Source organism: Urocitellus parryii, chromosome 6 (assembly GCF_045843805.1).
Source record: "Urocitellus parryii isolate mUroPar1 chromosome 6, mUroPar1.hap1, whole genome shotgun sequence".
NCBI lineage: Eukaryota > Metazoa > Chordata > Mammalia > Rodentia > Sciuridae > Urocitellus > Urocitellus parryii.
Window position 1 is genome coordinate 63,873,369 of NC_135536.1, and position 1,104,051 is coordinate 64,977,419.

At 40.2% G+C, this 1,104,051-nt stretch overlaps 12 protein-coding genes, 1 non-coding gene and 4 pseudogenes across 20 annotated transcripts; 6 read left to right on the forward strand and 11 right to left on the reverse strand.

Annotated features, from left to right (window-relative positions):
* Positions 1 to 92,125: 92,125 nt before the first annotated feature.
* On the reverse strand, positions 92,126 to 92,810 carry LOC144255332 (non-histone chromosomal protein HMG-17). The gene has a single exon (XM_077799783.1). It carries the CDS (start codon positions 92,709 to 92,711, stop codon positions 92,439 to 92,441), a length of 273 nt encoding a protein of 90 aa, XP_077655909.1. The 5' UTR covers positions 92,712 to 92,810; the 3' UTR covers positions 92,126 to 92,438.
* A 31,546-nt stretch (positions 92,811 to 124,356) lies between these two features.
* On the reverse strand, positions 124,357 to 689,018 carry Rad51b (RAD51 paralog B). Its single transcript, XM_026385194.2, has 11 exons — positions 688,842 to 689,018; positions 685,845 to 685,958; positions 684,236 to 684,349; positions 675,936 to 676,052; positions 654,814 to 654,950; positions 639,396 to 639,515; positions 637,945 to 638,128; positions 279,515 to 279,611; positions 170,852 to 170,955; positions 134,534 to 134,612; positions 124,357 to 124,862 (listed from the first exon to the last, which is right to left on the reverse strand). The coding sequence occupies exons 2-11, from the start codon at positions 685,926 to 685,928 to the stop codon at positions 124,858 to 124,860; spliced, it is 1,041 nt and encodes a 346-aa protein (XP_026240979.2). The 5' UTR covers positions 685,929 to 685,958; positions 688,842 to 689,018; the 3' UTR covers positions 124,357 to 124,857.
* LOC144255358 (telomeric repeat-binding factor 1 pseudogene) lies at positions 413,272 to 415,256 on the reverse strand (annotated as a pseudogene).
* Trnav-cac (transfer RNA valine (anticodon CAC)) lies at positions 554,288 to 554,358 on the forward strand. The gene has a single exon. It is a non-coding gene; the product is annotated as a tRNA-Val (tRNA).
* On the reverse strand, positions 677,496 to 678,359 carry LOC113180266 (rRNA-processing protein FCF1 homolog; annotated as a pseudogene).
* A 1,228-nt stretch (positions 689,019 to 690,246) lies between the features above and the next one.
* Zfyve26 (zinc finger FYVE-type containing 26) lies at positions 690,247 to 749,815 on the forward strand. Of its 2 annotated transcripts, XM_026385105.2 has the most exons (43): positions 690,247 to 690,311; positions 690,457 to 690,648; positions 690,778 to 691,054; positions 692,647 to 692,725; positions 695,090 to 695,179; positions 696,747 to 697,269; positions 697,692 to 697,822; positions 698,408 to 698,572; positions 698,716 to 698,804; positions 699,696 to 699,859; positions 701,449 to 701,652; positions 702,192 to 702,803; positions 703,045 to 703,131; positions 706,295 to 706,363; positions 706,782 to 706,933; positions 709,281 to 709,482; positions 710,683 to 710,946; positions 712,508 to 712,627; positions 712,731 to 712,895; positions 713,579 to 713,797; positions 714,698 to 714,800; positions 715,692 to 716,437; positions 717,825 to 718,021; positions 718,804 to 718,908; positions 720,634 to 720,756; positions 721,148 to 721,324; positions 722,648 to 722,894; positions 725,909 to 726,007; positions 728,050 to 728,213; positions 728,870 to 729,006; positions 730,054 to 730,085; positions 730,741 to 730,877; positions 731,840 to 732,060; positions 735,388 to 735,535; positions 735,791 to 736,000; positions 737,124 to 737,342; positions 740,275 to 740,472; positions 741,138 to 741,337; positions 742,281 to 742,422; positions 743,183 to 743,242; positions 744,403 to 744,585; positions 745,183 to 745,227; positions 747,511 to 749,815. In XM_026385105.2, the coding sequence occupies exons 3-43, from the start codon at positions 690,861 to 690,863 to the stop codon at positions 747,712 to 747,714; spliced, it is 7,626 nt and encodes a 2,541-aa protein (XP_026240890.2). In that variant the 5' UTR covers positions 690,247 to 690,311; positions 690,457 to 690,648; positions 690,778 to 690,860; the 3' UTR covers positions 747,715 to 749,815. The 2 variants fall into 2 exon arrangements, with proteins under 2 accessions (XP_026240890.2, XP_026240888.2); XM_026385103.2 differs by lacking the exon at positions 690,457 to 690,648.
* Positions 723,260 to 724,991, reverse strand: Fam220a (family with sequence similarity 220 member A). Its single transcript, XM_077799683.1, has one exon. It carries the CDS (start codon positions 724,989 to 724,991, stop codon positions 724,194 to 724,196), a length of 798 nt encoding a protein of 265 aa, XP_077655809.1. The 3' UTR covers positions 723,260 to 724,193.
* Positions 725,053 to 725,398, reverse strand: LOC144255309 (small integral membrane protein 10-like protein 3). The gene has a single exon (XM_077799684.1). The coding sequence runs from the start codon at positions 725,257 to 725,259 to the stop codon at positions 725,053 to 725,055; it is 207 nt and encodes a 68-aa protein (XP_077655810.1). The 5' UTR covers positions 725,260 to 725,398.
* A 10,684-nt stretch (positions 749,816 to 760,499) lies between the features above and the next one.
* Rdh12 (retinol dehydrogenase 12) lies at positions 760,500 to 770,410 on the reverse strand. Of its 2 annotated transcripts, none has more exons than XM_026385195.2 (7): positions 770,340 to 770,410; positions 768,612 to 768,730; positions 767,974 to 768,129; positions 766,401 to 766,505; positions 765,157 to 765,366; positions 763,143 to 763,332; positions 760,500 to 760,602 (listed from the first exon to the last, which is right to left on the reverse strand). In XM_026385195.2, exons 1-7 carry the CDS (start codon positions 770,405 to 770,407, stop codon positions 760,500 to 760,502), a joined length of 951 nt encoding a protein of 316 aa, XP_026240980.1. In that variant the 5' UTR covers positions 770,408 to 770,410. The 2 variants fall into 2 exon arrangements, with proteins under 2 accessions (XP_026240980.1, XP_026240981.1); XM_026385196.1 differs by having other exon boundaries at positions 766,401 to 766,469; positions 770,340 to 770,407.
* Positions 770,411 to 812,168: 41,758 nt separating this feature from the next.
* On the forward strand, positions 812,169 to 828,918 carry Rdh11 (retinol dehydrogenase 11). The gene is made up of 7 exons (XM_026385152.2): positions 812,169 to 812,270; positions 814,312 to 814,430; positions 814,936 to 815,091; positions 816,646 to 816,750; positions 817,299 to 817,508; positions 820,730 to 820,919; positions 827,432 to 828,918. Exons 1-7 carry the CDS (start codon positions 812,203 to 812,205, stop codon positions 827,532 to 827,534), a joined length of 951 nt encoding a protein of 316 aa, XP_026240937.1. The 5' UTR covers positions 812,169 to 812,202; the 3' UTR covers positions 827,535 to 828,918.
* Positions 828,919 to 830,111: 1,193 nt separating this feature from the next.
* On the forward strand, positions 830,112 to 849,141 carry Vti1b (vesicle transport through interaction with t-SNAREs 1B). Its single transcript, XM_026385123.2, has 6 exons — positions 830,112 to 830,627; positions 837,876 to 837,934; positions 840,425 to 840,616; positions 845,065 to 845,238; positions 847,248 to 847,309; positions 848,825 to 849,141. The coding sequence occupies exons 1-6, from the start codon at positions 830,513 to 830,515 to the stop codon at positions 848,919 to 848,921; spliced, it is 699 nt and encodes a 232-aa protein (XP_026240908.1). The 5' UTR covers positions 830,112 to 830,512; the 3' UTR covers positions 848,922 to 849,141.
* Positions 849,142 to 849,243: 102 nt separating this feature from the next.
* Arg2 (arginase 2) lies at positions 849,244 to 887,348 on the reverse strand. Its single transcript, XM_026385114.2, has 7 exons — positions 887,255 to 887,348; positions 858,190 to 858,367; positions 854,605 to 854,764; positions 853,649 to 853,743; positions 853,227 to 853,331; positions 852,056 to 852,192; positions 849,244 to 849,583 (listed from the first exon to the last, which is right to left on the reverse strand). The coding sequence occupies exons 1-7, from the start codon at positions 887,346 to 887,348 to the stop codon at positions 849,378 to 849,380; spliced, it is 975 nt and encodes a 324-aa protein (XP_026240899.1). The 3' UTR covers positions 849,244 to 849,377.
* Positions 887,349 to 916,677: 29,329 nt separating this feature from the next.
* On the forward strand, positions 916,678 to 924,657 carry Pigh (phosphatidylinositol glycan anchor biosynthesis class H). 4 transcript variants are annotated; one of them, XM_026385136.2, is made up of 4 exons: positions 916,678 to 916,932; positions 920,415 to 920,624; positions 922,161 to 922,244; positions 924,164 to 924,657. In XM_026385136.2, exons 1-4 carry the CDS (start codon positions 916,753 to 916,755, stop codon positions 924,254 to 924,256), a joined length of 567 nt encoding a protein of 188 aa, XP_026240921.1. In that variant the 5' UTR covers positions 916,678 to 916,752; the 3' UTR covers positions 924,257 to 924,657. The 4 variants fall into 4 exon arrangements, with proteins under 4 accessions (XP_026240921.1, XP_026240922.1, XP_077655670.1 ...); XM_026385137.2 differs by having other exon boundaries at positions 922,164 to 922,244; XM_077799544.1 differs by having other exon boundaries at positions 920,420 to 920,624.
* LOC113180265 (ATP synthase F(0) complex subunit g, mitochondrial pseudogene) lies at positions 919,303 to 919,612 on the reverse strand (annotated as a pseudogene).
* An 87-nt stretch (positions 924,658 to 924,744) lies between the features above and the next one.
* Plekhh1 (pleckstrin homology, MyTH4 and FERM domain containing H1) lies at positions 924,745 to 975,019 on the reverse strand. Its single transcript, XM_026385135.2, has 31 exons — positions 974,777 to 975,019; positions 972,751 to 972,907; positions 966,393 to 966,567; positions 956,889 to 956,951; positions 955,945 to 956,094; positions 952,175 to 952,258; positions 949,761 to 949,842; positions 949,154 to 949,656; positions 948,902 to 949,072; positions 945,360 to 945,438; positions 944,818 to 944,909; positions 943,214 to 943,364; positions 942,859 to 943,001; positions 941,427 to 941,537; positions 940,258 to 940,344; positions 939,783 to 939,944; positions 938,614 to 938,694; positions 938,075 to 938,257; positions 937,265 to 937,373; positions 936,355 to 936,467; positions 935,195 to 935,371; positions 934,756 to 934,853; positions 934,101 to 934,278; positions 933,448 to 933,603; positions 932,286 to 932,386; positions 931,624 to 931,765; positions 930,376 to 930,518; positions 930,147 to 930,276; positions 928,434 to 928,520; positions 928,022 to 928,168; positions 924,745 to 926,909 (listed from the first exon to the last, which is right to left on the reverse strand). The coding sequence occupies exons 2-31, from the start codon at positions 972,795 to 972,797 to the stop codon at positions 926,748 to 926,750; spliced, it is 4,107 nt and encodes a 1,368-aa protein (XP_026240920.2). The 5' UTR covers positions 972,798 to 972,907; positions 974,777 to 975,019; the 3' UTR covers positions 924,745 to 926,747.
* A 22,397-nt stretch (positions 975,020 to 997,416) lies between these two features.
* Positions 997,417 to 1,038,449, forward strand: Tmem229b (transmembrane protein 229B). Of its 3 annotated transcripts, none has more exons than XM_026385166.2 (2): positions 997,417 to 997,446; positions 1,034,960 to 1,038,449. In XM_026385166.2, exon 2 carries the CDS (start codon positions 1,034,978 to 1,034,980, stop codon positions 1,035,479 to 1,035,481), a length of 504 nt encoding a protein of 167 aa, XP_026240951.1. In that variant the 5' UTR covers positions 997,417 to 997,446; positions 1,034,960 to 1,034,977; the 3' UTR covers positions 1,035,482 to 1,038,449. The 3 variants fall into 3 exon arrangements, with proteins under 3 accessions (XP_026240951.1, XP_026240950.1, XP_077655901.1); XM_026385165.2 differs by lacking the exon at positions 997,417 to 997,446 and adding an exon at positions 997,703 to 997,798; XM_077799775.1 differs by lacking the exon at positions 997,417 to 997,446 and adding an exon at positions 1,024,528 to 1,024,614.
* Positions 1,038,450 to 1,058,088: 19,639 nt separating this feature from the next.
* LOC113180335 (aldo-keto reductase family 1 member B10-like) lies at positions 1,058,089 to 1,059,297 on the reverse strand (annotated as a pseudogene).
* Positions 1,059,298 to 1,104,051: the final 44,754 nt, after the last annotated feature.

Below are 1,104,051 nucleotides of genomic sequence, written 5' to 3' on the forward strand. Positions count from 1 at the left end.
CTCTTGCCTCTGGGAATGTAGTGGGAGAGTCTGGGACCTGCAGCCTGGGACTCCACCTTGTATTCCAGAAGCCCATCTCCCTGACTGAGGGAAGGGGCTGTGAGGTCAGGGGAAGGAGGAGAACAAGACAGATGTTTGTTTTGGGGGGTACCAAGAAGACTGAACTGTGTTGGGTATTTCCCCAGCATGTCCTTCCTGGAACCTCAGAACGTGACCTATTTGGAAACAGGGTCATTGCGGATGTAACTAAGTAGGGCAGGCCCTTCATCCAATATGGCTGCTGTCCTAATAAGAAGAGGAGGAGGAGTCGCACCAGAAGAACGCCATGTGAAGATGAAGGCAGAGCCCTGAGTGATGCGTCCACAGACCCAAGAACATGCCCAAGGATTGCTGGCAGCCACCAGCAGCTGTGGGAAGGACTGGACCCGCTTCTCCCTCCGCAGGCCTGGAAGGCACCAACCCTGCCAGCACCTTGATTTTTGACTTCTACCCTCCATTATTGTGACAGAATAAATTTCTGTCAGGTCAAACTTTACCAAGTTTGAGGTTCTTTGCTGTGGCAGCCCAGGGAAACTGGTACAGAGGCTGTTGTGAGTGAGTCCTGGCTGTGACACCGTCCCTCAGATGCTGACAGAGGGTTGCAGGGGATATGAGCCTGTGAGAATGAGGCCTGACAGTGAAGCACACTTTTCTGCAAGATGATGTGACCCAGGGACAAATGCTGGCCCTGCCTGGCTGGTGCAGCCTCTGACTGGACGCTGTAGGAGGTAAGATGGGCTTCATCAGCTGCTGCTAATTGTCCCATTCTGAAAATCTCCAGAATATTTTCAGCCCATTTGCACTTATCAAATATCAGGCTGGAAACCCAGCAGTTTGTGTAGGATCCTTTCCAGAATGAAGGGGATTTCACAAACTTGGCCTTGTGTGGGGTGAGTTTCTTGGAACTTCGGCCTCCGAACAGGCCTAGCCTCCTGGTTCTGGGATTGCCTGCTTCTCACCGGCTTCCAGCCTCTCTTGTGTGCATCTGGTCACCCCAAGAAAGACGACTTTCTGAACAGACTCTGCAGCCACAAGATGTCTGCGTGCCTCTGGCTCTCTGGTTTCCCCTTTGCATTCTTGGGAGTTACATGACACTCAGCAGCGAGTGATGCTGGCAGTCTAAGGAATACAAAGTTCAGGACCCCAGGCCGCTGCGGCCTCCACTGTGGTTTTTCTGAAGCTCCATTTCTTTTGGGCTGGAGGTGAACACTTCCCTCCCGAGACCCCAGCAGGCGGGGGCTGAAGCAAAGTTCAAGGAACAGTCGCTTCCACCATGGCCGGGTGTTTGTCTGGCACACATGCAGCCTGACAGCATGCTGACAGGAGGCCCAGGACCAGCAGGCAGGGCTGGACAGACTGGAGGAGTGGCCTTGGGGAGACTGGGTGCACCCGGCTCCCTGCTCCTTCCAGCAGCGGCCTGACAGGGCACTCATCATTAGCTCTCCAAATGCTTTCATTAAAAGTTCCATGTTACCTGACACTTGGACGTAATTAAAACAGAACAACCGTTTGCAGTTAATTTTACTTTTATGACCTCCACAGACTTTTACAAGGAAGTCTCAGGTCACCTCATTTTCAAAGGGAAGCCAAGGAGGACACCGAGGGTCCCAAGAAAGGACGGAGAACAGAGCCCGGTACCCGCTCAGATTCAGAAATAAAAGATGAAAGAAAAGACACGTAGTGGTTTATGATTCTAAAAGTAACACATGGTCACGGAGGACAATTTGGAAGACACAGAAAAGTATGAGAGATAAAATAGAAGCCACCCCCAATTCCATCCCTAGAGACCACTGTGGATGTTCTGGGGTATAAATACCCTTCCTGATTATGAAAATATCTCTTCACATCTGTGCCATAAAAATAAAAGTGGAAACACATTTTAGTATATAGTTCATGGTTTAAAAATTTTTTTTTAGTTATACATGGACACAATATCTTTATTTTTTTAAATTTTTTTTTATGTGGTGCTGAGGATCCAGTCTAGTGCCTCACATGTGCGAGGCAAGCACTCTGCCACTGAGCCATGACCCCAGCCCTACAGTTCATGATTTTTTTTAGAAGAGATGATTTTTTTTTAGAAGATCCTGTGATGTTTCAGATAAATTTGTCATAGGGATCAATAAAAAAAATAAGATCCATTAATTCACAAGTAATTGTTAATTACTTTGTGTCTTCTTTGTGTAAGATGCTCCACTAGGTACTGTGGGGCACTAGAGATGTCTAAAGGATGTCTAGAAACTGGATACTGGAGAAGAGGAACGCAGGAGCGTGGCTTTTGGTATCTGTATCCTCAAACCCTAGCCGAGCTCGCCATAGGGCCCTCAGGCTGGTTTGTTGGGTTGAGCAGAGTGGGCCCCTCTCAAAATTCCCCCTTATTCACTACCTCAGCAAGTGTTTGCCTTACGCCATGGTGTGTAGGTGTGAGGTGTTGGGTTTTGGCATAGGGAAGCCTTGTGGTGAGAGTGATGTTTTAGATTTGTGTGAGCACTGGTTTACCAGAGAGAGGGTGTGATGGCTGATGTTGTGTGTCACCTTGGTTGGGCCATAGTACCCAATATTTGGTCAAATATTAATCTAGATGTTGCTGTGAAGGTTTTTGGAGATAAGATTAACATTTAAATAAGTAGCTTGGAGTAAATCAGATTCCCCTCCATACTGTGGGTGGGCTTTGTCCCATCAGTGAGGGCCTTAAAAGAAAAGATGGAGGTACCTCTCTTCTGCCTCCAGACTGTCTCTGGGCTCCAGCTACAACACCAGCTCTCCCTGGATCTGCAGTCTGCTGGCCTGGCCTGGAGGTTTCATACTTGCAGCCTCCACAATCACATGAGCCAATTCCTTAAAATCTATTTCTGTGTCCATTCACCTGTGTATCCATCCCTCTGTCCGTCCATCCATCCATCCACATACATGTCCTATTCATTCTGTTTCTCTGGAGAATCCTTACTAACACAGACAGGTATGGAGAAAGACAAAAGTAGGGAGAGTTGGCTATTCACAGGGGTGAGGGAGGTCTGTTTGGTCATAAGAAGGGTGGGTGAGTAAATGCTTGTGCCTCTCTGTATGCCTGTGGATGTGTGAACACCATTGTGTGCCTGTGTGTGCCTTTGTGTGCCTGTTTATATGAACGTGTGTGTCGGTGCTTCTCTGTATGTCTGTGTATCTCTATGGTTTGTGAACTTGTGCATACATCTTTGTCTATACCTAGATGCAGGTCCATGTGCATGACCGTGTGTTTGTGTGTCTACATTTCTGTCTGAGGGTTTCTGAGTGGGTCTGTAAGATTCTGTCTTCATATCTTTGTGTGTATCTGTATGAGTCTGTCTTCGTGTGCATCTGGATTGTGAGCCTCTGTGCTTGTCTGTATGTCCTCATGAGTACGTATCCGGGCCTCTGTTGAGCATCTGTGTTGGCATACATCTACACGAGTGGGGGTATCTGTCTATGTGTCTACATAAGTGTCTCTTGGCATATGTTGGTGTGTGCCTAGCTGCATCAGTGTCCTTGTGTCTGTGCTTGTTGGGGGATGTAGGCAGAGGATGAGTCTGTCAGGGCACCCTGGAAAGGGGCATCTGTGGTTCAATTTTCTGTCCATTCAAACAGCTTGCTGGAAGTGCAAACTGGGTGTGAGAGCCAGGCAGAAAAGTAGGCCGCAGAAAAGCAGGCCACATATGAGCAGGACCAGCAAACGAACAGGAGACTGGGGCAAGTTTGGGAACAGGATGGCCTGAGGTCAAAGACGGCATAGAATTGACTTAGGCAGTTCAGGGATATATACATGCCACACCTCCCCAGGGACAGGTTTTTAAAGGGGCTGAGCAAGTTGGGTGCATAAGGGCCTGTGTTGAGGGTCTGGAAATGGAGAACAGGCCCCATGAGAATGGAGAAGAGACACTGGGCAGACAGGGTAGGGAACTGGTCTGGGGTCGGTGAAGATGCACTTCAGACCTGTTGGGGTTGAGGAAACCGCAGAACAAGACTTCCAAGGACGAGGAGAGAGTAGTGACCAGTGTCACATTACAGAAAGGACAAGGAAAGTAAGGAATGCAAAAAAGTTATCAGGCTTGAGGACAAGAGAGGGAGGCAGTAGGTATGCATGGCAGGAGGGCAGCGTTTGTGGGACCCCCACTATGATTATATGGAAATGGAAAAACAGCATAATAACCACATGAATGGGCAGTGGAGTTGAGCGAGGGGAGCCCTGAGCATATGTGAATAAAGAATGAAACTCAATCATCAAGATCTTCAGGCCTGATCCCATTAAGCACTTCCTCCGAGAGTCAGCAAACTGATATCCTTTAATCATGCCTTATATTTATAAAGGCCTTTTTCCAAAGAACTTCAAGTGCTCAATAAACATTAATTAATTCACTCTCCCAGCCTTCTTTAGGGAAAAGTTGGTGGCAGGTATCACCATCATGTTTAGAGGCACAGGAATTGGGGCCAAGATGAGAACCACTCTGTTCGCTAAGGACACAAAGCATCTGTGGTGGGAGGAGTCCTACCTCACTCTCCTTCCAGGGCTGAGCCATTCCCAAATCACCCACATCTCCCCAGGCCCCCCATCCCCACCCACACCCCCATTACTGGTGAGATGTGGCTATGAGACCAGATCTGGCGCTTCAGGGTAATCCCAGAGGCCTCCAGGGGCCAGGCGTGGGGCTTGGGGAGTGGATCTTTCATAGGCTTGGTCTTGAACTTCATGGGAACCTCAGCTTACTTTCTGCTTACTTATTTACTTATTGCTGGAAGTGCAAACTGGGTGTGAGAGCCAGGCAGAAAAGCAAATGCTGAGACCACGCACTCATCAAATTGTCACACTCAAGAAAGCACGCAGTTATTCAGTTCATGTTGGGTGCTTTACATCTTGGGCTGTGCAAGACCCAACCACGGACTCAGAAGCTAAACACTCCTTAAATGCAAAGAATATCAGGCACATCCCCATCAGGGGATGATTGGTCACCTCTGGTGGTGAGCTCCGGCTTGGCTTTGTCAGTCAAAGAAAGGAAAGAGTCGGAACAGTTTGGTCCCCGTGACTGAGGAGGCTGAGGCAAGAGTTTAAGCCCAGCCTGCACAATTTATGGAGACCCTATCTCAAAAATAAGTGGGACGCAGGGGATGTAACTCAGTGGTAGAGCACCCCTGGGTTCAACCCTCAGTTAAAAACAAAACAAAAAGAAAGAAAGAAAGGAAATCTTAATGGTTGCCCACTGTGGTCCCAGAGAGTGTTTTGCCTAAAGTTCATCCCAGGACTGGCCTGGTGACACTTGCCCAGCTCTGTGAGCTGCCTACACACACACACACACACACACACACTCTTAGCTAAAAAGGCCCAGTTCTTCCAGGATCAGTTAAACAGCACACGGTCCCAGTCTGGTGTTTATGCCACTTGTGTGGACCTGGGAAATCCGAGGGGCCACCAGCATGTTGGCTCAATGCCAGGGTTTAATTAGGCCCAAATCTCAGTGATTCCACAAAGAGCCCCATCCCCCTGAGGCCAGCCAAAGGGAGAGGCATCCCAAAGAGGATTGGATCAGCTTCTTTTGAGTCTTCCCCTCACACCATTGTTGGCCAACTTGTTAGTGCAAATAATCCCCTTGAAGTCACGGGGCAGCTGCACAGAAGATCAGAGGACCAGCCCTGCCCAGGACAGCTTGGTCACCCCAGCCATCCCCTCACGCGTCTTGCTTCCCACGCCCTGTCTGCTGCGTCCTGTGGAAGAGGGGTGGCCACGAAGAGACAGAGGGTAGAGTGGCACAGCAATGCTTTCATTTTGGAGCTTCTGTGAGGAATCTTTGGTGTTTGGTCAGAAGTCAGTAAAAACATCACATCTTCAGGAAACAAAGTAGTCAGGTCGACCATTTGAGTTGGGGGACCCAGAAAGCCCAGCCACTCTGCAGGGCAGGGACCAAGGCCTCATCTTAGGGGAACACCAGGAAGGAAGAGGGTGATGTGGATTGGTTGAAAGACCTGAGACTTTGGAGGAATTTCTGTCTTTTCCTTCCTGTCTCTGTCCCTCTTTCCTTTGCAGCTGAGAACTCCAGTTTCTCACAATAAAGTTGACTGCCTCTCCAAGGGGAGGTCACAGCCCAAGACCCGCCCCATCATCTGGGTGGTCATGGGTGAGAACAACCTTGCAGAGAGCTGTCACAGGTGCGGGTTTCATGTAGGGAGGGCTGAGCTGACGGCAGGTGGGGGAAAGAGGGCCTTTCTTGTCCTTCTCCAACTTTCTTTGTTCACTTGAAGAGAGTGGAATAACTCCTTGGGTCTTGGAGTCAGATGGCCTGAGTTTGTCATCTGGAAGATTCCACCTAGCTTACTAGCGCCATAGTTGGTTTCCAAGCAGAGCAGGGTCAGATTTCTCCCTTGTGGCTCCTTCCTGCTGGGGTACCGGTGACAGTCGCAGGGTAGCCTCCCCGGTGTTGAGTTGACATGGACCTTGTTGGAACACAGAAGTTCTATAGGGTTGGATCCCGCCTTCCCCCTCCCCCCGGGGTGGCTGGATGTGGAAACCTGTGGGCTCTGCCACAACTCCTGGCAGCCTCCCCATGCTCCAGGGGTGTGGGAACTGGGCACTGGGCACTGGCCAGCCCTGCAGTGGGCCATGAAGCCAGCGCAGATAGGGCGGCTGCAGATGAAAGGCCGCTGCGCTTTCCTTTCCAAAGTGCCGCTGTGTTCCTGAAGGCTGCAGCTTCCTCTGCCTGCTGGGTTTTTTTTTTTTTTTTTTCCTCCCCAGTTCCTCTCAGTGATATCTTAAGAGGCAAACTTCCAGCACTAACAGGAGGTCTTTTGTTCTCCTTTTCTCAAAGTGGACTTTAACCCAGTTCCTACAGACGGAGTCACTGTAAAAACAAACAAATAATAAGACTCCATTTTCTTCCAGGCTCTTCCAGGCCTGCTGACAGAAAAGCAGGAACCTGACACTGTGCAAGGCCTGTGGGGCTCTTCCCCGCCCCAACCTTCTGGAGGCGCAGCCCGGGAGAACCTTTTAGAACATGCTGGAGCCCAGCACTGTGGCTCGTTCAGAATTTCATCAGATTTGGGGTGGCCCGGGACCTTAAGGAATTTTAGTCTCCACACCACCCTGGTGGGATTTATCCCGGACTGAGGCCTGCTCTGTAATGCTCCCAGACCTGCCACCCACTGAATTCTGGGCTGGCCTCCCTTCTCTACTAGAGAGTACACTTCATGTGCAGGCGGACGCTCTGCTTTTATTAGGAAGGACGTTGCAATAGTGATATCATCCTGCTCTACTCCAAGGACTTCAGGACAAACTTACAGTGGGAGAGCAGCCTGGGTCCATTCAATAAAAGCTTCCTGGGCATTTAGTTAGGCCCTAGGTTTGCAGAGATGAGAAAGACCTACTTCCCATCCTCAGGCAGACAAAAAGGGAAGGAAGTAGATGGCCACAGGTAAGATGGACTTGTGCTAAGGGTGGGGTGGGGCAAGGTGGGGATGGCCGTGTGCCTGGTAGTGTTGGGAAAGTCTTCTCAGAGGAGAGGGCATTTGAGCTGAGGTGTGACTATGCATAGATGCTCATCAGCTGCTCAGGGGAGATGGAGGTGGGAGTGGGGTGGGGACAGGGTAGGGAAGGGAGCAAGAGGAATAAGCCATGGCAGGTTTGGGCCCATCCCTGTGCAAGCTGTCCCTAATTTTTTTTAATCTTTATTTTTATTTATTTCTATGTATGTGGTGCTGAGGATTGAACCCAGTGCCTCATGCATGCAAGGCAAGCGCTCCATCATTGAGCTACAACTCCAGCCCTCCGTCCCTAATTTTTATTCAGGCATTTTTGTCTACATGTTTAAGAAGAGCTGAGCCTTACTTTTTCTGAGAAGCAGTAGTCCCTGGAGGAATATGTCACTGGCTTTGGGACTCCTTTTTGAGGTGTTTGTCTGGCCACATGGAACATGAAGACATGCTTTGGGCCACTGGTACTCTGGACACGTCGCCAGAGAGCATGGCCATGGTTTCTAGTAGATGTTAAAGGTTTTACAAAAGGTTGTCACCCACCGAGTTCCCGACCCTCGGACCTCAAGAGCAGGGATCAACATTCATGTCTACAATGAACACCTCGTCCCATCGCCTGGTCAACCCCAACTTAGAAACTTCCCACAGGGGGAGCACCTCCCGAAGCTGAGTACAATCAGGTTCAGTCTTCTTTGTGCTCCTGTGGCTCACTCTTTTTTGTGGGGGGGTTGTACCAGGAATTGAACCCAGGGGTGCTTAACCTCTGAACCACATCCCCAGCCCTATTTTTATATTTTATTTAGAGATAGGGTCTCACTAAATTGCTTAGGGGCTTGCTTAGTTGCTGAGGCTGACTTCAAACTCATGATCCTCCCGCATCAGCCTCCTGAGCTGCTGGGATTACATGCATGTGCCACTGTGCCCCACGCGTGGTTTACTCCTTATTCCTTGATAAAGACTCTAACTTATAACCCTCTGTCCTCTCTTGGTTTCCTTTTGGGCTGTGGCTCTTGGAAAGGGGATGACAGCTGATGCACTTTGAGTGAATGCACTCGGTGTCTAGCATCGTATCTGGCTCACGACACACCAGGTGTTCTGTAGGACACATGGGAGTGCATGACAGGCGAGCGGGTGTTTTGCAGAGTCTGACAGTGACGTCAACGGGAGGCTCCACCTCATCATCACTAATCATAAAATGGTGAGGCCTCAGATTTTCTGCTGCTTCTACTGCTTTGTGTATAAGTAGATCTTTCTTTCCAAGAAGCTTACTTGCATTTGAAAATTTGGATTTAAAATCAGACTGAGACCTCCCGGGACTCCAGGGCAAAGGGAACCTTTGTTAAATATTTTCGAGTTGCCTTTCCTGCTTTATCGAGTCCCAGGAGCTGAAATGGCAAAGATCTTCCATTAACTTATTGGGTTCCTATCCCTGAAATACAGTTCTTTTCATTTCTGTGTCAATCAAAATGAACATTTCTTCTTACGTGACCTGGCAAGACAGGATAGACTTCCTCCCATCTGTGTCATCGTTATTATTGTTATTATTATAACTCGAGGAGTCTCAATCAAGGGCAGGGGTCGTGAGAGTCTTTTTCTGCAGGGGAAGGCGCCTTGGCTGGGCTTTCTGTTCCTACTCTCTGTTCTGCCTAACTCAGCTTCCCCAACAACCAGGAGTGGATGATACCGAAGATGCTACCCCTCCCCTGGGGATAGAGCCCCCATTCCATGCTCAGCCCCTGGTCTAGCCACAGCTGGTTTCTCGCCATGGGAGAACACGGGCCTCGGCCTCAGACTGTCTCCTGGATTATTATGAGAGGATGAGTAAAAAATTCCAGGAACAAGCTCGCTCTCAATGACAGTAGCTGGTTAATTTCTTCTGAGAAAATGGAAACCTTGGTCTCCTGATGTGTGCAATGACAGGCACAGGAGGAATTTTCCAATACAACAGGGGAATGAATTTTCCAAGGACGGGCTGACCGAGAAAAGCTACCATCTCACCATGCACCAGAATTAGTTAACGTGGCACCCCTGGAGCAGCAGAGGTGACCGGCTAGACCCTTGGACCAGGAGGACAGCTGCCCCCCCACCCCCCGGGGGTGTTGCCAAGATCTGCCCCTGATGGGATTAGTGACTTCAGGACAGCTGGAACATTGCAGTGCCATTTCCTACGGTGAGAAGAGACACGATCTTGACTCTGCTTTGGAAGGAGGTGACCATGAGGGGCAGCTGAAAGCTAGATGGTTCTTTAGACTCTGTGACAGAAACAGTCTGCACCAGGCCTATCTGCTCATGGCGACTCCACAGCGGCCCCACCGTTTCCTTCTTCCCGTTCACCGAGCTCCGCCCTATGGAGACACTGTCCTGTGAACTGGGCAAAGCCGAATGGTCTTGTTCTAATTCCCTTCATCATCTTCCCACAAAGGGAGGCAGGCCATTGTTCTCCTGGCCCCTTTCACACAGCGACAGCAGGTTTTCAAAGCTCTGAGGGATAGGATGCTGTGAAAGGCCCCGGAGAAGGGACCAATCAGCCTTGAGTTCAAAAACCCACTGAGGAGCTGTCAGGGTTCATAATGGTCCTCTGAGAACCCCTGGGAACTTACGAGCCCTTGGAGCTGCTCGTTCCTGACTAGAAAAACAAAATGATTTGGGTTTGATGAATTCCCAGTATCAGGTAGAAACGAAGCCCTCGAAAATCTGTGACAGGTGGTGAGAGAGTCACCTTGGTGATGTTGTTGAGGACATCAGGTTCTCTGTCTCTCATCCCATAAAATATCTGTGATGGGATGGCTGAGGGATTTGAATCTCTAAAACCAAATGGAGAGGGGCTGGGGATGTGGCTCAAGTGGTAGCGCGCTCAGCTGGGATGCACGGGGTGCTGGGTTCGATCCTCAACACCACATACAAATAAAATAAAGATATTGTGTCCATCTAAAACTAAAAAATAAATTAAAAAAAAAACAAATGGAGAAAAGACATGGGAGAAGAAACAGGAGACATAGATTTTCTCTTTTTTTTAATCTAATTTTTTTTCCTGATTTTGGAAAATATATGTTCTTGGGAGAAAATTGGAACAATAGAGATAATTTCCAATAAATAGATAAAAGTCAAACATAAGGTTATTATCCATAGACAGCACTGTGAATATTTTTATACACATTTTTCCGGATAAAAATGTACAGGATACTTTTCTTCACAACACTGCTATATTTTATGTATTCTGATTCATAATCTGCTTTTTCCCTTCAGTGATATGCTGTGAACATTTTCCTGTGAGATTAAGCTTCAAATCTCACACATAATTTAATGACTATCTAGTATTCCATCTCACAGATATTAATTTAACTAATTCCATGTGGCTGAACACTTAGCCTGTGTCCATTTTTTTCTTGCTAATAAATTACATGGTGCAGACATGGGGAGTCTGAGGCTGCTCTCTGTTCCTATCATCAGTCACTTAGTCCTTCTTCAAAAGCCATTGAACATTTTGGGGGCCAGAGAGATTTCACAGCCCTTGCTCAGAATACAAGGACAAATTTAACCTCATTCAAGCTAGCAGCAGCCCTGAATGTGCTCTTGATTCCCCAGAAACATGCACAGTGTAAAACAGCAGTTAAGCCGAATTTGGTGATGTGCTATTTTAGACAATATGGCATCTCCTGACTGGTCGGTCCCCTTTGACCCCAGCCACCTCTTCTGTGGGAAAGGCAAGCTCATGGTAATAGAGGGGGAAGCCAAATGCCTTTAGCCAGGTGTATCTGTAGATGCAATTGGAAGCTCACATCCCAGAGTGAATCATTTTCCAGGTTTAGGGCTTTTGGTGTCACTGTTTTGCTCTGTTAGATTAGATAATCAGAAAGGAAAGTGGGAGAGACCCAGAATTCCCAGTATGCCACAGGGTCTGCTGAGATGTTGCAGTTCTCCTGGGCAAAGAGGGAGAGGCCTCACCCCAGAGCTCTGAGCAACTCCCACCGGAGAACCTGGGGCAAAATCTAGGCCGTCGAGTCCCCAGTTCAGCTCACAAGAAACTCAAGCCTCCACTTGGGATGAGCCTTAGTTCACCTCTGACCTCTGCATCCCTGACCCTTCTGCCCAGCAGCAGGCCGGACAGGAAGTGTGCTCCATGGTGGAGGGGCAGGAGTTGTATGCCTGGGACATGGGGCCTGGGGGGGGGGGCAGCTAGGCCACCAGCCACCACTCCATCACATCCTTCTCGTTCCTGCAACCTGCACACATTTCAGCAGGCTGCTGCATGAGAATACAGGAGGCCCTGGGGCTTCCAGAACATGGGAGAGGAAGACTTAATGGAGAGAGGGAGTTCAAGGGGTCAGGCACGGAAATGAACATAATGGTAGAAATGTGTAAATAAGTGTAGGCCAGAAAGAAATGCTGGTGTGTGTATCCTCATGCGCGTGCACGCGCACACACACACACTCCCTCTCAACCTCCTTTCCTTCCCTTTCTCTCACACTCACAGTTTAATGGGATTTCTGGGAGAGGAAATTGTGGTCTCGATGCAGATGAAAAGTCCCGGAGTGAGCTCTCAAAAGTGAGCGGGAAGGGAAGGGAGCGGGAGGGGCGGATGCGAGAGTCCCCTCAGGCCAACATTTCTGTCCCACCTCCAAAAGGTCATCCTCTCTTCTCAGCTGCTCTAATCTGTCACCAGACAGCCCTGCTGCCTCTGACAGTCCCTGTACACAAACCCAGCGCCCCAGGAGCCACTCCTTTCCCTCGAAAGGAGTGGATCCAGCACCGGCTGATGAGCTCAGCCATCAGCTTCTCCCAGGAAAGATTGGCTGCCACAGAACCCGGCTGACTGCCCCAGCTCCCCCCACACACCCCCACTACCCCGTCCAAGCCGGTGGCTGAGGTTGGGGAAGTTGACAGGGGGGCTGCTGGGAAGAGATCGGCGTTCCTGCCCTGGGTGACGGAGGAACGTGGAAAGACCACGGAAGCCTGCCTTCATGCCCATAATTAGATGACAGTGGCACCGTGGTAAATGCCAGTCCAGAGAAACTCCCCATTTCCCACCAGCCCAGGTGCCGGGCAGCTCCAACACGGCCTCTGGTGGTTAGGAAGGGACAGCCCCAGGTCCTTTGCCAGCCCTTTCACCCAGGATGGGAATTCCCCCTGTCCCATCAGATTTTCTCTCTCCCTCCCCACCAAACCTACAGGGACAGGCTCTGACTGGTTTCTGCTACTGTTTTCTTCTCTCTACCTGGGTGACAGTTTGGCCCCCTACCTGCAGTCTTGGCCCCCTCAGCGTGAAGGGCCAGTATGATTGGAGGGATTTGGAGTTGACAGTCCACCTGGACAGCCAAGGGAAGTAAGGTAATCACAAACCATGGGTGGGCACTGTCATTACTTCTGTTTTACAGGTGAAGACAGTGAAATCCATAGAGGTCCATTAACTTGCCCAGTGTGGCACGCTAAAGAGTGGTGGAATGAGGATTTGAACCTGGCAACCAGGTTCTGGAATCCTGCTTTTAAGGCCACACTGCAACAGAAATAAAATGACCCTGGTGCTACCAGTCCTGCTGCTGGCCCAGTTCTGACTTCAGTTTGATGACAAGATTCGGCTCCACTCCTGTGTCTAGAGACCTCCTGGGGTCTCATCTCCCTCATTCTTCCTAGGATGTATTGTTTTTACCAGCTCCCCCAGCATCCAGTTCTGGAAGCCCACTCTGAGCCATGGGCCTTGCTGATAGATCCCAGACGCTAAGGATAATATAACTCACCTCTGTATCTCACGTGCAGACGACGTGTGAGGCCTGACACACAGGAGGAACTCCAGCAACAGGTGCTGACAGAAATCCACACCAAATGTCCTATGCCTCAGTTTCTCTTCTGTACAATGAGAGCAAATGCAGAATTTGGGGAACATGAGTTAAGTGAATACATATAAAGAGGTCAGAATTTTATCTGACACATGGCACGTAAATAGTAAGGCTCAGTAGATACTATTGTCAGCGTAGGTGTTATTGCATACAGGTGGAAGAGCACTGTGGTAAAGACTTTGGACTCTGAGATTCTAATCCTAGCCCCGGCCACTGCTCAGATCTATGACCTTTGGCAGTTGATCTAACTTTTCGGTACTTGTACCTCACAGGGGTTTTTGGGAATTTAATGAGGTAATGTATGTAAAGTACTATGGCCGGCACAAAGACAGATCTCAATCAATGATTGCAAAAACATTATTAGCATTAATGATGTTACCATTTCAAAACCGGGATGCATATGTTTAAAGCATTTGGAGCCACTTAGTACTCTTCCTGTGACTGATCTCTCTCTTGATAATACACACGTGTGCATGCACGCACATACACCCCACTGCACCTCCCCATTCACGGTGACAAGTGCATCAAAGGCATCTGGGGACTTGGCCATTTCCCCACCAGCCCATGAAAGCAGGGTCTCCTGATGCAAAGAGGGGATTTTGTGCTTGAAGCCCTGGCAAGCATCCATTCCCTCATTCCTGATACCAAGAGGACACAACCATCTGGAAGGAAGGGTGTGGCCAGATCCTCCAGGACTTGAGAGCTTCCCTTGGACCCTCTGAAAGTCACTTGCAACTAGACTCTGTGCCTGGCTCCTAGGTGGTGAGGTCATCTCCCAGGGCTTTCTTCCTCCCACCAGATCCAGCAGCAAAGCATGAGAAGGGAGTGACAAAGGACTGCGTTGGGCATCCAGGTGACTGGCCAATTGCTTCCACATCTGGAGGACTCAGGATTGCAAGTGCCATGGCCATTCGGATCCCTGAAGATCTGCCCAGCAGAACCAGAGCCCCACATGGTAGGAGAGACTCAGAACTCCTCGACAATGTGGTGTGAAATCCTTGTTGCAGCTGGTTGTGGGGAACCCTGGGGAGCAGAAAGATGAAACAAGCCTCCCTGCAACCTCTGCAAATACCCAGGGAAGAAGAGTGTCTGACCCTCAGGGCTCCTCATGTCGATTTGGTTTTTACCGCAGCGGGACCTGATTGTGGTATCACCGTCAGTGGTTCTGGATACCAGGCCATGTTGCGGGGGGTGGGGGTGGGGTGCGATTCTGAAGGGATTTACATACTGATGGAGCATCCAAAGGGACAGCCCCCTTCCTCTTTGCTAGGGAACCTGTGGGAAGGAAAGCCAGCAGAAAGGGCTGAAGCAGAAAGGGACACTAGGAGCAGGGCTCTTGTTCTGCATATCCAGCCTCCAGCTTGGAGGATGGCCCTTCTTCTAGTCCTCCTTTGAGTCTTTTTCCAGTTCCATTTCCCACTGTCCTTGCTTGTGACATTAGGCCGCTGGGAATCTCGTTCATTCTGCTGTTGCTTCTCTCTCTCGGCAGACTCCTCCACTGGGGATGCCACGGCTCGGCCTCCAAAACACCAACAAACAAGAGCCCGCACCTTCATTTGTTTAAACAGAAGCAGGGAGGAGAGGGCCAAGGTGAGACGTATGGGTGGCAGAGCGCTTCAGGTGGCTTAGCCCCGCCATCGGGAAAGGCCCCTCGGTGGTGAGGGCCTTGAAGATGGGACATTCTCAAGATGCCACCATGCTTCCTCTTCCTCATGGTCAGGATTGGGGTGGATCACGACAGTCTGGAGTAGTTAGCTCAGGTATAAAAATAGCTTCAGAGGTGAGTCTGCGTCATGATCCTCTTCAGTAGAGACCACGTGGAGACATGGTTTAGAATTTAGGATAGGATGGCCTCTTGCGGGCAAGCAGTCTAGGTGACCAGGTGATGTTAACATGAGGGACTCCAGATAGATCTGTTTATACCCCCGTGGGAGCCCAGAGGCAAAATTCAGGTCCACCAGCTCAGTCTTGGGAGGCAATAAAGAGGCCTAAGCCCCAGGCATTCACAGGCTGTAAGCTGAAGACCCAAGGTCGTGGGACAGGCCACCCCAAAGCCTGCAGGGGAGGTGCCTGGGAACACCTGTCATGCGAGAAGCTGGGGGGAATTACAGGTGTGATCCGAGGAGTGGCCTGACTGGTTCCAAGTCTGGGACCTGCCCACAGAAAACTGGTTCCATTTTTTAACAACTGTCAACATAACCCCATCTGCACCCAGGTAGGCAGGCTGGCCCGGCAGAGTTTGAGGGGACACAGTCTCAGCTTTCACTCTCTCTTGGTTGAAACCTCCCTGGACACATAGCATCTGACAGCGACGCTCTTCAGGTTTTGCTGGAAGGACAGGCTGGAGGTGGGGCAGCACTAGCTTTCAGAATCAGCCTTTGGGTGGACACCTTGATCCGCTGCCCCAGATGACCCATGTGGGGCTAGGCGGGGAGGAATGTGAGGTATGGGTGTAGGCACAGAGGGAGGCTTTGAAACAGGGCTAAGTTTGCAGGACAGTAAATGTCAGTGCCTTATTAAGGATACACACCGTGAGAACAGATCTGAGTGCATGTGCAGTGTGTGTGTGTGCCCACACGCGTGTAAGCATGTGTTTGTGACTCAAAGAAATAAGAAAAAAGGAAAATATTGGGGGAAAAAAAAGTCCTTTCAATCCCTGTAACCATTAGAAAGAAAATGAAGTCCAAGTTGCGTCCAGGGCAGCTGGGACAGAGGAAGAGAAGCAAGAATGGAAAAAACAGGCCGTAAAGATGCCAGGGCTCCTTAAGCAGAAACATCTGTTGAAGTCATAAGACTCTGGGCCTGGTCAGGCTTCTAACAAACCCAGGAAGAGGGAGTCTGCGCTGGATCAGGACTACCCCATCCTCTGCCGCGAAGGGCCCCTGGGACAGCATACGTGCCGAGCCGAGGAGATACCTTCTCCTGGGCTCGGCCCAGGCCTTGCTCCTAGCAGAAGAGGAAGGGAGAGGGAGGGCCTGCAGCAGCTGGGGGCAGGGATGTGACAGCAGTTTTGAGTGTTATTTATTTAAAGCTTTAACTCACTGAGGTAGCCTGGTGAGCTACACAGCTCAAGAAAGAAAAAGTGAATATGAGGGGGAGGGAGAGTTGCTGACCTACCCAGGAACCCCTGGGAGGCTGTACTTGCTGTTTTCAAATGCTCTTATTTGTGCTTTTCAGGCTGGGCCAACAACTGTCCCAGGCTCACACTTTCTAACAACTACCAAGATGGAAGCCACCATTTATTGATTATATACCAGTCCCTGTACCATGTGTTTTGTATAGCTCATTTAACTCTCCAGCAAATTGATTATTTCCAGAATGGGTAAAGATGTGCATGGCCTTCTTTGTGGAGTTTCTATTAGGATTATCATCCTAGGAGGAAATCTAGGTTTAGTGAAGTGAAATAATTTGCCAGTGTGTTCCTATACCCCGGAGATGCCCCTCCTTCCTCCCCTGACAAAACTAATTGGAAAAGCAGCTTTGCAAAATCAGCCCAGCTTTCATGAACACCTGAAGGCTCCTGCACATGCCCATGGATTGTCCAACCCTGGACTCCATTGACATTAGCCTGGGCACACAGACGAGAACTACAGCCACAGAACATGTCAGCATCACAGGGAAGCTGTTGAAACTCCGATCCCCAAGATAACCACAAAATCCTGCCATCTCTCAAGGAAACATAGATAGTGGAAGAAATGAAAACCCAGAACCTAGACTACTTGCTTGGAACAGTCAAGGTTCTATAAGTCTCATTACGAAAGCTAGATGCGTCTCCTTTTCTGCAACCCTCTTCTCAGACCTGGCCCTGTGTGGCCACCCAGCCTACACCAGACAGTTCAGCCCCTTCCTGGGCCCTGGGGACCTTATTCCACATGAGAGCTACTGGAGATGAAAAGCTACCCTGTTGGTGGCAGGGCTCATGATCAGGGGACCCAGAAGACAGAAAAGTGAAGTAGCCAAAGGGTGGATGGAAGCCACATGATTTGAGTAGCTGCCCTGGGGACACAAAGTATGTTGATGTTCCTAAAGCAAAGACTTTGTGCTATTGTGGTTCACTAGGGCAAGAGCAGACTAGTGCCAGCCCCTGATTCACAAATCAACTCTGTATTCTAGGTCACGTAACATCTATTTTAAAGGTGAGAAACTGAGTGGCAGAGAGGATACTTAAGTTACCTACAGCCACACAGTTACTGGGTGCTCAGCTGGAATTAGAATCCACGAGGCCGGAGGCAGAAGCACCCCATTGTACCTCAGACTGTCCCATGCCTCACATCACCTGGCCAGTTGGTTGAAAACCCGTTCTCAGACTCAGTAGGTGCCTGAGAGTCTGCTTATGTAGTGAGTTCCCAGGCAAAGCCCGCCATGCAGGCTCTGGGAACACACGGCTTCCTTTAGTGCTCATCTGAGCATCTGGGTTGGCATTTCCCGGCCTCTTTAAAACAGTTTCCCACCAGGATGTTAGAATTGCCCAAAAACCCACATTGTGCCGGCCAGTCAGCTCCGCCAGGCAGCTAATCATTGTACATTGTCTCACTTTTGCCTATTACCAGTGTTAAAAACCCTAACATTGGCTGTGGGTCACAGAGGCTCACGAGGGTCTGCTTCATTGAGGCCCAAAGCCCGGGGTGGAAGACAGCTGCTCCGCAGGGCTGGGATATGGCTTTGATATGATTCTGTATCTCAAGGGGATCCATGTGATGAAATCTCCCTCTTAGGGCCTCTCCCACAAGCTAAAGGGAATTTCCTGCTCAGACCAGCAGAGGAATTAGGAGTTTGCTCCTCCAGGGCCAATTTCAGTGGGAAAATAGGAATGAGAAACAAGAAGGCAAGGGGCTGCTTTGTGTGAGCCCGGCTGAGTTGGGCTCCTGGTTCTGCTCCATTTAAAGCTGGGGGAGGGATCTCTGGCTTTTTTAGTTCTAGTGTGAGAGTCTGCAGCTCCCTAGGGCCTGCTCCAGAGGGCTGGGAGAACAAATCTTTCAGGAGGGCTGGGGTGATCTGCATTCCGTAGAAAGGAGGAGCTGGGAGAGGCTGGGCTCAGGTTTTCTCCCAAGCACAAAGCCAGGCTAGTAAGATGACACAGAAAACCCAAATCCAGCCCCTGCAGCACCCTGATGCCTCTCTAACCTTCCTCTGCTTCTGCACACGGGCCCTTTCTTGCAACAGGCACAAATGGGGCTTTCCTCTGTGCAGGACTGTACTGGACGCTGACAGAGCAGGACTCCCTGGTACCTGGCCCTGCAGAGCTCAACAGCTAGAGGGAGCAGACTTTTCCACTGGGTTACTAGAGTCCCACCAGGTAAATGCCCAGAAAGGGAGTGTGGGCCAGGCAGGCATTCAAACCTGCCGTCCACTGCACTCCCTACCTGGACTGAGGGGCTCCCTCCAGCTGGCCGTCCTCTTTGGGGTCATCTTACCCACCCTAAACTTTGTAAACATGGACTTCCATCCCCCCACTGCCTCGCCTGCCCCCATCTCCCCAGCTGCACCCTTTTAGAAGCCACTGGACACCTTGGTTCAGACCAGAGCCATGCATGGGCTGGGTTTCCATGGGCATCTGGAACTGATCAACACAATGATCGGGGAGGCCGTTCCTTGGGAACTCTGCAAATGTTTGCCTTGGTCAAAAATAAAGGTGTGTGTGGAGGGGAAAGGTCGGGAGGAGGTGGGGAGCCAGGAGTCAGGGCTGAGTGGGCGCACACAGGAGCCACAGTATTGCTCCAGGTCTATCTGGGTGCTAGATGCTTCTGACTCCCCAGCTTTGAACAGTCCTCCAGGCAAATCGCAGTCCTTGCAACAGAACCATTGCTGCTCTACCTCTCCACGCCAGCCTCAAGTTGTCAGGCAGTCCCCCATCCCTTTAATTATCTTCTCTTGCACAGGCAAGGAGGTCCCCGGGGGCTGAGGGGAGGGGGGCTCCGAGCAAGACTGATGGCAGCAGATTCACTAAGAAGCGGAAAGCAGATTCACTGTGACCGTGCTGTGGATGCTTTGCAGGCTGTGATGAGATCTGCAGCAGATGAGCTGTTGCCTTGGCAATACTAATGAAAAGCAGGCCTCGGAGAGCCAAGAACCCCCGTGGGCTGAGTTATCTCCCCCCTCGACGCTCTCCTCGCTTCCCCACCAACAGCCTCAGATCAAACTCCCCAAATATTTATAAAATCTCTACCAGAAACAGAGAAAGTCAGCCGCCCGGCCAGGCGTCTGCCCACGTCTTTCCGGAGCTGCTCGGGTGACACTCTTCAACGTGGCTCATTATTCTGTTTTTCTTCCTTTGCCGAGAGCAGGACAACCAGGGAGAGAGGGAGGGGAAGATGTTGGCTCTGCCCGATCCTGGCTGACTTTGAACCAGGGAGTTGGCTAGAGCTAGGGGCCTTACTTTGGAGAGGCCATCCTGTCTCTGGCTGCTCCCTGCTCTTTGCCCCCTGGGTTGTCTTTTACTTCATCCCACTCCCTGTTAAAGCTGGGTTCTACTCATTCTCTGCCTTGGATTATGCCTTGGTTGCTTGTTTAGCCCCCTTCCTGCTGTCCCACACCAGCTTCCCTCCTGGGGCTTCTGAGCAGTCTCTGAGGGGAGACCACAGCTAAGAAGCTCTTGCTTCCAAAATGAAATGCGAGGGATGGTGGATATTGGCAACAAATGGAGCCAATTTCCCCGCCATGGCAAGCAGGAATTGGGCTCATTCCCTCTGAAGAAAAGGGACTTCCTGAAATTCCCCACGTGGAGACAGCAGGGAATCAAAGATGGTATGAGAAACTCTGGGTGACCTGTGTCAATCCTCCCCCCAACCCCGCCCCACGGTCATTAAAATGCAAAGAACTTGAAAAACAGGGCACCCAGAGGTGGGATGCAGCTGGAGGCTTTGTCTTGCCAGTAAATGGGAAGGTGCCATTTTGCCCAGTTGATGAGTAGGTCACGTGGTTGCCCGTCCTGCCACCCCCTCACATGGGTGACGCAGACTCTATGAAGGGAAGCAGCAGAGGGTTGTGGGTAAGTTCTGGACGGTGTGTAATTTGAGTGTGATGCCCATTTTTGCCAAGACCAACCTGGGCAAGTTACGAAATCTTCCTTTATCTCAGTTTCCTCATCTTCAGAGAATGAGGGTTAGACAAGGTGGTCTTTTAAGATTTCTTCTAAGATTTTTATGTAACAAGGAAGGAATAGAAATGCCATAGGGTATGATATCATCTGTGGGCCAAATGTGGGGTGCCAGGGAAACAAGATGGGTGACAAAGCAAGAGACAGGTTCATGGAAGTGCTGGGGACCTTCATGGAGGGGAGGCCTCCAGTGTACCTGGAAGGATGAAAGGCATTTGGACAGAAGTAAAGCGAACAGCTGAGTAGGGGCAGCTGAGCAGGTGTTGGGAGAAGGGGAGGAGCCCAGTGGGAGAGGTGAGCTGGCTGGAGTCAGGAGTTATACTGGGAACCACGGGAAGGGAAGGTTCAGTGGGGCCTTGCAGCAGGAGCAGAAGTGCAGGAAAGGAGAGGCTTTTGTCAAGCAGCGTTTTTTTTTTTTTTTTTTTTTTTTTTTTTTTTAAAGAGAGAGTGAGAGAGGAGAGAGAGAGAGAGAGAGAGAGAGAGAGAGAGAGAGAGAGAGAATTTTTAATATTTATTTTTTAGTTATTGGCGGACACAACATCTTTGTTTGTATGTGGTGCTGAGGATCGAACCCGGGCCGCACGCATGCCAGGCGAGCGCGCTACCGCTTGAGCCACATCCCCAGCCCTCAAGCAGCGTTTTGAGACACAGCTTTAAGATGGTACTTGAAGACGGCTCCTTCTTGTAAGATGGATGAGTTTGCTCTAAGTGACTCCCACCCACACCCCAGCCAGAAGAGGTGAAAAGAAACCAGGCCAGTAACTGGAGGGCAGGACACTCAGCCATGGATCACGTGGCCCCAAGGAGGCTTCGGGTTCCTGTGGTTGAAGGATCTGATCCTCCAGAGACATGTCCTTTTGTCACCTTTCTGCCAAGGAGGCCAGCCAAGTGGCACAAGCTGATGGGGATTAGAGTCAGAGAGTGTGAAAGGAGGCAAACAAGCTCTCCACTGTGTCAGGGGCGTGAGACAGTGACACCTGTGTGACCCAGAGACACAAGGTGGTGGGCAGACACCCAACCCTGGCAGTGGGAAGCCCCTGGGTATCACGAGAACCCTTCTAGGAAATGCCGAAGCTCCTCCTCCAACCTCTCATTGGCTGACCTCACTCGCCTTGACCGTGGCCCTGGTCTGGTAACAAGAGTGGCCCATGAGTTAGGGACCTCCTGTACCTTTTATCCAGCCCCAGCCTGGCCACAGCAAAGTGTCCATGGTTTAGAAGAACAGGTCTGCCAAGAATCCGTGATTGTCCCTGTTGGAACTTTCTTCAGGAACTTGGATACTGAATTCCCTGGCCAATTCCATGAACCCAATCCTAAGGCCACTTGGGCCACAAAACCTGCATCTGTTCTGCCAATGAGGTGGACAGTGACGCTGGTATGTGTACAGGCCTCAGTGGGTGACAAGGGCTGGCTTGCAGGGGTGGAATTTGGAACGGCGGGCTGAGTGTCCAGACATGTGCTCAGACCCTTCCTAATGCTGGATGGAGTCAGGGTCTGAAGCCAGACCAGGATGGGCTCCCTTAAGCCACGACATTCCAGTGTGGAACTCTGGCTCATTCAAATTCTAAATTCAAACTTGGCCCTCAGAATATCATGAAGGTGTGTTTGTCAAGGTAGGAGGAGAGAACATATTAAATTTAATAGTTTGTGAGTTTGATTTACAACTTCCAAATATTTGGACATATGGAAGCCAGACTGCACTGGACTCTTCTTGGACTCCCATGTATTAAATGGTGAGTCTGTTTCCTAACCCGTCTTCAACCCTCCCACTGACTTCAGTATCAAGGGTCATCTTGTCTCAGAAGAGCTTTGCCTTTCCTGGCAGACCTGCACGTGCCATGCACAAGCCTGATGGGCAAACCCAGTGGACGCAGGCCTTGGTGAGCCCTGGGGCCTGTTTGTGCCTCAAATTCACCTCCTTATGCTGGGCACATGCCTATAATCCCAACGACTCAGGAGGCTGAGGTAGGAGGATCTCAAGAAGTTTGAGGCCAGGCTTAGCAACTTAATGAGGCCCTATCTCAAAAAAAAAAAAAAAAAAATAAGCATCTCTGTGATCAATCTCTGATTAAAAAAATAAATAAATAATAATCTCCTTCCTCCCATCCAATCCCAGGAGAGAGCATGACACCCTCTCAAGTGTGTCCCTCTGGTCTCAATCACTTCATGAAATTTGGAATCCTCTGTGGGCTCCGCCTTATGGAAAGTCAAAGTGGGTCACTGAGTGATTTTGAGGGGCCCTGGAAGATCCCTGTGACCTGCCAAAATACCTGTTCCCCACCGCATTCTCTGCTCCACCCAGACCTGAACCACTTTTACAGGCAGAAAGCCTCCCGTTCACGGCAGGGCCTCCCCTCCCCATCTCTGCCTTTGCTCAGATTGTAGGTAACACTCCTCTTACCCCCCCATCTCAGAGGCAGGCTACTCATTAAGGAAGGCCCCAGATCCCAGCCAGAAATATTCCATGCCTGTCCTTAAAACAATTAGCATTATCATCGTAATTCCTGTCATAAATGTAATTAATTAATGCTCATGGAAAAAAAATACTAAGTCATCCAAAAGGGTAGAAAGTGAAAAGCAGAAGCTTCCTTGCCCTTCTGCGTCCCAGCTGCCCTTGGCCCGAGATGACCACAGAACACAGTGTCTCTGTCTCTGGTGGAAATGGTCTGCACGTCAAAGCTGGGCTCCCTTGGTCCTTCTGTCCGTTACTTGAGATCTCCAAAGGGAAAAGGATTCCAGAGAGATGAGAACTGAACCACGGGAAGACCTGGGGGAAAGGGCCTGGCTAGATGGGGCCGACCGAGAGAAAAACACTGTGGAAAAGGAGAGAAGGAATGAACATGAGCTGTGTCCTCGATGCCACGGAGGAGGCAGTGGGGGCCTGAGAATGGCATGTGTGCAGGGGGTGGCAAGGGGTCAGGAAGGTCTAGATAGAATAAGGTCAGAAAGAGAATTGAGGAACAGTTCCCAGGAGCAACAGAGGCAGAAAAAAAGCCACATACGTGACAGTATCTGCTCACACTGGCTCTGTTCTACTCACTTACCATCTATTTACTCACTTAATCCTGACAAGTCCCCATGTGCAGATGAGGAAATTGAGGTGCAGAGGCATTAAGTAGTTCAAGGTCACACAGCTAGTCAAGGGCAGGAATGGGACTTGAACTGTAGTTGACCAGCAGCGTGCTAATCACGACTTCCAAGCCAAACCATAGCCAGTCAGGGAGTGAGCAGGAGGTAAGGAGGTGGGGCCCCAACAGCACGGCTTCCCTGACAAGCCTTCAACTCTCAGAGTACCTTCCAGAATGCTGAGGAGACTGATGAAGGAGAGGAGATACATCAGAAGAGAAAACAAGGGGAGCAGGAAGCCCTTCCCTGTTTTGTCCAGGGATGGTGGAGCAAGCAGAGGTCTCGGGCTAGCAGGCCAAGTGGTCACTCTGGAGGAAATCATTCTCTCTCAGGTGGTGCCTTTCAAGAGACCCCTTCCAAGCTCCAGCCTGGCTCTGCAAACCCTGTCCTCCTGCCTATCCCTCTCATTCCTAGCCCCTGTCTTTCCCATGCCTCCTCTTCCTGGGCAGATGGCTATGACCTAGCCCTTCACAGATGCCTGTGCCCATGGCCGGGCCTGGAGGCTATCCTGAATCCAGCTATCCTGAATCTCTGTCTTGGCCTTGTGCCCCGGGAGCATTTCCCCCCTTCCATTTTCTTTCCTGGGCACTCTCCTGCGGGGCCCCCTAGAATCCTAGGAAGGGGTGTGGTGGAAAACAAGAATTGGAGTTGTAGGCTGTGCCCCTTGCCACAGGCCCAGCTCTCTGCAGACTGATTTTGGAGGTGCTGATATGTTTAGGAACCATGCAAATAGGGTTGCCAGATAAAATACAGAATACCCAATGTCCTTTGGATTTCAGATTAAGCAAGGAATCATTTTTCTGTATTTATAGATGTATCCCAAACATCATCTGGAACATATTTATACGAAAACATTATTCATTGTTTATCTCAAATTGGAAATGTTCTCTGTTTTTATTTGTGAAATCTAGTAACCCTACCTTCAAATGCAAACATCTTGGACTGGCTCCCAGGACATGGTTTAAGACAAGCCCCCAGCCAGTGCTACTCCCTTGATCAAGCAGAACCGTTAAGTCCTGCACTCCAGAATGAAAGACATCTCTGAGCTGCCTCCACTCACTGTCTGAGAAGTTGAGGTCCTCTCTCCGGCCCACCCACTCTGGTGGACTCAGTTGGAGGTAAGTTTGGCCATTTGGAAGCAGATAGACAGGGAATGTGAAACAAGACTCAGGGAGGCTCAGAAATGCCTTGTCTTCGGATCCTTGAATTTTCCAGGAGGCCGTGTTCTAACAGGAAATTGGTGGCGATCTCACCAACAAGGAGAGTCAGGAGGGCATAAGTCAGCACCAGTGATTGCTAAGAGCCACCTCTGGGTCTGTTATGTGTCTACTTCTCTACTCTGCACAGAACCATGGAAGGAGCCAGAGGGGAGGCTGGCTGGTAAGGGTGAGAGGACACGGCCAAGCAGTGCATCCAGGCTCACCTAGTGAGCTAGAGGAAAACCTGCAATCCAGGTCACCAGACACCGTGATATTTCTAAAGAGCTACATCAAACGACAAATCTATTAGCTGCCCCTCAATGAACATGCCTCTCCCCTGTCTCCTGTCACCAGCACATGGATCTGGGCCACCTGTCTATGTCCAGACCACCTTCCTTGAACTCCCTCCTGGATTTTGATCCTCTTGATCTTGTTTCCTTCTCATTCCAAAGTTTTCCTCCAAAGTTTCCTATCAAAGCCTTTTCCCTTTGACTCGATGTACCCTTCAAGGAGGGAGTTTATCTGAGACATTCAGGTCCTGGGCCACCGATGTGAATCATTTCTTTTTAATGATTGCCTAGCAGATCATGCGTGAGGTGGGCTGGCTGTCTGAACTCTCTGTGAAGGCTGCCATGTCACACTATTCAGGGAGGAAAAAGACTAAATTCATCTCTGCTTTTTTTTCTTTCACTTCCATTAGCAGCAAGTTCCAATAGCTGTTCTGCTGCATAGGCAGCAACATGTTTGACAATGTGCTGTTACAAACCACACCACAGAACTGGGAAGACCAGTGTGTTTTCCCAGATTTGCCTCATGGAAATGACCTAAGCTCTGGGCCAGCATGAAGTCTAAACAGTAGGCATACCCAACATTCCCTCTGATTCCAACCAACCCTTGAGGACACTCCAGATTTCATTCATTCATTTAATGAGTACTCACTGAGCACCTGAAAAATGGTTGCGGCTCTTGCAATAATCTAGGCAAAAGATGGTGGTAGCTTTGACCACAGAGGTAGTGATAGGAAGGAATTGCCAATAAGATTTGCTGACAACTAGGTTGTAGAATATGAAATTCCTAGAGGAAAGAAGACTGACTCCCTGACTTTTGGCCTGAACAAATGAAAGGATGGAGTTGACACAGAGAGGCTGAGGGATGAGTAGGTTGGGGGAACAGTAGAATCAGGAATTTGATTTGGATCTGGCCCATAGTTATTCCAGGCAGTTAGCTATAAAATTATAGAATTTAGCAGAGATTCAATTTGGGAGCCCGTGGCTGGATATCACATAAAGTTACATGACTGCTGGGAGCGAATGAAGACAGAGAAGAGGTCTGACCTTGGAGTCCAGAATTCTTTCTTGTCATTCGCCAACAATATGGAGAATCAGGTAACCCCGCAGCTGAAGTTGGCTTCTTTTGGGTGCAGACTTTCTAAATCAAGAATGGGCTCTGAGATAGATGGCACACCTGTTCCACCTCCCTGGGGGTGTAGTCATGGAGATGGGCAGATCCTGTTGCTGTTGTTGTTGTTGTTTTTAATATTTATATTTTTAGTTGTAGTTGTCAATACCTTTATTTTTCAATTTTTTTTAATGTGGTGCTGAGGATTGAACCCAGGGCCTTGCACATGCTAGGCGAGCACTCTACGGCTGCTGAGCCACAATCCTAGCCCCAGATCCTGATGTTCTTATGTGATATAATAAGAAATATATATTTGGTCTTTGTCCTAAAACCCTTGAAATCTCTGGAGAGATCAGAGCACCTTTTGTATGTTAATGAGATAACTGGTGGCTGAGGGTCCCCAAGGAGCTTCAGGAGGTGAGTTTGTGGCCTGAAGGACCAAGGCAGGATAAGAAGGTTAGAACTTTAGGCCCACTCTCTGACCTCCAGTTGGAGGAGGGTGGTCAAACATTGAGTGACTCACCAACAGCGCCATGCTTGTGCCATGAGGTCTCCATAACAGCCTGTAAATGATAGAGTTGGTGAGCTTCAGAGTTAGTGACTGCATGAAGGTGCCAGGAGGCTGGTGTGCCTAGATGTTGTGGCAGCTCTGGGTCCCTTTCCCCATACCTCCTAAGCATCTCTCCCATGATACTTTATGATAAACCAAAAATGGTAAGTAAAGTGTTTTCCTGAGTTCTGTGATATAACCTGGTGAATTTCCAAACCTGAGGGGTGGGGAGATTGTAGAAATCCCCCAATTTATAGTTGGCAGATCATAAATACAGGTGGCAACTTGGGACTTGGGACTGACATCTGAAGTGGGGCAAACTATGAGACTGAGCCCTTAAAGCTGTGGAATCTGCTGCTAACCCTGGGCAGTTAGTGTCAACATTGAATTGTAAGATATCCAGTTGTGTCTGGAGAGTTAGAGAATTGATTGGCATGAGGGTGAAGCCCACACATTTGGTGTCAGAAGTGTTGTCAGTGAAAACATTTCAGATCCTATATCCAAGGTTCCTCCCGGCAAGGTAGTAAGTAAGACTTAAGGAGAACACAGTGGGAGACCCTCTGAGTGAGTGAAAACCAGGCTGTCACAGGTGGGAGTCCTCAGGCAGAGCTGACAGAATGTGATCCTGTGCTGGTGACTGGCTCTGGTGCCTTGCAAGCCAGAGATGAGGGGTGGACCAAGAAACGTCTAAGGAAGTAGATCCCAAGAAGCTGAACATGCTTGGGTCAGGGGGTGTAGGGAAGGGTCTAGGCATCTGAAATGAGAGAAGAACCTTACAGTGTAGAAGTTAAGAAAGAGGGCTCTGGGCTGGGAGTGGTGGCACATACCTGTATTTCTAGCAATCTGTGAGGCTGAGGCAGGAGGATTGCAAGTTCAAAGCCAGCCTTAGCAACTTAGTGAGGCCCTAAGCAACTTAGCAAGACCCTATCTCAAACAAACAAACAAACAAACAAACAACAACAACAACAACAACGAGGGCTCTATAATCAGGGATACCAGCTCCTTAGGCAAATCACAAAATCACATTGAAAATTAAAGAGCTCAGCACTGTGCCGGATGAATGACAAATGATGGATAAGTGGTAGCACTGTAATTATCATTTATGATTTTAGGACAATCTACCTATATTTGAGCAAGTCTGGAGAATGGATTTCAGAAAATGCAGTGATAACACACTATCATGCTAAGATAGGGACATGGTTTCTAGAAATGTTTGCTTTTTCCTTTTTTTTTTTCTTTTTGGTACCAGGAATTGAATTCAGGGACACTCAACCACTCAGCCACATCCCCAGCCCTATTTTGTATTTTTTGAGAGACAAGGTCTCACTGAGTTACTTAGGGCCTCGCTAAATTGCTGAGGATGGCTTTGAACTCGCAATTCTCCTGTCTCAGCCTCCTGAGCTGCTGGGATTACAGGTGTGCGCCACCACGCCTGGCTAGAAATGTTTAATTTTAACATAAAACAAGGAAGAAATTTTATGTTCATGAAGTGGGGAGCAACTCGCTGAAAGAAACACACCGCAGAAGAACTTGAACCTCAGAAAGAACACACTCTTGTCTTCAAGTGCAACAAGAAAGGGGTGAAGGCAGCAAAGGACAGGCCCAAGGCAGCAAAGGACAGGCCCGAGGCAGCGTGGGGCTGGGATGGTGGGCAGCTGGCGTGAGCTGCATTAGTGGCTATGTTAGCAGAGAGGCCAAGTTCAGCTGCAGCTAGGGAGGTGCTGCCAGCGAGTTCTTTGTAAAGAATGCCACCTGGATCCAGATGGCCTCATCCTTTCATTTTGGTGGGAGAAAGCAGAGGGAACAAGACTCCTCAGTGTGCATGGCTGGTGGACAGAGGGCTAAGATCAGGCGCCAGGTAGGCGGAAGTTGCCAAGCGGGACTCAGACTGAGGTGTGAGGACAGTCTGTGGTGAGCAGTGGAAGGTAGGACCCCTCAACTGTGGCCTGAAATTAAGAACAGATTAAGACAGACCAGGGTTAGTTTTTATTTTTTGGTTTTCAGATTTTTTTTTTTGAAGTAAAAAAAAAAACCCAGATAAATATTAAGTAAAATCACAAGAATAATTATTTTGCATTTCATTGTAGAAACATTTACATTAAAGGAGAAAGAGAAGTTTTACCCTTGATCCTACTTGATTGAGGCTGAGTCTTCATCTTCAAAATGATAGAAATCAAGGACAAGGTCACAGGACAGGGAGGGTCCAGGGGCTTTGCTGTAGGTATCCAGTGGAGGGCAGCCAATTCCTTGGGGTTTTATGAGGTACAAACCCAACATTGTCTCCCACTCTCTCCCTGCCCCTTTGTGCTTTCTCCTGAGTTATAGTGGTCTTGAGATCAGCTTGGCTCTCTATTTCTAGGCTAAAGGTCAAGGCTGCAAAAGACTTGGACCCAAACTGGAAATTCTTTCCTTCCCTGTAGCTCCGTCAGCTTGCGAACGCTTCTCTTTCTACAGTCTTGCACAGGGCATTGGTCTCTCGTGTTCTGACATGGTCCCTGGCCTCCCAAGCTTGCTTTCCAAGGAATCTCAGCAGACCACAAAAAGAATCACCCTATTCACTCTCTGTAATCCAGCATTTTAATGAATTAAAAGACATTAAATAGTTCTCTTGCTCTTGAACTATGTGCATACTGGGGTCCACTATAGCAGACTCCCCAGCAGCAGAAAGCTCAGCAGAGTTGAGGGGCCCAGCTCGGGCCTGCCTCGCACCCGTTGCTGAACTTAGTCTTGCCCCTGCATCAAACCAAGGTCCAAACCATTCTGACCTCCGACCCCGTCAATAGAACAATAAAGTTCAGACCTAATGGTTAAGAGGCAAGGATGTCTCCTACCCTCAAAGCTCTGAAGTACAAAATCTGGGTCCTTCCTTAGGAGAGTGTCTCTGTGTCCCTGGCACCAGCCATGCCCACTGCCCAAGTGTCTCCATCTGAAAAGCAGAACTCATTCCTCATCATGGAGTGTCACGGAAAGAATGCCAACAAACTCCTTCCAACCAGGAGTTGAGTTTCCCACATCCTTATCCTCACTGTGAGGGGCTTGGCCCTTCACTCCCCACTGCCTGGAGCCCCACAGGGACGGCAGGGGACGGCAGCAGGATTAAGGGGCTCATCCTTGTCCGTTGGACCTCTCCTTTCAGACTGTGCCCCTCCTTCATTGCCTCTTGCTCTGTGCCCCTTGGTGCTGACTGCTGAGAATGGAATTACCAGCTTCCTTTGGCCACTGGCTTCCTTTCGGGCTTGGTCCATGGGGCCCTGGCAAGAGGTCAGAGGTGGAGAGGGCATCTCTGCCCTGCTGCCTCCTTGCTCCGCTGCCTTGGTTCTGGCAAGGGCTGTGTCCTTCAGGACTGCTGCTCCCATCTGGTGGTCCCCTCTGTGGGCCCAGCTTTCATCAGGCCCTGCCACACATTTCCTCCCCGGTCCCTGGAGCCCTAGGTGGTAACAAGTCCCCACTAGTGCTGGTCCCTGGGGCCTTGGCACTCCTTGCTGCCTCCCTGAGCTCTCCCGCCGCTCTGTAACTTGTCCTTTACTACATTCTTTTCTGTGGAGCCCTTCTGAGAAGATTATTTTCTGCTGAGACCCTAATGGATAGAACTTCCCATATGTGTTTCTCAGTAAATAATGCCCTAGACCATAAAGTAAGAGGGTTTCTGACTTTTGACTCTTTTGAAGCTTTGTTAGTGTCTGAAGGATTGAACTTGGCTGGCTACTGGGGAATCAGGCTGGGTATGAGGATTGCTGTGGCTGCCAAAGTTTCTAGAAGGAGCAGAGTGGAGGGCCCTGGCAGCTGTGGGGCCTTCCTGTTAGGGAGAGAAACAGCTCACCATGTGTGTGTGTTGGGATGTGACAGGGCAAGGGGATAGACTCTGTGTTGTGGAATCTACCAGGCAAGGATTTGGGATTCGATGGTCAATTTTAATTTACCAAATGGGGACAAGACCTAGAGATGCACCCACTGAGCTCATTTCCCTCCAAATAAGCTGGAATTCAAACGTTTATAGATGATCATTTTGAGGAAAAAGGAAATTTGGTGACATCCAGAGAGATCAAGGATGGGGTCAGCAAGGGGCATGGCGGTGCTATTTAAAAGCAATATGAGGGGCTGGGGCTGTAGCTCAGTGGTAAAGCGCTTGCCTCGCATGCATGAGGCACTGGGTTCGATTCTCAGCACCATGTAAGAATAAATAAAGATACTGTGTGTCCATCCACAACTAAAAAAAGTTAAAAAAAAAAAAAAGAGAAAAAAGCAATATGAACTTGGGAAAGTCAGAGACTCAATTCCCCTCATTTTTCATTTGTGAATTTTTAAAAAATATGTCTTTATAGAATTGCTGACAATATTGCCCCTGCCCAAGCAGCTGGCACAGAGGATGCATTTAAAAGGCTTGGTACAGTGCCTGGCACACAGAGATGCTCAGCACATGGTACCACTGATGATCTAAGGCCATCTCCCTGGCTTCCCATGACAGAAGTAGTCATTCTCCAGGAGATTCTTGGGAGCTAATGTTAGTTATGACCTTAAGATAGTCAGAAGACCAAAGACATTTGCCCTTTTCTTGAATCTCAGAATGGCTTTGGAGGAGACCCTGCTTACCCTGTGCCTCTCTTGCCTCTTGGCCTCGCTTTCCAATCCCCAGCATCCAACAACTGGAGACAAAAGCCCTGCGACCCTGGCATGCTTCTCCTTCTCCCAGGAGCTCTTGGAATTGACTAATGAGGTTAGCGAGGTGCCATATTGCTGCCAGCCATGAAAACATAAAAATAAACCATTCTCTTTGGAGAGCAGTGACGGGGGACACATGCCCAGAGCCTGTGACTGTGGTGCCCTCAGACCGCAGAGCCTTGTCAGCAGCACATTCCTGATTCACCGCTCCCAATCCCCCGACCAACCTCCCTGTCCCACTAGAGCAGGCCCAGTGGGTTCAAAACCTGAGTGTTCTGTGCGTCCTGGGGCAGCTCCCTGGGTGCTCCATACAGGCCCCTGGGTGAGAGGATGGGAGCTAGACTTTAGGAAAGATCTACAAAGACTTCCCAGTTTTATTATTTTAAATAGTGTCCAATGAGCTAAAATTAAGACCTGTGGTCAGCAGGGTTGTTAATGGAGAAGGAGCTGCTTCTCATCCTCAGCTTGCTGGAGTCAGGAAGAGGGTGGAGGAGAGATGCGCATGCGTGTGTACACACACACACACACACACACACACACACACACACAAACACAAACACACACACACACACAGAGCAGTCGGTAAGAATGGGACATTGAGCTCAGCTCAGAAACATGTCCTGTGTGTTCTTGTTCGCCAGGTTAGGTGGGAGGAACTGAACTCCAAAGTGAAGTCAAAATCTTAATGTGTGAGCTGAACAGTGGCCCAGGAACAGACATAGAACCTCCATAGAACCTCAGGGGTTGAGGGGAGGAAAGAATGGCTTCCTCCATTCATTTAACAAATGCTCTGTCAAGGAGCTGGTGCAGAGCAGAGAACAAAGGGCACTGTCCCGGAGCTTTGTTCCCAGGGGGGGACAAACAACTAGTCTGTATCTCAGGTTATCTCAGGTGTTATTTGGTGACTCATTGATGGAGAAAAATAAAGCCAGGTAAGGGGGATAGGGCGTCTTTGGGTGGGGTGTCAGCAAGGGTACACATTGGTTTTGTTCTGTTTGTCAGTAAAGATATCGCTAAGAGAGGAACGGGCCTGGCAGGGGTTGGGGGATGGGGAGGGAAGGGCAACCCAGACCAAAAAAAAAAAAAAAAAAAAGAACGAGGTCAGGGCTTCTGGAGGAGTAGTAAGGAGTCTGGTGTGGCTGAGGGGCAGGGCTTGGAGCAGGAGGCCCTGGGGGCCTGAGGCAGCCCCTCCAGAGCCAAGTGACGACTTCAGGCAGGCAGCAGAGCACCCCAGGAGTTGTCTGGAATAAGGAGCCTCAGGCAAAGAAACTGGAAAATGAGGAATTGGGCAAAGACACGGGGCCTTACCAAGACAGCAGACTGGACAGCCAGCTCCAGGGCAGCTTGGAGGGTGACACCTCCATCTTATTTCAAGAGCCTTGGGGGGGGGGGGCGCTTGAAGGGCAGCTTTAGCTTCAATAAGGTGGAGAGCCAGGCAGCTGCCAACAAGTTCAGGTTCAAGACCTGAAGTCCAGGAGGCAGAGGGTAGGGACTGGGCTGCACGGGAGAGAGGCTGACGAGTCTCTAGGGACCAAGAGACACTTAGCAGAACCCGCTAGTGTATTGGGATTAGAGACGGTGTCTCAGAAGGCTGGCCAGACATCTGAGAAGTGGGCCACAAACATCCCTGCTTCTATCCAGAGGGCACCGAGGACTTGAGGAAAGTTCTTGTACGGAAAACAAAATAGCAGAGTGTTGAGGTCTGTGGGAACGTGCAGGCCAAGAATTTTCCCCAGATTGGCCTGTGTTCTAATTTGGGGGATCGTGCTTTATGGATGAATTCTGAGAGACAGTGAAATACAGTCCGTGTTCCCTTTTTGTGTCCACTCCAGCAGCGCCTTCTCCCCGTGGAGGCTGCTCACTCTTTCTTCCCTTCTTTCAACAAACTTGATTATCTGGATCTTGGGCGAGGACCGAGGAGGGGAGTCTCTCAAAAAATAGCCAACTAGCAACCAGACCCCAAGAGCTGAACAACTAACAGCCGATCACCTAACCAGACACGCGGTAAGAACAGTCCCTCAGAGATGTCCTCGTCCTAATACCTGGAACCTCTGACTGTGTTACCTTGTAAGGAAAAGGATTTAAGGTCCTTAACTGTCTACCCTAAAATAGGCATCATGTCCTGGATTATCTGGGTGGGGCCAGTGTAATCACTAGTCCTTAAAAGTGGAAGAGGAATCAGTAAGAGGGAGACCATGGAATAACGGACGGTCGGAGCGCTGTAATGTTGGTGGCTTTGAAAGTGGAGGGAGAAGGTCATGAAACAAGGAATGCAGAAGCTTCTGGAAGCTGGAAACAGATTCTCCTCTGGAGCCTCCAGAAGGAAGCAGGGCCTTGACAACACTCTAGATTTTGAGATCCATGTTAGACTTCTGACTCCAGTTTGTAAAGTAATTAATTTGCATGGTGAAAGCTAATAAGTTTGTGTTAATTTGTTACAGAAGCAGTAGACGAGTCACACACCAAACCCATCTCTACTCTGCCTGGTGAAGCCCGGGCCTCAGCAGGCGGTTGTCCAGTTCAGGGGTTACCCACACTGCATTCCAGCCAATCCGAAAACACTGCTGCTCGACAGTCCCTGCCCTTGACCTCTGCCAAAGCTCGAGACCCTTTCTGGAAGGGTCTTTAGATATGACACTCGCACTAACTGTCTAACCTTTCAAAGCCCATTCATTGGTTGATGTAAATTTAAAGGCAAAGCCATCCATGTGAGTGATTTGTGAACTGGAAAAGTAAGAAAAATATGATTGTGATGTGTGTGTGTGTGTGTGTGTGTGGTGTGTGTTTGTGTGTGTGTCCAGCCTTTGAGCCCAAGGTCTCTGAATGCTCTCAGAATTTTTTTTTCTTTTAAGGCATTGACCACAGTCTTAAATTATAGTTTCATATATGCAAATGTTATTCTCCTACTAGATTTAAGGCTTCCGGGAGGGAAGGGTTGTGGACTGAAGTATTTATCTTGCTAACCCCTTAGGGAGTTAGCTATAGGTAAAAATGGGGATGGGGGTTGGAAACCAGAGAGCCAGGGGGTTGTCACAGGCTGCCAAGGACACTGGTTCTCCCTCCAGGCTCAGCGGCAGCCCCAGACTCTGACCCCCTGATGACAAAGCCTGGGCATAATTTGTCCCTTTAACTAGAGTGTGCAGTGAACACTTGTGGAGGACGTATTTCTCAGTCACCTCCTCTGGTATTTTTTAGATCCTACCATGACACCATCCCCCCAGGTCTGGCCTCTGCTTGGCTCCAGAAGGAGTGGCCCTCTGGGTACTACTTTGTTCCCACAGGTGGGGCAACCGACACAGGACAAAGGGCCCCAGGGCAGAAGGACTTGGGTGTTGAAACCCAGGGGCCATGTGGGCAGGCTCATGCTCCCCTCTGACTGGCACAGCCTGTCAAGTTACCCTGGGCCACATTAGGTAAACAGGGGAAAGAAAACAATGTCTGTCGGCTACAAAATGAACCCATCAGGAGAGGAATGTGATTGCCAAGTGTTCTCAGAGGGCAAGACAAACAAAGAAGGTGAAACCTGTCTTTAACAGCAGTCCCCAGTTCCTAACCATGGCTCCCAGCAGCCCTTCTGTGAGCAGAGGCCTGAAATCCTGTACAGAAGGACCCTTGATACCTGCCTCTCACTTTTCCAGGGTCCTCTTGGCCTGTTCCCTCAGCCCTGGAGTTGGAGCTTCCCGGGGAACAGCTAGTGGGGACAGAGGCTGCTGAGATGGGGCTGCTGGCAGGCCTGGCTCCATCCCCGCTGCTGGCTGTGCCCTTTTAGCGGGGGCATTCCCATCTCCAAGGAGGCGGTCACGTCAATAAGGGACGTTAGGCATCTTGCCCTCTCCGCGGGCAGAGGTGTCCCATAGCAACTGGAGCTGTGATCTGCATATGACAGCACATTGCAGCTATTCAGGACTTTTCTTTCCCCTGCTTTCTTTGAAACAAGCTTGCCCTATATCCAAGTTCCCTGTGAGCCTCATACAATGAAAACAGCAGTTGACAGGTTCCCTGTAACTTGTGAAATCTGAGTGCATCCAAGGGGAGAAAGAGTGCTCATTACCGAAACACAAAACGAGCCTCTTTCAAGGCCCAGCTAGTCGGCCCTTCAGTTTGCTGCCGCTGACCCCACTGCCCTTCTGAGCACAATGAGTGCAGGAGGAGAGGGAGAGCGAGGTCTTTACTCCGTAGGTTGCCAATTGATCACCCTCCTAACCCCTATGGGGGCTTCTGGGCCCAAACAATTCGGGTGACAGAGGTCAGGGCTCCAGCCCCTTCCTTGGGGGAGATCTTAGCTCTCCCTGCAGGAACTTTCCCAGGTAAAACAAAGACAAGCTGGAGGAGCCTTAAACAAACTCCTGCTAATGACGCACAGGGGAAATAGAGAGAGGGGAAATGAGAGGTGCCCAGAACCACAACACTGGGCCTCAGACCTTTTGTCTAATCAGACCCCCACACCCTTTGCACACTTGGGGACTGGGTCATGCCTTGCAGAGGTTCAGCCAGATCCAAGCTCCAACATGGCAGCCAATGACAGCCCGGCAAATGGGTTGGCAAGAGGGAGCCATGTAAGAGGAGGAAATGGCATTGGTTTTGCCCACACTGAGTTTTGTCTAATTAACTAGACTTCTGATATCCAAAATGTCAGACTAGGATGGAAAAGAAGAGGAAGAGGGAGCAGAGGAAAAAGAAGGAAGAAGAGAAAGAATAATTTCTAAGGTAGGCCCCAAATGGTGCAAGCTTGGAAGAAAAGCCTGCAGAGAGTACCTGTCCATTCCGAGGTTGTTCCAGGAGGGTACTGGATGGATTCAACTCCTGCTTGAATGACACACCCTATTGTGCATAGTGCAATGTGGGAAGCACATAGGAGAACAGTACCCTGGGGGTACAGGCCAGGGATCTTGACTGAGCTCTGCCCAGCTCTCAGAAGAGCAAGAATAAGCAAGAATATGCAATGGATGGGGCTCCATTCTTTATTTTCTGGTTCCAGAAGCAGTGATTGAAGGTGACCACACACTCTTGTGCCAGTGATCTGGTATAGATATACTTGGGGATCACAGGCAATCATTTAACTGTCGGGCTTCTGATTTTAACATTAGAAAATAAACTGTACACTTGCAACTCTCTCAATATGCCATGCACTTTTATTTTGCCAGTGCTGTACCTTCTTGTTGGAATACACCCCCCGCCAACTTCTCACCTACCTGGTAGAGTCCCTTTGATTCTTTAAGCCACATATCAAGTGCCATATTCTTTATAAATGTTCATATCTTAGCACTTTTCACTTTGCATTATGATGATCTACTTACTTTTCTATGTCACAATAGACTATAGTTTTTTTGTGGGTAAGATCAATCATTTTGTTTTGTTTTGGTGTCATTAGTAGTTGGCACATAGTAGCTGTTCACTAATGACATGAAGAATTGAACTGAATCATGACGGAACAATTTCTTTTTAAGGTCCTGGGTTGAGTTTTATTCAACCACCAAAGACTTAGGAACAAGTCTATGACATTGTCTAACTCCATTCACATCATGTGAAAGGGACCCCTGGAACAATGCAATAGGCAGCCCTGCTTATGGAACATCTTGCCATAGGGCAAGCACAATTGTGGAATCCAAGTACCACGAATTTACACTCTAATTACAGAGACAAAGCTAAAATGGAAGAAGCAATCATGGCCCAGCCCAATGGTGCCCTGCTTGTGAGTATAGCAGGAATCCTGGGGTGGGAGAGATCCATGTGGACCACCTCCACTGGGAAAGGCATCATTTAGCAAGTAGAACCTGCATATCCATGTAGAAAATAGAAATGATAAAGAGGTAAGAGGTATGCAGAGCATGGAGAACTAGGGCAGCAAACTACTGTGTACAATACTATAAAGGTAGAGACCCATCATCACACATTCATCCAAATCCACAGGATGTAGAATACCAAGGGTGAAAAGTGAATCCTAATGGAAACTATGGATTTGGGGTGACAGTGCTGTGACAATGCAGGGTCCTCAGTTGTAACAAGTGTAGCGCTCTGGTAGGAAATGTTGATAGCACGGCGGGTGAGGGGGGAAGCTGTGCATATGGCAACTCTTACTTTCTGCTCAATTTGCTAGGGGTCTAAAATTACCCCAAAAAACAAAGTCTATTTTTAAAAATGAAGTCAGTATGAGCTTATTTGGTATATTATCAAAAGAAGCATATTAAAAATGGAGCAAGTAAAGTGCATAGGGAAGTTAATGAACAATGTGGCCTGATCATAGATGTGGAAGAGATCCATCCGTCCAGCAGATGATGAAGAATCTCAAAAGCCAAGCAGAGAAGTTGGGACTTAATGTTGGAGGACACAGTGAGGTTTAGTAAGTTCTAGAGCTGAGAAGTAGTAGCTTTTAATTTTTTTTTATTTTTAGTTTTAGGTGGACACAATATCTTTATTTTACTTTTATGTGATGTTGAGGACCAAACCCAATGCCTTATGCATGCTAGGCGAGCACTCTACCACTGAACCCCAATCCCAGCCCTTTTTAAATATTTTTATTAGTTGTTCATGGATCTTTATTTTATTTACTTATTTATATGCAGTGCTGAGAATCGAACCTAGGGCCTCACACATGCTAGACAAGTGCTCTACCACTGAGCCCCAACCCCAGCCCAAGAAAGTAGCAGCTTTAGGAGCAGGATTTGGTAGCCACATGTGTTGAAATAATTGGAGCAACTTGGGAGGCTGAGGCAGGAGGATTGCAAATTTCAGGCCAGTCTGGGCAATTTAATGAGAACCTGTCTTAAAATAAAAAATGAAAGGGGCTGGAGGATGCAGCTCAGTGGTAAAGCACTTCATACGATATGTGATGCCCTAAGTTCAATTCCCATCCACCCCCAGCAAAAGAAGAGAAGCTAATGTAACAGGGTGTGAGACAAGGAGTGCTCAACCTTGTTTGCTGCTTACTTGCTTAGTCTGTCTCCTGGGGCTATAACAAAATACCTGAGACTGGGGCTTTATAAGGAAGAGACACTTATTTCTCACAGTTCTGTAGAAAAGAATTTCAAAAGCATGGTGCTAGCTAGCATTTGCTGAGGACCTCCGTGCTCCACCATAACATGCTGGAAGGCATCGCATGAAGATGAACAGCACGCAGGTGCGAGACAGAGGAGGATGGGGCCAAACTTACCCTTTTATCGGGAGCCAGTTCTCTTGATAACTTATCCACTCCTATGACAACCCTTAATCCATTCATGAGGGCAGTGTCCCCTCCTGAGAAGGGCATCCCCTTTTAAGGTTCTCATCTCTCAACATTGTTATGATGACAATTAAATTTCAGCATGAATTTGGGAGGAGATAAACTACAGCACATACTGTTTGAAATTTGACCTTGATGTTGTTTTCCTGACATCTAACGAAGATGAGTAGCCAGGTCTATTGAAAACAGAACAGGTTTGCTTTCTTGCTTTTTCTCTGGATTTCAAGCAGTGTGTAAGAGCCGAAGATAGGGTTTTATTCTTCAGCTATATCTGGAAAATCAGTCAGTCATTCAACAAATAGTTATAGACTCTAAGGACAGAGCAGCAAGGAAGGGTCAAACTCACGAAGCCAGTGTCCTAGTAAAAAGCACAAAAGGGGTTGGGACTGTGGCTCAGTGGTAGAGTGCTCGCCTCGCACGTGCAAGACCCTGGGTTCGAGCCTCAGCACCCACATAAAAATAAATAAATAAATAAAGTTTTATATATATAAAGAAAGCACAAGAAGTTAGGTTTTCATCAAATATAGAGGATCAAGAAGGACAGGTCCTAAAACTGCTGAATCTAGAGAAGTCAGGAGAGAGAAATGAAGGGTGGCCAAACCAAAGGAAATGTGAGAGAGAAGAGGGAACAAACTTACCTTATTCTACCAGAGTCATCCTTCAAGTTTCTACCCCAATGCACCCAATGACACACTGCCCTCAGCAAGATTGGCTCCGGGCATGGTGGTGCTAGAGAGGGACATGGGTGGCCAAACACCCCTAGAGAGAAGATTCTGATCGGCTCCGCAGCTGCACTGGGAGAACCTGATGGAGGGAGACCCTATTCCCTAAAAATAACAAGTGCTCAGTAGCATTTTAAAAGATAGCATTGGCATGAAGATGTCAAGCCACCATGGAAATAAATTAGGGTGAAAGCAAGAATCAGTCCATCCAAGATATGATCGAAATATTAATCATCAGGCATGAATTGTAGGTAGTGGCAGCTGGGCTGGGGGAAGGGCTGCTACACGGCTGCCCAGTGAGCATCCCCTTCTGGAAAGCCTCAAGCCCCCGGATGGCCACTTGAGGGGTGTTGAACTCCCTGGCAAATCAAAGCCCTGGGATGCGCTGCATTTCAGATTCTGGTAGAAGAAGGCAGGTCTGAAGGAGAGAAGGAACCTGAGGACCGCCCTTACCCAGAACCCGAGAACCGCCTCTCAGTTACAATCCCAGGAGCCCCCAAATCTGACTCTTTAAACCGAACGCCAGTCCCTATCCCACTGCACCACCAAGGGCCTTTCCTCTGTGCCATCTTGTGTTACTGGGGAAGCAGTTTAAAGATGGCTGAAACCAACACGTGAGAAAGGGAGAGGCCTGGATGAAGGGAGAGACTTCCTGGGGTTAGGACACAGTGAGCTTTGCTCTCGAGGCAGAAACTCTTCCACAGAGCCAGATCCCAACTGCCCTGGGTTATAATGGTCTCCCGAGCTTATGGAGTAAATGGCTCTAAAGTCACCTTTTGCTGGAGGAAGCTTGGTCCTTACAGGAGGGAACGTGATTGGGCCCAGATAAGGCCGGGCATCCTGTGGGCCTCCTGGTCCACACCCTCACAGCTGCCCCTGCTGTGGCTGCTGCTGACTTCAAAGAAATTGCTTCCCTTGGATCCACATCAAGGACGGGGATGAGAAAAGGGTCCTCTGACCTTCTTTATGGTGAAGGATGGGACCACCTTTGTGTTGTTTGTGTGTGTGGATTTTTCCTTTGGCTATTGTGTTTTCATGAACTAGATGAGGAATATCTGAAAACAATCATCGGAAACAGAGTCTTTCACCTATGGCCAGAGGCTGGAATCTGGCCCAAGGCAGGGAGAGGCTGTGGCCCACGTGAGGAAGGCTTACCAGGGTGCAGCCCCAGTCCTGAACACTGGGGCTCTGAGTCCCTTCCACCAACTAGGTCATGGCCCCGATTATGTGTTCCTTCCGCTCACCAGGGCTTTATCAATAGGCAAAGCTTACCTGGAAAACAAACCTTATCCTCAGACCCATAACCTGCCTTATTCTGAACTTTAACCTTAATGCAGTCTGGTAGTCAAGATCATTCCAGGCCCGAAAACCAGCCTTCTCCTGGGTTCTCGGAAGGGTGCTCTGGTGGTGGTGGTAAGCCAGGCGGGGAGACGGTAGAAATTCCACTCCTCCTGAGGCTAAGGCTGCCTTGGGAAGCTGAACTCTGCGGCTGTAAGTAAGGGCTGGGGAGGCTCCTCCAACCCACGTCCTCCTTGGGCTTCTGCCTGGCCCCTCTGGGAAGGCAGAACCCATCCCACTCTGTCCCAGGTCTGTCATTGACCAGGCCCAGCTGGAGCGGCCTCCCATTTGCACTGAGTGCCACAGCAATGCTAACAGGGGCCATCCAGGCCTCTGTGGTGTGACCTCTCCTGAAAAGAGCCCAGCCAAGCTGTGGGCCAGTACCCACAGGCTGAAAAGGAGACAGAGAACACCGACAAGGGAAAAAATGAGAAGCACGAAGATTTGTACCAGTGGGATTTTGGCTCCAGGAAGTCTCTACCAGTTTTCTCAGCCTTTGTCTGTAGGTTCCAAGGTTTAGAGCCCTGTGAGGAAAGAAGGGGCCCAAGCTGATTGGGACCCAATTTTTAAAAAAATGCAGGTCACCCCCTTTCTGCCTCAACACCAGCAGAGCAAATGCTATTAATAACCATGGCCTTTCCCCAGGCCACGCAGGGGATGCAGGGCTGGATGGAGCCTGCTCCTCCAACGCGGCCAGCTGTTCCGAAACAGGTTTGAGAAAGTGATCTTTGGCACATAATGAAAAGAGTGTGTTTGGGGGGGGAGCGCCCAAGACTTCTCTATCAGGGCCAATATTATTTTTAATTGCCGAGAATCGGCCCGTGGCTGTTACTCAAGGCTGCAGGGCGCAGGCTGCCAGGATCAGAAATCAACTTCAAGAGGAGGTAGAAAACCTGGTTCCAAGGACTGTTCATTACCAAGCTGTCGCTTCTCATGGAAAATCAGGTTACGCCTCAGCGTTTATATGATCCTCTCCCCCCTACCTCTCCCTCCTTCGTCCCCCTTTAGAAAGGGAGCAGTGAATTGGAGCAATCTGGGAATTTGGGTTTCTGCCCTTCCCCCAGAGCATGACCGATGGCCCATTTTTCAAGCCAAATCTCACCCCTTGCAGGCAGCTGTCAGGAAACCACAGAAGGTGCTTGAAGGAACACGAGGAATGGCTGGTTCTAATCTGGAGAAAAAAATGAATTAACAAGGCAGCTACTTATGGAAGAATGTTTTCTTTTCTTCAGCCCCAGCCTGCATATTTTCACAACATGTGTACTCTGTTACCTTGTCACTTCCCTGTTTTCTTTGGGTAAATAACTGGGCTCTGGACCTAGGGGAAGAAAGAAACACCCAGCTCGGGACTATCACGGGGCAGACCTGGCCGGCTGAGCTGCCGAGGGAGGAGCTTGTGCTGGTTGCCGGTTGCAACCACAGCTTGGCCCCGGCTGGATGGGGCTTTTCACTGAACTCTGCAGGTAATGGTGTGGGAGTCAGAGAAGGGAGGACAAAACCGCCCACCTCAGCCCCGGGGTTGGCAGGCCCCAAGGCTGGAGAAATAAAGAACGTTTCTCCTTCTCCAAGTCAAACGTGAAGGCCTCTCTGAACCTGGCAGAGTCAATAAGGCACATTCAGCCAGCCCTGCCCTTGCACTGACCAAAGAAGAGAGGTCACTCAAGTAGTGCCCAGTGGTGAACCCCAGCAAGAGTGGCAGGAGCCAGGGCCTTCCATGGAGCATGGGATGGGCTCTTCCTCTGTCATGTCCCAGGGTGGACATTTGAATAAGCAATGGGCTCTGTCCAGAAAATGCCCAAGGGTTTTGAGCCACTGTCTTTCAGAGGTGCTACATAGGATTTTGTCACTATTCTGGCCTTGGAATATTTGCCTTATAGTGTTTGCACCATGCCCCAGGCAAGTACAGAACAGCACCACCTCACTAGTAGGGTATCTTTCCGATCAGCACTAAAGTGAGGGCACTAGTTTGTGAGTTACTCTGATAAATCAGGGTCTTTTCTTCACAAAGTAACAACAACTCTTACTTGCTCGGGAACTCCTGGCTGATCATCAGAGCAAAGAACTGATAATCACATTGCCGCCATATTGCTCCTAATACTGCACAGCATGTGAAAGGTGTTTATTGACCTGGTGCCACTGTCTGCCTATGGAGCCAGTACTTCCCTGCAGGGGGAAACCAAGGCAGAGAGAACTCAGAGCCTGAGACTAGCACAAAGGCCCCCCACAGCTGGGTTGGCAAAGGTGGGATTAATTGGATGCTATTTGGGCCCCTGCATATGTGCATTTCCTTCCTCCATCTGCTCAGGAGTCTTTGATTCCAACTTTGAATTTACTATCTCACCTTGTAGATCACACAGCCATCCTCAGGCTGAGGTTTGGAATTCAAAATTGAAGTTTTCGGTTGCAAAGGTCTGGCCCCCATCTGTTGAGAGACTCTTTTGGTATCACTGGAAGGGTACAAATGTCCCACAACAGGGTCACTGGAAAAGGGAGGGTGACACTGCTGGAGGCCTTGCCGCTTCTGAACTGGCACCACTTGTAAGGTGACAAGAGTTTTCAGAGGGAGGAAAAAGGGAAAACCAAAAGCTTTCTGGGAGCAAGAGATGAGGACGTCAGTGGACTAGCCAAATTATTGCCATGGTTGAATTCTGCAAAGACAGCATCAGAAAGGGGCCATGAGGTAGCTAGGAGCAGCCATGAGAACAAAGGCTGCAGCTAATGGACACAGAGTCCCTCATGGAACCCCCTTCCTCCTGCTCCTGAGGTGTCTTTCCCTCACTCCGTCTCTACCGTCACACTCCTGGCCTTTGCTTCCTCCTAGTCACCTCCCCTAAGTGCTCCTGGAAATTTTTGCAGAGTCTAGGCCACATGTAAGCATGCCTGACTCAAAATGAAGTCATATTTTAAGAGTCGCCTCTAGACAACCTGCACCAGAATCCCGCATGCGTTTCAAGAATGCAGATCCTCAGCCTCTGCCAGAAGCCTCCGTGGGGCTTACAGCAATGGGACTAGAAATCGGCATTTTTCTAGCAGTTTCTCAGAGTGATTCTGATGTTCCCTGAATTTCGAGGCCAACAATTCAGGCTTTTCTGTGAAATATGTTGTACTAGGGGACAAGCTCATTGTGTGTTGGGGACAGGCAATGGGGAAGCTGGAATGAAAGTGACGAGTAGCAGAGGAAGAGGTAGGAGGCTGGGCAATGTTTCTGCCAGGCGGTGGGACTCCAGGATGGGCGATGGCCCTGGCAAAAGCACTCTCCAGCCAACGTTCCAAGCAGAAGGCCTCCAGAGCCCCGTTTCAAGAATCCAGGAATCTGGCTTCCTGCTGGGAAGCAGCATCCCTTCTGTTCCCCCACCGGAGACCCCAGCAAGCAGGGTGGAAAGAGAATCAGGCCCTAGGCCTTCTAAAAGGGAAGGGAAGTGGCCATCCAGGCAGAGAGAGCAGGGGGAGGTCCAAGAGGTGGCAGTGGGGCAGAAGAGTGGCGGGACTGAAAGCCTATTCAGCATTCCTGAAGGTCCCTCACAAAGAGGTTTTAGGGAACCCCTGAGAGACCCCCAGGGAAGTCCCACTTGGGAGACCCCCCAACCCATAGACTCATCAGTGAAAAATATCCCAGACAGGCGACTGTGTGCTGATAATGAAGTTAAACTTTAGGTCAATTCATTTGAAAAAAAAAAATGGAAAAACAATTATAAATCATAAAATTGAAAAATGAAGTTTTTTTTTTCCACCTCACCAACAACTCTCAAACAACTGAACACAAAGTACCTTAACCTTGGCATGTGGCAAGACCTCCATGCAAAGTCATTTCTCAGCTCATTTGAAGGGAAAATAGTGCTCTTTTTGTGACCACCTATAACATCTGGGCATGCTCAGCAGATGTAACTCAAATGAAAACTCTGATTATTAGCTGGAAAAGTGGAGCAAGGAGAAGCTAGAGGAGGGAAAGCCTGCGTGGACGTAGCTGGTGCTGGTGCATGGAGCGTGATTTCCACTTCTAGAACTGTTTGTGCCTGGTAGACCCGGACTAGCTGCTTTCATACTCTGGGTCTGGATTTTCTCATCCAAAACAAGGCAGGGAGGCTGCTATGGGGCCCCCAGAGTTGTTGCCCGGAGGAGCAGGAGATGCCCAGGCAGATACATACTCTGCCCATCCAGTGCTCCAGTCTTCTCCTGAGGTCCGGCACCACACTCCTGAGGTGCTTGTGTCTGTGGCAAAGACAGAACTTTCCCACCATATCTTTAGTAAGACAATCACAGAATAAGCTGCGAGGCCTTCTTGCTTTTGAATGATGAAATTAGGCATTACCCAGAATTGTTCCTATGATTTGTATTATTTAGTGTCATATGAGAGTATATATATTGTATATGTACAATATGTTACCTGTGACATATGCGATGTATGTTGTACTTATGACATGCAATGTCATATACATTTACATGTATTATGTGATATACTTATGTGGCACTATAAATATAAATCACAGGTATTTGTATATATATTATAAATATTATAGGTATATATAAGTAAATACCTATTGTATATATTTTAAATATTTATTTTTTAGGTGTAGTTGCACACAATGCCTTTATTTTATTTATTTGTATGTGGTGCTGAGGATTGAACCCAGGGCCTCACACATGCTAGGCGAGCGCTCTACCACTAAGCCAATACCTATTATATTAAGAGGCATTTGTATTCACACATATGTATGTATTGGTATTTGTGTGTGTATACACCTAGGTGGCACTATGTAAGTATAAATCACAAGTATATTTTATGCACACCGCACATATGAGTGGACATGTGCAGAATAACTGGTTTTAGTGATCTAAGGTCATGGACAATAATTATTAGATTCCCATGGTAGGCTGAATTTTGTCCCCCAAAAGATATATGGATGTCTTAACTCCTCTCTGTGGATAGGACTTCTTTTTTTAGTTGTAGTTGGACACAACACCTTTATTTTATTTATTTATTCTTATGTGGTACTGAGGATCGAACCCAGGGCCTCGCATGTACTAGGTAAGCACTCTACCACTGAGCCACAACTCCAGCCCAGGATGTTGTTTTTTGAAATAGGATCTTTGCAGAATAATTAAGATGGAAGTTATGGTCCTACAAGATCCAGGTGGGCCCTTCATCCAATATGACCAGTGTCCAGATAAGAAAAGAGAGAGACTCGGCAGAAGTAGACTCACACAGGGGACACCATGTGAAGACAGACACAGGGAAAGGCCCCTTGAAGGAGAAGGCAGGGCCTGGGGTGATGTACCTACTGACCCAGGAAAGCCCAGGACCCAGGGAGGACCCTTCCCTAGGGCCTTCAGGAGGAGCAGGCTCTGGATTCAGATTTCCAGTCTGCAGAACTATGGGACAACACATTTCTATTGTTTTAAGCCACCCAGTTAAGTGCCAGGTGGTGGCTCTTTGTTTGGGCAGCCCTAGGAAACACAACTCATGGCAGAGTGGGATGGAGCAGAACCTCCTGCCAGAATTGGGCTTATGCCTGGTGACCCCTTACTTCTTGGCCTCTCTCCCAAGCTCACCCTCTAGGGGGTAGGGGTCGGGTGCAGATATCCAACTGTTTCCAGCTGAAACCAACACTTGAAAGGTGATGGAATTCCCTACACCTTTGGCTCCTCTGTGGTGGCAGCTGATGGGTAAGGCCACACTGCCACCTCCTAAGCTCAAGTCACCTGAAAATGGGGAGCTGAGAGAGGGTGAGACTTCACAGCCTTCCTGACCCTGCCCACTCCCTCCCAGCAGCTCTGGAAGGGTGATGTCAATTTATGGTCAGTATCTTCTAGATCAGAGTCCTGCTGTTAGAGGCTTTACTTTTCTTTTTTACTTTAATGGTATAGAAGAATTCTCTCCCAGCCCCCTCAAAACACTCACACATCTTTTAAAAATTTGCACCTTTTTTTTTTTTTTTTTCAGCCTGGTTTCCTATGGTGAAGGGGAGGTAGGAAATGCCCAATAAATCATCTGTCTTTCCTCACTCAATTGAAAGGCAGGAAATGCAGAGAACAGGCGCAGGACCTTTTCCATTTTGCATATAACAAGAGCGGTCAGGCCCTGTTCCTTTGAAGGGCAGGCCCCTCCAAGAGCAGTATTAATTCTTTGAGCCACTGGAGTTTCTAGTTTCTAGGGACGAGATCCAAAGCGGGTTAGGCATGTAGATACTGGCTCTATCCTCTGCGGGCTCTTTCTGAGGGCAACCTCTCTGGGCCTGCCTGGGGAAGTCTATTCATTGAGTCAGTGGCAGTTAGGAGCTTCATGTGCACAAGGCCGTTGTGAATCTGTGCAGGATTAAAGGAATTTTGATCTCGAGACCTCATTTTTAAGGAGTTTACATCCAGTTGGTGCAACAACTAACTCACGTCCATCGAGGTTATTACCCGCACACAGGTTATGAAAAGGGCCCAAGAGAGGTGTGGGAGGACTAGAAGATGCTTCTGGGGGTCAACAAAGGCTTTTTGGAGGAGGTAAAGAAGGCTCTTGGCAGTGGCTTGAAGTCTGGGTACGATTTGGAAACACAAAAGAAAGGAGGAATGACATTGCTCTGCAGCAATGCTGGGGACTCCCGGGAATGTCACAGGCTCAGAGATGAGGAAGTCAGAAAACGCAGAGCTTATCTAGGGGACAGTGAGAAGCCCAGGAGAGGGCCATGGAGGGGGGGGTAAGGAATAAAGTTGGAACATGAAGGAGGAGCCCTTCTCTGGGTCTCCCAAGCCTGGCCCAGGATTGTGGATGACGCTGCGGGAGGGTGACCATCAAACCTGAGCTTGGCATCTGTATGAACGGGGCCAGCCCTCACTGGAAGATGGCTCCTTCAGATCCAAAGGAACAAGTGACAACACAAGTGTCTGTAAACAGTTTCAGGTCTGATGTGATCTCTGTGAAAAGCTTTTATGAAAGATCACGTAGAAGTTTCCTATAGTGCATTTTTTATAGATATCTTTATTTTGTTTATTTAGTTTTTTTAAATTTTTTTTTAATGTGGTGCTGAGGATGCAACCCAGGGCCTCACCATGCTCCACAAGCGCTCTACCACTGAGCCCCAGCCCCAGGCCCCCTATAGTGCATTTCACAGCAAACCTTCTCCAAAACCTCTTGGGACATTTGCTCCTCAGCTTTCACACACTAAAAGGACTCCCTCTCTCCCAGGCCCTTCCTTTCTCTTTTTTCTTTTCTCAGGTCACTGTCCCCCCTCCCCCCCCTTCCAGGCTGTCCCCTCACTCCTGCTCATCACCCCCCACACCTGCCCTTCAGCACTGCTGGGCCTCCGCTCATCCTGGCCTCCTGCCCTCTCCAGGAGGACCCCCCTGGCATCCTGGGGCTGGAATCCTCTGCGGCTGGCTTTTAAGAACAACCCGGAATGGATGGCAGAGTGTGAGGGCAGGCAGGGGAGGCCGTGTGTTCCAGGGAGGGGCCTGAGCGAGGTCCTGGGAAGGAAAAGACCCTAAAAGTAGGAGAGGAAAGTCTGATAGGCCCTGGGGTTACCCAAAGGCAGCTCTGGTCTGGATGGGCTTTCACCTTTGCCAGTCCCTTGACTGTGGACCCTGGATCATTAAGCCCCAAACACAGGGCGACATTCAATACCTATCTCCTTCACGAATAACTGAATGTGTGTGGGGGTGTACATGAGCAATGCCGTGGTATGAGGTGAAGGCCTGTTACAATCCATGGCCCGTCACCAGGCAGATAACAGGGCTCACCTACACTGCTGTCTCCAAGGGCAGGTACCCCAGCAGGTGGAGTGGGAAGGCTTCACCCCACCTGGATCCCCCATGTCTGAGTGTAGTTTCTACCCACGCTGATTCACAGCTGGGCAGAATCATAGACAGCACCAGGAATGACACTGGACTGTATGTTCCTTGCCCCTGCTCTTGGATGGACAGGGACACCATGGTATATGACTTGCTCGTTTTCTGAGAGCCAGAATGGGATTCTCTCCCTGCCCCATGAGCTGGATATTAAAGCTTCATGTATTATCTCTTCCCAAGATACCGCATTCTAAAGGTGGTTTTGCTGAGCAGATAACTGAACACAGAAGGGAAAACAGAAAAGGAACCAGCCTGTGCTGATTCCCTATTATGAACTGGGCAAGGTGACTGGGTTCTTAAGAATTACTTTATATATATATTTAGTTGTAGGGCGACACAATACCTTTATCTTATTTATTTATATGTGGTGCTGAGGATTGAACCCAGTGCCTCACATGTGCTAGGTGAGTGCTCTACCACCAATCCACAACCCCAGCCCCAAGAATAACTTTTAATCTACTCTAATACCTCCACTGTTATTCTCCAACCAATACTTTTTGAGTAGCCACTATGTCCTAGGCATATTGTAAGCATGGGGAAACAGCAGGGAACAAAAGACAAAAAGCCCATCACACATTCTTGTAGAGAAAAGAAGAAACAGGAAAATGGATAGGGAACGAGCCATGCTCATATCTAAGGGAGAAGATTCCAGATGTAGGAGCCATCCACAAAAGGAAAGGTCCTGCAGCAGGACCCAGGAGTGGAACAGCAAGGAGACCAGTTCGTAGGAAGAACACAGACCGCTCTTTAAACATGAGGAGAACTGGCTTTTCCTGTTAGCTCACTTGGCTAACTCATCTTGCAAAGGAGGTCAAGGTCACAGGGGGAGGATATATTTGTTTCCTAACAAAAGTCATTTTGCAAAGACAGAGGAGATAGTCACAAGAGAATGGAATAATTATCACAGACTGTCCTTGGAGCTATCTAGAACTCGATTCATCTGCTGACTGCCAGTCTGTACACAAACCACGTTTTCTGAGCCTGTTTTCTGTTCTGCAAAATGGAAGAAACCCATTTAATAATATCCACTCAAGGTGATCAGGCTAATGAATTATGTTAAGCATTTTGTGAACTGTAATGGGCTATGTCTAGCTCATGTTGGGTCTGAAAGCTATACTAGTAGGCAGAGAAAATTTCTTTGTAGGTTGCAAAGATGATTTTTACTTATGCCTTATAGTAATCTTATTATTTTGAGTGGGAAAATATTTCATGAGTCTTTCACCACCCCCTCTGATCTTTGGGTGTAACCATCAGGGCCATTTCTCAAGCCTGCGATAATCTTAACCTCCTCCCACTTACCCACCCAGCCCACCTCTTCTTGTGTCTCCCAGCCTTGCTGGAGAGAGCTACAGGCCCATGCCAGCATCTGACCTTGACTTGGCTCAATGCTGACAAACAATTCCCATCCTTTGGTGAAGCCCAAGTTTGCTTCCTGTGGTAGGAGTTCCAAACCTTCTCCACCATCCCCAGGTGCCCAACCCCACATCCCTCCTCTTCTCATAGCACATTTCCTGTCTCCAGCTGTACTTAGAAGAGCAGGCTCAATATCACGAGCTTCTTTCTTTCTGGTAATTCCTTACCCAGACCTCAGTCTATCATATACTCTGCTCATCTCTTCTAAACTCCCATTTCCCCAGTAGACGGGGAAGATGTCTTCCTGCATTGGTTGCCATGTCATACTTGCTAAAGAAATCATCAGAATGACCCAAAAGATTGATGAATAAGGAATTTGATTGCTGTGCTGCTTGTCAGAGCATAAACTGGGAAGCAACTGCATGTTGAATAGAAGGCGGTTGGTTAAACTGATCAACCACGAGATGGCTTGAGAGGTTTTATGAGTACACTTCCAATTTTGTTAGAAGCAAAGCAAAATTTGCAGCAACAAACATAAACATGTGTAAAGACTGGAAGAAAATGCACAAAAAGGTAAACAATGATTATCTTCAGATAATGGGCTTATGAGGGATTTTAACCTGTTCTTCGTACATTATTCAAAACTGCTAATGTAAGCATGAAGTATTTTTATAATTAAAACTGAAAAAACCAACAGCAACCTTTCTCCATAGAAAAGCTGTGTGATTCTGTGCCTCTTATTATCCCTTTAAATGCAGGGTGGTGCCTGGTGGACAGCTGCACAGTAACTCTTGTTACACATAAGGGCCAGAAGCAGAGAAAGCCATAACCAATTAACATTACAGGGGAACCGAGGCGTGCAGAATGGAAATGCTTCTACGGGAACATATTTTTTTTTCCCCTATTTTGGGACAGGTGTTTAGGGGAATGCCCTAAATTTGCTCCAGATAATTTATTTTTTAAAATACTCTGATTATTGCATTGTTCTGCCCCTATTTTCATGGGAACTTTTAACTTGCAGAACCATTTAGAAATGGATGTTGCATTCTAGGTCTTTGGCTTGAGAGCCTACTGTGTGCCATCACTGGGGAAACCATGGGTTTCCTGCCAGTGGTCCTCAACAGTGTAACATCTCACCAGGTATTTTGGAAATGTGTAGGGGGATTTTTAACTGTCAGGATGGAGGAAGAGAAGGTGGGTGGGACCAGGGTTGCTAAGCACCCTACAATAGCCAGGGCAGTCATGTACAACCAAGAATTGGCCTACCCAGAATGCCAACACTCTATGTGGGGGTGGACATTGAACTGGGACAAGCTGAGTACAGAAGATGCAAACTCAAATGATCAAATGCTCCCCTTCCACCCAGCCACGCAAGGAAGGGCCGTGTGAAGCTGCTTCTCGGCAGCAGCCCAGTATCATCATGCCGAAATTCAGGGTTACTGGATCTCCCAGGCTCCCCCACGAAGCCATAAATCTAAATGGTGATGTACAATTTCCTGATTTTTAAAAAACACTGCATAGGCCAAACAAAACATATCTGTGGGCCAGATTTGGCCCTCAGATTGCCAATTCACAGGTCTGTCTTAGGAAAAGACACATCCCTGTCTTCACGAGAGGGTATAACAGAGCCCTGGTGAGTTCAAGTTCTAGAGTGGATAAAACCGGTTCAAATTATTGCCCTGTCATTCATTACCTATGATCTCAGGCAAGTGAAAATCCTCTGCACCCCACTTTTTTACTCTATAAAATTAGAACTAATGGTAACACTCATTGACTTGCTATGAAGATTAATCTGGGGAGAAGTCCTCACGTCTAGCACATGGGAAATGCATTAGAAAGTAGAGCTATTATTATTATCAAGGATATCACAGTCTAAAACTAACCACCTACTGTATACAGCATGCTGTGCTGGGTGCTATGGAATTATAAATATGTATGAGAAAAGGCCCTTGACCTGGAGGGGTTTTTATTCTACAAGGACAGACAAATCCTGGATATAACTATCGTGAGCTGCTCAGATATAAGAATGTGACTGACATCCGACGTTCGCTGGGGACTGGCAGTGGGCACTACTTGTGAAGGAGGTTAGGAGCATGGAATCTGGCCAGGCCGAGTGGGATAGGGAGGGATGCATTGAGCAAAGGCAAGGAGACAGATTATAACATCCTAATAACAACTGAGTGCTTGCCACACCCGAGGCACACTCTGAGTACTCCATGGAGTGGTAAATACACTGTTTGGGCCTTTGTACACACAAAGGACAAGGCATAAGGCTAGAAAGGTCCCCAGAAAGCCAGGCACAGTGGACATACCTGTAATCCCAGCAGCTCAGGAGGCTGAGGCAGGAGAATGGAAAGTTCAAACACCAGCCTCAGCAATTTAGCAAGACCCTGTCTCCAAATAAAAATAAAATAAAATAAAAAGGGCTGGGGATGTGGCTCATTGATTAAGCACCTCTGGATTCAATCTCTGGTGCCAAAAAAAAGAGAAAAGAATGAAAGAAAGAAAAGAAAAAAGAAAGGTTGAGGGAGCCTAGTCATGGGCACTGACTGCAGGGGCCAGAGCATGAGTGTTTAACTTGTTGGTGGGAGAATGAAAACAAGGACCGTGATCTGGAAAGCTGAGCATAGAAGAGGTCGAGTATGGCATGGGCAGAAGTGAAGATGGGGGCAGCAGACTTGGGGGGAGATCAGCCTGGATTCTGGGAGTGGGTGAGGGGGTACTGGGACAGGTACTTTACTACACCAAATTAGGGAGGCAGTGGGGGATGGGTGCTGTCCAAACCAACTTCTAGGGTTTAGCATTCAAGAGCAATGCTAAGCTCTTGTCTTGTTTACCTCCTTGATATCCTGGCTCTCTTTGCCTACAGTCCATGTTCCTTCACTTTACCAAGTTTGTTTTCTCTACTGATTGCTCCTCATGGTATAATATGCCACTTGTTGGCTAAATTTTTTTTAAAGTTTGGGAAGCAACTTCTACTCTGGCTAATTTCCTGCCCCGCCTCTCCTCCTCTCTAGGACACAGATCCCTGCAAGGGTTATTGATGGATTGATTACAGTAATGCTTCTAGGCTTCTGACTTGTCCCGGCTGGCTGATATGGAATCCCACAGTGCACATGAAGGAAGGATGTGCTTAACAAATACGGCGAAACAATATTTTCAGGGGGAAATTGTTAATCCACTTAAAGAACAAACCGTCTCCGAGCTTCCCAACAATATCCACGGACATTCCAACACGCAAATGTTGTTTACACAGGGGGTTCATCTATTTTTAAAAGTAGACTGGGCACACCTCTCCTCGGGAAGATTTTGTTGGCTGAGATTCTGATGATTCTGTAGGGTGGAGAGGAATAAGACTATTTTGCAGGGAATGTCTAATGCCTGAGGTTCTTCAGGCCAAAACCTGAATTAGTCCAAGTCAGTGAAGTTTTGCTGTGATGTATCTTTATCATGAAAGAGCCTGTGAATAATCACCTAAGCTCCCTTTACAGATAAGTGCAATATTTAACTGTCAGAGAGGTCTGTTAACTCCCTAGAAAAGGACCCTTGGCTTTGAAAAGCAAGTGTCATGACCTCGAGTCCATATTTCCAGCAAGAAAATGAAGTAAAAGCAAGCATGTGGCTAGCAGCTTGCGGACCAGAAGGGAAAACTTGGTGGCTATGCACAGGATACTTGGATGAAGCAGGGCAGAGCCTGCCCAAGGGAGGTGAGAACGTCTCCCCACCCACATCTTTAGAAGAGTCCTGATAGTTCTTTTCCTGTAGTAGGACAACTTCCGCCCTCCATCTGAGTCCCCTTGATCCTTCCCCCAGGTCCAAGTCTGACACTGAAACAGAGGAGGTGGGTGGCCGGAAAACTTGCGGCAATAAAGAGTTATTGGACGATGGTCAGAGTCAGCCACAGTTTTACTAGGCTGCTTGGTAGGTGGCAAGTTTCCTATCACTAGAGGCAACCAAACAGGGCTCCACATCGCTGGGCAGGGAGGGCAGGGGGACTCCAACTGGGAGCTTCCTCTGGACTTAGCAGCAAAGAAATACCTATCAGAAAGGACTTTTCTCTCCTTCTGGATTCTTCTGTATAAGTGTGCACAGGGTTTGGGCTAAACACAGGCTAACAATCCTGTGTTTTCCTGGACCTGTGATTTGGCACAAGTCATTTCTCATTGGTCAAATGAGGGTTTGGGCTCAAAGAAATCTGAGTCGTCTCCACCGCCTCAACATTGGTGACGCGCAGACACTGGCTCGAAAACGAGGATGGTTCCAAGTGTGACTCAGTCAAGCGCCTTGGAATTAGGACTGAGGAGGTGGGAAAGGAGGCTGGAAGCATCTTTGGGGGCTTTTGACAGACCTGATACACCCCTGGAGCTCAAAACTCTCAGCTCCCGCAGGATTTACAGTGCCTGAAATGTCAGCCTGAGTCATTCCCTAGGGATTTGAATCTTTCCTCTGCCACTCAGGGGTCCTGTAATCAAATGCAAATTAGATCTTTAAGCACCAAAGAGGTGGGAGGAGGGATTAGCTGACAACCCTGGGAGCGCTGGGCAGTAGGCCCTGGGGAGTGACGGCCCCCCATGGGGGAAGGTCGGAGAGAAAGAACAGAAGAGGCAGCTCGCTCAGAAGGGGTCAGAGGCCTCAGGTGGCCCCCACTTCATCGCCAGTGTGCCCCCACATTCGGCCCAGGGTGGGGGGATTATCCAGGCCAACCACCCTGCCCTCGGCATTGTCTTGCTGGGTCAGGCCCCCACCCTGTGCGTCACTGACTGTGCTAGCCTGTGATTCTCCAGGCCAAGAGCCCAGAGACACCCGCTCTGACCCTCTTCCTTTGCCTAGGCCCAGAGAAGTCAGGGTGGAACACAAAAAGCGGGGCTCCGCGGGATCACATCCTGGAGAAGAGGGGCAACTAGGAGGGTGGCAGAGCCAGCTCCGAGGGCGAAGCCAGCTCCAAGCGAGGAAATCAAGCTGCTCTCCCCAGCTTGCCCTGAAATCCTTTCCAATCAGGGAGTCTAAAATTACCATATTTACAGCATCTGCAGCCAAGCCCAGCACTAAACAAGATGAATAGCCATGACGCACGAGGCTGAGCAGAAGTATGTGGCCAGGCTGGGCTGGGCTGGGCTGGGCACTGGGGCGCGGGACCCACAGGGGAGAGCAGGACCATCCCAGGAGGGGGGCTTATGGACAGGATTCACCCACCACTCAAGGAAGGAAGCCTTAGCCCAGTGCACTGCTGACTTTAGAAAGCTCTCCCTCCTGCTTCTGCTCCTCACTACCCCGCTTTAAATTCTCCAGGAGGAAACCACCGAGGCCTCTAAGACAGTATCCCTAAATGGACTTTCCTGAGTGTATAGGGAATTGGGGGGAGTATCACTCGTGGGGTTTTTCTTTGGACTCTTCTAGTGGGGACACCATGTCTCCTTCCCAAGTATCTTACCTACTCCAGGGTCAGCCCACGCAGTCTCAATGACTCCATTCATAAAACGGACCTGAAGGTCTGAGTAATGTAGCTTTGGAGGAGATGGAGACTAGGAAGGACAGGGAATGTTCTGTGTCAGGGTGTCCCAATACGCTTTGTCCCAGCCTGGCCTGTTCTTTCCTGGATAGGAAGAATGCCCAGGAAAAGAGGGTGGAGACTAGTGACCTGCTGACTCTCCCTTGGCCAGAGTCAGAGAGAGGAGGGACCTGTGTACCACTGAGAGATGGAGGCTGGAAGCCCAGTGCGGTTTCTGGAGCCCCAGCAGCTCACCAGAGATTCCTGCACCCCAGATTCTGCAGAGTGAACAGGCGCTGACCCCAACTCTCCTCTCCTTGGCCAGGGCATCTCCACATGACCTGCTTTGTGTACCGGCTTCGTTTTACATTTCCACGTCACGTCTATCTCCAGTGACATTAGTATCCAGAAATCACTGACCTGTACCAGTGGATGGCAAGTAGAAGACAGTGTGGGGATGGAGGGAAGGAAGGCAGAATGAACTGTCTGTAGAAAGGGGATCGGATGTGGCGAAGGATGCTGAGAAAGGAGATTTCTACAGGGGGTGGCCAAGACCAGCACTGATGTGTGAAAACATCTCCCCCGAGACAAATGGAACCAGAGCGACCTGCAATAATCCCCCTAAAGGCTGAACCCGGACTCCAAAGCATAGACCACTTGCCATACATCTATCTAGTCCATGAGTGTGGTTCCTGGTAGGAGATGAGGAGATGTAGGAGTTGGTGGTGTTTCTAAGCTGAGGACATACTCAAATATGCAGAATATTCAGCAACAAGTAGATCTGGCCCTGCCCTCAGAGAATGCTAGAAGAAGAAATTGATAAACTACACATATGTGTTCTATTCTTCTCAGTGACCCAGAAATGCCATGAGCTCCCCATCGACAATAAGGTGGTATGAACTGAATGGTGTGTGTTACCCAAGATGGCAGCCCCCATGGCCACTGACCTTTGTTCTGACCTTTTCTCTACAGTAGCAGAAGTTGTCTTCTCCTACCTCTTAGATCTCACCTTTGTCTTCTTCCCTGGCTTTTCTTTCCCACCCTCCTATCAAATGGTATTTGGCTCTAGGTTTGGGCTTCTGTTTTCTCTTCCAAGTCTGCTTTCCTTGAGTGACCTTACCCTCTGCTGACTCCATTTATCACCCAAAACCTGTGACCTTAGCCCCAGCCATCTTCCTGAATTGCCCACATCTATTTCCAACTGTCTGCTGGACATCTCCAGTTGGAAGATGGTTGTCTCAGATCGCACATGTCCAAAACCGATCACATTATCTATGCTCCCTTGCTTCCCACGTCAAGCCCTCCTCAGGTTCCTCCCCTTTCGTCTCTCTCTAGATACCGCCAGCCACTCAGACATCCCAATGGAAACCTTAAAGACACTCTGACCCCTCCAGCTCCCTCACCATCTGTCAATGTGAATCTGAGGAGCCCTTTAAATCTCTCTCCTTTTCTCCTATGCCACTGCTGTCCAGAATTCAGCCCTCCACACCCCTCTGCTACTGCTAATCCCTCCCATGAGATCTTCCCATCCTGGGATCTTCTTCCACACTACAAATGGGAGATAAGTATCTAACCACAGATATGATCATTCATTCATAACTAATTGCAGAGGGCCCACTTGGTTCCAGTCTTTGTGCTCAGAACTGGGAATAGGTTGGTGAGTAGGGACAACAGGGTTCCTGTGAGGACAGGAACTCACATCCCAGTTGGGGAACCAGACCAAAAAATAAGCCCAGAACAGATACATGAATGAAATATCTCTTAGTTAGTTGTAAGGTAGGAATAACGGGGCAGGGTGGGTATCTGAGCCACCACCTGCAGAAAGACCTAGTGGCTCCTCATTACCTACAGAACAAATTTCAGGGTTGGGACCTACGTGGTCCAATCTGTTTTCAGCCTTCACCCCCACTGCTGCCTCTGGCCTCCCAGTCCTCTCCCCTGTACTCTATGTCTTATTTCTTTTTGAATCCCTGGAAAGTAACAAGCAGATGTACTGGGGGAGTCAATGTGGGTGAATGGACAGTAGATCATGTCTACTCTTTGGTGAACTTTCCTTATTTTGGCCCCTTCCCCTTCTCCACCATCTCTCATACTGTTTCTGCTCTGGCTACTTCTAATGCTCTTTCCTAATAGACATCTGAGGCATTAAGGGCAGGGAAGATCTTGCACCATTCTGAAAAAAGTGTCTGGCACGCAGTAGGTGCCTGAAACATCTATGAAGAGCACAAAGCAAAGGGAAGTGACAGCTATTCTTTAAAAACTCTTTCCTGCTAACAACTCCAGTGGTCATGCTATTTGAAAAGAAGAGTCATGAGGATCGTCAGAGGTACACACCAGTTCTTGCTCAAGGAACAGCCTCAAAGAGCCCAACTTTGTCCCTGTGTCTTTGCCTTTAAAAATATCTTTGGATAACCAAAGAAGAGAACAAGGAACCAGATATGTGCCCGTGGAATTGATGCCCAAAGATCTGCCATTATTCATCTGAATGGAAAGTCATCTGGGTTAGCTGTTGATTCTAGGGTTCAGCTCATTCCTTCAAATGATCTGTGAAGAACCAACTTGGTTTCCATCCTAGCAACGGGGTATTTACTTCTTTCCAAGGATCTTAAGTGAAACCTAATTTCTCTGCTATTCCCACATCCCATTCCTGGAACTCCCTAATCACTATTCCCTGCCACCAGAATAATTGAACACAGGGTTCTGTTGGTCTTTGGCAAACCCACTGGGAGTCCCTGCCTCCTTCGGCAGGATGGCGGTAAGGTAGACAGGTAACCAACCGTAAGAAATTCGATAAAAAGTCTGATGAAAGGTAAGAATAAAAATAAGAGATAGATTTTCTGAGTTGTTTCAGGCCCGATGCCTGCTCTAAGAAAAGTCCTGGGCATAAGCCAATCTGCCTGGCCTCCCCAAATCATTGGCTCTTCTGAATTTCACACATGGTCACCTCGCCTTCCTTTCTTTTTTCAATCTCTCCAGAAAGCACCCTCCCCGTGGTCCTGAGCATCTCATTAGTCTGCCCTCCTTACAGGCCATTTCAGATTTCGCTTGACAGTCTTATTTTATTTGCTCGGGTACCACGTTGCCAGCCTCATTCTTCCCAGCCAAGCCTCCAAAGGAAACGTGATCCGTTTGCTGCGTCAGATCACTTGGAAATAGATACGACTGGCTGGGCGTCGCTCCATGCGGGGCTGTAAAATTACTCTCTCCTTCTAAGTGGGTTGGGTTGAGCCCAAACTGAGGCCAGAGGTTTCCAAGGGACACAGAGCAGAGGATTGTAGTAGGTGGTGGTGATGTCGTCAGAGGTCCTCTGGCTTGAGTCAGTGTTAACCTTGCACAGTGTGCGTGGGCAGCAAACCAAACAGCCAGGTCTTCAACACTGGGGTTCATGAAACATTTTACAAGAATGGCGGGGGTGCAGGCTTGGTGTGAATCTCTTCATTCAAGCCAAGTTCTAGTCTAAATTTTTGCATTTCCAAGATAAATTAAGACTCCTTAATTTGATTTTGAGACTTATGTATCTTGTGCAAAGCTAGCATGTTGTCTATACTTCCATGGGGCCACGTTTATGGAATACCATTGAAATCCTGATATACATTTGCCCAAGGTCTCATTGGATTTTTCAAATGGGATTAATTTATACTTTTGCTTAATTTTTCACAGTGGCATTTTGTTCTAATTACCTGAGAGGCTGTCTAGTCTAATGAAAAGAGTTCTAGGTGGGGGATCAGAAGTCCTAGCTGCATTGATCATGGAGCAAGTCACTTAATGTGCCTCAGTTGCCTTATCTACAAAATAAGAATTGTGTTGCTTGCCTTGAAAATCATAAAGCATTATATAAATCAACATATGGTGGGGCTAGCCTCAACAGTGGCTGTGTGATTGAAAATGAAGTGTGTTAGGGTCTGTAAACAAGTCAAGATGGTGCCTGGCATTTTGCCAGAGGGAGTGGTTTGTGAAGTAACGCCATCGAGCCATTAAGTGTGGAGATTCCTTATTGGTTGACTGCTGTATCTAGTTTATGTTAATTAAGATAAGCTGTGTGGAATGTATATATACCCCTCCTGTCCTACAATAAACGGCTCCCACTCCTGCTGTATCAATGTACACAAATTGCTCGTCACCCCCCGGTTATTTTGCTGCAGCCGGACTGCGGCAGAAGTGATTCTGTAGGTCTTATTGAAGCTGTGGACCAAAACAATGTGACAGGGAGGTGAACTGGTAGTCAGGTGAGTAGGACACCAGCTGTCCTGTTAGAGGGACTATTTTAAACTCAAGCTAAATCCTTTAATCTCACTCATCATGATTTTTATATAACCTTCCATTTTAGATCACAGAAGTAGGCCATTTGATCTTATACCCAATCGAAAGATTTTCCTCCATTTTTCTATGAGGAACATAATGATAATTCTTGATATTTGATAATCTGTCTTCATTTTTGAACAGCTTCTAAGTCCCAGGCATCTAGCTTCTGGGATATAGGAATAAAAATCCTTGACTTCAGGGAGCTCATTCCTTTGGAAAGATGTACTTGTAAACACAATTATGGAGAAAAAGCCAGAGAGAGGACAGTAGAAAAGTGACAAGCTTTTAGGACTGCCATTGGCAAACTATAACTGTAGGGCCAAATCCAGTTCACCACCTATTTTTGCAAAGAAAGTTTTGTTGAGTGGGTGTGGTGCCTGTAATTCCAGCAACTCAGGAGTCTGGGGCAGGAGGATCACAAGTTGGAGGTCAACCTGTGCAACTTAGCTAGTCCCTGATTAAAAAGAAAAATTCAGAAGCACTGGGGATGGAGCAGAGCAGTAGAGGGCCCCAGGTTCAATCCCCAGCACCACACATACACAAGAAAAGTTTCCTTAGAACACAGAGATGCTCATTCGTTTACATATTATCTGTGACTGTTTTTGCACTGGCAGAACCGAGTAGTTGGTTCAGAGACAGTATGGCCTGCAAAGTTTAAAAAAGTACTTTCTGGCTTTTCACAGAACAAGTTTGTTGACCTCTGGGTTAAGGGAGTAAACTCTTACAAAGATTTAACAGTGGGTTAAAGAAGGGAACAGGAGAAAGATTTTCCAGTTGACTAGAACAGTCAAGTACAGGGGAACACACTTGTTAGGGAAGCAATGTGCTCTCAAGCTGGGGAGGTAGCTCAGTTGGTTGAGTGCTTGCCTTGCATGCACACCACCCTGGGTTCAATCCCCATCACTGCCACCAAAAAAACAAAACAAAAAGAAGGCACTTTCTTCCCTTTCGTGGGCATCTGCCACCACTCTGAAGTGGCAGAGGGAATGACGAAAGTCAATCCCTTTGTGACTTCTGACCAAAGCAGGGGCTATAAAAGATATTTCAACACACCTTCCTGTGTTCACAAGATAAACTCTTCCCCTCTTTTCAAAGATCTGACAGAAGTATGGCCTTCAGTTCTGCTCACCTGAAAGGATGACGGAGTTCAGGAGGTGGGTAGGTTCTACCCTGAACAGGTGCAGTGGTAACAGGCTCAAGGCACAATGGCCCATGTGGACCTGCATCCCAGCAGGTGGTTGTCACCAGGCTAAACCACAAAATGGGCCAGGACCACAAAATGGTCAGAAAGCCAAATCTTGAGAAGTAGGAAAGGAAAGGGGCAAATATACAAAAGAAACATCTGAGAAGGCGCAGGAATAAAGTAATATATAACTTTCATTAAAAACTGCTAAAATGGTAGGTGTGGTCTTTTTTTCTTTTTTTTTTTATTGGTTGTTCAAAACATTACATAGTTCTTGATATTTCACACTTTGATTCAAGTGGGTTATGAACTCCCATTTTTACCCCGTATAGGTGTGGTCTTTATTCCTATAATTCCAGCAATTTGGGAGGATGAGGCAGAAGGATCACCAAGTTCAAAGCTAATCTCAGCAATTTAGCAAGGTCCTCTCTCAAAAAAGTGTTGAGCATATGGCTCAGTGGTTAAGCACCCCTGGGTTTAACCCCCCGATACAAAAAGGAAAATAAACAAACCTTGCAAAAATGCTAGAGGTAATGTCATGAGCCTGCAATCCCAGCAACCTGGGGGACTGAGGCAGAAAGAGTGTGAATTTGAGGCCAGCCTTAGCAAATTAGCAGGACCCTCAGCAATTTAGTGAGATGCCATCTCACAAAAGTAAAGCGAAAGGACTGGGGGTATGGCTCCATGGTAAAGCACCCCTAGGTTCAATTCCCAGCACTCAAAATAAACAAAGAAGACACAAAAACAAAACTGTTAAAATGAAAGACAGAAAGAAAGAGAGAAACAAAGAAAGAAAGAAGAGAAAACCAGCAGCTGCAGTAATGGGGGGTCTCATTGGTACAAGACAGGGACCAACGGATGAGTCTGGAAAAAAATGGGCTTGTTTGGGTGGAGAAGCACCCTTTAAGTCAAAGCTAACATGTTTGAAATCCATTCTGTAGTCCCTGGTCTCCAAATGGGACGCATTGTAGAGCTGAATCAAGCTGAACTATTAGGATCCAGGCAGAAATTACTGGAATTTTTACTTTTTTAAGAAATAAGAAATGTGGCTTCATAAAATTTAATATACACATTGAGAATGGGGTCCAGACTTTTTTAAGTTTCCGGAGAACTTGAAACAAATTATGTCAATACCAAGAACTGTTATTCCAGCTTCCACTCTGCCAATTTTTTCTTCTTTCCAGAATGTCGATATATCTTTGCAATGAGCCGTTAGTTGGGTGACATAAAATTTTAGGGATGGTAAATACACCTCAGGAACACCTCATGCCATCTAGACTCAACTTTCCCCTGTGACCTATATGAGTTTCTAAGGCAAAGGGGTCTCGATTAGCCACTGCCACCGCCACTGAGGCCAGTCCCCCTTCTGACAGGCCTGAGTAAGGGACTCTACGGGCAGACACAGTCTCTGAGGCCTGCACATAGGCTTCTGGGCAGGATGATGGCATTTCTCTTCAGAAAGGGGCCAGGTGGGCCCATTAATCGAGATAGCCAGCTCTGTTTAACCACCTAGTCCTTGTCACAAAGAACCCAGTTGCCAGATTGGAGGAGTTTGACCTATATCCTGTCACAGGCTTCATGCAGCCATTTTGAAAAGAAAGTCCCAGAGAAACAAAAGCTGTTTCAGGAGGATAACGGAATTCCAGTGCATCTAAAAGGTGGGGGCAGCTGACGCCCTGCTGAATAGAGCCGCCATGATGCTCACAGTTGGTGGGACGGCAGGTCCCTGTATCAGTTGGCTATTGCCTCACTTCCCAAGAAGCAGGACTGTCTGCAGTCATCTCAGCCATCATCTGGTTCGGTTTGATTCAGCTCTCTATAGACCAGTGAGTGATCTGATAAGTAACTGAACTCTTCTTGGGGATCAATATTCAATATTTACTGACTTGCACTAACTGCCACCAATAAAGCAGTCTTTACCATGAAAGAGAGAGAGAGAGAGAGAGAGAGAGAGAGAGAGAGAGCGAGAGAGAGCGAGAGAGCGCCTGAACTGAATTGAGCAGAGAAAGGATCCGTTGAGTCCCCTGGGGATAAAGTTTGAGCTGTCCCTGAGAAGACAACCTGGAAACATGAAAGAGCATTTCCTTCTCTGTGCTTCACCAAAGAGGGCACAGGCTCTTCCTTTCTGCCTATCTCTTTGAAGAACTTGGGAGGGGAAAAATGAAAACAAAAACAAATGACAGCCACCACAACCACTTTTTATGACCCCAGATGGAGTTGGGGGCAGGGGCAGAGACGAGCACACTCTGCCTGGCTGTCCCAATTCCACATCCTCTGGGCCTGCTTTGTGACTAAATCTTACTCCCCACACGGATTCTTCAATCCAGCAGCGTCTGTTTTCTTTCCTCAGAGAGATCACCCAATTCCATTCTTGGCTTTTGGTTGAAATTCCACTCAATGTTGGCCCTCATGAGCCTTCGTCACTTTACAAAGTGTCACCCATTGTGCTACACCCACCCTCTCTTCCGTCTCCTGGTTAGCCAGAGTCACACTGAAGCAGGGCCCCCTTGTATGTTTCTCTGATTCAGGTTCACGAGCTGACTTTCTTGGGAGGATGTGTCATTATGTATTTCCACAGAAATGAGGGAGCAAGTTGGAGAATAAATAATAACTCATTCCTATAGGAAGATCAAGATCTTGGAAAACGGAGTCAAACTGAATGAGGGGGAGATGACGCTCATGGTTCATGGGGGGTCAGAGCTTATCTCAATTGACCAAGAGTTCTGGCTTTAGAAGAATTCTGGCAACCCATACAGAGCTGGGGCAGGGTCTGGGCCTCCAATAACGTGCAAATAATTCAGAATTCTATATTTGCCCTGCAAAGACGAGTTGAACTCTCTAGATCTTGGAGTTTTAAAAAGCACAGGGTATGGTTCACTCATGACTGGAAGCATTGGGAAGGGGCAGAGCCAAGGCAGAACTGTCCAAGTGATGTTCTCTGTCCACGTGGCTTTGGTGGGACTTCTGGGGCCGGATGCCAGCACAGACATGCCCTTACACCAGCTCACAGCGCCTGAAGGAAGCACCAACGTGAAGACAGTGCTAACACTTTCAGAAAAAAATCTCCGGAGTCTTAGCTAACAGCAGGCTGGAAGATGTGGGACCCCGAAGGAGGCCACAGTTTAGCATCCTTTCATCCAGAGGAGGGAAAAAAATTCCTCCTTTCTCATTCCTTCCCCCAAATTAAAACAATGAAAATCAGTTCTCATTATCCCGATAATTAAGTCCCATTCAGCCAGCTGACAGCAGCCAAAGAATGATTTTTCTGTGCTGCTCTGTGTGGCTGCCCTCTGCAGCCCCATTCATGGACCACTGTGTGCATTTAATCACCCTTAGCTGGGCTGAGCTAATGAAATGCTGGGGCCTTGCCCTGCCCTGACCCTGCTGCTATTTCTATCTGAGCTCAGCACGTCCTTTGCTTGACAGTTGCAACCGAACAAGCAGATTTTTCTCTCCCATCTATGGAGTGTAAAGAGCCTATTTTGGCAGCCTGTGGGGCTGGGGACCCCGCTGGAAACCCAGTGAATGCCCCTGGAGGTTAATGTGCAAAGCTGTTTTCCAGACCAAGAGGCGGGAGGGAGAGGGGGAGGGCGCACTGTGGCCCTGTGGAGGAAGGGCTGGGGGCTCTTCTGGGGCAGAAAGGGAAGATGAGCCTAGAAGGAAGGGGCCAAGCCGTGGGGGCACGTTGATGTGTCCTGATGCAGACCTGAACAAAAGCCCTTTGTCATTATCAGAAATCTCCCTCCCTCACTGGGGTCAAAGTGAGAAAATCCATCCCGTTGGGTTTCCAGTTCACATGGCATGGTGAAAGGAGAGGATCCCGCAGAGAGACTGCTCTCTTGAAATTCTTGTTGTTTTAATGAGTCCCCAAGATTCAGAAGTTTGGGACTAAGTTGCCAAAATTATAGGCATTTATCCATATTGAAATTTAGGAACTTACATTTTGCTAACGGAGGAAAAAAATAAAATCCCAAATTTTCTCTGAGGGAAGTTGGCGAGAAGAGACCCAAACCATGGTTAAATGTGGTAGTAGATGGCTTTATAAAAACAGAAAGGACAGAGCTAAGAAGGACTTTAATAAGGTTGACAAACTCCAATGCCCCTAAGGGCCAGAGAGGTCAGAGGTCACCCAAATGAGTGAAGGGAGACAGGTGGGAACTGTGACCCATTGGAAGACACTCACCCAGTCTTAGTGAGAATGGCAGTTGCTGGGTAGCTCTGGTGGCTTCGTGCCATTCAGGTGGACAGGCCCCGAATTACACGATTCCCCCCCTCCCTGCCTCTCTTCCTTCTTTCCTTTCTGCCCAACGCTCCCTCCTTCCTTCCTTCCTTGAAACCAGGCATCTCTATTCTTACATGAAGTCTCTAATTGTCAAATGCTGGAAACTGATTCAAGATGTGAAACACACACACACACACACACACACACACACACACACACACACATACACACACACGATGTGCTAGCCAAACAGAATATGTTGGCCTACTGTAAGCCCACACCTAACATTTGGAGGGCCTGGGGTCAGAGTACAAATGGAGGCCCACATATCATATATCTAAATATTTAAAAGGTATAAATCAAGCTCATGAACTGTTAACAAAATATGTTCTCTCAACCTACAATGAAAATATATGCCTTCCTAGCAGCATAAAAACCTGGGGTGAAATCAGAGTTCTGGGATAACTTGGAGTTCACAGAAATGGAGCATGCGGGGAAAGCAGGCTCCTGGCCCCCCGCCCTTCTCTCCCTACCCCGCCTCCATCCTGCATTACCAGGGGTCTGGCATATCTTATCCTACAAGTCAAGCTCTGTCTGTCCCCCCGTACCTGCCTCTTGAATTAGCGCTGTACACATCAAGCGTGCAGATTCCCCAGGGAGAACACACTCAGATGGATTTGGCCATGTTTGAGAGGATGCTGAGGTCCCGGGACCCAGAGTGTGGTCTAAAGGAAGAAGCATGAGCTTGGGTGATCACTTCATTTTAGTCCATGGGACAAGAAAGGGCCACAGTGAGGGGCTTTAAGGGTGGGATCTCAAGGCAGGGACCTCTTTTAGCAAGATCTAAGTGTGTCACTGGCCCCAATTTGGGATCTCAGACTTAAATAAGCAAATGTCTGTGAGTGAAGAAGTTTTGACTCTTGGCCTGTTTTTATAAATAACTATGTGACTTTAGATAAATTAGTTTTTGATTAATCAGTTTCTACATTATAAAATGGGGACAGAATACCTCTTTTTTAAAATATCTTTCTGTTTCAACATGTTTTTTAATATCTTTATTTTATTTTTTATGTGGTGTTGAGGATCGAACCCAGTTCCTCACGCATGCCAGGCAAGCGCACTACCACTTGAGCCACATCCCCAGCCCCCAGAATACCTCTTTTAACAAATTTGCTTGAGAAAATTATGCATCTGGAAAGTAATAACTTGAAAAATAAAAAGGAGGACTCAGAAAACAACTTCCATAGACACAAACTTTATCAAAAGGAATGCATGTATAAAGGTCTCACTCAAAATACCTCATTAAAAGTCTATCTTTCCTTCCTTCCTTCCTTCCTTTCTTTTTTCTTTTGTGGAATTTGAACCCAGGCCTCATGTATGCCAAGCCAGTGTTCTACCACTGAGCCCCAGACCCAGTCCTAAAGTCTTTCTTTTAATTCCAGGTATAGGCTAAGCCTAGAGAAACTGAAATGACAATACTTTTCGGGGGATTTTCCCTCTCTTCCACCAGTCCATTAGGATGGTTGTCCCATCACATTGTTCTTAAAAAGCTATTACAAAGGAAATAAAACGAAAACAGAACCTGGGATTTCAGTGGTTCATGGCCTGACTGGAGGCACAAAAGGTCTCCTGTCCCCTTTACTATCACACAGCAGTTAGGCCTTGTGGCTGTTTCTTGAGTCAGAAGGCCGATGCCCCATTTCTCCTTCCTAATAACACTTTGATTTTCTTTTGAGGGATCATCTTTTCCCTGTAGGATACAGTCTGTGCACACTGCTGGTAAACAGGCTTGTGATCCATGTTGGGTCAATCAGATGCTCCCTCAATGGAAAGTGAATTTGAACAGAGGGACAAAGAGAGTGGACATGATGGAAATTTCATCCCATCCAGGTGAAGTATCCTGACCAGAGACTTTTGACCTTTGATGTGGTTCTTGCTTCTTAACTTCTAAAAGTTCACTTGCTTTCTACCCATTTCTAAGACTGATTTTCCAACCTTCCCTTAATCCTCCGGGCGCTCTCCATTCTTCTTTAAAACTCCCTTTGGCTTACAGTGGCCAGAGGTATCACTGTTGCACACACCCAGAGGACCTTGGTGGCTATGGTGGCACCAGGGAACCGTGGTGCTGACCTTCAGGCCAGCTTACTAAGCGCTGTTGAGACCTTCCACGTGCCCTGACCGCAGAGAGAGCACAACTCACTAAGGGAAATGACACAGAGACTCAACACTGAAGCAGTGGCACCAGCCCAGGCTTCCTCCACCCAGTTACACATATTCATTTTCTCTCTGGGTTTTCCTGGAATGTTGGAACATTCATTTAGTCTTTCACTTAATAGTATGAGCTGTTCATAAAATGGCCAGCAGAATCCCAGCACTTCAAAGGGCGCTCCCAGAATGAGATTGCAGTTGGAATCAATATAAAAATGAGTCAGCGGGGTGCTTCCAAGGCCTGCTGTTAGATCGATGTGTCAATATCACATGCTTAGAAATCAGGTTACAATGCACCTGACTGCCCTTGAGAGAAGTTAGTGGAAAAGGGCAGAAGGCTCGCCAGGTGTCTGGGTGAGGACATGTGGGAACTAGAAAATAACAAAGAAGGGAGATATGCAGGGGATAAAGATGTGGGGAATGGAAGTAAAAAGATCTGGGAGCTGATGGCAGAGAGTACCTGATCATCAGGACAGAGGTGCAAGAATGTAGGACACTGGAGCAGAGAATACCCCAGACTAACTTTTAGACTAACTTTTGAAGTCAATGTTAATAATTATTGTTTAAATGCTGGGGAGGGGGCGGCTAGGAAGGATTGACTCCAGGGATGCTTACCACTGAGCCACATCCCCAGCCCTTTTTAATATTTTATTTAGAGACAGGGTCTCATTGAGTTACTTTAGGGCTGAGTCACTGAGGCTGGCTTTGAACTCGTGATCCTCCTGCCTCAGCCTCCTGAACAGCTGGGTTATTGTTTAAATTTTTAACTTCAGTCATCTCCAGAGCCCTTACCTGAGCTATCACCTGAGCTCTTACCCTGAGATTGCTCTGCAGATCCTCCAACCCTAGGAAGAAGGGTAAGGATGCAGAGGCTGTACAGCGGAGCCAAAGCTAGAGAGTGAGGCCCCGGGGTTCTGGCCCCAGCTCTACAAACAAACAGAAAACAAAACATATAAAGCACTTAGTAATATCTCTGGCACATTAGTGCTCAATAAATATTAGTTACTATTATTCAATTTAAAAATATTTATTGAGCTTTCTCAGTGTTCCAGGCACTGTTCCAGTCCTTGAGATAGATCAGTGAGCAAAACAGACAGAGATCTCCACCCTTGGGGGGTTTACATTCTAGCGGGGGAGACTCTATAAACAATGTTGGTGGTATCACTGCTCTCTGACCCCTTATCCACCCACTCCACTGAGCTTTCTGGAAATCCTCTAAATCCTAAATCCTTTATCCTCTTCAAACATTCTGTTGGTCTTCAAGCCTTAACTCAAACCTGACTGGCCCTGAGGATTTGGTTTTCCCCACAGCACTCAAAACTGGAGCTGGGTTTTCTCTCGTTGTCTATCCCAGAGCCTGAAGTAGAGACTTGCTTCCTCCTGCTATTTCTAGACCCTTCCTCCTGCTACTTCCAGACCCTTTTATGTGTGTGTACAATATTATACATACATATATAAATGTGTATGTGTGTGTGTATATGTCTATATTTTTATTTTATTTATTTATTTATTTTCATTTTTAATTTTTGGTGGTACAGCTTAGATCAAACCCAGGACCCTGCATATGCTAGGCAAGCACTTTACCGCAGGGCTACATCCCTATCCCTTTTTATTTTTTATTTTATTTTTTTTTTTTAAAGAGAGAGTGAGAGAGGAGAGAGGGAGAGAGAGAGAGAGAGAGGAGAGAGAGAGAGAGAGAGAGAGAGAGAGAGAGAGAGAATTTTTAATATTTATTTTTTAGTTCTCGGCAGACACAACATCTTTGTTGGTATGTGGTGCTGAGGATCGAACCCGGGCCGCACGCATGCCAGGCGAGCGCGCTACCGCTGAGCCACATCCCCAGCCCCCCTTTTTATTTTGATTTTGAAATATAAATAACTGGGATTACAGGCGTGTGTCACCACACCAGGCTTCCTCCTTTATCCTTTACAAACCATGGCTATTCTCAGCAACTTAGGAGTTCAAAGCCAGCCTCAGCAACTTAGTGAGACCCTGTCTCAAAATAAAATATAAAAAAGGGCTGGGGATGAGGCTCAGTGGTTAAGCACCCTCAGGTTCAATTCCCAGTACCAAAATACCAAAACAAAGACAAAAACCATGGCTACTTTGGTTGCCCCTCCCTGCAGACCAGGTGACCCTCTCCCACCTCGGTTGCTGTCACATTGGTCTCTCTGTTCCTCGGTTGTTGAACACTTGGGCTCTAACTCACCTTGCTTTTTCACCCCTGTGTTGTCATTATTTGGGGGCCTTTAGCACCTTGCTCTCCTGGACCTCCTCATTTCCACCCATTTCTGCCACTCATTTCTCAGCTACATGAAAAGGCCACAGCCTCTGCCTGTCACGCCGTCTTTCAGGCGTAGATTTCAGGTGTCCCCCCAGCAATGATGTTTCACCCTTCCAGCGCCCCTTCTCCAGCAATTCCTGGGCCCTTATAATAAGACCTCTAATCAGTTAAGTTGGTTTACTTCTTCTTATGATTTTTCATTATTTTGTTTTATTTATCACCTTCTTGCATGCCTTTATTTTTCTCTATATCCATAATCAACTCTACAGTTCATTACTACTGAGCTCTTACACCTCTTTGTCCCTCTCTCTCATGCTAAACCTACTTAGATATCACCAATATCAGATTAAACCCACCGACTGGTTTAGGCTGCAATGGCCCTAAAGCAGTTTTAAGAATAACAGAGAAAATAATTCAACTCAATTGACTGATTACGTTTTACATCCACAACTTAGTCCTCAAATGCTCAAATAGGCTACGCTGCTTCCCTAGTAAGTTCATTTTAACTTTTCTAAGAGCACTGGTTACATCTCCTCCCCCTCAGACCTCCAGTGATGATCTGTTCTTAGCTGATGATGTCAACTCAAGTCTCTTTGAGAGAACAGAAATAACCAGACAGGAACTTCCTCAACTCCAGATGTGACATCTGTAAAACTATAACCTAGTATGTCTTCCCTTCCATTAAAGGCAACTCCCTCTACTTGTGCTGGATGCCATCCTCTCTTGATGTCCCCAGGATTTTGTTCCCAAGGTCATCCACCCCTCCAGCAGTTTCTTCTGCTCTATGGATAATTCTCATTAGTATACAAAGTGCTCAGGTAGATTCCTATCTTGAAAAATTCTCCTTCCATATGACCTCCCTTCCAGCTACCATTTCACTCTCTGATCCCTTCTAATTTGTTCTCTCTAGTGTATGCAGAATGCTGTTGACTTTGATATATTGATGATATTATATTCAGCAAACTTATTACTTATAATGACTTCCCTACACAATGATTTCTTTTTTGTATTAACAATCTCATTATCTTTAAAGAAAGGTAGCTTTGTCTGTTCCCTTTCCAGTTCTTATTCCTCATTTCTCATTGCACTGATAGGATTTCTGGAATGATATTGGATAACAGGTGATAGTAGGTATCTTTGTCTTTTTTCTGAATTTCATGGATATGTATCTCAGGTTTTATTTTAGATGTGATGTCCATAAATTTATTAGTAATAGATTCCTTATCAAGTTAAGGAAATTCCTTCCTATTCTTTGTTTGCTAAGAGTTTTTGTTTTATTTTATTTTGTTAATAATGGAGGAGACATAGATTCATCAAATGATTTTTCTGCGTCTATGTAAGATGATCATTAACATTTTGTATTTTAATATTTTTCTCTATTTTATTCTGTCAGTTATTTCTGATGTTAGATCATTCTTGCTTTTATTTTTTTAATTTTTGGGGGGCACAATACCTTTATTTCACTTATTTATTTACTTATTCATTCATTTTTAGGTGGTGCTGAGGATCGAACCCAGTGCCTCAGACATGTGAGGCAGGTATTCTACCACTGAGCCACAATTGCAGCACCCCCATTGTTGCTTTAAATAAATTCTACAAGAAAGTTTTTTAAAACACACACACACATCATATCTGATAATATTTTATTTAGGAATTTTCACCTGTCCTTGTAACAGCATTGTGTACAGTTATATTCTTATGTTTGGTATCAAGTTTATAACAGTCTCATAAATTGAACAACTTTCCCCCTTCTTTTACACTATAAAACAGTTTGTATAACATGGGGTTGGCTGTTCTATGGGGGTCAATAAAACATTCCTAGAAAGCCACCTATGCCCCGTGTTTTTAATGTGGAGATTTGGAGTAATGAGTCAGTTTCTTCATGTGTTATTGTTTGATCTCGATTTTCTAATAATTTATCTTCAATTAATTTCAAAAATCTACTTTTCAAAAAACAAGTATTATTGTCATTTACTGGCATTAAGTTGATTATAAAGTTGCTCACTCTATTTTTTAACAATTTTTTTCATCCTGATTGAATCTATACTTGGGTTATGTTTTCTTTTCAATTCTTAATATTTATTGAATTTTTTTCTCATTTTCCAGAGTAGTCTTGCTAGAGTTTTATCTATCTTAATAGTCATTTCAAATACTCAACTTCTGGATTTGTTTGTTCTATTTATTGTTTCTGTTTTCCATTAATTTTTGAACTTTTAATTTTGTTCTGATTTTCTCAAGCTTAATCTGTTGTTTTCCTTGCTTCTAGATTGAAACACTTAACTCCCCCTCCTCTCTCTCTCTATATATATATATGTATTTTTTTCAGGGTCTTAGGATGCTCTATCACTGAGCTACATCACTAGCCCTCTTTTGTTTAATTAATGAATTGTAGAGTTATAAATTTCCCATCAAAATATGGCTTTATTTATGTTGCTAAGCTTTGATATATAATTCCATTGTGATTTCTCTTTAACATGTAAGTTTCTTAGGAGAAAACTTTCTTTTTTTAAACTATTTTTCAAAAAATTGAATCCCACTGTGATTAGAAGACGTATCTATATGTTAATTAATTCTCACAAATTTGTTGACACCTCTTTTGTGTGACTTATTATATCCATTTATGTAAATTATTTAAGTGTTCAAAATATTTTTTTAAAAAAGAATACATGTCCTCTATTGTTGAATTTTGAGCAAAGGACACATCAGTTTGAGGTTATATCTTTTATGATTTTGGTAAGTTTTGTTTCTTTGCTGGTTGGTTTGTTTTATTGTAGTGAGGTCTAACTCTGTTGCCTAAGCAATAATAAGATTTGTAAGATATGAATTTAGATCTCCTACCATGATTGTACGTTTTGAAATCATCTCAGTTTTTGCTTTACCACGTTGAGGTTTCACGGTTATGTTCTCTGGAGCCTATAGGTTCATGATTGTTAAGTTTTTTTTGTTTTTTTTTTGACCAAGAGTTTCTTTTATCATTATATAGTTCTCTTAATCCCTTTTAATATGTATTGCCCTAAATTACACTTGTCTGCTATTGTAAATGTGAGACCGTCTTTCTTTTGGTTAATATTTTGAGGTATATCCCTTATCATTTATTTATTTCCAAGTTCTGTATGGTTTGGCTCCTGTGTGTCTTTTGAAAAAAGTGTGCAACTGGATACTTTAAAAATTCTAATCTGATAATCTCTGATTTTTAGTAGATATATTTAATACAATTATGTTTATTGTGGGTACTCTAATTTTTTATTGACTTCTTCCAGTTTATTTAGAATTTTCTTTTTATCTTCCTTTGCTCTTCCTCATTTTTTCTTCTTTCCTGCCTTCTCTTAGTTTGGTAAGGTTTTCTACATTCCATATTTTTTCCCCTTTGTGGATCTGGAAGCTATATATTGATGTTGTTTTCTATTCATGATTATGATAAAGTTTTATCATATACATTTAACAATAAATGTTTCAAAGTCTAAAAGATTTTTGGTGTCTTATCTCCCTCTTGAACAAGGCAAAACTCTAAGCACACTTTAACTGTTCAATAAATATCATATTATCTCATCATACTATCTCAATTGATTTTTTGATTTAACCATTATTTTAAACTCCAGATTTATTTTTCTAACCTGTTGAAGTAAATGCATTTTAACCCATTTATTTTTGGGTCCACTATAGCTTCTAGATTTCTATCCTGTTTCTAGAGACTAGTAGGTAGACATACTTAAATCTTTGTCAGGTGGTTTTGTTATTATCATGTCTTTTGTACACAATTCATCTAGAAGTCTAGAAGTGTTACTGTTTCTTTTTGTGTTGATTATCTTTGCTTGGATACTAATTTTGAGTGTGAGTTCCTTTTTCTTTCATTCTCCCCTATCCTAAAGGTTTTATACAAGTCTCTGCTTCCCAACTAAGTGGGAGTTGAGATCCTGCCCTGCCATGGTCTTGGTGATGTCCCCCTGAGCAGGGAAAGCATCCTAGCTCCAGTGAGCTATAACTGTTTCCTCCCCTCTCCACAGGCCTGCAATTTCATAGAAGCTATGATTGCAGGAAGGTTCAGCCTCAGGTTTTTTGGCCTTCTTTCTGACTTGGTTTTTCATCTCAAGAAGTGAGCCTAACTCTAGGAACTTCCTGCACCTGGAACAATTATAGCCCTATTACTCTACAGGAGCTTCTTGTCCTACTTCTGGATTTGGAATTCTGTTCACTCTTTCTGCATAATTCACCCAGAGAAAGAGAAACAGTATTTTTATTTTTTGGTCCCTGGAATTGAACCCAGGGATGCTTAACCACTCAGCCACATCCCCAGCCCTTTTAAAATATTTAGAGACAGGGTCTCACTGAGTTGCTTAGGGCCTTGCTAAGTTACTGAGGCTGGCTTTGAATTTGTGATCCTCCTGCCTCAGCCTCCTGAGCTTCTGGGATTACAGGCATATACCACTGAACCTAGAGAAAAGCAGTATTTTCTGAAGTAGAATAAGGTTGGGAATTATTTGGAGTTGGACATACCAAGGTTTCACCCATAGCCCCACCATTTACTAACATGCAGACTGGGGGCAAGTTATCTAACTTGGAGTCTCAGTTTTCTCATTCACTAACCAGGAATAAAACCTACCTTTTGAGATTGGTAGGATAAAGGTTAAAAAAGTGCCTGGCACCATGGATAGCTATTTATAGCACATATTGGAATGAGTATTAGATAATCATCTTAAAGGTAAATAATTCATTCCAAAAACATCCACCTTTTCCAGGATGTTTTTCACACAAAGTATGGGACCTCGACTTTCTCCTACATGACGTATTCCTACTGGAAATTACTGATCAGGTTGACCACAGGTTCTTACAGGAAATCAGGTAAAACTTCATTTATTTTGTTTATGAAATATGTCCAATTTCCAAAGCTTCCTTGAGATACTTTACCATAAAAGACACATGTACAGCAAGTTAGCCGAATGAGAAAGAACTTTAAACCACAGAGGAGGAAGGGACACTACTTATGCCCAAAACCTCAGTTAATTGTTACTGTAATTGAGCATTAAATTTGTTCAAGGCTCCCTGACAACTAAAGGCTGAAACAAGGAAGTCCAACGTGGGTGACATGAGAAATGTGATGTGTGGGACATGATTCTCAACAGCCTAAGCTTTTCCCTTAAACAGTTTAGCAATATAATGTTTAGTTATAATGGACTGGAAAACATTAGGATTACTCTGCATTCAGGCTACAGGTTGCAAAACAAGATGGAATTCTTCGCAGGGCACCGCGGTGTCTTTCCCCAGGGCTTTGGCAGCAGGTGGAAGGACGCTGGGTTTGAATGGCTTAGTGCAAATCTAATTAGAAGCAGGAAAATGAGATTTTTCTCAAACTGACTTTTTAGAAAACAATGTTTTCAATATTCCAGGTGTAAGAATATATATATATGTGTTGAAGAAGATTTGGGAACATGAAAGAGTGGAAAGCACAAAATGGAAATAACTGAATCCCATCGAAACAAACATAATTAATATCTAATAAATTTCCTTCCGACTTCTGTCTATGTGTCCTTATATTAGCTGCCTTCTTGGAGTTTTTTCCTAGCTAAGTGGTTCTACAAATTGGTGGTCTTTGGCTGCGGTGGTTTTTATGTTTGTAATTAAAGAGCCACTGCTCATATACTGCACACCTGGTGTGCTGCAGACAGTCATGGGTACGTTCCAGAACGCCAGTCCTTCCAAGACCAACAGGCACAAGGAAGTTTTCCCTGTTTGCAGAGAGGTTATGTAATTTGTCTAAATCACACAGAGGGAAAGGAGGAGCAAAAACACCGATTCAGGCGTGTCCGTGCAGCAGATTCTTTGACAGTGGGCCACTTCCCAGAGACACACATCTCCTGCATGGTGCTGCTGCTGGGACCCCCGGAAGAGGGAGTGTTTGTCTGATGGCAGCTCCACTGGCTCCTGGGCACAGAACACAGATGGAGCTGAGGTCCCCACTCTCTCTCTCCTTTCCCTCCCCTTCCCACGTGCTAGGTGGTCAAGAAACTAAGTGATCTGTTTCCAGGTTAGCTCACATGGCTGTTCCGATGGGTTTTGCTTTGATAAAATATTGGAATTCAAACCTTTTCCATGGGAATCAAGAGAAAGTTAGAACCCAGTTCTGTTGTTTTTGTCCCAGTGATTACCAAAGAGCATGGAGAATATTTTTTCCATTGTTGTTATGAGCTTTATAGTTGGAACTTTGAACAGACCGAACTTCTCTCCTGAGAGCCTTGATCTGCCCAGAAACTTCTCTCCTGAGCAAGGACTGAAGCATCCTGCAGCAGCTCCCGAAGCAGTCACTAAGTCACTTCCTCTGACAGACGCAGGCCACACAATTGTCAGGGCATGCTGGCTGCCACACCCAGAAGAGGCAGCGTATTGTGAGTGGCTTCTGTTCAACACAATCTGTGTCCTGGGCACCAGGGACACCTCCTGGCTGAAAATGAGCTAGACGTCTCCCCTCTCCTTCACCACTTTTGAGGAGCTATGAGCTATGTTCTGAGGAACCAAGTGGCCTGAGTGTCAGGAGCTCTTGATGGGCCATGCAGAGAGCCTCCATCCTCCGACAGTGGGCCATCAGAGCCCTTGGGCAGCCCAGATGAGTCAGGCTGGGTTGCCAGTGAGTCAGTAACCAAGAGGCCCTCTCCCCGCTGCCTTGCACAACTCTAAACACAGGCTTGTCATCCCCACGATCACTCATCTGGTTGTGGCACACCAGAGCCTACTTTCTGAAGGAGATGTTCGTGGGAAAGAAAGTTTGAAAAGAGGATGTACACACCTGAGCTTCCACGTTGTGGGTAATGGGAACTCTTTTCAGTTGCTTGAGGCATGATACACAGCAAACCACGAAGCAGCTGGCTTTCCTGATGTGCCAAATGACTTGCCCTGAGGTTTGGGACCCATTTAAGAATAAGAACAAGAACAACAATACCATGAAAACTTTCATAGCTCTGAACATTTACTAGATACTTCTCTAAGCACTTGACATATATGAACTCATAAGATAAGAAAACAGAGGCATGTGTTCAAATGATGTTCCAGTATCATCGAGCTTGTAAGAATCTAAGCTAGAACTCAAGTTTCTTGACCTAACTCAAAAGTTTGACCTGCATGTTCATGGGGAGGAAAGATGGAAGACTGGAGAAAGATCACAAATATTCTAGCAGATAGTTTCTCAAACCCAAGGATGTCTCAGGGTGGCTCGTGGGAAGGATAATTCCATATTCCAGAGCATAGAAAAACTTCCCTGAGCTGGCATTCCGGGTGAGCGTGAGAAACACCTCCACGTAAAAGTCTCAGGGTGTATGGGCCACACTGAGGAGAGGCCCTGGCTCGCTGTCCAGAAGTAAAAACCTTCTTAAGAAGAGACCCTGTCCGGGAAGCTCTGGTGGCTGGAGGGCCCACATGTAGATGCAACATGGCCAGGAAGATGATAGAAATGTCCAGACTCAAGTGGAGAATGCTGAGGTAGTTATCAGGGTTTTCAACCCCTGGCATCTGGCGGAGCTTATCCTCGGCCCTGGGCGGTCAAAAACCATGATGATCCTGAAATAGTTTCCCATGACTATTCTAGAAAATCACCACAAACAGTGGCAGAAGGCAATACAAATGTATGATTTTATACTTCTGGAGGTCAAAAGTGTGACACCTAAAATTAAGGCATCATCAGGGTGTCATTCCTGTCTAGAGACTTTAGAGAAGACTCCATTTTTTGTTTTTGCCAGCTTCTAAAGGCTGCCCACGTTCCTTGGCTCATGGTTCCCTTCCATCTCAAAGCTGGCAATGGCCCACCGTGACTTTCTCACTGTGTTTCACATTGACACTGACTCTTCTGCCTCCAGATTCCCCATTTAAGGAAACTCACGATGACCTGTGGCCCATCTGTATGATCCGTGATAATCTCCTTATTACAAAGTCAATTGACTGGCAATCTTGATTTCATCTGCTACCTTAATTGTCCGCTGTCATAAAGGACATAATCAAATGTTGCAAGGATTAGGATGTGACCCTCTTTAGGCCTCCAAATGGTAAAACCAAGACTCTCTATCACAGTTGAGGGAATGCTGAGCGGCTGGTGATCTCTGCCTCATGCAGAAGAATCACTGTGGATCTGCTTCAGAAAGCAGGCTGGGAAATCACATAATTGGTTTTTAAAGAGCTACAGATGCACCCTTGTTCTTTTTGTGGTGCTGGGACAAAACCCAAGGCCTCACACATGCTAGGCACACTCCACCACATTACCCCACACCTGTGTTCTTGAGAGATCTGAAGCAATTCTTGTCTAGAGCTCCAACGTGTTTGCTCCCTGTCAGAACCTGGGAAACAACTGTCCGTGGGGTCAAATCATTGATTCAGGCAGCATGGAATCTTCCAGAACAACTACCACCCAGGACAGCTTGTAGGAGAGCATGAACTTTCTCCCACTTAACCTGGCTCAAAACCTAAAAAGAATGTAACCAGAATATTCCCTCATCCTGTGTCTTAGATCTGTTTGGCACACTTTACTTAAAACCAGCCAGGGCCATGAGTGTAGAACTCTCGATGTGCTTTTATTTCTTGGTATTGAAATGGATCTATCAAGAGAGAAGAGGTCCTCTCTCATGCCAGTCAGGGTTTGCTCTCTCCATACACTTATCCTTCTACTCTGGTCATTTCTCAGCATGGGTCTGTCAGCTTCAGAAGTTTTAATTTTTTTTAATTTTAAGCATCTTTTTATTTTTATTTTATTTTTCTATATCTGTGCCACTTCAGAATCATGGCACTGGCTCTCTTGCTGGGTCCTTCACTTCATGGGCCTTTGGGTAGGTTGTTGGCTTTTCTCTGCCTCAACGGTGCTTCTGTGCAATGTGAGGATAGTGACAGCACCTACTTCGAAGGGCTGGAGTGAGGAAGTGGATGAAACCATGGAGAGGCCTCAGAATAGTGCCTGACACTTGGCGACGCTGGAATCCCTCTTAGCTGCTATTATTTGCAAAAGATCAGATAAGAAACACACCTCTTTTCTTGTAGCCACAAACCAGCTATTTTTGATGCCACTGGAACACCGATACACCCATCTTGACCTTACACACACATTTCTAAGCAATGTCCCTTTTTCTGTTCAATGGAAAAAGAATATGGACGCCTCCCTCAATAATATTCTGCTCTATGGGGTTAGTATTCCTGCAAAGGCTATTTCTTATAACAGAAAGCAGAAAACTAGTCTCCTGCCAGGTGGGTATTTGAGAGCTGGGCACTTATGTAAGGGCCCAGAGAAAGTTCCTCTACACAGCTGGGGTTAGGGACAAAAATAAAGCAAAGTGGGTTCTCTCAGGTCTCTATGGTGCCCACTGTTTGCTCTAATCCTAACCCCTACTCAAAAGGGAACTTCCTATGCAGCGCCATCTTGCCCTGACAGTCAGTATGATCCTATTAACTCAAAATGCCTCCCAGACAATCTGTCTCAAGAACACATCTTGGCCAGGACACTGTAACATGGCTTCAACCCCCATGTCCCAACTCACTTTCCACCCTCAACTTTGAGGCACAGTGTTCACTGTCATGGGACTGTCCTTGAGGTATTTGCCCTCAGGTCCCACCCTGCCCTAGGGCCACTAGCTGCCCTCCCTGTGGTGTTCCGCTTTCCATTTCCAGCAGAGTTACTCAACCTGTCTCTCAGTGGCCAGGTGCCACCACCAAGCCCAGAAGTGCTTCAGGGCCTGAGAACCTTGACTCCCAGTGGTACGCAGGCTGCATAAATTCCTCAAACATGCCCCCTGAAACAGGAGGTCCCAGAGATTCAGTTTCTCTCACCAAGTTGCAGCTGAGGAAAACCATTCTCAAGGCCGGCCGGGGAAAGCTGTCAGAGAACTATTTTGCGTTTTACTCAACATCAAACACATTCCAAGACTTATCTAATCAGAGAGCCTCTTCAACAGTGAGGCAGAGGCTGTTCCTACAAACTATGCCCAGCCAGGAAGAGGGCCTTGATTTTCAAATGCAAAAATAATGGCACTTTCCTCTTTTGGCACAGGCAAAGTTGGTTGGCAGCTGGAGGTTTGGGGTGACCTCTGACCCTCTCCCACAGTTCCTCCCAAGTCCCACTGCACAATACTAAGCCACCCTCAAATCCCAGGCTCTAATTGGCTCTGGTTTGTTTTGCTTTTCTCTTCTACCCAGAGCTTCAAAAGGCACTTCGATAATTGTTTGAGGCATGAAAAAGGCAGGTTTCAGCTTTCCTAACTGGAACTGGAGGTAATTACTGTCTTCCACACACGAGCTGGTACATGCTTCAAATCAGATGGCCCGGGTTGTTTTATAGAGGGTGGCTGGGCTTCTGAGCCAGGAGGAGGATTACGGAACCTTCCAAAGACTCTCTGTTTCCGAGACAGAAGAATCCAGATACCTCAGAAACAGTGGGGAAGCCTTCCGTATTCTTTCTGCTGTCCCTCATCTCCACCCAGGAGGTTTGTCCTGAAAAGACTATGCCCCCAATCCCATCCCGGAAATTCAGGAGGCATCTTGGGGTTTTCTCTCAAGAGACAGAAGTGTACACCCCAAATCACTCCCATCAGCAACCCTGGGCTTGACCTGAGCTGTCCTCCTGTCAATCCTTAGAACCAGGATCAACCCAGCCAGGTCACGTAAGAGCTGCCCCAGAGAACTAGGATAGAGACTCAGTTTGGGGCTCTTAGAACAGCAAACCCCTGAAGGGCAGTCCCAGGCTCACGTCTCCCCACCCCCACCCCCCTGAGCGTGGACTCTCACACTCAGGAAATAAGAGCGGGATCCTGTTTCAAACCCACGCCTACCTGCTTGTGTCCACAGGTCTCTGACTCACATCTCTAACCTCCATTGTGCTCATCTGTGGAATGAGAAGAGTAACTGACCCCACCTCATTGGGTGGTTGTGAAGCTGAAATGAGGTTAACCCACGTAAAGGGCTTGGCATCGGTGTGGGAGCTAGTAAGGGCTTAATAAATGTTAGCTACCATACTAGTCAGAGGTATGGTTACTGTGCCAAAGGAACCACTCTGAATATTTGGAGCTTTACAAGACTGGAGATTGAGAAATGGAGGAAGAAAAGGTGGTGCTATGAGAACAACGGAAGGAAGCAAAAGGGAACAGGGTGACAGCAACACCCCAAAACATGTTCCCAAGGGCATCACCTTAAACACACTAGGTTGCCTGAAGCTCCACAGATTAGGGATTAACCGTTGCCTCTTTGCCACAATATATCTCAAAGAGAACTCCCTGGTTAACCATCATGCATGACCTCAGTGTGAACAGGTTGCTTTCTTCCTGCTACCTGCACTCATAGAATCTACCACCGGCAGAGGGATTGGGTTAGGGAGAGGAAGGAAGAGAAAGTAATTTAGAGTTTGGTAGCACTGTCCAGGGCCAGAACAGCTGTTCAAGTTCAATTCCCTGGCTGGCCCACAGACAGCCCCCCAGGCTCTTGGGAGAAGGAGAGGTGAGTTGGACACATCCTGGGAAACCTGCATGGCTTCTCTGACTGCCTCCCACTCTGCCAAGCCCTGCCTGTGAGTGGCCCAGGGTGCAGGCCTCAACCTTTCCCTGTCTTATTTTCATCCCTAAACAATCTCAACCAGGGGGAGGGCTCGTATTGTGTCCCTGAGGCTGACTCCCAGAATTTCTCTCTTGATTTGGATATTCGATGGTGTGCTTGACATCTCTCTTTCAAATGTCCCAAATAGAACTCTCAACTCTCCTCACCCCAACCCCATGTCACTAAAATCAGTCCACATAAAAACCCCTCCCAGCAAGGCCTCCATGTAAATATTCTCCCTGCAAATGAGCTTGGAAGCCAGTTGACCTATTTCTTGTACCATATGCTCTTCCTTCATAGCCCTTAAGACAATATAATCACACATTTCTTTTTATATTAGATGTATAATATCTTTTTCCTAATAAAGTTCATGTGAGTGAGGTGTCATTTCTCTGTCTTTTGTCCTTCCCTACATCTAGTTCAGAACTTACTTGGGAAATTTCCTCATTATAACTTATATAATTATATAAATTTAAAAGAAACCACTGTCTTGAGCAATCTAATGTGGGCATAGTAGGTCCTCACTATATATTTGCTGAATGAATGACTTCAAAGAGGAGAAAGGTCCTGGGGTCAGGAAAAGAGTTTCTATGCACAAAGAAGGGCCTTGAAACCTGTCGAAAAATTCTTGAGATCACTCACATCTTGTTTTCCTGAAGTGGGCCATTTGGCCTCATTCCCCTGCTATTTGACAGAGCTTCACATTTAATAAAAGCCCTGAACAGTGAGAACAAACATATATGGTATGATCACGAACATGGTGAACTGCTGTGAGCTTAAATGTCTGTTATGGGGAGAGACTCAATTACATGCATAAACATGGTTGACTCTCCAGTGGATAATCTAATAGCCAATAATCTAATAGTTTATAATTTAATAGCCTATAACCCTGACAGTTTAACGTGTGGTTTCAGATTATGTTTCTGAATTTGCATCAGATATAGGGAGCTTTGGTCCTTAGGAATTCATAGTACTTTGAGTTCATATGTCCAATGTCACTGCCTCAGTTACCTATTAAGGGCTCTGGACTCCAACTACATACAGGAAAAATAGTAGATTGTGCTTGGGAGAAAAGTTTATTGGTTTTCGGTCATAAAAATTGGGGTCTAAAGTCCAGCTCTTCATTTGCTATCTCTGTTTTCACATCACCTGGCCCTGACTTTGTTTCCTCGTCAATACCTACCTCCCAGCACCGTTTCAAACACAGTCCACTTTCGGAAAAAAATTGATCTGAACCACCCTCAGGCAGGTGAAAAACAAATCTGAAGCAGACTTGGGGTCCCCACATACTTTCTGTTCCCCATCTGGGGAAAGAAAGACTTCTTTCTTTTCTTTTTTCTGCCTTAAAGTACCTTCTCTTCTATGCTCAGGGAGATAAAGTCAGAGGTCTCTGCTTTACGAAATCTGGTTGTGAAAGTTCCTGATTATGTCTCTGCACTTTTGAAAGAAACCTGCTCTCCTGATCAGTCTAACACAGAAAACTGACTGTGGGCTTTCCCTGGGCTCAGGTGGCTCCACCAATGGTACGAATTGATGGTGACTTTCTTCATGATGATGCATATATCTGGGCATGTGCTGGTGCTATCTTGGGTCTGTATCAAGGTTGCAAAGTGGAGAAGACCTGAGATGCAAGGCAGAACCAGTCATGTGGTCAGTGAGTGGCTGGAACCCCAGAGTTCCCACCTCCTTTTCCTGTCCTCAAGTTTATATCTCCAGGGAAAACAGCTGTCCATTCTCAGACCAACTGGGACTGACGCCAGCTGTTTATTCCAGATGCCAAGAGCCAAATGCACACCCACTCTCCTCTCCCACTCCTTACGCTCAAAGTCTCACATTTTGTTGAATTTATGAATAACCTTAGGGACTTGCTAAGGAGGCATTTCTCCAGGCACTACCTCCAGAGCAGCAGATTCAGTTAGTTCAGTTGGCCAGGAAGTCTGCATGGTAATAATAACATCTCTAGCTTATTTCATCTCTCCTCTAGAAAATTCCAATGTAATTGATCTGAGAATCACATTTGGAGTGGGAACCGTCACCGTGGCGGCACTGGTAAATGCCTAACAACCAGCTCAGATGCAGAGGGGATTCTGGTTTGCAGTTCACCAATTTTTGTGGTGTAAATATTTCTACCCTGGTCCATTCAAGCTACCAACATGACGTCATGATCGTGGCGGTGGGAAAAGGTATGTGCAATCCGTTCTTACAAGTCCAGAATAATTAGTTCCAGAGCACCATGTGGTGGAAAACTCTGGATGCTGCCAAATGCTGACTCCTGGACTCTAGATTAGAAAGGCCACTCACTGTTCAGTCCAGGATGTCACAGCCCTAGTTTTGTCCTAAATCCTGAGCTCTTTGAATGGTTTGTTTTGGTGATGGTTCCCAGAGACCTCTGGGGGTTCCAAACCAGAAAAAAAGAGGCAGAGGAAAGAGAAAGCGCCCAGGGAAATGCAGGTAGTGGAAGCTGCTGGCCACGCCCACGCTCTTCACCTGGTGCAGGCCAGCTTTCAGAGGGTAGGGGTTTTCAAACCCCTGCTTCGGCCTTCATTTGATAAGCTTTCTGGTCAACTCACATCCACCTGATTCTGCTGACCTGGAGAAGGATGAAGAGACTGAGTGTCAGGGACCCAAGGGGATGAAAGGGGATGGGGGAGGACCGTGGGGTGGTCATGCGACCCAGGGTCACCAGCAGCTTAAGACTTCCCCTTTGTCTCCTGGCTCCGGCCCCATGTTTGAAGGTTTTAGTGATTTCTCCCCACCCCCACCCCCCCATGAGGCAAACAGATGTGGAGAGGTCTGCAGTTCTCAGGGTTCAGGACACAGTCACTGGCTGTCCCTGCACTCACAGACAGGCCAGCTACTCGGTCACTTAGTAAAATGGCTAAGCCCGGTCAGGTGTGGGGTTCAAACCCCCCTGCACTTTTGCCGTGAAAGGATGTGTGGGCTGAACCGAACAAGAATGAAAAACAACCGCCTCCCTGCTCTGTCTCTGCCAAGTCCCCATTGCAGGAATTTCAAGGCACCTTAGGAGGCCATGCCTGTAGCTCTTCCACAGCAATAAAACGCTCAAGGACACGGTGGACATACTGTGGATATGAGCATGTGGTCCACTTAGAGCCCAGAACCAGAGGGGACCTCACCACTCTGAAAAGCAGATCCCTCAGCTTCCACTGCTCGGGTTGAAGGGGAAGAGCGCAGCGCCACAGGAAGGGCACAGCTGTTAGCTTCCTCAGCGCCTTGTTTATTCAACACTGACAGTCTGAGGAATTTCTCAGAGCCTTACCAGGGGGACAAACAAAAGCCTAAAGATTACCCTAATCTCCCTTAAATAAAGAACCTGCCTCAGATCTAGCCCATCCACAAGAATAAGCTGCTGCCTAATGATATGTTTGCTCGCTTATGCAATAAGTGGTGGCCATTACGATTTTGCACAAAGACCTGCTACCTGCCTGTCTTAGCATGTAGCAGTCACCTCTAAATGCTACAAGGAATGGTACCCATTTCCCTAAAGCAGTGGTTCTCACAGGAAGGTCTAGGGGGCACTGGGATCTCTGAGGTCCTATCAGGGTGTCCACAAGGCCAAAAACTATTTTCATAATCATACTAAGATGGCACTTGCCTTCTTTACCATGTTGACATTTGGGGAAATTGCTGACGCCAGACTATACTGGCAGCCATGGTATTCTTCACTGCTACAAACTCACAGGGAGAAAAAAAGCCAGCTTCACTTAAAAATGTTCTAGATGAAGCAAAGTTATAAATTTTATAAAAACCTTGTCCAAATTACACTTAAAAAAAAAAAAAAAAAAACTATTCTGTCATGAATTGGAAAGGAGGCATCAAGCCTTCCTGGTGCACCCTGCAGTGTGAGGCTGTCTCTGGGAAAGCCTGTGGGTGAATGTTGGGTTGTAGGTGCAGCCAGCCACTTCCAAGGACACCATGTTACCACAAAAGCACCAAATGACCGCAGTGATTTAGACTTGGTCAATCATTTAACAAATGTTTTCTCAAAAATGAAAAAAACCGAGATCATCATTTTAAGAGAGATCATTGATAGTATTTACTGTCCAAATAGAAGTTTTGAGTAAAAATTAGGTTTTGAAAACTTGTATCTGCCACAGTGAGCTTAACAGCATCCCAATGCTTACAGACATTTCTGATGAGATCAGTGGTGATATTAAAAAATATGAATTATTAGCTTTCATCATGGCATATATCAATAGGGAAGATTTGCATAATGTAATGAAGCAATAGTTCCCAAATGACCCATACACAGTATTATAAAATCACGCATCGGCAAAAGATCTACTCAAAGTATAAGTCAGACGCAATGGATTTTAATGTGACTGAGTACAAAAGTTCACTGATACAGTTTCAGACTCCACAATTGCAACAAACCTTTAATAAGCTACCATTAGTTGAGTTTGTGTAAAATGTCAAAGATAAATATCCATAATTATCTGAAAAGGCCATTAAAATATTCCTCCCTTTCCCAACAACATATCTATGGGAGGTTGGGTTTCCTTCACATACTTCAACCAAAACAACATTATCACAGCTGATTGAATGCAGAAGTTGATATGGGAACCCAGCTGTCTTCTATTAAGCCAGACATTAAAGAGATTTGCAAAAATGTAGAAAACTGTCAGTCTTCTCACTAAACTTTGTTTTGTTTTAGAAAACAGTTATTTTTACATGGAAACATATTGTTACTTGTAACTTTGAAATCAATGAATTTTAATAAACTATTTAATATTAACTTACACATAAAAAAACAAATATTAAATGAACTAACAAATATTAAGATTTTCTGTTTTAATTTTAATATGGTAGATTATTTAATTGTCTACTGCTCCATAGCAAAGTACCCCAAAGCCTATTGGTTTAAAACAACAATCATTTGTTCTCTCCTGTGTTGCAGGGCCCCATGAATTCAGGAGTGGCTGGGTGCTGCTCTAGCTCAGGGTCTGAAGGTTTGTCTGGTGGTCAGTGGATCTGCCTTCAAGATAACTCGCTCATAAGCCGGTCTGTTGTTACTGGCTGTTGACTGGAGGCCTTGGATTTCCTCCATGCAGGTCTTTCCCCAGTGTACTCAAAACAGCAATTGATCTTCTCCAGAGAGAATCCAAGAGACCCAGTAGAACCTGCAGTCCCTTTTATGACCCAGTCTCTGAAATCACACACCATCACTTCTGCTGTTTTTTGTTTGTCATATAGACCAGCCCTGATTCAAGGTGGGAGGAGAATACACATAGGCCAGAGTACTAAGGGGATGGAGATCTTTGGGTGCTTTCCTAGAAACTGGCCAGGACTTATCAATAGAATAACCCCCATAAACAAAGGCTGTTTGGGATCTTCAATAAAATGTGACAGTATTAAAGGAGTTATTTAGGCCAAACATTTGAGAGATGCCAGCCTAAAGAAATTGGTCTATATCTTGAAAAAATGTTCAACTATTAATTTATTTCCTTTATCTTTTTTTTTCATAGTTTTTACCATCATTCAGAAAACGACTTGTTCTCTTACCCTCCACGAGTCTGGACACAGCACTTGTATCCTGTTTCTTGCACACTTGGTTTACTGAGGATTCCCTTCTGTCTTTGGCTCTCCTCAGAGCCCTGACATGTTGGGCTTTTTCACTCCATGGTGCCTGGGCTCCCCTCAGCTCTAATCATTCAGACTCCCTGAAAAGTCTTTGTCTCAAAGAGTGTGTCACTAGAGGGCCGTTCAGAAGAGCCGCTGTGAGCCAAGAGCTTATGGACGTTGGAAAGACAGTAGTGACGTCAACAGACCAAGGTCCCTGCCCTCGTGGAGCTTATGATTCCAGAAGCGGGAAGACAGAAACAAGAAGCATAAGGAGGCAAATGTATTAGAAGGTGACAGGGGACAAGGGTGGAGGCGGCCAAGGGGGGAGTGGACATGAGGGGGTCAGGTGGTGGGGCCAAGGTACGGGAAACTTTGGAGATTAACGAGGATGGTCAGGGTCACTGAGGAGGAGAAATGTGCGTGAAGACTTGGAAAGGTGAGGGAACGAGCCCAGTCCCTGAGGTGGACACACATCTGGTGTGTGTGAAGGAAGCAAGGAGGCCGAGGTGACTGGAGAGGAATGGCAGGGGAGGGGGGGAGGGAAGGCTGGAGCGTTAACAGGAGCAGATGATTTAGGGCCTTGGCGGCCACAGTAAAAACTATGGCTTTTAGTCAGAATGAGATGGGAGCCATTTGGAGGCCATTTGGAAGGGTCTGAGAGGGAGGAGAATGTGATCTGATCTGGCTTTTGTGTTGAGAATATATTTTAGGTCAAGAAGAAGGAGACCAGCTAGTGGAAAGGAGAAAGAGGAAGACTTAAGAGATTATTGTAGGTGACACGAGAAGAGACAGTGGTGGCTTAGACCAGGATGTTGCCATTGCCGCTCCTGAGAGTGGTTGGATTCTGGACAGCCCCCCTTGGGGGCTCTGCAGTGGGGGCAACTATCAAGGATGACTCCAAGGTTTTTGGCCTAAAGGGCTGGAAGTGTGGAGCTGCCTCACTTGAGAAGAGCAAGTTATAGGTGGACCAGTTTGAAAGAATAGAATTAGAAAGTTCCATTAGACACAGGCAGTCGGAGCTGCTCCCAGAGTTTTCAGAAAGACCCCAGTTACACTTGCCCTCCCAGGTCCTCGTAGTGCCTGCCCAGGGGCAGGGTTCTTAAGGCTGGGACAGGCCCTCTACCACCTGCTTTTTAGGAAACAGTGGAGCAGATCACTCATTGTGTGAAATTATATTTAAGGGAGTGGAGGAATGTTGTTCTCCAGCCTCCCACTCTTTTTTCTTTGTCTTTCTTATCGGAAATGAAAGAAAACAGCCCGAGGAGATAGGATCTCAAGTCTAGAAATCCTAGCAGGTAATTTGGGAGTTGAAAACAAATCTCCCCTGAAATGCATTAAGCAGGTGAAGGGAATTTCAGCCCCAACTCTTAAACCACACCTCATCCTGGCCTGGCAAATAACTTCCTTCCAGCCCCAGGCAAATCCCAGCTCCCACCACCAAATGCCTGTAGTTAATAAACGTTCCACAACAACAAAACTCAAAAGTGAAAAAGGGAAGACTGATCAGGGACCAAGATACTGAAGGGCTGCTTGAGAGCCTCTCTCAGGGAGCTGCCTCTCCAGAAGGAATGTTTGGGAACGGACTAGAGGCACAGGACTGGGGTGCCAAGGCCCCACTTCTTGCCAAGCACCGGAGCAGGGTAAATATCTGACTGGAGTCAAAATGGTGATTTTTTGTGATCAGACTCGTCCAATTCTTTCAGTAGAATTTCATCATTTTATCACTAACCATGGTCAAAGTTTTCAAAATGGCTAAACCTAAACCCAGTCAGGCACAGAGACTCATGCCTATAATCTCAGCAATTGGGGAGGCTGAGGCAGGAGGATCTCAAGTTTGAGGCCAAGCTTGGCAACTTAGTAAGACCCTATCTCCAAGGCAGGGGGTGGGGGACAAGGAGAAAGACCCTGTCTCAAATTTAAAAAATAAAGAGCTAGGGATATAACTCAGGGATAGAGCCCTTGCCTATTTATCATGTGTGAGGCCCTGTGTTTAATCCCCCGGCAACACACACCAGCGTACACACTGAAAGGCTAAAATCTCTGGAATCCTTTACATAAGTCAGGCTTCCCACCAAGTAAGGAAGGACTGGAATTCCCAAATGCTGGTCTAGATAAATCACCTGAGGGTAGATAAGAAAGTTCTCATGGGTCCAGGGAAGACTGAGAAAAATAAGTATCATTTTTTGCTATGGGGAGTGCACTCAAAATTACCTATTATTCCCATTTTACGTATCAGAAAAATGAAGCTCAGAGAGGTTGAGTGACTCGCCACACAGTTAACTAGTAGCAGAGTAGCACATGAAGATTCATATGATATCATGGCAGCTACCATTTGCTGAGATAGGCAAAGTACCCTGTGCTTCATGCATGTTAACTTACTGGATTCTCTTGGATTACTTCCTTTTTAAAGACGTGAACTGTCCAACAGAACTTCCTGCCATGGTGGAAATGTCCTATATATGTGTTGGCCTCAGCCCCACGTGCTAAATGAGACTGAGGAACTAATTTGTGTGTGTGTGTGTGTGTGTGTGTGTGTGTGTGTGTGTGGTGCTGGGGATTGAACCCAAGGCCTTGTGCATGCGAGGCAGTCTACCACCTGAGCTATATCCCCAGCCTGGGGAATTGAATTTTAAATTTTATTTCATCTTAATGGATTTAAATTGGACAGCAGTGTTCTAAAAGCTAGTGAAATGACAAGATGAAGACAGTGTCCTGGGGGCACAGTGAACCCCAAATGCTCACCTTTCCCTTTCCACTCTGCCCACCCCTGTGAGGCGCCTGCATTTTGCAAAGTGAAATAGCCTAGAAAGGAAACTGACCAGGCAGTGTGCAATCAGCTGAAAATAAAGCCCGACCCCAGGAAAGGCTGGGTCTCTGTTGGAGCCCACTTCTTCCAGTGTGTCTGGAGGTTCCAAGAGAGGCTTCTTTAGGGCCAGACAAGCCAACTGGGGGCTTGAGACCCTACACCGGTGACTTCCCAGAGCCTGCCATGGCCCCGTTGGCTGAGGGTTCTGTGACTCACCAGTCCCAACCCTGCTATTTAAACAGCAGCATTTCCTTTTTCTGGGCTTAAGACTAATCAGTAGTGGGGTGGTGAGCCATCAGGCCCAGCCTCACCGTGTCAAAACATGTAGCTCTCCAAGGCTTCCACTTGAGGCACCGCCCATGAGGCACAGCTACCATGTGCCATATGTCTGAGTGCAAACATTTAACCAAAGCAGGGCCACTGTCCCCTCGGCCTCTCTACAGCCTTTGAGTGTTCATCTCTGCTGCATTACTCTCCTGCTCCGAAACCTCCAAGGACATCCCATGATGGTCAGAACAGCGTCCAGAGTTGCCACTTGTATGGCTCTTGCCTGCTGCTCTGACCTTACGTGCCTCCTGTCTCTGTTCATTTACTCTGCACCAGTTCCTAGCTTCCTTGCTGTTCCCCAAACATGCCAAACTTGTCCCTGTCCCAATCCTCTGCACTTGATATTCCTTCTGTCTGGAATGTTCTTCCTGGATTGAACAGAGCTCACTCTCTTCATTCAGTCTCTGCTCAAGTGTCACAGTGTGTGACACAGCGCACTCCTCACTGTCCTTTCTTACCCTGCTTTACTTTGGGCAAGGCACTTATTACTAGTCAGCTCTCTCCTGTGGGGTCAGCATTTGTGGGTTCAACCAGCCAAAAATATTCAGAAAGTTACATTTGTACTGCACATGTATAGACCCTTTCCTTGAGGTGGCATATGCCTGTAATCCCATGACTTGGGAGGCTTGGGCAGAAGGATCACAAACTCAAGGCCAGCCTCGGCAATTTAGCAAGACCCTGTAAAGGACTGAGGATGTAGCTCCGTGATAAAGCACCTCTGGGTTCAATCCCCAGTACCAAAACCAAAAAAAGAAACAAAACAAAAATATAGTATAACACTATGTACATAGCATTTACATTGTAATTGGTATTTAAGTCATCTAGAGATGATTTGAAATATGCTGGAGTATGTACATAGGTTATACACAAATACAGCATCCTTTTATATAAGGGATCTGTGCGTCATGGATTTGGTACCTGCAGGAGTCCTGGAAACGCTCGCCTGTGGATACCAGGCACTTCTCTATGCTTGGTTCACTTGCTCGCTGCCTGTTCCCTGCACAGGGATGTAAACAGGGAGGAGAGCCTTGTCTTTTTTTACCCTGTATCTCAAATAGAGTCAGCCACACAGGTGCTCAGTGAAACTTTGTTGAAGGAATAAGTGCATGCATGGATGAGTGCAGGGTAACTGATTACCCCGAGTGCAGGGGGCAGAGGGAGGCTCAGGCTTGGCTCACTCTACACAGATCAGCACTTTCATGATTTGGATGCTGAACCCTGAGAAACAAAGAGATTTGCTGGTTTAATTTCTTTTGCCCTGGGAAAGTTAAAGATCACAGATAATCCAAAACCCAGTGCCAAGTTCTCTGATTTATAATCGAGGAATTATTCCCACAGAGGTAAACAAGAGCAAAGGACTGACAAGTGAAATGGAGGAGGAGAATGATGGGAAACAGGCGGAGAGACCCGTGCAGTCTGCACAACTTCAAGGGTCTGACTTCCCACCGAGGCTCACTCAAACTTGGATCCAAAGAATTCCTGCTGATCTCCACTCCCAGAATCCTGTGGACAATGCTGCCCCGGGGGCTGTTAGGAGTAAGAGGGCTTCAGGTGGGGACAGTCGAGGAGAGGCTCATCCCTATACAGCAGTGACATCTGCACCCCTCTAAAAGTCACACCCAGAATGGCAGCCATTTCCCAAGGATGGCCTAAACTCACAAATGTCACGAGAGTTTCCTAAAACTTGGATTTTCAGGGTAAGGGATGAGTGTCATTTCCTTTCTGTGTTCCACAGAAGTGTATCTTCGCAGTCTACCTTTAAAAACTTTAAAGAAACAAAATTAGTAGCACCTAGAAAGTTTTTTTTTTTTTTTTTTTTTTTTTTTTTTTTTTTTTCCAAGCCAAACTGTATCCAGCTTTATTAAAGATACTTTTCATAAACAATCATGGTATTTCAGGCAGGACATGGGCAGACAATCGTTAACAGTATACAACAACTTTCAAACTCCCTTCTTGAATGGACTACCAAAATCAGAAAGCCACTATAAAACCCAATGAAGTCTTCATTTGATGCTCTGAATAGGGAAAGTTTAGAGTGAGGGTTGACATTTCACATTTAGCATGTTGTTTAACAACTTTTCACAAGCCGACCCTGACTTTCAGGAAATGAAAGGAAAATGGCAAAAATTATTAATCTGAAGATCCACAATCTAGAAAAGGAACTGCTGCTCTTCTGAGGGACACTATTCTCAATGACGTCACTGGAAAGTCCAGATTGCCCCACACACTGGTAAAACCAACTGTTGGGAATCAGGTCCCAACAGGTTTAGGGGAGTTAAGTCTATGCCAATGGCAGAGAGGGTCAGGAGGACATACAGATGAGTTTGAGTTTTTCCATACCTCAAGGCATTTGTGCCAAGGTGGCTATGTGTGCCAACATCAGGGAATCCCTTCCTCTTAGGAACAAAGAGGAAGTCTCTCAAAACTAGAAGGGAAAGGTGTCTTCCCCCACAGCAATCCAGCTTTGGAGACATTCTACTAGTGACATATGCTCCTTCCCCCCCAAAACAACAATGAAGTGTTCTGTGTGCTAACAACATAGCTTAAAAAAAAAAAAAAAGTAAAACAAAATTCTGCATTTTTATAAAACTTGATAAAAAATAGTATTTCAAACTGTACAGTCACCAGAAGTACACAGTTATCAAAAACGCACACACTTCACTTGGCATCTCCAGCACCTTCAGCTTTCTGTGCCTGGTCTGTTTTGGCATCTCCATTTTCTGCAGGGTTATTCCCATCCTTGCCAGTGTCAGCTTTTCCTTTTTTCCCTTTGGGTACCTTCTCTCCCTTCTTTGCAGGGGCCTTTTTAGGCTTGGGCTCTGGCTTTGGAGGAGCAGGTTTGGCAGACAACCTTGCAGATCTTCTCTGTGGTTCGTCTTTCACCTTGGCTTTATCTCCTTTAGCATCCCCTTCAGCCTTTCTCTTGGGCATGGTGGCGACGGCGGCGGGACGCAGGCGCTGGACGCGGGGATGCAGCGGCGCGCGGCTTTGGTCGGTCCGGGGGTCGTTCTCGCGTCTTCTTCTTCACACTGCTCACCTAGAAAGTTTTAACACATAGGAGGTAGTAAGTAAATACTGAATAAAAATGCCCAGCCCAAAGGGGAACAGTGGCCTCTGAAGAATGGTCTAGTGAGGCCTTCCATGGACAGAGAGTCAGGAGCCGCGGGCTGCACTCCCTGTTCCAGTTATATAGCTTTGGACATGCCCCAAGGCCTCAGTTTCCCCATATATAAAGCCTGGCTTCAGCGGGCTCCAGTCCCTCTAGCCCCAGCCCTGGCCCCCTCTGATGCTCACATGCCTTCATAGTTGTGTGGTGGACTAGTTCTTACAGGTGCCTACAGAGAGCAAGGCCTGCTCTCTGGAGTTCATCCATTGTTTTTAAGCACCAGAGGTTATTTAACAGCAGTTCTCTCAGAACATTTTTCATGTCATCCATGAAAGAAGGTTCTGGAAAGAAGCCATCATCAAAATAGGAAGTAAAGCCAGGCCGGTGTTGCATTTATCAGATAACGCAGGCTTAACCAAAGTTCCTGTCACCCCCTGTGGTGATTCTGGGAGCTTGACCCAGAGGTTTTCATATTCAGAGCGGTAAGAAATCATCTCTGTGGCTTGTGGGATTGGGTATCTGTTTCTCTCCTTTCCACAGCTCAGGGCTGTGGGTGCCAAGTGAGGGCTCCAATGACCCCTCTCCTCTCAGAGCCTGAGGCAGACACAGAATGCCAGCACTGGCCAGGGCCCTTCCTCAGCACACTTCAGCATTTGACTTGAAGCTGCCTCTGAACTTCATTTCCTTCTGCTCTTAACAGGGTCCCAAAGCACCAGTCCAGCAGAATCCAGGCTCCTTCTTTACCTTTCCCAATCCCATTCACAGGCTTGAGTCACCAGGAAGAGAAGAACACGGGACAAGGAGCCTGGAAGATCCCTCTGGGCCTCAGTTTCCTCAGACAGGACGGGGTGTTGGCTGGCGGCCCCGCCCTCCCTGCCTCCTGACTTCTCCAGCCCAGGGCCAGGGCCCGCCCCTTCCCATGACAGGCCAGGGCTCACAGGTTATGTAACTTCTATTAAAGGCAGGGGCTTTTCTCTTTATTCTTTTCTTCTTAATGATCCTAGGTACTCTAGGAAGAGAGAAACATTTTTATGATCCCAGTAACCAAACAACATAATGAAAATCATGGCAGCCATCAGCCTCGTAAAACCCATGGCGAAAGCGGCCACATTCTCAACAGAGACCCTGGGAATTCAGAGCTCTCTGAAGCCTTAAGTGGCCAGGGCCTCGCTGAAGGCCTGGGGACGCCCGGCTGATGGCTGATGAAAGGATTTTAACGCGCCACTGAAATTCTCTTTTCCAAAATAACCACTTTGAAACCTGTTAATTACAGACACACAACCAGCCCCAGCCCCAGCCCCCCAACAGGACCTGAGGCTTCTACTGGGAGAGTGGGGCTCTGGAGGCTGGTCACTGCCATGGCGCTACACATGCTTTGTGTTGGGCGAATTAGCTTTAGGAAGAGAATCCAAATTAATTAAAACCACATGGCCACTCCCCCACCCCCACCTCCTACTCCACCTCCCTCCCCTGGAGACAGAGGCCAGCGCAGTCTAATTTGGTCCAGTGTTTTTGTTTCCTAAAATCTGTCTTGGGCTCAGGCCATTAATAGGTTACAGCTGATTTTAATCTACATGAATCAGAGACCTCGCTGCTTTGGTTTTAAGGAGATTACAAATTGTGTGTCCCGCAAAGTTGGGATGGAGGGGAAAGGCCCTGGGTGGGGAGAGGAAGGGGAAGGTATTCTGGAAAGCACAAAAACTCTGCTCTCCATTAAGCAGCCGGTTTGAATGAGCCTGCGATTTCTCAAAGCTGGGGGAGGGAGTTAAGAGGAGGTGAGGGTCTTGCTGCTGGGACCCTGAGCAGAGACACAGAGCCTGGCCTGTGAAACAGCATTAAAATCAAGGATCTGGACAAGCAGAGGCCTCAACTCTCCTACCTTCAACCAATTAATTTCCCAAGTTTGGGTTGGGCATCTACCATAAGCTAAAGCAGGGACCAGAAAATCATGGTCAATGCAGCCTCCAGCCTGCTTTTGTAAATAAAGTTTTATTGGAATACAGCAGGGGCCATTTGTTTACATCTATGGCTGCTTTAGTAGTTGTGGCTGAGACCCCGTGGCCCACAAACCCAAACAGTTTACTCTCTGCCCCTCTGCAGTGAAAGTGTGCCAACCCCTGAACTAGACAACTGTGCTAAATCTCATAGGGCAGACAACCCACTTGAGCTCAACAAAGGACAGGTTTCCGACTTACTCAGTTTCCACATCACACCAATGTCTAGGTTCTTTTTAGACATCATCCTTCAGGAAAGTGTCTTTATTCTCATTCAACTAATGACAATAAAAAGCAATGACAACCACCATGCTCCTGAGTTAAGGGTGCAATGTACTTGCCCTGACAACACACATACCCATTTCACAGGCAAAAGAACAGTCACAGAGGCAAAGGAACACTCTCAGGCTAGTGTAGGAAACAGTACAGTTAGGAGGAGGCAGGCTTCTGAAGCACTGAATAATCCTCTGTTGGTCGGATGATACTAACAGAGGGTCTTGGGGTGCCTTAACACAGTACCACTCCCTGTGGGGCCCACAGGCCATTAAACAAAGTTCTTTTGTGAATGGGTCCACAGAAAATATGGTGCAAACCTTGGGGTAGTATATCTCCTTTTTTTAAAAAAATTTTATTAGCTATTGATGGACCTTTATTTATTCATTTATTTGTTTATATGTGGTGCTGAGAATCGAACCCAGTGCCTCACACATGCTAGGCAAGTGCTTTACCACTGAGCCTCAATCCTAGCCCGGGTATCTCCATTTTTAAGGTAAAGATCAGGGACTGGGGATGAATCAGGCCAGGTGTCACTCACTCTTGATAACCACCTTTACCTGAGGCCCAAAGGCTGGTGGGTGTTGGGTGTCCTCCACCCAAGCCTTCTGGGTCCTAGGCTGGTTTCCTCTCAACATGGACCCTAGGTGGCCACCTGCACTCCCCTAGAATGTCTCTAAGGCAGCTCCTGGCCTTCAGGAGCTTCTAAGCTAGCTGGAGCAGAGGCCAGGAGGGGGAGGACTGGGATTCTGTGATAGGTACAGTGGTGGCGGTGCCCATGGGGGGCTTAGGACAGTGTAGGTGAACCTTGCCTTTTGCTGAACGCAAAGTCCTGAGTGATGAACCTCTGGTGCAAACACTGCTCCTTGGAAGTGTCATCAGGCACCCTTCCCAGGCCTTTGGGAGCTGAATACTGTTGGGATCATTTGGGGGACAAGTAGGGAAGTCAAAGAAATTGGCATCCTCCCAGGAGCCAGTCTTGACAGGTAAACAGAAGACACCAGGAAAGCTGCTGCCTTGGAGCAGCGGGGGCGGGGCCACCTCTCCACTGGAACCTATTTCCTTCGGGCTGAGCCTGGGCTCCAGGTGGAGACCCTTCCAGCCAAGGCAGGACATCTTCCAGGGTGTAGTCACAGTGGTGAGCAGCATCTTGGAGCCTGACCTTGAATAGAATCTACAGAGAGCCTCACTAGCTTGCAAAGAATGCCGGCTCCATGCAAGGGCCCCAGGTGACAGGAGGTATACTGGTCTGTACCTCCCTATCTCCGTTTCCACTGCCTTGGCAGGCTTCTTGAACTTTAGGCAGCACCTCAAAGGAATTTCAGAATTCACTGAGGAGTCGTGGGGTCCCACCTTCAGAGTCCTGCCCTTTCTCAGTGGTCTCTGTTGACTAGAGATTGTGACTTGCCTAAGGATGGCTCCAACTGAGCAGGACTGAAGAATCCCCATCACCACAACAACCAGAGCCTTGCCAAGGAGCAGGGCAAAGGCTGGGAAACACCCCCATCAGCATCTAGGGGTTCCCCTCTCCCAGGGACTCTAGAGGCACACAGCACGACACCTTCGGACTCTGCCTCCTAGTGATCTCCCAGAACCTTCCCTGGTACCCTTCACCTCTTGAAGGTTCAGTCTTCAAAGCTCTGTTTTGTAGGGACTTGGCTTCCTGATAGGTTCCATTTCTCTGCTCCATAGAACACAACAGCAAGGGGATGGTTGCCACTGCTTCCTCCATTCTAGACTAGAGGAAGAACAGAGGCCCATGACTCTCACATGGCTCTCAGGAGCCTGGGTGGGTGTGCAGACACCTGCCCTAACAAGGTCCTGAGCTACAATGAGGAGTGATGCTGGCATTGTGTGCCTCTGGTAATGGCTTCGTGGCCCTTGGATGGAATGCAGTATGTCATGGTTAATTAGTGGTCACTGAGCATCTGTCACTAGCTGGGTACCACATGGATGAACATACTGGCAAGACAGACTCTGAGAAGGTCACATGCCAAGGAGTTTGTTTGTAGTGTGCAGCTTCTCCCCATATTGAGATGGTCAGAAATGCTGCTCACATCTATGCATCAGTGAGGTTTGGCCAAATTCCCCAACTTATTGTAGGACACCAGTCTGAGGATTCACCAATCCGGAGCTCTTGTAAAAGAACAGGGCATTTAAGTCAAGGTCTACTCTTCTGTGCTACCAAATAAAGCCAAGCCAGAAGAAAGCACAGTGAAAAAGCTCATAAACACTTCCTGGGGCTGGGCTGACAAACTGAAGCTCAAAGCAGAGCAAGCCAGACGGGTTGAAAACCACATAAACACGCGAGGAGGCAGAAGCTGCCACAGGCCACGCAGACTGGGCCCTAAAATGGCTCCAGAACCATGAAGGGGGACATGATTTAAAAATCAGAGCTCCACCTTCTTTCCCCTCTAAGCACACCCAGGAGGAAACTGTGGGTTAATATTGTAAAGGGATTTCATTTGTCCTTAAAACAAGCAGGGCAGGGACCTCCATCCAATTTCTTTCCCTATTCGCTCTCCTTCAGCTCACCCCTGAGACTTGGAGCTTTTACTACCAGTCACTTTTTGTGTCCTGTGTAAACACAGGACATGCATTTCACAAGCACTGAATGTGGACCAACCTGTGGGACGGGGAGACTGCCAGACTTTTTTCTACCTGAGAGTTTTCACAGACTCTCAAACTTTCTTTCAGCTTCCTTCCTCCACATGTGAACGTGGGCACCTGCCACATGCACACTCCCCTCAAACAACGTCTCCCCAGGTCCCCCCATCCTTGTAGAGATCTGCCCCTCCCAGGCATAGGCGGGCTCCCAGAACGCCCCTCTGTAGTACCCCCACATAAACTTGAGTGTGGAGGAGGGTGGGGACTGCCCTCCCCGTCTCAGACACATGGAACATGTTGCCCCTCAGCATGCCCCCAGCACACAGGAACTGGGGAGCCGGGGAATGTTTATATTCCCGGGTGTGGACACGCACACACGCACGCACACACACAGCCATGCTCCAGCTGGCGGCAGCACGCCCAGACAGGCCTGGGTCTGTTTGCCATTGTTTTTCACTCGCCTTTACCAGGCTTTCATGTAACAGAGGGGAGGTCACCAGAGGTTTGTCATCCCATTTTGTAGCACTTCCTCTGGGCCTGAGCATTGGGAATGGTGGCTTTTTAAAATTGTGTGTGGGTGGCAGGGTAAACCATGGGGGCAAAGACATCCTTCTGATCTCCCACCCGAGTTTCACTCACTAACGAGCACCATCCTGGGCTTTTTGCAGGACTTTGTTATGTGTGGCTCTGTCTGAAACTGGGCTGGGAGGTCAGGCTCACTCAGCTAAAGAATTTCTGGAAGTCCAATGTTGGGGTCTGTCACTCCTTGTTGCTGCAATTATTCTAGGCCCAGCTGCCTGAGGCAGACTGGATCCTCTGAGAGCCTGGAGGGAGGTACCCAACAAGCCAGGGCAGACTGGGGCAGAAACTGAAGGAGATAAAAATGGGCTCCAAGTGGCCACTACCACCCCAGGAACATGGACCCACCAGGAAAATGGGTGCACAGAGGATTCCCTACTCCTCCCCCAACAGCAGCAAATGTTGATGATTCTCTCAGTAGAGCACATACAAAGTGGACGCTGTCTTTGCATAGACAATAAGACTGGCCAATGGACAAATGCATCTTTTTTTTTTTTTTTTAATTTCCAAAAACCAGATGGACTTGATGTTACTGCGTAGCTCTGGACAAGAGGTAATGTCTTGTATTACATCCTTCACATAGTGTAGCTTATGCATCCTGTGCTCTGGGGCTGCTGACAGATTCCTCCCTGTGCCTCCCTGTGGCAAGGGGCTGGCTGGAAGTGCACACACTCTGTTCACACTCTTTGCTGGTAAATTTCACCAAACTGTCCTCCCCACCAGAGTTCTTTTTTTCAAATAAAATCTTGTAAGAAATTGCAGTGCACACAACTGATAAAAGCCGAGTTTCTTGGTTAGGGGATGAGTTTTTTTTTTTTTTTTTTTTTTTGTGTGTGTGTGTGTGTGTGGGTGGGTGGGTGTTCCCGTCTGTTCCTGCTTCCATCCTGATCCTTTCCCTGTCTATACTCAGGGGATTTTTAAAGGGGATTCCTTGGATGCCAGTTTGAAAACCACTCTGACAATTCAGGACTTTTCTCATAATAGTTGTTGAATGTTGGTACCCAAGAAAACACACAATGACAAAGAACTGTTTGAAATTTGGCAGCTCTTTCAAATTAACCTAAATTTGGCTTATTTGGGGTAGGTGAGGTATAGGTATGGACCCCTTGCTGAAACCCCCAGGTCCACAGCTCACAAATGGGGAGTAAGTGAACCGAAATCAAGAGAGAGCAAGAAATAAGACCGGGTGTGGTGGAACACGCACTATAATTCCAGTGGCTTGGGAGGCAGGAGGATCACAAGTTCAAGGATAGCCTCAGCAACTTAGCAAGGCCCTAAGCAAGTTAGTGAGACCCTGCTTCAAGATAAAATATGAAAAAACGGACTAGAATATGGCTCAGTGTTTAAGTGCCTCTGGGTTCAATCCCTGGTACAAAAAAGAAAGAAATGTGATTGGGGTCCAAAAAGGAGCCCAGCCACCAATAGGCTCTAGCTCCCACGGAAGGAAACTGTGTCTGATGCTGTTTGGCAAAGCCACTAAAAAGCTATATGTTTTTGTCTATTCAGCTATTTATTCATTCATTTATTTTGTACTGGGGATTGAACCCAGGGAGGTAACCATTAAACCACATCCCCAGCCTAAGTTGCTTAGAACCTTGCTAAATTGATGAGACTGGTCTTGAAGTTGTGATCCTCCTGCCTCAGCCTCCCTAGTCACTGGGATTACAGGTGTGGGCCACGACTCCTGGTTCTACCTACTTATTTTAAAGTCAGGAAATGATATGACTGGAACTGAACTAGCCAAAAAAGAACGATTCCTTTGCAGTTTCGGCTGCTCTCTCCTCTCTAGGAGTCTCAGCCTCCACATGCCAGTGCCATAGTCCAACAGGAGCAGCTCCCCTGCAGACCTTCATGGACAGACACTGACACAGAGGCACTTAGTATCTAGGGTGGCATTAGCTAAAGCGAGTGGCCCAGCCTGGGCCTCGGCAACCATGTGATGGTGAGCAAACCCACTGAGGAACACAGGCCCAAAGTCAAGAATGTTCATGTGGTTGAACAAAAGGGGCATTTATATTGTGTGGAGGCCTAAGTCCTCAGTTCTACCCACCTTCTTCTAGGCCTTCTGGTCCCCTCTGCCCTCCCAAACTTCTCATGGAAGACCTTGGTTTCCTCTGTGGAGTCAGTAAACGTGGCTGGAGGTAGCTTTGGATAAAGCCCATTTTGGGGAATGAAGTCGTGCTTCCAGGTCCAACTCTGTACTGTACTCAACTTGAGGAGAATTGCTAAAGACTTTGGTACCAGATTATGTTCATGCCTAAAACAAGGGGTACTGTGAAAGTGCATCTACTGAACTCAGAAGGGGCCGTGGGGATGAAGATGTAGTTAAAGCAGTGAATGCTTAGTGCTCCCTGGATAAAGGACAACACTGTGAAGTTTTATTATCTACCTACTCTGTTTTTGTTTTGTTCTGTTCTCTTCTGTCTTTCCTTTTGGGGGTCTGCATAAACTTTACTAGGTAATCATTTAAAAAAAAAAAAGTCCTTGCACTTTAGAGCAGGATTTTATTTGGTGCCTCAGAGAATTCCTTTCCATAACCAGGACCCTCAAAAGATTCCTCTTGGTCAGGGTGAAAGAGGCATGCGTGTGTTCGGTTGCTCAGTTCAGTTCCATTTAATAAATATTTATGGAACATCTACTAACATCTCTGTAGCCCCGAGAGGCAAGGCTGGACTGGAGTGAGTAGGAAAGGTTATGAACTTTGAAGCCAGTCTGCCAACTCAACAGTCCTGTATATATCCGGAGAGCCTTGATCGTCTCTCTGAATCTGTTTTGTCACCTGTAAAGTGGAGATAATCCTGTCTGTCTCATAGTCATCAAGTAACACAAAGATCTAAATCTAGTGGGTGGGTGGTGGATGCGAGCTCAGTCTCCCCAGTTCTTCAGAATCTGGCCTCTGGAGAGGGAGTCAGGAGATGCCTCTTCCTCCCTCCCTTCTGTGGCTCCTTCCTGAGGTCCTCTGTCTAGGCTTGGATCCATTTAAGAAAGAATGTCAGTCGGTTAAACCAGCGATTCTGGAACTTTCTCATCTAGGTTTCCCCAAGCACTCCTGGGCCACTCATTTCCTCTCTGTACTCCTCCCTCCTCCACCCAAACCTTCCAAGGCTTCCACATTATTATCCCCCTCCACCCTCCCACCAACCCGATTCCCAAGAAGGAGAAGAAAAGAGCGTTTCCATTCTTTTGAGAAGGAAACAGTGCAGTGCAAGTGGCTTTGCTTTGTTGCACCCACTTCAGAAAAGATCAAACTGCGACTCCACCAAGTATCAGTGCTCCAAGGGGGGCTTCAGGCAGGAGCCGGAGGGGCCGGTCAGGCCCGGTGGGTTGAGCTATCACAGAGCGGCTGGTGAGCAGGACCGGCAGGACCTATAGGGTGGAGTCTGCTCACAGGTACCCCCATCTCCCAGGACCAGAACGGTGTGCCCAGAATGTTCCCTGGCAGAAGTACCATCTGGTCTGAGAGAACCGGGCTAAAGGCATCCACAGAGGACTCTGTCCCTCCCTAAATGGGGATTCTTGTCTCTCAGGTTCCCAGGGCGGAAAGCGGATGCAAGGAAGCCCTTGAAAAGGCACCACTTTAAATTAAGCTTCCGATGCTTAGAAGGGGCCTCAGCTTCCCACAAATCCCCTGGTGCAGGGAGCTTTGAGGCCGAGTGTTCAGTCCGTTTGTTCTTTCAAAGGCGTGCCTTGGAAGCCAGGAGTTATTTGTTTCCAAAAGGTAGGCGCACATCAGGTGGGTGGTCTTTGCATTTTTTTGTGTGCTTTGATTCCCTCCTTTCTTTTCAGGACCACTGAGGGGTTTACTTTCTCTCCCTCCCAGCAGTGCTGGGGGTTTGGCTGCTCAGTGCATCTGTGTTGGGTTTTCCCACAGGCCCCTGCAAAGGCCGCCCCTTGCCTTCAGAAGACCCTGGGCGGCCCTGTGGGGGGAGCTGAGCTGCAGCTGTGTGCCCCCTCCCTTCTGCATCAGGCTTTGATCAGTTTTTGTGGGGGCTGAGTACAGCCTGACCTCCCATCTCCAGCGTCTCTCAGGTGGAAAGTTCTGTTCAGCCTGTCTGTGGCTTCAAAGGCTCTGCCTCCTTCTGGTTGGGACGAGTCTGATAATGGTCCCTGTTTTGTTGTTGTGTGATCTCCCAGCAGCCCCATCTTTCAATTGACAGGCTTTTGCTTGTTTGGTTGGGTTGCCCTGGCCAAACTGAAACCACCTTTCTGGTTGAGAAAGCACATTGACGTCCTCTCCCATTGAATGTCCTTTGATGGTTCATACGTGGCCTTCCAGCCAGACAAAGGTGACTGGGCTGTAACGGCCAGGCACCTGGCAAATCAGAGTCTGGGCGCTGGGCACGGCTGATGCCCCAAGAGGCGAAGGACTGGCTGAGCCTGGAGTTTGTCAAGAGGAACACTCAGTTCCACCCTTCCTACCCCTCAAGTATGCAACCTAAGGAGAGCCACGCTTTCTGCTCTGGTTCCCTGCAGGAATCCAGCCGTGGTGGCAGATGTGGCAGTCCATCCATCTCATGCTCTTGCTTGAACCTGGGTTGAGTGTAGGAAAGGCCAGAAGTTTTGAAGTTGACTACATTTCCCAAGAACTTGAACTGTTCACTATTTTGAAAAGTAGGCACTAGGCCAGCCAAACTCTGGAGGTTTTTCTTTTCTAGCCTATTATTTCCAACAGTGGTGGCCTTATGGCCTCAGTTCTCAGCCCTCGGGATAAACAACAGCTAACTTGGCCACTCCAGGATCTGCTTCGGCTCCTGCCCTAAACTGCCATTGACCCTGTGTTCTGGCCTTCCAGCCCCCACAGCCTAAATAAAAAGACAAGCACTGGACCACCAAGGTGCTGTCATCCATTTGGATAGAGGTGGCTGCCTCACCAGACGGTCCAGTGTGGCCTCAGCTGTAGCTGCTGTTCCTCATGATGAGGACAAGGTTAGGCTGCACAGTGCCCTTTGGTTTCCTCACATTTAAAATGAGGGTGGCCAAGGGCAACAGGAGCGGTCAGGAGAGCATCCTTCTTCCTCAGCCTGATAGCACAGCGCTCTTCCTTCCTTTTGATCATACTCAAAACAACTGCAATAGAACAATAAGCCCAGGAGGAGCCGGAGGGGGATTTATTATGCTGTTGTCCTGTGGCAGAGCCTTGCCTGACTTTATCTTGCACAGAGGTCTGCATGGGAGGAAATCTGGCAGGCCTGTGGGTTGTCTCCCCCAAACCGTATTCACTCCAACACAGAACACTGAGAGAACAGGGAGAAGCTGCCATATTGGCCACACCCCAGCCTCGGCCCCAGCAAGAAGGAGATCAGCCTGGATCTCCCCAAACTCTGAACACAGGGCTCTCTGAGAGGGACAGGGACTGCTGATAGTTAGAACCCACATGAGTCCAGCCAAACAGTGTCAGTTTGCCCAGGACAGGACCTGAGAACTTTTTCACCAACCAGTATCGTCCCTTCTCTTCTGGCTGGGGAAGTGAGGTATATCAGGCTACGTCTTTTGTTTTTGGAAAAGCAGGAGACAGACATAGCAGTGGGAGTTTCAGATTCTCACACCAGAGGAACCACTTGGTTAAGGGTTTCATCTCTTCCCAGTTACTGAGAGAGGAGAAATGACCTCAGAATCTTGGGGCAAAGGGGAATTTGACTGGTCCTAGTTCTGTGTTTCTCCCTGAATTCAGATGTTTGGCCTACATCTGCTATTAGCTACCTAGCTCATCTAGATCAACTCAGCATGCTTTTTTTTTTTGGTACCAGGGACTGAACTCAAGGATGCTTAACCACAGAGCCATATCTCTAGCCCTTTTTTGGATTTTAGAGACAGGGTTTTGTTGATTGCTGGGGCTCACTTTGAACTTGTGATCCTCCTGCCTCAGCCTCCCAAGCTGCTGGGATTACAGGCATGCGCCCCCATGCCTGGCTACCTCAGCATTCTTAATCTCCATCAATCCATCCCTCTGACCCTCACTGCCGAAGAAAGTTTCCTATGTCAGTGCTGCTAAGTGTTCAGAAAATAAATGCTTTCTCATCAGGCAGCTGGGAGCCATGGGCGGATGGACCAGCTGTCCTTGAGCCTTTGGTAGTGCTGTGGCTTGAGCACAGGCAGACTGGGTGCAAGGGCTGGCTCCATAGGCATTTACCAAGTGACGCTGAACAGGCTGCAGACCTCTCACAGCCACAGTTTCCTCATCCATAAGATGGGGACGAGAATACCAACCTCAGGGGATTGTTTTGAGGATTAAAAGAGATGGTGTCTGTGACATACATAGTGTATGCAAACATTCTCCAGAGCATCACCACACGTTCAAGTAGCTGCAAGGGCCTGATCGACTTCCCTGTCCAGAGCGGTGTCCTCAGGGGAATCATGAGCCCTGCTCTCTGCCCCGAGGAGCAAATGCACAGGAACACAAGAGGAAAACGATGCGACAGCACAAAGGCCAGGCAAGTCCCCCTCAGACACCAGCAGCCAGTCTAGGAAGGAACTCTGTTTTCTAGACTGGATGCGCTGTCCCTCGAGTCACATCATCTCCCAGCACAATCCCATGGGATTTGTCTCCTAGGGCCGCAGTGACAAATTGCCACACATTGGATGGTTTAAAACAATGGGAATTTATTCTTTCACAATTCTGGAGGCCAGAAGTCCAACATCAAGGCATCGGCAGGACCTCCTCCCTCTGGAAGCTCTGGGGAGAAGCCTTCCTATCTCTTCCAGCTTTGGGCTGCATTACTCCCATCTCTCCTCCATGGACACATTGCTTCCTCCTCTGTGTGTCTCATATGAGGACATTTATCCTTCTAAGAGACAAGTGGGCCCTATCTAGAACGATATCACCTCAAGATTCTAAAAAAGACCCTCCTACAAATAGGGTCACATTTACAAATTCCAGGGGCTGGGATGTGGACATATCTTTTAGGAGGTCACTATTCCGCCTATTCCATCACTGACCCTCACCTGCAGCTGGAGAGGAGGGTCACTCCTCTCCATGACGTCACTGGTTCTCCACTGGACCCCAAGAAGGGGCCTCACTTCCCAGCCTTCAGGGAAGACTCTGGCTTGTCATTCCTTATTGTTGGCAGGAAGAGAGGACAGGTCCTTCCCAGGCTGTGAAGAGCAGCATGCTGGTGTCTAATGGTGGGCTTCAAATCCTTGCAGACCCGGGTCTCTTGTTCTTAGCCAGATACACTGAGATTTCCAGCCCTGCTTTGCCCTGGGGCTGGGAGTGACCATGAAGACTCGCAGTGTGGCGAGGCTCCTTCTTGCCAAGCCCCACAGGAAGCTCTGATTCTCCCAGTAACACCTTCTCTATCCTTGCCATCCTCCCAAGGCCTCCCCCAACTCCTGACCCTTCAGCTACCAGACAGCGAGGGAGGGGAGATGGTGATAGACAGCACTCTCATCCTTCCATTCAAATCATATCTATGTTTAAATTTAACAAGGATCTCAGCTCCTTCCAGTTGGTTTCAAGAAAGAAGCCGGCTCTCTGCCCTTCCCCCCTGATGAGGCTCATTCAGTGGGCTCTAGTGGTGCTCTTGCTTTTCTCCTCAATAGCTCCTGTTAATAACTTTGTGTCTGGGCTCTTTTTAAAGGTGTTTCTCCTATTTCTGGCTCACAGATGTTGACAAGTCACATGTGTAGTGTGCCGTCCTCACACATTTGGCAGCTCTGGACACTAGGCTGTATGAGAACACAGTGCCCCATGTTTACTGGAACCTGGCTAAGGGTGGGAAGTCACTGTGACCCTGCAGTCCTGAGAATGGGGTGGTAGAGGGGACTAATTAGAAAAAGGTGAAAATAAGACACAACAGGACTTCTCAACCTGGTGAAGCCCATGATTCTCTCTTGAGGGAGGCTCTCCTTTCTCCCCTTTCTCTGTGCATGGATTGGAATGAAATTTATATCTTCACATGTAGACAGTGGGTTCTGTGTGTGTGGAGACCAGCCCTTTAGAAGGGTCTTGTGTCACTTTAGAAAGTGATTCCTGTGCTCAGACTTTGCTGGTGGGAATATAAAATGGCTGGAACATAGTCTGATGGCTCCTCAGAAAGTGAAAAAAAAATGTAGAAGCACCACATGACTTAGCAGATCCACTTCTAGCTATGAACTCAAAAGAAATGAAACCAGGTACTCAAATATACATGCACACATGTTCAGGAGCATTGTTCACAATGGCCAAGGTAAACATAGTTGCCAAATGTCCATTGATGGATGGATGGATAAACAAATACAGCACAGTTTACCCTTACAATGGAATATTACTCAGTCATAAAAAGGAATGAAATCCTGATACAATGTGGATGAAACTTGTTAGTGATAGAAGCCATACAAAATGTCACATAGCTTATGGTTCCACTTAGATGAAGTATCCAAAATAGGTAATCCATAGAGACAAAGAAAACTGGGGCTTTAAGGAGCTGAAAGGAGGAGAAGTGGGAGCAAAAACCTGATGGTTATGGGGTTTTCTTTTCGGGTGATAGAAAACATTTTGGATAAAAGAGGTGGCTGTACAATATTGTGAATATTTTAATCGCCAGTGAATTGTTCACTTTAAAAGGTTAAGTCATGGGCTGGGGCTGTAGTTCAGTGGCAGAGCACTTGCCTAGTATGTGTGAGGCCCGGGTTCAATTCTTAGCATCACATAAAAATAAACAAATAAAACAAAGGCACTCTGTCCATCTACAACTACAAAAAAAATTTTTTAAAGGTTAATTCATACCATGTGAATTTCAGATTAATAAAAATTAAAAATGTTTAATTTTTAATTAAAAATTAAAATTTTTAATTAAGAAAAAATAAAATAAAATAGAGAATAATAATAAATTAAAAATTCGCCCTGTGTTCCAGGTACACACCCAGCTCCTGCTCTTGTTCCCAGCTCACATTTCCTTCCTGGACAGACCTGTGTGCCCATTTTCAGTGCCATGTAACAAATCAGCTTATGGTGCAGATCACTGTCCTGCTTTTCCTTGATCCCTTTCTGAGACACGTCCCCTGAAATCCCATGACTAAAGCTGAGTCTACACAATAGCTAGTAACCGTCCTCCGGGAGAACAATGGGTGTGGGTAAGAACACCTGAAGAGCCAGACTTTTGTTTCCCAATATTTTGTTTTTGCAGCAGTAAAGCGGATTTTCTCGGGAAGAGGAACAGGTTTGCACATTTCTTGTCTTTAAGAATTCCTATGGGCCGCAAGAAGTAAAAACACAATGGCAAGATACCTAGAAAAAGGTGTTTCAGGCCCGCATACGAGCCTCCCAAGTCCTCTTGGAAACTATAGTGTAAGGAAATATAGGGGGAGGAAAGTTCATGCTACTATGCAATTTACTCCTACCTCACTTGAGAAGTTGAGAGGCCTTTTAGTTTGCGTTTCCGGAGCCGAGATTTAGGGTTTCAAAGAGAAAATACCTAGAAGGAGAAAGGAGGACCCGGAGATGCCCCATGTTACCTGGGGCTGAATGTGGTAGCCTGCCTGCCGGCTAAACTGTCCTGCTTTCACTGGATGTGGCTGACAGGTGCCTGTGGGTAGCAGGCAGTGGCTCAGCCTTGCCAGTTCCAGTCCCTGCCCTTGCTCCCTAGGAGGCTCAGGAGAGCTGGGCCTGCATGGCAGAAGAATCCTGGCCATAATGCAATGCCTGGGGCACCGGGAAAGGGCTAGAGTTGGAGCCATTTGAACCCAGGGTTGAAGGGAGATGGATGCAGGGAATGAGCAAGGCAGGGGGTGAGGCCAGCAAGCCCATTGGCCCAGAGGCATGGAAATAGTGCTGCCCAGAGGAGAACAGGCTTGTCCCTGAAAGTCAGGGCCATGATGGGAAGGGTCTCACGTTTGACTCAATTCTTTCTGCTGTCTTTTTCCTCTTTATGACAGCCAAATATTGACCATAAATCATTTCCCTTAATCTTTTTGATAGCCCGTGTGTGTGTGTGTGTGTGTGTGTGTGTGTGTATCTCGAGTTGTGTATATACACACACAATGCCTTTATTTATTTTTATGTGGTCCTGAGGATTGAACCTAGTGCCTCATAGATGCTGGGCAAGCGCTTTACCACTGAGCTACACCCCAGCCCATTGATAGGCCCTTTTATATAGATGAAGACAGTGAGGTTCAGAAAGGATAACCAGCTATCATAAAGGGGCACATCACTGGAACATGCATATCAGGACAAGCCTGGGAGCGACTGAGCAGCTAGCTCCCTGGGGGAAGCTTGGATGGAGGGGTGGGTGGCAGGAAGACACAGGAAACTTTAGCTGCAGGGAGAATATTTCATTTCTCAAGCCAGGATGGGTACAGGGCTGCTCTTCATGCCTCTCTGTGGAAATGTTCCTGGTGACCCTAAGCTGTTGCACTAGTGCACAGGGTGGCCTCTCTGTCGGATGGGAGGCAGTGAGTTGAGCCCTTTAACGCTCAAGAACTGCTGAGTTTACCATTGTGGTGGAACTAGGTTGCTATTCACTCCACTTCACAAGGCCTCAGAGGCAACTTCTGCTGCAAAAGCAGGACTAACAGGTTTGTCCCTCCTGGTCCCCTGGGCAGAGGGTTGCTGGAACTGACTGTTTCCCATCTTGGGATGTGCCAGGAGAGAGCAGAGTCTACGCCCCACTTGGGTCGGCAGGGATGGCCTATGTGCCCTTTGAGGGACGGTGCTTTTTCAAGTGAACTTCCCTTCAAGTTCCACTGTTTGCTTTTCTGCCACAGCATCCTGTCCCCTCCAGTGCAGCCTGGAGGAGGAGACCCAGCCCCCTGCCTTCCTGGCATGCAGACCTTAAAACAAGAGCCCTCTGCCATCGGACATCCTTACCATTTCCAGCTATTGAGTATAATCAGGTGGGCCAGGATCTGATTTCAAAGCCAAAAGCAGAGGGACTCAGAGGAATCCTCTCTCCCCATTGCTCCAGTGGAAGACAAAGGGGTCTGAACAAACAGGATGCACTGAGAACTGCAGCGAGCACTCCCAGCCAGAGGGGCAGGCAGGATGCAGGCCCGGAATAGAGGGCCTGAGAGCCCGGCAAACCAGCATGTGTGGCAATGATACCCAGAGAAACAAGCAGGGCAAGAAGAGAGGCTCAGGGATTAATTCAGCTGCCCCTTGGGTGGGTCATGATAGTCATGAGGAGTTACATAATCCCCCCCCCAGCCTCTGGTAATTAGCTTCACTTTTTAAGTTTTATTTATTTTTTTCGTGTCTTCATACCTGTACTTTAGATAATAATGATCATCACATTCCACCATCATTAATTACCCCATGCCCCCTCCCTTCCCCTCCAACCCCTCTGCCCTATATAGAGTTCGTCTGTTCCTCCCATGCTCCCTCTTCCTATCCCACTATGAATCAGCCTCCTTATATCAAAGAAAACATTCGGCATTTAGTTTTTGGGGATTGGCTAATTTCCTTTAGCATTATCTTCTCTAACTCCATCCATTTCCCTGCAAATGCCATGATTTCACTCAGCAATAAAAGAGAATAAAAATCATGGAGTTACATAATCTTAACTTGAAAAAAGAATTAATCATTCTAGAGAATAGGACCCTTCTCAGGAGAATATAGGCCCAGGGAAAACTTCAGTATTCCTTCCTCTCTTTTACTGACCCCATTTTCTGGCAACAAAGTTAGGAAGCAGCTCACTCTGGAAGGAGATGTGCCTCTGGGGGTCCCTTGCTGATGGTGGAACTGAGTGACACCTGCCTCCAGTTCACAATACTTTTCCTTAGTATTGACCAGGGGTACTGGAATATTGCATACAGGCTCTTCTGGCTATTACAGCAATCGGGACGCACCAGGCATTTTCTGGATGAGTCTATAAGGATGAATGTCTTCCTGTGCACAGGCCAGTTCCGTCCGATCAAAGAACCACCCCAGCCTTTTGCTAATAGAGAAATACTGATGGGATTGGCTGTTTCTGAAATTCAGTGGAACCCCAAGCTTCTTCAACCTGGAATCTTTGGACATGAAACCCCCGAAAGGAATCTCTGAGTTGGAGAATCTGATTGAAAAGGTAACTGTTAGTTTTAGATGAACAAAAAGCACCTAGAAAGGCCAGACAGCTCCAGTCCAACATTGCCTCTAAAGGCAACCCTGAGACAAGCACCAAAGTACCCAAGAGACCACCGAATCTGACATAAAACATCAGGAAACATATAAGGATGCTTTGGCCCAGGGCTGGAGTTCTGGGAACAAGAGCTGCACAGGCTGCCTCTCAGTTTCCATGAATCGGTCTGGGGCCTGAACTGAGTTCTTTTGTCCCCATAGAGATATATTGCTGGCCTGTTACACTTCAGCAATAACTAGAAAATAAAATCCCAGCTAACAGTGGGTATACGGAAAGCACAGTGAACATGCTTGTTATAAACTATTTCAGTCTATGCAGTATGGAAACCGGATTCGGACTTTTTCTTAGTATGGCCAGAGTACAACCTAAATGTGAGGTCCTTGGAGGGAATTCTAGCAATGTTAAATGGACTTGTGAGGACTGTGCTTTTTGGAGTGGGGAGGCCAAAGCCAGCAAATACCATCCAGATTTTTCTTAAAGGGAGGGACTTGATGAACTCATCGTTATATGTATAAACAAATGACCTTCACAAAGAATTTGAATTCTAGGGAGATTTTGAGCACAAAGCTGCAATGTCTTTTAGCACTTGATTTATGATTCAAGATGAACTGCTGCTAACACCAGGGTTATTCAACAGGGTGGGGGTAGGAAAGGAAGATCCATTCATCAAAAGGTATCCAGAGAACCCTCCAGGTGAGCCAACTGCACAAAGGGAGGAAGTGAGCCCAGGTGGAGGAAAAATACTCCTCCCCTCATGTCCTGGTGTGGCCAGGAGACAGGTTTGCTTGAGGGAAGCTCCAAGGATGGTCTAACTTATATTCTCACTCAGAACCACAGTGACTGGACTTGTCTGATTACTTAAATCCTTTTTCTGCCATCCCAGAGTTGTATGAGATTAAGCAAGCTACCTAACCCTGAACTTTGGGTCTTCTAACATCAGAATAATAGTAGCTGCCTCAGAGAGTTGTTGATGAAATATGTGAATGTTGATTAAGTGTCTAATATGTGCCTGGCTTCATTGTCTAATCCCTGTCACATCAGACAATGACAGTTTCGTGAGATCACTCATGTAGTATACTGGAAACACACACTACCTAGCATATATATAGTAGTTGCTCAACAAATATTTGTTTCCTTCCCCTTATTATCTGTGCCAGCTGGCACTTACTGTGTGCAACCCACTGTGCCAGACCCTTGGACCTGACATACACAGCACTTTAGAGATTCAAAGCTGGCTTTGCACGTGAGAACAAATGTCAGCAGTTTTCACACTTGCCCAATGAAGCCACTTCTTCCAGAATCAGCCTGCAGGGATGGTGGGAGAGATTTTGAGTTCATATCTTTCTTTAACGGAATAGTCCTTCTTCTGTCAGTTTTATATCCTGAACCTCTAAGACAGATCCAAATTATTTATTAAGCATGGTTAATGTGCCTAGAAGAATCAGCAAACAAATCAAAGATGCCCATTCTCCAGAACTCTCATGATAGCAGAGAAGACACATGTGACTGGTAAACAGTGCCCTTTATTACACTGTATGGTGATAGGTGCTTCAGGAACATCAATGTAGAGCAGGATAGGGTAGGGAAGTGGGCTGCAATTTTAAAGATGGTAGGTCTCATGGAGAAGGTGACACTTTAGCAGACACTTAGAGGTGAGAGAGTCATGCCAATATCTGGGGAAATGAGTTGGCCAGGAGACTCTAGGCTTAGGGAAGCCTGAAGTGAGCCTGGTGGTAAAGGAAGAGCAAAGACATGGCGAGGTTGCAGAAGGTGAGCAGGGGGTACAACGTTGGGGAATCAGGGACACTAGAACCCTGGGGGATGTGTAGACTTTGCTTTCAGTCTGAGTGAAAAGGCTGTCACTTCAGAGTTTGATGCAGAGGAATGGCAGGATCTGATTAATGTCTTAAAACTGAGGCATGGGTCACTGCTGGACCCAGGCTCAGACCTTTGGGGAAGGTTGGGAAACCACCGATTCCTCTACACTGGCATCCTCACGGGTCTTAGGCGTGAAGAGCAGGAGGATGATTTCTGTTCTCATTTTACATATTGGCAAATTGTTACCCAGAGAGGCTACAAGTACACTTTGAGGGTTCAAACCTGGAAGGTGCTGGGTTGGGAATTGAAGTCTTGAAGCCCTTGGACTTAGTCTTGGATGAGTTGCTGGACAATAGGACTGTCAGTTAAGCAGTATCCACGTCAGTTTCTTGTGTCCTTGAGGATTATTTGGTGCAGAGAAAAGACCATCTGGGAATACTCTGGTTTTTGAAAATTGTATTTTATTTATTAAAGGTACACATTGAGAAAATCCAGTTTTCCCTTAGGCTTTAAAGATCACCTTGTAAATCTTATTATATTCCAGTTTTAAATCATGGATGTCAATGGAAGTTTGTGGACGATGTCTTCACATTTCAAAAGATCCTTCCTTGCCTTAAGTCTCAACAATGAACCAAATATATCTCACCTAGTATATTCCACATCATGTACTCCACAGAGAGTCACCCCAGAAAGGAAGACAGAGCACCTTGTGGGGCCTTGGTGGAGGCACACCTTGGCCAGACACCAACTGGTAACCAGGGCTGGGGATCCGGGCTAACGGGTCTGTGGGATGGGCTTCCCAGCTGGCACTAGGCACTGGGCAGGGTGACATGGATCAAGAAGTTCATGGGGCATCTGAAGGAAGAAAGAGAATGTGGTCTCTCCCGATTCCACAGCTCATTAGTTATACTCGCTCTGGGGAAAACACAGAGTCCGGTTCTGCCTCCACCATGTTGATGCAGTTTTACAGCATTAGGCCCCTCTGAGCCCTCCCTGCAGCTCACCTCTGCCCCTTCCTTACTCCTCCCCACTCCCAGTTACCTTTCCATGCCACATTCTCCCTAGGCCTGCCCCTGCTGTCCTCCCCACCCCCTGCCTTATTTGGGTCTTGGGAGCTTGGCCCCCCCACTCCACCCTTTTCCCTCCATATCCCCCACTCTTTTTTGCTGAATTCAATGTTCTCGATACAATACAGCTTTGATGATTTGCTCCAATTGAGAAGGAATGTCAGTTTAAATTAATGAGGAGTTCTGAATAATAGAATTTTAGAGCCAAGTTGAGTTGCTTTCACCCTTGTAAGACATCCTTTCCAGAGAGAAGTGTTAGCATTTAAATCCAGTAATCGTTGATAATGAAAAATGAGGAAATAGGGTTAGAGGATCTTTTTAAAAAAGTTTACAAGCAGGGAACCCTTTGGAATCAGCATACACTTTCTTTGAATCAGACAATTTTTGCTCCTGAAACTTCATTTTCCTGTCTTTTTAATCAATGTGATTTCACCAGGCTTGTCACAGGTCCAGTACAGTTTCAAGTAGAGTTCTTCATAACAGACATTTCCACATCCAAAGTCTCTCTGGCAATTTTCAATTTTCATCACATGAGCAATACATGAATACATTCTCTTTAAAAAAATTAAAACCTTAAAATAGCACTAAATTAAAAATTTAAAATAATAAAATCATTTATGCCATTTTCTTTAAGGTGGTAACAATGTATTATCTATAACAAACTCCTGTAATAAAACCTTTCTCCTCAGGGCTATCCCACAAACTAAAACAAAATAACCCATCCACACCTGACTGGCTATCTCCTCTAAAAAATAAGCAGTATTTAAAGCTGAGATATTTAAAGCTCCCAGGTTTCCCTTCGACATCATTATGGCCCACTCACCCCACTTCCTTACCACATCTCTGCCACTTGCCACCCCACATATCGGCCAGAAAAATTCACCAGATGAAGTATATACAGCAAATATGTAATTATTAAATCCAGATAAGGGTATTTTAATGTTTATTATAGTATTTTTCTCTACTTTTCTGAATGTTTAAATTTTTCATTAAAAAACAAAAGCTGAGAGTGGTGGCACATGCCTATGATCCCAGAGACTCAGGAGGCTGAGACAGGAAGATTGCAAGTTCAAACCCACCTCAGCAACTCATTGAGGCCCTAGCAACTCAGCAAGACCCTGTGTCTAAATAAAATACAAAAAAAAGGGCTGAGGATGTGGCTCAGTGGTTAAGCGCCCCTGGCTTCAATCCCTGGTACCAAACGAAACAAACAAAAATAAACAAAAAAATCCTCCCCAAATTCTAAGAATAGCAAATTTTGCACATGACCCTAGGAAGAAAACAGGACCAATCCTACTCCCTACTGTCTTCCTCTTCCCAGGGATGATGTTCATTCATTCATTTTCTCTCTCTCTCTCCTTCCCTCCCTCCTTAGTCATTATTTATTGATTTTTTATTTGTTCTTTTGAGATATACATGACAGCAGAGTATGTTTAGACATACTATATATACATGGAGCACAACTTATTCTAATTAGGGATTCTCATTCCTGCATTGGAGAAGGCTATTTCTCACTTACAGGAAGAGAAACCAAAGTAATGACTAGTATATTTCTTAGCAATGTGCACACTTTTTCCAAGCTCATTCACACATATTCTTCTTTTGCCTTTCCAACAATTCCTTGGGGGACAGGAAAGGTAAGCACTGACCCCATGTTACAGATGAGGAAGCCTAGAGGTTAGTGATACTAGCTAAAACCTCTAGTTCACAGTTACTGCTTTCTCACCAGGCAGCAGGCATTGTTCTGTGCACCGACATGTGTTAACTAATTTCATTTTTAACTCTGAGTTACATGCCCATAGTTACAACAGTAGTCAGTGCTGGACTGGAATATGAACCAGGCAGCCTACTCATGAGCCTGAACTCAAATACCTACATCCTCATGTGATGACATGACACATTTTGCTAGTATCCCCCAAAAGGAAACACAGAAGCCTCCAGGGTGCATTCAGACTATAAGTGTGATTTTTGGCTGGCATGTTATTTTATAACTTTTGAATTTCAAGATTTATTTAAAGAAAGATTCCATCTAAAATCCAGATTTCTGGCTTCCCTTGAAAATTCAGAAATTCTGAAAACTTTGGACCAGCATTCACTCAACTGGTGGGGAGCTGAGTGCTGTTAAAGAAATATTTTTCATGACACCTATTAAGATGTTAAGTAAGACTTTATTTAGGAAGGGATACTGTGATGGGGTTTTGCTATGTAGAAGAGACTGGGCTCAACTCTGAATACAAAAGGAAGAGTAGGAATTTATAGCCAAGGAGCGGGTGGAGGTTAGTAGATGAAAAATTACTGAGAGGAAAAATCAAGGCTAGGAGGAGATATTGCCCCCATGGGCTTGGAAGGATTCTTACTGAAGGCAGGTGAGTGTGGTAAGAGGTTGAGGGTGGGGTATAAGGAATCTGACCAGACACTGAGGGTAATCAAATACCAAGGATGAGGAATTTCAGTAAATGGATTCAGCAAGATTCTTGCTAAAACTGGATTAAGTTGGCCAAGGACAGAGCCCAAGGTTGAGACCTAGCTGGAAAAAGACTCAGAGGAGCCTGACTCAGGTTGGTCAAACAGGGAGTCTTTATCAGCAACATGTTTTCTCCAATGTGTCAGTCTACACTACTCCTTATTACCACACCTGGCCTAGGAGGGCCAAACCTAACAGGACTGGTTATCTTTATCAGGAGAGGCAGAGACACCAGGATTTCATGTACAGAGGAAAAGCTAGGTGAAGACATGGAGAGGAGGCATCTATCTGAGGAAAGAGTCCTTAAACACTAAACCTGCTGGCACCTGGATCTTGGACTTCCAGTTGCCAAGGCTATGAGAAAATAAATTTCTGTTGCTTAAGACACACAGTCTGTGGTATTCTGTTATGGCATCTCAAGGAGACTATATAGTAAGGAAGTGACTTTCATATGACCTCTGTCCACCTATTTTACCTCTCTCAACAGCCCTTCACCCCACACTTTACCCTGCACAGGCAACCACATATAACACCAAATGCCATTTGGTTTAGCTACCAAGGAAAGTTTTCAGTAACATCAGTTAAAAAGGTCTGATTTCTCCAGCAGTGTGTATACCACCATCAGAATGGGCTGTGAAGGTGGGGGAAGAGCTAAGAAGATGCCACTAAAGAATTCTACCAGCAAGATTGACTCAGACCATTTTACTCAACAGGGTGAGGAGATGCTGCTTACATTCACAGCATAAGGAGATTTTGGAGCTGAGATGTGGGCATGGAAAATATTAACATAATAGGTCTATTCGGCTAGTCAGTTGGGTTTAGCAAGCTGTTTTTATCGGGAGAGTCTGACTTCAGTTTAACAGAGTGATGGTCAAAGTAACTGCTGCAAAATTTGCTTCATCTTAAGCCTTCCTGTGGATCTCCACCAGGTGCTCTAGTTTAGAGAAGCTTATGCTATTGACACAAAGATAGGTGGTTGCTGATTAACCCCAGAGGGGCTTAGAGAACTGGGAGAAAGCCAAACTGGCTTCTGCTTCATCTCTGCATCAACTTCCAAGCTGTTAGATTGGAAATGACTGTGGAGTTTGGAAGATGGTGTTGGCATGAGAGGCTAGACAAACCCCAGATGGGTTCTTGGGTCCCAGAGGACAGCCAATGGCAATAGACATCAACCTCAGACTCTAAATAGAATGAGCAGGGATCTGGAAGTGATCCAGAAGAGCTGGCTCTAGAATCCCACAGCAGCAGGTTTAGAAACACCGCCCAACTTACCTTCTCTGCCATCACAGTCTCCAAGGGGAATACTGCAATTTTAGTCAGTAGATAAAAGTGTCAGTCACAGAAGAAGTTTGACCAGTGATTTAATCAACACTGACATACTCAGAACTCAGGAAAGGGCAGAGGAACAGACTTTTTTAGATTTGTCTGTATTTTACTCAGAGCCTCATGACCACTAAATGAAATATGAAAATGCTGAAACTTGAAAGCAGGTGGTTTGGGTTGGGTTTTTACCTATCTGGTGAGGTACAAAGGTAATGGTATTTACTGAGTAAAGCTTGGTATCACAGTTCAGTTTTTCCCCAAGGTTTCTGATCGAAGTCTGGATTCACGTGGGGCAAATTTCCCTAACTCAGTTGGAATAGGGCAATATCACATGTGATTGGTCTTCCAAAAATAAGAAGATCTGAGAAAAACTTCAAATGAAGAGCTTTGGGCATGTTGGGAGAGCACAGTTTGCAAAACTTTATCCAAACTTACTCCTTCTCTTGTGTTCTGAACCTTAATTTGAAAGTAAATTGTTTAGGACTCGTTAAGAATCTGGGGCAAGAGGAGGCTGGAAGATGAGTGAAGACAGAACATCTTCTGTAGTGCTCAGTCAGGGTTCTTCAATGGAAGTTTGTCTTCTGCTGATGTATAGTTTCAGGGAAAACACAATTGTTCCAAGGATCAGGAGGAGGAGGAGAAGGAGGAGGAAAAGTTCAGGGTCTCCTGGTGGGAACTGGATTTTCCTTAGCTGAAAGGGGTGTGTTTCCAGTTCTCCTTCCATTCAATACCTTCCCCGACCTTCCTCATATGCCTAAATAGATCTCAGGAGGTCTTCCTGCCCACTCAGCAGTCCTATACTTGTGAGACTGGGCACTTCCACAGGGAAGGAGTAGAATACTGGCATCAGGGCTTGGGGGAGGGAGAAGTGATGGGAGATGCCCAGGCTGTGACAGGATGTGGGAAGGCCAGGTCTACAATGATAGATGGGATGGGGAGGAGGAAGCAGGCAAGAGAATAAGGATCCTTGCAGCAATCTGGTCAGAGGACACAGAGTGCATTAGGTCCCATCATCATCCCGCCTTCTCCTAGCCCCTCATGGAAGCAGCCTTCCCTACACACGCTGCTTAGGCAGCTATGTTTTCAATGATGTCCCTAGTCAACTGAATGACTGAACAACTGAATGACTGGCTAGTGACCAATGATGCTGTGTGTGTCAAAACAATAGGACAAACCTGAACCAATCAGGTCTCTCTTAGAAATTTTAATCAAGATAAAAAGACAATGGAGGCTGAGCTAAAAGGCTGAGGTGTAGTCTAAGGAGCTAGGGACACCAGTATAAGCCATATATTACTTTTTTTTTTCCATACATGACATTTTCAGTAACCAGAACTACATCATGCAGGACAAGTTTGCCGGAAGGGAAGGTGGCCTCAGGTAGACATGCAGAGAAAAGAAGAAAAACCAGGATAATAAATCCCCTAGGGCTGGCTCTTCATTTATATCCTTAAAAACACATGTCCCCTTTTACCTGAGGTAATTGAGACTCCTTTTTTCCTAATGAAAAGGAAACATCGTACAAGCCTCATGTAGGCAGGTTGCTTTGGAGAGAATGAGTAGGCTCTCTTGGCAAACATGGCAGACCACCAAAGCTAACCTGGAAACTGCGTGTGTACTTAAGATTAGAGTTTAGGCAGGAAATGGTGTGACCTAATTTCTCTCTTTGTTCTTAGGATGTCATAGTAGGCCAAGACTATGCTTAGGTCCTGAAGAAAGGAACTCCTGGCATTTACAAAAAAATGGGTTTGATCTTAGAAAGTCCCATTCAGGTTACTAAAATCTAGATTCACAAATCTCTCTAAAGAAAGGCTTTAAAACAATTTATTTTTAAACTAAAGGGAGAAAAGAGGTATGAGAGGCACACTGATTGACCAACATGACCTCATGAATCATTTCTCATCTCTGATTTCAGGGCTCAGGAGGGCTAAACTGGAAGGAAAACCAAGAGCAGTTCTTGTCAATACAAGACCTCATCTATTAAGTCCACAACCTCTTGGAAATGTCCCCCAGCAAAGCTGCCATCAGCACTTGACTGAAAACACATGGAGGCAGTGTACTTGGAGCAGGAATTCATTATTGGAAGAATAATAAGGGAAAGTTTTTACTTTTTTCCCCCTCTCTCTCTCTCTGCTGTAGGGAGAACTGCTTTCTGGAAAAGTCACAAAGCTTAGAGGGAATTTGAATCATGTTTGGTAAGAGGAGGAGGAATGGGAGTGGAAGCCAGAGGCCTTTCACACAAAGCACGCTGGTCCTGGGCAACTCAAAGCGAGTCGTTTCATCTTAAGTATATTACTGAAACCAGGCCATGGCTCCCTTTAACACACTATCTTTTCCCAGAGCTATTAGTGCCTAATATAGTATTAAGGAAAAAGAACACAGAGTTAACTGGTCCTTTTTGGAGATTCCTCATTTCCAAAAAGGTCCTGTAAACAAAAATGGGCTGTAGAATATGTCACCTTCCTTCCTTAACACTACCCTTTAGATCTTTGATATATGCCAGGTAATCCAAAGGAAAAGTACATAGAAGGAGTGAGCTGGGAAGAAGGAAACAATTGCCAGCAGGCTGGGAATAGCAGCATGTGGCAGACATTACAGGCATTTGCTAGTATCCAGTTCTTCTCTTTTGAATACAGGGCAAGTCTTAACCTTCATATCGCCTTCAAGTTAGGCAGGGCTGCATGACTGCAGAGAGTAGAAGTGATGTGTGTCATTTCTTAATTGCTAGTACTCCATCTGGATCTGTCCTTCTAATCTCTCTCCTGCTCCTCTCCTCCACCCCTCTCTTTCTCTAAAGTGGCAACTGTGGAAGTGCATTTGACATTGAAGTGCAACTCATGAGTCCCCACATGGAGGAGAAGTGCCTGGAATCTCTGACTTGCACAGATTTTAAGTCACTGAGATTTGGGGCAGGGTAGGGGAGCAGGGGGTGGTTGTTAGGCAGAAAAACCAAATGTCTCTTGATTTATACCCAATGATTTTTTTTTTCTCTCCTCCCAGACCTATTAGAGTTCTGGAAAATTTGTGCATTATCCCAGCCCTATTCTCACCAAAATTCAGAGAAGTGGGTAATGCATTTTTTTCTCATACTTAGGATATTCAGCTGAGAAGTATGATGGAGTCCTTCCATCTGAGCAAAGGAGGGCTCTGTATTCTGTAGTGGAATAAAATATCCTTCCACAGCATAGGATGAAAGCATGGTAATAATGAAGCGAAAGCTCAGAAAAAAATGACACTTCAAAATAGTTCTAAGATGGGTTTTTAGGCCAGAATAGAATATTTTGTAATCTGTACCTTCCCTTTCATTTTTTGGCAACTCTGGTTTTGTTGGACAAGCTTTTTAAATCCTGTCTCTGAGCAGAAACTTTGCTTTATTCATAACACATGACGTAAAGACAGTATGCAAAAAGCTTGACATCTCTAGGTCAATCCAGAAATATTTCTGAATCTGCAATACCTCAAGAAAATGGTTAGGAGCCCAGTGCAATCAGAGTGACAGAGTTGGACTTTCATACACACTACACACACACACACACACACACACACACACACACACACACATCTATGGAGAGAAGGATCTCAAAAAACTTCTGAATTACATCATTATCTTCTTTCAATATAAATATTTGACGATACAAGATGCCTTACTAACAAGTCCTGGGTGGTGCTAGCCTAGCAAGTTTTCAGCTCCTGGGGAAGAGGACCACTTGAGTCTTTTATCCTGTGCACCTTCCCTGGGGCAATCTTCCTGTTAGTGTTTCCTACTTTAACAATGGTGAAAAGTGAAGATGGCTATGGTGAGCCTCTGCTGTCTTCTCAGCTCCAGTGTTGGGGCAGGTGCTTCTCAAAGCGGATAATCCAAACAATAGCATTGCTCTTTATTTGAAAAATATTCACTGAGTTACTGAAGAATTGTATTATGGCATTTTGCTGAGAACTTTGGTGAATTGAACATGAATAAGACAGTTTGCAAAGCTGTGAGCAGAAATACTACATGGGAGAGGGGTGGGAAGGAGGAAGGACAGCCTGGGTACAAACTCCCATTCCATCCTTCCCAGCAGGAGACCAAACCATCCTGTCTTGGTTCCTTACTAGGAAAGAAGGGATACAATGAGGATGCTTCACGAGACTGCTAGAAGGATCAGGTGGGAGTGTCTTTATGTAGCAGCTCAGCATTAGGAGAGTTTGGTGTGCAGAAGCCATGTTTAGGCCTGTCCTGCACTGTCTTACAAGTTTCTTGGAGTCAAAAAAAAAAAAAAAAAGTCTCAAGGAAGAAATCACTAAATCTTTGACATTTAGGATGCAGCTAATTCTTCCTCTTACCTTGTCCAATACTTTTGAATAACACATTTTAGTGTATAATGGTAGTTTTTCTTTCTTGGTGGACAATGAAATGGGAGAGAGATCACATGAACAGTTATAGAGAATAAATGGTAGCTTTCCCAATGTAGGGGGGACAAAGTAATATTTTCCTCATTGATGGCAAGGTTCATGCTTGATGTCTATAAAGGTTTAGATATGAGGTGTTCCCCAAAAGGCCATGTATGAGAATATTCAGAGGAGAAATGATTAGATTATGAGAGCTTTAACCTCAACAGAATATTAATCCACTGATATGGGTTAACTGGGCTAACTGTAGGCAGGTAGAGTGTAGCTAGAGGAAGTCAATCTCTGGGGTTATGTCTTTGAGGCTTATATTTTGTCCCTGGTGAGCAAAGTTCTCTTTCTCTGCTCCCTCATTGCCATGTCCTCTTGCTGCTTTGCTCCTCTACACCATTCTGCTATGATGATCACCTCAAGGCCTTACCTCAAGGCCCAGAGCTACAGAGACAGCTGACCAGGGACTGAACCTCTGAAGCTGTGAGCCAAAGTAAACTTTTCTTCTTAAGTTGTTCTTGTCAGGTCTTTTGGTCACAGTGACAAAAAGCTAACATGGTACCCCTATAACAAGACACAGGCTTACAAGAGAAAAGCAGGTAAATTTATTAACCTTTTTCTTCTTTTGAACTAAAGGTATCTATTCAGTGACTCAGAACTCAAGGCAGTAAGTTGTTTATAACTTAAACAACTTGGATGAAACAGATGTCCTCAAAAGAAAGACAAAAAGATGCAGTCCTTCCAAGATCCAGATCCACTCCCAAGGATGGCCACAAGACAGACACATATGCCCCTCAAGAACTGACAGCACCAAGCACATTCACCACAAATGGAGTACAATCTAATTTCTCTCTGGTCATATTCTTGGGACTCCCCCAGCCTGAAGTTGTCTGCCTGGACATGCAAGACTGATAAGCTGTATGCCCTGCTTGGTAGAAGGTTAAGGCAAGTTCTCAGCATACAAAACAAGACTAGGAAAAAGATGGCTGTTCACAGAGGGAAAAAAATCAATAATGAATAGGTACCCTAAAACTAAATTCAGCCAGAGTCTAGTCCAAGAAGTACTTTTCTCTGCTAATCTGAACTTGGAAAGGAGCAGACAAGAACTTTTTACCTTCTTCTCTCTACCTAGAACTACAGAGATCCTAGAAAGCTCTTCTTAGTGAGAATTCTTATTTCACCAACTTTTTGTCAATTGTCCCAGGACCTCATCTGTAGGTTGCAGAGCAAGAGGGGTGGCTCAGCCACCCACATTGGGCACCAAGAAATGTAGGGAAGAAAAAGTGTTATTTTGTCTTCGTTCTTTGCAAGGATCATGGCTGAGGCCCCTACAACAAGAGATCAAAGAGAAAAGCTGACAAACTTATTTACTGTACATTTTTAATGACATGGGACCCTTCAGAAATGAAAATCTCAAGAAATAGGGAAGCCTGTGCATTTTTATGCTTTGATGAAGAGTGAACAGGCCTGCATAAGTATAACTTGAGGGGAAAGGTATATGATCTAATGGTAATAAACCGGGGGCAGGGGGTAGTACTTAGTGAGGCCCATTTGTTCATATTCTTCTCTGCCTCCCTGTGTCTTCAGAGATAAGGACATTCCTTTCCTCAGGGTATAGGGAGGGCACATCTGGAAAGAAGGTTTTATGACCTGCTTCTGGGGAAAGACAGCTAGGTTTTATGACCTGCTTCAGGGGAGTGAGGAGAAGGGAGGGGGAAGGAGACAGTCACTGTCCTGTTCTGCTGTTTTCTCATGTTTTAGGGGTAGCGTACCCTGAACCCTACCACCAACTTCTCAAATACTTCTTTATATTTGAAATTGGCCAGGTCAGCTTATAAGAATTCATGGAAAATGTGCATTTAATCAGTTGCAAAATTCAGCTTGGTTTTCACAAACATTCTGCGGAAGATCACAAGTTCTCCAAATGTACTTTGCACAGAGGGAGATGCATGGCCTTGGCCTGGAACATTTCCTTCCTCATTTCTTGCAGGTTTACCCAAATCTCCTTCTGATGCCCAGCACACCTGCTTGTTGCCCAGGAATACCTTCCCTGGTCCACTCCAGGCAGGTGAGATGCTCCTTCTTTGGCCCTTGCAATGGAGCTTGGACGTGCATCTGTCATATCACTTTATTTTATTCTGCTTTATGTTATAGTTATTGTTTGGGGGTCTTTTGTAATACAGTTCTTGAGGACAAGGCATATATCCTATTGCTTTCAAACTTTGCCTGAGCACTTGGTCTGTTTAACAAATATGAAGTTGTTAAGAGACTTGGTCTTTGATCCGTTCTTCATCACTCACTGCTGACTTGGTACACAGCACTCTGTTGGGTGTTGACAGGAGACAGGAAATAGGGTATGACTTGATTTTTAGCCCCTAAGGCACTTAAATTTCCCAAGGGGAGCAGGTAAAAATGATTGTACAGAGGACAGGTTGGGTCACTAACGTCTAGGGTAAGAGCTTGCCAAAGGCTGGGAGTACTTAATGCCTGACTTTGAAGGGGCTGAAGCTCCCAGACCTTTACACTGATCCCAGCCTGATGTTTTGGTCAGAAGCCTGAGGGCAATAGGAATGGGTAGGCCCCTTATTCTCCTGGAAATGCCTAAATAATCCCATGGGTCACCAACTTATTTATTTGCTAATTGAGTGGCCCAGCTTTGGGCTTTAAATCTAAAGAAATCATTTCATCCTTTATTAAATACTGCATGAATCTCACTCTTTGTTCTGCAAGGCTATACACAATATACCAGTGAAACTTGAATTTACACTACAATAGTCATGCCACTAATGACCTTCCAAATGCCACTAATACCACACATGTTCTGCTTCTCGGTTGGATCTGAACCTGTCAAAGAATTCTGAGGCCATTGACCTCCCTCTAACATAAGAACAGACCCCCATGCCCATGCCCACCCCCAGCCTCCCCCATCATTCCATGATTTCATTTCTGAATCAGTTACTCTTTGGAGACCTCGATTCCTTTACACCTACTCTTTTTATTTGGTGGACAATACTTTATTCGGAAATGTTCCCTCCTGTAATTACAAATCTTGTTAGTCATCCTCTTTCTCTCCCCAGGGGGATTGTGGGCTTTAATTAATTAATGTGGTTAAACCGCTTTGAGGTGCCTGGTTGAAAGGTGCTATATAAGTGCAAATTATTATTATTATGTCTGTTGACATCCCATGGTGGCAAAGCCCTCAGCCCTACACATCTAGAGACCTGAACAAAGGCTTCTTCATCTTCACCTTCCCTGCTAGGTCTGAAATCGCTGGTTCAATGGTCTAGGAGCAAATCTGTTACCATCTCAACAGCAATCAACTAATTAATCCCCATTATGTTGGCTTCCGTTTCCTTCTTCCAAGCAGCATGGTCCTGTTTCATTTCACAAATCACACCCCCATCGGCTCTAGACAAAGGTCACAGTATCCCTATGGCCTGTTAGCCTGAAAGGAAAAAGAAAGAGAGAGAGCTTGAAAAAAAAGAATGTTGTCATGAAATGCACTAACTTCCCACCCTTCATGGAAATAAAACCTTCCTTATAGCAGCAGTCCCCTTCCCCTTCCCCACGGAACCACACCTGGCACACCAGATACCCAGAAACACAGTACCGGTGGGATTAAGGTCCGGTGGCTCTGGCTTGACCTACAAAGGGGGACTCTATCTGCACTGGTGGGAAAAGGTCATCCAAAGATGTCGGGGCCCCTCTTCAGCTTTCTCTACTACCCCCAAGTTTCCCCTGAGAAAGCCAGCTGCCATCTGTAGCCAGGAAGCCCTCACAAAGGCTGGGGACCATGATTTAGATGTTTTGTGCTACACCTAGCACACCACAGCCCTTAACAAATGCCTAGTGCTTCCACTATGATGGTAGCCATTGAAAACAGCCCTGTGGGGGAGACTTGGCCTCTTATAGGGACCAAAACACTCCTTACAAGGTCGTGCCTCAGACCCTTTGTTACAGTGGATGTGGGCAAGCCTCAGGGGGTCATGTCTTCATCTGCCTTCATTTATCCTCCCTATTGAAGGGCTCCTTCAGGACATCGGTCAGTCTCTGTGGGAAATGATTTGGAGAGCAACAAAAGAACTTGGGCCCTTTGGGGGGCCTTCAGAATTCAGTAAACATCTGGACGGGGAAGGCCAGATTCTCAAGCAGTCTAGCTGGGGAGATGTCAAAAGAAAAAGAGCTGTGTGTGCAACGTAAGCTCTTAGTTCTGTGGCGACATTTGTTGTCCAGAAAGACACAGACACCCCAGTAGGTAGAAAGGAAGATTTTTCAAAAGCTTCTCTATTTGACGGTTTTTGTGACTGTGGCTCCTGTTTGTCAGTTCTCATGGCCTGTGTGAGGAAATGGAAGTTTCGCATGGTTAGCAAGCAGCATGTGATGTCTGTTCTGATTCTGTATGTGTATGAATAACCTAAGGTTGCATAAGCCTGTCCTGCTAGTTGTTGTTAAACATTTCTGTTATCTTTGAGGTTTTTAAAGTCAAGGTGACTTACTGGATTCTCAGGATGAGCACATTTTAATTGACCAAAAAAAAAAAAAGCACTAAGAAGCTAAGTGATTTATACTTCACACAGTGAGATGTAGGACCTGAACTCTTGACTCTTAATGTTCCCTTTATTGTTGAGTCAATCCATTTAGAACACATTAGTCAGCATGATTCAACATTCGTCACTAATCAGTACTAGAGATGGAACTAATCAGCATTCCCCAGTGTCCCTAAAGCTATCCTCAAATAGCAAAAGAAATTGGCCTCTGTCAAGAGACAATGGAATGTGGTTTTTGTTGGTATTCAGAAGCTGAAGTCCGGTTCAAGCCTCACATACTCTTAGGAGCTTTCCTCAGCCATCCTAGTTGGGACAACCCTATTTCCTTCCATCCTTCCATATCCTTGAAACTTGAAATAGCTGTCACAGTTTGCTGATGATTAGATCTACATAATTACATCTTCCCGAACTAGACTGTGAGCTACATAAGGGAAGGGAACTTTTTTTCCCTCTCTCAATCTTGTATCCCCTGAGTCCTGAGCAGCATGTTCTGCAAACAATAGATGCTCAACAAATACTTGCGGAACTGAATGAAGCTTAAATGATATTCCATAAAGAATACAAGTCCTTTTGGAAGAGATTTTCAGAGAAAATAAAAAACCTGAATTGATTTAACATCTTTTGGTATTATTACTTGGGCATTTTCACAGATGCAAATTGTTAGTTCTGCCTATGGCTTCTAGGTTCTAAAAGTGGAGTGTGGACCCAGGGTAAACTATGGTCCAAGTCTTGGAATGAAATTTTTCTCTATAACCTTATTTCAACTGCATTTTGTTTCATGTTAAAAAAAAAAAGTAGAGGCAGAAAAAACATTCTGGAAAAAAAAATGTTTATAACTTTGGATTTCCTACCCTATTCTGTGCTACAAGAACTAGTAGCTCCCATTCAAGTTTCTTTCTCAAATGCTGAATAACAGAAAACACATACTAAAATTACTGCCTGAAGGAGATTCTGTTTTCGTAGGGTAGGGCGGGTTGCCAAGATTTTGGGGCACTGGTCCTTGGTAGAAGAACAGAATGATAATGCTACTCCTCTTTTCTCTAGGCTCTGGAAACAAATAGGGCCCCAACAGCATTTTTAACACATACTATATATTTTAAAAATTTTTTTTTAGTTTCTGATAGATCTTTATTATTATTTATTTATTTATATGTGGTGCTAACAATTAAACCCAGTACCTACAAAGGAAACTACCAATTACAATACCAACACATGCTAGGCAAGCATTCTACCATGGAGCTACAATCCCAGCCCCTATGCACACTATTTATGTGGCATTTCAAGAGTATAACTCTATTATGCAGCAAGCCTGACCAAGGATCTGTACTATTGCAATGTGGGAATTAATCTCTGAAAGGTTTATGTCACTAAATATTCATCTTCCTCTTTCTCTTGTGCTAAAAGAGCTCCCACAATTCACAATTTTTGTGGGTACATGGCCACTCAGATTAATAACTACATTTTCACCATTTCTTGCCATATACCCACAGATGGCCAATATGATATAAGTAGAAATAAAGTGTGTAACTTCTGGTTAACATCCTCAAAGAAAGGGGGATGCTTTCTCTCCCACCACCATCTCTGTCCCACACAAATCCTGCTACCTGAATGGAGCAATGATGCTGCGACATATTGGGTCACGACAACAACAATAATATCCTAGGTGTGATGGAGCTACAAGCCAACAGATTGTGTCCCTGGATGAACCTGGGGAGCCAAGCTGCCACACCAGCTCAGGACCACATTCCTCTGCAGTGCTCTATGAGAAGGGGAGTAAGCCTCTCTTTTACACTACTGTTAGTTTAGGTAGTGGCTATGCCCAGCCAAACTTATAACCCAACTGCCCTCAGGGAATTTCTTGGAGGATCATTATATCAGTGTGACTGATACATTTTAGCTTAGATTTTCAAGATTCAACATTTAAGATGGGGCTAAACTACATCAACAGAGGCCTATGAGGCCTGAGAGATAAGCAGCTACAGGGGCTGCCATGATGGAAGAGGAATGACCCAAAATCTTTTTGATTTTCTAAAATCTTAGGCCCAGGCTGAATACTTGAAAAGGAGTAAAAAAACCAACTTTGAGGCAGTGAACTTAGCTTTACTTTCTTGAAACTGTTTCCTCAAGAAAATCAAGGAAATGGGTGAACTAAAAGCCCTTGTTTGAGGAAGTGTATATACAGTTAGCTTTCGGAGAATGAGTTTATCAGTGATCATCTAAGTACAGGTATAAAGCACACACACACTGTGTAGAAAATCTCTCTGGAGCATATGGCAAGCTTACATTCGTAAGAAAAGAGATAAAAGAGGCATCCATAAAGAACACATAAGAAGATCAGCCATGGAAATATGATAACACATCAACAATTATACATGGCTGCACAGAGATTGGTCCACTACCTCCACAGAGAGTCTAAATTGGTTAACTTATTTTGAGAAAAATTTGGGAATATATATAAAAGATGCCTGATCTATACCTAGAGAAACCCTCAAGTCATGTTATAAATAATCAAAATATCTATAAATAAGGGAGTAGATAATGGTGTATTCATACAATGGATGTGAATACCTGAAATAAATCAAAGAAATCTATGTGCATGAATGTGGACATACATAAAAACATTATGTTAAGTGACAAAACAAAGTTATAAAGTAATGTGTATGATAAATCATTTATAGAAATTTTAAAATGCATTAAAAAACAAATCATTATATTATACATAGATTCACAGGTAGGTAGAAAAGTTTTAAGAATGAAAGAGATTGAGTCAAATGTATGAAAGATGATATATCATGAGCTCTGTAATGTTTTGAACAATCAATAAAAAAAAAAAGAATGAAAGAGAAAGAAATATGCCAAATGGTGGAGAACTTTTCTTCTGTGGAGGAGAGTCAGGTGGGGAGGGCCTGGAGTAGGGATAGGTACAAAGGAGTTTTGAATTCTGTCAAATTTTTGTCCTAGAATTGAAAAAAAAAATCTGAAACTACTAGAATAAAAATTTTAGCAGTTGTTAATTCTGGGTGTTATATTCATATAAAATTCATGTTTTTTGATTTTCTGTACTATTCTGTATTAAAAATATTTTTCAGGCTGGGGTGTAGTTCAGTGGTAGAGGGCTTACATAGAATGAGCTAGGTCCTGAATTTTAACCCCAGCACCCCAAAATCTACATTGATAACAGTCTCTCTCTGAGGCTGACAGCCAGAAGAAAAGACGTGAATAAGGCAGAAGGCCAGTGTGGGGGGTCCTGGAAGAAGGAGATGGGAAATAAATGCAGAGAGGAGAAGACCCTGGGTAGATGGTGGTCCTTCCTCTTTCCCCTAGGAAGTCCCACAACAAAGAGGCCTGAATAAACTTTCTGAGGCTGCAGTGGCACCTGTCAGGACAAGGACAATGTGACAGGCTGGCTCTGCCTTCCTCTTCATGACTTCCAGGAGGAGTTTGAGCTCTCTGAGCCACTGAATCTCAGGGTGTGCCAGGTGTGTGAGTGGTACTAGCCAGACTAAGAATCTTCTGGGTCATTTTGAGTCTACCAGGCAGACAATATTTAGATGAGCTACTGATTCAAATCGAAATCTGATAAGCTCAAGTGGTAGTATTTGGGGGAAAAGAATTTTTCAATAAATCATCCAGTTGGCTCGGTAACTATGAAAAAGGAGTGGAAGAATTTAAACCAACTTTGTGACAAGGGAACAAATAGAGGAGATTAATGCCTTTCCTGATATGCTTCAAAAGGTGATCAAACAAACCATTCTTGATTGTAAAAGCAGAAAGATGAAGCACTTAGCTTTCCATAAAAAAGACCATTGTTTCTTTTTTCTTTCTTTCTTGGTTTCTTCTGAAAAAGTGACTAAGTGACTGAAGGTAGCTTGGTGTTCAGTACCTTCTCTGGACCTGTGTCAGGGTGCCCTGGTCTCCTCTGATGTTCTCCAGCTATCCTAAAATTTATGCTATTCATTCAAACCCAAACTAGTATAGACAGTGTTGGAATCCAAATTCAACCAGTTGTATCTGATCCTGATTTTGTAAAAACTGTTTAAAAACATGTTTCTATCTCACTGAGAAATAGTTGCTACCTTCAGTCCTGCTCAAAACAACTTTGGCTTTCTGTATTTCCAACCCTCCCTAAATTCCCAAGGAAGAGAGAACAGGAAAAAGAGTGAACAATGTACCCTGCCAGCCTAGCTTCTCCATTCTTAGGGCTAGCCCTGCTTGAGAAGCTGCTTCACCTCATCCATGGGCCTCCCAAAACTGGGGGATGGTTCCAGAAGGGTCTGACCCTGGCTTCTTACATGCGCCCTGCAGCATCAGCAACATAGCCTGGCTGCTTTCAATTAGAGTCTCTGCTGTGTTCTGGGTGGTACATTTGATGCTTACTAAAGAAACAAAGGATATCACCAGAGCTGATGTGGGTAGTGGTGGAGTTCACTGAGAATTCTTCTTCCCTTCTGCACCTAAGTGCTTTGAGGCCCACCCCATTAAAGCTGGTGCCCCAAATCAACCTCTGCTTTTCTCTTGCCACCAGATCCCAGCATCCTGCAGTCTCATTCCAGCCTAGGCCAGCTCCTCTAAACTTTTCCACTTGATGGGCACTGGACCTTCCATAGGGGACAAAAGAAAAACTGGATTCAGGGCTCCTCCTCTACCCCCACCTTTCCCACTCCAGTTGCACAAAGGGCTGAACTCTTCCTTTGCTCCAAGCTGAACCATCAAGAAGCTGCTGGCTGCAGTCAGCTTTGGGCTCCTTTGGGGCCCAAATATTTCCAGGGTCCAGGGCCAGGCCAGGAGAGGCCAGGATACCAGAAGAACGTGGGCAGACAAAGAAGATGCAGACGGGATAGTATTACCATGTTAATGGCCTGAGTCTGAGGCCTCCTGAAGATGCAGGGAGGGTGGGTTTTCTTTCTCTTACTTTTTCTTTTTCTTTTTTTTTTTTTGCCAAAGGAGAATAGTTCCGCTTTCTATTTTACTTCAACAATAGCACAGACCGGCTCCTTCAAGTGTTTCAAAAAGCGCCTGAGAAATCTCTAACCAGCCCCTGGGTCTCTCTGGCCTGCCGCTTCATTGTCCCTCCCACCCCAGTGAACAAAGGGGTGGGAAGGGTGTCAGGCCCCCAGTTGCTGCCTGTTCTCACATCCTAATCCTTGGGAATGGGAGGGGAATGGCCTGCAGAGTTGCTGGATCCTATTCTGCTCTCACTTTTTACTCCCTTCCACTGCTTGTGCAGAGCTTCAGGTATTAGCAAACCTCCTGGGCAGGGGCTGGAAGGAATCTTGGCCTTGCTAAGAGATAAAAGGCACTGAGGGACCATTCCCAAGTTCACTAGCAGCATGGATTTTTCTTCTCACTGCTCCTGCTCACTCTATTATGGAGGCTGGTGTCAAGGCACAGACCTGTCTCACCCTCCCAGCCCTTCCCCTCTGTCTCTGTGTCCCTCTGAAATGGACTGCAGACCCCACTCAGAGCTCCAGGTGCTACCACGCCAGAGCAACCTTGCACACCAGGAAAGCTTTCAGCCTTGACTTGTGGGTACCTTTCCAAGTTTACCACCCAGGGAGAAAAGGGTTTCTTTGCTTTAAGCCTGGGGAATTGTGCAGGTGTCTTTTTTAGCTCAGTCATCTGGTAAGAAAGGGAAAAATAAGCCTTTATGTTCCAGTGTATGAAGATCTCAAGAGAACAACTAAAGGTATCAGGCTAAATGAATGATAAGTATATCACCCCCCAGGAGGATCAGATAAAGCTGAAGTGAAAAGTGAAAAGAAAGCAAGGAACAGGGAGACAGGAGAGTGAGAAATGAAAAAACGGAGACCAGGCAAAGATACACATGAGAGTTTTATTTGTCAGAGCTGACAAATAAAGGCACATCTCTCCATTGATGGAGAGAGGCAAAACAGGCTTGGGGTTTGGGACTTTTATGGGGCAGGCTCAGAGATTAGAGCCCCATGGGTCTTAATGGGGGTGGGGTTGGTAGGAGGGAGTGGTGAGCCTTTCTCAGAAATGCCCTTGGGCGGAAAGTGAAATTTTTCTTAAAATGGCTGTCACTTAAGATGGCCATTCAGATGCTAAGCAAGGACCTTACAAGAAGGCCTTTAGAGATTACCAGGGCTAGTTACTGCATTCAAAGCTTAAAAAAAAAAAAAAAAAAAAGGAAAAGAAAAAAAAAGTGTCACCCTGCAATTCCTACATATGAATTCATGACATGCACAAGTGCACACACAAGCACACATGTAATAGATATTTAATTAAACAATACAATATATGTGATATAATCTGATATTTTCTGTTCTCCCTTCTTTTTTCCTAAATGCTGATCTTGATTTATCAATTTCATATCATGACCCACTAATTGGTTACAGCAAAGTTTGCAAAGCCTTGAATCAACATTTTCATTTTCAAGAGGACAAAATTAGGGCTCAGAGACTTTCTCAAGATCATATCAGAGCTGAAATGAACCCCAAGAGTTCTTTACAATCAAAGAGGGACCCTCATTTTTCTGAGAGCACCCTTTTCCCCCTTAAAGTCTTTGGAGCACAGAGCCAAGAGGGCAGGGAGTGCAAGAAGTGTATTCAGTGGCACTGCCGCCAGAAGCAGAAGGGCTCTACTGCCTCCAAGATCTCTGGGAGGGAAGCACAGCTGAGAGTTGGGCTGGAGAAAACCCTTAGCAAGCAGCCAGGTGAAGTTCTGAGGCCGCCCCGGCATTTTGTATGTTGGTTGGGGATTTACATTATAAGCCATCTCTCTGAATTTCTTCTTTCCTGGACGCACTGCTCTAGGTCAGTTTCCTTTAGTAATCCATTTTCTCCCATTTTCCAGTTTTTTCTAACAGTCATTCCTTGTGGTTCTTTGACCTTTACCAGTTCATTATATCTCTAGTTTCTCTTTTCTCTAACCAGTTTTCTTTTCCCTGTCAAAATCATGGTCTTAACAATGAGGATCAGGGAAGCAATCCAGTAGATCTTAGTTCCACACATGTCCCTGATGTTATCCACATTAGACCAAGCTTAGGAATGTCATTTATCAAGGTATAAACATCACAGCAAGATTTTACTACAAGTCCTTAGGGCAGAACTGATTCTTTTCATCCTGGATTTGTCTTATAATCTTCCATAGGATTTCTTGAAATGTTCCTCTATATTTGCTATTTACTAGACTTCTTATCTTTTAAAACAGCCTCTAAAAATGAAGAGCTCAAAGCCACACTGTGCACTGGGTAAATAAAAACCGAGCTTTCTGATTGCTTATTAGTTATACACCCTTAGAGAGTATGTAACAAAGGGGCCTGCTGTTTGCTTTGCTTAATCTGGTCTTAAAATCTCTGCTTCTTTGTCAGAAAACAATATTTGCAATTGTAAAAAAAAAAAATATTTACCAAGGAACTTGGATAGCATAAGTCAAAGGCTAAGAGCTAAAGGTCAGTAGTTCTTATCCCAAATTTTTGTGAACCTGAGGGTCCCTGCTGTGAAGCTCAATTGCATCAAACAAACTTGCAGCTTTTGAGTCCATTAAGAAGCAGGCATTTTAAAAGGGGAAGGAAAGGGAGGGCTGTAGTCTATTCCTCAGTCAGAAGGGTGAACTCCCCAGCCAGCCCCACAGAATTCCTGCTAGATATTGTAAAGCAATGTGTCTCCATGGGAATATTACTGGGACTACCCTCTTTCCAAAATTGTGGAAAAACCTCAACTTACAAAATCTTACCAGGCAGACATTCCTTCCATGAATGGCCTTGGCAATAAGCTTCTCAGGCCTGAGGTTCACCTATGTATCTCTGTGGGTGGACCTGCTGCTTAATAGTGGGGGACAGAGGAATATCGTGGGCATTTCTTTACCCACAAAGGAGTTTTAGACATCTGACCCTTCTAAGAGACTGATTCTTCTAAGTTTAATGGTGTTTGAATTTATGCCTTTATGTTAATTATTCTCTGGAAAGATTTGCCATTGGGTGCCTTTCCTAACCTCCAGAGTATCTGGCATCTGCAGAACAGTTCTGGCATCTGAATTACAGCTTGTGGCTCGGGAGTGTTCCACTTTGAGCAAGAATTTGAGTCCTTTCAAGTCCCAAGCCTATGTTACAAGGTGCAGGTAGGCAAGGCCTGGTCTCTAGCAGAAGGGCCTGCTGAGACTCAAACACCAGAAAGGGAAACATAGTAACCATAAGGAGGCAGGAAATGGAGCTCATGGAGTGGGGACACAGTGCCCCACAGGCTGCCAGTCCAGATGCTGCCACAGCCTGTGAAGTGAGAGGGCTCCTCCACACCATCCAGTTCACACCATAGGATCTCTGTAGAAGACTGATGGTGGCAATTCCTAGATTTCTTCCTTTCACTTTTTGCTTCTTCCAGTCTGTTATTAACAATATAGTCCTCCCTCATCCACACCTCAACCTTTTGTCAAATTCTTGCCACAACTGCCAATCTCTTGATCTTGTCAGGGAAATATCACTGGCCAATTCACGTTGGCCTTTGATTCTGTCCTAAAATAGATTCTTTTGGACCACAGCAATGTTACCTCTAGCAGTGAGCAGCATTGAGCATAGTCAGCTTGAAGAAATGGCTTAACCTAAGGATCTTACCTTGAAGAACCAGGCCTTCCTCCTTGATGGTGTAGATAAATGAGGTGAAGGGAGCCAGAGGGGATTTGGCAATGAGAATCTGCAAATAAATCACATTTTTCCAGAGTCAGACAAAGAATCAGGTATGAGTCTCTATTTACTACTCTTCTAACTTTGACATAGAGTGGTATCACATGACTGTAAGTCATAGGTTTATTATTTTCAAAAAATCTTTTAGAACCAAATGTTCAAATGAATGATATCCTTTCAAAATGATCACTTTAGAAGGATATGGTGTTTATCCAAATATTCTGCCACCAAGTGCCATATTCTTGAACCAATTCTTCCAGAAATAAGACACATTATTTTTTATATCACAGCTACTTTTCTGCTCAAAGATAAACCTAGCTCCATTCTTTAATTTTATGAATAAATAGTTAGTTAAAAAAATTCAAAGTGACCCTTAAAATATTTACCATTACTGCAACTATTCAAATTAACTTGCCAAAGACAAAGCAATGGTAAATTGCTTTCTTGGACCCAATCCCTCACCTTGTCTGTATTTACACCCTTTATCTTGTGACTATATTTTCTCTTCAGGTGTAGCGCATTTTCCATGCCCTTGACGGTAGGGTTGTCCACATGACTTGTTTTGGCTAGTTGTTTTGTGCCAGTTCCCAGATTATGCCTCAAGAAGTCTCAAGTATTTCCATTTGTTCTCTTATGCTTCTGCCAATGCCAGAAAAAAAATGTCCAAGCTAGGCTGCTATCTCAGAAGGGTAAGAGACACCTGAAAAGAGCTGGCCAGCCAGGACCATCTAAACAGCTGAACTCGGGGGGCCTATACACATATAAGTTAAATATTGCTATATACCTCTCAACTTCTGGTGGTGGTGTCATGAAACATTATTGTAGCAAGAGGTGACTGATAACACCAGCCAGAACAAAATACCAAAAGCACTTTTGGCAATGGCATTCTTCTACAACAAATACCTATTTAAAAGGAGATGATCATTTGGTTATTTAAAAAATCAGTATCTTTGTTGGACGTGGTGGCACACGCCTGTAATCCCAGTGGCTCCAGAGGCTGAGACAGGGAGGATCACGAATTCAAAGCCAGCCTCAGCAATTTAGTGAGCCCCTAAGCAACTCAGTGTGACCCCATCTCTAAATAAAATACAAATAGGGCTGGGGATGTGGCTCAGTGTTTGAAAGCCCCTGAGTTCAATCCCTGGTACCCACCCCCCCCCAAAAAAAAAAATCAGTATTATTAACTCATTGTCACACTTCATGAAGATCTACAGAAACTCTAAGGATTGGTAGATTTTTATGATATTTTATTGAAGAAATATGAATATCAGTTTCCTGTTTTTCAAATCAAAATAATATCATCAAAAACAGTGACAAGGGACTGGGGCTATAGCTCAGTGCTTGCCTAGCATAGTTGAGGCACTGGGTTTGATCTCAGAAGCACACAAAAAATAAATAAATAAAATAGTTATAAAAAATATATATTAAAAAAATAGTGATAAGCCAGGTGCAATGTTGCATGTCTGCATATGTGCATAGGCCCTTGGTCAATGCCTAGTGCTAAGGAAAAAAAAAAGTGACATTGGGTCACGGAACCACTTAGGTAATCAGGAAAGCAAGGAAGAAGGAAGAAATAATAGCAAACAACCAAAAGGCTTACGCATATTTCAATTCAACAAACATTTATTGTCTGTCAATTATGAGAAGTGGTAGAATAACGGGGTAAGGAGATCACAGGTTTTAGTCATGGGGTTTGAATCTTGCTCTTCTACTAGTTGGCTAATCCTCAGCAGAGCCTGCATATATTCCCTACTAGTCACTCCCCTTCTTCCTTTTAGTAAATAACTGCCCAAGTTCCCACATTTCTCTGCCTCTTTTGCAACAAGGTGTGTAGCCATGTGATTAAAAGACTATGAGTACAAATGCCAGGTAGAACTTCCAGATTCTGTTTTCATAAGAAAATTGCATGCCCTTCATTTTCTCTTTTCCCCTTCCCAAGGGCAGGAACCAGTTCCAACCACATAGACAGGACAACTTCCTGGTCATTATGAAGCAATATGGGAGGAGAAAGCTTGGTGACTTCAGATAGCATCAATACCTTCTAGCTGGGTCACTTGTCCCCTCAGGACGGAGCTACTTGTTTCAATCACTGTATTTCAGCTGTCTTTGTGATATAGTATAGACTGAACTCTAACCAATACTGTGATGCTGGACAATTTAAACTTTTTGAATCTCAGTTTCCACATTTGTCAAATGGGGATAAAATCTCATTAAATGAGATTATCATGAAGATTAAATTCAGTATATAAAATACTTGTCAAACACTAGTAAATGCCTAATAAATAACAGGAGCATTTCTAAGCTCACCAAAACCCCAAATACTTTGCTTTTCAATAAGGAAGTCTCTAGTTGAATCTCAATAATTTTTAGTAGCTGCTCTAAAATTATTCACAAACTTGCAAACCATTTTCATAAGCAATGAGTATAGGTGGGCAATTATACTTTCATGTTAAAAACATGACATCTAAAAATTAAGATGGATCATTTTCTGACTGAGGTTGAGGTTCACATGAAGTTTAAGGATGCCCTTTCACAGGGGAACGGCATGGCAGAAGAAAGGATAATGCTTTTCAAACTTCAATATGGGTGTGGATCACCAGCAGGTCCTGTTGACCTGCAGATTCTGATTCAGCAGATTTTGAACAGGACCTGAGAGTCTGCACTTCCAACAAGATCCCAAGAGATGCTGATGCTGTGATCCCAAGAACACATTATAAGTAGCCTGATTGAAGAATAAGAAAAACAAGAGATGGGAGGTATAGAGCCAATTAGAAAGATACTACAGTAATTCAGTGATGAGAATAAATTATGAGATGTGGCCTAAACCACAATTGTGTCAGAAAGAATGGGGAAAAGGAACAAGATCAAATAGGAATGAAAGAAACTAAACATACCCCAAATCTCAGATTGCTATTGTCTAAATGTAGCAACCAAACATGAAACCAAAAGGGTATAAATAAATAGCAATCAATAATGTGACATTCCAATGCTTGATGAAATAATAGCCCCTGCACCTAAGCCTTCCAACTCTGTGGTGCCACCTCTGTAGTCTAATGCCCATCCTAAGAACAAGTCCTAAGTCCCAGCCAAGGGAATCTCACACCTGTGAGGACCCTTCTGCAGGCAATCAAAGGGTTTGAACAGGTCACTGATTAATGCTCCATTTTTTGGGGGGAGCAGTATTTAAAATGAGTCATCAAAAGGATGATTTGTGTGCAGTCAGAAAGAGGAAGTGATAAATAATGTCAGATGAATCCCACTTCCTTTTTTTTTGGGACAGAACTTCTAGATCAGAGGGCTGTCATCAACATGAAATATCTGATTTTGGGGGAAAAAAAAGTGACAAACTCTTTTGACAGCCTGGTAGATAAAGTAAAGACAAGTTGCACTGAATACTAAGACATTTAGAGTGAATTTGTAAGTGGCCCAAAGCTCAGTAGCAACCTGTGAAGGGATCAACCTTTGATGTGATGCACTGGTTTCTAGCCTTGGTCCTGTTCCATTCAACATTTTTAACTGATGAGGATGCTGACATATTCAACTACATCCATACAACAAATGTGGAATCCAGCAGGGACTAGAACTGACAAAAAAAAATGTTGCACTAATAGAGCTTAAAAGCTAAAGGAGGAAAAAGGCAATAAACTAAATATGGTATCTTAAGGTGATTATATGTGCTATGGGGAACAAGGGCAGTAAAAGAGTATAGTAAAGAGTATATGTAGTACATCAGAGGAGGGTGTCATTTTTAAATAGAGTAGTTTGAAAAGACTTCTTTGACTTTTGGATCATGTAACTAACCTTATTGATGGGAAGTTTTAATAACAGGAAGGTAATAGAAGACAAGAAAGTCAGAGGAGGAATTCATATATTAGATCATACAATCATGATATCCTAATGAATCTCAATTTGGTAAAAATGTTAGGACAAATCCTACATGTGTTTTATTTTTTATTTTATTTTTTTTTAATTAGTGCTTGGGAAAGGGAGGGTTCTCCTCCCCCTCTCTCCTCCTGAAGCTTTCTTTTTTTTTTTTTTTTAAAGAGAGAGTGAGAGAGAGAGGGGGACAGAGAATTTTGATATTTCTTTATTTTTTCTTAGTTCTCGGCGGACACAACATCTTTGTTTGTATGTGGTGCTGAGGATCAAACCCGGGCCGCACGCATGCCAGACGAGCGCGCTACCGCTTGAGCCACATCCCCAGCCCCCTACATGTGTTTTAGAATGCTGAAATCCTTGAGAACAGAGCACAAACTTTGGCTATAGAATGGAGGAGATAAAATAAAGCATTCGGAAAATGGCTTAGAAATGTTGGTTAATAATAATTCAACATGAATCAGGAGTAAGATGTGATTCTCAAAGATATAGTATGGTCTCGGGTCATTGTAATGGAAGTATAGTGTCTGGAACAAGGGCTGTGATAGTTCTGCTGTCCTCTTGACTCAGCAAACCACACATTACACAGTGTGTATAGATTGGAGCCCAGAGTCCAAAAGCGAAGCTGAAAAATGGGAGAGCCAACAAGGTGAAGATGGGGCTGGAGTTGTAGCTCAGTGGTAGAGCACTTGCCTCGCAAGTGAGAGGCACTGGGTTCGATCCTAGCACCACATAAAAACAAATAAAGGCATTGACTCCATAAACAACCAAAAAAAAAATTATAAAACAAAAACAAAAAAACAGGTGAAGATGCCAAAGCAATCCATAATTAACACACTGCAATGCAAACATGATTGTCAGAGGACTGGGTGAAGGTGTTTAATATGAGTTTTCTGATCTAGAGTTTGATAGTGTTACCTACTTGAGAGGAGATGGATCAATAAGCTTTCAGTTCAGTTGGTTTTGGAGGGGAAATATAAGTTAGCTTTTAGCTTAGTAGATTTCAGGGTGGGGGAGGCAGTGATGCTTGCCATGTATCTTTGTGAATACACAGATTCTTCTTTTTAAAGATCTGAATCAATGTCCAGTGCCCATGTGCTTTTCTGTCATTCAAACTATAAACTATCTTCTCTAAAGTAAACAACTACCCCAGCAGAAAATTTAGGCTATTCTGTTTTATGTGTTCAGCCATTCCATAAATTTGGGTTGTTCTAATATCTGACCTGGGCTGCTATCATGTGTCAATCTATCTTCTTCAATATATAATGTCCTGCAGGGAGGCCTAGAGGCCTAAAAAAACCCTCCAAGTCCCTAGTAAAAATTCTGATCCCACTCAATCCTGTGTGTATTGTGTGGAGCTGACTCTGGAATTCTCCAAGTTTTCAAAGAAATATGTACTTGAATAAGTATAGACATATGTGGTTCAGAAAGCCTGGAGCTCCACATGATAGATATTTGGTATGGTGAGCCATTAATTCTACTCCCACAGATAGGTTATTTTTTTCTTGACTATTTCCTTCATATAAGGCCAGTTCTCTTTTCTACCGCCTATTCTTTCAAGGAAAGTGGTTACCAATATTTTTAAATTATTTTGAGAAATATTTAAGATATGCCTAAATCCCAAATCAGGGGATAAATAATTCCCATTATTTATACCATCCACTCATCTATACACTTGTGCAATCCACACATATTTATGGTATTTTTCCTTTTTGCTGGAAAAATACAAGATAGAGAGGTTCTTGCTTTCATGAAGTTGACATTCAATGACAGAAAACAGCAGAGGGAAACCTTGGGGCTGTTGGTCTTTTCCCACTTTGACATTCTACTATGTTTCCTTTGATCTTGAGCATTCAATCTGTCCATCAACTAACACTGTACTCTGGGCCAGGAATACTCAATTTACCCTGTGTGAATTTGAACTTATTAAAAGACTATCATCTGCTTCTACCTCGGCTTCTGCCTCTATTTATTATCAGATGCATATTCTGAACCCTTAGAGGGATAGAGTTTGGAGGCATTTGCTTTGACCTCACCTCTTTCACCTCCATAGGGTCCAGTCAGTTTGTTGCAGCTCTGAACACCTAAAATGACGCATGGACGTTTTTCTTATTTTATGCGTGGAGGTTTCTCCCATCTTACAATTGAGAATACAGAGGCCTAAGTACTTTAATTAAAGGGTGGAAGTAGCAGTTTGCCTTTGGGGCTCTTGGGCCTCTCCCTGCACATCCTCTCCTCCTTCTTTTATGTTCCTCTCCTAGGGTATCTATTTCATTCTCAGCAAACAAGTTCTTAGTTAATTCTATCTAGCCCTAAAGTGACAGCTGGTTGAAACCTTCCAATATTCCCTTTCACAGGTGTGTTTGCACTTTAATATAAGGCTCTCAAAGGAGAGGAATGTATCTACAATGGCAGAAAGTACAATAGGATTGGGGTAGGTGGGGAGCCTTCCAGGGTTCTACAGTAATAACAATGACAAGAACAACCATAGCCAAACAACATTAATCTTTGCAACAATGCTTTGAGGCAGGTAGCTTATGACTGATAAAGCTGGATTCCAACTCAGGCTACCTGGTTCTACAGGCCCTTAGAACCACTGTGATGGCAGCCCCCAATCTGCCACATATAGATTACTCTCCTTCTGTGGAGAAAAACATCAAATAAGGCCAAATACACAGCAACAAAGAAAGATGTTTTTCTCCCCCTTGCAGCATGGATATTGCATGTTTCAAGACAAAGAAGTAATTAGGTGCTGTAGCTGCTCATGAATTCCATACTGGCAGTTTTCCTTCCACCTTTCATCTCTTAATGTCCACATCCTACTATTCTTCATACTCCTGTAAATGTCACCTCTTCCAGAAGCTTATATTGGTTTCTCCAGCCTAGAGTGATCTCTCTTTAATCCCATTATGCTTTATCTGTACCTCTAATAATAACACTGCTTTCATCACTATTTTACAGTTAATGTTACCTGGATTCCTCTTCATCTATTTGAAGACATGACCACATCATTGCTGCTGCTTCTTATAGCAACCTCCAGCATGGTACTATTTATAGAATGGAAGCTTATCTTTGAAATGCAAGAATGAATGCATAAATGCACAAATTGGTAACCCACAGAAACTCTACTGAGTCATACCCACTCTCAGGACTTATCTGGCATCCCCTTCCCAAAGTTAGGGGACTTAGAAGATGCCATAGAAAATAGCAGGCTGCCCAGTCAATCCCTGCCCAGATTCTCAGCTTGGGCAGGGCCCAAAGTCAAGTCTTTGGTTCCAGCTTGCTATAGCATCACATGTTTTTCCTGGCTTGATCCCACTTCCAAAAGGCTCAGAAAGTGGAAAAGGAGTCACGGAATAGAAAGTGCTGGGCATAGGCACTCCAGGTCTTCTCCAGGACAGTGATACCTTCTAGGGATAGTGCCTATGTCCTCCTTTTAAAGTATAGGTGTGCCCCCATCTGAGGCAACCCAGCCCAGTCCTTCTCTATGGGTGGCTAGAAAGGCTAGTGCAGAGTGGGTGGCCAGAGAGGCCAGTGTGGAGCAGGCAGCACCGATGTCAGAAACTTTGGGTTCAGGCTACTCAGGAGTCTGCTTTTGTGGAGCTCTGGTCCTGGCTGGTTCTCTGAGAGTTCCTGCAGTGGAGTTCCACCTTAGGAAACAGTGAGTGTTGCCTTGTGACCAGGAAAGCAGACATAAAGGGACAGCCATGCACTGAAGGCAAGTTGGCACCAGCTCTTCCACTTTCTCTTCCTTAATTCCTATGCCAGGAAAGCTTCCTTTAACACTGGTGATGAATCCTTCCTCTCTCCTATTTCCTTCCCTTTTTTACCACTACCCCAAAGCTCAGATTGGTTGGGGGTGAAGGGCAGAGGGAAATGAGCTGGCAGAGAATTTCTTCCTGTAGGGGCGGGTGGTCTGACTGTTTTTTTTTTTTCTGTCCTGCTCTCAGCTATAATGTGACGACAAAATACGTTCTGTCCAGAAAAACAGGGTGAGAAGCAACTGAGTGAGATGGCTCAGAAATATGACCTTGTACACATCCATATCCACAACTTCCTGTCCTGTTAATTTTTTCAATCCTGTTTCAGTCTTCCCCATGTTCAGCAAGATTATATGTTTTATTTTGTTTGTGGTAGAGGCCCAGCTCCCAACCCAGAGGTACTCTACCACTGAGCCACATCCCCAGCCCTTTTTATTTTCAGACAGGGTCTTGCTAAATTGCCTAAAGTTGGACTTGAAATTGTGATCCCCCTTCTTCAGGCTCCTGTATACCTGGGATTACAGGTGTGTGCTACTGCACTTGGCTTATCTGGTTGTTGATGAACATAGAGGTGATGTGTTTGTTGAATATGTTTGGTACTTTTATCTGCAAGCAAGGGTACTGTTGAGAAGCAAGGGAGAAACCCACTGGCTCTGAAATGTCCTTTGACAGGGATGCTATTATCTTTCCTCAAGTGGAGTCCTAGGGTAATAAAACCCATTGCTAAATTAAACAAACCTTTCCTCTAGCTATGCCAAGTGTCTGCGACAAAAATCCTTCATGCCAGGGTTTTTCCTCCTTGTCTAAGACTTAGAAAAAAGTTGTTTTCTCAGCTGCTTAGAAGCCCAGGAAGAGAGCCAGGGAGGAAAACAAACCAGTTAGTCTTGCATCAGATAATTCCACAGTTTGTGATAACCTCAGTCTTCTGTCCCTTCCCCAGGTTGCTCTGAACTCTCCATGCCAAGGGGCAGAGGGCCGGAAATGCTCCAGACAGGAAGATCTGCAACTGGAAGGAGGCTGTAAGAGCAGGGGGCTTGAAGTGCACTCAGTGATCCTCATAGGAACTCCCTCGTCATCATGTGCAGAGAGCTGGGGAGAAAGGTGGCAGAGGTCCAGCTCCCAACCCATATCTGGATCTTATACTGATTAGAATCTGCATCATCACTTGGAAAATCACTCTCCACAGAACTCTGAAGCCTCAACACCAACAGCTTCACAGGCTTGAGGGGAAAGCAGGGAATGAGATCAATGGCATCTAAACTGCCTTCTCAAAATAGGGGAGTAAAATCTGTAGAAGTTATATAGGGCTGGCAAATGTGGAAAATGAAACGTATTTGAGCCAGCATGGATTTATTAATTTATTTTTATATGTACAACTTTTTTTTCCTAAAGCACTTAAGGGGACAGACAGTAAGCTGGTCTGAATCCCTAATGAAATATAATTCTAGACCCTGGGTAGAATCTCCTAGAAAGTGTGTGACTGAGGCTACAAGTTCAGGGTTTTTCATAGAATATCGTTATTCTCTTTTGTGTATATGTGTGTGTATGCCTGGTGCTGAGGATTGAATCCAAGGCTTTGTACATGCTAGACAAGTGCTCTACTCCTGAGTTATGTCCCTAGCCCCATTATGGCACTGGGGATTAAACCAGGGTGCTCTACCACTGAGCGACATCCCCAGTCCTTTTTATTTTGAGAAAGGATCTCACTAAGTTGCTTAGAGCCTTGCCAGATTGCTGTGGCTGGCTTTGAACTTGAGCACCTCCTGCCTCAGCCTCCCAAGTTGCTAGAATTACAGGCGTGCCCCCCTGCAAACAGCTGTTTTTTTTTTTTTTTAAAAAACAATAGCTAATATAAGTATTGCCAATTTCAACTTAACTAGTAAGCATGACCTGGTTTCACTGTCATCTGAATTTGGAAACTTTAGCTCCAATTAAAGCAACCAAATACTGTTACAGACTTTTTCAAGTGACAGAGACCCATTCCCCCCCCCACCTTTTTTTTGCCCTTTCTTTCTCTACCTTTTAATTGACCATAAAAACAAAATGCATAGGAGCTCTGGCCAGCTGTAAATGCTGAGCTCTTTGGACATCCAGTTAAGCATGCCCAACTTCCCAGCACCATCCATAACCCACAGGAAGCAGTGCTGGATCTTTTTGTCCAGGCTTGCTAGAAAACACAGCCAAGGCAACACAGCTCTGGCCTTCAAGGGTCATAGAAGGAAGGCTGTGGATGTGTGATTATTATGGTAAAAAAGATGCCAGGAACTCAGAGGGTGTGTCTTGAATTCTGAGACACACATCCCTATTACATCATGTTTGGGCCACACGGGATTTTCTTTAGTCTCACAGGAACTGATTTAAGGAAGGCAACATGTTTCTATGTAAAGAGGATGAAATCTGGGCTTGACACATCCAAAAACAGCTGGTCAAGTGGGACTGGTTTGTGTAATGCACCATGTCCCTGGCTCTGCTGTGAAGGGTGGAGGAACCAATGTGAGAAATCAACATGCTCTTTCTTCAGAGGATGGTCAAATTAGTTTACCCTGTTACCACAGCATTCTTCTTATTTCCCCAAAGTCCTTTTTCAGTGAAGAAACAGACAAAGGACAAGACAGAAACACCAGACAGAATTTCAGGTGGTTGAAAGTGTTAGAGACATTAGAGTACCCTCCCATCTCTTCCTTTAGTGGTGAAACTCAATCTAGTTTAAATTAGTTTTTGTAACCAGCTCAATAAGATGGAGGAGGGCTGGAGCTTCATAAAATAATTCCAGTGTTGTCAGGCCACAATCAGGAACCTGTCAGCTTAGTCTTTTGTATTTTTAATATTTTTAATGTGACTATGTCCAAATCTTATACTCTATATAAACATCGTGTGAGTCATTTATGAAATATTATTGGGAGACCAAGGTATCTTTATCCCACAGAAATAGGCTCATAGGCTGAAATAATTCAAGAAATGGGGAGCTGCCTGGAAAGGACTTTAGAGAGAACTTGGTTAGAAGAGTTTGACAGCAACCAGATTGGATATATAAGGAGTTTTAAAACTATGCAGTCTCTTTGGGAACCCACCAGATTTGGGGGCCTACTTCAAACATTACAAACTATAGAACAGACTTTGGATAATAATAATCCCATTGACTTGTCAGGCTCTGAAATCCTCACTAGAATCATGTTTGGACTAAATTTGTGTCTTCAGGCAGTCTACTTGGTTAATATATGCATGTACCACCAGGCAGAGCACATTGTCTAGAAATGAGTCAGGAGGCTATCTCACCTAGAACACAGAGCCTTGAAGCTGAAAATTCAATGGATATTGACCATCAGAGAGTCATAAACTGTCCAATATAGGACGGTTTCTGGGCTGGAAAAGGTCCTCTAGGGGGTCCAGCATAGCCTGATACTCAGCTGCCAAAGAAATGGAGGGAGGTAGGAAAGTCTTCCTATTTTGTCATCATGCTAGGAACAGCCTTACTCAAATTTCCAGCGTCCTTTTACATTATCTTAATCTCACAAGTCTTTTTATTGTTGACTTGACTATACTGTGGAACTATGTGCCGGTTCCACCAAGCAACACTTTTTCTCTTCCTTCTGTATATTATGAATGTGGCTTTATGCTTTTCTGCTTATATAAATAACACATGTTCGCTATAGACAGTTATGAGAAAAAAGCAAACCAGTCCCTTCTCAGTGATTCTAAGTGAGGAAAACGTTTTATGTCAGAATCTATAGAACAGAGTATGAGCATAGGCTCTCTCCTGAGGGAGGCAAGTACAGAAGATCTGGTCATAGAAAGGTCTAAGTTTTTTGCAAACCTTTTTGACGTCCCCTTCATTCTGTCACTCCTCTGCTCCTATCTTCCTCCCAGACAGTCAACTACCTTCTGGAATGGCACACAGCAACCGTGCGCATGGCCTAATTAGGAGGCGCAACAATGGGGAAAATCTCCCCTTTGTTCCCGTAGGGCACTCATCTTAAATACAACTCTCAATTTCCACTCCTTCCCAAGGAGTTAATCATGGTTTAGGAATAAACTAGAGCTCTGCCTCATGACTATGGGACAAAAGCTTTCATCTACCAGACAAGAGCCCACCTGAGTTTTCTTCAAAGCTTGGAGATAACTACCCTAGTGACACTGGGGATTCCTATAGGCAGGCAGGCAGCGTCATCCCCAGGGGAGACACTCAAGACTCTTGGAGGAACAGGACGCCAATGAGGAAAAAAGGTAAGAGAAAAAAGAATGAAAAGAAAACCCAAAAACTAAAACCAGGTTCAGCAACACAACATCCTGGAGTGCTTAGCTCTCCTCGGCACCCTGCAGAATCACAGACTCTCACCGGTCACATGGTAAAGGATGTGAGTTTGGGGACAGCTGAAGGGATGGGACTTAAGGTATTTCATTTTTCTGAGCTTGGATTCATTTGGTGACTTGGAGCAGTTTTCTGAGCCATTTCCCCTTTGATTTAAATTTTATTATTATTTTTTTGTAGTGCTGGGGATGGAACCCAAGGCCTTGTGCATGCTATGCAAGTGCTTTACCACTGAGCTATATCCCCAAGCCTCATTAAAATCTAATCATAAGAAGCCCAATTGGGCTGGGGATGTGGCTCAAGCGGTAGCGAGCTCACCTGGCATGCGTGCGGCCCGGGTTCGATCCTCAGCACCACATACAAAGATGCTGTGTCTGCCAAAAAATAAAAATAAATATTAAAAAAATTTTAAAAAAAAGAAGCCCAATTAAGATAGTTCCAATTAAAATACATTTAAAAAATAATAATTATAGGGCTGGGATTGTAGCTCAGTGGCAGAGCACTTGCCTTGCACATGTGAGGCATGGGGTTTGATCCTCAGCACCACATAAAAATAAGTAAATAAAATAAAGATACTATGTCATGTATAACTAAAAATTTTTTAAAAAAATAATTATATTTAAAAACCCATTCAGCTCAGATCAATTCAGAACACCTTTTATGGAGTCTTTGTAAAATCTGTACTATGCTCTTTGGAGTTCCAAGTAGCAGGGTTAGACCAGGTTAATGGTGAAGCAAAGCATGGCTATAATATTCATGAGCTGAGTTAGCTATTTCTCAAGTGAGGTTGTATTGTGAGTTGTCTTGTTTGGATCAAAAATATATTCTTCTTCTTGTTTTACTTTTATTAGGAGGGGTTATTTTGATATCTGTTGTTTTAATAATTAAAAATAAAATATTTTAAATTTTCCTGATATGAGTTTAATGAAGGTAAAATGTCATTTATTTTATTTTATTTTATTTTTTTTAAAGAGAGAGTGAGAGAGGAGAGAGAGAGAGAGAGAGAGAGAGAGAGAGAGAATTTTTTAAAATATTTATTTATTTAGTTAGTTCTCGGCGGACACAACATCTTTGTTGGTATGTGGTGATGAGGATCGAACCCGGGCCACACGCATGCCAGGCGAGCTCGCTACCGCTTGAGCCACATCCCCAGCCCCAATGTCATTTATTTTAATGTTACCATCCTCTTGACTACATTTCTGTAAATCCACACCATGGAATACTATGCTGTTGTGAAAAAGGGATTAGTCAATGTATGTACAGGAACAGATGATCTGCAATGATAGGTTACTTCTAAAGCAGACAATAAAACACATGTGGTGAGTGTGTGTATATATTTATACATGCAGAGAAAATGTGTAGACGTTTATGTACCTCTATAGGATATTATTTCCTACTCTGTGCTATTCTATATTGCTTAATCACCCCCAACCAAACTAGCATGCATTACTTTTTTCCTCCATTTCAGAATACATAAACAAAAATCTGACTTATACAGGTAGGAGAAGTCAAGTTAAAGGGAGAGTGAGCTCTCTGCCATATTTGGTCAGAAGTCAAGACCGGATATGCAATTTGTTCTTGCCAGGGATTTTCTGTTGAACAGAAAGAGCCTCCAGCTGAGTATCACTGAAACTTCTCCTGCCAGAATAAAAATACAAGACCTAAAAAGGACAGATACACTTTGCAATTATATAAAACTGTATTTACAGTAAGTATAAGCAATGATTACTTAGAACTGAATGACTTATTTAATGTTATATTCATTCAACAAATATTTACGGAGTACCTCCTATGTCCCAGGTACTGAGCTAGACATTAAGGAAAACAAAGATGAATACAATGAGGTCTCTGCCCGTAAGAAGCTGAAAGAGCCAGCTTTGAGGTAACCCAGAAGGCTTTGGGAATCCAGAAGATGACAAATGCCTTAAAAAAAATGCTTGCTTCCCAGCTCCTTGCTTAGGGTGAGCAGCAAGCCAGGACTTTAGTGGTTTAAATGTCTGTCAGGTTTTCTCAGATTAATCTGAAAAAATTTATAACAGAGATGTCCTAGTAGAGTACATGGATCATATGTCTAAATAATCTTAAAGTGAGTTTTCTCTCTTTGCCAGACAAGCAAGACCCCCGCATATAAGCCCAATGTCGTCACTAGTAGATTGCCAGAGTTCTAATTTCTTGAAAGCCACTGTTGGCTCCCTCATATCTACTTTTCACATCTCTCATCAGGTCCTTCTCCATATGGATAAACTTGCTGCTCTAATCTCACCTCTAACCTCTTTTCCAGATAACTTCCAAATCTGACCCTGCTGGGGAAATGTCTCAGGGAAGCCTTTATTTGAATTGTTCTCTCTACCCTGAATGAATTCCATTAGACCCCCGTTCAAAACTCACCTCATCTGAAGCTACGCTTCACCTCCAGCAGGACCAGCTGTTCCCATGTACACTTTACAGAGATCTCAAGTACAGAGCAATTTCCAGGCTGTTAGCCTAACTGCACCAGGCAAGCCATTCCAATTTTTCAAATACTGAATTATTTCCATGTTTACATTGGGCAAACAGTTACTGCCCTTAAGCCCTCCAAATGCCCATGGTTGCACCAGCCCCAGGTCTGTCCAACAGGCTCCACCAACTAAGGGCTATATTGTCTGTCATAGTATATGTGGGATGGTACCAGAAGCAACACCCCTTCCCCCAAGGTCTGGCATCTGTTCTGTCTGGTCCCTTTTTATGTGGTCAGTTAATGCTTTTTAATTAATTTCCTCCTGAGCATCACACTGCATTATGGTCAGTGGTTCTGAGATTTACTCATCTGGGCAGATTTTGAAAATTATTCATTTTTGCTTTTTTTCCAGAATCTAGTCCAGTACATGGTAGATGTTTAATTAAGAATCAGCTTGCAATATAACCACATTTCTAAAATGATTGCTTAATTTCATTTTAGTACTAATGATGCTACTTTTGAACTAGAAAGAATGTTTTATAGCCCACATTAATGATTGAGACTAACCCAGAAAATGTGCATTTTAATAGTGGAAGCAATGACATCAAGGACTTTCATCAGGTTTAATATGTCGCAAAGAAACCATGGTCAGAAAGGCTATCTAAAACCCCCAAATGGTTTTTAATTGCTTTTAAGTCAATATTTTTACTCTTTATCTGAACCTTTTCAAAGAGCCCTAAAAGGCAGTGAAGCTTTTTAATGCAAATTTCATGCCTTTTCCTCACCACACTGGTGGAAGTGATCCAGAAAAAGACCAAAAGGAAATCTGGAAGAGGAAGACCAAAGGAATGGAATAACTGGACAAAGGTCAATCCAGATAATCAGAACTTGTCTCTACTTAATGAGAAGATATGGTTATCAATTTAATGATAAAGATTCTCATTATTAGAACTTTCTGGCCTCACATTTATGTGTCACTGTGAGCATCTAATGTGTATATTATTATTTGTTTGTTTGTTTGTTTTTCCTGTTTGAAATAACAGATATACAATTGAGACTAAACAGAATAGGGAACCTATTTGTTCACATAACTGGAATGTTTATAAGTGACTGACCTCAGGCTCAGTTGGATCCAGAACCCTATATTATGACCTTAGAACCTCCTCTCCTCCCCCCAGAACATTATATCTCTTTGTTTTATACTGGGTTGACTTCATTGTCAACCTCAAGTGGGTTCCCTCTGTATGGTGGCAAAATGGCCACTAGGAGCTCCGTGCTTACATTCGATTTAGTGATTTAGTGATCCCGATTGCTCAGTCTTGGGTTTACTTTAATCAGCTTAGCTTGGGTCAACCAATTACTGCAAAACAATCTCTGCAGAAAGGAAATATGATCCTTCCTTTGGTCAGGCATGGAGCCAGTAGGTATAGTCAGCCCTACCTAGACAACACGGGCTAAACATTGAAGAAAGGTGTTTTCTTACAGAAAGATCATAATGCAGGTACTAAAAGAAAGGGTAGGAGATCAAGGCAAAGCAAAAATACCAGAGGACTACCACACTGTTTATTATGTTATGAGCAACCTAATGGCTAAAAGTCACTTTGGAGTTGTGATTTGACTCCCTTTCCTACCATTTACTAATTGTTTTAGTTTTAGGACATGTCTTAATCTGTCTGAACCTATTTCTCCCATCAGTAAACTCAGGGTAATAACAGTCACTTCATAATGTTATTGCAAAAACCCATCTCATAGCATAACATAAATATGATGTTTGGGGTTGGGGATGTAGCTCAATGGAACAGTGTTTGCTGAGCCTGTCCTTGGCTATGGGTTCAGTTTCCATGACCACTAAACAAACAAATAAACAAATAAATAAATAAGCAAGCAGCTCATACAGTTTTTCTTGTGCTTGGCACAAAAATGGCAGCTGTTAATGTTGTTATTGGCATTCCTTGGGGACAGCTATGGAAAGCACAAGGGTTATAGTAGAAACGAGTCAGAAAGAAGTTGCATTGCCCCTACTTAGATAGCAAATTATGGTGTACATCTCACTCTTCAGCCCCTCTGGAGTCTATTGGCTTGATCTTGCCTTTAATTCCACAAACCTTCTCAGTCCAACGTCACATTTGTTTCCACTCTACTGTGTAAGTTTGGTAGGATGGACAATCTCACTTGTTCATCAAGCCAATCATTTTCTTTTTTTAAAAAAAATTGTTCTTTTTAGACATACATGATAGTAGAGTGTATTTTGACATATTATACATACATGGAGTATAACTTCCCATTCTTCTTGTTGTATATGATGTGGAGTTACACTGGTTGTGCATATGAACATAAGAAAGTTATGTCCAATTCACTTTCTATACACCTATTCATGATTTTGGATAGGTTCTAATTTGAGGTTTCCCAAAATAAGAAGATACAACTTGAAAACATCCAGACCCAGTTATAATTTAAGGTAGGCTAGCAATTAACAATGCTAATTTTAATTGTTTAATTACCTGTGGCCTAATGTTGTAGACTGAAAGAGGGAAGGATTCAGGAAAGTCAGTCAATTTAAATATATATTTGCAGAATTGAACTTAAAGTTGGAGAATAATAAGAACAATAACAACTAACAACTCTTTTTGACTCCATGTATAAAATGGGAATAACAGCACTTACCTTACAAAGATGTGATGATTAAATGAGTTTATTGCATTTATATCACTAATATGTTGCAGATGGCTAAGTACCTCGTAAAGATTACCTATTGTTGTTAAAAAATACTGCATCAGAAACCAGTAACTTAGTAATATATAGATACTTTCCGAGTAAAGGTCTTTCCTTCTGAAGGAAGGGAAATTAAAAGGATCTGGTCAGTCTTACAGATTGAGAGCCATGTGGAGGTGGGAAAAGAATTCAGCATTCTCTTCCACTCACTTACATCTTTGTTGTAAGCCTCATGGGCCAGCTCTTAAGGCTATAAGCAAAGCAGAATGTGGTAAGACATCCTGTAGTTCTAGTTACTTTTGGCTTTGGATTCCATAATGAGGGTCTCTGCCTACCTCTGAACTTCATAAACATAGCCATAAGAGGAAAAATTAGCAAAGTTCAATTATGTATCAAAGAAAGCCACAGAGTCGGAGAGCTCCCTGAGGACCCACACAGCCACTTTGCTTACTGCCAAGCTATGGTCCTAATGCATGGGTATGTCTGTTAGCCAAGAGCCAAAGCCACAAAGCCCAATGAATTCATTTAGCTTTGGCATTTCAATGTACTAAGGAGTCTGTTATTTGGGTTGTTGTCTCATTGTTAAGGGTAAAAACAGAAATACCCTTCACCCCTGTCATCAGAAAACTGGTTTACTAAAATCACCACAACTCCTTCCACCCTACCCCAGCCCTACTATGAGAACAATCCTATTGCCTTGTGTGACAAAGTGGAACAAATGCCAGTTTTCCCCACTGGTGATTCCTGATTTCTTTGTGGTCATTCTTTCCCATGAGGCTGACTTGGATGGGCCAGTTTTTCCATATCCCAGGGTAGGAGCAGCCTTCTGACCATATCACCAATCTAAATCTATCTCAACCTGTCTCCCTAGAATGAAACATTCTTCATGGTTCAATTTCTATTCCAATAGCTTGTCAAATATGCCCTAATACCATTTGTCTCAAAATCAAACAAAAATGTTTACAATTCTTTCCACCTTTGGAATTTGGTTGTTTCTTTAAATGGTGCCCTCCAAATCCAGTGAATGCAACTTTCTTCCCTGGAAGTCATGATACTCTGAGATCTAAAATGTATCCAATTGAAAAACTAGGTACAGAACTTCCCATTAGAGAATCCTGAAGTTACAAATAGTTTGTCATCTTTAGAGAAGTTTATTTCACTTAAGTCAACAAATGCATGTTAGGTATCTGCTCTGTGCCAGGCACTGTGGGGGACTTTTAGCCAAGCAGCCAGTGTGACAGGAAAGCAGGCAACAGGTAACTGCACTTAAAACCATATGCAATGGAAGCCCAGAGATCCACATTTTCATGGTAGTTGACAAGAATGTAGGGGAATAGAATCATTAAGCCCAGGCCATGGGGAATAAGGCTGCAAAGCTCTGGGCACTACCACACACTGCGAAGTCTTACTGGAAACATAAATTATGACTAAAAACCAAATTTGGAGCAAAGAAATGGTATCTAGCACTAGTAATATTTCTTATCTGTGAATTCTGTTTGAAAATTCAAAAATTTATCTTTCACTACAAGAACTTTTATTCTTGGAAGCACAAAGCTTTTTAAAAATTGTTTAACTTTTGTTTTAAATAAATTTATGTTTTTTGTTTTAAATAAATTTATGTTTTTTTGTTTTTCTGATGTTAAGAAGTGAGTTATCCAAGGCTGAGCAAAGGTCAGTGTATTGAACTCTGAAAGTGGCCAACCTGGAGGCAGAACCAGAATTCCCATCTTGTGTGTGTCCACCAGACCACCCTGCCATCTTATATAACCAACATCATGTCTTAGTTTTGAGCATTTGAAAATGGAAAGAAATGTGACAGGTTAGAATCTCAGATTCCCTGGCTTTCTGATTAGTTGCAAATCCACATAAGGCTCACATATCACTCTCTTCCATGTTGTCAGTATCTGACTTTGATTGGTTGTTGTGTGAGTGATGAAAACTTAAAAAGCTATGTTCATGTGTCTAGCATGTGGGAAATCACTCCCAGGTTCGCTCTGCCCCGAAAGGGCCTGAGGGTTATGTACACAATCTATACCCAAATAGACCTATTTGTCCACTCGTGTACACATTCAACATTACTAGACACTCATTTAAAAAACAGTGTGTTGTGTGCTGTCTTGATGGGAAGCCACAGGCTAAGCTCTCAGACACTGGCCAAGAAGACATGGAATCCAACCCATCCCTAGACCACAGGAAAAATACTTTCAACCACAGAGTTGGCTGCAAAATCTTCTTTCTGTAGGAAACAAAATGTTTCCAGCCCTAGGATTTTTTTTTTTTTTTGAGGCCTTTCACTGTTATTGAGTAGGAAAGGCAAATGCTTAAGCAAGAGGCCAAGTAAACATCTAAGGAAACCAAAACCAGTTTCCTTTGCTGGAGAGTGGAACACAGGGTAAATAAGTGGCACACTGGATGAGCCCCAGGCCTTCAGAGGCTTTGGGGGAACAGTAACCCAGGCAATTTTTTATGTGTTTATAGCCTCAGTTAAGTTCTACTTCACTGCAGCTCCACTTAATGACTACGTAGACTTGGACAAGTCACCCTACTTTTCTGAGCCTCAGTTCTGTAACAAATGGGAATAAAAGTGATCTCATAAGTTAGAAAAGTTCTAGAGGGATGAAAGGGTCTGACCAAACCATGCAGGTAGCAGTAGGCCACGACTATGCAGACTGGCCTCAAAAAGTAGAGAGATTCAAAGACACCCCCCTCATAGAATATTACATGTACTATCAGGTGGCAGTAGATCTCAGACTTTGTGTCTCCCTAAGAATGGCCCAGAAATGTAGAAATGCAGACTTTTAAAAATTTTTTTTAATATTTTATTTACATTTTAGTTTTCAGCAGACACAACATCTTTGTTTGTATGTGGTGCTGAGGATCGAACCTGGGCCGCACCCATGCCAGGGGAGCTCTCTACCGCTTGAGCCACATCCCCAGCCCCGAAATGCAGACTTATTGACCTGCCCCAAGAACTGCTGATTCAGTCTAGGAGGGCTCAGAATCTGAATTTTTAAGCCATGCAGGTAGATTTCAAAAGGTATTCCTAAGACCATCTGTCAAGAAACAACACAAGAGAGGTCTTCAGCCAAATAAATAAGCAGAGTGCAAGGACTACATTCTGTAGGTTAGCACAACAAATAATATGGCAAGCTCCCAAAGACAATGAAAGATATTCCTGTTATATAAGATAGTAGAGGAGGTGGAGCATGATGACATGGCTTATTTTTCATAGAACCAGAAAATGCAATCATCTTCTAGATCATTTCTCTCTCTTACAGAAGAACCCATGACTCAGAATCATTTATCCAAGATTATATATCTCATTAGATACAGAGCTGGAAATTGATTATAAAATATCCTTATTTTTTTGCAATGGAAAATATTTTTCTTGGTATCTAGAGATGAAGATGGTGGCTATATGTGTATACTACATTCTAGAGTCCATGAATTCATCTGAATCTCTCAAAGAATTTAAAAAGCATCTTAAATTTCTGATACATTCAAATGCAAAAGTCCTTCCATGGTAATTCTGGAACTGTGATTCATCTCGGAGACTCCTTTGCAGGCTAATAAAGGAAAATTGGTCAGAAGAAAGAACTATCAAGAGAATAGTGCTGGACATTTCAGAGATACCAGAAATTGTAGATAAATGTGTGTACAGCACCCACTTCTATCTGCTTCCTTAAATTCTACTCAATCTTGCTTCATTAAAATCATTCTCCTTTAATATAAAATATATACCTGACCTTAAGGTCTAGAAAGTTCCATGTGTCATCAAATAACCATAAAATATCCTGGTTAGTGATTATTATGTTAAAAAATTTGTGAGCCTCCTATACAATACCCAAATAAATCAATATGGCATTGGATTCAAGTCATTTTCAAAAGGATAGAATTTCGGATTTTCTCTGTAATGACGGAACATGTAAAAAACTCATTTCTGGGGCTTTGTCTCCATGGACTAGAAATCATGATCACTTTCTTCCTCTTGGCCCAACATTGAAGGATATGAGCAGGCATATGAGTATGGATCCTCTGTTTCTACTTTACTTTGATGAATATTTTAAGGGAGCAATAATCATCCCCCAACAGAATCCCTTTTGGACTTTATTTATTTATTTATTTGGCGGTGGGTGGGGGTGCGGTACCCAGGATTGGTACTGAGCCACATCCCTAGCCCTATTTTGTATTTTATTTAAAGACAGGGTCTCACTGAGTTGCTTAGTGCCTCGCTGTTGCTGAAGCTGGCTTTGAACTTGCAATCCTCCTGCATCAGCTCCTGAGGCACTGGGATTACAGGCATGCACCACTGCACCCTGCCCAGAATCCCTTCTGAAAGTGTGCTTTGAAGTGAGACATGGCAATGAAAGCCATGACCTGCTTGAAGAAAACCAATAATGTATTCTGCAGCCGGATGTTGTCTGTCCTCATAACAATCTCAGAAAACTACAATTCATTAAGTCACTAATAGTGGCCCCACAAGATTAAGGTTTAATCTTGCAACCATTATTATTAGCCAAATAGGGCCCAAAGAAGGGAGTTTATAGAAGTCTCCTTATAGAAACTGAGGTGGCATCTAAATTAGAATCCAACTGCATCACTAATTACTTAACAATCCTTTCCTTCCTAGAGAGAATTCTTTAGAGCTGTTCTTCTGTGCTATGTCATCATGCCTCTACTATGACACAAACTCATTAAAGGATGGGAGCCTGCTATTCTTTCCACTAGGGAAGAGCAGTTTGGATATGTACATACAGATCCTGGAACATTTCAATGCACCTCTTTTAGAGGAGGTCCTTTTGGTCTCAACTCCTAGTCCCCACGAGACATTATTTCCAGCCATTAAAATGCTTCCTGAACTTAGATACATCTGGAAAGTTTTGGAAAATCCTACAGGAAGGAGACTGAGCCAAAAGAGCTCCTTTTCTCATGCCATACAGGAAGCACTGTGCAAAATGTTTGCCCTCCAAGATAGCCCAGCCCAGAATCCCAACTCACAGGGCTGGAGAACTATGGTACATAGATGAGTCCTCTGGGGAACAGGGCTAAGGAAGAACAGATTTGGGTTCCTATATTAGCCACGTGCCAGAGAGCTTATGTAAGACCCATACTTGTCAAGGCCTATCAGAAAAAACAGGATTCATCCCAGGCAGTACAAGAGAGAATTAATTTGGGGAACTAGTCACAAATATGTTGGAACAGCTGAAAGGAAAATAGAAGACACCAAGACAACCCAGAGTTCAGCAACAAGAAGCTACTATCATCCACAATCAAGAAAGACGTGCTACTGCTGGAGCTCAGAGGCTGATGCTGCCCAATTAGACCTGGGACAACCAAGGGATCATGGAGGAGGAACTAGAATCACTGCCTAAGAACCCACTGAAAGGCAGGCGTGGAGAAGGGACAGAAATACATGGCTTCTCTCATATTTCTTCCCTTCATCCTTCCCCCAGGGATCAAAATGAACCAGAATCAATGGAAAGGTAGCTTGGGAAATATAGGGGTCAGTTCCCTGTGGTACCAAGCAGACCAGGGAAGGACAAGGGCGTGGATCTAAGAACAAATAAGCCATTGACTTGGCATGACCCACAAAGCAGGAATTACTGATTGATTCTCAATTTGCAGATGGGTATCTTTCAGAAAATATTTAAGTCTAAACTATTGGTTCTCCAAATTAGCTACTGATGCCACAGCCTTGGATTTTAAATTTGCCAAAATTCAGTGGGAGGGAGATATGGCTATCAACAGGGCTCTCTCCTCCCTTAGTTAAAGGGTTTTACCACAAATAGTTTGTACTCTTCCCTTTCCATAGCAGGCATCTCCAAACTTTTCATTTTTCACATGTTCTGATAACACTGTCTCTGTACAGAAACCAGGGTTCGGAAAGAAAGAAACAGCATTGAGGGTGAAAAAGGAAGAAAGGAAAAATGGGCTGGAAGCAGTGGTAGGAGTCAGGGGGAAGACAATTTTCACTCATGATTCTGTGTAAATTATGAGAAATCATTTTGGATCTCCAAACTAATTCCTGATGGCAGTCATTTAATTCAGAGTGGAAGAATGAAAGTAACCATACTGTGCTATATAATCAGGGAAACACGTGTGTCAAGCAGAGTCAGCTATTGCCTCCCCTCCTGGGTCTGCTCTTTCTCTTGTACCAGCCCATTTCAGTGGGCAATGACCTCATCTACTCACCTACTGCATCAGAACCATCCCCTTCCTCCTTCTCTCTCTTAAGGGCTATTAATCCTGCTTCCTTGCCATCTCATATCTCTTCCTTTCTCTCTACCTCCATGGCCACTGTCTCCTTAGACCCTCATTCCCATGGATCCTATTTCTAATCCCTCTAAATCCATATGGCAAACTTGTACAGGAGAGCCTTGAAAGTGCAAATCTGATGTTATTGCCATGACTGGGGCTTCTGAAAACCTCTGCAATCAAATCTGGTATACCCTTCCTTTCCTTGCTTAAATGACAGGCCCCACTCTCTCCCCAACCAGATGCTGCATAGACACTACCTTCAATGTAGCTACCCTTGGCAGTTCCCATCTCAGGGCCTCTACTCATGGTTTCCCCAGGCCCAATCTACCTGGCAATACCAAATTGCCTTTTAAGTTTTGTCTAGCTCTCACCCCTTCCTCTGAATCCTTCTCTAACTATCCCTTCACTACTAGGAATTTAACCAGCCCAATGTTGATGCCCACATTGTATTCTCCACAGTTCCTTCAGTACTTTCTTGTATTTATTTATATGTCTGCTTCTGTCTCCTAGGTATTCTCCTGTAATAGTATGGTAATTTAGGACAGGAGGTTGGGCTTCATTTGACTTCATATTCCCCAATATTTAGCACATATTATCTACCTGAAAAAGATTTAAAAGGTGGGGGGGGCGGAGAAAGGAGGGATGGGAGAAGAGTGGTGTCCAACACAAAAAACACTTAATGGTTTTGTCTGAATGAAGACCAAAGAATTAGAAGAGGACTCATGTCTTGGTTTCAGCATAGACAAAGGCACTATTATAATTACCATTTGTACAAGACTTGTTCCTAAAGATTTCAAGCTGCAATGTGTACTGCCTTAGTCTGTTTTGTGCTTCTGTAACAGAGTGCCACACACTGGGTAATTTATAATGAATATAAGTTTATTTCTCATAGCTCTGCAGGCTGGCAAGGCCAAGGTTGAGGGGCCTCCATTTGGCAAAGGCCTTCCTCATGTCATCATGTGGTGGAAGGACAAAGAGAGGGAGGGAGAGAAACTCATCTTTACAAGGAACCCACTCCCACCCTAACAGCACTAATTCATTTATGAGGGCAGAGCCCCCTCTCTAACTACCTCCTGAAGGTCCCATCTGTTAACCCTGTCACAATGGCCACTAAGTTTTGAACACATGCTTTGGGGGGACACATTCAAACTATAACATAAACTTTTCCTTAACTGAGGGAACATATTAGATTTTTAGGAGATGAAAAAGTGACCAAGGCTTCAAAGATGCCATGGCAGTCCCTCATTCAACTTATCTCTCTGAGTTTTCTTGGAAAATAATTGCCTTTGAACCATCACAACATGTAGAAAGATCCCTTAAGCACTGGGGTCATAGGGACTGCATTTTAATTCAAACTAAGATTACAGGCAGCTCCTGAGAAGGACTGACCTTCTCAAATCAGTGGGATCAAATGCTGACAGATCCTTAGCGGAGCCAGTCACTGGGGATGGGGGGTGGGGTGCAGGGATGGGGGGGTGGTATAAAAAGGCAAGACCAGTGCCAGAATGGGGCCACAAGTAGAAAATAGAGATCAAAGGAAGAACCTAACATTCCAAAGCAGGTCAATATAGGACAGTATGTCTGGAAAAAACACTGTATAAATAGCTACAAATATGAGAGAACAGTTTGGCATAAGCACAGCTGTTGAAGGGTTAGGGGCCATGTTGACCCTGATAAACCTTTCTGTTTTAAGGAAGAACCAGTAAAAGAACATGGAACTATCAGAAGTTTTCCCATTTCACTAGACATTGACTGAGTCTTCACTAGGGCACTGGAGTAGTACTTTCAGAGAACAGAGAATTCAGAAAAGATTTAGAGGAAAACTCCAATATTTGTTGCTATATGGGAAAGTGAATTTGCAAGGAAAAAGTAAAGGCATAGATATTATTAATATGTCATTCTCTATCATTCACAAAGGAAGGGATATATCTCTGGGGTACACCATGATACTTCCTAGGCCCTGCTGCTTTTCACTGGAGGAGACCTGGACAGACAAGCACAGGTCTGCCACACTGTGGGCAAGACTCCATAGAGATTCTCTCTTCTTTGACAGTAAATGGGAGAACACTGAAACCAAACCCATTACATGAAAAGACATTGACTAGAAAGGCCAGAGCTTCGAAGCTGAGGGAGGAAGGGCCAGGATGTGTAGCTGAATGGCAAGAGTCAGGGGACCAAGTTCTGTGGAGCCCATTCTTTCTTGAGAGGGTTCTGTTGCCATACAGAGCTACACAGTTATAGTTATAACTAATGATTATTTAACAGAGATTGAAACAGTTCTCAGGACAACAGGGCATTCCACTCGTTGAAGGAAGCATTCTACCTAATATTAGGAGCCTACCACCCCATAGTTTAAAAGGAGAAATTATCTCCAAGTCACATGCATAAATAACCTTATATTAAGATGGGACTTGTGTCAGATAAAAGAAACCAGGGATGTTGAATAGGGAGTGTATGTATGTGACTGGGGTGGGGATGGGGGCAAAGGAGAAGGAAATTCTGCCTTTGCTACCTTAAAAGTCATGTGATTTAGAGCAAAAATTTAAAGCTCTATAAACTTCAATGTAGTCATCTATAAAGCATACCTATTAATACCTACCTCATAGAGTTGTTGTGAGGCTTGAACAAGAAAGTGCCCATAAAGTACTTGGCAGAGTAATTGGCACAAAGAAAACTCTCAATAAATGCTTGGTAGACAAAGAAAAGCAACCAGAGGGCCAGGGCTGTGGGAGCTTTGGGTAGATTGTTCCCAATTCTTCTCAGATATAGCAGGCGCCTTGATTATAAGTTTCTAGTTTGTAAAGATGTGTTTCTTCCTGGAAGTTTGACACTCTGAGAAGAATTTGGTGAGTGTGTGTGGATCATAATCCCAGCTCAATCTCTCACTGCCAACTTTGAAAGGAGGGTTGAGAAAATAAGCAGTGGAGTACAACCACTGCAGCTTGGCTCTCCAAAGGTGTTCTCAAAATCATAGTCCCTTAGGTAACAATAAAACAGGAGTCCAAGACTCAAAAGCACACATGGTCTTTGTCCAAGATGCCAGAACTCTAACATTCTGCCAAGCCAAGAAGGGAAACTTCCAGAAAAAGACCCTAAGTGGAAAAACCTCTGTTTCAAGCATTTTAACTTGAAGGCAGTTGCCAGGAACCACTGGGGACAGGGAGCTGGGCAAAAGGGTAGGAGGAAGGTTAATGGGGAGAAGGAGTAAGTCAACTCTATGCGACGTGAAAACTTCAGATTATTTAGACCAGGAGAAATTCTATTGCATTTGATAATCAATCATGCATTGGACAATATAAAACATATCATAAAATGTCATGGTACATAATAGATCTTACACAAATTCAAATTGAACACTTTTATTTGATTCATTTTCTTTCACACTTCCATTCTTTGTCTGCATCCCCGTCCCCTGCCCCTAACTTCATAAGCTATTAAGATGCTAGAAGGGCCTGAAGCCCCACAACTCTACCCATTGCCCATCAATGACCTTGAGAAAGGACTAGAAATGCAAACCAGTATTGTACTGTGCTGTGCACCCCCCAGCCTCAGGAGAGAAGCAGAGACCACAGTCTTAGGCTGTGCACTGCCTTACCATCAGGATTCTTTCCCAGGAACAATAGCCAGAACATAGTGCTCTAAGCCAGACCTACCTTGGCCCCATGTGTGACAAGCTGTGCTTTTCAAATCACATACACAGACAGAGCAAAGAGCATTTCTGGATCACAGTCACATGATAGGAGTATTTCCAAGTCAAACAAAGCCAAGAACCAAAGAAAAAACAAGCAGCAGCTCATTGTCTCCTTCCTTTCATGTCCCTGTCCTGCAGTAGGGGATGCCATTTTCATATGTAACTTAGTAAGCTTTGCAGGTAAGCTAAATGACATTCTAGATCTAGTCATCTTTGGGGAGAAGGCAGAGAGAAAGATAGTAAGGACCGTCCATCAAGCCAAAAGAATTGTTAAGACTTCATTTCCTAGCACCTCATTTTATTTTTAAAAAGATTAAAAGAACAACAACAAAATCCCATTACATCTTAGAGAACATGGTATATGGCAAAAAGAACTTGGGCTCTGAAGCTATACTAACTTAGATGCAAACCTTGATACTACTATTTACAACAAGATTTTTTTTCTTTCTTTCTTTCTTTTTTTTTTTTTTTAAATCTTTCAGCCTGGTTTCTCTATCTGTAAAAATAAAGATAAGGTGTCTGGGAAGGGTGTTGTAGGGATTAACAGAAACAATACCTGTGAAAGTCTCACCTGCCACCCTGTAAGCACTCAATAAAGGCTAATTCCATTCCATCCCCAGAAAATAAAGAGGGCTCTAAATTTGTATTGCCTGGAGTACTGGTATCAGGAAATATTCTTCACTACTAACCAATGGACACTGAGATAGTAGGAAATGGGTCGCACACAAGTGGCCTCCTGCCTCCTTTCCTCTGTCTTGCTCTGCCTTTTCAAATAAAGATTCAGAGACTCAAAGATGTGATTACCACAAAGTTTCTCCAAAAGGTCAGAAAACTCTAGTTCTCCTGAATCATGGCATATCTTGAGCTTATTAAAATGGGCAACTGGAATCTCAGGGTTTAAGGGTGCTACTCCATGAATTCAAATGACATTTGTAGGAGACCAGCAGCCATGTTGTCTATAAGAAAAGTCACTTGATTGGGAAGTTTATGCTCATTGTGAATTCAACCTGGAAAAAGTTACTTAGTCACATGAATGGACTCAAGAATTTTAAGTTGACTTTTATCTTGAAATACATAGCAATTGGGGTGAGATAGGACTTTTTTAAAAAAAAAAATTTTCTGCAGATTTCTGCAAAATCTTTTTTTATGAGTCTTAAGGGATATAAAAATTACATCACCTGCAAACCCAGTAATTTGGTTGGGTTTGGGGACTTTTTTTGCCCAGAGTCTTCCTACTATTGCTCCTACTATCATCAGATAAAGTGAAAATAGCAACAGGTTAGGAACTGGGAGAACTGAATTCCAATTCCATTTTTTCTACTTACTGTCTGATCCTAAGTAAATCATTTAACCCCAACTGTTTACCCCCATCTGTAAAATAAAGGGGTTAGAATAGATTACAGGACTAAGGACCAACCATCCACATGAGAATCACCCTAAGTGCTAAAAACTGCAGATTCTGGGCTTGTCCCCACTCTTACTGAATTCATCATTGGAGGCAGGACAGGGGATCTCTTTAGATAAGAGTCCCTGGGTTAGGAGATCATTAGGAGGTATCTCAAATGGGATACTGTTATTCTAAAATTTCTTATAGTAGTGAAAGTGCTGATTTGTTTGAAAGTCGGTTCATAGTTTATGCAGTTATTGAACCCTTCTTCACTTTTTACTTTCCCAATCAACAACTTGCTCCATTTTCTTTCCATTCATAGCTAAAGAATCAAGGCTAAAATACAGCATCCTGTCCAACTGTCATTCCCAAATGAGCCAAATACTTTTCACTGTCCTTGACTCTCAGGTCACTGCCTTGTTCAAGAGATCTTGTAGTGTTTCCCACTGCAAACATTTTTATTTCTTAGCCAGAAAAATAGGGTCCTCCATTTTGTTCCAAAGCCCTGTGTCTCTTCTACTTCTTTCAACAGCTCAGATTTCTCTAAAAATCTCTCATGCAGGTATTTGGCCTAGTTTACTTAGCAGGTTAGAGCTGGGAGGATCATAGCATAAGGAGATTTGGAACTAACAGTATGTAAAAATAAAAATAATCAGAGCTGGAAGAGAATGACTAAGATGGTGAAATGAGTTGCTCATTTCAGGGGAAATCACTTTTCAAACACTGTGAGTAGACCTGTCATTTGATCCCTGATGGTCAGAGATCATGATCCTTAAGGACAGAAATAAAGACATGTAATAAGTCTGCCATAAAAATAAACATATTCACTTTAAATACATTAATCCATGTTCTTTATTCACAGATCCATCTGTCCTGCTTTTTGATGTTAAAGTGTCTATTTTTTCCCCTTTTTGAAATGGAGGCAACCTTTTTTTTTTTTTTTTTTTTTTTGTGGTGCTGGGGATTGAACCCAGGGCCTTGTGCATGCAAGGCAAGCACTCTACCAACTGCGCTATACCCCCAGCCTGGTAACCTTTAATTTTATAACCTTTCAATAAAAAATGTTTTGCTTTTATTTTTATTTAAACTTTTCTTGGTCCCCAAGGGATCAAACTCTCCTAATAAAGACTGACTCCTCTCTGGTGAAGGAACATATTCTATCACAGCTGAAACATCAGAAGAGAGACCCCCAGCTGAGGCAACGGAGGAATTGTACCTATGTATTTTCAAATACATCTTTCTTAAGAAATAGCTCTCTTGGGCTAGGGATGTAGCTCAGTGGTAGGGCATTTGCCTTGTATTCACGAGGCCTTGAGTTCAATTCCCAGTACTGCAAAAAAGTTTTTTAAAAAATAATCTGTTTGTTTACTGAATTTTACTGAAGCCCATTCAGAGATGATGATTTCATGGGCACATGGACTTTTTTAAAAGGGAGCCCCATTGAATTCATTTGTAGGTGGTAGGAAAGATATAGATATTCTTGTCTCAAATGTAGAGATAGAAACAGGAGTGTTGTCCCTTCTCTGATGCAGCCCATCTTATGCTCTGCTGAGTTACCAACTCACTGCATTCATTTGTGGTTGCTACATGCTTGTCTGGTGGGATTTCCTCAGATTTCAATACATTTGCCTGGTGACCTGAGAAAAGAATCCTTTTAAAGTCACCTTTTTCCCCAATCAGTTCAACACCTGTTAGAACACTTCTGATGGAAGAGAGTGGCAGAGGCTTTGATTCTGCACTTAAGCAGATCTGGAAAAAGAAGAAATATTTATACCCAAGGCAATTTACTTGGCTGGGATTCTATGTTCCCTTTGCTATTTCTGCAGATATTTCTTCTTAAAAAGGTTTTTCTTCTATCTCTGCAACACAGCCAAACTCACCTTTGGCTGAATCCAGGTGTTCTCTCTCTCTCTCTCTCTCTCTCTCTCTCTCTCTCTCTCTCTCTCTCTCACACACACACACACACACACACACACATGAGTGTGCACATACACCCACACAGAAGTCTCCCTGACTAAAACAGCAGATGAGCTGGAGGAGAAAACAAGAGCACATGTTGATTTGGAATCATTCTGCTCAGGGAAAGGGATTCATATCTGAGTTAGGGCAACTAAGCCTGATCCCTCTTTAGAGAAACCTGGGAGTAAGGAGACATACAGGGTGGCTTATATCAGGTAAAACATCATCTGTGGTGTCTCTCTTTGGGTGAACATGGGTATAAGCCTGGTATTCCACTCCAAATCTACGTTTCAGCTTACCTGGGAGAAAATTTTAATCATTTTTTTCTTTGATTATTCTGTCATTCATTAAGCCTTCCCAACCACAGAAAGGGGAAGTTAAGACTTCTAGAAGATGGCAACAAAGATTTCTGCCCTTTCTGCCAAAGTCCACATGCCATCTATTTTTGAAAGTGGCTGCAAAACCCTCCCTCCTAGGCTTCAGTCTATGTTTAGGACCCTGGCTCATTTACACAAAGGAATTCCTGTGAAAAGGATTCTTGTGAAAAAACCTGGTTCCCATTCACTCGTAGCCCCCAGTAGACTGGTTCTGCATAAATGTATTCTTATGTTCAGTATTCTTGTGCTATTTCTATACAGATATCTGCTTGTAATTGTCAAGATTTTATGCTAAACTCTTTTAACGATTAGACTATAAAACTCAATTCCTATGGGTAAGAGTGATTCTAAATCAGCAATGTGTCCTTCCTCAAGGGTGGGTTAACAGTCAGGCATGTAAAAGACTATACACCTGTAATCCTTGTAACTCTGGAAGCTGAAGGATCACAAATTTAAGATCAGCCTGAGCAAGTTAGCAAGCCCCTATCTCAAAATAAAAAAATAAAAGAGAGGCTGGGGCTGTAGCCCCGTGGCAGAGCGCTTGCCTAGCATGTGTGAGGCACTGGGTTCAATCCTTAGCACTGCATAAAGAACTAAACAAATAAAGGTATGCTGTCCATCTACAACTATAAAATAAAAAACATAAGAGGAGCTGGGAATATAGCTCAGTGGTAGAGTGCCCCAGAGTTCAATCCTCAATACCACCCCTCCAACACATAAAAAAAGAAGACTGGGTTTACATATAGATACAAGGAGTTTCTTTCTTTTTCTCTGTCAAATAAGCATATCAAATATATAAGTGTTAAGCATTATCCTTACTTCTGAGGGTACATGAATAAAAATTCAGTCATAGACCTGAAGGGGCTCATAATTCAGGGTTTAAATGTTTAAGAATAAAGACAAGTACCAGGTGCAACTTGAGGAAGAGGGGCTGATTAACATTGGGTGTCAGGAAAGTATCCATAGTGATGGTGTTTGAGTCTTTGAAAATACCAAATGGACACCAAGAGGATCAAAGCACCAGAAAATAAAAACTGAATATTTCCAAGATGCAAAATAACCTGAGAGTTTAACAAAAGCCCATGGATACAAGTAAGGATAAGGAGATGGAGGAAGAATGTTGGTCCTATCAGTAATTTACTGGTGTATCTACTTCTTTCAACAGCTCAGATTTTCCCCAAGCGTTCTTTAGCTTCAGGGTGCCTTCTAAATAGAAGATGAAAATATTATTATAAAACCCACTTAAATAAACCTCCTATATGAAAAAGTCAACTCTTTCCAATTTGTTGAAATAGGAGAGTTATAATATTTATTTCATCAAGAGGGTGTGAGGCTTAGTCAGGATTAATTTATTTCATTATTCCTTCTAGGGTACTTCAAAATTTATATAATCCCTTATATGGTTTGTAGGAACAGACTTTATGAAATTTTGATGAGAAATATTATGAATATTTCATCAGGGTTTTGCATCATTCTTTCAAGTATAAGCTTTTCCCAGTCCCTCCCTCATCACAAGGTACCTAGCTCAATGAGAGCTTCCCAAATGCAAGCCTTGGCTAATCCACTTTCCATGCTGCTGCCTCTTTCAACACTCCAGAACCTTCTTTAATAGTAGGGCCCTATACCTCCTCTATGCTTAATTCTTGATACTCTTAGAGCATATACTGTTCACATGCTTATGTTTCCCCAAGTAGATTGTGAACAGCCAGAGGTTATCAATTACCTTTCTTTGTCCTTTGATTCTCTAGCATCTTATACAAGAACTAGCAGACAAGAAAGGATTAAATAAAGTTTTATCAAGTGAATGAGTGCTCGAACCCTTTGCTCTGATTACAAGGTAAAATCCAGCCTGTGCCACCTGAGGATGTGTTACTTTCCTAATTTTCTTTTGGCTATTCATCTGCCCAGCATGTCCCCTTTCTGATGAACTACGGGCATCTATTATTTAAGGCAGGGGTTCTCAACCTTGGCTGCACATTGCAATCACTTAGGCTAGCCTTATAAATAAAATGAACATTGATGCATGGGCTCCTACCCCATCCCTGGCAGAAATTTAAATTTCATTGGTCAGGGTGGGGCCCAGGTATTAGTATTTTATAAATGCTTCTGTGATGAGTCTGAAATGCAGTGGGGTTTGAGATTCCCTTGGTTTAAGGTGATACTCAGGTCCCACCTTCTAGAAAGACTCAAGGTGTCTTTGATAGTTTCACCTTCCTTAGGATTCAAAGTATGTACTTTTTTTAACCATTCATTAGATAAAAAAATAAAATGCTGCCTTGTGACTCTATTTCAGTATTCCTTAAGTTCTTTAACTCCTGTACTGTATTTGGTTGTTCATGAGTCTGTATATATGTATCATCTTCGTCCCTACGCTGGAAGCAACTTGAGGGCCAGAACTGTGTCTTCTCCTTCCTGGCATCCCCATGCCATGCACATCATAGATCCAGATATATTTTTGATGATTTAAAACAATTGCAACAACAACAACAAAACTAGTAGAGGCCACTTTAATGCTACTCTAAGGACATGTCTTTGATAAGAATAAAAATGTTGCAAAAAGGGTGAGGCAGGATTGAAGCAGAGTAGGAAAATGGTAAATGAAAGTCCAATGGGAAAAAAGGCTAAATTAATCCAAAAGAAAATGCTTCCCAGTTTCTCAAGGGGGTTTTTCCAAATACTGAAGCAGATAAACAAGAGAATTAACTTGGCTTGTGACCTGATAAGGAGACTTCTTTCTTAGTTATATAATTTTACACAGTTTCCAGGGTATAAAGAAAAAAATCAGCCAGGGAGGACTCCTTCCCTTGGACTATTCAATTCAGCTCTTGGGTTAATCAGATTGAAGATTGTTCAGCTTGACCTGACCTCCTTCCAGGCCCTGTGATCCCAGACTAAGCCTCACATTGAAGAGCCCTGGTGTAGAGCTCAATGTCATAGAAACGGGATGAAACATAATCCTTATTCCATAACCTTGATCTCTTGGTGTAGCAACTTCTGCTTGTGGACTAAAAAAACTCCAAGAAACAGAAAAGTATATTTGATATCTTCTCCAAGTTGCTGGTGTCCCACAGGTATGACTGTTCTACAATGACCAGGCACACTTTTCAAGGAAGTAGAATCATAAGAAAATATTATTTGGTGTTATTACCTGAAAGCCTGGCTTTAAAGTATTATTTGTGCACATATCACTGAAAAGGCTTATCTTCACATGGCTTCAGTACTTGGTCATGAAGTAAGACCACAGGAAAGCCTCACGGAATCACTAAGCCTGCCCTCTGCTGAGGCAAGATAAGGTCATCAGGCAGAGACATGTTTTTTACATCAAATTTTATTCTAGTTATTGGGTCACAAATTGAACAACTCATTCCCCAAAGCATGCTTATTTCTATAGTGTAGTTAAATGTATGTTCTTTTGCTTGGTTTGTCATTTTTACACTGGTGATATTTAACATTAATTGTTAATTATTGTTTGAAAATATGATTCAAAGGCATTTAAGTCTGCCCCTGATTGATTAGTAATGATAGTAAAAGTTGTCCTTCATAGATTAAGATAACATCACTGACCCGTCTAATAGGATATGAGTTGATGACTGTCACTGATCCAGCCACACTTTGCCCCTAGTTCTTCTTGTGACCAGTGGCCTGCATTTGATCTTATCAACCAAGAGCAAAGAGCCACCAAAATCCTCCAGTTACCAAAGAAATGCAAAATAATAGCATTTGTCCTCCCAGCCACTTCCTGTTGACACTGACAAAATGTAAAGGACTGGATTTTTTAGTTATACAAGGAAACAAATGTGGCTCTAACTTCTTTATCTACTTGAAAATTCTAACTGGAATTAGTAAAACTAGGATCTAGGAGCCTCAAATTCATGATACTGTATATAAGAGACCAAATCATAAATTCAGGGTGTATTACAGAAAGAATGCCCAACAAAATCTAAAACAGATTTGGAGGAAAAAATAAACAAACAAACCCACAGGCATAAACTATAGGCTTTTAAGAAGTGGGTAAAAGATTCATGAAAATGAATGAATCAACACTGATTCACAAGGAATTTTGCTTCCTCTAATGCAATTTAGATAGAAATACTTGACAGTCCTTAGTGATATCTCTGATAGCTGCAAACAAAGTTTACGTATCATGATTTACTACCTAGGGTACAAACCAAAGGTCATTAGGTTCTCCAGGAATATTTTTGGGTATGTTCCACCAGGAAGAGAAGTGATGGAGCCCAGGATACCAGAATCACTGGGGGAAAGGTATCATTGAGGTAATGAGCATGCCAGGGCCTGAGAACATAAGAATGCTTCCTGAACAGAAAGAAGTCCATCTATCTTCTCAGAACAAGGCTGACCTAGTCACCAAGCTGGAATGTTATTTACACAATCCCAAGAAGACCTAGAATCCTCTGTTCTGTAACCAGGGCATTCATAAAGTTATGTCTGGAACAGGCAAAGACTCATGTCTGTTTTTCATAATTCCTGTCTCCTTGAAAAAGAGCCAATTTACCTAATGCAGGTAAAGGCAACAACACCCTACCTCCCATGTCCAGAAAGGACCACCAGTGTGATAGTTCATACTCTTTAATTAATAACCTGAATTTGCCATATACTTAGGAAGTTGGGCAAATCTGGCTTCTGAATTCTGCCCTATTCAAAACAACCTTTTTCTTTCTGCATACAGAAGAGATTGTGATTAAATCTGGTGACATAGCAGGATAAAGTCAAGGTAAAACATTAGAAAAAGAATTTCCTGATTATGAAAAACATCAGGCTATGGTATTCCTTTCTCTGGAGTACGAGAGACGATAGAAAAAGTGGTAGACAGTATAGCTTTCTGGATGGAAGTGGGGGATTCTCACTTGGGGCCAGGATAGAAACTGTAAATAGGGAGCTCTGAGGAAGTCATTATCCTTTTCAAGGTCTCTCTGGCACCATTCAGTACTTTACACTACAGGCTTATGTAGTAATGTAAAAGTACCAGGATCTGGGGAAAAATTCATTCACTTAGCAGGATCTATTTGGGCTAAAGTTCTCTCTCTCTCTCTCTCTCTCTCTCTCTCTCTCTCTCTATATATATATATATATATATATATATATATATATACACACACACACACACACACACACACACACACATACACACACACACACATCTCACATATATGATAATCTCACTAAAAGCACAGTCAATATTTAATTTACAGACAAATTATCTAGAGGTGTGGTTCTTGGTTATTGCAAATATCTGGGGACATTCTAACTTCCTGTGATTTATTCTTACATTGTTTTCCAGTATGTGACTATTGCCCTCACTTCACTATAACTACCAATGAGTAAGCAAGGTTTCTCAATGCACTCTTGCCAGTGTTGACCCAGGATGGACAAAGTAGCCATCACTTTCAGAAGATGCTCTGATTTCTCAGTACATCTTGTTTTCTAACCTTGACAATGAAGAGAACACTGACAAAGAACTCACCTGTCTTCTCTCTGAATCAAGAGACCGGAGAATCAGCCTGGTGTTCACACTGTGACTCCAAGTGTTTCCTAGGGCGGCAATTACACAGCTGGATTCAGAAAGGCCTGAAATGAGATGGCAAAACCATGCTTATGAATCCCCTTTCTTCAAATAGTATTTTACATAAAAAATGTCCAATTAGTACTTGTTGCTTAGACAGTACTCAGAGGCTTGGTTCATCACCACAGAAGTCAATAAATTAGAACAGGAGGACAGGGTTAAGAAGCTTCAGACTGAAAATAAAAAACAGCATGTGTTTCCTTCAGCCTCTGTGAAAGTGACCACCACTGGGCCAAACAATAGCAGTTATATGCCAATGAGGTTGCACTGCAAAGAAGCTTGGAGCCATTGCTAATAATCAATCAAGCTCCCCAACATTCATGGCAGAAAAGCATTAAGAGCCAGTATGAAATAGTTTAATTTAATAAAGTTAGAGTTTTTTTAGCTTGATAAAAATCTTGACTTAATTTTTCTTATCAAATAGAAAAAAAATGGCAGCATATACACATAGAATTCCTTTGCCCTCCTACCCACTGTACACATATACACACCCAGAAGGGGAATCTGGAAGATCTTGACATTTCACTTCTAGTCTATTTTAGACAGCCCTATTCCAAGAGAAACATGTTTTTAACTTCTAAGACTTTCCTTTTAGGGAGAGGATCTGAAGTAAACTTCATCTGAGTTCCACGACTACTCCAACTTGCACTAAATGACTCTCTTCCATCTCTAGTTTCACTGATTACTCTTGACATGACAAGAAGAAAACCATTTCCACTCCTTTCCCATCTTCTTCCACAAGGGAAATTCTCCAAGTCCCACCACGAGAAGCCACCTCCACTATCATGTCTGGTGCATCCTGAGGTCTCCTCTGAACTCTCTTGCCCTCTTGGCCCTTGGGCCGTGGCAGGAATCCTGGCCTGGGGCCATGGATGTTACACATTCTCCTGCCTCATATCTTCCAGATAGCATTTCTTTTCAGCAAGGAGACTAAGGCAGAGAGACTGAAGTCCACTGAAATATCTAAAATAAAATTAGGCCTTAGTGTCTCATTTTTATCCCCTGCTTGCATCATCTGATATGTACCCTCAGTATGGAATAGGAATTGGTCCTTTTTCCAAGCAAGATATCCTTCAGGGTAGTCTGTCAATTGCACATGGCCTTAATTGTCTGGGTCCAAATGCTACAGTGGATAAATACCACTCAGTGGCTATTAGCTGGAGGCAACTTTGTTGGAAATGTCTAATTGAGAGTGCTAGGGGCATCTAGAAAGTAGAGACTGTTGAAGCCATTAAACATCCTGGGCAGTCCCATGACAAAGAATTATCCAGCCCCAAATACAACAATACTAGGTTGAGAACCCCTGGGTTAGATAATACCAGTCACATATATCTTTCCTAGTTCAAGCAGGTCCAGGTATAATTAAGATGGAAATCAATAACATTTCTCAACAAATGGAGATTTTACCTTGAAGGAGAATTTACTATAGGAAAGAATAAGGGGTAGCTTTGAATCACCATGGACACTATTCAAAACATGCACAAATTAATGTGAACACAAATAATGTTCACATTTGATCTGCCCCATTTCCCTATTTAAAATCCTCAGTAATGCTCTATGCCTGAGGATAAAATGTCTACTCCTGAACAATGCATTCTGGGCACTTCATCATTTGCCTCCCTCTCTAAGGTCTATCACTGAATGGTTCGCCGTGACCTCCTGACTTCTTTGTCCCATCCTCCTTGACCTCTTGTCAGCAGCTGATAGAGCATCCACTCTACCAGCCTTCTCTGCTTCTCCTTTTACATGTTGATTACTTCTTTTCCTGCCCTGTCTTTTTCTCCCTCTCTTCTTAGCTGTGGTGGACCTCAGGAAGCTCGGGAGACCAGATTTTTTCCCCTAATACCAAATGCCTTCAGTGGCTAAGAAGGTAAAGGTAATATATGTACATTAGTAAGGAGCCCAGGTGTTGATCAATTAATATGTAAAGGTCTGTATTACCATGAAGAGAGGTACTCCCTTCTATTCTTTTTGAAATATACAGTCTACCTTTCATTTTCTACTTCTTGATAAAGACAATTTTTTTCTGCTATAGGAAAATCAACACTTCACGGGCAATAGCAACTATATTTGCATTTTAAAAAGTAGCTTTATATGTGTGAGATAATTCACACATCATAAAATTCACCCATGTGAAATGTACAGTTCATTGGCTTTTACTGTACTCAAAGTATCATTCGACAATCACCACAATCAACTTCAGAACATTTCATCAGCTCCAAAAGAAATCCCACACACTTTAACCACTGTCCTGGGCACCCCATCCTTTGTCCCCAGCTCCAGGCAACCATTAATCTACTTTTTATCTCTATAGACATCAAGGGACTTTTAATCTTGGAATATCAGGGAGGTGAATGGGAATGGGGACTGTGGTGAGAATGCATCCAGGATCTCCAGGGGCAGCCTCTGTTGTCATGTAGCAATGCAGTTCATAATTAACCACACCTTTTGATGTTTTTAAAAGAGAAGCCAGAAAACAATATTTTATGTAAAATTTCCTGATTTTTAAAATGTTAGCTTAATCTTAAAATTTTTGAGTTTTTAAGAACACACAAAAATACTTGTGAGCCAGATAGTCTTGTTCTCATCAAGCTAGCAATGTCTGCTCCATACAGCATAATCTCACTGTTGACAAGTCCTGTGTAGGTGATTTCTAAGAATCTGTTTCGACCTCTGACTTGTCCCAGCACCTGTTCTCCATTTTCAACCACAAGAACTGCAAGTTGGACATATGAATTTTAGACTATCATTTCAATATCTTCAAAGCAAGCTCATATCTTCCAATATAAATGTACTCTTCCTTTTCTGTTCTTTTCTTCAGTCTTCCAATTACCTGTTTGAAACTTCAGTTTAAGTTTTATGTTTCTTTTTCTCCTATGCTTTTTACTTCAATAATGCTCACATTTGATCTGTCCCATTCCCCTATTTAAAATCCTCAGTAATGCTCTATGCCTGAGGATAAAATGTCTACTCCCGTAAAATGTATTCTGGGCACTTCATCATTTGCCTCCCTCTCTCTGGCCTCATCTCTCTAAGGTCTATCACTGAATGGTTCACTGTGACCTCCTGTGAAGTCCTATTGATTTATCTGATTTATTTCACTTACATCCACCTCCTACCTTCCATCCCTCCTACTCCAATCTTGGACCCACATTAGTTTCTACCTAAGAATGACCAGGTCAGATTTCTACCTGGTGTTCTTGCTGCTGTTAGCTTCTCCATACTGAAGACCATCCTCTATTTTCCTCCCTGATGACCATGGATAATTCCCCCAATTGAAGATGTTTTCAAGCATGCATAAGCACATTACTGTGCTACTTAAAACCAATATGCTCAAAAACTTTCAATGGCTCCCAAATGACTTCAAAGAATTTTAAGTTCCTAAGATGGACATTCAAGGGCCTTCACCCTGTGCTCAACCTGCCTTTTGTACTTCTTTTCACTCCACTTCACATAGCCTTTGCTCCAATTTAATCACCCCTATTCCCCTCTTTGTCTGGAATGCTCCTACATCCACATGTCCAAGACCTACCCTGCCTGCAATGCCACAGTCCACGTGCTGAATGTGAACTTACTGTTAGAGAAATAATGTCTTCCTCCTCTAAACTTCCATAATACTTTACTTCACTCTTTGAATTGGGCACATTCTATCATGATATAATATTTGTGTGCTTTTCTTATCACCCTTAGTATATATTTTAAAAGGGTTAGATGTATTTCTAATTTATACCAGCATGCCTGACTGAATGCAAAACGTGAGACCCAGAGGATGCTTAAAGAGTGATTAAATCACTAATAGGTCATTTCACTAAACTTTGAGCCATCTTATATACTTGTTATAGCAGTGCATTAAATTATCAATCCTATCTTGCTTAAGTTATCAGATTTACCTTTTACAAGCAAACTCGAGAAGCAAGTTGCTTACAATGTCTGCTAAGGGATAGGATAATGAGAGGCTAAGCTTTAAAGTTTGCCAAGAAAAAGCTACATGTGAATAATTAGGAATTGCTAATTGGTTAGGCACTCTTTTTTTAGATAAACTGGAGGAGATTCCCGGGTCTAAAGGAAGACACAGGATGTTTTCAGTGGTCAGAGCTGCATTTGGGCGAGTAGCAAGTATTTAAAGAACTCCATGACACTAAACCAATTAAAGCAGCATAAAAAGTACAATATACTTGCCTCCTCAACAGGTTAACTCAGGTCCCAACTACGGGCCATGAGTGCAAATGACCATAGAAGCATTTCCAATGAAAACTGAGTAAGATTGAGATGTATCTCCAGGAGTCCTTACAAATATCATGCCACTGTAAGAGTAACAGCAGCAAGGCCTTGAAAGTTAATGATGCCAAAGACAATGTTTTTAAAAGTACTATACACTAGGCACTGTGAAAGCCTTTTTATCAGGGGCTTACATACTGTTTGAGTTTCATATCTTACATCTTTTTTGATCTTCATAGCAACCCTGTGAGATAGATAATGTCATTCCTATTGACAGGCTGAGGCTTTAAGAGTTAAGTCACTCCTTCAAGGTCACATGGCTGGTTAAATCTTAACCACTACTCCTAATTGCCTTATCCAGGCTCATTATGTCTCTTAAGTCAAATATCCTGTTATTGTGCTAAGTCAATGGGGGCCTTAGGGAGGGCTTGGAGAGCTCAAAGGCCCATCTCTTTGGATGACACTGGCAGAGGTATGTTGTGAGCATCTTATCACTCATCTAAACTCTGAATGTCACTAGGGCTTCACACTCAGCTTCCTCTGTTCTGATGTACTTTGATAACCTAGGGCAAGAGGTTTCCAGAAAGATAGCACATGTCCTGGCTCTGCAAGTTATTTAACCTTGCTCAATTGGCCCTGTGGCTGGATTCACGCAAATCAGGTGGCCTGGAACTGACCCTCCCTCGTCAGAGGCTTAAAATCTGATCAGCACTGGGAAGATACTTCACTTACAAGGGCCTTTAATGTAGGAAAACAATTGGAAGTGATTATGGAGGTGGGGTCACTTGAGATAGGGAGATGGAGAAGCTGTCAGTTATTATAAATGTGTACCCTTATTTTCAACCAGAAAGCTTAGTGGTCTCTTATGTCTGTTGACTTTCTAGCATTCCTATGAGAAGGCTGGTATAAATGACTGTTAATGTTATTTATGAGAAATTTAAGATAAGAGGAATCTGCTTACTGGCTTTTCAGAAAAGGTGATTTCCTGCCCAGTTGACCTAATTGGTCAGGAAACAGATAAGATGAGCATAGAGAAGATTCACTTAAGAGGAAATTCTAAAAACTGGGGTATTTTCTCTCTCCTTTTTGATGATTGTGATATTTAGACCTACCAAGGCAGTATGACTTAATTGTCTGGAATTTGGTTGATTTTAATACAAATTTTAAAAAATAAAGTAAATGAACTAGGCATTGAAAACATCGTATTGGGGGAATTATTCATGGTCACAGAATTGAACCTGCAGAAGCATTTGGGTAAGCTGCATAGAGCAAACCTAATTTATTTACTCTGAAGTCAAGGCTGTCTAAAAAAGATTGTGGGAACATTCATCCCCACTCTCTCAGAGACTCCTTTAGGTAAGTAAAAGCATGTTCTCTTTCTATGATGCTTATCCATCTGTAAAATGTGAATAATAATTGTTGCCTCCAGGCAACCAAAGGTTCTTGGTGACCCTGAGATGGAGATATTTGATATGGTTAAATGACAGGAGCAATGATGACCAAACATGGAAGATGAAAGTCAAGAAGAAAAGAAGTTTAATCACCCTATTCTCTATTTTTTATCCTGCTAATCATTAGGAAAGATAGTAAAGCTTAGTAGTAAAGCAGTTAAAACATGGATTCGCTTTCTAGAATCTTTCATGACTACTATCTTTTGGATTCCATTTCCTACTCTTTTGGAGTAGGAGTTGGTTATGAAGACAAATTTCTCACAAGGCAAGGAGCTGTCTCTTTGCTCTCTACATACAGAGTATAGCCCTGGTGCAATGAGACTGGAGGAGGATAATTAGGTTGTTATGTAGCTTTAACTTTCAAAAAGGGAATGGGCCTCTGGTACCAACCCGTGTCAGTATTCAGAAGGGGCCTGTTGGAGAGCCTGTAATGAGAAAACTCCTTTTCTGAAAACATTTCAATTTATGACTCCTCTCCTAAGCATTTCTGGGAGGTCAGACTGAATCTCTAGTGCATAACAGAAAAGTGTTTGCCCTGTAGCAGAAGGGTCAACTTTAAAAGGATAGACTTTTCCAAGTTTTTTAAAAAAAAAAAAAAAAACAGTGAAGAAAAACAAAGTAGTGACTCCCAGAATAGGAACAGAGGGGAAGGAAAAGTTCACGGCCTTAGAGGAATGAATATTCTGGATATTTGGTCCCTCCTTTCCCTTTAGATGAAAGGCAACTTATTGAAACTAGAAGAGAAATTTTTTATAAAAAGGGGGGTAGGGGATGATCACACTTAAAAATGTTTTCAGGACTAAATAAATCCAGGGAAGGGGTGGTATGTTACCACTGGAACTGACATTCTCTTTCTTATCTCTGTCCTCACATTCTGAAGCATGTTCTATGTAATGCATGAGAGCTGCTGGCTAGCAGGCAGGGCCCTGAAGTTCTATTTTTGACTCAGCTGTGGACTTTTAATGAGGCCAGGTGGGAGAAGGAGAGTGGGATATGAAGAACATCAGAGCAGGCCTCAGTAAAGACCAGTTATGTTACCTCTCTCAGCCTCAGTTTCCTCATCCATGACAAGAAAGAGTTGTTCAAAATGACCTCGAAAGTTCCTGCCTGGATTACAAATTTTGTCTATGGTACTCTAATGACAAAAAATTAGTTCCTCATTCAGAACCTCCCTTTCCCCGGGAAGTCTGAGAATGCAGTACTCCACATGTTGTCTTTGAATTGCTATGCCCTACCCAGCCAGTACCCATTTATGGATATATACGGTGCCCCTTTTTCTGACAGCAGATTTCTCTCCAGACTAGGGATTTTCTTTGTCTATTCTACCTACTAAAACCTTATGAAGGATAAATATGAACTGGCTAGTGGCCAAGTCCCACCGACACAACTTCACAATAACAAAGCTTAAGGATGGGAGTCTGAGTGCTAGAGTCCGGATCAGGAGGGGATTATCATCCATTAAATTCAGTTTCTCCTGTTTAAAACCTGGCCCAGGGCAGTTGCTGAGCTTCAGCCTCAGTTTTTCATTGGGGCATTCATTTGAACTGGGGAAGTGACAAAGAATCTTGGTTACTCCTAATAGAAAGATGACCTAGGGGAAACATTTAGATCTGTTTTTCCCAAAATTTCCAAGTAGTCTAAGCTACCCCTGTGGGTCTTGTTCTATTCAATGCAAAAAGACAGAATTTCAGCAACTACAATGGAAGAGGACAAATGGATTATAAAAGAAGGAAGGAGACTGCCTAGGCTAGGCTATTTCTAGAATAAGAATTCAAGGTGACCTACAAGCTCAGTGAGGCCACAGGGCAAAGGTATCAAATAAAAGAGATTGGGATAGGCTCAGACATATATTCTCCAGCAAAATTAATTTCCTTGGGGGTTTGTAGTTCACTAACTGAACCTGTGAACCAGCTGTACTTAATGTGCACTCTACTTCCTTGGGTCTCTAAAACTGACAATGGTCTGTAGGTCAAGTTCCAACGGAAGTGATATTTTTGACCTAGCTCTATAAATAGAGCACTGGAAAAAACCCATCAGCTGCAATGGCCCAGGGACCACACGCTATCTATCAAATAAGTAACCACAGTATCTGTGCTACCATTTTAGTTGAGAAAGAAATATCTTTTGTTATTTATAATCCTTTGAGCTTTGAGATTCTCAAAATACTTTAAAGCTATTAAGTCTTCTTTCAGATTTACAAATAAGGGATCTGAGGCATAAAACCATGTAACAACTGCCTCATCAAAAACCATATGCCCATGAGGGAGGCATTTAGCTGGCTAATAAAGAAGGTTGCTTCACTTTGGTAAAGCAAAAAAATTCATTTCCAATGTCTTGGCTGGAAGTCTCAATAAAACTCATTGCTAGGGAAAGAAAGAAAGTGAAACAAAAACAGAAAGGCAGGGCAGTCAGCACCTCTGGAATGCAAGACTTAGGTATGGATTAATCCTCTTCAGCAGAAGGTACAGCAGGAGCAGGGGTAAACTAATCTCTAGGATAAAGGCTGGTACACGCCAGCACAAGTTACTCAAATGATGACACTGGCTTTTGCGTGGGGAGAAAGTATTTTGTTTCCATAGTCTCGAGTGTCATCTAATTAGGACACTTTTGAAAATGAAATGGAGACATTTTAATGATTATATTGGGATAGCAGGTAAATTGGGACTGTTCTGGGCAAACCAAGATATATGGTAACATTCCAGGGACACCATGTACAAAACAGCCCAGAATCTGGGTGAGGATGTTCACTCTATTAGAAAAAACTCAGTGTGGAAACCATCCCATATGCCAACCAAACAGTTCTGAAGGGGATACTACATAGGGCTGATCTGTTGTGTTTGTAGTGAAAATCATCAAGGTCCTCAAAGATAGCTGGGGAACACTAGCAAACTAGAGAAGAACAGAACTAGTGTCCAAATAGAAAGACACCATCTCCTCTCACCTGCTCAGCTCCCGATATCCTCCAGGAGGTCATGTCCCTGAACCTCTTCTCCAATAGTTCAATTATCCGCTTGCTATCATCTATTTAAGGGGGGAAATCCTGAATGATAATCTGGACCCTAGGCTCCCAACCCTTTGAAATAAAGTTTTTAATTAAAAGTGAATTCCTTATTCAAGAAAACACATGCCACCCTTAGGTAAATACTAGCAAAATAATGCAAAGAAAACAGAAACTGAACAATTTTTTAAAATATGAGGAATTTTCTTTTTGAATTCTTGTTTCATTGAAGATAAAGTCACAGCCAAATATGGGGTTCATGCCTGTAGACACAGCTACTTGGGAGGCTTAGGCAAAAGTATTACAAGTTTGAGGTTAGCAACATCAACTAAGTGAGACCCTATCTCCAAATAAAACAAAATAAAAAGGGCTGGGGATGTAGCTCACTAATAGAGTGCCTGTCTGGTATTATGTAAGGCCCTGGGTTTGATCCCCATCACTGGGGGTGGGGTGTGTGTGCAGGGAGAGGCTGTGTGGGATAAGACAGAAGGATGAGAAAGATGCTACTTGAAAAAAATTTTTTCCATAATGTGTTCTATCTGCTGGCTCTGAATTCTTCAAATTGCACATATCAGCTGTCTTGGTATGACCTTGGCTTTTCTGCTCCCATAGTGGAATCTCAGGCAGTAGGAGGACACCAGAGCTGAATTCTAATAAGTCTTGCATATTATACATGGTTATCATCTCATTTTTGACCATCTGATATTTATTTCAGGTGACATTGGCTGACATAGAAGGAACACAGATGTTTGTTCTCATCTTATATTGGTTATAGCTCTAATGGCTGGGGACCGGGGGCTGGGGGAATCACACCCAGATGTGTGCCTTTAGCCAGCTACCTTTGGAGAGAGAGGGGAAGGGTAAAAAAAATGGCATATCCTTTATCAGTTACTCTTCTTGATAACTATATCACTTAACTGAAATGATATCACATAACTGACTTAAAACTATAATGAAGTAATATTTGAAAGCTTTATATATCCAGGGACCTGGATTAGACAATGAGAAAGTCAGGTGACAATGCACTTGACTGAAAAGCCAGAGGACACATGTGATTTGCCTTTGGGATTTCAGTTCAGAAGGAAAATTCAGGACTGAGAGCTGGTTCTTTGCTGGTGCCTTAGCTGATATGACTTGGTCCTGGATGAAGACTGCTCTGCTTCAGGCTCACACTAGATCACTGGCTCTATGTAAGCAGTAAGGACACAAGAGAATATTGTTATTTATCAGGACATATATTTTAAAAAAGAAAAATGTTTTCATGAATATTTCCATGAAAACATCAGTTGTCACAAGCCATTCATGGGATGTGTGTGGACTATTGTGCGCAGTAGCCTCGTGAGGGGATAAGTCTGGCACTGGTAACTTACCTGGGGCACCCCCCACAGGGATTGACCGCCTGATACAGGTGAACTTCCCCCTCAAGCTCTGCTAAAGATCCCCCACAGCACCTGAGATGGGTGACCTGCCAAGATGTCAGTCAACCTGCTGACTGCAAGACATCAAGAATTAAGACTTTGCCCTTGAAACCTTATCCCTGCCTTTGATATACCCCCTTAAGTAAACCACCAGAGCCATCTTTTCTTTGTCTAGTTCCAGACAAACTAGATAGATCTAGTTCCATATGGACTAGATCTATCAGGGGCTTCGCCTATTGTAAATATATTTCTGAGTATTTGTGTTTTGTTATTTACTAATTATTTGAGATTTTTAAGTTTTAGGGTGGCTTAGATTCCCCTGGGCAGGAAGAAGAACCCCCAAATGAGATGTTGGCTATCAATCCCTGATAATCAGTGGCTTAAAAAATTAATGCAAAACAACATTTCAACTTAATGCAATATCTAATCTTGGACCAAAAAAAAATGTCATAAGAGGGGTGAAGTGGCGACTTGGAAGGCTAAAGTAGGAGGATTACAAGTTCAAGGCTAGCTGGCTTTAGTAACTTAGTGAGACAATGTCTCAAAATTAAAAAATAAAAAGGGCTAGGAGTGTAGCACAGTGATAAAGTGCCCCTGGGTTGGGTCTCCCATACAAAACAAAAACAAAAACAAACAAACAAAAAAAACACCCAAAGAAACAAACAAACAAAAGCCATAAGGACATTATTGGGACACTTGGCAAAGTTTGAACAATGCTGGTATATTAGATAATAGTAGTGTATCAATGCTAATTTCCCTGGTGAGGTAATTACATTGTGGTTATGTAAAATAAATTGTTTTTCTTGGGAGATAAATGCTGAAATATTTGGAGATGAAGGATCATGATATCTATAGCACTCTCAAAATGGGCATGCAGATATTATAAAAATAAATTGATAACAAAATGCAAGAGAGATAAAACAAATATGACAAAGTATTAACAACCTACGTAAAGGGTATATGGGGAGTTCACTGTACTTTTCTTTGAACTTTTCTGTATGTTTGAACTCTTTTCTCTGGATCTTACCCCTCAAAAAATTATTGTGAAAATATAGATTAGCTTACCCTAAGAGACGATCACTGATATAAAATCAGTACATTGGATTGGATTTCTGGAGAAATTATTAGAGCATTGTTTCAGATGTGCATTCTGTGCATCAGAATCACGTTGTTCACTTTACAACAATGCTGAATTCTGGGCCCCAGCTCAAACTTAATGAATCAGCATCTCCCAAGGTGCTGCTCAGGAGTCTGCATTTTTGAAAAGCTCTCAGAGATGATGTTCATCATGTGTGAGGCATATGCTGTTTCGCTTGCAATTGTAGCCTCCTGGGTCCCCATGGAGAGTGCACATACCCTTGAGGATACATTTGCATTAGAAATCTGCCACCTTGTATCTTGTGAAATGGCTCTGTCCTTTTTATTTTGAAGGCATCATTCTGGAGAATGTCCTTTGGCGCAGTTTTTAAGACTCCTGTTTGCTGATACAGAGGGGAGAGGTAAATGTTCTTTAGAATGGCCGTAATTAATCTGACTGGAGCTGTTGTCAGAGATGTCACCCAAAACATTAATTCAGAAAGTCTTGGTGAGGAGGGGTAACCGACAGTCTGTGGCTTAAAACAGGCCAGGGCTAGTGCCTGGTCACTCAGAGACCCTCATTAAAGTCCCTTCTCCGTCATGCTCCCTGACCTGCAGTTCTTCAAGACATCATCTTTCAGAGTTCCAGCTCCTCTGTCTCCTCTGTGAGACAGGAACAGAGTGCCTTTCAGGGAGTCAGGAGAATCAAGGGGACAGGAGACAGCCGCCCTGAGGTGCTTTGAAAACTCAGAGGACATTAGTGCAGCTGATGAAGTCAACTAGAGTGTTTCTTTCCTTTGATCTCAAGATGTGGGCACAACCATTACCTCCACTTCATACAGAAGTGACTTGATCACTGAAACCTACTTCACTGAAGGCAGAGCTGGGGCCTGAGCCCAGGCCTTCCAGGACTTTCCATGGTCCCTGTGCTTCCTTTCTGACATAAGAGAGCACTGTCTTTGTGGAGAATGCTTTTAATTATCACCTTGCCCAGAGCGTGATGATTTATTGTTATGCCTTTCTCCCACCCAGCTCCACTGCCCCTTGCCCCCTGGGGAAGCAGAGGATCCTGATAGGAATCAGGACATGTTCTGAGCAGGAGGGAATGGAATGCTGGAGTCACACTTGCTTACTGACCCCGAAGGCTCTCAGAAGGGGGTGAGGGAAAGAAGTTTGGTGCAGGGGATCCCAGTTTCTCAAACTCCTGAGTTTTAGATGAGAACCCAAAGGAATTTCATTTTCCCACATTGGTGAATTCGCCTTGTCTGCTTGAATTCCCTCAGTGCTGCTTATATTTCCTCCACATCTGAACTGGGCCTCCTGAGTCAAGGCTAGGAGAAGCTGGGACACTTCTCCTTTTGGGAGGTATGTGCCCCCACATGTACGCATAATGTGAGAGGCAGGGATGTCCCTATGGCCACCCAGCCAACACAAGGCTCACAACAAATGGGGGTCATTGGAGGGGGAAAAATTCCATTTTTGATAGACAATCACACTGGCCTCTAGAACAGAAGTTGCAAGATTCCAGCAACATGCAGACTGTTAGTGTGTGTGTTGTGGGCGGGTGGAGGGGGTCTTGGGCAACAGAGATGACCATCCTCTAAATTCCTAAATTGGGTGTCCCAATCCTGAGGGGCCCAGTCAAGTGTTTTCAAGCTGCCTCATAGAGGGAAAGGAAAACAATGAGAAATATGCTGATACCAGTGGGATTATTTTAACTGGGGGAACTGGTTTTAATGAGCAGCAGGCAGTCAGGACACATCTGCAAAATATGAATTCTTAAGCAAAGCAATTTCCTTCTTCCTTGACAGCTACTATTTATCCAGAAACAGGAAAGAAATATCCAGAAATGGGTTTGCTGAAAATGGCCAGTATCAGCAGAGTAATCAAGACCTCCGATCTCCTGTTATGAATCCCACACCTCAGATGTCAGTTGATGTAACAAGTAATGGTCAAGACTTATGCGGTAACACTTTGAGATAATTAGTGTGTTTCAGGTGCTAGGCTAAATGGCTCACTTTTAGGAGGTACCATTATCAGACCAATTTTGCTTGGGAAATGGCAGAACCAGGATTAGAACACCACAGTCTGGTTCATTATTTTTCCTTTCAATGATTCTTTCAGTCATTTAGAAAGTATTACAAGAGTGATCATTTGTCATCCCCTGTGGGAGGGAACCTCAACTCATCATTTCTTAGACACTCCACTTGTCTTCTTTTCCTTATTAAATTTTAGTATGCAATTTATTTTTCAGAGTCATCTGTGCCATTCTAGAAAATCATATTTTAATAATGTTCTCTTCCTAATGTTAGGAAACTCTTAGTCATATGACAGGCTTCTAGCAATTGATACAGAAGAAAAATAAATCTCCAGGTTTTCTCCAACTGAAAATATGTAAAATAACCCCAGTTGGCAAAGCCATGACTGGCTTTCTTTCTGTGATTTTAATTTACACATCTAGCTCACCTTTTGCCAGAAATGTATGATTACATATCTTTATGTCTTAGGATATTTCTATATTTTATGACATTTTAATTTTTATTTTTATCACCACAATTCTGATATTTATATGATTTCTTTTATAAGTGTTTACAGTGAAAAAAATAAAACAGAGGAAGTTAAACATAAGAGAGTTAAGAAGAGCCCTAACAAAAGCCAGTTAGCCCATGTTTTCATGTTCTGTGCTTCTGGGGTGGGAAGAAGGACAAATCATAGCTACTATCTATGAACACCTATTGTGTGTCAGAAACTGTTCTAAGTATTTAACATAATGATAAACTCTTAATCATCACAATAACAAAACAAAGAAGATACTATTATTGCACTCATTTTATAGATAACAAAACTTTACCTCCATTGTACAATTAGCAAGTGGAAGAGCCAGGATTCAAAACCTTGCAGTCCAGGACCCATATGCCAGCCTTACCCAGGATTCTGACAAGCAGCAGTGGCTGGGATCCTTGTTCTGGACACTTCCCATGCCAGCAACTGAGTTAGACTACTAACCAAGGATTCTTTAAAAATCCTTAAACCAAGAAGGCCCATAAAGTTTTTATGACATTATCATAAGCCCACATGTTTATGAAACAAAGTAATGGTACAAACAGAAGAATCATGTGTTTATTATTTTTTGAAATGAAAGATTCTATCATTGGTTCTTAGAAAAGTGGTGTGCCCACAGCCATGCACTTAAGCCACTGGTCAGTACTAGGATAAACACTCCATTCACATCCACCCCTTGAGTCTGTATTACTGGTTCACTTGGAGGGTCCCATGGACTCCCTTGCCTGGATCCGGGTACCTCTGCAGTTGTCTATGGCTGTGTTTAAGATGAAAGGCTCCATGGCAGCCCAAGTTCTAAATTAAAAACAGCACAACAATGATGATGTAGCAGCAACAATAAAATAATAATAAAGTAGGTGGTGGAAGTAACTCAAGGGTGTAAAACTTTCCTTAAACTGATCATCAAGAGAAGGCAAGGGAGGTTTCCTATTTAAACAGGCAAGTGCCTAACAGCAGGAACCTAAACTCATTATTATTCTGTATTTTCTTTTTTCATAACTGGAAAATTTTTCTATTCTTCCCCCTTCTATCCCTCTCAAAAGAATCACAAACTTTAAAAGTAGCAAGCCCTACTTTAAAAAAATTTCTAAATAAAAACTCATAAAACCATAGTGATTGCAAAACTGTTTTGTCTGGGGGAAGGGCAGGGTTGTTTTTTTTTTTTCTTAGAAGAGCTAATTTCATAGGATTGGAAAAGGAGAGAGATGAGAGGAGAAAGGGTGGGAGCACAGAAGAAGAGAGGCGGGAGAGGAGGGGATAAAGAGGAAGAATCGCTGGCTTCAAAAAGCAACATTGTCCAGAGAGGTGAAAGGGAACAGATGGCCGTGGAGAATGTGGCCCTCAAAGCCCCGAAGAAAAGGGCGATGCTGACAGATCTTGCTGTTTCCCATTGAAGCTTGGGTGTTCTGGGGTGGGGAGCGCAGGGGACAGACCTCTGTTCCCAGCGGCTCACTGGGACACTGGTACTGAGGCTCTCTGAGAAGAAAGAGCAGGCATGGGGGTGTGGGAGCAGCAGCTGTGGCCACAGAGGGAAACCACAACAGTGGGCAGCAACAGGGACAGCCTTCTCCTTCTCCTCTGGCTTGACCCAGGAAGGTTAGCCCAGTGCTGGACTTTGTCCTGGCAGAGGTGAAGGAAAGGACAGGAGCTGGAGAACCCACTGGGGGAGGCTGTCTGGGGTAAACAGATACCCGGGGAGAGGGAAATGAAGAGAGGATTCCAAGTGTCTTTAGAAGATTGAAGACATTCAAACTACAATAAACAAGAAATCTGGGTCTTTGAAAAAGGTCAGAGAATCCTGCCAAGTTAATCTGATATTATTTCACAGCATCTCAGGGCACAGAAGCAATTTGCTGAGGAAAACTCAAACATGAGTTGCTGGCAGACTCAGGAAGGGACCCAGGAGTTGGTCTCAGGGGTTTGTCAGCCCCTGAAGAGGTGCAGGCTTCAACAGGGGTTGCCTGACAGCAGGACCAAGGAGCAGAGGTGGGCACAGGAATGGGATGCCTGTAGGCTCCTTACATGTAACTACACCACACTGGAGGATTGTCACTGGAGACTCACACATCATTTCAGAGCAGAAAGAGTACTTGAACCCCTGGCCTGGCTAGTGAACTTGTCCTTGAGCCTCTGCAGATGGAGGCCTGGAGAACGGGTGAAGAGGGGAACTGGTTTGCGGAAGCAGTTATTACAGAGAGGCTCATAAACTTCAGGGACAAAGATGTAATCAGTACAATTTCCTTAATATAACTTTGATCAGGAAAATTATCATTTCAAATGACGTCTTGACCTCTCTCTATACCCTGAGGAGGCTCCTGCCTCTTAAGAGGGAACCACATTGTTCCTGTCTCATGGTCCAGTCAGCCCAGAGAGCTATAGTAGCTCAAAACATTTCTCTAGTTCTGATTTTCCACTCCTCCTGCTTGGCCCTGAAAAGGACAGCAACCTGTACTGAGGGCTGAGGGTCTGGAGACAGTGGAGTATGGGTTTGGGGGAACAGATCCCTCATCTGATCATTTGGAAATATCCCTATACGTCAGGCCCCATGAACATCTCTCATCTAACCTTCTGTGGGAGGAAGGGGATTTAAAAGAAAGCTCTAAATATACTGAGTGACCTGCAAGTTCACCTTTATCTGGGGCTAGGCCTCCCTTTTCACCTGAATAAGGGTGTCACATGGCCATCAAGTCCCACATTTTGCACTGTACATACATCTGAGTTACTGAGAAAATTCCCATGGAGCGGCATAATAAAGAAGATCAACCATGATAAAGACCTTGGCTTTTATTTCCCTGCTTCATCCAAATTGCTCCCCAGGCGCTTTAGACTTAGAAACTCCACTAATCAACCTTATAAACAGCAGCCCAGCCTCTGCATAGAAATTACTTTGTATAGCTCCTAAGTGAAATACCCCGGGGGATAGAAGATGCCCAAGGCTTTAACAATCACAACATAACACAGCCTCAGTATGAGAATAGAAGACAAGCACACTTTGACATCCCAATTGAAACTCCAGACTGAATCCGACATAGAAGAATGTAATTACCTTTCCTAGTTTGATGGTACACTAAAGAAATTGGAGAAGTGGAATACCTATTAGGTCCCCCACTAATCCTCCTCCTACATTCAAAGCAGGGCTAGTTCCTGGAATTCATTTCTGAGTATTCTTACTCTCCACTATTGTTAAACAGCTCAATTGATAAGTGCTTCCAGCTAATAATGCGTTCTGCTGAGCTAACCCCCTCCTCTTTCCCAGCAGCTCAAAGCACTTTACAAATATCACCTCATTATTCTTTATGGCACTCAAGTGAGCCTGATAGGTGGAAAGGTTCATTATCTTCTCCTTGCCAATAGGGAAATAGACAAAGGGAGAAGTGACTCGCTGAAGCCAACAAAGCAGAGGCAGAACTGGAACTAAAACTCAGCCATTCTCCTGACTCCAAATGTGCACATGTCCTATGTCAGCTTGTAAAGCGGATCTGCTGACAGGGCAGGATTTCCTTGCTGTGGGCTGTGTTGTAATCAACAGGTCCACAGCATCAGGACAGTGGGCTAGAGGGGAAAGGGCATGAGTAGAGATGGAGAGGCCCCATGAAAATGGCCTTAACTAGTTCAGAAAGGTTCTTCATCTCTGAGTTTCACTTCCCTCCTCAGAGAAGGAGGTATTTAGGTTAGAGGGTCCTTCAGCTCTGTGACAAGGGGTGAAGTGAGAGTTTGAAAAAAAAGGTTTTATTTTTCACCATCCCCTTGTGATCATCCCTTTTGTAAGCTTGAAATAGCAACCCTGTCTTTTGATAGAGTGCTTCATGTCATCCACTGTCCACCCAAATAATAGTGGGGATCAAATCAGTCAGTTTGATATGGAAAGTGGGAGAGGTGGTGCTGGGGTACCAAGGCCAAGTACTAAAGAAAGACAAGACAGGCAGAGAGCAGGGAGACAGAAGATTGCAAGGGCCATAAAGGGAAACATTGGCAAGCAATACCTTGAGCCACGCCTCAGCCCCAACCAGGGGCACTCCCTACATTCCATGGAACCCAGGACAAGTTCTCCAAAGTATAAGAAGGTCCCAGTGACACAGGGTTTGCTTTGGTTTTTCTAAATAGAGGATTCATTTGCTAACCCCCAAACTCATGTGAACAATGTCCTGATGTACCATGCAGTGGTGGTTTTCCATTTAAACAGAATTTCATTTTAATGAAACATTAATATGCCTTCTTCAAGTTAATTAAAACTGGATTACACAGCAGATTTTGTAGGTTTTAATTTGTGTGGTTTGAGTCCCATAGGCCAGAGCTTTAAAAACAAAACAAAACAAAACAAAAAAAAAACTGCAATATCTTATCACTCTGATATTCTACACTTTCTTTTCCTAAATGATGCTTTGGTACTCTTCTTGTGCCACAAAGAGAGTTAGAGAGTAGGGACATTTAGTAAAATCAATATTTGTTTGTAGAAGCAGCCCCCACAACCAGCCTAATAACCTTGGAATGAGTTTTGGGTGATGGGCCGATTACAGTGACTGGATATAAAAGACTGACTGTGCAGCCGCCAGAAGAAACACATTTTTGTAATAATTGAGTTGTTTCTATTGGCCCAGCCTTCTTTGCATTCACCATGGGAACTAAGTCAAGTTTGTTTGCTTTTTGTTCAGAGATTACAGAGCATTCTTATTCCTTCTTCATACAGAGTAAAATGAAAATAATAGATATCTCCTGAAAGTTTTTTTTTTTTTTTAAGATAAAATTATAGTCATCTTCAAGTACAGCTGTAAAGGCAACTGGTTGCAAACTCTATTCCATCTGCTCTCTCTGAGGGCCTCAGCTTGACCTTGTGGAACCTTCTTTCTGGGAAGTTAAAGAATTTCCAGGATTAGCTCAAGTCTGAGGCTGCCAACTGTGACAATCTACAAAGCTCTCTTAGGTAATGATTCAGACCCCATTTCTGCTCAAGGCCAAGACGGTCCCCAGTGAGTTAAAGATATTCTCATTTCCTGGACCTAGACTATAATGTGAGTTGACCCCGGAAGAATTTTGGAAGGCAAGCCTCAGCATCTTTGCATACTAAAGATTCAACAACTGATATATCTGTGACAACTGAAATGTAATTAAACTTGGAAAGTAAGGGTGAAGAGGTCATCAGAAACAAGTTTCAGAAAGAACACCACAAGAACAGAGAGAGCGTGCAAAAGAAAAAGACTCACAAATTTAATAACGATGGATCTTCACTATCTAATTGTGAGGGAAGCGTCTTATGAAAATCTCCTGGACTGGATATTTTAATTTTCCAGCAGAATGCCAAATTTCCAATGCTGATTAGATAAAATGCCAAATTCCTCTCACCATCCCAACCCTAAGTTGGGTAAAAATGAGTCAGTACTCTCACTGACATCAGCTGGCCCAGGAAAGAGAAGGCTGCAAATCCTACCAGAGACAGCCCAAGTATAACAGGGTTGGAGATTGCCCTGATCACTCCTCAGACACTGTCTTTCCTTGAATCTTCCAAATAGTGCAGACATCTAGGTGGCTGATGAAACAGCAAAGGAGCTTCTAACCTCTCTGTAACTAACTCTCTGTAACTAACTCATTCTGTGACTTCCATAGACCTCCCTTTCTCCATTTAAACAACAACAACAACAAAAAAAAGTAGGATTGGAGTGATTCTAATGTTCCTTTGACCTCCGAGATGCCCTGTGACTACTGTATCTCTGCACAGACTGGCATTTTTCCCAGATAGGGTATATTCTCTACCTTTTAAGTTTCAGCCAATGCGGGCCTCCAAGAGTGCCTGACAGTCAGTGTCTGAGGAGTCTCAGGTCATGTATTCAAGTTTTACTTGCTAACAGGAGCATTTACTTCTTCCACCCCTGCAGGATGGGAGTTACCTCAGAATTATAGTGTTCCAGGTGACATTAATCAGGGAAAACCACGAGTAAAGATGAAGATCTCAAATGTGAAGATTTAACAAGTCCAAACTGTAACAGGTTAAGCTCATAGTGTGAACATTTAGTCAGTAAAGAGTAGCTTTTTAAATAAATGACTAGAATTTTAAAACTTAGATTTTTCCATTATCCAAGATTTGCAATCTAGTTAATAACCCAGCTCAGCAACTATATCCATAACAATGTATTTCCACAATGTTGGTTGAGGAAATTTTAAGAATAGTCAGCAACTCCAAGAAACTTTTCATTCAGGGACTCCAAAATGTTATGTAAGTATTATTTCTTATGATCCCAAACAGATGTGGCGATGAGGCTCTTCATCTGAGAAATAAGGAACATTTTACAGAGTTGTCTTAGGGTAGAAAGTAAGCCAGGACTTGACCGAGATTCCAACAAACCACTCTCAGAATTATCTGGCTTCTAATCTGTTACACATTAACAGAAGAAGCAACGGGCTCAATTTGGTCTTCAGTATCAAATTTCCCTAGCAACTCAATGGTCCATTTGCTTACTACCTTTATTTGGAAATCTGGAAGTCTGACCAGGATGGACCAAATATAGAACTGCCAGAATGATTAATACATAAAAACTCGTGTGTATTCTTAATTTTTTTTAAAAATGAATTTTCACTCTTCTACATTACTTTTCAAGTCAGTTTAGAGTGCAGCTTCCTTAAGATAGACTGACATTTAGAACACATTGGTAAATCTGGATAAAATAAGTACAAAAGCTAATTGCAAAGAAGTTGTTAAGCATTATGTTCTAATTTTAAAAACTGACATAAGTTTTATACATAGAAAAGTGGCTAGAATTATAAATACTTATATTTTTCATCATCTTACTGTAATGGGTTATAATCTTTATTTTCTTTTTTGGCTACCCATATTTCCTATTGAAAAGAACAAGATAAACTTCATAACATAATATTGAACAGAAGAACTAATACCAATGAGGTTCAGAACCTACTGTTTGACTCCATTTATATAAACAGGCAAACTAATCTATGGTTGTAGAAGTCCAAAGAGTGGTTTAGGTACCACTAGGAAGAGCGGGGAGGGGTGGGACAAGGGGAATGAAAGGAAGGGGGAATTTGTGGGTCAGGTATTAGATGTTCTGCTTCTTAATCTGGATATTGGTTATACATGTGTGTCCACTGAGAAAATTTGTGGAGCTGTACACTTATGATGCATACACTTTTTTGTTTGAAGAATATACTTGATTTTAAAAGTTAAAAAAAAATACTAAATGCTTCTCCACACATACTGCCAGGAAATCTAGAGGAAAGGCTCTTTGTGAGGAGGCAGAGAGAGAGATTTCAAACTGCACTTTCAACTGTACAGTGGTCTTCTTTGGGTGATGACAATGACAAGGAAGAGACAAGTATAACTCCACAGAGAGGGGCCCTGGCATATAGCTCCTTAAAAGCAGGAAAAAAACCCACAGATGTATGTCACTGAAAGGTCCCAATTTGTGAAGATCAGTATCCTTGCACATCCCTTGATAATACAAGATTAATGGTAACTCTCAAAATCTGAGCAAAAAATTTTCACTCAACTCAAGCTCACTAGAGGCCTTGCATGAACCAGATGTAGCTACCTTTGGAGGTGCAGTTCCTGTACAGGGCCGACATTTGTGAAAACAAGTAGCTGATTCAGTTACAAGGGAAACTCTGTGAAGGCAGAAACTTTGTATTTCCAATGCTTAGGGCAAGATCTTCAGAGGATAGGGACTTGATAAATATTTTTGAGGTAAGTGAATATAGAAAACTACTTTTAAAAAGAAGAAACTATTTCAACTCAAGTAGCAGTTACCATGAATGGTAAAGGGAAAGGAAAAGGATGGACTTAGGATGATACATATTGGATTGGTGATATATGTCTCTGTCCCCTCCAGTGTTCCTTCATTAAGCTAAGATGGGCTAAGGCATGGGGAGATTTGTGCTGCTGTCCATGTCTGGTAAAGCAATCCAGAAGAAGAGCACTGTCCAAGAGAAATATAATGCAAGCCACAAATATAATTTAAAATTTTCTAGTAGCCATATGAAAAGATGAAATAGACGTCAACAATACATTTTAGTTAGCACAATATGTCCAAAACATTATTACCCCAACATGTACTCAATATAAAAAATTAAGATATTTTACATTATTTTTCCCACTTTACATCTTTGAAATCCAGTGTGTATTATACTTTTAACACATTTCAAGTGCTCAATGACCACATGTGATTACTGCTATTGTATAGACAATGCAGATCTAGGAGGGTGTCCATCTGGTGGTGTTAGTAATATGTGTGTGAGAGAGAGATGGTATGAGAGATAGAGAAGATTTTGATAGGATTTAATCCTGGCCCTAGATGCTCTTGAGGTAAGCTGTGTCCCAGTCCTTTGTTTCTATAGATATTCCAGTATCCTTGTGATAATTTTACTTTCTGTCACATGCAATAAAAAGAGACAGATACAGAGAAAACACACCCACAGGTATGCTTTTCAGGCACATTGCCTGTCAAACCATAGATACTAAATCAGCATAGTTTAATTTATAAATTAAAAAATAAAGGCATTAACAAAAATGAGCCACCATTTTTTCTAAAGGTTTTTATGCCACTTGCTGTAGGTTACACAATCAATTTGTCTATCCTTTTTGTGAACAAATGAACCAAAGTCTAGTTCCAACTTGAAGAATTCCAGGTGCAATTTAGCTGTAAATTCTGAATCAAACAGGAGTTTAATAAGGTGCAGGCACTACAAGTTACCTGGATACTATCCATCTGAGACTGCTTCAATGTAAAAGAAATTAAAATAACAGCCTTTCTATCAGCCAGCACACCTCCTGCTTCATCTCAGGACTTGTCTTCCTGCCAACATGCATTTATTTCTGTGTGTCTTCAGTTAAACATGGAACTGGAGTTTGAGGAGAATGAGTCAGTGGTTTGGGTCTGCTGAGGGAAAAACAGCAGCCATCTGTGATACCAAAACCCAAATCATTTGGTATCATAAGTTTGGCATTTCAGTATTGTTGTTCATTTCCTCCAAATAGGTCCAGATACACAGGCAGAGGTAGTATCCATGAACTTACCGTTTCCTCTGGATTATAATTTTTCTGTGTCATGAACCAGTCTTTGGGCTTTCAAAACTGTAAATGCTACCCTAGTTTTGGGGATATCTTTGCAGGTGGCATAGTGTAAGTAAGTTGGAAAGTCAGGATGAAATGAGAGGCAGAAACAATCACCTTCCCACTGGCTGGCAGGAAACCCCCCCTGGGACCAGGAAAAGAGAAACACTGAATGCCATTAAGAGGAGTTCTTTTTTGGGATTGGCTTACTTCGCTTAGCATGATTTTCTCCAACTCCATCCATTTACCTGCAAATGTCATGATTTTATTCTCTTTTAATGCTGAGTTACCATTGTGTTTATATATAACAAAGTTTCTTTATCCATTCATCTATTGAAGGGCATCTAGGTTGGTTCCACAGTTTAGCTATTGTGAATTGTGCTACTATAAACATATATGTGGCTGCATTACTATAGTCTGCTGATTTTAAGTCCTTTGGGTAGAGACCCAGGAGTGGGATAGCTTGGTTAAATGGTGGTTCCATTCCAAGTTTTCCAAGGAATCTCCATACTGCTTTCCAGACTGATTGCACCAATTTGCAGTCCCACCAGCAATGTATGAGTGTGCCTTTCCCCATACCCTCGCCAACATTTATTGTTGTCTGTATTCTTGAATATTCTCTCTGATAAGTGGCTGCTGATCCATAATGGGAGATGGGGCATGGGAAAAATGGAGGAACTTTGATTGGGCAAAGGGGAGGGAGCAGTGGAAAAGGGTTATGGGGGCAGGAAAGATGGTGGAATGAGATGGACATCATTACTCTAGGTACATGTATGAATGCACATATGGTACGATGCTACATCATGTACAACCAAAGAAATGAAATTGTGTACAATGAATCAAAATGCATTCTGATGTCATATATACCTAATTAAAATAAATTAATTAATTTTAAAAAATTTTTAAAAGCTTTGGAAAAGTTAAAAAAAAAAGTTTAAAAAGAGTTCTTGTTTGGCTTGGAAAACCTCTGATGCTAAAAGGAATGTGCAATCCAGTGTTCTGGAGAAGATTGGAAGGGCCACTGGGGTTCCAGGCAGTGTCATGGCAGACACAGAAAGGACTAGGCAAAAGCAAGCTCTCCATTATCTCCTACTGCTAAGATTCCTGAATGAGTCCTGTTTGTGCTGAATGTGGGAGGAATTTGCTGTGATTCCTGCCATCCAGATGGTGTAAGATAGTCAGTGGGTGCCTTACAACAAAGAGTGGACAGGAATGGTATGTGGTTGCTGCTTGTGTATGAGTCATAGGCTTGTAAATGCCTTTATATCTTGCACAGATCATTCAACATTTAATTGCAGAACTTAACTCTCTATGAAGTTAGACCATAGACATTTCCTGATTTGCCCCAGTTAACAGGGTTAAGCAGGTCAAAGAATATCTAATATTTAAATTTTCTGCTCATCCTAATTGTTTGGGAGAGACACTTAGCAGATGGATACCCCTGCAGAAAAGGACTCCTGAGTTCTTCCAATAGCTTCTGTGTATTAAGTCCCTACTTTTATCTCAAAGTGCCACTTATTAAAAGGAGGCAAAATAAACCTCCAAAGAATACTGCCCTCACTGTGGATGAGATCATTCCTGAGAACCCACAAACGTTGGGAGGGACCCTGGGGAAGCAGCAATGAAGTGATTAAGGGACCACCTTAGGTGACCACAATAACAGGCTAAGGCTATAGATTCTGGAGCCAACCTCTCTGAGTTTTATTAATTAATTAATTGTTGGTACCAGGGATTGAACCCAGGGGTGCTTAACCACTGTGCAACACTCCCATCCCCCCTTTTTTAAATTAAATTTTATTTTGAGACAGTATCTGTCTAAATTGCATAGGACCTTGCTAAGTTTCTGAGGCTAGCCTCAAACTTGCAACCTTCTTGCCTCAGTCTCTCAAGTTTCTGGAATTACAGATGTGTGCCATGATACATGACCTGAGTTTGAATTCTGGCTCTGCCACTTATCAGCTATTTGTCTTTAAACTAATGGCTCAACCTTTCTGCAAATCACTTTTTTTCATCTATAAATCCAAGATAGAATGGTATCTAGGTACCATTAGATGGGATCATGAATGTCAAATGCCTAGTACAGTACCTGGAACACATATAAATATTAGCAAATCCCATTATCATTAAGTACAGTATACTTTTACTTTTAAAGTTGGAAGAGTCTTCAAAAAATATTTAGTCCTTCTCACTAAACACCCTTTTACAGATGAGAAAAGTGAGGGCCAGAGGGGTCAAAATAGGTCATGGAAATGATACACATATTCCAGGAAGGTCATCAGAAGAGACAATGTACATATCTAACCAATTATTCACAGAATAATTGGAAGCTCTTAATGCTAGCTAGGACCAGAAGTAATACTGCCCTTTTGAGTATAGTTCTGGGGAACAAATTAGGATTCATTTGTTGGTTCTTAGCTGTGTGATGGGCTCTTCCGAGAGAGAGAGATTCAGAAAGCATGTGAGAGCATTTGCCTAGTGTTATCAAACTTTGAAGATGGTCACCATGAAATTGCCAGTTGCCTGGAGGGGTGCTGGGGAGGAAGACAGTGCTAAGAGGTGAAAAGCCAGAAAAGAAAAAACAATTACATTGCCTAAAAGAGTCTTTGGAAGAATGAACTAAGTTGTTCAGAGGTTTCCATGCCTGTTGTAGGGGAGGCGAAGGAGGCTTCACCTCAATGTGATGCAGCAGTGAAGGGTGTCAGGCCTGGCATGCTGCCCGATGCAGAGAAGCTGTGGCCCAGCTGACGGGAGAGTCAGGCTGAGCAGTCCCACTGTTCCCTGGAGACTTGGATCAAGCTCATAGCCAGGGGAAGTGGGGATTAACACAATGTGGTGTCCGAGCTAATGAGTTAGCAAAACAGAGACAGATGGCAATTGAGTAACTTAACTCACCCATCTCTGTTTGCAATGTACTCCCACAGCTTCTCCTCTGTCCTCCTGCTATCTAACTCTGCTCAGCCTTTTCCCCAAAGGTCATGGCCACAAAGTAATCATCCTACATGAAAAGTAGCTACAACCCCACTTTCTAAACACAAATGTCACCCACAATTGGGGTGTAGTGGTGGGGAGGATGTCTTTCAGATGGCTTTGGAGAGATACTGACTTCTTTTTTAAAAAATCACTTTCCTTTCCCTCTTTTTTATAGAGGGAAAGGAAAGTGATTTTTACTGAATTATTATTTTATATTAAAGATATAATTCCTTGAAAAAAATATGTAAAAGATAATGTATACAAGACTGCTAAAAATGTACATAACTTGCAACTTGGGGTTGAAAACAAGAAAAGGAACTTTTATTTTGATCTATATTCAGATTTGTAGACCATGCAAGTTTCCTTCACAGGCCCTAGGCAGAGGTGCAAAGGCCAACAATGTGACAAATGTGCATGCTTAGACCAAACATGTCAACACTGACACTTCGAGACGAAAAATGACTGTTTTACAAGTTGCCTACCACTCTGTGCCTCTTTTAAGGTGTTTTTAGGGGAGAGGCCCCGAAATAACCAATTTTTCGAGTGGTCATTGTTACCCAGTCAGCAGCCAACAATGAAACTCATCTGGCTCTGAAGCCAGCCAGGACATAGCCATTTTGGAAAATCCTATCTTGTACCTTTGGGTATTTGTTCATTTTTATAATGACCTCTTTAATAATAAAATTCCAACCACATAAACAAAAGGAAAAAAAATGAGGTTTTTACAAATCCTTGATTTATGAATTATGATAAAAGGTTTAATTTTCCCCCTTGTTCTACCCAGTTATTTCATTCAATGAAGTAATAAGAAACTTTAAAAATTTAAGTCAATAAACTCCATTGATAAAAATGGATTTTGCTTTTGCAAAGTGATAACTGACTCATGACAAAAAACTTACATGATCACTGAATTATTCAGCAGAATTTGAACCTAAATAGGGACATTGACAAGGAAGTTTAAGCAGAAAATGTATTCCCCATTCCATCCACACCCCGAAACTTTCCTTACCAGGAACCCTCTCAGAAGCTACCTGCTTAGTTTTGTCTTTTTAGAGTGGGGCCTTAGGATTGATATAGGGTAAAAAGCAAACAGCTCAAAGAATCTACTGCTTACTACCTGGCAGAGTCAACTTTAAACCAAATGATATCTGGGGAAATATTTATATTCTACTCAGATCCTCTGTCTGATAACAAGGGACAGTAAAATATGCTGGTGAAGACCTTGAGTACTGGATATCACGAGACTCTTGAGAAAATAAAGTAAAATATAACAGACTTATAGGTAGGACTTCATTATGAATTTTGTTACTTGTTGCTGATGGAATGGAGTGAATTAAGAATTATTTGAGATTATGTTGAGATTTCTTATCTAGAAAAAAGAATCAGAATAAACTAAAGCAATACAATGAATATAAGGTCATGTGATATCAAGAAGTACAGTGGGGGAATCTGCAGGCTGGTCCCAGTCAGGTCAGAAAAAGCCAAGTGATATGTTCTAGTGATTTAAGAAGAGCTTTTACTTATTTATTTTTTTTCCACTCATCCCTAAGAGTCCTTTCAGCTTTAACCATGCCCAGGAAGCTATCAACATATCACCAGTAGGCTGTGTCTTTAAAGTGTTTTTTAGAGTAGTTTAGAATACATTTGTGCTCATCCAGTTGTGAAATGGCTGGTCCAAGTTAAAGTCAGACAGGGAATATATAACTTCAAAATCTTACCATCATTAGTCTTGGTGAGTAAGTCATGTACACTGAGTAGAATTTAAAGAGTATTAAGTTCAAAGTTCTTATAGGGAGGGTCTTTTCATCTAGATTTATCAGAGTACCTGACATAATATCATCTGCAACATTTGTTCTTTGAATGAATGAATAAACATACAAATTATTAATATTTGCATCATATAAAGAATGTTTAGGAATAGGCATGGTGGCACATGCCTATAATCCTAGTGGCTCAGGAGGCTGAGGCAGAAGAATTTCGAGTTCAAAGCCAACCTCAGTAAAAGTGAGGCACTAAGCAACTCAGTGAGACCCTGTCTCTAAATGAAATACAAAATAGGGCTGGGGATGTGGCTCAGGGGCTGAGGGCCCCCTGAGTTCAATCCCTGTTACCCACCCAGCACCCAGAAAAAAAAGGGAAGAAATAATGTTTAGAGTAAGTTTGTAACTATAGAGATTAAAATTAGTAAAACTAATCTATCCTCTCAAAATATCTGGTGTTGGTGAGATTATTGATTCTTAATCTGGGACAATTCTCCTCCAACCCCCACTCATGGTATTTGATAATGTCTGGAGACATTTTTGTTTGTCACAAGTTGAGGAATACTACTGGCACCTACAAGAGGGAGGAGTGCTGCTAAATGTACTACAATGCATGTGATAGCCACCCACAATCAAGAATTATCTAGCCCAAAATGTCAATGATGTTCTGGTTGAGAAATTTTAGGCTAGACCAAGCACCAGGTAGAGCTAAATAAATGCACCTGACATCCAAATGTGTTTTCTACCAGTCTCTGTTCTTGTTCTTCCTAGATGTTTTCTATGTTCATTCCCCTTGAGCCTCCTAATCCCAAACCTTATGTGTATTTTGCATTCATTGGCCATTACATCCAATAGTTTCAAAGATAATCTGAGAATATGCACAGAATGGAGTGACAGAAATAATGGTCAGAGTCCCATAAAGGAGAGATTTTAAGTGGACAGAAATAGAACAGAAGTTATTTCCTCCTGAAAAAGAGCAACTGGAAAGGGTTCCAGATAGAGACTCAATTGGTGGTTTCCATTCTAATCCAGTCTTCTTACTACTATGGGGAAAAAGCAGTGTTAGAACCGAATTATAAACAAACTCTATAGTTTTAGAGCAGAAATTCACCATGACCAATTTGGGGAAATTAGAAAATAAATCAGTATTGCTTTAAGTGGGGCTTACATTAGTCAATTCATTTAAGAGGGAAGTAAAAATATATTTTCCAGAGAAGAGTATCTGGTCAACTGAAATGACTGGAATTCCAGTGAGCCAGTGTCTAACTAGCTAATAGTGGTGTGGCTCCAAAAAATCACTCCCTGTCATTGGGACTTGATATCCTCATCCAAAATAAATGATCACTGCCATCAGCTCAATTTAATGATTGACAGGACAAAGAAAACAGAACATATAGAGAAATGGAAAGAATGAAAGATTTGAAATAAACAAGAAAACTCTCTCTTGGCTTAAATTGATGGCTCCATATCCTTCTCATTTAATTTAGGTCTATCAATAGATACCAATAAACCAGTCACCCTATTGATCAGATCTCACATAAAATGACTGACATACACACCTCTCATTTTTTTTTTTTTTTACAGGACTGGAATCATCACTCTTTCAAACTGAAAAACTGGTGCCTTATGTAGATGCACACAAATCACAGCTTTGATAAACGTGGATTTAGAATACAGTTTTCTTTCTGCCATCCAAATGTTTGACCCTAATGCTAAATAGTGAGGGGCTGGGGGTAGCTCAAGGGTAAAGAGCTTCCCTGGCATGCATGAGACCTTGAGTTTGATCTCCAGCACTGTAAAAAATAAATAATAAAATAAAATGGTTCTAATTCTGATATTTCAACAAAAAACTTGGGTTTATATTTTCATTGAAATGACACTGGGGTGGTAGTGCCAGACAGACTTCTGAGTGAGTTATGGCACAGATGGAACCCAGAGACTTGGCTTTTTGTCTGTATGTTTTGTTTTGTTGTTTTTTTTTTTTCCCCAAGTGATGGCTCTCACTAAGACTGTAAAAGCCTGTGATCCCTGCTTGACGCCCCCCCTTCCACTCCATCTCTCTGTGGGAATCATAATATGATTAAATACTCCTAATTATACAGACACACTGACATCCTGAGGAAAACGATGAAAACTACCTGGCAGAAAACATAGGTGTATATTAACTCCAACCATCTGGGGCCTGCTGGGGGACTAACCACAGCCCTTGGCTTTTACTTCCCAAGTGCGGTATCATTCTGAGCCCATGTGTGTGGTCAGTTAATAATGTGTGTTTTAGTTTGGCTGGGTACATATGCTCTGCAGTTTCACTTTGGTCCCTTTGAAACATTCTGAGTTTTTTAAGATGACCAACAACCCTGTCAGAGAGGAATAATTGGGAGAGAAAGTTGTCTTTCCATTGGCCAAGCAAAGCCAGACCATCTTACATAGTTCCCAGAAGCTACTTAGAGGCACACTTGCAGCACAGGAACATCTCTGGAACCCAGAGGCTTTCACAAAGGCAACTTAAGAGAATGACAACAAAATAAAAGCCTGGAACTTTGGGAAGTGGTTCCAGGAACAATGAGTATATAAAAATGAAGTGGAATTACTTTTTCCAAGCAATCCACTTCCATAGACAATGCAATCATATGACAATAACCAGCATTTATGAGTATGTGAGTATACACTCTATGTTTATAGATACCACAGCAGCTGCCAACAGCGGAAGAGGGTGAGTGGATCCCTCTGTGACCAGCAAACTCCCTCTTCACCCTGCTATAACTTCACTACACCCATGGGAGCCTAGTTTCCCAGCCCTGCAAAAACTGCCTTGATTAAAATGTGATGTCCTTGGTCACTAACAGTTCTCTTGGGAAGTTGAGGGAAAAGAGCCAAACCACACTATGGGAGGAGCAGAGAAAACATCTCTCTCCTTTCCATGCAGGCATATCCTGACCACAGAAATCATCTTCCCACAGCTTCTCTACTCTCCATTCCAACTTTCCATCTTGTTATATTATCTTTCCATTTCTTCACACACCTCTGTCATTCCTCTCTTCTCCCTATGGTGGAAATGAATATTTTGTTCAACTCCAGGCAGACAAAGGGATACCATTTCCTGTGTCCACTCAGAGGCCTAAGAAATCAGTCCTAGACAGGTGGGTAGATAAAGCCAGAAAGGGGATTTCCTCTGCTGGTCTACCAGTGCACCTCTCTCTCTCAGCAGTTCCCTTTTCTTTTGTCCTTAAAGCACTTGGCAGTCTCTAAGCAAATCCTACTGACTTAGTACCTGAAAAAATGTTGGCAAAAAATCTGTACAGCAAAAGTTGATTTTCAAGGTAAAAATTTAATCAGAGGTGTTTTTAAGAGTCTTTTATTCATTCATTCATTCATTCATCACCAATAAATATTTATCAAGTACCTTTATGTACTAGGAACTAGACTGGGTGAGACCAGATAGGTCTTTTAGTAAATGATAGCATGTGACATGTCAGGCTGAGTAAGGCCTAGCAATGTCAGTCTATCTTTGAATAAGAAGCTCCACTTAGGATTTCCTGGAACAAGCAACAGGGGAATAGCACAATATGCTAAACAACAGGTATCCAATCTATTTTGTTGCTGTTATTAGTGGAAGAAACATTGTTGGGAAGAACAAGTCTAGTGAGTCAGAAGATTTATAAGGTACTCTTTCTAGGCCTGAGCATCCTCATTTGTAAAATGGGGATCATGCTACCAGCTTCACATACTAGAAGAGATTACAGTGAAAATCAAAAGAGATACTGTACATGGAATACACTTTGTCAACCATATAAGTTGAAAATGTACATAAACTACTATTTCGATGCTCCATCTCAGGTTGACTGATGTGAGTAGTGCATTCTTCACTTCAACCAATACAAAAACCTTTTATAGAGGAAGGTAGTCTCAATTAACCAGGTTAGTCACCAAGAAATTAAATGATCTGAATCTTAAAGGGAAAAAAAGGAGCTATTGAGCAAAACATGCTCTTTATAATTTAATATATAGTGATTGCAAACAGAAAATATTTCAGTTATAAAAAGAAAAGAATCCCATATGCTAAAAGACTTAAACATTATTGGGGTGGTCCAAAAGTAATATGAGAATAAGAAAGTTAAAACTAATATTTTGTCCTACTTCTATATCCAGTTTATGAGTAAATGGAATCAACCCAGCGTTCCTCAAACTGGACTGATATATTTTTTTTGAAAGGAAAAAATTATTTGAGACCTCTAAAACACATTTAAAATCCTTTAGGAGATGTCAGAGGAGATTTTACAAATATTAAGATATTTAAGACTTATTTTTTGAAAATAACTTTCAATTGCAAAGTATCATTTTTATAATAATGACATATAACAAATTTGTGATAAAAATATAACAAATTTAAAATCTCATAGAACTTGCAAGCCTCAATTTGAGAAATACTGATTTTGTCTTGCCTTTGCTATTTATGGTCCTGTGAAGACTAAGTGACTCCTCTAAGCCACACAGATGGTTATTAGCAATAATGAACCATAAGCCCAGGTTGCCTGATTTCTAGAACAGAGCTTTTTCCTTCCTTACACAAGGCCTCCTCTGTTTGTGGCAGAGCTCACTATCTGCTCCAGACAGATACCAGCATTGTGTTAGTGCAGAGCCAGGGAAGCAGATGGAGGCGAGAAGGTTTGAGGGGAAGTGACGTGGGTGTGGCTGATGCAGAACATCACTACAGCTGGGTCACAATTTGAAAGGAAGGTATTCCAAGGCTTCATTCTTTTGCTCATCATTGAAACAAAGAAACCTTGGATGGAAAACTCCAGTAGTTTTAATAATGGGAGCTTTTCTGCTTAACAAGTCTAGGCAGAAAAGTAGGAAGAACATAGTCCTGAGCTAAAAACCGAAGAGGAACTACAGAAGGTATGAGGTTATAATTCAGGGTGGCCAATTTAATCAGCTCATATTCATTAAACACCCACATACACATGGTGCTTTACAACAAACCCCTTCCCTCACTCTGAAGCATCCACAGGCCTGTTTTAAACAGGCCACCCTGTACATGTTGGGAATCTGGCCAGGGTGTTAAGGCAACTGCTTCCCTTCCTAAGAAAAATAGGGTAGATTTTTAGACAACCACAAGTAAAGGTTAAAACTTCTAGTTTTACATCTCATCTGAAAGCTGGGAAAGATTTAGGGAATCTGTTTTCCAAGATTTGTTTGCAAAACTCAGTAATATATTAAATCCTTCCATTTCAGAGGAGTAACATCCTATACCATCTAAATTCCCAGACTTTAACCCTGCAATTTCCTTGGGTGAATTTCTCTTCATTACTAGAGCTGAATTCAAGTACTTTATGAATATTCCCACATAATGACCGAAGCACTATGACCCCTGAGTTACATATAATTAGCCAATCAATGATTTTGGTCACTTCCGGCCCTTGGATAATGAACTCATTGTAACTAGAGAAAGCATGTTCTTACCACTGCCTGTTTAAACTGCCAAGAATATTTTCAGCCTGACTGATTTATCAAGCAACTTTTGATTGCAATCTGATGAGAGGGTTGATGAGGCCTGTTCCCTTGAACAGGAAGGGGTTGGGTCTAGCAAACTTCTGGTATTAGGTGGTCTTTAAATACCAGGGAGTAATGTAGCACAAGTCACCCAATTTGGGTCCCTGAAAAATGTTTGGCAAGTGCTGTGATTTCTCTTAAAAAAAAATCTCTGGTAGTTTCAAAAACTCACACAGGGGGCATCAGATCATGAGGAAAGACTGAAAAGCTGTTCTGATTTCAGACCCTTCTCAGATAATTTCTCATTTTTACATTATAATATCTGCCAGAAGACCCCATGAAGCTCAGGAAAGGACTCCAGTCATTCTAATTGCAGCTTATGATCCAAAGCACACAGTAGGTACTCAACCTACCACTGATGGGTGGTGGGTTGTTGTTTTGTTTTTTACTTGGGTTACTTTCAATGTGAGGTTTAGGGAAGTGAGAAGGATTCAAAAGGTGGTGGATACAAAAGGAGAGACGGAGGGGTTACTTCTGCCTCAGTCTTCCTCCATGGTGCTCTTAGGGACATGTCTCCAAAGATGTGAGAAGGAAAAAAAAAAAAAAAAACAACCCAAACAGGTATTTTTCAAGCCAGTAAAGGTGAACAATCATAAGAGATATAAAGTCTATAAAGTAATAAAGTTACTTTAAAAACACCCTCACATTTTTATAAAATCCTGCTGTTGGGTGTACATGAAGTAAATAGCAGGCGACCCCCTAATTTGGAAGTAAATCTGGAATGCTTGGGTCCCCAGGAGTCCTACAGATTAGGAAATAGAATATTATCAATGTTCTGGAAGCCTCTTGTGTAATCCCACCCCAACAGTATCTTCTCTTCTATGCGAAGGGAACCTTTATTTTAAAGTTGGTGATTTTTATTTCAGCTATTGTCAACATTTCAAAAATTATTCGTAATTTATACAGAATAAGGCTCTCCAAGCCAATATAAGGAAGAGCTTTCTTTTATTTTTTATTGGAATTAAATCAGCTAATTCCTTAATCCATTTAACAAATATTTATCAAGTGCCAACTATGTATCAAGCAAAGACTTAGGCACTGGAGAAACGGCCATGAACAAGGCAGACCTGTCCTTGCAAGCAAACAATTACACAAGTAATGCTAGTTGTAACTGAAGAGAGCTGTGTGGGATGGTGTCCCTAGGAGAGCACCACGGAGGAAGACTGAAGCAGAAGGTACAGCACAATGACTCCAGACGTCACTAAGAAAGAAAATCATTACTTCCTAGATCCAAAGCTTCAAAATATTGAGGTCTACAAAGAGAAATATAATATACAGTGAAAGGTTTGGAAAGCTCTGCTCCAGAGTGGCCCCTCCCCACTGAAGTCAGGAAGAGGGTGAAGAAGACGGTAAGAAAATTCAACTTTACCATCACACATACAGAGATTAAAGATTCTTGCACTCTGGCTCTTGAAGTGCTATTTCCCAAGACCAAGCAGCAGACCCATCCCAAGTTTAAACAGGGTAGAGCTATGTCTCGGTTGCTGAAGCAGTTCCATCTCCACTAACCTTTATAAACCATGACCATGTCAGTTTTTCCAAGCAGGAGAAGTGGATGGAAAGCCAGGCCACGTCTTAATAAGGCCCTGGTGAGCTAATGGGTGTGATTATTTCATTGTCTCGGATTCATGCCAGCCCAAGCTCATCAGATACAGCACAATCCAGGAGAAACATGACCTCACTTTCAACATGGGACTGCGTGTGCAGATGCCAGTAGGAATTTAGCGATCCCTCAGCGCAGGTAAAACTGAACTCTTTACGGTTCCAGCTAATGAGAAGCATACCAAAGTTACCTAAAACAGTAAAGCTAATATTGACATTAACATACTAGATACTGTTAGGGGAAAAGAAGCCAGGAAAAACTTCTGAGACCATCTGTGCTAAGTGTGTCACATCCATAATGAGGCGTGTATTTAAGATAAATTGCCATCTCTTTAAATGATTAAGTACCAGATTTATGGAAAGCTATAACCCCACCAGGACCACAGGGTTGTTAAGTGGTTAAGGCTATAAAGGTGAGAATCTCAAGATTTCAAAGTGTTTGCCAAGGTAACTTCTGTGCCTCAGTTTTCCCAACATTAGAAAAGCACTTCCATTACATAGACTGCATAGCTGTGAGAAGAGCAAAGGTTTTGCAATCAGAAACATGCATGCTCTTACTGATTAATTCTCAGAACCTTCTCATTGCATCATGTTGGCATCCACTGGAGGACCAGAAAGCACAGCACAAGGCTTGATGTGTCCTAATTGCATCTCAAATCATGTTCATTCATTATTCATTCAACATTTTTTTTTCCTGAGCATCTACTATGTGCCAGAATCAGACTATGTTCTAGGCACTAGAAATGTGATAGTATTAAAAACCGACTCACTCCCTGCTCCAATGGAGCTTAGAGTTTACTGAGGGATAGCATCAGGCTTGACTTTTAACTTCTCTGTGAGCCATGTGACATTGGGCAACTTATTTTCTCTGTTATGTTTCACTTCCTCATGTGTAAAATAAGGATGATAAATATAAACTATCTGGTATGTGAAGGTGGCTAAAATTACATCCGACACATATAAGCTATCCTATAAATATTGGATCTTTCTTTGTTCTCTCCAAATCATGAAAGGAGACAATACTTACAGACGTTAGCTTTTCAAATGGAAGATTCTTCACACATGCAAATGATCAAGACATTATTATCATTGACTGGGTAATAGGTAGTATGGTACAGTGGAAAGCTTTGAAAACACAGACCAAAGTTAGAATCTTTTTTTTTTTTAAAGAGAGAGAGAGAGAGAGCGAGAGAGAGAGAGAGATAATTTTTTTTATTATTTATTTTTTAGTTATTGGCGGACACAACATCTTTGTTGGTATGTGGTTCTGAGGATCGAACCCGGGCTGCACTCATGCCAGGCGAGTGCGCTACCGCCTGAGCCACATCCCCAGCCCCTAGAATCTTGTTTTAAAAAATATTTATTTATTAGTTGTGGTTGGACACAATACATTTATTTTATTTATTTATTTTTATGTGGTAGACACAATACCTTTATTGTGTGGACACAATACCTTTATTCATTTATTTTTATGTGGTGCTGAGGATTGAACCCAGTGCCTCACTCATGGTAGGCAAGTGCTCTACCACTAAGCCACAAACCCACCCCAATGTTCTAACTTTCTAGTTTCAGAACACCAGGCAAGGACCTTAGACTGTCAGGATTCTAATTAACCCCAGCAAACTGACAACATTTTAAATAGAATCCAAATATATGCCAGGGAACACAGTGTGCTCTAGTCAACATTCTTCTTCACTAGCACTCACTGTTGGGTCTGTAGTACGTGCAGATGTGAGAGTCAAGAGCTCTTTCAGAAACATGAAAGAGGCATAGTGTGGATTAGGATGATGATTAGTTGGAGAAGTGCCTCTAAGCAACACAGTAGGGAGGAGGATGAGTTGGTTCAGTTTTGCCCCAAGAAATGTGGCAGACATGCCCCAGGCTCCATCATATTAGCCAAGTGGGCATCTTGGAAGAAGAGGCTCTGACTGTCTCCTTACTCGACACACCCTACGGGGGATAGACAGGGGCTCAGGGAAGTCCTCAAAGGAGGTTCATTTGACACAGCCACCAACATTGCATCCTTCCTTTATATACCCCCACTTAATCCAGCATTCAGAGCTGGGAGCCAAGGAAGGAACCCTATTTGTCTTTTCTGGGTTCTCTATATGTTAAATAAATTACCAAGTCTAGACCTAGATCTGTTTTCTCATGAAGTCATTAAGGACTTAAAGTCAGTGGTGGTATAATATAAAGATTATCTAGCCATTTCATATATTTTCCAATCTGAAAATTTGACCCTTCCAATCTGACCCTTCTTTGCTTTCTGCTGACTATCTCATGTCTTATTTCACCGAGAAAAGAGAAACCATAAGAAAACTACTTCAATCTCACACCACCAAATCTACTAACCTGCTGGCATTTATGCTAATGTAGTTGCCTTCTGTTCTGGTCCAGTGAGTCCTTCTTCAGCCTAAGGCTACCTGCACACTTGAACCTGCACGCCAATCCTTTCCTGTATCCTCCAGGTCTTTCATCAGTGATTACTCTTTTTTTCTCCAGCATTGTCACATTTTCTCTCTCTACTGAATCATGTATATTAACATAAAAAAACTTAAAAAATAAAACCTTTGACTTCTCCAGCTACCACTTCAAATCTGTTTCTGTTCATAGCAAAATATCTTAAATGATGGACCCATGCTCTGTTTCTCTCTTTAACCTACTCCAGTAGGGCTTATGTCTCCAATACTCCCCTGAAACCACTCTTTTTTTAAAATTGATTTTTTTAAAAAATAAATGACAGTGGAATGCATTACAATTCTTGTTACACTTACACAGCATAATTTTTCATCTCTCTGGTTGTAGATAAAGTATGTTGACACCAATTCATGTCTTCATACATGTACTTTGGACAATGATGTCCTGAAACCACTCTTGTTAAGGCCTCCATTGACTGTATCCTGCCAAATCCAAGGGTCAATTCTCAGTCCACATCTTATTTGTCCTCTTAGCAACACTGGATTTAGCTCCTTCCTTCTTGAAATATTGCTTCATCTGGCTTACAGAAAACCACACTCTCATGGATTTCTTCCCACTTTATAGCAGGTTTCCCCCCTCTTTTTCACTTCTAAACGTTGGTGTACCCCCAGGAATCTTAGTCCTTAGTTGTCTTCCCATCTCCAGCTCAACCTGTCCCCTGACTTCCAGACTCACATTCAGCTGCTTTGACTTTCTCTCTACTTGCATGACATTTCAGACTCAACTTTTCTACTCTGCTACTGCCCCCCCCCCACCATTTACTCTTTTCCTTAAAATTCATGGATTTTTTTTGACCTAAAATTAGAAAAATAACACCATTTCCAGAGTTATCCAGACTCCCAATTCTAGAGGATAAGTCTTTTTTTTTATACTCATATTTCATATCCAACCTATGTGCAGGTCTTATAAACAATTTCTTAAAAGTTTATCCTGAATCCAACTGCTTCTCACCTGTTCCACCACTATTTCCAAGTCCCAGCCACCATAATCTCTTTCCTGGATTAGTGTTATATTTCTTGCTAGGTTTGCAGCTTCCATCTAGCCCCATATATAGTCTGGGCTCCACATAGCAGGCTGGAGAAACTTTTCTAAACATGTAAATTAAGTCATGTCCATTCCTAATTTAAAATTTTGCATCATGATGAGAATAAAATAAAAACTCTTCACCTGCCTTTACATACCCTAGGGCCAGACTATATGTGCCCAAGATCATATATGTGCCCTAGCTGTCTCCAAGCAACTCACTAGTCTTACTGTGTTGTTGTGAATATAAAACTAGACATACAAAGGGATTTTAAGTTTATTAGGTGCCATAAGTAGATGCTATTGTGGTTGTTCTCATTGGATCAGTTGCCCTTTCATAAAGAGTTTTAAACATGTCTTCTAAACATAAACTGTAATTCCTGCCAGTGGTTCGTTACATGTCATTACAGACAGATTGCATAACAGGCAAATCTTTTCATTTTTGTTAATAGGTTCAGGCATTATTTTCCTGCTATATATTTAACTTTGTCTTTTTCTCTTCTGGATATAGGATGTCCCTTGCAGGAAACAGCAGCTGTGCCACTAACCCTGGACATGGTCCAAGGCCATTTCCATATCCTGTGAGAGAATCATTCTTTCGAAGTTTGTTTTTGCAGTACAAAATAGAATAAAGATCATTTTTTAAAAATATACATTGTATATAGCACTTTTTGTCCAGAAACAACTTCTATGTGACCAAAGAGAAAACCAGGTCTTGATCTCCAATTCTGCAACTTGAACTAGGCTAGTCATTAAGAAGATTCCACCCATCACTTAAATATAAGAGGCACTACATAGAACCTGGTTGTCATAAATAATGTATAATATCTAAGGAGGGGAAATGAAAGATGTGGCACCCATTTTAAAGAACAGGAGGAGCTTATGAAAGAGGAATTTCATTGACTGAGTTGCACCAAAATTGCAAAGATAAGCAGCTAATATTAGTTTCACATTTTACTCAAGCAAAAAAAAAAAAAGAAAAGATATGACCAAGAAAGAACATTAGATGACACAGAAATGCCTTGTGGATCATAAACAATACTTACTGAGTGCCCTATTTTCTTAGGAAGGGTTTCTAAACTCAACTCAGTGGGCCCAATCTGTGCGAGAGCTGGAGTGCTTAAGTGCAACATGCCCAAGCTTATGCAACACCAAGAACATCCTGATGGCGGTTTCCTAAATAGCTTTCCAAATTTTACAAATAGCCAAACCCATTGGCACTAGGCTATTTGACTTAAGTGACTTTTATTTTTAGATGAAAAGTCAACAAACATATGAACAATCTGAGGATTCAAGCAATGAGCCCGATGGGTGATATCAACATGGAACCATGTCTCATCTCCCAAGAGGGATGAGTCATCCAGCCTCTTCAGGACAAGCAAGTACTAGCAGCAGGGAGGAGAGCTGGGTACTGGCTAAACTCTCCAGCCAAGCCTGTTGCCTTCTTTCTTTTTTTGTTTCTTTTTTTTTCTTTTTCTTTTTTTTTTTTTTTTGTTGCCATCTCATTACACATAAAGGAGGAAAAAAAATACAATGGTCTTTAAAAAAACAAAACAAAAAAAAAAAGCAACACCTACAAGTCAATTTTAACAGCTTCCCTAAAAATGAGCCACAAAATCCAAACTTGAGTTTATACCCAAATTTCAGATGCTTGTAGTCTACTTCACTTAGCCTTTTCTACTTTCCTTATTCTTCCCTTTCAAGTCTTAGCAAATCTCTTTTGTAAATTCTCTGGTCTCTTTCATTTTTGTAGGAGCACAATATTTCCTACTTTGGGAAGTAGGCATGGCTTTCCTTTATAAGAACTTTAAATTATTTCTCTCATTTACCCCTTTTAGGATGAAATAAAGATGTTAAAGCAACCTCCCTGATGAAAGATATATAGCATGCCTACTACCACTACCCCACCATACAACCCATAGGAGCAGCTGCTCAACAATACCAATACAGTAGTCTTAGCAACCACCATCAAGCATTTGGAGTTGAATGAAAGATCTATTTGCTATTTCTCACTAAAAGCACCTAGGTATTACAGGGGTGGGGGAGAATAAAACACATCAATTTTGAGCATGGTGCACACCTGTAATCCCAGCAGCTTGGGAGGCTGAGATAGGAAGATTGCAAGTTCAAAGCCAACCTCAGCAAAGGCCCTGTCTCTAAATGAAATACAAAATAGGGTTGGGGATGTGGCTCAGTGGCCTAGTGCCCCTGAGTTCAATCCCTGGTACAAAACAACAACAACAACAACAACAACCACATCAACTTTATAGGAAAAGAAACCATGGTCAATGGCAAAATCAAAACAAATATAAGAGAATTCAAATATTCTACCTTTACCTGAAGATTTATGCTCTGATATTGGGAGAATAGATAATGGAAAGGACATGGGCTTTACCATGTACTGGTTGTTAGGTTCTGATGAATGTATCTACCTTTTCTGAGGCTGTTTGCTTGTTTTTAAAAATGTGGCAAAACATTTGCTTCACAGAGTTTCCATAAAAGTTACAGGAGAAAAATGAAAATATATAGTTCACCTCATGATTAAAGTTAGCTCTTTTCCTGACTAGCTTTCTAGAATTCTAGTTCTTAGAAACAACTCTACCCAGCTTTAGTAATATTTCCTCAGTAATAAAATACCTCCTTTAAAGTGAACAAGCAAAAAGGAATAGAAGGATTCTGCTAACTCTTTGGCATCCAGACAGATCTATATCCATTTAGATAAGCATTGATTCTAGAATGTTCCCTAAGAGTTCTTTTCTACATGGTTGCCACAGGTCTCAGAATGTCCATACCCATAAAGATACATTTCAAAATAATATATTTTAAATAAATTTTATCTTGTATCCCCTTTGCTACCCAGCTGTGACACTGGAAGTTTACCTCTATTACTAATAATCCCATTTCCTCAAGACCCAATGATGGCCTGTTGATCCTTCCCTTCTGTGAGAAGAATGGCGATTTTAGCCTGCTTGTCTTCTCTGGTCAGCTTAATTACCAATTCTGCCTTAAGGCCCCCTTCTCATGTTCCTTCAATCTTTATGAACCTGTGTTTCCAAATATCTAGTAATGAGTCTTGCTCTACTTTATACATTTTTATATTCTTAAGCCTGATATATAATAGCATTCAATAAATACTGACTGAGCAAATTAAGGAATTAATAAAAAAGTTCGCTACTTTTCAGATGGACCCTTCAACTCACACATAAACATGTGGGTTTGTGTAAGTCTTGGGGGTCCTCAAGCTCAACTGTAAGAAAAAGGAAAATGGCCAACTTTCCATTTTACAGGCCCATCTAATTTAGTCTAGATCATAAAGTCATAACTAGGGAAGTAATTAACAAGTACAATTTGAAAAAAAATTATTGTCATCATCTTTCAATCCCAATAACACAGTTTTAGGGGCCATTTTGCAGAGGCTTTCAGGTTGCCCGCCCCTCAGACTGGACCTACGCAATTACAAGAATTCCACAGTAGTCTGCAGACCCTCCCTGAGTTTTATAAAGAGCACTTCAAAATGCTCTGAAATGTCCTAAATGCTCTGTTATGTCCAAAAGCTCCTGAGAGTGAAATGTTACAGTGGGAAGCTGCCTGAAGCTCATTTATACACTGAAGTTATTAATCTCCTTCTTATATGTTTGATATAAGCCCTAGGGCACTTGGGAGGGTGATCCAATTACCCAATTCAGAGAATTGCCCTTTTCTTTCAATCAAGTTCAGAGCTCTGAATTTTTGTTCTACCAATGACTTTTTGTTTCAGTCAAACAAGGTCATGGAAGAGGCCAATATCTGCCAAGGCCAACAGGGGTTTCATTTACATGCCCACTAATGTGAGCAACATAAGAACCTCTTGAGAGCATTAAACTAGGGTGTGGGACAACACGCCTGTTATTTATTTACCAGCTCCCAAAGCCACCACCACCAGTTTCTTGCCACTCAACATTTTTGGTTACCATTTTGGATTTAATGAAACTCTTTTCCGTGCATCTGGAAGATGTGTTGGGATATATTAGTAGGAAAGAAACTCTAAGGGAATTTTCCAATGGGCCCCAGAGGAAAGGGCTTGAGCCTGGGTCATGAGGCAGATTACACAAAGCCTATACTTCCTTAAAGTCAAACATTTCCAAAGTTAGGTTATTAATGATTGTAGATCAGGGGTTTTCTTTTACCATGTAGCTTCTGTCACAGATCTTAATTATATTGATGATTTTATTTATCATTTATTTTTGTTGCTATTTCCTTTACAATGAATATTAAACATAAGTCAGTCTAGCTTTAGCTAAGACTGGAACACTTCCACCCTGGCCAGAGAGGATGGTCTGGCCAGTGTCCTATCACTGTCAGAGAGACACAGGCTATCTGTTTGAATTGACTATGGGGTGTTTGTTACTTGAAGCTGATGAACGGTACTTCAGTTGAAGTTGAGAATAAACATTTAACAGATGGTCCAGAGAAATAAAGCAATATGTCAATCCATTTATCAAAAGTTCCAGGACGCCCACTTTAGAATTTGTGAACAATTAAAATGACACTGAAGTTGTTAAGAGAAGAATTGATCTTAGGAATGTTTGTTAAATTCAATGATAATGTTAAAGGAAAAGAAAATTGGGGGGTAGGAGGGGGTTTCTTTAATTACCAAAATGTGATACCAGCTTGCAGTTGATCTGTGTTTGTAATAAAATAATCAATAGAAGCATCTGGAAAACTCTTCTTCCTGCTAATTTCACAAACATGTTCAAATTGTCTGTGAAAAAAAAAGTCAGAAAATGAAGAGTTGAAGAAGTAAGTGAAGAAATAAATACTATATTCTTCTAGTGGCCCAATGAGAAATCCAAAAGCATTGAATCTCCTAGGTCAAAGAGGTGACAAAATTTTGTGAACAGCTGGAGATATGATTTATAAAAAGCAAAAGAAGAAAAAAAAAACAGTTTAAAAATATAATTTAAATAGCCATACAGCTTATACAGATGAGTTTTTTTTTTTGACATGTTCTGTTCAGATGGCTTGGATGAGAAAATGTCTTGATTGCCTTTTTTGTTTTTTTTCTCTTTGGAACAAAGAGAAAGAATTCATAGATCTTGCTGATTAGTTAATGATCTGGAAACTAAAAGGCCTGAGTTTTAATCTCAAATCTTAAAATTAATTCACCATGTGGTTTGGGAAAGGCTTTAATCTGTCTAACCTCAGTTTCTCCAGGTAATATATCTAGATTATATGATTCATCATGATTCACAAAATAAAAAGCATTTACATATAATAATGGTTGCTCACTCAAGCTCTAAGGTTAAACTATGTTCCACAGTCTGAAGATCCAAAACACTTGCCAAAGAGTCATAAGAAAAATAGGACAGTTGTTTCCTAGTGGCTCAGTGAGGGTATGAGAAGTAGTACGCTTACATCTTTCTCATTACACAGCTAAATCAGGCACAGGACCTGACTGCTTTTAATTCCACATGCATGTCTTCTTCCAGCTTATTCCCTGAACCTCTGCTGTTAAAGCTGATGGTCTGTCCTGAGGTGGCCCATGAAGTCCTTCTTCCTCCCATCTAGGCCTCCACCTTCCCTTTGCTTTGAATCCTAGCCCTATATACCCTATTTCAAGCACTTTCTCCAGACTCAGAATGAAAGAGAAATGTGTAGGAGCATATTTCTAAATTCCTGCTGAGCTCCCTCCCCAAAGTAGAGGGCAATCAGAGGCCAGCACAGAGACATGGGCATCACTCTGCCCCAACACCTGCCAATTCCTGCCTAAAACTATCCAAAGAATGCTGGGGTCCAGGGAGCATGAGCGGGAAAAGGGTAACTGCTAGAAGGAAAAACACAATCCTGGTCTCAAAGCAGCAATAAAAATAAAATTAAACCCTCACACACACACATAAGATTCTTTATGTCCTCAATTGAAGTTGCCTGAGTACTTCACACTGGAGCTATGGGCAAGAGGATTTTCTGAAAAAACAAACCACACACACAACAGACCTTACTGCTCCCTTGAAGGGGCTTATTTAAGGCAAAACAAGGCCTCCCATCATTCCTGTGAGAGATCATTGTCCCCCTTGTTGCCACAGCGCCCTGTGAGGCTGTGGGAAACAAATGACCTCAGAGGCACTGCAGTGTGTGTCACTGCAAAAGAAAAGAGAATGGAAGGGGCTGGGGGGAAGGGGGAGGCTGCTGGCGAGCAGAGTCCTCCACAGCCCGACAGTCCTCCAATGATATCCCTCCAGGCACAGCAGGAAAGAGGCTTGTAGGCCCCAGGAGTCTCCAGCCCGCCTATAACGGGATTAGGCTCCCCTTCCCCAGAAGCAAATCTTTCTGGATGTCCCGCTGCTCATTCTGGTCTCTAATTGGCTCTCCCAACAAAGTGCCCATGATTTCAACCGTCTTACTCTGTTTCATGGGTGTCTTGAGTCAAGAGAGGGCTCTTGTGAGACTAGGAAGAGTGGGAGCAGAGGAGGAGGATGGCTGGGCTGGGTGGTAGAAGGAGGAAGAACAAGGCTGAGCATGATGGGAGGGGAGATGATGAAGCAAACCAAGGTAAATAAACACTCAGCACTGGAGAAGGCAGCCCACTGTGGCCTAGGTCTTGCTCAGGGCTTGCACTGGGAAAGCAAGCATGCAGCCCAGCCACAAGTGCCTTCCCATGCACAACCGCCTCTTGTGAATCTCAGTGAAGTAGAGCAGTGGATGTGACACAGAGACACAATAGTTGACAGTAGGCTGAATCTCACAAGTTGGCATCTCTCTCTCCCTCTCTATGTGTTAGGTTCAGTTTCTTGTTCTCCCAGATAGGAACGTTAAAAGTTAAATTTAAATGTTAGAGAGTCACATTTTACTTGTGGAGTTGACACCAGCCCCTAGCCCTGCTGCTTGAACCACAGAGCTATATTCACTACAGAATGACAAACAAAAATGGGAAAAGAAGACCTGGTGTGTGCAGGTGAGGAGAACTTGGCACCCTGGAGTGAAATGACTGGCCTGATCTAGAGTCTGCTCACTTGAGGATGCTCCTGTGTTTGTACTAGGGAAAATTTAAAACAAACAAAAAATGAAAATAAAATATGTAATACAAGATGTAGTTTATGTGTAAAATTCCTTTTATATATGCATGTATTTTCTACAGAAATATGTGCTGTGTAGATATATACATTTTTAACCAACTGTGAATCATCTGTTAATTTGCCATTTACTCTTTGTATAGTACTAATTTCTGAAAATAATAGACTTACAAGAATTCTGTATGTCCATAGAATTTGTTTTGGCCTCTACAAAATATTCTGCCAAGTTTCAAGAGTAACAAAAATTGTAAGTTTGTTGACCATAAAAAAAACTATTTTGTACTAAAATCTTTCCTCGCAGAACAGCCATAATATGGTAATGCAGATTTGCTCACCAAGTTGGCAACTTAGAAATTCTGCTTTGAGAGAAGCTGAGTTTGGTGCAAAAAGGTTCTGCCCATTTTGAGTTGTTTACCAGGAACATAAATGTCTCTGGGCTGCCCTCCTTTCTCCAGGTGCTGCCTGGGACGACTCTGCAAAACCACCAAAGGCCTTTGCCTTTCACAGATACACTCATTTCCCTGAAAATATAAATCAGAGATAAGGATGAGGGAACTAATATACCATCTTTCTGCTATGCTTTTTACAGAGTAGCATGATTAGGAAATAGCATAGTCTCTGGAACCAGAGACTTGGACTCAATCTCCATAACGCAACCTCTTTGTGTGTCAACTTCCTTAAGCTGTAAAATGAGGCCAATAATATTTACATCATCAGTTGCTACAAAAATCAATTAATATAAATGAGTTAACATATGAAAAAATCCTTAAAATAGTGCTTGGCATATAATACTAGATGTTAGTTTCTGCAATACTTATTAATATTAATTAATATACTGCTCTTGGCTCATTCCCATTTAGGAATTTCAGTACTATACTCAAAGATTAAAAAAAAATCACAAGAACTAACATTTACATTTTTTCAGTGCTCACTATGTGCCAGGCACTAGAGGTTCTTTATACGTATTCCACAAGAGAAGTCTGTAGGCATCTTCTTATGGGCTCTGACAGGGGCGATGTATCAGTTTGAACAATATGATGTGGCTGGTATTCATCCATTTTAAATTTTTAAAAGCAGTCACTACATTTGGTTTAGCCTAATTTCTTTGGGGTGTCTAAAAAGACTTCAGAGAATAAAGAACAGGTCAAGAAAAGATGACATGCAAGAAAAGAACCAAGACAAGGCAGGGGAAGCTACCCTTCTTCTCCACTCCATCTCCCACCAAGAGGAGAGAATGTAACTGGCGCGGAGGGGGGCAGGGGTGGAGCAGCAGGATGGAATGATACAGGTAGCTGAAGAAGGGGGACTGAAGCTCTAGGGAACACAGCCAATGGGCCAAGTGTAAAGCTGTAGATCTTGAGATTCCTGGCAAGGTTTCCCCAGGCTCAGAAAATTATTTCAGGGCAGTTCGTTCACTGAGCAGGTCTTTATTAAGCAGCTGATAAGAGGCTCTGAAATAGTGAAAATGAGTAAGATCTGAATTCTAACTTTGGTTTAGCCATTGGTAGCTATGTAACCTGAATTTTTAACTTGTAAACCTCATTTTCATCTATTAAATGGAGAAAATACTACTATGATATTGGGTTGTTGGGAGGAGTGGAAACAGTGCATATGAAAAATGCCAAGTGCAATGTTTAGTATTTGGCACACACTTAATAAAGTGTCATTACTACTGTTATTGCAGCTGCTAATCCTGATAGTACCATGGTCACTACTCCCACAGGCATTACACTGAACACTAAGATTGGGTCCTGCTTTTAAGGATAACAGTCAGTGAATGGGAGAAACATAGAAATGCAATGATAAGGTGTGCTCTGAGGAAGCTCAGTGCAGTTATGGCAGTCTTATATGATGGCAAGAAGATTTCCCCCAGTGAAGGGCACAGGAGGAGAAGCCAGTAAGGTGAGGTGGGCACTGAGCCTGGAGGCTCTGCAGTCTAGGAGTGTGTGTGTGTGTGGAGGGTGGCGTCTAGCAGTATGGGGAGGATGGAGTCTAGGAGTAGGGGGCATATGAAGTCTAGAAGTGCGTGGAGGGCAGATGGAAACCAGGAGCACTGGGGTGGGGAGATGGAGCACAGGAGTGAGTGCTTGGGTGGGGGGAAGATGGAGTCTTTGTGTGGAGGATGGAGTCTTGGAGTCTGTGGGGGAAGATGGAGTCTAGGAGTGGAAGGTGGGCATATGGAGCCTATGGGGGCGGGGCTGATGGAGTCTGGAGTGTTGCAGGAAAGCCATCTAGGAGCTCATGGGGATGCTGGACTCTAGGAGTAAAGGCAGAGCCACTGGAGGGAGGAGAACAAGTAAGCACATGTTCTCTGCTTCACCAGGAGTTCAAAACCAAGTAAGACTAGATATATATTTAGGAGACCCTTCTTTTAACTGCCAAATAAATTGTTTTGATTATTTAAGTTTGTTGTCCAAGATCCAGGAGCCCTTCCCAGGCTGACTAGGCTGGTTTCCCTGCAAACACCGTGAAATGTCAAACGCCGACAAGAAAAAGGACCCAGACTGAATGTAAACTGCAGGAATTTTTTTCCTTTCTCCCTTTTTCATTACCTATCACTCTTCCAGCTCCTAAAAACTGGCAGACAAGAAGGACTACCCTTTTTTGAGAGAGAAAACTTATCACCCACTACCGACAACTCTCAGGAACATTTTTGACAGGAGCATTCAAAATGATTCCTTTGAGTTAGCCAAGAGGAGCCTGAAGAGGTGAAAATCTCACAGCTACACATGCTTCTAAGAAAGGCAGTTGCCCTTGGAGCTACTGGGCCTGGTGGAGGTGGTTGACTGGCCTGGCTGTCCGGCACCCTCCTCCCAGTGTTTTCAGGCAGCAGCTGTTTGTATTTACAGCTCACTACCTTGAAGCAGGGAGAGGAGACTTCATTTTCTTTTTTCCCATCCCCTTGACTGCCATTCTCCTTCTCCCTAGCTCTCTGGAGCCCTCTCCTAAAACAGCAAAATGTCCTGCTTGCCCCTGAGTGAAGGGAGTCCAATCACCCAGCAAGGGGGACTTTATGAGCTTTCTGGGGGCTCTGGGCGGATGGAAGGGATTAAGGTGAGGTGTGCTTTATGTCTTTTGTACTTTACTCTCCTGCTGCCTTATGGAGTAGCCAATTCCCTACCTAGGACAGGTTTGCTTGTTCTTCTTGGTGGGTTCTGTTTTTCTTTCCTCCCCTGTGGTTTTTTTCGTGAGGTGGAGGGAGGATGCAATAAAACCTCATTTCAGATGCATCATAAAACTCAAAGAGGCTGGCCTGTGGCAGCTTCAAGCAGGTGGGGTGTGCTCCACTTTGTCTGTAACTCCTCTGAGAGAGGTGTGAAATCAGAGAAGTTTCTAGAAATTTTGTTACTACTTCCTGGGACTGCAGCACAGGGGTACAGCCCAGTCCCACCTTGTCTAGTAGCTCCTAGCATTAGCTGGTCTCCAATTAGCATCATGAATTCCTTCTTCGAATTCCATGGCATAATCATAAAACAGGATATTCTTAAAATAGCTTTCTAAAATTTTCTTTACCAAAGGCTTTCATATCAGATGATCTAACTGAAGGATAACTTATAGCCGTGATCCTGCATTCCATAGACAAAGCAGACCATAACCCTCCCAGAATTTTCTGACAGGACTAAACAAGCAAGTCATAATAGGAGAAATATAAGTGGGCAATAAACACCCAAAAAGATGCACATTCTCTTCAGCAATTAAAGTAAAGCAAACATGAACAACAATAAGATGTTATCATCACTTAAAAGATTTGTAAAGAATAAACAAAACAGAAAAACCCTACCAGTTAGGTTAATAGTGGGGGCGACCAAGAATTCACAGCTACTACTAATTGCCATGAAAATGGATACGTTCCTGACAGGTGGTTTGGCAATACATATAAAAACTGAAATATGCACAGGATCCATCAAAAGCAAATCAAGAATATATCCAAAGGAGATGATTAGACAAATTTGGAAATTTGAATGTAAAAATTTTTTAATGATAGTAAAAAATACAAAAAACCAGAAATGATCAACAATTGGGAATGCATAAATGGTTATGGAGCAGCTATTTAAATGAATATTATATATCTAGACACCATAATTAACAGTGTTATTTTTATTATAATTATTAGTGCATATCAATGTACAAAACAATAGGATTCTTTTATTATAACCACCCTACTTTTCTCCCCAGTGTCATTCTTTATCTATGAACATAGAGTTGTCCACAATAGCTTAGTGAGTCACAGTTAAAAAAAAATAACAACCAATAGGACAGTATGAGCTTGTTTTCTAAAAATGACATATGTGAGTATAATAGGACACTCTACTAGATACCTGGAGAGATGCTCATCATAATATTATTTCTGTTAGTAGTATGACTTTAATTGACTTTTCCCTTTAAACTTTCAGCATTTTTTAAAAATTAGAATACAATAATAACAATATGTGTATTTTCATTGGGGTAAAAAATTTCATACAATTGGACTAATTGCAAATTATGACCAGCAAGTTCCACAAATTTTATTCAGTCTAGTTTTAAGGATAAATAGAAAGACAACTATAGCCCAGTTAATATTAGAAAGAGTGTTAATATTGGGTATAGGGGATGGTGGATTAAAACTGGATAATCTAGTAGACCCACAAGCCCAAGTTTTACTTTACTTTCTCTTGTTTCCAGAATCACAATGAAGCTTATAACAAAATGAGGAGCTAAACATTTTAGGCAAATTATTTCAGTTCTAAATAACATTAAGGTAAATTTTTAAATGCTCAACTTACTTTGAGCTAACTATCCACTCAATATAATTTGTAATCATGTTTTCTTTATGCAACACAAAGGGTTAAAATTTGCGTCTTCAAAATTGGCAATATAAGAAATGTGATGTAACAGGATGTAGAACAACACATTTGTACTAGTTCCACTAAAGCCAGAGTGCTATCTCTACCATTCCTGAGCAGGGTACATTGAGCAGCTGCTCACATAGTTCTAACAAGATAGAACCCCCTTAACTGTGCATATTATGGCTCCTCCACAGTGAGAGAGTTTGCTTCATCAAAAGACTCGCCAAAAGATACTAAGATACTAATAATCAGTCAACATTGTATTGTTTTGACCAAAATACCTGACATGAACAACTTAGAGAAGGAAAAGTTTATTTTGGGCTTATGATTTAGAGGTTTAATCCACAGATGACCAACCCCATTGCTCTGGGCCTGAGGTGAGGCAGAATATCATGGCAGAAAGGTGTTGTAGAGGAAAGCTGCTCACTTCACGGAAGCTTGGAGGGGGGGAGGGAGGCGCCAGGGACAAGATATAATCCCCAAGGACACACCCTCAGTGACCTACTTCCTCCTACCATGCCCTATCCACCTAAAATTACCACCCAGTAGTCCATTTAAATTATAAATCCATCAAAAGAATGAATCCACTAATGAGGTTATACTTTTCATTGTTTAATCATTTTGCCTCTGAACATTCCTGCACTGGAGATAATGTTTCAAAATGAAGATTTTTTTGGGGGGGGACACTTCATATCCAGACTATAATACTATTCTAATATTGAAATTTTTTTTTCTCCAACGGAAAAGGAAACTAAGTCACACTGCAGCAAAGGCACTTCAGACCTCAGAGCCTGAAATAGGGCTCTCAATTAAAAATTCATTTCCAAGTCCATTCTTTACCTTTTCTTATTTGAAAAGTAAGTGAAGCTAGAGGCTAGCACATAGCTTCCCGAGGGCCAACTAATTCATCTTCCCTACCTAATGGCATAAGATCTTTGGATTTTTAAGCTTATGAGTAGTACCCAAGGGGAAAAAACTTTATTTTCTAGTTTAAAACATTATTGGAAGATGCAAAATTCTTATAATAGGCAAATTTCCTATATGGTATCACAAATAGTGATCATGGCTCCTTTTTCTAATGTTCTTTATTACTTTACAAGTAATCTTTTTGTCATAAAAATATTACCACTATAGTCAACACTTCTAAACATTTTTTTAAAAAAATTTCATGGAAGGGGTGATGAGAGAGGACCACATATTTGTTTGCTTAACATCACAGGCATTTCTTATAGTGTATATATATATATATATAAGCTCATCCCTTAGAGACCCATGGGCTTGAGGGTACCACACGTGGTTATATCAGTGGTTATATCAGCCTGAGCTTCTCAGAAATCATAACTATGTGGATGCTGGGAAGGTTCCTCAGCCATTCTCCCAAAGTGGCAACTTTTCAGACAATATTTAAGTGACACATTGATACTTCATGGCTTTCTTTCCTCTGCTGCAACAACCAGGCAATGATGGCCTGGACTCCCTTCCATATCCACTCTCTATGCTCTCATAGCCTGGCTCCACCTCTGCTTCCAAACCCTGATGTCTGGAAACCCACCTTCCTCAACCCTGGTCCTTTATCTCATCTTGTCCCAGTGCCAGTCTGAATCTTCAGTGGCAGATCTGGTTATAGAGACAAGAAGGGACAGGAGAAAACAGAGGTATACCAGCTGTGGCAACATCCTAGCTCAAATTCCAGCTCTTCACAAGAGTCCTCCCCTCTGCTACCTAACCCTTACACCTACATATAGCTTAGATTCTGAGACAAAGTACCATGGAAGCAACTGCACGGGGTCATATCCTCTCTCTTGAAGGAAGATGAAAATTATCAGTCCTTTGTGAACTGATTAGTACCAATGCATTACTTAATTTTCCTTTATGGGGTTAAGTAAGGTGACCACAATTTAGCTTCTAAACTTTTTTTAAAGGGAAAAGGGGTCCTGGCATCCCAAGGGCCTATTAAACACAATGCTTCACAGAAAGGCCTTCAGTCAGTTAGGGTACAGGGTCGCATCAGCCTAGGAACCCAGGAGCTTCTTTGGCACAACTGGTTTACAATTCAGACAACTACTTCTACATGAACTCACCCATCAGTAAAGTAGGAGGTTAGAAGAGGTGACCTGCTCACTTCCCAGGTTTTCATTAACTTTCAGAGTATCCTTAGGAAGCATGAGATTGAGCTACAGGGAAAACCACTCATGGCTCAATTTTTACCTATTAGCAGAAGACTCTTATGGAAGGGGGTCCAGGCCATCATTGCCTGGTTGTTGCAGCAGAGGAAAGAAAGCCACGAAGTATCAATGTTTCACTTAAATACTGTCTGAAAAGTTGCCACTTTGGGAGAATGGCTTGCCACAATACAATTTTCAAATGAAATTTCTAAATGTTTATTGCCAACCTAGACTTCTTCACTGAGCTCCAGAATCCTACCTTCTGGGATATCTTCTCAGTGTTACAAAGGTATCTCAGAGAAATTGTGCTCCTTCCTGTCTGTGCCTCCCCCCACCCCCTTCTCCCTCTCCCCCACAATCTCTCTTTTTTCTTGGTGGTGCTGGGGATCAAACCCAGGACCTTGTGCATCTCAGGCAAGCACTCTACCACAGGGCTCCTCCCCGGTCCATTATTCCTTCTCTTCATCCTCACCACCATTATGACCAGCACAAAAAACCGGCACATCTCACCAGGACAATTGCATTTGCCTCCCAGCAAGACTCCCTCACTACACTTTTTTTAAAAAATTATTTATTTTTTTTAGTTGTAGTTGGACACAATACCTTTAATCCATTCATTTATTTTTATTTGGTGCTGAGGATCGAACCCAGGGCCCTGCGCATGCTAGGCGAGTGCTCTACCACTGAGCCACAATCCCAGCCCCTACACTTTTAATTCATTCTACACCACAGCCAGAGTCATCTTTCCAATGAGTAAATTTTATCACCTTTTACCCCACTCCTTGCTTGAAGCTGGCCAGTGACTTTCCCTCAACATGTTCTATACTTTTCTGTTTTGGGAACTTTCGATCATTGTTTTTCCTTTCATATAGCATATTATTATACCTCTTGCCAGTTAAAACCCTGTTTCTCACCCAAAATGCCAATCTCCAATAGATGTTAGACATTGTCTCATGCCCTTCATTTCTAACATTCTTCGAGTCTGGTTTGGATTGGGGTGATCTACGTACACAATCATTTTGGGGGGCAGGATCCAATATCTTGTTTGTCCTATATACTACCACCACCTCTGTCACCAGCCTCAGAGTTTATTGAGCAGAACTAAATTCAGTGGAGTCTCTGTGATCACTTTTCTAGAGTTAGGGGATGCCATGTTGTAGAGTCACACTACTATCTGGCATCACCCTGTTTAGGACTTTATTGAAGCTCTACTGGCAATTCTACTAGATTCTTTCATGAAAAAAGTCAAACAGATGCAATTCCTACCTTCTAATATCCCTATCTAAAAAATGAGAGCAATAATAAACCAAACACTTAAATTAAGCCTAATAGTAAGAGTGTTCAGTGGGTTTGATGAATGAAGGTGTATGGAGTTAGATACACAGGGGCAACCGTCACCTCCCCTTCACTAAATCAGGGAAACTGTCTATCTTCACTTAGTTCTGTTTACTTAATACTAACCTAAAGAAACTTGTTTTAGTTTATCCATTTGTCTCATGGTTGCCACAATATAATTTTCAAATGAAATTTCTAAATGCAGACCACACACAATATTTTAGTGGACCTAACATTGATTTATGCTAAGACTGGGGGAAGGGAGAAGCTCTGAAGAAAGATGCTTTGCCAGCAATTTTCTGCTGCCAGCCTTTGCTTGTTCTGCTATAGAAGCACACAGCTGTAGTTTAGTGTCTCAATTACTGCTGGATTTGGCCCATTCAAGAGTTATATCATCTCTGCAATACCAAATAGCGTGAAAGTCAAAACCGGGATTCCTAAGACAACCATGGTGATAAAATATAAATTAAAAGGCTCTAGCTTGCTTAGCTATTATTCTGAAAACATCAGAATGCAATTTGTTGGGCAGATTCTATAATCTGCAGATGAAGGCAGTTATAGGGCTCAAGTTTATCCAGCGTTAACAAGCCCTAATAGTCTAGTTCAGTTCAGACATAACAAACGGAAATGGCTTTAAATTATCCTTCCCTAGAGACATGATTTCATAAGAGAACAAACTCTATATGCGCACAGAGAGATTTCCAATGTAAACATGTGGTGGAAGCTAAAAGCTGCAGCCGGGTTTCAAGGCTGGATATGCCAATGGCAGAGTATTTGATTTCAAAGACGCCGATTTCCTCCCAGTGCAATAGCATGTATGCTTTTTATGCTGACTATACTTTGAACTGCAGAATATACACAAGCTTGCATATATGTGTAATTTTATAGTTTTCTTTCTAGCTGGGATATTAATAGATTTTACTTAGCTTTTCCATGCAAAAGTATGACTGGGATACAGATGCTTAAGGGATAGGGTTCCTCATGGAAAACACAAGGCTCACTCATCACCTGGCTGCATGAAATGTAGTCTTTAAAGCTTTGAAAAACTCAAGGTGAGCAATTTGGCTCTTCCATGTTCAACAGGATATAAACCTAACTCCCTCTGAATATGAAAGAGTAGGAAAAGGAGAATTCTTTTATCCTCTGCAGAGGACAGAACACCCTCATTTGTTCCTTTGGGCTGATCAGCTCTAAAAAGCCTAAGACCAAGATTTTGCAATGATGATCAGCCAATGTCCATTTGGCCTATGTGCCCCTTGTTCTGTTTTTTAAATTTTCACATTTTTAAAATCAATTAAAATAAGGGAAAGGAAAAAGAATATTTTGTGACATGTAAAAATTATATGGAATTCAAATTTAATTGCTCATAAATGAAGTTTTATTGGAACACAGCTATCCTCATTTATTTGTGTACTGTCTATGACTGCTTTCAAACCATGATGGCAGAGTCATCAGCTCTAACTAAGACCATATGACTTGCAAAACCTAAAATATTTGTTATTTGGTCCTTTTACAGAAAAGGTTTACTGATTTGAGATCTAAATTATGAGACAAAAGCAATGATGACCTTCAGTTGCCACTTTTGTTTTTCAACAAACCTATGCCTTCTGCACAGGAATTCACAAATGAGTGACTCCTTGCAGCCAGGTATGATAATACATCTCTGTAGTCTCAGGGACTCAGGAGGCTGAGGCAGGGGGATTAGAAGTGGGTACAGCCAATATGGAAAGCAGTATAGAGATTTCTTAGAAAATTGGGAATGGAACCATCATTTGACCCAGCAATCCCTCTCCTTGGTCTATACCCAAAGGACTTAAAAACAGCATACTATAGGGACACAGCCACATCAATGTTTATAACAGCACAATTCACAATAGCTAAAATGTGGAACTAACCTAGATGCCCTTCGATAGATGAATGTATATAAAAAAATGTGGCATATATACACAATGGAATATTACTCAGCAATAAAAGACAATAAAATCATGGCATTTGCAGGTAAATGGATGGAGTTGGCGAAGATAATGCTAAGTGAAGTTAGCCAATCCCAAAAAACCAAATGCCGAATGTTTTCTTTGATATAAGGAAGCTGATTCATAGTGGGATAGGGAGCGGGAGCATGAGAGGAATAGACGAACTCTAGATAGGGAAGAGGGATTGGAGGGGAAGGGAGGGGGCATGGGGTAATTAATGATGGTGGAATGTGATGATCATTATTATTCAAAGTACATGTATGAGGACACGAATTGGTGTGAATATACCATGTATACAACCAGAGATATGAAAAATTGAGCTCTATATATGTAATAAGAGTTGTAATGCATTCTGTTATATATAAATAATTTTTTAAAAAGAAGTATAATAGCTTAGTGAGAACCTCGGCAACTTAGCGAGATTCCATCTCAAAATAAAAAAAAAATTAAAAGGACTGGGGATGTGGCTCAGTGGTAAAGTGTCCCTGGATTCAATGCCCAGTACAAAAAAAAAAAAAAAAAATCCCTTACATTTATATCAGAATTCACTTATCAATAGCCAAATGCCTGTCTTTCTATGTTTTTTCCCTCAAACCATCAAGTCATGCATGAACTACTTAGACTTGAGATCATAAAGAAACTACAAATAAGGAAGAAATCTTTGTTTTTATTAAAAATTTCCTAAATTTGGAAATATATTCTACTGTCATGTATTACTAAAAAGAACAAATAAAAATAAAAACTCATGCTAGTAAAGAAAAAGGTTTAAAAATTAAAAATAAAGATGAAATATAAATAAATAATATAGAGAATAATAATATATTTAATTTTTAATCTATTCTCTGCACATATATAAAGACAAAGGGGGGATCTTTTTGAAAATCTTTTATGGAGTTTGAGGGATCATTAAATTCTACACCTTTTCAACAATCACATTCTGAGTTTGTCAAAAGAGACAGGGATAAATATACAATGTTGGTCTGGGCAATGATTTTTTAGATTTGACCCTAAATGTGAAGGCAATTGAAAAAAAAATAGATGAATGGAATTACAGTAAAATATAAAGCTTTTACACAACCAAGGTAACAAGAGAGTGAAGAAATATCTATGAACTGAGAGGAAATATTTGCAAACCATATATCTGATATGAGATTAATATCCAAAATACATATTGAATTCAAACAATTTTACAGAAAGGCAATAAATAATCCAATTAAAAATGAAAAAGGGACCTGAACAGACATTTTCCCAAAGAAGACATACAAATGGCAACAGATATATGAAAAGTCCTCAACATCAAGCTAACCACTAGAGAAATGCAAATTAAAACTACAATGAGATAACACCTCACAATTGTTAGCATGGCTATTACCAAAACAAACAAACATAAAAGAAAGATAACAAGTGTTGTGAGGATGTAGAGAAAGGTGAATCCTGTGTACTATGGATAAGAATGTAAATTAGTTCAGCCATTATGAAAACAGTATAAAATTTTCTCAAAAAAATCAAAAAATTGACCTAGAAATCTCATTTTCAAATTCCAAAAGATTTTAAATCAGTATGTGAAAGAGATGTCTGTATTCCCACATCATTGCATCACTATTCACAATAGCCAAGTTATGAAATCAACCTAAGTGTTCATCAGATGAATGGATAATGTACTACATGTCACACACACACTCACACACACACACACACACACACACACACACACACACACACCCTTTAAAAAAGAAAAAAAATTTGTCTCTGCAACAAATGAATGAAATTGGAGAACATTATGCTAAGTAAGCCAGGTATACAAAGAAAAATACTTCATATTCTCATTAATATGTGGAATCTAAAACAATTGAACTTGAAGAAGCAAAGTAGAATGGTGGTTACCAGAAGTTGAGGCAGGGAGAAGAAAAGAAATAAGAAGATGATTGTCAAAAGCTATGGAGTCTTGGGCTGGGGATGTGGCTCAAGTGGTAGCGTGCTCACCTGGCATGTGTGAGGCACTGGATTCAATCCTCAGCACCACATAAAAATAAAAATAAAGATATTGTGTCCACCTTAAAAAAAACTAAAAAATATATATGTGTGTGTATATATTTTTTAAAAAGCTATGGAGTCTAAGAAGATATAACTTTTTTTAAAACTCTGAGATATACTTGCACAGCAGTCAATCTAATAAATAACAATGTATTGTATATACCAAAATTGCTAAGAATAAATTTCAAATGTTTTCACCACAAAAAAATAGGTATATGAGGTGATGTATATCTTAACTAGCTTGATTTAATTATTTTGCACTTGTATTCTTAGGTAATAACACTTAGTATCTCATAAATATATACAACTATAATTTGTCATTTTGTAATTTAAAATAATAAATCAATAAAATGGCAGCAGAAATGGGAGCAAGGGCTAGACATATTTTAAAGATAAGAAGCAGGGGAAATCTCTAGGATTTTTGCCTGAATGGATTTGGAATAAGCATCTCAAAGACAACAAAGACAGGAAACCCTGAATACCTGCTCACATTCACCTAAAACTGAACATCTAAAAAAATTCTATAAACATCATTAGACCAAACATAGACACGCATGAGTTTACTAGATTTAGACAGCACAGTGCTGACCATTATTGCTAAACCTTCTGATCTCTCAAATGTTCTTCTATATGGTGACAAGCAAAACATTCTCTGTGTTTCCACTTTTCAATCCCTTTTGATGGATTGTATTTTATGGTAAAGGTTTATTTTGCTCATTAAATCCAAGGCACTCTTTATTTCAGAGACTGAGAGAGAGAAAGACAGAAAGACAGAGACAGAGACAGGGAAGAAATGTGGGAGGTAAGGCATGGGCACATGGCAACAGTGGGCCTCCCCCAAACTGGATTAGGCAGTGGTCCTCATACCTCTGGCTGATGGAGGGTAACAGCTGGATATGAGAAATTCTTCCTTATCCCAGATTCACCAGTTAGACAAGCTATTCCATTTATTTGCTCTAAGAAGTAATGGTAAAGAAGCAGAGAAAAGCCAAGAGTGGCTTACGGAAACCCTTTCTCATAGAGAATAAATGCTTTCCCTTATTGCTCATTTATCTAAAAATAAAATTAAAAAAAATATATTATATTATATTATATTATATCTTCAGCAATAGATTTGATAGAATTCAGTTCCACTCAGTAAGTATCAAGTGGATTTTGTGTTCTGGGCACTGGACAAGTAATCAGAAATAAATAAAAGACAAAATTCTATTTTCAAATATTCACACTCAATTTCAGAAAACATGGTCCTATAGAAGGAAAACAATCATGTGTTATAGTAGAGGGGTAAGCAAAACATTTGAGGAGCAAAGAACAAGTAATAATTAGTTGCAACCTGGGCGATTGGAAAGAATATAAGAAGGCACCTTGAAATTTTTTTCTTCTACTACCTACAGTATTTCAAGTCATCATTTCTTTTTCATTACTAAAGCTTTTTTTTTTTTTTTTAATCACAGGATGTGAAAGTGCACCATGTACCACTACGTGCAACATTGGTGTATTCTTTCTGTCTAACATCCCCTCCACCTTTCCCCTTTTCTCTTTTCTTTCTTAAATTTATTTTGTGGTACCAGGGATTGAACCCAGGGGTGCTCCACGACTGAGTTAGAGTCCCAGCCCTTTTAAATTTTTTATTTTGATATAAGTCCTTAATAAGTTGTCCAGGCTGGACTTGTTGCAATCCTCCTGCCTCAGTCTCCTGAATAGCTGAGTCTACAGGTGTGAAACTGCATAGGCTTCGTCCCCTTTTTCTGATATCAGAAGTCTTCTTTCCTGTGAAGAACTGCACCAGCCCCACCTTGTCTTTTTTGCCACAGGGGTAGATAAGTGACCCAAAGGCCAACAGAGGACTCCTTTGGTAATGATTATATTAAAATTGGAAAGAAAAAGGACCTCTTATCTTCTGATATTCTAAGTGATAGAGACTGAAGAAACTGGTTTGCTACCATGTGGCAAAACTTACAAAGAATAAATCAACAGGAGGAAAGCAGAGCAGAGAGATGGAAAAAGCAAAAAACAATGATGATATTGTTAGAAACCCAGTTAGATCTATGCTTGAGACTTCCCAAGTATATTGGGCAATAAATTCCACTGGATCTGTCACTTGTGTTTATCATAATCTTCTTACTTTAAAACATTATTTATAGATTGCTTCCACTGTACTTTTCACTTTGGTTATTAAGGCTCAGACTTCCACAAAACTTTATGCAGACCTTTACCAATTTAATCCTTTAAGATATGTTCTAGAGATTGCCAGTTATTCCATGAATGACACAATGTCATTTAATGATAGAGCTACTTTTTCTCTTATTTTATTATTTATTATTATATTATTTTAATTTATTCTTTTTAGATATACATGACAGTAGAATGTATTTTGACATATTATATGTACATGGAGTATAACTTCCCATTATTGTGGTTGTACATGATGTGGTATTACTTATATTCTCCCCATCCCCTTTATTGTGTTAGCATCCTCATATCAGAGAGAACATTAGGCCTTTGGTTTTTGGGATTGGCTTGTTCCACACCATGATAGTCTCCAGTTCCATCTATTTACCAGTAAATGCCATAATTTCATTTTCTTTATGGCTGAATAATATTCCATTATATATGTATACCACATTTTCTTTATCCATTCATCTATTGAAGGGCACTTAGGTTGGTTCCATAGCTTAGCTATTGTAAATTGAGCTGCTATAAACATTGATGTGATCACATTACTATAGTCTGCTGATTTTAAGTCCTTTGGGTATATGCCAAGGAATGGGATAACTGGGTCAAATGGTGGTTCCATTCTAAGTTTTCTGATAAATCTTCATTCTGCTTTCTAGGGTGGTTACACCAATTTGCAGTTCCACTAGCAATGTATGCATGTATCTTCTTCTCCACATCCTTGCCAACATTTATTGTTACTTGTATTCTTGATAATTGCCATTCTGACTGGAGTGAGATGAAATCTCAGTATAGTTTTAATCTGCATTTCTCTAATTGCTAGATATTGAACACTTTTTCATATAGTTCTTGACTGATCATATTTCTTCTTCTGTGAATTGTCTGTTCAATTCCTTAGCCCATTTATTGATTGGGTTATTTGTCTTTTTGGTACTAAGTTTTTTGAATTCTTCACATATCCTGGAAATTAATGCTCTATCTGAGGTGCAGGTGGCAAAGATTTTCTCCCATTCTATAGGTTCTCCATTCGTGTTCTTGATTGTTTCCTTTGCTATGAAGAAGCTTTTTAGTTTGATTCCATCCCATTTATTGACTCTTGATTTTTACTTATGCTTTAGGAGTCTTGTTGAGGAATTCAGTTCCTAAGCTGACATGATGGAGATTTGGGCCTATATTTTTTTCTAGTAGGCGCAGGGTTTATGGTCTAATGCCTAGGTTCTTGATCCACTTTGAGTTGAGTTTTAGATCAGGGTGAAAGATACCAGCACCATTCATTTGTTGAAGAGACTATCTTTTCTCCAATATATGTTTATGGGACCTTTGTCTAGTATGAGATAACTGTATTTATGTAGATTTGTGATAGAGCTACTTTGATACAATGTCATTTATCAACTCTCAATCTTACCTTTACTTTTCCTATTATATCATACCTATTTATAGCTCAAGGTTCCCTATGTTTCTATGTTTTATTTTATCCATCATGCAATTTTTTTGTATTATAATTTACTGAAATGCAATTACTTTGGTTGCTGCTGTGCTTTAAAGAGATCAAATTTATATTTAATTTTAATTTAGACATTAACATTTTGCTTTACCTTAATATTCTCTCTGTGCAGCACATCTTAGTGGCATCTGCAAAGTTAAATCACCTTTGACATGTAGAAATCCTTGCTTTTTACCTTCTTTGAAGTTAAAATTGTCATCAAAATCAGAATTTTAAGTTGTAGTATTTCTCCCTCCTTAATCTACAGTGATAAAATGGGACCAATGAACACATGTGGAGATCTCTGAGCACTGAAGGCAGAGCACTGCCTAGGGCTTTTGTATTTTATTTCTCCTACTAGATTTGATCTCTTAGGGAGCCAAGTATCCTGGATGCTTTGGCTATCCCACATGTGCACAATGGTAAAAAGAGAAAACAGGAAAAGTTTTTCTCTTTCCTTGATAACTCATTCCATTGGTCTAAAACCAAATGGGAGTTAATTTTGATAAACATTATTAGTGAAATAGTATTGAATACTAGCCACATGCCAGGCTCTATTTTACATTCCTCCTGAAAGCATTTGCTCTTCTTTTAACCCTTGTATAAACAAAGAAAAAGCAGCAGCCTTCTCTGTAAAGACTATTATAAGGTCACATCTCAGCATTATCTGTGATAAACTACCTCAATTCCCTTAAACATTTGTTATTGTGGTGATTAAAGGTGTATACATTGGAGACAATGGTTGTGCCATTAGATTTACTACTTATAGAAGCAGATTTCCCAAGGCTCTGGCTTTCTCAACATTTTATCTGATTCGTATTTATAAGAGGGAGAAGTAGACATGGAAAGAGAAAGATATTTCCAACACTCATCTTAGTGACATCTGCAAGGAAATCACCTCTAATATGTGAAAACTGTTGCTTTTCATCTATCTTAAAGGTGAAAATATCATCAATAAAACTGAAATCAGAAACAGAGTTATTTGGTATAGTTATTAGATAAAACGGAAACATGTAAAGCATAAAGACATACTTTGAGACATCTAAACAACCCCCAATCTGAATCCACATATGGGTGGGACCTTGGCAGCCATGTTTAAACTGTGATTTGATTGGATTAAAGGCACACACATTATCTTTGCCAAGCCAATCAGATTCTCTCTCAGGAATTTAGATTGATTGACATTAGTCTGCCTGGGTGGCAAGCTGAAATCAAGAACACATAAACTTAAGTCCTGAGGATGCACCACATTTGGTCCTATGCTCACCAAGCAATGAAAATGGATAGCTGAAAGAGAGAGAGAGAGAGTGAAAAATGCTGAGAAAGGGAGGTCTGAGTCCATAAGTCTCTGAGGGGAGCTAGGCAGACAGGCAGATTCACTAGGAAAGCAGGCAGTTGCAGCTTTCATTACAGGCTCTGGTTGCTTATGAAACCAAGGACGAGTTTCTATCTGTGGGTTCTGGGAGAGTCTCCTGGTTCCTTATGGTAAATTAATCTGTTTTGCTAAGATAGTTCGAATAGGTTTCAATTATTTACAAACAAATGATTTCTAACCCAGGCAATAAGAGAGTGGTTTTTGATTTGGGTTGAAAATCACAATAGCCTTATAGATTTTAAAAAACATCTGCCCTGCCCCAAGGGATTCTGACTCAGAGGATCTAGGGTAGAGCCCAGATAAAATAAAATTTTAGAAATTTCAGCCTTAGAACTATGGTACATTGAATGGCAACTGGTAGATAACCAAAAGCTAGGCATCAAAGGAAAAAGAACATTTCTTATGAAACTACTAACAGCAAATGGAATAGAAGGAAACATAGGATTCAAGATGTGTACCATTTTTACAAAGCTGCATGCTATGATGACTAATCCTGCCGAATAAATTGTGATCCACTTCAATTATCTGTCTTAAAAAGAATTTTAAGGATCCAAGGAATTGAAATATTCACATATCAATGAACTACCCCCTGCACCTTTAAATCATCTTGGTATGCGGAAGCCTAAAGTCTTAAAAAACATTATTTAGTTGGACAATTACAGGTTGTGATGGGTTAGGATAGGCACGAATGAAACTAATAGATATGTGCAAAAGAGGCCGTTATGTAAGAATTTGGTATAGAAATTCTCCCCTGTACTGGAAGAAATTGAGTCCAATAAAGGATTGCATTCATCTGACAGCAAGTTTAACACCCAAATTATGGAATAAGTTATAAGTGACTACAAATGAAATCACCCTCATTAGTTTGACCAAGGAATTTATTTATTTATTTATTTAAAATACTTTTTTAGTTGTAGATGGACACAATACTTTTATTTTATTTATTATTTATGTGGTGCAAACCCAGTGCCTCATGCATGCTAGGCAAGCGCTCTACCACTGAGCCACAACCCCAGCCCTATGACCAAGGAATTTATCTCACGTTTAAAGCATGGATCTTTTTGAGGTAGATGAGAAAAATTACTACAATATTTGTTAAAACAAAAACTTTAAAACAAAAAATTTGTTAAAACAAAAATTTCATCATAAGAATGAAATTTATAGTATTCTATAAATTTTTTTAAGGACTACATGTTATGTTTTAGAAGCAGTGGGAACAAGTAAAAATATGGTTAGATCTCTTTTAAACCCTGGAATGAATTCTCCACCAATGAATGGGTTAGGGTCTGAAAGGCACATCAGGATTAATATAAAATAGCATTAGTATCAAGGAATTGATACAGAGAAAAAGAATCTGACTTGAAACTTAGAAATTTCCTCCATATAACAGATATAAATTTGTCCATGAGCAGAAATTTGTCATGATTTTTATATTAAGGTCCAAGAACTTTCTGTCAAAATGACTGCAGGAATCAGTGTGGGGAGAGTATTTCCTTTCTTAGAAAATTCAAGAACTTTCTGGAAATAGTGCCTTATGACAGCAATCTGGGTGGTGTATAGTCAGACCCCTTAGGACTAAGTTCTCTATTTCTGAGGTCAACTTAATAGCTTCAGATCCCCTGCCTGTAGCCAGCCCTACATGTTCCAAAAAGGATGAATAAGTGTTGAATGAAATATAATGAAAGGGCAGTATAATCACTACCACACATTTATGACATTGTTGTGGACAAATAAATGATCTTACCTTTTTGAAATCTGCTTCTTAACTAAAACTGAGATTCATCCAAGTCAAATATGAAGGAAGATACTAATGACAGTTTTGAGATACAAGTATGTGGTTTACGGCAATAGATGGCAGAACCACAATACTCTGTTTCTTCATTGTTCTACGAATGATGTAATAAGTTAACATTTCTTGAACACTTTACATATCAGACACAATTCTTACATATTACATTATTAATTCTTTTTTTTTTTTTCGAGAGAGAGAGAGAGAGAGAGAGAGAGAGAGAGAGAGAGAGAGAATATCTCTTCTTTTTTGTAGATGGACACAACACAATGCCTTTATTTTTATGTGGTGCTGAGAATCGAACCCGGGTCCCGCCCATGCTAGGCGAGTGCTCTACCACCGAGCCACAATCCCAGCCCCCATTATTAATTCTTTTAAACCTCAGAATAATCTCTGAAATAGGTACTATTATTCATCTCATTTAGACAGTTAAAAGAAACAGTGGCACAGAAAGATTAAGCAATTTATGCAAGGTAAAGCAGCCAGAAGTGGCAGAGCCAGGATACATACCCATGCAATTCTGGCTTCTGATAAACCTTTTAACCTCTATCTATATTGCTTCTTGAATGTAATGCCCACGCGTTTCACCTCTCTCCTGTGAGTCTCTTTGAGTATTGCTGGACTAAAGGCCATTTTCATAATGGGCTAAATGCATAATGGGTGCTTGCTCATCCCCAGTGAAGTCTCTGTGGAGCTTTCCTTAATTCCCATATATTAAAGCTGCTTGTTACTGGAAAATCCAAAGTCATATATTCTGGTCCCTTCTACCTTTAGTCAGCCAGATGCACCTTAAAATGTCTGTTAAGGCCTCAGTTTCCTTATTTTGTCAAAGGAAATTATATTTGATGACCTCTCAAACCATTTTCCAAATCTATGAAAAACTTTGAAGAAAAGAAAGATCCCAGACCTGTTCTATAATTCCCCGCTTTGTCAGATCTCATCAGCACCTCCTTCACAGAGCTTATAATGCTTATAATCGGCTTCAGACAGGTGAATTAGCCCTGGCGAAACTGTTAGCATCATGAAGGAAAGCCCACTGTTTCCTTCAGGGCTGGAAAGATGCAAATCAGAAAATTACCCTAGGCCTAAAGTGTGCAAGAAACTGCGTGGATGACTATTTTCTTTTTTAGTTTAGAAAGAAACTGAAGTGCAGGAAAGTACAGACACTGTTACTATATTTTCTTCTTTCTTTTGTATATATAAAAATATACATCCAATCGTCAGGCATGGTGTGTTGCTGGGGACTGAACCTAGGGCCCTTGTACATTCAAAGCAAGCACTCTACCAACTGAGCTATATCTCCAGCCCTGGTGAGTTCCTTTAATACCAACTACTTGGGAGGCTGAGGTGGGAGAATTGTGAGTTTGAGGCCAGCACTTAGCAAGACTCCAACTTAAAAAAAAAAAAAAATCAAGTTGAATAACCCAATTGCAATTCTTTCTCCAGTGACAACTACTATCAAGAAACAGACATCCATTCTTCTAGACTTTTTTTAAAAAAATGAATATAGTTTTGTTGCACATAAACTTAAACATGAAGCATAGCCTCTCAAGCATACACCTAGAATTGCAGTTATTGGGCTGCAGTCTTGTGCCTTTTCATAACTAACTAGTTGCTGTCAGATTGTTCTTCAAACGACTGTACCAATCTACTCTCCCATTAGCAGTATGAGTTCCTACTTCTTCACACGTTCACAACTTTTCTTTTGTTTTGCAAAGTGATAGGTAAGAGTGGCATCACATTTCTTTATAAAATTTTATTTCTTTGATCATTAATAAAGTTGAACACTCAGATCTCTACCTCTAAAAATTACCAGTTTATATCCTTTGTCCATTTTTTTCTATTATTTTTTTCTTGTTGATTTGTGGGACTTCTTTACTCATTATGATATAAATATGCCTAACTTCCTAAGGTTAGAAGGTTATAGGTCATAACAGACCATAGTTGGCCAGGCCAGTGCAAAGGGGACACCCAATCTTCTGGCTGGTTTCATGGCAGAGTCTACATTGCAGCCACAGAAAGAGTGAAGGTAACCATTCTATGCAAAGAACAGCTAACTGGTTACTCATCTGGGTGGGGAAATTATGGACAGAATCCTCAGGTTTTCTATCATTTGCCTAGCCACTGTCACTGGGCTATAAACCAGCCATTTTTTTTTAAAATTTTTTATTACACTAATAGAGTCAGAGAGTGAGGGAAAAGAAGTCTAGATGCTCTTGAGCTTTCAAAGAAAGGTCTAGACAAAGATGAAATGATTTAAAAATATTTCTTCTCAGCTTACAAAATGTTAAAGGAAAGAATATAAAACTAAGCTGAACTGGAATAAGAAGAAGATATTCAGCTTTAGTTCTCTGCACCTCCACTGTTTTCTTCTGAGAACAAAGGGGAAATATCTTTGCTGTCTTTGGCATAGGGCTAACCAGAGATAACCTAGAATTAGAGGCACAACAGATACAAAATCTTGTCTTCTGTACAGCAAGTGAATCCAAGGCTCCTTCCCCAAGAGAACTTGAATCTTTTAATATGTAGACCATGAGGCTGCTCCATGGTGCAAAAATTTCTCAGTGGAGAAGAGCCATGCACCCTACAGAGGTTTAGAAAGAAAACAATACTATGAAAGGCAGCTTAGTCTCCTTGGATTTTCTTGAAATAATGATCTCATGCCAAGTCTCAACCCTTAAAGTGAATTGTATTTTGATTAATGACTTTATTCTGTTAAAAAAATAAATGACTAAAGTGTGTGTTTATATATGCAGAGATGTACATTACACACATGCATGTGTGTGTGTGTGTGTGTGTGTGTGTGTGTGATCTGTGTATGTGTGTATATATCAAGAGTAGAGGAGTATATATCAAGAGTAGAGGAGCCAGCTGGTTTAGCCATTTATATTTGGAGGATGAGCCCATATAATACAGTAAATTCTGCTGAAAGGAAATTATGGAAAAGAATTTGATATCCTGGATTTTTTAACACAAAAAGATTCAGAGTGAAAGTATGGAAATAAATTTAGAAAACAGTTTCTTGCTTCTAGATCAGTTTTAAAAAGTAAATATATAATGGGCACTATTTAGGTCAGGCCACTGTTATTGTTGTTTGGTTTGCTTGCTTGCTTGATTTTAAGCTGATTTTTTTTTTTTTTTTGTACAATTCAGTTGGAAAAAGAGAATGCATATGGTATTGTATGGTCCCTTCCCATCAAAATCACCATCTTCAGCAAACTTTCCCCCGATACTTTCAACAAGAACAGTTTGGAAAACTGACATTCTTTTCTCTTCCCAGTTATTCCCTGTAAATTGAAAACTACAAACCTAGAAATTATCACTTGAATCTATTCAAAATAACTGATTGTAAAGTCAGCCAACCTCTGTTATTAGTAGATTCATTTTAAGGTTGGGAAGCCTCCTGGAAAAACTACTGTTAAGTGTCCACGTGGGTTCCATAAGGGGAAATGACTGCTAGTGCTGAACACACGGAAACTGTCTAAGCGATGTGGCCCAGGAAATTGCAGAACCCAATTGTGGAGCTAATTAGTAGATATGTGGATGCATGAACACTATAGTCAGGAGAGCTTATACTTACACAAAGCATTCTGAGTCACCACATAGAACTTAATGAAATAGTCCAACTGCTATAGAAAAATGTGGAGCAACATATAACCTTTAATTTTTTTAATTTGACTTTTAAATAAATCTAGATCCATCTAAGCAGTAACAATGCCAAAACTGTTGTTCTTTAGAAGAACTTTTTCATATATACAACTAGAATTATTTCTCTAAATAAAATCTATTTTTCTGAGTCTTGATTTGAAGTCTTTGGATTCCAAATTAGACTAGCCAAATTACAGTAGGAGAAAGGTACCTACTAGTGCTGGCATTAAGTGCTCCTAACTCAATATGGAACCCATACACCTAATTCTATCCCTTCAAAAACACTGCCACCAGGCTAAGCAACCCCATGGTTTGCCCCATTTGTAGATTTAATAAAGAAACTAATCGTGAATGAATTGTTGCCTCACAGCTGAACAGAAAGAGCAGAAAATAGCAATCCTAGATTTCGTCGCTCCTTTACCACTAGTGTTTTTTTGGTTTTGTTTTGAGTTTGTGAATTGTGATGTTCACATACAATACTTGCCTCTTCCCAGGCATGTTATGAGTGTGGGAAGTGATTCCTGGGCAGAAACTACATCTAAACCAAATCAGTCAGTGTTTCTCCATCTTCCCTTTTAAGATGTGCAGCAAGGAGTTTCACAACAGTTTTGAAAAGGAAATCCACGATCTGGTGATCACAGAAACTTAGGTAAGAAGAATCATAAAAGTCATCTCCTCCAACCTCTCACCTAGTACAAGGATCCTATCTGCTTAGGGGTTAAAAAAATACACTTCTTTTGTATACATGAGATGTCTTAGGTAATTTTCTCTTAACATACTCAGTGGAGGAGGAAAACATCTGGCCATCCTTTTCCTTATAAGAATTCTTTCTATACTTAAATACCATTTATTTTCTCCCTTCAATCTTCTTTTCTTTCAGTTAAATAGCCTACTTTCATCATTCTTCAGAGATCTGATTTTCCATGCTTTTAATCATTTCAATTGCCTTCCACATCCTCTGAAAAAGCAGAAGTCCAAGCTGGGCATGGTAGCTGAATGAAATCTTTGCTACTATGTGTCTTATTAATGCAAATATAAAGAATCAGTTTTTAACACCAGCATTCTGTTAATGTAGCCTAACATAATATTAAATTTAAAAGTATATTTTAAAATAAATTAATTCTTTGCTTGGAATTTTTATGTTTTACATTTTCAGTATTAACTTGTTCAAAGTGAATAATCTTAAAATCATTTAGAGTGCTCTAAGGTAAAAACTAGATCCTTCTCCCCAGGGTTTTAATATACTGTATCTACTGGTTCTACATCCACAGCTTCAAATAACCATACAGTGAAAATATTTAGGGAAAATTGTCTCGGTACTGAACACATACAGACTCTTCTTCTTGTCATTGTTCCCTTAAGAAAAATACAGTATAGGGGGCTGGGGATGTGGCTCAAGCGGTAGCGCGCTCGCCTGGCATGCGTGCGGCCGGGGTTCGATCCCCAGCACCACATTAAAACAAAGATGTTGTGTCTGCCGAAAACTAAAAAAAAATAAATAAATATTAAAAAAAAAGAAAGAAAAATACAGTATAGGGGCTGAGATTGTGGCTCAGCAGTAGAGTGCTTACCTAGCATGTGTGAGGTGCTGGGTTCGATCCTCAGCACCACATAAAAATAAAAATAAATAAAAATAAAGGTGTTGTGTCCAACTACAACTAAAAAAAAACTTTAAAAATACATTAATAACAACTATTTATAGAGCACTTATTTTGCATTAGAAATGATTTAAAGTATATGGGAAATGTACCTAGATTACATGCAAATACTATATACCATTTTATATAAAGGACTTAAGCATCCATGGGTTTTGGACCTAACCCCCCTTGGATACCAAGGAATGACTATATTTAATTGCAGATGCCACACACAGCTGGTAATGCACTTGTTACCAGTCTCAAGTTTTCTTCTATAATACCTGAATTCCACATGTGTGTTTGTGTTTTCTGGAGCCCAGCGAAAGGGAAAATACTCAGTAGGTCTCTGCAATTCTCAAGTTGACCTTAGTATTTTTTTTCCACTTATTTATTTATTTAGTAGTAGTTTGTGGCCTCTATGGGATTGTAGGTCCCAGAGAATGTTGACTTCTCAGATGGATACATGTTTCACTCACAGATCTGGGTTATTAGTGGCAGAGTGCACAGTCCAATTAGCATAATAGGCAAAGCAATAGGTAGGGCTGAAGTGGTAGACTGAATGGGTCATATTACCAGGGGGCTAAACCTGACTGCCTATGATGATGTGAATCTTTCTCCATTTTTCAGTGTGCTGGCATTCTTAGGCAGGCACCTCCAAAGCATGGTTTACAGGTTTATTTTCTACCAGGATAGTGACCCTGGCAGACAGAGGTCCCTCTTTTCCAGTAGTTCTGGCCAAACTCTTGTGCTGCCATCTTACATGTTCAGCTTGGGTCACATGTCCTAAACCAACCCCACAATTCTGTTTGGTCTGATCTAGTTGATCAGGTCCTAATTCCAAAAGATGGGAAGTTGAACGGGAGAGAACATGAAAAGAAAGGGTGACAAGTTGTAAGGACAGGCTAGGACTGTTTACAGTCCTCAGGAGTGTCTTCATGGTTTTCAAGGAGCCCACACATGGCACAATCTCTGATATGCGGTATGAAATCAGTAAAGGCTTGAAGGATGGATCCAATGGCTAGCTTTGTGACCACTGACTCATTGCCAGCAAAAGATCTCAAACACTTAAGGATAACAGTAGCATTGCCTAGCAAGGTACAGGAGAAAATGTTTATTGGGTCAGGCTGCGGGGAAGGAACAAAGGGGAAAGGGTTGAGGAGATATAGTCCTTTCTATGTAATTTCAGGGAGAGAAACCTAAGAATTAGAGAAATTGCTCCCACAGATCTAAGTAGAAGCATATACTTAAAGCCTATAATGAGCATTTCTTTGTTCCCTGGTTCTGTAAAGTTCTGATCAAAATTTTGCAGTGACTGTAAGGGCAGCTTGGTAAAATAGGCAGGGTGGCCACATAACAGACTGGATAAAGGTGTATGAGGCATATGGGAAGAAGACAAATGGAGGGCTCTACAGAGAAGTGGGTGCCTAGGGGCTCCAGGCAGAGGTAGGATAGCTGTCTAGAAGTTGCCTACATTTTGAAAGTGATTTAAAGGGTTTCTTACTGAATCTGATATTAAAATAAATGCATTCAAGTGAATAATTAGAAGACAAATCCTATTCTAGAACTTACAAATACTGTGCTTGCAATGTGGCCTAATCATGTTTACTAAGGCACGGTGATAAACTTTTAAATTCTATTTCACTTTGCCTTTTACAGTCATAGATATTCCTTTGCAATTTTAAGTTATATTTAATTTATGACTACTGTATCCTGTGTTTTAATAATAACTTCTTAAAGATTAATATCCACTCATAGTGGTTAGAACTTGAAATAATTACACTATGTTTACCTTTGGTTCCTTGCTGAATCTTAAGTTAATTGTAAAAATATTTGTAAGTAATAAAAATAACCTCATTGGGCAATATGGGCATTGGTATTAAAAGCAATAGAGAACCAGGAAATTTAGTTGGATTCCCAAAGGAGTCTTTGGCTGAGAAAGGTTTGGGAAGAACCATGCTAGATGTCTCCAAAGGTAATACATTCTTGGCCTAGGCACAGAAAAAGAAAGCAGTGGAGAGAAACAGAGAGGGGAGATGAAACAACTCACTTTGAACAGAGTAAAGTCTCTGAGAATAATATTTTTATTTTCTGTGTGCTCTGGAGGAAAGCAGACTAATTTATACACAACTTTTCAATTTTCCCTTAAAGGTCTTGATGGGGGGAGGACAAACTAATAAGACAGTGAGGAAAATAACTGAGATCATCAAATTGATTATGTAATAACTATGGCAGAAGTATTTTATAACCTATTAAAATTTTAGCTTTCCCAAACTGATAAAATTGAAACACACATGCTTACCTGTACAATTGAGAGTAAAACAAGTTTGTAGGACAACTGCTACTGTGTCCATCCAGACCTACTCTCATCCTACTCCACCATGCCTCTACCTTGGAATCTGGACTGTGTGGATCATCAACAGAACTTTCCTGGACTAGGCCACTGGGGAGCACCAGCAGAGGACTGGAAAGAGGAGAGTGGCACCCATGGGCTGTAGCAGCTCTGGATGGAAGGTCTCAGATCTTGCTGGGCTATCCTTCCTACACAGTCAGTCCTTTCTGTCTTATCTGTCTCCTCACCCTCAGTCTTGGGGTACTGATAGAACCTCACTGTAATTGGCCCCACAGCACTGCACAGCTTTTGAGAATTGCTTGTACCCTGTCCATTCCTGATAATCCAGTCTCCTGAATTATCAAAATTAAAGTATGCCATCTCATTCCTAATAGGATCCTGGCTGATAGAATACACAATGTATTAGGCTGAATAAAAAGAGGTCAGGTTATAGAAAACATTCTGAAGGCAACCAATACCTCATTTTACGTCTAGTCCTAACAATTATTGAGATTAGAGTTGAAGGCAGGCCAAGCCCAGGGATAAGGAGATCTATGACCAAAGGAGTCTTCAGTTCTCTCCTCACAACCTGGCCATGGATGCAGAGAGGACTGGAACAAGAGCTGCTTGGCTTTCATCACACTGGCACAGGTCAGCAGCTTCCTCTCCTCTTTCCTCCAGTCCTAGCCTATCCTTACAACTTATCACCCTTTCTTCTCATTGGATAGGGATGGGGCAAATAGCAGTGGGGCTAAAAGTGTCCAGGCAGCACTAAACACATAGCTAGTTCAGTTGGGGAAACTAGTTTTGCTTATTAATGAATAATAAAATTATTCAATTAGGATTTTTTAAAAATGTTATAGCTCAATGAGCACCACAAATGGCAAGAATTGGATCCTATCTATTCACTCTTGCAGTCCCCAGACCCAGCCTAGTGCCTGGCACTTAGTAGGGCCCCATTAAAACACTTCTGACATGAATTATGGAGCAAAATTCTAAGGTCCAGTAGGACAGTCAATGCTAAGGGGAGCCCCAGTTGTGTACCTGAGGGTGCACTTCTACCGTGCGAGTGGGCTCTCTTATTCTTCCAAATAGATCGTCATCAATGTCTCTCTCAGTGGTTTTTGACTGATTTAGGGTCATGGACTTCCTCTTTAAAAATATGATAAAAACAATGTATCTACTCCACACCGAAAGATCAGGGACTAGAGGCAAAAAAACAAACTTTTAATCAAGATGTTTTGCATCACAGTGGAGCAGATATAATCCCTATGTAGAAAAGGACAGTGCACAAGAGATTCATTCCAGTTCAGAACATAACCTAGAGAAATGTACTTTCTTTACCTAAACTCTCAACATCTGATAATGAATACCTACAGTTGTTGATGAAGATGAAGATGGTTCTTACCCTGGGTCAGATGCTGTGTTAAGTGTTTCATATAATCTAACTCATCAAACCCTCACAACATCCCTATTAGGTAGAATACTACAGGGCGAGTAGCAAAAATGCTTGGGATCAGATGTGTTTTAGATTTAAGAATTTTTTGGGTTTCAGACTATATACATATACATAATGAGATATCTTGGGAGAAAACTGGACCCAAGATAAACATGGGATTCCTTTGTTTCATGTATACCTTATATACATTGCCTGAAGATAATTTTTTTTGTACTAGGACTCAAACCCAGGACCTCAAACATGCTAGGCAAGCCCTGAGTTACATTCCCAGCCCTTTTGATTTTATTTTCACACAAGGTCTTGCTAGGTTGCCTAGGCTGGCCTCAAACTTGTGATCCTCCTGCCTCAGCTACCTGAGTAGCTAGGGTTACAGATGTGTACCACTGTGCCTATCTCTGAAGATATTTTTATACAATACTTTAAGTGTGACTACATTTTTACTTTGATCTGTCACATGAGATGTGTGTAGAATTTTACACTTGAGGCATCATATCAGCACTCAAAAAGCTGTGTTTTTGTTTATTTGTTTTTATTTTTAATTTTGGAGCATTTCAGGTTTTTTATTATCTTCATCTTAAAGATGAAAAAGTTGAGGCACTGGGAGGCTTAGCAGATTGCTCAAGGTCACAAAGAGTGAATGAGCCAAGTTAACAAACCAGGTACTCCCACCCAAATGCTTTAGCTCTTAAATTGGTCATCTATTATTCCTAACTCTTCAATTCTCTAAGGAACCTTTAGTAAAAACATACTTGATGAGCATTTAGTGGCATGTAAGGCATTGTGCTACTTGCTCTGGGAGACCCACAGACAATAGAACAGTCTTCCCTGGAGAAGGCATCAACTCCAGGGGAGGGGATAGACAGGTAAGGCCTTTTATGTACTAATAGTAATGTTGGGCAAGGGGGAGCGACAACTGGGGCAAAGCATAAGCACTGCTGAAGTCAAGCATGAGTAGACAGGCCAAAGCCAACCTGAGAAGACACATAAACTTCAAAGTAAAGGGAAGCTACAGGAGCAGGGCACACATCTGTAATCCCAGCAGCTCTGGAGGCTGGGGCAGGAGGATCACAAGTTCAAAGCCAGCTTCAGCAACTCAGTGAGACCCTGTCTCTAAGTGTGTGTGTGTGTGTGTGTGTGTATGTGTGTGTGTGTGTGTGTGTGTGTGTGTGTGTATATATATATATATATATATATATATATAAAATTTATATGTATATATAATTTGCTGTGGATGTGGTAAAGTGGTTAAGCACCCCTGGGCTCAATCCCCAGTACCAAAAAAAATTACAAAGAAAAAGAAATAAATAATTCACAAAAATCCATAATGGGTAGGAATGAAATGTGAAAATGTGAAGCAACTACTAACAAAGTCATGGTCTTAAGGGAAACAATATGTTCAATGTTAATCTACAAAATGAAACAAAAGTTTATGTCTTCAATATCTTATTTACATGATATAAAAGGGAAAAAGTTATAAATATATCTTTTACACCATTAGAAGATGCCACTTGTAAGCCAGAGCATTTGCAAACTGAGCCCAATGTCAGCTTAGGGTTGTATGAGGCCAGCATATCCAAATTGGAAAAGTCCCTGTTCTGAATCTGACTGTGTCTTGGGCTCTATTCCAAAGGTGAGAAGATGCATTTATTGGAAAAGACAAACTACTAGCAATATATTATAAAACTTTGTGGTGCCCATGATAATAGGAGATGAACAAAGAGTCTGTGAGACGGGCCTAGAAGGCTCAAGTATCATCCTGGAGACATGCAGACTGGGAGCAGATAGTCTGTTAAATCTACTTAGCATGGGCAGTCCATTCTAACAATACCTGAGTGGTCTTTAGAACAGAAAGCCAGAGATTATTTGAGAATGATCAAAATAGCACTGTCAGGGCTGGGGTTGTAGCTCAGTGATAGAGTGCTTATCGAGCATGTGTGAGACACTGGGTTTATTCCCCAGCACCATATAAACTAAATAAATAAACACACAAAATAAAGGTATTATGCCCATATACAACTAAAAATATTTTTGAAAAAGAGCACTGCCAACAAACTATGTGTAATTTACTGATATGTTGAACACTTATAAAATTATAACATGTACCATTGTAGATGTTGTTTTACAGTCCTCTAGGAGGTTAGTGAACTCTTTTAGCCACTGGTGACTGGAGGTACCTGTCCTAGCTCTTTTTTTTTTTTTTAAAGCTTTTTCCTGCTGTTCCTAGCTGTAGCTTTTCAGAGTCTAGAATGGCCTGCCCCAGTGAACAGGGTCTCTGAACTCTTTCTAAATATTCTCTTAGCATCTAAATATCACTGCTGAACATCAAGCTTGAACTCATCTCTGTTCCTGTTTTCACTGTCTGGGTGTTGTGCATCTGTGCATCATTTTTCCTGATACAGGGCTAGGTTTCCCTAGTGCTTTCTTGTTTGTACCATGCCTCCTGTCTGGCAGGTCTTCCAGTTCTCTAAGGACACCACCTTTAGCTGCCGATGTCTCAGACTCAATTCCCACTGAGATCAAAGACAGGGCTCAGTCCAGCATCTGGTACATAACAAGCACTCAATAAAGGTTTGCTGAATGATGAAGGAACATATGCTCACATCTTCAGATCTGCACAGGGCCCTGCCCTCAGTTGCACTGGCAATGCCCAGCTACACTGAATGACTGACTCTCCAGCCTATAGCCAGTATCAGTTTCACCCTGCATCCTTCCAATCTATTGCTCCTCCCAGATCCCATGGTCTCTTTGGGAGTCCTTGTCTTTGAGTCACCAAGGTTTATTTATCTTGTCTCTCTGCTCTTTGTGGAGGAAAACAGTGTCTATGTTGAGTGCTGCTGAGATGGCTGCCCCCTAGAAACAAGATGTGTTTTCTTCTCAGAGTTCTAGAATCTCCTTCTGAAGTCAGAAGTGTAGGCTTTGCCTCTCAATAAAAGCTTATAACTTAGAAGAGGAGAAAGTCTTTGTACTTATACAGATACCCAATAAACAGGGCCACAAATACAGCCAGTATGAGGTAAAGGAAAGAGCAACTAATCCAGGTGGAGAAAATGGGGAAGAAAATTTGAATGGGGAGTTGGAATAGGAAACAGTCAATCAATGTGGCCAAAATACAAGTGAGAAATAACCCAAGGCTAGATTGACTGTCAAATCTCTGAATGAAATGACGGAATGTGTAATCTTATAGACCTTGCAAATTGCCACTTGATTTATTATGGACCTTCAAGATATTATGCAGAAGTTGGATGTAGTTCTTTAAGCATGAATTAAAAGGAGAACATTATTATAATTTCTTGCTTCATTTTATGTGTTTATTTAATGTAGTACTTACTATGTGCTAAACACTGTTCTAAGTGATCTATAAATATTAACTCACTGAATCTTCACAGTGACACTAAGTCAGAATGATCATTTTGCTCTTTTTACTGAACATAAAGGAACATAAAGTACACAGGGTAAATAATTTTTCAAGATCTATATCCGTTCTGCCTTTTCTGCTACCAAGAAAGAGCAGATTACAGATCAAATACTGCTACTTGCTGAGATTGTTATAGACAACAAAATACCAAGAGCAAAGACTAATTGATGATGTCTTCCCAGAGATTCTTTTGAAATATTCTAAGTCCATCACTTAACTAAATTGTTCCTGAAAGACCCTGCAGCACCAGCATCCCAGCACCCAAAAGGAGAAAAACAAATGTCTGCAAGTATACCAAGTATGTAAAAGCCTACACTTCTGACGTTATATACCATTCTCTGTGCTTTGTACAAAAGTGATACTGTATCTCTGTGTTTTGAATAATTGATCATAAATGTGCTCTGTGAAAGGTCAGTCTTCCTGCTTCGTCTGGGACAATTCAGAATCTCCAGCGTAGGTCTGAGTAGAGAGAGCCACCTTGAAGTTAGGGGTGTGTGTGGAAGTGTGCTGGCACCGAATGTGGTATGAGAGGAGGGTTGCCTTCAAGCAGGGAGACAGAGGGATGTGGGGAATGGTGACAAAGGGAGAGGAGGCCAGTAGGGCTGCCTAAGTCTTGGAGAATAGAATGAGATCACTTTTTTCAATAATCAATCTCCTTCCTTCCTTCCTTCCTTCCTTCCTTCCTTCCTTCCTTCCTTCCTTCCTTCCTTCCTTCCTTCCTTCCTCCCTCCCTCCCTCCCTCCCTTCTTCCCTTCCCTTTCCTTCCCTTCTGCCCTCCCAGGGGCACTTTACCAGTAAGCTACATCCCCAGCCTTTTTAATTTTGTACTTAGAGAAAGGGTCTCATTAAGTTGCTTAGGGCCTCACTAAATTGCTGAGGCTGACCTTGAACCTGCCTCAGCCTCCTGAGTTGCTGGGATTAAGGCGTGCAGCACTATGCCTCGTTTAGTAATCAGTTTTCTGAGAAGACTGTAACATTATGCCTCTCACCACTGCTTCCTTTCCCCCTAGTTTCTCTCTTTCTTTTAATTCATTTTAGAATTAGATGACCTTGATTATAAACTGTGAGGACTCTTGGTTAAAGGAAACAGAAAGTAGGAGAAAGGTAGCACAATGGGAAGCAGGAGACAAATGAAGAGAGCACAGAGAAAAAGGAAGAGAGGATTCACTGAACTACCACAGGGGGCCAGGCAGATGAGAGAGGTGCTGAGTGACACAAGGAGGCTGGGGAGGCTTTCACCCAGAAAGAAGCCCTGTTATTCTGAGACCCTGTAAGAGAAATTCTTCCAGACCTTGGGTCCATGATCCAGAGTTTAAGAAATGCGGTTGGGGGCTGGGGTTGTGACTCAGTGGTAGAGCGCTTGCCTAGCACACGTGAGGTCCTGGTTTTGATCCCCAGCACCACATAAAAATAAATAAATAAATAAATAAACAAACAAACAAAGGTATTGTGTCCATCTACAACAAAAAATATTAAAAAAAAAAAAAAGAAAAAAGAAATGCTGTTGGGATACTTGGTAGAACCACACCCATAGAGATATTTAACAGTGACACCTGTAGCCACAGCAGACGATAGGATGAAATGGCTAACTTCATGAATGTTCCCAGCTGCAGCAAGCAAACCTTTTTACATAATTAGATCAAAATGCTGACAAATCATTTTATATAGGGAGTGAACCAGGAGGAGGATGTGTTAGTTCAAAATGAAAATGGTATTGGGCAGTGTATTCTGCTACTTCTAAACAGGAGGAGAGTTGAGAGGAGGGAGTGGGTGGGCAGGAGGGGCAAGCCCTTTCTGTTGGCGGGACAGCTCGATGAATTCTGCAGCAGCCTTACAGTTAGACCAACAGCCATTTTGGAACAATCATGTGGTTCCTATGTAGCTCATCTTGGAGCTGTTAGCCATTTACAGTTTAATGCTTGCAAGTGTCTTCAGGCTCTTTAAGGATACTAAAATGACAATACATTTTAAAATGTTGTAATAATGTTCCTAGGCTTTTTGTTTCTCATGGTTAAATCATTTTCATAAAACAGGAGGCATTTGAAGTTAACATCTTCTAGTGCAAAGATTTCTTTATTGTGTTGCTGTGACACATGTGAACAAAGATTGTTTAGGGACAAGTTTAGAAAGTTCTCTGTCAGTTGAGTCCAGTAAAAAACAAGGAGAAAAAGGAATGATTCCAATATGAAGTCAAACTGGGAGTTTGGAAGGGAGTGGAAAAGTGGAGGATTTGAGGATAACACTGAGGGTACCCAGTGGTTAGGTGCAGGGGTTTTGGAGTCAGAATGATGTAAATGCTTATCCCAGCTCTGCCTTTCAATGGCTCTGTAACCTGCACCAAGTTACTTTACTTCTCTAAGACTTCCTCATTTGAAAAAAAAGGGGGGGAAATAACAATATCTGTCTGTCTCCTACAATTATTAGAAGGCAATATGAACTCAAGAAGGTAGATGCAGGTAATGAAGGTAACGCACTGGCACACAGTAAATGACACCTGTTCTTGTTCTCAGAAACATATCTAGTGAGACTTCACTTTACTAGGCCAGGTAAGAATTTCATAGAAGCACAAATTCAAGCGGTCCAAAACTATCCTAAGAAGATGAAATACTCTGGGTTCAGGCTGTTGCGGCTCAGGGGTAGAGCACTTGCCTAGCATGTGTGGGGCACAGGGTTTGATCTTCAGCACCACATATAAATAAATAAAAATAAAGGTATTGTGTCCATCTACAACCAAAAAAAATTTTAAAAATTTAAAAAATAAAATGGAGAAACTATTGCATATATATATATTTATATACATACATACACACACACACACACACACACACACACACACACCACAGTTTATTTATCCATTCATCTATTGAAGGGTATCAAGGTTGCTTCCACAGTTTAGCTATTGTGAATTGAGCTGCTATAAACATTGATGTGGCTGAGTCACTATGTTATGCTGATTTTTAAGTCCTTTGGGTACAGACCGAGGAGTGGGATAACTGGGTTAAATGGTAGTTCCATCCCAAGTTTTCTAAGAAATCACCATACTGCTTTTTCCAGAGTGGTTGTACCAATGTAAAGTCCCACCAGCAATATAAGTGTGCCTTTTCTCCCACATTTTTTACCAACACTTAATTGTTTGTATTCTTGATAACTGCCATTCTAATTGGCATGAAATGAATCTTAGAGTAATTTTGATTTGCATTTCACTAATTACTAGAGATGTTGAACATTTTTTCATATATTTGTTGATTGATTATATATCTTCTTCTGAGAAGTATCTGTTCAGCTCCTTATTAATCAATTTATTGATTGGGTTATTTGTTTTTATGGTGTTATTTTTTTTTTGAGTTCTTTATCTATCCTGGAGATTAGTACTCTATCTGATGTGCATGTGGCAAAAATTTGCTCCCAAAATGTAGGCTCTCTCTTTACCTCACTGATTGTTACTTTTGCTGAGAAGAAGCTTTTTAGTTTGAATCCATCCCATTTATTAATTCTTCATTTTATTTCTTGCGCTTTAGGAGTCTTGTTAAGGAAATTGGGGCCTAATCTGATATGATGAAGATTTGGGCCTATTTTTTCCTCTATTAGCCACAGGGTCTCTGGTCTAATTCTTAGGTCCCTGATCTACTTTGAGTTGAGTTTTGTGCATGGTGAGAGTTAGGGGTTTAGTTTCATTTTGTGCATATGGATTTTCAGTTTTCCTAGCACCATTTGTTGAAGAGGCTATCTTTTTTCCAATGTATGTTTTTGGCTTCTTTGTCTAGCATGAGATAACTGTATTTATGTGGGTTTGTCTCTGTATATTCTATTCTGTACCATTGGTCTACATGTCTACTTTGGAGCCAATACCATGCCACTTTTGTTATTATAGCTTTGTAGAATAGTTTAAGGTCTGGTATCATGATGCCTCCTATTTTACTCTTCTTGTTAAGGATTGCTTTGGTTATTCTGGATCTCTTTTTTTCCAAATAAATTTCATGATTGCTTTTTCTATTTCTATAAGGAATGACATTGGAATTTTAATTGATGGAATATTACTCAGCATTAAAATAAAATTATGGCATTTTTCAGGTAAATAGATGGAGTTGGAGAATATCATGCTAAGTGAAGTATGCCAATCTCAAAAAACCAAAGGCCAAATGTTCTCTCTGATAAGTGGATGCTGATCCATAATGGGGGGGGGGCATGGGAAAAATGGAGAAAATCTGATTGAGTAGAAGGGAGGGAGTGGAGGGGAGGTGGTATGGGAACAGGAAAGATGGTTAATGAGATGGACATCATTTCCTAGGTACATGTATGACTTCAAATATGGTATGATGCTACATCATATACAGAGAAATGAAAAGTTGTGCTGTAATTGTGTACAATGAATCAAAATGCATTATGCTATCATATATACCTAATTAAAATAAATAAATAAATGAATAATACTCTGGATTCCAAAGAGATCACTTTGGAATCTGATCAAAGTCTAATTTGATCATCTGAGACACAGGGCCATCCAGATCATCTACAAAGTTTGATTATAGGTGGAGTAGACCTAGGTGGGTACTGCAATGGAAATGGAGCCTCAGAACTAGAAGATAAAGGAATGAGAAAAGACTCACTTCACTGTGGTATTACTGAACTGATTCTGTTTTCAAAGTTTTATCACATATATTGTTTTGTTTTAATTTAAAATTGATCAAGACTTTCAGTAAACATAAAAGCTCCTGGGCTCTTTGGATGGCCCTTTTATTATAACATAGAGTGGTCATATTTAGCAAAACTAAATATGGGAGGTTCAGTTAAATTTAAATTTAAATTTCAGATGACAAATATTTCAGTATAAGTACATCCCAATACAATATTTGGGTTCTATTTACACTAAAGAGTTAGGTCTTGTTTATTCAAAATTCTAATTTCACTGAGCATCCTAGATTTTATTTGTCAAACTTAAACAGTGGCCTAAAACTTGCCCTTTTTAACATGCAGAGTGGCAAAACAAAGTCACCCCCTGTCTACAATTAGTACTGCACTGGAAAATAAAGTACAAAAAAAAAAAAACCCCAAACAACCCCACAGTTTCCAGGGCTGTTACTTCTCAGTACATACAATTCTAATTCACAGACTTGGTTTCATAAAAATTACTTCCCCACACAGGATTTTTTAAAAAGCATCTCAGTCTAGAGCAAAAATAACAATGGGAGGGGACTTCCCCTCTGATGGCATCTAAATAATTATCAGTGGGTTGATGTTTCAGATATAATACTTTTTAGCATTTTGACCCCTTACTTTTTTTAGCTTGTCTAGCAAGGCCATTAGGCTAAGCTATGTTCTTTCAAAAATCTGTCTTTATTCTTCATGAAAAAAATAAACATACAGAAATTATATTCCTCTAAATGAAGCAGCATTTCCTTTGGCAGGTTCAATGCCACTAAAAACTATGAAATTAACCTTCAGTGCTTAAGGACAATGCCCGACAGTGCTAGCCATTGTCTCCAGCTCCAGCTGCAGCCTGGTTATTCACACTGACCTCAGAGAGAGAGGCTGGCCATGTCGTGAACAAGGCCACACAGTAGGTGGACCATCCATGCAAACAAACAAATGCAAAACTCCCTCTTCCTTGGTAACATCAAAACCAACTGAGATTTTTCCTTCCTGATTGAAAGTTAACAATATTCTCTGCTTTCCAAAATATCTCCAAACACCCTCAAGTTCGAGATCTCTAATAACTTAAAATTGGAAATAGGTTTACTCTGTAGGGCACTGGAAATTTAAGCAAATGGCACTATTATCCTTTAATTTTTTTTTCCTTCTCAGACCTTCTGTCTACTTTCTAAGACTACTCAGGTACAGTGATTCTCCTTCCAAAGATTAGCATTGTTATTGTTATAATCTTCTTTAAAGGACTGCATTAAACTTTTGGGCCAGGGCACAATAAGTCTATGGCCAAGTTGAACCAGACAGAAAAATGGAACTGGTTCCTGCTTACCAAAATGGCATGGATTATGTACAGGTCAGATAAATGATTTTTAAATCATGGGAGTCACTAGTAAAAATTCACTGGTGCTCTGATGACAGCACAGAGGCTGCTGACCACATGAAGAAAACTTAAACTGAGAAAGAAAATTCATCATCATATCATCATGACACAAAACATAACATGAAGGACAGAGTGAAAGGAACTGCTTTTCTAGGACACATTCCTTGATCCTGGCAAGGGAAGGCAGAGCTTGCTGTCCCACTGACTTCCTTGTATAGAAACAGCTTATATCATGTGATGTGTATCAGTCCACCTGGACCACTCACTACTGGACCACTCACTACTCGCTTATCCCAAGCTCTCCTGCCCTGAGTCTTTGTTCATACCTTTCCTCTGGACTGCTTCCCATCTCATACCAAAATTCTGCTCAACTACTTCTTCTAGGAAGGCTTCTCTGAAATGGTCATTTTTCTCTTCCAACTCCCAACATGCTTTGCTTTTTTCCATTTTATGAAATTACTTCATCTATTTGGAAGTAGACTTTCTCTTATTGATCACAGACCCCCTGAAGGCAGGGACCAGACCTCACAGAGCCTCTTCCAGATGGAGCACAGGGCAAGTGTTCAGGGGCAGTAGGACTGATGTACTTATTTGCCATGTCTCTGGTTTCTTTGTAACGTCTCCCCTAGGAATTCTTTACTGAAGACCTTTCTGATTCCACACAGTATTATGTCCACAACAGAGTTCGTGACATCATATTGAAATTATCATATAAGCCATCAGACTACTAGTTTCTGAAGGTAGAAACCTCATTTCCCTAAGTGTCTGCAGCACCTAAAATAGTACCTGGCAATGTGGACCTGTTTGACAATGAGATAGCACATAAATAGATATTGATTAGATGTTCCAAGCGGACTGCAGGCTCATTGAGGGGAGCTTGTAGTCTCATATTCTGAACCCTTACTTTATAATCAAGAAACATTAATTGATGTGGACAATGTAAGGCAAGCTCAACAGCAGTTTCTCAGTTCTTGCAAATAGGTCATATTATTTGGTGAGCAAAAATATGGAAAAATCCTCCTAAATATAAATGCTAATCTCAAGGCTCCATATACTAGATGTCTCAAGTGACTTCTGGGTGGCCCTTTTTTCCTAGCTAAAAACAACCTCAAAAATTTACTTTATACTTTAACATAAGCTGCATTCCAATTTTGATCATTATTGGTATTTTAAGAATAAGTCCAACTAAAGTTCTAAAACTGAATTGTAGTGATGGTGACATAGCTCTGTAAATTTACTAAAATTCATTGAATTGTATACTTACAATGGGTGAATTTTATGGTATGTGAATTACACCATGATGAAGCTATAAAAAAATTAACTTAGATTGCTCAACAACAGGGCATCCAAACACTTGTTTTTCATTTTGACCTCCAACGTCCACCACAGTAACAGCATGGCTGTTCCTCGTTAGCCAGGAGGTGTGTCCATTTTGGCAGGAGTGCTCAGGCAGGTCACCAAAAGTAAACAGGTCTGTAAAGGTCATCACAAAGGCGCTGTTGTTCTGTCTCATAGCCAAGGAGCAAAGGAGAGTTGCACAGAATATCTACTCTTTTTTGCATCCCTAATTAGAAACATGTGGAAAAAAGGCCCACCCACAGGCCAAATCAGCCAGAAAGGCCCTGTTTCTTCTGCCTAATGTTGCATGTTGGCTAAAGAAAGATCTCTCCCTGGGCCTTCCGTGGGAATGATTTCAAGTTACAAAAGTATCTCCAAAGGCCACTTGCAAAGCACCAGTGGATTTTCACTAGTGGCTCCCCATAATTCGACCAGCACATAATTTATGCCAGCTTGGTAAACTGGAACCTGTTCTATGTGTTTATCCAGTTCAACCTCACTGTGGACCTGTTTGTACCCTGGAGCAAATTACATACTGCTCAGATTCCCTTGGGAAGGTGAAATGCACAACTTAGAAAATTCAAAAGCTCTGGGCAGCACCTTGGCTACACAGATCATGCAAATGTCTGCATTCTTTCTTGTAATCCATCTAAGGTGAACTTGATACTTTGGTTATTTCCATTTTACAATAGAAAATATAGCTGTCTCAATGAGACATCAAGTAAATGAACGTTAGATTATATAAACTCTATTTGTTATTCCTCAAAGAAAATACAGGTTAAGATATAAGACCCAAAGAGTGTTACTGCTGTTCACATTCATTAAAACTGTCGTTAATATTCACCTTTCTTTAAATTCTGAGAAACGGTGACTCTTTTTATTAGTATAAAATTGATAATAAAGTCAGTGCAAGTAGAACTAAGGTTTTACTTTGGTTCTAAAGAGCTGCAAATGCTGGGAGACCTAATTATTCACACAAACAAAAATAGTCTCTTTTATTAACATAGGGAGCAATACATGCAAAGTCTGCTGTGCTGGCCCAACATGGGGCCTTTTGCAAAGATCAGATAGTTCAAGAGACCTGCTTTGATCTGACCAAAGGCAGGCATTTAATCTCCTATGTGGAAGAAAGCTATAGTTCTTAGATTAATTACCCGGCCACAGATCTGCTGCCAAGCTGCTCCAAGTCTCTCTTCCTAATGGGAAATAAATATCTATTTACTTCAAACCATGTGGTAGAGTCAGCTTGTGCCAGAGATAGCATTTCTTCTTTTACTCACAGATAAATAAAGAATCTGTGCATCATTCAGTGCTTCAGGAGCAATAATCCTGTACTCTGAACTCCACTGTTTCTTACAGGTTTGCCAGACAGAGTATCAGGGACTGACAATGTCTGATTTTTGGAAAAAAATGGTGCCAGCTAGAAGGGGTAAATTTTATATGTGGAGAGTTGATCTTCTTGGGTCAGATAGGGAACTAAAATGAGATAAAGACTAAACTCACCAAGTATCATTAGCTACCTTTCTACAGAAAATTGACTGGGTTCTGGCAACTGAAAGGTGATGGCAATGGGTGGAGAAAGGAAGTCATAATTTAGAACTCATGGTTCCAGTTATATTGGTCACATACTTTATAGGAAAGTGGCCATCACTGCCTGTCACAAGGACCAGAGGATCAAAACTTGGACTCAATGGATGATCCTGAGTGAATATTTGACCTTCCCTGTGCTACCTCATTAGTAGTAAAAATAAAAAAAAGACCTTCCACTTTGGTGTGAAATTAGATGGCATCACCTTTTGGCTCTATAACCAAGATATGTCTTGTTAATAATATACTGCTCTGAAGAACTGAGTGGGTGGAAGCTCTGGACTTCCACTACAGGAATGAATGCCAGGGACCAAGTGATCAACATCCAAATGTGAAATCAGAGTCTCTAAAAAAGAGGCAAGCATTTTAAATCTGCCTTTCAAGAAGCTGCAGCCCCACCTGACTGCGGAGGATTATGTAAAAATGGTTCAACATTGGCAGTTTTTCTTTGGCTAGTAGATGCCTTGTTGACCACCTCTGAGGGAGGTCTGGTCTGAGTGAAGGATCAGAATGGGTGCACAAGGGTCAGAGGGCTGGTGGTGAGGACAGCAGAGGACTCCGTGGAGTGGAAGTAAATTGTCCTTGGATCAAATGCCTGTTTTTCTCTAGGCAAGACTATTAGAGTGAACTTGCTGTCAACACTCTTTCCAGATGCTTCTTTGAAGAATGAGTGACTCTGATCAAACCCTATACAAATTGGTAGTTGATGAAGTAGAAAGGGACATGTAAAAAAAATGTGATGTACATAGAATTCTTTTCTTTTTTTTTCCCCTCAATAGGAAGTTAGATTCACTTCTCTGTCATACAGAGTTGGTAGTCCCTAAGCTTAAGTTTTCAGACCTCTAGAATCAATCAGAGGTCGCAGGGGTCTTTATTCTCCTACCTCCTTGATTTCAAAACAGCCAAAAAAAAGGGAGGAAGCTAGGCACTAAGAATCCTGGTACTGAACAATCCAAGCTATTGTCACCCCATTTGTATGCCTTCTATCAGCAAAACCATTTATATCTCTCCAGACCTATGCACAGCCCCCACAGTCTTTCTGTCACTCAACTTATGATCGTTCCAGGGGAACTGCAAGCCAGAGGTGAAGGATTCCTTTGTTTCCATCTCTATAGTAGGATGACATGCGGTCCTGAGTGCCAAGGTACTAAGATAAGAAGGGTGCTCAAAATGCCCAGATGGCTAGAGAATGAAAACCCGGAGAACAGAGCCAAGTTTGCACAGCAGACAAGGGCCACTGTGGCCAGGCTGGAAGTAGAGTCCTTGTAGTCCACAGGCAGCGGAACTAAAGGGAAGACATCCCCCAACTCAGCTGGTGGGAGCTGGGCAGCTTCCCAGCTGGAAGGGGCTCTCAAACACATCCCTGTAAGCTACCCATGAAAGACAGAGATGCCGTTAAAAACAACAAACAAAAGGAGCCGCTAATCAAGAGGAACTTTAGACTTAAGAATGGGGTTCAGTCATCGTTCCAGAAAGATGCATGCCTGGGCCAAGGCCCAGGAGAATGGCATTCAGCTGCTGTACCCCTCTTTGGGGCCCAAGTTTGGAGGCACTGAAAGGAGAAGAGATTCACAAAGGAGGCAGATGGACATGTAGTGCGGTTCCCATACAGAATATTAGAATTAACCTGGTAGAAGCAATCACAACTGTGATCAGCTGCTTGGAACTGAAATAATGTTTTAAATAAGAAATCAGCAAAGACATCAAAACTCACATCATACTCTTTCCTTGTAAACCTTGAAAGTTATAATTATTTGATGGTTGATGTACAGTTTTGGAAATTAGCAACCACTGGTCTTGGCCACCGCAGGTTCTGACTCTCAAGACACTCCAATCTAGAACAGTGTGTGTGTGTGTGTGTGTGTGGTGTTTAATAAAACAAAGGTATTTTGCATAGAAAGCCCAATGGTCTTAATTCTCCCTCCAAGTTTAATACTTATTTTTTAAAATAATGGTTGTTCCATTCCTTTCTTATACGTTTGGTACTATCCAAATTGCTTCTAACAACATTTTATCTTCCACTAATTTTTGTTGTTGTTGTTCAAGGGTGTTTAACTACTAAAAAGTAATATCCCAGCTTTTTAAAAAATTTATTTTTAAATTTTTTTAAAAAAATTTTTGAGACAGGGTCTCACTTAGTTGCTTAATGCCTCCTTAAGTTGCTGGCTTTAAACTTGAAGTCTTCCTGCCTCAGCATCCTGAGTTGATGATATTACAGGCATGTATCACTATATCCATCTACCTTCCACTAATTCTTCAAGCAGAAAGGTTATGACATTACCAGGTGAACCAGACAACAAGAAGTAGAAAAGATAAATGTTAAAAGCTTAATAATTATGCTGGAAAAATCCATAACTACAGTAAAGAACTACTGATGAGATTTTTTTTTTTTTTGAGAAATGTCTGAGTAATTACCACACACACCCCTTGAAAGCTCAGCTAGCTTGTTTCATTGCAGGTAAGGAATATATTTGACCCTGCCACCCTCAGACAATAACAGGTTTAAGACTGGGGAGATCTGCATGGTCCTTGAAGACTGATCCTTCCTACCAACCTTGTCTTGATGGCTGGATGAAACAAAGGTAAAGCCACAGAGTCTTCTCTCTCTGGACTTTAGTTTGCAACATATTTGCAACTGGAAGACAGTGGGAAACAGAAATCAGTTCTATATTTTGCCTTTTACTCCCAGGCACCTCATGCATGGTAGGCAAATGCTCTACCACTTAGCTACACCCCCAGGCCTTTTAAAAATATTTAAATTTTGATAAAGGGTCTTGCTAAGTTACTGAGACTGACCTTGAACTTGTGATCCTCCTATCTAGCCTTTTGAGTAGCTGAGCGGCCGCTGTACCTGTCCTGTATATTCTGCTTTGAACATGCAGGGATAAAAGGCAACTGAGAGGCTCCAGGAAACCACATTTTGCTTTTCCCACTTATTTAGGTATTGCCAGTGGAGACTCAATTAGGCTTCATAATCAGTGTTTAATTTATAACTTACTCTTAGGCACAACACCTTTCACCAGCACTTTAAAGTACAAAACTACATTTATCCTCCATTGTGCTGCTCTTCCCATATGAACTTGGGCCTTTGTGGCCCACTTATCTTTTAAATGAACAAAATAATATTTATTTGATTTGTACAACACGAAATAGCAGTGCTGAGTTTCATGGGTCCATTTACTGAATTATTGAATATTTGGAGACGAATCCAGTTTTCTTTTCTTTAAATCCTGCCTTCCCTCTAATAACAACATCTATGGAGAGAGTCTTCTGAATAACACTGGTGCTATTTTAGGTATGAGGACAGAGGGAAAAACCATGATCTTGAGCTGAGATAGCATAAGAATTGCAATAGGAACAGGATACCCTTTGAAAACACAATTTAAGTTCATCACGAGAGCGAGAATTTAGGATGTCCTAGGTCACTACTGGTGGCATTGGTCATTTATCACTGCACAGCAGCCAGATTTCCTGGGGGGAAAAAAGTGTTTTTTTTTCTGAATGTTCCCCTGACATAAGTCATTATCTATTTGCCAAAGATGAGGGCAAAAAGGCATGCACACAGGTTAAAACACCAAGCCTTTAAAATAGCCACTGTCTGCTTCCCAAATGGCCTCCTTATTAAGTCTCATTTTCTTACAATGATTTCCTCTTCAGACAAAGGTGTCTAGGGGTGGTCTATTAAAATGATTTTATTTCTTTTCTTTTTAAACTATGTTACATGTTGCGCTGTCATTAGTAAAGCTGACATGGCACCAGCAGTCTGTTCTTCAGCCCCACACTCGAAAAGACTTTTTTGGACAGATCAAATTTTGTTCATGTAAAAGATGAGGTATACATAGTCAGAAAGACAGGAGATGAGGAAGTAAGGGGCAGTGGATGGAAGGCCACTATCTAAACAGGTTCATTTCCAATAAGCTGTCTGAAAACTGATAGGAGCTCTGGGCTAGAACATCACTCAAACTTTCTGTACAAGGGAGACTGCATCTCACTGCAATGTCTTCAGAAGGTCTGTGAGAGGAAGTGAAATGGTGGGCAAGGAGGCTAGAAGAACAAAAGAAAAGTCTAGAACTGGTTCACATAAGTAAGGCTGTTGACCACCCTGTGGAGTTTCATTTCTTTTTGGACATACCAGCTTTCCTTAAAAAAGAGGTAGTTGACTCTTTTTAAAGACTGCCTGTTCCCCTCATATCCGCTCAAGCACTCACACCTATCACAGTGGTCCTGATAACAGTGTACAGTGCTCCCCTAAGACTATTGGGATCATATCTGTCATGCAGTTCATAGGCTTCGTGGCTTTCTGAAAAACAAAAGCACAGAGGATGAAAATGTAGGACAGTTGAAAATTCACCAGGTGATAAGAAGAAATTGGGTTTGAATGCCTGAGGGGACAAAGTTTTGATGTTATCCCGTCTATCCTAGAATGTACAGGATCTCTGATCTTACTTGTCCCCTACATGACCTGAGACTGAAGATGCCAGAGAAAGAGGAATTTTACACAAGAGAGATGTGGGCACCCTCACAAGGCTTTACAAATCTCCCCAGGAGCCATGTCTCAGGCAACTGGCTGATGGCTGATTAAGAACTAATTTATTTCTAAGGTCTTGAATTATAGAAAACAGGAATGTACATGAATGAATTTCCTTTCCTGAAGATGGCTCCAAACCAACATAAAATGCAGAATCAAAAATAACACCTTAAAAACAGTCATATATTCATCAAGTTATGTTTCACCATAAGAGCCTAGCAGGTGAATTTACATATGGTATCTTATATATCTAAGAATCTTCCTATTATAATGTCATCATATTTCATTGAAATTTTCTAAGCATCACAGCTAGAAGAATGAATTCCCCATAATTGTTCATTTTTTTGGTTAGAGGAACTAACTCTGTCAGTGACCAATACCAGCAACTCTATGTCAGTTCACTCCCATATCTTTGGCAGATTTTCCAATTTCACCATTAGCTGAAATGTTTTATAGCAAACAGCACTGCATTTAATGATGCTTCTTTAGGGAGACTTAATAAAAGTGATGTCTATTGTTAAAATATCATAGAAGGTTTTAAGGTAGACTGAGAACCCTATCCCCCTGTCCTTTTCCCTTCATCCACCCTCTGATTTTCATCTCCCCAAATGATTAAAGCTAAATCTATTTGGCTTCATGGTCTTGGAAGAAGCAGTATTGCTTGATCATCATTTGGATTTTGGCCTATAACCTTTGTCTTTGTCTACATCTCTGAGGTTGTCCTTTCTTCCTTAACTTGACAATAAATATTCTTTTTCTGATCCAGTACCCCAAATCACAAATGTGATGAGTAATGATCTCTCTGTGGCTCATTTTATTGCCAATTCCAGTGCCATCGAATTGGCTTTTACTTTAATAATTGGAAAGTGGGCAGAAGATTCCCACACTTGATGAGGCTGCTTTGCATCAAATGCTTCCATCAGACTCATAGAAACAGAGCCACTTTTCTTGGTGGAGAACATGAGCTATTATTATGCCTCCTTAGTTGAGGAGATCTTCTGTAAGAATAGCTTTCCCATTTATAGCAAGATAACTCATGGAAGGATCTAGTAACATTTCTAAGAACTAAATATGAAATGCCAATCTTCAAGCAACATAGGAATATCATAAATTAGAGGAGTGTTGCATCAATGATACATTCATAGGTTGAGTAGTGAAATAAGTGCTATTATGATATTACAGCCAGGATTTCCCTGTTTTAAAAGAGCCTTCCCTCTCAGGATGGTCTATGAGCTGACATAAATGGCAGCTCAACAGAAAGTGCATTTGGTTTCAATTCACTTTTATAACAACAGAGACTAACCCTTAGCAAGATGGGGAACATTAAGCTCCATTGTTCAGGCTGAGGATGACTGATTTGGGTGGCAGGAAGTTGAACAGTCTCTTCTCTGGAGAAGAAATGCCTGTGGGTAGCAAGCCTTATTCCCAAAGGGCCCCTTTCTCTTCCCCCCAGATAAAATGTCAGCAAAAGAAAACCAAAGAATCATTTCATAGTACTGAGAAGAGACCTCAAGAAATCATCAGTTGATTCAATACTGGCTAGAAGCTTTTGTTTCTTAAATAATTACAGGAACTCTGAAGCATTGTTATTTAATAAGGTCTAAGGGCACAGCAAAATATTTTATAAAGCTTCTTGTATTATCTTATATAATGAGAAAATGAATGAGATTCTTTGAGATTTGGCAGCTTAAAGATATGAGAGGTTGTTAAGTGGAAAAGGTAGGGAAAAAAATCCAAGTTGTACCCAGGCCACTGGTTCATGTCTCAAACAACCAGAAACTCATTCTCCATCACTGTAATTTTTCAGAAATACCATGCCAGTTACATTTCCTTTTCTCTCACTGACAGAAAGGAAGGCATATTGGATAAGCTAATACAATGAAAGAATTCTGACGCACAAAATGTCCTAACAAAGTGTCCTTCAGGGGAGAAAAAAAAAACAAAAAACAAAAACAAACAAACCCAAGTAGGGAGTTATGTAATTCTATCTTTGATATTATTTAGAAAACAACAGGGGGAAAATACCATCCACCCTACGTTCCTCGAGAACCTCCAATCAAGAGCTTGGGCATGTTTCCTGGCTTCAGGCTGGCTATAAATAAATTTAATAAGGATGAAAAAAAATCACTGCATCATTTACAGTTCGCTCTTGACTCCAGCTGACAAAAATCCAGTCCAGATGTTTGTTTTGCAAGACCAATAGTAAGAGAGTAAACCTCTATCCTAAGAATACTCTAGAAGATTGGGATGAACTTGAAGAGAAAAGGAGAGAAGCCTGGCAAGGAGGATGTGGACAAACCTGGTTTGCTGTCAATTTAAGAGACATGGTAATTAATTTATTTTGTGCATAAGAAATCCAGTTTATTAGCCTTTCCTCCACCTCATCCCCCCTTCAAAGCCACAGGCGCTTGGCTGGTGAAGCCTGAAATGGTTGTTCCATAACCTTTGCTTTTAAATTAAACAAATGACCTCAGATTTTGGAGCGGTTATTGACTCAGGGGAAAGTATGCCATTAAAAGTGTGCCAGAAACAGATTTAATTGGTACAAGTTCCAAAATGTGCTCAAAAGAGCGCAGGCTTCCCGCATATAGATTTCAGGGAAATTACTCAAAGGCCGCACAGCTTTGTCAGAATTTGAGATGTGAAACAAGGCAGCTGAAAGACTCCGTATCAAAAGGGTAAATTCAATTCAGGAGATATTAATCTGATTACCTAAGTAAGGCCGTGAATCGGATATGCTCCATTGTGTGCTCTCGTTCAACCTGGACAGCTGGAGGAGCCAATGGCTTCCTATTCCTTGACATATAATTAAGTTTTAAGAGCCGATCAAGTTACGGATACAAAGTTTTAAGAAATATTTCATTCAGGAGTGGCATTTACAGTGCTTGCCTGTTGCAAGAGTCATTGTTCACTTTATTTCCTTGAGCCATGCTGGAGAGTGTGTGGATCAGGCCTAAGGGCCTGGTGTTTGTGTTTCAGGCTACAATAAACGCCCTCTGTGCACCTGCCTAGAGGAAAAACCAGTCCAGCCGCCTCCTAAGACAAAGGGCCCTGTATTAAATGCTGAAAACCCAGACATGAACTGACCCTGTCAAATTCCAGCTAGGAAAAAAATAATTAGTATTTTCATCCAATCCAAGAGAAGCTGTCATGTAGATTTCTGAGTTTCTTTTCTCATCTGCACTGAATCTGAACAAGGGTGACTGGTCAACAGAAATCACCTCCTTTCTCATGAGTCTCCTTACCTTTCTAGAATTCTTTCCTAATGGCACAATCCATTGCTTGGCACACCATAATCTGTCCTCTGAGGATTAATATGTACCTTCCCAACCTTTCTCCACAAGGTCCTTTCCATTGCAGTTTTACTTGGGTCATGCAAATGCATCTCCCCAACTATGTGTTTTCAAAGATATCTCCAAAATGCACTTGTCACAAATTCCAGGTACACTTAGGATCGCAAGTATGTTTATCAGTAGGCCAAAGGATCAATATTATATTTCTTCCTTGTCCATTGTAATTCCCAAAGCCAGTTGGTGAAAGGCCAGACTGGATCACACATACAGATTTTAGATTACTTTCCCTGGGAGAACTGTTCAGCTTGGGCTCATTCTAATTCGTATCTAGAATAAATCATGCTAGCCTCAGCTGATCTGAACATTGTCATGAAGAAAAAATGATTTTTCAAAAAATTTCAAGTCCAACAAGATAAGGTTTCATTTGTGAATCTCACTAGAGGCATGGGTAACTTTGGCCTTGGTATTAGATGAATAAACTGAGAAGGGCAACTTGACTGCACTGACTTCAGAATGAGTTGGTTTACAACACTGGAAAGGACCTGTGAATTGTCATCTCCTACTTCTTTAAGGAGTGGGATAAATTAATTAAATTATGATTTTGAAATTTATTTTATATTGCCATTGACAGTAAGCCTTTGGCTGCAAATAATTTTTAAATATATTTGGTGATGAATAGCTAAATTTTTGAGGGTTAACTGCTTTCTCAAGGTTGCTTTAGTAGCTCCTCCAAACTCTAGACCCAAGGGACAGAAAACCTAAATGATGTGCTTAATCGTGTCTGGAAAGAGTCTAGGAACCAAGCAGCATTTTATCTGATCTAGTGCTCATTAAATGGCCAAGAAAAACAGTCACCCACCACAGGTGCTAAGCTATGCTGAACTACATTGGCTAGAATAATAAAGTTTTCAAAGAAATATGGTGCTGATTCATAGCCTGCCACTTGATGAGTGGCTCTAACTCAGCAATGGAAATTGTCTACCAGCTGATACCCAGAGCATCGTATATGCTCCTCAAGAAAGACCAATTAGGGAGTCCATTTTAGTTCTGTCCTGACATCCTAAGATGGTCAAAAAGCCACCATAACAAAGATCACAATGCCCTCTTCTTTCTGTGATTGCCTTTAACATAAAAAATCTGTCTCCCCCATCCTGGCAATTCACTAGGTGCTCTGCCACAGTGTGACTTTAAGTGTTGCATGTGTGTAAGGCTCGTTTTCTGGACCTTCCTTATTTTCTTATCTTTTCCTATCTTATCCACTGTGGCACAACACAGAGCCAATTTAGATGTAAGGTTTAACTTCATTACAGTATGCAGAAATTCTAGGCTTCCAACCAAACAAAGCTGACAAAAAGAATTAGCCTTTATGTTCTAGAAAACCAGGGACCAAGTCTAACTTTGATCTTGTTGCTCCTGAACACCCCACAAGCATTTCACAGTAAGTGCTCCATTTTGTATGAATAAGTGAGTGTGTGTGAAGGAGTGAACAATTGATGTGCCAAAATGCTCACAGAAGAGTTGGTCAAGCCTGGGGTTTGCTCTGTTAATCTTTGAACAGAGAGGACTGACTAAGGCTCTAAAGAAAATATATAAATTTTCTCTGTGAAGACAGAATGCAACAGAAGAAGCAAACTGAAAAGGCCCACAGACGTCACATAATACAATCCCGTGTTGTGGCTGAGGGAACTGAAGTCCGGAGAAATTAAAAGTAACATTGCTCAAAACATTGCTCAAAATAGCACAAATGGTTTGTGGCAGAAATAGTCCTTGAACGTGAGTCTCCTCATTTGAAATGCAATGCTTTATCTACGTTGAGCAGATATCTACTTTATCTACACTGTTTCTCTAATGGCTCTCTATAAAGATATTTCAGGGTACAGGCAATAAAACACCAACAATTATATGGAAGCATGGAATTCAACTCTGCTACAACAGAAATACATGGCCATAAGTTCTAAGGTAGTGGCACTATCCCCCTGAAGACCTGAGTATATATGCTGGTCAAAAACAGACTCTGGAGGCAGACCCTCTAAGTTTGAATCCCTACCAATTACTAATTATATCAAATTAGGTAAACACTCTGTGCTTCCATTTCTTAGTTTCTAAAATGAGGGTAATAATTGAACCCCATAAGCAAGCACAGGGCTCTAGGTTCCAACCCCAGCACGCACCACACAAAAAGAAATTGAACCCTACAAACTTGCTGAGCTTTTCTGTACTTAGTACAGTGCCTTGACACATTGTAGGCACTCAATATTATTATTGTAATTGTTAGCAAAAGGAACATAAAACATATTTATTTCAACTCATTTGCTATTTTTCTCTCACCTCCTAAAAAAGAATTACAAATAGTCTGAAGTTGCTTTTAACTATAAGGCACTTTGATAACTGAAGGGCTCACCTAATGCTATTAGAAACCTAGTCTCTCCCAAGTTGATGAGGTGGGGAATTAAAACTATACAGGATCTCAGAAATGATAAAACTTACTATAAAGTTCTCATTGCTTTAAGAAATTTAGGACTAACCCTACCCCAAAGGGATTCCTCTCTAAGAGATCAAAATCAGAGTTCTCTAGATTCATTCCCATCCCTTCTAAACTGTAAATTGTTGCCCAAGAAATGTCTTTTTTTATTATTAGTTGTTCAAAACATTACAAAGCTCTTGACATATCATATTTCATATATTTGATTCAAGCAGATTATGAACTCCCATTTTTACCCCGTATACATATTGCAGATTCACATCGGTTACACATCCACTTTTTTACATACTGCCATACTAGTGTCTGTTGTATTCTGCTGCCCTTCCTATCCTCTACTATCCCCCCTCCCCTCCCCTCCCCTCTCCTCCCATCTTCTCTCTCTACCCCATCTACTGTAATTCATTACTCTCTCTTGTTCTTTTCCCCTTTCCCCTCACTTCCTCTTATATGTAATTTTATATAACAATGAGGGTCTCCTTCCTTTACCATGCAATTTCCCTTCTCTCTCTCTTTCCCTCCCCCTCTCGTCCCTGTTTAATGGTGATCTTCTTCTTATGCTCCTCCTCCCTATTCTGTTCTTAGTTGCTCTCCTTATATCAAAGATGACATTTGGCATTTGTTTTTTAGGGATTGGCTAGCTTCACTTAGCATAATCTGCTCTAGTGCCATCCATTTCCCTACAAATGCCATGATTTTGTCATTTTTTAGTGCAGAGTAATACTCCATTGTGTATAAGTGCCACATTTTTTTTTTATCCATTCATCTATTGAAGGGCATCTAGGTTGGTTCCACAGTCTAGCTATTGTGAATTGTGCTGCTATGAACATCGATGTAGCAGCATCCCTATAGTACGCTCTTTTAAGGTCTTCAGGGAATAGTCCGAGAAGGGCAATAGCTGGGTCAAATGGTGGTTCCATTCCCAGCTTTCCCAGGAATCTCCATACTGCTTTCCAAATTGGCCACACCAATTTGCAGTCACACCAGCAATGTACAAGTGTACCCTTTTCCCCACATCCTCGCCAGCACTTGTTGTTGTTTGACTTCATAATGGCTGCCAATCTTACTGGAATGAGATGGTATCTTAGGGTGGTTTTGATTTGCATTGCTCTGACTGCTAGAGATGGTGAGCATTTTTTCATGTAATTGTTGATTGATTGTATGTCCTCCTCTGAGGAACTTACCTCAACATTATAAAAGCTATCTATGCTAAGCCTCAGGCTAGCATCATTCTGAATGGAGAAAAATTGAAGGCATTCCCTCTAAAATCTGGAACAAGACAGGGATGCCCTCTATCACCACTTCTATTCAATATAGTTCCCGAAACACTGAAGAAAATTGAAGGCATAAAAATAGGAAAAGAAGAACTTAAATTATCACTATTTGCGGATGACATGATTCTATACCTAAAAGACCCAAAAGGGTCTACAAAGAAACTACTAGAACTAATAAATGAATTCAGCAAAGTGGCAGGATATAAAATCAACACGCATAAATCAAAGGCATTTCTGTATATCAGGGACAAAACTTCTGAAATGGAAATGAGGAAAAACACCCCATTCACAATATTCTCAAAAAAAAATAAAATACTTGGGAATCAACCTAACCAAAGAGGTGAAAGATTTATACAATGAAAACTACAGAACTCTAAAGAGAGAAATAGAAGAAGATCTTAGAAGATGGGAAAATATACCCTGTTCATGGATAGGCAGAACTAACATCATCAAAATGGCGATATTACCAAAAGTTCTCTATAGGTTTAATGCAATGCCAATCAAAATCCCAATGGCATTTCTTGTAGAAATAGATAAAGCAATCATGAAATTCATATGGAAAGATAAAAGACCCAGAATAGCAAAAGCAACTCTAAGCAGGAAGTGTGAATCAGGCGGCATAGCGATACCAGATTTCAAACTATACTACAGAGCAATAGTAACAAAAACAGCATGGTACTGGTACCAAAACAGGTGGGTGGACCAATGGTACAGAATAGAGGACACAGAGATTAATCCACAAAGTTACAACTATCTTATATTTGATAAAGGGGCTAAAAGCATGCAATGGAGGAAGGATAGCATCTTCAACAAATGGTGCTGGGAAAACTGGAAATCCATATGCAACAAAATGAAACTGAATCCCCTTCTCTCGCCATGCACAAAAATTAACTCAAAATGGATCAAAGAGCTTGGTATCAAATCAGAGACTCTGCGTCTGATAGAAGAAAAAGTTGGCTCTGATCTACATATTGTGGGGTCGGGCTCCAAATTCCTTAATAGGACGCCCATAGCACAAGAGTTAATAACAAGAATAAACAAATTGGACTTACTTAAACTAAAAAGTTTTTTCTCAGCAAGAGAAACAATAGAGGTAAATAGGGAGCCTACATCCTGGGAACAAATTTTTACTCCTCACACTTCAGATAGAGCCCTAATATCCAGAGTATACAAAGAACTCAAAAAATTAAACAGTAAGATAACAAATAACCCAATCAACAAATGGGCCAAGGACCTGAACAGACAAGAAATCTCTTTGAACTACAAAATGATCTTGCCACCTTCCAGTTTCAATGGCTCCCATCACCCTCAGTAAAAAATTCCAACCAATTAGCATGATGGATAAAAACCTTTCACAATCTGGCTTCTATCTATGTCTGCATCCTGCCTTTGTTCCATCAGCAAGGTTTTTCTCTCTGCCAGATACACCTTCCCACTCTTTTTTCCCTCTTAGGAACTGCTATTGATTCTTGGAGGTCTGGCCAAAGCTACTCCTTGCTGCAAAGTCTTATTAGAGAGTCCCATCCCTAAACCAGAGATTCTGTGTGCTTGACCTGCAATCTTCCTGGCCTGTGCCATCATGGTGCCAAGTGCAATTTATGTGTTCATTAATTATTCCCCTCACCACAGGGTTCTGAACTTCTCAAAAAGCAGCACTGCTAGTTTTGCCTCTGTGTCCCTGGCACCTGGCACAGGAAATAGTAGACAGTAAGTGCATGATAGATGTCCTCATTTTGTATCAGACTAAACTACTTCAATCACCTCCCTTGTGCAAATATAAGATTCCTCCTTGAAAAGCTGAGTTACTAGGCTTCTGTTCTTTCATTGCTAACACTTTCCCCACACTGCCTATTGTCACTCATCACATATGGATAGATAGTAAAAAAAAAAAACTGCCCACATTTTGAAGGAATTTTGGGGCATAGAGATGTATGGGTGACAAAAACTATGGTGGTGATTTCATGCCCTTTAGGTGAATACAGTTCTAAAGCTTAGATAATCCTCTCATAGCTACTGGTGCCTCATTCATGCATCATTAATTTATTGAGTAATTATTATTGCCAGGTACAATTCTAGGCTCTGGAGAGCCAACAGTGAACAAAAAACAAAAGTCCTACCCTCAAGGAACCAACATTACAATGACTCGGAGACAGGATTTTCTTGCTGGTTTGCCCTAATTTGGTGTCATCCAGTCACACAGCAAGCCACTTTCCTCAGGTCCAGTTTGATCCCTGAAGGCGTCAGGCATTTCCTCCCGGCTGGTGGACCTAGTCCCTGGACTCCGGCAGTTGCTTGTTCACTGACACTGTTTCTTGGGCTCCAACTTTGAAGGTTCTGATGGCTTCTTCTCTTTCTGGTCTAGAGCTCTCTTGGGGACAAGATTTTCTTAATTTGTTTTGATACTTTTCCTTCCTCATTTATCTATATATCATATTTTAAAACAAAACAGTTTTTGTCATCTTAATCCCCTGCCCACTTGGGTAGCCTCTATTGTCTGTAGCTGGAGGCGACACTGCCAGGATACATAGATTCTCTTAGCTGCTCTTCTAGGCCTATTATATGGGGGAGAAATGGTTAAAAAATCAACAGCATGACCTAAAAAGACCTATTGTCTTCTATTAAACACAGGAACTGCCCCAATGCACACAACTACTGTGCATTGCTAACACATGTGCATACACATACACTCAGACCCTCAGCTGAAGGAACAGAGTAATTTTGCTCCAGCTTATTGTAAATTCAGAAAGGATGTAAATTATAGGTATGGAGTTCTCTGCTGCAGGAATTTTAGTTGTTCAAATGCCACCCTGGCTTCTCTGGCTTACCTGTCTTAAGTAGTTGATAGATAATGGCTAACTATGGGATGTAGTTTGTGCTAAAGTACCCTGTCATAGTTCCTGAATATGAGGTAATTTATACATAGTTAAGCTTAACTAGGCCTCCTGTCTCATAAAATAATAATAGTTGAGTGTAGACAGTAGATTCTGGATAAACATATGAAACATCTTTCCTCATGTAGACAAACTCTGTAGCTATAATGGAAATGAGAATAAAGAGGAGCCAGGTGATTATCTGGGATCAGAAAGAAAGTGTTTTTGAATTTTTTTCCCACAGTAAATCGGGTTGAAGGCATGGACCAATGATACATAACTAATACCAAATATTTGATCTCAAAAACCAAGAGGATACTGAGAATGGACATCATGGACGAGATTAACTGAGGTACAAAGTCTCATTTGGTAAATTTATACTAATGTCTGCTTGGCTGGAGAAAGCCATTCTATTGGATGTTATGTTGGGGTGCTTACCTCATGGGTTCTCTATTCTAAAGGAATCTGTTCTTCATACAGAAACTCTTATAGAGGGGAAATGCTCCTGTTTATGGGCCATGCTAAAAGAAGAGGGTATTCTGGCCACTTTCTTAGTTATGGCTGATTAGGTGAAAGGATGAACCAACAGACAGAATAACCAGATAAACAGGGTGAATCAGATCATAAGGCCAAGTGTCAAGGTATATAGAGAGAGGAAGAGAGAGGGAGGGGGAGATGGAGGGGGGTGGAGAGTGAGAGAGAATGTGTATGTAAATATATGCGCGCACACACACACATACACACACACACACACACACACACACATACACATGAACACAGAACAGAATGACCAAGGTTTCAATCTTTCCAACTCCCATTTTATCTGGCTGTACAAATAGCTAAAAGAATCCCAGTTGTATCCTTAGAGAAGAGCCTAGTGATTAAATGTGTAAGTTCTGGAGCCACTCTCCGTAGGCTAGAATCCTGGCTCTGCTACTATGTTATCTTCTAACCTCAAGGTCCTTCATATATTAAATGGCATGATGAATATAGCCCTCAGAGGGTTGTTGTGATAATGTATAATGCCAGGCACACTATACATGGTCCATAAATGTTCGCTACTCTTATTAGGTCTACTTTTTTTTTATAAGGCCAATTATTTTTTAAAAAAATATTTTTAGTTGTTGATGGAGCTTTTTCTCTATTTATTTATATGCAATGTTAAGAATTGAACCCAGTGCCTCACACATGCCAGGTAAGCACTCTACCACTGAGCTATAACCTCAGCCCCCCATAGGTCTAACTTTTAAAAAGTAATCTTGAGAGAATTTCTATTTCTTGCCACCAGAAGAGACCTAAATCCTTCTAGTAACTCCTGTATCTCAGACCTGAGACAAAGCCTATAGATAAGACCACTGGTGACCCAAGGAGGCATATGACTGTGGTGAGTGCTAAAGGAACTCTATACATCTACTCCCCTTTTAGAATGTCATCTCCTTGAGATTAAAGGTAGAGACACATTTGTCTTGGTATCTGTGATGCCTAACATAGTTAGGGATTCAATGAATAAAGCAGTGTTTCAAAGTGTGGTCCCTAGACCAACAGTATCATCAACCCCTGAGAGTTTGTTAGAAATATAAATTCTCTGGTTTTTACCCAGACAAACTAAAAATCTGGGAGTAGGAGCCCAGAAATGTGTATATTAATAAGACCTCTGGTGATTCTGATGCATGCTAAAGTTTGAGAACAACTAGAATAATGATTCTGGTGGAAAAACACAACCACTCCATATCTTCGACCGAGGAACAGCCCTACTTTATCTGGGAAAGTCAGCTTTGGAAGGGATAGATATTAGAACCAAGGTCACAGCTCAGCTGGACCACCCTTGGGCCAGACTACCTGGCCAGATCTTGTTATGATCATCCGGCAAATCCTAATAAACATCACATATGATCATGCCAATTCTTGGCATCCCATTCTCTGGGCTTTAGCCCTATCACTTCTGTAGCTGAGGCAACTGACAAAGCTGACTTTGACATTCTGGTTCCTTTGGTCTTCTTCTGAGACCTTAACAAGAACATGTATAGACCTGGGAAATTAGTAAATCCTAGGTGGTAAAGAGGCTTGAGTCTAAGGGGGATGTATTTCCAAAACATGTGCTCAGCCTTCACATGAACCACTTCAAAGACTGTTCCCCAAAGAAACCTGTCTGGCTCTCATCTAACTTGATTGTCGTGTATCTTGTTCTTCAAATGTGTCTTCCTTCAGCAAACTAGCACCAGCAAAACAGAGCTCATGACCAAGAAGTGCTTCCTGGTGGTTGACTTTAATGTTCCCTTTCTCCTTTTGATCCCTCAGTCATGGTTATATTACCCCCTGGCCTCCCTGCTTCAAATCCTCAAGAAGTTTCACTCTTGAGATTTATAGCTTTTCAGATATTTGTAGACTGTGCCCATCTCCTCTCAACTCTAGCCTCTCCTACCCTACATAATATTTAGACTTTCTTTAGCCAAACACCACACATTTTTTGGTGCCTTTAATCTTTTTCTATAAATTAGATTTTTCACAGCATCTGATCAGTTGTTGGAAGTAATATAAGGCTAGTCAAGTGTTGTGGATTCCCTGGAATGCCAGGAAGAGTGAAGCATGGATAAACATGTGTGCCCTTGTGAATAGAAGCATGTGAAGCCTTATGTGCTGACATATGTCTATGGCTTTGGAATCAAAAACTGAAAGAACAACAGGACACTTAAATACTTTTTTCCAAAACTTGCTCCTAAGAGGCAACACTGTTCAAATCTAAGATTTCATGGGAAGCACTTTGACTTCTGTTCCTGCCATGGCCACCTTGCACTGCAATTGAGCAATTCTCTTCTCTCCTTCATGCTTCATTTGCTTGAGATGGATTAAGAAATTCATCATTTTAAAACATTTTAAAGTACTAGGGAAATGCTAATGCTAATAATATTGATTGCAGTCACACTGTGACACCTTATAATTTCAAAGCACTAATATAGCCAACCTGCACTATACTCCTGGGGGGTGGCTACTGAAAGCTGCTCCACCCATATCTATTTATGCATGGTCTACACAAACCAATTAACATTCAATGTGAGATTGGGCCATGAAGGGCCTTGGAGCTAACTGTGGAGAGAGTTCATCTAACTTGACCAACCCACCCTTAGTTTGTGGTTAATGGATTACAAATTTGGGTAATGCAGAACAATAAATCACAACTAAAATAATAAAGCTGAAAGTACACACAATTTAAGCAGAAACACCAGTGTTTTTTATCGGAAATGAAAGAAACCATTGATCATAGCAACTGTCTGAGATTAGCAGGGAGCCACATTTTCAAACATCCTGCAGTAAATCCAGAGCAGATCCAGCTGGAAAGCAAGAGTGGAAATAAAACTTGGAAATTCATACCATGCTTTGAAGTCTGCTTCTTTCACAACCATAGGTCCCCCATTCACCCCAACCATTCTGAGCTGTTCTTGCTTGCTGAATTTATTTTAAAAGAGACACAAGCCACACACTTGCATATAATCTTTCAAATGGACTCCAGCTTTTTGCAGGGATGGTTTGTTAGGGAATTTGAATCCCAAAATACTTTCTCTTGCACATGAAATCAGTCCATCAACTCCTGACTCTAACCAGAATAGAAAGGCTCCCAGCACTAAAACTAGAAACTACTTTTGGTTCTAGTAAGCACTGCTTTTTTCTTGTGTTCTTTCCCTGACCCTTCCACGTACTTTTAGTTTTCATGTACTATAATCTGTCAAAAGCTATTAATGCAGATAGGAAGATACCAATGTGCCAGGTGCTGAGAATACCAGGATGGCAGCCTAATAGCGTCTTCCTTCCTATGAAGCCACCTGGAACTCCTGAAGTGGGCCATGTCACCACACTGAAGTAACTGTTACTCTGCTAAAGCATCAGAAGAAAATTAAATGTCTAGATTGAGTAGAGCTTCAATCTGTGCAAGATTGTAACTTGCTACAATCTTACTAACTGTGCCTGGTAAATGGAGACTCAGCTAGTTCTCAAATCCCAGGCAAATTCAGGATAGGATATGCCCTCTTAGGCCAGTTGGACTTTTAGATATTTTCTTTACTGACCACTATAGGGAACAGAGAGAGAGATTCCTTATGACTAAGATTTGACTGTCCTTAGTATTTTCTATGATCACAAGAAAGAGCTGGCAAGGGCTAAAAAACAAAACAGTTACAGTCACTGAGCTCCATGATAACCCAATAACTCCATGATAACCATAATAACTCCATGCTGGAGTTTCTGCCAACAAAACAAAAACTGAAGAAGAAAATAGTTTGAATAACAGTGTCTGGTCTAGAACAATATAAAATATGAAACCCCAAATCCTTATTTTGGCCCCATCTCGCCTGTTACATGATAAGTTGGATGAACAGAACATTCCTAGTTTTTGCCAGCTTTGACATTATAAGTTCATAAGGTGGGTCTGAAAATCAGGAGCATCCACCCATGAATGAAATTTTAACTCTGATTTATAGAGTGGGGAAAAATAACCTTGTGGCTGATATTGTCCTAGTTTAAACAAATAAAATTACCAGGATCTTCAGAAGTTCTAGCATTGATATTTTTGGCATATCTATAACTCCATGTACTACTGTCTATTTCTTACTCTATACATTTCTGGTCTTGTCAGTCTATCTCTTGTTCTCTCTGCCTCTCTCCAACATAAACAACCAGAAGTGTATGCAAACTAGTGTGAGAAACACACTTGGGATGGGGGGACTTTGGTCAGTTTGCATTAGTCCTAGAAGTTCCATTCTTCTAAATAAATGAGAAAGTTTGTAAATAAAAGGCTACAAACTGATAAGCATACAGCATAAATGAAGAATTATTTTAACTAAATAGGGAAAATTCAATTTGCCCCTTTAATTCTTCTCAAGTCACAAGCTCTGGGGCAGGAAAAACATGGAGGAAGTCCTTTGCCTTTGAGGTCTTCTCCCTTCTGTAGCTCTCCCACCTGGGAGCTGGATAACTCAACAGTGGAATTGAACCTAAATGAAGGATATCATACCATAGACTTAAGCAGTGAATACTGGGTCTACTTAATCCAAGCAACAACCCAGTCGCAATTTTAATAAGGGTGTGGGGTGGGGGAGCAAAACAAAAACAAAGAACTTTCAACTTTACAAACACTGGGAGGGCAACAGCTGGTCAGCTGAGATTAAAGGAGCGTGAGAGAGCACCTCCCCATCTCCTGATTTCTCCTCCCCTATAGACGGCCCTGTAGCCAGCCAGGGTTCACTTTTACAGCCCTGTGCAGATGACCTTGTTCCAGCTAAGATAGGGGCTCCTTTGATCTCAGCAGGGGGATGCTCTGGTCCTGCAGCTGGCAGATATTAATAGCACAGGATCTGCTGGGGTAGAAGGATCTCTCAGTTGGACCAGGTCACTTGTATTCCCTCCTCTTCGTCAGAGCAGAAGGAACTTCATTCCCTGAATCAGCCCCTGCTGGGTACTCTCCTTAGGTCAACTCAGATCCTTTTACTGCTCTTGCTGCTTGTTCTCACCCTACAACTGTTTTCAAGGGTATACTGCTTAAGCAGATCCTCTGCTCTGCAGCTGAAATCTATTATAGTACTCTCTAAATTAGAACTAAACCCCATCCATGGGTAGATACTCTTGATCTGCAGACTCACCTCACTATCTGATAATGTTACAGGAGGAAAAGACTTGAGCAATCATTTATTCATCCAACCTGTGGCCCAAAGTGATTTAAAAACATGCCTGAGATCAGGTCACTTAACACAAATGCTAAGCGGATACAATAAATGCTTGAAAAAAACAAAGCAATTTATATTTTATATGATAGATATATGTCACATAAATACACATCTCTCTCTATATATATTTGTACATATATATACATACATATATATATGAACTTAACTAGTGCAATAGTTGAGTAGATATAAATGTTGTAAGAAATTTGTTCATTTTAATTCACTAGTAAGTAGCTTCATTATAGATCCTAGAAAAAATATTTCTATATCCTCTTTTCTGTTCAGCTATATAAGAATAAGAGCTAAAAACAACAACAACAAAACCCAATTGTTTCCTTTCTCCCTTGGATTTCATAAGGGCATATTGCCTAAGGATGTGCTGGTAATTCTCCCTCTGCTAGGAACACTTCATCATCTTCTTATAGCAGTCACACTCAAGTACAAAGCCATTTCTTTTGTCTGTTTTGCTCCTCTTCTTTTCATAAGATAAACCAGGAAGCCAAGATAAAGAAAAGTGCTATAACTGATTTTCAAATGAGGAAGCAAGACATTCTATTCAGGTCTCCTCAGAGTGGAACAAGTGTGCACGTGTGTGTGTGTGTGTGTGTGTGTGTGTGTGTGTGTGTGTAATCATAATAAATTTTAATGCTATTCTCAGGTGTTTTATGTGATTCTCATGGTTCTTTCAAAGTATTTACTATGATATTCACTGAGCATCTATTTACTGCTTTCAATATGCCTAGAACTTTGCTAGGAATTGGGACATCACACGCATACAAAACGAACATGACATAGTCTTTTTCCTTAAAAATCTGCCAGTTTGGTCAGAAAAGCATGAAAAGTTAAAGTCATTTTTCTAGGCCTTATCCTCACACAGCTGAACAAGTAGAGAGAGAAGCAGAGAAGAAGAAAGTAGTGAGACCAGCTACACAGGCAAGAAGACTCTGCAAGAGACAGTCTTGAAGCCTTGAAGGAATGAACTTGGGAAGAGAAGAAACGAGAGAAGTGAACAAGGGAAATGCTACTCTAGATAAGGAGAGTGATCTCTGCAAAGGTGTGGAACCAGGAGTGGGAAAGGTCAGCCAAAAATCAGCACCAGAAGCACAGGAGTGCCCCATAAGGAATTGGTGGGAACTGAGGCTGAACAAGAAGGAAAGGACAGACACTAAAGGCTAAGAAGCATTAATTTCATCTAGTGGTGCTCTGGAAACTGGTCCACTCAGAAGAGAAAACATAGGAGTTTTTTGTATTTACTGACTCTTGTGGTATAAATACTTCTACCCTGATGATTACAACCCCAAATCCCTGAATAATTTTAAATTGACTTACTTATTTTGTCCATTCTCAGAAAAGACAATTCCCAGCTTTCTAAGTGGGAGAAAGACATGGTAGAAAGAAATCAGATTGGGGAAGTTTAATTTGGTAGCAGCAGAATGAAAATGGTAGAGACTAGAATTGGCAAACTCTTTTGGATTAAAAACTAATCCAATCATGAGTTTAATAAGCCAGTTGTTCACAACATAAATTATTTTTAAAAGGGAGGAAAGATATATTTGGATAGAAAAGCTAAAGAGGATGATGAAAAGTATTTGAGGGAGGAAGAAATCTGGATGATTCAGATTTTCAGCCCAGATGGCAAGAGAATGATAATGTATTACTAAAAGTAGAAAGCATTTTATAGCTTTTATAAATTTATATTTTATAAATATGCTATTAGTTTTCACCATGAAAGATATCAGCAAGAAGCAGGAATGATGTTCTTGCAGTTTCTGAGATCATAAACCAAGGCCCATCCACAGAAGACCACCTGGGCAGTCAGGAACCTTGCTAGGCCTAAAAATTCCCTATAGTCCATTATGAAAAATTCTCAGAAAGTGGAAAGGGAAGAAGGACCCATAAGAGCTCTGCATATCTACCCAGGCCTACAACATTGTACCTGAAATTCAACTTTGCCTAGAAGTCAGAAATGTCAAGTAAGAACATTCAATAAAACTAGAAACTACTATCTGGCTTGCTGATATAATTCCTCTAGCTACTTAAAGCTCATTCCCATCAAATATATAGCCAGCCTGACCTTTGCTAGCAGAAAATTTTTCAGGTTTACCACTGTGGAGATTTTTTCTAAAACTTCCTGTAAAGTTTATCAGGAATCCTACATCTATGGCATAAGAAATTGCTCTACACTTTTAGCCAGGCCAAAAGTACTCAAGACAAACAAAAGGCTAAATTGCTATGGGGCTGTTAGTAAAGCGGACCTTTGAGTGTGTGTCTCAGAATCAAAATCATTTATCAGTTTGCCAGACCTCCTAAGGATCTGAGACAACCCACAGAAGAACCATCAGCCTCCAGATGGAGATGATGGATGCCTGTGAAGATGATTCACTCAAGTGAAAAAAGGAGCTCACTACAGAGGTGGGGGCAGAGACTCCAAATACAAACAATCAGATACCTAGAAATGTGGCTAAACCTAAATCGCCAGGCTTCAGCTGGCTTCACTGGCCAGCACCCATTAGCCATGTCTCCAAACTCTCAACAGGAGGCAGGGAGGCTGTGGGATGTATGTCAGTGTCAAGTTTCAGCCTCTCCAGGACAGATACCTTACCTTCAGACAGGGACAAATCATCAGCTGGAGACACCAGGTCTGCCTGAGAAGCAAGGGCTCTGCTCAGATGGGTTGTAATTTGATTCGTCAGGATAACCTGTGAACAGACAGGGAGAAGGGAGGGGGGAAGGGAGAAGAAACAGAGAAGACCAAATTAATTATTAGAGCTATCCAAAAGCAGACTGTAGTTTAGGAGAAGACTGATAAGTACCTATGTAGGAAACCCCCAGCTCTAACTTTCACCAACTTTATCTTCAGGCAGGGCCTACAGGTCATTCAAAACCCAGAAATCTGAGAAAAAGAGGGTTACTTTTTTTCAGAGCTTAAATGGCTAATTAATTATTTCTAAATGATGAGAAAATTGGAACCAAGAAGTGTTATGTTAGCTAAAAAAAAAAAAAAAAAGAATAACCAGAATTAAGATGTACATGCACACATTTTATCAACATTTAATTAAAAAAAATTATGTCCACAACCTAATATAAAAATAATTAAAAATCTCGATGCCTGTGGTTTCTTCCTTGTTATCTCAAAAGTCAACGTTTTAGTTCCAAATTTGTGAAACAGGAATAAGACTCAATTCTAGAGGAATAATTGTCCTCTTTTAAATTAGTTGAATTGTAATGAAAGAAGTCCAAAGTCTCACTATGCAATTTAAAAAAAGTTAACATGATCCTACAAAATAAAGTCATAACATTTACAATTCTTGGAAAGGATTCTGAAACTACCTAACTACATGGTCCACTGCCACACAGTATTTTTATATTCAGTACAGTCAAGAAACTTTCTTTCCAAAACAAACAAACAAACAATCAAAATCCAACTTTCTTTCCTTAAAAATCCCCCCTTATAAAATCTACATCATTGTTTAGAAATTTAAAGGAAGAATAAAATGCACATTCTTTCCTAGAAAATAGTAACCTGCTGAATGCCACAATCATTTGAAAAGGATTGGGGATTCCCATCATCAGTAGAACTGTGAACATCTTGGTCATTTGGAGGAAATGTCTTCCCTGACAAGGTCATTTGGCATCTAGTGCACAATTCTGGAGTATGTATCCAGTCAGATTGTCTTGGTCTATCCCGGGGATCAGCTATGGTTTTGTGGCCACCCTGATGAGAACAGAAATGGAAATCATCTCCAGTCTTTATTATCCAGCTTTTCTGCCACACCTCTGTCACTGTGAGTTTACCCGTGACACATTATACATTCTATACCAATGGCAGTTTAACTGAGGGTTGAGAAAAGAACAAGATGGCAAGGTAAGGTTAAGAAATGTCTATTAGCAGAGACAAACTCTGAGATCTTCATGTGTCAAGGAGACTCATGAGTCTCCAGTTACTCTGCAGAGCTGATCAGGTACTATGGGATTCCACTTAGTGTTTGCTCATTTCACCTCTTGTATTCTTTTGGACAGCTATCTTTCATCTAAACTGGTAAGAATCACAGAAGAAATATGTCTTCAGTTAAGATGCCTGGAAATGTTCAAACAGCCTGATCTTTTAAAAACAACTATTCATATTCAAGAGGATGAATAAGGAATTGTGTTCATCTCTCTTTATAACTAGGGTATGGGCTTTGGAATTCAACAAAACTGGGTTCAAATTCTGACTCCGATACTGAGGACCTTGGGAAAGTTATAAAACCTGTGAGTTCCTCCATTTGAGCAGATAAAATAATATAAATCTTATAGAACTGTTATGAGAAGAGAGATAATCAACATAAGGTGCTTGACACAGTGTCTGGTACTTAGTAAATTTCAAATAAATAGAAACTCTTGTTATTTACTGCAAAATGATGACATCTGGTCTCATAAATTAGTACATGCCACATGCTTCAGATAACTGGATCTAGCAATAGAACACTAAATCACAATTTCCTACATCAGGAAATAATTTGGTACCTGATCATTTTTACCATTTTTTTTTTCAGTGCTGGAGATTGAACACAGCACCTCACACATGTTAGGCAATCACTCCACCACTGAGCTACATCCCAGCCCTCATTTCTACCAGTTTTGGTCCTTCTAAGCATTTATTTATTTATTTACTCATTTAGTACCAGGGATAAAACCCATGTTGCTTAACCACTGAGCAACATCTCCAGTCCTTTTTTTATGTTTTATTTTGAGACAGGGTCTTGCTAAGTCCTTAGGGCCTCCCTAAGTTGCTGAGGTTGGTTTTGAACTTGTAATCCTCCTGTCTCAGCCTCCTAGAATTATAGGTGTACACCGCCACAGATGGCTCTAAGTTTTATTTAATTGCAAAGAATCTGTGTAAAAACCACAGCAGGAGGACTAGGGTTGTATCTCAGTGGTAGAGCACTTGCCTAGCATATGTGAGGCATTGCATATAAACAAACAAACAAACAAATAAATAAATAATATAAAGGTCCAAGGACAACTAAAAAATATTTTTAAAAAAGTAATTAGTTAAAGCAAGACCAGTAAGATTCTGGCACTGCTCTGAAAATACTATGTGCTTTATTTACCAAGAAACAAAATAATGTATCTGTCTGTTCTAATTTAAAAAAAAAAGAAAGAGAGAGAGAGAGAGAGAGAGAGAAACTTCTGAGAGGTTCTAAATATGTAAGCTTTAATTTTATGGGATTCTTCTCAATGATGGCTTGATAAGAATGACTAGGAACTCCAGTGATATGGTAAGAAAAGCAATTACTGGGTATGGTACTTACTGTGCAAAGTAAAGCATGTTATCATACACATGGAGGACATTAAGAGGTAAAAGTACTACATGTCTTCCATAGAAATTTATAAATTAAGTGATAAGGCATTGATCAGAATATTTAGATCACTTTTTCACAATTTTGGTCCTATAATGGAAACTTATACTAAGATGATGGTTTTATGGTATAGAACTAATGACATGATGCCCTGTGGAACCTAAAACAAACTATAGCTGATTTCAAAAATACCCACTGGGCTGGGGGATGGGGGAAAGCTCAGTGACAGAGCACTTGCCTAGCATGAATCAAGGCCCTGGGTTTATCCCTAGCACCTTTGAAAATGAAAGAAAGAAAGCTTCTCTCATTTCCACTTGCAATGGAAGAGTAGAAGAAAACATTTTTACTCTCACGTGGCAAAAAAAAAAAAAAAAAATCTGCTTAAGAGCTAATAAGTGGTTCTGTTAATCATCTTCTCCCTTTTTATTATGAGTCTTAAAGCCAAATCACTGAAGGAATATATGGCATCAGACCTCAGGGGTTTGCTAATCACATCATCTTACTGAATTGTGGTTTTCTGAATCTGTGTTCAGCAAAATGATAGAAAGGAAACATTTCCAAAAGCATTGATTACAAATAATCACGACTTGGGCAGAAGCCTACAGATGTGTTTTCCTCTGAGGCATTCTAGAGACATGAAAACTATGCTCTTAAAATAACTTATAAAATAAGATTACAAGTTATAAACAGAGTCTCAGCACTATCTGGTTTCTGAAAATGAGTTCTGACACCTCAGAGGGGCTTTCCTATGCTTGTTCCATTGGAAAGATCAGGGCTTCTGTTGCTAAACTTGTGCAAAAGCAGTTTGCAGTGGCTGGGACAAGGGCTTTGAAATCAGACAGACCTGTGTGGAGATGCTGGACTCTACCGCTTCCTAACTGAGTGACACCGGGTAAGTTTCATGACCTCTGAGGGTGTGATAACACTTAACTCACAGAGTTTTGAGGATTAAACTGGATAATGTGTTTACAGTCCTTGGCATAGTGGGTGGCTTGTTGTCATCCCCATTGTTGTCATCAGTTATCCTTTGCTGATTTGTGTCTTGGTTGTTCAGAAGCCTGATTCTCAACATTATATGGTACCTCATTAAAATGTAATACTTTTATGTTTTTATCATCAGTAAAAAAAAAAGCTTAAGAATAAAAATCTTTGTACAACATATAGCTCACAGTTGACAAAGAACAAATATTTGCTGCTTATATCCTCAAAAGCAACAAAACTTTGAGAGTGCATCTGCTATTCCCTGAAAAGAATGGCTAATTAAAAACATAACATAACCTCATTACCATCAACTGTAAACCCAAAGACAGAGTAGAATAGATGGACAAAGGGAACGATATGCTGTATAATCTGAAACTAAGATTATACAGTATATCTGTATAATAGGAGACAGAATCTAGCTTAAAGTTTACTCACCAGGAAGAATACCAGCCACTTTACTGGGGAGAATAAGAAGGCTTATAAATTGTATAGATTAACTACTGTTTCAACTCAGCTTTTAATGGAGAGACAACTTATTCCCAAGTCTTCCTCACACTGCCTTCTCAGGTGTCAGATGCTTAATGAGATACATTTGTATATGAAATGGCCTTTCATATAAGGACATATAGACCTCGAGTCCCTCCCAAGGCAAAATGGGAGAAGATTTCTGCCTTCAAAGAGCACGTCCCTGGGTTCCACATTTCCCTTGGCATTTCCTACCTTCTCTAAATGCATCTTATTCAGTCCTTCTGTGTGCTGTTGTACAATGCTTATTCCTCAATTTAAGGAAACAGTTAAAATCTCTTTTTAAAAAATGCAATTCAGGGCACAGATTCATAAACAACCCAATAGGTCTTGGAAGAACTTGTAAGGTAGAGAAAACAGATGGAAAGACAAGAACCAGTTAAAGCTGAAGTAAACTGATAAGGCAGGTTGCTGGGAAATCAAGGTGGTTTTGGTCAGAAGGCAGAGGGTCCTAAGCATGAAAAACCAACTAACACACAAACAAACAAAAAATGAAAGTCATTTTTTACCAGGTATTAAAAAGGCAGCTTTAAGACAACAAAACTTTGAGTAGAATGAGCTGGTCATCAGCCCTAAGAGTCAGGACTGGACAATTCAGGCTGACTCTCCACTAGTACATGTGTCTGGTACAGACTGTCTGCCTTCAGCTGACCCATCTTTCTTCAGTTATGCTGTAAAAAGACTATATCTAGGTGATACCCACATAGTGCTTGAGCTTACTGCTTACTGCCCAGAATTTGGCCTTAATAGGCCACTGTATGCATCTAGTCTGATCCACCCTACATTGAAGGGGTGATGGGGATTCCATGAGTAGCCATTTAGTATGTTGGACAGAAGAGAAAATTAGACTGCCTTGGAAAGAACAGAGTGAAGAATTGCCAAGCCTAAAGCATAGCCTTTGATGGAAGAAGTTCCTTTTACTTGACTTTAAGGTTACAGAGAAGAGGGAGTTTATGGTTGGTCAGGCATAGAACAGATTGGAATGTGATATCTGGTCCTGTTTGGTCAGCAGAAATATTCATGGTCATTGGAACAATAACTAAATATTTACAAGTCAGATTCTTTTAAAGAACCGTGAATATGACAAACACCATCGTTTAGCTTTCTGGGGGACAGATCACCTTCACTGATTCGAACTAGTCACCTGCCTGAAATCAATAGCTCAGATAAGAAAAGGGGCTGCAGGCCTCCTGCTTACTCTCCTTCCTAAGGGTGGGGAGAGAAGAGTTCTCAGTATAGACCCACTAATAGGTACCTTCTCTAGACGTTGAGGTCTTGGCCTAGAGAATTCAATCTATAAAATTATGAACCTATGTCCAAAATACACTACAAGATTGTCAAAAATGTTAAGTCATAATAAGCCCAACTTTGGGATGCTAAGAAACAACCATAAGCCAAGTAGGTAAATAGCTTCTACTCCTATGAAGTTCAGGTATGGAATGAGTCTACAGAAATTCTCTCAAACTTTCTGATGGTCTTCAATGGCCTCAGTACATGTAGTTTGTCATTTCTGAGGTCACAGGAAGCTTAGAAACAAAAGCTCTTTGTGAAACTCATGTCTTTGCAACCGAATTCAAGGGGCTGGCTGGTGAGTAGAACCATGGGGCAACCCGAGACAGCTCAGGGGCATTTCTGTGCCCATAAGAACATCTACTTCCTCCTCCTTCCTACTCCCTGCCCTCTCCCCCCCCCCTAAAAAAAGGCCACAATCTAACATAATAGAGAACTTTAAAAAATCACTTTAACTGGGCCAGCAGGGCTATGTGCAATGATTACCTTGATACTTCCACTCCCTGGTAAACTGGCAGCCCACTGGATAAGCAGGTCAGCTTATCCAGAAAGAGCAACAAGAAGAGAATGTGGGTGCTGACTCTACTCACCATCCGACTGGGGCTCAGCCTAGTGCTTTCAAAATGATGAGGTACTGCCTTTTATCAATTCCAAAGGCACATTTAATCTTTCTTTCTTTTAATACTAAAAATGCTCTATGGGTTTCAGGAACTGTTCTAAAAATATTACTTTTGGTTTCTAAAATGATGCTAATTGCCAGATACGACAGTGACCTAGCTTCTCTATCTAAACAGCAGGCTTGGATAAGTCAGAAATTCTGAGTTTTAATCCTGGCTCAGTTATGGGTTGCTGAATGCTTTGCTTTTAAGGAGACAGAGGCCGGAACTTTCCTGTGAGAAACTGTTCGGGTTCATTGAATCCTTTCATCGCCGAGGCTTGAGAGAAAGACTCTGGAGTGGTTTTCACTGTGCTCTCCTCTTGCTTTCCAACCATGACGGTGTCCACCCCAACCTGTCTGCTACTGGAGAGCCACAGTGAGGGGGATTGGAGGGAGTGAAGAAGGAAAGCAGGTTGGGTGAGAGGCCAAGGGGAAGAGAAGAAAAGGCCCCCCAAGAAGGCCTGAGGGCTACACTCCCAGACTCAGCCCCTCCCAGGCCCACTCCCTTCCTGCCCACTTGAGCTCTGGAAAGAGACATTCAGTATTTGTTGTGAGGAAAAGTCAGACCAAATACTCTGGAATTCGAGCAAGATAAAAACAAATCTGGTTTTACTATTCTCTGGCTTAGTTTTGCTGAGCTCTGGAAAATTATGAGTTATTTCATGATGAAAATAATTTTTTTTTTCTCTTTCTGATTACAGAATATCGTTGTCAGTTTTAGAATAAAGAACTGATAAGGTTTAAGTATTCCAGCCTGCTATTTCCATTTTGAGTGACTGCACAATTGTTTTCTGGGAAAATCTAAAAGGCTGTGGAGATTTTCCTTTTGAAATATTTGTAATAAAAAGAACAAACTTCAATTTGGCTTTAGGAAAACACAGGTATGGGTGTTGGGCAGCCTATCTTTTATTTCTGGTTCTGACAGTAACCTGCTGTGCAGTTCTGTTCAGTCTGAAGGAGATGAAAAGCAAATTAATGTATTAATTCTTAATATAACAGGCTACAAAAAAACTTTCCTATGTTTCACTCACATTAGTACTAGTGTTGTACTCAAAATTCCACCATTGTTATTGACTCTCACCATCTCCAGCCTTAAGAAAACCATCCTACCCAGAACGGACTGGCAGTGGCTGAGGCAAAGAGGAGGGGAAAAGGGTAAGGAAGACACCCTAACATATATGTTTATGGTGAGAATTTTTTCAATCTGAATAAAATTCATGCCTCTCCTTGTTAATGGAGAAACCTCTTCTGAGTTATCACTCTGACAGACACAGGTAAAGCTAGAGAGGTGCACTGCCTAGGAGAGTCCCTGAAGAATAGGCTGGCTTGGTTTGAGGCAATGTAGCTGGAGGAAGGGAAAAGGATCAGAGTTCTACACACACACTCACCCAGTCACAAAGGGACTAGTAACAGTACTCCTTCCACTCCATGGCAGCCACCTCTCCTGACTACTGATTTCCCAGGGAATGCACTGAAGTAGGGCTGTTTCTGCCATATGGTCAACATGAACACATTGCTAGGGCAAGTAACTGTGCAGCACAATAGGGAGGCTTTCTCTTTGGCCTACTTCTCCTGGGTGCGCATTCAAGGGGGAAACCCGGGCCAACGGCTGTGGTATAGTAGCCACGGGCATGGAGGGTTCTGGTTCCACTGTTGGTGTGCTGTTTCCCTGGCCACAGTGGGCTGAGGCTAGCATGTGTTGGTTCTGAGACTCAGAGGGGCCGACAGTTGGGAGGAGGCCACAAGCAGTGAGCTATTTCCGCTGTCAGCCCAACCCTGTGGCCGCATCGCTTCAGTGGTCTTGGGCCCGCTGCAGGAAATAACACACACAGTTGGTGAACTGCAACGGGGCAGCTACAGTGGCTTCCAATGGAGCATTTGCCAACTGTGTGCAATTTTGCAGTTAGCATGGGGCCAAGACAGCCTTTGGCCAGCCAGGGCATGAAAAAGAACAAGACACTGTCTGATGACTCTGAGGTTCACACGGACATGGAAGAAACTTTCCTACCAGCTGCACTGTGCATTTTTTGTGGCCAGCTTGCTTTTGCCCAAAGTTTGTTTGGTTGTCTTAACCCACTCCCTCACCCCTGCCCACTGAGCCCTACAGAAAGGTAGGGGAGGTGAATTTCCAACAGTCCCCTGAGTTTCTGCTGATCTTTTTAGGTGTTTTTTTTTTTTTTTTAAACTTGGTGGTGCTTTCTATTCACGTGTACGCCGCCGGGGCTCTGGGGATTCCCCTCCCTTTGATTTGTAAGAAGGATTAGAAAGACACTGCTTTGTGATCAGGTCATCACAGAGGACTGGTATTAACCAATTTCCCCTTCTTAGACTCATTTGAGACCCAGAAAATAGTTCTGTTGAGTCACTTGCTCACTGTGGGTCTGGAAATACAGCTTTTGGGGGAGTCCACATTGATAAACACCAGCTCTGATCTCCACCAGTCCCAGCTACACTTACAGTGGCTTATAACAGACAGGAGCCAGAGCTCAGAGGAGCCTCTGGTCTCACATAGCCTCTAAGAAAACTCCTGTGGGGGGTGAGCCCATATTAGTCTGCCTCTTTGTATCTCTATGCCACCAGCATGAATGGCATCCTGGCCATCAAGGGCTCTCCAAACTTACTGACTGGACAGGTACAATCAGTTCTATCTCTAGAGTGACTCTGGGGCATAAAGTAGGAACAAAGGTCATTCAGTACCTGTTCAAAAGGAGGCCAAAAGGTCTGCCTAGGAACAAATTCCCAAGTCAGCAGCCTCAACAGATATACTCTTGGGCAAAAATTATTTATTTGATGTCCTCAAGAAAGGAATGTTGTATAAGTGTTATGGGGGGGGGTTGAAATAATGCTGTGTCCATATTTAAATAAATGACATCAATACAAACAATAATAACTTACAACGAAACAGAGTCAACATAGAAGAGACACAATAAGCATAGGTCCAGAACAAATACATTAAATGGCCAAATATTTACCTGGTGAGTACGGGCAGACTTCCTTTCACAGTGAGGTCCTTGCAATGGATGGAGATCTTCCATCATGGTCAACAACAGGCCAACTACAAATCACATGCTACAGGCCCATTAAAATGGATGTCCCGACCATGGGTACAACTCACTTGAGCCTCAATGCCAGGTGACAAATACAATTTTAGTCTCTGATACCCATTCCAGTGGCTTGGACATGGCCACTTGGAGCACTGCCCAAGAGGAAATGTGAGGCTGTGTGAGGTCTCAGAGTTGCTAGAGGGAATGGTGAGGCACATATAGTACATACATATTCACTAGGTGCTATCCTGAACTTTTCTCTCCCTCCTTTTCAGGTGACTATTTGTTACTCTCATCTGATATCATTAACAGGAATAATGACATCATGGTACTTTATATTTAAAGAGTTTGTTCACAGAAGGGTCTTAGCTGTCCTCATTAGCAGGTAAGGGAAACTGGGAGCTAACTGAAGCAGCAGTTGTGTTACGAGTTCTAGGTTCCCATCTCAGATCCATCACCTAATAGCTACAGAACACCTATTCTACACCTGCTCAGGTAGAGTACTTAATCTCTCCATGCCTCAGTTTCAACTGTCCATTTAAGATAGCAAACATGCCCATTGTGAGGGGGAATGAGTTGGCACATAAAGTAATTAAGACAGTGTCTGATGCCTAGTAGGTACCTAACAAGTATTACCTTTCTTCTGACATTCTTATTCTAACTGCTGTATTTTTCATGGTTCACTTCCTCTGATTCTCATCCCCATCCCAAATGTTCCAGCCTGGACTATCCCCCTTCCCTCTTAAGTTTCCATCTTTCAGGAGTCAGTTCAAATTCCACCCCATCATGGAATTTTCCTAGCCCCAACAAATCTTTCATTTCCTAATATCAAGTAATCTACTTCAAGTATTTTTCTCTGATTATGTGATGTGCATTATTCTTCGCTCTCTACCTACAGTGTAAACATCATGAGATTTTATGTATTTCTGAAACCCTGACCCCATTCTAGAGGAGAAAAAGGAAGAGAAACCAGCATTGATTGAGCACTTCCTATGAATCAGACTCTGTACCAAGTGCTTCACACATGTCATCCGCATAACTCAGTGAGATAAACATTACTACCCTAGTTTTAAAGATGAAGAGACAGGTTCAAAGAAGTTGAGCAGTTTTCTGAGATCAAACAGTAAGCATGTGAGACAGCTAGATTCAGACCAGGTCTGTCTTTCTAGTCTATACTGATTCTACCTCATAAAAGGTTCTCAACATCAAAATTCATGGCCTTGACTTGGGAGGATGAGATAGGAGGATCGCGAGTTCAAAGCCACCCTCAGCAAAAGTAAGGTGCTAACCAACTCAGTGAGACCCTGTCTCTAAAGAAAATGCAAAATAGGGCTAGGGATGTGGCTAGTGATCGAGTACCCCAGAGTTCAATCCCTGATACCCCCGCCCCCCAAATTCATGGCCTCATGTATATTTGTTGATTAATATCCTCAGAGTAAAGCATTTGCTCATATTAAATTTACCAAGACCCATGTTGTTTAATGCAAAATGACATTTAATGGGAAAATGTAAAAAATGTTTAAGAATAAAAGAAATTTTCAGTACCAAGAAGAAACCAGTCAACTGCTTTGTGGAATGTACTGTAAATTCTGGTTGGTAGAGATGGAAACATTGAGTTCGCAGGCTGGGGAGGAACCATGCTCTGGTAGATATGGCAAAGGAAAGGACACAGATTCCTGGATTCTATTCCTGGCTTGGCCACTAACCACTCTGCTAATTTTTTCACTTCTGCTAAAATGTGATGATGAGAGTTTCCAAAGAAAAGTTGCCATATAAGAATAGGCAGTTAGCTGGTTAAATGTGGTAGAGCCACAAATAACGCTGGGATCTGTAATAGGAGTTCACAGTTGGGACAAATTACATTTGGGCATTTGTCTTTCTAGCTTTGCTTCAACCTATAGAGAGCAGCACTGAATATGGAACAAACTTTAAGTATAAATAGTAATAGTATGTATGTTTTTAAGGAACTTTCGTTAATTTAGGATCCACTTGAACCATTTCTACTTGAAATGACATTTGTATTTTTCAGACTGGTTACTATGCACAATGGCAGTGCTAAATAAGAAAAAAAATTGATTGATTCTTAGCATGTTTGAATCAACACATGAAGTATGCCTCTTTCTGATCCTGTGGAGTGTCTCATCCTTAAGATAAAGTCATAGCTGGGACTGAGCAGGTAGGAAGAGACGTTTGTCATTGGTCTTTGAAGTCATCTAGCCAAGAGTCCAGGCCTGAAAGAACTGGTGATAGTGGAAGGTTATGACTGCTTCTGTAATCCTTTAAGGTACACATGATCCTCTTGAAAAAAAAGGGACCAGAACCTGTAGGTAGTGACTGTCCATTTGTACGCAGCTAAAGTCCTATGGAACCCAGAATCCTGGAACTGTGAGCAAGTCTTGTGGACTTCCTGTTTCCATCAAGGTCTAGAAAGGGATCACTGCTGAGAACAGATGCCCTGCTGCTTTGAAACAGGGAAGATAGGCAAACTCTTTTCTGTCTGGTTATTGACAACACAGTTTTCCTGCTCATGGACTCCTCCTGCCCTCCCTAGGACCACACTGAAATGACTAAATCTGGCTGTTGCTCCAATGAATCCAGTCAAATAAATAAGTCAATTCTCTTTTAAGTTTGTGGTCTTAACTTCTTGTTGGTTTATTGCAAAATTAGAGGGCACATAGAGTAGAACCATCAATCAGTAACCAGCAGAGGAATAAGCTCTTTGTGGAATGTACTGAGAGGCAGGAAAGAAGAAGAAAAAATGAAAAGAAACCTCATGAAATGGTCATTTGTTAGAAGAACACAGAGGGGGGAAAAATCGCCATTTTGCATGCAGCATTATTTCGGAAAAGTCTTATTAAAGGTTTCCTATCTCCCCAGGAGAGCAAGCACAGGAATGCAAACAAAAATCCCTCAAATGATTTGCCATTTATTAGTGCTGGTTTCTTGTGGGTTTTGCTGTATTCCATAGACACAGGCAAAGATCAGGGGCTTCGGGCTGGAACAGTGACTCAGCAGGCCAGAGCCCAGGGTTAGAAAAGGAGAAGCCATTATTGATTACTACAAAACAAACAAACAATACTGGCTTCTGTAGCACTCTACCCCAACCTGACATTCCCTTAGCACCCCTTCATTCAGAGTTAAAGCATCCACTGCCATGCCTTACTTAGAATTTCTGATAAATGTTACTTGATGAGGATGAATGAAGAGGCTATGGGAAGAAAACTAACATTCATTGAGCACCTTCAGGTACAGCGGGGGAGTGGGGGAGGGGGGGAGCATGTAAGTAGCTCAGTGGCATAGTGCTTGCCTGGCTTGTGTGAGACCCTAGGTTCAAGCCTCAAAACTGCAAAGAGTAAATAAATAAACTGGGCATGGTGGTACACATCTGTAATCCCAGTGACTTGGGAGGCTGAGGCAGGAGGATCTCAAGTTTGAGACCAGCCTCAGCAACTTAGATCCTGTTTCAAAATAATAAATTAAAAGGGATGGGAATGTAGCTCAGTGGTAAAGTGCCCCTTGGTTCAAAAAAAGAACAAACAAAAACCTCATCACAACCCTGCGAGGTAGGTAATATTATTCCCCACTTTAGGGATAAAAATCATGTTGCAAGCAGCAACATCATGTGACAACCAAATCATTTCTTTCAACTACATATCCCATGTTCAAGCATGGCACCAAAAATAAAATATTGTGACAATATAAATTCCTCTGAAAGAAATGAAACAGAGAGGGCATGGGGGTAGAAATGATGGTGGAATGTGATGATCATTATTATCCAAAGTACAGGTATGAAGACACAAATTGGTGTGAATATACTTTGTATACAACCAGAGATATAAAAAACCGTGCCCTATATGTGTAATAAGAATTATAATGCATTCCGCTGTCATATATAAATAAAAATAAAAACAAGAAAAGAAATAGGTAGTTTTGGAAATTGCATAATAGTAGTCACTCACCCTATGTCTACTGTGCATATTTTTTTTTTCTCCAGATAAGTTTCTTCTCCAGAACAACTACTATTCTTGCCTATTTCATAGGAGGAAAAATCAAGGTGCTGAGTAGGGAAATGTTCACATGGGAAGCAGAAGAACCATTAGAACACATGTGGTTCTGACTCTTACCTGTAAGTTGTAGAATAATTTGGTCATAGGGAAAATTCTTTGTTGCTTTAGAATACTAAAGGTGCTATATTTAAATATATAATACACGTGAGTGAATATTAAATCTCATCTGAATCTCCTTATTGACAATGATATGGTAAATATTACATCTTTTCCCACATCGGAGAGAAAAAGTGATTTTCCTGAAGTTTATAGCATATAAATGAATCAAGACCCATATCCAATGCCATATCCTATGATATTTATACTCCTTGATCTGGAAGAAAAACATACTTTCCAGAAACAAATGACTGATGGTAAAGGAAAAACTGCTGTGAGAACACTGGTCTCATGTCTTTCTGAAATGAGGGTGAGCTATGTGATATCCAGTGAAACCACATCTTGGCTTCCCTCTTCTCTCTACACAGGTTTTAACTATCAATGCCATTAGAACATACACTCTCACTGAGGGTGGTCCTCTGTTGATAATTCGAGGGTCATTGGTTAAGGTTTATTAGAAGTGGTCTCCTTCATTAACTCAGCCAAGGAGTTCCTGAGGGAGAAGGGTAGAAGCAAGAAGCGAGGGAAAGCCATATTTGGTACTAGGCAAGTTCAGAACAAGACTATAAGGAGGTTAACAAGTAAAGTTTATATTTAGGGTTTCCCTTCCTAATGCCCATTATAGTCTTTCTGTCCAGAGTACCCCATGGGCTTTATGTACCCATCCTTTCCATTGCAGGTGAAGTGGAACCCCTGCTAGACTTCCCTTCCCAGCCAGCACTACCTGGAAGAGCTCTAAGAGCCCAAGACTTCTTCTATGTACCATCCACCACTATTCAGATTCTACATAGTCTTTTCTTCCCTTCCTTGTTCCTGATGAACTAAGTCCTAAATAAGTTTTGCAGGAGTCTTTTTTTTTTTTTTTTTTTCACCAGAGAGGCCCCTACTGACATGCAATATCACTAAAGCAGTGACTCTGAAGAGGGGAATGTTGGTGAATCCAGTTCTTCTTTCTCTGGGCTCATATTAATTCTCCTACCTATTCTTTTCTTCCCTCTCCTGAAATAGGTTTGGATTTACATCTGACTGACAGATTGGCCTATAGATATTCAAAGAATAGTCGAAATATAAGCTGAATATAAGATAAAAACAAAATTACAAGTAATTTATTTAAGTATTAAATTTAAAAATATTAGTAAAACATTTACTAAATACTAATTATTGTTGAAACAAAGCAAAGTAATATTTTTCTGTTAAAAAGGAAAAGTAACATTACTATGTAAATGAACTATAATGAAAGGGAGCAAATTATCCTTGCAATAGGAGAGGTGAAAAGAGCTACAGGAACCTGTGTATTCAAAGAAAGTATCATTCAATCTAGGCCTTCATTAAGAGAGGAAAATTTATACATGTGGAGTTATATTTCAAGTGGCAGAAAAAGCTCAATATTATACAAATTTGGATCTGTGGAGTATTTCAGAGGCGGTCCCTGAACTCTGGGAATACTGGAAGTATAGTGGCCAATCACAGGCATTTATAGGAATTCATCTGACTCTAAAAGGAGCTCTTTGAAAAGCAGGCTATCAGCTGAGAGACTTCCCCTCTTCACCAGACTCTCATGTCCCTGAGTACCAACCTTACTGAAAAGACAAGATGCCTTCAGAGTCTCCTCCTGCCACTGATCTAATTCTTATGGGACAGGTTCTTGCAGTTAAAAGAGAGAGAAAGAGAGAGGGAGGGAGGGATAGAAAAACAAGAAACTTCAGCTGAGAGATTTAAGGGTGTTGTGTGTGCACACATGTGCACACACAGACACAGAAAGCTAGGTTTCAAACTGTATTTAGAAGCTAAATTCTGCTAAAACACATCAAAGGGTATCAAGTCCCATCACAGAAGAAAGGAAAAGCCCTAATTCAGATGCAATACAGTTTAGGAAAAATCATTATGAAAGACTTCTTAGAAAACTAGGGGAGTTAAAAACTAAAACAAAAAAACAACCAAAATGTCCTCAAATGACCATGTATGTCATCAGGGACCATTCTGGTACCTCCCTCCAATTTCCTCACAGGCAGAAGCAACCCTATCAGGCCAGAATTTCCCTGCCCTTGAGAAAGTAGACACCATAAGCAAAGCAGAGGCAGGAACTGTTGTCTATCAGTTTAAGAATTATATTGTCATTAGATTTGTGAAACAATATAAATGATTTATTTTGATGAAAAATAAAATTTACATTAAAATTTTAAAATAATACATATATCAGAATGATGTGGGGAAGATGTTTGTTATCCAAAAAAAAAAAAAAAGAAAAGAAAAAATTAAATACAAAGGACAGAGACGCAAAGATGGCATTGCTTTCATACCTGGGAAGTCCAGTTAGAGGGGCTGGTTTTCAGCAATGCTGAAGGGTCTTGCTGAGACTCACACAACAAATAAGGACCAGAAATAAGGAGAATCATTGCTCATCTTTTTCAAGTTTACAAAAGGAGTGAAAGCCAATGAACTCTGGAGACATTATAATCTCTTCAAATCATAGCTGCTGTAGTCAATCCCATTAGCTTCAAACCGGCTGACTAAATATCCAGATTATATAAATCCAACTCATGTTCACCTGGTAGAGAGGAGCCTCTGCAGCAATGGAATCCAAAAATTCAAAAACAATCTATAAAAGCATAACAGAAGATAAAGAAAAAACCATGGCATATAGAAACTTTCCACTGTCCCATTTTCAAGCTGAAATAAATGTCTCACAAAGATAATCTCAGACATTTGTCTTTTTCCCATAGGAGAAGGGAAAATGAAAAGAAAGTGACAAATTTAGGAGATTCTAAGAGTTCTGTTGTTTTTCAAATTTATTGAGTAATTACTGTTCCCGAAATTGAAACTAAACACCTTGCAACATCATATAGTCATCCTTAATCCTTTACTGTGAGTTGGACAGTCTGCTAAGAACTGAACCAAGATTACTTCCTTTAGTCCTGACCACTGTCCTGTGAGGCAGGACATAGTATTACATTCATTTTACAAGTGAAAAGGGTGAGCTCAGAGAATTTATAAAAGTTATACAAGTAATGAAGAGAGCCAGAACTTGAAGTTAATGTCCAGAACCCAGACCTATTGAAATACAAAGCTTTGCCTCTTTATCACCATATGGTTTTGACTCTATATCTTTTCTGATCTTCACAACATACCCTCAAAGTCAGTACCATAATTCTCATTCTATAGATAAGAAAATTGAGTCTCAGAGAAGTCAAATTGCTTTCTGTAGACACACTGATCAGTGGCAAAGCTGGGATTCAAATCCAGAATCATTTTACTCCAAAGCGCAAGCTCTTCACCACAACATTATATGACCTCTCTTTTTGCTAAGCCATCAGTTCGTTCATTCAGTAAACATTTACCAAAGGCTACTATGCACCAGGTATCAATCTAGGCACCTAGGGTACAAGATGAATAAAATAGAAAAAAAAATCCCTATGGGAAGTATATATTCAAGCAGTGGGAGGTGACAATAAACACAATAATGAGAAATGACACAGTATGCTGAAAAGGAATAAATGCTATGGGAAACTAATGAGAGTAAGCAGTGTTTAGCATGAGGCACGGGAACATGTTGAAATCTTAAGCAAGTGGGCACAAGAAGCTTGGTGAAAAGAAGAAATATGAATATAGGCTTGACAGAGCTGAAGGTGGCAGGCATGTACATATCCAGTCAGTTTGTATCTCCTCACCAGAAATCTTTAAAAAGAAATCCTCTAATCCTTTATGTGGAAACACCATACAAGCAAAAACAGTTAAAAAGCTAAGGTCATTGGCTTTGGCTTCTAATTTGCTAAAAATAGACACTGCAGGGAGACAAGAAAATATGCATACAATTCATCTGCCATTACAAATGGGAATGGCAAGGCTGATGGCTGTGCCTAGGAAGGGCAAATGGAGAGCTAAATATTTTACCTATTAAGAATTTTCTTCCAAAGTCTGCAGCCTTCTCCAGGCAATCTGGGTGATGTCTTCATCAAGCTCTCAGCCTACACATGTTAACATTACAAAACTATTCCCATAAAAGTGCACTCTATAACAGCCAAAGACTGGCTGAACCCCTGTGACCCAAATGTGATATCTCCAGAAAAACCAACAGGGCAAGCTATATTACACTTCCCACGAGTACACAAAGCCCTGACCAGCATGCAGTAAGAGCTCATTACACTGCAAGGGTCGTTGAGGAGTTCAACCTAAGACTGTGGGAAGTTACAGATATAGTCTCTTCATCCAAATAGAAAAAGATCTCCTCCATTAAGAAAGATCCTGAGAGCTCATCCTTCAATTTCAGACTTTTTAATGAGGAAGAATTAAGGCTAGACACTGGATTTTGGTGCCTGACCTCCTCTACAAATGGCCTTTGGTTGAACCATCTTCCCCTTCCAGCTCACAAGCACATTTCTGGATCTGACAATGCATATTCCAGGGGCCTCTTCTGTACTGGGCTGGATTATGGGGCACATCTCAAAGAAAGGGTACTGAAGAAGTGGAACTCTCCAATTAGTGACAGAAATGAACAGGGGAAAGTTACCAGTGAAACAGATGCTAGTAAAGTGTTACACAATTATCTGAAATATGTTTGTACTTTTGACTTACTGTTGATCCCTGGGAAAAGAAAGTGGTTCTACAATAGCTGTTTTCAGTTGGCAGCTGTGTGGATCAGAAGTTTCAGATTAAGGGAAGGCCTGTGCTTCAGCACTAGAAGACATTGCTTTTCATGACGCAGGTTCTATAAAGTGAGGGAAAAAGGAAGAGAGAGAGAGTGCGAGAGCGTGCAAGCACGTAGAAAGGAAAAACCAAAAAATCAATCCCTTAATCAGGTCCACATGGGTTACTGAGCACCCGCTGGGTGACATGCATAATTCCAGGTTCTGAAGCAACATCAAGAACAGGATGAATAAAGCCTCTGTCTGCTCTTGTGGAATGAGACTCCTGGTCAGAGTTCAACAAAAAACAAGGAAACCAGAGATAAGATAATTTCAAATAGGATGAGTGATATGAAGAAACAAAATATTAGGTATGGACACTGATAGGTTAGGGTAGGCTTGTCTGAAAGAGGACATTTAGGCTGAGATCTGAGTGACAATCCCGATTATCTGAATTCAGGGCAGAAGAATGAATATAATGGTCCTAAGGAATAACGACCACAGGATGAATGCCTTATGAAGCCAAAGAAGATAAGGGTGGCCAGAGGTGAGTGAGTAAGAAGCAGGGTCAGGGGATTGGGCAGGGCTGAGTCAAGCCAGGACAGAGGCTGGAGTTTGCTTAAAGGGGTGGTGGGAAGCAGTAGACTGACACAATCTGGTTTATGTTTTCCAATGTGCTGATTCTGAGAAGCTAAAGCTCCAACATTGAGCCCCACCCCACCCCCAATGAAGATATAGCTTTTGTAACCTGCTTAATGTATTCATGAGTATGTAATTGCTTTGAGTTGGAAAGAAAGAAAGAAAGAAAGAAAGAAAGAAAGAAAGAAAGAAAGAAAGAAAGAAAGAAAGAAAGAAAGAAAGAAAGAAAGAAAGAAAACATCTACCAGAGTTCAGTGACTCTGGCTTCCAAGACATAGCAGGACAACAGAACCATATCTAGGGGAAGTGTCCTCACAGCACTTTCTACTCAGGTGACATCTGGTGGGAGAAGGTGTCTGATAATATTGTATCTGCTAGAAATGAATCTTAATAGTGGCCACAGTATGAAGCAGAATATTTCTAGCTGGACATACTTTCAAAAAGAATTCCAGTCTGTCTAAGGCAGGAAGTGGTCTCATTCTATCAATGAGCACGTATTTTTTACATTTCTACCAAACAAAGATGAAAAAGTGAATATTGTGTAAATTAAAGATACAGTGTGTTTTTGGGGATTTGAAAGTTCCACAGAAAAGAGAAGCCATAAGAGGGAAAATATCTACAATGGTACATATATGTAGATATTTAGAGACAGCTAAATCCAGGTTTTTTGATTCCTGTTATCAATGTCTCAGGTAGACAAACCCACAAAACCATGGTTTATATTCCAGTTGTGATGGGGTGTTTTTAGATGTTCTACCAGAAAACCAACTCCTGCTATTACCCCCAAGAAGAGAAAGGTCATCTACAGACAGCCACTTGGCAGAATCCACTTCAGCAAATTCAATCTCTTTGAACCACCACCAGTTTCACTTCCCTATGGGGAAGCTACAAAATGTACATGGGAGGAAGTGAGAATGGCATGCTGATGACCAGTTATCTTTTTTTGAAAATGCACACTCTATACAATGATATATGTGCATACACAGAGGCAAATGGCAATATGGTGTGTGTACATGTGGCACTGGGGACTGAACCCAGGACTTTGCACATGACTCTTCTGCTGAACTACAACCCAGCCCTAGATACCATTCTTTTGATTAACATTAATATTTCCTCAATAATCAAACCCTCTACAACTAATTCTATTAGTTCTTTGGATTCTTTTTTGGTACCGTGAATTGAACCCAGAGGTGATTTACCAAGACTGAGCAACATTCCCAGTCCTTTTTGTTTTTTATTTTGAGATAGGATCTCACTAAGTCACCCAGGCTGACCTTGAACTTGTAATCCTAGGGCTTCAGCCTCCCAAGTTGCTGGTGTTATAGGTGTGTGCTGTTGCACCTGGCATTCTTTGGATTCTTTATAACAAACTTAGGAAATAAATAGAAAAGTTATCATTCTCACTGACAATGAGAAAACTAAGGCTCTGAAGTTCCTGAAATTGCTCTTTCTAAAGGAGATAGGATCATAATTCCAATTTTTTAAAAATTTATTTATTCTAATTTGTTATATAAAACAGCAGAATGCATTTCAATTCATATTATACATATAAAGCATAATTTTTCATGCCTCTGGTTGTATACAAAGCAGAGTCACACCATTTGGGTCTTTATAGATGTACTTAGGGTGTTAATGTTCATCTCATTCTACTGTCTTTCCTACCCCCATGTCCCCTTCCTTCCCCTCCCTCCCCTTTGCCCTATCTAAAGTTCCTCCATCCCTCCCATGCTCCCCCTACCATCCCCATTATGGCTCAGCATCCTCATATCAGATAAAATATTCAGCATTTGGTTTTTTGGGACCTAATCCCAATTTTGATGATGTACAACATCATCATTTTGAATAACCAGCAAAATAAAAATGAAAATTTAACTTTAGCAAAACCATAACATCAAAAAGCATATCAGTGTTTTCTCAGGACCAGGGGGGGAGGAGAGGCAATTGACTGCACAAGAGCTCGAGGGAACTTTTCGGGGTGGTAAAAATATGATTAGTAGGTGTACAATTTGCCAAAACTCATCAAACTATATACTTTACTGAATGAAAGCTAAATTTTAGAACATTTGATGTCAATGTAAACTCCCAATTTTGCTTTCCATTAGCAAGAAAATTACGGATCTTCATTTTTCTCCTACTGTATTTGTCTACAAGACTAATTCTTTCATTTAAATTTTCTAATGTTAAACATGTTCTCTTTGTTATCATCCCTTTTATGTTAAATGCAATGACATTAAATCACATTTCTAGTTTTGCTTAAGGGATTTTTTTCCCATATAATACCGTAGGTATTTGACTTACCCTGGTTGCTTATATCAAGGTATGTTTTTAATATCTGTGGTTGTCACAGTGTTACTATTATTTGGGGGCACTCTAGGGATCTGAATCAGCTGGACTGTTCACCTTCATAGCTCATAACCGAAAGTGCAAAATCTTCCAATGAGCAAAAAAAAAAAAAAAAAAAAAAAAAAAGGAATATCTTTGCTGAGAACACAATACTCTTCCCCTTTTCAAACTGTTTTTTATCAAGTTGAAAAAGACAAGGTCACCAGGGACAATGCAATGAGGGAGACTTAGACTTAGAAGTTAGCTTTTCAGAGTAAAGAGCATCTAGTGAGGGCTCAAGGTTTTGTCCTCCCACTTGGGAGCTGGTGAATAATGACTGTGTTTCCCTAGAAGAGGGGTCCTATGTCTCTCTAGCTCTTTGCATCATACATAGAACTACATATTTAAATGGTGTGCTGATGTTTTTAATAAAATAATGACATTCACATATTTTCAAAGCACTTTACAAAGTATTTTCACATTTATTACTGCACTTGAGCTATAACTTTGTGGGGCTGGTAATATTATCAGTCCTATTTGATATAGATACCAGATTCACCAGGAATATATGTAACTTGTCAAAAGACACTCAGCTCTTAAGTGGTGGTCAACTTGGTCATATAATCTGTCCTCTATTCATTTATGCCACATTGTCTGATAACTGTGCTCAGATCAAAAAAGCTATTCCCCCTCCAAAGAAATGTAGGGACTCAGAACATGATACTCCAAATACAGTACCTTGGCATACTGAGTATTTTAAGCTAAAGGAAATTGATAAAAAAAAAAAAAAACCCACAGATGTTTCTGACCTTTTTCATCATTCTCCCCTGAAGGAGGTCATAAAAGAATTCTCTGATCTGCCTCCCCTGAAAGAAGGTCATAAAGATCCTCATTCCAGAGAGGTCCTGCCCAATACCTGGAAGCCAAAAAGAATCCTAACAAATAGACCCTGCTAGGTTCCCCTGAGTTTACTGCCATTAGATCATCCCCTTTGGTCCTCCAGCCATATTTCTGCATGCCAGTCTACAGTTTCCCTAGGTCTTTAGGTCTTCATTTCTGAAGGCTTCTGTGTCACATAAAACTGTGGTTAAATAAATTTGTATTTGATTTGGTAGCATTATATCTCAATAACTGCATTTCCAACACTGCAATACTTATAATTCACTTTTTGCTGAGCATAATCATATTCATCCCTCCAAATTCTAGCCATCTACTCTGAGTTCTTTCCTGATATTCCAAAGTGAATTATTTTCTTCATCTCTGCTGCTTGATTTGTACCAATACAATATCATATTATCTTACATTGAATAGTTGGTTATTTTCATATCAATCTGTTCCACTGAGGGGGTGGGGGTCGCACAGATCTTAAAAACAAAGCCAATGTCTCATTCAATTTGGGAGCTTGGCCTAACACCTGATTGTTGAATATTCACTATGGAACCTAACAATTATTTGTGATAAGCTTAGTCATAAATGAGTGCTAAATCATAAGACTACACTTAAGTAAAGACAAATCATTTTCCCAAACATATACTAACTCTGTCATTTATAACCCTATTTCTGACCTAGTTTAAGAACTCGATTTTAACCATTGATAACTGCTATTATGGTTCAAACAGTTTAGTTCAGACATCAGGATAATAGGAAGCCCTAATGGGAAAGTGAACAAGACATAGGACAGGAAGCTGAAATCCAAAACTATCCTACTTAGTCTAAGATGTCTGGTCACTTGGCCAATATTTTACCTAATCTACTTGCCCTAGATGATCCTGTTTATTTCTTACTAAACCCTATAGGTGTTGTATGCTATTTTAGAGGTAAAGTTACAAGAGATAAAGGTCTTCAGATTCCGTTAGTCATGTTTTCCTACTACCCTAAGCAGCTTCCATACATATCCCTTCAGTTTGGCATAGGCAATATCCAGGCAAGGCAGATGAGAAATAATAAAGAAGGAGGTTGAAACACAATGCTAACCTCTCTCTTGTGCTCTCTGTCATCCACTTTCCTTGGATCCTGAAAGCTTCTGGCGTCTCCTATAGCACTCTCCAATCCCCTTTAACTAGTTTCTACTGATCTCTTCTCTGAAACAATTGCACTTTCAACCTTCTTACCCTGATAATTGTTTAAATTCCTGGTAAACAGCTTATATCTACTTTTACCTTTTCTAGGCTCTAAAATGTAAAAACCCTAGGAGATGCCTGTACTTCTGGCAGTCCCGACAAATTGGTAAGGCCCAGGATACTCCAAAGTACCTTGCACTGGCTTATCCAAAATCTCCTCACAAATCCCTGGTCATCCCAAACACAATCCTTCTCTTTTTTCCACTTTGTAAATTCTGTCACCAAGCCTATAAACCTCTGATATTCTGTCAGGAGTCTAGGTCCATCACTGCCTTTACATCCCAGAACTCCTGGAAGACTAGGAAATTAAGGTATTCAGATTTCCTTCAGGGCTAGCTCTGTTGGCCAGTATGACAACTGTACCCACTTATTACCAGCTAGTCAGATTTTTCTTACAACTCATGAGCCCTGGTCCTGAATAAACACCCTTACATTAAGCAATAGAGAACCTCACTCACCCTTGTGTTGGCTATTCCCAAAGAGAGAAGTATGTGGCAGTTGGAAGACAAGCATTAAAAAGGTGAAATTATACATAAAACAAATTTGCTGCTGACTTTTCCTTGCACACTGCTTTTCTGGCATCTCTTTTACCTAGTATACACTATTTGTGATTTTTGCTTTCTGGTTTCTGATGATCAAGGCTGCCATTAGTGCTTATTCAAACCAGATGTTTTCCACAAGAAAATGTCAGATGAGGGGAAAGGGTTAGGCCCATTATGAAAGAACAGAACATAGGCCTTACAACTTTCCTCCTTCCAGAGACTGTGGATTTGACTCAGGTTTCTGAATTGAAGGCCTGACATACTCTTTTTTTTTTTCTTACAGTAAAGTGTAGCTTTGTTTAAATAAGAACTGGGGCGGGTGGGGGCACTGTGAAATATGCAAATCTTTACATAGCCAATGTTGATTATATAATGCTAAAAATATAAAATTAGAATTAAGTACTCATAACAACTGTAATCCCAGCAACTAGGGAGACTAAGTCAGGAAGATCATAAGTTCAAGGTCAGCCTGGGCAATATAGTAAAGATCCCCATCTCAAATTAAAAGGGCTGGGAATGTAGCTTAGTGGTAGAGCATCCCTGGGTTCAATCTCCAGTACTACACACTAATAAAAGTACCCATAATTAATATTATTATGAAATCACAATTAAGTTCAAAGGCTTTAAATTTTTGTTCAAAATAAGTTAATATCACTAGAATCCTGGCCATCCCAAAAACAACCCACTTAGTAAACTATCTCTTCTTTCCACTTGAAAATGATATCACAAGGCTTATAAACCTGTGACAGTCTGTCAGGGGTCTGGCTCCATCCCTGCCTGTAAGTCTTCCCCAATCACAGTCACAGAACTCCTGGAAGACTAGGAAACTTAGGCATTTAGGAATCACTGTATCCCCATTCACCCTATTCTTTGTGCATGGTGACCTGCATCCTTGCTCCAATCTTTTTAACACTTTTGGCTCCTAAAAAGCAAGAAATTTTGCTTTTTTCATATAAATTGGTTAGATTTGGGTTTATGTCACTTGTAGCAAAGTCTTGACCAACATGTTGTTTGACGCATTAGAACCTTTTAGATTTAAACTTTCTTGCTAGGGCAGTTTCTTTCTAGGCAATGTACAAAAATTACAGGGAAGTACTCTCAGACATCCTGTTCTCTTCAGCCCTGACAATATACCAGGGAGAGAGGTGCCATCTTTTTGATGGAGATGAGGAAACTAAGGCTCAGAGACTTGCTATAAAAACTAAAAGCTACCATAGGCAACGAAAAATTTTATTTTTCCCTCACTTATTGCTAAGTTATGGCTGAGTCCTTCTAACAAACAACAGATAACAAGAAGAAAACCATAACAAATTTATTTAATATAAGTTTTACATGACTTGGGAGCCACAACCCCAGCCTTAGCTTATATATTTTATACTTAGGTTTAATCAAGAGGTGGATGGTTGTGAAGAAGCATGATTGAACAAAGGGAGTGTGATCTAATAGTAATAAATGCATATGTGTGTCAGGGGTGAGGGTACTTAGTAAAGCCTAATTGTTTACAGTCTTCTCTGTGTCCCAGGTCTTCAGAGATAAACATGTTCCTTTCCTTTGGGTCTAGGGAGAGCACTTCTCCAATAAGGGTTTTATGACCACTTCAAGGAAGAAGGGTAAAGGGAAAGAAAGAGTTACTTACTTTCCTTGCTTCTGAGGTATTTTGCAAATGTCAAGGTGACTACCAGGAGTCAGGGAAGGATTCTAACTCAGTCAGATATGATTCAGAATTCTATTAACCTCCTAAAGGAGATGAGGTTGGGGAGGGTGAAAAACCCGCAGCAGGGATCCATGATATAAATTTCAATTGCACTTGGTAAAAAGCTTAGAGGGGTACAGGATGAATTATTTCCTCACTACCAATATCAGAATGTTTCCTGCATCTGATTTAAAAGACTGCATTAGGGTGGTAGAATGGTTCTCCAGGCCAGCTTGTGACAGGGGCTACAGGTTTGACCTTCACTCTCCCATCCCCCCAGTATCTCAAGTCCCCACATCTAATTCTGCCCATATACCAACTAAAGGCAGAACTTGCTCCTGAAATCTTGGACCTAAATGCTCATGCCTTGTTCCTTCTTTCCAGTACTGCTGCTGTCTGTTCTTATCTGTCTGCAATATTACCAACACATGCATACACACACATACACACACACAGAGAGAGAGAGAGAGAGAGAGAGAAACATTCACATGGAACAATGTACAAGTAAACCCTCTTAGAAAGTGGATAAGTCTAGGAGAAAGGACTAATACCCACCCAGTGTGTGTGTATATGTGTGTATGGGGGCGGGGGGGCACTCCCATTTACAAACACAGTACCAAGCCTACAGCATCACTTTAAACCCCAGATTCAAGAGTTAACAGCTCACCCAAGAACCATCTCCTTCCCTACCTGATTTTAGAGTTTACTGATTGCTTGTGTCCAGCATCAGAATCCTTGTTCCTCACTGAAATCTTACAAATTCCTTCTGTCTTGACACTTCTCACAAAATCCAATCTCAACTCAAACCTGTTACTGTTTTGGGATGAGGAGTGAATATGAGTCTCAGTTCTGCTTAGTCCTGTACTTGGGAATAAGCAAGAATTTAAAATATCTAATATTTTTATTTTACATGCAGATTGCATTCTCAAGTTGGTGTTTAAGGCCAAATTTATTTACATTATCAAAATTACCCTGGAAAATCCCTTAAACCTCTCAGTTCTAAATACATGGTTTTGTAGTTACCAATGCTGCACAGTAATATGTGTATACAGTAATATGCATAGCATATAATTAAAATTACAAGTGCAAAATACGGTTTCACAGTATTCTTAATTACATACAAGAAAGAGAGAGCACACAGTTGAACTTGAATAAATTAAATGGGCCACTGATGCTACTGCGCAATATCTTTCACCTCAACTCCCACAGGCTTTTCCGCACACTTCTAAATAGGCTTAAGGGCTCCATTTACATGAAAAGACAGACAGCTCCGGGAACCTTTGAGGCCTTCTCTTAAGATGCACAATCACCACAAAAGGAAAAGAGAGAGCATTCTTTCACACAGGTTTCTTTTCCTGTTTTTGCCTTGTGGCAGGAACAAAAGAAGATTTCTGAAAGAGAAAGCCAGTAAAAACTGCTGGCCATAACTTCTACACTAGGCTGTGAAAGATGCCCAGCTTGAGAATGCTTCCCTACGCTGTGACACCCACAGCACAGAGCCTTAAGGAGACTAAGTGTCTAGTGACCAACTGGCCTAGAGTCTTTGAAGGATGTAAGGCCTTACTTAAGGGAAAATTGATTCTCAGAAACATGCAGAATGAATTAAAAGGAGCATTCAAACTTATGTATGGGGTAAAACAAAGGTTAGATTAGGCACTTAAGAATTAATGCAAGATTAATGATTCTTGTGGATGTGCTTGTTGTTTTTTAAGAACTTTTCTTCTAAGTACATCTTTAAATACAGCATCAGGTAATTGATTATATTAGCTGTCAAACATTCCCTAAATGTGAGAAAATTAGGTAGAGCATAATGAGGTGTAAGAAATGCTAGCCCCAAATATGGCATGACAGATAGTATTTTAAGCTGAAAGAAACTGAGAAAACTGCAGAAACAGGAAGGTTTCTCTCTCTCTTGAAGCCCATTCCTGACCTTGCTAAGCGCACACACCTCCAATTTATTACCATTGAGTGACACCCACTTTTTATCCAACTACATGCTGCCTATTCTTAATTAAAGCTAACCATATAGTCTTCTGGGGCTGGGGTTGTGGCTGAGCGGTAGAGCGAGTGCTCTACCTAGTATGTGTGAGGCCCTGGGTTCGATCCTCAGCACCACATAAAAATAAATAAATAAAATAAAGGTATTGCATCCAACTACAACTAAAAATAAAAATAATAATTTAAAAAAAAGAATACAGTCTTCTGGGTCTGAGTGTGCATTTCTGAAGGTTCCTATGTCACTCAAAACTCTGATTAAATACATTTGCCATGCTTTTCTCTCATTAATTTGTCTTTAGTTGCAGAAGTGTCAGACACTAACCTTTCTATGGGTGAGGAAAAAACACTACTTATTCTCTCCTAGGATCACTCTCCTCCTCCTTTCCCCACATCCATATGCACATACAATGTCTTAGCCATGCTGGCCTTTTAGTTCCAGAATACTCTAACCTTGCTCTTATCCCAGGGCCTGTGCATCACCATTTCTTTCTGTAGGAATATTTTTCCCTCAGGTCTCCCCATGACTGGGGGATTCTTCCATGATTTAAGTCTAAGCTCAAATCTCTTTAAAGAGGCCTTCTTTGATTATCCATTTCACAGCAGACAATGCCTCATAGCCACCTCCCATTATTACTTGCACTAGTTTCACTTTCCTTGTTGCATTTATCATTTTCTGAAAATACCTTATATACTTGTTATTTTGCTTGTCATCTGAATCCTTCCACAGAAGTGCAAGCTCCTTGAAGTCAGGACCTCTGGTTCACCACTTTCTCCTGGATGCCTATCACATGCTTGAACCAAAGTATGTGGTCAATAATATCCCATGAGAGAATAAATGATTCTGAGGCAAAATAGCCATGGCTATATACCCACAGCCCTCATGCTTGGGCCATGCAATCCTGATCAAGGCACTATGACTGGTACCTGCTTCCCTAAGCACAAAAAAAGGGACTAAGAAGGAAAATAAAGTTTTACGAGCTCAACTTGCAAGGCTAAATTTATTATTAAATTGATTGGTTTGAGGTTTCTCTGTACACTATCTCCCTTTCTGTCTACTGAAAAGTGGAGAGGAAAGTTAGAGATGCAGAACTGCATTCTGACAAGAATATTAGGTGTATCCCTATTTGATATCGCCAACAGATCCAAGCCCCAGCCCCTAAACTAAACTCCATGCTCCTTCCGCCTGGCCCAGTCACATTTACTAATACCACAGAGTTCTAGCCTCTGAATATTATAAGAGAAGCAAGCATGGTTATGGCATAAACATTAGACTTATGATGTGTTCTTCCTTGACCAAAAGAATATACCATATACTTTCATTGTATCTGTTGAAATTCAATTCAAAACATCTTTACTGAGCCCATATCATGGACCAGATACTGCATGAGTGTTACAGAGAACACTGAGACTTGGTGAACACAGCTGCTGCTTAATACAAACATACAAGCCATCTAAAAGGGCCAGCTTAGGCACAAAAAGTATTTGTTTCAAGATTCACTTATTACTATAACTAATAATCCACTCAGATGATAAAATAGAGTCATGGGAACAAATCATAATGAGTTTATGTTTCCCTATTATCTGAGCTGTGGAAGACAAAGGAATAGCCAACTAGAGAATAAGGACAGAATAAAATAGGGGCAGAAAGGGGTGATATATTTCCTTACCCCATCAGAAAGGTCACAACCAACACTCCTATAACAAAAGAAAGTTTAACAGCTAAGCACAACATATTTACTTCATAAATAAAAACTTCATAAAAGTTGAAAGTGACATGAGATCCTTCTGAAAAAAAGTCCCAAAGGGACATGGAAAGGCAAGAAGGCAAAGAGAGAATTTGCTTCTGAGGTCTACCTCCAAGGCCCTTCAATCCTCATTAGTTCAAAACACTCAGAATGCCAAAGCTATCATTTTCTGAGCCCCCAAATTAGTAACAAACCATGAGGGATAGATGAACAAACAAATATTTTCCAGAGTATCTTCTAATGTGCCAAGCATCATTTTAATTTTGCCATTTATTTCTATAAGGGCCATTTAATTCTTGTAATAATGTAAAGTAGAAGTTCCATTTTTATCCTTGCTTTGACACATGAGGAAACTGGAGCTCAGGGTAATGTAATAAAGGCCATAAAGTATATATGTCAAGATTGGAACCTAAATCTTGAGACTCAGCATCCAGTTCTCGTTTTATTTCTCTACAATCATTTCATTGATCAAAATTCACATAACTCCGGCTGGGGTTGTGGCTCAGTGGTAGAGTGCTTGTCTCATACACATGAGGCACTGGGTTCAATCCTCAGCACCACATAAATAAATAAAATAAAGGTATTGTGCCCATCTACAACTAAAAAAAAAAGTCTTAAAAAAAGGATTCACATAACTCAAATATGTAAGACAGAAAACCACCTGTCAAATGTATTTTCCAATCTAGCTTTATTGGTGAAGAGTATATAAACTTTCAAATCAAAAACAAGCAGACAAAAGAAAAGCTATAGGATTCCAGAAGGCGATATCTTCTCCAGAATGCACAGAAGTGGTGATACCTATTTGGGGCTGTATCATTTTTTTTTTAATGTTTGATATAAATATCCACTGGAAAATATCTAACTGGATATTTTAACAGGAAATAGAAAAGACTAAAATAGATATAATCACTGGCCATCTACCAAAAATTTTCTAGGATGACTAAGAGAGTTTAGTTTATATGTTACCAGCTTCTTTGAATAGACCTGAGCTATAAAAAGTACATTATTTGGGGGGCGGCGACTGGGGTTGTGGCTCAGTTGTAGAGTGCTTACTTAGCATGCATGAGGCACTGGGTTTGATCCCCAGCACCACATTAAATTAAAATAAATAAATAAATATACAAAATAAAGGTATTATATCCATCTACAAATAAAATATATATTTTTAAAAAGTATATTATGGTTTTCTCTGCAGGTATCCATCACAGACTTGTGTTTAGTCTCTAAAAAAGGCAAATAAATACTTTCTTGTTAAATCACACTTGATGATTTAACAAGCAAAAAGTCTTTTAAGCAATCTATTTGTACCCTGAAAACTTTTAGATTTTTGGTGTTGGGGATTAAATCCAGGGCCTTGCACATGATAGGCAAGCACTCCACCACTGAGCTGTCCCTGCAGCCCTCTGAGAGTTTTTAAGTCATCTTCTCTGCATTGCATTTGGTCAATTTTTTCAAAATTTCAAAAGACCAGATAAACCCAATGGGGGTAAATACTGAGTGAGAAAAGACTAGCATGCTGAAACGTTCACCTACACATTTCCTGAAATTCTGATGTTTCCTTTAAACATGATTTCAAACATTTTAAAATTCACTCACAAGCACCTAAAAGCCATGTTTAGACTTCCTTGAGAAAAATAAAGTACTTTAGTAGGACACTACAATCATATAGTTGCTAGGAACAGTGAATATGAAAGAGAAGTAAAGGAAAGATCTCATTATTGGAAAGAATCACTTATATTGATGACAGTCCAAGAGGATGTTCATTTGGCATCCCTTCCCCCATTTTTATGTATTTATTTTTTGAAATGAGTCTCTGGAGTAATTCAGTTCACTTTATTCAATAAATATTCACATAGTACCTTTTATGTGACAGGCTCTGTTTAAGGTGTTGTGAATATAGGATCCCAAGACACAGTCCCTGCTCTTATGGAGCTTACTCTGCAGTAGCATAGATAGTGTTGGTGTTAAACTGTCTACAAGTTCCATAATACAACTCCTAGAAAAGATGGTGTTTCTGTGCCCATCCCTTGAAGTTGAATGGGTCTTTAGGATGCCTCAACACAAAACTGTAGTGAAAGGAACACACATGACTCCTGAGGCTAGACTTTAAAAGGCTATGCCAACTCTGCTGGTTCTTTTGAGACACACACTCTAGGAGCCTTTGTTGCCAGGTAAGAAGTCTAAGTATCCTAAGGCTGGTGTGGAAGACCTTGAAGAGAGACATATGAGAGCTTCCTGAGAAGCTCCAGCTATTCTCAACCTCAGTAGTTTGATTATTCTAAGCTCAGTTACCAGACATGGTAGGTGAAAAGCCTTCAAGATGACCTCAACTCCACTACTGGCTGGGCATCCCCACTACAGCATGAGAGGCCCTGTGTACAAACCCACTAGCCAATCTTATTCAACTCCCACACAGTTTTGGGAAAGGAGATGAATTGAGGACTTAATAATAATTAAAAGTGGCATAAGCCTTGGTTTAGGGGATCCTGATGTCATCAAAGTATTGTTGGAGTGGAGATAATAAAATAAATGTGCTATAAATACTGGATATAAATGAGCTATAAATATTGGAGGTGATAATCAGAGAAGAGGATATTTGAAACCATGACTTTACAGCAGGGCTGGTGTCATTGGTAACATCAGGAATAAGGTAAGATCATGTGAATTTTTGAAGCAGAATAGAGGAAAAGATTCATGGGGGAGGGGAGGGACTCATCCTGAGAAGTTAGGATGTAGGATGGATGATCTACCAAGTGAAATGAGGTCATCAAGAATGACCTCATTTATAGGCATAATGTAGAGAGAAAGGGAGTCAGAAACCTAGTAGAGAGTTGATCAATGCCTGTTACTAAGAAATTGACATTTCATATGTCTCTCTCTTTTTTTTGTTAAAGTATTGGGGATTGAACACATTCTAGGCAAGCATTCTACCACCGAGCATTCTCCCCAGATCTTTATTTATGAGATGGGGTCTTGCTAAGTAGCCCATGCTGGCCTCAAACTTCAGCTCCCTGAGTATCAAGGATTACAGGTGTGCACCACCACACCCAGTGAGGCCTTATCCTGGCCTCACCCCACCCCTGTCTCTAATTGGAACCTAATTCTTACCTCTGAGTGAACAAAGAATCATAATTTGGTTCTAGGTATCAGTATCTTATGAAAAACAAATCCCAAGTATGATAATTTGCTCATATCTTTGTAGCAGATGCTTTGATTTTTTTAAACTTTTTTAAATATTTATTTTTTAGTTGTAGTTGGACATACACCTTTATTTCACTTGTTTATTTTTTTATGTGGTGCTGAGAATCGAACCCAGGGTCTTGCACATGCAAGGCAAGTGCTCTACTGCTGAGCCACAACCCCAGCCCAGATGCTTTGATTTTGACCTGCACAATTTGTCTCCTTGTAAGGGAAACTATCTATCACCATTCCTTCTGACAGTGTTGGTACAAGGCACATCCCTTACTCACCCCTAGAATTCATTGATATAAGCCAATTATATTTGGGGTGCTTTTTAAAAAATGCCACACTAAATAGCATCCTTTCTCTCCTCCCTGCAAATAGGTTGCTGCTCCTAAGCTTCTGTAAAACTTCTGGAGCCTCCACTGCCAGTGGCCTAGGTAGCCATTTTTCAAACCAAAGTGATTCATCCCTAGTCAAAGTTGATTAAACTAGAGTCAAGTGACTAAGTTTAGGGCAGAAAGTAAGGGCAGGGCTTGCCAGAGGGAGGTGAATCCAAGAGAAGTTTATCAGACTGTATCTGAGACATGTCACTGAAGCTGCCTTACCATGGCTCTTGTTCTTAAATTTCCAGGAGATTCTTATTCTTTTGCAGTAAGTCTTCTTGTTATTTGAGCTAACTGGAGTGGGCCTTTATTCCGACAACCACAAAAGTCTAATTTAGACAGTGCCAATATATGAAGGAGGGAGAATAGTGCTTTCCAATAAACTGTCTCATTGGGATGGTCATGATCTGCCCCCACACAACAGGCAATCTGCAGGAAAGCCTTGAGGAGGAGAGTGAAGGGAAAGGCCCTGGCCCCTCATCATCTTACAATCTGGTATGCTGGTATGCATTGTGGATGCTTAAGATGACATGTTATTTTTTATAAAATACATTATACTTTTAAGGAACTAGAGAAATTATTAGTAAAACACACACACACACACACACACACACACACACACACATACACACACACACACCATTTTTATTAGTCTGTGAGCCCAGAGCCTTTAAGTCCTATTAAAACACAAAGGCGACAGAAACTTTCCAGAGTTACAATACATATTACAGGTTAAAGAGATATGTTTTTGGAATAAAAAAATAATAATTACTATAATGAAAGTCTTTCAATTGAAAAGGTCCAAATCCTACCACCTTAACAAATTAACTGTTTTCACATATCTGTGTCCCATTCTCATCTTACTTCACATATACACATTTTTTAAAATTTTATATTCTGCTTTTATTGCTTAGCATTATAAAAATTTACTGGTGCATAATCTTCAAAATTATCATTTAAATTAACAACACACACATAAAATGTGTGCTAAGTGTGTATATCATAGTTTAAATCTTCTGTTGTTAGACATTGGAGGAGTTTTCCTATTAAAAATAATGCTTCAATTAATGTGATTAGCGCATTTGTCATTTTGTAAATATTATTTGTTTTAGTTTCAGGTTTAATTCCTTTTTCTTGGAACTTATGCATCAGCAAAAAAGATTAATTAATTAAAAATAAAATAAAACTTAAAATATAAACTTTGTTCTTAGAAAGTACTGATTATGTGGGGCTGGAGGCACCGTTCAGTGTTGGAGCAGTACTTGGCATGTGTGATGCCCTGGGTTTAATTCTCACACCCAAAAGGAAAAAAAAAAAAAAGCTGATTACTTAGAATCTCTTTAATATGAATAAAATTAGATTTATGTAGATAATTTTACTATTTATCTGATTCTATTTGATTGCTTCCTGAGCCAAAAGTTTTTCTTTTTGTACTAGCTGTCAGATCTATAGAAATGAAGAGGCAAGAGTAGGACTGGTAAAGTGATTAAGATAATAGGAAAGACTCATGAGGAGGTGGGATTTGACCTGGATTTGAGAAGCATGGTACGATAGTGAACAGGGCTCAGATAAGGAAACCAGCTTGAGAGAAAATACAGGGGGTGCAAAGACCAAGCAGGGTGACTTCCAAGCTCATACCCCCAGCCTTGAGCTACCCATTAAAGTAGCAAGTTTTACTGAAGAGGCTATCGAGAGAGACAGAACACGCCAGGGAGTGGACTTTTATTGGGAACAAAAAATTCTTGGGAAAATCCCATCCAATGAAGATAAGGGGGGCAGTGTCCCAAGGTCAGGTGAGATGATTGGGTCTTCAGGGGCTGTGGTCAGGCACACCTCCACACAGACAAGCCCTCGGACCCAAGAAAGGTGAGGAAAGAGCTGTAACACAAAGATGTGTCTGAGCACCTCTCGCCCAGCCGGGAGGTAACTGGATCACATGCAAGGATGGCCTCCCACAAGTGAACAGGGCTCAGAAAAGAAACCAGCTTGAGAGAAAATACAGAGGGTGCAATGACCAAGCAGGTGACTTCCAAGCCTATTCTCCCAGGTGCAGTAGAACTGTTGCTGGGGAACAGCTGGAGTAAGCTTCCATGAGATAAGAAGGAGCACAAGGTAGAAGGACTTGAACGCCAGTCTGAAGAACTGAATCTTCCCCAAGCAAAACTAATTCAGAGTCACAGTCATCAAATTAGATAAAACTTTTAATGAACTTTCAGTAAGTCTTTTTTGGGGGGATCACAGACACCAAAATCCACCTGGCACGATGAAGAGAGGCCTCTTACTCCTTTCCATATAGACTACTTAGACATCATATGGCAAGGGGCATGACAGAAATGGTCAGTGAAGCGGCCACCACCACTGACCTTGGACAGGTGACAAGAATTTCTAAGGGCTGTAACTCTGGAGATTAGTCATCAAAGTCAGCAACCAAATAGGGTAAATCTGTATCCAGTTGTCAAACTCATAGCAACACCTGACCAAATCTAGTCAGAGGTAAGTTATAGCACATATTTCTTTGGTTGACCACAGACTAATATCCTGGATCCAGTAGAACTTTTTTTTTTAACAGTATTTATTATTCTAATAAACCAAATGGAATGTTTAGAGATGGCTGGGCCAATCTGATTGGCACACTTACAGGGCATTAATTCTTCCAAGGTGACTGGTGTATAAAAAGTGAAACTATAGCACTCATGTAAACAATCCATCTGCTTCGTTTCCCTCCCCCAGGCACCTCTAATTTTCAGCTTACATTAGCTGTAAGAGGAGCTAATGTTTTTAGTGTAGAAAAATGGCATTATCCCAGATGCAGAAATTAGGAAAAATAATTTTACAGACATACAGATTGTATAAATCGGCAACTGCAACCCCGGGGCTATTAACTGTAGTAGATGACTGAGACCATAGAGCAAACATCTCAGTAACTAAATACTAACTTATTACAGGCATCAAAATTTTACTTTAGGTGAATGAATTATGTGACAACTTTTGTCCATAAAAGGTGTATACTTTTGAACTAATCCCAAAGAAATTACTGCAACTCAACAATACATTCTAATAGTCATTCTCTCAAAACAGGTCCCTCCTATGGGTACTTTGAAAATTAGAATGAATGACTATCTTATGAGGGAAATGATTTATAAAAGTAGTTGGATAAGCCTATTACAAAAGCAGGACTAAGAGTTATGGGGCCAGAAGCAAGGTCCACAGTTTTCCTGGGGCCAGACAAGCAAACCAGGTAGATAGATGCTTCCTGAGGTCAATTCCTAATTATCTCCAGGTAATTACTTTATGTTCATTGTTGGCAAATCTTGCTTTCAACTTCTTGTTCACTTTTTAAACTCTACCACTTTTTGTTTATCCCTGTTGTTTAATCCATTCTTAGACCAGAAAAAGAAAAGTTTTCTGAAAATAGGTGAAATAACAACTCCTTAAAACATTAGTTTTTTTTTGCAGTGGTGGGGGGAGGAAGAGAAATAAAGGACAAATTGAAGTAAGGAGCGAATGAGAAAGAAATGAAAAGGAGGGGGATACTCCCTAAATGAAAAAGGCAGAGAAAGGAGGGTGACAAAAGAAGAAGAGGGAAGAAAATAAATAGTTCTATTTAGGATGATGAAGAGAATTATTCCAGAAGTGAAAGAATCAAAGCATTATAGTGGGATATGCAGGGATGTTTTCCAGATCCTCCCAGGTTACCCCTTGATTGCTCAGCACCCAATGAGTATAAGGTCCAATGTCATCCCTGTGTCCGGATAAACTGTCCACAAGGCTCATGTCACCAATCTCTTTGGTAACTGGAGAAGCCCATGGACCCCTTCTCAGAAAAGTTTATTGGAACATACAATGAAATATGTAGGATTATAAAGGAAATCAGTTTTATGGAAATACAATTTTCAAAAAATTTCTGAATAATTAAAATATCAATAAGTGTGCTTCTTAAGCACTAAATAGCAAAACTTAGTGGTAGGACTAAATATAACTACTATAATATCAAAACAGTGGATGAGTATGAAAAACATCTAAAGAATGGAACAAATAAAATGTAATACTTAGTATCGGTAATATTAAGTATATGTACCTTAAAGTCCTAGGCATTGCTAATAGTACTGTGGTTTATTGCCTACATGCAAAAAACTGGAGAAAATTCTAAATTTCAGTCAAACATTGGTGAAAACACAGATGCAGGTTTCTTCTTATCCAAATTCACAGACCTCCTGAATTTGGGGGGAGGAAGGTATCAAGTGGCACTAATTATTAAGGATTCTTGGAGAAGGCAAGTCCTTTCAAGTTCCTAAAGAAGTGCTAATATTGGGGATGTTGATTAACTGAAAAAATTAAATAGGAGCTCCATCTTACATGAAAGGCAAACTAGAATTAGATATAAAACTATTTTTAAAAATTGGAAGAAAATATGAGTGTTTTCTACTTTGTTTTCAGTGACTGTTGAGATAGACTAGGACTTAGCATAATACTTGAAGTCAAATACACCAGAAAGACACACAGCAACATAATGTAGTGGATATGAATGTAGGCTCACAGGACAGTGCCTGAGTTTGAATCTTGTTTATGCCACTTTTACCTATGTGATTTTTTATACCTTAATTTCCTCATTAGTGAAACAGAGACAATACTACATTCCTCACAGGGCTATTGCTAACAGTAAATACGTAAGCTTTTATATATCAGACACTTAAAATGATAACTCATAAGTGCTTAAAAATGTCTCGTATTATTATAGCTTTTCTTAAGTTCCTTTTAAGCCTAACAAAAAAATGTAAGGAAAATGTTGAAGTATTTGATTACCTAAGATGTTTGCATACCAAGGATTTCAAAAACAAAATTAAAAGGCAAATTAAAAACTAGGGAAAATAATTAAAACAAACATGAGACAAAAAGTTAACAACAACCTTACAGTAAAAAGAGTTCTTATAAATCAGTATGACACATAAACATTTCAACAGAAAAATAAACAAAAGACAAAAATTTTTCAAAAGAAAAGATTAAAGAATATGAGAAGATATTCAAACTATAAGATTAAATAGGGGAAAACTGCTATAGATAACATGATATTAATTTTGTTAGTACACAAATACAATTTTAAATAGCCTGGAAGGAAATATATCAGAATGTTAAAGAAGATTATGGGTAGAAGATTTTGACCAGGTGATTTTTAATTTCTTCTTTATAATTTTTGTCTTTTTGAATAGAACTTTTGATCAAATTTATAAATAACATTATTTTCTAATAGAGGAAATGACATTGTAGCATTGTTTGAAATAGTGGAAAGTTAGAAACCATCTAAATATTCATCAATAACAAACAGGTTAGAAACATATATACTCTGTACATATTTGATAAAACTTAATAGGTAACTGTTAAAAGATGAAATATATTATTTCTGTAATACTAGTACATAAATAAAAGTTGCAAAACAGTTTTTTAAGTATGATCTTACAAAAAAATGCTGTGAATATTCCTCCATTGGTAAAAAGTATGCATGTTTATATATGTATGTATATATACATATATATGTGTGTGTGTGTTTATCAGAGAGAAAGAATAAGAGAGAGAGAGAGAGAGAGAGAGAGAGAGAGAGAGAGAGAGAGAGAGAGTCAGAGTCAGACAGACACAAGCAGCAGTGGTAAAAGAGAAGTAGGAAAATGGATTAAGGCCAGGGGAGTATATTGAATTTCCAGAATATAAGCTAGGATCATATTTAAATATAAATTTAAAAAATACATACCCAAGCTAGATTTACATTATTTTAGTTGGTTCCTAGTTCTCCCCTTTTCACATAATTGAGAAATTTCTCAAGCAGTTGGGATAAATAATAAAGAAGACCTAGATTTGAGTCCTTATACAGATTATTTCCAAGAAAACCAAGATCAAGTCATTCTCAAAAGCTCAAGATTTCCATAACTAAACCGCAATTTTAGAAAGTCATCACCTTGCAGTTTAGGGGTTTAGCCTCCTGGCTGCAAGTACACTCTCTTCTTATAGGCTGTTAAAGACTAGAGGAAGTATTTGAGCTTCTCTTGTAAAAGCTTCAAGAAACCCTTTAGAAATAAGGGACTCAGGGCTGGGATTGTGGCTCAGCAGTAGAGCGCTCACCTAGCACATGCAAGGCCCTGGGTTCTATCTTCAGCACCATGTAAATAAATATTTAATTGTATTGTGTCCAACTATAACTAAAAAATAAAGATTTTTAATTAATTTTTAAATTTATGTATGACAGTGGAATGCATTACAATTCATATTGCACATATAGAGCACAATTTTTCATCTCTGGTTGTACACAAAGTATATTCACATAATTCGTGTCTTCATACATGTACTTTGAATAATAATGACCATCACAGTCCACCATCATTTCTAACACCATGCTCCTCTTCTCCTCCAACCTCTCTGCCCTATCTACAGTTCCTCTATTCTTCCCACACTCCCCCTCCCTATCCCACTATGAATCAGCCTCCTTATATCAGAGAAAACATTTGGCATTTGGTTTTTTGGGATTGGCTAACTTCACTTAGCATTATCTTCTCTAAATCGACCCTCAGCACCACATAAAAATAAATAAATATTTAGTTGAGTCCAACGACAACTAAAAAAATAAAGATCTTTTAAAAATAAAAGAAATAAGGAACTCAAAAAGAATGGCTGATAGACATTCCTTTTAAATCTCAATAAATCAAGTCCCTTCATGCACTTTACAGGTTATGAAGGTTTCCCCAAAGGGCAAAAAAGTTTATCTTATGTGCATGATAAAGTGTCAGAATGAGAACTGCATTCAGTCATAACAAACCCTGATATTTTCCCCATAACATTAAAATTGGAGAATTTTTATATAAATGTATTAGCATGTCAGCCCTAAACAACACTATTCTTTCTCAAAAACAGTATTTCACACTTTTTCAGGGCTGGGCTGGAAAAGTACAGAAAAAGTATAGCACTAAAGTCTGAAAATCTTCAGCTGGGCAATGGGCAAAGTTGTTGGGACCCCATGGACACAGAGACAAGTGAGTTAGCTTGTGTACCTGGCGGGACAGATATAACATTTGCAGGATACCTCACAGAATAGCGCCCAACATGGGAAATCTCTTTTCTTAAAATGAGCTCCTTTGTTTTGTTTTCTTGAACATTAAAGTCAAAGGATAACTCCTCTACATTTCTTCAAGAACTTTCACAGGTTTCAACTTATTTACCAGCATTTAAAATAGAAAAAAGGAGTGGGACTTCTTCCCTTTTAAAGCTGCACTCCCCTCTGAAAAAACAACACGTTTGGCTCCTTCACCTTATGCTTTTAAGAAGGAATTTTAATGGGATGGGGTTCCTCGAGGTGCACCAACTTAGGAGGGAGGAGCACAATGTAAATTATACCTTACAACGAGTCTGAGCCCACTGGCCACTGCAAGGGATTTTAAGTCCATAAAAAAAAATCATTTTTGTTTTTGTTTTAAACTCATCCCTGAAAGGTGCAAGAGAAGATGAATTGCTTCTTTTGTTTTTCTGAGTCTGTCATAGAAAAATCAAGAACCAAACAGCAGTGTTTGACAACTAGTCAAAGACAAAGTTGTTTTGACCAGCATCTTTCTTTACTCTGGAAGCACTTTCCCTCCCAATTAATATAACTTATGAGGCTGTTTTGGAGAGTTTGATAAACTGACACTCAGGAATATTAGTTGACTTTTTTATGCTGGAAACCATGGTAAGCTGATATATACAGCTTGCCTCTGTGAGGTAGAAGTGCCAGAACTTCTGGTAACCCCTGGCTGCAACCCAGCCACTTACTGCACTGGGGCAGCCATTGTGTTTAGCCCATATTCTTTCCCAGCTATGAATGTTCCCTACCCCTCAGTTCTACTCTCTGATTCTTACTGTTAGACCCCAGCCACTTGGTTTCTGGTCTGAGCTGTCATTTTGATATAGGTCTGAGGCCCTCACTGAGTGTCCTAAGGTGGTGAGCAGGCCTGGGCAACACCAGAAAGGCCCACTCCCAGAGGAGTGGGAGAGGAGTTTGCTTATTTGGGCCACGCTTTTACTCTCTATGGAGAAGAGTTGTTTCTAAAGTATTGCATCTAATTAAAAGAACTGGCTAAATTTTGGTTGTTTACTCTTAAAAGTAAACCATACAACTATATACCTCAGGCATTGTAGTGAGCAAATTGAGCTTCTTCATTCAGAAACAAATATAGAAACAAGCTGTGACTCACTTTTACCATCATTCTATTCCAAAAATTTAAAAACACAAGCTGCATAGTGAAGATCTACATAAAAATGTACAGACACATTTGCTATAGCCCTAAGAGCAAAGAGATCAATTAATTGGAGGAGTATGAAAATAAAGACAGGACAAATAAGAGAGAGAGGACAGTAGAGAGAGAGGAAGGTATAATAAATAACAGTAAAAATATCACAAATTAATAATAATTCAGAATGGATGCTAAAAACAAAAAGCAGGAGCAAAGTGAGGCTATAGTTTGGAGCCTGCATCAAGGGGTATTTTGTACAACAGGTTTATTCACAAAGCACCAAAGTAGCTATTAGAGGAAACAATAAAGAGACCCCTGCCCTCTGGAAATTTGAGCCCTGCTTTGGAATTTTTATGACATTTCTTTCTTAACAAACAAGAAGGTTCCACCACCCTTTCCTAGCTTCAAAGCATCCCTATAGTGGTGGCCTGTGATTAATAACCTTAGTTTGATTTATACATGTTATTTGTGGTATTCTCAAAAGTCATATAATTTATTCTTTATAAAAGTATTGCAACTCTGGCAGGCAAATAAATAAACAAAACCCCCTTATCCCTAATCTACAGGAATATTCTGATTACTGTGACTCACTCTGGTCACTTGGACAAGGCCCTTTTATGTCATCAGTTCTATGTGTGCAAAATTAGGATGTTACCAGCACCCCCAGCTAAAAACTAAAATATACCATGAAATTCCCAGTTGGGAAGTAGTGTAGGATGTGATGTAAACATGTCACTTATTTTTTTGTTTTATACAACAAGTGGATTCCTGAAAAGTAGAGATTTACACTTTCCCCCCATTTTTATAGATGGATTCATTTGCAATTCACATCAGGAACTCACTACTCACTATTTAATAGGAAATCTGATTGTGGTTCTAACTGTAAAGAATGCTTTTGTAATTAAAATCTTTTTTGTTTAATCAATGTTATATATTCAGACTCAGTTTAACTGGAGTTCTCAGTGCAGGGTACACTAAGAGTTTTATTACCATTTGGTATGTTATTGTTTTATTTTAACACTATTCCTTCTTTTTTCAGAAAAAAAAAAAAACCCAAGAAGTATTTCTGTACCTAAGTTCATGCTTTTCATGACACAATAAGACAAAACTTGCACTGCAGCTTTATTTAGCTTATTGTGCCCTGTGGCATGTGAGGCATCCACTGGAAGAAGACACCAACAAAGTACTGGGAAAAACTGGAGGCCATATCCCACCAACTGTGTCACTGTACTTCCAAGCCATCTACCTAGTTGAATGGAGATTAGGCTGCTCTTTTAAAACAAAATCCTGCTTTGCATATCTGAGTTATCAAGGACAACATCTTCAAGTTGATCTAATTCAGTCAGCTAGAGCCACTCAGGGCAAGGGCTCAGAAACCTTACTTCCAGACCCTCTATGACCCACTGACATACAAAGTCAAGAGTGCCAGCACCATTGGGTGTATCCATCTCAATCTGCCATTTCAAAGCAGCTGCCTGCAGGCTGTCTGCCCTCAGCTACCAGAATGCAATGGGGCAGAAAAATTTAAACACAGGGGAGCTGGGGAGGGGGAGAAAGAACGAAGGGAACTTAAAGACAGTATCTTGGAAGCATATGTTTTAGAATCACTGCAGCCAGTTCCCTGTCAAGAAAATATTGTCCAGGTTGGTTGGTCCAATCTCATACAATCACAGATGGTTTATGCCTCCCTATTCAGGGTCCCAGTTCCCCCAGCTAGCAAGAAACAAAGGAAATGGTGCTTTGTGGTGTAGTTACTCTGCCATCTAGTGTTACATGTGAAAACAAACAAATAACAGCTGAAAATCGGGCTGTTACAAATTAAAGAGAATTACAAATTTTGCTAACTTGCATATTTTTCTTTCTGAAAATGAAGATCCTTCATTTCCACTGGCAGCCTGGTGAAGCCCTGCCAACCATTACAACAGTCCTTCTCATTTGAAAGGAAAGCCAGAGGGTATTAGCTCTGAAGTTCAGGATGTGGAGAAAAAGAATATAACCTCAAAAACCCACTTTAGTGATTTTTAAAAGGCCTTATCCCTCCATATAAGGCAAACACCATTAATATAGCAACACAAACTAGGCAGTGAAATTGTCAGGACTGGGCAAGGACAGTATGGCCACTTCAGTCTTTACCTTGGAGAAGACAGCAATAAGTAAACAGAGAAAATATGGATCATTTTTTAAAGTATTATCACTTCAACAACTAATGTATCATGAAGTAATGAGGTGAGCTGTGGGCTTGGAGTGCAAGTCTGCTTTGAGTCCCAATTCAGTAGCCTTCTTGTTGCAGGTAAGTCATGCAGTATCTCTGAGCTTTAGTTTTGTCTTTGGAAAAACAGATGTACTTACATACATTCTTTCTGCTTTCATAAAACTGTCCCAAGGATCAGTTAGAAACACATCTGAATGCTTTTTGTCAACTCTAAAGCCCACTGCAGCACCATAAAGATATTTTCCCCTCTTTATTATTCCCTTCTTTGGTTTGTGGCAGTCACTTATTTGTATGTGACCCTCTGTGTGAAGGACTTATGTATTCAACTTGTTCTAGAAGTGCCAGTGTTCATTCTTGAATAAGCGCTCTTGGGGTTAAAAGAAGAATTAAATGAGAAAATGTTTATGTGTCTCATGCAACATATGAAAAAAAACTCCCCACTGGACTATGAAGAATTAGCATTGTAGTTCAAAATGAAGTTATTCTAAATGTTTCTCCTTAAAATTATGTTCCACTGAGAATAAGAAGGCTTTCCTGATTAGTGGTTTCTATTGAAATGCGATTTTTTTTTAAAGTTCCAGAGACTCTAGCCTGAATTTTCTTCTTGGGGACAGAGCTTACATTGCGAAAACAAATCAGGCATCAGGAAATTTAGAATTTTTCATAGCTGTTCCTATGAATACTAACTGTGTAACTTCAGGCAACTCGATTAACCACTATCAATTTCAGTTTCCAAATGTGAAAAATAAGTGGTAAATTAAACAAGCAACTCCTTCCAGTTCTAGGATGAAAAGTTGTCCTACATCTAAAAGTGAAATTTAAAGAAAATTTAAAGCTCATCACAGACCAGCTGTAATGTAATTCTTCAGAAAAGAAAAGTTGCATGATAGAAAAGATAACCTTAGGAGAGAGGGCTACTGTAGTATGGGTGTGTTTGTGTCCTCTATCAGAAATTTCTTAGATACTCAGAAACCAGTGTAGGCTAAAATAGGCTGTAAGAAAATGCTTACCCAGCCATCTACCTGGGCTTTCAAAATTACAAAGAATGGCTTTCCTTCCATTTAGCTCTGAAAACAGCCTTTGCTCTTTTTAGTAATATTTTTAACAATGCCAAGAAAAGAATTCTATTTATCCAGATTTCCTCTCTCTCTACAAATGTCAACACTACTTGGAAGAGCAGTAAAAACAACCTGGTGTTTTCATGATGTGAACATCAGACCAAAGTCACACTGTGGAGGGATCGAACTTGAAACGCGACTGCCAGAAAAGGATATAGTTCATGCCTCGGAAAAAAAAAAAAACCCAGCTGTTGACCCCTGTTACAGAAATCACAACCACATCTGGTTCACTAGCACTTCCTCCCATATGGAGGCTGCCTTATTTTAAATATCCCCAATTCCCTCTGCTTTAAGATGCCAGTGTCTTATCAAATGGTCAGCTTTACTGAGTCTCCCTGGCTATTATGGCACACTGGGGCCCTAGAGACTTAGCCCTTTCTTTTCCCTCATCTACTGGGGCTTACACCCACTAAGTCAAATAATTTTTTCAGGTCTTTCCAATAATCTTCTGGAAGCCATGGAGACAGATCTAATCAGAGTTCTCATCAATCTTTCTCTACTTTCTCCAAACAGAACCAGGAGACTAAATGGAATGGTGCTGGATTTTTTTTTTTTTTAATCCCTCAAGTCACTTCTGTCCAGGGAGTTAGGGCCCACTGTATGCTTCTTTCAGGGATTTTACATTTGCCCTAAACCAAATACACATGAAACTTTTAAGTCTAAATTCCACGGAGCTTTTTAAAAGGGGCTTTGCCTCTCCTTGGCTTACAATAACCCTGAAGGTTTGTTGTATCTCGTTCATTTTGGCTGTTTTCCAGAGCAGCTGACAGACTGAAAATAAACACACTGCTGTCCCTACCACCCCATTTCTCTCCTCCAACCTTCTGACAACCAGCCCTCCTCACACAAAGACCCAGGAGCATTTATGTGTAGGTACACACCACCATAGCCTCGCAGCTCAGAGTTCAATATTGACCTTGTTTGGATTTCTAGTTTGGATTTCAAATGTAAGTATCCTCAGCCTAATGACAATAGAATTAGAGCCTTATTCAATATGTGAGTGGGAATTCACCTGGTCTAAGGTCAGTAGTCTCTGTCCTTTTTGAAAAGCAACCCTACATTTGGGAAAGTACTGTTGCACAATTTGAACCAAATATTTAAGGCAAGCTTGGGAACTTCTGCTGGAAAACTGATTTGGGAAGAGGACATGTGAGGCATCATACACTTGTAGATCACACCAATACAAGAAAATCCGAATGATGGACTCCAAGCAGGAACCCAGGATCTCTATGTAAAGCAACACTGCCAATGTATTATTAACAAATCAAGAATCTGATCAACCATAGCTGAGAGTCTATTTGACTCAGAATTTAGCAGCAGCTTCATCTCCCAAATTGGTAAGGGGAGACAGTAAATAACAAGAACTGTTATCTTTATTTTGCCTTTTTTTCTTTCCGGAATGGAATCCAGAACCTCATGCATCACTCAGCTATCACTGAGCTATGTATCCAATCCCAAGAACTACTATATTTGAAGTATTAAATTTATAGCCAGCCCAGTTTGCTGGACCCCACCCTAGCTGGGTCTCCTCTAGATCACAATACAAGTGAGAACAGGACTCCTAGGACCAGAACTGGGCCTGATTGGCTTAGTAGGAATGGAGAAGGCAATGAGGACACAGGTCATGGTTTTACCTAGGTGTTTTACTTATCAATCAACACATCCAGCTATTTTGTGTTAGGATAGTCTCTAACTCCTCCATCTAAGAAAAAGATCATGATCTCTTCATACCATAACCATTCATCTACCCAAATATCGGGAGATTGTTTTCTTTGTGAAGTATGCCGATTAATTGCCAAGGCAACACCTGTGCATCCCCTTTTTTGCTATGGGAAGCATTCTAGGAAATTCATGTACAAGACCATGCAGAGATCACCCACCCAGTGGCTTGGAATGCAGTGTGTCCAAAGGCATTTCCAGAGAGCTCACAGGGCACAATGGTCATGCATGGGTGGATTTACTGGATGGATTAGACAAACCAACCGCAACCTTTCCATCTTTTGTTTCGATTCCTTCCAGTAGATTGGCCTTGTTACCAATACTGATGCCAAGACTAGCAATTGCTAGCAACAAAGAATTGTTGTTAACCCCTACCGCCTGTTTCATTCACCCTAATTATTCTCTAACAATACAATGGCTTCAAAAAGCCTCCAACTGTCCAACAGACACTATGGGCCAGAGGAATCACTGAACACAAGCAGCCTATCAATAAAAGACAATCCTGAAGCCGCTTCTGTCAGAGTATTTGCTTCATCTTCTCTAAGACAATGGGAAAGAAAACTCAGGGGAATAAAAAGGAAGTCCTGCCCTACAGATCTTTTGTTTGTCTGCCAATGCTGTATCTGCTCCAAGTTCTTGGGCGTATTCTTTACCACTCCCAAATACAGGAAAAGACCTCAATTTCCTAGGAAATGAAGCTTCGAGATTTTTAATGAATTCTCATTTTACCCAAGTCAAACTTCAGTGAAGATTCTGGTTTCTATTTTTTTTTTTTCTCTCCTAAGGACAAGTATCTTATTATATGGCAGAGATATGTGAGTCACTGGACCAATTCACAATAAAACAATAACATAAATAGGTTTCCCATATTTTAGATGACCAGCATAGAGCCCAACATGTCAGTATTTTTTTCTTTAATAGATAACATGGGTTGACGGCGTAAGTGAGTAAAAAAGCAATAGACTAGAAACAGGCCATCAAGAAAGGAGACCTGTTTAATAAAAGAGTCTGATAGAATAATCCTGAAGGTTTCCAAATAGGGGCATATAAAATCAACAGAAAATTAAAAGAGAGGAAGTCTATGATGAATACAAATCAACATATAATTAGACTGAGATGTACCCATGGTGATGAAATGGCATGAGAAATAAAAGTTTGGTTGTTTCCAACAGGGAATCTTGTCAGTCCTCCTGTGCTTAAGGAGAACAGACCAACAAACTGACCTAGAATCTCAATGATATCTTAAAATAAAGGGGATCTTTTATGGTCTATTTGAAACATCAATTAGAATATGTCCATATATAAAGGGAACATGGGACCTGGAATGTGTATAGTATGTCAATTACTATAGAGTATTTGAAGCAATAAAAACCATGGCTGCAAACCATACCCTCAGCAGAGCTATAAATAAATGAACAAAGGTAAACTGAATTCCCCAAGGAAGAAAAAGCCTATATTGAAAAAAAATCAGCAAGCTCTAGACTTCAGAAGATACAAAATAGCACCAGCTATGATAATTTAATAGTGTTGTTACTCAGTAATTTTTACAAGATGAATTAGTCAAATAGATAAAACATTAGAAAAACAAAATAAACAGCAGAAAGTTGCTTTTCTTTGCCTAAAAGTTTGGATAATAAAAGGAAGTTCATGACATGAAAAATGAGAAGAATGCTTTATTTTAAAAAAAATTTACTTTACCAGACTTACAAAGGCTAAAAAATTGAACCATCTTGAAGATATATTTCTATCTATAAAATAGCAAAATTTTCAATAAAAACTTTAATACCAAAAATTATAATATTAAAACTTATTTAAAGTGATTACAAAGAAATGTCATTGATTATTGTGTGAATCAAGGGAATGAGTGATCTGAAGGTACCAAGTACTGATGTGTTTTAACATTTCTGATATAAACAGTCCTGGCTTTTAGATGTAAATTAATCCTGAAGAGCACATCTTAAAAAACAGCAGTAATAATACCTAAGCACACACTACTGATGTTTTCATTAGTGTACAAGATACTAGATTTACTAGTGTGCAAAACAAACTGCCAAAGCCCCTTTCAAGGAAGGACTCACTGCTTAGCTATGAAGAGTACGGCCAGCAGACAGCTTCTAGCATAAGCTCCTTCAGGCTCAGGATCAGGTTTATAGGCCCTCCTTGTCCAAGGTCATGTCCTTCCAGGAGTAGACCATATTCTAAAACCAAGAGGCTCCATCACTGACAACCTGAGTGACCTTGAACCAGTTACTAACTTTTCTGACCTATAGCTTACATTATAGTACACCAATAATAATATCTTCTACATGTGGTTGTCATGAGAATTATATGAGATAACATGTGAAAAGTGCTTTTTTAGCATGGTACATAGCACCTGGGAAGGGCTCTGTGAATTGCAGCTATAAAATTATTGTTTTTAGGGGCTGGGGCTGTAGCTCAGCGATAAAGCGCTTGCCTCCTATGTGTGAGGGCCTGGGTTCAATCCTCAGCACCACATAAAAATAAATAAAGATACTGTATGTTCGTCTAAAAAAAAATTATTGTTTTTAACCTCAACAAGAATAACACTTGGCAGGTACTCAAAACTCTACATTAATGAAATAAGGCTAAATATTGATGGTTATATACACTACCTTCCTTTGTTTGAACATTAGAGTAAACTATTGAATTTAAACTGAGGAAGCAAAAAGATAATAAAGGGGGATTTATTATTTATTTTATTCATTCAAGAAATTTTTATTTAGGCAATGCCATGCAAGAGAAACTAGACTTCCTACCTTCAAGGGGCTTACAACCCTTCTAGATAGGAAAATAAGATGCATTAATATCTTCTATTTCCAGGCAATACATGACAAGCTCCATCCAGGAATTCAGAGGTTTGCAATCACCTCCAATGGTTTGGGGTCAGGATGGCTCCGGAGGGCACCTTGAAAGGTGACAGATGTAAGTAAAGTAAAGCAAAGCAAAGCAAAGTAAAGTAAAGATGAGAAAAGGGATCATTCTGGGCAATCAGGATGAACTGAGCCAGATGAGAAGTGAAGCAAGCAAATGGATCTTTAGGGAATGCTGACTAGTCTAGGCTAGCTGGATTTTATGCTAGGGAATAGTGAGAGACAGGTCTGGAAAGGGCAATGTGGACTTGTCCAGAAGGGCTTCAGATGCCAAAGCACAGGTGGTAGAAACCAGAGATGCTTCAGGGCTGAGGGATGGCCAAGCTGAGACCAACTGATCTGACAGCTGTGGACAGGGTGGACCTGAACAGGGGGAACCTAGAGTTAGGGCAGACACTCTTTAACAACCCAACTAGTATTCTCAGATGGGAAAACTGAGAGGGCATATGCCCAAGGTCTTCCAGTTCAGAAATGATGAGAGTGGGGTATAAATTCCAGAGTTCATGAGAAGAGACATGAATTGGGCAGGGGAATCACCTGATGTCTTGGAAACAGCAACAGGTTACAGGCAGAGAACACATGTGCTGGACTGTCTAGGGTAGGCAATGGGGGGAAGGCAGGCAAAACTGGATTTTTTTAAGAAACAAAATCTGAGACCTAAAAGAAATTAAATTTAAGTGGTATCCATATGTATTGTATTTAGCCAAAATCATGAAACCAAATATTTTATCATGACACCATGATTGACAATTTAAAAAGAGTACAATATGTTTTTCTCACAACCAAGGAAGAAGGAAAATAAAAAGGAAAGAGAAAAAAAGGTTGTTTGAAGGTTGTATAGCAGCTTCCAAGTGAGAACATGCAATTTGGGTTTCTCAGTATACCAGAGCCACATTTTTAAGGGAAAGACAAGAATAGAACATGCCCTGGTGGGCTTCTGGGGTTAAAGCCATGATAACATATAAACAAATTATAAACATACAAAGATGCAAGTTCACTGGAATTGCTTTTCTCTGCAGACATGTCATATGAATTTGGTTTTAATTTAGTTGAATAAGATAGTATATGTAAAGTGTCCAATACAGGATCCGAGGCAAAGCAAGTGCTGGTTCTTTTTCTTTTCCTCATCAGCATCTTCCCAACCTACCCAACAAAATGTAAGATAGACTTAATTTCTCTTATAGTTTAGCTTGGAAAAATATAAAACAGTCATGATTCTTCAAGTTTCCACAGGTTAAAGTCCTTGAGTTCTGGCATTACCTACAAGTGAGTGGGGACAAGTATGAGAACAGAAGCTCTTTCCTTGAAAAGTAAATGAGGGCAGGGACATGAACAAACAGTGGGCCACTGAAAACAAGAGGCTTTTTGTACTCTGGACTCTTTATCTTATTCTACCAGTGACTCACCATAAAGAGCAAGTTCCTGTGTCAGTGAGAGCTCAATCTGTCCTTCTTTGCTCAGAGAAATAATTGTCCTTTATCCCCACTTTACCTCCTAGCAACTGATGAGTTAAAGCTCTGGTAATGATACATTAGGAGAGTAAAAAATATTCATTATTACATATGCTATAGAAAAGGCACTCTGGTCACTCACAAGAATTCTAAGTCATACTAGACTGAAGAAAAAGGGCTCATGTTGCTAGTAGGTACCATCTTCTTCTCTCCACTCTCCCCAACCAATCCCCCAAAGTTTCTGTATATTGTCTGCCTTTCCTAAGTGGTTATATGTGGAAGTGGTGTTAAGGCTGTTCAGCAGATCCTGGGGTGAAAGGTATTGTTCTATGTCACCCCACTCAACAGATTTAATAGGCGGCGGCTGTGGCTCCAAATATATACAACAAGGCCTCTTTTGCAATGAAGAAAACTAAAGACCCAACGTCATTTTTATTATTGTCCATATAATACCCAGGGTAAAAAGAGTGTCCTATAAAACCACTGCTGCTGACAGAGAGGATGGGGACTCCTGGACAACATCGGTGTCATATTTGGTGAGAAGGTCTCTCATCTTCCAGATGTCTTTGTGTATATTCTTGTGGCCAGACTGTGACCCTCAAGGTAGAGGGACTAGGTTAAAATAAGGAACATTTGTAGGTCCAAATAATGTAACCAATGTAGCTTATCCCATCCAACCTAAGACATTTCATTTTTTTTTTAACTCGGATATTAAATTATACTTAGATTGGCTAAATTTTCTCAGATAAAAATCAGGTCCTTTATCAGTAAAGAATATTTAAGGAGACAATGGAATAGACATTTAAAATGAGATTACTGAAACATCAATAGTTATATCAGATTCTGCTGCAAAAAAAAAAAAAAAAAGGAAAGGGCTCTTGTGCTTCTTTTGGCTGGGTGACTATAAAGGAGGCTTTAGGATCTGGCAAATAATGGTGGTACCACTGGGCTGGGCTGATGGGATGGGCAGGTCAAAGTCAGAGAGAAGGAAGAGAGAGAGAGCAGTGAACAAAAAAGCAAACAGCAAGCTGAAAAACACATGCCAAGTACTGGAGTAGAATCTTAGAGCTCAGTTAAAAAAAAAAAAAAAAAAGGCTATGGTGAGGTACAGCTTCCTAGGACAGAAGGCAGTGTGACTTCTCAGAGTCAGGCAGAAAAAAGGTCTCACACTGAGGATTCCTCACTGATGGAGAAACTCAGTACCCAGAGAGTAGCTGTGATGCCATTTGTGATACCTTGAGAAAAAGAATCCAGTGGGCCTGGAGTTGTGGCTCAGTGGTAAGAGCACTTGCCTAGCATGTGTGAGGCTCTGGGTTTGATTCTCTGCACCACATATAAATAAATGAATCCAATAAAGGTCCATCAACATCTAAAAAAAAAAAAAAGAATCCAAGAAAAGGAATCAGAGAAGAAGAGAATAGGATGGGAAAGGCCATAGGAAAGCAACAAATCCATACATACCCCCCAGGTGCTCCCCAGGAAAGTGACAGAAGAGTGAGGCATTTTCCTTGGATTACAGTTGTATCTTATCTGGAAAGAGTGTCCCTCAAGGAGACTGCCTTGTCACAGAAGAAGGGATACAGCTTAGTCATCCATGTGGCCTGAGCAGTCAGCATGGTGCCTTGCATGTGGTGACTGTTCAGAAAATGCTTGTTGTTTGTTGTTGTTAAGATGCCAAGATTCCTCCAGAGCTAGTGCCTTCTAATCGTGGTTCACAGAATGCCCAGAACAGCTGAAAAGCACCATAGATCATGTCTAATTTCCTGATAAAACTGGCTAAGTGGAACAACACAACTGGCTCAGGATCACACTCTACCCACAGATATTCTGATCTCTGGAGGGAACCGGAATCTGAATTTTTATCAAGCATCACATCAACCCCAAACTGATGGAATTCATTGCAGGTGCTCCACAGACCACAACCCAGGGGCATATAACATTACATTTTGTGGTCTGGCTTTAAGAACTGAGATCAAGCTGAGAGTCCCAAGGATGAGTAACAGTCAGCAACATTTCCTTGTAACAATTAAGGAATTCTACTTTGTAAAAAATGTTTTTAATCAAAACCACAATGAAATATCACTTCACAATGACTGTGATGGTTGTAAGGCTGACAATAAAAAGTGTTAGCAAGGATGTGGAGAAACTAGAACCCTCACATATTGCTGGTAGGAATGTAAAATGGTTTGGTCATTTGGGAAAGCAATTTGGCAGTTCCTCAACATGTTAAAACAGAAAGTTAACATATGACCAACAATTACACTTCTAGGTATATTCCCAAGAGAAATGAAAACAAATATCCATGCAGAAACCTGTATGTGAATCTTCATAGTAGTGATATTTACAAGCTGAAAGTAGAAAAGAAATAACCCAAATCCTTAGGGGCAGTAAGCAATTGGTGATTGCCAAAAGCTACAGAAAAGCATTGGGAATGGGGTAAGGAATGGAGAGTGACTGCTAAGAAATGTAAGATTTCTTTTGGGTGTAAAAATGTTCTAAAATTCAGTGGTACAACAATAGTTATACGCTTCAGTGAGTAAACAAAAATACTTAACAGTATACCTTAAGTGATTTTATGATACATGAATTATGTCTCAATAAGTCTGTTTAAAATATTTTTAAAATATCATGCTAATTTGTAAGCATCTAAATAATTTTACCACTAGAGCCTACAAATAAAGATTACAGAAGCAAGTCATGTAATATAAACCAACCAGTTAACAAATATCTGAATGAAGTGGGTCAGGTGTAAGGAAAGGGAGCAGTGTGAACTTTGGCAAACTGTGAGAGGCATGCCCATCTAAAGGGAGCAGAAGCTATTGAGATCTAATGAATTGTCACCTGCAAGAATGTGATACAACATTTTGAGAGCTTCTAATTTGAAGTAAAGAGCCTGGATTTTATATGACATCTCTCAAGTTTTAAATGCTGACACTGAATTAATATTTTTTTCCTAAAGACATCATTGAGAGAGTCAATAAAATATATCTACAGGCTGGAGGATCCCATGGCTGCCAGCTTGTGACCTTGAATCAACACAAGCACCTTTCCTAAGCAATTAGTAAAGTAGATTGCATTCAAGTTGCTCAGAAGACTTTTTATAGGTTAAGCTACCTTCACAACATAGAAAACCCAACCAGTTAACAAATATCTATTACAAACCTCTTAGGTGTGAGGCGCTAGAAGGTAGGGGCACCATAAAATTAGAGCACAAGTCAGAGAAGTCAATTTTCATCACAAAGGAAAAAGCTACATCCCTGAGGGAGCGGCTCCAGAAGCCTGCAAGATGGTTATGCTTATGGCAATAAAACTAAGGCTCTCTAGTCCCAGAACACTGCTGGGTCCCATTTTGTGATACTTCAAACTGGCTGTGGACTATCTGAATTCATTCACTTTTCATTGCTTCAGTGAACAACAGGAAGAAACAGAGTTTCTCCATGTGCTTATGAGCTTCAATTTCAAATGCAGCTCATTCCTGTAGAGTCAGAAGGGAATAGACACTTGAATCCAGGTACTCTGCAGGCTGGAAGAGTTTTAAATCTCTGAGTTGGCTCCATAGCAAAAAATAAATAAAAATAAAAAAAAAATAAAAATCCCAATAACTCTCTTATGAAGCAATTTCTCCCAGGACAGGGACTTTAAAGGCAGATACATTACTGCCTACATAATTGAGATAGCAAGTGAATGAAAACGTGAAGGGGCAGCTGATTTGATAGAGGGTCACACAGGTGTCCTTGAAAATGGACAAGTGCTGGGAAATCAATTTCTGTCCTTTCTCAGAGACTTGAGGAACAGATTGCTACAATTAGTTAAGGGGCTGCTTACAAGTGACACTCTTTGTGTGGATGTCTGCAAATCTATATAACATCAGCAGTCACTAGGAATCAAGGCCAACAGGGAAAGCTGAGCAGGAGCATGTGTTTAGTATTCAAGAGAACAACTCCCCAAAGAGACACAAACTAACAGCTTAGAAGGGGTCAGTATCCTACTAGCTTTTGATTGAGACTTCAAACCTCATTAAAAACATTTGTCATGTGTAGGAAAAGAACAGAATCCAAAGTGTATATGATTAATGATTCTTAAATTTTTCTCTATACAGCAAGGTGTACATGCCTTGATAGGCAAACTGAAAAGAATACACTCTTTGCTGTCGTGGTCCTTTCTCTTTTGCTTGGTTGATCTAATCAGCTGGCCTGGTTTCAAGTACTATAGGTACTTCTCTTTTCTTGACTATTCTATGGTTACCTACTGAACTTCTCTACCTGAATGTCTTCTCTTACTAGAACCTTTATTTAAAAGTAACCTTGATATTCTCCAAGGTTGCTTTTCATTAGAATTTCTTGTTGATGGCATCATGATCTACCCAGATACTCAAGTCCCCAACCTGGGTCTCATCTGAACACCAATCCCTTCACCCAAACTTTCATTGCAGTCTCCCTATTTGGCTTCTAAAATGCTTTGTAAATCTATCCCTTCTCTTCTCCTGCTGCGGCCACCACTTCCAGATTAGACAGCAGCTTTCCTACTGGTCCTTTTATTACCCTTTTCTCTCACATCATACTATCAGAATTCTCTTTCTAAAACATAACAAAATAAAGTTCCTTTCTTTCTTTAAAACCCCCATAAACCCTTCTAGTACTCACAGTATGCTACACAAGGTTCATCACAGTCTTAACCTATTTGGGCAATTTTTTTCTATAATCCTATTAAAATGTCTTCTTTTACCTGAATATGCAATGTTCTTTCACACCCTTATCATTTACACATGCTGTTTTCTGCATTGATGATGCTCCTTTCAACCTTGTCAATCTAGAAAATTTATTCATGATGTTCCAACTCAAATATTTCCTCCTCTTCTTCACAGAAATATCTACTTCTTCTTCTCTGCTTCCCTAAGTATTTTGCTCAGACCAACCACAAAGCACTAATTCAATGAACCTTCAGGTCCCTACCAGGACTGTCTTATTTACAGCTACATCTCCAATGACTAGTATACTCGGGTATTTAATAAATGTCTCTGAACTCAGAGAATAAGCCAGGAGATTCACACATCACAAAATCAAGAAAAATGAACTTTCCAGTATAACTTAGAAGTATAATTGCAAACCTAAAAGTGAACAATTTCTTAAATAACAAACTTCATAATGGGGAATACTAGCCAGGCAAAATAATGCAATCGGTATCTACTCTTTGGTTCAGACAAACAGAATTGACCTTTTAGTCCTGTAAATATATAATCTTTTAAGAAAAACGGTAGTTTAGTGTCTGACAAACAATAATAAGCACTACATGTGTTTGTTGTTGTTTTTATTGTTAGAGAGTTATGACATAGTCTACTGTCCATCTAAATAGCTAAAAAGATAATATGTCGTGATGGAATTCTGCTAAGTAACCAACCTCCAATTCCTAATTTTACATTGAGAAACTAAAATACTCACATATAACCAAGTTTCCTAACACACATGAAAATATTCTGTTTCAAATACTTGTCTGAGCCAGTGGCCTCTGGCCATAGCCCACATACTACCATCTGAGAACAGCATGCTTAAAGGCTTTTGGCAATGTCTTCTAGGTTTTTCTATAGACTAACATCAAACTAATGTATCTGACCTTTTTGATCTACATAGCCCATCCACTACCTCCAACTATTTTCTAGAGGCCTGAATGAGTCAGAACAAGAAAATGATTAATCAACTTGGAGAGATTTGAAAGCTGGAAAAGAGCCATCCTGTGAGTAAAGCCTTGAAGCTGTGGGACTGCAGCAGTTGGAAAGTTAGGGGATTTCCATGGTTGAAAACATTTGGCCAGCTTGCTATTATCCTCTGACCTTGCAATAAGACAGAACAGACCAAGCTGGGTGATTTACCTCTGACAATATCCTATGTCTGCTGCCTTTGGCTGTTCACTCTGACTTGACAAAATCAAAGTAATTCCCCCTGAGTCTTATGACTTTGGAAATAACTCAGAAAATTCCCTCTACTTTTTCCTCCCAATGGATAACATTCTCAGTCCTTGGCTACACTTTTATGTATAGTGAGGTTTACACTAGAAGTAAATGCAAAGCACCTATAATAATACTTGGCAAACAGTCAGGTGGGTCTGCTCTTTTGTTAGCTGGGGCTGGTTTCTCAACACCCAGGGTGTATAGCACCATCTTTTTTTTTCCTTTTTACCAGTTGTTACCCTGCCAGTACAATATAAAATTACTTCTCAGGCTTAAGATTTGTATTACTTGCCAGTGTTCCTTATTACATCTATTTAAATTCTCCAATTCTCTTTACTGAGGACTTGATTTCCAAAGTGACTTTTTTAGAAAATACTACTCTAGTATTATTGAACTTTTATATCCCCAAAGTACCAAAGATACTTTATTTGTATAATTTATTTGCATTTCCCTCATTTGTTGTTTAACATGTAATATTATACTGATGAGAGGAGGGCTTCTTGCTTTTCTGATCTACTTGTCTCCACTGCTTATGCCTTTACTTTCATTTTCTTGCCCTTTCACACTATGTACACTGTCCCCTTTCTTCTTTCATTTAAATATATGAATGGCTTGGATTTTATTACCATCTCTTCCTTTCCTGGTTCTGCGTTCTGTTCTATGACTGCATCTGTAATACATTCCTGTGCCTGCTCTCTCAATGTGTCAGCAGAATATATAGATGCCTGGTTGTTTATTGGTGTCCTGTCCCTGTTTCTCTCCTTAGTATATTATCTATTTTTCTCATAAACTTCTTAGACTCTCAATCTCATCCACTTACTTGACTAAAAAATAGGTTTAGACAAAGCTATCTGCAAAATTCTACCAGAAAAGATCCAGGTACTGCTCCATTCAGCAGATATTATCATACAGCTCATATATACATGCAAACATATGCACGTAAACATTCATTGTCAGGGTTCTTATCCATTGATTCATGGGTCACAAGGAACTTGCTGAGCATTGGCAGCTGCTGCTTTTCACTGCACTGGCATGGATAAGGTTTTGCCTTTTGGCACATAGGTCAGTAAACACAGTGGGGATTAACAGCAGAGAGATAAGAAGAGAGAAAACAGAAGTGTAGGAAGAAAAGCAGAGTGATTGAGGAAAACAAAAATCAGAACAGGCAAAGGGAGAAGAAAAAGGCAGCATGCAGCTTTTTCACTTGAAGAAGAAAGCATGAGGGAAAACATTTAGGAATTAGTAAATACAGATGAGAAGACATTCCAAATCAATGTGTCATCCTCATTTTAAAATCATTTTTTCATTATTATGATCTACTGTCCACAATATGGCTTCTTAGGATTCCAACATGGCGGCGGGCGTGGAGAGATCAAGTCTCTGACCTCTTCAGCTGTGCAGGCATAGGGAGTCGTAAACAGCCTAAATCTGTTTGCTCAGGATCACTAAGCAATGCTGAGCTGACGTGGATCTGGGGTGATCAATCTGGACCTCTCAGAACACACACTGAGCCCGGATCGGCTGAATTCAAGCTCCCATTCGCCTGATTCCCGCAGACAAACAGCTGTGACTCAGCACTAATCCATCCGGCTGAAACAACTGGTCGGCCCTTCTGATCCTACGGAGGTAATGGCAACCGAGCCTTCATAGGTAGTGGCCACAGGTTTCAAACGGGGCTTGGGAGAGACAGTAAGGACCCACCCATTGCATTGGTCACCCGGCAAAGGGAAACGAACTGTCGCCATTTGCAAGAGATACCACAATATGGCTTCTTATTACAAATCCCTCAGTCTACAGAAGCAGAAATATCCATCTGGCAATTTGTTTGAGGTCAGTCAGTTAGTCAAAGCCCTCAAGGACTCTAATTCTAACACTCTACACAACTCAAAAGTGAGCAAATAAGTGAGATGTTCTTCTGACAGTTTACTGCTAATGAATAACCCTACTTTTGGCCTTCCCACAGTCAAAGAATTTTTAAAATTCATTCTATTCCAAATTACAGTAACCAAAGATGCTTCTTGCTAATTATTGATCTAAATTCTAAAAGTACATTGTAGGCAAAAGAACACTAACATCAGAGGCAAGAACTCCTGAGCTGGATCAGGGTCACTTTGGCAAGTGAAGAAGCAGAAATCCCTTATAAAGCTCATTTCTTGATTGAAAGACTAAACTTATTCCCTCACTATAGAACAGGTTTTGCAGTGGATATCTGTTGTCTTCCAGCCTCCCCTTCTTTTGGTAGAAATACTCTGGTTTGGATTTGGGTATAACTACTGCCTAACTTCCTCAGGACCAGTGCTGGTAAAACTATCTTCCAAGATACAGGTCCTTTCCCTGGACAAGAGGTAGGCTTATAATCCAAGCCAGTTAGTCAGGCTCTCTTCTGGGAATTTGAACAATTAAGATCAGAAAATATCTGAAGTGGATTCACCGCATCAGTAGTAACCTGACATAACTGTCCAATAGGTTTTTGGTCCCAGTACTCCTAGAGCTGTTCTGATCTGGAAACTGTTCTTCTTTAGGATATGACCTATTCCATTTCCATTCAAAGATTATACTTTATTTAAGTTAGCCAAGGTTAGTTGCTATTACTTGCAATCCAAAACCCTGAACAAATACAATGCAAATTACAATGAATGAGAAAACTCACCTGTGTAAACTGTCATAAAATTTGGTGCTTTTTGTAACCACTTAACTAGTTACAGGCCACGTCTCCTCTGTGCCTTCTCAGTTCTGGACACCCTGTTGAAAAGTTTAACTGAGACTCAAAAGCAGAGGAAGAATACAGTTACATGCTAGAAATGAAGCATTGCTTGAAGTATTGCTTCAAGCTAGTCAAAGTTGAAATTTTAGGATGACCAGACAGTGATAGCCTTACCTACAATGGCATCAAAAGCTGGTCAGGACCATTCTGTCCGATCCTAAGTCATTTGTATAGATGAGATAGTTTTGACAGTTGACAGGGTACAAAGATATAATAGATCTATGACACAGCTCTGAGCCTGTCCCCAATTTGAAGGTTTGCCTAACCAAAAGGGCAAGCCCCAAACTACAGCTGGGATCTTGTTCTGTCAGTTTTCAGGGCTATTCTCTTTATCCGGAAACAAGATGAATGAATGACCAACTGAGATGCGAGTGTTCTTCAGTGTATGCCAAAGGCCTTGTTGAGCCTAGACTGAAGACCAGGGCCTAGTTACTCCCAACACCCTGGAGACCACCTTACTCTGAAACTGGCTGTGAATAGATATCCCATCCTGCAATATATGAGACCTTGAAAATGGCAAATTCTTGTTATGATTAAGAGGAATAATACAGAGGCATCTGCTGAAATGACTTTCACTTGCACTGAGAAATGTCAAGAAGTATCAAAAATTATTTCATCATCTTGGTTCTTATCATATACTACAACACTGAATAGTGGCTTTTGGGGTTTAGAGTGCATGAAGTTTTAGAACCTACCTGTTGGTAAGTTCAGGACTTCTTATAGTATTTTTAGAGAACCTTAGGTTTTCTTACTAAATCTGCTGGTTTCTAGGGTTCCAGATGAAAGTGAGAAAAAATCATGTTTTATTCCCATGCTCATAATCACTTATTATAAAAATTAGTTATAAAAGTTGAGACACAGAAGGGGTCTTAGTGAATATTTAGATTAAATTCTATCATCTTACAAAGGATAAACTGCATGTGAGGGCCAGTCAAGAAGTAGTGGCAATATAAGTCATATCACTGACAGTGGTCAGGCTAAATGTAGAATACAAATTATATGACTTGTGACCAGAGCTCATTTTTTTGTATCAAGTGCTTTAAAATAAAACTGTTTTAGGGCTGGAGTTGTAGGTCAGTGGTAAAGTGCTTGCCTGGCATGGGTGAGGCCCTCAGTTTGATTCTCAGCACCACATAAAAACAAATAAACAAAATAAAGGTTAAATAAATAAATAAACTGTTTTAAACCCATACTAAATTCTCACTCATTTATTTCCCTCAACTCAAATTTATCAAGCATGTCTGATATACCAGGAGCTGTTTTTATGAACACAAAATGATAGAACTAAGTTCCTTTAAAAAAAAAAATTCAAAGAGAGTGATTTCAAAAAGTGACAGTTCTGGGGCTGGGGATGTGGCTCAAGTGGTAGCGTGCTCGCCTGGCACGCGTGCGGCCCGGGTTCGATCCTCAGCACCACATACAAACAAAGATGTTGTGTCCGCCGAAAACTAAAAAATAAATATTAAAAAAAATTATCTCTCTTAAAAAAAAAACTGACAGTTCTGTTTCAGTAAATTTTCACACTGTGGTAAAGGAAAGAAAGAGAATGAAATAACTTTAGTTTTCATAACAGTAATGATTCAAATAATTCAAGCAATATGTGCATTGTTTTGCCAGCAAAAGGGAACATTTTCACCAAACTAATCATACTTCCTATGAATGCTAAGAAACCACTCTGACCTATAGTCTCTAGACAAGTGAGATGTTGAGTCTTGCCTAGGATGGGGAGGAGGGAGCTATGCTGAAGGAAAGCATGTTTTGGAGCTAAGACACCTTAATTTAAATTCTGGCCCTCCCATCTACTACTTGTGACCTTAGACAAGTTATTTACCTTCCCTTAGTCTCAAATTTTTCACCTATAAAACAGGATGAAATCACTTACTATAAAAATTAGACATAATGTATGCAAAGCAGCTAGCTCATTGCTGACACAGAGTCCTTAATACATAATAATAATCATTATTATCACCATAATAATAATTGATAATTAATATGATCAATAGAAAAATTGTATAAAAACAAAACTATATCACACTGTCTCCTCACTTGATAGGTGGACTTGCTCTTCTCTGCTATCCATGAAGAAAAATTTTAAAATAATAACACAGGCTTGGGAGCATAGGTCAGTAGTAAAGAGCTTGCCTAGAAAGTGGAAAGCTCTGGATTTCATCCCCAGCACTTCAGAAAACTTCATTTTTTTCAAAAACAATAATGTTACATAATGGATAGAATTAAAGGATTCCAGGATGTCATCAAGTCTATACCATAGTCCTTAAGCAAGACTCATCTTAAAACAAACCCAAAGAGAATAGAATATGAATCTGTGTGTGTATGTGTGTGTGTGTGTGTGTGTGTGTGCATATGCACACCCTTGTGTATTTAATCCTCAAAAATGAGAATTCTACCATATTTTTTCAGTACTCCACTCCAATTTTGCTTGTTAGAAGATACTTCCTTATGTTCATACAAAATTGTACATACTGTAGTTTAAGTTTCTTGTGTTGTCCTGAGGTGAGATGGAAAACACCGGTCACTAAGCTCTACTTAGCTTCATTGTATACATAAAGATTGCTATTAAATTGCCCTTTATCCTCCTTTCTTTCCATGCTGACTAATCCCAGTTTCTCTAAATTCCCTCATAGTTCTTTCCCAATCCTTTAATCACCTTTGTGGCTGAACTCTCAGCCACCTCTAGATTCAACCTCTCCCTAATAATTACAAATTGCTGAACTGGGCACAATTTCCAACTACCGTTCTGAATGTCAACCAGCAAGCTGAATGTGTTCCTGCAAAATAGCTGTCTAAATTACCATCCCATATTATGCTTTTGCTCTGCAGGCTATAGCTTATGCTGCACCTTATGTTCCACAGGATATAGTTTGTAGAACCTCAATCTAGAAAGGAAGTTATTTTTGCAGGTTCTTCATAGCAAATTTAAACTTGAACTGCCTGCCTCCCAGCTCTTATCATGTTTCTATATCCTCCAAACACTTAGGGAGAACTAACTTCAATGAGAATCCAGGTAAAACATGAGTATAAGAGTAAATAAGCTGGACAAGAATCCTAAAATTTGTATCAAAACATAAAGATAAGTTGGTTTGGGTTTAAGTAGTATTGTTCTTCTACAAGTACAGATAATTCAGTAATAGCTATGAAGCAAGACACTGGAACAAGTTGCTAAAGTACAATCTACTATGATTTATTGTTCCTAGAATTTTTAAGGTTTCTTTTCACAATTTTTCTAAATCTACAATGTTTATAAAAATAAAAACATTTTACCATTTCACAATAGTATGTCTAAATCTTTTTGTAAAAAACAAATATTTTCTCTTGTGTTTTCTGTATGTACTGTAAAGGCTTAAAATATTTCTTAAAGATTATTTTTGTTGTTTATATAAAAATATATCCTGGTAGCATAAGAAAAGCAATTTCCTGAGTCTGGATACATCTCTATCCCTATTTCTATGTTTAACTCTATCTCTATCATATATATAGAGAGAGACTATTTGGTGGTGCTGGGGATTGAACCCATGGCTTCAACAAATGCCAGGCAAGTGCTCCACCACTGAGCTACATCCCCAGTCCCAAACCTAATATTAACATCCACTTAATAAATACTTAACACCTACTATGCATACACTGGATCTTAAAGAGTTGGATAAAATATGAAACACAATGTGAACCTGAAAGCCTTTTAAGAGGAATGATATTAGACACTGAGGAAGGAGTAGAATTTTGACAGATGTTCCAGGTAAAGGAATATTTGCCAAACAGAGGAATGCCGAGCTGTGTTTTCTATTTCTTAGATACTGAGCAGCATCACTTATGCAGCTAGTGAGACACTGGCAAAGGATGTAGGAAAGAACAAAATTGGATCCTAAACAGATGCTATTTTTACAATAATTTTTCCAACCAAAAGTTGTTCTTGAGAGGTGTCCAAGTATTGTAACAGAGTCATACCATTTCAGTGCAATCTCAGGATGAGAAAGCAACTAATTAACCCAACAGGTTTTGTGCAGGATGACACTGCATAAAAGGAGGTGGATTAAAAGATCTAGCAATAGGGAAATCAAGTCATTTTCTTTTTATAGCTTAAATAACTTCATCCTCCACAGGTTCACATTTTTTCCTTTTATTCATACCATAATTGTTTTGCCCCACTTGGCAAACATGAAACTTCTTTGTGAATGTGTGTTTCTCAGCAAGAACAACAAAAAATGTGGCTAAGGTTGATTTGTAATTTTTCACTGTGGTTTTGAATCATGGATGATATCAGCAGAGCTACAGAAATTAGGTTTGTCAGTTAAGCCTCCCTCCCTGCCGGTTAAGCAGCAGAGCATGAAACATAAACCATAAAGAAACAATGGCAAGGCTCAAGGGTTATTTGTTGTTATTCTCCAAATACATCTTAGTGACAGAATGGAAAATGGTCAACTGGAAATCCAAACTCTATCTTCATCAAAGCTGGGATAATTTCATAGGTTAGGATTTTCTTTTTCTTTTCTTTTCTTTCTTTCTTTTTTTTTTAATTTTTAAACATTTGTTAACAAAGGAGAAAGAATAGTTGAGAAATGTCTGAGAATGGTTTGGCAGAATGGGATCTGTGGCTTAACTAGCCTGAAGGAATTATGAGTTATTGTGCCAGACTTTTCAATCCATATCCTCTTAACAATTGCACATGCCTCTAGGCTTGTGCCATACAACAATCTCCACAATAAATTAAGGGAGTCGAAGAACTGGTCAGGAGTTGGTAAATTTGAAGGGCTGTGAGAACACTATATGCATGTGTTCGCAGGCACAAATAAGTATTTATAAGTGTGTGTCCTTGCAATAGAAAATGAAAAGCTATAGAAAACAAAGTAGTATTCATTAGACATTTATTAAAACCATATGTATCCCAAATCAGGCCTTGGGATAGGCAGAGATAATAAAGAACAAGACAGAATTCTGTCTAGAGGGAGTTCTGAACCAGAAGAAAAAGGAATATAAAATTCAATTGGACGGGAGTGGGTGGTAGAGTGCTTGCCTCGCACATGTAAGGCCCTGGGTTTAATCCTCAGTACCACATATAAATAAACAAATAAAACAAAGGTATTGTGTCCATCTACAACTAAAAATATTTTTTAAAAATTCAGTTGGTTATGGGAAAGTTTCTATGCTCCAAAATTGTGACTAAAAAGATAATGAATTGCTGTTAAGCAAGATAGGGAGAATGTGAAAGTGTCCTTTTGGAAAAACAGACTAACAGTGCAGATCTGGGCATTCTGAGTAGGAGGGAGTCACACTACATCTAAGAGAACATTCCCAACAGACACTTAGAAACATGGGCCTAGAGCTCAGAAGTGTGGGCTAGATGTAGAGATCTGGGACTCATCAGGGTATGGGTGAATACTATAGGCATAAATTAGAGGTGGAGAGTAAGAAGAGAATGAAAGGCAGCATCTAGAATGCTATAAAATGACAATTCAATAAGTACTTCTAACTACTCTGTGTAGTCATTTTGTGAGGTACTTCCAGACATAGAAAGATGAAGAAAATGTAGTTCCAGCCCTCAAGGGGATTTCTACAATGATGAGTATTTGAGTAAGAAAAACATTTCTCTCTTGATATCAACAGTGACTTCCTTATAGTCACCTCACCCCCAGAATTCACTGAAGTGACATGAGAAAATATTATTCTATGCTTTCTCAGTCTTAAGTTTTAAATTTTGTTCTTAAATTTAAATTTACCAATTGTCAACTTTGTTTCTGCCATCAGAATAGTAAATATTTTAGCCAGGTGTGGTGACACCTATGATTCCAAACTACTTGGGAGGCTGAGATGTATTTTGCAAGTTTGAGGCCATCCTCAGCAACTTAAGGAGACCCTGTCTTAAAATAAAAAGGACTGAAGATGTGGCTCAGTGCTTGCCTAGCATGTTCAAGGCCCTGGGTTCAATCCCCAGTGCTACAAACAAAAAAACCTAACCAAACAAAAATACTAAGCTCCTTGATGTCAGGGGCCACTATAGCCTTTATTTCTTTTTCACATTTTTAAGATCTTACATGAGAGTAATAAATACCCCTTGTTGAGTACATCTCCTATGCCAGACATTACTTTTAAGTGATTTTTAGAAGTTATTTTACTTAAACATCACAACAACCCTACAAGGTGGTATTGCTATTCCACTTCATAGATGCTACGTAGATGGGTATACAAACATTGGCAAACAGCAAAGCCAAGACACAAGTCCAAATCTGTCTCATGTTCATGGGAGTAAACCCATGCTCATAAAAGGTTCTTCTAGCTGTTTATTGCTCAAGCAAAGGGAACAGATAATTACCATCAGTGACAGGAGGGAAGTTTTATAATAACTGGGCATCTTCCATCAATCATCTCCATTCAATCCCATCTACTCCCTGGATCACCTTAGGAAATTAGTTATCATGTTTTGAGAAGTACCCTGCTCTAAGACAATTTAATGAATGTCTAAGCTTTTGAGGAACGAAAACCTATTACATCCTAATAGGACTTGTTATATCCATAATATCATGAACGTATCTAAAGACAAAATAAGTAATGTTCTGGGCAGATATGCAGATTGGCTTTGGTCTTTTCCTCAGTTTATAAATAATATTATGAAGGTAGTAAAATTAGGGATTAAAAGGAATTTTATTAAATTGAAGGTAGAGAATTAAAGGGCTGAGCAAAGAATGTAATTTCATGGTAGAGTGCTTTCCTAGTATGTGTGAAGTTCTATATCCAATTCCCAGCACCACAAAAAGAAAAGGAAAAAAAAAAAGAAATAAAATACTAACCCAGTTATCCCACTCCTTAGTACATATCCAAAGGAGTTAAAATCAGCATACTACAGTGACACAGCCACAACAATATTTATAGCAGCACAATTCACAATTGCTAAGCTATGAAACCAACCTAGATACCCATCAACAGACAAATGAATATAGAAATTGTTACACACACACACACACACACACACACACACACACACACACACACTGGAATATTACTCAGCCATAAAGAAGAATGACTTGGGCTGGGTTTGTGGGTCAGTGGTAGAGCACTTGCCTAGAAAGTGTGAGGCCCTAGGTTTGACCCTTAGTACCACATAAAAATATAAATAAGTAAAATAAGGCATTGTGTCCATCTACAACTACACACACACATAATTTTTTTTAAAAAAGAATGACTTTATGACATTTGCCGGTACATGCATGAATATGGGGACCATCATGCTAAGTGAAATAAGCCAGTCCCCGAAAACAAAAGTTCAAATGTTCTAAAGCATAGATGCTAACACACAACAAGGGGTGGGGGTCGGGAGAATAGAAATTCAATGGACAAGACAAAGGGGAATGAAGGGAAGTGGGGGTTTAGAAATAGGAAAGACAGTGGAATGAATCTGACATAACTTTCCTATGTAGATATATGAAGACATCACAGTGAATCTCAACATCATGTACATTCATAAGACTAGAATCCTAATTAGAAGATATATTCTTTGCATGTATAAATATATCAGAATAAATTCTACTGGCATGTATAACTAAAAAGAACAAATAATTTAAAAAATTAAAAAGAAAATTTAATTTATTCCCTTAATAGAATATACTAGTTATGTAACCTCCGAGTAATGCCTCTTCTGGGGGCCTTTCCTGATACCCTCTCATGTGAAATAATTTTTCCTCTTTTATGTCACTTACCATATTCCATTTTATGTTCTCTTTTCTGCATTCAAATCCTGTTTTATATCAGTCCATGCACACAATATCAAAGATATTGTAAATCCTTGTCTAGTAAAAAAAATAAATGACACAATGCCAATTTTGTTCAAAAAATAAAAGATTAAACAAGATCCAAAACCTCAAAATGACAGAGTGTTCCTGGGGTAAAAATGGAGTGGATTATTTGACATTAATGTAGTTCTGAATTTAATAATTAGGCAAGAATAAATAAAATGTGAGGTTTCCATACAACAGAATATTATTCATCTATAAATAAGAATGAATGAAATCTCTTTTTAAATTTCTTTCATAGATGACAATAGTGGAATGCATTACATTCATTATTACATTCATTATTATTCATTCACAGCACAATTTATAACTCTGTATATAAAGTATGTTCACACCAAATTATGTCATTATACATGAGCTCTCTTATTGATTTTTTTGCATTACAATTCTTAATACACCTTTATACCACAATTTATCATATCTGTTTGTATAAATCTTGATTTATGCTATAATATGAATCAACATAATTATTATGCTAAAAGAAAAGAGCCAATACAAAAGACAATATTTTGTTTATGGCTTCATTTATAGGAAATGTCCAGAATAAGTAAATCCATAATATAGAAAATAGAGGAAATCAGATGTGACTGATAATGGGCACTGAATATTTCCTTTGAGGTGATGAAAATGATCTGGAATTCCATAGTGATGATAGCTGTACAACCTCGTAAATATACAAAAACAGGAACAAAAAAACGTTGAATTATGCACTTCAAAATAAGTCTATTTTATGGTATATAAACGATATCTCAAAAACTGCAATTAAAAATACAATTCAAAATTCAAGCAAGGAAATGAGATTCATAAGAAAAAGTACTTATGAATCACAAAAGAATGTTGTTGTTTGTTTTTTGTTTTTGGCAGTACTAGGGATTTAACCCAGGGTGTTCTATCACTGAACTACATACCCATCCCTTTTTATTTATTTATTTTTTAAATTTTGAGACAGGGTCTTACTAAGTTGCCAAAGTTGACCTTGAGCTTGTAGGTCTCCTCTTGAGTGGCTGAGATTACAGGTGTGCATCCTTGCTCCTAGCACAAAACCATCTCTTTATTAGTGAATTGGTCAGGCTTTATGGACAACAGCACTAACTTCTGGGCTCCAGATGGTTTAAAAGAGAGCCACAAGACTGATTAGACTTGGAAAATAAGATTTATATGGAATACTAACATGATGGGAATGATTCTATCTGAAAATCCAAGTCAAAGGTGGTGATTTAATAACAGTTTCTTGAGTACATAAGGATTCTAAAGCAGAGAACAGTAACCAGCTGTTTTCCATCTTCTCTGAAGACAGAGTAGAAAGAAATGGGTTCAAAAGATAATATATGGGATTTATACATAAAAGAAATTATCCTTACAGTTGAGAGTTTAACAAAAGGCAATGTTATTGGCGGTATCCAAAACAGGGGCAGAGGACTGTCCCTGAGGACTTTTGTAGAGTATTTTCAAAGCTGTATTTGTGAGTTTGTCATTGTGCCATTCTAAAGAATACATTTTCTATTTTAGGATTTAGGTGAGCAAGAGAAATGAAAGGACTAGATAAAGTCCCACCAGGTTAATGTTAGAGTAAGTTTCTATATAGTGATTGTAATTTCCTACTGGTTCGCTTCATAAAGCTTCCTCATGAAAGGAAAAAAAATTGTTCTCCTGCTCCAAATGAACTGAGAGCCTTTCACATATAAGATCCAGATTCTGTGCCAAAAACATTCCCATGCTGGGAGTTTTAGCTACTTAGAAGCTCCCTGTCTCTTTATTAAATGTTGTAGTATTTTATAGTTTTTCCCTAATTTGGAAAATATTTCTGGTGTCAGCCTTCTATCCACCTACCCTACCCATGAGCCTGTAGAAACACTCCCACTGCCCTATCACCAGACTTGCTACTCCACTGAACCACTCCTGCATCACTGTCCATGACAACTTCTATTTCTGATGCATAATCTATCAATAGTGCCAAGTTGCAATAATGTGCCTTGGTATTATACATACACCCACTGTCTAACACTTCCTACATCCACACCGAAAATTCCAACTTCAGGTTATATTGCGAACTATTAATCACCTGTTTATACAACATTGTTGTATAAGTATTCTGGTACAATCAAGGTGATTTTTCACAGTTCTTAACTACATGTTTTTCATCTCCAAAGACAAACCAATACAGTGATGTCATAAATATACATTTGAAGTTATGATTTCTGTCACTTGATTAAGTAGATATGAAAATTAATGTGACTGCCACATCAACAGCACTCACATTCAGGTAACATAAACTAAGCCATCACTTAGTTTAGCATTACAAGAAGTATATATTTCTCTGATGCCCATCCTCAGAGAATCACAAAGATCACTGACAGCCACATAAACTGTTAGGAAATGTACTGCCAGTGATACTTAACGAAGAGCATGTAGCTCATTTTGCTGAAGCCAAAATCAAAGTTAGATCAGAAATGAACTAGGTGATATTATAAATCCTTTTCCTAAACCCTGGTACTCACTTGGCAGTGGATGGAGGTGGGGGGTGGGGGCAATATCAAATAATCTTTATGAGTCAGAACAGAACAGATCTTAAAATTGTTCTTGGCTCTATTGCCTCTGGGTCAGCTGCTGAAACAGAAGTCAGGCTGTGACTTATAGGCTTACATTCATTTTCCTTATGCTGCTTAATTTTAGTGGCATAGTTTCCACATACTCTAATTTCTTGTTTTCGGTGTTGTATGACATGTCTTATAAATAGTGTGAAGTTGGTTTAACTCTACAACATTAAAGTTATATTCCCATTAGGTCTATAACCTAAAGACCTGTTACAGATAAGGAACTGTTCTGATCTCTGGTAACTACTGAGAATTATGGAGAAATCCAACAAGGCTCTTTTGCTTGAGACTAACTTTAAACAAGAAGGTCTTGCTAAATTATACAAAGTTTTCCTTTCAAAATTAAGTAGACCAACACTTTATATTTCAGACCTTGAGTCCTCCATGACTTCCTGTTTCAGGAAAATATTTTTTGTACATGAATGCTCAACTCCCTACTACATATTCTTCTTTTCTCACTTCTCCACAAAGACTAGGAAAGTGAGACATACCAAACTTAATTTGGCCCAGAACCACACAGTCCCACCATGAAACAAATCTTATGAATACCACTCTGGACAGGGACTGTGTTTCCAACCACAGCACTCCTTGACTCTGAAGAAGTTAAGGTGCCCATTCTTAGATTGATGAAAGTAGAACCTACTTCCCCGACCCCACACTCCATTATACAGTACTGGCTAACTAAAAGGCACTTATGTTCTTGATCAAAAGACCACTATCCACTTTCCTTATAAAAGAGCTACAAATGTCATATTAATTAACCACAAACATATGTGAAGCTCTATGAGCCTTCACATATTAAGCTCTATGAGGTCTATTCATAACTGATAACATGAGATTTGAAGCTGGGAGTTTTTAGGGAGAGGGGATGAAGAGTGGTCTAAAAGCAGCAGTGAGGAAAAAGGAGGTCACCTAGTCCACCCCCAGACCTAATGGTAGGAGAAAGTGGAGACAGCATTGCCATCACTTAAGAGGGTAGCAGGAAAAGCAGCATGCTTAGGACAGCCAGATTTCTAATAGAGTTAGAAGGTAAAAGGAATGCTCTGAGAAGGGGTTGGGAGCACAGGAGTCTTTGCTGAAGATGGGTTCTGAATGCCAGGGGACACAGGACTTGAGGAGGAAAAGAAGAGAGGAATTAGAGTTTGGGAGGTAAAAGTTCCCCGGGCAAGTCAGGCTTCTTGCACTGACTAATCTAAACAGTGACCAAAGGCATCATGAGATTAGATTGCTTGAGGCAAATAGCTGTGATTAGGCTGAGAGTGTGCAGTCAAAGAGGAATTACTGTCCAGGTTCCCTGTGACCCCTGTTAATGGAAGTGCAGAAATCCCAGAAAGGGGAGTCTTATCCAGGTATTTATGTCCCTCTTGATCCCGGATGATAAAGGAGGTGATACATAAATCCATAAAACAGAGGAATATACATACTTTTTGAAATATTCCATTGTAATTCCAGATTTAGTTTTATAGCAACAAATAAAAAGATGAAGGAAACACTGAAATGATAGAACTTAGATGGGATTCTTTAGGAAGACTTTGATAGCCTTATTCAGGAAAACTTTGGGGAAGGCTTAAAGATACTTAACAGCATTTGGGAAATGCATTTGAGACTCTAAGGTTCACTTTGGGAAAGTTATTAAATATCCTTGAGATTGTTTCCTGTCTTTGTCAAGTGGTGATAATAATACCTATGTACTAGGGCTGTCATGAAGATTATGTTAGGCAAATGCAAGCATGGCACCTACCATATAAGTTCATGCCCCCAAAGTATTTAAAAAGCATTTAACTACCTTTTCAACTTGTGCTTTCTACTTTCTAACAAATTCATGAGACAACTGTTGGCTCCACTTTAAAATGCAGTGATGGAGAAAATATATATGTTCATAATACCTTTATTTCATTTATTTAGTTTTTTGATGTGGTGCTAGGGAACAAACCCAGTGTCCCTCGTGTTCTAGGAAAGTGCTCTACCACTGAGCCATAACTCTAGCCCCCAGTGATGGGTTTTTAATGAGATACAGTCAACTCATGTATGGTCTGTCTATTATGAAGAAGCTGAGCTGGGATTTTTAACTCTGCTTGGCTGATGCCAAAGGTTAGTCTGAGAAGCCTCACTGACTCTCTTATTTGTTTTTCTGCTACAGTTAATATGAAAACTAATTTCCCCCAAATTGGTTGGGAAACATACTGGCTCTATCAATTTCAAACAGAGCAAAATAGCTGAATCCAGAACAAGCTCTTGTGTGAATCACTATCAGACAAGGACTGCCTGCATTAACTGATGATGACAGTGCTGCTAGTAAAGAATAAACACTATGAAGAGAACATTAGGTACTTAAAAATCCCGTAAGAGCCTGAGATTCAACTTGGTACTGAACTGGTTCCTCTATGTTATAAAGGGAAATTTTGACTCAGTTTTCATTTGTTTCTTTTCTACATATTGGGGAAAAAGACTAATGAAGACCAGTGAAGTAGCTTCAAGATGTAGAAGATGTGCTGAGCAGTCTAAAGGCATAGGTTTGGGCCCTTGAGCAGGTTCATTACCTTCCTGGTGACAATAATCTGGTTATTAAGAAAAATGAATTTCAGAATCAGAAAGCTGTGTCTGATTCTCGTTTTTTACTTACTACTGCGTGACCTTGGGACATAGCTTCCCCACTTCAAACTGGGGAAAATAGTACCTAATTCATGTATAACAAGTATAGGGATTAAATGTATACTGCAGATAGTTAGCACAGAGGTGGTGTTCAGAAACTTTTTGTTATAATTGTTACCACCAGTACTCTCTGATGTTCATGTTCCCTGTTTCTGAAATGGGGACAGTTGAACCTATCTTCCTTCCTCCGCTCTACTTTCTAAACAGGATTATTTGTGATTATTATTGTGTGTAAACTAGTACTTTATGAAATGAAAAAGATCATACAAATATTAGGGTTATCATGATGATAGGAGAGAATTGAATTATACTATCTTAAACATTAGAAGTAACAGGGATGATTAGTCTTCCTGAAATGTTTTGAACATGATAACCAAATTGTAAGCCCTAAACATCTAACTGGGGAAAACAAACTGTTCCTCAGGTTCTCAGAACTCCAAAGTCTTTTTTCCCATAACATAATTGAAACCCCTAAGGATTCATTTAATTCATAGTATAAAGGCAAAACAACAACAAAGTTGAAATAAAGGGAAGGCTGGTTTCACAGATTACCCATAAAACTAGGAAACTGTTACTACAGCACAATACAATAAGGAGGCTTACATATTGGGTCCTGGGGGAAGAACACAGCCTTATTTGTTGAATTTGGGTATCAGAGCCCAGAAGCTGGCCTTTTCTATTCTGAGTGCCATGTGCATAAATTTGTAGACTGTCATTCTCTTTAATTCAAAACACTGGTGACCAGTTGGAGCAAAGCCACCTCCAGAACGTGACAAGCCAGCGCACTTAGAACACTGAACATCTCTCATTGCTCAAACTAAATCATAAAACTACTGACTTGCTTAACTTGAAGTTTTTGTTGTTTACCAGTGTGTGTCTTAACTGATCTCAAGAGAAACTTACGGGAAGGACTTTAGAAATCATTTAGACAACATCATTCCGTACCCTTCTCCACTTCCCAAAGATGAAAGTCTTTTTCACAGCATTGTGCACAGGGCCAAACATATCAAGGATAAGAGTGCCTCCAGTGGCTTGTTTGCCACTAGAGTTATGGTTGACAATTACCAGCAGTAACACAATTCCTTTGCCCCAAGGTTTCAATAGGGGCCTCCTACTAGAATAACATTTTGATCTCTTTTGATGTTTCAAAAGGGATTTTTGTGGGGATAAGAATTTGGGTCCCTTCTCTCTAATTTAAATTGGAGAAGTCTGCCCTGGCTTCAGAATGCCCACATTCTACTCCTCTCTACAGGATGGGTCTGTGCCTCCAACGCAAGACCTGTAGGCTTCCAGATGCCCTGCCTGATTTCATAAGTGTTTGATTAGGGAAGGGAAGGAGAAGGGAATTAAAAGTCTGGTTGTAACCTAAGATCAAGCCATGATCTCCAGTATGGTTTTCCTGATCTCAATCAATCAGATACCTAGGTCTATTTCTCAATAGCAAATGAGAAATAGTCTCTTAAATACCAATACAAGCTATTTCTCTCATTGTACGTCTCTGTTAATACTCAAGGCAGGCTTCATATTCCTCTGTTTTTGGCAACATCTTCAGTTTGCCATTTCTCCTGTTAAGATATAAATCCAAAACCTCTTATCATGAGTTAAAACAGTCAAGGATTCTCTTAATGACAACCAGACTTAGTACTCTGGGCATGCATGCACTGTTAGAGTAGAACTATTACCACTCCTGATTCATAATATCATATTCTAGTAATTCAAGCTCAGATTTATGTTAGTTGTACTTTTCTCTTTTTCTTCAGCAGGCACATGACAGTATTGATTCATACTAAGTTTCCTATTACATAACATCCCTAAAATTTTTTCCCATTACTTGTTATCAATTCCCTCCTTCCTTTTAGGATTTGATGTCTTACTGACCTACATCTAGGACTCTACATTGACCTTTGCAAAAAAAAAAATTATTTTTTTGGTAGTACAGATTGAATCCAGTGGTGCTTAACCACATTCCCAGCCCTTTTTAATATTTTATTTAGAGATAGTCTCGCTGAGTTGCTTTAGGACCTCGCTAAATTGCTGAGGCTGGCTTTGAACTCACAAATATCCTGCCTCAGCCTCCCAAAACCCTTGTAAAACTTTGACTCACTGGCTCTGGTAGCACAATACAGTGATTAAGAACATGAGCTTCAGTGTTAGACAACTGGTTCCTATCTCAGCTGTACTCATTATTGGCTGTGCATCTTGAAAAATGATTTAGCATTTCTGTGTCTCCTTATCTACCTACAGAATGGAATATTAACAGTAATCATATCAGGATTAAATGAAGGAATCAACATAGGACATTCAGCATTCTGCCCAGCACATTCAAAGTGCTTAATAAATATGGCCTATGGTTATTATTAGCAAATTTATATCAACAACCTACACAGATCTTTTAAAAAATCCTGTTTCACTTATTGCATGTATTAGCCTTTGAGTCAGCCATATTTACAAAAGCACATCTTTTGTGCATCCATCAAAAGTTTTAAATGAGAAAATTGGTCAGAACAGCATTAGCAAACAGATTCTTGAGGCTTCCCACGATGACCTCCTTCCAAGATGGACATCAATCTATCATCCACCTTAAAACTAGCAGGATACATTTATTCAACCAGCTATGAGTCCACTTAATTAACCTCAACAAGACAATATCATTAAAATCTCTGCCAAACTTCTTCCAGAAATAAAATTCATGTTTTAATTTCTATAACCAATCAGATAAACTGTAAAAGAATGAAATGGTGTTAGAAATAGAAATTTTTTGCTTTTAGTGAGTTTGTATTGTCTCCAAATAATATTTTTCTCATGAGCAATCATTCAATGATCTACTCAAAAATTTTGCTGAAGATCAATGTTCTGCAGGTTCAGGAATATGTCTTCTTCTTCCCTACTTCATTTTTCAAAATTAGAATATGTCTGACTTTTCTTTTTTTTTTTTCAATACTCTGCACCATACCTTATTACTATAGTTTTCTCAGAAGTGATATGTTCACAATGGCAATTCTACCCAGTGCTGCAGTTCCAATGGAAACACTCTACTCCTAAGTTAGGGTAGTTCTAGGCCAGTCTAATTTGCTGACCACCCAAGGTGGGCATTTCACCTTTCTGCTGCTGCTTTTGCTTCTGCTAATGATGATGAGGATGATGGTCATAGCAGCTCTATGTAAGGCTCTGGGCCAAAAATTTTACATGGATTAACTAATTTAATCCTCAGAGCATTTATTGAGGTTGGTGCTTTGCTAATCTCTTTTTTTTACAGATAGGAAATCAGGCTTAAGTCATATAGCTTATAAATGGCTCATCTAGGATTCAAACACAGGTCAGCTAGTTTCTAGGCCCAAACTTCTAGCCAAGGGTGATATTATCTCCCTTTTTTACTAAGTGGTACCATATGGCTATATAAACAATATAATTGGGGTCTAGCTCCTGAAGGCATAGAAACTCCAAACCATCAGTATCCCAGGATAGCTGGAGTTAGACATGGTTGCTAGAACAAAGTTTACAGAAAACCAGAAGTCCAATTTATTATTTATAACTGTAAGAATCTACCCCACAGACCAGGTACTTGCATTTTCCCTTTTAGATGGTTATACCTACAGAGGCAAACTATACACAAAAGCTGCCAGAATAAGAGGAATTTGTTATAGGACTTGAATGTTACATTGAATTTCTAACATAGAAGGCCTCTTGCCAGTGGCACTGAAACTCTGAAGACTGCCTATATTCCCAACACTTTGGATAGTTATTGGTCAAATTTTATCTCTAGGTGCTTCTGATGGTACTTAGCCTCTTTTCTGATAGATTTATGCTTTGTTTATGTTTACGCCAGTATGTGGCCGAAAGGCAATCATTTTCTTTAGGTGGTTTTCCACAACTCTGCTCTGATAACATTCTCTAGTACTTCTACATTTTATTTCCCAACCAAATTCTTGAACAACCAGCAGATCTCATCTATGCTCCACAATATAATCAACTCTGACCTATAGCCTTTGACTCATATATGACAGCAAGGAGTTTTCCTTCTATCTGTTTCAACTTTTTATTTTACCTCTTTAAGATATGTATACCATATTCAGTTGATAGTACAAAATAGGTATCAAAACAGTAAAGGCAGTGCAAAAGCAGTATTTGTTTTTTCATTGTTCTATCTTCTCCACATATTGGTTTTAATGGCAAGAAAAAGTGGGGGAGGGCAATGTGACTAGAGTGGTCCCTGTGCAGAGGGGGGCTGGGTTCTTAACTACAAGCAAAAGTAGCCCTGTCCTCAAACAAAGCTGAGTCACTAGGCACTGGGTGGGGGGGCAGAGGGGAAGAGGTCACAGTGTCCTGAACTCAGACACTTAATGATTTTAGATTTTCCTACCTAGGAAATATACCATTAGCAATGTTCTTGCTATGACCACAGTGCATTAGTCAGAAAAGACTTGTCAGAGAGAAAATCAAGGGAGATAATGCAAATGTGTAAGTGTGGGAACAGCACTGACTCTAAATCAAGCCTGAGAACTAGAAAGTGAAAGGGACTAAAAATGAAGGGAAACTTTTTGTTGATAAAAAATAGAAAATGAAAATGAAATGAACATTTTAAACAGAGCACACTTTTCACTGCCCTTCATTTTACTTAGTGACTCAAAAGGGAGTTTCTATAATACAGAATTCTGTTTGGTACAGTAACCTACCTGCTCTTTTTGGATGATCTTATCATGATCATGTAGAGAGTAACTCACTCTGAGTCACTGCAATAATGATCATAAGTACATGTCCTTGCTTTTGGAGGGGCTATGGAGAGTTGAAAGCACTTTCCAAGTTTTTTCTCTTCTCATCCTCAACTGTGAGCTAGAGATTTATTGCCCACTTTGTTCCAGGTGAGGGAACTGCTTTATGATCTGTGTTTTTTCCATGATACCACAGTAGTGATGTCTGCCACAACAGCCCATCCAGCCTTCACTGGAGGCAACTGAGACACATAATCCCACACTGTATGATTGCCCTTAACTAGCCCGAGGCCTGGCTATATATCAACACAGAATCCCAGTTATCATTACTAACATCTTCAAAAACCAAAAAAAAAAAAAAAAAAAAAAATCCACATGCACGGGAACCATGGTTTAAGGTATCTTACCTATTTGATCCTGGTGTATTTGAATACTGCAACACAAGTACCAATCACCTTTATTTGCTTCAGGCATGGTATACAAAATCTGTGGTTCCACTGAACAGGTCCCTTGTTACCTGGTCTCAACTTTTCTAACTACAGAACTCTTCTAAAGATATTCCTAGAATGTGTTTCACTCAGATTAACTCTGATGAAATTTCAATGCCAAATAAGATCATGTGTTTTATTCCCTGGAGGTATATTACAGCCTGGCAAGGAGCTTCCTTCAACCCATTTAAAAAGATTATCAGGAGCAAGAAAAACAGGGTAACTATAAAAGAATTATCCCTAAAAGTTCTCAGTATAGGCTGGGGTTGTGGCTCAGTGGTAGAGCACCAGCCTCGCAGGGTGAGGCACTGGGTTCGATCCTCAGCTCCACATAAAAATAAATTAATAAATATATGAAAATATTGTGTCCATCTACAACTAAAAATATTTTTTAAAAAGTTCTTAGTATGATTCATTTCTCTGATGCCTAACCACAGCGTCTTCTAACATGATAGTAGTTATAACTAGGCATGTGTATCCAAAGGGTAGCAGATCCCTGAGGTTACAGAATATTTTAAAATCATCTTCCTAAAAGTAGATTTGAAGAGAACCTTTATATTTTTCCTTGTACTCACTTCAGCTCTTTCAAATGTTGAAAAAAATTAAGTGAACAAGACAATTACAAATAAAAAATTAAAATTCTGTTAGAAAATTTTATCTTTTTCAAGGAAGACAAATCTCCCCAAGAATTATCAGGAAGCTGAGAAAATATGAGGCCCTGGGAGCAAGAGATGTAACCCAACATATGCTATAGCAGGAAACAATGGCAATGGTTGCTGTATCCTGTCACTACCCTGCACTTAGAAAGAACAAACATGCTTGTTAGCCTCACAGTATCTAACATGGTGACTGTTTCACAGAGAATTCTGTAAGTAATTACTTGCTGGGTAAAATGGAAATAGGTTCTCACATCTCCCAAAGTATTAGTTATAAAGTACTAAAGGAGAATTATTCTCTATAGGAAGGAAAAATATACTGTTTTGAATTTGCTGTGTTCAAGTCTTAAAATGTGAAAGATACCATGAAATATCTTCCTGGTTTACCAAGGTTCCCAAACTAATTCATCCATAATGAAAGAGGAAAGGGCTTCTACAAAGTTCTACAATCTGGAGAATATCTTAATGCTTTCAACAAAACTTCACATCAAGATAAGCTATCAATGTTCTCCATAGATTCCATTCAGTTCAGTAAAGATTTTATTTTTAGATTGTCCAAACAGTTTGCTTGTGGATATTGGATACTAAATTTCTGCCGAGTATAGTATTCCTCATGTAGAACAATTTATTGTCCTTCAGATTGATAACCAACATCTGTAGTATAATGTAGAACCCAAAAAGGTTTTGCTATTTTAAAAGAGATGCTATAAAATGTGGTATAGCTGCATTTGATGGGGGGGAGGGGGTCAGCTGGCCTGAGATTAAGCTCTATCATTTTCCAGCTGTGAGTCTATAGGCACTTGATTTTACCTATCTAAGCCTTTGGTGTGTTCCTCTGATAAGTAGTAGGATTAAAGCAGATAACCCCAAAGATCCTTTTTAGCTTCTAACTCTTGCAATACTTCATGACCCTGAGGAGAAAAACAACTAAAATTAAACCCTTTATTGCCTATGCACTGTACAGAAAACAGGTTGAAGCATCAACAGGTCACACAGACATGGATCCTATTAGTAAAAGCTCAGCCCTTTCTGTGGCTGAAAGGAATGAGAAGAATATTTTGGCTTTCAAAGTGGGCAAAGACTTGGTTTGGATTTCTCTCCAAAAAGACAGCATGTCTCAGCAGTAGAAATGATGCCAGCAGCCACAGGCTGGATCACTGCTTTTAGAGAGGCCCAGCAGGCACAACACAAATTTCTTAATTACCATTACTATAACCTTTACCACCTTGCTTTTCTTGGGGGCGCTCCTGGTCAGGTAATCTGGGTTACATCCAACCCAATTTATAAAATTTGAGGCCTTTCCCACTGTAGGTAAGATTACATGCTATTTTAAGAAAACTCTTGGGGGATGAGGAAATATGTTGTTTTCCTTTTAAATATTATATTGTATATCAATTCCAAATGCTAACCAAGCCTTTAAATGAAAACATGAATTCCCTAAAAATAGCCTGTCTACAATGCCTCTTAGAGTTGGGCACTTTATACACACAGCATAGCTTGCTTAGCCTGCAATTAAAAATAAAATAATATTTTGTCAACATATATAAAAGGTTAAGAAAAAACTAAATGTAAATGTCCCCTAAACATTAAACAAATATTACTTAATTTAAGCTGGGTGATTCTAAAGGTATATTCTCAAAAAAGCTCAAATGAATTTCTAAACTCAGATTTAAAAACCTTCAGTAACCAGATATCAAATCCAAACTCCCAATCTTGGTCTCCAATTTTCTCTGACCACTCTGCTATCTTTGACGTCTTCTGAGATTCTTTCCAGTCTTGACTACCATGACTCTATACAGTACTGGCTCTCTTCCTACTTTCTAAACTTCATTCTCTACAACTCTTTCCCAGGCTATTCTTATTTTTATCTTCTTCTTCTCCTAACAGATCTTCTTAATGTACCTCAAAATTCAGGGGGCATGCTCTTTCTCTTACAGTCTTGGATTTGGCATATGCCAGTTGTATTTACCCCTAACTAAAACTGACCATCTCATGTAAGTTTCAATGTTCTATTTCCTTCCACTGCATGCTGAACATCTTTATTATTCTGCCTTATTATTTTAAACTTGGAAGCCATACCTAAGTGAATTGTGCAGGTGGAAATCTGGGGAAATGGATGGCAATTGGAGGAATCAGTGTGAATTCATGGTCTCTAAAACATGTGTATGTATGTGTTTGTGTGTGTGTTTCCTAGTTCTGTTCATTGAATTATCCAAGAAGCAAAGACACTTCAATAGCACTGAATACAACCGTGCCTAGAATGTGTTCTCTATTACCATTTCTACTAAAAAAAAAGAGCTAGTGTTTCTTAGAAAAATAGGAGATTTGAGAGCTAAGAGAAGATAGTTGTAAAATGTACCTAGCATGACTTATTATGCCAAAAAGTAAGGAAATGCTAAAACACACACCACACACACACACAAACACACACAAACACACACACACACACACACACACACACCATGATGGAGATATGACACAAGAACACACTAGATAAATCTGGGACAAATTGAGCACCAAAATAATTCAATATAGTAGAAACCACAGAAAAGCTATATGGATGAAGAGAAAAGAGGGCACTATTACTTTTAAGAAAATATCTAATACTGACTGGCAAATGTGGAAGGAATGTTAGAGTTACAAAAACATGATTTTATGGACATTGTACAAAGCCTGATAATGTAATAATTATCAATAGATACTAAATCTAGGGGTGAAGATGAGAAGCAAAATATTTGCTTCCCACTGACTACTTTGTGCTTGCAAGGGAAAACAGGTAGTTATACAGAGGAAAAATTAGACAATGACTTCACCTGGTGATTAAAATTTATATCACTGAAGAGTGGCAGAAGGTCATTATACGCCTCCAGAGGTGATAACTTGAAGATAAAACATCATCTGGTCAACAGGACAGAACCTGAATCTGATCTTAAGGAAATATCAAATACATTTTTGAAAAGTGTGTGTATAGGGATAATCCTGAATTCTTCAAAAAAGCCAAAGTCATGAAAGATAAAGGGTATGTAAGTGGTGGTGCTCAAATCCAAGCTACTTGGGAGGCTGAGGCAGGAAGATCACAAGTTCAAGGTCAGCCTGGACACCTTGGTGAGACCCCATCTCAAAATAATATAAAAAGCTCAGCAGTAGAGAGCTCACCTAGCATGCTCAGGGCCCTAGGTTCAATCCTGCATAAAAATAAATGAATGAAATAAAGGTATTGGGTCCAACTACAACTAAAAAATAAATAAATACTTAAAAAATAATATAAAAAAGGCTGGGGATGTAGTTTAGTGGGAAAGTACTTGCTAGCATGCATGAGGCCCTGGGTTCAATCCCCAGAGCTGTTATAACAAAAACACACCAAAAATTTTGGAAAAGCTCCAGATGAGAGACAAAAGGGACATGACAACTATATATCTCAACTATTTGTGATATCTAGTCCTAGACTGGATCCTATGCTGAAAGAAGGAAATGCTGTAAAGGGCACTCTTATATTACTGGATCAATTGATAAAACTATAACTAGAATACAAATGACAGATTAAACTGTAGTCAAATTTATTGAAGTTGATCACTCTATTATGGTTATATAAGAGAATATCCCCTTTCTTGAAAACATACATTTCAGTGTTTGGGGGTAAAAAATTTAAGATGAATATAATTTACCCTCAAATGGCTCAAAAATATTATGCATATAATGCATGTACAAATAGATGATAATAGAATAAATTAAAATGCAAACGTGGTAAAATACTAGCAATAAATGAATATATGTAAAGACATATGAGTGCAATATTTTCACTTTTGCAGCTTTTCTATCTTTCTAAATAAAAAGTAAAAACAAAAGCCTGCAAAAAACACACTGAACACAAAAACTTGGAATGAATAATTTTTTCCCAGTCCCCAAGCAAGCTGTCTCTATCTTTTACTGGTTTTATTTTTCCAAAAAGGTTGAAATAGCATACTTGTCAAGATTCCTCTGTCTTGTTGTCTCTCTACCTCTTTATATAGCAACTTGTATATCCTTCCTAATTTTTTCTTGCCACAAATACATTTTATAAAATGGGAATCACACTATATATTGTTTAATAACCTTTTTTTCACTCCTCTCTATACCATGAGTATTTCCTCATTTGAGTAAATATTTTATACAATATGATTATTAATAGCTATTGAGTATTTCTTCGTTTACTTAGTCAATGCTCTGGCTTTTTTAATCTTTCATACTTATAAGTAGCATAAATAAAAATATGTGTGTATATGTATGTGTGTGTGTGTGTGTGTGTGTGTGTGTCTGAGTATTTGAGCTCATCTACTAATGATTTCCTTAGAACTAATGGTTGTGTACATTTAATTGAATTGAATCACATCTGTTTTAGTTAGCAGTTTCACCCTCTGTGACTAAAGGACCCAACCAGCACAACTGTAGAGGAGGAAAAGTTTATTTGACGGTTCATGGTTGCAGAGGTCTCAATCCATAGACAGCAGGCTCCAATCCTCAGGGATCATCATGGCGTAAGAATGTGGCAGAGAGAAGTAGCTCATATGGTGATCAGAAAGCAGAGAGAGTCTCTACTTGCCAGATACAAATATATACCCAAAGCCACGCCCCCAATTCCCATTCCTCCAGACACACCCTACCTCTTCAGTTATCACTCAATTAATCCCAATCAGGGGATTAATTTGCCGTTTTGGTTAAGATTGTTATAACCCAATAATTTCCCTCTGAATCTTCTTGCATTGTCTCACATGTGAGCTTCTGGGAGACACTTCACATTAAAATCGTAACAACATCTTTCACTAGTTGGTATACACAAAGCAACTATGTGGTCACTTCCATGCTTCCAGACCCTTTCTCATGGTGCCTTTGAGCCTACTCTCTGTGGATCCAAATCATAAGAAAACAATGTATCTTAAATATCCTTGTATCAGAGGTTCTTAAAATTGCTCTTTGAATGTCTAACACCCTATGTATCCTCCCAAGCCTCACTCAAGTCTCCCCTATTCTCTAAACCCTAATTATAACCCCTACAGGCCATAGACATCACTCCTTGTTTATCACCAATAGAAAGAAGATTGGTATCTTTTCTCTAATGGACAAGCAGGTGACAAGTACCTGTGTATCCACTTGGGAGGCAGGTGACTTATTCATCTGACTCAGAGTCTCTGAGTAAGTTCTAAAGTCTACGTCCTAAAATGAGCCATGGGAAAAGTAGTCCCTGGGAAATGTTTTGTAGTACTAGATCCGTCTCTGTGAGGCCCTATGGTATGATAGAAGTTGACTGGATCAACCTAATGTTAAAACCAAACTAATTATGTGATGACTCCTTTAGACTAATGAATTCTCTGTCCAGAAATATGACTGACATAAGAACTGACCTTTTCATTGCTTTTAGGTAGATAAATTCACCTAAAACTATGCAAAAAGTGTAACTGAAAATGGGTTTTACAGAACTTGCTTTAAAAAATAGCTGTAAATAATTTATATTGATGAGGCCAATAAATTATATGTGAATACAAACTTTTAAGGTACATAAAAATATTAGAGAAAAAAATTTTCTCCTAAATAGTTTCAATATGAAACTTTAATAAGATTGAGTTTAAAAAAAAAGATTCATGAGGAATTAGAAGAACAATGAAAGTCCACTACTTAAGCAAAGCAGAGAATTACCCTGGGAATGAAATCTTAACACGACCAATAGTGTCTGGGAGACCTAGCTGCTGCCTTTACACATTTATAGAGAAAATTATTGTTTTATTTTACCCAGTTCCTTCTAGTAAAATTTTATGCATAAAATAACTAAGTCACAGACATGCCATCAGTGAGGCTACCTTTGAGGCTAATGAAAGGAAGGGTCTCTGAGGATACTAAGTTAGAAGAGAACACACTTGAAAATTTTATTCTCCAGCATTTCTTAGTCTATTTGAGAATGTTTCATAGTAAAATTGTGTGCATATTTTCTACATTTCAAAGCAAGTTTTAATGAATAACACTTTAAATAAAAGCAATGACATAGCACTGGTCACTGACTTCTCCAAGATGGACAATTTAATTTTATCCAAGAAGGTTAGAAGGATATGGTTAATATTGCTGTAGTAATCCCCAAATCAAAGCCACCATTTGACAATTTGTGTTCTCAGGCTCCCCCATGCCGGACACTGAGATTGGTTTCATAGACAAGGAAGGTCCCACAAAAGAAATGATTAAAAACAACTAGAAGATGATTACTCCTTTGTGACTCTTGCCTGAGAGCCTGAAATCTGAGCAGAATTCATCTCAGTTTCTCTAATGAATTCCTCTGCTGCTGTCATGCGGTTAATTCTCCACTTTTCTACTACTCTGATTATTAAAAAAAAAAAAGGAAAAGGAAAAGGATCCAGCCAATATAAACATCAAAGGGTACTCCCACTTCTGTGGCCTTCAGATATTTTCCAGGGCTGGATTGTGAGGACAAAAGAGATGGGGGAGATGGGGGGGGAGTGGGGGAGGCAGAGGAGGCTGCTGTTTCCTCTGGGAGACAATGGGACAAACCTGCCAGAACTACAGTGCAAGTAAGTGGTGTGGGGCTGTGCGGCAGAGGTTTCCTCAAGGAGGCTAGAAGATGTTCCCTAGTCTTAGCCAAGACAGACCCCAGCTGTTACTGAAAGGTGGTATATGGAGGAGGAGGAGGGCAAGGCCCTCTAAAGGGAGTCTCACTGCAGACATCCTTTATCAGGGCTCAGATGGAGGCAATGGAGAGGGAGAGGGAAGGGGTGAGAGGAGGAAAGCAATTTGAGAAACTGAAAACCAGCACAACTTTTCATTTCCTGAACTTAAAGCAAATAACTGTTTGTGGTATTCACTGGAGTTTGAGTTTTTTCTTCTGCCACAAAAGACTGACTAGAGGATTGGTCTGGAGTTAATAACATGAGACTGAATGGGAATAAATGTAAAAAAAATCTATTACAAGGATACAAGAAAGAAAATTATTACATACTAGATTAGGTGAATGACCAGGCTGAAGAAGTTCCTGTGAAAAGGATGTAGGGATTTTAGTTGACTATAAACATTGTATCAGCCAACATGGTCACCGGGCTGCTGAAAACTCCACTGCAATTTAAGGCCAGATTAGCAAAAGTAAGGAAAAATAAGTCTCCCTTTGCTCGGCACTGGTCTGGACTTAGCTGGAGTGCTGTCTTCATGCTAGGTGCCAAATTTTAAAGAATATACAGAAAAACTGAAGCAAATCAAAATAGCCACAGGAAAAGAAAGGGTGTGGAAATTATGTTTCGACTGGTTTAAAAAAAAAAATTATGGCGCAGGTTAGCACTCTACGAACAGTTGGAGGGTTCCATTGGGGAGAGAACAGAAACTCCAAAGGCAGACAAAGGGGCGGGAGAAGAGCACAATGTAACAAAGAATTCCTAATAATTCAAATTGTCCCAAAATGGAATAGGCTGTTTTATGTAATGGTTACTTCTCCAGCATGGGAAGTGTTCAAAGTCTAATGAACATCTGTGAGGGATGCTATAATCGAGTATTTTAGCATCAAGTGGAAGACTGGTCTCAATACCTGTTTGATTCTTTCAAATATTAAGATTCTGAGCCTGAGAATTACATAATAATAGGAATAACATTAAAAAATAAAAGGTATTTATCATTGTCTTGAATCTCCCTACACATCACGGTGAAATTTACTCAGTCATTTAACTGTACTATTGCAGTTCCTTCAGTTTGAGTTAATAAGGAAAACCTCCCTCTAGTTAAAGTCCTAAAGAAATCACTGTTTATAAGAATTCTAGCGTGCTAATTTCCTAATGTTTATTAACTTATTCTTTTAGATACCTTGTCTTCAGATATACCACATGCCAGAAAAACAAAACTCTCTCAGAATAGTACCAATGTCTTATTCCCCTTTGTATCCCTGAGGCAAACACAACATTTGATACAAAGTAGGTGCCAAAAGTATTTGCTGCCTGTGTTGGGACTATGCCAGATGCTGGGGGTATAGAAACAAACAAAATGGTCTTACTTATCATGGAATCTACAATCTTATAAAAGCCACAACATTCAATTTAAAAAAAATCAGACTGAGAAACACATAATCAAGCTGGGGTTGTGGCTCAGCAGTAGAGTGCTCGCCTAGCATGTATGAGGCCCTAGGTTCAATCCTCAGCACCACATAAAAATAAATAAAAGAAACACATAATCATAAATTTATTTTTAAAAATTGAATAAAAAGAAGAGAAACAGGAATTATAAGAGGAAATCTAACTTTCTTAAGGGAGTGATCTTTACACAGAGACCTGAAGGGAAATAGGAGTAGGCCAAATAAGATTAGGAAGAGGAAGACTCTTCTATGGAGAGGGAGGAACCTGTAAGAAGGTGTTGAGAAGTGGGAGTGAAGGTGAGGCAGAGGTAGGAGCATGCCGGACCTCATAGGCCATGCTATCATTTCCAGGTTGAATCTCAAGATTATAATTGGAAGCCAATGAAAGATTTTAAGCAGGAAACTGATGTAAAAGTATCAGGTGGGTGACAGCATTGAAAAGGATTGAAACAGTATGTTTCAAAACATTAGTGGGTCATGAAATAAATTTAGTTGATCAGAATTTTTAAAAATTTCAAAATCCACCATATAAAGTAAAGGTATGTATTATTCTGTGAATCTTTTGTTTCAAAGTTATTGACAGACACACAATAGCACATGTATGTATGTGCACTGGGGATATCATGAATGTATTTTTTATTGTGGATCATAGTAAAAAATGTTTGAAAGATATTTAACTAGATGGAAGCAAGAGTAGAAACTGAAAGACTAGTTAGGAAGTGACTAGAGTAGTCAAGATGGTAAACATGTTGAGAAGTAGATTTCAACACTTATCCTGGAGACAGACATTTGAGAGGATTTGGCGGCTGCTTGAATTTGGAAGCAAATGAAAGGGAGATGTCAAGGATGACTCAGGTTTCTAGCACTCATTAACTTGAAAAATGAATGAATGGGTGAGTGAACAAATGAGAACAACATGGTAAATTTAGCTAAAATTGTAATTTGCTTCAAATTTAACTATAGAAACACACAGGGTGGGAGGAGTTTAACTATTTAAAATACTAGAACTTAATTTTTTCCCCTTTGTTTCTCCTCAAAGCATTTTAGGTGTAGGACTTCAACTTTATATTCCCAGGTCCTCTCATAGGGCCTGCCAGTAGTCATATGCTGAATGAATTAATAAGCAGAGTAACATAAAAATGAAAAAAGTAGTCAGTCCTATGGGAAAATGAAGTATTCTATATTTCTTAAAGTTAAGGAAGAGAAAATCAACTTGGGATAGATTTTTCTTTTAGGTTGCTACTTAATGATCAAAAGTGACATTTTATAAAACTAAAGAAAGAATATTTTTAACATTATAATTATAATACAAAAGCACATTTATTCCTTTTTTCTGTGGAATATTAATAAATATTCAAAAGTTCTCTTCTACCACGCTGCCATATCTCATTCTCACTCCATTTACAGATCTGCAGGAGAATCAAAGTTCTAAATTCACAATTATAAACATTATTGGGATTATTCTTGTGTACTTGGAAGACGGAAAGTATAATCCTCAGTTTAAAATAAAATAAATGGATTATTAAGAATATCTAAGAAATCTAAAGTCACCTAGCAACAGAGTCCACGATAATCCATCCTTGTCTTCTGATTTGTTGTTAGCCCCATGGTTCTTTGATTATTCTCTAACGGCATTCTTTTGCTGATCCTAATACATAGGAATTATCTACTCAATTTTTACTCCCTCAAGGTCAGCCACCATGTCTTCTTCTATTACTATACTGTCCCTAATGCTTAGCAGTCCTCAATACAGAATAGTCAGTATTTCCTGACTGAATTAGCTGTAAGATTAAAACAGTGTTTGCCTGTGTTACAGGTTGTTTAACTACACTTTGCTCCCTTCATCAAACTGTGTCAGTCTTGAATGCAAGTTTTATCTCCAGCATCCTTGTCTTTCATTACAAAATAGCAACTGCCTCTTTTCCAAAGAGAAAAATACTTTCCATTGTAAATTATACTTGCAGCTGGGATGTTGAAATGTTCCTCAAGCAAAGATTTTTATCTGAGCTGCAAAGGGGGAAAGTGTAACTCATAAGCTTAATTTTTTAAACAAACCCAATAACTCTGTTCCCTTGGGCTCAGACAGTCCTCTTAGTTTATTTATTTTAATGTCCCATACTACTTCCCCCTGAGTGCCCGCGGGTGAGCCATCCAATATGTGAGAACACTGGGACAGATTATTGCTGATGTTAGTGTGATCCCTATAATTTCTAATGGCTAACATTCCATCTATCACAAAAAGAGCATTGAAAATGTGATACTATGGAGAGGAAGTCCTTTAAAGGAGGCCTAAACAAATATGTTGTCCTCAACACTCTTGCTTCATCCTGGCTTGGCCAAACAGACTGGAGGCAGAGGGTAGCTGTATCACCTTTTATTTTGGCTGACTATCCATATTACTTTTTAGATATCTCAGAAAATAAAAATTATTATGTGGTATATGTATCTCTGAAAACTTGAGGAAATCCTTTTGAAAGCAATAATGATTACTTTCAAGAGAATTCTGAATTTGACCCAGTGTTTTACTCTTAAAATCTTGGCCCTTTCTCATAGCAGTTCCATCTCAATACCAATGTTTCCATCTACCTATGAGAAAACAAAAAAGTATGTAACTTTGTGCTAAACCTGGACGCTACTTGAAGATAAGGTCCTAGTCCACAATACCATTGCCCATGTCGATGGGGAGACTGGGTTGGGGGGAGACCAATTAAAACACAAGGTACAAGGAACTAAGTGCTTCAGTAACAAGTCAAAAAGACTGGTGCAAGGAGCAGCATTTAAGTCCACAGGGAGGTTTAATGATAGACATAACCACTTGAATGTGGTGTTGAAGAACGTCATACACTGTAGGAGATGAGAGTAGAACCTCATTTGAAGTAACAAATAGCATTATCCAAGCCATAAAGGTGGGTACATGCATGTTCAAGGAACCACATGAAACCTGTGTGGCTAGGGTACACAATTCACATGGGAATCACTGAGTGAAGAGTAAAAGTTCACAGGAATGAAATACACAAAGATGTTATCACTAAAATGTAAATATGAATTGAAAGTCTGGAAAAATTTTGAGTGCCTCAAAGAAAAGGAGTTGCACCTGTTTGGTGTTACAAATCCAATTTAGGATGAAGCCAACAAATCAATGAATCTAAAAACATAACCAACCACTAAATCATTTGACTTAAATGATCTATTCATTAAATAATCTATTCCAATATTCATTTATAAAATGGTCCTATCCAAACTCCTGAATATACCCCTCTTTCAACAAAGGTGAATTCTCATCAAACAAAGTAAATATAAAGCCCCTCCCCCCGCCCCCACCAAAAAAAATGATGAGGGGGCTGGGGTTGTGGCTCAGTGGTAGAGTGCTCGCTCGCCTAGCACAGGTGAGGTACTGGGTTCAATCCTCAGCACCACATAAAAATAAATAAATGAAAATAAAGGCATTGGTGTCCACCTACAACTGAATAAATATATATATTTAAAAAACAAACAAACAATGTGATAAGAAAAGGGGAGAGAAAGAGAGAGAACCAGTCAAAGAGCTGCTGAAACGGTTCCAGTCTGTTTACCTTAACCTCAATGGAAACATATCCTTACAAATAGAAAATTTGTATTCTGAATAGAAAAGTCTGTTTTCAGAGCAAATAAATAACTTTCATGGGGGGTACTGGGGATTGAACTCAGAGGCAATGAACCACTGAGCCACATCCCCAGCCCTATTTTAGAGACAGGGTCTCACTGAGTTGCTTAGCACCTCTCTTTTGCTGAGGCTGGCTTTGAACTCTCGATCCTCCTGTCTCAGCCTCCCACGCTGCTGGGATTACAGGCATACACCACCACACCCAGCAATATATAACTTTTAATAGCTAACATTTAAGATTTAATCACGTTTGGAGACCATTAAAAAGAATTGTCTGGAGAGAACTGGTTTAGTATTTCTATCATCATTAGCTAAAACATAAAGATTACAATTTGTAAAATTAAAATTTGGAATATAAAAATCTTTTCTCAGAGAAGTCAGTATATACTAGATAATAATTTTTTTCAAGTCGACATGAAGTACTCTTCTCTTCACAATGAAAGAGAAAGGAGCGTCCAAAAACAAAACCTCATGAAAGGCCCCTTTCAGATAGTGGCTTTTGCTATGTCCTCCTGATTAAGAGCTCATAAATAAGAGGTCACAACAGCTGCAACTTGTGATTAACTATGGTATAGTATTTCAAACAGTGAATAACATTATAGTTACTGGAACCAACAAAACTCCTTATTTTGGTTCAACACATGACCTTGGCTTTGTCTGGCCTGTAGGTGACCTGAATTGAAGAGAAATGTCTGGGTTGAAATTTAACTGGGTGTCTGAAAAACTATGTCACATGGCTGGAAGTCAGTAATGTTGCAATTGCAGGAACCTCCACTCCTCTCAATGTGATTGGATGGTGCAAGGTGAATCTGGAAGGAACAGTGAAACGTAAAGCTAATTGGTTCATCTCAGACAGCCCTTGAATAATGCCCAAACATCTGTGACCAGTCTAAGTAAACCACTCAGGTTATTCTTACACAACCAAGGTAATTTTACTGCCTGCCATGGGCAAGGGCCCTTTAGATTACAGGGTAAACAATTCTCGAGTGATTAATGATATATACTCTTTCTCTGCCCTCTATTAAGGGCAGAACTCTTCTTAAGGACAACATAAAAAGGCATCATCCCTGATTTACAGGCTAAGATCCAAGCAATCTGAGTTTTCTCTAAGTATGACAATCTATTTTCGAGTAAGACCTGAGCCTCAAAAGAAAGACTACAGAAGATAGGAGGAAAGGGTCCTCCATTATCCCTTTCCTTAGAGAGTATGCTCTGAGAAGCTGCCAGTATTCCCCAAGTCTGAGATGGGTTCAGGATCTAATTCTAAGAACTATTTCCCCATGTCCACAAGAGATGAAAACTAAAAGAAGCGCCTGACTTTCCTCATTTTAATTTGTAAGTAATCACATCATTTAGTACTTAGTGTCTTCTCACAGGCCCTCAAGTTACAGTTTATTAGGTTGTCCTATTAAAATGAACTGACCATGTATTGGCTTCAAATGCTGTTATTATACAGAAGCTCAAGTTGTAATAAAGCAGACCTATAGCCTCTTTAAAACATAATCCAAGCACATATGCTTATTTTTTGTCTGTCTGTCCCTAGTTCACATGTTGACATTACAATAGAGGGTGGGTTTCCAAGGTTGAATACACCATTTAAGACACAATTACATTTTACTCACAAATCTGCCAACAAAACACACAATTCTTCTTAGAATGAACAGTGACATTCATTTATCTAACACAAATACTTTCTTTCGTATTTACAATATCCTTTTAAACAAGGGTATTGTTTTAAAAGGCTCACAGTAATATGGCATTAACTAACAGTATTTAGACAATTAATATTGAGAATTAATGAGATACGTATTTCCCAGGAAAGATGAGCCTGCTTGAATCTTCCATTTCATAATTTCTAATGAAATGTAGAACACAAACCACATGAAGAATTTAAACTTCACTTGCTATTATTAAAATCAAAGGAATAAAGTGCCAGTTCCTTACAGAGATTATGAATTAAGATCTTGAACAGAACTAAGTAAAGAGTAGATACTAAATGGACACTTGTTAAAAGTGAGTCAATTAACCACAAAGAGTAAAAAGTAATTTTTTAAAAAAAAGTCAAGACAAAATTTTTATCTGATCTTTTCATCTTAAAATCCCCAGAATGTCTTGTATATAAAAGCCATTGATAATGACATATTATTTGAATAAATGAACTGACGGGTTAATTAATTAATAAAAGAAGGTAAGTTTTAAAATAAGATCAGGACAAGCTATGAAGGGATAAGGCTATCTTGGTCACCTAATATAATAGAAAAAAAATTTCAGTTTAGTGCCATATTTCCCTGTTTCCATATATCCTTCTCAAAGAAGCATTTAAAATCTGAATTAGTGAAAAGTAAAAATAGCTCAGCCTGGATTTTCTAACACAGAAAAGAAGGTAAATATGCCAGGCTTTTAAGTAGGGAAATGTGCTTTTTTCTTCTGAGGGCCTTATGTAAGTTAAAGGAATTGAGTTCAGGATCATCTTTCAAGGAAGACTACTAAACCCTTTGTTGAATCAAATTACTGAGTATTTTTCTGTTTTTCAGCTTTAAAAAATAAATAAATACTATTTAGATTAATATATCAGCAACTCTTAGTGGGAGAAGTAATTTTGAAATGAAACATCATTCCATTTCTTAAGCAATCTAAATCTAGATTTAAGAATTTAGGGCTGGGGTTGTGGCTCAGGACTGGGGTTATGGCTCAGTGGTAGAGAGCTTTCCTAAAATGTGTGAGGCACTGGGTTTGATTCTCAGCACCACGTATAAATATATAAAACAAAGCCCATTGAGAACTAAAAAAAATATTTAAAAAAAAAGAATTTAAGAGAGCAGGTAGTTACTCACTTCTCTAAGGAATAAGCATGAAGGAAAGGCAGTTTGATCCTAACCAAATTTCTTTGCTGCTTAATATTTTAAATCTGGAAATTTATAGTTTCATATAGGTTAAAAAAAACTTTGTCAAGTAGGTAGAAATATGGATTACATTTGTTTTTATTCACTTACCCAGAATTGCGACTGAAGAAATCAACCGTATTTTAGGTTATGTCTCTTAATTTTCAGGTTGATGACAGGAAAATAAACAAATATTACTTTGTTTCACAGTGTATAAAAGAAAATAATAACCTTATTATTCCCTTTCATAACAAAATCTACACTGGAGGGACTGAGGAAATTATCCTGTATCCATTTAAAAACTTATCAGTATCTCTGGGGACATAAGAATGAACAAAATATGGTTCCTATCCTCTAAAGGCTCATCTAGCGAATTCTGACATGACAATTAATCAACTGTATACTTAAGATTTGTGTACTTTATTGCATGTATCTTACATCACGATAATAATAAATCGAGGCTAGGATTAGCTCTATGGTAGTGCTGTCTAGTATGCTTGATACTCAGGGTTCAATTTGCAGCACCACTAAAAAAAAATGAATAAATAAGCAAATCAATGAAATGAAAGATTAAGACAGGTAAAGTAAATTATACCATAACACCAGAACCATTATAATAGAAGCAGAGAACAAGGAAAAAGAGTAGTGCCTGAGGAATCTAAAGAACCATACAGCAGAGAAGCAGTGCAAAGCATCCTAGCAAAGGGAAACCCAAAGTGAAGCACAAAGCTGAGGAACCGTAGGACATCCCTGAGTCTGAAGCAGATGTACCTGGAGCTGAGGCTGGAGAGATGAACTACGGCAATCTTACAAACCCAAGTAACACATTTAGATTCTATCCTTTAGAAAAGGACAAGTCGAAAGAGATTTTTTAAACAGGAGAGTAGATGAGATTTAGGCGGATTACATTCTGTCTTTTTAGAATAGAGTAACATAATCTCTAAATTCAATTAGTTTTCACAAGAGGATTGCTGTCAGAGTAGGAAAAATTTTGCTTTCCAGAAGTCAATTAATTCATGATTCACACTATCAATATAACAAGTACAAGAATTGGGCTGGCCAATGGGAAAGTAGAGCTGTGGCCAAACCTAATACCTTTGCCTTTAAAACAGCTTCTAAAGAATCATTCTAAAAAACTTTTCTAAGGAAGAAAGAAGAGAAGGAGGGAAGGAGGAAGGGATGTGGCTCAAGTGGTAGTGCACTCGCCTGGCATGCGTGCGGCCTGGATTTGATCCTCAGCACCACATACAAATAAAGATGTTGTGTCCACCGAAAACTAAAAAAAATAAATATTAAAATTCTCTCTCTCTTAAAAAAAAAGCAATCATGAAATTCATCTGGAAAAATAAAAGACCCAGAATAGCAAAATTCTAAGCAGGAAGAGTGAAACAGGCAGTATATCGATACCAGATTTTAAACTATACTACAGAGCAATAGTAACAAAAACAGCATGGTACTGGCACCAAAACAGGTGGGTAGACCAATGGTACAGAATAGAGGACACAGAGACCAATCCACAAAATTACAACTACCTTATATTAGACAAAGGTGCTAAAAGCATGCAAAGGAGAAAGGATAGCATCTTCAAAAAATGGTGCTGAGAGAACTGGAAATCCATATGCAACAAAATGAAATTGAATCCCTTTCTCTCACCATGCATAAAAGTTAATTCAAAATGGATCAAGCAGCTAGGAATCAAACCAGAAACTCTATGTCTAATAGAAGAAAAAGTTGGCCCTAATCTCCATCTCTTGGGGTCAGGCTCCAAATTCCTTAATAGAACACCTATAGCACAAGAGTTAAAATCAAGAATCAACAAATGGGACTTACTCAAACTAAAAAGTTTTTTCTCAGCAAGAGAAACAATAAGAGAGGTAAATAGGGAGCCTACATCCTGGGAACAAATTTTTACCCCTCACACTTAAGATAGAGCTCTAATCTCCAGAGTATACAAAGAACTCAAACAATTAAACAACAAGAAAACAAATAACCCAATCAACAAATGGGCCAAGGATCTGAACATAAACTTCTCAGAGGAGGATATACAATCAATCAACAAATACATGAAAAAATGCTCACCATCTCTAGCAGTCAGAGAAATGCAAATTAAAACCACTCTAAGATACCATCTCACTTCAGTAAGAATGGCAGCCATTATGAAGTCAGACAATAACAAGCACTGGCGAGGGTGTGGGGAAAAGGGTACACTTGTACATTGCTGGTGGAACTGCAAATTGGTGCAGCCAATTTGGAAAGCAGTATGGAGATTCCTTGGAAAGCTGGGAATGGAACCACCATTTGACCCAGCTATTCCCCTTCTCAGACTATACCCAAAAGACCTAAAAAGAGCATACTACAGGGACACAGCTACATCGATGCTCATAGAAGCACAATTTACAATAGCTAGACTGTGGAACCAACCTAGATGCCCTTCAATAGATAAATGGATAAAAAAAATGTGGCATTTATACATAATGGAGTATTACTCAGCACTAAAAAATGACAAAATCATGGCATTTGCTGGGAAATGGATGGCATTAGAGCAGGTTATGCTAAGTGAACTTAGCCAATCCCTAAAAAACAAATGCCAAATGTTTTCTTTGATATAAGGGGGGCGACTCAAAACAGAGCAGGGAGGAAGAGCATGAGAAGAAGATTACCATTAACAGGGACGAGAGCTGGGAGGGAATGGGAGAGAGAAGGGGAATTGCACGGAAGATGGAAGGAGACCCTCATTGTTATACAAAATTACATATAGGATGGTGTGAGGGGAAAGAAAAAAAAAAGAGAGAAATGTGTTACAGAATACAACAGACACTAGTATGACTGTATGTATAAACGTGGCTGTATAACCAATGTGATCCTGTAATCTGTACAGGTAGAAAAATAAGAATTCATACCTCATTTGAATCAAACATATGATATGTTAATTTTTTTTAACTAATAAAAAAAATTACTGTCAAACTCAATTATCTCTGAGTTTCTCTTTAATTCTGAAGCAATTCTAATGGAATTTACCAGAGGTCAAAAACTGAATCAATAGGATATTAGATGAGGGCAAGTTAACTAAATCAAAATCCTCAAAATAAGGATTTAATAAAACTAAAATAAAAATCATAATCCAACATTACAAATTGGAAGAAGAGTCAATCAAGAGAAGAAAAGGAATTCAGACCCAGAAAAGGGAGGCTGAATCAACAAACCCATTTGTCAGAGATTGCTGGCTGCTCACAAAATTTGTTTCCTCTTCTTCCTAGACACACAGCCAGATTACACTTTTTAATTTCCCTTGTAGTTTAGTATGGCTATATAAATCCTGTCCAGTGCAGTGAAAATGGAAGCAATGTGACATACTTTCCCTATAAACTTCCCATTTTCTCTTGCTTCATGTTCTTTCTTCTTCCAGGGTAACCTTAGATGTCATTCTTTAAAAAATGGAAGAGTCAAAAGATGGAAGGAGCCCAGTCTATGAATTACTGTTTGGAGAAGAGTCCTACACTAATCAAGAACATTAACATCTAATTAAACTTCATCTGAGCAAGGAATTAGTTTGTATGTATTAAGTCATTGATATCTGAGGCTTTATGTATTACAACAGGGAGTGTTATACACTCCCTGATGGGTAATGATTGGCCAGGACATCTGGGAAAGGCCAAATTCTGTGCGGTCTTATATCAGCCTGTTATGTGTTCAGTGCCATAACTGCAAGTCAGGCTTTGCTAGAAAATGCCAATAGATACCAAATTATTTTTGACAGTGAAGTCTTACTCAGTTGAATTTCACCAGGTTAAGAATATCAAATGACAGCAGGCACAGTAGCACACACCTATGATCCCAGCGGCTCAGGAGGCTGAGGCAGGAGGACCACAAGTTCAAAGCCAGCCTCAGCAAAAGCAAGTTGCTAAGCAACTCAGTGAAACCCTGTCTCTAAATAAAATACAAAATAGGGCTGGGGATGTGGCTCAGTGGCTGAGTACCCCTGAGTTCAATCTTCAGTACCCCCAACCCCAAAAAAGAATATCAAATGACAGAGGGAATCATATATGTTTCATAAACAAATTTGGCAAATTTCAAATGCTCTCTTGAGTTTTGGAAAGATTTTCATAGTGTTTTGCTGGAGACATAATTAAAACAAATTACAGTATGTAGATTCTGCAAATCAAATATACAGAGGGATGAAGGGAAGGGAGAAAAAGGGAAAGCAAAACTAACTTATATTGTAGAGACGTTATACTTTCCTGGTTAGATTAGTTTCCAAGTATGTATGTATGTATGTATGTATGTATGTATTTATTTATTGAGATTATTGTGAATGGGATGGTTTTCCTGATTTCTTCTTCAGCTGAATCACTCTTTTTTTTCCAAATACCTTTATTTTAGTTTTATGTGGTGCTGAGGATCAAACCCAGTGCCTCATATGTGCTAGGGGAGAGCTATCACTGAGCCAAAACCCCAGCCCAGCTGAAACACTCTTGCAGTATAGAAATGCTATCAATTTATGGGTGTTGATCTTGTATGTGCTACTTTGCTAAAACTCCTTTATAAGCTCAAGAAGTCTCTGGTGGGGTTTTTTGGGTCTTCTAGATATAGGATCATATTATCAGCAAACAGAGATAGTTTGACTTCTTCTCCTATTTGCATCCCTCTGGCTAATGTTTCAATGTCTACATTGACTACAAGTGGTAAACAGCCTTGTCATGTTCCTGATTTTAGAGGAAATGCTTTTATTTTTTTCTCTATTTATTATGATTTTGTCTTTGAGTTTGTAATAAAAGGCCTTTACAATGTTGAGGAAAAGTTCCTCTGGTCCCTACCTTCTCCAGCATTTTAAACATGAATGGGTGTTGGATTTTATCAAAGGTCTTTTCTACATCTGTTAGATAAAAATTATAGAACACTGAAGAAAGAAACTAAAGAAAACCTTAGAATATGGAAAGATATCCCGTGTTTTTGTTTAGGCAGAATCAATAATAATCAAAATGGCCATACTATGAATAGAAATATAAAGATTCAATGTAATTCCCATCATAATATCAATGAAATTTTTAACAGAATTAGAACAAATAATTCTTAAATTCATTTGAAAGAATAAGAGGCCCAGAAGAGCTAAAGCAATACCAAGCAAGAAAAGTGAAGCAGGAGACATCACAATACCTGATCTGAAATTATTATACTACAGAACTGTAATAACAAAAACAGCATGGTACTGGCATCAAAATAGACATGAAGAACAATGGAATAAAATAGAAGACACAGAGACAAATCCATATATCTAAAGTTGTCTGATATTTGACAAAGGTGCCAATAGTATAGTATATCTTGGAAAACAGAGAGTCTTTTTAATAAATGATGCTGGGAAAACTGGATAACTATATGTAGAAAAATGATATTAGACCCCTATCTCTCACTCTGCACAAAATTCAAACTGAAATGGATCAAAGACTCAGGAATTAGAAACTTTACAACTGATAGAAGAAAACATAGGGTAAACACTCCATCATATAAGTACTGACACCAACTTCCTTAACAAGACCCCCAAAATGTAAGAAATAAAACCAAGAATCAGTAAGTAGGATGCCATCAAACTAAAAAGCTTCTGCACAGCAAAAGGAAATGATTAAGGGTATGAAAAGAGAGCCTACAGAATGGGAGAGAATCTTGGCCAGTTACTCTTCTGATAAGGGATTAATACCCAGAACATACAAAAAACTCAAAAGCTTAACACCAAAAAACCAAATAAATAGATAAATGGGGAAAAAAACTCAACAGAAACTTCTTGAAAGAAGAAACACAAAGTACATGAAAAGATTTTCAACATCTCTAGCAGTCAGGGAAATGCAAATCAAAACTACACCAAAGTTTCATCTCATTGCAGTTAGAATGGCAATGATCAAGAATATAAACAATAATAAATGCTGGCAAGGTTGTGGGGGGCAAGGTACACTTGTACATTGTTGGTGGGACTTCAGACTAGTACAACCACTCTGGAAAGCAGTATGGGGATTCCTCAAAAACCTAGGGATGGAACCACCATATGACCCAGGTATTCCACTCCTAGGTATTTCCCAAAAGATCTAAAATTGGCATATTATAGCAATACAGCCACCTCAATGTTTATAGCAGCACAATTCTCAACTAGCTTAATTATGGAATCAACCCAGATTCCCATCAATAGATTAATGGATTAAGAGATTGTGATATATATATATATATATATTATATATATATATCATGTGTGTATGATAAGTAAATAAGTAAATAAATAAATAAAATTATTTAAAAGCCAATTGCACTTATTAGCCTTGTATGTAAGATTAGAGAACAGGATGCCCGACTTCTACCCAGAGCTATTCCAGTGACTCACTATGTAATTCTGAGGACACAGCCCTTTGATCTTCAGTTCCTTAGCCTATAACCAAAGTTTTAAATCGGGCTTTCCCTCTCCTTTTGGAGTCACCCTCTCTAGCTTCTCTTGCCCTCAGATGAAAGGATCTATAGATGTGGAAAATTGTTGTTTGGTGATTTCCTATAACCCCCTTTCTAGAATTTCAGCCATTCTCCTTTTACTTTGAAGGGACACTGTAGAGAAATCACTGCTGTGCACAATCGAACCCACAGGCTTAAGATTTCACTGTTGGAGAGGCAGACTGAGAAGGAACAAGTTTGGCTTTAACACCACAAATATCTCCAATTACCAAATGCAAGCAGAAAGAATACAAAAAAACAAGGAGAGACAGAAAGGCCCTTGGTATTCTTTAAAGCTTCCCTTTGGGGATGAAAGTTCTTCTTTGAGACTTCCAAGCAGCCTGCACACCTGGAGTGCATTAGTGGGCTCTGGACTTGAGGTGAAACAGGCTAAATTTCATCTAGATGATTCCCACAATCCAGTCTCATAAAAGCCCACAGTAATTTACCACCTTAGGAACATGGCATGGTATTCATGGAGTGTTGAACCCAAGGATTACCTTCTTGAGTCCTAGATAAATCCCACTGCTCATCTATGTAAACACACTTTCATCTTGATTACCTTAGCTCAGGAAGACTTTCATTTTGTTTGCTGTGGCATAGGGTCAAGACTAAGACCTACTCTCAAATCATTCTCACTCCTCTTCTGAGAAGCTATAAGTTTTTTGTACCAGACTGTGTCATCCAAACACAAAACACCCGTATCTCTGCCATTTGCTTCCCTTTCCCTACTTGCCTTGCTGGGGTGATGCTGATTTATTTTATCTCGCCAGTTCCCCATTTCAGTGTCTCCCAACTTCTATGGGGAGAAAGCCTAGCTGTAACCACCAGGTAGGCTCCAGCTTTGCCATGGTGGCCAATATGGCTGTTCCTGCCCAGAAAAACTCTTCATCTTTCCACATTTCTTATTTCTGCTCTGTAGTTCGTAAAGTCTAACTCAGCCTATGGCTCACCCAGACACCGTGATTGCTGTGTTCTAGGTATATGCTCCGCCACCAGCTACCTAGAGAAGTAACACACAAGGCCACAAGCTGTAGAGTTAGATATTCTGGTTTGCAATTCACTATCTCTGTGACCCTAGAAAAGTTATTGATCCTCTCTTTGCCACTTTTTTTTTTTATTTATAAGATGAGAATATTAGTGCTAGTAGCTACTTCAAAAGGTTCTTGTAAGGTTTAAATTCATGACCTCATAGGTTGCCTAGAATCTTGTAAGGCACTCAATAGCATGATGATGATCATGGTGACATCTTCATTACCAAAATCAAGTACATTCCTTAAAAAGGACACTCCTCTGCCCTGGCCTTTTCTCACATTTATAGCTCCCTCATATAACAGTGGCCAGGATGACCTCTACTCCCAAATCACAACCACCTAGGGTAAACTGAGTCATTAGTGAGCAAGCTGTAGGATAAACAGGTTTAGGTGAAATACTGCCCAAGAATAAAGTAAAGACAGGGCTGGGGCTGTAGCTCAGTGGTAGAGCATTTGCCTAGCATGTGTGAGGCACTGGGTTCAATCCTTAGCACCACATAAAAATAAACAAATAAAATAAAGGTATTCTGTCCATCTACAACTACAAAAAAAAAAAAAAGATTTAAAGAAAAGAATAAAATGAAGATAAATGATATGGAGCTCCCCAAACTGTCCACAGTCCATCAAAATAAATGTTCCAAATTAGGCTTTGGCTCAGAATCTACTCAAAGCTGGGGTATTCTAAGATGACAGGTGACAAAACTTACCATAACCATTAGGACATAATGGAGCATAATGTTAGGCAATGCTCTGGCCTATACATGTTCTTTAGAATTGAAAAATTATTGGTGCCATAGAACAAGCTCTAGTCATAGAAATGCCAGGTGGAAATCAAGGGCAGAATGTGGAGTAACCACAACCCAAGACATACATTTACCTACTTATATATCTTCTACCATGTTCACAAGAACCAACTATCTTGAAGTGAGAACTGAACTAGCTGAAGTCCTAGTATTTGGAGCCCCTTATGAGCCATCAGTACCTCCATATGATGCAAGGCATAAATCCCATGGTGTGATGCTCTTAAGAATGTGTCATCTGTTTATACATATCACAAACAAGCACTCTGATATATGCTCTCTATGGCAGTCTTATTCCAAGCTGGCACAGTAAGAACGGCATTCTTCAACTTGCACACCTCTCTAAATTATGCTACTACTAGAGACGTTCTTTGGAAAAAAAAATCCATGTGACATATAAATATTATCGATTTCACTATGTACCACATTGGGAGCCACTGCTCTAGATCAAAATCAAATGAAACCTGCAATAAGTTCTGGACATTTACTGAGCACCTACTTAGTACAACTTAGGCAATGGTATGACTTTAATATTACATATTCTCATACCTAACTGTAGGTTAGAGATGAGATAAATCCCTCACAGGAATGACCTCAGCTGCAAATGCTTTGAAATTATTAGGTAAAAATTAAAAAGTGCATTTAAATATTTATTTTTAATTTTCTACATAAAATATATCTCATCCCCAGATTCTTGCCAAGAAAGAATAACAGAGCCTCATCCTAAAAACAAAGCCTAAAATCTAGGGCTGTATGAATAATATCTACCACATACTAGGTGAAGCAAAGAAATTACATATCAACAAATAGTCATTTAACTAGAAAAGGAATGCTTAACACATACTGGAAGCAGCTCCTTTGTCTTCAAGGTGAAATAGGAATGAAGGAAGAAGGGGTATCTGAGTACTCTGCAGGAAGGTGGCATTGATCTCACTTCTTCTTATGTTAAACGCCACTACAGAAACACACTCTCACAATATTTATACAACCAAACACTGGGCATTTGCTGTGATTCAGACCAGAGATGTGTGATTTTATCTACATATCTCCTTCAAATTTCCTATTTCCTCTTCAACATCACCAAATAGTTAACTCTAGTTCTGGTCTCAAACTCTGGTCTTAAGTCTGCCTGAAAGAGTAGGGTAAGATGACTTCTTTTATGACCCAAAGAATATTAGTCACCAGTCATGTAAAACAGGCAATGGAATGGATGTGGTTCAAGTGCAGTAAGATTTTCATGGGGCTTTTCTGACAACTCCCTTCTCTCTTGACCCTAAATGCTGCCAATCTGCTGCCAATCATGCTAGCTGTTGGCCAGCACCAGAAACAAGTCTCAACTCTCCAGACTCAGCTTAAAAATTCCTTTGTTAACAAAATAAGGTAAAATTATAAGGACCTGGCCACCAAACTTGCAACAAAGGATTTAAAATGGAAGGTGATTCAAAGGTTATGCACAGCCCACTCTCTTGAACAATGAAAATCTTAATTCAATGGCAGCTCCTCATGTGGTTACTTACGCATACCTAACCTCATTTCTTCATTCATGAGACTGGACAGTAGAAAAGGGAGCCAAAGGCATAATTACAGAAAAAAAAAAAAAAGTATGCCCAGCACACTGCAAAACTGGAAGAGGTACATAGCTAAACTACATATAAATCACCCAAAGCCACTTCTGCTTATCAATGCATTCATGCATGTTCGCTCTGCAAAGAGATATGGGTTTAGTTTACACTTGGTACTGTCAAACAGCCTCATAAAAGAGGATGTGAACAGAAGAAGACCCTGCTTACTGCAAAATTAAGAAGGTGACATGGTCATTGGTTTAAATGTTACAGAAAGGGCATTACAATAGCAGTGCCAAGATGACTTGGATCTGCCTACTAGGATGAATTGCTTCCTTTCAAGCAATGCCACGATCATGTGAATTCATGTGCATACCTGAGTAGGAAAATATTTTCAAGAAAGGTAACTTTCTCTAGAGTGGTCTCAGCACCTGGCCATCTGGGTGTTTCAATAGTGGTTCACTGATTAATAACAGGATGTGATAAATGAGAAAGTGAAGGTCCAGAAAGTCTGAACATCTTGGAGAGTTAAGTTCTTTTAACCCTTAGAAGGATTTTAAATTTTTATTTATATGTGTTTCTATGAGTTTAAGTTTAATTGCCTTTTATTTCCATTTCTTTTCTTCTCTTTTCCCACTCCCCTCACTACCTTTACCTCATCAATTTAAAGTTGCTTGAAGAAGCTTCTCAATGATACCCAAATTAAAGCAATTTTACATATGTTCTCCTTATGAGTGAGCTTGAGGTCTATCCTTGTGAGAGAAAAGATAATCACATGGCATGTTAAGAAAAAGTCCACTGAGGAAACCTACTTATACTGGAATCAGTGAAGTATACGTAATTAGATTACTCTTGGACTGGTCAATAACAAGAACTGTTCTAAAAAACAAGAACAGGTGCCTACATATGCACAAACACTTATGCACACACACAGGAACACACATATAAAAACAAATACACATGTGCATACATGCACAGGCAGAGGCAGGTGCTGACAGGTTGAGTTCCTTTCTGGCACCCAGAAAAAAAGGTGGTGATTCTAAAAGTTTTAAGGGTAAACATCACTAAGTGTGTTTGTGAACAGAATTATGTGCTATTTGCCCTTGGAAGTCAACGGGGGCATTATATATTCAGTGGCATTCTAAGGGTTTAGAAGGAAAACCTCTTACAGAAACAAGGCTTAAACTCCAGTGTTATCTTTCCTGGCTCATTCTGGTAGTTATGCTCTGGGGGATGAGGGCCTCATTTGCTCATTTTGTGATGTGCCTCAGTTGTGGATAGCAAACTTGATGACAATATTATGAATCAAGTGATTTAGAACAGATCTTTAATAAAACACAGAACTCAGTCTTGGCATGGTGCAGTTGATTAATATGCCCTGGGCCCATGAAATACATATTCCTGTTGCTAATTGAAACAATCCAGAAGCCTTCTCTGGTAGTTACCTGGCTGATCTTGTTCCATTATCCTACCCTCTTTTGGTAGTACTATAACTATTTGTTTCAAGATTATTTACCATTTAATTCCCAGAATTTGGACATGAATGGTCCAAAGTTTACCTTTTTGTATTTAAAATAGACCTACTCAGAAGTCTTCAACATGAAATATTAATACTATAAATTCATACAATCTTTATCCTCTAGAGATCAGAGAACTTTACAGTTGCTATTTTGTTCTAGTTTTTAATGTTTATCTACCCATGAATGACAGACATCACAATCCTCATCTCCTAAGGGAGAATCATCTAATGGTGCTTGAGTTGCCAGAGGTGAAGTTACTGGTAAAATTGACAGGTAAAATATGAATTTCCTGATTCACTATTTCAGCAGTAGATTTCATTATCCCATTTTTAAGAAATGACTAAGAATTTGAAAGCCAACTCTTTCAGAACAGCTTATTGACTAAGAGTGCAAGTTTTGGCATTAGCTAGACTTGGGTTTGAATCCCAGTTCTATTTGCTGTCATAGACCTTAGATAAGTTATTTAATCTCTCTGTACCTCATTTTCCAACCATCCATACAAAGCCCCAGAAAAGTAGATGGGTGTTGCTTGGTATGCTTAAATGCCTAAGATAAAATCGGCCTTCTCGTTTCCTAGGGATGTTTTCAGAATTAGGATAGGAAAGTCAGCACATACTTGCTTGAGCAAACAGAAAACAGCATCCAAATAGAGTCTGAGCTAAGTGGGAAAACTCAGCCTATTACAGCACATGAATGGCCATTTACTAATGAGCACAGTAAACTGGTTCTATTTACCTTATCGTGATAGAAGAGCAAGGGAAGGAGGAATAGGCAACATCTTGTCCTGAATGTAGGTGTGACAGCCATTGATAAATGCACCTAAACAAGTCTTCTTATGCCATGTCAACAATAAATAAAATGGAAATAATCAGTCTAACATTCAGTACTTAAATTACTCTGTCTGACTGATGAAACAAATACTATATCTCCTTATTATTATGCTTTATTTATATTATAAACATACCAATTATCATAAGGTTAGCAAATGCACCTTGAATTCTTTCCCTCTTCATAATAGCAAAATGATGGAAGAGGAAGATTGAAGTTATAAGCCTCATATGGAAAAACAAAACTATAAAATCCATGGGAAAGAATGTGGTATATTGGAATATAAAATCTGTATTTCAACTGAATCAAGTTATTGTTTTATTTCATTTAAAATTTAATTTTTCTTAGAAATACTGATTCCCAGAATTCAAATTATAGCTGAAGAAAGGTAGAAAACATTCTGTTCCTTTCTAACAGACAAATATTAATATTTACACTAACTTACTACTATTATTTGCAAGGAGAATAAAGCTAAAAACTTAGATGTGGACTGTGCTGATTATCTCACCATCTATGGTATAGAGCATTCTTGTGTAATGCAACTCAGTCCCTGAAAAGAGGATTAATTAACATGAGGTTTCGACTGGTTCATTCAATTCTTTCCAAGTTTAAATAGGTGGATCAGATTAGGTTTGTAGGATTCATTGAGAAGGTAAAATTTAAAGTGAGCAAAAACTTAAAGTGGGTGAGGGAGTTAGCTATGTATATATGAGGGGAAGGGCATTTCAGTCACCAAACTTGATTCAACCTAGGGCCCCTTGGTCTTGGTTCCATTACATAGTCTAACCCATGTGCTGTTGGCTTCACTCCAGCATTTCAGTATATCCTATCCTTTAGTCATTCACTTTTAAAATAACATTCATTAAAGGGTTCAAGGTTACTATATCCAAGTTGCTCCTATCTTATCTGAGAGACACTGAAGTCTGTCAAGATTATATCCTTGTATTAGTCAAAAAGATGTTCTCTTTCCTACTCTTCTTAGAACCACCTATATTCCTAATCCTTGATTATAATGGCCTCTAAATTCTACCAGAAAGTGCAACTTATCACCAGTACCTCCACTGGAGTCTGAACCTAACAGGGTAAAAACAAGTACATACCAAGTAAGAACAAATAGTGAAAGGAAGGTCCTTCGGCAAATAAGGGGGAGGCAGGAATTAGTAGGAAGCTGTTCATCACATACATAGTTGATGCTAAACTGAAAACAGTAGGATGAAATAATCCAAGACTTGGGATAGTCAGAGCCATAATTACAAAGATGCCCTGCAGACTCAATTTCTAATGGTTGAGGTTTCAGTGGCTATAAGTTTTCCCTTCACTGACCAATCTGTGGCCACGGATGTCAATATAATGACTTATGTAGGAGTAGTTTGTATATTTTAACCATCTTCATACTTCACTCTTTCAAAGCAATGCATTCTTCTTCCTTGAGTAAATATTTATCTGTGCAGTCCAGTGGTTATAGTTAAAGGAAAGAAGCCAGCAAACATGAACACTACCCCGTATTCTGCTACTGCTCTTACATAACAACAAGGAAGTCACCTCTCTTAAGTTTCCTTTACTGAGGAACTAATACAGTTTATGCCCCTTGGATTAAGTCCTAAAAATCTTTATATAAAATTACTCATATTCCATATGACCTTGTCCCACCAAAAGTACCTAGACCCAGGTATCTAAATCAAAAATTAATTAACCACCCCATTCCTGTTACCCCTGGGATCCTGATTAGGATTTCCTGTCCAAAATTTTTAGTCCAAGTGTTAATTCCTGAATTTGGTCTCATCACACTTGCTGACTGCTATCTTTGAAAATAAAATGTTAGGTTTTGAGGTCAGTGTATTCCCACAGACAGCATGGCAAGGCAGCAATCAGCTCTTTGCAAAGAATAAAAAGGAGAATATAATTTTATCTTGAAGTTTGAACTAGATTTCAATGGCAACAGATCAAGCATAAAAATGTATTAATTACAAAATGGCCCCAGTTAGCCCTAGTTGGCTATATAGGTAAAAAAACCCCAAACTATGCCTCCATGAGTTAAACACTAAGCTAAATATATGAGAGTGTACACTCACTTTAAACCTGCCTCTGACTTGTTCTGGAAATTTTGACAAGTAAAACTTCTCTGTGTTCAACTTCTTCATCTGTAAAACTTTAAAAAATGATATTTTACTAGCTGGGGTTTCACAGCAATAAATTTAAAAATGCTTTTGAAAAATGTAAATGCCTGGAGCTGCATAATCAGTCGCATCACCTTCAGAAGAAAACAAAGGACCAACTCCCTGTGATCCAGGTGTCCCTACACTCAATAACAAGAGACCTTGGAGATTTGGCTCAGCAATGAGTAAACAGGCTACAATAAAGGAAGGGCAAGCTCCTGGGGAGGGAGGCCAAGGAAGGTTAATCATTCACAGGATTAAGTGTCTTATTTCTCTTTCATAACACAAGCTTGACTAGCTGGAAGCTACCCAGCCAAGCACCAAGGGCCATCGGTGGTGAAAAGGAAATATTAAATGGGAAAGGAACTGAGGTTGAGGTCATCTCATTTTAATTCTCTTAAAATGGGTCTTTCTTCACATGAAATTTGGGAGATAACAGTTCAATGTGGATATGTAGAGATTCAATTATTTTTCTTGCATATAAAAGCTCTCATATATCATATGAACAAGCCCCCACAAGCTTATGGATTTTTGTAGAAGAGTTTGGCAAGAGATCTCAATCCTGTTCTTAGCTTCTTGCAAATAGTTATGTGACTTAGGAAAGTCTCTTAACCTAGTTAAGCTTCTTATTCCCTGAAGTTAGAAAATAGAAATTGTGAACTGGCCTTGGCTAATAAAGGGACAAATCCATTAGTGCCTGGCTCTTCTTTCCTTACATAGTATGTTTATACTTTGCAATGTGATTAGGGGTCAAGTCAGTAAGAATAGGACAAATATACATGTAATAGGTTAAGAATGTAATGACAGAAAAACATACAGGATCCACATCCTCCTCTTAACAACTGACAAAGCATTTCCTTACTTCTTCTAAATGAGAACTGGATGATTTAAGGGAGAAAGGGAGGTATGAAGTGAAATTCAGGAAGTGTTCAATGAAGACCTAGCAGAATGTAATGGAAAGAAGTATATTAAAATTGGCTAGTGGGGCTGGGGGTGTAGCTCAGTGGTATAATGTATGCTTAGCAATAAAATAATAATAATAATAGAACAAATGAAAGAATGAATGGCTAGTGGATATACAGATTTAAATGTGGCTGAGCTGCACAAGTATTGAGTTTTTAAATATTTTCATCAACCTAAATAAAAATGTGAAATAGTCTTAAAAGGTAATCCATGTCTACAACACTGAATTTAATATTTTCCTCAGAAAATAAAAATTTCTAGTGATGATCTCTTTTCTCCAAAGAAGTTTCTACTCAGAAATGCTCATTTCCTTTCCATTCTATCCTATTCCAGAGTTATAAACAAAAGAAAATAAAGGATCAAAAACTTAGAACCTTTTGAAGAAAAAAAAAGAGAGTCTCTTTTATAAATCCAAGAGGTCGGTCAGGCTGAGAATCTGTGCCCTTTTAACACAGAAAGGCAAGAGACTCCTGGGCTTGTGGGGTGTGGAGAAGGAGCTGGGCACTGGGACTTACCCTTTTAAGATACTTAATGAAAATTCATTTTTTTCTACCCAAAGACCAAAATCAAGACATGAAGCTTTTACTTCTAGAAACCCTAAAACTCAGTGAATGAACAAAATGTACTTCCTGTATATTTTTTCCTTTATATCAATGTATTATACTCAGAAATGAGAACAACTTACTATTTACAGTTACAATGAAATAGCAGATCCAATCTAAATGTCCAACATCTAGAAGAATTGTTATAGAAATTATGTTACAATCATGAGGTAAACCATTCTTCTATCATTACAAATCTGTTTACAAAACAGTTTTTAAAAGGATGAGAAAATATTTGTGATGAAAGGTAAGTGAAAGAAATACTATTTAAAAACTATATGTGAAATGTAAGTTGAATTATGTAAAAACCTTAAGTTTGTATAAAACAAGACTAGAAGGGGATATGACAAATGTAATTAACAATAGTGATTTCAAGGTGGGATTTTAGAAAATTTTTCATAATAGCTTTACTGAACTATAATTCACATATAATTCACACATAATTCACATTTGAGTAAAAATTTCAACAGTTTTTAATATATTCACAGAGTTGTACAACCATTACCACCAGCCAGTTTAGAATATGTATATCACTTCAGAAAGAAATCAGGGCCAGGAATGTAGGTCAAGTGGTAGAGTATTCATGTAGCATGTATGAAGTCATGGTTTGGAACCCCAACACCAAAAAGAAGAAGAAAAAAAACTACATCCTTTAGCTATTATGCATAAATCCCTCTTATCCACTAAGCAACTACTAATCTAATCTAATGTCTGTCTCTATAGATTTTCTTGATATTTCATATGAATATAATGTGGTCTTTTGTGGATAGCTTCTTCACTGAACACAATGTTTTCCAAGTTCACTCACGTTGTACCATGTATCTGTACTTCATTTCTTTCTATTGCTAAATAATATTCCATTGTATGGATACACCACATTTTTGTTTATCCATTCATTCACTGATGGACATTTAGGTTGTTTCAACTTTTTTGATATACTGCTATGAACATCTCAGAACAACTAGTTTTCAGTCATACTATATGCACCTAGGAGTGGCTAGGTGTTTTTTTGTTGTTGTTGTTTGTTTGTTTGTTTAAGCCTCTGTGTGCCCAAAATTTCCATAAGGAATATATAATCTTGTGCATCTGTGTGTGTATGTGTGTTACATGCACACACATGCACATGTGCACACTTCAGATTAAAACTAGGGTCTCGTACATGCTAGGCAACCTCTCTACTGTGAGCTACATCCCTGGCCCTTCTCATTTTATTTTGAGACTGGGTCTCCCTGCATCTCCTAGGCTGGCTGGTCTCAAACTTGCAATCTTCCTGCCTCAGCATGTCAAGTAGCCAGGATTACAGGCATATGTCACCATACCTGGCTGGTACTATTATTATTAGGAAAATAATAATAATAAATGTATCTTCTTGATTTTAATCCTCCCATGTGTCAGTTCTTCTTCTGCCCAATCTTTCATTCTCTCCTAAACCCAACAGACATTTTGTAGTTAATTAACAAAAATGTTTTTAATGAATGTTTGCTCTGAATTGGACTCTGTAATAGGCAAATTAAAGGATATAAAAGGAATGGGAAGAGGTCTTTGCTTTCAAGGAAGGGATGCTACCAAAATCAAGAGAGACTGCTAGAGAAGGGGAAACCAGCATGAACCTAGGAAATAAGCAAATTTGAGTGGGCTCCCTCCTACACTGGAACATGAACTACTCCATCACTCAACATAAAACCAGAGTTCTCTCATCTGCCTATGCTCTAACTTAGAAATCATTACAACTCTCTGTTAGAAAGGCATCTTCCTAATGAGGGACCTAAGATGGAGATTTAAAAAAAATTGTTTTAGATGTTGATGAACCTTTATTTTATTAATTTATTTATATGCAGTGCTGAGAATTGAACCCAGTGCCTCATACATGCTAGGCAAGAGCTCTACCACTGAGCCACAACCCCAGTCCTAAGATGGAGATTTTAAATGATTCTTTCCACCACAGCTAAGATTCCACAGAACAGTATTATTTGCTATTTTCTCTCAATACACACTCATACAAACAAGACTTGTTTCATTTAGAAAAGACTGTGTTAGCATAGCAGCAAAAGCAAGTGGAGAAATGGCACCACTGTAAGGTGAACTAGGAGCCCATCTAGACCCCTAGTTCAAAATTCACCCACAGTCCAAAATACGTCCACCATTCAAAATTACCCACCACTACTACCTCTCAAGAGTGACCTGCCCTTATAGGAATGTGTGTCACTAACTGCCCCTAAGGGCCACCTGGGCCACAGGAAAATTTAAGCCATCATGACTCAGCAACATACAATTAGAGAGTTGTATGTGATGTAAGATATCAGATTGAGGAGGAAGTTAACTTTTCTAAACATAATATGCTGTTTAAAATACATAAAGTTCTGAAGAATAACATAATAAATATTCTGTACTCAAGATATAAAGCAATAAGGGCCAGGCACAGTGGTACAATTCTGTAATCCAAGCAGCTCAGGAGGCTGAGGCAGGAGGATTGAAAGTTCAAAGCCAGCTTCAGCAACTTGGTGAGGTCCCAAAGAACTTAGTGAGATCCCATCTCAAAATAAAAAATATAAAAGGGCTGGGGATATAGTTCCTTAGCTAAGCACTCATGGGTTCAATCTCTGGTACCAAAAATAAATAAATAAATAAATAAATAAATAAATAAATAAATAAATAAATAAATAAATAAATAAAAATAAAGGGTTATATTTTAAGAAACTGGTAAACAGATCAACTTATAGTTGATGACTGATAATAGAATAAAAAAGTCATAACTATCAACAACAGTTTAAGGGTAGAATAAGATGTGTTGGGAACAGAAAGTATGAATCAGGCACTAAACAAATAAATAAAACCAGGTTACTTTAGAAGACAGTACCTGTCCCAAATATGACTGTGATCTGGGCACCACCTTGTCTTTCTACATTGTATCCTTCTCTGAAACTCTGCTGCTTTCAGGGTGGCAGATGAACCACCTGTTAAAAGAATAAAAAAAATGGCCTCATATTTAAAAAGAGAGAGAGAGAGAGAGAGAGAGAGAGAGAGAGAAAGAGACCAAAATCCATTGAGCTTGCTATGCCTGCTGGAGGCTTCAGGGAACAGGCACTGTATAGACTTCTGTTATAGTGATTAGGAAAACAACAACAGCTAGAATAATCCCTCCTAAAAACTGAAATAGGAGCGTGCCACGGACAAATGCTTTCGTGGAGGCTTGCCCATGTCCTAGGCCTGGAATAAAGGAGCATTTTAAAGGGCAAGTCTGAAATGTGCTCACTGAGCATGACCTGCCTTGCTAAGCCTGGTTCTTCTCATAGTTATTATGCCCTCAATTTCATGAACATCATGTTCACTTAGAAAGAGGAAAAAAAAATCTGTTTTAGTAGTAAATGCACATCAATACCAGAGTCCTATTATTTCTATTAAGTTAATTAACCTATTTTTGAAAAGTATACAAAATAGGTCACTTAAGTAGGTGTGACCTTATCCAGTGAACTATGCTTTTAAACTGTCTCCAACTATTAAGATTTATAGACCCCTTTATCAACATCTTGGTTTGAAAAGGCTGGCTGAGTGAAAGGCATGCAGCACCAGGCTAAAACAGCTTTGGTCCCTACCAATCAGCCTCCTATTATAACTTAATGATATTTAGATGATGATTAGATTTTAAAACTGAATGCTGTTTAATCTAAATTCCTGAGTGCTTGTGTAATCATGCCACTTATACATATAAATTTAGTATAGTTGGACACAAAACCTTTATTTTATTACGTGGTGCTAAGGATCGAACCCAGTGCCTCACATGTGCTAGGCAAGCTCTCTACCACTGAGCCACAACCCCAGCCCCAATCATGCTGTATTTTTAAAGGCTCAGGCAAACAATCTGAAAGAGATAATTTGTGACTGAAGTCTATAAAAATAATGTTTCTGCAAGACTGATAAAGGAAAAAAGTGCTTTCTCATGGTATACATATATTGGCAAAATCTCATCACCATTATCATCATTAAAAGCAGAAAAGGCCCTTGCAGAACTGAGCACCATGCTGAGCAATGTACAAAATACAATGCACAAAATGTTTTATGGTTTGGTCCTAATTCAAGGGAGGAAAGGCCTAATAGAGAGGCATTTTTATTAAATTAAATAAAATTTCATATATAAAGTGATAATGAACTTTAGTTGTAGTTGACACAATACCTTTATTTTATTAATTTCTCATCTGAAGGTCTCTGGTTCCATGATTATGTGGCCTACCCCAGGGAGATAGTCAAATTCCTAAAAACATCTAGTGGTGAAATAATGGGAGACACTTCAAAGTTTCACATTGTTTTAGAAGTTTCTCTAACTTTTTTATGTGCAAATTACAAAAAGGAATATGGAGCCTCATGGTATGATAACCTTAGAATCTGTGAGCTCCACCATTACACATATGAAGTCTCCTCTCTTTTAAGGTTTCAACCAAAAGATGGTGAATTATGTCAAAGTCACAGAGCAACAGCCCAGACTTTGTCATTTTTTAAGCCCTTACTAGTGCCCAGAAACTAGTTCAGAAACTATCTAATCAATGAATGAAGGAGTGTGCACATATTTTAACACCTCCAGGGGAAAACAAAACAAAAAACTCTAGGCTTTTAGTTTTATCTTTGAAATTGTGGCTCAAGTGGTAGCGCACTCGCCTAGCGTGCGTGCGGCCTGGGTTCGATCCTCAGCACCACATACAAACAAAGATGTTGTGTCCGCGGAGAACTAAGAAAAAATAAATAAATATTTTTAAAAAAAGAAATTAAAAAAAAAAAAAAAGAAATTGCAGGCTCTGTTCCTAGTTTTGTTTTTCCTTTAATGCTGTTCTTCTTGTATGCTCCATGCTAAACAAAGTGAATTATTGAATACTTCAAACTCATTTTGTTTTGTTTTTTCCTACAACTTCCTGTCTTTTGCAGAAAGATTCCTTACCTTCTTGCGTTCAAATCCTACCTATACTTCACAATTTTAGATGTTATATCGTACACCTACATGAGAAGTTTATCCTCTAGAGAAATGGATCTAAAGGGATTTTGAACTCAAAGATACCAGAGGTAGCACAGGCTGGGGGCTTGTGGAAGTACTGAACTACCTGTACTAACCTGCAATGAAAGGAGATTAAGTAAAAATCTACATTGGGGATAGAAAATGTACTCAGGCCTAGCACCTTTCCTTCCTTCAGTGCTCCAAACTCTGGCAACCAGTTTCTTAGTTTCAAAAAGAAAATTAGGAAGCTCCTCTCTGGATAAAGAGAATGCACAACATTCAGATGCAAATACCTGGAGGTTCATCCACAAAACAGAGGGATCCCTCCCAAAAATGCTGAATGAAAACATCAATCAAGAAAACTATCCCTGTACTTAGAGCTTCTGGTGTGTGTGTACACACAAGGCACCCCTGCTCTTTTTTTTTTAAATCTTTTTTTGTTTTGTTTTGTTTTAGGTGGACACAATATCTTTATTTTACATTTATGTGGTGCTGAGGATCAAACCCAGTGCCTTGTGCATGCTAGGTGAGCACTCTACCACTGAGATACAACCTCAGCCCCTACCCCTTCTCTTCAATGTGAATGGACTTCAAAGACTGCAGACTTTTGAAGAAAACCTCCAACATGAAAGTCAAAGAGCAAATCCTAACCCCTCCTGTATTAACTATATCATAAAAACAGCTTATGTTCCTAAGGAAAAAATAATACTGAAGATTTTGAAAGAACACTTCTGGGGATATTAAGGACATTATTGTTAAAATTCAGTATTTTGTACTTTCAATTTATCTGGATTGATTACCAATATAGTAATGATAGAAATTTTTATTATGATTAAATTAAAATGTAGTTTTGTAATATAGTGATAAATGAAGAAATATAAAATTTTATACACTTAACATTATCATAGTGACCATGCTAGGCCCAGTGTGATATTAAAAAAATATATATATGTCTAATTCTCCGGGTTTGTCCCAGGCTCCAAAATGATCTTCCATCTGTTCTCTGCTATATTGGGAAGGAAAAAAAATAACATAATAAAAATTCTCATTTCTTCAAAATTCTGTTCTTGTCAAACTGGCATGAAGAAAGTTATTTGCTTAGTTAATGCATACCACTTTGGTGTTAACCTGTTAATAGATTTGTGTCTTCTAAAGTGAGAGGCTAAGAAGAAAAGACAACCCAGGCCAATAGACCTGTGCTTAAGCTACAGGTCCACTGTGACAATGCAATGACCTTTGGCAGATCCTTGAGTTGCTTTAAAGTTACATTTCTTTATCTCACTGGGTCCCTGGTGGTACATGCCTGTAATCTAGTGGCTCCGAGGCTGAGGCAGGAGGATTGCAAATTCAAAGCCAGCCTCAGCAATTTAGTGAGACACTAAGGAACTCTGAGACCCTGTCTCTAAATAAAATACAAAAAAGGGCTAGGAATGTGTTTCAGTGGTTAAGTGCCCCTAAATTCAATCCTGGATACCAATAAAAAATATTTCTTTATCTCTAAAGTGTCCTTTCTATACTATATTCTAAAGTATATATCTCTAAAGTTGTATTTCTTTGTTTCTAAAGTATATACAATAAAAGTCTATCTCATAAGGTTGTTTCTAAATTAAATAAGACAATGCTTATGAAAGGACTTTGTAACTATAAAGTTCTAAAGAATGCATGGAGTAAGTAGAAGATCTTAATAAATGAGTCTCCATGTTAAGTTTCCGTTGCTCTATGAAATCTTTGGGTAGGTACAAGAGTTTATGGGGCATTCCATTCCCTTTGGTCTTTCAGTCATACCAACTAAGTAAAGACCTAATCTACCTGTCAGATCTTAATCTGAGCACTTTTTAAAGTTATTTCCTTGAAACATTGAAAAGGAAGTAGAATCTGAGAAGGAAAATATGGTTTTAGGATTTTTTAATCCACCCATCCATCCAATAAATCAATTAACCAAGTCCTACTCTGTGCCAACCACTATTCTTCATATTGAGATGCAAAAATTAACAAGACACAATCCCTCAAACAATAAAGTAGGAAGGGAATAATATATGCAAATGCTGTAGGTTTCAGAGGAACCATGAAATAAGTATATACAGAGTATAAGGGGATATAAGAAGAAAATAATCAATTCTATTTAAATTAGTACAACCTCAGGCTGAGATTGGGCTTTAAAATAGACACTTTCTTATCAAAGAAGTGGATGAAGAGAATGGGGAGTACTGAACAACATGGCATGTATAGGAACTCAGGAACTTTCAACGTGACTAGAATAAGAAGTTCCAAGAGATGCAAGGTAAAGATCATTAAGACCTCAGGCATGGAGGCACACATGTGTAACCTCAGAAACTTGAGAGGCTGAAGCAGGATGATGGCAAATTTGAAGTCAGCCTCAGTAACTAAGAAAGGCCCTGAGCAACTTAGGAAGCCCTTTGTTCAAAATAAAAAATAAAAAGAACTGAGGATGTGGCTCAGTGGTTAAATGCCTCTGCATTCAATTCTCAGTATAAAAAACAAAATAAGAAGTTTAAATCCTGTCTTGTAAAAAAGGAGCCACTGAAGAAAGTGAGATAGTAACACTTTCTGATTTGCCTTTTGGAAAGGTTAATCTGGAAATAATATAGAAACTAGACAGCCATGGGACAATACTGATAGCTAGAACACAGAAAAGCAAGAGCCTAATTAAAGTAGTAACAGAGATGAAGAGAAAAGACATAAAATATTAAGATATGTCAATCTATGAACATTGAGGGAATGGGTGAGGGTTTTCTGGCTTCAGAGATAGGGTAGATAGATGGTGATTCCGTCCAGAGAGAGAAAGAAAATTCAGGAATAGTATATGAACTTAGGTTTATATGTTACACCAGAAATTATTATAGGACATCCAAGCAGAGAAGTTGACTCATCAGTTGTATTTATGGGTCTGGAGCTCAGAAAAAAAGATCTGGCATAGAAATACAGATTCAGGACTCAGTAGCAGATTGTTGCTAATTAAAATTATGAATTCAACACTTACCTAACACTTTCTTCTTCACTACTTTATTTAGCCTATGCCACCAGATAAATATTCTCAGATAATTTAAAATTGAGTATATCTGAAGATGCAACTTAATTCATACCTAAAAAATATTTTATTTAATTGAAGTTGGTAAAAATAACAGAACATCTCCTCCTGCCATGGATTTTACTATAATCCAGCTCTAATTTAAAGAGAGTCCTAGCTACTTAGGAGCTAAGTTAAGAGCACCATCAAAACTCAGGAGTTCAGTGCCAGACTGGGCAACACAGCAAGACATCATGAAAGAAGAGAAGAGAGAATATGGTGCTGGGCATGGTGGCACACACCTGTAATCCTAACAGAATAAAAATAAAATACATTTAGTAAGTATAATGAAAAAATAGAAAATATAAATATTAGTAAATGTAATAGACAAATAAAAATACAATATTAGAAATACAATAGAAAAAATTTACTCCCAAATCTTACTCTTCTGAACTGGATAAATAACAATATTTTATACCTACAAGTTATAGCATCTTTCATTCTTCAGACTGTAGAAACTTTATATTTTCTCTCAGTTTTAACAACATGCCTGTCAGGCAAGTAAAGGAACAGGACTTTTGTCTTCTTAGTGTACCTGCAGAAACTAAAACACAAACAGTAGAAGTAATGTGCCTGGCCTCCCACCTTATCATTAAAGTGAAACTGGGAATGGAGCACAGATCTCCAAACTCCTGCTTTTCACATCTCCCCTACACAATTATCACTATCAGTCACCTTCAAGATGTTACTGCTGGGTACCTGGCACTATATTCATGGCACTGTGCCAGGCTACTCTCTTATGGAATAGATATTAATGTAGACCTTATTGTAAGGGGAAGGTATATGAATTTTCTCCAAAGCCTTTCAGTTACTTTTTAATGTACCATGTTTACCAAATTAGGTGGATTATATAGCATGCAAAACTAAAAAGAATTCTATAAAGTACTTGCAATCTCAAGTATAAAGCCAATGCAAAAAATTAATATATTTTGTTAGAGCAAGTTAGTTTTGATCATTGTTAAAAATAAAGTTTAATGATGGAGACAAGATAATACAGAGATCTGGCATAAAATTTAGATGCCAGCACAACCAAGTACCCAGTATAAATCTCATCCAGGCTTGGACTGACTGAAAGTTACTTTGATATAATAGTCGTTTGTTGGCTAGTGTGAATTAACTGGTCAGGTTCATGCCAGTTCTCACAATACAAACATCTATGTCACAAAATAAGTAGCATTTCTGACCCTAATAGAACTCTTTACCCAAAGAGGGAAAATCTGGATGAATAAAGACTAAATATCTGTCAACCAACCCCTCTTTCCACATAAAAACTATTTCTTTTCTCACTGCTCCATCTAAATCAAGAACCTTTAGATGGCCATTATCTCTGAATGGCAAATCTTGCAAGCCACTTGGCCTTTGGAGGTGAACCACAGAGGTTTCCCGGTTCATACACAATGTTAACTGGTGCAAAGTTCCCAAAGAGTTACTAATGGACAAAGAATAAATTTCATTTTAAAGTGATTTTTAAATCTACCTATAGAAAGACAGCTGAAAGTACTTAAGACATAAACTTATATCCCTGGTGGTTTAAAGAAAAAAATTAAAAAGCCTCTGTCTCACTCCATAAAGGTTACTGAAAATGCCATGCAATTAAAGTTATTTATATGGCATTGAGTTAAACTCCAAAGGTAACACTTAACCATTCTCTGTTTACTAAGTTAATCTAACAGATTTGTTTACTTTGTCTGATTTACCAAGACAAATACGTTGAGGTCTGAAATGTTTTATCTGGCCCTGGGAAAGGAAAACGAAAGGAGTGTTGTGCATTTATTAATAGATAAGTGCAAACAGGCTCTATCCTATCAAATGAACAGCTAGGAGCTTTAGCCACTGTTTACTGAAAATAAAATTAGCCTTGGCTGGCAGGTACTTATCAGATCTGAGAATAATTAACTACCTACATCTGGTACTTGTTACTGAAAATGCTAGTGGGAGCCACTACCTTTGGTAAGGATTTTTTCCCTGAACAGCTAACCTCTCTGTAAGAGACTATTGGAATGCACCCTTTATTTCCAAATGCACTTCTGGCAGCATCAAAAGCAGTTCCACAAGCTATTTCCCCATTTCAACCAAACAGAAAAACACTTTTAGAAATCCAAAAGAAACCAACAAGACAAAGTTGGTGCCCACATATTCTATGATGCTCACCTACAGGATTATTGCCCTATCAAGCCCTGGGAGCTTTGCAAACACACAAGGGTCAGTTTAAGTTAATCAATAATAACATTTTGCATTTTAAAAATTATTATTCAGAGGACTTCAAGAAATTTCACCAATGTTGAAGAAAATAAGTACAGTGTTCATAATTCAAAAAAAAAAAAAGAGCCTAGAAACCAACAGCCCCCATTATTAGTTAAAAAGGAAATAATAAATTTGGGTACATTGTGCCTAGCTTATTTCTTTTCAACCATAACAAATTCTTTACCAGGTAACAGGTTTTACAATTTTAGTAAAGGAAAGGAAATGCTCTAAGGCATATACATAAATAAGCAATTCAAAATAAGTTGTTTTATATTTATGTCACGGGAATTAAGAGACAGGAAACTCAAGCACTCTGCAATTAACTTGTTATGAAATTCTAAACAAGTCACTTGTTTAGTAAAGTGACCTCTCATTTCTTGGCTCTATAAAACCCATATCACAAGCTATCAGGAGGAATAAACTTCTAGCAGTGCCAGGAAAATACTTGTAAATAGATAAGAAATTTCAAATCTTCAAGAATATCTCTTCTCAAGCAAAACAGTAAGACTATATTAATAATAAATTATGACCCCCCCACCATTTATTAAGATATTTTTCTGACATTTTTGGAAGATAAATATTATTGTTCCTTGTAATGTAACAAAGAAACTTGAATTAAAACTGTGGGTAATTTGGGCTGGGGTTGTAGCTCAGAGGCAGAGCACTCGCCTGGCATGTGTGAGGCATTGGGTTCAAGCCTTAGCACCACATAAAAATAAATAAATAAATGGCATCTGTCCATCTACCACTACAAAAAAAATTTTTTTTTAAACTCTGGGTAATTTTAAGATCAGTTGCTGTCATATTTATATGGAAATGAAAAGATGGACTATCTGAACCTACATGCCTTACTAAATATGCTAGGGCAGATATCAGATACCTTAGTAGATGAGGACATGAACTAAAAACCAAGGAATTCTAAGGATGGAACCAGTAAATAGGGCTTAAGAAACAGAAAGAGGTAGGAGTAACAGCCAGGGAAGAAATTTAATGCAGGGGAGGGAAAAGAGGCCAAAGAAAAATAGAAGAAACAGAAAAAGCAATGAGTATTTCTGGGGTTAGGTAGTATGCTCAGGCAAAGAAGTGAGGATGAACCAACAGGGACGACAGGCCTGACCCCTGACCCCATGAACTGGTTAGGAATGGTGGGGAGAGAATCATCCCTGTAAGATATCAAGGCAAACAAGAATTATTTGCTTGAAATCAGAGAAAATGTTACTTGATCTGAGTAAAGTCCAACAGGGTTGAAAAGAACCCAAGAGATGAATAAATTTATAGTCCGCCCATGCACAGAGTCGTAAATATTTAGAACATAACACTAAGAACCTGCATAAAACTGCCAAAATTAGAAAATGCTAAGTCTCCAATCTAACTCCAACAATAAATTTCACTTGCTGGATTCTGAAAGATTTCTTATGTGAATGACATCTGCAATATCACTCTAATTATTCAACTGTTCTCTGGAATACTATCTGTGATATGACTATAGATGCACATCTTTCCTAGTATTCATTCAGATAGATCAGCACAGAAACCATTTGTAGTCTCAAGGAAGGAGACAAGTCAAACTATTTTCATGTCATTAAATGAGAAGATTATCTTAAGTGTCAAACCCAATAACTAACAGCTATAATGCATTAAATGCATTTTTCTGTCTTCATTATCTTCTCACAAAGCACTTGCTTTTAGAGTCAGCTTTAGCTCAAGCAGTTATTTGGTCATGTGGACTTTACAAAACGCTTACTAAAGGAAGAAAATTTCTATACATTGTTTAGTATCTTCACTCTCCTATTATCATCTGAATTTTTAAAAATGCTTTAGCTAAGAGATTAAAGACAATTTCTTCCATTTGAAATGTTAAAAGACTTTCAAGATAAGTTTACATATTTATTATAAAAGCATTCAGTATTCAATTTTAAATATCCCTAGATTTATATTTTCAGGAAAAATTATATGACTTATTTTAGAGTGAAAATTAGGCCTGGGAAGTTAGGTAAAATTGCATAAAATAATTGTTTAACAATTTTACATTCTATTTCGATTTACATATTAACAAGAATTTAATATGCTAAAGTTGGCTTCTATGAAAGTTAAACTTTCTCTAAATTGTCAGACTATTTAATTGCATATAGATATTTAAAATTATTTCAATCTTATCTATATAATTTCTTTCTTTCAAATCTTATTTTAATAGTAATAGTCTAGAATGGAACTTAAAATCAGGCTTTCTTAACCTTAGCACTATTGATGTGTTAGCCTGTGTAATGATTGTGAGGCACTGTCCTGTGCATTGTAGGGTGTTTAAGGTCATCCCTGGCCTCTATCCAATAGCATGCCTCCACCTCCCTGCACAGCTGTGCCAAACCAAAGTGTCTCCAGACATTGCCAAATTTCCTCTGGTTGCAGAATCACCTACTTTTTTGAAAATCACTGCCATGGGAAATGGCAATCATCACAGTTTCACATTTAGGAGAAGGAGCATGGTATTCCAGGGACATAACAAGGTGTGGAGAAAACAAAAGAATGGCTTTAGATATAGAAAGATTTGGGTCAAAATTAAAACTTTATCACTCATTAGCTGCATAGCCTTGTGAAAATAATAACATTCTAGTGGATATTTCTCTTTGCCGGTCCAGAATCCCTTTTTGGGAAAAGGTTCTGTTAGAGGAAACATCTCTCTTCCACTCTCAGTACAGACCTTGCACCAGGGTTGAGTACATGAACCAGATTTAGCTAATGAAATAAATGCATGTCCCAGGCTTGAAGGTTGTTCAGGAATAGTCATGCGATTGACTGATGCTGGGCCAATTAGACTAAATTCTGAGACTTGCTGGAGCAATCAGGAAAAATTTGTACCCTTTCTGCTTAGGTTATTCATCAGTTAGAGAATAAGCCTGGAGCTTCTAGATGGAAAAAGATGGAATAATAACAAAGCCAACCCAGTGGAAAGCAGAGCCAAGTGAGACAAAGCCCTGATGAAATAATGCTGAATACCTGAAGTCATATCTACCCCTTACGCATGTCAGTGATGCAACAAATAAATTTCCTTTCATTTTAACTTAAATCAGCATGAGTTGGGTTTTAACATTTGGAGCAAAAAAAGAAAAAGAAAAAGAAAAAGAAAAATCCTACCTAATAAAATACCTATCTTAAACAGTTGTTGAGAAGACCAAGCAAAATAAAGAATAGGCCTATAAAGAACTTCCTCACCCTGATTCCCAATTTATAGAAATCCAAACACAGTTATATAAGAACTGAAAACACAATACAGAGAAAGATTAAACAACAGAACCCCTCTTTTGTTTTGACCTCTTCCCATAAACTGCCAGACATTCTAAGAATTTTAATTCATGGAGCCAAAAATTCGTATACTTTGAGTTATCTACCAAAATACAAAAACAAAAATAAAAACACCCCCAAATCCAACAAATAAATAGATAAAGCCAATGAATAGCACTTAATGAACTCTAGTTTGTTTTCTCTTTGGTCATCATATCATTTTTAGGTGGCCAACAGTAAGGGTTTGCTTATAAACTTTCATAGGTTGATTTTATTTTATTGTCAGAGGACTGATAGAAGTTAATTATAGAGTTGGTAGATTAAAACAAACATATAACAGATCTGGGAATAGAGTGAATCAAGAGAGGCACCTGCCTTAGAAGCAAAATTCTGGAGGTTGATTAAAAAAAAATTGCAGTGATCAAGATAAAGAATAATTTAATCTAACTTTTAAAAAATGCCAAAAAACCATGATGAAGAAAATCTTGGAATTTTATATAAATACAGAATTAGTATCAATGGTCTTTCATTTTGCCTCAGGCTCCAATATGGGTTGGCAAGGTTTTGCAAAATAGAGTAAAATTTCTAAGTTCTAAGAAGCAGAGACATTATCTAGTGTTCAAAAACAACATCAAGGAGTCAAATGAACTTGAGAGGCAACCTAGTTAAAAACTCTAAAATGAAAGTTAAGGAACTTGGGTTCAAGTTTCAGCTCTACCAATACTAAGGAATTTATCTTTGAACAAAGTGCCTGGCTTTTCTAATCTAAAGTTTTTTTCCTAAATAAACAGAAAGATCTATACAGATGATCATTAAGATTTTTCCTAGTTATAAAGTTCTATGATTCCACTATAAAATTTATTTATTCTGATGCCTAAAAACAAATCACATTGAGTATGCTATAATTCCAGTTCAGCATTTGTGTATCTGGGAGCTTATAAAACGACAAGCTTACCTACCCATCCAAGTCTACAATGAAAATAACCCAAGTTGAGTGTGATTTTTTAAAACTAGGAATGCTCTTACATGTTTCAAATGTCATTACATTATAATAAGATCCTACAATGGGAAAGTCACCGGCTTTCTGTTATGGGTACAAGGTGGCATGGTTGATCTGTGTCTCTAAAAGCTGAAATAATTCACATGGCCACCCACTGACAAGTCCATTGAAGCATAAAGTAATTGGGTTAATAAGTGACTGTTTATAATTCTCAACAATTTCCAGAAACAGAAAAACAAAAATCTAAAATCAACAACTACAATGAGAAAGTGACAAGCAGGTGGAAGGAGGGTAAAGGGGAAAAAAGTGTAATCTACTAAAGAAATAGCACAGTAAGTTAAAAATATAACAAGTCACAAGTGGTTTAGAATCATTGGAAATAGAATATAAAAATTGAATATGAAAAACTAAACTTTCTGTTTTTAGGGATCCAGGCATATACATTTTATGTCAATTTTTTACTGTACCCTAAGAAGTAAAGAATTATCATACCTAAGAGATAAATGGACTAAGTAGCTTTTTAAAAGAAATTTTTAATAAAAACAGAAGTTATTCTTTTTTTAAAAAAAATAAACATTTTAAAACTTTTTACATGGAAATTTCAAACAGGTAGTTAAGATCATATAAATGACTCATTTATCAGCTTCAATATTTGTCATCTCATAGTCAATGTTATCATGTCTATATTCCCACCAATTTCCCCTTATTCTCCAAGAGTTTTTAATTATAAGCCCAAAACCAAGTCTTTTGGGGGCTTTAGCTGCCTGGCTTGTAAAATGCAGATAATTATACTAACCGCTTTACCAATGCATGAAATTGTAAAAAATAACAAAAACCTTTGAGATTCTTCTGACACTGTGATATCTGAAGAAAAAACTAGATAGAAATGGAGTCAGCTTTGCTTTAAATGAGTCTTTCATCTAAGAAGCACAAAACTCTTTGGGAGAATTTATCTTTCATTCTCCCAGCACCTCTGTGTGGCCAATGGAAGTATTATTATTCACCTTTAGAATATAAGTGATATAAAAAATAAAGAAGAAGAAATTATTCAAGCCAGATTAAATGAAAAAATCAACACTAAAGGCAAAAATAAATCCATATTTTTCTAACTCCCTGGTTCTATCATTACAATGTACCTCTTTCATTGTTATTATAATATTTGTGGGTGAAAACAATTGTTTTCTCTTCATGAAATGGACTTAAACTCTTATTAAGGAGTTTTACATGTTTAAAAGAGACTTGTTCAAATAGATTAACTGAGTTTAAAACTCACTTTGTAGATTCATACAATGACACTCTAGTTATTTCAGCTTAAGACAGCAAGAAGTAAAGGAAGAAAATTAAATACACCTGGAATTCACAGAATTGAACAATTACAGCTTGGCATTTCATAGGTTTGAAATCCAAAACATTTACTTGGCAGATCCAAACATTGCTTCAATATTATGCTGAAGAATTATACCAGTTGGGCCCAGGCCATAGAGCCACAGGCCCAGATGATGCAACTTCCAACTGGACTGTAGGGTATTTTTTTTAAGCACTTAACAAGTCATTATAACTTCATACACTTATGACATTTTCCTTCCAATTCATACAATGGTTCTTGTTCACCAAGTTTAGTCCAGGCAGGTTGGGATAGGGTGGAAGAAGGAAAAATTTCTGTGTGGAGGGTGTGGTGAGAGTAGTCTGCCATGAGCTAGTTTTCTTAAATGTTGCCTATTATGCATTTCATGGGATATATCAGGGCAAATGTTCTTTGTCTTGCTATGGTCACAAAAATAGTCAGCTGTGGCTTGAGCACTGTCTTCCAAGACCATCACAGAGAAATCACAACTCAAAATACACAAATGAATGGTTCTTAAAAGTTTATATAAGAAGGATATTCTTCATCAGTGATTTCTCTCTGACTTCAAAAATAATGAAGATCCTACAATGGGATCTTCTGTTAGTACTTGGCTCCTGTGGCTTTCTGACAAACCAAACATAAACAAGCCAACCAATAAAACAAACAAGTAAATAAATAAAGCAAACAAGTTTAAATCATATTTTCAAAAACTAATAGTTGGATATTGTCACTATTCCTATTTTTATTCAGGATGCAAAGCTCATGTGGATTGTGACTTCTACAATAAAAGAGAAAGCACAATTAGAAAACAGGTTGAGTACCCCTAATATAAAAATCCAAAACTTTCTGAGTAACAACATGATGCCACAATTGGGAAATTCCACATCTATCCTCATGTGACAGGTCACAATCAAAACACAGACACACTAAAAGTATTGTATGAAATTACCCACAGAGGAAAAATAAGAGACCCAGAATAGCTAAATCAATCCTTAGCAGGAAGAGTGAAGCAGGTGGCATCAGTATACCGGAACCTAAACTACACTATAGAGCAATAGTAACAAAACCAGCATGGTATTGGCACCAAAACAGACTGGTAGACCAATGGTACAGAATAGAGGACACAGAGACTAACCCACAAAAATTACAATTATCTTATATTAGACAAAGATGCCAAAAACATGCATAGCAGAAAAGATAGCCTCTTCAACAAATTGTGCTGGGAAAACTGGAAATCCATATGCAACAAAATGAAATTAAACCCCTATCTCTCACCACTCACAAAACTTAACTCAAAATGGATCAAGGACCTAGGAATTAAACCAGAGACTCTGCATCAAGTAGAATAAAAAGTAGGCCCTAATCTCCATCATGTGGGATTAGGCCCCACCTTCCTTAATAAGACTCCTTTGGCACAGAATTAAAATCAACAATCAATAAATGGGATGGACTCAAACTAAAAAGTTTCTTCACAGCAAAAGAAACAATCTGTGAGGCAAATAGAGAGCCTACATCTTGGGAGCAAATCTTTACCCCTCACACATCAGATAGAGCACTAATCTCTAGGGTATATAAAGAACTCAAAAAGCTAAGCACCAAATAAATAAATAAATAACCCAATCAATAAATGGGCCAAGGACCTGAATAGACACCTTCTCAGAAGATGATATGCAATCAATCAACAATATATGAAAAAATGTTCATCATTGCTAGCAATTAAGAAATGCAAATCAAAACTACTCTAAGATTTCCTCTCACCCAGTCAGAATGGCCGCTATTATGAAGACAAACAATAATAAGTGTTGGCGAGGATGTGGGGGGAAAGGTACACTTATACACTGCTGGTGGGATTACAAATTGGTGCAGCCAATAAGGAAAGCAGTATGGAGATTTCCTGGAAAATTGGGAATGGAACCACCATTTGATCAGCTATCCCACTCCTTGATCTATACCCAAAGGACTTAAAAACAGCATACTACAAGGACACAGCCACATCAATGTTTATAGCAGCACAATTCACAATAGCTAAACTGTGGAACAACCTAGATGCCCTTCAGTAGATGAATGGATAAAGAAAAAATGTGGCATATAACACAATGAAATATTACTCAGCAATAAAAGAGAATAAAATCATGGCATTTGAAGGTAAATGGATGGAGTTAGAGAAGATAATGCTAAGTGAAGTTAGCCAATCCCCCAAAAACAGATGCCGAATGTTTTCTCTGATATAAGGAGGCTGATTCATAGTGGGACAGGGAGAGGGAGCATGGGAAGAATAGATGAACTCCAGATAGGGCAGAGGGGTGGGAGGGGAAGGGAAGGGGCATGGAGTTAGAAACAATGGTGGAATGTGATGGTCATTATTATCCAAAGTACATGTAAGAAGACACAAATTAGTGTGAATATACTTTGTATACAACCAGAGATGTGAAAAATTGTGCTCTATATGTGTAATAAGAATCGTAATGCATTCCGCTGTCATATATAAATTAAAAAAATTTTTTTCAATTGTTTATGTACAGGCAGGAACAAAAACTATCACTATACATCTATATGTATAATATCTATCTATTATAAAACGCACATAAATTCTCTGTGCTATTAAATTTGAAACAAATAAAAAAAGAAATTACCTGCAGAGACTACATATAAGGTGTATATAAAACACAAATCAATTTCCTGTTTAGATTTAGGTCCCATCCCCCAAGTTACCTCATTATGTATATGCAAATATCTGAAAATCCAAAAAAGTCTGAAATCCAAAACACTTCTGGATTGTGCTGGGAAATTTCAGTTATGGAATACTCAACCTGTTGTAGAAGAGACAGGGAACTGGCAATTAAGTTATCTAGGTGTCCATCTTTTATCTCTACTAACTAGCTGTGTTGGGCAAGGCTGATATGCTTCAGGACAGCAGTTTTCTTATCTATTAAATAAAATACATGAGCTGGGCATGGTGACCAGGGAGGCTGAGGCAGGAGGATCACAAGTCCAAGACTAGCCTCAACAACTGAGCAAGAGCTTCAGAAACTTAGTAAGATCCTGTCTCAGAAAAGAAAAAAAAAAAAAAAAGGACTAGGGATTAGGGATGTAGCTCAGTGGTAAAGCACCCCTGGGTTCAATCCCCATTACCAAAATAAATAAATCTTTAAAAGTCTAAATGAGGTCTAAGACTATTTTTAGCTCTAAAATTCTTAAGACCACCTAATTCCATAACCTTCATGTCACTATTTCTATATAGTATCTCTGTTTTTCACAATGTAACTTATGTAACTGGCTTTAAAATTTGTATCACCTGTCTGTGGATTAGCTTGTAAAAAAAAAAAGTGTTAAAACCTAAAGCAAAAAGTATAGGTTAGGAAAAAAAATAATGAGAATAAGATATTCTAGTCCTTCTCCAAATCCCACCTAATGAATCAGGCCATTTTCGGAGATTCAGAAATAGAAGCCTGGCTCATAATGCATACTAATAAATATCTGAGTATCTAATCCCTCCCCTTTGCTCTCCAATCTTCCCAACTATAAAAGAAGTAAGTATTTTATAAACTACAACACTTTCTTTGAATCAAAGAGATGCTATGGAACCAGTTTCATTTCCAAAATAAGACACAAGCAGGGTAAGGTAAATGGCATTTGCAGGTAAATGGATGGAGTTAGAGAAGATAATGCTAAGTGAAGTTATCCAGATGTGAGTTTCATAAAGTTGTTAGTTTATCTCAAGTGCTTTCTTAAAAGAGAGAGTCCTAAGAAACAATAACTAAAGAGGAGATCAATCTTCCCCATGAAGGAGCACAGAAAAATAAGAGCACTGTAATAGCAAAGTATTCTAGAATGTTAACACTTGAAATAGAAAAGTCTTTCTCTGTGGAGATGAATTCCTTCCATTCTACAAGGATTCTGTCAACATCACCTACCTCAAATGTTTGGTTCACAAAAAAGGGGGAAAAAAAAGTAGTGATGAAGGAAATTGTATGTAAACAAACAAACAAAAAGTTCATTTTCTCTCCCAGGAACCAGTGCTGCCACAACACAGCAGGGTAAACAAACAGCATGTGGAACTGAATTACTTACTTAAACCCCTCCTATGAGAAAAGGGATTGGGGGATCTTCCAAGGCTTCTAGTTCTTACTTTGCTAACTTCTACATTGTTGTGGGTAGGGTAGTGGTAAACTAAGGGCTAACTAGCCAAACAGACTGGGCGGATGAGTTGAACTTAAAAACTTAGAAGGTCTCTTTCTGCTTCAAGGACCTAATGAATCAGAAGCTCCCATTTGCAAATGGTGGCGGAGGGATGCCGGGGAGATCTTGGTATATTGCATCCTGGATTCACATTTGCATTCTAGACCCTACTATTTATCTATGAACTTTTCTGCTTTTCAGAACGACTATTTATAAAAATAAATAAATAAATAAAGTTTGCAAGAACTACCTTATCAGAAGCTAGTTGGATTTTGCAAACATTTATTGGCTTGGCTGACATTAAAAGGAGCTGTAAGAACAGGAAGGAGATAACCTGCATAGCTTTCCTATATGTTTCCTGCTTCTTTTCAGGCCCCAAACCATTTTATTCCTCAGTGAAGTCCAAATAACAAAGCAAAACAAACAAAATCAAAATCTCACAACTATTTACCATTATAAAGACATTAATATGATGCCAACCCAGTTCCCTTTGCATCATTTTCTTTTTATATAATACATTAAACAAAACTTATCATTTACTACCTTATGCATGTTTCCCCAAAAACTCAATAAACTACCCATTAATGTGTACAAAGAAATTTGTTATGCAAATGCTAGTAAAGGATGTGAGTGGAAGGAAGGATTAATATGAAATTCTCTTTCCTAACTCTCCATTTATAATGAAACACGATGCTTCTGCCAGAGACTCCTCCTTTTGCTATTTGTCATCTCTATAACCACCACTGAAAATTTAAAAAAGGAGATCTCTAGAGAATTTTTGCTTCTGACCAAGATGGAATAACACAGAAAAGATTGACCTACCACCTAAAATAACAATTTTTTAAGGAAATGAAACTTGGGCTGGGGTTGTAGCTCAGTGAAAAAGTATTTGCCTGGCATGTGTGAGGCACTGGATTCAATCCTCAGCACCACATCGAAACAGATGAGAGAAATAAAGGTATTGTGTCAGTTTATACCTTAAAAAAAAAAATAGCCTCCCAATTACTATTCTGAGAGAATTTCCAGGGTGTGATTCAGGGAGAGAAAACCCAAATGGAGTCCAGCAGACTCTCCAAGTTGTAGAAATAATATTGAGGGTCAGCAGAGATCAGTAGGGCACAGATTAATCAGTAGGGCACAGATTAATGTATACTGTGAGGAAAATACCTGAGGCTAGCTAGGGAAAGAATGATCATAGAGTGGTAGAAAAAAAGAGTACCTGGCACTGACATGAGACCAGGAATAGTGTTTATTCTCACCAACCAGACTAGAAAATATCATAATTCATCAAGTACTAGGTTTGATACCTAGAAGGCCTTGATAGTGGGGAATAATTAGCTTTAAAGTAAATGATTCTGGTCCTACCTAAACAAATTTTTTTCTAATACTGAGGAATGAATCTAGGGGTGCTCTACCATTGAGTTACATCCCAACCCTTTTTTTATGTCAAGACAGGGTCTCACTAAGTTTGTCAAGGCTGGTCTTGAACTTGTGGTCCTCCGCCTTAGCCTCTTAAGTCACTGGCATTACAGTGTGCACCACAAAGCCTGGCTCTGCCTAAACAAATCTTAAAAGCAAGATCCAAAGAATCTGTTATCAAGTAATTTAATTGTACCTATCAAAAAACCTTAGAGTTATATTATAGAAATATAAATATCCAGCACCCAATAAGATAAAACTCACAATATCTGGAATCCAGTCAGATAACCAGGTATGCAATAAGGCAGAAAAATATGACCCATAATGAGGAGAAAAAGTCAACAGACTTAGTATCAGTTCTAACAGATACACACAAAATGGTCAAAAGGGGGAGGAAAACAAGAACAAATTTCCCAGAGAATACACTCAAGTACATTAATCAAAAAGTGGGTAAATACGAATTTCATTTACATTTCAATTGTTAAAGCTTAGTTGTTCAATTATTATGGGAGAAAGCATCTGTGGATGTAAAGTTTAAAGTTTTAGGTGTATCTTTCTATGACAAGTTCTAGGGAGAGATAGTTTGACCAACACAGTAGAGATCCACAATGACACACAAGGTCTCCAGCCATTAGTGAGCAGTGCCAGTGTTGGCAGTCAACACATCAGAGAAGAGTTCGAAGACTGACAGAGTGCTGTGCTGCAGCCCAAGTTCAATGTGTCTGTCAAAAATCTTGGGTTTAGGGGCTGGGTTTATAGCTCAGTGGCAGAGAGCTTGCCTAACATGTGTGAGGCACTGGGTTCGATTCTTAGCACCACATAAAAATGAGACAAAATATAGGCATACAACTACAAAAAATAAAAATAAAAAATCTTGGGTTAAAAAAAATCTTTGGGTTTATGTTGGTGGGATTGTAAATTATTACAACCACCACAAAAATCAGTATGGAGGTTCCCCAAAAGACAAGGCATGGAACTACCATAAGACCCACTATACAACTCCTCAGTATTTATTTTAAGAATTAAAGTCGTTGCATTACAGTGTTAAATGCATGCCCATGTTTATAGAAGCACAATTCACATTAGCCAAACTATGGAATCAGGCTCCAGTGTCCATCAATGGATGAAAGGATAAAGAAAATGTGATATACATACACAATGGAGTTTTATTCAGGCACAAACAAAATTAAATTATGTCATTTTCAGGAAAATGGATGGAACTAGGACCATCAAGTTAAGCAAAATAAGTCAAACTCAGAAAGTCAAGGGCTGTATGTTTTCTCTTATATGCAGAAGCTATAGAAGTAAATGGGAAAAGAAAGTTGTTAGGAGGGGGATCTTATGAAAATCAAAGGGAGATCAGTAGAAGAAAGGGACCAGGGAAGAGAAAGGAAAGTGAAAGTGCTAGGGAGTGATATTGGCCACATTGCTATATTGTGTGTATGTATGAACATGTAACAAATTCCATCATTATGTACAACTATAATAAACTTGTGGGAAAGGGCTGGGTTGTAGCTCAGTGGTAGAGCACTTGCCTAGTACGTGTGAGGCAGTAGGTTCAATTCTCAGCACTGCATAAAAATAAATAAAGTGAATAAAGGTATTGTGTGCATCTATAGCTAAAAAATATATTTTTTAAAAGTTGTGGGAAAAAATCTTGGGTTTATAGGTGTTTTGGAGTCAAGCAGTTAAGGCTGATAATTCACATATGTATATGATAATATTCGAAGCAACATTCTTGCAGGGAGGGGGATTATACTCTATGTTCTTATTGAGTAAAACATGTCACTCACATAGAAAATTATGTATTTGGAATCAGTTGAAGGTCTAACACAAGAACATTCAAATAGTGTTTAAAAGTTAATTAGAAATCCTAAAAGATTCAAAGTCAAACTTCTTAAGGAAAAAAACCAATAAGGTCTGAGGTGACAAATACCCTGGCTAGGATTAATGATACATTAGACATTGTAGAAGAAATGGCTGGTGAATTTTAATACATAACAACAGAAACTATGCAAAAATGGAATATATAGGGAAAAAAACAATCACAAAAATGAAAGTGCACCAGTGAGCTCCAGGACAACTTCAGCTGCCTTTGCATAGTGCACTAAGAGTCCACCAAGAATTGGAAAAGAAAAATATTTGAAAAAATAATGGCTAAGATTGTTTTCAAAATTTGCTAAAAATCCTAAACCCATGTATCAAAAAAGCTCAACAAAGTCCCAAGCATAAAAATAAGGAAAATTACACAAAGATCTATCATAATCAAATTGCTCAAAACCAATGAAAAAATCTTAAAAGTAATAAGAAGAAAAGAAACATTATATACAAAGAAACAACAATAAGGATGAATGTACCTTCTAACTGGAAACAATAAAAGTGAAAACACTGTAGAGCAATAGCTTAAAAAAAAACTTAAAGGGAAAAATAAACCCTACTATCCTAGAATTCTATATTCAGATAAAATACGTTTCAAAAACAAAAACGAAATAAAGACCTCCCAGATATACAAAAGCTAAAGTAATTTCATTTATTTACTATAAAAATGATAAAGCAAATCTTTCATGTAAATCCATCTGCTTTGTATAAGGGTATATACAAAGGAATGAAGATCACTGGAAATGGACACTACTGAATAAATATAATTTTTCTTATTATATAACTATAGCATAAGATAATTGATTGCTTAAACAAAACTGTAGTATAAGAATTAAAACACATATACTTATATATAAAGTATATAGTAGCTACTATAAGGCTACTGTAAGGTTTTTATACTATTTGTGATGTATAATTTCACTTAAAGATAGACCATGATAAGTTAAAAATGTATATGATAAACTCTAAAGCAATCACAAAAATAACTAAATAGATTTATAGCAGTAAGACAACAAAAGAGGTCAAATGGAATCATAAAAAAATATACTTAAGCCAAAAGAAGGCAGGATACAAGGTTAATGTGCCCAATCAATTGATTCTCTATATGCTAGTAATGAACATTTGGAAATTGAATTTAAAAACACAACACCATCTGCACTAAGAGCAAAAAGAGCAAAATGGGTGTACACTCAAGAAAATATCCATAAGACCTATATGAGGAAGCTGCAAAACTCTGATGAAAGAAACAAAAGACAGTCTAAATAAATGGAGAATAGGAAAACTCAATATTGTTAAGATGTCAGTTTTTCCCAATTGATGTATAAATTCAGTGCAATCACAACCAAAATCACGAAAAGTTATTTTGGACCTATTGATTCTAAAGTTTATATAAAAAGAGAAAAGATGCTAAATAGCCAACACCAAATTGAGGAAGAAAGACAAAGTTGGAGGAATGAAACCATCTGACTTGAAGATTTACTACAAATCAAGACCATGTGTTGGTTTTGATGAAAGACTAGGTAACTCAGTCAAGAGAACAAAACAGAGCCCAGAAATGAACTCACATAAGTACAGTTGATTGAACTGTGACAAAGGAGCAAAAGACAATTAATGGAAGGACAGTCTTTCCAATAAATGGTGCTGGACAACCAGCCATCAACATGGAGAAAAGAATAAATCTAGACACTGATCTTATGCCTTTCACAAAAATAACTCAAAATGGACCATAGAACTAAATACAGAATGTAAAACTATAAAATTCGAGAAGATAACAAAGAAAAAATCTAAGTGACCTTAGGCTTAGCAATGAGTTTTTTTTTTTTTTTTTTTTTTTTTTTTTTTAGTATAAAAAACTTTAATAAGAAATGGACAAGATCATAAAATATTACATATGATTTTAACGCAACTACCTCAATATTTCAATACTTGTTTGCTAAACAAATCACATAACACAAAATGCTAAATAATTCTATTAATATTTGACTAGGACATCTAAATAAATTAATGAAAATTCAAATTGTCTAGTAAGGTATGTTTAACCTTATTTATTAATACTATGTAAAGATGATCATGGTGAATACAACTTAAGCATTTACAGAATACTATTTATGTCCAATATTGACATATTAAATCAAAGCATCCCAGAGAACTCAGTATCAGGTTATAAAGAAGCTTTATTTAGCTCGGTGTGGTGGCACATGCCTGTAATTTCAGCGACTCAGAAGGCTGAGGCATGAGGATTGCAAGTTCAAAGCCAGCCTCAGAGATTTAGCAAGGCTCTGATCAACTTATCAAGACCTTATATCAAAAGTTAAAAAAAAAAAAAAAGGTGGAAGGGAGCTGGGGATGTGTCTTGACAGTTAACTGCCCCTGGATTCAATCCTTAGTATCAAAAAAGAAAACAAAAACAGCTTTATTTATCACTCTATTAACAAATGCTTTAGTAATTAAGTAGAATATTAAGGCCATAGATCAAGTTTCATATAAAAGGACTATTACTGTTCACTTAGTGAGAAAATTCATTTTCATGCTGTGTCTTAGGAGGCTGAAGGTACCTTATAGACACAAAATAGGTAAATAAAAAAACTGCTTTTTTCCTCGTCAGGTTTCATTTTTTTACTGGAACGAGATTTGGGGATGGAGTACTGAATTTGGTTGGAGTTAACATATTTACACTAAAATTAAAAAATTTTGAAGAACAAAATGAGGCATATAATTTTACTCTATAGCACAAATCTTTGCTAAACTAAAAATAATGCTTTAAACAAAAATTTTGAAATACATCAACGACCAATAAGTTTCAAACAAAATGTAGTTATCAAAATATTTAACTGTCCTTTATCAAGCTTCAACAAATACATTCAGTTTTCACTGTCTGAGCAAATCAATTTTAGTTTCTTCATAGTCCTCCATCTGTCTTTTAACATGACACTTGTTCGGTTGTTGAATTTATAATGTGATAGTATTTTAGACCAGTTTCCCTCTCCATACTTCCTCACACCAGATCTCAAATTCTTGTCTTCTTCCCAAAGCCATGCCTGTTTTTTCCAAGGTCGCTGTTTTTTAGGAGTTTGGGGTTGTTTGTTTGAAACATATACTCTCTTGCTTTCAGTGACTCTTCTGTTTTCTTCTTTTTCCTTTCCACTTTGAAGAGTTCCTACTCTCTCCTCTTTCTCATTAAAGTTTTGCTGCCAGCTTCCTTGTTTCAATTTGGATATGAAGAGATTCTTGTGAGACCTTTTTACTTTATCCAAATTGACTTCAGTTTGCATTTCAATATCATTACCATTAAGTTTATCTTGAGAAGTTATTTTTCTCGATTTTTCACTTTCCACTACTTTTGCTGCTGCCTTCATTAGAAAAGTTGATGATTTTTCATTAAGCACATAATTCACATAACTCTTAATTTTCTTCATCATGTGGTTGTAGCTGAACGTGTGAGAATTTGCGTCAAATATTCTTTCAAAGACTTCTTTTGCTTCCTTAAAACTGCCATTTTCCATACAAACAGCTATAGCCTGAATTTTAATTAAATTCTCTATTTCTTCATGAAGTTTGTCATGTTCTTTTTCAATTGAAGCCCAAATCATCAGGGCTGATTCCAAGGGTGTAATTCGCTCATCATTTTCAAACTGTGCGTCAAGGGATTTTCCTGCTGCAATTCTTGTCAAAAACTGACATATGTATACAGTTTTCAATTGATAAGTTGTAAGACTGGATAATCCATGAATTATGGCTTCGGCGCTGTCGCGGGTCCGGTGGAAGTCCTCCGAGCGGCCGTCGCGGAAGGCCCGGCAAAGAGAAAGGCAGAGGAAATCGAGCATCCAGCCAGCAGCCACTGCCTCGGCCTCCGCCACCAGGTCCGCGTCTTCCCCCTCTTCTTCCTCCTCCTCCTCCGCCTCCCCCCCCTCTTCCTCAGGGGCCCCCAACTGCATCTGACAGTCGGTCAGTTCCTGGTACTCAAACTGTTCTAGTTCCTCTCTGGCCCTCTCCATCCCTTCTCGATGGGAGGACTCTTCATCCTCCCCGTCCGCACGGCCCCGTGGGCTCGGAGCCGCTTAGCAATGAGTTTTAAGATAAAACACCAAAAGCATAATCCATGAAAAAAATCAATAAATTGAATGTTAAAATTGAAAACTTCTGCTTTGCCAAAGACACTGTTGAGAGAATGAATAGAAAAGCCAAAAACTGAGAGAAAATCTTTGAAAGACACATTACTGATAAAGGATTTGTATCCAAAATATACGGATTCTTAAAACTCAATAATAAGAAAAAACAGTTTAAAAAATGCTCATCAAGGGATAAAGGGATGGCAAATGAGTACATAAAAAGGTGATCAACATCTTATGCCACTAGGAAAGTGCACCTATTAGAATGGCTAAAATTTAAAGCAATGAGTATACAATATAATGCTGATGAGTATAAGAAAGTAGACCATAAAGAGCTCCCATTCATTACTGTTGGGAATGCAAAATGTACACACAGGTGGGCAGTTTCTTACACAAGCAGGACATAGAATATTCCTGGATCTAGCATTCCACTCCTAGGTATTTTATCCAAGAGAAAAGAAAGTATAACCCTATTCAACAATTTGTAGTTAAATGTTTATAATGGTTTTATTTGTAATAACCATAAACTAGAAAGGACCCAAAACACCCATCAATACATGAATAGCATGTAGAGGAAGTACATACTATTGAAATATTAGCCAAAAAAATTTTAAAGAAATTAAAATATTACACTGAAATATTAGCCAAAAAAAATTTTAAAGAAATTAATTACTAATACATGCAATGATGTGAATGTATCGCAAAATAATTAAGCTGGATTTAAAAGCCAGATCAAAGAATTTATACTGCATGACTGAATTTATACAAAACTAGAAAATGCAATATAATCTGTCGTGACAAAGATCAGTAGTTTTCTTGAGGAGGTAGGGAAGGGTGGGGGAGAGAAAATGGAAAGGTAATGTAGAAACTTTTAGGGATGATGGATATGTTCATTATATTCCTTGTGGTTATGATCTAATGAGTACATATATATACTCAAACATACCAACTTGTACTAAATATGTGGTTTTATTGGAATGCTAATCATGTGAAAATTCCCTTGTATTATCTTTTTTTGGTAAATGTTTGACTCTTTAATAATACATATATATTCCTACTGTGTTGGAAGACTCTCTCTATATTAGTTGTTTAAAATATAAAGAACCACTTCTTCATTCATCATTAAGGTTAAAAATATTTGTTGAGGGCTGGGGATGTGGCTCAAGCGGTAGCTAGCTCGCCTGGCATGCATGCAGCGCTGGGTTTGATCCTCAGCACCACATACAAATAAAATAAAGATGTTGTGTCCGCTGAAAACTAAAATAAATATATATATATTAAAAAATTCTCTCTCTCTCTCAGAATATATTTGCTGAATATTTATTTATTATGTAAGTCAATGTACTAGGCTATTGAAGGGGATACTATCGGGTACTACAGGGATGAATGGATTACAAGGAATAAGCAATACTGATAATGATAACATGTAATGGCAGGTGTCATTTACTTTGCTGGAGCGTAAAAAGGCTTATGGAAAATTAAACAAGAAGGCAAATTTTTAGGTTCATGAAGATCTTTTGCCAGAAAGCTTTACGAAATGGCACAGTAAATCAGAATTTCAGGCAGAATACAGAATAAAATAAACATACGTTGTTAAAGTTTAACTCTTTTGTAACCTTATTTATTATACTATACTATATTAAATTTCAATAGGGAGAAATGAGATTAGGGGAAATTTTCTTTTTAGAAGTGGAATCCAGGCCACATTTACTCATGTAAGTCTCTATAGGAAAAGCAGAGAAATAAATGCACAGTCCCATTATCATCCAATTCAGCTGTTTCTCTTGGGCTTATAGATCTCAGCTGATCTTTCTAAAATTCATCAACTTTGGCATTTTTCCCTCAAGGGCCAGAAATCTCTGGCTGTTATGCCTCAAGTGGAATAAGACTCCTGGAGAAATTCTTTTGCTACCACAACTATTTCAGTGTGCTTCTAAGTGGTGAATCTCAATGCTTGCCAAATTCCTCTGGTCTGACCCCATCTGGATGAACCGAAAATATAGCCAAATAGGTCCTCTATTTCCTAGCCATATTTGATTATCCAATATGCCTTCAAAATCACGCCTACTTTTATCTTTAAGAAGCCACAGGCCTAAGGCTCTTAATCCAATATATGGCATTAGGTACAAATGGACACAAGGAACATCCATTCCGCTCTTCATCACAGATACATTTTCACTTTCATCTAAAAAACTGAACAAAACCCCTTTAGGAGTGTTTTCAGCTTTTACTCTTCTAATCATGTTTGGATAAGCACATAATGACTCTTTCTAACTGGACTTCCTTCCTTCCTTTCTTCCTTCCCTCCCTCTCTCCTTCCTTTTTTTCTTTCTTTCTTCAAGAGACAAACTGTTCCCAATCTCCTGGGCTCAAGCAATCTTCCTGCCTCAGCCTCCCAAGTAACTGGGTCTACGGGTGGGCACCACTATGCCCAGCAAGTTACACTTAAGTTCTTTCTGAAATCTAAGCCACAGCTCTTTCTCCTCAGCTTCTCTTTATTAAAGAAGCAAAATTCTTTCTGTCTAGTTTCTCAAGGTCCTTCCCTCTACTTCTAGCTTAAGTACATTCCAGGGAGCAACAACATCCAAGCAATCTGAGAGGCTCTCAACTGAAATTCCCCTGAATCGCCTCCTCTGAAGCCTCCAAACTTTCTTGATTCTGGCTTTTGTTAGTTCCATTTTAGTTTTATTTCCTAAATTATTCTTTCTCCCCATGCTGTAAGGTTCAATTATTTAGTTCTGCTTCCTTTAAATGGAACAGTCTTGGACCCCTTTTTGCTGAACATAACTTCAATTTATACTCCAAACAGGTATGTTTAATTTTACACTGAAGCTATTTCTCACAAAGTACAATAAGTGTCAGAATAATACCTCAAACTTCTCAAAAATGTGAATAAAACATTCTAGGAGAGTATATTTTAAGATTTATAACCTAATGTTTAGCTAAATGAAAATTAGAGGCCAAATTCAAGGACTCTCCAGATGTCTTCTTTGGGTGAGTTTAAACTTGCACAAAAGTTTTTGGACAAGATGCACTGCAGCTAAGTACAGATGAAAGTTATAAAGAAAAGGGAAATGCATGAATCATAGTCATGGTATAGATAATTTCAGGAATTCATTTCCAGACAACTACTCCATTCATATGTTATACTGATTTTAGAAAACTTTTATTGAATAAGAGAAGCTCAGACTACTCAATAATAAGATAACTATTTAAAATTATTATTTAAATTATTGGCAGATTTTTATAATAATAATTTGTAAGTATAACATGGATAAAGGCACTTTGTGTAGGTTATATAATTAGTATTCACAATAACACCAAGTAATATTGTTATTAGTTCCATATTACACAGGAAGAAACAAAATCCCCAAAAGCATCACTTACGTGTACAATTTACCCTGCCAGTAGGTGGCAGAACAAGATATTCAAACCCAAATTTGTCTGGCTCCAAAGCTTCTGCCCTTTTCCAATAGGATTCACTTCCTATTAGTTGAAGGAGCTATCGCTAGTGTTTTGGAAAATTCCTGACACATGCAGCCTGGATGGTATAGTGGAAACTTGTGAGCCCATGCTCTGGCAGGTGTGTGCTCTTGGCCTAATCTGTTCCTTCTGTTGGCTTTCTTTTTGTTGTATATAAAATGAGGAATTTAGGTAGTTAACATTCTAAGGACCATAATTGTAGACAATGTGAAAGAACAGGGGACAGGATAGTAACAGAAAGATTAACTGGATATTAGAAACAATACAGCCAAACAAACTAGATAGGCAGAAATGAAAGAAAAATGGCTTTCTTGTATTGTATTCCCAACTATGAATAAAAACTTTATATAATACATATATCAGCAGGGCGCAGTGGCGCATGCCTGTAATCCTAGTGGCTTGGGAGGCTGAGACAGGAAAATCAAAGCCAGCCTCGGCAACTTAGTGAGACCCTGTCTCTAAATAAAATAGGGCTGGGGATATGGCTCAGTGGTCGAGTACCCCTGAATTCAATCCAAATTCATACAGACATAAGAAAAACATTAGACAAACCCCATATAGATATAATTTGAGTTTGCTTTTTATTTTATAAGATTCTGATGACTATATTGAGTTCCTCTTACACAAGAAGTATAGACTGGGTGCTCTCAGACATGGGGCAGGACAGCTATGGAGGTTCCAGAAAGAATGGCAGAGAAGAACAATCTATTGTATCTGAGAAAGCTCTACTCATCTGCAAAAGACAGTACCCTACTACAAAAGACAAAGGCTGTGCAGGGCTTCTGTTTTATTTTGCTTTTAATATCCAAGCCAGCAAAGTCAGCCTGTGCAAGTGGAACAATTAAAAACCTTCATAACACTTGGCTTCTCCTTACATTAAACCTTCCTTTCTTGGCTTTTTAAAATGAAGAGAACTAAGTGCCTTTTTGCTGAGTTGCCATCATGAAGAGCCAATAGATGTCTGCAGACAAGATCTGTGGGAAAACATCACAGGCCAGAGGTGAAAGGACACCACAACGGCTGGGACTGGACAGAAAACAAATGGCCAAGAGCTCTCTGGGGCTTGGGAGACCTCGTGGTTTGGAATGGACTGTAAGAGCTAAAGAGGGTCAAATTTCTAAACTTGTGAGGGAGTACAGAGGCTCCTGTTATCCATCGTAAGCTCTCTCAATAGATAAATGTGTTTTATGTGGAAGAAAAAAAAAGAAGAAAAAGATGATGATGATGATGATGAGCAGTCTGGCAAAAGAACCTAAAGACAAAGCAAATCTTCTACAGGATGTTCACAGACAAAAACGCTGAGGAATGTAGAGTGGGGAGAAGCTCCCCAAAGAGAAAGGGAGGGGGAAAAATTAAAGCCATAAGTCCTGACATTTGCCAAGGAATGAGAGGGAGAAGGACCGAGCACTGTTTAAACTGCCTTAAACCAGGTAAAGTGACTATTGGTCCCAGTGGAGTTCACACACTCTTACCATGCCTAGTCACCAATTCCAGCACCTTGTGCCTCCCCTGAAGATTGCAGCTGCTTTCCAAAGCCCCCAGAAAGCAACAGCCAGAATACAGTGACAGCTGGAAGGAAGGGGAATTAAGCAAGGACATGGCATAAATAGAAATGTGGCCAAAAGACACAAATATGAAGGGAGAGAGACAATTTTCCTGTGTGGTTTGTGTGTGCGGTATGAAGGGGGAGCTCAAAAAAAGAACTAGCCAAAGTTCTGGGCCTTGATGGCCTGAAGGATTTGGCAGGAGCAGGCTTTCTCATGGCAGGCAAGCCAGGAAATGAAGCTTTCAGCTGTCTGTTTCAATGTTTTGCTCACTGTCACCATGTTCATGTTCGGCCCCGGGCCCATTTGTATTTTCTTCTTCTTTGGGGATTAGCACATCAGTGTGGTCAAAATCCATTCTGGTTATTCAAGACTGTACTGTACATCATTTCCTCACACACCATATTTGTCAACTAGGGACTTTAAGAACATGAAATTCTGACAGTACACAATGAACTAAAGAGTTAGATGATCTGTAACTCAGAGAATATTAATCCAGCCTCATTTTAAAGATGGAGAAACTAATACTAGCTAAAAGAAGTAAGGTAACTTGCTGAAATAACCTTAATATTCAGAAAGCAGCAAAGTTGGTTCAAGTACCCAACTCTCCCATTTCTACTCAGCTGCCTCTCCACAAAAAACACAGTGGTCCCTAATATCTCAGAAAAAATAATAATCCACTTCCAACCTCTTTTTTTATGGGGATTTAATAAGAATTGTGAGTGTCCTCTATGCTTTCTGTTAAGAATTTGTCTGTAAATTTGGTAAGTAATTATCCAAAATGTTTGTTCTCCAAAAGAAACAAACCTGGAGATATATACAACTAACAACTTTCAGAAAAGAAAAACAAAGCTAAACTAAAGCCAAGTACAATGCATGTCTTAAAAATTAGCTTCATAAAACTTAAATTTTGACTTTCACTACAATTGTAGTTGGTATTAAATCATGAAGCATTATTGCTGCTACTCAAGTTATGGACTCAGTTTATCCTGTCATGTTGATTTAAGAAGTCACAGGTTAGTTTCAGGCCCTGGAGGCATTTTTTAAATTAAATTCAGCAGGTATTAAAATATAGTATTTCTAACTCAAGAAACAAATTTAGAAATCAGAGGAGAATATTTTAATTTGAAAGTAAGTTTTTAAAAATTAAAACAAAGGCCGGGTATGGTGGAGCATACCTGTAATCCCAGTGGCTAAGGAGGCTGAGACAGGAGGATTGCAAGTTCAAAGCCAGCCTCAGCAACTTATCAAGGCCCTAAGCAACTCAGCAAGACCCTGTCTCTAAATAAAATACAAAACAGGGCTGGAGATGTGGTCCTTGTTTGAGTGCCCCTGAGTTCAATCCGTAGTACCACTCCCTCATCCCCCTCCAATGCAATTCATACAAGACTTCTTTGAAAAATTATTAAATCTCCCAGGCCTAACTCCCAACACTACCACCGCCCCCACCCCCACCCCCCACCCCGCAAAAAAAAAAAAAAAAAGAGAGAGAGAGAGAACTGCAAATGGTAGCATTGTTTTACATTCTTACAAACCTCCTTAATGACTGGCCTAAATGACAGCTGGATTATGATATTTGGTTTTATATGCAAGGTGTTACAATGGTATTCAGAAGTGAGAGTATGAAAATAGAAATGACAACCAATGTCTTATGATTATGATGAAGGTAAATTGACCTCACAGACCCTTTGAAAGAACCTCAGGGACTGCCAAGGACCCCAATCTACATTTCAAGAGCCACTGGACTACAGCAATGTAAGTAATGTTCAAAACTAAGTAAATTAGAGTATGAATTTAAGCTTACTCTATCTGCAGTGCTAATTCAGGAAAATCCTACAGTAGAGAGTTCATAACCTAATCCTATCATTCTAAGAGTAGACTTGTTTTCTCGTAACCTAGGTAGTGTGACTGTGTCCACTCTCTCTGGCACTTCTAAGACTATTTCCTCAATCACTAGTAGCACAAATGAGGGTGACCATATTCCCCACTTGCTTAGGATAGTCCCAGTTTGTTCTTTTTAAGAGAGAGTGATTGATTACTAATAGAGTCCCTTCACTCTCGAAGGTACCCAGCCTTGGGGACAAATTATACAGTCACAATGACAATGTCATTTAATGGCAGAGCTAGCATTATGTTTCTTCCCATCTCGTGGACAGGTCTAAATGAAGCCATTCTGGATTTGGTTTACATAGTAGTACTCTGTCAAAATCTTTTGCTAAAAATCAGCCAGCCCTGGGAGAAAATGCCTCCTGAACTCTTGGTTTCTGTTTCTTCTTTTGCCTTTTTACATTCACATCAACCAACCATTCTTAACAGTTCTACATGGCAACACAAATGCTGTTTTCTTGAGATGCACCTGGTTTAGAGTTTGGACTATAGGATGTCATTTTGCCAAATTGTTTTAAACTAGTTGTAATATAACCTATAGATTAAAGGCTACCAATCAACCAGACAGGGTTAACCACTAGACTCATAAAACAGTACATGAAACACAGTACATCAATCCACCTCATCCTCCAAAATTGAAGCAATTCATACAAGACTTCTTTGAAAAATTATTAAATCTCCCAGGCCTAACCCCATGAGCATGGCAGAGGGTATGAAGAGGACTGGAAAAGAGGTGCTGTAAATTCTGATTTGTGAACCTTGAAACTGGTGTGAATTTGGCTTTGCATCTCCAAGTGGCAAAGAAACCTCAGTAGTTATCCAGTGCTTTTAGAAAGTAGGGTAAAATTATAAGAACATTTTTATGAGTTGTGGCTGGCAAGCTCTAGCCTGTTAAAACTTTAAAAACCAATGCCTTGGTGGAGGTAACATTTACTATTTACTGTAGCTCTGGTTGTTAGGGGTGATTGCTAAGGTCCTGGTTTTCCATGACATCAACAGCATTCCTAGGGAAGTGTGTGTCAGTGACTTTCAGTAATGACTCCCTTTTCCAAATGTTCAAAGCTTCTGCCAAGCTGCACTACACCTGCATACCAGCTGAACTGGAGGAAAAGGAAAAGCAAGATGGATTAAGTGGGATTTTTGTCTGGATTCCTAAATGAGACTAAAGGCTTTTCTTCCTTCTGTGTTTGGTTTTATGTAATAAACTGATGCCAAACCTTTTAGGAGTGACTAGACTCACCCTTAATTCTTCATAAATTGATCTGATTATTTCTTATGACTTCCCACTGTCATATTCCAGAAGAGCTTTTTGAAAATTTTCTTCTGTAGGAAAAGTTGAGTACTTAATAAGATGATCAGCATAGTATGCCAACTGTCTGGAAGAGTTTCTGAGGAATGCATCTGCTGCTCCCCAAATTAGCAGGTCACATTACTGTATGAAGAGATATTACTGTATCATTCCTTTAGGAATCACCTGGCTTTCAACATTTCAAACCAAATGTGTTTTCTCAAGGCAGCAGTAGATCTTACTCCAGTGCCTGACCTCACCAAAACCAGGGTCCACTTAACCTGAAGGCACCTAGTAACCACTCAAAAAGTTTGTGACTGGTATTAGGGCTAGTACTTTTATACTGGCCTTTCTATGCACTTCTATAAGGCTTTCTTCCAAAAGGCCTGAAGCATGTTATCAACATTAACTCATCAGTAGTAATGACAATCCTCGAATAGAGTTGCAAATATTAGTTCAGGTGGGAGAAACTGGGGAATGGGAGTAAAAGGGGAATGAGAGTGAGGAGAATGAAAGTACTCTGCCAAGAGCAAGAGCCCCATGTCCCAGCACCACTACCCCTTAGATAACCCCACCCCCAGTGCTTTCTCCAGTTCTGCCTAGATTTGACATTTTTTTGTCCTGATCAAGTGGTTTTGAAAAACAAGCACTGCTGTTCATGGAAGCTGTCGAAACAAAAACCACTTTATGAGAAAACATGAAGGACTGTCCTCTAAAGACTTCTGATAAAAGAATGATTTATATATTTAATATCTGCTTTATGAATGACACAAGGTAGAAGTTTCAATTTTTCTATACCTCAGTTTCCTCATCTTTATAGCTAAAAAGAAAAAAATCATTTAAAGTATCTCCAAGAGATGTTTTCAAATTTTAATAATTAATGTTGGAATTACATAGAAATCTTTGAGGGAAAATCTCTAAAGTGCTAAAAGTGCTCTTTTACAGTATATTACATAGTTCTAGAGGAAATTCTTTAATTACTAGTAATTATGTTCTTAGGAAATAAGGATGAATTCATGTGCTTTCAAGTAATATTTTAAATAAAGAATTCCTATAATTATAAAAAATAATATCTATCTTCAACTTCCAAAAACAAGGGTTTTCAAAAATTTTTTAAAAAATTTTATTTATTTTATACATGGTGCTGAGAATCAAACCCAGTGCCTCAACACATGCCAGACAATGCACTACCACTGAGCCATAGTCCCAGCCTGTTTTTTTTTTTTTTTTTAAACACGGTAGAGGCAAGATCCTCCATGATACATAGCAGCCATAAATAACATACTAATAAAGATGGCTGTTTCCCCAATTTCTCTTTGACTTCATCAAAAAGGTTCAAATATGAAAAAAAATGTGAGACTAAAAGAATCACTCTCATTCAGACTGCCTATGAAGATTGGAAAACATGGCACTTGGCTTCAATTATTAAATTATTCTACAAAAGTATGTCCAGTGTAAGCTCACACAGAGTTCTGAGCCTCGGTTACCTTAAACAATTTTTAAAGGGGGGAATTTAACAATTATAGCTTATTAACAGGAGATTAAGCCAATTCAAAAACAAATCTCTCAATAGACATTTTGGTACAAAGAATTAACAAAGTTACCCCTAAGACTAAGTTCCACAAATCATTTTCATAAATAAGTATGTACATAAATTAGTTAGCAGAGAAACAAAAAGAAAGAGACAGAGAGGTTTTTATACAAAATGTTTAAATCCCAAGAAAAGCAAATTGGGGAAAAGGTTCTTTTCTTCTTCAAGATAAAAGATTTAATGAGGTACTAATCCTCTCAGTACAGTTCCTTTGGTAATTGCCTTATTTTAAGCCACACTAATTTTGCTAGGACCCTTTGCTGTTAAAAGATGTTGTTTTATTATGTTAAACTACACACAAAAGAAATGTAACAAAACAGCAAAATACACTTCTGATTTTAGTTATGCTACCAAGCTATACTTATCCAGAATTTTTAACTGCCAAGTGTCTTTTATCTAATACAGACTTCATCTTTCACCACTCAACCTCGCCACATGAAGTAACAACGTCATTAGGAATGGAAAACTCTAGGAATAAAAACCCAAGCCCTGGAAAAAAATACTAAATGGGAATCTGCCTCCAGCTCTACTGATTTTGAAGTTTGCCCTGGCCTCTTGGGTCTGGAAGCTAGACTTGTGTGCCCAGAATATGGCTAGATGAGGAAGACAGTCTCAAATCACACCCTGAGGGCTAGGAACAGAACACACAGTCTACAGTCCTCTAAAGAGGATTGAGGGCTTGCACTACAGAGGCTCCCTTCTCATTGGCCCTTGGTGATGTCATGCTCCTGTCTCCAGGGCCCAGGAAATTCACCATGACTAATGGAGAGCCTCAGTTGTGAATACACATTCCATCTCAGAGGAGCAGCAGTGGGCAAGAGTGTCAGGGCAACGCAGAAGGTGCTGCTAGGGAATGCCAGTCAGTCATGCACAGGACCTTCAGGAGTTCTGAAATAGACTGCTCTCAGTCACCTTCTCGGAAAACCTTCAGCCACTGCCTGGATATCTGTGGCCTGTTACTACTCATGGCAATAACTCTTAAACTTTTGGCTTGTTTATTTTGAATAATTACTTTCTTTAAGCAAAGAAAAGTGGTCATTGTAATAGGAGACATATCCTTCTGAGATTTCTAATGTATTAAGGCAGTAGTCAGCAAACTTTGTAAAGGGTCAGATAATAAAAATTTTTAGGCTTTGTATGCTATATTATCTCTGTTGAAAATACTCATTTTTGCCCTTGTACTACAAGAGCAGTCATAAACAATGCATAAGTGAAAAAGCACAACTGTGTTGCAATAAAGTATGATGTACAAAAAACAGTGGCAGGCTGGCTTTGGCCCAAGAGCCATAGTTTGCTGACCTCTGTGTTTGTTAAAGGATAGCTCACCCTTTCCCCTGCCATATGCCTGGGCCAAAGTATTCTCAAACAAGGATTAATTTACAGGAAAGGATGTGAAGGGATTTCCAAATATACCTGTGATGACTAGGCACCTAGAATATAAAGGTGGTTTACAGAGAGCTAATCTCTGGAGTCAAATGACTAGGTATCAGTTCTGACTCTGACATCTTCGAATTTCAGGGCTTGAACAAATTACTTTATTCCTCTCACCCTTGGTTCCTTCATCTGTAAAATAAAGTTCCAAATTGTTTCTACTTAGTTGGGTTAGTATGAAAGTTCAACAAGAAAATATATGAACAAAATTTAGCATATTGCCTGATACTATAGTACTCAATAATAAAATGCTAGATTTTTTAAAACGTGATCATAATTACTACCTTTGATTATAGTAGACCAAAGTGAAGAGGCACATATCAACACAAATACTAGCACACTGTGAGTTTTTTTCTAGTTCTACTAACATCTATTAATACCATCATTTCCTGTAAGTGCTTCATAGAATTCCACATGGAATGTACCATAATTGAATCAATTATTGAACAATTAAATTATTTACTGATGCCATTATAAATAATGGCATGATGAATATCATTAAATATGTACATCTGTATGCAACTTTATTTTTTGTGGTGCTGTAGATCAAATACAGGGTCTGTGTGTGCTATGCTCTGCCACTGAGTTACACCCTCAGCCCATATATAAACCTTTGAGCACTTGTTCAATTTTATTCCTGGGCGCAAAGATATATGCACATTTTAAATAACCTGTACTTATTCTGCCAACTGGCTCTCCAGGAAGGTAATACCAAATTATATTTCTCATCACTGAAAGAGAGAATCTTTTTTTCTCACATTCTTTTTTTTAGCTGTAGATGGACCTTTATTTTACATAATTATATGGGGTGCTAAGGAGGAAACCTAGGGCCTCATACATGCTAGGCCTGCGCTCCACCTCTCAGCCACAACCCCAGCCCTTTTCTCACATTCTTGATAACCCTACAACTACTTTATTTTAACACTGGAAAAACTAATACCCAGAGAGGTTAAATGACTTGGTGTGTGTATGTGTGTGTGTCACATATGCGTGCACAGGCGCATGCATTACCACACACTAGGGATCAAACTCAGGGTCTCCTGCACCTAAGGTAAGTGCTCTACCACTGAGCTATACTCCCAGCCCATGACTTACCTAATTTTAACTAAAAAATGTTAAAATGTTTCTGTTGGCCTACAACTTTATAAAACATTTGATAATTATTTTGATTACTGGCAGAACTTTATGGAATCCATAATCCAAATTATGATGATAATAATCCTATTTTATGATTGAAAAAACTGGAGGCCAAAAATCTACTTTAGATAGCCAAAGTTCTCAGATAAGGCAAAAGATATAGAGGGATACAATCAAACTAGAAATTACTTTCCCTTTATTGTTGGACTATACAAGATTCACCATAACACTTGGGCAAAATTTAATTTTTAAATAGCAGAGAAATATGCTGCCTTCTCATGAACTCACTTAACTTTCTTTATTTTGGCAAATGACAAATAGCAAATCCAAACAGAACTTTTTTTATGTATTTATTTATTTATTTTTTTATTGCTATGAAACTAAATAAGCCCATAAACTGAATGTCTTTTTTCCAGAGGAAAAAATTAAATAAATCATCTGAGCTTTTGACAAGCAAGTCATGGATCTGGGCATTTAATTCATTCTTACCTTTATTTTCTTCTTAATAATTACAATTTGAAATCATATTATTTATTTGTTTATAAGAATTCTAAGTTCTATAAGAACATGGACTTTGTCTCAATTACTATCTTTTCAGTACCTAGAATAGTACTTTGTAAATATTTCTGGGATAAATAAATGCTCCCATTTGCTATCTATGTATTTCCCTCGCTGTACAAACTACAAGGCAGGCTGACTTTGAAGTTGTTATTCCATATGTATCATACTGCAAAATAAACAATTTCCTAAAAGAAGAGCAGATTCTCTTGCCAGCAGGGTCCCTATCCAATTGAATGAATCCCAACCAAACTTCCACTGTTCAACCATGCCACAAGCTTGCACACACTGGCACATTATGGTCTCTCATCTTATCCTTCACCTAGGAGATACTGTCACTGTTAGCCCTTACATTGATTTTGCTTATTTGGTTTGTTTGTTTTTCTTTCAAAGAGGCTACCACTAAAAGAGTTTCCCAACTACAACTGAAACAGAAAGACAAATGCTCACCTATTCACTATTTTATTTAATTTTTTAATGAATTTGGTAGTTACCTATTCAACATCCATTCTGCCCTGGATGATTGACCTAGTCCTACAAATTCCAATATGGTATCCACCAGCCATACATAGTCATATAAATTGAAATTAATTCTTAAAATTAAATTCCTCAATTGTAGTAGTCATTTTCCATGTGCTCAATAATTGCCACATGTAATAACTATTAGATACTATATTGGACAGCACATATATAAACATTTCCATCACTTACCAACAGTTCTATTGGACAGCATGGGGTCTAGTCAAATATGGTAATTCCATTCTCCTTGCCTGAAATTGATTATAATATGGGTGTGTAACATAATTCTGGTCATTAATACATGGGGGAAATTATTAAGTAGCTTCTGAGCAAGGTGTCCTTACTTCTAAAAACATCATACAAGAGATATCTCTCTTCTGTATTTGGGTAATGTCAGTTTAGGATGGAAATGTTGCAGCCCACTTCTGAAAATAAGGAAAGCCAGCCCAACAAGCAAACCCTATTCAATAAAGATGGCAAAGCAGAGCAATGGAAAAAACATGCTTAATGAAACCACTGAGGTGTTGAAATGCTACCAACCCTGTATCCTTATTATATGAGATGAAAATGATGAATTTCCTTTTTGTTTAAACAATTTGGAAATGGGGATTTTGTAACTTATAGCCAATTACAACTAATAACAGAGGTTCATTTACACTTTTGTATTATTCTCTAATAAAAAAATTCTACATCAGTCACTGTGCTATTAAAAATTCTCTGCTTGATATTGTCTCCAAAGTTTGACTATGCCTCCTCCACTCAAACCTTAACTAAATTACACTGTTTCTCATAGATTTGAGCATTTTAGTTTTTTTCTCCATTATTAATTTTTATTTAATTGATTACTTTCCCATCTGAAAATTTAAGCTTAAAATGCAATATAAAAAATATTTTATGGTCTGGGGTTGTGGCTCAGCAGGAGAGCACTTGCCTAGCACGTGTGGGGTGCTGGGTTCGATCCTCAGCACCACTTAAAAATAAAGGCATTGTGTTGTGTCCATCTACACCTAAAAAATAAATATTAAAAAAGGTATTATATCCAACTACAACTAAAACAAAATAAATATTTTTTAAAAAATATATTTTACAAATAAGCTTTCAACCATGAAATTTTTCCTTTTGATGAAGTCAACAAGAATTCAGGAGTAGGACTGTTAATTTCAGTGTTACCAGAATCGGAAAAATCCTCAAAGATTACCTGGTTCAGTCCTTTCATTTTACAAATGAAGAAAGTAAGGTTCACAGAGACAAAGGGACTGTGACAGACAGAACAACAGCCCTCCGAAGATGCTCACATCTCACTCTCCAAACATGTAACCTTACATGAATACAGGGATTTTGCCGATATGGTTAAAATTTTGAGGGGAAGAGATTATCCTGGACTTTCTAGTTAGACATAAGAGATCTCATAAGAATGAGGAAAGAGGGTCAAAAAACAGAAAAGTGAACAAGAAGAAAGATGTAATAAAAGAACCAGAGACTCGAGTAATGCACTTTGAAGATGGTTAGAAGGGAACATGAGCCAAAGAATGCAGAAAAAATAAGGAAATGGGAAAAAGGTAATGAATTCTCCCCTGAAGCTTCCAGAAGGAACCCAGCCCCATCAGAGCTTTGCTTCTAAGATTTTCACCTCCAGAATTTTAAGAGAATAAATTTGGGAGTTTTATATCATTAAATCTATGATAATTTGTTATGGGTACCAAAAGGAAACTAACAGAGTGTTCTCTCTCAGTTATACCATTTGGACTGGTAATGTCAGAACACAAATCTTCTAAGTCCAGTTTTGCTTCTACCAAAAACTTCTAAGTATTCTTTTTCCATACTCCTTTCTCAAAGATAGGAAAGTCTCAATTGTATGCCTTAATTGTGTTACGTGGAAAAGCACCTGACTAGCCACAGTTTGGGACCATTGTCTAGTAAAAGCATAGACTCTGGAGCTGGATGGACTGGTTTTGAATCCTGGCTCTACAACATATTACCTATATGAGCTCGGGCATGCTACCTAGCCTCTTTGTGTCTCAGTTTAATCATTTCTAAAGCGAGGCTAATAGTATCTACCATATAGGTTTATCATGGGAATTTAACCAGTTAATCTTTCCAAAGAACATAAAACATGCCACCAAAGAATAACATATGTTTGCTACAATAAACTTTAAAAAATACATTTACTCTGTCTATAACTTGTCACTTGTTAACCTATTCACAACAAAATAGTAAAGGCTATTAGAAAACAAATAATGAAATTTGAAACTAAATTTCAACTAGAACATTGACTCTTATCTAATTTTGACTCTTAATATAGTTTAAATCCTACTTTAGATTTTTTTCTACATCTGGGCAAATTCCATTTTTAAGTCAGACTACAAATAGGTCAGCTAGTTAATAGAAAAAGTCCCAAATTTATAACATAAAACTAATACAGAATCACAGGTTTTTAAAGAAATGGCAGAAGACCAGGATTTTTTAAAACATGGATTGTATGGACTGGGGTTGTGGCTCAGTGGTAGAACACTCGCCTAGCATGTTTGAGGCCCTGAGTTCAATCCTCAGCACCACATAAAAATAAATAAATAAAATTAAGGTATTAAAATTGAAATCTTATTTAAAAATGTGAATTATGCAAAAGGCATTTGCCCAACTGGCTTGTTCAAATGAATGAACTTCTTTTTATAGCCTAAAGTGAATGGTGAACTTTGGTGAACTCTCATACTTTAGACTACTCAACCACCCTTAGGTAACTGCCCCCCCCCAAAAAAAATTGTTCCCCTGTTGGTAAGAAAATAATTAAAGATGAGGATTTTCTTTCTCAACATATTCTCATAATAAGCTTGTTAAGTGTTACTTGCTTGGCTTGGTTTTCATCTTAATGAAATGTAGCCACTTCCACAGCATTAAAATCATTCACTAAAATTTGGACATTTGCATTTTGGAAGAAAAAGGAAGATTCTATGACAGAAAGTGGGAAATAAGAATATTCAATTGCATCAATGAAATGTGGACAGGCAACACAAGCCTATGTGTAATATTAAGAAATGAGAACTAAACTGTATGTTCCATGAAGGCAGTACCAACATCTATCCTTTCCCCATTAGAATCCAGAACCTAGCATAATTCTGACACACTGATTGATGTGCAGTATATCTGGAGCAAACAGAAAGGACTATCTAAAGGCTAAATGTGTATAAACAAAGCAACATGGAATGTTGCTGCACTGTCTGGTATGTTTGGAATTGTGTGGAAAAGAAAATATTAGTAATGTAAGGTGCCTATTTACTTAAGTCAGTGGTAAAAGTAGAATCACATGTCCTCTTTCAGTCTGTAATGAAATCTTGCTGAAACTTAAAATGAAACCACCTCCTTAATAGAGCTTGATTTTTCTTTTTTCCCTTAATTAGATCAACAGACTAGAATAGTCATACACACAGGCATGCTATTGCACTTGAATATTATATACTGAATAATTTTGTTCATCTTAAACTATACTTGCATTGGTAACTTGTATGAGCTACAAAAGAAGGTGGAACAAGTAATTTGGCAATTTAAAATTTTTTAGATTCATCACAAACATGCAAAATATCTTCTTCATTACTTAAAATTATTTTCATCAAAACTTAAAACTTTTGCTCTGCCAAGGACTATGTTAAGAGGATGGAAAAGCCAGTTTACAAACGGAGAGAAAATATTTGCAAATCACATATCCAACAAAGGACTTGTATCTAGAATATAAACAGAACTCTCAAAATTGAACACTAATAGAATGCAATCAGAAAATGAGCATATGGTGGCACACGCCTATAATCGCAGTGGCTCAGGAGGCTAAGGCAGGAGGATTGCGAGTTCAAAGCCAGCCTCAGAAAAAGCAAGGTGCCAAGCAACTCAGTGAAACCCTGTCTCTAAATAAAATTCAAAATTGGGTTGGGGATGTGGTTCAGTGATTGAATGCCTCTAAAGTTCAATTCCCCATACCAAAAAAAAGAAAAAGAAAATGAGCACAAATATGTACATTTTACCCAACAGTATATACAGAGGAGAACATAAAAAGATGTTCAACATCATGAGCCAATAGAAAAACTTAAGTTAAAATCACAATGAAATATCCCAACATATGTATCAAAACAATTAAGATAAAAATTATTGATAACACCAAATGCTGAAGAGGATGAAAAGAACACATATATACATAACTTATAAACTGATGATGGAAATGTAACAGCCATTCCAGAAGATAGTCTGACATTTCCTTTTAACACTAAAAATTTAGTAATTACCATACAACCCAGGGTTGTACTCTTAAGCATATATCCAGACAGATGAAAACTTATTTCCCCATAGAAACTTGTACATTAATGTACATAGCAGCTTTCTTTACACTTGCCCCAAACTGGAAACTGTCTAAACATTCTTAAAAGCATGAATGGTTAAACAAACTATGGTATATCCATACCCCAAAATACTAGTTACCAACAAAAGGAACTAATTATATATACGACACATACATACATACATACATACATACATACATACATATACACATATACAACAACTTGAATGAATCTTAAGGAAAGTGAAAAATGTCAACTTGAAAAGGATACATATTATAGGATTCCATTTATACAATATCTGTGAAATAACCTAGCTATAATGATAGGAAAGAGATTAGTGGTTGCCAAAGGTTAGAGAATGGAAGGGCCATGGCTACAAAGAGACTTTCTTGGTGATGGTACAGCTAAGGATTTTGATGATAATAGTAGTAACACAAAGCTACATGTGTTTTTAAACTGCAAAGTCCACACACCCAAAAAATGAGTGTATGTAATTGCTGAAAATTAAATAAATTCTATGGATTATGCCAATGTCAGTTTCCTGGTTTTGATATTATAGGAGAGTCACACAAGACTTAACATTGGGGATGCTGTACATTTCTTTGCACCTTGCTACGAAAAATTAAAAGGTTTTAAAAATCATCTTAAAACAAGTCATTCTGCCTTGAATATGTTCCTATCCCTTTGATGATGATCTATGTGACCTTAAATCCCCAGGTCCCAGTTTTTTTTTAAAGTATACATGACTTCTCCCACTGGACCTTCATTTTTATATAATATAATATTTCCATCCATCCTTTAATTCAAAAACAGCTAAACTAATTCTTTAAATAATCTCTTGAAGTGAAATACACAGAAAAAGAAAATTCCAGACATAATCCCAAACCAGTATGTGCCTGCTTTCCCTGAAAAGCTGTCAGAACAATAGCATTGCTGAGCTGGAAAGAAATTAAGAGATCTTCCAGTTCAAATTCCCACCAACATTAAAATCCTTTCTATAATATCTCTGACTGATTCAACATTTGAACACATGCAGTAACAGATTAGTGGACTGTTTCACTTGCCCACCAAATTCCCTTTCGGTCAACTTTTCCACAGACCCCAAATTAGTTCAGAGGAGACAATGAAACCAAACTGAGTGTCACGCCCCTTGGTGCTGGTTGATTTGTCCAGAGTTGGCCATCAGGCTCAAGCTGGACCACTCTTTTCTTCAGATTTCTCACTAAATGTGATAAAGAAAGAGAGTTTCTCTGCAGTTCTGAAAGACATGCAACTCAGAAACTCTTGCAACTGTGTTTCACATGATGTGTGAAAGTGAGACTACGGTAAGAGAAAATAAGGCCAATACCTAGAGAGTAGCAGAGATGAGAGAAAGAGAAATAGGGCCAGCTGCATTGGATGATCATTAGGGTAAATAAGGGAGGAGGGGAGAGTTGGGGGAATCAAATTGTTTTCTCCAGTGGAACATCTGCCCTTCCCAGTTTGGCTATTAATCCTTTCTTTGCTTACATGAGATATTCCTAGAATCTTTCTAATATTTTTTTTTTAATTTTTTTACCAAACTAAAGTCAAGTTTGTGCTACATGCAACCAAGAGAATATTCTTTTATAAAGGGAAAGCCCCTAACTTTTAAAGTCCTGAAAGCAGCTCTAGTTGTTAAAATGTTCTTCTTCATTAGAAACATGGTAAACCGGGGCTGGGGATGTGGCTCAAGCGGTATTGCGCTCGCCTGGCATGTGTGTAGCCCAGGTTCGATCCTCAGCACCACATACAAAGATGTTATGTCCGCCAATAACTAAAAAATAAACATTAAAAAAAATTCTCTCTCTCTCTCTCTCTCTCTCTCTCTCTCTCTCTCTCCCCTCTCTGTTTAAAAGAAAGAAAGAAAGAAGAAAGAAAGAAAGAAAGAAAGAAAGAAAGAAAGAAAGAAAGAAAGAAAGAAAGAAAGAAAGATGGTAAACCTCCTAAGACAGCCCAACAATTGTCCCATACCGTTACCTAGTCTCATCCTATTCCAAATATTTGAAGATCCTAATCCTATAAACTGTTGTGGATATTTGTCCCTTTTTCTCTATATATCATGCATTTCCTTATTATTTTGATAATAGCCCCCAATTTCTCTTTTTACTAGTGCATCTCAATTATACAGAATGGTGGGTTCAGTGTGGCATATTCACACATACATGAAAGCATAATTTGATCAATTTGACTCCCCCAACTCTCCCCTCCTCCCTTATTTACCCGAATGATCATTCTTCTGCTTTTCTGGCATCCTCATTTCTTCATCTTTTCTCTAGCTTCCATAGATGAGAAAAAAACATCATACTTAAAATTCTGAGTCTGGTTTACTTCACTTGAAATTATGATACCCCATTTCTTTGGGGGAAATTATCTTTACACTACTAGATGTAGTCTTCTGTGACTATGGGGTCAAGGTGCTCTACCTTTCTTTAGTCAAAGGGTGAAAATATGACCCAAGCCAAATCCTCTAGCTTTGAATTGACAAAAATGTTGAAAATTGCTGGATTGTGATCACTCTGGCAGTGAAGCCCTAAAGAACATAACCCCTAGGCTTACTGTGACCTCTTAAAAATGCTCTAGTCCCTGACCTGAGCTTGATTCTTTCACTTCTCTTGCACTCTGTAAGCAATTCAAAATCCTTCCAATCAGGTATGTTATTAAGCTAGCTAGTTAGTTTATGCACGCAGAGAATCTCAAACATATACCAAAAATTTTCTTTTTTAGTAAGTAATCTTAGCATGTTGAACTTCATGGGTCTTGACCTCTGACCTGTAATCCGATTGGTTTCCTCTTAAACTCATGTATTAAAATCCTTCTGAATGCATGTCAATCAAACAAAAGGTGTTCTAGCCAGAAGAGAGACAAGAAGAATAAATCCATCTTGACTTGTGCTTCTTTTAGTCCAACTCCAAAGTTCTTGTCACAAGCATATGACTGACTGATAGCAGACTTTGCATTTATGGTCAACTAAAAACTGAAGTCTTTTTCGTATTAATGTCTTCAAAATTAACTCTTTCCTGCCCTATGTTATATAGTCGAATTTTTAAAACACAAGTAACACTTCAGTCAGTTTGACTTTGTATAATCTTAAATCTACAAAGGTTTAACAATGTTACGATATGGTTGTCACTGACTCAAATATACATTGAGTTTTTATTCTCTGACAATATGAGACCATTCTGATCTGACAAAGGAATGAACTAAGAATAATCTTATTTATCCATTTCCCCAAAGGAATTTAAGAATTCTCACATTGGATGTCTGTGTTGTATATTGAAATCAACTAAGTAAATGTATACAAAAGTACCTCTAAGCTAGTAATATTCAACAATTAAGCTAGATTTTTTTCCCTAATGGATAAATAAAATTAGACAAATATAACTTTCTCTTTCTCCCTCTCTCTTACACACACGCGCACACACACACAATGTAAGACATATAGACAAGGTGTTAAAAACCAGATCATGGAACCTTAATTCATTACTAGTAACCCTTTGCAACTGCCATGAAATCCTCTCTGGTGTTTGCAGAAATTCCAATGGGATAGGTTTTGCCCCAGTTTACCTTTAAAAATTTTATTTTCAGGATCCTACTTCAATTCAAAAATTATATGTTATTCAGAAATCTCCAGGCTATAATAAAAGAATCAATTCTTACACAAAAAAGGTTTAGAGAGACTAGCTTTAAAACCACTGGACATTTTGTTTGAATTTGAGAGATTTTCCATTTTAACTTTAATCATGGCTTTAATATTCTATACAAGATATTCTATACATTAAGAAGTTTGAATAACAAGTCTGGTTGTAAAGCAATTGAGAGATGAGGCCTAGGAAGGTAGACTGGTTGCTCAGTCTAGTCTCCAACATTGGTTTTCATCTTAGTGAGTTTCTTTATCCAGGATCTGAATCTTAAACATTTAGTCTTAAAACCTAATCTTGTCAACCCAACAAGAGAGGACCCACATTAAATACATCCACACAGAAGCCAATGAATATAATCATAATGCCAATATATTAATCTCCTGAGAAAAATTTAATTGCCATATAAACCAGGGACACTTGAGACAGCCAGACTAGCATATCTTCTCCTCTGAAGACAACCTCTATAGACCTAAGAGCAACCTCCAGAAGTTGACAGCAGTTACCAGCTGATAACAGAAAAATGGGACTTCATTTTTAAAGCTGCCTGGGAATGAATTCTTCCAATAACAACAATGTACTTGAAAGAGGACCCTGAGCTCCAGAAGAGAATACTGTTATCTTTAATTTCAGTTTGAACAGAGAACTTAGCCAGGCTGTTCCAGATTTCTGATCTATAGCACTATCAGCTAAAAAATGGGTAGTTTCAAAATGTTAAGGTTGTGGTTACATAGTAATAGAAAACTGACACACCTATAGATCAATGATTCTTTTTTTTAAAATAATATATTGTAGTTGGGCACAATACCTTTATTTATTTATTTTTATGTGGTGCTGAGGATCAAACCCAGTGCCTCACATGCGCTAGGCAAGCGCTCTACCACTGAGCCACAGCCCCAGCCCAGATCAATGATTCTTGAATTGCAGTTTCCCAACTTGCACTGGTATTGGCAAATTCTTAAACCGTAAGAATCTGGGGTCAGGGCCTAGTGATCTGTATTCTAACAAGCCCTCCAGCTAATTCTGATGGGCACTGAAGTTTGAGAACTACTGAAGTACACAATGCTTAAGTACTCAGGCACAGGAAAACTTGACCAATGATTCCATTTTACACTTCTAATCTGACTCACATTTATTCTGACTGATACATTCTTTCTTTGGGTATCTTAATAGTTGCTATTTACTTTTCAGTCAAATCCTTTTTCTTTTAGACTCATATTCTTTAAGACAATCGTGTAAATATCTACTGTTATGGATTTATGGCTTACCTCTTTAAGGAAATACCTCATTTTCCTCATGAAGTGAGAGGCATCCCACTGCTCCCCTGTGGTGTATACCTTCTATTTATCGTCTGGCTCTTTACTTAAAGAATATATGTGGTATATTTAAGTCTTTAAGTTTTAGCTGTGTGTTGTTCACCCCAAGCTCTTAACTCATACAATTCTGATCATTTCCGCAGTCAGTTTTTGCCTGGAAGTGAGCATCCTTCCCCACTAAATAAAGAAATAACATGGCATAGTAGAAGGTGTCAAAGGACCTAAGTTCCAATTTAGGCTCTACAATGAACAAGCTGTGTAATCTTAATATCTCAGAGCCTGTTTACTCATCTGTAAAAGGAAAAGCTCAAAATAGATAATTCTCTAGATCTCCTGCAGCTAGATTTTTCTATGGCTTTCATTTTAGAGTTTTTGATAACAAAGGAGAGAAAAGTACAAAGTAATACTTCAAATGACTTAGCTTATACCTCACAAGAGAGGAAAGGACCTTTTCATCTCTAGGAAGTTTTTTTTTGTGGGAATAAAGAAAATTAATTCAATGACAAGCTACATATTAACTTTTAAAATAGTTACCAAAACTACCTTGAAAGTTTAAGTTAAAATTGTTCAGTGTCACCTTAAGAATAAGGGCTTGCTTATTTGATAATTTCATGTGAGAACAGAGATAAAGAGCAGGGTCTATAAGTCCCTTAATAACAAAAGTTGCGTGACTATCTGATTGGATTTGAAAATTACAGAAAATTTGATTGCTGAGAAACTTTACTCTTGTGATCTAATTGATTTCTCTTCATATTATATATTCTGAAGGTTTGTTTCTTTGGGTGAGAATCCAAGAGATAGAGACACAAAAAGAATTAAATTTCTAAAAGAATGAAGCTTCATCTCCTGAAAAAAGAACCTGGGAACAATCAAACTAGACACATATTCTAGCTTCCAAATACCATCTTCAAAAGGTTTAACATGTCTTAAAAGCCATTTGGAACTTTGGGCAAAGGGGAGGGAGGGTAGGGTGCATGGGGACAGGAAAGATGGTGGAATGAGGTGGACATCATTAGGCTAAGTACATGTTTGACTGCACATGTGCTGTGATGCTACATTGTGTACAACAATAGAAATGTAAAGTTGTGCTGCAATTGTGTACAATGAATCAAAATGCATTTTGCTTTCATATATACCTAATTAAAATAAATTATTTTTTTTAAAAAGCCATTTGGTCCCAAGCAGTGATTCTTCCCAAACAATAAAAAGAACAGAGTGTGCTACATTCAACAGTTTGGTCACAGTAGTTGCAGGAATACAAAAATGAGTTAAGACAAGACTTCTAAGTTAACATAAAGAATTTTTATAAAGTTTTCAAATTTCATTATATATCCATGTCTTTGTTTGATGCAATAAGTATTTGTTGATCATTTCCCATGCTCTCTAGGCACTATGATAGGAACCTGGGCATAAGAGGCATGATCCCTGCATGTAGGGCACTTGTATTGCCAGGGATAGGGTTGGGGGCAGGGGACAGACTCAAGGGAAATTCCATTACTAGATACAATGAAAACTCAAAAAAATTCAAGTCTATCCCATAACAGAGCAGAGAAAAGAGACATAATGATCAATTCTATTTAACCTTCTAAGAGATGACAGATTACCAATTTTGGGTTTTAAAATAAGAGTTAATAAGCAAACATATCCTTCTTGTCATGAAGATATGAACGTAGTGAAGCAAGATATTTATTGGCATTTGTGGTTCTCCAGGGATAAAAAGCACTATAATATGATGTGTGTGTGTGTGTGTGTGTGTGTGTGTGTGTGTGTGTGTATAATGTATTATAAGGAGCAACTGTTATTTATTCCTTGTTATTATTATGCAATACAGTTAATTTTGAAAAATGAGAGGTCTTTCTCTGATTTGTATATTCAAGATCACTGCCCAAATGGATAAATCCAACACTAATTCAACAGAAATTTAATGACTACCCTCTGCATTTCAGCACTATGCTGGGCCCTGGGGAAATACAGATGGAGGACATAGTCCTATTCCCTTGGAATTTACAGTCTAATAGAAGAGACAGCTATATAAACAAATCACTGGAGTAGTGTGTGAATAGTACTTTTTAGAGCATATAATCTTAGCAGAGAGGAGGGAGTGAGCAGACCCGCTCAGTGAATGAAACCAGGTAAGCTGGAGAGTGTGCTACATTCAATGGTTTGATCACAGTAGTTGTGGGAATACAAAAATGAGTAAGACAAAAATCCCACCTTGATTTCAATAGCTGATGGGAAGAGAAGTGAAAAAATAAATATATAATTCAGGGCAGACTGACATACAAGATAAGTACTTTTACAAAAGGTCAAAATGCTTTGGAAAAGCAAAACAGAGGATGATTGCTTTGTTTAACAGGGTATTGAGGAAAGCTTCATAAAGAAGGTGGTAGTTGAGGTGATGCATTGGCTCTGGAAGGTTCTTTTTATACAGGGGACATAAATTATTTCAGTTCTGCAGAAATGCTTTGAGACTTTTTCTGAGTTACTTTAAAGTCTTCACAGAGAAACTGTAATAAGCAAAAATATTTTCTGTAGAAAGAATCCACCCAAACACCTTGACATTCTCATTCCACATATTTCACACATGGTATCTTTTATGTCTGGGAAAGTAGACTAGGAAATGATTCAAATACCCAAGGGTCTCTAAGCATATATGTTGGAAAGTGTACCTAATTTCCAAAAAAGGTCAAGTTGCAGAAGACTACATTTTGATTGGAAAACAAGCTGCTCACTTCTGGGTATGGACCAGATGCTGCAGTTTAGGCATTAAGGGAGTAAAACACACCTTGCTGTCAAAAGAGTCTACACAGCCTTGTCTTCAGCCCAGCAATTTCACAATGAGTAAGATGTCACAATGTAAACCCCACTTTCATTTGTAACATTTTATACAGTCATTCAAAGGAATGGAATGAGGTTTCTAATCTTCACTGACAATAATTTAAGACTAGAGGATTTGAATATAGAATAGTTCCTAAAGATACTAAGTAAATTGCAATTGCCGAGTATAAGATTTTAACGTAGGGCAGACACACAGTGCTACCTGGTTCCCCAGAAAAACAGCATGCAAAGCAGTAGGACAAAAGTATTGAAAATGGTCAGGAAATAAGGAAACTAAGAACAGTGCCAATTATGAATGTGAATGTCTTAAAATTGATTAATTTTAAAAAGATTTATTATTGTTGGATAAAAATTATCATAAGAAAGAACTATATGGCTATAAAACACAGATGTATATAATTCAATCACCATTTCATTGCAATTATTGCATCCAAGTCAGATCTAGCACCAGAGAAACCAAAGGAAAACACCTGCATGATTAGGAAGATCAGATGTGGGATATCTTGCCTTCACTACCTATGTGTTATTATGATTACTTCTTTCTAGACTGCTTCCATCTGATTCTATGAAACCTTGGTGTCTTCTTATTATGTTTATTATGCTTCTATGACACTGAGACTTCAATAGAAGTGGAGTACTAAGAACAGAGCCTACCATCAAATTATATGACACTTAAGATGAACTGGTTTGGGGCTGGGGATGTGGCTCAAGCGGTAGCGCGCTCGCCTGGCATGCGTGCGGCCCGGGTTCGATCCTCAGCACCACATACCAACAAAGATGTTGTGTCCGCAGAGAACTAAAAAAAATAAATATTAAAAATTCTCTCTCTCCTCTCTCACTCTCTCTTTTTTTTAAAAAAAAAAAAAAAGATGAACTGGTTCATCACCCCAAGAGAAATCTGCCTTAAAAAATGTGTGTGTGTGTGTGTGTGCATGTACACACACGCACGTGTGCACACATACACAAACACATACCTTAAATAGATCACTAGAAATGAAGAACTTGTTATCTTTTTTCTCAGGAATATTCAATCCTTCTGACAACAAAACTGACCAAAGTCCAACTGCATAGATTATTCCTACAAATTTAGATGTATATACATTAACCAAATTGCTCTGCCACTGCTCAAGTATTAAGGTTTGGCTTGCGGGCATAGTAATTTGTATTCATGAAGCCCAGTACTAAGAGTTAGTTATCAGACTAGGTTCACTTTCAGAAGAACACAGCGCACTGAGAATTACACAGCAAGCTACATGTAAACTACTGCGTGTGCTTTTTCCATTGAATCTTTTCTTCCAACTCTCATGGAAACAAGCTCTGCCACAGACTCTTGGTGACCCAGCAGAACCCAGTCATTTGGCAATAATGACTGGTTTCTGACATCTGAGAAGAACATCAACTAAAGAAAATGAGAGGGTTAAAAAAAAAAAAAAAAAAAAAAAAGCAAACATAAGACAATTGATTTCTCACCCCTGAAACGTCTGCAATTCCATTTGCTTGACTCAGAATTAATTATGTTTTGAATGCTGTGCAAATAAATGCTATAGCCCTGTCCAATTTTCACACTACTTTGTCATGTGCCTAGTATAGGGCTCAATAATGTCACTGCTAATGTGAGTGCTCCATAAAGCTGATGAATTGGTGATGTAATATTTTAAATAAGGATACATTTCTCATTCAATATGACATTATGTGGGAAAATTTCACTTTGTCACTTATTTGTCATGAGAGTTTGGGAAAGTCACATAATCTCTTTCAACTGTACCTTTATCTCATCCTTAAAAACGAGAGAAAGAAAACCTGTCTTTTTTTTCTTATTATTAACACCTGAGGCCTACTCATTGTTCAGAATGAACAAAAACAATATGCAAACTCTGACACCACAGAGCAGTTCACTCTTTTACCTTAGGAAAAACATGTATATGGCCTCAAAGAATAGAGCCATCACATGAAACATGTAGCTTTGTCTAGCTAGAAACTAGAAGGCACCCAAAGTCTCATTGATATGTCACTCTCTGAATAAGAAAGGTACCAACACTATTGCTGTTCCATTAGGAATAAAAAGACTTGAGGTAAAACTGGATGAAACTGCATACTCAGAGCAGTTCCATGGTAGGGACAGAAAAATAAGGCTGAACCCACACTACCCGATGGCATTGAGTTAACATTTCCTCCCTCTATGTAAGTAAGACATTTCCAAAATGAAGGCTCCAGTCTTCACATATGCTTTATTACACAATGTACCACCACTATAAAATATAATTTCAAGTTTTTTAAAGATAAAGGAAAGAGTTCTAGCCACTAATATCTACTGACCAGATGATTTAAATGGTGCATCACAGGTCTTTGACCTGTGGACCACTAATTAGAGCCTGGGAAGCTAATGCATCATTCTGGAATACTTAGAACCTGCAGAAAACCGGAGTCTAATCATAATACAGACAACCAGAATTTCTGTCCAAGATAGTAAATGAAATTCCATGAATTTTCCTGTGTACTAAGGTCTTTTCAATAAGACTTTTGAAATGCAATCATGAATTAATATCATCTACATTTTAAAAGGTCTAAGATCCTTATATTTATATAGTATTTTAATAGAACAGGCAAAACCCGAACATGAAATAAAATATAAAAGAATATGGAGTGAAAAATGAGTCTCTTCCCTTTCCCTGTTTCCCAGGTACCAATTCTCCATCCTAGAAACCTTCTTTTTTGGGGGGAGTGGGGCGTTTATGGGGGATTGAATTCAGGAGAACTTGGCCATTGAGTCATATCCCCAGCCATTTATAAGTCCTTGATTTGTTTGTTCCTCTGGCTTTTTAAAGAAAATTTGGGCTACTGAAAAGTTCATATAGAAGAGAGAAAACCTGATTGGCCCAACTTTGAAGCTGGTAAGAGGGCACTAATCAACCTATGAACTGTGAATCTTTGGAGCAAGTTACTGTTTATCATCCATTTGCTTGAGACATGGGGGTGGATTCATATGGTACTAACCATGGCTATTACCCCTCAACAACATGAAGTAATATCCCTTCATAGCATGAAGGTAAGCAATGCCATAAAGCCTGTATTATTACTCTTTACTGCCTGGACTCACTGAAAGTTTCAAAAAACACTCTGCTTTTCAGTTTCTTTACTTTTACAATAAAGCTAATAAACTACTGTTAAAAAGTTGTTTACATTGATTAAAGATAATATATGTAAAATGTCTGATGCATAGTAGGCACTCCAGTGTCAGTTGGTATCATTAATCTATGAGATAATATAAAAGGTGTTCTAGCGCTGGGATTGTGGCTTAGTGGTAGAGCGCTTGACCAGCATATATGAGGCACTGGGTTTGATCCTCAGCACTGCATATAAATAAATAAATAAATAAAATAAAGATCCATCAACAACTAATAAAAACAATTTAATTTTCTTTTTAAAAAGGTGTTCTATTTGGAACATAGAAAAGAAAAAAAATCCATAACTTCTATGGGCAACAAAAGCACATCATGAACTCAAAGACATTACTTTCTTATAACCCACTCCTCCTCATTAATTTCTACATTATACCTCACCTAAAGAAATGGTATGAGGTGAAGAAAGAGCCTACAGAATAGGAGCAAAGTTTTACTACATGCCCATTAGATATAGCACTAATATCTATGATACATAAAAAATTCAAAAAACTTAACACCAAAAAAAAATAACCCAATCAATAAATGGGCTAAGGAACTGAACAGACATTTCTCAGAAGAAGATATACGACTGATCAACAAATATATGAAAAAATGTTCAACATCTCTAGTAATTAGAGAAATGGAAATCAAAACTACTCTAAGATTTCATCTCACTCCAGTCAGGATGGCAGTTATCAAGAATACAAGCAATAATAAGTGTTGGCAAGGACGCAGGGGAAAAGGCACACTCATACATTGCTAGTGGAACTTCAAATTGGTGCAACCAATCTGGAAAGCAATATGGAGATTCTTTAGAAAATTTGGAATGGAACCACCATTTGACCCAGCTATCCCTCTCCTCAGTCCATATCCAAAGGACTTAAAAACAGCATACTACAGTGGTATAGCTACATCAATGTTTATAGTAGCACAATTCACAATAGCTGAACTGTGGAACCAACTAGATGCCCTTCAATAAATGAATGGATAAAGAAACTGTGATATATACACACACACACACACACACACACACACACACACACACACACACAATGGAATATTACTCAGCATTAAAAAAGAATAAAATCATAGCATTTGCAGGTAAATGGATGGAGTTGGAGAAGATAATGCTAAGTGAAGTTAGCCAATCCCAAAAAATCAAATGCCGAATGTTTTCTCTGATAAGTGGATGATGATCCATAAAGAGGGGTGGGGATGGGAGGGCAAAGGATAGGGAAGGGAGGGGGCATGCTGGTAGAAAAGATGGTGGAATGAAATGGACATCATTACCCTAGGTACATGTATGATGACATGAATGGTGTGACTCTACTTTGTGTACAAAAAGAAATGAAAAATTGTGCTCCATTTGTATACTATGAATCGAAATGCATTCTGCTGTCACGTATAACAAATTTTTTTTAAAGACACACAGAGAGAGAGAGAGAGAGAGAGAGAGAGAGAGAGAGAGAATGAATTTTTTAATATTTATTTTTTAGTATTTGGCGGACACAACATCTTTGTTTGTATGTGGTGCTGAGGATCGAACCTGGGCCGCACGCATGCCAGGCGAGTGTGCTACCGCTTGAGCCACATCCCCAGCCCCATGTATAACTAATTAAAACAAATAAATAAATTAATTTAAAAACAAAGAAATGGTAAACAAGGCACAATGTTACATGACCATAATCCCAGTGACTTGGAAGGCTAAAGGAAAAGGATGGCAAATTCAAAGCCAGTCTTGGCAACTTAGTGAGACTCTGTCTCAAAATAAAAAGTATGTAGCTCAGTGGTAGTGTTCCTCTAGGTTCAATCCCCAATATCTCTCTCTCTCTCTCTCTCTCTCTCTCTCTCTCTCTCTCTCTCACACACACACACACACACACACACACACACACACACACACACAATGATCATATAGAATTATACTTGTAGCAATATGATAAAAGATTTTACACCTAAAATTTCTGGTTACAATATAAAATATGTCTTTATAAAGCCTGGTTCAACTGAAGATAAAATAAGAGAAATAAGCATAGGCCAGAAACAACTGGAAAAAAAATATTTCTCAAAAGAAAAAAAAATTTGAGCAGATTCTCCCCTGAAAGATAACCAATCCTTACAGAATCAGAGCCCTCATTCTTGTGAGCACATGCTACCATCAGAGTTGGCTGGAATGAGAGGTGAAATGAAATTCACTACTTAAAGCTAAGATTTCCACTCAGTCAGAAGAAAAAAGTCCACCAAGAAACAGAAGACCTGCCCTTAGTCATGGCTATGTGCAGACCATGCATTCAACAAATACTCAAAGTGCATACTTTGTATCAGGCACTATTCTACACACTGGGTTACAAAGATCTCTGCCCTCATAAGAATGTCTAACTACCAGCAAACTAATATGGGTTAGGGTTAGAAATTTAAATCACTCAGGAATCCTGAAAAACTGCAGATTAACATTTAACATCCATAAGTATTATTTTGGCAGTGTCCCTTGATCTTCAGTGTCCACAAGCCTCTGAGAGGAGGAAATGAGAATCTCCCCTTGAAGAACACTAGCCTCAAAGGCTTCTCAAAGTTCAAGAAATGTACACCGAAGAACCACCATAAATGAGGATAAAATAAAAGAAGAAATCATAATGGACATTAGAAAATATTTTGAATCAAATATTAATAATAATGCAATGTACTTGAGGGATGTTGCTATAGCAGTACTTGGCAGAAAATTTATAGTCTTGAGTGCTTACATTACAAATGAAAAACAAAACTATGGAGCTAAGAGTCTAAACAAAAAAGTTAGACAAAAAATGATGGACTAACACACACAGTAGGAAGAAGGTGAAAATAAGAGAACCAAAAAGTAACCAAAATTAAAGAAGTTGAGGGGATACAATAGAAAGGATCAACAAGCCAGAAGTTGTCAGGTCCCATGGCACATGCCTGTAATCCCAGAGGCTCAACAGACTGAAACAGGAGGATTGCAAGTTCAAAGCCAACCTCAGCAATTTAGCAAGGCCCCAAGCAACTCAGTGAAACTCTGTCTCTAAATAAAATACAAAAAAAAAAAAAGGGGGGGCTGGGGATGTGGCTCAATGGTTGAGCTTCCTGGGTTCAATACCCAGTACCCCCTCAAAAAGGGAGGGGGCCAGAAGTTGATTCTTAAAGACTAATATAACTGACAAATATCTAGTGAGATTGAGAATGAAAGTATAGATTTTTAAATTTAGAGGTTTTAAATATATATTTATTTTATATTTTCATTTTTGACATAATATACATACTTATGTATGTGGTATAGTATTATAATTCTATATTTATATTCTACAACATGTAATAATCAAATCAGGGCAACTAGAATTGCCATTTCCTCAAATATAAGTTACAACAATTAATTATACATTTCAAAAGAAATAGTTGGGGAAGAGTTTAAAGGTTCCCAACAAATAGAAAATTAAGTTTGAGAGTTTTATTATTTTGTTTTTTTAATGGTGCTGGGGATCAGATCCAAGGCCTCAAACATGCTAAGCAAGCACTCTTAAAATTGAGCTCTCTATTCCCTAAATTTAGGGTTTTAAAAGAGAAAACTGGGGCCGGGTTATGGCTCAGCGGTACAGCACTTGCCTCACAAGTGCAAGGCCCTGGGTTCGATCCTCAGCACCACATAAAAATAAATAAATAAAATAAAGAGTTATTTTAAAAAAGGGAAAACTAGAAATGTAATTAAGATTAAAAAGTTAAGGACACATTATAAATAATTTTGTTACACATTTGAAAATTTAATAAAATGGAGAAATTTAAAAAAAATTATAAACCAGCAAAACTGACTCAGAAAGAAAGAGAAAGCAAGAATGTCCCCCCAAAACATTACAGAAACTGAAATATATTTAAATATCTTCATACACACCTACACACACACACACAAAAAAAAAAAAACCCTGACCTAAGTGGTTTTATAGACAAGTTCTATAAAAAAATATTTCAAAAGTATAAAAAAAAAGTATTCCAAAAAAGTTTAAAAGCAGTAATCCACATTCATTTAATGAGTCTTGTACAATTTTATTCCATGGACAGTTGAAAAGAGTAAATACAGGCCAATCTCACTAAAGAATATAGATACAAAATTATTAATAAAATATTAGCAAATAAAGTCATAGCTGAGTTGGGTTTATTATAGTGAAAGGGTAAAGTTTCTAAGCTGGAAAGCTTGAATGTAAAAGATTAGGTATTATTAAGTTCCTCTGTTACACCCAGATTCCTGAGATAGTTAAGACAACACCCTACTGGCCATTTAGCCTAGGGCCCTGTGCAGTTCCTCACAGGGCCCGAACCAATCAGTTTGAATGTGTAACCCGCTTACGAATGACCAATCACCCTCGCCCGCCAATGAATGTGCCAATCATGTCTCAGAGTTGTTGTTCAATTTCCCCGCGCCTCATGGTGATTTGTTCTGATGTATGCAAAGACTCCCGCCCTCCCCAAAAAGTGTACTTAAGCTCTGCTTGACCTTTGCTCTGGGCTCTGGGCTGCTCTCCCTTCTTGAGCCCCAGCGCACTGGAATGGATCCCCAATAAATCCCCTTTTGCCAATTGCATGGAGTAAGTCTCTTGTGTGGTCTCTCCCTCCGACACTCCGCTGGACCCCCCCTTACAATAGAGGTACAAAGTTATTTAAACAATAGGAAATTAGGTTAACAGATTAAAGGAGAAGAAGCATACAACCACATTTTTAAAAACTACATGGAAAAAAGCATTCCATTAGAAAAATATCAATAAACACTCCTAGAAAAGTAGGAATAAAGGAAAATTTCTTTAATCCAAGAAAGGAATCTAGAAAGTAGAATGTGGGCAAAAGGTACTTCTGGGCTTGGTCATAAAACATCCCTACTAATCCTACATGCTCTCCTCTAGGGTCAGCTGACTGAATGGGAAGATTAGGCATGTGTAGACCAAAAGATAAAAAGATACTAAATCCCTAGTTACACTTGGAGAAGAACTGCTGGGTGCCATCAACCAGCATCATCCTCATTTGACTTCATGGAAACAAAAAGTAAATGCTGATTGTGTCAAGACACTAAAATTTGTCAAGACACTAAAATTAGGATTTGAGTATTTCACGCTCCAGTAAATCCTTACCTTCTAGGTTGCAATTGTTCCACTCTACATATGAGAACTGTTGAGATCAAAAAATGGTTTCAGGGATTGTGGCTCAGTAGTAGAGCACTCACCTGGCATGTGTGAGGCACTGGGTTTGATCCTCAGTACAATCAATCAATCAATCAATCAAGTATTGTGTTGAAAAAAAAATGGTAGAATGTCCTAGGTAGCAAAACTAATACATGTAAAGGCCCTGATGTGGGACAGAATGGGGCATATTTGAGGAGTTAAAAGAATCTTAGTGGCTGGAGAGTTAAAAAGAGAGAGATGGAACTGGAGAGGAAGATAATTGTCAGATCACACAAGGACTTTAGTCTTGCTAAAGATTTTGGAAGATAACCCAAGGACACTGGAATGCCCCCCTTCCCCAAAGGATTTAAGCAGAAATGCAAAGTGACCATATTTGAATTTGAAAAGATCACTCTGCCTACAAGATAAGGATACAAGAGCAATAAGAGGCTGCTCATTTTAGGAGGCTACCAGAGAAATTTACAGAAATACTATGCTGCCAAGATTAACATAATTAGATCAGGAAATTAGAGAATTATTTAAAAAACAGAAGTTAGCAAGAACTTCAGAGACTTATTAAAAGAAGAGATGGTACATATAAAGGAGTATTTTAGGTCTTAGAAAGGGGCAGGTAATTATAGATAAAGAGATCACTTTTGAAACTACTGAAAATGGGTAAGGTTTAAAATTAAAATGGTAAGTCTGAACCAAGGTGATGGCAGAAGAAATGGAAAGGAAGCACAGAGATACAAGAGACCAAGAGCATTATGAAAAAAAATCCAGAGCTCCATACACATCTGCACCATGGTGCTGGAGAGACCTGCTGCTTTTGTATACCATAAGCTCATTTGTGCTTTAGGCATCAGTTACTCCCCTTTTAATTGCATCAACTCACACAATTCTGGCACAAAAGATCAAATAAATAAAATATTTGACAAGACAGTAATAGAAACAGAGATATTTTTAGAACTATATTCAGAGTCTATGGCTCTCTCTTCATTTTGGGGGGACTGGGATAGGGTACACTGAGGGGGGTACTTTGTTTTAACTATGATGGGAGCCATCATAGTTAGAAGAGACAAAGGAGTTCTTAATTTTGATGGTTATACTATGCTTATGTTAGATGGTAACATTACAGAAAGCTGGGGTGAAGAATACATGGAAAATTCCTTCCATTTTTGTAGCTTTTGTTGTTAAGTACAAATTATTTCAAAATAAAAACAAATTGAAAATAAATAAATATCCTCACATATAGCAAATTGATATTTTCATAGTACCACACTTTTGAAAAAGCAAAGAAAAATTCATGTAGAACAAAAGCTAGAGAAAATGTCAGTAACTATCTGGGCAATAAATTTCTTTGCAGGGGAGGAGTTGATTAAAAAAAATATGGTATGACTTTAAGTCAATGTTGAGACTGTTTTCTTTTACAGTTCATAAATGGCTTCTAAAGGCATTTCAAAAGGACGAGTTCTAAAAATATTTTTTTGCAATGACAGCATCGTTGGATTAGTGTAAAGAGTGGCTGTGTTGGAAGAATAGCACTCATTTTAACAGTGTACCTTATGGCATATTTATTTTTAAAAATCACTCTTCATTACCTTATGGTCACACCTCAGGGTGTTAAAGCAGTTTTTGGGTACTCAGTAAATCAAAGAGAAGTTAATTGAAGGCAATAATTTATCATGTCTCCCTCTGTTTTCTAACTCAAGGGTTTGAGTTATTTTTAATTTCTTGTGTGATAGAAGATCTTCTCATTTTACCTTAGTGAGGTTTTAAGCAAATTTATTACTCTTTAACAGAAATTCGCTTTTGTATGGATAGAAAAACAAAGTATCAAAAGAAACACAATGACAGCAAAAAAGCAGCCTACAGGCAGTCCATGGTCATCAAGGTCAGCTCTCCCCTGTCATGTGTTGATCTCACCTTACAGTCTATCTAGACCAATACTGAGCATACACCAGATAGTCACCAGTCAGTTGGTCATGATGTCTGCATCATTTTATGGAGAATCTATAATGTGGCCTCTTATTCATCAGTTAATATGGTCACATATTCACTCATCATATTTTGTGCTGGAAGGGCTTTGAACCACATGACCAAAAAAAAAAAAAAAAAACCCCACATAAACATATATAAACAGCTATCCAAATAGGTACCATGTCCAAGTTCTAACAAAACAGAAGCATTTTATTTCTTTATTTTCCTAATAAAGCAGCGTGGTTTAGGCTACAGGTTCAAGCCTTAGAATCAATGTCTTAATTTCTTTTTTGCCACTTAACTTATTTTGCCTGTTTTGCTTATAAATCAGATGCAATAACATTGTTGCCTTCTAGGGGACTTATGTAAATTAATAATATAGCTATAAAACATCTTGCAAACATGAAATGTTACATACTTACTAATTCTTTAAATATGCTCATTATATTGCCCACTTTGAACCTTAATATTCACTTATAACTATATACTTGAGATTTCCCCAAGGGAAAAAAAAGTCAACTTTTTTTTTTTTTTAACCTATGGCTTTATCAACTTTTCTTTATGTAAGCAAAGATACAATAACAAGGGGAAAAAATAACACACAACTAACCCCAAACCAAGCAGTATTCATAAATGCTCTAAGCCTATGAACATATAAAATATGCCTTGGTGACAATTAACCACATTCATGCATTATTTCTAGTTGGGAATTGCAACAGAAATGTAGTTATTTACTGAAAGTTAGATAATAAAAATTAAATGTTCTCTCAATATAATGCCATGACTAATGCACTAAAATTTGCATTTACTTAAGTATTAGTGAGTTCATTATTGGCTACTGTAGTTCTTCATCTATGAAGTGTTTGTTCAAAACTCATATATTTTTCTTATGAGTTGTCTTTTAATTAACTCACAGAATTCTTAATATGTTATGAATATTAGCCACTCTGTTATGCATGGCAAAATTTTATTCCAGCTTTCATTATGGTATCCTTTACAAGTGGGACGAAGTTAATTCATCTAAGGTATAAGTAATACCTTTCCTCCAAGAAAGCTAAAACTAATAGATGCAAGTTCTAGTAAGAATTAATAAACTCAATAAACAAACTGAAAATATCTTAAACATAAATATGCTGTTATACTTGATAGCATATAAAATATTTTAAGGTCAAACTCAGACATTGTAGGTCAAAATCTTATGACAGGGGCTGGGGTTTTGGCACAGTGGAACAGCACATGTCTAGCACATGTGAGGCACTGGGTTTGATTCTTACACCACATAAAAATAAATAAAATAAAGGTATTGTATGAATCTACAACTAAAAATATTTTTTAAAAATCTTGGAACTTAAATATCGTCAGTCTTAAATACTGTCCAATTATGTAAGTTAACTATTCTTTCTATGTGGTGAGTTTATTTAATTCATAAGGAAGAAAACATGATGACATGCCCTCTAAATATATACTACATTCTTTTTTTTATTATTAAAGAGAGAGTGAGAGAGGAGAGAGAGAATTTTTAATATTTATTTTTTAGTTCTCGGCGGACACAACATCTTTGTTGGTATGTGGTGCTGAGGATCGAACCCGGGCCGCACGCATGCCAGGCGAGCGCGCTACCGCTTGAGCCACATCCCCAGCCCCTATACTACATTCTTAATACCTTATTAACACTTCCTGAGTGTCTTCAAAAGCATCTGGTAAGTACTCCCTGGTATAACCAAAGACTATCTCCTGGAGCTAGGGAAGCCGGGGGAGCCTGGGGAGCCTGCTGCCACTTTTCCTTCTGAATTCTGTTCAGATAAAACCAGCCGGGACACAGCTGCAGCCCAGCTGTCGGCTTTGATTTCCTATGACAGCACTGAAAACAATCACTCCAGCTTGATCACATAATAATTAAATCCAAATTACTACAGCTAAGGCTCACTACATTAAAAATTAAAGCTGCCAAGAATTCCAAAAGACTATCAGCATAAGGAACTACACTTGTGGCTGTATCATCATGTATGCACGTTTTGTCATTTCATCTTAGGCCAGGCAGACAAAAGGGCTGATCATAGTGTGAAGGGGATAAACAATTACATTGGTTAGATGAAGGACAGAAACAAATCAATATGGACTCTTATTGACATAAATGCCATCAATAGGTAATCATCACATCAACATTCAGAAAAACGCTTTCCTCACAACCCAACAGACCATAAGCTCAAGAAAAGGGGATGCAGCTCACCAATTTCTCTGACATCAGTCCAACACAGTGCCGAGAGAAAACATAATAAGTGCTCAATAAATGCTTTTTTGAATGAATGAGAGAGGAGGCTGGCTCAGAATAGATAAGGTAAGTGACACAGATATTTAAATACCTAGGTGACAGTGGAACAGGGGTGATGACTTAACTCCTCATGTGATGCAAGGGAAATAAGAAAGAGAATACTCCACATTTCCATAGATTCTTTCACTTACAGCCATGAGATGGGAATAAGTACCTTGAAATGACCTGACTATAAAGAAGAATATCTTTGGTATCTGTCTACTGTGGAGCTCAAACAAGAACAGGAAAAGAAGTATTCAGAGATGTTACCAGAGGCAGTTTCAGAATTAAGAAGCAATATTTGCACCAATACAATCAATCAGTGGTAAATCCACAGCTTATTTTTCAGTAATGGCATCTACTTCACTAAAAGTCTTTTTTAAGTGGGGAAAATGTTGGTACCTCAGACCTGCCTGCACACTCGCTCTGTGGAAGTGGTACTGAGTGCAGGAGTGTACTGCAACCACTAGGATTACAGATAATCACCATACAGATTATATGTAAATCATATCAGTAAAGTGGGGGAAACAGTATGTACTTATTTTGCTAGCACTATTCTGGGTAAATAAAGAGCTGGGTCTAAATTAGGAACTGCTGACATTTCAATCTTTTGTTCTTATTTTCAAATATAGCATTATAAATGGGAAACTACAAGATCCCCAGGAGTTTCCTTTGCCTCAGTTTGAAAATGTGCCCATGTATTTGGCTTGAAAGACTATATCCAGTGCATTTGCCAATGCAGTGGAGACCTGGGTTCAGACCCTTCAAGAATGATGACAGGGTTCACATTGAGGCAATATAGGTACACAGGAGAATAGGAGCTAAAGATGGGCATCATATGACTTCTAATGTCAGTTAAAGAAGGGACTATGGATTTGTATTCTAAACCATAGAAAAATAAAAAGGTACTGAGGAGATACCAACCAAGATCTCAAAGGCAAGCAGTTAAAATTAGACAAGTTAATTGTTCAGTGGGCTTGTAAATACAATTCAATATAAGGAGAAGCTCCAGAGACTAATTCTATATGACAGTAAAATTGTACTAAGATTCCTAACTCTGAGTGCTAACTGAATTTCCTGGATAAGGTTGTACTTCAATAATAAACCCCCAAAAGACTTTTTAAAAATTCTTTCAAAAGTAGTTCTACGTATCATACCATACCTACTGCTGGAAGACCTGGCAGAGATCCTCCTATGAGCTACCAGCTAGCAGCAGGGTTAGAAGACAGCAGAGTGAAGCTTTTGAGCAGCAGAAGGGCCTACAGTAAACCACAGGAATAAGGCCCAAACAATGGGCAACAAGGTGGGGAGGGAGGTCAGCTGGAGCAACACAAGGTAAAGTAACTTGAGTGTTGGGAAACACAAAGTACAATCACAAATCCAAGGCTTCATAATGTAACACATATCACCATAGATGACCATCTGCTTTGAGTTTGTTACGGGATGTAATTGCTCCCTTCTTGCTGGCAGCCATTTCAGAAGACCTGGGTGGCACCTCTGGAAACCTGCCCAAGGTGGTCCTTCCCTGGGTATATTTTGGCAGGAACAGAGGTTCTGGGTAAAGGTGAACATTTCTAGATTTTCAGTTTAACCCAAACCAAAGTACTTAGGATGGCATTGTAGTGAGGTTGTGCTATATTTACATCTCAGAAAAGAAAGAATTGCCACAGATTTGATATGTGAAAAGTCTTGAAAGCAGACACCTACTCACTAAGAGCAAATAATAATTTAAGATGGATGAATTGAAAAGACATGCAACAGCACAACCACATGAGAGCGTTTGTGTATGTAAATTTGCTTGCTTTTTCAACCACTGATATCCTGTTTCTGAAAATGTATTCCTAGCTTCTATTCTCCTCTAACAAAACCCAATCAGTTTCTGACAGCTCTTTCCCAAACAGCTGCCTTTCATTTAATTTCATTTAATGTGCAAGCCGTTTCAAGTTGCATGCACAAGCACACTGTGAAGAATTCATTTTCTCTAGTTTCCTGGTGACAATAAAAGAATTTAATAATAAAAAAAGTTGAACTTTGGTCTCAAATGTTTCTGTCCTGCCGAAATGGTGAGTTATACAAGTGGAAGTGATCCAAAGGTTATTTGGTCCACCCCCCACCATGCAAAAAGAGCCTAAATAGACCCTTTCATGTAATTATCTTACTTGTCTTTTTAAAATCTTATAAGAAAAATTCCATATTCTCACTAAATAAATTTGGTCCAGACCTTGATAATTTGAAAAATGAACTTCCCTAGGGATAAGTGCAGGAGGTAAAAACAGATTTAGGATTCACAAACAGGGACAAGTCAGATGATAGAATTTTAAGACTAGTTTGATCCTAGAATACATATATAGGAGAATAACAGGGAAGATGCTTGCTAAAGGAAACTGAGTTCTTGAAGGAGAGAGATGTAATTTTGCATAATAGTTTAGATTATGAGCTTCATGGTTTAATAACCATGCATGCAAATTCTACTAATGCCACTCTAAGGTACAGTTCAATTCAAAATAAGTATTAGCAATAACATTTCTTGGGTGCTTATTATATCTCAGGTAATACTCTAAGCGCCTTACATATATTAATTAACTTATAAATACTTAAATAATAGAGTTGTATAGATTATATAATGTTCTTAAAGGGTTGTCACAGTTCTTATGTTCAATAAATACTAAAAATTATTAATAATTGTCACTTCTGTTCACAAAACCAAAAGTTTCACTAATAAGACTTTGGATCCAAAAACTTTAAAGAAACAAATAAACCCAAAGCAAGCAATGCTACTTTGCTCCCTCCCTGCTTCTCTTCTGTAAAACGCAGGAAACAAGCGTGAGCAAGTCCTGAGAAAGGGAGAATGTTCCATTGTGTTCCCTTACTTAAGTAATAATGGTAAGAGGAAATCGTGAAATAGTCTCTTCATCCCAGTATCACTCATCCTCTACTCTTGCCCACTTCTTTACTGTTCTCCACACCCTCCCCCAGTTTCTAGCCCACCACGATCTTGAATGCCACAAGGTTTCTGTCACTTGAATGACTAAGAGGCAAAGAGGAAAGGTTGCTTGAGAGTAGAACCAATGTGATCAAGATTCAAATCAACTATTAACTATGAGAACCTTTAATGAAGCTGGAAACTGAAGCTCTGTTAAAGACTTCACTCCAAGTATTCCAAGAACTTGGCAGGTATTGGCTGTAGGGACACTCAGCACTCACTTTGTCAAGAGGCTAAAACCATCTATTTTGAAAGGGAGACTGGAAATGGAGTTGGTGTTACACTTGCCTTGTGTTATCAAGTCCTGCTGCCCACTCAATGCTCTTCAGCCCCACATTTCCATCACTAATAAGAATCCGGGAGCTAAATATCATATCCAGAAACATAGCTCTTTGTTGTCTATGGTCCAGGCAGAGGAGCTCCAGTCACACCCCTGAGGAAGCATAGTGAGGAGGCCAATTGAAAAGACCCAAAGGTTTTATCTCCTCTTTCTACTGAGCTCCTTAGTTCCCTCAGAAAACTTTGCTTCCTGTTATATAATATTTTAGGTAGGACACTCATACTTCTCACTAGCAACACACCAGAACACTCAAGAAGTAAAACTTACTTGAATCTTATGTTTATAAAAGAAAAAGGCATGTACAAATTCAAACTGTAAGTTGGGCTCACGGCCACATTATAAAGGTCATATTCAACCTGCCTGCATTTTATCAAACCATGAATCATTTCTGCACTGACACCCCCTCCCCCCAAGAATTCTGTGCTCTGGCCAGGAAGCATTTCAAATGTGTGGTCATCAAGTGCCATGAATAACAGAAAATACAGGAAAATCAGTTTCTAAATCAAATCTGTACACTTGAAAATAAACACATTTCCAAATGATGTAATTACAACAATATGCCACTCTTGGTTTGAAAATTAATATAACATTACAATTTTTAAAAAAGAGATCAAGAAGGAAATACGACATCATATTTTTCTGAACCAGTTTTTTCCTGTATGTAATAAGGCTAGCTGGTGTAAAGTAAGGCAATAGAAAAAAAGATAAAAATAAAGAAAATCAGGAGCTGGGGTTGTAGCTCAGCGGTAGAGAGCTCACCTAGCACATGTGAGGCACTGGGTTTGATCCTCAGCAATTCTCAGCACCACATAAAATAAATAAATAAATAAAATAAAAGTACTGTGTCCAACTACAACTAAAATTTAAAAATTTAAATAAAGAAAATTATAGATCCTCATAGACAATAAAGGTTTAGATTATATTGTACTTGAAGTGAAATAATCCGTACACAGGTAATTGAAGTGGTAGACTGAATCTAAACCCCCAAAATAAAAGTAATAGGTATTTTTAAATACATGCAAGTTTTATTAAGATATAACAACATAATATAAAATTCACTATTTTAAAGTATAATGATTTAATGTTTTAAAATATACACATAGACATTTGTAACTATAACCAATATCTAATTCTAATTCATTTCCCTAAAAAGAAACTTCAAGCCCATTTGTAAGTCACTCCTCATCCCTCCCTCTCTCCATGCCCTGACAATCACTAACCTATTTTCGATTTCCATACATTGGTTTATTCTGGATATTTCATATAAATGGAATTATGCAATATGTGGCTTTTGTGATCAGCCTTTTCATCTAACATTCATTCATGTTAAAACAGGAACCAGTACTATGTTCCTTTCACCATTATATAATATTCTATATTGTACAGATCTACCACACTTTGTAGATTCATTCATCAGATGAGAGACATTTGAATGGTTTCTATTTTTTGACTATGATAAATAACACTGCTATGAATATGTGCAAGTTTTTGTGTGGACATGTTTTCAATTCTCGTGGGCATATACATGAGTATGAAATTGCTGGGTTGTACAGTAAACTCACTGTTGCTTTTGGAAGAATACCAAGCTTTTCCAAAGTGCCTTTTACCTTCCCACCAGCCCACCAGCATCTTATGAGGGTTCCAGTTGCTGTACATCCCCATCAATGTGTGTTATTGACTGTGTTTTTTATTATAACCATCCTTGTGGTGAAAAATGGTATCTTATTGTGGTTTTAATTTGTATTCTGCCAGTGGTTAATGCTGTTGAGCATCTTTTTGTGTGTTTACAGGCCATTTCTATATTTTTTTTGAAAAAAATGTCCATTCAAATTCTTTACCTGTTTCCATAGGCTATTTGTCTTTTCATGTTTGTGTTATAAGAATTATTTATATTTTCTGGATACTAGACCCTTATCAGATATTAAATTTCCAATTTTTTTTTCCATTCTATGAATAGTCTTTTGGTGTCTTAATGGGGCACAATGAAACATAAAAATTAATTGATAAAGTCTAACTTATTTATTTTTACTTTGGTTGCTTTTGGTGTCATACCTAAGAAACCATTACCTACTTCCAGTTATGAATAGTTATACCTCTACTTTCTTCTAACAGTTTTACAGTTTTAGACCTCATGTTCATGTGTTGATCCATGTGGAATTTAGTATGAAATAGGAATTTAACTTTGCTCTTTTGCACGTGGCTGTCCAATTCTCCCACTATTATTTGTTAAAGAGACTGCTCTTTGCCCCACTGAATGATCTTGAAACCCTCATCAAAAATCAATTGATCAGGGGCTATAGTTCAGTGGCAGAGCACTTGCGGAGCAGTGTGAGGCACTGGGTTTGATTCCTAATACCACATAAAAACAAACAAATTTTAAAAAAAGGGATTCTGTCCATCTACAACTACAAAATTTTTTTTAAATCAATTGATCATAAATGTAAGATTTTACTTCTCACCCATAATTCTAATCTTATTTTCATTCTATGCTTGTAACACATTGTCTGGATTATTGCAGCTCTATGGTGTTTTTGAAATTGGAAAATGTGAGTTCTCCAACTTTATTCTCTTTCTCCTACCAAAAGCACTATACAGATTTAATGCAATTCCTATTAAGGTTCCAATGACAGTCTTCATAGAAATAGAAAAAGCAGTCATGAAATTCATTTGGAAAAATAAGAAACCCAGAATAGCCAAAGCAATACTTAGCAAGAAGAGTGAAACAGGAGGCGTCAAAATACCAGACCTTAAATTATACTACAGAGCTATAGTAACAAAAACAGCATGGTACTGGCACAAAAACATATATGAAGACCAATGGTACAGAATAGAGGACACAGAGACAAATCCACATAAACACAGTTACCTCATAATAAACAAAGGTGCCATAAATACACATTGGAGGAAAAATAGCCTCTTCAACAATGGCACTGGGAAAACTGGAAATCCATATGCAATAAAATAAAATTAGACCACTATCTCTCACCCTGCACAAAATTCAACTCTAAGTGGATCAAGGACCTAGGCACTACACCAGAGACCAAGTGCCTACTAGAAGAAAAAGTAGTCCCAAATCTCCATCATGTCAGCTTAGGAATTGAATTCCTCAACAAAACCCCTAAAGTGCAAGAAGTAAAATAAAGAATCAATAAATCATGTTGTACCAAACTAAAAAGCTTCTTTACAGCAAAGAAAACAATCAAAAACAGGAAGAGGAGCCTACAGAATGGAAGAAAATCTTTGCCATCTGCAACTCAGATAGAGCATTAATCTTCAGGATGTATAAAGAACTAAAAAAAAAAAAAAAACTTAGCACCAAAAAAACCCAATCAATAAATGGGGCAAAGGAACTAAACAGACACTTAACAGAAGAAGAAATACAAACGGTCAATAGACATATGAAAAAATGTTCAATATCACTAGCAATTTGAGAAATGCAAATTAAAACTACACTGAGATTTCAACTCACTCCAGTCAGTATGGCAAATGTCAAGATACAAGTCTCAATAAATGTCAGCAAAGATGTGGGGGGGAAAGTACACTCCTACATTGCAAATTGGTACAACTACTCTGGAAAGCAGTATGGAGATTCCTCAGAAAAACTGGCCCAAAGTTCTCATTCTGGCCCAAGAACCAACATTGGACCGAGTTATCCCACTTAAAAATCAGCATACTAACTATAGTATTAGTATCACTAATGCAGCCCCATAAATCTTTGTAACAGTTCAATTCACAACAGCTAAGCTGTGGAACCAACCTAGGTACTCTTCAACAGATGAATAGATTAAAAAATGTGGTACATATACACAATGGAATATTACTCAGTCATAAAGAAGAATGAAATTATGGCATCTGCAAGTAAATGAATGGAACTAGAAGCTATCATGCTAAGTGAAATAAACCAATTCCCATAAACCAAAGGCTGAATGTTCTCTATGATATGTGGATGCTGACTCTCAATGGGGTGTGGGGATGCACGGGGTGGAGGTTCGCTGAACTGGAAGAGGGGAATGGGGAGGGATGAGAATGTGAAAGACAGTAGAATAAACAGAATATAACTTTCCTATGTTCATATATAAATACACGACCAGTATAACTCCACATCATGTAGAACCACAGAACAGGAAGTTATACCCTGTGTGTGTGTGTGTGTGTGTATGTGTGTATGTCAAAATTCATTCTACTGTCATGTATAACTAATAAGAACAAAAAAAAAGATTTTTTTTTTTTGGCATTTCTGGAGCCCATTAAATTTCAGTAGCAGTTGGGGTTTTGATAGGCATTGTGTTAAATTTGTAGGTCAATTTAGAGTTCATTTCTATATTAACAATAATGTGAAACGTCTTTCACTTATTTAGGCTTTTTTTTTTTTTCAAACCAGGGATTTAAACCAGGGCTGCTCAACCATTGAGCCACACCCCCAGCCCTTTTTTTTTCATTTTGAGACAGGGCCTTGCTAAGTTGCTTAGGGCTTTGCTAAGCTGATGAGGCTGGCCTCCAACTTATGATCCTCCTACCTCAGTCTCCTGAGCTGCTGGGATTAAAGGCATGGGCCACCACACCTAGCTATTTAAGCTTCTTTAATTTCTTTCAACAATGTTTCATAATTTTCAGTGTACAAATCTTACAAAATTTTTGGTTCGATGTATTCCTAAATAAAGTGGATTTTTTACATTCAAAGTTTTAGGTTTTAGTGTCCCTTCTAGCTCTTTTGAAGCATCAAAGTTAAAAAGGAATATTCTTTTTTTAAAGAGAGAGTGAGAGAGGAGAGAGAGAGAGAGAGAGAGAGAGAGAGAGAGAGAGAGAGAGAGAGAATTTTTAATATTTATTTCTTAGTTATTGGCGGACACAACATCTTTTGTTGGTATGTGGTGCTGAGGATCGAACCCGGGCCGCACACACGCCAGGCGAGCGCACTACCGCCTGAGCCACATCCCCAGCCCAAAAAGGAATAATTGTTTATTGACTTCATATTGTGCGCTGTATCCCTGTCAGTTTAATTATATCCATAGTTGCATATGTTCAGATCAATCCTAGATGTTAATAAATATCTTAATGAAGAAGAAAGTAATACTGATCTGTGAAACAGTAGAACACAACAGGGTACAAACTGGAATTAAATATAACAAGTTCAAACTAAAATTTGTTCATTCACAGGCTCTGCAATACTAGAAAATTTGTTCTGATTCTTCAGCCTCAGCTTTCTGGTTGACAAAATTAAAACAATCTCTACCTTGAGGATATTATATAGATTAGAAACAATATATAAACCCTCTTAAGGACCAACACTTTGTCTTACTCACTATTATATCCGTATCCCCTAGGATCAATGCTTTGTGCCTAAAGGGTACAAAATGAATATTTACTAAGTGAATTAGCAAAATGTCTGAAGTAGTACATCTAGCAAAAGTAAGAGTTCATTAAATGGCAAAGATAATTATCATCATCAACATCATCATGAGATTACTGACATTGGCATAAATAACATCATATTTCAATGAAGCATTAAATAAACTGAGCCAGGTATGGTGATGCATGCCTGCATTCCCAGCTACTTGGGAGACAGAGGAAGGAGGATGGTAAGTTTGAAGCCAGCCTGGGCAATTTAGTGAGACCCCGTCTCAAACCAAAAATCAAAAGAACTGGGGATATGGCTTAGTTGTAAAGTATTTGTGCACATTCACACACACAAACACACACACACACACACACACAGAGAGAGAGAGAGAGAGAGAGAAAGAAGAGTGGTACCATACTCTGAAAGAAATAGAAATATAAATAAATTTAGTCAGAGACACTGTAAATCCGAAAAGAACAAAGGAGAACTTTAATAATTCCAATATGACATAAATATTGCAGTTCATCTTTAAATTGACTTTCATTTTCTTAAATTGCTCAATACAGGAAAGGCTAGAAAACATTGTGCCAGACAGGGGGTAATATTCAAGGACAGAATAAGAAAAAAAACTACCATGTCTATTCTAGTGGTTATAATAATATAATTAATAATGCTAGGAAGGTACTCTAATTGTAAAAAAATAGAATGAGAGTTGGGCACAGTGGTGCATGTCTGTAATCCCAGAAGCTCAGGAGGCTGAGACAAGAGGATCACAAGTTCAAAGCCAGCCTCAGCAAGGACAAGGCACTAAGCAACTCAGTAAGACCCTGTCTCTAAATAAAATACAAAATAGGGCTGGGGATATGGCTTAGTGGTTGAGTAACCCTGAGTTCAACCTCTGGTACCAAATAATAATAATAATAATAGAAATGGTTTTTAGGTTCTTTTGTAAATTTCCTTAAGTTTATTTTTTTAAATAAGAAAAAAAGGCCAGGCTCAGTGGCAGACACCTGTAATCCTAGATTCTCAGAAGGCTGAGGCAGGAGGATTCCAAATCCAAGCCAGCAACTTAGTGAGATCCTGTCTCAAAATAATATAAAAGAGCAGGAGACGAAGCTGAGTGGTAAAGAACACCTGGATTCAATCCCTGATACCAAGGGAAAAAGAAAAAAAAAAAAAAACAGGAAGAAAAGGAGGGGAGAAAAGAGAAGCCCACAAATATGCCTGGCAAGAAGCATCTACTTTCTGGGATCCTATAATTTCTCAAACCTTCATGGAACAAAAACTAATGCTCAAACCAAAATTCAAGTGCAGTTAGCAAATGCAGACTCTGAAAATGCCTTCTGATGGTTCAACCGATTGCTTTTTCATTTTCTATAGTTTTATCCTCTAAAAAGATTTAGAAGGAGCATTTAAGACACAGGAGTAAGACTTTCAACTTGGCACTAGTCATTACTAATTGGTCTAAAAATCAATTTTTTCCACCTCTATTTTATTCCAACAATCACAAATAAAAAGATGATTCTAGATACTGTTGCAGATAGGATAAAGAATAAGACCTTTCAGAAGATTCAAAAATTAGAAGCTACATAATCCTGCCCCCCACCCCCACCACCCAAAAAACAGCAGCAGCTATATAATCCTGTCACATGGCTAAAGCTTGCCTCTATGCTTTCAAAGACAGCTTATTCCACCAAACAAAAGTGGCTGCTTTAATTGATGGACAGGATTTAAAAGAACTTTCCATGATACAAACAAAAGTAAATAATACTTTAAGGTTAAATGTAATATGTAGAGTCTGAAATGAAATTCCAAATATTCCTCATCCAGGCATGCATTCTGTACTGATTTGAAAGCCTTATTTTTGTCCTTAAAAAAATAATAAAAGCAATTTATTTTAAAAATTTTTAAACAATGCATGATTTAAAAAAAAAAAAATAAGCAATCAATTGCCTGGCATGCATTAGGCCCTGAGTCCAATCCTTAGCCCTGCAAAAAATTTTTTAAAAAAGCAATCAAAAGTATAAAATGAATGTGAAATTTTCCCTTCCCTGATTTATAGACTCACAGTCCTCTTCTCCCAACAAAACCACTGTTTCTTTTTAACAACCTGAAGTTTTCCATGCACAGGCAAGTGTAATCAGTCACACATATACAGAAGAAACTGAAATTCTACTATTGACAAGTGTGAACCACCTCCTTTAGCACAAAATTATGCAAATACCTAAAATTTTATTTTATTGTCAGTGTTATAGTATAACAGAATAATTACAGAATCAAAGAGCTACCAGTAATGTTGGGGAATTTTACCAGACCCTTGTTCTATAGGTCAGGAAAATGAAGCTCAGTTAATTAGGTAAGTTGCACAAAGTTGTTTATTATAAGAAATATAACTAACTCTTATCACTTGAAGCTCTGGCTATTTTTTTCTTCTGTGATTTTAAAAATATTGCTATCTTCTAATAGACTTTAAAACACCTTTCTCAATAGAAAAAAATCTTAAAGTTTAAAGAAAAGAAGTTATAAACTATTAAAAGTATCTTCCTTTGTTTTTACCTGTTGTCTCATCAAGGGGGAAAAGGGCTTATTTAGTTTCATCTAGAACAACAGTTCTGCCTCCTGGACAGACTCAACAGATGTATTCACATCTGTATTCTTAAGAAACAAGTAAAAATGAAATATAAACCTTATGAATTTAGCTAATTCCTGTAAAATCATGAATTTTATTTTCTCAGTTGAGCACTTACAAATTCTGAGTTCACAAGCCCCAGCCTGTACCCTGTATAATAAATGGATATCTCATTAAGAAGCTCGAGAGGGAAAGTTCTCGGTTTCATCAGAAATGAATGAAATCTAAGGCGATTTCTTGCAATCTAATTAAAAGAATCATGTGGGCCAACACTGGTATGTGAGCAGAGACATGATGTCAACAGTGTCTAGAGATAACCCTGTTCCAAAGCGGCTGTTTGGTGAAGCTGCACAGTGATGAAAAGTGCTACCCGGAGTGACTACTAGAAGAACATGCAGTGGAGTGGGCAGATTAGACAACAGGACTTTAAGACCCAAAATGCAGTTTGGGTCACACATGTCACCCTAGGCCTATCTGCTAAGTACTTTGTTTTTCAGCGACCTGCTTTTTTAACTGGTCCCAACAATATTTATTGGTGTGGGTATTCAGAAACGTTAGACAACAAAGGCACTGCTCAAAGAAACTACTATGCTTAAAAAAAAAAAAAATAGTTCTTTAAAAAAAAAAAAATCAAAGCACCTAGAAGCAGTTGTTTGCCTTCCATCCTATCTTTGCAAGCATCTGTAGAAGCCAGGATCTTCATTCTCCATTATCTATTATATAATCTTTTCTGATTCTTTAGACCTTTCAAAAATCACACAGAAATAAAAACTGCCCCTTAAGCCTGCCTGGTACTAAATACTAAATACAAATACTTCTGTAAATTGTTAGCAATAAAAATGCCAAATAAAAATCTCCCGGATACACTCTTTCACTCTGTATATGTTGCTACCTTGAGTTTCTGGGATTTGTCTCCAACAAAACAGTACTAGTGTCACACTAAAGAAGGTTACCTCAGCCCTCTGAAAACTGACTTAGTGAGCTCTATTTCTAAAACAAACACAGCAGGAGGTGGCTCCCTGTAAGCCACAGCCCCAATACTGACAAATGCCAACCAGAGCTTCTAAAGAAAACAGAATATCTTAATCTGCAAAATTCCCTACACCTTCACAGGAGAGCAATTGAGTATATTTTTTGTCTATAAAGCACTTCTGTTTTGGGGATTTATTTGATCCTGATGCCTTTTTCGAAATTAATTTTCTTGAAAAACTTGTTTGCTCCCTATCTAATGTGATCTGCCCAAAGCAATCAATACTTTTTCCTCTCTTTTATCCTCAGGGATAGGACCTGTTCTTATTCAGTTTCTCTAATGAAACCTACAAAATATTCCTTCCCCTTCCACATCAATGTGTATTACCATGTTAAATTCTCTTGGTACACTGAAGACAAAGATAAATGATGGTATGTTGTGGAAACAGACATAAAACATTATAACAACAGTCACAACAACCCACACTATATTCAAAGAAGGAAAAGTTTAAACTCTCAGTTATTACCATATAATCTAATATCTTTGGGTTTTTACCTTCTAGTTGCCCACCTTTGGACCACTTCATTTTGTGACCCTTCTTTCCATGGTAGGAAGAAAAACACAACAAATTGAAACTTAATATGATAATTTATTTCCTAGTTCCTCATAAAAGATTTGTTAGAAACATAGATTAAAACTATTTTGGTGACTCATAAGGTTTTGAATTATACAGGGAATCCCACTTAATTATTTTATTAGGTATTCTTTATAAGTCAACTGCTATACCTTATAAGTCAACTGGTATATCTTTCTTCACTGTATATAATACTGAGCTCTAAGCAGATCAAAAGACATGTATTAGTATAGGAAAAAAGCAAAGGGGTCAAGATCTGGGGAGTTCTTGCATTCCTGTTTGGTAGCTGAATGCTTCTAAGCAAGTCATTTACCCACTCTGGGCCTCATTTTGCTCTCTGCAAAATGATGGAGGGTGGGTCAATGATATCTAAGGCTTTATGAAGCTATGAAAATATTTTTAGGCAATTAAATATTCATAGCACCTTTGAGGAAAGTTAATCAAGTAAAAATTATTCATAATGGTATTTTTGTTTATTTGTTTGTTTTTGTAGTACTGGGGATTGAACCTAGGGCTTACTAAGTGTTTGGTAAGTGCTTTACCACTGAGCTACAACCCCAGCCCCATGAATATTTTAAAAAGTAAGGCATGAAGGCTGGGGATATAGCTCAGTTGGTAGAGTGCCTGTCTCATATGCACAAGGACCTGGGTTCAATCCCCAGCGCCAGAAAAAAAAAAAATGTAAGGCATTAAGAGTTTTAAAAAGTAAGGGATGAAAGACCAGAGTCCATACCTAGTAAATAAGAGGAGCCAAGGAACCCCTGTCCTCAAGGTAGTAAACTGAACTTATGAAGGGACCATACTAAAACTCAAAAAATCTTCACAGACTTTCAAAATTAAACCTCTATGTAACATGCAAAGCTTTTATATGCTCAACAGGCAAGTAATATCAGATAAAATTTACAAAGATAGTTTTTAAAGCCATTTTTTTCTAATAAGGAATTCTTTATTTGATCACATTTCTTTCTATAGTTGAGGTCTTTGGAAACAAGCTTCCGTCTTCTTTTCCCATCAAACTCACTCATGTTTACATGGGCAACTATTCCAAGCATGAACGAAGTCATAAGACAACAGCCTGGTCAGGAAGAAAGTCAAAGGGAACTTCCCTCCTCCTTTGAAATTTTAACTCCTATCCAGGTCCTCCCTCTCACCCCATACTCCTCTCATAAAATGCAGTATTTATTTATCTTTGATTCTCCTCAGAGGTGCCTGGAGAAGCCTGTCTAGTGAGCTGCCACCTTCCAGATTTAATCGGTTTTCCTCAGTTGTTTGGCAGCTCTAAATGCAGAAACCAAAACTCTTCTGCTCGATTTGACTTTTTCAATACAAGAGCTGGCATAGCCTCACACGTACTTCATCTGAGCGGAACAATAACAATATTAAGTTCCCTCCCATCACAATGGCCCTAGTGTTATTTGGCTGAGTTGTCATTCCACCTGTCAGCTGCCACCAGAGGGCAACGAATTTGCAAATTTACACAGATTTCTAAGGAATGTTCTTTTCTTACCCCCACCCCCGCCACCCCCGCCACAGGGACTTTCTTACTTGAGACTCTACATTCCTATGGTTCCTATTCTTCAGGGACACAGGAGCTTATGTAAACATAAATTTTTACAATTTAGGAAGGACACCCTGCTTACAAATCAGAAACTGCCACAGAGCACACTTAACTATGGTAAACTGGTGATAGAACAAAGAATAGCATCCAAAATTAAGATTTATTCTGGTTACTGAAGTTAAAGGGTCTAAGATGATTTCACTTGGAGTCACAGGCTGGGTTGGAAGGCTGAGAAAAGAAAATTGATAATATCTACATCTAGTTACAATGAGGGAATTTTATATACATCCACAACCTGGGCCAACCTCAAAGACATGAAAAGCTATGACAATTTTACGCACCCTGAGCATCGTGACTAAATATGAGTAGGTTGGGGATTTGTTCCCTGTGTTAGGAGCCTCTAAGCAATAAGAATCTCTGGTCCTTCTCCACAGCAAAGAGTAAAAAGTGACAAGAAGATATAGAGAAGAAAGGGTCAAACAACAAGGTCACCTGGTCAAACAACAAGGTAAATAGAGAAGAATGGTGGGGGGTAAGACCATAAAGACTTAGGGGACACAAGAAGACCCTGGATGCTAAACTAAATAAATTCTTGAAGCACTGATAGTTTTAAGCAGAAGGGTAACAAGATCTGATTGGCATTTTAGGAATACCATTTGATAACACTGTAGAACATGGATTAGAAAAGGCCAGAGTAGCCTGTGTGAGGCCATGAGTTCAACCCCCAGCTCACGTATGCACAAAAGAATAGAGGAAGATAAGTTTTTGCTTTAGTCCAGACAGAAGCCACGAAACTAAGACAATTCCTCATGAAATTTATTCTTTTCTTCATTTTTCCAAGCAAGAATTCTTAGTGCCTGCTTACTCAAGGCTATGTGCAATGCCCTTAGAATAGATGACAGCAATGGGAATGGAAGAGTCAGCTTTAAAGCTGAACGTAGATAAAATAAAAAGAATTGGCTGACCAATTAGAGGAGTTTAATATGACTGCCACATTCATGATCCAGGTGGGTAGGTACAGAGTACTGCCATTTACCAAAATGGGAAATGGAATGGGGGAAGGAAAGGGAACAAAGGTAAGGGTAACTTTACTTGGTAAAAAACAATATGTGAAGTTTCAGATGGTCTAAAGTACCTGCTGAAAAATTAGAGATGTCCATTGAGCAATAGACAGGGAATTCATTATCCTCATGAAAACAAGCTGAATAACTATTTCATTCTATATAAATTTCCTAAAACTTCTATAATTGTCACACTTCTGAGACTTTAAATTTCCTATTCATATCTCAGACAAAAACATTCAAATTAAATTTCTTTAAGGGGGCTGGGATTGTGGCTCAGTGGTAGAGCACTTGCCTAGCATGGGCAGGACCCGGGTTCAATTCTCAGCACCACATAAAAATAAAGGCATTGTGTTGTGTGTCCATCTACAAAAAATGATTAATTCTCTCTTTCTGTCTCTCTCTCTCTGTCTCTCTCTCTCAAAAAAAATTCTTTAAGGGAAGGAAATGTTTTCATAAAAAGAAAATGTGTACCTTTACTAAAAAATATGAACTTGGCAAAATACAAATTAGAACAGGCCATGGTAGCCTGTGCCTGTATTCCCTGCCACTCAGGAGGCTGAGATAGGAGGATTGGAATTTGAGGACAACCTAGGCAACAGTGGAACTCCATCTCAAAAGAAAAACACATATTAAAAGACAACTAATTTTTCAGAAAAATAACTCCTTAAATATTGATATTCAACAATTCTGGAATTTTGCTAATTCTAGTCAAGAGAGAATTCCATAATAAACAATGAAAAATAGTAAGGTAGAAGAAATGAGGAAGATGAAAAAGTACATGTGAACTTTCTAGGAGAAATGTGACTTAACTCTCAAGTCAGGAAAGCTTTATGAATACATACAGTTTATTCCTCCACAGTTATTAAAAATAATCTGAAAATCTGACTCCAAGCATTCTAGTAACCAAAGAAGAAAATACAATTAAGTCTAAAATTAATAAAAACAACATGATTTTTTTGCAAAATGAATCATTAATTCCTGATCCTCCAATCTGAGAGGAACTTTGTCTCCAGGTCCTTTCTAAGATGGTATGGTATGATATGTGGTGTGGATGGCTTCCTCAATAAAAACCAAATCACGGGCTGGGGTTGTGGCTCAGTGGTAGAGTGTTCACCTAGGATGCATGAGGCACTGAGTGAGTTCAATCCTCAGCACCACCTAAAAATAAAATAAAGATATTGTGTCCACCTAAAACTAAAAATTAAATATTAAAAAACAAATTATAGGGCTGGGGATGTGGCTCAAGCGGTAGTGCGCTCGCCTGGCATGCGTGCGGCCCAGGTTCGATCCTCAGCACCACATACCAACAAAGATGTTGTGTCCGCTGAGAACTAAAAAATAATAAATATTAAAAAAAATTCTCTCTCTCTCTCTCCTCTCTCACTCTCTCTTTTAAAAAAAACAAATTATAATAACAAACTCATAGGGAAAAAAAATCACAGAGAAAACAGTGAATTTTACTCAGCTGTTTCCTACAGCATCCATCATTGAAGGTCAGTGATTTAACATGAAGAAGAAAGAAGAAGGAGGAGGAGAAGGAGGAGGAGGAAAGAAAGGAAGGAAAGAATGAAGACATCATATTCCATATGAATAAATATTGTGTAGCATATAGTCTATGAAAAAATATAGTGTGGGCAGGTAGAAAAAAGGTAGGCTTTGGAGTTAGGCTTGGCTCCAGCTTCTGCTTCTGCTATTTATTGCTATATGACTCTAGAAAAGTTGCTTAATGTTTCTGAATCTGTCCCTTTATAATGCAGGTTATAATGAGAAATAAATAAGTATAAAGTACTAGTATTAATGTTGAGCATTTGGACATTGAAATAAATGGGGATGGGATCAGGGCAGAAACCAACAGAACTAATTCACACCCTCCCCCATCCCCCTACCCCCGCAAAAAAAAAGGTAGTATACATGAATATGAAGGTAGAGATACAAGGACTTCATATCTGGTAAAAAAAAAGGACTTCTTTATAACGTAATGTGATTGTGATCCCAAGGGAATATGCCTTCCATTAGTAAGTATTCTATTCCTCAAGAGTGTTAGTGGGCTGAAAAGGACTCAAAAAACACAATTCTCAACTTATGTTCAAGACCAAGACCCGGACCTCTGTTCACCTTCCTTCAGTTGCATACAATTAGTCAGTGTTCAGTGTTTGTTATAAACAGGAAGAACCTACACATCAAATAATAAATGCCAATAAAATAATTCATTCATCTCACTTATAAGAAACCACCCACACATTGCTCCTGTACATCATCAAATTTAAGACATAGCCAAAAGAACACTTATGATAAATGACTTAATTATAAACCTATACTTGCCAGAAAAAAATTTTAATTTAACAAGCAACATAAAAAATAACCAGAGTCTGCTCTCAATAGAAACTAAGCATTTTGTCTTATGACAGGTGTCCACATGTACTTACAAAGAAACATCTGCTTTCCTTCTTATAGATATCTTCATCTAAGGAAAAAAAGGAGAAATTCCTGTTTCTCGCACAAAACACTTTAAAAGCCAAAAGAGTACAGCCAGATGTAATACTTTAGGAGCACTGTTCGTTCTTATATGTGTCTCACTTATGAATCATAAAACTTAAAATATTTTATTTCTACTTTTCTTCAGTTAACTTTTTGGCTTATCACTAACTACTTTCTGGTCATCTCTTCATAAAGTATATTTACTCCATTCTTAGACCAGTGGGTTAATCACACTCCACAGTTCAGGATATGCTATTATAATGACTCTCTATAAGACCCTTTCTGGTTTATTTTATTTTATTGTTTTTTCCTCTTTTATCTCCACTTTTCATTCTTTCCTACTCCTATTTAAGCAAACAATTTCTGGCATCTGTCTTTGAATACAGATTATAAAGAATGTGTTTTAAATTTCATAAATGGCAATGTTTGGTGCATACCATTCTTATGTTTTTCACTAAAAACTCACTTCAAAATGTACCATGATGCAGTATGACCCTCTGATTCATACTAACCTGTGGCACTGCATTCCAAAATACTAATCTCCTACCTCAAACAATGACACTATATCCAAAGGTGAATTCCATATGAATTAAAGCCTAAATTAAAAAGCAAATAACCCTGTGGCCTTGGACCCCTAAAAGCATAAACTATAAGAAACAAAAAGTGATATTTTGACCAATTTAAAACCAAGGATGATTTAAACTGGGCATGATGGCGCACACCTGTAATCCCAGAGGCTTGGGAGGTTGAGGCAGGAGGATGGAGAGTTCAAAGTCAGCCTCAGCAAACTAGCAAGGCCCTAAGCAACTCAGAGAGACCCTGTCTCTCAATAAAATACAAAATAGGGCTGGGGATGTGGCTCAATGGTTAAGCACCCCTAGGTTCAATCCCCCATACCAAAAAAAAAAAAAAAAAAAAAATCAAGGGTGATTTAAAGACTCACATTAAAAGTGAATCTTTAAGTCACAATACTAAGAAGCTAAATAGCTAATAAGTATATAAAAAAGAGCTCAACTTCATTAATAAACAGAGAAATGCAATTTAAAATTAAGTATGACTTTATATCCATGAGTTTGGAAAACTGAAACAGTCTAAACATAATAAACTATTGGCAAGGAAGTGGAGTAGCAAGAAAGTGTTCGTATATTATTGGTGGGATACAGACTAGTGCAGCCATTCCCGGAAGCAATCTGGCAATACTTAGTGACCTTCAGAATGTGTATTCTTGGTGACCTTGCAATCCTATGCCAGAGTACATGTTCCAGTGACTTCCAGGATGTTCCTACCATCATAGTTTACATTAGTAGATAGAAAGAGATGATCTACTTTTTTTAAAAATGCAGTATAAAATCATATAGACGCAGACTATAAAAAATACGCATCTCTTATTTCTACAATTTTTTTCTACAGAAAAGTAGGGCTCATTTGAAAGCCTGAATACAATTAAAAAATAGCATCACACATTTGCACATGTGTATTATTTTTCTATAGAATCAAAAGGAATTTTCTTAAATAACTGAATAATTTCTATAAACTAAGGCCCTGAATATGTTATATAATCATAGAAGTATTATTTAAATGCAAAAGCAATGTGTTTTGAAACTTTACTTAAGGAATTTATTATAATGAACAGTTGATTCTATCCTACTATTATAACTAAGTTAGATAATAATCAAAGGATAAAAGAGTTGAATTTTCTAAGGTTGGGCTGGTCATTCAACAACAAATGTTCCCTATTTTTACTTTGCCCTGTTGCCTTAAAATAGGCATAGTCATCTGTTCTCAAGAGCTATAGCATAAAAAGGCTAGAAGTTTAACAAAATGCTCTGAGTACTCAGAACACTTCATAGAAAGGTTTGATGGACAGTGTGTTCATGTCAGTGCCACACTTGATTATGGAGCTGATTATGGAGTCCATACATACATGTGGCTCCAGAGTCAGGGTGCCTAGGTTTAAATAAGACAATAATTTGATCACTCTGGAAAAGAAAACTTGAATTATAAGTAATTCAATTTATTTTTAGCATCTCTAGCTTCTACTTACTTTCCCAAACTTTAGGTATAAATCCAAAATGAATATCACATGGAGCATAAAAGTCCACAAGTATCTGGTGCCTAGTGTTCTCCCAAGAAACTGCTATCCTGATGTCTACTTGAAATACAAAAGGTCTTTGCAAAGCTGACATTTTCAGATACACATAAACATTTACCTGACACAGAGGCTACTAAAAGAACCACATTTAGAGCAGCGGGGAAAGTGGGGGTTGAAAGGGAGTATGCAAAGGAGGTGCTTGGCAAGGGTGCAATTTGAGAAGCCCAGACAGATTGGGACGTATGGCTTTGTTCCATCAAAAGGTCGTTTGAAGCACAGTATTTTATTTTTATAGTAGGGTATTGAGTTCTGAGGTCTCTGATACACCCCAGGGAACCAGCAAAAGCTAGTCTCAGCACTGTGCCAGCCCCCTGCTGGGTCACTAATGAAGATGGAGAACTGCGAGTGCACCCAAATAAAACACAGGAAAAGGCGAAAAAGGACTCCAAGCAGGTCTATTCCTTTTATTCCAGAGGAGCAACCTTTTCTGTACTTAGGGACTAATGAGTCGTGAACAGGAGGTGGGAACAAATCACACAGTGCTTTACCAGAGGGACAACACTGGCTGGGCTTTGTGTTTTGCAGCCGGTTCAGTTTTCAGAGCATTTCCCAGCAAGGACCAAAAGCAACTTGAACAAAGGAAACATACCAGTTAGATACTTGAACTGTCTCCACTAATACCACAGAGAATTGGGTGCTTCAAGGGTAGAGTGACTAGTGAGGGTGGAGAGAAAGACATAGGTAAGAGGGCCCAGCAATCAAAGCAACATGGCTTGTAATGAAAGTTCATAAGAAGCAGAAAACAATGAGAAGTTCTTGAAACTTTTTTTTCAGAGTTGTTATTTGAAAGTTCTGTCATTTCTAAAAGACATAAACTCGGATCCCTCAGCAGACATTTAAAAGAACAGAAATAAAGCCTAAGAAGGTATTTTATTTTTCATCCTCATCTCTTAATTAGGAAGGGCATTTACGAGGTTCAAGGTTTTAATTGCCTTCAACTCCCTCCCCAACCTTCTTCTTCAGTTAGGCCCTTAGAGCAACTGAGCCTGAGCCAAACAGACATCTGAAACTTCTCTCAAGGAGAAGAAAAACACCAGCACAATTACCCTACATGCGCTCCAGTCCCTCCTGCTCCATCCCCCACTTCCCCTCCCCGTCTCTCTCTCTCCCTCTCTCTCTCTCCCTCTCTCTCTCCCTCTCTCTCTCTCTCTCTCTCTCTCTCTCACACACACACACACACACACACACACGTGCACACACACACACAATATGGCTAACATAGCAGAAGCTTAACTAATGTAACTGATAGCAGCAAATGCTACAACATGAGAAAGTTTCCCATAATCAGAAGAAAAGGAAGAAGAGGGAAAAAAAAATGAGTTCTTAGACAAAGAAAACAGGGGTTGAAGAGGCTAAACAAACAAACAAAACACCTTCTAACTGCACAGTGATCCAATAAATTTGATTAACTCCATATTCCTTAAAAATCTGGAATTTTACCACTTTTCTCTTTATTTTCTATGATGACATCAAGGCCAATAAAACATGTTCTTAGTTGTCCCAAAACAAAACCTCTGTCCCTTCCAAAATTTAGACCAAAGTATCACCATCAGTTTATTTTAGATCCATGGAAAATAGAGACAATCAATTCAGATTATGCTCACTAAGGGTTCTGTAATAGTAACTTATAGTTTAATTATTTTCAAAGATCAGAAGTATTATAGCTCCTGTTTATTGAATATCAACAATGTATACATATATGATCTCTAATCTTAACCAGGATGCATGTTAGGCATTACCAGGTATTACCATGAGAATATGACCAAAAGTAAATGACTTGCTCAAGACACATTCATTAGTTATGATGGAGTCAGGAATTTTTATTTTCAGTGCTGGGGATCAAATCCAGGACCCTCCTGCATGCTAGGCAAGTCCTCTACCACTAAGTTACATACATCCCCAGCCTGGGAGCCAGAATTTGAGTTCAGTTTTCTTGTTTGTTTGTTTGGCTGGTTGGTTGGTTGTTTTGTTTTTTGTTTGTTTTGTTTTTTGGCTTCAAAACCTATTCTCTTACTTTTAAACAATGGGAGAAAGTAAGTACAGTTGCCCCTATAATATTTGAACAGTAGTGGTTTTTAAGCTTAATAGTGTGATAATCCAGAGTTTTCTACAATCAAATCAAAGTGATAATTCATCACTTTGGCTATAAAGAATCATAATGGGAAGGCCATCTTTGTTAATGCAAGGTAGACTGACTGCAGGTAATCTCCAGGTTGTACACTGCATCTAGGAAATCTCCAAAATCTCACAACACCTGCTATTCTGATTATTTTGCCTAGAATTAGGTTCCTGATCCTAACCAAATCCACAGGCTCAGAGTTCAATTCTAGTATGTGCCTGTTTCTCAAACTATAGTCATCAAATAAATGAAATCTGTGGGAATCAATGTATGCTAGAGAATTTGAAATAATATGGACTGTACTAGGAACCTGGCACTCTGAACCTTCAGAAAACCACAGAAGTAATTGTAACAATAAATTCCCTCAAAAATAAATTCCTTCAAAAGGTTCCCAAGATTAGAAGCTAATCCCAGCAGAAAATGGTCTTCATCACTACACCCTGCAATTTGGAGAGTATCCATCTTATAATGCTCTCCCTGTGTTCCAGACTTATCCCATCCTAAGTTGCTCCCATCCCCTCTCCTCTATCAACCTTTGTCTCCTTGACTCCTTCCTATCAGCATTAAAATATGCTCAAGCCCACATGCTCTCCACCAGCCAGTGCCTCCTTCATAAACTATATCCCTTTCCTTCTCTTCTTCACAGCCAAAATACATGAAAGCATAATCAGTACTTACTGACTCCATTCACTCACCTCCCATTTACTCTTTAAACAAATTTACTGAATTTCTGCAACCACTGGACTACCATAAAGGTCCTCAAAAGTTTGCCAATGCTTTTTAGTTGCAAATTCCAGTGTCATCTTCTTAGTCTTCAACTTACTTGATGTTTTAGCTGAATTAAAAGCCACTAAACACTCCTTTTTTCCTTCAAACTCTCTTCCCTTTGTTTCTATTAAACTATATACACCTGATTTTCTTCACACTTCTCTAACCCTTCCTCATCAGTTTCTTGAATATGTCTCCCCAAATGTTGCCATCCCAGCCCCTCTTCCCTTTATGCACTCTCCTTGCACAATTTCATCTGCTTACTTGATTTCAATAGATAATCTATATCCTAAAGAATACTAAATTGATACATCCAGCCTAAACTTCTCTCCAGCCCTAGAAATTCAAGACACCATCCAAAGAACAAAGTAGCATCTTTCACTTTCATTGTCTAACTCATCCTTGTGAAAGTCTCAAAGTCATCTCCAACTAAAAATGTCAAAAGCTGAAACAAATTTTCTGCCCTGTTCCCCCAAATATCTGCTCTTCCTACTTAAGTCATCATCTTAAAGAATGCCACCACTATTTACCCTTTTTACTAAGCCAGAAATATTTTTACTAAGCCAAAAATTATTCTTGACTCCCCTTTTTTCTCCGTCAACCCCTAAATCCTGTATGAAATCCTGATGAAATCATCATCCCACTATCACTACACAATCCAGACAACCTTCACATCTCAGCGATATTGTAGCTCACAACTTCTTAACTGGTCTGCCTGTAGACTTACTATCCACCTACTCCAACAATTCTTTATATCCAATCATAGGAACCATATGGCAACAAACATGTCACCATCACCAAGACTGGCACATAGCAGAAGCTTAATGCAATTTAGCTGAATGAATCAATCAATTAATCAACAAATCAACCAACTAACCAATCCTGAACTCAAGGGTTAGCGTTGCTGTTTCTTGAAAAATTTCCCCAGAAATTAAGCACTGTCTTAGGAAATAAAATTCTGCACCAACACAATGCCTTTGTGTTACTCTGTTTCTCCAGACATAAACACTGGGAAAGTACATCAGATCACTTCATATTACACAGAATCTATATCTACACCGCAGCTATGTAGGACCACAGTTTATGTCTATAGTTATTCTCCAGTAAAGATGACTGTCCCCCAGGGAATTCTGCCACTGGGATCTGAGTAGAAAAGCCAGGGAGGCTACTAATAACCTACCTTGTACAGAACGGCCTCTCATAACAAAAAATTATTGAGTCTAAAATGTCAAAGGTGCTCAAACGTTACAAAATTAAGACACAAAATTAGGTTGTCACAACAAGATGATAAACCTATTTATTTCCTCTGCAAACTGAGATAGGACATGTTCTCTTTTGAAAGCAAAAAAAAATTGGAGTTTCTCCAATTTAAAAGAATGAAGATAAGAAAATTTAAATAGTGACTCAGCATTCCAACTCTAAGAATGAAAACAATGTTCAGAACAAATTCTAATAAGATTCATTAGTTTCTTTGATGGCTTCTTTCTTCCCCTACTCACTTCCACCAGAAATAAGCATGATAACAAAATGCCCTAACAGGCCCACATGTACACACATGGTGCTATATCATTGCTTCTCACAGCTTTGGGAAACAAGATTATTTCTTCTTTATGCTTTTCCTCTTTTCTTCCTCCTCTTTACTTAATCAACCACAGTAAGGAGTAAGTTTACTATTGTGATTTTATGTGATCCTTTTTTCCAAGGTAAAAAATAAATGGAATTCCTTATTTCTCTCAGAAAATAAAGACAACAAAAATCCTAAATCAAGATGATCTGCTGGCATAAATATAACTGATTTTTCCCTGATATTCAAGAAATAAATATTTTTTCAACATTAGAATGAGTCAGAAATTACTTTCCTATGTTCATATGTGAATATACAACCAATGCAATTCCACATCGTATAAAACCACAAGAATAGGAAGTTATACTCCATGTATGTATAATATGCCAAAATAATTCTATTGTCATATATATATAAAGAATAAATAAAAAATTTTTTAAAGAAATATTTCTATCTTAAAAAGTAACTTTCAACCCAGTGCTGACATACAACAATTCTAATGGCTTTTTCTATTAACTTTCTTGCTTAAATACCACATTTTTAAAGAATGCAAAATTTTTGTACAAAATCAGAGAAGGCTAAGAAACTAGCAATTATAATACAATGAGTAGAAATTTAGGGGAAAAGAAAACTCGTGACTGAACATCAAGAGCACCATTGCTTCCTATGACAATATTCCCTTTTGGTGCTTCCTATAGTCAAGTCAAGATTCAGAGTGCTCTACCCTAGGTCAACAAATCAGTTCAATGACTGTGTTGTCTGATTATTATATGCAAATACTACTGTAAAAATTTGGGGGCATTTGGTGCTTTATAAGTATACATAACCGTGGGATTAGTTACTACATATTTTTACATACACACAACGTAACAATATAATTTGGCCAATTCCATTCCCCAGTATCCATCTTAAGAATATTTGATCATAAAACACCCAACTGTGAACTGAATGCAATTACCTAACATAAGCTAAAATAATAAATAAATGCAGGCCTTGAAAGCAAAGAGTAAAACTGCTTTGATTATTTATATTCAGCTCATTCTAAAACCTTAGATGCCTCCCATTCTGTCAGCCCTCCTTTATCAATGGTACAGTTTTCATTTATATTACTTGAGTCTCACCAAATAAAGGCTGTATCTTATAACTGAAATACAAGATATGTCACAATAATCAAAATCACAGATTAGTAGTTGGAACTCTGTAGTTTGCCAATAGAAGCCATGACACAATACTTGTACAGCATAAGGATTCTTTTTTTTTTTTTTTAAAGAGAGAGGTGAGAGAGAGAGAGAGAGAATTTTTGAAATTTATTTTTTAGTTTTCGGCAGACACAACATCTTTGTTTGTATGTGGTGCTGAGGATCTAACCCGGGCCGCACGCATGCCAGGTGAGCGCGCTACCGCTTGAGCCACATCCCCAGCCCCGCATAAGGATTCTTTAACCTTAGGTGATTACTCTGAGGAAAGAGACCAGAAAGAGAAAAGGCAGCAGTGTGCACATATATACAGATGTCTACAAACAAATATCTCAGATGTGTCAGAACAGAACAAATATATCATTTCTTGGTTCTAATATGCAGGTCCTGATAAAAGCTAGGAAATGAAAAAGTGAAATTAAATAGAAAGCAATATTAATCACTGCAATGAAAATAAAACATTGGCAACAATGTAGGTTGTTGAGGCCTAATTTTAAAAACTACAATTCATCCAAAATAGATGCCACAAGACCACAAGAACGAACACGGCAGCATTTTATGTATCAATGTGATTGTTTTTCAAGATATATTGTCAAGTAAAATAACAACATATAAAACTGGGTATGGTGATACATATCTATAAACCCAACTACGTGGAAGGCTGAGGCAGGAGCATCCCACTTGGGACAAGTATGGGCAACTTAGTGAAATCCCATCTCAAAATAATATTTTAAAATGGATGAGGAATGGGCTGGGGATGTGGCTCAAGCGGTAGCGCGCTCATCTGGCATGCGTGCGGCCCGGGTTCGATCCTCAGCACCACATACCAACAAAGATGTTGTGTCCGCCGAGAACTGAAAAATAAATATTAAAAATTCTCTCTCTCCCTCTCTCTCTCTCTCCTCTCTCACTCTCTCTTTAAAAAAAAAAATTTAAAAAATTAAAAAAAATTAAAATGGATGAGGAATGCAGCTCAGAAACAGGGTGCTACTGGGTTTAATACTTAGTACAGGAAAAAAAAAACCAAGGACATATGTAAAACTTAGCAAAGTGCTATGCAGTAGGTATATTAAGCAAGGGGTATCGTGAGAGGGGGAAATTATTTATTTATTTATTTATACAAATATACACATATATAGCTTCTACATGCATAAAATATTTATGAGAGGAAACAAAAGAAAGTAGTAGTTTGAGCTCCCTTCAAGGAAGCTAAAGGATGGCTTACAAAAAAAAGTGAACAAAAAATTCTTCCTATATACTATTTCATATTTCTGAATTTTTTTGTGTTTGTTAGTTTGTTGTTTAGTGTGGGAAGTGTGTGTGTGTGTTGCTGAACCACATTCCCAGCCCATACTTCTGAAATTCTGAACCAGCTGAATGTATTTCTTAATGAAAAAATAAATAAAACTGAGCCAGGTGTGATGGTATGCACCTATAATCCCAAAGGATTACAGCCGAGGCAGGAGAATCACAAATTCCAGGCCAACCTTAGTAACTTAGAAAGACTCTGTCTCAAGACAAAAATAAAAGTTTCTAGAGGTGGTAGCTAAGTGGTAGAGTGCCCCTAGGTTCAATTCCTAACATAATAAATAAGTAAAATGGTTCGCACAGTGTTGTGCTTCTGTAATCCCAGCTATTTGGGAGGCTGAAGCACAAGGTTCACAAACTAGAGGCCAGCCTGGGCAACTTAGCAAGAACCTGCTTTAAAATAAAAAAATAAAAAGGACTGGAGGTGTAGCTCAGTGAAAAAGTGCCCCTAGGTTCAATCCTCAATATGATTTAAAAAAATGAGTAAACAATTAAAACTGAATTTTTAAAAAAACATTTCCAAATAATTGATCATAAGAAGAGAAAAAAGAATTATTCACACTCTATAAATCAGTAAATTCTATCAATATGTAGGTCAAAGTGTGCCTCAACACTGCATTAACATGGCATTGGGGAGAGCTCCTAACAAGACAGAAATTAACTTTTAAAAACTTCTATAGCAGCTTTCTCAATAACTCTCTTCAATTCTTGCAGCACTTTTTAAAAGGAGACAGCTTTCAGGTTTAATTACTGATTACTGATAGAAGTTATTTCCCTAGTTGTGGAAGAGGAAGACAATTAAAATTTTATTTTGCCTAATTTATTCATCCTTCATTAGCTTGTGAGTCTCTCAAAAAGAACTAAGATTTTCTTCAGAGTTGTCATTCAAATATTACCGCAAGTTTAGAATAACCTGAAACAGACTTCTGAAATAACATTTCTCCTTTATAATTCAGTTGTGTTTATTATAAATGTATTAGGAAACATATATACAGAAAAAAAGTTTTTGACAAACTAAAATGCCACAAAATAGGGCTCTGTGTTTGCTCGTCTCCTTTTAAGCAGTATCGATATTATTTAATGCTGTGATTATGTGACCTGGCCATAGCTTAAGTATGTCCCTCTGAGCCAAGATCACAGTTATGCTTATACATTCTAAGAGGAGGCTCAAGAAGCATTTGAATCCTTGGCTACCTTGTGACAAAAACAACCAAGCAACTAACCACAACTATCAGTTATGCCAACTCCAAACCTATGGAAGACACTCTGTAGTACTCAAATAGTACTACAATTATATCTTTCAGGTATCTCATTATAGGACAACATTTTAAAAAATCTGTCAGAGGGCGTGGTGGTTCAGAGATAGAGCGCGCACCTAGCATGCGTGAGGCACTGGGTTCGATCATCAGTATCACCTATAACTAAAAAATAAATATTTTTAAAAAAATCTGTCAGAGTCATATGTGAAACAGATTTATAATTACAACTCCTGGCTTCAAAATTATCTAGGACAAGATCATTTCTTCCAAGCCATGCTATAGAACTTTGTATCTTCAAGTAAGTACTTGTTCTCATTAGACTCCAGAAATCAGGTCAGGGCTAGGGTTTTGCACTGACTTACAAATGGTTGAGCATTACTTTGGTAAATTCAATCAATGAATAGTTTGTTTCTAAGTTTCAATGCCCCCTTTTTTTCTTACATTGAAATTTAACTGTTAACGATTCATCTAAAATTGATGGTGACACCAGATATTGACTACTACACTATTTTTCTTTTTTTCAATCAGTATCAGATTAGGCACATACATGTGGAGTATTATGATAAACATCTGTTTTTCAGATGAGAAATTAGACTTCTCAGTTAATGCTCTTAAAGGGAGCCATGTCAGACTCAACCATCAATCATGACATTATTTCACAGCTAATCATCTAGGTTGAAAGAAAAGAAAGCATCTGAGTAGACCAGAGAGCCTTTCAGAAAAGGTTGAAAGACTTACCTTGAAACTGATTTGCATTTCAGACTGGGGACACCTCTCTTGTTATACCCTTTGATAGTCTGGGCCTCGCTTTTGAAAGACCCTCAAAAGCAAATGCAGCTATTCAAACATTTGCCCATATCTGAAGAGTATCTTGGGTACTCAAGTGCATTATGAAATGTAATTAACATGCTTCGGTTTTGAAAAATTCCAGAGAAGGAAAAGAATGTAAATAAAAGAATGGAGAATACATATACAGTTGGACATTATGGAATCAGAAGTGTAGACAGAAAATAAACAAATAAGATTAAGTTGATCCATCTGGGGAAGAAAACACTAGCCCATTCATCCTAAGTTTCCCTAAGAAGTAAATGGGAAAGCAACTGTTTCTATACTCATTTTGCAAATGGGAAAAATCAAGGTATAAAGCAAAAAAGGAAAACATGGAAAGTTTACCAATGAAAGAATTGAGTGAGAACCCTGGGATAAGTATCCTGTCACACTCTACTATTCTCATCTTTCTTCACCACAGCATAACTCCATTAGTTGTTCCTGCCTATTCTTCAGGAGATTGTGATGTACCTAATAACCACCAGATAATAAATAATTGTCATTTTCATGAACACAGAATATAATTTTAAGTAGGTATAAAACAGGTAAAAGAACAGACATCTCTTCGATTTCCAGGAGTTTGTGTATTAAGAAAAGTACATGAGAATGAGTAGAAGAGAGTACAAGAAACAGATGGGGATGATTAAAACTGGTTTCAAAATAGATAGTTTTAGTCTAAAATCACATAGTGAGAGAATACACACTAAAATATTTTCTTTTTGCCTTTTATGTTTTCAATGTACTTAATTCAAATAACACTGGGTACAGCAGCAAAAAAGTCAATAAAAAGAGTTAGATCTCACTGAGATATATAGTGTAATTCTAAATTTTTATTTACACTGCTAGTAATATTATGTGCTACAATTAATAAAGAAGAGGAAAATATTACCATGGTATCCTCTGCTTTCTCAAACATGTTTAGAAAGAAGTAAAATGCTAACTATTACTGTCAAGGAGAGCTTAAGTTCTCTCTGAAGTTCATGTACATTTGCTTGAAGGGCTAAATATATTATGCAAATCAAGAGAAGAATAAGATTTAAGCAGAGTTTGACCACAATTTAAGCATATTTTGCCAAGAATACAGGATGTGTTCTTGTATGTAAAGTGGGTCAAGTATGAATATACCATAGTGAATTTCATCTTTATAAATATCTACAATGCCTTAATTAGAAAAAAACTATATAAATAGAAGAAAAATCGGTACAGTAGAGAAAAGGCAACTGGGGAAGCAGAAAGGAGGAGAAAGGGGAAATATTGGGAACTGAATTGAAGCAAAGTCCATTCCAAGATTGTATAATTATATCAAAATGAAGCCAAATAGTATGTATATCTGTAATGAACTAATAAAAAAAAGGAAAGTAGGGCATAATTTACCTGCAGAAGTACTAAATGAATGCATTTTTTTCTTGGGATCATATTAGAATAATGAAAAGTTAACAATATGTGAACAAGGGGAAATAACTAAAATGCACATTAGCTCTAAAATGAAAATGATTATTTTGGAAAAATAGACTCTGAGATGTAACATTAGCCAAAGTGATTAGGTTCTAAGACAAAAGAAATTCCCCAAAGAGAAAGAAAATTAACTACTTTGTACCATCAAAATTCAGATACATAACCATCTAAAACAAATCTAAGATTTTAAATAGAACAAGTTATAGTTAAATATAGAATCTTGATAAAGTCAGTGGCCTATTCAAGGGAAAATCAAATATATCTTGCACCATAGCTAAAGCTTGATCTCTTAGGAAATATATGCAATTAGCTAAATCAGCTAAGTATCTTTATAGCGTTTTAACGACATTGCACCTAGACAATGTTTTTCACCCCTCATTTGTGGACACAAAAAAAGGTGAAGGGCTTAGAGCCTCATATGTGTGTGTGTGTGTGTGTGTGTGTGTATGTATGTGTGTGTTTGTGTTTGTATATATATTTATAATATTGATTTGATTTTATAACCTTTTGTGTATAAACTATTCCACTGGTAGAAAGAACAAAAGGTGAATGAAAATCAAAAATGACACCATTGAAATATTGCAGCTTCAATATAGAAATAGGAGAAATAAACCATAGTCATTCAGTTGATATGAATATATACCATTAAAATAATGAAAATAATTGATTTCATAATCAATACTGCATATAGTATCTGTACATCACATGTGTTTTACATGTGACAAACCTAGGATATTAGGTAGAGCTCATAGACACTTAAATGATACATTCCATATCATATACAAATAAGAATAAGCACACAGTTTAATGGGATATATTTCTAGGAATATAAGAAACACAAGAATATTGGATTTTTTTTGTTTTTTGTTTCTTAGAGTCTTAGCTTATGATAGTCTTTCAGAATTATTTTACACAAATATTACATGTGTGGATAGTTTTTCAAAGCAAATGTCTTTAATAGTCAACTTGAAATTTTTTCAAAAGTATATATAAAGTCTTTCTATATAACCAGTAAGCTACCCATCCCAAAGATAATACTTAGCAGGATGACTTATTAAAAAATGAACAGTCTAGATCAGGCCCAGAGGCCTGGTGAGGGGCAGAGCCGCCCCCTCCCCCCGTGCCTGCAAGGTAGGCGGAACTGTGACCACCAACAGAACAGGCTCAGTGGCCCACGGAGGGGCAGAGCTGCAAACCACGCCTGCAAGGTAGGCAGACCTGCGACCCACCAGCAGAGTAGGCTCAGCAACCCGCGGAGGGGCAGAACCGCCCCACGCGCCTGCAAGGCAGGCGGACCTGCGACCCACCGGCAGAACAGGCCCAGAAGCCTGCTGAGGGGCACAGCCGCCCCCTCCCACCGTGCCTGCAAGGTAGGCGGAACTGTGACCACAGACAGAACAGGCCCAGCGGCCAGCAGAGGGGCAGAGCCGCCAACCGAGCCTGCAAGGTAGGCGGACCTGCGGCCCACCAGCAGAACAGGCCCAATGGCCTGCGGAAGAGCAGAGCCGCCCCCGTGCCTGCAAGGTAGGCAAACCTGCGACCCACCGGCAGGTCAGGCCCAGCAACCCGCAGAGGGGCAGAACCGCCCCACGCGCCTCCAAGGTAGGCGGACCTGCGACCCACCGGCAGATCAGGCCCAGAGGCCTGCTGAGGGGCAGAGCTGTCCCCTCCCCCCCCCCGGGCCTGCAAGGTAGGCGGAACTGTGACCACAAACAGAACAGGCCCAGTGGCCCACGGAGGGGCAGAGCTGCCAACCACGCCTGCAAGGTAGGCGGACCTGTGACCCACCAGCAAAACAGGCCCAGCGGCCTGCAGAGGGGCAGAGCTACCCCCCCCACGCCTGCAAGGTAGGCAGGACTGTGACCACCAACAGAACAGGCCAGACCTGCAACCGACAGATAGAACATGCCCAGAGACCCGCAGAGGGACAGAGCCGCTGCCTGCGCCTACAAGGTAGGCGGACCTGCAACCCACCGGCAGAACAGGCCCAGCGGCCTTCAGAGGGGCACAGCCGCTGCCCGCACCTGCAAAGTAGGCGGAACTGCGACCACCGACAGAACAGGCCCAGCGGCCCGCAGAGGGGCAGAGCCATGCCCGCGCCTGCAAGGTAGGCGCACCTGCTACCAACCGGCAGAACAGGCCCAGCGGCCTGCGGTGTAGTAGGCACGTTGCCCCAATTGGAGGAGGAGCAGAGCCGCTGCCCGTGCCTGCCCGGGAGACTTTGCAACTATACAAGAGTAATACAAATATATAGGGGGAAAATTCAATAACACAACAGTTTCACCAAGCAGAAAGAAACTCGAACAGTATGAAGAGACAAGGAAAGAAAGGACCACAAGCAATGCAGGTCAACTCAATGTTAGAAGAGGAAATATCTGCAGCAGATGGAATGTCAGATAAAGAATTCAAGATATACATGCTTCAGATGATCTGGAGTCTCAAGAAAGACATTAGACAGCAAAATTAGACAATGAAAGATCACTTCAACAACGAATTACATAAACAAATCCAGGAAGCAAAAGATCAACTATACAGGGAGATAAAGGTTATAAAAAACAAACAAACAGAAATCCTAGAAATGCAGGAAGCAATAAACCAACTTAAAAACTCAATTGAGAATACTACCAACAGAGTAGAACACTTAGAAGGTAGAACATAAGAAAATGAAGACAAAGTATTTCAACTTGAAAAGAACATACACAGCTCAGCAAGACTTAAGAAACCATGAGTAGAACATCCAAGAAATATGGGATAACATAAAGAGACCAAACTTAAGAGTCATTGGGATACAGGAAGGTAAAGAGGTCCAAACCAAAGGAATGAGCAATCTAATCAATGAAACAATACAAGAAAACTTCCCAGACTTGAAGAATGAGACAGAATCCCAAATCCTAGAAGCCTACAGGATGCCGAATGTGCAAAATCATAAGAGATCCACACCTAGACACATTATAATGAAGATGCCCAACATACAGAATAAGGAGAGAATTTTAAAAGCTACAAGAGAAAGGAAGCAGATTACATTTAGGGGTAAACCAATCAGGATAACAGCTGATCTCTCAACACAGACTCTGAAAGCTAGAAGATCCTGGAATAACACCTTTCAAACACAGAAAGAAAATGGGTTCCAACCAAGAATTGTGTATCCAGCAAAATTAAGCTTCAGGATGGAGGATGAAATTAAAACCTTCCACGATAAATAAAACTTAAAAGAATTTGCAGCTAGAAAACCATCTCTCCAAAAAATCCTCGGCAAAACATTACAGGAAGAGGAAATGGAAAATAACAATGAAAACCAACAGTGGGAGGTAGGACAGTAAAGGGGGGAAAATAATCAAAGAGGAAAACAAACCATGTTTAGTAACATAAATAAACAAATATGGCTGGAAGAACGACCCATATCTCAATAATAACCCTAAATGTTAATGGCTTAAACTTACCAATTAAGAGACACAGGCTAGTAGAATGGATCACAAAAGATGACCCAACAATATGCTGCCTTCAGGAGATGCATTTGATAGGAAAAGACATACATAGACTGAAGGTGAAAGGTTGGGAAAAATCATATCACTCATATGCACTTCGGAAACAAGCAGGAGTGTCCATACTCATGTCAAATAAAATAGATTTCAAGCCAAAGTTAATCAAAAGGGATAAAGAGGGACACTACATACTGCTCAAGGGAACCATACACCAACAAGACATAACAATCATAAATATATATGCCCCAAACAATGGTGTAGCTATGTTTATCAATCAAACTCTTCTCAAGTTCAAGAGTCTAATAGACCACCATACAATAATCATGGGAGACTTCAACACAACTCTCTCACCACTGGACAGATCTTCCAAACAAAAGTTGAATAAGGAAACTATAGAACTCAATAACACAATTAATAACCTAGACTTAATTGACATATATAGAATATACCACCCAACATCAAGCAGTTACACTTTTTTCTCAGCAGCACATGGATCCTTCTCAAAAATAGATCATATATTAGGTCACAGGGCAACTCTTAGACAATATAAAGGAGTAGAGATAATACCATGCATCTTATCTGATCATAATGGGATGAAACTGAAAATCAATGATAAAAGAAGGAAGGAAAAATCATGCATCACTTGGAGAATGAACAATAGGTTACTGAATGATCAATGGGTTATAGAAGACATCAAGGAGGAAATTAAAAAATTCTTAGAGATAAATGAAAACACAGACACAACATATCGGAATCTATGGGACACATTGAAAGCAGTTCTAAGAGGAAAATTCATTGCTTGGAGTTCATTCCTTAAAAAAAAAAAAACCAACAAATAAATGATCTCATACTTCATCTCAAAATCCTAGAAAAAGAAGAGCAAAACAACAACAAAAGAAGTAAAAGGCAAGAAATAATTAAAATCAGAGCTGAAATTAATGAAATTGAAACAAAAGAAACAATTGAAAAAATTGATAAAACTAAAAGTTGGCTCTTTGAAAAAATAAATAAGATCGACAGACCCTTAGCCATGCTAACGAAGAGAAGAAGAGAGAGAACTCAAATTACTAGCATACAGGATGAAAAAGGAAATATCACAACAGACATTTCAGAAATACAGAAGATAATCAGAAATTATTTTTAATCCTTATACTCCAATAAAATAGAAGATAGCGAAGGCATCGATAAATTTCTTAAGTCATATGATCTGCCCAGATTGAGTCAGGAGGATATAGACAACCTAAACAGACCAATATCAATTGAGGAAATAGAAGAAACCATCAAAAGACTACCAACTAAGAAAAGCCCAGGACCGGATGAGTATACAGCAGAGTTTTACAAAACCTTTAAAGAAAAATTAATACCAATACTTTCCAAGCTATTTCAGGAAGTAGAAAAAGAGGGAGAACTTCCAAATTCATTCTACGAGGCCAACATCACCCTGATTCCTAAACCAGACAAAGACACTTCAAAGAAAGAAAACTACAGACCAATATCTCTAATGAACCTAGATGTAAAAATCCTCAATAAAATTCTGGCAAATCGGATACAAAAACATATCAAAAAAATTGTGCACCACGATCAAGTAGGATTCATCCCTGGGATGCAAGGCTGGTTCAATATACGGAAATCAATAAATGTTATTCACCACATGAATAGACTTAAAAATAAGAACCATATGATCATCTCGATAGATGCAGAAAAAGCATTTGACAAAGTACAGCATCCCTTTATGTTCAAAACTCTAGAAAAACTAGGGATAACAGGAACATACCTCAATATTGTAAAAGCAATCTATGCTAAGCCTCAGGCTAGCATCATTCTGAATGGAGAAAAATTGAAGGCATTCCCTCTAAAATCTGGAACAAGACAGGGATGCCCTCTGTCATCACTTCTGTTCAACAAAGTTCTCGAAACACTGACCAGAGCAATTAGACAGATGAAAGCAATTAAAGGCATAAAAATAGGAAAAGAAGAACTCAAATTATCACTATTTGCTGATGACATGATTCTATACCTAGCAGACCCAAAAGGGTCTACAAAGAAACTATTAGAGCTAATAAATGAATTCAGCAAAGTGGCAGGATATAAAATCAACACACATAAATCAAAGGCATTTCTGTATATCAGCGACAAATCCTCTGAAATGGAAATGAGGACAACCACTCCATTCACAATATACTCAAAAAAATAAAATAAAATACTTGGGAATCAACCTAACAAAAGAGGTGAAAGACTTATACAATGAAAACTACTTCTATTTCTAAAGAGAGAAATAGAAGAAGATCTTAGAAGATGGAAAAATATACCCTGTTCATGGATAGGCAGAACTAATATCATCAAAATGGCGATACTACCAAAAGTTCTCTATAGGTTTAATGCAATGCCAATCAAAATCCCAGCAGCATTTCTTGTAGAAATAGAGAAAGCAATCATGAAATTCATATGGAAAAATAAAAGACCCAGAATAGCAAAAACAATGCTAAGCAGGAAGTGTGAATCAGGTGGTATAGCGATACCAGACTTCAAACTATACTACAGAACAATAGTAACAAAAACAGCATGGCACTGGTACCAAAACAGGCGGATGGACCAATGGTACAAAATAGAGGACACAGAAACCGACCCACAAAACTACAACTTTCTTATATTTGATAAAGGGGCTAAAAGCATGCAATGGAGGAAGGATAGCATCTTCAACAAATGGTCCTGGGAAAACTGGAAATCCATATGCAACAAAATGAAACTGAATCCCTTTCTCTCGCCATGCACAAAAGTTAACTCAAAATGGATCAAGGAGCTTGATATCAAATCAGAGACACGGCATCTGATAGCAGAAAAAGTTGGCTACGACCTACATACTGTGGGGTCGGGCTCCAAATTCCTCAATAGGACACCCATAGCACAAAAGTTAATATCTAGAATCAACAAATGGGACTTACTCAAACTAAAAAGTTTTTTCTCAGCAAAAGAAACAATAAGAGAGGTAAACAGGGAGCCTATATCCTGGGAACAAATCTTTACTCCTCACACTTCAGATAGAGCCCTAATATGCAGAGTATACAAAGAACGCAAAAAATTAGACAATAAGATAACAAATAACCCAATCAACAAATGGGCCAAGGACCTGAACAGACACTTCTCAGAGGAGGATATACAATCAATCAACAAGTCCATGAAAAAATGCTCACCATCTCTAGCAGTCAGAGAAATGCAAATCAAAACCACCCTAAGATACCATCTCACTCCAGTAAGATTGGCAGCCATTAGGAAGTCAAACAACAAGTGCTGGCGAGGTTGTGGGGAAAAGGGTACACTTGTACATTGTTGGTGGGACTGCAAATTGGTGCAGCCAATTTGGAAAGCAGTATGGAGATTTCTTGGAAAGCTGGGAATGGAACCACCATTTGACCCAGCTATTCCCCTTCTCGGTCTATTCCCTAAAGACCTAAAAAGAGCATGCTACAGGGACACTGCTACATCGATGTTCATAGCAGCACAATTCACAATAGCAAGACTGTGGAACCAACCTAGATGCCCTTCAATAGATGAATGGATAAAAAAAAATGTGGCATTTATACACAATGGAGTATTACTCTGCATTAAAAAATGACAAAATCATAGAATTTGGAGGGAAATGGATGGCATTAGAGCAGATTATGCTAAGTGAAGCTAGCCAAGCCCTAAAAAACAAATGCCAAATGTCTTGTTTGATATAAGGAGAGTAACTAAGAACAGAGTAGGGAAGAAGAGCATGAAAAGAAGACTAACATTAAACAGGGATGAGAGGTGGGAGGGAAAGGGAGAGAGAAGGGAAATTGCATTGAAATGGAAGGAGACCCTCAGGGTTATACAAAATTACATACAAGTGGAAGTGAGGGGAAAGGGAAAAATAATACAAGGGGGAGAAATGAATTACAGTAGAGGGGGTAGAGAGAGAAGAGGGGAGGGGAGGGGAGTGGAGGGGGGATAGTAGAGGATAGGAAAGGCAGCAGAATACAACAGACATGAGTATGGCAATATGTAAATCAATGGAAGTGTAACTGATGTGATTCTGCAATCTGTATAGGGGGTAAAAATGGGAGTTCATAATCCACTTGAGTCAAAGTGTGAAATATGATATATCAAGAACTATGTAATGTTTTGAACAACCAACAATTAAAAAAATGAACAGTCTACTGGATGGAAGGATTGTAAATACCATCTTATACCCATCATCTAGCATTGTGCCTTAAATATAATAGTTATATAATACATATTGGTGTTTGAAACAGACACAAACAGCCTAAATCTCAGCCCTACTTCTACCACTGCCATTTCTGGAAATGTAACAAATATAATTTGGGGTATATGATTTATTCTGCCTCTCCTCTTAGAGCTACTGATCACCATTCACAGGAGAGAGCCCATCCCTAACCCCGTTTTAACCATAATGCTCTCATATAACACCCTTTAGCCATGGCCAATTAAAACAATGGTAAACTCATGGTTCAAACTAAGTAAATTAGAGTATCTGGTATGAGCACTTGAACTTAGAGGCACACAGACATGCATATATATATATATATATATATATATATATATATTTATATATTTATATATATATTTATATATATATATTTATATATATAAGTATATATATGTAAATATTTTATTAATGCTTTATCTCATTTCCACAATTGCTTTTAGGCTTAGGAAGTTGTTCTCTATTAAGAATAATACCTGGGGCTGGGGTTGTGGCTCAGTGTTAGAGTGCTTGCCTAGCATGTGTGAGGCACTTGGGTTTGATTCACAGCACCACATAGAAGTAAGGTCCACTGACAACTAAGAAAAAAATATTTAAAAAAATTGTATCAGTATGTACGAATTTTTTCCTATCTTTTTAGTGCTATAGGTGCTACTTAGGAAACTTTCAATAGAAATATAATACCTATTTTTAAAAATGTTTGTGCCCAAAACTGACAATGAGTCAAGGATGAAATGAAGTTTGAGAGAATCTCAGAGGCTTCTCCTGCAAAAATATCAAATAAGCAAAGCCAAGTGTCATTTTGCTTGTAATAACATTATAGACAAAAGAAAATGTCACTGGAGAAGTCACATATAAACTCTAAAGAGAAATGCAGAGATAGGAAAAGAGAAAAGAAAGTAGAAGAAGGGAACAGATCTTTCATAATGTTAAATTTTTAAAAAATTATTGGAATGACCTTCATTTTCAATAAACTTTGAAATACAGACTTCCCATTTCATCAAGCAAATGATGGAATAAAGTAATTTTTAAGGAGCACTTGAGGTCTAGAATGTAAGGAATAAAATATTCTGGTTGTCGAGAGGATATTAGACAGTGGCATCTGTTGGCAAAGGATACTCTATCCCAATAATATTAGACATTATAAATATCCAGAAAGTATGTGTGTAGGATGACACATTCTAGGAAATCTGAGTTGTGGAACTAGAATCTGAACATAGAAGACCAATACCAGGAATCATAATGAACAGGAGAGAACCCAATGAAAGGGGTGTGGAGTGCTATTACACTGTCAATAAGCACTACTCTAATTCCAGACCTGCTCAGGAAAGTCTTGTCAAAGCACTTTGTTTTCAATCTGTTGGAGTCCTATGAAGTGCAAAAAAGATTTTCTAATTTAATAATGAAAGCTAAAGAAAATTTGCTCCAAAATGTGGTATCTATTCTATACCAAGTCCTATGAGAAGATCAATGAGAAGAGAAGTAGAACACATATTCTCTAGCTACAAGAAAAGTTCCAAACTGAATGGTGGACAATGGAACAAAGAACATTATCAGAAACTGTTTTGTAACCTCTAATCTACTTTTCCCAAAATACACAAATCAATGTTACTTTCAATTCATCACTTTTATGGATCAAAAGATAAACTTTATGGTATTAAAAAAACAATTGATTTTAGAACAAAACATAGGAAAAAATCTGTATAACACCTGAGAAAGTAAAGACTTAGGACATAAAAAGCACGCAACTATAAAAACACTGGTAATTTAGGCCTTATCAAAATTAAAACTCACTGGTCTTCAAAATGTATCATCATGAGGGCTAGAGTTATGGCTGAGAGGTAGAGCACTTGCCTAGCATATGTGGGGTGCTGAGTTCGATCCTCAGCACCACATAAAATAAAATAAAGATATTCTGTCCACCTACAACTAAAAAATAAATGTTTAAAAATATTTCATCATGAAAATAAAAATACAGTAACAAATAGAAGAAAACATTAGAATTTATATCTAGAATATATTTTTCAAATCTTTAATATAATAAAATTGGCATACGATTTGGAATCCACAAAAGAAAACATATAGGTCAGACAGAGCACTAACCTCTAGGGTATATAAAGAACTCAAAAAGTTAAACACCAAAAAAACAAGTAAACCAATCAATAAACAGCCACTTCTCAGATGATATACAATCAATCAACAAATACATGAAAAAATGTTCATCATTGCTAGCAATTAGAGAAATGCAAATCAAAACCACTTAAGATTTCATCTCACTCCAATCATAATGGCAGCTACTATGAATACAAACAACAATAAGTGTTGGTGAGGATGTGGGGGGAAGGTACACTCATACATTGCTGGTGGGACTGCAAATTGGTGTAGCCAATATGGAAAGCTGTATGGAGATTCCTTGGAAAATTGGGGATGGAACCACCATTTGACCTAGCTATCCCTTTCCTCGGTCCATACCCAAAGGACTTACAAACAGCATACTACAGGGACACAGCACAATTCACAACAGCTAAACTGTGGAACCAACCTAGATGCCCTTCAGTAGATGTATGGATTTAAAAAATGTGGCACATATACACATTGAATATTACTCAGCAATAAAAGAGAATAAAATCATGGCATTTTCAGGTAAATGGATGGATTTTAGAGAAGATAATGCTAAGTAAAGTTAGCCAATCCCAAAAATCAAATGCTGAATGTTTTCCCTAATATAAGGAGGCTGATTCATAGTGGGATAGGGAGAGGGAGCATGGGAAGAATAGACAAACTCTACATAGGGCAGGGAGGTTGGAGGGGAAGGAAGGGGCATGGGGTTAGAAATGATGGTGGGATGTGATGGTCATTACTATCCAAAGTATATGTATGAAGACACGAATTGGTGTGAATATACTTTGTATACAGCCAGGGATATGAAAAATTTGCTCTGTAAGTGTAATAAGAATTGTAATGCATTCTGCTGTAATATATAAATTTTAAAAAATATAGGTCAATAAGCATATAAAAAGATGTTCAACATTACTAGTCATCAGGGAAAAGCAAATTAAAACTCAATGAGATACTATATCATGAACAGTAGAATAAGTATAGTGAAAAAGACTGGTAACACCAAGTATTGGTAAGAATGTAGAGCAACTAGAATTCTCATTAACTACAGGTCAAACTACAGAATGGTGTAACCATTGGAAAACAGTTTGGAAGTTTCTTACAGAATTAACTGCATACTTATCATGTGAATCAGCACTTTTACTCCCAGATATTTCCCCAAGAGAAATAAAATTATATGTCCATATAATACTTCTGTACACATTAAAATACCTTTATTAGTAACTATAGAATGGAAACAACTAAAATATATATTAGATAAAGAGATAAATCACTGTATACTTGTAGAAAGGTATACTACTAAGTAGTAAAGAATGAATAAACTGATGGTACATTCAATAATAATGGATGAATTTCAAAATCATTATTTTAGACAAAATATGCTATATACAAAAAGAGTATGCATAGTATGATTCCATCCATATGAAAATCTGGAACTGACAAACCTAATCTACTGTGATATAAATACATACAATTTTTGTGGGGGACAGGATGGGGATTACCAACACAGGGGCATAAGGAAATTTTCTAGGAAGATGGAAAAGTTTTATATCTGATCATGGTGATGGTATAGGATGTACACATTTGCCAAAAGTTACTGACCTGTACCCTGAAGCACCTGAAGCATGAATACAAAGTACATCTAATAATTTTATTTATTTATTTATTTATTTTGCTTTTCCTTCTTTCTATTTTTTTGTTTTCCAATTGTGCTCAGTCAGGATCAACCCAGGGTCCTATACATTCTAGGCAAGCACTCTACCACTGAGCTACTTCCCTAACCCTTAAAGTTGAAATTTTTAAGAATGAGAAGGCATAAAGAGGGTGACTAAAGAAATTGTCTCATGCCCATCTGACACTTACATATTTCAAACTGTCAGCCCTGGGAACAAGGAAAGCCAAAGAAAGGAATTATTATAATAGCCAGTAAAGAATACCAAAAATGTGAAAGATACATGCAATTTCTGGGCCATTGAGACCATTTATCCTCCCCTTTGTCTTCAATAAATTATGTTCCCAAATTAGCTTGATAAAATTCCAATGGATAATCCTGATTTTTATGTAAACAAAATAGGCTACTTTCCCTCCAAAACAGAATTATACTTGGAAAATGGCCCATCATTTTTTTTTAATCCTAGAAATGAGAGGTCCTTATTATTGCTTTCCTAGGAGAGCCAGCAATTCAATGTAAAAGATATCTGGCTGCCTGGAGCATCTTCCTTTTCTTCTAAGACTCATTACCACAGCAAGACCAGTAATCAGATGATGGGTGCATTGGATGCTCATCTCCCCTCAAAATGATCCATTGTGGGAGACCAACCTCTAACATAACTGAGTCACTCCCATCTGGGTGATTGAGGCAGGTAACAGAAATGACACTAGACTGCCCCACCCTTCTTGGGTCCAAGGGTGTCTTCATGTAGAGGCATGTCCCCTACAACCCCAGGACCCAATCACTTCACCTGACCTTGAAACACTGCGCCCCCTTGGACGGGATTTTCCCCAGAATTTAGAGTTCCCCAATAAAAGCCCACTCCAAAGCATGCTCACTCTCTCTCACTAGCCTCTCCCCTGCTCGGAGCTTGAGGCAGAGAGCAAAGAGGAGCCCTCCTGAAGCTTGGTTAAAAGTAAATTGTGTGTCTGTGTTTTATTTCTAACTCCCTGAGAATTTCCCTGAATGACCGAACAGTTAATCGTCTGCACTGGCCGCAGCCGATAATCCATCTTCTTTTTTATTAAAATTCATTGAACTGTCAACTCTTTATTGAAAAAAAAAATACTACACAACTTCAATTCTCTTGCTCACAAATTCTTTCTTAATCTTGCCACTAATTGATGGTTTGTGACTAAATCTGATGAATTATAACAAATCAAGTGAAAAGAATTCTCACATAAAAACAAATTATTTTTTACTTTGGATATTTTAGCCCTTGATTAGAAATACTCATTAGATATTAAGTTACTTTAACTGAAAGCGCCTTTTTATCCTATTCTTATGTTACCAAAAGCTCAGGTCACAAAGAACTGAAAACTTTCAATCTCATTCCCAACTATACTTTGGGAAAAAGAATCAATAATTAGAGTTGCAAGAGAATTTCAAGATCCTCTTGTCAACAGTTCACAATGATGTGATAAAATCAAGTGTCAAAATCAATTATAACATGTTATTTCTTTCTACAAATAAAATATTATGAATGCTTTGACTGACGTTGTGTGACTTAGATTACGTTCAAAGTTAACCCTGTAATAACCTGACCCTGATCAATTTACATTATGAGAAAGAAGGTACAGCTTACAGGAAAGCAAGAAAGAGGCTCATATATAACTTATAGCCTCTCTTGGCTGCATTCTGATATGTGCAAGGAAGAGTTGTGACAGCTAAGAAATCCAATTAAAATCAAAGCACTCTAATTATTTTGTCTTCTACCAAAATTTAAGTATGCTGATAAAAACATGTTATACTTAGGACCCACTGTGCTATTGTTTGGGTATGGTTTGAGTGTGTCCTTCCAGGGTTTAAGTTAGAAGCTTGGTCCTCAATGTAGTTGTGATAGAGCCCAGTGGCAAGTCCTTAGATCAATGAGGACATCATCCTCATAAGAAATTGCCTAGTTCTCATGGGATCCTGATTAGCTCTTATGAAAGGATTGTTAGGAAAAAGAAAGATTGGATCCTGCCCACTCTCTGGCTTCCTGTTTTACCCTGTAATCATCATGTGATCTCTCCCTGTCACACATGGTCCCACCATGATGCCATCTGTCAACATGTAATTCAGTAAAGGGGTCTTCATCAGAGACCAAATTGATGGAATCACATGACCTTGGACTTTCAGTCTCTCAAACCATGAGTTAAGTAAACCTCTATTCTTTTCGAAGACCTGTATTAGGGTACTTTGTTATACCAATAGAAAATGAACTAATACCATCTGTCATGTGTATTGTGACAAAAATAGGTTAATAAAAACTGGTCTAATCCAATCATCTCGTTTTAAAAATAAAAGAACAAGTTCAGTGTTTATATAATCATAGCTAAAAAGTGATCAAACTGGGCCAATTGTCTCCATCTGCATGATTTCCAAAATCTTGTTCTTCTTCCTATGTCATATTGCCTTTCTGTCACTAATTCTGAAAGATATTTCTTGTTTAATTCACCTATTCTTCTCTGAATATGCAAAACTTTTAAGACTTTTAAATCATTCTACAATTCCAAAGGAGGAAGAAAACTCTAAATTCACTATTCAATAAAAAGAATTTAACTCAGCATCTATAATTCAGTTTCCTAGAAACATATTTTGTATGGAACAGAGAAGTATAAAAGTGGTAGCACATATTTCCAAGATCTCTTAACTTGGTCACTCTGTGGAGAACCAGCACTAACAACTAGCAGCAACCTGCCACCACAGAAGCTCTTCCATTCACAGGCAAGCCCCAGGATGACTACAGCAGTGGCCAACATCCCACTACAACCACAGGAGAAATCCAAACCCAGAAACAACTTCTGAGATCCAAAACCAGAAATACCTCCTGAGATCCAAAACCAGAAATACTTAGCCAGAAACTCAGAGAGCCAATGAATATTACTGTCCTTTTTACACATTAAGTTTTGAGGTAATTTCTTATACAACAAGATACTAAAATAAGGATCAAAGTTGAGATAACATTTTTAAAAATACAAAAAGATGTCTATATTTAGCGTTGATTTATTTTTTCTGTTGCTGCTATCACATGTTGCTCTCAATTAATAAATGACTCAGGGGATGAAAAGTCATTGGTTCACTTATGTATTTATACACAAGTAAATGTTCAAGAACTCTGATCATAGTGCTGACCTGTAGATAAGAAGCATTAGTTTACATAACTTACTACCTTGCACTAAGGGAAAACTCTTTTATCACTAAAGGCAAAATTTCTCCCTAGAAATGATTCTGAAGAAATTAAAGATATGCTCCAAAAGTTACAGATTTTTAAAAATCTTAAAGATGGAAAAAATATTTAGATCACTTAAGGCCCTCATGCTTATAAATGTGGAAACTAAGCCTCCAAATGAGTACAAGATCTTTAGATTTTAGTTTTTTTTCACTTGTCAGGAATAGTTTATTCATAAATTGTTGATGTTGGGGGGGTTGTTATACTGTTTCCACCAAGACCCAACTAGCTCTCCAAATTTCTTAAGGGGGAAAAAGGAGGTTCAATATAAAGATCGCTTCAAAAGCATAATCTTATACTATACTGCCACAATGCAGTACTCTGAGGTTATAAAAAAGAACAGGAAAAAATCTCTGAACTGATATGGAATAACTAATGGATGCATTATTAAGCAACTAAAGTGCAAAAGAATATAGTATGCCATTTTGTGTAAAGAAGAAGAGAAAATAAGAAATAAATATCTTCCCAAATAAGAAATATGTACATATCTGCAAAAAATAAAAGAGAAAAAAGATAAACAGGAAATAAGAAATGGGAATGGCACAGAAGGAATGGGAGGTAATGTTTCTCTGAGCATACATTTTGTACAGTTCTGATTTTAAATGGAAAACTAACACAAGCAACTTTTGAACCTAATATTTGTACCACATGCCCTAAAACTGAAAACCAAAAACAAACCCAAAACAAATAATGACTACTAGTTATAGTGTTCCTTTTTGAAAATACACAGGTTACTGATTCTGAAATTGTTTTCTTTGTATCCTAGGACTGAGTAAATAAGTAAATATGCTGAGGATAATGAAATCAGGCTCTCACTGTTGAAGAGCTAAAAACAGGAAAGAAGAAGTGACAGAATGAAGAGGTAGTACTGAATGAGCACTGGGATTATTAGTATAAATTCATGGTTTTTCATGTAAATAAATCAAAACAAAATAATAATTGGCCTAAAAGTAATCATAAGGAATCATTAGACAAACCCAAAATGAAAATCTTTCCTAAAAATAACAGACCTGAAATCCAAAGAAGACTGAGGGAAGTAAAGAGAGGAGAGGGGGCATGGGGATATGAATGATAGTATAATGAATTGGACATTATTACCCTATGTGCATATATGATTACATGATCTGTGTAACTCTACATCATGTAACCAGAGAAATGAGAATTTATACTCCATTTATGAATGATATGTCAAAATGCATTCTACTGTCATTTATAACTAATTAGAACAAATTTTTAAAAAAATAACAGGCCTGGGGCTGTGGTTGTGAACTTGCCTAGATCAAGTAAGGCACTGGGTTCAAGCCTTAGCACCACATAAAAAAAATAAACTAATAAAACAAAGGTTCTGTGTCCACCTATAATTAAAAATATATTTTAAAAAACAGGCCTGTGCTCAACAAAAATGTTAATGTTATAGAAGACCAAGAATGATTAACAAACGGAGAAGATTATATTAAAGAAGATTAAGAAGTATGTTAAAAAAAGAAGTATGTTAATTGAATGAAACATGTGATCAGGAATTTTATCTTATTATAAAGACTATTTACTGAAAAAAAAACTGTAAAATCCAAATACAGTCTATAGACAAGATGACAATGGTGTTACAGATAATGTTCCTTGACTCATAGTAATGTTATATGCTGATAAACCATACTAAACTGAAAATATCTTAAACTGGAATACATTTTAATACACATAATCTACCAAACACCATAACACAGCACACTGCAGAGTATCATTTACCTTTGCTATCACGAGCTGATTGGGAGCTTCAATGTCTTTCTGCTGCCCACATAAAGGGAGAGGATCATACTACATTTTATAAGCCAAGTAAAAGATCAGAATTGAAAATTCAAAGTAGTTTCTATGGAATGAGTATCACTTTAGCACCATTATAAAGTCAAAAATAAGTTGAATCATTGTAAGTCATGAACTATCTGTATATCCGTGTTAATTTCCTGATTTTATATAATTGCATCATGATTATATAAAAGACTATCTTGTTTTCAGGAAACATACACTGAAGTGTTTAAGGATAGAAGAACATCATGTTTTCTATTCAAAAATGGTTCAAGGTAAAATAGTTTGTGTGTATATATATGTTTGTGTGTATTATGCCCAGCCTAAGTACTAGCTATCCACCATACACATGCATGAGCCTAATCTCAGAGTAGAATGAGATTAATGTTTACCAACAGATCACATTATGGTATTTCTTAGATACAGTGAAATCTTTGAGGAAATTAAGGATTTAATATAGTCAGAGATCTCAGAACCTTAATTAAAGTTATTCAAAATTAAACATTTGGGTATTCCCAGGAAAATTAGGAATAAAAAATGCTTTATCAAAAATCCAAGATTCTTTCTTCTTGACCAGAAAAGTCAGACTTTGGTATGCAAGGACTACTGTGATGGAGTCCAGAGTAAAAGGCTTAGCTAGAGGGGCACCAATCACTTCAGAACCACTATCTTTTCACTCTCAGTCTCTATCACTAATTCACTGATTCATTTACCCAGGAATTTATATATTTTGTGTGTCTCCTGTAAGTCAAGTCCTATGCTAGCATTCTGGTGACCAAAGAACCCAGAAATCAGTGACTAGATATAAGAAATATCCCAAACAGACGAGTTTTGCTTGATCTACACGCTTTCATTGTAAAGAATAAACTAAGACACATAGACCACTTAATCATGCCAAAGATTTCTTTGGGCATTCCTAACAAATCAATCCATACTTCTAAACTTCCAAAATAAATTTCCTTTTTAAAAAAATATTTTTTAGTGTCATTGGACCTTTATTTTATTTATTTATATGTGGTGCTAGAATTGAACCCAATGCCTCACACATGCTAGGCCAGTGCTCTACCACTGAGCCACAACCCCAGCCCCAAAATAAATTATTAGAGCCCATTCTTTTATATATAACTTAACCTTTCAGACCCATTCAAGGGGAAAAGAGACTTTATTTCAAAACTACATTCTAAAGGTTAAAATAAAACTGTTCACCAGCTTCCCAATTCTGAGAGGACTGTTTTATTAGAGAGGGGAATATCAATATTTAAAAGGCAGAACCCATCATTCAATTAAAAACATCAAGGGAGACAACCTAGAGAATGTGGGAAAATATTTACAAGAGGTTAATATACAGGATATATAAGAAACTCAAGCAATAATCACTCTTTCCAACTGAGTAGGCAATAGATCTGATTCCAGTTTTCTGCAGATGAAGATGGAGTTCATGTAGATTAAGTATAAACATAGCTATCTATAAAATTAATGATGAATAAGACACAGAACAAAAATAGAGACAGAATTAGGCAATTTAGAATCTATAAAATAGTAAGTCATGGAAGTGAGACAAATAAGACATCAAGAGAGAAAAATAGTTAAAAGATCTAAAAATGATAAGAGATGACACAGCAAGTTAGAAGTAAGCAAAGACTGACTGGAAGGAGTAATTAAGATCAGTGGTAAAATGAGGTCAACTCCAGGGTTCTATATTTTCACTTGATGGTCTGACAAGTTGCTTAAATTCTCTTAAAGGTAAGTTTCCTCATCAATAAAAAAGAGAAAAATATTTAAATATCCCATCTCAGGAATACTGCACAGTGCCTGACACATAGTAGATGTTGGATATATTAAATGCTAGTTATTATTTCTATTATTGTTGATTAGTAACAGAAGCTGAAAATTACACTTCAATGATGTTACTCAAGCTAGGCTTAAGAAGCAATTTTATTCTAAGAGATTTTGGGTATAGAATGCTCTAGATATCAAAGTGCTACTTGTGACTTATTTCCTTAGGATGTGATAGTTAATGTTCTAATTACCCTAGAGGCTGAGGCAAAGAGAGATGAAGGGAAACCAGAGCCATCTGTCACATTCAACAAAACTATAATCTATAATTTGGTTATTATGTGTAACTTGCCTACCTATTTCTGTACAATTAGTACCTCAAAATGCCTTCAACCAAGGAATTTTCTTCTTAGTTTTGAAAGCTAGTAAGTTGACCCCTTTATATTGTTCCTAAAAACAATGTTACCAAAGAAGAAAATATGCAATTGTCACATAAACATGAAAAACATATTTAGTCTCTCTAGAAAACAAAGATTTCATTAGGAATTAGATTAGCAAAGTTTATTAGCAAAGTACAATAAAGAATACTCTTATGGCAAAGTTCTTAAAAGAATAAAAATTCATCTATCAATTTCACTTCTAGGTTTTTATTATAGAAATGATCAGGGTTGTGCATGAAAATTTATACATAGTATATTCCCTACAGCATATCTAAAATTGTGGGTGTGTGTGTGTGTGAGAGAGAGAGAGAGAGATTGAAAGAGAGAGAGAGAAACAGCCTAAATTTCAAAAATAGACTAGTGAAATAGATGACAGTATATTCATAGGTTTAAACACTATGGAGGCATTAAAAGTCATGTTGAAAAAGAATTCAGTGGCAAAGACCGCTCTCTCTCACCAGTTACAAAAATCAACTCAAAATGCACTTACAGCCTAAATTTAAGACATGAAGTAATGAAACTACTAGAAGAAATCAAGGGAAAATTTTCAGGATAATAAATATATAAGGATTTTTTGGATATGACTCCGAAAACACAGGAAACAAACAATTTTGGACAAAAGGGATAATGAATTTTCTGCATAGAAAAGGAAACAATATGTAGAATGAAGAGACAACCTAGAGAATGTGGGTAAATATTTACAATGGGTTAATATACAGGATATATAAGGAACTCAAACAACTCAATAGCAATATTTTTAAAATAAGCCCATTTAAAAATAGGCAATAGGTCTTAATAGATATTTTTCAAAGGAAGACATATCAATAGCCAATGGTATGTAAAAAAAATGCAGATCAACACAATTATCAGGAAAATGCAAATCAAAACCACAACAAGATATCATTCTAGTTAGAATAGCTATTAGCAATAAGATACAAGGTAATAAGTATTGGAAAGGATGTGGAGAAAAGGAAGCCCTTGTAAGTTGTTAACGGGAATAGAAATTACTTACTGCTATTAGGGAAGAAAGTATAGAAGTTTCTCAAAAATTAAAAATAGAGCTACCATGTGATCCAGCATTCCCACTAATAGTAACTGTCCAAAGCAAATAAAATCAGAATGCCTGTGGTTCAGGAGACTGAGGCAGGAGGACTTCGAGTTCAAAGCCAGCCTCAGCAAAAGCAAGGTGGTAAGCAACTCAGTGAGACCCTGTCTCTCAATAAAATAGGGCTGGGGATGTGGCTCAGTGGTCAAGTGAGTTCAATTCCTGGTACCCACCCCCCCAAAATTAGCATGTCAAAGAGACATCTGCACTCACATGTGCATTGCAGCACTATTCACAACAGCCTAAGTGTCCATCAACTGATAAGTGGATAAAGAAAATGTAGTAGTACATGCATACCATGGAATCCGATTCAGTCATGAAAGGATGAAATTCTATCATTTCATGATACAGATGGAATTGGACATTGTTATATTAAGTGAAATAAGACAGACACAGAAAGAAGAGTATTGCATGATTTTACTCATTTGCAGAGTCTAAAAAGGTGTCTCTCGTAGAAATTGAGAGTAAAATGGTAATTACCAGAGGACAGGAAGGGGAAGGGGAGAAACTGATGGAAAAACTTGAACAAGTTCTGGTATGGATTGCACAGTAAGTAGGTTGACTAGATGTACTATATATGTCAAGCAGTAAAAGAAAGAATTTTGAAAATTTCATCATATAGAAATAAGTGTTTGAGGAGATAATTAAGTTTAAGCTGATTTAAATATCAACTGACACATGATAACCCATTAATACATATAATCTTTGTTTTCATGAATCAGACATAAGCATAAAAAAATTTCAAAACAAGAAAAAATGAGGAACATAAAAAAAGAAAATTCAGTAGCAAAAGGAAAATGTTAAATATACATTGCTTAAATTTTAAAACTAGATCACCTTTTTCATAAATTTATTAGTTTCTTTCAAGCAGTTTTTAAATATTCACATAAAATTATACATATTTATGGGGTATCATGATGTTTTGATGAATATTACATATTATGTAATGTTTAAATTGGGGTAAGCATATCTCTCTCCTCATTTATTATTTCTTTGTGGTACAAACATTCAAATCCTCTCTTCAGTTTTTTTGAAATGTACACTACATTATCATTATCTATAGTCATCCCACTGGGCAATACAACTCAAATATTAATTTTCCATATAAACTTTAACATTATTTCATCCAGTTTTTAAGGAAGTCAGAATTCTATAAATCTGATAATTTTCCTTCTAGTATCTGATAATTTAATAAATTTTCCTTTATTAATTTAGTCCCCTGTCTAATATTTCTTCTAGAGTTGGACATAAAGCTTTTTTTTTTTTTTGGAAGGATTTTCTTAAGATACAGCTAAGTGGAAAAAGCAAGATGCCAGTACAATCCCATTTTGGCGAAACACACTCCTCCTCTTTTATATCTGCATATGATTACATGGACTTGGTGACGGATATTTGAAGAGAGATGGGGAGAAGAGAAAAGGTAAATGTTCTCCAAAAGATTCTGTATTTAAAAAAAAAAAGTCATTCATGGAAAAAGCAGTATGGCACTTATATCAGTGCATGTGTGTGTGAGACAAGAGAGAAGCCTGAAGAGATAGTAACCTCAATGTTCACTTTTATTTCCCAATGTAGGATTCTTTCTTTGAGGGGTAAATCAAACCCAGGGCCTCATGTTGTATCACTGAACTATACCCCCAGCCCCTAAATAGGTTTCTTTTGTAAAAATTTTTTTGTGTAGGATTGAAAAATGTTCTACTTGAAGAATATATTATGTGATATTATGGAGGAAAAAAAAAACTTTTTGCCGTAGACTAAAAATGATGCACACTAGGGTATGCTGGTATACTGATAAGTCAGAAGGAAAAGAAAAGAAAGATAATAAAAGGATATATGTAGAATGATGTGAATTACCAAGGAGGGGTGATGGGGGGAAGAGGACAGAACTAGAGAAGAAATGAAAAGGAGTCATTTGTGAAGGGTAGTTGCTTGCCTTACCATCATCATTTCTGTGATGAAGTATATAATCTGGTGGGGGAAAACAACTTCCATAAAAACATGACCTTCCTCAGGAGGCTGAGGCAGGAGGATCTTGAGTTCAAAGCCAGCCTCAGCAAAGGTGGGCGCTAAGCAACTCAGTGAAACCCTGTTTCTAAATAAAATACAAAACAGGGCTGGGAATGTGGCTCAGTGGTTGAGTGGCCCTGAGTTCAATCCCCTGTACCCATCCTACGCACCCCCCCCCCAACAAAAACCATGACTTCCTCTGTCAGATACTGTCTATAAGGGATATACAGAGCAAGGAAAGATCTATGTGAAATGAATTAGGAAATATTTCATAGAAGAAATAGGACTGGAGAATTAGAAGAATTTTAATAAATTAAAGTGAGAATTTTCTAGATCTATGAAAAAAAAAAAACTACCAATAAAGTGTACAAGCTATGGGCTGCAGATGTAGCCCAGCAACAGAGTGGTTGCCTAACATGCATGAGGTTCTGGGTTCAATTCCCAGCACTACAAAAAAAGGGAAGAGGAGAAGATGGAGGAGGGGGAGGAGAGGAAGGAGGAAGAGGAGGAAGAGGAGGGAGAGGAGGGGGAAGAGGGGGGAGGAGGAGAAAGAATGCAAGTTTAAATGCACACCACTGGACTGGAAAAGAGCTTCATGTGGAGTGGGAAATAAAAGTGACAGCACAGAGCCAGATTACAGAGGACCTCAAAGAACAAGCTGAGAAATTTAGGCTTAATGTTCAAGGAATTCATAAGCAGAAAAATGATATGAGAGAAATGTTTTAGAAAGTTAAATCTGGAAATGTATCAGGACTAGGCATTGGGTCCTGTGGGCCGGCAGAGAAGCTGTGTGCTGGGCCAGGAGTGAAATAAGCCAGTCCCAAAAAATCAAAGGCCAAATGTTCTCTCCAATATGTAGATTCTACACTATAAGGAGTGTGGGGTGCAGAGAATAGAAGTTCACTGGATTAGACTAGGGGGAATGAAGGAAAGGAGGAGGGAATGGGAATTGGAAGGACAGTAGAACGAATCACACATAACTTTCCTTTGCTCATAAATGAATACACCACCAGTGTAACTCCACATTACGTACAACCACAAGAATGGGATCCTAATTGGAATGGGTTGACTTCATGTATGTATAATATGTCAAAAAACACTCTACTGCCATGTCTATCTAAAAACAACAACAACAACAAAAAAAAACTGTGAAGCATCACAGATTCTTTAAGAAAGAAAGAAAGCTAGCTAGCTAGATCTGGAAATGGTTGATAAGAGCATGAGTACTGAAAGAAGAAACAAAAAGAATGTAGGAAGCTCTTAGAGCCATAGGGCCTGGAGTGCCATCCTGGCCATGAAAATGCATTCACAGGAGCAAACCAAAGAGATATTTTGGAACAAAAAAAGTTTGGAAACTTTTGCTACAAAACCTTGGTCTTGCATGTCCAAGAATACTTGGGGCTCACTGTAGGAGCCACAGATCACCTGCACCTGCCGAATATGAAGTTGTTTGTAATCTGGAGAGTGAAGGACAGGACCAGGAGTGACTCTGGGCACAAAGGTTGGCAGAGGAACTGGAGTTGTTATTTGGACCACTGCAACCTCTACTCACTCTGATGTGTCTTTACACCCTTATAGGGAAAGTGCTTGCATGATCCAAGGCTTTGAACAGCTAACAGTGTCCAAGTTACTGATTCCTATACTCAGTTCTATCATATAAACTCTAGGTAGGCCAACCTTAACCTCTTATTAATACCTAAGGAATGTTTTGATTACTCACTATGTAGCTATCTAAGTACTGTAAAATTCAGTTACACCCTTGTATGTTTCATCTAGGGTTGGAGGAGTGAACACCAAACAAATATTTCCATATCATTTTCAAAAAAGCCTTCACTTTTGATAAGACTTCTTTCCAATTTAGAACTTGTTAACACACTGAAGATAAGGTTTCAATTGAAAATATTTCATTCTTTATAGAGGACAGATTCTTCTTCCCTCCAAAATAAAACCTCAAAGCAAAATTTAAAAAGAAAGTGCATGCACACATGCGCGCGCGCGCGCGCGCGCACACACACACACACACACACACACACACACACACACACACAAAGTCTAACCTTCAGGATGAATCCAACTACGATGTATAACTATAAAGCTCTAATTTCAAAAAACATTTTTAAAATCTAACTTTCTACATTGTTGTCTGTATTTTCTTTATACAGTGATGCCAACTTATAGAAGAGGTGGATTACAGATATTGCCTAAACACAAGCTCAAGATTTTATAAAACCCACCCTTATAGTGCTTTGAGAGGAGATAAAATTTGTAAATAGTTTAAGATAATGTCTGGTACATTATAATTACTGAAAAGAACTAAAACCCAAATAGTAGTCAAAGAAAACAATAGCAGGCCAAGAAAGTGTTTATTAATCATGATTTTAACTACATTAAATTACGTGGGAAAAGATTAGAAAGAAATACACTAAAAAGTTGAGTCAATTTGTCTGGGTGTTGGTGTTGGAGGTGGCTGATCTTTCTTCTTTATTATTTTTCTTCATTATTTTCAAATTTTCCCCAACCAGCACACCTTTCTTTTATAGTCTTAATTTGAAAATATGTAATTTTAATAGGATTTTGCATAGAAAAGGAGTATGTGGAAAGATTTATTGCCCCTGGAAGTAGAAACTGATAGAATTTTCTCTTCTCTGTTAATGTCTTGATCCCTTAATAACAAGACCACATCTCTTTCCATAAAATTTATTTCCTTCACCTATTCTTTTGCCTCTTTGAAAGCTATCTACCTGCCATTCTTTCTAGTCTTAAAGAATAAAAATTTTAAATGTACAAAAAATTAAATAGATTCTTAAGCTTACATCTAAGTAGAAACATTATTTTTATACACATAATCTGTTTATATATGTAAACAATACAATAAAGTCTCCTATAGTAAGTATAAAATTAAAAAGCACAGAATCCTATTATTCTTTTTTTATTCTAATTTGTTATATATGACAGCAGAATGCAATTCAATTCATATTACTCATATAGAGCACAATTTTTCATGTCTCTGGTTGTACACAAAGTAGATTAATACCATTTAATGTCTTTATACATATATTTAGGGTAATGATGTCCATCTCTCCTATTATTCTTTTTCAAAAAACTATCTCAAAAAGTTATAATACACTTAGTATAAGCACCATACCCAAACAGGAGGTCATTCATCTAATGAATTCAAACTGGACCTTAACATACTTTTATCTGATTTATAGAAAACCCTACGTAGTTGGTCCCATTTTGTACTAAAATCCACAAACTACGTAGATAGGTTTGGAAGTGTTTTTTTTGTTTTTGTTTATTGTTTTTAAGCAATGCTCTAAAAGTCCAGAAGATGTGCTAGTATTTCCATAAAGCTTTTTTCTTTATAATGAGATGTGATATTCTGCAATTGCTACAGGAATGCCAGGACTGCAGGTGATGTTGCTCCTGCTACAGTTGAGAAGAGAAGGCCTGAGGAAAGCCTCTGCTTTTGGACTTGAAGAAAAAAATCAAAATAGTTAATTTTTTTAAATTAAATAATTTTAAACCCTAAAGAATTTGTAAGGTTTTTTCTTTTTTAATTGCCATTAAGCAATTAAATAATTATCCCTAAAGATTTGCATATCTTGCTCTTTTCTCCTATCTCATAGGACAAAATGGCCTGTCCTCCAGACACTGATATTGTAGAACATTAATAAATATAGAGCTAAGATATTCTCAAATTATTGTTTCACATACTTACTCATGAGAATGTTTTGCTTCTTGATTTTAATTTTGAATGCAGATTTGTTGAACATTTTATGCTTCTATCTAAAAAAATGACTTGTAAAAACTATATTGCTTTTTATTTACATGATCCTCATTTTTTTTAAGTTGTAGATAGACATGATACCTATATTTTATTTATTTTTATGTGGTGCTGAGGATGGAACTCAGTGCCTCATACATGCATGCTAAGCAAGTAGTCCACCACTGAGCCACAATCCCAGCCCCCTCTCTAGTTTTTGTTTCCTATACTGTTAATGGACTTTTGGCAGAAAAAAAAAAAATCATTCGCCATTCCTGGCTTACATATTCAGATTCAGAACTGAATTAAAATCAGTAAAAATTTTATATAGAACTGAATTAAAACCAGTAAGAATTTTATTCAGTTACTTCTATGTAAAAGGTGAGAGATAAGAAATATATATAAAACATGAGCTAACCTTTAAAATATTCACCTATCCAAACCTAAGATATGCTTTCAATAAAGTAATATTACCTCAAATTTCTAAAAAATTGACTCTCAATCTCACAAAAATCCTGTTTGCTGATTCAGACTGCAGTTGGGCAAAAAGTAAGATGTGACAATGTTTCTAATGATGATTAATAAACATATACTAAACAGATTATAATCAGTAAGAAAGAGAGGAAGGGAGGGAGAGAAGGATGAGAAAAGGCTACAAGGAAGAAAAAAAAGTTCTATACTAAATTGTCTGTATTAAGATATAACTAGGACCAATTTTAAGTGAAGAAACGCAAGTTTTTATTCTATTTAAATGAACACTTATAGTTAAACAAATACATGAAAAATTGACCTAAATAAAAAAGGTTTTAACCAGTGTGGATCTCTATAGCCCACCCAATATCTCTGACCAGCTAAGTCAATGTGAGGTCAGTGCCAAAATAAGATCAAGGATTCAAAACAGATCTTGCCTTTTCAACACTGTAAACAGTTTGAAAAACATACAGATTATGAAAGAGAAGAAAACCATCAAGACTGAGCCAATGATATGCTTATAACATCCTTCTTCTCACTATTTGATGCACATAAAAACATGTCTATCACCCTGTCTTCCTTTTATACAGTTTGCAGAATTCAGAAATAGAAATTCCCAACACTTTCTACCAATTGGTTTCTAAATAATTTGAATGTGAAGATTTCACATCAATTGTTTAAAATATTGCTTCCTTCTCCTGAAGTATATTTATTTGCACTGTTGTCTTCTCAAGAAGACAATAAGTAGTCATTCAAGTTGCTGGTACTTTCTCTGGGCCAGCTATAACAGATAGGACACTGACAGACAAGAAGAAACCTGTTTTGATCATCATGCTTCTGACAACCTGATGGGCAATAAGAAGTTGGGCGCCATATTTGACTATGTCCTTTTCCAGTTCTTTTAAAATGTTACGGCTTAATACTCATTGGTAAAGTTACAGCATGTTTCCTTCTTTTACAACCTTTTTTACAAACTGTAATGGAAAAGCGACCTCATGACATTTTTAATAACTTTAGTCTTCTCAGGGGTTTTGTCATCTCTTGCAGTTTGGCATCAATTCCAAAGACCTACCTTATATTTAGCCTCTTTGGGCTTTTTTCCCTCTTTTAATCCTAATTTATTTCTCCAGAAGTGAATTATTCTCACTATTTGCTCATTGAAAATCATTTTTTAACTTTAAGTTTCAAATTAATGAACTGGCCAAAGTTGTAGATCAGCTCTGCAACTCTTCTAAAGATTTTCAGACCTATGGTTTGCTTTTGTGGAAAGAGCAATACAGACAAATTTGGAAATTACTAGTAAAAGATTTCAAATTCCAGATCTCTTGCTGAAAACATTTGAGACTTCAATTTAATTTTTCTCCCCAACTAAGAAAAAACTGATACTAAAAAACTATTTGTAAAGATCCTAATATCTCTCATTCATCACATATCTTTCCCAAACTACATTCTAATCAGTATAATGCACATGATTCACCAATTAATTCTGCCCAAGATATTCCTGTACTAAAATTCAAAGGAAAGTGCTTGGCAAAATGCATGTTAGGATCTGCCAAACCCCAAACACTGGAAAATAAGTAATAATTCTAAGATGTTTTGCCAAATCTCAAAAAGCTAATGGCCACCTCTGTCTGGAAGGGCTGAATGTGTCTGAGCCCTTCTACTTGAGCTTCATAGGCTATTGGTGTCAAAGGTCAAGAGCCACCAACCAGAGAATTAATAAAACCAAAGCTCTAGATAAATAAACTTCAAATTCCATTTTAAATTCTGTCAGAAAGATTCATACATAGTTCATCTGTTAAGAGAAGTTTTTTCCCCCCATTCCAAGAGCATTTTAGCCTCAAGAGTACCTTTCATTCAACAAGAATCACCTACATTCTGATTCTTGTGGTTATTAGAGCAAATCATGGGGTGTTGAGAACTTGGCTTCCTCCATCTTAACAATAATAGTTGAAGTCCTAAAAGCAGTTAATCCCTGGAAGGCTTTGTGATCCCATCCCTTGACATGTTTGATAAATATGGAAATTGTAAAATGTTCTGACTTGTTAAATTTTTTTCAGCCTGCTTAACATGCTCTTTGGCCTCAACATGCAAAAAGTGCTGATTTGGCATGCCTAGGAGCCTCCATCACCTCCTCTATTGTGTACACATTGACAACCCCTGAAGCGTAAATAAGTCAAACTTCACAAAGAAATATTTATTTTACACTCTAAGAGGTACTCTCCTTTTCTCAAGGAAACAAAAGTATGATGAAGGGGAGGGGGAAAGGGTGTATACAAAAAAAGAAAAAAAAATGGCAGAAAGGGGAAAAGAAATCCCACAATTCTAAATGATTGCAAAACTAAAGACTATAAAAAAAAAATCTGGGCTAAGAAAGGTGTGTCTATAGTCAGTTAATAAACACATCATCTTTCAGTCTGAAATTACTATTGTAAGAATCAACTATTCTTTGTTTCTTGCTTTACATAATATAATGAACAATAGTTTCCTACCCCTGCCCCCTAATCTGAGAAAGAATGATTTTCTTTCAGTACCTCCTGAAATTCAAATGAATCAAACCCCCTTTAACAATGTTCAAATTTAAGAAAATTCAATACCATTATGACCTAAATCTGGCCACCAGTGAACAAGAAAGCAAGCTCTGACCTCATGAATTAGTCCAACTTCTATTAATCTCAAATAACGATTTGAGACCAAACAAATATATAAACACCAAGAAAGAGAGCTGTAACTGTACAAACCATGCAGAGTCTAGAAACCAGACACATAGGATTCAAAGGAAAATTCTACAGAGAAACCACAAAGACAAACATTGATGAAATTCTCCTGACACACTGGAATACTTTGGAATCCATAGCCTACTACATTCACCATAGACATTACCAATGTTTCCAGATCCAACCATCAAATTCCCAACACTCTCTCCATTTCCAAGATTGCCTGTATAAGTTCTCCTGAGGCTGCTGATTATATTAAATTTACAATTTTGAGAGCAACATCAATTGAGAAGCAGGAGGAGGCTTGGTAGAAAGAAAACAGGCCTCATGGATACAGAGGTAGGCACATCGTAGTAAGAAGAAAAGTAAACAGTCAAAGAGCTGAGTGCCAGAGAACTGGAGGGAGATGGAAAGATGCCAAGAGTCAGCATGGCACACATACTACTAAAACCTTCCAGGAATCGTTGAGAATTAGCTCTAGGTCTATAGACATTTCTCAGAACCTAGATTTGGGTAGGCAGGAAAAGAATGACCAGGTCATTCCAAAGGGATAAAAGAGTGAAAATGTTGACTTCTCAACCTAGTTTTCATATCCCAATTAAGGAAAGAAGAGAAATAGACAAAAATAACTTTAAGAGAGAAAAATAATCAAAATTATTAAAAATACTCTCTTACCATCCCATCAATACCAAATTTCTTTTTATATATATATATATTTTTTTATTGTTGGTCGTTCAAAACATTACATAGTTCTTAATACATCATATTTCACTGTTTGATTCAAGTGGGTTATGAACTCCCAATTTTACCCCGTATACAGTTGCTGTATCACATCAGTTACCCTTCCATTGATTGACATATTGCCTTTCTAGTGTCTGATGTATTCTGCTGTCTGTCCTATTCTCTACTATCCCCCCTCCCCTCCCCTCCCCTCCCCTTTTCTCTCTCTACCCCTTCTACTGTAAATCATTTCTTCGATTTGTATTATCTTGTCTTACCCCTCCTTTCCTCTTATATGTCATTTTGTATAACCCTGAGGATCGGCTTCCATTTCCATGTGATTTCCCTTCTCACTTCCTTTCCCTCCCACCTCTCATCCCTGTTAATGTAAATCTTCTTCTCTAGCTCTTCGTCCCTACCCTGTCCTTGTTTACTCCCCTTATATCAAAGGAGTCATTTGGTATTTGTTTTTTAAAGATTGACTAGCTTCACTTAGCATAATCTGCTCTAATGCCATCCATTTCCCTCCAAATTCTATGATTTTGTCATTTTTTAATGCAGAGTAATACTCCATTGTATATAAATGCCACATTTTTTTTTTATCCATTCATCTATTGAAGGGCATCTAGGCTGATTCCACAATCTTGCTATCGTGAATTGTGCTACTATGAACATGGATGTAGCAGTGTCCCTGTAGCATGCTCTTATTAGGTCTTTAGGGAATAGACCGAGAAGGGGAATAGCTGGGTCAAATGGTGGTTCCATTCCCAGCTTTCCGAGAAATCTCCATACTGCTTTCCAAATTGGCTGCACCAATTTGCAGTCCCACCAGCAATGAACAAGAGTGTCCTTTTCCCCGCATCCTCTCCAGCACTTATTGTTGTTTGACTTCCTAATGGCTGCCAATCTTACTGGAGTGAGATGAATACCAAATTTCTTAAAAACAGTTGTAACCCAGAAAAGAATGGCATGAAGAAAATTGCACCACATAGAGAAAAGGAGACCAGTCAAATCAATGACCAAGTCATCCATTTTCTCTTAAGTGCTCCTCAATCAAACCTTCCTGTACATGAGAATCACCTGGGGGATTTTGTTAAAATACAGGCTCCAGCTTAGGACAAGAAATGGATCTCCAGATTTTGCAGTTCCTACAACCTCCCAAGTGATGTTAATGCTGCTGTGAGTAGCGAGGATTAGTATGGATCTTGATCTGATAAAATCTTGCTCATGACCTTGAACAAATTACTTAATTTCTCTGATTTTTTATTTTCCTCATTTATTAAATGGAGATGCCAATGCTTAACTCATAACACTGTTGTGAAGAATAAACAAAACTATTTAGCCTAATACCTACTTATTATCATCACAAGCACATTATTTTCCATAATATGATATACATACCATTGGTTGGTTGAGGAAAAACTTGTACAAATTGTAATGGTTAGGCAATATTTTAATAGGCATTAGGAAAAACATCACCTTAAACCCAAACTTTCATGGGTATTATCACTTATTTTAAAAAAAGAAGTAAAAAAAATTACTACCTAATAAAAGTACAAAAACTGCATAGATATAACAAAAATTATCATATCTAACTTATTAATGTATTGGAAAAATCAATTCATACTATCAAGTTCCTTGAAGGCAGGGACTTGACCAGGTTCTCCTATTACAAAGAGCAGGTGTGTGAGAGTTCTAAGTGTATTTCAATACCTTCTGCTCATTTAAGTCTTACAAATCACCCTTGAATCAAATGATATTCTTACCCATACTTACTCATATATTGCCTAACTGTGCTAATCATGATCACCAGGTAATCCATAAGATTAATAAAAACAAGTTCTGTTGAAGACCCATTTTCCCCTTTGATACTTAAATTAAGCAATCTAAGCTACCTTCCAACGATGAGCTAAATAATAGAATTATTCTTGGGGGGAATTATTCCCTCAGTAAAGTAGTGGTCTAATATATCCACTACTAAGATGTTTCTTTTTCCACAAAAGTTTAGTAACACCATTCTAAGGCAACCTGTGATCAAAAGGATGGATGTGGATGACTAGAACACTTCACAAATAAATTTGTTTTATCCTGTAACAGCAACCTTTGAAGAAGTGAGAAAATCTGGGGTCATACATGCTCTGAAAAAGAGCAGTGTGTTCTGAATAGGATAGTTTAAAAAGAAAACTATAAATTGAGTTATGTCTTTAGTATCTGATGTCTGATATACATGCAGCAATACATCATTCTTACAATTCTACTGTTACAGATGACGGTTTTGGTGTCGTTAGTGAATAAAAAGAAAGTGAACACAGACATGTGCTACAACTTAACTCATTCACTTGTCCAAGAAGTGAACTTCATGATAAGTTTTCAGATGCTGAAAGAATATTTTCTCAATTTTTTGGTGATGGTCATAATATAATGACCATAATAAAGACATGACACACTTTATTTTAATACGTACTATTAACATCTTCTCTAGCACTTTTTAAGTCTAGACAATAAAAATTATAAGTCCTGATTTGTTGTTTTTGTAGATTTCCATGGTACTAACACTTCTACTAAGGTTGATTTTAACACCAATCTGATATGAGTGAACACAAAGTTGTGAAAAGACACACAGTAGTATATATCATTACACAGTTTTTTCAATATATACACAATAGACACAACTGTAGGAGCAAAGATGAAACTAAAATGTAGTAATTATAAAATAATGAGTTTTGAGTAAAAATAATTAGGAAATATTAGCTTTGAGTACTGATTATTTTTGTTTTAAAAATAATTTCTTATTGGAAGTTCATGAAGTTTTAATATTTAATAACTAGTTTACAAACTAAAACTTAATCATAGCTTTTACACACCACTGGCCAATAACCTATCTCACACATTGTTAATATGAAAAATCAGATTTACACACCTCTTGAATAAATGTAGTAAATTTTGTGTGCTAAAGAAATGACAATAAGGGGCTGGGGATGTGGCTCAAGTGGTAGCATGCTTGCCTGGCATGCATGCGGCCTGGGTTCGATCCTCAGCACCACATACAAACAAAGATGTTTGTCCTCCGAAAACTAAAAAATAAATATTAAAATTCTCTCTCTCTCTCTCTCTCTCTCTCTCTCTCTCTCTAAAAAATAAAAAAACAATAAAGCTATTTTAAAAATGACAATAATAACAATAAAAATAACCCTACAAATATTGCAATTTGTATTTTTTATGTAACCAAGCTTAGAGTTAACAATGAAAAATTTATGAGGAATGTCTGCTGTTAAGTTCTGGGAAGTCAAAAAATGAAAGCACCTTATATCTTGCAGGAAATATGTAGGCAATAGATATCCGCTTTGGAAAAAAAAATAGGACATCAAGCTAAGATATTTGCACTGATTTTCACAAATAAAACTTGTCAGAAAAACTTGATTTACTAAGGGAACCAAAAAATTTTAAAAATGGTTACTTAGAAAACAAATCATTAAGATTCCTTCCATGGAACAAAGTGCTGTCACAAAACAAGTACTTTAGATGTCATCATTACATGATAATTCCAACTTTTTAACTTATGAAAGATAAAAGAGGAAATTACAAGCAAATCCAAAGTGATTTCATTAATCTACTCAAAGAATTAGGGAATATATATTCCATGAAATGGTCATTTATGATATGAACTAGAAGTTCTCAAGATTTTCAAACACAGGTCTGTGCTGCTCTGGTAAATCTTTGAAAATAAAAAACCAGTTAAGTTACTCTTAGCACCTTGAAAAGTTCAATTAACCAGTAAACATTAAAAGGATGGAAAGTCAACTACCTTCCCTTTCATGGAGAATATGCTTGCGTGACAACTTTTCAAAACCTACTGTAAAGTCCTATGGAATTGTTTATTTCAAAAGTAAATCTTCAAAGCTGAGGAAAATGTACAGCACATACATTGTTTATCTCTACAAGATGGAGCATATGGAAAAATTTACAGCTGTCAAGTATTATTACACTACAAAACAAACATGTGGAAGAATACAAGAGGAATAAATATAGTGAGACTGGTTCACAAATTGGAGATGCTGGAGGCACATGGAATAGTTTACCAAAATTACAATGTTTAAGACATCAGCAGGACAATGATGCGGACCTGGGTTTTATAAAAAGATTGTATTCAATAGATTCAGTTGTTCCTTTTGAATTATAACACAGGTTTAGGCATGTGGGTTAATTTGAGAAGCAGCTCTTAAAAAGGAAAGAAGAAAAAAAATTCCTGTGTTGTGTTAAAAATTCCAAATAACCATTATGGATACGAGAAGTTTTCTTTTTCTTTTTTAAAGAAGAATAAAACAACTAAAATCACGAGAGAGCTGTTGAGTGATAAATATTCAAATGAAAACACAGCTGAAAAAATATTTTTAAAAAATATTTATTTTTCAGTTATAGGTGGACAATGTCTTTATTTTACTTTATGTGGTGCTGCATATCAAACCCACTGCCTCACACATGCTAGGTGAGAGCACTACCTCTGAGCCACAACCCCTAGCCCTGAAAAAATATTTTAAAAAATTTTTATTATAAGGCAAATTAGTTTTTTTATGTTTTGTTTTTTGTTGTTGCTCTTTTGTGGATTTGAGTAAAACTGGAAACTGAACCTAGGACCTTGCACATGGTAGGCAAGCACACTACCACTGAGCTACATCTTCATGCCTTTGTATTTTATTTTTCAGAAAGGGTCTCACTAAGTTGTCAGGGCTGGCCTCGAACTGGAAATCCTTCTACCTTAGTCTCCTGAGTAGCTGGGATTACAAGCATGCACCACCATGCCTTGCACAAATTAGCTTTATTTCTTAAAAAAAAAAAAAAATCTTTATAGCAATATAGATTGATGAATTAAGTAAATTTTAAAATTCAATTTCTGCAATGGCTTTTCAGACTAAAAAGTGGGGGAAAGGTACTCTGCTTACATTTTAAAATGTAGAGTCTTGCAGTTTTCTCTTTCAATATGATCTAGCTTTGAAATATACTTTATTTCCAAAGTCTGATTTTTCACACATAAAGCTTGAATGAAAAAATAATTTTCCCCAAATTCTCATCAGCAGTGCCCTGAAAAAAATTTTTAAGATGAGTATAATGATAGAAAAATAATTCCCAGGAAATAAAAGCATTCTGTCCAAAGTCCACATGTGCTAACTGCAGAGGCTCCAATGAGGCCTGAGTGTTCTATTTTCTTCAGTCTTCTAATCACTACTTTAACAGACAATAATTAAACAGCAAAATTTGGACAGGAGCACATACTTTCTACACACCCTAAGTGTTGAAGGCCTGTTTAGAGAAAGGCCAGTCCACTACATCTCACATCTAAGAGCCAGAATGAGAAAATGTTTCTGACTAAAGAGTATTTCTATCTCTACCACTGCTTCGTGTTGTAACCTAAGTGAAGAGATTTGTCTGTTCCTCACTTGGCTTTAAAAATTAAAATGGAAGCTGGGCATGGTGGTACATGTCTATAATCCCAGCAACTCATAAGGCTGAGATAGGAGGATCGCAAGTTCAAAGCCAGCCTCAGCAGCTTAGCAAGTCCCTAAGTAACTTAGCAAGACCCTGTCTCAAAATAAAAATGACTGAGGATTTTGCTCAGTGATTAAGAAGCCCTGGATTCAATCTCCATTACCAAAAATAAATAAAAATAAAATGGAGCCACATAACCTAGCTCACTAAAATATTGGGAGGCTATAAATCTTTGATCTCTTGGGCATGGGTAGCATACATTCTGATATAAGAAGAGGTTTTAGAAACTTCTGAGAGACCAACTTCAGTGGTGGTCAAGGTGAAACATAAAAAACAGATGACCATTGATCACAGGAAAGTGCCTATTAATCCCTCTTAATTATTTTCTAGATAAACATGGTCTTTGAAACTAACTAAACCTATAAACTGCCATCTAGATCATTATGTAGTTTCCAGTTCTATAACATCCATGGGTGCCATCACTACAAATTAAAACTTCTGAAAAGATAAGAGACAACTAAAATAATCAGATTCATAATTAGAAAACCAGAGAAAAAATCAGGATGTTTGATTTCTAGGCCTGGCTCCTGATATTAAAAAAATAATTAGGAAGTTGGTATTTTTCTTTAAAAAATCTGTTTCAGGCCTCTTTATAGTCCCATCTGCCTCTTTTATGAGAGGCCATCAATATAGCTGCCAAGATTTCTTGGTAGAAACATTGTTTTGTAAGATGAAACAATTGGACTTAATTGGACCTTAGTTTCTGGATACATGCCAGTATTTGCATGTTTGCATTTAAGTTATTAAGAACTGGTGCACAATGTTTTCAATTGAATCTTCTCTATAAAACTTTGACTCTGGTCTGTAATTCATATAATTCCTAGCTTTTACTGAAGATATAATGATGGCAAAGGCTTAGTTCTTATTTTCTCTAGAAGTTCATAATAGCCTCACATTTTAAATGCCAGATACTTACTAACATTCTATATGACAACAGGACAGCATTTAAAGGAGAAATTAAAGAATGGCAAGACAGGGCAACAGCTCTGACTACTTGTCCCTCTTTTAACTATGGATATATTTTCCCATTAGAAACAGAGTTATAAAAGGCAGAGAGAACCAACTTTCTGGAGTGTTAAAATAATAAAATAATAACGAGGAAAACCTTTCCGAGCATATTAAAACTCAACAATTAGAAGATTAATGTCAAATTCTCTTATTTTCATATTTTACCCAAGAATGGAACTCAGGATATGTTAATTTGTGAGAAATAAGCCTTCACTTTTTAAAGACATGAATCAGTTTTCCTTGTAATAGTTGATATTTTCAGTGTATATGAATATGTAGATAAAACAAAAGCTGCTTATTTTTGAATACTGTAAAACTGACATCATGCCAAACTTCTAAACACCTTGTTATTTTTTAAAAAAGAGAAAGAGAAAAAAGATAAGACTTTGAAAATGAGATAGAACAATGAAATCCATGAGTACAGACTCTCTATAGTTTAATTTATGTAAGGAAAAGAACTGGGTAAATTAAATTAATCAGAGTCCAAAAGAACCATAGATCATACGTACATACTGCAACAAGGAAGATATATGAGTTTAGAATATGTTTAACTTTGGAAATCCAAAATTAATTCCCTTAAGTCACATCTTCCTTTCCTTTCTGTTTGAAATTCAAGAAAAATAGTGGGAAAATTTGCATATTTTGCAACGTTAGGAATCCAAATTCTTCAGACCAGTCCTCTGGTTTCTGCGGGAGTAGACAGTTGCCAGAGAAGAATTTGGGGGGGGGGGGGGGGAAATGAGTGGCTTGCTCTTTTGCCTCAAAGGACTCTTGCTTTGGGAATTTCACTACCTTAACTGTCCACATAACTTCCTCTGAGAACTTTAAAACATGAGATTCACTTTGTTATTGTTGTTGTTGTTGTTGGTTGCTTCATCTTCTAAAATTTGCATAGGAGACGTCCATCATTTCCACTAGTTAATTAACACTGATGTCAACTTAGAATCAAATGGAGGTTTGTTCAGATTTTGCTTTTTATTTTTATTTATTTATTTTGTTATTTTGTTATTATTGTTTTGTTTTGTTGTATCAGGGATAGAACCCAGGATTCTTTACCACTGAGCTACATCCTCAGTCCTTTATGTTCTTTTTATTTTGAGACAGATTCTGGCTAAGTTCCTCAGGGTCTTACTAAGTTGATGAGGTAACCTTGAACTTTCAATCTTTCTGCCTCAGCCTCCCAAGTGGCTGTGATTACAAGTATATATCACCACCGTACCCATCTCAAGTGGAGTTTTATAAACTATTCTCCTCAACATTCCTTTTTGGGGGGGGCAGGGGACTTAACTCAGGGGGCACTCAACCACTGAGTCACATCCCCAGCCCTATTTTGTATTTTATTTACAGACAGGATCTTGCTTAATGCTTTGCCATTGCTGAGGCTGGCTTTGAACTTGCAATCCTCCTGTCTCAGCCTTCCAAGCCACTGGGATTACAGGGGTGCACCACCACTCCCAGCTCTCTTCAACATTCTTGTTGTAGGCTTAAGAAGGCAAACAATCCTTACTGATTTAAAAATGGGGAGAAAAAAAAAAGTCTCATACGTTCTGGGCCAATAAGAGTTATAACAAATCCTATATTCAAGTGGTATGAAAGACCAGTAATTTCAAAAATTAGGAATATTTCTAATTTTTTTTCTAGATCCAAAGTACATGGGGAAAAAAATCTTCCCCAAAGGACATTATCAATAGTCAATGGAATATGAAATAGTGTGGTAAAGGGGTGAATGGTAGAGGACATGGTCACATAAGAAGGGCAAAGAAAACTAATGTATAGTGATCCACTGGTATCTCAGTTAAGCGGGGGAATAAGATTTCTTTCTCAGGAACAGGACAATGAAACTCAACCAGCAGAACTTCCATAAACTTTTCATAAATAAACTTGAAGAAAAGGTTTTTTACCTAGCCGGCTATAGCAGTTCCCCTCTAACCACAGAGGATATGTTCCAAGATGTCCCTCAGGTGCCTGAAATCAAAGACCATACCAAACCCACTATATACTGTTTTTTTTTTCTATACACCCACAATTATGATAAAGTTTAATTTATATGTCAGGCACAGTGACAGAATAACAATTGTAATTAACAATAAAATACAACAATTATAACCATTTACTATATAATAAACATTATTTAAAACTTATGAATTGTTTATTTCTGGAATTTTCCATTTGATATTTTCAGACTGCAGTTGACCACACATTACTGAAACCACAGATAAGGAAGGACTACTGTATAGTCACACAGATCTTTCCAGAGCATTCATGTTTCCCTGTCAAGGATAAGTCAGCCTTATAGTCTACTTCAGTTCAGTGAAGCCTGGGAAGGAGAGGATCATTAATCCATCAACAAGTTCTCCTGAGCAGCCTCCCTGCAGGGAGAGACCTGTGGTAGGGGCTGTCAAGTGGTCAAAACAGTGTATACCACAGTGTAAACCTCTACCCACCTACTGCTTTCTGTCTAGCTTGCTGCAGAACCATACAGCTCATTGGATTTCCTTATCTTTAAGATGTACTGAACTGAAGATTGTATGATATAAATTCAATTCTTAGTTGAAAAGCTTCACAAAATGATTCACGTAAATGCCATCCAAATATAGCTGGAAGGCTAAATGAAAGTTGATAGAATTGCCCATGTTAAGTGGCATTTTACACTCCAAAGCATCCGAATAGAAAAAAAATAGTGTTTGTAGTACAGAATGAAAACAAACATTAAAATATTTAAAAATAAGGAAATGTGTGAGGATAGAAAAATAAGGGCATGTGTTGAAAAGCAGCATTATTTCCCACACTTATGTTTAAATAAATATTCAGAGGTAAATATAGGAACACCATATGTAGCTCTAAAACTCAGCATATGCTATTATACAGGATAATTTTTCTCCTAGCTCGAACTGATTATTTATTAACATTTAACAAAATTTTATGAGTCTCTACTATGAACCAGACACTATGCTAAAGAATATACAGAGTAAATAAAAAATAAAAAGGACATGGCTCCTATACTCAAGGATCTTAGGAGAAGGCAAAGAACTATAACATGTAACAAATACTATGATGATAGGTAATATGGGATAGACCATGGGGATCCCTAGCCTACAGGGAAGACCACTACTTTCAGAAGGGAAATTTAGATAGAAACCAGACAAAAATGGATGATGAAAAAAGCAGAGGAACAGTATGTGAAAAAGCTTACAGGTAAGAGAAATCTATTCAATGAAAGAGAAGAAATCCAATTCAATAGGGCAAGGACATAAACAGGGAAACAGTGGTACAAGATGAAGCTAATAGGTAAATAGAGCCTGATCAAGGGGCTTTGCCCTAAAGGTAGTAAGAAGTTGCTGGAATGTTTAGAAAAGGGAATAACATTATCACCTTTACATTTTTTATATCACTCTGGAGAGTGGAATATGAAATCGTGTGGTAAAAGGGTGAATGGCAGAGGAAATGGCCATGATTCTTTGACAGATTGGACTGGAATGATGACTTCCAAAGAAAAAGAGATGTAGAAAAATGTAAAAACTATTTGAAGAGAGAATTATCAGAACTCTGCTTAGTGATGGAATGTAGGGAAATTAAAGGAAGAAGACAAGGTTATCTCCCACATTTCTGACTTGAACCACTAGGAGATAAAGTCCCTGGAGGGTACAACAGGCTTGGAGAGGGAGGGATGTAAAAGTAATGAAATTAGGAATAAAATTCAGAAACCAGAGTGAAGAGGGCTCCAAAATGAATAGGAGGTAAAAAGTGGAGAATAACTGGAAATAGAATGTTAAATGTGTAAATGAAGTAGAACAATTTTTTACAGGTGAGAAACACTTAATGAGGATAGGAATCAATAGAAAGGGAGCTGATCACAACACAAGGATCCTTCTTTTGAGTGCTTACTGTGTACCAGTCAGTGTTCAGCACTTTAAAAATATCTTTATATAATATTTTTCTATATATCTTTATATAATAATAACCCAATCAATATGAAAAAATTGTGATACATGTGTGTAATATGAATTAAAATGCATTCTGCTATATAATAAATTAAAATAAATTTTAAAAAGAACAAAAATAAATTAAAATACAACAGCAGAGAAATAAGGGTACTGGAAGAAGAGTAATAGTAAAGAAGGAGATACAAGTACAAGAAGACAGAGTAAAAGAAGGTGATTTGTAGGAAAATTGTTAATAATAGCCCAGAGAAGAAATAACTATTAATTTAGCTAGGCCACAAAAACATTCTAAAAAAGGCAGAGCATTGTATAGCAGGTGAAAAAATAATGATCTAAGAGTGGCAGGGAGGACTTGTGAGAAAATGACAAGTATCCTCTCAGAGTGTCTATAGGGGAAATTGCATCTCAGGGAACTACTAGGCCTTGGGTCAGGGAAGAAAATCTTCCTGACAGAAGTTTACCAAGTCCAAAATTTCAGATATGACTTCCATCATTGGCATCTGATCCTTGTGTTAAGGACCCATTTCTCAGAATGTAACATTCCACCTTTAAGCTTCTCCTTTGCCCTGGTCCTCTAGTGAAACACTAGTCTGGAATAAGTTGACATCAGAACAGCAAAGCAGTTTATTTAGAGAGTCATTTGAACAAGCTGACACATTTAAGGAACCAGGAGGGCTTCAATTTCCACAATCTGGTTATTTCCCCAGGTCCTCACCATGCATCACAAAGATCTCTGTGAATCCACTTTAAAAGGAAAGGGCAACATTCTTTTCACTTGCTTCCATACTACCCTCAAAAGAAGGTGGTACATCCAAGGATAAAATAAATAATTGGCCACAAAAAATCATGCTGCAAAAATATGTTTATTTCCATACAAAGATATTCTCTTTTTCATTGTTGAGCATAAAAAGCAGATTACAAAATAGTATGTTGAGTTTGATATAATTTTTACAGAGGATCAATGTTTTGTTTAAATTGTAGTAAAATATACATGGAATTTATAATTTAAATCATTTTCACATGTAAATATAGGTCAACTGCATTAAATACATTCGTAGTATTGTGAAGCCATCACCACTCTAGAACTTTTTCATTACTCAAAAAACTAGACTAATCACATGCAATTAAATTTTTAAACATTAACAAAAAACATTAACAAACTGTTAACGGTGAACAGTTCAACTTAAGCAGTTTTTCTTTTCTACTTTTTAGTCCACTGAATTCCTGACATTTTTTTCTAAAAGGAAGTGTACTTTAATTTTTTTAAAAAAATAATTTATTTAAAAGACACTAAGAGGGACTGGGGATGTGGCTCAAGCGGTAGTGCTCTCGCCTGGCATGCGCAGGTCGCTGGGTTCGATCCTCAGCACCACATAAAAATAAAATAAAAAAAGATGTTGTGTCCACCAAAAACTGAAAAATAAATATTAAAAAATTCTCTCTCTCTCTCTCTCTCTCTCTCTCTCTCTCAAAAAAAAAAAAAAAAGACACTAAGAGTTTAAACATTAAAAAAGAAAAATGGCATTAGGGACCATGCTTATCACCTCAATTAGATTTGGACTGATAACTAAAATATATACCATGAGTGATCTTAAGTTATTCAAATCTTTTATGTAATTTTTAGAATGGAAAACAAAACTTATTATCAATAATAAATAGTGCAACACTTTAAAATGATAACTGCAACATAGAGAACTAATTGTCCCTCATTGCCTACTTTCACTTTCCTCTTCTTCCTAGGAATAAGAACCCCCAAAGACTGTATTATCTGGTCATGATTTTGTGGTTAGTTGTGGCCACATGTCTAATTTTAGCCCAAGAGGGAATACCATGTATAATTTACCAGAAGTGCCTTGAAGAGAAGGGGCACACTTTTGCTGATCTCTCCTTTCTGCTAACTGCAACAGGAACAATAGCTAAAGCTGTAGTTGCCATCTTCAACCAAGAGGCAACAATCTAAAGCTGAGATATCAATAATACATTTGTCTCTTCTTTTGTTTTATGCAGTTATCCTAATCTTGTCTGACACACGTACCTTCTAAATTATTTTCTTTCCCAGCATGTCACATACAAAATGCGTTATACCTTTGTCAACAGGGGTCATAAATAATACCAATATAAATTGGGAAATAAGGGCTAGGATTGTAGCTCAGTGGTACAGCACTTGCCTAACATGTGGGAGGCACTAGATTCGATCCTTAGCACCACATAAAAACAAAACAAATATAATAAAAGTATGCTGTCCATCTACAACTACAAAAACAATTTTTTAAGAAATTGGCAAATAATAAAGATGACCAAATCCAAAAATGACCATTCTCAAGCTTCTTCCTATTTGAATTCTCTACAGAATCTGCCACTATCAGCCAATTCCTGAAACTCTTTTCTCCCCTGAAGCAGTACTCTGCAGGTTTTGTTCCCATCTCTTTATTCTCTCCTTTTCAGTTTCCTTGCAAGCTCCTTTGCAATCTGGCAATTTCTCTAAAATACTTTGACCAGAATTTAGGTTCTTTTTCCTTTCTTCTTTTTCTGTATGTGTTAAATGGCCTATTTCAGTAGTCAAAATTTCCCTGAAATAGTTATTTTACTTAATCATTACGAAATGCCTAAACTTTACTCATGTTTACTATATGCCATGAAAAATATATATTTTATCTCTATGCGTCTCTGCAACTCTAACTTATGTATTACTATATTCATTTCAGAGCTGGGTCTAAAGCCCAATAATTACCCTGGGTCTCAGAGCTAATAACTGGATACATCAAAGTTTGAACCCAGGCTTGTTACTATTCCAAAGTCCCTTAACCATTATACCCCCAGCATACACACAAGTCTCTGACTCAAGGAGTTTAGTGTCTCAGAGAGAAAATCCAGACAAATAAGAAGCAGAATAATTCCAAAAATGAATAACAACATATGACAAAAATGCAAAAGAAGAAGAAGAAGAAGAAGAAGAAGAAGAAGAAGAAGAAGAAGAAGAAGAAGAAGAAGAAGAAGAAGAAGAAGTAGTAGTAGTAGTAGTAGAAGTAGTAGAAGTAGTAGTAGTAGTAGTAGTAGGAATTCTCAAGAGTGAGAGATCACTGAATTAAAGAGATCATAGAGTAATTCAATTTCTCCCCCATAAAAACCTAGAAAATTACTTTAAACCAAATCCTTGTTGAAACCTGCCAACAACAAGTAGATAAAGAGGTAAGAGATATTACAACTTTGGGATAAAGGTAAATCCTTAATAGAACTTGCTCTGACATTTAAATTAGTACCTTTAAAAAGTCATCAAATAAGCATTTTCCTTCCACAAGGTATGCTACAGGTGATTTGTTTCATCACATCTTAATCTTTAGGGGAAAAAAACTACACAGAAGCTTAGCTTCTCTAAATTGTCTACTAATGTTAACCAGTTATTGACTAAAAAGGAATAGGAAAAAGAATTAAAGCTATTTTCTGGAAGTTTATAGAATTTGATTTTTTGCTTGTATTTGAAGATAATTTGAAAGGTCTGAGAAACTCCTTTACAAAGCAGGATGAGCTATAAATAGTTAATAAAATTTTAACAATACATAGATTAGACAGGAATGTGGGACATGGAGGGGTCAAGACCAAGAACAATGTATCTTCAATTTTCTTTAAGTGGCAATAACTATTTAGCTACTAAGCAGAGTTTATTGTTCTTTGTTTGTTTTTTGTGGTACTAGGGATTGAATCCAGTAGTGCTCCACCACTGAGCCAAAACCTCAGTCCATCTTTTATTTTTTATTTTGTGACACAATCTCACTAAGTTGCGGAGGCTGGCCTCAAACTTGTGATCCTCCTATCTCAGTCTCCCTAGTCAGTAGACTACAGGTGTGCATCATGGAAGTTGGCCTAAGCAGTTTTTAAAACAGGTGCATCTGGAGTTAAAACTTTTTCTTTAATGCATGATATTTTTATGAAAATTCAAAATCTTCCATGGAAATCCATGACAGTTTTCACAAAAAATCTAGGGATAAAAAGGAATCCAATATTGATGTGTAAAAGAACAAATTTAATTTGTATGTGCTCTATTGGCTGCTAAATGAAAATATTTAATTTCTAAAATAAAAAATTACATTTCACTATCAACTGATAATGAGGAAAGAAAGAAAAGACATGGGAAAAATAAAAGCAGTCTTTGTGATGATAAAATACTTTAATGAAAATGAAGATTAAATAATAACCTGAATTATTAACCTTAACAATAAACAGTTTGATTTCAATATCAATGAGGGAAAGTCATTGGGTATTTATTTTTTTATAAAGGACATAGGATTAATTCATTAATCAAATTTGGCAAATCAGTCCAAGATTATTGTCAAATAAAATGTTATTCATACTTTATTCATTCATTCCTGCTCTGCTTCATGAAAAACTTTTGACTAACCACACCCAAGCTCTAAGACTGCTGTATTGAGGATAGAGTCATGGAGGACTCACTATTGATTACATTAATTTAAGAAATTACTTAATTGAAACTATGCCTTTTTTAAACCCATTTTAACATGATTTGTGCAAAAAATACAAATATGTATTTAAACTATCTTTATTTTTATTTGGGGGGAATCTGGATCAAACAGGATCTTATGCAAGCTAAGCAGGTGCTCTTAGTAAATCATAGCAAATTATTTGATATTCATCAGGGTCAGAGAAAGTTGTATTCCAGTTAATTCAATATTCTGTTTCAGTTTTCTCATTTAGAAAATAAGACCACTATAGATTAAATGAATTAATATTTATAAAGTATTTAAATTAGTACTAGCATGTAAAAGTTATAGAAGTGATAACTTAATAAATACAGTCATATAATTATGGTTGACTTTCCAATATTAGCTTCAGTCATGTGTCTGGTCCCATGTGCTCTTCAATAACTTTGCAGTCCTCTTCAAAAAGTGAAGTCAATTTTTTCCCCTTAAATCTGGTTGTATTCATGACTGTTTAGACAAACAGGAAGACAGAAATGTTCCAAAACTTCAAAAGCTATGTAAAGGAAGAATACAACTTCTGCCTTTCTCTTTCTGAAATGCTTGCTCTGGGGAATCCAGAGACCCCACTTAAGGAAGCTAAAACTTATCCGTTAGGAGAGAGGAGGAACTGAGACCAACAGACCACAACCACTGCCAGAGATATGTATGGATGAGCCTTCCATGAGTCCATCTCCTAGTCTTTGGTTTTCCAATCCCAGACACTGTGGAACAAAGAAAGCCATCCCTTCTGTGCTCCATTTAATTTCTGACCTGCAGAATCTATGGACATGATTAGCTGATTATTTTACAACATTAAGTTTTGGGGTAATTTGTTACACAGCTGTAGGAACTGGAACAGTAACAACTGCCACACAACATTTGCATTTCAACTAAAATCAAAAAGATTTTAAAGTGGCTTATAAAATTCAATATAATGTCGATAGTACAGATAAAACAGATGAGAGCAGAATGCAAAGCAGATAAAACTATCAGGCATTCAACATCATCATAACAACAGCAATAGCTAATAGCTATTGTTCTCCATGTGTAAGGCACTGCAAAAGCAATGACTTAATGCTTCTAATAACCCTATAAGATACTGGCATTCTCTCTATTTTATATATCACATATAAATAAAAAATAAAATGTCCTAGCACTAAATAAGAAATAATACCCTGAACACTAAAACTACGGAAACATATTTCCATCTTGCTTTATTGATGGCACATTTGGGATTCTTGTATTAAATCATCTTCAGGACAATTAATATAGATCAAGAGTTCAAACTTTTTCTTAAGGGCCAGATATTAAATATTTTATACTTTGAAGACTTTCTCTATATTAGCCTTATGTAAAACTACTCTTAACTTGTGGGTGCCACAAAAATACACCCCCAGCTGGCTCCTGAGCCATACTTTGCCTGAACAGACTATGATAAGGAAATGTTGAATATTTTAAATTTAAATTAATAAACTAATTTTTATAATTCTAGTATAATACTTATACTAGAATCTATAGTTATATAAAATTAAGAAAACATATTTTCTGGCTCCAATCTATTCGCTAAAAGCATAAGCTTCCCTGAATATGTGGGTAAATGAAAATGTAGACCCAAGCATCCATAATTTCCATTATAATAAATGTCTCTTCACAACAGATATTTACCTGCTCTGAAAGATCTGAAATTCTGTTACTTCAGTAGGGTCTAACTGCTTCTCCAGGCATCTACACAGATAACTCTATGTTTGTTTATTGAGGTTCATGACAACTCACTGCAATTGATAGACCACTGAACACTTCTAACCTGTAGATGTTTTGCAAGAAAAATTTATTATTCTTGGCAGAAAATTATGGAAACTAGGAAGAAAGAGCCAGACCACCATCATTTGTAAGTGAATTTGAATTTTAGGAAAACAGTTCCCCCTAATAAATTTGTCTACACACAGCTTAATCAACCAAATTCACAGCTGTTATCAGGTTGTGCCTCTGTATGCCCAAGCATATAAATAAATTTCTTAATCAGAACAAAAACAGGTTCAGAGTCTAGTTATTTAAGTGGTATAGTCAGCACTTAACTATATGTCAAGGAGAATCATAATCCTAGTAGGAAAGTTGTTTTTCTGTTTCCTCAGAGCTACAAAAATGCTGGTTAGTGACTACTTCTGTGATCATCCAAAGCTGAAGCTACATGGTCTCATTTAGTTAGATGAGCAGTCTAATGCCAAATTAAACACATGTGTTTTCAAACTGAGATTCCAAATTAGGAAGAAGCCAGTTACTTAAATTTAAATTGGAAGGGAAAAAATTTTGAGAGTCTATAAATCAGAAGGCCCTGAGAAACTAGAATGGGTACAAGAGTGAGGAAATGGAACTCTTTTGCTCAAGAATGTAAAAGTAAGTAAAGTTCAGGTTAAAAAAAAAAAAGCATAAGTTTAGGTTCATACAAGCACTCTTTACAGACTGAGAATAGGAATTGACTACAGGAAGGTAAGGTGAACATGCTATGTTAATAAAAATAAGTTGCCCTGTAGATTAATAAGTCAAAATAGTCCTCAGAAAAATAATCAATCCAATCATTAAAAATTTACAGCTAGTCAGTTTACTTCATCCATTTTTAGAAATTCCTGAAAAACTAGAAGCATAATTTCAATGCATCTTATAGATTTTAGGGATCCCTATATTTTTCTTTCATCTAAAAGATCATCTAAAGTATTAAGTACAGACAAAATAGAGTAACTAAACAAATAGAAATGCTATCATTCATAAAAATAGCACATTTAAATCTATATTACTAAATTATTAAAAAACTATTGTTAAGTTGGACTTAATCAGGCCATGCCATGTATGGAATCTAAATTTTAGGAGAGATCCAACATGGCGGCGGGCGCTGAGAGATCAATTCTGTGACCTCTTCAGCTGCGCTGGCAAAGGGAGTCTTAAACCGACTGAATACTGTTTGCTCAGGATCACTTGGCAATGCTGGGCTGAAGTGGACCTAAGGTGAGCAGTTTGCGCCCCTCAGAGCCCACACCAAGCCTGGAGCTGGTGAATTCAGGCTCCCTGCACACAGTTTCTGGCTGACTGTCTGCGTCTCAGCGCCAAACCGCCGTGACTCAGCGCTACAGATGCTTCCGTGAACCTTTTGAGGTGATACCAACTGAGCCTTCATAAGCAGCGGGCCCAGGATTGAGACGGGACCTGGGAGAGCCAGACTGGACCCACACTGTTAGGGTCTGTAAACAAGTCAAGATGGCACCTGGCATTTTGTCAGAGGGAGTGGTTTGTGAAATAACGCCAGCGAGCCATAAAGTGTGGAGATTCCTTATTGGTTGACTGCTGTATCCAGTTGATGTTAATTAAGATAAGCTGTGTGGAATGTATATATACCACTCCTGTCCTACAATAAACGGCTCCCACTCCTGCTGTATCAATGTACACAAGTTGCTCGTCACCCCCCTGGTTATTTTGCTGCAGCCGGACTGCAGCACCACACTTCGCATGAGACACCCAGCAAAGGGAACAAACGTCACCCCTTCGTATTGGACACCACCATGGCAGAGAACTGACGTCACCAGAATTTGGTCATTGAAACCGGCGACTGCAGGTGTGTGAACCCCGGGCCCCTCCTCTCCACACACCAGGGAACTCTCAAGGGGAAAAACACTACATGAAGAAGAAATGAAAAACAACAACCAAAACCAACAGTGGAAAGTACCTCAGTAAAGCAAGAGTGGTGGTGGGGGGGGAGCTAATCATGGAGAAACAAACCAAATTAAAAAAAAAAAAGATAAATAATCAAACATGACTGGAAGTAAAAACCATATATTAATAGTAACCCTAAACATTAATGGCTTAAACTCACCAATAAAGTGACATTCGCTGGTAACCTGGATTAAAAAAAACAGATCAAACAATATGCTGCCTTCAGGAGACACATCTGATTGGAAAAGACATACACAGGCTGAAGGTGAAAGGTTGGGAAAAATCATACCACACACATGGTCTTCGGAAGCAAGCAGGGGTGGCCATCCTCATATCGAATAAAATCGACTTCAAAACTAAGTTAACCAAAAGGGAGAAGGAAGGACATTATATACTATTAAAAGGAACGATTCACCAACAAGACATAACAATTATCAATATTTATGCACCAAATAATGGTGCTGCAACGTTCATAAAACAAACTCTCCTCAAGTTCAACAATCAAATAGACCACAACACAATAATTATGGGTGACTTCAACACACCTCTCTCACCATTGGACAGATCCTCCAAACAAAAGTTGAATAAAGAAACTATAGAACTCAATACCACAATCAATAACCTAGACTTAACTGACATATATAGAATATATCAACCATCATCAAGTGGATATACTTTTTTCTCAGCAGCACATGGATCCTTCTCAAAAATAGACCATATATTATGCCATAGGGCAACCCTTAGTAAATAAAAAGGTGTGGAGATAATACCATGCATCTTATCTGATCCTAATGGAATGAAACTGGAAATCAATGATAAAAGAAGGAAGGAAAAATCCTACATCACTTGGAAAATGAACAATATGTTACTTACTGATCAATGGGTTACACAAGACATAAAGGAAGAAATCAAAAAATTCTTAGAGATAAGTGAAAATACAGACACAACATATTGGAATCTATGGGACACAATGAAAGCAGTTTTAAGAGGGAAATTCATTGTCTGGAGTTCATTCCTCAAAACAAGAAAAAACCAACAAATAAATGAGCTCACACTTCATCTCAAAACCCTAGAAAAGGAAGAGCAAAACAACAGCAAATGTAGCAGAAGGCAAGAAATAATTAAAATCAGTGCGGAAATGGACGAAATGGAAACAAAAGAAACTATTGAAAAAAATCGACAAAACTAAAAGTGGGTTCTTCGAAAAAATAAATAAGATCGACAGACCCTTAGCCATGCTAACGAAGAGAAGAAGAGAGAGAACTCAAGTTACTAGCATACGGGATGAAAAAGGCAATATCACAACAGACACTACAGAAATACAGAAGGTAATTCGAAATTATTTTGAAACCCTATATTCCAATAAAATAGAAGATAGTGAAGACATCGATAAATTTCTTAAGTCATATGATTTGTCCAGATTAAGTCAGGAGGATACACACAATTTAAACAGACCAATATCAATGGAGGAAATAGAAGAAGCCATCAAAAGCCTACCAACCAAGAAGAGCCCAGGACCAGATGGGTATACAGCAGAGTTTTACAAAACCTTTAAAGAAAAATTAATACCAATACTTTTCAAGTTATTTCAGGAAATAGAAAAAGAGGGAGAATTTCCAAATTCATTCTATGAGGCCAACATCACCCTGATTCCGAAACCAGACAAAGACACTTCAAAGAGAGAAAACTACAGACCAATATATCTAATGAACCTAGATGCAAAAATCCTCAATAAAATTCTGGCAAATCAGATACAAAAGCATATCAAAAAAATTGTGCACCATGATCAAGTAGGATTCATCCCTGGGATGCAAGGCTGGTTCAATATACAGAAATCAATAAATGTTATTCACCACATGAATAGACTTAAAGATAAGAACCATATCATCATCTCGATAGACGCAGAAAAAGCATTCGACAAAGTACAGCATCCCTTTATGTTCAAAACATTAGAAAAACTAGGGATAACAGGAACTTACCTCAACATTGTAAAAGCTATCTATGTTAAGCCTCAGGCTAACATCATTCTAAATGGAGAAAAATTGAAGGCATTCCCTCTAAAATCTGGAACAAGACAGGGATGCCCTCTCTCAACACTTCTATTCAATAAGAGCAATTAGACAGACGAAAGAAATTAAAGGCATAAAGATAGGAAAAGAAGAACTTAAATTATCTCTATTTGCAAATGACATGATCCTATACCTAGCAGACCCAAAAGGTTCTAAAAAGAAACTACTAGAGCTAATAAATGAATTCAGCAAAGTGGCAGGATATAAAATCAACACGCATAAATCAAAGGCATTCCTATATATCAGCGACAAAGAAATAGATAAAGCAATCATGAAATTCATATGGAAAAATAAAAGACCCAGAATAGCAAAAACAACTCTAAGCAGGAAGAATGAAACAGGCGGTATAGCGATACCAGACTTCAAAGGATACTACAGAGCAATAGTAACAAAAACAGCATGGTATTGGTACCAAAACAGGCGGGTGGACCAGTGGTACAGAATAGACGACACAGAGACCAATCCACAAAATTACAGCTATCTTATATTTGACAAAGGTGCTAAAAGCATGCAATGGAGAAAGGATAGCATCTTCAACAAATGGTCCTGGGAAAACTGGAAATTCATATGCAACAAAATGAATCTGAATCCCTTTCTCTCGCCATGCACAAAAGTTAACTCAAAATGGATCAAGGAGCTTGATATCAAATCAAAGACACGGCGTCTGATAGAAGAAAAAGTTGGCTATGATCTACATACTGTGGGGTCGGGCTCCAAATTCCTCAATAGGACACCCATAACACAAGAGTTAATAACTAGAATCAACAAATGGGACTTACTCAAACTAAAAAGTTTTTTCTCAGCAAAAGAAACAATAAGAGAGGTAAATAGGGAGCCTATATCCTGGGAACAAATCTTTACTCCTCACACTTCAGATAGAGCCCTAATATGCGGAGTATACAAAGAACTCAAAAAATTAGACAATAAGATAACAAATAACCCAATCAACAAATGGGCAAAGGACCTGAACAGACACTTCTCAGAGGAGGATATACAATCAATCAACAAGTACATGAAAAAATGCTCACCATCGCTAGCAGTCAGAGAAATGCAAATCAAAAACCACCCTAAGATACCATCTCACTCCAGTAAGATTGGCATCCATTAGGAAGTCAAACAACAACAAGTGCTGGCGAGGATGTGGGGAAAAGGGTACACTTGTACATTGTTGGTGGGACTGCAAATTGGTGCAGCCAATTTGGAAAGCAGTATGGAGATTTCTTGGAAAGCTGGGAATGGAACCACGAGAACTAAATTTGAGTCTCACTTTTCTCATCTATAAATTAGTAATAAAATATTACTCTTGCAAATTTCTTGTAAGAATTAGAAATTTGAGTAACATATCATGTGGCTAACATTTATTTGTCTACTTAGTCACTGTGGAAATGAAATACTTGAATTTTTCATTTCATTTTCATAGCAACTCTATAAAGTAAAATTCCTTGACTTATTCTTCTATATATGCAACACTTTTATTCATTTATTCATTCAATAAGACCAAATATGGGCTGGGGTTGGAGCTCAGTGCCAGAGCGCCTGCCTCACACATGTGAGACACTGGGTTCAATCCTCAGCACCACATAAAAATAAATAAACAAAATAAAGATATTGTGTCCATGTATAACTAAAAAAATCTTTTTTTAAAAAAAGGACCAAATATGCCTGATAGGGGATAAAAGAGTAAACAAAACAAAATTTTTGCAATCACAGATCTTACCTTATAGTGGAAAAGACAAACAATAAGTGAGAAAACACACACACATATACACACACATATAGTATCAGTAGTGTTATGAAGAAAAATAGGCAAGAAGAATGCTATTTTCTAGAAAAGGTGGTCTATCAAGACCACTCTACTGAGTCAATGCTTGAACAGGGAACTAAATAATGCATAAAGGAGAGTTATATGGACATATGTAGGAAGAGTGTTCCCAGGAGAGGAATAGGATAACTGGGAGCTAATACATAGCAGAACCTACACTAGATGCTAGAAATTCATGAATGAACCAGAAAAATACTAGTCCTCCAGGATTTTATATTATTACGAAAAAAATGAACAAATGCCTTAGAAATGAAAAATTCAAGAAGGAAAAGATAAATAGATATAGAAATAGAATGATAGGTAGGCTGGGGTTGTGGCTCAGAGGTAGAGCAATTGCCTGGCTTGGGCGAGGCCCTGGGTTCAATCCTCAGCACCACATAAAAATAAATAAATTAATTAAAGATATTGTGTCCAACTACAACAAAAAATAAATATTAAAAAATAGAATAATAGGAGAAAGTGTTGTTATTTCTATTTTACAGGTAAAGATATTAAGTTAAACAACAAACTGGTAAATTATAGACTAAGCATTTAAACCCATTAAGTCTCACCCCTAAGCTTATTGTCTTAATTAACATGCCATGCTCTATGCTTACATTATAAAATCTCCATTGGGAACAACAGGATGACAAGGATCAGAGTCAATTCTAATGTCAGTTCAATGGCACATGAGAGAAAGAAAATAACATTGAAGTAACTCAGATTTCCAGTATAGATAAAATGTGAAAACACCATTCATCATTATAACACTCATACTTTGTTGGTGGGACTACAAATTATTACAACCATTTCAAAAAGCAGTATGGAGATTCCTCAAAAGACTAGGAATGGAATCACCATATGACCCAGCTATCCTACTCATTGATATTTATCCAAAAGAACTAAAATCAACATACTATAGTGATACCAGCACATCAATGTTTACAGCTGCACAATTCACATCAGCTAAGTTATGGAACCAGTTCGGGTGTCTGTCAACAGATGAATGGATAAAGAAAATGTGGCATATATACACAATGGAGTTTTACTCAGCCATCAGGTATGACAATGTGAGGGGGGAAAAAAAGGAAGAAGAAGTGGGTCACATTAGATTGGGTAGAGAGAAGTGATGGGAGGGGAGGGGAGAGAGAGGAGGAAAGGAAGAACAGCAGAATAAAATAGACATTATTATTGCTGTGGGTATATATATGACTGTATGACCAATGTAATTCTGCAACCTGTACACTCAGAAAAATGAGAAATTATATCCCATGTAATGTATGATATGTCAAGATCATTGTACTGTCACGTGTAACTAATTAAAACAAATAAATAAAAAAAGTAAAAAGAAAAATGAAATTATGGCATTTGCTGATAAATGATAGAAACGGAGAACATCATGCTAAGTGAAATAAGCCAAACTCAGAAAATCAAGGGTCTGGGCTGGGGCTATATCTCAGTGGTAAATCGCTTGCCTCACATGGGTGAGGCACTGGGTTCGATCCTCAGCACCACATAAAAATAAATAAAGAAAATCAAGGGTCAAATGTTTTCTCTCATATGCAGAAGCTAGAGCAAAATAAGGGAGGAAAGTGTGGGGGGGGGTGCATGGGGGGATCCCATGAAAGTAGAAAGGAGATCAATGGAGTAGAGAGAGGACATTGAGGGGGAAGAAAGAGAGACAGGAAAAGGGAAGAACTGCAGAAGGAAACTGACCAAATCATGCTATATATAATAATATACCACAGTAAATTTCATCTTTATGTATATCTATAAGCATTAATTTATAAAACAACTAATAAAAAGAAGGAAGACCAATATAGTAGAGAAAGGTAGACAGGGGGAGGGAAAAGGGGAGAGAAAGAAGAAGTACTCGGGACTAAAATAGAGCAGATGTTCCATGAATGTATTATTGTGTTGAAATGAACCCCTCTATTATGTATAATTATAATACACTTAAAAAACATTTTTTAAAAAAAGAAACCATGATCCTAAAACCTTGGATAGCTCTCCTTATTTAGGGAAAATTCACTTTAAAACTTCACAAAAATAAGGGGCTGGGGATGTGGCTCAAGAGGTAGAGCGCTCGCCTGGCATGCATGGGGTGCTGGGTTCAATCCTCAGCACCACATAAAAATAAAATGAAGATGTTGTGTCCACCGAAAACTAAAAAATAAATATTAAAAATTCTCTCTCTCTCTCTTTAAAAAAATTCACAAAATAAATAAAATGTACCATTTAATGATAAAGGAATAGGTTTTCAAAGGGGCTAGAACTACTCAAAAGAGCTTATCCCCAGAAAAGTGAGCTATATACACAAGCTTCGCAAATGGTAGAATGGGTGGGGGAAGAAAAAGTATTCACACAGACATTAACAAAACTAGTCATAAGTTAGCAGTACATATCAGGACTTATCAATATCTTCCTAAGTATTTAGAACTTAAAATGCTTCATTTCAAAGCTGCTTCCTATCACTTAGCCAACTAGTACAAAACTGTCAACACTTTAACTCATAAACTAAAGGAAGAAAATGCCAGAACCATATGGGAAACATTCTCACCATGCCATAATAATATGTTTAATCTATATGAAACATCTTATTCATAATTATTTTACTTTCTTCCTAATTGGAAAGCAATACACATTTATTCTGGAAAATTTAGAACTATATAAAGGAGAAACTCAATTAACAACCTTAATCCCACCACCAAAAGTTAATCACTGTCACTATGATATCAATTTCTTTATAAGTACATGTACATGTGTGTTTGAAGGTTTAGCCTGGGTGATTGTTGCTTTCTATAAACCATTATCAGACTTTGTATTCAGCTTGATATCCTCCTATTTTTTCACTTAATATGTGAAAAGGAATCTATATTTTAAAACACAAAATTTTAGTAATGGTAAGATATTCCACTATATGTAACTGGGATTCTCTATTTTTTAATTCATATTTATAAAAGAAATTATACTTAATCTATATACAAAATAATAACTTTCTCAGGATGAATTCCAAAAGGTAAAACTACTGGTTCAAATTATATAAATATGTCAAAGTATAAAACTCTTGCCAAAGTCCTCCACTAAAACAAATACAATTTACATTTCCACTATTAATTTCTCTTTTAACCCCATACTCCTTCACAAAACCATCAAATTATTAAATATAATAGGCAAAAATAACATCACATTAATCATTAATGTACTTTGCTTTTTCTTTTTATTATTAGTCACTCATATTTCTTCTTTGGTAAATTTTTAATATTATTTGGGCATTTTTCCAGAGTTGGCATTTTACTTTCTCATTAACTTAAAAGAACACTTCATATGGAAAGAGATTTGTCCTTCATTAATATACACATTACAAGTATATTTATAAAGAACACTTAAACTCAACACTAAAAAAGCAAATTACCCAGTTAAAAACTAGGCAATCATGGTAGTATATTACCTGTAGTACCAGCTACATGGAAGGCTGAGGGCAGGAAGATCACATAAGAACCAGGAGTTGAGTAACACAGCAAACATTAACTCAAAAAGGATAGGAAGGGGATCTTAATCAACATTTCTCCAGTGATACACAAATACCCAATAAGTACCTGAGATTTTACTCAAATTGGACATTAGGAAAATACAAATTAAAACCATGAGATACCACTTCATATTCATTAGGATAGCAACTATATTTTAAAAAATTTTTTAGCATCCATGATTTTAAAAAGAAACTTTTGAGGAAAATAACAAAGGTTGACAAAAATAAGGAGAAAATGGAAGGGTCTGAGAAAAATAATTTAGCAATTCCTCAAACAGTTAAACATACAGTTATAATGTAACCTAGCCATTCTACCCATAGGTATAGACTCAAAAAGTGTCCACACAAAAACTCAAAATAAATATTCACGGTAGCATTATTCCTAATAGCCAAATATCTATAAAATAAAATAAGGCATACCCATACAATGAAATATTATTTGACCATAACATGGAAAAACCATGAAAACATTATTTTAATAAGTCTAAGAAGACAGACACATAAGACCACGTTTTGTAGGATTCCATTTATATGAAATATCCAGAATAGGCAAATACATAGAAACAGATAGTAGATTTGTGGTTGCCAAGGTCTGGAGGAAGGCAGGAATGCACTCCAACTGCTAATGGGATTCTCGTACGGATGCTAAAAATATTCTGAAGTTAATAGTAATGACTGTACAACTCTATGAATAAAACAAAAATCATAGAATTATATATTTTATAATTATAAATTTTATTGCATGTGAATTAGACCTCAACTTTTTAAAGATCAAAAAAAAATAAAAACAGAATGATAAGCATAAAAGTTAATATATAGCAACCCTGGAGTTTATGAGACCAGAAATTCTACTTTGTGAATTTATTATCATTGCAGTTTTGCTTATATTACAGTAAAAACTAGAAATAACTCAATGCCCATCAATATGGGATTAGGTAAATTATTGTGTAATAAACTATGAAAACTAGTTGGGGGGTTCTATTGTTGCTGTTGTTTTTGCAATACTAGGATTAAACTCAGGGGTGCCTTACCACTGAGCTACATCCTACCTTCTTACTTTTTATTTTGAGACAGACAGGGTCTGTCTCAAAAGGCGCTCAGTCTGACCTCAAATTTGTGATCCTCCTGCCTCAGGCTCCCAAGTCGCTGGGATTACAGGCATGCACCACCATGTCTGGTTAAAACTAGCTTTTAAAATGAAAGCTCCATAATATTGAAATGCAAGATTTCCAAGAAATATTAAGTTATGAAAACAAGGTATAAAACAGTATGTAAGCCGGGTGCAGTGGCGCACACTTGTAATCCCAGTAGCTCGGGAGACTGAAACAGGAGGATTGTGAGTTCAAAGCCAGCTTCAGCAAGGGTGAGGCACTAAGCAACTCAGTGAGACCCCATCTCTAATTAAAATACAAAATAGGGCTGGGGATGAAGCTCAGTGGCCAAGTGCCCCTGAGTTCAATCCAGGTACCACCCACCCCCTCAAAAAAACAATATGTAATGCATTCTACCAGTTATATTAAAAATATACACATAGTCACATATACTTATACATGCAATATTTAAAGGAATAGTAACTACTAATTCTCTAAACTAGTTGAAAGGATACTAAAAATAAGAGATTGATTGAATAAATAACTATATATCAATAGATTTAAAGTGTTTAAATAAACAACTTTCTAGAAAAAAATTATCAAAGTGATCTCAAAAGTAAATAAAAAACTTCAGTAATTCTTTTATATTTACGGCTTCTTTCATGCAACATGAAACATGTGGTAAGACTACAAATTAGTTCAACAATTTAACTAGCAACATAATTAAAGTTGAACATATGCATAGTCTATGACCTAATAATTCAACTCCTAGGTAAAAGACAATGTGTAAATATGTCCAACAAAATGTCTGCAGCTGTCCTATTTGTATTAGCCAAAAGGTAGAAAGTACCCAAAAGTCCATTAATACGAGAATGGATACATAAAATGTAGTGTGGTCTATTGTATGATTATCTACACAATAAAATACTATACAGCAAAAGAATGAATGAACCACAACCACACAAAACAATATGATGAAGCTCACAAATACACTGTTGCATGAAATAAGCCATAAATATAAAAGAAACTGAGATAGTGGTCAACTGGAGAAGGCAGTGGCTAAAGGGTCAAGAACAGGGGCTTCTGAGATACTGGTAATTTTTAATTTCTTACTGTGGATTCCAGGTTATATGAAATTTTTCAATTTGTGAAAAATCACTGAGCACTGAGCTTTATATTTATGACTTGTGTATGTGTGTAGGTATGTGTAATACTTCAGTTAAAATTTTCTTAAAACAAATATTTCCACATAAATTTTTCATCAGGTACACAGTATAGAGATAATTTTTACTGTACATATATGTAGAAAAATTCTATTATTATATAAATTTTCCCACAGAATAGAAAATAATAAAATAGAGCATTCCTCAGCAAAATATTACAAAAGAAATCCACCAATATATTCTTTAAAATAACCAAATACATCTTATCTGGGAATTTAAAAGTGGCTTAACACACTAGAAAATCCATTAATATAATTGGCCATATTAACAGAATAAAATAAAAAACTCATATGACTTAGCTCAAGAGAGAAAAAAAAATTTGTAAAATTCTATTTAGACATACTACTTAAGAAAAGAACTTCTAGGCTGGGTTGTAGCTCAGCAGTAGAACTCTTGCCTAGCTTGTGCAAGGCCCTGGCTTCGATCCCCAACAAATTAACAGCACACTATGACACCCAACATACCAACTAGAGTGGCTAGAAATGAACACATAGAAATGAATAAATAAAATAAAGGTATTGTGTCCAAATACAACTAAAAATAAATAAATATTTTAAAAAAAGAACAGAACTTTGACCAAACTAGGAACATGAAAAACTATATATCAGGAGTCTCTTTAAATTAGAAACAAGACAAAGTCCGACTATCACTGCTTCTACTCAAAAATTTTAAAAGTATGAGATTTGGAAAAGAAGAGAAAATATTGTCACTATATGATTCCCTCCATGGAAAATATGAAAAAAAAAAAGTTTGCAAAGCACATTAATAAGAAATCAAGTTTTCTCAACTTAGAAATCAGAAAATCATCTGATACAACAACCAAATAACTCCCACTTAAAAATGTTATCAAAAACCCATGAATAATTTTAACAAACAAAAAATGAAGTGAAAAATCTTTGGGGATAAGATTCTTTGCAAGCACTTACTACAAAGAGCAAGAAACAGACTTCTAAATTACTGGTGTTAGAGGCAGAAGAGAAGGACTGTTTATAACTGAAATCCACATTTCAAGGAAGATATTTGACTTTTGTTTTTCCCATTTCTGGTCTCATCATTTTCAGGGATAACTGCTCTTCTCCATAATCATTTTTTTTTTCAAAACATTCCAGAGCTTCTGAAAACATACCAAAACAAAATTAAATCTAAAGGTCAGATAAGTTACCCACTAGAGAAATGAGGCAAACTCAGTCCAGGAAGTAATCTGATTCCTTTGTTATCACTATTATTTTTAGCTGTGGTTGGACACAATATCTTTATTTATTTTATTTTTATGTGGTACTGAGGATGGAACCTAGGGCCTCATACATGCAAGCGCTCCACCACTGAGCTACAACCAACCTGTTATCTGATTCTTGATAGTGCAAAAAACTAATACTTTAAAAATCAAAAAATAGACAAATCTTAACCTCAATGAAATAAAATATGTAAGTTTAGAATTCCTACCAAGAGCAATGTGCATTAGTTACATGCTTTATGAAGTCCTTGAGATTATTCATAATAAAAGTGAACATACTAGAGTCTCAGAAAGTCTCTGTAGTACTCACACATTATCAATCACTTAGAAAATCTAAGAAATAAGAGGAGGAAAAAAAAAAACAACAAAGTAACCCAAGGAGACAGATAACAAAGAAAAATAGTTTGACAAACTCTTGGAAACTTGGGACCGTGGTCTGGAACTTAATATTAATGAAATGATCAGCTTAGAATACCAATTTAAAGCAGTCTCGAATAGTGGTTAAGAAAATACCAGCCCACAGGAATTTTCCACAAGCCTTCCCAAATTTATTAGTCATGGCAGTAAATAGTAATGGCCTAAGGAAGTATACTTTTACTATGGGTTAGATTTCCTGTTTGTTCTTTTCTACCTTCATTTTTACTTTCCTCCTAGTAGATTGTTTTTAAAGATATAAACTGCTTTTCTTAAAGTTATGGACTATGCTAATTTTCCTAAGTTTATTTGCAAGCTTCCCCACCTTTTATACCTGTGAGCTCTTGCTCCTTTCAGTTTCTTAAAAGTAGAATGTCCTTGCTACTCAACCTTCCAAGCATAATTTAAATGTCATTGCCTCTCTGAAGAATTCTACAGTAACAAAATTAACTGTTCCTCCTATGTTAACTATAAGGCAAACAAAAAAAAAAAAAAAGAAAAGAAACAGCACTTAATGAACTTTTGCTGCAAACCAAGTGCTCTATAAAAAAACTTCATTTTAATCTTATAGACAGTACTACAAAGTTTAGTTATCTCCATAACAGAATGGAAACACAACAATGTCATGGAGTTCAGATTTAAACTAAGCCTATGTGATTTCAAATTCCATTGTCTTTATATAATTTCATGCTGTTTCTATTTTGTGCCTTATTACAGGCTTAGAATGAGTTTATTACCAGTCTATTCATAGATGATGAGATCTTTGAAGGGATAGCTCCTATCTTCTATTAGGTTTGAATCCTCCTGTCCTAACAATGACAGTATTTATGTATCACATAGTACTTTTGTAGTGTCAAAAATTAGCACCTGGAATTCTAGCCACAACACTAACTAGGATCAGTCCCGTTCTCCTGCCATAAACAATGAGAAAATTGGGGAAATATACAAAGAAATTATTGTCACATATTGGACAAAAGTCAGCATAAGAAAATGTACAATGTCAGCCCCCAGATCACCCTAATGTCTATCTGGAAGCAAATTTGGGGATGCAACACAGAGAGTGATAATCCACCCAGAGTGCAGAGGTCTTGTTGTACTAGTGTAACAGAGTTCAGAATTTAAAGGATAGGAATCTTCAGGACAGAGTACTAAAGAAGAACGAATTGTGCAGAGGAGAACTTAGCAAACTACACAGAAATTACTCTGAAACTAATGGGTGAAAGCTAAACTGCACATTCACAGAGTAAATTATACAAGGCCAGATAAAAGCAATTCAGCAAAGCAGGATAAACATGAAGAAAAAAAGTATCATAAATACTAATCTGAATAATTGCCAGAACTTGTATAACCTGTAAGACATTTTGGCCAACTATAGTAGAGAGACTTCATTTAATATCTAGAGCATTGTACACAGACTCCAGAAGGGCCATACCCCAGCAGTAAAGCTGAATTAGCTTTAGAGTAGAGGTTCTTAAAAGTTAAGAGTACATCAGAATAACTTGGAGGGTTTATTAAAATACTAACTGCTAAGTATTACCCCCAGAGCTTTTGATTCAGTAGTTCTGGAACAAAGCTCTAGAATTTACATTTTAACAAGTTCCTAGGTAACAATGATATTGGTGATTGTTCCAGACATATACTTGAAGAATTACTGCCCTACAGTGAAGACAACTCTAGACACACTCTAACAAGTATCAGATGGATTAAATTGATCCACATTTAACTCAAACTACTTCCTAGAAAGAAACTTAACCTTCTTTATAGAAAAGCAATAAAATTCTGCAATCCACAATATAAGAGTCAGAATATCCACATTAATATTCATAATGGGATTAGTAGGAAATTAGGCACAAGAAAGATCAATGAACTATAATTACACAAGAACAGAAATTACCCAAACTGAGGCACAAGAAGAAAAAAGACAATATTAATAAATACTCACTGATCTGTGGAACAAGGGCAGGATATATTTGAAAAACTAATGACCAATGAAAATATGAATAATGATGAAATTATAATTTTTCATCATTTAAAAAAACAGGGCCTGGTGGTGCATGCCATTATCCAAGGAAATCAAGAGACAAAGGCAGAGGAATTGTAAGTTCAAGACCAGCCTCAGCAACTTAGTGAGACCCTAAGCAACTTAGTAAAACCCTACCTCAAAATAAAAAATAAAAAGGGCTGGGGATGTGATGCTCAGTGGTTAAGTGCCCCTGGATTCAATCTCTGGTAGCAAAAAAAAAAAAAAAAAAAAAAAATTTTTAAAAAAGATAAAAGCTATCCAACACAGCAGGATAAACATAAAGAAAATGACATAAACCATATCAAAATCAAAATGGTAAAAATCAGTTATAAAGAAAAAAGTTTTATAAGAAATTTTTAAAAGACATTTATATAGAAGCACAAAGCTAATACTACTGACTTCTCATCAAAAACAATGGAAGCAAGAATACAATGGAATGACAATTTTAAAGTACTAAAACACAAAGTATTGTCAACCTAGAATTCTATATCTAGAAAATATATCCTTTAAAATATAAGGTTAAAATAAAGTCGTTTTTTAGAAAACTAAAAGCTGAGCGAATTCAGTGCAAGCACATCTACAGCATAAGAAATATTAAGAGCTATCTGTAGGATGAAGTTAAAGCAGAAGAAAGCCTCAATGTCACCAAAGGAATGAAGAATGTCAGGATGGTAAACATGTAGCATTTAACAATAATGGTTTTACTATTGCAAATTATTTTATTTATATTTAATATTAAGTAAATTAAATTTTAATTTTAATATGAAATTAAACAAGACTTTTTCCCTCATTTAATTCCTTTAAATATGACTAATGATTTTATGCAAAAAAACAGAAAAGAACAACAACAAAAAAATTGTATTTGGCACCGCGCGGTGTGTCACACATTATGCTGAAGTTTGGGGATAGAGATGAATTAGGAATACAATTTGCCCTCAAAAAGCTTACAGATAGATAAATAATAGTAAAATATATTGTATTCCAGAAAAGAAGCATGAGATAGTATGAGTCAGTAAATGATTCAGCAAAGCAGAAGTTGAAAATTGGAATGTAATAGATGAGAGAAATAGAGATGATAGATCATGAAAATCTGCATCATGAAAAGAAGTATATACCAGTATACCAGTCAAATTTTTAATCATAGAATAATATTTTTGTGTTTTTATAACTTTATTTGCTTATTTGTTTTAAAGAGCACTTTGATAACAGAGTATAAGATTGATAGGCTGTAGAGAAAGGGCTAGGGACAGAACTGCCATAACTTAGGAAATGACATAGAAGACCTAGAGATGAATCACTTTCTCCTCCCTGGTATGCTTACTTCACTTGCCTTCCAGGACACTACACTTTTTGATTTCCCCTTTATTTCACTGGTTCTTCTCAGTCTCCTTGGTTGATTCCCCTTTTTCTCTCCCCAACCTTGCCTCAATCCATATTTCTTGTATTGAAGTAGCCTGGGCTAGGTTCTTATTCATTTTCTTTATCTACTCCTTTTCTTGGAAATTTCATGTAGTCTTTGGTTTTAAACACCATATATTTTCATATGACTCCAAAATTCATTTTCACTGTAATTCTGAACTCATAAATCTGCCTACTCAATTTCTCTACTTAGTTATCTAATAGACATCTCAGTAGTAAATTCAAAATTTCAGACCCTGTGCTTCCTCTATGAATACATTCTCACCACCTCACCTTCAGGGAAGTCCACTTAGAACAAAAAAACTTAGATTTATCTCAACTTTCTCTTACACCTTACATCTAATCTATTAGAAACTCATGCTGGCTGTATCTTCAAAATATCCCAAATTTGGTGGCTCAAGTGGTAGCGCGCTCGCCTGGCATGCGTGCGGCCCTGGTTTGATCCTCAGCACCACATACAAACAAAGATGTTGTGTCCGCCGAAAAACTAAAAAAAATAAATAAATATTTAAAAAAAAAATATCCCAAATTTGGGCTGGGGATGTGGCTCAAGTGGTAGCGCGCTCCAGCGTGTATGCGGCCCCGGGTTCGATCCTCAGCACCACATACAAACCAAGATGTTGTGTCTGCCGAAAACTAAAAAATAAAATTCTCTCTCTCTCTAAAATATATATATCCCAAATCTTCTCACTACCTGCACTTTTATCTCTTGATTGAAATATTCCTAACTGACCTTTCTGTTTCATCCCTTGCTCGTACAATCTGTTCTCAAACCAGAAGCCATAGTGATTGTTTGAAAATATAATCAGGCATCTTCCCTCTGTTTATTGCATCCATCCATCTACTGCCCCATACAGGCCTGCCATGAACTGACCACTGTCACCTCTACGGCCTCCTTTCCCATGGCTTTTCCTCTTGCTTTCTCCACTTCATACACACTGGCTCCCATGATGCTCCTTGAACCAACCCCTCTGACAATTTCTCTTCTAACAACCATTGCTCTGACAGTTCTGTCTGGAAAGCCTTTTCCTCAGATATTTTCATTGCTCATTTCCTTCAAGTTTTTGCTCAGATTTCATTTTTAGATGAAACCACCAGTTTCTAAACTGAAACTCTCTCCTAATCCTACACTCCCAAGCCTCCATTCTACTGTTTTCTTTTTTTATGACATTAATACTTTCTCTACTATGAATATTATTAACACTTTCTTTGTATAATTAATGCTTAGATCTAGTATTTATTGTCTGTCTTCCCCACAAGCTTCATCAGAACAGTGGTCTTTGTTTTGTTCAGTGAAACATTTCAATCAACCAGAACAGAGTCTGGCACATTGTAGCTGCTATGTACTTCCTGAATGACTAAGTTGCACCAGTGATGTAGAGAAGGTAGATCAAAGAAAGGTGAAGAGCCAGGCCTGGTGGCACACAACTACAATCCCAGCAACTTGGAAGGCTGAGGCAGGAGGCTCAAAGGCTTGAGGACAGCCTCAGCAATTTAGTGAGATCCTATATCAAAATAAAAAAATAAGAATGGCTGGGGTTGTAGTTCAGTGATAAAAGTACCCATGGGTTTATTTCCCTAATTTAAAAAAAAGAGGCAGAGAATATATAATTAGCAAGACTTGGTCACCAATAGTATTTGGAGGGTAAAGAAAAAATAAGGGCTGGGGATGTGGTTCAAGCGGTAGTGCGCTCGCCTGGCATGCGTGCAGCCCGAGTTCAATTCTCAGAATCACATACAAAGATGTTGTGTCCACCGAAAACTAAAAAATAAATATTAAAAAATCCTCTCTCTCTCTCTTAAAAAAAAAAAAAGAAAGATAGAAAAGAAAAAAATAAGTGTAGGCTGGCATCCATATTTCTAACTTGAGATAAAGAAAGCAAAGACTAATTTGAGAGGAAGAGATCCCAAGCTCAATTTTGAACATGTGGAATAAACAAATCAGTTATCTTGTCTTATATTCTAATTAAATTCTAAAAACCAAAGTCTATCTAGTAAACAGTAGCAGTATGTTTTAGTGGAGGACTACTTTTTTTTTTCATTTTTGTGCAATCTTTTTTTAAATGTAAAGTGAATGCATTTATTTAATAAATCTTTTGAAATATTTTTGAAAGTTTTGTTATTGTTGTTGTTGTTGCAGTACTAGGGATTGAAACCAGGATATTTTACCAGTGAGCTGCTTCTACAGCCCTTTATTTATTTTTTATTTTAAGTTCATCTCACTAAGTTGGCAAGGCTGGCCATGAAATTGATATTCTCCTGCCTGAGCCTCCCAAGTTGCTGGCATTATACTAGGCATGCAACACAGCATCTAGATTCTTTTTTTAATTATAGTAAAATGCATATAACAGTACTATTAAACTGTATACTTAAAATGGTTAAGATAGTATAGTTTATAAGTATATTCATGTTGTGCAACCAAACTTTAAAACTTTGTCATCTTGCAAAACTGAAACTATTTATCCATTAAAAAATTTCTATATCCCTCTACCCATACCTTGGAAAACACCATTCTACTTTCAATGAGTTTCACTATTCTAGATACCTTATATAAGTGGAATCATATACCATTTGGTTTTTTTGACTGGCCTATATCACTTAGCATAATGTCCTCAAGATTCATTCGTGCTGTGGTATGTGTCAGAATTTCCTTTTTAATGATGAATAATTTTCCATTATATTTATATGCCACATTTTATTTATTCCTTTCTCTTTTGATGAACATTTGGGTTGATTCTGCCTTTCAACTATTTAAAAAAATGCTGCTATAAACATGGATGTACAAATGGTTTTTCCACTTCTCTGCAATCTGAGATAACTATGGGAAAAGTCAGAGAAGACCATGAATTAGGAATGGGATAACTGATGGGTAGGGGCTAACATTTTGTCAAAGAATCCTGGAAAACCAAAGAAAGACCTTATGATAGTAGCAGTTGTCTTAGATGTGTTTAGATAAGACTTGGAAGATAAAGAACAGAACCCCACCCCACCGCTGCCTTAAGCCATTTTTTACTACTGTTACACAAAGAAGCACTGATTTCTCATTTTATATTTCTAATTATAAAACTAGGGTCTACTAACTTACCCTACCTAGTTTGATAATGATTTATAAGCTACTGTTAATAGGGTATACTTTTAAGATGAAAGACAACACCATAACCATCCTATTTTAGAATAAATCAAAGATAAAACTTGGCCATATAACCAGTGAATATGAAACTAATTAACTTATCCTGCAGGCAATGCCTTTGTTGGCTTAATATTTCAAAAGCTTTCTTTTTTCAAGATCATTCTTGTCTACCTAGAAATGATGAACATTAAAATTAAAGCTAGCTGAAAAACCTATTTAGCCAAGAGAGCAAAAATAGTTTTTTGGTGATTTTTTTTTTCTGAAAAAGAAAAAGAGGTTAGTGTGTACTTTTAAACCACTAGCATGGCATTTTATTTTTCCTTTCAAAAAGTAACATGGGAATTAATGATAGTTCAAAGAAGAAATATAGAATATTCTGACAATAACTGAAACAACTCTGAAAAAACAAGTTCTGCCTCAGAATTTAGTTTCAACTTAATATTAATACTGAAAATGTACATAAAGGTGTGGTTTTTGTATGAATTCATAAAGTAGCTGACATAATTAATATCAGGGTATTTCAGGGTTTCTTTTATTTCTTTATCAGTAAAACTTACTCTTTTAATGAAAATGTTTCTTGGAAGATTATAAGTACGAGAATCTAGTAACAGATTTTTTAAATAAATGATAAGAGAAACTGTAGTATATTTCAACTTCCTTAGCACCCACCAGAGTGACTAGCATTTAAGAGGTAGCCAAAAAAAATTATAAATTAATGAGTGAATAAAAGAACAAATGTAAGAACGAGCCAATGACCTTGGCTATTCCGTCATATATATTCACCCTGTATTATTATCTTCTTACAGTTAAAGTATGATCACTTTGGTTGTAGTATTAATTAAAATGTGTCAAATATAAATAATGTTTCCTGGAAAGAACATTATTTTCCCTTCTAAACTCACAGGTTAAGTCCTTTTAACTTCAGAAAGATATTTTAAGAGTAGACAAGAATAAAGCACCTTGCAAAAGCAAACAGACATGTTAATAATAACATATACATATTCCAATTTATCCATTTATGATCAAAGAGATTCTCTGTTTCTTAGCCAAATGACAAGGAGTAAGACTGGTTGTAGGGAACACACCATCAAAAAGAGTTAGACTGAATTTTATAAATCAACTAATTTTACTCCCTATCTAATGAAAACATTTCTTCTATTATCACATGCCCAGAGGTAGGTAGTTCAACAACTCCCTGGAAAAATCACTACTTAATTCCCAACACAGTGCAGTCCATTCCATTTTGGGGGGGGAGGGTGCTGGGGGGGGTGGGGATCAGTTAAGAAACAGAGAATTCTCCTTTTATATCTCTATATACCATCAAATAACTGGTCATCATTTTGCTTTCTGGGACATTACAATCTCATTTTAACCTCCCTTTTGTAGAAATGCTCTTTAAATAAATATAAGGAGATGGCACTTATGACCCCTTAAAGGTTAAACATCTTTCTTCAGTTTGGTTATTTGGAAAAAAAGCCTTATTGTTTTAGCCATTTTCTTCTGAATGTGCTTAAAGAACAGAATAATCTTTCCTGCCCACATGCTTCCATTTATGTACAATTAATTGAAATGCATTCTGCTGTCATGTATAACTAATTAGAAAATTTTTTTAAAAAAACTACAATGTACATAAAAAAAAGAACAGAATAATCTGACTTGGAAGAAAGAAGACTGTCATCAATCCTGTTCCAGACATTCTTATTAATATAGCCTAAGATCATAATGCAATTTTGGAAAGGAACATGACAACATTATTGCTCATATTAAGTTTGAAGTTGACTTAAGATATTGTCTTTTTTCTACCCCTAAATCTAAGCCATTTCTCCCTAATTCCAAAATACATAGCATCATACATTGCATTATGAACTTGTTCTCAGTAAATTTTATCATACCGGTTAAGCCAATCAACCCAGCATGTTTGGCCTTGTCTGATTCCTGTCTCCATCACCTAATAATTGAACCATCCTTCCCAACTGCATATGAATTACAAATTTGATCAGTATATCAGCTATATATATGTGTGTGTGTGTAACAGAAAGCTAAAGATAGATTTCTTATTATCTCAAGACCCTCCCTCCAGGTTAACATAAATTCATTACTTAACACTTTTTTAGATGGTTGTTCAACCAGTTTCATACCAACATAACTGTAATAGCATTCTCATCCATCATGCCTACAGTGAAATCATAAGATAAACCATGTCAAAAAGATTTATAAAATTCAAGCACTTATATGGTATGGTCAACAGTCTAACAAATTTCTAAAGAAGAAAGAAATTATCTTAATCTACCATAACTTTTTAAAAAAATATAAAATTAAGGCTGGCTCCCAGAGATCATCATTTTTCCTTCTGAGTACTCAACAACCATCTGCTAAATGACCTAATCTGGAATTTTACTGAGGTTCACTTCATACTCACTAGCTATAGTAAATAAGAAAGAGAACCTCAGGTGCTACTGCCTTAAGCTCTGTAATCTGCTCTTTCCCCTATCATCTTCCTGCCTAGGACTCCATCTCAGGGATCTTGCCTAGGCTGCAGAGCTGTGGCAGGGGATATACCAAAAATGGGTTTTCCAGATTTAAACACCCAACTCTGATTCATAACTGCTCTTCCCCCATGTTCTTTGAACCAAACAAGAGGAGCAATAGTTATCTAATGTTTGGGATTATCTGGATTACTTTTCTTCTCCATTAGTACATGGTCCACAGTTAACTACCATGAAATGATTTCTAGTAAGGCTTCACTTTTACACACTCTCCAGAAAGAAATAAAAGCTAATAAAATTTTAACACAACTATAATCTGTGAACAGAAAAGAATAATTTTATATACAACTGTAATATCATACCTTTCTGGGGTTTTCTGTGTCATTTACTTGGCACAAACTCTATATAGTTGTATGCTTTTAGTTCAAAAAAATCTCAAAGTACTCATTACAGGCAAAACCTACTATGACCAGTCAGTAAGTAAATCTAAACCAAAGCACCACTGTTTAGTTCTTAGGCAGTAAATAATCATACCTAATACTTCTATGAGACAGACTTTTTACAATATAAGATTTTTACCTCTTAGAAAGAAAAGAACTGGGGTATGGCAAAAATGAGCAAACTCAGGATAGAGACACATGGAATATTATGCCCCTAGTAATGCTTTGGAAATAGTCACTGGGCTTGGAGGATTTGTTAGTTTTGGCTTTGTTTTTTGCCATAAGAAACATTGGCAAATTTGATTCAATGGTTTTAAAGGTCAAATTATTATATCTATCTACTATTTGAAAAATAAGAATAACTTTGTCATTTCACTTAGAGAATTAGAATTAGACTCAAACTTTTAAAGACCTTTCAGAAGTGGGACATGTAATTGCCTAAATTGGGGTAAATCCAGGGCTGGACATGTAAATGCAAGCAAAGCAGACAATTTCAAAGAAAAGTATAAGATCCCAAAGATTAACATACTGGCATAATATAGGAAATTCCAACTGAAAGTGCTGTCTATACCTGCTGCCTACAGCAGGGTAACCCACTACCCTACTGCCCCTCCCTGGAAGTTGTAAAAGTCATTGTTCTTTTCCTTTTTTCAGTACCTCATTTCCACATCAAAACACAAAACCAAAAATCATTAACTGACACAATAATTTTTAAAAAATATTCTTCTTTTAAAAAACATGTCTCAAGGGGCTGAGGTTGTAGCTCAGCAGTGGAACATTTGCCTCACAAGCATTTAGAACTGGGTTCAATCCTCACTCAGCACCAAATAAATAAAGGTATTGTGTCCATCTACAACAAAAATATTTTTTTAAGTGTCTGAAGGGGCTGAGGATATAGCTCAGTTGGTAGAGTGCCTGCCTCACATGCAGAAGGCCCTGGGTTCAATTCCCAGCACCACCACCCAAAAAAAAGTGTCTGGAAATTCTATTGTATGTCATGCACACTATGCCCATTATAGACATCCTAGAATAGGAGAAGCATACTTTCACTACTGAAACCTTGGATATCATTTAGTCTAAGGCTTTCATTTTTCAAAAGTTCAGGGAACTTAAGTGATTTACCTGAAGTAAAGCAGCAAGTTAGTGGAAAGATCAGGAAACCGCCACAGATAATTCTGTTACCTCTGTAAAATAAGACACCAGGTGTCACAGGAACACTCCTAATCCTTACTTTACAGGAACTAGACTTTGCCTGACTGCTAAATATCTTACTTTTTAAATGTCTGCTAATTCAAAAGTCCAACAGTTTTCATTTAAACAAAACTAAAACATCACTCTGCATACTCATAAGTACAAAAAAAAAACGGGTGTTGAAGTTATTACATACTATAAACTACATTTTACAAACCACATTATAATAGTCTAAGTGTATAGTAATCAAATGTCATCACATATAATTAAAGATAAACTCAGCATGTCAAAACAGAAGATCAAAGCACTTTTAATACTGCAGGCCCATCATTTTCAATGGCCTATTCCTTGATCATGCCCTTAATTCACACAATTTGGTGAATCAGTACCTCCTCCTACTGCAGTTGAAATAAGCCCCAAAAACCCTACTTTCAAAAAAATTGACAAACATAAAATATATTCTCAAATTATGTGTGTGAAAAAATTAGTAAACCACCCGTTTTCCACTAAACTTGATCCTAGAAAGAACAGATAATATGTTGTTTTTCATTCTCTAAATCAGATTCTGATCTAAGCACACATTTTTTAGTTAAAGGAAGAGTTTTTAGCCTCATATGTGAAAAGCAGATAATCTGAATTACCTGGTATTCCCATTTGCTGGTGGTTGTTTGTTTTGTTATTAATACCAACTATGGCAATAAAACACTGCCCACTACCTAAGCAATTCAATAAAAAAGAACCAAGAATAGTATCACTCAGCATTATACCAAAAAAAAAAAAAAAAAAAAGAAAGAAAGAAAGAAAGAAAACCCTTCTGTTGCAGTTATTTTATTCCTTTAAACTTTGGCTGAACCACACTGGCTGGTATTTTGCTGAGGGAGTGATTGCCAAGTTATCCACAGGCACATACACAACAGACAAACCACAATATGGAGAATGTCAGCCATTACTCCTAAGAATCTCTTCACAAAAGTATGTGCTGAGTAATGAGGAGTTCTTCAGTAAGTTCAGATAAATGTAGAGTTAGAATAGGCCTTCAGAAATAAAAAATCAACTGAGATAACCGCCCCAGATGACAGTTATGAAAGTCAATACTAAGAAAACCTGTGTACTAAAGATTCTTCATCAAAACAGAAGAAAACAATGTTTTGGGCTGGGCTGTAGCTCAGTTGTAGAGCGCTTGCCTAGCATGTATGAGGCACTGGGTTCGATGCTCAGCACCACATAAAAATAAACAAATAAAATAAAGGCATTCTGTTCATCTACAACTACCAAAAAAAAAAAAAATTTAAACACAATGTTTTAAGAGTTCCTGAATGCTTACAGATTAAAAATCCTAAATAATCCTGAATAATAAATTCAAGTTTATTATGGACCTTAACAAATAAAAGATGAGCTGCAGGGAAACCAGAGCCTCTAAAAGGCTACAATGTACCTTCTCAGATGCTGACTTTAATAATGTCCTATCTGTACTCATCCTAAAAACTTCGATTGAGTCATTTTCTTAGAACCACATTTATTTGATAATAAAAGACCTCTTCTTGGGCTGGGGTTATAGCTCAGTGGTAGAGCGCTTGCCTTGCATGCAGGAGGCCCTGGGTTCCATCCTCAGCACCACATAAAAATAAATAAACAAAAATAAAGATATTGTGTCCATCTACAACAACAACAAAAAAATATTTTTAAAAAGACCTCTTCTTGACAACCTGAGAGTTCTAGTCTTGAGAAAGATATTTTAAAAAGTCTAAGATGTTTCATTCCAATTTCACTGTCTGCTAAAATACCACGTCAGATGGGAAAGCTATTTTGGAACATGTATATGGAAAGGAAGTCAACAATTGCAAAGGGTTTTCTCAAAGGAATGATGAAAAGAAATAACATGTGAATTAGTACAGAATTCAGTGTTTTGTGTGTATATGATATCACACTTTGGACTATTCAAGTTTCTTCAAGACTCAATAAAACAAAACATAATGCCTGTTTGTTACACTGGTGCTCTTTGACATCTTTAATTACTCTTGAGTTCATTAATCTGATATGTCCTCCTCTCCCCTTAAACTACAAAATATGTAAGAACTTTTGACTTACTAAATATATTTAATTTTATTACAAATTAGGTATTACATGTGCCTGGAAGTATGGAGACTAAAATTATAGGATTAATTATCTATCTATAAAAATTTATAATCTAGTTTAGAAACTCAACATAAACCTAAATAAAGTATAGCATGCAGGTATATACCAGTATACACGTGTGCATACCCACAGCACTAAAATACAACAAGAAAAAGAACCAAGGTACAGTGGAAATAATTATGCAATTCCATATGAGGCATTATACAAAATTCTGGGCCTTTAATAAGTGTCAGTGTTTTTTAAAAAGACCATATACTAAGGCAACACAAGTGATATGACAATGAAATTTCTATTTACCAATCTTTATATAGAAGACACAAAAAAGCTGCTAAAAAAGTTGTATTGGGAAGATAGGCAAATTTAACAATATATAATACTGAATTTGATCAATATACCATGCTTATGTAAAAGAATGTCTTTGTTGTTAAAAGACATATACTGGGGCTGGGGATGTGGCTCAAGCGGTAGCGCGCTCGCCTGGCATGCATGCGGCCCGGGTAGGATCCTCAGAACCACATACAAACAAAGATGTTGTGCCCGCCGAAAACTAAAAAAAGTAAATATTAAAATTCTCTCTCTTTCTCTCTTTAAAAAAAAAACAGACATATACTAAAGTATTTAGGATAAAGAGTGCCAATCTCTGCCATTTACTAGCAAGTGGTTCAGAACAAGAGTACAGTAAAAAGTAGACACACACACACACACACACACACTTAAGAGACAAAAAAAATAGCAAATGTTACCATGTGAATGGATTATAGGAACTGACTATACAATACTAGCAATTTTTAATTTCTCCAACATGTATTTTTTAGCTTAATGAACATTTAAGCTAAAATTAAAAAAAAAAAAAAAGAACAACAAAAAAAAGCCTAGGTGATGCTGGTCTCAGTGGTGCATGCCTGTCATCCCAGCTACGAGAGGCTGCTGCAGAAGGATTGCTTGAGCCCAGGAGTTCAAGACCAGCTTGGGCAACACAGAAAGAAGACATCTCAAAACAAAAAATATCTTAGAAATTATCTAATGCAACACTAGACCTAATTTTACAAATGAAAAGGCAGGCCTGACAATTTGAGATATATAGTGATAGCATAGATTAGTGGTCTTTTTGGCGTGTATACCATTAGTAAAACATTTTGATCACATGGCCCCTGAATATACGTATCTTAATTGTTTTATTTCTTCTATTTGGATACTAATTTATCATACACATTATTAAAATTTATAGAAAATGAGATAAAGATATTTGTAAAGTTCTAATACTTTCTCGTCCACCATAGTGAAACATCCTGGGCATCCTTTCCCCCTTACCTTCAGGATCACTAGTACAGACAACTCCAAACAGAAAAGAAACACAAGTATGAACAAAAATGTCAGGAAAGCTTTGATGCTTATGTGACTTCCATGCCACCTGAAGCATTATACAGCTTAGAATGGTAGACAGAGTAGAAGGAAAGGCAGAGGAGGTCCAGAATGAATAAAGAGATAAAAGGCAAAAAAGTAGAAAAATCATAGAAATTTTGACAATTCATACTGAGGGGTAGTGACACAAAAGATTAGAAGATAGCTTGGTGATGCCAGGGGTGGTGGCACATGCCTATAATCCTACCCACTAGGGAGAATCACAAGTTCTATGCCACCAGCCTAGAACTTATCTCAAAATTAAAAAAAAAAAAATACATATGGGCCAGGGATGAAGCTCAGTGGTAAAGAACCCCTGAGTCCAATCCCCAGTTTAAAGGAAGGAAGGAAGGAAGGAAGGAAGGAAGGAAGGAAGGAAGGAAGGAAGGAAGGGAGGGAGGGAGGGAGGGAGGGAGGGAGGGAGGGAGGGAGGGAAGAGAAGAGAAGAGAAGAGAGAGAAAAGAGTGGGAATAGATTTGGAAAAAAAAAAAAAAACACAAAACCGAGGATAAAAAAAAAAACCATAAAACCATGGGTAATGAGAAAACTTTAAAGAATTCAAGGTGTCTAAAAACCAATAATGTTTATAATAATCAATACATAGCAGTGTTCTGCATAATAAATTTAGAAAGATAGATCAGTGATTATTAAATTACTCATCAGAGATTGCCATAATTTCTAAGAATCAAACAATATTTAATAAAAACCTAGCTCTGTTTAATTTACTTACCTAAATTTTATAACTATAGATCTAAGCAGTTTTGTATCTATCAACATGGCTTTCCATCAAGAGATATACCTAACAATTTCAAGCACAGGCCACATATTTTTCCATTGTTATCTGAAACCCAAATTGCCAGCTGGTCACACTTTTTCCCCTAAAATATTAGCGGTAGAGCACTTGCCTACCATGTGTGAGACACTGGGTTCAATTCTTAGTATCACATAAAAATAAATAAAATAAAGGTATTGTGTCCACCTACAACTAAAAATATTTTTTAAAAAATTAAATAGCTGGGGCTGGGGATGTGGCTCAAGCGGTAGCGCGCTCGCCTGGCATGCGTGCGGCCCGGGTTCGATCCTCAGCACCACATACCAACAAAGATGTTGTGTCCGCCGAGAACTAAAAAATAAATATTAAAAATTCTCTCTCTCTCTCTCTCTCCCCCCCCCTCACTCTCTCTTTAAAAAAAATTAAATAGCTGATCTGTTGTACTTATTACTATAATTAAGATTACAATTAAGGACTACTAGTTCTACAGGCTCATCTTAGACAAATCATTGCATACTTTTTAAATCAAGTGTAAGTTTTGTTTGTTTTTGTGGTGCTGGGGATCAAATCCAGTGCCTTGTGCACACTAGGCAAATACTCTACCACTGAGTTACACTCCCAGATACTAAAAGTGTCTCTGAATTACAGTTTAACACAGAAAGTAAAATCTATTCCTAGTATCAGCTACCTTAAAATCTGGTGACACTTTCAAATGAGAAAATGCTAACAACTCTGCATATTTATACATTGTTATATGTTATATTTTACTTAACAGCTAAATGATATCTGGGCTTATAAAGACTTAACTCATAAAAAAGCATAATTTGATAGGCTTTGAATTATGCATATGAAAAACTATCATCATGGGGCTGGGGGCGTGGCTCAGGGTAGAGTACTTGCGTAACACGTGTGAGGCACTGGGTTAAAGCCTCAGCACCACATAAAAATAAATAAATAAAATAAAGGTACCGCATTAAAAAGAAAAAGAAAAACTATCATCACAATCAAGAGAGTGAAAATAACCTTAGCCCCCCCAAAATTTCCTTATGCCTTTCAGTAATCCCTTCCTCCTCCCCAGCCTCCATTCTTAGTCAACCACTGATCTGTTTGTTGTCAGTATAGATTATTTTTCATTCCTAGAGTTTTGTACATGTGAAATCATACACTGTTTATTTTTTGACTGGCTTCTTTCACACAGCCTAATTATTCTGAGAGCCATCTATGTTAAACATATCAACAATTAATTCCTTTTAATTACTGAGTAGTCTTCCATTGTATGTCTATACTACAGTTTATTACTCATTGTACTTGATGATGGACCTGGTGGTAACTTGCAGTTTGGGGCTATTACAAATAAGACTGCTAAGACAGTTGTATGTAAGTTTTTGTTTCTATACCTTCAATTATCTTGGGTAAAAAGCTAAGTGGAATAGCTGGATCATATAGTAGATATATGTTCAACATTTTAATAAACTACCACTCATACCATTTGACATTTACAAAACGTAATACTGTCATTGTCATTATTTTTTACTTTCCCACCTGTAAGATGGGAGGGTTTTAGTTCCTCCACATACATACTTATCAACAGTTTTATAAGATTTTTTTTCACTTTAACTTTAATAGGTATTGTATAAATAAAAACATTGTGGTTTTTATTTACATTTCCATGATAATTAATGATGTTGGGTTCCTTTTCATGTGTTTACCATCCATGTTTCTTCTTTGGTGGTATGTTTGCTAAAATCTTTTTTCTGTTTTTGTTGGCTTGTTTTTTTATTGAGTTTTGAAAATTCCTTATATATTCTGGCTGAAAGTCCTCTATCACATTATTATGTTTTGCAAATATCATCTCACAGTCTGTGACAAATCTTTTCATTCTCTTTTGAAGAGCTGAAATTTTTTATTTTGATGAAGTTCAATTTATCAATTTGTCTTTTTATCAGCTGAGCCTTTGGAGGCATATATAGCAAAACTTTGCAACAAAAAAAAATTTCCCATTTGCTCTTCCCCCTTCCACTGGTACTATGATCAAACTCAGGGCCTCATATATACTAAGCAAGTGTTCTACCACTGAGCTACATTTCCGGCCCATCTTCCTATTTATTCTTTTAGAAGTTTTATAGTTTTAGGGTTTACCTTTTAGTCTATTTCTCCATTTTTGGGTTAATTTTTATATGGTGTAAAATATTATACAATTTATTTTTCACATGGATATCTAATTGGTCCAGTACCATCTGTTACAATTTAAAAGACTGGCTTTTCTCCAGTGAACTGCCTTTATACTTTTGTCAAAACTAAGTTACCCATGTATATGTTGGTGTTTGTGGAGTCTCCATTCTGTTCCACAGAAATATTTCCCTATCTCTACATTAAACATTAATACTACTCTACCAGGAGGATGGCAAGTTCAAAGCAGCCTCAGCAATTTAGTGAGGTCCTAAGCAATTTAGCAAGACCCTGCCTCAAAGTACAAAATAAAATGGGCTGGGGGTACAGCTTAACAGTTAAGTGCCCCTGGGTTCAATCCCTGGTACCAAAAAAAATTTATTTTTAAATACTACTACTCTACCTTGAGTTATGATTTATAAATCTTGAAATCAGGTAGTATTAGTCTTCTAACTATACATTCTTTTTAAAAGTTGTTGTTTATTTATTTGGTCTAAGATGCTACAGTGATAAAAATAAAGAATTTCTTTCTTGTAGCTCAGCGGTAGAGTGATTGCCTAGCATGTTCGAGGCCTTGGGTTCGATCCCCAACACCACATAAAAATAAATAAATTAAATAAAGGTATTGTGTCCAACTATACCTAAAAAATAATTTTTTTAAAAAAAGAATTTCTTTCTTTCTCCCTGTGCCCCCATTACTGGAGATTAAACCCATGAGTACTTTACCACTGAACCACTGAACTACAACCCCAGAGCTCCTTATTTTTTTATTTTGAGACAGGGTCTCACAAAGTTACTTAGAAAATCACCAAATTGCTGAGGCTAGCCTCAAACTTGTAATCCTCCTGCCTCAACCTCCCGAGTCACTGGGATTATAGGCATGTGCCAGTAAGAAATTCCTATTTTTTAACAATATAAATCTCATTTATTTTTTCTTTTGCAAGAGTTAATTAGAAAGATAGAGAATATAGACATTCAGGAAAGACTGAAGAGGCCACCATTAGCAAGTCGATCTGCCAGACCTATTTCTCAGTTTAAGAGAGAAAACCACCAATTCTAAAAATTAAGCAATAAACCTTCAAAAAAGGCAAAGTATGTACTTCACAGAACTTATTTTACAATCTATACTCTAATTATCAAGCATTGTGCAGGTATCTTCACTAAGGATTTCTGTTCAAAAATTTATGTAATTTAAATAGCCACAATTTTAAACTTGATAACATGCAGTAACAGAGTATATATTTAACATCTATTATGTCCTCAGAAGTGTTCTAGATTCCATTCAGAAAAACTACAAGATCTTCTACCACACTGATTTCCATTTAGGAAGAAAAGAAAAGAATAGACAAAAACAAAAGTGACAAGAAATAAACAAATCAAAATAAAAATAATAGAGAAAGAGCTTAGTTCAAAAGTACTATGGAAAATAGGGTCCAATAAGATTATTATGAAGACTCCTTAAAGGAAATTATAAGTCAGGGTTTGAAAGAATATTGGTAAGATTAAAATAAATGACATCAGTTGATAGGAGAAAGCATGAAGTTATTTTAGAAATATTATCCTATCAGGCAAGAGGCTGAGGCAGGAAGTTTACAAATTTGAAGTTAGCCTACACAATTTAGTGAGACCCTGTCTCAAAAGAAAAACTAAAAAAAAAAAAAAAAAAAAAAAAGGTGGGGGCTGGGAATGTAACTCAGTGGTAAAGGGCCCTGAGTTAAATCCCCAGTACTAAAATATCCTAGTAGAGCCAGGTAACAGAAGTTTTTAAGAGTAACAGAGCCAGGAGTGTGGCTCCGGGCACAGCACCTGCCTAAATGTGGGAGCTCCTGGGTTTAATCCCCAGCACCAAACACAAAAAAAGTTAAAAAAGAGAACTACTAAGGCTAGGGAGATAAGGGATAAGACTATTCTATACGTCAGGCATAAGGAGTTGGGGAAACAGACCAGAGAGGTAACTATTGAAATGTCTTAAAATACACAAATAACCTGAAAGTTTTAAGTTTTTATTTACTTCAAATGTTTAAACCTATTCAAAATTAGAATTTAAAACTCTGTTTTAACTAAACACACTTAATTAAATATTTTAAAGTTATATACAAATCATAATTGTACTTTTAAAAATCACTCTTGTGAGGTAAAAACAACTCTCCACATCATCTTCAATGGTAGTGAGACCTCAGGGCTACAGAGTTGTTTACAGTGAACTCTGAGGCACTTCCATTGCCAAATCTGCCCACATTGGAGTTTCATGTTTATTTGATGGTTAGCCAGTAAAGTCCATTTTTCTTTCTTCTCCTGCTTTAGTAAAATAGCTTTTAGCATATGGAAGCATTTTCATATTGTCAGTCCTGCTGTAGGGAAAGGAGAACAATCTGCAAATGCCATCCAATAAAATGTGAACTTTCAAGTGAGGCTGATCAGACAAAGTTTCATGTGGCAAAAGTTGTATTCAATAAATCTTTTCCTTTTTTCCAGAAGGGAATGTTCAAATTTATAAAAAAATTCAGCAGAGTGACCAAGGAAGATGGAAACCAAGTAAAAACTGTGAGATTTGATCTTAAGGATATAACTAGAGATTTTCAGAAAATTGAGTGCTGAGGACTGAAATGCAAATGACTTTAATCTTTATTTAAAACTCTTCATAGAAATACTGATGTGGTGGTGGTGATAAGCACAACACAGAACAGCAGTTGGGGATGGAAGTAGAATCCTCTGAGGGCAACACTCTCATACATCTTCCACATGCTTTTTCAAGTCTGTCTCTGCCCCTCCTTCACCCTCTCTCCTCCCACTTCTACTTTTCCCTTTACATATACCAGGTAGTGTCCACTGAGTAGAGAAGTGGGACACATGTGCGGTGTATAGAACGAGTTAGAAGAAAATGAAGAGATGTCATAGTCAGAGAGAGTATTGCCTAGTGGCCTCATGAGGAGTCCCTCACAGGTTCAGGGGATTTTAAATTTTCTCAGTCAATAATAAGAAGATGTTGACACAAATTTCAGTAATTTGTCCTTTCTCTGTGAATCAAATCCATGAAACTTTCAAGAGAGAGAAGATAAAAATAAATTCCTTTTTTCTACTTATCTAAGCCAAAGGGCTTGACCAGGCCCATAACTGAAGCAGAATAGGGATCAGAGACCCTGCATTGCTTGCTACTTAGTACCTGTTCTGCTCCAGGCAACTCTGAAACTTTTGCTTTGATAGTTCAAGGCTAAAAGCCAATTTTGATAGTTGGCCAGAGGAAACTTTTTAAAAAATTAATCTCCTCATATAGCAATGCTTCTTGAGGAAAATGATGAAATGTGGTTCCCAACTATTCTGAAATCAGTTCGTCCTTATGAATGGCTCTGAGAGATATCACTCATTCAGCAGCACCACAAAAAAAAAAAAAAGAAAGAAAAAAAGAAAGAAAGGAAGAAAGAAAGAAAAGAAATTTGTAGCTGAATCAAGATTTCTAATTTTTAATCAACCAGCCAACATGTACTCTGCACTTGACAATAGGTACACATGAAGGAATAAGATTTTGCTCCCACAAAATTGGAATTCTAATTGGAAAGGAAAATTAACCCAGTTAAACTAATTAAAAATAAAGGGATAAACTGTTCAGTATTTAGCATTAGTACAGCAGGAATTCTAAAATTAAAGGCTAAATAGCCCAGAAAAGTGCAAAGTGGCTTTATAAAAGAGGTAGAAGGAACACAATAAGACTGGAACAGACAGAATCAGCAAGATTTGGAGCTGGGGTTGCAGCTCAGTGGTAGGTAGAGAGCCTGCTTCACATGAGTGAGGCACTGGGTTTGATCCTTAGCACCACATAAAAATAAATAAACAAAATAAAGATATTGTGTCCATCTACAAGAAAAAAAAATCAGCAAGATTTGGAAAGACAAAGAAGGTAATCATTACCATGAAGGAAAAAGCAAAGTAAACCTGAACACAACATTAGGGATGGAGATGGTGTTTGGTCCAAGGTGTAAGTGACCAATTTAAGTAAAGTAGGTGTTTGCTAAACACAGTTGAACTAAGATCAGGGGACTGGCTTAAGGAAGATGTTGAACATCAAGGATATAAACTTGAAGATTAGGCCAAGGAGAGTCACAATTATTATTTGTGAGGGATGTTAGAGATTTTCAGAAAATTGAGTGCTGAGGACTGAAATGCTTTAGAAAGGGTTGTTTTAAAAAGATCATGGAACTGGGCTCAGTGGCGCAAGCCTGTAATCCCAGCGGCTCTGGAGGCTGAGACAGGAGGATTGCAAGTTCAAAGCAACAGTGTTGCACTAAGCAACTTAGTTAGACCCTATCTCTAAATAAAATACAAAATAGGGCTAGGGATGTGGCTCAGTGGTGAAGTGCCTCTCTGAGTTCAATCTCTAGTACAAAAAAAGCAGGATATTGTAAGCCATGTAGTTGTGAACTAATACCAGTTGTGACTTGAATAATAGCATCTATTTATGCAGCATTCAACAATATTTATAAATGTCACTGTTTATCATGCACATGCGAATACAACAGGATATTACTGACCCATAGAAACTAAGATAACAAATGTTCATTGTTTTAAGCTGCTGAATTTTAGGATAATTTATTAGCAATAGATAACTAATAAAGACATAAAGTCAGCAGAGGGGACCCCAAATAAGGTAAGAAAGGCAGGAGAACTGAGGATGTGCACTGCCACTAAAGACGAAAAACATAAAGTTTCAACAAATAGTAGATAGGAAGCAACATATATAAATAAGTAATACAGCATGATAAAATGGTTTTTTAAATGTTATTTAATTTGGTTTAGGTCATGAATAATAAAAATTAGATTGTGTACAAGAAAGTGATTACTGTTAATGGTCAAATTGCTGTTTTCCTCCTTAAAAAGTGAATAGGAGAAAAGCACAGGCAGCCTGATAAACACCACAAGTCTAACTGTGTGGGTTAACTAGTAACTGATAAATGGCTAGTGAAAGGTATAAGTCTCACATATGGCAGTGAGGGTTTTTATAAAATTTTACTTCTGTTTTGATCTAGTACCTAACTTCAGTCCTACACTCTCCCCACAACAAAATAAGAAGTATAAATTTATTCAAATTTTTAATCACATCACCTGCCAAAAGGTGCTAAATATTATTAGCTACCTGTTTGCTATCCCAGCTACATTGAAAAGTTCCTGTAGCTTATTCATCTTTGATGTCACAATACCTCTAATAATACTTAGTCCACAGCAGATGTTTAATAGCTAATTGAAGATTAAATATATTCATACATCATAGATCATTTTTAAAGTATCAAGATTCTTCTTCCATTTATGTCTCTATCAGATAGTACCTCTTCATTGTAATTCCCTAAAATTTAGCATTATCCCACCTGTCCATCTTAGAAAATGAGTCAAATTCCTTCTATTACATACATTCCCTTATGCAATCTGCAGATTTCACTTCTTATATTAAGACACTTGAGTGTCATTTTCCTATCCAAGGTAGTAATAGTGAATTAAATAAGTGTTTTGTTGAAAAGATCAATCTTCAAAAAACAATATTAATTTAAAATAGAGTGAATGACACATTAGTATCAATTGTTAGCCATCATTCAAATAAGTGATTCCTGTGTTACCTTTTTTACAACTCAACTGGGTGTTGTGGTCATCATTTCTATAAATTCCACTACATTTCATACTCAATCCTGGTCAAAACTCCATCTCAATTATACTGACCTGAACAATCTGGAATTTATATTATTTCATGGATTTCTTTCAAAATCATCCTAGGTTTTGGTTTAGAATGTCAAAATCTAAAAACTTGCATTCCCTTGTCCTCAAATTGATAATTGACTGCATAAAGTAACTGAGGCTATTTTAAGAGAATTGAGCATAAAAAATAATAAAATGAAGTTATTAAAAATCAACATTTAAGATAAGCATTGAATGCTCAATTTTCTAAAAGTCTATTCAAAGAACAACTAAATTTTCAGTTTTTAAAAGAATCCTAATACACCAAATTAAACTCTAACTTTGCCACTCAAAGTATAAATAGGATACTACCAATCTTAAGGAGTTGTAATCTGGACAAATTCTTACATTGAAAATGTTTGTGGTCTTTTACGCAGAACAGCTGCCACCCAGGATGACTAAAATAACACAAATTAGATTTAATTGAGGTAAAGGACCACACCAGGTTTGTAATTCAATTTGTCCTATGTGGTGTGGGTTTGGGGTTTTCCTCCTCCAGCAAACCAGTTTGAAAACTTCATCAAATGAGAAGTACAAAAGAATAAAACTATATAATGTGAATGTTTAGCATGAATAAATCCATTTTAACAGTTTAGGCAATTTTTTTTAAAAGCCTGATGACAGCAAGCATTGTTTTGTTTTATTCACTCAAACTTCTTTCTTTTTAATATTTATTTTTTAGTTGAACACAATATCTTTATTTAATTATTTTTCATGTGGTGCTGAGGATCAAACTCAGGGCCTCGAACTTGCTAGGCAAGCGTTCTACAGCTGAGCCACAACCCAGCCTCTTATTCACTCAAACTTCTTACTGCCAATTTCTCATTCTTTTACAATCTATCCTATCTGTGAGTTTTATTTTGATATACTTTCCTATCTTAGCATACTATTTACCCAAAAGTGCAAAGTAGATTCCAGGTTAATTTTAAGCCCTTTTTTTTTTAACTTCAGTCCAAAACCCTGAGGATCATTAATGACAGTTAAGGCAGAGCCAGCAGTGGACCAACCTTTCAAGTGGCCTCAGGTATGACTGATTAGATGTTGTTGATAGATATAGCTAATTACACTGTCATCACTGTGTTGATAATTTTGATCCTTATGGATCTAGCCAGCATAGACCTGTCCCTAGAAGAATGTTTAGATAAAATGTCCTGAAACTAGACAATCTCTGACCCTTGTTGGGATATATTCATACAAGGCAATTTGATCACTAAGGAAGTTTTAGGGGGAAAGTTAGGCTTACAAATTTAGTGTTGCTTTCACCATTCCCTTCCCATTAGAGGTCACAGATTTTAAGCAAAATTTGAGGGAAGAATTTTCCAAATGAGTTGGTTGCCCAGGTAACTCTCAATAAGGTTCCAAACCAAAGAGTCTAATGTAATTAGCAGGCTTCATTTCAGATTTCTCTGATAAATACAGTGTAAGCAGAACATGGCAAAAGGAATGTGTAACAGGTTAATAACCAATCAGAAGACAAGGTCACCTTCTTTTGATATTGATTACATATAAAGTATTTGGATTCTTGCATGTATTAGAAGTCATTTGGGAGATGTGGTAACACACACCTATAATCCTAGCTACTTGGGAGGCTGAGGCTGGAGGACTGAAGTTCAAGATCAGTCTGGGCAACTTGGTTAGACCCTGTCTCAAAAAATAAAGGAGCTGGAGATAGAATTCAGTGTTTGCCTAACATGTGCAAGGCCCTGGGTTCTATCTCCATGGCTGCGGAGGAGAGGGGGAGTCAATTTGTCTTGGAAAATATAAGCACTTTTACTGAGGCAAACCCTTGTCTCTATAATTTTTTCTCTGGCAAATACAGACATGAAAGGCACCTGGCCTAATAATTCTCTCTTGCATAACACTCCAGAACACATCACAAAGCTGTCCCTTCTAAAGGCTCAGTTCTTCCCAGGTGTCCTAAAACACACCCAAGAAACTTGAATATCTTAGGTTGTTCAGACAGTATAGCTGTCAATCATGTTAAATGCAGAAAGAAAATTATTTTTACATCATTTTTCAACAATATTGGTATCAATGAGACATATTTTTTTCTAGTTAAAAGAGCTAGTTATTCAGTCTTCTCCCTACTATCAGACACCACCTGAGGTAAACTATAAATCCTCCTAAAAGACAAGACCAAGAAGCACTACCGGTTAATTACAGGGGTCTCACGGATAAACCAGATGCTGAGTACCAGATGGTTAAGATTATAACCAGCTAGAACATGCATAAGACACTCAAACTGTCTTAGACACCTAATCATTGTTTTTATTATATATATAGGTAGTGCCCTTCTTAAAGGCAGAAGAATGCACTACTATGCAAAGCTATCTTTAATCTTAAATTTGTTCATATTAAAAGCCAGTTCTATACAATTTTAAAAGGGTGAATTCCAATAAATTAAATAAATCTCAAATTGTATAGCCATTGTCATGGAGAAATTAAGGCAAAGCAGAGTGATACAGACATCCAAGGCAATGTGTTAAGATTACAATGTAGTTAGAGAATAACTAGCCAACTCTTTTCACCAAGGCAGAATGATCTAAGAAGTCTTATAACAACAATAACACAAAATAAAAATGTCCAAAGGGCAATACGGACTATATCAAGAACTATATATTCTTCAATACCCAGCTCATTCCCCTCTCTCCATTTCACAAATTTCCTACAGTGCTATTAAACTATTTCATTTATTTTTAAGTTCAAAGCTACAAATCTGTTTACATTTACGGACAAAAAAAAGAGATGCAAAGCAAGTCAACATTCTCCTCTCTAAATTGCCTTTGTTGGTTACTTAACTGATCTGACTTCTCAAGTTCAAGAGAAATTTAAAAAGTAACTATGAAACTTACACATCCATATTCCAAGACCAACTCTACTAAATCTATAGATAGAAAGAAAACATTGGCATGAAAACTGGAACAAACTTAAACTTGTAACTAATCAAACATGAGTCATCTTTTTAAGTTCAAATGAGACTGCTGAAAAAGGAAACAGATCCTTCCTTAAACTATCAGTTCAAAATGTCTTGCCTGCACTGAGCCTGGTCTGAAGCATTCCTGAGTAGTTTCCCTACTGGGTTATAAACATGACATTTCATTTGAGTACAGGTTATACTTAGAACAGTTTCATATGTGTTTATAAATAATTTGATTGTGAAATATATAGTTTAGATATTGTAATATTTAATATTTTTACATCATAACAGAATAGTCCCCAGATGTGCAAAACACAGGAAACGCTGCTGGACTTCATGCAATTGAGTGTCAGTTTTTTTCACCAGCTGGACACCAAATTTTGAAAAGAATTCTCATACCAAGGGTGATATCCATTTGGAAAGAACGACAGTGAGAAAAGAATGAGTTCTTTAAATGGTTTCCTCAAATAAATATCTCTTTTTGTTCATAACTGTCTTCCCTTTATAGAGAAAAGGTTTGGTGTCTCATATAGAGAAGAAGTCCAACAGGTGTTCTTCAAGAAGCATGTCTTTTACATATTTTTGTAAAAAAGAAGCAACCAATCACAAGAAGGTGAGAAGAGGAATTTAAAAAGAGAATCTTATAGGATATCTATACTGAAAGTGTTGGAATTCAAGTAAAGGTGAAATTTTACATGATTTTCTAATCCAGGGTTATCTAAATGACAGACCTCATGAATAATCTGAACAAACATAAACATCCAAATATACCTTTAAAAAAAACATCAAAAAGCTGGGCATGTAATCCCAGCAACTCATGAGGCGGAGGGAGGTGGATTGTAAATTCAAGGCCAGTCTCGGTCATTTAGTGAGATTCTGTCTCAAAATAAAAATAAACAAGGGCTGGGGATGTAGCTCAGTGGTAGAGCACCCCTGGGTTCAATCCCCATGGGTGGACTAGAATACAAAAACAAAACAAAACCTGGGCCATTGACTTTCGTAAAAGGCAGCAAATAACGTAGAACATTAAGTTGAAAAGAACTAAATAGATCATGGATTGGCTCCTAGAACATCACAAACCTTTGTTTTTGTATGTTTTCAGTATTGTTCTACCTAATATAGCACACTCTTTGCTGGCTTAAAAGAAAGAAAAAGTTTAAGTGACCTATTCTGGGTATTTTTTGCACTTTCAAGAACTATCTTAATAATATACTAATCACCCTACCACTGCCAGTCACTTGTACAGAATCTTTACTGAGGAACACAAATTAAATGGTTATGGTTATCTTCATTATTTCACAAAATATCATTAGGTAAGCTAAAAGTCAGAAATAGGTTCCTGTGTATTACAGATGGGATAATTTAAGAGCAATCACAGAGTGAGACAGTGATAGGCTGAGACTAATTCTCCAATTCCTGACTCCCACACTTTTGTTCCTGGTATATGATGGCACCTTTTTGAATATTCAAAAGCATATTAATAAAGTAAATGTCTTATATATACTTTCTCAGAAGATCCTGTTCACTTTGACTCAGTCCTTAGCTTTATATAGGTTAAAAATATCAGATACTAGTGGTCTAATAATACTAGTGGTAGTAATAATAATACTTGACAATTATCAACTCCTTTGACAATATTCTTTGAACATTAAATGATCATTATAAATATTCTTCAAGGAAGAGTGACAAATAAGTAGCAAAAGTTTCATCTATTTTAATATTATTAAGTTATTTATAACTAGCAATAACCAAAATCAAACACAGAAAAAAGTTTATCAGAATGTATTCTCTGATAATAACAGTAAAATACTAGAGCTATAAAAGCACTAAAAGACTACCTAAACCCCTCATTTTATAGATTTCAAATTTTCTTCTTGAATTAATTTGGGAATTTAAGTGCTAAACAGAAGCAATTGAAGAGGGAGGACATAGGCATATGGAAAAGGGAAAAACAGATGCATATATACAAGGAGTCCTGGTTACATTTAATTTCCAGCAATGCCAGTAATTGGGGGTGGTGTATAAGGAGAAAGGAGAGCAGAGAGTGTTAATGCCAGCAAAGTTCTTTGAACTGGATCCAAGAGTGTTTTTAACAGTCTAATTTTTAAGGAGAACATTTTCCAAGTCAACAATTACAACCTTTTATATTTAACTGGCATCAGAACCAACAAACACTTGCTTACAAAAATTTTTTCCTGTTTTCACCTTCTAATTGTCCACACAAATTACTATGAGAAGAAAGGGTCAAGATAGCTCTAAAGATTATATTATGTGTCAGAAGTTGGAAAAATATGATAAGTCATCTATATGTAACAGAAAAAGACTTCCTAGATCTATTATACAGTCAAATAAGCAAGTCTGTAGGATAAGAAGCAGAGTAAATGTCTGTGAGGAAAGTGCACACACTAAATAACACTATATGCTTTTTATAAGCCTATTTGCCCATATATCTTTCTGTAAGTCAGTGCATAACTGAACAGGCCCTTTTCAGAAGAAATACAAATGGTTAACAAATATATAAAAAAAATGTTCAGCATTTCTAGTCATTAGAGAAATGCAAATTAAAACTATACTGAAATTTTATCTCCTTTCCAGTCAGAATGGCAATTATCAAAAATACAAGTAACAATAAACACTGACAAGGATGTGAGGGAAAAAATACACTCATACATTGCTGGTGGGACTGCAAACCGGTGCAACCACTCTGGAAAGCGGTATGAAGATTCCTCCAAAAAAAATAGGAATGAAACCATCATTTGACCCAACTATCCTATTCCTTGGTTTAGATCCAAAAGATTTAAAATCAGCATTCTACAGTGATACAGCCACATCAATGTCTGTAACAGCTCAATACACAATAACTAAGCTATAGAACCAACCTAGATGCCTTTCAACAGATAAATGGATAAAGAAATTGTGGTATATATACACAATGGAGTATTACTCAGTCAGAAAGAAGAATGACTTTATGACATTTGCAAGTAAATGGATGGACCTGGAGATGATCTTGCTAAGTGAAATAAGCCAGTCCCAAAAAACCAAAGGTCAAATGTTTTCATTGATATGTAGAAGATAACCACAATAAGGGGCAAGAGAGGAAGATTCAGTAGATCAGACAAAGGAGAATGAAGGGAAGGGATAGGGGGCAGGAAAAGGAAAGACAGTGGAATGAATCTAAAATAATTTTCCTATGTACTTACATAAATACACCTTAGTGAATCCCACCATCATGAACATCCTTAAGAATTGGGTCTTAGGGCTGAGGTTGTGGCTTGGCAATGGAGCGCTTGCCTGGCACACGTGAGACACTGGGTTTGCTCCTCAGCACCACATAAAAATAAATAAAATAAAGGTATTGTGTCCATCTACAACTAAAAAAAAAAATATTTTAAAAAATGGGGTTTTAACTAGAATAAGATATATTCCATACTTATACAATTATATCAAAATGAATTCTACTGTCATGTATAACTAAAAAGAACCAATAAAAAGAAGGATCTGAAGGGCACAAAGTCAAACCGAAAATAGTTGTCATTTTCTAGTGTTGGTGGAGTGGTGAGGGGATTGGGATGTTAATAGGAATGTCTAAATGGCTTTTACAGATATTCTGAATGTTTTGAAGATAATATATTAGTATATTGCTTATATAATAAAAACTGATTTTTAAAAAGAATCAGTCCTGAATAAAAAAGACAAATGTTGAGCATAAGCATTCAAAGGTCAGAGAGAAGAATGACTAGGCACAAACATGAGAAAGGCTTCTGCTTCCTCATTAAAATAAAGATCAAATAGTTTCCTGGACTCAGTTTACTCCAAACCCACCATCTCTGACTAGAGATTTTTTTCCTTCCTGGTGCTAGAGAAAGAACTCAGGATTTTGTACATGCTAAGCAATGTTTACCACTGAGTTACACCCCCAGCCCCAATCCTGTAGTCCTATGAGTTCCTAATCATTCTTTAGTCCTTTGGAAAGTGAGATAAGGAATAGCAGGTAGATAAGGGTAGTGATTTTTCTCTCAATTCTTGACCCTAACTACCCTACCAAGAATCTTTTGTGGTTCTTTTCCTTATCCTTCATTTATAAAAATAGGAGCTAGACGTGACTATCCGTACTGATAGGAAGGAAGCATTCATTCAATATTGTTATAAACTAGTTTTATCACTGCTGGCTCCACTGCTTTCTCAAATCAAGTCCTTTCTCTAGTTTTGCTTGAGGAAATAACCTACAGCTAATCTGAACTCTATTCCAATGGTTGTCCTTGTTGCTTGGAACTATGCACATGTCTTCTTGTGTCTTATTTTCAAGAGTGTTCACTGGAAAATCTTGGCTTCCTCAGTTCTCCATACTAGCAGGAGTTCATGAGAGCATTCTGTGTGCATGGGGCAAGGAACAAAATGACCAAAAGAAAAAGCGTAAATAACAAGCTCAGATAACTAAGAGGAAGCTAGTGGGACTAGTGTAAATGTGTTATGTGTTTGTCAAAAGAAGTGGCTGCAGGGTAGGGGGAGATTATGGCAGAAAATGAGGTGAAAATAAGCAGACTGGGGCCAAACCATGAAACATGGCACAACAAGCTAAGTTTAGACTTTATCCCTTGCACATTAATGGAGACTCATCAAAGGTTTTTAACCCAACGAATGATATGATTACATCTGTCTTTAAAGAAAGAGATTTGACAGCAGAATGGAGGATGAATTAGAAAATTAAAGGAAGACAAGCAGCTCTCCAAAGAATTGAAATGAAAGATGAAAAAGACCTAAACAGGGCAGTGGCCATGAGAACAGAAAAGAGGGAATGAACATATTCAAAAGTAATTTGTGAGATAGAAAATATAGGACTTGTTAATAGATTGGTGTGGAGACTAGGGAAACAGAAGGACTCAAGATGAATGTGAGGTTTCCAGCTGAGAGAACAGAGAGACCATTAATGAAGACAGAGAATACAAGGGGTGGGAGACCGGTTTGGACTGTTCACAGAAAATGAGTTTGGGATTTATTAAACTACTTGCTGGGATAACACCTCTTCCTAAGATCCAAAATGATAAGGACTTTGCTTAATAATTTTCTCTGTGCTGCATCCAGTATAATGCCATGTGTATTTAATTCAAGTTCATGAAAACAAGTGATAATGCTAACCTAATGAATGCCAGAATAATTGAGACTTGACAATATTTAAGATATCTCTTCAAAGTGCCTGTGTGGAAAGAAAATATGAGATAAGATGATTTGTTTTACTTTTCTTTCAAAATTTCCTCTTCAGTAATTTTCAAAATAAATGTCCAATAATAATAGAACTTTTAACGAGAAGGTCTATTACTAAGAACAGCGTGTGGTAGACCATGGTGCCTCTCCCAACTTCACATTCTACACATTCCAATAATCAAGTCACATCACCTCTAATTCTCTTTCTTGTTCAAAAACCTGTACTACCACTTAAGATTTTAAAGCTTGCCCCACCCAACAGTCAAACATAATCAGAGCCTTTTAAACAATTTGAGGGAAAGGGGGTAGGGGGGAACCCACTGCTGTTTTATTTTAAAAACCTTGGGGGAGGTATAGGAAAAAAAGCACCATTTGTTCTGGTTAATGTTGTTGTGCAATGTTTTCTGGGGTTTGCCTTGTAGGCATGTTGAAATCATAACTAAATAAATCAGCTCCGGCAACACAAAGAAACAATATTCCCCTCCCCCTTGGATGCCTGAAGGAATAATGGCATCTTCTCCATGATGTGCACAAACTCTGGAGCCGCTTTGTTTTTAATCCTGTGCCAAGTTAAGTTTTAGTTTTATTTTAATCTCAGTAACCACAGTAAATTCCAAATTTTTGACAAGCAAATGCTTTCTTCCTTGCCAGAATCCCACTCACTTTACTTTCTAACTCCTGGAGCTTACGGGTTCAATAATGGCTGAACTGTTGATCTCCTTTCATAATGAAAAACATAAATACCAATAAGTTAAGAATATTTCCTGACATTTACATGTTAGTTTACATGTTAAATGAGTTAAGATAAAATTGTCATTGTCACTGTCCCTCATTTTTTAAAAACATATTGCTGTGTAATGTGGGGAAAGAACAGCATAGAAAGTCAGAAGATCTGGGCTCAGGTCTCATTCATTCATTTGGTTGTATGATGTTGGTTAATCAATTTAAAGTTAAAGAAACAGACTGGATGGTTTTCAAAGTCCCCTTTCACTTTAAAATTCTGATTCTAAAGATTATGGCTATTACCTATTTTGTTGTTGTTGATGTTTTCTTTTTGCTTCACAGCCACTCAAAACAAAGTTTCTAAGGAAAAAGTTAGAAATTTTCTAATCTGAGTCTGCAAACCCAGCTACTTGTGAGGCTGAGGAAAGAAGGATCACAAGTTCAAGGCTAGCCCAGGCAATTTAAAACCCAAGGCTAGCCCAGACCCTGTCTCAAAATAAAATAAAATAGGCGGGCAATATAGTTCATGGTAGACTACCTGCCTAGCATGTATAAGTCTCCATGCTCAATTCCCAGTACCATAAAAAAAGAGAGGAAAGGAAAAAGAAATGTTCTAATCTGTATGTAGAGTTTTAAACTATATTCTATAGTTGCCCAAACAGAAAGATAAAATATTTTATTTATTAGAAGGATTCCTCAGCTGAGACATAAAGATTGCAACCAATTAATTTGGTCCAGTTTTGTTATTACAGATGAAGAAACTGAGATTAAGAAGAAATGTAGCACATCCATAATATACCATCAGCTATTAAAGATAATAGGAAGAGGAAAAGAATCATAGTAAATTTGGGAGGGAGAGTTACCAGGGATTGAACCCAGGAGCACTTAACCACAAGCCTCATCCCCAGCCCTTTTTATTTTTTATTTTGAGACAGGGTCTTGCTAAATTGCTTAGGGCCTCACTAAGATACTGAGGCTGGTTTGACTTTACAATTCTGCCTCAGCCTCCTGAGCCACTGGGATTATAGGCATATGCCACCACACCCAGCTGAATCATTGTAGATTTTAACATAAATGAGGTTATGGAACTGCATAAGAATGATCATTGTCAGAGGAATAAGTTCACTGTATCATTTTCATTAAAGCAGTTACATTATATAATAGAAAATAATATAAAAATACCCAAAAAATGAAACAAACCATCCAAAATCTTCCCATTGAAATATATTCAGCAATAACAACTAGTGAACATGATTCCTGACAACTCTTTTCATATGCAGATCAACAGATGGATGGCAGAAATAAACATTCTTTCTGGGAAGAAACCACAGTCAGTTTTAAAACTAAAAAAGTATCAACTGTAATTTTACTTGAAATTAGCAGAAGCTGAAATGAAAATGAAAATGAAGAAATTTTAAATCTTAAATAAAAACTTCATGGGCTGGGGTTGTGGTACAGTGGTAGAGCACTAGCCTAGCATGTGTGAGGCCCTGGGTTTGATTCTCAGAACCGCAAATAAAAAAATAAAATAAAGGTCCATTGATAACTAAAAATATATATATATATTTTAAAAAACCTATTCATTCAAGAAACATTGTGAAAAATCCTTCTAGTTTAAGAAAAATAATTTTAAAAATCAAAAAGAATAGACATTACTGACTGAATTGCTGCTGTGAAAGATAAGGAAATTAATAATCCCTGTATTTTCTGTATTCAACATGTCTTTTGCATCTGCATATTCATTTCATTCCACTGAGGTTTTGCTGTTTCACATCTCTAAAAACTTCTTAAGCTCCATTTGTTGAGTCCTCTTCCTTATGGATATCAGTAATCATTTTGTTGAGTGGCCTTTGTATCATATCTATCACTGTTAACAAACTGCCTCTTTGTCTCTCACACCTGGATCTACTGTGATTATGTCAAACTTTTGCCCCAAACCATTACATTTTCTGTTCCTTACTGGTGTCACATCATTTATCAGTCCACAATGTTTGGTATCCTAGTCCTCAATTTGTTTTCTAAACTCATTTTTCATTATTATGAACTCATTTTTACATTTTATTTTTGAATGTATGCATCTGTGTGAGTCTATGTGTATTTAAAAAGCCCAAATGCTATAATATTTTCTGTTGTGGTCAGTGATTTCTTTTCCTTTTTACTTATCTGAATTTCCTATTTTTCCCCATAATGAACATAATTATTACTTATACAGTGATGTTTCATAGTCACACAATATTTGTAAATATTGGCTGTGTATTTCTAGAAGGAAAGTAGATTTCCAGTAAAAAAATAAAATGCTGACAATAAAAGAAGTGAAATAATCTGTCTAAGCAAAGCAGTTGGTAGAACTGCTTCCTTCAACTATCCATACTATACTATTTCCAAAATGTATCTTCTAACAGGATAGCTGTAAGCTTTAAGAGAACTGGAATCTAGCCAACAACTAAACATCTTTATGTTTCTCATCCAAAATACATAATTTCCAAGAGTAATGTTCTTTCTTAAACTATATGCACACTTCAGTCTTTGAGAAATAGGAAAGCAATACCAATTCTGATCACCAGCATACAATCAAGGTCTGAGACAGAGATACACAGCAATGTAAAACCTCTCCTGTTTTCTTTTTCTTTTTTTTTTTGAACAGAGGATGGAATCCAAGGGGCACTTAACCACTGAGCCACATCCCCAGCTCTTTTTTTTTATATATATATTTTATTTAGAGACAGGCTTTGAATTTTTGATGCTCCAGCCTCCAAAGCCACTGGGATTGCAGGCATGTGCCGCCACACCCAGCTCTCCTATTTTCTTCATGGATTTAAAAAAATTTTTTTTTGTAGTCGTAGATGGACAGAATGCCTTTATTTTATTTGTTTATGTGGTGCTAAGGATGGAACCCAGTGCCTCACACATGTTAGGCAAGCGCTCTGCCACTGAGCCATAGCCCTCTTTATGGCTTTTGTTGTTATTGTTCTTATATCTCAGAGGTTAAGCAAGCATAGATCTCAGAAAATGTCTCCATCAAAACTGTACCTAGGGCTAGGGCTGTAGCTCAGTGGCAGAGTGCTTGCCTAGCATGTGTGAGACACTGGTTTGATCCTTAGCACCACATAAACAAATAAAGGCATTCTGTCCATCTACAACTACCAAAAATAATTTTTTTTTTTTTTAGAACTCTACCAAAGGATGAAATTCCTCTCAGAGTCTAGTAAATTGTTGATTCATGTGTCTAGGCATCATTAAGTATTCTTCTAAAAAGATGTGTCTTAAATTTATAAATTTAAATACATCTCTCAGATGTATTTGAGTATACTGATATACTCACTCTGATGCTACCAATTCCTAAACTCTTGGGGCAAGGTTCAGGAACAAAAAATCTTTCTAAAGCGAAATATAAATGTTGCTCTCTTGAAATGTCAAACTGAAAAATCAAGAGTCTTCATTGATGGACAAGAAATAAAAGGCAACTTATAGAAGACATTCATTAAAGTTTTTTTTTTTTAAGGAAGAGATGAAAGTTATAGAAAGATCAAGTGAGGTGGAATCAAACCATTTCTGAATTTGAGTCTCAACTCCTACTAAGCTGTGTGATTTAAACAATTTAATTTCTCTGAACTTCATTTGCCCAGGAGGAAAGATATTTCTGTCATCCATATATTTATACACTTAGCACAGAATATTAACTTTATATTTATATATTTCTATAAAATTAATAAAGTACTTTTACAAAGAATGCCTTGTTCTTAGCAAAAAAAGGCAAATACACGATTAATAAAGTTTTAGTTGTCAAAATATACACATGCTAGAAAAAAGACATACAATAGTAACTTTTGACTGTTTTATAAAACTTTAATCACTTCTCATCTAATAACATGTAGAGATATATAAGCATATTTATCCCTGGGCTATATTTATTTTTCAGTGCAAAATATAAGTTTCAAAAGCAAGTAACAACCAAAAGAACCCTATATAATCAAACAGAAACATTCTGAAAATCCAAAAATCTTAACATAAATTTCAGGATCAACAGTACTAACAGCTGATTCCAATTTTACATCTATAAACTTAAACAATTTATAGACTAAAAAAAAAAAAAGAAGATTCTACATATCAAATAATGCTAGAAGTATCACTTGCAAAGGTTAATACAAAAAAAAAAAAAGTGACATGAAAAACTGACTACAATAGAAGACATGGCAAATAGCCCCTAAAATTCCTTGCCATATAACAGAAAAATTAATGCTGGATCTAGACAGAGGGCAGAACAGACAAAGTGAGAAAGGAAAGAAAGGTTTTCAAGAAAACATCAAAAGCTACCTTATCAGTCTAGGAAGTTTCTTTTTAGTATCCAGAACATTCTAATAAAGAAAACTAAGCTTAACAGTTGTGTCCACATGAATGACTTTGGGTGCCCAGTTCTATAATCTTGTTATGCAAGTTTAAAAAGATGGACACTTATTTAGCTGACCTAAGTAACTTATAAGACTAAAGACGAGCTGAACATAAATACCACATGTCCATAGGCTGAGGGAACAACTTGCCAAGCTGGGTGCTCATCATTAACCATCGAGGTAACCTGGCACCCAGTCATCATTCACATCTGCTCCTAGCACCAATGTGGTTCTAACTTTCATCAAAATTCAGGGAATGCTGTATTTGTAAGATATTTCATTAGGGATACAGGATAGACTTTTAACCTTTTGGATTTTTGTTTATAAACAAATGCTGCTGTACTCAGGGCAATTCCACATTGTCTCCCAATGTATTCCCATCAGTCACAGATTTTTGCTTCTTTATCTGTACTTTTCTTTTGAGATGGGGCTTCGCTATGTGGCTCAGCATGGCCTTGAACTTGACTCAAGCAATCCTTCCGTCTTATCCCTTGAGTACTGGGACTACAGGTGCATGCCATGGTGCCTGGCTTTTCTGCATTTTTCATGTGATTATTATAATGAAGTATTTTAAAATAACTTTTTTCTAACTTTGACCAAAGACAAAAACAAAACGAAAAATATGGACACTTTGAGGAGAAGATTCACTTGCAAAATTTGTTTAGAACCAGAATATCTTCAAAAAGTACTCAAAACCTGGGGCTGGGGCTAGGGCTAGGACTAGTAGCACACTTGCCTGGCATGTAGTGAGGCACTGGGTACAATTCTCAGTACCACGCATAAATGAATAAAATAAAGATTTATCAACAACTAAAAAAAGAAAGAAAAAAATACTCTAACCTTATCCTCTTGGCTATAGCATTATCCCATCAAATTTATATTAAACCCTCCAACAGAAGCCTATTCCAAATAAGAATAGGGATGAAAATAAAGAGGAATATTTTTTTCACTGTAGGTTTTTTCTTAATTTTCTATTTACTGTGTTGAGTCCTGACTTGATACCAAGTTTATTTGACAAGCTCTTGGTGGTAAACCTAGACACCAAACTTTTCCTTCATGAAAACCAATGTGTGTGTCATCTCGATATTCTTCATTTTCTCACAAGAGGGTGACTATTTGTGGTGGCATAAGACTCTCGTTACTGTGTGAGAAAGCCTCCTGCCATCCTGGCTAAACAATGCACAGTTAACTCTACGTCTGCATTTTAATGAAGTAATAGTGATCATTACATTCAGTCAAACTGAAGATGAGAAAGAAAAAAAAAATCATAATGAAAATCATCATGATCAAATAAAAATAAAGCCTCACATACAGAGCTATATGTTAACCATTATGCAAAATAAATAGACATGATCCTTGCTTTCCAGAAGCCTCCATCGTAGAGCAGATGATGTTGACACAGACATATAAACAGACATTCACAATATAGAACAGAGACATGATGGCTGCCAGTAGGGCAGAAATAAATCAACAGCAGCTAAATATTTACAAAACATGAAAGATTTATTATGTGCAATGTATTTTGTATAATACATATAATAGTCTCTGGAACCAGTGATGAATGAGAGAAGATACAATTCTTTTGTTTCCTGATTCTACTCTAACTCCTAAAACTTCATGTTTTAATGGGAGAGTGACTATTATTTTGTGCTATAAAAGTTCAATAATAGCATTTCATTTCCTCCAAGTTGTGTATACTATAAGGGTATACACTCATGAAAATGCAGTACAGCAAATTCCATTACAATTTCTCATGAAGTTAGCCAGGGCAGAAATTTAATTTTTAAATCCCTTCTCAAAAATTATTCTGACAAGATATACTTCACAATATCAACTCAACAATTTGGAAATATTAATATTTGAAATAGTCAATGTGAAATTTTGATTAGAGACAGGAAATCTGAGTCATTCCCCATCCAATGTTACTTGTTTTATTTCTCCAAAACTTCCTCTGGCCATCTTCATCTTTGGTCCTTCTTTTCTTACCTTATTCTTTTCACCTTTTTTTGTCCTCCTTGACTCTGGAATCAACAAAGATGATATAAATATAAGAAGCTCCCCAAAGAGTGGGGAGCAGCAGGGTCCTTTTTCCCTCAAATTTTATTTGGCTTTTAATAAGAGATGAGGCCTCACTATGTTGTCCAGGCTGGGCCCTAACTCCTAGACTCATGAGATTCTCCTGCCTCACCCTCCCAAGTACATGGGACTTCAGCTTACCACTGCACCCAGGCTTCCCTCCTGTTTTGAAAAGGAAGAGTCCATTTTTAAATAGTTTAAATATATCATAATAAAGAAATCCTTTGAATTAATCTATCTTACAGATTATGTGATACAGTCAACATCTTTTGGCCGCATGTTACTACATATCCAGCAGTATGGATCATGCTTTCTCCTACTCACTCTCCCAAACTTAACCAAGCCAATACTCCAGAGGCAAACCTTGAGTGTTTCTTTTGTACTTTCACACCCTCCTGGATCTCTCCTCTATCTTGGTACTTACTGCACCCTTTTTTATTCACCTGTTCACACATCTTGATCACCTACAGAACTGAAAGGAACTAGAATTTTATCATCTGGCTCTAGCACAACATTTGGCACATGAAGGTTTGTTGATGAGATAAACAACAAGCCAATCATCTGACCAAAACAATTAAAATACATCCTATATCTCTAGGGAAGTAATACCCAACAAAGATTTCTGCAATAATGAAATTATTCAATATCTGTGTTAGTCAATATGATGACCATTAGCCACATATGACTACTGAGCACTTGAAATGTAGTTCTTGCAACTGAACTTTTAATTTTATTTAATTTTCATTCATATTAATAGCCACATGTGGCTAGTGGTTAACATAATCTCTAGAGACGCAATGGGAATATAAAATACCACACATGGCTTGGTTTGCTTACGTTGTTTAATATATTGAGCTTTATAATTTACTGAAATAATTCAAACTTCCTAAGTGAAATTTCTCTTAAATGATTATGTATTCTGAGGGCAGGAATTTTACCTTGCTCATCATCATCTTACATATAGTAAGACTTAAAATATCTGAAAATACTTAACATAAGGTAAAATGAGTAGTTACTTACTGCTCAAATGTAAAGAATATCATGTCTCTTTATTTTCTTCCCAGTTTAAAAGTAACAGGTGAAAACCAAAAACTAGACAACCCAACATCAAAGTAAAACAAAACAAAAAATATGTTATGCTATCTGAATTAGGTATCCTCCAGAGCATTAAGCAACAGAAGGCGGCTATCAAATATGCCCCACATCTCCACCTTTCCTCTATCTTTGTTCATGCTATTTTCTTTGCCAAAAGCCTAACTCATCCCAATCCCACCTAAATGTGCCCAAATTCTACGTATACTACAATGTGCAGTTCACGTTCCCTTCCTCCATGGAAGCATTCATGTTTATACAAGGATTGGATCTGCCTCGTCTACACAGTCCTCTTAGATGGTTAATTCTGCTCTGTTCTATAAATGTTAGAATATTTATGTTCTCTCTCTTGCCAGATAATAAGTCCTCCAAGGACAGACGTATTATCTTATTCATCTTGCTCTTTCTGCAATGCTTAGCTCAGTGTTCTTTACTAAACAGGATCGAATATGTATAGCATTAATGAAGTCTCACAGAACAACTCATGTAATTATAGGCACTTAGTGTAAGATGCCAAAGAACATCTAATTCAGAAATTGTTAAGTGTAGAAAAAAACTTTATTTTGCTTCTAGAATCCTCAGAGAGCATCAATCTGTCAATAATCTCTTATGTGTAGTCCCTAACAATATTAGATACCCCAATATTTTCAACTATTTTTATTTCTTAAAGAGCTTCTCATCCTCTTCCTGTCTCTCCTTCTTGCTATTTCCTCCCCAGTGGACACTATTCCTTCACCTCATTAATTTTAATATAAGTTTGTGATGTCACTCTTTTTTTTTTCTTTGAAGACAGCAACTATACCATCCCTTCCTAAAAAGATGTTTTTGGACAGTGCCAAACTTCGAGATATCATTTAGGAGCAAATGTAGATCACAGAATATACAGTTAATTGCACTGATGTGTTACTAATCTTTATAAGCACTCCAACTGTGTTTTTGTATGTCTTCAGAATGGATAACAAAGTTTAATACTACTTCTCCTATATACATCTGTCCATTCATTAATGCAACAGACACACTTCATTCACTCTTCCATGTGCATACGTAATTACTATTTAAAATCTTACACTGATATGTACTTTGTTATTGACAATAATACTTTAAAATATATCATTCCATTTCAGAAGTTTGGGCAACAATTCTTAACAACCAGTTATTAATTTTGCTATAAAGTAAGCCAGAGAATTTTCTACATATAGTTTGTGCAACATTTTGTTGCCTGAGGAGATGAGAAAATGATTCTTGAATCTTTTGTTATAATACTAGTGTAATATAAAGAACAAAAATCAAAGAAATTCTGGAATTAGAGTGAAAAGACTGACTTGTTTTCCTTGGAAACAGTGACTAGACTTCATTGTGGTCTTCATTTATTCCAATGAAAAACTTTTCCAAAACCTAAAGAACATATTAGCTTAACCATTATAATAGCATTTGGAAATATCTATTGCTTTTTCAACATTTGTAAGGCACATTGGGTTATCTGCTCAAAAGAATATGGGGTGCAGAAATGTTTCCATGTACTAGAAAATGGTCCTACTGGTTTAATAAGAGAAAAATGTGGTTTATTTTGTAAATAAATAATGAACTATAGAAGGTGTTCTTTGAAGAAGGAGGCACTTTCTTCTAAGAACTACTACAAACAACTTTGCAGTCACATGAAATCACTTCACAAAACAAGATGATATCATAAAGTCAATTATCATTTACATAAGTTACCAAAACATGCTAGGATGGTTAAAATTTTTAATATCAGATAAACTTTTAACTATTGCCTATCGTTAAAATAATAGTCTTTCTGCCTTATTCTTTTAGGAGTATTGGGATCACAAGATCAAGAGGAAACAGACTCCACTTTCCAACTTCAAAACTTTTAACCATGTTGTTATTCCTCTCTAGATATTAAGCTTTAAGAAAAAAATGAATTAAAAGTTAGTTGTTGTATTTTGGTTAATAAACCATTTAATATTCAACTTCAGTTCTTAAAAAGTTTACAAAAATCCCACTAGACATTAGCAAACTATCATAGAAGAAAGAAAAAGTCCAAATTTGTTATTACAGTCCCTACCCAACTCTTCATCAAATGGGTAATAATACATTTCAGTACATACCAAACCACAGGCTGCCAACTGCATATCCTGCAAGCAAATTTGTTATCAAAACAAAAACAGTAAAATGACACTACTCTACAACATATATCTCCAGATCCCAATTTCATTTGCAAGTAATCTCTACTATTTTATTCTGTCCCAGAATGTATCTAGAGTTCATTTGTACATTTGTAGAAAACAGGGAGACCTCATTTCTATGAACAGAGAATTTCAAAATGTCCCTAATCTGAACTTAATCTCAAGTGATCTCAGAACCAACCAAACCTCATCAGGATCCATTTTAAAACAGGACCATATTTAGACATATTCCTATAAACTATAACAAATTACTCTGAGCCTAGATATAGTCAGACTCGAGCATACAATTCTCTGTCTCTCTCTCACTCTCCCCCCTACCCGCCCTGCTCCACCCATGGGGGAGTTTGTTTTTGTTTTTCTTTTGAGATAGGGTCTTACTATGTATTGCCTAGGTCAGCCATCCTGGGCTCAAGGAATCCTCCTGCCCAGCTTCCCTAATAGCTAAGACTATATAGGTGTATGCCAATGAGCCTGGCTTAATAAAATATTTAAGAAACATTCCTCGATAAGTTCAGAGGCACATACCTATACTTGCAGCTAAAGAGGCTCAGATAGAAGGATCCTTAACCCTAGAGGTTCAAGGTCAGCCTGGGCAATATAGCAAGACCCACTCTCAAGGGGGAAAAAAAATCACTCTTATTGAGAATATAAATATAGCCTTGTAGGCAGCAGATTTTTCTTTATCATACACATATATATATCATACACATCTCATAAAATGATATATTTTATGTCAAATATATATAATATGTCACATTATATATACACACATATACATATATCTGTACACACAGTAACTTCAAGGGTAAATATTAGGGATTGCCTGACAATTAATTTAGATAAAGTTATTGTTTATAAAAACCAAATATTTGCCTTTCTTTAAGAAAAAAAACACCTCTATTGTAGTTTGAAATATGATTTTCCCCCACCCAAATTCAGGCTGAGATTTGGTACCCAATGCCACATTGCTGGAAGGAATTTGAGTCATGGAGGCAGGGCCCTCATAAATGAATTAATGCCTTTCCCATGGGAATGGGCTAATTATTATGAGAGTTTAGCCTCTTTTCTCCCTTCACACATACCCATTTGCCCTCTGATTTCTGCAGCACAAGGGCCAAGAAAATGTCACACCATGCTCTTGGGCTTCCCAGCCTCCAGAACTCTGAGCCAAAATAAACTTGTTTACCTCATAAATTCCTTGCTCTTGGGTATTCTGTTATAGCAACAATTCAACAGACTAAGGTAAGAAACTTATACATAAAAAATCTTAAGTTAAATTAAACCTTGTCAGCTAAGCAAGCTGCAAAAGCCAAGGAGATGATGCTACGTTGGCCCCACATAGGTTCTTTCATGTCTCTCAAATACTCTAGGCCCAGGCCCATGGAGTCCACAAGAAACTATCTACTGTTTGAGAGCACCTTCTCTAACATCTCCCCACCCACTGCCATCTCCCAGGGCCACTAATGTAAGTGACCTCAACCCGTCCAAGACAACTGAGTTTTCTGCCATTCGATGACTGACCTAATTGTGGAACTTCTAGAGTTGAAGGCCCACTTGTGGGACAAAGTGGCTGCACACCCTGATAACAGGAAATCTGGAAATCTGTCACCTCCACCATGGAACCTAGGTGACTTTGAACAACTAGTGACCAGTCTGACCCTTCATGATCTTAACATCTTTGGTCCCCAGTAAAGATGCTGAAGCACTGAATGATGCTGCTGAGGATTTGGGCCCTTGGTTCTGGGAGGGGAAAAAGGGTTTGAATACCTGGGTTTACCCTTACTTCTTTCCTGTGCACAAACACAAAACTCTACGCAGAAATAAACTTGCTTTATAACAAAAAAATAAGTTAATTAAACCTGTATCACAAGTCGAGACAAAATAGCTTCCTTCTAAGAAAAATCTATATTTTAACCAAATAAATCTAGGAGTCAAATTACAGATGTGACATTCTAGTAAGAAATTCTGAACACAAAAATAGCAACTATTTTTGGAAACTGAAGGGAAGACAAAGAATAAAACACAGATAAGGACAAACATTTAATGGAACACTTTCCATGGCTGGACACTGAAATAGTAACTAAATATACAAGGTACCCAAAGAAGATACAGTCCCTGCTGTCATGAAGCTCTGAATTGATATGAACCCATTACTATTTTTTTTTCTCACAACAAAATAGCTATTTGTATTTCCATCAATCTACAAATAAAAGCTAAACATATCTTGCAGAAAACTCTCCAAATTCCTAGAACTAACTGCTCTTCTATAAGACACTCACCAACATCATGATCTTTTTACTTCTCTGTGTCTTTGAGTAATCTTACTATGTATGTTTGACACTATACATTCAGTCGTGAGGATATATAATATAGATGTTATGAATCATGATGATGATGACAGTGATATCAGCAAGAGCTAATCATTATTAGCACTTAAGTTCCAGACACTGCACTGAACACTTCACATTTATTGTTTATTCTAATACTCACCTTAACCATGTGTGACAGGGCTAGTATTAAAAGATCACTGTGTGATCCAAAAATATTTTATCAAAATAAGATTAACACATCAAATTATGAAGTCAAATTTTACTCCTTGGTTCTTTTTACCTAGAACCATAGTTAGCAGCTTAATCAGAAATATATAGCTACAAATATAAGTTAAAATTATCCCTTTCTTCAGCGTATATGCAAAGGTTAGGAAACCATAGATTATAGGAAAGACAGAAATATGCCATCCTCTCTCCACCTAAACCTGTGAGGAAACAAAAAATCACAGTATCAATTTGTATTATCAAACTTATAACAAAGATTTGTCTTATGTACTTGAATTCAGCCTCAGCAAAAGTGAGACACTAAGCAACTCAGTGAGACCTTGTCTCTAAATAAAATATAAAATAGGGCTAAGGATGTGGCTCAGTGGTCAAGTGCCCCTAAACCCAATCCCCGCCAAAATTGTTTAATCTAAAGGAACTCTTAAGCAGTGATAAAATTTAAAATTTAAAAATTAATTTCTTCAGTTGTTTTTTATACTGAGAAAATATAAATCTTTTACCTTATTCCTTTCCTAGTTCTACTTCATTTTCTAAATATAACTATTTGTCTGACTAAAAGTCTGAATTAGAAAGAAGTATTTTCAAATTAAGGTATTCCTCAATTCAAATAGGATATCCTCCTGAGACTTGAGAGTTCCAAAATCTTGCTAAACACATACTTTCATATCCCAAATTCATTCAGAATCTCAAAACTGGAGTCCTTAAAAGGAACAGCCCCTCCTTCTCCAGGATGTCCATCTCTTTCCATGATCCTGAACTGCAGTGACTCTTAAAGACCTCTTTGGATGAAGTTCTATTACAACTATTTTTAACCTTTTAGGCCACTGAGAATCTGGTGAAGTCTATGGACTTTCTTTTCAGAGTGATGCTCCTAAATGCATACAGTTTTGCATAATTTCAGGTCTTCCATAGACTTAATGAAATCCTGTCAGGTGCCTCAATTCAAACTTTTGGTCTACATTTCCTCATCAGTCACATACCTTTCAACATCACAGGAGCTTGATATCATGTAAAAATAATGAAACAAAACTTTTTGAGGAAAAAAAATGTTAAAAGTTTCAAAATGAAAGAAGTCCATGGCAATTTGCAGATACCAACCTAATGACTCTAGAGAAGCTATCTAGAAGTTATTGCAATCTTTGTGCATAAACTATATTAATCTTCCACTGCTAACATCTTGCTTTAGATATTTTAATACCATTTAATCAATGAAAACTTTTGACATTTTAGTAGAGCCAGGCAGCCCTCACTCTTTTTTTAATAAATATTTTTTAGTTGTAGTTGACACAATACCTTTATTTTATTTATTTATTTTTATGTGGTGCTGAGGATCAAACCCAGGGCTTTGCACTTGCTAGGCAAGTACTCTACTGCTGAGCCACAACCTCAGCCCCCCTCACTCTTTCTGGTTCTTATCTAGAAAACAGTATAGCTTATTTTGTTTTTTTATTGTTGATTTTTTTGTGTGTGTAACTGTTAGAAGAGGAAAGAGAAGGGAGGTCTTACTTTTCCCTTGGCTACAATGAGAACTCCTAAACAAATATTTTAATACAGTGATACATTCAATCTATGTATGACTCCATCTTTCTCTTTAGCAAGAAGGCTCCCAGGCTCATTCACCAATCAATGACTCTGAAACTAATCTTTGCATTTTCTTGACCACTTTTAAGAAGACTACCAGATTTCAATGACACCCTCCTGAGTAACTAATAATTGTTAAGGTCCACAAAAGAAGTGTGCAAGTCACACGGTAGTATGCCCAATGTTTAGCATGCTTGGCACACTGTAGGTGCTCAAAAAATACAACATTAGTGCACTGAGAAAACTCTTGTAGCAGCTATTAGTTGAACACTAGATATGAAAGCTTGGCAATTTACTAAACATCTCTGACACCATTTATTTGTCAAGAAAAGGGAATGATAATTCTCATAGAGCTATTATTAAGATTAAACAAGATCAAGTACATAAAGCAAGTGTTAAAAATGTTAAAAATACCACAAAATCCCTTAATTTAAGCCTATATTTGAGGCCCATTTGACTGAATACTTTGATATGGACAGATGAATTTTAAAACATCTACACTATAAATTGATGTAATTCACTTTATACCATACTTTTATAAAATTACCAAAAAGGTCCAAAAGAGCTAGGAAAGAGCAGAAATATTAAAATAGGGAGACAAAGAGGGGAAACCCTCATAAATAAGCAATGTTTTGAAAGGAAATAACTTCCTTATATATTTGTGGCTCAAAACACAACTAACACTTTTCAAGTGACACACCTGGCACAAACATACCAAACTGGGAGATTTATTTTTGCTTAAATTATTCTCCAGTCCTGGGGAGAGGGGAAAAAAAAGCCACAAAAATGCATTTTAGGGCTTTAGTTCACCCCCACCCCCACAGGGCCACATACTGGTTTTCTTAAAAACTAAGTCTAAAGCGCCATCTACTGTGTCTGATCTGATCACATCAATTTTGTTGGTTTTACTCCAGAGTACTACAAAAATAAGTAAAGCAGGAAACTGAGAATCTGTCAGTTTAAAGTCTTACTCAAAGAAATGAAAGAGGATGTGCATTTTTCCCATTATACTTTTTTCCACATTTTTATTGATGCATTATAATTGTACATAATTCCATTATATACTTTTACACAATATTTTTAGGCCTTCTTTTCACTTTCTTAAGTAGGCCTGATCTCATTATAATATAAGCATCACAGTAGGATCAAAATGTTTCCCTCTATATGTTAGAGGAACAATAATAATAACAACACACTTTTGTTGTTTATTCATTTTTATAGTGTTGGGGATCAAACCCAGGGCCTTGAGCATGCTTTGCAATCACTCAACCACTTAGCTACATCCCTAATCCTATTAACCCATTTTTATTTAAGGCTTACTGTTTGTCAAATAGTGTTCTAAGAGCCTTTCATTTGCTGCCTCATTTAATTTTCACAAAAATCCTTCAAGGCAGATGCTATTAGTATCATCTCCATTTTACTGATAAGAAAATTGAGGTACAGAGGGATTATTAAATACTTTGTCCAAGTTACACAGTTAGTAGGAAACCAGACATTCTGGATCTAGAACTTATTTCTTAACCATGATGTCAAGCTTTCTATTACTATCAGTGGACTCAAAATAATTATTAATCACACTTTAGTCATTAGAACTGCATGGAACATCATGCTTTATTTCAATACATTCTATCCTTTAGGTTTCTTTGGAGTTGGAGGGAGATTGGTATATATAATTTAGAAAGTAATGTTTTAAGCAGAGAAGAACTTTTTAAAATTTTTTTATTTGTTCTTTTTAGTTATATATGACAGTATAATATATTTTGACATATCTATACAAACATGGAGTATATCTTATTCTACCTCGGATCCCAGTAAGAAGAACTTTTTAAAATACCTGGGCCTCATTCTGGAGATTCTGATTCCATATAGCTAAACAAGAATTTGAAATCTTTTGTTTATTTTGAGGTGCTGAGGATGGAACAAAGGGCCTTATCATGTTAGGCAAGTGCTCCATTACTGAGCTACAACTCCCAACCTTGGAATTTGAAATCTTTGTTTTTAACAAGTGCCCCCAATGATTCTGATGCAATCAGTCTGAGGCCCTGCATATAGAACCATGGAGTTATATATTATCTGGGGGCTATCAAGGACCATATTACTTAAAAATGGAGGTTCTCTGCTTTCATTCTCCTTTTATTTCATCTTAAGTATTTAAAAGAACTGTGAAGGCAAAATTCTATCATAAACTTAAATATGCAGGGGACTTGTGTATTTATAACAACTTTCAAAGTAAGAAATTATATAATTGGTAATTGAAATTTTTTACTTTTGTTTTAATGGTTGTAGAAAAATAAGGAAGAAATAAAGTAAGTCTCCCTAGCTGCTTCTGAATACAAATTCTTTCCTGGACCTCCAGATAACTTACTCTCCGTGCCATGGTTTCCAAAAGTTACTCCAGGGATTCTCCTAGAGGGGGACAAGAGAAGGCAAGGATTCACGCACCATACCCATCCCACCACACTTAATTAAAACAAAGTTTCCATAGATTAAGTTTGAAAACCATTGACTTACTCCTCTTACATCAGTGCAGTTAACTTCTGATTATCTGTTTCACAAGAGTATACCACCATGAAATAAAACCAAGTATCCTTCAGATAAGTGTCTAAGAATCACTGTTATTTCGAAATAAATGAATGGATGGATGGATGGATGGATGGATCTAGATGGCCAGCCCAAAGCTCCTGTCATAATGTCATCTTTCTTTTTTTTTTTTTAAGGATCTTTTTCACTTCAAAGATGTAGGCTTTAGCCAGAAAATACAAATGTTATTGCACAACCTCCTGCTTTTTCCCTAAGAGTTCTTGGAGAACAAGAATTTCAAAGATAAATTTTTAAAAAGAGAAGTTCACATATATATGATGTTTGGGGTGTGGAGGTACAATTCAGTGGTAGAGTATATGTTCAGTATATGTGAAGCCCTTGGTTCAATTCCCAGAATGAATGAATAAATAAAAATATGGTGTCTATAATAAAATGAAATGGGTTTGTTAATAAGCCTCTATAATTTACAAGTCTAAATAATTCATGTTTATAAAATATGTCAACCCAAGAACTTATTCCACTACTACTGGTACACAAACATTTTTGTATTTTCCTTCAGAATTATTTTGGAAGTAAAGTAATAGAAGAAAATTCACTTTTCCACTTTATATTTCATTTATATATTAAATCCATTATTTAATTTGACACCCCAACATATTTGTCACACTTGGGCTCTACATCATGGTTGGCTATTAAAAAATCAATATCAGCCTACAAAATGAAGATATGCAACCACAGAAAATAGTCAAAGACTATACAAAGAACGAGTTTCCAGAAAAGAGCATGCATAAAATGAGTATATAATCTTACATGATCATTTTGAGGGAAAAAGTACCTATTTGGATATAGTACTGTTGGCATCAAAAAGAAAAAGAAAATCAAACACTATATTTTTAAATCACTGCACTTTATAACCGTAACTATTGCCATAATAGTTTTCATTTTCTATATGTCAAAAACTCTTCCTCTCATGAAAGAAATCAAAGCCAAGTTCATTTATAGAGACTCCACAGTCTTTCTCTGGGAGGATTTGACAGGCTTTATGACTTCTATGTACTGACAGTCTCCTGCCACTTCACATAAACCTTAACTTCAAGTTCAGTTATCTGCCACCACATTGCATAATTTTTCCCCTATTCCAAATACTCAGAAGGAGCTTCCCAGAAATCCATGTTTGGATCAGCACAACAATTTGGTATCATCAGCAACTTTTAGCATTTACTTTTGGAGTTATTAAAACACCAAACAAACCTGATCTTGGTAGCAACCCTTAGGGTTCCCCACGAACCTCTGACTGAAGTCAAGCTATTCTCAGCTATGTTGTGATTCCCATCATAGGACTCAGATGTGTTTATTTACTAAGAGTTTAAATTCTGATGGCTATTTTTTTCAACTAAAAGTTGCAAAATGTATTTCGAAAGCTAAGGGGAGAAAATCCCAAAAGAAAAAAAAAAGCCAAAGAAATAAGCAAAGAGAAATAGCTCCCAGATGAGTTATCTTATCCAAGTACTCAAACCACCTCATATTCACCTGATTCTTAAACCTCAACAGGATTTTGACCTTTCCTTTGCAATTATTTATTTCTAATTGTATAAGAGACTTATTAAACACATTTGAAAATTCTATATGAATTATAACCAGCAATCCAACTATTTTATTAGCTTTTTATTCTCTTTATTACATTTAAAGAGAGAAAAGCAAACAGTCCTTACACAGAAAGTAAAAGAGCAAACAACTTTCTACCCAAACTAGTCTGTATTATGAACAAGAGAAATTGCTCTTTCTTTTATTCAAGTGCAAATCTGTTTGAAGCTTTCATTCTGTTTCCCCAGTCTGCTCTCTGCAGCTGCATTAAAGATGAAATGTGGGAATAAAAGAAAACTAGACTGAGGCCAAAAAGCAATACCGTCCATATGCAAACTCACTCAAAGGGCAGCAAAGTTCTGTACATCCCTTCTCATTTTTCCATTCTAGGAGATTGCTAGCCAAAAGGAGTCAGTATTGGACTACACCATGTCCAATCCTGTTTTAAACAACATCTCGTCTCGTGTGAAATCAGGGAAAGGATAAAGTGACTTAGACCCCTTGCCCTTCACAGAGTTTGAGATGTTCTTTAGGGCAAACATCTTTTTGATCTAAGGTGGCCAAAATGAGATATAATCAAGAAAGAAAATGAGAGACCAGACCCTCATGGATCTCTTAAGAGGCTTGTGGAACAAGAGGGTGGCAGAGGCAGAGCAGCAGTGAGTAGAATTCACTTCACCTATCCTGCTCCATGCAAAATCCTCCCCTTAAAAAGCCAATTCTGCTGTAGACTGTCAGAATGTCTGGCAGCCCATGAGCCCACATGCAAGGGTGTCAGGTAACCTTATAATCCCAGCAGTCTACTTAGGCCACCAGTGAACCAAACAATTGAAAAAGTTCACCACCTCAAAATCAAACTCTGCTGGGATCAGAGGGATGTTCTCAAGGGGTTTTACTCAAATGTCATTATAACTCCATGTTATTTTTAATACTGTTCCTTGGATTTTGCCTCACACAGAATTCCCTAGTCACAGAAGGACCATGAACAATGTCCAGATGTATAAAATGCAAAAATACTTCCCTCCTACTTGTGGATTCCAAGACAAACACCACAAGAAGCACGTGTTACTAAACCCAGACCTCATTCCAAATTAAATACTGCATCATGTGCACAGTGTAAAGCTTAAAAAACAAACCTAACAAATATTCTACACGGTTCATAAGCCAGGCTTGGGCAAGCACATGACCACGTTGTAAGAAGAAAACATGAATTGGAGAATAGGGGTAAAGGGTGAGAACAGACTTGGGGCCTTTCTTAGAAAATTGGTGCTATTTTCAGTAAACATTTATATAATATAGGACATAGATGAAAGAGGAAATAGTACTTTTCTCTGCTTTTTTTTTTCCTACTGATGACCCTTAATTCTAAAACTGTTCTTAAATAGGGAAACCCTATAAAGATTTCAAAATCCCCAGCTAACTCAAACACAAACATCATTAAACACACACACACACACACACTGGGTTAATACTTAAATGTCTGGCTAGACAGCCCAGACAGAATCCTTTTGACCTGGGTCTGGACAGAGTACATGGAAACTTGGGGACAGAAAAGAGGAACATCAGGCCATGTGAAACAGTCTGTACATTATTGTTATTGGTTTCAAAAATTAAAGTAAAAAAATGGAGGGAGGTTTAAAGTAGAAAGATAGCAGACAGAGAATGAGTTTGGCTAACTGGGTAAGTTCAGTTTTTTCCTCCCACAACTTAACCTAAGCAAAAGCTTTGAAGAAAGACTAGGAAATGTTTGCTGAAATATCATGACTTTTTAAAATTTGATAGATGCAAAAGAATATACACACACACGCGCGCGTGCGCGCGCAGGTAAGTTATAAAGCATAGCTATGAAATCTACATCCAGGAACTCAACACCCAATTTGTGAAATTAGGACACTTCTAATCTCCTAAGGACTGAATGTGTGCATCCTCTCCCACATTCCTATGTTGAAATCCTAATCCTCAGTGTGATGATATTTGCACATGGGGCCTTTGGGAGGTAATCAGGGTTAGATTAGGTCTTGAAGGTGGAGTCCCCATGATGGTAATAGCCATGTGAAGACATAACCAAGAAGACAGCCTGACCATGAACCTGACCATGCTGATAACCCTGATCTCAGATTTCCAGCCGCAAAAACTATGGGAAATAAATGTTTGTTATTTAAGCTACCCAAGCTATTTTGTTACAGTAACCCAAGGTGACTAAGAAAATCCCATGAAGTTACACAAAGGCCCATCCTGAATCCCATCTTCTTGCCTCCCTCTCAATGGTCATGACTATGTTGTGCATTTATTTCCTTCTAGCTTTTCTGCTGGGATCAAATCCAGGGCCTTTCACATGCTAGGCAAGCACCCCACCACTGAGCTACCCTGAGCCCTCCTTCTTGCTTTTTAAAAAAAGCTATTGGAATAACAGCTATTGGAATATTCTTCTTTTAAAAGGGAATTTAGTATCATTCTTACTTTGTCAATTTTACATTCACTATCTAATTTATACAAGTATTACACAAATACACAGAATTTTGTTTCTACTTTTTAAAAATTTGTATCTTAAAGCAAGGTAACACATATAACCATTAGATACATACATGTAGCTGACCTAGATGACCTAACATTTGGTGTCCCTCTTTTGTCCTCCCCTTTGTATTTCTATATTTTGGGGGGAAGGGGAGTAAAGCCTTTATCTCAATGTATCAAAAGAAAATACTTGTCTGAACACCATCTCCCCCCAAATTTAAGTACCTCAAGGAATATGTCTTACTTGTTCTAATTTTCATCTAATCTTTCAAATTATAGACCAAATGCTTTAAATGTTTCACAATCAGAGCTAGTCAACAATAACAAAAGATATTGCTCTTTCAATCACTGTTTTTCTTACATAATAGTCCAATCCCAGGCCCAAGTTGACCAATGATCTCCTGAGAGTGTAACTTAATTTAACAGTCACCACACACCGCCTTACATACAGATGACACTGAAATTGTCAAATGAGAATATTTCTTTACGAGTCATACAGAGCTGATTCATAAGGAATCTGGGCAAGTACATTATTTACATGAATGTTTAATTTAATAGTATTCGAGTTTTGGGGGTTGGGGGCTATGCTAGGGATCAAACCCAGGCCCTTACACATGCTGAGCAAGGACTCTACCACTGATCCATATCCCTAGTCCCTATTTGAGTTTTCCTTAACCACAAATGCCAATATGACACTGAGGAAAAAAAAAAAAAAAAACTTCTTACTGAAGGACAGCATCACCTACAAAGCAGCCCACACATGAATTGACTGAGAAGTCCCTGACACTTGACAGCACGAAGTTTCACAACCACCTTAACATACCTTTACATTATGTACTGAACACAAGTCTCTTGGGGGCTGTGTTCTAAAGGATAAGCCTGCACCCTCAGTTATGTCAGTATTATGCAATATGCTCATCATTACAAATCTGTCCATCAGCTTAAAAGAGCAAACTGACAGTTAATGCCATTTCACATTCAAAATAAAGTTTTTCAACCTCCCCCTAAAGCATTAGTGTTAGAAAATTTTTCTGACTCACCTCTTCATTCTGCTCGAAGTACAAGATTAAGATCAAGAAGATCTAAAATATCTTTCTGGGTGTGGACAGGAGTCAGGAGAGAAAGTGCCTGAAGAATTTAACTCAGTCATAAGACATCAACCTGAAGGATCTTTCTTAAGGGACAACTGCATTGTTATTCCAAAAGGTTTAATGGTTACACTGTAGGAAGTAAATTTGAGCGACCTAGTCACATAAATACAATCTACAATCTAGAGTCAGTTCTGATATTATTTAAAGAGATGAAATTTTTAAAAAATTGAAAAAACTGCAACATACTTCAGGGTACTTTCCAAAACCCACATCTTTTCACAAAATACATTTGAAAAGCCTCGGTCAAGAAAGAGTACATGCTGATTTTGATAAGCCATTCCAGGGGAAAATCTCAAGAAGGGCATCTTTCTCAGAAGGACATTAGTGCTCTATTTCAAACCCCTGGCACAAAAAAAGAAAACAACAATAACAAAATTCATCTGTGCCTATAATTTACCAGGTGTGATCATTTTTTTAATCTACCTCAGTCAACTCTAAACATATCCTCACCACTACCACTGCATTTCAACCAAGCTGAAGGTGTAGTAAAGAGACAAAGAATGATTTCAAATGGAATACTGGAGAGATTGACCAAGAAAACGGGCAGGTGATCATGACCATCTCACTGTGTCACTCCATGTGCATCATCAGCTGCTCAATTATTAATGGGAAAATATCTCCATTCATACTATGTCAAAGACACACTCCACTTTCTCTACCTACCTCCGGCCTATCTTTGTTGCTAGACAGTTCTCTTACTATACCTAAAGGAAAACAGAGTGCTTGCAATACTATGGCATTAATCAGTCATGAGCACATTTCTCTGATAGTAACTTGACAGTTACTATCAAGTAAGAATGTTAAGAATGTTATCACTGCTACAACCAGTTTGTTCTTCATTGCTTTTTTGTTTTGTTTTATTTTTTGGCTATATCTGTAATAGCATATCATGCCTGAACCAAGAAACAAGGAAATAGCTATTCATTTCTCACTCTCCCAACCCTTTGCATTTCTCTACCAGCTTATAACAAGAATAATACAAATACAGTACGAAGAAGGTGCATTATGTGTTAGAGATCATTATGTTTCACTCTTAATAATTTCTGACCTTTCTTGGCTGTCTCTAATTGTATTAACTACTGATTTAGGGCATAGCTTAGAGTTTCAATTAAAAAAAAAAAAGTTTCCCCTTTAAGCCAACCTACGCAATTCAGACAGTGCAATCCTTCTAAATCACCTTATTTCATCATGTGGTATATACTACTATTTATGTGTATAAAACATATTTCTACTCCAAAGAATACCACCAAGAAAATAAAATGACAAAATGGGAGAAAATATGTGAAAATCAAGTATCAGATAAGGGATTTGTATCCAATATATAATGAAAACTCTTACAACTCAATAATTAAGACAATAATCCAATATAAACATGGGGAAAAATTTAAATAAATATTTTTCCAAATAAATATAATCAGTCAATAATCACATGAAAATATTCTCAACATAATTAGCCTCTAGGGAAGTACAAATAAAAACCACAAAGAGAGAACTGCTTCATACCCACTAATAGGATGTTTACAATTTAAAACAAAACAAAATGATAACGCCTAATAGTAAAGATGTGGAAAAACTAGAACCCTAAGTTTGACGGTTCCTCAAAATGTTAAACACAGAGTTACCATATGATCCAGCAAATCCACTCCTGGGTATATAATCAAGAAAATGAAAACATATGTCCATGCAAAAACATGCACATGGATGCTCATAACTGCACTATTCATAATAGCCAAAAGGTGAAATTAAATGCCCATCAACCAACAGATAAATAAAATGAAGCATATGTATATATAATGGCATATTACTTGGCAAGGAAAGGAAATGAAGCACTGGTATCATGCTACAACGTGGATAACCTTTAAAACATATGTCAAGTGAAAGAAGCTAGTCCCAAAAGACAACAAATTGTATGATTCCATTTTTATGGAATTTCCAAATAGGAAAATCTATAGAGACAGAAAATAGTGGTTGTCAAAGGCTGGGGGGAGTTGGAAACTGAAAATGACTACTATTGGGTATAGAATTTCTTTTGGGTGGTGAATATTTGGAATTCATGAAGATAGTGAACAATCCATGAATATACTTCTTTTAAAAATCCTGACTTATATACTCTAAAAGGGTAAATTATATGGCATATGAACCTGTTCTTTGAAGGTATTTTGTAATGTGTTCTTTACAAAATAAAAAGCATTTTAAAGTCTGAAATGATGCATTTTTAATATGTATTTTTAATATGAAAGTCCTGGCAGTCAATAAATAAATGTTGGTCAACTGACCCTCACCTCTGTCTGACAGAGTAGAATTCAACTGCAATGAAATCCCTCTCTGCCCATCTTTTATTCCTCTACCTGACCTTGATTTAGTTCCAAAGTTCAATTTTGCAGGCCCTAGACCCTGAAACAGTAAATAATCAGGTAATCAGCCCCTATTATTTAGAAATAAGAAGACTATAGCTGGGCTATTTATCCAATATGGCACAACAGAATCTGTGTTAAAATTTAGAAAATTTGTAGCCAGATATTGTGGTTCATGCCTGCAATCCCAGCAATGCATGAGGCTGAGGCAGGAGTCCCTGTTGTGAAATAAAAAGTACACAAGTCTGGGGTTATAACTTAGTGGTAGAATACTCCTGGATTCAATCCCCAATACCAGGAGGAAATTGTTTTTCCCAAGAATATTTACAAATCCATCTCTATCTTATGACTGATATACCTTCTGGTTTTCTTTGTGCAATATATCTTACACTTTAAAGTAATTGCCTATCCATCCTCATACATGTGGAAAGTGTTAAAGGAAGGTTATTGTGGCATATCCAAAAATTAACCCTTTCAGAAAGAATTCCTACACAAAGCTATCATGTAACAAGGACATTGTAACTAGTTAGATTCATTCATTCAACCAAAATTTATTGAGCACTAACCATCTGACAAACACTGAGATAGTGCAAATAATTTAAATTAGAAACAGACTATCATGAAAGAATTCACCATTATGGAGAAACACAGAATGCCTTGTAAACAGACAGTGATAGTGGTATGCTACAGAGTATAGTATATAGTATATAGTATAGTGCTATCAGGAAAGTCTTCAAAGTCAGAAGCCTGAATTCTACAAAGACCAGGAAGGCTGAATACTATAACTATGAGATGCCTTACAGGTTCCCCATCTGACTCTACCATTCATTCAACAAATGTATGGGTACACACACATACAAACACACACACACACATTAACAAGAGTCATATACCAAGCCACATGCTCCAGAATCCCTTCAGAAGCTAGTTTTCAAAGTATGTCAATAAGAACAGATTTGTTTTATTTTGTTTTTATTCTAGAAAATCTTTTTCCTGATAGAGGAATGAAATATAGGCTATGAAACAAATAGAACTAAAATAAAAAATGTATTCTTTGTCATATTATTTAACATACCCTATAAAAAAGGGTGTCAAGATTTTAAATTCGGATATTTCAACTCTTTTTACCTGTAAACTCTCTGAGAGCAAGAACAGCATCTTGGTCACTGTGGTATACTCAATCAGAACTCCATTCATTACATTAAGTGTCAGATAAATGAATAAGCAAAGAAATGACCCAATGGTAAGGCAACAAGTGCAAGGTACCACTTTCCTGAGATAATTATTGAAGGCATTTTATTCCTGCCTTCACAATATGCCTGTTAACTTTCTCCTTTTCAACTCTCTTGCCCTCTTACTTCTTTTCTCTCCTTTTACCTTTTTCTCTTCCTTCATTTCTTATTTAAAACCTGTCTTAGGTTTTAGGAACTGCAGCAATCTATTGTCACTGGCGATTGCTTTACTAAGCAGGCCACCTTCATTATAGTAGTAGCAGTGGAGAGCTTGCAGTTCTGTAATCAAAAAGCGCCACCTAGTGGTTAAATCTCCCTTTATCCCAAGGGTACCAAGAAACCTATTAACACTAAAGAATTCTAGTTCTGTTGTGCCAGTTTGGTTTTACAGCAGCATCAGATACACTGACTTATTTCCTTTATATCTACAATCAAGTTGTCAGAAGTAACTGATATTGATAATCTACTAATATTCATAGTAAAACATATTTTGACTTTGTTTCTTATCCTTAAGTAGACAAATTGTGTTACTTCCATTCTGGTAGAATTAAAGGTACAATTCCATCAAGACCTTTTACTTTACCTATACTTTAAACACTATAAAATAAAATCTGATTATATTTTCCTGTACCTACTACTAAATTTACCTGACCATAATCTATGAAGATGTTTAATTGCATTTGTCTTACTTTCCCATTATCAGCAATCAGGGCCCATTGTTGAGGGCAAGAGGCAGCAAAGCCAAGGATGTAATAAATTCAGTGGCATATTCAACCAACTCTTCCAAGAAGAGAACTATGGAAAAACAAGGGAGAGCTTGGGAGTCTGGCCTCATAGGATTGACATCATTAACTAAACAGGCACTTTAAGAAAACTGGACATACAAATTGAGAGAACAAGATAGATGTTGGCAAGAAGTTATCCCCAAGTTAGCTACTGGCCCAACCAAACTTGAATGCACCTGAACACACAGGTATAGGTAGATAATCCTCTAGGGAGTTCTGAAAGCAAATGACTTGCTAGAGCACCCCAAGGTCCTAAGCCCAAAAAAGGGCTTATAGAATATAGTTTGCCTGGTAAGAAAATGACTAGGGCTGTTGGAGGACATAGAGATGGATCAGCTTCAGTGCTCCCAAGTGGAAAAAAATTAATTAAAAGAAGGATAGGAGGATTCTAATATCCCCATGCCTTAGGAATGTAATGAATTTTATGTATTCCTTTTCCTATTAAAAAAAATGGTGAAGAAAAAGGATGGAAACCAGGAATGCCCAGGAGATATACCCCACCCTGAGAGAGATGAACATTACCAGGGACCACTAAGGGAAGTCAAGGTAAAGGTTCTCACTGATGAAGAGATTTAGGATGAAGTTGGACACTATCTTAAAGAAATAATCATGTGCTAAGATTACTACCAGAGGCTACCAGTATTTGACAGGTTTGGAATGCTCCCCTCTACCAACCACTCTAAAGACCCTAGGTCCCCTACTACTTCACTCTGTGGCCAACACAGAGGACCTGGAATCTTGAAAGGCAAAAAGGAACACAGAATCCTGACATTAGACTACCATCAGGCATCATGAGTCATAGTTCTGGCCTGTACCAGGATATAATTCCCAGTTTTATGCTGGACAAGACTGCTTTAATAATAACAAAATATACATGCACATGCATGTACACACACACACACACACACACACACACACACACACACTGTATAAAATGTCCTTGATTTCATTAAAAGATGTAAGAGAACTAAAGAAATAAGACATTTCTAAAAAAAAGAAACTCAAACATCCAATAAATATATGAAAAAAATGTTCAACATCTCTAGCAATCAGGGAAGTGCATATCAAAATCACACTAAGGGGGCTGGGTTGTGGCTCAATGGTAGAGTGCTGGCCTAGCACGTGCACGGCCCTGGGTTCGATCCTCAGCACCACATAAAAATAAACAAATAAATAAATAAAGGTATTGTGTCCAACTACAACTAAAAAATATTTTTTAAAAAGTCACACTAAGATTTCGTCTTACTCAAGTCAGAATAGCAATTATGAAAGATACAAATAATAAATGCTGGCGAGGATAAGGAAAAGGTACACTCACACATTGTTGGTGGGACTACAAATTAGTACAAGTACTTGGGAAAGCAGTATGGCGATTCCTCAAAAAACAAGGAATGGAAACATCATTTTATCCAGCTATCTCACTCCTTAGCATTTAGCCAAATTATGGAACCAGCCCAGATGCCTGTCAGTAGATGAATGGATTAAGAAAACATGGTATTAACACACAATGAAGCTTTATTCAGCCATAAAGAAGAATGAAACTATGGCGTTTACTAGTAAATGGTACTGAAGAACATCATGTGAAATAAGCCAAACTCAGAAAATCGAGTTGAATGTTTTGTCTCATGTGGGGAAGCTAAAGCAAAATAAGGGAAAGAAGTGGGGAGGGATGTTGGGTATCATAAAATACAGGGAAGATCAATAGAATAGAAGGAGATTTGAGAGGGAGGAAGGGAGAAGGGACAAGAACAGTGAGGAAATGAGGAATTAATTTTTAAAAAATCATGCTATATGCATATATAAATATGCCACAGGGAATTTCACCTTTATGCATATGTAGAAAGCACCTATCAAATAAAAAATAAATAAATAAGCAAAAGGAAGATCAGTAGAGTAGAGATGGGAAAATGGGGAGTGGGAAAGGAAGGAGGAATGGGGGTTAAAATGGAATAAATCAAATTTCATGCATGTGTGATTTTGTCAAAATGCACCTAACTACTATGTATAACTATAATGAACAGAGAAAAAAAGATGCCAAAGGAAAGTCCCATTTAGATTAAAAAACTGGGGGAAAGAATACTTTCTTACATTCTAATCAGCTGGACTTGTTTAGTAAGTTGGTTACAATAAGAATTATCAAGGTGCTTGTTAAAAACTCAGATTTCTACTCCTCTCTAAGGATTCTGATTTTCCCAGTCTATTGGGGGATTTTGTAAATTTTTTGTTTGTGTTTGTTTACAAACTTTCTAGGTCATTCTTATCATGATGCAATTTTGGGAAACACTGTTTCAGAAGAAACTGCCTAACTCCCAAGGGCAGCATGCTACCTCTTGAGAAGGCGTTTCCATTGTATTAGTCGTGTTCCACTACTGTAAAAAGCACCCATAAGCAAACTAGAACAGATTTAGTTTGGTTTGCAATTCTGGAGATTTCAGTCAATGGTCAGTTGGCCCCATTGCTTTGAGCCTATGGTGAGGCAGCAAATGATGGTGGGGAAAACACAACAAAGCAAAGTCACTCACCTCATGGCCAAGATGCAAAAGAAAGAGGAAGATACTAGGAATTTCACAATCCTCTTCAAGGTCACACCCCCAATAACATGAAACCTCCAAACAGGCTCCACCTCTTAAACCTTGTATACCACCTTCCAATAATGCCACACTGGAAACCAGGTGTTTCACACATGGGCCTCTGGGAGACATTTGAAAGCCAAATTGTATTCAGGTTTCCCCAGCCCTCTCTCTTACTCTTACTACAAATAGAAATGTTTGTCATTTCCCAAAATGTAAAGCATTTCCGTTTTTTCTTCTTATTACATACTTTTCATGTGATAACTCTAATTCATTTGGAAAATACTGTCTATAACACATTTAACGTCTATTATATTTACCTGTTTTGTGTCAAATTTCTTCCTGTAGGACTAAGAATGATAGAGGGAAGTCCTAACTGTCATCTCTGGACCTAGCACAGGGATAGCTGTCACACCCTATCCATGTTTGCTGGCTGGATTAACTAATGTTCCTAGACCCTGGATGATCATGTATTGTAGGAACTTAACTGCCACAAAATCTAATACAATGCTCAAACTTTAAATTAATAAATTTTATTTAGATTATCTTTTTCTACTCCTGTAGTTTTTCTTTATGGATCATTTATCTGAGTATTAGATAAATAAAAAACAAGACTAGATGTAAATACAAGCTAAATCTACATCTGAGAAATACTAATGTGACACAAAACTGATACATTTCACATTGTAGTCAAACTAAACAAAGGAAGAAATATAAAGTTTAAATCAAATAGGTTTATGATTTCTTAGGCACAATTATTTAGACAATAAAAATTTTTATTTGCTTTTAATCAGTCTCTAACTACAAAATAACTTTATGGTTATAGAAGAAGATCCATTATGATATTGCTAGAGTGGTACTTTATTGGCATAAGTCAATTGGATATGTAAAACATATCTGAGGAGGGTAAAACAAATTACTATATAAGAAATACAGTTGCAATAGCACAGTGGCCCATGCATGTATTCCCAGTGGCTTGGGAGGCTGAGGCAGGAGGATCACAAGCTCAAAGACAACCTCAGCAAAAGCAAGGCACTAAGCAACTCAGTGAGACCGGGTCTCTAAATAAAATACAAAATAGGGCTGGAGATGTGGCTCAGTGGTTGAGTGTCCCTGAGTTCAATCCCCACACACCACCCCCCCCAAAAAAATCCAGTCGCTTTTAGTATTCAAAGCAAACAACTACATATTTTCCCCTTGCACAGTCATTTTACAAATAAGATATTCTTATAAACATGACAGTAGCATATATTCAAAAACAAAAACTGTCAAATGCATGTATTTATATATTCACATTTGTGATATATTTATCTGTTCAGTTTTCAACTAAAATGAATGGTTTCTCCCTACTCATCTGCGCGGGGGTGGGGGGGTGGGGGGTGGGGGAGGGTGGCAGGGCCTATTCTTCAGCTAACCCAACATTCAGGCCCAAAGCCTTTCAAGTGACTAATCCATCTGATGGATTAATACACCCATAAAATCAGAAGCCTTATAATCCAGTATTTTCATCTCTGAACATTGCTGCATTGCCTAACACATTAGCTTCTGGAGGACACTGAAGATATAAACACAATAATATCCAACCCATCAAAAAATTCTGTTGGCTGAATCTTCAAAATATATATATATATATAATTTAATCATTTCTTGTCATTTTCACTATTACTACTTTCATTAAGTCACCATCATCTATTGTCTACATTACTACAAAAGCCTCCTAATGATTCTACCTCCTTTAACTCCCTACAGGATACTCTAAACTTAGGAGTGCCAGGATTAGCCTTTTAAAACCTTATCAAACTCTTGGCTCCAATGTCACCAAAATCCAATTTGACCTGACATCAAAGCCTACAAAATAAAGTTAGACTGCTCTTCATCCATGTCTCTGATTAAAATAATGGTAAATCCTCCACAGACTTTAAAGTTTGGGGGTTTTTTTCCCTTTTATTTCTAATAATAAAAAAGTACATTCCCTTGTATAAATCCAGAGAGAAAGTGTTTGTGCAAATCTATGAAGAAGTAAAACAGGATGGTATTTAACTCAACACGAAAACCAGCAACTACCCAGATAGAAGCAAGGTTGCCAGAGAAATTTCTATGAAGAATTTCTGACCCCTTGGTAAGATATATACCACTTTCTCCTATTTTGACTTAGCAGGGTATGTCTTTAAGGAACATGATATATGTCTTTATCCAGGATATTCTGATCTTTCCTCTTTCAAAATTTCCCTTTTAAAACATTCTGTTAAATAAACATGAAAAAGTAGCCAGGAAAAACACACACACACACACACACACACACACAAAATAAGTCAGTAGAAGGAACTTTTAACACCAGACACAGTATAAAATATCTATAATTAGAATGTGGTATTATCACATGAAAAGACAAACCATAGGATAATATATAGTCTAAATTCAATCCCAAGTAAATATATAAAGTAAATAATGATAAAGATGGCATCTCAAATTATTGGAACAAAGATGTTTTAAAAAATGAAAAAAATAAATGGTGCTACGACAACTATTCAGTCATTTGGAAAAAGATAAAAACTAAATCCATATCTCAAATCATGCATACAAATAAATGCCAAATGGATCAAAGATCAAGATGTAAAAAATGAAATTACAGTCTATTTTTGTTATTCACAGTAGTTATGATCTATAAAGTCTCCACAAAAACTGAACTAGTAAATACTGAATCATTATTTACTTCCAAAGGAAATACAGGATAGGGTTCCCACAAGCCTCTGGTAACATAGTCATCAAATGACCAAAATATACCTGTCCTATTTGAATTTCTGTTTAAAGACTCTTTAGTATTCAGTTGATTCATTATAATTCTATAACCAGTGCCTACAGGAAGCTTGTCTAACACATATACTTTCTCCATAATCACACCTTTCTTGTGCTTAGGAACACTAGACAGGACTTCAGCATTATGCTTGGGAGCCATTTAAATTGCAAAATAACCAACAAAAAGCTCAAAAATATGAAAAGGACACTTGTTCACAACAGGAAAGCTGAAACAAGAAAGCATAACTTAATTCAGCCATAGCAAAAACCAAACACATTGGGTGACTCAAATTTTTCACTGCTCTGCCACATCTACAAATGACCATGAAAGCACCAAGGATACTAATTTAGGAGTAACAAATAAATTTTGATGAGGAGGAAAATTCACAAACACTGAATCCATGAATAATAAGGATCAACTGTATATCACAGAAAACATGAGTGTCTTCCTCTCTAACCTCTGTGTAATGAAAGGCTTTTTCACTACTACTCAAAATCCAATACAATAAAATATGACTATTTCTGACTACATAAAAAAATTTTTAACAAACTTATGCTTGGCCAAAACACAAAAGTCAAAGGAAAACTAAGAGAGAAAAATATTTGCAAAATATCAAAACATTGATAAAGGGCCAGCATCCCTAATTATTGCTATAAACCCTTAAAAATTAAGGGAAAGAAAATAGAAAATTCAAAAGAAAAATGTGCAAAATAATTAACAATTTACATAAAAAAGAAGTAAACATAAGATGTTCAACCTCACTAATAATAAGAGAAGTATACTAAAATGACATTCCTCAGTTAGACAGGCAAAATCAACGAGTACAATAACACACTGTGTTGGCAGGAATGAAAACTGGTACAACTCTAATGTAAAATTTGGCAATTAATAAGAAACTTTACCTTTTAACCAGGCAATCCCACTTCTAGAAATATACCATGAAGATAGACTTCCAAAAAAACCAAACATACATATATGCACAAAGTTGTTCATTGCAGCATTGTTTGTAATTGCCAAATACTAGAAAACAAATTAAATGTCCATACAGAAGAGTAGTTAAATAAACTAATCAGCTATTGTGTACCCACATAACAGAATTCTATGCAGCTATAAGAAAAATGAGAAACATGTCTATGAACCGACATAGAGTTATTTTCAGGTTATGAAGTTGAACAAAAAAAGCAAAGTACAAAAAAAAAAAAACTATATGATCCATGTATCAAATACCCAGAAAAGGCAAATCCATAGCCAACAAATCAGTGATTTACAAGGGCTGAGAGGAAGGGGCAATGAAGAATGATTATTAACAGGCAAGAAAGTGTTCTTTTCTGGAGTAATAAAAACATTCTAGCATTAGTGATGATGGTTATAAAATAGTAAATTTTATGATATATGAAGTATATCTTAATAAAAATGTAAGAGTACCTATAAAATGCTGTTATATGAAATAAGGGGAAATAAAATCTGTATGTATCTGCTTTTGAGCAAAAAGAAACACAAACAGGATAAATGAGAGAGTTATGCAAGAAGGCAGGAGAACAGGATGGAATGACAAGCATGTAAAAATAGGATGGAAGGAACTGGGGGGAGGAGGTCTGTGATATTTCTTTGAATACAGCTTTTGCATCATCCTGACTTTTAGAAATATATTAAAAATAAAATTAATCAGGGTAGGAGGAAAATCCAAATATGATATACAAACAGAACTAATTTTTTAACCTTTATTTTACTTATTTATTTATTTTTATGTGATGCTAAGGATCAAACCCAGTGGCTCATACATGCCAGGCAGGCGCTCCACCACAATCCCAGTCCTCAGCACCACATAAAAATAAATAAAGGTATTGTATTCAACTAAAAATTTTTTTAAAACATAATAACATTATTTTTTGAAGGCGATTATAAAGATTATCTCATTTAAATTAAAAAAAAATCCTAAAATTTTTTCTTTCTTTCTCTGGTGCTAGGGTTCAAACCCAGGTCTTTGCACATGCTAGGCAAGTACTTGGCCATTGGGCTACACTCTCAGTCTTTGAAATTTTCTAACTCCATTATAGACCTCTTTACACTCTTAAAACTTATTGAGGTTTCCAAAGAGTTTTTATATATGTGGTACTTACCATAGTTTGTTATATGGTGTTTTATAGTTTTATATATACGGTGTTTACCATAGTTAATCATTTTGAATTAGAATTCAAACTTATTAAGTGGATAGTAATTTATTTTAAGATAATAAAAACTTCATTGCACATTAACACATTTAATAAAAATAACTGGTTTTAAAAGATAATGAAGAAGGTGGCACTGTTTTATATACCTACAAACACAATAGAAAGCAGCTATATTCTCATGTACTTCTGGAATCTGTTGCAATGTCACGCTCTGGCTGAAGTATCTAAAGATAATCTGGCCTTACAGAGATACACAATTAGGTGGGGAGGGGGGTGTTTTAAGGGCTTTTTAAAAAATTTATTTATTTATTCTAATTTGTTATACATGACAGCAGAATGCATTCAATACATAGTACACATACAGAGCACAATTTTTCATGTCTCTGGTTGTACACAAAGTAGAGTCACACCATTCGTGTCTTCATACATGTACTTAGGGTAATGATGTCCATCTCATTCCACATCTTTCCAACCTCCATGCCCCCTCCCTTCCTCCTCCTCCCTTTTGCCCTATCTAGAGTTCCTCCATTTCTCCCATGCTCCCCGCCCCACACCCCCTTTATGGATCAGCATCTACTTATCAGAGAAAATATTCAGCCTTTAGTTTTTGGGGTCTTGTTTCCTTCACTTAGCATAATATTCTCTAACTCTATCCATTTACCTATAAATGCCATATTTTATTCTCTTTTAATGCTGAGTAATATTCCATTGTGTATATATAGCACAGTTTTTTTATGCATTCATTTATTGAAGGGAATCTAGATTGGTTCTACAATTTAGCTATTGTGAATTGTGCTGCTATAAACATTGATGTAGCTGCATCAATTAAGTCCTTTGGGTATAGACCAAGGAGTGGGATAGCTGAGTCAAATGGTGGTTCCATTCCAAGTTTTCTAAGGAATCTTCATACTGCTTTCCAGATTGGTTGCACCAATTTGCAGTCCCACCAGCTACATATGCTTTTTTCCCCAACATTCTCGACAACACTTATTGTGTCTGTATTCTTAATAGCTGCCATTCTGACTGGAGTGAGATGAAATCTTAAAGTAGTTTTGATTTGCATTTCTCTAATTGCTAGAGATGTTGGTTTTAATAGTTTTTTCAAGTAACTACAGATATTCTTCCTTGAAAGTACATCAAACTCAACAAGCAATAATTTGGAAAATGTGTTGCCGTATGAACTCTAAACCACATCAACAAACTTTTCATGCTGTTAAAAATTCATTGCTCTACCTTGCACTTTGAAGAAATCCTGACCCAGGTATGTTTTTATAATACAATGCATTAGTTATGTGGAAAAGGTTATGCAGATCTTCCTAACATCATCAATCTCATCAGAAAAGCTTTTAAGGGATGAGGTTGTAGCTCAGTGGTAGACCACTTGCCTAGTACATGTGAGGCCCTGGGTTTATCCTCAGCACCACAAAAGATAAATAAATAAAATAAAAGTATTGTATCCATCTACAATTACAAAAAATTTAAAAGAAAAGATGTTAAGTTTTGAGAAGTTTTCCAAGTTTCTCTTTTTGCTTCAAAGCTTAAATTTTATAATTATCAATGACAAAATCTTACTTATTTTCTGGAAAATTTTTATCAAATATCAAAGTCTGAATAACCATAGTTGTCTACTGGACATTTTTTCAAATGAGTATATATACCAGTTTCATGAGGTGGGGTTTCATGAAATAAGCAGCTAGTTTAACTCACAACTCAAAACAACTGCAAAAATGCTGCTCCTTGAGGCACTCATAGTTCAGAATATAATCTGCATTCCTGTATTTTCCACATTGTCAAATAGCCTATTAATAAATATGCACTTAAGGTTTAAGATTTAATGAAATTACTAATTTTAACTGGTTCACTAAGGAAAACAGGATTTTTTTTTAATTTTCAAATTTGTGCTAAGACACTACAAATTTTACCTTTCACTGTTTTCTCACCATCAACACAAATGTCCACACAATGAAAAAGGCAACTGACATCTTGGCGTAACTATGAAAATAGTTTTGACTTTGCAGATCCCTGATAAGAGTCCTGGAGATTCCCCAGAGGTCCCAGATCATGTTCAGAAGTGCTGCCTTAGTGAGTGTTGCTCAGCTTTGATGTGCATTAGAATCACTGGTGACCTTAAACTATGAATCAAAATCTCTTGATTCTTTAATAAAGCACCATTATATGATTCTTAGGTCACCTGAAGTTTACTAATCACAGACTTATATGGTAGAGTGATCAATAAAATGAGGATGTTAATAGTGGAAATGGACAGGAAGGGATGGTTAGCAAGAAACCCTATTAATAAATCAAATGTTTTACAGATTGATAAAATGTGAGAATATGAAGAAAATTAAAACATCAAAATTTTAAGTTTTGGGGCTGTGGCTATAGCTCAGTAATAGAACGCCTGCCTCCCACGTGTGAGGCACTGAGTTCGGTCCTCAGAACCACATAAAAATAAATAAAATAAAGATATTGTGTCCATCTACAACAAAAAAAAACATTTTTCAAAAAAAATGTTAAGCGTTGATTACAATGGTGATGGCACAAAGTGAATGAGAGAGGTCAGAAGAGGCTTGAGTAACTAGAGAAGTAGGAGGGAAAATTAATGGTTGTTTTTTTTATTTCCTGATTCTCCTTCTTCCTCCTCTATGTTCTCAATAAATTTTATCTCTTTTTAAATCTTACTTCAACTTAAGATTTTTATTCATTTTCCACTTTATTTTAGTGAACTATTTATATGTCACTTTCTTGCCTGGTAGAATTTAAATCCTTGTGGACCTTAATGAGTTTGGGGAGCATTAGTCCTGGGTTACTAACTATATGATTTTCTGCATGTTACTTAATCTCTCTAGTCTCAATTTTATCATTTCTAAAATGGGAACTAGAAGTCACTTTTCATGGTGCTAGCTAGCACAATGCCTAGGCCATAGTAAAAATTTTAAATAAAATCAATCAGCATAACTGTATTTTCTTTAAAATACTGTTTTTAGATCTGAGACCTTTCTGAAAGAATAGAGATCACAGGCAATTCTCACTGTAAAGCACACCACAGTGGCAGTTCATTATCAATTAATTACAGAATGATAGTCTAATTTATGAAGTGAAGCATCTAGTTTATCCTGTTTTATACTCATTAAGGACTCTAGAAGGATAAGCAAACAAGAAGTACAATTCTAAAGTATGTTTGGCTTTGCTGGGACATGACACCTAACTCTGTGTAAAGAGAAGACGAAGAAAATTTCTCAAAATTCCTAGATTGTTAGTAGATTTAATTTATTGGTTATCTTTGGCCTTCATAAACACAGATATAACAAGGGGATGAAATTCTTTACTCTGTTCAGGTTACTGAAATGCACATCTGGACTACACTTTGTAAGAATAGATCCCCAGAGCTTAATAGTTCTATATAGTACAGTATAAAACTCTATTTAGCTGAAATGGGAATGGAGCCGAGTAGAAAGTGGAAAGGGGTAATCCTAAGGGAGGTAAAATGCAATTTTCAACACTGACATTCAACCAGCACACTAAGCTCATATCTCCTGACTTGCCATTAGAGTCTTTTTAACTATAAGTAGCAAGGGCTATAATTGTAGGTTTCATCTAAAAAATAACTATTTAAAAAAATTTTAAATGACATATCAAAGTGTGGTGAAAACTTTTTTAAAGCCTATATTATGACCCAATAACTGTCATTTCTATTAAAATAAGAAATGGTTCCCCCCCACCGCCGCCATTTCTATATGATATGCATGGAGAAGGCTTTTCCTTCTTTGGGGAGGAGCAGAAAGAATGTTATATCAGGATGTTTCCAGTTGCAAGTAAATAAAAATTCACCTCAAATTAGCTTAAAATAACACTTCTGAACCTTTTGTGTGTATAGAACTTACCTGGGGATTTTGTTAAAAGGTGATCCTGATTCTGTAGGACTAAAGTAGGACCTGAAATTCCAACAAGCTCACAGGTCATGCTGATGCTGCTAGTTCAATTCCACAAATTTAAACCATAAGAAAATACACAGATTAACATATCTGCAAAGCCAGCAATAAACTGGTGGTTATTTTCAGAATCTTTCCTTGTGGAAACTGTGTGTGTGTGTGTGTGTATGTGTGTGTGTGTGTGTGTTGCTGGGGACTGAACACAGGGCCTTATGCATGTGAGACGAGCACTCTACCAATGAGATGGACTTCATTACCCTAAGTCCATGTATGAAGACACACATGGTGTAACTCTACTTTGTGTACAACCAGAGTCATGAAAAATTGTGCTCTATATGTATACAATGAATTGAAATGCATTCTGTTACCATATATAACAAATTAGAATAAATACATTTTTAAAAAACTGTTGATTAATGTCATCAAGGACTAGTTAGGGCTACAGGCTTTCTTGGTCATATCCTGCAAAAGAGTAGCTTCCCACAGATTTTTCTCAAAGAACAAGGAAGAGCATCCCAAGAAGCTTAGAAGACTTCCCTTTTTCCCATTTGCCAGAATTAGGAAATGTGATCATCCCTGAACTGCTGATTGGCAAGGGAGATTGGTTAACTCTTGGACCAATCAGGCCACCCCTGGACTGAGGGTGGGATCTTGATGCATGTTGATTACAGGGAACTGGAGGGTGGTGCATGTCAACATTGAGAACTAGAGCACCTATCACAGGTCCATAGGAAGGAAAAGAACAGATGCTTCGTAGGCCATAAACAACAGCCAATGCATATTTTTTTTCCACCCCTCATCCCAGAAAGGTCATCATCTAGTTCTGAGCTCAATGTATGTAGGAGAGGGAAATTTTACTTGGGGCTCACAGTTTCAGAGGTTTCAGTCCATAGACAGCTGACTCCATTGCTCTGGGTCCAAAGTGAAGCAGGGCATCATGACTGAAGGGTATAGCTGAGGAAAGCAGCTCACCTCATAGTGACCAGCAAACAGAGAAAAACAGGAAGGAGGAAGAGGCCACAGGGAAGACAAACCCTTCCAGGTCACAGCACCTGTGTTACCCACCTCCTCCAGCCACACTCCATCTGCCTGCAGTTACTACACAGTCAATCAATTCAAACTAGGATGGATTGATTAGACTACAAATCTCACAATACAATTATTCCTCCTCTGAACATTCCTGTGTTAACAGAGGAGTTGTTGGAATTGCTTCCTGAATCCTAATGGTTCAAAGCTTACCTGTCTATCCCAAGTTCCATCTCTCCCTTTAGATCACCCCTAATCACCCTCTATTCTCTGAATTTCCAAATCCCATAACTGGGTCCTAAACCCAGCAACACCAGAAACCTGTCACAAACACAAACTCTTGGGATCCATTGACATATTGACACAGAAACTCTTTTTCAAAATCCATGTTTTTACAAGCATTCCAGGTGATTTCTATGCATATTCAAGGTTGACAACCCTGAGTTGGAGGATTATAACTAGCTATAAAAAAAAACCAAAAGTCTTGATAAAGTAATTTAAACAAATAGGTTATTTATTTCCTCTCAGGAAAAAAAAAAAAAGTCTAGAAATACTCCAGGGCTGAAATGCAAAAATGTCAATATCCTTAGCAGGTTGGTTTATCACCTCATGGGTACAGTTGGATGCTATTACTTTAAGACAGGAAGAAGGGATACACAACAAAGGATCATGCCAGAAACAACATCTCCCTTTTACTTGGAATATAAAAACTTCCTAAATATCCCCCATCAATAAACCTTTCTTTAAATGCTGTGGTAAACTGTTGTTTTCCAAAGATGGCCACCCCAATATATTTATCCCATCTCTCGTGTTCTTTTTGTAATGTGGCAGAACCTCTTCCAACTGTTACAAGTTCTCCTCTTGGAACTAGAGGAGAACTTGTAACAGTCCCAACTAACACAATGAAGCACAACAACTCAATATAACTGCTGACAAAAGATCATAAAAAAAATCTAGCTTCCATTTAGCTGGGGCCTGTGCTTGCACATTATCTCTCTATATATACGTGTGTGTGTGTGTGTGTGTGTTACACAGCAAGCATGTCAAGATCAGATACTAATGTTCTAGTCAGCTCCCAACAAATACAAACACAAGTTTTAACCACCAGACAGCATGAATGAACTTTCATATAACCCTAGTCCTGGCTTTAAATCTTCTAGCTAAGACCTCAGACATCATGGAACAGATGCAAGTTATCCCCACCAGACTTATCTGAATTTCTGATCCATAGAAACCATGAGAATTCATAGTAATTTTTATTCTGTTAGTACATTTAGGAACAATACTATCAAGCAGTAATAGAGAATTAAAACAGATAACCACTGGCCATAGCAGGGTCACACAGCTACCCTAAGTTGCAGAAGATGGGAAATCAAGAAACACGATTATCATGAACCAATGTGGGACACAGTGCCACGAAAACACAATCAAGATTACATTAGCAAGGGGAAATAAGTTCTGGGTAGGCAACTAATAGTACATGCCACAACCACCTGCTATTATTTACTATCTACTGCCTTATATTATGTTGATCTTTTCTTAATATATGTTTTATATCAATAAAAAATAGAGGTTTTGAAGGCAGAATATTTCTTTTAAAATGTCCTAAGTAGTAGTTAGTCTAAAAGTATCAGCTACTTAACCTCTGAAAGGAACTATTTAAGTTGTACTTTAGAAAGAACTTCTATAAGCTATTAGGTTCTAAATGCACATAAAAGGTATTATGGTTTGAATATGTCTTCAAAGGTTTGTGTGCGGAAAACTTGGTCCCCAATGCAGTATGTTATCATGCATTGAGAAGGCCCTCAGCAGCTGCTGGAGCCCTGCTCTTGGACTTCCCAGCCTCCTGATTCTTTATCAATTACCCAATTGATAGTAGTCAGTTATAGGCAAAAAAGGTAAACTAAAACAAAAGGTTTTATCATTGGGAAGGTAGTTTTTTCAGAATAATTCCTCTAGAAAAAATATTGATGCAAATAAGCTTTGAAAAATCCTTAATCATACACACAATTATTAACCAAATCCAGAGTCAGAAGTGTTCTCAAAAGGATAACTAGAAATCCTGCCCAAAGCTGGCCAACAGAGGCATTTGCCAGCCCTTTAACTACAGATAAACACTAGTACAGGCCAATTAAAAACCATAAGATAGGGCCCGGGATGTGGCTCAAGCAGTAGCGCGCTCGCCTGGCATGCATGTGGCCCAGGTTTGATCCTCAGCACCACATACAAACAAAGATGTTGTGTCCGCCGATAACTAAAAAATAAATATTAAAATTCTCTCTCTCTCTCTCTCTCTCTCTCTCTCTCTCTCTGTGTGTGTGTGGGTGTCTCTCTTTAAAAAAATCATAAGATAAACATAAACTCATAAATATTTATATTTAAATAACCACACTAAATGATATCTTATTTTGGCTTACTAGAGAGAGAACCTAATAGTGGTTTCCAAAAATGACATCAGCCCCCAACTATTTCTGACCATTTGTGATTTTTTCCTGGGTCACTATCTCTAATAATGCAGAGGCAAGATGGTATTGTAATTTAATTTCCTTTTTTTCATCTTATTTTCATCATATTGCAATTTAAATTCAAAACAAATCTTAACACTTTGAAAACACTCAAAATTTTTATTTTAGCAAAATAAATTAAGTGTATTCTCTGAGTTTAGAAAAATTTGATGTGTCATTCAAATTTTTAAAGCTAAAACAGCCTATATTTGCCTATTTTCTGTTACTACAATAAAATATCTGAGGCACTATAACTTGTTAAGAAAAATAGTTTATTTAGTTCACAGTTTCAGAGGTTCAAGGGTGTAGCGCCAACATTAGCTCCTGGTGAGAAACTTATGGCAGATGGAGGGAACATGTGCCAGAGAGAGTAATCACTTTGCCAGACATGCAGTCAAAGAGCAGTTCAGGAGTTAGGCTCACTCTTATAACTCACTCGCAAGAGAAGTAACTCAGGGTCCCACAGAACTACCCTAATCACTTCCAAGGACATGCCTCCAATGACCTATGGACTTCCCACTAGCACCTACCTCTTAAAGATCCCACCATCTTCTTAACATTTCCACACTGAGTAATATTAAGTTTCTAACACACGAATCCTTAGAGGACAAATCATATCCGAACTACTAACAGCACAGCCACTAATTTAGGTAATTTTGAAACTACCAATTAATAATCACACTGTACTTCATAATTTGAAAAGTCCTTTTATAGACTGTTACACATAAATATATCTTCCTCAAATCTGTATAAAAGTACTTTGCAAACCTCTTAGTAATCTAGCAATATATTATTATTCATCTATTAAAATTATTAGTGCTAACATTAAGTCCTATGATGTAGGAATGTTTATCTTCTTTCTCCATGTAAAGATAATAAGGTTAAGAAAGGAGAATTCACTGCTCCAGAACCACATAGCTACTTTCAATGCATTTAGTACTTAAATTCTTATCTTCTGACTTGAAATTCTGGGTACCTTCTACCACATCTTGCTGTCACTATGAACATTTAATCTTCAAAGTGTGATTCCCAAAGACTGAAAAAAAAAAAGTGAAAAGAAATCTCTATTGTTAGACTGTTAATTACAGTGCTATAGATCAGGCTAATCCCATGTTATAGGGCAATCCAGTAAACTAAATATCATACGACCTAACAAAAGGCAAATTTATTACAATATAGTCTAAGAAATAATACTAACTTTAGTGACTTTAAGCTAGAAGCATTTAAAAACTTCATATTATAGCAATTTCAGTATTTTGTTAAAATATCACCTTTGGTCCTAATAACTATGGGCATTGCTTTATTCTAGTTCAGGTCAGAACTGTCCCTTCTTCAAACATACAGTATATAAATACACAAAGAATCCTTTGAGTCATGATGCCTATAAAAACTACCTTAAGTTTTAAGTTCCTAGGAACTCTTAATTAAATTCCTGAATAACCAAGTTTACTGGATACATCTCACAATACAATGAAACTTGTCTCTTATCCAGTCACAGCATGTATTCAGTCTTCATGAAACCTCAAAGCAAAATCTTAGGAGGCTGTCTCTATTTCAGGTGTTTCCCAAGAGAGGACCAAAGTATAAGTATTTAGATATTACTTTACTAAGACAACATACTTATCACAGGACTTAAGCTGCAAATTTGCCCAAAAAAGCTCAAAAAATCTTTAACATATTCATTGACAGATAAAAGACCTTAATTAAGACCCTTAACAAAAAAATTTAAAAAGACCTTTAACATACATTTATGATTTCATGTATGTGAAAAAGCAATCAAAGTTTTTTCAACTATTTCTTCAAATATTCCTCTTACTTGAATGTATTCAAATATTTTGTTACCTGAAATAGTGATATTACTAATACAGAAACACATCTATAGTTATATTTCCAAATGGCTATCAATGCACAAAGGAAATTGTGAGACTTTCCATGGAAAAGAGCTTAGAAGAAAGTTTTGAAAGAGTTTTAGTACTACACTAAAAGTCAAGCGAGCAGAATAATTCTGACTGCTATTATTAGGAAGTCTCGTTCTACTATGATAATACATGTATTAGATAGATCTAGGTTCAAACTCTCACCTTTCCACTTACTAGCCATATGATTCTAAGAAGGCTATTTACCCTTATAAGTTTCAAGTCTTCAACTATAAAAAGGGAATAATATAGCACACTTCACAAGTTATTTAGAGTATTAAATGAAAAATATTTAAATGTGTTCATATTTGAAATGGAACAAAAGTACTTATAAGATGTAAGCATTTATTGCTAACAGCATTTTCAACTTACAGAATATCCAAATAAACTAAAACTGCCAATAACCACTTGTTTTGCCAGTAAAACACCATAAATGCTGAGATACTAAATAAGGTCCCTGACCTTATTTAGAAGGAACTCCAAAACCCAAACAGCTATGATCACAATTTAATTTTAAAAGGAGCTATGGTTCAAACAAATAATGGTAAGAGCAACAAGAACCCTTGCTCTCATTTTTCTGTTATAACCATCAAAACAGCCTTAGTATTAAAAAAAAACTATCATTTAATTTAAATATTTTACTTCCAGTAGGACATTTCCCAGAGAGACTAAATCACCAGTAGAAAAATAAAAATGAAAATAAGGAGAAGTAAAATTAATAAGATTATTTCTCTTTCAATATCAAAGATAAACAGAAGGCAAAAAAAGGAGGAAATACACAGTTCAAATGAGAAATATATAACTCTTAATATCCTCTATTTAAAGTACCTTAGTTGTACTGGAAGACACATAAAACCTTTACAACACAGCTATTATATATTTCCATGAAATTATCACCACAATCAATACCAAGAATATATTCCTCACTTCTTAAAGTATACCCCCACCATCTTTTTTTAATTAAAAAAATTAGTTATAGAGGGACACAATACCTTTATTTTATTTGTTTATTTTTTTTATGTGATGCTGAAGATTGAACCCAGTGCCTCATCCATACTAGGCAAGCAATCTACCACTGTGTGACAACCCCAGCCAACCCCCACTCCCATCTTTTTAAATTTTATGTGGGTATGTAGAAAGAACATAAAATAATACTTACTCCCTAACAAAATTTAAAGCATACAACGCAATATTGCTAACTATAGGCACTATATTCTACCTCTAGGACTTACTCATCTTGCCTATCTGAAACTTTGTACCCTCTGATGAATACCTTCCCATTTCCTCCCCATATCCTGGCAATCACCATTCTACTTTACATTCCACATACAAGTGGAATCATGTAGAAATATTTCATTTAGCATAATGTCCTCCATATTTATCCATGTTGTCACAAATTAGTAGAATTTCATTTTTAATATTAATTTTTAGGTATAGTTGGACACAATACCTCTATTTTATTTATCATTTATTATTATGTGGCACTGAGGATTGAACCCAGGGCCTCACACTTGCTAGGCAAGTACTCTACTGCTGAGCCACAACCCCAGTCCCAGGATTTCCTTTTTAGGCTGAATAATATTCCATTATTTGTATGCCACTCTTTTTTTAATCCATTCATTTGTTGATGAATATTTAGGTTGCTTCTATGTCCTTACCACTGGGGATATTGCTACAATGAACATGGGAGTACAAATCTTTTCAAGATCCTGATTTTAATTCCTTTGGATATGTGCCCACAAGAGGGAGAAGTGGGGTTGTTTTAACAAATGGCAGTTCTATTTTTATTTTCTAAGGACTGCCATACAGTTTTCCATAGGAGTTGCACCAATTTATATTCTCACCAACAGTTTATACAAGGTTCCCTTTTCTCCACAACACTTTTTTTTTTCCAAATAGCCATTTTAACAGATGTGAAGTGATAACTCATTGTGGTTTTGAGTTGCATTTCCTTGATAACTAAAAATATTGAAAAGCTTTTCAAATAACCATGTTAACCATGTGTAGGTCTTCTTTTGAGGAATATCTATTCAATTTCTTTCCCCTTTCATACCCACATTTTTTTCATCTTTCTCCTCCTTTTATTTATTTCTCATTTTGCTATTGAGTTGAAGGATTTCCTTACACATTTTAGATATTAACCCTTTATCAGATATATGATTTCCAAATATTTCCCCCCATAAGGTGTTTTTTATTTTATTGTTATTTCCTTTGCTGTGCAGAAGCTTTTTAGCTTGATATAGTCCCATGTGTCTATTTTTGCTTTTCTTGCCTGTGTTTCGGAGTCTTATTCAAAAAGCAACTGCCAAAGCCACTGTCAAGAAGCTTTTCCCCCAGTACATTTATTGATTGGGTTGTTTGTTTGTTTGTTTGTTTGGCATTAAGTTTTTTGAGTTCTTCATATATCCTAGAGATTGGTGCTCTATCTGATGTGCATGTGGTCAAAATTTGTTCCCATTCTGTAGGCTCTCGCTTTACCTCAACGATTGTTTCTTTTGCTGAGAAGTTTTTTAGTTTGAATCCATTCCATTTATTGATTCTTGGTTTTATTTCTTGTGCTTTAGGAGTCTTGTTAAGAAAGTCAGGCCTAATCCAACATGATGAAGATTTGGGCCTTCATTTTTTTCTGTGGCGTAGGGTCTCTGGTCTAATTCCTAGGTCCTTGAGTTAAGTTTTGTGCATGGTGAGAGATAGAGGTTTAATTACATTTTGCTACATATGGATTTCCAGTTTTCCCAACACCATTTTTTGAAGAGGCTATCCTTTCTCCAATGGATGTTTTGGCACCTTTGTATACTATAACTGTATTTATATGGGTTGGTCTCTGTGTCTTCTATACTGTACATTGGTCTACATGTCTATTTTGGTACCAATACCATGCTTTTTTTTATTACTATACTCTAGTATAGTTTAAGGTCTGGTACTGTGATGACTCCTGTTTCACTTTTCTTGCTCAGAATTGCTCTCAGAAGAAGATATACAACTGATCAACAAATATATGAAAAAATGTTCAACATCTTTAGTAATTAGAGAAAGGCAAATCAAAACTACTGTAAGATTTCCTCTCACCCCAGTCAGAATGGCAGTTATCAAGAATACAAACAACAATAAGTGTTGAAGAGAATGCGGTGGGGAAAGGTACACTCATACACTGCTGGTGGGACTGCAAATTGGTACAACCACTTTGGAAAGCAGTGTGAAGATTCCTCAGAAACTTGGAAGGGAACCACCATATGACACAGCTATCCGACTCCTCAGTCTATACCCAAAAGACTTATAATCAGTATACTATAGTGACATAGTCACACAAATGTTTATAGCAGCTGAATTCACAATAGCTAAGCTGTGGAACTAACCTAGATGCCCATCAATAGATGAATAGATAAAGAAAATGTGGTATAAATACACAATGGAATATTACTCAGCATTAAAAGATAATAAAATTATGGCATTTGCAGGTAAATGGATGGAATTGGAGAATATTATGATTAGTGAAGTAAGCTAATCCCAAAAAACTAAAGGCCAAATGTTTTCTCTGATTAGTGATGGGGCGGGGGGTGGGGGATGGGAACAATGTTGGATTGGGAAAAGGGGAGGATGGAGAGGGGTTATGGGGCAGGAAAGATGGTGGAATGAGATGGACACCATTACCCTAGGTACATGTATGATTGCACAAATGATGCATCTCTACACCTTGTACAACCAGAGAACTGAAATGCTGCACTCCATTTGTGTATGATGAATCAAAATGCATTATGCTGTCATGTACAACTAAGTAGAACAAATAAAAATAATAATAATAATAAAAGAAGCTTTCCCCTGTTTTCTTCTAGAAGACTTCATGTTTTATGCTTTTAAGTCTTTAGCCCATTTTTTATTGATTTTTGTATAGGTGTAAGATAACAGTCCAATTTCATTATTTTGCATGTGGATATAAGTTTATATACACATTTATTTATTAAAGGCTTTCCTTTTCCCATTGTTGTGTGGAGCAGCCTTGTCAAAGATCAGTTGACTCCTGTATAAGTCAGTTTTCTGTTATTATTTAAAAAATACCTGAAACTGAGTGCTTATGAGAAAAGAGTCTTTTAGCTCATATATTTGGAGGCTGAAAGTCCAAGATCAGGCAGGCTTGGTCCATGTCTGGTCTCTGGTGAAGAATGGCAGATGTCATCATTGCAGGTACACATGGGGAAAGAACAATCATGCAATCCCAGAGCAACTGGGAGTGGCCAGGCATGTTCTTTTTATAACAACCCTCTCACAAGAAACCATAGTCTAAGAACTACCTTAATCTCCTCTGAGAGCAGCACTCTGAACAGTACTTCAAGACTACCTGGTATGCTCCACCTCTTAAAGGTCCCATCACCTCTTTTTTTTTTTTTTTAAAGAGAGAGAGAGAGAGGAGAGAGAGAGAGAATTTCAATATTTATTTTTTAGTTTTCAGTGGACACAACATCTTTGTTTGTATGTGGTGCTGAGGATCAAACCCCGGCTGCACGCATGCCAGGCGAGCACGCTACCACTTGAGCCACATCCCCAGCCCCCCAACATCTCTTAATACCACTAAACTGAGAACCAAGTTTCCAACACATAAATCCTTGGGGGACACCCTCAAACCATATCCAGACCACAGAAACCACATATGCATGAGTTTATCTTTAGGTTCTCTATTCTATCCAATTAGTCTATTTTTATGCCACTAACATATTGTTTAGGTGTTTTGGGGAACAGGGTTGTTTCGTTTAGTTTTTTGAGACAAAGTCTCATTCTGCAGTGTAAGCTGGTCTCAAACTCCTAGGCTAAAGTGATCTTCCCTCCTCTACCTCCTGAGGACTGGGATTCAGTATCATGTTTTGATTAGTGTAGCTTTGTATCAGAAATCAGGAAATATAATGCCTCCAACTTTGTTCTTCTTGCTCAAAATTGTTTGGGCTATTTTGGAATCTCTTATGCTATAAGACTAAAACTCTGTCCAGGTCTTAAAACTCTATTAAAACTTTGAGAAATACATTTGTTGACCTAATAAACACATGAAAATAGAAACAATAATACTAGAAGTTTTCAAAAAGAAGGATTGCCAAAAATTAACCTCCTCTCAAAGGGGAGAACTAAAGAATATTTTTTAAAAAAAGATAAATCTTTTAATAAAGTGAAATTAAACACAACATATACTTGGAAAGTAACTGTATTAACTCAGTACACATCCAAGAAAGACAATAGACTACACAATCATATCAAGCAAAGTAACAACCTGTTTTTGAAAAACATAATATCTGATGGCTAACCTCCTACACAGCCAAGTTTGTATTTCAAACTGTTTATCTGACTCTAATGAAACAGTGAACTATTAGTGATACTATTCAAGATAAGATTCAATTTAGTATTTTCTTTTGATAAACAAAAATCATAAAATAGAATATCATCTGACATTATTACACTTTTAAACAAGTCAGTATAGTAATACTGTGTATAGAGCACTGATATTAAATTCTCACCTTGATCACAGCTTGATATCAGTGACCACAATTTTGTTCAATGATGTCTCACAAAAAATGTTGCATCTTACTAAATTACAAGTACAGAGCTTTCAAATTGGCTATGAATCCTCTACACACAATTTTTTTTTATAAAATGGGTAGGAAGAGAGACACCAGAGTTTTAGTTTCCAAATATCTTTTCACTTTTTAGAATGAATATTAGAATGTGTTCCAATTAAGTCGTATAAGAATAAAATAGGGAGCCTGGTCCAGTGGCACACACCTGAAATCCCAGTGGCTTGGGAGGCTGAGGCAGGAAGATCATGAGTTCAAAGTCAGCAGCAACTTAGCAAGGCCCTAAGCAATTCAGTGAGACTCTGTCTCTAAATAAAAATATTAAAAAAGTTAGGATATGGCTCAGTGGTTGAGTGCCCCTGAGTTCAAACCCTGGTACCAAAAACAAAAAAATAAGAATTAAATAGGCAATTAGTTAAATATGCATTTAAGAAATACAACTTGAAAAAATATGATATAATCATTCTATAAATATTATTGGAGACCACTTCAATAAAGAATATTATTAAACATAGGCAGTTATGGAGGGTATATGAGGACATAGTTCTATTTTCAAGGAAGTTTATAATATAATAGAGCTCATAGATGTATAAATATTTGAAGGCACTGCAAGGCAAATAAATGATTACAATTCCCATTAGAAGTTAAGACCATTTGAACTATAAAAGAAGATAGAATCAATTAGATTAAAATAGTGGTACCAAAAAAATATATCTCAAGAAAGATATAAAACTTCAGAACTCTGGAATGAAAGATGAAATTTAGAAAGGAAGAGATGAAAGAGGAAGATATCCACACCAAGTAAAACATAGAGAGGTAGGGGTAGACCACCATCCTGCACAGACAAGAAAAGATAAGGTAAGAAGAGTAGGTTTGAGCCAAGAAAAAGAAAATTCCTGTGTATCATATCAAGAATTTATATTTAATCATTCAACAAATATTAATTAAAGTGCCTACTATGTGCCATACACTGTCCTAGATGCAAATGACACAACTGAGTCAATTCAGTTTTCTGTCCTAATGGTGCTTATAGTTTAGTAGTTTTATTTATATGTAATATGATACCCTACAATGCTTCTGAGCAGAATAGGTATGTGACCAGAAATACACTTTGGAAAAATTATATAGCAATGGTAATTACCAGTCCATTACCTATAAAGAAAAGAGAGAAGCAGATCAATTAAAATATTGCAATAAGAGTCCAGGATAGAAGTGGCAAGTGATATTATTCAATAATCCAAATGATTTGTTGATCAGCCTTAGATAAATTACCTTATTTCTCTGCATCCCTGTTCTCACTAGAAAATAGGAGATTGCCAATGAGTCACACTATTAAGATCTTCAATCAGAAAATTCCACAGCACATCAAGGCACTGTGTGTTATATGTAGAGTAATGTTAAAGACTAAGTGCTGCAACTCACTTTCATTTCTAAGCTTGCAACACTACTTTAGAATTATGCGTGTCCTTTATCAGTTTAACAACTACTTGTCTCCAACAGAGCACTCTTTCTGAGCAAGACTGGGAAGTAAGGGTCAAAGTTAGACACGATATAGGGTTAACTATAGACTATGAAGGTTTGTGCTACTGTCCTTTATTTCTCTCCGTGTAATCTGTAGTCCCAAGTAAAGGACAGAGAGGGAGATACCTGGCTACTTAGGTATCTGTTAGAAATAGAAAAAGAGCAGTAGACAAGACACTTATTTTATTCTTCATTATACCACAGTGAGCTATTTGTCTTGACAATTAATTTATTTAAGAAGACTCAAAGGCAAAGTCTATGTTTTATTCATCTTTATGATTTCATCGTGCCTAGCACAGAGCTTTAGACACAACTGCTGAAGGCAGAACTGAGAAGATGAAGAGAGGCTAAGACCAAAAAAAATATGAGTTAAATGGGTATAAGAGGGTTCAGGCAATAATAACAACCAGCAACAAAACAGCCAGAAAGGGATACAAAGTGAATAAGACATGATTTTTTTCCTCTGCAGGCACTTTCAGCCTAGAAAAACTATTAGAAGGAAAAAGATAAATATACTAGGCATCTGGAATGAGGTAACTACTAAAATTAATAATTAATGGCTACCTTTTACAGAATACACCAAACACTGTGTAAAGAACATTACAGACATTATCTCATTTAATCCCCACACCCCCATGAGTCAGATATTATTATCCCTATTTTTCAAATAGGGAAACTTAGAGCTGGGATAAATAACTTACTCAAAGTCATAAAATTAGCAACAGTAGAGCTCTGACTAAATCCAAAGCTACCAGGAACCATAGAGATGGGACTGAAGCTAGTTTTAAGCACCAGGTACTGTGTGTATTTCTAAAGTGCAACCAAAAAGATTTGCAAAGATGAAGAGCAGTATTTAAATTGAAGAGATATTAGACCATATGATGACCAGAGAAGAGTCAATCCATCAAAACCAGGTCCCCTCTCCCCATACAACCAGTGGACTGTCTTGTGAACTTCTAGAGCCAACTAAGGCATGAAAAAGTACTCCATCTTGCTCTCCATCTTTTTAACTTTCTATTCTGAAATAACTTGAGATCTATCACAAAATTGTAAAGAGTACAGAGTTCTCATATGCCCTCAAGCAACTTCCCCTAAATTACCATCTTACATACCATAGTATTATTATCAAAACCAATGAATTAAGATTGATATAATACTATTAACTGAATCTTGCCAGTTTTTAACAATTCTAAATTTAAAAATCATAATATCACTTGTACCCACAAATATAATTATAAATTGCCAATATATAATAAGACATAATAATTTTAAACATAAATAATTCAAGCTGCCATAGATACTCTTTTATGTATCTATTGGTGGCCCTGTGTGTCAGGGGTCCCCAAGATTACCCTCTGTTTTAGAAGGTTTACTGGAAGGGACAGAAAAGCTATTAACTCAGTTATGGCTTATTATACCCAAAAGATAAAGATGAAAACCAGCAAAGAACCTAGGAATTAGACTAGAGACCCTGTGCCTAACAGAAAAAAAAAAAAAAAAGTAGGCCCAAATCTTCTTTATATCAGATTAGGCCCAACTTCCTTAACAAGATTCCTTAAGTACAAGACATAAAATCAAAAATCAATAAATGGGATGGATTCAAACTAAAAAGCTTCTCTTAGTAAAAGAAATAATCAATGAGGTAAAGAGAGAGCCTACAGAATGGGAGCAAAGTTTTACCACATACACATCAGATAGAGCAATAATCTCCAGGATATATAAAGAACTCAAAAAAACAAATACCAAAAATACAATAACCCAATCAATAAATGGGCTAAGGAACTGAGCATACATTTCTTAGAAGATACACAACCGATCAACAAATATATGAAAAAATGCTCAACGTCTTTAGTAATTAGAGAAAGGCAAATCAAAACTACTCTAAGATTTCATCTCACCCCAGTCAGAATGGCAGTTATCAAGAATATAAGCAACAATAAGTGTTGGAGAGGATGCAGGGAAACTCTTACATTGCTGGTAGGACTGCAAATTGCTGCAACCAATCTGAAAAGCAGTATGAAGATTCCTTAGAAAACTTGGAATGGAACCATCATTTGACCCAACTATCCCACTGCTCAGTCTATGCCAAAGGACTTAAAATCAGCAGAGTACAGTGACACAGCCACATCAATGTTTATAGCAGCACAATTCACAATAGCTAAACTGTGGAATCAACCTAGATGCCCATCAATAGATGAATGGAAAAAGAAACTGAGGTATATATATACACATTGGAATATCACTCAGCATTAAGAGATAATAAAATTATGGCATTTGCAGGTAAATGGAGGGAGTTGGAGATTATCATGATAAGCGAAGTAAGCCAATCCCCCAAAACCAAAAGCCGAATGTTTTCTCTGATAAGTGGATGCTGATCCATTTGGGGGGGTGGAGGGAGGAGCGCAAGGGTCCCTGGGAAGAATGGAGGAACTTTGGATTGGGTAAAGAGGAGGGAAAGAGAGGAGGGGAGAGGGCATGGGGTAGGAAAGATGGTAGAATGAGACAAACATCATTATCCTAGGTACATGTATAATCATACATATGAATGATGTTACTCTGTGTACAAACAGAGAAGTAAAAAACTGTGCTCTATTTGTATACTATGAATAGAAGTGCATTCTGCTGTCATGTTTAACTAATTAGAACACATAAATAAATAAAAATAAATTTTTAAAAATCAGCAAAGGGAAAAAGAGCATGACTAAAGTCCTGGAGAAACCAGATCCATACAAGTTTTTACACGTCTTCTCCCAGTGCTATTGCATGGATGTGCTTAATTGTGTCAATAATGACATGCAGCAACACACACAAAGTGACGGCAACCAAGAAAGCTGTCCCAAACCTTGGTGTCCAGTATTTTTATTGGGGGTCAGTCACAAGGCACATGATGCCTGGATAACTGACCTCTCCTAGTTAGACTCCAGGCCCCAAAACAAAATGAATGTTCACCATAAATCATATTGTTTGCATAAACTATCTGATCAAACTGGTACCTTTGGCTCTAAGCCTTCAGGCATTCAAAAATACTCTTATGAGGCAGAATATTCGAAGGGCTTGAGTTCATCTCCCTAGAGCCAGCCAAGGATCAGTCCTAAAGAGTCCTTTCTTGGAAACTTGCTAGATTTGTGCAACCCAGCCTCCAGAGTTAACCTTTCCTGCACAATCTGTGAATGTATTTCTGGGCTATGCCATTCATTTTAAAAATAGCACAATATAAGATTATTTTGGGTGTACCAACACTAACTTACCTAATTATTTACTCATTAACCTTTAATGTGTTTCTAGCTAATAATCAAAATTAAAAGCAAAGTTTCAGAGTCATAAACAGATACACAAAAGAAAGATATAGTTTTTCTAGAATTCATTATCATTAGCTGATGAAATAAAGGTTAGTCTAGATGTAAGTTTCAGGCCCCTAAAGAAATAAGGTTACCTTTAAACATTCCAATTTTAAATAAGAATGAGCGAACAAGAAAGCATTTATGGAGATGAAAAACAATACAGAGAACCTTTCTTATTGCAGAACTCCTATCGTGTTTGCTTTCAGTAATTAATATGAAAATAAACAGAGTAAAAGAAAAATTACATGATTCTGGAAAAGTCATAGAATACTGTTACCACTCAAGAGTTTTTTTTTTTTTTTAAGGGCTTATTTATTTATTTATCTAGGTCTAGAATTTCTATTTTACAGAGTAACTTCATTAGATTTTCACAAAAATGTAAGTTCTAAATACTCATGTTTATGGTAGGACTAAATGTAAACAATGAATCCACTACTATATATAATTATAATGCACCAATAATTTTTTAATACAGATATCCTCAAACTATTAGTATAGATATTTTATAATGGAAAATTTCCACAAAATATTAACAAATATGTCTGTTTCCAATCACATGATTTTATTAGTACCTCTTTTATTGTCAGAGACTAATATAGAAAAGAGCAATACTAGACTTAATTTTTTAAATATTTAATTGATTTGAGTTTTTAAATACATGACAGTGGAATACATTACAATTCTTATTACACATACACAGCACAATTTTTCATATCTCTGGTTGTATATAAAATATGTTCACACCAATTCATGTCTTCCTACATGTACTTTGGATAATGATTTTCTATCACATTTCATCATCATTACTAACCCTCTGCCTCCTCCCTTCCTCTCCCACCCCTCTGCCCTATCTAGAGTTCGTCTATTCCTCCCATGGTCTCCCTCCCTACCCCATTATGAGTAAGTCACCTTCTATCAGAAAAAACATTGGGCATTTGTTTTTTTGGGATTGGCTAACTTCACTTAGCATTATTTTCTCCAACGCCATCCATTTACCTGCAAACGCCATGATTTTATTCTCTTTTATTTCATTGTGTATATACAAAACATTTTTAAATCCATTCATCTACTGAGGGGCATCTAGGCTGGTTCCACAGTTTAGCTATTGTAAATTGTGCTGCTATAAACATTGATATGGCTGTGTTCCTGCAGTATGCTGTTTTTAAGTCTTTTGGGTATAGACCGAGGAGTGGGATAGCTGGGTCAAATGGTGGTTCCATTCACAGTTTTCCAAGAGCCTACATCTTGGGAGCAAATTTTTATCCCTCACACATCAGATAGAGCACTAATCTCTAGGATATATAAAGAACTCAAAAAGCTAAGCACCAAGAAAACAAATAAACTAATCAATAAATGGGCCAAAGACATGAATAGACACTTCTCAGAAGAAGATATACAATCAATTAACAAATAAATAAAAAAGTGTCATCATCTCTCGCAATTAGAGAAATGCAAATCAAAACTACCCTAAGATTTCATCTCACTCCAGTCAGAATGACAGCTATTATGAAGACAAACAACAATAAGTGTTGGCGAGGATGTGGGGGAAAAGGCACACTCATACATTGCTGGTGGAACTGCAAATTGGTACAGCCAATATGGAAAGAAGTATAGACTTAAAATTTAAATGTATCCTTGCCCATGTGAGGATCAAATAATGTCACCTTTCCAAAACAGAAGGAAGTTTTATAGTAGCTCAAATAGAGAAAAAAGGTTGGAAAATTAAGTCATCACATGAACTACAGTAGGGAGATTATATTATATATATATATATATATATATATATATATATATATATATATCATTCAAAAGAAGCTGTTAGATTGGTTAATAATGTAAATTATAAGCAATAATTTAAGTTAACAAATTATCATCTGTTACATTAAATTAATATAATTAATTTGAACATTTCTGTGTTGCTCATAAACACTAAACACCTAATGGTTTCATAAGTATGGTTTATTACAGAGGATTATTAACTAATCTTACAATTCTATATATTTCTATGACAATAACCCTGAAGTCAGCAATGGAGGTTCAGGAGAATATTATCTACATTTAAAAGGGGTCAATGCCTCAAATTAGTATGATAAAACATTGCTCTGCCCTATCTAGAGTTCGTCTTTTCCTCCCATGGTCTAGAGTAGACGGTTCTCTTATGCTCCCTACTAACTACTTAAGATACTGGGGAACCACCAGCCCAAGGTCCTAAATCTAGGGAGAAAGGTCAAAATCAGAGGTTGGCGAATTAAGATCCATGGATCAAATCTAGCCCTTCATTTGGTTTTGTAAACCAAGTTTTATTGAGCCACACTATATCCATTTGTTTATAACCTGTCTACAGCAGAGCTAAGTAGTTGCCACAGAGACTAAATGACCCACAAAGACTAAAATATTACTATCTGGCCCTTTACAAAAAACTCTGCTGAACTTTGCCCAGCAGATCTAATAGGGTAAAATGAGAATAGCTTCATGGGTATCTGAAAATCCTAGAATAAATAAATAGGAAATAAAATATTACTGTCTCTGGAAAGGACACAAGACAACAAAGTTCTCTGTCCTATAAAATGCAAGTTATTAAATATTAGATAAAAGTGTCCCTTATAAGTTTGTTTTTTAGGTACTGGGGATAGAACCCAGGGGTACTTTACCACCAAACTACATCCCCAACACTTTTTATTTATTTTGAGACAGGATCTTGCTAAGTTGCCCAGGCTGGCCTTGAACTTGAAATCCTCCTGCCTCACTCTCCCAAATTGCTGGAATTACAGGCATGTGCCATCGTACCTGAACACAGCTTTTTTGACCTAATCATTTGTTAAACTGTGTTTAAGGATAAGTACATTTAATTCAAGACAACAAGCAGTGGTTGTTTTTTTTTAAACCAAAAAAGCATCGCCCTTTAACTTCTCTAAGGATCTGTTGAGAAACAGGTAGGTATTATACCACTGTTCAAAGGTGAAAATTATTATTTCCATTTTATACATTAGGAAACCAAAAAAAAAGGAAAGTAATTAAGCACAATTATACAGACAGTAAGTAGATGAGTCTTGAGTTTTGATCCAGATCTATCTGACTGTAGGAGAAAATTCTAACCTCAAATCCTCCAGAAAGTAATAATTACCTTTGATATAACATCAACATAACATGATTTTTCAAAGACAATCTTTGCTGACATAAAAAAAAACTGTACTTACTTACCTGAAATCCTGTGACCTAGGATACTAGATATCATTACTAATTGCATACCAAAACAAAATTACACCCAATGTAAATATGTTTACTATTAAAGAACACACACACAAGTTCTAATATATACATTTTTTAAAATAGAAGTTTTAAAGTATAAGAAGGAGAAGGGAACAAATACATAAAATTTTCTCACATTCATAAGTTTAGAGTTAGGACAGACCTCTATAACTAAACATTTACAAGAGAAGTACAATCAAGTTTATTAATACATGTAATATACATCATGGAGGAGAAAAGCAACCCTCAAGCAGTGGCTTGGAACATTGCCTTAAATAGTATTTTAGCAGCTCTCTCTGCTTTCCAGCTGCCACAAGGTGAACAGTTTTCCTCTGCCACACCCTTCTACCATGATGTCTGCCTCACTTCAGGCCCAAAGCAATGGAGTCAGCCAACCATGGACTGAAACCTCTGAAACAGTAAGCCAAAATAAATTTTTCCTCCTTTAAGTGTTTTCTCACGTATTTTGGTCACTTACACAAAAAGCTGACTAACATAGTACTGAATTCTGTATCTATGTTTTTTCCTACAAGTACCTACCTATGATAACATCTAATTTATAAACTAGGCCCAAGTAAATAATTAACAATAATAACTAATAATAAAGTAGAACAATTGTAACAATATAGCATGTACAAGGCCTTGGGTTCAATCCTCAGCATCACGGCGGGGGGACAAGGAAAGAAAAAACTTTAAAATGCTGTCTAGCTGGCTGGGGTTAGCACATTCTGTCTTTCAACTTTTTTCTTTCTTCTTTTTCTTTGTGGGTGGTGCTGGGGGTAGAGTCAAGTAGGTACTCTACACTAAGTTATAACCCCAGTCTTCCAATTTTGACTCCTGTTTCTGAAATCCCTCCCTATAGATGCTGAATCTGCAAGTCAAAGCCTTGGGTTTTGCAGTTAAGGGGATCCACATACCAGTGCCAAGGGAGATGTCAAGTGCAGATGTCACTCTTCTCCCTCTTCCCCAGAAGAGCTGCTTCTGGGGGAGAGAAGGATAGAGTTGGCCTTAATCTAGTGACCTTTCCATTTATGTTTCTTTTCTGTAACTGAGAGCCCCAGAGTGTGATGAGAACTGAAGAGAAGGCCAGACCTTCTTAAAAACAAACAACAAAAAACAACAACAAACTGCTATCCACTGACAAGAAAAAAAAAAACCAGCATTATCATCGATATTTTTTTCATCAATAAACATGATAATTTCACTTGCCTCCATGCTAGAAGAGTATTTAGTAATAGCCATGTAAAAGAATAGAATTCTCAGGGCTGGGAGTAGCTCAATAGCAGAGCACATGCTTACCATGCATTCAGCCCTAGATTAGATCTCCAGCACAGCAAAAGTAATAATAATTGTAATTACCTAATTAATTGATTATTTTTTTCATGGGATGAAATGTTTTAATGTTTTAACAAAGAACAATAAACTTCAGAAAAGTGACAACATAATGTGAGAACAATTTTAGGCATTAGCCCAAATTGGGGAAAACTAGGAAGAAATGAAGAGTGAGGTCTGCTCACAGACTCCTCTGGTGCCTTCCCAGCACCATCTCTGAACTGACAAACACTGCCTATTGTGGTTTATTCTTTGACACACAAATGCATATGATTTGCTGATTTGAAAAAAAAATGTAAAGTTAGAGTTAAAAGCAAATATTAAAATTTAAGTTAAATTCTAATAGGTAGTCAAGTTTAAGAAGAGAAGCAGTGCCTATGATTTATACATTAAAAAATATTTACTAAATGTATACTATGTGTTATGTGCTATTCCTGGTGCTAAGAAAATTTGTATTTAATTTCAAAATATTTGGAGATTTTCCTGGTACTTCTGTTGTTTATTTCTACTTTAACTCTCAAGGGGTTAAAACTTGTACAATTTGAAGATTTTAAGTTTGTTGAGATCTGTTTTACAATGCAGAAAATAGTGTATCTTGGTGAATATCCATGTGTACTTAGAAAGAATGCATATTCTGCTGGCACTGAGTGATATATATGTTCTGTAAATGTCAGTAAGATCAAGTTGATCAATTATAAAATTCAGTTCTTCTATATCTTTACTGTTCTTCTATATCTTTACTGACTTTCTAACTACTAACTCTTATAAGTACTAAGAAGACTGAAGTCTCCACACAGTACTACAGGCATGCTTGCATACATAAGGAGTACATAAGCAAATATACAATGTCATAAGCAAAATTAAATACAAATTATATTTTAGGTTTATTTCCCATATTATAAAAATATAGCATATCCATTGTAGAGCAATGTAAAAATTCAATAAAATGCTTATCTGAGCACCCATGTTGGCTTTACTCTTTATTCTGACTTGAATGAAAAGAGGTATGGAGTGTGTCAAAATGGTATGGCAATGATACAGTCCTAACCCAACCCACCATCTCAGATCCACAGCCAGAATCATGCTGGAATACACTAGCATCCCACCCAATCTTTCTCAGAAGTCATCAGACATTTACCTATGATAGTTCTACTAGACTTGAATTTTTTCTCCTACTGCCTGGCTCTCTAATACTGTCTAGATGTCTAAAATCTTTTCAAAATCTAAGAATCTTAAGAATTCTTTTTCCATCCTACAAGATGCCACTGTAATCTGATTATAGTAAGATATTTTGCCACCTAAAACTACATTTTATCACTATTAAAATCAATATTAGGTGAAGGGGAATGAAGGCAGGGGAGGGGACATGGGGATAGGAAGGACAGTAGAATAAACAGATATTATTACCTTATGCACATGTATGACACATTACCAATGTGATTCTACATGTACAATCAGAAAAATGAGAAATTAGACCCCATTTATGTATGATATATTGAAGTATATAAATGCATTCTACTGTCATGTATAACTAATTGAAACATATAAAAAAATTATTAAAAAACAATATTAAAGCTGGGCACAGTGGCGCAGGCCTATAATCCCAGGAGGCTGAGGCAGGAGGATCATGAGTTCAAAGCCAGGATCAGCAATGGCGAGGTGCTAAGCAACTCAGTGAGACCTTATCTCTAAATAAAATACAAAATAGGGCTGGGGATGTGGCTCAGTGGTCAAGTGCCCCTGAGTTCAATCCCTGGTACCCAAAAAAAAAAAAAAAATTTTAAAAAGAGTTAAAAGCAAATATTAAAATTTAAGTTAAACTCTAATAGGTAGTCAAGTTCAAGAAGAGAAGCAGTGCCTATGATTTATACATTAGAAAGTATTTATTAAATGCATACTGTGTGTTATGTGCTATTCCTGGTGCTAAGAATAAAAGTTAAAGTAGACTCTATGTAGTCTACTAAGGAACACATAATAAACCAATAAACATACTATATAACATGCTAGAGTAAAAACTGTCATCAAAAAACAAAAAGCATAGTAAGAATAATAGGTGTGATTAACATCTACCTGGTTAGTTCTCAAGTCCTCAGGAAAGATTAAGCTATGCTACTATTTAGAGGAGGAATACTTCAGGTAAAGGAAGAGTGTTGGTAGGTTTGAGGAAATGCAAAGATGCATATGATTTGCTGATGTGAAAAACATAATGAACTAAAAAATAATATGTCATATTAAGAAATTTAGTTCCATATGAAGCCCCTTATTCAAAGTATAAACAAAAGCTTAAAACTTCATGATTTTTCACTTAAAAGAGGTAGTCTAGAAAAATTCTTACATGTTCTATAGGAAGTATTTTTCAAAAGCCTTTTAAAACCAGCAGTTACCTGTCACAAAAGCTAACACTGCATTGTATTATATAATAGTATACATAATATATATACACACCCACATACACACACACACACATATACACACTATGTAGTTACATAGTTATGCATTGTATATTTTGCCTTTATTTATAACAGAAAAAACAAGTCAAAGACAGAAATATTGGGATACTAAGTACCTATTTTTTCAGAGGCCTCTATTAAAAACAAAGAAAAGCAGAGTGCCTTTGTCACTAAAGAAGATAAATCAGCTCAGTTAAAAAAACTGAAAAGCATTAGCCTACGATTACTATTTAAAAGGAAACAAACTTTTAAAAAGTGAATTTTCATATTTTAAACAAGCTTAGGTAAAGCAACAATATGAATTAATAAAAATAAGCATATAAACTTATATTCAATCAAATATCTTCTATGAAATATTTTTAAATTACCTTCTCCTTAATCAGTGAAAACTAGAATTCAAATTTATCATTTTAACCAATGATAAGAAAAATTTAAACATGAGCACCACCCACGATAAACTTTATAGTACTTGACTTTAATCCAAATTATGGTTTAAAAAGCCATTCAATTATGTAGAACTTTTTGTACCTCTACTTTTTTTTTTTTTTTTTTTGTATTTTGTCCCTTGCCTTTATAAATCTCAAAAGCTGTGTGGTGGCTCATACTATTTAATACATCCTTTTTTTTTTTTTTTGGTGGTGGTGCTGGGGATTGAACCTAGGGCCTTGTGCATGTGAGGCAAGCACTCTACCAACTAAGCTATATCCCCAGCCCCTATTTACACATTCTTTATGCTGCAAAGATCCAAGATTTTAATTTTCCAAAAACAAATCTAAAATTAATAAAATCATAACCCAGTTTTATCTCAGGGTAAGGAATTTTCTGTCTAGATGAGATATGACTAAAACTGAAAGCCTAGCAATTCCAAATGTTGCTGAGGCTGTGAACAAGTAAAAGTCTCCCATACACTGCAGGTAGGAATGTAATTTAGTATACACTTATAGGATACAGTTTTTTTGTTTGTTTGTTTTCTTTTTTAAAGAGACAGTGAGAGAGGGAGAGAGAGAGAGAGAGAGAGAGAGAGAGAGAGAGAGAGAGAGAGAGAGAGAGAATTTTTAATATTTATTTTCTAGTTCTCGGCGGACACAACATCTTTGTTGGTATGTGGTGCTGAGGATCGAACCCGGGCTGCACGCATGCCAGGCAAGCGCGCTACCGCTTGAGCCACATCCCCAGCCCCAGGATACAGTTTATACATCACAAACCCTTGCAATATCCCCCTCATCTTTAGATTTCCTGATCACAATGCCCACAACTGAAAAGTCATACCAAAAGTAATCTTTGGAGGTTTTCTTACTGGCATTATCATTACTACCACTCTAACCATCCCCAAATGGCTGAACTCTGGTCATTTGAAGTAAACCAAATCCTACTCTGTCAAAACAGCACTGAACACAGTAACACTGTATCTGAACGTAAAATATTTACAAAAGTGACAACTACTATAGTAAAACAAACTTTGTAGAAATAGGCACAGGCAATTGCATTCAGTTTTACTTCCTAAGTTATCTCAGTGTAACAAATGTGATATAAAACATATACAACGAGGGGCTGGGGTTATAGCTCACTGGGTTTGAGCCTCAGCACCACATTAAAAAAAAATAAAAATGTTGTGTCCATCTACAACTAAAAAAAATATTTTAAAAAACACACAATGAGTAAAAGAAGTGGGGGAAAGTGTGACTACAGGAACTTTTAAAAACATTTAAATCTGCCTCAATCTCAAATTATGAAAAAGAGTAAAATAATCTCAGCAGATGAACTAATTTAAGAAAATATTGACATTTGCTAGAGTAATTAAACTGTGCTACCTTAAAAAAGTCATCTGTTTTATGTTTTCTTCTATTTTTATTACTTGGTATTATATATCAGTAAACTTAAAAGAAAGAAAAAGGAGAGATAAAGAAAAACTTACTGGGATTGAAAATTCCTTGGCCAAATACTTCAGTAGGGATGCTTCTTTGGCCAAGAATTTGTTTCTTTCCCTCATATTGCCTTGAAGTTGTGTATCAAACTCCTTTCTGACTACAGAAGCAACAGAGTCGATAATCACAAGTTTAATTCCTTTTGAAATAATTTCTTCTTCCAAAGATTCAATCCTATAAAAGCAGAATTTGTAAAATAATGAAAAATTTAAGATATAACATAAAAATAGATTGTTATGAGGGTTAATCAAAAATTTAAAATTGTTACAAAAATTGCAAATTATTCTTCCTAAAGTTACATTGATGACTGCAAAAATCTCTTAACATCATTTATTTTCAGCTCTTCTACACATATTACACTTTTCTGGATATAGAGCAAAATGTTTTCATTTAGTTTCAGAATTCCTTGATTGTCCCATGAAACTGCCAAAGTTCCAATTTTAGAGAAACACTACTTATTGTAGCCATTCTCCAAAATGGCTCCCACTCATTCCCACCTCCTGCTATTTCACACCCTTGGGTAGCTCCTTCCCTCCCACACTGTAGCAGAGTTGGTCTATGTGGCTAATAGAATAGGACAAAATAACGGTACATCATGTCTAACAGTAGACTATAAACATCTACAGTTTCCATCTTGAGTACTCTTTCACTTGCCCACACTCACATCACTCTGCAGGAAGCAGGTTGCTGTGTTGTGAGTCTACGGATATATCCACTTGGTGAGGAATAGAGGCCTTCCAACAACCACATGAGTGGGCCTGATGTAAGATTTCCCAGCCTAATTGAACCTTGAGATGACTATAGCCCTGGCCAACAGCTTGACTATAACCTTTTGAGCAACTTTGAGCCAGAAACTATCAGCTAAGCTACTCCCAGATATTTACCCTCAGAAACTATGTAAGATAATATATCTTCTGGGTGGTTTTATTATTGTTGTTTTGGGAGGTTTTTTTTGTTTGTTTGTTTGTTTTTGGTACCAGGGATTGAACTCAGGGGCACTTAACCACTGAGTCACATCCCAAGCCCTTTTTTGTATTTTATTTTGAGAAAGGGTCTCACTGAGTTGCTTAGGGCCTCGCCAAATTGCTGAGGCTGGCTTTGAACTCACAATCCTCCTGCCTCAGCCCCCCAAGCCACTGGGATTACAGGCATGCACCACCATGCCCAGCTTATGTTTGCTGTTTTAAGCTGATAAACTTCAAGGTAATTTGTTAATGAAACAGCAGACATTATACCACTTATGTGATATCTAAAACATTTTATTCATTGATTTTTTTCATTTTTAAAGAAGTCCTTCAAAGGCTACAGAAAATTAAAAAATGAAATAATTATTGCCCATAATTTGCACATGTAAAAATTTTTTGTTCTTACTCAGAAGTTGAAAACATGAAAAAAACATCTTCAAAGCATTACAAAACTGTCAAAATATTAGATAACACACCTTTGTAGAACTTCATCACAGGTGAGTTCCCGGTAAAGATGAACTTTACTACTTGTCCAAAGTAATTTTTCTTCAGTGTTAAAATATCTGGGAAAACGGGATTCTGCTATTTCAACCAGTCTATAGGGAAAAAAACAGTCAATATATTTAAACCACACTACTGAGACTCTAATACGAACTGGAAAGCTTATAAACCTTAATGATAGAGCAGACATAAGCAAAATAGCTTAAAATATAAGTTTTGAATGTAAGCTCTCCTTTTGAGCACTTATCAGAGGTTACATTAGAGGTTACATGAGACCAGTGAGGGCTTTTAGGTCTTCTCTAATTTTCAGCAAACAACAATGTCTCCAAGATCTATTTTTCTAGGAATATTTTTATAAACAATATTTTATCAAGCAACTACAATATATTACTAAATAAGAAAAATGCTTTCATTTTCTTGAATTGAAAAAAGTACATTTGAACACAGATGGCATATTATCATCCTAATAATCAGACATCAGTAAGTCTCCATATCTTATTCCAGAAAAATGTTTTCTCCATTAAAATCTAATTCAAATAAATACTATCCAATAGTTTCTTGGTAAACAGAAAATTATTATCTAAACAAATGAATACTATTCAGTTGTTTCTAAGTAAACAATAAGTGATTTCTAAACACTGAATTCTGACCACAAAGCTACATCTAACATATGGGGAGCAGGCCAACTAAGAAGAGTGACAAGTGGAAATAGGCAATTATTATTGATAGAGTAAGATATGGAGAGCATCACGAGAAATTACAAATGCTTCTGATTTCAAATGTTAAAAATATAACTCTTTAAGTGTAACTGTCTCCCATTTAAAATGACACTTTATCAGTCATACTACTTAGCATGCAAAGGGACAGAGTGGAGAGACAATAAACACTAAAACCATCCTATATTTTATGTTCCATTTAGAAACAAAAAAGTGCAAAAGAGCAGTGTTTTCACCCAAAACAGCTAGAGTTGCAAGAAAAGGCTGATAATTTTAAAGAGATAAACAAAATAATAATAATAATAATTAATAATCAGAAACAAAAGAGAAAACCCTGAAACAGGAAAAGAGAGAAATAAAACTAGTCAACAACTTTTTTAAAAAAGTGTTGACGAAATTGAAAAGAAAAAAACATAATTTGGTTGAACAGAAAGCACAAAAAATACTTTAGGAGTAAGAATTATGCAGAAGAGGTTTAAAGAGAACAAAATGAATCACACAACCATTCAAAAGTGCTTGAGAGAAGCATAGGGTTTAAAATAGAAGAAGGAAATGAGGTAAGTGAGGGAAGAAAAGAAATGGCACTAGCAAAGGCAGAACAGGCAAATGCTGAGGGCTTGGTAGAAATGTTTTGTTTTGTTTGTTTCTAAGCTAGGGCAACTATTTGCTGAGTTTCGTGCTAGTCAGAGATAACATCTAAAAAGCTCTCATGCTCAGAACTCACCAATTTTTATTAGGATAGTATGGCAACAACTACCAGAACCATGGAAGTTTCTCAAAGTAGTTGATCAGACACAAGATGGAGAGTACCTAACTCATTGGTTATAATAACTCAATGGCTGACAGGCATGAATAATTTTCTGCTCTTTAGCAGCATGATAGATTTCAACTAGTGGCTTGAGTGGTGAAGATTTCTGAAAATTATTGCTGCTAATCATTCTGTTAAGTCTTTTTGGAAGGAATAATGGTCAATGGACATGAAGTATCTTTATTCACAGTTACCATTCTAAATAACTATATCAAATGGTTATCTACCTACCAATATGCTGCAATTCTCTGTAAGTTTCACTAAATTATTTTTATTCAACAAAAAAATTTAAATTTCAAAAAAACAAATACAAATGTAGTATTCTATATGCCTCATATTAATCACATTAATTTCTTATAGTCTTCACCACAAAGAATTTTTTCTTTAGGACAAACAAAAAAGAGCTTATCTTTTACTCCCAGGCATTAATTACATGAAATTTGAAAATACTGCCATCTAGTGGCTACCTTTTATAAAAAAAATCCTTTGAAATGAAAGGTAAAGATTCATCCATTCCACAAATATTTACTGAGGAGGAACTACAGGCATAGTTCTAGGTGCTGAGGATATGGCAATACAAAGGAATGAAAGGAAGGAAGGAGAAAAAGTAAAGAAAAAGAAAGATCCTTCCCTCATGGAGCTTATATTCTAAGAAAGAAGCAAACAAATATATATTACATGCCATGTAATAAGTGCTCTAAAGAAAAGAGAAGCAGAATGAGGGAACAGAAATGTAACCAATGGAAGCAAATATGATTATATGTAGGGGGATTGGTAAAGCTTCATTTATAAAGTAACATTTGCAGTTTAGGCTTAAAGATATGAGGAAATGAACCATGCAAATATCCAGTGGGACAGCACATCAGACTAGAGAACTATAGCAAGTACAAAAGTCCAGATGTAGGAGATACCCGATGTGTTTGAGGAAAAGCAAAGAAAATAAGTAGATGGAACACCAGAAGCAAGAGGGAGAATAATAGGAAATTGTCTCAAGGACAAACCCTGTATAACTGAATTGTGAACAAAAAAAGTTACTTTTTCCATGAAGGCCATTTTTCCTTGAATGAATAAATGCCAAATTATGATTTTACACTTCCAGTGAAACCATGATAGTAATTGTTGTCAATGATAAAACTCAAAGTTTTTTTAATGAAAAATCAGAATTTTTTCTATCTTCTACCATGAGTTTGATGCTTCCCACTATTTAATTCTTACTGAAATCAGTGGAAATACTGATGAGAGACTTTTTGAGAGTGAATAATAAAATATATCACATTTAGAAGACTTCTATAACTCAGTGAACCAATATTTTCCAAATGAGTAATGCTTAATATTATAAAATCATGTACAGGTAAATGTCCACTAAAAGTACAAAACAGATCAAATAGATTTTAATTTAAAATAGGAAAAATTCACTAATACAGTTTCAAAGTTTATCACTCATCAAGTCTTAGCTTAGTTGGGCTGGAGCTGTAGCTCAGTGGCAGAATGCTTGCCTAACATGTGAGGCACTGAGTTCAGTCCTTAGCACTGCATAAAAATAAATACATAAAATAATAATTTTAAAAAGAATGGTAGGGAAAAAAGTCTTAGCTTAGTATCAAAGAGGGAAATCTATAATTGTCTGAAAAGACTATAAAATATTCTTCACTTTCCCAAATACGTATCTGTGTGAGGTCAGATCGTCTTCATATTTTTCCAACAAAAAAACATATTACCAAAGACTGAATGCAAAGCACATTAGAATCCAATAGTCTTCTATTATCAGACTTTAAAACAGATTTGCAATCTTTTCTCTCATTTTTAAGCTTTGAAAATCTATTTTCTATAAAAATATGTGTGATAAATACTTTATGAATCAACTTATTAGGGTATGGTAACCTGTTATTCAGTTGACCATTATGTATTGCTGTAAAGAGATTTCATGGATATCAATGTTGGTAACAACTAACTTTAAAAGAGATTGTCCTATATAATTGGGGTGGGCCTTTTTCAATAACTTGAAAGGCCTTAAGAGCAAAAGTGAGGCTTCTTTAAAAAAAAAAAAAAAAAAGAAATTCTACCCATGGACTACAACTTCAAACCTGGCTTTCAGCACTTACTGAGAGCCTGCCTTGTATATTCCAGACAGCCTCTGCAATTGCAAAAGTCAATTATTCCCTGCAATAAATCTCTTTATGTATGTACTCTACTGGTTCTACTTCTCTGATGGAGTCCTGCCTGATGCAGTGTATTAACATATTACACATTTATTATTGTATTTCTACTGAATTAATAATTAAATATTTTTTAAAATCCCTCAGTTTCTAACATGATAAACATCAATCAATATAATCTAAAGAGTTTAAGATGCTGAAAAAAAGTAAGAATTACAGCCATAAAGGAAAAGCTATAAGACTGAATAAAACAAAAAAACATAGATAACAAAAGATAACATAACCAAAGTTAAAACATAAATGACAGAGTAAAATAAAATCTTATATTCTTTAATATCTACAAAATACAACGTGTTTCTGTAAGTACATAAGGAAAAAGAAAAAGAAAAAAGGGTAAAGTGTATTTCTACATAATTTGCCTAAGAAAGATAAACAGACAATGAACATATGAAAAGTTATTAGTCCATAATACTTTAAAAAATGAAATGTCAACTTTCCCCATGACAAAAATTTAAAAAACTAGAAAACAAAGTGTTGATGAAGACTTTCAAAATACTGTGTATTAGAACATATGAGTACCCCTGGGTTCAATCCCCAGTACCAAAAAATAAAATATTGTGTACAATATTTCTGGAGATAAGTGTGGCAGTTTAAATCACAATTTAAAATAAAACCATCCTGAATAGGTTTCCAATGGATTAAAACCACTAATATGAAAGATAAAACTAAATATATGCTTTAAAAATGAAGGATAATACTTTGTTGCCTAATAGTGAGAGAAAACTTTTTTAAAAAATATTTGTTTTTAGTTGTAGTTGGATATAATACCTTTATTTTATCTCTTTATTTTTATGTGGTGCTGAGGATTGAACCCAGGGCCTCAACATGCTAGGCGAGCACTCTATCTCTGAGCCACAACCCCAGCCCCAAGAGAGAAAACTTCTTAAGATCCAAAAACCAAAACCATAAGACAAGTTCAAAATTACAAATTTCTGTTCAATAAGATTCCATTAAATAAAGATAACAGAACAGAAAAAGATATAATGTTTGATAGGTGTTGTTGAATGAAGGAATGAAAACACTATCCGATCCTTCCTCAAAGTCAATTATTTTTGCCAATCATAGTTTAGTGGAAAGAGAACATGAATTCACCTCTGAGCTCACTTACTAGCTATATGATCTTAGGTTAATCACATGACTTCTGAGTACCATTTTCCTTATTTCTAAGATGAACATCAACTCCAGGCATGGTAGCACATACCTTCCCAGAGGCTTGGGAGACTGAGGCAGGAGGATCACGAATTCAAAGCCAGCCTCAGTAACTTAGTGAGGCTCTAAGCAACTTAATGAGACTCTATCTCTAAATAAAATATAAAAAGAGGTGGGGATGTGATTCAGTGGTTGAGTGTTTCTGGGTTGAATCTCCAGTACCAAAAGATAAAATAAAATAAAATGGATATCATAATACCCACCCTCCCTACTTCAAAATGCTATTATATGGATCAAGTAAAATGAATGCCACTTACAGCGTCTGAATTATGTTCTAATTTATAAAATGTTATTTAGAGCAGGTGCCTCTCAATTCTCTCATCTCAACAACTCTCCTATTACAGAATTTACAGCACCCTGTGCCCCACCCATTTATTATCATAAAAATCATTTATTCTTGCACTCCCTCTACAAATTCCCAAAGACTTGCTAGCTAGGGGGAAAGTTGCCTATCTTTGTCCCCAAATGAGAACCACTAATTTAGACAATGGAGGTAGTGTCATTCTAAACAGCTATGTTGTAAACAAAGCTCCTTTCTACTTATGCCCCATCAAACTCCCAAAACAATATCCCTGAAAAACTACTAAAACCTTTATTTCTAAAATCTCCTCCATGGATAAGTCATTTGCAAACCAATTGCTAGCAGAAACTTCTTGAGAGAAAACTCTTCAACCTCCCAAATTCTCCTTCCCTGTCATTCAACTTAACCTCTTATATTAAATAACATTCAATAGTCCTACATCTATTCTCACTGTCGCATTGTCCAGAGCCATCATTCCTAACAAATAATGTTAGCAATCAATCCTACAATTGAAGGATTTACTCAGAAATGGTTAGAAGCACTACTCTTTTTAATAATTTTTTTATTTGTTCTAATTATCTATATGTGACAGTAGAATGCATTTTGATACATCATACATAAATGGAGTATAACTTCTCATTCTTCTGGTTGGACATGATATTGAGTTACACCAGTCATGTAATCATGTATGCACATAGGGTAATAATATTTGATTCATTCTACTATCCTTTTCACCCCTTCCCTCCCTTCACTCCCCTCTGCCTAATCCAAAGTATCTATTCTTCCTTAGTCTCTTCCCATTATTGTTAATTATCATCCACATTATCAGAGAAAACACTTTGTTTCCTTAGGATTGGTTTTTTTTTGATTAGCATAATATTCTCCAGCTCCATCCATTTACTGACAAATGCCATAATTTCATTCTTCTTTAAGACTGTGTAATATTCCATTATTGATATACACCACATTTTCTTTATCCATTCATCTGTTGAAGGGCACCTCAGTTGCTTCCATAGTTTAGTTATTGTGAATTGTGCTGCTATAAACATTGATGGGGCTGCATCACTGAGTATGCTGGTTTTAAGTTCTTTGGTTATCAACCTAGGAGTGGAATAACTAGGTCAAATGGTGGTTTCATTCCAAGTTTTCTAAGAAATCTCCATACTGTTTTCCATAGTGGCTACACCAATTTGCAGCCCCACCAGCAATATATGAGTGTACTTTTTCCCTCACATCCTCACCAACATTTATTGTTGTTTATATTCTTGATAATTGCCATTCCGACTGGAGTGACATGAAATCTCAGTGTAGTTTCGATTTGCATTCCTCTAATTGCTAGAGATTATGAACATTTTTTCATGTTTGTTGATCAATTATTTTTCTTCTTCTCTGAAGTGTCTGTTTAGATCCTTACCCCATTTATTGCTTGGGTATTTGTGGTTTTGGTTGTTAGGAGCCACAGCAAAAATATTGATACAGGCACCTTTGGATTTTATTGACTGCCAGCCAGCAATTCACATTCATATGGTAATTGGACTCATGCTGTCTAGCTGGGCCCATTTTCAGGACTCAGGTTACTCATGTCACTCTTGTAATGGGAGAGTTCCCATTGGTTGGGAAAGGATGGTAGGAGGGTGTTCCGGGGGAAGGGGAAACCGCCCGGCTCAGGTAGAACACACACGTGGCGGACCCACCTGTTAGGGGACGCACACGGCCTCTCTCTAAATAAAACTTTGTCTCAGTTTGACTGGCTTGTGTTTTTGTGCCCAACCGGGTTGCAAGATTGCAAGCCCGCGTGCACTGATAGCTCAGCAGGGAATCGCTCAGCAGGGGTGCCGCAGGCAGTGTTCGGCAGCAGGAGCGGGACTCAGCCGGCCCGGGGCCGGGCAGTTTGCGGCATTTTGGTGGCCCTGTACCGGGAACGCCCAAAATTTAAAGGTGAGTAATATCGCTCGCCCCTAAGGAAAGGCGACAGAATGGGTATTTCTGTTTTGATTTATTCTGCTCTTATTTCAGGCTCTCTAGCCTTACAATTTTTTCAGACGAGTTGGGATAAATGGTTAACTCAAGGTTTGAAGTTATTCGGCCCTGAGAGAGAGAAAATTGACATAATCATTTTCCTCCTCTCCGTTTCTGTTTCATTCTGTTTTGGCTTTCTTCTATCCTATCTTATTGGGTTACGTTACCTTTATAGTAGATTAGAATCTAGTAAAAAACAAACCGAAAAACTGTTAAGTAAATTGTTAGAGGTCCAGGCCATGGCAGAAAACATATTAGGTCAAGCAAAACAAAAGGTCTCTCAAGCTAGTCAGATAGAAGAAAATTTGAACAAGGCAAGCTCAGGGAAAAAACGGTCGTCAGATAGGGAGGCTGCTACTAACTCCGTTCCACCACCAGAGGGCATAGTTCAACCAACAGCTTTACCTGCCTCCATAGATGATGAACGGAATCCTGAGGCGGGACCCCAAAAACTAGCATGCCCTGTAGTTGAGCAGGGAGAAGAAAAAGAACGAGTTTACGGTGCCTTAGATTTCAAAATAATAAAGCAATTAAAGGAAGCTGTAGCAGCCTACGGCCCGGCCGCTCCCTTCACAGTCAGTATGGTCGAATCTATTACCGGCTGGAACTTAACACCAGCAGATTGGGCTAACGTGTGTAATTCTGTGCTAAATAGAGGACAGTATTTATTATGGAAAATTGCCAATGAGGAATTTTGCAAGGAGACAGCTAGGCGAAATGCAGAAGCAGGTTACCCTGAACGAGACCTCAAAATGTTACTGGGAAAAGAGGAATTTCAAGAGCAGATGCAACAGCTCAGATATGATCCTGGCGTATACGCTCAGATCGCTATAAATGCAATTAAGGCATGGAAAACTTTAAAGGGACAAGGGGATTTTCAAGGTCAACTATCTAAGATAATACAAGGAGTTAATGAGCCCTACGCTGACTTTGTAGCTAGACTTATTGAAGCAGCCTCTGAGACATTTGAAAATACAGAACAGGCAATGCCATTTATAAAACAGCTGGCTTACGATCAAGCAAATCCTTGCTGCAAAGAGGTCATTAGACCATGGAAACAGGAAGATTTAAACACATATATTAAATTATGTAGAGACATTAATGAACAAGGACAAGTCATGGCAGCTGAAGTAAAACAGGCTTTAAGTACCAAGCCAAAAACATGCTATAATTGCAATCAAGAAGGGCATTTTAAAAGAAATTGCCCCATAGGAGGAGGGTTTAACAAAGCTAGGTATCAAAAGAGTAGAATCCCGGGTATTTGCCCACGATGCCATAGAGGGAGACATTGGGCTAATGAATGCCATTCTCAAACCACCATAGAGGGTATTCCGTTATCAAAAAATGGACAAAGACCAAATGTCTACCCACGATATCGTGGAGAAAGGCATCAGGCCCCGTTGTCAAAAAACGAATTGGAGGGCCCAATGCCCCGGGGCCCAAAACCACAAATATACGGGGCAATGGAGGAACCCAGCAGCACCATCAAGGTGGTGCCCAGGACGCATTATCCATCAGATCCCTCATCAGACAGACTAGAGGGAGCGCAGGGTTGGACATCTGTGCCTCTGCCAGAGCAGGTTTTGGTGTTAAGTTTTCTGGGTTCTTTATATATCCTGGAGATTAATGCCCTATCTGAGGTGCTTATAATAAAGATTTTCTCCCATTCTGTAAGTTCTCTCTTCACAGTACTGATTTCCTTTGCTGAGAAGCTTTTTAGTTTTAATCCATCCCATTTATCGCTGTTTGACCTTACTTCTTGTGTTTTAGGGGTCTTGTTAAAGAAGTCAGTTCCTAAGCCAACATGTTGAAGATTTGGGCCTACTTTTTCTTCTATTAGGGGCAGGATGTCAGTTCTGGATCCACTCTGAGTTGTTTTGCGCAGGGTGAGAGATGAGGATTTAATTTCAGTTTTCCCAGCACCATTTGTTGAAGAGGCTATCTTTTCTCCAATGTATGTTTTTGACGTCTTTGTCTAGTACGATATAACTGTATTTGTGTATGTTTTGTCTCTGTGTAAAATACTACTCTTTTTAAAAGAAGTTTGAAGCCACATTTCAGTTTTTCTTACCCACTAAACTTCACAATGAAGATGACTGTGCCTTAATTTGAACCTGACAACTAAAATGCATTTTAAAGATTCCAGTTCTGGAACGTGTTAACTAGTTTTGAATAGATGAACTTCTTTCCTGATCAGTTCCAGAATCAAAAGGCGTGTCATGGGGCTGGGGATGTGGCTCAAGCGGAAGCGCACTCGCGTGGCATGCGTGCGGCCCGGGTTCGATTCTCAGCACCACATACAAACAAAGATGTTGTGTCCGCCAAGAACTAAAAAATAAATATTAAAATTCTCTCTCTCTCTTTCTCTCTCTCCCTCTCTCACTCTCTCTTTAAAAAAAAAAAAAGGGCGTGTCATTTAAGGAGCAAAAACCCTTTTTAATATTATTAGTTCCCCATGTAACTTCACAACTCTTATATGTAAGAAAATATAAGAGTTGTTCATTTGTGAACACACACTAACTCGAAATAAAATGTTTAATGTAAAAAAAAATTCCAAAATCATAGTTGAAATATAGCATCATAAATAAGCTGAAATATGAGTTTATGGCTTCTCCAAAGCTTCTTATACATATGTACTATTTTCCTGTTCATTCATTCAATACGTATTACTAAATATAATGTCAATCTACAAGTTCCTTGAATTGTAGAAAATTCCAAAGTTTTGTTAACAGTAAAAGTACTCATGACTAATTTCTACTTTCTACCATAGAATTTTTTTTCACGTCTCTTTCCCCATAATTTATCCAGATTCACAAATGATAAGGTAGATGAAATAGGGCTGAGGAAAATCTACCCAGACTTCATGAAACCACAACAAACAGTAAGAAGGGCCTAATCTTCCTATTGGCTGCCCTCTGGGTCAAAGATCCTAGATTAATACCAACTAACCAATAGGTCAGGGGTCCTAAGACCACACTGGAACTAACTTCAGAATCAGCCAAAGTCATGGCTGGCCACTATTACTGCTGACCATGCTTTCATCTATACACCCTGATTCAGAAAGAATGACAATCTAAAGTCTTGTAGAAATTAGATAGCAAGATCTGAAAGCCACTTGGTACCGAGAGGTGACATGCACACAAAATTAATTCAGCTGCTCAGCTAGTGCTTCCCCCACAATATAAAAACAACAGGTATTTCTCCTTTGCATCCTTAGTTATAATACATTCAATTTTATATTTTAGTAATTATTTGAATAATGTCTTCCTCCCCTGCTGAACTCTTTCTTCCCCATTCTCAAAGCTTTTCTGATTTCACTGTAACTCAGGAATGTCCATTTCTACCTCCTAATTCCAGTCCTATATCCCACCTTCCAGGGTTCTTGGTCCCACCTCTTGCTTCCCCAGATCCTTCAGTTTTTTCTCACACTATCTACCCTACTATTCTCATTTGCAGTTCCAAACTTTATTTTCCTTTATCCATGTTATTTTATTTTTCCTCAAAGCTTTTTCCCCCCAAGAAATTCTATTACTATTTACTATCCATATTACCTTCCTGTGTGTGTGTGTGTGTGTGTGTGTGTGTGTGTGGTACTGGTGGTTGAATCAGGGGTGCTCTACTACTGAGCTATATCCCCAATCTTTTTTCTTTTCTTTCTTTGAGACAGGATCTCACTAAGCTGACCAGACTAGCCTTGAACTTGCAATTCTGCCTCTTGAGTAGCTGAGATTACAGGCATGCACCACGATGCCAAGCTATTCCTTATTTTTATTCTTAACCTCCAGTTCCATTTTTTCCAATTATCTCTATTAAGGATAATATATTATTTATTCAATTCATGTACAATGGAATTCTTATGGTTGCCAAAATTTCCATAGGCTAAAATAGGGATGGGTCACTGAATTAATCTATTTATCCAGATTCTCAAGATATATGAAAGCATATGGTAACTAAGACAACATCAAATTTTAAGCAAAAAATCCAATACGTAAACAAAGAAAAACAGACCTTTTCAGAAGGACATTCAGAACTCTGCCTTCTTAGCATTTCCTTTTTCCCAAAGCAGACCCCAAGTCCCCCAGGGGTCAACTATACACTACACTATTATCTAACTGTTAAACCCTCCGGAGATACAAATGCAGCCTGTGATGAATGAGCATAATTAACATAATATTTTAGATTATTTTCTAAAGGACATGTAAAATAATCTACTTAGTATACTGCTTTAAAAAAATATAACTAATCTTTCCAAAGTGCTTTTAAGTATATCACCTTCACCCACAAGGTTTTCTTGGGTTTTTTTTTCCTCTTTTAATGCATTTTAAACTCAAATAGTTTTTATTTATTCTTCCTGTTTTCTTTTTTTAATTTTTATTTTATTTTGCTACTAGGAATAGAAACTATTTCCTCCTTGATAAAAAAAAAAATTTCAAATAATTTCCCACTTTTATCACTTAACCCAAAATTCTATATATGTGAATCTTTTAATCCTTCCTCATATTAATCCTTCAAACACTTTTTCATTCATGTTAAAAGGCTTACTTTGTAAGCACAAAATGATGACAATACTAAACCAGACTGACTAAAACATATTTCTCTTTGAGTCTCCTATTTCTCTGTTCTATCTCTTCTCTAAATCCACATTGCAACTGATCAATACATCTTTTAAACCTGTTTTAATTCAAAGGTTCCTCCTCCATTTTTATTTTAATCTTACAATTTATTTGTTAAAGAAACCAGGTTGTGGGCAGAGGGTTAGCAAGGATGGTGGAATGTGATGGACATTATTATCCAAAGTACATGTATGAAGACACAAATATATGTGAACACACTTTATATACAACCAGATATATGAAAAATTGTGTGTATATGTGTAATAAGAATTGAAATGCATTCCGCTGTCATTTATTTTTTAAAAATCCATTAAAATTTTTTTTAAAAGAAAAAAATAAAAAAGAAACCAGGTTGTTTATTCTATAATTTCCGGTAGTTCAGATTTTGTTAACTGCATCCCTCTAGAATAATTTAACTGCAACCCTCTAAAATAGTTTAACACATTCCTTTCTATATATATGTTGTAAACTGGTAGTTGGTAGACAGCTTAATCACATTCATGTTTGGTTGTTCTTACATCGGGATACTCCAATGATGTTGTTTTTGTTTGATTCTAGCAGTCTTTGATGTTTAATATTGAGATTCATTAGATAAGAGTTTGTAATTTGGAGATAATCCAACATTCCTTCTTCATTTATTACTCAGTGGCATACACCTGTAATTCCACACACCTGTAACCCCACCAGCTTGGGACACTGAGGCAAGAGGATCACAAGTAAAAAGCCAGCCTCAGCAAAAACAAGACACTAAGTGAGATGAGACCCTGTCTCTAAATAAAATACAAAATAGGGCTGGGGACATAGCTCGGTGGTCAAGCACCCCTGAGTTCAATCCCTGGTACCCCCACACCCCCCCAAAACTTTTTCCATACAGTTTTAAAATAAAGTTGCTTCTCCAACATTCTCCAATGGTAATCAATTAGTTCCTTTTCATCTCTTTTTATTATAATTATTAACACATGTTAGTTATAAAAATAATGGATTTCATTATGAAAATTTCATACATGTGTATAACCATGGAACATACTATGATTGTATGTACCCTCCCTGTTGCCTTCTCTTACCCTCTCTACCTCCTCCCCAGGTCTCCTTCCCCTTCCCTAATAGTTCCACTTCTACTTTCATATCATCTTTTTTTTTTTATTATTCTAGATTCCACATGAGAGAAAACATACAATGCTTGTCTTTCTGAGTCTGGTTTATTTCACTTAAAATGATGACCTCCAGTTCCATTCATTTTCCTACAAATGAAATAATTTTGTTCTTCTTCAAGAACAAATACTCCATTGTGTAAATAAATATGCCACAACTTCCTTTATCCATTCATCTGTTGATGAGCACCTAGGCTGATTTCATAGCTTGGTTATGATAAACAGTGCTGTAATAAACATAGGTATTCAGGTATCTGTCTTATGGTTGGTTTTGTTTCCTTCAGGTATATACCCAGTAGTGGTAAAACTAGATCATATGATAGTTCTCATTTTAGTTTTTTAAGAAACTTACATGCTCTTATCGATAGTGGTTTTATTAATTTAGATTCCTACCAACAGTGTGTAAGGGTTCCTTTTGCCCACATTCCCCACTAGCATTTGTAATTGTTTTCTTGATAACAGATATTCTGACTGGGTGAGACAGACTCTCAATGTAGTTTTTATTTGCATTTCCTTTATGGCTAGAGATGTTAAGCATTTTTCATATATTTATAGGCCATTTGTACTCTTGAGAAATGAATTACTGTTCTTTTGGTATGAATATTTTGAATTCTTTATATATTCTGGATATAAATCCTCCTTCTGATGAATAGCTGGCAGATTTTCCTCCCATTGTGCAATCTTTCCCTTCACTGTGCTCATTGCTTCTTTTGCTATGTAGAAGCTTTTTAATTTTATCTCTTAATATAATTATAGATGCATGGATTTAAATATTTCATGTTTTGATTCACTGACATTATTATTCTTATTGATGCTCAATTTGTTTCATCTTTGGCCAGTACAGGCTCTTCATGTTGATTCCTAAATCTTTTAGAGATCAAATAGTCCGTTATAGATTCCTTGCTATCTGACAATGTTTCAAACTCAAAAATAAATGCAGAATGTTTTCTCTGATATATGAAGGCTGATTCATAGAGGGGTAGGGAGTGGGAGCATAGGAGAAATAGACGAACTCTAGATAGGGCAGAGGGGTGGGAGAGAAATGGAGGGGACAGGGGGTTAGCAAAGATGGTGAAATGTGATAGACATCACTATCCAAAGTACATGTATGAAGACACGAATTGGTGTCAACATATTTTATATACAACCAGAGATATGAAAAATTGTGCTGTATATATGTGTAATAATAATTGTAATGCATTCCACTGTTATTTATTTTTTTAAAAATCAATTAAAAATTTTTAAAAAAGAAAAAAAACCTCAACTTAAAAATTTCCTGCTCCTTGGAGATGTAGTTCAGAGGATGAGCATGTGTGAGGCCCTAGAGTTGACCCCTAGGGACCACCCCTACCCCCAAAAAAAGAAAAACACCTGCTCCAGAACCAGATTCAGCCATTTCTCAAGGAATCTTCATTCCTTTTATTAATAAATAGCCTTTGGATTTCACAACCTGGGAGTAACACCTGTCAGTTCACTCATTTATCAAACATTTTCTGGAAAGTTAGTATGTACCAGTCACTGGATTTGGCTTTGAAAATAGAAAGATATAACACAAACCCAAAGAGCTGACAGATCAGTGGCATATATTCACACAGAACAGATAACCAGGAAATATATTGCAAGTATTAAGCTCTAGGCAAAATAATTCATTTGGAATTTATCTGGCCATGTCCACTTTGATCTGAATAGTACTCTTTATAAAGAAATAAAAGAGAGATCTGATTCAGAGTGACATGGTTAGAAAGAGTCAGAACTCTATAGTATACCTTGACTAAGAGAACAGAATTGGGGTGGGGATATAGCTCAGTGTTAAGATTGTTTGCTTAGGCAAGTGCAAGGCCGTGGGTTCAATTCCCAGCACTACACACACATACACACATGCACGCACACACATACATACATGCACACTCATGCACAGAAGAAAGCATGCAAGAGAACAGAACTACATCAATCTCCAAATGCATAAGCATCCCAGCTCAGACATATCCATTCACCAACACTTTACTTCCAACTAGAAATTACTTATAAGGCAAATTATCTATTTTCTTTTTCCTTTTTAGTTTTGCATCTTCCTCATTTTTTACTTAAATTCTTCCCTGTTTCTTTACCTTCTTTCTTACCAACTTTCAAAACACAAGACAGCTTACCCAGGAACCCCACTTACCCCAGTAAGAAAGAGATAAAAACAAAAAACTGTCCTGTGTCAATTTTAAAAGGAAAACTCTTACCAAAAAGTAATCTAACATTCTCTGTTCCAAAAAAAAAAAAAAACAGGTAAATATTAACCTATTTATTAATGTTCCACATTGTATATGTTATTAAAATAAAGCATTATAATGGAAAATAATTAAACATCTTACCTTTCAGCACTAAATGCTGATTCTGTGTCTATGTACACAACAGCTCCTTCTAATCCTCCCATACTGGTGGGTAATGTAGCCAAAATACTCATCATTATGCAAAACTGAGTTTTTCCACAGCCTGGTGGCCCTGTAATCTAAAAAACAAATATTATTTGTATAAAGCCTATAAGTCAAAGAAAATCATTTTAGGAATTTGCTACAAAAATAATCCAACAACCTGGGAATAGTTAACCAGGACAGAATTAACCCCTAATACCCTAGAACATCCATTATATAAAATGAATTAACTTCTCCCCTATGCATCCAGATTGGTACTCTATGTAACATCCTTGGAAGAACTGTGAAAATGGTCACTCAAATCATCCTCTGTGTTTTGTAGTTCAGATAAAAAATTTTAATGAGAAAGGTATTTAGGTCATTGGGGCACTGCCTTAGAAGGGATTAATGTTGTTTTTGTGGAGAAGTAAGTTCTTATAAGAGGAGGTTCTTATTAATCAAGCCTTCCCCATAAACTTTACTCCTGCCGCACAAAGCCATTTCCCTTCCTGCTTCTCCACCCTATTGTGATGCAGCCTGTGGGGTGAGTTTCATCACTGTTAGGGTTTGAATATAAGGTATTGCCCAAAAGCTTATGTAGACAATGCAGGAATGTTCAAAATGTTCAGAAGTGAAATTAGATTATGATCTGAGAGCTGTAACTTAATCAGTGGATGAATCAATTTGATTGAGCAATCCTTTGAAAGAACTTTCACTGGATGGTAACTACAGGCAAAAGGGTATAGGTGGAGAAGTAGGTCACTGGGGGTTTATATTTTGTCCCTTGCTCCTAGCTCACTTTCTCTTTGCTTCCCAGCTACCATGAGCTGAAAACTTTCCTCCACCATGCCCTTCTACCATGATGTTCTTATCTCACCTCAGGTCCAGAGCAATGGAGTTGGCCAACCATGGACTGAGACCTCTGAAACCATGAGGCAGAATAAATGTTTCCTTCTCTAAATTGTTCTTGTCAGGTATTTTAGTCAGAGGGAGTAAAAGCTAACTGACAAAGCCACAATGAGAGCACATGCTGTTGGATCTTCTAGCAACCAGAATTCTGAGCCAAATACACCTCTACATAAAGAACCCAGCCCTCAGGTATTTTGCTATAACAACACTAAATAGCCTGACAGGTTTTTATTAAAAAATACAAGCAAAACTGATACTTCCTGAAGTACTCTTTGCACATCTGATATCAACTTCTGGGATGCTACAGATTGCATAAGTATAAAGCAACAGAAAACTTGGAAGACATTTTATAAGAAACATCCACATACCTACCACCTAGACTCTAAAAATACCATTTTTACTATACATGTAATATTCCTCTATCCATTATCAATTCATCTTAGGTTGTTTTGTTTTTTATGCACTTCAAAGTAAATCAAAAACAATATACTATTCCCCCACAATTCAGCATGCACATCATTAAGTAGAATTTAATGTTTAAGATTCTTTTTTTCCTTTTCAGATAAATTTTACAAAGAGTAGAATATAGAAACCTTAATTCTAACATTTGATGAACTTCAATAGATGCACATACACATATGCAATCTATGATTTGTGTTTGTTTTGTGATGCTGGGGATCAAATTAAGGTCCCTGCATATGCTAAGCAAGCACTCTACCACTGAGCTATACCCTCAGCTCCAGATGTGCAATCTAAATTCTTATCAAGTGAAAATATTACCACCCTAGGAAATTACCTCATATACATTATTTTATATTCAAGAAGTCTTTTATTTTTTGAGACTATATCTTTCCTGATAACATCTATACCTCAATAGCACACACAGAGACATGGGGGAAAAAAGTGGTTGTTTGTGTATTTTGTTATTGAAAAAGAATCTAACTAATATAATGATCTGGGCCATGTTAGAAACATCTGTACTTTAAATATATAGCATTCTCCCACATTGAGTAATTTAATTCCTGAAACTTCAAATCATCTACAATGACTACTCTATACATTCTGAAGTTATTTGCTTACCAAATAATCCATTTAAGTTGTTGCCATGTTGTTTTCTATATTAATCCTAAACTACTGAAATCAATGTGCCTCTGTCAACCCTTTATAACCCTGCCTTATAGACAAAACTGATAAATGATAGTCTGACACACAGATGATCAACCCATAGATTGTTAGTTAAAGCAAATTTCACTTGCTAGATTGAAATGCCAACAAAAGTTCTAATATTTTCTTCCCACAACCTAAGAGATCATCTTACATATCCTGCTTTGGAAACTAAAGATATCCAAGAACTTATCATGGACTCTTATTACTAGGAACAACATGGATCAAATTACTTATCAGATATCAGAGCAAGGGAATCTTCTGTCAGTAAAAGTTTAAACTGGATCTTCAAAATAAAGAAATACTTATACTTCAGAGTGAGAACTAATGGAGGAACTGAAAACTGGTCTTTCTACACATACTATCTATGTACTGGGTTTTAGATATGTTCTCAGATTAATGAGCCTGCAAAACCCTTTGTGATTTATTTTTTTAGTGGAAAGTTTAAATAAACCATCATTTTTAGTAGGATGATATATATATAAATGTTCAATGAAGCATCAAGTACCATGAAAATATAAGGTATTAATGTACTATTCCATCTTTAAAGAAAATGTTTTTAATCTGAAAAGTTAAGAACAAGTGGCATTTTCCCTACTTCATTATTTTTATGCACTAATTCAGTATAGTCTTAGAGAAAGTAAAATATCATGTGAATAACATTAAAAGCTCTCTGGGTGTGTTTGGGCTTTATTTTGAGCTTGGATTAGAGCTTGGATAACAATACTTTATAACTAATTTCTAATGCTTTATATTCTCTTCACATATTTTTCCTCTCTTCTAGACTCAAAAAAAAAAGTTTTATGCTATATGCAATCTTATGAGGTGCTGGAGCAAAATTTCATTATTTTTTCAGGTTTACTTAATGAGTCAAAATATCTCAACATTAATATTTTTTATTTTCAGACAATTTAGCCCTGAATTCTAGCACCCACACCACATCAAGTTGTGTTCACTTCTCAGCTTCAGCCCCAATGGTGGTTAGAAAGAGAAGTCACACCAAACCAGAAGAGTCTAAATTCTGTGCTTCTTGGAAACTCAGTGAACACAACATTTACATACAGGAAATACCAGTAAAATACAATTAGCTTCATATAGTTAGAGACAAAGTTTCATCACCCCTACATGAGAAATATAAAAGAACTAAAAGAATATCAGTAGTGTAGACATCTCAAGCATCAGCAAGGAAGAGAAAAATAATCATCTACAGAAAAGTCAAGTCTAATTGTACTAAGGAATAAATGAAGCCTTCTCATTCTAATCTTAGATTAAATGTGAGATGAACATGAAACCTGGACCCTTAAGGACATAGAAATCTCACCAAGCTAACTTTCTGCACACTCAAGATGGGGGCAACTGCCAAGCCTATAGTTGGAGAAGAAAATGTAAGTACTGTCCGGCTGGGATCTGAGACAAGACAGCTTGTGGGAACTATCATGTTTTTAATGACTTCCCTTCCCAGCACCTACTTTTATATTCACTTTATAATTACGTAGAAATATGATTAGATCTTAAGACCTACAGAATTTGTTTTAAAAATAACTTGACTCTAAATCCTCAAACTAAAAGCAAAAGCAAAGAATCTCAGACAGGCCAGGTTGTACTTAGCCTTGTGAAAGAAACCTTGAACTTAAATCTCTTTACACCAGCATGTTGAAGAATTTATACCTTATATTCTCTCCATCAATTCCATCTTATTTAATATTGATAACTGCTATTTTTTTAAGTAAAGGAGAAAGAGAAGGAGAGAACAGGGCAGGAAAAAAGCAGGAGACATGGAAATGACAAGCCCAAGCTACAGTTAAGAAAAATTAAATAGTTATTAAAAATCTTGGTATTCAAGTAAATGAAAAAATTGTTCACAAAACAGCATTTACTGAGTATTCGCCATATGAAAGATCCTAGAGAACATTATAGAGAAGGATGTTTATTTATAAGTTAGGGAGTAAAGAATTCAAAATAATACAACCATAAATACTAATAAATTCCTGTATTAGGACAGAAACCTAGGTATCTTGTTTTTCAAACCTCTGGGCAGGATAAATAAATCATGTCAGATTATATTGAAGGAATGCCCATCTGAAATCTTTCCCTCACTTTCCCATTGCCGTTGCTGCAAGTGAGGCAGACCTAGACCTGACTGCAGCTTAAACAAGACCCACCTTCAAAGATCTACAGATCCATTGGTGAGAAAAATAGGTGTTTGCCACAGTTTTCAGCAGATAAAATAGACTAAAGAAGCATTTAAGACTTATAAATTCACTATTTCATGCACATCTGTCACATGCCTGGCCCTTGTAGGCAGTGGAGTTTATAACCCCTGCCTTATTATCTCCTGTGATTTATGTGGGCCTCAGATAATCCTGCCAATGTGGAAAAAAAATTAAACTATAATATGAATTGTTCCCAGAAAAAAAATTTCAGTACTGGGCTGAGGTTGTGGCTCAGTGGTAGAGTGTTTGCCTAGCACATTGAGGCCCTGGGTTCCAGTCTCAGCACCACATGTAAATAAATAAAGGTCTATTGACAACTAAATATAATATTATATATATATGTATGTGTGTGTGTGTGTGTATATATATATATATATATATATATATATAATTTTTTAATTAGGGTACTACACAGAACTCTGGCATCCTACCTCTACCTTTTTTAAGAGAGTAGGAGAATCAATCCCAAAGCAAATCTGTACCATTGAAGGAATGGTGCTGAAACTTAATATGCAGACATACGAAGATTCAGTGAAATTTACACAGATCAAAATTGATAATAAATAGAGAATTTAAGTTAAAATCAGAGAAAAGTAACAACAAAAGTAACAGCAGAATGTTTTCAGATATGTTCTTATTCCCTCAATCATTTCCAGACCTAGGTCTTGACCTTTCAACTAGAAACAAAGACCATACAACACAAAAGGACACCTCCATTGATGCTTCTATTAGTACTCTATTGCTCTGTAACAGATTACCACAAATTTATCAGCTTGAAACAACACCCATTTATTATCTCAAAGTTCTGTCAGCCAGAATCCAGAAGGGCTTGACACAGTTTCTATGCTCAACTGCCGCAGTCTGGCTGGGCACAATCAGGAGCCACTTGTCAAAAGAAACTAACTTTATTTTTAGAACCACACACGCCAAACAAAACAGCTCCTCAGGAAAAACCCTCAGAGCCCAACTGCCACCACCGGCTTCCCACAAGCCTCTCCCCACCACAAGCCTCACCACCTCCCACAATCCTCCTGCTCTTGAGGCCGATTGACTGGGTCGTGTGGGCGGAGCCAAAAGTCCCCCAATGAGCAGCTCCGTGGTCTGAAAGGGCAGGGAAACAGCCCAATGAGCATCACCGCAGAGGAGCCAATCAGCTAGATGTTGCTAGGGCCGCTGTGAGCCAATCATCAACTGGCAGTCTGAAAGGGCGGGGAAACAGCCCAATGAGCATCACCACAGAGGAGCCAATCAGCTAGATGTTGCTGGGGCCGCTGTGAGCCAGTCATCAGCTGGCAGTCTGAAAGTTTGCTGGGGCCCCTTCGGCTGTGGCTCTCAACATCTCCCCCTCTCTGTTTAAACAACAAGCATGTGGCTTAGGGACCGTGCCTGCCTTAGGTTGTCCAATAGTACATATGGTCCTTACCCATTATTGGATGGTCAACGCGTCAGCCTCCTGTCTTAGGTTGGTACCATTGCAATTGGATCTTACCCATCACTGACTACCAGTCCATTATACAGCCACACCTGTGGAGAGGTCTTTGTACCAGCGGGGTGGGGGGGGGTGAGGTTCTTTGCCTCACCTCTGTTGGCCCCCAAATTTTAGCTGAACTATCATGACAAGCAGAAGGGAGGAAGATACACCAAGCCAATTGATGGCTCCTTTTGGAAAAATTGTACCACCGATGACATCATCAGCAAGAATACCCCAACACTACCACAAGTCGCTGCACCAACAGATAGTTCACAAGTCATACAGGTGAATTCACAATGCATACAAGTGATACATAGTCCAGGCAAGTTCTGCAAGCAGTTCAGTGATGGCTATTGCAGAAGCTGTAGATTGGTTTTATCTTTGTCTTCACCAGCACTAGGATGAAGATAGGAATTCTGGCAATAATGGCTAAAGAAAAAATTATGTAACATTCCAGAAGGCACTAAAAGAAAACAATTTTCTTAACAATTTACATTATCTTGAAGAGAATTATTAAATATAATGAAAAGGAAAGGTGAAAGTAAACAAACAGATCTGTTAACCTCCTTTTTTGTTCACATATTAAAACAATTCTCAACAGTTATTTACCCAATTTAAATTAAACCATTTAAATCACGTGAATAAAAAAAATATTTGGATCCATTTTTTCATGAACGCTCATCATATATGATATATGGACATACGTACATTCAAACATATAACACAAAATATAAGTGTGCACACATAATATAATACATACAACACATAATAGTAAAGACCTTATAACTTTTTATAGGTGAAAACTCCATTGCAATGTTTAAAAACTCTATAGTCAAAAAATAGAACTGATCAGCAAAACATTAACCTAGGTTTGTATGAGCTCAAAAAACAAAATAGAACTTCATGATGTGGGAAAGGGCAATAATAAAATAGATATTGAACAAAGCATCCTGATTCTGTCGCAGATGTAAGGATAGCCAAACCGGAGTTTTGGATATCAGCTATTATGGATTTGAGCCAAATCATCCTCTTTTTGGTCTGTAGAAATCGCTTTAGTTAATCTCTCTGGAATCCAAATCGGCTGCTGTTCTCCCTGTAGAAACACACAAACAGGCCCCCGACTCCAGACAATCACTGGGTCAGGCATTTGGTGTTGATAATGCCTAGGTCACGGGTTTGTTCCCCGTACGGGCCACCAAATGCTGCAGTCTGGCTGGGCACAATCAGGAGCCACTTGTCGGCTGTGGCTCTCAACGCTCAACATCTCATAAAGCTAAAATCAGCTGAGTTGGTCTCTTATCTGGAGGATGGGATAAATATCAACTTCCAAACTCAGTAAGTGTGTTAAGTTTTTATCACTATAACTAAAATACCTGACAAGAACAACTTAGAGAAAGAAAGTTTATTTGAGTTCATGGTTTCAGAGGTTTCAGTCCAGTCAGACAACTCCATTGCTCTAGGCTTAAAGTAAGACAGAACATAATGACAGAAGGGGTTGGCAAAGTAAAGCAGAGAGAGCATGAGGAGCCAAGGACAAGACACGCCTCCAAAGGTATGCTCTTCAGTAGTCTACTTCCTGCAGCTGCAGTCCACCTGTCTATGGTAACCACCCAGGAAATGATTCAAATTATTAATCCATTCAATGAACTGATTCACTGATTAGGTCATGGCTTCCATTTTATCCCTGAACATTCCTGCAGTGTCTAATATGAGCTTTTTGGGGAGATGACTTGCACCCAAACCATAACATTCTGCCCCGGGGCCCCCCAAAACTCATTTCCACTTCACAGTGCAAAACGCATTCAGTCAACCTCCAAGAGTCCCTATAGTCTTAATAAACAGTTCCAGCACTGTTCAAAAGTTGTTCTAAGCAAATTCTTGGTTGTGAGCCCCTATTAAAAAGTTAAAAAAAAAAAAGATTTAAAAAGTGAATTACACACTTCCAATATATAATGGCACAGAGTTAACATTCCCATTCCAAAGGGAAGAAATAGGGGCATATAAAGAAGGACGGCACCAATGCAAGACTGAAACACATCTGGGCAAAGAAGCCCAACATCTGGGATACATGGTGGAGAGATGCAATCTCTAAAGGGCCTGGGCAGCCCCACCTCGTCAGCCTTGCAGGATATAACCCATATGGCCTCTCTCTGTCAGCAGCCAGCACCTTTCTTCAACAGAAGTTCCACATTACTGGCATCTTTTAATTCTAGGTGTCTCCACTGTTGCTTCAGCTTTCTTCCCAAAGCTTCACAGTTATCTCCTTCTCAGGAGCTGCCCATAGGGATTCCAACCCTCAATTCTCCTCACCTCTCAGGTATTCCTTCGAAAAATCAGAGGAAGCCTTAACAATCCCTTCGTTCCAGCATCCCATCCTGAATTCCTGCAGAACCAGCATTCCTGCCACCAGTTCAAGCAGTAGCCAGGTCCCCTTTGACCATGGCTCCTCTGAGTGCCTATGGAGCAGAGCATGGTGAAATGAATCTTGGGGAAATAACTTTCTAGACAACCCTGTGCAAGACCCTGTCCCAAGGTCTCTTCTCAAAGGAAGTTTCATTTTTATACCCTTGAGTCTATTATAGCTAGGGTCTTCCTGATTCCTGAGATATCCTCAAGGCATCTTTCCTATTGTCTCTGTGTAAAGTACTTAGCTTCTCTTTAGTAGTGGTGATCTTTTCAGCCACCACATTCTCCTTGACCCATCTTACATGTTCTTTTCTAGTCAAACTGCAAGTTTTTAAAATCTTTTATCCTCTGCTTTCTGCTCCCAATTCTCACAGGTCACAAGGCTAAAAGGCACCAGCAATACCCATGTCACTGCCTGAATGCAGTGCTTCCTTGAAATTTCCTCCTTCAGATTAATTAGTCCATCACCTTTAAATTAAGCCTCACAGAAATTCTCAGGACATGGGCAAAATGTGCACAAGTCCTCTACCAGAATATAAAACAATTAGCCTCTAATTCCCCATGAAAACCTTGATCCTCTCTGAAACCTCATCAGCACAATTTTTATTGTCCACATTCTTATCAGCATTCTGATCTTCTGAGCTCCCATCAAAACTCCCATTAGCTCTGCTTACAACATTCTATGGCTTCTCTAGCCTGCATATTCAAACTTTTCAAAAGTCCTCCCAGAAATCAGTTCCAAAAGTTTCTGAACCATATGGTCAGGTTAGTCACAGCAATATCCCCACTCCTGCTACCACTTTTTGTATTAGTGGGTTTTGTGTCATATTGCTCAAAATACCTGACAAAAAACAACTTAAAGGGGCATATTTGGGCTCACAGTTTCAGAGGTTCAGTCCATGGTGGGCCGACTCCATTGCTCTGGGCCTAAGATGAAGCAGAACATCGTGGTAGAAGTACATGGCGGAGGAAGGCTGCTCAGGCCATGGTAGCAATGAAGCAAAGAGAAAGTACAAGGATCTAGAGACAAGATATATAACCTCCAAGGTTACTCCCCCATTGAATTACAAACTACAGTCTCTCCCCACCTGCCTACAGTTACCACCCAATAATCCATTCAAATCAAATAGATTAATCCACTGATTAGATTACAGCTCTCGTAATGTAGTCATTTTACTCTAAAAATTCCTGCATTATCTAACAGAAGCTCTTTGGGGAGACACCTCACATCCAAACCATAATAGTTAAACTGTTGGCAAAATCTACTTCTCTACAGTTATAGGTGTGCAGTCTCTTTCTAGCTGGCGTCTAAGGGCCCCTGGCAGGTCCTGAAGGCCACCTAATTCCTTCTCACATAGTCCAGCAAATGGCATCTCAAGTTCTCCCCATGTTTTGAATCTTTTTGTCTTCTTCTTCTCAACCAGAGAAAGCACTGCTTCTGACAGTTCTTGTAGTTAGATTTGAATACTCTCCCTATCAAAAAATCACTGTACCACATAACATAATCACAGAAGTGACATCTCATCATATTCACAGGTTCCTGGGATTAGAGCACAACATCACTCAAAGGCCATTTTAGACACTCTGCCTACTATGATGTCTCTGAGAATTAACATTCAGAGGCGATAAATTAAGGTTTTTAAAAAAATCATATATATATGCATTTTTAGTCTTGGTCTCATGGGATTATACATATATGATAGCCATTCTCTAAGACTGACCCAGTGACAGTCACCTTTTTGTATTCATGACCTTTTATAGTCCCCTCCCACACTGCATCAGGTTTATCCTCAAGTCTAATGGAACACAATAGAAATGATGGTATGTGACTTCCATGGCTAGGTCATAAGATACACTATCATTTCTATCTTACTCCCTTGGATCATGTTCTATGGGGAAAGTCAGCTGTCACATCATTAAGACACTCAAGCAGTCCCGTGGAGACATTCACATGACAAAGAAGTGCCAAAAACCAGAACCAGCTTTCCAGCTATATAAGTGAGCCATCTTGAAAATAGTTTCCCCAGCTCCAGTCAAGTTTTCAGATGACTTCAGCCTCAATGAATATCTTCACTGCAATCCCATGAGAGACCAAGACCACAAACACCTCATTAAGCTATTCCCAAATTCCTGACTCACAGAAACTGTCTGAGATACTACTTATTATTGTTTTAGTCACTAAGCTTTGGGATGACTTGTTAAACAATATATAACAAAAATATATAGATATAAATATATAAATATTAGAGGAATACGATTTTAAAAAAAGAAAAAAATTCTAAAATGAAAGAATTGCAAATACTCATTAATATAAAAATCAAATAAGGGCTGGGGATGTGGCTAAAGCGGTAGCACGCTCGCCTGGCATGCGGGCCTGGCATGCGTGCGGCCCGGGTTCGATCCTCAGCACCACATACCAACAAAGATGTTGTGTCCGCCAATAACTAAAATAAATAAATAAATATTAAAAAAAAAAGAAAGACAATAGTCTTTTAAAAAAAATCAAATAAGTAGAAAAATCAAATTTCTTAAATGTACTATTTTAATAATTAAAAAAAATAAATGGAATACAAATGAAAATACTCAAAAATAAATACTGTTCCCTGGAATTGCAATAACATTAAAAGTTCCTTATAGGGGCTGGGGATGTGGCTCAAGTGGTAGCACGCTCACCTGGCATGCACGGGGTGCTGGATTCAATCCCCAGCACCACATAAAAATAAAATAAAGATGTTGTGTCCACCGAAAACTAAAATAAATAAATAAATAAAATTTTTTTTTTAAATTCCTTATAAAGCTAGGCTACTCCAGGGTCATGTGGATAAATGTAGAAGAGGCAACAGGAACCAAACACTATTTTTCACAAGCACTGTGTAAGTGCTAAAAATAAATAAAGAAAAGCAAATGCATTCATTCAACTAACATTTATTAAGTACCTTCCACATGTGCTAATACCATGGATGTAATAAGAAGGAAAAAAGAACATACTCTCTGCGCATTTAGAATTTATTCTCTAATGAAGAAGATGTACGTTAAATAATCAAACAATAGTAAAATTGTAACAGTGATCAGTGCTACACAGAAGAGGGACAAGATTAAGCTCTCTGGGAGTGCATGACAATTCTAAATGTCTTTATTTTGACATATTAAAATATCTAAAAATATATAAAACAAAAAGTAATATAACTATGATAAAATTCATCAGTTCCAAAATAGAATATGCTATCTTAACAACCCTATTAGGTCAGGTTGAGAAAAAATAAATAAAGATAAAACAAACTTAAACAGTCCAAATAAAAAGCTTAATTTAATTGTCATATAAAGACTACCAATTATCAGAGAATAACCATCTTTTTCAAGCACACATGGAACATTTACAAAAGTTGATAACATATTTAACCTTTTAAAAGAGTCTCAGGGAACTCTGGTGAATCAATATCATACCAAGTTCTCTGACCAAACATCAACTAGGTTAATAATCTAACTAAAATTAAGAGATAAATTTAATTAATTAATTTAGAGATTTTAAAATTCCAAATAAGTCAAATAAGCAGTCATAATAGAAATTTTAAATATCCTTAGAGCTGAAGGGAAATTAAAATACTACATATCAAAAGAATGCTCATGCTGGGGGGAAAGTTCAGTAGTACAATGCATACCCATAATGCCTGAAGCCCTAGGTTTAATCCCCAGCACCAAGAAGCCCTGGGTTTAATACCCAGCACCAAGAAAATAAACAATATATATGGAAACTCAAAGAAGAAAATTAGTGGATTAAATGTCTAATTTAAGAAGTTATAGGCAAAAATAAGAATAACCTGAGGGAAAAAATAGATGGAAGAAAATAATAAGCAAATAACCACAATAAATGAAGTAAAAGGCAAAGGAATTAGAGAGCCAACATACCTCTAACAAGATTGTTTTTTAAAGAAAGGGAGAAATAAGACAAAGTAAGTAATGATATAAATGGAAAGGGGGGAAAAAAGAGGATGAAACCAGACTTAAAAGCTAGGAGCATATAACAAATAACTTTATAATAATAAATTTGAAAACATTTAAAAATATGGGGGGATGCTAATTATATCACTCAGAAAAAACACTCAAGAAGAAAGAAAAAACAGAAAACATATACAGTTCTATGATCATTAGAGGAATTGAATTCATCTTCTTTCTTTTCTTTCCCTGCCCCCCCCCAATTTTCCCACAAAGAAAATAATAAGACCAGACAAATTTTCAGGCAAGTTCTACCAAATTTCAGGAAACATATAATCTTAATCATGGGAAAACTACTACACAATATAAAAAAGAGAAGCTTCTCTACAGTTCATTCTGCCAAACTAACATATCCTAGATTTTAATTCATAGAAAGACACCACTAGAAAGGAAAATTATAGCTCAAAATCTGTTATAAATACTGATATGAAAAATCTTAAATATTAGCAAACTGAACCCAGTAGTTCATAAAAAAAGATGATTTAGGGGCTGTGGCTCTAGCTCAGTGGTAAAATGCTTGCCTTGCATGAGTGAGGCACTGGGTTCGAACCTAAGTACCACATAAAAATAAAGATACTGTGTGTTCATCTACAAATAAATATTTTTAAAAAGATGATTGATTCCCAAATGATCTATTCCTAAATGCATAAGTGATTTAATATTAGAAAATCTGCAAACGTTACTTGCCACATTGTTAGGTCAAAATAGAAAAATAGTAATTTCAATTAATACAGAAAAAAACATTTGTTACATGAAACTAAATTAGCATTTTAACTAGGAAAAGAAGAAAACTTCCTTGTTTCTGATCAAAGATATCTACCTATAAAAATCTCTGCAGTAAACATCATGGTTTGATTTTTTAAACTTTTTACTTGGAACTAATCTTAAACTTTCAGGAAAACTGTAGTAAGAATAAGACAGGGTACCCATATCAATTCATTTCTCACATCCATTTATTGTTAAGATTCTGCCCACCTCCATGTGTACATGTGTATGTGTATGTGAGAGTGTGTGTGTGTGTTTGCATGTAACACATGAATATTTTTCTGAACCATTTGAATTAGTTGCACACATCAAAGTAATTTACTAAACACTTTAGTATATATACTAATAAGGATATTCTCTTGTATAACCATAATATAGTTAACAATTTTAATAAATTTAATATTTATAAAACTTTAATCTGCTGATTTTTATCAGTTGACACTTGAGTCCCCTTTCATTCTTTTTTTTAAATATTTATTTTTTTAGTTGTAGTTGGACACAATACCTTTATTTTACTTATTTATATGTGGTACTGAGGATAGAACCCAGGGCCTCACACGTGCTAGGTGAGCACTTTACAAGTGAGCCACAACCCCAGCCCCCCGCTTTCATTCTTATGATAAAATATGACATGAGCATTTCTTTTAAATCAGGAACAAGGTTGCCCATATTTTAAGTTATATTTGCTAACCTATTATATGAACAATCCAGTTAAAATTAAAAGGGGATTTCTTAAAAAATAAAGATTCAGGACCAGGTATGGTAACACACGCCTGTAATCCCAGTGATTCAGGAAACTGAGGTAGACGGATCACCAGTTTAAGGTGAGCCTCAACAATTTAGTGAGACCCTGCCTCAAAATAAAAAATAGAAAAGGGATTGGATATAGTTCAATGGTAGTACACCCCTAGGCTCAATCCCTACTATCATTAAATATATATTTTTCTGAACTCATCTGAATTAGTTGCATACATCAAAGTAATTTACTAAACACTTCAGTACATATCCTACTAAAGATACTCTTATTAGGATATGTGTGGGTGGGTGTGTGGGTGTGTGTGTGTGTAGGATTAGTGTGTATGTGTGTGTGTGTGTGTGTGTATGTATGTATGTGTATCTATCTATCTATCTCCATGACAAATGCACCAAGAAAACCATAAGTACACCCACACTTAGGTTGAAACTTGATGTATAAAAGGGATTCCATTATGAATCACTGGAGAATGAAGATTATTCAAAATGGGGTGCTAAAACATCAAAGATTTTAGGGAAAAAAAACAGATGAATATCTTTATGATCTATCAGGAAGGATAAAACCCCTTAAATAGGACACTGAAAAAATTAATCACGAAGAGAAGATTGATTTATTCAACTACATTAATAATATCTATCTACTTAAAAATAATCAGAAGGGGCTGGGATTGTGGCTCAGCAGCAGAGCACTTGCTTAGCACATATGAGGCACTGGGTTCAATCCTCAGCACCACATATAAATGAATAAATAAATAAATAAAGGTATTGTGGGGGCTGGGGATGTGGCTCAAGCGATAGCGCGCTCGCCTGGCATGCATGCAGCCCGGGTTCGATCCTCAGCACCACATACAAACAAAGATGTTGTGCCTGCCGAAAACTAAGTAAACTAACTAACTAAATAAATAAATATTTTAAATAAATAAATAAATAAAGGTATTGTGTCCAAAAAAAAAACATAATCAGAGGGGCTGGGTTGTGGCTCAGTAGTAGAGCGCTGGGTTCAATCCTCAGCACCACATAAAAATAAAATAAAGATGTTGTGTCCACCGAAAACTAAAATAAATAAATAAATAATATTTTTTTTTTAAGTTCGTTATAAAGCTAGGCTACTCCAGGGTCATGTGGATAAATGTAGAAGAGGCAACAGGAACCAAACACTATTTTTCACAAGCACTGTGTAAGTGCTAAAAATAAATAAAGAAAAGCAAATGCATTCATTCAACTAACATTAACGCTTACTTAGCATATGTAAGACACTGGATTCAGTTCTCAGCACCACATATAAATAAATAAATAAAATAAAGGTTCATCAACAACTACAAAAAAATTTAATTAATTAATTAATTAAAATAAACCAAAAAAAATTTTGTTATGACTCCTATGTAAGAATAAGAAGTTAAAAGAAAACTCTAGGGAATGGTAAAAATTCACAATAGAGTTTTCCTCCAAAAGAAGGCCAAAGACAGGAACAGGAAGGAGTCCATGATTCATTTTAATAGTTTTGGTATTTTTCTGATTTTTATATTGGGACTTAACCTAGTAAAAGTTCAAAACTTATCCATGTAAGACATATTTAATTTTGTATATACACAAATACACACACACACACACCTGAACTTTATTTCTTTTTCCCCTTTTCCTTTGGTGTGAGGACAGATTTATTACTACAATACATTACATACTGCATAACAGCAGGCACAGTCCTGATGGTCTTTGGCAAGAAAACACTCTAACATAACGTATATTTTGGTATGAGTAAAGGACAATGATCAAAATAAAGGTTATAACAATAAAAGAATGTAAAGTTAAAATTTACATGAGAACAACTCTAAAGTTAGAAGCACATGATAATGACTCAACATGAAATTAAAACCTTGGCAAACCTATAAACTTGATCTGAACTACGATTACAATGGGATATTTGCAGACACCGTCTTAGTAAATGAAAAGTTAACATTTGTTAATCTAAGTTGTTTGAGAAGTAAACAAACTCTTAAAAAAATGGACAAAAATTTTATAGGAAGAAAGTATGCACTAAAAAGTAAAATGTATAAAATCCATTTTAAATATTGTTATTTGTTCCATAAAAATAGAAAGAAAGGGTACACATATAAATGTTAGGAATCTGCCACGTGTGACCAGTAGGAAAACAACGTTAACAAAAGTTCATTTTCAATGGCACATTGACCACAATTATTTTAAAACTACAGTTAAAAAAAAAAAAAAAAACAACCCTACTGAAATGTAGGCAATACATTTCAGTTCACCCTTAGATCCAACACAGTTCATGATGAAAAGAGAAAAAAATTATTACCTGACTTGATTTCAAAAGACAACACCTACTAAACTCACACATTATTGCATTAACAAAACCACATCATTTTAAAGAATTCAGTTTCTTTTTGTTTCGTTTTGTTTTTGCCATTTCATTGGGTTTGGTTTGATAGTAGAGACTGAACTCATTGGTGCTTTACCCCCGAGCTACATCCCCAGTACTTTTTATCTATTTTTATTTTGAGACAAGATCTTGTTAAGTTGATGGAAGTCTCATTAAATTGCTGAGGCACACAGGCCCAGTTTAAAACTTTTTTCCAAGAATAAAAGTTAGAAATACATAATCAGAGATCTACTTTTAATATAAGCCACTGATAAACACTATGTATTTATAACTATGTATTTATAACTTGTATTTATAACTTTCAGTACATTTCTTTCAAGTTGCATATTTTCTGGACCACTCTATGCAAACTTCTTTGCATCAATTTTCATATTACCTATTTTTATGGGATTACACTCCATGAGGAATTTTCCACAGAACTTTGACACTATTTATTAACACTGACACCTTTCATGGGTCTCACAATCACAGGATTTTGATCCAGTGTGCATTCACACATTTGGGCTAAATGAAGACTTCTGCACATTTCTTCAAATCACAGATTCTCTCCATACTGTGCTCTTTTACATATCTGAATTGAACCAAGATCATCAGAGCTGTTCCCACATGCTTTATACTCATATTAGTTACCTCCACTGTAGATCTCATGAATACTAGAAAGGTCTTATGATAATGAAGTTTTCCCATATTCTGTCTTTTGGATTAATTGCCAAGTGTAAGTACTTTCATGTTGGTAAAAGGAAATGAATTGACTGAAAGCTTTCCCATATTGCTTAAACAGTGTTTCCAGGTGAACTCTTTCACGTCTCTGATGGAAACTGTGTCAATTGAAACATTCTCCACATTGCTTACCAACCTGGGGTTTCTCTCCAGAATGAGTTCTTGTATGTAAAGGGAACTAGATGACCTAAAGGCTTTGCCAGGGGCTGGGATTGTGGCTCAGCGGTAGAACGCTCCCCTAGCACGGGTGGGACCCAGGTTCGATCCTCAGCACCACATAAAAATAAAATGTATTGTGTTGTGTCCATCTACACCAAAAAATAAATATTAAAAAAAATAAATAAAATAAAGGCTTTGCCACAATGGTTATATGTGTAGGTCTTCTTTCCAGTGTTGAGTTTTTTCATGCTTTCTCAAGGAACCAGGATCACAAAAGGTTTTCCCACATTATTTATATACATAAAGATTCTTCACAGTGTGAATTCTTTCTTGAGTTTGATTGTATCCAGAACTATTAAAAGCTTTCCCACATTGTGTACATACACAATGTTTCTCTTAAATGTGAGTTCTTTCATGTATTTTAAGGGAATTGGAAGAGCACACATCTTTTTCATATTGTTCATATACACAGGGTACCTACACCATGATTCCTTTCATGACATTGAAAGGAACAAAAATGAGTGAAAGCTTTCCCACATTGTTTACATCTATAGTTTCTCTCCACTGTGAGCCTGCTCAGGTGCTTGCAAGTGACTCCAAAAATAACAGGCTTTCCCACATTTCTTACGTATGTAGGATTTCTCTCCACTGTGAGTTCTTTCATGTATTTGATGAGAACAAAAAGGACTAAAGATTTTCCCACATTGCTTATATTCATAGGGCTTCTCTCCATTTTGAATTATGTTCATGCCCTCAAAAATGATTTGAAGCTGAGGCTTTCCCACAATGCTTACATACACAGGGTTTCTCTCCATTATGAATTCATCCATGTGTTTGAAAGTGACTTAAAGTGGTTTCTCTCCATTGTGAATTCATTCACGTGTTTGAAAGTGACTTAAAGTAGTTTCTCTCCATTATGAATTCATTCATGTTTGAAAGTGACTTAAAGTAGAGAAGGCTTTCCCACATTGCTTATATCCATAGGGTTTCTCTCTAGTATGACAGTTTTTCATATATTTAAAGGGGAACAGGAAGAACGGCTTTCTCACATTGCCAATACATAGCGCTTCTCTACACTGAGTTCATTCATAACTTCAAAAGTGATTTGAAGTAGAGAAAGACTTCCCACATTGTTTATTTGCATAGATTTCTCTCCAGTGTGCACAAGATTTCTCTCCAGTGTTGAATCTCTTCACATATTTGAATGTAAGAACTAAAGGCTCTTCCACATTTCTTTCATGCATGGTATTTCTTCCTAGTGAGTTATTTCATATCTTTGAATATGACTGGAAGAACTAAAGGTTTTACCACATTGCTTGCATATAAGTTCTTTCATGTATTTAAAAGTCACTGCAAGAATTGAAAAGTACCTCACATTCCCTATAAATAAATATTTCTACTATGTGTCCCTTTCAGTCTTCAAAAGACACCAAAACAAACAACATGCTACATTTTAAGGCTTCTATACATAATCCTGATACTAATATGGCTTGTGTCCAGTGTAAGTTCTGAGGGACACAGTTACGAATGAATGGCCAATGAGTACTTTGACACCCCCACTGTTTTCACATGGTTTTATTCCTAGAGGATGTTTCTTGTTCACAATATGCTGTGGAATCTGGTTGAAGGTTTTTCCACAATGATTAGCTTCTTTATCTTCACAGTCTACCACTTGGCTTCTTAGATTTCCTCTAGGATTTCTGTACTCATTGTCAATGTGTTGGCCTTCCCATTTTTTTTCCTACAGAGGCCAGGTTTCTGAATGTTTCTCTCATCACATCTCTGTACAGTTTCTTTTGGGAAAGGATCCAGCAAAGCCTTGTCTTCCAGGGTGAAGTTCACAGCCACATCCTCAAAGGTGATTAACTAGATTTCCTGGCTTCTGGTGTATCCTGGCAGGCTCCCTATGGCTCCTTCAGTCAGTGAAGATCACAGGGTCACTGAGAGTGAGCCACCTTGAGCCTCTTTCAACAGCAGATATGGTTCCCAAACATGGCAGCACCAGAAAGGAAGCCAAAAACTTCATTTCTTAATAGAAAGCAAACCAAGATATTCCCTATATTCATCTGAAAGCCCCAAAAAGATTGAAGAGAAGGACAAAAAGTAGAGAATTTGTCACCAATAAACAGAGCTTATTATTATTATTCCAAACCAGTTAAGCAGTTACAACAAAACACCTAAAAAAAAAAAGTATAACTCCACTTGGATTCAAAAACAATTGCTAAAAGCTAAGTGGAAAAGTATTGAAAATTATAACTATTGTTATACTCATTAATTGAGCAGGTTTGACCTGATCCCAAAAAGTTTATTTAAGATATTATGATTCTGGCACCATCTGGTGGTGATGCAATGAAACAGCATGCTGTTTTTTAAAACTAATTACTTATTAATTCATTTACCAACTATCATTAATAGCATCTACTAGACATAGCTCACATACCTCCTTTATCTTTCTTGGAATATAGGAAATAAAATAATGTATGTTATCTAAAACAATTCTTCTTCAAGGAAAAAAAATCTATGGTTTAATTATGACTATCAAAATATAAGAAGAGTCTGCTCTTATTCTGAAGTTTGCTGAAACTATCTATGCTTCTAGAACCTTTGAATAAGAAGTCCTCAAGTGTATATTGGTAAAGGATCTATCAAGTCACCACATACATGAACACCCCAATGCAGCTTTCAAGAAAAGAACTGGTGGGCTGGGGATGTGGCTCAAGCGGTAGCGCGCTCGCCTGGCATGCGTGCGGCCCGGGTTTGATCCTCAGTACCACATACAAACGAAGATGTTGTGTCCACCGAAAACTAGAAAATAAATATTGAAAAATTCTCTCTCTCTCTCTCTCTAACTCTCTCTTTAAAAAAGAAAAGAAAAGAACTGATGCTATTAAAATGTCCTCAACTTCATAACATTTCTCTTAAAGAATAGGGCCTAATTTTACTTTCCCTGAATATGGGCTGGACTTAAAGATTCACTTCTTTTTTTTTTTATAAATTTTTTTTAATATTTATCTTTTAGTTATCGGCGGACACAACATCTTTGTTCGTATGTGGTGCTGAGGATCGAACCTGGGCCGCACGCATGCCAGGCAAGCACGCTACCGCTTGAGCCACATCCCCAGCCCATTAAAGATTCACTTCTAATGAAAGAATAAAACAGAAGTAGTGGTGTGTAACTTCCAAAGTTATATCACTAAAGGTACCAACATTTATATCTTGCATTCTTTGGACTACTCTCCCTGGGGGAATTCAGTCATCATGTCATAAGGAGACTGTGGAGAGGCTACAAGGGGAAGAACTAGAGTCTTCTACCAAAAACCAACACCAGCCAGCCAAGCATGTAAGTGAGGCCCCTAAGAAACAAATCCTCCTGCCCAAAACAAGCCTCATATGACTACATCCCTTGGCAAGATACCAAAGAGCTAAGCCATTCCCAAAGAAACTGAAAAGTAAATAAGTGTTTACTGTTTTAAGCTACTTGGTTTTAGGATAATTTGTCATGCATATCAATTAATATAATAACCTACCACTTCCTAGAACTAAGTTTTATTTGCAGCAGGAAGTAAAAATAACTCATTTGAGCTTAGTGTTATTTGCTAAAATGTTAATAAAATTTCAGGTTTTCCTTTCTAATTTGCTAAGTAGTGATTCTTTTTTAATTCCCTCAAATTGTTGCATAATACTATTTCATAGTATTCTTCACTTTCTAAGTTGATTCACAGAAACAGAAACCTAAACAGATTTTAGTCAGCAATGATATTTTTTAAAACCTTTGTTTATTGAGCAACTACACCAGGTACTAAATGGAGAACTATACCCTTAATTCAGATTAATGTTCATAAAATTACTTATTTTCGTACTGGAGGTTAAACACAGGGCTGCTTTACTACTGAGCTATATCTATCCCTCCTTTTTTTTTTTTTTTTTTTTTTTCAGTTTTGAGAAATGGTCTCTCTAAACTTAGAAGGCTGGCCTTGAATTTGTGATGCTCTTTCCTTAGCCTCCCAAGTAGCTGGGATTAGAAGCATTCAACTATGCCCAGCTGAAATTATTTATATATTTTAACTAAACTTGTTCCTCATGGTTCTGAAGATTATAAATCAATAGAAGGTATATAAAGCTTTTACTTTACCTCTGTGAGGGATCCACAAGGCACACCACCATGTAGGGCTTCATCCAAAGCAGAAAGGGTAGTAGATAAGAATGCTGGTGAGAGATCAGTAGACCTTTGTGTCTTTATCCCATAAGCCTGAACAACAATCAAAAAAATGATTAAATTCTTTTCAGCCTCCATATCTACTCAAAAATATAAGTCAACTCCTAACTTCTTAACTTTAGAAACTAAAACCCAATCCATCTTTTTCCCCTCTATTATTTATTTGTTCAACAAGTAATTACTCCATGCCAGAGACTGTGCTAGATTATGGGGATGCGATTTTACAGAGGGATTATGAATTTGGAACTAGAAATGGGCAATTGCAATACAATTATTAAGAGACAGTGTATTAAGGAAAAGGGAGACATAGAAACAGTAAAACTAATCTGGACCTTTTAATCTACAAAGGTTTCACTGAAGTGCTGTATGACTGAGCTGAAATCTGATATATTTTGTTTTATTTCTCTATTAGATGAGCAAAAGAAATGTGAATGTTTCTGGCAAACAGGATGTACAAAATTCAAGCAATAAAGATTGGAAATGGAAATAAAATAAAACTTAAAAAAAATGTTAAAAGTTCATTTAGCTGAAAGAGTGAGGCTGAGAGCAGCAAGTAATGAGGCTGGAGAAGGAACTGGGCTTAACCACGAAGAGCTCTGTAGAAGTTTGGAGTTCATGCTGAGAGCAACCAGGAACAACATGACCAAGTTATCATTTCAAACTCAAGTTGTTTTGTGAAGAACAGCTAAAGGGAGGTTCCTAGGCTAAGAAATATCCATATCAAATCCCTGGAACCGGTCTGTGAATGTTACTTTATTGGAAAAAAGGCCTCTGTAAATGTGATTTACTTAAAGACTTCATGATGAGAAGATAATACTGAATTATCTGGGTAGACCCTAAATGCCATCACAAGAATCCTTATGAGAGAGGAAGAGAGAAATTCGATATATAGAGGAAAAAGCAATGTAAACATGGACCAGACAAGGAGTAGCCACAAGCCAATAATGCCAACACTCCTTGGAGGCTGGAAGAGGCAAGGAATGGATCTTCCTAGAGCATCAGGAGACAGCAGCTCTGTCTGTACCTTTGGCCTCCAGAACTATGAGAGAATAACTTCCTCTTATTTGACATCAACAGCCTAAGATAATTTTTGTTAGAGCCACCACTAAGAAAATAATACATCAAATTATCACTTTGAAAAGATACACAGGTTGGTTTAAAAGAATAGCTTGAAGGTGACTAATACTGGAAGTTGGGAGATCTGTCAGAAAGATAGTTTGCAACCATTGGAAAGAAAAATAATGGTGGCTCAAGGAGGGTATTAGCAATGGGGATAAAAAATTGCAGGTACTAGTAAATCTATCTAAAATAAACTATACAGTATGTCTGAAGGGTTTTTTCCTTTTATATAATAAAATTCTGAAATTCTTCTTTTTTCATTTTCAAAACATCAAAAATGAGTATATTTTAAAAAGTGAGTCTATTTAACCATACTAAGTTCACAATAGAATAAATGGGTGAATAGAATAATTCATGTTATGACACTTTTAATGAACTGCAACAGAGAAAGTTGGACAAAGGGAGGCAGAGAAACTTTATCTTGTAAAAATTACAATCAGAGGCTCCATAATCATCTGGCATCTGCTCAATGTTCTATCTATAGTTAGAAATGTACATGATAGAAACTCTAGTGATTCAGATTCATCCTTTAAGGTCATGGTCAACTGTGGCCACAATGTAATACTTGTGCTGAGTTGTTCTCTGTAATAAGTAGTCATCTGCATAGTCTTCTTTGTATGTGCATGGCAATGCTTCAAATTATGGATCATTAGTGAGCTTTAAAGCCATTTAATGCTTCTGCCCCCATTTCTCAATTTCAATCATTACACAATTGGTTGTGGGGCTGGGGATGTGGCTCAAGCGGTAGCGCGCTCGCCTGGCATTCGTGCGGCCCGGGTTCGATCCTCAGCACCACATACCAACAAAGATGTTGTGTCTGCCGAGAACTAAAAAATAAAATATTAAAAATTCTCTCTCTCTCTCTCTCTCTCTCTCTCTCTTTCTCTCCTCTCTCACTCTCTCTTTAAAAAAAAAAAAAAAAACAAAAAAAAAAACAATTGGTTGTACATAGGATCCACTTGACATACAGACAGTCCACCACTGACTGCAGTAAGTCCAGTCTTGCTGTGACGGAAAAGGTGATAAGCCCCATATCAACCTGGATATGGTATGGTGGGCCCTGCTATGTGTTTTATTGGAAGAATATGCTCTTTCCTTCAGTTCACTAGGATCTTTCTTTTCTTTCTTTTTAGGTTTTAATCTCCCCTTTTCTTTAAGACTCTCATCTGAGACTAAACATTCACATTCAGCAAAGTTCCTTGCTTTCTTTTCCATCCCCATATCCACACTGCACACTGTTTCCTCTGAGATCCTTTCTTATCTCAGGAATACATCCACAAGAAACTATACAAAGAACTTTGGTGATTTCATTTGTTGGTTTGGATAATTTGGATGTACTCAGAATAATAAATTTTAACACTCTGCAAGGACAATTGTTTTTTAAATTATTTTTTTTGATTCAGGGTCTTGCTTTGTTGCCCAGACCTAGCCTCAAACTCATGATCCTCCTGCCTCAGCCTCCTAGCTGAGATTATAGGCACACACTATAATGCCCAGCTTTAAACAACTTCTATTAATTTTCTGGGGCATTAAAATTTTACCTGATGTTTATTTTTCTAACATTTCATCAAAAAGAACTTTTGATGGGGCTGGGGCTGAAGCTTAGTGGTAGAGCTCTTGCCTTGCAGGTGTGAGGCCCTGGGTTCAATCATCAGCACCTCATAAAAATAAATAAACAAATAAAGATATTGTATCCATCTACAACTAAAAAAAATTTAAAAAGAGATTCTGAGAAAATCTTTTTTTATAACAGTCTCTTTTTTAAAATTTATTTTTAGTTGTAGTTGGACACAATACCTTTATTTTATTTATTTTTATGTGGTGCTGAAGATCGAACCTAGCGTCTCACACGTGCTAGGCAAGCACTCTACCACTAAGCCACAACCCCAGTCCCTGTAACAGTATTTTTTATATTTCAGTTTAGTTTTGCCTTCTCCTGGGTAAAGTTATACAAATAGTCACTACCCTAGAATATGGAGCAAATGATGTCAGACCCTCTCAGATAATACTGATTCAGGAATTAAAGAAAAGAAAGGAAAAAAATGAGGATGGAACAAGGTAATAAACATTTATTGAACATCTAGCATTGCTGTATTAAGTACTTTACATATATTATTTCTTTTAATCCTCACAACCCTACACGTAGATAGCCTATATATATACACTACACATAAGTATAATTATCTCCAGAATAAGAAATGGAGGGGCTGGGTTGTGGCTTGGTATTACAGCGCTTACCTGGTATGTGTAAGGCACTGGGTTTGATTCTCAGCACCACATATAAATAAATAAAGGTCCATTAACAACTAAAAGAAAAAAATTTTTTAAAAAATGGAAACTGAGAGGTTTGCCAACAATTACTTTAAGAGGGTGTGATAATCAGCTTTTCATCTTTGTAACCAAAATACCTGATAAGAAAAACTTAATGAAGGAAAGTTTATTTTGACTCCCAGTTTCAGAGATTCAGTCCATGGTTGAATATTCCTAACAGCTCAGACCATGGTCTGACTTCATTGCTTTGGGCCCAAGGTGAAGCAAACCATCTGGCAGAAGGGCATGGGGGGGAAAGCTACTTACCTCATGGTGGCTGAGAAGCAGAGAGAGCAAGGGGAGGGGTCCCAGAGAAAAGGGATCCTTCTGGGGCACACCACAGTGACCCACCTCCTCCAGCCATACCATACCTGCCTACAATTACCAAGTTAGTCCATTCAATCTGCCTAGGATAAACTGATTAGGTTATAGTTCTCACAATCCAATAATTTCACCTCTGAATATTCCTGCATTAGCACAGAAGCTTTTGGAGAACACCTTATATCCAAACCATTACTGTGCACACAAGAATTGTTACTGGTCTTTTTTTTTTTTTCCTTTTCCTAATTAGAGACCATAACATATCTTAGCAATTTAGAATTAAAAAAAAAAAAAAAAGTTAAAGAGCCAATAACAAAATTCTGCAATAACTACTATTAACATTATAGTATATATATATATAACTATGCATATATGCTTTTAAACTTTCATTTTTACAAAACTGGTATGTACACTATAAACAATTTCAGAGCCTCCTTTTTCACAAAGCATTTATATCCTAAGCATTTCTCCTGTTATTAAAAATTCTTCAAAAATTTTAATTCTTACATATTATCTCATCACATAAATATAGGAAAATTTATCTTCTTCCTTTTTACTGATGATTTGTTTCTCAAAGGCATAGACAGAGGTTTACTTAGGAAAGTAGACATACATTCAGTTAGAACAGGATAGGGGGCAACCTCAAGGTTTCCATTTTTTGATGTAAGAAACATTTCAGTGGTCGCATGCTTCCATAGACTTTTTGTTTATAATCTATATAATCTGGCAACATAGGTGCACATGGGGACACTTCAACATGAGAAGGCAGTCCAATCTGTCAACATTAAAGTACTTCACTTATAATCATAAGTGTAAGTCCCAGAATAAAGTTTGTGATTATCGAAAAACAAAAACAAGCTGAACTAATAGAACAAGGCTTCATAAATAGTATATAAACAAATGAGACAAAAAATAATTTTGTGACATGAAATTACACTACTTTTTCTTTTTGGATTTGTTTGGCTATTTTTTTTTTCTGTTTGGTTTTTGGGTTTCACCATACCAGGGATTGAACTCAGGGGTGCTCTACCACTGAGCTACACCTTTAGCCCCTTTCATTTTTTATTTTGAGACATGATCTCACTAAGTTGCTGAGACTGGAACTCAAGATCCTCCTGCCTCAGCCTCGCAAGTAGCTAGGATTATAGGGTGCTTCACCACACTTAATACACTACTCTTTCTTCTATTTTGGTAACTGCTTCTTCTCTAATCTGACTTATAAATATTGGCATCACTCAGGAATCAGTCTTAGGTACACTAATCTTCTTATTATATGTACTTTTCAGGCAATATTCACCCACATCCAGGGCTTTAACTGTGATGTTTATACCTATGATTCCCAAATGCACATTCTAATGCTCATCTCTCTTCAAAGTCCAAATCCATATACTTTTCTGCCTACTTCATATCTCCCCTAAATGTTTCACAATTGCCTTAAATTAGATAAGAACTAAACTGAATTCATGATCTCTGTCCCTCAAATCTGCTCCTGTTCCATTATTCCATATTTCAGGAAATGGTACTACCCAGTTCCTTAAAGCAAAAATCAGGGAATCATCTCAGACATTTTCCCATAATTTCCCACCGCCCACAATTGCCAAATCTTATAAATTCCATCTCCTAAATATCTCTCATATTAATCAACCTTATACCCTCTACTTTAATACCACACTAACAATCCTAGTCACAATCACTTTCTGTCTAGAATATAATAACAAATACCTAGCTAGTCTTCCTGAATATTTTCTTGCTCCTTTTTAATCACTTACCTGAATTAAAAACTGATTATTTAAAAACACACTTTAGATTATAGCCTTTTATGACTTCCCTTTACTCTTGGAATAATGTCCAAAATCTTTAACATGGTCTTCAAGGCACTAACAATCTGATTCCTGCTTACTTGCTTTTAGCTTAAGTGTTGCTTCCTTAGTAAGTCCTCCTGTTATGGTTTGAATAAGTGTCCCCAAAAAACTCATATGTGAGACAGTACAAAAGTTTTAGATGTAAAACAATTAGATTATGAGAGCTAAAACCTGATCACTGATTAATCCGCTGATATGGATTATCTGAGTGGTAAATGCAGGCAGACAGGGTATGGCTAGAGAAAGTAGGTAACTGGGAATATGCATTGGAGGTTTATATTTTGTCCTTGGTGAGCAGGGGTTTCTCTCTGCTTCATGGCCATCATATCCTGAGCTGCTTCCCTCTACCACACCCTTTTGCCACGATGTTCTGCCTAATCTTAGGCCCAGAGCTATGGAGTCAGCCAAACATGGGCTGAAGCTCTGAAATCATGAGCCAAAATAAACTTTTCCTCCTCTATACTGTTCTTGTCAGGTCTTTTGACCACAGCAATACACCTCCTGACTTCAAACTAAGTAATGTCCCTTGTTATTTTCAAAGCTCTTCATACTTTTCCTTGCACTACTATAATTATTTCCATAATTGTTTAAGGTCTGACTTCCCCATCCAGACTGTAAGCTATATGAGAGTAGGAACTTTATCAATCTTGTTCACTAGGACATTGCCAGTACCTAGCAAAGTACCTGGCACATGGTTGGCACTCAGTAAATACTTGTTTTAAAAATAAATGAACAAACAAATGAACAACAAAAAAAAACTTTCTTGAATGAATGAACTAAAGCTAAGTTAATACGTAAGGCAGTACTCAAACATAAAGAATACTACAAGAGTAGGTACAAACCAAAGGAAAAATATTACTTCTAGCATTGTATTTGGTGAGATTGCACCTGCAAGTGTTGATGCAAGTTGAAACTAAAGTTGAATTTCCTCCCCATGTTTATTTAACTCCCTAGTTAGAAATTAGCCATGGATGCATACACATGTGTGTGTGTGTACTTTTTTTTTTTTTTTTTTTTTTTTTTTTGGTACACAGGGGTGCTTGACCACTGAGCCACATCACCAGTCCTTTTTATTTTTTATCTTGAGATAGGGCCTCACTAAGTTACTGAGGCTGGGCTTGAACTTGAGATCCTTCTGCCTCAGCTTTCCAAGCCATTGGGATTACAGTGTGCGAAGCCTTAGATATTTACCATTTAAAATGACAGAAGTCAAATTAAAAGGTTTCCCTGGTTCTTTAAACCTTGAATATAGTAACAATTTAATTTGAATTTAGTCACAAAATCAACATGTACTTTTTAAAACTTTCTACCTTCTCATATAAAACAAAGACAGCTTGTGGTATGGAACATAAATGTTCCCCAAGGGCCCATCTGCTAAAGGCTGGGTCACCAGACTGTGGAGCTATTCAGAAATAGTGAAACCTCTGGGAAGTAAGCCCTACTAAAAGGAAGCTGGGTCACTGCAGGCTTGCCATTCACTGAAGGGGATGTTAGGACATTTTGTCTCTTTGCTTTCCAGCCACCATGAAGTGAGCAGCTTTGCTCTACCACACACTCCCCACCATAATGTTCTGCCTGGAAAAAGGCCTAAAAACAAAAGAACCAACTAATCTTGGACTGAAACCCCTGAAACCATGAGCCTAAATGAACCTTTCCTCCTTATATGTTTATGTCAGGTACTTTGTCACAGTCATAGAAAGCTAACAGAGCTGTTCAAAGCAATGAAATCAATGATAAACCAAGACTAGTACCTAATTCTGATTTCTAATTCTGATTCTAATTCTCCTTCTGACTATCCCATCTGTAAGGTCCTTAGGTCACAAGCTAAATGTGAACTAAGGAAAATATCTGTAGTTCAGATAACTCATTGTTTTTAGAAGTTTCAAATGAAACTAACATTCCTGCTTTCTTTCCTTTTTTAGGAAACTGTACCCTACTTTATTGAATGGTTACCAAATTTCAAAATAAGATAATAGATAATGTAAATAAATTGCAATCCACACAAATAAATACATCTGCAAACAGAACTGACTTTTAGGCAACTCTTGTTCTGAGAAAACAAGATCTTTCCACTGTGCTCAAAATCTACATTCTGAAAAGCTACAGTTACAAAACAAAAAAGTACATTTTGATGAGGGCTTATTATAAAGAGCTTTTCCCAAGAGTAAGGATAACATTTTGGACATTATTTGTTCAGTTAATAAGCAAGTATATGTATTTTATGATATGGAGTAAGTAATGATGGTAAAAGTTAAGTATGACAGAGAAAAAAAGGACATTCAAAAATTGAGTATGTTATAATTTAACCACAAAGTCCTCCAATCTTACCCAAATAAATGACAAATAAAGATGACCTTTTGAAATACCACTATTAGCTGCAGAAAAAAGAAAACTTCCTGTTGCTCCCTAATTCCTACATTTAGGAAATGTCAAGTATGATTTTATAAACCTCATACATTTTTCACACGTATTCTCATTAGAAGACTAACATTATGGTAAGATACTTGATACTTCTGAAGTACTCATCTCTACTTTTGCTTCATAATAAAAATTTTAAATGAGACAAAGAATCATTGCATAATCAAATCAAAAAATAGATGATACCGTTTGCATTTGTGGGGCACAGGCCCTGCTGACCATACGCAGAAGTTCATGGACACCTAGGTAACTCAGGCCAGTTACCTTCATAAGTTCCAGTGGGGAAAGACATAAAAAGTCCTAAAGAGACAAAGAGAATATTTTAAACACAAATGTGAAACAAGGATATTGGAATAAAAGGAAATTTTCAATTGACATTGCCCATATGTAGATAAAAATGTAATTATTTGCAGATCAAAGATTTATACATTCTTTCTTCTTTGCTGTGCTAGGGATTGAACCTAGGGCCTCACACATGCTAGGCAAATGCTCTACCACTGAACCACACCCCAGCCCTATGCATTTTTTTATTGTATTTTTCCCCTAAACATGCCTTAACTAAAAATATGATGATATAATCTTATATTCTAATTATTAGTTCAATCAGCATATATCAGAAGACATACCAGGCAACATTACATAGCAGTAGCATCCAATTCAGGTTTATATGAACACTGTACTTGTACCAAAAAGAATCTGAGCCTATACCAGAAAGAATCTGGTGCATATTTGTATGCACCCAGAAAGTGTCAGGTTGCAATGTATTTTTTGGGGTACACTTCAGTGGCAGAGCACTTGCCTAGCATGCATGTGGCCCCGAATTTGATCCTGAGCACTGAAAAAATAAAAGGTGTTTATTTCTAATTTAAAGTTTACTCAGATAAAGTATTTGATAATTGAGAGAAAATAGGGCTGAATGTGGAATAAAATGTTAAATTTCATACTTTTTAGAGCATTCTGAAATATGAACAAGAGGATTATTAAATGTATAATGGAGGAACCACAGATGCACTTAACATACCAACTGATTCAAAAAGAATCAAGTATGCTCTGAAATCTATCTTGTTAAGGATAAAATCCTAAAATAAATCCTTAAACTTTTTCCCCCCTCCTGAAAGGAAATTATTTCATTACAGTGCTTATTAAAAATGCAATATTTGCTCTATGTATTTCTCAGCCTTCATTAATAAGAAAATAGTACTAAAAATTAGTTGTAACTATTAATTTTTCTTCCAAGAGAAATTTCCCATGTTGAATACCATCTCCTAATTTGAGTAAAATTTCTTATGTAACTAACTACAAAAAGTAGATAAAAATTTCTGTACAGCCCCAAATAAATGGTATGAGTATATTTCACCTTACATCCCCTAAAATGCAAAAATATTAAATTTCAGTAAATGAAATTACATTTGGAAATGCAAACTAAGTGGCTTATGGAAAAGCACCATCACTCAACTTTTTTGGGGGGGGGATGGGGGGGAGAAGATGGGGGGCAAACCTAAGTTTTTATGTTCCAGATTTAAGAATTATCAAAGTGGACTGGGGTTTTGACTCAGAGGTGGAGTGCTTGCCTAGCACAAGTGAGGCACTGGGTTCAATCCTCAGCACCACATAAAAATAAATAAATTAAATAGAGGTATTGTGTCCATCTACAACTTAAAAAATTAAAAATAAAAAAAAGGAACATGGCTAAGGTGATTAGCCATTAAAGAAAAAAGAATTATTAAAGTATATTTACTTAAAGTTAATTGGGCATAAAAATCTCTTAACAAAAAAATTAACTATTAAGTTTTACCTGACAGGTAACAATCTGATGTCTGCTCAGACGGTCACACAGCTCTTGAGTTAAACCCACTCGTCTTAGTTTCTTGCTACCCATGCTTCCAGATCCAGCAAAGAAAAGAAGAACCTTGAAAAGAACATCAGAAAATAATATACATGATAGTGGATAGGCTTTCCAAAACACTTTATAAAATAAAAATTTTTCAAGTTTCTCCATGTGCAAAATGAAACGTGATATGTAAATGATTAAGAAAGAAAAAATGATGGCCTTAAAGAGGAGGAAACACCTATTTATTCAACACACAAAACAAGACAACCTCAGAATGTGCATTTCACACAATTCTTTGATATTTATTCCACAAATATTGTTATATATTTCATAATTATATAGCATCTTAAGATTGTCAGGATATTTATAGTTTATTTGGATATGTAATTAATTCAAGGCATATATCCAAACAGCACCCCTAGAAGTCTTTATTTTTATTGCACTATAATAACAGCTAAATTTATTGAGTACCTCCTTTTTGCCAGGCACTGTTCCAAAAGCTTTACCTTAATTATCACATATAATATTTTCAAAAGGCCTAAAAGGAAAATAGATTATTGGACCCTCTTTTACATATGAGAAAACTAAACTGGAAATGTCTGCTAACAGAAAAAGTAAATGATAGGGCTGGAGTTGTGGCTCAGTGGTAGAGCGCTTGCCTAGCATATGTGATGCACTAGGTTTGATTCTCAGCACCACATATAAGCAAATAAATAAATAAAGGTCCATCAATAACTAATAAAAATATATTTTTTAAAAAAAGTAAATGGTGGATTCAGAACCCAGCAATCTGACTCTGAGGCCTATCTTCTTTTTTTGCGGGGCGGGGGTTGGGGGTGGGGACTGAACTCAGGGGCACTCGACCACTGAGCCACATCCCCAGCCCTATTTTGTATTTTATTTAGAGACAGGGTCTCACTGAATTGCTAAGTGTCTCACTTTTGTTGAGGCTGGCTTTGAACTTGTGATCCTCCTGCCTCAGCCTTCTGAGCCGCTGGGATTACAGGCATGCGCCACTGTACCGGACTTAGACCTATCTTCTTAACCATTACACCCTACTGCAAGTCCAGAATCATATTAAACCTTCCTTTTTTCTAGGAGCCAGAACAAACCAGAATCAAATGAGATTTATTATGGTTATTATCTATAAATCAAAATTGTTCTTTATTATAATAGCTGCTTAAAATATCAATGCAATTAAATTTCATTCTTGTTGTACCCTTGCTGAGAGCAAATGAGGCTCATGAAATGTTTGTTTTTGGAGAGCTAGAACAGAATCATTATGACTTCCCTAACAATAATAATGCATACAAAGGAAAGGCTGTGTACCTCACCTAAGGTGGCAAAGCATTCTCTGAAAAGAGTAGAAATAGGAACTCATCATTGCTCCAGGGAAAAAAGCAATATAATTATCAGTAATATTTTGGAACACATTCCACAAACATAAAATATATGACCCTCATTTTCTAATGGGAATTTCTTAGTATTGATTTGTTTTCCCCAATAGAAAGTTTACAAAGTGACATCTACCTGCTAGATTATTGTTTAGTATCTTTTCAGATCAGGTAGTTCCAGGCAATAATACCATTTAGACTGATAAATTCAGTGGGTCAAAAATAGAACAACAACCAAAAAAGTAACCCCCAAACTACAGAGATTTTTAACAATAACCAATCTGCTAACTTTGTTTTAACAAGGCCTGGACTACAGCACACTGTTTTTGGTCACTCCCCATTTTACCAAAAACAAAAACAAAGGAATAAAAAACATTCCATTCAATTCGTAGGAACAAATTGTACAAACTCTGCTGAACTCTGGGACAGAAGAATCATTCAGATAGATTTCCTCCCCTTTGTGTACACACAAGTGGAGAAATGCAAAGAGATGTAGTATACACAAATAACTACAGTCATGCAGTAAGTGTTGCTATTTAAGTGCTATGGGAGCTGATAGGAAGAAATCGCCAACTGGCCTGAGAAAGTTAGGTCAGTGTCACAGTCTTGCCAGTTTTCTAAAAACTTACTTTTATCCATTAAAACATCCCACAGGCACCCAAGCCACAGAATAAATTCCATACTTCTTAGGGTCATATTTTTAAAACTTTAAAGGTGGGTCCTGTATGTTCATTCACACATCAAATTGCAAGGCTCATATCCTGTCCTTCCTGGCAAGTTACTTACCTGCCAGTATATTGGTTACCTCATCTGTTAAACGGAGGTAACTTTAATATCAACTTCATAGGATAGCAGCGAGGGGTTAAAAGACTTAGGTTGTGGCTGGCACACAGCGCTTGGTTCATTCAGCAAACATCATCTAACCTGCTCTCCAGCCAAAAGGTATCTTGGTAGGTTACTCAAGCACCCTATAGCCTCCCTGACCTCCCTCCACAAGGGCTTCCCCAGAGTAGGACTCTTCCTCTCCAACGTTTCCATCACACTTTGTACATATTTGTTTCATAATCTTATTAAGGCATCTTTGTTTCTTCCTGCTGCGTACGTGTGTGCCCATCTATGTGTTTTGGAGGCGAGGAGAGAAACTTAAACCCCGAAAATTGAGCTCTTTCCACTCCGCCACCAAGAAAAATTCTGTTAGACGTTTAATGAAAACTGTGAAGTAACAATACTATCTGAAATTTGGATGTTTTACCTCATTTTACAGATAAGGCTACTGAGACGCGAAGTTGAGAAACGCGCAAGCGAAACACCTAAACCATTGGTGGAGCCCGCCTTCGAATCCAGGAACGAGTCTAGATTATTCCAAGCTCTTCAACACCACCTGAAGTGAGACCGTCCCTGAACTTCCCCTAAAGACAGGATTCCCTAGACCCCGATCTGTCTTAAGTGGTGATGGTACGTGTGCGCCTGGGAGAGGGGAGATGAAAACGTTACGGGAGGAAAAAGCTTTCTCCCACAAAGGGCACCTTCCAAGCATCCCCCCACATCCCCGCAAAGGCCACCAGACCTGAAGCGGGATTCCCGTCAAGAGCCCTACCCAGCATCCAAAGAGGCTCTCCGCCACCCCGACAGCAATATCCACGGGCTCAGGAAGGGAACCGGAAATAATGAGAATACCCACTTCCCTACAACTGTTCCCCACAAGAAACTTTCCAGTACCAAGCGTGCAGCTTCCAACTTTCAAAGTTTCCCCCACTCTTCACACAGTTCCCCGCGGAAAGCGCCGCAGAGCAACAACCGGAGCGCTGGTTGGTCGTCATCATGGCTATTTATCCAATCAGAGGCAAGCACAAGCCCAGGTGGCTCCGATGCTTACTGGGAATTGTAGTTCTGACTACCTAAATCTACGCATGAGCTAGGAATCAGAGTCAATTTCTCATTATAGTGATCCTCAAAATCCGGTGTAGGAACATCACCAAGAGAGTGTGAAGCAAAGGAAACCTTGCTTGGAGTTTTCTATTTTCTTTCATGTACTATAACATTTAAAAATTGTTTAATGTACGAGAGAGGCATGTTTTCTGGGAGATAGATATCAATCTGCTCATCACAGAGAGTTTTTAGAAGACGATCTTGTGTTTAATTTGCCTTTTCAAAAATAGTTTGGGAACTGCTTATTGAAATTGCTCAAACTGAAAAACACACATTGGGGAAACCCATGGGTCTCTAGCTGAAAACAAACACAAAAGAAAGCAAACAGAAGGTTTGTGTAAATGCAGTCGCAGTGAGGAAATCTAATATACCATTAAGACTTGATTTCAGAGTATTATTATATTCGCAAAAAGCCTTTGTTCGTTCTTTGCTCTCCCCTGTGCAACTCCTCCGTGCATACCTCGATTTTATAATTTAGACCACTGTAACCTAATTATTGCCCTGCACCCCTCCTTTGAGAAGAGGTATCTTGCCTCATTCGAGGGAAATGGACCTGGCACATTGTTCAATTAACGGTTGCTGAGAAAATGAGGAAATAAATAAATGGAGTGAAGCAGAAGAATATGAAAATTCAGACCACAGAGCTCTGGGATTATAAGAGAGCCCAAGTTGAATAATAATGGAGAATAGCCCTGGTATCCCTAGAGTCTAGCAAAGCATTGTTACTGGTTGGCACTAAACAAGTGTTGACTTCCAATGCTATGAAAAGCAGGGGTTAAAAAATAGAGGAATAGCAAGTGACCCTGCCACCTGCTCCACCGAAGGCAAAATTGAAAGTGTTGAGAGGAGGAGCTGTCCTAATTGAGAGGGGCTGGTCCCTAGCCAAACTAGCTGAATTAACTCTTTCCGAGCTTTCGCTACTGGTGAGATGGCATCACGTGACTCAAACATGGCACTAAATTTACGTCCTCCCTCCACTGAGCCAATAGGAATGCACTGTCAGCCGTCGTCACCGCCCCCACCACCTCTGTTCACAGAGGATCTGTCACCTGACTCGTCCCAAACATGGCTGCGCTGGAAGCTCTTTTGCTTTGGGCGCGGGGAGCAGGTGAGTAGAAGGCGCCAGGGAGAAAGCAGGGCGCTCTCCAAGACCCGGGTAGTAAGTGTCCCTGCCTCCCTCACGCCCCTTACCCCGCTAGCCCTCCACTTCAGGCTTTCGTCTCCTAGTCTTCAATCCTCTGGCTTAATTGAAGGCTCAAACGAGGGGAATTCCTGCTGAATTTTTCATCCTTGCGGCGGCGACCATCTGGGGATTTGGAGCCGGACTGGCACAGTGTTTAAGAGGGAATATGGAAGTCAAGTTATGGGTCGGACTCCGGGCTAATACGATGGTTAATATTATCAAATATAGGATCTTCAATGGTATCCACACTTTGGAGAAAGTGGTAGGTCTTAAAAAGAGATGGTAACATCAAATTAAACTTAATAAGGAGAGTAATTTCCGCCTTTCCTAGTCGGGCCAGTAATTGCTGGTTTAAATAGAGTTTCTTCTCACTGTGGTACCTTGTTCCTAGGAGGTGCTCCACGAATGAGAAAAATGAGGATGTGTTCCGTGTAACTCATCTCTGTCTATTTCCCTGCACTCTGTGCTGGGAAAATGAATCATCCATTTGGAGAAGAAGAAACTGCTACCTTGAAACAGCTTTTGGGGTTTTTCTGTGAGTGCCTGCGGAGGGGAGAATGGGAGCTGGCACAGGCATGTGTACATCAGCTACACGAAGGGCACGGGGATATCCCAAAGAGGGTGGAAGACATACTTCGGGCACTGGTGCTGTGTCCAGATCTGCTGAGGTAAGGATCTCCCTTTTTGACGAGGAATTTCAGGATAGAAGACACATGGTTTAATATGTGGGCTTTGGTTAATGTGGTCCATTCAACTATCTTCTAAGAATTAGCAGAGCACAGTGTATTTCACATACTCTGAAATTTTCCTAATATATGCCCATTACTTTTACCAATATAGTCCATTGGTTTGGGGTTATGATCTAGAACTGGATTTAAGCCTGGCCACCAAATTGTGCCTTAAACCACCATTTCTTGGCATATATGCATTAAAAAGTATTTTCTTTACCTCCAAAAAGTAAATCCTGCTCTAGTCTAGATTTTGGTGTAGTTTTTCCCAGTTTCCACTAATTGTGCCATCTCATATAACTGTAGTACAATATCAAAACCTGGAAATTGACACTGGTATATTACTGTTCACTAAAACCTGATTTGGTTTTCACCATTTTTTAAGTCTGCATTCATTTGTTATTGGTAATTCTATGCAATATTATCCATATTATCCCATAGTAATAAAGATACAGAACTATTGCATCACTGCAAAAGAATTTCCTCACCTCTTTTTATTTGCACTACAACACTTCCCTGTCTTCTGGTAACCACATTTCTCCATCATAGATTTTTAATGAAGTTCTGCCTGATGGTGCTATTACTAGTGGTATAGGAATGAAATGTATTGTTTTTGTCTTTCCTTGGCTTGTCCTTACTTTAACCATTATTTACAGTATTGAAGTATTGTATTAGCACATAAAGAGTAGAGAAACAAATAATCCTTTTCTTCCTTTATTTGTTTAGGTTCTAGCTGGTTATTGTCTGCATTACTAATTTCAAAGAAAGGCTTATGAATTCCTATAACTCTTTTGCATATAATTAAAAATAAATTTTTATGAACTTCCTTTTTTCTTTTATATTTGATTGTTTATGTTTAAGAATATACTTTAGATAGAAACAGCTGTTGCAATTTTCTCTGTAATATTATATTTAAAAGTAAGACTAACTGGGAACAGTGTCACACATCTATAATCCCAGCAACTCAGGAGGCTGAAATAGGCAGATCACAAATTGGAGGCCAGCCTCAGTAATTTAGCAATTTCCTAAACAACCTAGCGAGGCCCTAAGCAACCTAGCAAGACCCTGTCTCAAAATTAAAAATAAAAAGGGATGGGGTTGTAGCTCAGTGGTAAAGCACCCCTGGGTTCAATCCCCAGTACCAAATAAATAAATAAATAAGATTCAGTTGGCCATAGTGAAGAATGCCTATCATCCCAGACACTCGGGAGACTCTCCTGGGCCCAGCCCAGGAATTGGACACTAGCCTGAGTAATGTAGCAAGACCCTGTCTCAAAAAATAAAAAAATAAAAATAAAAAAGATTGGGTAAAGAGGTAGAGGTTGGTTAGTGACTTTCAAGGAAGCTGCCAGGTCTATTCTAGGGTTTATGTTTTATTGAGCTACTATATATAACTGAAAAATTTTATTAGGACTTGCCTGTTCAGGCTTAAATGGACTTTCTGATTTACTAAAAACTAAATCTTGGATTACAAAAGAGAAAGGGTCAGTAGAAACTCTGTTTTACAAAATTTTTCTTTTCACTTTGTTCAGATGTGAGCAGGACATCAGCCCTCAAAGATTAGCCTGGCTCTGGCTACTAGTACTAGAAAAATGGTTGGCCCAGGAAAAGGTAAGAAAATTTACATTTAAATTTATATTCTCCAAGTGAATAAAAGCAGTTTAGAAAAAAGTATGTGTGCTATACATGCTTAAATACATGCATAGAAAATGACCTGAGTGCTCTTAGACCACAACATTAATAGTAGTTCTCCTCCATTAGGAAGATTAGATGTTTTTTATATATTTATAAAATATATAGTTTTTTAGTTTTCATATTTGTATACTCTAATTTTCACCAACATTGAGCATACCTTGCTTTTATAGTAAGGAAATCTGTGCTTAGAAACAGTGAGCAAGGGCTGGGGATGTGGCTCAAGCGGTAGCGCGCTCGCCTGGCGTGCGTGCGGCCCGGGTTCGATCCTCAGCACCACATACAAACAAAGATGTTGTGTCCGCCGAGAACTAAGAAAAAAATAAATAAATATTAAAAAAAAAAAAAAAGAAAAAGAAACAGTGAGCAACTTCTTGGCTGTTTTAGAAATATTAGTCATTTATGGTCCTGAATATGCTTAAAGTAAATTCACCAATAAAATAAATATAAGCTAATCATTCTTTAGAATTCTAAAAAAAGACTTAAAAAGTTAACCAGAGTATTAAGGACTTGTTGTCTTAGATATCTTATCTGTTTTTTCCACTTCTCAAAAGAAGCACTATTCAGCTTCTCAGCATCATCTTCCAATGTTGAGCATTATACAAGCATTTATATGGAATTGGTTCATGTTAGGAAAGAGTATGGTAAGAAGTAATAAGATTTGGACTACAAACACATTAGATCATGCTAGCCTTTGATGTGATAAATGGCACATGAAAGAAGGAAGTGTGCTCTTGTGTTCTAAACACTTCTCATACACACACACACACACACACACACACATACACATACACACACACACACTCCTACAGGTGCTTCCTGCCTTCCAGTAAAACTCATCTTTGGGAAGCTTTAATCGGAGTCCTGATTTATGAATGTCTCTAATTCATTGTTTGCAGAATTAGTCCCAGGCTCTTATTTTTGTTTCTAGAAAAACAAAAGACTCTATTTTGAGTTTTCAGGAGCAGGTGTTGGGAAATTATTGTGAAACAAGCAAATATAGAAAGGGTCATAGGTTTCCTCTCTATTCATACATTGGACATTGCTGATGGCATGGTCTCATTAACAAACATTGGGATCAGCCAGCATGATTGCACATACCTGTAGTCCCAGGCTCTTGGGAGGTTGAGGCAGGAGGATCACTTGAACTCAGGAATTCAAGGCCACATAGTGAGACCCTGTCTCAAAGAAACAAAAACAAAAGTTATCTTTTGGGCTGGGGAATGTGGCTCAGTGGTAGAGTACTAACCCAACATTCAGGAAGCTGTGGGTTCAATCCATGGCACCACAAAAGAAAAAATGTGTGTGTGTGTGTGTGTATGTGTGTGTGTGTGTGTATTATATATATATAGAGAGAGAGATGATATAAACATATAAATTTATAAATATATAACAAACATGTATATGTATACATATAATGCATGTATATTTATTTATTTATGATTCACTTTTTCCTTTTCATGTTTGGAATAATTTGAAAATACTCCCAACTATTTCATCTCTATAAAGATTATCTGTAAAAATACATAACTATTTGCAACAAGTTTGTTTGGTTTGAAAATTAAATGAAATTTTTAAAAATATGATGTACAAAACACCATAATAATAATTATGAGTAAACATTAGATCCCTTCCCCCTTACTTTTCTTCTCCACCTAATATTGAGTATAATAAATACCAGAAACAGGGATTTGGACTAAAAGAAGATTATGTGGGCCATACCCACCCAAACTTACCCATGACCGGGTGTTTTGGACATAGCAAGGAAGATTATTGGGAAAAGAGCTCAAGTGATTTAAAAAAAGAAAAAAGAAAAGAAAGTCATACGAAAGGAACAAACCTTGGAATTTAAAGCCAATCAGTATAGGCTTTATTATTAGTTTTTAAGAGAGGAATTTGTCCAAGTTTAACTGTCTTGGTTTATAAGAAAGTTATCTGAAAACATATTCAATTTAGTGGTTAAAAATACTTTATCTTTGAGAAGTAGCAGGAATGAAACTAACTGAAGAGAAATAATTTTAATATTTCTTATTTTAATATTTGAGTTTTGGGGTTTTTTTTTTTTAGTTGTAGATGGACACAGTATCTTTATTTATTTTTATGTGGTGCTGAGGATTGAACCCAGTGCCTCATGCATACAAGGCAAGCACTTTACCACTGAGCTACAACTCCAGCCCTTAATATTTGTTTAATATTAAAATATTATTAAAAATTTGTTTCAGAATTTCTTATTTTAATATTTGTTTAAAAAATCATATGCCTAATCTCTATATTTCCTTCTAGAAGTTACTCCCTGCCATCATCAGGAGAAAGCTTGAGTTTCTTTTTTTGACTGAAGACCTCCAAGGTGACATTCCAGAGGACATCCTCAAGGTGAGAAAGAACCTAAGGCCATCTGTGCTTTCTCTAAACAAGCCCAACTTTCAGAGACCCATCAGAGAAAATATCTCCAAGATGTTAGCTGCACCTTATTCTCAGGGAAGACAAGGTAGAAGCCCCTGTGAGGGGAGGTTAAGAAGGCAAACTTTTCTAATATTAGAATCCTTTGAGGTAGATTCTCCAGAGGTACTAACTATAGTTTGGGATTGATTTTTTTTTTTTTTCATTTCACATAGAAGGAATAAATAACATGGATTTAAGCTAAGATATTTGAAATTTTGACCAATAGATGATAACAAATATGAAGAGAGAGGAACTAATATTTGGTAAATATCTTCTATAGCAGGTACACTGAATGTGTTACAATCATTCCTCACAACAACCTTCTGGGAATTCAATATTCTAAGTATTAACTATGTAGTATGTATGAATTACCACATACATGTTTGATATATGTTCTGAAGTTCTTTACTTATTTTTTTTCTTTCTTTTCTTTTTCTGGTATTGGGGATCAACCCCAGAGCTTTGCACATGTTAAGCAAGTACTCTTAAAGTGGGGACTTTCACTTGTACTGGGTCAAAGACTCATCGTCTCACTTAATGAAGAGACATTGCAAAAACACCATTTATAGGCACGTGCCTGAAGTGGGAGAAATAACCTACTTCATATCCTCCTTTTCTCCCTCCACCTTACTCTACAAACAGGCTAACCAGAGTCTTGCTTTTAGGGCTAATGGTCTGGTTGGGGAGGAAAGACTAATTCCTATGAGACAATTTAGTCTCCATATGTTACTAATTTCTAATTACATTGAAATTGTGTGGATTGAAAATATTTTAAAAGTGTCTTAGTCTCTTTTCTACTTCTGTAACTGAATACACAGACTGGATAATTTATAAAAAATAGAGGTTTGTTTAGTTTGTGGTTCTGTGTGCTGGGAAGAAGAGCATGGCACTAGCATCTGCTCAGCATATCTTGAAATCTTTCCTGCTGCATCACAAAATGGTAGAAGGCATCACAAGGCGAGACAGAATTATTGTGCTAGCTCAGTCTCTCTCCCTCTTCTTATAAAACCACTAATATTATCTAAGCCTAATGGGGTAAAGTTTCCAATACATGAGCTTTCAAAGAATACCTTCAAACTATAGAAGAAAGGAATTGTAAAAGGAAGACTGGACTATACAAAGTAAATTCAAATGCCTTTAGATGGGCATAATATCTTACCTACCTGTTCTATGAATTTGCAGTCCCCAATTTAAGTTACCAGTACGCACTTTGGAAGCAGTGGGGTGGGGCTAGCTTGAGCATGGAAGCCTTGGGGAATTGAGTTAATCTCTCTTAGCCTCAATCTCTTTATTTATAAAATGGGGGTAATAGTAGTGTTTTCCTCTTTAGATTATTGTAAGGATTAATTTTGTTCTTGTGTGTAAAGGGCCTAGAACAGAGTCTGGCACAAAGTAATTCCTACACAAGCATTTGCTACTGCTACTAAACCATTAAGACATATAAATGATAATATTTTAGACATGACCCCTCCCATCCCTCTCTTCATCCTCTATTTAGGAGCTGTATGACACCTTAGCACAAGATGCAATAGGCCCTGTGTCTGACAGAAGTCTGAGAGGCGAGAACTCGAGTCCTCAACTCAGCTCTAAAGCTGTCTCTGTGCTCTGGGATCTTCTGAGACGGGCTCCCCAGCCAGCACAGGCCCTGTTGGAGCTCCTGCTGGGCAATGATGATAGCACCAGCCTCTATCATCCACTTCTGCAGAAGGACCTGGTGGACCTCATTCGAAAAGCACTGCAGTCACTTCAGGGCCATGACTCTGGGTCCCCTGAAGTAGTTGATGCCATCTATATGGCCCTGCAGACATTGCGTTGCCCTATAGAGCCACCAGGGCTTGAGTTGCGTGTCCTGTGTGAGGAACTGCTAGAGGCCTACTGGACTGAGGGGAGTCCCCTGCGAGAGGAGCGGCTGCTGGGCTGCCTGCTACACAAATCTCGACAGGGCCTGCTGTCCCTCTACAGCCAGACCTATGCAGAGAAGGTCATAGAAAAGTCATCAAGAGCTACAACCTCTGGAAAAGGTGTGTTCCTTTGTTGCTTTTCATTGTGTTTTGGTAATGTTGATATGTCCAGCCTCTCTGAAGTTTCCCTAGACTAGTGCCTTGCTTATTGTTCAAAACATCTAACAGGAGAGGCAAAGAAAGAATAGATAAGGTGTTCATGTGTGTGTGTGTGTGTGTGTGTGTGTGTGTGTGTGTGTGAAAGCACAGATTTTCTAGTGTTGGTACAGAGGTGATGTGGGGAGGGAGTATTAGCAATAGCAGGAAAGTTTTGCATAAGCTACTAAAATAAGTAAAGCTTATCTTTAAGATAAAGTGTAAAAAACTTGGTTTACATTTTTAAAAGAACTAGCTCTCACATCAGTTGGTTTTTCAAATGGACTCTGTCTTAGGAAAAAAAAGAGCTCTTGGTTCCCAGTAACCTTGTCTGGTTTGATGTTCAGTCTCACCAGATCATCCAGATCCCGAGCGGGCAATGCTGGCCGTGTTCTCCATGCCCGATCCCACCCAGGCTTGGAAAGTGGCCTTTTTCTACTGCCTAAGCAATAGCAAGCATTTCCTGGAGCAGATCCTGGTAAGTCAGTCTAGATTATTCTTCATAACAGAAGGATCTAAAACTCTTCTGGACTTTTCCATTCCTTATTTCTCTCCCACTCATTTGTGCAACACAAGCAATCTAATTAGTAGCAAGTCATTTGGTTCTGTTCATCCCAAATGACTTGCCATAGTCCCAGGGGAGAGGAGGCTCTGAGAATCAGTAGCATTCATAATTATAGTTTTCGTTACTTTATTTTGGTCCTTTGCCAGCAAAGGACCATGTCAGCTTTCTGGAGAGTGTGAGATAGAAATGGTCCTGGCAGTAGTACATGGCATAGCTGATAGGGAAATAATTACTCTAACCTCCCTCCAGATTGTAACTGAACTTCATTTAATTCAATAGATATTTATGAATCTCAATCTGTGTACCAAGCTCCTGTCCTAGGAGCTGGGTCTACAACAGAAATCAGGGACATATTTTAGTGAATATTTATTTCACCCAATTGGCCACTTCTGTCATTATCAGAAATCTCTCCACTGTACAACAAGCTGCTTTCCCCAGTGAGCAACTCATTCTTTCCAGTCCACATAGTGGCCTATAGCAGCCATGTTTGACTTACAGGTAACAGCACTAACTCTGCTGAAAGAGGAAGATTTCCCAAGCCTCGGTTGCCTGCTCGATAGGGAATTCAGGCCTCTTGGTCACCTGCTCGTGCTCCTGGGCTGGACACACTGCCAGAGCCTTGAGTCAGCTAAGAGGCTGCTGCAGACACTCTACAGGACTCAGGTAACTCTCATTCCACATCCCAGGTTGCCCTGGAAGTGAGTGCCATAGGACTTTGGGCCTAGGCAAAATGTAGGGTTCTAGTATCAATCACAATCTATGAATGCCAGGTACCTGAGCCAGCATCTCTTCTTCCCTATCAATAGGACCAAGACTGTGATGAGCTCCTCAGGGATGCCTGTGATGGATTGTGGGCTCACCTGGAGGTCCTGGAGTGGTGTGTACAACAGAGCAGGTATAGCACTGTGCACCCAGTCCCCTTCCCACCATTGGATACACTTGATCCTGTGATCTATGAGTGTGGCCATTTCAACATTTTCAACATCTTCTACATAAATGTTTTTTGAGTTGAGGATTTGACCAGCTACAGATATTTACTCTAGCTGTTACACCAGGAAATAAACATGAGTATTTATTATCTTCTCCATGATTGTCAAGTCATAACTAGAGCATAATTTCAGGATGATAATGGTTCACATTTCCTAAGCACTTACTGCATGCCCAGCATTGCTTTCAGCCCTTTACCTGGATGATTAATCCTTACCATAATTCTGTGAGATAGATAATTCTTTTTAAAGGTGGGACAACTGAGGCCGAGGTGTTAAATAACTTGCCCAGAGTTATACAGAAAGTAAATGTCATTTGTGTCCTTATTCATATGTTATCCCAAGTCACACTTCTATTCAACAAATACTCATTGAACTATGTGTGAAGCCATGCATTTCCCTATAACTAAACATAGGTCTGGGTTCCTGTCTCGTTCTTCACCCATCTCACCAACACTTCCTGAAATAGTGCAGGCAGAAAGGGAAGTAGCAAGTGACCGTTCTTCAAAGTAAAGCCACAGAAGCTTATGTCAGTGTGAAGCTGAGGAGAGGGTAGAGATTAGGAAATTTAATCTGCACAGGCTTTTTTTTTTTGGCCCCTCTGACCAGAAAGGCCCTTTATGGACAAATAAAGCTGACTTTATGGATGTGCTTTCCTGAAGGCAAATAAACCTGTGTTCCAACCCAGACCTTGAGGAGGTAAAACCTCTGGTCTTAATAGGCCAGAGAGGAAAAACAAGAGGGACTAGAGAATATTCTTTCTGCAGGGCAATAACTTCCTCCCAACTTTTTTCTTTCAGTAACACCATACCAAAGAGAGATCTTCTATGTCATTTACATGGTGGAGACAGCCATTCAGTGCTCTACACTCTCCATCACCTTACAAATCTCCCAGCCCTCAGAGAGGAAGAGGTTCTCAAGCTCTTACAGAAGGTGCCAGCCAAGGACTCCCAGCAAGAACGAGGTCAGTTGGTGATGGAATAGTTTGGCCAGCATTCCCTCTTAGGATGGTCATAAAAGTGTTTCCTCAAGTATGAGATTTATTGTGATGGCCAGGTATCTGTCAAGAAGGCTGTCCAGGGCTAGGACTATAGCTCAGTGGTAGAGTGCTTGCCTCACATGTGTGAGGCACTGGGTTCGATTCTCAGTACCACATTTAGAAAATAAATAAATATGTTTTAAAAATAACTAAATAGAGCGTTAAAAAAAAAAAAAAAAGAGGGCAATCCAGCCAATGTCCTCTAAATTAGGACTATGTATGGGACATAAAGCCTTCCTCTTCTTTTTTTAGTAAGGTGTAGGGAATCCCATGAGCACGGTTCCACATCCTTTGTCCTATAGAATCATCCAGAAAACACTAGCATACTCTCCTTCCAATGAAGTAGATTTAGGACCTGCCATCTGCATTCATGGATTGTCATTGTCAGTATTAATGGACATTATTGGTGAGTGGTTTCATGCTTCACAGGCTGTCTCACAGCACATTTTGTGCCCTTATTCCCTCCATATTCTTTCTATACTCTATTTACAGATCAAGAGGTTTGGACAAAAGACTTTCCTAAAGCAGTAACGAAGGCCCTTTTCAATCTTTGATCTTTGCTTAAAATTCAAGACCCTGATTTCTTATTAACAACCTTTTTCTTCTTGCTGTCAAAAATTGTACCAGATATAGTTAAAACCTACCACAAAGGCCAGGGACACTTGGCTTTGAAACCATCTATCATATGGCAGCCTGGATGTTGTTTTGATTTAATTTTCAAAAGGACCTATCATTGTTTATAAAACCAGTGTTAACCACATTCCAATTTTTTCCTGGAAAAATAGGCAACTTTTTTTTAAAATATTATTTATTTTTAGTTTTTTCGGCAGACACAACATCTTTCTTTGTATGTAGTGCTGAGGATCGAACCTGGGCCGCACGCATGCCAGGCGATGCTCTACCGCTTGAGCCACATCCCCAGCCCCAACTTTTTTTTTTTTTTTACCAGATTTCTTAAAGGAATTAGAAGTATGGCTTTTATATGCAACTACAAAAACCTTTCTAAGAATATTTTAAGTCTGAATCCTGGTGACCCACTTGGATATGTTTGGAACTTGAACTTGAAAGACAAAAGAGGGGCAATAAAATTACTGAGACTAGGGGCTGGGGTTGTGGCTCAGTGGTACAGCAGTTGTCTAGCACACGTGAGGCACTGGGTTCATACCTCTGCACCACATAAAAATAAATACATAAAAAATAAAGGCATTGTGACCATCTACAACTGAAAAAAAAAAAAAGTCATAAAAAAATTTTTTTTAAATCCTTTGGGAGGTACAGGCTCTCAGGTATAAGTCCTGACCCTGGACAGCAGTGCCATGTAGAGGTTGTGAGAAATGTAGAAGGAAGATTGATGGAGAAAAGAAAGGAGAGGGAACTGAAAGTTAGTGTTGACCAGAGGAAAGGCCTGGAAAGGATCCAGAGCAAACTCACAAAATGAGACAGGGTTAGAACCTGTAAGTATGGCCTTCATGGAATAAACTTTAAACTTCTGCCTGTTTCTCTCTCTAATTCAGACTCTGCTGATACCCCAGTCCCTGAGCATCAGAGCCAGGCTCAGAACGTGACCCTTTATCAGGGTTTCTGTGCCATGAAGTATGCTATCTATGCCCTCTGTGTGAACTCACACCAGCACTCCCAGTGCCAGGACTGCAAAAACAGCTCCTCCGAGGACATGGCCCTGGCTACAGAGACAGCAAATGACTCTCTCTCCTCCCCAGGTATGGCACTTCCTCCCATCTCTGACAGATGTTGGTAAGGCTTGGCCCATTAAGTGCTTTGTTTGGTTACATTTTCCACCAGGATTGAGATTACTTTGATTTTTATGGTGTTTAGGAATAATTTTATCCATTTATTAGCCTCTTAATCAAAGGGACATGGAGAAAGCAAGTCACTTGCTTATATTTTAATGGTATCTAATCACATCACCTCATACAGTGTTTTCCAAATGCTGTAAAAAAAAAAAAAAAAAAAAAGAATATAATCCATGTTAAAAATGGCATTTCATGTCACACTCCAGTGTTACCTAGGCATATCATTTATGTGTTACATATGTATGTGGTATGTATATATCTGATACATAAAGCTGAAACTTCAGTTTTCAGAAACAATACAGTCAAATGGAGCACACTTGTGATTTTTTTGTTCTATATCGTTTTTTTAATGCAGCCCTTAAGTCAGTTTCCTGGGTCACAATCTGCAGTGTGAGAAATACCATCCTAATGTCCTTTCCTATCTTATTTTTCTTAATAACTTTTAGGTGCTTCACATCTCTTCACAAAATACCTATCCAGGTGTCAACAGTATCTGTGCAGTATCCCTGATTCTTTATGTCTGGAACTTCTGGAAAACATCTTCTCACTGCTCCTTATCACCTCTGCTGACCTTCGCCCAGAGCCTCACCTGCCTGAAGACTATGCTGAGGATGATGACATTGAAGGAAAAGGTCCCGTGAGCTTGAGGTCTCCATCAGAGAGCCCTCAGCATATAGCACAGCCTGAGAGGAAATCAGAACAGGGTCCAATGGCAGCCCCCAGGATTCTTGCTCCTGTAATGCCAAGTTGTCTGAAGGCAGAGTCAAAAGACCATTCCCCAGGGCCTCATGGGGACAGCTTTTTGGATCTAAAGCACTTTACTAGTGGTGTCAGTGGATTCCTGGCTGATGAGTTTGCAATAGGGGCCTTCCTCAGGCTTCTGCAGGAGCAGCTAGATGAGATCAGCAGCCACAGCCCCCCTGAAAAGGCCCAGCTGCTAGAAGACCAGAGCCACTCAGGAAGCAGAGATGGACTGCAGAGCCGCCTGCACCGGTTTTCCAAGGTCCTCTCTGAAGCCCAGTGGAGATATAAAGTGGTAACAAGCAACCAGGTCTCAGGTAAGAGGAGACAGCAGAACTGGTAGGTCCAGGAAGTGGGAAGGGAGAAAAATCCTAGAAAGGTAGGAGTGTGTGGGAATCACTCTGTGATTACTCAGGGCATTATCATCTTAGCAGCCAGTGCCAGAACTCTGGGATAGTGCTCCATGTCTCAGAGGTCAGTACAGATCATGCCCTACTCATTCCCCCAAGAGACAGGCCAGATTAAAGTTGATCCCTGTCCTTATGTTGTCTGTTTCAGAGGAACAACCATCCCGAAGATATCGGCCTGTTGCCCCTCGGTGCTCTAGCCTTCGCCGGGGTCGTCGGACAAGACGGAGCCGTGCAGGTAATCTAAAGAGCTCTCTTTCCATGCCTCACTCCCATATACCAGGCAAATGGTATATCACCACTTGTATAATATTCTTTAAGATAAAGCACATGGTCAAAACAACAAGTATTATGAACATTATGAGCTCATCCTGGTCTCACTTGCCCAAGTTAAGTCTTTCTATCTTTTTTTTTTTTTTTTTTTTTTGGTAATATGAATTGAACCCAGAAGTGCTTTGGCACTGAGCTATATCCCCAGCCCTTTTTTATTTTTTATTTTGAGACATAGTCTTGCCAAGTTGCTTTTAGGGCCTTACTAAGTAGCTGACTGGCCTTGAACTTGTAATCCTCTTTCCTTGGCCTCCTGAGTTACTAGGATTACATGCATATGCCATGGCAAACTTTCATTAAATAGTTTCTTACATATCCTTCCAAAACTTTATAGTACAAGCACACATCTTTTCACATATACAGATGCATAATACTGTGTGTGTGTGTGTGTGTGTGTGTGTGTGTGTTAAGAATTGCAACATGGTTTTTTCACATATCCTTTTATATACATGAATGTATCATATTATATATTGAGAATATTTTTGTGTGTGTGTGATACTGAGCATTAAACCCAGAGGGCTCTACCACTGAGCTATATCCTCAGCCCTTTTTATTTTTTATTTTGAGACAGAGTCTCACTGAGTTGCCCAAATAGGCCTAGAACTTGCAATTCTGCTGCCTCAGGCTCCCAAATTGCTGGGATTACAGGCATGCCCTACCTTACATGGCTAAGAACTTCCTTTCACTTAACATTTTTAAGGCTGCGTAGTATTACATTGTCCTATTTACTCCATTAGTGGACATTTAAATTGATTCTGAGTTTTTACTATTAAAAACAATGCTATAGTAACCAACCTTATACATTCTCTGTGCATACTTACATAATATAGTAATGTATACTTATGTTGTATAAGTTCCTAGCAGAACTGCTAGATCAGAGGTATTTGGATATAAAATATAGACATTATCAAATTTCCTGAAAATGAGTAGACTCATTTATATTTCTTCAAACTAGATGTGGTTGCCCATTTATACATGCATTCATCAACAGTGAGTATATCAGATTTTTTAATATTTTGCCAGTACAATCAATACAAGAACAATGTTCCACTGTTTAATATTTTTTTTCAGTTTGAATGAGATTGTGGTTTTTTTCATACACTTATTAGCCACTTATATATACATACATATATATTTTCTTTTTTCATCTAAACTTGCCATTTATTTAGTCATTTTATTTGGAGCAAAAGGCAAAGAATTCACAAATTAATGGACCTAACCCACTGTTTGAAATTAAACATCAGCCTTCAGTTTGCAAAATAGTTTCTTGGTAATTAAGCAAATTGCTGCAGAAGACCCACGTAAGTTGCTGTTTTCTTCCTGGAGTATTCAGCAGGATAAATGGCATCCCTAGGGCTTCTTTCTGTGTTGAATCTGCCATGTCCTGACTTTAGAACTTTGTTTGGAGATAAATATAAAAGGCCTAAATGTTAGTAAAATGTTCTTCCTGTGTGATAAGGATCCTTGCATGGTCAGGAGACATAGTCCGCCTCCCAGGGGCTGGCCCTCCCCAGGCCCAAAGGCCAGACAGGCAGATGGCTGAACAACCAAGGCACACCTCTTGCCAGACGTTTTGAACTACCTAATCATATATAAGTTTCATTTTTCTATTGGGCTTACCAGTTTTGTTGAATTATAGAAAATATAATTTCATATATATATATATATATATATATATATATATATAAATGAAAATAGTTTGTGCTATAATGAAAATTATGTGCTATAATTTTTTCTCTATTTTTGTCTTTTGAATTAACTTTTCTTAAAGGTCTTTAATACAGTAGAATTATTCAGGAGTACAATATTAAATTTTTAGATAATTAAATTTTCATGATGGTTTTTGGTACTGATCTTTTTGACCATTAACAAAAAATAAATGTTTCCCATGTGCCAAACAATAATACTAGGTTTCTTGTCAGAAGTGAATAAAGGCATAGATCAAGCCATTGCCTTCAAAGAATGTGTAGTGTACCAGCATAGCCAGTATACATGAAAAACTAAATTGATAGACTCCCTGAAAACCAAAGAAATCTGTTAGAAGGGAACATAAGCATGGCCTGTGAGAGTCAAGGAAACAGATTTCATGACAGAGATGACTGGAACCAAGCTCCAGGGAATGAATAGACTCTAGCTAAGTGGCAATAAAAAAGGTGAACATACTGGATAGATTGGAGGATACTGTGAGAGAAACCTGGAACAACTTCATGTCTGAGTTTCTCAGGCCCTCAAACCACTCAGTTAATTGGTTTGGTCAGAAGGCAGACTTTACATCCAGTTGACTCACCCAACCCAAGAATGTGCAGCCCATCATTTCTTTCCTACAGCTTTCTGCTTCTCTTCCTACAGGGGAACCCAAACACTGAGCTAAGGATATTCCTTGCATGGGGTGATATGATCCCCCATGACCATGCTAAAAGACAGAAGGCTTCATTGGCAAGCCCCAGCACTTCTGGAAAACTACTGTCAAGAAGCTTTTCTTCCAGGGCTTTGAACAGGGTGGTCTTTGGTAGGCCACATGTCACACTGTGGTTCCCTACCTTTTCAAATATAAAGATACCCTTTTCTGGGCCTGAGGTTGTAGCTCAGTGGTTGAGCGCTTGCCTCGCATGCATGAAGCACTGGGTTCGATCCTTAACACCAAATAGAAAAAATAAATAAATAAAATAAAGATATTGTGTCCATCTACAACTAAAAAACATACAAAATTTTTAAAAAGGATACATTTTCTATGTCAGAACATTTGTAACCCTTCTTTGCACTCTAATGCTTTCTGGTTATAATTGTTGTGATTTTATTTTTTATTGTAGTCACTGACCCCTAGAAATAACTTGAAAACTCCTAGAGCTCCAAGACCTACAAGTTGGAAACTAATGGTATAGGCTACTACCAGATGAGACTGGGGCCATATTAAACCTACACTTTGCCCTTGCCATTGTAGGAGCAGCATGGGTAGTAGTTAGCCATTATCCTCTCACTCTACCAAGATCTTGGCTTTCATGTCGGCTTCACACTTTCTGCACTATAAACAATTGATGCCTTATTTTCTCTCTTCTTCCTGACACCACAAGATGGCCGGGACAGAAGTTCCAATCCATCCCTGGAAAGTACAAGTAGTGAGCTGAGCACAAGTACTTCAGGTATGTGGGTTCCAACCAGCTGCCAGCTTCAAGCAGCTGTGCTCTGATACAGAGTTGCCATATACTATGGTGTAAAAATCAGGACTGAGCAATTGATGTGTGTGTTCAAGAAGGTTGTTCTGCAGATGACTAAACAGATTTCAGCTGAAAAAGGAGAAAGGGCTGTTTCACACTCAATTGAGTTACCCATGAACAGAGAGAAACAGGTGAATGCCAAGGAAGATACTTGGTACTTGACTTATATTCTAAGATGATAGCATAGGTTTGCTTTATTCAAGGAAAAAATCAAGACCCACTTGTGTACCTTTTTAGAGAAGGACTTTGAGGTAAGAAGACACAGCAATATGGTTTTTTCCACAATTTCTCTTGTTTCTCTGAACGCCCCCCACCCCCACCCCATGTTCTTGTGTTCCAACAGAGGGGAGTCTGAGCACTGTCTCTGGGCGGAATGAGTTAGATGGCCGGTTGCAGCCTCAACCTCAAAGTTCACTCATCCCCATGATGTTCTCTCCACCTGAATCACTACTGGCATCCTGTATCCTTCGAGGAAACTTTGCAGAAGCCCATCAGGTAAAGGAGCTTCAGCTGCACCTTGTCAGAGTATAGAATGCCTAGTCAGTCTCTGGCAATAACCCACTGGGATTCAGGTAAAGCTGGATAATCGTAACACCAGAACCACTCAGGATCACTTGGGGAGCCACATCAAACAGAATTAGAAAGGAGTTTCCAGGCCCAGTCTGCAACATTGTGGATTTAGAGATATTGAATTATGTTCTTAACATAAGATGATAAAAATATTCAGCCATGATCCTACTCCTTCAAAGTAGTGAAATATTTTGGTTTCTTTCCTTATACTCTTTCTCTGACCACATCCATGTTTTCATATAGTTAAAAATCATGATGTAGACAGTTTTTAATAATAAATAGAATGATGGGGTGCAGTGCATTATGCCTATAAATCCCAACAATTCAGGAGACTGATGCAGGAGAATCACAAGTTCTAAGGCTAGCCTGGGTAACTTAGGGAGAACCTGTCTCAAAATAAAAAGTAAAATGGACTGGGAATGTAACTCAGTTGTAAAGCACTCCTGAGTTCAATCCCCAGCACCAAAAAATTTAAAAATAATAAATAGAATGCAGTTCAATACACAAGAAATATAAGGGGCTGCCAACCTAGCACGCCCATGGTGTATCAGGGAAGCAGCAATGGAGTAACGATCAGAAAGACTCCTGACCTCTCTGAGCTTCGAAATTCTCATTTGAAAGTTGAAGTTAAATATAATACCTGCTTTTCCCACCTCAAAGAACTGCTAAGAGGATTACACACAAGCTGTGAGAAATGCAAAAATCTTCTGCTGTTGCTTAAACTCAATAGTACTATTAATTTTCAAAACTCCTGGTTTATTTTTTTTTAAATATTTATTTTTTAGTTTTAGGTGGACATAATATCTTTATTTTACATTTACATGGTGCTGAGGATCAAACCCAGTGCCTCATGCATTCTAGGCAAGTACTCTACCACTGAGCCACAACCTCAGCCCCCTCCTATCTATTTTTGATACTTGTGCCGGTCACTAAACATGGAGGTCAGAATTTTTCTTTTTCTGTGAGTTCAGTTGTTAAAGAATCAATCTAGGAGATAGGATTACATTTCATATTATATTATGATTATATCTCATACTTTAATAATAATGATAATTATGATCCTCTGGATAAGAAAGAACCCTCCCCAGTCTTTCTTTCTGTTGTTTTGCTTTTTTGGTACTGGGGATCAAACCCAGGACCTCACACATGCTATGCAAGTGCCCTACCACCAAGCTGCACTCCCAGCCCTAAAATTTGGTTTCTTTGGTTTTGTTGTTGTTGCTCCCCAGCCTCTCTTAAAATTCAAATCCAAAGGAGGTCAGCTGGGAGTCTCATGATGCCTTGATCCCTAAATGACCTCCACACTCTTCCTCTCCTTTATCCTTGGTTTCTTTTTGTTGTTGTTGTTCTTTTTCTTTTTCTATTTTTTTTCTTTAATAAAAACTTTATTTTTTTAACATGGTTATAGAACAAGTTGTGCTTATTATAAGAAAATTCCAGAAAGTATTACTAACAAAATAAAATTACTTTTAACCCTGTTGAATGGAACAACCAATGTTAAAGACAGTATTTTTTTAGCAAATATTTTTTGTTGAAAAAATATGCCCTTTTATGTAACTGAAATTATTTTATGTCTAGAATTTTAAGTTGTGTCTTTTTTTTTTTTTTACGAGCATCGACCTTATAATTTCAATTTTAGTGACCTTGTATTATGATCAAGTAGCACTCAGCCATTTTCCTTTTGTCCTATATTCAGGTTATTTTCAACCTTATGATAGTTGTAATATGCCAAGATGATCACCTTTAGGTGTTAAGCCTTTTGGATTATTTTCTTAACAAACTTTCTTATAAAAATTACTGGGTCAAAAGACTAAAAATGTCTTTATAGACATTTATGTAGATTTATTTTTGTATGGCTTTATAGATTGCCAAACTACTATTTAAAAACAATTGTGACAGTTTAACTCTACACCACCTCCCCACCCTGAGGATTTATTTTTACCCTTTGTTGTTGTGATAGATGCCAAATAATATTGTTATTTAATTCATGGATTACTAGTAAGTGAAAATATTTTCTCATTTCTCTACTAGTCCAAGTATTTCCTCTGAAACTGTCTACATCTTTTGCTTATTTTATACTGGGCTTTTGGTTTTCTGTCTTTTATGGGTTATTTTTATATTTGATCTATTCTTTTAACATTCAGTGTTCTTCTGACCCTCCAAAGAAGACATCTGAGGGCCATAGTCCAATGATTGTCAAGACCTACTGTCTCTGGACATTGTCTGACTCTCTGGACCCACCACAGCCACGTTCCTCCCTCTCCTATGACAGGTGGTGTTCACATTCAACCTGAAGTCCTCACCCAGTGCAGGGGAACTGATGTTCATGGAGCGTTACCAGGAAGTGATCCAGGAGCTGGCCCGAGTAGAGCACAAGATTGAAAACCAGAACTCAGATGGGGGTAGCAGCACCATTCGGAGGACTGGAAGTGGCCGCTCAACTCTACAGGCTATTGGCAGCGCTGCCGCAGCAGGTCAGACTTCTTCCCTGCAACCACTATAATTGAGAAGGTAGCTAGAGGCAGTGGATGTGAAGGGAGAAATCACTCAAATCATAAGCTCTTCAAGAGGATGGGCATACTGTCTTGAAAAATAGCAACTCTGGCACATTCAGAGTAGTTTTCAAGCCATACCCAACCTTCTTGATCAGGTGTTCACATTACTTGCCACTCCAATGAGCTTGTCTTCTGTGACTTAAATAAGAACATGAATGTGATTCCCACCATGTGTTTTGCAGCCACTATCTTAGGCTTTGGGAAATAGTTAAGAGTTTATTTTCTGCCTGCACAGTGGTGCATACCTATAATCCTAGCAGCTCAGAAGTCTGAGGCAGGAGCATCACAAGTTCAAAGCCAGCCTTAGCAACCTGGCGAGGCCCTAAGCAATTTAGTGAGATCCTGTCTCAAAATAAAAAAGTGCTGGGGATGTGGCTTAGTGGTTAAGTGCCCCTGGGTTCAATCCCCGGTACACACACACACACACACACAAAAAAAAAAAAAAAAAGCGTTTTTCTCCTTCACATGTAATTATTGAGAGATAAAGCATACAATTTTATTATCTCCTAAGTAAAGAGGCTGTGTATCGATAGTTATAGCCCATAGGTCCACATGTCTCAATTTCCCAGCTATGGCTACACTGCCAAAAAGCTCATCTTCCATTATTTCTTGAGAATCTGGTAGAATCTGGCCCCACATTTTCACATTTCTTATGAGTCTTATTGGCCTATACATCAAATTACCATCACATGTTGCTTCTTACATGTCCTCCCAGAAATTGTCTCTATTTTTAAAAATATAGGTACATCCTTTTTCTATTTGGTATATAAATATGCTTTTACAATGAATACTGCTTTCTACCTTGCTTTTTTGATAATGAATGTATATTAGATATCTCTTCCAGTTAGCGAACAGAGTCCTGCTTCTTTCTTTCTCAGCCTACCTTTAGACCCTGTTTGGAAGACACCCTCCCTCATTTTAGCTTTTCTGAGTTTCTCTTGGTCTTCCTGTTCATGCCTCTGTTTTGATGCTATAGGAGTGAATTGTATTGACAGTCCTGATATTCGTAGATCCTGTGCAGAACAGCCTGAACATTGTCTAAATAACTACTTTTTATAATGAAAGTAGTCATTAGAATCATTTTAACCCCTTGCTCTTTCTCCAATACTGGGTTTCCAGGGATGGTATTTTACTCTATTTCGGATGTGACTGACAAGCTTCTTAGCACCTCTGGAGACCCTATTCCTACGCTCCAGGAAGACTTTTGGATAAGCACTATTGTAATGGAGCCCACCGCTCCCTTGAGAGGGGTTCTGGAAGACCTCAGTCCCCCTGCCATGGCTGCATTTGACCTAGCTTGCTCTCAGTGCCAGCTCTGGAAGACCTGTAAGCAGCTTTTGGAAACAGCCGAACGGCGTCTGCACAGTAGCCTTGAAAGCCGGGGTGAGTGGGCTGCTAGCCTTACCCTTCATTCTCAGTTGAGGAGATAAGCTCCTGAGAGACTTGATAACTTCTGAAAGATGAAAGTGATTATAAGGAGACAGAGAACAAGGAGAAAGTAAATGTTAAATGTCCTCATGTCCAATCTGATGGCATAAATATAGTCTGTTGAGAGTCTCCTCTTAATGGATATAGCAGCCTACAATCATCTGGGGATATTCTTTCTTGGCTTAGCTTTAAGTTCAGGGAAGACAAAAGATCTAAAGTTGGTATACCACAGTGATATAGTCACATCAATGTTTATAACAGCGCAATTCACAATAGCTAAATTATGGAATCAACCCAGACACCCATTAATAAATGAATGGATAAAGAAATTTTGGTGTGTGTGTATATATATATATATATATATATATATGTATATGTATATATATATATATGTGTATATATATATATATAATGTGTGTGTATATACACACACACACACACACACACACACACAATGGAGTTCTACTTGGTCACATAAACAATGAAATTATGGCATTTGCTGGTAAATGAGTGGAAATGGAGAATATCATGCTAAGTGAAATAAGCCAAACTTAGAAATTCAAAGGTCAAATGTTCTCTCTCTTGTGCAGAAACTAGAGTAAAATAAAGGAAAGGAGGAAGGAAAGATAACATAAAGAACCAATCAAAAAAAAGAACCAATCAAATATTAAATTAATAGACAAGCAAAAGGAAGTCTATAATAGAGTAAAGGAAGGAGAATGGGAGAGGAAGGGGAGGACAAAAGGGAAAAGGTGGGGTTCATGAACTGAAATCAATTTCCATGCATGTATGAGTTTGTCAGAATGAATCCAACTACCATGTATAACTATAAAACTCTAATAAAAAAATTTAGGGAAGAAATATACATTCAACTATGGCCCAAATAAGGACTGAGATTGTAACTCAGAGCATGTAGTTGTCATGCCTGAGGCCCTGGGTCAAATCTGCAGCACCACAGAAACAAAAAGTACAAATGGATTTTTGCCTTTAGACCGCAGTCCCCTCCTGGGTGAATCTACCTACCTTAAAACCTGGGACCGTCATGAATTTATAAGCCATGTATAAAAGAAAATTCAGTGGATCACAATTGCAGGGAGAATCATGCCTTGAGGTTAATATTGTCTTAGAATGTGCAGATGGAATTCTTAGAGGAATCAGGTATATGAAGACAGAATTAGGCAATCAGAGAAGACAGGATACCAGCTCAAATCCACAGCCAAAGGTAATAACCAAGGCAAATCTACGAAAAGTGCCCATTTGGCTTAGGACAGCAAATTCCACAAGAGTGCCAGAGATTCTGAATCTGGGGCTGTTGACTGCTGAGGCATCGCACCCGAGCCCTACAACCTCAGGCATGGAATAAATCAGACTTGAGGATCTTCATCCAAAATGGTCCAACATTTATTTCATCCTTAATATTAGGGAAGATAAAATTACACAAGTAAATACAATACTGAGTATCAGTCTCTGGAAGTATCTAATTTTCTGCATTCCCTTTTCCTTCATCTATTTCCAGGTCGACGACTAGACCAGGTACTCCTCAATACTGAAGGTATTCAAGGTTTTCCAGTTGTTCTTCAGCAAATCACTAAGATTCTCAATTATCCACTTACATTAGCTGGACAAACTAAATCAGGTGAGTTCCTTCCCTCCTATGCCCCACACTTTTTTTTTTTTCCCCCTGGGACTTGGGACATTAGGTCAACAGCCTATTTCACTTTTTCATTTGCTTTCCATAGAGACTGTGGAAGAAAAGGGAGGAGGCCCTCCCCGGTGCAGCATCACTGAGCTGCTTCAGATGTGCTGGCCCAGCCTAACCGAGGACTGTATTGCCAGCCACATCACCCTCTCCCAGCAGTTGGATCAGGTTCTTCAGTCGCTGAGAGAAGCACTAGCACTGCCAGGTAAGGGGCTGTCTTCTCAGGAACAGATAAGCAGATATGAGCTGAACTTGGGAGAAGCAACAGCTGAGAGGGAAGGAGCACTTTGGAGCTGAGGCCCAGGAGCCCAGAACTGGGCTCGACCAGCCCTTAGTTGGCTGGGTTACATCTCAAAATTGAACTTCACCCATTTCCCCACCTCTTGTTTGAAAGAATGATTAACACTCTGTTAGAAGGAACATTTTTCAGGCTGGGGCTGTAGCTTAGTGGTAGAGCACCTGCCTTGCACATGTGAGACACTGGGTTTGAGCCTCAACACCACATAAAAATAAATATATTGTGTCCAACTACAACTAAAAAAAAAGAAGAAACATTTTTCTTATTCTTATGGGAAGTATACTCAGGAGGTACTTAGTATATATTGATCAACCCTTCTCAAAAGCTTGCTGTGCTTTTTAGAAAGATATTTCACTCCAGAGACAACAGGGCACCAACAGAATTATGTTGCCTGATCTTCCTGACGGAGAATCACTTTGTGCAGATTATCAAATTAGGATTTTATTTCCCCCATCCTCATGTACTGCCCAAGCTATAGAATGCCCCAGTTAGTGTATAGAAGGCTCAGTTTATGTATTGTTCAGAAATTGACCAAAACTGGATGTACAGACTAAAGCCTATGTCCCTTCCCCTGCCATAACTCCTCTCAGAGTCTAGGAGTACTCCACTGTCTTCCCTGGTGGAACAGGCAGCCCAGAAAGCTCCTGAGGCAGATGCCCACCCTGTGCGTATCCAGGCTCAGCTCCTCCAAAAGAACCTGAGCAAACAGACCGTGGCAGACAGCAGACAGACTGACTATGTGGGCACCTTCTTCAGTTACTGCCACACACTGGCTGCAGTGCTCCTTCAGAGTTTGAACTCTGAACCTGGTGAGTAGCAAAAAAGAGGAAATGTAGTCATGACTGACCTATAGGTATTTAGGGCAAAGTAGAGAAAAGGTGGTTAACTAAGAGGTTCTGAGTACAGCAATAGCTAAGGACACCAGATTTATAAGATTCTTCTTTTATTCATCTCCATTTAATACATCTTGTTCTAAGTTCAGTTGTGTAGCACATGGGAATAGTCAATAAAAATCTCATAGAATTAGAAATATCTCTGTCAGAGCTTGGGTCCATTGTGGCTTTAAGGATCCAGTAGAGGAATCAAATTTTTGGTATGAGTACCAGATTCTTTCTTGAGTCCACAGAGCAAGTACAGGTAAGTGACCCTAATCTCAAATCCTAACCACTCCAAACTCCAAAACTTTAAGAGCACCAATCTGATGTCCTAAGTGGGGGATTTCACATTTGACAGGTCACAGTCAAAACATAGGCACATTAAAAATATTGTATAAGTTATCTTAAGGCTCTGTGTTTATCTAAAGTATAATGAAACAGAAATGAATTTTGTATTTAGACTTGGGTCTCATCTCTGTGACAACTCATTTTATGTGTGCAATTATTCCAAAATGTAAAACACTTGTGATCCCAAGCATTTTGTATAGGGATTAGTCAACTTGTACTGCATGCACTTCATTCAGGTTGAAGTGAGCAAGAGTGGCTAGACCTGCAATTTTTCTGAGTTAAAGATCTTTAAAGTAGTGGTTTGGTTTAGATAAACTTATGATCAGGATCATGTTTAGATACCCTTTGCTTAGCACGAATCAACAGAAGGGCTTTCGGTGTTGTTTTCTATTTGACATTGTACTTTTGTATGGATTCAAAGAAACAGGACTCTGAACTCCTGGAGTCCAGTGGTACAAACAAAGATCATTGTCTTTGTCTTTATAGATCATGTGGAGGTCAAGATAGGAAATCCCTTTGTTCTTCTACAACAGAGCTCTTCCCAACTGGTGTCACATCTCCTGCTTGAGAAACAAGTTCCCCCTGACAGGTAGGAGCCACCCCCATGGGAGTCAGCCCTGACCCTACCTGATTGTTTCATCAAGGAAAGCAAGGGCTCAGTGGGGTTGTGCTTTGGGTCACTACAGGGAGTGGAAATCTCTTCCAGACTTGACTCTTACAGTATTTCAAAAATCAATGTACTTTTTTTTTTTTTTTTGTCTCTTGCCACTGCTAACATGTATATTGCAAGTATAGATAAATCTTCACTATGGATAGGCAAAATTCAAAAGCTTGAAAGCTATAGTTAAGTAGGTTGTAGGAAAATAAGCATTCTCAGAGATTGTTAATGGGTTACAGATTGGTATAACTCCAGTGGAAAAACAATTTGTCAGTATCTATAAAATTTACAAATTTATATACCCTTTGACAGACCAATTCATTTGGGGGAATTCATCCTGAAGCTTTATTATACATATGAAAAGTGATGTATATGCAACAGATCAGAAGACTCCATTGTTCACTAATAGGAAACTAGTTCTGTTCCTCTCATAATGGAATATTTTGTAACTGAAAAATCATAAAGGTCCTCTATACAGAGGGGTAAGGACAGATTTCTCAAATATGTTATTAAATGAAAAAGTAAAGGACAGATCAATGCATCCAATAGACTACCTTCTGTATGTGTACATGTGTATATTTAAGAGGAAAGAGCAAGGGCTGTGGCTCAGTGGTAGAGCACTTGCCTGCACAAGACTGGGTTCAGTCCCCAGTGATGCAAAAAAAAAAAAATAAAATAAAAGTAGGGGGCAGGGGGAGGGATACTTAAAAAAAAAAAAAAGTACTTTCATTTGCATTTGCTGTGTAAGCATTAAGAAATTAAGACTGGATGATAGTGCCTATGTATTCAGATCTTACATGCCCTCTGCTTCTCTCCCTCTAGGTTGGCAGCCCTTCTGGCCCGAGAGGGTCTCAGCCTAAGTGTGCCACAGGTCATTGTCAGCTGCTGTTGTGAGCCACTTACTCTTTGTTCTTCTCTACAAAGCCAGCAGACATCATCCCTTCTGACCCACCTGGGAGTCCTGGCCCAGCAGCACACCTCCCACTGCCTGGACGACCTCCCCCTTTCTATGCCAAGTTCCCCTCAGCCAACTGAGAATTTCACATTGGAGAGAAAGTCCCATTCTTCCCCAAAGGACTCATCGCTTCCAGCTCTTACCTCCTCTGCCTTGTCCTTCCTTAAGTCCTGCTCAAAACTTCTGGCCACAGTGGCCTGCCTGGGGGCTTCCCCAGGAACGAAGGTCAGCAAGCCCAGCTTGTTGTGGAAGGAGCTGCGTGGTCGCAAGGAGATGCCTATGACTGCAGAGCAGGTAGCCCAGGAGTGTGACCACCTCCTGGAACAGTTCCCTATGCTCAAGGCCTCCCTCTTGGCAGCCTGGGAGCCCCTACGCAGGCCCTCTGAGGAAGGGAAAAGTCTGGCATCCAGTCTTTGTGGTCAGGCCAGTCTCTCTACTGTGCTCCTGGGCCTGCATTCTCCCACTGCCCTGGATGTACTGACCAAGGCCTTTGAGGAAGCCCTGGTGACCAGAGATTGGCTACGGGCCCTACAGTTAACTGAAGTGTACGGGCGAGATGCAGACGATCTGAGTGGCGTAAGGGATGCAGTCCTGAGCTGTGCTGTGGCATGTGGTGAGCAAAACTTACACCTATCTCTTTCACTAGTGGCAAGTATTTACCAAGCATAACATCACATTGAATGACTCTAGAGAAAGGTATCACCATAACTTCATTTTATTGAGAGAAGATCAAGGTTCTGAGAGGTTAGAAAACTTGCCAGGATGGCAAGAGGTAGATTTGAAGTTAGAATCTAAGTTTATCCTACTCTAGAATGGGCACACAACCAGTAACTGGTAGTCTCAATTCTGCTTATCAGAATTATTTTGAAATTCTGTAAAGGAAACATAACCTAGGTTTCATTCTCAAAGGCCCAGGATGGTGTTCACTCAAGTCATGATTTTAAAACAGATCAGCAATTTTTTTTCTGTAAAGGACTTTGTAGGCTATATGATCTTTATTGTAACTATTCAACTCTGATACTGTAGCATGAAAGCAGCCATAGCCTATACATAAAAGAATGAGCATGGCTGTATTCTAATTTTATTTATAAAAAACAAACCATGAGGGCTGGGGTTGTGTCTCTGTGGTAGAGCAATTGCCTAGCACATGTGAGGAACTGGGTTTGACCCTGAGCACCACATAAGAGTAAATAAGTAAAGATATTGTGTCCATCTACATTTAAAAAAAAAAAAAAAGTTTAAACAAAAAAAAAATGTACTTTAAAAGTGCCCCAAGAGTTTTTTATGTGTAACCAGAATGGAAAGACAATAAGCTACAATCCTCCACTAGACAAAACAAGAGTCAGGTGTGCTGTAGAGAATGGCTTTTGGGTAGGAGGCTTGGCTGCCCTTTGGGAAGGAGAAAACACTTCCTTGAGAAGGTGGACAAAGCCACTGAGAGGCTTTATGATGTTAAGTCCTTGGAGTCTGTTTTTTGTATTCTAAGATCAGAGCTATGAAATGGGTGTGGAAGAGAGACAGCTACTAAGTAGTAAGATAGCAAATATCCACGGAGTGAAACTAGTTTACCTGAAGTAACTTTCAAGTGATTATATAAGATGCAGAGTAGAAATTGCAGGGAAAACCACAGTTCCGCTGATGAAATGAATCTGAAAGAATGTTCTATATGCATCTTGCCAAACATGGAAAGCTTCTTCAGACCCCCTTCCTGCCTTGTTTTTTTCCTCCTCTCCTTGTCCTTACCCACTTCTCTGCCTTCTGAAAGTCCCATGACTATGGTCAGGTTTGCATAAAGGAACACATAGGGGTGTAGGATTTCTCCTTGTCATCTAATGGTTCAAATGTAAAAACTAGTTAAGGTCATGTGAATCTTCAAGGTCTTCCAAGCTCCTGTTTTAAGAGATCAAACAAAGCCCTCCCTTAAGAAGTAAACTGGCCTCTTGAGTATTTCTGTTGCTAAACTTGCTGTCTCTTGTTGTGTCATCATATGTGTCTTTTAGACAAGGAAGGTTGGCAATACCTGTTTCCTATAAAGGATGCATCTCTGAGAAGTCAGCTGGCCCTACGGTTTGTGGACAGGTGGCCCCTGGAGTCGTGCCTGGAAATCCTGGCCTACTGCATTTCAGACACAACTGTCCAAGAAGGACTAAAGTCTGAGTTGCAGAGGAAGTTGGCAGAGCTTCAGGTGTATCAGAAGGTATGGACGCTGACATCAAGAGAAGGAAACAGGCTTCTCACCCTGTTAACAACCTCTGCCTATGTTCATATGATGGGGGATTTTAAGAAACACAGAATATTGGCTGACTTTACCCTGCATCTGGTTTCAGTTCTTAGGTGAATGGAGAAGAGGCCTCCTGTATGGTTCCTGTGTTATTTACTCCTGTTATTTTAAATATATCTGCATCAAGCAAGGTTAATAATGTTGAAATGGTGCTCTACAGTCCACAAGGTTTTTTTAAGCTTGTGTATGTTTTAAGTATGTTTTTTCTTAAAGATTTTTAAATTTCAAGAGCCCTTTTGAAAGGATGCATGAGAGTAACAATTTCAAAAGTAAAAGATACTTGTGGGACAAGTGTTATATCCACCTAAAGAGGCTCTTCAACAGTTTTCATGCAAAGCTAAAATACTGCAGCCAGAAGAAAATGTCTTGGGTGGGGTTTTGAGATGCAGCTTGGAACAAGTGACCCCAGAAGGCTGGATAAGCTTTGAGCCTCTCAGAATTGTCTTCACCAGTAAAAGGCCCTGATCTTGGCCTCCCATTTAGCCTTTTCTGCTTGATTTTACTTCCCAGAGAAGTTCACTCTCCTCTCTAAACAATCTTTGCCCTGTTTGCTCTTTTCCTCCTCTTTCCTAAAAGTTCTAACACTGGGCTTTGGGCCTGACATCTAGGGATGACTCTTCCCTGAACTCATCAGTGACTCATTCATGGAGGGAGGGAGAAGCTATTGTTGATTGATGGATTCTCCTGTCTTTCCTTAGATTCTAGGCTTGCAGGATCCCCCAGTGTGGCATGACTGGCAGACCCTCAAGAGCCGCTGTGTTGAGGACCCATCATCTGTCATGAACATGATTCTAGAAGCACAGGTATCATTTTCCAGAGTGGTACCCCCTTCATTCTCCTTGCTGAGCTGCAACTCCTTAGCTGGTTGTATAGACCCCTTTCTATGTATCAGTAGCCAGTTTTATAATTATATGACATTCCTTTTTTTTTTTTTAATTGTGAAATTTGCCAGCATACTGATAAGTGTAGAGAATAATACAATCAATGCTTTTGTCCTTGTATTCATTGTGAGTTTTTCTATACTATGTACACTAGGTTCAGAATGTATATGTAGAAGCAAAATTATTGTGTCATCAGCATGAGCATCCTCACCTTCGCTAGGATGATATCAAATTCTACTGGTTATATTCTCACACACAGTTCCTATTGCTCCATATACTCACCAACTTTTTATGTTGTCCAACTTCAATTTTTTCCCATTGGATGGTATCTCATTGTTTTAATTTATATTTCCATGATTAGTAATACATGTGAATATCTTTCCTATGTTTATTGGCCATTCGAATATTAACTAGAATTTTATCTGACTTTTAAGAATCTGATATACCATAGCTCAAAATGTAGATGTTCACTGAGCGTGGTAGTGCACACCTGTAACTAGCTACTCAGGAGGCTGAGACAGGACGGTCACAAGTTTAAGGCCAATCTAGGCAACTTAGTGAGATCCTAGGGATGTAGCTAAGTGATAGAGCTTACCTAGCATGTGTGAGGCCCTAGGTTCAAATCCCTAATATCCAAAAAAAAAAAAATGGATGCTCACTCAGGTGTTCTTTTGTTTGTTTTTTTTGGGGGGGTGGTACACCCGGGATTGAACTCGGGGGCACTTGACCACTGAGCCATCAGATGTTCTTTTGTTCAGGAAATATTTACTGGATATAGGGGTCTCTATGCTAGATAGCAGTGAAAACAAAAATAATTAGGTTTAGTCTCTGCCCTGGAGTGGCACATTTTAGGGAGATGGGTGATATAAGATGTTTCCTGAGGGGGATATAATATAGTATATCAACTAAGAAGTAAGCCAAGTTCATAGGAACTCAGGTAGGGCTCCTGACATAACCTGAGACACAAGGAAGCATCCTAAAGAAGGCACCCCAGGAAGAAGTGTGGGGAGGGCATCCCAGACACCACCATACTGGAATATTTGGACAAAGCCCTGAGAATTCCATCCCCTGAAATTAATAGAGTTATAAATTGAGGGTGGGAAAGTAAAAGGAGGGCATGGATAGAATTTAACCTCAGTATGTTTGCTTGGCCCATATAGTACTGGTCCACAGAATTCTTATTTTTCCATATTCACTTCATTGACAACATTTTTAAAATGGGCATTTGTTAATTTAAAAAAATTGTTTTAATTTTTAGAAGCCTGACAATACTGGGTCTTCATATGGCTATAATCAGAGTTGAGCAAGTGCTACCTCCTTGGAAGCATCTTCTCAGTTTTCTCCTATTCTCACCCAGGGCTGACACCAAGTGTCATTATGTCATCTGCTTCTCTTTTTTATGATAGAGCTAGAAGGAAAATTATATTAACAGTCAGCCTGCTTCAGTCATTTTCTTACTTTACCTTGTTACTCTAGTTTCTAAATTTCTGATCTCACTTAAGTCCCATAGTAAAGATCCCATCAGCATGTACCAAACATTCCTGAGGCTTAGAAGACTCAAGACTGCTGAGAAAAATCAGGCAAAAGTTAGATAAGTTAACAAGGCCAGTAACTTAAAGGGATTAAACCTGTTGTGTTTCCTTCCAGGAATATGAGCTGTGTGAGGAGTGGGGCTGCCTCTACCCCATTCCAAGGGAACACTTAATCAGCCTACATCAAAAGCATCTTCTCCACCTTCTAGAAAGAAGAGATCAGGAAAAGGCTCTGCAAGTAAGCCTCTGATTTTTCCCATTTTTCATTTGGGAAGGGACAAGAAGATTGGTCAGCTCAGAAGGCTTTTTCATGCAGAATCCCATACAAAGTATTTGCTATCTTAGATGTGCCCCTTCATGGCCTTCAAGAGCCAGTTATAGTCGGCTTGAGAAGAAGGTGCCTAGCCCTACTTTATGTGCCACATGGAGCAGATGGTCCAGGATTCTGCTGGACTCTGGTCCTATCAAGGCCATAGCTCCTTCATGAAGCTGGGGAGGTAGTGAAAAATGAGTGTGGAGAAAGGATTAGCCCAAAATGGAAAACCTGAATATTCCTTTCTCAAACCAAATAAGACTGGCCTGAGAGTTCTTCAACAGGCCTCACCATTCTCCTACCCTCACTGCAACAGCTCCTGCAGAGAATCCCTGATACCACCATGTGCCTTGAGGTCACAGAGCAGTCCCTTGACCAGCATCCTAGCTTGGCCACTTCACACTTCTTGGCCAACTACCTCACCACCCACTTCTATGGAGAACTGACTGACGTCCGACACTGTGAAATCCAGGCACTGTACATGGGATCCAAGGTAAGGATAAAGGGGATTCAGGAGAGCATGACTAAGGGGCTGACTGGTGGCCCCACTCCCACTTTAGAACCTGCCCTCTCCACTGAGGAGAGCACCTGCCCAAAATGGAAAACTTGAATATTCCTTCAGGTTTACTCTGAATAGTCTTAGCCTGTGCTATATAAAATTCTAACCTAGCATCCCACCATATCCTAGTTAAGTCTCCTAGGACTTATACTGCCCTGCCTCCAAAGAGAATTTTACTTGATTCTCTCATGTTTTCTATAGAACCAGCTGTATCAGTGTGTCTCAGTTCTGACATTTATTAGAATCATTTGGACTTTTAAAAATACCAGTAGTTGCCTTCCATTCCAAACCAATTAAAACCGGTCTTGAGATGACTAGTCTTGAGGGTTGTCTGTCTTGCTAAACAGATGAAATAATAGGTCCTTAGCTTTTCTGTATAACTTTGTAGACACTAATCAAAGAAATTATAAGATAGAAAAAGTAATCCGATAAAGGAGAGTTTGGAGAAAAAGGGGACCCTCTGGCACTCTTCTAATTTTTCTGATTAGCCATTGCATATACACTCTCACATAGAACAGGTACCAGTAGAGCTGTGAATGTGATGACTTTCCCCCAAGAAAATAAACCTTTTTTACCTTTTTGATGCACTGTACCTAAGTTGGGGAAGATCTTTATAAATTGGCATGGACAGAACAGAACCAGTGAACCCATTTCAAGCTAGTGATGGTGACCTTTAAAGGGAGTTTAGATTCATCATTTACTGTAGAACATAGGAAGTACCAACTTTAGGTAGCCCACTGACATCACCTTGTATTGTTCCTTCTAACTAAAGCCTCACATAGATGGAATGCATTAAGGGCCAGGAAGAGCTCAGCCATACCTGGAGGGTCTAGGCCAGGGATCAGCAGATCACCACCTGTCTGCCAAATCCAGTCCTCAGTCTGGTTTTGTAATCAAGTTTTATTGGAACACAAGCATGTCACTCATTTATATATTTGCCTGTGGTTGCTTTTGTGCTGTGTTGGCAAAGTTAAATAGTTATGAATCCTGAGGACTAAATGATTTACTGTCTTACTCTTTATAGACAAGGATTACCAACCCTTTGTCTAAGTAAAGATCTTTGGGGTACTTCTCAGTTGCCACCTAGAGGATTTAGATGGGAGTTCTGCCTTGCTTCCTGAAAGACTCCTGGCCCTTTGCAGTAATGCTATGGGCCTTTTAGTCTCTGACACCTTTCCCTTTCCCAGTAAGAATTTCAAGTTTCTTCTGAAACTTGTGTACTGTCTTCTTTACTCTGAAAATCTACCTCACAAACAGGTTCTGCTGACCCTGCCTGAGCAGCACCGGGCCAGCTATTCCCATTTGTCCTCCAGTCCTCTGCTTATGTTGGAGCAGCTGTTGATGAACATGAAAGTGGATTGGGCCACTGTGGCTGTACAGACCCTGCACCAGCTGCTGACCAGGCAGGAGATTGGCTTCACCATGGATGACGTTGACTTGCTGCTTTCCAGATATGCAGGCAAAGCCCTGGACTTCCCATACCCTCTGAGAGAGAAACGATCAGGTAACTGCCAACATCCTAGATGGCAATTCAACATGGAGGAAGAGACACCATGCTACATTCTCAGTTTTGGTTTTTTCCTCTTTCGTTATTTTGGGTTTGATTGAGAGTGAAAGGAATATACTTTGAGAGACAACTCTCTATTATATAGGAGATATCTTAGCCTTAGAAGAAAGTAGGAGGCAAGCCAGAATTAAAGGATGGTAAACAACCACTGCATGCATAATAACATAAAGATTTGGGGAACCAAATATACTGGAAATAGCATTTGTCTGGCCTTGATATAGTGGGCTCTTAAATGCCATTATTTCTTATGGAGAGGACGCTTTATTCCCAGGGTCACTTTATTTTTTTTTTTTTTACACACGTAAAATAAGACATTTATTATGCTAAAGAACAGATTTTATTCTGCATTTTCCCCAAACACTAAAATAGCACATGGCATAGTAATTTAGCACACAATATAAATTGATATATGCAATCAGTTATCCCCCAAATAGCTGTTTTAAGTCTCACTTTGGGAGTCCTTAAAAACTTACACTTTTAAATGACCTTTATTAATAAAATTATCAATGAACAACAAAAGGAGTCACTTCAGAAAAATCTTAAAAGACATCAACTCTTAGGACTTTTGTAAAGGAGGTTCTTGATTTGCCTCTCTACATCTGAGCCAGAGCAAAGAGTCTCAAGTTCCTTTTTACGTAGGGTAACACTGCTAGGGTTCCTAGTTTGAGATGATTAAATTTAATATTGCAACTTTCACCATAGGGCCTCCATTTAAACAGCATTTCAAGTGGAAGGAGTTTGAGAAAAGTCAGATTTTGCTGCAGACCAAAATTATTCTGAGATGCAGAAATGGCAACAGCTCGCCATGAGCTTAGCAAGGTTTAATAAAAATACAGTAGGTAGACTTTACAAATATTCACTTCCAGGAGGTGATCAGAGACGAGTTGAGGAGACAAGATGATGTCTGGGACAATAGCCCTTTAAAATGGATAGAGATCTCGAGATACATAAAGAATTTCATGTTAAATCACCATGTGCTTATCTGATATTAAACTGGATATATCAATAATCACCTGAAAGGGTTTTACCAATTCTGAGTGTCTTTTAAGCACAATTTAAAACATGCTAAAAATTCCTTCTGCATCGATCAGTTTTTGGTGAGTGAACTTGACTTCCTCTGTCTGGTCAAAGCAGGATCTGAGCAGCTAAGCTGTCTGCATCCAGACTTAATGGGAAAGAAATCATTCTAGGACAACTTCTAAAATTAATCTACTATTTTATTGTTCTGCTTGTACCTTAACTATGGCATAAGGGATTTACTAATTGAAAAGGCTGTAGAGCCAGTAACCCCAGTGTTATCTCCAGACCATTTGAGGTACTTTTTACACATGAAAGCATTTTCTTATACTCTGTTGTTTGCTCTGAAAACATGGGCTTTAAATGGTCAAGGAAAACACATCTTGTCTTGTCCTCTAGAAGTACTTCAGGACAGGAGTGCAGTGTTGCAAGCAGCACAGAACGCAGGCGAGACAGTTCTGACTCAGAGCATAGTCCCTCGTGAAGAGCACTTGGTGGTTCACCCTTAAAAACTACCATTTCCCACAGTTTCGGATGGACTGGCTGTCCTGACACCCAGGGCTCTCCTTTGGGGCACTGTCCTCTCTGGCTGTCCATGGCTCTGGGCCTGCTTCTTAGCCAGTCCCTCCCCAGAGCGTCCCCAACACCGAGGAACACCCCAGCAAGATGCTCTTCTGCAGGAGCAAAGGACAGACCCATGGCCTTGGTTGGAGCAGCTACGGGAGCTAAATTTCTTCCCATTGATTTCTTCAAATATGGAAGCTCTTTGTTGCCATTGTGAAGCAAGAGATCAGTGTCACTCAGATCGTTTTTCATTTCCAATGATAACACCTCATTCTGTGAATTTCCATTTACATCAACTGCAGACTTATCCATCCAGAAAGGTATATCTGCTGGGCAAGGGCTCTCCTTCTGTGTTCTTTTCTTAAGGCTACATAATTGTTTGTACCAGTCATCTCCTCCCTCCCCCTTTGCTTCTATCAGGCAGGTGCCGAGGGTCCCTCCTCCGTCCCTCATGTTTTGTATTCTTTGATGCAGTGAGCCTGGGGTAACACCTTTGTCAATCAGGGGAGGGCCTTCAGTGGATCTCAATATGAACCTGCAGGCGCACGTTAAGCATCATGGAAGCCACGATGTAGAGGTAGGGGAAGTTGATACGCAGCCGCCAGGCCAGGTCGAAGAAGATAAGCAGTGTGCGGGTCAGCCCCTTGCAGAAGACCCCATAGGAGCGGGCGGCGGCCGAGCGCGAGAGGCGGACAGCCAGGCCCGACAGAGCCGCCGCCATATAGAGACCGGCGCTCCCACTGCCCGCCCGCCCGCCGTCCCTCTCCGCGCCGCGTCGTCCCGGGCCTTCGCCCCGGCCGCTGTCCTGCGCACGGCGCGCTCAGGGAGCGAGGGAGGCGGCGGTGAGGCCGGCGGGCGGGCGGGCCACTGAGCAGCCGAGTCCGCGCGTCACGCTAGGGAAGCGCCTCCGCGAGCCGCCGCCTGGTCCCGGCCCGGCCGCGCGGCCTCCCAGGGTCACTTTAGATATTACTTGTATTTGAGTTGACTCAGCCTCTTCTAGAATGAAGAAAAATAAGTATGAATTAATGTCCCCAGCCAGCTCTTTTTTCTATGATATCTTCTTAGATATTATAAATCAAGTGCATCATTGAAGTATCTTCCACATCCTGCTGGGCATTTTTAGATTTATGTTGTAAAATCCTAGTGTTTGCTCCATTATCTCTTGTGCCTGAATATGGCTTGATTTTTGAGAAGTTTAAGAAACATGTAGTTCCCGGCTCAGAAGTGCCACTGTCATTCTATATACATAACTAGTGAAATTACAGATAACAGTCAGGAAAACCAACTAAGCTTTGAACTGAATACCTAGCACAAGGAATAAAGATGCTTATAGTAGACCGATATTTTGTTGGCATTTTCCCTCTCGACAGAATCTGTGATTCAACTCCAGGAAATTGTCCATCAGGCTTCAGATCCTGAGACCCTGTCTAGATCATCATCAGCAGAGTTCTCTGCAGCTGCTGCTCCTGGTAAGAACTGATTCTGAGAATTACCCATTTTTTCAATTCAATTCTGCCTTATTTGGACCTTCTGGTTCTTTTGTCTCTTTCTTCATTTACATTATATTTTTCATAGTTCACTTCAGCTTTGTATATCCCAGGAGATTGAATACCCACTTGACTCTCTTTATTTGCTATAATATGTCCAAACACTGAATTTGTGAATTCTGAATTGCTCCAAAGAGAAATATATATATATATATATATATATATATATATATATACACACACACACACAACATACTTCTCACATAGCTTATATTCTTAAATTCTAAAAATAATGCATCATCGTAGATTCTATTGTCCTTATTTTGCAAAAGGGAAAGAGAAGTGACTTCTCTGAGGCACCCCACTAACAAGTGCCAGAGCTGGAATTCAAACTCTATCCATCTGGTCCCAGAGCCAGAGCTTCTTACTCTGTGCTGCCCTGTATTTTTTCTATCCTCTGATCACCACATGAGAGCTGAGACAATAGAGAAGAGCATCATTTTATTCAGCCTCAACTGAGAACTTGAGTGTGGAGAGATTTAAAATTTTCACCACTCTAGATATGTCCATGAATGACTGAAAGCCCTGTAGGGATTGATTTTGAGTTCACATAGAGATTTTAGCAAATAGGCAAATTCACAAATATAGAATCTGCTAATAATGAGGATCAACTGTATTTAATCCCCAGTTAAATTCTATTACCCACACAGGGAACAAAGTCCTTGAAGTCCTCAGCCATGTTTTGGTCACCCTTTCCACCACCCGCTCTCCCCAGTCTCCAGCACATGCCCAGTGGCCTACATGCAGAAGCAGCTCAGCCATTGTTTTGCTAAATGAAAGGAAAGAATGCTTGCACTGTCTTCTGGATACTGCTAGGAGTCAATGTTTTTCAGTTCTCGATTTCTGTGTCCAGCCAAAATTGTTCTGCTAGGTGACAAGAAATTCCCTTTGGTATCATAAATCAAAGACTATGGCATTCCCTGTCCATACTTGGAGAATTTGCCATGTTATTTACAATAACCAGCAAGGGCAAGATTTAGACTTGCAGGTATATGAGTAGCTTCATGTACCAGTGTATAAATTTCTAAAAGACAAAGACTTTTATTAAACAAAGTCATAACACCATTATCATACCTAAACAAAAATGAAACAGTGACTCATTATTACCAAATATCCTATCAGTATTCAAATTTTCCCAGTAAAGATTTTTTTACAGCTGGTTTTTCTATAATCAAGATCTAAATAATGTCCACACATGGCCTTTGGCTAAAATATCTTTTCAAATATTTTCTAACAGAAGATCACTCCACCTCTTTGCTTTTTTATTCCCCCCAGCACCACCACCTTTATTTTATTTGGGGAGAAAACTGGGTCATTTGTCCCATAGAACCACATACGTGCTGGATTTTGCTAGTTGCCTTCCTGTCTGGGTCTCTGTTTCCTGAATATCTATTACACTGGCCATTTGAGCTAGAAGCTGTCTTGAGTCAGGCATGACATTTAATTTTTTTTTAAGCTACTACAGTTTTTTTTTATTTTTCAGTTGTAGTTGGACACAATACCTTTATTTTGTTTGTTTATTTTTATGTGGTGCTGAGGATCGAACCCAGTGCCTCACCTCACACATACGAGGCAAGCATTCTACCACTGAGCCACAGCCCAGCCCTGATGATATTAATTTTTAATTTATTTTAATCATAGAACACTATACCATTATTTTATTTATGGACTGCTAAGGACCGAACCCAGTGCTCCATGCATGTAAGGCAAGCACGCTACCACTGAGCCACAATCCCAGCCCCAGACTGATATTTTTTGGTAATAATTGATAAGTTTTATTGTGCATTTACAAGAGGAGGTACACAGTGTTCCATTATCTCTCTTTTGTAATGCAACCAGCCAACTGATGCTCATTAACTGCATCTTTTATTTCAGCAGGGCTTTGTAAAATGGAAATTCTATTCTTCCTTCTAAATTATGAACTGGAACATTGATCACCTTTTACTCTGACCTCTGGCTCCCAGGTGTTCCCCTTGTAAATCCCCCCAGTCCAAGGGAGAGGAGTTTCCCTCAGAGTCAGCCACTGCTAGAATTTGTGCCACCAGCAACACCCCCTGCCAGGCACCAGTGGATACCGGATGAGAGCGAGAGCCTCTGCATGGTCTGCTGCAGGGAACATTTCACTATGGTGAGTGGAACAGGGCCTCAGCATCACTGCAGGAATTGAAAGGAAAGCTCCTTTCAGTATCCACTTATAAACTAGAGGTGATATGTTAATTGACTCATGGAACTCTTGAGACTGTATACAACAATAAATGGTACCACACTTAGCACAATATCTGCCTGTAAGATTAATTCAATGTGAATGAAAATGATGATGATCTGATTTCTCTACTGTCTGTTTCCTGCTCCTCTGTTAAAGAGGTATAAGATGTCTATCAACCTCTCATAATGAAATGAGGTTGTACTTGTAAAAACATTTGGAAAAAGGATGCTTTTTCGTCATCATCAATACTGTGCAGAAATGTGATCCTCTCTGCCTGAGAAAGTCACTCTTTCCCCACAACTTTTTGGCTGTGTGTGTCCACGTGTTGCCTTATACACAAGTAAAACTTGGCAGAAGCTATTAATTGCAAAACTCTGCATGACTTGGATCCTTTGCCTATGAGTTGATGTCTTAAAATGGCAGCTTTCTAGGGGCAAGGCCTGCTGTATTCATTTTCAGTAGAGGCCCAAGTACCTGGTGCTCTTAACAAGCCACATCTGACTACAACCAAGTATAAATGGACTGATTGTGGTCTCACTTTTGCTTCTTCCCTCTTTTATCCCAATGACATTCCTCAGTTTAACAGGCGTCATCATTGTCGCCGCTGTGGCCGGCTAGTGTGTGGTTCCTGCTCCACCAAGAAAATGGTGGTGGAAGGCTGCAGAGAGAACCCTACCCGCGTGTGTGACCAGTGCTACAGTTACTTCAACCAAGAGTGAGTGTCCTGCAGTGAGACTGATACTGATACTGACCACTGCACCCTTCCCCAGGTCCTTTTATTTCTAAGAGTCTCATTCTAGAGAACATTTCAAATCTGGACCACTTCCAGAAATGTTTAATTTAACATTCATACTACAATGCCATTAATTCTACAGGAAAACGTTTGTAGACTGATCTTGGTCAGAGAAACTAGTATGAGAGGAGGTCGGGATGAGAGAAAGCAGTGTTTAAGGGGCGTGCATGCTGATCTCTGAAATCAGGACATTTGGTTTATCAATCCTCTCCAGATTGAGGCCACTGATCTTACTTCAACACTTCACCTATTTTCTGCTCAGACTGGCTTCAGCTGGACTCAGAAGGAATGTTACACCTGCAGAATATTTGGGTATCTTCTATATCAGCTCTAGTCCTAGCTTGTTACCCAGTTAGAAGAGCCCTTATACTTTCCCACACATAGTTCACCTCCAGAAAATTTTCAAACACTGTTCACACCTTTGTCAAGACAGATCAAAACCAGGTTTGCTGGCTAAGTGTCACTCAGTCTTTCCACTACTGATAACAAAGCTTATCAAGTAGTGAAACCAAGACTCTGGGAATAAGGGCCAAAGCAACTACCCAGAAGCAAAATTGCTTTGAATTCTCCATGCTTTTATTTTATTTAATAGACTTAATTAGATTCCACATTCTACTCAATAGCATTTTTATGTTGGTTTTAATATGAACAGAAATTGCTATACCTTCAAAGTAGAGAACAAGTATACAGAATCAAGGAGACCAATGGAAAAGCTATTACAGACTCTAGTAGTAAATGATGAAGTCCGTTACTGAGACAAAGAGAGACAGGGACATTTAAAAGGATGTTTAGGAGGTGGAATGGATAGGACATGGTGAAAGATTGGCTATGACAGGTGAGGGAGAGAAGAGTTATGGATGATTCCCTGATATCTCACTTGAGTAACAGAGTAAATGCCAGTGTTATACACTAAGCTCTAAACAAAGAGGAGGAATGATTCAGACACTTAATTTTTCTTTCTGTTTCTAGTACACCAGAGGAGAATCCAGGTCAATTAGAAGGTAAGGCCTCATCACATTCTCCATGACTCTTCATATGCTCAACTTGGCCCTGTCTTCAGTCTGCCTGCTACAGTTGTTACACTCAATGGCAACTCAATCCAGCTTGTTTGCCAAAGAAAATTCTTGGTTTTCTATCAGTTCTTGGTCTGTTTCCCTTGATGCTTATCATATTAACCTATCACACAGGCCCATTAGCTTTCAGTATTAAGAAGGTCAGCAACTAACAAATTTAGTCCTTATTTTTTCATAGGTTATTTCTCTCCCTAACCCCAAGTTCCACTTCACTACCATCCTAATATCCAAGGCTTCCTCCTTCCCCCTAGGTAGTCACTGTTAACAGTTTGGTCAATAACCTTCCACAGTAGGTTGTTTTTAGAGTATCTATTTGAGAACCATGTGCCTTTCAGGGTTTTTCATGTGAGGCAACAGAGTTGTATGACAACACTGTATGACATTCATCTCAGGTCTGTGCCTGGGGAAGAAGGTGGACATGCCTAATGGGGTCTCCTATAGGAAACAAAAGAGTCCAAGGAGAGAGAAAAGGGCCCTCAGATAGCAGGCGTGTATTTTGCCTTCAATCACTCCAGCTTACTGGACTGGGCTAGACTGAGCTGCAAACCAGTGACTGACACATGAATGACAATTCTCTTCTCAGTGCCAGACAGCTCTAAGAGCGAAAGCCCCCCATATTCATCTGTGGTGAGAGTCCCCAAAGTGGCTGAAGTGGAATGGATTTTGAGTCTGAATGAGGAGGAAAATGAGCTGGTGCGGAGTGAATTTTACTATGAGCAGGTAATGGTAATAAATTGTAATGGCTATTTAAGTTTCTTTATTGTGTTTAATAGTATGGCAGGAACTACAGAGGTAGGTGAATACAGCCTGGCCTGCACTTGCTTACTGTGAAATAATATGGGAGCTAAGACCAGTAATCCGGTTAAAGCAGAGGATGAAGAACATTTCAGGAAATGTATAAGAGGAGACCAGGAAAGGCTTCATGGAATTTAAGATGAGTCTCAGGAGCTGAGAATGTGGCTCAGTGGTAAAAACACCCCTGGGTTCAATCCCAGGGGCCAAAAATAATAATGATAATAAGATGAGTCTTGGAAAAGGGTTAAGAGTGTGATATGCAGAAATTTGGGCACTACAAGGGGAATGAAGATAGAGGAAGGAAAAAGTACAAAATTAAAATGTCTGAGTAAAGGCACAGTGTCAGAAACTACAGGGCATGATTGGGGAATTGGAAGTAAATGTGAAAGGAACATAGAATGTGGATAGGGAGTGAAAGGTAGATTTGAGAAGGACTATGAATTCTGCAGTCAGAAGCAGGGTAGGTGTCAGGGACCTAGCAAAGGTTTCCAGTTAAGCTTTAGGAATACTAATTAGACCAGCAGCATGTTCATGGTTTAAAACAGACTCCTCAAGGTGTTCAGACAAGCAAGCAATGCAGAGCAATGCATTAGTGAGACCGTAGACCAGAAAAAGGAGAGAGACCTGTGGACATTCTCAAAAGATAGGTAATATGTGGATATAACTGCCTTCTTCCCTGTAAAGTGACAAAACTTAACAGCCAGAACTTAGGCAGTGCCACTGAAATTAGATCTGCTTCTGCTTTGCAGTAGAACTTTTGACTCCTTCTTTCAGGGTCTTTCAACCTTTCAAAAAGGGAAGGATAAGTTCTGCCCTTTGATTGTATTTGAAGAATGGTTTGGTCCCTGAACTCACTGAGTGTGTCTCCCTTCTTTCTCCATCTCCAGGCCCCCAGTGCCTCCTTGTGCATTGCCATCCTGAATCTCCACCGGGACAGCATTGCCTGTGGCCACCAGCTAATTGAGCACTGCTGCAGGCTATCCAAGGGCCTCACCAACCCAGAGGTAGATGCAGGGCTGCTCACAGACATCATGAAGCAGCTACTCTTCAGTGCCAAGATGATGTTCGTCAAGGCTGGCCAAAGCCAAGACTTGGCTCTTTGTGACAGGTACATAAGAATGAGTTTCCATTCTGTTACATGGAGGTGGTTTTTATGCACCTCTTTTTCTGACACATCACTATGGTTTTTCACCTCCCCATCCTCTGACAAGACACACTGCAATGTTTGCATCTCACTTTGAGGTTAATGAAGTACTTACCTGACCACAAGTGGTCTTGCCACCCCGTCTTGTCTACCTACGTCCTTTTCTTTTCCAGAGTTATCCTTAAAGCAGAGTTCCTGTACCTGTATCCTATCTAAAAGAAAGTAAAGACTTCCCCTGATTAATTTGTAATTTAAATCATTTACGGAAGTACCTTTAGTGTCTGTGGAATTTTCTGGCTTTTAAAGGAAATATATCCTCCCCAAATGTGCAGTGGTTGACTTTCTACAGACCTCCACCCCAACACTGACCTCAGGGAGTTCTGCTTAATAGATCCATAAAAGCATCTTGGGAAGTGACTGATCCCTGCCACTGTGCCAATCTGAGTCATAAACTGGAAGTATCCATGGAAAAGGTGTGACCAGGCCTCCCTCAGGTTCCTGCACAACCTGCTTTGACTCCATTTATTAACTTGACAATGAAAACTCCTAATTCCATGCTCATCCACCCAGATGCGTGACTCACATCTCGTGTTCCCAACATCCGTCCTAACGAGATTTGGGAGCAGGGAGTGTAATTTTCTTTGAACTATAAATGCCTCCCTCAGACACTTGCTCAGAGTATTTGTCTACTCCACCAACTCCTAACTCCCTTTCCTCAGACAAGTCTGCTACCCCTCTGGGCCTCAGTTTCCTCCTTTATAAAACGAGAATGGTAATAATACTTAAATATCAAAGGGTTGTTAGGATAAAATGAAATCATCTACATCAAGGGCTAATAAATTAGCTGGTATGCTCCATGTACTACAAAAAATTTAATTATTCTTATTACTCCCATGAACATAAACCAGAGGTTGAGAAAAGCACATGGAGGTGGAACAAAAATGGGGGAAATGCAAAGGTGCTAGTTTTACTCTTTATATTGAGACAATGAATTATATGTCATTTGTCAATTCAATTAATGAAGAAATAGGTATATTTAAATAAAGTTTTAAAATAACCATAAAAAGCACACACTTATAATCTCAGCTGTAGTAGGAGGCTGAGGTAGGAGGATCACTTGAGCCCAGGAGTTTGAAGCTAGCCTGGGCAACACGCAAGACACCCCAGCTCAGTAAATAAGTAAATAAATAAACAAGAAGGGCTGGGGATATAGCTCAGTGGAAGAGCCCTTGCCTAACATGCACAAGGCTTTGGGTTCAATACACATGTGCACATTGTAATTATGAAAATAACCAAAAAGCTCCAAATTGCTGGAAAGGGATGAGAGTATGGGGGAATAAAACCAGAATTCTCTCCATGTAATAAAAGATAGAAAATAAAAGAAATATGGAAAAAGATCTAACACAAAAGTGAAAATATAGCCAAATATATCTCAAATAACAGTAATTAAATGAGATAAAATTTACTTATTAAAAGAAAAATAGTAGCCAGTGCGCTTGCCTAACATGTGTGAGGCACTGGGTTCGATCCTTAGCACCACATAAAAATAAATAAATAAAATAAAGGCATTTTTTCCATCTGCAACTACAAAAAAGAAAAAAGAAAAGAAAAAGAGGGGTGGGTATGGCTCAGTGGTAGAGGAGCACTTGCCTAGCACTTATGAGACCCAGTTTCATTCCCTGGCAACATTTTTTTAAAAGGGGGAAGAAAGAAAAGGGGAAAAAAAAAAACTTTGGGAGAGGAAACAAAGGTAACTTAAGTCCTGCATGTTCTTTAAAATCTGATGTATTTGGAGGAAATATTCACTTTAGACTGAGGGCAGCAGAAATGAAGGAAGGATTCAGCAGGATTCTCACCCACCCCAAGGTGCCTTGGGCTTTCTTGGTTTCAAATGACACTCTTTCTTCCCATCCCTGTATTCAGATATACTCATTGTAAGAACCTTTGTTGACCCTTTACAGCAGGAGGGGATTCATCTGTATGCTGCCATGCAAACCAGTTAAGAGGTCTTGGTTTGCAGGGTTTTCTACTGTTTTTAACTCATGCCTCCTTCTGATAGACAAACAAAAAAATAGATAAATGTTTAAAAACAAAATCTATATCATCTATATTAAATGTTTTCATTTTTAAAATGTACTTACATATCATGGTTCTAAATCTGCTTTCTTATACTATACTTTTTCCCTTATCCCTACAAGGTGAAGAATTACTCATTGATGTCCAGAATCCCTTTTGGTGAACAAGTCAGGATCCACACAGGGTTTTTTGCTAGAACTAAGGGACAAGATTCAGGAACTGTAGGTGTGGGCTTGTTTCAGGCAACACCAGACAGAATGGTGCAACACTTTAGGTTCTCTGAGTACATAACACTTTTTTAAATATTTTTTTAGTTGTCAATGGACCTTTATTTTATTTATTTATATATGGTGCTGAGAATCAAACCCAGGGCCTCACACATGCTAGGCAGTGCTCTACCACTGAGCCACAACCCCAGCTCCCTCCATAACATTTTTCCAGTCCTCAGATGTCAGGAGTAAGGTCACAGGAGCAGTCCTGGTGGGCTATGAGGAGTGTCCTCTCTTAGCCCAAGGAGAGGATGTCAAGTCCCAGAGCCTAGACTAAAAGGGCCAGAACGCCTCCACACAGGAATACCTGCAAGAAATGGTAGTAACGTGACCTCTGTATTAACCAAGAATACAGGTCATCGATACTACAGCCTCCCAAGTAAGCAGGATTCCAAAAGACTAAAAAGCAAATGGGTAACTTGTGAGCACCCAATAGTCAATATAAAGGCCTTGTCTCAAATAGAAACCCTGAGCATCTCCATTCTAAACAATAATGAACATTTAACAAGTGCTGAAAAGTTTCAGACACTGTCTTTTTTAAAAATATTTATTTTTTAGTTATAGGTGAACACAATATCTTTATTTTATTTTTATGTGATGCTGAGGATTGAACCTGGTGCCTCATACATGGTAGGCGAGTGCTCTATCTCTGAGCCACAACCCCAGCCCCAGACACTGTCTTTTACTAAGATATTTCATTAAAACTCCCAATTGTTATACCCATTATACAGATGAGTGAGTTGAGGCAGAAAAAGTTTAAGTCAGTTGCCCCAGATCACAGAGCTGGGGTTCAAAAAGTCTGACTCTAGAAACTTCACTCACAGTGTCTATATATCTCTCAATTCTCATCATATTTCACATTGAAAATGAAATAGAAAACCTTTAAGCAACAACAATTCTTAGTAAGACTCTGCAACCTCATTACTGGGTTTTTTCCTCCCTGTAGTTACATCAGCAAGGTAGATGTACTGAATATTTTAGTTGCTGCTGCCTATCGCCATGTGCCATCTCTAGATCAGATCTTGCAGCCAGCTGCAGTAACCAGGCTAAGGAACCAGCTTCTTGAAGCAGAGTACTACCAATTGGGTGTTGAGGTAAGCCAAAAACAAAGCTTACTTCTCCCCCACTGTAATGAGTTGTCTTTGCTCAGCCTTGAAAATGGTCTTGCCATTTCTCAGTTGTCTTGACCAAGGGGAAGTATCCAGGGCATGAGCAGCATGGGAACATGCTGGCATGGGTGCAGAGTGGCGGGGAGGTGGTTAGCCACAGGGATAAAAGAGGTCATTGGCACATCCTCAGGTCTGCATGTATGCAACATCTCTCACCAAAAGGAGCAATTTTTCTTCCAGGTCTCTACAAAGACTGGGCTTGATTCCACTGGGGCGTGGCATGCTTGGGGCATGGCCTGCCTCAAAGCTGGGAATCTCACTGCTGCACGGGAGAAGTTCAGTCGCTGTCTGAAGCCCCCTCTTGACCTCAATCAGCTGAGTCATGGCTCACGACTGGTACAGGATGTGGTTGAGTACCTGGAGTCCACAGTGAGGCCCCTCATTTCCTTGGTAAGAGCAAAGCCAGCTCTAGGAGGGAAGACAGGAACAGTAGGGACCCAGGAAAAGGGTCAGCTTAGATGCAGCTGACAGTGTTAGCCCTGGCTAGAAACTGCCAACTTGATATTTCATTTCCTCCCATTACATATAGTTAGATAAGACACTAGTTATTGTTGAATAAATAACACAGAGTCAATTTTTTTTAGAAAAGGAAACTACAGAACTTTTTTTAAAAAATAAAAAAAATTGCTGGGGCTAGGGTTGTGGTTCAGTAGCACAGTGCTTGCCTCTCACATGTGAGGCACTGGATTCAATCCTTAGCACCACATAAAAATAAATAAACAAAATACAGATATTGTATCTACGTATAACTAAAAAATATTTTAAAAATAAAAAATATTTTAAAAATAAAAAGTTGCTAGGCATGATGACACATACCTATAATCCCAGCAACTCAGGAGGCTGAGGCAGGAGGATCACAAGTTCAAGACCAGCCTCAGCAACTAAGCCAATCTCTAAACAACTTAGTAAAAGCCTGACTCAAAATAAAAAATTAAAAGGGCTAGGGATATGGTTCAATGGTTAAGCACCTCTGGGTTCAATTTCCCAGTACCAATTAATTAATTAATTAAAATAAAAACTCATGTATAATCCCATGCCCAGACTAATTAGTATTTAAGATTTTGGCATGTATGTGTAGCCCGGGCTACTCAGAAGGCTAAGGCAGGAGAATTGCTAGTGTCCAGGAGTTCAGAGCCAATATAAGCAAGATCTCAAAAAAAAATTTTTTCTGAGTTATTTATTTATTTATTCATTCATTGTAGGTGGACACAATGCCTTTATTTTATTTTATTTTTTAATGTGGTGCTGAGGATCAAACCCAGTGCCTTCCACATGCAGGGCGAGTGCTCTGCCACTGAGCTACAACCTTAGCCCCCTGAGTTATGTTTTTGAGTGCAATTCAAGTTATACCATATTATAATATATAGAATTTTGTATTCTGTTACTTTTCTATTCTCAAAACTAGAGAATGAGCATTTTTCCATGTGAAAAAGCCTTTGAAAGCACTCTTTCCATGCCTGATGAGAACTTACTGAATTCCATTTTTCTCTCCCACTCTCTCCTTTCCTGTCAGCAAGATGATGATTACTTTGCCACCCTGAGGGAACTGGAAGCTACCCTTCGGACCCAGAGCCTCTCCCTGGAGGTGATTCCTGAAGGGAAGATTATGAACAATACCTACTACCAAGAATGCCTCTTCTACCTGCATAACTACAGCACCAACCTGGCCATCATCAGTTTCTACATGAGGCACAGCTGCTTGCGGGAAGCCCTGCTTCACCTCCTCAACAAGGTGGGACCCAAGACACAGCCCACAAAGGGCAGTTCCCGCCTCACCCCGCTCACTTGGGCCTCCACATCCCCCACCATAGGCTCAACCCATTGTTGAGCTGTGAAATCAAATCCGGCAGAGTCAGGTCAAAATGGAAGACTCAGTCTACACAAACATTGTCCACTGATTGTGTGACAAGTCTTAACTCAATCCTAAAATACTCTCCTGATTGGCAATAGTAAATTTCATCCCTTCTCCCAAAATGTTCAGCAGAATCACAGTATGATGCCTGGGATGAGACACTTAGTGTGAACCTTGTGACATGGGGCACCCACCTCCCACAGGGCCTAGGACTGTGTCCACTCAGAGTTGTTGCCACAAGGGCCATGAACATGCATAGCACAGGTCCTGTGTACATGGTGGAAGGACAGTGTACTCCACTCACTTTGTTCTCACATCCTCTACCCTCCTCCTCTTGGAGGCAAAGGCACCACTGAGGTGCATTATTTCTTTGGAGCCAGGACTTCATTTCACCATGATCCTTCATCATTCCTTTTTTATCTGAATATTGCTTGATCACTTTCTGAGAAGCTAGCTGATACTGACCAAATTTTATAGAAAATTAAAAGAGCTCAAGGTAAACTGCCTTGAATCAATGAAGACAATGAAAGTTTCAAATACACACATCTTCTAAGGTTGCTCCAAATGACATCAGCAGTGCACAGAACTGTGGTAACCAGACACCTACAAGATAGTGAAAGAGAAATGTTTTCACCACTGCTTGGTTTACTGTTGTGTCTTAGCTACTAACCAGGTCTCAAGAATCAAGAATCACATAAAAGTCATGTTATTTGGAATTTAGTTTCTAACTTTTTCCCTTTTTCTCTGCTTCCAAAAGAGTTTAGAGGTAAAGATGCTTCTCCCAACCACAGATTGAGAGTGGAAATCATTTAGTCCTATTTCCTTAGATAACTGTGGTTCACAGAGCTAAGCTGCTTACCTAAATACCCAGATATAAGCTGACAACAGCATTGCCCCTACTTTACATCTATCAGCTTAGGAAGGAAGCCTTCTTTTTATCTCCTGTAATCACAGTTACCCTTGAACTGAAATGTCTTATTTGTATTCTCAAGCAGGGAGGGACACTATAAAACTGACACCAGAATGCCTGGGGTATGGAAGGTGTTCTGTTTCTAGCCTGTCCATTTCATCCCTTTGCGTATACTGCCTGTAGAGTGAGCCTCCTAAAACTTGAAAACACCCATGTTCTTGATCTCCCTAACAGGCCTTTAGTGGATCCCCACTGCCACAAGATGAAGTCCAAATCCCTTAGCATTCTAGAGCACCCACCAGGATCCATCTGCCATATTTCTCTAATTAACTTTCATCACAAATCCTATCTGTACCTGTATTTCAGACTCATCAAATTATTTAAGTTTCCTGATTGTACCATGCACTATCTTTGTGATTTTTTTCTTTTTTTTTTTTTTTTTTGGTACTGGGATTAAAAAGGAAAACCACTACTTAAAAGAATTACTCGGGTTGATTTGTTAACATTAGAAAAGAGGCAGAAATGGGAGATGGTAGACCAGGGAGGAGGCTATTGCAGCAATCCACCTGGTGGTGAACAGCTTAGATAAGCCCGGGCAATGAGGTAGCCAGAAGGGCCAGCTTCTCTATATAATTTTATGGTAGAGCCAATAGGACTGGCTGACTAATTTGATGTTGGAGTTTGGGGGAAAAGATGATTCTAAAGTTATTGACCTGAACAGTTAACAAATGGTATTACCATCTGAAAAAAGGAAGACTAGAAGGAGCGGGTTTCAAGGAACACTCCGGAATACTGTTTTGAATGTATTATGTGTATTGAATACCCAGGACATGTTTAGGAAGTGATTTGGATATCATGGGGTAAACAGTTCTGGAGTTTAGGAGGTGATGACCAGGCTGGGTATGGGCATCATCAGCACTGGGATAGTACTTAAGTCATGAGACTGGACAAAATCACCAAGAGAGAAAAGGTTCAGATGGAAAAGAGAACAAGTTCCTGCTAAACCTCAGGGAGACTGGGAAAAATCAACAAAATGAAATTGAGAAGACACAGCCAGAAAGATAGAAAGAAAACCTACAGAGGTTGGTGTTCTTTAGGTCAAATGAAGTTTTTTACAATTAAAACTAAAAATTTAAATTAAAAAGTTTTTTGAGGTAGAGGAAGCTGTTATCAAAAGTTGCTGATAGGAACAGGGCACGGTGGCACACACCTATAATCCCAGTAGCTTGGGAAGCTGAGGCAGGAGGATCTCAAGTTCAAAACCAGCCTCAGCAGCTTAGTGAGACCCTAAGAACTCAGTGAGACCCTATCTGTAAATAAAATATTTTAAAAGGCTGGGGATGTGGCTCCGTGGTAAAGTGCTCTTGGGTTCAATCTCTGGTACCTACCCACTGCCAAAAAAAAAAAAAAAAAAAAAAAACTGCTGATAGGCCGGGGATGTAACTCAGTGGCAGAGCACTTACCTAGTATGTACAAGGCCCTGGGTGCCATCCCCAGCACTACAGGGAAAAGCTGCTGGTAGATCAGGTAGAAAAGGAGACTAAGAGTTGACTCTTGGGATTAAATTAATAGTTTAGAGGTCCCTAGTGACCTAAGACACAGTTTGGGTTGTATTTGGGTCCAAAAGTGAGGTCAGAGCAGATTCAAGATGATATCCTGGGAGAGAAAGTAGTGACAGCATAGATAACTCGGTCAAGGAGCTCTTCTACAAAATGAAGGAGATACATGAAGCAGTCACTAGAGTGGGATTCTCAGAGGTATCTGTGACACACAAAAGATTAAGCATTGTGCTAGGAGGATGCTAAAGTATATGAATGAAAGAAAATTCAGAATAGATCCCAGACTGAGCCAGAATTCAGCTCCAGGCTCCAGACTTCTGATTCTCACTTTGCCCTGCTGCAGGAGAGTCCTCCAGAAGTATTTATAGAAGGCATTTTCCAGCCAAGCTATAAAAGTGGGAAGTTACACACTTTGGAAAACTTGCTGGAATCCATCGATCCAACCTTGGAGAGCTGGGGCACATACCTGATTGCCGCCTGCCAACATTTGCAAAAGAAGAACTACTACCACATTCTGTATGAGCTGCAGCAGTTTATGAAGGTAATAGCAGCCCCCTCCTCCCTGGTGCCCCACCATACAGGGAAAGCTGTAAGATGAGGAATACGACTGCCATTTTGATCCCTTGCCTTGCTATTTGACCTTAGGACAAATCCATCTTGCTGTCTAGCATTGTTAAAAAGATATTCGAACTTTTATGCTAAATTTAGGGATAAACTTTAGACTTGTCCATAATACCATTCTTCACAATTCAAGGAATATAAAGGTAAGAAAGATACAGAATTCATAAGGAATGATGGAAAAGTATTTTCAAAGAAAATACATGAAAAGAGAAGCAACACATTTCTCCTAATCTGTGTGAGACTTGCCACTAAATCACAGAGAAATTATTTAATACTACGTTAAGAGTGAAACCATTGTGAATGAAGAAGCAGAAGTATCCTTTTTTTTATTATTTTGGGGATATGAAATAATGTCTAACCCAAAAGTTTAGCTGGTCAGTTCACTTTAGGGTCTGTTGAGCTCTGAAGTGACTGACTCAAAATAGCAGTTCAATTGGTGACCAATGCATAGCAAGGAAAAAGAAGCAAGAGATAAAGATGGAGACATCACTAGGGCTAGATGGGAATCAGATCAGAATTCTCATCATGTCCTGCCTCCAACATCCCTGATCTCTTTTGACCTGAACGTTCATTTTTAACTTCTAGGACCAAGTCCGGGCTGCCATGACCTGTATTCGGTTCTTCAGTCACAAAGCAAAGTCATATACAGAACTGGGAGAGAGGCTTTCATGGTTGCTTAAGGCCAAGGACCACCTGAAGATCTACCTCCAAGAAACATCCCGCAGCTCTGGAAGGAAGAAAAATACCTTCTTCCGAAAGAAGATGACAGCAGCAGATGTATCCAGGTAGCTCAAGGCTTGGAAGCTAATTAGTGCAAGGCAGAAAAGCTGGGATGGAGTGTCTGTGCCCATGCCCTGTGTCCTTAAAAAACACATCTGAAAGGGAAAGGGGGCAGGAGAGGAGGATTAATATCACATGCTGCAACCAAACTAAACTCCCTTCTCCTTACAGTGGGAAAAAAAAGATCCTGTGTAGTCTGGTCTCTGCTGATGGCTCCATCTCTGTCTTGTATTCCTCTCTTTCTTTCTTTTTTTTTTTTTCTTTGAGGGGGTGGTACCGGGGATTGAACTCAGGGGCACTTGACCACTGAGCCACATTCCCAGCCCTATTTTGTATTTTATTTAGAAACAGGGTCTCATTGAGTTGCTTAGCACCTCCCTTTTGCTGAGGATAGCTTTGAACTTGCCATCCTCCTCTCTTAGCCTCCTGAGCCCTCCTGAGCCACTGCGATTACAGGCATGCGCCACCGCGCCCAGCTCTTCTCTTCTTGATGAGCATCAGTCACTGGCCTCCTGAAGATTCCTCAACACACCAAATCCTTTCTTCTCGGGTTTCATGCTTGCTAATCCCTCTGTTTACAACATGGTATCTAAAGTAAACCTTCCACCAGTTCACTGTTGCCTTTGTAGGCTTAATCATTAAATGTCTTCTGTGTTTGGTTACTGCTCATTTCTCCTCCAGCCTCTGACTCTGTGAGAGCAGGGCTCATGCCTCTCTTAACCTCTGTGGCTGTACCTGGCACATAGGTGCTCAGTAACTCTGTGCAGGGGGGAGCCTAAGACATCTATTTCCATCTTTTTATAACTATCCAAAATGTATTTGAGGTCTCTTTTCCCTCCACATCATTTCTTTGGCCTTTTCCCTTGCCATCTATGACTTCTCGGTCACTCAGTACCTCACCTGTAATGCTCCTTATGAGAATGTACCAGGAGTGTCCTGTCCCCATAGGCACATGAATACCCTTCAGCTACAGATGGAAGTGACCAGGTTCCTGCATCGGTGCGAAAGTGCCGGGACCTCTCAGATCACCACTTTGCCTCTACCAACCCTTTTTGGAAATAACCACATGAAAATGGATGTTGCCTGCAAGGTAGGTACAGTGTTTCCCCTCCCCCAGGCAGTTCTCATCTTTTATAACATGTTTAATTGTCACAATTGTAATTGGTTATTATTTTAGTTGTTTGCTTGATGGCTTCCTCTCCACTGGAGTTACATATGTTGGATATCAAGTAAATTTTGATCATTCTTATGTCTTGAGTGGCTGGCACCCATCGAATCTCATTAAATACATATCAAACAACTGAATAAATGGGGGCCCTCATTCTTTTTTTGTGTGTGGGTACTAAGGATTGAACTCAGGGGCACTTGACCACTGAGCTACATCCCCATCCCTGTTTTATATTTTATTTAGAGACAGGGTCTCACTGAGTTGGTTAGTACCTCACTTTTGTTGAGGCTATCTTTGAACTACTGATCCTCCTGCCTCAGCCTCCCAAGCCCCTGATTACAGTCATGTAATCATTACAGTCATGCACTACCACGCTTGGATCTCATTCTTGATTTAGGGACTATTCAATAGCTACTGCTTCCTTTTTTTTTTTTTTTTTTGGTATCAAGGATTGAACCCAGAGGCACTTAACCACTGAGCCACATCCCCAGACCTTTTATATATTTCATTTGGACTCAGGATCTGCCTGAGTTGCTTAGGGCCTCACTAAATTGCTAAGGCTGGCTTTGAACTCGCAATCCTCCTTCCTTCCTCAGCCTCCTGAGCCACTGGGATTACAAGTGTGCACCACCAAGCCTGGCGGTTACTGCTTCTTTAAGCATGTTTCCCTCTCCTTTTTCAGGTCATGCTGGGAGGGAAAAATGTAGAAGACGGTTTTGGAATTGCATTCCGTGTTTTGCAGGTATGACTTGGATTATCTGAGATTATGCCAAGGGCAGTCAGCACCTGACCACATTTTCTTGAGATTATTCTTCAGAAAATTTTTATCCCAAGAAAAGCAGATTTGCATGTACATTAGGGATGAAATCAGGGAAGTCGCTATTACAGAACTGGGTCAAATGCAAGACTGTAGGGTGTTTTGCCAAAAGCCAAGTAACCAATGACAAACTCATTAAAAGCTGTCAAATAACTACCTGAAATTAGTCTAGTACAGTTCCTCGTGGCTGTTTCTCTACAGAACCACTGCTCACCCTTGCAGGGGAGCAAGGCTAGAGGGAATAACCAAGGGTTTCCATTGTCCCTGTGGACTGCCCCTCCATTCTGTATCCAGGAGATGCTTTCAGGAGCATATTTTCTGTTGCTTGTGATAAAATGACAAAAGTGGGGTTGTGGCACTGAAGCAGAGGCTGGAGCAAGGCACTGAAACTCCAAAGGGCAAAGTCTCTCCAAACCCCCACCATGACCATGGGTTTATGCAAACACCCCTAGGAGCTGATTGAGGGACAGGCAAGACACTGTACGTAGCATGCATGTCTCAAGGACCAGTATTCTGTCTTCCCATCCCATCCATTTTAAGTGTTGGTTAAAGTGCTCTACTCACAGATGCCCCTGGTGGACAGGCAGAGGGGCAGCTATCCCCAGTTCCTCTGGCATAGAATTAACCTAGATGAGGCTTAAGGTCATCTGACAGTTTTCAGCAAATTAATCTTTTGATGAACTGGACTTTTTCTGAACACTAAAACAATTCTTAAGGGAACACCAAGTATCAAAGGCAGCAAATACCAGCTTTCCACACCATTTACCAGAGAAAGGTGATTTCACAAGAGAGAGAATGAAATGTTCTTAGGATTCTGTTAGGATATTTTAAGGAGATGCCATGGAAGTAAGTGAAATGCACCATTTTGGATGATAAGGTTACAGTGTTTATGGATGCTTCCTAAATGTCTGCCTGACTCTCAATGAACTTTTGCTTGTTTGGGGCTTGCTTGTTATGTTTGTTTTCTCTTGTGTAAACACTCATCATGGTTTTTCTACAGCAAACATAGTGGATACTTCTTAAATCTGGCCTCCCTTACCACTGTGGATATCCCCTGTCATCTTAAGTCCCATGTTCTGTTCCAGGACTTCCAGCTTGATGCTGCAGCAACCTACTGTAGAGCTGCCCAGCAGCTGGTGGAGAAGGAGAAATACAGTGAGATCCGACAGCTGCTCAAATGTGTCAGTGAGTCAGGCATGGCAGCCAAAAGTGACGGGGACACCATCCTCCTCAACTGTCTGGAAGCCTTTAAGAGAATCCCACCACAGGTGCACTCACCCTTCTCTTGGGTCCTCCAGCTATTTTAGTGTCTTCTCATCACCCACTTTATTTCTCTGTTGGCCATAGCGTGCCTGAAACTCTAGTTTCTGACCCCCTTGCAACAATAGCCTCTACAACCCTTTTCTTATAAGGAAAATTCATGGTGGTGAACATATAGCCAGAAGGTGTCCCTTAACATTACCTTTTCTAACATTGTGTATACCTGAAAATGTCTGATGGCATTGAACTGTTTGCTCCCTGTGATTCTAAAGATCCTGGTGGGCCAGCAAATGGCCTTTGAAGCTTATTACCTATGAAGTTGTATCCCTGTGGCTTCTTTGAGGGGTAAACAGAATCACATCCATTTGTGAAGGCCAAGCACAGGCCTCTTGGGAGATATTCTTTTCCCAAAATTCCCAAGCTTGCTGTTCTCATTAGCTTTCCTTCGTTGCTCCTATAGTAGGAGTTGAGTTTAGAAGGAAGAATGAGGCAGGTGATCTCATGCTGGAGTTACAATGCTGAGATGAGACTGAATTGGACTTTGGTCCCCAAAAGGTCATGGGCTCTTCTCCCTCTTAAAACTGCTGTGTCTCTGTTCTGCACAGGAACTGGAAGGCCTGATCCAGGCAATACACAGCGATGACAACAAGGTGAGCTGAGCTGTCTCTAAGCTATGGTGATGGTAATGGACAGCACGTGGGGCTTGCCTTGCTCTCCACAGTAGTCCCCTATAGTCTTGTACCACAGCTCTGCTGTTATCTAGAAGTGGCACTGAGATTTAAGTAGGGTTTTAGAAAGGAGGGAATGGATAGGGAACAGGTAAACATTGACTCTCTGAGCCTATGCCTTTTCAGTTCCTGACCCCCAACACAAACGTGTCCTAAGCTGCTCTTTTTTCGTGGGAGGGAGATGTCAGTCTTAAACCCTGGACCTTGCACATGCTAGGCAAGTGCTATGCCACTGAGCTCCATCCCCAGACCCTTTAAGGTGCTCTTGAATCTACATTTTATATGGATGTCTCCTCTCAGAAAGCCCTAGAAAATGTCCCACTTCCATCCTTAGGCTGATTGGCTGAGTGAGGTTCCCAGAGTGGGTAAGCTTTTCTTTGTTCTCCTGAGAAAAGAAAGCAGTAAGGAAAAGCCGCCCCCAACCCCTTGGCCTACAGTGTTCATTGGTGTCTCATTTGCCAGAAAGGGCCTTTCCCCTGGGACCAGTGAACTCTTCCCTATTTCAGAAATTGGTGAACCTTTGCTTCACATTGTCACTCTGAGGAGTGCTAGCCAGAACAAAAGTATTCCCAGCTGCCCTGTATGTGGCTAACCTTAGGATTGATCCTCCTGTCATAGCAGGAAGGGCCCCCAGCCAAGAAAGACCCAAGAAAGCCCAACCAGACAGGGCTACCCTGGCTATCAACAGAGGAATATTCTGGTAGCTGAGTTCTTTATGATGAAAAGAAATGTCAGGCAAGCTGCTCCCCGTGACAGTATTGCTAATCCCGGACTATATTTGCAGGGTATTGTTAGAGGCTAAGGAGGACCTGTTCTAAACATTTCCTTATTATTTCTGTAACATCCTGATGAAATGTTTAGGAAAAATGAGATTATAGCATTCTGAAATGTGGAGAATTACTTTTCTAAAATCAGAATGATAGTTTGGGATTCAGGGAAACTGGCCAGAACAGACAGCCAGTTTCCCTGAATCCCAAACTATGGTCCTTTCCTGAGCCTTCACTGAGCCTCACACACTATAGGACAGTGGCTCCGTCCCTGGAAGTGTGTACAGTGCAGTCTAGAGAGTCAGTATTACTCTTCAGGGTTTTTCTCTCAGCAGCTGTTCCAAGTGATCTCAGGACTTGGGGACTTGCCCATATCCGCTTGATCCAGTTCCTATTCCAGACTCTCTGGCAAGATGCCCTTCTTCTCTTGGCAGGAATTTTGCCTACTAACTGGGATATTTTACATGCATGGGCTCTGACTGGAGCTGAAGGCTGGAGTGAGAGCTCATATCCTAGGGTAGTGAATAGAACAACAGGACTTGATCACTTTTGTGAGCTCAGGACCTGCCAGGCATCTTTTAGTGGTGGGAGACAATCTGTAATTGAACCCAGGAAAGGAAGACTTTACTAAGACCCAAAAAAAGGGAAGAAACGGTGGAGCATTATACATGGAGTGAGAAGAATCCCAGAGAGGACTGTGAAGCAGAAAGCCAGCTGCCACTGGGGGCTGTGGCAGCTCAGGAGGACCTTGCTATTGTTCCCTGGCTCAGAGCACTAGCCAGAGAGGGAAGGGGCACTCATTCCCACCATACTGCACATACATGAGGCGGTTTGGGAGATATGCACTCTCAAAACTGAGCTGCCTCTAATCCAAGCAAAAGAAGTCAAGTCAGGTCTAACTGGGGTTAGACCTTAAGTACACCTTTTCTAATTGTGTATATTCATTTTCATCCCCAAATTTTCTGTTAAAAGATTTTAAATTCTGATTAAAAACAGAAAAGGAGAAGGGGGAATCTATGCAGCCATTGTAGCAAGAAGATATGATGGCTCATCAATTCATTAATTCATTCATATAATGCATGTTTATTAAACATACTACATGCTAAACATCAGTAATACAAGGGGTAGAAAAAGCAGACACTCTTCCTGCCCTCATGGACCATATAGTTAAGGAAACAGATATCAATGAAAAAATAACCAAGTAACCATAAAATCATGATCTGTGGTCACCAGTAGTAACTTTTTACACTATAATACCATGTGATAGCTTAATGTCTAAAATATATGAAGACTTGCATAATACAAAGGCAATAACCTGCCTGTTAATCTGTAGGTGAGAGGTAATGTGTCTGCTTGAGCTTTGATGTGGCTCAGCATATTTGTTGGTGATTCACCAGTGATGGTTTCCTTTCCACTGTCTCTCATATCCGATTGCCAGGTTCAGGCCTACCTGACGTGTTGCAAGCTGCGATCTGCCTACCTGATTGCTGTGAAGCAAGAACACTCACGGGCCACCACCCTCGTTCAGCAGGTGCAGCAGGCTGCCAAGAGCAGCGGGGATGCCATAGTGCAAGATATCTGTACCCAGTGGCTTCTGACAAGCCACCCCCGGAGTGCCCATGGCTCAGGCTCCAGGAAATGACCCTGGGCAGCAAGACCAGGAAAACATAGCAAAAGAACTGTGGCGACAGGAGTGATAACCTCCACCTCTCTCCTCCCATGGAGTGGGACTTCTCTGGCTCTGCCCCAGGCTGGAAAGAGTTGGATTGGACCCTACTTGCCTTCCAGCAAGGACAGGACTTTTCACGCAAGTGCCATGTTTCTGTAAAATTGTGGGATCTGTGTGTTCGTCTGGAGATGGCCAGTTCTTTCTACCTCAGAATGAGTGAGTGTGTGTACACAGGCATGTACACACATGCGTGCATGCTCCTGTACACTCATGTTTACGCCCAAGCATTTTCAAATGAGACTCTCCCCCATTAGAGGCACTTTCCTTTAGATTTTTGCCAGTCTGAAATCCTTCCCTGCGTTTTGGTTCTTAACCCGGGTCATCCTGTTTGTACACAGTCCCCTCCACATGGTGATGCTTTAGTAGCTCCTCTTAACTAGAGGAGTTTTACACAGAATTATAGGGCAACACCAAAGGATTGCTTCTTTCCCCTTTCTTTCCTTCCTGAAATTCAGAGATGGCTTTGGGGCAAGTGCTACCTATGGAATAAAACTGCTTGCCGAGTGTCTCCTCTCATAAGCACAAGGAGTGCACGTGGGTCTTTGGAAGGTAACCTGAATAGAGGTCTTTCAGGTAGTGATGTCCAAAACCTCTGACAGCAATACAGGTGATCAGGTCTGTGGGCTAATGCACAGACCAGAGGGTCCTTGTCACATTGATCCAGAGGGAAGGAAAAGGCAGGCCTCTCCAAACAGGTATGCAGGATGGTTACTCACAAGCACAGAGCTGGCTCTTATTGGTATCCCTGCTACAAAGTTGATGGGTGAAAGACTGTGGCTCCCTCTCTGAGAGTCTGGGAAGAGTAATGGTAGTAAGGGTCCTAGGACTGAATGGCTAGACTTTACCTATTTGAATTCCAGTCCTGTTTGTGCCTCTTGAGTTGATTAAGAAACCATTTCCCTTTTTCTTCTTCTCCCTTCAGTCTTTCTGGGACCACTGGATGGATACTCAGACACCTGGGTCACTAAGACAGCAGTGCACTTATCAGTCTTAACAGAGGGAATCAGGGATTCACTTTAGAGTTTAGCCTGTGGGCAAGGGTCAGAACTAGGGAGCCAGGTATGGGGGGCACACACCTATCATTCCAGCTACACAGAAGCTTGAGGCAGGAGAATCGCAAATTCAAGGCTAACCTCAGCAACTTAGCAAGACCCTGTCTCAAGATAAAACAAAAAGGACTGGTGATGTAACTCAGTAGTAGAGTGCTTGCCTGGTAGCATGTGTGAAAAAAAGTACCTAGTACCACAAAAAAAGAAGGAAGAGGAGAAAACAAGGGGACAATAGGTTACATCCAGTTGGTGGAAAACTAGGTAAAATGCTTCTTGGCTTGTCTTCCCGCCTGAGATGTGGGATATTTGAGAAAGGGTTTGTCATACTTAATTACTTGGATTTGCAAATGAGAGGCCTAAAGAGAAGCCATGCAGCCCTGAGTCTCCCACCAGCCAGAGCCCAGCCTATTGATCCCTTTTTTAAAGCTGAGAAAAACAGAAAGTGGAAGTTGAAGTCAACATCTCTGGTGCTTAGAAACCCTGTGGAATTCCCTCTGAAATGAAATTTTTAAAGTAAAATAAGTAAGTATTATGGAGATCTGTCAGATTGAAAGTTCTGGTCCTGTTAGGAGAAAGACTGTAAGGAAAATACTAAAATTTGGGGGGGGGTGGGTGAAGTATGAGTGACTTTTCCTTCCTTGAGTCATAGAACACATCTGACTGACTCCCAGGAAGGGCATCTGCTTGCCCTTCTGAATCTGCCCTTTTTGCACTGAACATAAGCACTTTATACAAATGAGTCACAAATCTTGCAGCCCTTAATTTGGGGTGTTAAGACCAGATTTTCCTGACTTTTTCCTCTAACTAGTTGAACTGTAAAATAGTCAACCATTGACTAGACTGACATAGATGGGGCTAAAGGTCTTTGAGTATCACGCTGTGGTCTCCAGCAAAATATTCTCCAGAGCAAATGTATGTGTTGAGGGGCTAAATGTCTTACCACAAGCAAACCACAATAAAGTGTCTATCCAACTAGTTTCCTGGCCTCCTGTCTTCCTTGTACTGATTGCTCTTATCCTGCCCATCCTTTCTCCTTGTGTTTTCTGTGGATAGAAAAGGTAAGTGGGGATGGTCAGGGGACCTTCAACTCTTAAACTTTCTCTCAATGATTCCCATATTAACTACTGACTCAATCTTTGGTTAGGATTTATCTCGTTTTCTGAGTGTCGCAACCTATTAATGGACTCTCTGCCACCAAAAACATTTTTCTTTTTTTCATTTTAGTTTTGTTTTTGGTTCAGCTGGGAATGGGGTGGAGATAGTAATATATTTGTAAGGCAATAAAAGGTAAGTGAAAAGTCCCTCCTATTTCCTGTTCCCAAAACCAACTCCCTTCCAGAGGCCAGTAATTATTTTGACTGGCTGTTTCTAAACCAAATTTATACCCTCCTTAGTTCTCCCCTGTCAGCTCTGCCTCCTGAAACTTTTCTACATGGCTCACCAGTTTCTAGTGTGTTGTTCCAGAGCTGCTTTATATATAAACAAGCATTATGACTGAAGTGTTCCATGGTGAAAATAATGCCATAATTTAACCATTCTCTCTACCAATGGACATTTTAGGTTGTTGCCATCTTTTGGCACAATAAATTATGCTGCAGTGAAACATCTTGTCCAGAATTGCTATATTAGAGGATATGTGCATTTTGGTAAATCATTTCATTCACCTCCAAAGAGGCCATAGCAATTGACTCTCCCACCAACAATGTACGGAATGCCTGCTTTTCCTGCACCCTAGACAAAACTGTTGTGAAACTTCATAGATCTTTGCAGATATGAAGTGAAAAAAACGGTACTCTGAGAACTTTTTTAAAGATGTGTGCTATTTTAAAACCTCACTCCGCATCCCCCAGCCGCACAAAAGAAAAAGTCAATAAACTCTTGTAGTTTCTAATAACCAATTTGTGAATTTTTTAAATATTTTGTAGGGTCTTTAGGGAAACAGAGATTGAACTTAAAATTGCTTGTACCCTCTCAGGGCATATGTTTGTAGCATGATACTTGATAATAGCAGTGGCATCACTGCTATTATCTCCTTTCCCCAGAAACATAATCTCATCTAATTTCTCATTTAAAAAAAAAAAAAACACTAAAAATAAACACAATTCCAGATGTAGTGACACATGCTGATATCCAGCTACGGGGGAGGCTCAGGCAGGAGGATCACAAGTTTGAGGCCAACCCTGGCAGCATAGCAAGACCCAGTCAAATTTTTTAAAAAGGGCTAGGAATGTAGCTCAAAGATAGAGCACTTACCTAGCATGCATGAGGTTTAATTCCCCAGTACTGCAAAAATGAAAAAAAAAAAAGATGAAAACCATCTGAAGTAGATGCGGTACATGTCATGACAGAGAAAATTGGAACTCCCAATCTAGATGAGGATAGAGGAGACATGAGCACTATGTTTAGAAACTTGAGACATGCAGAGGTTATCAGATCTCTTTGGCTAGAGCTTAAGTAGATCAAAGGCCATTAGATCTCTTAATCCCCATGCAACCAAAGAGTTGTCACAGTAACCCTGGAGGAAATGGCCTCTTCTTGATCTTTGTCACCTCTTCCACAGTGACAGTGTTAACCAGCCCATTGTTGAACCTACCTGCTCTTCTACAACATATGCATTCAACATCTGGTTACTGGTCGGCTGTTTTGCTGAAGTGCTTTCTTGCTTCCTATTTCTTCATGTTGTTTCTTCTTGAACCCTTCCTTCACCCCCACTACCACACCCTCCAGTCTACCATTGCCAAAAACCCTTCCATCAAGCCCATATGGGGAGTCAGTCATCTCCTCTATAAATTATTGGCTTTTCTGGCGATATTCCCTCTTCATCCTTCTTCAAGTTTCTGGCCATTCCCTCTAGACACTCTTTCTAGGCCCACAGATCTAGCAATCTTATTTACTTAGGCATTGGGGATTGAAAGTAACCCAGTGTTACATTACCACTGCACTACATGCCTAGCCTCTTTTACTTTTTATTTTGAGACATGGTCTCACTAAGCCACTGAGGGCCTCACTAAATTGCTGAGGCTGGCCTCCAACTTGGGATCCTTTGGCCTCAGGCTCCTGAATTGCTGGAATCAAAGGTGATCGCCACCATGCCTGGCCTCCAGCAATTATTTTGACTGGCTGTTTCTAAACCAAATTTACACCCTCCTTAGTTCTCTCATGTCAGCTCTGTCTCCTGAAATTTTTCTACTTGGCTCACTTGTACCCCAAAATATCAGCATATCCAAAGTGGGATGCATCTTATTCCATCCACAAGCCTGATCTTCCTCCTTCAGTAAGTATTAATATTAATTGATATTATTACTATTTTGCATGCTGCCTGGATTAGAATATCTGTGCAGTTTCTTCTCTTTTCATTCAGCACTTAAGCATATGTCTAGTGGAAAGTCAGACCCTACCTTCCTGCCTTCCCAGTTTGCTTTGTCATGTGTGAGGTCCTTGTCGTCTTAGTTCCTTAGGTTCCTTAGTTCCTTAGTTCCTTAGGTCCTTAGTTCAGGTCCTTGTCGTCTCCTCCCCTTTACCTTAAACACTCGTCCTGGAGTTATACTTCTTACCAACTCCATATTAACAAACAATAAGTCTAGAATAAAAGAACTATAATTTGGAGGTATGGAAAATCTTTAAAAACAGAAATGAACTCCAGAATCTTTGAAAGACTTTAATTTTTATTGTGTATATATATATATTATATATACAGTATTATATATTTTGTATATGGAGGTTAGAAAGCATTTTGCAATAATAAACAATTCATATTACTTTTACATTTTTTTTGTAGACATAGTAGTATAAAAGTAATGTGCATGTCCATTTTTTACCTTGGCAACTAGAACACTGAACATTAGAATTGTAAGTAATTTTATTTTAGTAAAAATTCATAGAATTCATTAAATTTTTGAGCTGAATACGTTGGCACATATCCGTAACCTCAGCTACTTGGGAGGCTGAGACAGAAGGATTATAGGTTTTGAGGTCAACCTGGGAAATTTATCAAATCCTTGTCTAAAAATAAGTAAGGGGTGGGATGTAGCTCAGTGGTAGAGTGATTGCCTAGCATGTGCAAGTCCCTGGCTTCCATATCCAGTACCACAAACAATTAATCAAATTTTTAAAACTAAACAACTTGAGCTTTAATTAAATAGTTTTTATTTAAAATGTTGATATTCATAACTAATGTATATTGTCTTTTAACTTTAATAGATAAGTTAAATATTTTAGAGGAAAAATGACAACTCATTTAAAAATTTTTATTTTTGTGTTTCTTTGATTTCCATTTTTATTAAAACATTCAAATTGTATATATGTTGAATGTAATTACTTTTTTTATTCCTTTAAGTAACTGCTCTCTTGTGAACAAAATTATTGGATGATTACAACACAATTTGTGATTTTATTGAGATGCAGGAGAATTAAATTTTATGGAATAAGTATATAATATTTAATAAATTATGTCTTTATTATTTATCTCAGTACTGCTTGTCCATATGTTCTCTCATCATCTACCAGCTGGATACAGACCATCCAGTGAAGAACTCTGAGGAAATGAGAGATGATGGACCCACTGAATTTTTAATGGCCATGTGAATCCACCCTCTCAACTAACTCATCCGTATTCTGGACTGTGACATGAGCAAGAAATAAAATTTTAATATAGTAAACCACTAAAATTTAACGCTTTCTTTCAGCAGTTAACTTCCTCCTCCCATTAGAACAAACTGTTCTTCTTCTTTGGTCTTCTCAGCTGATTGTTTTGGCTATTAGATATCATCCATCCATATGTAAAAAATATAGATTGTACACATTGATTGAAACCTGGATGCACCCCTGTGAAAATGTACCAAGTATTAAGATTCTCTGTACTGGCATGTTAGGTCAGCAATCCTCATGGTCTGATATCCTCAACTAAAGATAACAAGTATTGGAGGTGAATAAAAGTATAATGAAACAGGTGCCAAAATTTCACTTGGAAGATGAGGAAATTGAGAGTAATGAAAGCAGACCAGGAAGACATCTGCTGGCCAGCAATACTGCTGAAGAAAATAGGTCAAAAATAGCTGAATATTAGCAACATCATGTATGAGGGCACAAATGTAATAAAGACAATTTAATATGTCACATAACAAGAAGTTTTCACAGAGGGCAGCTCCAGCCTTGGTTCAAGTGACTCACTACTGCACCATCAGCAACTGAAGATCTTTCCATCTTTTGCTTCACTGTCCTCAGCATGTGAGCCTAATCTTTGGACAAGGTCAGCTCCACTGGTGGCCTCAAAATGATTGTGGCAGAGTCAGGTGTCACATTTAGCCATGACAGCATTGGTACTTAGGATTGAACAGAGGGTGAGGGTTATCACTGAACTACACCGTACCCAGTCCTTTCTATTTTGAGAATGGATCTCTGTAAATTGCTGAAATTTTTTGTTCTTTTTACTTATTCATGAGAGTAGAATGTGTTTTGACATATCATACATATATATATATATGGAGTATAACTTCCCATTTTTGTGATCATACATGATGTGGAGTTACACTGGTTTTGTATATACATATGAACATAGGAAACTTAGGCCCAATTCATTCTACTGTCTTTCCCATTCCCATTCCATTTCCTTCCCCCATTTCCCCGGTCCAATCCTGTGAATCTCCCCTTCTCCTCCCTCTCTGCCCCCACCTATTATAAGTTAGCATCCATATAACAGAGAGAACATTTGCCTTTGTTTTGGGGGATTGGCTTATTTCACTTAATACGATAGTCTCCAGTTCTATCCATTTACAGGCAAATGTCATAATTTCTTTCTTCTTTATGGTTAATATGCCATTGTATATATGTACCACATTTTCTTTATTCATTCATCTGTTGAAGGGCACCTAGGTTGGTTCCATAGCTTAGCTACTGTGAATTGAGCTGCTATAAACATTGATGTGGCTGTGTCATTATAGTATGCTGATTTTAAGTCTTTTGGGTATACCATGCTTCACTTTTTTATTTTATTTTTGTTGTTGTTGTTGTTGTTGTTGAAGTACAGTAAAATGCACATATTTGAAGTATGCATTATGATTATTTTGACATGTTTTGACATGTATATAACCAAGACAAATCAATTAAAAAGCATGTCCATGACATTTTTTTAAATTTGAAATCTTATACACTATGTTTCCTACATGATTTATTACATTAGAAATCAATCAGCTTGGACCAGGTTGTGGCTCAATAGTAGAGCACTTGTCTAGCACGTGTGAGGCACTGGGTGATCCTCAGCACAACATAAAAATAAGTAAATAAATAAAATAAAGGTATTGTGTCCATCTAAAACTAAAAAGAAAAAAAGAAATTTATATTAAGAAATATAAAACGTTACTCCCACATGTCAAGTACTTCAAAATTAAATGACATATTTATAAATATCTCACAGGTTTAGAAAGAAAGCACAAGTAAATAAAAAGTGCTTTGAACTAAGTGTTAATGAAAGCTGCTTAACATAGGTGCCCAGCCTTGCTGAGAGGCCTCTGCTCCCGCACAGAGAGGACGGCTCTGCAGCTTCCCATCTACCAATGTGTGGCTTTTCCCAGACTGCCTCCAACTTGGGACACTGCAGCCACAGCCATAGCCCTCCCAATGTGGTAGCTCCACCGTGGGACAACAGAGAGGGCCTGGAGGCAGCTGCCAGCTGCAGCACCACAGGCCATAGCACTGCACCACTCAACAGGCCACCCAGTGCCATCGTCCCACCTGGCTGTCTAGCCTCATCTCTGAAAGCAATCTCCTCCATCTTGGGACACCTCTGCCTCCATATTGGGTTACCTCCACTACTCAGCATTAAGATAATAAAATTATGGCATTTGCAGGTAGATGGATGGAGTTGGAGAATATCATGCTAGGTGAAATAAGCCAATCCCCCAAAATTAAAGGCCGAATGTTTTCTCTGATAATTGGATATTAAAGGCCGAATGTTTTCTCTGATAATGGGGGAGGGGCGGATGAATGAAGGAACTTTGGATGGGGCAAAGCCAGGAGAGGGGAGGAAGGGGAAATTGGGGAAGGAAAGACGGTGGGATGAGACGAATATTATTGCCCTGCACACATGGTGAGACTCTACATCAGGTACAACCAGAAAAGTGAAAAATTGTACTCCATTTATGTACAGTGAATCAAAGTGCATCCTGCTGTCATGTATAAATAATTAGTACAAATTTTAAAAAAAATAAAGCTGAGTGCACACAATTGCCAAAAAAAGAAAGCTTAAAATATCAGATCTCTTGGGCTGGGGTCGTGGCTCAGTGGTAGAGTGCTTACCTAGCATGCACGAGGCACTGGGTTCTATCCTCAGCACCACATAAATGTAAAATAAAGATATTGTGTCCACCTAAAACTAAAAAATAAATTTAAAAAAAATATCAGATCTCTGCATTGAAACAGTACTAAAAAGAACGTTTATAACTCAAAGTACTTGTATCAGAGAGAAACTAGATTAATAATCAAATTATTTTCAAATTAGGTAGTAGGAAGGAAAAAATAAAAGTAGGAGCAGAAATATATGAAACAGAAAAAAATAATACAGCTAATAGGCGATAAAAATCAAACAAGTCTAATCAAGAAAAATCATGCTTCACTTTTTAATCAATGAGGAAACCTTTCCTAGAAGCTACCAGATTCCTTTCACATCCCATTGGCCATGAGTGTGTCACGTGCCTTTTCCAAAACCAGTCACTTGCAAGGGAAATGCAATCATAATTTCCTTGGACAGTTTACAGTCCCAGTAGCACATCAGAATTAGTTGGAAGAGAAGGGAGAGAATTACTTGGGAAAGAAGAGACAGCTAGGAAAAGGAGTTTTGGAAATACCAAAAGGTGAGGGATGGGCAAGAGGAGAAGATGAGGAGAGTGAGCAATAGATGGGGAGAGTGAGAAAGACAAAGGAGATGGGACACACAGAAACCAAGTGGAAGGAGAGAAACCAGAAACAGTAAGTGCTCTGGACAAAAACCAATCACCCCAAAATATTCTGCAGTGTTTTTGTGAAGCTTTAAGACGGAAATAGGAAGGGTTATTTTATTTTCTTAGGAAGACGACACAGGTGCAGGTGGGAGAGGAATGATAGATAATTTTCCAGCAGAGAGATCCTGTGGTCTCTCAAGCTGGCAAAGTGGTTATGAAGCAGCCCCTGGCTTTCTCACAAAGGGGAGAGCTTTCTCTTTCTCACAAAGGGATCTGGGACAGAAGCTGAGAGCTGCAGAGTAGACTGCAGAGTTGGAGTTCAGGCCACACCTGGGTTGCTGGGTAGGTAGAAGGTTGACAAGGGTTAGAAGAGAGATACCTTTCCAGGGTGGGTGAGGGGGCCTGATGCAGGGTAGTGGGTCCTCTCCAGAGGAAGTCACCCCAAGGCCTTGTTCAGAGTAAGCCTTGCCCTGTAAGTAGACAGGCACCACAGTCTTCCAGGATGCAAAATCATGAAACTTTTGGCTTCCTGATGGAGACTCCTTGATCTCTTCCTCAGAGCATGCATTTGGCACCATAAATGAGGGATAGAAATGTCCACAAATTCAGGCCAGTTCTTCAAACTACATCACTAGCCCTTCTGTTCCAGCTAGATTTGGAGATATCAATGATACACTCTGGGTAAAAGCAAATGAGAAATGATCTCCCTTCACCCCCGTAAGAAAATAAAAGGGCTTGACCAGAGGACAGCATGCTAGACATTGCCTCTGTCCCCATAGGGGCCTGAGAGGGTCAAGACCGCCCTGAAGTTCAAAATGAAAAGGAGTGGAATTGCTGGGTACAATTGGCTTCACCATTGCTTCCACTCATAGCAGCAGTGTTTAAAAACAGCTATTTTTCTAAAATTTTATAAGCTTTCTGATTTTTTTTTTGTACTAGATATTGGGTTCAGGGACACTTTACTTCTAAGCTACATCCCCAGCCTTTTTCTCACTAAGTTGATTAGGGTCTCACTGAGTTGCTGAGGCTGGCCAGGAACTTGTGATCCTTCTGCTTCAGACTCCCAAGCCACTAGAATTATAGGCATGCACCCATCACACCTGGCCAAGCTTTCTGACTTTAACAAGCTGGTGCTCAAAGATGATACCGAAACATCTTGTTTAAATTTGCCTTTCCCTAATCACAAGTGAGGTTGAACATCTTAATTTGAGTATAGATTCATATGCATTTCTTCTGTAAATTTCCTCTTTATATCTTTTTCGCATTTTTGTAGGTATTGGGGATTAAAACCAGAGGCATTCTTCCATGGAGCTGCACCCCCATCCTTTTTATTTGTTATTTTGAGGCAGGGCCTAAGTTGCCCAAGCTGGCCTTAACTTGCAATCCTCCTGCCTCATCTTTCTAAGGAGCTGGGATTATAAATGTGTCCCACCATGCACTGTGGTTCCTGTTCATATCTTTAGAGAAGTTCTCTTTTGGATTTTATGTCTTCTTTTATTGAGAAGTAGCAATTCTTTATGTAATATAGGTATTATATAACTTTGTCACATAGATAGATATAGATGATATAGATATGGATAGGCATGTAGCAACACACCACTCAGTTTTACTTCTTCGGGAAAGAAGCTCTCATTCCTCCATATACTAGAAGCATAGGTAGCTAACAACTCTCATTTAAGTCTTTCTCTTGAACCTGCCCTCGCCAAAAAGAAGTTTCACCCAGGTCATGCTCCCTCCCTGGAAGCTGTCCACATCCGGTGACAGATCACTGTGGAGGCATAAATCTCTCCTCAATTTAAGGCAACTTAGCTCCAGGGCTCCCTGTGGAATAAGATCACCTAACCTTACCTCAACCTCTAGAGCTGCTGGGATTACAGGCGCACCCCACCATGCCCAGCCAGAGTCAGCTTCTTGCAGCCCATCAAAGTTGTGTTTCTTCTGCCTACAACCACTAAAGTATTTTTGAGTGAATGGTCTGATATCCCCCAAGATATTTTACAATATCCCACTCTCACCTCCTAAAAAATGTCATGGGGGAAATAGATGAGATGAGATTGACAACATGTTAATAATGTTGCAGCTGGACAATGGGTGCATGGGGATTCATGACACTATTTGATCTATTTTTGTGTTTAAAAATTTTAATAGGGTTGAGGGTGTAGTTCGGTGGTAGGGGACTTATCTAGCATGGGTGAGATCCTGGGTTTGATCCCTAGCATCACAAAGAGAAACAGAGATAGAGAAAGAGAGAGATTTAATAATAATTTTTTAAAGGTTACTTGAGCTAGGCACAGTGGCACACACTTGTAATCCCAGCAACTCGGGAGCCTGAGGCAGGAGTATCATGAGTGCAAAGCCCTAGCAAAGCCCTAAGAAGCTTAGCAAGACCCTGTCTCAAAAATTTAAAAATAAATAAATAAATAAGACCAGGGATGTGGCTCAGTGGTTAAGCACCTCTGGGTTCAATTTCTGATACCAAAAAAAAAAAAAAAAAAAAAGAAAAGAAAAAGAAAACAACAAACAACAACAAAAAAACCCTTTATCTTAAAAAATAAATAAAAGGCTACTTAATGTTGAAGAAATTTTTTTTTGTCACCAGATACTCTTGGAGGCTTTAGAGCTAGAGCCAATAAACATGGTTTCTAGGATCAACTGGCTGAAAGATTATTTACATCTCTCTTCCTCTTCTTGGTGATCTTCAGAACTTCAGTCAAGAAGCAGGTCACCTGGTCCACAGTATAGAAGAGTGAGGCCAGAAGGAAGAAGAGCTATGAATGTAGGGAGAGAGGTTATTGGGACTTGATTTTTCTGCAGCTACCATCTACCATCCTACCTCTGGTCTTACTCTGTGCTACAGTTTAGCAGTTGTGTTTTAATCCACTCCTTTCACTTCTCAGCTAATAAAATGTTAGTTCTAGAAGAAACTTGAGAAAATATCCAACTGTGCCATCTTATTTTGCACCCAGGTGCAATATGATAAGAAAGTGATGGGTGGGTGGGTAGGGTGAGATACTGCTCACTAAACTGGTGGGCAGGCTTCCCTTCTTTGGCCCATGTCCCGGAGAAAATAGAAAGGCAATAAGATGAATGTGAATCTTTATTTTATCTAAAAATTGAGGTAAAGGGAACTCTATAAAAAGAAACCATCTGCACAGTGGAAAATGGAAAGGCCCGGCTTCACTTCAGGCTCCACGATGCTCCAAAGAAGAAATCAAATTTGGCCAAGGTTAGCCATGATCTTCTTGAGTTGATCAAATTCCAGGGTTGTGACTAGCATTCCAAAGAGGAAAGTGGTCAATTAAGAGTTTGAGCCTAAAGTCCCCTGGAAATAGGTAGTGCTACTGCTCCTGTCACCTCAGCTTAAGCATGCACTCTGGTGTTTCTGGTGTTGGTGAGAAAATTGACCCAACTTCCCAGGCTCTTCTGTCACCCCCATTCCCAACCTGGGATTTGCTCAGTTCTTTTGTCCCATAGGATTGCTGATTCTCCATGTCTTCAAGGATGGTCTCTAGGTGTGAACATCCTGTGCCATGAGCCAGCATCACATGAGGGTGTATCAAGGTTTCCAGAAAGGTCAAGAGGATCAGAGTGGGCAGCATTTGCAGCAGCAGCAGCCAGTCAAGAGGAGAATCCTTTCAAGTTGGCCTTCTCGTTGGTCCCCTTTCAGTATGGCATGGATTTGGCCTGATAAAGCCATGGCTTTTCAACCAGCTAGCTACTCCCACTGGATTCCTAGAAGCTCACAGCTGACCTTCCACAGGCGCTCAGCTGTTTTGTTATTTCGGGCCCTTGGAGAGACCCAAGTCCTCTTACAGTCACTGGAAGGCAGAGATGGGAGGAGAATATTAGATGTGAGAATTGGCAGTCTGGGAATGCTTGTGATCTCTTCCTCTAATGTTCTAAATATATTATACATAATGTACTAGGTTCCAAGAAACCATATTAAAATGCATATTTTAAATTTTAAAAACAAATTTGGGATATGGTGATACATCAGCTTTTTAATTAATGTATTCTATCACAAGATGTAGCATCAGAATTAATAACCATGGATTTCAAAGTATGGTGAGCAGAAGTGGCATTATGCTATATTTGTAATAACTGCAATGTTATATGAAAATATTTATACTAGAAGGCTAGAGGACTCAAAGGATAATGGGGAGGGGGGGAAACATAGTTCTCAGAATGGTTTTTAAATTTGTTTTGTTTTGTTTTGTTGCTCTGTGTGACGGGAGGGGTTGTTTGTTTGTTTGGCAGTCTTGAGGAAGATTGAATCTAGGGTTTTGCACATGCAAGGCAAGTGGTCTACCACTGAGCTACCTCCCCAGCCTCCCTCTTTTATTTTTCCCCAGCCCTTTTTTTTTTTTTTTTTTTGAAACAGTGTCTTACTAAGTTGTCCAAACTGACCTTGAATTTGAAATCCTTCTGCCTTAGTCTCCCAAGTTACTGGGATTACAGACATGCATCACCACTCACCACACCTGCTAACATTTGACTTTTTTTTTCTTTTCTTTTCTTTTCTTTTTTTTTGATGGTGCTGGGGACTGAACCCAGGGACTTGTGCATGCTAGGCAAGCACTCTACCAACAGAGCTGTATCCTTTTAATAGTAAATTTTTTTCTAATTATGAAATTTCTGTATGGCTTTTAGAAAATGTAGTACTGATAAAAGAAGAAGAGTCTATTAATTAACTGCTTTTCTTCATAATTTTGTTCACTTTCTTCATGTATAAACAGATACAGTCTTTTATATAAAACTGGAATCATATTGCATTTAATTTGAGGAAGATATCTTTCTCCTGTTAAAAATATATTTAATTACAAAAATAACAAATAAATATATGATCTTCTAAACATTTTTAAATAATAAAGAAAAACCTACAATAAAAAAGTTAAACACCTCCTTTACATGCTATCCAACTCTCCCCCAAACTTCTTTGAAGTAACCACTACTACCCAATGGCTGGGTATGTATTTACAATAAATACTTATATAGTTTAGGATTATAGTCATTTTTTTCTCACAACATTATACAACCAACATTTGCCCATTAATTAAATACTATTTGAAAATGTTACATTTAATTATGGAAAAATATTTTATCATAACTTTATGGCAGTGACTTAAACACTGAGACTCTGGAGTAGATTTGTCTAACAGAAATATGATGCAAACCATGTGAGCCACACATGCAATTTAAAATTTCATCTAGTAGCCACATTCAAAAAGTAAAAAGAAATGGGTGAAATTGGTTTTAGTAATATATCTTAGTTAACCCATTATGCCCAAATCATTACAGTATGTAACCAATATAAAAATTATGAATGTCACATTTTCATTTCTTTTTCCATACTATGTCTTCAAAATTTGGTGTACATTTGATACTTACAGAACATCTCCATTTGGACTAGCCATATTTCAAGTGTTCAATGGCCACACGTGGCTAGTAGCAATAGCACTAAATAGCACCACACTAGAGTCAGACTGCCTGGGTATAAACCCCAGTTCTACCATCTACGAGCTCTATGAACTTGAGCAATTCCTTCATTATCCTGTGCTTCAGTTTCATTTGTAAAGTGGGGATAATATTACCTACCTCTCAGAGTTTGATGATTGTATGAACTAATACACACAAACACTTAGAAGAGTGACAAACACATAAAGAGCTCAAGCAACATTAGTTATTAGCATTTATCCATTTCCCTGTTATTGGACACTGAGTTTATTTACAGTGTTCCACTTAAATGCACTGATGAACAGCCTTCAACAAAGTGGGTCAGCAGAGAGGACTTAAGTCATGGAATGGGATGGAGATTTAATCCTGGTTTTTCCTTTATTCTCAAACTCAGGTTGCACATTGAACTTGTGATAAGATACAGTACTGAAATTTCTATTTTTATATTCTAACAGATAATACCAATCTCGACAGCACTGGGACAGAGTTGACACTGGAGAAAGAGATGATCTTCTCCCAACAACTTGGTGCTAAGTGGTATCAAAGAATTCATGAATCAAATCAGCCAAAACCTTATAAGAGGAGAAAAAGAATCCAGAGAGCCTGCTAACAATATTCTTCACATATCATAAACACCAGGGACAGTCTTTAACAGCTTTCAGACAGCTACAAAGTTTACATGGAAAAGTGGCACCTAGGTATAAAATAGAGCTATAAAAGCAGTTCTTTCTAACGTAAGTTTCCTTGGAAAAGAAAATGGAATTGTTTGCAGATCCAACCCAAACCTGTCTTCCCTCATCAGACACAAATGAGGAGACTCGGTGCAAAGCCCAGGGAGTCCTGTGTCTCACACATACACAGGTAGAGGAGGATGGAGGAGGGAGCCCACACTGCCGCCACACACCTGAAATACTTGCCACTCAGGGGCTCCAGGCCCTCAGCCAGGGCACAGTGCAGACTGGTCTGGGCCCCTTCCCTTGTGGTCTTGACAAATGGGGAAAAGAGCCTCCAGAACAGACACAGCAGGAATGAGTGCCGAACCAGCTCCGAGCTGACGATGCCTGGGTGAACTGCATAGGTGGTGACTCCTGTGCCTAAAGAAAAGACACACACACAGTGAGGCTAGGCACGTGCTCTGAGCTCAGGAAAGCAGCTCATCTCTGCAGCGAAACATATAAATAGGAAGAAAGAACTCAGGAAACCCAACCCCAAGGTCCAGAATTCATCACTGCCAGCCAGGCAGAGTGTACCCAATAATGAATTGGTCTCTTCCAGAATGATTTATAACTTTCTCAGCCTTCTGTGCCTGGTTCAATGTCCTTCTATTTCAATGTCACCTTTATACCAGGGCTAAATTACTACTAATAAAAAAAACATGTAGTAAGTAGAAATATGAATTATTAACAGTTGTTTCTTTACCATTTCTACAGGAGGGGCTCAGGAGTAGTGATCTGATTGGAAGGTAGAGGAGCAGGGCCTAGTTTTGAGGTGCATTTGCCCAGCAAGCATGTTTTATGTAGAGTGAGGGTGTTGATGAAGATTATGGAAAGTTAACCTGTTCCCCAGACACCCCTGTGCAACCACTGTTTTCAGTACTTATTATAAAACACGCTTTACCTTCATTGTCTCATTTAATTCTTAAAGAGGTTTGTGAAGTAGGTAATATTAAGATGCTCATTTTCATTTTATAGCTGAGGAAACTGAGTCACAGAGAGAGGAAATAAATTTCTCAAGGTCATACCTTTTCTCTACCCTGATTCCAGAGGTAGAGAAAAGATCAGGGGCTCCAGACCTGGACTTTCTGGATGGTATTCTGGCTCAACTAGGAAACTCACTTGGGCAAATTTATTATCTATACCTGATTCTTCATTTGTAAGAGGAGGGGGAATAACAGCACCCACCTCATAGTAATGTTGAGGATTAAATTAGTTAACACAGAGTATAGCACAATAAACTCCCAATTGCTGTTGTAATTATTATTTATTTTTAGGATTACCCTGTTCTTCTGCCCTTGAGGTTCTGATAGTAAACACTGTTGTTCTCAAACCCTGGTTTATTCACTATAGTAAACGGTTCCCCAGATTCTCAGATGTCAGAGCCAATAACTCGAGCAAAACTCCCAGGGAGCACAGAGTTATTAAGTATTAAGAGCCAGACTCACCTATTCTACAGTTGAGGAGACACAGTCAGGGAGGTTAACTGGATAGTCCACATACACACAGGGCTAGTATGAGGTAGAACAAGAACTCAGACCCCAGGGCCTGAACTCCAGCCCTTCCTGCCTGATTCCAGGCAGCGGCAGCCCTGTAGCTTAGCTCCCCAGGTGACTCCAACAAATGGCACAAAGGAGGAAGCACCTTGATTTAAAGCAGAGCACCCACATTCCATTTCTGACTCTTTGTTTTTCCATGTAATCTTGAGTCAGCCATTTTCTTAGAACTCAGTTCTGACCTATGAAATAGGAATAATAATACCCATTCTGCCTGTTACAAAAGGTAGCTGTGAAAATCAAATGAGATAATAGATACAAGATAAAATTTTATATATATGTAACTTTATAAAGTTCCTAAATCCTATTCAATATTAAGCTCTCTGGAGACAAAGACTATTTGGTTTACAGTTTATAGCCTCATTCTCCTCAACACACAGAGCTACTACTGAAATGTACATGTTTTACAGCCTAAATTCAGAAGTTCTGGGGCTGGGGTTATGGCTCAGAGGTGGAGCGCTCACCTACCATGCGTAAGGCATTGGGTTCGATCCCAGTACAACATAGAAATAAAATATATTGTGTCCACCTATATCTAAAAAATAAATATTTAAAATAAATAAATAAATTCAGAAGTTCCTATGAACCTCTGTCTGGACAGGCGACACTGTTTTTGTCATTTTAAACCTGGCCCTTTCTCCAAACTTACCTTGGAGCCTTTTGGCCAGCTCTCGAGTAAAAAGCACATTGGCCAGCTTGCTGTGACAGTAGGCAAACCCACTGCAGTAGCGCTTCTCGCCTTGTAGGTCATGGAAGCGAATCTTGCCAATATGGTGGACCACTGATGACAGGTTCACCACCCGTGCAGGAGCAGACTCCTTCAGCCGCTCAAGGAGCAGATGGGTGAGAAGAAAGTGGCCTGCAGAGAGAGCCATCAGAGAGATTGACAGCAGCCTAGGCTCAGGGTGTGGGAGCTGATGACAGGACTTCAGCATTAGCTCACTGTCTTCTGGGTGGGAACAAATTCTGATGCCATGAATAACTCAGTGCTAATGGTCATTTGTTCCAAGTTAGCGGATTCCTCAAAGCAAGGGCCAGAGCTGGGCTATGGTAAGGCAATATTAATCTTTATTTGTACATCTGTCTTTGCCTGGGTCAGGAAAAAAGCCCTCCTGCTCTATGATCATGATTGCTTAACTGTGGACCCAGGTATACTCATGTACGAGGAAGGATAGAATAGTCAAAGAAAATGACATTTGCCTGGGATCACAGAACAAGTTCCATGCACTCCTCTCTAAAACCATCACCTTGAGCTCTGAACCCCCAGATATATGTCTTATACCTCAAGTTTTTGATGTTTGCCTGCCCCCATGGACCAACCCTTGACTTACTTGCATCTCATATGGATTTGATTCCTCCAGTCACACCCAGATTCCTACAAATCTCAGGCCGGCCCTGCCTGGCAAACCTTGCACTGTCATTATCCCATACAAGAATGACGTTCTCTCCTAAGATTTGGGGTTTCTTTCTTTTTTCCTTTTTTCTGTACCGGGGACTGAACCCAGAGCCTTGCACATGCTAGATAAGCATTCTACCATTGAACTATACCTCCAACCCTTTTTTATTTTTTATTTTGAGACAAGGACTAAGTTGCCCAGGTTAGTCTTGAACTTGTGATCCTCCTGCCTCAGTCTCCCCAGCAGCTGGGATTACAGGACTGTGCCACACAATTCTCAGCTGAGATGTGGGGCTTCTTAATGGTATGAATAGGAAGGCCTTGCTTTTTTTACATACTGGTTAAGAGAGGGACAATAAATACAACAATGTGTCCGATCTATTGGAACAATGAAATCTAAGGGGATCACTGGAGATTCTCAGCACTGATATAGGACCATCTTCCTATAAAGAACAAGAGGGATATGCTTTATTTTAGAGTCATGTAAGTGTACTTACCCAAATGGTTGACCCCCAGGTGAGTTTCAAAGCCATCTGCTGTCTTGGAATATGGGCACAACATCACTCCTGCATTATTGATCAGAATATGGAGTTGTTTTTCTTCTGCCAAGCACAAACAAGGAGAGCCTGTGTTAGTGAGGAGACTAATAGCTACCTGTCACAGCCCTGAGTATTTGTCCCTTGTCTTTGTCCAGAAACACTGTTGTTGCAGCAAAGTCATTGAGAAACTGTCACAAAAATTGTGACTCCATTTTTGAAAATAAATAAATAACAGGAGCTTCTACCTCAAGGCCTGTCTTAAGGAAGGGGGCGTGACCCTTGTTCTTGGAAAAACCCACAGAGCACTCCTAGGCACATACCCTCCTGCTGAGTTGTTTGTCTGTAAATAACAGGAGAGATCTGTGGCGTCAGGTGTCCCTGACTCAGTTAGGCTAGGTGAAGACCTATGGCAACCCCATAGCAACCACCAATCAGCATGAGACAGGGAAAATACCTGGCATGCCAGATGACCCCCCAGTAGTTTATGGTGGTTGATAACATGTAGGGAAACATGTAGTTTAGCATATACACCCCTCATGGCCTAAACCAATCAGTTCAAAGGAATCCTCCTCTTGTACTAACCAATCACCCCTACCCAAGTTGTTCCCGCCAGTGAATGTGCTAATCAATGTTAAGAGTTGTTGTTTGACTTTCCCGCAGTATGGAATGATTTGTTGTGTGATGTTGTGATTCATAGAGTATCCCCCCAAACCTGTAAAATCTCACTGGACAAAGGACTGGGACTCACTCCCTGGGACCGCTGCATCGGGAATGGTTGTTGAGTCCAGGCTCGAGCTTGCAATAAAGACTCTTGTGTGATTGCATAGGATTTGGCTCCTGGAGGTCTATTGGGGTCCCAACAATCTGGCATTACAGTTATCACTCATTCTGCTCCTTTCTTGTAAGACAAGGTTTTGCCTAGAAGTCAATAACTATCTCTCACTTGGACCTATTTCAGTGGTATTCAATAACCATTATCACTGAGTTTCTAGTTTTAGTTGCTTATATCTTCTTGGACACTGTTCATTCATTTATTCAGCAAGTATGTACTAACTACTGACTCTGGGCCAAGCCCACTCTGTTGGGTCCTAAGAATCCACTGGTAAAGAAAAGCAGACCTGGTCCCTGTCCCTCATGGATTCTATAGTTCTTGGTAGAAGCTGGTCATTTTCCAAGACCCAGAAGAATTTTGGCAGTGGCACAAACTCCTCTAGTGCCTGTGGCCACAGAAGGTTGATTTTCTGGATGAAAGAAGAAAGTGGCATCAGGGCCACACCTTGATGCCAAGGAACAAGCCCAGACTGGAGCGGACACCTCCAACACTCCTACTGCAGAGCAAAGAGTTGATAAGGATCCTGCCCAGCTTGTCCACCCACCATTCTCTTGCCAATTCCCTGTCCTGCTGGTTCCTGTAGCAGAACTTGCCCAGTGGGATCATGATAGTTCTGATGCAAGGGCCATAGATGGGCCAGGGTAGAATAGTCATTCCCATTCAGTTTCCTGATTTCTTCCCCACCATCTGGGGCCTCACCTGCCAGAAAGCCCTCAGCAAAGGCTCGGATGGATTTGGTGTCAGATAGGTCCAGTTTCCGCACCAGCACCTGGGAGTTCTTTGTATCTGCCCGGATATCACTGGCAGCAGATTCCCCTTTCAGTACATCTCGGCAGGCAATGTAAACTCGTGCTCCTGGGGCCAAGACAAAAAGGGCAATGTGTTCAGATCCTAGGCTGAAAAAGAGGAATAATGAGTGAGCTTGGGATTGAAGGACAGAGCATTCTCCAGCCACTTCTAAAACAGTGGAGGGATCACATTTCCACTTCCCGATGCTCCTGGGAGCACTGCTCAGTCTTCTTGCTGTTGGCTTAGCTCCAGGCTGGCAACGCTGGTTTTACAATCCTGTATTTAATGCTGCTTAGCATATCCTATTGGAATAACTGACTTGACAAGTATTCTACCTGAACATCATTGTTTTCCTTACTTTATATAATAGGGAAGGAACAGGGAGGAAGGGAGGTGTTGAAAGCCAGAGTAAGTTAGTGTCATGTTGGACTTGAATCCCAGGTTTCTTAAATTCCCATGGGAGCTTCCAAGCCCAGGAGGAAGGGCAGAGTCCTCAGTGAGGAGGGCGGGAGGCAGAGCTGTGCAGAGGCAGAAAAGAAAGGACTCACCTCTGCGAGCCAGCTCTCGGGCCGTCTCCTTGCCGATGCCTGTGTTGGCACCTGTGATCACCACTACCTTTCCCGGAAGCTGCATGTTCGTTTTACATACTCCACCAGCAAAAAACCTCCTGCCAGCAAGGGAAACAAAAGCATCACACGCCATCTTTCCCAACCCACACCGAGATGCATAAAATAGAGCCATCCAGCTTCTAAGAAGGATATCTTTTACTTTGGAGTCAGGAGGCCAGAAAAAGATATTCTACATGAGATGTTTTTCCTACTGGGCAAGGTAGTGTCCAGTTCATAAGCGCAAGTTGGAAGGTCGTGGGCCCGGAGGCTACGAATGATCACCTGGGCAAAGAGAATAAGTGCTCCTGAGACAGAGCCAATGAGGACTTTCCTTGTCAGATAACAAAGACAACTAACACTTATCTCTGCAGGTTCCCAGGGTCAGCTTCCTCCTGTGACCCACATTCAAAAGACATGAGTGATGAGCATTAGTGGAATGGATGATCCTGAGCCCTAGGTCTCCATTAAGCATCTCTGTGATTAGCTGATGAACAACAACATCCCAGAGGGCAGCACACGGCTGTCTCTCCTGTTCTAGAGAGTGGGGAATCCTCAGAGCCTTTCTGCCATCATATTACAGATTTCATTCTGGCCCTTGTCACATAGAAAGAAAACTTCCTTTGTTGACTTTGAGAGAGAGAGAGAGAGAGAGAGAGAGAGAGAGAGAGAGAGAGAGAGAGAGAGAGAGACCCCAACCCTGACCAGAGAAGAGCACAGCTAATAATTCCTAAGCATCATTTGACTACTATCAGTTACCAGACTAGGGACTTTCCATACATAATTTATCTTAATCCTCTCAGCCACTCCAGTATTATCTCTACATGACAGTGGAGAAAACTATGGCCCAAAGAAGTTAAAGCCACTTCTTTAAAATATATATATATATATATATATATATATATATATATATATTTAGTTGTTGATGGTCCTTTATTTTATTTGCTTATTTATATGTGGTGCTAGGAATCAACACAGTGCCTCACATGCAGAGGGCAAGTGCTCTACCACTGAGCTACAACTCCAGCCCCTTAAAGCCACTTCTTATGGTGGCAGAACGGGAATTTGAACCCAGGTCTCTATGCTAGGACCTAAAATGACACTTCTTCCCTGATATGTCCATTTAACCTTCTTTATCATCAGGAAGTTAAAAATTCTCTGTTCAATGTACACATTTCTTTAACATGTCCAGAAGTCTCAGGCTACAGAGTCATCCCAAAACTTTTATTGAGGGTAGTTATCAAAGGGAAGAGTTGATTTCCTTCCCAGGGTGCCTGGTACTTAACAATGAGTCCCTCGGTAATGTCCCCTGCCATAAACACAACCTAGTTGGTCCACCTTGATTAGGGACAAGAGAAGAAAGGGTGAGCTTCGGAGAAACTCAAGGAATCGAGTGAAAGAGCCAAGACTCCACCTAAGATGACTCTTGAGCTGCCTACAGAGTCATCCCCACAGCCTTCCTCTAGCACAAGACCTCAAATCGGCCCCACCTCCACAGTCCAAATCCTCCCTTCTCACTTTCCACCATGGTATCCATAACCTCTCTTTATTTCCTGCCTTTTCTGCTCTAACTTTCTCTCCCTCAGCCTCCTTCCCTGTATCTTTTTTTTCCTCTCCTTGCAGTGCAGGGTTTTGTAAGCTAGTGTTATAATTTATTGAATTAAGACAAACCTGATGGATGGAGCTGTCACATACAAGAGCGAAAAGAAGGAGGTGAGAAGTCCCAAGATAACCAGCATCTTTTTGATGTCTTTAGTTGCTGCTGCTCCAGCTTCAACCGCAACTCTGGCTCGGACTCAGGATCTGGCTTGGGCTCAGGATCTGGCTCCAACTCTTGGCTGCTTTGGCTGCTTCTTGCTCCTCTCACGCCTAGGCGCTCAGCAACAGCTTGGCTATAAGCACCAACCCAGAATCCTATTTAAATCCGAGAGCTGTCAGAGCACAGCCTCCTGGGAGTTGTAGTCCTGGAGCAGAGAGACTAGAGGAAAGATTAGATCCTTATACTTACTTGCAAAGACAATTTGGGGGAAACTGGAATAATTGTCTCTTAGCTCTACTACCCTCAATTTTGTCTCCTTTCTAGAAATGTGTTCTCCCAAACAACCCACCCCTACTCCTGTAAGAGAAAATACTGTAAACTTTAGTAACAGACCTCATAAAAACTGGGCATGGTGACACATGCCTGGAGTCCCAGCTATCAGGAGTGGGAGGTGGTAGGATTGCTTTAGCCCAGCAGTTCGAGGCCAGCCCCAGGCCATAGTGAGTACCCATCTTGAAAAGTGAAACAAAACAAAACACCAGACTATGATGATTGAAATACATGTGTAATGAAAATAGAAAGAAGAGGAAACTCTCAGAGGAATGGTAAACAAGATCAGGAGAGTGGTTACCCTTGGGGAGGAAGGGGCAGTGACTGGGAGGGATTGGTTGGAGCTACTGGGGGATTGGTAGCGTTCTCATCTTTGACCTGAATGCAGGTACACAGGTGCATTCACTGTGAAAATTTGTTGAGTCATACACATTTGATTTGTGCATTTCTCTGTGCCTTATGTTATACTTTGATGGAATTCACACACCCATCCATATCTACATACAAGCTCTATGGCTCTGAGAAAATTACCAAACCTCTCTGTTAACTCAGCTTATTCACTTACACAATGGGTATGATTATATATATATATATATATATATATATATATATCCACTTGTTTTAAATATTCAATTATTAAATAGGTAGAAAAATTAAGGCAGAAACTAGCGTATACTAAACATGTAGAAGAGTCAGCTGTTATATTTTGTTGTATTGATTCCTCTCTTCCTAGCTATACCACTTGCTTTACTCAGGGTTTGGTGTAGAAAGGGAGACATGATGAAAGAGGGTGCCATTTTTTTTCTTTTAATCCAGAGGTGCTTTACCACTGAGCCACATCTCCTGCCCTTCTAATTTATTTCATTTCATTTTATTTTGATTTTGATTTTTTTTTTTTTGAGACAGGGTCTTGCTAAGTTGTTGAGCCTGGCCTCAAACTTGACATGTTCCTATCTCAGCTTCCCAAGATCACAGGCGTGTGCCACCATACTTGGCAAGGGTGACGTTTAACTTAATGCAAAAGCAGGGCACTGTAGTGCACACCTGTAGTCCCAGCTCCTCAGGAGCCTGAAGTGGGAGGATCACTTGAGTGCAGGAGTTGGAAGCTGGCCCAGGGAATATCTCAAAAACAAAACAAAACAAAAGATGGGGCAAACACAGTGAAAAAGCTAACTTCAACTCGCAGGCTCTGGTGTGTGAGGGGATGGGAGGGGACATGGTATTCGTCATCCTTGTTCACTCAGCTTTTCTCTCCTGGGTAGGAAGGCAGGCAAGAAGCTGGGATGCTATCCCAGGAATCATGCCCCAGTTCTATTCCTACCTTCAAAGCCATAGGACGACTTTTACAGGAAAGAAGACTCCTTGGTGGACATGTGTTCACTCCCATGTTCATCAGTTCATCTATCCACCCAACCTCCACTTACTGAGCACTTCTCAGTGCCAGGCCTGTGCTTATTGTGGGGGAAGACACAGTTCCTGCCCCTCAGGAAACTCATAGGCCTGACCACCAGAAAGGCTGATCAGAGGGTTCCCAGAGGGGACCTCTCCTGACTCAAATCCAAGATTCCCTGCACTTAGGAAGATGGTAACTCTGTTTATCTTGAGTGTGTCTGTGAGGTAGAGAGCCATAAAGAACAGTATGTAGAACTCTGGAGAAGAGATACATTAGAAGGAATACAAAGCATCTAGAATTATGGAAATACACAAATGGCTTGCTAAAAAACAAGTGCTAAATATTATAATCCAAAGACCATTATCAGATTGGTATTATTTGTACCAAAATGTTAAATTATAGAATAAAGCTATAATAATAATCTGTTATAATAATAATAACACTACCATTTAGTGTGTTACAGATAGGTGAACAGACAAAAAGAAAATCAAAACAACAGAATGGAATGGCAAAAAATAGACCCAACTTCATATGGGCATTTAGATATGATTAAAATGTCGTCTCAGATCAGTGAGGGTTGGGGAGTGGATTATTTAATACAATATTATAATATCTAGGTATACAGTTAGGAAAAAGTAAATAAGTACCTTACTTATTTTACACCAAAATTCCAATTCATTAAAGACATAAATATGAAAAATGAAATCATTAATATATTAAGAAATACGATTGGATAAATGTTTAAATAATTCAAGTGGTAACAGCTTTCTAGTAACTAAAACTAAAACTAAAAAGGCAGGTAGGCTTAAAAAACTCTTTTTTTTTTTTTTAAAGGATTATGATTTTTTTTTATTGTTGGTCGTTCAAAACATTACATAGTTCCTCATACATCATATTTCACAGTTTGATTCAAATGAGTTATGAACTCCCAATTTTATCCCGTATACAAATTGCTGTATCACATCAGTTACCCTTCCATTGATTGACATATTGCCTTTCTAGTGTCTGATGTATTCTGCTGTCTGTATTATTCTCTACTATCCCCCCTCCCCTCCCCTCCCCTCCCCTTTTCTCTCTCTACCCCTTCTACTGTAAATCACTTCTTCCATTTGAATTATCTTGTCTTACCCCTCCTTTCCTCTTATATGTCATTTTGTATAACCCTGAGGATCGCCTTCCATTTCCATGCGATTCCCCTTCTCGTTTCCTTTCCCTCCCACCTCTCAACCCTGTTAATGAAAATCTTCGTCTCAAGCTCTTCGTCCCTACCCTGTCCTTGTTTCCTCCCCTTATATCAGAGGAGTCATTTGGTATTTGTTTTTTAAAGATTGACTAGCTTCACTTAGCATAATCTGCTCTAATGCCATCCATTTCCCTCCAAATTCTATGATTTTGTCATTTTTAAATGCAGAGTAATACTCCATTGTGTATAAATGCCACATTTTTTTAATCCATTCATCTATTGAAGGGCATCTAGGCTGATTCCACAATCTTGCTATCGTGAATTGTGCTGCTATGAACATCGATGTAGCAGTGTCCCTGTAGCATGCTCTTATTAGGTCTTTAGGGAATAGACCGAGAAGGGGAATAGCTGGGTCAAATGGTGGTTCCATTCCCAGCTTTCCAAGAAATCTCCATACTGCTTTCCAAATTGGCTGCACCAATTTGCAGTCCCACCAGCAATGAACAAGAGTGCCCTTTTCCCCACATCCTCTCCAGCACTTATTGTTGTTTGACTTCCTAATGGCTGCCAATCTTACTGGAGTGAGATGGTATCTTAGGGTAGTTTTGATTTGCATTTCTCTGACTGCTAGCGATGGTGAGCATTTTTTCATGTACTTATTGATTGATTGTATGTCCTCTTCTGAGAAGTGTCTGTTCAGGTCCTTTGCCCATTTATTGATTGGGTTACTTGTTGTCTTATTGTCTAATTTTTTGAGTTCTTTATATATTCTGGTTATTAGGGCTCTATCTGAAGTGTGTGGAGTAAAGATTTGTTCCCAGGATGTAGGCTCCCTGTTTATCTCTCTTATTGTTTCTTTTGCTGAGAAAAAACTTTTTAGTTTGAGTAAGTCCCATTTGTTGATTCTAGTTGTTAACTCTTGCGCTATGGGTGTCCTATTGAGGAATTTGGAGCCTGCTCCCACAGTATGTAGATCATAACCAACTTTTTCTTCTATCAGATGCCGTGTCTCTGATTTAATATCAAGCTCCTTGATCCATTTTGAGTTAACTTTTGTGCAAGGCGAGAGATAGGGATTCAGATTCATTTTGATGCAAATGGATTTCCAGTTTTCCCAGCACCATTTGTTGAAGATGCTATCCTTCCTCCATTGCATGCTTTTAGCCCCTTTATCAAATATAAGATAGTTGTAGTTTTGTGGATTGGTTACTGTGTCCTCTATTCTGTACCATTGGTCCACCCGCCTGTTTTGGTACCAGTACCATGCTGTTTTCGTTACTATTGCTCTGTAGTATAGTTTGAAGTCTGGTATCGCTATACCGCCTGATTCACACTTCCTGCTTAGTATTGTTTTTGCTATTCTGGGTCTTTTATTATTCCATATGAATTTCATGATTCTTTTATCTATTTCTACAAGAAATGCAGCTGGGATTTTGATTGGCATTGCATTGAACTTATAGAGAACTTTTGGTAATATCGCCATTTTGATGATGTTGGATCTGCCTATCCATGAGCAGGGTATATTTTTCCATCTTCTAAGGTCTTCTTCTATGTCTTTCTTTAGGGTTTTGTAATTTTCATTGTATAAATCTTTCACCTCTTTTGTTAGGTTGATTCCCAAGTATTTTATTTTTTTGGGGGATATTGTGAATGGAGTAGTTGTCCTCATTTCCGTTTCAGAGGATTTGTCGCTGATATACAGGAATGCCTTTGATTTATGCGTGTTGATCTTATATCCTGCCACTTTGCTGAATTCATTTATTAGCCCTAATAGCTTCTCTGTAGACCCTTTTGGGTCTGCTAGGTATAGAATCATATCATCTGCAAATAGTGATAATTTAAGTTCTTCTTTTCCAATTTTTATCCCTTTAATTTCTTTCGTCTGTCTAATTGCTCTGGCCAGTGTTTCGAGGACTATGTTGAACAGAAGTGGTGAGAGAGGGCATCCCTGTCTTGTACCAGATCTTAGAGGGAATGCCTTCAATTTTTCTCCATTCAGAATGATGCTGGCCTGTGGCTTATCATATATTGCTTTTACAATGTTGAGGTATGATCCTGTTATCCCTAATTTTTCTAGAGTTTTGAACATAAAGGGATGCTGTACTTTGTCGAATGCTTTTTCTGCGTCTATCAAGACTATCATATGGTTCTTATTTTTTAGTCTATTGATGTGGTGGATAACATTTATTGATTTCCGTATATTGAACCAGCCTTGCATCCCATGGATGAATCCTACTTGATCATGGTGTATAATTTTTTTGATATGTATTTGAATCCGGTTCGCCAGAATTTTATTGAGGATTTTTGCGTCAAGGTTCATTAGAGATATTGGTCTGTAGTTTTCTTTCTTTGAAGTGTCTTTGTCTGGTTTCGGAATCAGGGTGATGTTGGCCTCGTAGAATGAATTTGGAAGTTCTCCCTCTTTTTCTATTTCCTGAAATAGCTTGAAAAGTATTGGTGTTAGTTCCTCTTTAAAGGTTTTGTAAAACTCTGCTGTATACCCATCCGGTCCTGGGCTTTTCTTAGTTGGTAGTCTTTTGATGGTTTCTTCTATTTCTTCTATTGTTATTGGTCTGTTTAGGTTGTCTATATCCTCCTGGTTCAATCTGGGCAGATCGTAAGACTTAAGGAATTTATCTATGCCTTCACTATCTTCTATTTTATTGGAGTATAAGGCTTCAAAATAGTCTCTGATTATCTTCTGTATTTCTGAAGTGTCTGTTGTGATATTGCCTTTTTCATCCCGTATGCTAGTAATCTGGGTTCTCTCTCTTCTTCTCTTCGTTAGCATGGCTAAGGGTCTGTCAATTTTATTTATTTTTTCAAAGAACCAGCTTTTAGTTTTGTCAATTTTTTCAATTGTTTCTTTTGTTTCAATTTCATTAATTTCAGCTCTGATTTTGATTATTTCTTGCCTTCTACTTCTTTTGCTGTTGTTTTGCTCCTCTTTTTCTAGGATTTTGAGATGAAGTATGAGATCATTTATTTGTTGGTTTTTTCTTTTTTTGAGGAATGAACTCCAAGCAATGAATTTTCCTCTTAGGACTGCTTTCAATGTGTCCCATAGATTCCGATATGTTGTGTCCGTGTTTTCATTTAACTCTAGGAATTTTTTAATTTCCTCCTTGATGTCTTCAATAACCCATATGTCATTCAGCAACCTGTTGTTCATTCTCCAAGTGATGCTTGATTTTTCCTTTCTTCTTTTATCATTGATTTTCAGTTTCATTCCATTATGATCAGATAAGATGCATGGTATTATCTCTACCCCTTTATATTGTCTAAGAGTTGCCCTGTGACATAATATATGGTCTATTTTTGAGAAGGTTCCATGTGCTGCTGAAAAAAAAGTGTAACTACTTGATGTTGGGTGGTAAAGTCTATATATGTCAATTAAGTCTAGGTTATTAATTGTGTTGTTGAGTTCTATAGTTTCCTTGTTTAACTTTTGTTTGGAAGATCTGTCCAGTGGTGAGAGAGGTGTGTTGAAGTCTCCCATGATGATTGTATGGTGGTCTATCAGACTCTTGAACTTGAGAAGAGTTTGCTTGATGAACACCGCTGCACCATTATTTGGGGCATATATATTTATGATTGTTATGTCTTGTTGGTTTATGGTTCCCTTGAGCAGTATGAAGTGTCCTTCTTTATCCCTTTTGATTAGCTTTGGCTTGAAATCTATTTTATTAGATATGAGTATGGACACGCCTGCTTGTTTCCGCTGTCCATATGAGTGGTATGATTTTTCCCAACCTTTCACCTTCAGTCTATGGATATCTTTTTCTATCAGATGTGTCTCCTGTAGACAGCATATTGTTGGGTCTTGTTTTGTGATCCATTCTACTAGCCTGTGTCTCTTAATTGGTGAGTTTAAGCCATTGACATTTAGGGTTATTATTGAGATATGGTTTGTTCTTCTATCCATATTTGTTTATTGATGTTACTAAACCTGATTTGTTCTCCTCTTTGACTACTTTCCCCCCTTTACTGTCCTACCTCCCATTGTTGGTTTTCAATGTTATTTTCCATTTCCTCTTCCTGCAATGTTTTGCCAAGGATTTTTTGAAGAGATGGTTTTCTAGCTGCGAATTCTTTTAACTTTTGTTTATCATGGAAGGTTTTAATTTCATCTTCTAACCTGAAGCTTAATTTTGCCGGATACACGATTCTTGGTTGGAACCCATTTTCTTTCAGTGTTTGAAATATGTTATTCCAGGATCTTCTAGCTTTCAGAGTCTGTGTTGAGAGATCAGCTGTTATCCTGATTGGTTTACCCCTAAATGTAATCTGCTTCCTTTCCCTTGTAGCTTTTAAAATTCTTTCCTTATTCTGTATGTTGGACATCTTCACTATAATGTGTCTAGGTGTGGATCTCTTATGGTTTTGTACATTCGGCGTCCTGTAGGCTTCTAGGATTTGGGATTCTGTCTCATTCTTCAAGTCTGGGAAGTTTTCTCGTATTATTTCATTGAATAGGCTGTGTGTTCCTCTGGTGTGGAGCTCTGTGCCTTCCTGTATCCCCATGACTCTTAGATTTGGTCTTTTGATATTGTCCCATATTTCTTGGATGTTCTGTTCATGGTTTCTTAGCAGACTTGCTGAGCTGTCTATGTTCTTTTCCAGTTGAAATACTTTGTCTTCATTGTCTGATGTTCTCTCTTCTAAGTGATCTACTCTGCTGGTAGTATTCTCAATTGAGTTTTTAAGTTGGTTTATTTTTTCCTGCATTTCTAGTATTTCTATTTGTTTGTTTTTTATTTCCTCTATCTCCCTGTGAAATTGATCTTTTACTTCCTGGATTTGTTTGTCAATGTGATCTTTCATTATCTGATTTTGCTGTCTCATGTCTTCCTTGAGACTCCAGATCATCTGAAGCATGTATATCCTGATCTCTCTATCTGACATTCCATCTGTTGCACCTATTACCTCTTCTAAAGTTGAGTTGACCTGCATTGCCTGTGGTCCTTTCTTTCCTTGTCTTTTCATACTGCTGGCGTTTCTTTCTGCTTGGTGAAACTGTTGTGTTTTGAAATTTTCCCTCTATTTATTTATATTGCTCTTGTATAGTTGAATAATCACCCTTGCAGGGCATGTAGTGGCTGTGATCCTCCTCCAATTGGTGTGATCCGTCTACCACGCTGGCAGGCCCTAGGTCTGCTCTGCTGGTCGGTCAAAGGTCCACCTACCCAGCAGGCACGAGGGGCACCTCTATCACTCCTCAGGTTGCTGGGCCTAACCTCCCGATGGGTCGAAGGTTCGCCTAGCTTGCAGGGGGCTGCTCCCGGAGCGAGAGCTAGGCCTCCCGGGGGAGCCCGGATGGTGGAGGCCGACTGTCGGTTCAGGCGGGGCGGGCCAAGCCGCACTGGGTGCCGGCGGCTTGCAAATGCGGCTGGTATCAGCAGGACTTAACTCCTGCACCCGCTGCGGGGGCAACTTTATCGCCGAGTAGCTGCGGTCGCGTGGTTGGGAACCGGGCGGGTGGGGCCGCTTCTCCCAGGGCGAGAGCTGGGCCTCCCGGGGGAGCCCGGATGGCGGAGGACTGCCGGTTCAGGCGGGGCGGGCCAAGCCGCTCAGGGATCCCGCTGGTTGCAAAGGCGGTTGGCGTCTGCAGGACTTAACTTCTGCACCCGCCGCCGGTTCGGGCGGGGCGGGCCAAGCCGCTCAGGGTTCCCGCGAGTTGCAAAGGTGGCTGGCGTCTGCAGGACTTAACTTCTGCACCCGCCACGTGGGCACCTTTATTGCCGAGTAGCTGAGGCCACCTGGTTAGAAACCGGGCGGGTGGGGCCGCTTCTCCCAGGGCGAGAGCTAGGCCTCCCGGGGGAGCCCGTATGGCGGAGGACTGCCGGTTCGGGCGGGGCGGGCCAAGCAGCTCAGGGATCCCGCGGGTTGCAAAGGCGGTTGGCGTCTGCAGGACTTAACTTCTGCACCCGCCACGTGGGCACCTTTATTGCCGAGTAGCTGTGGCTGCCTGGTTAGGAACCGGGCGGGTGGGGCCGCTTTTCCCAGGGCGAGAGCTAGGCCTCCCGGGGGAGCCCGTATGGTGGAGGACTGCCGGTTCGGGCGGGGCGGGCCAAGCCGCCCCGGGATCCCGCGGGTTGCAAAGGTGGTTGGCGTCTGCAGGACTTAACTTCTGCACCCGCCGCCGGTTCGGGCGGGGCGGGCTAAGCCGCTCAGGGTTCCCTCGGGTTGCAAAGGCGGCTGGCGTCTGCAGGACTTAACTTCTGCACCCGCCACGAGGGCACCTTTATCTCCAAGTAGCTGAGGCCACCTGGTTAGAAACCGGGCGGGTGGGGCCGCTTCTCCCAGGGCGAGAGCTAGGCCTCCCGGGGGAGCCGTATGGCGGAGGACTGCCGGTTCGGGCGGGGCGGGCCAAGCAGCTCAGGGATCCCGCGGGTTGCAAAGGCGGCTGGCGTCTGCAGGACTTAACTTCTGCACCCGCCACGTGGGCACCTTTATCGCCGAGTAGCTGTGGCCGCCTGGTTAGGAAGCGGGGGGGTGGGGCCGCTTCTCCCAGGGCGAGAGCTAGGCCTCCAGGGGGAGCCGCCTGCCGGAGCGGCTGATGGTTGGGGGACTAAACCTCTGTGCCCGCGTGGTCTTCCAAGATCCACTTCTCTGGGGCAACCTGTCACTTCGAGTAAACCTACCAGTTCACGGCAGCTCTCCTCTTAAGGAAGTTATGCTAGAAGTTCCTCCGTAGCTAGGCTGCAGCTGTTTCGATGAGTCTTTCATATCCCGTTAAAGTGGAGACGTTGGAGTCGCTGCTTCCTCGCCGGCCGCCATGTTGGATCTTAAAAAACTCTTCATGATATGAACCACCACACACAAGGAAAGACACGCAAGAAATTGAGGTGGGAGTGCCTGCAAATCATGTGCTATGAAGCAGAGTTGGGAAGATGCTCCCTGACTTGACCTTTGGTTGGCATTTGTCAATGAAGTCATGCTGCAATGGCCACGGTCACCTCTGTCCTGGCTACCCTATTTACAACACATTACTAATTTATTTAGAATCCAAAGGACTCTTACAAATCAATAAGAAAAAAGAATAATAAGTGAGTTGAAATACAAGTTAACAGGAAAGGAAATACAAATGGCTCTTCAACCTCACTTACAGTGAGAGATGCAAATTAAAATCACACTGGGAACCACTTTTCACTTACCAGATTGGCAAGGACCAAAAACAAGATTAATATCCTCCACCAGGGAGGGTGTGAAGAAACAATGCTGATACACTGGAGTGGGCGGTGGATCCTTTCAGCCTCTGTTGACAGTGCAGCTACATCACAAGTCAAGTTTACAGATCAGGTGCACTTGCTCCCCTTGACCTAGACATCCCACTTCCTTCTATTTACAAGGTTATCATTGCAGCATTGTATATAATATCAAAAGCTTGGAAGCCTTCTAAATATCCACCCAAAACACAGCAGTACAATAGATATTACACTGATTTTTTTTAACATACTGATAAAGAATAGGAAACACTGGATGAAAAGTAGGGAGCAGAATTGTGTCTTTAATATGCTAATATTTGTTTAAAAATGGAGGGGAATATAAAGACTTATTTGGTTTTTTAAAATATTTTTTAATTGTTGATGGACCTTTATTTTTTTCATTATTTATATGTGGTGCTGAGAATTGAACGCATGCTAGGCAAGCGCTCTACCACTGGGCCACGACTCCAGCTCTAGATCTATTTGTATATGCATAGAATATCTCAGAAAAAAAATGACAAGAAGTGGTTGCTTTTTGTTTGTTGTTTTGGGGGGATGGGTACTGGGGATTGAACCCTGGGGTACTTTACTACTGAGTCGGATTACCAGCCCTCTTTTTTATTTTTTATTTTGAGACAGGGTCTCACTAAGTTGCTTAGGGCCTCACTAAATTGCTGAGGCTGGCCTCAATTTGCCATATTCCTGCCTCAGCCTCCCGAGTTGCTGGGATTGTAAGAGTGTGCCACCATGTTTGGAGAAATGGTTGTTTCTAAGGGACAGGAATGTGGGAGGCTTTTCACTGATTTTTTTTTTCCTTTTGTACCTTCCCTTATACCTATCACCTATTAAAAATTAAGAGTTTCACCAAAAAGATCCATATCACTTTGAAACAACTCATTTGTTTATTTTTTGTTAAATTAATCATCACAATATCACAAAATAAAGCTATCTTTCAAACCAGTATTGAGACTGAAATACTTTGCCCCATAGTGAAGACTATGGGACAATCCGACACCTGTTTTTAGGGAATTTCCCACTGAGTCAGATGCAGATATAAGTCACAGAAAAAAAGGGATGAAAATACAGAGGAACCCGTACAAGAATGGACATGAAATTCAGCCATAATGAAGAGCATGCATGACTTGCAACACTGCTGAGCAGGGCCCTTGGCCACCTCACCTCCAGTGCACCACAGTTCAAGTTTACAGGTCAGCCATCCTCCCAGGGCTGACACTGAGGTGGGAGTACCTGGAAATCATGTGCTGTGACGCAGAGCTAGAAAGATGCTCTCTGACTTGACCTTTGGTTGGCATTTGTCAATGAAGTCATGCTGCAATGGCCACGGTCACCTCTGTCTGGCTACCCTATTTAGAACAGTCTCCAGAATCACAGAAGGTGGAAACTGTAAATACCTCTTTCTCTTCCTTCCATCTGCTTTTCCCCTCCCCTAGTCTTCAAACCACAAGTTCAGAAGCCAGAAAAGGCAAGTGGTAGGTCACAAATCCAATCTTTCTACTATAGACTCAGCCCTGTTTCCCTAAAAGGCCTTGTATAGCAGCACATCAGTATTTCCATTTCCAATAATGAGGAACTGGCTACCTCTTCCCACATCCCTTCCCCAAATGGTACCAAAATAGAAGTATATTTTTTGCATTCATTTTACCCAACAATAATGATTTATTATTCCTTTTTCTTGATTTTAAAAAGTGAAACAAATTGGGTTCCATGGCACATGCCTATGTAATCCCAGCGGCTCAGGAGGCCAAGGCAAAAGGATTCAAAACCAGCCTTAGCAACTTAGTGAGGCCCCCTCTCAAAACAAAAAAAAGTAAAAATAAAAATGACTGGGGATGTAGCTCCATGGTTAAGAGACCCTGAGTTCAATCCCCAGTACCAAAAAAAAAAAAAAAAGTGAAACAAACACATCATCTTTCTTTAATTTTTTTTTCTTTTGCTTCCAGTGTGCAACTTCCAACCCTTACCTTTAACCTACCAAAAGTACTCTTAATATTCAGGGCCAAATAATTCTTTCTTGCGAGGAGATGTTTAGCAGCATCCCTAGCTCCTGCCCACGAAAATGTAAATTGTACAGTAAAATTCTATAAACTTTTATGAAGATGTTTGTAACATTACAATCCCTTGTGACAACCCAAAATATCCCTAAACATTACCAAGCGTCCTCTGTGGGGCAAAATTGCCCCTATTTGGGAACCACTGCCCTTCAAGATATAGGGCCTTCAGGAGAACCCTGATATATGTTTGTTTGAGGGAGTTTTGTGTATTTTTGGTTGTTGTTGTTTTGCTTTGCTGCTAGAGATTAAAACCAGAGTCTCACGTAAGCTAAGCATGTGCTCGGCCACTGTATTGAAAATAACTGGAGCAAAGTGATATTTCATTTAGTATCTCACGCCTTTGGCTCAGCTGCAGCCAAGCTAATCTGCTTACTGTCCATAGCAAGTTATTAGAGCCTGCTCAGGGTCTGGGATGTTGGCCACCTACTAATCCTTTTGACCTTCAAATTTTTATCTTCTCCCAGTTTAATTCTATTCATCTCTCATCACTCTTTGGTCTGCGGTTGCTGGGTTTTATGAATATTACACTTCAAAAATGTATTTCTATGAGTGACTTTCTGGGGTGCTGGGAATGTTCTATTTTGTTTGGGGTTTGGGTAACAACATGTATTTTTTCAAAACAGCAACTGTACATTCAGAACTTGTACATTTCATTGTAAGTTTTACATTTTATGTAATTCCACTCATTTCACCTTTGAAAACTTCCCCTTGCCTCAATCTCTTTGTTTGCTTCATACCAGAGATTGAATCAAGGGGCACTTTACCATTGAGCCACATTACCAGTCCTTTTTATTTTTTATTTTGAGACAAGTTCTCACTAAGTTGCTTCGGACCTCCCTAAGTTGCTGAGCCTAACTCTGAACTTGGGATCCTTCTACCTCAGCCTCCTGAGTCGCTGGGATTACAGGTGTGCACCACTATACCCAACTGCCTCAACCTCTTTGAATATGCTCATAGTTTATATAGTTTATTACAGCATGCATATTCCTATTGCAGTGATATTTTATTCCAAAATGAATATAATTAATCTTTAGAGAATCTGTCTGATTTCTATTTATGTTGACACAATTTTGTAAATATTGCAAGATTTTGGTTCAAATAGAGGTGAATGATGAGTCACACCTGCAGAGGATAATTAGAAAAACAACAATCTGGGTACTAGGGACTGAAACAAGGAGGTAAAGTAGAAAAAAAGACAAGGCACTTTTGCAATTAAATATTAATATTATTATTTTGTTGTTTTTTAGTAAAAGTGGGTCAATAAACCCAGGCCTTAAACCTGCACTGTGGTGAGGTGCTAGGAAATTCTCAGCTTCTGCCAATTCAAACACTCACAGCAATCAGTGAAGTCATAGGCATCAAAAATCAAAATGAGGAGGGTCTGGGGATATAACTCAGTTGGTAGAGTGCTTGCCTTGCATGCACAAGGCCCTGGGTTCAATCCCCACCATCCATCCATCTCTCTCTCTCTCTCTCACACACACACACACACACACACACACACACACACACAACCAGAATCAGGACAAATAAGTAAAACAGATGTCTCCTAGACAACTAAAAAGCATTTCACTACTTTCTATTGGAGTAAACCAAAGGATATATAGAATCACATAATGTTCATGGTCCAGTTTATGAAATAAAACATCATCAGAGCCAGGTGCAATGAAGCACACCTGTAATCTCAGTGACTAAAGAGGCTGAGGCAGGAGAATCACAAGTTTGAGACCAGCCTGGACAACTTAGCAAGACTCTGTCTCAAAAGCATAGAATAAAAAAGGCTAGGGGCATATAGCTCAGTGGTAGAGTGCTGCTGGGCTCAATCCCCAGGACTGCAAAAACAAAACATCCTCAGAATGCGGCTGGGGTTGTAGCTCAGTGGTAGAGCACTTGCCTAGCATGTTTGGGGCACTGTGTTTGATCCTCAGCACTATGTAAAAATAAATAAATAAAGTAAAGGTATTGTGTCCATCTACAACAACAACAACAAAAAAAAAATCTAAAAAAAAAAGAAAGAAAGAAAGAAAGAAAAGTGCGGCAGCTTACCAGTGGCTCAAGAGGCTGAGGCAGGAGGATGGTGAGTTAAAAGCCAGCCCCAACAACTTAGCAAGGCCTTAAGCAACCCAGTGAGGTCCTCGTCTGTAATAAAGTATAGAAAAGAGCTGAGGGTGTGGCTCAGTGGTTAAGTGCTCCTGGGTTCAATCTCCAGTACAAAAAAAAAAAAAAAAAAATCTAGATGTTATAGTATCTGACGTCCTATAGCCCTATACAGGTAAAACAACAAAAGAAGTCAATTACCAAAGAAATGGCAATAGCGCATAATAAATTTAAAAGATCTAACAATTGCCACACACACCAGAAAATTAACTAATTGCTGGATGCATTTAAGGATACCTAATACTTTTGGTGACAAGCTTTTTTTAAAATTTTTATTTTTTAATTTCTATGACAGCAGAATGCATTGCAATTCTTATTACACATATAGAGCACAATTTTTCTGGTTGTATACAAAGTATATTCACACCAATTTGTGTCTTCATACATGTACTTTGAATAATAATGTCCACCACATTCCACCATCATTTCTAACCCCATGCCCCCTCCCTTCCCCTCCAACCCCTCTGCCCTATCTAGAGTTTATCTAATCCTCCCACACTCCCTCTCCTATCCCACTAAGAACCAGCCTCCTTATATCAAAGAAGACATTCAGCATTTTGTTATTTGGGATTGGCTAACTTCACTTAGCACTATCTTCTCTAACTCCATCCATTTACCTGCAAATGCCATGATTTTATTCTCTTTTATTGCTGAGTAATATTCCTTTGTGTATATATGCCACATTTTTTTTTATCCATCCATCTACTGAAGGGCCTTTAGGTTTGTTCCACAGTTTAGCTATTGTGCATTGTGCTGCTATAAACATTGATGTGGCTGTGTCCCTGCTGTTTTTAAGTCCTTTGGGTATAGACTGAGGAGAGGGATAGCTGAGTCAGATGGTGGTTCCATTCCCAATTTTCCAAGAAATCTTCATACTTCTTTCCATATTGGCTGCACCAGTTTGAAATCCTACCAGCAATATATGAGTGTGCCTTTTCCCCACATCCTTGCCAACACTTATTGTTGTTTCTCTTCATAATAGCTGCCATTCTGACTGGAGTGAGATGAAATCTTAGAGTAAGTTTTGATTTGCATTTCTCTAATTGCCAGAGATGATGAGCATTTTTTCATATATTTGTTGATTGATTGTATATCCTCTTCTGAGACGTGTCTGTACAGGTCCTTGGCCCATTTGTTGATTGGGTTATTTGATTTTTGGTGTTTAATTCTTTATATACCCTAGAGGTTAGTGCTCTATCTGATGTGTGAGGGGTAAAAAAATTGCTCCCAGGTTGTAGGCTCTCTATTCACCTCACAGATTGTTTCTTTTGCTGAGAAGAAACTTTTTAGTTTGAGTCCATCCCATTTACTGATTCTTGATTTTAATTATTGCGCCAAAGGAGTCTTATTAAGGAAGTTGGGGCCCATGGCCTCCTCATGTCCAGGAACTTTCCCCTCTACCTCTTGCTTTCATCTCTGTCCATGGTCTATCAGAACCTGGAACTGTTATGGGGAAATGCCTCAGAAAGCACTTTAAGTCCGAATTTCAAATCAAAAGAGAGCTTTATTTACCTGGCCAGGGACTGTCACCGCAGAGACAAGCTCTGTGAGAGGACAGCAGCTTCCGTGTCCATCCAAAGAGAATGGGACCTGTGGGCTCTGGGCAGGACTGGAATTTTCCAGTCAGCAAGCAAGCATTAAACAGAAGCTAAAATAGCATTAGCTTTCAGTTCAGTTGGCCACAGTTCTGGGTTCAAGCAGGTACTAGCTATTCGCATCCTGAACTTGGTGGGGGGTGGTCAGCGGAGTGAGAATCTATTTCAAAGTCATGTAGACCCACAAGGGCATTCAAACCCAGGATGTAGCTTACCACGACCACTGCTGCATCCTGAGTAGGGTACAATTTGTGGGGCAGAAAGAACAGAAAAACAGTTTTTTTATAAGAAAACAGCTTTCATTTCTGTTTCTCAAAAACAGCTCTTGTAACAGTGTTTTATAGAAGGCAGCAAAATGGAGTCTTAGGCCTGTCTATGACAGTTCTTGCTTTATAATTTTCCTATCTCACCTATCAAAATTTTATATCTATAATCTATATTTTTTACTAATCTATAACTTACACTTTTATTGATTGTATTTATCAGTTCACAACACAACAGAACCACCCACTGCTGAGGACCCAAAACCAGACTTCTTGCTCTTCTCCACTGACATGAATTCCAACCTGGTAGTTATTAAAATATATATATATTTTTTCCCTTGTTGTTGATGGGCCTTTATTTCATATTTCTTTATTTATTTTTATGTGGTGCTGAAAATTGAACCCAGTGCCTCACACATGCTAGGCAAGCACTCTATCACTGAGCCACCTCCCCAGAACAATGTGGCAGTTATTTAACTCAGAGGGATCCCCACACACGCTACTATAAGCCCCTTGTGCCATTATTTCCTTTTTTCTTAAATTATTTTAGTAATCATCACTTTTGTCAATTTATCTTTCCATGGGAAAAATGAACACTTAAAGGGTCCAAAAATGTGATAAATATACTTGTTTTTAGCAGATATTCATAAATTTAGCTCACTGGTTTTTTTCTTTTAATTTTTTTGTATTGTATTAAAATGCACTTGACATAAAATTTTCTAATTTAACCTTATTTATTTATTTAGTACTGGGGATTGAATCTAGGGGGTGCTGAGCCACATCCTAAGCCCTATTTTATATTTTATTTAGAGACAGGGTCTCACTGAGTTGCTTAACACATCACTTTTGCTGAGACTGGCTTTGAACTCTTGATCCACCTGTCTCAGCCTCTGGAGCCATTGGGATTAGAGGCATGTGCCACTGCACCGTCCCCAGCTCTATTATGCATGTTTTATTTTGAGACGGGGTCTCACTAAGTTGCTTAGGGTGTCACTAAATTGCTGAGGCTGGCCTCCAATTTGCGTTCTCCTGCTTCAGCCTGTGGAGCTACTGGGATTACAGTCATTCACCACCATGCCCACTGTATCTCCACCGTTTTAAGTGAGAGTGGTATTAAATATGTTTATAATAAACAACTATCACCAGCATCTTATCACCATCTATCGAGTTGATAACCTATGCTGGGTTCACAAAATCTGACTACTCCAATAACAGCGAATAACTACTTCTGAACAGCGAAGAAAGCACTCAAACACACAAAAGTGCCTTTCAAAATCCGAGGAGGACTCTGGGACCTTAGGGGTCTGTGGAAATAAAGAGAGCCACTGGAATTCATTATTCTTATATAGGGGACACACAAGGAGAAGGTTCCATGGAATATTTTATCCAAAAAGGGGTAAAGGGTAGGGTTACAACAAACAGGTGGGTGTAATTCATCCCTTCCGGTGATGTCCACTCCCAGAGCTGAACCTTTCTTATCCAAGCGGAGGTAGAGTCCACTTGCATTGCAATGGGTGCAATACTTAACGGTGTGTGCATAGCTCCTGTTCAGGGCGGCCCCATGGCATCCATTTCCGGAATTCTTTTCATTTTTTTTCATAAAACCAAAAATCTGTGCCCGTTAAGTTATTCCCCTTTCCCTCCTCGTCCCAGCTCTTGACAACCACCATTCATTCTACTTTCTGTCCCTATAATTTGACTCCTCTAAGTACTTAAGTGGAATCATCCAGTATTTGTCTTTTTGTAACTGGCTTATTGCTTAGCATAATGTCCTCGAAGTTTATCTAATGGGGGCAGTGGCCAGCATCTCATTGGGGAGATTCTTCTTCCTGTCCAGGAGAACATAAGCCACCCTAAAACTGAAAGTCTCAAATAATTTGTGAATAACATAACACAAATATCCAGAAATATATTTACAAAAGCGAAGTCCCTGATAGATCTAATCCACATGCTGGAACTAGACAAAGGAAAGAGAGCTCTGGTGGTTTATTTATCAAAGGCCGGATAAGGTTTCAAGGGCAGAGTCTTGCTTCATGATGTCTAGTAGTCAGCAGGTTGATTGGCATTTTTTCAGGTCACACCCATCTCAGGTGATGTGTGGGATCTTAGGCAGAGCTTGAGGGGGAGATTCACCTGTATCAGGCGGTCAATCCCTGTGGGGGTGCCATGGGAGGTTCCCAGTGCCAGACTGATCCCCTCAGGAGGCTACAATTCGAAACATAGTCCTCACACAGCCCATGGACCGCCAGTGACATTTATCTATGTTGTAGCACATGTTAGAATTTTTCCTTCTTTTTTTTAAGGCTGAATAATGGGTCACTACCCCCATTTTAACTATTGCATCAATTCTCTTTCTATCCAACTGAGATTTTATGTCTATCACTTGTCACTGTCTTGCCAATAACCTCTACTTCCTGGTACCCCTGTTCTTCTTCCTCAAGAGATTGATAAATCCTGACTCTGATGAACCCATCTGTCTCCCCTGTGCCTGAAGCTGGCTGATGAGAGCTGCTAGAGGAAAAAAATCACATCACCTCCCATGTTGCTGCCATTTAGAAGTGCAGGTTCACCAACCTCCCCTGGGCTCCAATAAAACTCTTATTTTCTTCTTCTAACCACCACTAACCTAATCTTCACAACAGTTACTACAAACATTCACTACCCTTTTTAAACTTTCCTTCAGTTTCAGCAGTAATCCTAGCCTCTTAACCCACACATGCACACAAACAGAGCTATCAGAAGGAAAATTTCTCTATATTCTGCTACCAAGTTTCTGAGTCTATTGGTTCCATCTTCATTATACCTACTTCTCTTTATCCCATCTTTTCTAGCTTTCTCAGGGACCTTAAAGTATCATTTATCTTCTCTCTCTCTCTCTCTCTCTCTCTCTCTCTCTCTCTCTCTCTCTCTCTCATTATCAACTTTTTCCTCTGGGCTCTTTAAAAATGTTCCTGCTATGAGGCAGTAGCTAGTAAGGAGCAGTGAAATGTGAACCAATAGCGCCGCAGGGTCACGGACCTTCTTTGAAATTGCCTTTAATGAACAATCAAATAACTTGTAGAACAACAGGTGTACTAACCCTGAGGATAAACAGGAGTCAACAAAGGGAGCCAATAAGAAATACATCAAGAAAGAAAGATAAATGGAGCTAACTTCCGACAGGCTCCACCTGTCATTGTACAGTAAGGATTTATGGCCATAGGTTTCTCAACATATTTCAGAAAGGAAATTCCTTCTTACCCCAATACCCACGTTAACATGGGATTGACTTATAGATGAAGCCTCCCTGAATAGGATGGTCACCATGACAGTTCTGGAGAGGACCAACTAGGGTCAAAAACTCCCCTGCCTGATGTGAAGGAGGATTGAACACCTGATGGGTAAAGACTATAGAAAGTGGAAGCCAGTTCTCCTGGCAAACCTCAAACAGCAATAAATTTGGAAGCAGCATAGTTTCTTTGTCATCCTCCGCTCAGAAACAACCCACTTTCTCTCTTGAGAGTGTTCTTTACTTTCTTTCATAATAAAATTCTCTTACTTGGCTTTTCGTGTCTGGCTAAATTTTTCTTGTTGTTAAGATACAAGAACTGAGGTTTGGAGCTTCAGCCCCCCACTGTCCTGTGGCATCTAACACGGTGATGTGACTCAGATCGGCACCATCTACAGGACAGTTTTAAACTTCTCCTTATTCATCTCCCAGCTTTGGTTGGGATGGTGTTCAACTTAGTCTCTGATATCTTATCTTTCACCGTGGACTGCTCCAGGTAGTCTCTCTGCCAAAAGCTCCTCCATATGCCATGTCAGTGTTCTGTCTTATGCAGTTTTGATGCATGTATTCAACTTTTCATGTAGTCAGTAACTACATTGGCACCTTGTCTTTTCTGGCTGGCAAACTACAATCTCTTGTTTATTTGTTGTTGTTTGTTTGCTTTTGTGGCATTTTTTAATCAAGGTCACTAAGAGGCAATGAGATCATCTCCACTGTTGTGGCCATTGTCTTACATCATGCTCCTGACTCACTTTAGGAATGGGCACATACCTTCTCCTTTTAGAGGCTCTATTCAGAATCTGGAGGGTACTTAAGTCATCATCTTTGTCTCAATGATCCTTGATCTTTTTTTATGATATTTATCCTGTTGTTATTATCAGACTTGCTATGTTTCCAACATAGTGACACAAAAACCTCTGCTCCCCTCCACTTTTCAACATCAGACCTACGCTACTCTTGAAATTCTATGCAAAAGACCAGGCATAGTGGTACATGTCTGTGATCCCAGTGACTCAGGAGGCTGAGGCAGGAGGATTGCAAGTTCAAAACCAGCCTCAGTAACTGAGTGAGGCCCTTAGCAACTTAGTGAAATTCTGTCTTAAAATTGAAATTTTAGAAAAGGGCTGAGGACGTGGCTCAATGGTTCAGAACCTTTGGGTTCAATCTCTAGTACCCCCCAAGAAAATTCTATGCTAAAAGATTAAGGGTCACTTCTTCAAGTTCTATCAATTGACCATATAAAGTTATTAAAGATTTTTAAAATTAGATTATAAGCTTGAGTGACAAAGAATTACACACATAAACCACAAGTTGCAGAACTTGGAGAGTGCATATTATACCAAATTCTCAGGAACAATGCAGGGATGCTTCCTGGCTCTGGGTTTAAAATGGAACATATGAGAGGGACACCGTCAAGCATTCATTTCTCTTGGATGTCAGTACTGCTGAGGGATACCTGGAGTATTGATGGATGCTGGCTTTGTTTGTTTTACAGATGGGAAAACAATCATCTATATTGGTACTGACTAAGACTCCACTGGGATGCATCCTGAGAAACTGGGACCATTTTAACCCAGAGACCCTTAAGAAGAAGAGGGTTTTTTGTTTTGTTTTGTTGTTGTTGTTTGCATTGTTGCATGACCTCAATATAAGTTAGGAACAATGAAAAAAGGCCCATCAATGAGAGTATAATCTGTAATACTATTTTCCAAAAGAGTCATTTTGTAAAAAGGAGAGAAAAAAAATGGTCAGAGATCCCCTATATGTCCAGGCTTTTTTTCTACTAGGAGATCAAAAATATTTGTGTGCTAAATGTGGCATCAATGATGAGTCAATGATGAGTCTAGAAATTGATGGCCTAATGGATTCCCCCTAAACTATATTCTCCTCCCTCTCAACAATGTACTTCACACTCAGATCTATCAAGCCCTACTTCTTCCACTTCTACCCTGTACCCTTACACCATTATGTACTGCTTCTATTCCCCCATCCTGGTTTGCCTCATGTAAGTCTGTCTCTACAGATCCAATACCAAATTATTCCCATTTCAAGAAACAAAGGGAGAATTTGGGCCAGACAAAATACAGGTGAATTTTTCTCTGCTAGATCTAAAACAAATCAAACAGGATTTGGGACAATTTTCTGATGACCCAGAGGGATTCCAACATTTAATCCTGGCTTTTGATCTAACCTGGAGAGATATAATGATAATGTTGAGTCAAATTCTAATAGATACAGAGCAGCATTGGGTAATAGACGCTGCTAGGGCTTTTGGTAAAGATTTGCATATTATAACACTTTAGACCCCGTGGGTCCTTCAGCTGTCCAAACTGAGAATCCTTAATGGAATTATGATGGCTCAACTGGTAAGTGGCATATAAATCACATGATCATTTGTCTCATGGCAAGATTTAAAAACAGTAGAGTGAAACCTATTAACTCTATGAAATTGGCAACTATTGATCAGGGGTCAGAGGAAAATTTCACAACTTTCTAGAAAAGATTCAAAAAAAGCCTTAATAAAATATGTCCCCTTTGATCCCACATCTTTTGAAGGGCAACTTACTTTAAAAAATAAATTCCCATTGTACAATCTGCTCCAGATATTAGAATAAAATTATAAAAATTGGCCCTGGGACTTCTCTTGATGACCTACTCTGGATAACCTCCCGGGTCTTTTATAACAGAGCCTGGGAGGAGACTTTAAGGGACTAGCAAAAAGAGAACAATAGGGACAAAAAACAAGCACAATTATTGGCTGTGACTCTTAGGGACCACCTACTTCCTCCTCCACAGGACCCTTGAGCCCCTGAAGATGTCTGACATCATTGCAGAAAACCAATACATTGGTAAAAAGATTGCCCAACTAAGGACAGGCTTCCAAAGACTCCTTGACCTTTATGTGGAGGAGAGGCCACTGAATAATTGACTGCCCCAGGGTGACAGGAACCTCCCATCAGAAACTCTCCAAATGATGACCCAAGAAGAGATGCCTTTGGAATCACCAGCACCCAAAACAGTCACATCAGGGGGACTGAATGGAGGGTAACTCTGCAGGTAGGAAACAGGGCTGTTCAATTCCTTTTGTATACAGATGCTACCTGTCCTGTTTTAACTGTTCCCTGGACACCTCTTTGCTAATTTCTGCTTGGTAGTGAGAGTTGATAGAATACTCAAGTGAAGAGTTCAGCCCTCTTCTATGTTGCAGTTGGGAAGATGTAACATTCTCTCATTCTTTTATTGGTAATAGTTAAATGTTGAATTCCATTAATGAGTTGTGATGTTTTTTAAAATATTTTTTTAGTTATAGTTGGGCACAATACCTTTATTTTATTTGTTTATATTTATGTGGTGCTGAGGACCGAATCCAGGGTCTCGCACATGCTAGGTGAGCGCTCTACTGCTGAGCCACAACACCAGCCTGAGTCGTGATATCTTAATAAAGTTAGAAGCTTGTCTAAGTTTTCCACTCAAAGCACCCAGTTCTTTTCTTTTGATGTTGTCAGTAGGTGAACAATCAGAACAATTGATTGATGGGAACTTGTTGAGTATCTCCCTACAAGGGAATAACTGGATAAAATTACAATCCTTAATGCTACAACAAAAGGGAGCGATGTACTCTTTACAAAACCACTACTCACATAGATGTCACAATATGGCCTATAAATGAGACTTTGTTAAACTCAAGTGTTTGGTGAGATGTACTTTGGGGTACCCATAAGTACAAGGGAGGTGGACCCAAAATATAAGACAACCTGCATATATAAGACAATCTCCCCAATATAAGACAACCTCCCCAATATAAGACAACCTCCCCAATCTTAAGCATAGATGGAAACAATTTGTTTTCTGTTGGTATATCATTTAGCTTCACAGTTTGTCCCATAAATTGATCTACAAGACCTAATCTGGCATGTGGAAATCCTGACCAATTATATTTAAAAAGTTCTTGATGGTGACACTAAGAAAGGCATTTCTCTCCTTAACACAGAGTGGTTGCTCATGAGAAAAGTTGTTTTACAAAACCAAGTGGCCATGGATGTTCTCACAATAGCTCAGGGTGGCACTTGTGCCATCATTCAGATTAAATGCTTCACTTCCATTCTTGATAACTCTGACAATATAAATCAAGTCCTCAAAGATTTGCACTCTCAAATGGATGCTATGTTCTCACCAGCCTTATCATGGAGACAACTTTCTAGTTCATGGATTCCTGGTACTTCCTGATAGAAGAAATTTCTGGTATCCATAATCATTATCATACTTATTGATGTATTTGGGTGTTGCTATGCTTATTGTCACATCAATCTTATTCCAATATTTCTATCTTCTTGTTTTCTTCATAGGGCATCCACCTTGCAGATGACTTTACAATTTGTTTCTACTGAATCAGAGATTTATTTTGGCTACGTAGACAGACCTTGCACATAAAGCATTCACTGACAGATAGTAAAGTTTGGAGGTACATATTTTATAGGCCTGTGCCGCTAATCAGAAGGAAATAGTTAATGTTTTGATTTCATTGCCTCTAATCCTCTATATGATGTAAGGTCTCCAATTCTTGAACAGGAAGGATTTGGAAGTAGTTAGTAATGAGCAGTGAAACGTAAAACAATAGCACAGCAGTGTTCCAGGGCTTCTTTGCATTGCCTTAATGAACAATCAAGTAACTTGTAAAAACAGGTCTACTAACCCCAGAATAAACAGGAAGAAACAAAGGGAGCCATTAAGAAATACATCCAGAAAGAAAGATCCACAGAGCCAAAAGGCTCTACTGAGGTCATTGTAAAGTTAGGATTTATGGCCATAGGTTTCTCAATATATTTCAGAAGAAATTTCTTTTGTTGTGCAGGGGCATTAAGGTAAAGTTTGTCTGGTCACTAACTGTCGCGACCCCTTGCCCGCAAGGAAGACGCAACTCAGGAATCTTCTCTCAGCAGTTTATTCAGGTCCTTGATACTTTTTCTTCTCTATCTCGGATGCCCCTCCCAGCCTTAATAAATCACCTCAAGCCCCAATGTGAAGCTGCCACGTGGGCTTTTCTCACAGGGTGCCAAGTCACAGCGTGCCAACTCATTCTGATAAGGAGTTGTTTGTCACAGACTACAGGGGAAACCAGCGCCATCTTGTAATGGCGGCCACAGTTCACAGAAACGGCTCACCACAACTAACCCCAGTACCACATTACACTAACCTTCCCTCTCTCCTTTCCTGACGGAAAAAGTTGGTTACATGTCTTCACATTCCAGTCACTCCTCAGTTTACTCCTATTTGACTTTCACTTCACCACATCTCTGAAGCTGTTCTCAGAGATATCACTAATCACTTATGTGATGTTTAATTTTCAATCCTGAGATTGCTTGACTTCTCAGTACCATGGCACACATGATTAGTACCTAATTAGTACTACAAGATTAGTACCTAATTAGGACCTAATTCTCCCATTTTTAAGAGCTTTTTTGAAGTGTAATTGGCATGCAATAATCTGCATATAGTTAAAGAATATAATTTTATAATTTTTGTCATTATGTACATTCATGAAACTATCACCACAATTAAGATAATGAACATGTCTTCCAACCCCAAAAACCTCATTGTCCTTGGTGGTCCCCACAATCTCATCCCTTGCCACTTCCTCCCATCCCCAAAAAGTCATTGGTCTTTCTGTCACCACAATCCATATTATATAGTTTGCATTTTTAAAATTTTTGTGTAAATAGAATCATACTGTCTGCATTCCTTTGTCTGACTGTATTCATTTAGTGTAATTACAGTATTTGAGGATTCATTCAAGCTCTTTGATATGTATTAAAAGTCTATTTCTTTTTATTCCTAGGTAGTATTTCATTATATGGATATAACACAATTTGTCCATTCATCTGTTGATGAATATTAGGGTTGTTTCTAGTTTTTCTTTTTGTCTCTGTTGGGTACTAAAGCCAGGTCCTTGCACATACTAGGCAAGCAATCTACCCCTGAGCTACATACTTAACCTATTTCTAGTTTTTGACTGTTATAAATAAAGTTTCTGGGATCATTCACCAACAAGTTCTTTTTTAAAAAATTTTATTTTATTTTATTTTTTTAAGTTGTAGATAGATACAATACCTTTATTGTTTATTTATTTATTTTTACATGGTGCTGAGGATCAAACCCAGTGCCTCACATGTGCTAGGCAAGTGCTCTACCACTGAGCTATGGCCCTAACCCCCCACCTACAAGTTTTTGCATGAACAAACTTTCACTTCTCTTGGAAAATTATCTGAGAGTCTTTTGATAGGTGTATGCCGATCTTCTGTTTAGCTTTTTTGTGGGGAGGAGGGGTACCAGGGATTGAACTCAAGGGCACTGATCACTGAGCCACAACTCCAGCCCAATTTTGTATTTTATTTAGAGATAGGGTCTCATTGAGTTGCTTAGTGCCTCACCATTGCTGAGGCTGGCTTTCAACTCTCAATCCTCCTGCCTCAGCCTCCCTAGCTGCTGGAATTACAGGCATGCACCCCATGCCTGGCTATTTAACCTTTTAAGAAACTGCCAAACTGCATCTCTAAGAGTGTTAGAAGACCCCTATACAGCTGCTTTCTGCAGAAATCACCAGCACTGTGACCTCACACAGGGCTTGGGGCCTCATCGTTCAAGCAGGACCCTGGATTCCTGGCTCCCAAAGTCCAAAGTTGCAGCAAATGCAGGGCTCACAAGTGCCTTAGCAGAATCATCTATCAGCACATCTGCAGATCTCCAAGACTTTACTCCGCTCCCATGCAGGTCACTCTGTTGCTACAAACCCATAGTACAACGCCGTCGCCCAGCTCCCCCCACCCCACCCGACACCCTGGCGCTGAAAGCAGACTACCTCCATCTTGGCTCACCTCCCTCACCATATTTGCTGGGAGCAGCTCTCAGGTACCAGGTTTCTAACCTCCCCCTCTCCCCAGAGTGGTAACCCAACATTGTAGCTGCCCCACACAGGTGTGCAGTGAGACCAGGGAGCTGCCCACTGGAGCCCCAGGGGGGAGAGTTTCCTCAGTTGGGAACTGCTAGGGGAGAGGGAGACGGGGCTAAAGTTTGGAGCCTAACAGAGAGACCAGGAACTGGGAAATCTCCCGGCAAGATAGGGAGATAGTACCAGGCACTGAAGTCATACGAGCGGCCCCAAAAAAGAGAACCATGAGGTGTAGTCTCCCTGCAGGGACTGGCAGGTGCCACTCCCCGCTTCCAGTTGCCCTGCACCAGGACCAGCCTTCCCACTCTGGCTACCTCCACCATCCTGAGGGCAGAGACACCAGCTTGCAACAGACAACCCCACCTATTGGACGAGAAGAGAAGCAGGACAGATACAGATCTCTAAAACTAGCAACAACCCTGGTTTCTTCCTTTGAGTTTTTTTTTTCTTCTACCCCTCTATCCTCCAGCCCTTACATCCCCAACATATGTGAAACCAAGATCTTTGCATGAAATAGGATTTTGAGGACTGAGTCATCTGAATAATATAATGTAGAGGTGTTGTATATGCCCTTTTTTTTCCTTTTCTTTATTCTTCTTTCATTTTTCTTTTCCCCTCCAAATTTTACTACTTTAACATCTTGTATATTTCTAAATACATATGTGTCTTTATTTTATGTACTTTACTGTCTTCCCATGTACTTGCCTTCCCTAAATTAGTTCCTGTCTATTCTCTGCTACTAAACCTCTTCATTAGTTTCTCTTTCACACTTCCTAAGATATAGTAACTCTATATCCTCACATCCTACCTCCTCAGCCTATCGTCCTACGCCCCACCCCCAGTTCACTGTCCACCGTCAGAAACTGTAAACCTTTTTACAAAACTATTGATTATATTTTAGATAATAATTGAATCCAACATTTCTGTACATTGAGATTAAACTGTAAATGTCTTAACTGTAAGGGTCCGGTGAAGCGTCGGAGAAAGAGACCACACAAGAGACTGGCTTCATGCAATTGGCAGGAGGGAGTTTATTGAACCAGCATGCTGGGGCTCAAGGCTCACTCAGGAAGGGAGAGCAGCCCAGAGCCCAGAGCAGAGGTCAAGCAGAGCTTAAGTATACTTTTTGGGGAGGGCGGGGGTTTTGCATACATCAGAATAAATCATCATGAGGCACGGGAAAATTGAACAACAACTCTGAGACATGATTAGTACATTTATTGGCGGGAACAGGCTGGGCAGGGGTGATTGGTCACTTCTAAGCGGGATACACATTCAAACTGATTGGTTTTAGGGCCTCAAGGACTATGTGACATACTACACAGAATCCCAGGTTATTAGACAACCAGTGGAAACAGTGGAAATATTTACTGGGCAGTTCCAGTATTGTCCTAACAGCTACAGGGATTACAGGTTCTAGGGGTAGCAGAGGAATTTTAACAATACCTAGTCTTTCACTTTTTAGCTCAGGCCTTCAGCTTGGAAACTTTACAATGCCTGGTCTTTTACACTTTAACTCAGGCTTTGCGGCTTAGAAATAGCTTAGAAATTTTACCTTTACATTCCCCACTCCTTTTTCTGACTACTTTTAATCTTAAAAGTAATGGATCATAATTATCGGGGAGTCTCATTTTCCATCTCTGTCAGTGGAGCATACTGTTGTCTGATTATTATGAGTTGTCCTGCGTTTCCTAGAATCAATTTCAGCATGGCCTCCATTTTAAATTTTACTCGGTATTAGACCCCGATTTATCTAACTACACTGGCTACCTAACTTTAAATCTGGCTTCATTCCCCCCTCTAATTTGGGAACTCCTTACTGCTGTGAGGAAGGGGGATGAAGAGAATCTTTCTGGCTTCTTCAGGCTGAATAGGGACGGCGTGGGGCAAGCAGTTTGGAGTCCCCCTTAAAAACATCGGGTCTATCGAGTGGTCCATGATAAAAGTCCAATTGAGAAGTAATAGGCTGGAGGGCCATTCGAGTGATAGGTGGTCTATAAGAGAAACAAGAACTCATTAGTACTGGAACCAGATTGATGTAGTAATAAATGCCACAGCACAGGAATATGCCAATGAGTATAATGGCCAAGACAAAGATTAACAATGTTTTTCACCAGAAAGTACCAAGAACCAGGAGCTAAGATATTGTCTCCATGGCAAAGTTGCTGAGGACATGGCTTCCATCTGAGCATGTAATCTTTAAGGATATTTGTCACATTGCCAGAAATGTCAGGGATGTAAACACAACAACTAACATTTAGGTTTACCCAGATGTTTTTTCCTTTAAGATATAGTCTAATAATTTAATGCCATCTGATCCTGCAAAATCTTTTTACTAGTATGACCTCTGTGTCTAATAGAGAAATCTTTAATTCTGCTACTTAGGGCTGGATAGCCATACTAGCAAACATTAAGCCTACCTGCATTGGTTAGGAATATCTGTGGGCCTTAGACTAAAACTACTCTAGCAGTCTCTTTGACAGTTATCAGGCATTTCTGTCTAAGAATCTCTTTTGCAGCCTCCAGTTTACTTATTTATGGAAGTTACATTTAACTATTACTATTTAAAATGTTTAGGAACAACTGTGTTTTGGCTTTGACTGTCTTTGCTAAGTGTTTAAGATGAAGCAAGTCAAACTGACTTTTGTTTCTACCTATTGTTAACAGTCAGCTGAGTTTCTCTGGGAGTCCTCGGGGAACTTACAGCAGCTTCTCAGTTCTGCTAGTGCCATTTGCATTAGGATGGGTCCAGGCCTTGCTTGACCATACGGCTTCCCTCAGAAGCATCAGGGATATCTCCCTTTTCTGATGACCCTCCTCTTTACAGCAAATGCACTGACTGGCTTCCTGTCCTCCACTGGTCTCATTAACCTCCCTGTTCAGGGGGTTATGTGGCCTAGAGTTGCAGAGCCCTTTGGAGAAGTCCCCTATTCCCTGATTCAGACTGACTCAGAGGGCAAGAGCCAAGTTTTTAATTTTAAAACTTAATCTTAAACATCTAGCAAATAAGTTAACAGCCTTATATTAAGAGTACTGGGCTTTAATGTCTACCTCTCTATCCTGTAGGTGATGACTTATTATAACTCCTTATCTTAAATTAACCCAGGTTGTGAGTTCTTAAAGCAGTACCTCTGCAAAACATTAACAGGCAATCTTTAAACCATCTATAGGCAAACTACAAAACAAAACTAACTAGGGTAAAAACATATTTAGTTTATGTAATAGCTACCTAGAATTTTGGCAGAGTACATCTCCTGTTTGATAGCCTGGCAATCGTGACAAAAACCAACTTTTGGGCACAACTTTAAATGTACTGAAATCTGGCCTACTTTTTTCATAGTCTCTTTCACATGCAGTGAGATGGTACATAGAGCCTTATCTCAAGTAAGGTGGGGTTCTTCATAAATCTTAAATACTATAGTTCTGAAGCTGATCTTTGTTTTTTAGACATCATTTTACAAAGTCTACATAAATTGTTGCTCAAGTTTACATGAACATTAGCTAACACAACATAATATCACCTCTAGAACATGAATTAAGGGAAGGCTGGAAGCTCTTAACCTCTTGTAGGAAAGTAGCAAAGTATTTTTGTGTTTTACAATAAAACTTTTATACAGATTAGGCTCTCATTAACTTAAAAATATATTTAAATTGTATCTCAGTGTAGAAAGCAACATAGAACTTTATATATCTTGTTGATAACAAGTCCAGTTATAGAACACAAATGATATAATTAAATCTCCAACATTTTTTTAAGCCTAAAATTACCATACAACTTTAGAACACCAGCTTGATATAATGTTCTTTTGAAGTTTTTACCTTATAGACTTGTATACCTGGAAGATATGAACACATTAATAACACCATAATTATATTGATGGTTTTATATTAACCAAGTTTAGCTTTTAAAGAAATAACATAGCACAGTTTTTTAAAACAACAGCACTTGTTTAACCAGCTGTTTATTTTTTTTAATTACTTGCTCAAAAACTTATAACCAACTTACACAGACCTTTTTTATCACTTACTTAAACCCTCTTAATTACTTAATTACATAGACTCTCTTATATAGAAACACATTTTTTAAATTAAATCTATATCTAGAACCTTTTAATTTCTCTTTTTTATCTATTAACCTCCTTTTGTTCACATTTTGAAACAATGCTTGTAAACTTTTGAATTTAAGCAGAGTTAACATTTTATTAGGGCCTTTTTAAACACCTAGAAAAATTTATAAGCTTAATTTTAAAGACATCTTTACTTTTATCTATTTACCCAATCTAAATTGAACCATTTGAATCACGTGAATTAAAGATATTTGGATCCATTTTTAATTTTTTTATGAGCGCTCTTTATATGTCAATTGCCATATCACTGCATGATATATGGACATACACACATACAGACATATCGACATATAACACATAACACAAGTGTAACACAACACAATAGTAAAGGCCTGGTAGCTTTCTCAGGTGAAATCTCATTGCAATGTTTAAGAACTCCACAGTTGATCAAAAATAGAACTGATTAGAAAACATTAACTTGTCTCTAGGATCAAAATTATGAGCTAAAAAAAAAAAAAGAATACAGAATCTAAGAAAAAGCAAGAGTCCTAAAAAAGATGACTGGCCAGTAGTTAGTAAATACCATACAATTTACTTCTTGGTTTGGTCTAGTTTGAGTTCAGGTAAAAAGACACTTTTACTCTTTTTTTTTTCTTGGGCCTGAGCTCCAAGCTGCTTCTGTTTGCATATCAGCTTAAGCCCTGGCTGAGGTCTGGAAGGAACTGGGAAAACCAGAATTCTGGGCAGAAACCTCATGTCTGAGGCATTTTAACCATAAGTCATAATTTCCAGGTTTGGATGTTGAAAATTATGACTCCTATCAGTGGCACCATAGACTTCCCCATGAGTGGACCAGATGTTTTTACATAGGGGCAACTATAGGTGTAAAATCAAGGGTCTCAGTGTGACTGGCTTTACTGCATTCAGAGTCCCTTCTTTTTAAGTAAACAGAGGTGGAGTAATCCTTAAAGTGCAGGTAAGAGATAAGGGAGTTCCCCAAAGCAAAATGGCTCTGGCAGCTGCTGGGAGTCCCTTAGTCTTATCTTTCACCCACAGGATCAGCTCCTCCAGTTTGGTTTGACCTTAGGCACTAGGCATTTTTTTTTCTAACTTTTTAGTAGTCCGCTCCCAAAAAGCTCATCCTCTGCTTGCAGTTGTTTTGAGTGCTAGGCTTCCCCAAGAAAGCAGAGTGGGGACTCCTTAAAAGTCCCCTCGAGAGTGTCAAAATTTGTGACTGAAAATTTGGTTCCCATCTCTAAAGCCAATTAACGCCAATTTAATAATTAGGACAGGGCTTTGAGAAAAGTCAAAGCAAGATGTCAAAGTTGTTAAATCCCCAGCAGGCATCTCTATTTGCACTCAAGCCGATTACGGGAGGGAAAGAAAACATTGCTTCCCTAGTCTCAGTATTTAGCCTTAGATGGAATTCATCACCCGCCTTGGGCTGCATTTCTAAGCAACCGGACTCCAGGAAGACCTGGGCCCGGCTTTCTTAGCCGTCCCGTGCACCATTGCGGTGGAAATGTGCCTGGTGCCGGCTGGTTGCTGGCAGAGGGAGGGAGGAGGGGTGGTCCCCCGCCGACTTCACCCCTGATTGCGCCCGCCCGTCTCCCGCGCCTGCAGGAGCATCCCCCCCTCCCGGGAGGGGAGACAGCGAGGGGGTGGAGAGGACAGGTGGGTGGAGGGGCCGGGAGGAATAGGGAAGGGACAGATCCGCTATACCACCGGGTGGAATCCTCCAGGCGGACTACGCGGACCCCACCCATGCAGGAAGAGATTCGCAGAGGTCCTGAAAGGTTAAAAGCCATGATCTGGATGGCCATGCAGCCCCGGCTGAAAGACAATATCTCTGACTTTGCGGATTAGAGAGAGATGGAGGGACTCTCCTGGGGGGCCATTCAACTCCGAGGGTGGGCCATTCTGAAGCGCAGAGAGACAATACAAACGTGACACAAACACGGACACACACAGTAAACATTTAACACAAGTTTAGAAGCAAAGATTAAAGACAGGTAGTGAATTTAACCTGAGAAAAAAAAGAATTGCCGGCAAAGCCAGACGGGTTGGCAGCACCGATGGGGGGATTTTCGACCCCCAGATGAGGGCACCTCCGTCCCTCCTCTTGTTCTCCAGGGCGTCCCACCATTGAGCCAGAAACCGAACCTGAGCGATCGCAAAAGAAAAACAAGAAGGAGAAAAGGAGAAGAAGGAGGAAAAAGAGAGAGAGAGAGAGAGAGAGAGGGAGAGAAAGGTGCCTTACTTACCCCCTGAAGCATTCCTTGGGGTCTCCCTGTCCGGCGATGCGCAGTTCCCAGCCAACGCACCAAATGTAAGGGTCGGAGAAAGAGACCACATAAGAGACTGGCTTCATGCAATTGGCAGGAGGGAGTTTATTGAACCAGCATGCTGGGGCTCAAGGCTCACTCAGGAAGGGAGAGCAGCCCAGAGCCCAGAGCAGAGGTCAAGCAGAGCTTAAGTACACTTTTTGGGGAGGGCGGGGGGTTTTGCATACATCAGAATAAATCATCATGAGGCATGGGAAAATTGAACAACAACTCTGAGACATGATTAGTACATTTATTGGCGGGAACAGGCTGGGCAGGGGTGATTGGTCACTTCTAAGCGGGGTACACATTCAAACTGATTGGTTTTAGGGTCTCAAGGACTATGTGACATACTACACAGAATCCCAGGTTATTAGACAACCAGTGGAAACAGTGGAAATATTTACTGGGCAGTTCCAGTATTGTCCTAACAGCTACAGGGATTACAGGTTCTAGGGGTAGCAGAGGAATTTTAACAATACCTAGTCTTTCACTTTTTAACTCAGGCCCTGCAGCTTGGAAACTTTACAATGCCTGGTCTTTTACACTTTAACTCAGGCTTTGCGGCTTAGAAACAGCTTAGAAATTTTACCTTTACATAACAACAACAAATTGTTCATAGGTGGTATATTGTTGATACTGGGATCTGTTAATATTGTCCTTCCCCACAAAGGAGAGGTCTTGGAACCCTACAAGAGCACTACAAACCTATAGCGTAAAAACAATAACACCCCAGACCCACAGAGATAGAAAGGAAGACATATGAGCAACATGAAAAGAAAATGGAAGAAAGTGCCCCAAAGGAATCAAGACACCACATCATTAGAATCATTGGCAGCCACAGCAGAAGAAATGACAGAGAAGGAGTTCAGGATGTACATGGTTAAAATGTTCTGTGAACTCAAGGAAGATATAAGACAGCAAATACAGGCAGTGAAAGATCACTTTGACAAGGATCTACATAAACAAATACAGGAAGCAAAAGATCACCTCAACAGGGAGATAGAGGTTCTAAAAAACAACAACAACAAAAAAAAACCAAACCAAAATCCTTGAAATGAAAGAAACAATAAACCAAATTAAAAGCTCAAATGAAAGCATCACCAACAGAGGAGACCACTTGGAAGATAGGACATTAGACAATGAAGACAAAATATATAATCTTGAAAAGAACATAGATCACACAGTGATAATGGTAAGAAACCATGAGCAGAACATTTAAGAAATATGAATTAGCATAAAAAGACCAAATTTAAGAGTTATTGGGATAGAGGAAGGCATAAACCAAATGAATGAATAATCTATTCAATGAAATAATATCAGGGCTGGGGTTGTCTCTCAGTGGTAGAGTACTTGCCTAGCACATTTGAGGCCCTGGGTTTGATCCTCAGCATCACAAAAAATAAATAAACAAATTAAAACTATTATGTCCAACTAAAAAATAAATATTAAAAAAAGAGGGCTGGGGATGTGGCTCAAGCGGTAGTGCCCTCGCCTGGCATGCGTGCGGCCCGGGTTCGATCCTCAGCACCACGTACCAACAAAGATGTTGTGTCCACCGAAAACTAAAAAATAAATATTGAAAAATTCTCTCTCTCAAAAAAAAAAAAAGAAAGAAATAATATCAGAAAACTTTCCAAACATGAAGAATGAATTGGAAATCCAAATTCAAGATGCCTACAGGATGCCAAATGTACAAAATCACAACAGATCCACACAAAGGCACATTATAATAAAAATGCCCAACATACAGAATAAAAGCCATGAGAGAAAGGAATCAGATTACAAATAGGGGAAAAACCAATTAGGATGATGGGAGATTTTTTTCGACAGACCCTGAAAGCTAGAAAATCCTGGAACAATATATATCCAGCTCTGAAAGAAAATGGGTGCCAACCAAGAATCTTGTATCCAGCAAAATTAAGCTTTAGATTTGAAGATGAAATAAAAACCTTCCATAATAAACAAAAGTTAAAAGAATTTATAGCTAGAAAACCAGCACTACAAAATATCTTTGGAAAAATATTCCATGAAGAGGAAATGAAAAACAACAATAAAATCAGCAGAGGGAGGTAGTACCCTAAAGGAAAAACTAATCAAATAAAAAAATTAAGTCAAATTAAATAACAAAAATGAACAAATATGGCTGGGAATACAAAACCATGTCTCAATAATAACCCTGAATGTTAATGGCTTAAACTGAATGTTTTCTCTGATATAAGGTGACTGACTCATAGTGGAGTAGGGAGGGGGAGCATGGGAGGAATAGAGGAACTGTAGATAGGGCAGAGGGGTGGGAAGGGAAGGTAGGTGGCAAGGGGTTAGCAATGATGGTGGAATATGATGGACATCATTATCCAAAGTACATGTATGAAGACATGAATTAGTGTGAACATATTTTATATATAACAGAGATATGAAAAATTGTGCTCTATATGTGTAATAAGAATTGTAATATATTTCACTGTCATGTATTTAAAAAATAAAATCCATTAAAAACAAACTGCCAAGCTTCTTTCCAAACTGGTTGTACCATTTTACATTCTTAAAAGCAGAGTTCCAGTTGCTCTACATGCTCATTAGTATTTAGTATGTCAGTCTTTTTTTTTTTTTCCTAGTGGGCACATAAAGGTATTTTAATGTGTTTTTAATTTGAACATCCCTAATGACTGATAATATTGATTTTTTTTAACTGAGGATTGAACCCAGGGGTGCTTAACCACTGATCCACCATTCCCAGCCTTTTTTATATCTTATTTTGAGACAAGGTGTCTAAGTTGCTTAGGGTCTTGCTAAGTTGCTGAGGCTGGCTTTGAACTTACTATTCTCCTGTTTTAGCCTCCCAAGCCTCTAAGATTATAGGTATGCTACACTGCACCTAGCCTTGATCATTTTTTCATGTGGTTTTTCTTTTTTTTTTTTTTGCGTTTGCATATCTTTGGTGAAGTATTTATGCAAATCACTTGATCATTTAAAATATTGTGTTTTTCCCTTAATACCAAGTTTTAAAAAATTTGTTCTTTTAAGTTATACATGACAGTAGAGTATGATCTGACATATTTATATGAACATGAAGTACATCTTATTCTAATTAGGATCCCATTCTTGTGGTTGTACATGACATGGAGTTTCACTGGTGGCGTATTCAAATCTGAACATACAAAAATTAAGTCAGATTCATTCTACTCTCTTTCCTACTTCCTGTCTCCTCATTCTTCCCTTCCCTTCCCATTGTCTAATCTACTGAACTTCTATTCTTCCTCTCCCTCCCTTGTATCAGAGAGAACATTTGACCTTTGGTTTCTTGAGATTGGTTTATTTTGCTTCGAATCATAGTCTCCAGATCCACTCAATTTCTGGCAAAAGTCATAAACTTATTCTTTTTTATGGCTGAGTAATATTCAATTGTGTAAGGCTGGGACATGTGAGGCACTGGGTTCGACCCTCAGCACCACAAAAATAAATAAATAAATAAATAAAAATTAAAATATTAAAAACTTAAAAATAAATAAATGTATTGTGTCCATCTACAACTAAAAATTTTAAAATTCCATTGTGTATACATATCACATTTTCTTTATCCATTCATCTGTTGATGGGCACCTACGTTGGTTCCATAGCTTAGCTTTTGTGAATTAAGCTGCTATAAAATTGATGTGGCTGTCACTATAGTATGTTGTTTTCACGTCCTTTGGGTATATACTGAGGAGTGGGAAAACTGAGTTAAGTGGTGGGTCCATTTCAAGTTTCCTGAGGAATCTCCATGCTGATTTCCAGAGTGGCTGTACAAATTTGCAGTCCAACCAACAATGTATGAATGTATCCTTTCCCCCCACACCCTCACCAACATTTATTGTTACTTGTGTTCTTGATAATTGCCATTATGACTGGAGTGAGATGAAAAATATATTTTGACTACAGTTCTTTATCAGATGTTTGCCTTGTCTGTGGTTTATTTTTATTATCTTTCAAAGGGCAAATGTTCTTAAAGTTGATGAAGGTTACCATCAATTTTTCTCTTATGGATTAGGCTTTTGGTGATGTAAATACATACACACACATCTATAAACACACACATACATATGTATGTATATAAATGTGTATATGTATGTAAAAACATATATACTGTATAGTGTGTGTGTATGGGTGTGTGTGTTTGATGCTGGAAATCTAACCCAGAGTGTGTTAGGCAAGTGTTCTATCACTGAGCTACACCCCAACCCTTGAAATACTTTTTTTTTAATATTTTTTTTTAGTTGTAGATGGACACAATTCTTTCTTTCTTTCTTTCTTTCTTTCTTTCTTTCTTTCTTTCTTTCTTTCTTCCTTTCTTTCTATGTGATGCTGAGGATTGAACACAGTGCATCACACATGCTAGGCAAGCACTCTGCTACTGAACCACACTCCCAGTCCTTGAAATACTTTTAAAATTCATTGTATTACACCATGTTTGCAGGGTTTCCTCCCATGATAATCATCAATTTATTGCTTCTTAGTTGAAATCCATCTTTCTTGTCTGCTCTGAGAAAATAAAAATGGATCCTTCACATACACCTTTTTTTAAAATTTTTTTGTTAGTTGTAGATGGACCCAATATCTTTATTTGTTTTTATGTGGTGCTGAGGATCAAACCCAGGGCCTCACATGTGCTAGGTGAGCATTCTACTGCTGAACCACAACCCCAGCCCCTCACATGCACCTTTCTCAGTTAAGCCTTGTCAACTGATGGCACTGGAGAAACTGCAGAAGGGAAGGAGCCTGCTTCCTGGTCCTTGAGTATCAGCTCAGCACATTCTGCCGCATAGCTAGTTTCTGCAGGAAATGTGGCTCCTGCAGTCTGCATGGCTTCTCTAGTGCCAGTTCCATCAACCAGCAGCTTCCCTCAATGCCCCCTCCCACTCAGGTGGGTTCTAGCAGAGTGTGTCCGGTGAGACACCCCCCTGTGGACAGATTGCTCTGCTCTGTGTTAGGTAGGAATTCACGACACCAAGATGTCTGAGATAAGGTGAAAGGACGCTGCCAGAGGATAAGACATGAAGAGGAGTCCTGTCCCTGTTTATGATAAGTCCCATTACCATGACACTGAGGATTCATCACTATTACAACTACAGGTTAGGTATTTTTAAATGACCATGGGGGTAAATTGGACAGTATCCTAATCAGGTTTTCTAAAGTAACCAATGGGGGAAAATTGGACTATAGTCTAATCAGGTATCCTAAGGCAACCAATGAGGGAAAATGGGATAAGGTCTTCAATCAGGTCCACATAGGAAAGAGAATACCTCATAGCTCAGCATGTAAGATCCTAATTTCCAGATACCAGGCCTTGAGCTTCCCTCTTTTGCTCCTCCCACTTTCACCTTCAATAAATCTGTACTTTGCTGTTATTTTTATGTGCCTTGCTCAGTTCTTTGTTGGGGACGCCAAGGACCGGGGCCCAAATTGGACACTCTGATGATAACACCTGTGCCCTCTTCAGCAAGGTTGGGTATCAGCCCAGGAGTGGAAGGGCTCTCCTTCTTGGAAGCTATATCTTAGCCACAGGTAGTGGTTATTATATTATATATCAATTATTATTATTATTATTATTTTCTTTAAAATTCTTTTCTTCTTATTAGCCCAAACAGTTGACAAGTCATGATCCATGAGGCAAATCCAGCCCACTGCTTGTTTTTATATATATAAATAAGGCTTTATTGGAACACAGCCACGTTCATTTGTTTATGTATTATCTATGACTGCTTTCATACTTCAACTATTACCAAGAGTTCAATCCTTGTCCCTGATACCAAACCAATAACAAGGATGAGAAAAAGAAAAAAAAAAGTTTTATTGTTTGCTAGCAAAGGAGAAACAGAGGACTCCAGCCCCAGAGGCTGTGATTCTGCCCTTCAGGGAAAAGGGTTTTTTAAAAAAAGTGATTCAAAGGCTACATTCCACGTGTTCTGTCTGAAATTATAACTCACTTGTTAATTTGGGAGACAGTCATTTCTGAGATCTTCTGGTGCTATCCTCAGAGTGTGAATTACTTCCTTTCTGTGGTGGGTGTATGCTCAAGGAGAAATAACTCTGCCTAGGATGGGAAAGAAAGGTAATTCTGTTTCCCCTGAGATCAGGGAGGGGGAGAGATTAGGGAGGCCCTGGGAGAAAGGAAGAGAAGAAACATGTCCATTTTAAAAACAAGTCGCAGTGGCAGAGCAGCAGGGCTGTATTCAAAGCATAAGGTGAAGCTCTGTTACTATTTTAATTTATTTGGCACCAGGGATTGAATCCAGGGGCAGTTAACCACTGAGACATTTCCCTAGCTCTTTCTATTTTTTATCTTGAGACAAGGTCTTGCTAAATTGCTTAAGGCCTCATTAGGTTGCTGAGCTGGCTTTGAATTTGCAATCCAGACTCAGTCTCCTGAATTGCTGGGATTACAGGCATGCACCACTCAGGCTGGTTTAACCAATTGTTTAACCAATCCTCAGCAATTTATCGAGGCCCTAAGCAATTTTAATCTGGATTCTATGAATGATTCCACTATGTTGATAAACCACCTGAAATTATATGCAAACTTTGTATGGATATGCGAATGTGCATATGTATGGGGAGAAAGTTTCCAGCTTCATCTTTTGGTAATAAATTTCAATAGTTAAGGGCATAGGCCCTGGATACAAACTGCCCTGAATCCCAGCTCTGCTAATCCCACTATCATCTAAACTAATTAACCTCACCATGCCTTGCCTGTAAAATGGAGGATGTTGTAGTACCTACCTCATTATTATGGGAATTTAGAGAGTTAACATATATAAAGCATTTGGAGATGACTTGGCATATGATAAATGGTATATAAGCATTGGCTAATATTGCCATTTCTGGCTTTCCCCTTGCCTGTAAGGCCCCCAGCTAGACCAATGTTTTCCTTTTTTTTTAATATTTATTTTTTAGTTGCAGTTGGACACAATATTTTTATTCTTTTTTTTTTTTTTTTAATGTGGCACTGAGGATCGAACCCAGGGCCTCGCATGTGGTAGGCGAGCACTCTACTGCCTAGCCACAACCCCAGTCCCTAGACCAATGTTTTCTGATGCTCTAGTGCACCCTGCTCTCCAGGACTCATCCCTCAGGCTCTTTCTCTGCTCAGAGCAAGCATGCCAAAGTGTGGCTTGCCCACTAACTCTTGACCTTGCCTCTAGCCTCAGCTCAAATATTTTGTCCAAGTAGCCCTTGCTGATCTCTAGACTATGAGAGTCCTCCGTCCTCTCAACTCTCAGCCCAATTATTCCCCATTAAAAAAAAAAAAAAAAAACCTGCACTAAATTATACTGAGATCTCTTTAAGGTTTTCCCTTACAGTTTCTAAGCTCTGAAAAGGACAAAAGTCATGTCTGCCTGACTCCCTGTGGACTTCAGTGCAGTGCCTAATATACTGTAGGAATATCATAAATATCTGTCAAATGAATTAGTGAATGAATAAAAACAAAACAAAAAAATGTAGCCGGCTGGGTGGCACGCACCTGTAATGCCAGCTGCTCGGGAGACTGAGGCCAGAGGATCAAGAGATCAAAGCCATCCTCAGCAATTTAACGAGGCCCTAGCAATTTAGCGAGGCCCTGTCTCAAAATAAAAAACAAAAAGGCTTGGGGATGTAGTTCAGTGTTAAAGCGCGCCACAAAGAAAGAAATAATTAAGCAGGGAGCTTGCCTGTTCCCAGAGAAGATATGCATGATATACCTAGCCTAGTTATCTCATTAGATTAGAAGCCAGCTTGTCACAAGTTATGAAGGATTCATTTCTGTTTTCTGTAAAAATATCAGGATGTCTGTATGGCCTGGCCATTAGTTGATGTTGTAAAGCTGATTGGAATGCCTGCCCGTGCCCTGAACTCACCCAGGTCTGGTTTTCCCTGACCAGATAACAACCCTTTCCTAAACCTTAGTGACGCCTCATAAATTCTGGCCTTCCCTGGCCGGACAATGACCCTCTCTGAGTCTCTAAGATCTCCATAAATTCTGATGCCGGGGCCAGCAAAAATGTAAACTTGTGTTATGCTCCTCAGAGTGTTGTTATCTGTAACCCCCCCTTGTGTAACTTTTTGGGCTATAAAACTGGGCCACAAAGAAGCCTCGGGGCTGTCTTGTTCCCGCTGTTTTGGGAGGGAAAGGCAGCCCGGCCGGTCGAAATAATAAGCTTGCTTTAATTTGATTTTAATTGGAGTCAGTGGTCTTTTCTTGCGTCCTGGTCTAACATGCATACCTTTAATTTAAGACATGATTAAATACTTTCATAAACTGGTAAAATCAACTGTGTCAATCTGAAAAATTTACTGCTATCTTGGGAGATAATACATAAGTGACACGTTATCAGGAAAACTACATTTTATTATTAATACTCGAACACTAGGAAAATTATAATAGTTACCATCATAATTCAAAATAGACAATAAAGAGATTCTCTAGGAAATGTCTTAAAGGACCAATAGTTGCTTTCCCTCTACTGGAATAAGGAATCCCTGCAAGGGTTCGCACTGCACCCACCTCACCAACTGTCAAACTCCAACGGTTCCTCTCTTGTGTAAAGGGCCTTAAAATACCTGTGGGACACCAGTGCCTGTTCTCCAGCCAAAACAATGAGGTAACTGCCAACCACGATGTGGGGTGGAGGCGGGGACTGGACTTGGGCTCCGGGAGATATAGAACTGGGGAAATTTCACAAGAATTGCTGGTGGTCAGAGGGCTTTAGGAGAACTGGTTGGAATGTCTCAGAGTCCCTAGACAGTTGCAGATCTGTCATGCATCTGGCAGATTTCTGAGGCTGGAAGCAGCTTCCTTAGACAGCCCTTCAGCTCACAAGCCTTGGACTACATTTCCCAGCGGGCTTGCTTTGGGGATGGTTGTGATTGTAATAGGGCGTGTCTAGGAAGAGAAGCCATAGTACTTCAGCAGCCCTGGGGCATCTTGCTCCGCTGCAGCTGCGCCGGCAGAGATGGTTGTACTCCTGTTCCTGCTCTTCCTTCTCCCCTTTCTCCTGTACGTGACTGCGCCCCAAATCAGGTTTGTGCAATTATGTATTGCCTTCTCTTGCAAAGTCTTCACGAGGGGACCCGAATTCTCACTGAAGCTCTTTTCTTCAAAAAGAAGGACCAAGGAAAACTCCCCGTGGTGGTGGTGGTGGTGGTGGTGATGGTGCTGGGGTCCCCAAGATGGCCTAGAGCCGGAGTTCAGTGGGTTGCAGGCCAGGTCCAGGTGTCTTGGATGTTGGTAGGGTAAGATCCGACACCACAGGCGGTCGTGAACCATTCTGAGCATCCTGCTTTGCTTCTCCGATCCCCCCTATTCGTCTGGCACCCCCCTGCCTCCGCCTTCAGGGATCCCTGAGCGCAAGGCTGCTTGGCGGATTTCAAACCCTAGAACGGAATGTGGCCCCCAGCTCTGTTTCCTCCTTTAACTCCCACGCCTTGCCCCAGCGCTATCTATCTTCTTGCTTCCAGCCTTTGAGGAACAAAGAACGATTGCACCTTTTGCTTTATGGCCCCGTTGCATGCTCTCTCGTTACTATTAGATTCGTGCTTTCTTGAGGGGCTGTAAAGGAGAGAAATGGAAAGAGTGATTATGCACCCTACCCTGCCTTCGAAGCAAGAGCATGGGGGACGGTTAGGGGTGTTGAGGGGGAGGACAAGAAAAGTGCGGGGGACGGTCTTTTGACCAGGTGACAGATCAGCCTGAGGCTGGCGCGGTTCCCCAGAGAATCAGCAGCGGGCTGCACAATCGCTGATTGGTTCTGAGTTGAGTCACCCGTAGTGACGATGGTCCAGTGACTGAAGAGACACACTCCTTCCCCAGGAGGCGTGATCATAGTTGCAGTAGAAACGGAAGCTGTGCCAGATTCTACTCAATGAAAACTTGAACCATAACTGGGAAATAGTTCCTAATGATATTTTTCACTGGGAATATCTTTCTTAGAAAAATATCTAAGTGAAGTGATATTTTTCTTATAAAGAATATTCTTCAGGCTTTATCTCCAGCCTAGCTAGGTCATGGGAGCCAGGCCAGAGCTGGAATTTTATAGTTGATTTTCTTTTTCATTTCTGCTATTTAAGGAGAGGAAGGAGCTAAGTGCAGCCCCCAACATTTGTCATTATTGGAGCTCAAGCAGAAAGAGTGTGGGAAACAGAGCTGGGGACATGTTCTTTAAGCAGTAGGATATCAGCTGGTGGGCACCATGAATTAGTTCACCTCCTTTTCAGCCTGTTTGCACTAAGCAGGTAGCTTTGGTGGCTAGGAGTAATTTGCAGTTCCAAGTTCAATGAAAAAAAGCTGAAATGCTCTTTAAAAATGCACCTCCTCATCATCTGATTATTTTAGTCCCAAGATTGTAAAGGAGAGAAAAGAAGAATCTAAGGACTGCCAAAATGAATTTGTGCATTTGTTCATTTGGAAAGGCAGTATAGTGTAGTACTTAGGAGCAAGGACTGTAATTAGACAAACCAAGACTTGAAACCCCACTCTCCTTTGTACTTATTTAACACTGTGTGTGTATGTGTGTGTGTGTGTGTGCACGTTCATAGGATTTGAATCCATGATTTCACTCGTGCTAAGTACATATCACTGAGCTACATCCCCGACCCCTGTCTTATTTTCATATGTGTAAATGTATGTGATTGTGGCCTTTTTCTTGATTTGTTCTAGATTTCTAAGCTTTCATAATTTTAACTCTTCCAATTGATTAATCATTTCTTAAGACTAAATATGTCAGTTGTGGGCAGAGTGACATGCAGAGACAAGTTCTTTCCTCTTCTTGACTGGGTCTTGTGATTTTCTAAGCCAAAAGTACTTCCTGGGGAGCTCAAACTGTAGTCAGGTGCTTGGCTAATCAAACCTTCATCTAGTTCTTGTGCTGCAGGGAACAGCTTTTTCCCTTGTGCAAGGACAGATTGTTTTCTTTCCACCAATTTTTCTTAAACTTGTAAAAGGACATTAGTGGAAGAACCTAAAGCAAACCTCAGCCTTGGGATTTGAAGACATTGGGAGTTGAGGAATCCTCTGCAGGGATGAGATAATGAAGGACTGATAAACTCTCCTCCTTTGTCTACAGGAAAATGCTGTCTAGTGGAGTGTGCACATCTACTGTCCAGCTTCCTGGGAAGGTAGCTATAGTCACTGGAGCCAATACAGGCATTGGAAAGGAGACAGCTAAAGAGCTGGCTCAAAGAGGCAAGTTCATCTGCTCTTCATTCCCTACTGCTACTGTAGTTTTCTCTCTCACAGTGGGTCATTTTCCTTATTTCTTCATGGTCCTAGAATTCAAGAATACTCTAAGCACCTACTGATTTGCTCATCTGAACCTAGTGTGATATTCTACTTGTAATGGGCATTTAATAGATATTATCTGTTTTTCTTTCTTGAATTGATTTGAATACCTCTGTTGTGAATTAGGGATAAAAATTTTAATCTAAAAACAGGAGAGCGGGGCTGGGGATGTGGCTCAAGCGGTAGCCGGCTCGCCTGGCATGCGTGCGGCCCAGGTTCGGTCCTCAGCACCACATACAAAGATGTTGTGTCCGCTGAAAACTAAAAAATAAATATTAAATGATTCTCTCTCTCTCTCTTTAAAAAAAAAGGAGAGAACAACATTAATAACACAACATTAATGTCAGTATTAATCTATAACACCCAATCAAAAAACAACTGACAGTTTTTTTCATATGTCGTTTGATAGGAGCCCGTGTGTATTTAGCTTGCCGGGATATGCAAAAGGGGGAATTGGTGGCCAGAGAGATCCAAGACATGACAGGGAACCAGGAGGTGTTGGCACGGAAACTGGACCTGTCTGATACAAAGTCTATTCGAGCCTTTGCTAAGGACTTCTTAGCACGTAAGTGTGGAACCAGAAACTATGTTGTGGGTCTTACGATCAACATAGCAGACTTAGCTAAAAGGGAAAGATCCCTTTTCCTCTAATACATAGAAATAGTGGATAAAATATAGCCCCAAACTTTCCATACATAACTGAAATCATGTGATCATTGGGATGTGATTTATGTCTGGGGAACATCCTAGGAGGCAGAAACAAAAAGGCAACCATAACAGCGAGCATGAGCCAAGGCCAGAATCTTATGGGAGTATCAATACTTGGTTGGGGCTTTTTAAGGTCTAGGGTTTAAACACTCTAACAGGGACAGGAGATGAGACCTCAGGTTTTTGAGGGGTGGAACACCATAGATAAGGTTGAGATTCACAAAGGGCCATATGGTCCATGGTAAAGGAGTTAGAAAAACTATAACACCTTGACTACCAGCTCAGGGACATGACGAAGAGCCTTTTCATCTCTTCAGGATATGGATGAATAGTCATCTGCAAGAAACTAAAACCCCAAACTTGTCTTGTCTGTGGGATCTGAGTCATACCACCAAATGGTGTAGGATCTTTATTTTTTAATTACAAGAAATGTTTTTTGGTGCCAGACTCTCGAGCTGAGACATTAACATAAAAACCTATAATAGGTGCCAGGTATGGTATTACACACCTATAATCTCAGCTACTCTGGAGACTGAAGCAGGAAGATCACAAGTTTGAAGCCAGCCTGCACAATTTAGAGAGAACCTGTCTGAAAATAAAAATTTTAAAAGGGCTTGGGATGTGGCTCAGTGGTAGAGCATTGCCTAGCATGTATGAGGCCCTAGGTTCAATTCCCAGTATTGAAAACAAACAAACAGGGCTGGGGATGTGGCTCAAGCGGTAGCGCGCTCACCTGGCATGCGTGCGGCCCGGGTTCGATCCTCAGCACCACATACCAACAAAGATGTTGTGTCCGCCGAGAACTAAAAAAATAAAAAATAAACAAATATTAAAAACTCTCTCTCTCTCTCTCCTCTCTCACTCTCTCTTTAAAAAAAAAAAAAGAAAAGAAAACAAACAAATCCAAGCTTACTCTACAGATATCCCTTTTCATTGCCCAGGGATCTAGGTCTCCCAGAGGAAATACCTTCCACTGCTATGAATTTAAACCACATGAGGAAATGGACCACTAAAGAGAGGTGGCAAGTTTCTTTTGGGACCTGAATTCCAGAAGCAAGGGTGCATATAGAACAACCTTTTTTCTCTTGCTTTGGGATCTTCCCATTCAGCTTGGGAAGTCTTTGTATTGGGAGAGATGGATAGAATACTTTCAAAAGCAATGAGTAAGCAGCTCCTGAACTGGAAATATTGGGAAAGCCATTCAGTGATATCAGATGGTATTTTTCCATGTTGTAGAAATATGTATGATTCAACTAAGTTCTTACAATGAAAAAACAATGCAGCGAAGGGGAAATGGAGGGAAGATTGAAGTCCTGCACCCCCACTTTCAAAGCCTGGGTTTTGAGGCAGGTGTCAAAGATGTAACAGCTATGGCTGGCCACATTCATGCTCCATTTTCTCTTTCTTGCAGAGGAAAAGCACCTCCACATTTTGATCAACAATGCAGGAGTGATGATGTGTCCCTACTCTAAGACAGCAGATGGCTTCGAGATGCACATGGGAGTCAACCACTTGGGTAGGAAATCTGGTCTTATCATAAAACCGGAAGAAATCTAAAGTTCTCCTTGGAAAATTTAGAAGTCAGATTGAGCCTTCTTTGTGGTATGATTGATGCTCAGGGCCATAATAGACCAGGTAAGAGTTATGAATAGTTTAGACCAGCCTGAAACTGAGGCCTGCCTCAGATTCTGCCTACGTTTTAATCTGCCATCCAGATTTGGTTTACCTTGAGGGCATTTTCCAACAGCCCAATAGGATTGGGGACTGTGTTGCTTCTTAGAAGTGATCCCTGTGGCTGGCATCAGATAGAGGCTACCTGCTCTTAAAGAGTGATGTTAACCACCACTGGAACAAGACAGGACTTCATAGGCACTTGTCAGACCTACCTGGCTGTTTCCATTTCCCTAAACCCTCACTGGACTTGTTGTGTAGTTGACAGTGTAAAGTTGAGGTGAAAGGCCTTATTCCTGAATTCTCTGCCCCCATAGCTGAGCCCTGCTTACCTCCATTCCTCTTACCTCATACTGGCACTGAACTCTGTTAATCCTAGTTTTTTCTCAACAGGTCACTTCCTTCTGACCCATCTGCTGCTAGAGAGACTGAAGGAATCAGCCCCATCAAGGGTAGTAAATGTGTCTTCCTTGGCACATCACCTGGGAAGGATCCACTTCCATAACCTACAGGGCGAGAAATTCTACAATTCAGGTCTAGCCTACTGTCACAGCAAGTTAGCCAACATTCTTTTCACCCAGGAACTGGCCAGGAGGCTGAAAGGTGGGTTTGGGAAAAATGATTATGGAAACATAAGTCAATGGGAGATAGCTAAATGCCACAAGAATGAAAACTGTTTTCCAGAGCCTGTCACCTGCCCTCAAGACCTGCTTCCCTGACTCTAAATGAATATTGGAGGTGGCTAGCTGGGGACAGGGAGATTCTTACTTTGATTCTGAAGGCTCCACAACTTACTGTGTGAGCTGAAGCAAGTTACTTAACTTTTCAAAACTTATTTCCTCATGTGTACAATAAGACTGCTCCACAGATGGTTGTCATAATTCAGGCTCATGAGCAAGTCGAGATTTTTTACTGTTAGTGAGACTGAGTAGCAGGAAGGGAACTGAATTGACACTAGATACAGCCATTAGAATTAAACATTTACTGGGATTCTGGAGGGGCATCTTCCTAACACCAAAGGGTCAACACTATAAGAGGGATAGTGAAGTAAACAAATAGTTTGTTTGATAGTCACAAGTAAACAAAAGTTCTTAGCATGATCAACTCTGGATTTCCAACAAAGATAAAGGAAATCAAAATCTAAAAGGGCAATATGTAGGAGAAGAGAGAGGCAGAATTCAGACTCGAGGAATTAAGCACAAGATCCCCACTTTAGAATGGGATCCTTATACCTCATGGCCAGCCACAAGATGAGAAGAAGGAAGCTGATAGGCAGCTCAATCCATATGCCCAGTCTGTACCCAGGGCATGTATCCTTTATTAACTCAGGATAGATGAGGATAACTGAGCAGTAAGAACTATCCAAAGAGTAGGTCAGGAAGCTAAGGCAGCCTGGAGGTGTAGAGATGGGTCCACAGTGAGAATCCAGTAAAAGCAGAGTATACTAGGGAGTAAACCTGACAGTTTTCCTGGTTTTTTAGGTAGAAAATAGCTGTGTTGAAGAGCAAGAACCCCCATGTGACAGATTGATTCATCCAACCATTCCGCAGATATGTATTCCATGCCTGATTTAGGGGAATAGAGATGAGGTGGTGGACAAGACTCTATTTGTTTGACATCTAATGGGAGAGAGAGATGATTAGCAAATGCTTGTACATTTGTTCCACGTAAAATCGTTTAGTAATACATGAGGTAATTTTTGCTATAAAAAGTTCAAATAGTATGTGATAGTATACAGAATTAAAGATGAAAACCTTCTTTATTTATTCTTTTAGCCCCCTTCCAATTTTTTCCCTTCAAGTGATGCTGTCAGCAGCTTGTTGTGCTGATTTCCAGTCGTCCCCCTGTGCATTTACATATGCATGTCATACACAAGGAACTACATTTCTAACATGGTATCTTGGCAATTCTTCCATGTGGTACATATTTACTCCCATTCATTTGTTGGCTGCATTATATTTAATATAGCTGTACCTTTGCTTATTTATCCATTTTCTTAAAACATATAGGTTGTTTCCTTTTTTGTTGCTGCTATTTAATTTTAATTATGGTAATGTTATAAAGGTCAAGTGCAAGGACTTAATAATGGATTGGGCTGGCAAGGACCTTATTCAATCTAAGGGTTTAAGAAAGATTCTCTGAGGAACAAATTGCAGTCTGAGCCCCAAAGAATGATTAAAAATTAAATGGGTCATAGGTGCAGGGGGGTGAGGAGGCTGAGGAACATTCCAGCCAGAAAGAAGAAGATGTATAAAGTATGAGCTTTGTTTGAGAAACAGAGAAGACTGGTTAGAACTTGGTTTGAGGGCTGGGGATGTGGCTCAAGCGGTAGCGCGCTCGCCTGGCATGCGTGCGGCCCGGGTTCGATCCTCAGCACCACATACCAACAAAGATGTTGTGTCCGCCGAGAACTAAAAAATAAATATTAAAAATTCTCTCTCTCTCTCTCTCTCTCTCTCTCTCTCTCTCTCTCCTCTCACTCTCTCTTTAAAAGAAAAAAAAAAAAAAGAACTTGGTTTGAACAGAGGATTGAGCTAAAACTGAAAGGTTGATAGAGGCCATAGTAAGGATTTTAGTGTTCATTCTAAGAGCAGTAGAAAAACCTTTGAAATTAAGGCCTTTTAGAAATGAGCAGGAGTAGGTGCAGCAAGCCTGGACTAGGGTGGTGGAGATGGAATGTAGAAGACACTCCTGAGAGATATTTAGGATGTAGAAACCACAGAGCTTGTTGATGATTATGCATGGTGAAGTGGGGGATCATCAAGTGCTGCTCCTAGAAGCCTATTTAGGTATTTAGGGGACATGGCAGCAACCAGGTTTGGACTTAAAAGTGGAAGTCAGTTTTAGACCTCTGAATCTGCATTGTGGTAGGTTATCTAGGGAAGATTGTGGAGTAGGCAGTTGGAAATAATGAGTACTTTATCTCAAGTTGCAAAATCCACAACTCTTCTCAAACTTGACACCAAAACTTATTTGGTAGCAAAACCTCAACTATGCTAGGGAGATTAGATAATAGGCAGGATAGGTATATGTCTCATATTATCCTGCTAAAATAAGAAGAAATTTAAAACATTTTTGGTCTCAAGATTTCCAGACAGGATCAGGGACCTGAAATAACATGTGCAGAAGTGTTATTTAGCATTTCCATATTCCAGGGACTATTCTCAGCTCTTTACATATGTGAAATTATCTACTCCTCAGACAAATCCTGTGAGGTGTAGGTATCATGATTAGCCCCATTTTAGAGATGAGAAAGTGAGTCACAAAAACAGGAGCTTGTCTCAGGTTACACAGCCAATGAATGGAGCTGGGAGTTGAAATGGGGCATTCTCACTGCTACAAAGTCCATGCACTTCACCACTTCTCATAGTTACTCTATAATCCAAAGGAAAAGTTTGGGCTGTAGATGCAAAGTGTAAGTCTAGTGAGCCGTGAGAATTCCAAGACATAACATTTAGATAGAAAATGATGATAAGGCTGCCTAGGAAACTGAGATGAAGCAGCCAGAAGAAGGGTTAAGAGACCAGAAGAGGTATGGGGTCATAGAAGCCAGTTAAAAAAAAAAAAAAAAGGACTTAAAAAAACAGGGGGTCAACAATGTAAAGTGTTCCTAAGAAGCCAAGTCTTGGTTCTGCTACAATGAAACAGTTAATGACCTCTCAGAGCCCTAACTTCTTAATCTGTGAAATGGATGTGTAAATTAACTGTGAATAGTGCCTGTGATGTTACCATGGCAGGGGATTCACTTGTGGGATCACAAGATTCTTCCCATCCTTTTTGGTAAAATCGAGTCCTGTCGTCTCTTTACGTGGCACCCCCTACAGGCTCTGGCGTTACCACATATTCTGTACATCCCGGCACAGTCAAATCAGAATTGGTTCGGCACTCATCTTTCATGAGGTGGATGTGGTGGCTTTTCTCCTTCTTCTTCAAGACTCCTCAGCAGGGAGCCCAGACCAGCCTGTACTGTGCCTTAACAGAAGGTCTTGAGATTCTAAGTGGGAATCATTTCAGGTATGCATATGTCTGTTTTTGAAGATGAGATTTTATTTCTCAAAGGAAATTATCAGAATTTGTCTGGTATGTCGTAGCCTTTTTAAAAAAGTATTTTGTCAAATATATCTAGAGTTTTTATCTTTTATGTGACCCATTCACATTTTTTGTGATACCTAAGTTTGATTTTTTTTTCTCTTACTCTGATAATTATGCTTTCTATTTCTTTTCATCCTATCTTTTGTTATGTTAGTCAAGTTTTATTTATTCCTTTTTGGACTCTTTAGTTCTATATTTCTCACATTAAAAAGAACTTTAATCTGTTTTTTTTCATTGTCTTTAGAATTGAAAGATTCCCTTCTTGAATGAGTAAAAGTTTAAAAAGTTCATTGTAGAGGCTTTTGAACATACATAGCAGTAGAACAATTAGCATATTGAACTCACATATACTCATCATCCAGTTTCAACTGTCATTAAACCAGGATAATCCTTCTCTGTCCTTCACACCTTTCCATATTTTCTTCTCCCATATTACTATTATTATTATTATTATTTTAATGTCTTTTAGTTGTAGATGGACACAATACCTTTTTATTTTATTTGTTTATTTTTATGTGGTACTGAGGATCAAACCCAGTGCCTCACACATGCTAAGCAAGTGCTCCACTCCGAGTCACAACCCCAGCTCATTCTTCTCCCATATTATTTTGAAGAAAAATCCCAGACATCACATAAGATTTGTAACATTTTATTTATCTTCATGACAATGTTAAAGTAACCTGATATTTTGGAGAAGGGGCTATAAATTATATTTAGATTGGAAAGAAAGGTAATTAGATGATGAAAGCCTATAGTGACAGACTTACAGAAGAACCACAGAAGTTATTTCCTTAGAGACAGACAGAATCTAGTCTATGTTTTAGAAAAATATTTGTTTAATGAATAAGTAACTCAGTGAGAGGTAGAGTCCCTGATTTAGGGTATTGACAATTAAAAGGATAGTTGCATGCCAGAGGCCCTTGAAGAGATAGAATTTTACCACTGGATGAGTGAGAGAGGGAGGGAGAGAGGGAGGAGGAAGATTTGGTAGCCTGGGTTTCAAGCCTGAGTGTCTAGGAGGTTGATGATGACATTAACCCAGATAGTAGGCATGGAAAAATAGTGTATGACTTAAGGTTCTTGAATTCCAAAGCAGTGGACATGAACTCTGGCCAAAGTTAAGCAGGAAGGAAATTTTCTATAATATTAGAGCTGGAGGTGCCCCTAGATTCAAAGGGAAGACTGAAGAGTTGCTTAGAACAGTCAAAATGGCCAGCCACCCTGCTGGAGCACTGCGCCAGGGTGAAGTCTTTTAGTTTTGGTTGCTCACTATATAGTCTCCAGGGAGGAAGCATTGGATAGAAGGAAGTTACCAAAAGAAGATGGAATGGATATTTAGTCAGAATGACAGTTTTCCCTAGTGTAGTAAATCTTGCTCTGTATATGTTGAGTGTGTATTACAAGACATACAAATAGAAATGTGTAGCAGAGAGTTGAAAGTATGGGTCTGAAGTTCAAGAAAATAGTTTTGCACACTGGAATGATTTTCTAAGAGTGGGTGGAGGCCGGACGTGGTACACACTTGTAATCCCAGCGGCTTGGGAGGCTGAGGCAGGAGGATCACAGGTTCAAAGCCAACCCAGTCTATGGATTCTTAATTTTACTTCATTTTGAAGATTCAACAGCAGCCAAGTAGAATACTATTTAGAAAGCAATGTAAAAGTCTGTTTTGATTGGAACTTTGCACTGGCTGTTCTCTCTGCCTATTTCTACTAATCTTTCTGTCTGTAATGTTTTGCCTATAATGGACATTTCACAAAAATGGAATGATAAAATGTGGTATTTGTGACTTTCAATTAGCATAATGTTTTCAAGGTTTATCTATACCAAAACGTATCAGTTCTTAGTTCTTTTTTTAATAATTTTTTTAGGTGTAGATGGACACAATACCCTTATTTTATTTATTTATTTATATGTGGTGCTAAGGATAAAACCCACTGCCTCACACGTGCGAGGTGAGCACTCTTCTATGGAACTACAACCCCAGCCCCTCTTATTTCCTTTTTATTGCTTAATAATATTTAATTATATGGATATACCATAGTTTATTTATCCTTTCATCAGTCAGTGGACATTTAGGTTTCCAAATTTTTTTACTATTTGAATACTACTGTTGTGAACATCCTTATAGAAACTTTTGTATTGGCATTACTCTTGGATATATAGAAGTGGGATTTTGGGGCATCTGGTAACTCTGTTTTTTTTTTTTTTTTTTTTTTTTTTATTGGTCGTTCATAACATTACATAGTTCTTAATACATCATATTACACGGTTGATTCACGTGGATTATGAACTCCCGCTTTTACCCCGTATACAGATTGCTGTATCACATCAGTTTCCCTTCCATTGATTGACTTATTGCCTTTCTAGTGTCTGATGTATTCTGCTGTCTGTCCTATTCTCTACTGTACCCCCTCCCCTCCCCTCCCCTCCCCTCCCCTTTTCTCTCTCTACTCCAACTCTGTTTAACTGTTGAAGAGTTGCCAGACTTTTCCAAAGTGTGACCATCCTTTTACATTCCCACTGGTCATGTATGAAGGTTCCAGTTTCTCCATATCCCAAACAATACATGCTATTGTCTCTCCTTTTGATTTTAGCCATCATAGTGAATATCTTGTCATTATCATTTTCCTGCTAATGATATGAAATATTTTTCCTGTACTTTATTGTACTTTTATGTATGTACATTGGAGAAGTGTATGATTTGAATCCTTTGCCCATTTTTAAGTTAAATTATTGTCTTTTCATTGTTCAGTTGCAAGAGTTCTTTATAGTCTAAATACAAGTCCTTTATCACATAAAAGATTTAAAAGTATTCTTTCACTCTGTGGGTTGTGGGTTGTCTTTTCACCTTTTTTTTTTTTTTGTGTGTGTGTGTGTGTGTGTGGTACTGGGTAGTGAACTTAGGGGCACTCAACCACTGATCACATCCTCAGCCCTGTTTTGTATATAGACAGTGTCTCACTGATTTGCTTATTGCCTCACTTTTGCTGAGGCTGGCTTTGAACTCATGATCTTCCTGCCTCAGACTCCTGAGCCACTGGGATTACAGGTGTGTACCACCACGCCCAGCAATCATTTTCTTAATAGTATCCTTGGAAGTACCCAAATTTTTAATTTTGATAAAGTCCAATTTATCTACATTTTTCTTTTGTCACTTGGGCTTTTGGTGTCATATCCTAGAAACCACTGCCTCACCCAAGTTCACAGATTTGCTACTCTGCTATGTTTTCTTTACACAGTTTTATAGTTTTAGCATTACATTTAGGTCTGTGATCCATGTTGAGTTATTTTTTGTATGTGTTAGGAATTAGAGGCCTAATTTCATTCCTTCTCATGTAGATATCCAGCAGTCCAAGCAACATTTGTTGGAAAGACTGTTCTTTCCCCATTGAATTATATTGGTAGCTTTGTTAGTCTGCTCAGACTGCCAGTACAGAATATAGTCAGCCCTGAATATCCATGGTTCTCCATCTGTGGATTCAACTAGTAGAGGGGAAGAGTGTGTCTGTACTGAACTCATACAGAGTTTGTTTCTTGACATTATTCCTTAAACAATATAGTGTAACAACTTATTTACATAACATTTACATTAGGTATTGTAAGTATCTTATAAGAGACGTGTGTAGGCTATTATGCAAATATGATACCATTTTATGTAAGGGACTTAGGCATCCCACAGGAGGTCCTAAAACTAGAGACTGGGTGCCTGTAGCACAGATTGGATGCCTTAAACATTTATTTTTTTTACAGTTCTGGAGACAAGATCTTGTCCAAGATAAAGGTCTGGCAGGGTTGGTTTCTGATGAGACCTTTCTTCAGGACTTTGGAATGGCTGCTCTCTCTGTGTCCTCATAGGGCCTTTCCTCTGTGCACAAACATTCCTAGAGTCTCTTCTTCTAAGGACACTAGTCCTATTGGATTAGGGCCCTACTTCTAGCCTCATTTAACCTAAATTATCTCCTTAAAGGCCCCATCTACAAGTACAGTCACATTGGGGGTTAGGGTTTCAATGTATGGATTTCGGAGAGACAAAATTCAATCCCTAGGCTGGGTATAGTGGTACACACCCATAAACCCAGAGGCTCCAGAGGCTGAGGCAGGAGAATTGCAAGTTCAAAGCCAACCTCAGCAACTTAGCAAGGCCCTAAGCAACTCAGTGAGACTCTCTCTCTAAATAAAATACAAAAAAGGGATGGGGATATGGCTCAGTGGTAGAGTGCCCTGGGTTCAATCCCTGGTAAAAAAAAAAAAAAAAATTCAATCCATAACAGGAACCTTTTTGGAAGTCAATTGACCATAAAGGTAGGGGTTTATTTCTACACATTTAATTTTGTTATATTCATTTATCTGTCTGTCCTTATGCAGGTACCACATTATCTTGATTATTGTAACTTTGTAGTAATTTTTTTTTTTTAGCCAATCTTTTTTTTTTTTTTTTTTTTTTTTAGAATTTTTAATATTTATTTTTTAGTTCTCGGCGGACACAACATCTTTGTTGGTATGTGGTGCTGAGGATCGAACCCGGGTCGCACGCGTACCAGGAGAGCGCGCTACCGCTTGAGCCACATCCCCAGCCCTTTAGCCAATCTTTTACTATATTTATTCTTAACAAATTTTGGGGGGATTATCAGCACTTCAACCATGTTGATAAAATAACCACACTTAAATAGCTCACACTATAGTATTTAAATAATTTTTATAGCACATCATAATTTACAAGGTATCTTTGTGTCCACTGTATCATTTGCTCTTCACTATGATCTTAAGAAGGGTATAAGACACAGGGCAGAGGAAGATGCTTACAGAGGCTAGATGTTTCCACTCACAAAAGTCAGGTTGTGCTGGTCATACTGTAAGTTTTCTTAAGTAGATATACTACACTTATAATTCTTGTTTTATAAATGTGATGTTTTGTGGGTTTTTTTCCTTTTGTGTGTGTGGTACTGGGGATTGAACCCAAGGTCTCATGCTTGCTAGGCAAGCATTTCTATATATCCCAACCCTTTTTTAAATTTTTGAGACAGGGTCTCATTCAGTTGACCAAGCTGGCCTCAAGCCTGTAATGCTCTGGCCTCAGCCTCTCGGGTAGCTGGGATTATAGACATATACTACCATACTTGAATATGTTTTTAAGTGATCTGTACATGTGAAGATATTTTAAGTGATGTTTCTCAAGCATTAGCTAGTTATAAGGATCATCTTAAGAACTAGTTGAAAACAGATTCCTAGGCCTCAACCTGAGAAATTCTGATTCAATATGTCTGAAATAGGACCAGAGAACTGTTATTTCTGACAAGCTCCAGGATGATATTCCTGCTGCTTGTCCACGGCCCACACCAAGTAGCATGTGTTAATGAACATATGTTAGGAATTTGCTTCATGTTGTTAATTCAGAGTTGGCAACTCTACTTTTACCTTCAGAATTTGCTTAGAAGCCATGCCTATAATCCCAGTGGCTTGGGAGGCTGAGGCAGGAGGATCACAAATTCAAGGCCAGCTTCAGCAATTTATTGAGGCTCCAAGCAACTTAGCAAGACCCTGTCTCAAAATAAAAAATAAAAAGGGATGGGGATATGGATTAGTGGATAAGTGCCCCTGGGTTCAATTCCCAGTTCCAAAAAAAGAAAAGAAACTTAGTTACCAACACAGCAGCCTTTCAAAGGTGATTAGGTCAAGAAAGATTAAATACCATTATTGCAGGAGTGGTAGAGAGTTCCTTAGAAAAGGATGAACTGGGGCCCTGAACCACCTGGTGCCTTTTGCCTTGTCATGATACAACCAGAAGGCCCTCACCAGATGCCAGTCCCTTCAAGTTCATCTTCCCAGTCCCCATAATCATGAGCCATTAAATTTCAGTTCATATATAAGTTAAACAGTCTGGTTAACCAGTCTATAGCAACATACAAAGGACTAAGACACACCTGGCACCTTGTTACCATTTCTTTTTTGCTGTCACCTTTTCCTTCCTTTGTTGTTTATGAAGCTGGCTGTATTTGTCATATGAGTTTTAAAACAATTATAACTGCAGATAGTTCAGGAATAAGAAATATTCTTTTACTATTCCAAGCATCTGTGACCAGTGTAAGCAGCAGGATCTCAGCTTTGTAACAATGTCCAGGGCCTTGAAGGATGGCCCTTATGGTCTTATTTGAAGAAGGTAGACATACACAGGTGTCAGACAGGCACTGATATTAGAGTTAAATATATACAAAGAAAAGAAGACATAAAGACCTAATGAAACAATCTGATCAGAGTGACTAATAAGAAGATCTAACTGGCATTCATATTTTCTCAGAGAATAGGACCAACTGTGGCCCTGTCCTGAAGGACATGTGATCCCTGGGTTCTTTTTCTATCCTATTCTTTATCCCAGGCAGAGAGCAGATTCCATTCTTAACCCTTTGCTTCAAGCCTCTCTCTTTCCTTCCCAGTGACTGCCATGTGGCATGGGTCTCTGCCCAGGCTCGTAATGAGACAATAGCAAGAAGACTATGGGATGTCAGCTGTGACCTGCTGGGACTCCCAATGGATTGACTGGTGGTAGTTGGACCCCAAAGAAGACTGCAGCTGAAGATACAATGCTCCTGACAAAATGTTTCTCCTTCAAGGTGGCCAAAACCTGAAGCACAAAAAGACAAACCTTCTGGCCTAGCCTACGTGGTATCCAGTTAAATTCCAGTACACTGCCAGACTCATGTTAATACCTTGCATTTGTCCAGACTTACTTTGTTCTTGTTACTACCAGTTTCTAGCAATATCATTGGATAAGATAACCTCATAAGACCTGCACAGCTCATATTTTCCTTCTGAAACCTACTCCTACTTAACAGAATCTAAGCTCTGGAAGGTTGATGTTTGGAAATACGGAATAGTCTACCTTCTTTGTTCACACTGTAATTTCTCCCAATCAACCAACCTTTACTTCAAGGGAGGCACACTGCAACCTCAGCTGAATCCCACGAGTCACGGTGGCTTGACTCAAAAGCAGGGCTTCATTGCACCAACACTGGGATTCTTTCAGGAAATCCTTCACTGAATCTGGATTATGGCGCGGCCTTATTTCTTACAACCTAAAGCCACTGCTGTTAAGATATTTACCCAAGTCCAAACCACAGAAGAACTTCCTTTTCTAAGAAGTTTGTGGTATTTGGGGGAGAGCAGAAATTTTTAAAAAATCAACATGTCATTTTCCTACCATGTCTCAAACCAGTAAGAGGGTAATGAAAATAGCATTATTAAACAACAGGCCACTTGGCTGTACTGACTCCAGTCCCATGGAGGCCTCCTTTTTATGCCTTGAAACTAGAAAAGGAAAGGGAAGTGTTTTCGGTCATTGTCATTATGTTATCTTTTTTGTGTCTTCTTGTGTATTTATGCAGTTGGGAGTATTTTCACAAAATTTACAACAGCCACAAAGAAACAGTGGCATCAAAGCAGATACTAATGTAAGGATATGATCAGAGATGGAACAAACCAGTGTCATTCATTTGTTTATATAAATGAGTACAGCTGCAAAGAGAAGCAGACTGTATATGTTGGTAACCAGCCAATAAGAAGCAGGTGGGTATAGGGACAAGTTAAAAAAAAAAAGTTCCTAAAATTCTATATTTTATTTGGAGAACTTTTATCAAAAGTAATGTTGCCAAAGAAGTCTGAGGAATTGGTAATGTTCCCATCACTTCATTGGAGTATGTGATTCTAAGAGAGTTTGTGACTTTCCTGGACTGAAAACTATATATTAACTTTAGTAAGGAGAAGTTATAAGACCACATCCTTCACTTCTCATATATTTATAAAAATGATAAATCTTTTATTGGACTGTTTTGACCATTAAACTATATATTTAGAAATGGTCATTTCTAGGAACATTGGAAAACTTGGTAATAGTACAGAATAACTCAATACTAATTTATGTGGAACTGTCAATGACAAAAATTCTTTTTGATTATTTATCATGTTTTTAATCAGAATAAAAGTGTAAGAATTAAAAGTTTCAAGAGTCAAAAGAAGAAAGCACCTATTATAATTATGCAATCATTTTTCATTATAAAAGATAAATTTGTCCCAGAATCTAACTACAGTACAATCTCAGTTCACATGCCATTAATTTGTGTTGTTGATAATTTGACCATTCACTCACTTCCTACTTAACTTTATGACGTTGACCAAAGGTCACTTTTTCTGAAATCCTTGATCATCCCCAGAATTTTCTCTCTGTACCAGCCTTTTATTTCTGTAACACAGTGTTATAGGACTTAACACTACACTGCTGCTCACAACCAGAGACTGTATCATCTCTCTGCACAGTGCATGTTAAGAGCTCAACTAATTTATTTGTTTAAAGCAATGGTCAGTGAACTCAAATCTAATAAAAACAAGGATCTGAGAGAAATCACCAAAGCAGCGAGGCGTGGTGGAACACGCCTGTAATCCCAGCCACTGGAGGCTGAGATGGGAGAATGGCAAGTTCCAGGCTGGCCTCAGTAATTTAGCAAGGCCCTCAGCAACTTAGTGAGACCCTTAGATTTTTTTTTTTTTTTTTTAAAGGGCTGTATGGGCAGTTTAAGTATTGGCACTTTAGGCAAACTACGCAATCACTATAGACAGGAATCCACACCCACGGAGTGTAGGAAAAAACTTTATAATTGCTAAGTTCACTTAGTGGGAGACCATACCTCTTTTCTTCAAGCCCGGCCCATCTTCTACCCCACATTATAAACCACCCAAGGACAAAGTAAATTATTTGATTCATCAACATATGCGCAGATTCCCACCAACACCTACACTCAAACGCCTTTTGTAAACTAATGCACAGCCTAGTGCACGTGGCGGTCCCAGTCCGTATTTTGAGGTTGCACTGACTTCCCCAGTGCACCACCGCCCGACGGCCCGCCTATCCTTCTAGGGCTAAAAGCCAACACGTAGGACACGAAGTGAGGAAGTCAGGGTGGCAAAGAAGGGAGCGATAACAGTGAAGAGGATGTTCGGGACGATTTTATACTCCAGCACAAAAAACGGAACACGGCAGCCCCACGGGCGCGTGACCCACAAGCCGAGCGTCCAGCGCCCGAACTACAGCCCCCGGCATGCACTGCGTCCAGCCCCGCCCCTCGCCGGCCGGCGGGGCCCGGAGGAGGCAGTCAAGCTGCCCGCGCCGGGGCCCTCCTCGAGCCCTTCCGCTGTGGCGCCTTCTCTAACCCGGGCTGGATATTTCCAGGGCCGCAGACGGCCGCTCTCCCCGACACAGCGCCACTTCTGCAGAAGTCGCCAGACATTGTGGCCCTCCGGACTTTCTGTCAGGCTTTCGTGCCCGACGCTTCCGCTGTGAGCGGCCGGCCGGGTGGGCGTTCCGGCTACGAAGGACCCCGTCGCGGCCCCGGAAGCGCCTGGTTCCGGGCATTGGTGGTGCGGCGGTAGCCGTGATGGCTTTGGGTCTGGGCGGCTGACCGCTGGGCTAGGAGCAGGCCCAGGGTCTAGAATCTCAGCGGCCGCTTCTTAAGCACGGCTTCACCATGGCCACCTCGGCCGCCTCCTCTGAACATTTCGAGAAGCTGCACGAAATCTTCCGCGGCCTCCATGAAGATCTACGAGGGGCACCCCAGCGGCTGCTGGGGACGGCTGGGACCGGTGAGGCGGGGGCGGGACAAGCCGTGGGGAGCTCGAGTTTAGGAAGAAAGAGTCTCCTCCCTCCTCCCGGGCACCGACCCCTTGCTCCCCGCTTCTCTCCCTCAGACACGCCCCCTAGAGCTGGCACGTCCCTCTGTTCAGGGGTCTCCCTGCTGTCACTGAGAGGGGGCTGGGGACGTGGCCAGGGTGCCATTTAACGATTGTTCTACCGTTCTATTTCAGTAGAATGGGTTTCTTTTGTAACTCTGTATTTTGTTGTAGTCACTTAAAAGCATCATTATCAAGAGAGACTTCATCAGACAAAAGAATCCATAACACAGAATAGGGCCAGGAACCCAAAAGAATCATACCTTCTGGCTATTGGAATGTAAGGGTTCATGGGAGTTTGCCAGAGGGGGAATGAAAAGAGGCAATGAAATTAAAAAAAAAAAAAAAAAAAAAGAATACTCTCAACTGGAGCTTAGGGTGTAAATGGAAAAGCAGCTAGAGACAAGAAAGGTGAAACACACTATGGAGAGACCTAAATGTCATATTAAAATTCTTGGACCTGATATAGAGAATCAGTAAAGGATTTTAAGCAGCTGATTGATATGAATTTTATTTTAGAAAGAGGGCTGTGATAGCTGGTTAAGAGGCTGGCTATAGGAGACCATGTTAGGAGCTTGAGTGACAGTCATCTAGAGGGAGGTGGTTCTAAGCAGAAATTAAGCAGACTCATTAGCTATTGAAGGAGTGAGAAAAAGGGTTCAAGGGTTTCTAAGTTTTTTCACTTGGTCAGTTGAGTGAATGATGAACTTGAAATAAGAGAAGCAGCCAGGCATAGTGGCACATGCCTGTAATTCCTGCTACTTCAGATGCTGAGGCAGGAAGATCACAGGTTCTAGGTCAGTCTAGGCAACTTAGGGAGACCTGTCTCAAAACAAAACAAAAAGGCTGGGGATGTACCTCAGTGGTAATGCACCCCTGTGTGTGTGAGAGAGAGAAGTAGACTTCTTTGCTTGGAGGAGTTCATCAAGGGTAACTTTAGAATAAAAATCACAATGAATATATCTGTTTTAGCTTAACAAAAATATTTTTTCTGCCATCAGAAATATCATTTATGAAGAACATATTAATGTGAGTGGAGAGACAGCATAGTAATACTTAAAAGCAAGAATTTTAGAGCCAAACTGGGTTAAATATACATTTTGATAGCTATGTGATCTTGCAAGTTATTTTAACCAAATTAGTTTCCCTTGCAGAATGGGGATAAATCATACTATTTAACTTCATAGGATCTTGGTGAGGAATTAATGAGTTAATGTATGTAAAGCCCTTAGAATATTACCTTGCAATAATAAGAACTGTTAGTTATTGTTATTAACATATGGGAAATTTGATATTTAAATGAAAACTAATACCAATTCTGTATACAACTAACTACTCTTATGTAGCTCTGCTTTTCCCCCCCAGAACATTTATTTTCTGATATAGTAGACACTTTACATATTTCTGATATTTATATGAAATGTTTGTTTTCCTTTCATTGGAAAGATAGTTTCAGTGTGGTCCATGAACCAGCAGCATCAGCACCATCTAGGAACTTGTTAGAAATATAAATTTAGATATATAGACCCACTGAATCAGAAAACTGTTTTGACAGCCCTCCAGGGGATTTCTGAAGCAAACTCAAGTTTGAAATCCCTGAGCTAGAATATAACTCAGTATTTTATTTGCTTTGCTTATTATGAATCCTGAATTCCTAAAATATTGCCTAGCACATGCTAAGTGATAAATATTTGTTGAATGATTGAATTGTGTAAATACTGTGAATTGTTGTAAAGAAAATAACTGAGTATTGGGCTGGGGTTGTAGCTCAATGGTAGTGCACTTCCTACCATTGTGTGAGGCACTGGGTTCAATCCTCAGCACCACATTAAAATAATAATAATAATAATAAAGGTATTATGTCCATCTACAACTAAAAAAATCACTGAATATTAAAACTAATAGTGTGTTTTTATTCTGTTTTTACTTTTTCATTACTCTTAAAATTGATATAAGCAACTACTTTTTAAGGGAATATCATGCTCCAAATTCTTTTATTTTGTTTATTTGTTTTTATATGGTGCTGAAAATCAAACCCAGTGCCTTAGCACTCTACCATGAGCTATAATTCCAGCCCTATATGCAACTATTAGAACAACAAAGATGGAGATTTTTATTTCCCTAAAGAACAGTCCACATTCAGTTTCTGCCATTAAAGGATAATAGACACCAAGTGTCATTTTAGGAAGTTTTTGTAGCCATGACAATCCATTTATTATCATATACTATAATTATCAATCTATTTAATATAATATTAAGACCTACAGCAGGATTTCAAGATTCAGTTTTGTACCACCTGAATAGGTCTCTCCAAATACCTCAGTGTTATAATTTCTTTTTTAAAATTTTTTCTTTTTAATTGTTAATGGGCCTTTATTTTATATATTTATATGTGGTGCTGAAAATCAAACCCAGTGCCTCACACATGCTAGGCAAGTGCTTTACCACTGAGCTACAACCCCAGTCAATTTCTTAATTTAATTAGTATGTTAAATGCCTGTACTCATGATTTCTAGCTTTGGTTTTACAGTACCTGAAGACATCTTTCCATATGTCTTAATGTTGAATGTAAAAAGTCTTTGAAAAGAGAAAAAAAAAGTTTTTGAAAGTTTTTCGTTTTCATTCACATAAACTTTAGTGTATGTACATGAGACCCTATTATTTTGGGAGCTAGAAAAAGTTATCACCACAATACCATGTACAGAAGCCTGATAAACACCAGTTACAGTCTTTGGAATTATAATTATTTCAACTCTCTTCATACTCTGTGATGAATTTGGTTTTCTCCTACATATTCCTACCTGAGGATTTATTTTCAAAATTAGGTAGGGGCTGAAGGTTATATAGTTCCGTGGTAGAGCACTTGCCTAGTATATATTAGGCCCTGGGTTCTATGCCTGGCACTTGCTAAGTACTTGTTATTTGTATTATCTCATAATCCTTTCATACACTCCCATGAGGTCAGTACTATTATATTTCCTACCTAAAGGTCTGGAGGTTTGCTTTTAACTCATGTGTGAGATCAGGCAACCCATTAGTCCACACACAGAGGCTGTAGATCATAGAAATGCCACGGAGGGGCGCCAGAAGCAAATGAACCACATATTTTTCAAAGAGAGCGTATTTGATTTCATATAGGCTGGTATGGGGGTTGTAGCTCAGTGGGAAAACACTTGCCTAGCACGTTTGAATGGGTTCAATCCTCAGCATCACATTAAAAAGTGAATAAATAAAATAAACGTATTGTGTCTCATATATATATATATACATATATATGTATATATATATATGTATATGAATGGAATCTATAATTCTTTTTTTAAAAATTACAGACTGTAGAGCACTCCTAGATGGGAAGTGTGTGCTTTATGAAATCAGGTGGATGATAGAACATACCAACTACAAAAAGACGGAATAACAGGATCACAGGGAAGTTTGCAAAAGAATACAGTTTCGGTGGACTATCTCTTCTCCCCTATTTTTATTTATGTAGTTCGTTTTTAATCATTCTCAAATTTGCCCCTTGAAAACACAGATTTTTTTTTTAGATCCATTAGCAAAGAAAGAATAAAGGAAGAGATCTTATGACTAACAGAGTTGTAGAAAAATGTGAGCCAGGAGGGGAATGCACATATGTGTACAACACTGCTTTATACTGTCTGGCTTAGATCAGGAATAGATGTACTTGAATTTGGAGATATGCCATTTCAGAGAAGTGACTACACTAAGCACTTTTGTGACAGCTTATTGCAAAATGACACAATACTGCTCCATGGCAGTATCTGTTTTTGACTAACTATTATTATTTCACTGTTGGTGGCTAAGAACACAGTCCCCTTGAGAATAGTAACAGCTGCTTTGATGTCCATTTCAGTTGTGTCTCGGATAGCCAAGAGGCTGTTTGCCATGGCTGAACTTTCCCCCTATTAAATAAATAAAAAATGAAGCCATTTTTTTTATGTTGTTTGTTTGTTTTAATATTTTTTAATTGTAGATGGTCACACTACTTTTATTTTTTTTATTTGTTTTTTTATGTGGTGCTGGGAACTGAACCCAGTGCTGGACACATGCCAGGCAAGCGCTCTACCACTGAGCCACAACCCCAGCCCCACGCCATGGGTTTTTTTTTTTTTTTTTTTTAAGAGAGAGAGAATTTTTTAATATTTATTTTTTAGTTCTCGGTGGACACAACATCTTTGTTTGTATGTGGTGCTGAGGATCGAACCAGGGCCGCACGCATGCCAGGCGAGCGCGCTACCGCTTGAGCCACATCCCCAGCCCCCCCACGCCATGGGTTTTATGAACAGTGTGGACAAATAATTCACCTGCAGTGAATTATGTATGCTAAAGGAGTGTCACTATAGTAAAGGATCTGTTGTCATTTTCTCTTTCAGGCAGTAACAACATCTAGAGGAGATGTAAACTTTTAGAAGCTATGGACAAAGTTTAAAAAGACAAAGTAAGCCAAGTATGTTGGCATAGCCCATAATCCCACCGATGTAGGAGGCTAAGGCAGGTGGATTACAAATTTGAGGCCAGCCTCAGCAACTTAGTGAGGCCCTAAGCAACTTAGCAAGACTGTCTCAAAATAAAAAGGGCTGGGGACTTATCTCGGTGCCTCTAGTACTTTAAAAAAAAAAAAAAAAAAAAAGTCAGTTACCTTGTTCTGGAGGTGCTTATCTCAAGTTGAGAATATAACAAGCACATAAGTGATTTGTGATCAGTTAAAAAGCAGCTGATAACTGATATAATAAATATTGTTGTGATTAACAGTGTAAATCCATGCAAACCTTTAGCGATGTTGCATCTTATGTGGATTGAAAGGATCTAGAGATGGATGGTGGTGATGGTTGCACAACAATGTGAATGTACTTAATGCCACTGAAATGTATGCTTAAAAATGGTCAAAATGAGGCTGTAATACAGACTACTTGGGAGGCTAAGGCACGATTGCAATTTTAATTGAGACCCTGTCTCAAAATAAAAAATAAAAGGACTGAGGATATAATCGCTCAGTGGTAAAGTACTCCTTAGGTTCAACCCCAAGTCCCTCCCCACCAAATGTCAAAATGGTAGATTTTTTTTATTATGTGTACTTTACCACAATTCAAAAGAAACAGAACACTATATCGTCAGATTGTAAAGGTAATCTCAAAAGATTAGAAAAACATTATAAGCAATAGTAACTTTGTGGATAATAGATTATGTTTAGATTTCCAATGAGAACATTCATTTGTATACATTTTTTTAAAATTCAAGTTCCCCATAAATTGAACTGATTTCTTTCTCATTTTAGAGCCAAGGGAGGAGATCAGGTACCAAAGATAAGAAGATAGTTACCTACATTTTCACGGTGAGGCAGGCCCAAAGCTGGCACTAGAACCTGACACCCCTGACCAACTAGGATTCTCCCCCTATACAAATATTTACCATATCACAGCATTGAAAATGCCTTCATGATTTTTTCTGCCAGGTGTGTTGTATACCTATAAGCTGAGTGACTCAGGAGGGAGGCATAGGCAGGATGATTCCAAATTCAAGGCCAGCCTCAGCAACTTAATGAGACCCTTGTCTCAAAGTAAATAAAAAGGACTGAGGATGTAGCTCAGTGAGTGGTAAAAGAAACCCTGGATTCAAGTTCCAGTACCAAAAAACAAACAAGAACTTACTAATTTTTGCTATATTAAATGCCTCTTTTTTTTTTTTTGGTACCAGGAATTGAACCCAGGGGCGCCTAACCCACTGAGCCACATCTCTAACCCCTTTTATTTTTTATTTTGAGACAAGTTCTTGCAAGTTGCTGAAGCTGGCTTTGAACTTGCCATTCTCCTGCCTCAGCCTCCCAAGCCACTGGGATTATAGGCGTGTGACACCATGCCTGGCCTGAGTGCCATTTTTATTATTGTTTTCTCTTTATTAACCCATTCATGTAAAGTACATTTATTTAATATGTAAAGATACTTTAAAAAGAAACTTGTTATATTTTAAATGGGAAATTTCTGTAAATGATCAGAAAAAAATATAATGAAAACAGAAATTTTAGTCTGTTGCCAGCGCAGACGGTATGAAAAGTTCGGCTACGTGGGAAAATCCTAATGGAGTTTAAAGACACAGATTCCATTTATCTTCAAACCAGCTCCAGGATGACTCCTCAAACCCCCAGCCTCCAGCTACCCAAGGAAGTAATGAGGTTTACTGAAGAGGAGAGAGAGAGAGAGAGAGAGAGAGAGAGAGAGAGAGAGAGAGAGAGAGAGAGAGAGAGAGAGAGAACGCCAGGGAGAGGACTTCTATTGGGGAACAAAAAATTCTGGGGAAAATCCCATCCAATGAAGGTTAAGGGGGACAGTGTTCCAAGGTCAGGTAAGATGATTGGATCTTCGAGGGCTGTGGTCAGGCGTGCCTCCACATGGACAAGCCCTCCAGACCCAAGGAGGGTGGGGAAAGCTCTAACACACAGAAAAGTATCTGAGCGCCTCTCATCCAGCCAGGGAGATAACTCATCATGTGCAAGGATGGCCTCCCACAAGAAATAATTCTTTTCTTAGATGTTATTACTTTGATACTGAAGCATGTTCTATTTTTGTTAAAAGAGGAGATTAGTAATTCATAGGTATTAAAGACAGCACCAAAATGACATTGGAAGGGTTGAAAGAGAACTCAAGGTAGAGTGACAGGTCTTGTATGCAAGTCATTACCTATGTCACCACCCAGGAGGAATGAGTACCACACCAATGAGCAGAGTTGGTGAATTTTGAATTTGATTTGTAGAAAAGCAGTGCTTCAGGGTTAACATGGAAGAAGTGATTTACTGTGGGGTGAAGGTGAGAACACATTTCAGCGATCCATATTGGTAAACTTATTGATGAAAGTTTGCCTGGCCCTTCAGTTATGATGGGGAAAATGGTTGAGAATGATTAACTTAGACCTGTAGCGTTTCTTAGCATAGGTTTTCTTGTTCCTTGAATACTAAATGCCAATAGTAATACCACCCGCCTCAGTCATCATGATCACAAGTTCCCCATATACTTCCAAATGCCTTTTAAGAGTGATTAAGTTCCCCCACTCCCAATGGGGGAGAAATGAGAAGGTTATCCTAAGTGGATGGAATGGCCTCTACAAATATGTGGAAGAAACAATGAGTGTTACTTATCTTTTTTCTAGAAGAGAAGAAGAAGTTGATCAGAGATTTTGATGAAAAGCACCAGGAAGCAAATGAAACGGTGAGAACAAGGAACAAGTTCTTGTTTCTTTTCCTTGGTGTTGGGCTTTTCCAGAAGTAATTCTGTGACCTGATCATAGATTACTTTTTTCTATCTATTGATCCTTGATTGTGACTATTTCTTATTAATGAGGCTACTTGATGGGGATGGGTGGTTAGGAGGTTGAAAAACACAAATGGGTGAAACTTGGAAGACTCTCCTAAAATACTGCATTCCTTATGTGAGTAGTAAGGGCATTCTCACTCCTTAATCTGAGTGGTATTTTCAGATCTCTTCATAAGAGCTAGCCTCTAGGATAGATTACTGTTCTTTGTTAAACTTGCTGTCACAGAAAATGTAGCTCAGAGATGGTTCTAGCCATATTCCTCTCTTGGAAGATAGCATAACTGGATTTTGTTCCTCGGGCAAGACATTCAAGAACAGAATGAGTTGTCTCAAGCAGGACCCAAAGCCTTTCAAGTCAGTCCTGGTTGCTGGGGGCTTCTCTCTTGCCTTGCTTTTCTTTAAATTTTTTTTTTCTTTTTTCTTTTTGCTCTAACCCTTTGGAAGCAAGAGCCCTTCTAGCTCCTTCTCATTAAGCTCTAGCTTCAGTAAACCTATTAAGATTGGGGCTAAAATCTAGGTCCTTGGTAATATCCTGATCTTGTCACCTGCACTGCTCTGTTACCTGGAACCTCTGGGCCAAGTAGCATGATGTCTGATTCAGTTGATTCTACATCAACTAAACTGTTGCTGTTATTTTTTCTAATGGAATAACTGCTGTTATTTTTTCTAATGGAAGAACACTGAAAGGTTTGACCAGACCATTAATTTGATTTTGGATGAAAGTCATAAACGAGTGTTTAGTTCTTCACAGGGATTAGAACAAGTAGTATAAGAGCTACACATTGTAAGAGGTGATAGCGTTACAGTCACTGGAGAAATTGATGAAGAGAGACATTCTGTGCTTGACTTAGGAAATATTCAAGCAGAACCTCTAAATTCTATAGCACACTGAGAAAAACTACATAAATTGGACATCTCTAAATCTTGTACAGAAACTGATTATTCTGAAGAAGAGGTTTGGAATTTTGGGGACTGTGGAATTTGATTTCATATTGATTCATTATAACATGTAGGTTAAAATATTTCTACATTTTTTATTGAAAAACAAAAAATGAAATAGCTGCCCTGAGTTTTGCTACTTAAGAGCAGACTTAGGAGAAAAATCATTTTCATGACAAAGATCTTCCTCTTTGCTTATTGAAGATCAACCTCCCAGTTATCCCACTGAAGTTCTGAGAAGTTAGACTTATCTACATCTTTTCTCTTTTTGTACCTATTTTAAGGAGACCACTAAAATATGGAAATGTATCTCCTTCATAGTAGGACTATTAGACATTTTTTTGTACAGTTGGGCATATCCATGATACCTATTATGTATGAGTCTCCTCTTTCAATTAACATCCTGATAGTATTTTAGAAATCTAGCCACTTCTGATTTATGTATTTGGTGTTCATATACTCTCTGGTTTTTAATTGAGCAAGATTAACAGTCCCACTCTGGCATCCTAGGCAGATCAAAATAATTTAGGCCTTCCTGTCTGTATGTGTAGGGTTTTTTGTTTTTAACTTAGAAAAATGGAAGTTTGACTCTCCAAAGCATCCTACTCTGTGGGCCCCTACTTAATCTCTGCCTTAGAGAGAAATGTAGTTGTTGATTTTCAGAAAAAAAGAAGAAAATAACCCTTATGTCAGATCATTTTTAGTATAGTAGACTTGAATATATTTATTTTTTTTTGAGAGAGAGAGAGAGAGAATTTTTTAATATTTATTTTTCAGTTTTCGGTGGACACAGCATCTTTATTTTATTTTATGGTACTGAAGATCAAACCCAGCGCCCCGTGCCATGCACGTTACCGCTTGACCCACGTCCCCAGCCATTGAATATACTTCTTGATGTCCATGTTGAACCATATCAGGCTGAAGATCTGAAAATTTTGAATCCTAACTCCTCTTAGGATGTAAGCAGTTTTAAGTCAGTCTTGTGAAATGGAGAAGGTATTTCCTATCATTGATTTGTTGTAGGGATTAAATTAGAGAATGTACATAAAGACGTATTTAACAAGCTCTAAGTTGCTTCTGTTAGTTGGGGTTTTTTTGTTTGTTTATCTTTTGCAGTACCAGAGATAGAAACCAGGGCCTTGCAGTACCAGAGATAGATAGGAAGGTGTTCTACCACTGAACTACCCCCCAGCCCATTAATGTTTTCTTTGATTTATTCATCCATCACAGATTTTATTAATGAATGCTGGCTAGACACTATTCCAGGCACTTGGAATGAAGTGAACATGGCATTTGGAATGAAGTGAACATGAGTTCCTGCCTCATGGAACATATGTTCGAGTGTCATTTGGGGTTGTTCAGGGTTTGACAAATTCAAAGTAGGCACATCCTCAGATGAAAAGGGGGAGACCCGGGCCACATATTTATTACTTGGTGCTTTCCCAGCTGGCAGAGATGGAGGAAGAGCTACGGTATGCACCCCTGTCCTTCCGTAACCCCATGATGTCTAAGCTGCGAAACTACAGGAAGGACCTTGGCAAACTCCATCGGGAGGTGAGAAGCACACCTTTGACAGCCACACCTGGGGGCCGAGGAGACATGAAGTATGGCACATATGCTTTAGAAAATGAGCATATGGTAAGTATTAGCTGGTTGATTTTTTTTGTTTGTTTGTTTCCCCTTCCCTGAAGGAACTGTGGTACAAGAATTAAACATTGTGGGGGCTGGAGATGTGGCTCAGCGGTAGCGCGCTCGCCTGGCATGCGTGCGGCCCGGGTTCGATCCTCAGCACCACATACCAACAAAGATGTTGTGTCCGCCGAGAACTAAAAAATAAATGTTAAAAAAAATTCTCTCTCTCTCTCTCTCTCTCCTCTCTCACTCTCTCTTAAAAAAAAAAAAAAAAGAATTAAACATTGTGGAGTTGCAGTTCACATTATCAGTGCATACTGGATTCTTGGGTTTTTTAAAATTGTAGTTCCCTTTCTTGCATCTAATTCTTCTTTTCCCTTGTGGTACCTGCTCTTTTTAATGCAGATCTTTTGGCAGGGACGGATAATTGAAACTAGGGGCACATAACCACTGAGCCACATCTCCAGCCCTTTTTATGTTTTATTTTGAGATGGTGTCTTGCTAAGTTGCTTTGAACTTGGGATCCTTCTGCCTCAGCCTCCCGAGCCACTGGGATTAAAGGTGTGCATTACCATACCTCACTTAATGCATATCTTTCTAAACCCTATTTACTTAGATTTATGTCATATATGTATGTATATCTTTTTGTGTAGTAGTATATAAATGTTTCTTATTCCTACCTGAACTCTGTTCTGACATGTTAATCTAATTTTTTTTCTTCTTGAGGTTTTATTCTTTCATATACATTTTAGAATCACTTTCTCATGTAGGCTCCAAAAAGTTCATTTAGGTTTTTCATTTGTCAAAATATTGTAACAAAATTAATCTTTCCTTTACCTTAATATCAAAATGGTCCAGCAGCTATCCAAGAAAATGCAAGGTGCTTCTCAAGAAGCCCCTCCACCTCCCAGGCACTGGGGATTAAACCCAGGGGCACTTTACCACTGGCTACATCTCAAACCCTTTTTACTTTTTGAGAAAGTTTCCAAGGTTAGCTTTAATTTAAGATTCTCCCAAGTAGCTGGGATTACAGCTCAGAGGCTTCTGACACCTCTTCTAATGGAAAATGAGCCTGATTACCTCTTCAGGGTTCTGGTTTATAAAATTGGACTAATTGAAAACTTACATCCTGGAATCATCTAGAGAATCTGGTTAAAGATATTTATCACAAGATTTCACAAAGATTAAATTTAATGGGTTGTATTTGGATTATATTTCACAAATATAGTACAAAGTAGAAATTAACATTACAGATTGTATGTTAAGAGAAATGGAAAGGGGCCCACCATTGCAGACCAAACTTATGGAGAGATGCTGGTAATAGAAATAGTTCATAATGCATGCTGATTATAGTCTGAAGGACATTCAGAATGTTACTGGGTTGACATATTTGATATCAAAACAAGATATTTTGCCAGGCCAAGAGGTACACACTGACTGGTGACTCAGGAGACTGGCAGAAGGATCGCAAGTTCAAGGCTAGCCTTAACAATTTAGCAAGACTGTCTCTCAAAATAATAAAAATAAAAATAGCTGGGGATATAGCTCAGTGGTAGTGTCTTTGGGTTCAATCCCTCATACAGGAAAAAAAAGAAAAAGAAAAACCACATTTTGAGAATGATGTAAAACTTTCAAATGGATAATTATAAAATCACATGAAAAGACTGGAGGGCTGGGACTGTAGCTCAGTGGTAGAGCACTTACCTAGCATGTGTGAGGCACTGGGTTTGATTCTCAGCATTGCATGTAAATAGGTAGAATGCCCAAAAACAACTAATAAAAATGGTTTAAAAAAAAAAAAAAAAAGACTGGAAAAAGCCAGGAAGGTGGAAGTTTTATAAAAGTGGCTTTGGCCATTGTTACCAGAAACATGGAGGGGATGCATCCAAACATTTTGCTTTAAATTTATTTGTTTCAGAAATTTTAAATCATAATTTTTTTTAAGTGAGTCTCACTCTGTTGTCCAGGTTGCCCTCAAACTCTTGAGCTCAAATGATTTTTCTTCTTCAACATTCTGAGTATCTAGAACTAATGCCGCCATACCCAACACCATAAATCATAATATAGATTATATGTACCACTTTCTTTCTTTCTTTGTTTTTTTTTTTTAAGATGGAGAGAGAGAGTTTTTTTAATTTTTTTTTTTTAGTTTTCGGCAGACACAACATGTTTATTTGTATGTGGTGCTGAGGATCGAACCCAGGCCGCACGCATGCCAGGCAAGCGTGCTACCGATTGAGCCACATCCCCAGCTCCTTTCTTTTTTTTAATATTTATTTTTTTTAGTTGTAGTTGGACCCAGTACCTTTATTTCATTCACTTATTTTTATGTGGTGTTGAGGATTGAACCCAGGGCCCCAAGCATGCTAGGCAAGCGCTCTACCGTTGAACCACAATCCCAGCCCCACATGTACCACTTTCTGTAGAATTATTGTCCCAAATCTGTCTGAGCCTGCCTGATTTATGTGATATTTTTGTTATTTCCTGCTCTTTAGCCTAATCATTTGAAAATCTGCATCTTTTTCTTAATTTTTTTTTTCTCCTTCTTTTGAGCAAATGTAACTAGGTTTATTTGTACCTCATTCAGTGGTTTCCTCATCCACTGGTCTGTATGCTACTTGTTAGGTGAAAATGCTTCTTGTGCCAGGTATGGTGGCTCATGCCTGTAATCACAATGGCTCAGGAGGCTGAGGTAGGAGATCACAAGTTCAAAGGTAGTGAAACCTTGTCTCTAAATAAAATACAACAAAGGAATGGGTATGTGGCTCAGTGGTTAAGCGTCACTGAGTTCAATCCTCAGTACCAAAAAAAAAAAAAAGAATGAACAAAAGAAAGAAAATACTTCTTGATGCTTTTGTTCTAAGAATCCACTTTGTTTTCTCATTCCTTACACCCCTGGTACTGGGTATTGAACCCAGGGGCACTTTACCACTGAAGCACACCCCCAATTCTTTTAATTATTTTGTTTGAGAATGGATTTGCTAAGTTGTCTAGGCTGGCCTCAAATTTGCAATCTCTCCTGCCTCAGCCTCCCAAGTCACTGAGATTACAGACATGTGCCACTGTGCCTGGCAAGAATCTACTTCTTTTTTTTTTTTTATATATTTTTTTTTTTTTTAGTTTTCGGTGGACACAACATCTTTGTTTATATGTGGTGCTGAGGATCAAACCCGGACCGCACGCATGCCAAGGCAAGCACGCTACCGCTTGAGCCACATCCCCAGCCCAAGAATCTACTTCTTGATGATGTCTTTTTAAGTTCTATTGCCAGTGGTCACTTACTTTGTAAAAAGCCTCTGAGAGTTGCACCCCTTCAGATTGTATAGACTTTGGCTATACAAATTAAATTAAATTCTTTAGCTAAGAATTTAGAACTGCACCCATTTCTGTTCATGGTTAATCCTGGCCTTACAAAGACTACTTTTGTCCACATGTCATCTGTGTTTAGGATTATAGGTAGAGTAAAATGTAAGTGGGATTTAGAAAATTAGGGTAGCTGGGAAAGCTTACTTCAGTCCCAGATATTATCTGCCTTGAGACCTAATCACCATGTGGCAACTTCATAGTTGTGTGTGTGTTTGATTGGCCTGAGATGAAATTCTTTGGCAGGGGGCCAGGTGTGGTGGGGGTGTGTCATCAAGAGTGTGGTGGCCACCTAAGTTTTTTTCCTTATTGTGATTGAATCTTGGGCTTCTAAATGATTTTTTTATATGCTAAAAAAGAATAGTTTATTCATAATACCCAAATTCTCAGTACCAGTCAAGTGGGAATCTTGAGCAAATTAGTCTTTTTCTAGGACTGTAAAGATTAGTTTTCTTTTGAAGCACTGCCAAAATTACAGGCTATATGCATAATCAGTTAGCTCCTGCACCCCTAAATCTAGCCTGCTACCTTTCTGAAGTTGCCTCTGAGAAACTCATATTATGTTTATGATAAATTTGAACTGATCCACAGGAAAAATGCTTCTTATCTTTTACTTTTTTCTCACCTTGCTTCACTTAAGTTTAACAAGTGGTGTGGGTAACCTGTGGTCTGGCTGATTGGACTTTAGGTTCTACTTGAGTCTATGACCTTGAACATGATCTTACAGTATATTAGTATCTTTGGGTCTTCTTTAAAAGTACAGTTAGCCCTCCCTGTCCACTGCATCTGGTCATTCAACTAACTAATATGGAAAATATTTTTTAAAAATTCTATCTATGCTGAATCACATGTACCGACTTTTTTCTTGTCATGATTTTCTAAACAATAAACAACTATTTACTTAACATTTACATTGTATAAGAAATTTGAGCATCTGTAGATTTTGACATCCTCAAGGGTCAATCAATCCACTGTGGATACCAGGGAACTAACTATAATGGAAATTGTTGTTCCCTATATCCCTTTTTATACAAGGTTGTAAGGAGCATGCTGGCACTGAATCTAACATTTCCCTCCCATGTTCCTGTCAGAATCGGCTACATTCACAAAGGGCATTGCTTCTACAAGGCACTGAAAGCCTAAACAGGGCCACTCAAAGCATTGAGCGTTCTCATCGGATTGCTACAGAAACTGACCAGATTGGCTCAGAAATCATAGAAGAGCTGGGGGAGCAACGAGACCAGCTGGAACGTACCAAGAACAGAGTAAGTCTGCACAGGTGGGAAAAAGTGACTGGAATAGGGAAAGTAGGTAGGTCCACCATACCCAGATGCCATCATCCTAAGTCCAAAAAACTACAGCAGTTCTAAATTTAGGGGATAACCTTTTTTTTTTAGGTTGCTTGGGTAAGAGAGGATCTCCCTTTGAAGGAATTTTACCCCTAAGACTTAGACATTAATGGGAAAAAAAATTTTTAAAGAGGCATGTAAGGATTCAAAGTCAGCAACATGAGCTTTTAATTTCTCACATCTAGAGGAATATTTTGGTATTCTTAGGAAAACATCATCAACTTATAACACCCCATCTTTTAGAACCAACGTTCTTTTCCAAATGTCAAACATAGTACCATTCATAGTATGTAGATTTATAAACTATTGCTCAGTATTGGACTATAGTCCTTTACTGTTACCAAGGTAAGTTGGATCATTGAGGGAAGAAAACAAATAGAAATCCAATGATGACTGTTGTGGGTCTCTAATATGCTGCCACTTTTAAGAAACTCTGGGAAATAACTCATTTCTTCCTTTCTAAATATTTGTTACTCTACAGAGGGATTTTTAAAATAGTAGTTTGCCAGTGGAATGCTCTATCTTAATAGGCTGAGGCAAATTCAAACTGAAAAGCGGATAGTGGGTCCAAGATTTAGACAGGAAAATATTAGCTTAGTTTGGGGATTTGAGGGTATTGTGGAGCAGGTACTGGGGATTTGAACCCAGGGGTACTCTAAACTGAGCTACAACCCCAGCCCTTTTTATATTTTTGAGACTGGGTCTCACTAAGTTGCCTCAAACTTGTAATCTTCTTGCCTATTACAGGCATGCGCTACTCAGTGATATCTTTCTTACACATCTTAATAGCTTCAGTTCTTCATTCTTTTTTTCCCCACATTTTGCAATTCCTCATTCTTAAAATTAATCAGTGATTCTATTCTCAATATTAGTGAAATCAATATCAATATTCAGTGAAAATTCACAATAAAATGCTTATCCAAAGCAAGCTATGGAGAATTAACTTGCCAACAAATAATGTGGGTTCTGAGCTTTTAAATTTTGGTTAAATTTAAAAGCCAACGAAGGCTGAGGATGTAGCTCAGTGGTAGAGTGCTTACCTAGCACATGTGAGGCACTGAATTCGATCTTCAACATCGCATAAAAATAAATAAATAAATAAAATAAAGCCAAAGAGTGGGGTGGGTACAGTCATGTACACCAATAATCCTAGCTAGTTGGGAGGCTAAAGCGAGAGAATGGCAAGTTCAGTGTCAGCAATTTAGTGAGAATCTTTCTCAAAACTAAAATCTTTAAAGAGGGTTGGGATGTAGGTAGATTGAGGCCCTGATTTTAATCCTTAGTACCACCAAAAAAAAAAAAAAGCCAAAGAATGCACTGAGAGATCACTATATCAAGGCTATTGGTATATTGATCATCTGGGAACAGATGACAAGGAGCAGCCATTGAGATGTACTCTAGCTATCTAGATTAGTAACAGACAGTCAAAAGGGAAGGGGTCCATAGGGGCTAATTCCCTTCACAATTCAGTATAACTGCCTCAAAGGGGTAATAAAAGATTTTTAAAACACATTTTAAAATGATAATCTACCAGCTTACGGAAATAAACACCAACCCAGGAGGCTCTTCTGGAACTTGGCTGATGAAATAGAAATCTTAAGTTGCTACATAGTCACTGGCTGTGTATATCAGATCCTTTCCTGTTTTGAGTAGCCAAAGTAAAAGTAGTCCCAGCCAAAAGTCTACAACCCCACAGCAATCTTGGGATATAATAATTCTCACATCTCCTTGATGAATACCAAAGTACCTTTTCCTTTCCAGATTCTGCTACTTGTACTCAGAGGCCATAATTTAAATTAGTTTGATTTCTAGGCCTTTTTGAACATAGACCTCTTAATGCCCACTATTAATTTAGGAATGTTCAAATTCTATACAGTATGTACTTTTGAAAGAAGGGGGAAATAATTGGTATTTTCTCTTCTCAGCTGGTAAATACAAGTGAAAACTTGAGCAAAAGTCGAAAGATTCTCCGTTCGATGTCCAGAAAGTAAGTTTCAAAAAGTCACAAAATTTCTTTTAACTCTTAATGTCTTCAAGAAAGCTTAAAACATTGTCAGAGTCCTAATAAATCACCTTAGTGCTTTATTCCATATAGTCCCCCTGTACTCAGTACTACCCAGCAGATAGAGAAATAAAATAAGGAATATAGTTTTTATAGAGAATATTCCAGGATAAAATCCTTTGTTAAAATTATGTATTGCTCTGATTTGCAGCACTTGAAGATTTGTCCACTGAAAGAATGTTTAATCTCAGCTTTATATTTCTGCAAGAAGACACATGGGAATGATAGAGCTTCATATTTATTGAAATATATTTGTAAAAACTTGATTAGAAAATAGTTTTCATGGCCAGGCAAGTTGGCGCACGCTTGTAATCCCAGCTGCTCAGGAGACTGAGACAGGAGGATCTTGAGTTCAAAGCCAGCCTCAGCCAAAGTGAGGCACTAAGTAATGAAGGGAGACCCTGTCTCTAAATAAAATACAAAATAGGGGGATATGGGGATGTGGCTTAGTGTTTGAGTGCCCTTGAGTTCAATCCCTGGTACCAAAAAAAAAAAAAAAAGTGTTATTGCTTTGTCCTGGCTTTTGGCTCTGCTTGCCCTTCATGTGAATGAGGCTCTTTTCTGGGAGTCCTGTCATGTTAGCAAGAAGTAGATTTTAAAAACAAAACAGAAACCTTTGAGATGAGTACTAACAGCAACAAAACCAGGACTGAAGGGAAGTATTGCTATTGAGGCTGAAATTGGGGATAAGTGCATGACCTTGGGCACATATGGCCTAGCATGAAACAAAATGACAGCCTGTTCATGAAACTAGCAGGAAGCGTAGAGTTTTCCCTAAACAATAGGAAATTCCTTGTGGACTAAGGAGAAACCCAAGAGTGAACATGAAAATCAGAGATTGAACTCTGTGTAAACAAAAAATAGTACTTTTTTAAAAAAATAATAATAATAAAAGATACCCATTAGGTTAGGGGAGCAGAACAGAAGAAATAGGAACAAAGTAAAAAAGGAAGACTGAAAGGCAGTACCCAGGGTTCTAGTTACTTTTCCTAAAAGCAAAACCCATCCATGAATTGGACTTTGACACAGGAGGGTCTGTCCCAAACCCTTCACCCAGCATACACTCATAGCTGTGGTATTTAACCAATGTGGTGCTATGTGGCTAGATAGTGAGTGGTATTGTATTACTGCTATTTGAAATGTGATTTGAAGACATTTTAGAACCAAGAAACTATCTTTATGCTTTGGTATTTATAGTCCTAATTTTCCACATTTCTGTGAGGTAGACAGTTTTATCTCTAAATTACAGCTAAAGAACCTTCAGAGTTGCTACTTCCAAGCCATGAGTACTTATTGCTAAGTGGCTCTGTATTCAAACAAAAAATTTCATCTGCCCTCAGAGTATCTTAGCCTTGGCCCTGAGACAAACTCCAAAGAATGAAGAACTGTTAGAAATAACCTGTCCAGACTACTGACTACTTGTTCTGCTTCTCTTTGTAGAGTGACGACCAACAAGCTGCTGCTTTCCATTATCATCTTATTGGAGCTAGCTATCCTGGGAGGCCTGGTTTATTACAAATTCTTTCGCAAGCATTGAAATTGCTATAGGGAAAGGTTTGTGGATCAGAACCTTGATCCTGTGGACAAATGTTATTAGGGAGTGGAATAAGCGTGTTGCTGCTGTGGGCTAACAGTTCAAGGATGCACTGTGTAGCCAGACTGGGAGGAGGAATGGCAGCCAGAAAAACCACATAGATGTGAAGGAACAGTGACAAGACCAATATGATATACCAAGGTAATAAATGCAGTTTATGACTTCTGCAAATTTACATAGTACTGTAACATATCAATACCTTGTGAATTAAAAAAAAAAATACATTTACAGTAGTATTATTGGTCACCAAAATGGAGAGGGGAAACTTTACAATCATGAAAGTGTATTGATGTTCTTATTAAGGCAGTATCAATCCAGCCAACCATTTAGTATCTGTCCCCTTGAATGCTTTGCAAATCTGGAATGCCCATCGTGAAATGTGCCAGTGCACAGTGTTTCCTAAATTCTCACACGTTCTTCATTTTCTGATTCATCTGGTGAACTGGGAGTAGGAAGTTGGTCATAGACAATGTGTCCTCCTTCCCTTGTCTGACCAAAACTTGAAGCAATCACATCCACTGCCAGGCTAGCTGTAGCCTTTGCCTCTTCATCTGAAGTGGCCAACTGAGGATTGACTTCAACAAGATCCAATGCTGACAGCAACCCTGGAAGAATAAGTATCAAAATCTCAGAAAATCGCCTAGCTGGTACTTTTAGTGAGGGTTGTCCCACTTGGACAAGGAGAACAAGCCAAGGTAAAAACAGGAGCACTTTTCACTATAAAATTATCTATTGTAAGAAAGCCCCTTGCACCTCATCCTCTTACCCATCAATTCAAGTTAAAAACACTATAAGCTGAAGTACTGAAAGAAACCTTTAAGGTAATCAAATAATTCATCCCTATTCAGCTAACATAATAGGCCTAGCTATCAGGCTTTCTAATGCTTTATCTATTTTTGTTATTGTTTTGGGGGGTGCTGGGGATCAAACTCAGGACCTTCTGCATGCTACGCACACACTGTAACACTGAGCTACATCCCCAGCCCCATTTGTATCCCTTAAGGCACTGTACCACGTGCCCTAAAATGTATATTCTTATCCCTTCATGCTTGAGTTCTGAGGAAAGTTCTACATCTGATACATTTTTTATGTCTCCCAGCAGACTGGCCCAGCATCTTACACTTTTTCATGGGAAGATACAGTCATTTGTTGCCTTCTGTGAGGGTTTGAGAACTTTTGCCCAAGTCCTCAGCACTGTTCTTTGGCCTGGAGGGGAAGGGAAGAACCTATCCAGATCTTCTTCCCTCCCCCTCTACATAGCCAACTTCTCTAGAACTAACTCCTTAATTGGTTAATCTGGTTAAAGTTAATCTACCTCTTTGAGAGTCATCTGAATAAACTAGTATTCAGGAATACAGTATCTAAGAATATTTGGTGTGACTATAAAGACTAGAATCATGGGTGTATACACCTAATGGCTTATTGATATTATGTTATAGTACATGATACTTAGTGTCATTGTATCTGTTCAGTGTGTTGTTTTAGCAGAACATAGCTAATTGCAGTGTGGAAAACTGCAATGACCAGGCATGTTACCATAGCATTTCCATCATTTTGTCCATATGACCTGTGTCTCTGACAGTTTATGTCACTGATTTATACTGGCTAAACCTGCACTCTGAACCTATCCCAAAAGTAATAATCAGAGAGTGTGTGCTACTATTACCTATGTTTCCTGACTACTGCCATCCTGCAAATTAAAGAAAACTGTTTGATGTATCTAATGGACAACATCATGAGTGTCTTTTGGAATAAATACTGCAACAGAGAAAAGGTGGCACAAGGCAAGGACCATGCCACATCTAGGTGCTGCAAGTTATTAAGCCCTCCTCTGACTGGTGACATTGGAAAGCTAAATGGAGGATTGAACTCTTGGGTTCTCTGTCCACTAACCCAAGGTAATAGCTAAGATGGTGGGTCTGAGAATGAAACTGTCTTGCTACTCTTAGATCTAAAAGTGCTGTCCTAAGGTTCTAGCAGGTTCTATGGGTTCAATGCCGATTTCTAACTCCTATTCCAGGGTTCCCTACAGCCTTAGACCTTTGAATCTGGGGTCTCTATGCTTCTTTATACCTGTTTCATGAAATGGTTACTGAAGTAGTACCACATGGTAAGTGTTTAAATTTTGGAAGGGAAGGTCATTTCAAGTGAATTTAAAACCAGAAGCTTTTTTACAAAAATGGAAACTGCAAACAAGTTTGAGTTTTGGAAAAGTTACTTTTGATAATCTAGAATTTATGTTAATATTGTCAGTGATTTATCCAACTGTATCCTACTTTTTAAAACTCCTATCAAACAACCTCTAGTACAAGACTTAGATAAAAAGGACTTGTCCCAACTTACAATATCTTTAAGAGATCTGCTTTGACTCCAAATTCCTGACTCCCAGAGAACCAACCCTCTTTTTTTGTGGTACGGAGGGCTGAATCCTATACGTTTTAGGTACAGAAATTTAAGCAAGGGGGAGGGAAACAGGAAATACTGGGGACTGAAATGGAACAAATTATATTCTATGCAGCTACAATTATGTCAAAACGAACCCCATTATTTTGTATAACTATAATATACAAATAAAACATTTTTTAGGGCAGGGCCTGGTGGCAAATGACTACTCCCAGCCACTCAGGAGGCTGAGGAAGGAGGATCACAAGTTCAAAGCCAGCCTTTGCAAATTAGCAAGACTCTTAAGCAACTTAGCGAGATGCTATTTCAAAATACAAAATAAAAAGGGTTGTGGATGTGCTCAGTGGCTAAGTGCCCTGGGTTATATTCCCAGTACCCCAAAAAATTTCTTTTCAGCAGAACAGCCTGGTATGATAACACATACCTGTAATCCCAGTGACTTGGGAGGCTGAGGCAGAAGAATCACAAGTTCCAGGCCAGCCTCAGCAACTTAGCAAGAAGATCCAGTCTCAAACACTAAAAGGGGCTGAGATTGTAGTTCTGTGATAGAGTGCCCCTGGGTTCAATCCCCAGTATCAAAAAAATTAAAAGTTTAAACAAAGATCCCCTTCAGGCAGGAGATTCCGCATATTTACATATATACTTAACAGGCTACTGACCTGGTATCTACATACCTGTATTGTGTATTTCCTCAGTAATATACATGCCTTCTCTATAGGTCAATCCCCCCACAACAGGGGTTCCTGTGGCTGGAGCCAGTGTAGGGTCAAATGCATCAATATCAAAACTCAGATGGATTGGCCTTTGTCTCCTGGAAAGGAAGAGGACCAGAGAATACATATTTAGTTGTGCTTGTAGACTCATTCATTCTTCCTGTTATCGTAGCTCCTTGATTTTGTTGTTTTTTGGTCCTGGTACTTTGTTAAATACAGCAAATTTCCAGGTTTTTTTCTTCCTGAAAGTTACTAAAAGTGTATGAGATTCCTACACTACTTCATGTTATTGGTATTTGTTCTACGTATTTCAGACAGATTAACTGCCGATTGTATTTCTGGTGTACCCTGGGCATTAGAGCCTTGTTCGTTACTGTCATTAGAGGGAATTCTTCACTTTCACATGACACTGGGCTCTGATATACTAATTTAAGTTAGCATGATCTGAGTTATAGTTGCCTTTATTCTCTAACAGCAGCTGAACTTAATACTAATTTTATGTCTGCAAACTTAACATCTGCCAATTCCAACTTGAGTACATGTGTCCAACGGCTGAAACTAACATACAGCACCCTGAAGTAAAAACTCAGGATTGGGAAAATGCTCCTTTAAGTTAGCATATTATTATCATTCATCTGACATCTTTCTATATTACCAAGATTTGCTTAATATTAGACTCAGATGAAGCAATAATAATGAGGCTGTGAAGAATGGGACTGTTGGAACAAGGAATGCCTCACATCTCAAAAGATAAGCATTAAATGGAGATAAAGCCGGGCACAATAGTGCCTGCCCTGTAATTCCAGCGGCTCAGGAGGCTGAGGCAGTATGATCGAGAGTTCAAAGCCAGCCTCAGCAATTTAGCAAGGTGCTAAGCAACTCAGTAAGACCCTGTTTTTAAATAAAATACAAAAATGGCTGGGGATGTGACTCAGTACTTAAGAGCCCGTGAGAAATTCACAAGAAACAGGAGATCTGGGCAGTGACTTAAAGGAAATTCCCTCCCAACCCCAGAAAAAGAATATGACTCAAGTTTCTATGCTAAAGAGACAGGCTAAGGTGTGACACCCATTGAGAGTTTGCTCTGTCCCTCTCTGGGATCTAGAAGTAGACATACATTGTAGTTACTTACTTGCCAATCAGCAGATCAAATGTCTGTTCCATGACCTTCTGAATACCAAGTCGATCAATATCTCTCATGGAAAAATACTGAATATCATAGTTCTTTAAAATAAAGCTGGTGAGAAAGAAAGAAAGGAATCCTTAGTTTAAAAGCTATTTTTAAGTGACTCAGGAGGCCTCAGCAATTTAGCAAGACCTTGTCTCAAAAAATAAAAAGGGTTGGGTATGTAGCTCAGTGACAAACCACCCCTGGGTTCAATCCCCAGTACCACACACACACACACACAAAAAAAAAAAAAAAAAAAAAAATCCAAGTTTTTTAGCATGTATATTAGGGGGTTTTGCCTTGTATTGACCTACAACAGATTACATCAAGTGTCAACCTTTAAGAGGAACATAAATAGCCAGCACAGGCCCAAAGCTTAAACTTACTGTTCAGGAGGGTCCACATCTCTTAGGCCGATATACACAATACTTGGGGAAGAGATACAAGGTTTGATCCAGGAAAATCCTGGGAGTTGTGGTACCTATGAAAAGAGGAGTGAACAAGATTATAGGATTAATTAAGAATTCTTGGTCTCACCAAGATAATCACCATGTGTTTCCAAAAGTGTGTAATCACTTTTTCCTCCTGTCCACAGGATATGTTTAAAACAACACAAGACACACTTGATCTAGGAAATAAACTTCACAAGAATGGAAATGTTTCAGAAGGGGAACAGAAAAACAATACAACTTTCTCAAGGAGAATGAAAAAAATTTTTCTCAAAATGGTCTTGGTTTACCATTAACTAGTCTAAACAGTAGGACTACACTGATTTGCCCTTTTGGTTCCTTTGCACATTGCTAAACTGTTTACAGATTGGTTCTTAAAGTATAACTCAATTGCCACCTCAAGTTGCCAACAACCAAACAAACTGTCTAATGAATAATCTTTGTACTATTCTGGTTTAACCTGGTTTCTCGCAAAGGGGGAGGGATATACAGTTACTAGTTTATGCCTGTCTTGGCATTAATGTGCCTCCCATGTCTTCTCTATAGCTTAGGAAAATATTACCCAGAGGTAAGCATAGCGTTGCTTATCTGAGGGTGTGGCCTGGGAGCCTCTAACCAAGGAGTCCTCAGGCTATGAGACTGTCCATCACTAGATACTACCACCTTACTTTTTTAGAGAATTATAAGCACCCTGAGAGCAGGGACCATGTCCTAGTCATCTCTAGATCCTAGCATCTAGCAGACTGTCTGACACACAGTAGTATTTAGTGAACAAATGAAAGGTTGGTAAGCCTCATGGAACCCATCCTTCACTCTAGTCTTATTGAACAAAACCTCCAAAGCCCCAGGAATAACCCTGTAAGCCATTTACCTTCTCATTCTGTCCCACTAACCTTGTCCTGTAGTTCTCTGAGAAGAAATGCAACTGGCTGTCCATGGAGGTTTCCTGATGAAGTGGTGAGGGGTGTATTGATGTCAGCATGGGCATCAACCCAGATGACACAAAGGTCTGGGCAGTGCCGGGTGTGACCACTAATGGTTCCGATTGCCAGGCTGCAAAGGACAAATATTATCTTCAAGGCCCTCTGCTTTGCTATCATCATCAATAAAAAATATTCTGAGCCAACACAGCTTACACTCTGTCCTCAGGGCAAAGTCAGGGCCTGGACTGGGTTAAGGTAAAACAAGTTTCCTGGGTTGTTGTCCCCAAAGATTAACCTTGAGTGGATTAGATATGAGAAATATAAAACTCTGAGGACTGGCAGCATGATAGATGTATTTCCTGTCCCAAAAATTCATGTCATTTGATCCATTAACCCTGGCCCAGAATAGGACCTCAAATGTTTGTTCAGTGAGTGAAATCTAGTTAAATGAATTGATCTATGTGTAACAAATCAAAAATGTTGCTTACTACCTCTTAAGGTCTCCACCTGGGAGATCTAATTTTAACTTACAAAGAATCAGTTAACTTTTTTTTTTGGCAGGGGGGAGGGTCCCAGGGATTGAACCCAGGGGCACTTACCACTGAGCCACATCCCCAGCCTGTTTTTATTTTCTATTTTGAGACAGGGTCTCACCAAGTTGCTTAGGGCCTCACTAAATTACTGAAGCTGGCTTTGAACTTCCAGTCCTCCTGCCTCAGTTTCCAAAGTTGCTGGGTTAGAGATGTGCACCATTGTATCTGGCCTACATTAACTTTTTATGGATTAAAAACTATAAATCATGGCTGGGGGAGTAGCTGGTACAGTGCACTTGTCTAACTCTGGGTTTGATTCCCCATCAGCACACACACACACACAGTGGAGTATTATTCAGCCATAAAGAGGAATAACTATGACATTTGCCAGTAAATGGATGGATCTGAAGACTATCATGCTAAGTGAAATAAGCCAGTCCCCAAAGGTTGAATGTTTTCTCTGATATGTAGAAGCTAACCCACAAAAAAGGGGTGGGGAAGAATAGAAGTTCAGTAGATTAGACAATGGGGAATGGAGGGAAGGGAGGGAGGGTAGAAAAAGGAAAAACAGTGGAATGAATCTGACATAGTTTTCTTATGTACATACAGGGAAACCACAGTGAATCCTACCATGTGTACATCAAGAATGGAGTCCTAATAAGATTTATTCCATGCTTGTATAATTATATCCAAATGGATTCTACTGTCATGTATAACTAAAAGAACCAATTTTAAGAAGAAAGCACTATAGCTATTTTTGCTTATATGTGCCTGAAACCTGAAAAGTCAAAAAGTTGTTAAAGTCATTAAAGTAATAAGCCAATCCAATTTAAGACTTCATGTCCACCACTGCATAAGACAAGTTATTTGCATATTATCTGTGTTAGCATGGCATTCAAATAACTTTCAATGATTTGTTTTTGCCTTTCTTTGTCCTTGGGCTCTGCTTACATCAGCTACCTGTTCTATCTCAACTGCAGGAATATGGCTGATGAGATTGTGGCTGGAAAGCTGCCCAGAAACAAAGTTGAGTTTGGCATAGACAAGAAATGCAGTTTAAGCATTCTATAGCCATCCTTGATCAATAAAGCACAAGACAGACTTTCAGGCTCCCCTTGAATGACAATATGGTCTAGTGCTAAAGGCAGTGAATTAAGGTAGATTACTGGAGTTTTTGTCCAGGAAGAGCTGTGAGATTGAAGACAAATTATCAAACTTCTCCAGACTTCCACTTCCCTTTCTGTAAGATAGGAATAAGAGTACTTGGCCTGTTTTAAGTCAGGACTGGTTTTGGTTGGGGGGCGGGGGTGGTACTGGGGATTGAAACCAGGGACACCACTGAGCAACATCCCTAGTCCTTTTTATTATTTAGAGACAGGGTCTCACTAAATTGCGTAGGGCCTTGCTAAGCCTAGCTTTGAACTCGATCCTCCTGCCTCAGCTTCCCAAGCTGCTGGGATTACAGGTGTGCCCTACCATACCTGGCAGAACTGGTTTGATAAGTAAGGTGATGTTGCATATAGTACTATATAAAAGGAGTGATCAAAACATGCCTCTTCCTTAAAATGGTCAATAGCCATTCAAATTATACACTTGTCCCTTCCTTTATAGACTATTCCAGATTGCCTAGGTTTTAGCATTGAATAGGAAGGAAGGAGGTAATAACATGGGCTGCAGTATAGATAGCTACAGGTAAAAAAGAAAAAACAAGGACCATGGTAATCACATTGAAGAGGTCCCCAAAGAGTGAGACCTGACTACAGGAAAGACTAAATAAATAATCTTAGAGAGACAGCACAGAACTCTAAAGTTGATTTAACTGAATGCCCCAGTCATCATACTAGTGAATCTAGGTCTGATGACTCTATTATCCTTCCTGAATTTTTATTCTAATAAGGATTCTACGTGCTGTGCTTCTCGGCTGAACAAAAGCTGAACTTCTGATAATGATCTGAAAAGCTCTTAGAGTACCTCAGAGAAAGTTATTCTGTTAGATCTGAAAAGAAAAATTAATTGCAGTGGGGGCCACAATGGATTTGAATCCTATCTCTGCTATTTCTTGGCTGTAGGCCTTGGATAAGTTATCTAACATCTGGCTTTCGGTGCTTCCAGTAATAAATAAAACCATAAAATACATTGAAGTGCTTCTAGTGCTTCATTGCCTCTACCAATAAACGTCATTACTTAGCTAAAATAACAGTCCCCTGTGAAATCTGACTATTCAAGCACAGACCAACTTCTTTCTTCTCTGAAAGTCTATAGAATTCAATATTTTAAAAAAATTTGTTCCACATGTTTTAATTTCATCTAACTGGAATAAACTGCAAAGTTTCCTACAAATCCTTAGACTGCTGAGAAAACATCAGTACAGTGCTCAGTGAAGTATATACTGACCTACTAAGAGACAACGGCTCCAGTGATCAAATACATTAGTCTCCTAGGGTATTGTGGACTGGAAAGTATATTCACATTCTAAGGGATGATCTCTAACAAATCTATTAGAAATGTTAATAAAAATGCCTAAATTTGGGTTGGGGTTGGGCTCAGTGGTAGAGCGATCACCTAGCATGTGTGAGGCCCTGGGTTTGATCCTCAGCACCACATAAAAATAAATAAAATAAAGGTTTTGTGTCCAAATATAACTAAAAAACCAAATAAATATTTTTGAAAAATGCCTAAATTTAGTCCTGATGTATTCTTCCAGTTCTCCAAAATGAAAGCCATGTTTTCTAGAAAACTTAAGAAGCATGAAACATGGTGACTAAAAACCTTGCTTAACCTACCTTTGTACTTGCTGTGTCAAATAACACAAATCCTCTTACTATTCAATGTGTTACACAAAGCAAAATACACAGTTCCTACAAAAGTTCGTGATATTAGACATTAAAATGATGTTATATACACCACACCCTAAAAATACTGTAGATATTTTTCTTGGGATGAGGAAACTAAGATAGCAGCTAAGTAATGAGCCCAAAGCAACATGTTATCCAGCCCCTCACCACACCTGGCTCCAGCTTACCTGTGGTCGCCTCCCACGGTGACACAGCTGTAGCCACCTGATACTGCTCTGCTGACCACCTCTGCCAGTTCCTGGTTGGCAAGGCCCACAGAGCGTGGGTTCACTATCAGGTTGTTATAGAGATCATCTTTGGGCACTGGAGTAAAACTCAAGTCTCCAAAGTCTTTTAAGCGGCAACCTAGAAACAAGGGGTGATAAGAAGAATTGTATGTACTTTTCCAATTCTTACTGGCCTGGGATACTCATGGCAAAGTATACATCATACTTATTTTGTCACAGTAAAAATTAAAATGTCACATAAGTGGCAGAATTGCTCAATTCAGTAATCCTGGGAAGTAAACCCTCTTTTAATTTTTTTTAAGATGTAGATGGACACAAAACCTTTATTTATTTATTTAATATTTTTTGGTAGTGAGGATTGAACCCAGGAGTGCCTAACCACATCTCCAGCCCTTTTTTTTCTAAATATATTTTTTATTTAAGAGACAAGGTCTCACTGAGTTTGCTTAGGGCCTTGCTAAATTGTATAGGGCCTTGCTAAATTGTATAGGCTGGCTTTGAACTTGCAATCTTCCTGCCTCAGCCTCCTGAGTTGCTGGGATTACAGGTGTGTGCCACCATACCCAGTGATTATTTATTTTTTATGATTATTTTATTTATTTTTATGTGGTGCTAAGAATCAAACACCGTGCCTCACACGTTATGCAAGCACTCTACCACTGAGCTATAACCCTAGCCCAAGTAAACCCTCTTAAAAGAACACCATTTTTGCAGCAGAAACTGAGCTTTACAAACTAAAACCAAGAGGTATTATTAACTTAACCTAAATCACAAAATTGGTAGCACATGTCCCAGACTTATAAAGGGGAAGTAAAATACCAAAAGTAACCAACAGGATTTAAAGAAAATAAGTACTATTAATTAGGACCAAAATACACATATAGAAATTCTCAGACTTTTTAAAAATATTTTTTAGTTGTAGTTGGACACAATATTTTTATCTGTTTATTTTTATGTGGTGCTAGGTATTGAACCCAGTGCCTCACACATGCCAGGCTGGTAGAGCACTTGCCTGGCACGTGTGAGGCAATGGGTTCGATACCTAGCACCACATAAAAATAAAATAAAGCTATTGTGTCAATCTACAACTAAATTTTAAAAAAATCAGAAGACCTAAAGCATACGAAAATATCTGCCAGGCATGGTGGCACATGGCTTTAATCCTAGCAACTGAGGAGGCTGAGGCAGAAGAATTCCAAGTTCTAGACCAGCCTCAGCAATTTAGCAAGGCCCTGAACAGCCTAGTGTGATCTGTCACAAAAAATAAGGGTTTGCGGGGACTGGGCTTGTGGCTTAATGGTAGAGTGCTCACCTAGCATGTGTGAGTCACTGGATTCAATCCTCAGCACCACATAAAAATAAAATAAAGGTACTGTGTCCACCTACAACTAAATATAAAAAATAATAAATAAGGGCTGGGGATGTGGCTTAGTGGTAAAGTGCCCCGAGTTCAATCCCCAGTTCAAAAAAAAGAAAGAAATATATAATATATAACATTTGTTATGGGGGCTGGGGATGTGGCTCAAGCGGTAGCGCGCTCGCCTGGCATGCGTGCGGCCCGGGTTCGATCCTCAGCACCACATACAAACAAAGATGTTGTGTCTGCCCAGAACTAAAAAATAAATATTAAAAATTCTCTCTCTCTCTCCCTCTCTCTCTCTTAAAAAAAACATTTGTTATTACAAATTACTGGCAACTGTTACGCTTTTTTTTTTTTTTTTTTTTCTTCAGTGCTGAGGATTGAACTCAGGGCCACTTTACCACTGACTTACATCCCCAACCCTTTTCATTTTTTATTTTTGAGACAGGGTCTTGTTAAATTGTCCAGACTGGGCTCAAACTTTTGATTGACCTGTTTTAGCTTCCTGAGTCATTGGGATTATAGATATATGCCACCAAGCCTGGCTGGTTTAACATAAATTCTTATTTAGGATTCACAACAGTTCTATGAAGCAACTAAAATAATGCCTTTTCCATACAGTATGAGGACACTCAAGCAAAGAAAAGTAACTTACCTAAGGTCACATAGCTGCCAAATGCCAGAATCAAGATCTAGCAGGGCACAATTACACATGCCTGTAATCCCAATTACTCAGGAGGCTGAGACAGGAAGATTGTAAGTTCAGGGCCAGCCTGTGCAACTTAGCAAGACCCTGTCTCAAAAAATTTTTTTCAAAGAAAGGGTTGGGAGGGTAGCTCTGTGATAGAATGCTTGCCTAGCTTTTGCTAAACCTTGGGTTTAATCCCTAGTCCAAGTCATCTGGCTCTAATATTTGTATTTCTTACTGTACAGTTTGCCTCCCAAATAATTCTTCCTGTTTCCAGTACTTTAAGAACTCAATAGCCAGGCATGGTGACGCATGTCGTTTAGGAAGCTGAGAAAGGAAGATGAAGAGTTCAAAGCCAGCCTCAGCAACAGCGAGGCGCTAAGAAACTCAGAGAGACCTGTCTCTAAACAAAATACAAAATAGGGGTGGGGATGTGGCTCAGTGGTTGAGTGTCCCTGAGTTCAATCCCCGGTACCCCCCCCAAAAAAAATATATATATATATACACACACACATACACATACACATTCTGACAACTTTGAATACTTTCTACCTATATTGTAGGTGAAAACTAAACAATCCAATTCTATCCAAAAGGGACATGAGGGCTATGGTTGTGGCTCAGTGGTAGAGCGCTTGCTAGCATGTGTGAGGCACTGGGTTCAATCCTCAGTACCACATAAAAGTCAATAAATAGAGGTATTGTGTCCATCTACAACTAAAAAAAATTAGAAAAGGGACATGAACTATGAGAGAACAGAATGTTACAGATTGTATGCTTAGGGCCCTGCTTCTCAAACTGGTGTCTAGTTATTGGGGTTTAGGGGGACTGTAACATCTCAGTGTCTGCATGGATTTGTTAAAGATTTGGATTAAGACCAGCATGGAACCGGGCGTGATGGCACACACCTGTAATGCCAGCAGTTCAGGAGTCTGAGGTAGGAGGATCTCAAATTTGAGACCAGCCTATGGAATTTAGCAAGGTCCTGTCTCATAACAATAAAGGGCTGGGGATGTAATTCAGTGGTAAAATTTCCATGTTCAATCCCTAGTATAGCTAAAAGAAGAGGGGGTGGAGAAAGGAAGAAAGAATGAGTGAGCATAAAAGACCCCACATGAAAGATTTATCCAGACAAGTAAGAGGAAAGGAATGAGGGAAAATGCAGGTAGGAGAAGAATGACAAAAAAAAAAAAAAAAAAAAAAAACAACAACAACAATGGGAACCAAGAGAAAATGACCAAATAAAATCTTTGTTTTGTTTTGGGGCTGCTGGGGATCAAATCAAGGGCCTCATGCAGGCTAGGCAAGCCCTCTATCAGAGAGCTACACCCCAGTCTATAAAAAATCTTTTTTTTTTTTTAAGAGCTCAGTGGGACACTCAGGAGGCTGAGTCAGGAGGATCACAAGTTTGAGACTAACCTCAGCAACTTGCTGAGTCCCTGACTCAAAATTTAAAAAAATAAATGACTGAGATTGTAGCTCATTGGTAAAATAGAAAATGAAAATCTTTTAAAAAGAAAGTCAAGAACTGGGGATGTAGCTCAGTGGTATAGCACTTGCCTAGCATGTACAAGATCCTGAGTTTGACCCACACACACCACCAAAAAAAAAAAAAAAAAAGCCACAAGTAAAATCATTATTGACTTCACCAAATTTCAAAATGTGGGGAGGACACTTTAGACTTAAGAGAAATGAAACTCTAACTTTGAAGTCAGTATCAGGTGTGGTCAGATCTTGAATGTTAGTGCCTATTCTAGGGTGTTTTTATTTGTATTTTTAATCTCAACAACCCCTTCAAGCATATTAAGCATTAGGTTCTTACTGGATTAAAACCCTAGAGCATGTCTGGTGTTTTGTAATTAGATGCATAATTATAAAAGCCTTATAATCTAAATAATAATAATGTTAATATTAACTAACTTTAGAGACCTCTCAGTGAGCTACACCCCAATCTATAAAAATCTTTTGCCAGGCACTTTAACTCATATTAATCCTCACATGCAAAAAATATACTGAGGAATTAAAATTTTTGTAGGTAAGTGACAGAACTTGGGGAACTCTCAAGACCAATCATGGAAATCAGGCTGTAGACTCAAGTAAGTGCAACAGAAAACTGCACTCTGCTCATTTGTATTTTCTTACTAGGGGGAAAACAAATAAACAACAACAACAACAAAATAAAACTGAACAAGGCCTGAAAATAATTTAGTAGTGTTAGAATAATACTGTCCAAGGAAGAAAGACTGAATTTTGTAAAAAGATTTTGATCATTAAATGTGTAACTGTGCTTTGGATTGGGTTAACAGAGTAATTATAGCATAAGGACTGGAATTTAGCTCAGTGTTAGAGCACTTTGCCTAGCATGCTCAAAGCCTTGGGTTCAATCCCCAGCCCTGCAGGGGCAAAACCAAAGATTAATTGAGAGCCCATATGGTGGATTCTCCTAAATTACCCAACTTTATTTACTCTATTTTCTCACCAAGCCACCTTATGGTTACTCACTTGGTTTCCCAGATGCCTTCACTTACTCACAAGGGCTTCCAGACAGTGCGTGCTGGGAGGTCTCTTGCTCAACATAATTACGCAGAGGCATTTTGTTTTATCCAGCATGGTTAGTGTGAGTCTGGGTATTAGAGCCTGAGAATCTCTACACACAGCAAGCTTTGTGTTTCTGGATCCACAAAGCTCTGAGCCTGACCAGGAAAAAATTAATTATCTTGAGAGGCCCTGCCTGAGCGGCCTGCCCTCTAGACTCCTAACTCAGCTCTTTAATTTTCACAATAAGTACCAGGTAAGAACTAGGAATAGCAAGTATTAAAGGATCAGAGGAAGTCCGCTGAGGATTGAGGCAGTCAAAGAAGGACCCCTCCAACTTAAACTTGTATCAGCACTGTTTTGTTTTATTTTCTACCCTACTTGGATAGAAATTATAAAAATGAATGAGGAGGTATCTAATGGTAGAGGGTCCCACCCTAGTCCCCAGGCCAAACTACTATATCCTTGCAAGCCTTTATACCTAATATTTTCTTAAATAAGACTATTAGGTAGAGTAGGCTACACTGCTGTAGCAAAGCCCCCAAAATAATGGCTCAAAGATATTGTTTCTTTTTCATCTAACATCTAGAGTGGGTATCTCAGTCAGCAGGAGGCTTTCCTCCATGTTGGGATTCACACATCTGGCTTGTAACTGTCATAACTAGGGCTTTGCCACTGATGGGGCTAAGGTTAGGTGTCTCCAGGTTCAAAGCAGCAGGAGGGAGAAATATATTGATAAGGCATATGGCACATCACTCCTGTTCACATAGCACTGGCCAGCAAAGTCTAGCTTATGTCCAGAAGAAAAAAAAGTAGAATTGTGGGAAACAGTTAACAATCTCAGCCACAATGAGTTTTGTTTTGTTCTTATTCTATGCCATAAATTTTAAGCTGTTAAAAATCAAAATACTGCCAGACATAGTAGTGTACACCTGTAATCCCAGTGACTTGGGAAGCTGAGGCAGGAGGTCAGACTCAGCAATTTAGCAAGACCCTGTCTAAAAAAAAAAAAAAAGCTGGAGCAATAGCTCAGTGATAAATACCCCTGCGTTCAATCCAGCATAATAAAGAAATAAATAAATTACCACTTTTGTTACTGTAGATTTATCAATCTATAGTATTTTAACTATTAATTATAGAGCTAAATCATCAAAATTATTATGCCATCCTGAGCTGGCCTCCTAAGAGCTCTCTCCTCTAATGCCCACTGTATCAAGGGCACTGAGGCACCCAAAGAACTTATAGTAGAATCCAAGGTTGGTTTCTAAAGAGTGAACAAAGGCCCCAAAGAAGAAATATACATGCCATGTTTGATAACAGGTGACCAACTTAATAAGAATGACACGTCTGAAAATTGGAGCATTGTGATATGAGGTACTGGAGAACATGATTGCAACCTACAGGCTACATTTCTTAAGAGAAGCAAGAGATTGATTGATAGGGGTTTCATTTTTTAAGAACCAGATAAACTGAGTACTAGTAAAGGTACTATTTTGTCAGAATGCTATGACAGATTCTCAGTTCAAAGAGCAGAAGGAAATGGTCTCATTACTTTTAAATATTAGAGTAAAATTGTAAAGAGCAAACATCATAACATGGAAGGAGTATCTGCCTGCTGTGCTTCAGGTCAATTTATCTGCCAAGTGTAGGTCAGATGAGACCTACAAGGTTTTTTGAGTCTTTTTCCCTTGGTACTGGGATTTGAACCCAGGCTCTTGCACATGCTGGGCAAGCACTCTACCACTGAGCTATATCCCAGGCCCTGAGATCCAGTGTTTCAATGCTATCCTTTACTTTTATATTTTATTTTTTGTGGTGGTGGGCCCAGGATCTCATGCATGTTAGGGAAGCACTCTGCCACTTTTTATTTTATTTTGAAATATGGTCTCATTAATTGCCCAGGCTGGCCTCAAACTTGCAATCCTCCTGCCTCAGCCTACTAAGTAGCTGAGATTTTAACTAGGTCCAGAATATCAAATTATTATATATATATATATATATATATATATATATATTTCTTTTTTTTTTTTTTTTTGCAGTACTAGGGATTAAATCCAGGGCACTCTACCACCGAGTTACATCTTTGCAATTGCATTTAGTGCTGATAAGTACTAATGGCTTTTTTGGGTCGGGGGAGTACTAGGGATTGAACCAAGAGGCACTTTACCACTGAGCCACATCTCCAGCCCTTTTTAAAAATTTTTATCTTGAGACATATCTCACCTAAGTTGCTAAAGCTGGTCTTGAACTTGAAATCCCAAGTCTCTAATGGCTTTTGAAGTTATACATTCAAATGTTGTATATGGGAAATATAATCTGACCCCAAATCAAAGGAATTCCTAGTATTTTAAAGGAATATATTTGCTATTTTTAGAATTTCACCTATACTTGGAATACTAGCTTTGTTTTGTTTGTTTGTTTTTGTTTTGTTTTGGTACTGGGGATTGAACCCACAGTGACTTTACCACTGAGGTATATCCCCGTCCCTTAAAAAAAAAAAAAAAAAATTTGGACAGGGTCTCACTCAGTTGCTAAGGGTCTCACTAAATTGCTAAGGCTGGCCTCAAATTTGTGATCCTCTGGCCTCAGCCTCCAGATTCACTGGAATTATAGGCATGAACTACATGCCTGGCTTGGAATACCAGCCTTTGTTTACTTATTCAGTAAACAAAGCTGAAATGTTACTAGAGATTTAAACTAGGGGGAAAAATGCCAGGGTTAATTCAGACCATTTAGAATAAGAGAATCTCTCTTATCCCTAAAATGTGACTTGGGTAATAACCTTCAAAAGATTATTATTTAAGTAAACTAATTTGGTTGCCACCAATAAAATACAGAAATCTAAATTGTATTTAGTGCATTTAACTCCCAGAGGTTATGCAACCTCAAAAACCAAAAATGTGTTTTGAGCTATCTAAAATCAGCTCTTGCTTATTTACATCCAGTCTCCAAATAAGTTCGATACATTAAGGAAAGAGTATAAAACCCAAGTAGACATATTCTGGTTTACTTCAGAGTCCCAGAGAAGACTCTGCCAACCAGCCCTCTCTGTCTCCTTCCTCCTCATCTGCTTTACTCTCTTGTTGCCTCTATACCAGGACAGTGTTTGCTGAGACAGTGAAGACTGTGACTGAAGAAAACAGGAGTGGGGACAGTAGTATTGGGGGCTCAAGGATGGAAGGTGACCTTGGGGATGTAGGCCTGTCACTTCAGACATATCTGTTTACCACACACCAGAGTTAGCCTCAAGATCAAATGATACAAACATGGTGTTAACAGATACTTTTGTATGAATGTTATGATTGAGTTTAAAAAAAAAAAAAAAAAACACTTGAAAATTTAGCTCAACTGTCGTGACCCCTTGCCCGCAAGGAAGACGCAACTCAGGAATCTTCTTTCAGCAGTTTATTCAGGCCTTTATTTTGACATGTCTTTTAGCTTGTTTCTCTCTCTACTACTACTACTACTACTACTACTACTATTACTCCTACTGCCACTACTACTACTGCCACTACTACTACTCCCGTGAACCCCAGCCTTAATAAAGCAGATAAAGCCCCAATGCACAACTGCCACGTGGACTTTTCCCATAGGGTGCCAAGTCACAGCGTGCCAACTCATTCTGATAAGGAGTTGTTTGTCACAGACTACAGCGGAGCCAGCGCCATCTTGTAATGGCGGCCACAGTACACAGAAACGGCTCACCACACTCAACATTTGTCTGGCAAGTCTGAGACCCTGGGTTCAATCCCCAGCATCAAGAAAAAAAAAATTAGTTTAAGATAGTAACTGAGATGACTCGAAACACCAGATATATGTTTCCACTAATTTGGTTCTCCAGTTACATCTGTCCTTGTCTAAGGAGAACAGATGGTATCAACTCTTTGGATGGGCTTAGTAACACGCCCCTCTGCACCAACTCAAGTCAACCCACTAAGCACCTCTGGGTCCGAGAGAGCCAACTTAGGCTTTCCCAGGCTGACTCGGTTGATGGCACCCTAACAGCCTGGTTCCAGCACAGGCACAGATGGAATTAAGAGTTCCTCTGGCTCCATGAGTCACATAATCACTTTACTTCATTCAGAAGAAGACTGCTGACCTTCTCTGAAAACAAAAGATCTGTTACATTAACATGTTGACAACATTTTAACCTTTCCAATATCAAACCCCAGGAAGAGACAGAAAAAATCCTTGGGGATAAAAAACTACTCTTTATGCTAGACACAGTGGCACATGCCTCTAATCCGAGCAGTTTGGGAGGCTGAGGCAGGAGGATCACAAATTCAAAGCCAGACTCAGCAACTTTGTGAGGCCCTAAGCATGTTAGTGAGACCCTTTCTCAAAATAGAATATAAAAACAGGCTAGGGATACAGCTCAGCAATTAAGCACCCCTGGGTTCAATCCTGGTACGAAAAGGAAAAAAGAAAGAACTACCCTTTATAGCATGTAATTCTTAAAAATTCTTATATTCTACTTGTTCCAGAAAGGGTTTAAAGGGAGACACAACATGTTGGTTATTATAGCTTTTCCAGTTACCAGTCAGCCCTGATGTGTCCCTTCCCCAGACCCTATGGCATCCTGGTGAGTCTGCCCAGAAATCTCAAAAATCTCTCCTGCATTCCACACTGCTCTGGGCTAAAAGGAGAGTACACACTGAGTGGTCTCCATTAGCCAAGTGCTACACTGCATGCAATGGAAAGAATCCCTGCCCTCTGCTCCCTGACTTCCTGGAAGAGATTTCTAACCAACAAGATGTGGAGAGATGTGGTTCAGTGTCTGAACTTGTTGTGCCATATACAGTTGTTTAAATGAGCTAACAATGAAAGGCTTGCCACATTCTAGGGATTACGGATTACAACTGAATGAGGCCATCTTTGTGGTTTTTCTTCCCCACAGTTCCCTTTCTCTTTCTTGAAACTGATGTAAGCTAAGATTTCCCAGAACTTGTTTGTAATACGTCTTTTTTTTTTTTTTTTTTTTTTTTTTTTGGTATCAGGGTTTGAACCCAGGGGCACTTAACCACTAAGCCATATCCCCAGTCCCTTTTTCTTTTTTAGTATATATTAAATATTTTACATATATAATATTGTATCCACCTATAACTAAAAAATAAAAATGTGATTTTATTAAATATATAAAGTATTATAAATATATATAATATATATTTTCTATTTTTTAGTTATAGATGGGCACAATATCTTCATTGTTTTTTTATTTTTATTTGGTGCTGAGGATTGAACCCAGTGCCTCACATGAGTGAGGCAATGCTCTGCTATTGAGCCACAACTCCCACCCCCGAGTCCCTTTTTATATTTTATTTAGTGATAGAGTCTCACTAAATTGCCTAGGATCTCATTAGAGTTGCTGAGGCTGGTTTAGAATTTGCAATCCTCCTGCCTCAGCCTCCCAAGTCTCTGGTATTACAGGTAGGCACCACCACACTGAGCTTACTATATCATTTTGATTAAAAACAGATTTTTGGTGAGAAGGAGCAAGCACAGGCCCACTGATTTCTCATTGAAATGGCTCCTTAAAAAGTCCATCTTAAAGGGTGTGGTGGCGCATGCCTGTAATCCCGTCACTTAGTGCCAAAATTTTTAAAAAATCCACCTTGAATTTTCTTTTCTTTTTCTTTATGTAAATTTTTTATTTATATGATAGCAGAATGCATTAAAATTCTTATTACACATATAGAGCACAATTTTTCATGTCTCTGGTTGTATACATAGTATATTCACACCAATTTGTGTCTTTATACCTGTACTTTGGATAGTAATGATCATCACATTCCACCATCATTAATTACCCCATGCCCCCTCCCTTCCCCTCCCACCCCTCTGCCCTAACTAGAGTTCATCTATTCCTCCCATGCTCCTGCTCCCTATCCCACTGTGAATCAGCCTCCTTATATCAGAGAAAACATTCGGCATTTGGTTTTTTGGGATTGGCTAACTTCACTTAGCATTATTACCTGCAAATGCCATGATCTTTTTTTTTTTTTTTTTTTTTGAGAGAGAGAGAATTTTTTAATATTTATTTTTTAGTTTTTGGCGGACACAACACCTTTGTTTGTATGTGGTGCTCAGGATCGAACCCGGGCTGCACGCATGCCAGGCGAGCGCGCTACCGATTGAGCCACATCCCCAGCCCCAAAATCCCATGATTTTATTCTCATGATTTTATTTTATTATGCTGAATAATATTCCATTGTGTATATATGCCACATTTTCTTTATCCATTCATCTACTGAAGGGCATCTAGGTTGGTTCCACAGTTTAGCTATTGTGAATTGTGCTGCTATAAACATTGAAGTGGCTGCGTCCCTGTAGTATGCTTTTTCCACATTGAATTTTCTACATTCCCTATGAAAGATTATAAAGTCAAGGACATTAACTCTTGGAACACCAATCCTCTGAAAGCCCTAAACACAATGCCACGCACACCCTGCTCTGCTTTGTGACTCTTGGTTCACAAAGGCAGAAGTTTCCTATTTCTGTTACTTCTATTCATGAGTCCTCCTGCATTGGGGAGGAAGCCAGGAAGACACCATCTTCTCTCTTATTTTTTTTTTTTAATATATTGGGGATTGAACCCAGGGACACTGTGCCACTGAGCTACATCCCCAGCCCCCCTATTTTTTTTTCCTGAGACAGGGTCTCCTTAAGTTGCTAAGGGAGACCACATTAAAATGTTGTCAACATGTCACAAGTTCCCTGAGTCCTTGGTGCACCAGGAGGGATGTGGTGCAAGAGGAAGAGACAAGGCCTTACTAAATTGCTGAGGCTGGCCTCAAACTTGTAATCTTCCTGCCTCAGCCTCCCAAGCCACTAGGACTACAGACCCCATTTTCTCTTTCAATCTGAGCACCACCACAGCTATTTTATACCTCCTTAATACCAGAAGAGTTCAGTCATTAAATAAAGAAAATTTATTCAAAGATTAAATAATTTAAATCAACCACTGTAATCCCTTAGGTGCTGCCTTTGAATTGTGTTATCTGGATGCTAAAGGAATAATGAAGTACCTGTCTAAAATAACTAGAACATTCATTATTACCGATTTACTTCCTGATTTAAGAACATGTTTCAAAAAGGGGGTAATAGGGCTGGAGGTATAGTTCAGTTCTAGAACATTTGCCACTCACCTGGTTTTGATCCCCAACATCACACACACAAAAAAGGGGGGTGCTGGGTGTGGTGGCATATGCCTGTAATCTCAGTGACTCAGGAGGCTGAGACAGGAGGATCCCAAGTTGCAAGCCAGGCTCAGCAATTTAGCAAGGCCCTAGGCAACTTAGACAGTGTCTCAAAATAAAAAATAAAAAGGATTAGGGATGTGGCTCGGTGGTAAAGCACCTTCAGGCTCATTCCCTGGTACCAAAAAAAATCAAAACCAAACAAAAACCAAGAGGGGGCAATATAAACTAGCCATTATTACCTGCTAACATTTAGCTTGAATGAATCTCTTAATTGGTAGTTAATTAAGAGTTAAAGTTTGATATATGATGGTTATCCTTTGAGTCATGCATTCTTAAAAATCTGGGAAACCAGTGACTTCTGAGTAGCAAATCATTGAGAGAAAGGAAACAGTGATCTGGAAAAATCCCATGGGTCACAGTGTTACAGGTGACAGTTAGGTTGCTTTGCTCCTTTTCTTCCTTCAACCAAAGTTCACTATGTGCTCACTGTGTGCCTGGAACTCTGTTAAGTCCTGGGGATACAGAGATGAGACATGGAGCTCAGAGCCTGGTGAGAAGACAGTTAGGGAAAGTGGCAGTCCAGTCCATGTCTAACTGCTGTGACACACGTGTTCAGAGTTTGGAGGGAAGAAAGATGACAGAAGGGAAGAGCCAGGAGGTCTTCTCAGAAGAGGGAATTTGGGAGTCTTGACAGTACAGGCCAAGAATAAAAGAGGGAGGAAGTACTTTCTAGGAAAGGCACATAATAGGGCTGTGGCTCAGTGATAGAGTGCTTGCCTAGCATGTGTGAGGCACTGGGTTTGATTCTCAGCACTGTATATAAATAAATAAAATTAAGGTCCGTCAACAACTAAAGAAAAAACAAAAAACAATACTTAAAAAAAAAAAAAGGAAAGGCACATAATAATTCAGCCCTACAGAACAATTCACAAGTTCCCTGAGCCATGGTGTACCAGGAGGGCTGTGGGAAGATGTGGTGGGAGGAGGGGGCAGAGCCCAGATCATAAGGTAGTGGGGAGGTAAGATTTCAAGTCAGGAAGTAAAAAACAAATTTGCATTTTAGATCTAGTGCTCAGATAACAATGTGGAGAAAACAGATTCCTGCAGTAGTGAAGGGGCATGCAGGGCAGATAAAAGGTCTGTCTCCAGCTTTCTGGCTCTGTTACCTCCAGAGATGAAAGACACAGGGAGCCAGGCATGGCCTCCAGAGATGAAAGACACAGAGAGCCAGGCATGGTAATTTGTGCAGTAGTTCCAGCTACTCCGGAGGCTCAGGCAGGAGGGCAGTTGAGCTTAGGAGTTCCAGGCCAGGCTGGGCAACAAAGTAAGACTCTGTCTCAAAAAACTAAAATAAATATAAAAGAGAAAGAGACTGGGGAAGGAAGTGAAGAAGATGACAGGGAAATTGTTTTGGATTTGTTGGCATTGAAGTGTTAGGGACCCTTCTGCTGAAAATATGTAGACATGGAAATGAGTCAATAGACCAATTCTAGGCAATACCCAATGGCTGATAATATCACGCCACCTGGGAGCCATCTTCTGGAAATATAAACACCTAGGGAGATAAGTGCTACAACCTCCCAGTTCCTCCTATGGGAGAGAATGAAACTACTTTCCCTAGGCACAGGTGGCAGGCATCTTGCTCCAGTTTGCAAAACTACCATCTCAATTAAGGTATGAGAAATGCATTTCCCTTCAGGTAAAGCTAATCACTTTTGGCTTTTAACACAGGTCATCAACTCCAATTTCTATGATTCAGTTAGCATGCACTTTGTATGAAAGAAAATACTGTTGAGTCCTCTTTCTTGAAGCTTGGCTATTGTTTACCATGGAAACATTTTGTAATGGATTGTTCCTGCTTGACTAAATAAAAATATGAGCTTTCCATGGTCTGTGTAATCTCTTAGCAGATTGCCTGTGACATATATCACATTCTGGTTTCATGCTTATTCAATAACAAAGTGTTTTCTTTCTCTATCACCTTTGTGGAGAGGTTTTCCAAATTGGGAGATTACCCAAAACTGTATATTTGAAATTAACTTATTTTAGGTGTAATAATTATATTTTTGTTAAGTTTTAAAGAATTTCGGTTTTGAAGATACAAAAATGAAACTTGCAAAGGAAATAATCCAATGTCTGTACTTTGCTTCAACATGGTCTAGAGGTGGGTGGAAAACACCCATGTGACTGACAATAGCTGATGCTGGTTGAAGGCTATATAGAGCTGATTATGTCACTGCCTACTGTCATTATGTTTGAATACTTCCATAATAAAAAATTAAAAAGAGGAGATACAGGGCTGGGATTGTGGCTCAGAGGAAGAGCACTCACCTAGCATGCCTGTGGCACTGGGTTCCATCCTCAGCACACACACAAATGAAATAAGGTATTGTGTGCACCTACAACTAAAAAAAAAAAAAAAAAGCTTAAAAAAGAAAAAGAGAAAGTATATGGAAGACATCTTGTGTGCAGGTTTGGAGCTGGGAGGAGAAATGAGTGCTAGAGATAAAACTCTGAAGCACAGAGAGGACATTAAAGCTATGGAAATGAACAGACCACCAACTAAGTATAAGCAAGAGGATCAAAGACAGATTCCTAAAAACGCAATGTGAAATGGGTAGGTAGAAAAAGAGGATCTACCTCTTTTTCTCTAAATGAACCTGAAGAGTTAAAACCAGAGAGTAGCATCCTTTTCATTATGGAAGCAGTGTTCAATAATGTCAAATAAGGTGAATGTCACAGCACCCACTATCTTAGAAAGCAGGTAGTTGGGAATCTCAACATGACTAGTTTTATTCCAATGATGGCCCAGGAAGGTGGTTCTGAAGTAACAAAATAACTGGACAATAGCTAAAGGGCTACCTAAGGCCAAGGGAGGTAGCAGATGGGTAAATTTGTATTCTTAATTATTGAAGAAACAGGTTAGTAGAGCAAGTTGAGTTATAAGAAAGAAAAAGTGTAACTGCTAGAGCAAGAACTCTCACAAAGGCAGAAGGGGATGGAATCTAGAACACAGGGAGATCGAGTTGAGGGTTAGTTCTCTAATGTCTGTTCTTTCTGTCAACAGATTTTTAGCTGGGTGCATGACTTCTCTTTTTTTTGGGGGGGGGGGCATTGAACCCAGGGGCACTTTACCACTAAGCTACATCCCCAGCACTTTTTACTTTGAGACGAATCTCACTAGGTTGCTGAATCTGGCCTCAACCTTCGATCCTCCTGCCTCAGTCTTTTAGGATTACAGGTGAGCACTACCACACCCAGCAAAAAACTCTTAATTGAGCAGCTTCTTGAACTGGATGTGGCCATGTGACCAGTTCTGGCCAACAGGATAAGCAGAAGTGTCCTGCAGCAACTTCTTGGGAAGGAAAAGTTCTTGCTTTACCCTCTTTTTTCATTCTTCCATCTTGTGCCATAAATGAGACTAAGTCATCTGGGACCATTAAGTAGATGTCTTGCCAATAGCACAAGTTAAGAATCTAGGTCTGAAGGAACACAGCCACCAAACCAGTTCTGAATTACTTCTTTCCAGACTGAGTTTAAAATGAACTAATTTTCTTAAGCCATTGATATTTTAGGTTCTTACCACATGTAATCTTATTTAATGCTGTGATTAAACTCATACTTTGAGGGAGATGAACAAAAAGGATCTTTGTCAATGCAAGTAATTTGGGAGATGAGAGGAAGAAAGTCTGGAGAATTCATACTCAAGTCAGAAAAACAGGGGCTTGAGGATTATGGGTAATTTGCAAGAGCAAATCAGGGAAACATGAGAGGAGGATACTAGGAATACACAAGATCTTCAAAGGAAGATGAAGACCATACATCTTATGATGATGCTACTTTGCATTTCTTCAGCCTTAGTCAAAGCTGAGAAGGCAGCTGACTGAGCCAAAAAGAAGTTCAGGATGTATATGGTAAGAAATGAGGTTCTCAACCAAACTGCTGACCTCATGACCTTGGGAATGTTTCCTAGCCTCTTCAGACTATACTTTACTTCTTTCCCCTCTTCCCCAGCCTTTTTACAAATCAAAACAATGTACTAAATGCTGTGGGATTGGTTTTATTTAAAAAAAGAAAAAGAAACCTCATAAGTTAAACCATAAACAGTACTTACATTTTTATGACTGGCTTATTTTACTTAATATATTGCTCTGAAGATTCATCCATATCACAGCATATGTCAAAATTTCCTGCCTTTTAAGGCTGAATAATATTCCATTGTCTGCCTACCATCTTGTTTATCCATTCATTCATCAATGGACACTTAGTGGCTTCCACCTTTTAACAATCATGGATAATGCTGGGCGTACAAATATCTCCTCAAGACCCTGCTTTCAATTCTTTTGGGTATATGCCCAGAAATGGAACTGCTGGATCACATGGTAATTCTATTTAAAATTTTTTGAGCAGTCACCATGTCTTCCTAGTAGTTACACCATTTTACATTCCTGTGAACAGTGCCCAAGACTTCCAGTTTCTCCACATCCTCTCCAACACTTCAACACTCATTTTCCGGTGTTTTTTATGGTAACCATGTTAATGGCTATGAGGTAGTCATGATTTGCGTTTTTACAAATTATGAAATGGGGTAATTTTAAATGCCTAGCATAGTGGAAAATGTTACATGGAAAATGTTAGATATCTAACAACTTTGAAATAAGAGGTATAAGTTATAATCTTTGCTACCTTTATAAACTGGAAAGACATCGAAACTTGCCAAATTCCAATAGACATGCCCATTTTCTGGTACACCATCAGTGATATTAGCATTTACTAAGGCACTACTAAATTATTGATAATATATTCACTTTCTAAGAGGAATCTGCAATATAAAGGAAAACTGGAAAATACAAAGCTGAAGCCAAAGAAGTAGGAAACTATTAGTGACAATGCAAGTAGGATTGAGAGTGGGGAAACCAAAAGAGATGCCATATCTCAAAGGCCTTCATTCCTATTCCTCCACGCCACCCATCCTCCAAGATCAGCGTGGCTCAGATGAAGTCCAAAGCAGTGCAGTGGTTTGGTGTTCTGCTGAACCCTGTTATAGTTTGAATGTGTTATTCCCCAAAGCATGTGTTGGAAATTTAATCCCCAGTGTAATAGTGTTGAAAGGTGGGGCATAACAGAAAGAGTTCAGGTTCTGAACAAATGGATAAAATGCCAATTAAAAGAGTTTGAGCCTGCAAATTCAGGCAGTTTGAGCCTGCAAATTCTTGATCTTTCTTGCCATGTGATGTCTTTCACTATGTTATGATGCAGCAAATAGGCCCTTGATCTTGGACGTCCCAGCCTCCAGAACCAAAAGCCTTTATAAGTTCCTTATAAATTGGCCAGACTCAGGTATTCTGTTATAAACACATAAAATGGATTAAGACGGGAAAAATAAAGTCAATTTGCTAGACATTTAATCTTTTAAAAATATAACCAATTATCTCATGAGTGAGGCTTTGGGTTCAATCCCCAGCATCACTAAACAAAAACAAAAGCATATCCAAATAATTTTACAAATCAGAGAAATTCAAAACCTTACTGATTTTGCTGGGCATGGTGGTGCATCCCTGTAATCCCCATGACTTGGGAGGGTAAGGCAGGAGGATTGCAAGCTCCAGGCTAGACTTAGCAACTCAATGACTCCCTAAGCAAATTAGCAAGATCCTGTCTCAAAATAAAAAAAAAAAAGGGGGGGGTTGGGGATGTCAGTGATAGAACACCCCTGGGTTCAATCCCTGGTACCAATAAAAACCCAAACAAACAAAAACTTTACTGATCTTAAACAAGTTCATTCCAATACCTTAGCTTCCAATCACATACTCAGAACTTAGACAAATTTTTTTGTTTCTTTTTTTGTTTTGTTTTGTTTTGATCCTTCTGTTTTTATTTCTCCTTACTGTAAAGACAGACTATGTCCAATAGAAGAGAGTGAGTAGCAGAAGCAAAGGATTTGCTGGGTCATACACCGCCTGCCCCCAACTCCCTTCAAAAAGATCACCGACAGTTGCTGTTCAGTCAACCTAGAAACCAATTTTTGTCTCAAAGGCTTATAAATACTATTCAGACAGCTCTCAAAAACACTAGCTTAATCTCTTTTCCTAATACCCCAAATAAATAAGAAGTTGAAAATTGGCACGCTGGGGATGTGGCTCAAGTAGTAGCGCGCATGCCTGGCATGCATGAGGCACTGGGTTCGATCCTCAGCACCACATAAAAATAAAATAAAGATATTGTGTCCACCTAAAGCTAAAAAATAAATATTAAAAAAAGAAAAAAGATTGGCACCCTAAGATCCATATCTGTCAACAGACATGATTTAAAAAGTATACAGTTTTTATGTTATGTTTCACAATATAAAAACAAAACAAATATATCAAACTTGTATAAAGTAAAACAGTAGTTGTAATGCATACACCTTTTAATACTCAAGTCACAAAAATAGACCAGTACTGGTAATTCAGAGGTCCCACATATCCTTAGCAATCACAACTGCCTATATAATTTTTGGTTACTATAATTAAGATCTAATTCACATACTAAAAAATTCACCCTTTTAGAAATTATAATTCAAGGATTCTTAAAATATTGACAGCCAGGCATGATGGTGCACACCTGTAATTCCAGTATTTCAGGAGGCTGAGGCAGGAGGATCACAAGTTCAAGACCAGCCTCAGCAAGATAGCAAGACCCTGTCTCAAAATAAAAAATAAAAAAGGGCTGGGGATGTGGATCTGTGGTTAAGTGTCCCTGGGTTCAATTCCCAGTACTCTCCCCTACCCCTGCCAAAAAAAATATTTTATACACACACACATATATACATACGTGTGTGTGTATTTATATATGCACACACTCATACATACAAACACATATATGTTCAAAGTTGTACAACCATCAACACTATCCAATTCCAGAACAACTTCATCATGCTACAAAAGAAACTTGTACATTTGCAGTCATTTCCCATTGCCCTTAGCCCCTGAGAACCAATAATTGCCTCTTCTAGACATTTCATATGCAATCATACCTGTGACCTTTTGTGTCTATATTCCTGACATACTTGGCATAATATTTTCAAGGTTCATCCATGTTGTCATATGAATTAGTATTTTATTCCTTTTATGGCTGAATATTCCATTATTTGAATGTATCATTTTTCTTATTTATTCATTAGTTGGAATTTTGAATTTTTAGAAATTGTTTTATTTATTTATTTGCATTACAGGGATGCACTACCACTGAGAAACTTTTTACTTTTTATTTTGAGAGAATTGTCATTATTTGATATGTCAGGAACAGCAAATAAATCATTGCTTTGTACTCCACAGCAGACTGTAGCTTCTGGGTATCTTTCGGTGCAACATTGCTGAAAGACATGCCCATTTGCAGATGGCTGCTGCCGATAGGGCAGATTCCTTGCCTGGCATGGAATTTATGGGTTCCATAGCTTTGAATTTTGATGCCTGCTGCCCTGGAGTGGAAGAAATATGGTCACACTCAATAGACTGGAGGCGCCAGCTGTTGCACAAGTAGATAAGCCCTGATTAGCCTGTGCCTGGTGCTCAACTTCGCTTTTTGTTTATTTTGAAGAAGTTTTTCTCTTACAATAAATCCCTTTGATGTGCTTACCTATAAATAAAAGATGGTGGGCTTTTGTTTGCTAGAGACAGCAGACCCTTAAGGTCTGATCCATCCACCAACACCCATCCACCCCCATTAAACTATTTTTATGTCTTTGTCTTTATTTCTAAATATTTCTTCAGACCTTTAATTTTATCAGCTGGTTCATACCTCCGTTGGTTTACTGATCCCTTGCTGTGCAGGATGCAGCAACATTGATCATTCTGGTAGTTCCCTAGAAGGCCACACTTGTTTGGCTGTCTTTATTTGACTAACATAAGTCCCGAACTTGAAGATGTCTTTAAGTTTATTTAGACTCTAGCTGCTATTTTCAAGAAGTCACATTAGTGAATATGATATTTCAAAAATCAAAGTACCGTTGGGCATGGCAGTGCATGCCTGTAATCCCAGCAGGATGGGAGGCTGAGGCAGGAGGATCACAAATTAAAAGCCAACCTCAGCAACTTAGTGAGGATATAAGCAACCTAGTGAGACCCTGTTTCAAAATTTAAAAAATTAAAAGAGCTGGGGATGTGGCTCAGTGGTTAAGTGCCCTTGGGTTCAATCCCCAGTACCAAAAAAAAAAAAAAAAAAAAAAAATCAAAGTGCCAACTGAACAGGGAACTGCTTAAATGAAATGGAATTAAGATACACACCCAGATTAAAGGCCAAAGAAATTGTAACCTGGGTTATATTAACTAATAAGAAGATTGTGTCCGGGCTGGGGTTGTGGCTTAGCGGTAGAATGCTCACTTAGAACATGCAAGGCCCTGGGTTCGATCATCAGCACCACATAAAAATACATAAATAAAATAAAGGTATTGTGTCCAACTAAAAAATAAATATTGAAAAAAAAGAAGATTGTGTCCAACGCTAATGATGGGGATGAAACTTTGAAAAAAAATAAATTTATGATCAAGGTCCTAGAGAGAGAAAACTTTGACTATATATATTAAAAAAAAAAAAAAAGCCAGGCGCAGTCCTTGTGGTAACTTGTTTCTTACTAGAACTTTTAAACAGGTTTATCAGTTAAGATTTTTAAATTGCAAGCAACAGAAACCTGTTCTGCCTAATTTAGCAGAAAAACAAAATAATTAAATGCGGGGGTCATTCCCAGAATCTCTCTGGATTTGGGGTTTTTGTTTTTGCAGTACTAAGGCTTAAACCTAAAGCCTTGCACATACATGCTAGATACATTATCTACCACTGAGCTAGACCCCCAGCCCTAGTCCCAATCTTTAAGAAAATATAAATCTGATTCAGGTGCACATTCCTGAAATCCCAGCTACTCAGGAGGCTAAGGCAGGAGGATTTGTAAATTCAAACCCAGTCTGGACAATTCAGCAAGACCCTATCTCAAAAATAAAACAAGCCACCTCTGTAATCCCAGCAACTTGGGAGGCTGAGGGAGGAGGATCACAAATTCAAATCCAGCCTCAGCAATTTAGCAAGGCCCTGAGCAACTCAGCAAGACTCTGTCTCTAGGGCTGGGGTTGTGGCTCAGTGGTAGAATGCTTGCCTAGCATGTGTGAGGCACTGGGTTCAATTCTCAGCACCACATACAAATAAATGAATAAAATAAAGGTCCATCAACATCTAAAAAAATTTTTTAAAAACACTCTGCCTCTAATAAAAATATTTAAAAGGGCTTTGACGGTGGTTAAGCTTAAATACCCCGGAGTTCAAGCCTTGATACAAAAAAAAAAAAAAAAAAAACCAAGCCAGGCACAAGCTCAGTGGCAGAGCACTTGCCTCACACATGGGAGGCACTGGGTTTGATCCTCAGCACCATATAAAAATAAATAAAACAAAATAAAAGTATTGTGTCCATTTACAACAACAAAAAATATATTTTAAAAAATTATTTAAAAAAATGTCTGGTGTGGCACACACCTGTAATCCTAGCTACTTGAAAGGTTGAGGCAAGAGGATCCAAAGTTTCAGGCCAGCCTTGGCAACTTAAGGAGACCCCATCTCAAAATAAAAAATAAACAGGTCTGGGGATATAAAATCAATGGTTAAGTACCCCTGGGTTCAACCTCCAGTACTGCAATAATAATTACTATAATAATTAATAAATAATAAAAATTGAAAAAGTTTAGGGATTTAGCTCAGTGGCAGAACCACACTCATGTGTTCAAGCCCCAATACCACTAAATAAATAAAATCTAAGTCTGTTTAAATGCCCACTGCCAGGACTAATGACCCCCACCCCCTAACAACCAAACACCACACTGCTAAATGGTCCAGTGAAAGATACTATTGCTGCCGTGGCCTCCACTATCAGAGAAAGGAGAAAGAATCCTTAGCTGACCTTTATTCTTGAATTTCAAATTAAAATTTGATGAGTTCTTCTGTTTGTGGATCCTAGGTCAAGTGGCTATAGCCTTAACTTCAATGAAAACAAGGTGGAATGTGTGGAAGTAAGTATAAGAGGCAGGGAGGGTCAAATTATGCAGAATCTCTCCTATTGGTTGGTAAGTACAGAACAGATACCACTAATGATTGAAAGAAAAATACCCAAATATAAAAGCATTCAAATGCTTTAAGCATTAAAATGTACTAGTGTAAATCTTGAGACTTCACAGTTCATTATAGGGGCAGGCTATGTTTTAAAAGTATGAAGCTTTAAAGCCAATATTAAGAAAAACACTGCAAGGCATGGTGGCGCACACCTGAAATCCCAGCAGCTCAGGAGGCTAAGGCAGGGGGATCGAGAGTTCAAGGCCTGCTTCAGCAACTTAGCAAAGCCCTAAACAACTCAGCAAGACCTTGTCTCTAAATAAAAAACAGAAAAGGGCTAGGGATGTGGCTTAGTGGTTAAGCACCCCTGGATTCAATCCCTGGAACCAAAAAAAAAAAAAAAAAAACACAGCTAAAATAAATAATACAAGCAGACAGACTATGGATATGGCAACTGGTGGTATATGAATGACAGGCCTGAGATGCATGGCTGCATTTAAAAGAGCTCCATGGGGCTGTCAGTGTAGCTCAGTCTAGTATGCTGAATCAATCCCCTGTGTTCAATTCCTAGCTCTGGAAAGAAAAAGTAAAGAAAGAAAGTCAGCTAGCCATGGAAGAACAGAGATTAGCATTTTAGAAATACCACTCTGGAGCTGCTGTGTACCAATGGATTCCTTCGGTGGGTCCTGTTGGTGAGTCCCAGGCCATGGAGGAGGACTCTGCTCCCACCACCCTCTACCAGCTAGCCAGCACCCCCACAGGACACCTGGGTCTATAGCAGCGGCTACTGAATATATTTGGAAGCTCTATAAATACATCAAAAACCACAACCAGTATCCTTTGGAAGAATGTTATGCTGTCTTCATATCAAAAGGTGTCATTCTGACACCTATCTGTAAACAGCAAGCAAGACCTGGAAATGGACTTGTGATCTGGGAAATTTAGAGTGATCCACATAGAATCCTATCTGAAAAACTTTGCTTCTGAACAATCTCACATGAAAGGCTCCAGTGGGAACTAGAGAGAGCCTCCTTCACCATACCCTTGCACTGAAACTAGAAACTCCAAAATGACCTTGAATGATTTCATCAGCATGGATCCTGAAGTAGGATGGGGCTCTATCTACACACTTTCTGAGTTTGTACATTGGTTTAGCAGCAACTACTGAATCTGACATAAGGATGTGGAACTATGAGAAATTCTAGGACATGGACAATCCGTTCTTTCATTTGGTACAGCAAACATTAGAGTACAGTTGTCTTGGAGTTACATTTTTTTTTCTTGATTCAATGGAGTGAAAACATGAGTGAATACAAATATCAGTGAATTAAATAAGTCCTTTTAGGGGCTGAGGCTGTAGCTCAATGGTAGAACGTGTGCTTAGCATATGTGAGACCCTGGGTTCAATCCCCAGCACCAGAAAAATATAAAATAAAATGCACTCTTTCTTTTCAATATGTCAAGTTGAAACTCAGTGCAGCATCTAATTGCTAGGCTATTCCTGTGGCTCATTTGCTAAAACATGTGATGACTTATATGGGTAACAGCTCCTGTTAAGAAAGAGGTGTGGACTTGGAGCCAGTTCCGTTTGTCTGTTATGGATATTTCCTGTCTTTCAGGATACACTGTAAATTTCTTGTAGGCAGGGCTATGCCTTATGGCTCTGTCAATCTCTGATGCCATAAAGGGGCTGGGGTTGTGGCTCAGCAGTCGAGTAGTCACCTAGCATATGCGAGGCCCTGGATTCAATCCTCAGCACCACATAAAAATAAATAAATAGAATAAAGGTATTGTGTCCAAATACAACTAAAAAATAAATATTAAAAAAAGGGCGACCATAAAATATTTCTAGACACAGCACTGCTGCCTGGGAAGGGATAATATTGTGAGCTGAATCAGCAATAAGTATTAGTCTTTTTGGACTATGATGTTGTTGAAGTATAAAAGGTTGATGTTCTCTTAGGCTGAGTAATATTTGGCCTATTTGTAAATGGTTTTAAATAAAATAGATTTAAAACTAGTTTTGAAGATTTTGTATTGCTCTTGATGATCCAAAACACCTTAGAACGTCTTAATCATAGATGAGAATCACTGCTTTAAAACACATTTTCACGTCTATCTTCTTCAAGATGCCTTGGAAATGTGGCTTGTAAAATTTCAAATAAAAGGTATTTAGCATTAATTGGGGAGGGGAGAAATACCATTATGGTAGCACTGAAGAAGGTTAAAGTGAGGAATGAAAAAAGAGGACACGAGATACCATTTGAAAGTTATATTCAGTGTGACAATAGGAACAAAACTTGAGCAGTATTGTGGAGAAGGAATCTAATCATTTAGGAGATAAGATCGCTAAGATGAGGTGATAAACTGATTTAAGAAGCAAAAGGGAAAGAAAAGAATTGTGATGTTCTTTGAATTGACTTGAGTAACTAGATAATGGGTGACAGTGTGAAATAATGACAAGACAACAGAAAAAGTGGATTTGAGAGAGAAGATAAAATGAACATTTTTTTAAACATGATGGGTTTAACATATCTGTAACATTGAGCTGCGGCTACTTAAAACAAAGGTAGAGGAGTAAACTTGGCTTTCTAGAGGAAGGTCAAAGTTGTTGAGAGTAAGTGGGGAGTGAATGAGATTGGTCACATTCATCAGAAAATGGCAGGAATAATACTGGGAACCTCAACGTGAGAGTTAGGGAGAAGATCCCCCCACAATTCAATGAAGAAAGGAGGCCAAGAGAGAGTAGTATTGGCTATCAGAGGAGACTATTTAGGAACAAAGCAGTCAGCTAGGTGATAAAAAAAATCCAATAAAATAAAGGCTGACAATCTGAGCTTTCTCTAGGTAGTTTTGAGGCAGGAGAAAAGGTTAAAATGAACAGGCAGAAAACTTGGGCTCCTTCAAGTCAGGTTTCTATTCAGCCAGGCTGAGAACACACACCAGGCCTCATCCAGGTCAGGCTGATTCCTATAGAAACAGAAAAAACTCATAGTGGACCCTCATCAAAACAAGGGGGCAGGGAAACATGATCAGACCAAAGAGCACATGAAGAGCTTGTGGACACTGAGTGCCTTTCCCAGGGTTGGGTAGGAGGCTAGCTTCCTTAACCCTTAGATTCATATAAACACTTAGATAATAGCTACTCTTCAGTATCCCTTTCTTGGGTCCTCTACCCTTTGGGAGTCTGCTTTCTTTCTATTACTCTAATAAATTCTGTTACTTTGCTCTCACCCTGTGTCCATTGATTTCACTCTTCAAAGTCATGAGACAAATTCCCTCCATGCTAACTTCAGAGGAATGGCAGGAAGGAAGCCAGGCTAACGCATCACTATCATGCAACTAAACCCGTGACTCCTAAAGTCCTCTACCAACTGTTGGAAGCAAATACAGATGCCTGAACTCACATATCGATCTGTCCCAAATGAACAGCTCTCTTACTTAAGATTTTTATATTTAAACAACTATCTCAGGTCCTCTTATCAGCAGTTCTTGTGGAAGCAAACTAGATTCTTGGTTCTCAACTTGTCTCAACCAAAGAGATTCTTGTTCTATCTGTTAGAGTGCCAAGTAGATTAGGAAGAATAAGTGTCATTAGTCTAATTGAGAAGAACCAGAATAACCCACAAATGACTTTCTGGACACCAGGACTTGTGGCCTGGTCAGAAGCAAGCTCGTTTGAACAGATTTCTCAGTGACTGTGGCTTCTTCAGTGGCACAGCTGAGTCAAATTACCAGAATTAAAAAGATAGAGACTTACAGCCTTAATCTTGGTTTACAGCTATCTTTTCCCACAGACAATCATTCTACTTCTAATGAGAAAAAGACAAACTGCTGTGGACATCAGAGCTAACTAGAATCAGGAGCAGATGGACTGCCTCTGAGATTTTTTTATTTAACACATTTTTTTTTTAGTTGTAGATGGACACAATAACTTTATCTTATTTATTTATTTTTATATGGTGCTGAGGATTGAACCCAATGCCTCATACGTGCCAGGCAAGCGCTCTACCACTGAGCTACAACCCCAGCCCTGCCTCTGAGCTTTGACAGAGCCATCTCTCTTCATTTCTGTCTGGCCCTCTTAATGTACTAAAATAAATGGTTACCTATGAGACTCATGCCCTATTGAGTCCAGGGAAATGGAAAAACAAGTCCAGACACTAAGTCAAATAAATACATTCACCTAAGAAAACAGAAGTTTATGTGACGCCATAGCAACACAGAAGAGCAGCTAGTGACATCAGAGCAAAAGGCAAGAACAAAGGAATTAAGGAAAATTACTTTCTCTCTCTTTTTTTTTTTTTTTTTGGTTTCCCCAGCCTGCTATTCATGCCTCAGCAACTCAGTGAGACTCTCTCTCAAAATAAAAAACAAAAAGGGGCTAGGGATGTAACTCAGTGGTAAAACACTCTGGATTTAATCCCCAACACCAAAAACAAACAAACAAAAAACCTCCTCCCAGTAGCTACCTTGACACATTAAAAGAAGACCGGGACTGGGGTGTAGCTCAGTGTTAGAGCACTTGCCTAGGTTCTTGAGTCCCTGGGTTGGATCCCTAGCACTGTAAAAAATAAAAAGACCAAATCTTAGCAGTTTATCTTTCACTTTGGTAGTGAACTTGGTGAGTTATTAAAATGACTAAGAAGGAGATACTACTGAAGAAGAAACTGCAATTATTGAACAGAGAAGAATTTTGAATATTCAATCTGAGTCGTCATATCCTTATAAAGGTGGAGGCATACACCTCAACTTTAGATGATTTCAGTAACTTCATTATTCCTGCAGGTTTTGGAAGGAGATTACTGATCCGTGTAATGGACTCATCAGCAGAGATTTTAGAGGAAGAGTAGGGAATTCTGTGATCCTATCTCCAGATCACCCTGCTGTCACATATTTGGAATTTGCAGTACTAGAAAAAAAATATGTAATGGAGGAAATGACCTTGAGTATCAGCCAGAAATATTTAGGTTAGACATAAGGAGAACCTTCCTATCTATAAAGTTATGAAATTTGGTACCCTGTTACTAAAAGATGCCATTACTATACAAATTGCATTTATCTTTGGATCAGATTTACTTTTGTTTCTAAAAACTTGAAGTACTATCCTAATTACAAGACTGCAACTTTTAAGACTGGTTATCTGAGGGGCTTGTAAAAATGCTTATATCTGTCAGGCACGGTGGTACACTTCTGTCATCCCACCTACTCAGGAGGCTGAAGCAGGAGGATTGCAAGTTTAAGACCAGCCTGGGCAACTTAGCAAGACTGTCTCAAAATAAAAAAAATGAAAAAAGGACTAGGGATGTAACTCAGTGGTAGAGCACCCCCTAGGTTCAATCCCCAGTATCACAGGGGGAAAAAAAAAAAAGATGAAAGCAAAAGAAAAATGCACAAATCTGGGTCCCACCTCAGACCCAATGACCAGACTCTTCCATGGAGGAGTCTAGGAACCTATATTTTTAATGAGTAACTCAGGTGATCTTCTAATCAGGTAGGTTTGAAAAACACAGCTCTACGCCCTGCTTACAGTAATGCAAAACCATAAACCCTAGAGAGGAAATGAATTTGAAGAGAGGAAATTTGATTGATGACTCATAAGCATCTCAAGACTGAGTTTTGAAAACTATAATTGTAAGGGAAAATGTTGAGTGCAGTTGAAGCTGAAGCAAGGCCGGGCATGGTGGTGCATGCCTGTAATCCCAGCGACTCAGGAGTTGAGGCAGAAGGATTGCAAGTTCAAAGCCAGCCTCTGAAACTTAGCAAGGCCCTAAGCAACTTAATGAGACCCTGTTGCAAAATAAAAAATAAAAAGGAATGGGATGTAGCTCAGGTAAAGCTTCCTTGAGTTAAATCCCCAGGACCAAAAAAAAAAAACAGCTGGTGAAAGTGTTCTCAGCACCTGATGCATGCCATTAGCAGCTTGTCCCAGGCCCAGCCTCATTTCACCCCTGGACTTCCACATCAACTCTTTATTGCAACTTTCCCTAAAGATTCCCTGACAGATCTTAAACTGCAGATGTAATCCAAAGAACAAGAGATAGATGTGGCAGATTGTTCCCAAGTACACAGATGACACTGTAGGCCATGGATATAAGAGATAAGACTCCAAGCCCAACATAGTGGCACACATCTGAAATCCCAGCAACTTGGGAGGCTGAGGCAGGAGGATCACAAGTTCCAGGCCAGCCTCAGCAACTTAGCAAAAAAGCCCTATCTCAAAAAAATAAAAAGGGCTGGGATGTAGCTCAATGGTAGAGCACCCCTGGGTTAAATCCCCAGTACCATTAAAAAAAAAAAAAAATGAGAGAGAAAACTCCAAAGTGGTCCATTAACAGTCCTGTACAAACATAAAATGCAGCCACTTACCCAAAGCAGAGAGTCTTTTCAGCAAGCCAGCTTCTCTAACAGCAACTGGACCATATTCCACTCCTTTTCTTTTCTGCAAATCACACAAATTATAGTTAGATGGAAGGAAAGATGGGGGCAAAACACACACACATAATTTAGTTCACAAAAAAAAAAAAAAAATACAGAAATCTGCAGTACTACACTTGGTTCCTAATAGACTCCTCTGAAAACCTGACACAGCATCTGTCCTTCCATCTATTACTTCCATCTATGAGGTCTGGCCATTTTATCTAACCTTTACACTGGGAAACAACTCCATTCCTTGGATTAAATCAACTTCCTCCTGCGAGAAGGGTCAGCAAAGTCCAAAACAAGGGAGGGGCTGAGACAGGTTAGGATCTGCGGGTTGGGTGTGTGTGGCTGTGGCTAGCTGGGGCCAGGTATCTGGCCACTAGTGAGCAAGCCCTCTACGACTGCAGGTTTCTTTCACTGAAGAGAAAACAAAACAGCCCCTCGGGTCCTCCCGCCCCGGGAGAGAACAGTGCCAATTTCTTTCCCGGTTAACGCTTTCTGGAAGAAAGGATCCTCTTCGCACCTCCTCTCCGTCGATTTTCCACCGGGCATTGTGGCGGGTTTCGCCTTCCTCGGCGAATAATTGTAGGGGAAAATGTTGAGTGCAGTGAAAGCTGAAGCAAGGCCGGGCACGGTGGTGCATGCCTGTCATCCCAGCGACTCAGGAGTTGAGGCAGGAGGAACCCTCTTCCTCCTTTCCTCCCTTCCATCACCCCAGACTGGGGCTACCGTTCTCCCGCTCTTTCTGGGGAGGCCGCTGAAGCCCGCCCTCTCGCTGCCCACGGCCCTTGCACCATCCATCCCCCCTTCGCTCCCTCTCCATCTCGGTCCGGCTAAATCCCACGCGTTCTCCCGGTGCCCAATCGCAGGAAACCGCCGGCTCTCGCCCTCACCGTTGCCCCAACCTCTCCTGGCCTCGCCTCCGGGCCTCCAGCACCCCACCGCCGCTTTCTCCAGTTCTGGGAGCCGGGAAATCCTGCCCACGGTGTCGGTTCCCAGCTCTCACCTGTCCCTGAGAGAAAGGGGCTCCTATCACAGCCACAGAGTGGACGGACTTCTTCAGGACAGAATGCATTTGCGTCCGAAGAAGACGCGAGAAACTGCCCCTCAAGGACATGATCAGAAGCGCCGGGAAGCCAAGAGAGAAGCGTGTGGGTGCTGCTGGCAGCCTCGAGTGAGGGCCCCCGACCGCCGCAGAGCTTACCTATAGACGCCGGCCGGGCCGCGCCGCCCCGTGACGTCACCGCCACCTAGGCCCCGCCCCGGCCACACCGCCCGCGCCCCCAACCAGCCCCCGGCACACCTTCCCGTGGGCCCCGCCCACTGCTCCTCCGGTTCTCGGGACACGCCTACGATGACATCATTCCACCCTGGAGCTGGCGGTCCCAACCAGGGACACGCCCCTGCTGCTGACGCCTAGGAGGCTGTATCAAGGGCCGGCCAATAAAAGCCCAGAGACAGACAGGTGTGTCCTTTCATGTGAAGTGGCCCGCCCTCCCCGAGTTCGTGAACTCGGTGGAATACACGAACTGACAGTCTCTAAGATCTCGCTTTTCATGCAAATACACGCCCCTCAGTTGCTAACTCTGCCAAGGGTTGGCTGGGCTGCGCCGTCCGGGGTGCGACTGGACCCCACTCGATTGGCTACCCTAGACAAAGCCAGCATCCATCTGCTTTCTTCCATCTCGAAGCTCAAAGTCCTGGCATCACCCCACCTTTGGGCATCTACGACTAGAAGATCAGATGTAGATTAAAGCTCTCTGACTCCGGCATGTTAAGATTCACCTACTGTAGGGCGAGGTTAGAATTTATCAAGCAATCACCTTCTAGATGTTTTCAATTTGTTGCGTGAATATCGGGAGCACTGGTTATTAAAAACCAAATAAACCAATGTATTCGAACTATTCCTAAAGTTGAGGGACGCTAAAGAGCTGAAAATACTGACTACTTAAAGTCTTAATAGCTAATAACAGTATTTTAATAATGACCAACCTAAATTCTAAGAACTTTAACCCTCCGACAATTCTACAAAGAAGGGAATATATATATTTTGAGAGAGAGAATTTTTTAATATTTATTTTTCAGTTTTCGGTGGACACAACATCTTTATTTTTTTTATTTTTATGTGGTGCTGAGGATCGAACCCAGTGCCCCCCGCATGCCAGGCGACCGCTTGAGCCACATCCCCAGCCCCAGAACTATATTTTAAAATATTTTTTGTTGTGTTGATGGACCTTTATTTTGTTAATTTGTTTGTGGGGCTGAGAATTGAATTCAATGTCTAACACATTCTGGGCAAGCGCTCTTCCACTGAGCTACAACCCCAGCCGAAGAAGGGACTATTTTAAAGATGAGAAAACAGGATGACAGAAGTAACTATCCCTAAGTCACATAGCTTTTAAGTGGCAGAGCTAACTCCAATTTCAAGTTCTTAATTATGACACTATGGCATACAGGAATCTAAACATTATTGCTTCCAAAGTAAATTTTTACATAAACATCTTAGGCTTATTTCACCTGATGCCGATTTACATAATGCTCTCCAAAGTAGTTCAAAAGTTTCCATGGCAACACTGTAACTCCTGCTGTATAAAGCAGGTTATTTTTAGAGGATACTGTATACTTGTCTCCACCTGCTGGTTTAACAAAGTGTTCGTCAAGGTCTTAGCAAAATCAGAATAGAATTACTGTAAGGCAGCAGTTCTCTCTCTCTTTTTTTTTTTTTTTTTTTTTTTTTTTGTGGTACTGAGGATTGGACCCAGAGAGGCTTAACCATTGAGCCACATCACTGGTCCCTAAGGTCTTGCTAACTTGCTCAGGGCCTGGCTAACTTGCTGAGGCTGGCTATGAACTTGCAGTTCTCCTGCTTCAGCCTCCTGAGCCTCTGAAATTATAGGTGTGGGCCAAGGTAGGGGTTCTCTAAGTAAGGTCCCAGTCCAGGAGCATGAACATCATCTGGATACTTGCTAGAAATGTCATTTTCTTGGGTCCTACCCCAAAATTTACTAAATCAGTAACTGGTGTCAGGGCTTCAGCAACCAGTGTTTTAACAAGCCCTCCCAAAGTGGGTTGCAGGTATGGTCATCGATTTAGTCTCTGTACCTTCACAACTATTTAGTTCATTAGAGCTATCTTTTTAAAAAATATACTTTACTAGTAGTTTTTTTTTTAAGTTGTAGGTGGACACAATGCCTTTATTTATTTATTTATTTATTTGTTTGTTTATTTATTTATTTATTTATTTATTTTTATGTGGTGCTGAAGATGGAACCCAGTGCCTCACACATGCTAGGCAAGCTCTCCACCACTGAGCTACAACCCTAGCCCCCATTAGAGCTATCTTGGTTCTTTTTTCTTGCCCATCACCACATCCATTTTTTTTCTTTTTACTGTTTTCTAAAGTTGATACTGGTATGGATTGCCTTGGGCCCTCCTGGGCTTCTGCAAAAACCTCACTATCCTTAATCACCAACCGTGGATCACCAGATTGATCTGTCCAAAAAACTACATGATTCCTACATGTCATTTTCAGTGGTTTTCCACTACCTATAGTTTAATCAGAGGCAAATTACTAGTCACACACTTTTAAGTGAACAGCAGACTAGGTCATATTCTATTGTATGGGCAGAAAGTGTGATACCTTTCATTAACCATCATAAGGGTCACAGATGACACTTCTATAACCAAAGGAAGGTTTACAAGAGAGGCCAATCAAGGTCATTTGATCAAGTTTTACTTGAGATGTGAGCCTTCAGAAATGAAGACTGAAGAAAACTGTCTGTTATTTAATGTTTAGGTTTGATGAGGAATGGACAGGTATATAGAAATGTGATTGGACAAAAGAGGAAGATCTATGGAAATAGGGGGAAACCAGCAAGACTTGTCTGTGTAGCATTCTTTACTCCCAAGTTTGGGGCAGGACCCCCCCCCCCCGCCCCGCTAGAAGGAAGGTGTTCAAGGAAGAAGAGAGAGAATAAGTTTTCTAGGTTTTATGGCTTGTTTGGGAGAAAGGAGTTCTAGTCTTTAAGGCCTGCCTTGGGGAAGAGGAACTCAGGTTTCTATAACTCACCTCAGAAGAAAAAATGGGGTCAGGAGACAAGGAGGGCAGGAGGGCAGAGAGAAACTTTGCTCTAACACCTCTCCCATGTCCTTTCAGAGTACTCAGCAATCAGAAAGCTGAGCAGGAGGATCCAAGTTCAAGTACTGCCTCAACAACTTAGTGAGACTCTGTCTCAAAATAAAAAGGGCAGGGAATACAGCTCAGTGGTAGGGTACCTCTGGGTTCAATCCTGAGTACTAGAAAAAAAAAAGTACTCATCCAACCAAAGTGCCATACTTTAGGGTATTATTTCAACACTGTTATACCTTAAAATTCAAATTATTATTTATTACTTAAATGTTTTTTTTTTTTTCCTGTACTGGGATCAAACCCAGGGCCTCAAGTAAGCTAGGACCTCATTCTGCCACTGAGCTACATCCCCAGTCCTTTTATTTTATTTTATTTTGAGACAGGGTCTCATTAAGTTGCTGAAGCTGGCCTTGGATGTGCAATCTCCTGCCTAAACCTCCCAAGTAACTGGGACGGCAGGCGTGTGCCACCACAGCCAGCTAGATCTGAAACATTTTATAATAAATTTCTAGATCTGACAAAGGACAAAATTAAAATTTAGTTTAAAGCTTTTAATTGGATGTATTTTTAATCTGAGGAACAGGCAACAGTTTATTCCACTAAATAGAAGTATTCTGATGGCTTGAACGGAAGTGGCTGGTTTTACAGAAGAAGGATGAAGAAAGCAGAAACAAAAGAATAAGAAGTGTATTTATTAAAGAAAAGTGTATTTATCACTTCAAAGTTACTTTCCTTCTAAGATGGTAACAGGGAGATAGAACAATATAAAAATACCTGCTTAACATTAGACTACTTTAGGTTACTTCTCTTGTATGCAAGAATTGATAAAGAGAGAACTTCATTATCATGCCAATTGAAACTGGCCTATTTGGAGAAATTTGGCTGTTAGTTCTCTAATCCTGATTTTTCAAAAGCTCAGATAAACAGTTTACTTTGAACTTGGTGACATGGAACTTCAGCATTAGTGACTCCATTTTGATTTTTAGCTTGATCTGTACAGGAGTTGAGTTCAAAACAACAGCTTCCTATAATTTTTATTTAACAAACTCTAAAGTTCAAAATGACTATTCTGCTTTCATTTTTAAGATATGTAATTAATTTTTAACTGAAAGATTAGTTTTTTTAAATAAAATTCTGGCTGGGTACAGTGGCACATGCCAGAAATCCCAGCAGCTAGGGAGGCTGAGACAGGAGGAACATAAGTTCAAGGCCACCCTCAGAAACGCAGTAAGATGATATCTTCAAATAAAAAGTAAAACTAAGTTAATCAAAAGGGATAAGGAAGGACATTATATACTGTTAAAAGGAACCATTCACCAACAAGACATAACAATTATCAATATTTATGCACCAAATAATGGTGCTTCGACGTTCATAAAACAAACTCTCATCAAGTTCAAGAATCAAATAGACCACAACACAATAATTATGGGTGACTTCAACACACCTCTCTCACCATTGGACAGATCCTCCAAACAAAAGTTGAATAAAGAAACTATAGATCTCAATACCACAATCAATAACCTAGACTTAACTGACATGTATAGAATATATCAACCATCATCAAGTGGATATACTTTTTTCCCAGCAGCACATGGATCCTTCTCAAAAATAGACCATATATTATGCCATAGGGCAACCCTCAGTAAATATAAAGGGGTGAAGATAATACCATGCATTTTATCTGATCATAATGGAATGAAACTGGAAATCAATGATAAAAGAAGGAAGGAAAAATCCTACATCACATGGAAAATGAACAATATGTTACTGAATGATCAATGGGTTACAGAAGACATAAAGGAGGATATCAAAAAATTCTTAGAGATAAATGAAAATACAGACACAACATATCGGAATCTATGGGACACAATGAAAGCAGTTTTAAGAGGGAAATTCATCGCCTGGAGGTCATTCCTCAAAAAAAGGAAAAACCAACAAATAAATGAGCTCACACTTCATCTCAAAGCCCTAGAAAAGGAAGAGCAAAACAACAGCAAATGTAGCAGAAGGCAAGAAATAATTAAAATCAGAGCAGAAATCAACGAAATTGAAACAAAAGAAACTATTGAAAAAATTAACAAAACTAAAAGTTGGTTCTTCGAAAAAATAAATAAGATCGACAGACCCTTAGCCATGCTAACGAAGAGAAGAAGAGAGAAAACTCAAATTACTAACATATGAGATGAAAAAGGCAATATCACAACAGATGCTACAGAAATACAGAAGACAATTAGAAATTATTTTGAAAACCTATATTCCAATAAAATAGAAGATAGTGAAGACATCGATAAATTTCTTAGGTCATATGATTTGCCCAGACTGAGTCAGGAGGATACACACAATTTAAACAGACCAATATCAATGGATGAAATAGAAGAAGCAATCAAAAGACTACCAACCAAGAAAAGCCCAGGACTGGATGGGTATACAGTGGAGTTTTACAAAACCTTTAAAGAAGAATTAATACCAATACTTTTCAAGTTATTTCAGGAAATAGAAAAAGAGGGAGCTCTGCCAAATTCATTCTATGAGGCCAACATCACCCTGATTCCGAAACCAGACAAAGACACCTCAAAGAAAGAAAACTACAGACCAATATCTCTGATGAACCTAGATGCAAAAATCCTCAATAAAATTCTGGCAAATTGATACAAAGGCACATCAAAAAAATTGTGCACCATGATCAAGTAGGATTCATCCCTGGGATGCAAGGATGGTTCAATATACAGAAATCAATAAATGTTATTCACTACATCAATAGACTTAAAGATAAGAACCATATGATCATCTCGATAGACGCAGAAAAAGCATTCGACAAAGTACAGCATCCCTTTATGTTCAAGACACTAGAAAAACTAGGGATAACAGGAACTTACTTCAACATCGTAAAAGCTATCTATGCTAAGCCTCAGGCTAGCATCATTCTGAATGGAGAAAAATTAAAGGCATTCCCTCTAAAATCTGGAACAAGACAGGGATGCCCTCTATCACCACTTCTATTCAATATAGTTCTCAAAACACTGGCCAGAGCAATTAGACAGATGAAAGAAATTAAAGGCATAAAAATAGGAAAAGAAGAACTTAAATTATCACTATTTGCGGATGATATGATATGATTTTATACCTAGAAGACCCAAAAGGGTCTACAAAAAATCTACTAGAACTAATAAATGAATTCAGCAAAGTGGCAGGATATAAAATCAACACGCATAAATCAAAGGCATTTCTGTATATCAGCGACAAAACTTCTGAAATGGAAATGAGGAAAAACACTCCATTCACAATATCCTCAAAAAAAATAAAATAAAATACTTGGGAATCAACCTAACAAAAGAGGTGAAAGACTTATACAATGAAAATTACAAAACCCTAAAGAGAGAAATAGAAGAAGATCTTAGAAGATGGAAAAATATACCCTGTTCATGGATAGGCAGAACTAACATCATCAAAATGGTGATGTTACCAAAAGTTCTCTATAGGTTTAATGCAATGCCAATCAAAATCCCAATGGCATTTCTTGTAGAAATAGATAAAGCAATCATGAAATTCATATGGAAAAATAAAAGACCCAGAATAGCAAAAGCAATTCTAAGCAGGAAGTGTGAATCAGGCGGTATAGCGATACCAGATTTCAAACTATATTACAGAGCAATAGTAACAAAAACAGCATGGTACTGGTACCAAAACAGGTGGGTGGACCAATGGTACAGAATAGAGGACACAGAGACTAATCCACAAAGCTACAACTATCTTATATTTGATAAGGGAGCTAAAAGCACTCAATAGAGGAAGGATAGCATCTTCAACAAATGGTGTTGGGAAAACTGGAAATACATATGCAACAAAATGAAACTGAATCCCCTCCTCTCTCCATGCACAAAAGTTAACTCAAAGTGGATCAAGGAGCTAGATATCAAATCAGAGACTCTGCGTCTGATAGAAGAAAAAGTTGGCTCCGATCTACATATTGTGGGGTCGGGCTCCAAATTCCTTAATAGGACACCCATAGCATAAGAGTTAATAACAAGAATCAACAAATGGGACTTTCTTAAACTGAAAAGTTTTTTTCTCAGCAAGAGAAACAATAAGAGAGGTAAATAGGGAGCCTACATCATGGGAACAAATTTTTACACCTCACACTTCAGATAGAGCCCTAATATCCAGAGTATACAAAGAACTCAAAAAATTAGACAATAAGATAACAAATAACCCAATCAACAAATGGGCCAAGGACTGAACAGACACTTCTCAGAGGAGGACATACAATCCATCAACAAGTACATGAAAAAATGCTCACCATCTCTAGCAGTCAGAGAAATGCAAATCAAAACCACCCTAAGATACCATCTCACTCCAGTAAGATTGGCAGCCATTATGAAGTCAAACAACAACAAGTGCTGACGAGGATGTGGGGAAAAGGGTACTCTTGTACATTGCTGGTGGGACTGCAAACTGGTGTGGCCAATTTGGAAAGCAGTATGGAGGTTCCTGGGAAAGATGGGAATGGAACCACCATTTGACCCAGCTATTGCCCTTCTAGGACTATTCCCTGAAGACCTTAAAAGAGCGTACTACAGGGATACTGCTACATTGATGTTCATAGCAGCACAATTCACAATAGCTAGACTGTGGAACCAACCCAGATGCCCTTCAATAGATGAATGGATAAAAAAAAAAATGTGGCATTTATACACCATGGAGTATTACGTAGCACTAAAAAATGACAAAATCATGGAATTTGCAGGGAAATGGATGGCACTAGAGCAGATTATGCTTAGTGAAGCTAGCCAATCCCTAAAAAACAAATACCAAATGTCTTCTTTAATATAATGAGAGCAACTAAGAACAGAGCAGGGAGGAAGAGCAGGAAGAAAAGATTAACATTAAACAGAGACATGAGGTGGGAGGGAAAGGGAGAGAAAAGGGAAATCGCATGGAAATGGAGGGAGACCCTCATTGTTATACAAAATTACATATAAGAGGTTGTGAGGGGAATGGGAAAATAAACAAGGAGAGAAATGAATTACAGTAGATGGGGTAGAGAGAGAAGATGGGAGGGAGGAGAGGGGGGATAGTAGAGGATAGGAAAGGTAGCAGAATACAACAGTCACTAATATGGCAGTATGTAAAAATGTGGATGTGTAACCGATGTGATTCTGCAATCAGTATTTGGGATAAAAATGGGAGTTCATAACCCACTTGAATCTAATGTATGAAATGTGATATGTCAAGAGCTTTGTAATGTCTTGAACATCCAATAAAATAAATAAATAAATAAATAAATTTAAATAAATAAATAAATAAATAAAAAGTAAAAAGGGCTAGTGATGTAGCTCAGTGGTTAAGCACCCCTGGGTCCAATCCCTGATATCAACAAAAAAAAAAAAAAAGAAAAAAGAAAGAAAGAAAGAAAGAAAAAGAAAGAAAAAAGAGAAAAGACTAAATTGCAAATTCTCAAAGGTGGCAGAGAGACCATGTCTTGTTTTGATCACTATTCCCTTCCTGAGTACATCACTTGGCACATAGCAGGAACTAGTAAATAATAAAAAGACTGCCAAGTTCTTATAAAGTTCTTAATCATTGTCCTTGGTCTATGGCTCTCATATAATAAATGGGCATCTCAAAGATTTCTTTCTGGACTTTTTTACATATTAAAGGACTGACCTCACCAATCACACCTTTAGAGCCTGTCTTTAATTTTAAAATGTATCCATTCATTCACTCACTGAGCACCTAGTATATGCAACTAATTGTTCTATGCATTATTTATTAATATTTATTTTTTAGTTGTAGTTGGACACACTACCTTTATTTTATTTATTTATTTTTTTGTGGTGCTGAGGATCAAACCCAGGGTCTCACACAAGCTAGGCAAGCGCTCTACCACTGAGCCACAACCCCATCCCTGTTATCTGCATTATTGATGGAGAAGTCAAATAATACCTTCTTATTTGCTGTACTGGAATTCTAGTGTGGAATATGATCAAGCAGGTAACTCCAGATGGTAGGAAATGCTACAAAAACAAACAAACAAAAAAAGCAAACAAACAAACAAAAAACACAGAAAAATTTTGGGACAGGAGGTGCTGTTTTAGAGAGGAAGGTCAAGTAAGGACTCTCCAAGCTGGGCATGGTGGCATGCACCTGTAATCCCAGGGGCTCTGGAGTCTGAGACAGGAAGTTCACAAGTTCAAAGTCAGCCTCAGCAATAGTGAGGCACTAAGCAACTCAGTGAGACCTTGTCTCTAAATAAAATACAAAATAGGGCTGGGGATGTGGCTCAGTGGCTGAGTGCCCCTGATTTCAATCCCTGGTACCCATCCACCCCATCCACCTGCCAAAGAAAGAAAGAAAGACCTCTCTAAATTGACATTTGAGCCAGAGACCTGAATGAGGAGAAGCCAGACATAAGATGTTCTAGGAAAAGAGCCTTCTAGGCTAAGGGAACAGCAAGATCAAAAGCCATGCACTGTGGGTCAGACGAAGAACAAGAATGACAGTGTAGCCCAGGTGTGCAGAGCAAGGCAGGAATTGTAAAAGGAGGCAGATTTGGCAGGAGCCAAATCACAGAGAAAAAAAAAATTTTTACATAAAGGCAGGAGAGTAATTGGTCTGAAGCAGGATTAGGAAGTTGGGAAATTTTGGTTCCTTCTTTTTTGTTCTTTCATACTAGGGATAGGGAGAATTAACACAACCCTAGGATAGGGTTAAGGCAAATGCTGTCTATGGTCTGAATGTTTGTGTCCTCTCCAAAATTCATACTTTGAAATCTAACCCTTGAGGGATGATATTAGGAGATGGGTCCTTTCAGAGGTGACTAGATCATGAGATTGGAGCCTTCATAATAGGATGAGTTTCTGTGATATTGTGAAATACAAGCATATTTGGTTTTCTTTCCTGGGTCATGGCTCCTGTAACCCTGTAATTTCCTAAGTGGCTACAGCAATAAGAGTATCTTTTGTTAAAATATTTGGCCTTTGTCCTTGGTTCCTATATAGCTCCAAAACTGTTACCAGACACAAGTTCCACCTGCTTGTGCTGATACAGGGCAATTAAATCAAGACTCAGGTGTTAAGGCAAGGAAGGAGACTTTATTTGAAAAATCAGCTAGATGGAATCCCAGCAGCTCAAGCAGCTGAAGCAGGAGGATTGCATGTTGAAAGACAGCCTCAGCAACTTAGCAAGGCCCTAAGCAACTTAGTGAGACTCTATCTCAAAATAAAACATTAAAAAAGGGCTGGGAATGTGGCTCAGAGCCCATGAGTTCAATCCCTGGTACAAAAAGCAAAAAGCAATAACAACAAAAAACCCACAGCTAGATGAGATGTCATAAGCTCATCTTTCCAGAAATCAGAATGATTGAATGATTTAGGGGTAATTTTCCATTGACAGATGTTCCCAGACCGGTGGGGAGAGGTGGGCTAGATGATTCATATCTGATTTTTATCACTTAGTCCTGAGTTGCATTTCAGTTCTGCAAATCTTTTTTTTTTTAATTTACTTCTTTTTTTTTCTTTATTTTATTTTAGAGAGAGAGAGAGAGAGTTTTTTTAATATTTATTTTTTAGTTATTGACAGACACAACATCTTCGTTTGTATGTGGTGCTGAGGATCGAACCCGGGCCGCACGCATGCCAGGCGAGTGCGCTACCGCTTGAGCCACATCCCCAGCCCAGTTCTGCAAATCTTGAGAACAAGATCTTTATTTCCTCTAGTTATTCTTGTCACTGATTAGTTTGCCCAGTAGTAGTTACATATTACACAAAGGACAAGCTAGAGGGTGTAGATGCCCTGAGGCCCTCTTGCTGTCTGTCAAACTCACTATAATGAACAAAAATAAAACAAAACAAAACAAACAAACAAACAAAAAAACATCCTTAATGCTAGGCTTCAATTCCCCACTGTCAGATGGCCATTCAGTCTTGTTGGATTTGGGTTTATGCCTTAGATCTGGCTATGTACTACTGAATGGAGGCCTCATAAGGGGAAATGGAATGGAACAAATTGACTTTATGGGACTTAAATGCTGGTAGCTGTTTGGTGGAGAAAGTTTTCAGTTTTAGTTATAAAATACTTTCACACAGACAGTGTGAGATCATTTGAATGATCCTAAGCACAGTTACACAGATCATGGAATCACATCCCAGGTGGTCTTGCTAGCAAGCACTTGGGCTACTTCTCACAGTAGCTATCAGAAGTTATCACAAGTGTTTCTGTTTAACTCCAGACATTTTGCTAATAATGAAAATTCACTCTCATTGGTAAAATAAACCCTAACATGAATGGTACTCATTGGTATAGACTTCATTTTTAAGACTTATACGTATTTCTCAAATAAATATACATATTATATATGTGATTACCTCTCCCATCTCCCATTACATTAAGGTTTCCTTGAAACTGTATGAAATTATTGTTACTTTATTCACCCACAGTTGTGATACACTCCAATCTGTTCTCCTAAACTTCACTTTAAAAAAAAAAAATTTCTATACTCATTCCCAGTTAAGTGGTCCTAACTAGTAGACCCTTTCATCCAATTTAATCAAAATATAAAGACCAAACTTTAAATTGAAAGATCATAGCTTATTTATATTTAGGTTATTTGTATCAGTTTGCAAGTAAATATAAAACATTTGCAGAACAATTTCTTGGACTTTTAAAAATTCTCACAGAAACACACTATATAATTTTTTTCATGTCTCTCATAAATAATAGCCCCATTTTAACTATGTTGTTTAGCTTTGAGTTGATACCTGAGGATACCTAGATTTCAGTATCAAAACCTGGCAATGGGGGGCTGGGGGTGTGGCTCAAGCGGTAGCGCGCCCGCCTGGCATGTGTGTGGCCTGGGTTGGATCCTCAGCACCACATACAAACAAAGATGTTGTGTCCGCTGAAAACTAAAAAAATAAATACTAAAAAACTTCTCTCTCTCAAAAAAAAAAAAAAAAAACACCTGGCAATGGTTTAAAATCCAGAATGAAGCATTATTTTTGCACAAATTAGGATAACCACATAAAACAAATCCAAAAAGGGCTGGGATTGTGGCTCAGCGGTAGAGTGCTCGCCCCAGCATGCGCGGGGCCCTGGGTCGATCCTCTGCACCACATAAAAATAAATGAATGGAATAAAAGTATTGTGTCCAACTGCAACTAAAAAATATAGATATTAAAAAAAAACAAATCCAAAACATACTTTTATGGGGATCAAAGCTTAAAGTTATTTATCACTCAGTTTTTGGAGGCAAATGGGTACAGAGATTCATGCAATGGAAATTTGGACCTAGAAAAAGCAAATTTTGTATACTATTAATTTTTTGCACCTTCTTCCTGGTGGGCAGTTTTGGTGCCATTGTCAATATTGTGAATTCCGCCTCAGTGCCAGCACTTGATTAGTTGTTACCATGGCATAGCATAATGTCATTGGTGCCCTTGTGAAAGGTTCCCAGTCCAGTTGTTCCAGTGGTTGATCTACCAGATCAGGTTAGCTGTCATGTACTACACAATTTTTATACAATTATGGTTTAAAGCAGTAGTCACCTGAAGTTTACAGTAGCCTGATACTTTCCCATTCTATTAATAATTGGCCAATAGCTATTCTTCTGCTCTAAAAGAGTCATTACCTGCTAGTATGATCCAGGGTGAATTTTTCAGCATCAAGTAAAATGTTACAAGTGGCTCTTAAGACAGGGGCTATCCTTTTACAGTTTGTTCTAGCTGTGTAAATGAATTAATAAGCAATTGGTTGGGGAGCATCCCCGAGCATCTTGGGCAACACTCTGATCCCACTGCCTCCTCTCTCATCCTGCTGACAAGCCATGAGCCCATTTTAAAGGATTAAAACCTACAAGGTTTAGGGATTGAAATCTGGCAAAACATAGGAACACCTAGAGAACCCCATAATTGTTGTTTAGTGGTGGGATTTTAGGACAGCAATAACCTTTTTCTTATTGGCAACAAATTTCTTAGGTTCTTCTGAGGAAAACTAAGGTAAGCTACTTCTTGCAAATTTGAGCCTTTCTTTTCTTTCTTTCTTTTTTTTTTTTTTTTGTAAGATCTTACATCTGCTCTTAGCCATGGTGTTTTTCAGGCTTTGCTGATAGGTGGGGCTTGTTAATTGTAGATCATCTAAATTGTAATAACAACTCTTCCTTTAGTTTTAGCTGACTTGGCTCTGCCCAATCTCTTTCAAAAAAAAAAAAAAAAAAAAACTGGGAGAGTTTCTGCAAGTTCTTTCCAGGTTCTGTTTGCCAATACAAAGTGCCTTCAGAGTCAAGTTCCCTTCCTGACAGGTGATAAGGGGGTCTGGTTTTGTCTCCAGCATTCCCAAAATGCTGACACCAACATTCAACTAAAAAGTTGATGAGTTTATTCCCCACTGTCAGTTGCACCCAGGGATCTTATGCAGAAATGTGGCCCTGTAAGGAAAGAACCCAATGAAGGAAATAAAGAGATAGGAGAGGTGGCTCTACTGTAACAGGCTTATTTGGGACAATCCTGCAGGGTGGGGGTGGGGGTCCCAGCAGAGGCTGGAACCATCTTCCCCTTATAGCCTAGGAAAGTTATAGGGGAGTGAGGAAGTGGGGGAATTTTTGCAGTTTGGCTGTTGCAGGGGGTTGCCAGGGAAGGTCCTTATAGCCATCACCTTCATTCTTTATGGTGGTTTCTATTCCATGTCAAACAAGGTGTTTCTCAAATTTTAGTCCCAGTGTGTGTAAAGCAAGCAAGAAGGACACCTCACCGTCTGCTGCTTTAGTCCCAGATGACAATTCCCTTTCTTGTGTAATGATGGAGTATTGTCTGGAATTTAGATCAGGCTGAGTCAGAGTAAATGTGGGGTGATTTTTTTTTTTTTGGTACCAGGGATTGAACCCAGGGGTTCTTAACCACTGAGTCACAGCCCTTTTTTATTATTTAAAAAATTTTTTTAGTTGTAGATGAACACAACACCTGTATTTTATTTATTTATTTTTATGTGGTGCTTGTGATTTAACCCAGTGCCTCACACATACTAGGTAAGTGCTCTACCACTGAGCCATACCCCAGCCCCCCCAGCCCTTTTTTGTATTTTATTTACAGACAGGGTCTTGATAAGTTGCTTAGGGCCTCACTAAACTACTGAGGCTGGCTTTGAATTTGCAATCCTCCTACCTCAGTCTCCTGAGTTGCTGGGATTATAGGCATGTGCCACTGTGCCCGGTGTGGGGTGACTCTACTTCTAAGAAGGAGGATATGTTTCAACATGGCACTGCCTATGTCAAGTTCTCCCTAAAAGCCTCAATTCCTCTGGGTCCCTTCAGTATTGTCCTGCTTTACAATATGAGAAGACTGATACCTTCCCACTCTTACAGATAGTGTTTTGTTTGTTTTTATAGAACCTGCATTTTATTTAATGAAATGGTCTTCTAAAGCATAGTATATATAGTCTCAGATTGTCTAACAATGGGGACATGTTAGGTAATTTTTGTGACCAGAGAAGGGTCTGAGGAGTTCTTAGGGGGAACTCAACTCAGGACCAGTGGGGTTCTTAGCATTCATGACAGAAAAGAATTTCAGCATGAGCCAGACACAGGCACAGGCAAAGTTTTATTTAAGAAGGTAGATACACATTCAAGGGAGAATGTGGGCTGTCTCGAGTGTGAGAAGCAGCCCTGACTTGGGCTGAGAGTGCAATATTTAAAGGAGGGCTGTATCAGGTACAGGACCAGGGGCAGATCCAGGGTAGAGCTGCATAATTTCACACCAGTTCTTCTGTACTTGGCATGTTTCCCTCATTTTACAAGGGTGTGGGGCAAGGGCATGTTGCTCAAGACTGTGCTTTCTGCATATCAATGTCTATCAGTGTTGTCTTTAAGATTCAGCTTTTCTCTCTCTTTATCCTAAATCTCTATCTCAATTTCATCATTGTGAATCATGGAGTATCCAGAACCAGGTTGACTATCTTGTTTCTAGGCAATAAAATCTTGTGGTACCACTGTTGTGTTTGTGGTCTATCATTGACCAAAAATTTAATTATGTGGTGTATGACTATATACATACAGAGAAATAATGTTTGCTGAAGCAGCAGAAAGTGAGGTGTCCTTCTTGCTTGCTTTACACACACTGGGTTTCAAAGTCACACCTGCCTAGATTAACTAGTTGATCTGCAGCCATCCATTGCATTTAATGCCCACATACCATGGACTGCCCATGCTGTGCAGTTGGGTCCCAATGAAAGGGTCAGGGTCCTCCTAAGATATTACTGACATCTCTCAGAGGAGCAAGGCTTCCATTGGTCCCCATGTTTACCCCTACCAAAGCTCTGTGAATCCTTTTCCAGTTTCCTGCTTTTTGGATCAAAGCATGCTCTCCTGGATGTGTTGCTTCTTGTGTAAGTTTGTGCTAGAGCTTGATCAAAGTTCCACAACAGGTAATGTCTTTTTTTTTTTTTGTACTCTTAACAACTGAGCCACACCCCCAGTTCCTTTTATATTTTATTTTGAGACAGGGTCTCTTAAGTTGCTTAGGACCTCATTAAGTTGCTGAGGCTGGCTTTGAACTTTTGATTCTCCTGCCTCAGCCTCTGGAACAATTAGGATTACAGGTGGGCACCACCCTGCCGGGCAACAGGTAGTATCTTTTACATACAGCACTATTAAATGCTTTTCAGTTCTCTACATCTAAAGAACAAAGATCATTATGTTACTAAAAGCTTGGTCCTTGTCCCTAATGCCAATCTGTAACAGTGGTTCACCTTATGCTTTGAATATAGCCCTTGGGGCTTGCCACGGCAACTTACTTTTAAGACAGATATACTTCTTTCTCTTTCTCTTCCCCCCTCACTAGCAGAGGAAACAGGATTACCTACTCCATCATAGGCAGATTTATCTGTCCTTGAGTACACACCCACCATAGGAACAAAGTAATCCAGACTTTGGGGATGGTACCAGAAGCTCTCCAAAATTACTATTTCCCAAATTAACAACTGAATTACAACTCCAACAGAGAAGAAGTGCAATATAGCCTTTGAATCATCTCTTTATAAGCCCCCTGTTCCTACTGATGGGCAGAATCACAGCCTTTGGGACAGAAGTCTCCTCTTTTTCTCTTTTGCTAGCAAGGCAGTAAACCTTCTTTTTCCTTTTTCTCAAAACCATGTCCTATTATTGAATTGGCATAAGGGACAAGGATGAAATTTTGGTAACAAATTTGGCAACCCAGATGGGACCCAAGACCAGCCCCTGCTCAGGCTTGGCTTTCCAAGCAGCCCCACTTTCATGCTGAGGATGCAGGGTGACTGGAGATCTTGAGAGCCAACTCTGGGAGAGTTAGGAGATGGGTGAGTTTTCAGGTGAGTTTGCCTCAGATTGAACCAGGGGAGCTAGTTGTGTGAGTAAAGGGAGGGACGGAGGGACCATCCTAACAGCTGCTGAAGCTCCTTTTGCTTTGGGTTATTCCCACCTCCTCTCCCTGAATGTTACAGATTGCTCCAAGTGGTCCACTTTGAGAAAAAGGAAACCAAACTCAGTAAAGTTGCTAAGCCCTTGGCCGTCTGGTAACTTCCCCAGTGTGCATGCTGAGACCCTTGATTCCACATATCTGGTTCCTCTTCATGGGACGATCTGGTCCCTTTTTTTGTGGATATCCATGGTGCCACTGGTTAAGCGGGACTTGAAAACCTAGGGATATTTACTCATTTCTGGTCTGTTCTAGGTTCTCATTTGTTTATTGCCTTTGGGTTCAGGAATTCCTTCTGGTTGTCAGTCTGTGATTTTGTTTGAATCTGTTATTTTCCCTTTTTAAGACATGGGCAATACCACATTGACCTTATAGGTCGTCTCTTGGGAAAGATCTTGGCTGGTCTGTTTTAAAGGTTTCTTTCTGTTGGCCATGGTTTTGAGGCTCCTCTCTGGTTGTCTGTCTCTATTCCTTTTTGTACAATCTTGCAATTGGTCTGTCAGAGGTAAAGTAAGTTGAAGGGCCACCTACAGGTATAAGCCTGTCTAAGAGAAAGACATTTTATCCTAACACAGTCTGGCCTTTGAATGTTTTTTCTGGATTATTATACAATCTTGCAGTTGAAGTTTGTCAGGGGTAAAGTATATGGAAGAGATTCTATACGTACAGGCATTTATTCAGTTGCATGACTAGGTGTCTGAACAGTCAGGAACTAAGTTGAAGTTGCCAAAAGGCACTGCTTCTTGTGTGCAAGGATAGCAGGACATCAGAAGAAAGGGTTAAAAAAGATTTAAATCCTTTTATCCCAGTTTTGACACTGCCAGCATTGTTTCTCAGCCTGGCCCCAGACAGCTGCAGATCATCTCATGTAGGAAAAAAAAATCCCAGAAAAGCTGCCTGGGCTATAGAAAAGAACACTTGGCCTCTGCCCTGCCTCCTAGCCCCTTTTGCCCCGGGAGATTGGAGTCTGCTGGCTATAAAATATATTTCCATACCTATAACTTTCTCTTATCTTTTCTAGTTTCAGACCCTTTCTTAAATTCATATTCTGAAACAATCCTTATTAATGTTATCAGTGCATTTAATTTACACAATAAATTTCATCCCAGAACTGTATCAAGCTGAGCCTTGTGTGTTATGTAAAAGTTTATAAAACAAAAGTTTATCTAGGCAAGGTAACCAATAAGTGCTCTCTAGCAAGGTTAGTTTATGACCTGGAGACAGGAACAGTCTTTTTTAAGATCTATTAAGATCTATTTTAAGATCTGCCAAACACCTTGTTTGGCTAGGGGGGATATCTATCACCGGGGCAAAGCAATCCTTGTTATAACAGTATCCCATCAAACTAAATGCCCGAGGAGATGACTGGCAGGATAAACAACTGCACCCAGAAAAGAAAAAACAGAAACCAAGGACATCAGTGTTTTTTTGGAAGCCTTTGCGCACCAATCGCTTGAGTGCCACCCAGGAGAAAGAAGATTAAGGAACAGGTTTTTTTTTTATATGCTGGATTGTCTAACCCTCTCCTGGGATGAAATTTATTTTTTTGTGTAAATTAAATGCACTGATAACATTAATAAGGATTGTTTCAGAATATGAATTTAAGAAGGGGTCTGAAACTAGAAAAGATAAGAGAAAGTTATAGGTATGGAAATATATTTTAGCATGGAAAAGTAGATGATAAAATAAATGTTTCTAGGTGAGAAAATATTTTGTCAAGTAAAGTAATATTCTTGTGCTAATGTCCAAGATGAAAGAGAGGACAAAACTAAGGATGTGAATGTCTAAGTAAGTTGCAGAAAGTTTGTGGAAGGTAAATCTCAAAAGGTTGGGTATGTGATTAAATGGGCTGTAATTAGCACAAAGTTTTTCAAATTTTAATGTACTGATATGAAGCAAAATCTGAAACATTGATCTGCTCTTATCTATCAAGATAATTTTCTTGTCTCCATTAGGTTTTATTACTTAGGGAAACTAAAAGGAATTAGGGTTTGTTCCTTTCCTGTTTTAAAGTCTTAAAATGATTACTTTGTAACTGGATAAATAAACAACTATTACTTTAGGTTATAACAATATAGTTAACACCCTAAATATATGTATATCAGAACTGTATCTAGCTGAGCCTTGTGTAAGTATTATGTAAAAGTTTATAAAACAAAAGTTTATCTAGGCAAGGTAACCAATAAGTGCTCTCTTTTATACATTGTATCTGACATAGAAGGGCCACACTTTCATTTGAAGATCTGTCTTTCATCTATTTGCTTTGACTAAGTCAAATTCTGATCATTAGCACTGTTTCCTAAATGTATAAGAGATTTAAGGGTATCCTTTGATTTTTGCTAGTACTACTAATCCATGGAGACCTGTGATTATTGTTACAGTACACTATAAATTCTAAATTGTAGTTTAGAAGTCAAGCTTGTTAAATGTTTGATGTTCTCCAAACTAAAATTATCTGAAGAACTATGTAATGTTTTGAACAACCAACAATAAAAAAAATTATCTGAAGCAATGGTCTCCTTCAGATTTATATATAAATAACTAATTTGGTTGGTATTCATTCATGTCATTTGATGTTTTATAGCTGGATAAATGTAACCTGTTGCCAACAAGTGATATATACAATTTTATGTTATTCTTTACACTGGAATAGGGATTTAAATGTATTTTTGGAAGGTAATAAGGAAGGCCTAATCTGTTTAAAGGTCATACTGTAAAACATCGAAGCATTTTGCCACTTTTTCCACAAAAAGAAAGTTAAAAGCTCTCTTAGCCTTTGTTTGATTCGTGTTTCAGATATAATATTGTATTATGTTATTTGTCAAGAGCCCTGCCTTACCTGAAATAAAGCTCTGCCTCCCTCCTTACTCCATGTTAAAATGGCTCCAAAATAGGCTAGACTTGAATTCATTGAAAGTTGTGTTCAAAAGATCAATTTTTGTTGTAAATATTACTGTGATATCAAATGGGATACAATACATAACCAAGTACAGGTTTATGATTATAAAAACCATGTTTCATGGATTATAGCTATTACACAAATTAAATATGTTTTTGCTCTGTTGATTTTATAACTGTTATAAACTTTATAACTGTTGCCTGTTAGTGTTTTGTAGAGGTACTGCTTCTAACAAATCAACCTGAGTTAATTTGAGATAATCAGCCATCACCTATAGGACAGATAGGAATAATGCTGACTTCCAGTACTAATATTGACCCCAATTAAAGAAAGAGGTAACTGTAAAATTATAGATTTTGAAGTTGTAACCTGTTACTCCCACTGTAAGACTGGTGGAACTGGACTGCTGGATGTTTAAAACCCAAAACTTGAAGACCAAAGTCAAGGAAGTAAAAGGGCCAAGAAAAAAAGCAGCCAACATTTTGACTCTTGTCCTCTAAGGAGATCAAGACAACTCCTTAGAACAGGAAGATAACCAGTGCACATTCTTCAAAGAGGAGGATAATTGGAGAGGGAAATGTCCCTGATGCTTCCAAGAGAAGCCACATGTGGTCAGCAAGACTCTGATCCATACTGGCAGATGGCCCCATTGGTAGAGGAAAGCTTCCAACACTTTCCCAAGAGTGATCTCTGAGGCATCTCAGCTGACTCTTAAGAGTAGCTAGGAACAAGGTCAGTTTTAATCAACCTGGTCTTAAACACCTGGCAGAAGAGTATAGCCTAAGTGCAGTCCTACATGGACATTTAAAAGTAAATTCAATTTTTTTTGTGAATTGTTCTTTTTATTATTATTATTATTAGTTACGCATGACAGAACAATGATCTTGACAATTCATACATTTGAATCAAATGGGGTATAATTTCTTATTTTTCTGATTGTACAGGTTGCAGAAGATGCACACTTGTGTCAGCCCTACCAAAAGTAAATAAAGCTAGAGGCTATAAAGAAAGGGTTCTTGTGTGGGAGTGCTTAAAAATAATGATCACAAAGGACTAGAGTCACAAGTTTGTCCTGAGTTAATTTGAGCTTGATCTCATAGATCTACAAATCTTCCTAATCTCCTACATTGATAAACTCCATCTGTTTTTCATTAATATGATTATGAGTTAATGTCTTCATGGTTTTCAGAGACTAGCTAAAATAATATTTGCTTTTCTGCTAGTTGTTTACAAAAAAGTAATGATGTGCTGTCTTGTGTATTATTATCTTAGCATGATCCCTGACCTATGTGTACATTGTCCAGTCACCTGCCATCTGCCACTGTGGACCTCTGGACTGCTCTGATGCTGAATGTCCTTTACTATCCATGATAGAGAACAAGGACTTTGGGTTACTTTCCCCACCTACACACTCTTTCAACAGGAAGCGGCTTGGCAATGTTGTCCCCCATTTTTCCATAGAAATGGACTGTAGAAATTGACAGTGGAGAAATGTAACAGTGGTCCACTTTATGCTCTGAATACAGCCCTTGCTGTTCTTCCACTGCAACTTGATTTTAAAATGGACATGTTTATTTTTCTTCCTTTCTCTCTCCTCTTTCCTTACCTCTCCCCCTTCCTAATCTCAGGGGAAACAAGATTACCTTTCTTCTCCATCCCGGCAAGTACTGAACTTTCAATAACAAATTTAATGAGGAGGACACCGTTTTGAGAAAAAGGAAAAATAAGTTTTATTTTTTGCTAGCAAAGAAGAAACATATGGGACTCCTGTCCTAGAGGTTGGGATTCTGCCCATCCAGGGATCAGGGGGCTTTTTTTTCTTTTAAAATCAATATCTTTATAGTATTTTATGTGGTGCTGAGAATTAAACCCAATGCCTCATGCGTGCTAGGTGAGCGCTCTACCGCTGAGCCACAACCCTAGTCTGGTCAGGGGGCTTTTAAAGAGGTGATGATTCAAAGTCTACATTCCACACGTTCTCTGTCAGAATTGTAATTCACATGTTAATTTTTGGAGTTAGTAATTTCTGAGATCTTCTGGTACCATCTCCAAAGTCTGAATTTCTTTGTTCCTAAGATAGGTTTGTCCTCAAGGACAGATAAATCTGCCCAAAATGGAAAAGATAATCCTTTTCCCTGAGATTAGGGAGGGGGAGAGATTAGGGAAGAGGAGGGAGAAAGGAAGAGAAAGAAACATGTTCATTTTAAAAATAAGTCACAGTGGCAGAGCAGCAAGGCCTATGTTCAAAACATAAAGTGGACCATTGTTACAATTAAATAATTGTATTTACAATTGTATTTACAATTAAATAATCAAGCTATTTTTGTCCCAGATTAGTTTGACTACTTGCAGTTACATATTACACAAAGGACGGGCTGGAGGTGGTAGCTTGCCTTCTTGCTGATTCCCAAACTCACCGTAATGAATGTAATGAAGAAAATATCCTTGGGCTGAGGTTGTGGCTCAATGGTGGAACACTTGCCTAGCATGTGTGAGGTACTGGGTTTGATCTTCAGCACCACATAAAAATAAATAAAATAAAGGTATTGGGTTTATCTACAACAACAATAAAAATCCTTAATGCTGGCTTTAGAACACCTCCAGAGTGATAAAAGTGAAAGATAGTCCTTTGTTATTTATAACAAGCCCCTTTCACTACACCCAGTTAATGAAGTGATTTTCAGTAAGTCCCTGGTGCTCAGAATGTTTTAACTCCAAGCCACACCTCCCTCTTCAGGGAAGGGAAAGGGGCTAAAGGGGATGAAGGTTGTGTTGCTCACTAATGACCAACAATTTTTTGGTAGTGGTGATTGAATCCAGGAGTGCTTTACTGCTGAGATACAGCCCAGTCCTTTCTATTTTGAGATAGCGGCTCACTAAATTGCTGACCAATGACTAGCAACTTAATTATGAAGCTTATGTGATAAAGACTCTTAGAACCTCCGAAAAGAATGACTTCAGGGTGCTTTCAGAGGATGAATAATGTAAGAAAAGAAGCAAACAAAGGAAATAGAGAGAAGTGGCTCAACAGTAGTAGCTGCAGGTTTGTTTGGGACAAACCTGCAGAGGTGGGCTCTTGTGGTGTGACCAGCACCCCACCACAGTAATTACCTGCTCAGGAGGTATGAGCTGCCTGGGAAGTAAAAAATCTGAAATAATTAGTAAGAAATAAAGACCGAGCCAGAAATTAGATAAAAAGGGGAGCGCCTGATAGGTCTTCCAGCCCTGATAGGAGCTGGAACTGAACAACTGAACAAAGGTCCCTGATTCTTTATTTAAGGGTGAGTACATCAAAGGCAAGGATAAGGTTTCAGTGGGAGGAGTCTAGGGTGCTTGCTTCTCGGTGTGGCAAGCGTCTTGCAGTAAACAGGTTGATGGGCATTTTGGCAAGCCACACCCATCGCCAAGAGTCTGTGTGGCTCTGAAGGGTCACCCCATCTCCAATGCTGTACTGAACTTGTGATGGAGCGAGGAAGGAAGTCAAGTGAACCAGGCGTTCTCAAATCAGGGTTGCTGCTGGGAGTTCACAATACCACGGTTTTCTGCTTAATGGCTTCAACATGCTCTCAGTTCATGCACAGTTCATGAATGGCTTCCCACAGGGGACCTACTAGGAATGGGAACTGTCTTTCACCTACAGTTTGGGGTAGATATAGCAGATTGAGGGAGGGGGGATTAGGCTGTTGCTAAGGGGTTTCAGGGAAGGATTCTTGTGGTGTCATCTTCATAAGGAACTAAGTGCTTTAAGGATTTCAGTCTCAGATAACAATTTCCTTTCATATGATGATGGGGTGTTTGAGGATTCTTCCTATGATGATGGAATAATATCTTGCGGTTTGGGTCAGGCTGATCAGAGTGACCTTGAGGTGACTGTGATTCTAAGAAGAAGCATATGTTTCAAAATGGTGTTGCCTGTGTCAAATTCTACCTAACAAGAACATATCCAGCATCCATCTGTAATCCCAGTAACTCAGGAGGCTGAGGCAGAGGATAGCAAGTTTGGGGCCAGCCTCAGCAATTTAGGGAGGCCCTAAGGAACTTAGCAAGACCCTGACTCAAATTAAAAAATAAAAACGGCTGGGGATATGGTTTAGTGGTTATGCTGTTCAATATCTAGTACCAAATAAAGAATATATCCATTGCCAGAAGGGTGGTACACCCTAACTCCGTGTGGATGGAAGCTCCTACACTTGGGACTGTTCCAGATGGTTCTTTGCCCTGTGTGTGTCAATCTAGCTGTTCATTTGCATTGTGAACTTTAAGAAAAGGGAAATCTCCAAAAAGGGTCCCAAGTGACTATTTGGGCCTAAGTTCAAAATGCAGTCTGGTAGTCATTGCCAGCCAGGAGTCACAAACATACAGTGTGTTCTTGACTTTATGGCGCTTGCCAAAATAAACAGCCTCAAGGAAGTTTCTTTTGCCATCTATAAATTTATTATTATTTTTAAAAATTTTTTAGTTGTAAATAGACACAATACCTTTATTTTATTTTTATGTGGTACTGAGGATCGAACCCAGTGCTTCACACATGCTAGGCAAGTGCTTTACCTATAAGCTACAATCTCAGTCCTCTTTACTATTTTTTTATTTTGTGGTAATGGGTATCAGACTCAGGGCCTGGTGCATGGTAGGTGAGTGCTCCACCACTGAGCCACATCCCCAGCCTTTGCATTCAAATTTAAATATCAACCAAACAGGAGTAAGGGCTTCCTGGCTTGGATACCTCATTTTCATAGAGGACCAGAGTGGGAAACTGGGCTGGAACATTCTCTGTATAAGCCAGCCCCTATCTTTGTTTCTTGGGAGCACACTTTCATAATGAAGACAACTTCACTCTGGTTTGCAAATTATTATTTTTTAAATAAGCCTTCCTTTTTTGTCTTAAATTCTGTCCTTGTGAAATTTAGTTGACAGTATCCTTTAAAATATAGCTGGGTATGTTGGTGCACACCTGTAGTCCCAGCTACTTTACAGGCTGAGGCAGGAAGATCATTTGAATCCAGGAGTTCAAGACCAGTATGGGCAACATAGCAAAACCCCATCTCAAAAAAATATATATATATACATGCATATATATATATGCATATATGTATAAATACATATAACTGTATCCTTTATTTTAAACAAGAGTATTTGTAAAATACTCTAGCAAATTAATCAAACCTGAGTAGATAGTCAAGGTGAGATAGGGATTTATTTTTTTTTATTTATTTTTTTTTTTAGAAAGAGGAGAGGGGAGAGAGAGAGAGAGAGAGAGAGAGAGAGAGAATTATTTTTAATATTTATTTTTCAGTTCTCGGCAGACACAACATCTTTGTTGGTATGTGGTGCTGAGGATCGAACCCGGGCCGCACGCATGCCAGGCGAGTGCGCTACCGCTTGAGCCACATCCCCAGCCCAAGATAGGGATTTATATATAGAGAAATATCGAATCCTTAAGGCAATGCCCACAAGCCATTAAGATGCAGAAAGCATAGTTGTAAATCTTGAGCAACATGCCCTTGGCCCATGCCCTTGTGAAATGAGGGAAATATGCAAGTGCAGGAAAAACTGGCACAAAATTGGGCTGCTTCACCCTGGATCCACCTGCTCCTCATACAGCCCTTCTATAAATATTGGACCCCCAGTCCAAGTCAGGACTGCTTCTCACTTTTTTTTTTTTTTTTGAACCAGGGATTGAACCCAAGGATGTTTAATCATTGAGCCACTTCCCCAGCCCCTTCCTTTTTTTAAAAAATATTATATTTAGAGACAGGGTCTTGCTGAGTTGCTTAGGGCCTTGCTAATTTGCTGAGGCTGACTTTGAACTCACGATCAGAGCCACTGGGATTACAGGCGTGTACCACCAAACCTGGCTGCTTCTCACTCTTGAGACGGTTCACATTCTCCCTTGAATGTGTATTTACCTTCCTAAATAAACCTCTGTCTACACCTCTGTCTGGCTCATGCTGAAATTCTTTTTCATCATGAATGTTAAGAATCCCGTTGTTGCTGAGTTGAGTTTCCCCTCTCCCTGGGAGCTCCTCAGACCTGTCTATGGAAACATCTCTTTTCCTGTGACAGGGAAACTTAGTTTATTGCTGGTCAGTGAAAAGTTTCAGAAGCCCACATCTGAGGCTGATATCTTGGATATCATCAGTTCAAAGCCAGCATCAGCAACTTAGCAAGGCTCTAAGCAACTTAGTGAAACCCTGTCTCAGAATTTAAAAAATAAAATAAAATAAAAAGGGATAGGGATGTGGTTCAGTAGTTAAGCACCCCTGGTTCAATCCCTGGTAACACACACACACACACATAGACACACACACACACACACACACACACACACAACTTTGAAAGGAGCAGAGAAGTCAGACTGGCAAGGGACCCTAGAACCTGAGGAACAAACAGGAGTGCATCCCATGGTTTTTGCTTTTGTCTCATACATCTCAGATTGGATGCTGAGAAGAGAGCAACCCAGAAATGTCAATAGGCACATACACAAATATGCTCTAAGGAAAGGCTGCTCTCTCTTGTCAAAAATAAGAAATAGCCAAGCAAGAAGGGAAACTTTTAAACAGTAACTAGTCCAGTCAAACACCACAGAAAAAAACTGGCTCTGCCCTCATTTCTGTCAGCAAAGGCCAAAAGTGAGAAACCTAGACTTGCACTTTCACCAGACAGTAAGGAAGCACCCCACCTTGTCACTGGGGTGCAGCAGGGACTTTCATTCCTGGGAGTGGTAAGGAGCCTCTCCCAGCCCCACCCTACAGTGTCAGTGGAGAACATGTGGGCCCCCTCAACTTCCACTCCACCCAGAGGTTACCAGGTCTGCCCAGCAGGTGTCAGTGGAGGTCAAGTGGGGAGCCTGGATTTCCACCTGGCAGTTAATGTGCTGGGATTCCTCTTTTCCAGGTGGGGCATGTCAGAGGAGGCCTGATATAACACAAGATTTATAAGACCCACAGTCACATAGTAAACTAAATGCCCAGGTATCAAATGAAAATAACCCATCATTCTAAGAACCAGAAAAATCTCAATTTGAATGAAAAAAGGCAACAGATGCCAATACTGACATGACATCAATGTGAGAATTCTCTGGCAGGGATTTTTAAAATGCCATCATAAAAACACTTCAACAAGCAATTACAAACATGCTTCAAACAAATGGAAAAAAAAATAAAGTCTCAGCAAAGAAGATACAAAGATCCAAATGGAAAATTTTTAAAAATATATATATTTTTTGGGCTGGGCTGTATGAAGCTCAGTGGCAGAGCGCTTGCCTGGCATGTGTGAGGCACTGGGTTTGATCCTTAGCACCACGTAAAAATAAATAAAGGGCTGGGTTGTGGCTCAGCGGTAGAGTGCTCACCTTGCATGTGCAAGGCCTCAGCACAATAAATAAATAAATAAATAAATAAATAAATAAATAAATAAAAATAAAGGTATTGTGTCCAACTACAACTAAAAAAATAATTTAAAAAAATAAATAAAGGCATTCTGTCCATCTTAAGTACAAAAACTTTAAAAAATATATATATATATATATACATATATATATATTTCTTTCTTATCTGAAATAAGAATCCAATAGGTCCTTTACTACTAAGCTATATCCCCAGTCCTTTTTATTTTGAGACAGGGTCTCACGAAGTTACTGAGGCTGACCTTGAATCTATGATCCTTTTGCCTCAGCCTCCCAAGTTGCTGGCATTTGCCACTGCAGCTAACTCCAAACAGAAATTTAGAATTAAAAAACACAATAAGTAAAATAAAAAATCTCAACCTATGAGCTCAGAGACATAATGCAGAGGACACTGGAAAGATTCACTGAGCTTGAATATAGGATAATAAGAATTATCTAATTTAACCAACAGAGGAAAACAGACTGGGGGATAGGGCAGAAATGAGGCCTGCATGGTGGTGTTATGCCTGTAATCCCAGCGATTCAGTAGGCCAATGAAGGAGAATCCCAAGTTTGAGGCCATCCTCAGTAATTTGGCAAGGCCCTCAGGAATTCAGTGAGACCATCTCAAAAAATAAAGTCCAGGATGTAGTTCAGTGGTAAAAATCTGGTGAAGTTAATGAAGTTAAAGAGTTAATTTTTTAAATGCATAATTAAAATATATAGAATTTCAACAAAAACTAACTGAATTAAAACATAATTATTGGCTGCGCACAGTGGTACACACCTGTAATTCCAGCAACTCATGAGACTGAGGCAGGAGGATCCAAGTTCAAAGCTAGCCTCAGGAATTTAGCAAGGCCCTAAGCAACTTAGTGAGACCCTGTTTCAAAGTAAAAAATAAAAGGGTTGGGGATGTGTGACCCTAGGTTCAACCCCTACCAACACAAAGTGTATATACATACATATATGTGTGTGTATACAGTTATTAAAATATCGTTTTAAATGCTATAGTAATGTTTCTTTTTATTGACACATTAAATAACAAGGTCTAGTGGTGCCTCTAATAATTAGTGTTGTTTTACTCTTCTCCATTTATAATAGTCTTAAATGTTTTCTCTGCATTCATCAAGAGCCACATCAGAGAGTGGCATAATTTTAACTTCAACTGTCAAATATAACATAGGAAACTCAAGAGAAGAAAAGTCTATCGTGTTTATTCATATTTTTGGCTTTTCACTGTTTCTTCTTGATGTTCCAGGATTCCTTTTTTTTTTATCATTTCCTTCCTGTTTAGAGAGATTCCATTATTCCATTAGCCTTTTTTTTTTTTTCCAGGTAGATCTGTTGGTGACAAATTCTCTTAGTTTTTCTTCATCTGAGGATGGGTTTATCTCCCCTTCACAATAAGATACCATAAAAAAAATCAAATAAAGGAGGTGGGTGCGATGGCATGCCCCTATAATCCCAGCTACTCAGGAGGCTGAGGTGGGAGGACAGTTTAAGCCCAAAAGTTCGAGGCTAGCCCGGGCAAGATGGTATTGTAATACCTTATGCATCTCCCACTCCTGCTTTCTTTCCAGCCAGGATTTGTTTGCTTACTCCATGTTCCAAGATCAGATCCGGAGGAGACAACTCCCAGACTCCTTACTAGGTCTTCAACTACCTCCTGGGTCTTATCCCTACCTACCTACCTAATTTCCAAGTGTTCTTCTGGCATGCTGACCTTTTCATTCCTCCAGTTAAGTCAACCTTGTTTCTGCTTCATAGCTTTGTTTTTCCTGGTCCTTCTTTCAGGGAAATTATTCCTCCAGAGTGGCCTTGGCAGGCCAGGGTGAGGCCTCCTCCTTCTAACTCCCGTGCCATCAGAGACCCTTCTTGACTGCCTTAATAAAGTCCCCATTCCACCCCTGCCGGTTAGCACATTATTGCCAACATAATTATCTGAAGTTATTTCCATATCGATTCTCCTACAAGAAGCGAAGCTATTTGAGGGCAGAGACCTTGTCAATACCCTCAGCACCTTAAAACTACCTGGCACAGCAACGAATGAGCGGATGAACGAATTCCTGCGGACCCTCTCGTTGGGGCTCACTCTGGCTTATAATGGAAACCAGTCTGTCGAGTGAAAGTACGTTATGATAGGTTTTGATCTGTCCGCAATTGTTGGATCCCTAGGAATTTCTAGAAGGCGACAATTACAGAACAGAATCCCAGCCGAACCAACCCCAACCGGTGAGCAACTGCGGCTGCGCGGAGTTCCGGGCGGGGCGGGGCGGGGCTGATCCGCTCCCGGAAGCGGCTCCGGCGCCCGCGAGACTGCGCGGAACCGCGGGTGGGCTAGAGCGGCGCTGCGGCGTGGAGCCAGCGGCGATGGAGGATGAGAGGACTTTCTCGGACATCTGTGGCGGCCGCCTGGCCCTGCAGCGCCGCTACTACTCGCCGTTCTGCCGGGAGTTTTGCCTCAACTGCCCTCGGCTCTCGCTGCGGTCGCTCACTGCTGTCACCTGCACCGTGTGGCTGGCGGCCTACGGACTCTTCACCCTCTGGGAGGTAATGGCCGGTCGGCTCCTGCCTGCGCCGGAGGTGGTGTCTGGGCTTTGGAAGGGTCTTGGTCTAGCCCAGAATTCGGGTGGGAACCTCTCACCGTCCTAGGGTCGGAAGGCGGGGACACGCTGGTTCTGGGGACGCCGCTCCGTGCTGGACAGCTCTTTCAATGAGTTTAATGAAGTCTGTGCTCCTGCACATTCTTCTCCCGTGGGCTGCTGCGCCGCTCTGTGGAGTGACCCAGCATTTGTCTAGTTATTGCACGAAAGCCTAAAACGTTCACACCATGTGTTTTATGTGGCACATGCTCTTAGTACTTTCTTTAAAATTTTTTTTGTAGTTATAGATGGACAGAATACTTTCATTTATATGTGGTGCTGAGGATCGAACCCAGGGCCTCACACAGCGCTCTGCCGCTGAGCTACAGCCCCAGCCCTCATAGTACTTTAATTCCATGAATTCAGAGAACTGTAAGGTGGATCGTCCTCATCCATATCTTTTACTCCTCAGAAGCACATTGCTAATACCTTACGTGTGGTCTTCCAGAAATTGCCTTTGCTTCCACGTGTGTATGTATATAGAGTTTTATTTGTCTTAACTTCTGTTTTTCAAGGCAATTTAACCCTCCCTCTAACTCCAATTTTCAGGCGTATTTTCTAAAGAATTTAGAAAGTGCAGACATGAATGGTTTCCTATGCTGTTTTCAGACATATTTCTTTTTCTCGGAGCCTCAGTTTTCACATCTTCAAAATGGAATTAATACCTGCTTTACAATATTGTGAGGGTCAAAAGCATAGCTGTGTAACCGTTCTCAAATTAAATAATCTGAGTCATGCCCCCTCCCACCTTTTTATTTTCCTCCAGGTACTGAGGATTGAACCCAGGGGGATTATGACTGATATAGGTATATCCCTATACCTTTTTATTTTTTATTTTGAGGAATGGTCTTGCTAATTGCCTGGGCTGGCCTTTAACTTGGGATCCTCTTGCCTCAGCCTTCTGAGTTTCTGGGATTACAGGCTTGTGTTACTGTTCCCTGCCTGAATCTTCCTCCACCCTTACCTGACTATCAGGGATTGAACCGAGGGATGCTTAACATTGAGCCACATCCCCAGCCCTTTTTGTGTTTTCTTTCTTTTTTTTATTATTGGTTGTTCAAAACATTACAAAGCTCTTGACATATCATATTTCATACATTTGAGACCCATCTTGCTAAATTGCTTAGGGCCTCACTTGCTAAATTGCTTAGGGCCAGCTTTGAACTTGCAATCCTCCTGCTTCAGTCTCTTGAGACGCTGGGATTACAGGCATGCACAATTGTGCCTGGCTGAATCATCTTTTTAAAGTATGTGTTCTTGTTTCAAATATAGTCCTCTTAAATGAGTATATTATTTTAGGAGTGATCTGACTAGAGCTAAGTCCAGCAGGGTTTTTTATGTAATTTACATATAGTTTCCATTGCTGCATCCATTAGCTCTTGCCATCAAAGCATATTGCAGAACATAGTAATTTAGCATAGAAATAAGCAGAATTAAGACTGTCTTAATATGTAATTAATTGTAGCTAAAATTTTCTTCATGGATCAACTAAAATTATGATTAAATTAACTTGAAAGTCCCTCTTAAATTTAATTTATAATATAGTTGAATTATTATTATTATTATTATTTTTTATTATTATTATTTTTATTTGCAGTGCTGGGAATTGAACCTCAGGTTTCTAGCATGTTTAGTAAGCCCTCTACCACTACATCCCTACTGCAATAATTTAGTTTTAATACTACCCTGAATTCTAATCATACATGTGGTTATGTAAGGAGGAGGAGCAGATATTCATTAAATACCCACTGAGTACCAGGTGCTTTACTGAATTCCTTACTTCAACCTTAGAAGAAAGTCAAGCAAAACCCTAACCGTAACCCATGACAATTTTGCCAGGCACTAAGCAACTCAATGAGACCCTGTCTCAAAAAAATTTTTTTAAAAAAGGACTGGGGTGTGGCTCAGAGGTTAAGTGCCCCTGGGTTTAATCCCTGATACAAAACAAAACAACAACAAAAAAAAAAACCCCAAACAAACATGAGGTAGGAAGCCTACAGAGTTTATATGAGAGGCTCATTTGACTCTGGCTTTTTTCATCTTCCTGCTCTTCCAACTTCAGTGTACTCCACTAGACCTTACCATTGCTCTCCACTTTGTTTTGCAGAGGTTATAATAGTTTCAGGCATCTACACCTCACTATCTAAAGACAAGGGGATCTTTATTCCTTAGATTGCTCTTTTTTTTTTTTAATCTGACACATTTTATTGAGATAGCAATTTGATCACATATGGTCCAAGAATACTTAAACAATAAATAAAATATAATCAGATGTTGGCTATTGGTCTTCAACATTATAGCCAATGATGCCATGCTTGTCTATGATCTCTCTAGTATAAAACCACATCCACACTTCATTGGCCATCAAACCATTCAGCACAGCTTCTTTAACTGTGAGCTGTTTAAAGCAACCAGTGTAAGCACTATTGACTTATTTTCAGGCTCTGAATAGCTAGCTGTAGGGATCTCAGCAAGGGTTGGAGAAACGGAGCTCAGCTTTGGTATACTGTCAAAATGGGGCCAGTCGAGGCTTTGAGTGACAGCAGCACTGGGGCCTTCTCTGTGAGGTTGCACATGAACTGGGCCATGGTTCTAGGGTAGAAGGTCCTCCAACACCCCAAAAGACTTACATTTCTTTTTAAGATGAACTAAGATGCCACCCCTCTCAGTAAACCCTCTCTCCAACATTTCATTGGTTAGAGTTGTATCACATGCACATTTCTAGGCTAATCATGATTCACTCCAAATTTAAGAAGGATGAATGGCTGTTAATCAGGTGAGGAGTGTACTGCTGCTGTGATGAGCATTCTATAGTTGTTCAGTCCATAATTTTGTACTGTCTGCTGAGGGAGCACATGAGGAAAACATTTGGTCCTTAAGATGCAGTTTTGGAAGTTTTTTTTTTTTTTTTTCTTTTTTGGGGTTGGGGATCAAACTTAGGGGCACTCCACCTCTAAGCTACCTCCAAACCCTTTTTATTTTACTTTGAGACAGGGGCTCACCAAATATAGTGAGGATCTCACTAAAATTCCTAGGCAGGCCTTGAACTTCTACTCCTGCCTTAGCCTCCCAAATTGCTGGGATTATAGGCATGTGTCATTGTGCCTGATAGAATAATTTCTGAGGCTGGTATGATGGGAACATTTTGCTGAAAGTTCTCCCTAGACTTAGTCATTAGTAATCTGGATTCATTTCACTGTATACCTTTATAGCACTTCAGAGTCTGAATAAAAGTGATTTCCTCTTCTTCCATGCATGTTCTTCTCATCTTTTTAGCTCACAGCAGAGCAAAGCCTTTTTTCTCAATGCCCAATTGACTTGTCTTATGGCACAGATATACGCAGAGGACCTCTTGGTAATTTTACTGCCTGTGTCTGGCTCTCTCTTCAGAACAGCATGATCCTCTCTGCTGCCATCTCCATCACCCTCTTAGGCTTGCTTGGGTACCTCCATTTTGTGAAGATTGATCAAGAGACTTTGTTAATTATTGATTCCCTTGGCATCCAGATGACTTCATCCTATGCTTCAGGCAAAGAAAGCACTACCTTCATAGAGATGGGCAAAGTCAAAGATGTTGTCATTAACGAGGCTATTTACATGGTAAGTGTTTAAGTGATGAGTATTACAGGTTTCTCTGGAGGAGAGATAGTCAGTTCATGGGATGTTCCTTCATCTAAACTTGAGTCTTATTACCTAAAGCATTTGATCACACAGAATTATACTTGAGGACCCTCTGGTCCAAATCTTGAAGTGTTTCCTTTTTAGCTGGCATGAATATAAACTACAAAAGTGAAACAAACTTCCATTGAAAAGATAACTATCTTTACAGTTGTACTTTTTTTAGTGATGGGATATATTATGAGAAATGCATTGTTAGCCAGTTTCCTCACTGAGCAGACATCATGAAGTATATTTACACAGACTTACACAGTGTGTGTCACTGAATCATAACCGCTGTTTTTTTGGTTTTTTTTTCTTGGTACCAGGGATTGAACCCAAGGGGCGCTTTACACACTGAGCCACATCCCCCAGCCTGTTTTGTCTTTTATTTTGAGACAGGGTCTCAATAAGTTGTTTAGGGCCTTGCTAAGTTGCTAAGGCCAGCTTTGAACTTGTAATTGTCTTGCCTCAGCCTCCTGAGTTGCTGGGATTATAGGCATGCACCACTGTGCCTGGCTAACCATAGCCTCTTGGTGTAATCAAGAGATGCAGTGAACATGAGGTGTTGGAGGCTGCTGCCAGCATAACATGGCATATCGCTTTATAGTAAATGTTTTTGTAAGTAGCAATACTCTATAACAACAGAAAGTTAATATAGTAAATACATAAACCAATACTATTTGTTTATTATCATTAAGTATTATGTACTTTACATACTTCATATCTACTTTTATATGGCAGCACATATTTGTCTATACCCACATAATCACAAACATATAAGAAATACATTGCACTAAAAAAAAAAATACATTGCACTATGACATAATGCCACTATGCAATAGGGATTTTTCAGCTCCATTATAATCTTAAAGTCTCATCATCATTGACTGAAACATTGTTATGCAGTGCATGAATGTTTTTAGAGACACAGCAGATTTTCATGGAATCAGCATTTTAACTTTATCTTCTAGCCCAGCTTTAAAAATCATCTCTGCTTTTTTTTTTTTGAGACAAAATTTCACTGTGTTGTTCTGCTGGTCTCCAATTTCTAGACACAGTTGGAACTTCAGGTATGCGCTAAGTGCCCAGCTTTTATTTATTTATTTTTGTACTGGGGATTTAACCCAGGGCACTTTACCTGAGCTATAGCCCCAGCCTTTTTGTTTTTTATGTTGAATCAGGGTCTCACTAAGTTACTTAGGGTCTCACTAAGTTGCTGAGTTTAGCTTTGTACTTGTGATCTTCCCGTTTCAGCCTCCTGAGCTATTGCTGGGATAGTAAGTACGTGCCATTGTGCGCAGCTTTGTTTTGTTTTTTTAAGGAATGAAAATATACTTCTCCCTTACTTTAGAAGCTATCAAGCATTCTGCTACTTAGAAATAACCATTTATGACAGTTTTGAGCCTTCCCTTAAAGAAAGAAGAACACAAAGTGAGTTTCACTTAGACCTCTGTTATTTGGTTTATTTTCTTACAGCAGAAGGTGATTTACTACCTCTGCATTTTATTGAAGGATCCAGTGGAACCACATATGATATCCCAAGTAGTACCTGTCTTCCAGGTGAGCACAGAACACTTTCCTTTCTCCAATGAAATCCTTTACTTTTCTGCATATCTACTGCCACTTAAGTTCAGTAGGAATGTAAACATCTATTGTCAGAGTATTGGAAGATACCTGACAACTAATTTTAGTGAAAATGAGGATTTTAGTTATTTTAAAAGTTCCCCTCTGAGGTAAAATATTAGGAATTCATACAAATTATATAGAAGAGAATAATCAAACATATTACAACTCATGCATACAAATCACCATTCATTAACTTTAACCCTGTCAGTTTAATGTACACTTTTACATAAATGTTAATGATCATCTAACATTCATTTTTTTTTACAAAGGCCATTATGCTTATTATTTTAAATAATTTTATTGCATTCTAGCATATTGGAATGTCAATTTACTTAGCCATTTTATTGTTAACTTTTTAAGTTATATCTAGGTAATATTTTGTTTTGTTCTTATAACAACAACACTATGCAACCATGATTATAATAAATTACTTTGTAGGTAAATAATATTAAATCTATATAAATATATGTTGGTATTGAGGAATGAACCCAGGGATGCTTTACTACTGAGCTACATTCTCAGATATTATTTTTTATTTTGAGACAGGGTCTCATTAAGTTGCTTAGGGCCTCACTAAGTTGCTGAGGCTGGCCTCAAACTTACAATCCTCCTGCCTCAGCCTTCCTAGTTTCTAGGATTACATGTGTGTGCCATCATGACTGGTAGTAATTATATATAATAATTTGCTCTCACTGCCCTTCCCTTTTTATGAAAGATTTAAGAAAGCTGCACAAAATTATTTTGCATAAAAGTTCAAAATTATTTTATTAAACTTTATAGTCTTATAGATTTTTTTTAAATTTATTTTTTAGTTGTAGGTGGACACAGTATCTTTATTTCATTTTTATGTGGTGCTGAGGTTTGAACCCAGTACCTCACATGTGCTAAGAGAGCACTCTACCACTGAGCTACAATCTCAGCCCAATCTTATAGATTTTTATATTTGAAATTGGGCTCTAGAGACTGAACAACTTTACTATACTCTGGAATTTGAACTTGTTTTTCTAAAGTCTTGGCAAACAATGGCTTATCTGTTTTTTAATTTAATGTGTAAGTAGAGGCATTTTAAAGTTATTTGTATTGCTTTAAAGATATTTTTCATATTTTCTTATAAGTATCACCTATTAGCTCTTATTTTAAACTGTGCATCTCTTCTAAAATCTAGATATTGACTATGCATTCATAACAATTCTTTGTATATTTTGAGCAGCAAACTTTTATTAAATACACTTTCCATATATATATTTTTCACATTCTGTGGCTTTTCTTTTAATTTTGGTTGTTTTCCATTTCATAGTATAAAACGATTTTCTGAATTTACTTATTAAACTGTCCTGCTTATCTGTGAGGTCTATTTCACAACTTGTGACACTATTTAAGGTCCATCCTTGTTATTCCTCTTGCTGTCCTGAAATTTGGAGATTTAAAAAAACATCCTTTTTTTTTGGTACTGGAGATTGAACCCAGGGGTGCACTACCACTGAACCGCATCCCTAGCTGTTTTTACTTTATTTTGAGATAGGGTCTTGCTAAGTTGCTGAGGCTGGCTTTGAATTTGTTCCCCTCCGGCCTCCGTCTCCCAGACTGCTGGAATTATAGGCGTGTACCACCATGGATTAAAATGCTGTCTTTTGATGTGTGCCTTGTACAATCTCAGGCTGGTCTGTGGGGCTAGCTGGGAATTTTCCCAACAAGATGCTCTGAGGTTTGAATTTCTTGCCTCTCTGAGCTCACACCTGTGCAAGTTAGAACCCTTAATGTGGGTGAGAGGTTGAGCTTGCATGTGGATGCAGAACCACTAAGAACTCTCTTATGTTCACCTGACTCTGCATTTCTCCCCTTTGGAATTCAAGAGTGCCAAGCCCCGGCTGGACTGCTTGATTGAAGTGTACAGGAGCTGCCAGGAGATTCTGGCGCACCAGAAAGCCACATCAACAAGCCCATGAGTCCCAGCATTAAGAAGGCCAGTATTATCTTCCATGGGAAATGACTGCTAAGCCATAGTGGCTGGTTTGATTTCTGTACTATAAACCATCAGGTGGACACTGTCTTAGGAACCAGAATGAATGCAGTGAATCTCAGAATTTTGCCTGCTTTACCAGAGGGGAAATTAAGAATTTTGACATGATGTATCAAAAGCATTGTCAGCAAAGAGCATTTTGTAAAATTCCTAATAAGCACATTCAGGTTTAAATTTTGTGTTGAAATTTGTGGAGCAAGATATTGAGAAACTGGTATCAGAACTCACATGAAAGGCATAATTTCTCTCTGCGTAGTATCTCTGTCTGAAAGTTAAGGAAAACCATGAAGCTCTTAAGGTATGGAATAAATGTCCTACAAAAGCCTATTCTCTGCCTACCTAGCTTCTGTGTTCTGTATGGGTTATTTATGATGACTTTCTTAATAAATAATTCTCCTTCCAAAACATACACAGTAATTGCCTGATGTGCAGACAGCTATTTTTTTTATTGACAAACACGATCATGACATTTCAGTCATGGGTGTCAAACACATTGATACTTTTCTGTTATTCAGCATTTTCTATCACTTTTCAGCTACTTTTGCCAAGAGGGAGGAGACAAAATGTAAGACAGAAAATTTGACTTTTGTTTCCAGACATGGTACTCCCAAGTTAAAGAAGAATAAACAAACTCTAGAAGCCTTTGTTTCTAGGACAGTTTCTTATCTATAAAATTAATAAACTAAAGGAAGATTCCTAAGAGTCAGGAAGTAGGAAAGATGGTGAGGGAAGTAGTTTGACTCCTAGACTCAATATGAACATAATGGCACTTACACTTTCTTTAAAGCTCTATTTTTTTTTTAAATGCCCTAGTTAGCTAATATCTTCATCAGCCTTAGAGACACTCAGGATATAAAAGCAGAGATAACTCAGCCTTGGAAGAGTTATCCAAGAGCCTACGTCAGGTGATTTTTTTCGAGGTAGAAATGTCTCAGCTAGACCCCCACCCAAATCCTGGGAGGTGGTGGTGGGTGGAGGGACAGAAATAGCTATAAAACTGTCTGCCTTGCAAAGTCAATTTAAAAAGAGACAGACTCTCATGCCTCTTTTTTTCTTCTTTCTTCACTGTGCTTTGTTAGTTTAAAGGTTGAGAGGGAAAGCATAACAACAGCTGAAGTGATCAGATAAATTAGTTCCAGTCTCGTGGTTTTTGCATGTGCAATATCCACATCACTGGGGCTAAAAGCTTGGTTCTTGGGTTGTTTCTGCTAGCCACATTTTTCAGCATTTTGTGAAAAAAAAATGTTAAGACTACCTTAGAGTTATAAAATAAAACTCCATTTCTCAGACTTTGGAAAATCAGAGAATGAACTCCCCCCCCCCCCCAGTGGAAAAGATGTAGACAAAAACTATTCCCCTGCAGTCAATTAGAATGTTTGAGTTGAGGGGGATTATGATGTTCTCAAGGCAAAAGGTGAAAAATTTTTCTACTTTTTATACCTAATGCTTTTAGGCTAAGACAGACATTACATACATGCCCTGAGTCTCCAACTAATTTCCAGCAGAAGTTTGCCAGAAGTCTCAAGCACACCCAAGCCCTGGAGGAGACTGAGGGTCTTCTTTGTTCCTGATTCGCCTTCAGTGCCTCACACAGCAGCTAAAAGTGGAAAGCATTTGCTTGGTCTTTCAAAGAGTGGGGAATAATGGCTACCTTTCCTTCAGTAGTGAGCACAACCTTCACAGTCCCATCCAGGTGCTGAAGTGAGACAGAAGTCAGACTGGACCCACCTTTTCCTGTCCTTGCTTGGACAGTGTGTAGTACTGAGTTCAGTTTACAGTCCAGTGTACAAAAAACATGAAATGCAGCAGGGTTAGTGTTTCATTCTGCAAAATTTGGAGCTGCTGCCTCAGAAGGAGCACTGTGGATCCTACTCATCAGTAGAGGGGAAAAGATAGTCCATTTGTTTTTCTCTAGTCCTGCCAACCCATTTCCATCTGGAAAAGGAAGTCTAGTTTTAATTCTTGGCTTTTGTCAGAATTCAGGTAAATTGGAAATTTTTATCCTATTCTTTTCAGAAAACTTCAAGTATAATTCTCCACACAAAGATCACATACAATATAACAATGATCTTCCCTGAAGGAATCAGTGCAGAAGCCCCAAATACAGCACTGTGACCCTCAGTAACATTGGGACAGTGGGCCATCCCTGTCTATGTTTAGAATCAGATAGCATCCAGAGTCAGTATTCTTATGGGTCGTGGTGGGGGGAATAAGTCGTTTCAATACTGGGTCTGGATTTGTAAAAGCTGGGCTCTGAAATACTATAAGGCTTCTAGAGAGTAGTCTTCATAGACGCTGAAATATACATTTCACAGAATAGTGTGCAGGGAGTTCTATTAGACCCATCACAGTAGTACCATATCCTAGGATACAAATCTCTAATCCCAGAGGTGGTGGGGAGAGGGTAGGAGAAATATTCACAGCAATGTTGGCCCCTTGGTGGCACAGGAAACAGAAGCAAAGAACTGTCGTCCATCTAGCTCCCATGGCTGGCGGGCTGCAGGTGAGTTGGCAGGTGGGTTCACGGTTGTAGAGCAGTGGTTCATGTAGCTGGCCATGATGAAGGTAGTTTCAGCAATCTAAGGGGGCCAAAGAAGCAAAAGAATTAAGCTAGTCTTTGCTTGAGTGCTGGCTTTCTCAATTGGCTGTTGTATTGAGTATATGACGTTCACAGGCTTCAGCTCATCTCTCTCAAACTACCCACCCAAAAGAAAGTGTCCAAAGGGGATCGTTATGAGATTCAGGGACCCAGTGAATGGTATGGAGTTCCTCCAAGATGTGTGGTGCCCTCCTGAGAAGAGGGCTAATGTTCTGCTCTGGTTATCTCTACGGCCAGGGAAGAGGTCCTTCTTGGGGAAGAGGTCACGCATCCTCTCGTTCAGCAGGGATGATATCAGAAGGAGGTGGAATTTGGCAAACTACAACTTGAGGATTAAGAGTGGGATCAACAGGGTTTCTAGTTACTATCAGAAGGGTGTCAGGAATAATAAATCAGAACTTAAGTTTATGAGGGGCTGGGGTTGTGGCTCAGAGGTAGAGTGCTCGCCTGGCATGCATGAGGCACTAGGTTCAATCCTCAGCACCACATCAATAAAATAAAGATATTGTGTCGACCTACAATTAAAAAATAAATATTTTTTTTTTAAAAAGAACTCAGGTTTATGAGCCTTTGTAACTGTTACTTTTGATGGTCAATATTTCCTGTACTGAGTAGGAATAGTGCCTTAAAGCAAAAGAGGTATTTTTGTTGCCTTAGAGATCACAAGGAAGAGGGTGCATAGCAGAGACTGTCCTACTTTGTGGCTAGTGTTGTGGCAGCAGAACGAGAACATGAGAGTACCTTCAAGAGGATACTGCCCTACCCCAGGGCCAGCTGCAGAAAAGACAAACAAATGAACACCAACTCAGGCCTGCATGGTTCTGGTGTATGTGAAAATTACAAAAGTAAGAGCATAGTAGAGGCTGGATCATAGTTAGTTCCCTCCTGATAGCACCTCTACCTACTAGCCTACCAATGACAGTAAGATACAATGCTACCTAAACCCTCTGGGAAGCTGAATATATACAGGACCTGAAATTTTACCTGGGGCAGGGCCTTCTAGGTTCTATGGTGACCCCAGTTTCCTCTCTAAGCTCCTAGCTAAAACATCCCACAAGACCAGAGTAAAATTTTGTAGCTGCAGTTACTCACCTTAGGAGCAGTCATCCGGAAGATCAACTTCTCAATGTGTGCTTTTCCAGACCCCTGGTCTGGAATGGTTCTAATCACAAGCATGAAGTCATCCCTGTAGCCACCAAAGGTTGTCACTGAAGAGTAGGGGTAAGTGATGTGCACTTGCTGTGGAAAGGAGCCAGTGAGTTCTGGGGAACCTTCACCTGTCTCTTTTAGGCACAGATAAACTTAAACAGGAAGGAAGAACTTTGAAGTGGTCATGATTTGGAATTATACATTTTGAATCTCTATAAGCTGTGTCTAGACTAAAGGACAGTGCTGCTTGGACAGGAGGTGAAAGTAAGGGAACCATGGTCATCTCAGACCTTTGAATCCAGAGAGAAGACAAGAGGAAGAGGAAGGATCAAAGCTACCCTTCCTCTTTCCATACCATAGTGTGGTGGTCCAGGATGCTGATACCATCTTCATTCACAGCAATCCATACCAGAGTGCTCTCCTTGGAAGACAGCTTGGCAGGCTGCAGATTAAGAAAAATTCCATCAGACATAATATCCAGGGTTAGAGAATTTGAACCATTAAGTACTTTCTGAGGATAAAGGTACATCCAGGGATCTGCTAAGCAGTAATTTTCAACCTCATCTTGGAAAATACAGAAAACATAATTTGTATAGCATTCGTTAATAAACAGGCAAGAGTGTCTGTGGCATGAGGCATCTACTAATGCTCCCAGAGGTGGATGGGATCACATCATCCTGCTGCAAAACACTGGACAGAAAGCTCTGGGCTGCAGAATAGAGGCCAGCCCTATCTTTTGCATGGGGAACAGGCTGTTTCCTTTCAGATCTCAGAAACGTAGCATTCCATTCACAGTGTTTCCTAGCTGAAGTGCATCTTGCTTTAACCAATTTCCTAAGGACTTTAAAAGAATGGAAAAACAAGGATGCAATCTTGTAGGCTTAAGCCTTACTAGTGAGAACATGACATGTAGTGGACATTTCCTGAATTTGTATTGCCAGGGCTGCAGTGGGATGATTCAGAAGGTTTTTCTTTCCTATTCAAAAGGCTAGGAGGAGAGGGAGAGATGGACAGGTCACCTTTTCTGAAGCTTTCCCCAACTTCCAAGATCAAGTGGGCCTCTTTATAGATGCCTTTATAACACCCCTATACTTTTCCTTCATATCCCTGTAACCACTTGTAAAAAAAATACATACGTAAACATATATATATATCATACACATATGAAAATATATGAATTAATGATATATATGAATGATAGGGGTTGAGAGTGTAACTCAGTGGTAGAATCTCTGCCTAGCATACTCAAGGCCCTGGTTCAATCCCTAGCCCCCTAAAATTTAAATAAATAAATATACATGTGTGCATATGTACGATGCGGGAGAAGACAAAAAATGAATATATAGATTATTATTTGGTTAATGTGCATCTCCCCCATTATATGGGAAGCTTCATGAAGGCAAGGGCTGTCTGATTTGTTCAGTTCTTATAATCTTAAACAAGTAGCATTAGATGTAGTAGGAACTTGATAATATTTGTTGGATAAATGAGTGAATATCCATTTTCTGAACTCTGGCTTCAGTGAGCAGAAACATGAGCAGCTTAATGTCTGATTATAATGTCTGGTTACAGGATAATATCTGTTTTCTATAAAATTCATGTACTCCAGATGCCTAGTGAGGAAAAGTTCCAACTAAAACTACTGGCCTCCTGGCCTTCATGCAGAGGTGAAATTAACTCTTGCCTATGTAGTCTGATTCCCCTGTGTGCCATGTTAAGCTAATAGATATTTATTTAGGTTATACATGTTTCTTTCAAACTCCTTTAAAATGGAGTATTTTAAGTTGAAATCCTTGTGTGTGAATTAGTTGATCCTCTTCTCTTTCAGGAATAGCATTGACAAGTCTATAATAAACACTTTCATAAAGCTAGAATCACAACTGTGCTCTGGACCATGGTAACCTGGAGTAGGTCAGAAATAGGTGGAGAGATAGTGACCCCTTGTGGTTGGTAGTGTGGAGGCAGGGGTTGTAGACTGGAGTGGCTCAAACATGACCAGATGGGGAGTGCAGCTCCAGGAGAAATTTAGGATATTTCTGAGGATGTGGCTCCTTCCACTGGCACTTACCTGAGCAGCAAAAAGCTTAGCACCAAAAAGAGGCCATTTTCGGGCCACAGTCAGGTAGATGCGGATGCATTCAGGAGGGGAGCAGCCTTGCAGTGCCGCCCACTTTGTGGTCAGCATATCTATCAGATGCCTGTTGGGGTGTATGGAGAGAAATAGTGCCCATGAAGTCTCATCACAGCTCTGGGGCCTCCCCACAATACCTCCCTGCAAGACCTTGCAGGCTACCTACCTCAGCTGTTCAGGGGGTGCCCCATGTCTGTAGCGCCTTGGGTAGAACCTATCTAGGACTTGCTGGAGAAGATGCTGAGTCTTGGCAGGGGGTGTGCTCCCAGGGCCTGGCAGAGTAGGCTTCTCCAAGTCCCCATATTCTACCTATAGCAAAAAAACATAGGAGTTAACAAGGGTCTGGAGGTAGATGGGGCCAGGTGGATGTTGTTGGAGAGGTGAACTAAACCACTGTTTATTTGTGGGGTGTGATTGGATATTAAAAAATACTGTGAACAGAACCTTTATTTCAAGTTTCATAAACACTACAGAAATAACCTTAGAGTTCTAGAATACTGTAGATTGTCTAGACCAACTTTCATTTTGCAGCTGAGGTAATTACCTTATCCAAAGACAGTTAATTAGTGGAAGACATGGGAAATAATGTGGAAATTCTAGTTTCTAATCAAAGAATATGGGCCATAGAATTGACAATGCTACAGATCCTGAAAGACAGACTACCTGGCTCAAATCCCAGTTCTGTCATTTCGAGCTTTATGTCCTTGATCAAGTTAAACACTTTGAGCTTCAATTTCCTCAACTAAGTGGGAATGAGAACTACGTGGGAAAATACATACAAAATGCTTAGCATAGGGCCCACTATAGGATATCCATGTTGATGAAAATACTTATAAATATCAACAATTATTTCCTCTTCCTTTCCAGCATGTTGATCCAGCCTTTTTCTTATGGGGACCATGGAGGTATCCCACATACCTCTGGCAAGAATGGCTCCTACAGGTAATAGAAAGAGAGCCAAAGTTTGAATGTATGGTCTTCCTAATTCTACTTATAATGTTGGATGCTTTATACATTTTATCTCATACATTATGAGATATTTGTTATCTAAGCATCATACTTAGTAGTACAACCCTGTGGATGCAGGAAGGGAAGTATTTTGTTTTTAGTATACAGAGTAGGAAACTAAAGCATAGACAAATGACATGTCTTGGCCAACATTTCACATGGGAACATGGCTAGGACTCAAACCCCTGTTTTGAATTCCCAGTCCAGCATTCTGGACTGTAGTCTGTCTGCAGTGGGTAAGCTGTCTGTTGTCTGTACCCAGGACAGCATGCTGCCCTCTTCTGGACACCACCAGATCTGCAGAAATCTCTAATATTTCAGGCTGCATGGTGATTCCACCTGCCTTGGAGATTCCACCTGGGAGTCCCAAGATGGCCTCCTGACCCTTATAATTCCTGAACCATACCTGGGCCATCAGGGCGGCCATCTCAAGAGCCAGTTCTTTATTGACAGGAAATCTCCCTGCCACTATCTCTCCACTGGTTTGGAAGGCAAGCAACAGTCGCTCTCGCTCTGTCTCCCCTTTGACTTGACTCCGAAAGTACAGCCTAGAGGGAAAAGAGTGAGAAGCCAAGTTTCAGCTGGGATCCCAATCAGGGATGAGGCTTTCTCTGGATCTTTTTATCTTGATTTCCAAAACAAACAAAAACCCCACAATTCTTTATAACTATTTCCTATTGCCCCAGAAACATAATCAAGTATGACAGAGCAGATGCAGGACCATGCAGATCTTATAACCACAGCAGGATGTGGCTAATTCTGAATATACCATTAGATTAATGGATTTGGTGACAGGAATCTAGCACCTGGAATCAGTGTTTATTAGGGTGTTGGATGAGTTAAGATTCCAGGAGACTAATGGAACTTATTTGCCTGGCTGACAAAGCCTGAGCTGCCCAATGTCTCAGGAGTAGGAGCAGCGCCGGCCTGCACCTCAGCTAATGCCCATCGGGCAGGGTTGGATCTGTGGGCCCATCTGCCTGTCTAGGACAGGCCATCCAGCTGAGGAGGTGATGAACTGGCCCCCACTGGCAGTCCTCATGTTTTCCCACAGGCAGTGCTCAGGACCTGTTCTTGTACATCAGCTTCACAACGCGTGTCCCACCCTCAGACTTTCCAGGGTGCAGCTCCTTCAGGGCTTGTTCCCACTTGGAGATGGCATCACAGATCTTGAAGAGGCAAAAGAGCAAAGTCAAAGAAGCCCCTTGTGAGGGCAAAAAGGTCCAGCCCTGGTTGCCTGGACTTAGACAGAACTGTCAGTGTTCCCATCAGGTGACTGACCTGTGTGGGGCCTCATACTCCCAGGACCTGCAGTACTGCCACTCCCTCACAAATGGATGGGGAGGTACAACCTGCCCTGGGCATGGTGAGCAGCAAAGCAAGGAACGCTGTCCCACTGCCTTCATAGTCGAGGGGGCTTCCTGGAGGCTATGCAGGGCCCCTGAAACCGTGGCCTCATCTCACTGGCTCCTTTTCCATTCTACGGACTGCCATTCTTTTCAACAAATATACCCAATGGCCTTCAGACACTTATGAGGAAGATATCTGGCATATTTTTTTCCTGGAAGTGGTAAGATTAGAAGCCCTTGTCCTGCTGTTGTAAAGACAGATTCAAATATACTCATCAAGTGCTGCAGCACATTCCCATACACACTAAGACTCTCATTCTAATTGTAGACCATAATACAGATTGGTCTTCAATCCCATTTAAGGGCCTCTAATAACACAGGTACAAGAAGGATCTACTTTGTTAAAACCTATAAGCTAGGGCCTGGGGATGTAGCTTAGTAGTAAAGCAATCCCTACTTATTTTAAATTAATTAATTATTTAATTTTAAATAAATAAATAAATAAAACAACTATAAGCATAGCATAGGTCCTGGTGCATAAGATGGCACACAGTGGGTCCAGGCATACAGTTCTCTGCCTATGAGTGGGCAGATGTAGGCTTAGCAGAGCTTTCCTGCCCCTATACCAAGCTGAGAAGAGGCTCTTTCCTCTGGATGCTGCAGGGCCACTGGATGGAGGCAGGGTATGGAGATCTTGTCCCCAGAGATGAGGGTACATGCATTTTTGTTCTGCCCACACAGCTACATTTTAGACTAGCATAAAAATGCTGGCCCAGGAAGTACCTTGGGCTCAGCACCAAATGTGCTACTGAATAGTCAGGTGCCCACTGGATGGCACTAGTATTCCTGAGTCTGGGGTGGCTAAGTGGGGAGGCTGTCACCTTGACACTCCCCTGCAAGCAGTGTTCCAGATCCCTGCCAGAAGGATCATCGGTGAAGAGAGCAAAGCCAGAGTGGGATGATTTCCTCATGCCCGTCTCCTGATTCAGCCGCTGCAGGAACTCATCAACTGTGGAGGAGCCATCAAAACCAACCACCTGTGGAGGAGGGAGGCACTCTGAGCTCAGTAGGCTTGTGGAGGCTTTCTATAGCAGGTGGAGAGGAGCAAGGGTGAATGCAAAAGAACCAGGCAAGATGGTTTCCATATTCAGACACAGAAGGCCAGGGGAAGGAAGCTGAGCCTGCCCACTGTAAACCAGAAGAGACAAGCTTGGTCCCTTCTTCACTGTCACTCTTGGGGCTTCAGTCTCATGCCACTTTCCTAGTCATATGTCAGCTTCCCTGTTCATGTGATAGTTAAAGAGATCTACTTCCAGAGAACCACACAATGAAGTGCTTCTGTGATTCAAACTCCTTTCTCCCTAAACACATGAATTAATGCCCCCTCCCATGCCAAATTCTAAGCTCATCCCTTTTTCTGGTTTCTCTGTTAAGAATCTGAAAGCCCACAGAGGCTTGGCACTCACCTGGGCCAGAGATGTTTCCTCTAGACAGTAAGAACACTTGGGTCAGAAAGCTCAGCCAGTTTCCTCACCTGGTAAGTCCCGTTGGCAAAGTGCACAGGGATGCTGAAGGGCAAGGAGTGGTGGAAGGGGTTTCGCAGCAAGATGGACACCACTTCCATGCGTGATGGTCTGGCTTCCCGCTCCCCTGACTGCAGAGTCCGCTCCACTGCCCGCTGACAGTAGGTGGCATACTGGCCAGTTTCATTTCTAAAAAGCCAGGAGGATAAGAACACTAGGCACTCTGATCATCCCTGCCTCTGTGGTACCCAGGTGCCTACCCAATTTAGCTAGCACCAAAACTAGCAGGGGTAGGTTGTAGGAAAAGCCCTTAAGACTAGAGTATTAATTTGTCATTCATAACCTATCTGTGGTAGACTGCTAGCATGCATGTTTTCTTGCAGAAGTCAGAACAACATAGAAAGAGTGAATATTTGGGGACAACTTGGGGGCAATATGGTTTCACATGAACTCCTCTACAAAACACCCCAAAACACATGGATTGGTGTGCAGAGAAGCCTAAGCATGCCCAGATCTCCATGTGCCTGTTTGCACAAGATAATGGACAACATCTTTCAATCCTGAGCAAATCTTGGAGGGGAGGAACAATCTGCTCTATCTAGTCTCTCCATCATCCCTCTTAATCATACCTTAATCAGTTGTGGCAGCAGAAACACATCTACTCACCTGGGATCTGCATGGCGTTGGAGCTGCTGCTTAACATACCAGAGGAAATGATGCTGAGGCAGGAAAAGTGGGGCACACAGAGCCAGGAGCTGCCAACACTGCCAGGGGACACATAGGGTGGGCTGTGTGCTGGGTCTGCAGAGCCCCTGCCTTGCAGTTCCAAGCTGCAAAACGTTTGGCACTCTTTCCCCACACCAGAACCCCCCAACCTTCTGTGGGAACCGGGTTGGCCAGCTTGGTCAGGCTTTGTTCAGAATGGTGATCACACAATCTGACAATGCACAGACAGATAAGCTGTACTGAGGCAGCTCAGAGCATGGAGGCTGTTTGCTCGCTTGGCACAGAGCACAATTTGCCCATCACCTTCCACTTTTTTTTCTTCCTGGGCAGTCCTTGCCAGTGGTTCTGTTCAGATGTTCCATCCCCAGGGAATGCTAACCTGCATGAGGGAGTACTTCTGAGGTGGGCGGCAGCTGGTCTGCTTCATGAGTTGGCAGTAGATCTCACTCTGCAGCTCAGGGTGAACCAGGCACACCTGCAGTGCTGTCTGGGCCAGGGACACGTGGTAGTCCACTGAGGCAGCCTCTACGGGCACATTGATGAAGAGCTGGCAGGACTGGGAGGGGAACAACAGTGGTACAGGCAGAGACAGCACCATGATTATTGTTCTGACAGTGCAATGGTGTCTCTGACCCCAAGCAGAGCCTTAAGGGAGGCTCAAATTCACCACAGACAGCTCTTTCTAGGAAAGAGCATTGTTACTGCTTACAAGCATCTATGCTGAAGTGGCTATTCTGGGATAGAATCATTCCTTTTTTTTTTTTTTTTTTTTTTTTTTTGGTACTAGGGATTGAATCCAGGACTGCTTTACCACGGAACTACATCCGCAAACCTTTTTATTTTTTACTTTTGAGCCAGGGTCTCATTAAGTTGTTGAGGCTGGCCTTGAACTTATGATCCTTCTGCTTTAGCCTCCTGAGTTGTTGGGATGACAGGTGTGTACCACTTCATCTCACTGAATGAATCTTTCCTTCTTTAAATGTTTCCATTATACAAGCAAGACAAAGTTAGCTTACATAAGCAAATTCATTTAAAAATTCAGATAAGCGGGGCTGGGGTTGATGCTCAGAGGTCGAGCGCTTGCCTAGCATGCTTGGGGCACTGGGTTCGATCTTCAGCACCACACAAAGATAAAATAAAAGTATTGTGTACACCTATAACTAAAAAATAAATATTAAAAAATTCAGATGAGCACAAAGAACATTTTTAAATAGGTCAAAGTCTCTGAAGTCCAGAAGCAATGTAAACCTGGCCCTTCCTACTGTGGAATATAGGAGGGCATCCTTCAAGAGAGAGTTTTCACTGGCATTTCTCAAAGTCCTAGAGCTTCCCTCTGCCATAAAGGAAGGTTGCCGTAAAGGAAGCCATTGGGGGACCTTGGGGGACCTTCTTTCCCTTTCTCTCTGGATCCCCCTGTGGGCTACCCTATCTCCTCCACCCATGTTATCACAACAGTAGGCTTAGGCTGCTCCAGGCCAAGCCTGGGCATGCAATGTGGACACCACTGGTTGATGGGCCTGGGCTATGCTCTTACTTTACCTTGAAGAGCTTGAGAGCCTCTGTCTGCAGAGCCTCAGAGGGCAGGGTGGTGAGGGAGGTACACAGCCCATCTTTGCTATAGCACAGCATAGGGTGCCTCCAGAGTGGGGAATCTGTCCAAAGCACAGCACCAGAAAGCAGTACAGTTACTACTGAGGAAGGAACTCACCTCCCACCCTCCCAGCCCCAACTTTAGTTTGTGAGGAAGACAATGATTTAACTCTCTGGGAAACATGGGTGGTTCTGAGTTTATCAGTCACAGACTACAGGGTATGCAGGGGTGCACTTCATTCACACACTCACAAGTGTGGCCATACAGGAAGGCAGTCAGCACTTTGCTACAGAACTGCAAGAAGGGTGAGTGTGCCTGGCTGGGATGCACCTGAGCGTAAGTGTATGTGAGGGCAGGTCTCTGCCTTATGGTGCAGAATTGGCTGCAGGAGCACACACATTACATAAGCCTCACAGTAGCAGTAAAAGGCTGTGTGTGGTGTGTGCCTTGGTTAGTTCCTGAGGACCCTGAGACTCAGTAGCAAAATAAAGACCCCTAAACAGCCCCAGGCTTAGTTTAGCCTGATCAAATTTAGGCTCAAATTATTAATTAACAAAGTCTAACTATAGATTAACCAGCTACCTCCTTTCCTCAGTCCTCTGCCCAGCCAGCAAAGCTGTGGTCTGAAGAGTGAAACATTTACCCAGATCACTGAACAGTCTGCTTCCCAGACAAACTCCCCCCGAGTGTCTTAGACAGAGACATAGGGGCCCTGAAAAGTAGGATGGGGGCTCCTGTTCTGAATTAGTTATATTTAGCACAGCTCCAGGGGTCCACAGTGCTTTCTTTGGGTTCCTGTCCAATAAGCACCTAGCCTCCACCCTCCAACCCACACCACAATGGCCACCCTTACCTTACCTGGGTCTCCCTCACCATCCATCAGTTGCCCAATGAGCTGCTCATAGGCAGTGCCTACCTTGGCACTGCTGCCACCTGCAGCCACTGTGAGGTGGTAAAGCCACGTATCCTGGAAGAAGGTGGGAAGCCATTAGATATGGGGGAGTGAAAGAGTGGAGGTAAAAGTTCCAAAGAGGATTCCCACAGTGGGATTCAGCCACTGTGGTTGGCAAGAGTCAAGGTTACTAGTTTCTAAGGGGAAAGATTAGGGATCAGGTGAACAGGGACCTATTTCCAAGTTGGTTCTATCTCATGGCCCCAGGGAAGATGCTGATCACCGGGAATGAATTCAATGGAAAGCTATATTCTCATTCAGAGAATATTAATTGCCAAAGTATTAAAAGAGGGAAATAAATTTAGGGAGGCTCAGGCAAAAGAGAAAGGAAGGGCTGAGGGGCTGGGGATGTGGCTCAAGCGGTAGCGTGCTCGCCTGGCATGCTTGTGGCCTGGGTTCGATCCTCAGCACCACATATAAACAAAGATGTTGTGTCCACGGAAAACTAAAAAATAAATATTAAAATTCTCTCTCTCTCTCTTTCTAAAAAAAAAAAAAAGGAAGGGCTGAGGCTGTGGCTCAGTGGTAGAGTGCTTGCCTAGCATGTGTGAGGCACTGGGTTTGATTCTCAGCACATATAAATAAATGAATAAAATAAAGGCCCATACATTAAAAAAAAAAAAAAGAAAGAAAGAAAGAAAAAAGATAAAGAAAGAGAAAGGAAGATCAAAATCACAAGTCCAAGTTTGGCCACAAAGGCCCAACTCCTATCTTACCTTTTCATGCTTGGTACCAATGAGCAGGTAGGTAGGACTGTGCTCTGGAGGATGGATCACCAGCGTACAGTGGGAGGAAAGTAACCGTCTGGTTCCTGCAGCCTCATAGTCCTCATCTGAGTCACAGGATCGATCTACTTCTTCTATGCGTGCATCCCGCACAGGCAGACGACCCAGGGGTCGCTGTAGACATGAGCCATCCATGAGTGGGAGAACCAGGGGGATGAGGGAATTTCCTCTCTCTGAATACTTAAGCTCTAGAGGGTGGGAGTCTTGGATGTGGACAGACGACAGGATGGGAAGCTGGAAGCTATAGCATTACAGCCAGGCTGGGAGCAGAATGAGGCTTATTTGAGAATAACCAATAGACCACACAGGTTTTGCATGCTGGCCGCATGCTCTGGAGAGATCTAGCCAGCTGGCTGTTGTACTAGTTGTGGGTTTGGTTGGGTACAGGGTAAAGATGGGGACTGACATCAGGACATGGAGCCACAGCAATGTGACTTGGGGGAATAGTTGCTGTCAGGAAGTTGAGGTACCTTATCCTCATGGCTCCGGTAATAGTAGAAGGTTTTTCCAACAAGAGCACACCAGACTAGCTTGGAGTGGCCATGTTTTACCTGGAGGACAGAAATGAACTAGCATTATTAGAACCAGAGGGCCCCAGAAAAAAATCCAGGACTGGCAAAAAGAAGCCAAAGAGAAGACTCAGGTCCTTAGTGGAAATGCCAGTTAGACTCCCTACTAATAGAACCCCTATCACAGAAAAGACCATGATGATGTGTACACCAGCCTTCCTTGGGCTATTCAGTGACCTATGACCTACCATTAAAAGACGGATACCAAGGGACTGGGGTTGTGGCACATGGCAGCGCGCTTGCCTAGCATGTGTGAGGCACTGGGTTCAATTCTCAGCACCACATATAAATAAATTAATAAAATAAAGGTCCATCAAAATCTTAAAGGAAAAAAAAAGATGGATACCAGGACAATCAGATATCCCTTCCAGGAATGTGAACACAGGAAGAACTTGCTAGTTGGCAGAGGCGAGGGTTGTTAGGATGCAAGGAAGGTAAGAGCCAAGGCAGGCTGAAACCCTTGGGTGACCACAGATCATGAGGGAACAGAAACTACTCAGATGCAGAGAATGGCATCAACACAGCCTGAAGGGGGAAGCAGAGGCTGAGCCCATAAGCCCTGAGACTGCTGAGCACAGCTGCTCTGGCTCTGGGGTGTCTGTTGTCACTAAGTGCTTCCTTGTTAACTTCCCTTTCCTTGGGTTAGCAAATGGTTCTCTGTTCCCTGCAACCAGAAGAGCCCTAACTAAAATGTCTTTAGGGCAGGCCTAGGACACTGTAGTCTTTGGATGACTGGCTATTCCCAACCTGCCCAAGTCTCTTCTTGACACTGTTAATTCTGAGGCATGGTGGATACAATGTGGGGGCAACCCCTAATGACCTCAAAATGGAGTAAAACCATTGCTTTCCTTCCTGTATTGGGAATACTTGTTCTAACAATCCTTAGCTCTGCTTCCTGGATACCATCACCATACCTTATGTTGTTAGGCCATGTTTGAGGGTCAACCAGCTAGTTACATGAGAAGCCCCTGGATTTAGGAACTATGGGAAAGGAGGGAGACCACCACTCTTTGCCCCTCCCACTCCTGGCTCCCTGACTCAGGAGGTTCCTCCCCTCAGCTCCCTCATACCTTGGTCAGCCAGCCCTTCACAGTGGGCTTGGTGCCACCCTGAGGCAGGGCTGGAGGCCCGGTGGCCTGTACCTTCAACAAGTTCTGTAGGACCCGTATCCACTCCTCCAGCAGGCTGGGTGAATCTGCTGTCAGGTAGTAGGTCTTCTTCTCTGAGATAAGCTGTGGAGGGCAAAGGATTGAGGCCAGAGGCAGCAAGACAAGCTCTGAGATGACACAACATCCTGAATTCACTGGATCTTCCTTATTCCTACCCTGTTGCTCCCTTCCTTCTTTTCCTCCCTATCTTTCCTACCTTCACTCCATCTCACAGTCTCCTCTTCCTTCCTTACATTCACAATGTAGTACAACATCCTAATGTTGATGTTAAGTCTTTCATTCATGTTCTTTTTGCCCCATCTTTGTCTCAAACATAGTCATATCCAAACCTAGCATCTGATCTGCCTAAAATACCAACTGCTCTGATCAGGTTCACCTGGAATGTCTGTGCACCCTCCCCTCGAACAATTTGGCAATGGGAGTTCAGATCCACTTGACCTTGAGGTTTCCGAATGACATCACTCTGTAAAGAAAGGAACAGAGAGCAAAGCATTGGAGGCTTCTCAGAGCATCATTTACCCTCATATCTTACTCAGGTCATAGGCAACGGGAAAAGTTATTCCCAAGCTTTCCTGGTATGGTATGATGGGTAACTTGTTCTACATTCTGGTTCTAGCTAAATAAAGCTATATTTAGAAGAATGGGTCTTTCCAATACAAGCCTCAATAAAGACTGAGTAAGCCTTTAAAATTGGGTCAGAGGCTACCAAATTATTATTCAATGATAAAGTCCCTATAAATTCTTTTTGTTAAAGTGGGTGTGATGGTATAGACCTGTAGTCCCAGCTACTTGGGAGGCTGAGACAGGAGGATCTCTTAAACTTAAGTATTCAAGGCCAGATTTGGTAGCTTAATAAGACCCCATCTTAAACAAAAACAAAATAAAACTTTTCACTATATTCTTATATGAAACATGGCAAATAAGTGGCATATATATCATTACTATTATTCTTTCCATTATCAGTGCAGACATCATCAATCAATCATGGAATGCTTATCATAGAGAAATATAGACCCAGAATCCTTAACAGAGAGTATGGAGTTGGTGACAGCCACTACCAATCAAAGAGGATCTACACAAGAGCAAGGCCGATTTTCCCTCTTCAATAATTAAAATTAGTTCTCTAGGGAGGTCCTGTCAAACTAGTTCCCAACATCAAGGCTCCTTAATTCCAGACAATGGAAGGATAGAGGTGGAGAAGGTAATGGGTTGTCTGTTAGAATAATCCAGATGAAGTGAGGGCAGCCTAGGAACAGATCTTTTTATAGGACTAAACATGAGAAGCAATCGGCTTCTGAAGGAAGAAGAAATTCCCAAGTCAGCTGGCCAGGGGCTGCCTTGACTGTCTTGTGCCTTATTTCATTGTGAGAAGCCATGCCCAGCCTCATGGTCCCCTGTGTGTCTCAGAGCTTTGAGTGCCTCTCACTGCCTGTCAGATCTCTGTGCTCTGGCCTTGAACACACTGCCTTTCTTTCAGTCCTTATCATACAGTTCTGAGTCTGGACTGTAATCCTTCTACCTCCAGTGCTGGAGGAGGGGTCTCACCGGGGACTTGTAGTACAGAATTTGTCCCTGTCTCAGGACAAACCAGCGCCTCTTCCATGTCTTCACCCGGCTTCCCATTTTCAGCAGGTAGCCTGACTTCTCCAGTGACTCCTGAGGGGTGAGAAAGTAGAGAGGGAGAGGGAGAGGGAGACAGAAAGGGGAAATCACTTGGGGATCTACATCACACAAGCCAAAATGGTCCAGCTGAATCACTGCTTTGCCATCAATTTTTTAAAAACTTTTTTTTTTTTGGTACTGTGGATTGAACTCAGGGGCACTTGACCATTGAGCCACATCCCCAGCCCTATTTTGTATTTTATTTAGAGACAGGGTCTCACTGAGTTGCTTAACACCTCACTTTCTGCTGAGGTTGGCTTGGAATTCACCATCCTCCTGCCTCAGCTGATCTCCCAAGCCGCTGAGATTACAGGTATGTGCCACTGCACCTGGCAATTTTTAAAAAACTTATTAGGTGCCTATTCCTTGTATTTATTTTCTGGGCACCATACTCTGTTGGGGGTTCAGAGAAGAGTAGAAAAGCCAGGATGGTCCTGCAGGGGAGGGCTCCCACATGGCTGGGGAAGATAACTCCTGGTCTGCCATGAGAAGGTGGCAGATCAGGGGCTCAGTGCAAGAGGGCAGCTAGGAAGAGCTTCAGGAAAAAACCAGACCTGAATGATGAAATTCTTCAAAGAATTTGGGAGGCTGAGAGGGCTGGGGTTGTGGCTCAGCAGTAGAGCCCTCACCTAGCACATTCGAGGCCCTGGGTTTGATCCTCAACATTACATAAAAATAAATAAAATAAAGGTGTTGTGTTCAACTACATCTAAAAAATAAGTATTTTTAAAAAATGCTGAGGAGGAAGGTCATTCTAGGCGGCATGGCATGAGAGGTCAGGCTGGCCTGGGGAACAGTGGGCACAGGCCAGGGTAGAGGGTTTGTGGAGGTGGGCAGGTAGATAGGGCAGTGGAGTAGAGTGGAGTCAGGGCTGGGGAATTAGGTCTGGATTCACTGTTGGCCCTGGCATGTAGTGCAAGTCGGAACCTTAAGTGTCTCATCCCTAAGACAGGGTAATAATCCCCAAACAGGGCAATAATCCCAAGAGGACTACAAGGACAAATGAGATGTGAAGTGCGAGCACTGAAGACTATGCCTGTAAAGCACAATCTGACAGCTCACGTCAGCATCCGAGGGTCAGTGTGGAGATAAAGCAACAGGTGCGAACCCCTCATAGGGTACCAAGGAGCTCCCTACGCTCCTCGCTCCCCCCCCACCCCGAGCCTGGGGTCTGTGTGCATCTGCTTCCATCAGTGGACACCCCCAGCCCACTCTCCAGGATTGCCTCCCTCTCTGTACCAACCCAGGGGCCTAACCCCCTTAGCCCCGGCAGCCTCTGCTGCAGGTCTGTCCCACTATGCCCTCTGCTGCTCACCCCGCCTAGGCCCAGCCCGTCGGTGGAGTAGGACGAGGTGCGTTGAAGTTTGTGCTCAGGCTCTGAGTAGTCACTGTCCAGCGAACAGGCATCAGGGGGAATGGCGTAGTCACCCTCGGAGCTCAGTGAAGACATGGAGACCCCTGGCCACCAGAAGAGGAATCAAGGTCTGGGTCCCACACCTCCCAACTCACATGGCCCAGGGGCTACAGGGTCTTCATCACAGACCTGGGACCTCCAGTCTGGGGCTAAGGGTAGAGCTGTTGGGGATCCCAAGTACAGATCAAGTAAGGTCCCCCATGGACAAATCCCATGGAAAGGGGTGAGGGGACCCTCCTGCCCCCCTTCTCTGTACCTCTCTTGATGGCCCGGGGACTGCCTAGTCCGCTGGTCTTCCTGCACTCAGAACAAGGGACTGATATTCGGAAACTGGCTTGAGAGCTGCAGTCATCATCAGACCCAGAGGAGTCGTCAGCGAAGGGCACATTGCTGATCTGCATGGCTCTCTGCAAGACAAGTCCCCTCCCCGACTGAAGCTCAGGCTACAAAACAAGCCTTTCTTACCCAACAGCTTATACTTGGATTCCAAGTGCCCAGGCATGGCCTTCACAGCCTGTCTGGGGCAACACAGGAGCCATTCGCCCATCACTGAAAAGACAAGTGTCCCAAACAGTCAGGTTCCTTCCTGACTTCACTCATGTTCTTACCTCCATGACGTTCCTCCCTCCTATACACATCATCTTCTATGGTCCCCAAAAAACTATCCTATCCAGACTGCACCCTGCCTGCTGTGTCCCTCGCTCCCTCCACCAGGGGGAGAGAAAGCCATGCTACAGGTCAGGTGGAGTGAGGAACAGGAGTGAGAGATCTTCTTGAAAGGCAAACATTTAAAAAGACTGATTATTTATCTCAATGTTGGTGAAAGTTTGGGGAAATAGCAGGAGGTTGGAATACTCCAGCGTGACAAAGTCTATTTGTGTGTGTGTGTGTGTGTGTGTGTGTGTGTGTGTGTGTGTGTGGTGCTAGGGATCAAACTCAGGGCTTTACACATGGCTGGGCAAGTGCTCTGTGGCACTCCCAGCCCATAAGGCATTTTTAAGAAAATAATGTAGCAGTACCTGTCAACACCCAAAACACTCATATAATCTGCCCAGAGATTCCACCTTTAGAATTCTGTATATTTAAGTACAAGGATATCTATGTCAAGAGAGCAATAGAGACATAGAATGATGTGTATCATATACCCTTTGTGTGCATATGTAGGCGTGCATGTGTGAAAAAATGAGGAGAGAGGGAAAGAGGAAAAGAGGGAGAGAGAAAGAGAGGGCACGTAAATATTTATAAGTGCATCTGTAAATAAATGCAGCAGAGGGCCCAAAAGAATAAACACCAAACCATGAATGATAGTTCTCTCTGGGGTTAGGAATTAAAAATAACTATGAGAGGAAACTTCATTTTTTTTATTCTTCCATCAGAAGTTTTATCAAACTTTTTATTATGATTCAAAAACAAATAACAAAAAGACAAAATGTGTATGGAAGCATCCTGTTGCAGTACATCTGATTTTTGCTTAAAATGAGTAGCAATGTTAGCAGTGTCATGGGAGTATGTATAAACATATATAACCAGTTCTCGAAGGAGTCCCACTGCCCTCTGGGACCTAGGAAATGAGAAAGACACGAGAAAAGATGGGAGTGGAATTGGAGCAGGCAGAGGTCTAACGTTTAACTTCTTGTTTTGCCACATTCTTACTGGCTCAGATTTTTATAAATGCAGAATTCTTATAATCAGAATTATAAATAACAAATCAAAATGACATATATGATGGGTTCAGTTCACTGTTCAAGGTCACTGCATGCAGGTGCCTGGCCCTCAACACCCTCCCCCCCAAGTCTCTGCATGCCAAGCCCAGGGGCTCTACTGATGGGGATATCCCTTCTTTGCATAGTCCTTTCTTACCCCTTTCAGTGCTGTGTAGACAGGCACAGTGACATTCTTGTAGACAAGGCCAGAGAAAGACACAGGGGATGCAAGGGCAGGAGGGCTTGAAGCTGGGGGAAAAGAGGGATGGGATGAACTAAGGTGGCAGAGAGGTATGTCGGGGAGGCATCTTCCTCCTTTCCGTTCCCCTTGACTTCCTTTGGAGACCACACAGAAGAGGACCTACCGCAATGAAATCCAAAATTCTTGCCCTTTAATCATTTACCCCTCCACATGGTTTGCACGTGTTCCACTCTTGCCATGTGTCCATGGCTCCAATCACTGTGGGCATGCTGGGGCTGGCCAGTAACTTTGGAGCCAGCAGTCAGGGCTGAACCTGCATAACTTCTTTTCCCTCTTGCACAGCCCGGGCCGTGGGACCGCACCTGAACTGCTCCTGCTGGGGACGGGCACTAGCACCAGGCCATCCCGACCCTGGATATTGCTCAGTCTCCACCTCCCTACTTGCCCACTCTGCCCACCAGTGGCATTCAAGCCCTTTGAGCCTTGCTTGGACTCACCACAGCAGGCAACGTGACTCCGGGAAGACACATCTGACAGCTGCATGCCTGAAGTGGCCACTGCATAGATCCGGCTCTCCTGAAATGAGAGGTCCCAGGTCAGCGCCTAGGACAGTGCCTGGCCCCAGCAAATGGAAAATATGGCTTTGGAGGTGGGCAGACCTGGGTGGGCCAGTTACTGTCTAAGGGATCTCAGCCAAGTTTCTTCATTTCTGAGCTTCATTTCCCTCGGCTCCAAAGTGGAGACAATAATACCTTCCAGGAGGCTGGTGTGGAATCAAGTGATTTTTTTTTTTTAATTATGGGAGAAGTTAGAGGTGTTGATAATGAGGAAGTCAGAGCTACACGGGGATGGTATGCTCTTTGGAAAGCCAGCCATTTGGAACCTAGAACATGCTGGCTTCCTATAGCAACACTGTTAAATCATAGTTAGGCCTCAGGGACAACCTATAAAGCCTATTTAGCCCAACAGGAATTCAAAACTCCAAAGTCAAAGACACTCATAGAGAATATGGGCCCTAAGGTCTCCCATCCCCTTGGGGCCTAAGGAGGCCCCTGGGTCTTGGGAGGTTGGTTGTCCTAAAAAACCACAAGGCCCTGCCCAGGCTATTCTAGAGCTATTTGCTCTGCTTACCCCACAGGGAGAACAAAGGCCTGCTCAGGTGACAAGAGTCACAGGGGCTGGAGAGGAAGGTCAGTCAGCTTTGGGAGGAATGCCAGCCTAGCCCAGGGAGGCAGCTGGGGGCCAGCTGGGCTGGGGACAGGGCTGGGAGGGAGTAGGATGCACACCAGGGTATAGCTCTAGAGGCAGGCAGTAGCATGGGGGCAACTAAGGTGAGAGGCTAGTGAAATGGGAGGAGACGCTGAGGTAACTGGAGCCTCGGCAAGACAAGAGGTGGCGGGCAGTGAGGAAGGACGACCATAGGGCGCTGAGGCAGGCAGGGGATTCCTGAGCTTGCACAGTGTAGATAAATCAGGTGTAAGCCATGAAATTAGGCAGAGAAAAGAGGATTTCTGCCAGCAGTGATCACGGAATTAAATCAAGTTTATTCTAACTTCACAAAGGAAATGAAACTCAAGCTTAAGGGATTGAGGTACTATTTGGCAAAAGTGTATCTAATGCCTACCTCACAAAGTTGACAGAAGGATTAAGAGAAAAAAGGCCCTACAGACTCCAAAGGCAAATAAATGTTTTTGACTCCCTCAGAGTAAAAAATGTCCTCCTCTAATTCCCAGCCCCGCCCCCCGAGATGGTCACTGCCCAGGTCCTGCCTTAGAGAGGGGCTAAGCCCTCTGGCTGTCATGGGATAGGGTGATCCTACCTCAGGGTCTTGGATGAACTGACACTGTGGCATTAAGTCTTGTTTCCCTCAGGAGCAAGTTACAAAGAGGACTGACAACAGGAGACAAAATTCTCCTTAAATTGCGTTGGCCAACTCTTTGGGTCCCTGGGACCCAGCTGAGAGAGAGAGAAAGGGTCTGCAGAAAGATTTGATGCTTCCCCTTAAAACCTGTACCCTAGAGTGTGGCGACATTCACGCAGGCAACAGGGTCTGAAGCATTTTATTGTTTTTGTTTTTTGAGACTGGGTCTTGCTATGTTGCCCAGGCTGGACCTGAACTCTGGGATTAAAGTGATCCTTCTGCCTCTGCCTCTGTCCTGGGACTACAGGTAGGAGCCATTAAAGCATTTTATATATTCTAACCTCTCCTTTCTCCCTTCCCCATCTCCACTCTCTTTCTCTCTCTCACACACATACACACACACTTAATGTGAACTAAGAGCCACTCTTAGTCACCATGGTAGATGATATATGGCAAAATGATCAGTGTAAGCAACACTTTTCTGGGTTAACACCTGCTAAGCTCTCCTGCCCTATCCCTTGTCCGATGTTCCCTTGGCCCCACCTGTGCTTTAGGGCTCCAGGGCAAGACAACAATGAACAAGAAGTGCATCAGCAGCCATGGCTTGAAGGATGGTCAGCCATGGGGCCATGGCACTTTCCCATCTCCTGACATTCTGTATAGCCTGCTTTCTGCTCAGCTTTGTCCCCAGTTTGCAGGTTCCACTGTAACCATCAGCAACTGGTCAGCATTTGCTGCTAAGGGTGAATGCAAAAAGCCTGGACAGGAGCCTCCCTGATCCAGCGCTCCTGAAATTAGGGATCTCCCAAGTAGTGGTGTGGGGAGACAATCCCATCCCTGGGCACCCCATTCCCTCTGCTGCCAGGAGCCAACACTCAGCTGTCCTTCATAGTGCTGCCTCACATGGTAGCATCTGGTCTGACCATGAGTAAGAGACTTGACAACTGCCCAGGCCATGTCCCCTGGAGGCTGTACAGCTAGACTGCTGGTGCTGGGCTCTGAAGGCAGTCGACACTCAGTTCAAAGCCTGACTCTCTCACTATCCCCACAGGACCATGGGCAAAAAACTAAAATGGAGGGGACAGCAATTTCCAAAGGGGAGAAACAGCACCAATTCCTTGCACAGCTGAGAATCCTTCCCACATGCCAGGCCCTGTACTTAAGCCCTTTACAACTCATGCCATCCTCACTGCTAACCTAAGAAATGTTAATAACACCCCACCTACTCCATTTTTACGTTAACATTTTATCACAGAAAATGTCAGACACAAAAGTAGGGAGAACAGTATAGATAATGACCTGGTACCCATTGCCCAGCTCAACTATGTACTCATACAAGGCCGGTCTTGTTTCATCCATGTCTCTAACTCCACCCAAGGTCATTGATTCTGAAGTGATTCCACCAGACATGGTGTAATTTTATCTAATGTTACAAGTAAGGAAGCTAAGGCTCAGAAATGAAAATATCTAGGTGGTATGGTGATTCACCCCTGTAATCCCAACTATGCAGGAGGCTGAGGCAGAAGGATTCAAAATCTGAGGGTAGCCTGGGCAATTTAGCGAGACCTTGTCTCAAAAGAAAAAATAAAAAGGGCCAGGGATGCAGCTTAGTGGTAGAGAACTTGCCTAGCACATGTGAGGGCCTGGGTTCAACTCCCCAGTATGCCAAAAAAGTAAAAAAGGAAAAAAGTAAAAAAGAAATAAAAATACTCAACACTTAACATATCATTTACCACTTGCAAGGACTTATTAGATATCAACACATTTAATTATCAACACATTTAATCCTCACAACAGCCCTATAAAGTAGTGACTATTATCCCCAATTATGTAGGGAAACTGAGGCACAGAGTTTAGTAACTTGCCCAAGGTCACACAGTTAGCATTTTAACCCTAGTGGTTTCTTCCTAGGACCTGTGCTCTTAAACCCACACTCAAAAAGTCACAAAGATGAAAAGAGAAAATGTGCACAAAGCACCCAGATTGGTATGTGGCACTTAGTGAGGCTTGAGAAATGACTGCCAGCCACCATCCACATCACTTCAGATCTGGCTCTGCCCCCCACTAGCGGGGTTGGTTGGGGAGGCCCCTCAGAGCTGCAGTAGGGATGCTCAGTGTGTGGACTGTGAACCTATTAATGGTTCTGCCCCTCTGTCTGGCCCCAAGGTTGCCTCTTACCCATGATGGAAACCGGTGTAGTGGAGGTGTGGGTGGTTTATTCTCCAGTTCTTCTTTCTCCAGCTCAGGTCTAGGGGCCTTCAGGTTCTCTCCTTCCTCCTTCCCTGCTGGAGGTGACTCCTCCATTTCCATCTTCTCTGGTTCTTCCCGGAGCTCAGCTGGGGGCTTCAGCTTAGAAAGGACAGAGGGGTGGAGGGCTGCCAGGGCTCCAACCTCAATGTTCACCACATGATCAAAGTGCCCAGGGCCTACCTGGGGCTGGCTGTGGTGCCTTTTGGCCACCTGGATGCTATTCCAGGGGGCACTGGAAGCCCGTGCCTTTGGTAGGGTTAGGCTGCTGCCAGGGCCACCTTCCCTGGCAGAGGTCTTGGTCCCAAAGTGTATCCCTCCACAACGAGCAGTGACCAGGCTCTCCCCCCAGGAGGCTGAGCCACATCTTGCGGAGCCAGGTGTCACACCCAGCTGGGTGGGAGAGCCCTCTTTTCCCAGATGAGGTGGAAGGGTCTTGGCCTCTATTTCCTCGGGGTGGACCATGCTGGAACTAGAATCCTCCACTGGGCTTCTGGCTTCAGGCACAGAGCCCTTGCTCTGCAGGGCACCCAGACAAGGTCCAGGCAAAGCCACCTTCAAAGCCTGGACCTGAGAACCACTATCTTGTGCCACAGGCTGAGCTCCTGGCTCTGAAGGGACAGGATTCTCCTCTGGGGCTTCTTGGGGGGCCACCAGCAGCTTCCCTGAAGGTGTCATCTGAAGAGCTGTGATTGGGGCAAAAACAATTTTTTTTTACATCCTCAAGTGTATTGAGAGCTCCCTCAAATCAGCACCGTACTCCACAGCGCACACACCCAGGCCTGCCTACCTTCTAGCGCATCTTGAAGGGCTCCCACCTGTTCCACCAGGCGCTGATTACAGTTTTTCAGATACTGATTCTCCATCTCAAGCTGGAAAAAAAGAAAATGAAGATTCAGAGGGGGCAGGGATGTATCTCAGTAGTAAAGTGCATCCCTAGTATGCTCAAGGTCCTGGGTTCCATAGAGAGAAGGAAAGAAGGGAGGGAGGGAAGGGATGGGGGCAGGTGTAGGGAAAGAGGAAGAGGGGGGGGGGAGAGGGAAGAGGAAGAGAGGGGGAGAGGGAGAGAGGGAGAGATAAGGGAAGTTTAGAAAAGGGAGATTTAGAATACTCAGCTCCTACAGGTTCAGACATAGAACTCTAAATAAAATTAAAAGCCCATATCTTTGAAAAAGAGCACCCAGTGTCCCACCAATCCAGTGCTGACCCTATACTTTGACAGCCCCCATGCTTCCTTTTCTAGTTTTGTTTGTTTGTTGGTGCTATGACTTGAAATTTTCACTATGTTTATCCTTCTGAAAAGTGTGAAATATAACCAGGCACAGTGGCACATGCCTGTAATCCCAGCTACTCAGGAGGCTAAGGCGGGAAGGTTTGAAGCTAGCTGGGCAGCAACTTAGCAAGGCTCTGTGACAAAAGATAAAAAAAAAAAAAATGGGCTGAGGATGTAAAGTGTCTCTGGCTTCAATTGCCGTGCTGAAAATAAATAGATAGATAGATAAATAGTGAAATACAACATATACATAGACAATTGCATCCTGCATCAATGAACAAATTCACAAATAATTCTGAAATTCACATGCATGTGACAATTGCCCACTTAACAAATATAAGCTAACTGGCAGCACCCCATGCAACTTCCTGACTCACCCCTTCACTATCACTCGCTCCTTATTTCCCTCCTAAAGGACACCACTCTTTAAAGTTTACTGAATTTGCTTCCTTGCTTTTTGGGACTTACCATCTCAGGATGCATCCCTTCACCTTGGTTTTCCATAGTTGTGCCCATTTCTGTACTTTAGATAAATGCAACTATACAGTATGTACTTCTGTGTGTCTGATTTGTTTTGTTCAACAAAACATATATGAGATCCAGCCTCATGTTGACTGCATTTTTTTTTCTGTTTTTGCAGGGGCGGGGGGGGGGTATGAGGGATTAAACTCAGGGGCACTCAACCACTGAGCCACATCCCTAGCCCTATTTTGTATTTTATGAGTTGCTTAGTGCCTCACTTTTGCTGAGGCTGGTTTTGAACTCAAGATCCTCCTGTCTCAGCCTCCTGAGCCACTGGGATTACAGGCATGCACCACTGTGCCCAGATGCATTTTCTTTTTAAATTAAATCCAGCATACTTTCATGGAGCATTTCTTAGAAAGGATCAGCTGGGGCTATAGGAATATGGAGGTAAACCAGTCCTTAGTTCTGTCTCCAAGTACTTGCAGTCTATCATGGGACCTGAGATGAGCATCTAAAGAAGGGGAGGGGTGCAAAATGAGAAACATGCTCCTGAAGGAGGAACCATGTGTCTCTGGAGGACAAAGGAAGAAGAGATGGAGTTCATCCTTGTCCAAACTCCCTTTTCTTTTCTTTAGAAGGAGGCTGGTTTTTGTTTGTATGCTAGCAGCACTGATACAGCTGTAGCACGTGATAACCACCAAAATGCATACCCAGAAAGGAAAAGGGGAGTAGAGGTTTCTAGCAGCTGGGGAAAGAGAGCATTTGGAGGGCACAGAATTTTGAGGGGTGATGAGAAGTTTTGGACACAGTGGTGATTGGCTACACAACACTGTGTGTGTATTTAATGCCACTAAATGTACACTTAAAATAAGAATTTGGTAAATTTTACATGTTTTATCATAATTACTTTTTATTATTTATTAATGTTTGCCACAAATTTTTTGGGGGGGATATCCAGGATTGAACCCAAGGGTGCTTAACCACTGAGTCACATCTGCAGCCTTTTAAAATATTTTATTTAGAGACAGGGTTTAGCTAAGTTGCTGAGGTGGGCTTTGAACTTGCGATCCTCCTGCCTCAGCCTACTGAGACACAGGCATGTGCCACCATACCTGGATTTTTTAAAGTTGAAAATGGAGGGGACAGAGAAGAAAAGATGGTGAGTGGAGGATGGTCTGAGTGTGCTCCTTAGAAGAAAACTGAGGGGACTTCTCAAAAGTGAGGTTCTTTCCTTCTTCCCAAACTTAAACACACAAATGCTAGTGAGGAGCTCCAGGGAAACTGATCATGACAAAAGGAACAAGAGATAAAGCCAGGTGCTACAGAGTTTAATCTGAATGCAGGACAAATGGTTAACAAGATGAAGGTCAGCAAGCTGCCACCAAGCAGAGGAGGCAGGAACTTGGGAAGAGGCAACCCCAGCCTTACCCCCAGGCCAGGCCCCCCAACATGAGCTCTCCACTCACCTCTGATAACTTTAGTGTCACCCACTCCTTGATCTTTGCAGCTTTTTCTTGAACAATTTTTGCTTCTTCAGCTCTTAGCTGCTTCTGCAGGAAAGACAGGGCCTTCAGTTCATCACTACTGGTCACTGGTGGAGTGAATGACCAAAAGTGGGAAGCTGAGAGAAGGGACAACGAGTGATTGGATGGGGGGGACCCAACAGAAAAAATTTTAATTCAGTTAGGATTTTTTTTTAATATTTATTTTTTAGTTGTAGTTGAACACAATACCTTTATTTCACTTATTTATGTTTATGTGGTGCTGAGGATCGAACCTCACGCATTCCAGGCGAGCGCACTACCACTTGAGCCACATCCCCAGCCCCAGCTAGGATTTTTTTAAAAAACATTCTTAAAAAGTGGGAAGGGCCTTCCTAAGTATAATGCAAATCCCAAAAAAGCTATGAAGGAAAGACTAATCAATCTATATCATCACTATCAATTACTATTATGACTAAAATAAGAATCCCTTAAACAAAATCAAAAGACCTACTGGGGAAGGATTTGCAACTCAGAAAGTCCACATACAAAGGGCTGTTTGAATTGAACAATCCAAAAAACACATGCAAAGGACATGAACAGGAAATCAACAAAAAAGAAAGATAAAGCCATGAAAAGCTGCTCGACCTCACTCATAATTTCAAGTATGTAGATAAAAGGAAAACATTATTTTTCTCTAGCTGACTAACACAATTTAAAAGTCTGATATTACCCCCAAACCATCATGAATGCTGGGCATGACCTCTCTTATACAAATTGGCAAAGCCTGTGAGGTGGCAATTTGATAACATATGTCAACATTAAAAGTGTACATTGACCTAAGAAAGCCACAGCTCAGGAGTCATTTGCTGCAATATTACTTGAGAAAGTGACACACCAACTAGAAAACTCAGAACTGGAAACAGTCTTAAGTGTTCACTACCAACAACACATTGTTTCAATACATGGCACATCCACAGAATGAAAGTAAAATGCCATGCTTTGATACACAAAAAACATTAACAGCTAGGAGTGGAAATAAAGGGTTTTTTAATAAAGGAAAAATATTATTTGTCATTTTAGACCCTACTGGGTTTTAATGTGTCTATTTTTTACCATAAGCACATATTACTTCTTTTAAGTTATAGATGGACTCAATACCTTTGTTTTATCTATTTGTTTTTATGTGGTGAGGAGGATTGAACCCAGTATCTCCTGCATGCAAGGCAAGCGCTCTACCACTGAGCTACAACTCCAGCCCAGCATGTATTACCTTTACAATTAAAAAAACAAAACCAAGGGGGTTATAGCTTAGTTGGTAGAGTGCTTGCCTCACATGCACATGGCCCTGGGTTCAATCCCAGCACCACACACACATACACAAAGTCTAAATTAGCATATCACTAAGGATAAAAAGGAAGTTTGTATCTAAAAAAAGCAGCCTAGAATAGAATGGAACATGGGCTTCGATCCTATATGTGAGCTTATTTGCTATAATAACCCTCTGTGCCTACACTGGCACCTCTAAAATGGGGAATGTGGGCCACTCTGAGGATGAAGATAGACAGAAAGTACATAGCACCAGGTATCAGCCAGCTCTCCAAGACCTGGACCCCGATCTAAAAACCAAGGAGCAACAAGTGTCTACTGAGTAGCTGAGTGACCAGTAATAAGGACTTTGATTATGCATGTAGGGAAAGACTGCCAGACAACTATTAGGAGGACAGAATAAGCTCCAAACGAGGGAAATGAGATGGGAATATCAAAGAGTCAGAGGGCTAGGAAGATCTTCAAGGTCATCTAGTTCAAGGTTTGGCAAGCCACAAGCCAACCCAGTCCTCTATCTGTTTATCCCTCACCTATGTTTTTTTTTTTTTATATTTTATTTATTTATTTTTATGTGGTGCTGAGGATTGAACCCAGTGTCTCACATGTGCTAGGCAAGTGCTCTGCCACTGAGCTACAGCACCCCCGCCCATGCCGCCTATTTTTTGTAAACAAAGTTTTGCTGGAACTCAGCCATGCACGTTCATTTATGGATTGTTTCTAGTTGCTTTCATATCACAACAGCAGAGTTGAATAGTTGTTACAGAGACTCTGTGGCCCACAAAGCCTAAAATAGTTATTCTTGGGCCCTTTACAGAAACAGTGGACCCTAGGGGCTGGGATTGTGGCTCAGCAGTAGAGTGCTTGCCTAGCACGGGCGGGACCCGGGTTCGATCCTCAGCACCACATAAAAAAAAAAAAAAAAGTAAAGGCATTGTGTTGAGTCCATCTACACCTAAGAAATAAATATTTAAAAAAAAGAAACAGTGGACCCCTGACCTAATTTAGTACCCTCTTTGTACAGCCGTGGAAACTGAGGCCCAGGGATGAAATGACTGGCCTCTGTCAGTTTGTAGCAAAGCTGGGACTCAAACCAGGTCTCTTGACTCCCAGAAAAGTATTCTTTCTCTTCTAATCTTGACCTATTGAGTGTAATTGTAAAATATTTTTCTGACTTAAGGAACTTTAGCAGGAGTCATATTGCCCATCAATCCCCAGAATGCTGCCACACCCATAATCCCCCTGAAAGAGAAGTTAGGGTACCTCTAAACTTAATTAGACATTCCAAGTGTAAAAACTGTTTTCCCATGATTGTGCAGGAACACACGCTGCCCCACAGCATATAAAGGCACATCCAGTGAGGGAATGTTCAGTGAATGCTGATGAATGATTACAAATTTGCCCACGATGGTTGGAAGATACTGCCAGAATTAGCTGGAAACTTCATGGAGAATGCACATGCAGAAATTAACGTCACCTGACCCTACTGTGGGGTCCACTGTTAGAAACAGATGGAGCTCTGACACCAGGGGGAAGTTGGCCACATAAAACCAACGGCCAAGGGAAGGGACAGAGCTGGGATGAAGTTCATGAGACTGACAAGGGGAGGAGGCTGGGTATAGGTACTGGTAGTGGGGCATTCCAGAAGTCCTCTGGGGAGCAAGGGTGCTCACTATAGCTGAAATGCTGAGCAGTGTCTCCCACATACTCAGGAATGGAGGCCTTGATTTTTCAGAGAAGGTAATAACTTAGGTCTCTGTCTATTCAGGTTAGCTGAGAAACTGGCTAAACAGCTAACCAAGGTTGACTGTCCAGCCGTATGCTGTTCTGGTTACACTACAGACAAGTATCGTGTAGCACATGTTGGCAAGGCACGGGCCCGCGTGGAAAGGGAAAAGGTCTCCTTACCAAGCATTGACCACGTATCTGATACTATATAGAGATTACCTCCCCTAATTCTCCCAAAATCCCTATGAGATATTATGACCCCTATTTTATAAATGTGTAAACTGAGAATCACCAACTTATGCAATTTGCTCACAGAGAACAGCAGGTGCAGAGGTGAGATTCATACCCAGATCATCTGCCTCCAAAGTCCTTTTCCCTATATCCTCTCTTGACTTCTAACAGTGTGGGAAGGAATCTTCCAATAATTAAATCTCCTTATAAAACAACAGGTTCATCATTATGGAACAAAGCATGGGTCTTTCTAAATATAATTTAAAAAATACTACATGTAATGTAACCATCCCATTTATAATTATATATCTGTAGTAAATAAAATCACTATTTCAAAGAGAGAGAAAAAACAGGCTCATGAGGGAGTGAGTTTCCATCATTTCATGCCTCAAGCAGAGGGGCCCAGAAGCTGGGGGCCAACTAGAGCAGATGTTGAGGGAACTGGTGCTCTGTTGCAAGTTAGCCCTTACCTGCTTCTCCAGTTGTGCCTCCAGGTGGCTGATGAGTTCATCTTTGCCCTGCATGACTTTCAGCAATTCTTGGTATTTTCGGTGCAGGCTCCCAGTGGAGTCCACATTCTTCAGATTGGACAGTTTTACCTTTTCTTCCATCACACCCACCTGAAAAGTACCAATGCTCTCTTGAGGTCTCACATTATTCAAATCCACGACTCTCAGGCAGAGCCCTTACCCAGAGCAGTCTGTTCCAATTAATTAAGTGGCCATTTATTAAGCCTTTATCTGGACAAAAGGAACTGACAAGCAAGACACTCAATTTGGCTACTTTGAAAAGACCAGCTAGGTTCTGGCCCATCTATCTCTGGGGACCCTACCAGGGATAAGCTGGATATGACAAATGGCCCTGAAGGGCACTGTTCCAAATCATGAGGAGAGGTACTTACTGTTCACTGAATATTGACATGCTTCTCCATATTTCCTAACCCTCTCTAGTTAGATGGGGCCACATAATTCATCCAGCCAATGGAGTAGACATGGCACATCATTTCTGGCCTGAAGCATTTAAGAGCTGGTGCATAAGCATCCAGCTCTTTCCCTGCCACACCGAACCAAGAGGAGCAGCTATAAGGCAGGGGAGGTACCTCCAGCCTGGACCCCTGAATGACTGTGGGAGCAGACTTGCTGGTGAACCCTCAATGGATGGGTTCTATACATGAGAGCTAAATGTGACAAATCGCTGAGACTATAACTTAATTTATTCCCACAGCACAACAAGGCCTATTGGACCAACTATACTGACCTTACCCAGACCCCTTCATTCTCATAGAACACTCCCTGCACCTTCACACGTTCAGGTCCAGCAGTTAGTTTTTTTTTTTCATTTCCCCCTTGCAAAGAACTCAGTGTGATGATTGTGCCCACATTTTCATACTTGAGCTAATCCCCTTCCCCATTACCTGGGTCTCTGCATTCTCTGCTCTCTGCTCCGCCTCCAGCAGCCTCTGCTCCAGCTCCTGCATCTGTACAGCCAGACAGGAAGGGGAGACACAGGTGCTGTGACCCAACTGAAAATGGCACTGGGGCACTCAAGCAAAGTATACAGATGCCATCAGTCTTCAACTGCCATCTCAAGTGGCTCAAGGGTGTCAGGGTAAAGATTTTCCTGGCAACTCTGGATTCCCTGATCCTGAGTTTAGTGGGTAGGTAAAAGGGCATGGCTGCTGTCCTCACAGCTGAGGGAGCGAGCCTAGCTCTTTTTCCACTGTAAAGGGTGCTGGGGTGGCAGTGTTACATCTTTCTTCCTGAGCACTCCTGCCCCCATCCTTTCTTCAGTCCCCTCTTCCAGAGGCCCCTTCCTCTCTGCACTGGGTCACAGGCAGGGCCATACCATTGCTCACCCACACGCCCAACTTGGCCATGATCCTACATAAGCCCACCTCAGTCATAAGGAAGAGACTGTCCTTCCCTACCCAGAATATCTCACTGGCTGGGTATAAATAACATTCATGACATTCTTAAATTTTAAAGAAATAGAAAGGCTCAAGTCCTTTTTTTGGTGCTGGGGATTATAATGAACCTAAGGCTATGTGCTTACTAAGCATATGCTCTACCACTGAACACCAGCCCCTACATTTTAAAAATTCTGTCTTTGGGCTGGGGATGTAGCTCAGTGGTAGAGAGCTTGCCAAACATGTTTGAGGCTCTGAGTTCAAACCCCAGCAATGCAAAATAAATAAAAAGAAAAAATGTCTATCCTGCTGCCAGGAAAAGCATGTCATTCGGGTCTGAGGAACTCAGTAATTCTACCAAGTGGCTCAAACAAAGGAACTGATGGTCTTGCATACGGAAATTCATCAGGGACCAGATCAAAACTGCAGCCTGAAGAGTTGCTCATGATCCTACGGGCCATGGCAACATTCTTTGCAGCTTCATGAGCCTAGACTGGCGAGAAGAATGTGGGCTGGACATCAGCTCCCACTCTCCCCCTGCCAGGGCATCACCATGTGCTGCCCAAACTCACACTAGCACACAGAGGTCCTAGGAGGAACAGAAAATTCATACAGCCTACAGTCAAATGTCAAATGCCATGTGCCTTGACCTGGCTAATTTTGCCCCAGGCCTGTCTTGCCCCAGGGCAACCTGTATGCATTACACACATACTTGATGCATATCCCTGCAGTCCTCCATGATGCTGGGCAGGATCAGGGTCCCCTACTTTCCATGCTCCAGACCAGCCCTCACTTACCTAATGTGCAGACCTCACCTTTTCTCTGGCTACTCCACTTCCTCCCCTTGACTTGAACTCTGGCTTGAAATTTACCAATGAACTGAGCAATTCCTCTCTGAGCCAGGCACACTTTCCCAAACCAAATGGCCCTAGGGCCTGTCCTGAAGGAGCTCCATGACCCTTAGCCCATGGACAGACAATGGCACAACACAAATCTATACTATGGTTATAGGGGTGTTGCCCAATGTAAAAGGAATTCCACTTAGTGATGTGGGAGACAAGGGCTGGATGACACATAGTGGTGGCTCCCAGATCAGTACTAAATATCCCTTCCCCCTTCAGCACCAGACCTGAGCAGGCTGACCAGGTCCTTTCTCTCCAGGAACCTGAAACCTGCAATCAAGAGACCAGAAACTGGAGCCAGTGACCCACACAGGAAAAGGCATGCAAGTTTTACCAAGTCATGGATGTTGGACAGAAGTGGGGTTCTGTGAGGTATTCCAGGAGTCCCTGTTTGCTTGAGTTTTGCCCATGCAGGAAGAAAGTAACTAAGGCAATGACTGGGAGCATTTTCTTTTTAAAGAATACAATGAAATGTTAAATGAGAAGGCCTTGGACACTAAAGAGATTTCCTAGATTGACCTTCGGCTGGATCCCTTAGTTCTAATATCTGCTCTGCAGCTTAGAAAATGGCCTATGACTTCCGTAAGAAGGCCATACCCATGACCTTCTGCAATAATTGTCTGACTTTTTCTAATTCATCCACTGGAATATTTGTCTTCCAATTTTGAGATGGAGACCAAGGTAGAATAAGGAACAAACTTGAGTCTTACCTCCCAGCTAGGCATTTTCATTTGGATCAAGAGTGAGTGGTCAATGATACTAATCAGAGCCAGAAATCACTTGTCATGGGCAATGCAGCAAGAATTTTTCCCCTCAAGATTTTGTTATCCATCCCTTTAAGGTATTTTATTATCCATCCCTTCAAGGTTTTGCTTTACCAAAGCAAAAGAAATGGCAAGGAACTGTCCAGGGCCAGGGTCTCCTCCCAGCCAGGGCTGGCTGCTTCAAGGCTGCCAGGTGGTCCCCACTGTTGCCAACCCTCCCAGTCATTCTTATCTTCCTGGCAAGGACACTTGACACTCGAAGCATTTTGTGTTCACTTTTATGCTGAGGCATTCTATTTCCTCTAAAACTAGTTTCTGAATATTGAAAACATTTTGAACCAGACTTTTTAAAAAGATAAAGCATAATCCCATATATACGCTGTTATACTCAACAATTACTAACATCCCACTGTTCTTGTTTGAAAATATCTTTAACATTTTGTTTCTATCTGTTTTTATGAAAGTATACTTTCTCTCTTGCCGCTGGAGTACTCTAGGTGTGTCATTTTGGGAGTTTATAGGCTCCCCTTTTAATCCCAGCATCAACACTTCATGGCTAGATCCTTCTTCTCCACATTTGCTTAAAGGGTCATACCTGGAGCTCTGGAAACCTGGCACCTTTAGGTGGGCCTCCCTTTATGTGGGTTCTGTTCCTTCTCCCACAGGCCTTGCCAGGACAATGTCCTCAGCTGTCCTTAGTTTGCGGGTCTGGGGTGACTCATCAACCAAGGAGGTGTCAGGTTTAGGTGGCTGACAGGGATCTACTTTCATCAGCTGCACGTAAGATGCATAAGCTGCCCTAGAACTGGCTGCAGTAACCTGACGAAATGCACTTGGCACCAATCTGGTATTCAAGCCCCATGTCCACCATTCCTTATTCCATATGGCAATGCTGTGAAGCAGCCCCACATGGCAGGAGCAATGAGCACTCTCCTGCAGCCCAGAGTAGTCCTGCCATGCCAAGCAGAGGCCTGAACTGAAAGCCACATTATCCTCGGTCTCCACTATTTCTCTGAAAAGGAAGTTTAACTTTCCGGCCACCACCTTATATCCACAGTTACAGGTGAGAGCCAAGGCTCTGGAACCTGGCTGACTGTGCTATGGTGTAGTTTTAGAGAAGTTCCTTAACCCTGTGCCTCAGTTTCCTTACCATCAAAAAAGGAGAGCAGCAACAGCATCTCTCTGCTAGGGTTGTTAGAAAGATGACACAAAGTACCCCCGTAGAGCATTTGCTGGTTTGTAGATAAAAGCTGCTTACTGGTGCTTTTCTGTACAAAGATGGCACTTAGGACCAGGGGGACCAGTTTGCCGGGGATAGTCTCACCTGCTGTCCCAGCACAGATACTAACAGAGCCTCCTTTCATTTCTCTTCAGAGTGTCCTGGTTAGATGATAGATTACATGTCATCCTATTTAGAATTAATCTACATAAAGAATAGGTTTAAGTCAAAACTTGCCAACTATGAGTCTAAAGAGTGCCTCTATGACATATATAGTGGTGTGGGTCTTTAGCCTACACGTACATAGCTAAACAGGGCCACTTGCTGTGTGTCTAGCACTGTTATAAGTAGTCTTAACTCATTTCAATTTCTTTACAAAGTCAGGTACTATTCATGTCCCTATCATACAGGTCAAGAGACTGAAGCAGAGAGGTAAAGAAACTTGCCCAAGGTCACACAGGTATTAGATTCACAGCCAGGATTCAAACTCAAGTGGACTGGTTCCACAGTTCATACTGTCAGCCACCATGCTATATAGTCTCTCACATTCAAATCTCAAATGTCACATAAAAATCCAGACACTACAAACAATTCTCAATTTCCAGCTTCTATCAAAAAAAAAAAAAAAAAAAAAGTAGAAGATCTGGCCATACCAGGATGACGTTTTCTTATGGTAATATGTGGCTTAAGCCCATGTCCTTGAGTTCTCCCACAGCCTGCCTGGCGCTTTTCACTGTTACCTTTATCAAAGTTACCTGTGAGCATTTGGATTTGCAATACCAGTTTAGTTATTAAACAGTTCTAACTCTGTTGTAATCTAAGACAACAGTTTTTTGCTTCTTTTTCATAGCTGCAGATTTTATGTTTGATTGAAATCATATACTTAGTCCCAAATATACAAAATTTACAAGTGTGGAGCTGGGATGAGAAATAACTGTACAAAACCTGGAGAACTGTTTTGCTACTTTTGTTTTTTGCAGTGTTGAGGATTGAACCCAGGGCCTTGTGTATGCTGGACAAGTACTCTACCACTGAGCTGTATCCCCAGCCCTGAGATTTCTTTACAAAGGCAGGTACTATTCGTGTCCCTATTGTAAAGGTCAGGAAACTGAAGCAGAGAGGTAAGGAAACTTGCCCAAGGTTACAGAGGTATTAGATTAGGTATTAGAACACTTCTAGTAGTTTTTTTTTTAAATTACATAAACTACATTGTACTCTTTTGATATTTTTTGTCCAATATTGGTTTTTGAGATTTATTGATATTATATATGTAGCTCTACTTAAGACCTTTTTAAATGCAATGTAGTATTCCAGTGTATAAGTATGCTCAATATATTGATCCAGCCCCCTACTAAGACATTTAGAATATTCACGATTTTTATATGTCAGTACTGCAATATGTATTCTTATATGTGTCTCCTGTGACCAATATATTTGGAATTACTTCTACCACTGCATTTTGTTTCTTACTATATATTCTGTTTGTGTTGTTGTTGTTGGTAGGTACCAGGGGCATTTAACCACTGAACGACATCTCCAGCCCCTTTTTGTATTTTATTTAGAGACAGGGTCTCTCTGAGTTGCTTAGGCCTCACTAAATTACTGATGTTGGCTTTGAACTTGTGATCTCCCTGCCTCAGCCTCCCAAACCGCTGGAATTATAGGTGTGCACCACTGTGTCTGGCTTGTATTCCTTTTTCTATTCTTTTTTTTTTTCCTGTTCCCTATCTGGATTTAAGACTTTATTTCATTTTTCCACACTACTGATTTTAAAGTTATATGTACTATATTTCTATTTGATATGACTCTTATTATTGTATACTTAAAGACAGCTAGTTGTTTCCCATTATGTGTTCTCCTCTTCTCTTTTTTCTATCTTAGACTACTTAACTTTTAGCTGAGCACATGACTGGTAAGAATCAAGAACATTTCCTGGGGCTAAGTTGTAGCTCAGTGATAAAATGCTTGCCTAACTTGTGTGATTCCCTAGGTTCTATCCCCAGCACCACAAAAAAAAAAAAAAAAAAAAAAATTCTCAACCTTCCTTGAAGCTGGGTACAACCATGTGACAAAGTTGTGGTCAGTGAAATATGAGCAGAAGGAACACAGGCACCTCTGGGAAAGGGAACTGGAAGGAATTTGGATACCATCTTTTTATTTTATTTTATTTTTTAGTTGTAGGTGGACATAATACCTCTATTTTTATTTATTTATTGTTATATGGTACTAAAGACCAAACCCAGTACCTCATCCACGCTAGGTGAGCACTGTACTTCTGAGCCACAACCCCAGCCCAGGAAACCATCTTTAAACACGTAGAAGACAGGACTGCTTATGTTTGAAATGCTACATGAAAAAGAAAGAAACATCTGTCTAGTTTGAGCCATTGCTGTTTTGGGTTCCTTCTCACAGCTAAAATAGTATACACAGATTTCTAAAAATTTATACTGTTTAGGTTTCTGCTTTCTGAATCTGAGGCTTCAGATCTTTTATCAAGTTTGGAAACATTTTAGCCATTACCCCTTCAAGTAATGCCTCTCCTTCATTCTCTTCTCCACTTCTGGAATCCTGCCATCCATATTTCAGCCTCTATATCTTTATTTCTCTGTACTACATTCTAGATGACTTCCTCAGGTCTATCTATTCACTAAGTTTCCCTTCTGGGCTGGGAGGGCAGCTCAGTGATAGAGTGCTTGCCTAGCATGTGCAACGCCCTGGCTTCAATCCCCAGTACCCCCAAAAGAAAACAAATTCAATTAAAACACTTTCTCTTCTAGAAGTTCTATGTAATTTTCAAGTTGACCTGACCTTTTTGGATCCTGCCTCGTTCTTGTCTCATGTTTCCAAGTTTCTGCGTTATGTCTTCAATAGTTTTGAACTCGTTAATTTTATTGTCTCTTGCCAAGAATTCTATTATCAGAAGACTAATTGTTTGTCAGGTAGGTGAGTTCTCACTCATCGTCGTAAATTATTCCTCAAGCATTAGTCATTTCAGATTATATACTCACCTTCATTGAGGCTCTTCTTCCTATGAGGATCCTGTGTGATCTGGACTGAGGTCTTATTTCTTCAAAGAGGTTTTGTATCTGTTTTCTACAAAGTTCCCCAGGGTTACCCCTGGCCCAGAACTTAGGCTTCTTCAACCACACTGGTGGTAGAAATCCTAACATTGAACTAGTATTATTATCAGGTTCTTAAAGACTTCTTTTTCTTTATTTTTGTTTTTTCTACCCAGAGCCTTACCTAAGTCTGAGAAGCTGTTGCCATCTCCTTGCGCTGATGGATGATTTTCTTGTCATCTACCTTTTTATTTATGGTGAGCCCTTTGGTAGTCCTGACTCCATGAGGAAGACTCTGTTTCACCTTCAGATCCAACCAGCCAAACCTCATCTCTGTCTCCACAGAACTCAAACCTGAAACCTTACATTCCTAAAAGGAGGCCACCCTCCCCTCCCCTCACCTCTCCTCCCTTGTCCTCCCCTCTTCTCCCCACACCACTCAGCCACCAGAGGTGAGCTCCACCTGGTTCTTCCCTCTTCTGCTCCCTAAGGAGTCCTTTTATTATTTTTTTCCCAATGTTCATCTCTGTGTTTAGAAGGATATTTAAAATATTTCATCCAGCATTTTAGGTATTTCATGGTAAGAATTTTTAAAAGGTGCTGTGGTTGTGGCTCAGAGGTAGAGTGCTTGCCTAGCATGTGTGACGCACTAGGTTCGATTCTCAGCACCCCATATATATAAATAAATAAAATAAAGGTGCATCAAAACTAATAAAAATATTTTTAAAAATTTTTAAAAGGTTATTTTGTGGCCCTAATTACTTCTAGAAACAGAAGTGTCCTTCCTCTGAGGTATTTCAGGCCACCTGGCTGAATGTATTCCTGCCTACCCTTTCCTTGCCTCCTACATGCCCCTAACACTACAGCCTAAGGCAAGGTTCACCCACTTTATAGTACAAAGCCATTTTCTGGGAGCTTGTTAAACACAGAGATTACAGTACCGGGATCAAGAGGACTGGGGTGGGGCTGAGGACAGATATGCTTAACAAGTGTGTGCTTAACAATTGATTCTGGCCAAACTTTGAGAACCACTGTCTAAGACCTGTTGTCCTTTTCCTGAAGGGGCTGAGTTCTTTCCTCTCTATTGGCACCACCTGGCTGGAACCTGCAGGGCCCCTGTTCTGCACAGTTTGAACTCAAGGACAGCAATGCCAATAGAGCCAATGTTCAAGAGTTCTAGTCCAGACTAGCCCAGGGCACTCCCCCTGCTTTGGAAATGCAGAGGTGAGGCCACTGACTTGCCTTCCTGGGCTCCAGGTTACAGGACTATCAATAAAACGGTTGCTTACTCATCAAGACTTTGAATTACTTGAAGAGGGCTAAGCTGAATTTTACCTTTGTTCTATGAAAGAAAGGTTTGTGAGCTGGGGGCAGCGGCTCACACCTATAATCCCAGAGGCTTGGGAGGATCCAGAGTACAAAGCCACCTCAGTAACTCAGTAAGGTCCTACATGCCCCTGGGTTCAATCCCCAGTACAAAAGAGAGAGAGAGAGAGAGAGAGAGAGAGAGAGAGAGAGAGAGAGAGAGAGATTTGCTAAACAGATTGATACTATATAATCAAAACTACAGAAAGAGTGATTGATTCACTTAAGATATATATAGATATAGATATATGTATGTATATATATACATATATATATATATCCATCTGTTTACACACCTGAAAAATCAGTTACTAGGGAGGCTAAAAAAGGAGGATTGCAAATTTGAGGCCAGCCTCAGAAACTTAAGGAGAACTTGTCTCAAAATAAAAAATAAAAAGGGTTGAGCATGAGGATATAGCTGGGTTTGAACCCTTTAAGTCCAGTACTTCCCCTCCCCCACAATATATACAGAATGAATACATGTATAAGTTTGTATGTGTGTGTGTGTGTGTGTGTGTGTGTGTGTGTATTTCTTCTGTGCAAGTCTCCACTCTCTACATGAGTTTTTTTTTTTTTAATATTTTTGAAGTTTGTAGAGGAGACTTTTTTTTTTTAATATTTATTTATTTATTTTTAGTTCTTGGCGGACACAACATCTTTGTTTGTTTGTGGTGCTGAGGATCGAACCCGGGCCGCACGCATGCCAGGCGAGCGCGCTACCGCTTGAGCCACATCCCTAGCCCCTCTACATGAGTTTTGCTCAACGCCTCTGGAGGTCAGCAGAAACATTATGAAAGGTGGTAAGTTTCCCACACCAGCCCACCAAAGCCTATAAAGATAAAATTGTTCCTATTTAAGACCCGTTCTATGCCAAGACCTTCATATATGTGAAGTAACTCTCAAAATAACATCTGAGAGGTAGACATCTATCTCCCTGCATTAGTGGTGAAGGGGACCTGCTCAGGGTCACATAGCTAGAAATTGGTAGAGCCAGACAGGTCTCCAGTGCCTGTGTCCTTGTCCCCAGAAAACCAGTGGCTCATGTGCTTAACAAAAGGTGAGCAGTAGGATGGATACATTTGCATTCTTCTCCTAAAACAATATCCTGCCCACAGTGAAAAAGAAATGCTAAGGGGAACCTGGGCATGGTGGTAGGGCACACACCTGGAGTCCCAGCTATTCCGGAGGCTAAGGCAGGAGGATTCAAAGTTCAAGGCCAGCCTCAGTAACTTAGTAAGACCCTATCTTGAAATTTAAAAATATAATAATAAAATAGAGAAATAATAAAAAATAATAAATAATAAACTAATAATTAAAAAATATCTCAGTGGTAGAGTAGCCCTGTGTTCAATCACCAGACCAAAAGAAAAGAAGAAATATTAAGGGATAATGGAACATAGGAGCCACAAGTAACCAAGAGGTTATAGAAGACCAAGAAGAATTCTATCATTTCTTTGGTGTACTTATGAAGAGGTAGAGCAGGGAGAAATGATAGGTGACACGGTAGTAAACCCGCTCAGTCTGTTCTTAAAATAAGAACAAAACCAAATAAACAAAAAGCTACCTTGGGTTTTATTTTGCACGTGTGAAAAGCATCTCTTTGAAAGTTTTCTTTCACCAACTTTCCCCCTTTGACTCTGGCCCTCTCTGACAATGACCCCCCTGCGGTGAGGGGAGGCAGCCCCTGGAACTCTAGGTCTCACCTTGTCAGCCAGCAGCTCCCTTATCTTGCTGGCCTGGAGGCGAAACCGGAAAAGCTGTGTTTCCAGGGCCAGGCAGCGCTTCTGCCAGTCGACACTGGCCCGGCTCTCCACCTTGAGTTCGGCCATGATGGAGTCAACTTCTGGCTTTTTCCAGGGAACTCCAAGAACCAGCACACTGAGAGAAGAAAAGATAAATAAGTGTGTGAGGAGTGGATGTACGGAAAAAAGAGGAGGAAGAAGAGACCAAAAGAGAAGATGAAGTTGGGAAATGGAGGAAGTCATTGTTCACCTGTCCCATCCCACCTTCCTCAGCTCAGTGTATTCCACTCCACCATAAGCTAGCTGAGCAACTCTGGGAAGTCACCGAACCTGAGGAAACTTAAGGAGAATCTGGTCTAATTTTTACCAAACTGAGAAGGAAGGCTCTTTGGTGTTTATCCATTCAGCAACCATTTATGTGCCAGACCCTGTTCTAGGCAATGGAGATAAAAAAGTAAAGAGAGGTCCTTATCTTTAAGTTTTACAAGAAGCACTTAGGAGAGTCTAATTACAAAATTAAAAATGTCACCACAATTGCCAACTGATATTTGGATAAATGGGAGCAAAGAAAGGGGCAGACTGTGAGGGGATGGGAGAGGCTACACCGTAGGAAATGCTTCAAATGGGTAAGGTCACAGAGCAAACTAGAGGAAGAACCCTGGTTCCTAGTGTAGTTCTGATTCTATTACACATGACCGATGTTAGGTGGGAAAACTGAAAAGGTAACTCCATGCTTTGAATTTCCCTGATGATCTTCTATTTAGCTGGGGTCCTATCTATTGTCATTAAATCATCCTGCCTTGGAACAGAGTCTTATTTCTTCTCCTTCAAATTGTAAGAATCTAATCAGAAAACTGCTAGATATTTTGCTCCAACCCTGGGAGAAAGCCACAAGTCTTTGGAAAAAAACTGTGTACAAATCAAGTAGACACCTGTAATATCCCTGGCCAGGGGAATTTACCCAGAGACCTCGTGGGCAATTTTGAGAGAAGAAAAACTGGGTCAAGGATGAACAAAGGAAGAGGCATGTATGAATCTACATTAGAGAAGAGACAGAGGCATAGTAAGCTGGCAGGAGAGAAGGCTAGAAGGCATAACCAACCACCAGGATCTGCAAATCCCCCTTTTAGGGCATTGTTAATAATTATTTTTGACAACAGCATAAATTTGGTCTGCCCCAAACCATGACACATGGTCACCCTAGTATTGGCTCATTTTAAAGAATGAGTGCTAATTTTTTAGGTTGATAATCTTTAAAATTTTTCATTTATTTGAGATACATATGATTTACAGGTGAAATGATATCATGTCTGGGATTTGCTTCAAAATACTCCATGGTAAGGGGTAAGGAAAAGGAGATTTATAAGATCTATTAAGACGTTGACTTTGGGAAAAGGGCAGTGCTGGTGACAGAACCCAGGGTCTCATGCACGCTAGGCAAGTGTTCTACACTAGAATACATCCCCAACCCCAAAATATTATAATTTTTAAAGCTGGTTGATAGGTTTATGGCAGTTCTTCATACTGGTCTCTCTACTTGACTATACACCTGGAATTTTCCATAATAAAAATATACTGTGTTTTTAAATCCCCTTTTCCTTCCTCAGAAACCTCAGCACTTCAGAAAACCCAGGCTAAGAAAACCCAGCCACCTCCTGTGCTGTTGCCAAAAATTACCTCGAGCAACAGTATGCCTCTTTAGTGGTAAATCACCAATATTTCTTCTCTTACACCTGACTTTTCTCGAGTACCTTTCTCCCATTACATACTATAAACAGCTATCATTTATGAGAAGACACTGAGGGACAGAGAGGCTAAGTAACTAAAATGGACAGTTCTACAGCTAGTAAATACTGGGGTGGGATTCTGGTTCTAAAGTCCTTGTTCTCAGCCACAGTGCTCTTAACACATCCAAAAAGTGGAAAGAGACTGGGGATGTGGCTCCTTGGTAATGTGCTTGCCTAGCTTTATGAGGCCCTTGGTTCAATCTCTAGCACAGCAGGGGTGAGAAGATGAAAGAATTCTGAATTTGGAGTGAAGTAAGTTGTTAAGAATAAGAGAAACAATTTATAAAATCTTTCATAGCCCTTAGCACTAAGGTGAACCTATATCCCAGATTCTCCAAAGCATCCTGGCCTCAAATATTCTGCCAACACAATTTTCATAAGCATAGACACTTAATGTGTCCGCACTTTTCCTTGAAAAAATAGGGCCAGGGGCTGGAGTTGTAGCTCAGTGGTAGAGCGCTTGCCTAGTACATGTGAGGCACTGAGCTTGATCCTAGCACCACATAAAAATAAATTAATTTATTAAAGGTATTGTGTCCATCTAAAACTAAAATTAAAAAAAAAAAATTCAAGAAAAAATAGGGTCAGTAGACCTGGAGAGAAGAACTCAACAATTAAACCACTGATGGGCCTAATGTCTGATTCTTGTGGTTGTCGGCTTCTCAGAATACTGGACACATGACCTCAGCCCTGCTCTCCTAGAACTGTCATCCCAAACAATGGCACATTGTGACCTCCCAGCAATCCCCACCTCAAAAGACTGGGACCAACTGGAACGGGCAGGAAGACAAAAGACAAAAACAAAACATGACCTTCTCTGAGCTAAGATCACAGCTGAGAAGACAAAACAGAACCTTGGAGGGCCTCCAGGGAAGGCTGGGAGACTTCATGTTTGATTTTCTTTGTCCTTTAGGGGGATTTTGCTTTCCTTCCTATGAACAAAAAAGTGGCAGATGTGAGACTAGGATTTGGGAGTCTTGCAACCTAGCCCAGGGCTGAGAACAACCAATCAAAGCACCCAAGTAAAACCAAGGGTTGAGGAGCTTAAATTTCTGTGTGGTTGAAGGAGTCTGATTAATTTTAAATCCCTCTTGTTGATTTTCAGAACTAATACTTAGATTCCAAGGAGAGAGGGAAAACCCAAATTACCAAAGTCTCTGGGGACTCTGGAAATAAAATATCACTGGTCTCCACATACCCTTGGAGTCTGAGATTACATCAAGACTTTAGGGAGTGCTTTCTCTAATCAAGCAAACACCTCCATGACATGGTTTAGGAGTACCAAGTGGTCTGATTAATCTTCTCACTGCTTTGGGGATGCTGGCAAGTTCCTGAGAAGGCTGAGACTCGTGCTAGGCTTGCCTCGGCATGTGAGGAGAGCCAAGAGGTTTGGAAACAGATCTGGAGTAAGGTGCCTGCTGCCAAGCCCAAGGCCTGGAGGCTCTTCCGGCAGAGGCAGGTGGTCAATAACAGCTATAAAACAAGGGATGTTCAGAGAAGATACCTGTGAGTTGGACGTTGCCTGCTAAGTCACCTTGCATCTGTATTTCCCATAAAGAAATTCAAGAATCAGTAGCAATAAATTCTGCAGAAATCATTCTTAACTTTTCAAGGCACCACAACAAGTGCATACACTTATATTTCTGACATATAGGACAAGTGCAAATACATTGACAATGAACAGATTAGATAAATCATCACATGTGTAACTGGTTTAGAGACCCAGAACTAAGCGGTGGGTAGTAGAGGTGGGTCAAGAATCCTGATCTCCCAACATCTAGAATTCTCTTTCCATTAGGATGTTCATAGACATCTCGTGCTACCAGGATTGCCTAACACAAATACATCATTAATGTCAAAATTAGATAGCCAGTGGGAGAAAGCTTGCCTAGCATAGGTTTGATCTCCAGCACTAAGGGGGAAAACAGATGGGAAAATAAAAAGGAGAAGTGAACTGGGAACAAAACCCAGCTCAGTTGTTGTTTTCCTTTTTTTATGTTGGAAATTTGCAACATACATAAGAAGTAGTAGTACGATAAATCCCTGGGTGCTCCCCACCCAGCAACAATTATCATAAGCTCATGGCCACTCCTGTGAAATCCAGTTCCCTTGATTCCATTAGCTTTTTAGCCCAGAATGCTAAAAAGCTTGGCAGGTGAGTCAAATGATTGTCATGGTCTTGATAACTGTTTTGGAGCTCCCCCAAATTTTTCAGTCCTGGTTCAAAATGCCACAGAGGTCAAAGCCTTGTGGGTAAGACAAGTAGTGGGAAAAAGTCACAGAGAGTGACTTTATACTCAGGGCCTATATCAGAGAAAACACAAACTTGACCTGGGATCTCTCTGGCAAGTTTTGGGATTTGACTGGAAACTGACAAAAACGAAGAGATTAAATGTAATGCAACCAACTTTTGTTAATACCATGTGCAAGCTTGAGGACATAGAATAAAGATCCTCTGGCTTGGAAACCTTAAGTCTGTTGCCATGGTATCTCCCTACAAAGGGAATCAATCAACATAGGAGCCTAAAAGAAAGGTCAGAAGTCACTGCAGGCACAGGACAGCAAATTGCTTCCTTAGAAGGTATAGGAAGTATCAGAAGATAATGGGCTTCTAGCCAGGCATGGTGGCATGCAACTGTCATCCCATCAGCTCAGAGGCTGAGATAGGAGATTCACAAGTTGGAGGCCAGAGTTAGCAACTCAGCAAGGCCCTAAGCAACTTAGTGAGATCTTGCCTCAGAATAAAAAAATAAAAAATGGGCTGGGGATGTGGCTCAGTGGTTAAGTACCACTGAGTTCAATCCCTGGTACCAAAAAAAGATAATGGGTGCCAGGGCCATGGTGCATGACTGTAATCCCAGTCCCTCGGGAGGCTTTGGCAGGAGGATCATGAGTTAAAGCCAGCCTCAGCAAAAGCGAGGCACTAAGCAACTCAGTGAGACCCTGTCTCTAAATGAAATACAACATGGGACAGGGATGTGGCTCAGTGAGGTGCCCCTGAGTTCAATCCCCAGTATCCAAAAAAAAAAAAAGAAAGAAAGAAAAAATAAAAAAAAATAATGGGCTTCTGTACAATTTCCATTGGGCTCCCTCATGTCATCTCACTTTGGTTTACTCCCAGTGCAAGGACCTTTTGTGACTTCCACTGGCTAGGATGAGCTATCACTATCTTCTCAAAATTGCTGTGCTAGACTAGGCTAACCACCTGCCCAACTATGGGAAAGGAAGAACTTTGTGCTTCCTTCTGGGATGAAGCTGGGGGAGGGTGTGAGCAGACACATAACAACCCCTTTGATCTCAGCACTGTCACCCGATCAAGTCAACAACATGCATCCTGCCTCTACTGGGTGTGAGCATCACATTCCACACACACAACCGTGATGGAGACAGAGGAAGGTGAGCATGTCCCAGGAACTGGGGATCTGATAACATAAGACAGGGCCAATGCAACTAGGTCCTCAATAACAAAAAACAGTACAGAAACAGAGCATAGTTCTTAAGATCCCTGTCTGGCGCCAAACAGGCCTGAGTTTGAATGTTGGCTTAGGTATTAAATTCTGTCACCCTAAATCATTTACTCACCTTCTGTGAGCCTCAGTTCCATTTTGAAATTGAGGGCAATTTTTTAAATGAAGGCAATAATATTAGGTCGAATCATATAAAATTGTCTACATTTAACCACTTTCCTGATCTTTAAAAATGGCAATTTCAAAACTGGTGTGGGAGTACACACCTGTAACCCCAGCTACTCAGGAGGCTGAGACAGGAGGATTTCAAGTTTGAGGACTGTCTGGGTAGCTAGGGAGAATGTGTCTCAAAATAAAAAGAGCCAGGAGTAGCTCAATGATAGAGTACTTGCCTAGCATGCAAGAGGCTTTGGGTTCAATCCCCAGCACCATGATAGCGGGGCACAATTTCGAGGTCAGGGGTGAAGCTCAGTGGGACAGCACTTGCCTAGCATGCATGAGGCCCTGGGTTCCATCTTTAGTACCAGGTGGAAAAAAGGCAACCTCATAGATCACATCATGCAGGATTCCCTTAAGGATTAAAGGAGACGGAGGACACAGCACAGTTGGTAGAAGACTTGCCTCACATGCACAAAGCCACGGGTTCAATCCCCAGCACAACAACAAAAGAATTAAAGGAGACACTACAAAAGCCTGGTCTCTATCTCTAGTAAGCAGTCAGTAAGTGACAGCTATTGTTACTATCAACAAATACAAGGCAAGCCAGCTGGGCCCTGAATGTACAAGATGTGACTCATAGATGTGCTCACTACCAGCACCACCTCAGAGAGGAGGTCATGTTCCTTTTAAAAATTATCTTATCTATTTGTTTTTGAAGATTGAACAAAATGATATAAGCTTCAAAATAAGACTCCTTCCCACCTCTATACTTCAGCCATAGTTCTTCCCAGGGGCAACTATTGTTAGGGTGTTTTGTGTTCTTTCAGGGAGATCCAGGACATATGCAAACATTCATGTACATTCTGCACACACAAATGGTGCCACACTATACACACCATACTTAACAATATAACTCTGAAGTCTTCATACATTAATATACATCTCTGCCACATTCTTCTTCCATACTGCACGACAGCTTTAATGTATTCTACTGGATAGCTATTACATGATCTTCTTTAAGGATCCTTTATTGATAGTCACTTGGGTTGTTTCCAACCTTTTGCTAAAATAAACAATGCTGTAATGAATATTCAATGAATATGCATCATTTCATATACATCAGGGTATATCTTAAAGGGCAGTCCCAGAAATGAAATTGTAGGGTTAAGTGATGTGCATTTTAAATTGCCAGATAGTCCAAAGTGTCCTCCCTTGAGGCTATACTAATTCATACCTCAGCCAGCAATAAGTGCCTGTTTCCCCACAGAAGAGGGCAGTTCGAACTAGCTTGTTTTATTTCTCTGTGTCTCTTCTCTTCTCTCTCTCTCTCTCTCTCTCTTTTTTTTTTTCTTTCTTTCTTTTTCCCCCAGTACTGGGGCCTGAACCACTGAGCTAAAAAGCTGAGGCCCTCTTTAAAATTTTGAAACAGGATCTTATTAAGCTGCTAAGGCTGGCCTTGAACTTGCTATCCTGCCTCTGCCTCCTGATATAGCCTGAACTAGCTTTTGAAAAGGCAAGAAGGCACAGCTAGGCTTACCAGAGAACACAGGATGGTGGTTCAGCACAGCCTTCTGTGAAGTCACCCAAAGCAAGCATGAGGGAATCCCAGCACCTTAATATTCACCTGAATAAAGCATTCTCCAACCTCTATGGAGCACAGAGGTTTTCTTTTCTGCTTGGCTGACCTGCCCCCAGGAGTCAAACCTGACTCCCAAGAGAACATCCAGAATCACATTAGAAATAGCCTAGAGATAAGGAGAACAGCAAAGAAGAAAGCACCTTGGGGGAGTGGAACATTAACTGGAGGGACACACTTCTTTCCTGAAGAGGTGACTTCTGAAGAGGGCAAAAGGGGCACACTTGGGCACATTTTTTTTTTCAGCTCAGATATTAGTTTAAATGTGCTTGGGACAACTGGGTGCACCCTACCATAACCCAGCTCTGGGCAGTTCCCTTTGTAGCCTAGAGGGAGGACAATGGATAGTTAACCAATCCCCATATTTGGAATTTAGAAGGCTTAGGTCTAAGTCTTGCTTCTTCCACTCTAGTTGTATGACCTTGGGCAAGTCATAACTTACTTCTATAGTCCTAGTTTTCTCCTTTATGAAGTGGGGATAATAATATGCAGCAACACTGCAATAAATGATCTATAAAGTATCACTGCCATACATGTCTGGCATAGAAGAATCCAACAAATTTGATGATGGGCCTGTCGACTGTCTCACTGAGAACTGTTTCAATGATTTTTCAAGTGTCTTCCTGGAACCAATACTGTTGGAAAGTTCCTGGTGAAAGCTTATGGAGGGGATAGCTGGTGGGGAGCAATACAACAGCGAGAGGATTCTACTTCCAGTTGAAGATCTTCAACTGCCTGTCACCCCAAAGGACCCTGATCCCTGGGGACTGATTACAAAGACGCCTAGGATACAAAGCCCTTGATGTAACTGGGCGCCCAGCCTGTTTTCTTTTCTGCTTGGCTGACCTGCCCCCAGGAGTTGAACCTGACCCCCAAGAGAACATCCAGAATCACATTAGAAATAGCCTAAAAAGAGGTGGGGAGGGAAGGGGATCCGGGGGTGGAGGGGAGGCGAAGGCGCACCGAGCACCGACCGACAAGGTACATAGATGCCTGCACGTACGTCCGGAGGGCCCTTCCGGGGAGCAACTGGATCGAGCCGGTCCCAAACTACAGGTCCTCCAAGGAGGGCTAGCTCTGGCCTTGCGGCGCGGCTCTCCAGGGGCACCTGGCTCTCCAAACCTGACCCGCGGCTCCCAGCGCAGCCCGCCGCTGGAAGTTCGCTTCCAGGTGGGGAGGCACCTGCTCCGGAATCGCAGTCCCGGTCGTGGGGAGCCGGTCCCCTCCTCCCGGCCAACCGCCCTCCCGGGTCCGCACACCCCAGCCCGCCCCTGGCCAGGGAGCGCAGAGCCTCACCTTCAGCTGGCCGGCGGGCGTCGGCGCCGCACCCCCAGCACACGGGCGCCCTGGGCGCGCAGCCGCCGCTGACCTTGCGTCACTCTCGCCGGAGTCCGGAGCGGCTGCCGGGTCTCCGCTCCCCGGCAGCAGGGGTCGCGGTGGGCGGGGCGGAGCGAGGCCGGAGCCTGGAGGGTGCCCGCGGGCTGGCTGCACAAAGCCCGGCCGCGCCTCGCTGCGCCCCATTCAACGCTCCGCTGGGCTCCCTCCGCCCCCTGCTCCCTCCCGCTCTTTAAAGGCCGGTGCCGGGCTCGGCTCCGCAGGCAGCTCGCGGAGAGGCACAGGAAATGACCTCAGCAGCCTCCAGCCTCCCACTTCTCCACACCGCCGGGCTCGTCCCGGGCCGGCGGGGACGGGGGGGGGGGGGGCGCTGGGGTCTGGGGGGCTGCGGTCCCGAGCTCCCTGTGGGGGCCACGCCAGCTCCTGCAAGGGTGTGCTCCGCCCCCAGATAGAGTGGGACTCTCGCAGGACGGGGGACAAGACCTGACCCTCCCCCGAAGAAGGTTCCAGCGTTTGTCTGGCCACCTGTGAGAATGTTACGCCAGGATATTTGGAACAGAAGTCCTAATTTCCAATGGTCTGCCTCCTGATTTGTAGTTTAGAGAAAGCAAGTCACCACAGCCCGGAGGGTAACTTAATCGCTCACGTACGTTATTTATTTTAAAGGAGAAAGGCAAGCAGGACACTCAATCAGTGAGACTTGGTCCCTCAGGCATTTGCAGTCCTTCAGTTATATGATCCCATACCCAGATGGGTCTGGACATTAATATTTATTTAGGTGGGTATGGGATGAGAATAATGGAAACGAACGAAAGAACAGCTGTCTTGGCTTGGGGTGTACTTCAGAGGTAGAGGGCATGCTTAGCATGCACAACCCCTGGGCTCCATCCCCAGCACCAACAAAACAAACAACAACAAAACCCACAGAGTTTTCTTCCCCAGCCCTGTAGACTGTATCTCAGCAAGACCTGAACAGAAGCAAACACCACCAGGACCTGTTTCTCCAAGTGGAAGAAAGTGAAAAGGCATTAGTGAAAAGTCCCTGGCCCCACCCCAGGTTTGAATGTGAATCCCCAGGGGTGGGACTGGTGAATTGCCCAAGGAACAAGCAGCCCAGGCCATTCTCACGCACAATTTGAGAGTCCAAATACCAAGGAAAGTTGTCAAACTGGGCCAACAGGACTCAGAAGGGTGAACTTGCAAATGGCTTTATTGAGATAGATCAAGGCCCTATTTTGTGGGGAGAATGTCCTCTGCTGTCCCCTTCAACAGTTAAGAATTTGCCTCAGCTGAAAAGCAAGTCCTGTGGATTTTGGAAAGGGGAGATTCATTAATTTATTAGCTTTGCACATAGTATGAATTTCAAATAATACAGAAGGCTAAGAAAGAAAAAGTCTTTCTTCTATCTTGTCCCTTGTCTCTCAGATCACCCCTTTCCAGCAAGGCTACTGTTTTTGTTTTGTACACATAAGATATTTTATGTGTACTTAAGTATTTTGTATTTATATGTGTGTGTATGTGTATTCCATATTTGTGTGTATATAAAACATTCATGTATATGAATGTATTTATGTATTCACATTCACCTTTTAACACTCAGGAAGAAGCAGCCCTTGTTTTTTGTCCCCTCATCATTATCATCTGTTGGCTAGAAGTGTGACAGGGTAGCACTGTAAGAGCTGCCTTGTTTTTTTGTTTGTTTGTTTGGTTTTTTTTTTTTTTTTGATGGTTTCCTAATATTTCTAATGAAGAATATTTAAGATGTTTCCAACTTTTAGGCTTTTATATACCTTGCTATGATGAACACCTTTGTACACACTTCCTGGTCAGGTATATGACATTCTTTTTGGTTTAATACTTAGAAGTGAAATCACTGGCTTTAAACATAACATAAATTTTAAATTCCAATAAGTGCTGCTGAATGGCCCTCAAAAAAACCTGCACCAATTTACACATCTGTCAACATGTTCCAGTTCCTGTTTGTTCCCTCCAACCTGTGCCAATGAAGTGATTTATCACAAAGCACAAACTTTTCAAAAGGGAACATTAGATGAATTAGTGTATGCGAAGGGTTGTAAACAGTATTGGCCCATAGGAAGATTCAAGAAAGCCAGAGAGTCCACCATGTGACTTCCTCCTTGCTTTGAGCTCTTTTTATCTCAGCTCTGTAAACTTGGGCAAATACCTTACTCATTCTGGGACTCGGTCTCCTTATCTTTTTTTTTTTTCCCCAGTCAGTTGTTTTGTTTTGTTTTGTGTTTTGTTTTGTTTGGGTACTAGAGATTGAACCTAGCAGTGCTTTACCTCTGAGCTACATCCACAACCCTTTTTATTTTTAATTTTGAGACAGGGTCTCACTAAGTTCCTTAAGGCTCCCTAAATTGCTGAGGTTAGTCTCAAAACTGTGATCCTTTTAGCCTCCCAAGTCCCTGGGATTTCAGGCATGTGATACTACTCCAGGCAGTTTCCTTTTTTTATTTGAAAATTTCAAACTTACAGAAGTTGCAAAAATGGTACATTAAATACTTATGTACCCTCATTGAGATTTACCAACTTTTAACATTTTGCCACATTTACTTTTACATATCTGTATATATGCATATATATATATATTTTTTGTAAAAGGGATATATATATACATATACATATATGTGTGTATGTGTATGTATGTGTGTGTGTATATATATATATTTGAGAGTTAGTTGTACACATCATAATCCTTTACCTCTATTTCAGCATGTATCTCCTAGGAACAGGGATGATCCCCTAATATTATCATATTATCATATTCAGAAATTTTAATATTGATATAATACTATCACATACTACATGGGCCATATTCAAATTTCCCCAGTAGTTCCAATAATATCCTCTATGGTGGTGTTTCGTAGCATTAGTCCCTGCCTGGTCCTCACCAGAGTGAATGGATGTCTGCAGGAGAATGGGCTTGTCTCCTCTTCTGCTCCAGAGGGAGAGAGACTCCAGAGGTCCACAGCCTGGACCCTGGCATAACAAGGCCAGCAGGGACACTTGAAGGCAGAATAGAGTTCTATTCTATTCCACCAGCCTTCTTTGTTGAGGTTGCCCCCTCTGCCTGACTCCAGCTACTCCAAAATGGCATCCCAGAAATGTCCTGCCTGCCTCCCTCCCAAGGTCCTCTGGCTACCTCCCCCATTGGTGATCTCTAATCAGCAGAGGCAGCCATTCTGGCACTAGAAAGGTCTGGGAAACCCTCAATTACAGCCCCCCACCACCAGTGCACCCCAAGTATTCATCCCTATGGACCTCTAAACTGGCCCACCTCTAACTTAACCCTGGAATTAAGAGTCTTTAGATTTATTATTTATTTGGTCTGGAGATCCAATCCAAGGGTGCTCTACCACTGAACTACTTCCCCAGCCATTTTCATTTTTTATTCTAAGACAGGGTCTCACTAAATTGCCAAGGCTGTCCTCAAATTTGTAATCCTCCTGCCTCAGCCTCCCAAATTGCTGAGATTACAGACATGCACCACAGATCCTGGCTCAGACACTGTGTTAAAGCACATTTCATATAAGATTTCCATGGAATTGAGACTACTGGCCATATTGAGACAATAAAATCAACTGACATTGATGATCCTCTCTTATTCCCTCTCTTCCTTTCATTCATTGAGCTGGAAAAAACCACCTCCTTGCTTCCTGCCTGCTTTGTCTTTTAAAATGGGAAAATTATGTCCTAAGGTAGCTACCTTTGAGGGCAGAACATTTAAGAGTTGGAGATAGGGGCTGGGGGATGTGGCTCAAGTGGTAGCATGCTCACCTGGCATTTGAGGGGCGCTGGGTTCAATCCTCAGCACCACATAAAAATAAAATAAAGATGTTGTGTCCACCGAAAACTAATAAATAAATAAATATTTTAAAATTCTCTCTCTCTCTCTCTTAAAAAAAAAAGAGTTGGAGGTAAAGACAGGATTATGAGGGAGTCACCACAGCAGAGAGGGAATTTGCAAAGTCAAAATAAAGAAAAAGGCATCTTGAGTACCATCTTTGGTTGATGCTGTGGTAGGAGATAGAGGACAACAGGTACAGTTGGGGTGAGTGCCGGGGACCTCAGACATCTGTTGGAAAGGCCCCCAGAGCCTTCAAAGGATCCATGGAGAAATGGTATTCACCACCACACCTGAAGCTCATTTCTGTTGGATGTTAGCTTATTACAAGTGACCTGCAGATCAGAGAGATGGGAAGAATGTCCTTACAGCTCTGGTAAAAGGATCAGTTGGAGTGCTCTTGTAAGAGGGGGATGAGGCCTGGATAGGCATCCAGTGCCAACAGGTCTGAACCAATCTGGCCCTTTGGTGATAATATAGTTCTTTCATTAGCAGTTACAGGAAATGAAAGGTGAGTGAAGGCCATTTGTTTTCTCTCCTCTTACCTCCTACAGGTGGGATATTAAAAATTTAAGTCTAAGGCCAAATTCTGCCAAATGTGCTTATATTGGTCCAATTCTTCAACTTTATAATTCCAGGGCAGTAGAACCCAGATAATCTCCCTGGCCAGCTCCATATTGTGGAAACCACTTATTTCACCAATGAAAGTTTATTTCTAGTATCTCTCAAGCATGTTAAGCTCTCGGGTATAGATGATGGCCTTTGAAGTGCTTATGTAACCAAGCTCTGGAGAGCAGATTTCTGATTAGGCCACTTCAGATGCTAACTCACCACTCTAGGGGTTAGAGGAGGAATCGGTTTATACACACACACACACACACACACACACACAGGGTTTAAGCTAGAAAGTTAAAAAATAAATAAATTCCTACAGAGTCAATATAGCAGCATCCTAGTCTGGTCTGGTTTTGTGGACAGCACTGAAGGAAAGAAAGGGAACCAAGGAACTAGCCAGACCTCAGTTCAAGTCCCAGCTTCATCACATAGATTGTGATGTGACCTTGAGACAGTTGCTTAAATTTTCTTAATACGTAATTTGTAAACTGGTGATAGTAATAATTCTTGCTACTTAGAGTGTTGTTGAAAGAACTAAATGAGATAATGTGGTGTCTGGCATATAGCAGATGATCTATAAATGATAACTATTGTTATTCAGTCTTTGAACAAATATTTGCTAGAGGTCTAATATTTACCAGAATATTCTCCTAGGTGACTGGGAAACATAAAGATTGTCAAGAACCCGATATCGGCTCTCAAGGAGCACCCTTTGTTGCAATATTGCAATAAATAGTCAGGTGGCTGGAGAGATATGAATAACTCCAGAGAGAACTGGTGAAATATTTGATGATATTCCATGAGACTCCACTCCCCAGCCTTCGTGTTTCCTCTGAGCAGGGCTCTGGTCTACAAAGACTCCTCCTGCTTCACCAAACCCTCGCAAATCAAAGTAGCCTTCCTTCTCCTTTCAGGGCCTGGTTCTGTTGGAAGAAGAAAGGGGAGGAGTGCAGAAAAGAAAAGGGAGGAGAAGGGAGAGGGATCTCAGACTCCCAGGAACCCTGGGACAAATCCCGTTCCAGCCTCTGCCTCAGAGCTAGGGGCAGAGCTTGGCTGCCCTTGGGTCTCAGAGAAGTCCTCAGGAGGTTATTTAATGCTGAATCTCTGGGGGCAGCCAGGGTAACATATGGGTTAGATCAGAGAATCTCGGGTCACCATCTCAGTAGGGCCAGGAAGGCAATGCTTGGACATGCAGAGAAGTACAAGATAGGAAACAGAGAACCCAGGGATAGAGTCGTGTGTGTGTGTGTGTGTGTGTGTGTGTGTGTGTGTGTGTGTGTTTTGAGGATGGGTGGGAGAAGGTGTCCTAACTTTCATCATTCACTCTTTTTCCATTTATTCATTTAGTTACTCACAAACACAAATTTATTGAGCATTTACTATATTTCAGACCTGTTGGCACTGGATGCTACTTACTGTGCTAAGGCATAGGCTTTAGAGCCAAACATTCCTACCCTGGAATTCTAGCTTCCCAGTAGGGGACACCAGGGCTGGTGGTGGTGGTGGGAGCTGGATATAGAATTGGTGCAGTGACCACGTGTATGAACTGCAAATGATCAATACATTGCAGCTGTGGAGCCAGAGAGAGCTAGGCAGAGAATGAGGAAGGCAGGGGGTTTTCCTCTGTTAAAAAGGAATCAGAATTCTTTAAAAGGAGTTCTCTATAAAATGAGTGCCCCAGTGCCTGGTATATTATAGATACCCAGTAATGGTTATTAAATGAGAAGGGATCTTGAAGGTATAAAGGCATGAAGAGACAAATGAGGTGCCCAAAGAATATGGAATTAGAAGGTTGCAAAGAGATGAGGGATGGAAGGAGGGTCTGCCTGGTCAAGAAGGATTCCAGTAAGGAGACAGACAGCCATTTCAATCTAACCTCATGTCATAAAACCCTGAGGGTGCTGATTGAAAATATAGATTCCAGTGGGCACAGGGGTGCATACCTGTAAACCCAGCAGCTCAGGAGGCTGAGGCAGGAGGATGACAAGCTCAAAGCCAGCCTCAGCAAATTTTTGAGGTCCTAAGTAACTCAGTGAGACCCTATCTCTAAACAAAACATTTAAAAAGGGCCAGGGATGTGGATCAGTGGTTAAGTGTCCCTGGGTTCAGTCCCTGGTACAAAAAAAGAAAGAAAAGAAAATACAGATTCCAGGCCCCAACCCTGGCCATTCAGATCAGCAGACCTGGGGAGGGGGTTGATTTTGTGCCCCTTAGGACCTATAGGGAACCTGTATGGACCAGTATGCCATAATCATATTTTTTTGTGACACTTCAGTCATCTTCTTGGAGAGCAACAGCGCCAGAGGGGAACGCAGGGTAGAACTCATGTAATCACAACATATATCAATACAAAATGATCTGTGCAGTGCAGCCGTGGGCTCCCCAGGCAAGAGAGAGAGGTAGACAAAGGTCACTCAGGTGGGGACAGGAGAGGGAGGGAGAAGGGGAAGCTGCATTGGAGCTGGTAGAGCTGGGGCAGAGAGTCCAGGTAAATCCAGCCCTCCACCTGGAATTCTAGATCTTTTAGAGCTTGCAACATCATGGTTTTAGGCCAGCTGTCTTATTTCTCCATCAGAGATTAAAATCATGGCCACTTGCATCAACTGGGGGAGGGAAGAACTGGGCAGGGACCAGGTCCAAGTCAGTGGCAGGTTCTCCAGAAGCTTGGGAGGCCAGTGTGAGGAGACTCTGGAGTTCTAAAAAGCCAACAGAACTTGCCCAGTCAGGGAGCTGGCAGTGGCCTTTGGTTCCTTCTCTGTGACACACATGTGGCAACACCTGCCATGTGGGTTTTCAAGGTGACAGTCTGTGGCCCTGGGGACCCACGTCTAGAGTTCAAACTGCAGCTCTGGAACTTAGTTCAGTTTGGGCACTTAATAAGTACTCAATAGATGCTAGCCATTATTGTTACCTCTTCAGCTGATGACAAACCTAAGCTGAGAGAAAAAAGTCTTTGTAGTTGGGCGCAGTGGCGCATGCCTGTAATCCTAGCAACTTGGGAGGCTGAGGGAGGAGGATCGCAAGTTCGAAGCCAGCCTCAGCAACTTAGACATTCTCAAAATTTTAAAAAAGGCTGGGGATGTAGCTCAGTGGTAGAGCCTTCATCCCCAGGTTCAACTCCCAACAGAACACATCCCTACCATCCCTTTCTTCCATCCCTACCTCATCCCCAGTCAAGTCTCTGCTTGAACCCCACTAGCTTATCTCATGGTTGAGCTAAGAGTGTGAGGGGCTGGCAAGCGAGGGCTCAGCTATCATACTTCAACACATTTGTTGGATGTCCACTGTGGGCAAGGATGTAGGAGAGCCGGGGAGTGGAGGAGTAGGGGCTCAGTCAGTGGCAGCTGGACTCAGAGGCTGTTGAGAGCCACAGCCAAGTCGGCCAGAAGGAGTGGTTGAGAGGTGACACCATCGAGCCATTAAGATGATGATAATTAAGTTAAGCTGTGTATAATTGCTGTGACTGGATAAGCTGGATTGAAACATGCTGTGTATTCAGTTGTATATAGACACCCCTGCTGTCTAGCAATAGGGTGGCTCCTGCTGCCTCGGGCGCCCGCTACTTTTGAGTTCTCAGGGAGTTCCCGTTGAGTTCCCAGTTGAGTTCTCACCGAGCCCTGTTGAGGGCTGGGAGAGTTCCCGGGGAGTGCGCGTGGAGGCCAGTGGAGTTCGGGCAATAAAGGAGTTTCTGTTTGAACCTACAAGGGCCTTGTGGCGGCTCGGTTATTTTGTGCCCAGCCAGACTGCGGCAAGAGGCCCTCTTCATGTTGTTTGTCCTCCCTTCCTTGACCATAAGGGGCCTATGGTCTGGGGTGGGGTCCTACACACAGGGCTGTGTAGGTTCTTGCTCAGCTACCTCTTGTGATCTGAGGATGGTCTCAGCAGGTTCTTGTGCCTCTGTATGTTCAGCTATAAAACAGGAGTGGATCCTTCATGGCTGCTTTCCTCAGTATGTGGGTAAAGAGCTGATGGACACGTCACTAGTGCTCTGACCTGGAAAAGGGAGGGCAACCACGGTGCGGAGTACATCTTTGGCTGGTGTGAGAATTGCCAGATGGGAACAGAGGCCACTTCACCAAACATACCTAGGACACAGCCAGCTGTTCCAGGACTCTGAGAATAAGTAGACTCTCTTTAATTTTCTCATTGAAAAAGAAAAACATCTAAAGCCAATATTTATTGGGGCCAACTAAGTTCCAGGTACTTGTTAAACATTGTAGAAGGAAATATAAAGCAAGAATAAGAACATGAAAGAGAGAAAAAAGAAAAACATTGTATGAGGACTGATATTAATTTTCACAATCTCTGGGTGTATTTTTATCTCCTTTTTATAAATGAATAGATCAAGTCTTTCAGAAGCTTAATGACATGGCAATGCTCAGGCAGCAAGTAAGCCATGCTGAGACTCAAACCCTGCTCCGCCTGACTCACAGACCATGTTTTTAGCTGTCGTGTTTCAGGTTTGCTTCAGGCATGCCTGCATGCCCTGCAGGGCACCTTGCAGGTTGAGTGGTTGCAGTCAGAGTGGACCAGGCGCCCCAGGATTCACAGAAAAGGGAAGATGTGAAACAAATGGACAGAATGAGAGACCCTGGCATGGCAGCCCTACCATGTCTCAGCCTCAAGCCAACTGGTCTGCTATTTCCTCTGATCAGTCAGGATTTCACCTTGTACTTTCTGCTCATTGTGCTCAGGGTTTAAAGAGAAAACCCCACTCTTCTTTGTGAAGGGGAGTTAGTTCAAATGATTTAACCTGTCTTCCCTCCCAAAGTTCTGGCTATGATCTGTCAGGAGATGGGAGGCTATCTCTCAGCACCATCTAGTGGCAGGATGACTATTCGATTTCTTGAAGGACCCCAGCCTTGAATCCCAGTCATACCGGGGGCCAGATCCATTCCCTTCTGATCTGACCACTGCATGCTTTGGTCATCTCAAAATGTTGTGGTTAGTGGGGCTTCAGCTCTGCCTAAAGTGGAGACTTTAGCTATAGATATCCTTCCTGTTCAATTTTGTATAGTTTTAGGCAAGGGGACAGGAAAAAGTGGTATTAAAGTATAGGGTATGGCGGAGGACTGCTCAGTGGTGGAGCATGTAGGAGCCCTAGGTTCGATCCCTAGTACTCCCTGCAAAAGACTAGGGTGAAGTAGGGAAAGATGAAAAGAATATCCACCAGCTTCTTAGCTCCTGGCACCTGGTTCCAAGCAATGTGTACCTCCTTCTATTTGAAAAGCACAGGACCTAAAACAGCATGTCCCAACCATCAGCTGGGAACTGATCCAGGTAGATGTGTCACCTAGCCATGTCACACAGGTAGGGAACAGGAAAAGATTTCTCTGCACAAAGTCCAAGCTGCACATTAAGGATTATTTCTCTGCCAGGTTAACTGATGGGGCACTGAGCCGGAACCAGACTGCTTTACTCCAGCACTGTATCAAGGGCTTTGCTCGGGTGGAAGTAAGCTTTAGAGTTTTCAGAGAGCTGGTCTGAACAGTGTACTTTAAAAAATTTTTTTGGTACTGGGGATTGAATTCAGGGACATCCAACCACTGAGCCATATCCCAGCCCTATTTTATATTTTATTTAGAGACAGGGTCTCACTGAGTTGCTTAACACCTTGCTTTTGCTGAGGCTGACTTTAAACTTGAGATCCTCCTGCTTTAGCCTCCTAAACTGCTGGGATTACAGGCATGTGCCACTGTGCCCAGCACGAACAGTGCACTTTTCAGAAAAGAATTTCTGTATTTCTAGGCCCCATCCAGAAGAGGAATACTAGTCTATTTTCTTTATAGAGTGGGTCAGCCCAAAGGAATCTAAAACACAAGTAAGGAGGCTAGGGGTGGAGCAGAACAGACTGATTCCTAGGAATGAACTCCAGGAGGCATTGTTCTGGAGGTCACACAAGGCACCTGCTCCTTCCAAACGTGTTGCCCCATTGTCCACTGGGAAAACTCTCAGATGACTTCTGAATGTACAAATTTCCTGGCCACAAGGGTCTTGTATTTTGTATATACAAAATACACTAACAAAATACACTCCTGGGAAAAATGTATTTTTTTTGGGGGGGGAAGCAACATTTTTAGTGTTGAAATAAAGCCACTGCAATACTTAAAATAAGTTTCCTCAAATATATTTGCCACTCAAGCCAGTGGAATAGTAATAGACATATGTAGTAACGTGCATAAGACTGAAAGCCCTTTATAGCAGTAAGGATCAAGGAAATTTTTCTAAGATCTTTTCCACTCCAAATCCCTACTTTCACAGACATAGTATATTTTATGATTCTTGTCCTTTCTTGAGCTACATCATTGAATATTTCTTATAAGTCATGTTAAGAGGTTGAGAATACCCTCAAATATTTATAGCAGCAATTGTTATAAATGTAAAAAGGATACGACCTAAGGGTACATCAATTGGAACCTAGTAAGTCATGTATTATTATGATGATTCATACAGAAAATAAAAATATTATGCAGCCATTAAAATTTGAGATGAAGAATTATATTTATTGACATGGACAGGTATTCATTACTTAATATCAAGTGAAATAATTTCTAGAAAAGTATGTTGAATATCACTTATTTTATATAAAACTGTATATATAAAAACTATATAGCTGGGCATGGTGGCACATGCCTGTAATCCCAGCAGCTCAGTAGGTTGAGGCAGGAGGATTGCAAGTTCAAAGCCAGCCTCAGCAACATAGTGAGGCCCTAAGAAACTCAGTGAGATCCTAAGTTGGATGTGGCTCAATAGTTGAGTGCCCCTGAATTCAATCCCTAGTGCCCCCAAAACAAGCAAACAAGCTAGCAAACAAACAAACAAAAACCTGTATATAGATATAATTTTATGCATGTTTATATATAGAAATATTGGTAGAAGATTTTTTTTCTCCCAACATTAACAGTGATTACCTTTGGGTATAGAAATTTGATATAAATATTTTTAGTTTCTGCTTTGTACTTTTCTGTATTATGTAAACATTTTACAAGGAGTATGAATCATTTTTTCTAATAAAGCTATTAAAATGTTTTAAAAGTATTGATCTTATGAGTCAGGGAGAAAGTTGAGATTCAGGGAAGTTGATAACTCAATAAAGCCACAACCTTCCAGTCCAAGAGGCAGAGTGTACCCCATACCACCCATCCCTCAAGTTTAATGCCAACCCTTTGAGTCCTGCCTCTAGCTGGTTAAGATACTGGGGAAGGATATGGCAATGGGGACCTGGGGGAGCTGGAAACCAACATTCAGAGCAGAGGGGACTCCCATACTTCTGATGTTGTCTGCATCCCTATTATCTCTTCAAAGCAATTAAGCTATGACTACAACATTACCGGATCCCTATTATACAGCATGTTCTTGTGGTCTGGCAGTTGTCCAGGTCTTGATGGATTAGACATAAGTCTGGGGACAGAGTTAAGTTGAACTCCTTATTTCTCATCCAGGCCCATTTCCCATTCTGCCAGGGAAATGACGTTTTCAATCATGTTCTCCACTTGAAGTAAGGAGGAATGGGAAGCGAGCTGGGTGCAGTCCAGAGCCTGAACGCATAAGGTACTGGGTGGGAACTGCGTGGTTAATGATCTCCAGGAGGAAGTCCTGAGTCTGTCTTCCTTCTGTCTTCCTCTTTTTGCCCTCTCTAATCACCCACCCACATTTGTCCACACTCCTAACTTCAGCACCAGAGATCCTCACAACCCTTCCTCCAGTACTCCTAGAGTTCTGGGGCACCATCCAGCTCAATTCAGCTTGATGGAATATTAGCATTTAGGACAGGGGGTTGGGGCCCCTGAGCCTACTGCCTTTCTAGACCACAAATTGGATTTAAACAATAAAATCCAAGAATATGGTAGAATATTAATCCCTTTTACTCAACTACAGGGCATTTACAGGGAGGGTCAAGATGGACCCCTGAACAACCAGTTCCCTTCTTAGTCCACCCACTCTGAACACAAACACAGATTCAGAGAGCAAAGGGCCCATTTCCTCATTGGAACCCACTACCATTCTTCTCTCCCTGACCCCAGAACCAGCTACTGTATTCCCTGGGAATATTTACCTGAAATTACTACTCATGGATATGAAAAAAGTGCCATCAAACACATCACTGTTCCTTCCTGATGTCTGTACTTTGCAGAAGGACAAACAGAAAGTAGACCCTGACCTAAACTGTGGGCAAGAAAGGGGGGCAGGAGGCTTTTGACAGAAAGAAGTATATGGACTTACAAATACTGGTTAATTCTGAGCCAGAGAGTTTACAAATGAAGTGTGGTAGAGTCTTGCCATGGAATCAGTCCCCTTGTAGAACACAAATAATCACAGAATTTTTACCCTAAGAGAGGTACAGAATTAAAAGCAGTGGCTAGGAGGGCTGAGGGGTTGTTCAGTTGTCTAGTGCTTGCCTAACGCATTCTTGCTTAACTTGTGAAGCATTAAGTAATGCTCTGTTACAAACCATCTTGCAATATTCTCATCTTCCATATGCATAGGTCTCCATCTCTGTTTCCTATAGGACCCTAATCCTTAGCATGGTGTGTGATATATTAATGGCTAAGTGAAATAAGTTCCTCAAAACAGCACAATGCTAGGTAAGAGAAGACACTCAGATATTATCTGGGACTAATGGGACACCTCAACCAAACTAATTCCCCCAGACAAGTCAGAGTCCCTGGGATCATCAACCCCTCAGGCTTATGTAGCCTTTTCTGAAGGTGGTCAAGTTCTAGAAGGGTCAGAACAAGGAGAGTAAAAAGAGTAGAGAGACAGGTTGTACCCTACCTTCTGCAATGCAATCTGCACACCTTGACGCCCAGGATTAGGCTGCCTCTCAGCCAGATCCTCTGGGAGAAATCTTTTGACTCAGGTCTACAAAAAGAAAAATTTTTTTCCACTCTACCCCATCCCAGTACCTAGTGGGCTGAGGAGTGGGGCTTGGATGAGATATTGTGATAGAAATTCTTAAGCTATTAATGTTGCCAAGTCCCAAGATATCCTCCTGCAATCTCTGCATCTGGCTGAAATTTCTCTTTGAACTGATATGGTGAAGTTGGGACAGGCACACAGTGTCTCCCGGGGGGGAGAATGGTTTAGATAGCAGCATAAAAGCTTTTAACTGCAAAGCCTTCTCATAACCAGGCTCCCCTTAACAATACTCCTTTGTCCTTCCTCAGACCACTAAGCTTCTTGTATCCTGGCAAAGGGAGGCACAGAGGGGAGGTGACCAGATTGGAGTTTGGCTTTTAATCTCCAAGGCAGAAATTCTTTTAAATCTGACCAGCACCTGGGCTGGCTGCTGAGTCAGAAATGAGAGCAGTGGAATGGGGGTGTGGAGAGAGATGTGTATGTGGAATGGGCTCCCCAAGTTTCCTAGTAAACTCTATCCTCAACAGATTTATGACCTTCATAGTTAAACCCACATTTAGAAATATGAATTTGTGTGGTTTCAATGCATGTTCATAGTCTCACTTTGATTTCTTTAGCTTTCACCTTTTCCTCTCTTAATTTACAGCTAGTCTTAAGAACCTGCACTAATTTTTGGGACTGACTTACTGCACACACATTAATGTCTTTTTTTTTTTTTTTTTTGGTAACAAGGATTGAACTGAGGGGCACTCATACACTGAACCACATCCCCAGCCCTAGTTTGTATTTTATTTAGTGACAGGGTCTCACTGATTTGCTTCGCGCCGTGCTATTGCTAAGGCTGGCTTTGAACTCCTGATCCTCCAGTCTCAGCCTCCAGAGCTACTGGGATAACATGCATGCACTACCACACCTGGCATGTTAATGTCTTTATCTTTATGGATGAATTCACATTATCACAGAACTGTGAGTTCTTTATTTTCAGGCTCAAGGTGTTTATGAGTACTGCACAGTCCTCATCCACTGCATTTTTTTAAAAGTGAAGATGAAAAAAATATAGGGAATATGATTTTTAAATATCCCCAAAGTAGGGCTGAGGATGTATCTCAGTAAAACAGAGGATGTGCTTAGCATGTGTGAGAACAGAGGTTTGATCCCCAACACGAAAATAATAATAATAATAAATTTTAAAAATACATATCCCCAAAGTAGGAAACACATTATTTTGAAAGCTATGCTAAAGTATATAAGTCCCTTTTTCAATGGACATAGACAGCAAATCTTCTGATAAACCTACCGTTAACTTGATCATACAAGATCTGGGTCTCTTGCATTGGTACCTTTTGCCATCTCTCTATGACATTTTGTAAACATTCAAAGAATCCGTGATAACCTTTGCATGTACTTCTCCTTTCTATCACAATTCAATCATTCCATATCTGTTCGAAGTCCACAAAAAGTCTGCCTTGTAATTGTAACCTTTGGACTTACCCTAAGGTAAATAATGAAGTTTGGACAATAACAATACCAACCCCTGCAAAAAAAAAGTGGTAGTATTGTTCAGCATCTGTGTCTTCAGAGCCTCCCACTGCTTTCTTGAGATTCTATTTCTCTCTTCACCTTCTCTCATACCTGAGAACCTTATGAAAAACGCTGAGATACCACTCCACACCTATTATAATGGCCCAGATCCAGAGTATTAACACCACCAAATCTGGTAAGGATGGGGAGTTCAGGAACTCTTAATCATTGCTGGTGGGAATGCAAAAATGATAGGGCCACTTTAGAGGACAGATTGGAGATTTCTTATAAAACTAAACATATTTTTACCATAAGATCTAGAAATCAGGCTCCTTAGTATTTCTCCACGTTGTTGACAGCTTATGCCCACACCAAAATCTGTACAGTTTAATAGCAGCTTTATTTATTTATTTATTTATTTATTTATTTATTTATTTTGTGGTGCTTACACGTTGTCCTTACACACAGTACTGTGGCACATCTAAACAATGGAATGTTATTTAGTGCTAAAATGAAATGAGTTGTGGAAGCATGAAACAACATGGAGGAAATGTAAATGATTATTATAAATGAATGAAGTCAATCTGATGAAAAGGCTATAAATTGTATGATTCTATCTATATAACATTCTGGAAAAGGCAAATCTATGGCGACGGTTAAAATATTAGTGGTTGCCAGGGGTTAGTGGGAAGGGAGAGATGAATCAGCAGAGCCCAGATTTTTATGGCAGTGAAAGTATCCTGTATGATACTATAATAGTGGATACATGTCTTTATACATTTGTCCAAGCCCATAAAATGTACAACATCAAGAGTGATCCCTAGGGCTGGGGATGTGGCTCAAGCGGTAGCACGCTCATCTGGCGTGCGTGCGGCCCGGGTTTGATCCTCAGCACCACATACAAACAAAGATGTTGTGTCCGCCAAAAACTAAATAAATAAAAACATTTTTTTAAAAAAGAGTGATCCCTAATGTAAACTGTGCTAATGACACATCAACATGGGTTCATGAATTGTAGCAAATGTAGCTCTCTGATGGTAGGATGTTGATAACTGGGAATGTAATGTGTGCATGGAGTCTGGGAGCATATGGGACTCTTCTCATTTCTCTTTCACTTTGTTTTCCTATAAAACCTCAGTACCTTCAGCTCAATTTTGCTATGAACCTAAAACTAAAAAATAGAATCTAGACTAAATGTGATGGCATGCATCTGTAGTCCTATGTAGTCCTGGCTACTCAGGAGGCTGAGGCAGAAGAATCCCAAATTGGAGGGCAACCTCAGCAACTTAGCAAGACTCTGTGTCAAAAACACAAAAAGACAAAAAACACAAACAAAAAAAGACCTTCCAAGGGCACTGAGTCAGGTATAAATTTCCCATGTGTTTAGGGGCTACTTTGTAGTCTTTTTTTTTTTATTGTTGGTCGTTCAAAACATTACATAGTTCTTAATACATCATATTTCACAATTTGATTCAAGTGGGTTATGAACTCCCAATTATACCCCATATACAGATTGCTGAATCACATCAGTTACCCTTCCATTGATTGACAAATTGCCTTTCTAGTGTCTGATGTATTCTGCTGTCTGTCCTATTCTCTACTATCCCCCCTCCCCTCCCCTCCCCTCCCCTTTTCTCTCTCTACCCCTTCTACTGTAAATCATTTCTTCGATTTGTATTATCTTGTCTTACCCCTCCTTTCCTCTTATATGTCCTTATGTATAACCCTGAGGATCGCCTTCCATTTCCATGCGATTTTCCTTCTCACTCCCTTTCCCTCCCACCTCTCATCCCTGTTTAATGTACATCTTCTTCACAAGCTCTTCGTCCCTACCCTGTCCTTGTTTACTCCCCTTATATCAAAGGGGTCATTTGGTATTTGTTTTTTAAAGATTGACTAGCTTCACTTAGCATAATCTGCTCTAATGCCATCCATTTCCCTCCAAATTCTATGATTTTGTCATTTTTTAATGCAGAGTAATACTCCATTGTGTATAAATGCCACATTATTTTTTTTATCCATTCATCTATTGAAGGGCATCTAGGCTGATTCCACAATCTTGCTATCGTGAATTGTGCTGCTATGAACATCGATGTAGCAGTGTCCCTGTAGCATGCTCTTATTAGGTCTTTAGGGAATAGACCGAGAAGGGGAATAGCTGGGTCAAATGGTGGTTCCATTCCCAGCTTTCCAAGAAATCTCCATACTGCTTTCCTAATTGGCTGCACCAATTTGCAGTCCCACCAGCAATGAACAAGAGTGCCCTTTTCCCCGCATCCTCTCCAGCACTTATTGTTGTTTGACTTCCTAATGGCTGCCAATCTTACTGGAGTGAGATGGTATCTTAGGGTAGTTTTGATTTGCATTTCTCTGACTGCTAGAGATGGTGAGCATTTTTTCATGTACTTATTGATTGATTGCATGTCCTCCTCTGAGAAGTGTCTGTTCAGGTCCTTGGCCCATTTATTGATTGGGTTATTTGTAATCTTATTGTCTAATTTTTTGAGTTCTTTGTATATTCTGGTTATTAGGGCTCTATCTGAAGTGTGTGGAGTAAAGATTTGTTCCCAGGATGTAGGCTCCCTGTTTATCTCTCTTATTGTTTCTTTTGCTGAGAAAAAACTTTTTAGTTTGAGTAAGTCCCATTTGTTGATTCTAGTTGTTAACTCTTGCGCTATGGGTGTCCTATTGAGGAATTTGGGGCCCGATCCCACAGTATGTAGATCATAACCAACTTTTTTTTCTATCAGATGCCGTGTCTCTGATTTAATATCAAGCTCCTTGATCCATTTTGAGTTAACTTTTGTGCATGGTGAGAGATAGGGATTCAGCTTCTTTTTGATGCAAATGGATTTCCAGTTTTCCCAGCACCATTTGTTGAAGATGCTATCCTTACTTTGTAGTCTTTCCCTTCCTTTTGGTACAGCCTCTTAGCTATTTTTTTTTTTTTTAACCAGGGTTTGAACCCAGAGGCATTCAACCACTGAGCCACATCCCCATCCCTTTTTATTTTTTATTTTGAGACAGGATCTCACTAAGTTGCTTAGGGCCTCACTAAATTGCTGAGGCTGACTTTGAAACTTGCAATCCTCCTGTCTCAGGCTCCTGAGCTGCTGGGATTATAGGCATGCTCAGCTCCCTTGGCTTCTGTTTTACTGCTTACCTCTCAGTCATGATGTGTAGGCCTGGTAAGGCTCACACCAGGGGGATCTACTGGGTCCTTTCTTGGCCAAAAAGAAAGGTGGATGCCTGACTCAGGCACTTGATAAAATGATTAGAATCTAGTTTTTCTGACAGCGGAAAGACTTGAGGAGACTCTCACTTACTGGCCATGTCCTAGCCCCCCCCAAAGCTGGCCTGCTCCTAGTCTTTTCAAGCTTGTTTTTATCGTATTCCCTTCGAGTCTGAGAACCACCTGATCATATCCTTCTAATAAACTGTTTTAGACTTTAGATAACTAAAGCCAGTTTCTGTTGTTTGTGGTCAAAGAATCCCGAATGGCACAGATTTGCATTCCTTAGCTTCTTTTCTTCCTTTATTTCTTTTTCTCTTTCTCTTTCTCTTTCTCTCTCTCTCTCTCTCTCTCTCTCTCTCTCTCTCTCTCTCTCATTTTTTTAAAACAACACTGAGGATTGAACCTAGTGGTGCTCTATGATTGAACTACATCTCCAGCCCTTTTCACTTTTTCTTTTTTTTAATTATGAGACAGAGTCTTGCTATGTTGTTGCCCAGACTGGGCTTGAACTATGATCCTCCTGCTTCAGTCTTGTGAGTCACTGAGATTGCAGATCTGTACACCATTCCTGGAGCTTTCCTTAGCATCTTCTTGCTCCCTTTCCTTCCAATTTCAAGAAGGGGCTATGGTAGAGACTCCCCATATTTTCAAATGCAGCATGTTACTCCTTACCTAGACTGTATGCCCCTTTTCTCATTTCTCTTTCACTAACGTTGTTTTCCTATAAAGCTAATCCAAATAATCTCAAATTCAACATTGCCTTCAATATTGTGTGCTTCCTCTGCTTCTATGCCACTTCTCTTGCTTATCACAGCAGCTGTGACACACTGTATATGGTCCTTTCTTGGTCTCCATTTTTTTTTTTTTAAAGAGAGAGTGAGGGGGGGGAGAGAGAGAGAGAATTTTTCTTAATATTTATTTTTTAGTTCTCGGCGGACACAACATCTTTGTTGGTATGTGGTGCTGAGGATCGAACCTGGGCCGCATGCATGCCAGGCGAGCGCGCTACCGCTTGAGCCACATCCCCAGCCCTTGATCTCCAATTTTTGTGCTCAGCTCCTTCCCAGACCCTTTCTCATCTGGCTGCAGGCCAGTCCCTTCAAGAAATTACTCTTGAGTCACATCTCTCCTGAATTGCCGTCAGAGGGCAATCCCTCTCTAGCAAGCATAATGAAATCTTTCTGATTCCCTTTGAAAGTCATCAAGAACATTCCTTATGGTGGAGACAAGAGCAAGCCCTTTATGGATGGTGTGCTTTGGAGGAAAGGCAGAGAAGTTCTTATCCTTAGGAAAATATACCTAAGAATTGAACATGTTCAAGGCTCTTTAAAGACTACAAAGATACTTGGAAGACTTTTCTTTCCCTGTCTAGTGGCAAAAGGGAGGGCTGAAGAGAACTATCATCAACTGCCTCCTATGGCAGGGACTTTCTGTGTTGTGTGGAATTACTGCCATTCATTACCTACACACTATGTGCCTGGCATCAAGAATGCTCCTTATAAGCATCATTTTATTCTCACATCAGCCCCAGGGATGGGTGTTATTGCCATTTTCATTTGGCAGATGAGAAAACAGGCTGAGAAAGGCTAAATGAACTACCTTAAGGATGTCCAACTGGGATATGGAGTCTGAACTCAAATCCGGATCTGAGGTACATTCATTCCATTTTACAGAGTCTAGAATTGAAAATAAAAGTTATGAACTTTAAAAAGAAATCCCACTCTGCCAGAGCCAAATCTATCTCTGTTTTGTCCACCATACTGCTCTACTTGCTTTGGTAAGACCAGAAGGAAAAAGAGGGGCGGGCATTCTTTGGTGTGTATTAGTATAGGGGGCTTGGTTTGTCCTACTTTCAATTTGTACTGGAATCACTATAACCATGTTGACTGTGCCTACTTTGACAACACTGTGTGGGTCTCAGTATTCTTTGGGTGGAAAACCAAGGGACCACTCCTGGGTACAGATGCTATTTTTAGGTCCACTGCTGCAGCAGACTGCTCTGCCCAGTACATGCCTGTTTTTATTTGAAATCTTGGTAGAGATGGAAAGAACCTTGGATGGATTGCCAATAGACCTGAGTTTGAACTGCATTTTGCTTGTCCTAGAAATCTAACCTTAGCCAAACTATACAACCTTTCTGATCCTTGATTTTCTCATTTATGTAAGGAGATAGAAATAGTTGCCCTACCCAAAGAGAGAAGATATGCCAATCGTAAGGCACTATACTATTTGCTAGAAAGATCCCTAATGTAGGAATGAGCAAAATCCCGATCGTGTTGTTAAGCCTAGAAAACAGCTGGAGAGAGATGGGATGATGTCAAGCCTTGTATCTTGGTTCCTAATTCTTCCTTTTCTCTGATCCTGTAACTGACACCTTGGGTTACTATGCTGAGGATAAAAATATTAATATTATATATGAAAACCTTTTCTTTGACTTCAAGCCTTATTTTTTTTGCCACCAATTTTAGAAGAAATTCGTGTCTGTGGAGCCCTAAAAATATTTTTGGCACTAGACATTGACCTACAGTGCCTAATGGACAAGTTGCGGGAACTCAGTTCTTGCTAGCTTTCCAGCCCATTACGCCTTCCTCTGCTCAATGCTGCCTCCCAGAGCCCAGATGAGAGCTGAGCCTGCAAAATATGCAGAGAACTAGAGTGGGAGTCCTATGCTTGGCAAGGGGTATCCTTCCTCCTCAGCTGGACCTTGCTGCTAGACTTAGTGAAGCTGCTTCTTGCCAAGGTGATCCTAGAGGGGTCTCTATCCTGTCTGACAATATCTTAGGCACAGCCCATGTGGCTGCTTGTAACCCTGACCCCTTCTCCCTTCTCCCTGCCTTACCCCCCAGCAAAACAGTTTCCTATTATTGAAAGCCTACTGTGTGCTCAGAACTTTAAATGCATTATGACATTGGGTCATCATAGTATGCTTATGAAGTAGGTAATATTATCTCCTTATATATAGGAGAATAATGGGGTCAAGAGCTCTTAGCAATAGCATCTCAGGGCTGTCTTTCCTATACAGGTTTGAGGAACCCAAGATAACTCCCTCTTTCCCTATTGGAAATTCAGAGCTTTTCTTAGAGAAAAATGGGTTGGCTATCTCCAATGGGCTTAGAGCTTCCAGTCCACATTGCCCACACTCAGTTTTGGGATGCACCTTTGTGGATCTTTCAATATCTTGGCCAGGGATAGGAGGTTAATGGAAAACCCATGTCTCCATCAGGCAATTAGGGGAAGACATAGGATCAAATTAAGTTCCAGAAGTAGGAAAGCTGCCTAGTTTCTTGCCCAGAGTGGGACACTGATGAAAGTCAGTTTCATCCTGGAAGACTTCATGTGACTTCTGAGAGCTCTGTCCCTGTGGCATATTATAAAAAAGGATAAGGACTACAGTCTCTCTGGTCATCCCTCTCCCCATTTCCTCCCTCCAGGTTGTGTGTGTGTGTGTGTGTGTGTGTGTGTGTATTGAAGGTTGAACCCAAAGCTTCCTGCATGCTAAGCACTTGCTTTACCACTGAGCTACACCCCCAGGCTCAGGGAAGCAGCCATCAAACCCCTCAGAGGAGGCCTAGGAACACATAGGGTGGACACACAATAGGGTATGTGTGTGAGAATTAGAAAAGGGCAACTTCTCTGGCTGGGTTCTTTTTAAAAAGGACCCCTCTGGGTGACATACCATTTTCAAAGATGTCCCTTCTTTTTGACTGAAGTACCTAACACCAGAACCCAGGACTGGAGTGGGAATGGGGGATTTCATTCCCATTCCCTGCTCAGCCTTCCCCAAGACCCAGGACCAGTTTGGGGACCTGTCATCATCCTCTCTTCCTCCTCCACTCCTCCTCCACTTTCTGGGCTTCCAGGCTATCTATTCCCCACGTTCCATGTTGAGGAATCTCCAGGCTTTCCAAATGACATCCAATATTTTCCACCTCCCAATAGAAGAATCTAGATTCTCTTCAGAAAGAACACATTGTTGAATCTTTGTGTGTAAACCAAATCGTAGACCTTGGTGGCACAGGACTTGCCTTAGGCAAATTCCTTAGCTTCCACAGGCCTCAGTTTCTTCATCTTGGAAATGGAAATCATAAAAAAATGAACTGGTAGGACTGTTAATGAATGGACTGAACAGAGCACAATGCTGGCTGACATACGGTGCATCTGCCCCGCCACATGAACTGTCACCCTCAGGTAGCCCGGGCCTGCACGATGCCCACAGTGGATACTGTACAGGGGTCCCCACAACTCCTGCAAGCCGGGAGGCGGGGGCCTCCGGCAGACACCTCCAATGCAGTAGGGATGGCCTAGGCAAGGAGGGCCGAGGAGCCCTTCCTGGTAGCTCCCTGCGCTGCCAGGGATCGGGGCGTGTTTCTAGGCGCCGGGGTCAAGGCTGACTCCGGGCTCTGGGACGCGGCGGGGTCGGAGGGGGCAGCCGGGAGGGCGGGCGAGCGGGCGCGCAAGGAGTTAAGCAGGGCCGCGGGGCTGAGCGCCTGTCAGACGCGAGCATGTGCAGTTTGCAGCGCATCCGTACTATGGGTGAGTGCCGCCGCCACCGCCGCCCGGGGATCCGTTCTGCCCCGGCAGCGGCGGTTGTAGCCCTCCAGCCCCCGCGCCGCCGCGGCGGGCGCCGGCACACGATGCGGGACTAGGAGCGGCGCGGGCTAGCGAGGCGGCGTGGGGGAGGCACGGCCGGCAACTCGGCGCGGGGGGAGCCCGAGCGCCGGGCGTGGGGGCGGGGAGCAGGCGGCGCAGGAGAGCGCCCCGAGTCCTGGCGCGGGAGGAGGAGCGGGAGCCAGCCGGGGAGACGGCGCTCCTGGCGGCACCTGCGCCCCGCGGGCGGCCGGCCCGGCCCTGCCCTGCCCCTGCCCGTGGCTCTGGCCCCGCATCGGTAGGTGCCCCCGATGCCCGCAGAGAGGCCTTTCCGCCACCGAGAGAGGTGGCCGAGCGGGGCGGGCAGCGCCGAGCGCTGGGGGCGCGGGCGATGGGGGGGCTGTGATGGGGAAGACCGGGCGACCATGCTTGGGGGCCCTGCCGGATCCCGCTTCCTCTTTGCTTTCGGTTTCGAAGCGGCTGCCCCAGCTGGAGAGCGAGCCGCAGATTAGCTGGTGCGCCGGGGCTTGGATTCCCTGCGGGGGATGGGCGCACAGGGGGGCGTGTTGGGGAAAGGGGTGCACATTGGCAACTTTCCCCGCCTGAAACAAAGGGGACTCGAGGAGAGGCGAGGGTGAAGGATCCGGCGGGGGATTTCGGGCAGCGGAAGGTTGACACCTCTTCCCCTCGGCAGAGAGCACCCCGGAGGCCGCTTCGAGAGAACAGAGGGGGGCGCCAGTCTAGGTAGACGCTGGGGAGTCAGGGCTTGGGAGTGGGAACCACGGACCCTCCTGAGTTTGAGACAGGACTTTGCTGAAGAGGAGGGAGCCCTTTCAAAATGATCCTGATGCCTCCCCCTGGGGATGCATACCAATCTGGGTGATGGTGGGCTGTACAATTGGGCGTTCTCGATTGCCCCCGTGCCCATCCAGGATCAGGACCCCAACCCAGCCTCAGGCCGCCAGCTCTTAATCTGCCCTCCTCATCTCTGGTCCTTGGTGGGAGGTGCAGGGCCGGGATGGGGAGCCATACAACCCTGTTCCTGGCAAGGACAGGGAGGCATTGGCATTTTTCCCAGGTGTCTTCCTTCCCTTTTTCTCTGCCCAGTCAGAAACTGACCCTCGTTGCTTCTTCCTCTGTCTCCTTTCTTTCTCCAGGGTTTCCTGCAGGGTTATGTTTGGTTGCTCAGGTACAGAGCTGGGAGTGGCAGGTTGTTCTGATGCTGCTTCAAGACTCTTGCAGGAAGAAAAGAGCAGGACCCTGGGGAGCTGTCTGCCAGCATAACCTTGGGGGCTCTGCTCGTGCATTCTCATGTGGTCTCAACACCCCAGTAACAAATGAACTGTTACTGTGGCCTTCAGGCTTTGGATCATGGGGAGCCTAGGTTTCTCTATTTGCTGTGACAGGAAAAGGGTCAAGAGAAGGGCTGAGCAGCCTGCCTTGGGGGTGGTACAGCTTTTTTCTCTCTAGAAAACAAATGGGCCAGTTTCCAGGTCCCTAGACCCTGACCTTGTGTCCCCAGGAAGGAGGTGTCTTGAGCTCCCAGCTGGCTTGCATGTGACCACTGGCTCCCATCCTGTGGCAGGACAGCCTTTAGGGAGCTCAGGTTTTTCCCTGGTTGGAGGCAGACCTGCTTGCCTGTGGAGACGGCAGACAGCAGACACTGGAGGGTTTTGAGCTTCTGGGTGATTCTTCTCCTATCCTGTGAGTGAACTAATGATACAAGTATCTGGGCTAGGAGTGGGCCTACTTAGGACACCTGACTTTAGAGACATGGATGCAACTTTGTGTTTGGAGACAGAGATGGGGTGTATAAGTGAATTGTGGGGTGGGGGAGCTGGTCCTTGGAAAGAAATGACAAGCTAATTTGGCCACTTTGAAGATACTGGAGCGAGGGAGGTTTCAGGACCAGTGATGGTTAGCTGGAGAAAATGAAGTGCCCTGAGCTTTAGATCTATGTTCCTGGAACTTGTGGCTAAAGTCAGGTGCAGACCCTGGACCAGAGAGCCCAGCTGGCCTGCTTCTGTAGACCTCTCCGCTCTAACAGGACAGGGTTGAGGATTGCTCATTTCCCCATTGGGTTTATCCCAAGCTGTTTATTCATAGCTGAAGATGATGTTATGGAGGCCTGACCTCTCACCCCAGAGGTGAGAGAGTGGGCTCTACTGTGGACTGTTTCTCCTATGTTCAGACTATAAGATGAAAAATGATACTCCTCTGACTCCCTCTTTGAAAGTGATGAGGCATGAATTTTTACATTTATAAAGTAATGTAAGAGTCTTGGGTCCTTGAATGAAAGAGATTAGCTTAGTTAGTGAGCCTCATACCGTGTTTATTTCAGTTGTATTGGATTTGCATATTGTTTTTAAAGGGAAAAGTGTCATTTTACAGGAAAGGGCGAAATTACAGCTTTTGTGATAGGGAAAGCTTAGTGTTGGGTTTAAAAGTGTAGTTTTTATCAGAGAAGCTGTTGCTGTACACAGGCAGTGTGTCTTTTCTGTCTGCCTCTGTTCCTGGGACATCGCGGAGCTCCTCCCTGGTAGGATTTTTCCTGGGGTTATCCGGCCTGGACATTATCCGGCCTGGACCCTCCAAGCTCTAAGAAGAGTCTCCTATGATGTTGGGGGCTCTGATGTCATAGGGAGAGACCTAGGTACAGGCAGTAAGGAGAGGCAGCCTGGCCTTATCAGCAACCCTATCAGATCTGGTTGTCCTTGAGGGAGGAAAGGGATAGCTAACCCTCCCCCAGCTGGATAGCTCTCAAATTTGTATCTCTTTACTCTCTCCTCCCTGTTCTCTCCACCCCCAAATTATAGCCATGGTAGTTTGGGTTTTAGTTTTTTTTTTTTTTTAATTTCAGGAACATTCATTTTAAAGTGTGTATAACTTCTGCCTGGCAAACTCTCAGCCACTTTTGCGACAGTACCTGGCCAAGGAGAGAATAGGGAAAGCGTTTTGGATATTTTGTCAGGAAGAAATCCAGCCTTACTAGCCTGATTTTCTGCTTATTCTCCCCATGCCCACCACCTCCAAGAAATTGCAGGGTTTGTATTTGAAAAGTAAAGTATGAGATGATTTGGGGGGAAGGGGTACCCAGGGGAGTTTTTCAGTTTTGGTTTCCCTTAAGGGAAACTGAGTCACACGGAGAGTCAACACACTGGCTGTGCATATGCTGGGGGAGTTTCCCTTCCCTTCCCTGGGAGTTACTGAGAGTGATTCGAGTCAAGCATTCTATGAGATCTGTAGGTTAGACCTTTCTATTATGAAATAGAGATGCATGAAGAATTTAGGTACCAGTGTGTTTGGTTCAAGATGTATGACGGCCCATGCTGCTGTGATTCAAGGAAAAGGAAGTGGCTTCTATCCCTGAAACAAGTATCCATAGAGAACTGAGGTGGAATGAGTAACCCAGCACATTCTCAGGATAAAAAGGAAAACCTGCCCCCTTCCCTTTGTTCACATGCCTCGGGCTGCATGGTGGACTCCTGGCTCCCAGGGATTTTGACATCCATTCAGGGCTCCTGGCTCCTATCGTGGCCGGTATTGTAGGATGAACAGCATCATTGAAATGATGATGCAGTCTACATGGGCAGGACTTGGGTTTTCAGTTTGCACCTTCCTTGGGAAACATGGCACCATACAAGACTTCACCTGCCAATTATTATAGGAAGATCTAGTAGATAAGGAGATATCAACTGGGTACCTTCTTGTACACCTATAATCCGAGCCACTCCAGAGACTGAGGTAGGAGAATTGCAAATTCAACACCAGCCTGGGCAACTTAACAAGACGCTGTCTCAAAATTTAAAAAATAGTAAAAAGTCCTGGGAATGAAGCTCAGTGGTAGAGTGCCCCAGTGTCCAATCCCCACAACAACAACAACAACAAAAAGTAAGGAGATGTAGTTGGAGAGAGCACTTTCTGACGGTGCTTTCCTCTCTAGAAGCCTTGCATTTAGAACATAGTAGATTTGCCACTTCTGACTGCTTTTGCAGTTGGACTTGGGTAAGAAATGCTTTCTAGCTGGTTCATTCATTCATTAGCTCAGTTTTTAAGAGGCACCCCTGTCATAAGATTCTGGAATGGTTCATGTTCATCAGAAAGGTCAATTACCCTGAGTTTTAGTAAGGCCTTGACACCAGCCCCAAGGAACTAGGGAATCCAGCCAAGGAGATTGAAGGGCCACAAAGAGAGGATTCTTTTCTGGACTTCTGAGGAGCAATTCATGCTTTGAGATAAAATGTACTTCCTGGGGCTCCCTGATTTCATTGCTGGCACAGTCAGTGGAGGGGAAGGCCCTCGTCAGCAAGTAGCCCACCTTGTGGACAGTAACTGCCATTTTTAGGAACGTTGACAGGGACCTGTTTTCAGCCTGTTGGTAATCTCCATCACCTTTCTCATGATCTGTGATCTCAAACCCCATCTTGGTCTCTAGTCCTTAGGATCTTTTCCCCTGTTGTTCCTAATCAAAACAAACAAACAAACAAACAAAAACCTTTCCAAAGCCAGGACATTAGCCTGTCTTTTATCTGCCATTTTAAAACAGATATGGGCAAGAAATAGTGTTACCACTGGGCAACATCAGCAGTGGTTCCAGGTTTATGTCTTGTCTTTTTTTAAAGTTGTCAATGGACCTTTATTTTATTTATTTTATTCAGTGTTGAGAATCAAACCCAGTTCTCGCACATGCTAGGCAAGTGCTCTACCACTGAGCCATAACCCCAGCCCTTGTCTTGTTTTGTTTTCTTGCTATAAGTAATGAGCTGACCTTCTTATGCTGACCTGTAGATGGCTTAAAGCTTTCATATGGCCACACAGTTTCTAGTACTGCACGTGCTTGTTAAATCACCAGCTGTGATACTTCAATGTGATCACTTACCCAGATTTCTAGGTCATTGGGCATTGATGCTATTTGTATGGGAGCAAATGATTGGCAAAAGTTTCAGGAATCAGGAAATCTGGGATCCCTCCTTGATTTACTCACTTCATTGCAACCTCTGAGATATAATTTCACAAATGGAGTTTCAGCTGGCTTCAGTGATCATAGCAATAACAGTTGACAGCCACCATTTATTGGATGAGAACTATGTACGAGGCATTGGGCTAAGCCCTATGTCCTCCTCCTCTCACAGTAATGAGAAACTGAGTCTCTGTAAGATAAAGTGACTGCACTTATCATGCAGCTAATAAGCATCCCAACTGAGATTTGAACTGAGATCTGATTCTGTTGTGTTCTTTATCCTTGGATTGGGTAATAGAACAGATGTTGGGGAGAGGGTAAATGTGGAGGTAGTTAACATACAAGGAGAGTTGATGTGGATTGGGCACATTTAGTAAAGGGAGATGAAAATACAGATTCTTATTTGAAAACAAGCATCCCAGTGAATGTTCGGGAAGGAGGGAGAGGTCTGTACCCTGCAGTGGGGAAGCAGACCAGATGGCCTGGGAGTTCCTATAAGGGGAACAGGCTTTCTGCTTGGCATAGGAATGTGCTTTATAAACCCCATTTTATTTTGATGCCAAAAATTTCCTCTTGATTAACAGGCTTCGGGGCAGCATTTTCCTTTCTGTTATATTACTACACCAGGCATAGCAGCTTATCTTTGCAGATGCTTTGACTCCAGTCTTCGCCCACCAGCCCAGTTTCTGTTCCTTCCCCTGTCCATAATTATAATGCAGCTGGGAGACCTGATTATGACTTGGGTCCCAGGTACACTCTGCAAAGTACAGAAAACTTTAGACTGCCAATCCTTCTAAGAAAGTATTTATGGATGCTGATTACTCCATTTAAAGATGACTAGCTAGCCAGGTGCAGTGGTATATGCCTGTAATCCCAGTGGCTCCGGAGGCTGAGGCAGGAGGATCACAAGTTCAAAGCTAGCTTTAACCATTTAGTGAGGCCCTAAGCAACTTAGTGAGCCCCTGTCTCAAAATACAAAATAAAAGGGCTGAGGATGCGACTCAGTGGTTAAGTACCTCTTGGTTCAATCCCCAGTACCCCACCCCCCAAATTAAATTAAATCAAATTATTAAATTAAAAATAATGACTACCTAGTTTATTGAGATTCACACTTGTTTACTCTGGACAGGTTAGCTATATACCTCCTCTACCGCTTTGAGGTGTTTGTAGAAGAAGAATAAAGATTGAGGTAGTGGCCTAGGGGAGGTGAGCTGACCCCTCTTAGAGTTAGCATGATGCTACAGTTTGCTAGAGGCCAGGAGACTTGGTCTCTTGTTTCCACTCAGTCACCCTGGGCATGAAGTGAATTCTTTGGCTTTTAGTTTCTCTATCTATGAAATAAGAATGTTGGACAAGGTGTTCTGTAATCTCCCTTCTGCTGATTGTGCTGGATGGTCCAGAATCTAGATGATTCTGGCCTTTCTCAGGTAAAAACTTAGCTGGTTTGGAACTGTAGGAAGTCAACAGTTGGGAGAGCAGAGAGAGAGTTGAAGGAGAGAGAAGCCGTACTGGAAGTTAACAGTCAGAGCTGGAGTGAGCACCTTCTTGTGAGCGGAGCTGGGTCAAGTCATTCCGTCTTTGACTGTTTCAGTGGGACAACTGAGAGGTGGCCTTTGTATATCTTTCTGCTCACCATTTCCTTCACCATGGGAGGCACCTTTTGTATCTTAAAAAAAAACAAAAAACAAACTTCACCTCCCCCTTCATCCTCTGACTGTTCCTAAGGGAGAAGCCCCCAAGCAAGGCAGCAGTAAAGTTGTGCTTTTAGTGTATGTTTCACATTCTGCACTTGGATTTGGCCTACTTCAGCCCAGGGTTCTATCTCCCCTGACCTGCCAGACTTCTCTTGCATGTGGCCCATATTAGTCCTGGGAACCAATCATACATCCTTTGGTACAGTGAACCTGGGTATGCAGGCTGACCCCCAGCTCAGTATTCTTTCTTGGTCTTTGACAACTGATGGCTGGTCTGTGACTTACCCTCTGAGTGTGTCAGGTGGTGATCAGAATCCAGTTCACCCTGTCCTCCTAGTTTCAGGAAGCAGTCATCAAGTTTCTTGAGCAGTCCTGTTGTGGCTCCTCTCAACAGCTTGCCCTCAGGATGGAGGTAGGGTGAGATCACCAGACAGCATCAGCACTCCCCAAATTTCTCTGCAGGGGTGCTCCTCCAGCCTGCCCCTTGTGACACACCCTCACACTGAGAAGGGCATTTGTGTCTCTCTTGACAATGTGCATCCTTATCTGGTGTCACACTGGGCAGCATTATACCTACCCTATCTTGGTGCCTATGTCAGAATTTTGATTTGACATCTTATTATATGTGTATCATCAAAACTATAACTGTCACAATGAGTCCATGATGTCATGGATATTATTGCTTAGGATGAGGCTACTATACATATTTAACTAAAGAATTGACTGAAATAAAGACATTGATGAGAACAATGAACATTTATTGAGTTCTTATGCAGTTAGCCCTCCATATTCATGGGTTTTGTGTCTGTGGATTCAACCAACCACAGGTCAAAAAGATTCAGGAAAAAAATATTGTGTCTCCAACTGAACATGTACAGACTTTCTGTTTTGTTTTGTTTGTTTCTGTAGTACCAGGGATTGAACCCAGGGATACTCCACCATGGAGGTACATACCCATCCCTTTTTATTTTGAGACTGAGTAAACTGAGGCAGAGAAATTTAGCAAGTCACCCAAGGCCACACAGTTGACATCAGAGTCAGGATTCAAATAGAATTAATCTGACCCCAGAGTGTCCACTTTTTTATAATTGTTTCTGTACTGGAGGTTGAACCCAGGGACACTTGACTACTGAGCTAACTCCCAGCCCTTGATACTGTTTTATTTTGAGACAGGGTCTTGCTAAGTTGCTGAGGCTGGCCTTGAATTTGTGATTCTTCTGCCTCAGCCCCCTGGGACTACAGGCGAGTACCACTGTGCCTGGCTGAGTACACTTTTGTTGTTTTGCCATACTAGGAATTGAACCTAGGTGTCATGCAGGCTAGGCAAGCACTCTACCACTGACCTACATCTCCCAGTCCTGAGTGCACTAGTATGGCAAAACAACATCTTCTCAGGTCACGCCCATCTCAGGTGCTGTGAGGGATCTTTGGCAGAGCTTGAAGGGGAAGTTCACCTGCATCAGGCGGTCAGTTCCTGTGGGGGTGCCACAGGCAGTTCCCACTGCCAGACTGATCCCCTCATTAGGCTACAATGTGCAGCATAGTCCACACACAGCCCACGGACGGCTCGTGACACTGCTAGTCCCTGGGATTACAGGCATGCACCTCCACACCCAGCCTGAGAATGCACTTTTAAACATGACACTCTGTCACTTCCAATAAGGGTAGCAGGAAGCCATGGTTAGTCATGAGAGTGGCATGCAACTGCTTGGGAAACGCCGAGTTTGCAGATCCTTCACTCTGATTCATGTTCTCCACGCAGTCTTGACTTGCTTTACCAAACAACTCTTGCTCCAACATTTCCTACCATGTCTTTTACCAAAGCCTAGTCCACTTGCACAGGTGACCTGGTTTGTACACGTTCATCCTGCCTCACATTGTTGAGCGGCCTGGAAGGATCTCTCTGCCCCACTGCCTACCCACATCTACTCCTTTTAAAAGTCAGAGCCCTCTGGGCACAAAGGTATATTTGACCAAAACCACTGTATTAGGATCTTTGAAGTCTTGTCATTCCATCACAAAGCTGCAATTATTACATGCTTTTATGCAAAAGACAGTGAACATACAGTTAGAAAATACAGATTCTCTACTCTCTTTGCCAGAGACTGAGAAAGGAGGATCACAAGTTGAGGCCAGCCTCAGCAATTTAGTAATACTCTGCTTCAAAAAAAAAAGGAGGCTGGGGATACACTCAGTGGTAGAGCACCTGTGGCTGCAGTCCCTGTTACTGAAAAAAATGTGGATGTATATTAGATCCCCTCAATTTTCAATAATGTGTGATTTTATTTTTCTTTGTTCCCACTGATTTTTAAGTTCCTGAGGGTTCAGCAGTCTTTACACAGGTTTTACACACAGAAAGTATTTAATAATATTAGTTGTTGACTGGAGAAAAATATGCAATAAGTCTGCTAACTGATGTCTAGAAACTGCCTTCCTCTGGTTAATCACCAGCAAAGACTTTGCAGTACTCTTTTCAGCATTAATTTAAAACAAACATGTTGTGTCCAATCTGCTGCTTTTTTAAAATTTATGTAATGCTAATTAGGCCCACGGTCCTTTCTTGGCAAAGTCAAAATCTCAGACTTCTCCTCCTTCTCCTCCTGTTCAGTGCTGGGGATTGAACCCAGGGTCTCCCACGTGCTAGGCAAGCACTCTACCACTGAGCCACACCCCTGGCCTTTTTTATTTTGAGACATAGTCACCCTAAATTGCCCAGGTTGGCTTCAAACTTACGATCTTCTTGCCTCGACTTTCGGAGAGGTTGGAATTACATGCGTGAGCCACTGTACTGTCAGAAAACTTTAGCTCCATGATAGCAAGAGCTGACCTGAACTAACAAGGCCATCGATGGTCATTTCACCTGGCAGAGGTAGTCACAAATGTTACTGCAAAAAATGTTAATGTGTTTCACTGAAGGACTTTGCTCCAGACTTCGCTATGGTAATTATGTATTTTATTATATGGGCTCTATATTGCCTTTTAAAAAAATCCAAAAAATTCTGAATTCCTAGAGTTTGTGATAAGGCCTTGTAGTGCTGAATGACATTTCTCAACAAAGTTGATGTTGGCACTGAGGTGGGATAGGTCTTTGGGTTTTGTGGGGGTTTTTTGGTACCATAGATTGAACTCAGGGGCACTTGACCACTGAGCCACATCCTCAGCCCTGTTTTTCATTTTATTTAGAGACAGGGTCTCACTGATTGCTTAGCACCTGGCTTTTTGCTAAGGCTGGCTTCGAACTCCCAATCCTCCTGTCTCAGCCTCCCGAACTGTTGGGATTACAGGTGTGTGCCACTGCGCCGGGGGATGGGACAGGTTTTTGGATTCTTCAAACATCACAGAACCTTACATAGCCTTTGGCCACGGTTTATTGATTTGATTTTTAAAAATATTGCATTAAAATATAATTTAACTTGATTTCTAAGGTTCTTGTTTGTTTGTTTTTGTTCTGGGAATTATGTACTGGGATTTGACACCTCTGTCCTTTTTATTTTGCGATTGGATCTCGCTAAGTTGCTGAGGGTCTGGCTAAGTTGCCAAGGCTGGCTTTGAACTTACGTTCCTCCTGTCTTAGCCTCCTAGGTCACTGGGGTTATAGGCATGTACCTCACTGCCTGGCTTGATTCCTGTTTTTTGGTGTCCTCTTAAGTTTTGGGCTTGTGGTGAGAGCCTTTCTTGCCTTACTCTAGCACTGGCCTGTTGCTCCATCCCTGCACAACTCCAGAACCAAGACTTTTCATTTTCCCAGGACTCTGGGATGAACCTGTGCCTCCTCAAAGGAGTGGGGGGACATACCTGCTGGAGGTGGCATTTGGTATAATATGGTGGGGCCCTGTTGCCCTGTGGCAGAGTTAGCTCATGCCAAGAAGCTTGATGCCTCCTGGTTATTGCTTTGGAACCCAAGAGAGCCTCATTCCTCCACTTCTGTCTGGGAAGGGATGCAGCTACTCATATGACCGTCAACTTGCTGGTTAATTCCTATAACTGCTTTGATCACACATTTTAAAATAAAAAAAAATATATACAAATGCTCATGGAAAAACATGCAAACAATAGAGAAATTCATAATGATGGGATTTAAGTTGTTCTATTGTGTTTTATTTCATTTTATTTTGATGAGGCCACTGAGAAGAGCAGTGACTCAAAGTTGTGTGTGCCAACGGGCCAGCCAGGCTAGCAGAGCCCCGCTTCTGGACCTTCCATGATACAGGAGGCCATTCCCTCCCCTTCTCCCCAGGCCCCCTGGGGGTGTCCTCATATTACAGAGGACACATAAATCAGCTATCATCTCCTTAGTCAAAGGGCACATCTTTTAAAATTTGTACCCTTTGTCCCTGTTTAACAGCAATGGCAAGGCTTGTGGGAGCTTAGGTCACCTCCACCTTCCCTCCACCATTAAGAACCAACCCCTCTCAGCCTGAGTGGTGAATATTTCTGGCTCTGCCACTTTAACCGATTGGAGGGCCTTTGGGATGCTTACTTCTCTATCCTTATTCCTGTCGGTGATTCCTCACGATATAGCATTTTCCATAAATATCCTTAAGCATCCTCTTACATACTGTTTACTCATCTTCTTGTCCATTAAGGAAGATATTCCACAGACCAAGCCTGGCACCTATTTCTTTGGCTTCCTTTAACACATCCCTGCTCCAGACATTGAACCATTTATCATTTCCTCGGCCCCTCCAGATTACTTGAGATTTTCTTCCTATTGTCATGATGCTTGGAAGTGTTGAGCTAGAGTACAATTTGAAATAATCAGGGAAATGAAATTTCCCAAAGGTACCCGATTGAGTAGTTTTTTTAGCCCCCATGGGTTGACCACATTGTCTGTGTACTCACCATCCGGGAGCTTTACATAGATGTGTGTAGAAGACGGTTGTTGAGCAGGGTGTCTCTCAGCAGTACAGCGCTTGCCTAGCACCTGTGAGGGCCTGGGTTTAATGCCCAGCACCCAAAATATATAAATAAATGATAAAAGACCCTTGTCTTTATCCTATGGGATTGATGACTTGAATTCACCTAGTTTTGTTTGCTTTCTTGTCCCTGTCAGCACTGACGTTTCCCTTGCTTTCAGGGCACATGATCTGCAATGGTATTTCCCTTTCATTTAGCAAATATTTGTAATGCCTCCTAATTGCTCTGAATAAAACTCATAGATACTGCAGGACTTAGTGGTACACATCTCTACTCCCAGTGACTTGGGAGGTTGAGGCAGGAGGATCACAAGTTTGAGGCCAACTTGGTGAAACCCTAACTAAAAAAAAAAAGACTGAGGAGCTGGAGATGTAGCTGAATGGTAGAGCACCCCTGGGCTCAATCCCAGAACCATAAAAACCAAAAATCACAGATACAGCGACTTACCTATATACATACATTTTAATTTTTTACTTTGTTCATTTATTTTTTGTGTGCTAGGGATCAAACTCAGGGCCTTGAGTGTGCTAAATAAACGGTCTACAAGTGAGCTACACCCCCAGTCCTTTTTTATTGTTTGAAATAGGGTCTTGCTAAATTGCTGAGGCTGGCTTTGAGCTGGTGATCCTCCTGCCTCAGCCTCCCAAGTAGCTGGGATTACAGGCATGTGCCACTACTCCCAGACATTTTTAAAAGTCAATGCAATAGAATACCTCTAATCTAAAAGAGAAATAGAGGCAAAAATAATTATAATGCAGTATCATGTAGTATAATATGTAACTGCTTGGGCATGGCCACATAGAAGACAAAAGGATACTGTCAGACGCTGGCACGTTTACATAGAATCATCAAGAATTAACCACCACAAACACCCATGAACTACAGGTGTGTGGTGTAGGTGGCTCAGACACCAGGAAAAGTGTTTATGGGGGTTGATTTGATTTTCCAAAATGATGAACCTGTCTTAGTAAAGTTCCAAAGAACATAGAGCATGGTGTCCACTCAATTTATATACGAACAGCATTCCTGGACAGGTCAGCATACATTAAAACCATGCAAAAGGGGCTGAGGGTATAGCTTAGCCTCTGAGCAGGTGGACCATTTGCCTAGCATGCAGAAGGCTCTGGGTTTAATCCCCAGTTACACACACACACACACACACACACACACACACACACACACACAAAGCCCAAATACGTCATCTTTATTTCAAAAAGAGAATTAGGTTTTGGTAATGTATTACAAATGAACTTTTCACTTCTGTGTTGTCCAGTGGAACATTCTCAAGTCACTAGGAGTTATTTGGTGGGCTGTGTAGGATTCACAGAATGTCAGGCCTTCCAGGTCTCCACCTCTGAGTACCTGCAACACTCCCCAGCTACCATGGTGCTGTCTGTGCTGACCACCCTTCCCTTCTACTGGTCTGAAAGAAGGGCAGACGGGCATAGAACTAGGCCCTTCTGTGTAAAGGGATGACACATGTGGACTGGGGATGTAACCTAGTGGTAGGACACTTGCCTCGCATGTGCAAGGCCCTGGGTTCAGTCTACAGTGCTTCAAAAATAAATAATTAAATTAAATTGAAAAATAAAGTGCATGTTTGTCCTGCCTGCCCTGGGACTGTGGCTCACTGAGCTCTCCTCTCCCAACCGCAAGACAGCCCAGGGCCTCTGGGTGTGCCCCACGGTGTACATCCCCTCCACGACCTCTCCCCCAGTATGATTTCTTCTTAGCACTTGACCTCCTTAGATCTCTCATAACTTGAAAGAGAAAGAGGAAGAGAAGGGGAGAGGGGTGGAGGGGAGAGAAGAGCAAGGGGATAGGGAAGAGAAAGAAGAGGGAGGCTATCTCCTCATGTCTAGTCCTCCTCCAGCAGCTTCTCTCCTCTTCTTCACCAGCTGGTCTCTCAAGGTCACTGCCTCAGTTACTTCCCTTTGCAGCCTCTCCTTCTTAAACGTTCACTGAGACCTTGTGCGGCTGTCTTTCCAGTCCCTGTGCAACTTACTTTTGCAGTAGCCTCTGCTACTCTCCTGCCTCCACTTCCCTGGTGTCCCAGGGCCCTTTTGTGGGTGTCCTTCCTCAGCCGCCTTCTCGGTGCCTTGTCCTCCACCGGCCCTGTATGTCACCTCATATGTCTTCTCCCCAGCAGGCTGCTCCTCCGCAGCTCCATCTGGGTTCCCCACCCATCTCCAGCCTCCAGCTGGCCACTCTGTGTGTCCTGTTGGCATCTCAAACGTAAAACATCTGACATGCGGCTCAGCCTAGATTCCCAGACTGGTGCCTCTTTCTGCATCCACTTAGGGAATGACTCTGCCACTGCCAGGTCAGAAGTCTGGGTGTCATGCCCAACACCTCCCCTTAGCTCCTCCTCCCATAAATCACTCACGGAATCCTTTCAGTTCTGCTTTCTTACCAGCACTGCACTAATTGTGTGTTTCTTAATAGTCATCACTAAATTTGCCTTGGCTGCTTGACTCTTGTCAGCATTTAAGATTGCAACCCTAATTTACTATTCAGGTTGGATTAAGACCTTTAGAGGCCCTTGGTGCTGATGTCATTAGGATCTCACAAGTTACTCCAAAGAAATTAAAGCAATTCTAAATTATGATATAAAAACTGTTTTTAGAAACAACAAGATTTATGTGTGTGCTAAAGCCTCAGTAGCTTCTTTTTATTCTCTTTTTTTCTCCCTGCATGGTGCTGTGTATTAAACCCAGGGCCTCCCATGTGCTAGGAGCCACACACACAGCCCCTCCCTTTCTTTTGAGACAGGGTCTTGCTATGTTGTCCAGATTGGCCAAGAACTCCTAGACCCAAGTGATCCTCCTGTCTCAGCCTCCTGAGTACCTGGGTCTACAGTACAGGAGAGCACCCCCCAGTCTGGCTTGAATTATCAAGATTTTATCTGTGATTTTTTTTTCCTTTCTCCTCCCCTCCCCCCTCTCCTCCCCCCTCCCCCCCTTTTTTTTTTTTGCAGTTTTGGGATCAAGCCCAGAACCTCCTGCTTGTTAGGTTAGTGCTCTACCAGTGAGCTACATCCCCAGCTCCCCAAGATTTTATATTTCCAGTGTTTTCAAAACAATCATCCCACTGGGCTTCATGGCACACACTTGTAATCCCTAGCAACTTGGGAGTCTGAGGTGGGAGGATCACAAGTTCAAGGTTAGTCTGGCAACTTAGGGGACCCTGACTCAAAGTTTAAAAAAAATTAAAAAGGGAGAGATCCCTGATTTCAATCCCCAGTACCCAAAACACCAGGTAAATGAAATAAAACTATAAAAGCAGCTGGACCCATTTCTGTGCTCAGCACTCATATGCCAAACTACTTAGCATCCAGTGGTCTGTACATAATAGATGCGTATAAAGGATTTTGAACTAATAAATAAATGGACTTGAACAATAGATGGTTTCCTCAATTCCCTTTAGCCCTCAGTGAGTCTCTTTAAAGACTTTTTCAGCTGTCTGGCTGCAAAGTGGCCACACACAGCTGGGAGATTGAGCCTGAGGAGGGAGGGGGACAGTGCTTGTGTCTGGGATGGGGGTTATCTGGAATTAGGTGGTAGGAATGGTGGTGGGGAGTTGGAAATAGGGCATCTGCCCCAGAAAGCCTGTGTGAGATCTCAGAAGGGAGGATCCTGAAGGCCTAAGGCAGTGTGAACAGGACTAGCAATGAAACTTTTGAAATGAAATACCTTATAAAACCCAGAAGCTGTGGTTTAACCCAGACTCATTATTATGGGCTTGCAGACAACAGGTGTCAGAACAGCTTCAAAAGACATCCTCTACATGTAGCAGTAGACCCCAAAGTTTTAACCCTGTCTTCTGGCAGTAAGATGGAGGCCTCCTGGAAGACTGGGAAAGGGAAGGACTAAAACGACGGAGAAGCAAGAAAAGGGAAGGCCAAAATAGGAGAGAAAATGTGAAAAAGGTAAGAATCCCAGAACTGGAATTTTTGTGCCCAAGAAAACATCTGACGACCATCATTATTCTCCTTGGATTTGCCATTTATGTCTGTTCCAGTTCCATCCCAGTCACCCACTTAGAATTCCCAGGTATTTCTGGCCAGGCCACGGAGTGGGAATTCAAAGCTCTCTGAAACCAGGAGGTCTGTTTTGAGGGATACTGTCCAAGTGGAAGAGCATGGCTATGTTAGCCAAGCCCTGTTGAGTCACCTCATCTCCATGATTATTTTCCTCTTCCCACTCCCACCAGAAACAGAAACCCATTTGTCATTCAGCTGACATGTAAGAATGTTATTGCAAAAGCCACTCAGCTTTATTGGGAACAGTGGGGTATAAGAAGTCTAGCGCCCTCTCCGTGTCCTTAGGCTGCCTGTGATAAAGCTGCAAGACAAGACTTGGACTCGTTGAAAGGTAAAGGGGCATAGAAGTTGTCAATATTGTGACCCCAAAGCACAGCTTGACCTGAGCTATCCCAGGATCCTGGAGAATCAGGTGCCTTTAGGAGCTTGGAAAGAGGGATTCTGGTGGGTTAAGTAGGTTGCAGGGGCCTTTTGCTAAGGAGGGCAATTTTTTTTTTTTTCCTGTTTGGGAGGATAATCTTTGAGTGAGCACTGGAGGACAGGCAAATGTGGACAAATATCCAGGAGGGACCAGGACATTCCAAATGGAGGGAATTCTGTGAGCAGAGACCCAGAGGCAGGAGCGTGTGTTTAGGGGCCAGTGAGTTACAGACCAGCCTTGGTAGGGCCGAGGGCTGGTGCCAGGGGCAGCATCCACTTCCTTTTTCTTTGCAAAGTGGTTCACTTAACAAAATCTTACTGGGCATCTGTCTTGTGCTAGGCATTTAAAAAAAATAACTTGCTTCTGTGCTTGGCCTCCAGTTAAAAGGGAAATAAAAACTTTCCTAATTCTGAAAGTAATGCATATTCAGTATAGGGAGTTTACTTCCTTCATTGCTAAGACATTGAACTTTTCTTGGTTTTGTGGATTCAGTAGCTTCTCTTGTTCCCCAAAGGATACTAATAATACTTTTTAAAGCATCTCATTCTGTTGACCCTCCTGGTTTTGTTTTCTAGCTAGAACTTTTATGATATTAAATTTGGTGCTTCTTTCACAGCCTCACATACAGGCACTATATGAATGTCAACTGTTATTTCATGTTTTTATTTTTGGGGAGATGGTTTCTCCTGCTTTCTCTTTTCAGGGAGCCCAAGTCATTCCTTCTTTTTTCTTTTTTAAATATTCTTTTGGTTGTGTATGGATATGATGCTTTTTTTTTTTTATGTGGTGCTGAGGATGGCACCCGGTGCCTCACACATGCTGGGCAAGCGCTCTGCCACTGAGCCACAACCCCAGCCCCCAGTCATTCCTTCTTGTTTTCTGTTGTTGTATTGGATTTATTCTCCCTGGGACATGTCCTTTCTGTCATTTACAGGGTCTTGAGGGAGGCAGGTGTACTCTTGGCCTGCCCCGGAGGGCCTTGCATTTCTCTCAGGTTTTCTTTCTCGTGTCTCGGGTGTTATTAGTATCTGGGGTGGATACCCGGTGTATCCTTGTCACATGCAAGCTCTCACCGCCTGCCCAGGCCTGCCTCAGGCTGGTTCTAGGCTGTCCTAATGAATGTAATGGGTCCTGTTTCCTTTGTCAAAAGGAATGTTAATTATTTTCAACAGTCTAATTACAAGGCTAATGAGAGACTGACTGAGATAACATTCCCTTTAATTACTCTTGCCTAACTGCTGTTTGGAGCCATCCTTGAGCCTGTTGCCAGGCAGGGTGCTCTGTCAGTGGAAGGAGCTGTCCAGCAAGAGGCTCAGTGGAGCCAGGGTTGCTGGGCTTGAGGCTCAGGGCGGAAGTGCCAGGTGTGGCTGGCGTTGGCGCTCAGCCAAGTGCGGGCCAACCTTTGTCATGGGCCATTAGTTGAAGGAAAGGGGCAGTCCAGGCTCAGTCAGGTAGAGAGCAAACACTGCCCCACGTCAGCTGTCATTCCTCGGTCTTCCCTGCTGTTCCCCCCACCCCTCCCTGAGGGGCCAGGCTCCCTCACCCTTGAGAACCTGCACCCTCCCCCTCCCTCACAACCAGTTTGGCAAATGGAGACTCTCTGTCGAGTACTACCCAGGCCATGACCATGCAAAGATAGGGAGCCAATGGTCTAAATTGCTTTCTAAAATAAATTTTGGATCATACCCCTCCTCCTTTCCCTGGGAGAAATGCCACATGTCTGTGTTGTGACCCCTACTACCTTCCCAGACTGCGCTCTGCTGTGACCTTCCTGTGGTCTTTGAAGAACTAGGCCTGGATGAGCAGACCCTGGGAGGAGCCTCTCCTGAACCCATGGATGGACTTGAGTAGGCTGTAAGGGGCAGCTCATAGGAGATTGTCTTCCATGAGAAACCAGGCGAGGTGGCACATGCCTGTAATCCCAGCAGATTGGGAGGCTGAGGCAGAAGGATCTCCAGCCTCGGCAAAAATGAGGTACTAAGCAATTCAGTAAGATTTTGTCTCTAAATAAAATGCAAAATAGGGCCAGGGATGTAGCTCAGTGGTTGAGTGCCCTTGAGTTCAATACCTGGTAACCTCACCACCACCACCAAAAAAGAAATTATTATCAACTGAAGATGGCCCATTGCTTTAGGCCAACCAGATCCTGCTAGTTCCTCTATCCCCCCATCCCTCATGAATGGCATATGGGGAAAAAAGCCCTGGGAAGACCTTGGCCCTCCCATTTTCTAGCTTTGAACTTAGCTAAGTCCTTTCATTGAGTTTTGCTTGCTTTTGAGCCAGCTGGCGCTCATGCCTGTCCTGGGCTTGAGGAGGGACTGATGAGATGGCTTGTTGGAAGCCATCTGGCACATAGAAGGTGACCACTAAGTGTTGTAGAGTTTTTAAACCCTTCAAGCAGCACCTCCTAGTCTGACCTATAACCAGAGACCCAGGAGCTGGCCTCATTCACCAAGAACCAGGGCCCACTTCTAGCCTTTTGGAGACAAGTCAGTATTCAGAGAGTAGGTAGTGATTTTCATGAACAAAGAGTAACCCTCCCCTCCAGCTCACAACAGCAATCTTGGTTACCTAGACCTGTGCCTCTGGGAGGGAGAGAAGGCAGGTGCGTCTTCAGGAGCGGATTCTCAGGAATCCATCTTTAGTAATCTTCTGGTCACCCTTAGCGAATTCGAGAGCGGCCGTGTCCAGTAGAGTTTTCTATGATGATGGAAGGCTTCATATCTGCACCGTCCAATGCAGTAGACACTGGCCACGTGCAGCTGCTGACTACTTGAAAGGTGGCTAGTGCAAGTGAGGAATTAAATTTTTTTTATTTTATTCACTTTTACTAAATTAACATTCAAATTTAGGGAGCCACAAGTGACTGGTAGCTATCCAATTGAGTAGTCCAGTTCCGGAGTTTCTTAAAAAAACAAACAAAAAAATCGATTTGCGCATTACCTGTTCTTGGCTTGTGCCTTGTCTTGGGTCTTCATGAGTCCTATTCTCGGGAGATAGTCCAGGTGTGCTGGTTCGCTGGTCAAGGTCAGGTGAGTCATCCTGTCTACCAAAGGAGAAATGGCCCAGTCTGAACAGCAACCAGAAGGGAGAGCTGGAGTCCCTGAGGCACCAGTTCAGATTGATCACCTTGCTTGGAATCTCACCGTACTTATTCTGAGTTCCTCCCTTCCTGTCCCCCAGGGAAAGAGCTACTGGTTTTTATAGCAGCAGAGGTGGACAGGTGGTGTTCAAATATGTGATCCTTGGGCCAACCAGATGTATTCTAGATGGGGGAAATCACCTGCTCTAGGATGCTCTTGATTACAAGGGGCTCATTGGGCAAATGCTGTGCCACTGTGCTATGTGGCTTTACCATGGTTCGTATTATCTCTCACCTACTTTGGGGTCTTTTCACTTACTGGTCCCTTTACCCACTTTCCCCAAAACTTCTTGCATGGCTTCTTGTTAGTGAGATCAAATGTCCATGCTGCTTATCCTGAAAAATGACCAAAATTCAGGCAACAGATGTTGGTGGATAGGAATTAGGTTTATTCAAAGCCAGCCCTGAGGAAGACAAGAGGCTCTAACTCCTCAGAATGCCATAAGTTTTTATGGGGAGGGAAAGAAGGCGGTGAGGCTGCCGTCTGGGTGGGTCTTTGTCAGCTAGGTTGTGTATCTTTATGCAGTGACTTTTACCTTCTGCACTGGTTACTAGGGAAGGGTGTTACAAAGGTCATCTGGGGCTGAGCATTATAGGTAGCACACACCTGTAATTCTAGGCACTTGGGAGGCTGAGGCAGGAGAATTGCAAGTTCAAGTCCAGCATGGGCAATTTAACAAGACCCTGTCTCAAAATAAAAAATAAAAAGGACTGGGAATATAGCTCAGTGGTAGTGCACCCCCGAGTTGAATCCCCAGTATTGCAGAAACAGAACCCAAGGCCATCTGGGTCCTAAGAATCTAAAAACAGACTTAGCAGATAACATCTAGGTGGAGCTTCTCTTCACCCAAAGATCAGAGAGGGATGGAAGGGCAGAAGGGAGTGGGAGAGAAAAACAAACTCAAGGGAGCCCCTGTTGCATCCTCCTCGTTCTGATCTGGGCCTGAATGCTACTTCCTTGCAGAAGTTTTCTCCCCCCTCCAGGCACCACTTATTCATGACATAATATCAGATATTCTAACACGTGTGAGAGTGCTGATTTGTTGTCTGTCTCCCACTGGCCCTTGAGCTCCAGGGGAAAAAATTCTGTGTTATTCACACCTAGTACAGGGCCTGGCCTTTCCTAAGTACAGCCAGAATACAACAGCTTGAGTAAACAGGACCTCTTGGACTAGACTCCCTGGTTGTTTGGAAATCCCTGGGGTGGCTTGGCTGTGGAAGTCCGTGAGAAGCAGAGCACTGGTGTAACACTCCGCCCAGCCTTGTCCTCCACAAGATCCTCTGGACTTCTTTCTACCTGCACTGAAGTCAACCAAAGGCAGGCAGAAGTACACCTTCATGTTGTAGCTGAAGGTACAGTGTGGTGGGTTACCTGGGGTACACCCTAAGAATGTGGGCAGTCATGGGGGAAACTAAGGGTGAGGCCACCATCTTCTGGCTGACAGGAGGCTTGTGGTCTCCTGTGATGAGGGTTCCAGGGCCCCTGGCTGCTGTCTGAGATCTGCAGAGAGGATTATTGATGAAGGGGAGGTGAGGCAGTTCCTTACAGTAACACATGCCTCACTCTGGGACAGTGGCCAGGCAGCTAATTAGAGAGCCCAGCAGCTGTCCAGCCTTTTCAGGCAACATGCAGCAGCTACCCAGTGCCAGGGAGTGGGATGGCTGGGAAGGGAAAGAGGTGGACGTCCAGGGACCACCCTCCCAGGGGCAGGAATTGAGCAATCAGATGGATCAATTGTACTCAGAGGGATATGGGAAGGGGCATTTGGGGTATAGAAGCTGGATGGGAAGGAAAAGGCAGGGGAAGAGGGTGGCAGGACAAGGTGGCCTCTGAGTGAAACAGAAGATAGGGCAAGATGTCAGGCAGCTGGGAAATCAGGCCCACGCCCAGAGGGAGGCTGCTGAGTGGAAGACAAGGTCAAGTGCAGTCGGGGAGCTGCTGCCATCCCCACCCACTTTCCTATGCTCCCTCCTTGCTTCCCAGGGAGATCTGGCTGGATAAGGCCTTTCCCTGGGGGGAAGCTACTCGTGGTCACTCCTTGGTTTGGGAAGTTGCCAAATCCACTAGTGCTTAGGGTTGGTCTTGCCATAGGATAAGTAAAAGCAATTGCTTTGCGTCCTGTGGGAAAAACTGGGAGACTCCCTAAAGGGTCTTTGGGGCTCATTTTATTTTGTGGGCACCTGGGTACAGGGAAATGTATATAATATGAAATATATTCATTCTTTTTCTGATCCCTACAGAACCCTAAAACCTTTGGAATCTCCTGAGTGATAGGAATGTCTTTTGTTATTTATCAGAGCCCCTTTAACAACACCTGGTGGTGCAGGAGGATAGCAGATTGGGGACCAGTCTCAGCCACTTAGTGAGGCCCTGTCTCAAAAACAAACAAACAAACAAGCACCACCACCAAGGACAACAACAAAAGGCTAGAAAGGTAGCTCAAGGGCAAAGTGCCACTGGAGTTTATGCTGATAAAATACTTGGGGTGGGGTCTCCTAACTGGCCTCTGGACGGGAGAGCCAATCACCAAAAACCAAGAGATCAGAAGATTAAAGGATTGGAACTTTTAGTCCCATCCACCAACTTCCAGGAAAGGGGGGTGGGTGGGTAGGGAGGGCTGGAGATGAAGCTCTATAAAAACTCTTGAACAAAGTTTAACGAGCTCCTCGGTTGCTGAACACGGAAGTTACTAGCGGGGTGAACTGTACCTGCTTCAGGTATGTGTTTCCATAAGTTCTGTGAGCCACGCCGGCAAATTAATCAGACCCAGGCAGGAGTCATGGGAACCCTAGTTTGTCGCCAGTTGTATATGTGACAAGTCGGGCCTGGTGGCTCACGTCACTTGGGAGGCTGAGGCAGGAAGATCACAAGTTCGAGGCCAAACCTTAAGAACTTAGCAAGACCCTGTATCAAGATAAAAAAAATAAAAAGGGCTGGGGATGTGGCTCAGTGGTAAAGCCCCCTTGGATTCCATCCCTACTACCAAAAAAAAAAAAAAGGTATAAATGACAACCTAAGTTTGATTGGCATCTGAAATGGGGGCAGTCTTGTGGGACCGAGCCCTCAAATGTGGAGTCTGGTATTATCTTGGGTTAGATAGTGTCAGAGTTAAAATGAATTGTAGGATAAGTACTGCTGTCCCGTGGAGAACTGTGTGGTGGCTGGGGAGGGGACAGGGTAGACCAGTCACAGGTATTCTGTGTCAAGTGTGAGTATATTTTTCCCTTTACTGGGAGATTTGGCGGTGGGGGGGGGGTGTTAAAGAAGAGGAGGGTGGGAAAGAAAAGAGGTTGGCATTTGCCACACACTTTCCTGCTGTAGTCTTAGGTTCCAGGCCATGGAGGTAGGAGGGGCCAAAGGATTTGGGTTCTGGTCAAAGAAGCAGAGACTCAATCCTGCAAGCCCAGCTTACCCTAAATAGTTACAGAGGAGAGAAAACGATGCAGAGGGAATTTCCTGCCAGCAGCTGCTGGTTAAACCTCTTTGGGAAATGAATCCTCGTGCGTGAAAACTGGCTGTGCCTTTTGAAAGTTGTAGCAATAACAGAGTAGGCATTGTTATTCTCTGGCCTGGCCCCCTGCCCACGTAGGAGCCTGCAGTGTCTCTCAGGATGCCTGCTTTGTAGACCCAATCTTATGGTGTGCAGCAGGAGTGAACCTTTGTATGATAGCACCCTAGGAATTAGAGACAAACACCAGACATTGCTAAGCTTGGTTAATAACCCTGGATGACTCCATCACCCAACAATCTAGCTGGATCCTCCTCCATCTTGTCTATCTATCCCGCAGAAGTTCCGTAGTCTCTAGGAATTCATCATCTGGTAAGGCATACAGTCACATACGGAATAATTTTCAGATGGAACACATGCCAAAGGAAGCATGGTCAAAGTCCGGGGGGAGCATTGGTGATGGGATGAGCCCAAGGCTGTGGGACGGCCTCACAGGGGAGTAAGGTGCAAACAGGGTCTGGAAGGAACAGGAGTGGGGTGGGCTGCTGAAGAGGCAGAAGATGACAGGGCTGGACACCACATGTGGTTCCTGCTGCTTCAAGTTCTCAGGAGCACCTCAGGCATTTGATGGAGAAGCTGGATAGAAAAAGTCAGCTGCATGTAAAGCAAGAGACTGTCAGACTGGGCGGAGTGGTGCCCGCCTGTCATGCCAGCGGCTCGGGAGGCTGAGGCAGGAGGATCTCAAGTTCAAAGCCAGCCTCAGCAAAAGTGAGGTGCTAAGCAACTCAGTCAGACCCTGTCTCTCAATAAAATACAAAATAGAGCTGGGGATGTGGCTCAGTGGTTGGGTGCCCCTGAGTTCAATCCCTGGTACAAAAAAAAAAAAAAAAAAAAAAGACTCTCAGGATGGACTGAGTGATGACATTGAATGAAAGGCCTGTGCACTGTATTACATTAGACAAAATATGGCCTCTTCAGACATGGTGCTGGGAAGCCTGGAAATCCATATCTAGCAAAATGAAATTAAACCCCTGTCTCTCACCTTGCACAAAACTCAACTCAGAGTGGATCAAAGACTTAGGAACTAGAACAGAGACACTGTGCCTAATAGAAGAAAAAGTAGGCTCAAATCTTCAACACGTTGGTTTAGGAACTGACTTCCTTAAGAAGACTCCTAAAGTGCAAGAAATAAAAATCAAGAATCAATAAATGGGATGGAATCAAACCAAAAAGCTTCTTCTCAGCCAAGGAAACAACAATTTGAAGAGAGAGCCTACACAATGGGAGAAAATCTTTACCACAAGCATCTCAGATAGAACACTAATCTCTGGGATATATAAAGAACTCAAAACACCCCCCCCCAAAAAAAAGCACCCAACTAATACAATCAATCAATGGGCAAAGGAACTGAACAGACACTTCACAGAAGAAGAAATACAAAACTACACTAAGATTTCATTTCACTCCAGTGAGAATATAAGTTATCAAGAATACAAGCAACAATAAATGTTGGCGAGGATGTGAGGAAAAGGCACACTCATACATTGCTGATGAGACTGCAAATTGGTGCAACCACTATGGAAAGCAGATGGAGATTCCTCGAAAACTTGGTATGGAACCACCATTTAACCCAGCTATCCTATTCCTCAGTTTTAACCCAAAGGACTTAAAATCAGCATACTACAGTAATTCAGCCACATCAATGTTTATAGCAGCTCAGTTCACAAAAGCTGAACTATGGAACCAACCTCTGTGCCCTTCAACAGATGAATAGATAAAGAAAATGTGGTATATATACACAATGGAATATTACTCAGCCTTAAAGAAGAATTCTTCTTTAAGCCCAAAACATGTCACATGTGACGCCTCCACCTTTCACTTTCCTCCAGTGCAGTGGCCCTGGGGGAGACCAAGTGGGTGCCCCCACAAAGCTCACTTACAGGGGGTGTTTAAGTTTCCCAACCTGCCCTTACCCTTACACTTCTCAGTATTTGCCTGTAAATGGATGGAGCTGGAGAATATCATGCTAAGCAAAATAAGCCCATCCCAAAGAACCAAAGGCCGAATGTTTTCTCTGATACGCAGATGCTAATCACAATAAGATGGGGTGGGCTAGGGAAAAATAAAAGTACTTTGGATTAGCCAAAGGGAGTGAAGAGGAGGAGGGTTGGGGTAGGAAGGTTAATAGAATGAATCGGACATTATTACCCTGTGTGCACATATGATTATATGATCAGTGTAATTCTACATCATGTACCATCAATCAGAACAAGAAGTTATACTCCATTTATGTATGATGTTTCAAATGCATTCTACTGTCATGTATAACTAATTAGAACAAATTTTAAAAAAGAAAAGATCTGTGCAGACGGTGCCTTAAGGATGAGGCTTGGGTGGGAAGCAGTTTGGAGGCATACTGTACAGGGAGAGGGGTGACCAGTGCATGGGAATTGGGGTTTGAATCAAATGTATGAGTTAGGACAAGCCTCAGTGTTTTCACCCCTAGAATGGGGGGGCCATTTCTGCCCTTCCTGTCCCACAGGCGTCCTGAGAGAATCATGAGGTGATGTACTTGAAAAAGCCTAAGTTCTGCTTTGTGAGTTGCTGAAGGGCTCTTCACGTATTTGTGTGCTCCAAAAACTTCCGGCTCTGTCCCCTACGGCCTGCTCTTGAGGGCCAGGGAGTGTCAGAGGGAGCTGGGACAGCTTGTGCTCTTGCAGGGACCCCTGCTCCACCAGCATCTTGTCCCCCCCCCACTGGGGAACTGGCAGCAGGGGGGCTTCGGTCCAGGAAGCAGGAGGCTGGCTCCTGGAGGGACCTGCTCTGACCTTTGGGGCTTCATCTGCCAGGGCAGCACCTCAGCCAGCAACCGGCTTCCAGGGCTGACTGCAGCCCCAGCCAGGCCCTGCTGGCAGGATGTGGTCTTTGGTTTCTGTTTCTCTTTTGACTTGTGGTTTACTGTGGGCTGCTTAGGGCTCAGGGAAAGGGAAGTTGCCCATGGGTGACTGGACACCCCAAGCTGTGGGTCATGGCGTTGCTGGTAGGAGGGCGCCTCTGACACGCCCCGTTAAGGTCCTTTCCTGGAGGTGGTAGGTATGTGCCTGGGTGACCTCTGCCCACCATCAGGCAGGCTGGGAGAGGGGAGGGGGCCGGACAGGTGGGGGAGGGCTGGAGGTTCCTGTTCCTGGAGGACCTGGGGAGGGACAGGCAAGGCAGAGCACAGCAGCCCAAAGCATGTCACATGTGACGCCTCTGCCTTTCACTTTCCCCCAGTGCAATGGCCCTGGGGGAGATCCATTGGGGGCCCCTACCAAGCACACTTACAGGGGGTGTTTAAGTTTCCCAACCTGCCCTTGCCCTTATACTTCTCAGATCCCTTGCTGCCTCCTAAGTTGTCAGCTTAAGGGACAAAGGGAGAGGATTTGCTGCTTTCAGAGCCAAGGGGAGGGGAAGGGAGCCTGGGTGTCACTACAGGCTGGCACCTCTGTGGTCCACCCTGCTTGGGTGGTCAAAACATGGGGACGAGTGAGAAGGGCCACACACTGTTCTCAGCTTCTCTTGGCAGCCACCCTGCTGGGCCGAGGCCCTGTGCAGACAGTGCTGTGTCAAGGGGATTTCCCAGGAAGCCTCAGCACCTTCACATTAGAACAAAGAGTCTGGGCATCCGTCTGTCTTAGATGGTCAAGACTTGGAGATATTAATAAAAACATATATGCAGCAAGAAACCTTACAAAGTAAGATTTATACTAGCTTGTAGCCAGTTGTCAGTCTTCATAGGAAGGGCCTCAACAATAATAATGTGATAAATATTGGAGAGGTGGGTTACAGTAAGAGGCTTAGCACACATTTTGTTTGCCTGTTTTTCTGTGTTGTTGTATTTGATCCCTAAAACGCTAAAACAAACGCCCTACCTTGTCTGCCTTCTGTGAGGTTCTCAACTGTCCTTGGTAACAGATGTCCCCACTGCAGGGTGAAGGTGACAGTGTAATTGGAAGCTGAGAATTGGAGCTGGATTCTAAAATTATATCCCTTCTGAGATTTACAAGTATGCACACGTTTTCATTCACTCATGGCCCAAGAAGCCCTCAGTTCTAATCCCACACGTGAATTACGCAGGAAAGGTCCCAGGCTTTCATGGCTGGATTAACCAGACCTGAGCACACAGGGCAGTAGAGGTGAGATGGTAGGTTCTAGGTTCCTGGTGACCTGGTACAGAGCCCTGAGCCTTGGATTTAACTCTTGGGCTGGCCTGGTGGCTCGGAGCTGGGGCGGATTAAGCTAATAAAGGCCTCCTCTTTCATTCCCAGGGACTCAGGGAAGCTACCCTCCTATCAGCCAAGGATCAGCTGAGCCCTGGGGCTGATGCCTGCCCACATTGCTGAGAATGGCACGGAGGCCCAGTCTGGCAACAAAACAAAGGTTAAGCCGGGACACTCCTGCACAGTGACCCTGATGCCTGTTCTGAGCTTCACACTCAAGGGTGTGATAAGTGAGTATGTTTTAGGTACCCAGGGGTCCTGCCGGACCCTGTCTGCCTGCCCAGCATCCCATCAGCATGGATCTGGGGGTTCTAGTTCTAAGCCTGCTTTCCATCCAAGGGGATGGAAAGCCCTCTCACAGGGCTACAGTTCTGGAATTGTAGAGGAGTGTTGAGCAATTTCAGGCCACGTCACTGTTGGAGTCATTGTATAGCCCCCTGGCCTCCCAAAACTGGGCCAGACCCAGATTGGTTGAAGTGAGTGAAGCAAGAAATCCAGCACCTGGAAGAGGGCATCTCCCTGCATTCTTTCTTATCATTGGCTCCTGGAGACCCTGAGCGTCAGGTTTTACCTCCCTGCAGTAGGAGCTGTGCCTTAACTGGAATTCGGATTCTGTCTACGCGCTGCGAATTCAAGTGGCGCCACCCATCCAGAAGGCCTTGGGTAGAACATCCAGTGCCCTGGCAGGTGAGGGAATTTGTGACGCTGACGCTGTGATAAAAGTGACTCCCAGGGAGTCAGCAGGGGCAAGTCCTCTTGCTTTCAGCAGTTTCTCTTCCTAAGTCCAGACAAGCCCCACAGAAGGTAGGAGAAGGTCCTTGACTGTGCAGCCTCAGCTGGACTTATCTCCAGTTTTCCTTGATGGTGCTTGAAAAAATAACCATCGGCTGCCTTCCAGAGGTCTGTCTGACCTGAAGACTGTTATGTCTGTGCAGAACAGACGATCCAATGGTGGGCTGGGGGACCAGCAGGAAGGGAGCCCCTTGCAAGGCAGGCAGGCAGAGCTGGAGCTTTGGCAGTCTTGATTGGATAAGCATTTAGGAGCTTGTGGGATGGTTCATGGGGGCCCAGCATCTTAGATTCCATGCAGGAGTTTGCAGAGAGAGTAAAAGAATAACCAGGTATTTCTCAGCTGCAGGCAGGTCTGACTCTCCCAGTTGAAAATTTACAGCTCAGGGCCAGAATCTGTTTCCCATGCAGCCTGAGCTTGGAAAATCAGTTTGTGACTCATGGGCTTTTCAGGGAGATGTTGATTTGTAGCTGGGGTAACGTGGGTGAACCTGGACTGGAAGAGGGAAAATGGGTGTGGGGAGATGGCCATGGAGGCCACTGGAAATGTAGTGACCCAGATGGTAGACCTATTCCCCCCGTGAGACAGGCTCCCTGAGCAATCTACACTATGAGCCTTAAGGCTTTTGTACCCTTTGGTCCAGTGATTCCATTTCTGGAATTATTCACTCTGAAGTCTTTCATTAGCAAGTAGTCTCAAAGAAGAAAATGGCTAAATTCTTTTGTTAACAGGCATAAAAGATATTTCTGGAATGTCGTCTGTAATAGCAGAAATGGGGCATAATTGTTTCTTTGCTGAACATCTTGGTTAAGTAAATTGTTTTTCTTTCCACTTGGTGGAATATTACATAGCCACTCTAATTATAAGCACATATGGCTACAAAACCACTTGGAAAACAATGTTGATACAATAAGTGAAAATGTCGGGCTATAGAATGAGTACATTATGGTAACTTGTAGAATACGCACATGGGGAACGACTGCAGGGGCACGTGATGATGGTTGGTTGGTTTCATTAGGAATGCTTTTCCTTTCTATGATGCATGGATCAGCCTCTTTTAAAACCATTCAATTGGGGTGACTGAAGAGTATACCATTAATAGTGACCTTCTTTAAAATGTGGGCTTAGGAGAGGTTTTTGCTTGCTAAGTCACATGCTTGCTAGGTGAGTGTTTCACCACGGTGATACATTCTGAGCCCCCTAATAATACATTTTTAAATTCTAGAATTAAAATTTTCAGGGTGGGCCTGTTTGTGCTCATGCATCCATCCCCCATCCATCCCTCATAGGTCTTATTGCAGGGATCTAGGCAATGATGACCCAGCAGTGAAAACAAAGCCCAGGGCCTCAAGGGGCCTTCATTCTAATTGGGGAGGAAAAGACCATAAATAAATAGTGAAAGTTCTATGAAGAAAATAAAACGGGATGATGTGAATGGCAGGGAAGCTATTTTGCTTCCTGAGCTGTGGATCCATTCCTTTAGCCTTCTTGCCCACCCCGCTCCCCCATGCCTCCCAGCTGGGATTTGCTGAGCATTTGAGCCTTCTGAAAAATCCTCTGTGTGGAATGTTTCTTTCTGACACTGGCTGCTGCTGCTCTGGGCAGATGGCTCCTCTGGGCAGCCTGTACACGGGCCGCTGCTCTTGGCTGGCATTTCCGTAGGAGAGCTGGGCCATCTGAGATGCTAGTAGCACCAGGGTGGGTCGGCAGTAAGGAACACTGCGTAATGTGTGCCAGGTGAGGGGTCTTTGAATGGTTCATGCCTTGAAGCCCTGAGGGATGGTCCTGTGAGGGTCAGCTTTGACCTTCCAGGACCTTTGTGTGTATTCTGCCAGAACTTGCCTGAGGAAGGGACTGGGAGCCTTCAGTAGCTCTGACAACCAGTTCTGACCTTCACTGATTATCCATCTATCAATGTGCATCCTTCTGGCTTCCTATTGATTCTCCAGATGCCATCCCAACTATCCAGAAGCTTGGAAAATGGTCGTGTCCTTAGAGGTGCCTGGAGATGGCCTCTGAGGAGGAACAGTGTGCTGATTAGGGATGAAGACTCTGGAGCCAGCCTTGTGGATTTTGAATCCCAGAGTTGTTTTTATAGCCATTAGTTATAGGCCAATTAGCCTCTTGCTTCCTCACTTTCCCCAACTGTAGAACGGGCTGGAGGACTATCTGAGTCAATGCATGAAAAGCGCTGAGAAAAGCGTTTAGTTATTATTGTGACAGGAGGTGAAGTGAGGACCCCATCTAGGCCTGCAGTGTCCCTGATTTACGGGGGTCCTCCTGGGGGGTACCCACAGCAAGAATGGTCGAGGTCAGGGGCATCTGAGCCCACCAGTGGCCACGAGCATTTCCTCCTGCTTGCTTTCCTTCTAGCCCTGAAGCAAGCCTGGGTTTTCCTCCTCCTACCCTGAGGACTGTAGGGAACGCTCAGGATGATCTCCGGCCTTACTCCAGACGGAGAGAGCTGCCCTCTCCTCACTGACTCCACTGATCCTCGCGTGGAGTCCACCTGGGGATGGGATCCAGAGTCTCAGAAGCTTTGCCCTAGGGGCCTCCTGCAAGGCCTCTGTGTCTCCCCAGAGAATGGATTTAAGGTGCCTGGGGACAGGGAGTGAAGCTTGAGAAGCAAATGGGGTGAAAGAAATCCTGTCCAACCTGGCTGCGTGGGAGGGGAGGCTTGATTTTCCAGCAAATTGCTTCTCTGGACAAAAATTCCCAGAGTCATTATGCTGTGGCACCTTAGCTTCCTGGAATCAGATGAGAGTTTTTGGCAAAACCAAGGGCAATCATTCCATCTGGCATTGCCTCCAGCCCATCTCAGGCTCCCATGGCAGTCTCACCTGCTCTCTGCCCTGAGCCACCCTGTGGATGAGCTCAGCAGGCTCTGAGAGAGCAGCAGGTGAGACCCCTCATCTCGCCTGGAAGCAAGTGTCCATGCACACACAGGTGGACAGGCCCTCTTTCACCCTTTCAGAGCATTTCAGAGCAGGACACTGAAAGCCTCCTCTCCCCTCCCCATCACCTGTTCCCGTGGACGGTAGTTGGCTGCTCTGGCCAATCACCTCGAGCCCTTTGCAGGAACACTGTGTTCCTAGCCCTTCATCATCAAGCATGAGGGCTCTTGGAATCGAGTGTTAGTTCCCAAAACCCTACTTGTGAAACCATCCGCTCCTCTCCAGATGCTTTTTCATGCTTCTAGTCCTGCCATGCTTGTCCTCTTTACTCCACCCTGAATTTTCTTTCCTGGGCTGTCCTGACTTTGTGTCACAGTCCTCAGGATGGTTGTGTTTGTCACCAGAGAAAAGAGGCCAACATCCGTGGAGCTGCTGGTTCTAGCCCCGGCAGGCTCTCCCAGGGCTCTGGTTCCAGGGCTGAGCAAGGAGGTATGGGAATGGGCCCAGGGGCAAAGGGGGCTGGGGGGGCAGGGCAGGGAGTTGGGGCCTGTGGGGTCCAACAGAGGGTGGTGAGCTTGTCCTGGCTCAAAGGTTAGGCACAGGTCCTGTGATGATAAGGAGTGGGATTGGGAGTGGAGCTAAGAACCGGAGTCCGTGCCCTGTACCTTATCTTAACATCTCCCACCACTCTGAACCGTAGCCTTCCAGTGACACTGTCTCATCTTCATATGTCTTCACCCCTATGTTCTGCCCCACAGCCAGGTCTTTCAGTTGCCCCCAACCGTCTTGTGTGGACCAGCTGTGTTCTCCTGACACAACCCCTCGGACAAGGTCTGACCTTGCCTAGGTATGCCTCCCCCTGCCCCACCTACCCAAGTGCTTCCCGCTGCCCAGAAATAGAGTCCGGTCCTGGGCTCTCCCTGTTCTCACCTCCCAGCCTCTCTTCTGTTCAGAGCCTGCCCTCTTTAACCCCAGGTTCCTCTCTCCCTTTGATGGCTACCTCTTTTATCTTGCTTCTGCTGACAAGGTTTTGGGGTCCCATTCTTCCAGGTCACCTGGGAGTCTCTGGTTTGTTCCTAGCTGGAAAACCATTCTTGGTCACCCCAGGAAGATGAGATCAGAGACAAGGAGAGCGCGGTTTAAAATCTGCACGAAGGTGGGGGCTGGTAGGAGAGGAGATCGGGGAATGTCAGGAGTGAGAGCCCCTTTCCTACCCAGGATCCCGGGCTGCCTTTTCCTCCTGCTTCAGGGGGAAGAGGGTTTGTGTGCAGATCAGGTGGGCAGGACTGAGTTAGGGCAGGAGGCCCAGGGATCTCTGAATCATTGTTCCTGGGCCACCCACCTCAGGGCTATCAGCCTTTCTTGTGTTTCCCTAGAGCCTGAGACTGTTCTCGCTCACCTGGGTAGTGGGGGTTCAGGATAAAATGAGGGTTTGAGAGAATGCACCAGGAATGTTCACCCTTTTATTCTACCCTCTCTTCAAGCCTAATCCTCAGAGGACTGGTTCTGATGCCCTTCCCTTTTAATTCAGCACCCCACCGCCACAGGTCACTGGAAGCTCCCACTGACTGTCCTAAGCTCTATGGGGAGTTTTTGCGCCTCGAGGGAGTGCTGTATGTGGGATTATTGTTTTCACATGGTTTCTTAATTCACTGGCTTGGTGCTCTAGATAGGGGGAAAGATCTAACCTGCTTGGCAGGTGAGGGCTTCGGGCACAGAGATCCTGCCTCAGGTAGGAGATGGCTCAAAGCAGAAGGGCCTGTCCAGAAGCCTGTCTCTGTGCCAGAAGGGACAGCTACACTTTCTGGAGTGTTTACTGTAGTAAAGAAGTATGTGTGTATACCCTGTTTATTTATTTTTATTTTTAGCTCTATCACTGAGCTATATCCCTAGCCCTTTTTATTTTGTATTTTGAGACAGTGTCTTGCTAAATTGCCAAGGCTGGCCTTGAACTGGGCAATCCTGCCTTAGCCTCCCCAGGGAGTACAGGCATGCACCACCATGTTCTGCCAAGTACTACATATCTAGCAGCTCATTCATCTTCACAGTAGCCTGTGATAGTTACTCTGTTATCCTCATTTTATCTGTAAGGAAGCTGAGGTGTGGAACTATCAGGTAACTTGCCTTAGATCCCTCAGGTGGTGAGTATCAGTCAGGACTCAGACCCAGGCAGTTAGGACCCAGGCCCTTGAGCTTAACCCCACCTCACATTCAGGCCTGGGTCGTAGTTTGTTGTTGGGAAAGACTCAGGAGGGAAGAATCTGCATTAATTTTACTGACTTCAGTGTTCCTGAGGTCCATTTGTTTGGCAAATTTCTTGAACATCTTTTGTATACAAGATCCAAAGAATATTAAGACATATTCATTAACAAAGTTTTTATTTTTTTTCCCCTTCAGTGCTAAGGATTAAATCCAGGGCTTGCACATGCTAGGCAAGCACTATATTGCGAGCTACATCCCCAAACCCAGCAAGTATTTATAAGATAACATTTTATTTTTACTTGCTCTTAGGAAACTTTTTAAGATCATACAGAAAACAAATACAAGGAAGAATCACATACATTTTTACCATCCACAGATGATTTTTGCTGATTTTGGTGGTGGGGGGGTATTTACATGGATGTACACCTTTGCAAAATCAGTCATGTTAAATACTCAGTTTTGAATCCTGCCCTTTTCTCTCTCTTGAGCCACATCCCCAGCCCCCTGCCCTTTTCTCTTAACATTGTAAGAAATGTTTCTCAAGTGTCTACTCGAGCTGGGCTTCAGATGAATCATGACAAAGCCCCGTGCTTCTGTAGCCACAGACAGGTGAGCAGAGAGGGCAGCAGACAACTCTGGGGTCTTGGGGAGGATTGTGGGTTCATGGGCCATGGCGGATGATGGCAGATGGGAAGGGCATCCTAGGGAACAAAAGCAGCAAGGTAGAGATTCAGAGGACAGGCTCGAAGGCAGTGCTGGGTTGTGAAGGGCTTTGCTAGCCATCCTCAGGGTTGGTGATATTGGTAGGTTTCAAGTGGGGAGAAACCTCAAGTGGCATTTGAGACAGATTGCCTTTCTATACACATCAGTCCTGTGATTTGAATTGGGAGGGGGCAAAGTGGGGAGACTTTCAGAGTTATCCAGGTGAGACATGAGGAAGGCTTGAACCAGAGTTAGCAACAATGAGAAGAGAGGAATGAAGAGGAGACTGATTCCAAAGAGATGTAACAAGTAGAAAGGGCAGGAATTAGTGGCTTTGCCATATGATCTGCCTTGACCAATGAGATGGTGGGATGCCTTAATCAGGCTTTAAAATTTGGATTATGTTTTTATGGTTGAGATTTTAAAAAAGGATTTTAATATTAAAATTGTTTTGAATTGACACATAGTAATTGTACATATTTATGGGTTACAGTGTGACATTTTTTTAGTTGTTGATGGACCTTTATTTTATTTGATTATTTATACGTGGTGCCTCACACAAGAGGCAAATGCTCTACTGCTGAGCTACAACTCCAGCCTCAGTGTGACATTTTAATACATGTATACAATGTGTAATGATCAGGTCAGGGTAATTGGTATATCCATTGCCTCAAATATTTATCATTTTTTGAGAACATTCAAAATCCTTTCTAATAGCTGTTTTGAAATGTATAATTAATTGTGGTCAACCACAGTTACCCTGCTGTGCTACAGAACATTAGAAATGATTCCTCCTATCCTGCTCTACCCTTATACCCATTAGTCATCCTCTCTCCCGCTATTCCTTTCCCCTCCTTGACCAGAGTCCTGATAATGTGTAGTTGGGCTTGCTTGCTCTTGTGCTGCTGTCCTTACCTAGAAGGGTATGCCCAGCCTAGTCTAGTTGGCCTCGCAGGAGGACGAAAGACTGGTGGAGGACAGCTACCTGCTAAACCTCCCAGCCAAGCATAGAACAGAGACCCAGATGACTCACAGCCTCATGATCAAGGCCAGCCAAGATCTGCCAACCCACAGAGCTGCAATAGTAAATGATAGGAGATTTAAGCTAGTTTGGGAATGATTGTTAGGTGGCCATTGCTAACCAATTAAAAAAAGTCCTTATTCTTGTGTCGAATGTGCAACTGGGTACCGGGCACCATGCCAGGGACTGGGATGGCAGTGCTGAACCACACAAATAACCTTACTCAGAAACTTGGGTTGGGGGTTGGTGGGGGGTGGGGGATGTGAAAGGGGAAGAGAGAGTGATTCAGGGCCTCTGGCTTCTAACTGGGTGCATGGTGATGTCATTAATCAGAATGGGGTTAGAGGAGGAAAATAGGTTTGATGGGGGGAAAAAGAATGAGTTTGATTTAGGAAAGGAGACATTTAGGTGGAGGTGTCCAGGAAAGAGCATGATATAGCCAGGTGCGGTGGTGCACCCCTGTAAACCCAACAACTTGGGAGGCTGAGCCAAGGAGGATCACAAGGTCAAGACCAGCCTAAGCAATTTAGCAAGACCTTGTCTCAAAGTAAAAAATAAAAAGGGCTGGGGAGGTAGCTCAATGGTAAAGTGCTCCTGGGCTCAATTCCCAGTACAAACACACACACACCAAAAAAAAAAAAAAAAAAAAAATGCTAGGAAGAGCACAGTGCAATGCATAAGGGGAAGCAGGTATCGTTGCAACATGGTCTGTGTTATCTGAAAGATGAGGCTGGCATTCCCAGACAGGTGGGCAAACTGCAGATATCATTTTCTTAACCTCTCAGTTCCCTGGCCCATCTTGGAAAAGGGTTGACACATGTTAAGCCAAAAATTCTTTGGAAGCTGGCAGAGTTTTTCCTACTCTTTTTTTTTTTGTACCAGAGCCTTGAGCATGCTAGGTAAGTACTCTACCACTGAGCTACATCCCCAACCCTTTTTATTTTATTTTGAGACAGAGCCTCACTATATTGCCATGGCTCACCTTGAACTTATGATCCTCCTGCCTCTGTCTCCGGGATTGCTGGGATTAGAGGTCTGCACACCCATGCCTGACCAGAGCTTCCCATTTTTGTTGTAATCCTGAACTCTCCTATATCCCCCTCTGCCTAAATAGGACATACCATTTAGAGAGTTCTGCTCAGGAGAGACCTGTGCCAATGATCGCAAAATGTAACTGAAAAACAGCCACTGCTCTCAAGGAGTTCACAGGCCAAATCACAAGGGCATGCACATCAAAAAGTAAAAAAGTTGGCATCTGATAATGGGCCAAATCAGTGGTCCAGACACTCTCTGGTAGAGGAAGAAGGGAAATCTGAGAGGCCTGTGGCCAGGCCAGGCTTCAGGGAAACAGGATGGGATGAGAGCCAGTCCCTGAAGGCTGCTGAGGTTTTAAAAAAAAAAAAAAAAGGAGGGGGATGGAGAAGGAAAGGGGAGCACTCTCAATCCACTGGTTTCCCCTCAACATTGAAACTAAACACCAAAATTCAATTTAATGTAGCAGTTAAAGACAAAATGTGACCATAATGGGTATTACTTTAGGTGTCTTGTTAGGATGGCCATTATTGGGGAAATAAAAACAAACATCGGCCAGGATGTTGAGAAACTGGAACACTTGTGCACTGCTGCTGGCAATGTAAAATGTGAAGAATGGTGTGAAAGTTCTTCAAAAATTAACCATAGAATTACCATATGATCTAGGCATTCTAATTTTGGGTACAGACCCAAAATAATTGGAAGCAGGGTCTTGTAGAGATGTTCAGACACCCATATTCATAGCGTTATTTATAGTAGTCAAAAGATGGAAGCAACCTCAGTGTCTATGGACAGAGGAGTGAACAAACAAAATGTGTTCCATATAGCTGATGGAATTTATTCAGCCTTAAAATGGAAGGAGATTGAGACACATGCTTCATTATATGGAGGACATTATGCTCAATGAAATAAGCCAGTCACAAAAGACCAAATACTGTCTGATTCCAGATTCCAGAGGAGGATATGGGAGAGTTCAGGATTACAACAAAAATGGGAAGGGGAGGTACCTCCAATTTATGGAGACCGAGCTGAGGGAAGAAGGAATAGGAAGTTAGTGTTTCATGGGGACAGAGTTTCTTTGGGATGATAAAAAGGTTCTGGAGGTGGATGGTGGGGATTTCTGTACAACAGTGTGAATGTGCTTAATGCCACTGACTTGTACACTGAAAAATGGCTAAAATGGTAAGTGTTATGGACGTGTTATGAAGACAGAGAAAGGTGTTAGTTTTCTTAGATTTCAGAAGTGTGAGTGACATGGGGCTATTTGAGAAGTGAGAGAAGACATGGGATCCCAGTGGATGGACCTGGTGAGAAATGAGCTAGTAGCCTAGAAGTGGGAGTGGGTGGTGGGCCAGGACAGACAACTCTTCAACTGATTACAATCAATCAATCAAGTTTAAGTGTACTAGACACCCCCGAGTAGTTGTGAAGAGTTGATCAGAGGAAGCCAGTGAGCTGGCTTGTTTTCTTCCATTCATTTCTCATGCCCACTGCCTAAGGAAGAATAGGCGATACAGAAATGAAAATGGAGTAAGGTCAAGAAGACAGCAGGCTCCCAGGGTCGCAGCGGGGCCCTCCTGTAATCCCAGCCTAGGAGTCTGAGGCAGGCAGATCCCAGTTTGGAAGTCAGCCTTAGCAACTTAGTGAGGCTGAGGCAACCTAGTGAGATTCTGTCTCATAGTAATAAAAAACATAGAGGGCTGGGGATGTGGCTCAGTGATTAAGTGCCCTTGGGTTCAATCCCTGATACCAAAAAATGAAAGAAAAAGGAAGAAACTGACAGAAAACGGTAGGTAACCAAGGAGGAAGGAGAAAGGCAGGGTTAGGTGTGATGAAATCCCCTCCCGCCTGATCACCCCAGAGGCGTGGGCTGGGCGGTGGGAAGACAGCAGCAGGGGCCTCCTCCCTCATGCATCTCCTCTGTGTCCCAGCAGCAGGCTCCAGGGGGCACCATGGCTTCTGCGGAGCCGCTCACGGCGCTGTCCCGCTGGTACCTGTACGCCATCCACGGCTACTTCTGCGAGGTGATGTTCACGGCCGCCTGGGAGTTCGTGGTGAACTTTAACTGGAAGTTCCCGGGCGTCACGAGCGTGTGGGCCCTCTTCATCTACGGCACCTCCATCCTCATCGTGGAGCGCATGTACCTGCGCCTGCGGCGCCGCTGCCCGCTGCTGCTGCGCTGCCTCATCTACACGCTCTGGACCTACCTGTGGGAGTTCACCACGGGCTTCATCCTGCGCCAGTTCAACGCCTGCCCCTGGGACTACTCCCAGTTCGACTTTGACTTCATGGGCCTCATCACCCTGGAGTACGCCGTGCCCTGGTTCTGTGGGGCCCTCATCATGGAGCAGTTCATCATCCGGAACACCCTCCGCCTCCGCTTTGACAAGGATGCCGAGCCTGGGGAGCCCGGGGGGCCGCCAGCCCTGGCCAACGGCCACGTCAAGACTGACTGACTGTCCGGGAACAAGTGGGAGGGCTTGGGGGAGGTCTCTTAGGGAACCCAAGGACAAAGAGACCCAGCTGTCAGGGTTACCCCTTCTGTTCAGCACAAGCCCCTCCCGGAGCTGGGCCTTTAGCTCGTAGGGCACACACAGCCCCATACCCTCCAGGGTGGGATGGTGTTAGGAGGTGGGGTGTCTAGACAACAGAAGGACATTGGTAAGGTACATGGATCTTGGCCCCAGTCCAGGGGCTGGTGGCAGGAGGCTTCTGGCTGGGCAACAGTTGGACTACACGGTTGGCTTTTTTGGAAGAAGCAGGATCTATCCTGGCTAAGGGTCATTGAGAATGGGGCAGCAGGTGGGAGGCAAGCTCTGAGGAGGCTTTGGGCTACTGCTGCGGTCACCTTCCTCCCACTTGCCTGGATTTATTTGGGCTTTGGCTGGTTCCATTAGGCAATATTCAGGTGCTTGCTTGCAACCAATACCTCCCTGGGGGCCTGCTGAGCTGCAGCCTAAGAGAGACTGAGCAGCCAGGAGGCTGCTTGTCTACCATGCTAGTCTGCAAGGGCTGGGAAACCTTTCCCTGGCTCCTCTCCCCTCCCCCAGGGTCCTGCTCTGCTCCCTTGGCCTTCTGGGGGCCCCCGTGGTGCTGGATTCCCACCAACCTTGGGCTTTGGGAGGTTTCAATCCCTGTGTGTTCGGTGGTGTTTCCCCTTTTCTTTCTTTCTTTCTTTCTTTCTTTTTTTTAAAAGCCTTTATCACTAGTACCCCTTTTATCCATGTCAGCCACCTGCCCCATTCCCAACTTCCTAACCAACACAGCAGTGGCCAGAGGTAGAACCCTGACATAGACTTCACCTGCCTTCTCCGGGTCTTGCATCCACTGCTCTCACTGGCCTGATGACTGGGGAGGCCCAGTCACCAGTTCTGCCTCCCTGGCTATTGTCTGATGAGCAGTGTCCCCCTCCCTGCAGGCGCCCTGCTGAAAATGAATTGTGTCCCCCAGAATACAGTTGAGCCCAGAGGGGCCTTGTGTATCCACATTGGAACCTAGAGGCAAATTAGCTGAATGGGGAGTGGTGGAGGCTGAGCTCTAGGTCCTGTCTGCTGTCACTGGCTTATGTTCTAGGCAGTCTAGCTTTCTGGGGGGGGGCGGACGAGCAGGTATCCCGTGTTGGAGACCCATGGAGAATGAGGAAGGAAAAAAGGACTGTGGAAGGCTCTCTGGAGCCTCTTTCATGGGTCAGGACTAGTTCTGGTTCTACTGTGGCCCCAGCTCTGCAGCTAAACCTCAGGGCTGCCCCCGCCTCCAGCAAGGCTGACCCTTTGAACTTGCTCCTCACAGTGATAACCCTGCCATGCTCGCGGGCATCGTCATCTTGATTCTCTCTCTTTTCCCCTGCAGCAGGTTCATTGCTGGCAGTGGACGGGTGAAATCCTCACTCCAGGCCTCTCTGACTCTGTCTGCCTACACTCTGAGGAGAGGGGTCCATCAAAAACCAAACCATTCCATGGGACATGGTTTCATCTTGACCACTAGGACCGAAGTAGAAATTATCCTTCCCCTTCTTACAGACCATTAAAAAGTGGCTACCACCTGGGGAGAGAAATTCCTCTTGGTGGCTGTTCCCCTGGACTGTGCAGACAGCAGGGGTGTCCTGGGCTGGGAGATAGTCTGGTAGCCTTTGTCTGAGTTTGTCCCGTCCAGGGCAGGATGTAAGGTGTTTCCATGTCTGTTTCCTGTGCCGGCTCCTCAAATTGAGAACTGCATCCTGTGGGTGATGGTCCTATTATTGTGGCCCTAATTCTAGGATTTTGGGGGTTACAGGGAGTCAGACTTCCAGTGGGGGTGTATTGCTGTCCATATACAGATGGTCCCTTATTGCCGGACACTCATTTCCTTGGTCCCCCCAATTCTGTGGTGTCTCATTCTCCTGTACCCTAAAGACCCTCCAGCCACCACCTTTACATTCCCCCTTGTACAACTGAATTCAGTGGCCAGAGACCTCAGGGTCTCCCAGCACAAGCCCTCCCTACTTGTCAGCTAGAGCAAGCCCTTAGATGGCCTGCCAGGTCTCACCACTCCATATGTTGCCTTGTGGGCATTCCCTGGTCCCATTTTCTCTCCTGGTCCTATAAATATCAAATGCAGGAGTTCCCGGAGTGAGCATGCATCCCTGGCACCATTCTGCATTGTGGGCCTAGGTGTCCCATTGCTCCTATGTCCTCTTATAGGGTACCGAGCCCCCAAGAAGAGAAGGCTACAACCCTCAGCCTGACCACAGAATCTGCAAAGTTCAGATCTCACCAGGAATAGTAGAAGAACCATTGCTTTTTGGGGGGGCAGGTATCTTCAGGTGTACAATCCTTTAGTGCTCAGGGCCTTAAAGTTTGGGGTAATCCTAGCCCTGCCAAGCAGCGAGGGTGCTGGTGGAGAGAGTCTGCTTGCTCTTTAGGAACCTTTGGTGTCCTGGGCCATTCCAGACTGTGGCACCGTCTCTCAAGTTAGATTGCAGATGTGCTGCTTCTCACAGTTGAGCTGCTTTGAATGTCTGCTAGGTTTCCTGTGCTGTCCTTCCTCAGTGCCAGTGAGTCACAATGGCCTATGCTTATTCATAGCAATAATATTTAGAGGGTGCCCATGAAGCCCTTTTGTCCTGGTCCCTCGCTCTGCATGGGTCTCCTGGTGAGGCAGCTGCTGAGTGGGTCAGCTCGTGTGACAGCCTGTGCTTAGGAAACTTCACTGCAGAACACACACCAGGGGAGGCAGGCTGGGGACAGGCCTAGTCCTTTAGCTCTGGCCTTCCCCCCTGAGGCCACCCAGACTCTGAGGAGCTGCAAAAAGGGGCTGTTGAAGTGGTTGAGACTGTCTTCCCATTGGGCAGCTCCTGAGAAAGTCACATGACTGGTTTGTGTGCCCATTGCCTGCTGTGTCTCCGTTGGTCTCTGTCTTTTCCTTTTCATATCTAAAAACAAAATATACTGGTGTTTGTGTTCCAGAACTGGCTCTTGTCCCTTTCTTCTACAGAGGAGCGCCTTTCCCAGAGGTTACTGAAGGCCTGGCCCTTTACACCTGACACCACACTATCCTGAACCAGGAGGACTGATGTGGGGGTGTGGGGTAGGTGACACTCCCTGCTGCTCCTTTTCACTGGCTCTGCTCTGGCCCTCTCTAGTAACCTGATTTCACCCCTGTGCACCCTGTCTTTTGTATAGCATAATTCTGGTCCTGTCTTTTGTCCCAGGCCATGAGACAGATGAGGAATACGGGGAAGTACACAGGTTGCTGCACTTGCCCATGAGATGAACTTCTCTTGAACACACTGGCCATGACCGGGAATGTCCCATGGGTTGGAGGGCCTGAAGGAGGAAGCTGAGGGTAAAGAGCTAAAAGACCATAGCTGCTTTGCATCACATTGAAAAGAAACAGTTGTGCCTTCCTCCCTGACAACTCTGCTTTCCCTGAGAAGCCCTTTGTGGCCAGTGGCAAGTCCTCCTTGAGGCAATATTTAGTTCTGGCCCCTCCCCCACCATGCCCTTCCCCACTGACCTATGTCCAGGAAGAGGATGGAGGGTTCAGAAGCTGCTCAGTCCCTCTAACTAAACCCAAAAGGCCTGGACCCCTGCTATCTTGCACACTCAAGTGGCCTCTTGCCAGGCTGTAGAACACAACCATATGTGATATAAATCACCGAAAAGGCCCTCTGTCCCCTGCCCATTTAAAGTATTCACTTCTTTGAAAGCTTTTCTATGATAAAATGAGATCGCAGAAAGCCCCAGTAGTCACATGTCAATATACACAAATCTGTAAGGTGATTTTCTTAGAGTAGGATTTTATAGAAAGACAAACACAATGGAACAGAGTTTACTTTATGGAGCTTCTGAAGAGGCAAGAGGCAGGGCCTGGACTGAGTGGACCCAGATGGTTTTTTGGTACCCGGGATGATTGGACTCAGGGGCACTTGACCACTAAGCCACATCCCCAGCCCTATGTTGTGTTTTATTTTGAGACAGGGTCTCACTGAGTTGCTTAGCATCTCACTTTTGCTGAGGCTGGCTTTGAACTTGAGATTCTCCTGCCTCAGCCTCCCGAGCCACTGGGATTACAGGTGTATGCCACTGGGATTACAGGCATGTGCCACTGTGTCCCACTCCAAATCTCTTCTTAACTAACCAGGCTCAGTGGGTGCCTTCCTTTCTCAGTGTTTTTCTTCCTCCTCTGTCCCTCCTTCACCCAGTCCAAAGGGACCTTCTAAAGACATTTCATTGACAAAAATGCCCCAGGAGAGAGCTAATGCCAAGGTTCTGTATCTTCTGAAATCTGCCTGGTTTTTGCAAAAAAAACAAATGCTTAATAACTATGAATAAGCCAGGAGTAATATCGCCCACCTGTGATGTCAGAAGTGGAGGCAGGAGGATCACAAGTTTGAGGCCAGCCTCAGCAACTTAGAGAGACGCTGTCTCAAGATAAAATAAAAGGGGCTTGGGATGTAGCTCAGCTGTGGAGCACTGCCGGATCCATTCCCCAGTATCTCCGAAAACAAAACAAACAGGGACAAATGACCATAACCTTGACTTTTCTTCCTGGGTGGCTGTCCCAGAAAGATGAGGATGGGGGTTATCTCCCTGGAAACTCTCATGAGATGGTCACCAGCAACAGTAGCTCAGCTGTCAAGGGAGCAGCCTTCAGTGGATGATGTTTAGTTTGAAACCTGGATGATGAGGAGGGTCAGCGTGTGGAGATGGGGGAAGAATATTTCATCAGAGCCAACAGCTAGTTCCATGAACCTGAATAGTCTGAAGTACAGATGAAAGGCTAGGATGGCTGGAGTTGGTGAGAAAGGGGGTGAGGAGGAGCTTGGATGTGGGTGAGAGAAGCAGGCAGAAGTCGGAATCCGTAGAGCCGTGGAAGCCTGATGCAGGGAGAGGACAGAGGGGAGGGGGGACAGGAGCGCACAGTGGCCATCGGCTTTTTGCCACTATGACCAATACCTGACATAATCAGCTTAGAAAGAGAAACGTTCTATTTTAGTCCACAGTATTGGAAGTTTCAGTTCATGACATTGGCTCTGTTGCTTTGGGCCCATGGCGGCAAAATACATTGTGGTGGGAGTGTGTGACTCTAGCACTTATTATCTGATTGACATTTAACAAGACACTGAGCCCCTCTGGTACTTCATTCAGTAAATTTGGTTCAAGTTTAGTCAGTTTCGTTTAATTCCTTAGGAGTTCCAGCCTCCCTTCAGGCTGAGGGCAAAAGTCACTACAGAGAAGATTCAGAGCCACCAGATTCAGAGCACAGCAAATATCATAATATAGGATGTTAGATATCTATATGTAGCCAGGCACAGTGGCTGAGGTAGGAGGATTGCAAGTTCAAAGCCAGCCTCAACAATTTAGTGAGGTCCTAAGCAACTCAGCAAGACCCTGTCCCTAAATAAAATATAAAAAAGGCCTAGGGATGTGGGGGCTGGGCACGGTGGTGCATGTCTATAATCCCAGCAGCTTGGGAGGTTGAAGCAGGAGGATTGCAAGTTTGGACTAGCCTCAGCAATTTAGCGAGGCCCTAAGAAAGTTAGAGAGCCTCAAAATTAAAAGATAAAAAAGACTGGGGATGTAGCTCAGTGGTAAGGGTCCCTGAGTTCAATCCCCTGTACAAAAAAAAAAAAAAAAAGACTTGTGGATATTGCCTTTTGGTGATTTTTCAATGGCCAACTCTGGTCTACCTCCCTGGAGGGTGATCAGCTTTCCCAGTTTGCCTGAGAATAAGGGGCTTCCTAGGACATGGAACTTTTGGTGCCCAAACTAGGCCCACCAGGATATATTAGGGAGTACCATCTTTACTAATTATAGTACAACTTAGTTCCTGGTTTGCAGAATAACCCCTCTCTCACTGGACATGGTCTTGGTGGGTTCTCTTTCCAGGTCGTGGATGGATTCCTGACTCAAGCCAGAACAGCCAGCCTCAGAGTGTTTGCCTTCCTGTTGTTTCTCAGCTTGTTATTCAGCCTTTCCTTGACTCTGTGGGGTACCCTTTATGGCTTCCCAGTAAATTTCTTTTTGGTTTCTGTTAGTTGGTTCTACTACTTGCAATCACCTCTCCTCTCTACTCTGTACATCAGTGAAAACCTTCCGTATGTTGACAGTCCAGATCCTTGCTACATACTTCACTTGAAAAAAATGTATCTTTATTTGTTCTTTTTAGATATGCATGACAGTAGAATGTATTTTGACATATTATACATACATGGAGTATAACTACCCATTCTGTGGTTGTACATGTTTTGGAGTTTTGCGGGTTGCAAATTCACATATGAACATAGTAAAATTAATTCTACTGTCTTTCCCTTTTCCATTCTTCCTCCATTCCCTTTATTTCCCTTTGTTTAATCCAATGAACTCCTATGGGGATTGGCTTACTTTACCTAGCTTGCTAGTCTCCACTTCCATTCATTTACCAGCAAATGCCATTATTCTATTTTCCTTTATGGCTGAGTTATATTCCATTGTACACACCCAATTTTAAACTATCTGACCATCTCTTATTTGCTTAATCATATCTTCAGCCCTTAATGTCTCCCTTTCCACCCTTCATGAGATACTGCTCATGTCTTGAGCTAGCATCTCCTTTTTTGTTTTGTTTTGTTTTTTGGTGTAGGGGATTGAATTCAGGGGTACTTCACCGAGCCATATCCCCAACCCTCTTTTGTATACAAGGTTTCACTGAGTTGCTTAGTGCCTCGCAGTTGCTGAGGCTGGCTTTGAACTCACGATTCTCTTGTCTCAGCCTCCTAACCTGCTGGGATTACAGGTGTATACCATGGTGCCTGGCCTAGCATCTCCTTTATAACCCCAATTGCTTCTCTGGGGAAGCTGCCTGTTCCCTCCACCTGTTCCTGAGTCCTGCATCAACTCTACTGAAAGCTGGAGGAAGCTCCAACACAAGGGTGTCCCAACTAGATCCTTCTTTAGAAATTGTAAACACGCAGATCTTTCAAATTTTGTAGGTACCCCAGGATGTAGTCCTGATGAACTTGGGACTGATCCAGTATTGTTGTCCTTGTCTGCAGTAGGTCCCTAGGAAGTCTTCAGAGGCAGGTGATCAAGGTCAGCTAATGCCCCGGGTCTCCCACCTTTCCCACTGGTGGCTCCTGGGACAGTGTGACCTGTAAAAGTTGTCTGGTCCTCTTCAACACCAAAGGTCCAAGCCTTTCCTTTGGATCCCTTTAGAAATGAAAACAAGATGTTTTACAGACTCTCACTCCATCTGGTCCCCCTGGGTCTCAGGTCTGCTGGCAGCAGGACCCGATGGCTCCTTTTTCAGGAACAGCTCATTGTTTCTGCGTCCACATGGGCCCTGAGCATCCTAAGAAACAACTTGTCTTTTCTGATTGACAAATCTGGGCATCCCTCCGAGTTATTTCTATATTCTTCCTTCCTATGACTCTGCTGAAGGCACTTTGTCCAATCCTGGTGTGTATTTCATTTCCTTGGGATGACGGCTGACTTTGTGATCTGGAAAAAGGATGACGGTAAGAAAGGGAGAGAGGGAGGGCAAGGATCAGGAAATGGAAGGAGCCGGATGGCTCCACCTTCATGATTGTTTGCAGCCAGTCCCTTTCTCAGTCTTTCTGGAATGTGGCTGTCTACACTCCATGCACGACAGGGAACTTCCTGGTTGCCTGGCGAAAGATTTGACATCCCAGGCTTTGAAGTCATTAGACCTGAGTTTGAATCCCAGGTTCCTGACTCAATTGGGCATGTTACATAACCTGTCTAAGCATCATCTGAAAACGGGGCTAATAATAGTCTAACTCCCAGAGGGTGGAGATCAGTCGAGACAAACAGTGTCGGGTGCCCAGCATGCAATCAATGTTGGCTGTTGGGAGAACTCTTTTCCTCCCTTAGTCTCCTAAGTGAAATGCAAACAGGTAAGCATTTCTGACTTCCGGCTGGTGTGGTCATGATGGCCAAAGCCACGGAATGTGCCTGACCTGGCCTGGACCACTTATTATTAATCAGAAGGCAAATTGCTTAACCTCTAAATACACAAGCATTCTCATTTGTAGAACAGGGAAGAAAAACCTCCTCTATAGGATTATTGTGAAGGCCAAGTCAAATAAAATAATATGTCCAATCCACTTAAGGTAGGCCCATGATCCCTTACACAAGAGCCATCAGATTTTGCAAGACGTTTTGTATTCCAACCAAGTAACACCATTTATAATGCTGTGTATTTTGTAATTCCTGAGCGAGGTGTGAATCAGAACCCCACAGTCAAAGGCATTATTTCTACACCTATGAATATCATGCAACTTGAGGTAAACAAAGATATTAAATTGCCTTACCTCTCACCTGGCTGGATAGACAGAGCAAGTATTCTAATGTCTAGTTCCTAGGTAACAAACTAAGGGTCAGGGAGTGGGTTATTCAAGATCACATGGTCCAGAATTGTCAGAACTAGGATCCCTGGGTCCTCTGGTGATCTAACTTAGGAACTCCCATGACACAGGCCCTGTTCTGACCATTTCCCTTGCTTAATGAACTGCCAGGGTAGGAGCAGGTGGGAGGGAGGAATTTCCTACACAGTCAAGGTTTTTCTTTTTTCTTTTCTAGGTGGATGTCTATTTCAGCATTCTTTTCAGATTCTGCTTTTCCCACTTTGGTATCTTGTATACATTTCTCTGTGTTGCAATAGACAACATGCTTACTTTCGTGGGAGTGGGTACTGAGGATGGAACTCAGGTGTGCCCAGTCACTGAGCCACATCCCCAGCCCTCTTTTGTATTTTATTTAGAGACAGCTGGGTGTTTGCCTGTTTGCAATTCTGCACTGTCCTAAAATAATGCTTCAGTCATTCACTTTAAACTTTGTCTTAGGGATGAGCAAGCACACTGATTTGAAATCACCTGTCCCCGCAGCTCCCCACTGGCTGGCCGCCTTTGGGAGATTGTCTTTCCATGCAGTTTGACTGTATAGTTGTTGTTCCCAATCAACGAATCAATTAGGGTTTATTGAGCGTCTAAGTGGAGAACAGCGTGCTCTTTGGTGCTTGAGGACACAGACTCATAAGCAGTGTCTCTGACCCCCAAGGAGCTTATGTGTGGCCAGGGAAGCCTTTCGATGTCACATCAAGCCGTGTTTGCATCCAGCCAGTCAGGCCTTCTAAGCAGGGCTGTCAGGAAGGGCCTCGGGTGTGACGTGTGTGGTGAAAGCAGGAACTTTAAATAGGCCTCTGATCTGTCCCCTGCCTGTCCAGGGTGTTGTCTCCATGCAACCAGAGGGTGCTAAAAATGAAATAACGAACAGGGAAATAAGCTTAAGGGTTCTACGAAGGCTTCCGTAATACATCAAGCTTTGCTATCAGATTCTAGAGGTGAACCATTAAACATCAATAGAGGGAGGCCAGGTGCAGTGGCACACACCTATGGTGCCAGCTACTCAGGAGGCTGAGGCAGGGGATGACGAGCTCAAGGCCAGCCTCCACACCTGAAGGAGACTCTGTCTCAAAATAAAACTTTAAAATAATAAATAAATAAATATCTAAAGGGCAGAGAATGTAGCTCAGTGGTAGAGGGCTTGCCTAGCATGTGTGAGGGCCTGGGTTCAATTCCCAGTACCCACCCCACACATGATCAACACAGGGGGCAGAGCAAGATGGCAACTGAGTAAGATCCTCTAATAACCTCCCCACCATTACTCAGTTGAGCAGCTATTCATGCACCAAACTACCCTCACAACAGCTAAGGAAATTATCTTAAAAATAAATTTTAAAAATATATTAAAAATTTAAACTGGATGCAGTGACACATATCTGTAATCCAAACAACACAGGAGGCTGATGCAGGAGGATCACAAGTTGGAGGCCAGCCTCAGCAACTTAACAAGGCCTTCAGCTACTTAGTGAGACCCTGTTCCAAAATAAAAAGTACTGGATCTGTAGGTCAGTGGCAAAATGCCCCTCAGTTCAATCCCCAATACCAAGATAAATAAGTAAATATGAATATAAAATACCAGTACCCTGACTCTCCTTGGTGGGGGTCAGTGAAAGGACTAACAAGACTTAGGATGTTAGTCCTGTCTAGTTTCCCTTTAAGCAAAATACTCATCCTCTCTCTGTCTCTACTTGTCCATCCATTAAATGGGAACAACAGTGTCTCAGTTCATTTGGAGTTGTTATAACACAATACCCAACACTAGGTAATTTATAAAGTATAGAGGTTTATTTGCCTCACAATTTTAGTAGTTGAGGGTCCAAACAGCATAATGCCAGTGTCCTGAAAGGGAACCGGCTGTGTGGGGCCTTGATTTATAACAACTTTTTTTTTCTTTTGAGAAATAATTCACTCCAAGACCCAACTCATGCCCAAGACCAGCATCAATCCATTTGTGTGGGTGGAGCCCCATGACCTAATCACAGGGCAACGGGTCCCACCTTTTAACAAAGAATCCTGTACCTCAACATTTTCACAGTGGGACCAAACTTCTAACCCTTGAATCTTTGGGTGACAAACCACATCCCAGCTCTGGTAAGCAACGATGCTCTTGTGGGACTCAGGATTGCAACGAGTACCAATGGAGATCCTGATAAATTCCTCAGAAAGAACACACTGTGCTTGAGTGATCTGTACAGGGCTGGGGACCACAGCTCATTTGTTACTATCTCCTGAGGACCCAGCACGCGGTGGGTCTGGCACAGAATAGGAGCTCAATAAACATTTATCCACTGAACCTATGAGTTGGCAATTGTGATCATGAGTCCATAAAAGACTGTGTACTACAGATCATTTAGTCAATCACCTGTCCTCTCCAGGGAGTCCCCATCCTGACCCCGTCACCCTGGATCCACTATAACAAGTCCCTCATTCAGGGCAGTGAAGATCAGAAGCCAAAAGTTCAGCCCAGGACAGGCAAGCAGGCAAGAGCCGTCCTCAGCCCGTCTCCTCAGGTTTCAAGGGCTACAGAAATCGCTGCCACGGGGGATGGACCGGCTCCACCTCCATTTCCCGCTCCCCGGCTGCCGGCCGCTGAGGCAGGAGCGCCAGGCCCCAGGAGCCATCAGCCAACAACAGAGCTGATCAGCTGAGAAGGACCCTGGGCACCAGGCAGCAGCCCTGCCCTTGCCCACCGCCAGCCGGGGCTCAGGTGTCCTGCGGTTTCTCGGCCCAGCCAGTCTGTCGCTCCTGGGCATTTGGTACCAACAAGAGATTCCTCACCCTGTGCTGGGGACGTCATTCCAAACTGGCCAGAGTCTGGCCCATTGGGGGGACTTTTCCCAAGAGATTTCCTGTTTCCTCGAGCCAGCATTGTCCTTCTCATTGTCAGCTCCTAGGGGATGTGACAAGCTTTGAAGTTCCCTTCCACACCTGGGGTCTGTGGCGACCCTTGCTTTCCAAGGTCTACGACTCCTCGTTTGCTGGTCCCTTTCTTCCTGTGCCTTCTGCACCCAAATGTGAGTTCCAGGGAGCAGGGGGCCCAACTTGCACTGCCTTCTCACTTCAGTGCTGAGGATTGTGCCTCACCCAAAGCTGGCGCTTGATTAATATTTGTTGGACGAATGAATGAACCAACCAAAGAACCCTTGTACCATGTTAGGATGGATGACAAATGACAGTTATTGTAATTATTATAAATAAGTGATGACTATAAAGGACTTTAAAAGGAAGCAGTGATTTCCACAGTCTCTCAGGATCAACCAGCACATCATCCTGCCTTATCTATTGATTATATATTCATTTATTGATTCAGCTACGCCTTCAACCCTGTTTTTTGGTCTATAGGAGAAACAAAATTTAGATCATCATGGAATGGGTTTGTCACGATTATGAAAGAAGGGTGCACGGTTCCAGAAATAGGTGCAATGGGGGGGGGGGTTGAACTAGTCAGGGAGGTCACTGAAGCTACCAGGAGGTCACAACTGCACCAAGGTCTAAAAGAAGAGAGTCATTAACTACGAGCCAAGGAGATGGGGGTGGAGAACACTGCAGACACAAGGATCGACGTAGGAAAGATTGGAGGCAGGAAAAGCTGAGAAGCAGCCAGCTTGGGGAGGCTGAGGAGGAGAAAGGTCCAGAAGCAGCCAGAGTGGGGAGGCTGAGGAGGAGAAAGGTCCAGAGCTACGGCCAGACCTGGGCAGGCCCTGGTCCAGGCCAGAGCAGCCCCAGATGGGCCTTGTCCAAATGGGCTCAATAGAGCTACCCTGAACAGGGAGATGTCACCTCCTCTAGAGACCGTCCCCAGTCCCTAGCCTGTATAGGGGCCTCTTGTCATCCCATGGCACCCAAAGGTTCTCCTCAACACATAACTTTGTGTGTGTGTTAGTGTGTGATGTGTGTGAGTGTGTGTGTGTGTGTGTGTGTGTGTGTGTGTGTGTGGTGCTGGGGATGGAACCCAGGGTCTTACGCATGCTAGGCAAGTGCTCTACCACTAAGCTACATCCCCAGTCTTTCCTTAATATAATTCATTAAAGTCTACTTAAGGACCTGGCACTTTGGATTCTCTCCCTCTCAGTTTGTGAGGTCACGTAAGGCAGAGACCTGGGCTATTCATCCTGTTCCAACAGCGCCTAATGCAGTGCCTGAGACAAGACAGAACCGTTCGCGCCTAATGAAGGAACGAGTGAGACCCGCAGATCACAGAGCATATTGATTGGATGAGTGTTTGGGGTTCTACACACTCAGGAAGCCCCAGCTGAGTCCTGGGCTGCACACTAGAGTGTGGATGAAGGTTTCTGCTGGCCTTGGTAGGAGAAGCGGCCAGAAAGGGCCAGAAAGCTGAGGGGAAGGAGGGTGTCAGAGGATGCTGTGAAGTTTTGATCCTATAGACCAAAAACAGCATTGAAGGAAGAAAAGGTTTAAGGTATTCTTCTCAGAAAGAAGGAGAGAGCACAGTTTCAAGGGGGAATTTGTTTACCCGATGCTGGAGAAGAATTTCAACAGGTAAAGGTGCGTGGATCTATAAGGGTGAACAGGAATGCCAGCTGTGTTTGGCAGAACACTTGTGAATCATGTGCCAAGCATTGCTGTAAGTGTTTTGCAAGCGTTAAACCATTTAAATTCTCTTGCACAAAGCATTTGACTATTACTTTGTCTATTTTTACAAATGGGGAAATTGTGGAGCAGAGAGGTTAAGAACACACAAACATACATCGCCTCTCCTTGGGGGCAAGTAGCTAGTCGGTGACACAGCCAGACTTTGAACCCAGTTTGGCTCTGGAAGCCAAGCTCCACCACCACCTCCTCCAGCTGGCCTTTACCCTGCTCCTGGTGCAAAGGTCTTGAGACCTTTTTAAAGGTCTTTCTAGAGGGAGGTCTGAGCCGCCTGCATTTTTCAGTTAAGAAAGCTAAGGCTCGAGAAGGGTTGCCCTAGCTCAGCCAGCAGAGAAGAGTCAGAGCCAGGTCCTACCCTCACAGCCGTGCTGGCTGTCTCCTGTGCCTTCCAGATGCTGAGCTGCAGGCCCAGGTGGCCCCCTCTGCCACCTTGTGCAGCTTGGGAACCACCGCCAGGACCCAGCCTGTGGTCCCATTCCATGCCCACCTCTGACTCAGCAGGCTGCTCTGGACTCCCTGCCTTTCCACCCCAGCTCTGAACCCCTACCTGACCACAGGGACACCACTGTGACCTGGCACCAGATTAGGAACAACTCAGACCATCAGCAACTCTGGGGGAAAAAAAATCTAGGTGCAGCTAAAATCTATTTATACATCTCTGATGGGCAGGAAGGCGACAGCCAGACCTAAGGAAAGGTTGTTCAAGGATTCAGCAAGTCAGCGTCCTGGGTACCTGAGCAGGTTGATGTGAGACGTCCAGATGGGACGCGGAGCCTCACTCAGCTAGGTCCTGAGTCTCACCCTGGATACAGGAGGCTTCTTGTTCTGCCCCATCCCTTGCTGCTTCCCTCAGGGGCTTCCTTTGATGATAGCTGACAGATTCAGGAAGCACAGGAAACCAGAGAAAGGGGCAATTTTTAAATTTTGTATTTATATTTATTTATTTTTTTATTTTTTGAGACAAAGTCTCATTATGTGGCCCAGGCTGGTCTTGAACTTCTTGGCTCAAGTGATTCTTTTGCCTCACTTTCTGGGATTACATGCTCTGTAAGAAAGAGTCAATTTGACCCATCAAACCAGCTTCCCAGGGAGCACTAGGGCCATACTGACTTGATAAGGAGGGGCCATTGGAGCATTTCTTTTATTTTTATTTTTAATTATTCTTTTAAATTTTGATTTGTTATAGAGTATTCTTTAAACTCACTGTTCAATTACTCTCACCTCATGAACCTGACTCAAGTGGGCATAGTTGTGGTTTGCTTGTATTCCCAGCAATTTTGGAGGCTGAGGCAGGAAGATCAAAAGTTTGAGGCCAGCCTCAGCAATTGAGTGAGATCTTCATCAACTTGGCGAGAGTCTGTCTCAAAAAAGACTAGGGATATAGCTCAGTGGTAAAGCAACCCCTGGGTTCAATAACCTCCACCACACAACCAACAAACAAACACTATGCCACTATGCACAGAGGACATCACTTGAATGCTTAGTAGGGCAACATTCTTGTCTTCCATCCTCTCCCTTCACTCCCCTTCAAGTCTCCAGGTTTCCTTTTTGCACCACCCCCACTGAACTTGATTCATGTGGTCCTAGTATCAGCCTCTAGATTCACTTAGGACTCTATAGCCACGGCCAGCTGACTGGCTAAAAGGTTGGCATTAAGTTTAAGTTGGTCTCATCAGTTCATATTGTGGGAATTTTTTTTTTAATTTGTTCTACTTAGTAGTACATGACAGCAGAGTGCATTTCAGTTCATTGTACACAAATAGAGTGCAACATTTCAGTTCTCTGGTTACACAAGGTGTAGAGACGCACCATTCAAGCAGTCATACGTGTACCTAGGGTAATGGTGTCCATCTCATTCCACCATCTTTCCTATCCTCATAACCCCTCCCCACCTTCCCCCTTGTCCAATCCAAAGTCTCTCCATTCTTCCCTTGCCCCCGCCTCATCATGGATCAGCATTTACTTATCAGAGAAAACATTTAGTCTTTAGTTTTTTGGGATTGGCTTACTTAGCATGATACTCTCCAACTCCGTTCATTTACCTGCAAATGCCATGATTTTATTCTCTTTTAATGCTGAGTAATACTCCATTGTGCATATACACCACAGTTTCTTTATCCATTCACCTATTGATAAGCATCTAGGTTGGTTCCACAATTTAGCTATTGTGAATTCAGCTGCTATGAACATTGGTGTGGCAATGTCACTATTCTATGCTGATTTTTCTCATGGGACTTTTGATCTCAAGTGCCTATCTGGTGACTGGATCAGTAAATTGGTAGCTATATCTATCAAGATGAAATAGACTATGCTATGAAATCCTGAAATGTTAGTGGCTTAATCCTATGACAATTCCTTTCTTTCTTTCTCATGTGAAGTTTCGAGGAGCTCGGCAAGTCTCTTGGGAAGTTCTCCGCTAAGTGGTAATTCAGAGAACTAAGATCCTGCTATTTTGAGGCTCCATCATCTTAAGAGACTTTCATCCAGTTGAAGGAAGAAGGAGGAGGGAATGGAGTGGGGGGGGGTGGAGAAAGCCCATCAGTTCTGAATGGCCTTGGCTTGAAAGTGACACAGGTCACTTTCACCCATATTCACCAGTCAGATGTGTATTCAAGCTTCACTTAACTGCAGGGGACGCTAGGAGGTGTGTGTGTGTGTGTGTGTGTGTGTGTGTGTGTGTGTTACTGGGGATTGAACCCAGGGACACTCTACCTCTGATCTACTACTGATCTACCACTCAACCCTTTATATATTTATTTTTTTTATACTTGTGTGTCACCATGCTTGGCGAGATATCATCTTTCTGTGTGCTGAGGAAGAAGAGACAGAGAGAGGGAAAGAAAACAATTGATGAAAAGAATCTAAGTAGTGGTGGGAAACTTTTTGTAGCCATGTTTTTTTTTTTTTGTTTTGTTTTTGTTTGTTTGTTTGTTTTGCCATTCACAGAAAGTTGATCTGTACCAAAGAGAGGTGGCTAAAGGCAGGAGAAGGGGGGAGAGATGGGAAGGAAGGTCCTAATGAGACGATTACTGAGCCTCACTGGCCTTCTCTGGGGCATTCCTCCAATGCAGTCCTCTTGTGCTGAGCTGATTTTGCATTACTTTTGATCACTTACCGTCAAATGAGTGATATCTAGCTAATATAATCTTTGTCCTAATATAACTATGCTATCATGCAGGCTAAATAACTATACTCCTTAAAAAAAAAAAAAAAAACCCTTTTCACCTGAACTGTTACAAATTTAAATCTCCATGCTAAGCTTTTCTCTCCCCCTATCAAATTCATATACTGAAATCCTAACCCCTGAGGTGATGGTATTAGGATGGTATTGTGGGGACTAGTGCCCCTATAAAAAGGAGGACAGAGACTCCCACCCCTTCCACCATATGAGGAAACAGCAAAATAATAACCAGGAAGTGTGCCCTTGCCGGACACTAAATCTGCCAGCACCTTGAGCTGCCCAGCCTCCAGAACTAAGAAAATTTCTATTGTATTTATAAACCTCCAGTGTATGGCATTTTGAATAGCAGCCTGAATGGACTAAGATATGCTCCATCTGGTCTTCCCTGTTTAGGTTAAGGGTCAGTCAGATAGTAAATATTTTAGACTTTGTAGATGTTGTTCTTGTGAGACCTTGTCTCAACCCTGCCATTACAGCATGAAAGCAGCCATAGATGGTATCAAAACAAATGAACGTTGCTTCATTCAGTGAAATTTTATTTTACAAAACAGGAGGGGCTGGGTATATAGCTCAGTGTGCATGCTTAGCATGTGCAGGCTCTGGGTTAGGTTACTAGCTGCACAAAACAAGACCAGGCAGAAGGCTAGATGGGGCACATAAGCTGTAGTTGGAGAACCCCTGGTCCAGTCGGTTTCTTTGGATCTGAGCTTGGGAACCTCATTTCTCCCTATGAAACTTAATACTATTTGCTTCGATCCATCTTTAAAGTCAAGGGCATATTTTTGAATCCTGATGTGATCAGTCAGCAGAGCAGCTCTGTGTCATGTGCACATTGAATAAGCTTTAGTGTCTTAATGGTTCACAAAGGAGCAAGCTCACCAGGCACAGCAATGCACTCCTGTAATCCCAGCTACTCTGAGGTTGAGGCAGGAAGATCTTCAATTTGAAGTCAGCTCCAATGACTTATCGATACCTTGTTTCAAAATAAAAAAATACAAAGGGCTAGGGGGCGCATGGCTCAGTGGTAGAGCACCCCTGGGTTCAGTCTCCAGTACTGCAAGAAAAACGTTTAGTTTTTCTCATTGCTAATGTTTGAGTATTTGTCCCCTCCAAGACTCATTGAATTTAATTGCCATAACAGCATTAAAAGTTGGGACTTGATTTTGTTTTTGGTTTCTGCAGTATTGAGGATTGAACTCAGGGGTGATCTAACACTGAGTAGTATTTCAGCCTATTAAAAACTTTTTATTTTTGAGACAGTTATTTCTAAGTGGCCCAGGCTGGTCTTGAATTTGTCATCTTCCTGTGTTATCTGTGTAAATGGGATTCCAGGCATGTACCACAGCACCTGGCAAGATACAAGACTTTTAAGAGGTGCTTAGAACCATGAGGGTGATTTTTTTTTTCTTCTTTGAACTAGGGATCCTATCCAGGAGCACTTTACTACTGAGCTATATCCCCACCCTTTTTATTTTTTTTATTTTGAAACAATATTTAACTAAGTTGCTGAGGCTGGCCTTGAATTTATGATCCTCCTGCTTCAGCCTCCTGAATTGCAATGAATTGCCCATGAAGGAGAATTTAATGCCTTTTTAAAAGGTCTTTCAGGAATGGAGTTTTTCTTTGCTCTTCCACTTTTCTACCATGTGAGCAACAACATTCTTCCCCTTCTGAGTGTTCAAGGACCTTTCTTAGAAGCAGAGACCAGTATTCACCCCATACTGTACTTGCTCACACCTTGATCTTGGTCTTCCTGCCTCCAGAACTGTAAGGTATAAATTCCTGTTCTTTATAAATTACCCAGTCTCAAGTATTCTCTTATAATATCACAAATAAGGGCTGGGAAGATCTATTTTTTGGACTATTTCACAGACTTGGCCCCAAAGCCAAAAGGACTTTACATTAGCCATAGGCAATGCTTTGTGAATCACCTTAAACAAGGTGGAGGCCTTTCCTTGTGAATTACCATTTCCATATGCACCTTCTTTTCTGACACCACTTCTGAACCAAATATGTGCTATTTTCTGATACAAAATATGGGTCAGTTTTCTTCACCAACCCTCCAATTCTCCCACACAAACTGGGAGTCCAATAATTTAATTCAACTTGCTCCTGATGCTATCTACCGGGAGTTAACATCAGATCCCACAAGTTAAAAGGCCTAGTCCCACAAGACTGCCCCACCTTAGATGCCAGCCGTAAGTGGAGCCCTCAGGTGACCCACATTTCTGCCTGCCTGACTACCAAACAGGAGGTTCCCAGGACTCCCACTCCCTCGGGTCTGATCCTTCCCTGGAACAGAACTCAGGAAAGTACTTTACTTAAGATTGCCAGTTTATTATAAAGGATACAATGAGGAAGGGTCCAATACAGACGTGTAGGGCAAGGTATGGGTTCACCAACTGGGAACCTTTCCAGGTCTCATCATTCAAGAGTTTTTAAAATGCAATCTCTCTCTCCTCTCCCCTCCATAGGAGTCAAGAGGCGTGACTGAAAGTTCCCATCCCCAATTCATGTGTTGGTCTCCCTGGAGTCCTGTCCCCACCTGGACTCCCCACTAGGAGACCCACCTCATCAGTACAAACTCAGATCTGTGAGGAAAGGGGTTTGTTATGAACAACAAAAGCTACTCCTATCACTCAGAAAATTCAAAAGGTTTTAGGAGCTCTGTTCCGAAGTCAAAGAACCAATATCTATTTATAGTATACTACTCTAGACTATGGAGCTCTGGAGTTGGGCACAGTGGCACACACCTGTGAGCTCAGCTACTGGAGAGGCTGAGGCAAGAGGATTGCAAGTTCAAGACCCGACTAGGCATCTTAGACTGTTTCTCAGAATAAAAAATAAAAAGGCCTGGGGATATAACTTAGTGGTAGAGTGCCTCTGAGTTCAATCCCCAGTACCGCAAAAAAATCAAAGAAAAAAAAGTTATGGGCCCAAAATACTTTGTGGAAGTGGTAGGTCTTTCATGACACGGTACTTTTTAATTTGATTGGTTTCTACTTTTTAGGTAGAAGAAATAGCTTTACACAGTCACAGAACAAATAGCATTATCATTTGGGGCTTCTCGTTGAATGTCCCTTTTACATTTTTGACTTTTCTGACACGAACAAACTCTTCCCTGTGAGAGGCTGTGAGGATTCCTGTCTGATCCCCCCTCCCTTCCCCCTGAGGCCACATGTGTGGTCAAATTCCCATTCATTCTTCCAAGCTCAAGAGCTACCTCTTCTGTGAGGCCTTCACCCTTCATCCAGGTAGAATTGAAGTGTCTCCCCACAGCCCCACTCTGTTCTAACTGCTGGTTTACAAGGCTGTTTTCCTGAGAACGCTGCAAACATCCCGTTGCTTATCTTTGGACTGAACACTATCTGACACACCACTTGGGCTTACTAAACATTTGGTGCGGGTCTACAGGAGCAAGATCAGCCTCACTAGGACACAGAGGAACCCTGGAGGTGGAAATAGGGACGCTGCTCCTTGGCAGTCACCCTTGTTTGAAGAAACTATTCCTCATCCTGTGCCTGGTTCTGATTTACTCCATCTTTTGATAATGAGAGCCATCCTCCACTGCCCACACACGTAACTCTATTAATAGGATAAAACTCAAGATGACAGCTCCCAAAATAACTCCCTCTTCAAGGTCAGTGGAAGGCCATGGAATCACCATCCTGGTCAACCCACTGAACCAGTGGGTGGACATTGGCTCCCAGCTCCAGGATGAGGATGCTGCAGAGTGTTAGAGGGGTCACATTATGACTTGCGTGGATCCTAGGCACTTGTGCCTCTGTGGGTCCATTATTCCATAAAGATGAATTGAAAACTATATTTTATGATTACATTGGCATAATGACAAACATAATCCAAATTTTATTCTTTTTTTAAAAAAAAAAAAAGAGGAGGAAAAGTTTATTTTGGCTCATGGTTTCAGATTCAGTCCAGGGTCAGTGACACCATGGCTTTGGGCCCCTGGTAAGGCAGAACATCATGTTGGAAGGGTGTATCAGAAGAAGGTAGCTCAGAACATGGCAACCAGAAAGCAGAGAGAGCTGTGCACACCAAGGACAAAGTATGAATCCAAAAGGTACACCCGCTGTGACCCACTCCCTCCAGCCACATCTTACCTGCCTACAGCCACTACCCAATTAATCCACATCAGTGTATCAATCCACTGATTAGTGTGTAGGCCCCATAATCATCTCTGAACATTTTTATACTGTCTCACACATGAGATTTTGGGCAACACTTAATATGTAAACCACAACATTCTGCCCATGACCCCCAAATGCTCATGCCTATTGCACAATACAAAACACATTTAGTCCATTTCCAAGAGTCCCCACAGTCTTAATAGTTTTCACGTTGCTCAAAAGTTCAAGTCCAAAATTTCGTCTGAGACTCAAGGCAAACTCTTGGATGCTTTCTCTTGTAAAGATCAAAAGCAATGCATCCAATATATAATGGCACAGAGTAAATGTGTTCATTCCAAAATGAAGAAATAAGAACATAGAAAGAAGGGATGGGACCAAAGCAGGACCAAAATCCAACTGAGCAATAAGTCCTGTCCATCCACGTCCAGCATCAGGGGCCCATAGCATTGTGATGTTCTCTCCGAAGGGCTTATGTAGTTCTGCCCCCAGGGCCATGCTGGTCGCAGCCCACATGGCTTGTTTCTTCTTAATTTCTGTAGATTTCCTTGGCAGATATTCCATGGTACTGGCTTAGGGGTCCTTGCTGCATCTTTGACTTCCTTCTCATACCTTCATGCATCACTCTCTCAGGGGGTGCCTGCCGATATTCTGACTTGGCTATAGTTTGACTGGCCTCCCGGACCTTCCTTTGAAATCTCAGTGGGAACTCCCTTGACCCCCTAACTCCAGCTTTCTGCTCTTCTGCAGAATGCAGATGATGCCAAGGTCTTCTGCTATCTTGAGTAGTATTCAGGTCTTCTGGAACCATAGCTGCAGTGGTATGTGAGTGCTTGGGCAGCTGAGCATGATGAAACAAAAAATAACTGTGTGGGAGTATCTACCCAACCTCTAAATAACTGTGTGGAAGTATCTACCCACCACACAGATACCCAACATTACGGCCACCACCATATACGAGCCATGGGGTTGTGACATGAGAGAGAAATTCTTAATTTAGTAAGCCATTGTGATGTTTGTTATAGCAGTTGGACTACACTAATCCTTTTTTTTTTTTCTTTTTGGTACTGAGTCACATCCCCAGACATTTTTATTTTTTATCTTGAGACAGGCTCTCGATAAATTGCTTAGGACTACACTAAATTGCTGAAGCTGGCTTTAAATTTGTGATCCTTCTGCTTCAGCTTCCCTAGCCCATTACAGGGATTACAGGGGTGCAGCACTGTGCCTGGATAATACATTTTTAAATGATCCTTGTAATATCAGGTACCATAGAATTATATTGCTATGTCATTTTCAAGTTGATATGATTCGGTTTCCTCCTTTGACAGATGATAAAACTAAGGCCCAGAGAAAAGTTACTGACTTGCTCAAGGTTACACAGATTATTAATGTTAGAACTTAAACTAATATTATGATATTACCCTCAGTCCAATACTCTGTATTATACCATATTTCCTCTCTTTGTGCCACACTTCAAATTTTCTACTGTTTAAATTTGTATTTGCACATGTCAGATTAAATAGGTAATCCATCTGGTTTAACCAGATCTCATCTGGTTCAAAGTCCATGACCTCTGGGTTGGGCTGTCTTCCCCGTCAGGCCTGCCTGTGGCACTTTGTGGTCTGGTGACTATGAATTTTTACTCTTGTTTTCCATATGCAGAGAATAAGAAAACTGGCCTAGATATTCCATATTTCCTGCTCTCCTTTAAAATTTAGTGGTTATCCTCTTCATTTTCTTTTATTTTGCACATCTAATTGTACAACTTTCTTCTTTAATTGTTGGTTCTCCTTGATGATAGTGTGAACTACTACTCAGCAGTAGACAGTGCTGCTGGTTCTTTTTCCTTATCCTGAACACTCTTTCTCAAAATGGTGAAGAGAGATTCTCTGGCAACATTTTCTTTATGGTTCTCCACTATTTTTTTATTATTTTTATTTTTGCATTCTCAATGGTAGCAGAGACCCTGTTGTTTAACAAACATTTGTTCAGATCAAATAAGTGGAAGAAATAGTCATTTGCTCATCTGGGTCATACTTCCCTGTGATAAATCTTTTCCCGGTTCATCATATGGATTTAAATAAAACCTTGCTTAAGGGGAGAGAGGAGAAAGAAAGAAGTTTCTGGGAAGGAGATTGAGCAACTAATGTTGTGTGCATGGATGATTAGAGAATTTAAAAAACCCATTATGTACAATTATAATGCACTAATAAACTTTTTTAAATTTTGCCTAGATTCTGACAAGATCAAGTACAATATAATTTCATATAAATTTAGCTAAAATGGGCCTCAGGGAGATCAAATTCCACTTCAGTGAAGAGAAAGAATCCACCAGGTGTCTCATCAGGAGATTCATCTTCAGTAATCGGCATTGTAGGGGTAGTCTGGAAAATTAGCCTGGTCAGCCAGGACAAAGATCCTCCAGTTTCTGTTGAAGCTAAGTAAGGTCGCCATCTCCCCATCACTCAATTTGAAGTCAAAGACCTGAAAGTTCTCAAGAATACGTTCTGGGGTCATAGACTTGGGGATTACCACCACATTCCTCTGGATATGGAAATGGATCAGAACCTGGGCCCGGGATTTTTTTTTAATATTTTATTTTTTTATTTTCGGCGGACATAACATCTTAGTTTGTATGTGGTGCTGAGGATCGAACCCGGGCCGCACGCATGCCAGGCGAGCACACTACCACATGAGCCACATCCCCAGCCTGGCCCAGGATTTTTTGTGCCTTGCAGCAATCTCCTTGATCTCAGGGTCCTCCAGTAGTGAAGGGTCTTCTGGTTTGGCCCAAGGTCTATCTGAAAAGCCCAGGGGGCTGTAGGCTGTGACCGTGATGCCCTTAGAGTGACCGTATTGGATCAGTTTCTCCTGGGTGAGGTATGGGTGACACTAGACCTGGTTAGTCACTGGTTTATATTTGAGTCCAGGCTTATTCAAGATCTTTTCAATCTGGAAGTGGCTGAAGTTGGAAACACCAAGAGCTTTCACCAACCTCTCATCCACCAGCTCCTCCATGACCTCCCAGGCATCCAAGAATGTTTCTTTACTGATGAGGTTGTTGCCTTTATCATCTTTGGGGAATAAGTCCTTCCCAGCCTGAAATCCCTGTGGCCAGTGAATAAGGTAGACATCCAGATAGTCCAGTTTCAGATCTTTGAGGGTCTTCCGACAGGCTTCCTTCATAAGCTTCCTCTCAAAGAAGGTGCACCACGACTTGCTCACAATAATGAGGTCCTCCTGCGTCACCACCTTCTCTTGGATCTTCTCTTGGATGGCTTCTCCCACCTCATTCTCATTCTGATAGACGTAGGCACAGTCTATGGGGCGATATCCTGCATCAATGGCCACCTTCACGGCTTCTTTGACTTTGTTTGGGGGAGACTTCCAGGTGCCCAGACTCTACATGGGCATCTTGGCTTTGGTGCTGAGCTCCATGAAGGTGGCCATGGTTGGTGCGGAAATGGCTTTGAGAGAGCAAATAGATGCCTGGTGCTTTTTAGCTGGGGTTATGGCTCAGCGGTAGAGCACTCACCTAGCACGTGCGAAGCCCTGGGTTTAATCCTCAGCACCACAAAAAAATAGATAAATAAAATAAAGGTATTGTGTCCAACTACAACTAAAAAATAAAATATTTAAAAAAAATGTTGGTGGAGGGGAAAGGCTTCTGAACCACATGGTCACATTAGTCACAGTGACGACTCCATTTCTTGGTATCCATTTCTGTTTTAGTCAGCACTGCTATGACCAAAACACTTGACAAGAACAACTTAGAGGAGAAAAAGTATATTATTGCTCTTGGTTTCAGAGGTTCAATTCATGGTCAGCTGACTCCACAACTCTGAGCCTGAGGTGGGGCAGAACATCATGGTGGAAAGGCATGGTGGAGGAAAGCAGCTCCAGACATGGCCACCACAGAGCAGAACATTTTTATACATTCATTTATACATTCATTACCATTACAGTTATCAGCTCCTAATTTTAAAAGAAATTAAAATTGAAACATTTTCATTGGGCCTAAAAGTAGAGAGCCTGTATGAGTCTGGGTTCTTCAGAGAAACAGAACCTATAGGATGGAGACATACATCCATGAGTATATGGAGACTGTGAAGTCCCATGATCTGTACGTGGCAAGCAGGAGATCCAGGAAAGAAAAAAAAAAAATGACTTTAAGTTCCAGCACAAGTTTAAGACAATGGCAGGTGAAGACAAATGTCCCTATTCAAAGACAGAGAGACTGATTCCAACTTACTCCACCTTTTTGTTCTTTTCAGACCTCTAACAGATTAAATAAGGCCCACTCACATGGGGGAAGGCAATCTGCTTCACTCAGTCAACTATCACATATTAATCTCTTTCAAAAATGCTCTCACAGATACCCAGGATAATGTTTAACCAGGTATCTGGCCAGCGAAGTTAACACCTACAATTAACCAACCTGGGCCCTAGGCACTGTGTGTCCTGAGCCCACTGGAAAAGTTGGCTCTGAGTGTTAGGGAGTAGGTGACAGATGGCTCTTTCCTTGGAGTTAGCACTTTGTAAGCAGTGATCCACAGGAGAAATGATGGAATTCTTAGTGGTCACCTGGTGTTATAGTTAGGATCCTGAAAATTCCCAGAGGCCCATGTGTTAGATCTTTTTTGTTTTTATTTTTTGGTGGTACTAGGGATTGAATCCAACAAGGCTAGGCAAGTGTCACTGTCACTGAGCTACATCCCTGGCCCTACCACCCAGGGTGACATTATTTGGAGGTACAACCTTTAAGAATTTAGGCCCTGGGGGTCACGCCCTTGAAGGGGATTGTGTGATCCCCGTTTCTTCCTTTTCTTTTTTTTTTTTTTTTTTTGCTTCCTGGCCATGAAGTGAGCAGTTTTGCTCTCACCAGGGACTCCCAACATGATGTGTTGCCTCTCCACACACCTAAAGCCACGGGGCTAAACAATATAGACTGAAACCTCCCAAACTGTGAGCCAAAATCAACCTTCTCTCTTTATAAGTTGATTATCTCAAGTATTTGTTAGAGTGATGGAAAGCTGACTACACACTTGGGCTCACGGAGCAAGATCTTGAGCTTAGAAGCTGGTGCCCAGTGAATTTTAATCTATAGTGAGGAGAAGTGGGGGAAAGGGGGGCCAGAGTGTGGGAGGGCTGACTTTTCATCTGTCCCTTGTCGCAAACCATCTTCAGTCATTGTCCCATATCTCAGGTCTATGCTGAACCTCCAGAGATGAAGTTTGCCTTGTAGGACTTGGAAGGGCAAAGCTCCCTCTAAGCCAGAGGAACTCGGACCTGGACCTGTTAGCTTGACTACAGCAACAGCTACAACTGGAAATTTCAAGGAGGTGAAGTTATTTAAAAATGTTCATCCTAGAACTGGGGTTGTGGCTCAGTGGCAGTGAGCTTGCCTAGCACCTGTGAGGCACTGGGTTCAAGCTTCAGCACCATATAAAAATAAATAAATAAAACTAAAGTTGTGTCCATACACAACTAAAAATTAAGAAAAAAATGTTAATCCTGAAATAAACCTAGAAGTGTATTCTTGCGGTCCCAGATATCCAGAAGGCTGAGGCAGGAGAATCTCTTGGGCCAAGGAGTTTGGGGCCAGTCTGGACAACATAGTAAGACTCTGTCTCTTAAAAACTTAATTAATTTACTAAAAATGTTCATCTAGGGCTGGGGTTGTGGCTCAGTAGTTGAGTCCTTGCCTCTCATGTGTGAGGCACTGGGTTTGATCCTCAGCACCACATAAAAAATAAATAAATAAAATAAAGATGTTGTGTTCATCTACAACTAAAAATATTTTTTTTAAAGTTCATCTAAGTTTTTCATTTTACTCTATATTATATTCATACTTATTTTTCTCCAAAATATTTAAATAAAAGTTGACACTGAATTTTCATTCCATGGCTTCAATACTCTTGGATCAATATTCCGCCTTCTTTCCCTGCCTCCACTGCCTCCTGCCCTTTGGTCAGATAGAGGAAGGACCCATTGGCTCAATTTTTCATGCTGGAGGGAAACAGAATCAGGCAGCACAAAGACATACCATGGTGTCCTCCATGCTCTAGATTGATCCAGCAATGGGGCAAGCTGAGTGGGTGGAGGTTTTATAGCTGAGCTTTAGTGTAAATCCTACCCACCTGTATACTGAATCATAGACCATAGTCCATTTCCATTTCCATTTCATGGAACTCTGCATGTATCTCAGGGAGGTTGATCTTTGAGAAAGTACACAATTGCCCAGCTTCAAACAAGTCAAACCTCCTGCTACTTATGTTTGGTCCTTTAGATATGAACTGGTCACCAGCAACACAGGAAAGAAAATGCAGATGCTTCCCTTAATTACCCAGCTAATGAGTTAGGGCTGAGAGGCTGCTGGGACAGTGTGTTCCGTGTTCTGATGATCTTTTCTGGGGAGAATGCTCCACCCTTATGAGACAAGAGAGACTGGTTGGATTGGGGTTGGTTAGACACTCTTTGACAAAAGTGAGGAGAGATGACTTGAACTAGCAGGAAATGAACCAAAGAATGGATACTGAGGGTCTGTTCAGAATGAGGTGTGTGTGTGTGTGTGTGTGTGTGTGTGTGTGTGTGTGTGTGTCCGTCCATATTGGAGGTGGTGATAGTGCTGAGAATAAGGAATTGATGGGAAAGCCTCGTTGTGGGTTTTGAACCACAGAGGGGAGACTTTGGTTCCTATGGAGTCTGTGTCCAGTGGTTTAATGTGCATCCATTGTTACTTTTCCTGCCAAGCATTTATTTCTCCTTCTGGTTGAAATTCTTTTTTAATATCCCTTTTGTTTAAGCCAGTTTGAGTTGGATTTCAATCATTTGCAAATGAACGAGGTACAAATGTGCTAGGAGAAGAATCCAATGAGAAGAGCATTAGACAGAAATCAGGAGATGGAGGTGGGGCACTGGCTCTATCACCAACCACTTCTGACCTTGGACAAGTCACATGTCCCCTCTGGACCCAGTGTCCCTATTAGTAAAAGGATTTGGAATTTCATGTATTAGTATAAATCACCGTACATAAGTCACATATTACCAACAACTCTCACTCACATTTTATAAAAGAAAGGATATTTTTAGCACCAAAAGTATATAGAATCCCAAAACTGGAAAATGAAACAGATTTAGATTTTTTTTTAAAAAAAGACTTACATTTTTATTTGCCCCCTATTTCCCTAGGCTAGGGGAAAATGTCACTGTGCTGCTCTGACGTCTACAGCTGGAAACTCTTAAATCTCAAGAACTCCCAGGTTCATTTTCAAACTCTAATATGGCCGGATTAATCTTTTAGCTTCGCCTCTTTCCCCAAAATTGTCAGTCTGTGAATTGTCATTAGCTTGGCTTTTATTCACCCTTTCTCCTTCTGCAGCTGAAGGAACATAAATGTCTACCTTACTAAAGACATTTCCCTCTAGAGGCACTCACTGATGAAAATTTAGAACGACTCACACGTAAATAAGAGCCCATCCCTGACACAAGCTAAACACCTCACCTATTAAGTGCTTAAAAAGCTAATTCATCTAGGGGCCAGGGTTGTGACTCAGTGGTAGAGTGCTTGCCTTGCACATGTGAGGCACTGGGTTCAAAATAAAAATAAATAAATAAAATAAAGGTATTGTGTCCATCTACACCTAAAAAAAATACATATTTTTTTAAAAAGCTAATTCATTTAGACTTCATCTGATCACCTTATGACAGCCAGGAAGCAGAGTGGAGAGAAAGGAGAGAGAAGAGAGAGAGAGAGAGAGAGAGAAAGAGAGAGAGAAGCCAGGGTTCCAATGTATCCTTCCAGGGCAGCCCCCCAGTGACCTACTTTCTTCAACTAGTTACACCTCCTGAAGTTTCCATGGCCGTGATTTATTAGCTAGATCATAGGGGAAACATCTCCCTGTTCTTTATTGTGTTGCTGATGGTCTTTTTCACACCTCTGTAGGGTATCACCAGCCAGGGACTAACACATGGGATATGGGGGGACATTCTAAGTCCAAACTACATTATGTGGTGTTAAGGCTTGGGACATGTGGACCAAGGCTCATTAATCCTTAATTCTGTGATCTTCCAATTGTTTCAGAGACTGATATCTATCACCTTGTCTCCTTGTGGGTGGTCTTTTTGGATATTCAACAATAGCAATAGCACTAGAGACCATTTATCTTGACACTCTGGGTGTGAGGCACCTCACCTCCAAAATCTTGTCATCTTCTCTTTCCTAGAATAGGCAAGGTCATTATTATTTCAATTTTGCAGGTGACATAGCGGCGGCAGTTTGGGGAGGTGATCTGCTGGTTAGCTTACAAGGTAAGGTCTTCCTGACTTTGAAGCCTCTACTTATAATCCTATAAAGAAAGGAGGGATTTTGTCCCATGTTGAAGTCAGAAATATTCAATTCCTAGAGAAGAAAAGTAATGAACCCAAGCCAGCTAGGAGCTGAGACAAGCATGAGGCCCCGACCCACCGTCAGCCCACTTTCTAGAAGCTGTCCCCCCAGAGGGCACTGGAACAGACATTTTAAGAAAGGGAGGGAGGCTCAGGAGATTAGGATAAGACAAAACATCTTGGGGCCAGAGCACCCTGTCCCTGGAACTGATGCCAAGATGGCTGGAAGGGGCTTTGGGGAATTGTCTGGAGGGAGTTTTGAGAGCCAGGCCGGTGGGAGGGCACTAGGCTGGGAGCCCTGGGCCTTGAGAGCTGAAGCCCCTAAATGGCAAAATGGCTCCTTGGTGTTATCTTCCAGCCCCAACTCTGGACTCAACTGGGGTTAACCGCAGTTTTCTCAGCCTATAAAATGAGGGTTCATCGTCTGGCTGGGAAGAAACGTAAGATACTGAATTCCTTGACTCTGGAATTGGACAAGCCTGAAGACAAAAAACCTGTGCCCGTCCCCGACTCTTTGTCTTTGCCCTGGTAAACAGCATGCCCCACTGTGGGGATCTCAAGCTGGAAATCGGGGCTCAGCCCTGATTCCTCCCTCTTCCTCCAGCCCATCGGTAGTCCTTTAGATACAGCCTCTCAAACATCTCTCAAGTCCCCCTGTTTCTCCCTATTCCACCAGCAAAGTCCAAACCAGCATTTTCTCTCACCTGTTCACTGCAGGGACTCCTACATGCTGCCCTGTCCCTCCTGTCCCCACAGCCGAGTCTCAGACCTGCAGTTACAGTGATGCTTGAAAATTTAAATCAGGTCCTGTTACTTGCTTAAATCTTTCAATGATTTCCCATTTTATTTGGACAAATGTCACAAGCCCTTTACTTGGCTCACCTGATCTGACATCTGGCCTGGCCACCTATTCAAGCGTCTCATGCCATAAGCCTTGTCCCTCACTCACGGAACTCCAGCCCCCATGGACTTGAGGTTCCTTGAACACACCAAGCTGTCTCTTCTGCAGGGTCTTTGCACCCTACCAGTCCTTCAGTCTAATGTGCACCCCTGTAAACAGCTCCTGCCACCCAGACTGAGAGAGGCCTTCCCTAACCAACACTTATTTTCTATCATAGCACATATTTATTTCCTTCTGAGCACTCATTATGATTACTTTGAGACTTTGGGTGCTTACTTCCATGAGGGCAAGGTCTTTTCTGTCTGTGCCTAGTTGTAGCTTCCTAGCACACATTTGACTTATAGTAGGCACTCAAGAGCTGATCTCAGTGGCACACACATCTATAATCCCAGCAATTCAGGAGGCTGAGGCAGGAGGATTACAAGTTCAAGACCAGCCTGTGCAACTTAACAAGACCCTGCCTCAAAATTTTAAAAATAAATAAATAAATAAATAAATAAAAAGGACTTGGAATGTAACTTAGAGGAAAAGTGCCCCTGAGTTGAATCCCTAGAACTTAAAAACAAAACCATAAGAGGTCCATTGTGTAAATCCTAACAGCACTTCATGCCCAGTGGGTCTTCTCCACGATTCTCTCCTCCAGAGTGCAGGTTACCGGACAAGGGTCTGGGAAAATATTGAATTTGTTCTCTGGGCTGGTTTCTGACCTATAGGAAGAACTTGCAAAAGGGTTGAAGGTGGCAATAAGATAACAGGAGACTGGGATCAAATGACAACTCCCAAGTGCTCACTTTGGAATCCTGAAGGCACATTTCTGAGCCTAGCCTCCCTTATAGAAAAGGGGCTCCCTCTGCTGGACCATGCAAGGCTGCCAAAGACAGGGTACCACCCAGAGAGAGCCTTGAGACAAGCAGCCAGGAGCAGGAGTGGGTGGGTGTCTCCGGGCCGGAAGCAGACATGTTAGTTTGAATGGAGGCAGGTAGAGTCTCCCTCAGGGCTGTAGAGCACCAAGAATCAAATCTTGGGCATGCTGCTGGGCTAGGCCGAGCCACCCCAATGTCCCCCAGTGACTCCCTGTAGGAGTGGACTCTCCAGGCGCCTACAGGCCTGGCACCCTGGGCAGCGGCCCAACCTTCTTGGGGGAGGTTGGCCAACCTCAGCTGGACAGTAGTATCTTGTGACATCCGCAGATCCTGGCAAGAAGCCCCAAGGCTCCGGGCAAGAATGGATCTATAGGTTCCAGGAAAGAGGCTTCTCTGGGAAATAGAGCTACAGTGGCATTTCTGCCCCTCAGGGAAGTCAGCCCTCAGGGAACCCGAGAAGCTCAGAACTGCATTAGCAATACATCCCATCAGGCCTGTCTCCCTCCCCATCCTGAGAAGGGAATACTCAGCAGTCTCCAGCAAGCTGCCTACTAAGTTTTTTATTTTTATTATTTCTTATGGTTCTGGAGATCAAATCCAGGGCCTTGCACATACTAGGCAAGCACTCTGCCACTAAGCTACGCCCCCCAGCTCTGTGTGTATGTGTATAATATATATATATATATATATATATATATATATATATATATATATATATATACTTGTTTCCTCTAATTTGGTGCAAAAATGAAAAATATGTGGTCACCGAACTGTCCTGATGACAGGATGATACCCCACACAACTGTGCCTCCAACTAGACATTGGCCAAGGACACAGGTGGGTGCTGCTTATGGGGTGTGAAGCCTTGGACAGAATTTAAGGCAGAAAGAAACTTTTAATCACCTGGGCACCAGGGAACCAAAGGAGAAGGAGGGAAGGGATGCCATTCAGGCAGGGAGGGCTGGAGGCAAGGATCCTGTAGATTCTTTGTAGATGTTCTATTAAAGTCTTCAAGTGACCTTCTTGGGGATTTGACAAATGAACAAAACTCATATGACCATGTTGCTTTTTAAAAACAGTTTCCAGAACACAACACAACATTATGGACAACAGCTGACCTCTGCCGCCCTATCCTGTTGCGGTCGCTGACATGACTCGGTGTGCTCTGAGTCCTCATGACCCCTCTTCTCATTTCTCTGCATGTTTGGGGTCCGTTCCTTGAACCACTCTAGTTCTCCAAACGCTCTCGTGGTCTGTGACTGGCCCTCAGTCTCAAACCAGAGTGCAGTAATGAATCAGCTGAGCCCCTTGAGGAAATGAGTGTTCCCAGGCTCCCTCCAGAGAGAGATTGGCAAGGTTTGAAGTGGGACCCCAAATCTGCATTTCCACAAGCATCCCAGTAGATTTAGCTATACAGTCTTTAAATCCCACTTCGACTTAGAAATCTCTGTGAAAGTGCCTCATTTCTAATTGCCTTCTATGTAAATAATATTTACAATGAACACTTGTAGAAATGACTTTTCCCCTTTACATTATTTTCTTTAGCTACTTCCTTAGAAGTAAGATTGTGGGATCAAAGGATAGGAACTATTTTATAGGTTTTGCCATCAGGGAATCTGACCTATCACACATTAAGTTTTGTCATTTATATTGAACTTTTTTGAGGTTTGGTTACTGGAGATTGAACCCAAGGGTGCTCTACCACTAAACTATATCCCCAGCTCCTTTTATTTTATTTTGAGTCAGGGCTTTGGTAAGTTGCTGAGCTGTGCTTGAAATTGCAATCCTCCTGCCTCAACCTCCTGAGTTGCTGGGAGTATAGGTGCAGGTCACCACACCCTGTCTAAATTGATTTTTTTCCCACCAGGAATTGAACCCAGGGGTGCTTAACCACTGAGTCCATTATTTATTTATTTATCTTTTTGAGACAGGGTCTCACTAAGTTGCTTAGGACCTTGCTAAGTGTGCTGAGGCTGGCTTTGAACTTGTAGAACTCCTGCTCAGCCTCCTGAACTGCTGGCATTACAGGCATGTGTTACCACGCCTGTAAACTGATTCTTTAATGACAATATAAAAGTTGTTCAAGCTGAAAGTTCAAGATTTGCAGTGGGGCTGCTCATTTTTCTATGTAAAGTTTTGCATGTAAGCTCTGAATTCATTTCTTTTGACTACTTATCAAAAAGGAGCAGCATTCTCACCTTTTCCACTTGCTCAGTGTCTTTGTTATCGGGATGGGAAGCTTTATTTGCCATATATATTTCTCCCCCTTCTGTGGATTTCACTTTTTGTGTTTCCTTTATTACATTTTCTGGAACAAATGGCTTTTATAAACAGATTTGGATCCATCTCTGATAGCTTCTGTGTCCATAGTCAAAACGTTTTCTCTGCAACGCAATCGAAACGTGTTTCCTCTCCCACTTTCTTCCCTGGATTTTTATGAAATTACATTTGAAATGTATTGTAGTGCATGGTGTAAAAATGTGGATAGAGAGGGCTGGGGTTGTGGCTCAGTTGCCTACCACAGGTGAGGCACTGGGTTCGATCCTCAGCACCTAATAAAGGTATTGTGGCCATCTACAACTTAAAAAAAAAAAAAGCGGATAGAAGCTAATTCTGATCCATGCTGATGTCCTCCATTTAGATATTTATTGAATAGTGACTCTTTCTTGTAGCATTGTGTTAGTGCTTACTCATCTTCTATCAACTCCTTAAATAACATGAATGTTTTTAGAGTCTATTCCATTCCCCTAACTTTTGTCTTTACCCTGATAACTATAATGGCTATTATTTCAAGTTCACCATCAAGTTTCTCCACACACACACACACACACACACACACACACACACACAATATTTTTTTGGTATTTTGTCTATCCATACTATATACTTATTAAATTATAAATGCATCTTATTTTCTTTATTTTTCCATTTTAGTCTTAACCCTATTTAGTCTTCACAATCAAGATCAAGATACATTTCTTCATGAATTCATGTTTTCCTTTGCTCCTCCCACTTGAAATTTTTCCTTGAAAAAATACTATGAATTCCAAGTTAAATAATTCCCAGCTATTTGCTTTTTTACTCTTTGAGTGATTCTTGTAAGTAAGCCAGCTTTCTCCCTTCTCCTCTCTTTCTTCTGTCCCACTCTTATTCTCATTCCCACGCTCATTAAAATAAAAGCATTTTGACCCCAAAGACTTGCAGCTAAAATGATAGCCTCTGCCCTCCTGTTTCATGGTGCCACCCAGCACAGTCTGTGAGCTGCTCTGAGGAGACCTCCAGTTGCCTGGCTCCTTTTCTTTGCCCTCCCTTTGCCTGTAGGTGGGCAGGATTGTCCTGGTGCTGCTTTCCTGGGTTAGAACATTGCTGGTTAAGAAAGACTTGGAACAGTCCAGAAGTGCCATCCCTGTCACTGAATGAAACAGGAAAGTCTCCTCAGGTCCACCCAGAATCTCAGAATGTGACTTTATTTGGACATAGGATCTTTGCAGATACCCTTAGGGGACATTCTTAGATTAGTTAAAATGAGGTGGACTCTAAATCCTATGACTTGTGTCTTTATAAAAGAGAAACACACACACACACACACACACACACACACACACACACACGAGAAGCAGAGTTGGGAGGGATGATCCACAAACTAAGGCAGTCCACATGAGGGGTGTAATTCAAAGGCTACAGACCACCCAGCTCTCCATCTTAGCTCTGCCATTTTGTAGCTGTCAAACTCCAGGCAGGTCACTTAACCTCTTGGAGTTGGGACTCTGCAGATGGAGACAATAATCGTTTCTGCCCACAGTACCTTAGGGAGTTTTGCTGAGATCCAATGAGATAACGTGGAGGGCAGCCTGTGCCCTGTTCTGAGTTACTCCGTGTTGTAAAGAACTGCAGTGCCTGGCCCTAAGTTACTCCATTTTTATAAAGCAGCAGTTTGTCCTGAGTTACAGGAGTACAAGTGCAAAGGCGGAAAGACTGAATAACTTGAGTAGGCAAGCAGATCGCCACAGATGTGGACATGCGAAGTTGCCAAAAAGTATAACCCCAGCTGCACAGCACAATGATACGGCACTAACTAATAAATACATAGTACTAATAAAAAGCTACCACCTCTGAACTTATAAAATCAGAAACACACAAATGCATGAACATATCAAACCCAAATCAGGGAAACCAGGCCCACAAGCTATCAGATACACCAGAACATACCTAATAAGGGGCACTTAAGACGGTGGTACAGGGCTGGGGTGGGGCTCAGTGGTGGAGGGCTTGTCTTGCATGCCTGAGGCCCTGGGTTTGATCCCCAGCACCACATAAAAATAAATAAATAAAAATAAAGATATTATGTCCATCTACAACTAAAAAAATGTTAAAAAAAAAAAAGATGGTGGTTTATGGGAGGGGCACATAGCTACCTCATCCTATCAGACACCTGGTGAATGCTGACAAGATGGACAGGCTATGATTCCCCGCTCTGTTCCTGGGGCTTCGGCTCAGCATGATTCTCCCTGTTTGGTGAAGTCCAGTTCTGCTGCTCCAAACTGCCTGTCCTCCAGACCCTGGAGCCCTGGACCCCTGCTGTGGAGAGCAGGCTGTGCCCTGCTCTGTTACAGAACCCGAGTTTTCAGGCTGTGTCCAACCCTGGGTTACTCCACTTTTTTTAATTTATATGTGACAGCGGAATGCATTACAACTCTTATTACACATATAGAGCACAATTTTTCACATCTCTGGTTATATACAAAGCATATTCACATCAATTCGTGTCTTCATACCTGTACTTTGGATAATAATGTCCATCACATTCCGCCATCATATCTAACCCCATTCCCCCTCCCTTCCCCTCCCACTCCTCTGCCCTATCTAGAGTTCATCTATTCCTCCCATGCTCCCTCTCCCTATCCCACTGAATCAGCCTCCTTATAGCAAATAAAACATTCAGCATTTTTTTTTGTTTTTTTTTTGATTGGCAAACTTCACTTAGCATTATTTTCTCAAACTCCATCCATTTACCTGCAAATGATTTTGTTGATTTTAATGATTTTTTTCTCTTTTATGGCTGAGTAATATTCCTTTGTGTATATATGCCATATTTTTTTTATCCATTCATCTATTGAAGGGCATCTAGGTTAGTTCCACAGTTTAGCTATTGTGAATTGTGCTGCTATAAACATTGATGTGGCTGTGTCCCTATGGTATGCTGTTTTTAAGTCTTTTGGGTATAGACAAAGAGAGGGATAGCTGGGTCAAATGGTAGTTCCATTCCCAATTTTCCAAGAAATCTCCGTACTTCTTTCCATATTGGCTGCACCATTTTGCAGTCCCACCAGCAGTTCATGAGTATACCTTTTCCCCACATCCTCGCCAACACTTATTGTTGTTTGTCTTCATAATAGTTGCCATTCTGAGTGGAGTGAGATGAAATCTTAGAGTGGTTTTGATTTGCATTTCTCTAACTGCTAGCAATGATGAACATTTTTTCATATATTTGTTGATTGGTTGTATATTATCATCTAAGAATATACAGGGCCTTGGCCCATTTACTGATTGGGTTCTTTGTTTTCTTGGTGCTTAGCTTTTTGAGTTCTTTATATACCCTAGAGATTAGTGCTCTACCTGATGTGTGAGGGGTAAAGATTTGCTCCTAAGATGTAGGCTCTCTATTCACCTCACAGATTGTCTCTTTTGCTGAGAAGAAACTTTTTAGTGTGAGTCCATCCCACTTACTGATTCTTGATTTTAATTCTTACTCCAAAGGAGTCTTATTAAGGAAGTTGGGGCCTAATCCCACATGATGGAGATTAGGGCCTGCTTTTTCTTCTATTAGACTCAGGGTCTCTAGATTTATTCCTAAGTCAGTGGTAGAGGCTCAGTGGTAGAGGGCTCTAATCTCCTACTTTTTCTTCTATTAGACTTAGGGTCTCTAGTCTTATCCCTAAGTCCTTGATCCATTTTGAGTTAAATTTTATGCATAGTGAGAGATACGAGTTTAATTTCATTTTGTTGCATATGGATTTCCAGTTTTCCCAGCACCATTTGTTAAAGAGGCTGTCTTTTCTCCAATGTATGTTTTTGGCACCTTTGCCTAATAAAAGTGTAATTTTATGGGTTAGTCTCTGTGTCCTCTATTCTGTACCATTGGTCTGCCAGTCTGGTTTTGGTGCCAATACCATGCTGGTTTTGTTACTATTGCTCTGTAGTATAGTTTAAGGTCCTGTATACTGATGCCACCTGCTTCACTCTTCCTGCTAAGGATTACTTTAGCTATTCTGGGTCTCTTATTTTTTTTTTTGGATTGGCTAACTTTCATGATTGCTTTTTCTGGGTTACTGCATTTTGTAAAGCCATCGTTTGTCATAAATTACTCCACTTGAATTCAAATGCAGAGGGAAAATGACTATGCCTTGTCTGTACAGGTATACAAGTAAACAACCACCATCTGCCCTGCACAATCTTAAGGCACAAATTGATAGGTAACTTTTACACGCTGAATTATCAAACTAAATCAGGAGCCCCTGGATACATGGACATCCCAAACCACATCAGAAATACCAGACACTGGCACTTGTCAACCTAACCAAATGTAACCCCCTCACCTAAGACCCATAAAATGAAGACCCTACCCTCGCCCCAGGACCGGACACGGAGGCACACTGAACCTGTTACCTGGGTCGCTCTTCCCAAGTCTGGCTCAGGAAAATTACCACGACAATGAACCTCTGGTTCTATCTATCCTCTGGGCAGGTGGTGGTTATTTACTTGTACAAAGTGTAGACTTTGTCCCTTTGCATTTGGACTCAAGATGGCGTAACTTACAGCAAATTCCTGCTTTCTAACAGGGAGTCGCTCAGGGTTAGGCACAGCCTGGAGACTCCTGCTCTATATATACATCGAGGAGTAACTCAGCAGGGCACAGCTGCCCCTCCACGATCACCTTGAGCAGCTCCAAGCCTTGACAGATCAGAGTTGTTAATCTTGACAGATAAAATTCCTTGACCTTGTCTGACCACCAGACATGACCCTTGTATGTCCCTCCCAGCTCTCTGCCTTCGCTTTTAGTTGTGCCTCTGTAAATCCTGCAGCCACTGTCATCCCTCTCACAGCCTTTAAGATTAAACTCTGGACTCCCCACATGCTAGGCAGGTGCTCTACCTCGGAGTCACATCCCCGGCCCCTTTCTCAGCCTTTCTGTAACTTATGTATCATGGTGCAAAGTGTGATGTGTGACTCGAGTGCTGTAGGTGTTAGTGATTCAGACTAGAACAGATGCCAGGCATAGTGGCACACACCTGTAATCCCAGCAGCTCGGGAGGCTGAGGCAGGAGGATCGTGAGTTGGAGGCCAGCCTGAGCAACTTCACAATACTGTGTCTCAGAATAAAAATTCTAAAAAGGGCTGAGGTACAGCTCAGTGGTACAGCCCCCCTGAGTTAAATCCCCAGTAATTCACACACACACACACACACACACACACACACACACACACACACACATATGCACACACACACTGGAATGGAATAAGTGATAAGTGCCGTGGTCACAATACCAAGTGAAATTAAGAGTACTTGGTGAGTTAAAGCTGGTGAGACTGATGTAGCTTGTGACTTTATTGTTATTTAGTTAGTTGAATGACACTGTGGAAAGATACAAATGGTTTTGGTCTCTGTTAATGGCATAGCTGCTCACAAAAAATAACTGGTTTGTTTTGCAGTGGTGGGGATTGAACCTAGGGTGTTCTGCCACTGAGCTACAGCCCCAGCCCTTTTCATTTTACTTTGAGACAGGGTCTCAGTAAATCACTAAGGCTGGCCTCCAACTTGCCATACTCCGGCCTCAGCCTCCCAAATATCTGGGATTATAAATGTGCACCACTGTACTGTGCCTGGCAACAACAATAATTCATGAGGAAAACATTGCTTAAACTGTGAACTTCTGGACATATGTTGCAGCAATAGCAGTGGCCTGTGAAGCAGGGGCAACAGGATGAAGGGGCGGCAGGACACCTAGGCCGTACTGTGTTCTTTTTCCCTAGGTGGGCTCTATGTCCTTATTGAAATCATATGGTTTTAAAATTTATTTTATTTTTATTTATTCACTTATTTTATTTTTATGCAGTGCTAAGGATCAAACCCAGTGCCTCACACATGCTAGGCAAGCGCTCTGACACTGAGCTACAACCCCAGCCCCTGAAATAATATGTTTAAAGAACATTTCGATGTGCAACAGAGGAAAAAGGGAAACTGTGTGCCCTGGCCCAGTTACAGGCTATGAGAGGACTTAAATGAGATAAGGCAATAGAAAGGGCTTAGTGTTGGTTCCTGGTGTGTAATAAGCCTTAAATAAATGTTAGATATCACCTTTGTTATGGTCGTTATTGACAGAATAAGCCATTTTTAGTATGGTTTTAGGCCAATTGAGCTTTGTGAATTTGAGCAAGTTGCTCTGAGTTTATAGAAAAGGAGAGAATGGGTCTTGAGCCTTAACAATTCCTTCCAGCTCTAGGATCCTACACTCTCTTTGTCTCTAATGGGCTAATTCCACTAGCCAGGGACTGGCCTCATGACAACAGAGACGGTGGCCAGCTGCCCACAGGGCCTGGCAGGAGGTTGCAGAATGTCCACTAGCTCCTCCAACCAAAGCCTATCTATCTGCCCAGCAGCCTCTGAGGCCCACATCTAGGGCAGCAGTGAGGACAGGCTGCAGGTAACCAACAGTGAAGGGGAGGAGACAGGCCTTAAGCCCAAAGTTGGAAGAAGGGACAGTATTGAATACAACAAATGTTTGCCCTCACTGAGTCCTAGTGAGGGAGGAGGTTGTGAGGACAGACTGAAAAATTCAGTGCCCTTAGCTCTTTTAAGTGGCAGTGTGTGTACTGGTTAGAAGTCTGGCTAAGGAGCCAGGACTGCCTGAGTTGGAATCATGACTCTTCGATCGATTTATCCCTGTGTGACTTTGGTCAAAGTACTCCACCTCTCTGGGCCTCACATTCCTCACGTCATCACAATAGTTCCCTCTAGTGGGTCCTTGTGAAGATTAAATATATATTAGTACTTAGAAAACAATCAGGCAGCTGGGTGCCATGGAACATGCTGTAATCCCAGAAATTCAAGAGGGAGAGACAGGAGGATCTCAAGTTCCAAGCCAGCCTTAGCAACTTAGTGAGACCTTATCACAAAATAAAAAAATAAAGAGGGCTGGGAATGTAGCTCAGTGGTAGAGCACTCATGGGTCCAGGACTGGGGAAAAAAAAAAAAAAGTGCTAGGCATGTGATGAGAAGAATGTGTTGGTCGTCATATCCCCAGCCCTTTTAAAAAAAAATTTAAATTTGTTTTAATTAGTTATAAATGATAGTAGAATGCATTTATGCATTTTGATATATCATACATAGATGGGATATAATTTCATACTTATTTTTGAGACAGGGTCTCCCTAAGTTGCTGAGCCTGGCCTAGAACCTGTGATCCTCCTACCTCAGCCTCTGGTACTGCTGGGGTTACAGGTATGTGCCATCCTGCCCAGTGTGGGGAGGTCTAAGGTGTATTGGAGGTAGAAATGGCTTTCCTGAGCCCCTTTGAGACACCTGGGGAGCCTGGGAAGTGTATGCAAGAGGAATGTTCCCATAAAGGTGTCAGAACATGCCAGAAAATATGGTCTCTTACAGTTCCTACCCCCCTCACCTCCCCACCCACTCCCAGTGCAGAGGCCTGACAAAACTCAAATTAGACCTGCTTTGCTTTCTTTTTCTTTCTTGCAGTGCTGGGGAGTGAACCCAGGGATGCTTAACCACTAAGCCATGTCCCCAGCCCATTTTATTTTTTATTTTTTTGAGACAGGATCTCACTAAATTGCTGAAGCTGACCTTAAACTTGCAATCCTCCTGCCTCAGCCTTCCCAGTCACTGGGAGTATAGGCTTGCACCACTGCACCTGACTAGCCCTCCATTCTTAGGAATTAAATGACAGTCTGTGTGTCCCTGAGAGAGCTAAACACTAAATCATCTGCTCTTAAGTATCTGGTGTAAATGGGTCTTCAGATTAACAAATGTTTTAAAAGAATTGAGGGAACAAGAGCTAAAAATGGATGGCGACCTAAGTCTTAGCTCTTAGGGCACAGCAGGTGGGTAGGGTCATGTTTGGAGGGTAGTGTGGGGATTCCAGACAGAAGCACAGGACAGGGCAGCTTCAACTTCTCCTGGGAACCCCTGGGCCCACCGCTGGCTGCATTTCTGCCAGCCACAGCCCTCAGGGCAGCTCCTCCTTGTACTCTCCCTCTATAGACCACGGACCTTACCTGCCAGCGGCCGCCTCAACTGCGTGAGTCTCGGCCTCCCCCTAGTGGCCAGTAGGTGGAAGTTCCCTTAAAACTGGTGGCAACGATGTGATTTTATAATAGCATTTGAATAGTGCTTTACAGTTATAGGGGACTGTCACAAGTATTTAAGACACCTACATCATCCATCTTGAGCATCCTCCCCTCCCCTGCACTCCAGTCACCTCTGCTACTCCACCTTTCTGATTCCGCTGGCTCATCTAATTTCTCCTAATAGGTAGAGGAAAGAGTGCTGGAGCCCAAGGAAACCTGGGGAACTGGTAAGTTCTGGCTTCTTTAGCACCTTGGGTCCTTGCCCCTGACAGTCAACACCAGCGCAGGAAGCAGGCTGGAGAGTGCAACCAGAGACTGCAACTGCCCTCACCTGGCTCCTTTGCACTGTGGTCCCAGCTCCCTGCAAGCTGCTCAGGATTGCCCCTGCTCCCCAGCTACAGGACTTTCAGTCTCTCCAAAAACAGAACATTACCGACACTATCTACCCAACAAGGCAGGTCCCATCGGTTCCATATATTTAAAGATCTCACAGTCAGGGTTCCTGGTCATTGATTTCTAACTTCTTTACTGAACTCATCGTGGAAAATCCCAAGGATGAGACTCCAGTCTTTTCCTTTCTTCAGCCACCAGGCTAGAGATCCTGTCAGACCCAACAATATTCTCCCTTGGGTGCAGAATTTTCTAGAGACGGCTGTTCTGATGATCTATCTATAAAAGGTAACCTGAGAATCATATTGAATATTTCAAATGTTAGATACTGAGTGTGTTTGGGTTTTTAATGTGTTATTTTGAGAAAACCACTTAGAGACATTTTGTTTCGGGCAGCATAAGCCAGCCATTAAAATGTTCTCATTCCTAGTATTAACTTGGTTTCCGCAGGCAGGGCAAAGCAGTTGAGCTGGGGGAGATGATGTCCTGTCCTTCCAAGTGGCACTTGGGGAGAATTAAGATGATGAGAGGGAAGTCTCAGGGAGGAGGGGATGGAGGGGCACTGGGCCGGCTCTGCTGGACAGACTTGCAGATCATGGCAGTGGGTGCACCCTTGCTGAGTCCATGAGGCCCCAAGGACCAGCCAGGCCTGTGGGCTTCCTGCCATGGGGAAGCAGTGCCCAGCTCAGGCAGGTCCTGGCCCAGGACAAGGAGAATGTTAGATACTGAGACTTGGATGATGGGAGGGAAGACGAGGGAGGGGCAGGGGGTTAGGTCCACCTCCTCTTTCTTTACTATCCCCTACATTTTAGATTCTGTATTTCTCCTTTTTTTTTTTTTTTTTTTTCCCAAGAAAGTGCCTAGTGCTGGGCACGGTGGCTCATGCCTGTCATCCCAGCAGCTCAGGAGGCTGAAGTGAGTTCAAAGCCAACCTCAGCAATTTAGTGAGGCCCTAAGCGACTCAGCAAGACCCTGACTCTAAATAAAATGTAAAAAGGGGCTGGGACGTGACTCAGTGGTTAAGTACCCATAGGTTCAATCCCCATACAAAAAGAAAAAAAATGTGAACAGTGTTAAGCATTCAGCTCCATCAGACCAAGTAGGTGGGGAAAGGGAGATGGATTCCTCCAGCGATGGCAGGACCCCTCAGCAATCCCCAATCCAGGGCTAACTTGCTCTTGTTTGTGAATGGGTAGGGTGACAGCTCACACTCACCCTTGCTAGGAGGAAACAATGCCCAGTGAGATGGAAAAAATAATATGGCCTGCCGGTTTCTGTTCTCGCAACTAAAAGGCTCAGGGGTCACTCTAGTTAAACTGGACTGACTGGGCTGCAGGAAATAACCACACAAGAGACACAAATACCTTTTTCTTTGGGGTCGCTGTGACAGCTCCTCTGACCTTAAGGGTCTGCAGAAAGAGAGAGAGCGAGAGCATACACACCCTCTGACCTCTTTTATTGAGGAGAAGCTATTCAAGTGAGGCAAGGGGTCAGGTTTCAGGGGGCTGAGTCTATCTTCATGATGTCCACTGTCAGCAGGTTGACTGACACCTGGGTAGGCCACACCCAAGGGCACAGTAAGAGGAGGGGACACACACAAGGCACTTCCATGGAAGATTCTATCCTAAACAGGGCAAGGGGTTATATTACAAAGGAACAAGTGAGCATAGCTTCACCCATGGGGCTGTAGCAAGACACACCCATTTCTGTGACTGAGCGCCTCAGCACCCAGCTGGGGAGTGTAACTCAGTCACCTGTAAGGTTGGCCTCCCGCAATGGCCCCTGAAGGAAGCTCTGTGAGCACGAACTTCAGGGTCCACACCCTTCTCCTCAGTTCTGCCCTTCCAACTGTAGCAGAATGTGCCACAACTCTGTCCCATCTTTTCCCAGACTTACCACTTCCTCCTTCCTGTGCTGTGGGCACCCTGAAGCTTACTTCCTTCTGAGTGCTCCGGTTCTGCCCATGGATATAACCCCTGCCATGCCTGTGTCCCCCTGCAACCAGCCACTCTTGGCCCCTGCAGAGCTTCCCTGCTGCTGCTGTGGCAGGTCCCAGAACTGTGCTAGGAGCTGGGGAAGCAGAGCCCTAAAACAGCGCTGCTATGGAAAAGCTGGCAGCAGAGGGGACTGGGAGGAGCAGGCGTAGGTCAGAAAATAATCACACAACCACATTGTAAGCAGCATCTTAGAAGTTTCTACAAATGGCCAATTTTAAAAATTCAGTCTTACAACAACATGCCCTCCCCAACCCCTTTTTGTCTTTTTCCTTCTGCTTGGGATAAATGTGATGTTTGTTGCTGTGGCAACAATACACTAATAATGGAAGCAAAAAAAAAAAAGAAAGAAATGAGAAAAGCCTAGGTTTTGAGGGTAGCATAGAACACTGAACCAATTCTGGAGCCATCCCCTGGACTTTCGGTTGGTGGGGGCTACTGGGGAATGAACCCAGGGCACTTTACCACTGAGCCACATCCCCAACCCTTTTTAAAATATTTTATTTTGAGACAGGGTCTCACTAAGTCGCTAGGCTGGCCTCAAACTCACAATCCTCCTGCCTCAGCCTCCAGAGCTGCTAGGGTTTCAGGTGTGTGCCAGCATGTGCGGCTCCAACAAATATTGAATTAGAAACTGAGCCAAGCAATAAGCAGTTGGAAGAAGAAAGGAGCAGATGCTGTGAGAAAATAGGGTGTGGTTGCCCCTCCACATCCACAGGTTCTCCATCCACATGGGAACAGAAAATTGCATCTGCACTGAACATGTACAGAATTTATTCCCTAAACAATATGACAACTATTTAAACAACAGCATGTACATTGCATTAGATATTGTAAGTAATCTAAAGATGGCTTAAAGCATATGGGAAGATGTGCATAGGTTATAGGCAAATATACCATTTTATATAAGGGTCTTGAGCATCTGTGGATTTCGGGCACTCAGAAATGTGCCCACCCCAACAATGTGCTTTGCCAATTTTGTAAATATGTAGGGGCTGCCTGATCAAAGCCCCATGATTCCTTTCTTTGAGAACACTGCTTTGAGCAACCCCAGTGCTCTCTGTTGTAAATTTTTCTTCATTCTTTTATCTTTTGGTCTTGCTTGCTGGCTTCGCACTTTGTGTAGAATTCTGGAAGGAGACCCCCGTGGACATGGAGGGACAACTATTCATACACTGTAAAGGCTGAGAACCAGAAAGGCCTCTCTGAGAAAACAGCCTTTAAGCTGGGAGCTGAGGAAGGAGGAGGAGGAGGGGTGAATTAGGCAGAAGCTGGGAGTAGAGGTAAGGACTGTGCATGCCAAGACCCTGGCACAGGGGGAGCTAAACCTGCTGGAGAGCCCCAGAGGAGCAGGATAGAGTGTGAACTGCTTTATAAACTTGTCTTTGGTCAGGTGTGGTGGCTCATGCCTGCAATTCTAGTGGTTCTGGAGGCCAAAGCAGGAGAATTGAGAGTTAAAGCCAGCCTCAGAAATTTAGTGAGGCCCTAAGCAACTCAGTGAGACCCTATCTCTAAATAAAATACAAAAAAAAAAAAAAAAAAAAGGGGCTGAGGATGTGGCTCAGTGGTCAAGTGCCCTGAATTCGATCCTGGTACCAAAAAACAAACGAACAACAACAAAAATCATGTCTTTGGTGCCTCCCCCAAATCTGTGTCCCCATGTTTCCTACTCTCACTGCTCCTTCTTCCACACTGTCCCCTCTCCCACAGAGAACCCTGTGTTCCAGGAGCTCTTTGACCACACACCCTATTTTTGAGGTTCCCCCAGACCAGCCTTTCCCTGTACTTAATCTTTTTTTTTTTAATCCTTTTTTTTTTTTTTAAAGAGAGAGGGAGAATTTTAATATTTATTTCTTTTAGTTATCGGCGGACACAACATCTTTGTTTGTATGTGGTACTGAAGATCAAACCTGGGCCGCACGCATGCCAGGTGAGCGCGCTACCGCTTGAGCCACATCCCCAGCCCTCCCTGTACTTAATCTTTGAAATGACCCTCCCTCTTTTCCTCAAAAGCTCTAAAGAACTGCACTTCTCAGACAGCAAAGACCAACCTGTAATTGGGAGGATTCAGACAGCAAGCAAAGGATTTTAGGCAGATGGAGGGCCCTGGAAATCACACCTCCCACCCAGCAGCCTCCCTGCCTCCTTCACAGGAGGTCTGTGGGCTCTACCTGGGAGGTACCTGTGGCAGGTCGGGCTCTGTGTGTGGGCCAACTACTCCCTTTCTTCTCTAGATACACTAGTAACCTCTGAAGGTCTCCTTATCCCAATTCCTCACAGCAGCAGTACCTGGGGCTTTGTGGGGGAGGCTGAACTAACTTTCAAAGCTCCTAGGCAGGAACCAGGTGTAGTGGTGCAATCTCAGCAACTTGGGAGGCTGAGGGAGGAGGATCACAAGTTCAAGGCCAGCCTCAGCAATTTAGTGAGACTCTCAAACAAAAAGAATAAAAAGAACTGGGGATGTGGCTCAATCCCTGGCACGCCCTTGTGCGTGTGCGCGTGCACAAACATGCACACACACACAAAGTCCTAAGCAAGGCTGGGGCTATAACGCAGTGTCAGAGTGCTTTTTGCATGCACAGGACTTGGGTTTGATCGCCAGCACTGCTACCGAAAACCTGTACTAATGAGTGGCAAAGATGAGCTAGAGCTCAAGCACAGATCTCACATCTAGAAATTGTGGATCCAGTCCCAATTTCCAATATTTTGTTCTACATGTCCACTCCCGTTCGTTAGGCCATGGGGTCCTGAGCTTCAATCTGGAAAGCACGAAGATCCTTACTAGTTGAGATCTGTGTCATCTGCTTTGCTAGCCACGGGCCACATGTGGCTAAGTTCTAATTAAAATGAAATAAAATGTATACTTCAGTTCCTCATGTAGCCACATTTTAATGCTCAATAGCCATTAGTGGTATTGGGCAGAGCAGATATAGAATATTTCCATCAGCAAAGAACGGTTTGTGGGACAGCACTGGCTGAGAGAAAAAAGACCACGTGTGAGTAGGAGATCTGTCTGTTTTACTGGTCATCCTGCTTAGCTGCTAAGCAAGGCAGGCATCTTTAGGGGCAAACTCCTGTGTTAATGTACCTTTTTATTTAAGCTAAAACTTTTTGAAGAAACCTATGAAGAATCAGCCAAGGTCATTGAAGTCATTCTGACTCACTCTTTTAGGTGCCTGGAGTCAACCTGGCTCATTATAATGCTGAGTTCAGCACACCCAGAACATTCATGATCTGTTATCTTCTCTTTTTTAAAATTTTTATTGTTGGTTGTTCAAAATATTACATAGTTCTTGACATATCATATTTCACACTTTGATTCAAGTGGGTTATGAACTCCCATTTTTACCCTGTATACAGATTGCAGCATCACATCGGTTACACATCCACTGTTTTACATATTGCTATACTAGTGTCTGTTGTATTCTGCTGCCTTTCCTATCCTCTACTGTCCCCCCTGTTATCTTCTTTTTGAACATTTGCTCGATGACCTTAAGCTGAACATGCCCAGGAATGCATCCACCATCTTTCCTTTATGAACTTAAACTGGGCACACTCAGACATGTATCCACCTCAACCTGTGCTTTCCTAATGTGAGTATGTATAGGCTCCCTGAATCAAAGCCCCAAGTTTCCTTTCTTTGGGGAGAACGCTGCTTTGAGCAATAACAGTGCTCTCTTTACCTGTTGTGGGTAGTCAATCTTTCTTCATTCTTTTATATTCTAGTCTTGATCATTGGCTTCACACTCACCAAGAGGGGAACTCATTGCCTTCAGTTCTAATCCCTCTCCTGGACCAAGAGAGAGAAGGAATCAATTGGGGAGTTGGAGAAACACTGGGAGGTTGGCCTGTGTGTATGTATGTGCAGAAGCACATGTGTATGGGTGGGGGGCAGACCAGGAGTCTAGCCCTCAAGGCTCCCAGATGAACCTAGCAACACTCACCACTTGCAGAGTTGGACCCAGTAGGTAAAGTCACAGAATGGGCATCTTGAGGGACATAGATGTCCTGAACTTGTTCTACCTGGGAGAGAGCAAGGTGGGGAGCAGGGAGGAGGCCCACCACCCTGGAATCCAATCCTGACTCAGGACCGAAGGAGGACAGGTCCTTCTGATGCTGTTTCTGAGACAGAGGGGAGAAGCAGTGTGAGAATATGCAATGCCAAGGTGCAAGCCCTTAGGACGGAGAGAGGGATGTGCAACCCTGATTTGCTATCTTGGCTCAGGGCTAAGACAAAGATTTAGTGGGTGCTATGGACTGAAGGTTGGTGACCCCCACACACATCTAACAAGCCCATATGTTAAAATCCTAATCACCAGTATGATGGTATATAGAGGTGGGGTCTATGGGAGGTACGTTAGTCAGCTCAGATGCTATGACCAAAATACTTGACAAAAACAACTTAGAGGAGGAAAGGTTTATTTTGGCTCACAGTTTCGGAGACTCAATCTGTGGTCAGCTGACTCCATTGCCCTGGATCTGAGGTGAGGCAGACATCATCGTGGTGGAATAGCCTATGGTGGAGGAAGGCTGCTGAACTCATGATACCCAGGAAGAGGTTGGAGGAGGGAGAGACCGAGGGAGAGGGAAAAGAGCCAGGGACAAAATATAGTTCCTGTTATGGTTTGGATGTGAGGTGTCCCCCAAAAGCTCATGTATGAGGCAATGCAAGAAGATATGATTGGGTTAGAAAGTCTTAATCAGTGAAATCCCTGATGGGATTAACTGAGCAGTGAATGAAAGCAGATGGGCGTGGCTGGAGGAGGGGGGTCCTTGGGGGCATGTCTTTGAGGTCTATATTGAGTGGACTCTCTCTCTCTCTCTTTCCTGACTATCATGTGAGCCGCTTCCCTCCACCACACTCTTCTGCCATGATGTTCTTGCTCACCTTGAGCCTCAAGGAATGGAGCCTGCTGTCTATGAACTGAGACCTCTGAAACCATGAGCCCTCAAATAAACTTTTCCTTCTCTAAAGTTGTTCTTGTCAGGTCTTTTAGTCATACCAGTAAAAAAGCTGACTAAAACCATCCCCAAGAGCACATCCGCAGTGTGCTGTTCCTCCAGCCAGGCCCTACCTGCCCACATTACCAACCAGCAATCCACTCACATTATTAATCCAACCTATGGATCAAGCCACTGATTAAATTATAACTCTCTAATTCTAATCAGACCTCCTCTGAACATTGCTGCACAGGATAACACATGAGCTTTTCGGGAGTCACCTCATAACAAACTCTAACAGGAGGTAATTAGATCACGAGGGGAGAGCTCTCATCAGTAGGATTAATGGCCTTATAAGAGGAGACATGGGAGAGATGGTTTTCTCCCTTAATGTGAGGACACAGGAAGAAATCCAGCTGCAAACCAGGAAGTCAGCCCTTATGAGGAATGGAATCAGCCAGAGCCTCAATCTTGTATTTCCTAGTCTCCAGAACTGTGAGAGAGACATTTCTGTTGTCCAAGCCATATAGTCTGGTATTTTGTTGCAGTAGCCCAAGCAGTGGGAGTGGGTAAAAGAAACAGACTTCCCAGGAAGTTTGTTCTATAGAAGATTTGCAAGGAGGGGCCTGGGCAGTTCCAGGGCCTGCTGCATACCAGGTCTGCTCTTGCTGAGTGCCTGAGTCTCTTACTGGGATAGCATTCTCCCAAGTTGTTTCTGTTTTGGGGTGGGGAGAGATTGGTACTGGGGATTGAGCCCACGGGTGCTTAATCACTGAGCCACATCCCTAGCCCTTTTTTATTTTGTATTTTGAGATAGGGTCTTGTTAAGTTGCTTAGGGCCTTGCTAAATTGCTGAGGCTGGCCTCAAACTTGCAATCCCCCTGCCTCAGCCTCCCAAGTCATTGGGATTACAGGTGTGCGCCACCAAGCCCAGCAAGTTGTTCCTGGTTCTGAGGGAAGTGTGGATTATTCTCTACCAGGACCACTTTCCAGACACCTACACATGGTAGGTGGTAGACTTCCTACCCAAGTCTACTTCCAGAAGCCAGTAGTGCCCTGAGCAGGAAAAGCACCCCAGGGTACCTCAGAGTAGTTCAGTCCTGTAGCCCAGGCAGGTCCATGGAGTTGTGCTGCCCTCTGATATGCCTCTATCTCCTGCATTGATTGATAGATTTAGTCCTTTGTTTTGTTCAGTTGGAGAACCAGGCCAACTGGGCTCAACTGCTCCTTAGGAGATCATCTCCACAGAACACAACATACTATGTCAGTGCACCTCACAAGAGCCCATAATTTGGAATCAGACCTAACAACCTTGGCAAGTTAGTTCACCTGCAAATGCAAGGTGAAATATCTACCTCACAGGGGTTTTGGGATTCATGGGTGAGTTAGCACGGTGCCCCAAATATGGCAGATAGTATGAAGTTGTTTTGAGCCTGACTCTGGGGCTGCAGGAGGGGGCTTCAGAAGAGGGGCCACTGAGGTGGGTCTGAGGAAGAAGTATCATCCTACTGGAGAGGGAAGTGGGAAGGACCATTCTGGGAGAAGGGCTGTCATGCTCAGTTCTTGGGCTGGACCTCTCAAGCCTCATCCATTTCTCCTATCCTAAGCAGATCACCAGACATTTTGAAGACTAAGAAGTGGGAGGGAGGCAATGGCCATGCTCCTGGTGCTCTGGTTGGGACTGGACACAGATCTGAGGGCTGGATTGCTCATAATGCCATAGTGCCCCCTCCACCATCTTCAGGAAAGTTGCAATTTGGGGGTCAAGGGCAAAGTGTTGTCCTCAATATAAACTGACTGATGGTGGCTGCTAGAAAGGGAAGGCAACCACCACCACTCTAGCATGGAAAAGCAAGAGCTGTTCTGGTTCTCAGAATGACCTCAGAAATCCTCTGTCAATCTTTGAATAATGGCCATTAAATACTAGTAGTGGCAATAATTTTTTAAACCTGCAGCTTTTCTGCTATCAGTTTCCTTTCATGCTCTAGAGATAACTCATTCACCCAGAATTCACTCTCTGGCAATGTTGCTCACAAGAAAAACAAGGCACAGACTCAAAAATCAGGTGAACAAGAAAAAGCCTGGACCTGAGCATGGTAGGTTCATACCTGTAATTCCTGAGATTTGGGAGGCCGAGGCTGAAGCACAGCAAGTTCAAGGCCAACCTTGATAACTTAGAGAAACCCTGTCTCAAAAATAAAATAAAAAGCATTGGTGATGTAGCTCAGAGGTATCTCCCACCAAAAAAGAAAGGAAAGAAAAGAACCTGGAGAAGCTGTGTTTTGTGTGTTTTTTATTTATTTTATGGGATGGTCAGTCAGGTGTGGTCACAAGAGGGCACACACGATAGGTGCAGGCAAACAAAGTTCTATAGGCAGGAGGTGCAGCCTGTCACTTGGAGCCACACAGGAGATCACAGAGGGCTAGGAGGCAGAAGAGTGTAAGTGAAGAAAAGGCAGAGGCCAATATCTTTATTGGGTTCCCACGGGAAAGGCCAGGCAGGCAGGGTAAACCGTTTGGGAGTGGCTAGTTTGAATACTTCTAGAGGGCTCTAAACTATAGGGTGTCTCCAGTTGCCTGGTACCTGGTCCTAAGATGATTAAGGCAGAGGAACATTATCTCCAGGGTGTAGAGGCCAGATAGTAGAGGCTGGCTCTAGGTTGGTTGATCTGCATATCATCAAAGGCACGTTCCTTGCTATTTCTAAGAATTGACTAGCCCTGAGAGAGGCTGTCTTTCCACAGGGTTTGGAGTGGTGTGTGTGTGTGTGTGTGTGTGTGTGTGTGTGTGTGTGTGTGTGTGTTTTCAGTGCTGGGGATGGAACCCAGGCCTGTCTGCATGCCAGGCAAGTGTTCCACCACTACACTACACCCCCAGCCCTCCAACTAGGTTTTTTAAGAAGTCAAAACATTATGATATACAGAAAAAAATTTTTAAATGCACACAACTGGAGAGCCTTGCACGCCTCACACAGATGCCTCATGCAGATGTCGTCTATCGTTATTTTAAGCACCATTTTCCAAGTTGAGGCTATTTATTTGAGTCTATCAGATGGTAAGCAATTTATAGAGTAACTGCTGGAGGTGGGCACTCTGACAGCAATAAAAAGTGGCAGTAGGCAACATAGGAGAAGACAGAAAAACAGACCAAGGACCCACAAAGCACAACAGCCTGGGTCCATGTCCAAGGTCAAGTGTTTGAGGAGATCTCTGTTCCTGCCTAATCCGCCTCTTACCCAACATTTATTCTTCTAGCTCCTATCATCAGGCTCAGTTTCCTCCTTTGTAAAAGAAAATGATGGCCCCCACAAGCTCATAGCCTGATAGTCAGGATGTTCAGGGAGACTGTGGGGCTGGGCAATGACAGCCGTTTTCTTGGATTTACCATGCCCCTGATGATTTTTAAGCGCTAAGTGACTAACTTTATTTAGTCCTTTCAACAACCTTAGGAGTGAGGCTCAGGCAGTCCTACAGTTTCCTGTCTGTTTGGAAGAGTCCCATGTTTGTTTTAATACTCTGCTGGGTTTTTCCAGTTCGTTTGGTTTCCCATACTTTTTACTGGTGACTTATAATTATACATAATAGTGGGATTCATCATTACATATTTATTCATGCACATGCTAAACAATATAATTGGGTCACTATTTTGAGAAATCGAAAGTCCAGTAGTCCATTTCAGAATATAGTATTTAGCCTTAATTGGGAGGTAAGATCCAATTGGAGCAATTTAAACTAGAACCCTTCCCTTTGCCAGTCCCAATTTTAAAAACTAGCCATCGAGTAGAACGTCATCCAGAGCTCCTCCTATCAGAGTCAGAGGCAGTGCTGCCTTAGGAATAAAAACAGACGGCTTGCACACCCACTACACCTTGCTTGCCAGATTTTGAAGTACACCCTTGCGCACCGGCAAATTTGCCCTGCCCATCTACTTCTGATCATGTATTTGATTCTTGGTGGCACCCGGGTATTTCTAGCAATATCATCCTCCAGTATTTTCCCTTAAAGCTCTGCAGTTAATGTCTTGAAATTCTTGATAATTCTGAACCAGGGCATGCCCTTTCTGTTTGCCCCAGGCCCTGCAAATTATGCAGCTCGCCCAGGGTTCGAGGTCTTTCCTTTAGAGTGCTGGGTAACTTGCCCAAAGACACTTAACTGTTTGCCACTCAAGGTGTGGTCTCTGACCAATGGCATCAGCGTCACCCAGCGTCTGTCACCATTGCTTTTTCCATCTCTGTATTTACTGGAAACATATCCTTATTTGCACGGGAAAGATTTCAATTTCTGATCTTCAAGTGAGATTACCTGTACACTATTTAGAGAAGGTGGACTTCTAAAGGCCCCAAGTTGCAGAACAGCTTCAGCGTAAGTCCACCGGCGATCCCGCGCGCCAGCTAATTGGGACTGTCTACTCTCACTAGGGCGGAGCTAGCAATGTGCATGGAAAGCAAAATTTAAGGAGGCATGTACTCTCGGGGCCTGATCCTGCACCAGCAAGTCTCTGAGAATTTAAGCCTCCTTAAATTTTGCACCCAGGGCTCCTTTTTGCCTCGCCCTTCTGACCACTAGTGGGCTGCCTGCCCAAGCGGTTCAGCAACTCTGGGTCCTTAGAAGCCTCAGTTTCCAGTTGGGAATTCCTGGTTAGAGAGGCTCCTGCACGAGAACTCCAAAAAGGGGCGTAACTGATTAAAATTAGAATTCAATTTTCCCGCCATCTCTTCCCATTTTTTAACCCTGGGAAGTCTGCAGCTTCCTCCACCCCTCCCCGCGTCTCTGTTCACCACTCGGGGTAGGAGATGGTTGGGGCCGGCCGCACCTTGTTTTGATTTCCCCCAACAAACTGCTCCACCCAGCAACAGGCAGCCCCTCCCATGGGCGGAGCGGGGCGCTTTGACACCCGCCTCGTGCAGGTGGGAGACCAGCCCCGGGCCTGGCTGCTCTCCGGAACCGGCTCCAACCCCCAGGAGGGCAGAGGCTCCCTGGTGAGCCTCCTCGGGATCCTCCTCAGCAAGGGGCCGATCTTCCGCGGCCTCGGAGAGCCCTTTCCTAAGGAGAGCTGGGGAGGTCGGGGATCTTCCACGGCCAAAGTTCCCAAGAGCCAGCTAACCTTCAAACCCGCCTGGAGAGACTGACTTTCTACCTCCCTTCCCCTCTCTTTTCCCTCAGTAGTTCACATGTAAGTTATAAGTGAGATTTCTTAAAATGAGGATTTCCTAACCCAGGAATCAAAATCTTCTGGGAATGGACACAGTTCCTTGCTGCCTTTCCATGACATAGGAAAAAAAAAAAAGAACTTGTGCTATGGAAAAATGCGGTCCTTTATGTGAGAAACCCCCTCCTGCTGGGGAGCACAGGAATGCAGCCCTGTTCGGGGGCACGTCTTGGATTGTGGAACGTGGACTGCCCTTGGGCTGTCCACCCTCCTACTGGAGTCCCTTTTGTGCAGTAAACAACCTGCATTGTGGCTCTGGGTGGGTCTGGTAAAGTCCTGCTGGTGATTTTGTTTTGTTTTGTTTTGTTTTTGGTCCCGGGGATTGAACTCTCGATCACTGAGCCACATCCCCAGCCCTATTTTGAATTTTATTTAGAGACTGGGTCTCACTGAGTTGCTTAGTACCTCACAGTTGCTGAGGATGGCTTTGAACTTGCAATTCTCTGGTCTCAGCCTTCCAAGCCACTGGGATTACAGGCATGTGCCACCGTGCCCAGCCCTGCTGGTGATTCTGATGATCAGCCAAGTGGGAGCCTCTGAGGCCTGGAGAGCTGATGTGACCAGAGGCATACCCTGTGGTCAGCACATGTCATTATGGCCATCCCATTCTTGCTCTGGGGTTCTGCATACATTCCCAGGCCAAATCTCTGCCCCCATCCCTTTAACCCACACAAAATCAGCTTCCAGGAACAACATTTAGGGAAGGGTGGATGGAGGAAGTACAGAAAGAGAAAGGAGCGTGGAAAGAGGGGAGAGGCTCTTATCTATATCCAGCAATTGAGCCCCGTCTGATCAATCACATGGCTGAGTCATCCTGCCCCACCCCATCCCTTGGTCTACCCCAGGAATTTCTCCTTCCTGGATGGGTTATGGGAGGTAGGTAGGGTTGATGACCCTAGTAGGGAAACCGGGAGTGTGGGCTCTGGGATTGGCTAAAAGCTCACTGAGCATTCTGGAAAGTAACAACCTTCTCAAGATGCTCCAGCTCTTTCAATAGGACAGGAAGGAGAGAGATGTTGCAAGCCAACAAGTCCTTCTGGCATTTCCCTGTGGCACCAGTATATGAGGGAGTACTGGGATGGAGAGGTGAGTGGGTCAGTCTGCTTTCACTAAGTTACATTGTGTTTACACCCATGTGTGTGGCCTGGAGGCCAAGGCCTGTGTATGGCCCTTTGTGCTTTGTACTTAAGATATGCTCAATGCAATTCTTCTGCTCTGGTGAATGAACTAATGAATGGTTGAATTGTTATGGATGTTCTCGACTTATAATGGAATTATGTCTGAATAAGCCCATTATAAGATGAAAATGCACTTAACACCCTAACCTACTGAACATCATAGCTTAGCAACACTATAGAGCATACTCTGTTTCCCCTTATGATAGGATGGCTGGCTAGGAGCTGCCTGCTGCTCACTGTGCTGTACTGCATTGACAGAGTATGGAACTGCATATTGCTAGCCAGGAAAACGAGAAAAATTCATAACCCAAAGTTTCCATTTAACGTGTATCACTTTTGCACTATTGTAAAGTCAAATAAGCTGAACCATTTTATTTTTTGGTGGTGATGGTGGGGTTGTTGCTGGGAATTGAACCCCGAGCCTCTGCATGTTAAGCATATGCTTTGCCATGGGGCCATACCACCAGTCCAAGCAGAACCATCTCAAGTTGAGGAAGGGCTGTATACATTTCTGCTATAACTGGGCAACTTGATGGATGGCCTTGAGCAAAGCCATGGATTAGGCAAAATTTCTGTTTTCTGGTTTGTCTGTGGCCCTTCTGGCTCCTTCCTCTCCTGGCTGATTTTGCTCTGCTCACCACTCCACACCCCTTCCCTTGATTGAATCCCGGATCTCACACATGCACTCTGCCCCTGCACTACACCCTCAGCCCCTGTGAGCTTTTCTATACCTTCAGAGAGCTCTCTTGGGTGTGCAGGACTCCATACTTCCTCCTTTTCCTGTGGGTGGTGCCCTTGTCTGGGACTTCCACTGCCCCTTCTCAGCAGCTTCCCAGTTCTGAGCCTCTTGCAGGAGTCTTCTATAGCTGGTTGCCCCTAGGAGGTGGGTAAGGGAGCCAGTTCTACTGACAGAGGTGACACAGACTGTGCAAATGGGAACCGCCCCTGCTGGTTCTAAGAAAATTTGCAAAGGTTTCTAAAAATGCTGTATTTGATGCTGGTGTGGACAGTTGCATCAAACAGTGGCATCAAATGCAGATGGTGAGGATATCAGGTGGCATATTTCTAGAAAGCAGTCTGAATTTTTAGGACTAAGGCTGTGGCTCAGTGGCAGAGTGCTTGCCTAGCATGTGTGAGGCACTGGGTTTGATCCTTAGCACCGCATAAAAATAAAGACATTCTGTCCATCTACAACTACAAGAAAAAAAAATTTTTTTAAAATATTTATTTATTTATTAGTTATTGGCGGACACAACATCCTTGTTTGTATGTGGTGCTGGAGGATCGAACCCGGGCCGCACGCATACCAGGCGAGTGCGCTACCGCTTGAGCCACATCCCCAGCCCAGAAAAAATTTTTTTTAAGAATTTTTAAAATTTATACCCTTGAACCTAAAATTATTCTTTAGACATTTATCTGAAATAATTAGAGATGTGGCAAAATGTTTATGCATAATATTTATCATAGTACTTTTTTACATAGTGAAAAAATGAAATTCAATCAAAATGAAATGATTAAATATACATATAAAATATGATACAGTTATAATGAAATTTTATGCAGTCATTAAAATTATGGCTTTGGGTTATTTTAATGATCTGTTAAGATGTTTATTAGCTGTAAGTGATAAAGTTAGTGTTCTTTTCTTTTTTTAATTTTTTTAGTTGTAGATGGACACCATACCTTTATTTTATTTATTTATTTTTACATGGTGCTGCAGATTGAACCCAGTGCCTCACATGTGCCACGAAAGCGCTCTACTGCTGAGCCATAACCCCAACCCCATAGCGTTCATTTTTAAAAAATAAAATTTAATAAAAATATGTTAAATAAAATAAATAAAAATCCTGATTGTCAGCTAGGCATGGTGGCTGTAGTCCCAGAAATTTGGGAGGCTGAGGAAGAAAGATCCTGAGTTGGAGGCCAGTCTTAGCAACTTAGCAACATTTTGTCTCAAAATAAAAAATAAAAAAGGCTGAGGATGTAGCTTAATGGTAAAGTGCCCCTGGACTCAATGCCTAGTACCAAAGAAACAAACAAAACCCTGATCATTTGTCTGAGTGATGGAATTTGAGTGGTTTAATCAACTTTTTGGTATTTTTCCAAATTTTCTATGATAAGCACAAATTTACTGAAGTATTAATTCATTGGTACTGGGGATTGAAGTCAGGGGCACTTTACCACAAAGCTACACCCCAGCCCTCTATTATTTTAGTTTGAGACAGGTTTTTGCTAAATTTCTGAGGCTGACCTCCAACTTCTGATCCTCCTGCCTCAGCCTCTCAAGTTGATGGAATTTTAGGTATGTGCCAACACATTCAGCACAAATTTATTTTTATGGTATTAAGAATTACAGAAATTTGTTTTGAAGTCTTTTCTGGATCTGTAGACGGCTCCCCTTCCAGGCCTCCTTAGCCACTCTCTTACTGCAGGACTTTGATGCTGGTCACTGCTAGGGGAAGTGCCTCTGTGTTTGTCAGGGACCAGCCTTGAAGCACACAGCTCTGGGAGCCTGTATTCTGGCACTACTTTTGTCACTAACTGGATGAAGACCTTGGACAAGTCAATTTATTTCTCTGGGCTTTGAGGGGGGGGGGTCCTCACTTATAAAATGAAGCATCTGATTGGATGATTGTTAGGGGTTGGATGGTGATCCTGTGATTCTGATGAGTGTCTGGAGTAAAGTATTCATTTCAAATAAAGTTTCACGATTTACCCTTCATATATATATCTCCTAAATTGAGGATGCTCACTAAAGAAATGACTCTCTAATGGTGGAATGTCATCAGTTTGTGAATCACCTTCACCCAAACACTGACCTAATAGCTTTGGACACACAGCCAACACATGCTAGTCATAACTGGTCCTTCATGACAAAAAAGGGAGGAGGGCTGTGAGGGTCAGGGACTCTTTTATCTCAGCCCCAGCCTTGAGCAGCGTCTGCCTGCAGAACAAGATGAAACCCTGGCCCTGGAACTTCCTTCCCTGGCAGGCTCCCTACTCGATACTGTTTGCTTCCTTTGGTCCCTCCACCTCCCTGTGGTCAGCTGGGCTTATGTCAGCAGAGTTCCCTGGTAAGTTGGTGGCCCAGCCACCACAGCCTGGGGAAGGAAGGGGTGTGACTCATGCCCCACGTCCAGTGAATCACAGAATGGGCTGGACCAGGGGCTTCCCTAGGAGGGGAAGAAGGTTCTAGGTGTGCAGAGGGCTGAACTCGCTGGTGGTAGGAGGGCGCTTTCTCGCTTTCTCATTTCTGTGAACTCATTTGGGAATCCTTCTTGCCAAAGACATCTCTTGCAAATTCCACCTCTTTTAAGCCTCAGAACGTGGAACCAAGACAGCTTCTGCGAGCAAGAAGGAGCTGAACAAAGCCAAAGAGGATTAGAACTCCCCAGTCTCTCCTGTCCTGGGTTTGAGCCCAGCCAGCTTTCAGAGCTGGGACAGGTCCTCGAGAAGCAAATGCATTTGTGATGCTCTGGAGCCCTGTGACTCTGGGCAAGTTATTCAAGGCTGAAGAACTGAGATGAGAAACCCACCACATGGGATTGCTGTGTATTAAATAAAACAAGTAAAACCTAGTGCCTCTAAAGAAATCAGAGTGGAAATCCCGTTGTTTTTGGACTTGGAGGTCCAAAAGTCAGTGTGTCATTATCCTGGCAACACAGTGCCCTGCCAGCTTTCCCTGGGGCCTGGCTTGGACTCACAGGGGCAACAATGTGGCAGAAGGCCCAGCAAGGGGGGGGGCGGGGTGGACTGGGAAGCAGCGGTGGGGCTGGTTTTGGAAGGCACCCTGTCCCTTCCACAGCTGGGGGGCCCCTTCTTCCACTATGGTCTTCTCGTCCCTTCTGGGCATCTGAGGGCCTTTCCCTTGCCTCACAGGACAAGGGAAGTTTGACAGGGCCCTTCACACTGGAGTGCAAATGGGTAAAGGTGACTGTGCTCCAAGACAGGTCAGTGCTACTGCTACTCCTGTTTCCTTTTGGGTGATTCTGGGGATTGAACCCAAGGGTGCTTGCCATTGATCTACATCCCCAAGCCCCCTCCCTATTTTCTTTCTTCCTTCTCTCTCTCTCTCTCTCTCTTTCTTTCTTTCTTCTTCTTTCTCTCTCTTCTCTTCTCTTCTCTCTCTCTCTCTCTCTCTCTCTCTCTCTCTCTCTCTCTTTTTCTTTCTTTCTTTCTTTCTTTGACAGGGTCTCACTAAGTTGCCTCAAACTTGCCATCCTCCTGCCTCAGCCTCCAGAATAGCTGGGATTGCAGGTATGTGCCACTGTGTTCTATTTCATGTTTCCTTTTGTTTCAGTGCCGGTATGGCTTGGTAGTGCATTGTTGTTGATCTTGTCTTGATACTTGATAATCTGTTCATTGTGGATGTTTTGGGCATTAATTTTGATTTTTTAAAAATATTTTTTAAGTTGTTGATGGACCATTACTTAATTTCTTCTTATGTGGTGCTGAGAATGAAACCCAGTGCCTCACACATGCTAGGCAAGCACTGGACCACGAGCTACAAACCCAGTCCTGATTTTTTTTAAAAAAATGGGGATTGAACCACCGGGTGCTCTGCCACTAAGCTACACCTCCAGTTCTTTTTATTTATTTTAATTTTTTTTAGTTGTTGATAGATCCTTATTTTACGTATTTATACGTGGTGCTGAGAATTGAACCCAGGGTCTCACACATGCCAGGCAAGTGCCTTACCACTGAGCCTCAGCCCCAGCCCTTATTTTTTATTCTGATACAGGGTCTAAGTTGCCAAGGCTTGCCTGGAACTTGCCATCCTCCTGCCTCAGCCTCCTGAGTTGCTGGGATTGTCACCACCATGCATGGTCATTAATTTTTATTTTAAAAAATGTTAAACTAAAATATTATTTATCTACGTTATTGAGTTCCTTGGCTCCTCCTTAAATTTTGCCCAGAATGCTGGATTCTTTGGTTCTCGTCCTTTGATTCTCGCAGCCCCCCCCCCCTTTGGGATGGCAGATATTGGGGACAGAATGTTTCCTGGGCACAGCCGTCTCCCTCCCTGCAGACTGCACCAGCTGTCTTAAAAGTTGTGGCTTTCCGGTTAATAAGGACTCTTCTCTGCCCCCACCAGATGCCCAGAAACACTTGCCATCCCACTTCCATCCTATCCATCCTCCCACTTTCATTTCCACTGAGTGCAGGGAAGGTTCCAAAATCTTTTCAGTGCCCTTTAATTGCGTAAGTATTAACCCAGCACAATATGCCAAGTGCCAGGCTAGCACCGGGTTAAATCTGGGGCGGAGGAAACTGGGCAGAGACTGGCAGAGTTATGAAGCGCAGGGCACCCCAGGGGCGCCCTGCCAGGTCGGAGAAAGCTGGGGCGGGGTTGGCAGACTCTGCACCTAAGACTAATCACCGGCCTTGGAGCACCTTCAGGTGGGACGTGGAGGCAAAGATCCCAGCCCTGCCCGACTTCCTGCCCGGGAGGCCCCGCGGTCTCCGGCTCTGGACCAGCGCCAGGGAGGCGTCGCCCGCCGGTGTCGGAGCGGCTTCCTGGGCGCAGTGGGCGCGGGCTGCGCGGGCGCGGAAAAGCGCGAAGCGTCGGGACAGCTCACCTGGGGTGGCCCGGGCGTGCGGGCGGCTACATGGAGGACGGCGTGCTCAAGGAGGGTTTCCTGGTGAAGAGGGTGAGTGCGGGTCGATGCGCCCATCGCGGGGCTCCGCGGCTTCTCACTTGAGCGGGGCCAGGCGCGCGCGTGCCCGGGTCCCCATCCCCAACCCCATGGTGGGATCGGGTGACTGGGGCCCCGTTGCGCGGAGCTGCCTGCCGGTGGGAGCAGAGGTGTGCACGGAGGTTGGACGCCGGCACCAAGGCGGAGTAAAGCTTTCCAAAGAAAAGCGGGGCCGCGGCAAAGGCACGGCGAGGATCGCGCTTGCCTAGTGCGGTGTGGGGTCTGGCGGCGCGTCCGAAGTGGGAATCTTAAAACTTATTGGGCCTGGGAATGTAGCACAGTGGTACAGCGGGAGTTCAGCCAGCACGAGGCTGTGGCGCTCATCCCCAGCACCACACACAAAACAAAACAGATTAAGATATTATGAATAAGGGATGGAGAGAGAGAGGATAGTTAACCGGTACAGGGGTACAGTTGCAAAGAAAAAGTAACTTCTAATATTCTGTAGCACAGTAGGATAACTATGATTGACAGCAATTCAAAATAGTTAGATGGCAGGATTTCAAAGTGTTCCCAGCACAAATAAATGATCCATGTTTGAGGTAATGGATATGACAATTACCCTGATCTGGTTATTATTCATTGTATACGTGTACTGAAAGGTCACATTGGACCCCTATACATGTGTACCATTATTATGAGTCAATTTGAAAAAGAAAAAAGTTATGAATAGTATATTTAAATTTATTTGGCACTGGTGATTGAACCCAGGTCTTGCACATGCTAAACAAATGCTCTACCATCTAGCTCCACCTCCAGGATAAATATAATTTATTAAAATAACATGAGCTGCTCCATAATTACATCTTGGAGGAAGGGGGAATGCTGTATTTCTTTAGCACTGACTGTGCCAGTCCTGGGTATTGTCTTGTTTAATCCTCCCTATAGTCATACAATGTGAATAGAGACACATTGCCCACTTTCACCAAAGAGGAAGCAAAGCTCAGAGTGGTTAAGTAACTTGCTCTGAAAGTAGTAAATGTTGGAGCCGGGATCAGATCCCCTCTGGTTGACTCCCTCCTGTCTACCAAGCAGCATGTGCGGGGGATATTATTTAAATGAGGAAAATGAGGATCAGAAAAATGAAAGAGTTTGCCCACAGCTAGTAATAGCTGGGATGAGAACAGTCATTCCTCAGCCTCGCCCCATATGGCCCACAGTGAGCAAGAGTGCAAACAAAAGCAGAATGCTTGGAGTCAAGGTGGAAAATGAATGAAAGAGCAGCCACAAGAGGGGATATCAAATACCACCTTTGATATTTTAAAGAATTTTTAGGACTGAAGTTGTAGTTTAATGGTAGAATGCTTGCCTGACATTTGCAGGACCCTAAATTTGATCCTCAGCACCACACACACAAAATTTAAAAAAAAAAAATTAATCCTGGTGTTAAGAGTAACTGTTTTGGCTCACATCATAACGTAACATGCAGATAAATGAATCTGGGACTGAGCATTTTGCTCTTTCCCCTGAGTTACAGCTTTGGGACGGGGTGATGAGGGATGAAGGGACTCTCCCTCTTACTGCTTTTCCTGGTGGCCAGATCAGCTGTCTCTGCCCTGAAGGCTCAAATTGTTTTCTTATTCCATTTATAGTGTGTCTACCTTGTATTGCACGGTATTTGATATTAGAAGGCAGGTGTGTTATTTGCTCAAAGCTGTAAGGAGGATAGGAGGCTGATGCCAGATCAAGGGTCAGACTGAACATGAGCAGTCCCAGAATTCCATGCCCACTTCATGCCCCTGTGACTATGATGACAGCCTGGTCCCCTAGGGTCTGTGGAGGTCGCTGCACAACCTGTGGGGGGACTTCTGCTGTCTCCCACTGCACTGCAGCGTGAGGTGGTAGGATGAGGTGGGTGGAGAGTTTTGGTCCAACTGTGGATCATCAGTCCCTGGTAGGGGCCTATGGAGGGCTGGAGTTTACTTGAGGTTAGTCCCCCTCAGATGGGGCTCTATTCCAGGGGTTACCTACATGATTTCCCACCTCTGCTACCACACTGAGTTGGATGACCTGCTTAGGAAAGCCAGGGTGCAGAGAAGTGAGAACCGTGTGGCCCCCCAGCCTACCAAAAGGAAAGGGCTTGGTTGAGATACCCAGGCCTCATTTCAGCCAAACCCCAAGTGTGGGATTTGAAGCCTGATCCTAAGGCAAGATGAATCCACGCCTCTTCCTGCTCCATGAGGAAGGTGGCCTTAATGCCCCTGCTATGGGCACCACCTGCTGATCAGTCCCAATCACCACGCTCTGTGTCCCTTTATCTGCCAAGTGGACCAGCAGCCCCTGTGTCCACTGAAAGTTACAGGAGCAGGACACTAGGAGTCTGAAGGTTTAGCAGGGTTTACAGCCCAGAGGTGGGGGCAGGGCCCAGCTAAAAGCCAGAGTACAGCGTAGTCATCAGCTTTCAGCAGCGGGAGGGCCATGCTGGAGACAGGCAGGGGCATGATGGATTTGGTTCCTAATCCCGCCCAGACAAGAAGGAAGCAAAGCTGCAGGCAAAATGCAGGGAGCTCACAGGGTTTGGCTATCAGGAGAGAGAGGGGGGAAGGAGGCAGGAAGCCTGGGTGGTGGGACGGCAGGTAGGTGGCCCACAGAGGTAGGGGCACTTTGAGGCATCGCCACAGGGCTCATTATCTTGAACCACATTGCAATGTTAACACGTTTTGACCTGGGAATTTTATATATAGGACTCCATCCCAAGGAAATATTGTAAAAGCTTTATGAACAAAGATCTACATTTGAAAACAACCTAGAAACTACAAACATGTCCCCCTAAATAAATAAATGATTAGTTAAATTATGGTTATGTGGATGTTAAAAATGTTTATCGCGTTAAAATCCAAGGAGTTAAAAAGACACAAGATATGAGAAAAGAAAAGATATTCATAGAAATAGAAAGACCAGAAGGAGTTCTAGAGGCTGGAAGTCAAAAATCAAGGTGTTGGCAGGGCCACACTCCCTCTGAAACCTACTGGGTAGGATTTTTGTCGATTCTTGGTGTTCCTTGCCTTGTAGATGTGTCTCTGCCATCTCTGGGTCATCACATTCTATCTTCTCCTTGCATGTCTTTCGGTGTCCAAATTTTCCTCTTCCTCTAAGTGTCAGGTAGGCGTTCAGGATGCCAAGATGTGGAGGCAGGGTATAAAGGATGCCGATGGAGGACTAGACAGGAAGAGTCATGTCCCTGTTTATGGTAAATCCCATTACCATGACAGCTCCCTCCCCTGAGGACTTATCACCATGACAATTCCCAGCACAGGTTTGGTATTTTAAAATGACCAATGGGATAGGAAGGATAGTAGAATGAATCAGACATTATGACTCTATGTGCATATATGATTACCCGACTGGTGTAACTCTACATCATGTACAACCAGAAGAATGAGACGTTATATTGCATTTATGTATGATGTGTCAAAATGCATTCTACTGTCGTTGTATAACTAATTAGAACAAATGAAAAAAAAAGACCACCTAAGAAAAAATAATGAAAAAGAAAATGACCAATGGAGGTAAATTGGATGGGATGTGAATTAGGTTTTCTAAAGTAACCAGAGGCAGAAAATTAGACAATATTCCAATCAGGTATCATAAGATAACCAACGGGGAAAGTGGGGTAAGGTCTTCAATCAGGTCTGTGTGGGGAAGAGAATGCCGCACAGATCAGCATTGTAAGACACTAATTTCCAGACATCAGGGCCCTGAGCTTCTCTTGCTTGCCCTGCTCTGCTCTGCTCTACCTTACCGAGTGCTACTTCCACTGTCACCTTCAGTAAATCTACTTTGCCTGTTACTTGTGTATGTCTTGCTCATTTCTTTCTTTGGGTCACCAAGGACCATAAGGACTCCAGTCACGATGGGTTAGTACCCACCCCCATCTGGTATGACTTTATTTTAATTTAATTACATCTACAAAGACTTAATTTCTGAATAAGATCCCATTCATAGGTACCAGAGGTTAGAACCTCAAGGTATCTTTTTGAGAGATACAATTTATCCCATAATAAGTACCATCTTTGCTTTTGGGCAGGGGAGAGAGGATTGTAGGGCCTTGGGCAGACTGTTTGGGGCCCCTGTTTCCTCATCTTTAAAGTTGGAGATAGAGTAGGCCTTTCCTAAGGGTCTCTTCAGCTGGGACATTCTGTGTCACCTAATCCCAGCCCTGAGGTGCCATCCCATCTTATGGCCCCCTCTTTCTTCTAAAAGGGCACCTGGAACTCAGCCACTCAGTGCTCCAACTGGCCTCTACTCATAGCCAGCTACCTGCAGACAAGGTGCATAAAGAGGGAGGCTTCTCTGTGCCTGGGGACAAATGTGCTGGTAGAGAGAGGCCTGGGTTCTTTCTCAGCTTATACCACTGTTTTCAGCCCCTGACCCACTTGGTCCAGTGACTTTGGACCAGTTTCTTATAACCATGCTCACTGTGTCACTTACTGTAGACCAGGGACAATGACGCCTTCCTACTAGTTTTGTGTAACGTTCCAGCAGCTTCTAGCAGAGCTTCCTACTGCAGCCTCATTTGCTTCATTCAGTGGTCTCTTCCTAGGCAGGGTGGGGTCTCTTTCTATGCTGGGCAGGCGCAGTACTGCACACCTGTAATCCCGGCTGCTCAGGAGGCTGAGGCAGGAGGATGGTGAGTTCAAAGTCAGCCTCAGCAATTTAGTGAGGGCCTAAGCAACTCAGTGAGACCCTGTCTCTAAATAAAATACAACAAAGGGCTGGGGATGTGGCTCAGTAGTTGAGTGCCCCTGAGTTCAATCTCCAGGACCAAAAATAAATAAATAGATTGATTAATTAATTTAATTTAATATAGAAAAGGGCTGGAAATGTGGCTTAGTGGTTAAGCACCCCGGAGTTCAATCCCAAGTATGTATGTGTGTGTGTGTATATATATAACCTTCTCTCAGAACAACAACAACAGCAAAATGAGTTGGGGATGTATCTCAGTGGTTAAGCACCCCTGGGTTCAGTCCCTGGTACCAAAAAAAAAAAAAAAAGAAAAAATTTAAAAAATCAGTGATCTCTTTCTTTCTCTTTTTGGTGAGGGAGGGAGGCAGGGATGGAATTGAACCCAGGGACACTTAACCACTGAGCAACATTCCCAGCCCTTTTTATTTTTTATTCTGAGACAGTCTAGCTAAGTTTCTGAGGCTGGCCTTGAACTTGTGATCTCCTGCATCAGGCTCCTGAGTTGATGGGATTATAGGCAAGTGCCACTCGCCTGGCCAGAGTGATAATTTTAACACAAGAATCTAAACCTATTGAACTTCTGCTTAAAATTCTTCGAGAACTCCCCTCCCAATATTAAAATCAAACTGCAACACGGAACCTGAAGCCCTTGGTGACGTAGTCCCTGTCACTTCCCCCTCCCTTCCCCACAGGCCTTGGAGCCCAAGATATGTGAGTGTACAGGGAATTTCCCCAAAGCATTGTTTTGTTTTGTTTTGTGGTTCTGGGGATGGAATCCAGGGCCTCGCTCACTCATGCTAGGCAAGTTCTTTCTCTACCACTGAGCTGTGCCCTCTCCCTGACAGTGGCGTTATACAAAGCCTTGCGAGCCTTCCTGACCTGACAACCCCACACAGCCTTCAAGACTTGGCCCCCCAAAAGAATTAAGCAGACACTTCTCCAAAGAAGACATACAAATTGTCAACACATATATGAAAAAAGGTTCAATATCATTAGCAATTAGGAAAATGAAAATCAAAACTATACTGAAATCTCATCTCACACCAGTCAGATGGCAGTCATCAAAAATAAAAATAATAATAAATGCTGGAGAGAAAGTGGGGGAAAAGGAACCCCGTTGCTGGGATTGTAAATTAGTATAACCACTACGAAGATCAGTATGGAGGTTCCTCAAAAGACTAGGCATGGGGTCTGGGGACATAGCTCAGGGGGTAGAGTGCTTGCCTTGCATGCACGAGGCCCTGGGTTCAATCCCCAGCACCACACACACACACACACACACACACACACACACACACAGACCATGGAATATGGAATGACCATATAACCCAGCTATATCATTCCTAGGTATCTATCCTAAAGAATTAAAGTCAACATAATATAATGTCACATGCATACTCATGTTTATAGCAGCACAATTTACAACAGCTAAACTGTAGAAGCAGGCTAGGTGTCCATCAGTGGATGAATGGATAAAGAAAATGTGATATATATATATATATACACACACACACACACACACACACACACAATGGAATTTTATTCAGCCATAAAGAAAAATGAAATTATGTTACTTGCAGGAAAATGTGTGGAACTAGAGACCATCATGTTAAGTGAAATAAATCAAACTCAGAAGGTCAAGGGTTGTATGTTTTCTTTCATATGTGGAATCTAGAGAGGAAAAAGGAAAATAAAGGTGGGGGAGGGGAATCTCATGAAAATCAAGGGGAGATCAGTAGAAGCAAGGGACTGGGGAGTGGGAGGGAGGGACGGGAAGTACTGGGGAATGATACTGGTCGAATTATATGGTTTCATTGTGTGCATGTACGAATATGTAACAGCAAATCCCATCATTGCATACAACTCTAATGCACCAATTTAAAAATGTCGGGGGATAATCTTTAAAAAATTTAAAAAGACAGCTCCAGTATCAGCAGGGAATATGCCTAACCCCATTCTACCCTCTTCTGTGCTTTCTCGTCCACCTGGACTCCTCCTTGGTGTTAGGCATCTATCAACTACCTATTGTTTGTAATAAATTAGCCCCAAACTTAACATCTTAAAACATCAAGCAATTATTGTCTCACAGTTTCTGAGAGCCTAGTACACAGGAAACCTAGCTGTAAGATTTTGGCTCAGGGTCTCTTCTGAGGTTGCAAAGTGTTGCCCTTGATGAGACAGTTACCTGACCTGGTCAGCAGGAGGGTTCTCTTCTAAACTCACTCCCAGGCCTAAGGTCCTCACTTCTCTATAAGGCTGCTCACCACGTGGAAGCTACTTTCCCCGGAGCAAATGATGAGAAAAGGAGAGAGAGAGAGTTTGCATGAACCAATAAGAAGCTGCAGAATCTTTTATGACCTAATGTTGTATGTAATTGGTGGTGCATTCCTATAATCCTAGCTGAAAGAAAAGTGGCACAGCACACACACCTGGGATAAGAAGTGGATTTATTGTCAGGAGCCTGACAAGGCTGCTCTGTACAAGAGAGGGACAGCAATAGCAAGGAGGGAGAACAGCAGCAACTTCCCCTTGAGTGTTATCTTTCATAGGCTAGAATCCTGGCCATGCACTAGGGGCGGGTGTAGTCTTGACTGACATAGTAAGCATCCCCTCATCTTGTGGAAGGCAAATTTGTTTCTTGGGAACAGAGACAGGCAGTTTCCCTATCTCAGAGGGGGAATCGGAGAACAAGCATGTCCCTTTATTGTCTCAAGGAGAAAACAGGGAAATCAGTAAGTTCCCATCTCAGGGGGCAGTAAGTTTCCTCCTATCTCTTGGTGAGAGAACAGGGAGAGACCAGCATTTCTCCAGGCTGGTAGGTTTTATTTCAGGCTAGTTTCTGTTTCTTGGGAAAGAACAGTATTCATAAAGTGGGGGCTGGGGAAAGGAAGATGGCTGCAATTGTGCTAACCAGTGACTTGGGAGGCTGAGCAGGAGGATTGCAAGTTTGAGGTTAGCCTCAGCAATTTAGCAAGGCTCTAAGCAACTTATCCAGATCCTATCTCAAAAAGTAAAAAGAGGCAGGGATATGGCTCAGTGGTAAAGTGCCCCTGAGTTTAATCCTCAGTACATCAGCAGCAGCAGCAGCAACATCTTCATCATCCTTAACAATCTGTCTCTTGTCAGAAATGATTTACCACTATGCCATATTCTACTAGTCACACAGACCGACGCTTTTAAAATGTGTGAAGAGAAGGAGAGAATCACTAGGGGTCTTGTCAGTCAGTTGACTATTTGGCTATTCTGGGTCTCTTATTTTTCCAAATGAATTTTAGAATTGCTTTTTCTATTTTTTGTGAGGATTTTTGTCATTGAAATTTTAATGGGAATTGCATTCACTCTGTATATTGCTTTTGGTAGTATGGCCATTTTGACAATATTAATTCTGCCTATCCAAGAACATGCCTTTCCATCTTCTTCTAATGTCTTATTCAATTTTTCTCTTCAGTGTTCTATAGTTTTCATTTTAGAGAACCTTTACATTCATAGTTAGATCAATGCCCTAGTATTTTATTTATTTGAGGTTATTGTAATGGAATAGTTTTCCTAATTTCTTTTTCAGCAGATTCATTATCTGAGTATAGGAAAGTGACCAGG

Excerpts from the sequence above, each read along its gene's own strand:
- LOC144255332 (XM_077799783.1), bottom strand. The coding sequence starts at position 92,711 with ATGCCCAAGAGAAAGGCTGAAGGGGATGCTAAAGGAGATAAAGCCAAG.
- Rad51b (XM_026385194.2), bottom strand. The coding sequence starts at position 685,928 with ATGGGTAGCAAGAAACTAAGACGAGTGGGTTTAACTCAAGAGCTGTGT. Across the intron at positions 684,350-685,844 it reads ATCAGATTGTTACCTGTCAG|GACTTTTTATGTCTTTCCCC; the intron begins GTAAAACTTAAT and ends TTGTCTCTTTAG. Across the intron at positions 279,612-637,944 it reads CCAAGGAATTTTCAATCCCA|GTTATCCTGACGAATCAAAT; the intron begins GTAAGTTTTTCT and ends GTCTGTTCACAG.
- Zfyve26 (XM_026385105.2), top strand. The coding sequence starts at position 690,861 with ATGAATCATCCATTTGGAGAAGAAGAAACTGCTACCTTGAAACAGCTT. Across the intron at positions 691,055-692,646 it reads CTGTGTCCAGATCTGCTGAG|ATGTGAGCAGGACATCAGCC; the intron begins GTAAGGATCTCC and ends CACTTTGTTCAG. Across the intron at positions 712,628-712,730 it reads AGCTGGACAAACTAAATCAG|AGACTGTGGAAGAAAAGGGA; the intron begins GTGAGTTCCTTC and ends TGCTTTCCATAG.
- Fam220a (XM_077799683.1), bottom strand. The coding sequence starts at position 724,991 with ATGAGGGACGGAGGAGGGACCCTCGGCACCTGCCTGATAGAAGCAAAG.
- LOC144255309 (XM_077799684.1), bottom strand. The coding sequence starts at position 725,259 with ATGGCGGCGGCTCTGTCGGGCCTGGCTGTCCGCCTCTCGCGCTCGGCC.
- Rdh12 (XM_026385195.2), bottom strand. The coding sequence starts at position 770,407 with ATGCTGGTTATCTTGGGACTTCTCACCTCCTTCTTTTCGCTCTTGTAT. Across the intron at positions 768,731-770,339 it reads GTGACAGCTCCATCCATCAG|GAGGTTTTTTGCTGGTGGAG; the intron begins GTTTGTCTTAAT and ends CCTTGCTGGCAG. Across the intron at positions 768,130-768,611 it reads CCGAGAGCTGGCTCGCAGAG|GAGCACGAGTTTACATTGCC; the intron begins GTGAGTCCTTTC and ends TCTTGGCCCCAG.
- Rdh11 (XM_026385152.2), top strand. The coding sequence starts at position 812,203 with ATGGTTGTACTCCTGTTCCTGCTCTTCCTTCTCCCCTTTCTCCTGTAC. Across the intron at positions 816,751-817,298 it reads CATGGGAGTCAACCACTTGG|GTCACTTCCTTCTGACCCAT; the intron begins GTAGGAAATCTG and ends TTTTCTCAACAG. Across the intron at positions 817,509-820,729 it reads ACTGGCCAGGAGGCTGAAAG|GCTCTGGCGTTACCACATAT; the intron begins GTGGGTTTGGGA and ends CACCCCCTACAG.
- Vti1b (XM_026385123.2), top strand. The coding sequence starts at position 830,513 with ATGGCCACCTCGGCCGCCTCCTCTGAACATTTCGAGAAGCTGCACGAA. Across the intron at positions 837,935-840,424 it reads ACCAGGAAGCAAATGAAACG|CTGGCAGAGATGGAGGAAGA; the intron begins GTGAGAACAAGG and ends GTGCTTTCCCAG. Across the intron at positions 847,310-848,824 it reads CTCCGTTCGATGTCCAGAAA|AGTGACGACCAACAAGCTGC; the intron begins GTAAGTTTCAAA and ends TTCTCTTTGTAG.
- Arg2 (XM_026385114.2), bottom strand. The coding sequence starts at position 887,348 with ATGGAGAGGGAGCGAAGGGGGGATGGATGGTGCAAGGGCCGTGGGCAG. Across the intron at positions 854,765-858,189 it reads ACCGTGGGAGGCGACCACAG|CCTGGCAATCGGAACCATTA; the intron begins GTAAGCTGGAGC and ends TGTCCTTTGCAG. Across the intron at positions 853,332-853,648 it reads GATGTGGACCCTCCTGAACA|CTTTATTTTAAAGAACTATG; the intron begins GTAAGTTTAAGC and ends CTTTCTCACCAG.
- Pigh (XM_026385136.2), top strand. The coding sequence starts at position 916,753 with ATGGAGGATGAGAGGACTTTCTCGGACATCTGTGGCGGCCGCCTGGCC. Across the intron at positions 916,933-920,414 it reads GACTCTTCACCCTCTGGGAG|AACAGCATGATCCTCTCTGC; the intron begins GTAATGGCCGGT and ends CTCTCTCTTCAG. Across the intron at positions 922,245-924,163 it reads AAGTAGTACCTGTCTTCCAG|AGTGCCAAGCCCCGGCTGGA; the intron begins GTGAGCACAGAA and ends TTGGAATTCAAG.
- Plekhh1 (XM_026385135.2), bottom strand. The coding sequence starts at position 972,797 with ATGTGGCAGAGATGTATATTAATGTATGAAGACTTCAGAGTTATATT. Across the intron at positions 936,468-937,264 it reads GGATGGTGAGGGAGACCCAG|ATTCCCCACTCTGGAGGCAC; the intron begins GTAAGGTAAGGG and ends TGCTTTGGACAG. Across the intron at positions 930,519-931,623 it reads TGGCCGCCCTGATGGCCCAG|GTAGAATATGGGGACTTGGA; the intron begins GTATGGTTCAGG and ends TTTTTGCTATAG.
- Tmem229b (XM_026385166.2), top strand. The coding sequence starts at position 1,034,978 with ATGGCTTCTGCGGAGCCGCTCACGGCGCTGTCCCGCTGGTACCTGTAC.